Raw genomic sequence first — 1,097,806 nt, forward strand, 5'->3', positions numbered from 1 at the left:
GATTCAGATCCATCTGCTTCAAAGGATGAAACTGCAGCTAAAAGTCTTTCAAAAGTCCAAATCCTCAAAGATGAAACAGAAAGTTCCTAGAAAGTCAAATGAAAAACAATCAGATTGTCTCAGATAAACCCGTTTGGAAGTTAAAGCATAGAAACAAAGAAAGTTCCAGAAGCTAAAAGCCTGAAATCAAGAAAAGTCCAAAGAAAAACAGAAATCCACATTTGGATCAGTAAAGACATGAATTCTCCAGAAAGATCCAGAAACAGCTCTGAGCAGCAGCCATGAAGGGACTGAGAACAGACGGACATCAAAGCAGAATCCAAGCAGCACCTTCATCCTGATGAAGCTCCGCCCTCTGACCTTCAGCAGTCATCTCCAGGCTCCGCCCCCAGTCTGTGACGGCTGGATGATGCTGTCCTCCACCTGCAGCTGGACCTGGATGTTCTCTCAGACCATGTGGCCTCATGGATCAGAAGGTTGAGGGTTCAAGTCCCTTCATGGTTGAAGTCAGACAGAAAGTGAAGAAGAGGGAACATTCAGAGCAGTTTCTGTGCTGTTTGCTTCCTCATGAGTCCCGTCTAGATCAGGTCTGGATCCCAGTCAGAAAGGGATCAGGAAATCTGCAGATCAAACCTTCATTTACTGAAATGGAAAACATCAACTGACTTTCTACAGATTCTACTTCCATTCATCAAACTCCAACAGGAAGAAGATTTCCAATCAATCAAATCTGTTGATTTCCTGACAAACCTTGTTTTCTCTTCCTGTTTGAATGTTTGATTGTTTTCAAACATGAAGAGAGTTTTTTTTCCTGTTTTTAGCTTGAAATTTCTGTAGAAATGTAAAGGTTCATTCAGAATTCCCCAGTGGCCTCATGTTGGAGGAGGGGCTTCATGAGATGGGGGCGGAGCTTGAACACACACCGCTTCCTGGAAGCCAAACTCAGGCTAAGTGGAGGAAAAGTTGGGATTTGTGGTGTTTGTAAAGATCTGGAATGGTTTCCTCCCACAAAAAGGCCTTTTTCTAGTTTCCTGCAGATGAATTCTTTTCCTGCTGGGAGTTCTCATCTGGGTTTGCAGATTCTTAGTTGGAGGAAAACTTGGAGCAAATTCTTCCCAGAAAAAGGATTTTCTCTGGAGTGAATTGACATGAACAGAGTGAGTTTGGACTGAAAGCAGCAACAGGGAGGAGATGTTAGAGCTTCATCAGAAAACAGCTTTCTGGAGGAGTTGGAAGACGTCAACAGTCACAGTGATGGTGAGGAGGAGGAGCTAAGACTTCCAAAGTCACGTGACTGTGGGAGCTGCAGCAGCTGCAAACATCTGGACTTCCTGCTGCAGCTGCAGACCTTCATGTGACTGTGGGAGCTGCAGCAGCTGCAAACATCTGGACTTCCTGCTGCAGCTGCAGACCTTCATGTGACTGTGGGAGCTGCAGCAGCTGCAAACATCTGGACTTCCTGCTGCAGCTGCAGACCTTCATGTGACTGTGGGAGCTGCAGCAGCTGCAAACATCTGGACTTCCTGCTGCAGCTGCAGACCTTCATGTGACTGTGGGAGCTGCAGCAGCTGCAAACATCTGGACTTCCTGCTGCAGCTGCAGACCTTCATGTGACTGTGGGAGCTGCAGCAGCTGCAAACATCTGGACTTCCTGCTGCAGCTGCAGACCTTCATGTGACTGTGGGAGCTGCAGCAGCTGAGCAGCTCAGCATCTCTGCAGACTCAGACGGAGCTCAGAGCTTCAGAGTTGTGGGAGTTTAGTGGCTGAACTTCTTGTAGGTCCTGCTTGGTTCCGGTTGTTGCTGGTGGTGGAAAGAGCTCCTGCAGACCTCTTTGCTGTTGGAAGGATCTTCTGTCTGCAGACTCTCTGATGCTCCAGCAGGAGGCGCTGCAGTGTGGTCCTCCTCATGAGTCCTGAAGCTGCACCGTCAGCTGCAGAGCTTCAGAGCTGCTTCTTCTCAGACCACTTTTCTTTGGCTCTGATGTTTTATTATATTATAGTTATTATTATTTATTAATCCTAATTAGTTTTCCTCTTTCACATGTGATCATTTATGGTGTTTACATGTATAAAGGCTACAGCTAAAAAAATGTACTGATTTAAAAGAGGAAAAACATTGTGGCTTAAACAAACAAAATAATGCTTTTATTAATAATTCTTATTTATTTTAATTTGGTAGTAGGATCAAACAAAAGGAAAAAGAGAACAATGTTTGTCAGAAGGAAAGATCCACCTCTATTATTATGTTTTTAATTTTAAAATTGTTCAAAGTTTGATGACACTTAAAATAAACAAAGTCAATGCAGAAAGTAAATTAGATGGATGATCAGAATCAGAATTACTTTATTGATCCCATACGTGGAAAATTTGTTTGATATATTCATATATAATATAATATTTAAACTATTTTTTCCCAGAAAACCCTGAAAGGAGGTGATTTCATTTTTCCTACTAATAGTTTAGGTCATAATTTTCAGATTATTGCATATTTCCGTTCGTGAGGACCTGTGTTGTCCAGGAAATATATTACTCTTCTTTTTCCTTCGGTTAAATAAGTCCAAGAAGACCTGGCTGCAGACATTTCTGTTTTTGGTATTCTTCCAAAATTGCATTTACATGCAAAAAATGTTTTATTGGGTGTGGTATCGCATAATAAGCCAGAAAATACTGTTCTTAATATCCTGATATTGCAAGGAAAGTTTTATATACACAAAAATACATATTTGAAGACCAAACCACTTTTTATAACATTTCATAAAGAGCACTATTTTTACTTTCAATCACTGCATTACATGAAAAAGAAGAATGGCTTGAAATTGCTTAGTTTTGTTCAGAAATACAAACTTCACGAGTATCCCTAACCAGTATTAGACCATATAGATTGGTTCTGTTGGAGCCATTTGGCTGAATTTCGGATATCTATTAGATTTAATGCATGCATGTGCCTGTCATTCTTTGGCCATGCAGCTGTTCCGGCTTCCTATTGGTTAGGTGCATTTTGGGAGCCGCCGTGTCTTTTATGGGCATCAGCTTTTTGATTTGAACTTGGGAAGCACGGCAGCACATTAATCTTAGACCGTGCTTAAACTGTGTTTAGAACATGTTATTTTACACTAAGGAAGTATTCATGCTTTTGAGTATTTTTGTGGTTTGTATTTTATATTTTTATCGTTCAAGAAAATAAATGCCATAAAAAAGGAAGAACAACGACCCTTTTTTCTGAAGCACGCGTAAAGACGGTTCCTGCTCCCCAAGATATCCGAATGTAACTGCAACTGCAGTTACATAAAAAAAAGTCTAAGATTATCGCTGGACTGTTTTTCACCATAAGAAGAGGACCTTGGAAAGAGTTTCTTCACTCACCGCGTTGAAGCATCGCACAAGACTTACGTGAGTAATGAGCCAATGCAATAAGCCTGAAGCCGCACAGCATGATTTATAGTGACTGGAGGAGTGCTCTTGCTAAAACTCTCAAAGACGAAGTTTAAGCTGACATATGTGAGAAGAGTAACTGTTTCAAGAAAAGACGACAATTTGAGCCATAATTGCCGTTAATTGGAGTCACCGTAACAATGCATGATGCGCGTGATGGCCTCCGGAGGGCGCCAAAGCTCACCACAAAGGCAGCAGAAGAAAAATGTGAAAGGCTTAAAAGAGAAAGAAAGAGAAAGCTGGCTCAGCTCATTCGTAAGAAAAAAGAAATAGAAGAACTAAAGAAAGACAAAGTGCATGCTCAGCTTATACAGGAAGAAACATTATTTGTTTTCAAAACGTTTTTTGAAGAATTTGGAAAGCTCAATGCAGAAATATTGCCACTTCTTCATGAGGACGAGGCAGATGAAGATCAGAAAGACTGGTTTTTGCCAAATAATGAAGAGTTGAAAGATTTCATTTGTGAAACAGAAGATTGGCTTGGAGATAGCTTGATGAGTGGAAATAAGGAACGTGATGTTGAATGCGAAGATGATGTGCAACCCAGTGATAGCATTTCAGCAGTGCTTTCTTGCACTTCCGGAGCCAAAAAGACTAGCTCAGTTTACAGTGAATCTACACAAGTGTCTAGTACTACAAGCTCTGCTCGCTTAAAGCTGGAAGCCAAACGTGAAGAACTGCGAGCTCATGCTGTGTTTCTTAAGAAAAGACAAGAAATTGAAATGGAAGAAACCCGCCTGAAAGCACAAAAAGAGCAGTTAGAGTTGGATGCCAAAATAGCTGCATCAGAAGCTCAAATAAAGGTCTACGCAGATTATGAAGAGGCTCAAGATGTCACAAAGGAGCAACATGAGACACTGCACAGTGTCATAAATGACGTAGCAGATACTCAAAGAATCAGTTATCAAGAGAAGAGATATTCAGAGACCATCTCTCCTTCTATAAGCCAATATCGAATTCCACAGACTTTCTATAATGAGCATGGAAATTCCTTGCATAGAGCTGCCAGTTCAAGCCCTGTACCACCTGTAGCACCTGCTGTTGCATCTGATGACATTCGCAAAATAATGCAGCGACAAAATGACATAACTGAAATGCTTGCCAAACAGCAAATGATGTCACAGCTTCCTCAAAGGGATGTTCCAGTATTCTCAGGAGATCCGTTGAACTATCGTTCTCTCATCAGATCATTTGAACAAGTTATTGAAGGCAAGACTAACAGTCATCAAGACAGGTTGCATTATCTGCAGCAGTTCACTGTTGGGGAACCTCGAAACCTTGTACGCAGCTGTGAACACATGGAACCAGACAAAGGTTACAAAGAAGCTTGTAGGATGTCAAAACACCATGACTGATATTGAGTTTATGAATGAAATGGACAATCCAAGTAACATGAAGACTGTGCTCTCAAAACTTCCCTTCAAGTTAAAGGAAAAGTGGAGAAGTCAAGCATACGACATTCAAACAAGAAGAGGAAAGAGAGACAGATTTTCTGATCTAGTAGAGTTCATTACATGGCAGGCTAAGATCAGTAACGATCCATTGTTTGGAGACATTTTGGACAGTGGCTCAGAATCAAAAGGAAAACCAAAACCTTTTACGAAAAGCAATTCAAAAACCTGCACATTTGTGACAAGAACTTCTTTGACCAAAGAACACAGTGAAAGTCAACAACAAAGAGAAAAGAACTCTGACCCAGACATCTCTGATGCTTTTCACAGTCCATGCATGTATTGTAAAAATAATCATGCATTGGAGGTGTGTAGAGAAATCAAAGCTCAGAATCATAAAGACAGAATTCAATTCTTGATCACAAAAGGACTTTGTTTTGGTTGCCTCAGCACTGGACATTTGAGTAAAAACTGTCGCAAACGAGTGCAATGTAAGGAATGTTCATTCAAACACCCGAGCATCTTATATATGCAAAAGGAATCTCCAGCAATGACTGAAAATAAAGGATCAAGTCCAACAGTAGTGATCAATGAGGCTACAAATGCCTTTGTTGAGGCTGCAAATGAAAGCAGAGGAAACACTGGGGCAGGTGACGGAGAAACTATTCTTCCAATAGTGCCGGTTAAACTCAAGTCCAAAAAGAGTGACAAGATAATCCAAGTGTATGCATTTCTGGATCAAGGAAGTACAGCAACTTTCTGCACAGATGACGTGATGAGACACCTTAATGTTCGTGGGAAGAAAGCAGATCTCCTACTCACCACCATGGGGGCAGAGAAGAAGGTTACTACACACATCATCTCAGATCTTGAAGTTTCTGGCCTGGAAGAAGAAAAGTACATAGACCTGCCACGAGTCTTTACTCAACCAATCATGCCAGTGAAAAAGGGAAATATACCCTTGCAAAAGGATGTGAATCAATGGCCTCATTTGCATGAGGTTCATTTATCTCACATTGAAGCGGAAATCGGTTTGCTAATCGGAAATGATGTATTTAGAGCAATGGAGCCGCATCAGGTCATCAAAAGTCAAAATGATGGTCCATATGCAGTGAAAACGGCTTTAGGTTGGGTCATCAACGGACCACTCAGAAGCTTTCCAACCCATCAAGAGTCAATGAGACACTCTGTCAATCAAATCACAGTCTCAAAGGTGGAGGACTTACTTACCAAAATGTACAATGCTGACTTTCCGGAGAAAAGGTTTGATGATAAGCCTGAGATGTCACAAGAAGATCTTCAGTTCCTTGAATCAGTGAGCACTTCAACACAAAAGGTTAATGGGCATTATTGCATTGCACTCCCTTTAAAAGACAAAGATTTGAGAATGCCTGACAACAAATGTCTGGCAGAGCAGCGCCTTGTAAGTCTGAAAAGAAAGCTTCAAAGAAATCCTGAATTTCATGAGGACTACAAAATTTTTATGAACGATCTTCTAGACAAGGGATATGCCACCAAAGTACCTGAAAATCAACTCCGTCGTCATGATGAAAGAATATGGTTTATTCCTCACCATGGCGTACGACACCCAAAGAAAAGGAAGTTGAGAGTTGTGTTTGACTGCACTGCCTCATTTCAAGGAGTATCACTAAACAACCAGCTGCTCCAAGGTCCTGACCTTACAAACACTCTCATTGGAGTACTGACAAGATTCAGAAAAGAAAACATCGGCATGATGGCAGACATAGAAGCCATGTTTTATCAGGTTAACATACCTGAGGAGGATTCCGATCTGCTGAGGTTTCTATGGTGGCCAGGCGGTGATTTGAAGTTGGAACCAGCAGAATACAGAATGCGTGTTCACTTGTTTGGGGCAACTTCCTCCCCAAGCTGTGCATCATATGCACTGAGAAGAACAGCTGAAGATGCAAGAGAAAATGCTTCGCCTGAGGCAATTGAGACCATATTGAGCAACTTCTACGTAGATGACTGTTTAACATCTGTGTCTTCTGATGAAAATGCAATTGCTCTTGCAAGCAGTTTGACATCATTATGTCTCAGGGGAGGTTTTCGCCTTACAAAGTGGACAAGCAACTCAAGAGCATTGTTAATGTCAATCCCTGAAGAGGATAGAGCTTCAGAAGTAAAAGACCTGGACCTAAACAATGACCAGTTGCCTACTGAGAGAGCATTAGGCATAGAGTGGAACACAGAATTGGACACTTTCAAAGTTAAATTTGATGTTCAGGACAAACCGTGCACCAGAAGAGGAATCTTATCTGTTATAAGTTCGGCATACGACCCCCTTGGATTCCTAGCACACTTCATTCTGACTGCAAAACTTCTTCTCAGAGAGTTGTGTAAGGAGAAGAAGGCTTGGGATGAAAATATTTCAGACGATCAACAAAAGAGATGGTCAAAGTGGTTGTGTGATCTGAAAAAGTTGACATCTTTCAGCGTAAGAAGGTGCTTTAAGACAACAACGTTTGGAGCCATCAAGTCGGCACAACTACACCACTTTTCCGATGCAAGTAACAGTGGATATGGCACAGTGTCTTACATCCTGATGACCAATGAAAAGGGTGAAAAAGATCTTTCCTTCTTGATTGGAAAGGCGAGAGTGGCACCACTCAAAGAAGTCACAATACCTCGAATGGAACTGACGGCAGCTGTAATAGCCGTTAAAATGGACAAAATGCTTCAGCACGAGTTGCAGCTGCAACTAAGCAAATCTGTGTTCTGGACTGACAGCATCACAGTGCTTAAATACATTGAAAATGAAACCGCCCGCTACAAGACATTCGTAGCTAACAGGGTGTCGTTTATCAAAGAAGCAACAAACTTTTCTCAGTGGAACTATGTCAATACAGCAGATAACCCTGCGGACCAAGCTTCAAGAGGATCCAGCGCTGAAGGTTTGCTTCAAAGCAAAAACTGGATACAGGGACCAGAATTTCTGCTAAAACCAGAAGATGAATGGCCAAAGCGACCAGATCAACATGATAATCTAACAGAGCAAGATATTGAGATAAAGGCGTTGGCTAAAGTGGCTCTGATAGACACAGAACAAAGACTAGATGCGGTGAACCGGTTTGCAAGTCATTTCTCAAGCTGGTACAGACTAAAAAGGGCAACAGCTTGGCTTCTTCATCTCAAAGACATTCTGCTAAAACTGAGCAAGAAAAGAAAAGAACTACAAGGTTTGCACCCAGATGTCATCAAAGTTCAAAGGGAAATGTTGAAATACAAACAGGGTTTAAAAATCCCAAAACTATCAAAGGAGGACATTGCCAGAGCTGAATTATCCTTAATTCGCTTTTGTCAACAGCAGAAATATGCAGACGAAATCAAGGTTCTGCAAGAAAACAAAGGACATGTCAGAAAGTGCAGTCACATCTTTAAGTTGGACCCATATTGGGATGGTGACGTGCTAAGAGTTGGAGGACGATTACATCAATCAGCCATGCCAGTAGAGGCAAAGCATCCTGCAATTCTACACAAGGACAGCTGGATTGCCAACCTCATCCTCAGTCATATTCATGAAGAAACAGGACATTCAGGGAGGAACTATATTCTTTCAAAGTTAAGACAAAGGTATTGGATTCCAAGAGCATGTTCAGCAATTCACCAAGTGATATCCAAATGTATCACATGCAAGAAGCGGCATGCCAAGCCTGGTCAGCAAAAAATGGCAAACTTGCCAGAAGATCGATTATTGCCTGACAAACCACCTTTCACAAACACTGGAGTGGACTATTTTGGTCCATTTGAAGTAAACAGAGGGCGTAGCAGAGTGAAACGATATGGTGTACTTTTCACATGCATGACAAGCAGAGCAGTGCACTTGGAGGTTGCACATTCTCTTGACACCAGCTCATGTATTAATGCCATCAGGCGCTTTATCAGTAGAAGAGGTCAAGTCTCAGTTCTTCGTTCTGACAATGGGACACATTTCACTGGAGCAGAAAAGGAGTTGAAGAGGTCATTACAGGAACTGGACCATTCCAAAATCCACAGCACCATGATGAAAAAGGGAATTTCATGGATATTCAACACACCTGCAGCATCCCATCATGGAGGAGTTTGGGAACGTCAAATACGAACTGTCAGAAAAGTGATGAATGCGCTGTTAAGTCAGCAAACGTTGGATGATGAAGGATTGCAGACGCTTCTCTGTGAAGTGGAAAGTATAATCAACGACAGACCTTTAACATCACTCTCGGATGATCCTAAGGACTTGGAGGCTTTGACTCCTAATCACCTGCTACTAATGAAGACACAGCCAAATATGCCACCTGGTGTCTTTTCAAAAGATGACAACTATGCTCGTCGCCGTTGGAGGCAGATTCAATTTATGGCAGATCTCTTCTGGAGCAGATGGACACATGAATACTTACCCCTTTTGCAACAAAGACAAAAGTGGACTGTGACAAGAAGGAATTTCAAGACCGGTGACATCATTCTCATTGTGGACTCAACTGCCCCAAGAGGTTCATGGCCGCTTGGACGAATAACTAAAGTTATGCCAGATCCGAAAGGAGCAGTCAGAAGTGTTCGTGTAAAGACAAAAACAAATGAACTGGAGAGACCAATAAGCAAGATTTGTCTGCTGGAAGAGGCACTATAAGAAATATAAGAAGAAAGAAGAACATCAGTGACTGTTTTGAGTAATGAATGTTTATGGGGTAACTTGTACATGGTACTGAACACATTTGAGCTAAAGTTAAGTTTTAATGGAGTTTACGTTTAAGATTAAACTCATCATATTGTTTTATAGTTTTGTATCATGCTACTAACTGTTGTTTTAAATGGCTCCTCCTATGTTTAATTTGGTAATTGATAGCCAAAGTACTAGTCAATTAGGGGCAGGTATGTTGGAGCCATTTGGCTGAATTTCGGATATCTATTAGATTTAATGCATGCATGTGCCTGTCATTCTTTGGCCATGCAGCTGTTCCGGCTTCCTATTGGTTAGGTGCATTTTGGGAGCCGCCGTGTCTTTTATGGGCATCAGCTTTTTGATTTGAACTTGGGAAGCACGGCAGCACATTAATCTTAGACCGTGCTTAAGCTGTGTTTAGAACATGTTATTTTTACACTAAGGAAGTATTCATGCTTTTGAGTATTTTTGTGGTTTGTATTTTATATTTTTATCGTTCAAGAAAATAAATGCCATAAAAAAGGAAGAACAACGACCCTTTTTTCTGAAGCACGCGTAAAGACGGTTCCTGCTCCCCAAGATATCCGAATGTAACTGCAACTGCAGTTACAGGTTCTATGTTCTTTTATTTTTATTTTACTTATTTGCTTTTATTTATTTGTGTCCTATGTTCATTATCTTTTTGTTTTTATTTCCTTTATTCTTTATTTTCTATGTTAATATGTTTTATTTGGCAATGTTGATTACATGGTTATTGTTCGTATTTAATGTATGTTACCTCAATTGTTAATAAAGTTAAAAAAAAAACCTGGCTGCAGACGACAAAATGGCGACTAACGTCATTAGCCGGAACCGGAAGGCACGTCCCGTTCCCACGTCTCCATTTAGGTTGCTCTTTTTCTGGTCGATAAAGATTAGTGACAGAATAGTTTTGTTTAATGAAAACTGCCACTTTTTCTTTTATTTGCCAGTAAGGGTGAAAAAGAAGCGATTTCATGCCGCCATCGACATCATTATGTGAGCGACAGACAACACTCCAGACCAGCAGGTGGCGCTAAAGCACCATGACGCTGTTAGCCAAACAAAGAGGAAGAACAGCACGAGGCGCTAGCAGCGTTAGCTTGTTAGCAGGCTAGCAGCGTTAGCTTGTGTTCAGAGGTCGGTGGTGTTTTGTTGGGACGTTTGTGAGGTTTTTGGACAGAAAGGACGATACGTGGTTCGTGTGGGAACTCTCAGCATTTTCCAAAGTGTCGTAAATGAGTGAAGAAGTGTTGAACGGAAAGACAACGTGGATTGCTGTGATTGTGAGACTAGCAGATGATCGATCGGAGCTGCAGTGAAGAGGACGGCGGTGTTTGTGGGAGTTGGAGCTGAAGATGGGAGCAGGAACCATGTCTTCCCTTCAGTCTCTGAGAGAGTTGATCAGCGAGCGACTAGCTGCTGCTGCTGAAGAAATCTGCAGACTCTGTGAAGGAACCATCGTCCAGTACGAGGAGGAGCTCTGTCGTCAGCGCAGACTGCTGGATGTCATCTGGAAACCACAGCTGCAGCTCCACCACATAGGTATGTCACCTTCAGCAAACAGACAGAGAAGCTCTTAGTTCATCTCTCACTGATTTCTCCTTCAGATTTGGGTTTTATTGAGTCTTTATCAGCAGCTGATTCTCTCGGGTTTCTTTAGTGGATATCAGGGTTTTGACCTTTTCCTAACACAGTTGGACCACAAGACAAAAGATTTTAAGGCCCAGTCAGAAAAAATGTGACCACACATGATAGAACAATTCTGAACAAAATAACAAATAAAATTAGCTCAATAGACTTAAAATTAAACAAGTTATTAACATTTTAAGTCTTAATGATTTCTATTGTTTTGTGAATAGAAAACAATGGGAAAACTTGGTAATTACAGGAACAAAACATTAAAATGAGCAAAAATGTTTTTTCTTCTTCTAGATATCACATCTTCCCTATTTTTGCTCCAAACACTCCAATTTTCACAGGACATTCTTAGGGTGCTTCAGCAAGTTTTAACATTTTTTAACTGATTAATATAATTAGGGTAATTCATTTATTGGTACATTTATTCAACATTTAAGTCATTTTTTTCCTTCTCTAAGGCAATTTAAGAGAGTAAAACACACACATTTCAAGTGAATAAACCTTTTCTTTTTAGTTTCTTTAGCTATCATCCAAACATCCACAATACTCAATAACCCAGCAACAGTCAGGAGCTTTCAATGATGATCTCCAGACCTCCTTCCATCAGTTTGTAGCTCTACACAGCTTCATCTCCTTCATAAATTACATTAAACCAGGATGGAAGTCCAGGAACTTGGGAAATAACTTTTCCAATGTAGACTTCACCATCTGCAGATGAGTGGCGTACTCCTTTACCTGGTAAGGATGGGACGGTCCTCTTTTCTTGGGCACACTTGGAGACACTGAGAAGAACCTGCAGCCACAGCAGATTGAATGAGAAACATCAAGTTATCTTTAAGTTCAGTCCATGGCTTACTTCTAGCTTTCCCTGTACTGTCTATTCTGGAAACAATGAAAACATCCTTCCTTCCCCTGGGGTCCTGCTGCAGCACTTCCTGCTGGAAATGAAGCTGATTTGTTAGAGCTCTGAATCTCTCAGCATCACTGTCACACTTCTCCATGTTACTATCATCTTTCTCTGATTGCTAAAGACCTGCATCAGTGATTATTTCAGTCAAGTTGTTCTTCTTTTCAAATGTTTTCTCCTGCTTTCTGCCAAAGCCTCCACTGCTTTTAGTTGCTTCTCTTCATGGCTCTCTGTGATGCTGGCCTCCCTTACTTTGGATTTAGCCTCCAGCTCCTTTCTTCTTTTTCTTACATCACCTAGTAGTTGTTCCAGCTTTTCAGGAGATAACTGAGACATCCACTGATGTGTCCATCTCCTTCTGTTAGACCACAGTGGAGGGGTGACAAGTGGAGCCCTGCACGGGACTATTGTCTTCATCCCGCCTGCACCCGCAAAACTCTGAGGATTTATTCCTGCACAATAACAGAGATGCATTGATTTTGTATCGTCTCCCGTCCCACAGGAAAAACACGTCTTTGTATTGATATTATTACAGAGATTCATAAACAGATACAGATAGACAGATAGATAGTCTTTATTGTCATTGCAACATTGTACAACGAGATTAAAGTGCAAAAATAGTCAAATAGTAAAAATAAAATCACAATAAAATAGTATAAAAACAATATAAAATAAATAGTATAAAAACAATATAAAACACAGCAGACATAACCCACACACACGTGAACATTCTGTCATGTTTCATTTATGGCTTGTTCTTTACAGCGTTTAATGTAGTTATTGCTACGGGATAAAACCTTTCCTTGAATCTGTCAGTCCTGGTTTTGATTGACATGAACCTTCTCCCTAATGACAACAGTTCAAAGAGGGAGTGTCCAGGGTGTGAAGTGTCCTTAAGAATGTCCTGGGCTTTTTTGAGGCAGCGCGAGCTGTGGAGATCTTCCAGAGGGAGGAGAGGGCAGCCGGTGATCCTCTGTGCCGTGTTAATGACCCTCTGGAGAGCTTTCCTCTGAGCCACTGTGCATCTGCTGAACCACACACAGACACAGTACGTGAGGATGCTCTCAATGGAGCATCGATAGAAGGACACCAGCAGTCTCTGGGAGATGTTGTTTTTCCTAAGCACCCTTAGGAAGTGCAGTCTCTGCTGGGCCTTTTTCAGCAGCTCAGAGGTGTTTACTCCCCAGGTTAGATCCTCCTCTATGTGGACCCCCAGGAAGCGGAAGTCTGGCACTCTCTCCACACAGACCCCGCTGATGAACAGTGGAGAAACAGCGGTTTTCTTCCTCCTGAAGTCAATAATGACCTCCTTGGTCTTTGTGGTATTGAGGAGCAGATTGTTCTCCCTACTCCACATCGTCAGCTGATCCACCTCGTCTCTATAAGCAGACTCATCTCCCCCCGAAATGAGTCCCACCACTGTCGTATCATCTGCGAATTTGACAGTGGTGTTGCTGTGGTGAGCAGGAATGCAGTCATGGGTGTACAGGGTGTAGAGCAGGGGGCTTAGCACGCAGCCCTGTGGGGAGCCAGTGCTGAGTGTGAGGGCCTTGGATGTGTGTGGGCCCACTCTCACTCTCTGACTGCGACCAGAAAGAAAGCTTTTGATCCAAGAGCAGGTGGAGTGTGGAAGTCCTAGTTCCATCAGTTTATTTACCAGTTTGTGAGGGAGAATGGTGTTAAACGCTGAGCTGTAATCCACAAAGAGCATCCGCACATAGCTCCCCTGTTTCTCCAGGTGGGACAATGCAGTGTGGAGGGCTGTGACTATGGCGTCCTTCATGTCCCTCCAGCCTCATCTTTTCATGCATTCCTCTTTTGTGTTATGTGCAACTTAATTATTAAATCTATTTTCACTAATATGTTGTTCGCTGAAGGTCACACGTTCCCAGATGTTCTTAGGGAAAGTGGGTTCTCCTCGGCTCAGGGAGGTTCTGATAGAGTGATGTTTGGCATTTCAGGTTCTGATGGTTCTGGAGGAGGTTCTGCCTTCGGTTTGGATTTACGGAGAGTTTTACGGTCAGCCTGCAGCTTTGCTCTGAAACGGTGAAAGAGAAGAAAAGTCTTCTTCATGTTTGCTCTTTCCACCTTTTTTCATGTCTCTCCATTCAGCAGCAGCTCACTGACGCGTAGACTTGATGACTTTTGAGTGACGGCTCAGAGGGATGGGATTCTGCTTCTTGCTGTAAAATGTGACAGTCTTTAATGATCCTCCCGTGTGTGCGTGAGTCCGCACGCAGACACACAGCCTGAGGCGCTGAAACAGCTGGTAAAGACGCAGGTCAAAGTCATTTGAATTTATGGAGGAAAAAATAACATTATAATGGTTCAACAGAGCTGAAAATCTATGAATTCATTTTTTCCTGACGGAAAAATACTTTTTTTAGCTTCACCTCTAATGACCGTATTTTGTGCTCTCGTATTTTACGCGGGAAAATAAACTCTCAGCTGCAGAGGATGTGAACAGGTGAACAGGTAGAGAGGCGGGGGAGGGGCTTTGGCTTCAAACTCTGTCAGAGATGGAAACACGGCGTCAGATTCAGACGCAGCTTTCACTGCAGGAGTTAAAGCAGAGACTTTCTCTGGGATGATTTAATGAACTCAAACATGGAAACATGATTACAGAGTAGAACTCTTCAAAATAATAAACCTGATCTCTCCACATTCTCCGTGTTCACCATGCATTGATAAACACATCGCTCCATGTAGCGACCAGACCATAACTTTAGCTTGTAGCTCCGCCCACACGCGACCGTGGTATCAACCTATAAAGAACACAATTTCTAAGAGGCGGGGTGGGGCGTTGCACACCCCCAACAACAGGTTAGATGACAGTGGCCATTAGGCGTCTCTGCCTGGTGCGTTCACTGAGCTTCAGTACATTAGACTCCAACAGCATGAACCTCTCTCAGCTGTTTATTTTCCTCCAAAATACTTTTGAACTTGTCTGACAGTTCATGTCGTCCCTCACTTTGCTCCTTTTCTTCTGCTTCAAATTGGAAGCATGCTATCTTTGATTTTAATCTGCTAGACTCCAATGATAACCTTTTTACAGCATTTTTTCTTCTTCTAGCTTTTCTGTGAGGGACTCATTTTCAGTTTCAAGATGCTTTTTTTCTGAACGTAACTCCTTGATATTTTCACTGTGTCGTTCTGCCTGTTTGGTTTTGTTGGGGGATTGTCTCTCCTTTTTCAGCTGCTTATTGAATCGTCAAGGATCAAATATTCCCGGTTAGATACAGTATCTAGAATTATTCCTTTCTGTTGACCGCTGGCCAAGAACATTTGGACGGATGTATGGTCTCAAATTCCATTCATCAAGATTGCTGTTTTTCCCAAAATCTTCTTTTTCACAAAGGAGTCTGACATGGATAATGCACTGTAGGCAGGGGGGGAGCCTTCTGCCCTGCATTAAAGATAATGTTCTGTGGCTGACCATCCAAAAAAGGAATACTTATGTAAACTCTTATATACTCTTATATAAGGTTCTATGTTGCTAATAACCAAAAAAGGAGAATGTCTTGATATGTTTATGATGTTTCTATGACTGACCCCCAAAAGGAATGTTTAATATAAAGTTTTATCCTGTTAAGGGAGGACTCTGTAGAGCATATCCTGACAATGTTTAGAATTTTATCCTGTTACTGACCCGTAAAAGGAGTGCTCTGTAGAAGATATTCTGACATGTTTATGATGGTATAGGATGAGTCTACGTGCAGGGTGAGCCTGCGGGAAGGGACCGGCCCTCCTTTTCCTCACGCTCATCAAAGAATATAAAAGATAAGGAAGCCCAACTTTATTCAGAGTCTGCTGTGGGTTACGTACGAACGCCCAGCCGGAGTTTTGTTTCAAGCCACTCTATCGGGACTGTTGGCTCTCCAGTCCGTGTGTCACGGTAGGGGCAGATGAAATGTTTTCTGTTGAAACTGCATGGCTTAAACTCCTGTGTTATGTTGTGTGACTGTTTTGAAGCGGGGAATAAAAAGACATATTTTATTCTAGCTTGCAGTCTTTGAGTCATTTGTTTCTGCTCAGTGCCTACCTTCCTCGAACCTGCAAAAATTATTTCATAAAACAGAGTCTCTTCCACTTCCTGTCCAAGTTTTTCTCTGTAATATGTGGTGCATTTTCTGGGATTAAACATCTCATCCACCTGAGGGTATCTTTATTTAAAGATGTCAACCCTTTCTTTTTCAGTTGGCTTAGTAGAAAAATGTTCCTATTGAAGATCTGCCTTGGAGCTCTGACAGTTTGCTCTGACTTGAGTGCTGCTAAGATTCCCTTTGACAGATCTACATGCAGCCCTGATGAAGCCATCTGAAAAAAGACTAACATTCATTCAAAAATGGCTCAAATCAGGAAAAATAAACTTTCAACAGTTTTCTTATATTTGCTATTTCTTCTTTAAATATTACCTTAAAATCTTTGAGAAGATGAAGCCACTACCACACCTGGCAGGGAGAAGTTGAAAGAGTCTTGTTGATTCTTGAGTCCTGACAAAACATGCCACTCACAGAAAAGTGTCACTAAGATTAAAAGTAATCAGTTAGATCTGAAGTAACTGGGAATAATGGCATTGTGTTGTTGCATAAATAATTACTTTGTGGGTGTATTTTTGCTTTGATACATAACTTTTTAAAAACCATGGTGGAATCAGAACATGGGATTTTGTTACAAAATGTCATTACATTCTGCCTGTACTTTCACACGGTTAAATTAAATAGCACAAAATTGTAAATAGCAAACATTTTTATCTACATCAACAGGTAACCCTTAATAAAAAAATTGTTTTTCTAGGTATTTTCTTACAACTTTCTAAAATCAGTGATCAGTTTAACTTTGCTCTTGTAGTACAGTTTTACTGTACAAGTGAGAAAAATAATAATATGCCTCTTTTAGCAAGTGATCGCTCATTGTCGATTATTAACATAATTCTTCTAGATGTTTCTATAGAGAATTGAGTCTGTAAAATCGAATTCTGGGGGTTTTCTCAATGTTTAGGGTGGGCTTTGGGAGATTTTAATCACCTTGTAAGTTTCATGAAGCTGGGAGATCGACCCAAAATCAGAAAAAAAGCTGCGGTTGGATCACAAAAATGTCCAGTAAATACACTTTACTTTCCTGAATGAAAGTCGAAGTAGACGCTATTCCAAAATGCACCGCGATGCATATATTAACTACATAAACTTTTCAATGCGGAAACCAAGTTTTTCAATGGCAGACTGAACATGCGCGAACGGTATGCGCAGTGACACGCATTGCGGTCCCTACTGTTATTCTCTTTTATGGTAAAAACCACAAGAAACAATTTTGCACACAACCTATAGTTTGGCAGACATTGTGTGCCAAAATCTACGATTTAATAATTCACGGTTTTTAGGAAAATGAATTTTTTTAGAATGATTTCCATGAAATTTCACACACGTTCCAATAATTTCAGTCTTCAAACACCGCAGGAGTTTTGTTGAACTTTGACCTCGGGAAGAAGCCGCCATCTTTGATTTTTAAAAACAGCACCTTTAGTATCAGATACTTACAAAAACTTGTCGTTGGGATTTTTATTGATTGTCTCGTAACTTTTCAGGCATCAATGGCAAGCTACTGTTGTAAACTACTAAGTTGTAGATTTTGAACGTGTGGTGAGCTCGCTAAAGGGGCACACTCATATTACTCCTTTATTTTTCAAAGAGTTTTTCTGAGTCAGTTTATGATGCTGATAACTATGCTAGCACTTGTAGCCACATTAGCATAACTAGCATGGTCAGCATAGTTAGTATCTTAATCAATGAGTGCTTCTGAGTTAGTTGAGAAGGAGGGGTTAAATGTGCGTAGTGGCTGCTCAGGAAGTGGGGTTTGGTCAAAGGTGGGTGCTAAGAGTGGCGGTGGTGTCTAGACTCAGGCGGCAAGGACGACAATGGGGCCTAGATGCAGGTAGTGAGGGCTGGTGGACCATAGAGGTGGGCGGTGAGGGCAGGTAGAGCGGGCAATACAACGCCACTCAAGACTTTAATTTGCAATTTCATATTCTTAAAAGGATTAAGAAAATTAATTTATTTCCATTCAGCAGGTTGTGGACTGACAGCTCTTCTCGTGGGGGGGGGGGGGGGGGGTAGGGGGGGCCTTTTGTAAAGCTGGGATACAGAGAGAACTTTTTTTTTAAACCACTTCATGACACTCTTACAAGGACGTTTACGTTCCAAACAATGGTCCTTCAGGGGCTCCTCCTCCAAATATCCTGAAAGAGACTGTTACATTTGTATTGGCGTTTTTACAATACATTCCTCCAAACATAAAAAAGCCTTCTTCTTTTGTTTTTGCAGGCCTCCCCCAGCATTGGCTGACTGAAGAGGACAGTCTCTGCAACCCACAAAGGAACTTCAGAGTGGAACCGGAGGAACCAGTTTTGAGGGTTCAGTTGGAGCTGAAGATGGGAGCAGGAACCATGTCTTCCCTTCAGTCTCTGAGAGAGTTGATCAGCGAGCGACTAGCTGCTGCTGCTGAAGAAATCTGCAGACTCTGTGAAGGAACCATCGTCCAGTACGAGGAGGAGCTCTGTCGTCAGCGCAGACTGCTGGATGTCATCTGGAAACCACAGCTGCAGCTCCACCACATAGGTATGTCACCTTCATCACACAAACACAGAAGAAGACCTTTGAGCTCCATGCTCTTCTTTATAGGGACCCGTCTGTCACTCAGTGGTGGTTCTACACTAACTTACTTCCCGGGCGAGTAACCCCCTCTCTCCCCGCACACATAGAAATTTGATGACTTCCTTTTGTGTTCTCTATCCTTATTTTTCCATTTTACACACAAAAAATCATAATTTCATAAACTACATGGATGTCAAACTCCGTCACACAGGCGGCCTAAATCCAAAACACGCTTTGAGTTTTGGGCCAAACAAGAAACATTTACTGAAAACACTAAAGCTAGACTTTTAAACTGAACTGAACATTAATAAAAACAGAAAGGAATATCAATCCAGAAGAAATCAAGTTAAACCTTAAATAACATATAATATTTTTCTCTCCATAAAAATACATTGTCAAAATTATACAAATATGAACATGCTACAGAACACAGCCTGGAGATATGTCATCACTTTGAGCTCTTATAAAACATTAAAAACGTAACCATAGAACTCCTCACTGGGGTTACTTCAAAAATATTTGGCATTTTCCTAATTTTGTGCAACACCAACAGTAAAAACTCAGCTCTTAGAGCTAATGGAAGAATTTCAAAGATTTCAGGTTAAAAACGAGCGACGAGAAAACCGGGTCGGCATTCTGGAGAAAAGACTGGACGATGTGGAACAACAAGTAAGGATGAATAATGTCATTCTCACTGGAGTACCGATCAAACCTCGGGCAAAGCTAAATGCAGCTGGAGCTAGCATTGCTAATGCTGATCGCGCCAGCATAGCTAGCAGTCCAGAAACGGAGAGCGGTGGAGAGTCTCTGGATCACCAAGTGGAATCATTTCTCACGTCTAAAGGGATTTCCCTGGATCTCAACACCATGGAGACCTGCCACCTGCTCCCCAGGAGAAAGGAGACGGATAAACCAGCGATCCTCATCAGGTTTGTGAATCACAAACACAAGCTAGCTCTGATGAACCAACGTAAAAATCTGAAAGGATCTGCTGCTTATCTGAACGACCATCTGACCAGGAGGAATGCTGAAATCTCCAAACATGCACGGCTTCTCAGGAAGCAGAAGAAGATTGAGAACACTTGGGTTAAAGGCTGCAGGATTTACGTCAAACCACTCGGTCCACCGGACCGGTCCAAGGTTCTGGTTGTGAACACCATGAAGGACTTTGAGAAGTGTCTTATTTCGGTCGTCTGAAACAACATGGAGTAATAAACCAAAGAGCCAAATAATTTCAAGAAATATGACGCCTGGATTCATCACTTTCTCCATCTGTCTGACGTCACCTGAATCAACAGCGGAGAGTTCTGACCTGCAGACAACTTGACCTCAACTTTCACTGAGCTGATATCAGCTGAAGAAGGATATGGACCTGAATCTAATGTCTGCAGACATAACATGGAAGAGACTAGAAACTGTTTAAACCCAGAAGATCAGCTGTTTTTTCAGCAGAAGAAGAAATGCCAACCTTGGACAATTGACAGATTATGGACCCTTTTATTTTACTTCACAGCATTACTTTATCATAAAAATATGTAAAAAATAAATGAATAAATAAATAAATAAAAATACAAAAAATAATAAAACAAATGATTAATCAATTAATGACAATGGTTAAATTGATTGACTTGGTAACACTTTATATTAAGATTCCTTAACAAGCTTTGTTAACACATTAACAAGCATTATAAATTAATTTATAGGGTGTTAGTAAGACATTTATTAGAACAATAAGTCTAATAAGGTTTATTAAATTACTTAGTTAACACATTTACAAGCATTATTATTAGGATGTTTTCAAGATACTAATGATGCATTTACTGATATTATAGGTGCCTAACAAATGTGTCAGTGTTAATAAGCTTAATAAGATTTATTAACAACCTTTGTTAACAAATTAAGAAGTATTATTATTGTTTGGGGTTCTAGTAAGATATTTATTAGCATTATAGATGTCTCACACAAGCCTAAGTGTTCATAAGCTTAATAAGTTTTATTAACTAACTTAACAAATTAATAGACTTTATTAATGTGTCAGATGCTAGTAAGATATTTATTAGCATTATAGATGTCTTGCAAATACCTGAAAGTGTTAATAAGATTTATTAACATCTAAATTCAGACCATTGTCTTCTAAATCCATATTACTCAACTGCTTATAAGCTTTACATATGTATTAATTAACTTTGTTAATAGTTTATTAATTGTTTTGCAGCACCTCATCTAAAGTGTGGAAGTTTTTTAGCACAAACAACCACAAAGCATAAAGATTGTAAAAAGAACTTTATGACATTAAAACAGACTAAACATACACAAATTGTTCTATAAAAGATATATAATAATTTGATTCAGAAGAATAATTTAAACAAAAAAAACATAGATAGGTGTTGGATGACTCTAGCATCAAAGCTATAAGGCTTAAGGATAAAGTATTAGCATCTATCCTGAGTGAAACATTCATGGCAAATCGCATCACCAGGAGACAGTTCTCTGGATTCAAAGCCAACTGCATTCAACCACTGTTGCCTTGCTTCAAAGTACACAAGAAAGTTGCACAAGCCAGTAATTTTTGAAGAACGAAGACAATAAACCTACAGGAGCCATGCTAAAGCTAACACGCTAACCTGCCCATCGAATGGGCAGGTTAACTAATGTCACCATTGGCTAATGAATCTGTCAATCAAACTCATCAGCGAAACAGGAGTGCTCACTTTCAGCCAATTGAATGGCCTCTTAGACTTTGCTTTCACACAGGTGACGAAAAAAGCCCCGCCCATCTTTGATTCTATACCGGTCGGTCGTTAGCGTGTTATCTTTAGCATGGCTCCTGTAGGTTTATTGTCTTCGTTCTTCAAAAATTACTGGCTTGTGCAACTTTCTTGTGGACTTTGAAGCAAGGCAACAGTGGTTGAATGCAGTTGCAGTGAATGCTTAGAATTGTCTCCTGGTGATGGGATTTGCAATGAAGGTTTCACTCAGGATAGATGCTAATACTTTATCCTTATTAGCTATGATGCTAGTCATCCAACACCAGTATATATGTTTTTTTTTAAAAATTATTTGTCTGAATTAAATTATTATATATCTTTTACAGAACGATTTGTGTATGTTTAGTCTGTTTTAATGTCATAAAGTTGTTTTTACAATCTTTATGCTTTGTGGTTGTTTGTGCTAAAAAACGTCCACACTTTAGATGAGGTGCTGCAAAACAATTAATAAACTATTAACAAAGTTAATTAATACATTTGTAAAGCTTATAAGCAGTTTAGTAATATGGATTTAGAAGACAATGGTCTGACTTTAGATGTTAATAAATCTTATTAACACTTTCAGGTATTTGCAAGACATCTATAATGCTAATAAATATCTTACTAGCATCTGACACATTAATAAAACCTATTAATTTGTTAAGTTAGTTAATAAAACTTATTAAGCCTATGAACACTTAAGCTTGTGTGAGACATCTATAATGCTAATAAATATCTTAGTAGAACCCCAAACAATAATAATACTTCTTAATTTGTTAACAAAGGTTGTTAATAAATCTTATTAAGCTTATTAACACTGACACATTTGTTAGGCACCTATAATATCAGTAAATGCATCATTAGCATCTTGAAAACATCCTAATAATAATGCTTGTAAATGTGTTAACTAAGTAATTTAATAAACCTTATTAGACTTATTGTTCTAATAAATGTCTTACTAACACCCTATAAATTAATTTATAATGCTTGTTAATGTGTTAACAAAGCTTGTTAAGGAATCTTAATATAAAGTGTTACCATTGACTTTTATTGATATTACTTCATTTGATAATTTGATACGTTGATTCATGATTTTTCCTAATGTAACATAATTTTGCACATATTTTTAACTTTTGATACTTGATGAAATTTTGCTATGAAAATTCCTGAAACAGTGTTGTGTCTATTTTACTGATATAGTATTATTTTTTAATCATATTAATGACTTTTATAAGTAACATAATCTTCATATATTTGGATACTTCATGGCCATGTTGATTTCTAATACTTATTTTTTACAAAATAATTTAAGTAATTCAGTCGTATGTTTTATTGATATTTCAAGATTCTTAATTCTGTCTGATAAAAGCTATAGGAACTGGACTTCCGGAATGCCGGCATAGAGGAGACACGCTCAGTCTGGGGCTCCCGCACTCGGTTCACTAAAAACTCCACAAACTCGAAAACAAAACAACAGAAAAGAAGATATGAGTGAAGGAAACACGCTGCGGAAAAGCCAAAGAAAAAAAAAAGAAGTGAACGAGCTGACCGAACCAGAAAGTATCGAGCACGAGATGGAAGAAGCGGCCAGCGAAGCTAGCTCGGACAACGAGAACCAGCGAGGCCACAGCGACACAAAGCTAATGCTAGACGGGCTAGCAAAAATTAGCGCTCAGATCCATGACTTGGACACAGAGCTGCGAGGGGCAAAGAACGAACTGAAGCAAGAAATATCTTCCCTCAGGCAAGATATGGACCGACAGTTCAAGGAGCACCACAACACGCTGGAAAGCCAAAAAGCCGACCTAGCCGAAGCCCAGACTCGCATTGCAACTTTGGAGGAGAGCAACATGGAGGCGAACGGTGAGCTCAAAACAATGCAAAAACAGATGCAACTTCTGCGGGACAAGGTTACGGAATCTGAAGCCAGAGCCCGGAGAAATAACATCAGAATCTTCGGGCTACCAGAAGAAGTTGAAGGGGGCTCAGTTATAACTTATCTAAACGATATGTTTAAAAAAGAGCTTCTCATACCGGCGGACTTTGATCTCCAGATGCAGCGCGCACACAGAACCCCCCCGATGAAACCCAAAGCAGGCCAGCGCCCGAGGCATGTCGTGGTCAATTTCTTAAGTTTTGCAACGAAAGACATGATCCTGAAGAAAGCTTGGCAAAAGAAAATAAAAGTGAACGACCAGCTCATCCAGTTTGACCACGACTACCCAGCAGAAATTGTTCAAAAAAGGCGCTCATACTCGGACATTAAAAAAGTTCTGAAGGAGCGGGGAATCCGTTTTCAAACCCCATACACAAGGCTGAGGGTTCATTGGAAAGAAGGCGTACAAAGCTACAATAGCGCGATGGAAGCGGCGGAAGACATTAAGAAGAGAGGGATCCATATCAACACTCCAAGCAGCGAAAACAGCAAGGGACTGGACCGGACCCCAGCAGCAGAGGGATGGCAGCGCGTCGGAGGGACAGCGCGGCGTGCACAAGAGAGGCTCCAGGAATACCAGAGGAAATAACCACAGGGAATCCGTAAATGGAGCCAATTTAAACAAAAAAGGCCGAGACGGAGCTCACAGACTGAGGAGGAAGGAACGTTGGACAAAGCTAGACTTATGTCTAGAGGCAGGCTCCCATCTGGAATGAGGACATCCTGCCCACCCACCAACGGGGACGAGAGAGGAGAGATGGATCATCCTTTCTCCATGTGGAAGTCAGAACTTACGTTTGTGTTCAGGTTTTACATTTTTTTACAATTTTTGTTTTCAGGGTCACGTTCTAGGTGCATAAATAGGATTGTTATAAGACAAAATGTGTAGTTTGAGTGTCGCCTCGTTAAATGTGAATGGGTTAACCACACCCAAAAAGAGGGGGATAATTCTGCAAAAATTAAAAAAAGAAAATATACAATTAGCTCTATTGCAAGAAACCCATTTAAATGATCAAGAACACGAGAAACTTAAAAAACTAGGATTCAGAAATACATATTACAGTTCATACAAACAAAGCCGCAAACGAGGAGTCGCTATTCTGATATCAAACAAAACTCAATTTGAAACTGACAAAGTCATAAAGGGGAAGGACGGGCAGTACATCGTTGTTAAAGGACGAATGGGAGACGCAGTTTTGACAATAGTCAATGTATATGCCCCACCTGAAAGTGATAAACAGTTTTTTAAATCCCTGTTTAACGTTATTGCTGAAGAGGCCGAGGGTATATTAATCTGCGGAGGGGACTTCAATGTAGCCTTAAACTTTAAATTAGACACAACTAGTAAACATAAACATAAAAAGACTATTGCCAAATTTGTTAAATTATCCATGGAAGAACTGGGATTGCTGGATGTGTGGAGAAGCTTAAACCCCCGTAAGAAAGATTACACACATTACTCCGCAAGTCACAAAGTACATTCACGAATAGACTATTTCTTTGTTTTTAAATCAGATATTAATAGAGTGGAAGAATGTAAAATTGAGGGTGCAGACGTGTCTGACCATAATACCCAGCACATGAAAGTAAATATATCAAATAGGAAGAAACAAACAACATGGAGACTGAACGTTGGGATTTTGAATAATGAAACAATTATAAAGGACATAAAAACCGACATAAAACAATATATGGATGACAATGACAATGGTGCGGTAGACCCTACAGTGTTATGGGATGCTCTTAAAGCTGTAATTAGAGGAAAACTAATAGCGAAAACAGCATGGTTGCGGAAAAAGAGAATTCAAAAATATGAAGAATACTCTGTAAAATTAAAAGAACTCGAACAGCAGCTTATAAATAAAAATACAACAGAAATATACCAACAAATACAAAATATTAAAAAACAAATCAACCACATATTAGAGGACGAAATAGAAAAAAAGATGATTTATTTCAAACAAAGCTATCAGGAAGTAGGGCCTAAATCAACAAAATTACTAGCCAAAAGAATTAAAAAACAACAAACTCTGAATACAATCTATGAAATCCTTGATCCCGAAACCAATAAAGTAACAAATAATCCAGAGGAAATTGAGAGAATATTCACTAATTACTATAAAAAGCTATATTCACAACCTCCTTCAGCCTGTGAACAAGATAAAAGAAGCTTTCTGGAAAATATAGATCTGCCATTTATCGGATTAAATCAAAATAAACTACTTACAGCTGAAATTACTACAGAGGAAATATTAAAAACCATAAGCTCTTTGAAAAACAATAAATCACCAGGCAGCGACGGGTTTCCAGCTGAATGGTATAAAATATTTAAAGAGGAGCTGACTCCAATACTACACAAATCTTTGAATTGGACCCTACAAAATAATAAAATGCCCATTTCCTGGTCCGAAGCAATTATTTCAGTTCTGTTGAAACCAGGGAAAAACAAACAGTCGTGCGCTAATTATAGGCCTATTTCAGTACTAAATATAGATTACAAGATCTACACGTCTATAATCTGTAAAAGGATAAACACTTTTTTACCTGACATTATTGATGAGGACCAGACGGGATTCATAAAAAGTCGCCAGACACACGACAACATTAGAAGAACCTTACACTTAACTGAAAGAGCCCAAAGAGAACATATAAGTACAGTTCTCCTAAGTATTGACGCGGAAAAAGCTTTTGACCGCGTTAATTGGGAATTTTTATTCTTAGTCTTAGAAAAAATGGGATTTAATAACAAATCGGTTGAAATTATAAAAACAATATATTCACAACCAACGGCTAAAATTAAAATAAACGGGAATTTAACAGGAACATTTAAATTGGAAAGATCCACTAGGCAGGGTTGTGGACTCTCCCCGACTCTGTTTGCTCTTTTTATTGAGCCTCTGGCACAGGCAATTCGAGAAAAACCTGAAATTAAAGGAGTTTCAATGAATGGCGTTGAACATAAAATAGGATTGTTTGCTGATGACCTAATAGCGTACCTCGAACAACCAGAATCATCAATTCCACAGTTTATGAAACTGTTGGGAACATTTGAAAATTTATCGGGATATAAAATTAATATTTCAAAAACTCAGACTCTAACATTCAACTATGTTCCCTCTGAATACATTAGAAACAACTTTAAATTCAATTGGAATATGAAAAGTATTAAATACCTAGGAGTAGAAATAACACAAGACTTTCAACATGTAAACGTTAAAAATTATTCAGAAGTACAAGACAAGATAAAAAAAGACATAGAAAGATGGTCAACACTCCCACTAGATTTCAGCTCTAGAATCGAAATAGTGAAAATGAACATATTGCCGTGGTTTTTATTTCTATTTCAAGCTCTACCAGCACAGGTCTCCAACACTCAATTCGCAACGTGGGACAAAACAATATCCAGATTCATATGGGACAACAAAAGATCCAGAATAAAATATGGCACCCTCCAGCTTCCAAAGAACAAAGGAGGTATGGCTTTACCAAAGCTAAAAGAGTACTATATCGCCTCACAATTACGGTACTTATGCTGTTGGTGTAACCCCCATTATAATGGAAAATGGAAAAATATTGAATGTGAAACTTTACAAGAACCTATTCAAAACATTATTGGTGATAAAGAGTTATATGAAACAAAGAAAAGGCATTTAGATCCCATAACAAACCATACACTAACTATATGGTTCAAACTACTCCAAAAATACAAAATCTTAAATAGTGCAAAAAAATTAAAATGGGTAGCATATGACAGGCAATTTAAACCAGCAGAATATGATCAGACCTTAAATATTGGACTACAAAAGGAATAACAGCATGGTGCTTGCTAGAAAAGGACGGACAGCTGGAGAGTTTTGAGAACTTGACTAAACAATTTCACCTTGAAAAACAGGATTTTTTCAGATACTTACAAATGAGAAACTACCATAAGAAAGCAATACAGAGCGGCTCCTCTGGGGATGAAGGCGGGATAGTTCACACAATAACAAAGACATATAAAGATAACAATACTAAATTGATTAGTATGTTATATAAATCATTGATGGAATATGACGAAAACACAACTTTGAAAGCAAAAGATAACTGGGAAAGAGAATTAAACATAAAGATAACTGAACAGGACTGGTTAGATATGTGGAGACACCACCATACCACCACTGGATCTCGAACGTGGAGAGAGTTTGCCTGGAAGAACCTTATTAGATTTCTCATAACACCTAAACTGAAGAGCAAACATTTGAAAACAAATCAGAGCTGTTGGCGCGGATGTGGAGAAATAAATGTTGACCACTCTCATGTATTTTGGAAATGTCAGAATGTGACAGGTTTTTGGAAAATGGTGGGCGATCTCACATGCAAAGTGCTGGGATACAAAATTCCTTTGTTGCCAGAACTGTTTTATCTGTACATGTTTTCAGGAAACTTAATCCACCAAAGTGACAAATACTTATTTAAAGTCATGTCACTAGCCGCTAAAAAAACAATAACCAGAAACTGGGGCACTACGGAGATCCCTTCAAAGGAGCAATGGACTTCAACAATCAACAACATATATTCAATGGAATTAATAACATACAGGCTGAAGCTGCAAGAGGCACAACTACACCGAAAGTGGAAAAAATGGACACTGTATAACAGATAGACATGTGAAACACCTAGACTTGACCTTTTTCTTTTCTTTCTTGTTTTTTGTGATGTTGTCTGAGATGTATGTTCATGTAACAAAAACTAATAAAAATAAAGTTATAAAAAAAAAAAAAAAAGCTATAGGAACTGGATAATAATAAATCATGTAATAAAATGGTTATAGTATAACGGGGTGGGATTATATAAATTCGCTTCCTTCCACTCCCTTTCAAGCAATATTTATGAATGTCTAATTAGCCTAAGTTTGATTAGTTATTGTACGAATGTATAAGTTATGATTGTATTGTTTTTTGTGTATTATTTCTATTTGATTGCTTGAAATAAACCATTTCAAATTAAAAAAAATCTTCACAGATTTCAAAAAATGTCCCATAGCTGCTCACAACAGAGGACACACTCTGGACTTGGTCATTACCGACTCCATTTGCGAGTTGAGTTGATTGGAAGTTTAATTCCAAATGAAGACAGAAGAGTAGTTTGTGTAGTTGGTGGTTTACACATAAATCTATGTTTTTGTGGTGCCTGCGGAGATGCCCTACCATGTTAGAGTTGCCGCCTGTGAGAGAATATGGTACATGCACATACATAGTGCAGCTTGCAAACCGTTGTTTGTTTGTTTGTTTTTTTGTTGACAACGCGAACGTTGTCAACATAACTCAATGGAAATCCAATATACCTCCACACCAGCGACTTCCGTGAAAGAAGAGGGGATTCGAGTTCTGTTGATGGGTCTCCATGCTATCTTTTGAGTGGCTGTTAGAGGAGGTTGACTCGCAGCACTTCTTTTTTTAAAAACTATATCAACAATTAGACTCGCAGCCCTTCAACATGTTTTTTTCTGCTTTGCAAGTAACCAGACGCAGCATGGGGGCGTGGCAGCATCGACGATTCCATTTTTGAATTTGAAGTTCAAGACTGTGACTTAATTTCGATCGATTTCGATTTAAAGTCGAAAATCGTGACACCTCTTATAGAGAATAATAGCAGAACTTTAAATGTGACCTGTGTAAATCATTTAACATTCAATTTAAATTAAATATTGACATTTTTAATGATATATTTGCTTATTTATTTCAAATTTTAAAGAATGAATGTCACATTTATTTAATTATTTAATGGCGTCTATATGTATTATTTCAATGAGTCTCTTCTGGTCCTCCAGACTCCTCAGACATTTTCTCCAATGATCACAGAGTTTATTGATGTTTGACGAAACCCAAAAGTCCTGGAAACATATAAAAGGCTCCTTGTTGTGTTTGTGTTCCTGCAGTTCTCCCCCAGCATTGGAAGATTGAAGAGGAAGATCTCTGCAACCAGCAGAGGAACTTCAGAGTGGAACAGGAGGAGCCAGAACCTCCACAGATTAAAGAGGAACAGGAGGAGCCAGAACCTCCACAGATTAAAGAGGAACAGGAGGAACCAGAACCTCCACAGATTCAAGAGGAACAGGAGGAACCAGAACCTCCACAGATTAAAGAGGAACCAGAACCTCCACAGATTCAAGAGGAACAGGAGGAACCAGAACCTCCACAGATTAAAGAGGAACCAGAACCTCCACAGATTAAAGAGGAACAGGAGGAACCAGAACCTCCACAGGTTCAAGAGGAACAGGAGGAGCCAGAACCTCCACAGATTAAAGAGGAACAGGAGGAACCAGAACCTCCACAGATTAAAGAGGAACCAGAACCTCCACAGATTCAAGAGGAACAGGAGGAACCAGAACCTCCACAGATTAAAGAGGAACCAGAACCTCCACAGATTCAAGAGGAACAGGAGGAACCAGAACCTCCACAGATTAAAGAGGAACCAGAACCTCCACAGATTAAAGAGGAACAGGAGGAACCAGAACCTCCACAGATTAAAGAGGAACAGGAGGAACCAGAACCTCCACAGTTTAAAGAGGAACCAGAACCTCCACAGATTCAAGAGGAACAGGAGGAACCAGAACCTCCACAGATTAAAGAGGAACCAGAACCTCCACAGATTAAAGAGGAACCAGAGGAACTCTGCATCAGTCAGGATGAAGATCAGCTTGATCTGAAGCAGGAGACTGATACCTTGATGGAGATTCCTACTTATGAGGAAGATGAGAACAGTGAAGCAGATCTAAACAATCAGCATAGCTTTAATGTAACTGATAGTCAGGATGAAGAAGGAAACCAACATGAAGAACCAACATCAACTACAGATGAAGAGACAGACCCACAGAACAGAGATCAGAGGAAGAGGAGGGACAGAAGTCATGTCCAAAGTGTGGACAGCTCTCACATGTCAGCAGGTCAGTGTGACTCTGATCTTCATCTCCACACTATCGGTATGTTCACTTCAACAACGGTTCTATCTTGAGCTTCAAGCTCTCCAAACATGCAGTCCATCAACAGCGTGTCCTGGAAGAGTCTCTTCTGTCCCTTCCAGTTGAAAAGACAGAAGACATTGTTGGTCAGTGCAGCCCACAACATTCTTCAAATCAGATGATCTTAGTTAGTCCCTCCAGCTAACGACAAACAGGAAACCTTAACAGATCAAAGAGAAAATTGCTAGCAGATAAAAAAGTCCAATCTGTTTAGTCGTCTGTGGTTCTAAGTTTGTAGTTCAGTTCTTTTCAGCAGATTTCTCTGTCAAACCCAAAATCCCATCTAAACCTCTTTGATGTCTCCATGTCTGCAATTCCAGACATTCAGACGGATTCTATTTCCAAAACTACATTTCAAGGTAAAACCCAAAGACAGGGTCCTGCTCATGGATCTGCAGACAGAAAAGATTCAAATCCCTCCAAATCCCAAATGGTTGGTTTGTCAGCTACGCGCAAGACAAGGAAAACGTGTCATTCATAGAAACTGACGGGCTGCAGTAACATTAAACTTTCATTTTAAGGCGGGGGCCGCAAAATATCATCTTGGAGGCCGCAAATACCCAGCGGGCCGCGAGTTTGAGACCCCTGCTGTACACTCTGGCACTGGTACACTAGCCGCAGGTTGGAAGAACGAATCAATAGTTTGCTTGCTCATAGCTCAGACGCACATATCAGGTTATGATGATATTTGTCTCCGTTTCCTTCCCACAGATGTTTACGCATGGTCAATTATCTCAAGGCCCCTCCCCCTCCACGCATTTTAGCCACTTACAGTGGCTTTCCCTATTCTTCTGACTAGGGCTGGGCGATATGGCCTAAAAATAAAATCTCAGATTTTATTTTTTTTCATTCGATTTCCGATGTTTTTCCCAATCCCCCCCCCCACCCCCCCACCCCCCCAATCAAATGCGAGACAAATGTAACCCCCAGTTCTGGGATAAATAATAAATAAATAAACACACTCTTGGAATCAAAGTTAAGTATAAGATTTTTCTTCTTCTCACTCCCTTTTTGGACTTGTGTTTAAATAATTTTGTCTTGTTTTTGTCTAATTTTTTTAGTCTACACTTGTTTTCACTTGTCCACAATAAAAAGGTTACTTCCTTACTTGAGGTCCCAGCTGTGTTTTCAGTCCCACTTTGTAGTCTAGACTAAGAGGAGACAAACATTCACCTTGACAGTAGCACCATTTTAAGGATTAACAATACAGCTCATATCTGGGGTCTAAGGTTTTAAATAAATTAAGAAACCCCGTCTTCTGCACAGAGATGATCATGAAGCAGCAGGAGTCACAGTAAACATTAATTCATTTAATCAATTTATCGCCCAGGCCTACTTCTCACACGCATTGGTCGCCTCACAGACAATCACTCAATGAAACGCGAGTGTGTGCTCGCGTCTCATGAGTGAGTGTGTGTGTTAGCGTGTGCGCTCGCATCTCATTGATTATTTCATTGATTATTTCACTGATCATTGACATGCCCCTTCCACGTTTAATGTATAAAAATATACGGAGGGTGGGGGAGGCAAATTTACTGGTAGCACATGTGCGACTGAATGTAAAATTTAGTCGCACACTCTCAAATTTTGGTCGCAAATGCAACCATTTTGTCGCAGTCTGGAGCCCTGAAATACAAGAAGCAGACATCAAGTCTAGAGTCTCCTATTTAAAACATAAAATCAGTAGGAACACTCTTTCCACGGCTAATGTTTTTAGCACGTATTAGCCTAATGCTAACCCTTTTTTCAGGTCCTTGCAGCCAAGAAAAAAACACTGGCCACAAAGATTAAAAAAATCATGAGTGAGCAGGCCCTTAATAATAATCATAACAGTAATAAAAGCACATTTAGAAGATCGTCTCCTGCAGCTTCCCGTTGATTTTGCTGTTCCAGGACAGCTACAGCCCCATGAACAATGCTAACAGACATTAAGTGTTTTTTTTACTTTATTTGTGAGTCATATGATGCAGTTACATTTTTAAAATGAAAAAGTATTTCTGTTAATCCACTTTAATTGTCAAATTAGATAAATCTAACCGAAATTTGCTACACATTTACTAAACAATTTTTTGAAAATGAAATGTCAAATACTATTTTCTTTATCATTTTAATTAAGTGACAGAATACGCGGTGTTGAGGAAGAAAATGAAAAAGCGGTTTGGTGGATTGCTTTTTCTTTTTAATTTTGAGTAAACAAATACAGCTTCATTTGAAAATAATAATAATAATGATCCTGTGTTTTGAAACTGTTGCCGGTGAGATGACAGGCGCAGAGATGTGGGCTCATCTGTGGATGAAACGTGAGTGCATGAGTGGGAAAAGCACAAAGCAGATCTGCATGTTTATGACTGCACAGCTGTTTTTTTTGGTCATGTCAGTCATTTTACATCTAATTAATGAAATGATTAAGATTGGACTCCGGTGTTTTCGGTTCATTGACCTGTCTTGCAGTCAAGAAAATGGATTCAAGTATTTCCATTTCATTCCAGAACTAAGCAAACAAGCTATTTTCGTCCAGCCTTGGATCTCTTTTGCTGGTCATGAAGGCCAGTATGGGGTGTTGTTACTTTAGGGTCAAACAGGAATTATATTATTCAGGAAATGCTGAGGCTAAGTATCCCATCGTGCATCACACATTTCCCATAATGCATCTTGACCAATCATGTCCTGAATTTCGGGCCGGGTCGGGTTCTGACTCGGGCTTAAGATCTTACCTGTACTTTACGCTGATTTTGCTGTTCCAGGACAGCTACAGCCCCTTGAACAACGCTAACAGATTTCACTATGCTAAACTTTTGGCTTTTGCTGGTTGGATCAACAGGCACTGATGTCATTGCCCCGCCTCCCCGTGGAAATGCTAACTGGAATTGTGTTATGCAACACTATTCGCAGGGTGGATGTGAAAATGAAAAGACAATCCCCTCTTTGCACTTTTATTTTAATTATGACACAGAATAAGTGGTTTTTAAGTAGAAAAGGAAAAAGCATTTTGAATTTTATTTTTTAATATGAGTCATATGATGCAGTTACATTTTCAAAATAAAAAAGCATTTCTGTTAATCCATTTTAATTGTCAAATTAGATATATCTACTGTAACTGAATATTGCTACACATTTACCAGATAACTTTTTGAAAATGAAATGTCAAATACTATTTTCTTTATCATTTTAATTAAGTGACAGAATAAGCAGTGTTGAAGAAGAAAATTAAAAAGCGGTTTGGTGGATTGCTTTTTCTTTTTAGTTTCGAGTAAACAAATGCAGCTTCATTTTGAAAATGAAAAAGCATTTCTGGTTTTGTCTATTATTTTTAATTATGCTACACAAAAGCTACCATAGATAATATTGTCCGAAACAGAATTCATCGTACTGCTTTTGTCAGGAGTCACATCATCAATAAATGCAAGAGAACCAGGTCCAATAGCAGCCATACATGCCCACACCATGACATTACCACCACCATGCTTCACTGATGACATGGGATGTTTAGGATCATGAGCAGTTCCTTTCCTTCTTATACTCTTCTCTTTCCATGACTCTGGTATAGGGCTGTGACGATAACCGCATCACCGCACTTTTTTTTTTTTTTTTACATTTTCAATGTGGTGCTTGATTGGAACTATAATAAACACATTAAACACATTCATCTTTGCTGATAATTTACTTTTTCTGCTAGTCCTGTGTTCAGACTTTCCTTCTTTCTTCCAGACTGTCTTCTCCTCCTCTCCCACCGTGCCTGTCACTCTCTCTCGTCTGCGTGCGCTCTCTCACTGCCTCTGCTGCACGTGGCTCCCTTTACACACAGAGGCGCGCGCTTTCAGAAGCACACATCCTCATTCTAAAGGCCCGTACACACCAGGACGAATATTCGCCAGGCATTATTCGCCACGTCTTTTGTGTTCACACCCAGGCGATTTTCGCTGACGATGAGCCGAGCCAACATGCAATTTCATTCCCTGACATTAGATGGCGCTTAATGTAAAACAGAAATACTCCTGTACACAAGGTGGTTTTCACTCAGAAGAAGAGAGCCAGTATTTACGCGCTTGTCAGAATCATACAAAGAAAACATGAATATTTCAAGCACCAGTAGCTCCAGCTCCAGTTCCAATGATGAAGAAATTATTGTTCTGTTGAATGATGAAAGACGCCGGAAAAGACGCCGATTTTGGGTACATCCCATAGTTACGAGAAGAGAAGAACATGGTGAGTTTTATCGACTGGTACAAGAGCTGAAAATGTATCATGAGCGTTTTCGGGGATATTTTAGAATGTCCGTCATTATTTCTTTGCGTCAGTGTAGCCGCTACTTGGCGTCTCTCTTCTTTGCTGGTATGTGTGCTCAGAAAGGCAGTGTTGTGTTTGAGCGCCCCCAAGTTGTGTTTTACTGTAACTTCAGAAGCTCCAGACACGTGTGCAAAAGCGCCATTCTCATTGGTCGAATAGATTTTGACGCGGTGCGTCAAACCAAAAAAACGAACCCGAGGCGTTTTTAAAAAAAGGGACGCTTTGACGCGTGGCGTTTTTTCGCGTCGGTGTACACACTCACATTGGTGCCCTTTGTTTAGTCAGGAGGCGTTAAACGTCGGCAACTATTATGTGCAGCGCAAAGTTAACATGTCTGTATAAACAAAGGCGGAGCTTCCTGCCCCGTGTTATTCATGGGTGTCAGGCTTCGTGGCTACCGGTAAGGTGACAAAGTGTCTGCAGTCTGTTTATTACTGGGAAATATAAAATATTCGGAGAAGATGTCTTTACCAAAGAGTACAGGTGACACTCGCGTGCAGCTACAGAGCAGAAGAATCAACACGCACCAATAACACGTGTGCGCACCTTCCTACACAAGACGCTCTGTGCTCACACACAGTCAATCTACAACCCCTATAGTTAGTAGTTAGTTCACAAGCTAGATAGGTTGTTGTTAGTTGTTACTGTTATTTGTTAATAAAGAATAATGCATCGTAATTTTATTTATTTCCGATGCGGCCGCCGGGGGATTTGGTGTTTTTTTTAATTTATTTTTTATCTTGGTCTCATCTGTCCATAGGATGTTGTTTCAGAACTGTGAAGTTTGTTTTAGATGTTGTTTGGCAAACTCTGGTCTGGCCTTCCTGTTTTTGAGGCTCACTAAGGTTTTACATCTTGTGGTAAACCCTCCATTTAGGGAGTTTTCTTCAACAGGGACAGAATTATTCCTTCATCCACCTCAGTTTTTTTCTGTAATCTCCCGGGTCGTTTGCCGTTGCTGAGCTCCCGGTGCATTTCTTCTTCTTAAGAATGTTGTAATTGTTATAAGGAGGGAATAACACACACCTGGCCATGGAACAGTTGGGAATTACTTACATTACTTTTGGTTTCTTAACCCTTGTGCTATCCTAGGCACTTTAACATTGGGAGTTGGGTCATCTAGACCCACTAGACAGTGTGCTGAACCTTTTTTCTTCAATGATTTGTGATCTTCACTGGTGTCTGTGGATGACATGAAATCCTCTCCACCTTTATCCACCTTAGTCATGGTAGGGAGAACACGTCAATGGAAGGGGGGGTCATAAGATAGCACAAGGGCTAACAAGTGGGAGGCACATATGCAAACTCTTGTAATTCACACACCGCTCACCTGATCTGGAAGTAAATACCCTCAAATTAAAGCTGACGGTCTAATTCATTGTGGTGGTTTATAGAACCATAAATGTTGGAATTGCTACTGTCCCAATATTTACAGACCTGACTGTATATCAGATTATTATTTTGTTGGAATTAATTAATTATTTAGTGGAAACGAAAACCTTTTTTTTTTTTTTTTTTAACTTGTCCTGTCCAACAGCTGGGCAAACAGATGAGAGCTGAAGGCCTCTTGTGTTGGACAGATTTTACTTTAACAACAGGGGTTATGAATCTTCAGACAAACCAGAGGAATGTCTGAATAAACCCCTTTTGTAATTGAGGCCAAACTTTATTAGATTCCATCATGTTTGAAAATCTTTGGTGTTGGACCGGACGGAAAAGGAAAGGAGGGAAGAAGAGAGAGAGATGTTAGAGAGGAGGGGGGATAGGAGGGTGATAATAGGAGGGGGGGGGGGGGGGGGTAGAACCATGAAGCAGCCTAAAGCAACAACTTTACTGGATGTTTATCATTATGGTAAGGCTCAAGTGTAAAACAAATCTCAAAGGGCGGGGCCTGTCCACACACACATTCAAATGTTATAAACACACCTGTTAACTGCAAAGGTGTCCACATGTCAACATGTACACAAAACATGCACACAATACAGATATTATTCACACACGCATACTTATGCCTTTAAACCAACTAGTGTGAAATATTTCATTCAATCATGCAAACTATTAGTGCAAAGGTGAGCTAGCACCTGTGCTCAGGTGAGTGTTTATGTTCTTCTAAATGAATGGTGGAATGTGAAAAGAAGGAGGGAGAGTGTCCAGCCATCCCCACACCCAGACCCCCGCCACAGCAACAGCGGCAGCCAGAACCCCCTTTTTTTTAACCCATGGCAGATCACGGGCTCCGTAGTAATTCATTACGTTACTAAACTAAAGTATATTTTGCGAAAACGTGTAGATTTACCTCGTCTTCATAATTTACTTTTTCTGCTAGTCCTGTGTTCAGACTTCAAGGGTTTCTATGGGAAACTTTTTATCACTTCTCCTTCTCTCCCGCCTGCGCGCCCGGCTGTCACTGCCGAGCACCACGCGGCACGCGCTCACTCTACTTTTTTTTATTTTTTCAAACTTTATTGAATGTAACAATTCAATACAAAACAATGTTAAACAGCAACAACGAAGGAACAAGCCAGTGGGTTATTATTACATTTGATTATAAATCCGACACCGTCACTGAAGAGAGACTGAAGCATGTCAGAGACATGGCAGGAATAGATAGGAATATGTTAGATGGAGTAATGGGTGGAATTAGTAGTATGGACAGCAAGATATTTAATGAATGCGTTGAAGATGAAACTGTATGCACTAAGCTTTAAGCTGAATGTCAAAGAATCAAAGGCAACTCCAAATACCTGAATCTCAGACTCAAATGCAGTATAATGTCAGAGTACTTCATTTAGTTTTTCTTTACAACACTGTAAGCAGTAAGTATTTCTAGTTAGCTGAACGATCTCAGTTAGACCTGCATGATATGAGGAAAACTCGCGATATGCAATATCAGAGATTAAAATTGCGATAACGATATAATTTGCGGTATATAAACAAACAGCAAAATAACCAAATAACCATTCCCATTTTATTGCAACAGTTTAAAAATTATAATCCAAATCACCCTCGTTGACATAGGTGACAAACATCTAACATAATAGGGCTCATCTGATTGGTCAACAATGTGAAGGCGTCCATCCGATTGGTCAAATGCATTAAGGGATTTATTTGATTTGTTAAATGGTTCAAGCTGCCATTAGATTGTTTTAGCACATTTAAGGTTTATGATTTATTGCGATATTTGCCGTCTTTTGCGATATGCATATTGCAGAGCTGGATTTAGCGATAACGATAAATTTGCGGTATATTGTGCAGGCCTAATCTCAGTAATTTATTTTTATTTAATTTTTCAATTATTTAATTTAATTAAGTAACTAAAGTAACTAAAAAGTAAATCTAACTTTGCAACAGTAACAAAAAGCAGAACGTCAAGGCAGTCAGAGCAGAAAAGTAAATAAAACTTCTTAACTATTGATTAGGAACAAATGTGAAATAGCAGTGATTAGAAGCAGCATGAAAACTTCTGAACTAGTGTTACCTACTACACTGCAGTGCTCTCTTCAAAAAATCTGAAACAGACTAGAGCAGATTTAAGTTTGATATGCTCTATTTTCAGTAATTGAAAAGTATAAAGAAGTGCTAGATGTCACCAGAATGCACCAAATTGCACCATATTAAAATTTTCGGGAGGGGCATGCCCCCGGACCCCCTTAAAGTTGCAACCACCCGCGGAGCGGCGGGTCCCGCTGTGCACTGTGTTGGGCCAGTAACTTTCAGGCAGGGCCAGTAACTTTCGAAAACTACTGGCCCTGTGGGCCACTGCAAATTTCTGGGCTGTGTCAACCCCTGACATGTGAATGTAACTTTATTAGCAGCATATTCCTAACATAACACAGCTGGTGTTGGGCTGAAATAAGCCTCAGAGACTGTGTCAAACATTTACTATAGATGCCTGCATCTTTACTGTCAATAATGGCAAGAATCCAAAACATTCCAATTGTTTTCAGACTTTTTTCCTTTTTGTAATTTCATATAAAAATAATTGGAGACAGAATCAGGTTAAAAGTACATTTTCTGTCAGTCCCTCTGTCCCCTTTCTAATAAATCTATTTATTTCAGTATGATTTAATTTGAGTATACAGTTAAATGACACTAAAGACCTGTTTGTACCATTTATGAATTATTTATCTGCAAATTAATTTCCCTAAAAAAACAAATAAAATATTTTCTTTCTATAACTGGTTCAGACTACAAGTTATTGACTGAAAAAGCTCTCCTCATATGGGGGAGGTGTAGGGGGCCTTTTTCAGCACAGTTTGATACTGTTGTGCTAAAGAAAACAAAAAACTTTTTTTTAATTAAAAGTTTTTTAATGTGCATATACTGAATGATACTGCAATCATTTGTATTGATAATTAAGAATAAATAAAGTCACCGTAGTATTTAAAAGGACCTGTTCTTGTGTTTCTGCAGCTCTCCCCCAGTGTTGGATGACTGGAAGAGGAAGATCTCTGCATCCAGCAGAGGAACTTCAGAGTGGAACATGAAGAACCAGAACCTTCACAGATTAAGGAGGAACAGGAGGAACCAGAACCTCCACAGATTCAAGAGGAAAAGGAGGAACCAGAACCTCCACAGATTAAAGAGGAACCAGGGGAACTCTGCATCAGTCAGGATGAAGAGCATCTTCATCTGAAGCAGGAGACTGATACCTTGATGGAGATTCCTACTTATGAGGAAGATGAGAACAGTGAAGCAGATCTAAACAATCAGCAGAGCTTTAATGTAACTGATAGTCAGGATGAAGAAGGAAACCAACATGAAGAATCAACACCAACTACAGATGAAGAGACAGAATCATCATCAACTACAGATGAAGAGACAGACCCACAGAACAGAGATCAGAGGAATAGAAGACACAGAAGACATGTCCAAAGTGTGGACAGCTCTCACATGTCAGAAAGTCAGTGTGACACAGATGTTAGAAAAAATCTTAAAAAGACTAATCTTGGTAAGAAATACAAACAATCTCCAATCAGGTCTGGTAAAAACTCAAGAATAATTACTAACCCGTCTGACTACATGGAAACTGGGTCTGATGAAAGATGTTATATCTGTAAAGAATGTGGTAAAAGCTTTTGTAACATATCTCAGTTCAGAATTCACACCAGAATCCATGCAGAACATAAAAGATTTTCTTGTAAAGAATGTAATAAAAGCTTTAGTCGCAGATCTAAGCTCAAAACACACATGAGAACTCATACAGGAGAAAAGCCTTTTTCGTGTAAAGAATGTAAGAAAAATTTTAGTGATGAATCTAATCTCAAAACACACATGAGAACTCACACAGGAGAAAAGCCTTTTTCGTGTAAAGAATGTGGTAAAAGCTTTAGTTGCAGATCTAGTCTCAAAACACACATGAGAATTCATACAGGAGAAAAACCTTTTTCGTGTAAAGAATGTAAGAAAAGTTTTAGTCGTATATCTTTTCTCCAAACACACATGAGAACTCACACAGGAGAAAAACCTTTTTCTTGTAAAGAATGTAAAAAATGTTTTAGTCAAATATCTAATCTCAAAACACATATGAGAACTCACACAGGAGAAAAGCCTTTTTCTTGTAAAGAATGTGATAAAAGTTTTAGTTGTTCATCTGATCTAAAAAAACACATGAGAACTCACACAGGAGAAAAGCCTTTTTCTTGTAAAGAATGTGATAAAAGTTTTCGTGATGTATCTACTCTCAAACAACACATGAGAACTCACACAGGAGAAAAGCCTTTTTCTTGTAAAGAATGTGATAAAAGTTTTAGTTGTTCATCTGCTCTTAAAAAACACATGAGAACTCACACAGGAGAAAAGCCTTTTTCTTGTAAAGAATGTGATAAAAGTTTTAGTTGTTCATCTGCTCTTAAAAAACACATGAGAACTCACACAGGAGAAAAGCCTTTTTCTTGTAAAGAATGTAAAAAAAGTTTCAGTCAAATATCTCATCTCAACAAACACATGAGAACTTGTGAGACCTTTTCTTGACAATGTAAGGATTTAGTGTAAACTCTAAATTCTAAACTTTTTTGATAAGAGGTCGACCTCTCAACCTCTGTACCAGAATCAGAATCAGCAGAAGACTTTATTTTACGGGAGGGAAAAGTTCTGCATCTCAGAAAAATTAAATATTTTAAAACAAGTTTTTAATGCTTAAACTTCTGGGGTGAAACCTCAATGTTCTAATGAACTCCATAGCAACCAGAGCTTTCATTTCATGTACACAGAGCCACAGGCTGATGGCCTCCATACCCTATTCCATACCCTATTGATGCAGTAACTTCATTAGAGGGAGGCACAAGTGAGAATTGGATCTGTAGAAATGAAATTGTCTACATTTAAAAAAAAAACTTTGGTTGTTTTAATGTATGATTCGCTACAGGAGGTCCTTTGTCCCAACAGCAGTTAGACTATAGAATGACACAGTTTAGGACTGCTGAAACTGCTGCTGTATTTACATATTTAGTTATGACGTGTACTTTTACTTCCACTTTTTATTGCTGTTTTAACTCTTACTGACTATTTGGTTTTCTAACTGCTATATGTCTTGTTTGGCTGCTGTAACAACTGAACTTCCCTCCAGGGATCAATAAAGTTTTGTCTTGTCTTATCCTGACTTTCCTGAACAGCTTTTTTAGGTTTTCATCTTCTCTAAGCCACAATTATCAAAAGCAAAAAAGTAAAGGATCAATACAATTTAGTCTATGTGTAATGATACTAGGCAATGAGTTTCACAAAATGTGCAAAAATTGTTCACAACATGAATTATTTTAGATAATAGGAATGAGTTGTTTTGAATCATTAGAGCTAACATCTAGTAGAGTTAACATTTATTGGAGATGGGTATTGTTAAGATTTGATCTATTAACTCCTCTTAATCTGCAGCTCTTCACTCTGGTACCTTATTAGTATTCTTTTTTGTGGTGCAAGTTTACACTAAAATAAAATGATCAATAAATACTGTTAAGATTTTTCTATCCTGGCTTTTTGTCTTCTATTTTCTTTATTTTTGCTCCTGAACATTGATTTGGAGGATTGTTCCAGGTAGGATCAACTCCATAGCTGCAGGGGGCAGTATAAGGAAAATGTGAATCCTAATCTATCAGGTAGGTAAATGAGAAGAGGTATTTAACTAGGTGACGGTGTGCAGGTGGGGGTTTTGTCTGGCAGTCATGGTGAGCTGAACAACAAACATTTCAATGCTTGGATGACTTCAGCGACCCCATTGGTATGTTTATTTCAATTTCATTTATATTCTGATATTTGTGGGAACAATTTTCAATAGGGATGGGAATAGAAGCCTCATAGGGGTTCATGTAATTGTGCTGGAAAAATGAACCACCCATTCAGGGCTTTGAAACCACACAGAACAGCGGCATCTGGTGGTGGACTAGATGTATATCGACATGTTTCAACAAAGCTCCTTGGAACACTTCAATGTGGAAATGATGATGAAAAAACATAAAGCAGAAAAATTTTGTTAATGATGACTGAAGAAAAAGATGTATGCATTCTGTTTCTAATCTTTTACTACATTTAACAAATTAATGTTTAATTGTACATGCATTCTGTTAGAATAAATGTATCCATAAGTTATCCTATATTTACTCTGAACTTTTTTAACTGTAAAAAGTGTATACTTGTCTGCGAGAAACAGCCCTGAGAAAGCGGGAAGAATTTGTTTTCTCTGCATTGAACTGGGAATTCACCTTTGACCTTTTGATCCTTGCCCTGAAGCCACAGGAGCTGACTGATGACCCTTGATCTGCAAAAAAGACCCTAATCCCCTGGGGGGAGTAGCAATCTCCTGGGAACGGATGTCTCTCTGTTTTATGACCATTGGGGGCTGTGTGTGTGTGTGTGTGTATGTATGTGCATGTGTGTGTGTGTGTGTGTGTGTGTGTGTGTTTACAACCACCTCCTTGTATGCTGTATGTTAGGTAACGCCCTGATTTTAAATAAAGGCAGACTCTTGAAAACTCAGAGCACACGTGGAATGGCTTGAGTATGTTCCTGTCTGCTCTCCTCGAGAAAAGAGATAAGTGAGTATGTGTCCTTTCTTCAAGCTCAAAAATAGTTAAGAAGTGTTGGCTTAGTTGTAGACCTAACACATTCTCATATTGCTATCTGGACTTTTCACCCCGCTGCTACAGAAGTGTTAGAGCAGAAGGCATATGCAGGCTGTGCTGTGCAGAGAGACGGGAAGTCACAGCGCAGCATGTTCAGAACAGGAAGTAGGGCCCCTCGTCTGCAGACAGAACTCAGATGTACATCATGCAGGTGTGAGGACATTTCCAGAAGCAAAGCAGAAGCAAGCAAGAGGCCACGGTGAGGACGGAAAGGAATTGGACAGCCACCAGCAAAGGGGTTACGTCTGCCCACAGGAGGAGGAACTCAGAGCCGCTATAAAGACTTCTCCGTAGGAAGTCCCCGGTGCTTTTTCTCTTCTCTGCGGGGGCCCTGTTCCCAGCTGTACTTCTGTGTTTTTCTCTTGCTACTGTTTTAGAACTATTGTATCAGGGAATAAAGTTCTAATCTTTACTGGTTCGACTTATGGTCATTTTCTCCTCGACTACTTGAACACGCAAAGGAAAAAGCTGCAAAACGAAAAGATCTTTTTCCTTCATGATTTAAAAAAAAAGCAAAACAACACAACATGTGACGCTTTCTGTGAGAAGTGCTTGACACAGCAAAATACATATCACATGAAGAAAAAAATACACGCAGAAAGAACATGTATAGTGCCAGACTCCAACCTAGATCCTCTGGATGTATATGCCGTTGACTACTCCACTGAGCTGTCTCCATTCACATGAAAAGAGCTTGACATCAGAGATTCATTCCAGTGTTTTTTTTTCTTTTTGATACACAACGTTCATGATGTGTTTTATTAGGAAAAACTGAGTTGAAATGATCCTGAGCCACAGAAAGTTTTTAATAGGAAACATGTTAAAGTGCAATGAACTGACGCTGATTCTAATACAAGCGAAACAATAGAACTGGTCAGGAAACGTTCACGATTCATTTCGCATTTCTATTGAATAGCGCGCCCAACTGTTCAAACACAAGTGACATCTGAACCGTGGTTCGACCAAACGAAGCATTTGGCGCGTCATACATCATCAACCACGTGATCTGGGCTAGTTGACACACACCCTGAAACATTGTGCCGAAACACTCTGTTTCATGAAGGTGAAGCGCCGTGTCAAACGGGCCATCCCTAATTTTCAACAAGTGAAATAGTTAAACCACACAATATTTGCAAAAGTTTAAAATAACAGTACCGGGGATCACATCACATCTGAGCCAGGGGGTGTCGCGTGTCCCTGTGGTGTGGGTTCTGATCCTTGCCCCTGAGTGCCGGGCTTCGCCAAGTTTCCAACTGTGGGCGAGCCTGGTCGGACCATGTTTACAACACTTCTTGTGGACCCTCTCTTCTCCTGTGTGCCCTCCTCCTGGGTGGGGGCGGCTGGCCTCTGCCTCGCTCCTTCCTGGACCAACCGTGGGCCGGGTGGGTGGCTGCATGGAGCGCGGAGCGGGTCTCCCGTGGGGGGTTTTGGCTTATACCAGGGGTTGGGGCGGGGAAATGCCCAGAGCTCCTGGGTGGTGATGAGGTGCGCGTCTGGGGTTGTTGGCACTCTTCTGGGGCGGGGCCCTGCGTTGGGCCCTCCCGGAACGGCGGGGGGGCTGCTCTCTGTCCAGGGTGTCAGTGCAGCTGGATTAATAACGGAGTGACGTGTGAAAACTTAGATGATTTAGTTAAAAGTCTTGCAGCAGCGTTCTGGAAAACCTGGAGCCGTTCTAGTGATTTTTTTTTCTTAAACATGTGAAGACGGAGTTGCAATAGTCAAGACGAAATGTAATAAAAAGGTGGATGAGCATCTCCAACTCGGAACGCAACACAATTGACTCAGTTTTGTAATGTTTTTAAGATGAGAAGAAGAAGAATGTACAAGTGACCCGACAGGGGAGTCAAGGGATAAAACACACAAAAAAACCTCCTGCGGTTTAAAAGTCTGTCCAGGAGGACATAACAGTCAACAGTGTCAAAGGCTGTGGTCAAGTCCAGTAGCAGTAGCACAGAGCATTTTCCTGCATCTCTCTGCATCAGGATGTCATTAGTGACTCTGAGAAGGGCTGTTTCAGTGGAGAGAGCTCTAGAAACTGAAACTGCTCAAAAATGCCATGACTGTCCAGAGCAGTTGTCATTTGGTTAACAACAACCTTTTCTGAAATTTTGGACATGAATGGGAGATTAGAAATAGGTCAAGAGGGAGGAGTCAAGTCTGGGCTTTTTAAGGAGAGGAAGGACGACAGCATTCTTAAAGTGCTCAGGGACTTGACCAGACAGCAAGGACGAGTTAATTATTGACGGGACACAGGGACCGATGGACTGGAAGACATCTTTGAGTAGAGATGTTGACAGCACGTCGAGAGAGCAAGAGGATGACTTCATTGTATCAACTACTCTGACTAGCTCAGGGAGACAAACAGGTGAGAATGTGTCTAAAATGACAGGCCGAGGTGATCATCCTTGAAGAATTTCAAAATAAAAGAGTTACACCATAATCACTGCTGGATGAGAAATACATTTACTCTTTATTTTCTTTATAAATCATATTTATCAATAAATCCTTGATTGTAAATGATGGATCTAAAGTAGAAAAGAAGTCAAAGTGCTGACTCAGCACAGATCAAAGGAGACACAGATGATTTCCTGGAATGAAGAAAACATCAAACATCATGATGTGATCTGGAACTGAGCTGTTCTTCAGAAGATCCTCCCAAACATGGAAACTGTTGCTGCAACACGTGAAGCTTTGCTTCTGTTGCTAGGTAGATCTGATGGATCAGAAGCAGACTTCTGTCAGCTGGAACTGGGGCTTCTTCCAGACCATGACATGTTGTTCAATAAAGTTCATTCCAAAGCGTGACTGATTCATGAAGTGGTTCCTTGAGCCGTGAGTTTTGCCAGCAGCAGGAATCCCTGAGAGTTAGGAGACAGTTTGTGGAGAGAGTTTGGAGATTTAGGAGAAACCAACGTTTGAAATGAAACCAAAGTGTCCTAAAGCAAAATCACTGAGCACATCTCAATGTTCCACAAACAGTCATTTTCCACAGTGGACCGTCACCACACACTTTACAAGACAGTTTCTCACAACTTTATGACAACAAATCCTGAAATTGTTCCATTCAAGGAAACATTGACTAATATTTGGATTGATGCTGTTTTCCATCTGTGTTTTCAAACCTGCATCAAGAATTAGCTCATGTTTATCGAAGACGGTCAGGAGAACTTCTTTGAAGAGGAGGACTTCTCCAAACAACCACAACCTTAGAGGAAGTTTTCTGAGCATTCAGAGAATGCTTTTCCAATGACTCATCATTTTCCACCAGAAGCTAAGGAGTTTTTCCAAATGCATGCTGGGTATTCTTAGTTCTAGCTTGGAAAGCACTTTGTGGGATTTCCCTGGAAAACCTGCTTTATCAATCATTTTGGTCTCTTTTTCTTCTTCTAAGTTCCAGCTTGGTGAGTGTGCAGGTCGCTATGGCAACCAGTGTCCAGGTCAAAGGGAGGACCACGGCCATCCAGTCTCCAGGCTTTTGGATGGATTTGGATTTGAGAAACATTTGTTTCCCACATTTTAATAGTAGAATTCAACACGGGACATATAGTGGATTGTAAGAATAGGAACAAAAACAGCAACAACAAAATAATCCTCCTCCCCTTAAAACATGCATTTGACTCTGAACAAGTCTAAACCAAATCCAAGCAAAGACCAGCGCTGGGGCTCCTGCTAGTTTCTTTGAGAAGAGCCTGCCTCTTCCAAACATAGAATGTTAACAACTAGAGCTAAAAATGTCTGTTGGTAGATTTCTGGATGTTGGCCGTATCCCAGCGAGCAAGGCCAAGTCAGCCCCAGATGGTTTCAAAGTGGACAGAAAAGGTTTTTAGGAGTTTCTAGAATGTTCAACAACCAGAGCTAAATGAAACTAGTGCATGAAATGACAAAGAACTTCCTGTTTGAAAGGAATCTCATGATGGCTTCCACCTGTCTCTTTGCTTTTCCTTTCTTTCTTGTGTTTCTCCTCTTTGGGAGGTTACACTTTTTGAGCTTTTCCAGTCTGGTTCTACTGGTTCTATTGGAGTTTCTACTGTTTTTATTGTTACTCCTCGTGACCCATAGGTCTCTGCTCGTCCCTGCTGTGCAGCTCTGTTCTTCCCCTCTGTCATGTGTTCATCCGTCCACATGAGGGCGCCGTCTAGGTCAGTGGTCTCCAACCTTTTTGTCACCGCGGACCGGTACAACGCAAGGCACGTTTACCGCAGACCGGGGGTGGTATTTTCTCTTTAGTAATAACAATAATAATATATAATTCATTATAATAATAATGAATTGACAAAGCCTCTTGGATAAGAGGCGAAACGTCTTCTAACTTTAAAAACCAAGTCCAGATGACATCCCCTAAACCTACTACAATGGAACCAACCTGGATGAATGAGAGTCTTCATAGACAATAATAATGAACGTAAATCCACTGTGTAATCATGTGCAACTTTATTACTTTATCAGCGGTGTCCTCGTAACGTCACACCAACAACAGAACATCCCATGAGCAACATCGTTTCTACCATCACCGCATATTACGCACAGTGGGTTTGGTACGTGGGAATTGCCCGTGGCGATAAATCCATATTTTAAATAGGTTTCTTGATACTGCCTGTTAAAGGCAGATTTCCCTTTTTTAGCGGGTGCAGGTTCCTCTTCTGTCCTTTCATTGGACCTTTTCCTCTTGTCAAAGCAACTTTCTAAAGAAGTTTGTTTTTTGCTCATTTTGTTTGTTTGGGTTTAATTTTATCGAGGTGTATCATGTGATGTTTGGTGTAGCAACTTTGATGTGCGTTAAGTGTGACGGATACAACAGAGAGAATCCGGTCACTTTTCAAAATAAAACGTTTTTTTTCGAAAAAAAAACCCCCAATAAAATAGAAATTATTTTTTCTTTCTGTGCGTCCCGGTGCCAAAATTTCCCGCGGCCCAGTACCGGTCCACGGCCCGGTGGTTGGGGACCACTGGTCTAGGTCATGCCTGGTGAGCTGGAAGCCAAGAAAAGGAGTGAAAAATGGAGAAAATGAAAGACCTGAGGAAAGCTGCAGTTCAGCCTTCAGGAAGAAAAGTTTAGACCAATAATTACAGAAATAAAAGATAAAAAATGTTTTTATAAATCTGAAAGTCACCAAAGTGTTTAACAAACTTTTTACAAAGTGAAAAGGTCAAATGTTTGTGTTGGAAGTCCCAACCTGACAGATGAGCAGAATAATAAGGCAGGCAAAGCCGTAACACTGCCCCCTGGTGGACAGGAACTCAGCAGTGCAGCTTCAGGATGGAGTGGCTTCCAACAGATCAGATCAACGTTCTGCTCTCTGCTAAAGAGGCAGAACGTCTCCTTCTAAGAAGAATCCAGAGTTCCTGATCACAAACATCAACTGAAGCCCAAATCAGAGCTGATCAGACTGCATGGAGCCCAAGCTCCAGAAAAGAGGAGACAAGAAGAAGAAGAAGTCGTCCACATGAAGCTTCACCTTAGAGGAAAAGAGGAGCTGCTGAACTAAAGTACTCGAGTACTGAGGAAGACTTTCAAGCTCTGATGGATTCTGTAGAACATTTGGAACTAGAATGTAGAAAGTGCTTCAGTTCCATCAGCTGTCAGTCTGCAGCAGCTTCATCTGCTGCCTCCATCCTCTCTCTGTGAGTCTCTGCAGAGTTTCTCTGCAGCTGCTGGTTTTTCTTCAGCAGCAGCATCAGAGCCAGAGAGCCAAAGAAAGTGGAAAGTCTGAGAAGGAAGCAGCTCTGCAGCTCTGCAGCTGACGGTGCAGCTTCAGGACTCATGAGGAGGAGCACATGCACGGCTCTGATGCTGCTGAACGTCTGACTGAGATGATCCACATTCAGAAGAGAGTTTCAGAGTGAAAGACGTGTGGAAGAAGAGAATCCTGAAGGTTTCTGTGCAGACATGAACTCAGTCAGAGAGCGTCTGAATGTTGGAGGATCCAGAAGAAACCAGGAGCTCATGAAGGTGGTTCTGTTGGAGCAGAGAGCAGAACTCTGATCCCAGTTTCAGGAACAATGCAGGCTCATGTTCTGGACTGAAGAGTTCTCCTGAAATGTTCTGTTCAGACTTCTTCAGGATCACATCTGTGTGTGAATGTGGAGCTTTGTCTGAACCAAGCTGCAGCTAGTTCACTTTGAAGCTCCTTCAGGCTCACACAGCAACAATGACAAAGACTGAAGCTGCTGTGCTGCCCTCTAGTGGCAAACATGGGATCTGCAGCACACATTTCTGCATTTCTCAACATTTTTGAAGCTCATCCAGAGAATGCCAAAAGTCTGCAAAGCAGTAATCAAAGCTAAAGGTGGCTACTATGAAGAACCTACAATATGACATATTCTCAGTTGTTTCACACTTTTTTGTTATGGATAAAATTCCACATGTGTTCATTCATAGTTTTGATGCCTTCAGTGTCAATCTACAATTTTCATAGTCATGAAAATAAAGAAAACTCTTTGAATGAGAAGGTGTGTCCAAACTTTTAGTCTGTACTATAAATAAAAATGTTAAGTGTTTTTTGTCTTAACCTGAAAAAAATCTGTGAATTTATTTAAATCTTTCCCAGTTTTTATTGAAAAAATCTTTGAAGAAGACACAGAAACAAGAAACAGCATTAAAATCTTTGCAGATTGTCGGTTAAAAATGTTTGCATTCCAAAGATCTTTAATTTTTTAAACTTTTATTTTATTATGTTACATCTCAGTTATAAACTTCATAAATGTGTTAATCTAATTTTAATTAAATTAAGTTAATTTCTCTATTGTTTTTTCACTATTATAATAAATTCAAAACTATTGCTTGTTTTTGTTATTAAGTATACAGTTTAATGTTTATTTATAGTCGTAATTATTCTCTTTAGAAACAGATTTTTAGCATCTTTTTGCTTGAAATTTTCTTGTTTTAATTTTTTTTCTTTGTTTACTTAATAAATTTATTTATTCATGACTGTAGTTTAGAAATACAATAAAAGAATGTGATCAGGTTTAGTTAGTCTCTGATAGGTTTTGTAGTCAAATGAGTCAATGAGTTCTATCACTAGAGGAGACATCACATGGTTCCTCATGGGAGGAGAGCACCGCCATCTTGGTGAGGTCAAGTTACTGCTGCAGTGAATGCATGTGAACACATTTTTTGCGTAATACCAGTTCATTGTTTGGGTTTCAACTGCCAAAATCAGAAAAATGAGTCCATGATGGAGGAAGGTATATCATTTCACAGGTACGTATTTTATTTTATTTTTTCTTTTAAGGCTGCAGGGGCTTCATTAATAGAACATATGTTGACATGCATGATGCTGCAGGGCTGTTATCAACATGCTGCATGATGTACATTTATTTTGCTGTCAATATAAATGCACATTTTATTTTGCTAAACCTGTATACAGCATACTAGGCTATTTTTACAGATTTATACATTTCTGACTAAGTGACTGAGTCAGGTTTCCAATGGACTCAGACTTCAGGAAAAAGTGGATCTTAGCTATCAAAAGAGTTAACCCAGATGGATCACTGTGGAACCAACTAGAAATACAGTCTGGCTGTTCAAAACATTTGTGGAAACAGATTTTGATAAGAGGCCAGATTGTTTTTTTAGGGTAAATCTATTGTTCACTTTTGGACTTCTTTTGATTATTATTATTATTATTATTATTATTATTATTATTATTATTATTATTATTATTATTATTATTATTATTATTATTATTATTATTATTATTATTATTATTTATGTTATTATTATTGTTAATGATAATAATAATATAATTATTTTTATTATTTTATTATTTATTGACTTATTATTTATTTATTATTTATTGTTTGTATTGACTTACTATTGATTTATTAATATTATTATTATTGACTTATTGTTGGGTTTTTCTAAATAATTAAAATTGCATGTCAAAGAGGTCTAAAACTTCTAAATATTTAGAAATTAATTTTAAAAATTCTTTCTTATAATTTTTTTGTTTTCAAGAAGTCCTGCAACAATGCATTTTCATTCAGGTTTGAGCTTTTAAGGCTGACTGTTTCACTTCTTTAACAGCAACAAATGATGTATCTATATGTACATTATATACATAAAATATAATACATTTATATACATGTATAAATATATTTAAATCTAAAAATATATATACAGTTTATAAAAACTACTTAGACACCACTAAAATCAATAGAAATCATTGTCATGTGGGCGTCGTCGACCTCACCAAGATGGCGTCGCGCTCCGCCACCGTCGGCCAGGCTTCTAAAGCGGGCGTGACTCCTCTAGTGATATAACTCATTGATCTTAACATTGGAATGAGACACAGTGTGATGACGTCACAACAGCTCTCAAAAAGCTTCCTCGATAGATTTTTTTCTATTTTGATTTTCTTTTCTTTATTATCTCCTGAATTAAAACTGTTTACAAATATTGGAAGCCCTTTTTAAAACTATATTGAAGTTCAGTTAAGCAGTTTCTACGTTTATTTTTCAATAAAGTTTCTCCACGTGACCCGGAAGTAAACAGCACGAGGCGCTAGCAGCGTTAGCTTGTTAGCAGGCTAGCAGCGTTAGCTTGTGTTGAGAGGTCGGTGGTGTTTAGTTGGGACGTTTGTTAGGTTTTTGGACAGAAAGGACGATACGTGGTTCGTGTGGGAACTCTCAGCATTTTCCAAAGTGTCGTAAATGAGTGAAGAAGTGTTGAACGGAAAGACAACGTGGATTGCTGTGATTGTGAGACTAGCAGATGATCGATCGGAGCTGCAGTGAAGAGGACGGCGGTGTTTGTGGGAGTTGGAGCTGAAGATCGGAGCAGGAACCATGTCTTCAGAACCTCAGGAAGGTTCTGTCAGAGAACAACTTTCTGCTGCTGAAGGAACCATCGTCCAGAACGAGGAGGAGCTCTGTCGTCAGCGCAGACTGCTGGATTATAGCAGCTGGAACCCGCAGCTGCAGCTCAACATAGTCGGTACGTGACTAAACATTTTAAGTTTTTTGGTTGCCCTTAATGTCACTGGAATGGATTGTTTTCGTCTCGTCCGGCCTTCGCAGATTCAGATGGTTCAGGACGTCCAGAAATGAAATGTGCAGAAATGAAAAGACACACAAGAGTCTACATGAATGTTCAAACCTTTTCCAAAAGGGGAGAGGTGGAGAAACACGACCTGTTAGTCTCTGTGTCTGTCCTCTCTCTGTCCTCAAGGCTAAAAGGCTTCTTTATTATTCAGTAAGGGAAGATGTAAACATACTAGATACGTCATTAGAATGGAGTGTTTGTGTCTAGTCTGCATTGCAGGTGTCGTGTCTCCATAAACACTCCAGTACAGAAAGAAAACAGAGACCACAAGTTAGAAACCCGGGACAGAAAAATAAACTTCCTGGTTGAATGAACGCCAAAAAGAAAAGGAAAAAAAACAGCTGCTACCCTTTTTTTAAGAAGACACACATGTGTCTTCTGCACCCCCTGCCGGTTCATCACCGCGGTATTTAAAAATCGCACACTGTCACAGTTCCAGCCATAAAGTGAAAGAGCATCAAGACAACTAAGCTGGCGTATTCAGGACCTGAGTGAGGAACCTTACAACCGCCCGGACGCATTTCTAACCGAGCGACCGCATTTTACAACTACCTGCAATCCAAACTGAGCGGTGATCCCGCCTGGTTCCTCTTTGCTCGCTCACCTGGGTTTGCTCAGGGGTGTCTTTGTCACTCTTTACAAGACTCGTCAGCATATTCGTGTTATAATGAATATTCTGTAGGAAAGACCGTCTTTATTTTAATTTGTTGTTTCAAATTTTAATAGAAATATGAATCATGATTAAAGTGATCAATAGTCATGAAGATACTGAAGCTACTGTCACCAAACCTTCTATACAGACTAATCATTACCTTATTGTCTGACTAAAATAAAGAATATGTCAATATTTCACTTGTTTATTTTTAGGAATTTTTCATATTAAAAAATGGATCAGATTTGGTCAAAAATCCTCAATAGCTCTGAAGATGCTAGAATTTTTTTGACATAATCTTTATTGTATTGGGAAGATACGGTCATGATTAGTCAGTACAGGAAGTTCTGTGTCAGTAACTACAACATCTTTAGAGCTAATTACAATGTGCTGTTTCAAATTCAGAGTCACATTTTATTCTGCACTTTTGAAGATGCAACAACAAGGTAAACTGACAGAACCATCACTGTCATGACAGAACAAACAGTAAACAAAATACCATACATTCAGAATAAAAAAAAAGTTTTTAGTAACAAAGTGATTACCGTAGTAACCTTTCTGTCATTTCACAGTTTCAAACAATACTTAAATGTATGTAAACATTAGGGGATGGAAATTCATGTTGGCAACACCAAATAATAATTTGAGATCACCCAGGTAGACGCAACGCTGCACGGATCACCTGGTGTGAGACATATATTTTTGTTTTTGCTCTAACATCACCTGTCAATCATCAAAAAAATATCACGAGAAAGGGGTGAGAGCAAGACCCCAACCTGAGCGAACGCAGCTGGAAATTTAGTACTGAACTGACTGAAAGCTGCCCTACAGACTACAAAACAATGCATTATGGGACATGTGTCCTGATGGGTTTTTGTAGTTCAGTGATCCATTAAAATAATTTAAAATACCTATTGATTAAAAAAAGGCTACATACATTACAAACATTCAAATCAATATAAAATATATAATATCACAGATCATACTGAAGGGAAGAGGCATATTAAAACGAAATTGAATGTCAAGGACTACAACTTCCTGTTTCCTTCAGTCTCGCTTTAGCTTCGCCTTCATGCCCACCCCCCGGGCCTGGTCACCCCAACGATCCAGGCGCGGAGCTGGTTCACCTCAGACACGTCTATCGTTGCATTTTCCCCACGTGTTTTAAGTGTGTCTAAGACTGAATCATGTTGTTGCTCGCATATGTTTAAAGTTCAAGCCCCCGCATGTCAGTGTGGGACATTTATGCTCCTCAGCTGACCATCTCCCGCGGGAGCAGTGTGCTGCTGTAACAGCCGTGCATGAGAACCATGGTTTGCTTCGTGAGTTTGAGACCCCTGCTGTACACTCTGGCACTGGTACACTAGCCAAAGGTCTGAAGAACGAATCGATAGTTCACTTATTCATAGCTCAGACGCACATATCAGGTTGTGATGATATTTGTCTCCGTTTCCTTCCCACAGATGTTCACGCGCTCAATTATCTCTAGGCCCCTCCCCCTCCACGCATTTAGCCACTTACAGTGAATTTGCCTATTCTTCTCACACGCAGTGGCCGCCTCACAGACGGGCATCACTCAATGAAACGCGAGTGTGTGTTCGCGTCTCATGAGTATGTGTGCGAGTGTGTGTGTCTGTCTGCGTGCGTGTGCGCTGGCGTCTCATTGATTATTTCATTGCTCATTGACGTGCCCCTTCCACGTTTAATGTATAAAAAATATGGAGGGTGGGGGAGCACATGTGCGACTGGATGTAAAATTCAGTGGCACACTCTCAAATTTTGGTCGCAGTCTGGAGCCCTGGCCTTTATTTTGTTGGGACACGACTGGAAACAAATCCACGTGATTGTTTGAACAGTTTCTAAGGACTGAGCGACATTTCTGCTTTAAGCTCACACACCGCCCCAAACAAAGCTGCTTTGTGTCTGCTGACGATCCGAGCTCTGCCCGGATACACACTTTTAGACCCGGTTCTCCTGAGTTTGGTAGCTTGTTCACCTAGAGCTGTGAGACGGATCACAGTCCTAAGTCTCCAACACATAGCGCACACGTAACAAAGCTTCTTCCCTATCCCTCAAACACAAAGCTGTAAGTCCGTGCTCCACCGGTCCACTTGACTAGTTAAGTGCAGGAGCAGACTACTTCTTTTCTATTTTGCTTATTTGTTTTGTTAAAGTCACTTCCCTCAGTTTATACTGGATCCTCGCGGATGAGTCATTAGGTGGGTAATAAAATAAAGTAAAAAGGTAAAATAACAAATAATAATTGTATAACAATTATAATAACAAATAATTACCACACCCCCCAGACGATTTCATGGTCCATCCCGATGGTTTACTGCAAACATCGTCAACTGCCAATTTAAGGGACATTGCCCAACCCTATGGCTAATGCACTTAGGATTGGCTAAAATGCTATCGGTAAAGCGGACCAAAGTTCTGCAGAACCTCTAAGCAATAGATTCTAGTTGAGTGATCTGATGGATCAGAGGGATGTGTGCAACATTCTGAAATAAGGCCGACATCGTGGTGATCAGCGTTACCAGTTTACTTCTGCGTGTGAGAAAGCGTGGCAGCACAACGGTGCAGGGCAGACTGTGATGTCAAAAAAAGCATCTTTGTCACATTAAAGCAGCTTTCCCTCTCCAACGCAATGCTGCGTTTTTGTCCTTCACAGTAAAGAGGCAGCGTCCTCGCTCCTGTCCCTCAGGTTAATCTGCCGTCTCTGTTTGGTGCAGTGCGATTCATGTATTGTCCCTCTTTCCCTCTCCCCTCCTGGGGAGTGGGAGTGCTTCCAGACTCCAGTTAGCTCATCCGTGCTCCAGTTCCTGACCGAGTACCTCATCTCTGCTCCTGCTCCTTCACCTGGCTGTGGTTCCTGTCTCCGGCTCGACTCGCGCCTTTGACTGTCCCGATAACCACGGCTGGATGAAGCTCGTCTGCTGGACTTTTATATATGTAGTTGTAGATTTAGATAAGTTAATTCTTCTCTAAGAGTTCTGGTAAATCGCCTGTCCGTCCTGGGGGAGGATCCCTCCTTCATGTGGGCACCCCTGAGGTTTCTTCGTTTTTTCCGGAATCCGGTTTTTTTGGGAGTTTTTCCTTACCGCGAAGGGGGGTCTAAGGGCAGGGATGCCAGTATAGCTTAGTCAGTTTGTTAGTTCATTTTAGTATTTTTCTATTGAACTCTTTGTATTCATGATCCTTTTGAGTTCATGTTTTACTTCGAAGCCCATCGAGACGACTGTTGTTGTGATTTTGGGCTATACAAATAAAAATTGAATTGAATTGAATTTCCCTCATTTTGTCGTGCTGCCTCATTATCACACTTTACTGTTTCTGGATAGAATCATTGCTTTCAGGCTCCTGAACCGTTTCAAAGTACTGGAGAAGGCAGGAAGGCAGAAGCTCCATTGGCCAATGTTGTAATAAACAGCATTTTATTTCCCCAATAGAAACTAATTGGTTAAGGCAGTATTTTTCTTTTTCGAGCCAGGGCACACTTCATCCTAGACAAAAATCTCGCGGCACACCAGCATCCAAAAATGAAAAAAGGAGAAGCTCTGTAGTCTGTATTGATGGACAGTCCCTCTGCAGTCTCACATGCATTTTTGTGATAATTGTGGCAGAAAAAGGAGCTGGATGTTGCAGCTGTTTTTTTCTAAAAGATGTAATAAAAGTTAAGTTAGTTTTCTGTAATAATTTTTAACTAAATTATTTGAAATTTTACGTTGGTAGTTGTTTTTCCCTTAAGTTTATTAACATGCAGTTTTATGTAACCTCACAAAATATATATATATTCTTTCTAAATAATTATTCAATTTTTCAATGTTGCTGCAAAGCCAACTGTAATTTTTCAACAATTAAATGATCTCAATATCTTTGATAAATTTACACAAAAAACTAATATTTTTATGTTTTCTGTAGCTCCACAAAAAGTGAACATGTTGAAGTTTTATTAGTTTTCTCTTGTCTTAATCAAAGATGAAGTCTGTGAAAACTTTAACAAAAATGTTATATGTCTTTTGAAATGATTAAATTGTTTCAATTTAGTTCAATTGTTTCTGTTGGCCACTTCACCTTAATCCTGTTTCTCAAATGTTTTTATTATTTCTATTTAAGCTTATCTTTTCAAAAGTGACTGACGTCTGAAAGCAAATTCCTCCTTCAATCCACACGTTGTTAGAAAAGTATCTCAGTTAGAAAGATGACTTGGACCAAACTATGGGATGTTTGGCTGTTAAGAAACACAGACCTTAAAGGAGAACTAAACTGTTGACCTCTGATTTCTAGGGGTGTGACAAAGTATCGATATGGTGATATATCGCAGTATTTAGTCCTGTGATTGATTCTCGATACGTCTTCATCAAGTATCGACCTTTTATTTACGTGTAAAGACCCTCTAAAACGTCATATTAAGCATTATTTGGCAAGACAATTCTTCTGAGGGTAGATAGGGAGCACTCGAGAGATTGGGTGTTGTGGGCGGACGAAGAAGAATACACATTCAAACAAATATGGTGAAGGAGGAAAACAAGGAGAACAGCTAGAGCAGCAACTTAGAAGACGCGCCGCCAGCATTAAAGCTGCATCACCCGGAGTTGGGTGACAAAGACGTGGCTGTTGCTGCCTGAAGTCGACGCAGCCCGGCGCAGATTTTTCCAGGCGAAGCTACCATTGTCTTCTGTGAGAGCAGGGACACAAACGGAAAACGGGCTCCGCCCCCCTGCAGCGAGGTGGAGAACGAGGGATTTCGTTTTTTATTGAATGCATTAGAGCAACGCTTTAACATTTCCTTAAAAAAAGAAAAGTATTTAAAAAAAAAAAGTAAAAAAAAGTATTTTATGAGTTTTCTTATTCCTAACTAGTCAGTGTTTTATCAGGACCTGTTTGGATGAACACAGAACTGATATCCTGGAGATGGAAAATGTTTTCAGATTTGGGTCATTTCCCACGGCACACCTGACTATGTCCTGCAACACACCAGTTGAAAAACACTAGGTTACGGCACATTCATTCTTTGCTTTTTCTTATACTGAAATATATTTTGTTGTGCAAATCATACAGTTTTGACTGTTCCGTTTCTATATTTTTAGCTACCAAAATAAAAGCACTATTAATTTGTTTGGGTAAAAGCAGCTGATATAGGAGATACAGTTGCAGTGCTTAACATTAAGATCATTAAATAAACTGAATTTGACCATTTTATTACAATGAAAGACATGTTGAAATTCAAGGAGAGTTTTTTCAAAGTCATATTTAAAAGAAAAGAAAAAAGAAAGAAAATATGTTTAGGTAAAATATTAGGATATGTATTGCGTCACCAGACTCTTGCCAATACACCCCCCTACAAAATAATTAGATGCTTGCTGTCACATTTAAGGTTTATCAGAAGAGTTATTGAGGCCAGAAGTCAGAATCTGTGAAGATCTTTCAAACCTAACCAAACTGCAGCTGCTCTATTCCAGTGTTCCTCCACGTAGCTGATAGCTGCAGTTTAAACTCTGCTTCCTAATCGTGTCTCTATGCATTTCCAGGGTTTTCAAGACAGTTGTTCTGCATTATGCACATATCTACACCTTTTACTATGGTGGTGGGGGGGTTCTCCTTTCATGTTCTTACCTCTCTCCGTACCGTTCTCATGATGTTCTCTCCTAGGTCCTCTTTACTGAAGTCGCACCACAACACATTAGGGCTGCTCCGTACATTTAGGAGAATGTAAGACTTTTATGTTCACCTTATGGTTGTGATAGTACTCTACATAGAAAATATGATAAAAGACAAAGAGCCTCTTGTTAGCCCCCCCTCCTCTGAAAAATGAAAGCTCCGCCCCGCTGCCTCGGCGGATTTGACCAGCAAATATCGGCCAATAAGATCAACCAGAAAAATTAATGCCCCCAAGTGACAAACACACTCCTGAATTCTGCCCCCCCAAGGGACAGAAAACCCCCCATTAACACATAAACCCAAGCAGGCCCGCAAAGGGGAAGTGAGGCGCAGGATCACCGCTCAGTGAGGATTGCAGGCGTGCAGTAGTATAATGTGGGTCGCTCAGTTAGAATGGCTCCTGGGCGGTTGTAAGGTTCACTCACTCACTTCCTGAATACACCTGCTCAGTCGTCTTTGTGCTCATTCAATTAATGGCAGCGATGAAATGCCATATGATGTCATTTTACGTGATCACTAATTTTAATCTTGAATAAAAAGCAAAACAATACAATGTTTTTGACCCAAATTAAAGATGAGAGTTTTTAGTATCAGAACTTTCTCATTAATGTCCAATCCGAGAAAGGGACGCATCATAGCAGAGGTAGTCAAATGAACTACATAATTAAAGTCTAATAAAGAAAAGTTACACAGATGTTTTGAGGCAGAGTAAACACTGAAATCTTCAGCACGACATATAATGTTTATAGAATGATTAAGCTTAAAAAAACAGAAAAAACTGACAGCAGAGCAAATATCAAATACAAACATCCTGGTGGCAGACAGAATTTTCATTAATAAAAGCTGTAGCACATGATCAAGTCTGAAAAAATGAAAACAATGTCTAGAAATACCATCCAGTTTCAGGTCTGACTCCTCCCCATGAGGACATGTATACATCACTTTTACCAGCTAATTCAGAAACGACAAAGCCTCTTGGATAAGAGGTGAAACGTCTTCTAACTTTAAAAACTAAGTCCAGATGGCAGCCCCTAAACCTGCTACTATGATGGAATCAACCTGGATGAATGAGAGTTTTCATAGAAATGTTAAACTAAAGGGTAAAAATACAATGAAAGTCATGATTACATTTATTTAAAAGAAATGAAACAAATAATAAAGCAGTTATTTAAATAAAAATACCAAGGCAAGGCAAGTTTATTTGTATAGCACAATTCGTACACAAAGTAATTCAAGGTGCTTCACAAAACAGAAAAATGCATTAAAATCAAAATACATCATAGAAATAATCAACGTAAAATTTACTTTAAAAGAAAAGATAAAATTAGAAAATTGGTTTAAAAATAAAGGAAGGAAAGGAAAGAAAAGTGCAGATGGGACATTTCAGTCATATACACGGCTAAACAGAAATGTTTTAAGTCTAGATTTGAACATGAACACAGAAGAGGCCTGTCTTACGCCTTCAGGGAGGCTGTTCCAGATTTTAGCTGCAGAATATTGAAACGCTGATTCCCCTTGTTTAGTTCTGACTCTGGGAATCAACAGGAGGCCGGTCCCTGAGGTCCTCAGAGTACGGGATGGTTCATATGGCACTAACATGTCAGAGATGTACTTTGGTGCACGGCCATGGAGAGACTTGTACACAAGCAGAGCTGCTTTGAAGTCTATTCTTTGAGGTACAGGGAGCCAGTGCAAAGACGAGCACAGGACTAATGTGATCATACTTCCTGGTTTTGGTCAGGACTCGAGCAGCAGCATTCTGGATGTACTGAAGCTGTTTTACAGCTCGTTTGGAGAGGCCACATTCTAAAATTATTTCATCAAGCTACATCTGCTATTGTATGTTTGTGGGCATTGGCTGCAGCCAATCAGCTTACTTATTTAAAGGACGACAGTGGCTCAGGTGGTTGAGCGGGTCGTCCAATGATCAAAGGGTCGGTGGTTCGATCCCCGCTCCCACCAGCCAAATGTCATTGTGTCCTTGGGCAAGACACTTCACCCTCCTTGCCTCCAGTGTGGCCTCTATCTCTAGCTATCTGGGTGGTGGATGTGATTGTCCTCTATCTATACTATACTGTGTACGGCAGGGGTGGGCAAACTACGGCCCGTGGGCTGGATCCGGCCCACCTCAATCTTTGGTCCGTCCCGCTGAACAATATCAGAGAGTTTTTTACAGTTATACAGTTTTTTTTTTAAAATCTGGTCACATAATCAAGACGTGACATTTTATTCCACCTTCTGCAGTCTGTGTTTTACCTGGAAACCTCTAAGAAATCTCTGTCAAATAGACCAGAAGACGGTCTTCCCTTTCTACGTCGCATTTCATCTTTCCCGGTTTAGCTCATTATTTCTGAGCGATCATGCTGCCTTTTTTAAACAGCGCACCCTGTTCTGTGTCCTGATTGGCTGGAGACCTTGTCAATCAATCTCCCCAGTCCGTGCCGCGACTCCTGTAAAGAAACGCGCAGCTCTCAGATCTACAGAAATCGCGATCAGATCTTTGTTTTCATTCTAAGATCCTGGACCTAATTTCTTTGAAGGTTTAAGAATTTAAACAAGAGAAAAGGAGAAAATGTTCATGTCCGTCAGAGAAAAGTGTATTGATGCAGTGAGGAGTTTTACTGCCATAAATTTAAAACATCTGGAATCATTCTCTGTGGATTTCACCGATCACGGTTATTTTTAGAACGTAACTCCTGCAATAAACGAGGGAACTCTGTTCAGGTGAAAAGGTAACACAGATATATGTGTAGCTGCAGCAAGAGAGAGACATACATTTGCTTTTTCAGTATTAGTGGATGATAAACAGACGTGCAGCTGCGCAAACTGTGAGACGTATGATGAGCTCAAAGTCTCTGCAGAATTATGACGGGAGAGGATCCATTATTTATTATTTTTTTTAAAGGGATCAGTATATTTTCCTGAATTTTTGTCTTTGAAAATCATAGAGAGTGTTGTTTGGTCATTGTTTTATTTCATAAATAACGTTATTTATTTTCTTAAAAGGATCATGAATGAAACTTTATTCATACAACCTTTTACAAAAGGGCTTCACAATAAAAGAGATCTACAATGGGAACAAAAGTTTTAAACTAAAAACTCTAGAATATTCTGTTTTAGAATATAATTTTCAATCCAAATGTTTTCATCTACAGTCCATGTTCTATCATTTTCACTCCACACATCTTCTCCTGGTCCGGCCCTTCTATCCAATTTTAGAACCCAATGTGGCCCGCCAGTTAAAATAATTGCCCCCCCCTGGTGTAGGGGATCTACTACTGCTGCTTCGGTGGGGCTCTTGGTGTAGGAATGACCGGGCTCTCTCTCCTTTATTTTTTACACTCCATCATCAACAGAACAGAACAGAATAAGGCAGAAACAGAACAGAAACACCCACTGGAGCTCAGGTGTAAGATCACATTTGCACAAATAGTGTGCGTGACTGAAATGCTTTGTGTGTGTGTTTGTATGCATAAGTATGTTCTTATTAAAAATATAATCAATCTCACTAAAGTCTAGCCTAAATTAATAAAGTGCTTCATTCAAATATACTCCTTGTGTGTCAGAAGAGTCATAACCACATGTAACAGTAAAATATGTCCAACACAAGAGGTCTTCAGCTCTCATGTGTTTGGTCAGCTGCTGGACAGGAAGTTGGGGAAAAAATGGTTTCAAAATGAGAAAATCAAGTCGATATTGGAAAATACCATTTGGATTAGGGTTGGGCGATGTCCCTTAAATTGGCCGTTGACGATGTTTGCTGTCAACCATCGGGATGGACAATGATATTGTCAGGGGGGGGGGGGGGGGGTGTATTTTTTTTACATTTTTCGTTCTTATATAACTGCTATTCGTTATTTTGCTTTTTTCATTTTACTTCCCAACTAATGACTCATCCGCGATGATCCAGTATAAACTGAGGGAAGTGACTTCAACAAAAAAAGTAACAAACAAAATAGAAAAGAAGTAGTCCGCTCCCGCACTTAAGTAGTGAAGTGGACCGGCGGAGTGCAGACTTACAGCTTTGTGTTTGATGGGAAGGGGGGGGGGACATGAGCGGTATATGTGGGAGATTTAAGACTGCGATCCGTCCCACAGCTCTAGGGGTACAAGCAACCGAACTCAGAACCGGGTCTAAAAGTGTGTCTGAGCACAGCTCGGATCGTCAGCACACACACAGCGGTTTGAGCTTCAAAGCAGAAATGTGGCTCAGTCCTTAGAAAACATTCAAACAATCACGCGGATTTGTGTTTCCAGTCGTGTCCCGACTAAATAAAGGCTGATGTTATTCTTACATGTTTAACGTGCAGCGCCACCCAAAGCTAATGTTGTTAGCCCGTGTTAGCATACTGCTAATCCTGGCTTCTTTCAGAAAAAGCACTGACCACACGGATTAAAATTCAAATGATGAGCGAACAGGTGTTTCATAATAACCGTAACATTATTAAAAGTAGGGCTGAAACGATTCCTCGAATTACTCGAGTTACTCGATTACAAAAATTACTCGAGGCAAGATTCACTTAGATTCACCTCTTATGATTTCAGACCCGCGACAAACTATCAGCTGCTTCCCAATCCTTAATAATAATTAATGACTCATGATAGTTGTCCTCCGTAAAATTAATATAATTTATTGGGTTTACTGGATTTAAAGAAAAATAGATAAATAGAAAGGAGTCTGCATCAAAGTGAATTTGTTTCCATCATTTCACTTAACCTAACTTAACTCTGGTGTTTGACAGACAGAAAAGTCTATTGTGGAAAATGGACAAAAGATCAAAGGAAACATCACGCTCATAAAGAATACAAATCATTAGATTAAATAATTAAATAAACACCCTTTCTGGAACATTCTCATGTATACAAAGTAAAATGTTTTGTTAAAAAAAACTGTTGTTGCATAGTGAGGAAATAAAACACTTTATGTTCTTAATTTGTTAAACTTTTGGACTTGGAAATAAATACCTCTGTTGAGAAATAAAAGCCAAATGCTTGTTCATTTTACAACCACATCATTTTTGTTATGCATTATTTGTTTTGGTTGTTCAAAAACACACACAAATCGTTTTATCCGATTACTCGATTAATCGATCGATTAAGTGCTAGATTAATCGATTACAAAAAGAATCGATAGCTGCAGCCCTAATTAAAAGCACGTTTAGAAGATCATCTCGTATTTTACCGAGCTGACATGTCAATATATATAGCCGCTCGGCGCTGTTTAACATTGTTTTGTATTGAATTGTTACATTCAATAAAGTTTGAAAAAAAAAGCCACTCGGCGGAATTTATATCCTTCCGGTTTTCAAACCCTACCGCGCATGTGCGAATGATTTATTCCGACGGAAAGTGTGACCTTAGTGAACGTTTTTATATTCTGAAAACATTTTTCTGGGCCCATGTACACGGTTGGATTCTAATCCGACCATTGATTTGTACATGTAACCGCGGCTTATGGTGTTGACTCGCAACGTGGCGGGGGCGGGTGGCATCACGATGGTGGTCTCTCCATCGGGATGTCAGTCACCCATCACGATGGACGATGATATCGTCCATCGGCACAACCCTAATTTGGATTGAGACACGGTGAGTGAAAGAAGGCGTCTTTGTCAAGAAAGATAAACCTTCTCTTAATAAGAGGTGGTCTCAGGTTTAAATCAGTCCCAGATAAACAAACCGAACCAGTTTTACTTCCAGGTCTTTAGAAGTCCTTTGTTCTCAGCTAGAGTTGGAGAGACAGGGGCTACACTCCCCAACCTGGCCATCTCTTTCAGCTGTTAATGTCATTTAGTTTAGGTAAAAGGCTATCAAGTTTTTCCAGTTTCAAGTTTGACTCCACTCCCAAGAGCACTTATAAACCTGCTTTTTCACCAGCTAATCCACAATTGACAATTTGGATAAAAGGTGAAATGTTTTCAATTTTAAGAATGATAATGTCCAGATGGCATTTTTTAAACCTACTACTGTGATGGAAACAAACTGTATGAATGAGAGTCTTCACAGACAATTGGTGTTTTAAGATAAGCAGTTAAGTGTTTATTAACCACACACAAAGTCCTCAAAACATAAAAAGTGTATCTGTTTGTTTTTCTGCAGTCCTCCCCCAGGATTGGGTGACTGAAGATCTCTGCAACCGACAAAGGAACTTCAGAGTTGAACTGGAGAAACCGGACCCTCCGCATTATAAAGAGGAACCGGAGGATCCAGAACCATCACAGATTAAAGAGGAACCAGGGGAACTCTGCATCAATCAGGATGAAGATCACCTTGATCTGAAGCAGGAGACTGATACCTTGATGGAGATTCCTACCTATGAGGAAGATGAGAACAGTGAAGCAGATCTAAACAATCAGCAGAGCTTTAATGTAACTGATAGTCAGGATGAAGAAGGAAACCAACATGAAGAACCAACATCAACTACAGATGAAGAGACAGAATCAACATCAACTACAGATGGAGAGTCAGACCCACATAACAGAGATCAGATGAAGGGAAGAGACAGACATCATGTCCAAAGTGTGTACAGCTCTCACAGTGAGTGTGACTCTGATGGTAGTAGAAAGGATGATTTGGTTAAGAAACACAAAGAATCTTCAAAACAGAAAAAACTTTCCTCCTTCAAGTCTGGCGAAAACTCAAGAATCGCTAACAAACCATTTAATGTAGGAACTCGATCAGGTCAGGTCAAGATCAAGTCCCTTTCTTGTAAAGAATGTAATAAAGGTTTTAGTGATTCATCTCATCTCCGAAGACACATGAGAACTCATAGAGGAGAGAAGCGATTTTCATGTAAAGAATGTGACGTTAGTTTTAGTCAAAGATGTAATCTGAAAACACACATGAGAACTCACACAGGAGAGAAGCCTTTTTCTTGTAAAGAATGTAAAAAATGTTTTAGTCGTGTATCTCATCTCAAGAGCCACATGAGAACTCATACAGGAGAGAAGCCTTTTACTTGTAAAGAATGTCGAAAAGGTTTTAGTGAATCATCTAGTCTCAAAAATCACATGAGAATTCACACAGGAGAATGGCCTTTTTCTTGTAAAGAATGTGCTAAACCTTTTAGTCAATTATCTGAGCTCCAAAAACACATGAGAACTCATACAGGAGAAAAGCCTTATTCTTGTAAAGAATGTGACAAAAGTTTTAATCGTACATCTCATCTTAAGAGACACATGAGAACTCACACAGGAGAGAAGCCTTTTTCTTGCAAAGAATGTGATAAAAGTTTTAGTCAATTACCTCATCTCCAAAAACACATGAGAACTCACACAGGAGAGAAGCCTTATTCTTGTAAAGAATGTAAAAAAAGTTTTAGTAATGTATCTAATCTTAAAACACACACGAGAATTCATACAGGAGAAAAGCCTTTTTCTTGTATAGAATGCAAAAAATGTTTTAGTGATTCATCTAGTCTCAAAAAACACATGAGAACTCACATGAGAGTAAAACATTTTTTTCAATTTTAAAACATTTTAACATAGGATTTATTAAAAACTTTAAACTCAGAAAAACTTGACACTGGAACACAAGGTTTACATGAGAAGAGGGAAAGATTTGGAAAAAGTACACATTTTCTTCAGAAACTAGCATTTTATTAAAAATTATGATTTTTAGATTGAAATATTTTAAGCCTTGGTTTTATGTTGCCAAATACGTATGGGATATACCGCTTATGTACCTTCTTTAAAAGCCAAAAGTACTTAATATTCAGTCCCATTCACTCCCACACACCCATTCACACACTGATGGCAGCTGTGCTGTCTCACACTGGCACCAACCTATAACCACCAGGATCAATGTGGGGTTCAGTTTTGTTCAATGACACATGGACGGGCAAAATGGTAATTGTACCTGTGATATTCTGATCAGAGGTCGACCACTCTACCTCTGCAGCACAACCGATCACTTTGGTTTCTGTATTTCAGAAAATTTGAATATTTTCACTTATTTGTATATTTTTTTGGGGGGCTGCACGGTGGCGCAGTGGTTAGCGCTCTTGCCTCACAGCAAGAAGGCCTCCGGTTCAAGTCCCGGCTGGGGGGGACATGAAAAACTACATCAACGGGGGACCTTTCTGTGTGGAGTTTGCATGTTCTCCCCGTGCATGCGTGGGTTCTCTCCGGGGTCTCCGGCTTCCTCCCACCGTCCAAAAAACATGCTACATAGGTTAATTGGTAACTCTAAATTGTCCATAGCTGTGAGTGTGAGAGTGAATGGGTGTGTGTTTGTGGACATTCTACCCTGTGACAGACTGGCGACCTGTCCAGGTTGTCCCCTGCCTTCGCCCACAAGTGGCCGGGATAGCAGCCCCGTGACCCCGAAAGGGAAAAGCGGTTAAGAAAATGAATGAATGTATATTTTGGTTAATTTTTGTTTTTAATGTTTGAAACTCTTGGGATCAAACTCTAATCTGCTCATATACTCCAAAGCAGCCCGATTTTTCATTACATGAACACAGAACCACTGACTGTTGCCCCTTTAAGCAACAATTATCAAACCATTAAAAAAAAAAGAACCAATATGTTTAAATCTGTGTAAAGATACTAGACAATAAGAGCTTTGCTGCTTTCATTGACAAAAATAAAAAAAAAAATTCCACACTAGGAATTCTTTCAGATGTATCCACTAATAGAAATGTATTGTTTTGTATTATTAGAGTTAAATCTTGAAAGGATTCAATGTGATTGTAGTTTAAGCTGAGATGATAAGTATGTTGTTCATGTGTGTTACCATGACAACACTAGAAAGATTTTGTAGATGTCTTTAATTCTGACACTTTTTATGTAATCAGTGAACATTTGATTATTATTTTACTTAAAAAGTAGAACCCGCATTTTATATTTTGTTAAACCAAGTCAAGTGAGGAAAATATTTTCCTAAAAAATGTCAGAAGGAAGTTTTCAGGCAGATAAAGAACCAGACTGGTGCTTGTGTGTTTCATGTGATTCATGTTTTCTAGTAGACATTAGAACTGTTCCTCTGTTCTCTTTCGTTCTCAGTGTTCTGTTCCAGTCTTATCTCTTATCTGTGAGGAATAAAGTGGACGTGAACATCAGTCAGAAGTGTGGAGTCTTTCCCACAGTGTGGGTTTCTGCTGTTTGTTGCTTCTCTGCTGGTTCCTAACCTGGACTCTGTTCAAAAATAGCAGAGTATGTGACGTTACCCGGGTAAGTTCAAGGGTAAATTAAAGCTGCAAGCGGCGTTGTATGGCCTGCAGGCGCTACCCACCCCTTCCCTCGCTGCCCACCTCTACCCACCTTCCGCTCTCACCCCCCGCCTCTACGCCTCACCCACCCTCGCTTCCCGCCTCTACGCCCCACCCGCCCCTGCTGCCCTGGTGTAGGTACCACCGGTGCTCTCACCACCCACCATTAACCAGACCCCACTTGCTTAGGAGCCACTTCATACTCCTGACCCCCCTCCTCTTCGGGTAAGGCTGATCATAGATGCATGTGATGTGAGTGATGACCAGGATGTAGCCTCAGCCCAGTGCTTCTCAAATAGTGGATTTTTGAAGAAACACAGTAGAACAGTAGTGTTTGAAAAAGCAGAAAGTGGCTTTGAAGATGGTCAGGAGAACTTCTTTAAAGAGGAGGACTTCTCCAAACAACCACAACCTTAGAGGAAGTTTTCTGAGCATTCAGAGAATGCTTTTACAATGACTCATCATTTTCCACAAGAAGCTAAGGAGTTTTTCCAAATGCATGCTGGGTATTCTTAGTTCTAGCTTGGAAAGCACTTTGTGGGATTTCCCTGGAAAACCTGCTTTATCAATCATTTTGGTCTCTTTTTCTTCTTCTAACTTCCATCTTGGTGAGTGTGCAGGTCGCCATGGCAACCAGTGTCCAGGTCAAAGGGAGGACCACGGCCAGAATGTCCTGCAGTTTGTCTCTGAGCTCTGACAGCTGCTGTCACATCCTCAGAGTCTGTCAGAGGACGGACATGGATGATGGCTGAGGGGGGGGACTCACTGAGGGGGGGCAGGGAGGGGTAGTTGAGCAGAAAGTGGCTGTGATCCTCTGTGAGCCAGAGCTGCTTCATCTCAGCGTCCCTCCTCTTCATCTCAGCGTCCCTCCTCTTCATCACCGTCCCTCCTCTTCATCTCAGCGTCCCTACTCTTCATCACCGTCCCTCCTCTTCATCTCAGTGTCCCTCCTCTTCATCTCAGCGTCCCTCCTCTTCATCACCGTCCCTCCTCTTCATCTCAGCGTCCCTCCTCTTCATCACCGTCCCTCCTCTTCATCTCAGCGTCTCTCCTCTTCATCACCGTCCCTCCTCTTCATCTCAGCGTCCCTCTTCTTCATCTCACGTCCCTCCTCTTCATCAGCGTCCCTCCTCTTCATCAGCGTCCCTCCTCTTCATCTCAGTGTCCCTCCTCTTCATCTCACGTCCCTCCTCTTCATCAGCGTCCCTCCTCTTCATCAGCCTCCCTCCTCTTCATCTCAGCCATGTCCTGCTCCAGCTCGTCCTGATGACCTTTGACCCGCCTCTCTTCAGTTTCTGCTGGGATCTGATCTGCTGCTCCACATCACGGCTTCTTTTCTGGAGGAGACGGATCATCTGAGTGAAGATCTTCTCCCTGATGATCAGCAGAGTGATTGACGGCCTCCACCTCCTGTTGGAGCAGCTTCACCTCCTCCTCTCTGTCCTGGAGTCTCTGCTGGATTTGTTGCTGACTCTCCTCCAGCTCTCTCTGCTTCTCAGTCCTTTCTGCTGCAGCTGAGACTGTTGGATGTCCCTCACGTTCTTCCACAGAGCAGAGAGAACAGATGCTCTTCTGATCAGAACATCTTCATCACCTCATCATGACGGGAGCAGATGTTCTCCTGCAGGTTCTTGGAGGAGATTTTTGCTGAGCTGCAGAACAAACGTCTGACTGCTTTAACCGCCGTTGATGGTTTGTTGGGTTTCCCTCTATAGCTGCTATGGTCTTGGTATGGTTGCTAGGTAACGCTGTGTTTGATGATGATGACGTCAGAGAAGCCTCTAGAATGGACTTTTTTCTTGTGGAACCAGGAGCTGTAACCTTTAGGGCACTAGGACCCAGAAAGAGGTCCAGGCAGTGACGGTGTTCAGTGACGGACTGCGCAGCCGCACTTCCTCCAAACGCCACTATTCATCCAGGCGTGGAGCGCCAGAGTCCAAACGGGCTTAGGTAGATCAAACAAATGTGCTTCCATACTTTATCTGTGGATGACGGGTTGTTGAAATCCCACTACAATCATCCAAGTATAGATGTATAAATCCCTTGTGCTGTCTTGGATGACCCCACCCTTACTTTGACATGTTCTCCCTACCATGACAAAGGTGGATAAAGGTGGAAAAATTTAATGTAATCCATTGAACCAGTGAAGATCACAAAAAATTGAAAAAAAAAGGTTCAGAGCACTGTCTAGTAGTGGGTCTAGATGACCCAACTCCCAACGGTAAAGTGCCTAGGATAGCACAAGGGTTACAAATACACTTTCTAACTTAATTATTTGCTTCAGTTAAGATAAATCACTTTTAGTTAAGTCAGTTTAAAAATAAAACGTAGTTTTCAGACAGTTATTTTACTTTCATTCAAATTAATTCAATAAGTAGGTGTAACTTTGGTGCTGCTGTTAGATCGGCACCGCAAGGGATTGTGGGATACCATTCCCTTTGCCTGTCTGGACGGATTTGGGTTTAAGTGTGGGTTTTTGACCAAATGCGTTTAGTTATTTAGCTGTTTTACTGTGTTTTGCTGAGTTATTTTGTCCTACTATAATAAAGCATCTGCACCATGAGTGAGAGGATGAGTTTATATAGCACCCCTATATAAACTCAATGCATTTATGCACTCTGCATATTGTTTTGTTCTTTCTAAATCAGTATATCTGTCGGCTCAAACTTAAAGATTTGAGAGTTCAAGTATTATAACCAATTAAGATGGAAAAAATATGAATTGAATTGGAGTAATATGACATTTAGTTAGATAACTGGGCTTAGAGGCAGAAATGAAAAGATTTGATTAGAGACAGTAATCTGCAGGATTCTGTTCAAAACCGTTTTCAATCAAATGAGTTCCAGTGTCAACCTGGTTGCTTTAGCCCATAAAGTGACTTATTTTTCTTCATTTTCTTCTCAAAACCTTCTGGTTGTTCCACAAATATTTCAGTCTATTGGAGCATGTAAATAGACTGTCTGTACATCCATTTGGTGTAGGATTGAACCTTCCTGTGCTGCTTTTTGCATCACTCTTGTCATGTCTGCAGTGGGTGAAAAAGTCTCACTGAAATCTGTCCCTTCTTTCTGGTTATAGCCTTTAGCCACAAACCTTACTTTATATTTATCACCTCCATCAGCGTCAGTTTTAACAGCATAGACCCCCCCCCCCCAGGTAACTTAGTGAGGCTGAAAGTCTTGTTGTCTATCAGTGACTTCATTTCTTCCTCCATAGCAGCTCTGACTCAGCTGATGCTACTGGAACAGAAATCTACACACATTTGGAAATGTCATTACATTCAGTGTCATAGTCTGATTTTTATTGAACATTTGCAGAATACAATACAAAAATACAACATTTATAACAATACAAGTCTGAATACAAAATAAATTTGTTTTGACCTTCTGAAATTTTAACTATTAACAGAAATAGAAGTAAAAACCAAACTAAGCAAACACAGAAATAAAAAAATAAACAAAGAAATTAAAAAAATAGAAATTTGAGGGTTAACTTATGTCACTAAACCAAAAGATTTACAGATGTTTTTTTGTATGCTAAGAGTTTTCATCATGGTCCTGTGAGCGGAATCCTCTCTATATTTTGTTTTTCTTTTGACTTTAACATTCCTCATGACATGTTCAAGGCAAAAACATTTACTCCTAATAAATCAGCCGTGGCTTGAATTTCTACGTCTGTGGCCCAAACACTAACGAAACGCATTCTAGATTTGGTTATGTACTCAGCCACAGAGGAGAACTCACGCCCAATTACCCAGCTATACAGATCGGGGTTAGTTTCTAATTGTTTTACAACGGCTGACCAGATTTTTCTGTGGCTGTTTTGGGATCCGCTCACAGCCTGAGAGATGGCCCTAAAGTAACAATTTCCATCTCCAATGATTCTTTCGTTGGTGCAGGGGGGCCCTAACAAACCAATGGGAGGAGCAGGTGGGGCATTAAAATTTTGGAACTCAATATTTAACATTGAGCACAGAGCCTGGCAGACATCCAGATTTAAAGGGTTAAAATAGAAAATTTCCTGCTCAGGCTCACTAAAAATGACTTCCTGTTGCTCCCAAACAGCTCACTGCCCTGGTGGAACGATCCTCTGATGCTGGGGAACTTTAACGTACCAGCAGCAGGAACAGGACCAGGCTCCTGGACCTCAGAGGTTACCAGCTCATCATCCGAGGAGCCAGACGTCACACCAACCGGTAGCACCAGCTGGTTCTGATGGGACGTTCTGTTTCAGTTCTGCAGAAAAGGAACCGGGCTCCAACCTTTGAGCAGCAGCGGTGACCTCACACTAACATGGAAATAAAGATCAGATCACCCCCCCTCTGTCCCACATGTTCATAGTGATGGTCCTGGTAGGACAGTGAACATCTCATTTGTAGTTCCTCATTCACAACGTGAAGAAACTTGGCGTGCAAAGCATGTGTTACTTTTTTATCTATTTAACTTTTGAAAAATACCTTTTATAGGTCAAAGGTCTTAATAAACCTTTAATGTCCTCATTCTTGGTGTGACTTACATAACCTTATGGTCCTGCAGAAAGGGTCACTCAGACGGGAAAGAAGCTCACAATTTCCCTGGCAGACATTTCTATCACATGTCTGGGTGCTGACGTCCTGCAATAGAAAAACATACACATTCTTAGTGTGTATAGAAATGTCTGAGCTGCATTTGTTAAAGATGAGAATGACATGTCAATCATACACTGAGTCTACTAATCCATAATGATCAATGAGCCGTTCTTCTCTGTCATGTCAGCATCAGTATGTCAACCATTATTCTTCTGGTTTCATCTGTCAAAGACTTGCTTCCATTAGATTCAGGTTTTTGGCTGAGAATGGATTCCAGCAACTTAAAACCACAGATGGAACCCCCATCATCCCATGGACTAGATGATAACCTTTTGGTTTTAGGGATATACAAAAATCACTGCATTGATTAGAAAGAAAATACTAGAAACAGGTGATGTCTCCAGAATTTTCCTACTAAGAATCGTTGGAATTGAAACATTATTTGAATTTCTTTTGTCTTTTGTTTTTAATTAACCCCCACACATACAGTTAAAAGGGTTAAAGTGTTAACAGGCTAATCGATGCTCTGCTACGTCGTGTCCAAAAACTGAAGAGCTCCTTTCACTTTGAGCAAGCAGGAAATCAAACCTGCAGTCCTCACCTAGCTGATATTCAGGACAACTGTTGGAGAGAGAAAATGTTCTGCAGACAAACTCTGAGTGTACAGCAGAGGAAGAGGAGGAAGAGGAGGAAGAGGAGGAAGAGGAGGCGGGAATCTCTGAGGTGGGGGGGTTGGAATGGGCTCAGACAGCAGCTCGGTGTCGGTCGGTGTGCTCGGTCTACCACAGAGTCCAGAAAAGACTGATCTATGGTCCATTTAATGAAAGTCCCCTTTAGAACTTTGAACATTTGTTTAAGGTCGTTTTTAGCTACATAGAGACAGACTAACCCAACACGTTACACTACATGCTAAAGCTAGTAACAATTAGCATTTAGCTGCATATTGTAATAAAAACGATCAGTTTAGAAACATCTAGAAAAAACATTACTTACATGACATCAGTTTCCACAATTCTAAACAGAAAGTTGATGAAAACAATCGTAGCTCCAAGCTTTCAGCCTCAGCTCCGCTCCTCACCAACGTCTGACTCTCTCTGCCGTCACTGAAACGATGACTCCATCGTTCCTCTGAGGACACGCCCACTCATCTCTGATTGGATGGATCATTGTACAGACAGATAACACAGCAAATCAAAAAATACATACATGTTAGGTTGTGGGCAAAATAAAACTTTTACAACATAAAAGACCAAACAAACTTGATTCCCAATAAAACTTGTTTCTGTTTTTTATGTTTCTGTTATCAAAAGTTGCAGAAAGAAGAGACTCAGCGTTTTCCAGTAACTTCAACAGTTTGTCAGAGCTTCATCCTGCAGAAACATCAGAGAAAGAGAAGCAGCAGCCATGAAGGGACTGAGGACGGACGGACATCCAGCCAGAATCCAAGCAGCACCTTCATCCACTCCAGCTGGAGGATGGTGTCATCTAGCTGCAGCTGGACCTGGATGTCCTCACAGACCATGTGGCCTCATGGATCAGAAGGTTGAGGGTTCAAATCCCTTCATGGTTGGAGGCAGAACTTTGTTTCTTAATCTGCCGTTGGTGAAGCTTTGGAGACTGAGTGAGACACCTGCTGGCTGTTCATTGTAACTGCAGCTTCTAGAAACCTCTTTGTTTCTGTTTTCATCTTTTCCAACAGTTTGTTTTCTTCACATGAAGCCTAAAGAAATGTCCTCAGAATGATGGAAACAGTTTTTCTGCAGCTTGAAGCTGTTCTGGAAGATTTTCTTCTTTAGTGCAGAGAAATCTCTCATTTGATGAGACGGAGGAACTGCAGCAACGTTTCCTGGAAAACCTCCACATTTCACTGAAACCATGTTGGAACTTTGTCCATGAGGTCACATGGTCTGGAAGAAGCCCCAGTTCCAGCTGACAGAAGTCTGCTTCTGATCCATCAGATCTACCTAGCAACAGAAGCAAAGCTTCACGTGTTGCAGCAACAGTTTCCATGTTTGGGAGGATCTTCTGAAGAACAGCTCAGTTCCAGATCACATCATGATGTTTGATGTTTTCTTCATTCCAGGAAATCATCTGTGTCTCCTTTGATCTGTGCTGAGTCAGCACTTTGACTTCTTTTCAACTTTAGATCCATCATTTACAATCAAGGATTTATTGATAAATATGATTTATTGACAGAAAATAAAGAGTAAATGTATTGCTCATCCAGCAGTGATTGTAAGTCTTTTATTTTGAAATTCCTCAAGGATGATCATCATGGTGGGATTTCTAGATCTGCATGAATCATCCTGAATCCAAAAGACACTGGAGCATCAAAGAATCCAACCCATCTCTGCCAACATGAGGCTCTTACTTTGAAAAGTCTCAGACTTCCTGCAGGGAAACAGGCTTTCTGCTGCTGCACTGACAGATGTGCACGAGCTTGAAAGAGCTTCCTGACTGAGGAGCTGCAGACTTTCTCCTGCAGAGCAGCAGCTGACTTCAGCGTCGTCATGGGAACACAGTCTGCTGCTGCTTCTGGAAACGTCTTCAAGGCTGTGGTGGGACTTGTTGGTCTGGAGGACAGATTCTGGGAGCAAATGCTGCTTCAGCTTCAAGCTTCAGCTCTTTTCTTCTGGCAGAGCTTAGAAGAAATGGAAACCTCCGTTGTTCTGACTGTTTGCTCCAAATCCCAGATTCAGGAATTCCTCCAAGAAGTTCAGCTCAGAGATCATCAGCAGAGAAAAGCCTGAAGTTCTGATGACAACAGAACATGATCAATATTATTGATCCACATGGAATCCAGAAGAAACTCTGAGGTGAAGACATGAAGACACAAGCTTCAGAGACATGAGGAGAAGTCAGAGTGGATTCATTCTGGACTTTCTTCTCACATCTTCTCTTCACAACATCTTTGTCTTTGATCCTTCAAATCTTCTGAAATCTGATCATCCATGGATTGTTTTTGTGGGATCAGATCCAGAGTTGCTGAAAGTTCTGCTGCCCTCTGCTGGTCAAAGTGTCCAAACATTCTCTGGGATTCCTTGGAGTCCAGATTCTCCTGGATGTGAACAGTCTCTGCTTCTGGAACAGAAGAGTCCTTCTCAGAGCAGCATTGAGGATCTGTTCTGTCCGGCTGAGAGCGCTCCCTGCTGGTAGGAGACAGAAGCACATCAGCTGCTTTTCTTTGGCCGTTCAGAAACAGTCTGGAGACTCTAAAAAACCTCCACTTCCTGCAGAGCATCATGTTTGATCCTCTTCCTTCAGAAACGGCTCCATTGTTCCATGGCTCAGCAGTTTGACTAAAGCAGCTGAGAGTCTGGATGCAAACAGACCTCAGCAGCTCATCCAGAACGCCATGACAGAAGCACGTGCAGCAGCACGTGCACGCTCCCAGAGAACAGCAGCTGATCCAAGTCCTGAGACCTTTCTGTTCTGCTTGGAGCACACTTCAACATGAACTTCATTTCCCATCATTCCATCTGTCAGGAGAGAACAGCTGCAATCAGCTTCCTTCAGGAATGACTGCAGGTAGAAGGATCTTTCATTCTTCAGCACCACCAGGACCCACATCCAGCCCATCAACAGAAATAAATACAATTACAACGTACTATTCTATATTAACAAATAACAGTAACAACTAACTGCTACCTATCTAACTAATGAACTAACTATATAGGTGTTGTAGATTGACTGTGTGTGAGCGTGCTGCGTCGTGTGTAGAACTAGGAGGAGACGCGCACACACGTGTGTTGGGGATGCCTGTTGATCCTTCTGCAGCGGACAGCTGTCTAGCTGCATGCGAGGCAACATGTAGTGATTTTCATCGCACTTTAACAGCGCGCGTTCATGTTTGGTGTTACAGAGTGACTGAGAACAGTAATACCCCCCCCAACACAAAATCCTACGGCGGCCGGCCGTGTCGCGCACTTAAGAACGCACGCAGCTTGTAATGGAAATGAATGCAATGAAAAATAATAATTAGAATGCAGTTAAGTTGTCGTATTTCCTCACGAGACGGAAACCTCTGTTGTAGAATAAGGATGTGCTTCTGAAAGCGCCGCCTGTGTGTGAGAGTAAGAGGAGCCACGTGCAGCGCAGAGGCAGACAGTGAGAGCGCGCGGCGCCTATGAGAGACAATGACAGGCACGGTGGGAGAGAAGGAGAGAATATTCTGATAGAAAGAAGTTAAGTCTGAACACAGGACTAGCAGAAAAAGGAAATTATCAGCAAAGATGAATGCGTTTAATGTGTTTATTATAGTTCCAATCACGGACCATATGCTGAACTAAAAAAAGAAAGAAAAAAGTGCAGTGATGCGGTGATGACCTCATCACCGCGGTGATGAGGTTATCGTCACAGCCCTAGTCATGGCACTTTTGAGCAGTTTCAGACAGGTTTTCAGAGCTCTCTCCACTGAAACAGCCCTTCTCAGAGTCACTAATGACATCCTGATGCAGAGTGATGCAGGAAAATCCTCTGTGCTACTGCTACTGGACTTGACCACAGCCTTTGACACTGTTGACCGTTATGTCCTCCTGGACAGACTTTTAAACAGCGGGATGTTTTTAAAATACAGATTTTACGCTGGTGTCTGGATTCAGTCCAGAGTTGAATGAATAATACTTTTCTTCAACTCAATGAAGCCCAAAACTGAGGTCCTAGTCTGTGCTCCTGACAGTTCCCCCCAGATAGTCCAGTGGTTCGGTCCACTTGCTTCCTCTATCAAACCGTCTGTTAGGAACCTCAGGGTCATCCCAGACCCGGTTTTATACCTCGAATCCCATGTCGGGTCACTTGTACGTTCTAGTCTTTATCATCTTAAAAACATTGAAAAAATGAGTCCAATTGTGTTGCGTTCTGAGATGAAAATGCTCATCCACTCTTTTATTTCATCTCGACTTGATAACTGCAACTCCATCTTCACATGTTTGAGCAATAAATCTTGAGAACGGCTCCAGGTTTGCCAGAACGCTGCTGCAAGGCTTTTGACTAAATTATCTAAGTTTTCACACGTCAGCTGCACTGATTCCCTGGACGGAAAGCAGACGGGAAGCTCCCCCGTCCCCCAACATGCGAAGGGGGACGGGGGAGCTTCCAGTTCAGCAGGATCAGCCTGCGTGCTAATAAGGTAGTAAATGCAATGGCCCGCTTCAGCGCACTCGGCGTGTCTGAAGTTGGGGGAAGACCAAATATTGCCGACATGGGATTTGGGGTGACGGTATGTCTGTAGGCTCTCGACAATGCATCAAATACATCTGTCCAAAGTGCCGCGAGCACTGGGCATGACCAAAACACATGGGCATGATTGGCAGGAGAGAGATGGCATCTGCTGCAGGCATCACTGTTATGCACCCTAGGTCTAGGGGTGTGGGGGCATAACATAAAGATGAATCAAATAAGAAAAATGACCCAAAAATGCAAAAGGTAAGCCCTAAAACAAAACCCACCTAATTTAATAAAGCTGCCAAAACCAATTTCCGTACAAATAAGGGTTTATTGTCCTACATGTAAAGGTGACAAAAGGAAAGAAAAAGGAGCATCAAACTTCAGGGTGAACACAGGCCAAAATAATAAACAAAACAGAACTAACTCAAATGTCAAATGCTCTATCTGACCTTCCAGAAACCAAAGTAAAAATAAATGACAGAGTCTGACCTGTCTCCCTGAACCTCAACCAAAACAGGAGAAAAACAGTCAAACAAAATGGCAGTTCACCCCTACTGCTCTACAAATAACAACAAAAGAAAATCCTGATACAAATTACCAATAAGCTAAGCTCCACCAAAAGAGTCTACACAGCCAAAAGGCCTCACACAGATTTATCAATGGGGGAGGGGGGGGGGGGGGGGGAAGTACAGACAGACAAAACCTCCAGCTAAATATCCCCCCCCCCCCCCCCCAATTGGGGCAGTGGAGATGCCAGGGTTTTAAAGTCTCATCCTCCAATCATGTGCCGCCATCAATCATCCTCCCTCCAATCCTGAGCAGCAGCACCAGTCACTTGTCCTCCAATCATGGGCAGCTACAAGGCCTTAGTGCAGCCATCCAGGTCACCTGAAAAAAAAGAACAGAACCTACACACATACAAAAGTACTTTCACCCCCCTACACAAACTCTCCATATACAAAGCATTAAATACAAATAAAAAACATACACAAATATGACAAGGGTCGTAACAATCACTAATAGAAGGATGCATTTTGGCCAGTCTGGCGTTGGTATAATGGACCCTGTAAACAATCTTGCACTGAATCAATCTATGGCGAGCGCAAATAGAGGACAAATGGACAAGAGACAATGCTGACCTCCATTGTTGTTCTGTCATGTTAAGGTTAAGACTGTCTTCCCATGCAGCTTTGACAGTATTGGATGGCTTTAAAGATGCTGTCCAAATTGACTTGTAAAGACTTGAAATGCAGCCATTAACAAAAGGGTCTTTGGAGAGAAGAACATCTAGTAGAGTTTCTGGGGGGCGATTTGGAAAATGAGGAAACAGTTTTTTAACATAGTCCCTGATCTGGAAGAAACGGAAGAGATGCTGTTTTGGGAGGTCATATTTCTTTGACAATTGTTCAAATGAGGAGAAAACATTGTTTGCGTACAAGTCAGAAATTGACTTAATCCCATTCCTGTGCCATAGTTTGAATGACAGATCGGTTTTGGACGGTTCAAATCTACAGTTTTTGTAGACTGATGTGAGGACTGTAGGATTTATAAGGCCGAACTGTTTCCTGAATTGACTCCAGATTTTCAAAGAAGTGGACACCACTGGGCAGATATGGACACTGGGAAGGGGAAGCTGCGAACACAGTATTGATACTATTTCCCTTCCAGCTGAATCCAGCTTGAAGTGGTATCATTGTTGTCAGTCATCCAGAAAAGAAGTTTCTGGATATTTGCTGCCCAATAGTAAAATCTGAAGACTGGCAGGGCAAGCCCTCCCTCATCCTTCGGGCTTGTAAAATAGTCGAGTAGAACTTCGCAAATGCCTCGTTTACACTAACTGGGTCTGTTATCATCGCACCCGTTGGAGATAATACTGCTGGAATAAGCCTAGAAGATGCCTCAGCCCTTGCCTGGTATGAAAGAAGCTTCCCTGCCTTGTCACCTGATTCATAGAAACGTTGTCTGGATTTGAGTAGCAGCGTTCTGACCTCCGTGGTCGAGATAAGATCAAGCTCTGTCTGTAGTGCGAGTCGTTTCTTATACAGGTCTGGATCAAAACTAGCAGCTAATAAGTGGTCTGTGTTCTTGATGTCGTTCAAAAGTAGATTTATATGAGCAGACTCCATTTTCCTCTTATTAGAAATAAAAGAAATTAGTTGACATCTAATGTGTGCTTTAGAGGCCTCCCAGAGACTACTTCTATTTGTTTCTGGCAGGTCATTTAGTTCAAAAAATAGAGTTAGTTGTGCTTGTATAAACTCTTTATAGGCTTCTTCAGCTAGGAGGACAGCATTGAACCTCCACTGGTTCAACGGGCGAGGTTGGGAGAGTATGGCCAGATCAAGAGAAACCGGAGAATGGTCTGATATAGCTATACCGTGATAGTCGACAGAAACCAGATTAGACAAAAGTCGTACGTCTAAAAGAAAAAAGTCAATTCGAGAAAAGGTACGATGAACATGAGAGAAGAATGAAAAAGATTTTCCCCCTGGGAATTTATGCCTCCATGGGTCAGTAATACCAAACTGTCGAGAGAGAGTCGATAGCATTTTGGCTGCTCTAGTAGGGGGGGCAGAAGTGTTAGAAGATCGATCAAGCTGCGGATCCTGCACAAAATTAAAGTCACCACCCATAATTATATAGTGATTTTGGAGATCTGGAAAAGATGAAAAAAGCTCTGTGATAAAAGCACTGTCGTCCCACTTTTCTGCGATAAAAGGAAGATCCTTACGAAAAATCATAGCTGCACCACGGGCCCTGCAATTAAATGTGGAGTAAAAGACTTCCCCCACCCAATGCTTTTTAAGTCGCACAACTTCCTTATTAAGCATGTGAGTTTCCTGGAGAAAATAAATATCTCCCTTGAGACGATTTAAATGGGTCATTACGCGCCCCAGTTTTGTGGCATTCCCCAGCCCCTTCACATTCCAAGAAATAAGTCTGAATCTGTTATTTATGTTTACAGAAGACATACCTCAAACATGATCTGTAATTAAAGTGATGGGCGCAGACATGTTAGGTCGGAAGGGCAAGGCTGGTCTCTGTAAGGAAATCTGAGTAGAACGAGAGAGAGAGGAGAGAAAAAAAAAGAAAAATAACCCAATAATAATAAAATAACATAATAATCTTGGCCTGAACATCCCCATACATACATAAAAACAAGAAACAAGTGTCCATTGCACAAAGGTGTCAACACCTAACAACGGGACTTCCCCCTTTAGTCCAAAATCCCCAAATCCCCGAGTTTAAAGGCACATTATAATTGTCCCAATAACGGAAGTCAAAATTACCCTTAGAAAAGTGTAACTAGACTAATTGTAGCAACTTAAGAGAAGAATAAATAAACAGTTAAAATGAAAAAAAAATGTATAATAAAAAAATAAAATAAAAACCTAGCTTAGGAAAATATCGCAGTGTGAACAGTAATAGCAACCTTTGGTTATACCACCACTTGGTTGAGAAGGTAAAAAAAATATATATATATATAGGATCAAGTTTTCTCGGCAGAAATATTGCACAAACCATTTTCTTTAAAAGTGCAAATAAGCCGTTAAAAAGGTGTGTACATGGCAAAAAGGAACTAGTACCAGGTCACATATTGTTACTAGTTAGATTTAGGAAGGGACTGATCGGCATCATCTCGGCAGCGACGAGAGGCAAAATCGGCAGCATCTTTCACCGAGGGAAGATGTTTCCTGGAGCAGACCTCCATCACGACAAACAGCTTAGCTGGGTACCTCAGAGCAGGCTTGTGGCCCAGCTGGTAAAGCTTCCTCATGACATCTCGATACTGGGTGCGCTGCTCCAAAACCTCCGGACAGTAATCCTCCACGATATGGATAGGAGAGCCCTTGTAGGAGAGATTTCCCCGAAGTCTGCGAGCCGTCCGCACCACCAGCTCACGAGTCTGAAATCGGTGGAAGCATATCACGACGTGCCGTGGCTTACCGGCGGGCCCTGGCTTAGCAGCTAGTGAGCTGTGTGCACGGTCTAATTCCGGAGGAGATGCTAGAATGTCAGCGCCAAGCACTTCAAAAAGCAGCTGTGAAAAAAAAGCTGTTGGTGTAGACCCTTCAATATTTTCGGGAAGTCCAAAGATTCGGATGTTGTTGCAGTGGCTCCAGCCTTCGAGATCAATTAGCTTAGCCTTTAGCTTAGCGTTGTCTGCCGCAATGGCTGAGAGCGCGGTCTTCATTTCCGTCACCTCGACGCTGGTAGAGTCGGCATACTGTTCCAAGTGGGTAATGCGCTCTGTATGGTCATCAACTGTGGCTTGAACAGTGCTCAGTCTGGCCTCGTACCTTGCGTAGGTGTCAGCTCGGACTTCGTTTCCGCTAGCTTAGCAGTCAACACAGCAGTGAATGCGCTAACACCAGCCGCTTCTTCCCTCTCCTGCTCGTCTTTTCTGCTTTTTTTGGACATGGTTGCTTAGGTAAGCCGTTGAATTAGTCCTTGTAGGGCAAATTTTGATCTAGTTAATTAGGTGGCTTAGTAGAAGTTAATAAAAGCGGGGAGCTCGGACACACGCGTCTACTCCATTCGTCAACACCGGAAGTCCCCTAAAATAATTCATTTTGTGAAATGTTTTACAACATAGATTGAAATGTATTGATCCTTTACTTTTTTGATTTTGATAATTGTGGCTTAGAGAAGATGAAAACCTAAAAAAAAGCTGTCCAAGAAAATCAGGATAAGACGAGACAAGACTTTATTGATCCCTGGAGGGAAATTCAGTTGTTACAGCAGTCAAACAAGAAATATAGCAGTTTGAAAAAAAAAGAGTCAGTAAAAATTAAAATGGTAATAAAAGTGGAAATAAAAGTACACGTCATAACTCAATAGTAAATCCAGCAGCAGTTTCAACAGTTCTGAACTGTCTCATTCTATAGTCTAACTGCTGTTGGGACAAAGGACCTCCTGTAGCAAATCATATATCAAAACAACTAAAGTTTTTTTATTTTATATTTTAGAAAAATTCATTTCTAAGCATTTAATACTCACTTGTGCCTCCCTCTGATGAAGTTATTTCATCAATATGGTGTGGAGGCCATCAGCCTGTGGCTCTATGTACATGAAATGACAACTCAGGTTGCTATGGAGTTTATTGGAATATTGGGGTTTTCCCCCAGGAGTTTTAAGCATTAAAAGCTTTTTTTTTTAATATTTAATTTTTCTGAGATACAGAACCTTTCCCCCTATAAAATAAAGCCTTCTGCTGTGGTACAGAGGTTGAGAGGTCGACCTCTTATAAGAAAAGTTTCGAATTTAGAGTATACACTAAGTTTCTACATTATCAAGAAAAAGTCCTACAAGTTGTGTCTTTTGAGATTAGATACTAGACTAAAACTTTTTTTACATTCTTTACAAGAAAAAGGCTTTTCTCCTGTGTGAGTTCTCATGTGTCTTTTGAGATTACATACATGACTAAAACTTTTTTTACATTCTTTACAAGAAAAAGACTTTTCTCCTGTGTGAGTTCTCATGTGTGATTTGAGAGAAGATATTTGATTAAAACTTTTATTACATTCTTTACAAGAAAAAGGCTTTTCTCCTGTGTGAATTCTCATGTGTGTTTTGAGATTAGACACATCACTAAAACTTTTTTCACATTCTTTACATGAAAAAGGCTTTTCTCCTGTGTGAGTTCTCATGTGTGCTTTGAGATGATATATTTGAATAAAACTTTTTTTACATTCTTTACAAGAAAAAGGCTTTTCTCCTGTGTGAGTTCTCATGTGTTGTTTGAGATGAGATAATACATTAAAACTTTTTTTACATTCTTTACAAGAAAAAGGCTTTTCTCCTGTGTGAATTCTCATGTGTGTTTTGAGACTAGATCTGCGACTAAAACTTTTATCACATTCTTTACAAGAAAATCTCTTATCTTCTGCATGGATTCTTGCATGAATTCCGAACAGAGAAATGTTACAAAAGCTTTTACCACATTCTTTACAGATATAACATCTTTCATCAGACCCAGTTTCCATGTAGTCAGACAGGTTAGTAATTATTCTTGAGTTTTTACCAGACCTGATAGAGGAAAGTCTCTCTTCTTTTTGAGATTGTTTGTATTTCTTACCAAGATTTGTCTTCTTGTGATTTTTTCTAACATCAGAGTCACACTGACCTGCTGACATGTGAGAGCTGTCCACACTTTGGACATGACTTCTGTCTCTTCTCTTCCTCTGATCTCTGTTCTGTGGGTCTGTCTCTTCATCTGTAGTTGATGTTGATTCTGTCTCTTCATCTGTAGTTGATGTTGATTCTGTCTCTTCATCTGTAGTTGATGTTGATTCTGTCTCTTCATCTGTAGTTGATGTTGATTCTTCATGTTGGTTTCCTTCTTCACCCTGACTATCAGTTACATTAAAGCTCTGCTGATTGTTTAGATCTGCTTCACTGTTCTCATCTTCTTCATAAGTAGGAATCTCCATCAAGGTATCAGTCTCCTGCTTCAGATCAAGCTGATCTTCAACCTGACTGATGCAGAGTTCCTCTGGTTCCTCTTCAATCTGTGGAGGTTCTGGTTCCTCCTGTTCCTCTTTAATCTGTGGAGGTTCTGGTTCCTCCTGTTCCACTCTGAAGTTCCTCTGCTGGTTGCATTGATCTTCCTCTTCAGTCATCCAATGCTGAGGGAGGCCTGCAGGGACACAAACACAGCAAGGAGCCTTTTATACGTTTCCAGGACTTTTGGATAGAGCTGTCACGCGGTGATAGACCAGCAGTGTTGCGGTTAACCGCAGCCCCCTCTCCCCCATAAAAAAAACACAATATCCCCTGGTCCCAAATGAATACAATTACAACGCAGTATTCTTTATTAACAAATAACAGTAACTGCTATGTACCTAACTAATTAACTAACTATATAGGTCACATGTGTCAAACTCAAGGCCCGCGGGCGAAATGTGGCCTGCCATGTCATTTTATGTGGCCCGCTAGTAGGGCTGTGACGATGACCTCATCACCGCATCACCGCACTTTTTTTTCTTTTTTTAGTTCAGCATATGGTCCGTGATTGGAATTATAATAAACACATTAAACACATTCATCTTTGCTGATAATTTACTTTTTCTGCTAGTCCAGTGTTCAGACTTTCCTTCTTTCTTTCAGACTGTTCTATCCTTTTCTCCCACCACGCCTGTCTCTCTCTCTAGTCGCACGCCTTCTCACTGTCTGCCCCCTGCGCTGCACGTGGCACGTGGCTCCCTTGCACACACAGGAGCGCTATCAGAAGCACACAAATTCATTCTACAACAGAAGTTCCCGTCTCACGAGGAAATACAACAAATTTACTGCGTTCTAATTATTCATTTCCATTGTATTCATTTTCTTTACAAGCAGCGCGCCGTCTTAAGTGCGCTACACGGCTGCCAGCCAGAGGATTTTGTGTGGGTTTTCTTTGGGGGGGGGCTGCGCTTAACCGCGACACCGCTCCCCCTGGTGGTTCATCACCGCGGTGATCAAAAATCCGACACCGTCACGGCTCTACCCGAGAGAGAGAGCATAAAAGATTTTAATTTCTTAAAATAAAAAATTAAAAATAGGTGTGTATTTATTCATATCTAGGGAGAATTGGACTTGAAATATCGGATTGAGCAACTAAATATTAGGACTTAAACACTGTCCATATAACCTAACCTGACAGAATCAAATGTAAAAGGATTTATGCTAGAATAACAAGCAAACATGTTTCTATGCAACTGTAAGTGTCACTTCAAAAAGTTATAATAAATAAATAAATGAGTTATTTAACACTGCGGAGTAGTTACATTTATTTTTCATTACATTTAGTTACGTGTATATGTTATATCTGGCCCTTTGAGGACAGCCCCTATGCTGATGTGGCCCTCTGTGAAAATGAGTTTGACACCTCTGATATAGGTGTTGTAGAATGAGTATGTGTGTGTGTCAGCGGCTCGAGGAAGGAGCGCACACAAGTGTGTTGGGGGTGCGTGTGAATTCTTCTGCAGTGGACCTCTCTCTAGCTGCACTTCACCTGTGCTCTCTGGTAGGGCTGTGACCACCGCACTTTTTTTTAAAGTTTTTTTTTTTTTTAGAGTTTTGCATATGCTGCATGATTGGAGCTATAATAAACACATTAAACACATTCATCTTTGCTGATAATTTCCTTTCTCTGCTAGTCCAGTGTTCAGACTTCAAGGGTTTCTATAGGAAACCTTTTATCACTCTTCAACCTTCTCTCCTCGTCGCACCCGCCCGCGCGCTGCTGTCGCTGTCTCTTAGAGAAGAATGTGGGCACTCTACTTAAACACGCACACTTGCGCTGTTAAGAACCACACACACATCCTTCTACAAAAGAAGTTTCTGTCTTGCGGGGAAGTTGTCAGGTGGGGAAGGCTGGTGAGCAGGAAGGACCCAGAATGCAGAGGCTGGAGGTAGGGTTGGGCGATGTCCCTTAAATTGGCAGTTGACGATGTTTGCAGTCAACCATCGGGATGGACGATGATATCGTCGGGGGGGTATTTTAAATTTTTCGTTCCTATATAATTGCTATTCGTCATTTTACTTTATTACTTTATTTATTTTATTTCCCAAATAATGACACATCTGCGATGATCCAGTCTAAACTGAGGGAAGTGACTTAAAAAAAATAAAATTAACAAAATAGAAAAAGAAGTGATCCGGTCCTGCATTTGATTAGACCGGTGGAGTGAGCGAACGTGTCTCTAGCAGAGCAGACGGACTTAGAGTTTTGTGTTTTAGGGGAAGTAAGGATGCTTTGTAACGTGTGGGAGACTTAGGACTATGATCCGTCCCGCAGCTCTATGTGAACGAGCAACCGGAATTTAGGAGAAGCAGGTCTCCCGGTAAAAGTGTGTCGGGCAGAGCTCGGAGCGCTAGTTTAGCTAACGCAGTGTGTAAGCTTCGAAGCAGAAAGGCCGCTCAGTCCTTAGAAACTGTTCAAACATTCGTGTTTCCAGTCGTGTCCCGACAAAATAAAGGCTGATGTTATTCCCACATATTTACGTACAGCCAAGATGCAGATTGCAGGGTTTCACGCATGGATTTTATGTTCATGCTAATGTTGTTAGCCCGTGTTAGCATACTACTAATCCTGGCTTCCAGCTCCGTTTTTCAACAGACAAAGCTCTGATCACACGGATTAAAATTAAAATGATGCGCGAACAGGCGCTTCATAATAACCGTAACATTAATAAAAGCATGTTTAGGAGATCATCTCGTATATTACCGAGCTGACGTATCTATGTATGTAGCCGCTCGGCGGAAATAAGTTTCACTTCCGGTTTTTAAAAACACTACAGCGCATGTGCGAATGATTTATTCCGACCGAAACTGTGACCCATGTGAATGTTTTTAAAATCTGAAAAAGTTTTTCTGGGCTCATCTACACGGTTGGATTCTAATCCGACCATTGATCCCATCAAGATATTTTGCACATGTAACCGCGGCTTATGGGGTTGACTCGCAGCGTGACGGGGGCGTGGCATCACGATGGTGTCTCTCCATCACGATGGTATCGTCCATCGGCACAACCCTAGCGGGAGACAAACAGTTCCAGGGCAAGGGGTTTAATTAACATAAGGCTCTGCAGAGCAGGGTAAAACAAAACAAGACTCACTGTGGGCAAAACTTGAAGAAGTGGCAGGAGACAGACATGGACAGCAGGGACAAGACTTATATACAGACAGGGCAGACAAGACACAGGTGAACATGTTTAGGACAGATTGGGACAAATGAAGTAAAACTCAAAAACATGACAAAACAGGAAACCTTTCAAAGTAAAACAGGAAACAGAACTCAAACATGACAGAACAAGATATAAAGGAAAAACCAATACAAAAGAAACCAAACCATGACAGTACCCCCCCCCCCCCCCCCCCCCCCCTCAAGGAACCGCACTGAGGTTCCAAAAGTCAATCAAAGAGGAGGGGCAGGGCTCGACATAGCCATTTGTCCGCTGGCCCGGTCCTGTTTTTCGAGCAGTGCGGACCACAAGACTTTATTTTTCACTTGTCCGCTCGGGCCACTAAAATATCTAACGGTTAATATATTTTTCACCTTTTTCAATAAAGTATATTTTGCGAAAACGTGTAGATTTACCTCGTCTTCATAATTTACTTTCTCTGCTAGTCCTGTGTTCAGACTTCAAGGGTTTCTATGGGAAACCTTTTATCACTCTTCTCCTTGTCTCCCACCTGCGTGGGCGGCTGTCACTGCCGAGCACCACGCGGCACGCGCTCACTCTACTTTTTTTTCTTCAAACTTTATTGAATGTAACAATTCAATACAAAACAATGTTAAACAGCAACAACGAAGGAACAAGCCAGTGGGTTTACATTTTACGCAGATATATTGAAACTGACACAAAGATCAGCACGCCCCCTGGTGGGTTTTCACCGCGATGATCTAAAATCCGACACCGTCACTGGAGAGAGACTGAAGCATGTCAGAGATGTGGAAGACATGGCAGGAATAGATAGGAATATATTAGATGGAGTAATGGGTGGAATTAGTAGTATGGACAGCAAGATATTTAATGAATGCATTGAAGATGAAACTGTATGCACTAAGCTTTAAGCTGAATGTCAAAGAATCAAAGGCAACTCCAAATACCTGAATCTCAGACTCTAATGCAGTATAATGTCAAAGTACTTCATTTTGTTTTTCTTTACAACACTGTAAGCAGTAATTATTTCTAGTTAGCTGAATGATCTCAGTAATTTTATTTTATTTAATTTTTCAATTATTTAATTTAATTAAGTAACTAAAGTAACTAAAAAGTAAATCTAACTTTGCAACAGTAACAAAAAGCAGAACGTCAAGGCAGTCAGAGCAAAAAAGTAAATAAAACTTCTTAACTATTGATTAGGAACAAATGTGAAATAGCAGTGATTAGAAGCAGCATGAAAACTTCTTAACTAGTGTTAACTACTACACTGCAGTGCTCTCTTCAAAACATCTGAAACAGACTAGAGCCGATTTAAGTTTGATATGCTCTATTTTCAGTAATTGAAAAAGTGTATAAATAAGTGCTAGATGTCACCAGAATGCACCAAATTGCACCATGTTAAAATTTTTCGGGGGGTGGGGGGGGGGGGGGGTGGCATGCCCCCGGACCTCCCTAAAGTTACAAGCACCTGCAGAGCGGCGGGTCACGCTGTGTCAGGCCAGTAACTTTCAGGCAGGGCCAGTAACTTTCAAAAACTACTGGCCCTGTGGGCCAGTGCAAATTTCTGGGCTATGTCAACCCCTGAGGGGGCCCGTAGGACAAACTGTGACAGGCAACAGCAGAGTCCTATGAGGCCGTGCCTGGCACACCAGCGAGGCTGAGAAGATGAGTCCGGAGGATGACCAGGGCTCCAGACTAACTTTTTTCACTAGGAGCACAGTGGCCCCCAACTGAAAATTTTAGGGGCACAACCAGAAAATTTAGGGGCGCATACCGTAAATCAACATTCTAACCAAATCTACTAATTTCCACTGTATTACTAATAAATACTTTAATAATAGATGCAGAAATTACAATGTGCTGTTTCTAATTCAGTGTCACATTTTATTCTGCACTTTTGAAGATGAAACAAGAAGGTAAACTGACAGCACCATCACTGTCATGACAGTAAAAATAAGTAAAGAAAACGGATGGAAATGTATGTTGGTGACACAATAAGCGTGTTTGAAATCACCCAGGTGGACTCAACGCTGCACAGATCACCTGGTGTGAGAAATATATTTCTGGAAATTTATTACTGCACTGACTGAAAGCTGCCCTACTGACTACAAAACAATGCATTATGGGACATGTGTCCTGGTGGTTTTTGTAGTACAGTGATCCATCAAAATAATATAAAATACCAATTGATTAAAAAAAGGTTACATCCATTACAAAACATTCAAATAAGCATAAAATATATAATAACACAAATTATACTGAGGGGGAGAGGAATATTAAAACTAAATTGAATGTTAAGGACAACTCCAACTTCCTGTTGTCCTTCATTCGCCTTCACCTCACCCCTCCCCCTCCCCCCGCCTGGTCTCCCCAACGATCCAGGCCAGGTGCCGGTTCATCTCAAACACGTCTATCGTTGCATTTTCCCCAACGTGTTTTCAGTGTCTAAAACTAAATCTTGTCACTCGCACATATTTAAAGTTCAAGCCCCGTTAGCTGTCACGTATGTACGTGAGGGACATTTATTCTCCTCAGCTGACCCGACTCCCGCAGGAGCGGTGAGCTGCCCTAACAGCCGTGCATAAACCGTTTGTGGTCGGGGGTGACACGCCGCTGCGCGCTTAACCAAAACCCTAAACTTTCCTCCGGTTCTGTGCAACCTAATAATAATAGTAATAATCCATTTTATTTAAAGCGCCTTTCAAAAAACCCAAGGACACTTTACAAAACAAAGGTTAAAAATAGACATTAAAAGCACAATAAAAATAATAAATAAAATTAAAAGTGAATCAGGATAGGAAGGCAGAAATGAACAGATGGGTTTTGAGTTTAGATCTGAAAGTAGGCGGAGAGTTTATGTTACGGAGGTCAGGAGGGAGGGAATTCCAGAGTTTGGGAGCAGAGCAGCTGAAGGCTCTGCTTCCCATAGTGACGAGTCGGGCCGGAGGGACAGAGAGCTGAACAGAGGAGGAGGACCGAAGAGAACGAGAGGGGGTTTTGATATGAAGGAGGTCGGAGAGATAAGGAGGAGCCAGTTTATGGAGGGCCTTAAAGGTGAACAGGAGGAGTTTGAATTGGATCCTGGAGGTTATGGGGAGCCAGTGCAGCTGGTGGAGAACTGGAGTGGTGTGACTGAAGGAGGGGGTTCTGGAGATGATGCAGGCAGCTGAGTTCTGGACCAGTTGAAGCTTATTGAGGGTTTTTAGGGGGAGACCAAAGAGGAGAGAATTACAGTAGTCTAAACGGGAAGTGACCAGACTGTGGACCAGGATAGAAGCAGAGGGGACAGTGAGGGAGGGGCGTAGACCAGGGGTGGCGAACACGCGGCTCGCGAGCCGCATGCGGTTCTTGGCCGATGAGCGTGCGGCTCTTTGCGTCTCATCATATTTTCTATATATTTTGCCTCATTTCATATTTTTTTTCCCTCTTAAACCACACTCAAACCGCCAGAGGGTATTACAAATAAATAATAATTAATAATAAAAGTAATTTGGCAGTGTGTGTGTTTGATGCTGCTCCCGACACATACGTGACCGCCAATCATTTGCGCAGGTTACTCCCACTGCCGGAACACATAGATACAGATTTGATGTGCGTGCAGACCGTTACTCTCATGGTCAAAGTGGTGAAAGGGAAGATTCTTACTTTTTTACTGAACAGAATGGAGAGTCACGATGTTTATGATTATGAGCTTCTGGAAGCAGTAAAATAGTTCATGGCAGAAAAGAACAAAATGTATTCCGGAAAATATTAAAAACTCTTCCTGATCATCTGACACAAATTGTCTCCTTTATTAACAAGTTGAAGCTTTTCAAAGCGCACATTCAGAACGGCAATCATCCCACTTTCCTTCTTTGTGGAGCTCACAGCAGAAAGCTGCAATCCAAATGAATAAAGCGCAGAACGTGACGCTGCTTGCACAACTGGACAGAAGCGACCGCAGATCACTTTTCTCATGGATCCTTTAATGCAGAGACTGACTGATGAGATCCCCGCTCGTCTTTGATGAGGCAGCGAGAGAACCGGAGCTGACTGAGCTGAAATCTCTCTGAAAGAATATGGAGTGATATTTCTGCCACCACGTTGCACACAAAACTTTCTAAGTTGAACACAAAACTTTCTAAGTTTTTTGCTCAAAATTGTTGTTTTTTTTGCTTTCAAAAACTTTTTTTGCTTTCAAAATCGTTTTTTGCGTTTGCAAAACACATTTCTTTGCGTGCGTTGTGTCAAATCTCGCTTTTGTCTTCTCTTTGGTTTTGCTGACTACTTTGAGCGCGACTTAGCGTGATATGACTGCCACTGGCATCGCCAAAAGGAAATTCGCATGCGTTGTGTGTCATCTCACTTTTTTCCTGTCTTTGCTGAGTTAAGTTTCGGTTTGACGTGACCAAGATAAAAGAAGGCCCTGTTACGTTTTGGATAACGGAGAATTCCCCGTGTGTAAAAGAGCTGCTCTCAACTGCTGTCCACGTTCTCCTCAATATGTGTCCTCCAGTCCCTGTTTATTGAAACACGTGAAATCAAGGCATCGGTCCGTTCTGACTGACACTCACGTAAAGGAACTGATCAGAGAGGCTACCGGGAGTTAGCCCCGCCTTCAGCCCCTAAGACTCATGGGAAGGGGGAATCTCAATTGTAAAACCATAAGTCAGGGACCTGTTTGCAGAAGTGACTTGAAGGCTGTTTAGCTGTATATGTGTGCATTCAAGTTAATGGGCTCTTAATGTGTAGGGGGGGAGGGAATAACGCAGCCAGGTCAATGGTAATTCAGCTGATTACTAGTCTAAAGTATGAACTCAACTGTTGCAATGTAGTAACATTTAATATATTATTTGCTTTTGATGCAAAAAGTCAGTGATTCAATTTTATATAAAACATGTAAAGGCAAGAAATTCTAATGAAGTTAAAATTAATTTATGCTCCACACATCTGAAATGTAATGTATTTACTGTGTTTATTGTGAATATGAATCACTCAGACACCAGAAGGATGCTCTGTCCAGATGTTTGTGTATTTGTTGGTGTAAGGGTCATTAAAAGAGGAATGTTGAGTTACAAAGAATTACCAGTTAAATACTGATGTAAATCAGACTTCAGAGGAGTCAGTGCCTCTCCAGCATCAACCTCACCGCCTGTGTGTCAGAGAAAGGCAGAGAAAAGGTCAGGGTGTGGTGTGGCTCTTTGACTCTCACAATGAAAAAATTCGGCTCTTGGTGTCAAACTTGTTCGCCACCCCTGGCGTAGACGATTAATGTTACGTAGATGGAAATGGGCTGACCGCGTAATGTTATTGATGTGTGACTGAAAAGATAAGGAGCTATCTAGGATGACACCCAGACTCTTTACCTGAGGGGAGGGGGAGACAGAAGATGAATCAATGGAAAGAGTAAGACTTGTGGCTTTGGAGAGGGTGGATTTGAAACCTACTAGAAGTAGCTCAGTTTTAGCGCTATTGAGTTTGAGAAGGTTTAAGGTGAACCAGTTTTTGATTTCAGATAGACAGGAGTGGAGGGAGGAGGGTGGACCTAGAGAAAAGTTCAGCACGGACTGCATGTATTTAGAAAATTACAAGCGAAAAAATACGTTCTAAAGGAAAGTAAGGAACTCCTTAATGTGGTCCGGGGAGGGAGGGGGCTGTCAGGTGTCCTGCTTTCAAGCCCTGTCATTGTCCCGCCCCCAAGAGTAATTTAACCCACTGTGATTGGTTGGTCCGCTCCGCGCACGACAATGAAAAAGTGTCTTTCATACAAACTGGCGGGGCGAATTAAAATTGAACTTTCATATTAAGGCGGGGGCCGCAAAATATCATCTCGGGGGCCGCGAGTTTGAGACCCCTGCTGTACACTCTGGCACTGGTACACCAGCCGCAGGTCGGAAGAACGAATCAATAGTTTGCTTACCCATAGCTCAGACGCACATATCAGTTGTGATGATATTTGTCTCCGTTTCCTTCCCACAGATGTTTACGCGCGCGAATATCTCTAGGCCCCTCCCCCAAGGCATCACGAGAATGTGTGCTCGCGTTTCATGAGTATGTGCGCTAGTGTGTGTGTCTGCCTGTGTGTGTGTGCGCTCGCGTCTCATTGATTATTTCATTGATCATTGACGTGCCCCTTCCTCGTTTAATGTATTAAAAATACGATGGGTGGGGGAGGCAAATTTACCGGTAGCACATGTGCGACTGGATGTAAAATTCAGTCGCACACTCTCAAATTTTGGTCTCAAAATGCAACCAATTGGTCGCAGTCTGGAGCCCTGAGGTGGCCGAGCTGTCCGGCGAGGGAGGATTTTGTGTTGGGAGGGGGGGTATATATATCACTGTTCTCACTCTCTCTGTAACACCAAACATGAACGCGCTGTTAGATTTCCATGAATATCACTACATGTTTTGTTTGGGAACTTTTTTGTGCAGCGCAAAGTTAACATGTCTGTATAAACAATGGCGGAGCCTCCTGCCCCACGTTCTTCATGGCTGTCAGGCCTCATGGCTACCAGAAAGGTGACAAAGTGTCTGCAGCCTGTTTATTACAGGGCAATAAATAATATTCTGAGAAGATGTCTGTACCAGAGAGCACAGGTGAAGGCTCACGTGCAGCTAGAGAGCAGAAGAATCAACACGCACCCCCAACACACGTCATGTGTGCGCGCTTCTTCCTCCTAGTTCTACACAAGACGCACCGGGCTCACAAAGTCATAGTCAATCTAGGCCTGGGCGATAAATTGATTAAATGAATTAATTCGAATTTTTTGTTAAGGGCGATTTAAAAAAATAACTACATCGAGTTTTTATATGGCGCATTTTTGGCTCCCCAGAGCTTCCGTAGCATTAGTTTCACACGGCGGTATGGCATGCGACAATCGACACACGAAGTAGCAAGCGCCAGCATGGCTACCGGTGAGAGTGGGCAGTTTGTTCCCAAGAAAGGAATAAAATCATCTGTTGATGGAACTGGTCTGGGTTTACTGCTACAGACGTGGAGGAATAGACCCCCCCACACACACACACACACACACGCTGCCTATGCCCATCGGAGTCAAAGGCTCTCACGCGCGCTCGCGTGGCGCGCTCAGTCCTCTTAAACACGCACGCGCCCTGACAGAGAAACACATACTCATTCTACAACGCCTGTATAGTTAGTTCATTAGTTAGTTAGTTGTTACTTTTATTTGTTAATAAAGAATACTGCGTTGTAATTATTACTTGTATATTCATGTGCGACGCGGCCGCCGTAGGATTTTGTTTTCGGAGGAGGCGGTCGCGGGGGTGGGGGGCGTGACTCATGGGGTTTATTAATTTATTTTAAACCTTAGACCTCAGATATGAGCTGTATTGTTAATCCTTTAGAAAATGCTGCTACTCTCAGGTGAATGTTTGTCTCCTTTAGTCTAGACTACAAAGTGAGACTTAAAACACACATGGAACTTTAAGGAAGTAACCTTTTTTTATTTTGGAGAAGTGAAAACAAGTGTAGAATAACAAAATAAGACAATAGCAAGACAAAAATTATATAAAAGAAGACAAAATTATTTAAACAAGAGTCCAAAAAGGGAGTAAGAAGAAAAATCTTATACTTAACTTTGATTCCAAGAGCGTGTTCATTTATTTATTATTCATCCCAGAAATGGGGGTTACATTTGTCTTGGGTTTGATTAAATAAAAGCAACATTTCCTTTAAGTTGTCTGCCGTTTGTTAAAAAAAAAATGGGGGGAAAATCGGAAATCGAATTAAAAAAAATTAAATTGGAGATTTTATTTCTAGGCCATATCGCCCAGCCCTAAGTCAATCTACAACACAGTTCATTAGTTAGATAGGTAGTAGTCAGTTGTTACTGTTATTTGTTAATAAAGAATAGTACGTTGTAATTTGGGCCCGAGCACGGAGTGCAAGGACCCTATTGTATCTGTTAGAGTTATTATTATTATTATTAGGGCCCGAGCACGGAGTGCAAGGACCCTATTGTATCTGTTAGGTTTATTAGGGCCCGAGCACGGAGTGCAAGGACCCTATTGTAATTCGAATGTTTATTAGGGCCCGAGCACGTAGTGCAAGGACCCTATTGTATTTACTCGGATTATTAGGGCCCGAGCACGGAGTGCAAGGACCCTATTGTATCTGTTAGGTTTATTATTATTATTATTTTTCTTCTGCCGGAAGAATCGCATTTTTGAGGCCTTTAACATACCCCAAAACTCACCAAATTTGGCACACACATCAGGAGTCGTGAAAAATTTCGTATTTTATGGGAAATTGGCATGGGTGCGCAAAAATGGCTCGACAGCGCCACCTACAGTGACTTTTGTCCCGACGCCCCGCATACGCTTTAACGTACAAGCTTGATTTTTACAGGGCATGTTCTTCAGATGGAGACCTACAAAAAAGTCTGAAAGGACCCACCTGTCACTCGCACAGGAAGTCTGATATATTGAGGTCAATATGTCATTTTTGCTCTATTTTGGACATTTGCAGGCCTCCTTCTAGAACGAACTCCTCCTAGAGATTTGTGAATAATGACTCCAAACTTTGGTTTTGTAAACTATACACATGTCCGATGTTAAATTGCAAAGCTTTTAAGTTTTTACAGAAGTTTGTGGCCGTGGCGGCGCGTAGAAATTTGACGTTGTTTCGAAAACACGCCATGAAAAGAAAAATGGCCATAACTCAGCCATGCATATTCCAATCTGATCCAAAATTGATATGCATGATTGTAGTCTGACTCTGAACACATCTGCAGTGAAAGAATCCGGAAAAAGTGTAGCGCCACCTGCTGGCAAGATGAAATGACATGTTTTACTTGGAGCATCACTGCTCTGAGTAGGATGAGCCGACACACCTGAAAATGACATCCACCTGTTGAAAAGCCATTGAAGTTTACTCTGACAAAAAACCATAACTTTCAATGCGGGGGTGTGGTCGTGACAGAGCGGCAAAGTTGGGCATCTCGCCATGCACACAAAAGTTGCTCTCACGTGCACATTCCTTGTCCAATCTCACTGAAATTCAATGGATATGATGAAGCTTCTATTCTGAACCCATGGATATGACAATCTTGGACGAGCTCTATAGCGCCACCTAGTTATTGCATTGGGCACATTCTGCCCATTTTTATCTAATTGCTTTGTCCAATGTGCATGAAATTAAAACTGGAGATACTCAGAAGGGTCCTCTCTCATAATCTGAAGTTTCATGGGTGTACACCTGACGGTGCCTGCGTAACAGGAAGTGGTCGATTATGTGCACCCAAATAATAGAAATTTATTATAAATCAGCCGTTTGTCTCAGGAAGCTGAGATTTCAGAATTAGATGCCTTTAATAACCTCCAGCTTTGATATGTAACACAATAGGGTCTATGAGAAACTTCATACCTCTTTTTTTCCTATGCAATTTTGGACTGAACAAAGATTTTTAGCATAAATTCTGTTTAGGTTATCAGCACCAAAGACTAGACTTTAATAGGCATTTATGTGCTACTGCTTCCTAAAAAAATTCAGAATGATTGAAGTTACAGGTGACATCTTAGAGAGCATTACATCCAAAAAGGTCCGAAAACGTCTTTTTAGGCAAAACTACAAACACCTATTTTTTTTCATAACTTAATCATCATATATCAACACCATTTATTTTTTTAAATGTAGGGATCTGTGTTTGCTGCCTTCCATATTTTTTTCAGAAGTCCAGGTGAAACAGATGATTTTAAAAAAATCCTGATTCATCCCAAAACCTGTGCTTTTTCCGTCTGGACTCCAAACAAGTGTGTTTTAAAATTACTTATGCTTCAAATATCCACACCAAGTTTCACACGCATATAGCTGAACATGTCTAAATGCTTCTTGAATATTCTTTACAGATATAAAATGAACTGGTCAACTGTAGGATGTCATTTCCTCTTACATGCTTAAGTCTTTTCCTCATGCTGCAGCCTGCTCCTCAATCATCCCTGTTGCTGGAGTCAAATTTCACCCCCCCCCCCCCCCCCACACACACACACACACCAGCTGCCAGTTCATATGCTAACTAACCCAGAAGTGAGGTGACAAGAGTTTAGACACAAGAGGGAGGGCAGACTGCTTTTTCATTTGTTTTGTATGTCTTTCATAGATTTTTATGAATAATCATTGCTTTTCTAGTCATGTAAAATGCAATTAACCTAATATTTTATCTTTTTTTTTTTACAAACAAAACATATGAATGTGCTCCAAAACAAAACCCAACTCTCAGTACAGTTCTACAGATGTAACATAAGACTTAGACAGTAAATGTCTCTTTTATCCTTTTTTAATCAATGCTGCAACTTCTTTTCCTTAATATAAATCCAATGAAATTAAACTACAAAACCAAAAAACACAACGTATAGCAAATTTCTCTAAATAAATTATGTGTATATACAATATGTAGCACTTTTAAACAAAATAATAACAAATCCTTCCAATACAAGCACAGAAAAATGGAACACAAAATTTAAAACCCAAATTTGAAATGGCAATTTTAAAAAGATAATTTTTTCAGCCTGCTAAAAGTGCACATTTGTAAAAGCTCTTTTATATAGACAACTGTTTGGTTGCTTAGAGCTCTAAATATAAAAACAATGCCTTTATGGACGTGGCACGGATGGCACGGATGTTCAGCAGGGTAAACCCCAGGAAAGCGGCGGGACCTGATGGAGTTCCCGGAAAGGTTCTGCGGGCCTGCGCCGATCAACTCTCCCAGGTCTTCACAAAAATCTTCAACCTGTCGCTAGCTCAGGCTTTCATCCCTGCTTGCCTGAAGTCATCCACTGTCATCCCGATACCCAAAAAGTCCTCATCCACAGCCTTCCTCACGGACTTCCGCCCAGTTGCACTCACTGCTGTCATCACAAAGTGTCTGGAGCGGCTGCTCCTGGGACACATCAAAGACTCCCTCCCTCCAATCTTCGTCCCCCACCAGTTTGCTTACAAAGCAAACAGATCAACGGATGATGCCATTTCCATCACCCTCCACACTGCGCTGAGCCACCTGGAACACAGAGACACCTACGCCAGGATGCTCTTTGTGGACTATAGCTCAGCCTTTAACACAATCATTCCTGACATTCTGGTCAACAAACTGTCTGAACTAGGACTCCACCCACTCACCTGCTCGTGGATCAAGGACTTCCTGACAAACAGACCACAGACAGTCAAACTTGACCCCCACCTCTCCTCCACCCGGACGCTGAGCACAGGCTCCACACAGGGATGTGTGCTGAGTCCTCTGCTGTATACACTGTACACAGCAGACTGCAGACCAGCCCACACCAGCAACACCGTGGTGAAGTTTGCAGACGACACTACTGTGGTGGGGCTGATCTCTGGGGACGACGAGACGGCCTACAGAGACGAAGTCCTGAAACTCTCAAGGTGGTGTCAGGCTAATAACCTCATCCTGAACACCACCAAGACCAAGGAGATCATCCTGGACTTCAGAAAAAACAGAACAGATCCACCCCCACTCTACATCGATGGAAACTGTGTGGAGAGGGTCCACAGCTTCACCCTCCTGGGCACCACCATCTCTGCTGACCTCACATGGTCTAACAACACCATGACTGTCATCAGGAAGGCCCAGCAACGCCTGCACTTCCTGAGAAAACTTAGGAGGAACGACGTCAGCCAGGAGCTGCTGGTAACGTTCTACCGCTCAACCATTGAGAGCATTCTGTCCTATGGCATCACAGTGTGGTTTTCCCACTGCACTGAAGCAGAACGGCAGAGTCTCCAGAGAGTGGTAAAGACAGCGCAGAGGATCATCGGCTGCCCCCTCCCCTCACTGAAGGACATTTACCAGTCTCGCTGCCTCAGCAGAGTGACTAGCATCACCACTAACTCCACCCATTCTGCTTTCCCTCTGTTTGAACTGCTGCCCTCTGGAAGGAGGTACAGGTCCATCAGAACCAGGACAAACAGACTAAGAAACAGCTTTTTTCCACAGGCAATTATCATACGGAATGCACATACGTCCACCAACCACACCTCACTCTAATTTTACTACAATGCGTGCAATATCCTGACTGTCTAACCGGGTCACTGTGCAATAACTTGATATTTATTAAGCTGTGCTCACAGCAACTCATGTAATTCCATTCTATTTTATTCACAAATATTTAATATTTAACAGTTTCTGTCCATATTGTTCATTTTTTGTTAAGAGTTGTAAATACAGTATTTCTTTTTCTATTCTATTTTTATTTTTATTTTATGTAACTCCTTCACTCCAAGACTGCTGCAATTTCATTGTATCCCCATGTACAATGACAATAAACAATTCTGATTCTGATTATATCACTTAGACACAGATGGAGAACCATATCAACTGGATTGGTAACAGCAACAACCACCGACCAAGCCGGCAAGCCCTGGCAGAAAAGATCCCCACAAGAAACACTGCAGGCTGTTCCATAAAAAATATAGTTTTACCATTGCCTTGCAGATCACAGTTGAAGTGGTTTAGTTTTCCTAAAAAAATTCAGAATGATTGAAGTTACAGGTGAACTTTTAGACAACATTTGATCCAAAAAGGTCCGAAAACGTCTTTTTAGGCAAAACTGCAAACACCTATTTTTTTGCATAACTTATCTTTCAAATATCAGCACAAAAAAATTAAAAACGGTAGGGATCTGTGTTTGCTGCCTTCCATATTTTTTTCAGACTTAAAAGTGTAACAGATGATTTATAAAAAATCCTTTTTCATCCAAAAACCTGTGTTAAATCTGTCTAGACTTAGTATTAAAAACTCTCCAAGATGAATGTGCCTGACTCCACCTGCAGGTGGATCACAGACTTCCTGACGGACAGACAGCAGTATGTGAGGCTGGGGAAGCTCGTCTCAGATACTCGGACCACAAGCACCGGATCCCCCCAGGGCTGTGTCCTTTCACCCCTGTTACTCTCCCTGTACACAAACAGCTGCACAGCTGGTCACCTGTCTGTCAAACTCCTGAAGTTTGCTGACGACACCACACTCATCGGCCTCATCTCTGACGGAGATGAGTCGGCCTACAGGAGTGAAATAGCCAGGCTGGTGTCATAGTGCAGCGCTAACAACCTGGAGCTTAATGCTCTGAAGACAGTGGAGATGACAGTGGACTTCAGGAAGGCCCCAGCCCCCCTCCCCCCTGTCATCCTCTGTGACTCCCCGGTGACCTCTGTGGAGTCCTTCTGCTTCCTGGGAACCATCATCAGCCAGGACCTCAAGTGAGAGCAGAACATCAGCTCCATCACTAAGAAGGTCCAGCAGAGGATGTACTTCCTGAGGCAGCTGAAGAAGTTTCACCTCCCTGAAAAGATGCTGGTAGACTTTTACACCGCCATCATCGAATCCACCCTCACGTCCTCCATCACAGTCTGGTTCGCTGCGGCCACGGCCAGAGACAAGGCCAAGCTGCAACGCGTCATCCACTCAGCAGAGAAGGTGATCGGCTGCCACCTCCCGTCTCTCCAGGAGCTGCACATCTCCAGGACCTGGAGGCGGGCAGCCAGGATTGTAGCCAACCCCTCTCATCCAGGACATAATCTCTTTCGGCCCCTCCCTTCTGGCAAGAGGCTCCGGTCCATCAGGACCAGGACCTCGCGCCACAAGAACAGCTTCTTCCCCACTGCAGTCAGCCTGCTGAACAGTACCCCAACTCCCCCAGGTGACCCCCCCCCCCCCCCCCCCCCGCCCACCAAAGGACTGTCGGTGCCACTTACAGGCCCCACCATCCCAGCCCATCTGTGCTCCCACTTTAATTCACCTTACTCTACTGTATATAGTGTGTTGTTGTTGTTAACTTAATTTTTAACTTATTCTTAATTGCACTATACACCAAGTCAAATTCCTCGTTTTGTAAAGTGCGCTCTACTGAACCTGGCAATAAAACTTTTTCTGATTTCTGATTCTGATTCTGATTCTATTAATCATTGTTTTTTATTCATTCAAAATGCAATTAAATCAATATTTTATCTTTTTTCTTTTCCTTTTTCTTTTTTTTTTATCTCTTATATCCTTTTTTATAATCAATGTTTGAACTTCTTTTCCTTTCTATTGTCATGGTTTCAGTTTGTTGTCTTTTTTTTCGCTTTAGTTCTTGTTCTGTCTTGTTTGGTTCTGTTTCCTGTTTTATTTTGAAAGGTTTCCTGTCTTGTCATGTTTCTTGAGTTTTACTTCCTTTGGTCCCCATCTGCCCTAATCGTGTTCACCTGTGTCTTGTCTGCCCTGTCTGTATATAAGTCTTGTCTCTGCCTTCCTCCTGTGCTGGTCCATTAACTTCTGCTCATGTTGATCACGTCTTCTTGTCTGGCGTCCATGTCCCTTGCCATGCCACAGTAAGTTTTTGTTTTTAGTTTTGTCATCCTGCTCTGCAGCGCTTTTTGTTAGTTAAATAAACCCACTTGCCCTGAACCCGTTTGCCTCCCGTCTCTGCGCCTGGGTCCTACCTGCTCTCGAGCCTCCCCCCCACACGACATCTATACATCCAATGAAATTAAACTACAAATCAACAAACACAACTGATAACAAATGTCTCTAAAAAATGATGTGTATATTTGCAGAACCTTAAAAACACCAAACAAATAACAAATGCTTCCCAAATAAAGCACAAAAAATGGAAAACAAAATGTAAAACCCAAGTTAGAAATTGCAATTTGAAAAGATACTTTTTTCAGCAGCTTTTCAAAATCAATCACCAATTCTACTCTTCTGTGGATGAAACAAAGAACTCCAGAACAATGAAGCCATTTCTCTAAGTCTCTCTCACCTTCAGTTTTAAACAAGGTCTGTGAAAATCCACCATACATTGGTCACATGAACTCAGAGACCTGCTAAAAGTGCACAATTGTAAAAGCTCTTTTATATAGACAACTGTTTGTTTGCTTAGAGCTCTAAATATAAAAAAAAATGCTTTTCCATCACCTAGACACAGATGGAGAACCATATCAACTGGATTAATAACAGGGTGGCATGTTTAGACAACATGAAGCTGTCCATCACATTTTTGACCTAAACATGTAAACACATCCTTGGCTCTGCGGTTAGGAAATGGTATTTGGGAATCTCTTTATACCAGGAGCCAGCCTGGCCATTGGAACATCGCCACAGTGCCCATCCAGACTGGGACAGCAACGGGGTCCACTTCAGAGCCGTGAGCTGCTGTGTTTAACTCCAGCTGTCCCAGCAAGGGAGACAACTGCAGCAACATCCACTGACCAAGCTGACAAGCCCTGGCAGAAAAGATCCCCACAAGAAAAACACTGGCTCAGGCAGGCTGGTCAAAAAAAAATAGTTTTGCCATTGTCTTGCAGCTCGCAGATCAAGTGGTTTAGTTTTCCAGTAATGTCAGTCAAGAATGCAAGTTCAGATTCACAATGTTCATATTCACCATATTCAACAGACATCTCCTCCAATAGCACCTTAAAAATCCTGTGCTGTTTTGCTTTGCAGCTGAGGTTGTTTACGATTTTCAGAATAAGAGTCATTATATGTCCAGAGCCAATCACTTCTGCACATAAGGCCTGCTGGTGAATGACGCAGCAGTAATGCAGACATTTTGGAAAGTCTGGGTCAGCTTTACAGTGAGTGATGAAACCTGTTTGTCTATTGATCATAGCAGGAGTCCCATCTGCAGTCACTGCTACCAGCTTTTCTAATTGTACCTTTTTCTGCACAAAAACTCCTTCACCGTGTTATACATTTCAACTCCTCTTGTAGTTGTCTGTTAGGGCAGATGTGTCAGGAGTTCTTCTCTTGTGGAAACCAAAAGCTATGCTGTACTGTTGCCGTCCACAGACTCATTACACTGGACGTTAACCACCTGCACTTTGCAAGATCCCGGTCCAGCTAATTGGCCAAGTTATCAGACATAGCTGACACTCATCTAGACATTGTAGTGGAAATTGAATGAGTTCTATTGTTCTCATCCTTAGGGACAGTGATAGCAATTATCATCATTGCTTGAATTTTTTTCATGCTATATGCAAAAGTCTTTGTCCCTTAAGGCAACAGATTACAGCCCCCCCCCCCCCCCCCCCCCCCCCCCCCCAGGCTGCTGTCGTATTAACAATAGCTTGGAGCTCCAGAATGGACAAGAAAAAACGACGAGAATGGCTCGAGCAGGGCGTTGCTCACGGGGCGGTCGCTCGTGCCATGCGGTCGCACGTGCTCGGGCCCGCTAAATGCTACTTGTAGCTTTAATTATTATTATTATTTTTCTTCCGACGGAACAGTCGCCTTTTTGAGGCCTTTAACATACCCCAAAACTCACCAAATTTCGCACACACATCAGGAGTCGCGAAAAATTTTATATTTTATGGGAGACTGACATGGGTGCACAAAAATGGCTCGATAGCGCCACCTACAAAATTTGTTTTGGCGAGCCCCGCCACATGCTTTGACATAAAAGCTTGATTTTTTTCAAGGAATGTCCATCAGATGGAAACCTACAAAAAAATCTCTTGGGACCAAGCTGTCAGTTGCACAGGAAGTCTGCTATATTGATGTCAATATGTCATTTTTGCTGAATTTTGGTCATTTGCAGGCCTCGTTCTAGAACGTACTCCTCCTAGAGATTTTTGAACAATGACTCCAAACTTTGGTTTTGTAAACTACACCCATGTCCGATGTTAAATTGCAAAGCTTTTAAGTTTTTACGGATGTTTGTGACCGTGGCGGCGCGTCAAAATTCGAGGTCATTTTGAAAACACGCCATGAAAAGAAAAATGGCCATTATTCAGCCATGCATAATCCAATTTGATCCAAAATTTATGTGCATGATTGCAGTCTGACTCTGAACACATCTGCAGTGGAAGAATCCGGAACAGGTGTAGCGCCACCTGCTGGCAAGAGGAAATGACATGTTTGACTTGGAGCATCACTGCTCCAAGTAGGATGAGCCGACACACCTCAAAATGATATCCACCTGTTAAAAAGCCATTGAAGTTTACTCTGACAAAAAGCCATAACTTTCAATGCGGGGGTGTGGTCGTGACAGAGCGGCGAAGTTGGGCGTCTCGCCATGCACACAAAAGTTGCTATCACGTGCACATTCCTTGTCCGATCTCACTTAAATTCGATGGAGATGATGATGCTTCCATTCTGAAACCATGGATATGACAATCTTGGACGAGCTCCATAGCGCCACCTAGATATAAACAAATACATTTTTTGTCACATTTTGACCTATCTTTTCTCTGTGCTTTGTCAGACGTTCATAAAATTACAACAGGAGATACTCACAAGGGTCTTCTCTCATTGTTTAAAGTTTCATGGGCGTACACCTGACGGTGCTTGCGCAAGCCACCGCCAAACAGGAAGTGGTTGATTGCGTTGCAGTCAGATAATTAAAAATTCATAAAAAATCAACCGTTTGTATCACTAGGCTGAGATTTCAGAATGAGATGTCTCTTACATATCTCCACCTTAGATATACAGCTCTCGCATGGGTGCACAAAAATGACTCAATAGCGCCACCTACAATGTTTGTTTTCGCGAGCCCCGCCATGTTCTTTAACATACAAGCTTGATATTTACAGGACATGTTCATCAGATGGAAACCTACAAAAAAGTCTCTTGGGACCAAGCTGTCAGTTGCACAGGAAGTCTGCTATATTGATGTCAATATGTCATTTTTGCTGTGTTTTGGTCATTTGCAGGCCTCGTTCTAGAACGAACTCCTCCTAGAGATTTGTGAACAATGACTCCAAACTTTGGTTTTGTAAACTAGACACATGTCTGATGTTAAATTGCGAAGCTTTTAAGTTTTTATGGTTGTTTGTGACCGTGGCGGCACGTCAAAATTCGAAGGCGTTTCGAAATCACGCCATGAAAAGAAAAATGGCCATTACTCAGCCATGCATAATCCAATTTGATCCCAAATTGGTATGCATGATTGTAGTCTGACTCTGAACACATCTGGAGTGGAAGAATACGGAAAAGGTGTAGCGCCACCTGCTGACAACAGGAAATGACATGTTTTACTTGGAGCATCACTGCTCCAAGTAGGATGAGCCGACACACCTCAAAATGACGTCCACCTGTTGAAAAACCATTGAAGTTTACTCTGATAAAAAACATATCTTTCAACGCAGGGGTGTGGTCTTGACAGAGCGGCAAAGTTGGGCGTCTCGCCATGCACACAAATGTTGCTCTCATGTGCCCATTCCTTGTCCAATCTCACTGAATTTCAATGGATATGATGAAGCTTCCATTCTGAACCCATGGATATGACAACTTTGGACGAGCTCTATAGCGCCACCTAGTTATTGTATGGGGCACATTCTGCCCTGTATTTTCTCTTTGCTTTGTCCGATGTGCATGAAATTAAAACTGGAGATACTCAGAAGGGTCCTCTCTCATAATCTGAAGTTTCATGGGTGTACACCTGACGGTGCCTGCGTAACAGGAAGTGGTCGATTATGTGCACCCAAATAATAGAAATTTATTATAAATCAGCCGTTTGTCTCAGGAAGCTGAGATTTCAGAATTAGATGCCTTTAATAACCTCCAGCTTTGATATGTAACACAATAGGGTCTATGAGAAACTTCATACCTCTTTTTTTCCTATACAATTTTGGACTGAACAAAGATTTTTAGCATAAATTCTGTTTAGGTTATCAGCACCAAGAATTCAACTTTCATAGGCATTTATGTGCTACTGCTTCCTAAAAAAATTCAGAATGATTGAAGTTACAGGTGAACTTTTAGACAACATTTCATCCAAAAAGGTCCGAAAACGTCTTTTTAGGCAAAACTGCAAACACCTATTTTTTTGCATAACTTATCTTTCAAATATCAGCACAAAAAAATTAAAAACGGTAGGGATCTGTGTTTGCTGCCTTCCATATTTTTTTCAGACTTAAAAGTGTAACAGATGATTTATAAAAAATCCTTTTTCATCCAAAAACCTGTGTTAAATCTGTCTAGACTCCAAACAAACATTTTTTTATGGTAACTTATGTTTCAACAATCGACACCAATTTTCACAGACCTATAGCTGAACATGTCCCATAGCTTCCTGAATATTTTCATAGATATAAAATGAACTGGTCATTCTAACATCTGGCATTCTAACATCTAACATCTTACATGTCGAAAGCCTCTCTCAGCCTGGCTCTGCTGAAGGAGTCGTGTTACAACCCCGCCCCCTCCTGCTGGGACCCCTGCTATGTAAATTAGCAAGCAGTGAACAGAGAGATGAGGAGTAAGAATGGCCATTACTCAGGCATGCATAATCCAAAGACAGCCAGTTAAACACTGAAAGACATATTTTTTCGGTATGTCTTTCATACATCTTTAGTATTAAAAACTCTCCAAGATGAATGTGCCTGACTCCACCTGCAGGTGGATCACAGACTTCCTGACGGACAGACAGCAGTATGTGAGGCTGGGGAAGCTCGTCTCAGATACTCGGACCACAAGCACCGGATCCCCCCAGGGCTGTGTCCTTTCACCCCTGTTACTCTCCCTGTACACAAACAGCTGCACAGCTGGTCACCTGTCTGTCAAACTCCTGAAGTTTGCTGATGACACCACACTCATCGGCCTCATCTCTGACGGAGATGAGTCGGCCTACAGGAGTGAAATAGCCAGGCTGGTGTCATAGTGCAGCGCTAACAACCTGGAGCTTAATGCTCTGAAGACAGTGGAGATGACAGTGGGTACTCGGATTATTATTATTATTATTTTTCTTCCGACGGAACAGTCGCCTTTTTGAGGCCTTTAACATACCCCAAAACTCACCAAATTTCGCACACACATCAGGAGTCGCGAAAAATTTTATATTTTATGGGAGACTGACATGGGTGCACAAAAATGGCTCGATAGCGCCACCTACAAAATTTGTTTTGGCGAGCCCCGCCACATGCTTTGACATAAAAGCTTGATTTTTTTCAAGGAATGTCCATCAGATGGAAACCTACAAAAAAATCTCTTGGGACCAAGCTGTCAGTTGCACAGGAAGTCTGCTATATTGATGTCAATATGTCATTTTTGCTGAATTTTGGTCATTTGCAGGCCTCGTTCTAGAACGTACTCCTCCTAGAGATTTTTGAACAATGACTCCAAACTTTGGTTTTGTAAACTACACCCATGTCCGATGTTAAATTGCAAAGCTTTTAAGTTTTTACGGATGTTTGTGACCGTGGCGGCGCGTCAAAATTCGAGGTCATTTTGAAAACACGCCATGAAAAGAAAAATGGCCATTATTCAGCCATGCATAATCCAATTTGATCCAAAATTTATGTGCATGATTGCAGTCTGACTCTGAACACATCTGCAGTGGAAGAATCCGGAACAGGTGTAGCGCCACCTGCTGGCAAGAGGAAATGACATGTTTGACTTGGAGCATCACTGCTCCAAGTAGGATGAGCCGACACACCTCAAAATGATATCCACCTGTTAAAAAGCCATTGAAGTTTACTCTGACAAAAAGCCATAACTTTCAATGCGGGGGTGTGGTCGTGACAGAGCGGCGAAGTTGGGCGTCTCGCCATGCACACAAAAGTTGCTATCACGTGCACATTCCTTGTCCGATCTCACTTAAATTCGATGGAGATGATGATGCTTCCATTCTGAAACCATGGATATGACAATCTTGGACGAGCTCCATAGCGCCACCTAGATATAAACAAATACATTTTTTGTCACATTTTGACCTATCTTTTCTCTGTGCTTTGTCAGACGTTCATAAAATTACAACAGGAGATACTCACAAGGGTCTTCTCTCATTGTTTAAAGTTTCATGGGCGTACACCTGACGGTGCTTGCGCAAGCCACCGCCAAACAGGAAGTGGTTGATTGCGTTGCAGTCAGATAATTAAAAATTCATAAAAAATCAACCGTTTGTATCACTAGGCTGAGATTTCAGAATGAGATGTCTCTTACATATCTCCACCTTAGATATACAGCTCTCGCATGGGTGCACAAAAATGACTCAATAGCGCCACCTACAATGTTTGTTTTCGCGAGCCCCGCCATGTTCTTTAACATACAAGCTTGATATTTACAGGACATGTTCATCAGATGGAAACCTACAAAAAAGTCTCTTGGGACCAAGCTGTCAGTTGCACAGGAAGTCTGCTATATTGATGTCAATATGTCATTTTTGCTGTGTTTTGGTCATTTGCAGGCCTCGTTCTAGAACGAACTCCTCCTAGAGATTTGTGAACAATGACTCCAAACTTTGGTTTTGTAAACTAGACACATGTCTGATGTTAAATTGCGAAGCTTTTAAGTTTTTATGGTTGTTTGTGACCGTGGCGGCACGTCAAAATTCGAAGGCGTTTCGAAATCACGCCATGAAAAGAAAAATGGCCATTACTCAGCCATGCATAATCCAATTTGATCCCAAATTGGTATGCATGATTGTAGTCTGACTCTGAACACATCTGGAGTGGAAGAATACGGAAAAGGTGTAGCGCCACCTGCTGACAACAGGAAATGACATGTTTTACTTGGAGCATCACTGCTCCAAGTAGGATGAGCCGACACACCTCAAAATGACGTCCACCTGTTGAAAAACCATTGAAGTTTACTCTGATAAAAAACATATCTTTCAACGCAGGGGTGTGGTCTTGACAGAGCGGCAAAGTTGGGCGTCTCGCCATGCACACAAATGTTGCTCTCATGTGCCCATTCCTTGTCCAATCTCACTGAATTTCAATGGATATGATGAAGCTTCCATTCTGAACCCATGGATATGACAACTTTGGACGAGCTCTATAGCGCCACCTAGTTATTGTATGGGGCACATTCTGCCCTGTATTTTCTCTTTGCTTTGTCCGATGTGCATGAAATTAAAACTGGAGATACTCAGAAGGGTCCTCTCTCATAATCTGAAGTTTCATGGGTGTACACCTGACGGTGCCTGCGTAACAGGAAGTGGTCGATTATGTGCACCCAAATAATAGAAATTTATTATAAATCAGCCGTTTGTCTCAGGAAGCTGAGATTTCAGAATTAGATGCCTTTAATAACCTCCAGCTTTGATATGTAACACAATAGGGTCTATGAGAAACTTCATACCTCTTTTTTTCCTATACAATTTTGGACTGAACAAAGATTTTTAGCATAAATTCTGTTTAGGTTATCAGCACCAAGAATTCAACTTTCATAGGCATTTATGTGCTACTGCTTCCTAAAAAAATTCAGAATGATTGAAGTTACAGGTGAACTTTTAGACAACATTTCATCCAAAAAGGTCCGAAAACGTCTTTTTAGGCAAAACTGCAAACACCTATTTTTTTGCATAACTTATCTTTCAAATATCAGCACAAAAAAATTAAAAACGGTAGGGATCTGTGTTTGCTGCCTTCCATATTTTTTTCAGACTTAAAAGTGTAACAGATGATTTATAAAAAATCCTTTTTCATCCAAAAACCTGTGTTAAATCTGTCTAGACTCCAAACAAACATTTTTTTATGGTAACTTATGTTTCAACAATCGACACCAATTTTCACAGACCTATAGCTGAACATGTCCCATAGCTTCCTGAATATTTTCATAGATATAAAATGAACTGGTCATTCTAACATCTGGCATTCTAACATCTAACATCTTACATGTCGAAAGCCTCTCTCAGCCTGGCTCTGCTGAAGGAGTCGTGTTACAACCCCGCCCCCTCCTGCTGGGACCCCTGCTATGTAAATTAGCAAGCAGTGAACAGAGAGATGAGGAGTAAGAATGGCCATTACTCAGGCATGCATAATCCAAAGACAGCCAGTTAAACACTGAAAGACATATTTTTTCGGTATGTCTTTCATACATCTTTAGTATTAAAAACTCTCCAAGATGAATGTGCCTGACTCCACCTGCAGGTGGATCACAGACTTCCTGACGGACAGACAGCAGTATGTGAGGCTGGGGAAGCTCGTCTCAGATACTCGGACCACAAGCACCGGATCCCCCCAGGGCTGTGTCCTTTCACCCCTGTTACTCTCCCTGTACACAAACAGCTGCACAGCTGGTCACCTGTCTGTCAAACTCCTGAAGTTTGCTGATGACACCACACTCATCGGCCTCATCTCTGACGGAGATGAGTCGGCCTACAGGAGTGAAATAGCCAGGCTGGTGTCATAGTGCAGCGCTAACAACCTGGAGCTTAATGCTCTGAAGACAGTGGAGATGACAGTGGACTTCAGGAAGGCCCCAGCCCCCCTCCCCCCTGTCATCCTCTGTGACTCCCCGGTGACCTCTGTGGAGTCCTTCTGCTTCCTGGGAACCATCATCAGCCAGGACCTCAAGTGGGAGCAGAACATCAGCTCCATCACTAAGAAGGTCCAGCAGAGGATGTACTTCCTGAGGCAGCTGAAGAAGTTTCACCTCCCTGAAAAGATGCTGGTAGACTTTTACACCGCCATCATCGAATCCACCCTCACGTCCTCCATCACAGTCTGGTTCGCTGCGGCCACGGCCAGAGACAAGGCCAAGCTGCAACGCGTCATCCACTCAGCAGAGAAGGTGATCGGCTGCCACCTCCCGTCTCTTCAGGAGCTGCACATCTCCAGGACCTGGAGGCGGGCAGCCAGGATTGTAGCCAACCCCTCTCATCCAGGACATAATCTCTTTCGGCCCCTCCCTTCTGGCAAGAGGCTCCGGTCCATCAGGACCAGGACCTCGCGCCACAAGAACAGCTTCTTCCCCACTGCAGCCAGCCTGCTGAACAGAACCCCAACTCCCCCAGGTGACCCCCCCCCCCCCCCCCCCGCCCACCAAAGGACTGTCGGTGCCACTTACAGGCCCCACCATCCCAGCCCATCTGTGCTCCCACTTTAATTCACCTTACTCTACTGTATATAGTGTGTTGTTAACTTAATTTTTAACTTATTCTTAATTGCACTATACACCAAGTCAAATTCCTCGTTTTGTAAAGTGCGCTCTACTGAACCTGGCAATAAAACTTTTTCTGATTTCTGATTCTGATTCTGATTCTATTAATCATTGTTTTTTATTCATTCAAAATGCAATTACATCAATATTTTATCTTTTTTCTTTTCCTTTTTCTTTTTTTTTTATCTCTTATATCCTTTTTTATAATCAATGTTTGAACTTCTTTTCCTTTCTATTGTCATGGTTTCAGTTTGTTGTCTTTTTTTTCGCTTTAGTTCTTGTTCTGTCTTGTTTGGTTCTGTTTCCTGTTTTATTTTGAAAGGTTTCCTGTCTTGTCATGTTTCTTGAGTTTTACTTCCTTTGGTCCCCATCTGCCCTAATCGTGTTCACCTGTGTCTTGTCTGCCCTGTCTGTATATAAGTCTTGTCTCTGCCTTCCTCCTGTGCTGGTCCATTAACTTCTGCTCATGTTGATCACGTCTTCTTGTCTGGCGTCCATGTCCCTTGCCATGCCACAGTAAGTTTTTGTTTTTAGTTTTGTCATCCTGCTCTGCAGCGCTTTTTGTTAGTTAAATAAACCCACTTGCCCTGAACCCGTTTGCCTCCCGTCTCTGCGCCTGGGTCCTACCTGCTCTCGAGCCTCCCCCCCACACGACATCTATACATCCAATGAAATTAAACTACAAATCAACAAACACAACTGATAACAAATGTCTCTTAAAAATGATGTGTATATTTGCAGAACCTTAAAAACACCAAACAAATAACAAATGCTTCCCAATTAAAGCACAAAAAATGGAACACAAAATGTAAAACCCAAGTTAGAAATTGCAATTTGAAAAAGATACTTTTTTCAGCAGCTTTTCAAAATCAATCACCAATTCTACTCTTCTGTGGATGAAACAAAGAACTCCAGAACAATGAAGCCATTTCTCTAAGTCTCTCTCACCTTCAGTTTTAAACAAGGTCTGTGAAAATCCACCATACATTGGTCACATGAACTCAGAGACCTGCTAAAAGTGCACAATTGTAAAAGCTCTTTTATATAGACAACTGTTTGTTTGCTTAGAGCTCTAAATATAAAAAAAAAGATGGAGAACCATATCAACTGGATTAATAACAGGGTGGCATGTTTAGACAACATGAAGCTGTCCATCACATTTTTGACCTAAACATGTAAACACATCCTTGGCTCTGCGGTTAGGAGATGGTATTTGGGAATCTCTTTATACCAGGAGCCAGCCTGGCCATTGGAACATCGCCACAGTGCCCATCCAGACTGGGACAGCAACGGGGTCCACTTCACAGCCGTGAGGCTGCTGTGTTTAACTCCAGCTGTCCCAGCAAGGGAGACAACTGCAGCAACATCCACTGACCAAGCTGACAAGCCCTGGCAGAAAAGATCCCCACAAGAAAAACACTGGCTCAGGCAGGCTGGTCAAAAAAAAATAGTTTTGCCAATGTCTTGCAGCTCGCAGATCAAGTGGTTTAGTTTTCCAGTAATGTCAGTCAAGAATGCAAGTTCAGATTCACAATGTTCATATTCACCATATTCAACAGACATCTCCTCCAATAGCACCTTAAAAATCCTGTGCTGTTTTGCTTTGCAGCTGAGGTTGTTTACGATTTTCAGAATAAGAGTCATTATATGTCCAGAGCCAATCACTTCTGCACATAAGGCCTGCTGGTGAATGACGCAGCAGTAATGCAGACATTTTGGAAAGTCTGGGTCAGCTTTACAGTGAGTGATGAAACCTGTTTGTCTATTGATCATAGCAGGAGTCCCATCTGCAGTCACTGCTACCAGCTTTTCTAATTGTACCTTTTTCTGCACAAAAACTCCTTCACCGTGTTATACATTTCAACTCCTCTTGTAGTTGTCTGTAAGGGCAGATGTGTCAGGAGTTCTTCTCTTGTGGAAACCAAAATCTATGCTGTACTGTTGCCGTCCACAGACTCATCACACTGGACGTTAACCACCTTCACTTTGCAAGATCCCGGTCCAGCTAATTGGCCAAGTTATCAGACATAGCTGACACTCATCTAGACATTGTAGTGGAAATTGAATGAGTTCTATTGTTCTCATCCTTAGGGACAGTGATAGCAATTATCATCATTGCTTGAATTTTTTTCATGCTATATGCAAAAGTCTTTGTCCCTTAAGGCAACAGATTACAGCCCCCCCCCCCCCCAGGCTGCTGTCGTATTAACAATAGCTTGGAGCTCCAGAATGGACAAGAAAAAACGACGAGAATGGCTCGAGCAGGGCGTTGCTCACGGGGCGGTCGCTCGTGCCATGCGGTCGCACGTGCTCGGGCCCGCTAAATGCTACTTGTAGCTTTAATTATTATTATTATTATTATTATTATTATTATTATTATTCTACCGGAAGAGTCGCCTTTTTGAGGCCTTTAACATACCCCAAAACTCACCAAATTTGGCACACACATCAGGAGTCGCGAAAAATTTCGTATTTTATAGGAGATTGGCATGGGCGCAGAAAAACGGCTCGATAGCGCCACCTACAGTGACTTTTGTCCCGACGCCCCGCATACGCTTTAACGTACAAGCTTGATTTTTACAGGGCATGTTCTTCAGATGGAGACCTACAAAAAAGTCTGAAAGGACCCACCTGTCACTCGCACAGGAAGTCTGATATATTGAGGTCAATATGTCATTTTTGCTTCATTTTGGACATTTGCAGGCCTCACTCTAGAGCGAACTCCTCCTAGAGATTTGTGAATATTGACTCCAAACTTTGGTTTTGTAAACTAAACACATGTCCGATCTTAAATTGCGAAGCTTTTAAGTTTTTACGGATGTTTGTGACCGTGGCGGCGCGTCGAAAATGGAGGTCATTTTGAAAACACGCCATGAAAAGAAAAATGGCCATTACCCAGCCATGCAAAATCCAATATGATCCAAAGTTGATATGCATGATTGTAGTCTGACTTTGAACACATCTGCAGTGGAAGAATCTGGAATAGGTGTAGCGCCACCTGCTGGCAAAAGGAAATGACATGTTTTACTTGGAGCATCACTGCTCCAAGTAGGATGAGCCGACACACCTCAAAATGATGTCCACCTGTTGAAAAGCCATTGATGTTTACTCTGATAAAAAGCCATAACCTTCAATGCGGGGGTGTGGTTGTGACAGAGCGGCGAAGTTGGGCATCTCGCCATGCACACAAAAGTTGCTCTCACGTGCACATTCCTTGTCCAATCTCACTGAAATTCAATAGAGGTGATGAAGCTTCCATTCTGAACCAATGGATATGACAATCTTGGACGAGCTCCATAGCGCCACCTAGATATTGACAAATACATTTTATGTCACATTCTGACCTATCTTTTCTCTGTGCTTTGTCCGACATTCATAAAATTACAACAGGAGATACTCATAAGGGTCTTCTCTCATCGTCTAAAGTTTCATGGGTGTACACCTGACGGTGCCTGCGCAAGCCACCACCAAACAGGAAGTGGTTGATTGCGTTGCAGTCAGATAATTAAAAATTCATAAAAAATCAGCCGTTTGTATCACGAGGCTGAGATTTCAGAATGAGAGGCCTCTTACATATCTCCAACTTAGATACACAGCACTTGCATGGGTGAACAAAAAACGGCTCAATAGCGCCACCTACCATGTTTGTTTTTGAGAGCCCCGCCATGTTCTTTAACATACAAGCTTGATATTTACAGGACATGTTCATCAGATGGAAACCTACAAAAAAGTCTCGTGGGACCAAGCTGTCAGTCGCACAGGAAGTCTGCTATATTGATGTCAATATGTCAGTTTTGCTCTATTTTGGTCCTTTGCAGGCCTCGTTCTAGAACGAACTCCTCCTAGAGATTTTTGAACAATGACTCCAAACTTTGGTTTTGTAAACTAAACACATGTCCAATATTAAATTGCGAAGCTTTTAAGTTTTTACGGTTGTTTGTGACCGTGGCGGCTCGTCAAAATTTGAGGTCGTTTCGAAATCACGCCATGAAAAGAAAAATGGCCATTACTCAGCCATAAATAATCTAATCTGATCCAAATTTGTTGTGCATGATTTTAGTCTGACTTTGAACACATCTGCAGTGGAAAAATCCGAAACAGGTGTAGCGCCACCTGTTGGCAAGAGGAAATGACATGTTTTACTTGGAGCATCACTGCTCCAAGTAGGATGAGCAAACACACCTCAAAATGACCTCCACCTGTTGAAAAACCATTGAAGTTTACTCTGATGAAAAACAAATCTTTCAACGCGGGGGTGTGGTCGTGACAGAGCGGCGAAGTTGGGTATCTCGCCATGCACAAATGTTGCTCTCACGTTCACATTCCTTGTCTGATCTCACTGAAATTAAATAGATTTGATGAAACTTCCATTCTGAACCCATGGATATGACAATTTTGGACGAGCTATATATGTTCATAAATGATCATGAAGCATGATCATATAATCAAGCTTCATAGGAAATCAGCCGTTTGTCTCAGGAAGCTGAGATTTCAGAATTAGATGCGTCTTACAAAGCTCCACGTTTGAAAAGCAGCACTATACGTACGAGAAACATTTAACCACCTTAATCACCCTATTGTGCTGAAAGCAAATTTTAGGACATTTTGACTTAAGGAAATATTTTTATCATAACTTCTGTTTAGTTTATCAGCACCAAAATAAAAAATATTTACATTTATAAAATGAACTGGTCAACTCTAGGATTTTATTTTATTCAATCTTACATCCTCAAGCTTTTCATCAGTCTCCCCTGCTGCAGGAGTGGAGTTAGCCCCCCCCCCGGCTGTGTGCTCACATGTAAATTAGCCAGGAGTGGCAGACAGAAAGTAGAACAGTTAGAAAGCCTAGTTCAACACTAAAATACAGCAATTTCCTTTGTTTTGTTTGTCTTTTATACATCCTTAGCACTAATCATTGCTTTTTTATTCATCCAAAATACAATTAACTTTATATTTTATCTTTTTTTTTTTTACAAACAAAATATATGAATGTGCTCCAAAACAAAACCCAGTCTCAGTACACTCCTACAGATGTAACATCAGACAGTAAATGTCTCTTTTATGCTTTTTTAATCAATGCTGCAACTTCTTTTCATTTCCTTTCAATACATCCAAAGAAATTAAACTACAACGACAACAAACACAACATATAGCAAATGTCTCTAAGAAGATTGTGTATATACATTATGTACCACCTTTAAACACCAAATAAATAACAAATCTTTCTAATACAATCACAAAAAATGGAACACAAAATGTAAAACCCAAATTAGAAATTGCAATTTTAAAAAGATACATTTTTCAGCAGCTTTTCAAAATCAATCACATATTTTACTCTTCTGTGGATGAAACAAAGAAGTCCAGAGCAATGTAGCCACTTCTCCAAAGTCTCTGTCACCTTCAGTTTTACACAAAGTCTGTGAAAATCCACCATACATTGGTCACATGTATTCAGAGACCTGCTAAAAGTCCACAATTGTAAAAGCTCTTATATAGACAACTGTTTGTTTGCTTGGAGCTCTAAATATAAAAAAATGCTTTTCTATCACCTAGACACAGATGGAGAACCATATCAACTGGATTAATAACAGGGTGGATAGCTGTCCATCACATTTTTGACCTAAACATGTAAACACATCCTTGGCTCTGCAGTTAGGAAATGGTATTTGGGAATCTCTTTATACCAGGAGCCAGCCTGGCCATTGGAACATCGCCACAGTGCCCATCCAGACTGGGACAGCAACGGGGTCCACTTCAGAGCCGTGAGCTGCTGTGTTTAACTCCAGCTGTCCCAGCAAGGGAGACAACTGCAGCAACATCCACTGACCAAGCTGACAAGCCCTGGCAGAAAAGATCCCCACAAGAAAAACACTGGCTCAGGCAGGCTGGTCAAAAAAAAATAGTTTTGCCATTGTCTTGCAGCTCGCAGATCAAGTGGTTTAGTTTTCCAGTAATGTCAGTCAAGAATGCAAGTTCAGATTCACAATGTTCATATTCACCATATTCAACAGACATCTCCTCCAATAGCACCTTAAAAATCCTGTGCTGTTTTGCTTTGCAGCTGAGGTTGTTTACGATTTTCAGAATAAGAGTCATTATATGTCCAGAGCCAATCACTTCTGCACATAAGGCCTGCTGGTGAATGACGCAGCAGTAATGCAGACATTTTGGAAAGTCTGGGTCAGCTTTACAGTGAGTGATGAAACCTGTTTGTCTATTGATCATAGCAGGAGTCCCATCTGCAGTCACTGCTACCAGCTTTTCTAATTGTACCTTTTTCTGCACAAAAACTCCTTCACCGTGTTATACATTTCAACTCCTCTTGTAGTTGTCTGTTAGGGCAGATGTGTCAGGAGTTCTTTTCTTGTGGAAACCAAAAGCTATGCTGTACTGTTGCCGTCCACAGACTCATCACACTGGACGTTAACCACCTGCACTTTGCAAGATCCCGGTCCAGCTAATTGGCCAAGTTATCAGACATAGCTGACACTCATCTAGACATTGTAGTGGAAATTGAATGAGTTCTATTGTTCTCATCCTTAGGGACAGTGATAGCAATTATCATCATTGCTTGAATTTTTTTCATGCTATATGCAAAAGTCTTTGTCCCTTAAGGCAACAGATTACAGCCCCCCCCCCCCCCCCCCCCCCCCCCCCAGGCTGCTGTCGTATTAACAATAGCTTGGAGCTCCAGAATGGACAAGAAAAAACGACGAGAATGGCTCGATCAGGGCGTTGCTCACGGGGCGGTCGCTCGTGCCATGCGATCGCACGTGCTCGGGCCCGCTAAATGCTACTTGTAGCTTTAATTATTATTATTCTTTTTCTTCCGACGGAAGAGTCGCCTTTTTGAGGCCTTTAACATACCCCAAAACTCACCAAATTTGGCACACACATCAGGAGTCGCGAAAAATTTCGTATTTTACAGGAGATTGGCATGGGCGCACAAAAACGGCTCGACAGCGCCACCTACAGTGACATTTGTCCCGAGCCCCCGCATATGCTTTAACATACAAGCTTGATTTTTTCAGGACATGTTCATCAGATGGAAACCTACAAAAAAGTCTCTTGGTACCAAGCTGTCAGTCGCACAGGAAGTCTGCTATATTGGTGTCAATATGTCATTTTTGCTCTATTTTGGGCATTTGTAGGCCTCCTTCTAGAACGAACTCCTCCTAGAGATTTATGAATAATGACTCCAAACTTTGGTTTTGTAAACTAGACCCATGTCTGATGTTAAATTGCGAAGCTTTAAAAGTATTACGGATGTTTGTGACCGTGGCGGCGCGTCGAACTTGGAGGTCATTTCGAAAACACGCCATGAAACGGAAAATGGCCATTACTCAGCCATGTATAATCCAATCTGATCCAAAATTGATATGCATGATTTTAGTCTGACTCTGAACACATCTGCAGTGAAAGAATCTGGAAAAAGTGTAGCGCCACCTGCTGGCAAGAGGAAATGACATGTTTGACTTGGAGCATCACTGCTCCAAGTAGGATGAGCCGACAAACCTCAAAATGATGTCCACCTGTTGAAAAGCCATTGAAGTTTACTCTGATAAAAAGCCATAACTTTCAATGCGGGGGTGTGGTCGTGACAGAGCGGCGAAGTTGGGCGCCTCGCCGTGCACACAAAAGTTGCTCTCACGTGCACATTCCTTGTCCAATCTCACTGAAATTCGATGGAGGTGATGAGGCTTCCATTCTGAACCAATGGATATGACAATCTTGGACGAGCTCTATAGCGCCACCTAGATATTGACAAATACATTTTATGTCACATTCTGACCTGTCTTTTCTCTGTGCTTTGTCCGATGTTCATAAAATTACAACAGGAGATACTCACAAGGGTTTTCTCTCATTGTGTAAAGTTTCATGGGTGTACACCTGACGGTGCCTGCGCAAGCCACCGCCAAACAGGAAGTGGTTGATTGCGTTGCAGTCAGATAATTAAAAATTCATAAAAAAATCAGCCGTTTTTCTGACGAGGCTGAGATTTCAGAATGAAATTCCCCCATACATATCTCCAACTTAAATATACAGAACTCGCACGGGTGCACAAAAACGGCTCAATAGCGCCACCTACAATGTTTGTTTTCGCGAGCCTCGCCATGTTCTTTAACATACAAGCTTGATATTTACAGGACATGTTCATCAGATGAAAACCTACAAAAAAGTCTCTTGGTACCAAGCTGTCAGTTGCACAGGAAGTCTGCTATATTGGTGTCAATATGTCATTTTTGGTGTATTTTGGTCATTTGCAGGCCTCCTTCTAGAACGAACTCCTCCTAGAGATTTGTGAATAATGACTCCAAACTTTGGTTTTGTAAACTAAACACATGTCCGATGTTAAATTGCGAAGCTTTTAAGTTTTTACGGTTGTTTGTGACCGTGGCTGCGCGTCAAAATTGGAGGTCGTTTCGAAAACACGCCATGAAAAGAAGAATGGCCATAACTCAGCCATGCATAATCTAATCTGATCCAAAATTTATGTGCATGATTGTAGTCTGACTCTGAACAAATCTGCAGTGGAAAAATATGGAATAAGTGTAGCGCCACCTGTTGGCAACAGGAAATGACATGTCTTACTTGGAGCATCACTGCTCCAAGTAGGATGAGCAAACGCACCTCAAAATGACATCCACCTGTTAAAAATCCATTGAAGTTTACTCTGATAAAAAACCAAATCTTTCAAAGCGGGGGTGTGGTCGTGACAGAGCGGCGAAGTTGGGTGTCTCGCCATGCACACAAATGTTGCTCTCACGTGCACATTCCTTGTCCGATCTCACTGAAAATAAATGGATATGATGAAGCTTCAATTCTGAACCCATGGATATGATAAGTTTGGACGAGCTCTATAGCGCCACCTAGTTATTGCATGGGGCACATTCTGCCCTGTATTTTCTCAGTGCTTTGTCCGATGTTCATAAAATTACAACAGGAGATACTCACAAGGGTCTTCTCTCATCGTTTAAAGTTTCATGGGTGTACACCTGACAATGATTGCGCAAGCCACCACCAAACAGGAAGTGGTTGATTGCGTTGCAGTCAGATAATTAAAAATTCATAAAAAATCAGCCGTTTGTATCACAAGGCTGAGATTTCAGAATGAGATGCCTCCTATATATATCCAACTTAGTGTCCAGAGCCAATCACTTTTACACTTAAGGCCTACTGGTGAATGAAGCAGCAGTAATGCAGACATTTTGGAAAGTCTGGGTCAGCTTTACAGTGAGTGATGAAACCTGTTTGTCTATTGATCATAGCAGGAGCCCCGTCTGCAGTCACTGCTACCAGCTTTTCTAATGGTACCTTTTTCTGCACAAAAACTCCTTTACCGTGTTATACATTTCAACTCCTCCTATATTTGTTTGTAAGGGCAGTTCTGTCAAGAGTTCTTCTCTTGATGTAAAGAAAAACAAAAAAAACAAACAAACACACAGCTGCGCTGCACTGCTGCTGTCTAGAGAATCTTCAAACTGGATGCAAAACAACATGCGCTTTGCAAGATCCCATTCCACCTGATCAGCCAATTTATCAAACATAGCTGACACATGTCGAGACATTGTAGTGGAAATTAGATCACTTCTATTCTTCACATCTTTAGGTACAGTGTTAGTGATTATCATCATTGCTTGATTGACAACTTTTTAATCTGAAAAGGCCTTCTGGATGAGAAAATGAGCAGGACTAAAGAAAGCTTTGTTTGAATTTTTTTTCACAATATATGCAAAAATATCAGTCCTTCAAGGAAACAGATTACAGCCCCCCCCCCACCCCCACCTTCCGCCGAAAGGCTGCTGTCATGTTAAATGTAGCTTGCAGCGCCAGAATGCAGAAGGAAGAACGACACAAAACGGCTCGAGCAGGGCATTGTTCATTCACTCACTCGTTCATGCTATATGCAAAAGTCTTTGTCCCTTAAGGCAACAGATTACAGTCCCCCCCTCCCACACCCCCCACAGGCTGCTTTCATATTAACATTAGCTTGGAGCTCCAGAATGGACAAGAAAGAACGACGAGAATGGCTCGAGCAGGGCGTTGCTCACGGGGCGGTCGCTCACGGGGCGGTCGCACGTGCTCGGGCCCGCTAAATGCTACTTGTAGCTTTAATTATTATTATTCTTTTTCTTCCGACGGAAGAGTCGCCTTTTTGAGGCCTTTAACATACCCCAAAACTCACCAAATTTGGCACACACATCAGGAGTCGCGAAAAATTTTGTATTTTACAGGAGATTGGCATGGGCGCACAAAAACGGCTCGACAGCGCCACCTACAGTGACATTTGTCCCGAGCCCCCGCATATGCTTTAACATACAAGCTTGATTTTTTCAGGACATGTTCATCAGATGGAAACCTACAAAAAAGTCTCTTGGTACCAAGCTGTCAGTCGCACAGGAAGTCTGCTATATTGGTGTCAATATGTCATTTTTGCTCTATTTTGGACATTTGTAGGCCTCCTTCTAGAACGAACTCCTCCTAGAGATTTATGAATAATGACTCCAAACTTTGGTTTTGTAAACTAGACCCATGTCTGATGTTAAATTGCGAAGCTTTAAAAGTATTACGGATGTTTGTGACCGTGGCGGCGCGTCGAACTTGGAGGTCATTTCGAAAACACGCCATGAAAAGGAAATTTGGCCATTACTCAGCCATGTATAATCCAATCTGATCCAAAATTAATGTGCATGATTGTAGTCTGACTCTGAACACATTTGCAGTGAAAGAATCTGGAACAAGTGTAGCGCCACCTGCTGGCAAGAGGAAATGACATGTTTGACTTGGAGCATCACTGCTCCAAGTAGGATGAGCCGACAAACCTCAAAATGATGTCCACCTGTTGAAAAGCCATTGAAGTTTACTCTGATAAAAAGCCATAACTTTCAATGCGGGGGTGTGGTCGTGACAGAGCGGCGAAGTTGGGCGCCTCGCCGTGCACACAAAAGTTGCTCTCACGTGCACATTCCTTGTCCAATCTCACTGAAATTCGATGGAGGTGATGAGGCTTCCATTCTGAACCAATGGATATGACAATCTTGGACGAGCTCTATAGCGCCACCTAGATATTGACAAATACATTTTATGTCACATTCTGACCTGTCTTTTCTCTGTGCTTTGTCCGATGTTCATAAATTTACAACAGGAGATACTCAAAAGGGTTTTCTCTCATTGTGTAAAGTTTCATGGGTGTACACCTGACGGTGCCTGCGCAAGCCACCGCCAAACAGGAAGTGGTTGATTGCGTTGCAGTCAGATAATTAAAAATTCATAAAAAATCAGCCGTTTTTCTGACGAGGCTGAGATTTCAGAATGAAATTCCCCCATACATATCTCCAACTTAGATATACAGCACTTGCACGGGTTCACAAAAACGGCTCAATAGCGCCACCTACAATGTTTGTTTTCGCGAGCCTCGCCATGTTCTTTAACATACAAGCTTGATATTTACAGGACATGTTCATCAGATGAAAACCTACAAAAAAGTCTCTTGGTACCAAGCTGTCAGTTGCACAGGAAGTCTGCTATATTGGTGTCAATATGTCATTTTTGGTGTATTTTGGTCATTTGGAGGCCTTGTTCTAGAACGAACTCCTCCTAGAGATTTGTGAATAATGACTCCAAACTTTGGTTTCTGTAAACTAAACACATGTCCGATGTTAAATTGCGAAGCTTTTAAGTTTTTACGGTTGTTTGTGACCGTGGCTGCGCGTCAAAATTGGAGGTCGTTTCGAAAACACGCCATGAAAAGAAGAATGGCCATAACTCAGCCATGCATAATCTAATCTGATCCAAAATTTATGTGCATGATTGTAGTCTGACTCTGAACAAATCTGCAGTGGAAAAATATGGAATAAGTGTAGCGCCACCTGTTGGCAACAGGAAATGACATGTCTTACTTGGAGCATCACTGCTCCAACTAGGATGAGCAAACGCACCTCAAAATGACATCCACCTGTTGAAAATCCATTGAAGTTTACTCTGATAAAAAACCATAACTTTCAAAGCGGGGGTGTGGTCGTGACAGAGCGGCGAAGTTGGGCGTCTCGCCATGCACACAAAAGTTGCTCTCACGTGCACATTCCTTGTCCGATCTCACTGAAAATAAATGGACATGATGAAGCTTCAATTCTGAACCCATGGATATGACAAGTTTGGACGAGCTCTATAGCGCCACCTAGTTATTGCATGGGGCACATTCTGCCCTGTATTTTCTCAGTGCTTTGTCCGATGTTCATAAAATTACAACAGGAGATACTCACAAGGGTCTTCTATCATCGTTTAAAGTTTCATGGGTTTACACCTGACAATGATTGCGCAAGCCACCACCAAACAGGAAGTGGTTGATTGCGTTGCAGTCAGATAATTAAAAATTCATAAAAAATCAGCCGTTTGTATCACGACGCTGAGATTTCAGAATAAGATGCCTCTTACATATCTCCCTTTTAGATATACAGCACTCGCATGGGTGCATAAAAACGGCTCAATAGCGCCACCTACAATGTTTGTTTTCGCGAGCCCCGCCATGTTCTTTAACATACAAGCTTGATATTTACAGGACATGTTCATCAGATGTAAAACTACAAAAAAGTCTCTTGGTACCAAGCTGTCAGTTGCACAGGAAGTCTGCTATATTGGTGTCAATATGTCATTTTTTCTGTATTTTGGTCATTTGCAGGCCTCCTTTTAGAACGAACTCCTCCTAGAGATTTGTGAATAATGACTCCAAACTTTGGTTTTGTAAACTAAACACATGTCCGATGTTAAATTGCGACGCTTTTAAGTTTTTACGGTTGTTTGTGTCCGTGGCGGCACGTCAAAATTGGAGGTTGTTTCGAAAACACGCCATGAAAAGAAAAATAGCCATTACTCAACCATGCATAATCTAATCTGATCCAAAATTGATGTGTATGATTGTAGTCTGACTCTGAACACATTGGCCGTGTAAGAATCCGGAAAAAGTGTAGCCCCACCAGCTGGCAACAGGAAATGACATGTTTTACTTGGAGCATCACTGCTCCAACTAGGATGAGCAAACACACCTCAAAATGACATCCACCTGTTGAAAAGCCATTGAAGTTTACTCTGATAAAAAGCCATATCTTTCAAAGCGGGGCTGTGGTCGTGACAGAGCGGCAAAGTTGGGCGTCTCGCCATGCATAAATGTTGCTCTCACGTGCACATTCCTTGTCCAATCTCACTGAAATTAAATGGATATGATGAAGCTTCCATTTTGTACCCATGGATATGACAACTTTGGACGAGCTCTATAGCGCCACCTAGTTATTGCATAGGGCACATTCTGCCCTGTCTTTTCTCTGTGCTTTGTCAGATGTTCATAAAATTACAACAGGAGATACTCACAAGGGTCTTCTCTCATCGTTTAAAGTTTCATGGGTGTATATTTGACGGTGCCTGCGCAAGCCACCGCCAAACAGGAAGTGGTTGATTGCGTTACAGTCAGATAATTAAAAATTCATAAAAAATCAGCCGTTTGTATCACGAGGCTGAGATTTCAGAATGGGATGCCTCCTACATATCTCCAACTTAGTGTCCAGAGCCAATCACTTTTACACTTAAGGCCTACTGGTGAATGAAGCAGCAGTAATGCAGACATTTTGGAAAGTCTGGGTCAGCTTTACAGTGAGTGATGAAACCTGTTTGTCTATTGATCATAGCAGGAGCCCCGTCTGCAGTCACTGCTACCAGCTTTTCTAATGGTACCTTTTTCTGCACAAAAACTCCTTTACCGTGTTATACATTTCAACTCCTCCTATATTTGTTTGTAAGGGCAGTTCTGTCAAGAGTTCTTCTCTTGATGTAAAGAAAAACAAAAAAAACAAACAAACACACAGCTGCGCTGCACTGCTGCTGTCTAGAGAATCTTCAAACTGGATGCAAAACAACATGCGCTTTACAAGATCCCATTCCACCTGATCAGCCAATTTATCAAACATAGCTGACACATGTCGAGACATTGTAGTGGAAATTAGATCACTTCTATTTTTCACATCTTTAGGTACAGTGTTAATGATTATCATCATTGCTTGATTGACAACTTTTTAATCTGAAAAGGCCTTCTGGATGAGAAAATGAGCAGGACTAAAGAAAGCTTTGTTTGAATTTTTTTTCACAATATATGCAAAAATATCAGTCCTTCAAGGAAACAGATTACAGCCCCCCCCCCACCCCCACCTTCCGCCGAAAGGCTGCTGTCATGTTAAATGTAGCTTGCAGCGCCAGAGTGCAGAAGGAAGAACGACACAAAACGGCTCGAGCAGGGCATTGTTCATTCACTCACTCGTTCATGCTATATGCAAAAGTCTTTGTCCCTTAAGGCAACAGATTACAGTCCCCCACACCCCCCACAGGCTGCTTTCATATTAACATTAGCTTGGAGCTCCAGAATGGACAAGAAAGAACGACGAGAATGGCTCGAGCAGGGCGTTGCTCACGGGGCGGTCGCTCGTGCCAGGCGGTCGCACGTGCTCGGGCCCGCTAAATGCTACTTGTAGCTTTAATTGTATTTATTTCTGATGCAGCTGCCAGGGGATTTTTTTTTTGGGGGGGGGAGGGGGGGGGGGCTTTGAAAGAAGTGGTATATGGGATGGTTCACATGTTATTCTCTTTGTATGAGGAGCCTAAATTAGTTTGTAATGTCAATATTTTTACTTTTCTCCAGTCATTTTACTTTTAACTTGCTGTGAAGTTAGTGAACATCATCACCAACAATAATCCAGTGTAGTTTTTGCGTCACCTTAAATGAAGCAACTTTAGAAAGAGTTGACAGGACCAGATGTGATTTTACGTGGAGTTTCTTCACTTCTGTTTGATTCCATTTCATGTCATGCTCAACAACAAAACACTTTTTCAATGTTAAATCTCACTTGTAGAATCTGTCTGATAAATTATATTTCAGACAAAACATGTTATTTTGGAAGTTTACTATGGAATGAACAGACATGCAATCCAAATGAAAACATTTGTACAACAAATAACAATATAGGGCTTGAAATAACCCTCTTGATTTCAGAGCACAGTCCATGTTATTTGATGATGGGTAACTGTGACATGGATGATATTATTAGCGCTTTACCATCTTTCCAGCTCACTGAGTTCGTACCGTAAACTATGATGTAAACGCGCATGCTAAAAGTCAGTGACGGCTAGTGAGACCACACTTCCACGGATGTCGGCTCACTTGACCGCAGTAAAGAAAAGCATGAAGCTCAAAGGTCTTCTCTGTGTGATGAAGGTGACATACCTATGTGGTGGAGCTGCAGCTGTGGTTTCCAGATGACATCCAGCAGTCTGCGCTGACGACAGAGCTCCTGCTCGTACTGGACGATGGTTCCTTCACAGAGTCTGCAGATTTCTTCAGCAGCAGCAGCTAGTCGCTCGCTGATCAACTCTCTCAGAGACTGAAGGGAAGACATGGTTCCTGCTCCGATCTTCAGCTCCAACTCCCACAAACACCGCCGTCCTCTTCACTGCAGCTCCGATCGATCATCTGCTAGTCTCACAATCACAGCAATCCACGTTGTCTTTCCGTTCAACACTTCTTCACTCATTTACGACACTTTGGAAAATGCTGAGAGTTCCCACACGAACCACGTATCGTCCTTTCTGTCCAAAAACCTCACAAACGTCCCAACTAAACACCACCAACCTCTGAACACAAGCTAACGCTGCTAGCCTGCTAACAAGCTAACGCTGCTAGCGCCTCGTGCTGTTCTTCTTCTTTGTTTGGCTAACAGCGTCATGGTGCTTCAGCGCCACCAGCTGGTCTGGAGTGTCGTCTGTCGCTCATATGATGTCGATGGTTGCAAAAAAAAAAGCCATTTTAACTTGACTGGCAAATAAAGTTTAAAATAAACAGTTTATTTTTCATGAAATAAAAATAAAAAATAAAATAAAAATAGAAAACAAATAATCGAGGAAACATTTTGAGAGATTCAGATTTGACTACAAACCCCATCAGAGACTAACTAAACCTGATCACATTCGTTTATTGTATTTCTAAACTACAGTCATGAATAAAGAAATTTATTAAGCAAACAAGTAAACAAAAACAAAACAAAAGGATAAAAACTTTCAAGTAAAAAGATCCTAAAAATCTGTTTCTAAAGAGAATAATTACAACTACAAATAAACAATAAACTGTATAGTTAATAATAAAGACAAGCAATAGTTTGGAAATTCTTATTACAGTGAAAAAACAATAGAAAAATTTACTTAATTTAATTAAAATTAGATTAACACATTTATGAAGTATATAACTGAGATTTAACATAATAAAAGAAAAGTGAAAAAAAATTAATGATATTTGGAATGCAAACATTTTTCACAGACAATCTGCAAAGATTTTAATGCTGTTTCTAGTTTCTGTGTCGACACGGTTTTCTCGTTGCTCGTTCTGAGCCCGAAATCTTCGGAACTCTTCCCTCATTTCCCAAAGTGGCGTTAGCTTAGCCAACACCTGATCCATAAAAGAATTAAGCGTTTCTTGAATATCATCAAGAGTCTTTTTGAGGTCTTCATATTACTGGGTTTTCTTAGGGGCCATGGTCAGCTCTCTTTTTGGAGAAAATCAACTTATTACATCATTTGAAGATAGTTGTATCCGCAGAGAGCCGCGACCACGCGTCTTGCCGTGACCCGGAACCAAAGATTTTTTCAAAGATTTTTTCAATAAAAACTGGGAAAGATTTAAATAAATTCACAGATTTTTTCAGGTTAAGACAAAGAAAAAAACACATTTTTATTTAAAGTACAGACCAAAAGTTTGGACACACCTTCTCATTCAAAGAGTTTTCTTTATTTTCATGACTATGATAATTGTAGATTCAAACTGAAGGCATCAAAACTATGAATGAACACATGTGGAATTCTATCCATAACAAAAAAGTTTGAAACAACTGAGAATATGTCATATTGTAGGTTCTTCATAGTAGCCACCTTTAGCTTTGATTACTGCTTTGCACACTTGGCATTCTCTGGATGAGCTTCAAAAATGTTGAGAAATGCAAAAATGTGATCTGCAGATCCCATGTTTACCACTAGAGGGCAGCACAGCAGCTTCAGTCTTTGTCACTAGCCGCGTTTACATGGGCAAAATATCTTGATGGGATCAATGGTCGGGTTAAAATTCACCCGTGCACATGGGCCCAGAAAACCTTTTTCCGATTAAATGGTAAATGGCGTATACTTGTATAGCACCTTTCTTCCTACAAGGACAAAGTGCTTTTACAGTCACAGACCCATTCACTCAGTCACACACACATTCACTCACACATTCAGACACTGGTGGCGGCTCTGCTGCCAAACACAGGCGCCCGCCCACCACCAGAGGCAAGCTGGGGTTCAGTGTCTTGCCCAAGGACACTTAGACTCATGGGCGTGCAAGGCGGGAATCGAACCTGCAATTTTACGATCATGGGTCGACCGCCCTACCGCTGCACCACGGCCGCCCCAGTAAATTATTAGAACAAACGTTCCCATGGGTCACAGTTTCGGTCGGAATAAATCATTTGGGCATGCGCAGTACTGTTGAAAATCCCGGAAAGGAAGTGTCCCGTTGTAAACAACCCTTTGCTGTCACATACATTTATGCAGTAGCTCGGTTATATACGAGACGATCTTCCAAACTTGCTTTTATTAATGTTATGAATATTATGAAGCGTCTATTCGCTCATCGTTTTATATTTAATCCGTGTGGTCAGTGCTTTTTTGTGCAAAAACGGAGCTTGAAGCCAAGGTTAGGACAGGCTATAAACACGGGCTAACAACATTAGCTTGGCTGCACGTAAATGTTTTGAATAACATCAGCCTTTATTTTGTCGGGACACAACTGGAAACACAAATCCACGTGATCGTTTGGACAGTTTTTAAGGACTGAGCGGCATTTCTGCTTTGAAGCTCACACACCGACCCAAATGTGTGAGCTGACGGGACGAGCTCTGCTCGGTTCTCGTGAGTCCTGCAGCCGCTAACCCAGAGCGGCGGGTCGGCTCAAAGTCCGAATTCTCACACATAACAACACAACAAAACGCACATGTAACAAAGCACCCCCCCCAAACACATTAATAAATCCTGCTGCTCTGATCAGAGAGGTTCACTCGGTCTACTGGCACCAGAGCCCAAACACAGAGCTCGGGTGCCGGGTCCAGACCTCAGTGGGCACGCAGCGCTCCTCCCCGGCAGCCCCTTCGTAAGGGGTGTAAGAGAGGCAGAGAGCCAGCGGGGCGAGAGCGGAGCGGCGCTTTTCAGAACAGCTGATTGGTCCCGTATGCGCTCCAAAGCTTTCTCTCAGCGAAACACCGTCTATGAATGACGTAAACCAGAGCAGAAGTGACACACGATCGGAATGACCGTTTACATGAACCACAATTGGATAAACGATCGGTATAACCCACCTATCTCGATCGGAAAGAAAGTTTGATCCGAAAGAGTCTGACCGGGGCAGAGTATTCCGAACGGCGCGTTTACATGACGCATTTTCTTTCCGATCAGGCGTTCTTTCCGATTACTTTTGCCCATGTAAACGCGGCTACTGTTGCTGTGTGAGCCTGAAGGAGCTTCAAAGTGAACTAGCTGCAGCTTGGTTCAGACAAAGCTCCACATTCACACACAGATGTGATCCTGAAGAAGTCTGAACAGAACATTTCAGGAGAACTCTTCAGTCCAGAACATGAGCCTGCATTGTTCCTGAAACTGGGATCAGAGTTCTGCTCTCTGCTCCAACAGAACCACCTTCATGAGCTCCTGGTTTCTTCTGGATCCTCCAACATTCAGACGCTCTCTGACTGAGTTCATGTCTGCACAGAAACCTTCAGGATTCTCTTCTTCCACACGTCTTTCACTCTGAAACTCTCTTCTGAATGTGGATCATCTCAGTCAGACGTTCAGCAGCATCAGAGCCGTGCATGTGCTCCTCCTCATGAATCCTGAAGCTGCACCGTCAGCTGCAGAGCTTCAGAGCTGCTTCCTTCTCAGACTTTCCACTTTCTTTGGCTCTCTGGCTCTGATGCTGCTGCTGCAGAAAAACTCTGCAGAGACTCACAGAGAGAGGATGGAGGCAGCAGATGAAGCTGCTGCAGACTGACAGCTGATGGAACTGAAGCACTTTCTACATTCTAGTTCCAAATGTTCTACAGAATCCATCAGAGCTTGAAAGTCTTCCTCAGTACTCGAGTACTTTAGTTCAGCAGCTCCTCTTTTCCTCTAAGGTGAAGCTTCATGTGGACGACTTCTTCTTCTTCTTTTCTCCTCTTTTCTGGAGCTTGGGCTCCATGCAGTCTGATCAGCTCTGATTTGGGCTTCAGTTGATGTTTGTGATCAGGAACTCTGGATTCTTCTTAGAAGGAGACGTTCTGCCTCTTTAGCAGAGAGCAGAACGTTGATCTGATCTGTTGGAAGCCACTCCATCCTGAAGCTGCACTGCTGAGTTCCTGTCCACCAGGGGGCAGTGTTACGGCTTTGCCTGCCTTATTATTCTGCTCATCTGTCAGGTTGGGACTTCCAACACACAAACATTTGACCTTTTCACTTTAGAAAAAAGTTTGTTAAACACTTTGGTGACTTTCAGATTTATAAAAACATTTTTTATCTTTTATTTCTGTAATTATTGGTCTAAACTTTTCTTCCTGAAGGCTGAACTGCAGCTTTCCTCAGGTCTTTCATTTTCTCCATTTTTCCCTCCTTTTCTTGGCTTCCAGCTCACCAAGCATGACCTAGACGGCGCCCTCATGTGGACGGATGAACACATGACAGAGGGGAAGGACAGAGCTGCACAGCAGGGACGAGCAGAGACCTTTGGGTCACGTGGAGCAACAATAAAAACAGTAGAAACTCCAAGAAAACCAGTAGAACCAGACTGGAAAAGCTCCAAAAGTTCAGAAAACCTCTTGAAAAATGCAAAACTATATGAACTCTGAACACTAATGACAAATAAATGGTAATTAAAAACCTTTCTGGATCAGAACCAACAGAAATAACAGGTTGATGCTGGTCAGACGTGCCCACACAGGACCCTAGGGGGGTTTGAACACCTGCCCTTTCTGCCTCCTATTCAAAAGTGTCCTCTTTGTTTTGAATGAACATGAATACATTTCTGTTCAGCTGCGTCCACACTGACCGCCTCTCTTTCATAATTCTCTGCTCGCCGTCTGTCCACAAATGTGTTCCTGAGCTTGACGCCGCCTGTGGGCGGAGCTTCCAGCTAATGTTTTCAGCCTGATGGCGACATGGAGTGGTGTCTGTGTTTCTGTCATTTCCACTGCATGAAGACACGGATGATGCTGAGAGGTCAGGTTTCTGGATGATGAAGAGTTCTCCAGAATCATGGGGAATCACGTCTCCATGTCTGGATCCTTCAGATTCTCTCCGTTCAGTCATCTTCTCTCCTGATGAGTCTGAAAGACGGACGCTTCCGCCGTCTCTCCGTCTCTCTGACCGACTTTGAAGGCTTGCTGTCCCATGTTAACCCCAGAGGAAAACTACAAACCAGAATCAAATCAGGGACCTTTTTCTGATGGTCTCCATGGAAACCAGCAAGCTAAAGTTCAAGAGATGATCAGGCTGTCTTTCCATCAGCAGCAGCTCTCTGTCTGGCCGCCAGCTCTCCTCCTGGAGCCGCATAGCCAGATCAATGCTCCAGCTCCATGGGCCCTGCAGCAGACTGAAGGGTGAAGCCGCCTTTGGCCACCAGCAGGCAGGACGCTTCCTGAAACCCCGCTGCCCCCAAAGGGAACCAGCAGGTGAAGAGAATGAATGGAAGTTCAGGAGAACCATGGATCCATTCACTAGATTGATGTGTTTTCTACCCGCTGTCACTCAAACCGTCTGTTGAAGACAACAGACATGAAGAACGGACCTGCAGAATCCTCACAGCAACAGCAGGAGAACATTCATTCTTAGTCAAACTGTTGCATTCTGGGAATGAAAGCTGGAAGACTGGGCTGCTCAATCCTGGTCCTAGAGATCTACCAACCTGCCTGTTTTCCAGATCTCCAAGCCCTGCTAGCTGCTGATTGGCTCCATCAGATGTCTCCAGATTGTGACTGGATGACCACACCTGGTCCAGGTGATCAGCAGGAAGGAGTGCAGGGAGACCTGCATCTGTTCCACACTTGAATGTGCAGAAGATCAAAGCGCCGGACGCTCTGAGCTTCAGCGTTCCAGTCAGCAGCTGCTGAACCAAAGCCAGCAGCAGGTGAGGATCTGGGCCTCAAAGCAAACGGACAGAAAGATGAATGGAAGAAGGGATGGAGTCCCAGTGTTGAAGACATCAGCTGGAGAAGCTCTGAGGCTCTTTCAGCGCTGCTGCTTTCCAGCAAACCAAGCAAACTGCAGCATCTGTGATCTGAGAGGCTGTTGGTGAAGAAGAGCATCATCAGCATAGAACTGTGGGCCCTTTGGGTTCAGAAGAACAGCTTCATGATGTGGAAAGAATCTGTGTCCTTCAACAGGTCCAGAAGATCCCAAACATGGAAACTGGAAGCAGTTTGGATTCCGGTTTCTTCCTGAACTTTGAGGATCCAAATGCTGAAAATGGAAGCTGACAGATAATGCAGCAGACTTTACCAATGTGCTGAGAACACTAGAACATCCACAGAAGAAGAAAACACTGTTCTAGTGGAACATCTACAACTTCTGTCCATGATTCAGACGAACTGCAGAAAGAAGACTCCTCCCACTTTGGGTTTGGTCAAATGTAGAAAAGCAGTTGGCACAGCCCAGGGATCTGGAGCTCCATTCATGCTTGGAGTTGGGGAGAACTTCTCTTTGAGCAACAAGCTGCTCCAGTTTCACCAGGAATCCTCAATCAGAGAAAAGAAAATGATAAACTTTAAAAGCAAATCCCTTTTTCTTTCATTCTAGGATGGAAAGTCCAGGAAGAATAATTTGGACCTGAAGATGCTTTGATCTCGAAAAAGGATTGTTCCACTTGAGTGATGGTCGCCCATAAAATGCAGTTTTCAATCTGATCTCAGACTTACTTTAATTTCAGGTTACTTCCTGGTTTGATTGACAGCAAATGTTCCTAAAGATCTGACCCCCTAGAAGCTCCAATAGCAGCTCAGCAGAAACTCTGATCTTTCTTGATGTGGAGGGGCGGAGCCTGAAGAGGAAGCATCTTTCTGCAGGTGGTGCTGCAGCTTTGGGCATGTTTTCCAACTCTTTAGCTTCTGCTGTTCATGGAGTCGTGTCCCTCTGTTCTTGGAAAGGAGAAACCTGCAGAGAACTTTTCCCATTTCCACTCCCTCCTTTCAGCTGCTGCCCACTGTTCCCCTCTGAATCAGGAGGGAGGGGCTCTCATCTGTTCTGCCCACCCCCATCTAGAAAGACATCAGCACCACCTGAACATTCCAAAGCTCTTTTCCAACCCATTTCTACTGAGAAGGAACCAAACACATGAAGATTAGAACAGCTGGAACAGGATGAGGGGGAAGCTAAAGATTCAAGTCTGTTTGTGGGTCAAAGATAGAAATCAATAGAAAACACAGAGTGGATTCAAAAGAACATTTATTAGATCCAAACAGGCTGCAGGAATTTTACAGACAGCGTTCAGGTTGAAGATGCAGTTCTGCAAATAGCCAGCAGGTGTCTCCCTTCTCCCTCCTGCTTCAATGCAGTTGGTGTTGTTGCAGCAGCTGCATCAAAGTGATTCTCTGCATCCAGAGGCTGTCATTCCTCACTAAGATCCACTCTGTTCATTCATGTCCTCTGGAGAAAACAGGCTTTATGCTCAGAAAGTTTCTACTAGTTTAGACATTCTAGAAAATGAGGAGATTCTACTGGATTTAGATGAAACTTCTTTAAAACTGCAGCTAAAAATGCTGTCAGCATGAAAAAGAACAGAGTTTTACCCACAAAACACCAAAGAAAAAGGAAGTTCAGTCAGAAAACTGTAGAAAGTCTTTCAAACTGCATGAGTTAATATTTGATCATCAACAGAACAGAGATGATAGAAAAATGATTCAACTGATGATCTAGAAAAGAATCTGTTTGTCTGTAGGTCTGTTTTTCTCCAGATCCTGGAGCTGCTGAACATCTGAATCCAACCCATGTTTCAGATCAACACTCCAAGTTAGAATGAGAAGAGGAAGTGCAGTTCTCCATCAGTCCACCGGGGGAGCTGCAGCACAATAACTGTCCACTTGATGCTGAGAGAGACAGTGGAGCTGATCTCAGATCAGTTCCTGCTGCAGCTCTGACACTCATCTCCACTTCCTCTGATTCCTCCATCACTCTGCTCTCCACCTCCCAGGAACACCGTCCAGTCACAACATCTCTGCAGACCAGCTGCTGCTGCTGCTGCTCCTCTCTGCTCCTCCAGGAGGAACATCAGACTCACCAGCCCTTCCACCTGCAGAGAGAAAGTGTAGAGCCAGAGATGAAGGAGTGTCTCCTGATCCTGGTCTGTCAGTCAGTGATGCAGCACAGCAGCAGAAAGAGCAGCAGGAGCTTCAGTCCTGTTCAGAGCAGCAGCTTCCTGTCATCTTCACCTGTTGGAGCTTCTGCTGCTCTGATTGGCTGACTGTTGTCCTGAAGCCTGTCATCATTCTCCTCAGAGCTTCACTGAGAAGCTGCAGCTTCACAGGAAACTCTGCATCTTTGCTCTCAGACTAACTTTAGGACCAAACATCTGGAAGCAGCTGGACTGACTCCAACCCTCTACTGACCTCAGAGTCTGCAGTTTGGAGTTTGGACTCTCCACCAGATCCTGGAGCTGCTGAACATCTGAAGACTGAAGGTCGTTGAAGCTCAGGTCCAGTTTTGTCAGGTGGGACGGGTTGGACTTCAGAGCTGAGACCAGAGCAGCACAGCTGGTCTTTGACAAACTGCAGTTCACCAACCTGAATCCAGAACAAAGAGTTGAGTTTAAAGACAAAGTTCCTGTTTTTCATCCTTCACTTCTTCTAAAGAGTTCAGAGCTGAAGAAGATCAGAAAGTTTAGAAAAAGTCCAAAGATGTGAAGCAACAGCAGCAGATCAGAAGAGTCCAGCAGAAGCAGAGAAGAAGAACATTCAGGAAGATTCAGGACAACATGCAGCTGCTTCAGGAAAGAAGTCCAGATGTGTGAAAGTCAAACATCAGCCTGTGGCTGCATCCAAACCAACTGATGTTTCTGCAGCAACAGCAGAAAAAGTCCACTTCCTCTTTCTGCTCAGCTCTTCTCCAAGCAGCACTGAATCATGGGAGAATTTCAGCAGCAGGATGCTGGAAAGTCTTCCTCCCAGTTTTCAGGAGATGATCTTCCAGTCCTTCTCTGCTGCAGCCCTTCAAGCAGAGACTTTCAGCTCCAACAGATCAAAGCAGAGAGAAGAAGGAAGTGATGAGGAAGAGTCAGCAGCAAATGTTGGACATTGATCCCTGATCAAGCATGACTTCAGCTCTGAATGAAGAGTCAGAAGCTGCTGGGAGCTTTGATGGATGATGTGATGATGTTTGTGGATGAAAAGGTGAGGATGTTTGTGGAGGATGTGTCTGTCAGAGCAGCATCCAGCTGCAGGAAGAAAAGAAGAAGAAGTTCTGACAGATTAGAAATGAAGTTCAAACAGACGAGGAATTGAAATGTCATTGATCATCAGGAATTATTCAGGACTACATATTTACAATCCAATAGATTTAAACTTTAACATTAGGAACTACAGATCCCATGATGCAGTGCTTCAGCTGCCTTGCTGAACTGTTGAGTTGTGCAGCTTCCCTGGAACTCAGAGGAAAATGTGATGGAGGTGATGATCAAAAGGGAAAATGCCATTTCTATATGTTCTCAGCGTGATGACGTCATCTGCATCTCTGCTTTACGACTAGCGCCCCTTAGTGGTGGAAATATAAACCACATTTCTCTGTGACAGATCAAATGAACTGGAGAACATTTGACACAGTCATCCAACATGAACTCTTACCGCGTCAATCCAAACTAGCTGATGATGCTGCAAGTTACTGTGAAGCTAGCCCTCACCATGCTGAAGACAACAGTTTTTCATTTCTAGTGGTAAATGAATCTGCAGTCATTTCTGGTTTCAGTGACTGAATGATGCTCTGACCAAAGAACACTTTGTGTGTTTTTGTTGTTCTAGTGACATTCAAAGGAAGTGTCTGTTCTAGATTCAATATTTATAGATCTTTTCAAACTATTTTCTTCAACTAGATTTGATGTAGAATCCTTTGAATGGTTTTCTGAAAACTGGAAGCTGAAACTAATTTGGACGCCAACTTGAACTTTCTACAGGCCGATCTGTGAACATTTTTCTGACATGAAATGGATCCGTGTTCTAAAATAGGTTGGAGATCCTGATCTACAAGATCCTGATTGAAACAGATCAGTTTCTATCAATCATCAGAACAATCAATTCAATTGATGAAGAAAATCTGAACCAATCATCAGTTTGTTTCAAACACGGCTGCAGACAGAAAATCTTCCAGTGAAACATCAGAAAGTTCGTCACCTGATCCGTTCTTCTCATCCTTCAGGGAGTTCAGCTTCTTTACTGACCTCAGAGTCTGCAGTCTGCAGTCTGGACTCTCCAGAAAACCACACAGATGAAGAACTCCTGGATCCTGCAGGTTCTGGTTCCTGCTCAGGTCCATAAATATCAGATTAGACGGGTTTTTCTTCAGAGCTGATACCAGAACTTCACAGCTGATCTTTGACAAACTGCAGTTCTTCAACCTGCAATCAGACAGAAAAGTGTGTTCAGGAGCAGTGATGCAGCTGGAGGTCCAGGAACTTGGTCCATTCAGTCAGGTGGGACCCGCCCAGATGACAGACTGACAGATGACATTTTCACTGTTTGCTCATTTCTTTTGGATTTGGACCCAAAAACATGATCAGGAATGAAAATGTAATAGATTAGAAATGAAGTTCAAACAGACGAGGAATTGAAATGTCATTGATCATCAGGAATTATTCAGGACTACAGATTTACAATCCAATAGACTTAAAGCTTCCATTTCAAAAATGTCAGATTAAATTGTATTTCTTCATCTTGAATCCTAAAATGTGAAAATCATTTTTATCACCCAGAAATCCTTCAGGACATTTGGGTCAAGCTCAAGGCTGGGGGGGCACATCTGGCCTGTTGTGTGATTATATCTGAATATAGGGCCGGTCAACAGATCAATTTCTGTTTTATTGATTCAGTTCAATTTGTTGTTTAGAAGATCATTTTTGGGAAAATCTGGATTTTATTTCTCAGCTCTCAGCCTGCCTATCAGTGGCAGCTACTGGTCTGTCAGAGACGGGAAGCTCATTTTCATAAAATTGTCTATTTATTAAAAGTAAATTCTGCAGGACTATTTTGTGCTTATTGATCTGCGTAAATCCATCCATCGTCACTGTTGTCTAGTCCTCAGACACCAACAGGAACAGAAAGACAGGCGGCAACTCCAAACTGCATTGTAGTAGCGCCCCCTGGTGGCTTGTGCACACTACTCCGTATTTTATTTATTTATGTTTTTTTCTAGAACTTTACTGATCACAACGATCCAATACAAAAAAGTGAAATACAAATACAAAACAGGAATAAATAGGTAGTAGCTGCTGTCGTCTTCCGAATCGGTATCAGCCGGATCTGCTCTGTCTGAGTCGTGTTAAAGTTTGAAGAGCAGGAGCAGGAGGTGCAGTCTAATCGACACACAGACCCTCCAATCATCACGCAGAAGCTCGGAGTCCGGACCAGCTCACTCCCCATTCACCCCCAGAGACGCTGAGCCTCCGTGGGCGGGACATAATCACAGCGTTTATCCAATGACCGTCTAGTTTCAAAGCGCTGAAAAAAAACCCCGTTCCAAGCAGCCCCATTGAAGTCAATGGTCGTCTATAGGGAAATGCACTGTGACACTGCAGGAATATATGATCCAGTCAGCCGACCTGCTATATGTAACTGATTCTGAATGAACTCGTCTGTGAGATGGACGTTTTAACGCATTTTTAGACAATAAAATGTTAATACAATAGTACATACTTGACCATTCATTTTGTGACATTGCAGTCTAGAAATGGCCACTGCTATCCATCTATCTATAATTACCCCCTCCTTTTTTCCCTTAACATTACCCTTTGTAACAGATTCAGTTTGGTCGCCGATGCACAATAAGGAGGACGAGACTACTCTGGTCACTGCATCTTTAATGCCTTTAAAACAGCACAAAAGAACACGGCATTAGTGGACAGCACAAGTGCAGCTCCCTACGTGCAAAGGAAAAGAAAATGTGATCAAAAGTGGCTCCAAAATAACATAAAAAGATAGTTAAAAATAAATGTAAACGATTCTACAGCAGTTTCATGTCAGTTATTTAAACATATTTAAGAAGCTAATACCCGTTTTTCAACAGCTAACTTACAATATTGAGGAGTCTGCAGAAAACAGACTGTTCACTCCACCTGAACAGGGAGGGGCAGTTACCACGTGGTGAAGGCAGGTGTCGCACTAATTACCTTCCCTGCGCAACAGGTAACAGTGTGGAACTAAAGTTTCTAATAAAATAATTGGAAGATTAACAAAACATTTATTTATACAATGTGTTTACTAAAATAAAAGAATTTCAAAATTAAATCATCACTGTGAAGTTTTATGAATGTTCATTGAAAAAAATCAATTTGCTACAACTTAACCTAACCCCTTAATTTTACCCTTAACTTAACATTTACTTAATCTTCCGTAACTTTACCCTTAGCCTCAGCATATTTACTTATTTTTTTTAAACTTAGCATTACCCTTAACTTTACCCCTTACTTTTACCCTTAGCTATACATATTTAACTAAACCTTTTTTGTACATTGACATTACCCTTAAAATTAACCTTAACTCTACCCCTTAATTTTACCCTAAGCTTAACCTATTACCCTAAACTCTTATTTTTTCCCTAATTCTTCCCCCAACATTATTGTTAACTTTAACCGGTGGACCGAGTGGTATGACGTAGATCCTGCAGCCTTTAACCCAAGTGTTCTCAATCTGCTAACGCTTCCTGAGAAGCCTGGCGTGTTTGGAGATTTCAGCATTCCTTTTCCATTTGAATCTGATCTTTTACCGCTGCCGCCTGACTCCCGCGCAGACGGCGCTGCAGTTCTCAGCAGCTTTCTCAGCTTCTGAGGTTTCCTCCGTGGACGTCCAGTGTGGAAACGTCGATGAGGTCCTGCAGGATTTGAACCATGTTTGTGGGCATTTCAGACGTTACTGTTCCTTTAAGGTTAAACGCTGTAAACTCGGAGCCTTGGATCAACGAACACACTCGTGCGCTCAGACACTCCTGCCATCAATGGCCGGCCCTCCCTATACGCGAATTACGCAGCCGCGTAGGGCCCCCGTCACCACCAGGGCCCCGAAGTGGCGACAAAAATTAAATAAAAAAGACCCAAATCTGGCAACCCATTTCATAGAACTTCCGTACCACCGTGCGCTCTGAATGTTGTGCAAAAGAAAGTTGCCTGCACTTTAATGATCCCCCCGTCAGCACACCTGAACCAATCTGGCAACCCAAATAATGACGTTACACCATTTAGCAACGATTGGTCAACATATTTGCATCTGAGCCTGGCACAACAGTGTGCATTTACGAGAGGAGGAAAAACGAGCACATTTTGTCACGACAATCAAAGCGACAACAAGAGAACTTCATGCCACAGAAAAAGATGAAGAACTTCAACATCAATCAAAAGGTAAGTTTGGAAGATGTCGGGGCCGTATTTTTTACATTATCCAGTATTTCTGTGCACCTGCGCAATTTTTTCGTAAGATACTAATCGATCCGAGGTGAAGTTTGCACATAACGACCCCGTAATTTCCAATGGAAAACTCGAAAATAATTCTGATTCAGTTTCTTCTGCTCTCAAAAAGTATTAAAAAGTATTGTTGGTGGTGCAGCGTCCACATCCCAAGATGTTCCTGACATCACTGAAGATGTAATCTCAGGTAATTTTAAAAGCATGTAAAGTCATTTAAAAAACAGTGTCTGCATAACCCTTTTTTCATTAACAGCAGCTCAAAAGTATAGAGCCCCAAACTGTTAGTAATTAAATTAATAAATATGATCTCATGCAAATACACAACCAATAAATCTCTTATTAATATATAAAAAGATCAAAATTGTGAAAAACCTGCACACATATTTTAAATGAGCCACTAAACTATTAGTAGTATTCTGCTATAGATATTTTATTAGCTTTATCATTGCTTATTGTATAATAATAATTCTTGTTTTTTAGCTGCAGAAGAAACTCCTGTCACCCCTTCTACTGTTGAAAGGGAAAACATGACTGTTTTATTTTTCACTGTTTGCTTTTATTGAAGTTCTGTATCTCATGTTCCAGAGGCTCCAAGAGAGGCGTGTATGGAAGAGGAGCAGACTGGATCCAAAATTCCACCTTCCTCAAATCCAGTTGGTCCAGCTGAATGACCAACCACACTCTCTGATCCAGAAAGAATGGATTTGGTGCAGAGAGGTCCTTTTCAGACTGAGAAAGACTCTGACTTTCCAAAATCCCCCTCAGTGAGCTGTTCTTTTCTTTATGTTGGATTGTTTTATCGTTATTTGATTTTCTATTAAGTTGCTGTTTTTAATAAGTTGGAGTTTTGGGAATGTCATTTGTTGAGTGCCTAATGTTACATTAAAAAAATGTATATCTATATACATTTGTCATTCATATTTATTTCTTTGCATTTAAAATTTGTTTGGCACCACTAAATGTGCATCCAACATGCAGACAATATACTGTATTCAATTCTTCGGCAGCAAAAATAATTCACAAATGTATTAATAGACAGATCTCATTTATATTACAACAACAGTTGCGTTTTTTTTGGTGCTGCTGACCAGTTAGAGGGCCCACAAATTAAATTTCGCTTAGGGCCCCCAGAAGACCAGGGCCGGCCCTGGTGCCATCGCGTGGAGCATAAATGGGGAAAAAAAGACGGTCTTCACGTGTCATTTGAGATTTTGAAAAACTCCTTGACTGAGTATCAGGCTGCTGTGAAAAGTTCCACGTTTCTGTCAAATGTGTGTCTGAGAACATCAGCAAGCCTAAGATCCTTTTGAATCCTTTAGAGTCTGTGAACAGTTTTTAACAGTTTTTACTGACAAGGTCAGTGCTGTCAGGTTTTTACCCTCTCTCTCTACCCCTGACCCTCTGTTTAGGACTTTCAATGCAGTGTTAAAGCAAAGGATTGTGGGAAACCCTCAGATGATAGATGGTGACATCAGAACTGTGTCATGAGTGAAAATGACCATAAATGGTTCAATAATTATTCTAATTGTAATCTTGGCTGCTGGAGAAACTTGTCAAGTCTTTCATCTTCCATTGTTGTCCCTTTAGTAGCATTTAACCGGCTACTAACAGGTTATTGGTCGTTGGATGCATTTAACGTCTCACTTCTGTCTCCAGTCAGAGCCTCTGTGCTCACAGATGATCAGCTGATGTCCTCTGTGTTTCTATCTGTTATTGCAGGTCTGTTTCTGTGGGAAATAAATTGTTTTTTGAAGGCTGTCAGTTTTTTGTGTTAAAAACTCAAAAAACCTTTGAATCTGTTTCAATTTTTTTTGACGGAGTTAATCACGGATTTTGAGTTTTGACTTTTGGCACTCGCTGCTTTCCGTACAACCGTGTCATTCAGGAGTACGAGGCAGAAATGGAGGTCCAGAAAGGACTCCTGAATGACAAGTTTCTTCTTCAGACCTTGCTGGATGGCTCTCTGGACCAAACGCAAGGGATTTGTAGTCCTGCAGGTGTGAGATGACCTTGTGAGATGCAGGTGTGACGTCTGACCGCTTCAACAACCAGCTAGCTTTTGTAGCTAAATGGATAGAACAGCTAGCAGACCAATCAATCTGGTTGACCACGAGGGTCTGTGTGAAGTGATATGCATTGCAAGCAACGACCCAGCCTAGCAACTTCCCTCTGGAGCTACTACTGTGAAAAACATCAGCAACCTATAGGAAGATGACAAAGATAAAAAGACCCATGCAGCTCAATGGGGGTCACTGGACTTCTCTCTGTAATCACAATAACCAGGAGGTTACAGGACATTATTAGGATTCAGAGTGGAACTGAGGTCAAATGCTTTAACTATTGTGGAAACAGAAGAGCAGCATGTTGCTAATGCTGCACTGAACACTTTCTGTATGTGTCCAGACAGCGGGGTATTGAACATAAAGTCAGCAGACTGACTACAGCAGAGAGACAGCTCCTGTTTGAGCACAACGCCGTACATGGTTCATAGTATCTACCATGGCAGTTTGTCTGCAGAACATTTGTGTGAAGGGAAATTGTTTTATTATTATCATTGTTTAAATGTGTGTTTAAATGTTAACTCCGATTGACCTTTTTAGAAAACAGTTGTGTGTTTTTTTAATCTGTTTCTCATCCCAGCTAGGATGAGGGGGTTTTAGACACACTGTCCTGAGCTGATAATAATACTGTTTGAACTTAGAATAGACCCACATGGATCATTGTACGACACCCCCTAATGAACTTTTCTCTTTGTCTGGAAATTGTATCCTCCTACTTGAGTTCTTAATGAAAGGTGCATAGGTGAGAGAGGTGCATAGGTGAAAAAGGTGCATAGGTGAGAAAGGTGCACAGGTGAGAAAGGTGCATAGGTGAGAGAGGTGCATAGGTGAGAGAGGTGCATAGGTGAGAAAGGTGCACAGGTGAGAAAGGTGCATAGGTGAGAAAGGTGCATAGGTGAGAAAGGTGCACAGGTGAGAAAGGTGCACAGGTGAGAGAGGTGCATAGGTGAGAGAGGTGCATAGGTGAGAAAGGTGCATAGGTGAGAAAGGTGCAGAGGTGAGAAATAGAATAGAATAGAATAGAATAGAATAGCTTTATTGTCATACGTACAGCTTTTACACCGACATACGATATTCCAGTACAACCCAAACAAGATCAGACAGACAACAAATACACACACAGTTCGAGTTTACTGAGGGAGCAGCAGCAAGTGCGCACCAAATTTTCTTAGGATGGGTAAAGATGGTTACAATAGGTGGGTGGGGTGATTGGTGACAAAAAAAAGTCGTATCTCAACACTGTGATACAATGTGTAGATACAAGAAAAAAAAACACCGTCTGAAACACAGAAGCACATATTCTCACGGCCACGCAGTACACAAGGATCATTGGGAAGGTTGAATAGGGGGGGTGGGGCCCCCCCCTGTGTTACACTCCGGTCGCAGCTGCCCTTCATGGGCGCTCGCGTCTCCAGGAGTGCTCACTCGGGGGCGGGGGGTGAGTTCCGAGGAATGTCGAGGTCGAGGGGGGGGGGGGTGGGTGAGCAGCAGCATCGGCCTTCAGCACAGCGGCGGTTTTCACACTCTGAGAGCGAATGATGTTTTGGTTGGAGCCAAGGAGTCTCAGCTCAGGGGGGGGGGGAGTCCGATTAGATTAGATTTTCCGGCGCCAGCAGGTTTTTTTGCTCTGCTGGCTGTGTCCTTGACTGGTCTCGCACTGAGAGGCAGATTTTGATCCAAAATGTGGGCAATTTAGACCAGTCTAGCCTCGATTCGGGCAGAAACGCGCTCCAAGTTGGTATCCATCTTCTGCACAAGTTCAAAGATCGAGAGCATCCTGCTTAAGTGGGCAAGACAAGCACAGAGCTTTTGATCCACTTGTGAAAGTTTCTCGTACTGAGTCTCTCCTCCCCGAAGAATCCTTCCACAGAGCTCAGACGAATCGCCTCTCTCCGTCTTCTGCTCCCAGACTGCCTGATAGATCAGAAATCCTCCGATCCCAATGATGAGGAATCCGACTATCATAAATCCAAAGAGGTACACATCCTCAACGTCTTCCACAGACAGCTGGGCCAGGCACACCAGCCTCCACTTGCCCCATGGATCGTTGGTGTATCCAGCCGCGTGGGTGCCGTCTGGGCAGGAAGGGTCCGCTTTCCCGTTCCTTAGTGTGGAAAAAACTCTGTCGATCGAATTCAAAGACCAGCTGATCAGATCCATCTTTAGAGTGTAAAAAGAGCAGGAGTAGCAGCAGGCAGAAAGATGCAGCTCCAGGGAAGACAGACAAAAGCTGGGGGGGGCTGATACAGGAGGAGCGAGAGGAAAAGCGTCCGTCCTCGACAAGAGCAGGAAGAGAAGGGTGAAAGGTGCATAGATGAGAAAGGTGCATAGGTGAGAAAGGTGCATAGGTGAGAAAGGTGCATAGGTGAGAAAGGTGCATAGGTGAGAAAGGTGCAGAGGTGAGAAAGGTGCACAGGTGAGAAAGGTGCATAGGTGACAGAGGTGCACAGGTGAGAAAGGTGCACAGGTGAGAAAGGTGCACAGGTGAGAAAGGTGCATAGGTGAGAAAGGTGCATAGGTGAGTAAGGTGCATAGGTGAGAAAGGTGCTCAGGTGAGAAAGGTGCATAGGTGAGGAAGGTGCACAGGTGAGAAAGGTGCATAGGTGAGAAAGGTGCAGAGGTGAGTAAGGTGCATAGGTGAGAGAGGTGCATAGGTGAGAGAGGTGCACAGGTGAGAAAGGTGCACAGGTGAGAAAGGTGCACAGGTGAGAAAGGTGCATAGGTGAGAGAGGTGCAGAGGTGAGAAAAGTGCATAGGTGAGAAAGGTGCATAGGTGAGAAAGGTGCATAGGTGAGAAAGGTGCATAGGTGAGAAAGGTGCATAGGTGAGAAAGGTGCATAGGTGAGAAAGGTGCACAGTGAGAAAGGTGCATAGGTGAGAAAGGTGCATAGGTGAGAGAGGTGCAGAGGTGAGAAAGGTGCATAGGTGAGAAAGGTGCATAGGTGAGAAAGGTGCATAGGTGAGAAAGGTGCATAGGTGAGAAAGGTGCAGAGGCGAGTAAGGTGCATAGGTGAGAAAGGTGCACAGGTGAGAAAGGTGCACAGGTGAGAAAGGTGCACAGGTGAGAAAGGTGCATAGGTGAGAAAGGTGCAGAGGTGAGAAAGGTGCATAGGTGAGAGAGGTGCATAGGTGAGAGAGGTGCATAGGTGAGAGAGGTGCATAGGTGAGAAAGGTGCATAAGTGAGAAAGGTGCATAGGTGAGAAAGGTGCATAGGTGAGAAAGGTGCAGAGGTGAGAAAGGTGCATAGGTGAGAAAGGTGCAGAGGTGAGTAAGGTGCATAGGTGAGAAAGGTGCATAGGTGAGAAAGGTGCATAGGTGAGAAAGGTGCAGAGGTGAGTAAGGTGCATAGGTGAGAAAAGTGCATAGGTGAAGCAGTCCTTTGAGAAGAGAAGCATGGTGGACGTCTTCTGTCACACTTGCTTTTCTCCCTCGTGCATGAGCAACTTGATTTTTGTTGTGGTCTGTTGTTTCTAATTGTGCTTTTCTTTAATGTCTAGATGCATTTATCTGACAATCTGACAGCACAATTGCTAAATGCAGGAAGTTAGTGGTCCATGTTCAACATAGTCCTGCTAATGCAGCAGAGCTGGAACACAGGATCTGACTACCAAGTGGAACAGGAAATGATCAATACTGAGAAACACAGAACCACTGACAGATGGTCCTACATCCAACCAACGTCTCCATGGCAACCCTAGCCGAAGTGGATAAGCTGAAAAAGCTGGAGGAAGTGCTAGAGCATTGTAGCTAACTTAGTTATCTGTCTGTGTTTCCCTTTTTATTAAGTTGAAATTCATGATATATAGAACTGTGTGGAGCTACAAGGCTGAGCCCACCATCAGCTTGGAGGACTGCCCCCCCACAGACTAGAGGTAAGATGGGGGCTAAAAACCCCAGCCCGACCCGACCCAGGCCTGCAGGCATTAAATCTCAACTCAGCCCAAACCCGACCAATTAACTTGGTTTGCAGGCCTGAGCCCGAAGCAAACCCGAAATTTCAATTTATCCCATAGTATTTTTGGCAGAAAAAAACACCAGATTCCTTAAGGTTTTAATAATCTACATATTTTTATGATCATGATAAATGCTTTGGCACAACGAAATAATGCTGGAACACAGAATAAGAGGCCAGACAGAGAGAGTGAAAGAGAGATCTTGATGATAAGCACTCGCTTCATTACACAGAGAAATACTGCAGCTGTGGTGCATGTTTGCCTTTTCAGTTCCCCTGTCTGGAGTTTATCCTTGACTTCTAGCTGCTCCATATCAGGGATACCTGAACAAAATAGATGCAGACTTATGGAGGGATTACATTCACGACACGTGTGCAGAGCTGCGGGTGGCCGGCCCCCCCCTCTTTCTGCCAGTTGCTGGACCACAGTGTCTGTCAATCAACGGTGGGCTGGGAGGATAGAGGGGGCGGGGTCTACGTGTGTGTGTGTGTGTGTGTTCGGTGAAGGTTCTCCCTCTGAGTAAGCAGAAGCTGGCTGTGCCTTTGGGTTCATGCGGTAACCGTTCTGACATCCAGGATTAATAAAGAGCTGTTTGACAACCGCCCGCCTAAGGAGCTTCTTTGCAGACATTACAATATATTTATTAAAAAAGTCAGCGAAATTCGGGTCGGGTCGGGTTCTGACTCGGGCTTAAGATCTTCCCTCTACCACAGACAGACTGAGAAAGTCTAGAGTCCCTCCTGATTTCAGTCCAACAAAATATCATCTGCAGCTGCTGGTTCTGTTCAGTGCTTTGAAGACTGGCTGGATTGTGTTTCTGACATGTTTTCTAGGAATATTTGTTGGGATTTATTCTGGTCTGAACCCTTTTAACTGTTTTTTTCTTCATGACTAAAGCATTTTTGCTTAGCTGTAAATTAAACACATATAATTAATTGTTTTTGATAACTAAATGACAGTTTTTCATTTCTAGTGGTAAATGAATCTGCAGTCATTTCTGGTTTCAGTGACTGAATGATGCTCTGACCAAAGAACACTTTGTGTGTTTTTGTTGTTCTAGTGACATTCAAAGGAAGTGTCTGTTCTAGATTCAATATTTATAGATCTTTTCAAACTATTTTCTTCAAATAGATTTGATGTAGAATCCTTTGAATGGTTTTCTGAAAACTGGAAGCTGAAACTAATTTGGACGCCAACTTGAACTTTCTACAGGCCGATCTGTGAACATTTTTCTGACATGAAATGGATCCGTGTTCTAAAATAGGTTGGAGATCCTGATCTACAAGATCCTGATTGAAACAGATCAGTTTCTATCAATCATTAGAAAAATCAATTCAATTGATGAAGAAAATCTGAACCAATCATCAGTTTGTTTCAAACACGGCTGCAGACAGAAAATCTTCCAGTGAAACATCAGAAAGTTCTTCACCTGATCCGTTCTTCTCATCCTTCAGGGAGTTCAGCTTCTTTACTGACCTCAGAGTCTGCAGTCTGCAGTCTGGACTCTCCAGAAAACCACACAGATCAAGAACTCCTGAATCCTGCAGGTTCTGGTTCCAGCTCAGGTCCAGTTCTGTCAGATTAGATGGGTTTTTCTTCAGAGCTGAGACCAGAACTTCACAGCTGATCTCTGACAATCTGCAGTACTCCAACCTGCAATCAGACAGAAAAGTGTGTTCAGGAGCAGTGATGCAGCTGGAGGTCCAGGAACTTGGTCCATTCAGTCAGGTGGGACCTGCCCTGTCATTGATCATCATGAATCGTTCATGACTAAATAGTTACAATTCAATAGATTTAAAGCTTCCATTTGAAAAATGTCAGATTTAAAAAACTAAATGAAGACTCCCTACTCCCTAACTTCTTGTTAGGAGGACTGTGAGGATGAAGGACTGTGAGGATGGAGGACTGTGTCACTTATTCAGGGGAGGAGTTTAACAGGAAACAAGATGGGGGGGTCGGTCAGGACACAGGGAGGAGGAGACAGAGATGTGACTCCACTTGGCAGATGTTCCACATTTATTCTGTTGCTGATTCATATTCTAAGTCAGTCTGCAAACAACTAAAGATCCTCTCATCACTACACAAACAGCACAAACTGACCTGCTGTCAATCAAATAAGAACCATAAAACAAGAAAACTGAGTCTGTCATTATGAACATAAACTCCTATAATATAATAGAATTCAATCTGCTTTAGTGCAGGAATATCTAGTGTCCTGGATTTTAGAAGTAATTCTAACATCATATTTTTTAAAGTAGTGACCATTACAACAATTACAATAAACATTCACATGGGTCACTTTTTGGTCAGAATATATCATTCCCACATGCGCAGTAGTGTTGAAAATACTGGAAGAGGAAATGAGTTCCGCTGAGAGGCAACATACATAGATATCTGGCAGCTCGGTAATATACCAGATGATCTTCTAAACGGGCTTTTATTAATGTTACGGTTATTATGAAGCGCCTGTTCGCTCATCATTTTATTTTTAATCCGTGTGGTCAGAGCTTTGTCTGTTGAAGAACGGAGCTGGAAGAAGCCAGGACTAGGAGAGGCTAACCTGCGCTAACAACATTTAGCCTTTGATGAACATAACATCCACGCAGGTGTGGCCAGTAGGACACCCCCACTAATTATGAGGCGGCAGTCAACACCCTCGTGTTAATTTGGTGGCGGTGCTTTGAAAGCCCTCCTCCTCCCCGTTTGGACATGAACTCATGCTGTTGCCATACATCAAGGCACCAGGAAGTGGAACGGGGGGTGGCAGGCAGGTAAGCCAGGTTTGGAGTTCTCTGAACTGAACAGGGAGTGGGAGCTTACGAGCAGACTCGTTCACAGCTCCCTGTACACGAGCAATTGCCCAGGCTTTGGCGCACCTGCGGCGCTGCGGCAGTAGTCTGCAAGCGTGACGTGACTCTGTTCCCCTAGATCCGCCCTCCCCTCAGTGACCTGTATGTTAAGCTGGCCTTCCTCCTGCCCGTACAGTTAAGGCTCCTGCAAACTATTTCCTTTTTCTTCAGGAAGGTGTTTTGGCTGCACGCCCTTCTCATCTCCCCCAAATAGGAGATTAAAGCTGCTGCTTTGCCTTTATTGTTTTTAACCGTGATTTCTGTCCGGGTCCCACCCCCGCCACTACGGAACCGGCTGGAGCGATACGCTCAGCTCACGAAGACCCCTCGTTGCTGTTGTGTCTCACCGGACTGTGGACGGCTTCACCAGCTGATCTGCGGTGGTCGGGCGGCTTACCAGCGCCCCTGAACACTAATCACCTTTTTATCTTTATTTTTAATTGTGTGGCTTTATTGATGAATTTAATTCTTTTTTCAGGAGGGGGAGGCCGAGGTGGTGGACTGTTGTATGTGGTGGGGGGTCCCAGTGTGCTGTGTGGTTTCCATCACGTGTGCAGTGATTCAAAAAAGGGTGTTTGCTTTGTTTTTAATCTTTTCCTGGGGCTCAGTAGCCCCCAGGAGGCGTTGTTGACCCGTTTTCTGGTGCTGCCACATTCTGGCGTTGTCGGCAGGATCTTTTAAACATTATAGGCAGAGGCTGGTGTGTTTTTAAAGTGATTTTATGTGGAAACCTTAATGTTTTTAGCTATGTAGTCTTTACGGAATACTAAAGTCCCACAACCCCGTATCATCCGGTGGGGAATGCCCAGGTGGAACGCTTTAACGGGACTCTGCACAACTTGCTGCGTACTCTTCCTGTGTCTAGGAAGAGGGATTGGCATGTGTGTTTGCCTCAGGTATCTTCTTTCTCTTTCGGCTTTTCCCATCAGGGGTCGCCACAGCGAATCATCCTTTTCCACCTCACTCTATCATGAACATCTTCTACCCTAACGTTAGCCAACTTCATGTCCTCTGTTAAGACATCCATGTATCTCCTCTTTGGCCGTCCTCTTGCTCTCCTGCCAGGCAGCTCCATCTCCAACATCCTTCTACCAATATATCCACTATCCCTCCTCTGAACATGTCCAAACCATCTCAGTCTGGCTTCTCTGACTTTGTCGCTAACACAGGCAACATGAGCCGTCCCTCTGATGTACTCGTTCCTTATCCTGTCTAACCTGGTCACTCCTAAGGAGAACCTCAACATCTTCATCTCCGCTACCTCCATCTCAGCCTCTTGTCTCTGTCTCACTGCTACCGTCTCTAACCCATAGAGCAGAGCTGGTCTCACCACTGTCTTGTACACCTTTCCTTTGAGTCTTGCTGACACTCTTCTGTCACACAACACTCCTGACACTTTCCTCCAACCGCTCCAACCTGCCTGCACACGCCTCTTCACCTCTTTTCCACAATCCCCATCACACTGAACTGTTGACCCCAAGTACTTAAACTCCTGCACCTTTTTCACCTCAGTCCCCTGTAACCTAACGCTTCTACCTTGATCCCTCTCGTTCAGACACATGTATTCTGTCTTACTACGACTGACCTTCATGCCTCTTCTTTCCAGAGCAAACCTCCAGCTCTCTAGCTGTTCCTCCACCTGCTCTCTACTCTCACTGCAAATTACAATGTCATCCGCAAACATCATTGTCCAGGGAGATTCCTGTCTTACCTCGTCTGTCAGCCTGTCCATCAGCATAGCAAACAAAAAAGGACTCAAAGCTGATCCTTGGTGTAGTCCCACTTCCACCTTGAACTCCTCTGTCTGACCTACAGCACATCTCACCACCGTCATACTTCTCTCATACATGTCCTGAACTACTCTGACATACTTCTCTGCCACTCCAGACGACCTCATACAGTACCACAGCTCCTCCCTCGGCACCCTGTCATACGCCTTCTCTAAATCTACGAACACACAATGCAGCTCCTTCTGACCTTCTCTGTACTTTTCCATCAACATTCTCAAAGCAAAAATGGCATCAGTGGTGCTCTTACGGGGCATGAAACCATACTGCTGCTCACAGATCTCCACCTTCTTCCTAAGCCTGGCTTCCACTACTCTTTCCCACAGCTTCATTGTGTGGCTCATCAACTTGATTCCTCTATAGTTGCTGCAGTTCTGCGTGTCACCCTTGTTCTTAAAGATCGGGACCAGAACGCTTCTCCTCCATTCCTCAGGCATCTTCTCACTCTCTAAAATCCTATTGAACAACCTTGTTAGAAATTCCACTGCTGTCTCTCCTAGGCACTTCCATACCTCCACAGGTACGTCATCAGGACCAACGGCCTTTCCGCTCTTCATCCTTTTCAGAGCCTTCCTAACCTCATCCTTTCCAATCTCTGCTACTTCCTGCTCCACAACAACCACATCTTCCTCCCTTCTTTCCCTGTCATTTTCCTCATTCATCAACTCCTCAAAATACTCCTTCCATCTTTTTTGTACACTCTCTTGGGTTGTTAGCACCTTTCCATCTCTGTCCTTAATCACCCTTATCTGTTGCACGTCCTTCCCATCTCTGTCTCTCTGTCTGGCTAGCCTGTACAAGTCCTTCTCTCCTTCCTTTGTGTCTAACCTGTCATATAGCTCATCGTAAGCTTTCTGTTTGGCCTTTGCCACCTCTCTCTTCACTCTACGCTGCGCTTCCTTGTACTCCTGTCTACCTTCCTCAGTCCTTTCTACATCCCACTTCCTTTTAGCCAACCTCTTCCTCTGGACGCATTCCTGTACTTCCTCATTCCACCACCAAGTCTCTTTACCGTCTTTCCTCTTTCCAGATGACACACCTAGCACCTTCCTACCTGTTTCCCTGATAATCTCTGCTGTAGTTTCCCAGTCCTCTGGAAGCTCATCCTGACCACCCAGGACCTGCCTCAACTTCTGCCTAAATTCCTCACAAGTTTCTTCATTCTGTAGCTTCCACCACTTGGTCTTCTTTTCTGTTTTCCCTCTCTTCTTCTTCCTGACCTCCAGAGTCATCTTACACACCACCATGCGGTGCTGTCTGGCTACACTCTCTCCTACCACCACTTTGCAGTCATTAACCTCTCTCAAATGACCTCGTCTACATAGGATGTAGTCCACCTGAGTACTCCTACCTCCACTTCTGTATGTCACTCTATGTTCCTCTCTCTTCTGGAAGTAAGTGTTGACTACAGCCATTTCCATCCTCTTCGCAAAGTCCACCACCATCTGTCCCTCCAGATTCCTTTCCTTCACACCAAACCTGCCCATCACCTCCTCATCACCTCTGTTGCCCTCACCAACATGTCCATTAAAGTCTGCTCCAATAACAACTCTCTCTCCTCTGGGAAAACTCTCTATGACCTCATCCAACTCAATCCAGAATCTCTCCTTCACTTCTAACTCACAGCCAACCTGTGGCGCATACCCACTGACTACATTCACCATCACCCCTTCAATTTCTAACTTTAGGCTCATCATCCTGTCTGAGACTCTTTTCACCTCTAGAACACTGTTTACAAACTCCCCCTTCAGAATCACTCCTACCCCGTTTCTCTTCCTATCAACACCATGATAGAACAGTTTGTATCCTCCTCCAATACTACGTGCCTTGCTGCCCTTCCACCTTGTCTCCTGCACACACAGTACATCTACCTTCCTTCTCTCCATCATGTCTGCCAGCTCTCTGCCTTTCCCTGTCATTGTGCCAACGTTAAGAGTCCCTATTCTCAAACCTATGTTCCTGCCTTTTCCCTTCTCTCTCTGGCCACGGACCCTTCTGCCTCCCCTCTTTCTTCCACCAACAGTAGTCAAATTTCCACCGACACCCTGTAGGTTAACAGCATCGGTGGCGGTCGTTGTTAACCCGGGCCTCGACCGATCCGGTATGTCTAAAGTGTTGTGGATGATTCGCATGGTTATTTTGGCAATTTTTACGCCGGATGCCCTTCCTGACGCAACCCTCTCTATTTATCCGGGCTTGGGACCGGCACAGAAGTTACTGGCTTGCAACCCCTGTGGCTAGATTTGTGTTTGCCTCAGGTATGGTATTATTATAATGCAACCCTGCATCAGTCAACAGGGGAATCCCCCTTTTTCCTCATGTTTGGGCGGGAGCCAAGGCTTACTGTAGATTTTCTTTTAATCTTTCCTTATACTCGTGCTGCCACATTAAGTTTCTTGGTCAGCTGATCTATTCCTTTGGCAGGTAGCTCCGCCCCCAGCCTTGAACATAAACTACCAGCAGAGGCTCTTCACTCTAAAACAGCATAGATTTAGTGTCTGTTTAAGCACCAGGACTGAGAACCAGAAGCTAACCTAAAGGTTATATGAAATAAATGACCTGGTTCTGATCCAGGCTCGGTTCTAAATAATCACTAGAAGCAGGTCTGTGGGAAAGACCTGTCAGTCTGCTGCAGTTTGACCTCCTCTTATCTCTTCATAAGGAGCTGCTGCTCTGTGGGTCAGAAATCTGCTGCAACTGTTTGTCCATTGATATCTGCAGTTCTGGGATTGATTCATGTTTTTTTTCAAAGAACACAGAACATGAACTTCTCCCAGATATCAACACTTGGATGAACTTAGGTTCTCCTGTTAAGTCTGGTGCAAAAAAACATGACGACATCTGTAACCATTAGATAAGGAAAACCAGGACTTTTAACTCAAGCAGAATATTCTTTTTCTTTTTACTTCTATCCAACAGTCCTCTGCTGTTTCCTCAGCACTAACGTCTATCTGACAATTTCTCCTAAATCAGAGAAACAAAAGACAGAACTTCTTGTAGAGAACAAACATTTGACAACAAACAAATGAAACCTGACCTGAGAGTCTCCAGTTTACAGTCTGGACTCTCCAGTCCAGCAGACAGCAGCTTCACTCCTGAATCCTGTAGGATGTTGAAACTCAGGTCCAGAACTCTGAGTCTGGAGGACTGAGAGCTGAGAACTGAGGACAGAGCTGCACAGCTTCTCTCTGACAGATTACAGTCTGTCAGTCTGAAGAAAATAAAGACAGACAGCAGTTATTGAATCTTTCATGTTTCCACTCAGATTCATTTGTTAACTGAAGGTGATTTTCATGAGAGTTCTTACAGAGCTTTGTTGGAGGCTTTGATCACTGGCAGCAGCCTCAGAAGAGCCTCCTCTGAAGGAGAGTATTTCTGCAGGTCAAACTCTTCCAGATCTTCTTCTGATGACAGTAAGATGAAGACCAGAGCAGACCACTGAGCAGGAGACAGTTTATCTGTGGAGAGACATCCTGACCTCAGGAACTGTTGGATCTCCTCCAATAGAGATCCATCATTCAGTTCATTCAGACAGTGGAACAGGTTGATGCTTCTCTCTGCAGACAGATCCTCACTGATCTTCTCCTTGATGAACTGGACTGTTTTCTGATTGGTCTGTGAGCTACTTCCTGTCTGAGTCAGCAGACCTCGTAGGAGACTCTGATTGGTCTGCAGGGAAAGACCCAGGAGGAAGCGGAGGAACAAGTCCAGGTGTCCGTTTGGACTCTGTAAGGCCTTCTTCACAGCACTCTGGTAGAACTGGACTGGACTGATTTGAAGAAAAGAAAAAGAAAACCAAGATTTTTTCTGTTGTTCTTCCTCCATGAGATTTAGTCCAGAGGTGATGAAGGTCAGGTGGACATGAAGAGCAGCCAGAAACTCCTGAACACTCAGATGGATGAAGCAGAAGACCTTGTCCTGGTACAGGCCTCTCTCCTCTCTAAAGACCTGTGTGAACACTCCTGAGTACACTGAGGCTGCTCTGATATCGATGCCACACTCTGTCAGGTCGGATTCATAGAAGATCAGGTTTCCTTTCTGCAGCTGCTCAAAAGCCAGTTTTCCCAGAGACTCCATCATCTTCCTGCTCTCTGGACTCCAGTGAGGATCTGTCTCAGCTCCTCCATCATACTTGACCTTCTTGACTTTGGCCTGAACCACCAGGAAGTGGATGTACATCTCAGTCAGGCTCTTGGGCAGCTCTCCTCCCTCTCTGCTCTTCAGCAGATCCTCCAGAACTGTAGCAGTGATCCAGCAGAAGACTGGGATGTGGCACATGATGTGGAGACTTCTGGATCTCTGGATGTGGGAGATGATCCTGCTGGCCTGCTCTTCATCACTGAACCTCTTCCTGAAGTACTCCTCCTTCTGTGGATCATTGAACCCTCTGACCTCTGTCACCATGTCAACACACTCAGCAGGGATCTGATTGGCTGCTGCAGGTCGTGTGGTTATCCAGAGGAGAGCAGAGGGAAGCAGGTTCCCCCTGATGAGGTTTGTCAGCAGATCAGCCACTGAGGTGGACTTTCTAGGGTCCTTCAGGATCCGAGTCTTGTGGAAGTCCAGAGGAAGTCGACTCTCATCCAGACCATCAAAGATGAAGAGGACCTGGAAGTCTTCAAAGCTGCAGATTCCTGCTTGTTTGGTTTCAGGGAAGAAGTGATGAACAAGTTCCACCAAGCTGAACTTCTCCTCTTTCAGCACATTCAGCTCTCTGAAAGTGAATGGAAATGTGAAGTGGAGGTTCTGGTGGGCTTTGCCTTCAGCCCAGTCCAGAGTGAACTTCTGTGTTAAGACTGTTTTCCCGATGCCAGCCACTCCCTTAGTCATCACGGTTCTGATTGGTTCTGGTCTTCCAGCTGGGAGTTGGAAGAGCTCTTCTTGTCTGATGCTTGTTTCTGCTCTGTCTGCTTTCCTGGATGCTGCTTCAATCTGTCTGACCTCATGTTCTTCATTCAGCTCTCCTCTTCCTCCCTCTGTGATGAAGAGCTCTGTGTAGATCTCATTCAGAAGGGTTGGGCTTCCTGCTTTAGCCATCCCCTCAAACACACACTGGAACTTCTTCTTCAGACCAGATTGGACTTCATGTCGACAAACTGCAGCAGCAGATCCTGAATGAAGACAACAAACAGTAAATCAACTCTCTGCAGCCCTGAATGATGAGGGTTTGAATCCCTGTGGTTCCATGTGTTCAGACATCAGGAAATCTGAAACCTTCAGAGAAATCCTCTTACTGCTCTGCAGTCCATCAGCCAGCTCCTCCTGCTTCATTCTCCTCAGGAAGTTCACTGTGATCTTCATCAGTGACTCTCTGCTGCTCCTCTGCTCTTCATCTTCATCCTCCAGCTCCTCCTCTTCCTCCCTGCGACTCAGAAGCTTCTGGATCTTCTTCAGCTCCTTCTTGACAAAAGTGACAATGTTGTCCTCCAGCAGCTGCAACAGAATTCCAGATGAATGAGCCAATCAGAGTGAAGTCATGGAGCCAAACATCAGCTCCATGTTGGACACACTGACAGTCCACTGGTGTCCAAAGTGCAGCATGGAGACGACTGTGGACAGAATGATGGAAAGTAGTTGTTGTTCATGTACAGACCAGAAAGATGGAGTCCAGCTGTGTTTGATGCTGCTGGACAGACGGACCACTGGGAGTCTCTGAGCTCTGCTGGTCCAGTCTGTGGAGAATCAGCAACAATCAGATCCTACTGGACCCACTGGTGTCCTGCAGACACTCAGTAGAATCTACTAGATCTATTCTGTGTTTGTGGAGAAGCTCCAACACTCACTGCTGCACACATGAAGATAGAAATGTCTGTGAGAAAGAACATTTACATACAGCTCACCTCTCTGCACCAGAAGATGATTTAAAGTCAATAATTTGAGCCTTTGACCGGTCACTCCTGAAGGAAACACAGCTGGGTTCAGATCCAGATCCAGTTCTGAGTCTCTGATGGATCCTGATAGAAAAACATTTGTTTAGTTAGAAGTGAGTTTCTGTCATGATGGTGTTTGATGAGTTCTTTTGGATTTGGATCATCTCAGATCAGAAATGCATCATGAATGCTGTTGTTTTCAGAACAGCAATGATTCCAACATTCATTCTGACTCACAGATGAATCAGAGTCACAGAAAACTGGATCATTGATTCTCATTTAGACCAGAAGAAAATGAAGAACTTAATGTTTGAGATTGTGGATGAAAAAACAAAGAAAAACTTTCTATTTATACTTTGTGGTTAGCTATAAGAGTAACCATATGAAAGACTTTCATTAAAATATTTTACTACAATGTTTCTTTCCTTATCCAAACATTTGTTCAAATAAGAAAACATGAAAAGATTAATTTCTGTCTCTAAGACTCTCAGATCTTGTCTGATCTTCAGATTCAGATCAAAGCTCTGCTCTTTGTTTAGGATTCTGAACTCTCAGTCGTCGCTTTTCTTTACCAACTTTCTCTGAGGGTTACTGAGTTCCAGAGGACACTTGGACTTGGCTTATTTTTGTCTTTGAAACCATTTATAAGCAGAAGAACAGAAATGACAGAAAGTGGGAGGAGCCAACATGTTAGTCAAAAATGCTTCAAACTCTTTCAATTTCTCCAGTGCAGGGAAAACTCCTAATTGACCTTCAAACTTTGAGCTTTGGTTGATAAGTGAGCCTCAGATCAGGAATGATGTAGAAAAGAACCAGTTTAATTTGGAATGAATTCTGTTCACTTAGTGACCTGAAGGATTTCAAGCCATCAGAGGATGATGACATCATGCCTGACATTTGGGATTTGGAGCTAAAGTCAATAGATCTCCGTTCACTAGAAACTGCTTCTTACTGTGAGTCTGAAGGTCCTGGTTCAGTTCTGAAGAATAGAGGTTCATCTTTGGACCGGTCACTCTTCATGGAGCCACAGCTGGAGGCTGCAGACTGGACTCTCTGTGTGACCTGTTGACCTCTGCAAACACCAAAGCATCAGAGTGTTGGAGGATCTGCTTCTTCATGAACAGCTGATGGACTTTGACATGAACACAGACTGAGCTGTTTAGTCTGGAATAACATGACATGTTTGGATCAACAGTTTCCAGCTTTCAGCATTTTCTGTCAGTCAATCCAGACTTTTTTCTAGAAAAGCTGATTCCAATTCTCCATGTAGAAATGGAGAAATTCTGAGAGCAGAAAGTCCAACTAGAACAATGTGATGTTTGGAAAGCATGAAAATCTGAATCCTAGGAGTCTGCAGTGATTCTTCTCATTAGACTGGAGCTGCTGTCAGTCAGAGTCAGCAGTCAACATGTTTTCTTCTCCAACATCTCTGATGTCTCTCAGAGACTCTCAGAAGACTCAACTGAAAAGATCTCATCACACACATGATGCTCCAAGTGAGTCTGATCAGAGAGATCCAGAACTGAACCAGACCTCAAGTCCTTCATCTGAAAACTGTTGATCATCTGAACTAGAATCCAGCCTCCAAAAACTCTGACAAACACTCACTGGTCCACTGCTGGACGGATGACTTTAAAGTCAGGATTTTGACCCTTTGACTTGTGACTCCTGAAGGATCCACAGCTGGATCCAGGTCCAGGCCCAGGTCCAGGTCCAGGTTGGTTCCTGTGGAGAATGCAGGTTGCTGGTGTGAGTCCTGAGCTCTGACATGGAGAAGATCATGGACAGTTGGAGATGTTCATCTCACCTCTGAGCTTTGCTCTGGTTGTCATGGTTACCATCTCTGCTTCTAGAGGGAGGGAATCCCTCCTGTGGTTCCTCCCACTGATCCATGCTGCTGGATTCACTGGATCCACATCAGCTCACACACACCTTCCTCCTTCACCTGCAGAGGAAACCCTCCTCATCATCAGCTCTGATCCTCCTTCACCAACAGATCAGCTGCTCCTCCACTGATTGGCTCTTCTCTTGTGTTTCCTCTCAGGTTCAGGTGAATGCAGTCAGACAGCAGTGGGAGGCAGAGGAAGCTGCCATCAGCTGCTGCACTTCTGCTCTCCCTCCACCAGGTGGAGACATGGAGCTGCAGCAGCAACATTTCCATTCAGCCACTCTGACACAGAAACAACAAACTTCCTGTTTCTAAACTTCAGGAAACATGAAGCATCAAGAAAAACAGACAGAAATCAAAGAATGAGGAAAATACAGAAAGAGAGACATGAATTCTTCCTCTCAAAGCTCCAACAGAGACTTTCTCGTGACCTTTGACCTCCAGACAGGTTTGGATGGAGGAGAACAGGAAGGTTTGGAGTCAGAACTGAAACCTTTAACCTCCAGAGCTTCATGATGTTTGTGTTTCTGACAGAAACTCTTTCTTCTGTCTGATTCTGGAAAGTTCTGACAGGAAGCAGCAGTCAGCTGATCTGAACCTCTTTGATGAGTCAGCATTTTCACTTCTGTAAACATCAACAGTTTGTTCTGTGAAAATCTACAATAAAAAAATTTATTTGTTTCAATTTTCTTCATAAATCAGTGAAACAGAAACTGATCAATAAGTGAGAATTGATCCTCAGTTGTTGATCAGTAATGAGATCAAATCTTTAAACAGCAGAGACGAGAGTTTGTAGAGAAAGAAGAAGATCTTCTCTAATCATTCAGAGACAAACAGTCACATTAGAGAAGACAAAGTTCCAGAAACAAAGAAAGTAGATTTTCCATAAAGGTCTTTAGATTCGTCTTTTCTCACCGTGTGAAGCAGCTGCAGCTCAGATCAGAGATTCTGCTTCTTCCTCTTCTGCTTTGCTTTAAGAACTCATCACTTCCTCATGTTGTGTTGATTCTGCTGAGTCTTGTTTGTCGTCACTGTTTAGGTTTGTGTCTTCAGATCAGCTGTTCAGAGAAATGGAAAGAAAAACTTCTTCTGGTCTCTGCAGACTCTTTCCTTTCAGTCAGGTTTCTGCATTGGACCAATCAGCTTCAGCCTTTCTCCTGAAAGCTTCTGCAGGATTTGATCACATGACCTCTGACCCGGCGGCTCCTCTTCCTCACACTGAGCTGTTGTTTGTGAGGAAGATGCAGAGAAGATGAAGATTCATGTTGATCTTTCCTCTATTGTCTCCACATCTCAGCTCCTGGTGTCTGTTCTGGATCCAAACAAGTTTTTGATCAAACAGGTTCTGGATCCAAACAGATTCTGGATCCAAACAGATTCTGGATCCAAACAGATTCTGGATCCAAACAGATTCTGGATCCAAACAGGTTCTGGTTTCAAACTTTTCTCTCTTTTTTCTGAACTGAAACAAAGTGAATTCACAAAAAAGCTGTAGATGATTTCCCAGAATGCTCTGGGCTCTGAGGGTTTGATCAGGATTCATCTCTGATTCCTGAACCCAGCAGATGTGATGGAAGGGGGCGGGGCTTCAGAGTGATTGACATGTTGATGCAGACATCTTCTTGGAGGTGATCTGCATCTCAGATGCTGCAGGATGTTTGTGGATCATCCTCCAGACTCTGGATCCATGAGGACAGGATGAAGATGAGGGTGGATCCTGCTCTTCATCCTGATGCAGTGGGAGTGCCGCTCTGACAGGAAGTGAAGCAGAAACTGAAGGAAGCTGCAGAACCAGACGTTCTAGGAAGAAAGCAGAGCCTTCTGGGTCTGAAGGTTCTGTCCAATCAGAAAGAAGCAGATCAGAATCAGCAGAAAGTTGGAGAACAAACATGGACGTTTTGAGGCGGAGCTTCATCTGTGATGAAGAGGAGGGTCCTAACAGAGGAGAAGACAGAGCAACATGTCAGTGACAGAAAACTGTTTGCTTGCAGCTGCAGATGCTGTTTCTCACAGATTCCTGTTGAAACCTGCAGCTCCTCCTGCTGTGGAACAGGCTCCTCCTCCTCAGTGGGCGTGGCCTCACATCTTCCTGTCAACATGCATTCTGATGGCTGAAACATAGAGAGAACCACACAGAGAACAGCCCTGCTTCTCTTCTCTCTCCCCCTCAAAGCTCTCAGAGCGCCGTCAACCGTCACGCACACACTGGATTGAACGTGCACGTGTGTGAGCGTGTGCATGAAGGTCTGTGATTGCACCCAGAATCAAAGAGCTTCATCTGAGCAGAACATCCTTCACTTTCAAAGCTCCTTTCAGTTCTCTCTAAGGTCAAAGGTCGCTACACATCCCCCCTGCCTCAAAGACTCTTTGGTGTTTCTTTCAGCTCAGTGCGCCTCCTAGTGTTTGGTGGTGGAACAGTTCTGCTGTAGCTTTGTTTTTTCTTCATGGAGGATCCAGATGTGCAGAAGAAACAGGAGACACTGATCCAGATGTTTGTTTGTCTTCTGGTAGGAAAAGCGGGAATCTCCTTCATTCATTCATGAGAGTCAACAATTAGATGATAAAGCTTTTGGTTACCTGAAGAAAGTCGTAGATAAATATAAAATTTAGGATAGTCATGAATTTATTGGTAAATATAAATAAATCCACATACACATGTAAGTAATACAGTTTTAATTACTCTTCAAAATAAACAGACATATTAGCACTTTGGTTCTTATTCTCTCTTATTTATAGTTTACCATCACAAGTGAAGATCATTAAAAAATCCATAGGTATTAGTAAAATAGACTAACAAAGATTAAGTAAATATTAATTACATACGAAGGCATAACATTACAGATCAAGTATCAAAATTATTTGCATACTTTCCTTAAAAACGGATTATTTCGGAAATTATAATTAAAAATCAAAAGACAAATAATCATCAGTAACCCTTCATATCACTGACATTTAAATGAAATGGTCTGACTTAACGTCACAAAAAAGACACGTCAATGAATTCTTTTTTAAAAGCACAAAACAGTAAAGAGAGGCACAGTGTCCAGAAATCTGAACAGTTGTGGCACAGCGGCCTGGAAGTACAGAAACAGAAGTAAAATGGTAAATGTCTTTGGAAGATTCCAAGGACGAAATGCTCCACACAAATGAAATGTGGGCGTATCCATTAGAACAAATGTCTCATGTACCTTTTTGAAGATCAGGACATAAATCAATTCAAACAGGAAGGTTGTTTTTGGAGAGTTCTCTGTCTTCAAGGATTGAGGCTGAAGACATTTAGGGTCAAAGCTCCTAAGGTGCCTCCATCCTGCTGGTTTCCAGCTCTGCAGGATGAACAGCTCCACATGAGGCCTATGGGGGCAAAAACGGTCAGCTCCTGGCTTCAAACTTTGTGCTGCTTGATCAGGAGGAAGAGGAGGAGCTAAAGAGGAACAGGAATGATGGGAGTGGGACTTGTTTTTGAACGGTTTTTCCCAATAAAAGCACACATTTTAGGATTATCAGAGGTAAAAACTAACAACTTACTTTGAATTTGTTCTTTTCTTATTGAAATAAAGCAGAAATCTGTTCTCTCAAACTCCTTCAATGTCCTTTTTTGATCATTTCTAAACATTATTCTGAGTATTAGAACCATAGAAACACGTAGAATCATCATTTTGGTCATTTTTTGATTCATAAACTCATTTTTGTCCATAAAAAATAGAACATTTGAAAAGAATCAAATGATCAAATTCAAATAAAAATCAAACATCAAAGTCAGAGACATAAGAGCTCATACCTTCACCAATTCTTTCATAAGGTGTTTCATAAGGAATTCTCTCGCTAAGCTCTCGCCTTTTGCCCCGATCTGCACGGTAAATGTCAGAATTTGAAAACTGAGAGAGAACGGTTTGACTGGAGAGCAGTTGCGCGTTGACTTTATCTTCGTTTTGGGAAAGAAACATCTTGGTGAGTTCTCCTTTTTTCTGCTTAAATGGCGACGAAGAAAACAAGTCCGAAGCAAGCTCCAACTTTGCAGCCGTCGGCCATGATGAGCGAGCATGACTATTCCCAGATGGACGTCGCTTCTAGTGTGAAAAGGAAACCACCACCTACTCCCACAAAGTCCACGGGACCACCTTAGAAGGTGAAAGCGGGACAGGAGTCTACTTCCAGATCTGAAGATGCTATTTTGGCTGCAATTGAAAGGCTAACGTCCAAAATAGAAGATTTTGGAAGTCAGCTGCGTGAAAACACCGTAATGGTGGCAAACATCTCCCGGCTCGTTGAGATGAACGTGGCTGAAATAAAAGACTGCAAAACGAAGATCGCAACGTTGGAAAGAGAAATCCCAAGGATCGTGAAAGAGAACCTAGAACTGAAGGAAAAAGTTGCAGATCTGGAAAGATAGAAATGAAGATGGAACTTGAAAATTCATGGACTGAAAGAAAAAGATGAGGAGAACATCAGGGAACATGTGGTTGGAATCCTGTCCAAAATAGCACCACAGTGGACAGACGTGATGGACACGACGGTGGACACGGTTCATCGACTGGGGAGGAGGGAGGAAGGAAGACATCGCCAGGTGATCCTGCAGTTCGTCACGAGGCGCCATAGAGACGCTTTCTGGAAGATCACCAAGAACTGCCAGACCTGCAAAGACCTGGGGATCCGCTTCAAGGAGGACTTCAGCAAAGCAGACCGAGAAGCTCAAGCGGCCGTCTGGCCCAAGATGGAGCGGGCCGAGCAGAAGGGAAGAACGTCTATTACAGGGGCCATGTGGGATTCATCAACGGGACTAGAGTCACTGTGGAGTGAAATATTAACAAGGAGGTGACCTACCTATTTTGCATTAAAGAGTTCATATCGTTTTGTTTAAATTGTTTTTTATTCTAGTTATTCTAAGTTCTAACATTTGAGTCATTTTGTTTACATAACAGAGCAAATCTAAGTTAAGTATTTTATCCTTTATTTTTACATTTTACCTTTTTTTTAAAGTATTTTTTCTAAGATGCGAAAGGTTTTAATTAATATGGTTATATAATTTGTTATAACAATTTATACTGTTTTCCAGTGAAACATCTTCATGAAAATCATCATATAATGGTAAAATTCTCAGTTTCATATTTAGTAAATAGTTAGGGGCGCAGCTAACCCTTAATTTAAGACACCACAACATCTTAAATTTTCTCGTTTTTTTGTTGTTTACATCCTTCTGTGTTTTATTTTATGTCTTTAAGTTCTGTGTGGTTTTCATTTCGCTAAATACTAGGGGTATTAGGGATTCTGTTGAAAGAAAATCACTTTTTTTATTTTGCAAAAACCAAAAAGTTCAATGTTGTTGTTTACAAGAAACTCACTCCAACGAGACTGATGAGAAGTTTTGGGCCAATCAGTGGGGAGATCAAATCCTTTTCTCTCATGGCACCGATCGGTCAGCAGGGGGCGCTATATTACTGAATAGTTTTTCTGGCAAGCTTTTAGTTACAAAAAGAGATGGTTCTGGTCACTGGTTAATTTGTGTTTTTATGAAAGATGATAAATTTGTTATTCTGGGAAATGTATATGGATATAACTCTGCAGCGCAAAACAAAATCATGTTTTCAGATTTTACAAATTCTGTTAAAGAGCTTAACCAAAGATATCCTGGCAATAAACTCATCATTGGAGGTGATTTTAATATGGTGGAAGATGAATACCTTGACAGATTTCCCTCAGCGGCATCAGCAAATTTCGAAAAAAAATTCAAAATGAAACTTTGGATAGCAAGGTTCGTCGCTATATAGCTTTTCACAACTGTTTTTTACTAAAGTAGGTGCGGAAGGAAGCAAAAACAGACCGACTAGGCCGCCATCTTGGAACCCCCCTCAGGAAAGCTGGAAGATTCAAATGAAATGGTTCAGTCCAACATTTGAGATTGTTGCTGTCAGACCTGCAGACCATGAAAACGGTCAGAAACAGCAGGAATAGCGGTTGTTTTCATGTCTGATGAGGGTTTTTACATCAACTGAATGGGATTTTTGTCATCCAGAACATTTGACATCAGTGATCAAGAAGAACCAATCAGAGCTTTTCTGCGAATCCACGCTTGTAATGAGCTGTTTCCACCAGCAGGGGGCGACAATGTTCAGCTCCTGCTCCAACTTGAAGCAGTGGTAGGAAAAGTGACGTCACATCCTCCATGTTTATGAAAGAATTGGTGAAGATATGAGCCCTTCATGACTCTGACTTTGATGTTTGATTTTTATTTGAATTTGATCATTTGATTCTTTTCAAATGTTTTTATTTTTAATGGACAAAAATGAGTTTATGAATCAAAAATGACCAAAATGATGATTCTACGTGACCCTATGGTTCTAATACTCAGAATAATGTTTAGAAATGATCAAAAAAGGACATTGAAGGAGTTTGAGAGAACAGATTTCTGCTTTATTTCAATAAGAAAAGAACAAATTCAAGTTAGTTGTTAGTTTTTACCTCTGATAATCCTAAAATGTGTGCTTTTATTGTGAAAATCCGTTTTCAAAGTGGATCCAGGAGCTAAATGGAGCTGAGAGTCTGGATGGAGTAGAAACTGGTTTCTCTCTAAATGGGAACATTTCTTCTTCTCCTCATCCAAACCCCAGTTGTTGCCGGGTAGACTTTCAGGAATGTTCCCGTTTCTGAAACATGGATTTATTTCTGGAAGACGCCATTTTTGTCCCTAAATGTTGGATTCAGTGTGAATTCCAGTCCCACTCCCAGCATTCCTGCTCCTCTTTAGCTCCTCCTCTTCCTCCTGATCAAAGTTTGAAGCCCAGAGCCAAAAGTGCGTCTGCAGCTGCTTCTGCTCCAGCAGCCGCTCCCTCTGCTCCTCCTGCCTCTCCTCCTCTGGGAGCTCCTGCATCCTCCTGACTCCTCCCTGTCCTCCAGCATCATCAGGAGGCTTTCAAAAGGCTTTCTGGAAGGTTCCAAAGCAGAAAGCTTCATCCTTTGAAGATGGAGGAAGACTCCAACACTGACAGACAGACAGGAAGTCTCCTGGTTTTTCTGCTTCAGAAGGTTTCTGGGAAACTGCAGAGTTTTCTTTGTGGAGCTAAAGAGCTGCTGTCAGTCTGCTTTGGTCCATCAGGAATGAAGGTCAGGACTGAGAGGAACCTGAAGAAAGTGACTCTTCATCATCTGCTGCTGAAGAAGACAGAGGAAGATCCACTGTGAGAGCAGCTGCAGAAAGCTTTCTACGGTGGCCGACAGAGCTCACACTACATACAAAAAAGACAACGCAACGGCATTACCCGAAGCACAACGGCATTAACCACAGCGCGACAGCATTAGCCGCAGCATATCAATATTAACCTCCTCAGCACAACGGAAATGACGACTATTTTTCTTCCTACTGGCGGGAAAACATAAAGTCAGTTTCAACCTATTCGGCGCTCCTGAGAGAGGTACGTGATTTTTTCTACTACTATGAGGATCATAATGGTATTTTCGTTTTCTTACTAGATAACCTAATTTCTTACAAATATACGTTTGTTTGAAATATAAATTTACCCAGCTCTCCACATAGTGACCTCTGCATCTAACTTTTTGTCTAACACCGGGTTAGGTAAAGTTACGTTTGGTAGGTTAGATAGCTAGCTCATTAGCTGATTAGCTCGCCCCGCTCAGTCAGCTTGGTGAGGACACTTTAGCCTCTTCTAATCAAGAGTTGCAGTTGACAAGTGGTATGTCTTGCTTATCTTTAAGTAAGCAAAGAGAGGCGCTGTAGCTGTGTTATTCAGACTTTTTTTATTTAACAGTCTCGTTCCAAGTATTACAGTGTAATACTTGGAACGAGACTGTTAAATAAAAAAAGTCAAAGTCAGGGTGTAATTTACACCCTGACCGTGGCCGTGAATTGCAATCTCTTTTTTTTTTATAACTTTATTGAGCAAATGCAAGTATACAACATGAAGAACAATCAATGCAGTATACAACATACAATCAATATACAACACAAACAATGTTAAACAGGCAGGGGAGTCGATTCATTAAATATTTGCAGAGAGTTACAAATTTCAATAGTTCTGAGAGCTTTTTTGTTGGAGGAAAAGGATATTGATTTTATGTAAAAAGTTACATCTTTAATGAATTGTGGGAAGTATGGTGTTTTATTAGTAAATTTACACTTATGTATGTAGAATTTTGCCAGAAGAATTAATAAATTAATTATAAAAAATACCTTTTGTTTTTTGGGGGTCCTGAGAAAACAAAGTAATACATTTTCCCATTTCAGGGAGAAATCTTTGAAGACATGAATAATGATGAATCTACTGAACTCCTTCCAAAATCTCTGTGTGGACAAACAGTGCCAGAAAAGATGAGTTACTGTTTCTGGGTGATCTCCACAGAAACTACAATCAGTATTAATATCTTTTTTAAATTTTATCATGTAATGTTTTGCAGGGTAAATTTTATGGAGAATTTTAAAGGATACTTCTTTTACCTTATTTATTATTAAATACTTATGAGGGATCGTCCAGACTGCTTTCCAGTTGATATCTGGAACAAATTGATTCCAATAATTTAAAATATACGGGGGAGAGGTATAAATCTTGATGAATTGCAATCTCTCATCAGCTTCCTAGCTCTGCGCAGTGCACCAACACGTGACTACTCGCCTAGCATGCTGGGTACTCATGCATGCTGGGTAATGCAGTTCTATATAACTAACATCGATACGCTACAAGTGATATTCATGTACTGTGCCAGTCGTGTTCAGTGATTTTGTGTGTTTGCCAGTCTGATAATTTATTGTCTTATTATAGGTGACAATGTACTGCCCATTTTGCGCATCTGCAGTGGTGTCCCAAGGAAGGACATTCTGTAGTTCATGTGGGAAAAATATCAGCTTCCTATACAGTGTTGATACAACTCAACAAGCCACAACAACAAGTGAAGGTAATGCTCTAAACTTTGGTCCTCTTTTTTTTTAGCCTTAGGCTTTCCTTTCAAAGTTTTTTTAAATATTTATTTTTAGATGTGTGAGCATGTATTTATCTGAACTCTCCTTATAGCCGAAAGCAGTGGGACAGATGCTCTAGCTACGTTCCAGAATTTCCGATCCATCAAGGACATGGAAAGGCGATCTTGTTTCAAAAAGAAAAAAAACTTAAAACAAAAATATGTTAAGGTAATTTCTCTGTTCCAATGTAGGCTAGTTATTAATTATACATGTATTTGTGTCAATTTTAATTTTTATATACCTACTTTATGTTTTCCTGTAGATGTTAATTGGATTAATGACAAGGAAGGACAGCATTCTGAAACCAGTCCGAGGATCATGTCTACCCCTGGTAGTAGAGCCAGAATGCTACACAACTCCAGAAAGCGGCAGAACAAAAAATGAGAAACTTTAACCAAAATTTAAATTGTGGTCCTTACACTCTGCTGTACCCCGATGGTACAGAGGTAAAAAATATACCTGGGACCCAAACATCCTTCTCGCTACAACTGTATAAGGAGGCAATAGGGAAGGCTTATCAAAGGATTACACTTGAGTTACAGCACAGTCAAATGCAACGTACACATTACCAAGTGTAATGGATACCATTTCCTTCTTTCCTTTTTGTCTGTCTGTTTTATCATGTGCATATGAATGTATATGCATACAAGCTTCCACTCACAGTCCAGTTTTTTATATAGGTGGCTTTTGACACAGAAGTTCCAGGAACATCGAGAGATGCAATGACAGCCACATGCTACAGGTGCTTTGTTCATACAATTTCAGATTATTTCATTTTAATACTTCATTGTAAAGATATGGTAATTTATGTTCATTTTCAGCACATACACAGAACTCTATGCACCAGTTGTAATAGAGGATGAGGAGTCAGGCAGTGATGCAGAAAGCCTTAGCATTTCAAAAGATACAGAGTAAGAAAGCTATTCTGTTTTCTTTTCTTTTTTTTATAATTGGTTGAATGCTTGAACTTTTCATATTCCAGGATTTTTTCCTCCATTGAAAAACATGGGGAATCTTTGGTGCAGAAACTTGTTGGTTTGATACCCTGCGCTCGCATTCTTTAAAAAAAATCTTTTTATTGTGCTGTTTTCACTTCAATTATGGTCAACTTTCATATTTTCTTCATTTTATTATTTTTGGCTAATTATACTCTTTAAGTTTCTTTTTAATTCAGTAATGTGGCATTCAAACCTTAAGCTTCTTTTTATTTATTAATGTGTCTTATTGCTTGCCGCATTGCATAAATTGTCTGTGTCTTGTAGAATGGAACAACCATCAGCAGCCAACATAATTGCAAATCTGGCATCCCAGATTGATCACTGTGCCATCAGCAGATTCAACATCTGTCGTTCGGACATTTGGGATGGAGCTGTCAGAGGGTTTAAGCGTGGAACCTTTTCTGAAAAGAAGGATCTTTATGTAAAGTTCTCTGATGATGAAGGGAGGTTGGAAGAAGGTATCGATATGGGTGGCCCAAAAAGAGAATTTCTCTCCCTACTCATGAGAAGGCTAAACCAGAGACCCATTTTTGATGGACCTCCAGAAAGCAGATATCTTGTCTACAATTCAACAGGTACTGTTAAGATAATCCATATTTTAAAAAAAAATTAAAGATTTTTTTTAAGAACTTTGCCAAACAACACTGCAATGTGTATGTATTTATTGAAGATTAATGAACAATTCTGAATTTCTATGAGCAGCTTCAAGAGACAATGAGTACAGGTTGGCAGGGCAGATGATTGCTGTGTCTATCGTGCATGGTGGACCTGGACCAAATTTCCTCTCAAAGGATCTGGTCAGCTACATGTCAGGGCAGTCCAGCTTCAACTCATCTGTAGAAGACATCAAAGATGAAGTTATAGGGACAGTGCTGCAAGAGGTACAAGGGTCACTGATGTTGGTAAAGGCAGATCTGAGGAAGCCCTTAAAGGTCGATATGTAAGGGTTAATGGCAGACGAAGTGCGCATGATCAGAAATTAACGCACGACGAGGAAGCCTGACGTTCGTGTCAGATGGTTGCTTCCGCGAAGTGTGTTAATTTCTGATCATGCACACTTCGTCTGAAATTAACTTGCATAACATTTTAAACAGTTGAAATGAGAGTTGTCATTTTTCAGATACTGAATGCATCCTCGCTGGAAAGCCTGCAAGACCTAATGCTTAGGCACAGCACAATGCTGCAGACGGCAGGGTGCTTTAAAAGCGTAGCATCACTACAGGAAAAGCACTCAGTTGTGAGGGAGTACCTCAGGTGGTACATAATTGAACGGAACCACAGTGCAATTGAAAGGTAGCTTGGTTTTTTACTTTCCTATTTGTAAGGGAACATCTATCAAAAAGTGTTAGTTTCTATCCATATGTGAAGTCATTCTATTCAGTTTTATGTGTGTTTATAACTGGGAAAGGCAAATGACAATTATTATTTGTTACACATTAGACAGAAAAAATTTGAATGCTCACTCATTACCTTATCAGATAATCCTACATTTAACCTTTTCATGTGACCTGTTTTTGTATTCCAGATTCAAAGATGGTCTTAATTGCCTGGACTTTTTAACAGCACTGCAGCAGTACCCTGCGGTTATGGCCCCTCTTCTCTGCCATGTGGATAAACGGCTATCTGCTTTGGATATTGAAAACCTGTTCAAACCAGACCTCAGTGAAGCTGGAAGCAACAAGAGGAACCAGGAGGAAAGAACAATCAGCTTCTGGGCAGACTACCTTCTGGATTGTGAAGGTTAGTTTTCTCTCGAAATGTAAAAATCTTATTTGTACAAATTTGGAAGCAAAATTTGTCATGAATTCTTTTTACTTTTAGAAAGTGACAGTGTTATAACGCTGGAAGACATCTTCATGTTTGCTACAGGAGTGTCTGGCATCCCTCCTGCTGGCCTGGAACCTCTGCCAAAACTTCAATTCCTTGAAAGCTCAAAGTTTCCCATGGCAAACACATGTGCCAACATTTTAAAGCTCCCTCTCCTGGAAAACTACAACACGTTTAAAGAAAATATGACATTTGGGATCAGGAACTCTCCCGGATTTGGATGTATTTAATCATAAACCATCAACCATTTCGAAAGATTTAAAAATTCAAAATATTGTTTTATATATTGTTATACGTACCTTAGTTAGGCAATGTTACAAATTAGCCATGTTCTTAAGTCTTAAGTAGTTCTCAATGGCAGCTTCCCAGTTGAGAGGAGTCCACTTTGTCTCTGCAGCTGACATAGGCGAGCTTCCAGATCCTCATCAGCATCCAGACTAGTTACAGGTGGCATCTGGCTGCTGAACCGTCTCACAGCCTCTGCGGATGTTGGAAAGCCACAGTTCCTTCCGTTGAACCTTAGAGGAAAATTTCAAGTACAGACAACCTTTTGCTGTAATCACACCATATATTTTTTGTTCAAATAAATAATTACTTCAAATAAATCAGTTGACTTTGTCATAGTGATATTCAACACTTACCTGTGAGGCACATGGTACATTGCCTCTGGTTTGCCAGATGGGCACTGGGACTGACGAACAGGGCGAATGGTATGGGTGTTCCAGAACTGCTTATATTCGTCCAGTTCTTTCTGCAGGACATCCAGGAAGCAGAATCTGACTAAACAGGTGTGCAGATTGCTGCCATTGAAGAGATGTCGCTCCCTCAAGTCACCAAAGAGATCCATCCAGAACTGACTCCTAGTTAAGAGTACACATCTTTTTAACATCACAATAGCCTTTTAAAACGGTGTCCCATTTAAAGAGGTGCTGCAGAAAGTGTTTAAATCTTGTGCCCTACTTAAAAAAAATCTAATGGTTGTGTAATGGGACAATTGTGTTTACATCCAGTCTTCCACAGAGGCACAGTGTATTTAATTTAACATATCATTAAGCAAAAATGCATCATATTCAAAAAGAAATTTTTAAGAATCCTAAATTTCCTTGATTCAGGTCCAACTGTCTATAAAATTATGTTCCAACAATGAAGGAGAAGTGGCATTAAGAGAAAAAGATGGTCAATATGTTTTTAAACCTCAAAAAAGTTAAAAAAAGAAAATACAAGATGTCAGCTCAAGTAAAGACAACATAAGTAATTGAGGATAGGGAAGTAGAACCTTTGCTTTCGGAAATAGGACCACCAGCTTTCAATGCGTTGGTTGGATGTAGACGTTCCATACATGTGGCTTTTGGCTCCTGCAAATTCATCTCCATGCTCAGATCTCAGGCAACAGTGAAGGGCAGCCATCAGACCATTTTCCGTGCCACAGTCAGTGCGGAGGCGCTTAGGAATAACACCAAACTCAGCTGCACACTGTATGTACATTTGAACAATGACTGTGGGATCATTGTTGGACTTTCCACATTTGAGCCACATAATTTTTCTGGAGTAGCCATCAATACACCCAGTTATTGCTATTCCAAAAGGTTTAAGTTTATCGTAGCCATCAACGTGCCAGACTTCATTAGGTCCCATTGATCGATAAACTCTTCGAACAAATCTGCGCTTAGATCGGGTTTCCACTCTGATCGGATCAATTTCTGCCATTAGGCGCATGACATCATCTCTTCTGACTACAAAACCGTATTTCTGCTTAAGAGTCTGCCACATTGCTCTGTAGCCAAAAAGCTGGCCTGATCCCTTCAGTTCATCTGTAATTGCTGCCTGTACAATTGAAAGTGGAGTGTAGTTAATCTTCCTGGTCAGGCCAGCATCTTGTAATCTTCTCTTTAGGCTGCTAAGACTCAATGAAATGCTGTGCTTGGTGGCTAGAAAGTCCACTATTACTTCATAACTGTGGCCCTCAGTGAAATACTTGGCAATAAGTTCTTCCACCATTGTAGTGTCAGGGCCTGAGGAGAAGAATTGAGAACACTGAGAGAACAACATCTACTGGATTTATGTTAGTGTTTTTAAACTACCACCTAAGGTGAATAAAAAGTGTACAAAATAGTTTATAATCTATGTGGAAGTTCTTACTTGACCGTGTTATTAGACATAAACAAATAAAGTTAATAAGTTAACTCTAGCACCATTTGGTGATATAATAACTCAATTAAATTTCCATTCTACCTATGTAGTAAATACATATATGGTAAGCTTAGTAAGTAAATCTTTTTTAAAAAAGAGGACCAAAGTTTAGAGCATTACCTTCACTTGTTGTTGTGGCTTGTTGAGTTGTATCAACACTGTATAGGAAGCTGATATTTTTCCCACATGAACTACAGAATGTCCTTCCTTGGGACACCACTGCAGATGCGCAAAATGGGCAGTACATTGTCACCTATAATAAGACAATAAATTATCAGACTGGCAAACACACAAAATCACTGAACACGACTGGCACAGTACATGAATATCACTTATAGCGTATCGATGTTAGTTATATAGAACTGCATTACCCAGCATGCATGAGTACCCAGCATGCTAGGCGAGTAGTCACGGGTAAATTTATATTTTAAACAAACGTATATTTGTAAGAAATTAGGTTATCTAGTAAGAAAACGAAAACACCATTATGATCCTCATAGGTAGTAGTAGAAAAAATCACGTACCTCTCTCAGGAGCGCCGAATATGTTGAAACTGACTTTATGTCCAGTAGGAAGAAAAATAGTCGTCATTTCCGTTGTGCTGAGGAGGTTAATATTGATATGCTGCGGCTAATGCCGTTGTGCTTCGTGTAATGCCGTTGTGCTTCGGGTAATGTCGTTGCGTTGTCTTTTTTGTATGTAGTGTGAGCTCTGTCGGCCACCGTAGCTTTCTGCTGTTTTTCTCCTCTGAGAGAGTTTGGAGTTCCCAGCAGTTTGAGTGGAGCTGAAGCAGCAGAGCTGAAACAGACGTTCTTCTGCTCCCATTCAGCATGAACGGACAGATCCACTGAAGGCCTGAAGGCCTGAAGCTCTGGCTTCCAACACGTCTGCATGGATCCAAGCGTGTGCAGTGTGTGCTGACATGCTGTTCTCTGAGGAACATGTTGGTGTCTGACTGGATCTGAGGACACAAACAGCTGCTGACATCTGAGAGGGTCAAGCTGCAGAGTGGCTCCTCAAAGCTCACGTCTCTGCTGCTTCTGTCTGGATCCACCACTAAAAGGACTGTCCAGAGTCGCTCCTGATCCGGTTCCAGTCTTTCTGGCTCCAACTTCTCTTTGCTGTCAGGAAGCCTTCATGTTCTCTGCCTTCCTCACATTTCTGTCTTCTCTCTGGGCTTGAAGCCCAAAAGGAGCTGAAAGCTGCTGACTTCAGTCTGATCCCATGTTCTGGATCATCCGTGTTCCTGAAACACGCTGCTGGAGCCGTGATCAGAGGAACCGGAGAACTTCCCAGAACACACATGTGGAACTGTTCTGATCATCTGTGTGTGTTGACAGTGAAGGAGAGCTTTGTCTTTGAAAAACCTTTATTGACTCTGACAGAGTTTCAGCTTGAATCCATGTGGTTTTCATTCTTCCATTGAAGTCGTCTCCAGAAACTAAAGATCTGCTGAATCAATGCTCCTCTGAGAACTTTGGAGCTTTTCTCTGCATCTGTTCCACACTTGAATGTGCAGAAGATCAAAGCGCCGGACGCTCTGAGCTTCAGCGTTCCAGTCAGCAGCTGCTGAACCAAAGCCAGCAGCAGGTGAGGATCTGGGCCTCAAAGCAAACGGACAGAAAGATGAATGGAAGAAGGGATGGAGTCCCAGTGTTGAAGACATCAGCTGGAGAAGCTCTGAGGCTCTTTCAGCGCTGCTGCTTTCCAGCAAACCAAGCAAACTGCAGCATCTGTGATCTGAGAGGCTGTTGGTGAAGAAGAGCATCATCAGCATAGAACTGTGGGCCCTTTGGGTTCAGAAGAACAGCTTCATGATGTGGAAAGAATCTGTGTCCTTCAACAGGTCCAGAAGATCCCAAACATGGAAACTGGAAGCAGTTTGGATTCCGGTTTCTTCCTGAACTTTGAGGATCCAAATGCTGAAAATGGAAGCTGACAGATAATGCAGCAGACTTTACCAATGTGCTGAGAACACTAGAACATCCACAGAAGAAGAAAACACTGTTCTAGTGGAACATCTACAACTTCTGTCCTTGATTCAGAGGAACTGCAGAAAGATGACTCCTCCCACTTTGGGTTTGGTCAAATGTAGAAAAGTATTCAGGACAGCTCAGGGATCTGGAGCTCCATTCATGCATGGAGATGGGAAGAACTCCTCTTTGATCAACAAGCTGGTCTAGTTTCTCAAGCAATCCTCAGTCTCAGAAAAGACAATGAGCAGCTTTAGAAGGAAAGAAATTCAAGGAAGAAAATTCTGGACATGAAGATGCTTTGATCTAAATGCTTTAGACTAGAAATGTGAGTGATTGTCGCCCTCCAAAAGCTGTTTTCTAATCTGATCTCAGACCTGGAATCACATTTGATCCTGAGGATTACTTTCCTGGAGAAAAAAAAACACTTTACTTCCTGGTTTGATTGACAGCAAATGTTCCTAAAGATCTGACCCCCTAGAAGCTCCAATAGCAGCTCAGCAGAAACTCTGATCTTTCTTGATGTGGAGGGGCGGAGCCTGAAGAGGAAGCATCTTTCTGCAGGTGGTGCTGCAGCTTTGGGCATGTTTTAGAAAGTCCACTATTACTTCATAACTGTGGCCCTCAGTGAAATACTTGGCAATAAGTTCTTCCACCATTGTAGTGTCAGGGCCTGAGGAGAAGAATTGAGAACACTGAGAGAACAACATCTACTGGATTTATGTTAGTGTTTTTAAACTACCACCTAAGGTGAATAAAAAGTGTACAAAATAGTTTATAATCTATGTGGAAGTTCTTACTTGACCGTGTTATTAGACATAAACAAATAAAGTTAATAAGTTAACTCTAGCACCATTTGGTGATATAATAACTCAATTAAATTTCCATTCTACCTATGTAGTAAATACATATATGGTAAGCTTAGTAAGTAAATCTTTTTTAAAAAAGAGGACCAAAGTTTAGAGCATTACCTTCACTTGTTGTTGTGGCTTGTTGAGTTGTATCAACACTGTATAGGAAGCTGATATTTTTCCCACATGAACTACAGAATGTCCTTCCTTGGGACACCACTGCAGATGCGCAAAATGGGCAGTACATTGTCACCTATAATAAGACAATAAATTATCAGACTGGCAAACACACAAAATCACTGAACACGACTGGCACAGTACATGAATATCACTTATAGCGTATCGATGTTAGTTATATAGAACTGCATTACCCAGCATGCATGAGTACCCAGCATGCTAGGCGAGTAGTCACGGGTAAATTTATATTTTAAACAAACGTATATTTGTAAGAAATTAGGTTATCTAGTAAGAAAACGAAAACACCATTATGATCCTCATAGGTAGTAGTAGAAAAAATCACGTACCTCTCTCAGGAGCGCCGAATATGTTGAAACTGACTTTATGTCCAGTAGGAAGAAAAATAGTCGTCATTTCCGTTGTGCTGAGGAGGTTAATATTGATATGCTGCGGCTAATGCCGTTGTGCTTCGTGTAATGCCGTTGTGCTTCGGGTAATGTCGTTGCGTTGTCTTTTTTGTATGTAGTGTGAGCTCTGTCGGCCACCGTAGCTTTCTGCTGTTTTTCTCCTCTGAGAGAGTTTGGAGTTCCCAGCAGTTTGAGTGGAGCTGAAGCAGCAGAGCTGAAACAGACGTTCTTCTGTTTCCAACAAGCTGGTCTAGTTTCTCAAGCAATCCTCAGTCTCAGAAAAGACAATGAGCAGCTTTAGAAGGAAAGAAATTCAAGGAAGAAAATTCTGGACATGAAGATGCTTTGATCTAAATGCTTTAGACTAGAAATGTGAGTGATTGTCGCCCTCCAAAAGCTGTTTTCTAATCTGATCTCAGACCTGGAATCACATTTGATCCTGAGGATTACTTTCCTGGAGAAAAAAAAACACTTTACTTCCTGGTTTGATTGACAGCAAATGTTCCTAAAGATCTGACCCCCTAGAAGCTCCAATAGCAGCTCAGCAGAAACTCTGATCTTTCTTGATGTGGAGGGGCGGAGCCTGAAGAGGAAGCATCTTTCTGCAGGTGGTGCTGCAGCTTTGGGCATGTTTTCCAACTCTTTAGCTTCTGCTGTTCATGGAGTCGTGTCCCTCTGTTCTTGGAAAGGAGAAACCTGCAGAGAACTTTTCCCATTTCCACTCCCTCCTTTCAGCTGCTGCCCACTGTTCCCCTCTGAATCAGGAGGGAGGGGCTCTCATCTGTTCTGCCCACCCCCATCTAAAAAGACATCAGCACCACCTGAACATTCCAAAGCTCTTTTCCAACCCATTTCTACTGAGAAGGAACCAAACACATGAAGATTAGAACAGCTGGAACAGAATGAGGGGGAAGGCTAAAGATTCAAGTCTGTTTGTGAGTCAAAGATAGAATGAAGACAGAAATCAATAGAAAACACAGAGTTGATTCAAAAGAGCATTTATTAGATCCAAACAGGCTGCAGGAATTTTACAGACAGCTTTCAGTTTGAAGATGCAGTTCTGCAAACAGCCAGCAGGTGTCTCCCTTCTCCCTCCTGCTTCAATGCAGTTAGTTTTATGTTTGCCAAAGAAAACCATAAAATGCAGAAAACAAAACATTCTTATGGAAACAAATTATTGATAAAGAAAACAGGTTGATAATAATAGAATCTTAAAGTTGAGTTTGTAAAAACGTTTCCACAGTAGAGTAAGTCCTGGGATCCACATGAGGACGTCTCCGGAGTTTTCTCTGTTTTTACCCCTCTGTTCTCTACAGACAGTGTTGTCAGTGCAGCAGTAAAGTTCTTTAAACTGCTGACTCGGCATTAGATGTTTCAATCCTCATTTCAAGGTGTATCAAAGTGGAAATGATGAAATAACATTGAAAAATGTGAGCCTAGAGGCTGAATCCTGCATGAACTATTTCAGAGGAAAGAGGTTTCAAACTATAGAAAAAAGAACAATCAAACTATTACAACCATCAGGAGAAAATGTCACAATAATGCACACAAACAGCTTCATGAACAGAGAAACACAGACATCAGCTGACAGGAAGAATGACATCAGTTACTATGGCAACACAAGAGAGAAGAGAAGCGGAAGATTTCCCAACACTCCAAGTTAGAATGAGAAGAGGAAGTGCAGTTCTCCATCAGTCCACCGGGGGAGCTGCAGCACCATAACTGAGAGACAGTGGAGCTGATCTCAGATCAGTTCCTGCTGCAGCTCTGACACTCATCTCCACTTCCTCTGATTCCTCCATCACTCTGCTCTCCACCTCCCAGGAACACCGTCCAGTCACAACATCTCTGCAGACCAGCTGCTGCTGCTGCTCCTCTCTGCTCCTCCAGGAGGACCATCAGACTCACCACCTCCACCTGCAGAGAGAAAGTGTAGAGCCAGAGATGAAGGAGTGTCTCCTGATCCTGGTCTGTCAGTCAGTGATGCAGCACAGCAGCAGAAAGAGCAGCAGGAGCTTCAGTCCTGTTCAGAGCAGCAGCTTCCTGTCATCTTCACCTGTTGGAGCTTCTGCTGCTCTGATTGGCTGACTGTTGTCCTGAAGCCTGTCATCATTCTCCTCAGAGCTTCACTGAGAAGCTGCAGCTTCACAGGAAACTCTGCATCTTTGCTCTCAGACTAACTTTAGGACCAAACATCTGGAAGCAGCTGGACTGACTCCAACCCTCTACTGACCTCAGAGTCTGCAGTTTGGAGTTTGGACTCCGCACCAGATCCTGGAGCTGCTGAACATCTGAATCCTGAAGGTTGTTGATCCTCAGGTCCAGTTCTGTCAGGTGGGACGGGTTGGACTTCAGAGCTGAGACCAGAGCAGCACAGCTGGTCTTTGACAAACTGCAGCTCCTCAACCTGAATCCAGAAGAAAGAGTTGAGTTTAAAGACAAAGTTCCTGTTTTTCATCCTTCACTTCTTCTAAAGAGTTCAGAGCTGAAGAAGATCAGAAAGTTTAGAAAAAGTCCAAAGATGTGAAGCAACAGATCAGCAGATCAGAAGAGTCCAGCAGAAGTAGAGAAGAGCCTTAAAAGAGCATTAAAGCAGATATAGCTCTGCTGCAGGAGACCCATTTATCTTTATCAGCTGATCATCTCCTGTGCTGTTCCCAGTATCCAGTTATGTATTCTGCCAGTTTCAACTCCAAACAAAGAGGGGTTGCAGTTTTGATTAAGAAAAATGTTACATTTACTCATAAGGATACAGTTACTGACCCAGAAGGCAGATTTGTAATCATTAATATATCCATTCAGAATAAGGACTTTTGCATAGCCAGTATCTATGGCCCGAATGTTGACGACTCTTCCTTCTTTCACAGATTCTTCACCTCACTCTCAGTTCACTCTGACTCCACAATCATTATAGGAGGAGACGTCAACCTTGTTTTGGACCCTGAACTTGACAGACTCAGCACAGCAGCAAACCAGCGTACATGGCAATCTGCAAGTATTCTAAAGCAGTACATGAATGATCTGGGTCTCTGCGACGCTTGGCGCTCATGTCATCCAAACACTAAGGGGTTCACCTTTTTTTCTCCAGTTCACCATTCACAATCTCGTTTAGATTATTTATTAGTCAGTAACTCCCTTTTGAAAGAAATTAAAAGTTCCAACATTCATCCAATTATTATCAGTGACCATGCACCAGTTTCTGTTACTATTTCAAGGGAAGTACCCACACCCTCGGGTTCAACCTGGAGGTTTAATACGTCTCTGTTAAAAGACCAGGAATTTATTGAATTCTTTAAAAAAGAGTGGGAAACCTTCTTAGAATTCAACAATACTTCTGAAATATCACCAAGTATTCTTTGGGAAGCAGCAAAAGCAGTCATGAGAGGGAAAATCATCTCTTATTCAACGCATAAAAAACGCAAAGAGAAAGCAGATTTATTAGAATTAGAAAATAAAATCAAAACTCTGGAGACTGCTTATGCTGCTTCTGCCCAGGAACACATACTGGGCGACCTGAAAAATTTAAAGCTGCAGTTTAATGACATCATCAATAAACAAACACAATTCCAGATACAAAGGCTTCGACTGGAAAGATATGAAAACTCAAATAAATCTGGCAAATTTCTAGCTAATCAGCTTAAAATTAATAAAGAAAAATCAACAATCACTTCTATTATGGACCAAACAGGGAATGTCACCCATGACCCGGTAAAAATTAATAATGCGTTTAAAGACTTTTATCAAAACTTATACACTCCACAGATCAATCCATCAGAACAAAGCATCAACTCATTTCTTAACAATATAAACCTGCCCAAGTTAAACGTAGATCAAATCACAAATTTAGACTCTTCGCTCTCGTTGTCTGAGCTTCATGAAGCTCTGTTACTTATGCCTAACAGCAAAGCACCAGGACCCGACGGCTTTCCGGCAGAGTTTTATAAGGAATTCTGGGAACAATTGGCACCAACGTTTTATAAAACGGTAAAATTTATCAATGAAAGCCAATCTCTACCACCTAACATGAACTCTGCCAACATTATCCTTCTTCTAAAACCAGACAAAGACCCCACGAGTCCTTCAAGCTATCGCCCCATTTCTTTAATTAATGCAGATGTAAAAATTATCTGCAAAGCACTAGCACAGAGAATAGAAAAAGTCACTCCTCACATAATTGACTTTGATCAAACTGGATTCATCAAAGGCAGACACTCGGATGACAATGTCCGCAGACTCGTTAACATAATAGACTTTGCCACTATCAAAAACCAGGAAATGACTATACTATCACTGGATGCTGAAAAAGCCTTTGATAGAGTAAATTGGAAGTTCCTCATTGCTGCCCTCCATAAGTTTGGGTTTGGAAAATCATTCATCAATTGGATCAAAATATTATATCACAACCCCAATGCATCAGTTAGAACTAATAAACAGACTTCCAACAGGTTTTTTCTTGGAAGAGGAACTAGACAGGGTTGCCCACTCTCCCCCTCTCTTTTTGCAATATTTATTGAGCCTCTAGCTGCAGCAATAAGACAGAATGAGAGTATTAAAGGAATTAAAACCAAACACAGCCATCATAAAATTAGTCTCTATGCAGATGACATATTACTGTTTTTAAGTAATATACATTCTGTAAATGAAACGGCAACAATCATTAATGAATTCTCTTCTATATCAGACTATTCCATTAATTGGAATAAATCTGTTTTATTACCACTGAACAGTAATGCGGAGCAAGGACTCACAATACCAGTTAAATCAGGCAATATAAAATATCTAGGTATTTATTTTTCCCCCAAAATATCAGAACTGGTGCAGCTAAACTACACCCCATTACTGAAAAACATACAGGACGATCTAACACGCTGGACCAACCTGCCTCTGTCCCTTATGGGCAAGGTAGCCACGGTAAAAATGAAAATCTTACCCAAAGTTAATTATCTCTTCTCAATGATTCCCACACAAGCGCCATTAAAATGGTTCAAAACATTAGACTCCTCCATATCAAGCTTTCTATGGAACAATAAACCTGCAAGAATTAGTCTAAAAACTTTAAAATCTGCAAAAAGATGTGGAGGATTAGAATTACCTAACTTCCACAATTACTTTCTTGCAAATAGATTACAATACATCTTAAAATGGTTAAAAAATAATCCAGAAACCAACTCATGGTTAGACTTGGAACAGGCGTTATGTGGAAAGATCAACCTGTCAGATCTTCCATTTATTAGTCAAATAGTTAAAAGACAGGATTGTTTCAAAAGTTCTAATATAAATGCCACTTTAACAGCCTGGTGGGAATTTCTCAAAATATCAAAATCATCAATTCAACCGTGCAAAATGACACCCATCTGGAACAACCCAGACATCCTCATAAACAAAAAGATTATCCACTTCCCAGCTTGGCAAGCAGGGGGCATAAAACAACTAGAGCACATAATTATTGATAGAAGATTCATAAGTCCCCAGGAACTTCAAGACAAACATGGAATAAATAACTTCTTGGAATATCAGCAACTTAAATAAATTATTACTAAAAAGTTTAAATACAAAGACAACGATTTAAAGCTACCAGATGTAGTTACCACTCTGATCAATTTCACAATGAATAAAACTCTCTCCAAAATATACAAACTTTTATGTAATTTAGATAATAATATTTCACTTCCGACAACAAAATGGGATGCGGATTTGAGCATCAGCACAGATGAAAGCTTTTGGTCAGAACTTTGTCTAAAGACCTTTAAACTGACAAAAAGTCCAAATCTGCAGCTAATCCACTTCAAAACTCTTCACAGAATTTACTACACTGGACAGAGGATGTTCAAGATGGGTCTCAGTAACTCAGACATTTGTCAGCACTGTGACAGTAATCTACCCGACAATTACATGCATGCACTGTGGTTCTGCACGCCTGTCCAGGCTCTCTGGCAGCAGGTATGTGCCGATCCATCAGTCTGGCTTAAGGTTTCAATCACAGCCTCACCGTCACTTTGTGTGCTTGGTGACATCGATGTAGAAGGAGGATTAGGCTCTATCATTTTCATAACTCTTTGCATTGCTAAAAAAACTATTTTAATAAATTGGAAAAGCAAGAAAAATATAAATATAAGTCAACACAGAAATCTGCTGCTTGATCATATCAGCTTGGAAAAAAGGTCAGCCCAAGGTTCAAGTATCTTTGAAAGAACTCAGTCTCTCTGGTCTCCCATAGCTAACTCCATGACTTAGGGGGTGGGGGGGCCTGGTCGTCGCTGCTCCTTGCCCTTCTGCCGTGGGCTGGGGTGGGGGTCGGGGCCTCCGGTGCCTGCCGGGGGGTGGTGGGGGCTCCGTTGGTCGGGGGGTCGGGTCCGGCGCCTGGGTGGGGCGGGCTGGGGCGCTGCGTGGTCCTCTGGGCTTGGGTGTGGGGGTGCGTGGTGGGGGGGTGGGGTGGTGGTCTGGCTTGGCTTGGGGGGGGGGGTCCCTTTGCCTGTGCTGGGGGGGTTGGCGGGGGGCGCTGCTCCGGGGGGGGCCCAGCGGCGCTGGATGGGCTTCCCACCTACACCTGGGGCTGGGATCGGCCCTTCCCTGGCTCTGGGGCGGGACGGGACAACCCTCTTGGGGCCCCCGGTCGCTCTGGGTGTCATCCGCTTTGGCTGCGGGATCTGGGGGTGGGGGTGGGGTGGGGGGTCTTGTCGGCCCTGCCTTGTGGGGGGGCATTCTGGGGGAGGGGGGGGCCACTATTGGTACGGGGCAGGGGGGGTTGATGGGTCGGGGTCTCCGCTGAGGCCATCGGCGGTTTCCCCGGCCGGTCGGCTGCCTCGGTCCCGTCCAGGCCTGACCAGAGCTCTTCTAGGGCCGGCGTTTGGGGGTGGGGGCCTGGGCTTGCTCCGGGGGGGGGGCCAACGCTTTCTGGCTCCTCTCTCTCTGTGTGGGGGGGGGGTGGTGCTGGGCCTGGGGTGTCGGCGCCTCCGGGGGTGGGGCCCCTGGGCTGGGTGGGCCTGGCCCCCTTGCTGGGGGGGGGGGGGGGGGACAGCTGTTTGACCACCGGGGGACAGTCTACCAGCTGTCCCCAACTTACCCCCTTCCTCATATAACCTCATAATAGGGTGATGGGGTGGGGGGCTTAGCCTGCGATGAGCCTTGGGGGGGGGGTTTACTAGGCAGTGGCCCCCCTCCTATGGTTGCCGTATGGAGTGGGCCCCCCCTCTTTCGGTTTTATTTGCTCCTTAGACATGTAGGGCCCTTGGTATGGGGGGTGCTTGGACATCACTGCCAGCAAGCAGCGGATGTCCTCCTAGCACCCTACCCGCCAATTTTAACCACACCTTAGACATTTAGGGTCCCTTGGTGGGGAGGGTGAGGGGACGTCACTGTGAGTAATCAGGAGATGTCCCCTCAGTGCCCTACCCGCCAATTTTAACTGCACCCCCTTTAGCACACACACCCCTCCCCCCTCAATATATACATTCCAACATAAACACACACACATGCACACACACACCATCTCAAACACACATACACGCACACACATTTTGCAAGGAAGGTGGGACCTAGGACCATCTGTCCCCTGCCTCTTCCCTGGTGGGGGGTACGGGCCCCTTTGCAACGGCGGCCGTGTCCCCGGGGTGCCGGCTTCCTGGGCCCGGCGGTGCTCTCTCCGCGCGGCGGGGGGGTTCACATTACATCTGAGCCGGGAGTGTTCGTGTCCCTGGGGGGTGGGTTCTGGTCCTTGCTCCTGAGCGCTGGGCCCCGCCAAATTTCCAACTGTGGCCGAGCCTGGTCGGGCCATATTTACAACACCCCTTGTGGGCCCTCTTTTTTCCCCGGGGTTCCCCCCTCTTGGGCGGGGGCGGCGGGCCCCTGCCTCGCTCCTCCCTGGACCAACCGTGGGCCGGGCGGATGGCTGCCTGGAGTGCAGAGCGGGTCTCCCTTGGGGGGTCCTGGCTCGTACCTGGGGTTGGGGCGGGGGGATGCCCGGAACTCCTGGGTGGTGGTGGGGTGTTCGTCTGGGGCTGTGGGCGTCCTTCTCCGGTGGGGCCCTGCGTTGGGTTCTCCCGGCGCGGCGGGGGGGCTGCTCTCCTGGTTGGGCTGGGGCGGCGCTCTCTCTCCCTCCGTGCTTCCCTGCTCTCTGGCTCTGGGGGCCTTGCGGCGGTCCTGCTGGCCCTGGCCTGGGTGGCGGGCTTGGTCGCCCGGGCGGCTGTTGTTCCCTGCCGGTTCCCGTGTGGCGTTGGGGGGATTCCGGCTGCCGCTGCTGCTGCGGTGGGGGTCTTGGGGTGGGGATGGCTGGGCACTCTCCCTCCTTCTTTCCACGTTCCACCATCCATTTTAGAAGAACATAAACACTCACCTGAGCACTGGTGTTAGCTCACCTTTGCACTAACAGTTTGCATGACTGAATGACTGAAATATTTCACACTAGTTGGTTTTAAGGCATAAGTATGCGTGTGAACACTATCTGTTTTGTGTACATGTCGACAGGTGGACATTTTTTTGCAGCTAGCAGGTGTGTTTATAACATTTGAGTGTGTGTGTGGACAGGCTCCGCCCTTATTGTACTACATTTGAACCTTACCATAATGATTAACAACCAGTAAACTTGTTGCTTTATGCTGCTTCATGGTCTTATCCCCCTTCCCCTCCTATTATCACCCCCTACCCCCCCTCTCTCTATCGTCCCTCTCTCTTCTTCCCCTCTTTCCTTTTCCGTCCGGTCCAACACCAAAGATTTTCAGACATGATTGAAATTAATAAAGTTTGGCCTCAACTACAAAAGGGGTTTATTCAGACATACCTTTGGTTTGTCTGAAGATTAATAACCCCTCTTGTTAAAGTAAAATCTGTCCAACACAAGAGGCCCTCAGCTCTCATCTGTCTGCCCAGCTGTTGGACAGGACAAAAAAAAAAAAAAGTAGAGAAGAGCCGCCACCAGTGTCTGAATGTGTGTGTGAATGTGTGTGTGACTGGGTGAATGGGTCTGTGACTGTAAAGCGCTTTGTCCTTGTAGGAAGAAAGGCACTATATAAGTATACGCCATTTACCAAGAAGAACATTCAGGACAATTCAGGACAACATGCAGCTGCTTCAGGAAAGAAGTCCAGATGTGTGAAAGTCAAACATCAGCCTGTGGCTGCATCCAAACCAACTGATGTTTCTGCAGCAACAGCAGAAAAAGTCCACTTCCTCTTTCTGCTCAGCTCTTCTCCAAGCAGCACTGAATCATGGGAGAATTTCAGCAGCAGGATGCTGGAAAGTCTTCCTCCCAGTTTTCAGGAGATGATCTTCCAGTCCTTCTCTGCTGCAGCCCTTCAAGCAGAGACTTTCAGCTCCAACAGATCAAAGCAGAGAGAAGAAGGAAGTGATGAGGAAGAGTCAGCAGCAAATGTTGGACATTGATCCCTGATCCATGACTTCAGCTCTGAATGAAGAGTCAGAAGCTGCTGGGAGCTTTGATGGATGATGTGATGATGTTTGTGGATGAAAAGGTGAGGATGTTTGTGGAGGATGTGTCTGTCAGAGCAGCATCCAGCTGCAGCAGGACTCTGTCACTGTCTGCTCACAAACATCAGCCGCTGGACTCTCAGCTGCATCTGCTGAAACACAGCAGCAGGACTCAGAGTGCATGTGAGCGTGCACGACTGACTGGTGGCGCGTGCACACGTAGCGGCTCCTCTCTCCCCTACCTTCAGTGTTTTTGTTTGTTTGTTCTGTTTCTTGGCTTTATCTTTTTGGGTCTCAAGGATTTACTGTTTTTAAAAGAATGTACTCATACACCCGTGAGGTCCTGCTCGCCATCGGCGGAACCACTGTTGCGGACCATCTTCTAAGGAATTTACCGGTACTACGTGACTGCGGTCTGCTCCAGACAGAGAGGAGAAGCCACAGGCGCTGCATGAGGAAGCAAAAGAGAGGGAAGCGTGGAGGCATCCGTGCTAGGCTAGCGGCTAGTCCTCACCGGCCAGCTATCCCAACAATCACGCTGGCCAACGTACGATCTCTGGACAATAAACTGGACTATATCCGCCTGCTACGCACATTGTCCAAGACTGCGAGTGAGTGCTGCGTCTTTGTCTTTGTGGAAACGTGGCTAACGGACAACGTCCTGGACTGTGCCATCCAGCTAGCCGGGTTAGCATGCTTCCGGGCCGACAGGATGCTCGTCGAGGGGGGTAAGACCCGCGGTGGAGGACTCTGTGTTTACATCAGCGATGCTTGGTGCCGGAATGTCAGAGTGGTCTACCAACACTGCTCCCTCCTGGCTGAGTTTATGATCATTAAATGCCGGCCATTCTACCTGCCGAGAGAATTTAGCTCCATACTGCTGGTAGCAGCAGTATGAATTACACCAGCACATCAGTGAGCAGCAGACAGCACACCCTGATGCCTTCCTCATCCTGGCCGGGGACTTCAACCATGCAAACCCCAAGAGCGTGTTTCCACAACTCCATGGACATATCAACTTCCCCACAAGAGGTAAAAACATCTTGGACAATGTTTACACCACACACAATGGAGCCTACAAAGCCCCCCCACCTGGGCGCCTCAGACCACACCACTGTCATGCTAATGCCAGCATACAGGCCAAAGGTCAAAGCCATCAGACCAGATAAAAAAGTGGTTCGGGTGTGGCCTGAGGGATCTACTGAGGCTCTACAGGACTGCTTTGCCACCACTGACTGGAGTATATTCAAACAAGCAGGCATCTATAATGACATCACTGATCACCAAGAGTACACAGAGACTGTCACATCCTACATGAGGAGGTGCATGGACGATGTCACAGTCACCAAAACCATCACCCTTCGAGCCAACCAAAAGCCATGGCTGACAGGAGACGTCCACAGACTCTGGAGGGAACAGAACGCTGCCTTCAGAGCTGGGAATGAAGCTGGTCTGAGAACAGCCAGGGCCAACCTGACACGAGGCATCAGGCTGGCCAAGAGGGAGCACTCCAGGAGGATGGCTGCCCGCTTCAGTGACAGTGGTGACACCAGGAACCTGTGGCGGGGCATCCAGACCATCACGGATTACAAGCCCGCCCCACAGGCCTGCGACTACTCAACCCCCTCTGCTAGACCAGCTAAACACCTTCTTTGCCCGCTTCGAGGCAGACAACAGCATCCCGGCACAGAAGACTCCTCTTCCTCCCAGTGACCTGGTGCTGATGCTATTGTCACGCTGATCAGCGGAGGTGGTTGCCTCGCTGTGACCTGGAGTGCGCAGCGCCTCACACATGAGCATGCAGCAGCCTGCGTGCGCTCAGCACGGAGGACAACACATGCGCGCCGTTACCAGCTGAACTGAATGAACGCAATCAGCGCAGAAGCTGGGAACGCTTAAAACGGCGTTTCACCGCGCCGAGTGTAAGAACTGAGCTGGATGACGGCAGTTTCCACGAACTTGGATGCTAAACTCAAACCACTGCGTGAGTGGGACTTGGACTATAAAGGGCTACTGGTAAGCTCAATGCTGGACTTTAATATGCCACATTGTTGAAAGAAAAAATAATTAAATGTTGTAAAATGTCCTACAAATGTTTGTTTTGAAATTATACATATTTGTTAACCTGGAAAAAGATAATTAATCTTAATAATCTACTTAAGTTGAGATAAATTGTATTTAAGTTTCTACAATTTAAACTGAGATGTTGGTTTAATTTTCTTCGTTACAAATTGTTGGTTTAGATTTCATCCTAATTTATTTACCTGGTTTACCTTATGTTTGATTTAAATATACTTAACTGTTTATTTTTTCTGTTTTGATTGTTTAAAGGTTTTTCACCTGCTACTGCCAACTACTACTACTGTTGCTAATAAAAGACTTGGAAAGAGTGAAATCCTTGGTCCAGTCCTGTCCCTTTGCAAGTGTGGGAGCACGCAGTTTACAAATAAACTTGACAGCTATCACGTGACAGCGTGAGGCGCTCACTGGGAAGGATTAAGCCACAGAGAGCCCCAGGACCTGACAACATTCCTGGCTGTGTCCTGAGGAACTGTGCTGATGAGCTGACAGATGTCATCACCGACATCTTCAACCTCTCACTGAGCCAGGCTGTCGTCCCCTCATGCTTCAAAGCCACCACCATCATCCCGGTCCCAAAGAAGTCCTCTCCATCCTGCTACAATGACTACGGCCCGATCGCCCTCACCCCATCCTCATGAAGTGCTTTGAGCGGCTGGTCATGCAGCACATCAAGTCTACCCGACCCCCCCCCCCCCCCCCCCGACCCCTACCAATTTGCATATCGGTCAAACCGTTCGACCGATGATGCCATCTCAACAGCCCTCCACTCAGCCCTCACCCACCTGGAAACAAAAGACTCTCATGTCAGAATGCTGTTCATTGACTTCAGCTCCGCCTTCAATACAGTCATCCCCCAGCAGCTCATCCACAAGCTGGACCAGCTAGGACTCAACACCTCCCTGTGTAACTGGCTGCTGGACTTTCTGACAGGGAGACCACAGGCAGTCCGTGTCGACAACTACACCTCCAGCACCATCACAATGAACACAGGGGTCCCCCAAGGATGTGTGCTGAGCCCCCTTCTCTTCACTCTGCTGACTCACGACTGCACCCCAACATTAAGCTCCAACCTCTTCATCAAGTTTGCGGATGACACAACAGTGGTGGGTCTCAACAACAACAGCGATGAGACCCCCTACAGGAGTGAGGTGAACAGGCTGCTCTGTGGTGCAAAGACAATAATCTCCACCTGAATGTGGAGAAGACAAAGGAGATGGTTGTGGACTTCCGGAGAACTCACACCCAGCACGCCCCACTGATCGTCAATGGTGCTGCTGTGGAAAGGGTAAGCTGCACCAAGTTCCGGGGGGGCACATCTCCGACGACCTGTCTTGGAACCACAACACTGCATCACTGGCCAAGAAAGCCCAACAACGCCTGTACTTCCTCCGCAAACTGAAGAGGGCCAGAGCTCCTCCCCCCATCATGCAGACCTTCTACAGGGGGGCCATCGAGAGCATCCTGACCAGCTGCATCACCGTGTGGTACGGAGCCTGCAACGCGTCCTGCCGGAAGACTCTGCAGCACATTGTGAGAACAGCTGAGAAGATCGTTGGTGTCCCTCTTACTGGCCTCTCGGACATTTACCGCTCCCGCCTCACCCGCAAAGCCATCAGGATTGCAGGGGACCCCTCCCACCCATCCCAGAGACACTTCAACCTGCTGCCATCAGGGAGGAGACTGCAAAGTCTGCAGGCCAGAACCAGTAGACTAAAAGACAGTTTCCTCCACCAGGCAATGAGGACACTCAACTCTCTCCCTCCCCTCCCCCCTCTGGCCCCTCCACTCCATCCTACAAGCTCACATTGAAAACTTTCACAACAGTTTAGAACACCACCTTCACCAAAGACTGCCATCACTGATTCATCCACTACTGTTCTCAGCACTGTTGTCACTTTAAACTGACACTTTAATCACCTCATTGCTCTCTGCACTGTTTAGATTACTGTTATTCTGTCTTTTTATCTATTTTTTAAGTCGTTTATTTATTATTTTAGAAATAGAAATAAAAATATCTTTATTGTCATTGTACATGTACAACGAAATTACAGTGCAATTTTTCCGGTGGAATAAAAAGTCAGTAAGAATAAAAAGCTAAAAACTGCGAAATACGACAATATAAGAAAGATATGTTAAAAAATATACAACAAAATATAAAAAGGAGGTTACACCTTCTCCGGTTATTGCACACTTCCCTAATAAATAAACTTTATTTAGCAGCGTTTAAGGCCACGATGGCTCTCGGATAGAAGCTGTGTTTTAATCTGTTTGTTCTTGTTCTTATTCTCCTGGATCTTCTGCCTGAAGGCAGCAGTTCAAACTGGGAATGTCCGGGGTGTGATGGATCCAGCAGAATGTTCAGAGCCTTTTTTAGGCAGCGGGAACTGTACAGTTCTTCCAGGGATGGGAGAGGGCAGCCAATGATCTTCTGGGCTCTCGTGGTGACTCTCTGGAGAGCTGTCCTAGCCGCAGCTGTGCAACTGGCAAACCAGGCACAGACACAGTATGTTAAAATGCTCTCTATTGAAGGACACTAGCAGTTTCTCCCTCAGTTTGTTTTTCTTTAAAAGCCTGAGAAAATACAGTCTCTGCTGGGCCTTCTTCACCAGAGCAGTGGTGTTGGCGCTCCAGGTCAGGTCCTGCTCAATGGTGACGCCCAGGAGCTTGAAAGCAGCCACCCTCTCCACACAATCCCCACCAATAGACAGTGGCTGAATGTCAGTTTTGTTCCTCCTGTAGTCCACCACCATTTCCTTGGTCTTTGTTGTGTTGAGGATTAGATTGTTTTTTTCACACCAGACACAGAGCCGCTCCACCTCGTCCCGGTAAGCGGACTCATCATTCCCAGAGATGAGCCCCACTACTGTGATGTCGTCTGCAAACTTATATGCTGCTTGCACTGTGGGGTGAGAGGAAAGCAATTTCATCTGTGCTGTATGTCTTTATGGATGCAGCATATTTGACAATAAAGCTGACTTTGACTTTGACCTTTAAAGGAGACTGTTGGAGCAAAGACACAAAGAAGAGCTGATGGCCGCAAGCAGAACTTTGTGGAGCACAAATGTCAGCAGACAGCTTTGAAACAAGCAGCTGCAGGAAGAAAAGAAGAAGTTCTTCTGCAGATCTTTCAAGAGAACAAGCAGCTGCAGGAAGATGCTGCTGCAGAACAGAATCTGGAAATTTTCTGCTCACTGTGGGTCAACACAACTTTGTCATCATATTGATCTGAACACAACTGAAACATGGAGTCTGACCTCAGAGTCTGCAGTCTGCAGATTTGCGGTAATTTGTGGTGTATAAACAAACAGTAAAATAACCAAAAACACCATTCCCATTTCATTACAACAGTTTAAACATTTTACTCCAAATGACCCTCGTCGACATTGGTGACAAACATCCAACACAATAGGCCTCCATCTGATTGGTCAATTGCATAAAGGGATTTATTTGATTCGTTAAAAGCTTTAAGCTGCAGATTGTTTTAACACATTTAAGGTTTACGATTTATTGCGATTTTCGCCGTCTTTGCGCTCTGCGTATTGCAGAGCTGGATATTCAATAACGATACATTTGTGGTATATTGTGCAGGCCTAACACAAAGTGTTTATTTCCTCATTATGCAACAATGTTTTTTTTTTAAACATTTTACTTTATACATTTTTCCAACTAGAAAAGTAAAATACATGAAAAAAGAAGTTATTTAAAGAAAATAAACAGAACGGTGTGGACCGGCAGTGACGTCATTTCCGGGTGAGCTATTCCCAGTACTAGTTGTGTGACTGCTGTCCTCTTGTTTGGCATTAGCCTACTATTGCTTACTCTAAGGGTTATCTGGGTTAATATTCACATCTAGTACCTTTTATTAGCGAATTCACCACTGTTAAACCGCTTGCTGTTCAGTTTCTCATTTTGCTAAATAAACCACTTCTCTTTACCTAAACACCGCTAGCCTTAGCTTAGAACCTAGCATGGCCACCGCTCTTTCTGCCTCTCCTCCTTTCTCCTGCCCCATGTGCCATATGTTTAGTGATGATCCTGCCTCCTTTAGTGAAGATAGCGGTAGGTGTGTTAGGTGTAGTCTTGTGTTAGACTTGGAGGCCAGGCTGGAGCAGTTAGAAGCGTGGTTCCGCACAGTGGAAGCTAAACCGGCTAGCCAGGTCGTTACTCGTAGCGCGGGCCGCGCTACCAGGGCTAATTTAGTTAGCACCCCAGCGCCCTCCCAACAGCCGGGAGACAGTCAGGGGTTTGTACCGGTTGGGAGGAAACATAGTGCTAAACGCAAAAACTTAGAGCACCCGAGACTCCACGTTAGTAATAGGTTCTCCCCCCTCAGCGACACACCCGCTGAACCCTCAACTCTGGTTATAGGCTCTTCTGAAGTTAGAAACATGGAGCTCCCAGCGGCTACAGTCAGGTGTTATCCGGGGGCCAGAGTTGGTGACATCGAGGGGAACCTTAGGATGTTAGCTCAGAGTAAGTCCAGGTTCCGTCGAGTCGTGATTCACGCAGGCGGTAATGATGCCCGACGGAGACAGTCAGAGGTGGTTAAGTTAAACGTAACTTCGGTGTGTAAACTGGCTAAGACGATGTCCGACACTGTAATTTTCTCTGGTCCCCTGCCGAACTTAGTCAGTGATGAAATGTACAGCCGCTTTTCATCATTTAACCGCTGGCTTTCTAGATGGTGCCCAGAAAATGGCGTTGGTTTTGTGGATAACTAGAGCGCGTTTTGGGGGAAGCCCGGTCTCATGCGGAGAGACGGCGTCCATCCCACCCGGGACGGTGCCGCTCTTCTTTCTAGAAACATTTCTGCTAGCCTTAGTCTGTCAACCTGACAACCCAGAGACGAGACCCGGGCACAGAGCAGCAGTGTAAAACGCTCCTCTGAGCCTCCCTTAGGGTTAGTGCCGGTGCAAAACCCATGCAGGGAAAGTGAGGCAGGTTCAAGCTTTAGCTTATGTGCTGAAAGACAAATGAAAGGAACGCATCATAGAAACCTTAAAGTGACAGACGGCAGTTCTCATAAGCAGAATTATGATGTAATTAAATGCGGTTTATTAAACATTCGATCCATTTCCTCCAAGTCCCTCTTAGCCAATGAGTTACTTACTGATAACAACCTTAGTTTACTGGCCTTAACAGAAACTTGGTTCCAACAGGATGACTATGTTAGATTGAATGAAGCAACCCCTCCCACTTATGCTAACTATCAGAAATCCAGGATTTCAGGTAAAGGAGGTGGTTTGGCAGTAATATCACAGTCTAGCTTACTTCTCAGCCCTAAAGTTAAAAATGCTTATAATTCATTTGAAAGCATCATATTGTCTTTAAGTCACCCTAACAGGAAAACTGGAAATCCTGTTTTACTCATAATTATTTATCGCCCCCCCGGCCCATATTCAGAATTTTTAACTGAGTTTTCCGACTTCCTATCGACTATTGTCTTAGATTCTGATCAAATTATAATATTAGGGGATTTTAATATTCATGTTGATGACCCCAGTGACTGCCTAGGAAAGGCTTTTGCAGCTTTATTAGATGATGTTGGTTTCACCCAAAGTGTGAATGAACCCACTCACTGTCATAAGCACACCTGGACCTTGTTCTAACCCATGGGATAGAGATCAGCCAGCTGAGTGTCCTTCCTCTTAACCCCATCATTTCTGATCACTTTATGATTACCTTCCAGTTTACACTGGAACATCCTTCTGCACCAGTGAATAAGAAACAACTTAGAAGAACCTTAACTGGCCGTTCTGTGTCTGAGTTTAAACACACAGTTCAGCCAGTACTTAGTGATATTCTGAGAAAATACTCTGAGTCCAGCTCCCATAGTATCAGTCCTAGTATAAATGACCACTTTGTTAATGATGCCTTACAAGCCCTCAGGAGTACACTCCATGTTGTTGCCCCCTTGAAACCTAAGTTCGTCAGACAAAACCGAGTAGCACCGTGGTTTAACGCTGATACACGGTCTCTTAAACAAGAAACCCGTAAGTTGGAAAGAGAATGGCGCCGCTCCGGTTCAGAGCAGTCTCTGGATATCTGGAAACATAGCCTATTAAATTATAAAAAAGCTCTGCGTAGAGCTAGAAGCCAGTACTATTCAACCTTAATATCAGAGAATGGAAACAATCCAAGATTTCTTTTTAGCACTATTGCTAAATTAACTCGCAGTCAGAGCTCAGTAGAACCACATGTTCCTGTTTCTCTCAGCTCTGATGATTTTCTTACATTTTTCGATAGTAAAATCTCAAATATTAGACATAAGTTAAATCAAGTTATTCCTACTATCAGCCCAGAACAGGCTGAAGTGGTAGAAATGGAGGCATCCATAGAAACCTCTGTAACATTAGACTGCTTCACTGCTGTGGATCAAGCGGAAATAACATCAATTATTACGTCCTCCAAATCCTCAACGTGTCTGTTAGACCCAATTCCCACTAGACTTTTTAAAGAAACTTTTCCCCTAATTAATGATCCCATATTAACAATGATAAATGCCTCTCTGGAAACGGGTTACGTGCCACAGTCTTTTAAATATGCAGTTGTTAAAGCTCTTCTGAAAAAGTCCAGTTTGGATCCTAGCATCTTGGCCAACTATAGACCAATATCAAACCTGCCCTTTATTTCTAAAATCCTAGTAAGTTGTAGTTAAGCAGCTTTACTGCCACCTACAGGACAACAGCCACTTTGAAGACTTTCAGTCGGGGTTTAGACCCCACCACAGTATGGAAACTGCACTAGTTAGAGTCTCTAATGACTTGTTATTGGCCTCAGAAAAGGGACTACTTTCTATTCTTGTCCTGTTGGACCTCAGTGCAGCCTTTGACACTATCGACCACAGTATTTTACTCCATAGACTAGAGCAGGACATAGGGATCAGAGGATCTGCTCTCCAGTGGTTTAAATCCTATCTGTCCGATAGGTATCAGTTCGTTAATGTAAATGGCCATTCCTCTCAGTGCACTCGAGTCAACTACGGAGTCCCACAGGGCTCAGTCTTGGGACCGATCCTGTTTACGCTTTATATGCTACCCCTAGGAAACATAATCAGGAAACACAGCATTAATTTTCATTGTTATGCCGACGATACTCAGTTGTATTTATCCATGAAGCCTGACCAGAATGACCAGATAGAGAAACTGAACGCCTGCATCAGTGACATCAAGACCTGGATGACAATTAATGACCTCCTCTTGAACCCAGAAAAAACTGAGGTCATTATACTTGGACCTAAAAACCTCAGAGATGCTCTGTCTGCTCAGATAGTCTCCCTGGATGGCATAAGTATAGCCCCTAATCCCACAGTTAGAAACCTTGGGGTTTTATTTGACCAGGATTTATCATTTAAGGCTCACATATCTCAGGCGTGCAGAACTGCCTTTTTTCACCTGCGGAATATTGCTAAGATCAGAAATATACTTTCTAAGAGTGATGCTGAAAAACTCATCCATGCATTTGTTACGTCGAGGCTGGATTACTGTAACTCCTTGTTAGCAGCGTGTCCTAAGAGTTCCTTTAGAAGTCTCAAGCTTGTTCAGAACGCAGCAGCTAGATTGTTAGCTGGAACTAGCAGAAGAGATCACATCACTCCTGTGTTAGTTTCGCTCCATTGGCTCCCAGTTGATTCCAGAATCAAGTTCAAGATCCTCCTGTTAACCTATAAGGCCTTACATGGAATGGCCCCGTCCTATATTAAGGACCTCATAGTCCCTTACCATCCAAGAAGAACACTTAGCTCGCAAAATGCAGGACTGCTTGTGGTTCCTAGAATTAGTAAAAGTACGGTTGGAGGTAGAGCGTTTAGCCACCAAGCCCCTGTCTTATGGAATAAACTCCCAGCTCATGTAAGAGAGGCCGACTCAGTTTCTACATTCAAAGTTAGACTGAAAACATTCCTCTTTGGACAGGCTTATTGTCAGACTAGTTAGTATTCAGAGATTATTTAACTTAATGTTAGTTTGTTTAAATTAAACTTAATAATAACTATTTCTTTTAAAAGGCTGCTAGAAGTTGAAGCTGGGGTAACTATGGTGCACTGGGGCTCTGTCCTCTTTTCTTTTCTACTTCTACCCTTCCTCTCCTCTATTCTTGATCATTATTCATCATTTAGTTCTCCATGCCTCTGTTTGGTGCAGTGCGATTCATGTATTGTCCCTCTTTTCCTCTCCCCTCCTGGGGAGTGGGAGTGCTTCCAGACTCCACTTGGCTCATCCGTGCTCCAGTTCCTGACCGTTTACCTGGCCTTTGCTCCTGCTCCTACACCTGGCTGTGGATCCTGCCTCTGGCTCATCTCTGGCTCGTCTCTGCTCTGTACCTGACCGAGTACCTCGTCTCTGCTCCTGCTCCTACACCTGGCTGTGGATCCTGTCTCCAGCTCGACTCGCGCCTTTGACTGTCCCCACAACCACGGCTGGATGAAGCTCGTCTGCTGGACTTTATATATGTAGTTGTAGACTTAGATAAGTTAATTCTTCTCTAAGAGTTCTGGTACATCGCCTGTCCGTCCTGGGGGAGGATCCCTCCTTCATGTGGGCACCCCTGAGGTTTCTTCGTTTTTTCCAGAATCCGTTTTTTTGGGAGTTCTTCCTTACCACGAAGGGGGGTCTAAGGCCAGGGATGCCAGTATAGCTTAGTCAGTTTGTTAGTTCATTTTAGTATTTTCCTATTGAACTCTTTGTATTCATGATCCTTTTGAGTTCATGTTTTACTTTGAAGCCCATCGAGACGACTGTTGTTGTGATTTTGGGCTATACAAATAAAATGGAATTGAATTGAATAAACAGCAATGTTTTGACATATTGCTGTCATGATGTAAATATAAAACACATTAAAAAAAATGTTTGAGTTCATAAAATCCTCCCAGAGAAAGTCTCTGCTTCAACTCCTGCAGTGAAAGCTGCATCTGAACCTGATGCCCGTGTCTCCATCTCTCTGAAGCCAAAGCCCCTCCCCCGCCTCTCTATCTGCTTTTCCTCTCTACCTGTTCACCTGTTCACATCCTCTGCAGCTGAGTCGTTTTTTCCCGCTCTCCTCACAGAGAGCGCTAAATACGGTCATCATAGCAGCGGGTTTACACGACATGATAGTCAAGGACTAGGATGCCGCGTACTGTCTGAACAACTGCCCCACCCCCCTGTGCACACAAATAGCCAGACGGACCTCTCCTCTTCAGCAAGAATAGTGAAAATGATATCATCATTAATTAACGGGAAATTGACTGACTTGGTGAGTTAAATATGGCAGAAAACGTTTATAATTTGTGGGACAGAAAAAAATTCTCCAGAACCAATAGCAGAACCGCGGAGGTCAGACCTTAACAATACTGCGGCCTTGAAGAATGTGGTCCCGGGGCTCCTTCAATACCGGGGCTTGGTACCCATCCCTAAATACTGTAATTAATCTGTAATTATTAAAAGTATGTCTGTCTCCATTTTTAAAAAAAGGAATAACTTTAGCTATTTTCATCTGCTCAGGAAAAATTCCTAATTTAAGTGAAAGATTAAAGATATGATGTAGTGGTTTTACGACACAATCTATGGTCATTTTTATTAATTTCATGTCAATCCCGTCACTGTCCTTTGAGGTCTTGTTTTTTAGTTTGTATACTGTTGTCAAAATGTCATTTTCAGTCACATCAGATAAATACATAGATTGGGAAATCCAATTTTTATTTTTAATAATATCTTTTGATTGTAAATTGCATGTAATATTTTCTGCTAAATTGGGTCCTATATTTACAAAAAATGAATTGAATTCATTTGCCATGTCCTCCTGCTTTTTACTGACCACATTGTCTTTAAGGAAGAAGTGAGGTAGTTCTATTGATCCTGACTTATTTCCTATGACCGTATTCAGAATATTCCACGTAGCCTTTAAGTTATGTTTATTTTCATACAGAATCCTATGATAATATTTCTTTTCAGCTTGTCTCAATACATTTGTTAACTTGTTTTTGTAAACCTTATAACGTTTTTCAGCTGCTGCTGTTCTTAAGTTTAAAAAGTCCTTATAGAGTTTGTTTTTCTTTTTACAAGCATTCTGTAGGCCCTTTGTTATCCAGGGTTTTCTTTTATTTTTAGATTTAGGTCTACTTAGAACTTCTGGACAATGTCTATTGTAAAGATCTAAATAACATTTCAGAAAAGCCTCATATGCACCGTTTACATCATCTGTATAAATTTCATTCCAGTCTTGATTCATGAGATCATTTCTGAAAGCGTTCACAGTTTCATCATTCCTTATTCTTTTGTATATTTGGTGGAGTTCTGCTGAATTTTTTTGCAACCTGAAGTCAAATATAGCAAATACAGGCAGGTGATCGCTTATGTCATTAATTACTAACCCACAATTTCTTTGAGTTTCCAAAATATTGGTAAAAATGTTGTCTATTAAAGTTGCACTAGTTGTTGTTATTCTGCTAGGCTTTGTAATCAAAGGATACAGTCCTTTACTATATAATGAATCAAAAAAATCAGATGTTTGTAAATGTGAATCTAGCTTTATCAGATCTATATTGAAGTCTCCACAAATTATTAATTGTTTATGATGGTTTAGATTACTTAACATATCTTCTAAATTTTCCTTAAAAGTTTCAATTTTTGATCCTGGTTTCCTATATACACATCCAACAGTCATATTTTTGTTTTTTTGTAACTCTATTTCCACAGCAACACTTTCCATTAAATCATCAATAGTAGATGTCATGCATTTTACCGGTTTCCATTTTAAACCTTTATCAATATAAAGGGCAACTCCCCCTCCAATCCTATTTGTTCTGCTATTGAAATACAAATCATAACCTTCAACTTTCAAATTATTTTCTTTCCCTTTAATTATCCATGTCTCTGACAGAGCAATTACTTTAAATTTTCCTTTAAATGTGTCCAAAAAAGATTTAATTTTATCAAAATTTCTTGGTAGACTTCTACAATTGAAATGAATAACAGAAAATGTTCCCTCAGTTTTAACTTCACTGAGTTGTTCCTCGCAGTAATATCTGCAGGGATCCTTGAACTTATTAAACACATGAGTCTCTGGATCCACATCATTATCAAAATCATAAAGTCCATGCTCTGTATAATCAAACTTAGAAGTGTTTTCACTCACCACTGAGTCAGTCATTTGTGCTAAAAATGAAGTCCTGCTCTCTACAGAATAGTCCACAGTCTGATTCTGTCAGTAGAGTCTAAACAAAATAAAACTTTAGAGTTTTTCATTTGTACTGATCCAGGTCTTTCACTTGTCTCACTGCTACCACTTTAGCTTGCTCTGGTGATCCATTTAGTTTTATGAACACTTTTCCATTCCTGGTCCAGGTGGCTTGTATTTTATGTTGCTTTTTCAGGATACGACATGTCCAAGCAATTTCTGAGTTTTTCTTGGTCAAGTGCTCATTTAAATAAACTCCAGTGCCCTTCAGTTTCTTTGCCTCCTTTAGGATTTCCACTTTGTGCTTTCTGCTCACAAATCTTATAATGATCGTAGGCTTCTTTTTTTTATCCTTACTTGGCAGAGTGTGGCATGCTGAGATGTGTCGACTATCCAGATGAATGTCTTTACTTCTCATATAGTGGATCACTTGTTGCTCCAGGGTCTGCTGCTCCTCAGATGGTGCATCTTCACCTTCTTGATCACTTTTTGGGCCAGCAGCCCGAGCATAACTTTGATGTCTGGTCTGTAGCCCTGTGAGCAGAAGGTCATCTGCTCTGGAATTCTGCTCCAAGTCATCCACCTTTTGCTCCAGGATTTCAATCCTTAGATCCTTTTGTTTGATGATAGCCTATAGCTCCTGGATCTCTTTTTCCATGAGACCTGTCAGTGTTTTCTGATTTTTTACCACTTCACTGATGTCCCTTGACAAGAAGTTCAGAGATTCCTTCATTTCTGCAATTTCAGCAGCTAACTTAGTATTACTGGACATCTTGCTCCGAGTCCCATTAGTGGATGACATGCGCTGCACGGTAGTTCTCTTCTTTCTGGATACAATAACTACTAATTGTCAAAATTATCAAGTAGAATAAAGTGGATACATAAAGCAGAAATACCAATATCTTGACTTTTGATGGATGTCATCATATTTTAGCGATTTTTGATGGATTGAATCAGGCCTTTAGGCTGAGAAAAGCATTGGCAGCCATCTTGGCAGCCATCTTGACAGTATGTCCAACATGAAAGTCTTCTTTCACTTCCATTCTGGATGCTCTACACAGACAATTGTTCTTTATGTGGATTTGGACTTCATCTTTGGATAATCCTGAAAACACTTCTTTAGATCTCCTTGGATTTCCTCCACTGCTGGATTTAACACAGTTGTGTGTTTAGTTGAATGGAAACGTCTAACATTCAGTCAGTGAACTTTCAGTGACACTTCTTTTTGGTTCATGTCCATCAGTTGTTTGCAGCTTTTCATTGTGTTCATGAAGTGTTGAACTCTATTCTAAATGTCCTTTGGTTGTCTTTAGTTGAACTTTTTAGGTTTCAGCATTTTTTAGTCTGCAGAAAACTTTTTCTGAATCCAAAGTTCTAAAATCAAGGAGTCATTTTTTAGTGACAGTTTTTCATTTCTAGTGGTAAATGAATCTGCAGTCATTTCTGGTTTCAGTGACTGAATGATGCTCTGACCAAACAACACTTTGTGTGTTTTTGTTGTTCTAGTGACATTCAAAGGAAGTGTCTGTTCTAGATTCAATACTTAAAGATCTGTTCTAACTATTTTCTTCAACTAGATTTGATGTAGAATCCTTTGAATGGTTTTCTGAAAACTGGAAGCTGAAACTAATTTGGACGCCAACTTGAACTTTCTACAGGCCGATCTGTGAACATTTTTCTGACATGAAATGGATCCGTGTTCTAAAATAGGTTGGAGATCCTAATTTACAAGATCCTGATTGAAACAGATCAGTTTCTATCAATCATCAGAACAATCAATTCAATTGATGAAGAAAATCTGAACCAATCATCAGTTTGTTTCAAACACGGCTGTAGACAGAAAATCTTCCAGTGAAACATCAGAAAGTTCTTCACCTGATCCGTTCTTCTCATCCTTCAGGGAGCTCAGCTTCTTTACTGACCTCAAAGTCTGCAGTCTGCAGTCTGGACTCTCCAGAAAACAACAAAGATGAAGAACTCCTGAATCCTGCAGGTTCTGGTTCCAGCTCAGGTCCAGTTCTGTCAGATTAGATGGGTTTTTCTTCAGAGCTGAGACCAGAACTTCACAGCTGATCTCTGACAAACTGCATCTCCCCAACCTGCAATGAGACAGCAAAGTGTGTTCAGGAGCAGTGATGCAGTTGGAGATCCAGGAACTTGGTCCATTCAGTCAGGTGGGACCCGCCCTGATGACAGACTGACAGATGACATTTTCACTGCTCAGCATGATGACGTCATCTGCATCTCTGCTTTACAACTAGTGCCTCTTAGTGGTGAAAATCAAAACCACATTTCTCTCTGACAGATCAAATGAACTGGAGAACATTTGGCACAGTAATCCAACATGAACTCTTACTGCGTCAATCCAAACTAGCTGATGATGCTGCATTTGTCACACCAAGAGTTACCTCTGCCAGTGAAATCCCTTTTTTGCTAAATTCTTCGTATTTCAATGAGAATGATGAGAAAGATGAGGAAGACTATTGTGTCTGCATGGTGGTGCAGTGGTTAGCGCTCTTGCCTCACAGCAAGAAGGCCCCCCGTTCAAGTTCCGGCTGGGGGACATGAAAAACTACATCAACGGGGGACCTTTCTGTGTGGAGTTTGCATGTTCTCCCCATGCGTGGGTTCTCTCCAGGGTCTACGGCTTCTTCCCACCGTCCAAAAACATGCTCCATAGGTCAATTGGCAACTCTAAATTGTCCATAGGTGAGAGTGTGAATGGGTGTGTGATTGTGGCCCTGCGACAGACTGGCGAACAGTCCAGGGTGTACCCTGCCTTCGCCCACAAGTGGCCGGGACCCCGTCACCCTGAATGGGATAAAACGGTAGAAAATAAATGAATGAATGATGAAAGACTATTGTGTTGGTGAGAGAAATCCTGTAGCCATCGATCAGAGTGATGGTGATGATGAAGATGGATCTGCTGGGGTGGTGATGAAGATGTTGAACCTGAAGTGAATGAGTTGAATCCAAACACACAAAGGGATCCTAAAGATTTAGCTCATGATGTCGATACCTTGAAAGAACAACTCACTAAATGAGAAGTACACTTCAGAGAAACACTGAGCAGCTCCCTGAACAGAGAAACAGTTTCAGAGATGATGTCCATGCTTGTATAGAAAAACTAGAAAACATGTTAAATGCCATCATACAAAGACTAGAAAAGGAAGTGGTTAATGCTGGAGCTGCAGCAGGCTGACCAGAAAAAGATGATGCTTGTCAGTTGGAGTTGGACTGAAATCTGTGGAAACAGCTATGGTTCTCTGCACAATGGGAGTGGTGCTGGTTCTGAAAGTTTCAAGCTGTTTTTTCCATGTACACTGAAAAAACGGGAAAATTGGAGTTGTTCAATTTACATATACTAAGCATGTTTGTTTAATGTGAACAAATTGTGTTTATCTTCCAAACATGTTAGAATCTTGAAGGTCACACTGAATTTCTAACAGTGTTACATTTATATATAACTCATGTTGACAAAACATGAAATACTTATGTTTTGGCCTTTCCCCATTAATTTTGGATTGGTAAACCCCGTCAGTCAAGCAGCATTCCAGGAGGAGAAACTTTGCAGTCAGCCATTTTAGAGAAGCTGCAAGCACCTGCTGGCTGGAGTAACTTGTACAGGGTAAGTTGATTTACTCTAACAACTTTGTTTAGGAAAGTGCGAGACATCAACTTTATTATAAATGTTGATAGTTTTCTTCGGGAAGAGCTTTGTAATCCACTTTTATAATAGTTATCAAAGTTAAGGCTGTAAAATAAATAGAACCTATAAAGTAAAAATGTTTTTAAAAAAACATAATAAAGTTATGTTAAAAAAAATAAAGTTACATTTGGAAAAAAAACGTTATTACTCACAACCCATGTACATATTTTTTTTACGTAAATCCAACATACTTTTTTTTTAGTGTATTATCCTAAAGCGCCTGTCAGGATGAACTTTCCCACCTTTGGGACCTCTACAGATTTATCTGATGTTCTCAGCTTCATTGAACAATGTGAGAATGATCTAGATGTTCTACCTCTATCCACCATGAGTTGCTGTGAGTCCTGTCTGCAGTCCTAAAGGGACCAGCGCTCAGTTGGTGGAAAGCCACAAAAGCTCTGGAGCACGACTGGACGTCATTCAAACATCCAGTCATGTCGGCTTTTCTATCAGATTATTGAATGAGGTTGAAGAAAAAATGAAGAACAACAGTTCAAAAACTAGATCAGTGTCTCAGGGACTTTGCTTACGATTCTCGGGATTCATGTTTGAAGAAGAAGAGAGACATGTCAGAAGAAGAAATTGTGCGACGTATCCTCAATAACATCAACCCAAAAGTGTCTGATTGTCTCAGAGGAGCTGTCTCTACAGCAGCACAGCTTGTTACAATATGAGCCATGGTTGAGAAGGATTGCATGGGGGTCCAGAATACTGACAAAAAGTGCTTCCAATTCTGAAAAAAGCCATGAAGAAAACATCTGAGAGGAAACCTTTCCAAAAAGGTGCAGTAGGGGTCACTGTTGTGCAACAAAGACTTGTTAGAAATTGTGAAGGAAATTGTTTTATTATTATCATTGTATAAATGTGTTGGTTTAAATGTTTATGCTTAAATGTTAACTCAGATTGACCTTTTTTACCTTTTTAGAAAGCTTTGTGTGTTTGTTCATCTGCTTCTCATCCCAGCAAGACTGAGGGGGTTTTACGACACTGTCCTTAGCTTATAAGGACTGGTTGAAGTTAGAATGCACCAACTGGGTCATTATACGACACCCCCAATGAACTTCTTTCTGTGTCTTGAAATTGTTACCTCCTTCTTGTGTTCTTAATAAAAGCAGCATGAGGAGAGACAGAACCTTGGAGAGAGAAGAGCAGCGTGGTGGTTGACTTCTGTCACACTGGTTCTTCTGCTCCCTCATGCATGAGAAACTTGATTCTTGTTGTGGTTTATTGTTTCTAATTGTGTCTTTCTTAAATGTCTAGATGCATTTATCTGACAGAAATAAAGTCCCAACCTTTGAATTGTTCCTGTTTCCATCAGAGGCTGTGAAGGTGAAGCTGTAGTTGACACAGGAAGCACATTTACACGTATGCTAGAAACCCAGTGGAAAAAAGTTTCCAGGGAAGAACTTTTTCAACACACCTGGATGGACCTAGGTTCTGCTGTTTAGTCTGGTTTGGAAAAACCACAATAACATTTGTAACCATCAGATACGTAAAAAACAGGATTTTTAACTTAAGCTGAATGTTGTTTTCTCTTAACTTCTATGCAACAGTCCTCTGCTGTAGAGCCCCGCACGGGACTATTTTCTTCATCCCGCTCCCGCTCGTGCAAGCCGAATTTCTGACCATTCCTCCCCGCTCCTACAATGTCTGCGTTACACTCCCGCTCGTACCATCAAAACTCTGAGAATTTATTCCCGCACAGTAATAGAGATGCATTGATTTTGTATCGTCTCCCGTCCCGCAGGAAAAATCCACGTCTTTGCATTGATATTATTACAGAGATTCATGCCCCTCCTCCAGCCTCATCTTTTCATGCATTCCTCTTTTGTGTAATGTGCAACTTAATTATTATGGCCCCCAGCAGCAGTCACTGACTGCAAGGACCATATTGTTTTCGCAGTTGGAACGACGACTTCGCCGCCTTTCAGCGAGAATTTGACCCCCGCCGCATGCTCGAAAAGTCACCAAAACGTGCACACACCTGGGATAAATTGCAAATGAATTTTCCACAAAGTCAACGTCACCCCCCCGAAGACGATGACATCACGGCCAGCGATCCCGTCAAAAAAAATGAATGGGCCGAAAATCGCGTATGGAGCCGAACAAAATGTACTTCAAAATACAGCCCCGAAACCAAGACACACGTGTCGGGGATATCCCAAAGATGTTTTGAAATCATTATGGGACGGCCGCACGACCTACGGCTTGGCGGCCATTTTGTGGCGAACTCTGAGAATTGGCGATTTTCGTGTTTTCCCACAATATGGGGAAAAGACACTTTTGTTTGAACGATTTTCACGCAATTGCACACACTTGCTGCCAGCTCCAGTCTACAAACACCCCAGGAGTGTCGTTGACCTTTGACCTTGGGAAAAGGCCGCCATCTGGAATTTTCTCAAAAAAGCACCTTTAGCACCAGATACAAACGAAAACTCGTCGTTGGAATTTTCATCAATCGTCTCGTAACTTTTCGGGCACCAACGGCCAGCTACTCTGGACAAAATGTTGGAATTAGAAGTTGTAGATTTTGAACGGCGTGCGTGTGGCGAGCTAGCAACCGTTGCCATCTTGGCTAGCTCGCACATTTTTCATCGGAATGTCGTGAAGAGCAAATATGCGATTCCTTGGCCCGCGCTGAACAAAACGATGCTACGCACGACAAGATCGATAAAGGAATGTGGGCGTGGTAAGCAAAAAACCGTCGCAAAAAAATGTGCCGACTCTGCAAAAACGAAAAAATTCGGAACCTTTCTTTTGAGAATCGACTAACGAAACCAATATACTCTTGTCCGCGATATCCAAAGGACGTTTTGAAATCATTACGGGATGGTGACACGGCCTACGGTTTGGCGGCCATTTTGTGCCAAAATCTGCCATTTTGCGTTTTTCGCGTTTTTACACAATATGGAAAAATGAACTTTTTTTCGAGCGATTTTCACGAAATTTGACTCACATGTTGCTAGAGCCAGTCCACAACTACCTCTGGAGTTTCGTCTACCTTTGACCTCAGGAAAAGGCCGCCATCTTGAATTTTCTATAAAAAACGCCTTTACCCCTGGATTCAATCGTAAACTTGTCGTTGGAATTTTCCGCGATCGTCTCGAAACTTTTTGGGCATCAACGGCAAGCTACTGTGAAAAAAATGTTGCAATTAGAAGTTGTAGATTTTGAACGGCGTCCGCGTGGCGAGCTCGCAAAGTCGCGCACTGTTGTAACTCCCATGGTTTTCATTGGAATACAGTGAAAATTGAATGCATCCATAGCAGGAACTGAACACAATTAAAAACACTGGATATGGACATATAAGGAATGTGGGCGTGGTTAGCATGACACTACTGTTGCTAAGGACAACAAAAAGTTTACTTTTGCCGATTCGTCTGAAACTAACATCGATCTGTTCGTCATCAAAAGGCAATCAAAACACAAAATGGTTGCTATGGAGATAAAATCAACAGAAAAGCGGCCATTTTGAAAAAATGGGGATTTTTTATCAACTTATGACATGTAGCTCTCACCAATGGAGGAATGTGTTTTTCTGAGTCAGTTGATGATGCTGCTCGCTATGCTAGCAATTTTAGCCACATTAGCATAGCTAGCATAGTTAGCATAATTAGCATTTTAGATAATTTGTTTTTCTGAGTCAGTTGATGATGCTGATCGCAATGCTAGCACTTTTAGCCACATTAGCATAGCTAGCATAGTTAGCATAATTAGCATTTTAGATAATGTAATTTTCTTTGTCAGTTGATGATGCTGATCGCTATGCTAGCACTTTTAGCTACATTAGCATAGTTAGCATAGTTAGCATAATTAGAATTTTTAAAAATGTGTTTTTCTGAGTCAATTTATGATGCTGATCTCAATGCTAGCACTTTTAGCCACATTAGCATAGCTAGCATAGTTAGCATAATTAGTGAATGCAATTTTGACTAGCCTTTATTTTTAAAGGCGAGGAGGACGGTGGTGTGTAGAGTTGAGCGTGGAAGGCGGGTTGCGTCTGCGGGCCATACAACGCCGCTTGCGGCTTTAATTAAATCTATTTTCACTAATATGTTGTTCACTGAAGGTCACACGTTCCCAGATGTTCTTAGGGAAAGTGGGTTCTCCTCGGCCCCGGGATGGTTCTGATAGAGTGATGTTTAGCTTTTCTGGTTCTGATGGTTTTGGAGGAGGTTCTGCCTTCGGTTTAGATTTACGGAGAGTTTGAAGGTCAGCCTGCAGCTTTGCTCTGAAACGGTGAAAGAGAAGAAAACTCTTCTTCATGTTTGCTCTTTCCACCTTTTTTCATGTCTCTCCATTCAGCAGCAGCTCACTGACGCGTAGACTTGATGACTTTTGAGTGACAGCTCAGAGGGATGGGATTCTGCTTCTTGCTGTAAAATGTGACAGTCTTTAATGATCCTCCCGTGTGTGCGTGAGTCCGCACGCAGACACACAGCCTGAGGCGCTGAACCAGCTGGTAAAGATGCAGGTCAAAGTCATTTGAATTTATGGAGGAAAAAATAACATTATAATGGTTCAACAGAGCTGAAAATCTATGAATTCATTTTTTCCTGAAGGAAAAATACTTTTTCTTAGCTTCAGCCTTTTCCAGTTTTTGCTTTTTTGCGCCTCAGCGGGGCATCAGCACGCAGATCTGAACACCATGCGTGTCTCACGATTAACCTCGTTTGAGGTTCTTTTCTGCTTCATCCATTGACATCATGTCCCTGCCAGGCAACCTGCTCCTTCCTGATCCCGCACAGTGTTGCCAGATAGAGTCACAGCTCTTTCAACCTTCTGCTGCGCTAGAGCGCCCCGACTATCGTGTCAACCTATGATGACCGTATTTTGCGCTCTCTGTGTAGAACAGACTGAGGAGCGCGGGGAAAACAACTCTCAGCTGCAGAGGATGTGAACAGGTGAACAGGTAGAGAGGCGGGGGAGGGGCTTTGGCTTCAAACTCTGTCAGATGGAAACACGGTGTCAGATTCAGACACAGCTTTCACTGCAGGAGTTGAAGCAGAGACTCTCTGGGATGATTTTATGATCTCAAACATGATTACCAACTAGAACTCTTCAAAACAATAAACCTGATCTCTCCATATTCTCAGTGTCTACCATGCATTGATAAACACACCACTCCATGTGACGATTAGACCAGAACTTTACCTGGTAGCTCCTCCGACACACGACCGCGGTATCAAGCTATGTACCATGGTGCGGGTGAATACTCGATTCTGATTGGCTGCTGGGTGTGCATTGAAACCTGATAACCGCACCGTGAAAAAAGGAGTTCCGGTCACCTAGCTTAAATGTTTTGTATCACTGCACCAGCTTCTTTCTTGGACAAAAACACGCAGAAAGAAGTGAACTTTCTCTCTGAACTGATGCTTTATTCAACCCATCGAGACGATCAGCATAGATATATTGCCGAATCTTGACTGCAGCGGTGGTGTGGCGTGACGCGGACTAGTTGTTGCGCCGCATCACGTAACTAATAGTCAGCTTTTTGTGAGGAAAGCGATCCAAATCAGAAAAAAACAAGAATTGAGGACTAAAAACAGGTTAGTATTTATTGCTTTTGTAAGGGACCATGGTATAAACGGGTTAATGACCTTCGAAGTATGCGTTATTACTTTTTAACGCACTTTGCGGAAGCAACCGTCCTCCACTTCAGGCTTCCAAGGCGTGCGTTTAAAAGTAATAACGAACACTTCAAAGACCATTAACCCTTCCTTAAAGAACACAATTTCTAAGAGACGGGGCTGGGCGTTGCACACCCCCAACAACAGGTTGGAGGACAGAGGCCATTAAGCGTCTATGCCTGGTGCGTTCACATAGCTTCAGTACATAAAACTCAACAGCCGCACAGCCTAACGTAGTCCGCTATTATATAGTCATGAGAAAACCGCCCACTCTGGCAACACTGATCCCGCGGGGAGTTTCTTTGCCGCCCGCTCCCACGAGATTTGAGGGCAGAGTAGAGGGCTGCATTTGCATTGGGTCCGACGGGCCCTCTACTCTGCTGTTACCTGTGCACTGACGACTATCTGACACTTTCTCCTGAAACAGAGAAAAACCAGACAGAACTTGTTGCAGAGAATCAATATTTAAATGTAACCTGACCTGAGAGTCTCCAGTTTACAGTCTGGACTCTCCAGTCCAGCAGACAGCAGCTTCACTCCTGAATCCTGCAGGTTGTTGTAACTCAGGTCCAGAACTCTGAGTCTGGAGGACTGAGAGCTGAGAACTGAGGACAGAGCTGCACAGCTTCTCTCTAACAGATTACAGCTTCTCAGTCTGAAGAAAACAAAGACAGACAGCAGTTATTGAATCTTTCATGTTTCCATTCAGATTCATTTGTTGACTGAAGGTGATTTTCCAGAGAGTTCCTACAGAGCTTTGTTGGAGTCTTTGATCACTGGCAGCAGCCTCAGAAGAGCCTCCTCTGAAGCAGAGTATTTCTTCAGGTCAAACTCTTCCAGATCTTCTTCTGATGACAGTAAGATGAAGACCAGAGCAGACCACTGAGCAGGAGACAGTTCATCTGTGGAGAGCCATCCTGACCTCAGGAACTGTTGGATCTCCTCCACTAGAGAAGAATCATTCAGTTCATTCAGACAGTGGAACAGGTTGATGCTTTTCTCTGCAGACAGATCCTCACTGATCTTCTCCTTGATGAACTGGACTGTTTTCTGATTGGTCTGTGAGCTACTTCCTGTCTGAGTCAGCAGACCTCGTAGGAGACTCTGATTGGTCTGCAGGGAAAGACCCAGGAGGAAGCGGAGGAACAAGTCCAGGTGTCCGTTTGGACTCTGTAAGGCCTTCTTCACAGCACTCTGGTAGAACTGGACTGGACTGATTTGAAGAAAAGAAAAAGAAAACCAAGATTTTTTCTGTTGTTCTTCCTCCATGAGATTTAGTCCAGAGGTGATGAAGGTCAGGTGGACATGAAGAGCAGCCAGAAACTCCTGAACACTCAGATGGATGTAGCAGAAGACCTTGTCCCGGTACAGGCCTCTCTCCTCTCTAAAGACCTGTGTGAACACTCCTGAGTACACTGAGGCTGCTCTGATATCGATGCCACACTCTGTCAGGTCGGATTCATAGAAGATCAGGTTTCCTTTCTGCAGCTGCTCAAAAGCCAGTTTTCCCAGAGACTCCATCATCTTCCTGCTCTCTGGACTCCAGTGAGGATCTGTCTCAGCTCCTCCATCATACTTGACCTTCTTGACTTTGGCCTGAACCACCAGGAAGTGGATGTACATCTCAGTCAGGCTCTTGGGCAGCTCTCCTCTTCCTCTGCTCTTCAGCAGATCCTCCAGAACTGTAGCAGTGATCCAGCAGAAGACTGGGATGTGGCACATGATGTGGAGGCTTCTGGATCTCTGGATGTGGGAGATGATCCTGCTGGCCTGCTCTTCATCACTGAACCTCTTCCTGAAGTACTCCTCCTTCTGTGGATCATTGAACCCTCTGACCTCTGTCACCATGTCAACACACTCAGCAGGGATCTGATTGGCTGCTGCAGGTCGTGTGGTTATCCAGAGGAGAGCAGAGGGAAGCAGGTTCCCCCTGATGAGGTTTGTCAGCAGATCAGCCACTGAGGTGGACTTTCTAGGGTCCTTCAGGATCCGAGTCTTGTGGAAGTCCAGAGGAAGTCGACTCTCATCCAGACCATCAAAGATGAAGAGGACCTGGAAGTCTTCAAAGCTGCAGATTCCTGCTTGTTTGGTTTCAGGGAAGAAGTGATGAACAAGTTCCACCAAGCTGAACTTCTCCTCTTTCAGCACATTCAGCTCTCTGAAAGTGAATGGAAATGTGAAGTGGAGGTTCTGGTGGGCTTTGCCTTCAGCCCAGTCCAGAGTGAACTTCTGTGTTAAGACTGTTTTCCCGATGCCAGCCACTCCCTTAGTCATCAGGGTTCTGATTGGTTCTGGTCTTCCAGCTGGGAGTTGGAAGAGCTCTTCTTGTCTGATGCTTGTTTCTGCTCTGTCTGCTTTCCTGGATGCTGCTTCAATCTGTCTGACCTCATGTTCTTCATTCAGCTCTCCTCTTCCTCCCTCTGTGATGAAGAGCTCTGTGTAGATCTCATTCAGAAGGGTTGGGCTTCCTGCTTTAGCCATCCCCTCAAACAAACACTGGAACTTCTTCTTCAGACCAGATTGGACTTCATGTCGACAAACTGCAGCAGATCCTCAATGAAGACAACAAACAGTAAATCAACTCTCTGCAGCCCTGAATGATGAGGGTTTGAATCCCTGTGGTTCCATGTGTTCAGACATCAGGAAATCTGAAACCTTCAGAGAAATCCTCTTACTGCTCTGCAGTCCATCAGCCAGCTCCTCCTGCTTCATTCTCCTCAGGAAGTTCACTGTGATCTTCATCAGTGACTCTCTGCTGCTACTCTGCTCTTCATCTTCATCCTCCAGCTCCTCCTCATCCTCCCTGTGACTCAGAAGCTTCTGGATCTTCTTCAGCTCCTTCTTGACAAAAGTGACAATGTTGTCCTCCAGCAGCTGCAACAGAATTCCAGATGAATGAGCCAATCAGAGTGAAGTCATGGAGCCAAACATCAGCTCCATGTTGGACACACTGACAGTCCACTGGTGTCCAAAGTGCAGCATGGAGACGACTGTGGACAGAATGATGGAAAGTAGTTGTTGTTCATGTACAGACCAGAAAGATGGAGTCCAGCTGTGTTTGATGCTGCTGGACAGACGGACCACTGGGAGTCTCTGAGCTCTGCTGGTCCAGTCTGTGGACAATCAGCAACAATCAGATCCTACTGGACCCACTGGTGTCCTGCAGACACTCAGTAGAATCTACTAGATCTATTCTGTGTTTGAGGAGAAGCTCCAACACTCACTGCTGCACACATGAAGATAGAAATGTCTGTGAGAAAGAACATTTACATACAGCTCACCTCTCTGCACCAGAAGATGATTTAAAGTCAATAATTTGAGCCTTTGACCGGTCACTCCTGAAGGAAACACAGCTGGGTTCAGACCCAGGTCCAGTTCTGAGTCTCTGATGGATCCTGATAGAAAAACATTTGTTTAGTTAGAAGTGAGTTTCTGTCATGATGGTGTTTGATGAACATACACTGACCAAAAATAGAAAATATAAAATGAACAGATGTGGAGCAAGAGAGTTGGTGAAGAACCTCCTCCACGCTCTGGGGCATAGAGGCCAAGGCCCTGAAAAGGCAGTAAGGAAGGACCGAGCCAGTGTCCCAGGAACCACAGCACAACGGCAACAACAACTACCTCCACCACCACCGGTCAATGACTTGGATCCAGCAGCACCTGCACCACAACCACCTCCATCTAAGGACTCAGCTGCACCAGCATCACAACAACCACCGCCAGCTAAGGACCCAACCGCAGAACCACAACAACAGCCACCAGATTTGGCCCCAGAAATACCACCATCTGACCAGCTCTGGGCGCCCCCTGCTACATCTACTCCCAGTGAAGACTCACTTTCCTTTTCGTCCCCCCCACTTTCACCCATGGCCCTACCTAGCCATTTTGATAGCCTCATTAAGTCAGGAATTAAGATGGCTCCCCTAACACCTGTGAGCCTCACACCACACAGGAGCTCTCCTACCCCTCCAGCGCCCCCTCCTCATCCTTCACCCAAAGTCCCTCCAACACGTCCTTCATCCAAAGCCCCTCCAACACGCCCCCTCCGTCGTTCACCCAAATCCGGTCCAGCTCCCGCTCCTCCTGGTCCATCACCCAAACTACCCTCAACTCGACCTCCCCTGCGCGCCTCTAGACGTGCTATCCCCCAGAGCTAGGATGAAACGGGCCCCCAGTGTCCTAGGAAAGGTTATGTCAAACTGGGGCCCTGTGATGAACAGCATCCTTCTGGTGCTATACCTGTAGTTGCACCACGTAGAATGCAAAAAAGGGCAGTTAGACTGTCCAATCAAAGAAATCTAGTTGATATCCCTTGCAAGAAGGTTTTGACCAGTCCCAAGGAAACTAATCTCAAACTTGCTGCACTCAATGTCAGATCTTTATGCAACAAATCATTTTTAATCAATAATCTTATCTCTTCTTTTAATCTTGATTTTATGTTATTAACTGAAACATGGCTTGACAAAAACACAGGAAACATAGTTCTAGTCGAATCAACTCCCCCCAACTACAAACATGAATCGGAAATACGAGAAAATAAAAAGGGTGGAGGTGTTTCTGCACTGTTTAGAGGTAATATTGCAACCCGCAGACTATCATTTGGTGTGTTTTCATCATTTGAGTATGTGTCCTTTAAGATTGAGTTAAAACAAACTCCTCCCTTACTCTGCATAGTTATGTACAAACCTCCTCAGCACAGCCAAAGTTTTATTGATGATTTCACTGAAATGCTCTCAGTTGTGTGCACAGACTTTGATGCTCTAGTCATTACAGGTGATTTTAATGTTCATGTTGATAATGTCAATGACAGAAATGCAGAAGAGCTCAATGCTGTCCTTGAAACCTTTAGTCTAATTCAGCATGTGAGTTGCCCCACCCACAGCAGAGGGCACACTCTGGACCTGCTCATCACAAAGGGGGTTGATGTCGCCCTCTCTGATCATTTCTGTGTATTCTTTGACCTGTCTGTTGCTCCCAAACCACCGCCTGGCCCTGCAGTTGTCCAAAGGAGACAAATAAATGAGAGCACTAGGGCACAGTTTGTAGAAATGATAGACCCTGAAAACGCCTCTGGTGCCAATGTTGATGAAATGCTGAATTCTGTTACTTCTAGCATCTTGAATGTTCTGGATGCCATTGCCCCTATGAAGGTTAAATTGAGAAAACATAGACAGAAAGCTCCCTGGAGGAATGATGATCTAGTCAGGGCACAGAAACAACAGTGCGCAGAGCTGAGCGAAAGTGGCGCAAGTCAAAACTCCAGGTTCATTATGAAATGTATAAGGGGGAGTTGTACGCTTACAACCAGATCTTATGCAGAACAAGGGAAAGGTACTTCTCTGAAATCATTGGAAGTTGCAGCAGCAACTCTCGTGTCCTGTTCAAAACAGTAAACAGATTAACTAACCCTCCAACCCAGCTACCAATAGAACTGGTTTGCACACCTAAATGTAATGAGTTTGCTGTATTTTTCAATGACAAGGTTCAGGGCATTAAAAAAGCCATCAACTCCACAACACATATAACTATATAACGGCCACCTACTCACTCTAAGCTGACTCACTTTATACCTGTCACTGACCAAACTGTCCAAGAGACCATCACCCGTCTGAGCTCGTCTACTTGCTGCCTTGATGTGTTACCCACTAGATTTCTGAAGTCTGTCCTGAACAGTGTGTTGCCATCAATTACTCAAATAGTTAACATGTCTCTTCAATCTGGAATATTTCCAGAGGCCTTAAAAACTGCAGTCATTAAACCTCTCCTGAAGAAGAGCGGTCTTGATCCCACTGTACTGAATAATTACAGACCTATCTCTAATCTGCCATTTTTAGGAAAAGTCCTTGAAAAAGTTGTCTACCAACAGCTCACTGATTTTCTCTTATTAAACAATTTATTTGATGTTATCCAGTCAGATTTTAGACCCCATCATAGCACAGAAACTGCTCTTATCAAGGTAACCAACGACATCCGCCTGAACACTGATGATGGCAAAGTCTCTGTCTTAATCCTGCTAGACCTGAGTGCTGCCTTTGATACTGTTGATCATGGGATCCTTATGCACAGACTCCAAGACTGGGTTGGCATCTCTGGATCTGCCCTAAGTTGGCTCAAGTCTTATCTAGAAGACAGGAAATATTTTTTTGAAATTGGGAGTTGTGTCTCAGACTACATGGCCTTGACTTGTGGTGTGCCCCAGGGATCGATCCTGGGACCCCTTCTGTTCAACCTCTACATGCTGCCACTAGGGCAGTTAATACGCAGTAATAACATTTCTTATCACAACTATGCAGATGATACTCAGATCTATGTGTCACTGACAACAGGTGAATATGGGCCGGTGGATTCACTCAACCACTGCCTCCAACAGATCAGTGCGTGGATGCAGAACAACTTTCTCCAGCTAAACTCAGACAAGACCGAAGTTATTGTTTTTGGCCCACAGAAACAAAGAGAAGTGTCAGCAGCTACCTTCATTCTCTGTCTCTTAAACCCTCAAATCAAGTCAGAAATCTAGGGGTAATCATGGACTCTGACCTAAACTTTAACAGCCATATCAAGTCAGTAACATCAGCGGCATTTTACCATCTGAAAAACATTGCCAAAATCAAAAACATAGTGTCAAAACCAGACCTGGAGATACTTATTCATGCATTTGTCTCCAGTAGGTTAGACTACTGTAACGGCCTGCTCACCGGCCTCTCCAAACGAGCTGTAAAACAGCTTCAGTACATCCAGAATGCTGCTGCTGGAGTCCTGACCAGAACCAGGAAGTATGATCACATTAGTCCTGTGCTCAGGTCTCTGCACTGGCTCCCTGTACCTCAAAGAATAGACTTCAAAGTAGCTCTGCTTGTGTACAAGTCTCTCCATGGCCAAGCACCAAAGTACATCTCTGACATGTTAGGGCCATATGAACCATCTCGTACTCTGAGGACCTCAGGGGCCGGCCTCCTGTTGATTCCCAGAGTCAGAACTAAACAAGGGGAATCAGCGTTTCAATATTCTGCAGCTAAAATCTGGAACAGCCTCCCTGAAGGCGTAAAACAGGCCTCTTCTGTGTTCATGTTCAAATCTAGACTTAAAACATTTCTGTTTAGCCGTGTATATGACTGAAAGGTCCTATCTGCACTTTTCTTTCCTTCCTTTCCTTCTTTTATTTTTAAATCAATTTTCAAATTTTTTCTTTTCTTTTAAAGTAAATTTTATGTTGATTATTTCTATGATGTATTGTGATTTTAATGCATTTTTCTGTTTTGTGAAGCACCTTGAATTACTTTGTGTAGGAATTGTGCTATACAAATAAACTTGCCTTGCCTTGCCTTGGACCATCAACTACCTCACAGACAGGCCACAGTTTGTGAGGCTGCGTGACTGTGTGTCTGATGTGGTGGTCTGCAGCACGGGGGCACCTCAAGGGACTGTGCTCTCCCCATTCCTGTTTACCCTGTACACATCAGACTTCACCTACAACTCCCACCACTGTCATCTGCAGAAGTTCTCAGATGACAGTGCCATTGTGGGCTGTGTATCGGGGGGGACGAGCAGGAGTACGGGGGGGTCATCTCCGACTTTGTTGGCTGGTGTGAAATTAACCACCTGCTGCTTAACACCAGCAAGACAAAGGAGCTGGTCCTGGACTTCTGGAGGTCCTCACCACCACAGTCACCGGTGAACATCCAGGGTTCAGACATTGAGGTCGTGGACACATTTAAATATCTGGGTGTTCACCTGAACAACAGACTGGACTGGTCCAACAACACGGATGCTCTGTACAGGAGGGGTCAGAGTCGCCTTCACCTGCTGAGGAGACTGAGGTCGTTCGGCGTGTGCAGACAGCTGCTGAGGACCTTTTATGACACTTTGGTGGCCTCAGTGGTCCTTTATGGAGTTGTGTGCTGGGCGGGGGGCAGTACAGACAGAGACTTGAAGAGGCTTAACAAACTGGTTAGGAAGGCCGGCTCTGTCCTGGGCTGCACACTTGAGTCCATGGAGGAGGTGGAGGACAGGAGGATGTTAGCTAAGCTGACATCCATCATGGATAACCCCTCCCACCCCCTGCACCAAACTGTAGAGGCGCTGACCAGCTCCTTCAGCACAAGACTGTTGCACCCTCAGTGCAAGAAGGAGCGCTACCGCAGGTCAACCCCCCCCCCACAGCCATCAGACTCTACAACACTGTGTTACAGTGACACTCCACGGTCCCAGGGTGTTTTTTTCATTCACTCACTTATTTATTTTCTTTTTTGTAGTTGTTGTTTTTCAATTTTAAATTGTTTTTTATTCCTGAACAGTTGTTTGTTTTTGTTTTTTGGTGTGAACTTCATTAGTTGTTTCTGTATTTTGAAAAAAAAAAAAAATTGTAATGTTTTTTTACAGTTTACATGTTTTGCAGACCGCATGTTTTTTACACCTTTGCAGCTGTATTTATTTAATATTTAATATTTATTTCTTTATTTAATAAGAATCTCATTTTTGATACTAATTTTTCGTAATAATTTTAGTAATAATTTTAGTTATTTAATATAAATGTCATTTGTGATGTCCTTTATTGATGTTATATCATATAGATTATTTCTGAATGTCGTTTTTGCTGCCACAGATAAATGAAATTTCCACATTGTGGGATTAATAAAGTCATCTATCTATCTATCTATCTATCTATCTATCTATCTATCTATCTATCTATCTATCTATCTATCTATCTATCTATCTATCTATCTATCTATCTATCTATCTATCTATCTATCTAAACCTGCTCAGCCATTCTCCGGTCTCTGCTCACAGTTTGTGCTGCCATTCTGCTCCTGTTTTCCTGCCACACCATTTTGCCCCAAGCCTCCTAAATCCCTTCACTTTTTGCAATTTTTGGAACCGTTTCCCAGAAACTCTTCTAGAGAATATTATTTGGATCGCAAAATCAAAGGTGCTTGTGACAGTAGCCGTGGTTACATGGGCAAAATATCTTGATGGGATCAATGGTCGGGTTAAAATTCACCCGTGCACATGGGCCCAGAAAACCTTTTTCCGATTAGAACAAACGTTCCCATGGATCACACTTTCGGTCGGAATGAATCATTTGGGCATGAGCAGTAGTGTAATATCACCCGGATGCAGAAATAGGTCCCGTTGTAAACAAACAGCTGCCACAGACATTTATTTTAAGCATCAGCTCAGTAATATACGAGACGATCTTCCAAACGTGCTTTAATTAATGTTATGAATATTATGAAGGGCCTGTTTCCTTATCGTTTTATTTAATCCGTTTGATCAGTGCTGGAAGAAGGGTTAGGACAGGCTATAAACACAGACTAACAACATTAGCCTGATGGACACAAAATCCAGGACCATGAAATCCTGCAATCTGCATCTTGGGTGCACGTAAATGTCTGGGAATAACATCAGCCTTTATTTTGTCGGGACACAACTGGAAACACAAATCCATGTGATTGTTTGAACAGTTTCTAAGGACTGAGCGACATTTATTTCTGCTTCCCCAAACTCACTGCGTGAGCTGGCGGCTCTCCTAAGTCCTGCAGCTGCTAACCCAGTGCGGCAGGACGGCTTGCAGTCTGAATTCTCCCACACACACAAAACAACAAAACGCACACGTAAAAAAGCACCATCCCTCCTCTCAGACTCAAAGTTATAAATCCAGCTCCTCTGCTCACTTGGTCTTAATTAATTATATTTCTTGAACTCTCAAATGTCTAAGTTTGAGCCAGCAGATATGCTCATTTTAACAACAATAAAAAAGATGGGGGGGGAAATGCACGGAGTGCAAAAATACATTATAAAATTTTCTGTCATTGTCATTACGAGTTTTGCCATAAGGAGTGCTATATAAACTCATCATCCTCTCCTTCACTCTCACTCATGGTGCAAAGACTTAAGTAAAGTAGGACAAAATAACTCGGCAAAACACAGTAAAACAGCTAAACAACTAAACACATTTGGTCAAAAACCCACACTTAAACCCAAATCCGTCCAGACAGGCAAAGGGAATGATATCCCAGAATCCCTTGCGGTGCCGATCTAACAGCAGCATCAAAGTTACACCTACTGAATTAATTTGAATGAAAGGAAAATAATTGTCTGAAAACTACATGTTATTTTAAGGTGACTTAACAAAAAAATGATTTATCTTAACTGAAGCAAATAATTAAGTTAGATCAAAGTAAACAAGTTTAATTTTCCAACATCCATATGTGGTCTTATCACCCTCTCATGGTGGAAAAAGTATTATCTGAGCTTCTTCATCCACTAAATCATCTTCAAATGGACACGCCATGCTGCTTCACCTCTCTGAAAACAAACTAACCTTCAACTAAACCTGCTCCAGACCAGGTTATGTTCAGAGCATGAGTTGCCATGGCAACTTGACCTACCCTGAAACATACCTCCATTTCTGGAACCGAAAGCTGAGGTTATCAACTTCCTTAGCCTCAAACTTATCGTGGGAGCTAGCATAACCTGCTTTCTGGAATACCCCCCTGGGCTCCTTCAAGTTAAAGAATAAAATAAATTTGGTTTCTTGCACTCCTGAGTTTGTCCTAATTTGGGTCCTGGAAACAATTTGTGACAAACATCTTAATGGAGTCCAACAATTACATTTGATATATTCTGTTGTTAATTAAAAGATTATCTTCATGAAAGACTTTCATTAAAATATTTGACTAAACTGTTGCTTATCTGGTCCAAACATTTGTTGAAATCAGAAAACATGAAAAGATTCATTTTGTTTAAAGTTTGTTCAACACCTCTGCTCTCAGAGACTGTCAGATCCTCTCTGATCTTCAGATTCAGATCAAAGCTCTGCTCTTTGTTTAGGATTCTGAACTCTCAGTCGTCGCTTTTCTTTACCAACTTTCTCTGAGGGTTACTGAGTTCCAGAGGACACTTGGACTTGGCTTATTTTTGTCTTTGAAACCATTTATAAGCAGAAGAACAGAAATGACAGAAAGTGGGAGGAGCCAACATGTTAGTCAAAAATGCTTCAAACTCTTTCAATTTCTCCAGTGCAGGGAAAACTCCTCATTGACCTTCAAACTTTGAGCTTTGGTTGATAAGTGAGCCTCAGATCAGGAATGATGTAGAAAAGAACCAGTTTAATTTGGAATGAATTCTGTTCACTTAGTGACCTGAAGGATTTCAAGCCATCAGAGGATGATGACATCATGCCTGACATTTGGGATTTGGAGCTAAAGTCAATAGATCTCCGTTCACTAGAAACTGCTTCTTACTGTGAGTCTGAAGGTCCTGGTTCAGTTCTGAAGAATAGAGGTTCATCTTTGGACCGGTCACTCTTCATGGAGCCACAGCTGGAGGCTGCAGACTGGACTCTCTGTGTGACCTGTTGACCTCTGCAAACACCAAAGCATCAGAGTGTTGGAGGATCTGCTTCTTCATGAACAGCTGATGGACTTTGACATGAACACAGACTGAGCTGTTTAGTCTGGAATAACATGACATGTTTGGATCAACAGTTTCCAGCTTTCAGCATTTTCTGTCAGTCAATCCAGACTTTTTTCTAGAAAAGCTGATTCCAATTCTCCATGTAGAAATGGAGAAATTCTGAGAGCAGAAAGTCCAACTAGAACAATGTGATGTTTGGAAAGCATGAAAATCTGAATCCTAGGAGTCTGCAGTGATTCTTCTCATTAGACTGGAGCTGCTGTCAGTCAGAGTCAGCAGTCAACATGTTTTCTTCTCCAACATCTCTGATGTCTCTCAGAGACTCTCAGAAGACTCAACTGAAAAGATCTCATCACACACATGATGCTCCAAGTGAGTCTGATCAGAGAGATCCAGAACTGAACCAGACCTCAAGTCCTTCATCTGAAAACTGTTGATCATCTGAACTAGAATCCAGCCTCCAAAAACTCTGACAAACACTCACTGGTCCACTGCTGGACGGATGACTTTAAAGTCAGGATTTTGACCCTTTGACTTGTGACTCCTGAAGGATCCACAGCTGGATCCAGATCCAGGTCCAGGTTCTGGTCCAGGTTGGTTCCTGTGAAGAATGAAGGTTGCTGGTGTGAGTCCTGAGCTCTGACATGAAGAAGATCATGGACAGTTGGAGATGTTCATCTCACCTCTGAGCTTTGCTCTGGTTGTCATGGTTACCATCTCTGCTTCTAGGGGGAGGGGCTCCCTCCTGTGGCTCCTCCCACTGATCCATGCTGCTGGATTCACTGGATCCACATCAGCTCACACACACCTTCCTCCTTCACCTGCAGAGGAAACCCTCCTCATCATCAGCTCTGATCCTCCTTCACCAACAGATCAGCTGCTCCTCCACTGATTGGCTCTTCTCTTGTGTTTCCTCTCAGGTTCAGGTGAATGCAGTCAGACAGCAGTGGGAGGCAGAGGAAGCTGCCATCAGCTGCTGCACTTCTGCTCTCCCTCCACCAGGTGGAGACATGGAGCTGCAGCAGCAACATTTCCATTCAGTCACTTTGACACAGAAACAACAAACTTCCTGTTTCTACACTTCAGGAAACATGAAGCATCAAGAAAAACAGACAGAAATCAAAGAATGAGGAGAAAAGAAAGAAAGAAAGACAGGAATTCTTCCTCTCAAAGCTCCAACTGAGACTTTCTCATGAACTTTGACCTCCACACAGATGGGCAGCACAGGTGGGCGGGGCACGGGTGAAACAGCTGAAGTGGAATTTTAATGTCAGATTCAGACTGTGAGCCTTCCTGGAATCAAACCCTCAACCTCCCTGTTGTCTACATAGTGAACAGCCACTACTCCACAGTCAGAGGATCAGGATCTGATCAGGTTTTGTCCTGACATGAAAAAGGGGGCAGGGATTGTTGTTGGAGGTGGAATGACTGACAGGTGCTGCAGGATGTTTGTTTCCTGAACTAAAGACAGAGAACAGGGTGGTATTCCAGAAAGCAGGTTACGCTAGTTACCACAGTAAGTTTGAGGCTAATGAAGTTGATAACCTCAGCTTTCGGTTCCAGAAATGGAGGTATGTCTCAGGGTAGGTCAAGTTGCCATAGCAACTCATGCTCTGAACATAACCAGAGGCCTGTTGCACAAAAGTAGAATTAAGACATCCGGGATAAATGACTGAGCTGAGCTCAATGAATCCAAAACATGTGCTTCCAGGTTTAATTGGTTGCACAAAGACCAAGCCAGGATGAGCAGACACAGATTCATTAAGCCAGGTGTAACCAATCCTGGATAGGTGTGCGCTCACGGCTCACTCAACTAGACCCCGCCACAGATCACAGATAAACTGATTTACCATGGCAACTAGAGCCGCGTACTTTTCCCCGTCGGAAGCACAAATCCTCATGGAGGCATAAGAGGAGGTAAAAGATATAATTAAGAAGAAAGGCAACACCGCCACAGTGATAAAGCACACTCAAAAAAAGGAAATTACCGGCCAATTAAGTTTACGAAAATGTAACTTGTCATTTCAACCAGAAAATTTTATGTTTGTAAATCTTACGTGAATGAATCATGTCGATCGTACATAAAAATAATCAATTTAAAAGTTACTAATTTCAGTCATGTTGATCCAACATGATACCATTAAATTGGATACATTAGTAATCGCAAGGAATTGTGGGATACCATTTTCTTTGTCTATCTGGGCAGATTGGGGTCTAAGTGTGAGTTTTTGTCCATGGGTTTTATTGTCTAGCTGTTTTACTCTGTTTTAACTAGTGATTTAAACTGTTGTTTATTTTTTTTCTGCACTGCTAGAGTGTGGGAGAGGATGATGACCAACCCCCTTGTGCGACAAAATGTTGATGTTCAATTCAATTCAATTCAATTCAATTTTATTTGTATAGCCCAAAATCACAACAACAGTCGTCTCGATGGGCTTCGAAGTACAACATGAAATCAAAAGGATCATGAATGCAAAGAGTTCAATAGAAAAATACTAAAATGAACTAACAAACTGACTAAGCTATACTGGCATCCCTGCCCTTAGACCCCCCTTCGCGGTAAGGAAAACTCCCAAAAAAACCGGATTCCGGAAAAAACGAAGAAACCTCAGGGGTGCCCACATGAAGGAGGGATCCTCCCCCAGGACGGACAGGCGATGTACCAGAACTCTTAGAGAAGAATTAACTTATCTAAATCTATAACTACATATTTAAAGTCCAGCAGACGAGCTTCATCCAGTCGTGGTCGTGGGGACAGTCAAAGGCGCGAGTCGAGCTGGAGACAGGAACCACAGCCAGCAGCAGGAGCAGAGACGAGGCACTCGGTCAGGCACAGAGCAGAGACGAGCCAGAGATGAGCCAGAGGCAGGATCCACAGCCAGGTGTAGGAGTGGGAGCAAAGGCGAGGTAAACGGTCAGGAACTGGAGCACGGATGAGCCAAGTGGAGTCTGGAAGCACTCCCACTCCCCAGGAGGGGAGAGGAAAAGAGGGACAATACATGAATCGCACTGCACCAAACAGAGGCATGGAGAACTAAATGATAAATTATGATCAGGAATGGAGGAGAGGAAGGGTAGAAGTAAAAAAGAAAAGAGGACAGAACCCCAGTGCACCATAGTTACCCCAGCTTCAACTTCTAGCAGCCTTTTAAAAGAAATAGTTATTATTAAGTTTAATTTAAACAAACTAACATTAAGTTAAATAATCTCTGAATACTAGCTAGTCTGACAATAAGCCTGTCCAAAGAGGAATGTTTTCAGTCTAACTTTGAATGTAGAAACTGAGTCGGCCTCTCTTACATGAGCTGGGAGTTTATTCCATAAGACTGGGGCTTGGTGGCTAAACGCTCTACCTCCAACCGTACTTTTACTAATTCTAGGAACCACAAGCAGTCCTGCATTTAGTGAGTGAAGTGTTCTCATTGGATGGTAAGGGACTATGAGGTCCTTAATATAGGACGGGGCCATTCCATGTAAGGCCTTATAGGTTAACAGGAGGATCTTGAACTTGATTCTGGAATCAACTGGGAGCCAATGGAGCGAAACTAACACAGGAGTGATGTGATCTCTTCTGCTAGTTCCTGCTAACAATCTAGCTGCTGCGTTCTGAACAAGCTGGAGACTTCTTAAGGAACTCTTAGGACACGCTGCTAACAAGGAGTTACAGTAATCCAGCCTCGACGTAACAAATGCATGGATGAGTTTTTCAGCATGACTCTTAGAAAGTATATTTCTGATCTTAGCAATATTCCGCAGATGAAAAAAGGCAGTTCTACACGCCTGAGATATGTGAGCCTTAAATGATAAATCCTGGTCAAATAAAACCCCAAGGTTTCTAACTGTGGAATTGGGGGCTATACTTATGCCATCCAGGGAGACTATCTGAGCAGACAGAGCATCTCTCAGGTTTTTAGGTCCAAGTATAATGACCTCAGTTTTTTCTGGGTTCAAGAGGAGGTCATTAATTGTCATCCAGGTCTTGATGTCACTGATGCAGGCGTTCAGTTTCTCTATCTGGTCATTCTGGTCAGGCTTCATGGATAAATACAACTGCGTATCATCGGCATAACAATGAAAATTAATGCTGTGTTTCCTGATTATGTTTCCTAGGGGTAGCATATAAAGCGTAAACAGGATGGGTCCTAACACTGAGCCCTGTGGGACTCCATAGTTGACTCGAGTGCACTGAGAGGAATGGCCATTTACATTAACGAACTGATACCTATCGGACAGATAGGATTTAAACCCCTGGAGAGCAGATCCTCTGATCCCTATGTCCTGCTCTAGTCTATGGAGTAAAATACTGTGGTCGATAGTGTCAAAGGCTGCACTGAGGTCCAACAGGACCAGAATAGAAAGTAGTCCCTTTTCTGAGGCCAATAACAAGTCATTAGAGACTCTAACTAGTGCAGTTTCCGTACTGTGGTGAGGTCTAAACCCCGACTGAAAGTCTTCAAAGTGGCTGTTGTCCTGTAGGTGGCAGTAAAGCTGCTTAACTACAACTCTTTCTAGGATTTTAGAAATAAAGGGCAGGTTTGATATCGGTCTATAGTTGGCCAAGATGCTAGGATCCAAACTGGGCTTTTTCAGAAGAGGTTTAACAACTGCATATTTAAAAGACTGTGGCACGTAACCCGTTTCCAGAGAGGCATTTATAATTGTTGATATGGGATCATTAATTAGGGGAAAAGTTTCTTTAAAAAGTCTAGTGGGAATTGGGTCTAACAGACACGTTGAGGATTTGGAGGACGTAATAATTGACGTTATTTCCGCTTGATCCACAGCAGTAAAGCAGTCTAATGTTACAGAGGTTTCTATGGATGCCTCCATTTCTACCACTTCAGCCTGTTCTGGGCTGATTGTAGGAATAACTTGATTTAACTTGTGTCTAATATTTGAGATTTTACTATCGAAAAATGTAAGAAAATCATCAGAGCTGAGAGAAACAGGAACATGTGGTTCTACTGAGCTCTGACTGCGAGTTAATTTAGCAATAGTGCTAAAAAGAAATCTTGGATTGTTTCCATTCTCTGATATTAAGGTTGATTAGTACTGGCTTCTAGCTCTACGCAGAGCTTTTTTATAATTTAATAGGCTATGTTTCCAGATATCCAGAGACTGCTCTGAACCGGAGCGGCGCCATTCTCTTTCCAACTTACGGGTTTCTTGTTTAAGAGAACGAGTTTCAGCGTTAAACCACGGTGCTACTCGGTTTTGTCTGACGAACTTAGGTTTCAAGGGGGCAACAACATGGAGTGTACTCCTGAGGGCTTGTAAGGCATCATTAACAAAGTGGTCATTTATATTAGGACTGATAATATGGGAGCTGGTCTCAGAGTATTTGCTCAGAATATCACTAAGTACTGGCTGAACTGTGTGTTTAAACTCAGACACAGAACGGTCAGTTAAGGTTCTTCTAAGCTGTTTCTTATTCACTGGGGCAGAAGGATGTTCCAGTGTAAACTGGAAGGTAATCATAAAGTGATCAGAAATGATGGGGTTAAGAGGAAGGACACTCAGCTGGCTGATCTCTATCCCATGGGTTAGAACAAGGTCCAGGGTGTGCTTATGACAGTGCGTGGGTTCATTCACACTTTGGGTGAAACCAACATCATCTAATAAAGCTGCAAAAGCCTTTCCTAGGCAGTCACTGGGGTCATCAACATGAATATTAAAATCCCCTAATATTATAATTTGATCAGAATTTAAGACAATAGTCGATAGGAAGTCGGAAAACTCAGTTAAAAATTCTGAATATGGGCCGGGGGGGCGATAAATAATTATGAGTAAAACAGGTTTTCGAGTTTTCCTGTTTGGGTGACTTAAAGACAATATGATGCTTTCAAATTAAATATAAGCATTTTTAACTTTAGGGCTGAGAAGTAAGCTAGACTGTGATATTACTGCCAAACCCCCTCCTTTCCCTGAAATCCTGGATTTCTGATAGTTAGCATAAGTTGGGGGGGGGGGGGGGGGGTTGCTTCATTCAATCTAACATAGTCATCCTGTTGGAGCCAAGTTTCTGTTAAGGCTAGAAGACTAAGGTTGTTATCAGTGATTAACTCATTGACTAAGAGGGACTTGGAGGAAATGGATCGAATGTTTAATAAACCGCATTTAATGACATCATAATTCTGCTTGTGAGAACTGCTGTCTGTCACTTTAAGGTTTTTAAGACGCGCTCCTCTCATTTGTCTTTCAGCGCATAAGCTAACGCTTGAACCTGCCTCACTTTCCCTGCATGGGTTTTGCACCGGCACTAACCCTAAGGGAGGCTCAGAGGAGCGTTTTACACTGCTGCTCTGTGCCCGGGTCTCGTCTCTGGGTTGTCAGGTTGACAGACTAAGGCTAGCAGAAATGTTTCTAGAAAGAAGAGCGGCACCGTCCCGGGTGGGATGGACGCCGTCTCTCCGCATGAGACCGGGCTTCCCCCAAAACGCACTACAGTTATCCACAAAACCAACGCCGTTTTCTGGGCACCATCTAGAAAGCCAGCGGTTAAATGATGAAAAGCGGCTGTACATTTCATCACTGACTAAGTTCGGCAGGGGACCAGAGAAAATTACAGTGTCGGACATCGTCTTAGCCAGTTTACACACCGAAGTTACGTTTAACTTAACCACCTCTGACTGTCTCCGTCGGGCATCATTACCGCCTGCGTGAATCACGACTCGACGGAACCTGGACTTACTCTGAGCTAACATCCTAAGGTTCCCCTCGATGTCACCAACTCTGGCCCCCGGATAACACCTGACTGTAGCCGCTGGGAGCTCCACGTTTCTAACTTCAGAAGAGCCTATAACCAGAGTTGAGAGTTCAGCGGGTGTGTCGCTGAGGGGGGAGTACCTATTACTAACGTGGAGTCTCGGGTGCTCTAAGTCTTTGCGTTTAGCACTATGTTTCCTCCCAACCGGTACAAACCCCTGACTGTCTCCCGGCTGTTGGGAGGGCGCTGGGGTGCTAACTAAGGTAGCCCTGGCAGCGCGGCCCGCGCTACGAGTAACGACCTGGCTAGCCGGCTTAGCTTCCACTGTGCGGAACCACGCTTCTAACTGCTCCAGCCTGGCCTCCAAGTCTAACACAAGACTACACTTAACACACCTACCGCTATCTTCACTAAAGGAGGCAGGGTCATCACTAAACATATGGCACATGGGGCAGGAGAAAGGAGGAGAGGCAGAAAGAGCGGTGGCCATGCTAGGTTCTAAGCTAAGGCTAGCGGTGTTTAGGTAAAGAGAAGTGGTCTATTTAGCAATATGAGAAAGTGAACAGCAAGCGGTTTAACAGTGGTGAATTCGCTAATAAAAGGTACTAGATGTGAATATTAACCCAGATAACCCCTTAGAGTAAGCAATAGTAGTAAGGCTAATGCCAAACAAGAGGACAGCAGTCACACACGACTAGCACTAGCACTAGGAATAGCTCACCCGGAAATGACGTCACAGGAAAACCGGAGATGGACTCATTTACTGTGATGACCTGATGTTCTCTTATTATTGTCTTTTATATTGATTTTTTTTTAATTTTTTATTGTTCCAATACTTAAGACAGATTTTACGCTATTTGAGGTTCTGTCTTGTGATGTGGGACTTTGCTGCGAAATTCACATTTTTGATGTGAAAAATAAAAGACCCATTGGATGTAAATTTGGGAAACATTATCAATGTCAAATGTATAAATAAACTTAAAGCAAAAAATTAAAAAAATTAGATCAATATAAATTGTGTTAGGTAGTCATACAAATTTAAGTTGAATAAACTTAATTTAATGAGGTGTGACCAATTGAAGTGATTCAATTACGTTGGATCAACTTTTATCTTTTGAGAGTGAGCAACAATATTAATTTAAAGTTGGGTCCAACTGCAGTATTTAGATTGAATCAACTTAAATTCATTAGTTTGAACATAAGTACATTAAGTAGGACCAATATGATTCATTTTTGTTCAAGTAATGCTATCTAATCATGTGGAAATCATTTCCATAATTTTTTATGTTCATTCAAAGTGAACGTCTTTTGAGTGTAGTTTACCTGCTTTGTTTTGTCCTTATTCAATAAAGGAACATAATGTTACACATTGTGTTTTTATATTCATATGGAATGTGTATTATTTTATATGACAGGGCCCCACTGAGGAAAAAGGATAAAGTCATACATTTATGAGGCTGGTTCTTTCTGCAGAAAAGCAACATATTCTTTTTACAGTTTTGATAGTTATGACAATGTGATCCTTCATATTCTGGCACATCAGCATGTCTTCCTTTATGAAACCATACTGAGGTACAATTTCACCAAATGCCCCACATCTGTCATTTTAACAACTGTCCTCCTTTAAAACAACTGGTTACAATATTATGACTTGTTTTTTTTTTTTCCCTCCGTGGCCCTAATATTCTATCATTTTACATATAGCCTTATAGTCTATGGGAAACTGTAAATTATCTAATGATAGCAACATCATATAAAACTCATTATTCATCCAAAATAATTGACATTAATGATCACAAACGTTTAAATAATGACAGTGGGTCTAGTTATATGTGATAACAATGTATAGTGAGCAGTGAAATAACTATTGGTTTCCATTTGTGGCAACTGCTGACTGACATTAGGGATGAGATTATATATATATATATATATATATATGTATATATATATATATATATATATATATATATATATGTATGTATGTATGTATGTATGTATGTATGTATATATATATATATATATATATATATATATATATATATATATATATATATGTATATATATATATAAACAGCCGAGCAGACCCACCGAGGCTGGAAACTGAACAGTACTGGAAAAGTATATGGGAGAAACAGACAGCACATAACAGCAATGCCAAGTGGCTGGTCTCTCTGAGAGAAGAACATAGCAACCTCCCTGAACAGAATCCAGTAACCATCACAGTGGCAGACATCCGAGAAAGAGTCTCAGGTATGAAGAACTGGAAAGCACCGGGCCCTGACATGATACATGCCTACTGGCTAAAGAAGCTTACCGCACTCCACGAGCGCCTGGCAGCACAAATGAACCAGCTGCTAATAGATGGGACTCACCCCGAATGGCTAACAGAAGGGCGAACGATCCTGATCCAGAAGGATCCCTCAAAGGGTGCAGTTCCATCCAACTACCGACCAATAACCTGTCTCTCCACAACATGGAAGCTCGTGTCTGGCATCATTGCAACCAAGATAAATAGGCACATGGATCAATTCATGAGTAACACACAGAGGGGCATTGGTAGAGACTCCAGAGGAGCCAAACACCAACTCCTGGTCGACAGAACAGTTGCTCAAGACTGCAAGTCACGACATACCAACCTGTGCACAGCCTGGATTGATTACAAGAAGGCCTATGACTCAATGCCACACACATGGATCACTGAATGCTTGGAGCTGTACAACATCAACAGGACTCTAAGAGCCTTCATAGAAAACTCAATGAAGCTGTGGAAAACCACCCTTGAAGCCAATGGGAAGCCACTTGCACAAGTGTCCATCAAATGTGGGATATACCAGGGTGACGCTCTGTCCCCACAGCTGTTCTGCATAGGTCTGAACCCCCTCAGCCAAATAATCAACAAGACTGGCTATGGATACCGACTCAGAAATGGGGCCAACATTAGTCACCTCCTATACATGGATGACATCAAGCTATATGCTAAGACCGAGCATGACATTGACTCCCTGATCCACACCACCAGGATCTACAGTATTGACATTGAGATGTCATTCGGGCTCGAGAAATGCAGCTGGATGGTGACAAAGAGAGGCAAGGTAGTCCACACAGGAGGGGTCTCACTCCCAGAAGGAACAATTGCAGACATCGAGGACAGTTACAAGTACCTCGGAATTCCACAGGCAAATGGCAACCTCGAGCAGGCAACAAGGAAAGCTGCAACAGCTAAATACCTCCAACGGGTAAGGCAAGTCCTGAGAAGCCAGCTCAATGGCAAAAATAAGACCCGGGCAATAAACAGCTACGCACTGCCAGTTATCAGATACCCTGCAGGAATAATAAGATGGCCAAAGGAAGAGGTACAGACCACGGATGTTAAGACACGAAGGCTCCTCACCATGCATGGAGGGTTCCATCCCAAATCCAGCACCCTGAGACTGTATGCTAGCCGCAAGGAAGGAGGCCGAGGACTAGTGAGGGTAAAAGCCACTATCCAGGATGAAACATCCAAGATGCATGAATACATCAAGCTCAAGGCCCCAACTGACAGTGTGCTCAGTGAATGCCTCAGGCAATGGAGAGCAGAGGATACAGTGCTGGAGGACAGATCCTCATGGGAGGACAAGCCCCTGCATGGGATGTACCACCGGACCATAACGGAAGTGGCTGATATCAAGAAGTCCTACCAATGGCTAGAAAGGGCTGGCCTACAGGACAGCACTGAAGCACTCATCCTGGCAGCTCAGGAACAAGCCCTGAGCACCAGAGCGATAGAGGCTCAGATCTACCACACCAGACAAGACCCAAGGTGTAGATCTACCACACCAGACAAGATCCAAGGTGTAGATCTACCACACCAGACAAGACCCAAGATGTAGGCTGTGCAAAGAGGCGCCTGAAACAATCCAGCACATAACTGCAGGGTGTAAGATGCTGGCAGGTAAAGCATACACGGAGCGCCACAATCAAGTGGCTGGAATAATATACAGGAACATGTGTGCAGAATATGAACTGGAAACCCCAAGGTCAAAATGGGAAACACCCCCGAAGGTGGCAGAGAATGAGAGGGCAAAGATCCTGTGGGACTTCCAGATCCAGACTGATAGGATGGTAATGGCGAACCAACCAGACATTGTAGTGGTGGATAAAGAACAGAGGAAAGCCGTTGTGGTGGATGTGGCAGTGCCAAGCGATGGGAACATCAGGAAGAAGGAACATGAGAAACTGGAGAAATACCAGGGACTCAGAGAAGAACTGGAGAAAGCCTGGAAAGTGAAGGTGACAGTGGTGCCTGTGGTAATTGGAGCACTCGGGGCAGTAACCCCCAAGCTGGAGGAGTGGCTACAACAGATACCTGGAAAGACCTCAGACCTCTCAGTCCAGAAAAGCGCAGTGCTAGGAACAGCTAAGATACTGCGCAGGACCCTCAAGCTCCCAGGCCTCTGGTAGAGGACCCGAGCTCAGAGGATAAACCACCCACGGAAGGGTGAGAGGGGCATTTTTTATGCGTCACAATCAAAATAGAAATGTTATGGAAACTTATGCGTTTCTTTTTTTCCAAGCAGAAACTCTTTATTTTGCTGATGATGCAGCCGTGTTACTTTTTTGATGGACGTATAATCTTCATACGCCGTCATTTAAATCTCAGACTCTGTTTTACTAAAGTATAGCGCTCTCTTTTTTTCTCCACGCGTTTCCATGGTGACTCCGGAAATCAGCGATCCATTGAGAATGACCTTATGTACCTGCTGTGCACGTGCGTTAACCCAGGGTTACCAAGTGGAGCGTTATCACACCAACTCATATCCAGTCTTTAGGAACCGACATACCCAGAGTAAGCAAGTTCAGGCGGATTTTAGCCAGAGTTCAGGCTTAAAGTCAGGCTAGTTTAAACATGCTTCCTGGAACACCCCCCGGATTTAGGAAGAAACCTGACACCACCTGACAGCAGCTGAGAGGAGGGGCGGAGCTTCAAGCTGATTGACAGGTTGTTGATCTCAGTGACTGAGAAAGGTGAGGTCATGTGACCTTCTGCTTCCAGACGTGCATGACCCCCCCCCTCATCTGTCATCCACTGACACTGAAGCAGAAACTCCTGATGGAGCTGAAGGGAGGGGCCTGACTATTTCCTGGAAACAGCTCCTTCTGATCATCAGTCAGACTCAGAGGAACAGAGAGTTTGTTCACATGCAGCTCAGGAAAATGGCTGACAGTCAAGCTGAGAAGCTTTTCTTTCCATGTCTGTTAGAATCACAACCTTTCAAATCCACAAGATCCTGAAAGTGAAGCAGAAGCCGAGAAAGGAGCAGATTGAAGTCAGAGTGGGAACAAGTCAGAACAAGCAGAGATTTGATCCCAAAGCCAACGGTGAACCACATTCCTGAATGAGTCTGTGTTCCTCAGTAACAGGGCGTGTCTGATTCTGCAGAACATCAAGGTTTCCTGCAGCTGGATGGAAGGAGTGCTGCCCCCTGGTGGACAGGAACTCAGCAGTGCAGCTTCAGGATGGAGTGGCTTCCAACAGATCAGATCAACGTTCTGCTCTCTGCTAAAGAGGCAGAACGTCTCCTTCTAAGAAGAATCCAGAGTTCCTGATCACAAACATCAACTGAAGCCCAAATCAGAGCTGATCAGACTGCATGGAGCCCAAGCTCCAGAAAAGAGGAGAAAAGAAGAAGAAGAAGTCGTCCACATGAAGACAGACAGATAGATGGACTTTTAGTCCAATCAATAAAACATCTACTACATTAAAAAAGCACAGTGTCAAAAATACACAAGTTAAGAAGCAGTTTATAAAAATGACAATAGTTAATTAAAATAAATGAATAATTATGGATCAGAATAAAATAACAAGATAAACATATTCCTTAATCATACCACAGCAGAAACATTAGTTCCAAGAACAAATAGAAAGACAGTCCCTCCAGTGTTTCCATTAATCAGACTGGAAGCGTATGGCACTAAATCTAATGTTATTTCTATCCTAGATGAGAGTTTTCTCTCAGCAGATAAACTGAACATGATCACCTTCAAACCCAGAGAGTGTATGACAGACAAACAGCTCTCTAGCACTCGTCCTCCTCGGCTCATCTAAAGCTCTCTCAGAGCGTCAGTCAACGCCACCTGCAGCTTTCTCATTCTGGCACTTTGATCGTGTGAAGGAAATTGTTTTATTATTATCATTGTTTAAATGTTAACTCAGATTGACCTTTCTAGAAAACAGTTGTGAGTTCATCTGCTTCTCATCCCAGCTAGGATGAGGAGGTTTTAGACACACTGTCCTGAGCTGATAATAATACTGTCTGAACTTAGAATAGACCCACATGGATCATTATACGACACCCCATAATGAACTTTTCTCTTTGTCTGAAATTGTCTCCGCCTACTTGTGTTCTTAATGACAGCAGCACGAGGAGAGGCAGTTCTCTGAGAAGAGCAGCGTGGTGGACGTCTTCTGTCACACCGGCTGCTTCTTGATTCTTGTTGTGGTTTTCTTTAATGTCTAGATGCTTTTATCTGACAGATAGTTTGCCCAAAGTTGAGCTGAATACAGAGGAGGACAAATTGAGCCTTTGTCCTCAGCAAACATCCTGCAGCAAACCAGCATCCATAGATGGAAAACAGGAGACTCCATAGTCCTGATTGATGTAGAGTCTCTCCAAGATCTCACCTGCAGTTTTTGTTATAATTGAAGCAGAAAAAGCTGCAGCTGTTGTAATGAAAGTTGTGATAGTTTTCAATAATAATTTTAAACTAAATTAGATGAAAATTTGTCCAGGTAGTTTTTTTTCCTTCCAGTTTATCAACAAACAATTTTATGTAAAAAAAAACAAATGGGAACAATAATATGTTTTGTCTAAACAGTGATTTTTTTCATATCATTTATTATTTTTTATTTCTTTCAATGTAGTTTAAATTTGTCTGTTGGCCATTTAGCCTTAATCCTGTTTCTTTTATTGCTTTTATTTAAGCCTAACTCTTCAGATTTTTCAAAAGTGAAGCTGAGTTTCTCCTTGATTACAGAAATTAGTAGAAAACTGTTTCAGTTAGAAACATGAAGTGGATCAAACACCAGGATGTCTGGCTGTAAATGATAAACTCGCATCATGAGGGAGAACTGAACTGTTTACCTCTGATTTCATCAAGAAAACTGTTAAAACAGACTAATGTGTGCATTTGTTGTGCTTCATGACAGTTAAAAGAGTAGCGTCATTGCAGAGACGCTATCACCCAATGCATCATGGGGGATCTAGTGATGGCAGACAGACTCTCGTCTCTGAGCTTCATTGTTTTGTTCTCTTGTTCCACGGTCTGACACTGGATTCTGTGGAAAGCTACACCGCTAAAGACGAGCTTTAGCTAGTATTTCTGTTGGAACTGAGAGACTTTATGAGCAGAATCAGAACAAGGAAGTGAAGACTTTAAGCACTTCTGATTGGTCAGACTGTTGACGTGTGATTAAGCCCCCAAGAATGATTGGTGGAGACAGTTAAAGGGGCGGGACTTTTCCAAAAAAGCTGTTATAGCTGCAGCTAAATCACGGTACAGTCATTCTTATCAAAATGTCTTTAATAGAATCAAATAAACACAAAGAAAAAAGTATTTTCTGATCTTTCATATTCCTAACTCCTCAGTGTTTTATCAGGATGTTTGGATGAACACAGAGCTGAAATCCTGGAGATGGAAAATGTTTTTAGCTCAGTGAAAATTAATTTCCCACAGTGCACCTGACCATCTGTCATGGCACCAGTTGAAACACATTGCTTTAAATAACACCACCATGACTCCTACTGTACACATTCTAGCTTCTGAGAAAGAGTGTTGGCTTGGCCACATTCCACAAGACACTGTCTGTAGATGTCTGAGTCATCTGACACGTCTTCTGAAATGACACGCCCAACAAACTTGATCTGATTACACACCAGCACAGCATTGATAGGTGCAAATGACATTTTTGGTTTTTGTCTGAGAAATCCTAATCAGACCATAAGTTGAACAGATGTTAAGCAGCGGTTCTGGGACTCAACACAACTGTGTCGTCAAATAGTTGATGATGAGATCTCCAGCCACACAACCAGAGTGACAGGCTTTAAGTGTGAGAGACAATTCATGCAAATAGAAATCAAACAGAATATTGGTGGATTTAAAGGTTCTGACAGCTGGTTTCCCCATTTAACCTGCATTGTCTGTTGAGCATTCCACTATGCAGAATACACACAACACATTTAGGTACACCTCTCTTTAAAGTTTCATCAATCATTTGTTGATTTGCTCTGTTAGAAGCATCTAGAAAACACAGAAAAACAGAGGAATTAAAGCTCCTATGTTTGTAAATCATTCCTTTAGGAGCATCTATACACGTCAGGACCAAGATTTTCTTTAAACCCAGACTGAGTGTGAGTCATTCTGACAAACTCTGTAAACCTGTCCAGCAGGATTCTCCCAGTTTTGTCAGAATCCTGTCCAGATCTATCAGTCTGGAGTTTTCAGAGCAACAAACTTTTCCAGCTTTGTTTTTTATCACTGGTTCTAACATTACAGCTATCATAGAGTCTGGTAAAAAACCATGACGAAGAAAAGCTGTGAAACACATGGAGGAGTCACCATTGCACTGGCATCTGCACATGCTCAGAAGAGAGCATCAAGTCCAGCATATTATTGGAGAGGAAAAGAGGAGCTGCTGAACTAAAGTACTCGAGTACTGAGGAATACTTTCAACCTCTGATAGATATTTTAGATTGTTCTGATTGTTCTCCTGCTGCTGTCTCTGTAGGAGCTAAAGGCCTGGAAACTGTTTAGCTAAGTTCTAGCTCCTTTGATACTCTGACATGTGCGACGCCAGAGTTGACTGACGCGCCAAGATGGCTGTCGTTTCCCTATACGACGAAGAAAAATGAGTGTTTCACTCCGATGGACTCTGCATTACTTTTTTTCTTTTATTATTTACACTACTGAATGGATTGGACTACTCTTTTGCTTCATTTCCCGTCAAAACCATTTCTCCCTCTGGCTCATGCTCACCTGTCTGAAGTCAGGTCATCATCAATTTATAATGGACAGCTAAACATGAAAACAGCGACGCCCACAGGACGTGTTGCTCCATAGGGCTCCTACAGTCTGGTTGAGTTCTTCAGCATTGAAACCTTCCTCTTAGTTTCTAGGGCAGAAAAATGCTCCGTCTGACCTTTGACCTCCACAACATCAACTCAGAGAAAGAGGTGAAACTGCCTGAAAACGTCCCCAACTCTGACTTTGCTGCTGTTAAATGTTGAACACATAAACATATCATCAGAGCAGAGGATGCAGAAATGAACCAATCAGAGAGGAGCTCCCAGCTGTGTTCCATCAGAATCATGTCAGAAGTTCAGAAATGAAGGAGATGTCAGTACTGAGAGGATTGGAAACATGCAGTTGTTCAGCACTGAGGACCTGAGAGCCTCCCAACCTTCTTCAGCAGAGATCAGAGCACTGAGGAGCTTCCACAGCCTCTCTGGAATGTCATTAGAATGTGAGCTGAGAGGAAGGCTGGAGCAGAGTCACCAACTGTTTGGAAGAAGCAGCAGAACTCAGAGTTTGGCCTTCAGCTGCATTCTGCTCTGTTTCTGGCAGAAAGGTGACCTGCAGTGACCTTTAGCTGCTGCTTTCTGGAAGAAGTCTGAGCTCTTCCTCTGCTGCTCCTCTTCCTCACAGACACGTCACGGCCTTCATCATGAGTGGAGAAGACAACAGAAACACAAAGACTCACCGTCAAGAAGAAGAAGAAAGTCCTGCTCTGTCTGCTCTGACACGAGGAAAACTCTCTACTTCCTCATTTCCTGATTCAGGAACACCTGAGCAGAGCTCCGCCCCCTTATGTGTGTGTGTGTTAGGCTCCTCCCAGAAACCTGAGAGTCTCTGATTTACTGAACAGGAGATGAAAACTTTACAGACTGAAGTGAGGCCAAACATGAAGCAGAAACAGACTTTCTCTACAGATAATGTTTCCCAGGACAACATGGACTTCATCCTTTATTAAAATTTATCTCAACTTTCTGATATCACAGCAGGTCTGAAAAAAACTAAGATAAAAATGTTCATATACTGAAATGTTCTAGTTTACAGAGTGAAAGTGGACAGAAAAGTTCAGAATTACGAAAAGACTTAAGTTTTTAGATGTTAACTCTGTGAAAATTGAGTTAAAAAGGAGCCCATACCATGGTCCCCCCTCTCCCTTGTTCAACAGTTGGTATCAGTTCTTGTGTTGTTATGATGTTTGGTTTTTCTAAATATGGAGCTGATTCTGAAAGTTCTGCTTTTGCTTAGAAACCTGTTTGTCAGTTTTTATGCAAAAGTAACCTGAGCTGCTCATTTGTTTCTAGAACAGCAGCAGCCTCAGTGAACAATGAACCTCTATGGTTGGACTCTTTTTAGCACGGGAAGCTGAAATGAAGAAGAAAGAGCCGTCAAACAGTTCTGGACAGTCTGCATGTCAGCTGTGTTTCTGCATTTCCTCCAAGTGTTCATGACAACAGTGGCGGTTTTTGATATGGGCGATCGCCCAGGGCGGCACTTTATAGGGGGCGGCATTTGCCATGCCCGATGCGTAATGTGGTACATACTATATTTAAAGAGGTAACTTTAAGCTTTTGAGTTGAAATTGCTTCAGTAGCCGACACTTAATGCTTCTATTTTGACACATCAGACTCTTAATAATGTCTTCCTCCTATTTCCTCTTCACACTCATGGTGCAAAAAAAAAAAAAAAAAAAAAAGAATACCTCAGAGTGAAACAACGTAAAACAGGCACATGAAAAGGATTTAGGCAGAAAAAACATCCGTGCTCAACCCAATTTCGACAAAAGCAGGCAATGGGGATTATTTCCCACAATTCTTTGCTCCGACACAGCAGACCCGACGCGCACGTGACCACCGCCCTCTGCTGCAAGACGCTTGCGGCCACACCTCTTTGCGGTAGTCTTTGGAACATAAGTCAAAAAACTCGAGAGGGGAGCGCAACTCGCCGGTGGCTGGCTGAATCACACTAACAGGTGATTGGGAGTCTTTTTCTATCTGACAATCAACTCTGGGCCGCAGCTGCGCCTCCCGTCATAGAGACGGAGCCGCGTGTGAGAGGGAAGGGGAAGGGGGGGGGGGGGGGGGGGGGGTGAGCGCAGACCATTTTTTATGGGTTGAGTTTTTTTGCAGGATTTCTGCTGTTGGTGTTGCACAAATTTAGGGAAATGCCAAATATTTTTGGAGTAATCCCACTGACGAGTTCTATGATTTAATCTTTAATGTTTTATAAGACCTAAACATATTAATCACAATAAGTTTTATTTTTTAGATCTAAACCCTCTGATATGTTTCACAAAGACACACACAGGACGTCACACATTAAGAAATTATTGCTAAAAAAAAAAAATGCTCTAAAGAAAAATGAAAGAGCAAAAAAAATGGAATTATTTGATATGTAATTTCTTATTAATATTTCCAGGTTTTCTTTGTTTTGTTCTGCAGCATGTTCATATTTGTATAATTTTGACAGAATATATTTCTATGGAGAGCACAATATTACAAGTTATTTAAGGTTTAACTTGAGTTATTCTGGATTAATGTTCCTGTTTTTATTCATATTTATGTTGAAAAAGTTCAGTTTAAAAGGTTTAAAAGTTTAGCTTTAGTGTGTTTAGTAAATGTTCATCTTCTTCGGCCCAAAACCTTAAGCGTGTTTTTAACTTAGGCCCCTGTGTGACTGAGTTTGACCCCCCTGTAATACGAGTCTAAAAAATTCATGTATTTTTTGAGTAAAATGGCTAAATAGAAGATAGGGAACACAAATTTTGTATGTGTGCGGGGGGGGGGGGGGGGGGGCGCTGGTGGGGTTACTCGCGCAGGGAGTAAGTTAGTGTAGAACCGCCACTGCATGACAAGGTGATTGAACAAGAGTTTTAGAAAAATCCAGTTGTCCTATCATGCACACAGCGAGCTCACGTTCCATCCACAGACACTCATTTCACCCCACCAGTCATCAGCAAGACTTTCAAAACCAAAGATCATTTTTACAACATTTTTATAAATTTGATGTCAGATTCAGGCTGTGAGCCTTCCTGGAATCAAACCCTCAACCTGCCTGTTGTCTACATAGTGAACAGCCACTGCCCCACAGTCAGAGGATCAGGATTGGATCAGGTTTTGTCCTGACATGAAGAAGGGGGCGGGGCTTTTTTTAGATTACACAACTTATGGTGTGTGTGTGTAATTGTGGGGCGTGTGTGTGTGTATTTGCATAGGTGTGACTCTCCTCTCTGCAGTTACAGAAATCACGTGTCTGCAGCTGCAGCAGCCAATACGTTGCTGGGTCCTGAAGAGTATGAGATTCAGAAATATACGGAGCCCCCAGGTGCCAGTGGTTAAAATAATCTGATGAACGATGCACACTGACTGATCAATTGTGTTTGTACTGATACTCAATTGTGCACTAACCCCACTTGGACAGATCTGTGGAGATCTGCTGGGGCTCTATGTGTTTTCATTTCATGTTTCCTTTTGTAACATAAAGTTCTTTTCCTCATAAGTTCTGTCTGAAATTATTCTAATGTTTATAGAGAGATTTTACTACAACCTACTTTGTAAAAAGATCAGTGGCTGTTAGAATGAAGCTGAGAGACAGACAGAGAGAGAGAGAGACAGAGAGAGAGAGAGAGAGAGAGAGAGGGAAAGAACAGGAGACGAGCTAGCTGGAAGATTGAATGAGATGTGAGTCAATTAAAGCAAGACAAAACTTAACTAAAGGACTGTTTATCTATTTTTTATTTGAACAACACAAAAATTAAGATTTCTATCCGAAGCAATATTTGATTTTCATCAATAACTGTTGAAATATGAGGAGAAAATAAAAGGAAAGGAAACCCCCCCCCAAAGAAAAATTCTGATTCTTCTGAAACTGACGTCCATCTGTTCATTATCCCCAGGCGATAAAAAGATAAAATGGTTGCTATAGAGATAAAAATGAATAGAAAAACTGCCAATTTGAAAAAAAAAAAAGGATTTTCCATCAATGTATCTCTTGTAGTTCTTAACAATACGATCATCTGAATCAGTGTGTGTTTCTGAGTCAGCTGATGATGCTGATCGCTCACACAGAGCAGGACTGCGGTCCAAAGTCTCAGCTCAGAGACACAGTTCTCTCTGTGGAGCAGCAGCTGTTCCAAACATCAACACGGCTGCTGTTTCTCCTGACGCTCTGTGTGGAGTTGAACGACAAGCCATTAATATTCCTGGAAGTTCTTCTTTCCCTCACATTTGCCCTGAATGCTTTCTTTAGGTTCAGTGTATTGTGAAAGTATTCACCCCCCTTGAAGTTTTCAACATTTTGCCACATTTCAGGCTGCAAACAGAAAGATATAAATTCAAATGAATTTATTTCTAAAGGCCTTTTCATGTAAAGAAAACAGCTCAAGGTGCTGTACATAAAAACAAACAAGAATAGAATAACTGCAGCAACGTTTCCTGGAAAACCTCCACATTTCACTGAAACCATGTTGGAACTTTGTCCATGAGGTCACATGGTCTGGAAGAAGCCCCAGTTCCAGCTGACAGAAGTCTGGTTCTTGTAATGAGGGCATTTGTGTAGGAACTAATGTGATGGTGGTGGACATCCAGGGGGACGATATAGAAGGACGGACTGAGAGTGAGCTGCATGTAATAAGCTAAGAGAGTGTTAATAAAGCTTCAGTTGAACAGCTACGAAGGACTCCTGAATAATTGGTTATAAGGTGCATGCTCCGACATAATAGGACATGGTGTCAGAAGTCAAGAAACCCATCTCAGGCAGAGATCGGAAGACGACGCAGCAGAAATCCAGACGTTATTGTCGCTAGCTGAGAGAAGCTAACTATGAGGTAATAATAAATAAGCTATCGGCTCGCTACGTCAGTCAAGTGAAGTAAAATGATGGATTCCCTGTTCTCAATCAACCCACCGGAAAATTTTGACTTTGGTGACTACTCATCATGGCCCAATTGGATCCGCTGTTTCGAAAGGTTCTGTGTTGCGGCAGGACTGGATGCCAAAGAAGAAAGGTACCAAGTGAACTCCTTAGTGTACGCCATGGGCGATAAAGCAGATGATATTCTGAGCACGCTCGGGCTGAGTGAGGATGAACTCAAAACGTACAAGTGTGTGAAAGAAGCCTTTCATAAGCACTTTATAGGCAAACAAAATGTCATTTATGAGAGAGCACGTTTCAACAGAAGAAGCCAAGAACCAGCGGAGTCAGCTGAATCCTTCATAACTGCAGTCTACAAGTTAGCAGAAAACTGCCAGTATGGGCCACTGCAGGACGAAATGATAAGAGATAGGCTAGTGGTGGGAACACAGTACCAAGGCCTGTCAGAAAAACTGCAGATGGATAGTGGGTTAACACTGGAAAAGGCAGTGCAACAGATAAGACAGCATGAAGACATAAAGAAACAACAACCAGTAGTGAGAGAAACAAATCTTAAGGACACGACAGAAGCTAACGTGGACATATTGAAGTTTAAGAAAAAGACTTTCAAAGACTATAAGTCACGAAAAACTTTTGAGACAAAGAGTCAGAGTGAACATCAAAAAGACTACAAGCAATGTGGGCGCTGTGGCAGATCACCTGCATTTTCCAAAAACATTTGAGCAGCGCGTGACGCTACATGCAGGAAATGTCAGAAAAAGGGAGCAGGGAGCGCCACATACTGCCGGCTGTGGATGAAACGTTGGCAAAGTTTGCAGGTGCAACAGTCTTCACAAAACTGGATGCTACAGCTGGATTTTGGCAAGTACCTTTACACCCATATTCAGTTCCTTTAACTACATTCATCACCCCGTTTGGCCGGTACTGTTATAAAAGATTGCCGTTTGGAATCTCATCTGCACCAGAACACTTTCAAAAGAGACTGACCCAAATGCTGTCAGGCCTGGAAGGAACCGTGTGTCATGCAGATGACATATTAGTGTTCGGGTCCACTCGGGAGCAGCACGATAAAAGACTGCACAAAGTGTTAGAGCGTCTCCAGCAGGAAGGACTGACTCTTAACAATGACAAGTGCCACTTTGCTGTAGAAAAAGTCATGTTTCTGGGTCACATCGTCTCGGCACAGGGCATTGAAGCAGACCCGGGGAAAATCCGAGCGATCACGGAGATGCCGACACCCAAACATGCTGCTGATGTGAAAAGATTTGTGGGCATGGTGAACTATGTTGGAAAGTTCTCTCCACGGGTCACTGAACTCACACAGCCATTAAGAGAGCTCCTTAGAGCAGACTCCAGCTGGGAGTGGGGAACAGCACAACAGCGGGCTTTTGACGAGCTACGCCAGGAACTGAGTTCACCCACAGTTCTCGCCCAGTACTGTCTAAACAGAGAGACCAAAGTTGCAGCATGAGAAAGTGCATCGTCAGAGCACAACAGTCCATTTGGTGGCCCGGTTTGGCCAAACAAATCAAAAACAAAGTTGAAAACTGCACAGTGTGCGAGCAGGAGGTTCATGTTGCTCCAGAGCATCTCATGACAATGCAACACTTCCTAGTAGACCATGGCAGCGAGTTGCAGCCGATCTGTTCCAGTGGAATCGTGCCATATATCTGGTAGTAGTGGATAATTTTCCTGATACATTGAGGTGGCAAGCCTTACCACTACTACTGCAGTCCCAGTTATTAACAAACTGAAGGCAAGTTTTGCGCTGCATGGGGTTCCTGAAATCCTGATTACAGATAACGGCCCTCAGTTTTCAGCGGCTGAGTTTGCAGCATTTGCAACAGACTATGATTTCAGCCATGTGACCTCAAGCCCCCACTACCCTCAAGGCAACGGGGAGGCAGAACGGGCTGTGAGGACTATCAAAGCCCTACTGAAGAAGGGGGAGGATCCACACAAAGCTCTGATGGCATACAGAGCCACACCTTTGGCGCACGGCTCCTCACCCGCACAGCTGCTGATGGGTCGTAACATCAGGACGCCGTTGCCTGTCAGTAGAGAGAAACTTCAACCAAAGTGGCCAAACCTTCTACTTTTCCAGAGCAAAGACCAAGACCAGAAACAGAAACAAGCTTTCTGGTTCAACAAAAGACACAAAGTTCAAACAAAACAAGAGCTCAGACCAGGACAACAGGTCTGGGTGAAGAACGACAATTGTCGTTGACGGGGGGGGGAGACCCTTTCAACTGAACAGTTTGACGTCATTTCAGAGTTTTTTATTTCCAGAGTTAATTAAAAATGGTCTTTAAATTATTTCAGAATTATTTTATGGATTCAGCTCGAAGCCTCCAAAGTGCTGGGGGCCCCAAGTCCCCCCCCCCCCCCCCCTCAGCGGTGGACAATCATAACCAGCAGAGAGGAGAGGCGGAGCCTAAGTGCTGAAATTGCTGAAATCATTGAAATGATGTCATTCCTGTTTCAGCAAAGTCCTAAAGTCCATTTTTAGCAATTATTCATGACAGGAAATGAAACCACGTGGTAGAGCCTTTCCGCCCCGGGGAGTCTGATTCCTGGATGGCCCCGCCCTCTGACCCCAGGCCTGTCCTGCCCCCTCCTAGTCATCCTCCTCCTGGAACCAGAAGAGATGAAGCTGAAATCCATGAAACTCAAAAACTAAACAGATTTGAATCTGGTTTCAGATCTAGTTTTTATTCAATTATGATGGAAGAATCAGAGACAAATATGAAATGTTCAGTGGTCTTTTCTCTAGGATTCAAATGAAATGGTTCAGTCCAACATTTGAGATTGTTGCTGTCAGACCTGCAGACCATGAAAACGGTCAGAAACAGCAGGAATAGCGGTTGTTTTCATGTCTGATGAGGGTTTTTACATCAACTGAATGGGATTTTTGTCATCCAGAACATTTGACATCATTGATCAAGAAGAACCAATCGGAGCTTTTCTGAGTCTCCACGCTTGTAATGAGCTGTTTCCACCAGCAGGGGGCGACAATGTGCAGCTCCTGCTCCAACTTGAAGCAGTGGTAGGAAAAGTGACGTCACATCCTCCATGTTTCTGGAAGAATTGGTGAAGATATGAGCCCTTAATGTCTCTGACTTTGATGTTTGATTTTTCTTTAAATTTGATCATTAGATTCTTTTCAAATTTTCTATTTTTAATGGACAGAAATGAGTTTATGAATCAAAAATGACCAAAATGAGGATTCTAAGTGATTCTATGGTTCTAATACTCAGAATAATGTTTAGAAATGATCAAAAAAGGACATTGAAGGAGTTTGAGAGAACAGATTTCTGCTTTATTTCAATAAGAAAAGAACAAATTCAAGTTAGTTGTTAGTTTTTACCTCTGATAATCCTAAAATGTGTGCTTTTATTGTGAAAATCCGTTTTCAAAGTGGATCCAGGAGCTAAATGGAGCTGAGAGTCTGGATGGAGTAGAAACTGGTTTCTCTCTAAATGGGAACATTTCTTCTTCTCCTCATCCAAACCCCAGTTGTTGCCGGGTAGACTTTCAGGAATGTTCCCGTTTCTGAAACATGGATTTATTTCTGGAAGACGCCATTTTTGTCCCTAAATGTTGGATTCAGTGTGAATTCCAGTCCCACTCCCAGCATTCCTGCTCCTCTTTAGCTCCTCCTCTTCCTCCTGATCAAAGTTTGAAGCCCAGAGCCAAAAGTGCGTCTGCAGCTGCTTCTGCTCCAGCAGCCGCTCCCTCTGCTCCTCCTGCCTCTCCTCCTCTGGGAGCTCCTGCATCCTCCTGACTCCTCCCTGTCCTCCAGCATCATCAGGAGGCTTTCAAAAGGCTTTCTGGAAGGTTCCAAAGCAGAAAGCTTCATCCTTTGAAGATGGAGGAAGACTCCAACACTGACAGACAGACAGGAAGTCTCCTGGTTTTTCTGCTTCAGAAGGTTTCTGGGAAACTGCAGAGTTTTCTTTGTGGAGCTAAAGAGCTGCTGTCAGTCTGCTTTGGTCCATCAGGAATGAAGGTCAGGACTGAGAGGAACCTGAAGAAAGTGACTCTTCATCATCTGCTGCTGAAGAAGACAGAGGAAGATCCACTGTGAGAGCAGCTGCAGAAAGCTTTCTGCTGTTTTTCTCCTCTGAGAGAGTTTGGAGTTCCCAGCAGTTTGAGTGGAGCTGAAGCAGCAGAGCTGAAACAGACGTTCTTCTGCTCCCATTCAGCATGAACGGACAGATCCACTGAAGGCCTGAAGCTCTGGCTTCCAACACGTCTGCATGGATCCAAGCGTGTGCAGTGTGTGCTGACATGCTGTTCTCTGAGGAAGCACATGCTGCTGCAGACTGGGGGCGGAGCCTAGAGATGACTGATGGAGGTCAGGATGAATGTTTGGTTTGGATTCTGGCTTGATGATCCTAAAATCAAGAGACTAAAGCAGGAAGTTCCTGATGTTTACTTCTCTGCTGGATTTCCATTTTCCAGTGTTTCTACAACTGATGATGTCATCAATCTGATCTTTAAAACACTTGACTTCCTGGTTTGATTGACAGCAAATGTTCCTAAAGATCTGAGCCCCTAAAAGCTCCAACAGCAGCTCAGCAGAAACTCTGATCTGTCTTGATGTGGAGGGGCGGAGCCTGAAGAGGAAGCATCTTTCTGCAGGTGGTGCTGCAGCTTTGGGCATGTTTTCCAACTCTTTAGCTTCTGCTGTTCATGGAGTCGTGTCCCTCTGTTCTTGGAAAGGAGAAACCTGCAGAGAACTTTTCCCATTTCCACTCCCTCCTTTCAGCTGCTGCCCACTGTTCCCCTCTGAATCAGGAGGGAGGGGCTCTCATCTGTTCTGCCCACCCCCATCTAGAAAGACATCAGCACCACCTGAACATTCCAAAGCTCTTTTCCAACCCATTTCTACTGAGAAGGAACCAAACACATGAAGATTAGAACAGCTGGAACAGGATGAGGGGGAAGGCTAAAGATTCAAGTCTGTTTGTGAGTCAAAGACAGAAAACAGAAAACACAGAGTTGATTCAAAAGAGCACTTATTAGATCCAAACAGGCTGCAGGAATTTGACAGACAGCTTTCAGTTTGAAGCCTTTTGACACCAAGATGCAGTTCTGCAAACAGCCAGCAGGTGTCTCCCTTCTCCCTCCTGCTTCAATGCAGTTGGTGTTGTTGCAGCAGCTGCATCAAAGTGATTCTCTGCATCCAGAGGCTGTCATTCCTCACTAAGATCCACTCTGTTCATTCATGTCCTCTGGAGAAAACAGGCTTTATGCTCAGAAAGTTTCTACTAGTTTAGACATTCTAGAAAATGAGGAGATTCAACTGGATTTAGATGAAACTTCTTTAAAACTGCCGCTAAAAATGCTGTCAGCATGAAAAACAGAGTTTTACCCACAAAACACCAAAGAAACAGGAAGTTCAGTCAGAAAACATCAATCAAAGCAAAACTCTGAGTCTTTCAAACTGCATGAGTCAATATTTGATCATCAACAGAACAGAGATGATAGAAAAATGATTCAACTGAGAGACTTTTGTTCACTAACTGAGATCAGACGGGATTTCTGCTCCAAAAACTGACTTCAAAGGACTTGAATCCAGACCAGTGAGTCATGTGACCACAGCGTTTGTCCGTGTCTCCACTATGAACATTCTGGTCACATGACCATGTTGGAGGTTTCTGAATGAAACTCTGTGTTTGTTTGTCAATGAGAGTTTCTGGAGAACAGAAATCAAGTGTGAAACATCTGGAACCAGAATCTAGTGATCCAGAGTTCTGGTTCTGTCCCTGTTCCAGAGACAGAACCAGGATCCAACGGCTGACCCACACATAGATCTATGTCATCCAGAAATGTTCTGTCTGATCAATGATTCCCTCAATCCATGATTGGTCCATCCCAAACTCACATCTGTCCATCAAATGGAGATCAAAGAAGATTTTCATTTTGGGTCCTTTGATGCAGCTACATTTTGAAAATGAAAAAGCATTTCTGTTAATCCATTTTAATTGTCAAATTAGACATTTCTGAATGAATTTTGTTACAGTTAAAACAGTGTTAAGAAACCTTTTAATAAAACAAAAATCCTTAATAAAAGTCAGTTATAATATTCTGGAGGAGGAGCTTACCGAGGTGGTTAAAACAACGTACAACTAAAGCAAACACCCTTTTTGTGAATCACTGCACACGTGATGGAAACCACACAGCACACTGGGACCCCCCACCAGACACAGCAGTCCACCACCTCGGCCTCCCACCTCCTGAAACAAGAATAAAATTGACAATATCAATAAAAGACACACAATTAAAAATAAAGATAAAAAGATGATTAGTGTTCAGGGGGGATGGTAAACCGCCCGACCACCGCAGATCAGCTGGTGGGAGCCGCCCACAGTCCGGTGAGACGCCACAGCAAGGAGGGATCTCCGTGAGCTGAGAGTTTTGCTCTAGCCGGTTCCTTTGTGGCGGGGGTGACAACCCGGACAGAAATCACGGTTAAAAACAGTAAAAGCAAAGCAGCAGCTTTAATCCCCTATTTGTGGGGAGAGAAGGGCGTGCAGCCAAGACACGTTCCTGAAGAAAAAGGAAACAAATAGTTTGCAGGAGCCTTAACTGTACATGACGGAGGAAGGCAGCTCAACAATCCTGTCACTGAGAGGAGGCAGATCTAGGTGAAAAAAAGTCACATCACTCTTGCAGACTACTGCCGCCACGCCACAGATGTCCCAAAGCCTGGCCGATTGCTTGTTTACAGGGAACTTTGAACGAGTCTCCTCGTAAGTTCCCATTTCCTGTTTCAGATCGGAGAACTAAGTCTGGCTTACCTTACCTACCTGCTTCCACTTCCTGATGCCTTGATTTATGGCAACAACAAGAGTTCATGTCCGAACAGGGAGGAGGGCTTTTAAAGCACAGCCACCAAATTAACATGTGTGTTGCCTGTAGCCTCATGATTAGTAGGTGTGTCCTACTTGCCACACAAACATTTGGCTATTTTCCTAACCTTGAATGAAGAGAAGCTTCAAATCCTTAAAGGTACATTTGTTTTGTGCTAAAATAGTCCATTTCTGAAATCTGTAGCATTATTATTTGTGTCCTTAAAAGTCTACCTTTTAGTCTCTTCCTCAAGTTTTATTTAGGAACTACTTACGACTTCATTTCATCTTTAGTACCATTTATTGCCGTTTTAGCAGTTAGAATAGCAAAAGTCATTTTAGTTTAAGGAAGTTAGCTGAGTTTTAACAAATATTTCAACTTCTTGACATTTCTTCACTGTTAACATTCATCACCATCTTCGCAGCTTCAGCCGTCAACTCTCAAATATGCATTTAGCAGTAAATAGAACGTTTAAAACAGAATTTTGTATTTGTTTTTACAGAAAAATCTGCTTACAAAACATTTTTTTAAACAAAGAAAATAAATAAAAATTTGTGTTACCAGTCGGGTCCAGACAAAATAAAGGCTGATCGTTATTCCAGTTAAGTTGATCCCCAGCTATCTCTGTTATTAGCATGGCTAACGTTGTTTGCATGGATGTATTTTATTTTTCTAGCTTGTTCTGTCCAACAGCTGAGCAAACAGATCAGAGCTGAAGGCTTTTTGTGTTGGACAGGTTTTACTTTCACAAAAAGAGGTTATAGAACTCCAGAAAACCAGAGTGCAATTTTTTTATTATCTATTTCTTACATTTAGTCTGTGTGGGCAGGGAGAGGGGAAGAATATGAGAGGGGGGAGGAAGAGGATAAAAGGGAGAGAGGGGGATACAAGGTTATTATTTTAATCTGTAACAAAACAAGACTTCAACAGGATTATCGTCTGTGGGAATGGTTCACAAAATAGCACTCCGCTGTAGGTATTAAGTACCTGTCTGTTGCTTAGCACTTCAACTTGGACGACTTGTCGCTGTGGTTGATGGTTCTGGTTGTTTTGATGCAGACAGCTTTTCTCAGTACGATAAGTACAACCATATCTATATAAGCAAATCTTGGGGGGGGGGTCTCTCTCAAGTCCACCTGAGTGACGATGGAGGGATGGTCCTTCTGGCTTCCCTGCTGTGGAACTACTCTGCTCTGCAGCTGGTGGAGCCAGAGGTCCAGGCGCCTCCTCCTGCGTCGCCCCGGCCTGCCGTGCGGTGAGTCGCTCCTAAGGTGGTTGTGAGGGAGCACCCTGTGTCCCCTCCTCCAACCAACCCTTTTGAGTGGGCTTGCAAGGTAGGGAAGGCAAAGGTAAGTGTCAGCTCGTTGCATACAAATGAAATGATTTTCCTGTTTTAAACTTGTCCATGTGTTCAAGGTGAATCCAGCTTCCTGAAAGCCAGACCAGAAGTGGCGTGTGCAGAGGTCTGTGGTCCATGGAAGAGGCTAGTTCAAGTGTCTAAATCGTTTTCTCTTTCTTTCTCACTCTCTACAGAAAGCCAGTCCTTCGGGTGCAGACCGCTCTCCTCTGGCATCCTGGCACGGGCGGGGATTGGAGCAGGTGAGTTGCAGGAAAAATAAAACTGCAGTGTGTGTTTGTTGTGTCCACATGATAACATTTCTGTGTTTTCTATTCCACAGGCTGCTCCTCTCCCGGTGTCGCCCGTGCGCTTCAGCCCCGCTATTCTGGATCTGATGGACAAATTCTACCCGTCAGATCTGGACTGTGCTGGAGCTGCTGCGCCTGTTCCCGCTGGGAACAAGGTAACTGTTTTGTCTTGATGCTCAGAGTTCAGAATAGCTTTAAAACTGCTCCTAAATGCCCTTTTTTCTGGTGTTTGTCATTATTCCTCAGACGTCTCGTGCTAGACGTCGCCGGAGGGCTGTGGCTGCATCCCAGAGGGCTGCCCCCAGGCCCCAGGTAAGAAGAGGACACATTTCAGTGTTGTGTTGTAGAGGTCAAAATAGATTTTTAAAGTGAGATGTTCTTTGTTAAACACATATAATGGTGTGTATTTTGTGTTCTTTTGTTTTTCACTAAGGCGGAGGTCCCCGAGCACGTGGAGGTGAAACCCCGGCCTTCACCTGCCAGGCGTCCCAGGAAGAAGAGGGTGCTGTCCCAGGTATAATGACTTTGTATTTTTTTTCTGTCAAAATGCTGCAGCACCTAGTTTATGGTAAAAGTCTGACATTAAATACATTTCATGTTTGTATGCAGGACTGCGTGGGGGTGACACCTAGGTCTCCTACCAAGGACGTGATGGTGGAGCGGCCTGTGGACCAGGTGAGAGGAGAAAAGGGAAAAGCTCAATAGTCTTTAGGAGTGATTTTATTTATGGTCATTTTAAGTTTGACATGTTTGTTTGTGTTCCAACTTAAGCTTTTGTTGTGTGCTCCTTTATTAACAGACATGATTCTTGGGCAAATATGATCAAAAGGCTTCCTAAGCCTTAAATTAATAACCAGTGCATTTATGAATTTGATTTTAGGTGTTCAGGTTCAATTTATGATTTAATACAGAAAAAGAACATTTATGTTTTTTCCTTGAAAGTAATTTTTTTCTCCTCTTTTTCTAAAGGACCAGCCTGGACGGCCTGCTGCAGGAGGTAAGAAGAGCAGAAAAGCTAAGAGCTGTTCTCCTTCCTGTATCTGCTGTGTGGTTTACTCAGACCTACAGAGACAGAACAAAATCACTGACTCTGCAGGTTTTCTGAGAGTGACTGATCTTCCAGATCAAGTAGTGGTAGATGGGGTTGAACTGTCCTGTGTTTTTGGGGAAGTTGTTAGTGGGGATGCTAAAATCAATTCGGGTGAGTTTATTGATGTTGGTGTGTTGGTTCCCCTGAAGGAGGGGCTGGCTAGGATGTCATTGCAGAGAATGGACGCTGGGCTGTTGTAGACTCGCATTCTCGCAGTCCTGAAGGGATGAGGGTCCCTGATGGATCCAGCATAGTTCTTTTTTTTGACTCTGTGGGTGAAGTTCACGACTACCTGCAGAGGTCAGTCCAGGGCATTGTGTTGACTGAGTCTGAAATAGTTGGTGTAGTTCTCTTTTCTGCTTCAGAAACGTTTGACCCTTTCTTAGGAAGTCCTGCAGAAAATAACTCCCTGAACCTCTGCAAAGAGAGCCTCTTCCATGACACTTCATTAGATGTCAATGTACAACCCCAAAAGACAGCAACAAAACGTAAAACTGATTCTAAAATTGATATTGCACACCCTTCAGTCGAAAACCTGAAGAAAGTCAAATTAGATGATGTTGCTGTGGAGGAACAGGATGTCATTATTAGTGAGCCTGAGCAGGAAATTTTCTATTTTAACCCTTTAAATCGAGATGTGTGCCAGACTCTGTGCTCAATGTTGAATATTGAGTTCCAAAATTTTAATGCCCCACCTGCTCCTCCCATTGGTTTGTTAGGGCCCCCCTGCACCAACGAAAAAATTATAGGAGATGAAAATTGTTACTTTAGGGCCATCTCTCAGGCTGTGAGCGGATCCCAAAACAGCCACAGAAAAATTCGATTAGCTGAAGTGAAACAATTGGAAACAAACCCCGATCTGTACAGCTGGGTAATTGGGCGAGAGTTCTCCTCTGTGGCTGAGTACATAACCAAATCTAGAATGTGTTTTGTCAGTGTTTGGGCCACAGACGTGGAAATTCAAGCCACGGCTGATTTATTAGGGATAAATGTTTTTGTCTTGTTTGATGGCAGGTGGCTTCAGCACCAGAGCAGTGGTCGACAATTATGTGAACACTCAACTTACATAGAAAATTGTGGTGGTACACATTTTGAGACTGTTGTGTGTGTAAAAGATCCACAACAGGACCGCTGTGCTGGTTGTTGTCCCTCTGCCAACAAACAACCAAAACCATATCACACGCGTTCACATGAAAAAGATGACATTTGTTCTACAGGCATAAAGACAACTTCCATAATTGACAACCAGAGCAAATGCATAAAAGTTGCTTCTAAATACTTGGTATACCAAAAATGACAACAAACAGCAAAAAAGCTTTAAGGAAAAATCTACAAAGAAAATGAGAGGGAACGGTTAAAGCACGTAATTCGGAAAAAATACATGAAAGATGCAAGTTACAGATGGAAAGTCAAGTTAATAAAAAGGAGGCAACTAAAAGTATCATATTTAAAAAATGAGGATTACAAAGAAATGTTTAAGTCAAAAGAGAAAACAAAATATAGACGATTCGGCTCACAGGACCAAGGTGAAAGCTCAGAGCATTGGCATATATAAAAAAGATAAAACACAAAAACTTAAATTAAAGACTCCAAACAAAAAGCGACACAGGGAGAATCCTGCATTCAGAAAGAGTGTCATCAGTAATGTTCAACAGAAGAGGCAGTTGTTAAGAAAGAAGGCAGAGAGTTTTCAGGAAGTCATGCAGGACTTCCTAAAAAAGGTGGAAAAAGGTCCAGAGTTTGTTTGCTGTGTGTGCAACAGACTTCTGTTTCATCACCAGGTTTTGCTGTGTGTGCAACATACTTCTGTTTCATCACCAGGTTTTGCTGTGTGTCAGGGAGACGTACAGCAAAACTGCCAAGATGGCAGAGATTGCAGATGTGTGCATTAGTGAGGACTACCTGCACCGCTGCAACATGGACTGTGAGAGCCCGTGTTTGTTTTTAGGGACGGCGAGGAGCGCTCTGTGGATTTGCCACTGCTGCGACTCCAAGTTAAAAAGAGGTCAGACCCCGCCTGAGTGGGGTGGGTAACAACTTGGAGGTGTGTCCTGTCCCACCAGAGTTGGCCTGTTAAAATAGTTTAGAGCAGCATCTGATTGCACTGCATATACCTTTCATGAAGATGCTTGCTCTGCCTAAAGGTGGGCAGAATGGTGTTCACGGCCCAATCACGTGTGTTCCTGCCAACTTGGTGCAAACGACCAATGTGCTGCCTCGGTCTGACATGGAAGGGTCTCTGCTGCGCGTCAAATTAAAGCGTAAACTGACTTACAAAGGTCATTATGAGTATCAGTTTGTGGATACCATGCACATTAGGCGGGCCTTGCAATATTTGAAACGCAACAATAAGTATTACAAAGACATACTTTAATGAAGCTTGGCTCAATGACTTTTGTAAAGAAGAACTGGAAGAAGAAAATCGAAACGAACCAGAAAAGCAGACGGACAAAAAAGAGGATGAGGCCGATGATGGAGAAGATGAGCTTCTCCATGACAGACAGAATCACTGCATGTTCCAAGATTCTGCTCTGTTCCCAGTGGACATCGGCCAAGAAGTCCTGGATCAGTATTTTGAGGATATTTTGAATTTGGCCCCGGCGGAAGGAAATAATCCGGTCCGATTATTGACTAATCGCGAAAATGAAGCTAAATGTTTTCCTGTCATCTTTCCCAATGGTAAAAACGTTTACCACGAAAATAGAAAGTTCAAATTGACTCTCTCGCGTTACTTTAACAGGATCCTCCATGCTGACGGTAGGTTTGCACAGAACGTCGAGTACATCTTCTTTGCACAGTACATGTCAGAGGTGGAGAAGGTTGTTTCTAGTGTGTCTGTGGCTCTCAGAAAAGAAAAATCAGGAAGTGCATCTGAAGGTGTAAGTGCCGATGCACGTTCTGAGAAAACCCTGAAGAAGCTGCTGGAAGCAGATCAGGGCTTTTGTTTCCTCCGGCCTATTCGAGGCACTCCGGCATTCTGGCAGGCAACACAGAAGGACCTGTTGGCCTGTGTTCGTCAGCTGGGTATTCCAACGTGGTTCTGTTCGTTCACTGCAGCCGACATGCGTTGGAAAAATCTCCTCGACACTGTGTTAAGACAGGAGGGGAGAACCCAGACAGCTGACCAGTTGGATTGGGCTGAACTTTTGAAGGAAATTGTTCTGGCTGTCCAGCAGCACTCTAGGAACCACACAAAGTCATGTAAGAAGGGGGGGAACAAATGTCGCTTCAACTTTCTTAAAACAGCATCCGGACGAACATTTGTTATCAATGACAAAAAGATTCAGAAATGCCCCAAATGTACGGACCCCAAGGTCAAGGCTGGCCAAGAATCCAAATTACAATTCATCCGCGGCATAGTCACCCACATTGAATTCTGTAAAGAGGGGGGTTCAAATACATTTAAGTGAAATTTAATGATGAGGAAATTGGGAAAATAGCTCGGAGAACATGTGCCAAAGCCGACTTGCCTGGTTCCACTGCTATAGAGTCTGAGGAAGAGCGGGTGAGCCAAAAAAGGGGGGATGAGGAGACAGTTCCCACTCAAGCTGGCATGGGCTTGTACCGTCCACAAGGTACAAGGCCTGACCGTGGACAAAGCTGTGGTCTCCTTTAATAAGATCTTTGCTGCTGGACAGGTGTATGTTGCTGTGAGTCAGGTCAGGACCATCGAGGGGTTAATCATTCGAGATTTTAAGGAAAAGGCGATTTACTGCAATAAACATGCGAAGGCTGCTCTGGAGAAGATGCCCCCCCTCCTGAGTGATGAAAGAAGATGTGACCCGTCTTCTTTCAGAGTTTTCCTGCTGAATGTTCAGGGATTGTGCAGACATGTCTCCTTTCAGCTGCAGCCTAACTGCATTGCTGTGACAGAGACATGGCTGACCCCTAGCTCTGCCTTAGAAGCTGTCCAAATGGACGGCTTCAGCTTTCCTACAGTGGAACCAACCCAGCATTAGTTGGCCTGAAGAGCCAGCAACATGGGGGTGTTGGGATCTACTGTACGGACGGAGGAGACTACCAAATTCTGGACAAGCCAGACCTTAATTTGGAATGTGTTGTTTACAGGAGTCTGGCTCTAAATTTAGTGTTAGCTGTAGTGTATCGCCCCCCCCCTCCTATCCTGTAGTGCTGTTTAGGTCCCACCTACAGGATTTAGTACTTTGGTTAGAAACTCAAAGTGAATCAGTAGTAGTGATGGGAGATTTTAATGAAGACATCCTGAAGTCCTCTTCCATTTTTAATCTGATGACGGACAGAGGCTTCAGGCAGCATGTCACTTCTCCCACAACAGAGAGGGGGGGGGGGGAACTATCATAGATCATGTCTATGTTAAAACATCCAAATTTACTGTCAAGGCCGTGGTCAGTCAAATTTACTTCAGTGACCACGAGGGGATCCTCTGTTCATTTAGTGCATCCTAGAGGGGGAGGGGGGGGGGGGGTCTGCTGGAAACAGCCTGGTGTTTATTGTAAGGTTGAGCATTATAATGGGGGGGGTAAAAGTTTAAGAGTAACATCTGGGGAAATATGTGTTCTTTAAATAGCTTTCTTTCATATCATGAAGTAGTTTACATTTTATGAAATGTTGGGTTTCTTTTACTATTTTTCAACAAGCATGTGACACAAAAACATGTAATATGCAATAGTTTGTAGAGATAATAGATTAACAATTAGTTTGATCGGCTTGGAGAAGCTTACAGAGGAAGCTTTCTACTTTCGTTTAGCGGCGTCATCTTTCCATCCATGTTCAGCGGATTACAATGAAAAGCTGTTCATCTTCCGCTCATACAGCAGTAAAAAGATCGCAGACAAACACCTCCAGCCCAGCTGAATCACCAACATGGACAAAGTGCTGCTCACTTCTAACCTCCTGGTGAGTCTCAATGTGGAGAACGGGAGCAGCGCGGTAGGATACGTACAAAGGGCCAGGAAGAGTCTGATTGGTATTGTTGTGGAAGGCAGCGCAGGGCGAGTTACGCCACAGTTAGTGAGCAGCAGCAGCAACGACACAGACTGACTGATGAAAGGGAACCTGATGTGTTTGTTAGAAATGTAGTCCGGCTGTTCATTTCAGATACAGAAGATGAGGACTTTGAAGAATTTTTATGTTAGTTTTAAGTTTTATGACTATTTAAGTTTTATGACTTTTATGACTTATGAAGTAAAAAAAAAAAAAAAAAAAAAATCAAAACCAACTCAGATTTGCTTGCGCTGTTTTTTTTTTAAACACAGTGTTTGTTTGTTTGTGTGTGTGTGCTTAAGCCGGGGTTTCCACTAGTGCATATGTAGGAAAGTAGTGTGTTTGTTTGTGCTAAAGGCAGCGCTGTCTGTGCAAAAAGAAGGAAGGGAGACGCCACACTGGCTCATCTGACTGGTGGGGGCTGCCACCACCTTCCACCATTCCTCATGACAATGCACCCCCCATGATTCAAGTGACTTAGTGATGTTTAGGTTTACCACTGGATAATTGTAACTTTATACAAATGGGGCTAAAATAGCAAATCAGCATCATGCACCATCTCAGAACATATTGCCAAACATATCAACTATGGTAGTTATGCTAATCTGGCTAAAAGTGCTAGCATTGCAATCAGCATCAACAAGTGACTCAGAAAAACACAACTTAAGACGATCATAATGGTAAGAAAATGTGATAAGTTGATAGAAAATCCACTTTTTCTGTTGATTTTATCAAATTTTATCAAAGCAACGATTGAATCTTTTGGTCACCTATGGATAATAAATCGACGTCAGCTTCAGACAAATGGGAACAAGTAGACTTTTTGATCTTGGAGCAACGGAGGTTTTTCTGCTAACCACGCCCACATTCCCTACATGTTCGTATCCAATGTGAAGAGGATCCACTCAGATGGGACATGGAGTGAACCCACACACAAAGGAAAAGAAGATGGGACTTCCCTCAATGTGTCGTTCCGGATTAGTTCTGGACCGGACCGTTTTCTCCTCCTGTCAGCTACGGACGCATGCAGAAGGAGATCCTCCAATGTGGGCCTGGTCCCTAGGAAAGGAGCCAAACACTTTTCCATGAGGTCCTGTGTAGAAGAAAAGAAAAAGGATGAAGCTGACAGATGCAGGGGTCCATCCAGTCATCCAAGTGAAGAAGGTTTTCTTACCTCCAGAGAGCTCACAAAAACAAAAACAGCTCCAATAAAATGGGCTTGTTTGGAAAGGACCTTGGAGAAGTTCCGCTTGGCGTTGGGAGGCCAAACTCCCCAAACTGCACCAAAAGGAGAAGCTAAGCAAAGACACCGTCATACCGGACCTATACAGGCCATCGGCCGGTGCCCCCACAAAACCTCCCCACCAGGTATGAAGTCCACATACAGAAGATTTCTTATTTAGATCTTTTTTTCTATAAATATTTGAATTTTTTTCTTCATGGCTCCAGTTTTCAAGGATGGATGGTGTCATCCTTGCAGCCATGGATGGAGAAGAAGCTCCTCCACTGTGGCCCTGACATGCGGGTGCAAACTCAGCATTTTCCCAGGAATTCTTGGCAATCTGTGAAGAAGAGGAGAAAAAGGATGAAGCTGACAGATGCAGGGATCTATGCTCTCAGTTAAGTCGAGACGGTTTTCTTTTTTACCTCTAGAAAGGTCCTGGTTCATTTGCAATGTCCTCAAAAAAACCCATTAGTATGGAATGGATCGTGACGGAGGTCAAATGGTCACATATCATGGGACGCCATAAACGAGGGAACAACCCTAATGGGGGAAACTGGAGAAGTAAATAAGTAAAACCAGTTCAATAAGGCTGGTGTGTAAAAGAACGCTTCTGATCTTTTTCCATTTTCTTCTCTACTAGGCGTTATTTATGTATCAACACCAAAGAAAATCCCCAATTCTTTGAAACGGAGGTGAAAGTAAGCTGGTTATTCTGTCCTCCTTTGAATTTTAAAGACTTGCAGCATTTTTATAATAATGTAGGACATATAGAAAGAAAATTAAGCTTAAAAGGACATTTCTCACTATTTCTTTATTTTAATCGTTGTGAATCAGGAGCACACAAGAAAACAGTTTCACCAAGTCCTAGAAAGTGATTGTGTTTGATTTAGGCTCAAAATGGCACGATTCCAATTAAAAGACCACTTGGAATGCTCTTAAAATGGATCAGAAGATGATCTGATTGGGTCTTAAACTCTACTCATTTTTGGTGTCTACAGTGATCTTTTAAACCTAGTAAACTGTTCTGTGCTACAGTTTCATTTGATCCTAGTTTTTATTTTTCCCCGTAAGAGAGAACTGGCCTACCTTTTTTTTGATTTTCGTGATGGAGAAGGACGGACAGTAGAGCCCTGCGCACGACTTTTTTCTAAATCCCGCTCCCGCCCGCCGAATTTCTGACCAATCCCCCCCGCTCCCACAACGAATGCGTTACACTCCCGCCCGCACCTGCAATATGCATGTCCACTCCCACCCGCAAAACTCTGATAGGGATGCATTGATTTTGTATCGTCTTCAGTCCCGCAGGAAAAAAAACGCGAATTTGTGTTGATATTAAAGAGATTCATGTCCCTCCTCCAGCCTCATCTTTTCATGCATTCCTCTTTTGTGTAATGTGCAACCAAATTATTAAATCTATTTTCACTAATCCTGTTGTTCACTGAAGTTCACACGTTCCCAGATGTTTTTGCCATGGGGAAAGTGGGTGGTCCTCGGCTCAGGGAGGTTCTGATAGAGTGATGTTTAGCTTCTCTGGTTCTGAAGGTTTTGGAGGAGGTTTGAAGAGTCATTTGAATTTATGGAGGAAAAAAAACATTGTAATGGTTCAACAGAGCTGAAAATCTATGAATTCCTTTTTTCCTGACGGAAAAATACGTTTTTTTAGCTTCAGCCTTTTCCAGTTTTTCCACATTCTCCGTGTCTACCATGCATTGCTGCACACAGACACCGCTCAATGCAGCGATCAGACCAAAACTTTAGCTGGTAGCTCCTCCCACACGTGACCGCAGTATCAGGCTTTAAAGAACACAATTTCTAAGAGGCGGGGCATTGCACACCCCCAACAGGTTAGATGACAGTGGCCAGTGACAGTGGTGTTCACGGAGCTTCAGTACATAAGACTCCAACAGCCTTAAACAGCCTAACGTCGTCCGCTATTATATATTCATGAGATATTCATGGCAACACTGATCCCGCGGGGGGGGGGGGGGGTGTTTGCCGCCCACAGCACTATTCAAACCACCCAATCCCGCGAGATTTGCGTTCAATCCCAATGCAGGCCTCTAACGGACAGTGTTCTTGAGTAATGGACTACATGTCTACCTGGCACGCTAATGCAAGTCACAAACTTCTTTACCTCCATTTCATTAGGAAGAATATATTATTTGTCCCACTGTTTATATTTGATTCAGCAATTTGAACATTTTGTTTCAGATTTTCCTGTTCATATAATGACTCAGGAATCCACAGCCGCATCCTCCTCAGATAACTATAGACAGGTATTGGTTCAATTCTTCATTCTTCCTTTTTTTTAATACTCCTGCAGAACAGAGCTGCCTGGTCCTGGTTTGCTGCAGTTCTGGGCTGGATTGTACATCTATAGGACTAGGGCTGAGCACTTCTGCTGTAAAAGGGCTTTAAAGTCCCACTCTGATCAACTCTGTTGATCTATTTTAAAAGCCTTCTCTGTGGAGGAGCAGAAAAAACAAATGGGCGAACTTCAGACTGAGACGAACGAGTTGGTACCCAAGAATGGAATTCTGCAGTTTGCAAACGGACCTCTTGATGAAGTCCTTTGCACAAATTCTTAAGACAACGATGAATAAAAACTGCAATAAAAGTGGTCTATATTTCGGTTTAGATTATGTAAGGAAAACCAGGAGCTCAAGAAAAAAGTGGAAGAGCTTGAAGAAGAAAAGCAAACATTCAACTCTGGTAAAACTGCATCTCAAAATTTTAAAAGCATATCAAGCAATCTTTCATCTGAATCCTTTAGGAAACTTCTGGGTCCTCCTTTGATTCCCCGGCTACTCAGACCAGCACTGCCAGGGACTGTTCTCTAAGGTTCCGGTCACACACTGAGTTCTGCTGCTTTGAACCTCATGAATTAAGATGAAGCCGGTTTTAGCCAAAATTCAACGTTTTTTAATCAACGTTGCTCTGACATTTCTCTGTAATTTCATTCTGAGGACCTCTGATTTTCAATACCTAAAATCTAATTGGTTTCAACCCTTTGTTTTCCTATTTCCGCCATGTTTCGGCGCTTAACTCCCTCTACAATTTTTAACCTATTTTAACCATTTAACTACCGTATTTTCCGGACTATAAGTCGCCCTTTTTTTCATAGTTTGGCAAGGGGTGCGACTTATACTCCGCAGCGACTTATATTAGAAATAAATTAAAATAAATACATTGTTAACCCTCCTGTTATGTTCATTTGTGAGGAACAGAGATGATGTTCCTGGGACAATTTGATGTATGAGGTATGTTAAGTGTTAAGAGTATGTTAAGTGACTCAGAGAATCAGCAAACCTTTTTTTTACAGTAAGATCTTGAAGGCTAAAAACATAATATTCTATTTTCCAATGATTTCATAGATTCAGAAATGCAATAAAAATGACAACTGTTTCTACAAATACAGGATGAAAACAGAGTATTAGTTGGCCAATGATGCTTCATGAAAAGAATAAATAAATAAGTTTGAGAAAAAATTACTGTGAAATTATTAGATAAACAGTCTGCTATGATTGTGTCATATAAGGTTGTGAAAGTTAAAATGCGACTTATAGTCCAGTGCGATTTATCTGTGTTTTTTTCTACTTTATAATGCATTTTTGGGCAGGTGCGACTTATACTCCGGTGCGACTTATAGTCCGGAAAATACGGTAATAAAATGTTCAGCTCTTTCAGCTTATTCTAGCTATGACTTTTGGTCCTTGAACTTTTCAAGATATTTCTTTTCCTCTCTCTCTTTTTCAGAAGAGAATTTTTTTAATAATATGAAGCTTGACTCTTTTAGGGTAATGATATGACTAATGTCTTTTTTAAGCTAATATTATTAGATGTATTTTAATGTGTATGGATACTTATTAGTGGTAACAACTTATTTTAAATTATGTAGTAATAACTGAAGGACATTGCTGGGTAACATTTCATGTCTTTTTTTTCTCTCATCTCAGAATGGCACTGAGACAGGTGATTAACATCAGACAGAGGGGCCCATATGCAGCCCCCCCACCGCTGCACATCTGCATTTTAAGGGAGAAGGAAAAGTCCAGTAAAGTAATTACCTGGGACTTTTCCAGCAATACAACTGCCCCACAAACTACCATAAATAATAAAGTGGTAATCATTACAGACGGTCACTCTGTAGAAAAAGTGACCTTTACGAGGAACTGGCCTCCAAAGTGTTTGTGGGAAGATATTATATAATGGAAGAGTATAGGCTGCAGGGACATACCCCCCTATCACATTCTCCCCACAAAGCACACGGCCTTCTATTGGACACCTCCTGGAGTCACTGGAACAGGAGGCAGACAGACTCCTGGATCCTCCATCAGTGGTCACACCCCTGATAAGTGTGGACAGTGATGAAAGTCAGGCAAGGAAAAAATCCCTGAACTTTTCTTTGAGCGATATGGCGGGCACAGAGCGAAATTTTGGAAAAATACGTGGTCTTAGATGCATTCTGGTGCATTCTGGCAGCTAGTTATTCACTTCTTTATCAAGAAACTAAGACTAATTGGAGCATCATGATTTGTCATTCAAACCCCTAGTTTGACTCTCCATTAAGGACTTGCTGGTCCTAAAAAAGAATTTGGAAAATTGCTCAAAGTAACACAATCCTACAATCTACGCTTTTCCTTAAAGCTGCAAAACATACAATTGCTAAAATATAGTAACATCAAAGCCCCAAATGGCAAAAAGAACACCAGTAACTATGATATTCTATGAAAATACCTCAGTTATTTATACATTATTTCTGCTTTAGAAATGACTGATGTACAACATCCACTTGCACTGTTTTCTCAAACTATAATTACATCAAAATATGGGATCTGCTTTAAACTATAATTCTATAACATAATACATCAATTCTTTAACACCTATACTAAGTAATCTGGGAAATATCAAAACAAACATACAAACTAAACTAAACATTGTAAACATTATTTTTTAAGGGAGTGCGGGTCCAAACCATCAAATACTTATAATTAATGTCAACTATACTGAACTAAATCATGGTAATTAGGAAATACAAATAAATTAGATAGAGAAATGTATTCAAAATAAAAACTGAAACTCAAAACTAAAATTGAAATTATTTCAAAATGTGGTTTTGAGATTATTTCACACAAAAAAGTATTTGACCTACACTACCTTAAAAAATTTTTTTTTCCAGCCAAGACCACTTCAATTTGTTTTTTATCGTCTTCTCACAACTGAGGTCGTGACCACGCTCAATAATGACGATGCCTGCCATTATTTTAACCCAAATTTGATCGCAAACTCTTCAGATGTGTTTGTGAAAGTTTAGCGTGGGTCCGCCAGTTTTGGTCTCTAGGGAAGCGAGTCACCCTGACCACGTGGTGCAGACAGAGCCAATCAGAGATGTCCACGCATCCGAAAGCAACTAAAACGTCCCGTCATTGGTCAATTAGGCCGGGAAGACGAGAGATGGCCACGACCATAGAGGAAGCGATCTGCGGAGAAATATAGAAAATAAAGCTAAAGCTAGCTGATTTCAGACCATTTTCTAATCCGGAAAGCGATTTGTCCGTAGAGATCAGGTCTTTATTTCCCGGAAAGTACGTTCAGTTTGCTCAAAAACCCGGATTTCCGGGAATTCCCGGAAGACTTTCATCACTGTGTGGACCAGGTAGAAGGTAAACCCCTCCTCACCATTGAGGGAAAGGTTTTGGAGGTAAGGATTTACGAGTCATCTAAATGCTCACAATCTGTCTTAACAGAACATGTCATTTTTACACATTAATTGTCTTCATTAGGTGTTTGCAATCAGGAGGATGAAGAGTGGGAGGAACAATGTTCCAATGAGGCAGCTTTGATTACACCAAGTATGTACTTCTAAATGTTTTAACACTGTGTGTGTGCATAAAATAACTTCTCTCACTGTACAGGACGGGGCAGAGGTGAACATCTCTGTTTAAATTGGAAGTGGGTGGCCATGTGAGGCTCAGCCACATAAAGCGTGGATCTTTGGTGGGTGGGTTCCATCAGTCCACAAATTACACCACAATAGAGGTAGTATTGTCACACATCAAATCTAAGCTGCCCCCCACCCTGGACCCACACCAGTTTGCATATAGAGCAAAACGATCCACAGAAGATGCAGTCTGCTCTGCCCTCCACCCAGTTCTCACTCACTTGGACAAGAAAGACTCATATGTGAGAATGCTGTTCATAGACTTCAGTTCAGCATTTAATACCATAATACCACAACAACTCATCTGCAAACTGGACAGACTGGGCCTCAGCACCTCCCTCTGCAACTGGCTGTTGGATTTCCTCAGCCAGAGGCCTCAAGCAGTTCGTGTTGGCAACAACATCTCCAACAGCATCACCCTGAGCACAGGGGTCCCTCAAGGCTGTGTGCTCAGTCCCCTGCTGTTCACCCTGCTGACACACGACTGCACACCACCCTGCAGCTCCAACCACCTTGTGAAGTTTGCAGACGACACAACACTAGTGGGGCTCATCACCAAGAACCATGAGACCCACTACAGAAAAGAGGTGGAGCTCCTGACCATGTGGTGCAAAGACAACAACCTCTCGCTTAACGTCAGCAAGACCAAAGAGATTGTTGTCAACTTCCAGAGAGGCCACACCCAACACCCCCCACTCACCATGGAAGGTGCTGCAGTAGAGGGTGAGCAGCACCAAGTTCCTGGGGGTGCACATCAGCGAGGACCTCTCCTGGACAACCAACACTGCATCACTGGCCAAGAAAGCACAGCAGCGCCTCTACTTCCTGCGCAAACTCAAGTGGACCAGTGCTCCACCATCCTGACAACATTCTACAGGGGAACCATTGAGAGCATCCTTTCAAGCTGCATCACTGTGTGTGTGTGTGTGTGTGTGTGTGGGGGGGGGGGGGGGGGGGGGGGGGGCTGCACGGACAAAAACAGGAAAGCTCTACAACGCACAGTGAGAACAGCTGAGAAAATAATTGGTGTATCACTCCCCTCCCTGCAAGACATATACACCACCCGCCTCACCCGCAAAGGCATCACAATCGTAAATGAAGCAAGCCGCCCTGCACACAGTCTGTTCAGCCTCCTGCCCTCTGGAAAGACGTATAGGAGCCTCCGCTCCCGCACTACCAGACTCACCAACAGCTTTATCCATCAGGCTGGGAGACTGCTGAACTCACCCCCCCCTCCCCACTAACAGCGCCAGCCAGCAGGACCACCGGAATAGGACAAACACCCCTCCTCCACTAAGTGTTGAAGGACAAACACTTAACTGAACTGAGATTTCAAATAACTACCTCTGCATATGCAACTGCACATGTAAATAACAGGTATTCCTACCAACTACCTTACCTACAACTAGTGTACCTCCCAGTACACTACCTGTAAATGCACACTGTTGGCTCATGTTGCTTTAAACAACCTGCACCTTATTTTCACATATTTATTGTTTTCACATTTTATTATTTATCATTACTTAGAGATTAGGCCTGTTTCTTTGTAGTGGATCTGCACTTTACTGTTGTTTATGTCTACGCACGGGACTGTGAGAAACGTAATTTAGATTCCTTTGCATGTCAAGAACATGTGAAGAAATTGACAAATAAACCTGACTTTGACTTGTATGGACTAAAACCGTAAAACTGACAATGAAAGAAACACTGCAAAATGACATGTACTCAAAGAGTAAAGTTGGAAAATAATTACTAAAATTGTTTTTGTAGGTGGTCATCCAAGCCGTGGAGGAGGTGCAGCTAAAACTAATAGCCGTCAGGGAGGGGAGAGAGAGAAAGGGGGCCTGGAGCTGCTCCTAGAAGACCATGAGACCTTAGATGTAGGTGAAGAGCTCTGGAACTCTCTGGAGCACTCATTCAAAGATGGGCCTCTCACCATTTAGGCTGAGAAAACGGGGAAGAGGGTGTCAAAAATAACAGTCATTAACTAATCATCCATCTTCTTAACCGTTTATTCCCTTTCGGGGTCACGGGGTTGCCGGAGCCTATCCCGGTCACTTGGGCGTAGGCAAGGGATAGACAGGTCGCCAGTCTGTCGCAGGGTAGAATATCCTCAATCACAGATCCATTCACTCTCACACTCACACCTATAGACCTATATTAGAGTTGCCAATTGACCTATGAATGGGTGGTGGGAGGAAGCCGGAGACCCTGGAGAAAACCCACGCATGCACAGGGAGAACATGCAAACTCCACACAGAAAGGTCCCCCACTGATGTTGTGTTTTTCATGTCCCCCAGCCAGGACGTGAACCGGGGGCCTTCTTGCTGTGAGGCAAGAGCGCTAACCACTGCGCCACCGTCCAATAACTAATCATTTTTTTAAATTTATTTATTTAATGAAATGTAACAAAATAAAAGTGTATTTGTTACTATTATTAATTATAATTTATCATATTTAAAATAGAATTTATTATTATTATTTATTTATTTAAACTAGTATTTACTATTATTCTTTATTGATTTTATTTAAAATAGCATTTATTATTATTATTTATTGATTGATTGTATTTAAAATAGTATTTACTATTATTATTATTAAAGTTTAGCCAGTAGTTGTGGAAGTCATTGTTGAACATTTACTTTGAAAAAATGCAAGGCAGCCGTCTTAACATAAGACCAAATAAGAAGAACAGATGAAGAGACTCACACAGACTGTAGAAACAAAGACTGACAACAGTTTGATCAAAAATGCCATTTCTGTCTTCAGGTCCAACATTCAAGCCGGACCCTCTTGTGTTTGCACTGTGTGTCTTGTTTCCAAACCAGGTCCTAGTCTGCAGAAGGTCCAGTAATGTAACACACCCAGCAGTCATTGAACCGTGTCTGACAGGTAAATACGTCCACGTGTGTGAAGGTTCCTGCAGAGACCAACCATGTTTAGTTCCTAGTGAGGGACTTTGTGTGCTATGCTGAAGGTCCCCCAAAGAGGAGAGATAGGGCACACAACCTGAAGTTGAGACAGTAGAAAGACAATTCATGGATTCCATCCCATCTGGCTGTGTACCAGCAAAGGCCGACTGCATGAAATGTTTGGCAGCTGAACCACAAGCTTCAAGTACAAAAACGTGGCAACTTTTTAAATATTATGTCCAACATAGAATTTCTATTGAAAAGGGGAAGAAAAAAAGAAACCAAACCCAATGGTTAATAATTCTGTCCATGTGTTTGGTGTTTAAATGTTTTTCTAAATCCAGAAAAAGTCCCAAGTACTCGACCACATCCAGTCTGAGCACATTTAAGTCGTATATTTTTCCCATCTACATTACCATGATCTACTCATAAATGCCCAACAAGTGTATTTGAACTCAACTCAGTGACAAACAAACACCTCATCTCAAATAGACGTGTTCATGAGCTAATGAAGCAGCCCGGCCCCAGCTTCTGCAACACGGGGGCTCTCCTTCACTTCCCAACATCGTTGTTGTAGACAGTTGTCTGGATGAATGTGAACATGCTGCGTAGCATTGGGTTGTACTTTGTAGCAAAAACACAATTTGCCTTGAAAAGTTCATCAAAGACACCAAGTGAGGAAGCCGACCTGCAAGCGATGACATTTGTGTAAAGGGTGATAGAACTGGTGGATTTCTTTCCTACTTTGTCCTACAGCCAGGAGATCGGGTGGAGTGCTGGACGTGATGCAATCAAGATGTTCTTGAATGTTGGTTCCTGTCAAATAAGAAATGAAAAACACATTGAGGCTTCTACAATGACACTGCAGTAACATTTCATTCCAAAAATTACTTGTAGAGCTGGGAAATAATGTATTTGGGCACAAGAACATTTGTGGTGCTAATCAATCATGGTATCTGCACATGTATTCTCAACATGACAGCACCAGGCGCATTGCTGAAAATAAAAACACACCTTCTTGAAGACCACCAAATGCTTTTCTGCTTGGGAAGCAGACACTTCCTGGTCTTTTACAACCTTGGGCAGAAGGAGGAACAAGGTGCAACAGCAGCAGAATGGATGAGGTCACTGTCCCACCCTGTGAATACACAAACATTTATTTCAAGTGGAGCATCGGCAAAAGTCAGACAAGTAAAAGAAAGAAATGGGAACTATTGCAAAACGGTAGTTGAAACTGTCCTAATTTACAGAAAATGAATAGAGTTTCTACTGCCTGTAACTCTACCAATGCTGTCATCCACTTCAGCTCCACTGTCAGGGTTATCAGCTGCAGGAGGAGATCTTCAGACTCACTGCTGGTTTGCAGCTTTCTCCATTGTTGTCGTCCATTTTTTTTAAAGAACGTGTTACTTTTTTATCTATTTAATACTTATAAAGTACATTTCAAAACCATTTAGAGGTCAAACGTCTATTAACATTAATGTCATCATTTTTCATAACCGGTCCTGGAGAAAGGGTCACTAAGACGGTAAAGACGCTCACCATTCCCCCTGGCAGACATTTCTTTCACATGTCTTGGTGGTGACGTCCTGCAATACAAAGAAATAAATGAGTTGAATGCTTCATGCTTTGCTAAAGATGAGAATGACATGTTAATCATACACTGAGTCTACTAAGCCATGATGATGAATTAGCCATTCTTCTCTGTCATGTCAGCAGCAGTATGTCAACCATCTTTCTTCTGGTTTCATCTGTTAAATACAGAGTTTTAGGGCCAGTTTACAAGAATTTTTTTTAATTAAGACTTTTATTAAGTCGTTAATTTACGAGAAAGTTATAACTTTTAAATTATGAGATTTTAATCTCATAATTTTTATCTCATAAATTTACGACTTAAAATCTCGTAAATTTACAAGAAAAACTCATAGATTAACAAGGAAAAATCCCCAAAGGTTTCCGTTTATCGGAGCCTAGCTTGAAGATGAAATATGTAGAGCCTTTTGTGAAGCTTTATTTCCAGATAGGTTTAAAAAAAACAGATTCTGAACTCAGAGACACGTTTGGGTGTAGAGGATCACTGCAGCTTTTATTCTCCTTTTCATTCACATAACCTGAAGTTCATCCGTCACCTTACGTCATAAACCTGTCATCTGAACACCAATGCAGAAGTAAACAGTGTTCTATACGCCCCCTCCTCCAGATGAAATGTCCCGTTTCAGCATAAAACAATAAAGAGGAATGAAAATAGTCTGTTATTTTAGCATTAGAACGTTGAAAATGCCAAAAAGTGTTCCTCCTCAGACGGAAGCTTCACACAAACGTAGAGATCTGGTCTTTAATGGAGGAAGAAAGGATGAAGGTGGACATCTGCAGGGTTACGGGGAACTTCATCGACGGGCTGGAGAGATCCTGCAAACCAACCATCAATGAATAAAACCTTAATAATTGTAAATCAAACTAATGAGCTTCCAGACATTTGGAACGTTATCAAGAAACATTCAGCTCACCTGTTCAACAAGGTTCAGTCGGTCTGCTCTGCTGCGTTCACTTGCTGCTGCACTGTATGCTCACTTCCACTTTAACCTTGTAAATTTACAAGGTTTTTTAGTGTAAATTTAAGAGACTTTATCTTGTAAATTTACGACTTAAAGTCGCGTATTTTTTTATTTTATTTTTTGTGGCCCTAAAACGACGTCGTAGTGAAAGACTTACTTCCATTATATTCATTTATTATTTGTTCCCCACCAGGTTTTTGGGTAACATGGATTCCATCAACTAAACACACAGATGTAATACCCATCCCATGTCACTAGAGGACTATCCACACACACAGTTAAGAGTCGGGAAAAAAAAGTTCCTTACAGTGAAGAAAAGGGGTTAGTCTTTTTTTTTCCAGGCCTGATCGATGCTCGGCTGCGTTGTGGCAAAAAACCAAAGAGGGTCTTTTCAATTGCTAAGCAAGCAAGAAAGAAACCGTGCACGTCCTCACGTAGCTGATGGTTAGAAACTGTTGGCGGGAGAAAATCTCTGCAGGCGAACTCAGCGGTATCCGACTGCAGCGGGACAGAGGAGGCGGGAATCTCTGAGGCCTGGGGGTTGGAATCAGCTCAGCTCAGGTGTGCTCGGTCTCCCACAGGGTCCAGATAGACTCGTCTATGGTCAAATGCAGAAAAGTCCCCTTTAGAACTTTGGACATTTGCTTTGGGTCGTTTTTACCTAGCATAGACTAACCAACACGTTACAGCATGCTAAAGCTAGTCGCAATTAGCATTTTTAGCTGCATATTGTAATGAATAAAACGAGCGGTTAAACACATTTAAGAAAATTATTACTTACATAACAACAGTTTCCACATTTCTAAACAGAAAGTTGACTCTGAAAACCATCGTAGCTCCAAGAATTCAGCCTCAGCTCCGCTCCTCACCAACGTCTGACTCTCTCTGCCCGGCAGTGAAACGATTTTTGGGGATGTATATAATGAGTGACAGGGATACACAAGTCTTGAAAAACCTTCCGCTTTGGATAATAGAATGCGGCCAAATATTGATAGGCCACGTCCCAACCATTGATTTAAAGTTTTGTTGTTGTTGTCTAATTCTATTCTCTTTAAATTTATTTGGAAAAATAAGACTCACTATATACGAAAATCACAATTGGTCAGAGATTATAAAAATGGCGGCTTAAAAGCTTTAGATGTTGAATCACAGATTGTGGCTTTTAGAATGAAATGGTTAAAAGGCTGTATTTCCCAGCCTCATTCTATGTGGTATCATATCCCAAACAAACTCTTCGGTAAGATCGGGGGACTGGAGTTTTTGCTGAAGTGTGATTATAATATTTCAAAAGTACCAATAAAACTATCAAACTTTTACAAACAAGCCTTAGAATTTGGGAAGATGCTTTTCAACCATAACTTCTCCCCTCACAACACTGTTTTATGGAACAACAGATTTATAACTGTAAACAAGAAATCCTTGTTTATGTCTGAATGGTATGATAATGGTGTGTATTTTGTTCATGACTTGATGCGTACTGATGGAAGGCTGTTATCATACTATGAATTTGTAACCAAATACAAGATTAAGGATTCTAGTAACTGTTATAACAAAGTCTGTAAAGCAATTCCCATACCTCTACTTAATCTCATTCAAAACATACTACAATACAATGAAATCAAACCACAACTTTCGGAGCTGAAAATTAATAATATTCCCCTAAAAGATAAAAAATGCAACAATAAATTAATAACTCTAACCTTTAAACAATTAATTTTCTGCAACTTTAGTATAAACAATAGATGCGATTTAGAAACCACCCAAATGAACAAATCTTTTTCTTTATACACAAAGTACCCACTTCCACCTAAAATGAAAGAAACGCATTTTAAAATAATATCTAAAATTTACCCTGTTGGAGATTTTTTACATAAAAGATTCAAATTTGAATCGGAACCATGCATATTCTGTTCATCTGAAACTGAAACATTAGAACATCTGTTTTACAGTTGCAACCAGGTTAAAATATTTTGGTCTGATATACACAATTGGTTGTCACTCAAAATTTTAAATATTCCCTTTTTTTCCTTATATGATGTTCTTTTCTATATGGAAAATCTGGATCCGGGAATTTCTGATGTCATTAATGTTGTTATTATTTTATGCAAACATTTCATTCATTTGTGTAAATGGAAAAATACATGCCCTCTATTTAGTATTTTTTTGAATTATTTTTCTGATTATTATAAGTGTCTTAAATGCATTCCTAACAAAAACAAGAAAACTACAGTCATTTATCAGAATATATCAAAAGTATTATTATTTTGAATTGTTTTGGCCTTGCCTTTGCCTATTATTTCATTTTTGTTTCTTTTTCTTTCTATATGTGCATTTATAACGTTTGTTCACCCTAATTTGGTTTGTATATGAGCATCTATAAAAAAAAAAAAAAAAGGCACACACATTGTTAAAAATATTACTATTTTTCGTTTTTTTCAGTCTTATATGTGTGTTTGATATTAACAATTGTTTATTGAGCAAGTAAGTGACTGTGAATGTCTGTAAATTGAAAAATGCAATAAAGTTTGTTTAAAAAAAAAAAAAAAAAAAAAAGAAACGATTTTTCAGATCGTTCTTCTTAGGACACACCCACTTATCTCTGATTGGATGGATCATTATACAGACAGATTACACAGCAAATCACATCTCAGAATGACAAAAAAAATACATACAGGTTAGGTTGTGGGGCAAACTAAAACTTTTACAACATACTAGACCAACAAACTTGATTTCCAATGAAACTTTAAACAAAAAACAACTTGTTAACCAAACCAACAAGTGGCCATTGAACATTTTTAATAAATAATACATTTTTATCTTTTAATAGTAGCTTAGTCTGTTTTATTTTTTATTTTGACTGGGCTACACAGAGAAAAGAACTTAAGCAAATTAAAAAGGTCATCAACTAAACAAGGATTGGACAATAGACTAATTTCAGTAATTTAAGCAATATTTATTTTACAGGTTCATATCCTTAAAAATAGTTATTTGATTATAATAATTCTTACGTGCTTGGCCTCTGAGTCCAGCCTTAGCCGTTTACTGGATGGACTCTGAATAGACGACGATGTCTTGAGAATCAGATGAATCAAGGGATGATTGATGATTGCTCAGAAGATTGTAGCATAGGAACAGAATCTGAAAGAAGACATCAAACAAGTTCTTTTATCAAAAAAATTAAAAATGTAATTCTCACAAACCAGTGGCATATTTGGTGGTTAATATCCGACAGAAGGATCCTTAACTACATCCTGAAACACATGATCATCTAACTCAGACCCAAAGCTGTCAACAAACTTTCCACCTTTGGTCACAGCAAGGACAACACATTTTGCAAATGGTGCAAGGAAAAAAACAATATTGTGTAAACCAGATTCATGAAATAATATTCTTCAAACACCAACATATCTAAGAAGTCAAGGACAAAAAAACATCCATAAAGGAATGTGTGAATTAGAAATAAGGAAAAAAATACTATCAATTATAGTTAGGACTCAAAGCTTTCAATTAAAGGCTAATTTGTAATATCAATCTGTTTCCTGCAATCCTAAACTCTTTTAGATCAAGCTCCGTTGTTCTCACATCACCAGTCTGGTCTTCATCAACATGGTTCCTGCAGCTCATCAGTTCTCAAAATCTTAAAAAGGTTCAATGTTACGGCAATGACACAAAGAGCAAACATGTCCTTTACAATAGAGCATATCAGATGTTCATTATATATATATTTATTCATTTTCTTGACCGTTTTCCCTTTCGGGGTCACGGGGCTGCTGGAGCCTATCCCGGCCACTTATGGGCGAAGTCAGGGGACAACTATTATATATATATAATTGAAGACCAGTTTGAGGGAGTTGGTGGTATTTTAAGCTAGGTTTTCACTCGACCATGTTAGCCGTCTAGTGATTGAAATACTGAAGATAAAATACTGCAGGGAACAACCAACAACCCTGTTTATTTGATATAATATATTTTTGAAATACAAATATAAAAAAGTTATTACACAATAAATATTCCTCGCCGTAGTTTTGGGTGGTAAATGACATGTTGACCAAAATCTCCAGGAATGGTTTGATTCAAATGTGAAGAGGTGGGCGGAGCTTCGTCTCCCCAGCATGTCCTGGGTTTTCACCGGGGGCCTCCACCCTGAGGGGACATGCCAGAGCCCCTCCCAATGGATGTGTCCAGGAGAAATCTGAACCATTCATCTTTCTGTCCGTTTGCTTTGAGGCCCAGATCCTCACCTGCTGCTGGCTTTGGTTCAGCAGCTGCTGACTGGAACGCTGAAGCTCAGAGCGTCCGGCGCTTTGATCTTCTGCACATTCAAGTGTGGAACAGATGCAGAGAAAAGCTCCAAAGTTCTCAGAGGAGCATTGATTCAGCAGATCTTTAGTTTCTGGAGACGACTTCAATGGAAGAATGAAAACCACATGGATTCAAGCTGAAACTCTGTCAGAGTCAATAAAGGTTTTTCAAAGACAAAGCTCTCCTTCACTGTCAACACACACAGATGATCAGAACAGTTCCACATGTGTGTGCATGTTCTGGGAAGTTCTCCGGTTCCTCTGATCACGGCTCCAGCAGCGTGTTTCAGGAACACGGATGATCCAGAACATGGGATCAGACTGAAGTCAGCAGCTTTCAGCTCCTTTTGGGCTTCAAGCCCAGAAAGAAGACAGAAATGTGAGGAAGGCAGAGAACATGAAGGCTTCCTGACAGCAAAGAGAAGTTGGAGCCAGAAAGACTGGAACCGGATCAGGACCGACTCTGGACAGTCCTTTTAGTGGTGGATCCAGACAGAAGCAGCAGAGACGTGAGCTTTGAGGAGCCACTCTGCAGCTTGACCCTCTCAGATGTCAGCAGCTGTTTGTGTCCTCAGATCCAGTCAGACACCAACATGTTCCTCAGAGAACAGCATGTCAGCACACACTGCACACGCTTGGATCCATGCAGACGTGTTGGAAGCCAGAGCTTCAGGCCTTCAGGCCTTCAGTGGATCTGTCCGTTCATGCTGAATGGGAGCAGAAGAACGTCTGTTTCAGCTCTGCTGCTTCAGCTCCACTCAAACTGCTGGGAACTCCAAACTCTCTCAGAGGAGAAAAACAGCAGAAAGCTTTCTGCAGCTGCTCTCACAGTGGATCTTCCTCTGTCTTCTTCAGCAGCAGATGATGAAGAGTCACTTTCTTCAGGTTCCTCTCAGTCCTGACCTTCATTCCTGATGGACCAAAGCAGACTGACAGCAGCTCTTTAGCAAAAACAAAGAAAACTCTGCAGTTTCCCAGAAACCTTCTGAAGCAGAAAAACCAGGAGACTTCCTGTCTGTCTGTCTGTCAGTGTTGGAGTCTTCCTCCATCTTCAAAGGATGAAGCTTTCTGCTTTGGAACCTTCCAGAAAGCCTTTTGAAAGCCTCCTGATGATGCTGGAGGACAGGGAGGAGTCAGGAGGATGCAGGAGCTCCCAGAGGAGGAGAGGCAGGAGGAGCAGAGGGAGCGGCTGCTGGAGCAGAAGCAGCTGCAGACGCACTTTTGGCTCTGGGCTTCAAACTTTGATCAGGAGGAAGAGGAGGAGCTAAAGAGGAGCAGGAATGCTGGGAGTGGGACTGGAATTCACACTGAATCCAACATTTAGGGACAAAAATGGCGTCTTCCAGAAAGAAACAGCTGAAGGTCAAATCTGCTGTGAAGAAGTTTGGTTTAGTCCAGACGTGTTGGACTTCCAACTGTCATTTCCACCAACAACACCACCAAGAGCTTGTTCAGCTGGACCACAACAACACATGACAACAACACACATGTCTACATGGAAGTGACAGTGTGGCGGCGCTGCTCACATCACGTCTGACTTTTGACCTCACACTGAACGTGGCCTCTGCCGCCACGGCGACTGAGTGGAGCGGCTCCACGGCTGCTGGTGGTGTTCCAGGTGATGGAGGATGTTTTCCAGGTGTCTGCTCCTGCAGAGGTCTGGATGGATCTGAGCTGATCTGAATGTGCTGACAGGCCTCTGAGGAGAAGAGACTGACAGAGGAACCATGAGCTGAAGGAGGCTAAAGGCCCAGGATCCAGAAGCAGCTGCAGAGAGACCACCAGCATCAGCATCAGGATTCCAGAGGGGCGGGGCTCAAAGTGGGAAGAGACTTTTTGCTCCTTGAAAGCAGACGAGCAGAGATGAAGTCACCTGGAGACAACGACTCCTTTCTGATCCCTGGAGCTGAAAGTCATCCAATGGTCATTTGGATGTCAGCAAACTCTAGTCAACATGAGTTTGTTCACTTGATCCCAGACTTGGAAGAATCAAACACTGGAGGCTCTTGATGTGGATGTGCACAATGTGCTGCAGGCAGAATCAACAGGAATCCAGTTGAATCCAGATGTTGGAAACACAGACGTCCTACAGCAGGGCTGCTCCTTCCTGCTCCTGGACATCTACCACCTGCCTGTTCTCCAGCTGTCCCTGCACTCCTTCCTGCTGATCACCTGGACCAGGTGTGTTCATCCAGTCACAATCTGGAGACATCTGATGGAGCCAATCAGCAGCTAGCAGGGCTTGGAGATCTGGAAAACAGGCAGGTTGGTAGATCTCTAGGACCAGGATTGAGCAGCCCTGTCTTCCAGCTTTCCTTCCCAGAATGCAACAGTGTGACTGAGAATGAATGTTCTCCTGCTGTTGCTGTGAGGATTCTGCAGGTCTGTTCTTCAGTGGTTCTGGTGGTGTTCTGTCTGTCAGTCCCTCCAGGTTCCTGTCAATCATCCACATGTCTTCATGTCTGTTGTCTTCAGTCAGTAGAAGTCTCTGTTTTCAGCTCTACATTGTCAGATCATCAGTTTTTGGTTTCTCCATGGATTTTCTCCTGTTTCTGTTTCTGGATCAAATCTTGACGTTTCTGCCTCTGAGCCCAGTTTCTGCATTTTGGCTCCTCCCCTTCCTGACAGCTGGATCCAGTGTGACTCCGGTTCTATGTTGGATTCTCTTCTGCATCTGATCCTCTAAACACAGGAAGTTGTTGTGACTGGAAGGATTTGGATCCAGAAAGATGGAGAACCTGAAGGATCCAGAGTGGAAAGAAGGCTAAACCAATCAGAAAACATTCTGTTCAACAGAAACATTTTAAGGTCAGACCCGGAATGAGGAAGCTGTGACCTCACCACAAATACTCTTCCTTTATTTTGAAAATCCCCTGCTGTTTGATTTTGGACTTAGCAGCAGCTTCCTATGTTAAGTTCCAATGTTCCAATTTATTTATTTATTTATTTTTTCTTTTTTTTTTTCCGCTTCCGGGGTTAAGGCAAGACGCGTGGTCGCGGCTCTCTGCGGATACTATCTTCAAATTACTTAAGAAGTTGATTTTCTCCAAAAAGAGAGCTGACCATGCCCCCGAAGAAACCCCAGGAATATGAAGAGCTCAAAAAATCTCTTGACATTATTCAAGAAACGCTGAAAAGTTTTATGGATCAAGTGTCGGCTAAGCTAACGCCACTTTGGGAAATGATGGAAGAGTTCCGAAGATTTCGGGCTCAAAACGAGCAGGGAGAAAACCGGGTCGAGATTCTGGAGAAAAGACTGGACGATGTGGAACAGCAAGTAAGGATGAATAATGTCATTCTCACTGGAGTACCAATCAAGCCTCGAGCGAAGCTGAATGCAGCTGGAGCTAGCGCTGCTAATGCTAGCGCTAGCGTAGCTAGCAGTGCTAATACGGAGATCGATGCGTCGCTGGAGCAGCAAATACATTCATTTCTCACATCTAAAGGGATTTCCCTGGATCTCAATACCATCGAGACCTGCCACCTGCTCCCCAGGAGAAAGGAGACGGATAAACCAGCGATCCTCATCAGGTTTGTGAATCACAAACACAAGCTAGCTCTGATGACCCAAAGGAAACACCTGAAAAGTTCGGCTGCTTATCTGAACGACCATCTGACCAGAAGGAATGCTGAAATCTCAAAACATGCACGGCTTCTCAGGAAGCGTAAGCAGATTGAGAACACTTGGGTTAAAGGCTGCAGGATTTACGTCAAACCGCTCGGTCCAGAGGACCGCACCAAGGTTCTGGTCGTGCACACCATGAAGGACTTTGAGAAGTGTTTGATCACGGTCGTCTGAATCAACGTGGAGTAATAAATCAAAGAGCCAAATAATTTCAAGAAATATGACACCTAGAATCATCACTTTCTCTGTATGTCTGACATCACCTGAATAACAGCAGAGAGTTCTGACCTGCAGACAATTTGACCTCAACCTTTACCGCAGCTGATATCAGCTGAAGAAGGATATGGACCTGAATCTAATGTCTGCAGACATAACATCGAAGAGAACTATAAACTGTTTTAAACCAAGAAGAACGGCTGTTATCAGTAAAAGAAGAAATACCAACCTTGGACAATCTACAGATTGTGGACCCTTTTTATTTTTTTCCCCTTACAGCATTACCTTATTAGAAAAAAAAAAAATATTTAAAAAAGTAAAACAAATGATTAATCACTTATTGAAAATTGTTAAATTGATTGACTTTTGATGATATTACTTCACTAGCTCCTTGTAGGAGCTAAAGGCCTAGAAACTATTTAACTAAGTTCTAGCTCCTTTGATACACTTGTGATGTGCGACGCCAGAGTTGATTGACGCGCCAAGCGGGCTGTCGTTTCCTTATACGACGAAGAAAAATGAGTCTTTTACTCCGATCCACTTTGCATTACTTTGTTTCTTTTATTTATTTACACTACTGAACGGATTGGACTACTCTTTTGCTTCATTTCCCGCACAAGCGGTCAAAAACCATTTCTCCATCTGGCTCATGCACACCTGTCTGTGGTCAGATAATCAACAAATTTATAATTGACAGAAAAACATGAAAACAGCGACACCCACAGGACATTTTTCTCAATAGGGCTCCTACACACCGGCCCCTAAATTGTTATACAATTGAATAACAATTTACAAATACCTCTCAAAAAGGAGCCAAACATAGTTTACACTTCTTGTAACAAACAAAGTTTTGATATGGGCCTGTCGATTACATTAGATTTAGTTTGTAGTTTCACAGATCGTACAAGTCCCCTTTTGTCTGAATAAACTTCTAAGACTTTGCCAAGTAACCAGGAACCGCGGGGAGCTGATGAGTCCATGATTACAACTATATCCCCGACTAACAAATTCCTCTTCCTTTGATTCCATTTTTGTCTCTCTTGGAGTAAAGGCAAATATTCCCGTATCCACCTTTTCCAGAAAAGATCAGCAAGATATTGTACTTGCTTCCAGCGTTTTCTAACATACTGGTCTTGCGGATCAAATATTCCAGGGGGTAGAGCAGGTTTCCTCTTGAGAAGAAGAAGATGGTTTGGTGTAAGAGGTTCCAAGTCATTTGGATCATCAGACATCTTCGTGAGTGGACGATCATTTAGAATTGCTTCTATTTCACAGAGTACTGTGGACAGTCCATCATCATCCAGTTGCTGTTGCTGTAGAACTGAACAAAGAACCTTACGAATTAGGCGGATTAAACGCTGCATACGCCTCCAAAATGTGAAGCTCCTGGTGGGTTAAAACTCCACTGTATTCCGGCTTGTGTCATAACTTTTGCAATTTTGTCTTGGTTTATTGCAGACAACGCTCTTTTTAGTTCTTTATTGGCACCGATGAAATTTGTGCCATTATCAGATCTTAGTTGCTTCACTTGTCCTCTTCTGCTAATGAAGCGACGTAAAGCATTAATGCATGCATCTGTATCCAGAGACGTTGCAACCTCCAAATGAACAGCTCAGCTAGCCATGCAAGTGAAGATGACCCCATAGCGTTTACAGGTTCCTCTTCCTCTTTTCACTTCCACTGGACCAAAGTAATCAACACCTGTGTTGGTGAATGGAGGCAGATCCGGAAGGATTCGTTCTTTTGGAAGATCAGCCATTTTTTGTGTTACTGATCTCCCATGAAACCGTCGACAAAATAGACACTCTGAAATTACTCGCCTCACCGCAGAGTTGGCATTTGTTATCCAAAATCTTTGCCTTAATTTGGAGAGTGTATAAGCCCGACCGCCATGACCAAGACGTTGATGTATGTATTTCAGAATGAGCATAGAGATATGCTGGTCCATAGAAAGGATAAGAGGATGCTTGCTTTCTTCGGGCATTGCTCCTTTGCACAGTCTTCCACCTACTCTCAGAAGTCCATCATCCATGATGGGATCTAATTTGTAGATCGAACTTTGTTTACTCACACTTGAGTTTGACATCAATGCATGAATTTCTTTCATAAAACGCTGCTGCTGACAATAGCGTATGATGGCCAATTCAGCTTCCTTCACATCACTCAGTGTTAAGAAGTCAACCTTGCCAAATGTTGCGTCTGTTGCAGGTGTGACATTTTTCTGCTTTGTCCTTGTGGTTTCATCCTGTACAGTTTTCAACTGCTTTCTCTGTCGACCCTTTTCCAAGAGTATGGATTTAAGTCTAAGGATCCAGGCAACCGCAGTCGTTAACTTGCTCCAGCTTGAGAAATATGCATCACAGCCACTGATCGCATTTACAGTTTCTTCTTTTCTGACCTCTTTGTCATTAGGATCAACTGAAAACTCCGTGAATGATGTTGGCTCTTCACATTCATGTGTCCAAAGAAATTCAGGTCCTTTAAGCCATACGCTGTCCTTTAGGAAGCTTGAAGCCTTCATTCCTCTTGAGGCTTTGTCAGCTGGATTATCTTTGGAGCAAACGTGTCTCCATTGTGAGGGTTCAGATGCTTCTCTTATAGAAGAGATTCTGTTTGCTACGAACGTGTGAAAGCGCTTGTTTTCATTCCGAATGTACTTCAACACGGAAGTACTGTCAGTCCAAAATACAGAACTTTCCAGTGAGATCTCTAGTTCTGTTTTTAGCATTGCATCCAGTCTAACAGCAAGAACAGCTGCTGTTAGTTCTAATCTGGGAATTGTTATAGGTTTTGAAGGTGTTACTCTGGCTTTGCCAAGCAAAATGGCTACGTGAATGTGATCATTCTGGTTTACCAGTCTGATGTAGGTTACTGTCCCATATCCACATTCACTGGCATCTGCAAAATGGTGCAATTGTGCACATTTGATTTTTCCAAATCCCACTGGCTTGATGCACCTTCTCACTTCAAATGTGGACAGTAGAGCTAATTCTTCAAGCCATTTTTTCCACTGGGACCGAAGGTCTTGTGGTAAAGTGTCATCCCATCCACATTTTCTTCTGCATAACTCCTGTTGAATCATCTTGGCACACAATGTGACTGGTGCAAGAAAACCTAAAGGGTCGTAGATCGAGCAGGTGACTGACAAAACACCACGTCTGGTGAGGGGCTTTTCTTTTATCTCCATTTTAAACATGAACACATCAGTCTCTGCACACCATTGCAGTCCCAAAGCCCTTTCTACTGGAAGTTTATCACGATCTAAATCCAGCTTCTTCAGGTCCTTGGCTCTTTGACTAGAAGTGATAGCTTCCAAAACGGCTCGACTGTTACTGATCCACTTCTCCAAAATGAACCCTCCTTTGGCGCACATAAAAATGAGATCTTTCATCATTTTTACTGCTGTCTCCTCCGTGGGCGAGCTCTTCAAGCAGTCATCAACATAGAAGTTTTTCTTGACTGTTTGACAAACCTCTGATTTGAATTCAGATTTGTTGTCATCTGCTGTTTTCTGGAGAGCGAAGCTTGCACAGCTTGGTGATGAAACGGCACCAAACAGATGCACAGTCATCCTATACTCTTTAGCAAAATCTCCACCTGGCCACCATAAAAATCGCAGAAAGTCTCTATGTTCTTCCATTACCTTCACTTGGTGGAACATTGCCTGGATATCACCCATGAAAGCCACAGGTTCCTGTCTGAATCTTGTAAGAACTCCCAGCAATGAACTTGTTAGATTGGGGCCTTGCATGAGCTCTCCATTTAATGACACTCCTTTGAAGGTGGCTCCACAATCGAAAACAACTCGCAGGGATTTTTTCCTTGGATGTTGAACACCATGATGAGGGATGTACCAGACCTTTCCTTCCCTCCCCTTTATCTGCTGTTTAGGGACCCTTTCAGCATAAGATTTCTTGAAAAGTTCATTCATGTATCTTGAATACTCCTCTTGCCAAGCTTTATCATGAATAAATCTCTTCTTTAAACTTTGAAGTCTTTGCTTAGCCACACTGTAGTTGTTTGGAAAATGAACCTCAGGATTTCTAAAGGGTAAGTTCATGCAGTACTGTCCGCCAATCAACGTTACTGAATTTTCCAATGTATTTAGAAACTTTACATCTTCTCTTGACATCTCTTTGTCTTTTGAAACCTTTTCATTAAACTCATAGCTGTACTGACTGGACAGCAATTCCTCAAGTTTATTCACAGAGATCCTGTTCACTGTAGCAGAGTGGGGGCACTCCTCCAAAACACCACTGTTTCCATTCAGTGGACCATTGACGACCCATCCCAACACTGTCTTAACGGCATATGGTCCATTTCCATTGCTGTTAATAACTTCCCAAGGCTCCAGTAGCTGGGGGGCGTTGGTACCTATTAATAGGTCGACTTCTGCATTTATTTTTGGCATGTGAATTTTAGACAAGTGAGGATGTTTCTTCAGATGTTCAGATGTTGCCATGCTCTCAGTTGAAACTGGCATTTTCCTTTGTGTCAATACTTCTGGCAGAGGATAAAAATTATGGTCTTCTACACCAGACACTTCTAGACCAATCAAAGAGTAGGCTGGAACAACAGTCTCCTGTCCCATTGTACGCAAGAGAAATGAAGTTCTTCTACCAGTAACATTCAGCTTTTGCATAAGATGTTCTGAGCAAAAAGTTGCTGAACTCCCAGGGTCCAAAAATGCATGTGTTTTGATGACACAATTTCCCTTTTTTGCCTTGATCTTCACAGGAAGTATAGATAGGGCACAGTAATCCACTCCGGCCCCTGTATGTCCACATGTTGTCTGTAAGGTTGGTTTATTCTCTATGGACTCCTTTGACTGCTCTGCAGCTAGGGGCTGTCTTTTAATGTGGAGCACAGTAGGGTGCATTTGACTACAGGCCTCACATTTTAGCCGCTGCTCGCAGATGCGACTCACGTGACCAGTGCTTAAACATGCAAAACAGAATTGTCTTTCTTTAAGCCACTGAATCTTGTCTTTATGTTTCATTATTGTAAAGGCTTTGCAGTTTTCCAATAGATGGCCTTTTGCACAAAAAACACAGTTAGGAAACTCTTTGTTGTTGCTGGGTTTTTTAAATACACCTGATGTTACTGTAGTGGCCACAGTGTTTCCTTTGAATCCAAATTTAGGAAATGACTTGGGTCTTATAAAGGATTTTGCATGAGAATTGTTTGATAAAGGATCTTGTATGTTGCCAAATAGAGGATCTGAAAGAATTTTTACATGTCGTTCAATGAAAGCGACAAGATCAATGAAATGAGCTCTGTTGTTGGTTCTTTCCATAACTTCATGTGCTGTGACTCTCCAATGTTCTCTCATTTTGTATGGCAACTTTGAGATTATAGCTCTCATGTTTGCAGGCATGTCAAGTTCTTGCATGTGCTGAAGCTCCGTCATAACATTACAACAGGAACGAAGGAATAAAGAAAATGCTTTTAGAGCTTTAACATCCTCAGCTTTTATTGTTTGCCAAGCCAACGCCTTTTCATTGTAAGCTGTTGCTATTTTATAAGGATTTCCAAAGTGGTACTGAAGAAGATCCTTGGCCACTGCATAGCCATGTTCAGAATCAGAATCAGAATCAGAAATACTTTATTGATCCCACACGTGGGAAATTTGTTCGTTACCATAACAACTGACAGGAAAAAAAGAGTAAGAATAATATAAATAAAAATAAAAAAGAGAACAAGGAAAATGTGGTATAATTTAAAGAGCTATTTACATAACAGTGCAGGTAAAGAGATGTGCAAAAGAAATGTGCAAAATAAAGAAAAGAGAAAAAAAAAAAAAGGGGAAAAGGTTATCTTCTGCATTGTGAATTATTGAACAGGGTTATAGTATTTGGCAGGAAGGATTTCTGGTACCGGGCAGTTTTGGAGCGGAGCTGTCTGAGCCTTCTAGAGAAGGAGCTCCGCTGTTTGTCCAGAACAGGGTGGAGAGGATGCTCTGTGTTGTCCATGATGGATAAGAGCTTGTTCAGTGACCTCCTCTCCATCACTGCTTCAAAGGTTTCCTGTTTGCAGCCAATGACAGAACCCGCCTTCCTGATCAGCTTGTTCAGTCTGTTGGTGTCACTGACTGCAATGCTGCTTCCCCAGCAGACCACAGAGGAGAACAAGGTGCTGGCCACCACAGACTGGTAAAAGATCCCCAGCATCTTGCTGCACACATCAAATGACCTCAGCTTCCTCAGGAAGTATAGTCTGCTGCAGGCCTTTTTGTACACAGCAGTACTGTGGCTCCTCCAGCTCAGTCTGCTGTCGATAGTCACACCCAGATATTTGTACTCCTCCACCGCTTCCACATCCCTGCCCAGGATGCAGAGGGGTTGTAAGACAGTCCTTTTCCTCCGGAAGTCGATCACCATCTCCCTGGTCTTGTCCACATTGAGCAGCAGGTGATTCTCTCCAGCCCACTCCACAAATCCGTCCACCAGCCTCCTGTACTCTTCCTCCCATCCACCGCTTATACACCCCACAACCACAGAGTCATCAGAGAATTTCTGTAGGTGACATGACTCTGAGTTGTGCTGGAAATCTGAGGTGTATAAGGTGAACAGGAATGGAGAGAGCACAGTGCCCTGTGGGGCTCCCACACCACTCAGCACCACGTCAGACAGGACGCCGCCCAGTCGGACAAACTGTGGCCTGTCTGTCAGGTAGTCAGTGATCCAGGAGACGGTGGACGCACCAGCACCCATCAGCCGCAGCTTATCACCCAGTAAAGAAGGCCGGATGGTGTTAAAGGCACTGGAGAAATCAAAGAAGGTGATTCTCACCATGCCTCCGCCACCATCCAGGTGTGAGTGAGCTCGCTGCAGCAGATGGATGACAGCATCATCCACCCCCAGGCGCGGCCGGTAGGCAAACTGCAGGGGGTCCAGAGAAGAGCTCACCACCGGTCTCACTTGAGCCAACACCAGCCTCTCCAGCACCTTCATCACGTGAGAAGTGAGGGCAACTGGACGGAAATCCCCGGGGTGAGATGGAGACGTCTTCTTAGGAACGGGGACCAGGCAGGAGGTCTTCCAGAGGAGAGGCACCTCTCCAGTCTGAGGCTCAGGTTGAAGAGATGCTGGAGAACCGCAGACAGCTGGGGGGGCACAGGTCCTCAGGGTACGAGGGCTGACGCCATCCGGGCCGGCTGCTTTGTGCTGGTTAAGTTTCTCCAGCTGTTTCTTCACCTGGCAGGCTGTTACAGTCAGACAGGGAGGGAGGGGGGTGGTGGTTGGACTGGGGGGAGGGGTGATGGACTGTGGGCCCAGTAGGTGTGGTGTGTTAGAGGGGGAAGGAAGGTGAGGAGGTGTGGGGGGTTCATGAGGGGGGAGGTCAGTCAGCTGAGAGGCAGCAGGAGCGGGGGGGTGGTGTGGTGGAGTTGGGGGGGAGGAGGTTGAGGCATTCAGAGAGCTAAACCTGTTGAAAAAGGTGTTAAGCTCGTCAGCTCTCTCTTTGCTGCCTCTGATGGGTCTGCTTCTCCCCCCACATCCTGTCATCTTCTTCATTCCAGACCACACCGCTCTCATGTTGTCCTGCTGGAGTTTGGATTCCAGCTTCCTCCTGTAGGAATCTCTCCCGTTCCTCAGCTGATCCCTAAGTTGGTGCTGCACCCTCTTCAGCTCCTCACGGTCTCCAGACCTGAAGGCTCTCTTCTTCCTGTTCAGGAGGTTCTTCAGGTCACAGCTGATCCAGGGTTTGTTGTTGGGGAAGCATCGAACAGTTCGAGTAGGCATAACAGACTCCTCACAGAATTTAATATATTCTGTGATGCAGTCCGTCATGCCATCAATGTCCTCCCCATGAGGCGTGCAAAGAGCGTCCCAGTCCGTGGACCCAAGACAGTCCTGCAGGGCCTGCTCCGTTTCTGGGGTCCACCTCCTCACAGCCTTTTTGTGGACACGTTCCCGCATGGCAATAGGGACATAGTTTGGGATGAGGTGAACCAGGTTATGGTCAGACCTGCCGAGGGGGGGGAGGGCTGTGGCTCTGTATGCCTTCTTTGCATTTGCATACAGCAGATCCAGAGTTTTATTTTCCCGGGTGGGACAGTTCACATATTGAGTGAAGTCCCCAAACGTTCTGTCCATGGTGATGTGGTTGAAGTCCCCAGTGATGATGCAGAAAGAGTTAGGCTGCTGTGTCTGCAGGCGGGAAACGGTGGTAGTGATGACGTCAGCGGCGGCCTCAGCATCGGCGGATGGAGGAACATACACATTCACCACCACAACCGATGTGAATTCCCTCGGCAGATAATAGGGCCGGAGTCCCACCGCCAGCAGCTCCACATGCGGCGTGCAGAGTCGCTCCTTCACGCAGACGTGTCCGGGGTTACACCACCGCTCACTCACGTAAAGAGCAATCCCGCCTCCCCTCTTCTTACCGCAGCAGGCTGCATCTCTGTCCGCTCTCACAGTCGTAAAACCAGGAACCGCGACGCTGCTGTCCGGGATGTGGGAGTGCAGCCACGTCTCGGTGAAGCTCAGTAGGCTGCATTCCCGATACTCCGTCTGGGTGTTCATTAGCGTCGTTAGCTCCTCGGTCTTGTTGGCCAGTGAGCGCACATTCCCCATAATGACTGCAGGCACGACAGGCTTAAATCTCCTTCTGTTCATCTTAACGTGAGTCCCGGCTCTGCGACCCCGACGTCTCCTCCGTATCTCCTTCGGAATCTCATGCCGAGCTCCATGAAACAGGCTAGGCTCTCTCAGGGCCAGCAGCTGGTCGCGCGTGTAAACAATGGCCATGCTTTCCATTGTTATTCCCTCCGATGTGAGAATATCAACGAGAGAAAAAAGTAAATAAAAAGCACAAAAATGGAAAAAAAGACAGAAATAATAAAAGAACAACAACAACAAAAAAAATTTGAGAAAAAAAGGAAAGGAGACGATGATTACAGACTTGAGTAAAAGAGTGATTACAGGAGCTATGGCAACAGGCGTCCGTTCACGGCGCCATTTTACAGCAGTAAAAGGGGAGTCATATGTTGACAGCTACGCACCAGTTCTTGTGGTTGTCCCCTTGTAAACTGTTCCAAATAGTATAAGCAATCGGCTTTTCCTGTTTTTGCTTCCACTCCTTGCTCAAAAGCCTTGATAAAACGTCTATATTCCAGAGGATCCCCTTCGAATATGGGAATAGTTCGTGGTGGTAGAGATGTTGAAAGCTGCTGTTGCACAAGTGCTGATGTTATTTCATTTTGCTTCTCCATTATGTTAATTATGCGGTCATTTGGTGAGTTCCCAATCTGTTCTTGTTGGTTATTGCTGGAATAATGGTAGTTAGTTAATTGCCTTGTGTGATCACTTAAAACTAGAACTGATGAATGAGATTGAGTTTGTTGAACCGTTTTTTGCTTGTTGTGCTCTGGTTGTAGACTTATGCTGTGTTGATACTTGACAGCTGACTCCATTTGTTTGGTTTCCTTTGGTATTGCATCCATAGTCGGTTGTTGTCCCTTTGAAGCATTTTGATAGGCTAATTTCCATGTTTCTGGTTTGTATTCCTCCGCTGAGGGATTTAAAAGTGTTTTAGTCTCCATTTGATGCCTTTGCTTCTCAAAGTAAGAATTCATCCCATCGGCTTCATTTTCATACTCTTCATCTGCACCTTGCAGTACAGCAAGTTTAGCTGTGTAAGCTGCTAGTTCAGCCTCCAAGTCCAGTTCTTCCTTTTTCCTCTTGATTTGCAGTTCTTGTTCCTCCAGAGCATGTCTTTGTTTTAGTGCAGCCATACGAGCAATCAATGCAGCTTTGTCTGCTTGAGCTTTAATTCTTGAAGATGATGTTCTGCTTGATTTACTTCTCAGACTAGGCTTACTTTCAACATTAGAAATACTGTCATTTGGACCAATGTCATCTTCAGCATTCTCATTTTTAAACACATTTTCCTCATTCACAGAAATCCATGTTGTACCCTCAGAAATACATTCATTATTGAACAACATTTTAGCTTTAAACCACGTTTCATGTTTTTCACATTCATCGGATGGCAATAAACCCAACAAAGATTCATGCATACATGTGGCATCATTACAAACCTCAACAAGTTTATCAAGAGCTATTTGAACCTTTGTTTTATCACCTTTAACCATTAAACTTTGCAGTGATTTCCTAATGTTGCTTGCTTTATTTAATTTCAGTTTTCTGTTATTTTGTAGCCTGTCCAGTTTATCAGCGAGAGCTTTTGCAGTCAGTCTAACCACTCGCTTTTCAGCATGTATTTCACTGCCAGTCAAACTATTAGTTCTGTTCGCGGTGCACGCTGCAGTTCCCACTGTTACGTCTGACGTTGCGTCGCGCGTCTCCATGCCAACGCCCTCTTTTATTCAACAAGTTTTAAAGCGCTTATTGAGCAGTCTCGTCAATCAGTCAACCAATGCATTGGATTTTATGTCCAGTTATGTGTGCACACTTTTTAAATGGCCATTGAAGGTGTAGCGCTACTCATACCTCTGGGTTTTAGAAGTGTTGGGCGCCGAAGGCAGAGCTGAACTTCACGGACTGCTTCAGTTGTCGGCTCTCTTCCTTGTCCAAATCCACGAATTATTCCAAATGTCCACTCCAATATCCCGATCGGATTCCAACAGAATCGTAGGCTGCCCTGGGTCTTGCTGATCTTGTCGCTGTCAGCACTGGGTCCAGCTGATTCGATCACTCAAACAATCCAGCGATGCTCCGAACTGGCTTCCGAATCCCGAGATTTCCATCAATCCATCCAAAGAAAGGAGCGGTTTTTGACTAATAAGTGTAGGAGCTAAAGGCCTAGAAACTATTTAACTAAGTTCTAGCTCCTTTGATACACTGAGATGTGCGACGCCAGAGTTGATTGACGCGCCAAGCGGGCTGTCGTTTCCTTATACGACGAAGAACAATGAGTCCTTTACTCCGATCACTTTGCATTACTTTGTTTCTTTTATTAATTTACACTACTGAACGGATTGGACTACTCTTTTGCTTCATTTCCCGCACAAGCGGTCAAAAACCATTTCTCCATCTGGCTCATGCACACCTGTGTGTGGTCAGATAATCAACAAATTTATAATTGACAGAAAAACATGAAAACAGCGACACCCACAGGACATGTTTCTCAATAGGGCTCCTACACTATCTTTGATTTTGCTGAGTTAAGTTTCAGTGTAGTATTCAGTTTTCAGATTAGTTTGTAAACATTTTCAGGAACGAGGAGAGATCTTTAACGATGTCCCCACATTAGACAAAAACTCTCTCACTCTGGACAGAGGTTGCAGAAATGGAGAGATACCTCTTTGCCAATTTTGCAATGTGCTTATAGCTGGTCCCATTGGTTCTTCCCAATTCAAGAGGGATACATCCTGTTGCTCTGTATTTGGTAATCTTTACCTTTATCTCCTCCAAAATAGCAGACTCATTTTCCACCGGCAACTGAAAGACTTTGCCAAACAGTTCAGTCATTACTAATTACAGACAATCCGGTGATGCCATTTTAAATGGATTAGCAGATTAGATGTTTTACCGCGGCATACCCGATCTCCGTGAAACAATGTCGGCACACGGTGTTCGACTTATCCAACAGTATTTTCCCTTCATGGATGAATACAACAAATCAAAAGTGTTCCCACACAGGAGAGCGTAAGGAGATGGGTGGGTCCTCAAGTTCTGGTATTGCGTCTGCATTAGCCATAGTGCTATAGTTGACATGCTAACTACAAAGGTGAACCGAACCGAAAGTGCCATACCGAAACGTTCTGGTACAACTACGTGTACTGTTACACCCCTATTACTTGACCTAACAAAGTATATACTGCAGTCATTATTTTTGTTTAAATGTTTATTCAATGTTCACTGATCGCATTAAAAGTGTTCAAGTTTGCTGTATTTTTTAACGACAAGGTTCATGGCATTAAAAAGGCCATCAACTCCACAACACATATAACTATCCAACGGCCACCTACTCACTCTAAGCTGACTCACTTTGTACCTGTCACTGACCAAACTGTCCAAGAGACTAGGGCTGCACGATATGAGGAAAACTCGCGATATGCGATATTAGAGATTAATATTGCGATAACGGTATAATTTGCGGTATATAAACAAATGAAAAAATAAACCAAAACATCATTCCCATTTCATTGCAACAGTTCAAAAATTATACTCCAAATGACCCTCGTCGAGAAAGGTGACAAACATCTAACATAATGCGATTGGTCAAATGCATAAAGAGATCTATTTTATTCGTTAAATGCTTCAACCTGCCATAAGGTTGTATTAAGGTTGTATTTACGATTTATTGCGATTTTTGCTGTCTTTTGCGATATGCATATTGCAGAGCTGGATATTGCGATAACGATAAATTTGCGGTATATTGTGCAGGCCTACAAGAGACCATCACCCGTCTGAGCTTGTCTACATGCCTTGATGTGTTACCCACTAGATTTCTAAAGTCTCTCCTGAACAGTGTGTTGCCACCAATTACTCAAGTAGTTAACGTGTCTCTTCAATCTGGAATATTTCCAGAGGCCTTAAAAACTGCAGTCATTAAACCTCTCCTGAAGAAGGGCAGTCTTGATCCCACTGTACCGAATAATTACAGACCTATCTCTAATCTGCCATTTTTAGGAAAAGTCCTTGAAAAAGTTGTCTACCAACAGCTCACTGACTTTCTCTTATTAATAGGGATGGGTACCGTGCCCCGGTATTGAACCAGCCCCGGGGCCGCATTCTTCAAGACCGCAGTATTGTTAAGATCTGACCTGAACGGTTCTGCTATCAGTACTGGAGAAGTTACTTTTTCGTTTCTTTTTTTTGTGTCCCACAAAATATAAGCGTTATCTGCCATATTTAACTCACCAAGTCAGTCAATTTTCCGTTAATTAATGATGATATTAATTTTGGTATTCTCGTTGAAGCGGAGAGCTCTGTCTGTCTATTTGTGTGCACGGGGGGCGGGGCTGTTGTCTTGTGTGCGTGCGCGACGCACAAGACAAGGCAGCGCACACACAGTCAGTGGTGATCTTGTAGGGGACACGTGAGCGCCCTAGACTAAGAACTAACGTTTCTGCGTAAAAATTACCAAGTTTGCCTACCATGCTGTCACCTTGCTACTACGATGACCGTATGTTGCGCTGTTTGTGCAGAACAGGCTGGGGCAGCGGGAGGGGGGGTGGGGGTGGGGGGGCGTTGCACGCGGAGCATACAACAAACAGGTAGAGAGGCGGGGCTTAGACTCACCGCATATGATTCCAGACCCGCGACAAACTATCAGCTGCTTCCTAATACTTAATAATAATTAATAACTAATGATAGTTGTCATCCGTAAAATTAATATCATTTATTGGTTTTACTGGATTCAAAGAAAAATAAATGGAGTTGGCAAAATAGAAAGGAGTCTGCATCAAAGTGAATTTGTTTCCATCATTGAACTTAACTTAACTCTGGTGTTTGACAGACAGAAAAGTCTATTCAAGGTTGTGGAAAATGGACAAAAGATCAAATGAAACATCACACTCATAAATAATAAAAACAATTAGATTAAATAATTAAATAAATATCCTGTCTGGAACATTCTCATGTATAAAGTAAAATGTTTTGTTAAAAAGACAATGTTGTTGCATAGTGAGGAAATAAAACACTTTATGTTCTTAATTTGTTATTTATTTTATTTTTTTCGTCCTCAAAAGTATCGATAAGAGTACCGGATCGATAAGCAGTATCGATAAGAGTAGTAACGATACCCATCCCTACTTATTAAACAATTCATTTGATGTTTGCCAGTCAGGCTATAGACCCCATCATAGCACAGAAACTGCTCTTATCAAGGTAACCAACTACATCCGCCTGAACACTGATGATGGCAAAGTCTCTGTCTTAATCCTGCTAGACCTGAGCGCTGCCTTTGATACTGTTGATCATGGGATCCTTTTGCACAGACTCCAAGACTGGGTTGGCATCTCTGGATCTGCCCTAAATTGGCTCAAGTCTTATCTAGAAGACAGGAAATATTTTGTTGAAATTGGGAGTTGTGTCTCAGACTACATGGCCTTGACTAGTGGTGTGCCCCAGGGATCGATCCTGGGACCCCTTCTATTCAACCTCTACATGCTGCCACTAGGACAGTTAATGCGCAGTAATAACATTTCTTATCACAACTATGCAGATGATACTCAGATCTATGTGTCACTGACAACAGGTGAATATGGGCTGGTGGATTCACTCAGCCAAGCCTCCAACAGATCAGTGCGTGGATGCAGAACAACTCCAGCTAATCTCAGACAAGACCGAAATTATTGTTTTTGGCCCACTGAAACAAAGAGAAAGAGTCAGTAGCTACCTTCATTCTCTGTCTCTTAAACCCTCAAATCAAGTCAGAAATCTAGGGGTAATCATGGACTCCGACCTAAACTTTAACAGCCATATCAAGTCAGTAACATCAGCGGCATTTTACCATCTGAAAAACATTGCCAAAATCAAAAACATTATATCAAAGCCAGACTTGGAGATACTTATTCATGCATTTGTCTCCAGTAGATTAGACTACTGTAACGGTCTGCTCACCGGCCTCTCCAAACCAGCTGTAAAACAGCTTCAGTACATCCAGAACTCTGCTGCTCGAGTCGTGACCAGAACCAGGAAGTATGATCACATTAGTCCTGTGCTCAGGTCTCTGCTCTGGCTCCCTGTACCTCAAAGAATAGACTTCAAAGCAGCTCTGCTTGTGTACAAGTCTCTCCATGGCCGAGCACCAAAGTACATCTCTGACATGTTAGTGCCATATGAACCATCTCGTACTCTGAGGACCTCAGGGACCGGCCTCCTGTTGATACCCAGAGTCAGAACTAAACAAGGGGAATCAGCGTTTCAATATTCTGCAGCTAAAATCTGGAACAGCCTCCCTGAAGGCGTAAGACAGGCCTCTTCTGTGTTCATGTTCAAATCTAGACTTAAAACATTTCTGTTTAGCCGTGTATATGACTGAAAGGTCCTATCGGCACTTTTCTTTCCTTTCCTTCCTTTATTTTTAAATCAATTTTCTAATTTTATCTTTTCTTTTGAAGAAAATTTTACGTTGATTATTTCTATGATGTATTGTGATTTGAATGCATTTTTCTGTTTTGTGGAGCACCTTGAATTACTTTGTGTACGAATTGTGCTATACAAATAAACTTGCCTTGCCTAAAATTAAAGATGTATAAAAAACATTTCAACCATAATGAAGACATTCAAGAATTAGCTCTAATGACTCAAAACAAACAACTCATTTCTATTTGCAGGTACATCTAAAACAATTCATTTTATAAAAAGGTTGTACATATTTTGTCAGCAGTAAAACTCTTTGTCTGATATCATTACACAAATATTCAAATGTATTGATCCATTATTTTTTGCTTTTTATGAAGAGAAAATGAAAACCTAAAAAAAACTAATAAAAAGTAAGAGTATCATATTATTGCAATACATTTGTAGAAAACTTCATTTCTACACATTAAATACTCACTTGTGCCTCCCTCTAATGAAGTTACTTCATCAATATGGTATGGAGGCCATCAGATTTTTCCCTCCTGCAAAATAAAGTCTTTGACTGTGGTGCAGAGGTTGAGGTGTCGACTTCTTATCAGAAAAGTTTAGAATTTAGAGTTTACACTAATTCCTTTATTACATTGTTTGTAAAGAGAAAGTCTTGTGAGTTCTCATGTGTCTTTTGAGACTAGATCTGCGACTAATTCTTTTCTCACTTTCTTTACAAGTAAATCGCTTATCTTCTGCATGGATTCTTGTGTGAATTCTGAACTGAGATCTGTTACAAAAGCTTTTACTACATTCTTTACAGATATAACATCTTTCATCAGACCCAGTTTCCATGTAGTCAGACGGGTTACAATTTATTGTTGAGTTTTTACCAGACCTGATAGAGTAAAGTTTCTCTTCTTTTTGAGATCGTTTGTTTTTCTTACCAAGATTTGTCTTCTTGGGATTTTTTCTAACATCAGAGTCACACTGACCTGCTGACATGTGAGAGCCGTCCACACTTTGGACATGACTTCTATCTCTTCTATTCCTCTGATCTCTGTTCTGTGGGTCTGTCTCTTCATCTGTAATTGATGTTGGTTCTTCATGTTGGTTTCCTTCTTCATCCTGACTATCAGTTACATTAAAGCTCTGCTGATTGTTTAGATCTGCTTCACTGTTCTCATCTTCCTCATGAGTAGGAATCTCCATCAAGGTATCAGTCTCCTGCTTCAGATCAAGTTGGTCTTCATCCTGACAGATGCAGAGTTCCTCTGGTTCCTCTTTCATCTGTGGAGGTTCTGGTTCCTCCTGTTCCTCTTTAATCCGTGGAGGTTCTGGTTCCTCCTGTTCCTCTTTAATCCGTGGTGGTTCTGGTTCTTCCTGTTCCTCTTCAATGTGTGGAGCTTCCGGTTCCTCCTGTTCCGCTCTGAAGTTCCTCTGCTGGATGCAGAAATCTTCATCTTCATTCATCAAACACTGGGGGAGGCCTGCAGAAACACAAGTAGAGGTCCTTTTATATGTTATGGTGACTTTATGCATTGTTAAGTACCAATACAATTTTAAATACAATCATTCAGAATATGCACAATACATTTTTTAATGTTTTAAAATAAGTTTCTTGTTTTCTTTAGCACAACAGTATAAAACTGTCCTCTACACCTAACTCAGGGGTCGGCAACCCAAAATGTTGAAAGAGCCAAATTGGACGAAAAAAAACAGAAAACAAATGTGTCTGGAGCCGCAAAATATTAAAAGCCCTATTGAAGCCTTACAATGAAGGCAACACATGCAATATGTATGTATTAGCTATATTAGCCTACTATCAAAATGACTTAGTTGCTACAAATACATAATGAGCATTAACGATTAAATGTTTATTTGCCCTGCAGTGCATTCTGCGGAGAACGACGCGTCACATGACTGCTCTGTTGCGCAAGTTTAACTTCATTACAATATCAATGAATTATGTTTCATTGCTTTGATAAAATTAAAGAAATGTAAGAAAGAAACCTGATTTTTATTGCCATTTTTATTTTGAGGATTTGAACAAAAAACAATCAAATGGAATGTGCGCTCGAATGACAGAACAGCTTCAAGCATTTGCTGCGCCTGCAGACTTTGATTCAGCTCGTTTAGGTGGCTTGTCACAGTCATATCCACCAAAAAGTGCAGCTTTTCCAGCCACTCAGCATCTTCCAGTTGCGGGAAGTTCAACAAAGGTCTTTGCTTTTTAGGAATATTTTCACGTGTTCTAAACAGACGACAAAGTGACGCAAATCGTCCCCCCTGGACAGCCATCAGACTGTGTTGTAGCAGGAGATCAGAATATTTGCTTTCAACTTCATCAAGCTGTAATGGTTGCCACTACAGATCAGTTTCAGCGCATGACGTAAAGATTGAAAACTTGGTTATTTATTCAAAAGTTTTATTGTAATAAAACTTTGTCGTCATGTGTTGTATTTGTCGTCACCCCATTGGTTGAACGGTACCAGCTGACAGGTGACAGCCAGGTGACAGGGCAACACACCTTTTATTTGTAAGAAGACGCGGGAGCGCGGGGGGGGGGATGCACAGCTGACAGAGATGCAGAAGCGCGGAGGAGCAAGCGATCTCCCATACGGATTACCTTTCCCAACTCGGATTATTTGCCTACTGAATATATTTTCCCAAAGAGCTCGGATCGTCCGGTACGAGGATCTGTGCAGCTTCTTTGATGGGTGGAATGCGTTCCCGCGAGGGAGGCGGAGCGGCCTCCCATGAGACTGTCGAACACTCATTTATCCTCCAGAACATTTCTTTTTTTTTGCTAGCAAAACTGCGGGACTTGGGTTTGAACTGTGGTTTTTTGTATATATTGTGTATATGAGGAAATTGGGTTTTTGATGTTTGAGTGTTGGGTGAATGTTTAATGTACACAACACACGGCTGCACAAACAAACTTTTGAGATTTTTTCTTGGTCATATTAGAGAGCAGATTGTCTTGATATTTAATGCCCCAGCCGTAGAACGGCGTTGTGACGTTCCCCTCGCTGAGTGGAGGGTGAATTGTTACAAAGCAATGCACGGAACTGACGGTGGTTCGATTTCCATCAGCCACCTGCCTAGCGGTCCGCCGCCCTGCTGGTAGAGACGGGTGTCGCAGACTATGACGCAAATCTTCCATGACAGAAATGTTGAAATGTAATAATTATTCTAATCATTCTTACAGCGTTGGAAAACGTTACTAATGTTTGTGTCTTGTTTTTCCTCCTACATAAACCATATTAAAACAAAAAATATATTTCTCTCCCCCATCTTTTTACATTTTCAAACATTTTTGAAAATGCTCCAGGGAGCCACTAGGGCAGCGCTAAAGAGCCGCATGCGGCTCCTGAGCCGCGGGTTGCCGACCTCCGACCTAACTTGTAATCTGAACCAGTTAAAAATGGAAAATAATATTTTTAATTGATTGATTTTTTATTTTATTCAAGCATTCTAGTCAAAGCAATAAAGAATTTACACATTACAGAAATGTTGAAATGCATAGTTTAAAAAGACAGAAAATAAAACAAAAAAGTCACTTAAATCACATTTGTTTAATTAAATACAGTGATTTTCTTTATTTTTTAAAGAAATGAAATTGCAGATAAATCATTCATAAATGGTACAAACAGGTCTTTAATGTTATAAAACTGTATACTCAAATTAAATCATGCTGAGATAAAAAGGACAGATTTACTAGAAAGGGGGCAGTGGCATTGACAGAAAATGTATTTTTAACCTGATTCTGTCTCTAGGTAATTAGTTTTTATATGAAATTACAAATAGGAAAACAGTCTGAAAACAAATAGAATGTTTTAGATTCTTGCCAATATTGACAGTAAAGATGCAGGCATCTATAGTAAATGTTTGACACAGTCTCTGAGGCTTATTTTAGCCCAACAGCAGCTGTGTAATGTTAGGAATATGCTGCTAATAAAGTTACATTACATGTCTGTTATTGTATTTACTTTATTTAGAAATCACCTCCAGGACCGAGGTCTGGGACCATCAATGGGGGTCAGAAAGTTGCCTGTGGTGGTGTTGGTGGGTGTGTTTATGTGTGTGTTAGCCTGGAGGTGATGCTGGCAGCTCAGATGGTAAAAAATTGTCAAAATGGACGAGTTTAAAGATTTGATGTGAGAACTTTTAAAATAGAATGTGGCAAACCAAAAGTCTGCATCTGTGTGTGAAAATCTTCTGCTGTAAAGTTTGACAAATAAAATCACAACTGATTAATTACCATTTTCATGTGTTCATTAGAGTTACAACCTCAAATCAGTGATTTCAACTGCTTGAATCTGCTGCTGTCAATCACAGCACACTACAACTGAGGGAACTACAAATACATTTCAAAAGACTTTTAATGAAAAGTGATCTCTTGAGGTGTAAATGGAGACGGCTGCCAGGAGACCATGCAGTTCTACATGACCATCATAGAAGAGTCCATCCTCACATCCTCTATCACTGTGTGGTACGCTGGAACCACAAACAGGGACATTAACAGGCTGCAGCATATTGTGCGCTGAGCAGAGAAGGTGATCGGCTGCAGCCTTCCATCTGTCCAGGAACTATATGTCTCCAGAACCCGGGGACGTGCAGGCCGGATAGCTGCCGCCCCTTCTCACCCTGGACATGACCTACTGGAACTACTCCCTTCAGGCAGGAGGCTAAGGTCCATCAGGACCAGAACCTCAAGACACAAGAACAGTTTCTTTCCCTCTGCAGTCAGACTCTTGAACACCCTTTAACTTCTCCCCCCTTAAACTATACTTCAATGTCTAGTCAGTCACCAGCCCACTACCTGCACCTTCATCATCCTCAGTTTGCACTGTTTTTGGCATAATCCCCTTTCAAATAAAATTTTCAAAGTCTTGTATTGACTTATTTTATTTTATGTAATTTTTGTTTTGATTTGAAATAAACAATTGAATTGAATTGATTTGAAGATGAAGCTGCACTGGAGGAAAGATGGAGAACAATTCTGACACTAAGCAGTTTTTCACTGATGTGTTCAGGTTTGAATCTTTTCTGTCTGCAGATCCATGAGCAGGACCCTGTCTTTGGGTTTTAGCTTGAAATGTAGTTTTGGAAATAGAATCTGTCTGAATGTCTGGAATTGGAGACATGGAGACATCAAAGAGGTTTAGATGGATTTTGGGTTTGACAGAGAAATCTGCTGAAAAGAACTGAACTACAAACTTAGAACCACAGACGACAAAACAGATTGGACTTTTTTATCTGCTAACAATTTTCTCTTTGATCTGTTAAGGTTTCCTGTTTGTCGTTAGCTGGAGGGACTGACTAAGAACATCTGATTTGAAGAATGTTGTGGGCTGCACTGACCAACAATGTCTACTGTCTTTTCAACTGGAAGGGACAGAAGAGACTCTTCCAGGACACGCTGTTGATGGACTGCATGTTTGGAGAGCTTGAAGCTCAAGATAGAACCGTTGTTGAAGTGAACATACCGATAGTGTGGAGATGAAGATCAGAGTCACACTGACCTGCTGACATGTGAGAACTGTCCACACTTTGGACATGACTTCTGTCCCTCCTCTTCCTCTGATCTCTGTTCTGTGGGTCTGTCTCTTCATCTGTGGTTGGTGTTGATTCTTCATGTTGGTTTCCTTCTTCATCCTGACTATCAGTTACATTAAAGCTCTGCTGATTCTTTAGATCTGTTTCACTGTTCTCATCTTCCTCATAAGTAGGAATCTCCATCAAGGTATCAGTCTCCTGCTTCAGATGAAGATGATCTTCATCCTGACTGATGCAGAGTTCCCCTGGTTCCTCTTTAATCTGTGGAGGTTCTGGTTCCTCCTGTTCCTCTTTAATCTGTGGAGGTTCTGGTTCCTCCTGTTCCTCTTTAATCTGAGGAGGTTCTGGTTCCTCTTTAATCTGTGGAGGTTCTAGTTCCTCCTGTTCCACTCTGAAGTTCCTCTGCTGGTTCCATTGATCTTCCTCTTCAGTCATCCAATGCTGGGGGAGGACTGCAGGGAACACAAACACAACAAGGAGAATTTTATTCGTTTACAGGGCTTTTGGATAGAGCTGTGATGGTGTGGGATTTTTTATCACCACAGTGATGAACCAGCAGCGGGCGCGGTGTCACGGTTAACCGCAGGCCCCCCTCAAAAGAAAACAAAATCCCCTGGTGGTCGCTTTACACATGAATACAATTAAAACAAAGTATCTTTTATTAACAGATAACAGTAACTACTAACTATCTACATAATGAACTAACTATATAGGTGTTGTAGAATGACTATGCGTGTGTGTGTGTGTGTGTCCGTGCGCTGCGTGTGTAGGAGGAAGGAGCGCACACACGTGTGTTGGGGGGGGGGGTGTTGATTCCTCTGCAGTGGACCACTCTGTAGCTGCACGTGAGGCTTTTCAGAATATTCTATATTGTCCAGTAATAAACAGACTGCAGACACTTTGTCACCTTTCTGGTAGCCATGAGCCTGACACCCATGAAGAAAGTGGGCTGAAGGCTCCACCTTTGCCTGCCTGCCTGCCTATATGTACATATATATACCCAGGCTGTGTCCCACCAAAGTGCGGTAGCCTACACAGGGCACACATTCTTACCTCCCTCCTTCTCTTCCCCCAAACCTTCCTCCTTCAGTGTGTGTGTGTGTATGTGTGTCTGGTCTAAGGCCTGGTCTAAACCACACCACACTGCACCAGGGTCAGCTGCACAGCCCAGTGTGGGCACCTCCACAGCAGGGCCTCAGCCAAGGCTGTAAATGCATAAATTGAGAACCAAAAGCTATAATTTGCCACCAAAAGCTATAACCCAAAGCCAGTGGCGGTTCTACCCTGAATTACTCCCCGGGCGAGACCCCCCCCCCCCCCCCCCCCCAATAGAGTCACTTTGTCCATTTACTGTAACTGAAACTAAGAAATTGATATAAAAAAAGATGTTTATCAGAATTCTGCACTGCATTATAACAGTTATCGGAACATAAAAATTAAAAGACTATCACCATGGCAAAAATACAGTTAGGAAATATTTAATCAAACACAAATAAATAATCTAAAATAAATCTTATAAACTACAAATCACACTAATAACACACTAGAATAAATGTAACTGCAGCACTAAGAACAGAAAACACTAACTAAAACCTAACCTTTGTGGCCTTCCTTGATGCAAGCTTGCCAATAACGTCATCATATGAAATCTGCTCCCCCCTCTGAATGATTGATACTAACAACAGCAGGTTAGTGAGTTGCTCCTGAGACTTTGGTGATCTCAGGTATGACTTGATCAACTGGAGTTTTGAAAAGGTAACAGCAACAGCAGCAGCAGCAGCAGCAGCAGCAGTAAAACACAACAAAAACTTTGTGATACAGCAGAGAAGACACACACGAATCATAACTAATGTTACAAGTTAAGGCAGAGCAAACGTTTAAGAAGAAAATCTTAAAAATTACGTTATTTACAATATTTGGGCCTACTTCAGTTTTGGTCATGATAGACCAAACAAGAGATTTTTCCTCTGCAACGTTGTTGTTGTTGTAGGGCAGGTAGCATTCGAATTTAGAAAACATGCATCTAGCTATGCGATAATACATTTTTCTTTGTCTCTTTTCTCCTCTTCTTCTTTTCTTTTCTTTCTAAATTGGGCACCAGCTTTGACCTTTTTTCTCCATATTTCAGATGTTTTTGCATTTAGCATAAATGTCCTCACAAAGGCATCAAGTCTGTCGACTAAACCAACTGTCACCTTAGTGAAAACATTGTTTTGTTTTCCCATTTTTTATTTGGGCATTTCACACAAAAATAACCCAAAAAGCATGATTTTTTATACCTTTTTTATACCCGGAGCCCCCCCCCTCCGTCACACATTTCCAGCAGGAGCGCGTGCAGCTGCACCCAGGAGCGCCAATTCGCTACATGGCGGCGCAGTTTTTATTTTTTTCATCAAGCACTGAGCCCTGGCCTGTGACCGTCGCCCCCCTGGAAGAAGATCCAGCCAGGTTTTGCGTATGCGTTTTGCGCTCCGTGCTCACCTCTCAACCTGCACCCTTCACCCCGCGCCCCCTCCCTTCTCCTTCTTCACCCCGCGCCCCCTCCCTTCTCCTTCTCAAACACATTTGCGTCTACTTCTCAAAGACAGGAGGGAGCGCAGCTGCGGGGCGGGTGCGCCGCCAGGTTTCAGGCTGTTACAAACTCCGTGATATAAAAAAAAACCAATAGTGGTGCATAAAGTATTTTACAAGGGCTGAGCCGCTGGCGCCGCCCCTCCGTCATTTTTCCGCCCCGGGCGATCGCCCGTATGGCCCGTGCCTAAAACCGCTACTGCCCAAAGCACAATCATATTTATCAGTTGGCGATTTGTTTTCTGGCCATTCTGAAATCCTGTTTTTGAGTTGCAGTTTATTTTGAAATCGTCTTTTTGAGTTGCACCTTCATTTTTTGCTGTTTTGATTCTAAAACCTTTCTACATGAAAAAAACAGTGACATGTCAGTCAAGGGGAGGAGAGGCGGGACAGCCCCGACATCCAGAAGCTCATTGGCTACCGAATAACACAGAGTCTTATATCAACATACCACTTTCAAAGGGTGAGTCTCTCATGTATTTCAAATATTTTGCTACATTAAATGATCAAACGTGTACTTTATGTAGGACGCCAGCACAGTCAGATGAGGAGCTCCACCAGTAGCTGCTAGTGAAAAAAGATGTTAGAAATTAAGATGTTGCTTGACAAACTATCACCATTGTTCTCCTGTGTTAGCATGCTAGCTAGCTCAATGCGAGCAGGGTTTTCGGCTCTTTTCATGACTTTAATGCAGGGGTGTCCAAAATGCGGCCCGCGGCTCTGTTTTTATTGGCCAGCAGCAAATTTTGAAAAAATAATTGAATATGGCCCGCACATGCACTTCTCAGTTTCAACACTAGATGGAGTCGGTTACATAAAGGTGTTTGTCCACCAAACAAAATTAAGCAAAGAAGAATATTTACCACGAGTCACCAGAAATGGCAGCACCGAAGAAACGCAAGATAGCAAGTGAGTGTGGAAGTCATGTCACTGTTACCCATCATCAAATAACATGGACTATGCTCTGAAATAAATGAGTTATTGCAAGCCCTATATTGTTATTTGATGTACAAATGTATTCATTTAGATTAGGCGATGTCCCCTAAATTGGCCGTTGACGATGTTTGCCGTCAACCATCGGGATGGACGATGACATCGTCGTGGGGGGGGGGGGGGTGTTGGGGGGGCATATTTACATTTTTCGTTCTTATATAACTGCTATTCGTTATTTTGCTTTTTTCATTTTATTTCCCAACTAATGGTTAATTCGCGATGATCCAGTATAAACTGAGAGAAGTGACTTTAACAAAAAAAGTAACAAACAAAATAGAAAAGAAGTGGTCCGCTCCCGCACTTAACTAGCGAAGTGGACCGGCGGAGCGCGGACTTACAGCTTTGTGTTTGATGGGAGGGGGGGGGGGGTACATGAGCGGTATGTGTGGGAGATTTAAGACTGCGATCCGTCACGCATCTCTAGGGGTACAAGCAACCGAACTCAGAACCGGGTCTAAAAGTGTGTGTCTGAGCACAGCTCGGATCGTCAGCAGACACAACGGTTTGAGCTTCAAAGCAGAAATGTCGCTCAGTCCTTAGAAAACATTCAAACAATCACGTGGATTTGTGTTTCCAGTCGTGTCCCGACTAAATAAAGGCTGATGTTATTCACAGGATGCAGCGCCACCCAAAGCTAATGTTGTTAGCCCGTGTTAGCATACTGCTAATCCTTGCTTCGTTCAGAAAAAGCACTGACCACACGGATTAAAATTCAAATGATGAGCGAACATGTGTTTGATAATAACCGTAACATTATTAAAAGCACGTTTAGAAGATCGTCTCGTATTTTACCGAGCTGACATGTCAATATATATAGCCGCTCGGCGCTGTTTAACATAGTTTTGTATTGAATTGTTACATTCAATAAAGTTTGGAAAAAAAAGCCGCTCTGCGGAATTTATATCCTTCCGGTTTTCAAACCCTACTGCGCATGTGCGAATGATTTATTCCGACGGAAAGTGTGACCTTAGTGAACGTTTTTATATTCTGAAAACATTTTTCTGGGCCCATGTACACGCTTGGATTCTAATCCGACCATTGATCCCATCAAGATATTTTTTACATGTAACCGCGCCTTATGGGGTCGACGCGCAACGTGGCGGGGGCGTGGCATCACGATGGTGGTCTCTCCATCGGGATGTCAGTCACCCATAACGATGGACGATATCATCGTCCATCGGCACAACCCTAATTTAGATTGCATGTCTGTTCATTCCATAATAAACTACCAGAAATAACATGTTTTGTCTGAAATATAATCAATCAGACAGATTCTACAAGTGAGATTTAACATTGAAATATTGATGATCATGAACATCAATACCAACCATAATCCAGTGAAAGTTTAGCGTCACCTTTGAAAAAAGTAGCATTTTGTAAGGTTTACATAATACACTCTGTGAATGAGGAGGCCTGACTTGACCTCTGACAACATGCCTAAGATTCATCATGAGACCAAAGCGTTGATTATCAAGAGGCTGAAGACCAGATCCACTGCTGAGGTGGCTGACACCTTCAATGTGTCGTGTGTCAAGTACATATAAGAAAAAGATTTGAAGAGTCTGGAGATGTTTTTGACAAGCCCACAACTGCTGGGGAGGACCGTTTGTTGGTTGGAAAATCCAAGGCCAGCCCCTTTTCCACTGCAGCAGAGCTCCACCAGGCCTGGTCACCTCAAGTCCCTGTGTCAACCAGAACAGTTTCTAGAATTCTGTCTCAAAATGGCCTCCATGGTCCAATCAGTGCCCAGAAACCAGCAGTAAACAAAAGGCAATTGAACAAATGTGTGGCATTTGCCAAGGCCCACAGCCTGCTAAAAGGATGGACGCTGGAAAAGTGGCAGAAGGTGGATTTCTCAGATGAGTCTTCAGCTGAATTACATCACAGGAGACCAACTGGAGCCCGCATGGACCCAAGATTCACCCAGAAAACAGTTAAGTTTGGTGGTCTGGGGTTCCATCCAGTACGGGGGGGGTGCAAAACATTTGCAGGGTGGAAGGCAATATCAATAGCCTAAAATATCAAGAAGAATTAGCTACCTCTTCCATTCCCAACCATAAAAGGGGTCCAATTCTGCAGCAGGATGGGGCTCCATGGCATACTTCCATCTCTACATCAAAGTTCCTCAAGGTCAAGAAGATCAAGGTGCTCCAGGACTGGCCAGCCCAGTCAGCAGACATGAACATCATTGAGCATGTCTGGGGTAGAATGAAAGAGGAAGCATGGAAGACCAAACCAAAGAATCTGGATGAACTCTGGGAGGCATGGAAGACTGCTTTCTTTGCTATTCCTGATGACTTCATCCATAAATTGTAGGAATCATTGTCAAACCGCATGGATGCTGTCCTTCAAGCTCATGGAAGTCATACAAGATATTAAATATGGATCTCACAGTAGCACCACTTAATTCACTGATGTTATGCAACATATTTTTGTTTTTGGAGTAAATTATTTGTTAAATTTTCTCTATACTCTCTGTAGACAACAAAACTTTTGTCTTGCCAAAATGTGACCTTTCTGTGTTCATTAAATGATCAATCTATCTGCAGTGAAGCAATTTTATTTTAGTATATTGAACATAATTTGGGAGGGTTTTAGACATTTCTAAAACCAACGGATTCATTAAAAGTGAGGTTATATGCTTTTGTTTCTACAAAATGGATAAGCGACAAGACTTTTGTCAGGGACTGTAAAAGCTGTTTCAGTTTCAACAGAGAGTTCCTGATGAGGAGCCTTTTCTGCTCTCTCCCATAAATACTCCTGAGGGGGAAATATGTCTGTCCAGTTATCCCTGGAAAAACAATAAACCCACAAGGACATTCTTTCAAATGAACATTGTCTCGCTACCTCTGAGCAGGTCTTATAGACCTTTTTCACACTTCCGCATTTTTCGACCGGAAATACGTCAATGACGTGTAAAACAACTTCCTGTTAGCATAGCGGCACATATGAAGAATGGCAGAGTCGAAGAGTTGCGGTTTCTGTTGTGTTCTAGGCTGTTCGTCTTCCAACCAAAAACATTTCATTATTTTCCTATGGATCCAAACCTGAAACCCAAATGGATATAGGCGATCCGAAGAGAGGAAGGGCATAGTTTTAATGTAAACACAGGTAGCACCCTCTGCTGCCGGCACTACTTACTAAAACTTCACTCCGGATTGTGGTGCGGCTGCGTCGTTCGTCGCCTGAAGAGTGGTGTCGTCCCGAGTATTTTCCCTTGGAAAAACTTTACTGCTCCTTTTAGAAGGGAGTCAGTATATGACAGAACCTCAAACATCAGTCTATGCAGCTGTGCTGTGAAGATAGCGACATGGTGGCTAAGCTAAGGCAGTAAAGATGGATCACGACTACTTGACACACCCACGTGCAGGTAAGGTTGTTCATGTGTACTCATGTGTACCGTTATTGGATAAATGCATTTCTACCTGAACAAATTATTATTTACATATCGACATCGACATCTTTAGGTTTTCACAACATCTTTAGGATGACATTCACAATTTGATTCACAACTTCGTTTTGGCATAAGGCTCCGTTCAATTCCTTGAGACAATTATTTTTGCATACACTTTCGGGTAACAACCCCCGTAACGGAGCCCACAGGTGGAAGCCGGGGAGGAGGGAGGGGCAAAGAATGAGCGCTGAAGGTAAGAGAGAATGAACAATTGTACACCTGACTTAAATAGGACGCTAAGCAGGTGGGTTAATTAACAGACCCGCCCTAGGGGAGTAACCTGCAATTCTGCCGAGTATCTACCCGAAATGCGACGAGTCGCTATTTCAGTCAGACAACTCTTGCAGAAGAACATTTATTTCACGACATCTTTAGGTTTTCACAACATCTTTAGGATGACATTCACAATTTGATTCACAACTTCGTTTTGGCATAAGGCTCCGTTCAATTCCTTGAGACAATTATTTTTCCATACACTTTCGGGTAACAACCCCCAACACCAAGATCATCCAGAAGAAGAAGAAAATGTGAATGTATAATGTATAATCAGTGTGTAAATAAGATGAGGTGTGTTTTCGGCAGCATTCCATTTTCACTTCATTTCATTTCATTTCATTTCATTTCATTTTCCAGTATGACTGCTATGTGTTTACCCGGCACCATTGACCGTTTGGCCGCTCCCTTCGAGAACCACTCTACGAAGGGAACATGCTATCTAGTGTATCTGCTATGTGTTTACCCGGCACCATTAACCGTTTGGCCGCTCCCTTCGAGAACCACTCTACGAAGGGAACATACTATCTAGTGTATCTGCTATGTGTTTACCCGGCACCATTGACCGTTGGGCCGCTCCCTTCGAGAACCACTCTACGAAGGGAACATGCTATCTAGTGTATCTGCTATGTGTTTACCCGGCACCATTGACCGTTTGGCCGCTCCCTTCGAGAACCACTCTACGAAGGGAACATGCTATCTAGTGTATCTGCTATGTGTTTACCCGGCACCATTGACCGTTTGGCCGCTCCCTTCGAGAACCACTCTACGAAGGGAACATTCTATCTAGTGTATCTGCTATGTGTTTACCCGGCACCATTGACCGTTTGGCCGCTCCCTTCGAGAACCACTCTACGAAGGGAACATGCTATCTAGTGTATCTGCTATGTGTTTACCCGGCACCATTGACCGTTCCCTTCGAAAACCACTCTACGAAGGGAACATGCTATCTAGTGTATCTGCTATGTGTTTACCCGGCACCATTGACCGTTGGGCCGCTCCCGTTCACCAGGGGAGCATACTATCTGAAGAGAGAGAGAGAAAAAGAAGACTGGAGGGGAGCCAACAAGATTACACAACCTGATTCAATTTAAACACCATGCATTTTATACTCATCATTCGCGGCTTCTACTTGAGGAAGGACTTCTCTTAAGATAATTATTTTCCTTACGCTTTAGGGTAACAAAAACCCCCAACGCCAAGATCATCCAGAAGAAGAAAATGTGAATGTATAATCAGTGTGTAAATAAGATGAGGTGTGTTTTTTGGCTGCATTCCATTTTCACTTCATTTCATTTCATTTTCCAGTATGACTGCTATGTGTTTACCCGGTACCATTGACCGTTGGGCCGCTTCCTTCGAGAACCACTCTACGAAGGGAACATGCTATCTAGTGTATCTGCTATGTGTTTACCCGGCACCATTGACCGTTTGGCCGATCCCTTCGAGAACCACTCTACGAAGGGAACATGCTATCTAGTGTATCTGCTATGTGTTTACCCGGCACCATTGACCGTTTGGGTCGCTCCCTTCGAGAACCACTCTACGAAGGGAACATGCTATCTAGTGTATCTGCTATGTGTTTACCCGGCACCATTGACCGTTTGGCCGCTCCCGTTCGAGAACCACTCTACGAAGGGAACATGCTATCTAGTGTACCTGCTATGTGTTTACCCGGCACCATTGACCGTTCGGCCGCTCCCTTCGAGAACCACTCTACGAAGGGAACATGCTATCTAGTGTATCTGCTATGTGTTTACCCGGCACCATTGACCGTTGGGCCGCTCCCGTTCGAGAACCACTCTACGAAGGGAACATGCTATCTAGTGTATCTGCTATGTGTTTACCCCGGCACCATTGACCGTTGGGCCGCTCCCATTCACCAGGGGAGAATACTACCTCAAAGAGAGAGGGAAAGAAATGAAATGGGAGCCGACATAAGAAGTACTCCTACCTGATCTTAGAACGTAAAGCCCACGTCCGCAAAACGCTGTCTTCTTTCTCTTTCGGCTTTTCCCATCAGGGGTCGCCACAGCGAATCATCCTTTTCCACCTCACTCTATCATGGACATCTTCTACCCTAACATTAGCCAACTTCATGTCCTCTGTTAAGACATCCATGTATCTCCTCTTTGGCCGTCCTCTTGCCCTCCTGCCAGGCAGCTCCATCTCCAACATCCTTCTGCCAATATATCCACTATCCCTCCTCTGAACATGTCCAAACCATCTCAGTCTGGCTTCTCTGACTTTGTCGCTGACACAGGCAACATGAGCCGTCCCTCTGATGTACTCGTTCCTTATCCTGTCTAACCTGGTCACTCCTAAGGAGAACCTCAACATCTTCATCTCCGCTACCTCCATCTCAGCCTCTTGTCTCTGTCTCACTGCTACCGTCTCTAACCCATAGAGCAGAGCTGGTCTCACCACTGTCTTGTACACCTTTCCTTTGAGTCTTGCTGGCACTCTTCTGTCACACAACACTCCTGACACTTTCCTCCACCCGCTCCAACCTGCCTGCACTCGCCTCTTCACCTCTTTTCCACACTCCCCATCACACTGAACTGTTGACCCCAAGTACTTAAACTCCTGCACCTTCTTCACCTCAGCCCCCTGTAACCTAACGCTTCTACCTTGATCCCTCTCGTTCAGACACATGTATTCTGTCTTACTACGACTGACCTTCATGCCTCTTCTTTCCAGAGCAAACCTCCACCTCTCTAGCTGTTCCTCCACCTGCTCTCTACTCTCACTGCAAATTACAATGTCATCCGCAAACATCATTGTCCAGGGAGATTCCTGTCTTACCTCGTCTGTCAGCCTGTCCATCAGCATAGCAAACAAAAAAGGACTCAAAGCTGATCCTTGGTGTAGTCCCACCTCCACCTTGAACTCCTCTGTCTGACCTACAGCACATCTCACCACCGTCATACTTCTCTCATACATGTCCTGAACTACTCTGACATACTTCTCTGCCACTCCAGACGACCTCATACAGTACCACAGCTCCTCCCTCGGCACCCTGTCATACGCCTTCTCTAAATCTACGAACACACAATGCAGCTCCTTCTGACCTTCTCTGTACTTTTCCATCAACATTCTCAAAGCAAAAATGGCATCAGTGGTGCTCTTACGGGGCATGAAACCATACTGCTGCTCACAAATCTCCACCTTCTTCCTAAGCCTGGCTTCCACTACTCTTTCCCACAGCTTCATTGTGTGGCTCATCAACTTTATTCCTCTATAGTTGCTGCAGTTCTGCGTGTCACCCTTGTTCTTAAAGATCGGGACCAGAACGCTTCTCCTCCATTCCTCAGGCATCTTCTCACTCTCTAAAATCCTATTGAACAACCTTGTTAGAAATTCCACTGCTGTCTCTCCTAAGCACTTCCATACCTCCACAGGAACGTCATCAGGACCAACGGCCTTTCCGCTCTTCATCCTTTTCAGAGCCTTCCTAACCTCATCCTTTCCAATCTCTGCTACTTCCTGCTCCACAACAACCACATCTTCCTCCCTTCTTTCCCTGTCATTTTCCTCGTTCATCAGCTCCTCAAAATACTCCTTCCATCTTTTCTGTACACTCTCTTGGGTTGTTAGCACCTTTCCATCTCTGTCCTTAATCACCCTTATCTGTTGCACGTCCTTCCCATCTCTGTCTCTCTGTCTGGCTAGCCTGTACAAGTCCTTCTCTCCTTCCTTTGTGTCTAACCTGTCATATAGCTCATCGTAAGCTTTCTGTTTGGCCTTTGCCACCTCTCTCTTCACTTTACGCTGCGCTTCCTTGTACTCCTGTCTACCTTCCTCAGTCCTTTCTACATCCCACTTCCTTTTAGCCAACCTCTTCCTCTGGACGCATTCCTGTACTTCCTCATTCCACCACCAAGTCTCTTTACCGTCTTTCCTCTTTCCAGATGACACACCTAGCACCTTCCTACCTGTTTCCCTGATAATCTCTGCTGTAGTTTCCCAGTCCTCTGGAAGCTCATCCTGACCACCCAGGACCTGCCTCAACTTCTGCCTAAATTCCTCACAAGTTTCTTCATTCTGTAGCTTCCACCACTTGGTCTTCTTTTCTGTTTTCCCTCTCTTCTTATTCCTGACCTCCAGAGTCATCTTACACACCACCATGCGGTGCTGTCTGGCTACACTCTCTCCTACCACCACTTTGCAGTCATTAACCTCTCTCAAATGACCTCGTCTACATAGGATGTAGTCCACCTGAGTACTCCTACCTCCACTTCTGTATGTCACTCTATGTTCCTCTCTCTTCTGGAAGTAAGTGTTGACTACAGCCATTTCCATCCTCTTCGCAAAGTCCACCACCATCTGTCCCTCCAGATTCCTTTCCTTCACACCAAACCTGCCCATCACCTCCTCATCACCTCTGTTGCCCTCACCAACATGCCCATTAAAGTCTGCTCCAATAACAACTCTCTCTCCTCTGGGAAAACTCTCTATGACCTCATCCAACTCACTCCAGAATCTCTCCTTCACTTCTAACTCACAGCCAACCTGTGGCGCATACCCACTGACTACATTCACCATCACCCCTTCAATTTCTAACTTTAGGCTCATCATCCTGTCTGAGACTCTTTTCACCTCTAGAACACTGTTTACAAACTCCCCCTTCAGAATCACTCCTACCCCGTTTCTCTTCCTATCAACACCATGATAGAACAGTTTGTATCCTCCTCCAATACTACGTGCCTTGCTGCCCTTCCACCTTGTCTCCTGCACACACAGTACATCTACCTTCCTTCTCTCCATCATGTCTGCCAGCTCTCTGCCTTTCCCTGTCATTGTGCCAACGTTAAGAGTCCCTATTCTCAAACCTATGTTCCTGCCTTTTCCCTTCTCTCTCTGGCCACGGGCCCTTCTGCCTCCCCTCTTTCTTCCACCAACAGTAGTCAAATTTCCACCGACACCCTGTAGGATAACAGCATCGGTGGCGGTCGTTGTTAACCCGGGCCTCGACCGATCCGGTATGTCTAAAGTGTTGTGGATGATTCGCATGGTTATTTTGGCAATTTTTTACGCCGGATGCCCTTCCTGACGCAACCCTCTCTATTTATCCGGGCTTGGGACCGGCACAGAAGTTACTGGCTTGCAACCCCTGTGGCTAGATTCAGCAAAACGCTGTGCGGAACTATAATTCTAGCCGCCATGGACGACCCTAGGAAGACACAAACTTACATCCAATACAATGCTCCCGATGACATCCTATGCCATGAATGAAATAACCCCATATTTGAAGCTTCCATCACATACTATGACGGGGTTAACGGCCATAAACATTTCATTTGGCATAATATTCACACAAGCTTAGTAAAATCCATTATTCAAAGCTGCCATCACACTATGACGGGCTCGACGCCATTATATACACATTATGCATGCTACTCACGCAGGCTTAATAACTTCCATTATTACGAACTCCAACGACAATACCACAACGAGCTTAACGGCCACAAAGTTTTCTCCCATTTGGCATACCAATTAAACGCCCTCAAACTCCACGAAATCGAGTTCCATCTAAATATTAGGAACGAGCTCAACGGCTAGAATTACTATGCGTCATTGATACACTAACATATAAATGAACTTACGAACCACTTTTGTAGCTCCATCGCATACCAATACAAACCCAGAACATCCTTAATAATTTCTTTTTTTTTTTTTTTTTTTTTTTTTTTTAGGCTTCCACCTGACAAATAATTTTCTTTCAACATTTATAATCCAAGAATTTCACACTCATTCTGCAGCTGACATAGATTGATTCAAGCCAGAAGTGTCCTTGGAACGCAGAGGAGGTCCACCACCCCTTCACTTTCAGTGCAGCAATAGGTACGTTGAGCAGTCATCGTTGCAGCACCAGATCAGGGAATGCATGGGTGACATCATTTCCTGGAAACGGAGAAGCTGATCGGGGCGTAAGGGTTCGCAGGCTCAGGATGCGATGCATAGATAAAAAACAAAGCAGTATTAGTCTTGACAAGAATATATAAATAACCCAGAAACTGATCAGTTTCAAAATGATTGAGATAAATTAAATAACAGTGCTTTTAAAAACAAATCTGAGAAAGTGAAATTTAGTAGATAGTTAAGGTAAAGACCCATTGTGGATTTATCGCACCCTAGAAACCACCATAATTACAAATTCCAACAGTGAAATAATAGTGAAATATATGACCTGCACGAAATCTTAACACCAATTTTTTATATATTCCAATGATGACAAAAGTAACCTTTGACAGTTTCAGAGGGACGCACCTTCAGGAGGCCATCGAGGAGTAGGAGTAGTAGATGGGAAGAGTAGCCAAGGAGATTTGTAGATGAGGAAGGTCAACATCCCACGTAGCAGAGGAATACAGCTCGGCTGGATTTGATGCCTTGTATATGATATTAATGGTTCTCAAATTTTTTATTTAGCCAAGGGCGACTGGATACTGCAAAAGAGAACTTGAGAGCCATGAGGGATCATAGGTTTTGATATTATTCTTGCTAGACTGAACCTTAAGCATTCAGAGGCGGAGTATAACAAGCCTCCAAATGGGGATGCATCTAGCAGAGTGCCATCTGCTTAGAAAAGGCAGACCGAAGACTGACTTGTGGACACAAGATTTAACTCTTGAACTAAGCTTGAGAGCGCAAGTGATATATTTCCTATGGTCAGGGTAGAAGTTGCTCAAGGTGTTAATTAACCAAGTCAACCGATGACACAATACTATCATTCAATATTGAAACAGCCTTAATATAATCTCCAAGGATGAAATAACCGGACGACCCCTTAAGAACCATCAGAGCTGTAGATTCTGGCGGCCGGACAAACACAAACCACTATTCTTAAATCCTTTTCCCCCAAACCAGAAGGCGCAGACACAGGAGAACAAGTGGAGGGAGCCTGAAGACACAACAGTCATCACAAAACCACTCCAGGCATAGAGAGGGAAAGATCAAACGCAAAAAACGAAAATCCAGAACAGGAACACGCGGCCCAGGACCGAACTACCCCCAGCCGAGAAAACAAGGCCGCGACGAGACCGACACACTCACTAATGCGGCCGACGCAAGTCCCTGAGGACAGGGCAGGACCCACTGGGGTACACAGAGCAGGGAAAAAACAGGCGGAGCAGAACCAGATGCAGAATGTGCGGGGGCAATGAACGAGGATCGCTGAGTGAATAAAATGAGCCATAGACGCTGCATAAGAGAGACCAATCATAGGGAAAAATGTCCACAGAGCCGAGACGGGTCCAAGAGACACTGATTCACATTCTAACTAACCAGCAGCCACAACAACGAACAAAACAAACAGAAGAACCGCCATAATAATAAAGCCAGCATCAAATTAAAGATAAGATTTACACACAGCTCCCAAAGAACAAAACAGCAACAGAAAACAAACGCTAAAAGCCACAATAAATTCAGCCAGCATGAGGACCTGTCCAAACGAGGACTGCCAGCCTTCACAACCACAGAAAGGACCCCACAACCCCTGAAAAAAACAACAACCGGACGACGCAGAACTACGCAGCAGAAAAGGAATCAGAAGTGCATCAAGAAGGACCCGGAGCAAAACTACAATTCCCAGGGTCCTTAGGGCGTGACGTCACCGAAGTAAACAGGAAGAAAAACGCACCCTTAGAAAACTACACGGGAAAGGACTGATTGCCGCTCACCGCAGAAAGTCGGCCGACCACGGCAGACGAGAAGACCCGGACTGCTCCTGATCGGGGGCCACGGACATCCCGAACATCGCGGAAAGCACACCCCCCCTGCAGATGCACGCGACCGCGGCGAAACATACGCGCTGTGCGCCGACAGCCGCCCGCGGATCACTGCAAGCAGAGCAGACGCGGCGAAACGAAAACCCCACATCATAAAAACGGGGATCATCCAGCCGAAGAACGGTGGGAACACAGCAAGACGCCGAAAGAGACGGAGACCCGCGGGCATTGAGACCGGCAAAGAATGAGCGCTGAAGGTAAGAGAGAATGAACAATTGTACACCTGACTTAAATAGGACGCTAAGCAGGTGGGTTAATTAACAGACCCGCCCTAGGGGAGTAACCTGCAATTCTGCCGAGTATCTGCCCGAAATGCGACGAGTCGCTATTTAATTAATTTTGAGTATTTTTGTGTCATTAACAAAAATAAATGAAATGTATTTGTAATTAAATAATTAACATACTTTTCCAAACATGATTACTGTGTTGTGTTGAAAGGTAGCAAAAATATGTTAAGACTGATTTTTAATTTCTTTATCTTCACAGGTGCTCTGGATGAGGCTTTGATTACATCCATGACTTAGAAGCCAAGTTCCCTTGCTGGAGCCAGGAGACAATGTCTTTGCGGACAAAGAGTTCATCGTTCAAGACCTCCTTACTGACATTGGATCTAAGCTCATCATTCCACCTTTTAAGTGTTCAGCTCCATCAGCAAGGATGAAACGGAAAAAACCCGTCCATTGCCCGCCTCAGAATTATATATAGTGGAAAGAGTGATCAGTAGGATAAAGTCCTTTTCACACTGATGGGCAGTGTGAATCAGATCTGGCTAAACTGCCGTGTTTTGGCAAATGATCATGGACTTTTGTTTTGAAGAGTGAATTAATGTTTGGTATGTATATAATGTATAATGTGCAAATAGTATGGAAAAATTTAGTGTTCCCACATATTCTTAAAATCTAATTAAATAAAATTGTTGTATTCGTAATATTTTTCTGTTGAAATGTGACTTTGACTTCACAAAAAATTAGATGAACAAATAAAACAATTTTGGTCAAAATTGTGCCTCATTTAATTTTTTGGTATGCGTAACATCAACTGATTAATCACAACTCGAATAACATCAAAGATTTACAATAAAAAATAACATTACAGATCATCAACAGTAAGGCAGAAGGCTGAACTGTTTGTTAAAGACAAGATAAGTGTAATTTAAGGTAAGCATTCATGTATTTGCCATAATATATATCCAAGTTCTCTTTCATTCCATCTCAGAAACCCATCCAACACAGCCATGAGAGGTTGGGGCTGCACCTGGCATAATCTGCTTCCAGATGCCATCAGATATGGATCTGGCTGTGGTCCTACACAAAAGAAACAAAACACAAAAGTTAGACATAAGTGCATAACTAAATTTAAATTGAATTCATTATATCTGCTGTAACCATAATTTGGTTAGTCATAACATCAAGAAAAACAACTTAACTTGCTCACAAAGCAACAAAAAGTTAAATTAATCACCTGTATATGCCTTGTACAGTGTGGACCTCTGACCATCCCTGCCAACTGTTTTGGGCTTTTGCACCATCAGCTCACTAACCGGTTCAGGATGGATTCCCTTAGAAGTAAAAGGCAAAAAGCAATTACAGTCTGTAGTAACTACTTGGGGTGTTTTAATAATAAATTACAGTTGTTATGGATACACATCCGTTCTTAAATCATAATGATAATTTGATCACAAACCCACCTGGGCTCTTGGTCTGTGCCATCTTTGCAAGCCACTCGTGCAGGCCGGGGGGGTGGAGCAGCCTGCAGACCCAGCTGTGAATAATGTGCGGTCTGGAACAGGATGGCAACTATGTGATTGCAGAATCCTTTAGCAGCCACACAACTGCAGGAGAAAGCTTTCAGGTTGGCACTTTCTTGCATCCAGTGATATCTAGACACAATAAATTAAATAGGTTGAAATTAAGACATACTTATGTTGCTACATCAATATAACATGAAACTATAACTGTCAGTAGGGTGACCAGATTTGAGTTTGTAAAAAAGAGGAGTGAAGTGAGTTTGTGAGATATTTCATCGAGAGTAATTGGTGTTCAGAGCTGCGTACATAAAGCAAATATGATTACATTTCATCTATGTTCAATGTTATTTTATTATATAAGTATCAAAAAAGAGGACATGTCCAGGAAAAGAGGACGTCTGGTCACCTTAGTTTCAGAAAAATAATACTAATAGTAAGTGAAGAAAGTGCCGCAACCGCAGCAGCAAAAAGAATGAAGACGCATCCGGGCACCTTAACATTTCTTAGTTACAGCTTCACCAAATTTTTGGGTGTTATGTTAATCTCATGCCTTTTCACTTAAACATACACACAACATATTCACTGCGATGTGTTATGCCTTATATTACAAATTAATAACGCCAGGATTTACAGTTGACGTAAACAAAAAGCTACCGGTGATGCGGCTATGGCTAAGCTAGCTGAAGCTTACCTTGGTAATGGTGGATAAACTCTTCGTGGAGGAAATTATATCCCTTGTCCAATTTGTTTCTTTTAGTGGACGAATGCATCTTCACACTCTTCATCACATCTGCGCTGGTGAACTTCGGAACACAACTCAGGCTCCTCAAAAACACTGTAGGCTCTACCATTCCTCCCCAGCGAAGCACAAACCGGAACTAGGTTTACACGTTGATGACGTATTTCCGGTTTTTGCGAAAAAGGTCTATTGCAGTGCTTCTCAAATAGTGGGGCGTGCCCGATGCGATGCCAAGGGGGGGCGCGCAGTGTTGTAGTGGCTTTGGGCACAGCTGATACTGGCTATTTAACGGGGGGGGGGGGGGGGGGGGGGGGTGACAGAGGCTCAGTGCTTGGAAAAAAATCTGCACCTCTATTGGTTTACTATTATCCATTATGTCACAGAGTTTGTAACAGAATGAAATCTGTGATTTGCCGTCCCTGCAGCTGCTCCCGTCTCCTGTCCCACATGTGAGAATAAAAGGGGAGGGGTAGTGGGCTCAGGCTGCGAGGTGGAACGGGAAGCGTGGCTAGCTGCAAGCGCTGCCTGGATTGTGCAACACCAGGATCATCGTGTGCATTCAGATCCCTCAGTTCATGCTAATAATGTCATTCTTATTAATTAATGTAGACGTTTTGATGACGTGTCTTTATTTTCCATATTCTTTGTCTGTCTGTGGTTTTGTTGGTGTCAGTATTTGACATAAAGACAGCAGTAATGCAGGAAAACAGCTGCACTTTATGACATCATAGATAAACAATCCATCATGTAGAAAATAAATCAACCCAATGTTTTTTATCCGTTTCTTCAGACTAAAACATTAAATATATTGGTGCTGCTGTGTTAATTTTTCAGATCAATTTACATCAAATGGTTCAGTTGGTCAAAATGTTTCCAGTTTAAATAATGACAGATTATTTTATTTCAGGCACTTTCAGCTTCTTTTCTGTTTTAGACTAGAACAGGGTTTCTGTGGCTAAATAAAGTTAATATTTGTTGAAAGTGGATTTATATTGATTTTTTTATTTTTTATTGTTAAAGGTTTAAGTAAACTTACTTAACTTATTATAGATACTAACCTAATATACTGTCACCGCATGGCTATGTGTGGGGGCGGGGGGACATTTTCTTTTTTGTAGGGGGGGCCTGGCAAAAAATGATTGAGAAGGAGTGTCTTATTGGAACATGTTTGTTGAAGATATTGCATTGAAGGAGGTTTGGCTAATTCATAATCTGTAATAAATTCTTGATCATCAATAGAGTAAAAAGTTCATTTTAAGATTATCCACATAATGTACCAAGCTAAAACTTTTATTCAAATTAGATTTAGATTAAACATTGATACACTCTGTAGTAGTGATGCAACATTATGACTTTTTACAACCGATACGGATACCAATAGTCAACTGATATTTTTAAAATACTTCTCAAATGCCCAGAAACTTTCCTTTTTTTCTTTGCATGAGTGCTAACGCTTAAAATGGAGTTTTAGGGCAGTTGATAGACTTTTTTTTAATCACGACTTCTGAGTCAAATTTACAAGAACAAAGTCATAGATTAACGAGGAAAAAAACCCAAAGTTTTCCGTTTATTGGAGCCTAGCTTAAAGAGGAAATATGTGGATCCTTTGGTGAAGCTTTATTTCCAGATAGGTTTGAAAAACAAAGAAATTCAGAACCTTTTGGTGACTCAAAATCAAATTATTGTCAGTGTTGGTAAAGCAGAGTTTCATATGTAAAATAAGGAGCTCAAAGACACATTTGGGTGTAGAGGACCACAGCTTTATTTTTTTTCATTCACATACCCAGAAACCCCTTTGTCACCTGACGTCATCAGCTGCTCTGTATGCTCACCTTCACTTTAATTTCTTAAGTTTACGAGTTTTTTTTCTCGTAAATCTACAACTAGCTTGTGAGATTGTGGTGTTAAAGCTTGACCTTTGACCCTCTTTGTGACACTTCTGTCAAAGACGTTTTGCAAACAGCGAGTGAGTCGTTGGTCTCAGACACGGTAAAATAAGCCCACATGTTGCAGACGGAGGTCTTTAGGGCAGACGCTGAGAGATGTCAAATACCATTTTCTTTATCATTTTAGTTCAGTGACAGAATAATCGATGTTGAAGTAGAAAATGAAAAAGCATGTTGGTGGATTGTTCTTTCATTTTAATTTTGAGTCAAAAATGCAGCTTCATTTTGAAAATGAAAAAAAAATTATGATTTAGACTTTTATTTTAAATTATGCTACAGAATCGCTTCCATAGAAAGCAACAACAGGTTAAACTTTTAGTCATCTGTCAATTTAATCAGGGATTTCTTTTCTTATCGGAATCATGGTCAGGACGTTACTGTCCAACATCTGCCTACAATTATCTGTATCCGATGCTATCATGCTGTCAACTACTCTGTAGTTTTTGCTGCAAAATTCCACTGAAACAGTGATCCATCTATTCTGATATTGTCCTGAAGTTAAAGAAGATTTATGCTAAATGACTCTGATTTGCTGAAATTTCTTGCACATTTCGGCCACATTTCATACTGTCGCGTGCGTGTGTTGTTCAATTGTGTTCTTCTCTGTTTGCTGAAGGTGACATACCTATGTGGTGGAGCTGCAGCTGTGGTTTCCAGATGACATCCAGCAGTCTGCGCTGACGACAGAGCTCCTCCTCGTACTGGACGATGGTTCCTTCACAGAGTCTGCAGATTTCTTCAGCAGCAGCAGCTAGTCGCTGGCTGATCAACTCTCTCAGAGACTGAAGGGAAGACATGGTTCCTGCTCCCATCTTCAGCTCCAACTCCCACAAACACCTTCTTTACGCTGCTTTTTCACTCGAAGCTGACAGTTCGTATCCTCCTTTCGGAGGAAAACGTCACGAACGTCCGGACAAAACCGCCGCCGGTCTCTGAACACAAGCTAGCTACAAGCTGCTAGCGTCGCGCGCTGCTGTTTACTTCCGGGTCACGCTGATGACTTCATTCTGAAAAAAGCCTTTTACATTTCGATAATCCGACTATTTATTTTTAAAAAAATAATTTACAACATTTTAAGTCACGAAATATATTTTAATGAAAAAATCTAAAAAAAACAAAAATATTTTTTGTCAAAAATGCTTGGTAAGCGGATATGACGTCACCAGAATTTACGATGTACTTTTTTTTTAAACGATTTACAGGAATTAACCACAAAACCAAACTGTAATACAAAGATGTGAGCATAAAATGACTGTTTAGGAGATGAAGAAATGTTTAGAGTAGAGACTTAATAGAGACTGAAGCTTTTTTGTTTTTACTATTTAAGAGAATTTTTACATCCAACCTCAGTTTATCTGAAGTCTCACATTAGAACAACAATTATTTCTGGTTTTGTTTGACCCTTTGTTATTGTCTGCAGGTCTGCAAAGCAGAAATACCTGATGTTAAACTGAATAAATTCACTGTAAAAATGTTAGTGTTGCTTTCTTCTCGTGTAAAAAAGACAATAATGATGGAGCTGCGGCAGGATTACTTGGCTCAGTTTTGTTTTAATATTTTTTACTTAGATTTAAAAATAATTACAAAATCTATACACATAAAAATATTTTTAAAAAAAACTTCAGTATAAATTAAAATTTAAGGCAATCAACAATCTAGACCCTATATCAGTAACCATTTTGTAGCAGATTTACAAAAGTCATTAATGAAAGGATTTGGGTTCTGAATACGTTTCAGTGAGGATGAAAACAGTTTGACTTCATTCTTAAAACACATTAATTGGCTCAGGTACAGTGGGGGGGGGGGATAATTGTCATGTGCAGCATTTGGCTATTGGAACCGCCCACTTCCTGTTGGACACTTCTGGTTAGCCTTACAGGTACCTTTTTTTTCTGTTTTTTTTATTGAACATCAAAAGATGACATACACATTCACATAACTACAACAGAAAGGAATAAAAAAGAAATAGATACAACTAAAAAAATAAATCTAGAATTGTAGTTCACAATACTAGGGATTGTCATACAACGTGATCTTCAATGAAAATGGACAGTTTTATTGCTTTCTTTTTTTCATGTATTTTAGTGATTTAACATATAAACAATTCTTAAATGTAGTGAATAATGGTTTGGTTTTTAAAAATATCTACTCTTATGAATGAAGAATTTTCCAGAAATTAATACTGTATTAAATGCCAGATCAAATAAATTATCGCCAGAAACTACTAATAATATTATGTTTTTGTAACTGAATAGAAATGAGAAAAGGAAAATTTGAGGAGCATCAACAGAGAAATCCTCCCAAAAACTGTTAACATAAATACATTCAAAACACAGATGATCAAGTGATTCTATATTGCAGAAAAACAGTTATTTTCTTGAAAATCAAAACTTTAGGAGTCTCCACCTCCTATAGCTATTCAGGTCTTCAGCAAACTGAATCTCTGTTTCTGTTTTTGTTGTGTGCATTTATTTTAACTGGTCTATTTTTATTTGTTTTACATTGGTTCCTCCGTCTCCTGCCTTTGTGTGCATCCACCAAAATTTTCCTCTGGACCACCTTTAGATAAAGGCAGTAGGGCAGTGGTCCCCAACCTTTTTAGCGCCACAGCTAAAGTTTTCACAGATCAGCCTTTTTTTTTCTTCAATAAACTTTATTGCACGACTTTCTATTAAACAATCTGGTCTTTAAGATGTTGGCGGAGGATTACTGTAGCAACGCCATGCAGAAGGAGGAATAGATATGTGACAACACAAACCCAGAGCTTAAATTTTGACACGCATGGATACAACATCGCACAGGTGTCTTCATCCTCTCCCCAACCCACACTCAAGGTGCAAAAAAGAAGTACTGTCTATTAAATCTAGCTTTCTTTTTTTGGAAGTGGAAGGCCACTCTTCTGTGTCCTGGCTGGGCCTTTTCCCCTTGGCGAAGAAACTTTCCAAAGACGTTTGTTTTTTACTCATTTTAATAGCTCCTGGGTTTTATCTTACCAGTAACCTATCAAGTGACCGAGAAGAGCGCCTTGGCCGGGGTTAATGGTGACATAGACGGATGTGACAGAGAATCGGGCAATTTTTCAAAATAAAACATCTTTAGAATTCCGATATAAATAAACCAGAAGTAAAGTAAGTTATTTTTATTTCTGTGCGGCCAAATGACCCATGGACCAGTACCGGACGCAGCCCAGGGGTTGGGGTCCACTGCTGTGGGGGATTCAGGGATTGTGGAGCGGTTGTTGTTTCCTTCTGGGTTAAAGTGCAGTTTTGTGTAACCTCCCAAAGAGGAGAAACCCAAAAAAGAAAGGAAAAGCACAGAGACAGGTGGAAGCCATCATGAGATTCCTTTCAAACAGGAAGTTCTTTGTCATTTCATGCACTAGTTTCATTTAGCTCTAGTTGTTGAACATTCTAGAAACTCCTAAAAACCTTTTCTGTCCACTTTGAAACCATCTGGGGCTGACTTGGCCTTGCTCGCTGGGATACGGCCAACATCCAGAAATCTACCAACAGACATTTTTAGCTCTAGTTGTTGAACATTCTATGTTTGGAAGAGGCAGGCTCTTCTAAAAGAAACTAGCAGGAGCCCCAGCGCTGGTCTTTGCTTGGATTTGGTTTAGACTTGTTCAGAGTCAAATGCATGTTTTAAGGGGAGGAGGATTATTTGGTTGTTGCTGTTTTTGTTCCTATTCTTACAATCCACTATATGTCCCGTGTTGAATTCTACTATTAAAATGTGGGAAACAAATGTTTATCAAATCCAAATCAATCCAAAAGCCTGGAGACTGGATGGCCGTGGTCCTCCCTTTGACCTGGACACTGGTTGCCATGGCGACCTGCACACTCACCAAGCTGGAACTTAGAAGAAGAAAAAGAGACCAAAATGATTGATAAAGCAGGTTTTCCAGGGAAATCCCACAAAGTGCTTTCCAAGCTAGAACTAAGAATACCCAGCATGCATTTGGAAAAACTCCTTAGCTTCTTGTGGAAAATGATGAGTCATTAGAAAAGCATTCTCTGAATGCTCAGAAAACTTCCTCTAAGGTTGTGGTTGTTTGGAGAAGTCCTCCTCTTCAAAGAAGTTCTCCTGACCATCTTCAAAGCCACTTTCTGCTTTTTCAAACGCTACTGTTCAACAAAAACTTGGTTTCTGCCACAAACCAACCTTAGACACTGAAACAGAATGAATCCAATGCAGAAATGTGTTGACACCTTTAATTCAAAGCTTCAATCAGTTTGAATCTCATGAAGAACATTTCAAAAATCCACATTTGGATCAGGCGTCTTCATCAGAGCACAACTCATGTTTCCAGGACTGTGACTCACCAATAGATCCTCATTTCCTTCACACCAGTGGTTCCCAAACTGGGGGACGCGCCCCTTGCAGGGGGGGCGCGGTGGAGTTTTTTTATTTCATACTTAATTGACAACATAATACAATAACAATGTGAATGTCTCAGGGGGAATTGAAATGTTTACATATTGCAGAAAAACATAAGAAATAAAACAAAAAGTATATAAATATATACACATACATATACAACATAAGACAAAAAGAATTATTACTTAAAAAATCGTTGGGGTTTAATAAAATTTTAAATCTTTCAAAAATTAAATTAGTTGAATTGCTTTTTGGTTTTGCATATGTTTGATAATGGTACAATACTGATTGATTTCACTCAAAAACTGCTGGAATTTAGGTTTGGAGTTTGACCATTTAGCTTTATGGATATGGAATTTTGCCAATATTAAAAACAATTGTGTAATAAAGATACAATCTTTGTCTACTTTGACATTAAGGTAACCCAGAACAATGTCTTTATCTAAAAATGTAACAGTTTGTTTAGTTATATTTCCAATATAGTTTCCCACTTCAATCCAAAACATATTTGTATGTCTGCAGTCCACAAACAGATGATAAATATTTTCCCAACTGAGTTCCACAGAATGAACAAAACAGGTCCATGTCCACAACAAATCTACTCAAAGTTTTTTGGTAGGATATATAAAATGCAATATTTTGAAGGACACCTCTTATATTTTGTTATTTAGACAGTATTTATTGCTAATAGTCCAAGCATAAGTCCATTTTATCTCCACAAATTAGAAATCTCAATAAAACCTCCCAGCAGGTAAGGTTGTGGTCTGTAAAAGATTTCTTATTTGCTTATTGGAAACTGAATTAACACAAATATCCACATTGTCCAAAAAAATTGTCTGGGTTCTTAATTGACTTGTGTTATAAATCCCTTTAAACAGTTGAAGTAGACTGGTTGGGACGGCATCTAACACTATGGCATATTCTCTGGGTGGAACAGGAATAACGAATTTTAAAAGAAATTCTTCATACGTCAGAAGATGTCCATGAGAATTGAAAAGTTGTCTGATTAAAACAATATCATTATCATACCATCTAGGAAAAAAAAGTGATTTATTCTTGTATTGTACATTACTGTTATTCCAAATAAAACAAGTTGTTGGAGAAAAATTATGTTTATAAAGGAGTTTCCAGGCCAGCAGGGCTTCTTTGTAAAAGTTTGAAAGTTTTGTGGGTAATTTTTCTATTTTATAATTACATTTTAGCAAGAATTTAATGCCTCCTATTGTGTCAAATATATATTTAGGAAATGCATTCCAGATATTGTCTTCCCCTTTCAATAAATTACTTAACCACTTTATTTTAAAAGAGTTGTTTAAAGTTTCAAAGGTTAATACATCCATGGCCCCATGTTCTCTGGTGTTACACAAAACAAATTTTGCTTAAGTAATGAATTTTTTTCCCTCCTAAATCAAATAATGTTTTGTTTAATAGGTTACAGATGTGTTTTGGCATTTCTAAAGACAGAGACACACAGACAGATCTAGAGATTCTTTCAGCTTTAGATAACAGAATTCTACCGTTCAGAGAAAGATTTATCATTAACCACATGTTAAGGCCCGTACACACCGGGACGAATATTCGCCAGGCGTTATTCGCCAGCGTTTTTCGCCACGTTTTTTGTGTTCACACCCAGGCGATTTTCGCTGACGATGAGACGAGTGAACATGCAATTTCATTCCCTGACATTAGATGGCGCTTAATGTAAAACAGAAATACTCCTGTACACAAGGTGGCGCCCGGTGTGTACGGGCCTTTATAATGCGCGGTGGAGTTTAGAAACAAAGGATTTGTATGTTTGTGTCAGTGTGGGGGGGCTTGAAAATATTCAAATTTTCAGAAAGGGGGGCCCTGCAGAAAAAGTTTGGGAACCACTGCACTAAGCAGAGGTTCTGGCTGTGGTGCAGTGTTCTGTGAAACAAGCTTTTTCCCCTTCATGGGGGACCAGCCCTGGTGTGACGGTGTGGGACCGTCAGATGACGAGGGGGGCCACACTGTGTTTTATTTCATGTGTATTCATGTATTTTATGTTTAAACCTCCTTCCTGTGGTGCCACCTGCCAGGTAATGGAGAGCAACGCCCCAGGGGAGGGGCTTATCATTTAAAGGGGGTGTGTCACAGGAAGTGAGAGAGGAGGGTGACAGAGGTGTCCATGTGCTGTGTGGCCCCGTGTGGCCCCGTGTGGCCCTGTGTGGCCCTGTGTGGCCCCGTGTGGAGCAGTTGTAGTGCTCATCGGTTCCTGAATTAAAGAAAGAACTCCCTCACCTTGGCTCCTCTGCATCCTTTCTCGGCGGGACCCCGTCACACCTGGTTTCAACCCCCCCACCGGGTTTTACAGGCGTTCTAGATTCTGGATCAACCAGGAACTGCAGCAGAGAACCCCGTGTGCGGATCTGGACTGTAACGGACTCCCACCCCCCACGGAGAGGAGAACCTCAGCTTCAGACAGAGGTCACTGCAGTGCAGGAGGGGGGGGTCACAGGCTGTCCCTAGAAGGAGGCTGACACCCCCCCCCCCCCACCAGAGGAGGGGCAGAACAGCAGCTTGATGCTGTTGGTTCCACTAAAGGACTTTAAGAAGAAGTTCTTCTGGAAACAGGTCAACACTAAAGTCCAGTTTCTATTTTCTCACCAAAGCAAACAGAGTTCTACTGAATCAGTGTTTCCAGGCTGAACAGAACTCTGGAGGACAACCATGGAGCAGAACCACGGAGAAGACGGACAGAAACGGAACGAAAGACAGAAGACAACGATGGAACCAAGATGGAAGAAAGGTTAAAATAGAGGAATGAAGATGGACAGAATGCAGTGAGATGGAATGAAGAACAGAACAAATCCAATCCTCTTTATTCATGAAGCACCTTTCTCTAACAGGAAGATCCCAAAGTTCTGTTCAGAGACCACAAACCAGACAAAAGATGACCAGACAACATAACAACAAAGTCATGTGAATAAAAACCACAAACCTGCATGCTTTAGCCAGCTGTGTTCATAACACGACCTGCTGCTCTTCACGTGTTCTAAAGGGGTCACAGGGGGCCGTGTAGATGTCCTGATGACCCCCTGGTGACCCGCTCCCATCGGGTCCAGCTCGTTCAGCATCTTTCTGGTTTGGTTTTCTAACTACAGTCTGTGTTTCCTTCAGCCGGAGGTGGTTCTGGTTCTCCTGAGGGTCTCATCTGTATGTGTGAAACATCACACGCGTGTTTGTTGACTTCGTTTGTGTTCTTGGATTATTGGAGGTTTTTTTTTGGATGGATTGTCAGAGACTGTGTGGAAGACAGCTGTGCAAACACAACTGGATTTAGCAGAAGCTTTGATCCAAACAGACTCACAAATGAGCTGCAGAACAGTCAGAAAGTGGGTCAGAGCCGCACATGCTCAGTGCAGCGCTCCGGCAGAGAGCAGTGCAGCTCCAGGGAGGGGGTGGACGCCTGCATGAGGAAGTCCAGGTGAGACCACCTCACAGGAGGAGGAGCCATGACCCCCCCTATGCCTGGAACCTCTGGGTTCTGGGTCATTGTTCTGAAATGAGGACCCAGAACCCAGAGGTTCCAGGCCTGAGCCGCTCCTCGCTCTCCACTTTCTGCAGAACACACCAACTCTGTCCTCTGGTCTCCCCGGGGTTGCTGGGAGAGAGAGGGGGGGGCGGATTCAAAGTTAGACGGGAAGGGGGGCGTGCTTGTGGAGACACTCTGGTATACCTCCTCACATGATGATGGCTCCTCCAGACGCTCAGGGAGTGTGGGGAATCGAACCCTCACCGAGGAAATCAGAGGAGTGTCCGTGTGCCGGGAGCACATGCTCGTGCACGTGGATGTGCACGCCACCCCCTCTTATTTCAGGCTTTTCTTTTCCTCCTCATTCAGATGTGGTCTGCTGTCTGCAGTTATCAGGGAAATGTTGATGCTGTTTTCATGTCTGGTTACAGATCTGTAGAGAAGACACAGTTCAGGGAAAAGTTCAGGGAAAAGTTCAGGGAAATATTTGGAGAAAATTCAGGGAAGGTTTAGGGGAAAGTTTGGAGAGAAAAAATCCAGAAAATATTTAGAAAGATTCAGGAAAAATTCTGGGAAAAGTTGTGGGAGGTTCAATCAAACAATTTGACATGCTTGTCATCAGAAACACTTTCCCCTAACCTTTTCCCTAAAGGTTTCCCATCATTCCCCCATAACGTTCCCCTTAGGGTTGCTTATAATCCCACTCTAATTCCTGTAATTCCTCTGTGAGTGATTCCTCCTTAAGGTTTCCCATCATTCCCCCGTGACTTTCCATCTTTTCCCTTAAGGTTTTCCGTAACTTTAGACTTAACACTTCCCTGAGACTGTTGCTCTAGCATTTCCCTTAACTTTCCCCTTTAGCTCCCTCTTAACTTTTCCCATAAACTTCCTATAACATTCCCTTTAAGTGTCTCCATAATTCCCCCATAACGTTCCCATTTTTCCTTTAAGGTTTCCCATAACTTCCCCCTAACCTTTCCCTTTACCCTCCCCCTAATTTCCCCTTAACAATCTTCTTAACTGCCATCCCTGTTGATTCCAGTGGAGTGGTTCATAAAAAGCATCAGCTGTTCTCCGTCTTTCATTGTTGGAGGCGTCTCGTCCTCTGTGGGCCGGTCCTTTCAACTCTGAGTTCTGATGTCCCCCCAGGAGGTCTGGTCTGCTTTCCCAGGAGAACCTTTCATGGGGGGTCAGCAATGGGGTCTTGGTGCCCAGCGGCCTGGTCTTCTGGTTTGGAGATCACAGATCCGGACTCTGGTGCCGTGATGGTTTGATACCGGGTATTATCCCACCTGTCCTCACGGCTGCCTACGGGGGGTCTGCAGGGGTCAGGCGTTCCTTCCATTTTCATGATGTCCCTGGAGGGGGCCGTACGAGTCTCCCCTCCTGTGGTTACAGCTCGCCACAGTCCCTCTGCCCTGGGGGGTCCTGAAACCAACCCTTGTCCTCCATCCAGGGATCCACCATCAGGTCCTCCGGTGTGGGCCAGACGTTCTCACACTGGACCACAGGAAAACCTGCGGTCTTGCCCCCCCGCCCACAGCCGTCCAACACATTCAGACATTTGTCTGCCTCCGTCGTGGAATTGAACCCACAACCTCCCACTTTGATGTGTGTTTTTTTTTCAGTGGGGGGTTGAACCCTCGGTCACAGAGCTTCCTTCATGACGTTCCTTCCAAGGATGTTTTTTCTCCGTCTATTAACTTCAGATTCTCCCACCACAGCGGCGGGGGCAGCGGCGTCTCTTACAGAGAGCGGCCTTCACTGCTTTCTGTTGGTGGCCTGCCGGATGACGAGTCACCAGAGGCTCATGGCTGCTGGTGCAAAGACAGAGTTCTGACAGACGGTAGGCGGCTGAGCTTTTGTTCATCACACATTCATGTACTTTGACCTCATGACCTCTGCAGCATTGGAGGCCGTCTCTCTGCATCTGCAGGATGAAAGCAGCCAGGAGGCCTTCAGAGGAGAAATGGATGATGGATGGATGATGGATGGATGTTTGGATGATGGATGGATGTTTGGATGGATGGGTGAATGGATGCATCAGTGGATGGATGGACTCTTGATACGGCTGATATCAGCCGGGACAAGCGGTCGTCTGGGGACTCGATACCCATCAGCCCCTGGGAGTTAACCAGCTCATCACACCGATGTAAATAGCAGTGAGAGGCATTGATTGCCTCTGCTCCCCATCAGAGGAGTAACCGTTAGCAACCAGAGGACGGACTGGAGGAGAATTGTAAACGACCCCACCAGTGTCTGCCCCCCCCCCCCCCCCCCCCCCCCCCCACGGAGGATCCTCCTCACCTCCAAGTAGGAGGGTCAAAGACGAGCACGGGCCATAACCGCCCCGGTCTGCAGGGAGGAAGACGCTGCTCTCTGTCGGTCCGGTAGGCTCTGAGTTGAGGAGACGATGCAGGAGTTCCTCATCAGGAATCTCATCCAACAAATCCAGGTGTGACGGTTCCAGGGGGCCAAAGCCCCCGTCAGGTGGTCTTCATGGATCAGGATGATGGACGTCTAACTTCTGTAAACGGCCTACTTCCTTTTTTTTTTTTTTTTTTAACTTGTTCTGTCCAACAGCTGAGCAAACAGATTAGAGCTGAAGGCTTTTTGTGTAAACGGCCTACTTCCAGCTCCATCATGATAACATTCATTCAGCCGCCATTTTTTGAGACACGGACGCCGCCATCTTGGAGCCAGATGTCATCACTAAACCGTGAATATGTCTCAGAGTCATTGTTACTATGGCAACCACCCATACACTTTTCTATAGAAGTCTGCTGGATTTTAAGGGCACTTCCTGTTTGGGATGCCATGTGGGAGGGGCCACTACAGTAACCTGGTCAGAACAGGATAGACTTTGAGGAAGCAGGAAGTGGACGTCAGCTGCTTTCCTGTTTCCTGGTTCCGGTCTCACCTCCACCCTCAGTGATGCTCTTGTGGTCTTCCGGAGCGTTTCCTCGTTCCCGTGAAGGATTCCCTCTGAGAGCGAGCGGCGCCGCCAGGCCTTGACCCGGCTTTGGTCGGCGCTGAACGCCTCCTCAGTTTCATCATCATCACTAAAGAGGAAGCAAAGCGCCGTCTGCACCCCGCTCTCTTGTCTGCCACTTGTGACGCTCATCTGCAAGAATGTCTTCACCCGGTAACCATGGCAACCACACTTCCCTTCAGCATGGCTCCTGCCTTTCATGTGCAGCAGATTCTGTTATTAGCGGGTAATTGATGATCACTACAACTAATTCTGAATTATTGAGGGAATATTCCAGGAGTCTGCATCCACTACCAGATTAACATAGAGATAAACATAGTAGAGACACACAGTATAGAGACACACAGTGTAGAGACACACAGCATAGAGACACACAGCATAGAAACACACAGGGTAGAGACACACAGAGTAGAAGCACAAAGCATAGAGACACACAGAGTAGAAACACACAGCATAGAGACACACAGGGTAGAGACACACAGAGTAGAAACACACAGCATATAGACACACAGGGTAGAGACACACAGAGTAGAAACACACAGCATAGAGACACACAGGGTAGAGACACACAGAGTAGAAACACACAGCATATAGACACACAGGGTAGAGACACACAGAGTAGAAACACACAGCATATAGACACACAGGGTAGAGACACACAGAGTAGAAACACACAGCATATAGACACACAGGGTAGAGAAACACAGGGTAGAGACACACAGAGTAGAAACACACAGCATATAGACACACAGGGTAGAGACACACAGGGTAGAGACACACAGAGTAGAAGCACACAGCGTAGAGACACACAGGGTAGAGACACACAGGGTAGAGACACACAGAGTAGAAGCACACAGCGTAAAAACACACAGCATAGAAACACACAGAGGACAAACACACAGCATAGAGACACACAGAGTAGAAACACACAGCATAGAGACACACAGAGTAGAAACACACATGTTAGAAACACACAGCGTAGAAACACACAGAGTAGAAACACACAGCGTAGAAACACACAGCATAGAGACACACAGAGTAGAAACACACAGCGTAGAGACACACAGAGTAGAAACACACAGAGTAGAAACACACAGCGTAGAAACACACAGCATAGAGACACACAGAGTAGAAACACACAGCATAAAGACACACAGAGTAGAAACATACAGCATAGAGACACACAGAGTAGAAACACACAGAGTAGAAGCACACAGAGTAGAAACACAGAGTAGAAACACACAGCGTAGAAACACACAGCATAGAGACACACAGAGTAGAAACACACAGCATAAAGACACACAGAGTAGAAGCACACAGCATAGAGACACACAGGGTAGAAACACACAGGGTAGAGACACACAGGGTAGAGACACACAGCGTAGAGACACACAGAGTAGAAGCTCACAGCATAGAGACACACAGCATAGAGACACACAGAGTAGAAACACACAGCATAGAGACACACAGGGTAGAGACACACAGAGTAGAAACACACAGCATATAGACACACAGGGTAGAGACACACAGAGTAGAAGCACAAAGCATAGAGACACACAGGGTAGAGACACACAGGGTAGAGACACACAGAGTAGAAGCACACAGCGTAGAGACACACAGAGTAGAAGCACACAGCGTAGAGACACACAGCGTAGAGACACACAGGGTAGAGACACACAGCATAGAGACACACAGGGTAGAAACACACAGCATAGAGACACACAGCGTAGAGACACACAGGGTAGAGACACACAGAGTAGAAGCACACAGCGTAGAGACACACAGGGTAGAGACACACAGGGTAGAGACACACAGAGTAGAAACACACAGGGTAGAGACACACAGAGTAGAAGCACACAGCGTAGAGACACACAGCATAGAAACACACAGAGTACAAACACACAGCATAGAGACACACAGAGTAGAAACACACATGTTAGAAACACACAGCGTAGAAACACACAGAGTAGAAACACACAGCGTAGAAACACACAGCATAGAGACACACAGAGTAGAAACACACATGTTAGAAACACACAGCGTAGAAACACACAGAGTAGAAACACACAGCGTAGAAACACACAGCATAGAGACACACAGAGTAGAAACACACAGCATAGAGACACACAGAGTAGAAACACACAGCATAGAGACACACAGAGTAGAAACACACAGAGTAGAAACACACAGCGTAGAAACACACAGCATAGAGACACACAGAGTAGAAACACACAGCATAAAGACACACAGAGTAGAAACACACAGCATAGAGACACACAGAGTAGAAACACACAGAGTAGAAGCACACAGAGTAGAGACACACAGCATAGAAACACACAGCATAAAAACACACAGAGTAGAAACACACAGAGTAGAAGCACACAGAGTAGAAACACAGAGCATAAAAACACACAGAGTAGAAACACACAGCATAGAACAGCCAGCATGGAAACACAGCATAAAAACACAGAGTAGAAACACACAGCGTAGAAACACACAGAGTAGAGACACATAGCATAGAACAGCCAGCATGGAAACACACAGCATAGAAACACACAGCATAGAAACACACAGAATAGAAACACACAGCATAGAACAGCCAGCATGGAAACACACAGCATAGAGACACACAGTGTAGAGACACACAGCATAGAGACACACAGGGTAGAAACACACAGGGTAGAGACAAACAGAGTAGAAGCACACAGCATAGAGACACACAGAGTAGAAACACACAGCATAGAGACACACAGAGTAGAAGCACACAGCGTAGAGACACACAGAGTAGAACCACAGCGTAGAGACACACAGGGTAGAGACACACAGCATAGAGACACACAGGGTAGAAACACACAGCATAGAGACACACAGGGTAGAAACACACAGCCTAGAGACACACAGGGTAGAGACACACAGCATAGAGACACACAGAGTAGAAACACACAGCATAGAGACACAAAGAGTAGAAACACACATGTTAGAAACACACAACGTAGAAACACACAGAGTAGAAACACACAGCGTAGAAACACACAGCATAGAGACACACAGAGTAGAAACACACAGCATAGAGACACACAGAGTAGAAACACACAGCATAGAGACACACAGAGTAGAAACACACATGTTAGAAACACACAGCGTAGAAACACTCAGCATAGAGACACACAGAGTAGAAACACACAGCATAAAGACACACAGAGTAGAAACACACAGCATAGAGACACACAGAGTAGAAGCACACAGAGTAGAAGCACACAGAGTAGAGACACACAGCATAGAAACACACAGCATAAAAACACACAGAGTAGAAACACACAGAGTAGAAGCACACAGAGTAGAAACACAGAGCATAAAAACACACAGAGTAGAAACACACAGCATAGAACAGCCAGCATGGAAACACAGCATAAAAACACAGAGTAGAAACACACAGCGTAGAAACACACAGAGTAGAGACACATAGCATAGAACAGCCAGCATGGAAACACACAGCATAGAAACACACAGCATAGAAACACACAGAATAGAAACACACAGCATAGAACAGCCAGCATGGAAACACACAGCATAGAGACACACAGGGTAGAGACACACAGGGTAGAAACACACAGGGTAGAGACAAACAGAGTAGAAGCACACAGCATAGAGACACACAGAGTAGAAACACACAGCATAGAGACACACAGAGTAGAAGCACACAGCGTAGAGACACACAGAGTAGAACCACAGCGTAGAGACACACAGGGTAGAGACACACAGCATAGAGACACACAGGGTAGAGACACACAGGGTAGAGACACACAGAGTAGAAGCACACAGCGTAGAGACACACAGCATAGAAACACACAGAGTACAAACACACAGCATAGAGACACACAGAGTAGAAACACACAGCATAGAGACACAAAGAGTAGAAACACACATGTTAGAAACACACAGCGTAGAAACACACATGTTAGAAACACACAGCGTAGAAACACACAGCATAGAGACACACAGAGTAGAAACACACAGCATAAAGACACACAGAGTAGAAACACACAGAGTAGAGACACACAGAGTAGAGACACACAGCATAGAAACACACAGCATAAAAACACACAGAGTAGAAACACACAGAGTAGAAGCACACAGAGTAGAAACACAGAGCATAAAAACACACAGAGTAGAAACACACATCATAGAGACACACAGAGTAGAACCACAGCGTAGAGACACACAGGGTAGAGACACACAGCATAGAGACACACAGGGTAGAAACACACAGCATAGAGACACACAGGGTAGAAACACACAGCATAGAGACACACAGGGTAGAGACACACAGGGTAGAGACACACAGTGTAGAGACACACAGAGTACAAACACACAGCATAGAGAAACACAGAGTAGAAACACACAGCATAGAGACACACAGAGTAGAAACACACATGTTAGAAACACACAGCGTAGAAACACACAGAGTAGAAACACACAGCGTAGAAACACACAGCGTAGAGACACACAGAGTAGAAACACACAGCATAGAGACACACAGGGTAGAGACACACAGGGTAGAGACACACAGAGTAGAAGCACACAGCGTAGAGACACACAGGGTAGAGACACACAGGGTAGAGACACACAGGGTAAAGACACACAGAGTAGAAGCACACAGCGTAGAGACACACAGGGTAGAGACACACAGGGTAGAGACACACAGAGTAGAAGCACACAGCGTAGAGACACACAGAGTAGAACCACAGCGTAGAGACACACAGGGTAGAGACACACAGCATAGAGACACACAGGGTAGAAACACACAGGATAGAGACACACAGGGTAGAGACACACAGAGTAGAAGCACACAGAGTAGAAGCACACAGCGTAGAGACACACAGCATAGAAACACACAGAGTACAAACACACAGCATAGAGACACACAGCGTAGAAACACACAGCATAGAGACACACAGAGTAGAAACACACATGTTAGAAACACACAGCGTAGAAACACACAGAGTAGAAACACACAGCGTAGAAACACACAGCATAGAGACACACAGAGTAGAAACACACAGCATAGAGACACACAGAGTAGAAACACACAGCATAGAGACACACAGAGTAGAAACACACAGAGTAGAAACACACAGAGTAGAGACACACAGAGTAGAAGCACACAGCATAAAGACACACAGAGTAGAAACACACAGAGTAGAAGCACACAGAGTAGAAACACACAGCATAGAAACACACAGCATAAAAACACACAGAGTAGAAACACACAGCGTAGAAACACACAGAGTAGAGACACATAGCATAGAACAGCCAGCATGGAAACACACAGCATAGAAACACACAGCATAGAAACACACAGAGTAGAAACACACAGAGTAGAAGCACACAGAGTAGAAGCACACGGAGTAGAGTCACACAGCATAAAAACACACAGAGTAGAGACACACAGCATAGAAACACACAGCATAGAAACACAAAGACATATGTTTCATCTGTGGATTTTCCTGAGAACAAACTTTAGGCTTTTGTCATGAAAAAATGAAAGGACTCCAGAAATAACAGAACAGTTGATGGCTGACTACAAGTACCACAAACATTTGAGTTTAGAGATGATTCATGAACCTAAACTGGACCCCATCACCTGGACCAAATCGTCCCTTTTTGGGTCCCTCCATAGAAAATGACACGGACTGGTTAGGGAGGAGCTACTGCTGGAACCTGTTGATTGGCTAAAGGTCACTGCTACTGAATAAAGGCTCCAAGCTGCAGGTCTTTCTTCTTTGAAACGTTAAATGTTTTTATCTATGAGGAACCAAACACCATGTGGGAAAAAGGAGCTGCTGGATGACCTCCACTGATGCTGTAGCCCCCCCATAGAAACACTGAACCGGACTGTTATGGAGTTTTCATCTGCTCTGTGAAAAACCCTCACAATGTTCCACACGGATCGTTCCATACGCCTTAATGCCACACGCATGGTTCCGTATGCCTTCAATGAGACGATAAACAGTAACGTAAATGTTGTCTGTTGGAGTTCTGTCAGTAAATCAGACATAAACTGAAACCACAGAATCAGATCTTTTCTTGGTTTCTGGAGCAGTGGCTGCTGGGAGTCTCCTGAACCGCTGCAGCGTCACATGCAGACCATAATTTCAGCATCCACTATTTCTATCCGCAGACGCTCTGAGTCAGGCGGTAGCTCCAGGCCAGCTCCTCAGCCCTCTGATTGCTTCTTCCAGAATGTCATGGCTTTGATTTGTGGAACCGTCATCGGACTGATCCTGTTTTCACAGCATCCAGGAGGAAATGAGAGGCTGAGAGTCTCAGTCCTGCCACAGGGGGCAGCGTTCTGCTCACATCATGGGAGCCTTGGCTCCTCCGTGCTCAGGAAGCGTCTGAACAGAACCTCTGTCCAGTCCCATCAGCTGATGTTCCAGGTCAACATGAAGGGTCAAAGCCAGAGAGCTTTTCTGACAGCATAGACCAGAGGTGGCGAACACGCGGCTCGCGAGCCGCATGTGGTTCTTGGCCAATGAGCATGCGGCTCTTTGCGTCTCATCATATTTTCTATATACTTTGCCTCATTTCATATTTTTTTTCCCTCTTAAACCACACTCAAACCGCCAGAGGGTATTACAAATAAATAATAATTAATAATAAAAGTAATTTGGCAGTGTGTGTGTTTGATGCTGCTCCCGACACACACGTGACCGCCAATCATTTGCGCGGGTTACGCCCACTGTTGGAACACATAGATAAAGATTTGATGTGCGTGCAGATCGTTACCCTCATGGTCAAAATGGTGAAATTCAGAGTATAAAGATAAACACAGGATGTTTCTGGAAGAACGGGAAGATTCTTACTTTTTACTGAACAGAATGGAGAGTCATGATGTTTATTATTATGAGCTTCTGGAAGCAGTAACATTGGTCATGGCATAAAGAACTAAACGTATCCCGCAGAAAATTCAAAACTCTTCCTGATCATCTGACACAAATTGTCTCCTTTATTAACAAGTTGAAGCTTTTCAAAGCGCACATTCAGAACGGCAATCATCCCATGTTCCTTCTTTGTTGAGCTCACAGCAGAAAGCTGAAATCCAAATGAATAAAGCAAAACGTGACGCTGCTGCTGAACAAAAACAACCGCAGATCACTTTTCTCATGGATCCTTTAATGCAGAGACTGACTGATGAGATCCCCGCTGGTCACTGATGAGGCAGCGAGAGAACCAGAGATAAATGAGCAGAAATCTCTCTGAAAGACGGCCCTGTTATAATTTGGAGAACAGACATCGGTCCGTTCTGACCGACACTCACGGAAAGGAACTGATCAGAGAGGCTACAACTGGCCTGGGGGTTAGCCCCGCCTTCAGCCCCTAAGAGTCATGGGAAGTGGGGAATTTTCCGTGTAAAACCGTGAGCCAGGTACTTGTTAGCAGAATTAACGTGCATGCCGTTTGGCTGAATGCGTGTGAAATGAAGTTACCGGGTTCCAAAAATGAGCAGAAAGGAGAGGCGTGAATAACTCAGCCAGTTAAATTATAAGTCAGCACTTGGATGGAAGTATGAACTGACTCATTGCAATGTATTAATATTAAATATATTATTTGCCTTTGACTCAGATGTCGGTCATTCAATTTTAAATTTAAATAAACATATAAAAGCAAGATATTCTAATGAAGGTCAAAATTAATTTAAGTTGCACACAACTGAAATGTAATGTATTTAATGTGTTTATTGCGAATATGAATGACTCAGACACCAGAAGGATGCTCTGTCCAGATCTTTGTGTATTTGTTGGTGTAAGTGTCATTAAAAGAGGAATGTTGAGTTACAAAGAATTACCAGTTAAATACTGATGGATTAACGATGAAATATTCAGTTTTATCCTCATAAATCTGACTTCAGAGAAGTCAGTGCCTCTCCAGCATCAACCTCACCGCACATCACTGAGTAGTTGTGTGTGTCAGAGAAAAGAGTGAAATAGAGAGAGAGAGAGTGTGTGTGTGTGTGTGTGTGTGTGTGTGTGTGTGTGTGTGTGTGTGTGTACGGGATGAGAGAGAGAGTGTGTGTGTGCAGTGGCGGTTCTACCCTGAATTACTCCCCGGGCGAGACCCTCCTCTGGCGCCCCCCCCCCCCCCCCTCCCCCAATAGAGTCACTTTGTCCATTTATTGTAACTGAAAATACAGTTAAGAAATATTTAATCAAACACAAATAATCTGAAATAAATATTATAAACTACAAATCACACTAATAACACACTAGAATAAATGTAACTGCAGCACTAAGAACAGAAAACACTAACTAAAACCTAACCTTTGTGGCCTTCCTGATGCAAGCTTGTCAATAACGTCATCATATGAAATCTGCTCCCCCCCCTGAATGATTGATACTAACAACAGCAGGTTAGTGAGTTGCTCCTGAGACTTTGGTGATCTCAGGTATGACTTGATCAACTGGAGTTTTGAAAAGGTAACAGCAGCAGCAGCAGCAGCAGCAGCAGCAGCAGCAGCAGCAGCAGCAGCAGCAGCAGCAGCAGCAGTAACAGCAGCAGCAGCAGCAGCAGCAGCAGCAGCAGCAGCAGCAGCAACAGCAGCAGCAGCAGTAAAACACAACAAAAACTTTGTGATACAGCAGAGCAGACACACACGAATCATAACTAATGTTACAAGTTAAGGCAGAGCAAACGTTTAAGAAGAAAATCTTAAAAATTACGTTATTTACAATATTTGGGCCTACTTCAGTTTTGGTCATGATAGACCAAACAAGAGATTTTTCCTCTGCAACGTTGTTGTTGTTGTAGGGCAGGTAGCATTCGAATTTAGAAAACATGCATCTAGCTATGCGATAATACATTTTTCTTTGTCTCTTTTCTCCTCTTCTTCTTTTCTTTTCTTTCTAAATTGGGCACCAGCTTTGACCTTTTTTCTCCATATTTCAGATGTTTTTGCATTTAGCATAAATGTCCTGACATAGGTATCAAGTCTGTCGACTAAACCAACTGTCATCTAAGTGAAGAATTTTTTTTTGTTTTCCCATTTTTTATTTGAAATAACCAAAAAAGCATGATTTTTTTTATACTTTTTTTATACCCGCAGCCCCCCCCCCCTCCCGTTCGTCAAACATTTCCAGCAGGAGCGCATGCAGCTGCACCCAGGGGCGCCAATTCGCTACATGGCGGCGCAATTTTTATTTTTATTTTTTTCATCAAGCACTGAGCCGCGGCCCGCGACCGTTGCCCCCCTGGAAGAAGATCCAGCCAGGTTTTGCGCATGCGTTTTGCGCTCCGTGCTCACCTCTCAGCCTGCACCCTTCACCCCGCGCCCCCTCCCTTCTCCTTCTTCACCCCGCGCCCCCTCCCTTCTCCTTCTCACACACATTTGCGTCTACTTCTCAAAGACAGGAGGGAGCGCAGCTGCGGGGCGGGGGCGCCGCCAGGTTTCAGGCTGTTACAAACTCTGTGATATAAGTAAACCAATAGTGGTGCATAAAGTATTTTACAAGAGCTGAGCCGCTGGCGCCGCCCCTCCGTCATTTTTCCGCCCGGGCGATCGCCCGTATGGCCCGTGCCTAAAACCGCTACTGTGTGTGTGGAGGGGGTATCTGACCTCCAGGGTAGTCTCTGTGTTAACTCTGGCTGAGCTGCATTGATGTGTGTATTGTGGGTGGACTCTTTCCTTGAAATAAACACAAGTACAATACTGCTGTTTTGTTGTAGGGAGAGGGGTGTGTTATGGAAAATAATACGGCTTTAATTGTGTGTTTGTGTGTACGTCTCGGCAGGTCAGTGTGTGGTGTGAATCTTTGACTCTCACAGTGAAAAAATTCGGCTCTTGGTGTCAAACTTGTTCACCACCTCTGATCTATCAGATCTAAAACTAGTCGTAGATTGTTAGAAATGCATCTGTCTTTCATGAAACCTGACTGATTCTCATCTATTACTGTATCAAGAACACTTTTCATTCTCATGGCTAATATTGTGGCAAATATTTTATAATCATTATTAAGTAGACTAATTAATTAAACTAATGAGACTGTTTGGTCTTTGTTGTGTTGTTAAATGTTGTTAAAGTTTTATTTGCCCCACAATCTAACCTGTATGTATTTTTTGATTTGCTGTGCTATATGTCTGTACAATGATCCATCCAATCAGAGATGAGTGGGCGTGTCCTCAGAGACCATGGAATCATCGTTTCAGTGACGTCAGAGAGTCAGACGTTGGTGAGGAGCGGAGCTGACGCTGAATGCTTGGAGCTACGATGGTTTTCATCAACTTTCTGTTTAAAATTGTAGAAACTGATGTCATGTAAGTAATGTTTTTTCTAGATGTTTTTAAACTGATCGTTTTTATTACAATATGCAGCTAAATGCTAACTGTTACTAGCTTTAGCATGTAGTGTAATGTGTTGGTTAGTCTGTCTCTATGTAGCTAAAAACGACCTTAAACAAATGTTCAAAGTTCTAAAGGGGACTTTCATTAAATGGACCATAGATCAGTCTTTTCTGGACTCTGTGGTAGACCGAGCACACCGACCGACACCGAGCTGCTGTCTGAGCCCATTCCAACCCCCAGACCTCAGAGATTCCCGCCTCCTCTTCCTCCTCTTCCTCTGCTGTACAGTCAGAGTTTGTCTGCAGAACATTTTCTTTCTCCAACAGTTGTCCTGAATATTAGCTAGGTGAGGACTGCAGGTTGGATTTCCTGCTTGCTCAAAGTGAAAGGAGCTCTTCAGTTTTTGGACACGACGTACTAGCAGAGCATCGATTAGCCTGTTAACACTTTAACCCTTTTAACTGTATGTGTGGGGGTTAATTAAAAACAAAAGACAAAAGAAATTCAAATAATGTTTCAATTCCAACGATTCTTAGTAGGAAAATTGTAATGTTTTAAAACTCCTGTTAAGTAGAGACATCACCTATTTGTAGTATTTTCTTTCTAATCAATGCAGTGATTTTTGTATTTCCTGTTTATCCCTAAAAACAAAGGGTTATCATCTAGTCCAGGGGATGATGGGGGTTCCATCTGTGGTTTTAGTTGCTGGAATCCATTCTCAGCCAAAAACCTGAATCTAATGGAAGCAAGTCTTTGACAGATGAAACCAGGAGAAAAATGGTTGACAGACTGATGCTGACATGACAGAGAAGAACGGCTCATTGATCATTATGGATTAGTAGACTCAGTGTATGATTGACATGTCATTCTCATCTTTAACAAATGCAGCTCAGTTGAGATAAAGAAGTTGAGATAAATTATAATAAATGATGAAGTCCATGTTGTCCTGGGAGACATTAACTGTAGAGAAAGTCTCTCTTCCGTCTGTAAAGTTTTCATGAATGCTAACATGTTTAGAACATGTTCAGTGAAACTTTCCAGTCTGGTCCATAAATTCAGAGCAGCAGCTTCACCTCACTGTCTGCATTCATGGAGCTTCTTTAATGTTTGGACTTTGAGAAACTAATTTGACCTCCTGGCTTGATCTTCATCACTTGGATCCACATTGGTCTTTGTGAAGGACTTGTGGGCTTGAAATCAGTGTTCATGTTCTGTACAGTCCACTTAATAACAGTTGTTGACCTTTGTCCTGACCAGTGGAGGTTGTTGGACAATAATTGTCCAGATAGAAGTGTAGCTGCTGCTCCATCACAGTATTTCAGACAAATGGATCAGAGGAAAAGCTTTGATGTTGCAGCTTGGATCCAGAATCAGAGACACTGTGAGGATCATTTCTGCACCTTTAGAGTCACAAACAGATAAACGTCTTGACCAAGAGTTGATTGACACACACACACACACACACACACACACACACACACACACACACACACACACACACACACACCCACACACACACACACACACACACACTACACTTACACCCTTATGCACACACATATTCTGATTAAAGGGAGGAGCCTAACACAAACACACACATAAGGGGGCGGAGCTCTGCTCAGGTGTTCCTGAATCAGGAAATGAGGAAGTAGAGAGTTTTCCTCCGTGTCAGAGCAGACAGAGCAGGACTTTCTTCTTCTTCTTGACGGTGAGTCTTTGTGTTTCTGTTGTCTTCTCCACTCATGATGAAGGCCATCTGTGAGGAAGAGGAGCAGCAGAGGAAGAGCTCAGACTGAAGTTTGTCTTCTTCCAAAAAGGTCACTGCAGGTCACCTTTCTGACAGAAACAGAGCAGAATGCAGCTGAAGGCCAAACTCTGAGTTCTGCTGCTTCTTCCAAACAGTTGGTGACTCTGCTCCAGCCTTCCTCTCAGCTCACATTCTAATGACATTCCAGAGAGGCTGTGGAAGCTCCTCAGTGCTCTGATCTCTGCTGAAGAAGGTTGGGAGGCTCTCAGGTCCTCAGTGCTGAACAACTGCATGTTTCCAATCCTCTCAGTACTGACATCTCCTTCATTTCTGAACTTCTGACAGGATTCTGATGGAACACAGCTGGGAGCTCCTCTCTGATTGGTTCATTTCTTCATCATCTCTTCTGTAGTTTGAATCAAATCACCTTCAAAGGGTTTCCTTACAAAGCAGAAGGTCACATGACCTCACCTTTCTCAGTCACTGAGATCAACCATCTGTCAATCAGCTTGAAGCTCCGCCCCTCCTCTCAGCTGCTGTCAGGTGGTGTCAGGTTTCTTCTTGAACCTGTTCTCTGTCTTTAGTTCAGGAAATCTCAGATTTCTGATTCTTTCTGTCTGGAGGTTCTTCTCAGCTCTGCTCTCAGCATCTTCCTCAGTGATCCAGAGGTCTTCATCAAATCTCTGAATCCAGATCTGCTCAGCCTGAAGCTCTCTGCTCGTTTCTGCATCTCAGAGGAAGAATTCATGTCTTTCTTTCTTTTCTTCTCATTCTTTGATTTCTGTCTGTTTTTCTTGATGCTTCATGTTTCCTGAAGTGTAGAAACAGGAAGTTTGTTGTTTCTGTGTCAAAGTGACTGAATGGAAATGTTGCTGCTGCAGCTCCATGTCTCCACCTGGTGGAGGGAGAGCAGAAGTGCAGCAGCTGATGGCAGCTTCCTCTGATGATGAGGAGGGTTTCCTCTGCAGGTGAAGGAGGAAGGTGTGTGTGAGCTGATGTGGATCCAGTGAATCCAGCAGCATGGATCAGTGGGAGGAACCACAGGAGGGAGCCCCTCCCTCTACAAGCAAAGATGGTAACCATGACAACCAGAGCAAAGCTCAGAGGTGAGATGAACATCTCCAACTGTCCACACTGTAAGCCCGGATAAGTTGAATTTACTTAAAAAATTTGAGGAAACCGGTTGCCTTAAATTTTTTAAGTAATGGGTTATGAAAACTTGAGTGCATTTAACTTAAATGCATGAAAGGGTGGAATTATCATTTTAAGTTCAAAATACTAAATGCCAAGTTGATTTCACTTACAATCTCTTGTAATATCAATTACCTTGTCACATGAACTCCACTTAATATTTTAAGTTGAAGTAACTAAACCTTTGTATTCATCATTGCATTTGCTTAACTAGAACGTTTCAATTAAGAAAAATATGCAACACAAAAGTTTTTTTTACTGTTTTATTTAAAAACAGCATTACGTTACAGGGTCATTGTCCCTGCTTTAACAACTTTGAATCATAAGCCAGAAACAGTGGCAAAATGTGTGTCATTCATGCCCTGAACATTGCATAAAACAAAGCACCATCAAAAACACTTATAGTATTAATAATGTGTACATCCTTATTACAACAAATCACATTAAAACTGTATTGTAACTTACACTCCTATTAGGGAAATGTTTTAGCTTTTAGTTGGTATTGTAACTAAAATATTAAACTCTTTTGAAATGAAATTTTTTTAAAGCCTCTGTCATGGAAACCTGTGCAAAAATCAGTGCAAAAACCACAGAACACATGTATCCCAAACCTTACACAACAATAAACATGTTTTCATAAAAGTCCAACATTACAAACTGTGGCAAACAAATCTGGAACAGTAGAAGGGCCATTTTGAACACGATTTATGCTTCCAGCTGATTTTTCAATGTTTGAATTTTGGGTACCAGCTCACTTTTACCCAGTTTGAGCATTACTTGCTGAATAAAGTTGAAAGTGTTTTTCATGCACTTGGGGTAGTCCAGGTGTAGGGCATAGATCAGTCCAAAAAGGACACAGAAGGCCTGTGGTAGGTTCAACAGTTCATCCATTACCACAGACCCTTCCAAGATGATCCCTACTCTGGATGGGTTGAGCTGGGTATTTTCTTGACCAAGGCAGAGAATTCCCAGTGAAGTTTCACTGTACGAGTCCTTGTCAGTTACATCCTATCATTGAAAGAAACATTTTGACAAGGAGAGAACATAAACATGCCAGTTAGAAAATGGTTTTTGTGCAAAAAAATAACATGCGACTGTTCATAATGAACAGCATTGTACAACATAAACCACACAAAGTATTTTATATTAAAAGGACGATATCAAATTTTTATCAAATGCCATATTCAGATCTGTACAGGTTGCAACACTTTGCCCAAAATATGTATTTACTCACTCTGAGTCACAGCTGTGCTGATTTATTTATTTATTTATTTATTTTCCCCCCCCAATGGAGCAACCAGAACCTATCGATTGGAATCAGAACTCCCCATTTGAGTTTTAGACCCAAAAACATTTTCACAAGTTCCAACTGGTGCCAGTAAAGTTAAAAAACGTATTGGGAAATTGTAAAAGGATTCATACAACTTAAGTTATTGAGAGCATTTTTTTCAATAGGAGTGGGACTGAAAGTGGGTAAACTATCTTTGTTTGGCCATAAAATAGAGACTTAATGGAGACACTGATGCTGATCAAATAATTTTGAAAATTAATGGCAGTGTTCATTAACAGTTAAAAAGGAGCATGCACCAGCAACAATTACAAAAACAAATTAACTTACAGAGCATGTTCTGAAGAAGGCAGAAGAATCATCCGCCAAGATGACAGGGAGTCCCCGAAGACAAAGGCACCTGATGTCTGTTGGCTCAGTGGTCTGCAAAATAGTGGACACAACAGTTAAAACGTATCTTGCTAAGGATCCTCACATCAGGGTTTCCCATTCATTCATGCATTTGTGGTGGCCCATGTGTGTGAGCCTGTGTGTTTCTGAGTTTGTGTGTGTGTGAATGTGTGTGTGTGTGTGTGTGTGTGTGTGTGTGTGTTTGTGTGAGACTGTCAGTAAGTTTGTGTGTATGTGTGTGTGCGTGCTACTACCTTCAGGTTGTTGTCTTTTGCTGAGAGTGTCCACCTCCATGTTTGTGTGTGTCCACCTCCATGTCGGCGTGTGTGTGTGTGTGAAATTTGCAACAAGAAATATGTAGAGCAGTCATAGAAAGTGTAGCAATAGCAATGTCTTTAGGTTATTTGACACTAAGTGTTGGCAATGGAAATGTGTACTTTTCAATAAAAATACAGGATATATTTAACCCTTTTGTTGTGCCTTAATCCCCAAACCCCACCACTAATATAATCTAATTATGTGGGAAACACTGCACACGTATTTATCAAATAAATTCATCACGATGTTTATGCACAAGAAGACAACAGGAGAGGAAAATGGAGGACAAAAAAGAATATTAGGTAATGAAGAGAGAAAAGGAGACGATTAAGGAAGGGAAATGAGATGATAAGAATGAAAAAGACAGCAATAAAAAGATAAAGGGCAGAGAAGAAAGAAGAGAAAAATTGAGATGAACAAAGAAAGGAAAGATATAGTAGACTAATGTAGTCAAACCCACCTTTGTCTGACGTAAAAGCTCAGCCAAAAGCTGGCCGGTAAGGCTTTTTTCTTCCGAAAGAGGTCCACCAGCCTTGGAGAGAAATGGTCAAGTTCATCAAAAAAAATTGTCTTGCAGACTTTTCCCCACCACTCTGGAGAACTCGTAAAAAACCTGAAACGAAACATGTATTGCATATGAAGCTAAAAACAAGAATCTATGGACGAATTGTATTTAACATTACAGTGACACATACATCTTTTTTAAACACTCTGGAGTAATACATACCTGGCTTTCTGTGAAAAGAGCTGGCCATCTATGCAACATCTGGCTGATGGCAGGCTTGTTTTGGACAACTTCTTTTCTCCGAAGTGCAAATGTCAGGTCAATGTTTTTCTTAACAAGGGACCCATTTGGCTTCGTCTTCATCATTTCATTGACCAAAACCTGGCGAGCTTCTTCCAGGTTGTGGTCATCCCTCCCCTCTGGATATTCAGGTAGGAAATTTAATTCTCCTTTCCTTGGCTTTTTTATGCCTTTGTGAGAAGGGTCGGCATTTGCAGTGTACCTTCCACGTTTACCACCATTGACAGTGACATCAACTCGTCCAATCTGGCGCATTTTGGTTCTGTAGTTTCCCATCTTGAACTTGAGACTGTTCTTCCATCCATTCCAGCCGGAGGATGACCCTGATTCTTTGAGACACGGGTGGGTTTGTACTAAAGCTTTTGCAACTGCTTCAAAATCTTCCTTTTCTGGGTATGCTTTAAATGCATACATGGTCTCGGCCAATTTCTCCAGTATATCATGTTTCAACTCTTTTGTCACCTTAAGACATGTTCCATCTCTCAGATACAACAGGTTACCTTGACGAAGTCTGTACTCAACATCAACTGAAAATTTGGGAACGTCAAATACCTCTGGCCACTGAAAACTTCTATCCAGAGAGGAGTTAGACAGGATCTCTGTGTCTGCCTGGCTGCTTGTGTCACCATATGATTCAGTGTCTGCTGAGATTGGCACAAGCTCAATCATAGGGATGATTTTGATTGTTGGCTTCTCTGGGAGCTCAGAGAGATTGGTGAGGTTACACAGTTCATTGTTAAATTCAGGATCTTGGTACTGTAAGGTGAAACTATAGTTTGCTTTGAGATTGCCTTTGAGCCAGCCAATCAAATCCTCAAGCGTGTCAGGTCGTTTTGTCGTCATCTTTCTTATATCCCCCTCTGAGACAATAACCCTCATGGTTATATTCTCTTGCTCAGCCATCTGGGAAATCATGATGAAAGACAGGTATTTAGCAAATAACATATCGTCTCAGAGTTACCATAAATTCTCCTTGTACCCTATATCCTGATAATGGGAAGACATCATTCAAGTCTGACATCTGAACCACAACCAAAGAGGGGACGTCATTACAGACAAGTTGGTAAGATCTTAAATGCTCACAATACCATGCTGTCATTTTGTGGCAAACAAAAATAATTTCCGTGTTAACAGCCACAATTTTTTGAATCTGGGCAAATTCAGGGAGACCTGAGCATGAGCCAGTAGAGAGTATCATGCCGGGATGATATTTGATTCCATCTACACAAACAGATGATGCATTAAGAACAGACTCAGGCTTTGTAATGTTTTGCGCGAGTACTCTCTGAATGTTCAAAGGGAAAGAGGCAAGCAAAACTGGGGTAACCTTTGTCATCTCAACTGACGGTCTGAAAAAAGAGCTACAGTCAAGGTGATAACTGACTGCTCTCTGATGTTTGGTAGCAAGTGTCATGGCAACATTTTTGAAGTTTTGCACATTGCGAATTGCCTTTTTGAAGAACTTGTGCTTCCCCTCAAAGCGCATTGTCCAAACATCACACAGGGGACCAAATTTCCTTACAAGCTGAGGGTAATGTTCCAAAAAGTGATGTTTTGGCCTTAAACGAAAATCTGGAAATGTTGACAGCAGCAGCTGTCTGTGCTCTGCTATTTTACAGTCCAGGAAATGCAGTGTCTCCTCAGTGTGTCTTGGTGCAACAGCTAGCTCAACCACATCTTTGGGAAGCATGATAATTTCCCAAGTGTTGTCACCCTCAGGGACACAGTGACCAATAAGAAAAGGAAGAAGCCTTATGAGACACCAATTCTCATGGCCATTTCCACCAATGGTTCTTTTGGCGGAAAATCCCTTTCCAATAATCTGAGGTCGGTCTGTTTTGTCAGTAAATGTGTAGTTAAAGTGTCTGATGGCCTGATTTAACATTTCTAGTGTGAATTCAACCCTTGTCTATCATGTCTTTAAGACAAAGGGACAACTCAGTTGGAACAATGCCTTCCAATATATCATGCAAGATGTCAGGAGGGTAACCAGTGACTACATGAAAGTGCTCAAGATTCTCAGTTAAAGGACATGCTCTTTTCACACCATAAATCCGACTCAATGCTGGATCCTCTCTCACCTCCTGCACCTGCTTATCATGGGAGTCTTTGTCTCGAAGTTTAAAGTAACCAGAGCATACCTCTTGGTATTGTTTGTCAAAACTGCTTGCCGAACAGAATCTGCAGAACTTGTCAGTAGTGAAGCTCTCCAGGAATCCTGCCAGGGAGTGGGCACCAAGATTATCAGCAACAACATATAAGACTGTGCCTTTCACACTCTCACCTAGTTGTTCCAAGTAAACACCATTTTGCTCCAATAACTTTAGATCATAGATAAGAGGTTGCAGAACTTTAGCGTAACCACACTCTTTGACTATAGAGGTATTGCACAATAGTGCAAGTTGGATTGAGTTAAGGGTTGACCTGTATTTTGCAGGTATGTTGGCAATGACCCAGTATATGGCACACATTTTATGTTTCAGCTTTGATGTTCCTAGAGGATTGGCTACTTCGAAGTCATCAATGTAAAGTGTAAGAGCAATTGTGAACTCATCCCTTGCAAGAAGAGAGTTTTTATTAAAGCACTGCCCATCTACATATGAGCTATATTCCTGTGGGACATGGACTTTTTCTGACATGGCTTTATCCAATATGTCAGTTTTGTTCAGCAACTTCTGGAGCATGGGAACAATAGGGACATATGCAAGTGTTTTTTTGCCTTTTTCCACACAATATTCAATGGGGTTCACCAGTGGAAACTCTCTACGTACATAGGCCGCTCTCTTTTTAGCAGTTCCTAGGGATCCATCTTTGGCACAAAATGACATTATGTTACTTTCTGACACGACATTGGTAACCTCTCTCACAACGGTTTCATTAATGTCAGCATAATATTTCTTAAGTACAGCCCTTACTCTGTTATGCAGAAGTGGCTGTGACAGCTTATTGATTTGACAAAGCTGCTGTATTACTTCTTGCACAGAACTCTATGGTATGTGAAGGACAGTTTGCATCTTTAACAGAAGAGATGCCAAGTTGTGCTCAAGCTGTTTTTCTAAATCACAAAGATCATTCTCACTAGCTTCTACACTGACATCTTCTAAATCGTCCATATCATCAGCATGTGACATTTGGTCTTGTGCAGCATCATTGTCATCGCTTACATTATCCAAACCAATGATTTCTGACTTGAAACTTTTCCAGTTCTGGTCATGGTGTACTTTACTCTTGTGTGCTTTGAAAGTGGAGTATATACTTGTTTCAAAGTTACAGTCTTTATATGGGCACCTGACTTTATGGTTTACTTTTAAGTGTGCAGTATGCAGGTGAGTTAAGTAGTCAGTCTGAGAACAAGACTCGGCAAACCCACATGACAGACAGCAAAATTTAACTGGTGCATCTGGCTGCTGATCAACAGTTTTGGTGTGAAGGCGAGATAAATGTACTTTTAGTGCATTCAGTGATTTAAATGTACATGGGCATTCCTGGTACAAACAAGGAAAGGGCTCTGTTCTTGCATAACTTCCATGTTTTAGCCTATAGTGTTTAAATAGCTGTGCTCTCTTTTCACAGTTAAGAGGGCAATACTTACACTTCCAAAGCATATTTTTCAGAGGTTTGTATTCAGTTTGTTGCCAATATCAGGATACTGGTGGTTTTAAAGGAATATCTTCCTATGACCTGCAACACAATAAAACAAAGAAAATAAGAGACAAGGGAACTTATATAAGCTACAGTGGTCTACTGCAACAGTATACCTGTATTTTCAAAGTAGCTAACATTAAAGATATAATGTAATTGTTAGGGGTGTAACGTTATTGCTATACTCGGTTACTTATAATCCGGTTGCAATTCACTTGGAGGTAAAATAATCACTAATGCAAAACATCTCATGCATAAGACAATAATACAATTAATGGTGAAAGTCATTTACATTAAACGTTAATACTAGGAAAAAACAATGCAATGTGGTCGCTTAAGTTACACTCTTCTTCCCACTGAGTGCGTGTCCCTCGCTCAGCGTGGATCGGGCTGTGTCACCAAGACGCTAAAATTACAGGTGGAAAAATGCCTAGTTAAACTGGTTACAACCGCATTACACTGATCACAAAAGCCCCTCCAGTAAGAAAAAAAGAGTAAATAACGTTGCGCTCCCATCCCCGCCGCCATGATGTGCCTGGTTTTCGCCTGCGGCGCCTTATCTGCCGAGAGGCAGTTCAAAGCCAGGCGGCGCCCGCTAAAACGCTACAGAGATTGAAATTGTCCAGTTGAACTGATTAAAACGACAGTTTTCCAAGTTCACAAACAGCGCGTCAAGCAATAAAAAAGGCAATTTGGCTAGCTAACGTTAAGCCATCAAACAGGTGGTTACGGTCACGGTGATGTCCGTTGAACTTAATAAAAGTACGTCTTTCTCTCTAAAGTTACGCATAAAAAGCCCCTCCGGTGATAAATGTGACTTACTTGGCTAGCTAAGTACCTAACGGATGAAAATGTTGATGTCCATCGACGTCAAACTGCTTCACTTGGACTTCTCACAAACAGCCCACCAAGTGAAAAAAAAAAAAACTTGTAACGTTAGCTAGCAGGTGAAATGGCTGCCGACCTACTAGATAAGATAACCGATAACGTCCTCCCACTACTCACCAGCATCCCCTTATCAACACACAAACACAGAAACATTAAGTTGAATGATTCAGCAGCAACGTTAGCTAAATCAAAGTTACTTACCGTCTCTGGCGAGTTTTAGTAGACACTGGACCGTCCGGTGCGCGGCGAGAAAGTGACGTCTTCTCGGCAAAAAGCAGGGACACGGCGGCAAAGTGACGTCTTCTCGGCGGCAAAGTGAAGGCGATCACACTCCCATCATGCATTGCATCACTAAAACTTGGGAATTTTAAGCTATTTCACTTGAAATTATTCACTGGCTCAACTAGGTCTACAAATTAGTATAACATACTTACATCTGCTAGTAATGCAATCAAAACTTAATCGATTTGAGCCATGTAAGTAGATTATACTTAAAATGTTTGATTAGATATGAAATCCGGGTTTACAGTGCATGATCTTCTCCATGTCAGAGCTCAGGACTCACACCAGCAACCTTCATTCTAAACAGGAACCAACCTGGATCTGGATCTGGATCTGGATCTGGATCTGGATCTGGACCTGGACCTGGATCTGGATCCAGCTGTGGGTCCAATAGGAGTCACAAGTCAAAGGATTTAACAATTATCTTCAAGGACATCCGTCCAGCAGTGGAACAGTGAGTGTTTGTCAGAGTTTTTGGAGGCTGGATTCTAGTTCAGATGATCAACAGTTTTCAGATGAAGGACTTGAGGTCTGGTTCAGTTCTGGATCTCTCTGATCAGACTCACTTGGAGCATCATGTGTGTGATGAGATCTTTTCAGTTGAGTCTCTGAGAGACTCTAAAAAACTGTTTCTATCAGAAAAGAAACAGTTTAGTCAAATATTTTAATAAAATTCTTTGATAAAGATAATCCTATAATTAACCACAGATAATGTAAAATATATGTATGATAGTTGGTCTCCATTAAAAATGTAAACAGAACGTTTTTTCTCTGTATCTCATCCAAAAACTCAAACATTCAATCCTTCATTTTCTTCTGGTCTAAATGAGAATCAATAATCCAGTTTTCTGTGACTCTGATTCATCTGTGAGTCAGAATGAATGTTGGAATCATTGCTGTTCTGAAAACAACAGCATTCATGATGCATTTCTGATCTGAGATGATCCAAATCCAAAAGAACTCATCAAACACCATCATGACAGAAACTCACTTCTAACTAAACAAATGTTTTTCTGTCAGGATCCATCAGAGACGCAGAACTGGATCTGGATCTGAACCCAGCTGTGTTTCCTTCAGGAGTGACCGGTCAAAGGATGATTTCATCAACTTTAAATCATCTTCTGGTCCAGAGAGGTGAGCTGCATGTAAATGTTCTTTCTCACAGACATTTCTATCTCCATGTGTGCAGCAGTGAGTGTTGGAGCTTCTCCACAAACACAGAATAGATCTAGTAGATTCTACTGAGTGTCTGCAGGACACCAGTGGGTCCAGTAGGATCTGATTGTTGCTGATTGTCCACAGACTGGACCAGCAGAGCTCAGAGACTCCCAGTGGTCCGTCTGTCCAGCAGCATCAAACACAGCTGGACTCCATCTTTCTGGTCTGTACATGAACAACAACTACTTTCCCATCATTCTGTCCACAGTCGTCTCCATGCTGCACTTTGGACACCAGTGGACTGTCAGTGTGTCCAACATGGAGCTGATGTTTGGCTCCATGACTTCACTCTGATTGGCTCATTCATCTGGAATTCTGTTGCAGCTGCTGGAGGACAACATTGTCACTTTTGTCAAGAAGGAGCTGAAGAAGATCCAGAAGCTTCTGAGTCACAGGGAGGAAGAGGAGGAGCTGGAGGATGAAGATGAAGAGCAGAGGAGCAGCAGAGAGTCACTGATGAAGATCACAGTGAACTTCCTGAGGAGAATGAAGCAGGAGGAGCTGGCTGATGGACTGCAGAGCAGTAAGAGGATTTCTCTGAAGGTTTCAGATTTCCTGATGTCTGAACACATGGAACCACAGGGATTCAAACCCTCATCATTCAGGGCTGCAGAGAGTTGATTTACTGTTTGTTGTCTTCATTCAGGATCTGCTGCTGCAGTTTGTCGACATGAAGTCCAATCTGGTCTGAAGAAGAAGTTCCAGTGTTTGTTTGAGGGGATGGCTAAAGCAGGAAGCCCAACCCTTCTGAATGAGATCTACACAGAGCTCTTCGTCACAGAGGGAGGAAGAGGAGGGCTGAATGAAGAACATGAGGTCAGACAGATTGAAGCAGCATCCAGGAAAGCAGACAGAGCAGAAACAAGCATCAGACAAGAAGAGCTCTTCCAACTCCCAGCTGGAAGACCAGAACCAATCAGAACCGTGATGACTAAGGGAGTGGCTGGCATCGGGAAAACAGTCTTAACACAGAAGTTCACTCTGGACTGGGCTGAAGGCAAAGCCCACCAGAACCTCCACTTCACATTTCCATTCACTTTCAGAGAGCTGAATGTGCTGAAAGAGGAGAAGTTCAGCTTGGTGGAACTTGTTCATCACTTCTTCCCTGAAACCAAACAAGCAGGAATCTGCAGCTTTGAAGACTTCCAGGTCCTCTTCATCTTTGATGGTCTGGATGAGAGTCGACTTCCTCTGGACTTCCACAAGACTCGGATCCTGAAGGACCCTAGAAAGTCCACCTCAGTGGCTGATCTGCTGACAAACCTCATCAGGGGGAACCTGCTTCCCTCTGCTCTCCTCTGGATAACCACACGACCTGCAGCAGCCAATCAGATCCCTGCTGAGTGTGTTGACATGGTGACAGAGGTCAGAGGGTTCAATGATCCACAGAAGGAGGAGTACTTCAGGAAGAGGTTCAGAGATGAAGAGCAGGCCAGCAGGATCATCTCCCACATCCAGAGATCCAGAAGCCTCCACATCATGTGCCACATCCCAGTCTTCTGCTGGATCACTGCTACAGTCCTGGAGGATCTGCTGAAGAGCAGAGGAAGAGGAGAGCTGCCCAAGAGCCTGACTGAGATGTACATCCACTTCCTGGTGGTTCAGGCCAAAGTCAAGAAGGTCAAGTATGATGGAGGAGCTGAGACAGATCCTCACTGGAGTCCAGAGAGCAGGAAGATGATGGAGTCTCTGGGAAAACTGGCTTTTGGGCAGCTGCAGAAAGGAAACCTGATCTTCTATGAATCCGACCTGACAGAGTGTGGCATCGATATCAGAGCAGCCTCAGTGTACTCAGGAGTGTTCACACAGGTCTTTAGAGAGGAGAGAGGCCTGTACCTGGAAAAGGTCTTCTGCTTCATCCATCTGAGTGTTCAGGAGTTTCTGGCTGCTCTTCATGTCCACCTGACCTTCATCACCTCCAAACTCAACCTCATGAAAGAAAAACAGAAGAAAAAAACCCTAAAGATTCTCAAACTGAAACGGAGAAGTCCAGTCCAGTTGTACCGGAGTGCTGTGAAGAAGGCCTTACAGAGTCCAAACGGACACCTGGACTTGTTCCTCCGCTTCCTCCTGGGTCTTTCACTGCAGACCAATCAGAGTCTCCTACGAGGTCTGCTGACTCAGACAGGAAGTAGCTCACAGACCAATCAGAAAACAGTCCAGTTCATCAAGGAGAACATCAGTAAGAATCTGTCTGCAGAGAAAAGCATCAACCTGTTCCACTGTCTGAATGAACTGAATGATGGTTCTCTATTGGAGGAGATCCAACAGTTCCTGAGGTCAGGACATCTCTCCACAGATAAACTGTCTCCTGCTCAGTGGTCTGCTCTGGTCTTCATCTTACTGTCATCAGAAGAAGATCTGGAAGTGTTTGACCTAAAGAAATACTCTCCTTCAGAGGAGGCTCTTCTGAGGCTGCTGCCAGTGGTCAAAGCCTCCAACAAAGCTCTGTAAGAACTCTCAGGAAAATCACCTTCAGTCAACAAATGAATCTGAGTGGAAACATGAAAGATTCAATAACTGCTGTCTGTCTTTGTTTTCTTCAGACTGAGAGACTGTAATCTGTCAGAGAGAAGCTGTGCAGCTCTGTCCTCAGTTCTCAGCTCTCAGTCCTCCAGACTCAGAGTTCTGGACCTGAGTAACAACAAGCTGCAGGATTCAGGATTGAAGCTGCTGTCTGCTGGACTGGAGAGTCCAGACTGTAAACTGGAGACTCTCAGGTCAGGTTTCATTCAAAAATTGATTTTCTACAACAAGTTCTGTCTTTTGTTTCTCTGATTCAGTAGAAAGTGTCAGATAGACGTCAGTGCAGAGGAAACAGCAGAGGACTGTTGTATAGAACTAAAATAAAAACAATATTCTGCTTGAGTTAAAAGTCCTGGTTTTTACTTATCTAATGGTTACAGATGTCATCATGTTTTTTTGCACCAGACTAAACAGGAGAACCTAAGTCCATCCAGGCGTTGATATTTGGGAGAAGTTCATGTTCTGTGTTCTTTGAAAGAAAACATAAATCAATCCCAGAACTGCAGATTAAAATTAACAGTTGCAGCAGATTTCTGACCCACAGAGCAGCAGCTCCTTATGAAGAGATATAAGGAGGTCAAACTGCAGCAGACTGACAGGTCTTTCCCACGGACCTGGTTCTGGTGATTATTCAGAACCGAGCTTGGATCAGAACCAGGTCTTTCATTTCACATTGTCTTTAAGTCAGCTTCTGGTTCTCAGTCCTGGTGCTTAAACAGACACTAAATCTATGCTGTTTTAGAGTGAAGAGCCTCTGCTGGTAGTTTATGTTCAAGGCTGGAGGCGGAGCTACCTGCCAAAGGAATAGATCAGCTGACCAAGAAACTTAATGTGGCAGCACGAGTATAAGGAAAGATTAAAAGAAAATCTACAGTAAGCCTTGGCTCCCGCCCAAACATGAGGAAAAAGGGGGATTCCCCTGTTGACTGATGCAGGGTTGTATTATAATAATACCATACCTGAGGCAAACACACATGCCAATCCCTTTTCCTAGACACAGGCAGAGTACGCAGCAAATTGTGCAGAGTCTCGTTAAAACGTTCTACCAGGCCATTCCCCACCGGATGATACGGGGTTGTGGGACTTTAGTATTCTGTAAAGACTACAGAGCTAAAAACATTAAGGTTTCCACATAAAATCACTTTAAAAACACACCAGCCTCTGCCTATAATGTTTAAAAGATCCTGCCGACAACGCCAGAATGTGGCAGCACCAGAAAACGGGTCAACAACGCCTCCTGGGGGCTGCTGAGCCCCAGGAAAAGATTAAAAACAAAGCAAACACCCTTTTGTGAATCACTGCACATGTGATGGAAACCACACAGCACACTGGGACCCCCCACCACACACAGCAGTCCACCACCTCAGCCTCCCCCCTCCTGAAAAAAGAATTAAATTGATCAATAAAAGCCACATAATTAAAAATAAAGATAAAAAGGTGATTAATGTTCCAACCACCGCCTATCAGCTGGTGGGAGCCGTCCACAGTCCGGTGAGACGTCACAGCAAGGAGGGGTCCCGGTGAGCTGAGCGTATCGCTCCAGCCGGTTCCGTCGTGGCGGGGGTGGGACCCAGACAGAAATCATGGTTAAAAACAATAAAGGCAAAGCAGCAGCTTTAATCCCTTATTTGGGGGAGATGAGAAGGGCGTGCAGCCAAAACACGTTCCTGAAGAAAAAGGAAATAGTTTGCAGGAGCCTTAACTGTACGTCCAGGAGGAAGGCCAGCTAAACATACCAGTCACTGAGAGGAGGGCAGATCTAGCTGAACAAAGTCACGTCACGCTTGCAGACTACTGCCGCCACGCCGCAGATGCGGCAAAGCCTGGCCGATTGCTCGTGTACAGGGAGCTGTGAACGAGTCTGCTCGTAAGTTCCAAATCCCTGGTCAGTTCAGAGAACTCCAAACCTGTCTTACCTGCCTGCCAAGCCCCGTTCCACTTCCTGGTGCCTTGATGTACGGCACAGCACAAGTTCATGTCCAAACGTGGTGGAGGAGGGCTTTAAAAGCACCGCCACCAAATGAACACGAGAGTGTTGACTGCCGCCTCATAATTAGTGGGCGTGTCCTACTGGCCACACCCCCGTGGATTTTATGTGCATCAAAGGCTAAATGTTGTTAGCGCAGGTTAGCCTCTCCTAGTCCTGGTTTCTTCCAGCTCCGTTCTTCAACAGAAAGAGCTCTGACCACACGGATTAAAACTAAAATGATGAGCGAACAGGCGCTTCATAATGTTACCTTCAGCGTGAAGCTTCGGACCGTGCCCAGCTGCTGTTGTTGTTTTATTGCCGACCCGGGCGTTGTCAAGATTTCATGCTGTACGACATTAGTCCGGCCGAGGTCAGAGGGGCCGGCAGAGAAAACGACACTGTAAGAGTGTAACAGCCCTGCTAGTCTGTAGCGACTTCCCTCTGGCAGATTAGCACAACTTTCTTCATACAGGTCTGTGAGATGTTGAGGCACGGAGCAAGAGAACGAGTTACCGGGGTCATGGGAAGGTTGATCTTTAGGTTGTGAGAGCTCCACCTTCCCCACCACTTGGGCTGGCTGAAGAACACCAGCCTTGAAGAGAGGAGCCGACTCCTCTCTTCAAGGTGACGGGAGATGTGCTCGGGTATAAGACTCTAATGGGGACGCACAAAGACTGCGAGGGCTGAACAACTGAGCGTGCCACCATCACAGGATGTTTTGAGACAAACGCTTTTGCAGGACTCAGCATCAAGTCTCCAGAAGTAGCAGAGCCGACCTGGGAGGTACCGGGCACTATGTATTCACGCCCTGCCTCCAATACAGTGGTGCGTGCCACTCTCACTAGATAAGTCGCAGGTTGTGGGTCTGGCTTAAATGGGGGCACCTTTTCACCATACAGAGTGATCTCTTTACGGCCATAGTCCAAGCATGCTTGTGTCTGTAGTAAAAAAGGGTGCCCCAAAATAACTTCAGTACTCTCAGTTGTGTCAACGATGATAAAGTTAACTGAACATGACTCTGCAGCCGACATTGACAGGAAGGTCAACCTCACCCAGAACCGCTAGGCCCTCTGGTCTGATGCCTTGGAGAGTGTGCACCGCAGATGATGAGGTTGAGGCTGGATTCCGTCAGGAATTAAATGAAAGAAATGAAGGGGTAACACATTTCTTCTGGCACCAGAGTCCAGCAGAGCACAAATCCGTACGCCATGTATCATTATCTGAACACACATTTCCTCCTCAGGGCTTTAGGCGCAGAAAACCACAGTGTTGTTGTCATTGGTCGAGGGAAGCAGATTAGCTTTGCGGGGGCCTGGCGTGGGCCGGCGAGGGGAGGGGCAGTGTTTCTGGAAATGCCCTACCCCCGAGCAGTTGTGACAGATCAGTTTGTCCTCCCTGGGTTTCTTGCGTCTACTTTTGGCTGGCTGCCTTCTCGCAAACCGCCCTGCTTGCCCCGAAGGAGTGGAAACAACCTTTTGTGCCTGTCCGTCTTCCTGGTTGCTGGCATATTCACGCAGTGGGGCAGCTCTGGCCCCATGAATGACTGCACCCCTTGCGCCCGCGCCTGATCTCATCAGTTGGGTGACAGCTCGAGCCGCACTTCTTGTGGTTTCAAAACGGTGAGCCTTCTGATATATCTCAGCCAGCGTTTTGGGTTGATCTTCTAGCAACTTTTGAATAATGTCTGTATCTGTTAAGGCGTTAGTGAATATCTCGACGTTTATGCACTCCTGTTCACTCTCGGTGCAGTCATCATAGACTACTGCAACCTTCTCATAAATGTCATCCCTGAGAGTGTGCAAAGCTTCACCTGGTCTTCTGACTCGCTGTCGTAGCTCAATGCCGATGGTTGCAGCATGTTCAGAACTTGGACCATAGGCAGCCTCAATTTCCTCCACAATTCGTTGGAAGCTCCACGAAGGTGACCTTGGGTTCTTGTGAATAATAGCTCCAGCAGCACAGACCAGGCAGAATCTAAGCTGAAAAACTTTGTTTTTCTCAGTCCAATGGTTCACTTCTGCACAACTTTGATGTAGAATGCACAAAAAATGATACAGAAAATCTCTCCACGATCGTGATCCATCAAAGCGATCTGGCTGCAGTATTGGAATTCTCTCGTTCTGCAGAAACTGCTCCACCCCCTCGCCTTGCAGAGCAGCATCATGTCCAAAAGCAGGTGAATAAAAGCTTTGGGGGGGTGACTGGAATTTCACATGGGCGTTCTGATGCAGTTCTGTCCCATCATCTGATGGCCCAGTTAGATATTTGGGTGACAGTCATTAGGTGGAGAGATGTGGAGATTTGCAAGGCAACGGGTGGCGGTGGGGGTGGATGGATCAGCAAATGGTGGAGACACAGAACAGGGGTTTACAGGGATGGACATCCTGGGCTCGTAGTTGCACTTTTGAAGACGAAAACCCGCCATACACTCACCAGCCGCGTGATGTTGTTCATTGGTGGGTGTTATAAAGGGGTTGGTGGACATTGGGGGCGTCGGGTAAAGCTCCTCCGCCACCACGTGTTGTTTAATCGGGGCTGAGCAGGCCCGCTCACCCTCGGCTAACGTCAGATCCGTACACGTGACACAACGATTAGTCTCTCCCTCGTTCACGTCTTTTAAATCATTTACATTCCTCTGAGGGCGGTACTCTTCCGCTATCTCCGATAGAAAAGGGTTCGTGCTCACGTTTGTGGCTGCATTTCTAGTGCGTGGCCTAGCTCCGACCGCAGCAGCATTTGCTCCGCGCGCCGTCATTTTGAGCTCTCAGGCGCCTTGCACGTTACGCCGTCAAATCTTTCTTTGGGTCAGCCCTGGTCAACAACGGTGTATCCCGGAACAAGCCCCCAGTGTTACCTTCAGTGTGAAGCTTCGGACCGTAGTCGGAAGCCGCTGTTTTGATCTCCAGTCCGGTCGGGACTTAAATGGTAACAGATTCAGCGGGACACCGTTGCTTTAGAACAGGCCTTTTAGCCGTTTATTTCTTTGGTCAGATCCACTCTTACAGCAGAACGTCTCCAAACACCTTCTCATTCAAACTGAAAAACATGCAGCCAAACAGCCCCTCCCCTTTTCTCTCTCCCGCGCGTTTTCCCCTCTCATGCGCCTGCGCCCCAAGGCGACGCCCCCTTCCGTCGCTACGTCATCTCCCTGCCAACCGCAGTCACACCAAAGAAACATAGCAACGGGGGGGACAAGCTAAGCTGCTAACAATAATAACTGTAACATTAATAAAAGCCCGTTTAGAAGATCATCTGGTATATTACCGAGCTGCCAGATATCTATGTATGTCGCCTCTCAGTGGAACTCATTTCCTCTTCCAGTATTTTCAACACTACTGCGCATGTGGGAATGATTTATTCTGACCGAAAATGTGACCCATGTGAATGTTTATTGTAATCGGAAGACGTTTTTCTGGGCTCATGTACACGGTTGGATTCTAATCCGACCATTGATGCGATAAAAATATTTTTCACAGGTAACCGCGGCAGTCAGTCAGCGGGACAACCCTGCTACATGGTAATCCTGATTCCATGTTTGATTGCATGAGTTTATCCAAGAGATTCTCCCAGAGAGAGTCTCAGCTTCAGCTACGTTGATGACGGCCGCTTCAGCGGTTTTTCTTCCTCTTTCTCTGACTGAGTTTGAAAGTGTAGAAAATGTATGTTTTAATATCTTATTCTTTATTATGTTACAGCTTTATCTTTAGTGTGAAGTGAACTTATTTTGAACTATCCAGATTTATGGTCGTGTGACATTCCTTTTTGCTTTATGGTTGCAGCATCCTGTGAAGACATAGGGTGTTCTTTGTGCAAAGTTAGGTGTCAATTAATATGCCATGGACTATATCCGTACCATCTGGGTTGAAGATTCTTCCCCTGGGAAAGTGTGAAGATTCGTGTTCTCATGTGGAGGTTGGAGCTGACCTTTGCTCTGGATACCGGTAAAGGAACCTTGAGTTGTCCAGGAATGATTTACTCTGACCAGATGGGGACTCTTTTGATCATCGGACCGTGTGCGCCAGTAAAACGGGCCCCCGAGAGGCGGAGCGCATCTGAAGTTGGCAGCCGTCAGCTATTGGCCAGAGGAAGCAGGCGGGCTATCAGCTGACGAATCAGAGCGACCAAGGGCGAAGATCCAGCGACCATGCTCTTTCCGGAAGGCGGAGATTCAAACACATCTTAAAAAGACTGGTTTTAAAGTTTTCCATTGTTCTTAGGAAAATCTACGAGTAATTCGCATGTAACTTGTGCGTCAGTAGATCTTTACTTGAGAATCCAGATATATCTGCATTAATGTTTTAATCTGTGCTTTAGAACTATTGTCAGGGAAATAAACTCCGTGTATTTTTAAACCGGTTGAATCCTTGTTTGTTTTACCACTCTCGACTACCGAACACGCATGGATGGAAAGAACTGAAAAGTGGACGATTTCTTTCCTTCAAAAGCTTGCTGTCTCGCGTTGACACAAGAGGTAAAAAAAAAAAAACGAGAACCTGATGTATAAATATTGTCTCCATGGAAATAAAAAAAAATTCAGGTTCAGGAGGCCCGAGCAGGCTGGTTCTGCTTTCCACAGCGGGTCTCTGTCTGGCCGTAAGCTCGCCTCCCTGGAGTCGCCATAGTAATGGCGTGTAAAGGAGACCTTGATGTGATGACAGTCTGAATCTGTGAGCACAGACAGCTGAGCTGTGTTAGCTAACCCCCCCATGGTCCGCGGTCATAGAAGGGTCGTGGTTTTTTTGTTGGGTCTGATGGTTTTCAGGTGACTTTTGGGCTGGAAAACTGGGACACTATCTAGGAATCCTGCCCATAGAACGAGAATTGGGTGTATTTCAACGGGAACTTCAAGACGTGGACGACCGGTGTGGGTACCGGATGTTCTCGGGTTGCCGGATGTTCTCGGGGTCCTTCGACCAATGATGACGTCACACTATTTGATTGGCTGTAAGTTGCCACGACCAATGAGTTAACGTCGCTAAGTTTTTTAAAAAACTTTATTGACAATTGCGGTATCATACATTAACAATGACATTAACGTTAACAACGAACAATAACAATATCTTGTTATTATCTTGTTAAAATAAAATATGTCCAACACAAGAGGCCCTCAGCTCTCATCTGTTTGCCTAGCTGTTGGACAGGACAAGTTAGAGAAAAAAAAAAAAAAAACGAACAATAACGATGTAATCAATATTGCCTCGAAGATCAGTCACCATTGCAAAATATAACATATTGACATAGAAAATAAAGAATAGAGGGGAAAAAAAGAAACAATGAACATAACACACAAATAAATAAAAACATAAGTAAAATAAAATAAAGGAACATAGAAAAAATCTAAATAGTCTAATACTAGTTAAGTTAGGGGTACTCGTGAAGTTTGTATTTCTGAACAAAACTAAGCAATTTCAAGCCATTCTTCTTTTTCATATAATGAAGTGACTGAAAGCAAAAACAGAGCTCTTTATTAAATGTTATAAAAAGTGGTTTGGTCTTCAAAACTTGACCTCACTAAGATGGCGGTGCTCTCCTCCCATGAAGAACCATGTGATGTCTCCTCTAGTGATATAACTCATTTGAAGGACCCTGAAGGACCCCGAGAACATCCGGCAACCCGAGAACATCCGGTACCCACACCGGCGCTTAAAGAAAGCTCCTCTGTGGTTCACAAGAACCCTCAAACTAGAAAAACAGAGTCGTAGATGTTTGAATCTTCTGCAGCAGATAGATTGTTTGTCTCTATTTGATCCTCTAATGTCAGCAGAAATATGTCATCTCTCTGACTGGAACACCACAGAGCAGGTATCTAGGAATATGAGTCAATTTCCAGGAATCAGCCAATGAGCGTTTAAAATCTGTGTGCAGGTTTTTCACAATTTCATGATCTTTTTATATATTTATCAGAGATTTATTGGTTCATTGTGTATTTTCACAAGGTCATACTTATTTATTTAATTATGAACAGTACAGGCCTCCAAAGAAAGGTCTTTTTTTTTACTTTTTACCTTTATTAATTTAGTTTTATTTTCCCATGTTCTCATATGTGAATCAGGTAAAGTCAACGCAACCACGGTGAGTATTTATTTATGCACGCATCTTATGCGCGCATACTAGCGCGCATAAGAGCATGCACACGCGATCCCGCACACACACGTTGATAAACTGCAAAAACCTCACTTAGGCTCACACAGGACGCACGTAACATGCAGCTCATAGCCAAGACACGTTCACCCACAACGCACAGCGCTTGTCAGTGTAGCAGGTACGCACAGCGGGCACGCGCACACGGACGGGCACACGCACGGGCACACGCACTATTTAGCCTTGCACTCTCCCGGTTAGAACAGCTATGAACAGTCTTAACATCGTTAGCTGGAATGTGCGTGGACTTGGTTCTGGGCCAAAGAGATTGAAAGTGTTAAATCACCTGAATGATCTTAAAGCAGATATAGCTCTACTGCAGGAGACCCATTTATCATTATCAGCTGGTCAACTCCTGTGCTGTTCCCAGTATCCAGTTATGTATTCTGCCAGTTTCAACTCCAAACAAAGAGGGGTTGCAGTTTTGATTAATAAAAATGTTACATTTACTCATAAGGATACAGTTACTGACCCAGAAGGCAGATTTGTAATTATTAATATATCCATTCAGAATAAGGACTTTTGCATAGCCAGCATCTATGGTCCTAATGCTGACGACTCTTCCTTCTTTCACAGATTCTTCACCTCACTCTCAGTTCACTCTGACTCCACAATCATTATAGGAGGAGACGTCAACCTGGTTTTGGACCCTGAACTTGACAGACTCAGCACAGCAGCAAACCAGCGTACATGGAGGTCTGCAAGTATTCTAAAGCAGTACATGAATGATCTGGGTCTCTGCGACGCTTGGCGCTCATGTCATCCAAGCACTAAGGGGTTCACCTTTTTCTCTCCAGTTCACCATTCACACTCTCGTTTAGATTATTTATTAGTCAGTAACTCCCTTTTGAAAGAAATTAAAAGTTCCAACATTCATTCAATTATTATCAGTGACCATGCACCAGTTTCTGTTACTATTTCAAGGGAAGTACCCAGACCCTCGGGTTCAACCTGGAGGTTTAATACGTCTCTGTTAAAAGACCAGGAATTTATTGAATTCTTTAAAAAAGAGTGGGCAACCTTCTTAGAATTCAACAATACTTCTGAAATATCACCAAGTATTCTTTGGGAAGCAGAAAAAGCAGTCATGAGAGGGAAAATCATCTCTTATATAACGCATAAAAAACGCAAGGAGAAAGCAGATTTATTAGAATTAGAAAATAAAATCAAAACTCTGGAGACTGCTTATGCTGCTTCTGCACAGGAACACATACTGGGGGACCTGAAAAATTTAAAGCTGCAGTTAAATGACATCATCAATAAACAAACACAATTCCAGATACAAAGGCTTTGACTGGAAAGATATGAAAACTCAAATAAATCTGGCAAATTTCTAGCTAATCAGCTTAAAATTAATAAAGAAAAATCAACAATCACTTCGATTATGGACCAAACAGGGAATGTCACCCATGACCCGGTAAAAATTAATAATGCGTTTAAAGACTTTTATCAAAACTTATACACTCCACAGATCAATCCATCAGAACAAAGCATCAACTCATTTCTCAACAATGTAAACCTGCCCAAGTTAAACGAAGAGCAAATCACAAATTTAGACTCTCCGCTCTCGTTGTCTGAGCTTCATGAAGCTCTGTTACTTACGCCTAACAGCAAAGCACCAGGACCCGACGGCTTTCCTGCAGAGTTTTATAAGGAATTCTGGGAACAACTGGCACCAACGTTTTATAAAACGGTAAAATTTATCAATGAAAGCCAATCTCTACCACCTAACATGAACTCCGCCAACATTATCCTTCTTCTAAAACCAGACAAAGACCCCACGAGTCCTTCAAGCTATCGCCCCATTTCTTTGAATTTTAAATTTCAGTTCTGCTCAGCCTGCAGACCAAACAGAAAAGACTCTGGAAGCTTCCACATGTGAAACTTCAAGACAAAGAATCCAAACAACAACATCTGATTGGTTGACTTTTGGAGGGAAAGCTGCAACAGTCTTCTGTGATTGGTTCAGCCGTCCCTGCCCCCACTAGTCCACTGCACAGGGGGCAACATTCCAGGGGGGGGGTTGGTAATCTCCTCCTTCTGTTGTTTCTGCCCCACTGGCTCTTTCAAAATAAAGGCTTGTTGTAGCAGAAACCTGAATGGAACATCAGAATGGACTCAAACTGCTGCTGGTTTCAAAGCCTCGTTCTCAACTTCCAGCTGAACTGTCCAATTATGTTTAATTCTTTCTGCTTTTTTGATTCTTTCTGCACCATGAGGGAGAGGATGATGAGTTTATTTAGCAGATCTACTGCCAGAAAGTGATTTGTCAACTATAGAGAAATGGTAAATGATTCCGTGATGCAAATCTAAGTTAATGATTTCATTTTATTGTTATAAAAATATCTGCAGGCTCAAACTTAGACATATGAGAGTTCAAGAAGTACAATGAATCAAGATTGAAAAACATTGAATTGAATTGGAGTAATATGACATTTAGTTAGATAAATGTGTAAATTTGAGTTGTAAAAAAATATTGAGTTGGATAAATTTAAGACATTAGGTTGAATACATTTATCTACATTACTTATTACCACTTGAAGTAATTCATTTAAATTGGATTATTTATATATATATATATATGCAACCGGCTGGGTAGCTCGGTTGGTAAGGTGCAGGACTGTCATGCAGGAAACCCGGGTTCGATTCCCAGGGCGGAACGAACAATTAATGGTAATGGTAATGGAAATGGGGCAATTACCATAACAAAGACGGGCAATTACATCACCCAGTGAGGGTCCTTGGGCAAGACCCTTAACGTTAATGCCTACCTCACAACATGAGAGACAATGAACCACATGTCCTGCCGGCTCAGACGTCGCCGGGCCAAACAAGGTCTGCGTCAGGTGCTGAGGAACCAGAGCACCCTGATCGAAAGTGGGCTACTGGAACAAGACGGAAATGGACTAGATGTGAGAACAAGGTTCTGTTAGAATGCTACTACTCAAGTAATCCCACCCAGAGGGGTTACATGCAGAGAATGTGGAATGAATGAATGGATGCTTCGAAACCCACAATCAAGGCTAACTGCCAAACAACTGGTAGCTCAGTGCTCTAACATCCACAAACGGCAACTCCTATCACAACTTGAAATTGAAGCGATACAATACAATGCCACGGGAGAGCCAGAACAACAGGTCAGAGAGGAGATTATGCCACACTCCCACCCTGAGATTGGGTACACAGCCCCAACAATCACAATTACGCTGAGCGAGGCAGCAACTGACCTGAAAGACAAGATCATGTCTACAATGAACACTAGGCAACCCCGACACCAACTACAACGGTTAAGTGACGTACCTGAAAGTCTACTGGAAACTGTGAATGAAGCATTGAGGGCAATTCCTACCACAACCATCTCAGAAACCAATGAACTGGTTTACACTTCAGCAGCAGTGATCCTTGAGATACTTGGCTATAAGAGCAACCATGGAAGAAAACAGTACCCACCATGGAAGCAACGGTTAGAGGCCAAAATCAAGGCAACTCGGAAGGATGTGAGTAAGCTGACAGAGGCTCAAAGAGGTACAATGAGAAAGCAAGTACCTAAGAGATACAGCCAGATGCCCATACCTGAAGCACTGGAAACCGCCTAAAGAGGTACACAAGAGACAATGAAGCTAGACGAATAAACAGGCTCTTCGCAACTTAACCTGCAAAAGTGTACGCTCAGTGGCAGGGTCAAAACAGCCGAGCAGACCCACCAAGGCTAGAAACTGAACAGTACTGGAAAAGTATATGGGAGAAACAGACAGCACATAACAGCAATGCTGGTCTCTCTAAGAAAAGAACATAGCAACCTCCCTGAACAGAATCCAGTAACCATCACAGTGGCAGACATCCAAGAAAGAGTCTCAGGTATGAAGAACTGGACAGGCCTTGACATGATACATGCCTACTGGCTAAAGAAGTACTCCACAAGCGCCTGGCAGCACAAATGAACCAGCTGCTAAGAGATGGGACTCACCCCGAATGGCTAACGGAAGGGCGAACGATCCTGATCCAGAAGGATCCCTCAAAGGGTGCAGGCCCATCCAACTACCGGCCAATAACCTGTCTGTCCACAACATGGAAGCTCATGTCAGGCATCATTGCAACAAAGATAAATAGGCACATGGATCAATTCATGAGTAACATACAGAAGGGCATTGGTAGAGACTCCAGAGGAGCCAAACACCAACTCCTGGTCGACAGAACAGTCGCTCAAGACTGCAAGTCACGACACACCAACCTGTGCACAGCCTGGATTGATAACAAGAAGGCCTATGACTCGATGCCACCCACATGGATCACTGAATGCTTGGAGCTGTACAACATCAACAGGACTCTAAGAGCCTTCATAGGAAACTCAATGAAGCTGTGGAAAACCACCCTTGAAGCCAATGGGAAGCCACTTGCACAAGTGTCCATCAAATGTGGGATATACCAAGGTGATGCTCTGTCCCCACTGCTGTTCTGCATAGGTCTCAACCCCCTCAGTCAAATAATCAACAAGACTGGCTATGGATACTGACTCAGAAATGGGGCCAACATCAGTCACCTCCTCTACATGGATGACATCAAGCTATATGCTAAGAGCGAGCGTGACATTGACTCCCTGATCCACACCACCAGGATCTACAGTACTGACATTGGGATGTCATTCGGGCTCGAGAAATGCAGCCGGATGGTGACAAAGAGAGGCAAGGTAGTCCAGACAGGAGGGTTTTCACTCCCAGAAGGAACAATAGCAGACATCGAGGACAGTTACAAGTACCTTGGAATTCCACAGGCAAATGGCAACCTGGAGCAGGCAACAAGGAAAGCTGCAACAGCTAAATACCTCCAACGAGTAAGGCAAGTCCTGAGAAGCCAGCTCAATGGCAAAAATAAGACCCGGGCAATTAACAGCTACGCACTGCCAGTTATCAGATACCCTGCAGGAATAATAAGATGGCCAAAGGAAGAGATACAGACCACGGATGTTAAAACACGAAAGCTCCTCACCATGCATGGAGGGTTCCACCCCAAATCAAGCACCCTGAGACTGTATGCTAGCTGCAAGGAAGGAGGCCGAGGACTAGTGAGCGTAGAAGCCACTATCCAGGATGAAACATCCAAGATCCATGAATACATCAAGGTCAAGGCCCCAACTGACAGTGTGCTCAGTGAATGTCTCAGGCAATGGAGAGCAGAGGATACAGTGCTGGAGGACAGATCCTCATGGGAGGACAAACCCCTGCATGGGATGTACCACCGGACCATAACTGAAGTGGCTGATATCAAGAAGTCCTACCAATGGCTAGAGAGGGCTGGCCTACAGGACAGCACTGAAGCACTCATCTTGGCAGCTCAGGAACAAGCCCTGAGCACCAGAGCAATAGAGGCTCAGATCTACCACACCAGACAAGACCCAAGGTGTAGGCTGTGCAAAGAGGCCCCTGAAACAATCCAGCACATAACTGCAGGGTGTAAGATGCTGGCAGGTAAAGCATACATGGAGCGCCACAATCAAGTGGCTGGAATAATATACAGGAACATGTGTGCAGAATATGAACTGGAAACCCCAAGGTCAAAATGGGAAACACCTCCGAAGGTGGTAGAGAATGAGAGGGCAAAGATCCTGTGGGACTTCCAGATCCAGACTGATAGGATGGTAATGGCGAACCAACCAGACATTGTAGTGGTGGATAAAGAACAGAGGAAAGCCGTTGTGGTGGATGTGGCAGTGCAAAGCGATGGGAACATCAGGAAGAAGGAACATGAGAAACTGGAGAAATACCAGGGACTCAGAGAAGAACTGGAGAAAGCATGGAAAGTGAAGGTGACAGTGGTGCCTGTGGTAATTGGAGCACTCGGGGCAGTAACCCGCAAGCTGGAGGAGTGGCTACAACAGATACCTGGAAAGACCTCAGACCTCTCAGTCCAGAAAAGCGCAGTGCTAGGAACAGCTAAGATACTGCGCAGGACCCTCAAGCTCCCAGGCCTCTGGTAGAGGACCCGAGCTTAGAGGAGAAACCACCCGCGGAGGGTGAGAGGGGCGTTTTTTTTTTTTTTTTATGCGTCACAATAAAAATAAAAATGAGATAGAAATTCATGTGTTTACTTTGTTCTTTTTCTCCAAGCAGAGTTTAAAAGTCTCAGCAGGAAAATGACAGCAGAGGATCCACTATTTATTATTTTTCATATTAATGTATCAGTATATTTTTTTCTGACATTTAGTCTTTAAAAATCACAGTTATTTGGTCATTTTTTTATTTTTTTATAAATAGTGTTATTTATTTTATTTTATACCATGGTCCGGTTGAATACTCGATTCTGATTGGCTGCTGGGTATGCGTTAAAACCTGATAACCGCACGGTGAAAAAAGATGTTCCGGTCACATATCACTGCGCTAGAATAAACTTAAAACATACGTTAAAAGACGTTATTTCAAAGTTTACAACAACACAGCAAAAGTCATGAGTGATTTCATTGTTTCTTTTAACTTGTTCGGTCAATTTGATAATTTTGATGACTGGGATGCAGCCACAGAGAAAGAGAGACAAGAACATCAAAAGAGGGAGAGGAGACACAAGGAAGTGTCACCGGAAGAATTGAACTTTTTGGAAGATGACAAGGATGAGGTAAACACAAAGAAAATCACGAAATGGGCAGTTAATATATTTCGAGAATTCCTAGCTCAAAAAAAACATGGATATTAACTTTGAAAACTACACTGTCACCACTCTCAATGAGAGTCTGCGGCTTTTTTATGCGTCTGTTCAGTCCACTAAGGAAGGAGGAGAGTACAGTGTTGCCAGTCTGAGGAGCTTGAGAGCCGGCATCAATCGCCACCTAAGAGACGTCAACATCATCAGCGACACCGTGTTCAAGAGCAGCAATGCGGTTTTTAAGGCAATAATGAAGCGCTACAGAAAGAGTGGGAAAGACACCAGCTCCCACCATCCTCGTATTTCTGAGTCGGACCTGGAGAAAATCAGATGCTCATCTGCGCTGTCTCCCGACACGCCCCTCGGCCTCGTCAGAAAGGTGTGGTTTGACATCCAGCTGTGTTTGGCTCGACGTGGGAGGGAGGGGTGCCGTGAGCTGACCATGGCATCTTTCAGCATCCACAGAGACGAGGCAGGCGCGGAATACCTCAGCCTATCACATAATCCGGACACTAAAAACCACAAAACGACCCACACAAGCAAAACCTAAGAGGTTTTATGTTTGCAAGACCCGGGGATCCTCTGTGCCCAATACAAAGTTTCAAGAAATACATCTCTAAATGTCCCCCAGATGCAAAATCTTTTTATCTGCATCCGAAGCGCTCCGTCACTGCAGCAGCTGAGGTTTGGTACTCCAGGGAACCGATGGGTTTCAACTACCTGGGAGCAATGCTAAAAACAATTAGTGAAGAGGTCTGTGCATCTACATAGCCCTGTTTTGTCAAACCTCTCTTCCTCTTTTGTAAATTGCCTGCATGTTTATGATTGTTTTTTTTTTTAAGGTGGGTCTGTCTTAGATTTACACAAACCACAGCCTGCGGAGCACGGCTGTGGGTCGACTCTCAGACGCCGGTCTGGAATCACGCCAGATCATGTCTGTGACGGGGCACCGCTGTGAAAGCAGCCTGCAGGCTCCGTCACTCCAGGAGAGGAGAGAATGGAGCAACATTTTGTCGTCCCGCAACGTCGCCACAAGCAGTGGTCAGGGTCCACATAAACTAAATATCGGTCCTTCGAACAGCAATATGATGGACATGCCAGTATCTCTGTCAAATTTTACGATTAATGGCAATGTTGAATTTAATTTTAAATAAATAATTCTGTCTTCCTAAAGCCGACTTTTTTGTTCGGTTCAAAGTTAACAGGCTCGATGTAAAATAACTTATTAATTAATAAAACCGTTTTTGTTGTTGTTGTTGACAGCTAATGTTCAGCTTTATTCTTAGAGATTTCTTATGATAAAATCTTGGAAGCTACTTGTGTATTTGTTTCTTTAACACGCTTTGCTTCATCATCTGGACAATAACTAGCGGTAAGGTGCACAATGACGCTTTGATTATTTTATCATGACGATCACCATATGATCCTACATTTTTCCGCTACAGTGCAGGCTCCGCACCTGAACTTGTAGTCATGACAACGCGCAGCAACACATAAAAAATAGTCCGCTTTTTGTGAAAAAGTGATCTAAACTGAACAAAAAACAACAATAAAGTACTAAAACTGAATGAAAAATATTTTTTTTTGTAAATGACCATGGTATAAGCGGGTTAATGGCCTTCGAAGTGTGCGGTTACTACTTTTTAACGCTTCGCGTCGGACGGTTCAGGCTTCCACGGCGTGCGTTAAAAAGTAGTAACCGCACACTTCGTCGGCCATTAACCCTTACATAATGATCATGAATTAATACAACTTTATTATAGGGCTTTACAATCAAAGAAAGATAAAAGCAGTTTAAAGTTTTAAAGTAAAAGACTTAATGTGGCCTCACAAAAAAAAGTTTGGTGACTCCATCCCAGCATCCATGGCTACGTTCACACTGCAGGGCTTAGTGCTCAATTCTGAATTGTTGAAAACATTCAATTTTTTTGCAAGGCCATTCATATTTCCAATAAAATGTGAACATCTGTGATCTCCTGTGTGACGGTGAAATGATCCAGAAGTGACCCGCAGTAGTCAACTCAACGGTGAACGACGTCACTCTTGTTTGTGGAAGTCGCTAACGTTAATGTGGTCCAGAGGGAATTCATTTTTCTTTGGCGGATGCACACAAAGGCAGGAGACGGAGGTACCAAGGTTATAATAATTTTATTAATAAATGTTAAAAAACAAATAAAAATAGACCAGTTAAAATAAATGCACACAAAAAAACAGAAACAGAGATTCAGTTTGCTGAAGACCTGAATAGCTAAAGGAGGTGGAGACTCCTAAAGTTGTTTTTTTTTTCAAGAAAATAACTGTTTTTCTGCAATATAGAATCACTTGATCATCTGTGTTTTGAATGTATATATGTTAACAGTTTTTGGGAGGATTTCTTTGTTGGTGCTCCTCAAATTTTCCTTTTCCTATTTCTATTCAGTTACAAAAACATCATATTATTAGTAGTTTCTGCTGATAATTTATTTGATTTGGCATTTAATACTGTATTAATTTCTGGAAAATTCTTCATTCATAAGAGTAGATTTTTTTAAAACCAAACCATTATTCACTACATTTAAGAACTGTTTATATTTTAAATCACTAAAATACATGAAAAAAAGAAAGCAATAAAACTGTCCATTTTCATTGAAGATCACATGTTGTATGACAATCCCTAGTATTGTGAACTACAATTCTAAATGTATTTTTTTAGTTGTATCTATTTCTTTTTTATTTCTTTCTGTTGTAGTTATGTGAACGGAAGTGGGCGGTTCCAATAGCCAAATGCTGCCCATGACAATTATTCCCCCCCCCCCCCCCCCACTGTACCTGAGCTAATTAATGTGTTTTAAGAATGAAGTTAAACTGTTTTCATCCTCATTGAAACGTATTCAGAACCCAAGTCCTTTCATTAATGACTTTTGTAAATCTGCTACAAAATGGTTACTGATATAGGGTCTAGATTGTTGATTGCCTTAAATTTTAATTTATACTGAAAGTTTTTTTTATATTTTTATGTGTATAGATTTTTTTTGTTTTGTTTTTTGTTAAAAGATGTGCTTTAATTCATTGGGTGGTTGTGTCTGCGAGAGTTTTGGAATTATTTTTAAATATAAGTTAAAAAAAAACTGAGCCAAGTAATCCTGCTGCAGCTCCATCATTATTGTCTTTTTTACACGAGAAGAAAACAATACAAACATTTTTACAGTGAATTTATTCAGTTTAACATCAGGTATTTCTGCTTTGCAGACCTGCAGACAATAACAAAGGGTCAAACAAAACCAGAAATAATTGTTGTTCTAATGTGAGACTTCAGATAAACTGAGGTTGGATGTAAAAATTCTCTTAAATAGTAAAAACAAAAAAGCTTCAGTCTCTATTAAGTCTCTACTCTAAACAGTTCTTCATCTCCTAAACAGTCATTTTATGCTCACATATTTGATTACAGTTTGGTTTTGGGATTAATTCCAGTACAGTAAACCCTTGTTTTTCGCGGGGGTTACGTTCCAAAAAGAACCCGTGATAGGCAAAATCCGTGAAGTAGAAACCTTTTTTTTTTTTTTTAACAATTATTATACAATTAAATTCTCTATTATACATTGAAAAGAAAGAACAAACCGTTTTACAGGCTCAAGCATTTGTTTCACAAGTAAAAGTACTTTAGAAAAGGTTTTTCAACAAATAACTTCTGTTCTGTACTGTCAAATAATAATTTTAATCATCAATGTGAACAGAAGGCTTCAAATCGCGGAGATTAGCCCCGCTCACCGCGACCCGAGAGTAATTGGATTAAACGGGAGAAAATTTAAAATGATTTAAAAAAAAAAAAAAGTACGGTCGGACAAATAGTGACTCAGGTGTGTGATAGGCAGTGATAGTGATAGTGATAGGCAGTTGTTGTTGGTGTCACTCTTTTTTCCATGGGTTATAGAGAAACTCGAAATTGCAAAATGATTTGCACGTATCTGTTGTAAATTTGGCTAGCTGTTTTACCTACGTGTACATATTAAACTGCAACGTTATTGACGCACAGGTAGAGAAGAAGTGGAGTGACTTTTTAGCCAATCAGAATGCAGAACACGATGCACAATGCAAATCCGTGAAGTAGCGAAACCGTGAAAAGTAAACCGTGTTATAGCAAGGGATAACTGTACATCGTTTAAAAAAAAAAAGTACATCGTAAATTCTGGTGACGTCATATCCGCTTACCAAGCGGTTTTGACAAAATGATTTTTGTTTTTTTAGATTTTTTTATTAAAATATATTTCGTGACTTAAAATGTTGCAAATTATTTTCTTAAAAAAATAAATATTCGGATTATCGAAATGTAAAAGGCTTTTTTCAGAATTAAATCATCAGCGTGACCCGGAAGTAAACAGCAGCGCGCGGCGCTAGCAGCTTGTAGCTAGCTTGTGTTCAGAGACCAGCGGCGGTTTTGTCCGGACGTTCGTGACGTTTTTGGACCGAAAGGAGGATAGGAACTGTCAGCATCGAGCGAAAAAGCAGCGTAAAGAAGGTGTTTGTGGGAGTTGGAGCTGAAGATCGGAGCAGGAACCATGTCTTCCCTTCAGTCTCTGAGAGAGTTGATCAGCGAGCGACTAGCTGCTGCTGCTGAAGAAATCTGCAGACTCTGTGAAGGAACCATCGTCCAGTACGAGGAGGAGCTCTGTCGTCAGCGCAGACTGCTGGATGTCATCTGGAAACCACAGCTGCAGCTCCACCACATAGGTATGTCACCTTCATCACACAGAGAAGAACACAATTGAACAACACACGCACGCGACAATATGAAATGTGGCCAAAATGTGCAAGAAATTTGAAAACTGAGCTACACAAACTGAACGCGCGCTCACACACAGTCTTACTGCACGCGACACGCTCCCCCCCCCCCCCCCCCCCCCCTCCTACAGGCAAGCGATTGCAGAAACCAGTGAGAATACCACGAGTAGCATTAATTCCACCTCAACGCAAAGTTGATACACTTGCGGGGAAAAAATAAACAAACCGAAAAACCAAAACGGTTCGAACGTGAACCGAACCGAAAGTGCCGTACCGAAACGGTTCGGTCCAACTACGTGTACCGTTACACCCCTAGCATACAGTCACTATAATATATAAAATGGCCTCTACTTGTGTTTCTGCAGAACTCCCCCAGTGTTTGATGACTGAAGAGGAAGATCTCTGCATCCAGCAGAGGAACTTCAGAGTGGAACAGGAAGAACCGGAACGTCCACAGACCAAAGAGGAGCAGGAGGAACCAGAACCTCCACAGACCAAAGAGGAGCAGGAGGAACCAGAACCTCCACAGACCAAAGAGGACCAGGAGGAACCAGAACCTCCACAGATGAAAGAGGAACCAGGGGAACTCTGCATCAGTCAGGATGAAGATCAGCTTGATCTGAAGCTGGAGACTGATACCTTGATGGAGATTCCTACCTATGAGGAAGATGAGAACAGTGAAGCAGATCTAAACAATCAGCAGAGGTTTAATATAACTGATAGTCAGGATGAAGAAGGAAACCAACATGAAGAATCAACATCAACTACAGATGAAGAGACAGACCCACAGAACAGAGATCAGAGGAAGAGAAGAGACAGAAGACATGTCCAAAGTGTGGACAGCTCTCACATGTCAGCAGGTCAGTGTGACTCTGATGTTAGAGAAAATCCCAAGAAGACAAATGTTGGTAAGAAACACAAACAATCTCAAAAAGAAGAGAAACTTTCCTCTATCAGGTCTGGTAAAAACTCAACAATAATTACTAACCCGTCTGACTACATGGAAACTGGGTCTGATGAAAGATGTTATATCTGTAAAGAATGTGGTAAAAGCTTTTGTAACATATCTCTGTTCAGAATTCACACAAGAATCCATGCAGAAGATAAGCGATTTTCTTGTAAAGACTGTGAGAAAAGATTTAGTCGCAGATGTCATCTCAAAATACACATGAGAATTCACACAGGAGAAAAGCCTTTTTCTTGTAAAGAATGTAAAAAAAGTTTTAATCAAATATCTACTTTCAAACAACACATGAGAACTCACACAGGAGAAAAGCCTTTTTCTTGTAAAGAATGTAAAAAAAGTTTTAGTCGAATACATAGTCTCAAAACACACATGAGAACTCACACAGGAGAAAAGCCTTTTTCTTGTGAAGAATGTAAAAAAAGTTTTAATCAAATATCTCATCTCAAAAGACACATGAGAACTCACTCAGGAGAAAAGCCTTTTTATTGTAAAGAATGTAAAAATAGTTTTAATCAAATAGCTAATCTCAAAACACACATGAGAACTCACACAGGAGAAAAGCCTTTTTCTTGTGAAGAATGTAAAAAAAGTTTTAATTCCACATCTAATCTCAAAAGACACATGAGAACTCACACAGGAGAAAAGCCTTTTTCTTGTAAAGAATGTGATTCAAGTTTTAGTTGCAGATCTAGTCTTCAGACACACATGAGAACTCACAAGACTTTCTCTATACAAACAATGTAACAAAGGAATTAGTGTAAACTCTAAATTCTAAACTTTTCTGATAAGAAGTCGACACCTCAACCTCTGCACCACAGTCAAAGACTTTATTTTGCAGGAGGGAAAAATCTGATGGCCTCCATACCATATTGATAAAGTAACTTCATTAGAGGGAGGCACAAGTGAGTATTTAATGTGTCGAAATGAAGTTTTCTACAAATGTATTGCAATAATATGATACTCTTACTTTCTATTAGTTTTTTTAGGTTTTCATTTTCTCTTCATAAAAAGCAAAAAAGTAATGGATCAATACATTTGAATATTTGTGTAATGATATCAGACAAAGAGTTTTACTGCTGACAAAATATGTACAACCTTTTTATAAAATAAATTGTTTTAGATGTACCTACAAATAGAAATGAGTTGTTCGTTTTGAGTCATTAGAGCTAATTCTTGAATGTCTTCATTATGGTTGAAATGTTTTTTATACATCTTTAATTTTAGGCAAGGCAAGGCAAGTTTATTTGTATAGCACAATTCGTACACAAAGTAATTCAAGGAGCTCCACAAAACAGAAAAATGCATTCAAATCACAATACATCATAGAAATAATCAACATAAAATTTTCTTCAAAAGAAAAGATAAAATTAGAAAATTGATTTAAAAATAAAGGAAGGAAAGGAAAGAAAAGTGCAGATGGGACCTTTCAGTCATATACACGGCTAAAAAGAAATGTTTTAAGTCTAGATTTGAACATGAACACAGAGGAGGCCTGTCTTACGACTTCAGGGAGGCTGTTCCAGATTTTTGCTGCAGAATACTGAAATGCTGATTCCCCTTGTTTAGTTCTGACTCTGGGAATCAACAGGAGGCCGGCCCCTGAGGTCCTCAGAGTACGAGATGGTTCATATGGCACTAACATGTCAGAGATGTACTTTGGTGAGCGGCTATGGAGAGACTTGTACACAAGCAGAGCTGCTTTGAAGTCTATTCTTTGAGGTACAGGGAGCCAGAGCAGAGACCTGAGCACAGGACTAATGTGATCATACTTCCTGGTTCTGGTCACGACTCGAGCAGCAGCATTCTGGATGCACTGAAGCTGTTTTACAGCTGGTTTGGAGAGGCCGGTGAGCAGGCAGTTACAGTAGTCTAACCTACTGGAGACAAATGCATGAATAAGTATCTCCAGGTCTGGCTTTGACACTATGTTTTTGATTTTGGCAATGTTTTTCAGATGGTAAAATGCCGCTGAAGTTACTGACTTGATATGGCTGTTAAAGTTCAGGTCAGAGTCCATGATTACCCCTAGATTTCTGACTTGATTTGAGGGTTTAAGAGACAGAGAATGAAGGTAGCTACTGACTCTTTCTCTTTGTTTCTGTGGGCCAAAAACAATAACTTCGGTCTTGTTTGAGTTTAGCTGGAGAAAGTTGTTCTGCATCCACGCACTGATCTGTTTGAGGCAGTGGTTGAGTGAATCCACTGGCCCATATTCACCTGTTGTCAGTGACACATAGATCTGAGTATCATCTGCATAGTTGTGATAAGAAATGTTATTACTGCGCATTAACTATCCTAGTGGCAGCATGTAGAGGTTGAACAGAAGGGGTCCCAGGATCGATCCCTGGGGCACACCACAAGTCAAGGCCATGTAGTCTGAGACACAACTCCCAATTTCAACAAAGTATTTCCTGTCTTCTAGATAAGACTTGAGCCAATTTAGGGCAGATCCAGAGATGCCAACCCAGTCTTGGAGTCTGTGCAAAAGGATCCCATGATCAACAGTATCAAAGGCAGCGCTCAGGTCTAGCAGGATTAAGACAGAGACTTTGCCATCATCAGTGTTCAGGCGGATGTAGTTGGTTACCTTGATAAGAGCAGTTTCTGTGCTATGATGGGGTCTATAGCCTGACTGGCAAACATCAAATGAATTGTTTAATAAGTAGGGATGGGTATCGTTACTACTCTTATCGATACTGCTTATCGATCCGGTACTCTTATCGATACTTTTGAGGACGAAAAAAATAAAATAAATAACAAATTAAGAACATAAAGTGTTTTATTTCCTCACTATGCAACAACATTGTCTTTTTAACAAAACATTTTACTTTATACATGAGAATGTTCCAGACAGGATATTTATTTAATTATTTAATCTAATTGTTTTTATTATTTATGAGTGTGATGTTTCATTTGATCTTTTGTCCATTTTCCACAACCTTGAATAGACTTTTCTGTCTGTCAAACACCAGAGTTAAGTTAAGTTCAATGATGGAAACAAATTCACTTTGATGCAGACTCCTTTCTATTTTGCCAACTCCATTTATTTTTCTTTGAATCCAGTAAAACCAATAAATGATATTAATTTTACGGATGACAACTATCATTAGTTATTAATTATTATTAAGTATTAGGAAGCAGCTGATAGTTTGTCGCGGGTCTGGAATCATATGCGGTGAGTCTAAGCCCCGCCTCTCTACCTGTTTGTTGTATGCTCCGCGTGCAACGCCCCCCCACCCCCACCCCCCCTCCCGCTGCCCCAGCCTGTTCTGCACAAACAGCGCAACATACGGTCATCGTAGTAGCAAGGTGACAGCATGGTAGGCAAACTTGGTAATTTTTACGCAGAAACGTTAGTTCTTAGTCTAGGGCGCTCACGTGTCCCCTACAAGATCACCACTGACTGTGTGTGCGCTGCCTTGTCTTGTGCGTCGCGCACGCACACAAGACAACAGCCCCGCCCCCCGTGCACACAAATAGACAGACAGAGCTCTCCGCTTCAACGAGAATACCAAAATTAATATCATCATTAATTAACGGAAAATTGACTGACTTGGTGAGTTAAATATGGCAGATAACGCTTATATTTTGTGGGACACAAAAAAAAGAAACGAAAAAGTAACTTCTCCAGTACTGATAGCAGAACCGTTCAGGTCAGATCTTAACAATACTGCGGTCTTGAAGAATGCGGCCCCGGGGCTGGTTCAATACCGGGGCACGGTACCCATCCCTATTAATAAGAGAAAGTCAGTGAGCTGTTGGTAGACAACTTTTTCAAGGACTTTTCCTAAAAATGGCAGATTAGAGATAGGTCTGTAATTATTCGGTACAGTGGGATCAAGACTGCCCTTCTTCAGGAGAGGTTTAATGACTGCAGTTTTTAAGGCCTCTGGAAATATTCCAGATTGAAGAGACACGTTAACTACTTGAGTAATTGGTGGCAACACACTGTTCAGGAGAGACTTTAGAAATCTAGTGGGTAACACATCAAGGCATGTAGACAAGCTCAGACGGGTGATGGTCTCTTGTAGGCCTGCACAATATACCGCAAATTTATCGTTATCGCAATATCCAGCTCTGCAATATGCATATCGCAAAAGACAGCAAAAATCGCAATAAATCGTAAATACAACCTTAATACAACCTTATGGCAGGTTGAAGCATTTAACGAATAAAATAGATCTCTTTATGCATTTGACCAATCGCATTATGTTAGATGTTTGTCACCTTTCTCGACGAGGGTCATTTGGAGTATAATTTTTGAACTGTTGCAATGAAATGGGAATGATGTTTTGGTTTATTTTTTCATTTGTTTATATACCGCAAATTATACCGTTATCGCAATATTAATCTCTAATATCGCATATCGCGAGTTTTCCTCATATCGTGCAGCCCTAGTCTCTTGGACAGTTTGGTCAGTGACAGGTACAAAGTGAGTCAGCTTAGAGTGAGTAGGTGGCCGTTGGATAGTTATATGTGTTGTGGAGTTGATGGCCTTTTTAATGCCATGAACCTTGTCGTTAAAAAATACAGCAAACTTGAACACTTTTAATGCGATCAGTGAACATTGAATAAACATTTAAACAAAAATAATGACTGCAGTATATACTTTGTTAGGTCAAGTAATAGGGGTGTAACAGTACACGTAGTTGTACCAGAACGTTTCGGTATGGCACTTTCGGTTCGGTTCACCTTTGTAGTTAGCATGTCAACTATAGCACTATGGCTAATGCAGACGCAATACCAGAACTTGAGGACCCACCCATCTCCTTACGCTCTCCTGTGTGGGAACACTTTTGATTTGTTGTATTCATCCATGAAGGGAAAATACTGTTGGATAAGTCGAACACCGTGTGCCGACATTGTTTCACGGAGATCGGGTATGCCGCGGTAAAACATCTAATCTGCTAATCCATTTAAAATGGCATCACCGGATTGTCTGTAATTAGTAATGACTGAACTGTTTGGCAAAGTCTTTCAGTTGCCGGTGGAAAATGAGTCTGCTATTTTGGAGGAGATAAAGGTAAAGATTACCAAATACAGAGCAACAGGATGTATCCCTCTTGAATTGGGAAGAACCAATGGGACCAGCTATAAGCACATTGCAAAATTGGCAAAGAGGTATCTCTCCATTTCTGCAACCTCTGTCCAGAGTGAGAGAGTTTTTGTCTAATGTGGGGACATCGTTACCGCTAAAAGATCTCTCCTCGTTCCTGAAAATGTTTACAAACTAATCTGAAAACTGAATACTACACTGAAACTTAACTCAGCAAAATCAAAGATAGAAAAAAGTGAGATGACACACAACGCAAGCGAAAACTTTTTCGGCGCTGGCAGTGGCTGTCATATCACGCTAAGTTGCGCTCAAAGTAGTCAGCACAATCAAAGATAGGACAAAAGCAAGATTTGACACAATGCATGCAAAAAAAAAGGATTTTGCAAACGCAAAAAAAAAGCTTTTGAAAGCAAAGAAATGTAAAGCAGAATAAAAAAATATTAAAAAGCAAATATTTATTATTTTCTCTTGCAACTTAGAAAGTTTTGTGTGCAACGTGGTGGCAGAAATATCACTCCATATTTCTCAAGGTTTTTTCCATCTGTGACGACACGGTGAGATGAGAGGACATCAGTGTGCTTCTGGAAAACATACAGAAATAGGAACTTTGCATGAATGGACACTGAAGAAGTATTCTAAAGATCTTCAAACAGAGTTGTGTTTAAAAGAGAGATCCTGGTGAGTTGAAGATTGTTCTTCAGTTTTTTTAATAAGCTAACCACAAGTTGGACGAGTTAGCAAGCTAACGAGCTAGCATGCTAGTCCATGATGAAGCCAAGAGGAGAAAGGTTGCTTATATGTTTCTGTAATTACTTTAACTTGTTTCTGTATTTAATTTAAGGAAAATTTCAATTTGAAATGTATGATTTCCTTGTTAATATTGAGAATGTGCTAGATATTATTTTTTTTAAGTTGAAGCAAGTATAGAAGCTGGAGTTGGCTAACTGCCTGACACGTGTGTGTAGCTGTTTTTTCTTCCCCGACCTCTTCATGGAGTGGACTGATACATGTAGTGTTATTTGAAACACTGAAATGAAATGTTAAAAAAATGCTAGTATGTCTTTGTAATAATTTACTCACTTCAATGTAATAACTTAGATAAACAGTGCAGTAAAGAACCAAATATATCAAATGGCCTTCTCACTGCAAATAACAAGAACAGTGGAAATAAAAATGCACAATGTTGTATTTTAATGAATTTTACACTTTATCATTATTTTATTATTGAGGCGAAATATGATCTTTCAGTCTATTGAGTGCTGGTAGTCCTGTTCATTTTCTATCCTTTTTTATTTGCAACGTCTAAGATGGCTGACTCACAATCTTTATAAACACAGCAGAGTGTAGTAAAAATGCACTTGGGAGCAATGTTGTGTTGCTCTGAAATGCAGAATAATGTTGGATTTATGTTTTTCTAACCAAACCAAACCATCTAAAGCTTACTGACATAAGTTCTGAAAAAAACCACATGTGCTTTGACACAGGGGCTTTATCTCCAGTGTTTACATTCTTTTTATTCCAGTAACTATTCAAGAGTTGACACAATCCCAGTGGATTCTTATGTGGAGAAAGCAGCCTCACACTGAGATGCAGCGCTGCACAGTAGGGACGTGATTACGTAATCCCCTTGAATCAGCTGATTCTGCAGCGCAGAAAAGAGGCTTTGTTACGGTATATCAGGATGACCCAAATGCAGGACCAGACTCCAACGCTGAGGGAAGATCCAAGACATTCTCAATGGATCGCCGATTTCCTGAGTCACCATGGAAACGAGAAAAAAAGAGAGAAGGCGCTACACTTCAGTGAGACGGAGTCTGAGATTTTAATGATGGCGTATGAAGATTATAAGACCATAAAAAATTCTGATGAATTCTGATTCTGATGGACCTCATAAAAATGACTCCTCCCACTTTGGTTTCTGTCAAATGTGTAGACATATTCTCATTTACGTGTGACACCCAGTAGATGCGTTACACGCGTTTTCAACAGGGGTTCGTACTCTGGATGTACGAATTTTCAATCAGGTATTAAAGGAGATGCTTCTGACTGTCCCCTGCCAGCCAACGTCACTCTCATCCAGTATGTGGATTCAATTCTGATCACAGCTCAAACAGTGAATGCATGTTTAGACGCCACAGGAGTAATTCTTAGACTTATAGCTTTGCAAGAATTGTAGGCGAGTCGCCGACAAGTAGATTTATTAGATCATTATTTCCCTGTCCCACAGATCAGCTGTGCGTCTCATTCTAAGCACATGAAAGTCAAAGATGTTGTCATTTTTAGGTCTGATTGGCTGCAGCAGACATTACGTTCCCAACTAAACAGGATTGACCCATCCACTCCATGACATGGTCAGACAGCAAAATAGGAGGAACCTTAAAACAGACCTGCACTGGGTTGCAGAGGCTGAAACTACTTTAATTAAAATAAAATAGGCCCTGGCTGCGACCTCTGAGCTGACCACACCAGATTATCATAGACCATTTTTCCTTGATGTTTCTGGAACAGAAGATCTTGCAAACAGTTTTCTGTTCCAGAGAAAAGGGGGAGGAAGAGTAATACTTATGTACCCAAGTGTTATGTTAGAAAACATGGATAAGAGACATCACAACTGCATCAAACATACATTTGGAATAACCATACCACGCTAGCACATAGTCACGGGACACCCATTACAAATACTGACCACACATGGAGGAGTGGCTTACGTAAACTTTCAGGAATTCACTCTCTCTCTGAACAACATTTTAGAAGCACCCAATATCACATTCACACACAAAGGATCACAGACCACATGACCACAGGAACACCACATGTGTGCTGAACAGGTGGGGAAAAAAAACAGGAGAAGATCAGGTCAGATGTGCAGTCCACAGGGAGCAAAGAGTTTCACACAGATGGTTGTTGTTTCAGGCATGACAAGGATGCATTGAGATCAGAATGTGCAGCAGTGGAAGATCAGAATGGTCAGCATGTGGTCAGAAAGGCAGAAAGACTAACAGATCCACAATCAGCTCAAAGAGCAGGAGTTGTTGAGCAGGATTAGCTGAAGCAGAAGGAGCAGAGCTGTTCAGGAAACAGAGTGGGAGCCAGAGCCATGCTTCTATGAGGGGGTAAGATTACAAAAGGGGGGTGTGACCAGGAAAACCAGGGAGGGTTCCAGTAGAACAAGCAACAGGGCGAGAAATCATAATTAATATTACAGACATGGTGACCTCCATCAGAGGTTACAGGTCTGTGTTGGTGTGCTTTGATGCATTTACTGGGTGTCCAGGGGCGTGGCCCACCAAGAAGGAAAATAGCAAATCAGGAATAAAATGTCTATTAACCATTACATTCAATGCCATGATTTTCCCATAAAAGACAGGTCAGACAATGGAGCAAACTTCAGAAACCAGGACCTTTAGAAGGGTGGAGCCCTGTTAGGCCTGAAACATTCACTTGAAACGGTAAAACACCCACAGTCACAAGGAAAGGTGGAGAGAATAAATCAAACATTCAAATTAAATTGGACAAGATCTGTGCACAGACCAAATGAAATGGGGTTGGCCCTCTAACATATACTCTGATGTCAATCAGATGCTCAGTAAATCATAGAGTGAGTCTGAGCCACATGATTAGCAGATAGAACATTTTACAGGGCCACAGTAACGGTTTCCATGCTCAGGGAACCTCAAATAAAACAATGTCTCACCCTGTTAATTAAATTGCTCTCCATAGTTTTGTATCAGTTTTCTCCAAACAGGCGGTGAAGAGACCAGAAGGTGTAACCACTGAGACTGACGACTGGGTGCTGATGAGGGTCATCAAACTGAGACGGTCGGGAGCACATTGGACAGGGCCGTTCCATGTTGCGGAGAGAACGTCGCATGCGGTGAGGGTCCAAGGAAAGGTGACACCTGGTTTCATTGGAGCCAGTGCACGGCAGCAGAGGAACCACAGCACCCTTTGACAGGGGTCCAGCAGGACCTCCAGACAGCACCTGATCCGGTGGTTTCCCAAGAAGGTTCAACTCACACAGGGGCAGAAAATCCCCGGGTCGCTAGCCACAGGAGTCATTTTCTCCTAAAGTCCCCCACCTCAAGAATAGGGATGGAGCGCCCCTAGTGGTGGGAATCAAGAGAGAGGAGCAGCTCAGGTGGTGGAGTTTCTCTCCCACCTTTTGCCGAGTTCAGAATAGCGAAGGATCCAGGTGGTGGAGTTTCGCTCCCACCTGACAGTGGTCGAGTTTCCCTCCCACTCAACTGAACCTTGCATTCGTAACCATCAATTCAAAACTGATCGACATTCATTTTTGCATCCATAACCATCGATTGGAACTGGCTGGTCCTCTGCTCTTAACAGGAACTGTTTGGAGTGTTTTGATTGTATGTAACTGTACATGAGTGTTGTTTATCTTGTTATCTGTGTATGTTTGGATTTTCTTTTTGAGAACCTGGGGTAACGTTGACTTTGTGCTTGTGGTCTATGAGGGTCGTGTAGACAGGCACAGCAAAGGGTGACACATCTTCATGATGTGACATCAGCAGCGTTTCAGCTTCCTGTACCCCCAGGTTGTCCTGATATGAATCATCTTTCTTGTCCTCTTGATCCACAGCATCTCCATCCTCTCTAGGTGGCTTCTCCAACTCCTCGACACTTCCTGTCTGTTCTGGTTTCTCTTCCACAGGTCCTTTTTTTTGTTGCAGATTCTGGGGCACCAGTTTCCTGGAAGGATCTTCTTTCCCCTTCTTTGTTTTCTTTTCCTTATTCATCTCTGATGGAACCAGCTGACCCAAGCAGCTGCATCCTCAGTTCTCTGTCTTCTTCATCATGATCTATCTTTTTTCAGGAATTTATGAGATAATTGAGTTGTGCCCCTCAGGTGCAATGACTCTCTTCTTGGACCCCCACAGGTGGTACTTTTCTTTGTTTGGGTGATTTCAGCATTTGTGTGGTCATACATTTTGTGGTGTTTTGTGAAATGCCTTTTCAGGTCTGTGTTGAGTTGGGCCAGGTGTGATTATGTCTGTTGGGATTTCATGATTGTTTTGGATCTCTTAGGAGATGCAGACTAGACAGAAACACACCATTCTAATGACGTATTTTGCATGCTTTCGTCTTCGCTGACTGAATAATTAAAAAAAGCCTTCAAGCCTTGAGGCCAGAGAGAGCGTACAGCCACAGAGCCTAACAGGTCGTGTTTTTCCACCTCTCCCCTTTTGCAAAAGGTTTGAAAATTCATGCAGACTCTTGTGTGTCTTTTCATTTCCCAACTGCACATTTCATTTTTGGACGTCCTGAACCACCCGAATCTGCGAAGGCCGGATGGGAGGCCAACAGTTCCCAAACCCAAAACCATCAAAACGTAAGAAGTTACAAATCCGAATCACATGAGGCCGTCTGGGAACAAAGAAAGTTCCTTGAGTGCAGACTTTTAAACTTGTGGTCAGAGTCTCCTCCTCTGTAAGCAAGATGGCTGCTGTATCTCCGCCTCTTGCCGCTCGGATTGGCCGGCAAGGAGCCTGCCTACTTCCTTAGTCCATACTTGGAGTCAGCATCTGTTTCCCCCTCTGCTGTCTAGGGGGTCTCCTCACAGACTGACATGGTCCCGCAATCAAATGGCTCCCCAGGTGGCCCCCCACATGTGGCCAGATCTTCCTAGCATCCAGTAGACAATACACCTTTGTTCCCCACACGTGAGCAGATGCCTGTGGCGGTTCCCAGGGATTGAATCAGTCTCAGAGATGATTGATTTATGATCCAAGTCAGACCTACAACCAAATGGCCTCAGAAGATCAAAGACCATTTTCTCCTGAAGGGGGTTGGAGGTTGAAGCTGCATTCCTGAAACCTCTTTACATATGCAATTTTCAGGAAGTCCCTTTGAAATTCAAAGGAACCACACACAGTAAACCTGAAGGAAAACCTTCAATGAAATAAAGATAAGATAAAAACCTAGGAGAAATGAGGACCAAAGAAATATAAATTCCTTCAACACCCAAGTGTCTTTGAGCTCCTTATTTTACATATGAAACTCTGCTTTACCAACACTGACAATAATTTGATTTTGAGTCGCCAAAAGGTTCTGAATTTCTTTGTTTTTCAAACCTATCTGGAAATAAAGCTTCACAAAAGAATCCACATATTTCATCTTTAAGCTAGGCTCGGAAAACTTTGTTTTTTCCTCGTTAATCTATGGTTTGTTCTCGTAAATTTGACTCAGAAGTCATGATTAAAAAAAAAAAGTCTATCAACTCCCCTAAAACTCCATTTTAAGCGTTAGCACTCATTCAAAGAAAAAAAAAAGGAAAGTTTCTGGGCATTTGAAAAGTATTTTAAAAATATCAGTTGACTATTGGTATCCGTATCGGTTGTAGAAAGTCATAATGTTGCATCACTACTACAGAGTGTATCAATGTTTAATCTAAATCTAATTTCAATAAAAGTTTTAGCTTGGTACATTATGTGGATAATCTTGTAATGATATTTTTACTCTATGGATGATGGGGTTGGGCGATGTCCCCTTAATTGGGCATTAACGATGTTTGCTGTCAACCATCGGGATGGACGATGATATCGTTGCGGGGGGGCTATTTTTAATTTTTCTGTCTTATAAAATTGCTATTCGTTATTTTACTTTATTACTTTATTTACTTTATTTCCCAAATAATGACTAATCCGCGATGATCCAGTATAAACTGAGGGAAGTGAGTTTAACAAAAAAGGAACAAACAACATAGAAAAGAAGTGGTCCGCTCCCGCACTTAACTAGTCAAGTGGACCGGCGGAGCGCGGACTTCCAGCTTTATGTTTACGTGCAGCCAGGATGCAGATAGCAGCGCCACCCAAAGCTAATGTTGTTAGCCAGTGTTAGCATACTGCTATTTGTGGCTTCTTTCCGGCTCCGCTCTTCAACACAAAAAGCGCTGACCACACAGATTAAAATTAAAACAGGCGAACAGGCGCTTCATAATAATCATAACATTATTAAAAATTTTCTTTGGTGTGCTGCAGTTTGGTCAGCTTGATTTGTTCCTCTGCCAGGAGTATCTGTGCTTCTGCTCTGTCAGTCTCTCGTTTTAGAAGTCATTCATAAGCATCGTCATTAATTTTCGGCAAAGGATGCTTCAACCATCTTTTCTGAGCTCCTGTGACTGCTGGCTCTACCAGTGAGGGTCCAGGTTGAATTTCAATACTAGGGCTGAGATCCAGAATGAACGTTTCCTCTGCATTAGGAGGAACAGGCTCATTTTTCTCTACAATCGTAGGCTCACCATCCCCTTGAATCCCGTGCAGAGCTTTAGTGTTCTCACCTCCAATAATGTCCAGAACCACATCTGTGTATGCACCTTTCTTAAATGGTTTGTTGCCTGTTTGGGGGTTTTGGCTTCAGCAAGGTCCTTTATTGTTCTGGCCCTCAGATTCTTCCATCTAAATTTCACTTGTTCCAAGGTCCTCTTCTGGCCAGACCCCATTGCATTCACATTCTGAATGATTTCAACCCAAATGTCTTTCTTCCTTTTGTTATTCAACATTCCGCATTCCGCAACAGAGCTTCCTACTATTGAGGCATAATGGCACTTAACACCCTCCAGCAGTGCATGGGTTTCTGCAACAGTGAAATTAGGTCCTTTTGAGTTCATGGTTCCACCTCATCTGTTGCAATGAACATAGTATTTATAGGCCTGGGGCATGATTGATTTAATTGAACACATGCCACAGCAGCCAATTGGTGTGTGGGAAATTGACAGCCATCTTGTATTAAGCCTTTCTCAGAGGACTTACAGAGAGGCACTGACATGGCAGGTATTGTCCATCGCTACCACCGTTTTGGTGGAAGAGGATACCGTCAAAGGGTGTATGGTGAGTGTGCACAACCACTGGAGCAGTACACCACTGAAGAACTGTATGCTCGCTTTCGCTTTGGGAATGCTGATACTCAGTACATTGCAGACCTTGTCAGGCCAAAACTTCAACGGAGAACCTGCAGGAGTCACAGTCTGTCTGTGTAACAACAGGTTCTCATTGGTCTGCGCTTTTATGCATCTGGGACTTTCTACCAAGTAGTTGGTGACAATATAGGAGTGGAAAAATCAACTGTGAGTGATGTAGTGAAAGCTGCGTCAATTGCTTTGGCCAGCCTGGTGAATCAGTTTGTATCATTTCCAAATGATGTCCAGATTGCCCAGACCAAGCACAAGTTTTTTACTCTGGGGAACATGCCCAATACTATTGGGGTTATTGACTGCACTCATGTGCATATCCAAGCACCTCATGAGAGGGATTGGGAGTACATCAACCGAAAGGGCAGGTGCAGCATCAACATCCAACTTGTGGGCGATGCTGACCTCATCATCACAAACTGTGTCGTGAAGTGGCCTGGGTCTGTTCATGATGCACGTATCCTGAGAGAGAGTGCTTTATACAGAGAGCTCCAAACCAACCGACCGGATGGCATAATATTAAGAGACAGTGCCTACCCACTCCTACCATGGCTGATAACTCCTTTTCTTGCAGCATCCACACCAGCGCAGGCACGCTTCAAAACTGCTCACTGCAAAAAAAGATGTGCAATTGAGCGTTTAAATGGAGTTCTAAAGAAACGCTTTGCATGCCTGTCGTGGGTCCCGTCCGGGAATGATTGGGCAGAGGCGCCAAGGTGAAAGTATTCTTGCTTTTAATCAAGAACAGAGCACACCACTGCTCCACAAAGGCTGATCATCAGTTTCTTCCCTCCAACACTCCAAATTCTCCTCTTAGACTCCCACCCTGCCAGCTGTATCTGGTTCTCTTTTAAGTGGTAAGCCCCTCCTCCTGGGCGTTGCTCTCCATCAGTCCAAAGAGAAAACAGGGAGAAGTGTTTACATTTTTCAAGAACTTAAATAAACATACAGAAATAAACAGTTTCATTCAAAGAAACATTCTGTGTCGTGTACAGAAAAGTAACAATAATCATCAATAAAAATAAATACAAACAGTGACCGATGCGTCACATGACCCAGTGTGTCCATGACCACTTCCGGGTTACCGGGTTACTTCCGGGTAAACAAACAAACAGACAGACGCTAATGTTAGCGTCGTGTGTGCTTCGTGTGAATGTATGCGCGAGGATTATAAATCGGCAACCCAGCGTGCACTCAGGGCTACCTGCAGGGGGATAGGGACAGAATGAAAAGGGTAAGTTGATGTAAATGACATGTTACCGGGTCCGTGCATGCGCGTCAATGCGCACGTGTGTGTGTGCATGCGTGTGCGCCTGCCGCGGCAGCTGACGGTTCTACACCGTCACAATGCCTTAACTACTTGCGAGTGGAACCACAGGGAGCATGCAACATAATAGTAGCATGTATCGTCCTGCACAACATCGCTACCAGGCGCAATGTCCCTCTCTGTAATGATGTTTATGATGCACCTGAGCTATTTGAAGAACCACACCAACCTCTGGCATTCCGTCAGAATGAGGGACTGAGTGGACGTATAGTAAGGATTGCAATAGTTAGACATTATTTTTGACAGGCTCATCTTTGATGATTGTTTCTTTGAAATTAATATACGGGGATGAATTGAATATATTATTTTTGTTTGTTATTGAAATAAGCAACCTGTCGCATTTCAGGCAGGCACTCGGCAGTGTTTTACAGGTAACTACCCTAGGGCGGTTCAGTCAATTAACTCACCTGCTCAGCGTCCTATTTAAGCCCAGGTGCGCAGTTGCTCACTCTTTCTTACCATCAGCGCTCATTCTTTGCCGGCTCTCCGTGCTTGCTTTTCTCTTTCTGCGTCATGATACTCTACCCCTGTTCTTTTCGTATTGTGGGATCTCCGCTTTATTGGATCTTAAGGGGGGTCCGTTTCCCCCCTCCATTAAGCGTCCATTCCCTCTCTTTTTCGGCTCCCGGCCCCCTGCCGGCACGTCTTTGGAGCCGCGGTTTTCGCGTCTTCTGGCGCGTGTCTGCGGAGAAGCGTCCTGCAGCATTTTGGGTTGTCAGTGGCGATCGTTCGGGTAATGTACCAGCCTTATTGAGTGCCGTGATCGCGAAAATGTTTGGTGTGTGGCGAGTTGTCGTCTTTCGTGCTTCTGTGATGTGTTTTCTTCTGGGTTCCGTTTTCTGCTTGGCGCGATCATCGGTGAGGTCACGCCCCTAAGGACCCTGGGACTTGCAGTTCTTTATCAAGTCATGATGCGTTCCAGCCGAGCTGCAGTCCATTGCTACGTGGGATGTTGACCTTTCTCATCTACAAATCTTCTTGGACGTTGGTTACCCTTCCCATCGCCTGCTCTTCAATGACCTTCTGAACATGCGTCCCTCTGGAACCGTCAAAGGTTACTCTCTTACCATTGGTGTATATAAAATTGGTGTATGTAAAATTGGTGTTAAGATTTCGTGCAGGTCTATAATTCACTATCAATTCACTGTTGGAATTTGTGATTCTGGTGGTTTCTATAGTGTGATGAATCAACAATGGACTTCTCCTTAACTATCTACTAAATTTCACTTTCTCAGATTTGTTCTTTAAAAGCACTGTTATTCCATTTATCTCAAGCATTGTGTAACTGATCATTTTCTGGATCATTTATATATTCTTTGCCGAAACTAATACTGCTTTTTCTTTATCTATGTATTGCATCCTGAGCCCGCGAACCCCTACTCCCCAGTCTGCTTCTCCGTTTCCAGCGAATGATGGCACCCCTGCATTCCTTGATCTGGTGCTGCAACGATGACTGCTGGACGTATCTATTGGCGGCCCAACGGTCAATGGTACCGGGTCACACATAGCAGATCCATTACATAGTGTGTCCCCTTTGTGGAGCTGTACTTGAAAGGGAGTGGCCCAACGGTCAAAGGTGCTGGGTCACACATAGCAGTCATACTGGAAAATGGAATGAAATTAAAACGGAATGCTGCCGAAAACACACCTCATCTTATTACACACTGATTAGACATTCACATTTTCTTCTTCTGGATGATCTTGGTGTTGGGGGTTTTGTTACCCCAAAGTTTTATGGAAATTATCTCATGGAATTGAACGGAGCCTTATGCCAAACGAAAAAAGATGTGAATGGCAACTAACGAATGTGAAAATTAAGTATGTGAAATAAATATTTCTTACTGCAGAGATGTCTGACTGAAATCTGTTTCGGAGATTATTTCATATTTCATTGTTTTTACTTTACTGAATAGCTTAATTGGTAGCCTATGTCTACTATATCTACTTTATCACTGTTACAACGGTTACACAAGTCAAGTGCAAAATATGAATCAAAGTATAAACACTAAATGAAACAAATGTATTATTTGACCAATTTTAAAGTTTTTCTACATTTCCCTTCTGGAATCCACCTTTAAATCCTACACCCTGTTGGGATCAGGATAATCCAGTTTTTCTGGATCAAAGTTATCCAAATCCTACTGAAAAGTTTTGAACAACACAAACTGAAGGTTTGATCCAGATTAGAACTAGGATTGGATTCTGTGATCTAATCTGATTTCAGATTCCTTCTTTCCCTTTTGAACAATCCATTTTCAAGATTTGATCCAATCCTATCACAAAAAGCCAATCAGCTTTCCTTTGAACAACTGGCCCCTGAATCCAAACCATGTTTCAGATCAATACTCCAAGTTAGAATGAGAAGAGGAAGTGCAGTTCTCCATCAGTCCACCGGGGGAGCTGCAGCACAATAACTGTCCACTTGATGCTGAGAGAGACAGTGGAGCTGATCTCAGATCAGTTCCTGCTGCAGCTCTGACACTCATCTCCACTTCCTCTGATTCCTCCATCACTCTGCTCTCCACCTCCCAGGAACACCGTCCAGTCACAACATCTCTGCAGACCAGCTGCTGCTGCTGCTCCTCTATGCTCCTCCAGGAGGAACATCAGACCAACACCTGCAGAGAGAAAGTGTAGAGCCAGAGATGAAGGAGTGTCTCCTGATCCTGGTCTGTCAGTCAGTGATGCAGCACAGCAGCAGAAAGAGCAGCAGGAGCTTCAGTCCTGTTCAGAGCAGCAGCTTCCTGTCATCTTCACCTGTTGGAGCTTCTGCTGCTCTGATTGGCTGACTGTTGTCCTGAAGCCTGTCATCATTCTCCTCAGAGCTTCACTGAGAAGCTGCAGCTTCACAGGAAACTCTGCATCTTTGCTCTCAGACTAACTTTAGGACCAAACATCTGGAAGCAGCTGGACTGACTCCAACCCTCTGCTGACCTCAGAGTCTGCAGTTTGGAGTTTGGACTCTCCACCAGATCCTGGAGCTGCTGAACATCTGAAGACTGAAGGTCGTTGTATCTGAGGTCCAGTTCTGTCAGGTGGGACGGGTTGGACTTCAGAGCTGAGACCAGAGCAGCACAGCTGGTCTTTGACAACCTGCAGCCATACAACCTGAATCCAGAACAAAGAGTTGAGTTTAAAGACAAAGTTCCTGTTTTTCATCCTTCACTTCTTCTAAAGAGTTCAGAGCTGAAGAAGATCAGAAAGTTTAGAAAAAGTCCAAAGATGTGAAGCAACAGCAGCAGATCAGAAGAGTCCAGCAGAAGCAGAGAAGAAGAACATTCAGGAACATTCAGGACAACATGCAGCTGCTTCAGGAAAGAAGTCCAGATGTGTGAAAGTCAAACATCAGCCTGTGGCTGCATCCAAACCAACTGATGTTTCTGCAGCAACAGCAGAAAAAGTCCACTTCCTCTTTCTGCTCAGCTCTTCTCCAAACAGCACTGAATCATGGGAGAATTTCAGCAGCAGGATGCTGGAAAGTCTTCCTCCCAGTTTTCAGGAGATGATCTTCCAGTCCTTCTCTGCTGCAGCCCTTCAAGCAGAGACTTTCAGCTCCAACAGATCAAAGCAGAGAGAAGAAGGAAGTGATGAGGAAGAGTCAGCAGCAAATGTTGGACATTGATCCCTGATCAAGCATGACTTCAGCTCTGAATGAAGAGTCAGAAGCTGCTGGGAGCTTTGATGGATGATGTGATGATGTTTGTGGATGAAAAGGTGAGGATGTTTGTGGAGGATGTGTCTGTCAGAGCAGCATCCAGCTGCAGCAGGACTCTGTCACTGTCTGCTCACAAACATCAGCCGCTGGACTCTCAGCTGCATCTGCTGAAACACAGCAGCAGGACTCAGAGTGCATGTGAGCGTGCACGGCTGCTTCTTCTGCACGAGCTTTAAAGGAGTCTGTTGGAGCAAAGACACAAAGAAGAGCTGATGGCTGCAAGCAGAACTTTGTGGAGAACAAATGTCAGCAGACAGCTTTGAAGAGATCAAGCAGCGGCAGGAAGAAAAGAAGAAGTTCTTCTGCATATCTTTCAAGAGAAAAAGCAACTGCAGGAAGATGCTGCTGCAGATCAGAATCTGGCCATTTCTGCTCAGTGTGGTTCAACACAACTTTGTCTTCATATTGATCTGAACACATCTGAAACATGGATTCTGACCTCAGAGTCTGCAGTCTGCAGTCTGGACTCTCCAGAAAACCACACAGATGAAGAACTCCTGAATCCTTTAGGTTCTGGTTCTGGCTCAGGTCCAGTTCTGTCAGATTAGACGGGTTTTTCTTCAGAGCTGAGACCAGAGCTTCACTGCTGATTTCTGACAAACTGCAGTTCACCAACCTGCAATGAAACAGAAAAGTGTGTTCAGGAGCAGTGATGCAGCTGGAGGTCCAGGAACTTGGTCCATTCAGTCAGGTGGGACCCGCCCTGATGACAGACTGACAGATGACATATTCTTTTTTCTTTTTTTTCTTTTTTAACTTGTCCTGTCCAACAGCTGGGCAGACAGATGAGAGCTGATGGCCTCTTGTGTTGGACATATTTTACTTTAATCTTCAGACAAACCAAAGGTATGTCTGAATAAACCCCTTTTGTAATTGAGGCCAAACTTTATTAAGTTCAATCATGTTTGAAAATCTTTGGTGTTGGACCGGACGGAAAAGGAAAGAAGGGACGAATATAGAGGGATGTTAGAGAGAGGGGGGGGTGGTAAGAGGGTGATAATAGGAGGGGGGGATAAGACCATGAAGCAGCATAAAGCAACACGTTTACTGGTTGTTTATCATTACGGTAAGGTTCAAATGTAGTACAAAAAGGGCGGGGCCTGTCCACACACACACACTCAAATGTTATCAACACACCTGCTGGCTGTAAAAATGTCCACATGTCAACATGTACACAAAACAGTGTTCACACGCATACTTATGCCTTAAAACCAACTAGTGTGAAATATTTCAGTCATTCAGTCATGCAAACTATTAGTGCAGAGGTGAGCTAACACCTGTGCTCAGGTGACTGTTTATGTTTTTCTAAAATGGACGGTGGAATGTGAAAAGAAGGAAGGAGAGTGCCCAGCCATCCCCACACCAAGACCCCCGCCGCAGCAGCAGCGGCAGCCGGAACCCCCAACGCTACACGGCAGCAGGCAGGGAACAACCGCCCCCCGGCGACCCAGCCCGTCCCACAGGCCAGGGCCAGCAGGCCCCCAGAGCCAGAGAGCAGGGAGGCACGGAGGGAAAGGGAGTGTCGCCCCAGCCCAACCAGGAGGGCAGCCCCCCGCCGCGCCGGGAGAGCCCAACGCAGGGCCCCATCCGAGAAGGGCGCCCACAGCCCCAATTCAATTCAGTTCAATTCAATTTTATTTGTATAGCCCAAAATCACAACAACAGTCGTCTCGATGGGCTTCGAAGTAAAACATGAACTCAAAAGGATCATGAATACAAAGAGTTCAATAGGAAAATACTAAAATGAACTAACAAACTGACTAAGCTATACTGGCATCCCTGCCCTTAGACCCCCCTTCGCGGTAAGGAAAAACTCCCAAAAAAAACGGATTCCGGAAAAAACGAAGAAACCTCAGGGGTGTCCACATGAAGGAGGGATCCTCCCCCAGGACGGACAGGCAATGTACCAGATTAACTTATCTAAATCTACAACTACATATATAAAGTCCAGCAGACGAGCTTCATCCAGCCGTGGTAGTGGGGACAGTCAAAGGCGCGAGTCGAGCCGGAGACAGGAACCACAGCCAGGAGCAGGAGCAGAGACGAGGTACTCGGTCAGGTACAGAGCAGAGACGAGCCAGAGATGAGCCAGAGACAGGAACCACAGCCAGGTGTCGGAGTGGAGCAAAGGCGAGGTAGACGGTCAGGAACTGGAGCACGGATGAAACAACTGGAGTCTGGAAGCACTCCCACTCCCCAGGAGGGGAGAGGAAAAGAGGGACAATACATGAATCGCACTGCACCAAACAAGGGCATGGAGAACTAAATGATAAATTATGATCAGGAATGGAGGAGAGGAAGGGTAGAAGTAGAAAAGAAAAGAAGACAGAACCCCAGAGCACCATAGTTACCCCAGCTTCAACTTCTAGCAGCCTTTTAAAAGAAATAGTTATTAAGTTTAATTTAAACAAATTAACATTAAGTTAAATAATCTCTGAATACTAACTAGTCTGACAATAAGCCTGTCCAAAGAGGAATGTTTTCAGTCGAACTTTAAATGTAGAAACTGAATCGGCCTCTCTTACATAAGCTGGGAGTTTATTCCATAAAACAGGGGCTTGGTGGCTTAACGCTCTACCTCCAACCGTACTTTTACTAATTCTAGGAACCACAAGCAGTCCTGCATTTTGCGAGCGAAGTGTTCTCATTGGATGGTAAGGGACTATGAGGTCCTTAATATAGGACGGGGCCATTCCATGTAAGGCCTTATAGGTTAACAGGAGGATCTTGAACTTGATTCCAGAATCAACTGGGATCCAGTGAAGTGAAACTAACACAGGAGTGATGTGATCTCTTCTGCTAGTTCCAGCTAACAATCTAGCTGCTGCGTTCTGAACAAGCTGGAGACTTCTTAAGGAACTCTTAGGACACGCTGCTAACAAGGAGTTACAGTAATCCAGCCTCGACGTAACAAATGCATGGATGAGTTTTTCAGCATCACTCTTAGAAAGTATATTTCTGATCTTAGCAATATTCCGCAGATGAAAAAAGGCAATTCTACACGCCTGAGATATGTGAGCCTTAAATGATAAATCCTGGTCAAAAAAACCCCCAAGGTTTCTAACTGTGGAATTAGGGGCTATACTTACACCATCCAGGGAGAATATCTGAGCAGACAGAGTATCTCTGAGGTTTTTAGGACCAAGTATAATGACCTCAGTTTTTTCTGGGTTCAAGAGGAGATAATTAATTGTCATCCAGGTCTTGATGTCACTGATGCAGGCGTTCAGTTTCTCTATCTGGTCATTCTGGTCAGGCTTCATGGATAAATACAACTGCGTATCGTCGGCATAACAATGAAAATTAAAGCCGCAAGCGGCGTTGTATGGCCCGCAGACGCAACCCGCCTTCCACGCCCAACTCTACTCACCACCGTCTACCTCACCACCCTCACTGCCCACTTTTGATAAAGGCTAGACAAAACGGCATTTGCTAATTATGCTAACTATGCTAGTTATGCTAACATAGCTAAAAGTGCTAGCATAGCGATCAGCATCATCAACTGACTCAGAAAAACACATTCCTCCATTGGTGAGAGCTATATGTCATAGGTTGATAAAAAACCCACTTTTTCCAAAATGGCGGCTTTTCTGTTGATTTTATCTCCATAGCAACCATTTTATTTTTGGTCCCCTCAGGAGGACGAACAGATTGACGTCAGTTTCAGAAAAATCGGTAAAAGTAAACATTTTGTTGTCCTTAGCAACAGGGGTTTTATGCCAACCACGCCCACATTCCTTATATGTCCATATCCAGTGTTTTTCAATGTATTCAGTTTCAGGCATTAATGCATGCATTCAATTTTCATTGTATTGTATTGAAATGCATGGGAGTTATAACACTGCGCCACTTTGCTAGCTTGCCACGCGCACGCCATTCAAAATCTACAACTTCTAATTGCAACATTTTTTCCACAGTAGCTTGCCATTGATGCCCAAAAAGTTTCGAGACGATCGATGAAAATTCCAACGAAAAGTTTACGTTTGAATCTGGTGGTAAAGGTGTTTTTTTTAGAAAATTCAAGATGGCCGCCTTTTCCCGAGGTCAAAGGTCAACGAAACTCCAGAGGTGATTGTAGACTTACGCTAGGGACATGCGAGTCAAATTTCGTGAAAATCGCTCGAGAAAAAGTTCATTTTTCCATATTGTGTAAAAACGCGAAAAACGCAAAATGGCAGATTTTGGCACAAAATGGCCGCCAAACCGTAGGTCGTGTCACCATCAGGTAATGATTTCAAATCTTTCTTTGGATATACCCGACAAAGTTATCTGGGTTTCGTTAGCCGATTCTTAAAAATAAAATCCGAAAAAAAATTTTTTTGCCGAGTCAGCACTTTTTTTTGCGATCGTTTTTTGTTTACCACGGCCACATTCCTTTATCGATTTTGTCGTATGTGACATCATTTTGTTCAGTGTGGGCCAGGGTATCCCATGTTTCAGTTTCAGGCTATTCCGATAAAATATGTGCGAGCTAGCTAAAATGGCGACGGTTGCGAATTCGCCACGCGCACGCGTTTCAAATTCTACAACCTCTAATTCCAACATTTTGTCCACAATAGCTTGCCATTGATGCCCGAGAAGTTTCAAAAAGATCGATAAAAATCCCTAGGACGAGTTTTCGTTTGTATCCGTTACTAAAGGTGTTTTTTTTTGAAAATTCAAGATGGCCGCCCCTTCCCAAGGTCAAAGGTCAACAAAACTTCTTTGGTAGTTGTAGAATCGTGTTTGTGGCATGTGTATGCAATTACGTGAAAATCGCTTAAACAAAAGTGTTGTTTTCCCATATTGTGAAAAAACACGAAAATCGCCATTTCTCTGAGTTCGCCACAAAATGGCCGCCAAGCCGTAGGTCGTGTGGCCATCCCATAATAATTTCATAACTTCTTTGGGATATCTCCAACACGCGTGTTTTGGTTTCGTTGCTCTAATTTGAAATATTTTTTTTTGGCCCCATAAGCAATTTTCGGCCCTTTCATTTTTTTGACGGGAACGCTCGCTGTGATGTCATCGACTTCGGGGGGGGTGGCGTTCTCTTTGCCGAAAATTCATTTTCAATTTATCCTAGGTGTGTGCCAATTTTGGTGAGTTTTCGGGTATGTGGCGGGGGTCAAATTTGCGATCAACGGATCCGTTAGAAACGGGAATAATAAGAAACGAAGCAGAAACAATATAGAAGTTTTTGCAGTCAGGTGGCCTATGTATTTCAATGCGGCCTGTCTTTTACTATAGGCTGGGCATGTCTTTTTGGCTTTAAACCCGTCTTTTGAGGGCTTTTTTGGGCTTTTTTGGGTTTTTGTCGTCATTTTTGCGACTACAATTTTTACGTTTTTGCGTTGGTGTTGTGCGTGTGTGTGTGTATTTTTGTTGCGTTACACAATTGTCGTGTCGTTTTGTGCTTTGGGCGACTTTTGACCCCATTTTTTGGCGTTTTGACGCGTTTCTTTGACGTTTTGGACCTTTTTGAGTGTTCGACCCTCGTAGCAGTTACAATATGGTCCTTGCACTCTGTGAGTGCTGCGGGCCATAATTAATGCTGTTTTTCCTGATTATGTTTCCTAGGGGTAGCATATAAAGCATAAACAGGATGGGTCCTAAAACTGAGCCCTGTGGGACTCCATAGTTGACTCGAGTGCACTGAGAGGAATGGCCATTTACATTAACGAACTGATACCTATCGGACAGATGGGATTTAAACCACTGGAGAGCAGATCCTCTGATCCCTATGTCCTGCTCTAGTCTATGGAGTAAAATACTGTGGTCGATAGTGTCAAAGGCTGCACTGAGGTCCAACAGGACAAGAATAGAAAGTAGACCCTTTTCTGAGGCCAATAACAAGTCATTAGAGACTCTAACTAGTGCAGTTTCCGTACTGTGGTGGGGTCTAAACCCCGACTGAAAGTCTTCAAAGTGGCTGTTGTCCTGTAGGAGGCAGTAAAGCTGCTTAACTACAACTCTTTCTAGGATTTTAGAAATAAAGGGCAGGTTTGATATTGGTCTATAGTTGGCCAAGATGCTAGGATCCAAACTGGGCTTTTTTAGAAGAGGTTTAACAACTGCATATTTAAAAGACTGTGGCACGTAACCCGTTTCCAGAGAGGTTTTTATCATTGTTAATATGGAATCATTAATTAGGGGAAAAGTTTCTTTAAAAAGTCTAGTGGGAATTGGGTCTAACAGACACGTTGAGGATTTGGAGGACGTAATAATTGACGTTATTTCCGCTTGATCCACAGCAGTGAAGCAGTCCAATGTTACAGAAGTTTGTATGGATGCCTCCAGTTCTACGGCTTCAGCCTGTTCTGGGCTGATAGTAGGAATAACTTGATTTAACTTATGTCTAATATTTGAGATTTTACTGTCGAAAAATGTAAGAAAATCATCAGAGCTGAGAGAAACAGGAACATGTGGTTCTACTGAGCTCTGACTGCGAGTTAATTTAGCAATAGTGCTAAAAAGAAATCTTGTATTATTTCCGTTCTCTGATATTAAGGTTGAATAGTACTGGCTTCTAGCTCTACGCAGAGCTTTTTTATAATTTAATAGGCTATGTTTCCAGTTATCCAGAGACTGCTCTGAACCGGAGCGGCGCCATTCTCTTTCCAACTTACGGGTTTCTTGTTTAAGAGAACGAGTTTCAGCGTTAAACCACGGTGCTACTCGGTTTTGTCTGACGAACTTAGGTTTCAAGGGGGCAACAACATGGAGTGTACTCCTGAGGGCTGTAAGGCATCATTAACAAAGTGGTCATTTATACTAGGACTGATACTATGGGAGCTGGACTCAGAGTATTTTCTCAGAATATTACTAAGTACTGGCTGAACTGTGTGTTTAAACTCAGACACAGAACGGTCAGTTAAGGTTCTTCTAAGCTGTTTCTTATTCACTGGGGCAGAAGGATGTTCCAGTGTAAACTGGAAGGTAATCATAAAGTGATCAGAAATGATGGGGTTAAGAGGAAGGACACTCAGCTGGCTGATCTCTATCCCATGGGTTAGAACAAGGTCCAGGGTGTGCTTATGACAGTGAGTGGGTTCATTCACACTTTGGGTGAAACCAACATCATCTAATAAAGCTGCAAAAGCCTTTCCTAGGCAGTCACTGGGGTCATCAACATGAATATTAAAATCCCCTAATATTATAATTTGATCAGAATCTAAGACAATAGTCGATAGGAAGTCGGAAAACTCAGTTAAAAATTCTGAAGATGGACCGGGGGGGCGATAAATAATTATGAGTAAAACAGGTTTTCGAGTTTAATAAACCGCATTTAATTACATCATAATTCTGCTTGTGAGAACACATACTGCTGTCTGTCTGTGTCTGTTTCTAAGACGCGCTCCTTTCATTTGTCTTTCAGCACATAAACTAAAGCTCGGACCTGCTTGACTTGACTTGACCCCAGACGAGCAGGGAGGAGCAAGGCAGGGGCCAGCCGCCCCCACCCAGGAGGGGAGCACCCCGGGGAGAAAAGGGGCCCACCAGGGGTGTTGTTAACTTGGCCCGACCAGGCTCGGCCACAGTTGGAGATTTGGCGGGGCCCGGCACAGCAAGGACCAGGACCCACCCCCCCCAGGGACACGGACACCCCTGGCTCAGGTGTAATGTGACCCCCCCCCCCCCCCCCCCCCCCGCGCAGAGAGCACCGCCGGGCCCAGGAAACCGGCACCCAGGGGGCACGGCCGCCGTTGCCAAGGACCCTGTACCCCCCACCAGGGAAGGGGTAGGGGACAGATGGTCCTAAGTCCCACCTTCCTTGCAAATGTGTGTGTTTGAGGGGGTCTATGTGTGCATGTGTGTGTGTGTATTTTGGAATGTATATTTTGAGGGAGGAGGGGTGTGTGTACTAAGGGGGGTGCAGTTAAAATTGGCGGGTAGGGCACTGAGGGGACATTTCCTGATTACTCACAGTGATGTCCCCTCACCCTCCCCACCAAGGGGCCCTAAATGTCTAAGGTGCGGTTAAAATTGGCGGGTAGGGTGCTGGGAGGACATCTGTTGCTTGCTGGCAGTGATGTCCAAGCACCCCCCCCCCCCCCCCCCACCAAGGGCCCTACATGTATAAGGTGAAAATAAAACTGAAAGAGGGGGGGCCCACTCCATACAGCAACCATGGGAGGGGGGGACAACTACCAAGTAGCCCCCCCCAAGGCGCATCGCAGGCTAAGCCCCCCACCCCCTCACCCTAATATGAGGTTATATGAGGAAGGGGGTAAGTTGTGGACAGCTGGTAGACTGTCCCCCGGTGGTCAAACAGCCGTCCCGCAGCCCCCCCCCCCACCAGCACAGGGGCCTGGCCCCCCCAGACCAGGGGCCCCATCCCCGGAGGCGCCGACACCCCCGGCCCAGCACTACCCACCCCACACAGAGAGAGAGGAGCCAGAAAGTGCCGGCCCCCCGGAGCAAGCCCAGGCCCCCACCCCCAAGCGCCGGCCCTAGAAGAGCTCTGGTCTGGCCTCGACGGGACAGAGGCAGCCAACCGGCCGGGGCAACCGCCGATTGCCTAACAGACAGATGACATTTTCACTGTTTGCTCATTTCTTTTGGATTTGGACCCAAAAACATGATCAGGAATGAAAATGCAATAGATTAGAAATGACTTGAAATTAAGTTAAAACAGACGAGGAATTGAAATGTCATTGATCATCATGAATTATGCAGGACTAATTAAATTTTAAAAATGCAAATTGAACTGACAGTTTAAAGCAGAATATTCTTTTCAATTATGGAACAAAAAAAACAAGCTAATTTAAAGTCCAATTAATTTCGCTTTGATGTAAAGGTTTGAGTTCATAAATGTTAGATTAAATAGTAATTCTTCATCTTGAATCCTAAATTTTAAAAGACATTTTTAAATTACATGAAAATTCAAGAAAACAAACTTACTGAGTTATGAAAACTAGGAAAATAGACATTGAAGAATATTTCAACAGCAAAGCTAAATAACAGAAAATCCTCCTCTGTATTACTGGCCCCAGAGATCATCAGACCAAACTTGTTTATTATTTTAATTATTCATTACTGGTTTTTAGAAAATATAAAGCTTAAACATTCAAGTGCTTGATAAAAAAAATGTGTTGGTTTTTTCTTTGGCCAGGTAGCTCCACCCCCAGCCTTGAGCATAAACTACCAGCAGGGGTTCTTCACTCTAACCCAACTAAGGTTTTATCTCTGTTTAAGTGTCTGGACTGAGAACCAAAAGATAACCTAAAGACTAAAGACTGGTTCTATTCCAAATTCAGTTCTGAATAATCATCAGAACCAGGGGGGTATTCCAGAAAGCAGGTTATGCTAGCTCCCACGGTAAGTTTGAGGCTAAGGAAGTGGATAACCTCCGTTTTCGGTTCCAGAAATGGAGGTATGTTTCAGGGTATGTCAAGTTGCCATGGCAACTCATGCTCTGAACATAACATGGTCTGGAGCAGGTTAAGTTGAAGCTTAGTTTGTTTACAGAGAGGTGAAGCAGCATGGCGTGTCCATTTCAGTCAGACAACTCTTGCAGTAAGAAATATTTATTTGACATACTTAATTTTCCACATTCTTTAAGTTGGCATTCACATCTTTTCGTTTGGCATAAGGCTCCGTTCAATTCCATGAGATATTTCCATAAAACTTTCGAGTAACAAAACCCCCAACACCAAAATCATCCAGAAAAAGAAAAATGTGAATGTATAATCAGTGTGTAATAAAATGGGGTGTGTTTTCGGCGGCATTCCATTTTCATTTCATTTCCCAGTATGACTGCTATGTGTGACCCGGCACCATTGACCGTTGGCCCGCCCCCGCTCAAGTACAGCGCCACGAAGGGAACATGCTATCTGTTGGATCTGCTATCTGTGACCCGGCACCATTGACCGTTGGGCCGCCCCCGCTCGAGTACAGCGCCACGAAGGGAACATGCTATCTGTTGGATCTGCTATGTGTGACCCGGCACCATTGACCGTTGGGCCGCCCCCACTCGAGTACAGCACCACGAAGGGAACATGCTATCTGTTGGATCTGCTATGTGTAACCCGGCACCATTGACCGTTGGCCCGCCCCCGTTCGAGTACAGCGTCACGAAGGGACGCTGGTCACAAGTGACGTCATTTCCGGGTGAGCTATTCCCAGTGCTAGTTGTGTGACTGCTGTCCTCTTGTTTGGCATTAGCCTTACTACTATTGCTTACTCTAAGGGTTATCTGGGTTAATATTCACATCTAGTACCTTTTATTAGCGAATTCACCACTGTTAAACTGCTTGCTGTTCACTTTTCTCATTTTGCTAAATAAACCACTTCTCTTTACTTAAACACCGCTAGCCTTAGTTTAGAACCTAGTATGGCCACCACCACTCCTTCCGCCTCTCCTCCTCTCTCCTGCCCCATGTGCCATATGTTTAGTGATGATCCTGCCTCCTTTAGTGAAGATAGGGGTAGGTGTGTTAAGTGTAGTCTTGTGTTAGACTTGGAGGCCAGGCTGGAGCAGTTAGAAGCGCGGCTCCGCACAGTGGAAGCTAAGCCGGCTAGCCAGGTCGTTACTCGTAGCGCGGGCCGCGCTACCAGGGCTAACTTAGCTAGCACCCCAGCGCCCTCCCAACAGCCGGGAGACAGTCAGGGGTTTGTACCGGTTGGGAGGAAACATAGTGCTAAACGCAAAAACTTAGAGCACCCGAGACTCCACGTTAGTAATAGGTTCTCCCCCCTCAGCGACACACCCGCTGAACACTCAACTCTGGTTATAGGCTCTTCTGAAGTTAGAAACGTGGAGCTCCCAGCGGCTAAAGTCAGGTGTTATCCGGGGGCCAGAGTTGGTGACATCGAGGGGAACCTTAGGATGTTAGCTCAGAGTAAGTCCAGGTTCCGTCGAGTCGTGATTCACGCAGGCGGTAATGATGCCCGACGGAGTGGAAGCTAAGCCGGCTAGCCAGGTCGTTACTCGTAGCGCGGGCCGCGCTACCAGGGCTAACTTAGCTAGCACCCCAGCGCCCTCCCAACAGCCGGGAGACAGTCAGGGGTTTGTACCGGTTGGGAGGAAACATAGTGCTAAACGCAAAAACTTAGAGCACCCGAGACTCCACGTTAGTAATAGGTTCTCCCCCCTCAGCGACACACCCGCTGAACACTCAACTCTGGTTATAGGCTCTTCTGAAGTTAGAAACGTGGAGCTCCCAGCGGCTAAAGTCAGGTGTTATCCGGGGGCCAGAGTTGGTGACATCGAGGGGAACCTTAGGATGTTAGCTCAGAGTAAGTCCAGGTTCCGTCGAGTCGTGATTCACGCAGGCGGTAATGATGCCCGACGGAGACAGTCAGAGGTGGTTAAGTTAAATGTAACTTCGGTGTGTAAACTGGCTAAGACGATGTCCGACACTGTAATTTTCTCTGGTCCCCTGCCGAACTTAGTCAATGATGAAATGTACAGCCGCTTTTCATCATTTAACCGCTGGCTTTCTAGATGGTGCCCAGAAAACGGCGTTGGTTTTGTGGATAACTGGAGCGCGTTTTGGGGGAAGCCCGGTCTCATGCGGAGAGACGGCGTCCATCCCACCCGGGACGGTGCCGCTCTTCTTTCTAGAAACATTTCTGCTAGCCTTAGTCTGTTAACCTGACAATCCAGAGACGAGACCCGGGCGCAGAGCAGCAGTGTAAAACGCTCCTCTGAGCCTCCCTTAGGGTTAGTGCCGGTGCAAAACCCATGCAGGGAAAGTCAAGCAGGTCCTAGCTTTAGCTTATGTGCTGAAAGACAAATGAAAGGAGCGCGTCATAGAAACCTTAAAGTGACAGACAGCAGTTCTCACAAGCAGAATTATGATGTCATTAAATGCGGTTTATTAAACATTCAATCCATTTCCTCCAAGTCCCTCTTAGTCAACGAGTTAATTACTGATAACAATCTTAGTCTTTTAGCCTTAACAGAAACTTGGCTCCATCAGGATGACTATGTTAGATTGAATGAAGCAACCCCCCCCACTTATGCTAACTATCAGAAATCCAGGATTTCAGGGAAAGGAGGTGGTTTGGCAGTAATATCACAGTCTAGCTTACTTCTCAGCCCTAAAGTTAAAAATGCTTATAATTCATTTGAAAGCATCATATTGTCTTTAAGTCACCCAAACAGGAAAACTCGAAAACCTGTTTTACTCATAATTATTTATCGCCCCCCCGGCCCATATTCAGAATTTTTAACTGAGTTTTCCGACTTCCTATCGACTATTGTCTTAGATTCTGATCAAATTATAATATTAGGGGATTTTAATATTCATGTTGATGACCCCAGTGACTGCCTAGGAACGGCTTTTGCAGCTTTATTAGATGATGTTGGTTTCACCCAAAGTGTGAATGAACCCACTCACTGTCATAAGCACACCCTGGATCTTGTTCTAACCCATGGGATAGAGATCAGCCAGCTGAGTGTCCTTCCTCTTAACCCCATCATTTCTGATCACTTTATGATTACCTTCCAGCTTACACTGGAACATCCTTCTGCCCCAGTGAATAAGAAACAACTTAGAAGAACCTTAACTGACCGTTCTGTGTCTGAGTTTAAACACACAGTTCAGCCAGTACTTAGTGATATTCTGAGAAAATACTCTGAGACCAGCTCCCATATTATCAGTCCTAATATAAATGACCACTTTGTTAATGATGCCTTACAAGCCCTCAGGAGTACACTCGATGTTGTTGCCCCCTTGAAACCTAAGTTCGTCAGACAAAACCGAGTAGCACCGTGGTTTAACGCTGAAACTCGTTCTCTTAAACAAGAAACCCGTAAGTTGGAAAGAGAATGGCGCCGCTCCGGTTCAAAGCAGTCTCTGGATATCTGGAAACATAGCCTATTAAATTATAAAAAAGCTCTGCGTAGAGCTAGAAGCCAGTACTATTCAACCTTAATATCAGAGAATGGAAACAATCCAAGATTTCTTTTTAGCACTATAGCTAAATTAACTCGCAGTCAGAGCTCAGTAGAACCACAATAGTAAAATCTCAAATATTAGACATAAGTTAAATCAAGTTATTCCTACTATCAGCCCAGAACAGGCTGAAGCGGTAGAAATGGAGGCATCCATAGAAACCTCTGTAACATTAGACTGCTTCACTGCTGTGGATCAAGCGGAAATAACATCAATTATTACGTCCTCCAAATCCTCAACGTGTCTGTTAGACCCAATTCCCACTAGACTTTTTAAAGAAACTTTTCCCCTAATTAATGATCCCATATTAACAATGATAAATGCCTCTCTGGAAACGGGTTACGTGCCACAGTCTTTTAAATATGCAGTTGTTAAACCTCTTCTGAAAAAGCCCAGTTTGGATCCTAGTATCTTGGCCAACTATAGACCGATATCAAACCTGCCCTTTATTTCTAAAATCCTAGAAAGAGTTGTAGTTAAGCAGCTTTACTGCCACCTACAGGACAACAGCCACTTTGAAGACTTTCAGTCGGGGTTTAGACCTCACCACAGTACGGAAACTGCACTAGTTAGAGTCTCTAATGACTTGTTATTGGCCTCAGAAAAGGGACTACTTTCTATTCTGGTCCTGTTGGACCTCAGTGCTGCCTTTGACACTATCGACCACGGTATTTTACTCCATAGATTAGAGCAGGACATAGGGATCAGAGGATCTGCTCTCCAGTGGTTTAAATCCTATCTGTCTGATAGGTATCAGTTCGTTAATGTAAATGGCCATTCCTCTCAGTGCACTCGAGTCAACTATGGAGTCCCACAGGGCTCAGTCTTGGGACCGATCCTGTTTACGCTTTATATGTTACCCCTAGGAAACATAATCAGGAAACACAGCATTAATTTTCATTGTTATGCCGACGATACGCAGTTGTATTTATCCATGAAGCCTGACCAGAATGACCAGATAGAGAAACTGAACGCCTGCATCAGTGACATCAAGACCTGGATGACAATTAATTACCTCCTCTTGAACCCAGAAAAAACTGAGGTCATTATACTTGGTCCTAAAAACCTCAGAGATGCTCTGTCTGCTCAGATAGTCTCCCTGGATGGTATAAGTATAGCCCCCAATTCCACAGTTAGAAACCTTGGGGTTTTACTTGACCAGGATTTATCATTTAAGGCTCACATATCTCAGGCATGTAGAACTGCCTTTTTTCACCTGCGGAATATTGCTAAGATCAGAAATATACTTTCTAAGAGTGATGCTGAAAAACTCATCCATGCATTTGTTACGTCGAGGCTGGATTACTGTAACTCCTTGTTAGCAGCGTGTCCTAAGAGTTCCTTAAGAAGTCTCCAGCTTGTTCAGAACGCAGCAGCTAGATTGTTAGCTGGAACCAGCAGAAGAGATCACATCACTCCTGTGTTAGTTTCGCTCCATTGGCTCCCAGTTGATTCTAGAATTAAGTTCAAGATCCTCCTGTTAACCTATAAGGCCTTACATGGAATGGCCCCGTCCTATATTAAGGACCTCATAGTCCCTTACCAACCAATCAGAACACTTCGCTCGCAAAATGCAGGACTGCTTGTGGTTCCTAGAATTAGTAAAAGTACGGTTGGAGGTAGAGCGTTTAGCCACCAAGCCCCTGTCTTATGGAATAAACTCCCAGCTCATGTAAGAGAGGCCGACTCAGTTTCTACATTCAAAGCTAGACTGAAAACATTCCTCTTTGGACAGGCTTATTGTCAGACTAGTTAGTATTAAGAGATTATTTTACTTAATGTTAGTTTGTTTAAATTAAACTTAATAATAACTATTTCTTTTAAAAGGCTGCTAGAAGTTGAAGCTGGGGTAACTATGGTGCACTGGGGTTCTGTCCTCTTTCCTTTTTTACTTCTACCCTTCCTCTCCTCTATTCTTGATCATAATTTATCATTTAGTTCTCCATGCCTCTGTTTGGTGCAGTGCGATTCATGTATTGTCCCTCTTTTCCTCTCCCCTCCTGGGGAGTGGGAGTGCTTCCAGACCCCACTTGGCTCATCCGTGCTCCAGTTCCTGACCGTTTACCTTGCCTTTGCTCCCGCTCCTACACCTGGCTGTGGATCCTGCCTCTGGCTCATCTCTGGTTCGTCTCTGCTCTGTGCCTGACCGAGTACCTCGTCTCTGCTCCCGCTCCTACACCTGGCTGTGGTTCCTGTCTCCGGCTCATCTCTGGTTCGTCTCTGCTCTGTGCCTGACCGAGTACCTCGTCTCTGCTCCTGCTCCTACACCTGGCTGTGGTTCCTGTCTCCGGCTCGACTCGCGCTTTTGACTGTCCCCACAACCACGGCTGGATGAAGCTCGTCTGCTGGACTTTTATATTTGTAGTTGTAGATTTAGATAAGTTAATTCTTCTCTAAGAGTTCTGGTAAATCGCCTGTCCGTCCTGGGGGAGGATCCCTCCTTCATGTGGGCACCCCTGAGGTTTCTTCGTTTTTTCCGGAATCCGGTTTTTTTGGGAGTTTTTCCTTACCGCGAAGGGGGGTCTAAGGGCAGGGATGCCAGTATAGCTTAGTCAGTTTGTTAGTTCATTTTAGTATTTTTCTATTGAACTCTTTGTATTCGTGATCCTTTTGATTTCATGTTTTACTTCGAAGCCCATCGAGACAACTGTTGTTGTGATTTTGGGCTATACAAATAAAATTGAATTGAATTGAATTGAATTGAATCTGTTGGATCTGCTATGTGTGACCTGGCATCATTGACCGTTGGGCCGCCCCCGTTCGAGTACAGCGCCACGAAGGGAACATGCTATCTGTTGGATCTGCTATCTGTGACCCGGCACCATTGACCGTTGGGCCGCCCCCACTCGAGTACAGCGCCACGAAGGGAACATGCTATCTGTTGGATCTGCTATGTGTAACCCGGCACCATTGACCGTTGGGCCGCCCCCGTTCGAGTACAGCGCCACGAAGGGAACATGCTATTTGTTGGATCTGCTATGTGTGACCCGGCACCATTGACCGTTGGGCCGCCCCCGCTCGAGTACAGCGCCACGAAGGGAACATGCTATCTGTTGGATCTGCTATGTGTGACCCGGCACCATTGACCGTTGGGCCGCCCCCGTTCGAGTACAGCGCCACGAAGGGAACATGCTATCTGTTGGATCTGCTATGTGTGACCCGGCAAACAACCCGTATGAGACACTAACTTAACATCCAATCCAAAGCTTCCAATGACGTATTATAACATGCTTAAGTAACAGCCATTATTCAAACTTCCATTAAACTAAGAACAAGCTTGAAGGCCATAAACTTATTCCATTTTAGCAACTATATATACACAAGCTTAAATAACATCCATTATTTTTGAAACTCCCAACGACAGAACAACGAACGGGCTTAATAGCCATAATTTTCTCCATTTGGCATACCAATTATAAGCGCTCAAGGAACATCCATTTAATTGAGGTTCCATCCAAATATTAAGAACGAGTTCAATGCCCATAATTACTATGCTTCATTGGCATACTACAAGCAAATGAGATTAAGAACCAAATTCGAGCTCCTCGCATACTATGATACAACTTAGAACATCCTAAATTTTTAGGCTTCCACCTGGCAATAATTTTTCTCTTAAAATTTATAATTGAAGAATTTACATTCATTCTGCAGTTTACATTGATTGATTAATTCAGTCAGAAGTGTCATTGGAATGCAGAGGAGGTCCACCGCCCCGTCACTTTCAGTGCAGCAATAGGTACGTCGAGCAGTCATCGTTGCAGCACCACATCAAGGAATGCAGGGGTGACATCATTTTCTGGAAACGGAGAAGCTGATCGGCGCGTAGGGGTTCACAGGCTCAGGATGCGATGCATAGATAAAATAAAGCAGTATTAGTCTTGACAAGAATTTATAAATAACCCAGACACTGATCAGTTTCAAAATGCTTGAGATAAATAAAATAACAGTGCTTTTAAAGAACAAATCTGAGAAAGTGAAATTTAGTAGAGGTAGTTAAGGTAAAGACCCATTGTGGATTTATCGCACCATAGAAACCACCATAATTACAAATTCCAACAGTGATATGAAAGTAAAATATATAACCTGCATGAAATCTTAACACCAATATTTATATTCCAATGATAAGAAAAGTAACCTTTGACAGTTTCAGAGGGACGCACCTTCAGGAGGCCATCGAGGAGTAGGTGATGGGAAGAGTAGGAGATTTGTAGATGAGGAAGGTCAACATCCCACGCAGCAAAGGATTACAGCTCGGCTGGATTTGATATTAGTGGTTCTCAAATTGGTGGACAACAAAGTACAGACTACTGAAATTTTAATTAGCCAAGGGAGTCTGGATACTGCAAAAGAGAACTTGAGAGCCATGAGGGATCATAGGTTTTGATAGTATTTTTGCTAGACTGACCTTAAGCATTTAGAGGCGGAGTATAATAAGCCTCTAAATGGCGATGCATCTAGCAGAGTGTCATCTGCTTAAGCAAGGCAGATGGAAGACTGACTTGTGGACACAAGATTTAACTCTTGAACTAAGCTTGAGAGCGCAAGTGATACATTTCCTATGGTCAGGGTAGAAATTGCTCAAGGTGTTATTTAAACATTAACCAAGTCAACCGATGACACAATACTATCATTCACTATTGAAACAGCCTTAATATAATCTCCAAGGATGAAATAACCGGACGACCCCTTAAAAACCATCAGAGCTGTGGATTCTGGCGGCCGGACAAACACAAACCACTTTTCTTAAATCTTTGTCCCCCAAACCAGAAGGCGCAGACTCAGAAGAATAAGTGGAGGGTGCCTGAAGACACAACAGTCATCATAACAAAACCACTCAAAGCATAGAGAGGGAAAGATCAAACGCAAAACACGAAAATCCAGAACAGGAACACGGGGCCCAGGATCGAACTACCCAGAACAAGAACACAAGATGAACGGACGACCACAGGACCAAATCCACAGCAGATATAAGGTGGCCCAATCATTGACAAATCATATTCAACCAAAAATTGAATAAACGACATGCTGCACAAAAGCTAGAGATGACATAATGGGGAGAGAAAAGCATCAATGAACCACCCAGATCTATAGAAGAAAAATAAATCCGGACGGGTGGAGGACCATACAGTATAGACAACGTGGAAACCCAGATTTGAAAATAAAGTTTTTTCCAAAGAGATTGAAAAGACCAGGGATACAGAGGAAATTTGGCCACCGAGAAATCATCAATAACTCGCAAAATAAATGAGGTCCAGATCAAGTCACGTCAACCACAGTACAGGGCGTCTGATAAAGTCGATATTATGAGGACTGCCACGACAGCTGAAAGGTAAACCGACAAACACTTCGAGTGCCAACTGAATGCCACTGAGAGGCATAGAGGCAGAACAGTGAGACCATCAGTGATAACAGTCATCCTCAGCCTTATATCGTGTTCGGAGGAAAATCGTGGAGACAGCATGGGCAGCTGAAAAAAATATATACTAATCCTGAAGGCGCATGGGGGACTAGGCCACTGTTGCCCAGAAGATGAACTGCGAGGCGCTAACAGGTCCAGATCAAGTCACGTCAACCTGAACACTTCCTAGGGGCCACCCTCAGTGGCGGCCTTGAAAACGATGCCCCGGAAGAATCCATCACATAGCCACCACAAACCTCCAAACCAAACCAGACAGAGAATAACAAATTAACTGTCCAGCCGAGAAAACAAGGCCGCGACGAGACTGACACACTCACTAATGCGGCCGACGCAAGTCCTGCTGGCTGAATTTGTTGTGGCTTTTAGCATTTTTTCTGTTGCTGTTTTGTTCTTTGGGAGCTGAGTGTGAATCTTGACTATCTTTAATTCGATGCTGGCTTTATTATTATGGCGGTTCTTCTGTTTGTTTTCTTCGTTGTTGTGGCTGCTGGTTAGTCAGAATGTGAATCAGTGTCTCTTGGACCCGTCTCTGCTCCGTGGACATTTTCCCTATAATTTGTCTCTCTTATGCAGCGTCTATGGCTCATTTAATTCACTCAGCGATCCTCGTTCGTTGCCCCCACACATTCTGCATCTGGTTCTGCTCCGCCTGTTTTTCCCCGCTCTGTGTACCCCAGTGGGTCCTGCCCTGGCTTCAGTGTTTAAACGAGACCGCTAGCCTTCACAACCACAGAAAGACCCCACAACCCCTGAAACAATAACCGGACGACGCAGAACTACACAGCAGAAAAATGAATCAGAAGTGCATCATGAAGTGGACCATGAAGTCTAAAAACTACAATTCCCAGGGTCCATAGGGGCGTGACGTCACCGAAGTAAACAGGAAGCAAGAGCGCAGCCTTAGAAAAACAACACGAGAAAAGAACCGCATGCCGCTCACCGTAGAAATTCGGCTGACCACGGCAGATGAGAAGACCCGGACTGCTCCTGATCGGGGGCCACGGCAACCCGAACACCGCAGAAAGCACACCCCCTGCAGATGCACGCGACCGCGGCGAAACGAACGCGCTGGGCGCCTCCAACCGCCCGCTGATCGCCGCAAAAGGAGAGCAGACGCGGCGAAACGAAAACTCCACATCAGAAAAATGGGGATCCTCCATCCGAAGGACGGGGGTAACACAGCAAGACGCCGAAAGAGAAGGAGACCCGCGGGCTTGGAGACCGGCAAAGAATGAGTGCTGAAGGTAAGAAAGAGAATGAACAGCTGCGCACCTGGCTTAAAAAGGACGCTGCGCACCTGGCTTAAAAAGGACGCTGAGCAGGTGAGTTAATTGACTGAACCGCCCTAGGGTGTTACCTGTAAAACACTGCTGCGAGTATCTGACCGAAATACGACAAGTCGTCATTTAAAGATGATTTAGTGGATGAAGAAGCTCAGATAATACTTTTTCCACCATGAGAGTGTGATAAGACCACATATGGATGTTGGAAAAAAAACTTTTTTTACTTTGGTCAAACATAGTTATTTGCTTCAGTTAAGATAAATCATTTGTTTAAGTCAGTTTAAAAATAACACGTAGTTTTCAGAAACTTATTTTAATTTCATTCAAATTAATTCAATTAAGTAGGTGTAACTTTGGTGCTGATGTTAGATCGGCAGCGCAAAGGATTGTGGGATACCATTTGCTTTGCCTGTCTGGACGGATTTTGGTTTAAGTGTGGCTTTTTGACCAAATGTGTTTAGTTGTTTAGCTGTTTTACTGTGTTTTACCGTGTTTTGCTGAGTTATTTTGTCCTACTATGCTTATGTCTCTGCACCATGAGTGAGAGTGAATGAGAGGATGATGAGTTTATATAACACGCCTACTGTGCTAAGATGTAATGACATTGACAGGAAATTCTTTATTGACGTTGCATTTTTTTCCCGTTCTTTTTATTGTTATAAAAATGAGCATATCTGCCGGCTCAAACTTAGACATATGAGAGATCAAGAAATTAAATTAATTAAGATGGAAAAAATATTAATTGAATTGGAGTAATATGACATTTAGTTAGATAAATACATAATTTTGAGTTGTATAAACAATTATTGAGTTTTATAGACGCAAGAAATTATGTTGATTAAATTTAACTCAATTATTTGTTACCAATAGAAGTAATTCATTTAAGGTGGCAAAATTAGATAAGTTATATATATATACATGCGTCACAGGGAAAATGGAAATAAGATCAGAAACTCATGTGTTTACTTTGTCTGTTCTTACTACAAGCAGAAACTCTTTCTTTTGATGATGCAGCCGTATTACTTTTTTGATGGACGTATAATCTTCATACGCCATCATTAAAACCTCAGACTCCGTCTCACTGAAGTACAGCGCTTTCTTTTTTTCCACGCTGTGACAATTTGTTGGTGACTTTTCTCTGAGGTGCCAGTCAGGTCTCTCTCCTGACATATAAGATTCACGTTTTCTCCCAGATATCAACACCTTGATGGACTTAGGTTCTCCTATTTAGTCCGGTGTGGAAAAACATGAAAACATTTGAAACCATTAGATGAGGAAACACAAGGATATTTAACTTTTCTTGTTACTTCTATGCAACAGTCCTCTGCTGTTTCCTCTGCACTGTCGTCTATCTGACACTTTCCCCTGAAACAGAGAAAAAAAAACAGAACTTCCTGTAGAGAATCAACATTTGAACGAAACCTGACCTGAGAGTCTCCAGTTTACAGTCTGGACTCTCCAGTCCAGCAGACAGCAGCTTCACTCCTGAATCCTGCAGCTTGTTGGAACTCAGGTCGAGACCTCTGAGTCTGGAGGAATGAGAGCTGAGAACTGAGGAAAGAGCTGCACAGCTTCTCTCTGACAGATTACACCATCTCAGTCTGAAGAAAATAAAAACAGACGGCAGTTATTGAATCTTTCATGTTTCCATCAGATACATTTGTTCACTGAAGGTGATTTTCCTGAGAGTTCTTACAGAGCTTTGTTGGAGGCTTTGATCACTGGCAGCAGCCTCAGAAGAGCCTCCTCTGAACCAGAGTATTTCTGCAGGTCAAACTCTTCCAGATCTTCTTCTGATGACAGTAAGATGAAGACCAGAGCAGACCACTGAGCAGGAGAAAGTTGATCTGTGGAGAGACGTCCTGACCGCAGGAACTGTTGGATCTCCTCCAATAGAGAACCATCATTCAGTTCATTCAGACAGTGGAACAGGTTGATGCTTTTCTCTGCAGACAGATCCTCACTGATCTTCTCCTTGATGAACTGGACTGTTTCCTGATTGGTCTGTGAGCTACTTCCTGTCTGAGTCAGCAGACCTCGTAGGAGACTCTGATTGGTCTGCAGTGAAAGACCCAGGAGGAAGCGGAGGAACAAGTCCAGGTGTCCGTTTGGACTCTGTAAGGCCTTCTTCACAGCACTCTGGTACAACTGGACTGGACTGCTCTGTTCAGGCTGAGAGATCTGTGATTGTTCTTCCTCCATGATGTTGAGTCCAGAAGTGATGAAGGTCAGGTGGACATGAAGAGCAGCCAGAAACTCCTGAACACTCAGATGGATGAAGCAGAAGACCTTGTCCTGGTACAGGCCTCTCTCCTCTCTAAAGACCTGTGTGAACACTCCTGAGTACACTGAGGCTGCTCTGAGATCGATGCCACACTCTGTCAGGTCGGATTCATAGAAGATCAGGTTTCCTTTCTGCAGCTGCTCAAAAGCCAGTTTTCCCAGAGACTCCATCATCTTCCTGCTCTCTGGACTCCAGTGAGGATCTGTCTCAGCTCCTCCATCATACTTGACCTTCTTGACTTTTGCCTGAACCACCAGGAAGTGGATGTACATGTCAGTCAGGCTCTTGGGCAGCTCTCCTCTTCCTCTGCTCTTCAGCAGATCCTCCAGAACTGTAGCAGTGATCCAGCAGAAGACTGGGATGTGGCACATGATGTGGAGGCTTCTGGATCTCTGGATGTGGGAGATGATCCTGCTGGCCTGCTCTTCATCTCTGAACCTCTTCCTGAAGTACTCCTCCTTCTGTGGATCATTGAACCCTCTGACCTCTGTCACCATGTCAACACACTCAGCAGGGATCTGATTGGCTGCTGCAGGTCGTGTGGTTATCCAGAGGAGAGCAGAGGGAAGCAGGTTCCCCCTGATGAGGTTTGTCAGCAGATCAGCCACTGAGGTGGACTTTCTAGGGTCCTTCAGGATCCGAGTCTTGAGGAAGTCCAGAGGAAGTCGACACTCATCCAGACCATCAAAGATGAAGAGGACCTGGAAGTCTTCAAAGCTGCAGATTCCTGCTTGTTTGGTTTCTGGGAAGAAGTGATGAACAAGTTCCACCAAGCTGAACTTCTCCTCTTTCAGCACATTCAGCTCTCTGAAAGTGAATGGAAATGTGAAGTGGAGGTTCTGGTGGGCTTTGCCTTCAGCCCAGTCCAGAGTGAACTTCTGGGTTAAGACTGTTTTCCCGATGCCAGCCACTCCCTTAGTCATCACGGTTCTGATTGGTTCTGGTCTTCCAGCTGGGAGTTGGAAGAGCTCTTCTTGTCTGATGCTTGTTTCTGCTCTGTCTGCTTTCCTGGATGCTGCTTCAATCTGTCTGACCTCATGTTCTTCATTCAGCTCTCCTCTTCCTCCCTCTGTGATGAAGAGCTCTGTGTAGATCTCACTCAGAAGGGTTGGGCTTCCTGCTTTAGCCATCCCCTCAAACACACACTGGAACTTCTTCTTCGGACCAGATTGGACTTCATGTCGACAAACTGCAGCAGTCAAACCTGAATGAAGACAACAAACAGTGAATCAACTCTCTGCAGCCCTGAATGATGAGGGTTTGAATCCCTGTAGTTCCATGCGTTCAGACATCAGGAAATCTGAAACCTTCAGAGAAATCCTCTTACTGCTCTGCAGTCCATCAGCCAGCTCCTCCTGCTTCATTCTCCTCAGGAAGTTCACTGTGATCTTCATCACTGACTCTCTGCTGCTCCTCTGCTCTTCATCTTCATCCTCCAGCTCCTCCTCTTCCTCCCTGTGACTCAGAAGCTTCTGGATCTTCTTCAGCTCCTTCTTGACAAAAGTGACAATGTTGTCCTCCAGCAGCTGCAACAGAATTCCAGATGAATGAGCCAATCAGAGTGAAGTCATGGAGCCAAACATCAGCTCCATGTTGGACACACTGACAGTCCACTGGTGTCCAAAGTGCAGCATGGAGACGACTGTGGACAGAATGATGGAAAGTAGTTGTTGTTCATGTACAGACCAGAAAGATGGAGTCCAGCTGTGTTTGATGCTGCTGGACAGACGGACCACTGGGAGTCTCTGAGCTCTGCTGGTCCATTCTGTGAAGAAACAGCAACAATCAACTCCATTCTGTCTGTGCACACAGAGACTAACACACTGAAGATAGAAGTGTCTGTAAAAATGATCTGGGCTCACATCAAATACATTTGACTCTGTTTCAACATTTACATACAGCTCACCTCTCTGGACTAGAAGATGATGATTTAAATTCCATAGGAGGATCCATTGACCAGTCACTCCTGAAGGAAAAACAGCTGTGTTTAGATCCAGATCCAGTTCTGAGTCTCTGATGGATCCTGATAGAAAACACTTGTTTTATTAGAATTGAGTTTCTTTCATGATGGTATTTGATGAGTTCTTTTGGATTTGGATCATCTCAGATCATAAATTCATCATTAATGCTGTTGTTACAGAATAGTAATGGGTCAAAATTAATAATGCCTTTAAAAAAATGTTTTTAAAAACTTATACACATCACAGATCCATCAGATCGAACTATCAACATTTTATAAAATGGTCACATTTATCAAGGAAAGCCAATAACTACCACCTATCATTAACTCAGCCAACATAATTGTTCTTCTAAAACCAAACAGATATTCGATAAGTCCTTCAAGCAATCGACCCATTTCTTTAATCAATACAGACATTAAAATTATTTGCAAAGCACTAGCATAGAGAATAGAAAAAAAATCACCCCTGTTACGCCCCCTTTGTGTCTAGGGGCACCGAGGCGGCATAACATAAAAAGTAAAGTTTTGGCTACCAAAGTTGACTGTAACAAAAAAAAAAAAAACACCAAACGAATGTCTCCATAAAATATAACCAGATTTATTTACAAATAAATAAACAACCAGCAATAACTAAAAGTGAAGCAAAAAGGTTCAGGGTGAACCCAGGCCAAAATAACAAACAAAAACCCACCTAACTGAGTCTTACCTGCAAATGAAAGAAAAGGGAAATCAAAGACAAAACACTAACCTCCCTAAACTAACAAAAACAGGAGAAAACATGTACTAAACAAAATGGCGGTTCACCCCTACAGCTTCACTAAACATAACTATAAACCAAAAGACCAATCAAAGTGGGCACAAAACTACAAAGAACTAATACAAAATACTAAAACACAAGACTAAAGTGCAACACACAACTAAACAAGAGGTGAAATCAAAAACAAAATGGAGAAGAGGGTTAAGCTGCAACAGCGACTGGTTGCAGCCAAACTCCCTTCTCACCGGCTGGAGGTCCAAGTGGTGACTTTAAAGGCTGCCTCCACCAGCTTGTCCAATAGGAGGCCACACCTTTCCACCACACCTGTAAATAGGGATGGGTACCGAGCCCCAGTATTGAACGCGCCCCGGGGCCACATTCTTCAAGACCGCAGTATCGTTAAGATCTGACCTAAACGGTTCTGCTATCGGTACTGGAGAAGTCACTTTATTTTTTGTGTCCCACAAATTATAAACGTTATCTAGCATATGTAACTCATCAAGTCAGTCAATTTTCCTTTAATTATGATAATGTTAATATCGCTGTTTTCGCTGAACAGGAGACGTCTGTGCACACGGGGGGCGGGGCTGTTCAGACAGTACGCAGTACGCGCCGCGCGCACACACACAAGGCAAGGCAGCGCACACACAGTCAGTGGTGATCTCGTAGGGGACACGTGAGTGCCCCCCAAAAAAAATCATTTTATCCCCCTATACTCTAAGAACACCCATTCCGTGTAAAATTAATAAAGTTTGTGTCAAGGAGTCCCTACCATCTTGTCACCTTGCACGCGGAGCAAACAAGAACAGGTAGAAAGGCGGGGCTCAGACCCACCGCTTATCTTCCAGACCCGCAACAAACTAACAGCTGCTTCCTAAAACTAAATGATAATTAATAGCTAATGATATTCCTCATATGAAAAGTTAATACAATTTATTGGGTTTACTGGATTTAAAGAAAAATAAATAAATAGAAACTAATCTGCATCAAAGTGAATTTGTTTCCATCATTTAACTTAACTTAACTTAACTTATCTTAACCCTAGGTGTTTGACAGACAGAACAGTCTATTCAAGGTTGTGGAAAATGGTCAAAAGATCAAAGGAAATATCACGGTTATAAAGAATAAAAATAATGAAATTAAATAATTAAATAAATATCCCATCTGGAACATTCTCATGTACAAAGTAAAATGTTTTGTTAAAAAAAACACTGTTGTTGCATAGTGAGGAAATAAAACACTATATGTTCTCAATTTGTTATTTATTTATTTTTCGTCCCAAAAAAGTATCGATAAGAGTACTGTTAAAATACCGGATCGATAAGCAGTATCGATAAGAGTAGTAGTATCGTTAAAACCTTAACGATACCCATCCCTACCTGTAAATAATCACAAACAAACAAAGATACACAAGAACACAGAGGTCCCACTCTGGTACAAAAATACACAAAACAGAACAAACAAAACCAAATACGGCCACAGCCGTAACAACCCCTCACATAATTAATCATGATCAAACTGGTTTCATCAAAGGCAGACAGGTCTTTTTCTTGGAAGAGGAACCAGACAGGGTTTCCCACACTTCTCCTTCTCTTTTTGCTATATTTATGGAGCCTCTAGCGAAAACATAAAAGGAATGAAAACCAATCCCAGCCATCATAAAATGAGTCTCTATGCAGATGACGTATTACTTTAAAAAAAAAAAATCATGTTCTATAAATGAAACTGCAGCAATTTTTAATGAATTCTCTTATATCTCAGAATACTCGATTAATTTGAATAGATCTGTTTAATTATCACTGAACTGTAATGCAGATCAAAGACTCACGATACCAGTCAAATCAGGCAAAATCAAATATCTAGGTATTTATTTCTTTACCAAATTATCAGAACTGGTGCAGCCAAATTACACCTCATAACTGAAAAGCATACAGGACGATCTAACCCACTGGGTCAACCTTACTCTCTCCCTCATGGGCAAGGTACCCATAGTGAAAATGAAAGTTTTTATCAAATGTTAATTATCTTTTCTTGATGATACCCACACAGCCGCCACTAAAATGGCGACCCACCACCTCGCCCATATCAAAAACTGCCACTACCCAAACTCCAACTGTGGGGGAGCCTGGTTGGGCCATGTTTATAACACTCCTTGAGGACCCCCACCTTTCTTGGGCGTCTTCCTCCTGGGCAGGGGAGGCCGGCCCCTGTCTCGGTACGTCTTGGAACAACCCTTGGCTGGGTGGGTGGCTGTCTGGAACGTGGTGTGGGTTTCCCATGGCAGGGCCTGGCCTGTGCCTGGTGGGGGGAAGCTCAGAACTCCTGGGTGGTGGTGGGACCTGGTTCGTCTGGAGTTGTGGGCTCTCTTCTGGGGCCCCGCATTGTGCCCTCCGGTCGCATTGGGGGGGCTGCTCTCCTGGTTGCACTTTTGGCTTTGGGGGCCCTGTGGCGGTCCCGCTGGCCCTGGCCTGGGTGGCGGTTGTTCTATATTAGCTACCGTGTAGGTGTTACGGGGTCTGATTGCGCCTGCGGGTGGGGGTCTTGGTTTAGGGATGACCAGACACTCTCCCTCCTTCCTTTTACATTCCATCACCCATTTTAAAAGAACACAAAGACCCACTCGAGCACAGGTGCTATCTCCCCTTTGCACAAATAGTTTGTGTGACTGAGTGAAGTGTTTTAAACTAGTTGGTCTGAATGCATACAGTGGTATGGGAAAGTTTGGGCACCCCTGATAATTTTCAAGATTTTCCTTCATAAATCATTGGTTGTTCGGATCATCAATTTCAGTTAAATATATCATATAGCAAATGAACTAAGCTTTTTTTTTTATCCTTCATCTAAACTATGATGTTGAACAATCTTTGTTTTTAGGTAATCTGACAGCTATTTTGAGGTTCCCATGTTAACATTCTTCAGAGAAGATGCAAAGAGGAGAAAAACTTAAACTCTTAAATACCACTTCTCATGATTGGCTTCACATGTGTATGTAGGTCAAGAGTCAATAAGCTTGTAAAACAAATTTTGTATTCCAATAATTATTGCTAAAGGTAGTCAAATCAATAAAACAACAATTATAGCACAGTTTCTTTAAATCCAATAAACTTCATTTCACTTCTCAAATATCACTGTGTTCTTCTGCTATATGATATATGTAACTGAAATTGATGATTCAAACAACCAATGATTTATGAAGGACAATCTGGAAAATTATCATGGGTGCCCAAACTTTCTCATACCACTGTAAATATTCGGGCGTGAACAGTAGGTGATGTGTACATGTTGACATGTTTGTATGTGAGCATTTTTTGATTCAACGGGTATGTTTATAACATTTGAGTGTGTGCGTAGACAGGCCCCGCCCCTTATAACCATTATGATTGTAAACATCCAACAACTTGTTGCTTTATGTTGCTTCATGGTTTAACCCCCCCCTTCTCTAACATCACCACTTTGATATTCCCTATTAAGATGAATAAAGTTTAGCCTAAAATAAAAAAGGGGTTTATTCAAATATACACCTGGTGTGTCAAAAGATTCATAACCCCTGTTGTTAAAGTAAAATATGTCCAACATAAGAGGCTTTCAGCACTTATCTTTTTGCTCAGCTGTTGGACAGGACAAGTTAGAAAAAGAAGAAGAAAAGAAACAGGAGGCCCTGAGGAACAAATGAACTTAACCTTCCAGTCTTCTCAGGAGCTTCATGCTTTAAACAAATGGACACTTCCGATCTGAATCCTAGGAGTCTGCAGTGATTCTTCTCATTAGACTGGAGCTGCTGTCAGTCAGAGTCAGCAGTCAACATGTTTTCTTCTCCAACATCTCTGATGTCTCTCAGAGACTCTCAGAAGACTCAACTGAAAAGATCTCATCACACACATGATGCTCCAAGTGAGTCTGATCAGAGAGATCCAGAACTGAACCAGACCTCAAGTCCTTCATCTGAAAACTGTTGATCATCTGGACTAGAATCCAGCCTCCAAAAACTCTGACAAACACTCACTGTTCCAGTCCTAGATAGATGTCTTCGAAGACAGGAGGTAAACCCTTTGACATGTCACTCCTGAAGGACCCCCAGCTGGATCCAGATCCAGATCCAGATCCAAGTCCAGGTTGGTTCCTGTGAAGAATGAAGGTTGCTGGTGTGAGTCCTGAGCTCTGACATGGAGAAGATCATGGACAGTTGGAGATGTTCATCTCACCTCTGCGCTTTGCTCTGGTTGTCATGGTTACCATCTCTGCTTCTAGAGGGAGGGGCTCCCTCCTGTGGCTCTTCCCACTGATCCATGCTGCTGGATGCTCTGAATCCACATCAGCTCACACACACCTTCCTCCTTCACCTGCAGAGGAAACCCTCCTCCTCATCATCATCATCATCACAACAGGATCAAGTTTCTGCTTTGGAGCTTCATTTTCAATCTTCAACATCTTCATCAAACCTTTATTTGCCATTCTGATGATAATTCAAATGTTCTGATCAGTTCTGTCTGCAGCAGCATCAGGACTCTGATTCCTGCAGGACTTTGTGGATCTGAACCAACTTCTCTTTTCAGCTGTTTTCTGGACTAAAACTAAACATCTGGATGAGCTCAGAGTTTCCTCACTGACATTTGACCTTTGACCTGTTTTCCTTCATTTCCAGAATCCAGTCGAACCGCTCTGAAGAAAATCCATGAAGTGAGTTGAAATCCAAACGTATTAAAGCAGAATTGAAGCAACATCAGAGCAAAAGCAGCAGAAAAGATCAAAGCTGTTCAGATGTTCTTCCTCACATGAGAGCCTCTCATTTCATCTGATGAAGATCAAACATTTCCTCCATTCAGACATCAAGCTGCACTTCCTATTCCGCCCTGCAGAGGTCAGTGTTTGAAGATCCCAAAAGCCTCCGTCTGTTTGCAGATGATCTCATGATCTTCCCCTTTCAGAGGTGAAGATCTTCACTTTGTTTCTTTGTTTAGTTGAAAGATGAAGAAAGAACCAAAGACAGAAAAATCACAACCAGGTCAAATGGGACTGATAAAGCTGAAGCTCAGATGATTGATCCTCCTTTTCAAATCCTCCAAATCATTTCATCACTTCATGATCCAGAACTCTAAACTAATGTTGGATCAATCTGATCTGATCTCAGCCAGGATCCTTTAGATTCCAACAAAGAGGCTCCCAGCTGAGTCCTAACATTCAAGAACTTCTTCTGAAAGTCTTTGAAATGCAAACATCCACATTCTTTCCATCCCAGCTGTTCCATCAACTCACCCCTCTGACACAAATGCAGCTGTTCTTTCTTTGACTTCTTCCTCTGGATCTTTGGAACCGCTTTCTGTCCCTGAAGTCCAACCAGCTCCAGTTTCAAACCAGTTCTGAATGCATCAGGAAGCAGATTCCTGTGGACTTTGGACCTGAAGGACACGGTCTGATCCTGAAGGAGATCATAAAGTGGATTATTCTGTTCTGCAGTCAACTGATGATTGGTTGATGTTTAATCATTGACTGGATTTATGATTTGATTGTTTTCTTCTGGAAAACATCAACAGATTTGGAGTTTTTTCTCTTCCTGTTTCTCCAAACATCACATGATGATGGAAGTCTGAGGGAACTGGATCAGAAAAAAAAACCCCTTTTAAACCTGTTTCCATTTCCCATCATTTCTATTTTCTTCTCATTTTCTCTTCTTTGTCCCAAAACTCCTCCAACAGGATTCCTGAAGCGTCTCTGAAAGTCAGATGTTTGAGATTCTCTATCAGGGTTTGTGTTTGTGAAAAAGACCTTCAGGATTTAGAATCTGGTTCTGGACTCTTCTGCCTGATGAAGGTCTGACAGACAAACCCTGCAGGAAGAAACCAGATTTATTTGCAGCTTCTTTGTTCCAAAGTCTGTTTCCATGGCAACAGCAGGTCATCAGCCGGTCCCACCCACAGCAGACTGAGGAACAGTTTTGTCTCCTTTGCACATGTATGTAATAGATTACACTGTAAATGCACTCACCCCTAAATGCAAATATATAGTATTCCTGTACATTTCTAATCAAACAACCTGGAAATCTGGACAGAACTGCTTATAGTAGAACTACCTTGTATATTGTTTTCATATCTAACTCATATTTATTTGCATCTTGAACTTCTATTTATCACATGTTTCTATCCTTCACTTTACTGCTTGTTGTACTTTGGTTAAACACAAACTGCATTTAGTTTCCTTGTATCTGTTTATGTGTAACGACAATAAAGCTGAATCTAATCTAATCTCTGTTAGAGCAGATCAGAGCCGCTCAGAGGTCAAAGGTCAGCTGCTGCACCTTTCTGTGACTGCAGTCCTTCACCTGCCGACACGCCCACAGGACACCTGAGCATTAGCTCCGCCCCCAGCAGAGTCTGTGTGGGAGCTTCACTCTGCACAGGAGCAGAACCCTCAGCTGCTCCTCTTCCTCTCTGCTGCTCCTTCAGGGGCAGGAGGAGGCGTCACCTCCAGACAGCTGGGATCCTCTGAGGATTGGTCTCTGTTAGCAGGTTAGTAACTGCACTGCGGTGTTGTGTGGGACCAGGGGCCTGTTTCAGAAAGGAGGTTAAGTGTAAACTCTGAGTGCGTTAACCCTGAAATCAGGGAAACCCTGGGTTTTCTGTTTCAGAATGGGAGGTTTGTTAAACCAGAGAAAGCAGAGTAAGTCAAACCCGTTTCTGAAAGAGAGGTAACTTATACTCAGAGTCAGTGTCCATGGTTACTTATGCTGTGAACCTAACCTGGTCGGGAGCAGGTTTTATTCTCTAAACTCAAAGTTTCTGCCGGTCCCCTCCCCTTTTTAAAGACGAAGCAGTATGTTTCGCTTTAACCTTCTTTGCCCACATTTCCGTCACACAGAGACGGTCTAAGTGACAAGAATGGCTTGTCCTTTTTTGGAGGACCCAATAGACGAGGAGGCTGCATTAATTCGTAGAGAATTACATTTACGTCGTACGAGGATTTTGAGACCTAGACTCGATTTTTGTCATTTCCCCATACGTTTTTGTTTGAGCGTTACCGTTTTTCGTTGCAGTCAATTACATATATACAATGAAAACAACATTAGATATTGCTATGTAGATGTTTCATATGTCAAATATTGTCAACAAAGCCTACATCCATGACATGCTCACATTTGACCTGATTGAATTATGTTCTTATACTTCATTTTTAGCTGCTGCCATGTTCTTTTAATTCCTGCAGGATTGCATTTACATGAAAATGAAATCAGGGACATTGAACTAGATTAATGTAACAATTACTTTTTGGAAACACAATTTTCTAGCACTGCTTACTTTCTTAATCCCATATAAACCTATACCACTTGATCAATACAAGGGTAGACAAAAGTTCATTTTTAAAAACACAATTGCATGTATTAATATTAAACTGACCAACGTTTGCAAGAGGGGAATGTTAACAAAAAAGTCCTCTAAACATTACCGACGTTAAATGCATTTTTCCCCAGATTGGTTCTGTACTCTATGCAGCATTTCATGCATTTACACCAGGAATAACACTTCAAAAGTACACCTAAATATCCCCATTTTGTATTTCACTCCTTACGCTATTTAAAAAGTTATTACAGTCAATATTTTATAACAATGATTTAAATGCAAACTTACGCATTAACTTGAGCAGCTATGTTTTCCACGCTAACTGTCTCTGTTTTGCAGATGCAGCGGTGTTGCTTTTCTTCTGGAATATGTGCTCATATTCACTGTAACTCTGCAGCAGCACGTCAAGTTCAGCTGGCGAAAAATACGCAGACCTCTTTTTTTCACGGTTGCCATGGTGACTCGTGATATCTGCGCTCCATTGATAATGGCTTCTTATAGTCGCGGTGCGCACGCTCACCTCCGAATCAGTCCACTCAGAGTTGATTGACCTAACTCCGATCAGCTTCTCTGAAACAGAAAACTCAGAGTTGTTAATCTCTCAATTGACCAACTCAGAGTTCAAGTTTAACCTCAGAGTTGGTTGAACCTCCTTTCTGAAACAGGCCCCAGGATTATCCCAGTTTTGTTAGAATACGGAGACGGATAAACTAGCGATCCTCATCAGGTTTGTTAATCAAAAACACAAGCTAGCTCTGATGAATCAACGTAAAAATCTGAAAGGATCTGCTGCTTATCTGAACAACCATCCGACCAGAAGGAATGCTGAAATCGCAAAACATGCCAGGCTTCTCAGGAAGCGTAAGCAGATTGAGAACACTTGGGTTAAAGGCTGCAGGATTTACGTCAAACCACTCAGTCCACCGGACCGGTCCAAGGTTCTGGTTGTGAACACCATGAAGGATTTTGAGAAGTGCTTGGTTACGGACGTCTGAAACAACATGCAGTAATAAATCAAAGAGCCAAATAATTTCAAGAAATATGACGCCTGGATTCAACACTTTCTCCAAAAGTCTAATGGACCTTGACTCTCAGCAGAGTTCTGACCTGCAGACAACTTGACCTCGTCGCTGATATCAGCTGAAGAAGGATATGGACATTAATCTAATGTCTGCAGACATAACATCGAAGAGAACTATAAACTCTGTTTAAAACCAGAAGAACGGCTGTTATCAGCAGAAGAAGAAATACCAACCTTGGCCATTCGACAGAATATGGACCCTTTTTATTTTCCCTTACAGTACTTCATTATAAAAAATAAATTAAAAAAAAAATCCAAAAACAATAATAAAATAAATGATTAATCAATTATTGAAAATGGTTAAAATGATTGACTTTTAATGATACTACTTCACTTGCTCCAAAAAAATTGATAAATTGATTCATAATATTTTCCTAATGTAGCATAATTTTGCACATATTTTTAACTTTTGATACTTGATCAAATTTTGCTATGAAAATTCCTGAAACAGTGTTGTGTCTATTTTACTGATATAGTATTATTTTTGAATCATATCAATGACTTTTATAAGTAACATAATCTGCATATATTTTGGATACTGAATTGCCATGTTGATTTGTAAAAGTTATTTTTTACAAAACAATTTAAGTAATTCATTTTTGTCATGTGCTTTTTTGATATTTCAAGATTCTTAATTCTGTCTGATAAAATAACTGGATAATGATAAATTATGTAATAAAATGGTAATAGTATAACGGGGTGGGATTACATATGTTCCCTTACTTCCACTCCCTTTCAAGCAATATTTATTAATATGTCCAATTATCCCAAGTTTGATTAGTTATTGTATGAATGTATGATGATTGTACTGTCATTGGCATCGGGAAGTTGAGCGGGCAGTAGCGGTTTTAGGCACGGGCCATACGGGCGATCGCCCGGGGCGGAAAAATGACGGAGGGGCGGCGCCAGCGGCTCAGCTCTTGTAAAATACTTTATGCACCACTATTGGTTCACTTATATCACAGAGTTTGTAACAGCCTGAAACCTAGCGGCGCCCCCGCCCCGCAGCTGCGCTCCCTCCTGTCTTTGAGAAGTAGACGCAAATGTGTGTGAGAAGGAGAAGGGAGGGGGCGCGGGGTGAAGAAGGAGAAGGGAGGGGGCGCGGGGTGAAGAAGGAGAAGGGAGGGGGCGCGGGGTGAAGGGTGCAGGCTGAGCGGCAAAACGCATGCGCAAACCTGGCTGGATCTTCTTCCAGGGGGGCAACGATCGTGGGCCGCGGCTCAGTGCTTGATGAAAAAATAAAAATAAAAATTGCGCCGCCATGTAACGAATTGGCGCCCCTGGGTGCAGCTGCACGCGCTCCTGCTGGAAATGTTTGACGAACGGGGGGGGGCTGCAGGTAAAAAAAAAGGTATAAAAAAAATCATGCTTTTTTGGTTATTTTTGTGTGAAATGCCCAAATAAAAAATGGGAAAACAAAAAAAAAATCTTCACTTAGATGACAGTTGGTTTAGTCGACAGACTTGATACCTATGTCAGGACATTTATGCTAAATGCAAAAACATCTGAAATATGGAGAAAAAAGGTCAAAGCTGGTGCCCAATTAGGAAAGAAAAGAGAAGAAGAGGAGAAAAGAGACAAAGAAAAGGGTAATATCGCATAGCTAGATGCATGTTTTCTAAATTCGAATGCTACCTGCCCTACAACAACAACAACGTTGCAGAGGAAAAATCTCTTGTTTGGTCTATCATGACCAAAACTGAAGTAGGCCCAAATATTGCAAATACCCAGCCAGCAATGTCACGTGGGCCCCAACTGGGAAAGAGGTGGGCTATGTGGGTACTGACTGGGCATGGGTTTATTTTGGGTAAACTTTGAAGGCCCCATTAGGTTTTGCCTACATTGGCCCCACATTGGCCCCCCACATGGGTTACCTGTTAGGGCCCTACAAAGGAACCATGTGGGCTAGAACCCATGTAGGTCAGCCAAGTAAGGCCCATATGGGTTGCATCTGGGCCATAAAGACTTGGGCTGTAACTGGGACACTGTATGTGGGACCCATATGGTTTGGCCTACATGAGTCCAACGTGTGGAGCCCTCATGGGCTAACCATATAGGCCCGCTAAAGGATCTAGGTGGGCAAAGAAAACCTGGTCTGTAACTGGGCCACTGCATGTAAGACCCATGTGGAATAACTTACATGGGTCCCACATGAGGAGCCCTCATGGGCTAACCATATATGCCTGATAAAGAGCCCGGGTGGGCAAAGAAGACCTGGTCTGTAACTGGGACACTGTATGTGGGACCCATATGGTTTGGCTCACATGAGTCCCAGGTGTGGAGCCCTCATGGGCTAACCATATAGGCCCGCTAAATGATCTAGGTGGTAAAGAAGACCTGGTCTGTAACTGGGCCACTGTATGTAGGACCCATGTGGTATAACTTACATGGGTCCCACATGAGGAGCCCTCATGGGCTAACCAAATAGGCCCAATAAAGGGTCTATGTGGGCGAAAAAGACCTACTCTGTAACTGGGCCACTGTATGTAGGGCCCATGTGGTATAAGTTACATGGGTCCTACATGAGGAGCCCTCATGTGCTAACCATATAGGCCTGATAAAGAGCCCGGGTGGGCAAAGAAGACCTGGTCTGTAACTGGGCCACTGTATGTAGGGCCCATGTGGTATAACTTACATGGGTCCCACATGAGGAGCCCTCATGGGCTAACCATATAGGCCTGCTAAAGGATCTAGGTGGGGGAAGAAGACCTGGTCTGTAACTGGGCCACTGTATGTAGGACCCATGTGGAATAAGTTACATTGGTCCCACATGAGGAGCCCTCATGGGCTAACCATATAGGCCTGATAAAGAGCCCGGGTGGGCAAAGAAGACCTGCTCTGTAACTGGGACACTGTATGTGGGACCCATATGGTTTGGCCCACATGAGTCCCAGGTGTGGAGCCGTCATGGGCTAACCAAATAGCCCCAATAAAGGGTCTATGTGGGCGAAGAAGACCTGGTCTGTAACTGGGCCACTGTATGTAGGGCCCATGTGGTATAACTTACATGGGTCCTACATGAGGAGCCCTCATGGGCTAACCATATAGGCCTGATAAAGAGCCCGGGTGGGCAAAGAAGACCTGGTCTGTAACTGGGCCACTGTATGTAGGGTCCATGTGGTATAACTTACATGGGTCCCACATGAGGAGCCCTCATGGGCTAACCATATAGGCTGAATAAAGGATCTAGGTGGGCGAAGAAGACCTGGTCTGTAAGTGGGCCACTGTATGTAGGACCCACATGGTTTGCTACAAATGAGTACCACATTAAGAGTGCTAATGGGTTAACCATATAGGCAGGTATTTTAAAAGGTTGTTTTGTATTCTGTTACTAGACATATGCTTAAAATCCAAGAAGATGAGTAAAATGACAGAACCCCTGAAGACTCTTTCCAAATTGAATATGAATCACAGCTTTTCTAATTCTCATCAGTCCAGCTGTTAACACCGGCTAAATTGATGAACCACAAATAGACATACATTTTAATATTTTACCATGTTTTACCCAGACCAACCTGCATTTGCAATATTGGACAATTATGACATTTATTTTTTCCTGTCCAGAGTTTTGGTAGTTTGTAGAGGAAGTGCTGAGATTTTGAGGATGTAGCAGTAAGCAATTAGATACAAGTAGGGTGACCACTTGTCCCAATTTTGGCACCATACAACCATCTAGTCTTCTGTCTGGCTTTCCTATTTATTAAAAATATTTACTTTTTTCATTGGTGCTCAGTGGATCCAACACAGATTCAAGTTTTTAACGACACAGTTTAAGATGAAGTGGTAACTTTGTTTGAACATAACACATTTGTTGTGTTGCTGTCCTATTCAGAACAAGCCTGGCTTCAAGGTTCAAGGTTTTTTTATTGGCCATGTATGCATATGCAGTCAATGCTTAGGGGTGCAAAGGTCTCAAGGTAACGTTTTGAAAAAGAGGAATCATTGTGCTCCGCTCATGTGTCGAAATGTCCTTGGGCAAGACACTGAACCCCACCTTAACTCTGTTTTTTAAGGTTGACGCAAGTGTTCGGCAGCGGAGCCACCACCAGTCTGTGAATGTGTGTGTGAAAGGGTGAATGGAATTATGACTGTAAAGCACTTTGGGCCTTCAAGGAAGGTAGAAAAGCTCTGTATCCGTGTACGACATTTACCATTTACCAGTATTGTAATTTGTCCTATCACAATCTGACACGTCACCGGACCAACGGACAGCCATTAAAAAAAATGTGACGTCAGCATTAGTCCCAGGACCCTGAAGGACCTCCAACGGTAATTGCAGGCTGAATAGTTTTGGTACCTACACCTACTATACCCTAACTTAAATTCTAAAACACAGAAAACTAATGCTATATACAGTATGTTTTGTGAAACACAGCAGTTTTTAACCTTTTTCAATCCACCCAGTTTTAGTGCATACAAAATGAACCAAGACTTTTATTCCCTGTAACTTGCAATCAACAAACAACACAGATTTAATCTCAGGGCCCTGCAGAAGGGCACTTGCAACCCATCAGTGGGCTCAGGCCAGCTGAATAAGAATTGCAGGCAATTAGATTGCAGATTACAAGTTATTAGACATTTATTTGGATGGTGGTCTTTGGTTGCATTTCAGTTATTAATTTTTGACATTATTTTAACTGTGGCAGTCTAGCTGTGGGAAAGGTGAATGTGTCATGATGCTGTCCTCTGCGCTGTGTCTCACGCTTTGCAGTGTTTCTGTTTTAACAGAGTGAGCTGGGTGAGGTGAATATCTAATAATTCCCTTAGTTCATCTAATTTAGTGCATGCAATTTTAATTAATTTTTTTTGGAATTATGTTGGAAGTATTTAAATGTGAAATTGGTTGGAACACAGCAGAATATTCCCCTTCGTAGTAACACCTTTGCACTAATATGGGGCGGCGGTGGTGCAGCGGTAGGGCAGTCGACCCATGATCGTAAGATTGCAGGTATGATTCCCGCCTTGCATGCCCATGTGTCGCAGTGTCCTTGGGCAAGACCCTGAACCCCACCTTGCCTCTGGTGGGAGGTTGGCGCCAGTGTTCGGCAGCGGAGCCGCCACGTGTGTGTGAATGGGTGAATGGACCTGTGACTGTAAAGCGCTTTGGGCCTTCGAAAGAAGGTAAAAAGTGCTATATAAGTATACGCCATTTACCATTTAATCACAATGAGCATAAAGAGCAATTTGCTATTTTTTCTTTTACTTGTGTTAGCTTACAAAAATAGTTTAACATCTGTCATGCAAACTTACCTGACACTACTACTGAAATAAAATGTGTTCATATGCTGGATTGGTTTAGTCTAGTTTTTATAGAAAATTTTAATATGTAAATAAAATGACTTTTTTATTGGAGTAGAAACCTGCCTTATTACAAAAACCCATTTTGACTGTTGAAAAGTGAAAAAAAAAAATAGAATTAAAGTTTTAATTTTTCTCAAAGGGCAAGCAGGGTGGTTTAAGGAGTTCAAAGTGGTAAGCAGGCGTTGCTGATTGGACGGTTGCTGCGTTTTGAATCTCCCGCTCATTTCCTGATACGGATTCAGTCAGTCGTCCTGGTCCGTCAACGCAAGGAGATTCTGCACTTCTGTCGCACCGTTCATCCAGGCCATTTATTGATATCAAGGTAAGATACCTTTTTGGTTTTGTGTTTTGTTTACAGCTCTAACTGGCGATGATAAATGTGGTTCATAAAAGCATGCGCAGCTCGAGAGTGTTGTTCTGTCCTGCAGTTGAATCCATCCACGTTACAGCGGCTTTTGCATTTGAAAGAAGCCGGTGTCACAAACGGGCAGACGACTAGTTTCCACGTGCAGCAGGTTTATTTGCAGACATGATGACAAGTACTGGTGGGTCGCGTCACCGATCATCCAGCCAGTGTGTGTCGGCGTTTCACCGAGGCGTCAAACAAGGAAGCGCATCCTAGTAACAGAGTTGCCAGATTCGGCGGGTTTCCGTCCAATTTAGTGGTTTCTATTTGGATCTTGCGGGGATAACTTGTTTTGGCCATATATAATTTGGCCAGGTTTTGTGTGAAATGTTTTTTTAGTTCGTTTTATTATGAGTCTGAATGATCTTATTTTGAAAAATGACCGGAATTTCTCGGTAAAAATGAATGAATACTAATCAGTCCAGCGGCGAGTTTAGATCCATAAAATGCTAAATCTTTTTTGTTTTAGCTTTTTAGTGTATTATAATGTTGATTCCTCACAAAATGACACCTAAGCGGTATTTCGACCCATTCGCGAGTATTCCTCTAAAATCGAGCGGGTTCTTCTCATGAGCTGACGTGAAGAACACATTATTGAGAACGGTCCCGTTCATGAGAGTCTGCGCTGCCGGCACCGCCCACAGACACACACCCACTTTCTCCGCAGAGCAAAAATGTTTGTCAAAAGCGCTTTATTTTTATATGCACAATATGCACATCCATCTTTGCAGAAGTTTGAATGTTTTTTTGTTTTCCTGGGAGAAACGCAGACACGCTGCCGAGGCCGACTCCATCTGCCGAGATTGACGTCACACACACAGAGCGAAAGCCGGTGACTCAGAGGATGAGTCCTGTTATTTCCAGTTTGGAAAAAAACGCAGGATAATAACCAATATTTAATCAAAAAAATCCTTTTGTGTGTGTGCCAAAGGTAATATTATCATATATATGGATGTTGCTTACTATTAAGGGCTTAGAAATAACAGGGTATAGGCCCCTGTATTGAGTTTCTGGAAGTATTTAATAGTTTTAATTATGCTTAATATATATATATATATATATATATATATATATATATATATATATATATATATATATATATATATATATATATATATATATATATATATTTAGAGTAAACGTAATTTTATTTATCATCCTAGAGTTACTTGAACACTTGCTTCAGGGAATGGTTATTTCAGAGTTTAGTTGTTTTGTCCCTTGTGTTGGTCAGGTCACCTGCAGCTTCACTCAAGTTGTCGTGACAGACTCGCCGATATAGATTTCATGTCAGCAGTTGTAAGTTTATACTTAAAGTTTTATTTTATTATTTATATATGTAATTAAGCTGTTAACGTTTAACTGCATCTTTCTATCTTGTGATATTTTCTCTATTTAAAAAGGTTGCTGTGGTTGGAGTAATTGGGGACTCTTGGACGATGCAACCAGAAGAATGATGGGCTTCCTCATGTCCAATGAGTTGGCTCTGCAATATAACCTGTTTGGACGTCATGGAGAGAATAAATTCTGCTAACTGCGTCTTTTTGATGTCTTCTATGGTAATTAGAGTTGAATTTATTAATTTATATTCATCACTGACAAATGATTTAGTAAGTTTAATCCCAGGCTAAAATGAATACTTTGTTTTTTGTGATTTCTTTTTAGGGGCAGTGAAGAAAAAATGACATCACCCAACCAGTCCCACTAAAGGAAGTGGAGAAGGGCCTCTCCAAATGGTTTGTTGGAGCTCGTGACAGGGGAGGAAACCGAGCTATAAGGACTCAAAGAGAGCTTGAATATCAAGCCGATGGAGCTTGTTCTCAGGAACCGTCAAGGATGCTATGAGTATTTTGTTTTACTGGATTTATTTATTTTTTCGTCACATAATTGGCACACATTAAGGTTGTTCATATTGTACTGTACCAAGTGAAGTAGTTCTTTATTTTATTAAGTAACTGTTGTATGTTAGATCCTGTGTGTTATCTGTTAAACCTTTGGGTGACCTTGCCATGGTCTTGTATCTCGTTTTCACAATGCAGGATCAGGATAATTTATTTTCTTTTATTAAATTGAAACATTTTAAAAGCATTTTGTTGACGTCATTTGGAAAATTATGTTGTGAAACAGTGGGATTTTACAGAATCTTCTCATTTGGGTTTTAGGAAAGCTAGATGGAAAAGAAGACCCTATAATGGTTCACTGGTATATAGCACTGTAGGAAAACACAGGTGGGACCTCAATGGCAACACTGCACAAACCCACTCATGGCCCACATGGTGGCTTATTTAGGTCCCACATTAACCCAATATGCAATTCTAATTGATGCTTAAGTGGGGCCCTGTTTCAGTCATACTTCCAGCCCACAGGGGCCTACAGGAAACCCACTGACCACCCACTTCAAGCCCATGTGGGCACACACAGTTGGGGCCACCATGGAAACTGCGGACAAACCCACTCATAGCCCACATTATAGCCCATTTAGGTCCCACATAAAACCCATATGCAATACTGATAGACATATTAGTGGGGCCAACGTGGGTCTTGTGTACTTTTCCCAGTTGGGACCCATATGGGTCCTGTTTTAATCCCACTTCTAACCCACAGGGGTGAAAATATGGGCCCAATGTCAGTTCTAATGCTACTTACCCACTTGTGACCTACAGGAAATACACTCAGCACCCACTTCAAGCCTATGCGGGCATACACAGTTGGGGCCACCACGGAAACTGCGGACAAACCCACTTATAGCCCACATTAAAGCCCATTTAGGTCCCACATACAACCCATATGTGATACTGATAGACACATTAGTGGGGCCAAAGTGGGTCTTGGGTAGTTTACCCAGTTGGGACCCACATGGGCCCTGTTTTTATCCCACTTCCAGCCCACATGGGCAAATATATGGGCCCTACATGGGTTCTAATATTATTTACCCACTTGGGGCCTAACTGACACCCACTCAGCACCCACTTCAAGCCTATGCGGGCATACACAGTTGGGGCCACCACGGAAACTGCGGACAAACCCACTTATAGCCCACATTAAAGCCCATTTAGGTCCCACATACAACCCATATAGGATACTGATAGACACATTAGTGGGGCCAAAGTGGGTCTTGGGTAGTTTACCCAGTTGGGACCCACATGGGCCCTGTTTTTATCCCACTTCCAGCCCACATGGGCAAATATATGGGCCCTACATGGGTTCTAATATTATTTACCCACTTGGGGCCTAACTGACACCCACTCAGCACCCACTTCAAGCCTATGCGGGCAGACACAGTTGGGGCCACCATGGAAACTGCGGACAAAACCATTTGGGGCCCACATTTTCTGCCCATCTTTAAACCATATGGGGCCCACTTGGCTTTGCTGGCTGGGTGTCATTAAAAAATGTGCTCCAAATTAGTGTATATCTCCCTCTATTCTTTTGTTCTTGCACTCTCTAGCTCTCTTGTATGCTTATGTACATTTACCAGATTGTACATTTCTTTGATCTTATTGTTTAAACTTTACAATGATTCTTCTTTTTCAAAATGTTACCTTGAGACCTTTGCACCCCTAAGTATTGACTGCACATGCATACATGGCCAATAAAAAAACCTTGAACCTTGAAGCCAGGCTTGTTCTGAATAGGACAGCAACACAACAAATGTGTTATGTTCAAACAAAGTTACCACTTCATTTTAAACTGTGTCGTTAAAAACTTGAATCTCTGTTGGATCCACTGAGCACCAATGAAAAAAGTGAATATTTTTAATAAATAGGAAAGCCAGACAGAAGACTAGATGGCTGTATGGTGCCAAAAGTGGGACAAGTGGTCACCCTACTTGTATCTAATTGGTTACTGCTACATCCTTAAAATCTCAGCACTTCCTCTACAAACTACCAAAACTCTGGACAGGAAAAAATAAATGTCATAATTGTCCAATATTGCAAATGCAGGTTGCTCTGGGTAAAACATGGTAAAATATTAAAATGTACGTCTATTTGTGGTTCATCAATTTAGCCAGTGTTAACAGATGGACTGATCAGAACTAAAAAGGCTGTGATTCATATTCAATTTGGAAAGAGTCTTCAGGGGGGGGTTCTGTCATTTTACTCATCTTCTTGGATTTTAAGCATATGTCTAGTGGACAAAAATAACCTTTTAAAATACCTGCCTATATGGTTAACCCATTAGCACTATTAATGTGGTACTCATTTGTAGCAAACCATGTGGGTCCTACATACAGTGGCCCAGTTACAGACCAGGTCTTCTTTGCCCACCTAGACCCTTTATTGGGCCTATATGGTTAGCCCATGAGGGCTCTTCATGTGGAACCCATGTAAGTTATACTACATGGGTCCCACATACAGTGGCCGAGTTACAGACCAGGTCTACTTCGCCCACCTATTCTCTTTATTGGGCCTATATGGTTAGCCCATGAGGGCTCCTCATGTGGGACCAATGTAAGACATACCACATGGGTCCTACATACAGTGGCCCAGTTACAGACCAGGTCTTCTTCACCCACCTAGATCCTTTGGCGGGCCTATATGGTTAGCCCATGAGGGCTCTTCATGTGGAACCCATGTAAGTTATACTACATGGGTCCCACATACAGTGGCCGAGTTACAGACCAGGTCTTCTTCGCCCACCTATACTCTTTATTGGGCCTATATGGTTAGCCCATGAGGGCTCTTCATGTGGAACCCATGTAAGTTATACCACATGGGCCCTACATACAGTGTCCCAGTTACAGACCAGGTCTTCTTCGCCCACCTAGATCCTTTATTGAGCCTATTTGGTTAGCCCATGAGGGCTCCTCATTTGGGACCCATGTAAGTTATTCCACATGGGTCCTACATACAGTGGCCCAGTTACAGACCAGGTCTTCTTCACCCACCTAGATCCTTCGGCGGGCCTATATGGTTAGCCCATGAGGGCTCTTCATGTGGAACCCATGTAAGTTATACTACATGGGTCCCACATACAGTGGCCGAGTCACAGACCAGGGGCCTCATTTATAAACGTTGCATACGCACAAAAGAAGGCGTACGCCACTCTCTACGCAATAGTTGAGATTTATAAAAAGCAAACTTGACGGGAAAATGTGCGGTCCTCCACGCAAGCTCTGACCCAGGCGTACGCACAAAAACGGGTGAAATGAGAAATGGCGACACCGTCGGCAGATGGAAGAAACACGTGAAAGTGACAGTGTGTGCCAAATCGTGTTGGCATGTGCTGTGCTACACAATGTGGCACAGCTTAAAAACGTGCCTCTACCCCCTGGCACTGATTGCTGTGTTGGCCCCGACCCTGAACCCCATCCCCACGCATTTGAGCCATTTGCTGCTGCTGTGCGCCAGCGTTTGGAAGTGATGCGTCGCTTATAAAGAAAAAGAGGTGTGGAAAATATTATTTATTTAAGAATTCCCTCATCGTGCAGTTTATTTCAGTCAGGGCGATCTTGATTTCGCCCAACTCCTTGGCCACCTCTCTGATTGAACTACTGACTTCCCTCTGCATTTCTAGGACTGCATCGGTGAGGACGCGTCCACTGCTGGAGGGTTGAGAGCCGCGTGCCGTGGAGACGCTGGGTCCAGACGGCTGCTCAGCTGCAGCATCGTAACCACTGGCCCCGCTGGAACACCCAGCAACTAAAATAAAATTGTTCTATATTAATAATCTGTAATTGTGTAGCCTGCATACATGTGACTTGACTGCATTCATTTTAATTATTTCTCTTACCTGTGTCACCCTGACCCTGGCGCGTCAGCGTCCCCTCCGTCTCAGTTAGGTGACTGAGGCGGAGGAGGACGCCGATAAGGGGGACTTAATAGGGATTCCCCAATAATAGCGGCCAGTTTCTCATCAAGAGGGGTCAGCTCCGGTCCCCCCCCCCCACCCCCCCACGTGGCGCCATGATTTAGCAAGCCATGAATATTAATTTGTGGGCGTTTCACGGACTATTTATGGGCAACTATGGGCGTGTCATGTAGCCGCAAAAGCTGCGCTGCATTTAGAATCGGTTGTGATTTATAAAGGGAAAGATGCGTAGGATGTGCGTGCGCACGGTTTAATAAATCCGAATATTTCTGTGCGTACGCACGTCCTATGTTTCATCCGTACGCCACTTCTGACGCAAATCCTACGTTTAGTTTTATAAATGAGGCCCCAGGTCTTCTTCGCCCACCTATACTCTTTATTGGGCCTATATGGTTAGCCCATGAGGGCTCCTCATGTGGGACCCATGTAAGTTATACCACATGGGTCCCACATACAGTCTCCCAGTTACAGACCAGGTCTTCTTCGCCCACCTAAATCCTTTATTGAGCCTATTTGGTTAACCCATGAGGGCTCCTCATTTGGGACCCATGTAAGTTATACCACATGGGTCCTACATACAGTGGCCCAGTTACAGACCAGGTCTTCTTCGCCCACCTAGATCCTTTATCAGGCCTATATGGTTAGCCCATGAGGGCTCCTCATGTGGGACCCATGTAAGTTATACCACATGGGCCCTACATACAGTGTCCCAGTTACAGACCAGGTCTTCTTTGCCCACCTAGATCCTTTAGCGGGCCTATATGGTTAGCCCATGAGGGCTCCACACGTGGGACTCATGTGGGCCAAACCATATGGGTCCTACATACAGTGTCCCAGTTACAGCCCAAGTCTTTATGGCCCAGATGCAACCCATATGGGCCTTACTTGGCTGACCTACATGGGTTCTAGCCCACATGGATCCTTTGTAGGGCCCTAACAGGTAACCCATGTTTGGGGCCAATGTGGGGCCAATGTAGGCAAAACCTAATGGGGCCTTCAAAGTTTACCCAAAATAAACCCATGCCCAGTCAGTACCCACATAGCCCACCTCTTTCCCAGTTGGGGCCCACGTGACATTGCTGGCTGGGTACTCAAAAATATTTTATTACAAAATAAATAAATAGGTCAAAAACCACAGACAAACATGTATCCTTTTTTTCTCTTCTGCCAGATAGCAGCTCTTGACTGGCGGTGGGTTTCTTTCAGTAAATCTAGCTGAGTGTCTAATGCGGAATTTTGGCTCAATTCCACTCCTCCAGTTTTCATCCCAGGCTTTATGGCATTTCAGCATCACCGTGGTTAGCCTAGTGGAGCGCCACTTTGGCGAGGCTTGATAATAAGATGGTTTGTCCTCGTCACTTTCCTCGTCGCTGACATAGTTTGCGTTGAGTCCATTTATATATGACAGATCCTCTAGATTGAGAATCTTCTCAGCAATTTTGACCCTCTTTTTGAAGAGCTGTGGACCAACAGGAAAGGAAAATATTATTTTAATTAGAGGAAACAACATACACACACACACATCACAGTTCAACTGGACCATGCATGACCTGAGTAAATGAAACAAGGTCACAAATAGGACAACTCACCTGATCATGCTGACTGGTCCTCCTTTTGACTCCCTTCTTGCTTCCATCTCCATTCTCTCTCTTTGCACTTGAGACTGTCAATAGCTCGATAACCAGCTCCTAGTCGATGGAAATATGAAATGTACAGAAGATGAGGTCAACATATTGCAAACATGTTTCCAAAGTGGAATATTCAAAATGTGCCATGCAGACTGTCACAGTGGCTTATCTTAATTATCCATTGTCAATGCTATATCGTTATTGTAACTTAGTGTTTGGGTCTTAAGACATGGAAACACTAAATGAGCTGTCTATCACACTAATACAATTGCAATCCTATTCAAAAATCTCTGAAAAGAAAGTAACACTGATTATTGACATTGAGTTTCTCACATCATCTGTAACTTATGGTGAGTTGTGTAAATCTAACTTCATGTGCTTACTTCTAACTTGGTGGAAACTCCAATTTGGTTCCACATCTTTCACTACTGCCGTCATCTCCTCATTGTGGTGTTCTGAAGCTAAAAAAAAAGGGGCAATATTTTATAACTGACTGGAGTTCTTGTCAAGTTTCCTAAAACAGTAGTGAGAAAGAAATATACTTGTCATCTGCCCGGACCTTCCACTGGAGCTGCTCTCTGAGGTTCTTGTGTATGTGACGGACAAGAATCTGAAAGAAAGAAGAAGTCTGTTAGGTTACAGTAACATTGCTGTTCTGGCCAATGTTCTAGAATACAGGCACCTGCCCAACACAAAACCCCCCAGCGGCCGAGTGGCAAACTCAAGAACGCATGTAGCTTATAACCCCAAAGGAAGATCTTCCAACGTTTTCCGACCACGGTCAGAGAGAGAAAAGTTCTGTGCTGAAAAAAAGTGAACACGTGTTTGTCTGTTTGGCTGCTTTAGTGAATCGTGCTGCTAATTTTATTTGTCCGTCTTCGTGTTGCGTGACCGGAACACCAACATGTTAACTGTCTCAGCTATCAGTGAGGATCTTAACGGGGTGACGATGTTTCCTGCCGCGCTGAATTCACGCTCCCATGAGGAGCTCGTAGCGCATATAGACGTATATTTTCCTGCCACTTTTGACAGAAGTGCAGAGACATCGGGGCGCCTGCGCTCCACCCTCACCCCGCGGGCTCCTCGCCTCTCCTTTCCCTCCTCCGGCGCCCCCAGCGAGAGGGGAGCCGATGTTCGGACCCCGTGCGCAGCTGCCGGTGGACCCCCGTGTCTCCGTGCTGACCGCGCTGAACGGGCCCCACGGCGGTGGGGGGCGACGTCTGCCGCTCCAGCGGGGTAATCGGGAGGGAGTGACGCCGCGGCCGCCCAACACGTAGAACCTAAAAGAAACCTAATTGACAGAGTGGCCAGGGTGTCCAACATTTGTCCATAACCGCACGAGAATACACAATAATTAGCAAAGATGAATATGTTATAGTTCAAATCACACATCATATGCAGTCCTGTAACTTCAAATAAATAAATAAAGTGTGGGTCCTCGGTGATGACGTCTCGCGGGTGATGCGGTTTTACGGTCTGACACCGAATCCCAGGAGAAGCTACTAGGCTGCGCGGATGATCCATGATCCATACGGATCACAGGCCCCGGTTCTGCACAGACGTGTGCCGCGGATTCCCCTTCCCCCCATCCCCTCCACGCACTTCATTTAATCTGTACGGTCACGTCCTGCTGTTTACCGCGTTAATGTCGCTGCTCGACGTTTGTCCGTTAGGTGATGACATGTTTCTGGGTTACTTGAAGTTTTATACAAAAGCGAAGTTTTTCAGCACAAAATATTTTTACACACTGTAGATACATACGGAACTTCGAGGGGGGGGGGGGTCGTATCCTGTGTCCTTGTAGCTTCTTGGTTTTTTCCACGTCGTCCAGCCTCTGTGATTATTATGTTTCAATCGCTTCAGATGAAGACTCTTTTCCTGAAAAAAGGGAAGGAAGGATGTGGTTTATTTTTGCTATTTAAAATACCTCCGGAATTGGTTAAATATAACCCCGTAGCCTCCAAGCCCCGAATAAACATGCCCTTTAATTTAGATCAAAAGTTTTACCTTAACTTATATGCTCGGCCGGGTCACTCCCGCCAACTCCCGGATCCTCTGAGGTCTGGTCGCTGTGAGGACGCGGTCGGCCCCCGCTTACTAGAGGGTGTGCGCGCAACACCGTTGTCCATGTTTCCTACGGTCAACTTTTATTCTTTTTTTCCGTCTTCATCTTCGGGGGCCTGTTTCAGAAAGGAGGTTAAGTGTAAACTCTGAGTGCATTAACCCTGAAATCAGGGAAACCCTGGGTTTTCCGTTTCAGAATGGGAGGTTTGTTAAACCAGAGAAAGCAGAGTAAGTCAAACCCGTTTCTGAAAGAGAGGTAACTTATACTCGGAGTCAGTGTCCATGGTTACTTATGCTGTGAACCTAACCTGGTCGGGAGCAGGTTTTATTCTCCAAACTCAAAGTTTCTGCCGGTCCCCTCCCCTTTTTAAAGACGAAGCGGTATTTTTCGCTTTAACCTTCATTGCCCACATTTCCGTCACACAGAGACGGTCTAAGTGACAAGAATGGCTTGTCCTTTTTTGGAGGACCCAATAGACGAGGAGGCTGCATTCATTCATAGAGAATTACATTTACGAGGATTTTGAGAAGACTCAATTTTTTTTTCACTTTTAGCTGCTGCCATGTTCTTTTAATTCCTGCAGGATTGCATTTACATGAAAATGAAATCAGGGACATTGAACTAGATTAATGTAACAATTACTTTTTGGAAACACAATTTTCTAGCACTGCTTACTTTCTTAATCCCATATAAACCTATACCACTTGATCAATACAAGGGTAGTGTTGCAGCGTGTGTGTGCTGAGCGGGGTGCGATCCACGAGAGAGAAGGGGAGGGGCGATTGCAGGTGCAGATGGGGGGGGGGGGGGGTGAGCAAGGAGGGGAGGTGTGTGCGTGGATAATTGTGTGTTCGGAGGACGGAGCACTTAGTTAAATAAAGAGGTGTCATTCCCAGAATAACTGTTTTGGAGTCATTCTTATTCCGCTCTGGAGGTTGAGGGTTTCCAACGGGAAGTGAACCCCGAAGGAGAATTCCCTTCGGCCCTGAAGGAAATCTCCCCTGCGCTTCTGACCACGGTCGGTCGGAAAGACGAGAGAAAAGAAAGGAGAAGTCTTCGCGCAGCGAAAGGTTCAACAGTAGACAAAAGTTCACTTTTAAAAACACAATTGCATGTATTAATATTAAACTGACCAACGTTTGCAAGAGGGGAAGGTTAACAAAAAAGTCCTCTGCAGACGCCGCCCCCATGGGGACGGGCGACTCGTGGATGACCATCCAGCAGCTGCTGTGGCCCTACACCGGACTGCGGCACAACGCCCAGCCCCCCGTCTAACCCGAATGCTGGGAAAGCCGACATTTCCCCAAAAAAAGACTTCAGAAAGCCGGAACGAAGAAACTTCCACCGAGGATTTTACGTACGGGACTGAGGACGAACGCCGTGTGTCTGACGATGGCGCTTTTATTTAACCGTTTCCTCTTTGAACACGGAGGATTTTTTTATAAGTCTGGTAGAAACACTGAGGACAGATTTATGAAAGTGTCCGAATATTTAAGAGTTTGTTTGTTTCTGAAGGAAACTTGATCTACTTTTTCCCTTAAACTGTGCAGCTTCAGGGATCTGAACCTTTTCTGCAGATTCTACTCATAAGAATTTCAGCATCAAAGTTTGTTTTTACTGTTTTCTGTAACTTCTACACTTGTACGGTCCAAAGATGGCACGGGTCTTTGCACAAATAAAGTAGCCTGTTCCACCTGAAAAAAAAAAAAAAAAAAAAAAAAAAAAAAAAAACTGGCTCCTCTCTCTCTGTCTGGCTCCTCTCTCTCTGTGTGGGGTGGGTGGTGCCGGGCCTGGGGTGTCGGCGCCTCCGGGGGTGGGCCCCTGGGCTGGGTGGCCCTGGCCCCTTTGCTGGGGGTGGGCTGGGGGACGGCTGTTTGACCACCGGGGGACAGTCTACCAGCTGTCCCCAACTTACCCCCTTCCTTATATAACCTCATATTAGGGTGAGGGGGTGGGGGGTTTAGCCTGCGATGCGCCTTGGGGGGGGGCTACTTGGGAGTGGCCCCCCTCCTATGGTTGCCGTATGGAGTGGGCCCCCCCTCTTTCGGTTTTATTTGCACCTTAGACACGTAGGGTCCTTGGTAGGGGGGGTGCTTGGACATCACTGCCAGCAAGCAGCAGATGTCCTCCTGGCACCCTACCCGCCAATTTTAACCGCACCTTAGACATTTAGGGCCCCTTGGTGTGGAGGGTGAGGGGACATCACTGTGAGTAATCAGGAGATGTCCCCTTAGTGCCCTACTCGCCAATTTTAACTGCACCCCCCTTAGTACACACACCCCTCCCCCTTCAATATATACATTCAAACATAAACACACACACATGCACACAAACACCCTCTCAAACACCCATACACGCACACACATTTTACAAGGAAGGTGGGACCTGGGTCCATCTGTCCCCTACCCCGTCCCTGGTGGGGGGTGCGGGCCCCTTGGCGATGGCGGCCGTGTCCCTTGGGTGCCGGCTCCCTGGGCCCGGCGGTGCTCTCTCCGCACGGTGGGGGGGTTCATATTACACCTGAGCCGGGGGTGTTCGTGTCCCTGGGGGGTGGGTCCTGGTCCTTGCCCCTGGGCGCTGGGCCCCGCCAAACTTCCAACATGGCCGAGCCTGGTCGGGCCATATTTATAACATCCCTTATGGGCCGCCCTTTTTTCCCCGGGGTTCCCCCCTCCTGGGCGGGGGCGGCGGGCCCCTGCCTTGCTCCTACCTGGACCAACCGTGGGCCGGGTGGGTGGCTGCCTGGAGTGCGGAGCGGGTCTCCCTTGGGGGGTCCTGGCTCGTACCTGGGGTCGGGGCGGGGGGATGCCCGGAACTCCTGGGTGGTGGTGGGGTGCTCGTCTGGGGCTGTGGGCGTCCCTCTCCGGTGGGGCCCTGCGTTGGGCTCTTCCGGCGCGGCGGGGGGCTGCTTTCCTGGCTGGGCTGGGGCGGCGCTCTCTTTCCCTCTGCGCCTCCCTGCTCTCTGGCTCTGGGGGCCTCGCGGCGGTCCTGCTGGCCCTGGCCTGGGTGGCGGTCTTGGTCGCCCGGGGGGCGGTTGTTCCCTGCCTGTTCCCGTGTGGCGCTGGGGGAATTCCGGCTGCCGCTGCTGCTGCGGCGGGGGTATGGGTGTGGGGGTGGCTGGGCGCTCCTCCTCCTTCTTTTCACATTCCACCATCCATTTTAGAAGAACATAAACACTCACCTGAGCACAGGTGTTAGCTCACCTTTACACTAATAGTTTGCATGATTGAATGAATGAAAGATTTCACACTAGTTGGTTTAAAGGCATAAGTATGCGTTCGTGAACACTATCTGTTTTGTGTGCATGTTGACATGTGGACATTTCTGCGGCTAGCAGGTGTGTTGATAATATTTGAGTGTGTGTGAACAGGCCCCGCCCTTTTTGTACTACATTTGAACCGTACCGTAACGATAAACAACCAGTAAACCTGTCTGCTCTATGCTGCTTCATGGTCTTACCCCCCTTCCCCTCCTATTATCACCCTCCTACCCCCCCCTCTCTCTAACGTCCCTCTCTCTTGTTCCCCTCTTTCCTTTTCCGTCCGGTCCAACACCAAAGATTTTCAAACATGATTGAAATTAATAAAGTTTGGCCTCAATTACAAAAGGGGTTTATTCAGACATACCTTTGGTTTGTCTGAAGATGAATAACCCCTCTTGTTAGAATAAAATATGTCCAACACAAGAGGCCCTCAGCTCTCATCTGTTTGCCTAGCTGTTGGACAGGACAAGTTAAAAAAAAAAAAAAATAAAAAAAAATAAAAAAAAGTCCTCTAAACATTACCGACGTTAAATGCATTTTTCCCCAGATTGGTTCTGTACACTATGCAGCATTTCATGCATTTACACCAGGAATAACACTTCAAAAGTACACCTAAATATCCCCATTTTTTATTTTACACCTTACGCTATTTAAAAAGTTATTACAGTCAATATTTTATAACAATGATTTAAATGCAAACTTAGGCATTAACTTGAGCAGCTGTTTTCCACGCTAACTGTCTCTGTTTTGCAGATGCAGCGGTGTTGCTTTTATTCTGGAATATGTGCTCATATTCACTGCAACTCTGCAGCAGCACGTCAAGTTCAGCTGGAGAAAAATACGCAGACCTCTTTTTTTCACGGTTGCCATGGTGACTCGTAATATCTGCGCTCCATTGATAATGGCTTCTTATAGTCGCGGTGCTCACGCTCACCTCCGAATCAGTCCACTCAGTGTTGATTGATCTAACTCCGATCAGCTTCTCTGAAACAGAAAACTCAGAGTTGTTAATCTCCCGATTGACCAACTCAGAGTTCAAGTTCAACCTCAGAGTTGGTTGAACCTCCTTTGTGAAACAGGCCCCGGCCCTATGCTCCGTGCCGCCATTGTTTTCAAACAGATTGCGTCATGGCGGCACGGAGCTCTGTAACTCGACAGCTGATTGGTTGCGCTGCAGAGAGTGACCAATCAAATTTCACTTTACTGGAGCTCGGGTAACACGTCACGATTGTTTGTTCTCCTCGTGTTATTTGCGGCTTCGAAACCACTGAGGACGTTTTGTTCCCGGCAGTATTTGGAGAAAAGGCTGGAGTGTGACCCAAAAATCTATGATAAATAAAATAAATGAAAGAAGTTTCTTTTAAAATCATTTACAAAATTTACCCCACTAATCAATTCATGCTAAGATACATTAAAAAATTGATCCTAACTGTCCCTTTTGCAAAGAACATCCAAAAGTAATTAACCATCTTTTTTGGAATTGTACTGAAATTAGAATTTTTTGGAAGAAGTGTTTACAATTTATCAGAAATCATATTCACCCCAACTTCACTCTGAAATTTGAATATATAATTTTTGGCTTTCATAATAAAAACTTTGACTCAAATAAAAACAAAAAATTAATCTTATTATTATATTTGGCAAATTGTATATTAATAAATGCTAATTTTATTTATCTCACCCCCCCTGTGTTAATCAAACAAATTGAAATGTATCTCAGTAAAATCTCTAAAAGCCTTAAGAAAGCTGTATGTTTGTATGAAAGTTGTGGAAACCTGAATGTTTTTGTGTAAAATGCATGTAAGATGTTTGCTCTCCTTGCTGTACTTACATTTTGTACAATGAAGTTAAAAAAAAATAAACTGTCTTCACCCACTCCCTGAAAACATTTAAGCATAAACAGAGCAGTAGTTATCATTGATTTCTTAACAAAAACAAACCTAAAGTTTTTTAAAAAGTTTCTTATGTTTTTTTATTGGTATAATATGAGATACTGTTTTACAAAGCATCACAAAAGACTTTCCCGCCACTTGATACATGCTCAGGAAGAAATTGGCTGTTGAAAATGCCAAAAAGTTGGTGTATGCCCAAAGTGCCATTGTATTAATCAAACTTGGGTTGACTTGTCAATACTTTTCACACCTGTTTTTAAACATTTGTGGGAAAATATAAGTGCAGAGCAATCTCAGCTTAACAGATCAGATGTGTAATTCAAATTTGTCATAAACAATATATGTCTGGAAAAAATATATGTGCTTTTGAAGTATCTTGTGCACATAAATTGCTAGGCAAGGCACTTATCAAACAAGTGATACATTTAATATCTAGAGACAATACATGTCCTAATGCAGTATCGCCTTTGCACAAATCATAAAATACGGTGTAGGTACCATAACCGTTCGGCCTGGAACTTCCGTTCGGGGTCCTTTCGACTGAGTATAACGTCACACTACAGTAACCCCACTTGGACAAACTACGTAGCGTCGACATCTGCTTTGGCTCTACGTATTTTCATTTCACGTTCCCTTTTGAAACCTAAAGGAGTTTTCCCTCATAAATTGTGTCTGACAATATTCTTTGTCATTTTTATAAAGACATGTTGTCACAATCCGCTCATTACTCCAGTTTAAGTTTAGCCGTGGCTGAAATTTTTGTCAGCATGGCTAAATGTTGACCTTCCGGGTCCGTTCTGTCAATAATAAAGCAATGGGTGCAAGGATTAAAAAATCTATAAGAGAACATGAATTCAATAATAATCCTAAGAATAATAAAGGCACGTTTCGAATGCAATCTCGCTCTATCTTGCAGCTCTGTTCGTTTACAACAGACGTCATAATATTTTCTTCTATGGTAGTATCCTAAATTGTCCAGACCAATCACTGTCTGACACGTCATCAGACCAACATACAGCCAATCACATAATGTGACGTCAGCACTAATTGAAGGACCCCGAACGGAAGTTCCAAGACGAAAGGTTATGGTACCTACAGCGGCAATGGTAACTACGGAGGATATGCACCAGAAATGCTTCAACACCTAGATAAGTATACACTACAGATACTACAGGATATTTACCTTCTTCAGTATCTTTACTCCAGATATTTCCAGATTTGACTTCAAGTCATGTTCGGAACTTGGATATGACCAAAATAAGACACAACCAGTATCTTCTGCCCGGATATCTTCAAATATGCTGCATGTCTGGATATGCACCAGAAATGCCTCAACACCTAGACAAGTATACACTACAGATACTACAGGATATTTACCTTCTTCAGTATCTTTACTCCAGATATTTTCAGATTTGACTTCAGGTCATATTCGGAACTTGGATATGACCAAAATAAGACACAACCAGTATATTTTGCCCGGATATCTTCAGATATGCTGCATGTCTGGATATGCATCAGAAATGGTCCAGATTCTTTAGATATTTAAGAAAGTATCCCCAACAGATATTTAGGATTCTGACTCTTTTCGCGCAGTGGTGGTGCTGCAGCTTTGGGCATGTTTTCCAACTCTTTAGCTTCTGCTGTTCATGGAGTCGTGTCCCTCTGTTCTTGGAAAGGAGAAACCTGCAGAGAACTTTTCCCATTTCCACTCCCTCCTTTCAGCTGCTGCCCACTGTTCCCCTCTGAATCAGGAGGGAGGGGCTCTCATCTGTTCTGCCCACCCCCATCTAGAAAGACATCAGCACCACCTGAACATTCCAAAGCTCTTTTCCAACCCATTTCTACTGAGAAGGAACCAAACACATGAAGATTAGAACAGCTGGAACAGGATGAGGGGGAAGGCTAAAGATTCAAGTCTGTTTGTGAGTCAAAGACAGAAATCAATAGAAAACACAGAGTTGATTCAAAAGAGAATTTATTAGATCCAAACAGGCTGCAGGAATTTGACAGACAGCTTTCAGTTTGAAGATGCAGTTCTGCAAACAGCCAGCAGGTGTCTCCCTTCTCCCTCCTGCTTCAATGCAGTTGGTGTTGTTGCAGCAGCTGCATCAAAGTAATTCTCTGCATCCAGAGGCTGTCATTCCTCACTAAGATCCACTCTGTTCATTCATGTCCTCTGGAGAAAACAGGCTTTATGCTCAGAAAGTTTCTACTAGTTTAGACATTCTAGAAAATGAGGAGATTCAACTGGATTTAGATGAAACTTCTTTAAAACTGCAGCTAAAAATGCTGTCAGCATGAAAAAGAACAGAGTTTTACCCACAAAACACCAAAGAAAAAGGAAGTTCAGTCAGAAAACTGTGGAAAACATCAATCAAAGCAAAACTCTGAGTCTTTCAAACTGCATGAGTCCATATCTGATCATCAACAGAACAGAGATGATAGAAAAATGATTCAACTGAGACTTTTGTTCACTAACTGAGATCAGACGGGATTTCTGCTCCAAAAACTGACTTCAAAGGACTTGAATCCAGACCAGTGAGTCATGTGACCACAGTGTTTGTCCGTGTCTCCACTATGAACATTCTGGTCACATGACCATGTTGGAAGTTTCTGAATGAAACTCTGTGTTTGTTTGTCAATGAGAGTTTCTGGAGAACAGAAATCAAGTGTGAAACATCTGGAACCAGACTCTAGTGATCCAGAGTTCTGGTTCTGTCTCTGGAACAGGGACAGAACCAGGGTCCAACGCCTGACCCACACATAGATCTATGTCATCCAGAAATGTTCTGTCTGATCAATGATTCCCTCAATCCTTGATTGGTCCATCCCAAACTCACATCTGTCCATCAAATGTAGATCAAAGAAGAAAGTGATGATCTAGAAAATAATCTGTTTGTCTGCAGGTCTGTTTTTCTCCAGATCCTGGAGCTGCTGAACATCTGAATCCAACCCATGTTTCAGATCAACACTCCAAGTTAGAATGAGAAGAGGATTCTGAAGAGGTTCTTCACGCCTGTCCAGGCTCTCTGGCAGCAGGTATGTGCCGATCTATCAGCCTGGCTTAACCCTTGTGCTATCTTAGATGACCCCACCCTTACATTGACATGTTCTCCCTATCATGACAAAGGTGGATAAAGGTGGAAAGATTTCATGTCATCCATGGACACCAGTGAAGATCACAAATCATTGAAGAAAAAATGTTCAGAGCACTGTCTAGTGGGTCTAGATGACCCAACTCCCAATGTTAAAGTGCCTAGGATAGCACAAGTGTTAAGGTTTCAATCACGGCTTCACCGTCTCTTTGTGTGCTTGGTGACATGAGTGCCATCGAGGTAGAAGAAGGATTAGTATCTATTATTTTCATAACTCTTTGTATTGCTAAAAAAAAACATTTTAATAAATTGGAAAAACAAGAAAAATATAAATATAAGTCAATACAGAAATCTGCTTTTTGATCATATCAGCTTGGAAAAAATGTCAGCCCGAAGTTCAAGTAACTTTGAAAGAATTCAGTCTCTCTGGTCTCCCATGGCTAACTCCATGACTTATGGGGTGGTGGGCCTGGTCGTCGCTGCTCCCTGCCTTTCTGCCGTGGTGCTGGGTGGGGGTCGGGGCCTCCGCTGCCCGGTGGGGGCTGGTGAGGTCCCGTTTGTCGGGGGGTCAGGTCCGGTGCCTGGGCGGGGTGGGCTGAGGTGCTGCGTCGTCTTCTGGGCTCGGCTGTGGGGGGGGGGGGGGGGGGGGGTGTTGAGTGGTGGTCCGTTTTGGCTTGGGGGGGGTGGTCTCTTTGCCCGTGCTGGGGGGGTTGGCGGGGGGTCCTGCTCGGGGTGGGGTAGGTCCAGCGGCGCTGGATGGGCTGCCCATCTACACCTGGGGCTGGGATCAACCCTTCCCTGGCTCTGGGATGGGGCGGGGCAACCCTCTTGGGGCCCCCGGTCCTTCTGGGTGTCATCCGCTGCGGCTGCGGGGGGGGGGGGCTTGTTGGTGGGGGGGGCACTATGGGTAGGGGACCCAAGGTACCCCGTACCATCCCTGGTGGGGGGTACTGGGCCCTTGGCAGCGGCAGCCGTGTTCCCTGGGTGCCGGTTTCCTGGGCCCGGCAGCCTTCTCTCCATGCAGGGACAGGGATCCCTGAGGTTTCTGGCAAGACCAAGAGCCGGGGATCACATCATATCACATCTAAGTCAGGGGGTTGTCCGTGACCCTGTGGTGTGGGTTCTGGTCCTTGCCCCTGAGCGCTGGGCCCCGCCAAATTTCCAACTGTGGCCCAGCCTGGTCGTGCCCCCCATTTTCCCTGGAGTGCCTCCCTCCTGGGTGGGGTCGGCTGTCCCCTGCCTTGCTCCTTCCTGGACCAACCGTGGGCCGGGTGGGTGGCTGCCTGGAGTGCAGAGCGGATCTCCCTTGGGGTTCCTGGCTCGTACCTGGGGTTGGGGCGGGGGGATGCCCAGAACTCCTGAGTGGTGATGAGGTGCTCGTCTATGGCTGTGGGCGCCCTTCTCGGGTGGGGGCCCGCGTTAAGCCCTCTCGGCGCGGCGGGGGGGCTGCTCTCCTGGTTGGGCTGGGGCGACATTCTCTTTCCCCCCATGTCTCCCTGCTCTCTGGCTCTGGGGGCCTCGTGGTGGTCCTGCTGGCCCTGGCCTGGTGGTGGATGTGATCGCCCGGGGGGGCGTGAACAATATCTGTTTTGTGTACATGTTGACATGTGGACATTTCTGCAGCTAATAGGTGTGTTTATAACATCTGAGTGTTAGTGTGGACAGGCCCCGCCCTTTGAGATTTGTATTACACTTGAACCTTACCGTAATGATAAACATCCAGTAAACTTGTTACTTTATGCTGCTTCATGGTTCTACCCCCCCTCCTATTATCACCCTCCTACCCCCTCTCTCTAACATCCCTCTCTCTTCTTCCCTCCTTTCCTTTTCCGTCCGGTCCAACACCAAAGATTTTCAAATATGATTGAAATTAATAAAGTCTGGCCTCAATTACAAAAGGGGTTTATTCAGACATACCACTGGTTTGTCAGAAGATTCATAACCCCTGTTGTTAAAGTAAAATATGTCCAACACAAGAGGCCCTCAGCTCTCATCTGTTTGCCCAGCTGTTGGACAGGACAAGTGAAAAAAAAAAAGTAGACTGAAAAGAGGAAGTGCAGTTCTCCATCAGTCCACCGGGGGAGCTGCAGCACCATATCTGAGAGACAGTGGAGCTGATCTCAGATCAGTTCCTGCTGCAGCTCTGACACTCATCTCCACTTCCTCTGATTCCTCCATCAATCTGCTCTCCACATCCCAGGAACACGGTCCAGTCACAACATCTCTGCAGACCAGCTGCTCCTCTCTGCTCCTCCAGGAGGAACATCAGATTGACCAGTCCTCCCACCTGCAGAGAGAAAGTGTAGAGACAGAGATGAAGAAGTGTCTCCTGATCCTGGTCTGTCAGTCAGTGATGCAGCACAGCAGCAGAAAGAGCAGCAGGAGCTTCAGTCCTGTTCAGAGCAGCAGCTTCCTGTCATCTTCACCTGTTGGAGCTTCTGCTGCTCTGATTGGCTGACTGTTGTCCTGAAGCCTGTCATCATTCTCCTCAGAGCTTCACTGAGAAACTGCAGCTTCACAGAAAACTCTGCATCTTTGCTCTCAGACTAACTTTAGGACCAAACATCTGGAAGCAGCTGGACTGACTCCAACCCTCTACTGACCTCAGAGTCTGCAGTTTGGAGTTTGGACTCTTCATCAGATCCTGGAGCTTCTGGACATCTGAAAACTGAAGTCTGTTCCCTCTCAGGTCCAGTTCTGTCAGGTGGGACGGGTTTGACTTCAGAGCTGAGACCAGAGCAGCACAGCTGGTCTTTGACAAACTACATTTCTGTAACCTGAATCCAGAAGAAAGAGTTGAGTTTAAAGACAAAGTTCCTGTTTTTCATCCTTCACTTCTTCTAAAGAGTTCAGAGTTGAAGAAGATCAGAAAGTTCAGAAAAAGTCCAAAGATGTGAAGCAACAGCAGCAGATCAGAAGAGTCCAGCAGAAGCAGAGAAGAAGAACATTCAGGAACATTCAGGACAACATGCAGCTGCTTCAGGAAAGAAGTCCAGATGTGTGAAAGTCAAACATCAGCCTGTGGCTGCATCCAAACCAACTGATGTTTCTGCAGCGACAGCAGAAAAAGTCCACTTCCTCTTTCTGCTCAGCTCTTCTCCAAACAGAACTGAATCATGGGAGAATTTCAGCAGCAGGATGCTGGAAAGTCTTCCTCCCAGTTTTCAGGAGATGATCTTCCAGTCCTTCTCTGCTGCAGCCCTTCAAGCAGAGACTTTCAGCTCCAACAGATCAAAGCAGAGAGAAGAAGGAAGTGATGAGGAAGAGTCAGCAGCAAATGTTGGACATTGATCCCTGATCAAGCATGACTTCAGCTCTGAATGAAGAGTCAGAAGCTGCTGGGAGCTTTGATGTGAGCAGAAAACAAGCAGCTGCAGGAAGAAAAGAAGAAGTTCTTCTGCAGATCTTTGAAAAGAACAAGCAGCTGCAGGAAGATGCTGCTGCAGATCAGAATCTGGACATTTCTGCTCACTGTGGGTCAACACAACTTTGTCATCATATTGATCTGAACACAACTGAAACATGGAGTCTGACCCCAGAGTCTGCAGTCTGCAGTCTGGACTCTCTAGAAAACCACACAGATGAAGAACTCCTGAATCCTGCAGGTTCTGGTTCCAGCTAAGTTCCAGTTCTGTCAGATTAGACGGGTTTTTCTTCAGAGCTGAGACCAGAACTTCACAGCTGATCTCTGACAAACTGCATTTCTTCAGCCTGCAATCAGACAGAAAAGTGTGTTTAGGAGCAGTGATGCAGCTGGAGGTCCAGGAACTTGGTCCATTCAGTCAGGTGGGACCCGCCCTGATGACAGATGACATTTTGACTGTTTGCTCATTTCTTTTGGATTTGGACCCAAAAACATGATCAGTATTGAAAATGCAATAGATTAGAAATGACTTGAAATGAAGTTAAAACAGACAAGGAATTGAAATATCGTTGATCATCATGAATTATTCATGATTACATATTTACAATCCAATTGATTTTCTTTTTTTACTTGATTTTTTTTAAATATTTTTCTTAACACAGAATGCAGCTGTTTCTGTAAGAAAAAAAGTAAACATGAGTAGCGGGGTACAACAAATAAAATTGTTTCAAGCAGAATATTGTAACCATTTCTTCCATCGATCTTCAAGTTTTTGTGCATCTAGCCTTAAGTAATGTGTTATCTTCTCCATGGAGAAAATTTCCTCCATAATGCCTCTCCATTGCTGCAGTATCGGCATTTCCCTGGTATAATCACCTTGAACAGGTACTTGTCTTCTGGTCGAATGATGTCCGTTGTTAGGCCAACGTACAGTCTCTGGGAATCCATGACTATCTCATCTCCTAGGATATCCCGACCATATTTTCCCAGAAAGGAGAAATATTTCAACATGACCAGAAAATGTGTGAATGGTTAGTCCCCACACAGCCTCCAGCATTGTTGTGGGGTTCCCAGCTGTTTACTCTTTATGTTAGGACTAATAAAAATTACTTGTCTTGTGTTTCCATCCAAATTCTCTCCATTTTCTAGAACATGTGGAGCTATGCTGTAGACCACAGATTGAATGCCATTCATCTTCTGACAGTGAAATTTGTAATTCTGATTCCCACTTTTGTTTTATATACAGAGAGTTATATCCATTACAGTTTAACAAGCATTTATACAGTTTGGAAACAACCTTTGAGTGTAAGACCCCCGTCAGCATTTCTATTAACTTGCTTCCATCTTGACAAAGATATTTTTTAATTTCCGTATTGTAAAAGTGCCTTAATTGAAATACCTGAATAGGTCAGCCGTATCAAGCTGAAACTCCTCTTTGAGCCTTCCAAAGGACTTGAACAATTTTCTATCTGTTAACATGCACACTGCCATCATTCCTCTGTCACTCCATTTGTTAAAAGTACTCTCCATCTGTCCCATTCTGAATTTTTGAGATTGTGAGGGCCAGATAAGTAGTTTGTAATCACCACCTATTATCATGGTGCCTCTGTTAGACTCCCCCTCCCCTCTCTGCTTGGCCCCTGATTCATCCCAGCTGCGTCCACTCAACTCATCTACCTGCCAGACCTACATAAGAAGCTTCAAGACCAGGATTCATCTCCAGTTTGTTGCCTCTAATAGTGCTTAGTCTGGCCTCTCATTGTCTCAGGTCATGTACCTCTCCCCTTCGTCTCACTAACCCTTTGTCCTGTTCCAGGAACCTCATTCCCACGAGTGGACGTCCAAGCTGGTAAAACCAAGTTCTGCACTCTGTCGTCCCACCGCCCCTACGACTGTGAAATTAAATTACAACCTGGTTCCACCCTCCCCAAGGGAAGACTGTTCAACCTCTCTGGACCTGAAAGACTCACGATGGAGAGCTACATCCAGGAAGCGCTATCCCTGAGTCAAATACGACATTCGTCATCCCCTGTTGGAGCTGGGCTCTTCTTCGTGGAGAAAAAGGATAAGATCTTACACCCCTGCATCAATTATAAGGAAATAAACCAGGTCACCTTTAAAAATAAGTACGCTCTACCCCTCATTTCTACTGTCTTTGACTCTGAGCAGGAGGCCAGAGTTTTCACTAAGCTGGATCTACACAACGCTTATCATCTGGTCCGGGTCAAGGAGGGGGACAAGTGGAAGACGGCATTTAACACACCACTTGGACATTATGAACATCTGGTCATGCCCTCTGGGCTGACTAATGCCCCTGCCGTCTTCCAGAGACTCGTTAACAACGTCCTCCGTGACTTTCTTAATCGTTTCGTCTTCGTGTATCTGGATGATATACTCATTTACTCCAATGACCAGACCCAACACGAACAGCACGTACGCCAAGCACTCACCCGTCTTCTCGAGAACCAACTATATGTCAAATCAGAGAAATGTGAATTTCATGTTGACCATGTTCAGCTTCTGGGATACATCATTGAGCCAGGCCACATTCGACCCAACCCTGCTAAAATTGAAGCCATTTCCAATTGGGAACTCCCCAACAGCCGCAAAAGACTTTAGCAATTTCTCGGCTTTGCTAATTTTTATAGGCGGTTCATTGGGAACTATAGTAGCATTGCTGCACCCCTTACTAGTCTCACACCCACCACCCAGAACTTCCAGTGGACCCAGGAAGCACAACAGGCTTTCGATCAACTCAAACAACTCTTCATCACCGCGCCTCTTCTGGTAGAGGCGGATGCCTCGGATTCAGGGGTCGGAGCGGTCCTGTGACAAAAAGAACCTCAATCCGGTAAGCTCAAACCCTGCACTTTTTCTCAAAAAAACTATCTCCTGCAGAGCAAAATTATGATGTGGCGAACAGAGAACTGCTAGCCATCAAGTTGGCACTAGAGGAATGGCTACACTGGCTGGAGGGGGCTGAACATCCTTTTGTGGTATGGACGGACCACTAGAACCTGGCGTACTTCAGGATGTCTAAAAGGTTAAACTCCAGACAGGCAAGGTGATGCTTTTTTTTTGTCCGTTTCCGCTTCACAACAACCTATAGACCCGGTAGCCAGGACGTCAAGCCTGATGCCCTTTCCCACAAGTACAGCTCCTCGGAACAATCCACAGCCATCATCATCCCTTCCACCTGAATCGTGGGTGCCCTTACCTGGGATATTGAAAACCGTGTCATCCAGGCTCAAGGTGAGGAAACCGGTCACGCCCCTTGTCCTAACGGAACATTATTCGTCCCCACTTCCCTCAGGTCTGAAGTCCTGTCCTGGGGACATACCTCCAAAGTGTCCTGCCATGGCGGCGTCCAACGAACTCTTAATCTTCTCAGGCGTAGATTCTTTTGGCCCTCTATGGAGAAGGACGTCCGGGAATTTTAAGCAGCCTGTTCCACCTGCACCGGTTCCATGTTGGCTAATACTGCCCCGACTGGACTACTTCACCCACTACCTACCCCCAGCCATCCTTGGTCACACATTGCCTTGGACTTCATCCCCGGACCACCCTCATCCCAGGGTAACTCTGTCATACTCACTGTCATAGACTGTTTGTTTTACCAAGATGGTTCATTTCTCACCTCCGGTTATCACCCTTAGTCCAATGGTCAAGCAGAGAGGGGCAAGCAGGAACTGGAGGCAGCGCTACGTTGCCTGGCAGCACAGAACGACAAGGACTGGTCCCAGTATCTAGTCTGGATAGAGTATGCCCACAATACTCACTCATCCTCCGCCACTGGGTTGTCACCTTTAGAAGCCGCCCTCGTGTACTCACCACCTCTGTTTCCGTTCCAAGATTTTGATTTTGCGGTGCCTTCAGTCCAAGAACATCTCCAGCATTGCCAAACCAAAGAATCTCTCCTCCGCACCAAGGAGAGCAACTGTCGCATCTCCAATCGAAACAGGGTGGTGGGACCCACGTTTCAGCCTGGTCAGAGGGTTTGGCTCTCCGCTCGCAACATTCCCATCCAAGCTCACTCCCGCATGTTGGTTCATCGGTTCATTGGACCCTACTCCATTGAAAAAATCATCAATTCCACCTGTGTCCATCTACGCCTCCCTCGAGCTCTCAAGGTACACCCCTCTTTTCACATCTCACAAATCAAGCCCGTTAAGGAAAGTCCATTATGCCCGCCGTCCGCTTCCCTGCTGCCCGCCTATATCATCGACGGTGCTCCTGCCTTCACGGTCAGCCGTGTCCTGGACATTCGTTGTCGGGGTCGTGGGCACCAGTTCCTGGTTAATTGGAAGGGCTACGGTCCTGAGGAGCGATCATGGATCTCCCGTTCCACATCGAAGATTTCTTCCAGGCCCATCCTGATCGCTGCCCTGGACCACATGGAGGCGGTCGTTGAGGGGGGGGGGGGTACTGTCATGGTGCCTCTGTCAGACCCCCCCCCCCCTCCCCTCTCTGCTTGGCCCCTGATTCATCCCAGCTGGGTCCACTCAACTCATCTGCTTGCCAGACCTACATAAGGAACTTCAAGACCAGGATTCATCACCAGTTCATTGCCTCTAATGGTGCTTAGTCTGGGCTCTCATAGTCTCAGGTTATGTACCTCTCGCCTTCGCCTCACGAACTCTTTGTCCTGTTCCAGGAACCTCATTCCTACGAGTGGACGTCCAAGCTGGACACGCTGAGCAGGAACTCATCTGGACTCACTTACCTCACTGTGGAACTTCGCCGAACGCCACGCCACGTCACGAGCCATAGCCGGACCTCCAAGCCACGTCTCGAGTCATCGCCGATCCTCAAGTCTCGCGGCGGACCTACGGACCCTCTCCAGCCACGCCGCCTACTACTACTACATACTACTACTACTACTGGGCTTCTAAATAGTATTCTCGAAAGCTTGAGAGAGCTAATCATCCTCTTTCTTTTTCTAGTTGGAGTGTTTTCAATTTCACTCTTGGTTTTTTTCCCTTCCCAAATAAATCTACTCTCTTGTTTGTCCCATTTTACAAATTGATCCTCTGCGATCTGCACTGGCAATGATAAGAAAAGATATAGCAATATAGGTAGCACATTCATTTTTATAACCTCTATTTTGGAGCTAAGGTCCATGAACAGACTATTCAATTTTTTTAAATCTTTTTGTATTGAACTATTCATCCTACTATCATTAATCTAAAAGTTTACCAAGTTTTACCATCAGAAAAACTAAAATAATTTATATTTACTGCATCACATTTCAATTTATATCTTTGTCTAATTGAATCTGCTGGTTTGTAATTTATCCAAAGTAATTGAGTTTTAGAAATATTTAATTTGTATCCGGATTTACTATCAAAGTCCTTCAGAATCGTCAGGTATTTTGGGAATGCTAGTTCTGGGTTCTGCAGATAAATAATATCATCTGCAAAGAGCCCAATTATTTGTTCTTCCTTTCCTATCATCACCCCTTTTAAATTGTCACACTGTCTGATTTACTGGGCTAGGGGCTCAATGAAAAGAGCAAAGAGAATTGTAAAATATATTTTGATATGATCACATTGCAGAAAAACAGCTGAAAAAATCTTTAGTTCTCCACTGAAAGCATTTTCTGACATCTCTAAACTGTAGAGGGGCTTTGAAAAACATGAGAATCCACGGGGCCCAAAATGTCTGAATGTGGCCCTGAAAAGGAGCTGCTGATGGTTCTGCTGGTAGTCTAAGGGTTTCAGCTGTTCTGCTGCTCCCAAAGTTGGTTCCATATGGAGGCCCGTATGGGGATCTGATTTCTATAAATATACAACTATTTACATGAAAAATGTCAACTTATAAACATCAGGATCTCAATGAACTGATGACCCCTGTTGCTGTACTAAACACCAGCCATGAATTTGATTACCCAGAATTCACTGCAGGGGCATTTGTCACACCAAGAGTTTATCTCTGTCAGTAAAATTACTTCTTTGCTAAATTATTTGTATTTCAATGAGAATGATGATAAAGATGAGGAAGACTATTGTGTTGGTGAAAGAAATCCTGTAGCCATTGATCAGAATGATGGTGATGATGAAGATGGATCTGCTGGGGTGGTGATGAAGATGTTGAACCTGAAGTGAATGAGTTGGATCCAAACACACAAAGGGATCCTAAAGATTTAGCTTGTGATGTCGACACCTTGAAAGAACAACTTGCTAAATGAGAATATCACTTCAAAGATCCACTGACCAGCTCCCTGAACAGAGAAACAGTTTCAGAGATGATATCCATGCTAGTCTAGAAAAACTAGAAAACATTTTTACTGCAAAGAATAGAAAAGGATGTGGTTAACTGTATACTGCACAGAGATGAAACATGGAAAAAACAGCTTGAAACATTCAGAACCACCAGCACTCCCATTGTGCAGAGAACCATAGCTGCTTCCACAGATGTCAGTCCCACAACTCCAACTGACATGCTTCACTCTTCTTTTTCTAGTCAGCCTGCTGCAGCGCCATACGATCCTAAAGCGCCTGTCAGGATGGAATTTCTCACCTTTGGGACCTCTGGAGATTCATCTGATGTTCTCAGCTTCATTGAACAATGTGAACATGATCTAGATGTTCCACCTCTATCAACCATGAGTTGCTGGGAGTCCTGTCTGCAGTCCTAAAGGGACCAGTTCTCAGTTGGTGGAAAGCCACAAAAGCTCTGGAGCACGACTGGACGTCATTCTAACATGCATTCATGTCAGCTTTCCTTTCCTCGGATTATTGGAATGAGGTTGAAGAAAAATGAAGAATAACAGTTCAAAACCAGATCAGTGTCTCCGGGACTTTGTTTACGATTATGATGCTTCATGTTTGAAGTGGAAGACAGACATGTCAGAGGAAGAAATTGTGCAACATATCCTCAATAACATCAACCAAAAGTGTCTGGTTGTCTCAGAGGAACTGTCTCTACAGCAGCACAGCTTGTCACAATAGGAGCCGTGGTTGAGAAGGATTGCATGGGGCCCCAGAATAATGGAAAAAAGTGCATTCAACTCTGAAAAAGCCATGTAGAAAACATCTGAGAGGAAACCTTTCCAAAAAGGTGCAGTAGGGGTCACTGTTGTGCAACAAAGACTTGTTAGAAATAAAGATTCCAACCTTTGAATTGTTCCTGTTTCCATCAGAGGGTGTGAGGGTGAAGCTGTAGTTGACACAGGAAGCACATTTACACGTATGCTAGAAACCCTGTGGAAACAAGTTTCCAGAGAAGAACATTTTCAACCACCAGAAAGCAATGTTTTGGAATGGCTGATGGAACGCCTCACCAGGCTCTGGACAAGAAGACCGTGTGTTGCTAATGGCACGAAGAACAGTGGCCTGTGTAAATTGGTGCATGTTATGAAAAACAGCTATCTTACCATGTAAACTGAAGTCTTTCATAAAGAATCACTGAAAGTGAAGACTGAATCTTTGCTTACTCAGCAGGAAGAAGCAAAGGTCCAAAGTCTCAGCATCAGTTCAAGTCAGCAACTGTAGCTACAAGAAGATTTGAATGTTTTCCTGGAGGATCTGCAGGAATGGAGGAATGTTTAATGCTGCTAAAGACTCATTCAAAGAGATTGGATTCAGACTTCTGAAGGATGAAGAACATTTTTGTCAGGATTTCATTTCTCTGGTGTTGTTGCTCTGCCTGAAGGAAAGTCTATGTTTGAGAGGCCTTCATGACCAGGGGGGTATTTCAGGAAGCATGTTTAAACTAGCCTGACTTTGAGCCTGAACTCTGGCTGAAATCAGCCTGAACTTGCTTACTCTGGGTATGTCGGTTCCAAAAGACCAGATATGAGTTGGCGTAATTACGCTCGACTTGGTAACCCTGGGTTAACGCACGGTACATAAAGACATTCTCAATAGATTGCCGATTTCTGGAGTCACCATGGAAACGCGTGGAGAGAAAAAAAAGAAAGCGCGACACTTGAGACGGAAGTGAGACGGAGTCTGAGATTTTAATGATAAATTATAAGATTATAAGTCCATCAAAAAAGTAACACGGCTGAAAAATAATTTAAATAATTTAGTTAAATTTATTTAAACTCAATAATTGTTTATACAACTCAAATTTACGTATTTATCTAACTAAATGTCACATTACTCCATTAATCTTTTTTCCATCTTAATTACTTATGATCCCAGAAATCTTTTAGGATGTTTTTTTTGTTTCTTGGTTTGCTGATCTAACCATATTCTTTAGGCCAGGTAGCTCCAGCCTTGAACATAAACAACCAGCAGAAGTTCTTCACTCTAACCCAGCATAGATTTAGTGTCTGTTTAAGCAACAGGACTGAGAACCTGGGGCCTGTTGCACAAAAGTAGGATAAGGCATTAAGCCAGGATATCTTGGTGATCCTGGCTCAATTGATCCCCAATCCGGTTGCACTAAAGCTGGATAGGGGGCAGGAGGATATGTTATGGTATAAGTTACCATGGAGATTTATTCTGTGGAGCTAGCCTGCTCCAGGCCAGGCTAAATTCCAGGATCTATTTCATCTCATTCCTAATGTCAGTCAGCAGTCGCCACAAATGGAAACCAATAGTTATTTCACTGCTCACTATACATTGTTATCACATATAACTAGACCCACTGTCATTATTTAAACATTTGTGATCATTAATGTCAATCATTTTGGATAAATAATGAGTTTTAGATGATGTTGCTATCATTAGATAATTTACAGTTTCCCATAGACTATAAGGCTATATATAAAATGATAGAATATTAGGGCCACAGAGGGAAAAAAGACAAGTCATAATATTGTAACCAGTTGTTTTAAAGGAGGACAGTTGTTAAAATGACAGATGTGGGGCATTTGGTGAAATTGTACTTCAGTATGGTTTCATAAACGAAGACATGGTGATGTGCCAGAATATGAAGTATCACATTGTCATAACTATCAAAGCTGTAAAAAGAATATGTTGCTTTTCTGCAGAAAGAACCAGTCTCATAAATTTATGACTTTATCCTTTTTCCTCAGTGGGGCCCTAGCACTCTGTCATATAAACAAATACACATTCAATATGAATATGAAAACACAATGTGTAACATTATGTTCCTTTTTTAAATAAGGACAAAACAAAGCAGGTAAACTACACTCAAAAAACGTTCACTTTGAATGAACATAAAAAAATTATGGAAATGATTTCCACATGATTAGATAGCGTTACTTGAACAAAAATGAATCATATTGGTCCTACTTAATGTACTTAGGTTCAAACTAATAAATTTAAGTTGAATAAATCTAAATACTGCAGTTGGACCCAACTTTAAATTAATATTGTTGCTCACTCTCAAAAGATAAAAGTTGATCCAACTTAATTGAATCACTTCAATTGGTCACACCTCATTAATTTAAGTTTATACAACTTAAATTTGTATGACTACCCAACACAATTTATGTTGATATAACTTAAATTTTTATTTTTTGCTTTAATTTTATTTTTACATCTGAGATTGAAAATGTTTTCCAAAGTTACAGCCAATGGGTCTTTTAATTTTCACAGCTAAGACATGAATTACACAGCAAAGTCCTACCATCATGTTGATCCAACATGATACCATTAAATTAGATACATTAGTAATCGCAAGGAATTGTGGGATACCATTTTCTTTGTCTATCTGGGAAGATTGGGGTCTAAGTGTGAGTTTTTGTCCATGGGTTTTATTGTCTAGCTCAGGGGTCGGCAACCCATGGCTCCAGAGCCACATGTGGCTCTTTCATCCTTCTGTTGTGGCTCCCTGTGACTTTGGAAAATAATGAGTATTTTATAAAAATTCAAATTTATTTTAGTTTGTTCATTTTTCATGGCATTTCAAAGGCGCTGCTGGCTCCGTGCGAGGCACGTGCCACATAAAAAACAGCTTCCTTGGTGGGCTCGTGTTTGTCGGGCGAGGGCTGAGGAGCTGATAGCAGGAGGAGACACGCGGGGCAGCTTCAATAAACACTCCGGGTCTGGAGTGATTTTCTGCCGGGGGCTTGGCGTGGCGCCGAGCGGGGTGACGGAGAGTTTGCGCCGGTGTTTTGGACTCCCGTGTGCGGTGATGTGTGTTTCAGAGCAGGGGAGCTCATTGCGTCGGTCGCGATCGACCGGTCATCTTCGGGGACGTGGGGGAGATTGAAGGGGAAGAGAGTGCTTCTTGAAAATCCACCAGCCAATCAAAATCCTCACCGAAAAGTACGGGACTTGATTGACAGGCAGAATGGCCAATCGGACATCCTCTGACACATACGTCACTGCAGACGCGAGTTTAAATGCACTCAGCGCAAACTCTGCCTTCAGAACGGCTTTTTCTCCCCGCGGAACATCATGTCCCCGGTAGAAGTCCAGCAACCGGAGTTTATTAAAGCCGCCCCGCGTTTCTCCTCCTGCTATCAGCTCTGCAGTTCTCGCCCGATAAATACGAGCTCATCAAGGAAGCTGCGAGGCACGCGCTTTATACTGTTGCTGAGTGTGTGTTTGTGCTGAGCGGCGCGCGTGCCACGAGGGAGGGGCACATGCAGGTGGAGATGGGGGTGTGAGCACGGAGCGGAGGTGTGTGCGTGAAATATATTGTGTGTTCGGAGGACGGAGCACTAAATTAGTAGTCGTCGTTCCCCATCAATACTGATCAATACGGAGCCAGCAGCGCCAAATGCCTCACAATATGCCACGCTCCCCGCATTGCACCGTTTACAGCAGAGCATGAATACGATGGTCGCTGCTTTCTGTCTTTGTAATAAAACGCCTCATCTGTTAATACAAAAGTATCTTTATGTAAACTCACTGTGTAGTTTTTAATCATCAGTACATAAACAATAATGTTGAAATAAACATCTAACAAATAAACATGAAGATGAAAAGAAAGAAGTACTTTTTTTTAATCTTTTCTGGCCCGCAATCTACACTTATGTCCTTGAAAATCGATCGCGATCGACGTAATGAGCACCCTTGATATAATATATACATGCATAATATATATAATGATGTCAAAACGGGTTGTGGCTCCGGGTGCTTTTTTTTCATTAGGGGCGGTCCCAAATGGCTCTTTGAGTAAAAAAAGTTGCCGACCCCTGGTCTAGCTGTTTTACTCTTTTTTAACTAGTCATTTAAACTGTTATCTTTATTTTTTTCTGCACCATGAGTTAGAGTGTGGGAGAGGATGATGACCAACCACCTTGTGCGGCAAAATGTTAATGTTCCAATACTAAAGGCTTCTGCATAACAGCACAACCCCTCTACCCATTGCTTCCAGACGAGGAAATGTGAACATGGTCCGACTAAATGACTAAGCTCAGCTTAGTCATTTATCCCGGATGTCTTAATTCTACTTTTGTGCAACAGGCCTCTGAAGCTAACCTATAGACTACGGTATATAAAATGAAAGACCTGGTTCTGATCCAAGGTCGCTTCTGAATAATCTCCAGAACCAGGTCTGTGGAAAAGACCTGTCAGTCTGCTACAGTTTGACCTCCTCATATCTCTTCATAAGGAGCTGCTGCTCTGTTGGTCAGAAATCTGCTGCAACTGTTTGTGCATTGAAATCTGCAGTTCTGGAAATGATTCATGTTTTCTTTCAAAGAACACAGAACAGGGGCCTGTTGCACAAAAGTAGAATTAAGACATCCGGGATAAATGACTAAGCTGAGCTCAATGAAGCCAAAACATGTGCGTCCAGGCTTAATCGGTTGCACAAAGACCAAGCCAGGATGAGCAGACACGGATTCATTAAGCCAGGTGTAACCAATCCTAGATAGGTGCACGCTCACGGCTCACTGAAATAGACCCCGCCGAAGATCACAGATTTACTGATTTACCATGGCAACTAGAGCCGCGTACCTTTCCCCGTCAGAAGCAAAAATCCTCATGGAGGCATACATTCATTCATTCATTCATCTTCTTGACCGTTTATTCCCTTTCGGGGTCACGGGGTTGCCGGAGCCTATCCTGGCCACTTGGGCGTAGGCAAGGGATACCCTGGACTGGTCGCCAGTCTGTCGCAGGGTAGAATGTCTTCAATCACACATCCATTCACTCTCACACTCACACCTATGGACATTTTAGAGTTGCCAATTAACCTATGTAGCATGTTTTTGGACAGTGGGAGGATGCCGGAGATCCCGGAGAAAACCCACGCATGCACGGGGAGAACATGCAAACTCCACACAGAAAGGTCCCCCGTTGATGTAGTTTATCATGTCCCCCAGCTGGGACTTGAACCGGGGCCTTCTTGCTGTGAGGCAAGAGCGCTAACCACTGCGCCACCGTGCAGCCAGGAGGCATACGAGGAGGTAAAATATATAATTAAAGCCGCAAGCGGCGTTGTATGGCCCGCAGGCGCTACCCGCCTTCCACGCCTTCCACGCCCAACTCTACGCACCACCGCCCTCACCGCCCTCACCGCCCTCACCGCCCTCACTGCCCACTTTTGATGAAGGCTAGTCAAAACTGCATATGCTAATTATGCTAACTATGCTAGCTATGCTAATGTGGCTAAAAGTGCTAGCATAGCGATCAGCATCATCAACTGACTCAGAAAAACACATTACCTAAAATGCTAATTATGCTAACTACGCTAGTTATGCTATTGTGGCTAAAAGTGCTAGCATAGCGATCAGCATCATCAACTGACTAGAAAAAAACACATTCCTCCATTGGTGAGAGCTATATGTCATAAGTTGATTAAAAAACCCACTTTTTCCAAAATGGCAGCTTTTCTGTTGATTTTATCACCATAGCAACCATTTTATGTTTTGGTCCCCTTGGGAGGACGAACAGGTTGACGTCAGTTTCGGACAAATCGGTAAAAGTAAACTTTTTGTTGTCCTTAGCAACAGTGGTTTTATGCTAACCACGCCCACATTCCTTATATGTCCATATCCAGTGTTTTTCAATGTATTCTGTTTCAGGCATTAATGCATGCATTCAAATTTCACAGTAGTCCTTTGAAAAACATAGGAGTTATAACAGTGCGCCACTTTGCTAGTTCGCCACGCGCACGCCGTTCAAAATCTACAACTTCTAATTCCAACGTTTTTTCCACAGTAGCTTGCCATTGATGCCCAACGTTGGTTATTGGTTTCGTTAGTCAATTTTTTCCAGAGTAGCTGGCCGTTGGTGCCCGAAAAGTTACGAGACGATTGATGAAAATTCCAACGACGAGTTTTCGTTTGTATCTGGTGCTAAAGGTGCTTTTTTGAGAAAATTCCAGATGGCGGCCTTTTCCCAAGGTCAAAGGTCAACGACACTTCTAGGGTGTTTGTAGACTGGAGCTGGCAGCAAGTGTGTGCAATTGCGTGAAAATCGTTCAAACAAAAGTGTCTTTTCCCCATATTGTGGGAAAACACGAAAATCGCCAATTCTCAGAGTTCGCCACAAAATGGCCGCCAAGCCGTAGGTCGTGTGGCCGTCCCATAATGATTTCAAAACATCTTTGGGATATCCCCGACACGTGTGTATTGGTTTGGCGACTGTATTTTGAAGTACATTTTGTTCGGCCCCATACGCGATTTTCGGCCCATTCATTTTTTTGACGGGATCGCTGGCCGTGATGTCATCGTCTTCGGGGGGATGACGTTGACTTTGTGGAAAATTCATTTGCAATTTATCCCAGGTGTGTGCACATTTTGGTGACTTTTCGAGCATGCGGCGGGGGTCAAATTCTCGCTGAAAGGCGGCGAAGTCGTCGTTCCAACTGCGAAAACAATATGGTCCTTGCAGTCAGTGACTGCTGCTGCGGGCCATAATAAGGTATGAGGAATAGCAGTGCGCGACTTTGCGAGCTCGCCACGCGGACGCCGTTCAAAATCTACAACTTCTAATTGCAACATTTTTTTCACAGTAGCTTGACGTTGATGCCCAAAAAGTTTCGAGACGATCGCGGAAAATTCCAACGACAAGTTTACGATTGAATCCAGGGGTAAAGGCGTTTTTTATAGAAAATTCAAGATGGCGGCCTTTTCCCGAGGTCAAAGGTGGACGAAACTCCAGAGGTAGTTGTGGACTTGCTCTAGCAACATGTGAGTCAAATTTCGTGAAAATCGCTCGAAAAAATGTTTATTTTTCCATATTGTGTAAAAACGCGAAAAACGCAAAACGACAGATTTTGGCACAAAATGGCCGCCAAACCGTAGGTCGTGTCACCATCCCGTAATGATTTCAAAATGTCCTTTGGATATCGCGGACAAGGGTATATTGGTTTCGTTAGTCGATTCTCAAAAAAAAAGTTCCGAATGTTTTCGTTTTTGCCGAGTCGGCACATTTTTTTGCGACGGTTTTTTGCTTACCCCGCCCACATTCCTTTATCGATCTTGTCGTGCGTAGCATCGTTTTGTTCAGCGCGGGCCAAGGAATCGCATATTTCCTCTTCACGACGTTCCAATGAAAAATGTGCGAGCTAGCCAAGATGGCAACGGTTGCTAGCTCGCCACGCGCACGTCATTCAAAATCTACAACTTCTAATTCCAACATTTTTTCCAGAGTAGCTGGCCGTTGGTGCCCGAAAAGTTACGAGACGATTGATGAAAATTCCAACGACGAGTTTTCGTTTGTATCTGGTGCTAAAGGTGCTTTTTTGAGAAAATTCCAGATGGCGGCCTTTTCCCAAGGTCAAAGGTCAACGACACTTCTAGGGTGTTTGTAGACTGGAGCTGGCAGCAAGTGTGTGCAATTGCGTGAAAATCGTTCAAACAAAAGTGTCTTTTCCCCATATTGTGGGAAAACACGAAAATCGCCAATTCTCAGAGTTCGCCACAAAATGGCCGCCAAGCCGTAGGTCGTGTGGCCGTCCCATAATGATTTCAAAACATCTTTGGGATATCCCCGACACGTGTGTATTGGTTTGGCGACTGTATTTTGAAGTACATTTTGTTCGGCCCCATACGCGATTTTCGGCCCATTCATTTTTTTGACGGGATCGCTGGCCGTGATGTCATCGTCTTCGGGGGGGTGACGTTGACTTTGTGGAAAATTCATTTGCAATTTATCCCAGGTGTGTGCACATTTTGGTGACTTTTCGAGCATGCGGCGGGGGTCAAATTCTCGCTGAAAGGCGGCGAAGTCGTCGTTCCAACTGCGAAAACAATATGGTCCTTGCAGTCAGTGACTGCTGCTGCGGGCCATAATTAAGAAGAAAGGCAACACCGCCACAGTGATAAAGCACACTCAAAAAAAGGAAATTACCAGCCAATTAATTTTATGAAAATGTAACTTGTCATTTCAAAAAGAAAATTTTTGTTTGTAAATCTTACGTGAATTAATCATGTCGATCATACATAAAAATAATCCATTTAAAAGTTACTAATTTCAATCATGTTGATCCAACATGATACCCTTAATATTTCATACATTAGTAATTGCAAGGAATTGTGGGATAGCATTTTCTTTGTCTATCTGGGCAGATTGGGGTCTAAGTGTGAGTTTTTGTCCATGGGTTTTATTGTCTAGCTGTTTTACTCTGTTTTAACTAGTGATTTAAACTGATATGGTTCTTTTTTTTCTGCACCATGAGTTAGAGTGTGGGAGAGGATGATGACCAACCCCCTCGTGTGACAAAATGTCAATGTTCCGGTACCTAAGACAGGATTTGTGGTATTTGAGCTCCTGTCTTGTGATGTGGGACTTTACTGCTTAATTCATGTCTTTGATACAAAAATTAAAAGTCCCATTGGATGTAATTATGGAAAACATTATCAATGTCAGATGTATAAATAAAATTAAAGCAAAAATTTAAGTTATATCAACATAAATTGTGTTAGGTAATCATACAAATTTAAGTTGAATAAACTTAATTTAATGAGGTGTGACCAATTGAAGTGATTCAATTAAGTTGGATCAACTTTTATCTTTTGAGAGTGAACAACAATATTAATTTAAAGTTGGGTCCAACTGCAGTATTTAGATTTATTCAACTTAAATTTATTAGTTTGAACCTAAGTACATTAAGTAGGACCAATATGATTCATTTTTGTTCAAGTAACGCTATCTAATCATGTGGAAATCATTTCCATAATTTTTTTATGTTCATTCAAAGTGAACGTTTTTTGAGTGTAGTTTACCTGCTTTGTTTTGTCCTTATTCAATAAAGGAACATAATGTTACATATTGTGTTTTTATATTGATATGGAATGTGTATTATTTTATATGACAGAATACTAGGGCCCCACTGAGGAAAAAGGATTAAGTCATAAATTTATGAGACTGGTTCTTTCTGCAGAAAAGCAACATATTCTTTTGACAGTTTTGATAGTTATGACAATGTGATACTTCATATTCTGGCACATCAGCATGTCTTCGTTTATGAAACCATACTGAAGGACAATTTCACCAAAGGCCCCACATCTGTCATTTTAACAACTGTCCTCCTTTAAAACAACTGGTTACAATATTATGACTTGTCTTTTTTTTCCCTCTGTGGCCCTAATATTCTATAATTTTACATATAGCCTTATAGTCTATGGGAAACTGTAAATTATCTAATGATAGCAACATCATCTGAAACTCATTATTTATCCAAAATGATTGACATTAATGATCACAAACGTTTAAATAATGACAGTGGGTCTAGTTATATGTGATAACAATGTATAGTGAGCAATGAAATAACTATTGGTTTCCATTTGTGGCGACTGCTGACTGACATTAGGGATGAGATTAAATAGATCCTGGAATTTAGCCTGGTCTGGAGCAGGCTAGCTCCACAGAATAAATCTCCATGGTAACTTATACCATAACATATCCTCCTGCCCCCTATCCAGCTTTAGTGCAACCGGATTGGGGATCAATTGAGCCAGGATCACCAAGATATCCTGGCTTAATCCCTTATCCTACTTTTGTGCAACAGGCCCCAGGAACTTGTTACAGATATCAACACCTGGATGGACATAGGTTCTTCCGTTTAGTCTGGTGCAAAAGAAACAATATTTGTAACCATCAGATACATAAAAAACAGGATTTTTAACTCAAGCAGAATGTTGTTTTCTTTTTACTTCTATACAACAGTCCTCTGCTGTTTCCTCTGCACTGACGTCTCTATCTGACACTTTCTCCTGAAACAGAGAAAAACAGACAGAACTTCTTGTAGAGAATCGACATTTAAATGAAACCTGACCTGAGAGTCTCCAGTTTACAGTCTGGACTCTCCAGTCCAGCAGACAGCAGCTTCACTCCTGAATCCTGAAGTTTGTTGTAACTCAGGTCCAGAATTCGGAGTCTGGAGGACTGAGAGCTAAGAACTGAGGACAGAGCTGAACAGCTTCTCTGTGACAGATTACAGTCTCTCAGTCTGAAGAAAACAAAGACAGACAGCAGTTATTGAATCTTTCATGTTTCCACTGAGATTCATTTGTTGACTGAAGGTGATTTTCCTGAGAGTTCTTACAGAGCTTTGTTGGAGGCTTTGATCACTGGCAGCAGCCTCAGAAGAGCCTCCTCTGAAGCAGAGTATTTCTGCAGGTCAAACTCTTCCAGATCTTCTTCTGATGACAGTAAGAAGAAGACCAGAGCAGACCACTGAGCAGGAGACAGTCTAAGTCTGAAGCGAAATCCTAACCACGGAACAAGAGATGGTTTATGTGTGGAGACACCTCCTGACCTCAGGAGCTGTTGGATCTCCTCCACTAGAGAACGGTCATTCAGTTCATTCAGACAGTGGAACAGGTTGATGCTTTTCTCTGCAGACAGATCCTCACTGATCTTCTTCTTGATGAACTGGACTGTTTCCTGATTGGTCTGTGAGCTACTTCCTGTCTGAGTCAGCAGACCTCGTAGGAGACTCTGATTGGTCTGCAGTGAAAGACCCAGGAGGAAGCGGAGGAACAAGTCCAGGTGTCCGTTTGGACTCTGTAAGGCCTTCTCCACAGCACTCTGGTAGAACTGGAATGCACCTCTCTGTTCAGGCTGAGACATCTGTGATTGTTCTTCCTCCATTAGGTTGAGTCCAGTGGTGATGAAGGTCAGGTGGACATGAAGAGCAGCCAGAAACTCCTGAACACTCAGATGGATGAAGCAGAAGACCTTGTCCTGGTACAGGCCTCTCTCCTCTCTAAAGACCTGTGTGAACACTCCTGAGTACACTGAGGCTGCTCTGATATGGATGCCACACTCTGTCAGGTCGGATTCATAGAAGATCAGGTTTCCTTTCTGCAGCTGCTCAAAAGCCAGTTTTCCCAGAGACTCCATCATCTTCCAGCTCTTTGGACTCCAGTGAGGATCTGTCTCAGCTCCTCCATCATACTTGACCTTCTTGACTTTGGCCTGAACCACCAGGAAGTGGATGTACATATCAGTCAGGCTCTTGGGCAGTTCTCCTCTTCCTCTGCTCTTCAGCAGATCCTCCAGAACTGTAGCAGTGATCCAGCAGAAGACTGGGATGTGGCACATGATGTGGAGGCTTCGGGATCTCTGGATGTGGGAGATGATCCTGCTGGCCTGCTCTTCATCTCTGAACCTCTTCCTGAAGTACTCCTCCTTCTGTGGATCATTGAACCCTCTGACCTCTGTCACCATGTCAACACACTCAGCAGGGATCTGATTGGCTGCTGCAGGTCGTGTGGTTATCCAGAGGCGAGCAGAGGGAAGCAGGTTCCCCCTGATGAGGTTTGTCAGCAGATCAGCCACTGAGGTGGACTTTCTAGGGTCCTTCAGGATCCGAGTCTTGTGGAAGTCCAGAGGAAGTCGACTCTCATCCAGACCATCAAAGGCTACGTTCACACTGCAGGGCTTAATGCTCAATTCGGATTTTTTGAAAAAATCCGAATTGTTTGCTAGACCGTTCACATTTCCAAGTAAATCCGAACTTTTGTGATCTCCAGTGTGACCGTGACACGACCCAAACGAGACCCGCATGCGCAGAAGCCAGAAGAATACTCAACGGTGAACGACGTCACTCGTTTGCGGAGCCAACGTTAACAATGGATGTCAACAACAGTGTTGTCAAAAGCGGAGCTCTTTTTGTAATATTAAATTTATTTTCACAAAGGAGCAGCAAAATTACAATCTTCTCATTTTAAGAAGGCATTGGAGTCGGGATCGTCTGTACCCACTGTAGTGGAAGAGGAATGTGTATGTGCTGGGGCCGCGCGCCCGCGTGTGTGCAAGCGCGTGCCGCGATAGAGAATAGGGGGGGGCAGTGTGGGCGCGCATTCATGTTGTGTGTTACGGAGGACGGTAATAAAAGAAGGTTTCCCCCAAAATAAATGCTATGGACTCTTTATCAACCCGTTCTGGAGAATCTAAGGATCAGAACAGGGAGGAGGAGGAGGGGGATTGCCTGGGTCCCCCGCGCTTCTGAGCACGGTCAAAGGGGAGAAAGAAAAAAAAGTTATCGCGGTAAAGGTTCAACACCACGCTCTGCCATTTATCTGGAATTTTTTTCAAAAACCGCCCAGTTGCGATCAGAGCCCTGGAGTTTGGCCTGAAAAGAGCGATCAGCCCAAATATTAATCCAATCAGTGACCTCCCTTCCCTTCTACTGACTGATCTCAGCAGCATCGTCCACCATGGTTGATGTTTACGTTCTCGTTCCCGCCTACTTCAACGCAAAATGATGACGTTTGTTGCGTGTCGATGACGTACAGTTCGGAATCAAGTCGCCTGGCCGGTCAGACGGCGGTCGCAATTGAAAAGATCGGCTACAATTCGGAATCAGGCCGGCAAACCCACGGGGCCTGGGTCGCATTTGAAAAGATCGGATCTGTGTCATTCAGACTGTCATGAAAAGATCGGAATTGGGCCGCTTAGGGGCAAAAAATTCGGAATTGGGTCGTTTCAGCCTGCAGTGTGAACGTAGCCAAAGATGAAGAGGACCTGGAAGTCTTCAAAGCTGCAGATTCCTGCTTGTTTGGTTTCAGGGAAGAAGTGATGAACAAGTTCCACCAAGCTGAACTTCTCCTCTTTCAGCACATTCAGCTCTCTGAAAGTGAATGGAAATGTGAAGTGGAGGTTCTGGTGGGCTTTGCCTTCAGCCCAGTCCAGAGTGAACTTCTGTGTTAAGACTGTTTTCCCGATGCCAGCCACTCCCTTAGTCATCACGGTTCTGATTGGTTCTGGTCTTCCAGCTGGGAGTTGGAAGAGCTCTTCTTGTCTGATGCTTGTTTCTGCTCTGTCTGCTTTCCTGGATGCTGCTTCAATCTGTCTGACCTCATGTTCTTCATTCAGCTCTCCTCTTCCTCCCTCTGTGATGAAGAGCTCTGTGTAGATCTCATTCAGAAGGGTTGGGCTTCCTGCTTTAGCCATCCCCTCAAACAAACACTGGAACTTCTTCTTCAGACCAGATTGGACTTCATGTCGACAAACTGCAGCAGCAGATCCTGAATGAAGACAACAAACAGTAAATCAACTCTCTGCAGCCCTGAATGATGAGGGTTTGAATCCCTGTTGAGACATCAGTAAATCTTCATTTCTCAGCAGCTGAAACCTTCAGAGAAATCCTCTTACTGCTCTTCAGTCCATCAGCCAGCTCCTCCTGCTTCATTCTCCTCAGGAAGTTCACTGTGATCTTCATCAGTGACGCTCTGATGCTCCGCTGTTCTTCATCTTCAGCCTCCAGCTCCTCCTCATCCTCCCTGTGACTCAGAAGCTTCTGGATCTTCTTCAGCTCCTTCTTGACAAAAGTGACAATGTTGTCCTCCAGCAGCTGCAACAGAATTCCAAATGAATGAGCCAATCAGAGTGAAGTCATGGAGCCAAACATCAGCTCCATGTTGGACACACTGACAGTCCACTGGTGTCCAAAGTGCAGCATGGAGACGACTGTGGACAGAATGATGGGAAAGTAGTTGTTGTTCATGTACAGACCAGAAAGATGGAGTCCAGCTGTGTTTGATGCTGCTGGACAGACGGACCACTGGGAGTCTCTCTGCTCTGCTGGTCCAGTCTGTGGACAATCAGCAACAATCAGATCCTACTGGACCCACTGGTGTCCTGCAAACACTCTGTCATGGTGCCTCTGTCAACCCCACCCCTCTCTGCTCTGCTCTGGAGGATTCCCAGCTGTTGCCACTCACCTAATTAGCCCTGCTGCCTTCTTTTTTTTTTTTTTTTTTTTTTTTTTTTTTTTTTAAACTTGTCCTGTCCAACAGCTAGGCAAACAGATGAGAGCTGAGGGCCTCTTGTGTTGGACATATTTTATTCTAACAAGAGGGGTTATTCATCTTCAGACAAACCAAAGGTATGTCTGAATAAACCCCTTTTGGAATTGAGGCCAAACTTTATTAATTTCAATCATGTTTGAAAATCTTTGGTGTTGGACCGGACGGAAAAGGAAAGAGGGGAACAAGAGAGAGGGACGTTAGAGAGAGGGGGGGGTAGGAGGGTGATAATAGGAGGGGAAGGGGGGTAAGACCATGAAGCAGCATAGAGCAGACAGGTTTACTGGTTGTTTATCGTTACGGTACGGTTCAAATGTAGTACAAAAAGGGCGGGGCCTGTTCACACACACTCAAATATTATCAACACACCTGCTAGCCGCAGAAATGTCCACATGTCAACATGCACACAAAACAGATAGTGTTTGCATACCTATGCCTTTAAACCAACTAGTGTGAAATCTTTCATTCATTCAATCATGCAAACTATTAGTGCAAAGGTGAACTAACACCTGTGCTCAGGTGAGTGTTTATGTTCTTCTAAAATGGATGGTGGAATGTGAAAAGAAGGAGGAGGAGCGCCCAGCCACCCCCACACCCATACCCCCGCCGCAGCAGCAGCGGCAGCCGGAATTCCCCCAGCGCCACACGGGAACAGGCAGGGAACAACCGCCCCCCGGGCGACCAAGACCGCCACCCAGGCCAGGGCCAGCAGGACCGCCGCGAGGCCCCCAGAGCCAGAGAGCAGGGAGGCGCAGAGGGAAAGAGAGCGCCGCCCCAGCCCAGCCAGGAAAGCAGCCCCCCGCCGCGCCGGAAGAGCCCAACGCAGGGCCCCACCGGAGAGGGACGCCCACAGCCCCAGACGAGCACCCCACCACCACCCAGGAGTTCCGGGCATCCCCCCGCCCCCACCCCAGGTACGAGCCAGGACCCCCCAAGGGAGACCCGCTCCGCACTCCAGGCAGCCACCCACCCGGCCCACGGTTGGTCCAGGTAGGAGCAAGGCAGGGGCCCGCCGCCCCCGCCCAGGAGGGGGGAACCCCGGGGAAAAAAGGGCGGCCCATAAGGGATGTTATAAATATGGCCCGACCAGGCTCGGCCATGTTGGAAGTTTGGCGGGGCCCAGCGCCCACGGGCAAGGACCAGGACCCACCCCCCAGGGACACGAACACCCCCGGCTCAGGTGTAATATGAACCCCCCCACCGCGCGGAGAGAGCACCGCCGGGCCCAGGGAGCCGGCACCCAAGGGACACGGCCGCCATCGCCAAGAGGCCCGCACCCCCCACCAGGGACGGGGTAGGGGACAGATGGACCCAGGTCCCACCTTCCTTGTAAAATGTGTGTGCGTGTATGGGTGTTTGAGAGGGTGTGTGTGTGCATGTGTGTGTGTTTATGTTTGAATGTATATATTGAAGGGGGAGGGGTGTGTGTACTAAGGGGGGTGCAGTTAAAATTGGCGAGTAGGGCACTAAGGGGACATCTCCTGATTACTCACAGTGATGTCCCCTCACCCTCCACACCAAGGGGCCCTAAATGTCTAAGGTGCGGTTAAAATTGGCGGGTAGGGTGCCAGGAGGACATCTGCTGCTTGCTTGCAGTGATGTCCAAGCACCCCCCCTACCAAGGACCCTACGTGTCTAGGGTGCAAATAAAACCGAAAGAGGGGGGGCCCACTCCATACGGCAACCATAGGAGGGGGGCCACTCCCAAGTAGCCCCCCCCCAAGGCGCATCGCAGGCTAAACCCCCCACCCCCTCACCCTAATATGAGGTCATATAAGGAAGGGGGTAAGTTGGGGACAGCTGGTAGACTGTCCCCCGGTGGTCAAACAGCCGTCCCCCAGCCCACCCCCAGCAAAGGGGCCAGGGCCACCCAGCCCAGGGGCCCACCCCCGGAGGCGCCGACACCCCAGGCCCGGCACCACCCACCCCACACAGAGAGAGAGGAGCCAGAAAGCGTCGCCCCCCCCCCGGAGCAAGCCCAGGCCCCCACCCCCAGACGCCGGCCCTAGAAGAGCTCTGGTCAGGCCTCGACGGGACCGAGGAGGCCAACCGGCCGAGGCAACCACTGATTGCCTCAGCGGAGACCCCGACCCGCTAGCCCCCCCGACCCGTACTAATAATGGGCCCCCCCTCCCCCCCAGAACGCCCCCCCACAGGACAGGGCCGACAAGCCCCCCACCCCACCCCACCCCAGACCCCGCAGCCGAAGCGGGTGACACCCAGAGCGACCGGGGGCCCCGAGAGGGTTGTCCCGTCCCGTCCCAGAGCCAGGGAAGGGCCGATCCCAGCCCCAGGTGCAGATGGGCAGCCCATCCGGCGCCGCTGGGCCCCCCCCACCCGAGCAGGGCCCCCCGCCAACCCCCCCCAGCACAGGCAAAGGGACCACCCTCCCAAGCCAAGCCAGACCACCACCCCACCCCCCCACCACGCACCCCCACACCCAAGCCCAGAGGACCACGCAGCGCCCCAGCCCGCCCCACCCAGGCACCGGACCCGACCCCCCGACCAACGGAGCCCCCCACCGCCCCCGCCAGGCACCGGAAGCCCCGACCCCCACCCCAAACCACGGCAGAAGGGCAAGGAGCAGCGACGACCAAGCCCTCCACCCCCTAAGTCATGGAGTCAACCACAGGAGACCAGAGAGACTGAATTCTTTCAAAGTTACTTGAGCTTTGGGCTGACATTTTTTCCAAGCTGATATGATCAAACAGCAGATTTCTGTGTTGACTTATGTTTATATTTTTCTTGTTTTTCCAATTTACTAAAATAGTTTTTTTGGCAATACAAAGAGTTATGAAAATGATAGATGCTAATCCTTCTTCTATATCGATGGCACTCATGTCACCAAGCACACAAAGTGACGGTGAGGCAGTGATTGAAACCTTAAGCCAGACTGATAAATCGGCACATACCTGCTGCCAGAGAGCCCTGACAGGAGTGCAGAACCACAGTGCGTGCATGTAGCTGTCGGGTAGATTATTATCACAGTGCTCGCAAATGTCTGAGTTACTGAGACCCATCTTGAACATCCTCTGTCCAGTGTAGTAAGTGTAGTAGCCCTGCTGCCTTCTTAAGGAGATCCACAGCCAGTATTCGTTGCCAGTTCGTTGCTCCTCCATGGTGCTTGTCTGGTCTATCATGTTTATGCCAAGAAAGTTAATCCTGATTAGTAATTTGTCTACGCCTCGCTTCCAGGACTCAGTCATCACGAGTGCTACCTGGGATTTCCTCCGGAACCACCTGTTCTATCCACGTTCTCCTCACCAGCCGTTCATGCTCTCTCAGCCTCCGCAGAAGCCCTCCAGCCACGCCTCGCCTTCCTGCCACCTACCTGCAGTCTCGAGCCGAAGACATCACCTCTGGCAGATCACCTACATGAACAAAATAAATCAAATTACTTACCTTATAACTCTCCTGTGTTCCTTCAGGGTTCCAGTATCTGGGTCTGTCTCAAAGCCTCGAATACCATGACAGAACGAACTGGCAAAACTCCTGATCCTGCTGACCCGGAAGAGCTCAGTCACTCCATCTCACAGCAAGGAATTCAACTCGACCTGCAAGCGGATTCCATAACTAAGATGTCTTCAGCGCAATATGACCTTTACCGTCGTATGGAATGTATTTCACAAACTCTAAATATTTTATCTGGTCATTTTTCCAAATCCACAGCTGCTACGGCTCATCCTCCTCCCGGAAATGCCTCGGAGACCCACCTTTTACCCGGAAATGCTTCAGCGCCTCTCACATCAGAAAACTTCCATCTACAGCTGGAACCATTCTACGGTGATGTCGAAGCCTGTGGTGGTTTCCTGCTGCAGTGCTAACTCATATTTCAGCAAGCACCCGGGTATTATCAAACGGATCACAGCAAAATAACGCTCATAATTTACGCCCTGCGGAACAAAGCCTTACAATGGGCACAAGCATTCCTAGCTGCTCACCCCATTTCACATTTACCATTTGACGCTTCATAGAAGAATTCCGTTTAGTATTTGATAAACCACATAAGCAGGAAGATGCAGTACAGCGATTGCTGAGCCTCAAGCAACGCAATCGACTTGTTTCAGATCACGTCATTGATTTCGTATTTTGGCAGTTGAAGCGGGTTGGCCCGAACCCGCTCTCAAGGCCATCTTCTACCAATCTCTCAACGACCGCATTAAAGATCACCTTTGTACACAGCCTGAAGCTAATTATTTTGAAGAACTTGTCCCTGCAGCCCATCGATCAGATCTTCGACTTTGTGAACGCCAAGCTGAATAGGACCACCTAAACCGACAAGTCACCCAGTACACCCCGGAGGAACCTATGCAAGTGGGACATTCCAAACTCTCCGCTGAGGAAAGGAGAAAACGAAGAGATGAAGGTCTGTGTTTTTGCTGCGGAAATCCTGGTCACAAGATATATCTATGCAACCGTCATTTAAAACGAAGGATTCTACTAGACCTGATGGTGATAACTTCTTTTTCGCCCCTGTCAAGATCTGTCACCAAGCTAAGATTCATGAATTCAAGGCTCTCATAGACTCTGGTGCTGAACAATGCCTAATCGATCAGCGATTAGTTAATCAGTTTTCTCTTCCCACTGAACTCCTTGTTTCGCCCATCAAAGCTGCTGGTCTGGGAGGTCAACAGCCTTGCCACCTCACAGACCCTACGATTGTGCCATAAATCTCATAAATGACATCACGCTACCCAAGGGAAAATTGTACAATCTCTCCGGTCCCGAAAAGAAGGCCATGGAAGATTACATTGACGAAGCACTGGCTTTTGGCCACATCCGTCCCTCCTCATCTCGTGTCGGTGCTGGTTTCTTGGTAAACGGCCATTTGGGCTCACTAATTCCCCAGCTGTATTTCAAAGGGTGGTTAACGAAGCCTTACGAGATTTCCTTAACCGTTTCGTTTTTGTCTATCTAGACAATATTCTTATTTAGTCCTGTGATCTCGCCCAACATAAACATCATGTCCGCCTCGTTCTTGAAAGACTCCTCGAAAATCTGCTATTCTTGAAAAAAATGCGAATTCCATGTATCCTCGATTCCCGTTTTGGGATACATCATCAAAGCTGGGAGTATTCAACCCGATCCGGCCAAATTAGCAGCAGTCACTAACTGGGAGGTGCCGGATTCACGAAAGAAAGTACAACAATTTCTTCGTTTTGCAAGCTTCTATAGGCGCTTCATCCGCAATTACAGTTATATTGCCGCCCCTCTCACCCAATTCACTACTGTTCTCAAGCCTTATACTTGGAACCCTAACTCCGACACTGCTTTCAAAAAGCTTTAAGAACTCTTTGTTTCCGCTCCCATACTCATTCAACCTGATGTCCATAGACAATTTATTGTGGAGGTGGATGCATCTTATTCAGGAGTGGGGGCTGTCCTGTCTCAAAGAGAAGCCTCATCAGGGAAACTCAAACCCTGCGCATACTTCTCCCTAAAACTCAATCCCGCTGAACAAAATTACGATGTGGGCAATCGTGAATTACTGGCAATAAAACTGGCTTTGGAAGAGTGGCGACACTGGCTAGAGGGGACTGAACATCCGTTTATTAAATGGACAGACCACAAAAACTTGGCATACCTACGATCTGCCAAACGTCTCAATGCTGGCCAAGCCCGCTGGTGTCTGTTTTTCGACCGGTTTGACTTCATAATCACTTACCGTCCTGGCAGCCGTAATGTAAAACCGGATGCTCTCTCCAGAAAGTACAATCACACTGATTCTGACTCTCAATCCACCATTGTTCTCCCCCACTTGTATTGTATGGAACCTCACCTGGGACATCAAATCTAAGGTCCTGCAGGCCCAAGGTGAGGAACCTGATGACCCTCCATGTCCACCTGGAACTCTCTACGTGCCTACATCACTCAGGTCAGACATCATAACTTGGGGTCACTCCTCACGAATTGCCTGTCACGGGGGCATTCGTAGGACACTCTCTTTAATTAAGAGACATTTTTTTGGCCATCCATGAAAGGGGACGTTCGTGAGTACGTGGCTGCTTGTACTACCTGCGCCCGTTCCAAGACCTCTAATTCACCTCCTGCTGGTCATCTGAACCCCCTATCTACTCCTAGCCGACCATAGTCCCATATAGTGGTCGACTTCGTCACTGGATTACCTCTGTCTCAGGATCACACGGTCATCTTCACCATTATTGACCGTTTTTCCAAAGCCGCCTGTTTCATTCCCCTCGGACAACTACCCACTGCCACAGACTGCTGAAATACTAGTAGACCAAGTTTTTCGTCACCATGGAATACCCTGAGACATAGTTTCCGATCGGGGCCCGCAATTCACTTCCCAGGGGTTACACGTTACACATTACCTCATCTCGGAATTCTATCGTGCCCACCAGGACCGGCGTCCTGGACCGCCCAGTCACGGTCGTTGAGGAGGCGGTGGGTGGGTGGGAATATTGTCATGGTGCCTCTGTCAGCCCCGCCCCTCTCTGCTCTGCTCTGGAGGATTCCCAGCTGTTGCCACTCACCCCGTCAGCCACTCTGCTCTGCTCAGGAGGATTCCCAGCTGTTGCCACTCACCTAATTAGCCCTGCTGTCTTCTTAAGGAGATCCACAGCCAGTTTTCGTCGCCAGTTCGTTGCTCCTCCATGGTGCTTGTCTGGTCTCTCATGTTTATGCCAAGAAGGTTAATACTGATTAGTAATTTGTCTACGCCTCGCTTCCAGGACTCAATCATCACGAGTGCTACCTGGGATTCCCTCCGGAACAGCCTGTTCTATCCACCCTCTCCTCACCAGCCGTTCATGCTCTCTCAGCCTCCGCAGAAGCCCTCCAGCCACACCTCGCCTTCCTGCCACCTACCTGCAGTCTCGAGCCAAAGACATCACCTCTGGGAGATCACCTACAAGAACAAAATAAATCAAATTACTTACCTTATAACTCTCCTGTGTTCCTTCAGGGTTCCAGCATCTGAGTCTGTCTCAAAGCCTCAAATACCATGACACACTCAATAGAATCTACAAGATCTGTTCTGTGTTTGTGGAAAAGTTCCAACACTCAATGCTGCACACATGAAGACAGAAATGTCTGTGAGAAAGAACATTTACATACAGCTCACCTCTCTGCACCAGAAGATGATTTAAAGTTGATAGGAAGACCCATTGAATGGTCACTCCTGAAGGAAACACAGCTGGGTCCAGATCCAGATCCAGTTCTGAGTCTCTGATGGATCCTGATAGAAAAGCACTTGTTTAGTTAGAAGTCAGTTTCTTTCATGATGGTGTTTGAGTTCTTTTGGATTTGAATCATCTCAGATCATAAATGCATCATGAATGCTGTTGTTTTCAGAACAGTAATGATTCCTCCTTCTTTTCACATTCCATCATCCATTTAGAAGAACATAAAGACTCACCTGAGCACAGGTGTTAGCTCACCTTTACACTAATAGTTTGTGTGATTGAATGAAATATTTCACAACAGTTAGTTTGAAGGCATGAGTATGCGTGTGTGAACAATATCTGTATTGTGTTCATGTTGACATGTGGACATTTTTGCGGCTAGCAGGTGTGTTTGTAACATTTGTGTGTATGTACACAGGCTCCGCCCTTTGAGATTTGTATTGCACGTGAACCTCACCGTAATGATAAATATCCAGTAAAGTTGTTGCTATAGGCTTCATCATGGTTTTACCCCACCCCTCTCCTTTTATCACCCTCCTATCCCCCCTCTCTCTCTAACATCCCTCTCTCTTCTTCCCTCCTTTCCTTTTCCGTCCGGTCCAACACCAAAGATTTTCAAATATGATGGAATTTAATAAAGTTTGGCCTCAATTACAAAAGGGGTTTATTCAGACATACCTTTGGTTTGTCTGAAGATTAATAACCCCTCTTGTTAAAGTAAAATATGTCCAACACAAGAGGCCCTCAGTTCTCATCTGTTTGCCCAGCTGTTGGACAGGACAAGTTAAAAAACAAAAACAAAACAAAAACAGTAATGATTCCAACATTTATTCTGACTCACAGATGAATCTGAGTTACAGTCAACTGGATTATTTATTCTCATTTAGACCAGAAGAAAATGAAGAATTTAATGATTCAGTTTGTGATACAAAGAAAAAGTTATAATTTTAATGGAGACCAACCATTAACATCATTATATTTTAGATTTTCTGTGGTCAATTATAACATTAACTTCATGATAATAAATATTAGACTAAATTGTTTCTTTTTCAAATCAAACATTTGTTCAAATCAGAAAATATGATGGCTGTTTGGGATTTGGAGCTCTCCAACAACCAAATCCCACCTTCTCACCCTGGACATGGATTACTTGAACCACTCCCTTCAGGCAAAAGGCTAAAGTCCATCCGGACCAGAACCTCACAACATAAAAAGTGTTTCTTTCCCTCTGCAGCCAGACTCATGAACACTTTTTAACCCCCCCCCCCCCCCCCCCCCCCCCCTTAAAATTTTCACTTATATGTCCTGGTACCAGTCCACTATCTGTACCTTCTTCATCCACAGTTTGCACTGTTTACACTATTGTACTTTTATTCATTGTTTTGACCATTGTGTTTGTTATATGGCACATTGGCACTGCAGAAAATTCCTATTCTGTGAAATTGTTTTGTTCACGGACAATGGCAATAAAAACTCATTGAATCCTTAAATCTAAACACTGTCTTTGAAAAAAGATTCATCATCAGATCTCTGTTCACTAGAAACTGCTTCTTACTGTGAGTCTGAAGGTCCTGGTTCAGTTCTGAAGTCTGGGACATTCCCTTTGGACCGGTCACTCTTCATGGAGCCACAGCTGGAGGCTGCAGACTGGACTCTCTGTGTGACCTGTTGACCTCTGCAAACACCAAAGCATCAGAGTGTTGGAGGATCTGCTTCTTCATGAACAGCTGATGGACTTTGACATGAACACAGACTGAGCTGTTTAGTCTGGAATAACATGACATGTTTGGATCAACAGTTTCCAGCTTTCAGCATTTTCTGTCAGTCAATCCAGACTTTTTTCTAGAAAAGCTGATTCCAATTCTCCATGTAGAAATGGAGAAATTCAAACTAGAACAATGTGATGTTTGGAAAGCATGAAAATCTGAATCCTAGGAGTCTGCAGTGATTCTTCTCATTAGACTGGAGCTGCTGTCAGTCAGAGTCAGCAGTCAACATGTTTTCTTCTCCAACATCTCTGATGTCTCTCAGAGACTCTCAGAAGACTCAACTGAAAAGATCTCATCACACACATGATGCTCCAAGTGAGTCTGATCAGAGAGATCCAGAACTGAACCAGACCTCAAGTCCTTCATCTGAAAACTGTTGATCATCTGAACTAGAATCCAGCCTCCAAAAACTCTGACAAACACTCACTGGTCCACTGCTGGATGGATGTCCTTGAAGTCTGGAGGTAAACCCTTTGACCAGTCACTCCTGAAGGATCCACAGCTGGATCCAGGTCCAGATCCAGGTCCAGGTTGGTTCCTGTGAAGAATGAAGGTTGCTGGTGTGAGTCCTGAGCTCTGACATGGAGAAGATCATGGACAGTTGGAGATGTTCATCTCACCTCTGAGCTTTGCTCTGGTTGTCATGGTTACCATCTCTGCTTTTAGAGGGAGGGGCTCCCTCCTGTAGCTCCTCCCACTGATCCATGCTGCTGGATTCACTGGATCCACATCAGCTCACACACACCTTCCACCTTCACCTGCAGAAGAAACATGTCTTCTAAAACTCTGACAGAAATCCTGGTTGTTACCAGATGAGGTTCTGAGTTCTGTACTCTGGTACCAAAACATTTGTTTTTTTTTTTCAGCAAAGCTGATTTTCCGACTGATCAGGCTGTGTGGTATGGAGTGCTATACTGCTCATAATTAATAAATAAATATGACCTAATGCAAATATACAATCAACCAATAAAACTCTCATAAATATATAAAAAAATATAAAAAAAAACTGCACACAGGTTTTAAATTATCCATTTTATTATTAAATATATTTCCTTGTGCTTCAAAACCTGTTCACTATTTTAAAACAGAATTTTAAATTATTTGTTTTAATCGTGGTGAATATTATTATAATTCTGTCATTTTTTTAAGCTCATTTCCAAAATCAATATTTTTTAAATTATCTTTGTTTTTATTTCACATTGCTGTTTTTCAGAATGATTTATTTATTTCATAAAGAGCTTCAAATAAAAACCTCAGAGATGCTCTGTCTGCTCAGATAGTCTCCCTGGATGGCATAAGTATAGCCCCCAATTCCACAGTTAGAAACCTTGGGGTTTTACTTGACCAGGATTTATCATTTAAGGCTCACATATCTCAGGCGTGTAGAACTGCCTTTTTTCACCTGCGGAATATTGCTAAGATCAGAAATATACTTTCTAAGAGTGATGCTGAAAAACTCATCCATGCATTTGTTACGTCGAGGCTGGATTACTGTAACTCCTTGTTAGCAGCGTGTCCTAAGAGTTCCTTAAGAAGTCTCCAGCTTGTTCAGAACGCAGCAGCTAGATTGTTAGCAGGAACTAGCAGAAGAGATCACATCACTCCTGTGTTAGTTTCACTTCACTGGATCAGTCCTGCATTATTTCCTATTTCCTATAGGGCTGACTTTCTTTTACAGTACAGTTTCATTGTACTTAAGGGGTAAGTACCAAGTAATATTCAAGTGAACATACCCAGTATTTAGTAATGAAAGTACCATGTAGTTGAGTGGAAATAGGGCTGACTTTCTTTTACAGTACAGTTTCAGTGTACTTAAGGGGTAGTTTCTGTGGTAAATTCATGGTAAATACCATGAAACATGCAGCGAATGCATACCTGAAGGTCAAGGTACTTTATTTGTACTTACCTTGTTCTTACATGTGGTAAGTACCATAAAAAGACACCTTTGCACAACATATAAATACCCAGTAAGAATATTATAAATACCCAGTATGTACCACATAGGTATGAACCAAATAGTACCATATAAATACACGGTAAGTACCATGTAAGTACAGAGTAGACACAAAAAGTACCATGTAAGTACCCAGTAAATTCCATAAAAAGTACCATGTAAGTACCCTAAAAGTACCCAGTAGTTACACAATAAGTACCATGTACATACCACTTAGGTACACTGCAAGTACTGTACTGTGAAAGAAAGCGTTACCATTAATTCTTCTCTAAGAGTTCTGGTAAATCGCCTGTCCGTCCTGGGGGAGGATCCCTCCTTCATGTGGGCACCCCTGAGGTTTCTTCATTTTTTCCAGAATCTGTTTTTTTTAGGAGTTTTTCCTTACCGCGAAGGGGGGGTCTATGGGCAGGGATGCCAGTATAGCTTAGTCTGTTTAGTTAAATTTTAGTATTTTTCTATTGAATTCTATGTATTCATGATCCTTTTGAGTTCATGTTTTACTTCGAAGGCCTTCAAGACGATTGTTGTTGTGATTTTGGGCTGTACAAATAAAATTGAATTGAATTGAATTGAATTGACAGACAGACTCATTCTGCTGAAAAAGCTCTTCATGAAATAAATAAGTCATTCTGAAAGATAACTTAAGTTTTCTTAAGTTTTCTTAAGTTCTCTTAAGTTAAGTTTCAGTTTTACGTGACAAAGCTGCTATCAAACAGCTGCTGATTGGTCCAGATTCTAACCAATCAAATCACTGTATTTATTTAACATGGAGTCAGCTACCGAGTGAGCATTTCTTTTATAAATAAATTGACACTTGTTGTGTTACAGGGTGAAACAGGCATAACGGGGTTGAACATGGTGACGGGGTTGAGATTTCAATGCTGGGAGTTTCTAGGAGCGTTTTCATTTCATAACCATAGCAACATTTGATGGAAATTGTAGTTTAATGAAGATTATAATATTAATAATGGAGAACTACAACAGCATATGAACATAGAACAGGGGTCACCAACCTTTTCGCGACTAAAAACTTCCGAAATAACAAAACTGCATGGATAACTAATGTTATACTAACAACTGCTTCTTTAATTTCACTTATAACACTATGTAAAGTGATTCAATAATATCTAAAATCAAATCAATAATACATACATTGTTATGTACTATGTAACAAATAATTACTATATAAATAATTATTTTACACAATTATCAGTGATTTACATGTCAATAAAAATCACAAAAAGATGTTTAGACATCAAAAATGTATTTATGTTTATTTGCTCAAACATTTGAAAGTCAGTATAAACACCTACTGGATGCACTGTAATTGATCATAAAGGAACATTTTTAGGCCAAGGAAACAAACTGACAACAAACTGAACACGTTCTTTCTGAACATTTAACATTTTGTGAAATATTTTTTGATAAATGTTGCTGATGTAAATAACAGAAAAATGGTATCTGGGATTCGTAAGCTCGTTTAGTGAGAGGTCTGGCACTGCATGCTGCTCACCAGTGCATTATAATCTGGTGAATAATTTGATACTGCAATTCTCAGTGAGTCTTGCAACTGTGCATCAGTCAGGCATGTTCTGTGTTTGTTCTTGATAGAGTTCATGTTGGAAAAGGCTGATTCACAGAGATAGGTTGAACCAAAAGAGCAGGCTATTTTCATAGCTGCTGTGCACACACCACTATACTTCTCCTTGTCCACAAGGCACCAAAAGTTTGCTGCAGACTGATGAGCTTTGAGGAGGAGGTCATTCTGTGATGTTAGGATTTCCATCTCTACCTCACCAGCGTTCAAAGTGAACAAAGCACTGAGCTGCTCAGCAGTGGATGTCACGTCTACTTGCATGAAAGGATTTGTAACAAATGACACGCATGGTTCAAGCTGCTCAAAGTCATGAAACCTGTCTTCAAACTCCTGTCCTAGCCTGTTATGACTTGGGAGTACTTTTTTACAGCTTCATTTAACGCTGCGGATGCAGAAACATTGTCATTTAATGCTGCCTGCACAGAGGGAAAATGCAGCATTTTTTTCTTCTGTAGCTGCGAGGAGAAAATGCTCAGCTTGGCTCTAAATGCGTTTACCGCACTGATCATGTGAGCCACAGTCTTATCTTTACCTTGCAGTTCCCGGTTCAGATGGTTCAGATTCCCAGTCAAATCCGTTAAAAGGGCAAGGTCAAGTATCCACTCTGGGTCCTCCAGCAGAGATGTGTCTTCCCCCTTGGATTTCATGAACTCCTTGATTTCAGCCAGAAGTGACAAAAAACGCTGAAGAATCCGTCTCCTGATGAACCATCTAATTTCAGTGTGTAAAAGTAAGTCACCATATTCTGCAGACAGCTCATCCATTAGCATCTTGAACATTCTTTGTTGTTTAGCTTTGGAGCGGATGCTGTTTATCATCTTTACAACAGGAGTCATCACGTGATCAGAGCCGGTCACCCAGTTGGCCTGTTAGGAAAACCTTGAATGACCACAAAAAAATGGTCGAATGACATTTGACTTAGAAAAAGGAGAGTTCAATATCAAATATTTCCATTAAATTTTTTCAATTGTATATAACATATTTTAAAAATCTATATAATACAGAGCCTGAGATATGATATTTACTTTATGAGTAAAATAAATAAATAAAGGGAACCTAAAAAATAATATTTCGGTCCCACGCGATAATTAATGTGTTCCATACCATAGGTACCATAACCGTTCGGCCTGGAACTACCGTTCGGGGACCTATTGACTGAAGGAAACGTCACACTACGGTAGCCCCACTTGGACAAGCAACATAGAGTGGAGATCTGCTCGGGCTCTACATATTTTAATTTCACATTCCGTTTTGTAACCTAAAGTTATTTTCCCTCATAAATTGTGTCTGACAATATTCTGTGTAATTTTTATAAAAAGATGTTGCCACAATCCGCTTGTTATTCCAGTTTAAATTCAGCCATTATGGCTGAAAATATTGTTAGCACGGCTAAATGTTGTGTTTCCGGGTCCGTTCTGCCAATAATAAAGCACTGGGCGCAGGGATTATAAAAACTATAAGCAAACATGCATTCAATAATAATCATAACAATAATAAAAGCACATTTAGTAGACAATGTCGCTCTATAACGGAGCTCTGTTTGTTTACAACAGACTTCATAATATTTTCTTCTATGGTAGTATCATACTTTGTCCAGACCAATAAAACCAGATTCATAATTATTGTATCGATTAAAATAAAAAAACACAAGATTCAGGGGAAGGGTTTAGGATCTGGCTAACAATCCGTGTCAACATCAACATTAAGCTTCTGATGCATTTAAACTCCACACTGCAGTCATAATGCCACAATGTGCATCTTGGCTGTAAGTATGTGGGAAAAACCTCAGCCTTTATTTTGTCTGGACACGTTTGGAAACACAAATTCAGATTATTGCACGGTTTCTCAGGACTGTCCGAAGCGGCACTTCCACCTTCAAAAGCTGCTCCTCTGCTCAGAGACTTGGTTCTCCAGGGAGACACAGACGGACTGAGGTCTGAAGCGTCCTCCGGGCATTGAATGTTACAAAGCACCCTTCACTTCACTTTACACAAACACGAAGACTCCGGCTGCACTGATCAGACATGTTTGGCTCGCGCATAGCATGTAGTCACACCGAGTGAGCACTGACGTCATCGCCCCGCCTCCCCCCCGCAAATGCTGACTGGGATGGGATATTGCTACAAATTTTGCGGGGTGGATGTGAAAACACAAATGCAATCCCCTCTTTGCATTTTCACTTTAATTATGAGACAGAATAAGCGGTTTGAAGTATAAAATGAAAAAGCATTTTGAAATATTGCTTTTTCATTTTAATTTTGAGTCATTTGAAGCAGTTACATTTAGAAAATGAAAAAGCATTTTCTGTTAATCCATTTTAATTGTCAAATTAAACATTTCTAGATAAATTTTGCTACACATTTACCAGAGAACTTTTTGAAAATGAAATGTCAAATCCCATTTTCATTATCATTTTAATTAAGTGACAGAATAAGCAGTGTTAAAGAAGAAAAAGAAAAAGCGTTTTGGTGGATTCTTTTTTTGTTTTAATTTTGAGTCAAAAAATGCAGCTTCATTTTGAAAATGAAAACCATTTCTTGTTTTGACTTTTATTTTGAATTATGCAACAGAAATGCTTCCATAGTAAATCTCAGTATCTCGCACACACACGTATATATTGATTTGCAATAAGAGCAGTGCTATTTCTGAAGGGGCGCCCAAGGGCACAGGGTTGGTGACCCCCTGGTTTAGTATTATCCCAATGCATTCGATGTTTTCATTATCCCTTTTTGATTGTATGTTTACTTTACAATTACCGGTACAAAGCCCATTGAGACAACTGTAGTTTGAATTTGCGCTATATAAAAAAAATATTGAATTGAATTAGGGAATTTATACCGTGATTGCTGTCTTCTTAAGCCTTTTACAAGTTTCCATGTGCATGTAGTAGGGAGTTAATACATTTTTTCTGGCCTCACGGACTCAGAGAAAGTATGTGCGGCCGACTTTTATTCCTGGATGCACTTATACGTGTGGGCAATGGAGCAATGGGGATCCTTTCTGGATGCATTATAAGCGGCTAATGTGAATTTCCACTGGTTTGTGTGTTTGAACCTACGTAAATAAATGCAATTAATCTCCTTTAGGATATGTCCAATCATGTTTTAAGAATTTTCTTTAGGAAAATGCTCCCTTTTATATTTGGCTACAGGAGAAAAGGGCAGACTGAGCAAAGCTGCTGACTGTAACATGAGTTTTATTCTACAGTCTCTTGGAAATAAAGTTTAACTCTACCTGTCATTTATTAATCAAAGGTTTATTGTTATTTGTAAAATCATATCACAATATAAAATGTATAATTTATCACACCTAGGTTCCACAAATATTGTGTAATAACTGTTGTGTATTTATGCTCAGTCTCACACCTCAAGGAGTGTGTAGTCTCAGGTGGGTTAAACATGGAAAGTAAAACTCCTGACCTCATGCTAGACATGCATGTGTGGGTTTTCCCAGGCCTTCCTCCCACCATCCAAAAACACTCTTAATAGGTAAACTGCTCACTCTAAAGCACAGGTGTCAAACTCCAGGCCTCAAGGGCCAGTGTCCTGCATGTTTTCTAACCAACCTGCCATTGAAGCTCCTTATTGGCCAAACACACCTGATCCAGGTAATCAGCAGCAAATGAGACAGAATTTCTGAAAAACCAGCAGGAGGTCGGCCCTCGAGGATGGAGTTTGACACCCCTGCTCTAAAGTGTCCATTGGTGATTGTGGTCCTGCGACAGGCTGGCGAGCTGTCCAGGATGTCCCCTGCCTTCACCAGCAAGTGGCAGGGATAGGCTCCAGCAGCCTGTGACCCCAAAAGGAATGAAACGGAATGGAGGAGGAATGAATGTAATGCTACAGTCATGTAGCATTATACATTTACAAATATAGACAAAAAACTATTTAAAAAAAACAGACACTGATTTACTGTTTCTCAAAACACACATACACCTTTAATTTTTGATTGTCCATAATTTCTGAACAAAACTCCTCAAAGTCACTGAAAAACTGAAAAGAAAAAACGAACTTGGGGCTCTGGGGCCTGGGGTCGTCTGCCCATGGCCGGTGTTTCGCCCGTGGCTGGTAGTTGGCGCGTGGCCTGGCCCCCCGGGGGTCGACGCCGCACTCACAGCAGGGGGTTAAGGGCTTCACTTGGGTGGGTTTATTTCATTATTATTTACTATTATTATTATTACTATTACTATTATTATTATAATTATTATTATTATCATTACTATTATTATTATTATCATTACTATTATTATTATTACTATTATTTATTTATTTTATTATTATTATTTTATTTATTTATTTATTTGGGAGGGGGGGCCTGGGGGGGTAGCGTGCTAGTCCTTAGGGAGGTCAGGGTATGAATGGTGGGGCTGGACCCCCTGCCCCTCCGTTCTGGCGCCGGGACCCTTCCTTGCTGGCTGTCTCTCGGCGCTGCGAGGCTCTGGTCTCCAACTGCGGCTGGCTTGTCGTTTCTGGCTGCCTGGCCGCTCTAGGAGGGGGGGCGCCTACCGCGGCCGGCTGGGGGGCCGGTCGCGGTAGGACGGACCTGGGGGCTGGCTCGCTGGGACCCTCTGGGGCTTTCCCTCCCCATCACAGAGAGGGGAGGGCACTGAGAGGGTTGGGGAGGGGGGCTCAGATATTATGGCGGGGGGGGGGGGGGGGGTTGTAGTGCGTAGGGTTTTAGGGGGGTGGCTGTGGCTGTGGGTCCGTGGCGATCCCTGGGTTGCTAAGGTCGCGGGCCTGGGCTGGCTTGCGGAGACAGGGCGCCGGTCGGGTGGTGGCCGGCTCATGGGTTCCGGGGGCCCTGGCTTCGTCCCTGGCCTTTGTCTCGGTGTCCGGCGCCCGGTGGCCCCCATGGCTGCCGCCTGGTACGGCTAAGCGCTCCTGTCTTGTGGCCTGGGGGCCGGACACTGGGTTCGCTTGTGCCTCTGGGCACTGGGGGGGGCCCCTGTAGGGGGGCCCTCTCTGTGCCTGGCCGGTGGGGTGGGTGGTCCCCTCCTCCTCTCCTCCCGGGCTGCCTGGGTACGGATGCTCGGGGGGCTCCTGGCCTGGGGGGCTCTCCTCCCCTCTCCCGGTCTGGCTGGTCTGGCTGGGTAGGATCTGGTTCCCCTTATGAACACACGGTTCACGTCGGCAGCATGCATGTATCTCCACCCCCACGTGCACGTGCACACTCCACACTGCTCCCTGTCTGCTTCATCCCTCCTCCTTACCCACAGTGTATTGATGGACAGATTTTTTCTTTTTTTTTCACTCATCTTAGTGTCAGATTTTCAACTTTGATGTAACAATTTACTTTCTGGCAGATCTGGTATAATTGTTACAGCTTAAAATAATAACTTATTCAAATCAGTGCTTGTATCCCCCACCTTTTCACCTTTCTTCCTTTTACTCTCTTCCACCCTCCCCTCACATTCTTCCCCTCTCCCTCCCCACACACACTAAATGTAACAAATAAATAAAAAATAATACGACAAAAAGGGGTTTATACAAATCTACACTCTAGTTTCTCAAAGCTATATAACCTCTTTTTGTGATAGTAAAACCTGTCCAACACAAAAAGCCTTCAGCTCTAATCTGTTTGTTAAGCTGTTGGACAGAACAAGTTAGAAAAAAAAAAAGTTAGTGTGGAACCACCACTGCTGGCAGCTTTAGCCTGAATGTTTCCACCTCTGTTTCTATCACTGCTAGAACATCCTGCTGTCTCTCAGCCATTACAGGAACTTTTCTTCATTCCTTCTACATCTCTGGCATTTTCTGTTTGAGCCATTGTTTTTCTTTGGCCTTTCTGTCTTTAGCGCGCTCTCATCAGATGACGACACGATTCAACTGACAATAATCAACAGCGCGTGAGACGCGCGTGCGTCTCCGCGAGAGACGTGCTGGAATGTCTTCTCTGTACAAGACCTGAGTGAGGGAGGGAGGAGCGGCTGCGGTGCTCAATCGGTTACAATGTGCTTCTGTTACCGATCATTTCATGCAAATCTATGTTAACAAACAGCTTTGAAAATAAAAAAAATACGAACTCTTAATAACTTTCCCAGCTTCGGTCTGGCCAACGCCCCATGCGACGCATTTGCTGCATTCTCACTTTTTGCGCCCCTGCAGCCTCATGTGTTGGATTTAAAAAACACATGAAGAACCTGATTCAACAGCCACAGATCAAAGTGGATCAGAGTTTCTGGAAGAAGGATCAGAGTTTCTCTGAACAATCTCAGCACGAATACATGGAAACTTTCAGAGTTCATGTTTTCAAGAATCCCTGAGGTGTCTGTCTGCTGCTCTTTTCCTCACAGATCAACACAACAGCTTCATGATAAGAACAGAAAACAACTTTAACACAAAGACTCACCAAAGAAGAAAATGGAGAAACTCCAACATCTGTGTCTGCTGGACAAACTGCTGACTGACCGAGAGCAGAACTCCTCCCTCTGTGTGTGTGTGTGTGTGTGTGTGTGTGTGTGTGTGGGTGTGTGTGTGTGGATGTGACCAATGAGTGACCCTGACGGACATCTACTCCGCCCGCTGCATCACTAGGGCTCATAACATCATCAGGACAGTTCACACCCCGGCTCAGACCTGTTCCACCTGATGCCCTCTGGGAGGCGCTACAGAGGCATCAGAAGCAAAACCAACAGACTCTTAGGCCGCCTTTACACTGCAGGTCTTGATGCTCATATCCGATTTTCTGACTATGTGCGATTTTTTTGAGGACCCGCTTACATCATCTTTTAAAAGTGACCCGTATCTGATTTTTTCATTTACACTATACAATGCTGAAACTATCAAACGTAGACGTTCTGAGGACTACGTAGCAGTATTTCCGCCTTCTGCGGACCTCCTCCGGACTTGTGTGACTACGGTTGTCATGGAGGCAATGCAGCGACGGAAGGAGGCGTTGCCTTGGGCGCTCCTGGATGAAGCAGGCGAACGAGAGGGGATGCGTGGGAGAGGAAAAAGGACGGCCGGCTTATGTGCTCTTTCTGAGTTTTGAATGAGGAAGTGTTTGCAGACGTGCTGTACTAACAGTTTGATCCAAGTGTTGAACCTTTCCTGCGCGATGACTTCTCTTTTTCTCTAAGTCATTCTCTAAGTCTTTCTCTAAGAAAGACTCCAAAACTTTTGGGGGAGACACCTTATTTTTAATTTACAGTTCTCCTTCACTCTCCTGCTCTGCACTCACACCCCCCCCCCCCTCTCCTTTCCTTACACACACACACACACACACACGCACACACACACGGTTCCAGAGCAACGGTGTCCCGCTTCATTAGTTACCGTTTGCGTCCGGACCGGACATAACAGCGGTTTCCAACTACGGTCTGAAGCCTGAGGCTGAAAGGTAACACGCTGACAGCAATATCAGTGCACAAAAGCACCTTAATAAGTCATGTGATCTCAGTTGGTGGTGTCCTGAGTTGCCGTCACTGACGTACGACTCGCATTTACTGGGGAATATCCGATTTGTCTGCTTACATGGCACACGCTAATGCACGGATCCGATTCGTTTCCGATTTATTTCCACACATAAGAGAGGCCTGTATCCAATCTGAGAAAAACGGAATCCACGCGCTTTTGTCCTGCTGACACGTTCACCGATCATATCCGATCTGTGCCACGTGAGAGGAAAAATGGGAATTGGGTCACTTGAACAATGCAGTGTAAAGGCGGCCTAAAACAGCTTTTTTCCAAAGGCAATAACCAACCTCAATTCCCAAATGTACAGATAAAATCCATACTAGCTTTTGCACGTCTGACATGTTTACACACAGTTCTTGTACCCAATTTTGCTCTCTTCATTACAGTTTATATTTGCACACTTATAATAATAAATTTTATTTATAATGCACTTTTCATTAAATGAAACCTCAAAGTGCTACAAGATATGAATAAAACTCGATTAAAAAGAAAGAAAGTGCAAATTTTAACTTGTACATACTGTTTGGTTGTTTGTTTGACTTTATTGTATTACGATGTTCCTTCCTTGCACTGATGGCGATGCTTCAATCTCATTGTACAATCCACAATGACAATAAAGCAAATCAAATCTAATCTAATCTAATATCGCTAGAGGAGGGAGGCCAAGATGGCGACGGCGACCACATGTAAGAAACTTCTGTGAGTTCTCAAGACTTGGAATTTGCTGCACAAACTGTTTTTTGCCGACCCTTTCTTCTTCAAATTAATATTTCCAAACCTAAACCAACAATGATGAAGAAATAAAAGAAAACCGCTGCTCACTCAACCACAGCAGCTCTTTGGAAAATATGGAAGTGGATGCTTCTAAAAAGAAACCCATTCCTATGCCTGTCAAATGAAGGATGATGAAGAATGCTCTTCAATGCCAAATGCATCTATGAAACATCCACAAGAAGGTGAGAGAAGAAAAGCTAAACAATCCTGATAACAGCTCTGCAGCTGAGCCGACTTTGTCTGAGCTTCAGTCCACCATCATCACAGCAGTTACTGACAAATGAATGAACCAGCAGACAAAACTGATGAAGCTGGGATTACAATACTGTCCAAATGAACAATCTGAAGAAGTTGCTTGAGTTTTGCATTCAGGAGGTCATGGACTTGAAAAAACTAACTGAGAGCCTGAAAAAGCAACGTAAAGAGTTGGAGAAGAAAGTTGGAAACCAAAATAAATGATGCAGAAGAAGTATCTACGTCTGTCTGCTGTCCCTGAAGGAAATCCAGAGGACGTCAAATCAAGAGTTCAAGACATTTTGTCGGCGCTCTGTGTGTTTCCAACAGACTTCATAGTATTTTATTCTATGGTAGTATCATAATTTGTCCAGACCAATGACTATCTGACACGTCATCAGACCAACATACAACCAATCACATGACTTGATGTCAGCATTAGTCCCAGAACCCCGAACAGAAGTTCCAGGCCGAACGGTTATGGTCCATCCATCCATCATCCATCCATTCATCTTCCTCTGCTTATCTGGGACCGGGTCCCGGGGGCAGCAGTCTAAGCAGAGATGCCCAGACTTCCCTCGCCCCAGCGACTTCCTTCAGCTCCTCTGTGGGGACCCCGAGACGTTCCCTGGCTAGCCAAGAGACGTAGTCTCTCCAGCGTGTCCTGGGTCTTCAGAGAGGCGTCCAGGAGGCATCCGGACTAGATGCCCGAGCCACCTCAACTGGCTCCTTTCGATGTGGAGGAGAAGCGGTTCTACTCCGAGTTCTCCGCGGGTGACCAAGCTTCTCGCCCTATCTCTAAGGGAGCGCCCAGCCACCCTACGGAGGAAGCTCATTTCAGCCACTTTTATTTGGGACCTCGTTCTTTCGGTCATGACCCGGTTATGGTCCCTACAGGCATATTGAATATGTGCAGTGGTTCCTGACAAAAACAGGAAGTTCCTAGGTTACTTTTTTCTGTTTCTTTATAGTTCATGTCATTATCTGTTCTAACTGTGAATGCCAGAGGTATCAGAGACCAACTGAAAAGGAAATGTGTATTTTTATATTGCCAAAATAAAAATGCAGACTTTTATTTCATTCAAGAGACACACTGAACTAGATAGGGAGTTTTGGAGAAAGAAGTCAGTGGAGTAAAAATGTCTGGTTTTCTTTTGGTAGCAGAAGTAAGGAAGAAATGGCCCAGCATCTCCTCTGTTCCTTTCTGTTCTTCTCCCTATTCTATCATCTCTATTCTCTCTATCATCATCATCATCATCATCTGAACCTCTCTCCTCGTTCTTCTCTGTTGGGACTGACTTGTCATGTATGTCTGCTCTTGTTTTCCTAAAATAAGTGAACAGATGTTCAGCAGAAGTTTAAACCAGAATGAACATCTAGGTTTCTGTGACTTTAATAGTTGAATGATTCCTCCCTGAAGTCATCTCTGCTCTCTTTGATATCAGATGATCACCAACCTCATGTCTGTCTGCTTCACCTCTAGTCTGAGTTCTTCTCCACTAAAACATATGGTGAAGTAACAATTGTTTCATGTTTTAAATTAATTAAACATCTAAACATTTTCTAAAATAAAGAATACCAAGAATGACTGTCTTGGTCTGAACTGTCTTTGTCCTGAACGTCACCATCAGACCAACCTGTTTCTGTCCTCCATCTGTCCTGATTCTTTCTCTCTTTCTCTCCATCCTCACAGCTGTTTGATAGAAACTTTGTGTTGGGAAGACTTTCAAAGAAAACAGAGACTAAACATGTAAAAACTAAAACATTTTTTATTTTAAATTACATTTCTGTTGGATATCAGTTAGTGGTGTAATAGAGTAGAACAGATTTCTTTATTGTTGTTAAACGTCTCCAAATGTTCAACTAAAATCTAAACTGATGCTAACCCTTGTGCTATCTTGGATGACCCCCCCTTCCATTGACGTGTTCTCCCCACCATGACAAAGGTGGATAAAGGTGGAAAGATTTCATGTAATCCATGGACACCAGTGAAGATCACAAATCATTGAAGAAAAAAGGTTCAGAGCACTGTCTAGTGGGTCTAGATGACCCAACTACCAATGTTAAAGTGCCTAGGATAGCACAAGGGTTACAAGCAAAAGGCTGTAAACTAAACAGTCCCTCAAAAAACAACAATAATCCAAACTTTTAACATAAAAAGAAACAAAATCACCATCTAACCACCATCACACACACTTCTACCTTCTAGCAGCTTTTATCATAATTTAGTGCTGTTTCAGTCAAAGGATAAAAACTTTTTCAGTGTTTGGGTACATCTAGTTCAAGAAATTATTTTTAAAAAAATCAGGAATTTTCTGATCTTTTCAAAACCAACTTTATCCCATTACTGGATCAAATTAATTGTGACTTACAGCGCTGGTCTATGCTGCCATTATCCCTTGCAGGTAGAATAAGCTGCATTAAAATGAATGTGCTGCCTAAATTTCTTTATTTTTTTCAATGCCTACCAGTATTTATTCCAAATCAATTCTTCAGGTCCCTTGACAACTCTATTGCCCAATTTCTATGGGGAAAAAAGCCTCCAAGGATGAGAAAAACCATATTACAGAAAAGCAAAGATAATGGTGGCCTCTCCCTACCAAACTTTTTATTTTATTATTGGGCTGCAAATATCCGAACAATATTATGTTGGTGTCATAGTCACATTGTTAAGCCAGTCTGGTCACTAATAGAGGAATCATCTTGTACTTTTGCCTCTGCTACTTTATTCTCTCTTCTGTGTCTGCCTGTTAAATTTTCGCTCACATCTTATACCGATAACATCATAGTTAAGCATTGTTTAAAGATATGGACTCAACTTAAACAGCACCTTGGAATTCAAATAATCTCTCTTATGTCCCCACTCCATCTTAACCCTTTGTTTCCTCCATCATCTACAGATAAGACTTTTGCCCTGTGGAGAAGTCGTGGCTTAGTTTCAGTAAACGACTTTTACATAGATGGAACTTTAGCTCCGTTTGAGTTATTAGCTAAAAACTTTAATCTGCCCAACACTCATTTCTTTAGGTATCTGCAGGCTCGTCATTTTATCTGTCGTCATTTCCCTGACCCTTCCAGTGCCCCAACAGCCACTATGATTGACACTCTCATGGGGATCAACCCCTCTCTGAAGGGTACAATATCAAAAATTTATAACCTTTTACTATCCACCCTTGCTTCGTCATCTGACCATCTACGTGCGACTTGGTCAGAAGAGCTTCATCTAGACATAAATGATGATCAGAGGAGATCTGTGCTTGGGCGAATTCACTCCTCATCAATATGCGACCGGCACTGTATCCTTCAATGTAAGGTGGTTCATAGAGCTCATTGGTCTAGAAGCAGACTTGCCAGAGTTTTTCCAGGCACTGATCCTAACTGTGTAAAATGTAATCTAGGCCCTGCAAATCTTACTCATATGTTTTTGACATGCCTGTCGCTTTCTTACTTCTGGGACTCTGTATTTGACTCTTTATCCTCTGTCTGTAACGTCAAAGTACACCGATCCCCAATGACAGCCCTTTTTGGTATACTTCCGGACAATCACTCTCTCCCTCCTTGGTTAGAGGACCTTATGGCCTTTCTGACATTACTTGCCCGTCGGACTATCTTGATGCACTGGAAAGACCTTCGCCCACCCACTCACTCAAAGTGGATAAAAGACTCTCTTTCTTTTATTAAGCTGGAAAAAATCAGACATTGTTCAAATGGTACTACATGTAGATTCTCTGAAATTTGGTCACCTTTCTTGGAGCATGTGATGTCCTTGACCTTGGAAACGACCCAGTGAACTTTCGGGTACATTAATAGTTTTGAGTTGTGCAGTGTCTCTGCTGTTTCCAGATTGGTAGCACAGTATATTGTTTTATTGTTTGTAAGATTTTGTTTATTCATTTGTGTACTTTTTTTTTTATTTTTTTTTATTTTTTTATTTTGTTTTATTTTATTTTATTTTATTTGTAATTGTGGTTTTGAATTGTTTGTTTGTTTGTGTTTTCTTATTTTGAAAAATTTATAAATAAATCATACTTAAAAAAAAAAAAAATCAGTACAGACAAGCTCCTTTATTTTCTCTCCATGAATTAGTGATTCTGTAAATTCTGCTCAGTACAGCTGGAAGACACATTTGTGATTATTTTACTGGCAGCTTTAGCCTGAATGTTTCCACCTCTGGTTCTGTCACTGCTAGAACCTTCCTGCTGTCTCTCAGCCATTACAGGAACTTTTCTTCATTCCTTCTACATCTCTGGTATTTCTGTTTTCAGCCCTCATTGTTTTTCTTTGGCCTTCCCGTCTTTAGCGCGCTCTCATCAGATGACGACAATGGAACATATTCAACAGCGCGTTCCCGCGCGCGCGTCTCCTCAAGAGACACGCTGGAATGTCCTCTCTGCAAAGACCCGAGGGAGGGAGGGAGGAGCGGTGGAGGGAGGAGCGGCATATATATATCAATTGTTCCATTTTTGTGGAATTGACTCATATGCTGCTGCTCTGCGGGGAAACACGTCTTCACGCCGCCATCATGGTGTCTAACAGCCCCCCCCCTTATTTTAAAAACACATCTGGAGCCTGAAAGAACATGGAATCAGCAGATTCTGGAAGAAGTCGCCATGTTTTTAGGAAGCCCTGAGGTGTTTGTCTGCTACTCTTTTCCTCACAGATCAACACAACAGCTTCATGATGAGAACAGAGAACAACTTTTACACAAAGACTCACCAAAGAAGAAAATGGAGAAACTCCAACGTCTGTGTCTGCTGGACAAACTGCTGACTCACTTGAGAGCAGAACTCCTCCCTCTGTGTGTGTGTGTGTGTGTGTGTCTCCTCTCTGCACTTACAAGAAATCATGTGACTGCAGCTGCTGCCGTCAACCACCAGCTGAAGAGCCCCTCAGGGCTGAAATGATCACGTCCTACCAGCTCCACTCTGGATTTGGGACCAGAAACCTTTGAAGATGTTGGAGCATTGTTGGAGAATAGACTGACAACATTGACCTTTGACCCCTCCCTGATGTGTTCCACATCCAGCTGCAGACACACCACTACAGCTCCCATTCCACTTCTGATCCAGCAGTTAGAACCAGAGCCTGCATTTGCAGCAGGTTCCACTGATCCACACAGGGGGACGTCCTAAGGGGCGGAGTCAGCCACTGGAGAAATGGGGTCACTCTGGGGGTACATCCTCCTCTCAGTGTGTCCCAAACCATCTCAATCTGCTTCCCTGCATTGATCTCCAACACTTTCAACTTGTGATGACATCAAATCACACAATGATGACACACAACGCCGACACACAGCACGTGAATATTTTGAGGACAATCTTGCATCTGACAGGAAGCCAGTGGAGCTGAAGGGTGGTGGAATATGGGGAGGGGTATCTGAGCAGGTGAGAAAGCAGTGTTCAATCGTCAATGCTGCTGGTGAGCAAGATCAAGATGGAAAGGGAGGGTAATTGATGGAGATGGGGTGGGGGGAACGTGTTCCAGGAAGCATGTTTAAACTAGCCTGACTTTGAGCCTGAACTCTGGCTGAAATCCACCTGAACTAAAGCGCTACACTTTAGTGAGACGGAGTCAGAAGTAGTTTGGTAAAAATAAAAAGATCTTCACAGATTCATGTTTTATTTTGAAACTTGAAAGTTTTGCTTTAATTTTCAGTTTAGTTTGTAATATAAACACCTTTTCTTAATTATCAGAAAAACTGTTGCATTATGGTCCTTTAGCGCATCTGTTATATTAAATGCATGATGGGAAATAAACATTTAAATCTAAACAACCTGCTGATGATAAAACATTTCTCTTAGGAGACACAGAGCGTTCAGATTTTACAAATACAGATATTTGGTTTATATGGTGATTCATATCATTATGGTCTGATATGAAATCTCTATATAAAATAGTTCTATATCGCCCTAGATCAGTCAGTTATTTCTCAATAGAAGTCTATGGGATTCTGGCTTATGGAGCAAGAAGGTACTTCCTGTTTGGAACGCCAGGGGGCGGGGCCAAACTGTCCAGGTGTCTCTAGAGTCAAAGGTCAGATTAGGAGTCTGCAACCTTCAACACTAAAGGAGCCGTTCTGGTTTGTTTGTCTCTGACCAGAAAAACAGCAGACTGCTTTTTATTTATGTTGATGTTACGATGAGGATTTGGATCAATTCTGGTATTTAATAATAAAACATTGAAATGTAAAGAGAAAACAGCATTTTTTCTGACTATAAAACTGAATTTTACATTTAACAAAGGATGATATGAGTTCCTTTCAAAATAAAACATTCTTCAACATAGAGTCATCCTGATGCAGCAAATGTTCTCTGAGGAAAAATGTCAACAAGTCAAAAATGACATTTTCTATCAGTACAGCTTTAAGTCTACTGTGGTGAACCGTCATCCTTTTTCCTACTTCCTGCTGCTGTTGAGCTGAATAGAAACAGGACTTTATTGTTTCAGGATCCAATCAAAATTCTATAAAGTTTCAGTACAAATCAAGATTTTTCTGTCTTTCTTTCTCATTGTAGTGGCAGAAATATCTCTTCATAGTTCCAGAGTCTATCTTAAATTAAAGAACGTCTGACTGTTTCTGCTAAAACACAACATTTGTTGATAACATGAAGAACTTTGGACTTTGTCTCTTTCATGATCTTTGACTGACAGCTAAACCAATAAATGTTTCTGAGTTGCAGTAAAGTCTTCAGTGACATCCCAGACTGTCCTGGACTCTGATCCTGAAATCCTCCTGATGACAAAACCTTTGAAAGTTCAGAGTCTGGAAGGGAAACAAGCTGCAGAAAGAACTGCAGCTTCTTCAACTGGAACTCTGCAGCCAAAGGATCTGGATGAATGTAGCTTCTGCTGTTCCATCTGTCTGGATCGGCTGAAGGATCCGCTGGCTATTTCCTGTGGACACAGCTACTGCATGAAGTGTCTTCAAGGATTGTGGGATGCAGAGGAGAACGTCCACAGCTGTCCTCAGTGCAGGAAGACCTTCACACCGAGGCCTGTTCTGGGGAAAAATGTCATGTCAGCAGCTTTAGTGGAGCAGCTGAAGAAGAGCGGACTCCAAGCTGCTCCTGCTGGTCTCTGCTCTGCTGGACCTGAAGATGTGGTCTGTGACGTCTGCACTGGAAGAAAACTGAAAGCCATCAAGTCCTGCTTGAGCTGTCCGGCCTCTTCCTGTGAGGAACACCTTCAGCCTCATCTGAAAGCAGCTGCAGGACATTCTGAGAGAGGAATGGACAAACGTCTCACTGACAGTCTCTCATGCGGACGTTTTACTGTCAGAACCAGAACCAGAACCAAAGAGCAGAGCTGACTTCCTCAGATATTCACGTCAAAAGGAGGATTATTTTGTTGTTGCTGTTTTTGTTCCTATTCTTACAATCCACTATATGTCCCGTGTTGAATTCTACTATTAAAATGTGGGAAACAAATGTTTCTCAAATCCAAATCAATCCAAAAGCCTGGAGACTGGATGGCCGTGGTCCTCCCTTTGACCTGGACACTGGTTGCCATGGCGACCTGCACACTCACCAAGCTGGAACTTAGAAGAAGAAAAAGAGACCAAAATGATTGATAAAGCAGGTTTTCCAGGGAAATCCCACAAAGTGCTTTCCAAGCTAGAACTAAGAATACCCAGCATGCATTTGGAAAAACTCCTTAGCTTCTTGTGGAAAATGATGAGTCATTGTAAAAGCATTCTCTGAATGCTCAGAAAACTTCCTCTAAGGTTGTGGTTGTTTGGAGAAGTCCTCCTCTTCAAAGAAGTTCTCCTGACCGTCTTCAAAGCCACTTTCTGCTTTTTCAAACGCTATTGTTCAACAAAAACTTGGTTTCTGCCACCAAACCAACCTTAGACACTGAAACAGAATGAATCCAATGCAGAAATGTGTTGACACCTTTAATTCAAAGCTTCAATCAGTTTGAATCTCATGAAGAACATTTCAAAACTCCACATTTGGATCAGGCGTCTTCATCAGAGCACAACTCATGTTTCCAGGACTGGGACTCACCAATAGATCCTCATTTCCTTTACACAATCTGTTTCCATCATTTGGATTTTCATAAAAACTTGAGTTAGAAAAGAATTGTTGCCCCAAAATGTCCAGTTTGAATAGTCTCCAGTTTGTTGTGTTTGGTTGCTAGGTAACAGGGTCTTTAATGTCTCTGATGTCATGGTGGCTTTCAGAGTTGAACTCCTGAATATGACGGTAAACATTTGGATTGAACCAAAATGGGATTGAAGCTCATGCTAAATCCTGATCTCAATGCTGAAAAAACCTCCTCCTAGATTCTGGTTGTTTGGAGAAGTCCTCCTCTTCCCAGAATTCCTGAAAAAAGCCCTCATTTCTCCTGACCGTCTTCAAAGCCACTTTCTGCTTTAGTTTAGTCCAAACTTGCTTTATGCTGACAACATTTCCAGCTTGAATCCATCTGAAGAATCCAAGGAAACAAACCAATCTAAGTCTGCATTCATGCCACTTCAGAACCAACAAAGCATGTTTCCAGGACGCTGACTTACCAATAGAACTTGGGATTTCCTTTGCAGAATCCTTCTCCGTGTGTTTTCCTTTGTTTTTCTCCCCAAAACCTAAAGCAGAGATTTTTGCTGAGCTGCAGAACAAACGTCTGACTGCTTTAACCGCCGTTGATGGTTTGTTGTGTTTCCCTCTATAGCTGCTATGGTCTTGGTATGGTTGCTAGGTAACGCTGTCTTTGATGATGATGACGTCAGAGTGGCCTCTAGAATGGACTTTTTTCTTGTGGAACCAGGAGCTGTAACCTTTAGGGCACTAGGACCCAGAAAGAGGTCCAGGCAGTGACGGTGATGCGATGCTATTTTCATTAAACAAATAACAGAAACGTTCAAAAAGTAAAACCTCAAAATATTTCTGTGGTCGGTAAAAAAAATATGTTGTCCAAACTTAAATGTTGTCTCCTGTGTGGAGGTATTTCAGTTCATTATAAACTGACATAAATGAGTAACGTTCACTGCAAACTGTGCAGAAGGCATGTTCTTTCTAAAACTGGAAATAGCACCAACCTTTTTTATCACCTGAAGCTGAGTCTCCATTTGATAATTCAATAAAAATAACATTTATTTCCTCATTATAAAGCAACTTTATTGGAGTTTCATTTGTCATTGGTCTTTTTGAGCCAAAATTCTGAAGAAATCAAAACAAAAGGCTTTTCCAACAGAATCAGAACGTTAGCACGTGACCTAAGTTTGTTCACTTTGTGCTAAATGTTGATTTCTTTGACTGTTGTGTTCTCAATCATGACATCCTACTTGACAAACTGGAAGTGTATGGCATAAGAGGACTAGCGCTAACTTGGGTCAAAAGCTATTTAACGGGAAGAAAACAATATGTCAAGATTGATGAATATACATCAGAAACCAAAGAGATAAGTTGTGGTGTCCCACAAGGATCAATTCTGGGCCCGCTGCTATTCAATATTTACATAAATGATCTATTCAATGTTTCAAAGCTTATGAAACTCATATTATTTGCTGATGACACAAACATATTCTATTCTACAGACAATCAAAGGGAACTTATAAAGGTGGTGAACACAGAGTTAAATAATATAAAACTATGGATGGATTACAACAAATTGTCTTTGAACCTAAATAAAACCAAAGTGATGTTTTTTGGAAGCTACAACACAAATAAAGAGCCCTCAATTGTAATAAATAATGTCTTAATTGAAAGTGTTACAGAAATCAAATTCTTAGGGGTTTTTATCGATGACAAACTAAGTTGGAAACCACACATCAGACACATACAAACTAAAGTCTCAAAAAGTATTTCAATCGTAAATAAATCTAAACATATATTAGGATACAACAGTAGATATTTATTGTACTGTTCTTTAATATTACCATATTTCACCTACTGTATAGAAATTTGGGGGAATAATTACTAGAGCTCACTACATCCTCTCTTTCTACTTCAAAAACGAGCCGTCAGAATTGTACATAAAGCCGGATATCTTGATCATACGAACAATCTATTTTATCAATCAAGACTTTTAAAACTGTATGACCTTGTTGATTTTTACACTGCGCAACTTTTATACAGAGCCAGCTGGAAATTGTTACCATCCAACATCCAAAAACAGTTCTTAGAAAATGAAGGAGGCTACAGACTGAGGGGATGTAGGAACTTCAAGATCAAACTGATAAGAACCACAAAGAAAAGTTTCTGTGTGTCGGTGTGTGGCACTAAACTTTGGAACAGTTTAAGTAATGAGCTCAAACAATGTTCAAATATTCAAATATTCAAGAAAATGTATAAAGAAACTCTTATTTCAGGATATGAAGATAAGAAGATTTAAGGATCAACAGGTGCTTGAATAATTCCAAATACATGTGTGAACTTGATTGTGGTGAAATAATCAAAGCTCTTTTAATCACAACCAATGAGTGTTACATTGTAATGTGCAATAATGATTACTGAAATGTTTAAATTACAATCAATAAGCCATTGATTTTATTTACTTGATCTGCAATGTGTAGCAATAATTTCTGGTTTAATCTTATGTGTTCTAATGATCATCAATTATTATTACATATCGATATCGTTACTGTTTACTGAAATCATGAATGAATGTTTTCTGATGATCATCAATCATTTCTAGGCACTGGATTTTGTTTCTTGAAGAGAATCTATCTGATCAGAACCGGATTTAAAACACTGTTAAACTATCAAATGAATGAACTCAGTAGGGGTGGGATTATATAAGCTTGCTTCTTCCCACTCCTTTTCAAGCAATATATCAAACTCTACTTATACTTCAGTTAATGATCACTGTATTTAATTAAGCAAATGTGATTTAATTGACATTTTTGTTTTGTTTTCTGTCTTTTTAATCTATGCATTTCATCATTTCTGTAATGAGTTTGATAAATGTGTAAAAAAATTTTTTATTTCTTTGACTACAATGCTTGAAATAAATCAATAAATCAAATCAAATCAATCAATCAAATAATCTCAACAGTTCTCTGTCGCCCTCTGGTGGTTCATCAGAGAAGCCAAACTTCCACAGAAAGTGAATCAATAAACATGAGCTAATTCTTGATGCAGGTATGAAAACACAGATGGAAAACAGCATCAATCCAAATATTAGTCTCCAACAGTCTAGAATAGGAAGTTCCTGATGTTTACTTCTCTGCTGGATTTCCATTTTCCAGTGTTTCCACAACTGATGATGTCATCAATCTGATCTTTAAAACACTTTACTTCCTGGTTTGATTGACAGCAAATGTTTCTAAAGATCTGACCCCCTAAAAGCTCCAATAGCAGCTCAGTAGAAACTCTGATCTTTCTTGATGTGGAGGGGCGGAGCCTGAAGAGGAAGCATCTTTCTGCAGGTGGTGCTGCAGCTTTGGGCATGTTTTCCAACTCTTTAGCTTCTGCTGTTCATGGAGTCGTGTCCCTCTGTTCTTGGAAAGGAGAAACCTGCAGAGAACCTTTCCCATTTCCACTCCCTCCTTTCAGCTGCTGCCCACTGTTCCCCTCTGAATCAGGAGGGAGGGGCTCTCATCTGTTCTGCCCACCCCCATCTAGAAAGACATCAGCACCACCTGAACATTCCAAAGCTCTTTTCCAACCCATTTCTACTGAGAAGGAACCAAACACATGAAGATTAGAACAGCTGGAACAGGATGAGGGGGAAGCCTAAAGATTCAAGTCTGTTTGTGAGTCAAACTCTTCCTGCTCTCGTTGAGGACGGACGCTTTTCCTCTCGCTCCTCCTGTATCAGCCCCCCCCCAGCTTTTGTCTGTCTGGAGCTGCATCTTTCTGCCTGCTGCTACTTGAGGATGTGTACTTATATGGATTTATGATAATTGAATTCCTCCTCATTGGGATCGGAGGATTTCTGATCTATCAGGCAGTCTGGGAGCGGAAGACGGAGAGAGGAGATTCGTCTGAACTCTGGAATAGGATCCTTCGGGGAGGAGAGACTCAGTACAAGAAACTTTCACAAGTAGATCAAAAGCTCTGTGCTTGTCTGGCCCACTTAGGCAGGATGCTCACGATCTTTGAACTTGTGCAGAAGATGGATACCAAGTTGGAGCGCGTTTCTGCCTGAATTGAGGCTAGACTGGCTTAAATTGCCCACTTTTGAGATCAGATCTGCTTCTCGGTGTAAGACCAGTCAAGGACACAGAGCAAACAATCTGCTGGCGCTGGAAATCTAATCTAATTGGACCCCCCCCCCCCCGAGCTGAGACTCCTTGGCTCCAACAAAACAACAGAGTGTGGAAAAACCCCTTTGTGCTGAAGGCCGATGCTGCTGCCCCCCCCCCCCCCCCCGACCTCCCTAATATTTGCTTCTGTGTTCAGACGGTGTAGTTTTTTTCTTGTATCTACACATTGTATCACAGTGTTGGGATACGACTTTTTTTGTCACCAATCCCCCCACCCCACCTATTGTAACCATCTTTACCCATCCTAAGAAAAAAGGTGCGCACTTGCTGCTGCTGCCTCAGTCAACTTGAACTGTATGTGTGTATTTGTTGTATGTCTGATCTTGTTCGGGTTGCACTGGAACAATATAGTATTTCAATTTTTCTATATAAATGTCATTGTTGTTATTTTTACCAAACTATCAGGAAAATAAAGTAAGGTAAAACCTTTGAACTCATTTATGTTGGTTGTTATGCAAGCGTCACAGAAGAAAAGATAACTAAAAATAAAAGAATGTTACCTGTTGAAACAGGTTTTTATTATTATAATTATTATTGAATTCAATAAAACACTTCTCTTTAAAGCAGGTTTGTACTTTTCTGACAGAACCTGTTTGGAGTTTATTTTAGAAAAGCATAAATGAAATTACAACCACTCAACAGTTTTAGAGGAGCTTGAGGAAATGTATAACAATAAAGAAGAAATGAAAACTTAAAAAAAACTCAGCAGCAGGAAAAAATCTGATAATTACGGAACAAGTTTGTTTACAAATGTTCATTTCTCCAGACTTTGATTCTCTGTTGATTTAACCAGATGTGGAGAGTGGATTGTTCATTTGTTGTTGTGGTTTTTTTCCATTTGTTGTTTTCTGCAGATGATATTCCTAAAGCAGGTTATGCTAGTTACCACGGTAAGTTTAAGGCTAAGGAAGCAGTGTGTTGTTCTGAGTCAGTTGATGATGCTGATCACAGTGCTAGCACTTTTAGCCACATGCAGCACTGTTAGCCTTAAGGCCCGTACACACCGGGACGAATTTTATGAGGTGCCGTGTAGGACATAATTCAGAATTAGCATTCACAAACACATATGAAATCTCTCACACACACTAGTGAAATGCTTGTATACATACAACTGAAAATGTATTCATTCACATACACATGTGAAATCTCTCACATACACATGTGAAATCTCTCACATACACATGTGAAATCTCTCACATACACATGTGAAATCTCTCACATACACATGTGAAAAAACTCTCACATACACATGTGAAAATGCTCTCACATACACATGTGAAAATGCTCTCACATACACATGTGAAAATCCTCTCACATACACATGTGAAAATGCTCTCACACACACTACTGAAAATGCTCTCACATACACATGTGAAAATCCTCTCACATACACATGTGAAAATCCTCTCACATACACATGTGAAAATGCTCTCACATACACTATCGAAAATGCTCTCACACACACATGTGAAAATCCTCTCACATACACTATCGAAAATCCTCTCACATACACATGTGAAAATCCTCTCACACACACTATCCAAAATGCTCTCACACACACTACTGAAATCCTCTCACACACACTACTGAAATCCTCTCACACACACTACTGAAATTTTCGACAGAAACGGAAGGCATTTCAGTAGAAACGGAAGTTGGCTGATTATCGTGAGATAATCATTCGTCTGAATCATTCGAAAATGGCAGCCGGTTGTGCAAGGAAAACCACCGAAACGTGTAAGTATATTAAAAAATATCCAGTATCTGTTGTAAAATATATTTGTAAATACTTAAGATGATGTGTTTAATATGTTATATTCCTCAATCAACAACCTAGATTGTTTTGAAGCTCATCAATTTCAGTAATGCTAAAGCTAACGCTAACGCGAATTAGCGCCGAAGGCTAAAAACAAACGCTAGATATTACATATAAAAGCAGTGACTTCTAACCGTAGTCACAAGTTATTAACACATGTTTTAAATGTCTTCATATATGTAGGGACAGACGAGGATGAGGAAAATCCGATCCATTTGCGGATGGAGAAAGATAGCCTGTTTGTTTTCAAGCTAGCTCGTGCCAGATGGGTAGAGACATATATGATCAGATTTGACTTCATTTTAATAAACGGTTAATCGTTGTCGTACTGGGTTAAAGGTTTATGTTAAAGACCCAGAAGAGAGAGGAGGAAAGGGCTAGAAGGGAGGAACAGCGACAGGAGAGTCTGTTAAGTTTACTTGAGTTGAAATTATTGTTCTAAATGTAATGCAGCCATTGTTTTTCCAATTTGTTTAATAAATGTATGAACAAAAATGAATAATTTACATGTATTATTTAAATTTGAGCTATTTTTAACAATCTTAAAAGGATTTTCATATAAATATCAGATGTACATATTTAGAATTTCGTTTTATATGTTAATATTTATTTTTATACATGTTAACAATAATCCTGGTCTTCTAGAGTCATGTGTGTCACAGTTGGAGCTGAAAGGAAAGCAAAGATTTGTCCTTGCAGACAGACGTGACTCTGCTCGTCCTGCATGTTCCTGGTGTTGTCCTGCTGTGGCTCAACATCTGTGGCTAAGCAGTCGCCTTTGCTGATGCACAGAATGTGCAGAATTGAACTGCAGGCAATGATTTTCATTGCAAAGGTTGGTTTTACTTCCAGTGCCCCCAGAAATATTGCTCTCCTCCTCATCTTTATCATGCCAAATGCTCTCTTCACAACAGAGCGTGTTCTGGAGTGGTTCTGGTTGTAACTGCCTCAATGGCATTCCTCATGGGTTCCCTGTAGGGTGTCAGCAGCATGATGGGATGTGCAATGCAGGGATACCCACCATCACCCAAAAGGATCCTTCAGGTGGGTTTGTTTGATTTACATAAATTGGGCTTTTACGTAGAACCCGTGAATCATGGATTGATCCTGGATTCCCAACAAAAATATCTATAAATTTGGCATTAGAGTCACATACAGCATGCATTTTAATGGAATAAAAAAGCTTCCTGTTAAAATAACAAGCTGCATTTTCTTTTAGGGCCTTTATTCTTATGTGGCAGCCATCAATGCTCCTTGTGACCCTTTGGAAGGAGAAAGACCAAGCGAGCTGCTAAAATCCAGAGGCGACTTATGGTAGTTCATTCCCACTGGGAAGCTGGGTGACCCTGCTCATCAGCTGGAGGATGCGGTCTGCCGTCCTGTGGACAACATGGCTCACGGTGGACCGTGTCATGTCAAAGACTCTGGCTACCACACTGTAAGATGTGCCACACGCCAGCCAGAAAAGAAACACCAGGACGTCAGTCTCCTGTGACCCCCCAGAGTGTGAGGAACCCGAAGCTGATGCTTCAGGACCATCGACCCAGATGCTCGATGGTCCTGCGGGTCAACCGAAAATCCAGTCTTGTGTCGGACTGACCGTCAGCGTAAAGGGCCAGGACAGACACCTTTGTGTTGGTAAAGCAGTAGAGACGTGGAAGACCCTGGAAAATGCAACATTATTTATTTTATTGAGGAAATTAAATCACATTTTTTTAATGTTTCTATTTATTTTGATGTCTTACATTTTAGATTATGAAGTATTTATTAATTCTGGAAAATCTCGTGGTTTTTATTTGGCTGGGTTTTTGGATTTTCATTTAAACTTTTAAAAATGAAAGTTTTTGTTTTGTTTTTGTTTAAAACAAGTGATATGGTTTGACTCTGAATAAAAAATTCTAAACTTTGAACTCACAAGTGTTTCATGTAATTGGACTACACAACTCACTTGAAAAAGAATGTTAAACTCTTACCCAGCAGACTGTGTAACCTTGAGCATGATTAGTAACAAAGTTTAAGTTAAAGTTTAGGTTTAACTAAAAAAAAAGCTTTAAGTTTAACTCACAAGTTATTCTGTCTGGTCAGGGCATCCAGAGGAAATCTTCTGAGATGTCTGCTTGTCCTTGCCGTCCTGTGATGCTGCATATCTGCTCGTTTTCAGTTTGATCTCACGAAAAACGGTTGAATTATTGCCAGGAACACGGACAGATTCATTTTCAAAGCCATTTTCAGTAAGGTGTAAGAAAACTACAGAAAAAAATGCCTCCTTGCAAGAGCCCGTTAATCGTTCAGCGGCACAAAAACAAAATAAATATTGGCATGAAAAAATAACTTGGGGGTTTATTTATGAACAAATACATTAAATCAACACCAAAGTGTTTGTAATTTAATTATTTATAAATCAGTCACGTTTTCCATGATCAGAACACAGCAGATTCATAAATAGTCTTTGTAAAATGTTCATATTTATTATGTTTTTACTCTGACAAATAAGTGTCATTCTCCGCGTTAAATAGTAGTTCGCCTCCAGACCAGGTGGTGGCGGTAATGCGCTACTTTGTTTCCGTGTCAAGCGCGTTATGAACAACACCCAAAAGAAAAAAGTACTGAGCACGGGTGTCTGAATTGCTTTTAAATTCAGAGAACTATATATAGTTCTGCACTATATAGAGGGTCTTTTTCTTCTTTTCTCTCCTGCAGACATCAGTGAACAAACTAAACATCTTCATCACAGAGCTGGAGATGACGTCCTTGTAGACCTACATCCTCCTCTTCCTCGTGCTCTGATGTTACATGGCTGAACCAGAAAGATCCAGATGAAGCACTGAGACCAGAAGTCCACAATGGAAGTGTTGTCCAGAGTTCAGCTAGAGCTTCCAGGCTGAATGTGAGCACTGACTGCTCTCTGCTCATCACAAACATCTCTGATGAAGATGCTGCTCCATGTCTCTGTGGGCTCAGGAACAAGAACACGTTTGAGGAGTATCTGAATACTTTGAGCAGTGAGTATTCTGACATGAATAATTCTGTGACTTCATGGTTGTCAACATTCTGATCTTTTTCAGAAACAGCTCAAACCCTGAAGAGACTCTGACGTTTGGAGTTTTTTAATCTAAACCTTCAGATTCTACAATAGATTCAATATTATTCCTTTATTTACGTTCAGAGTCAGAACTAATCAGTTTTCATCTCAGATGAGGGGGGGATTTATCTCACAAATCCAGAGCTTCTGGGCTTTTCTAATTCTAAGAATGATAGGAGTTAGACCAGACAGACCCGGAGAATCAGGACTAGAAAGACAAAGAAAGAGCTGACAACAAAGTTTCAGCTTCATGCAGAAAACATTTCTGTGGTTCATTTGATATAGTTTAATATAATTTCTATAATAATGTTTGTTGAAAGTTGTCAGAAAATGATGAGACTCCATCATCCTCTGTAATAGTTTACTCTGAAACTCCAAAATCCAGACTATTTCTGTTTGTTGAACCAAATGAAAACATTTCTCTGAATAGTTTCTAAAATGGTCAAATCAGCTCTTTCTTTGGAAAACGGTCAGCAGGTACATGTGGTCGCTGTCAGGACCAAAGGTTTTCATGGAAAAACCTCTTTTCTGTTTGTGTTTGCCTTCAGTTTGTAAAGATCCAGCAGACGTTCCTCCCAGAGGAAGTGGAAGTGTCCCATTCCAGTGTTCACTGAGTAGATTTGATCCAACTATTCCCTGTAGACACAACAGCTTCATCTGGATGAATGAGACGGGATCTCAGCTGTCTGGTGACGGAGTTGGCTTGGAGTTTAGAGGACAACCAGACTGTGTTTCTGTTCTGACTGGGAAACAACCAAACGTTCATCTGTCAGTTTGTGGAGGATGAGGAGGTGAAGACAGATGCTGTCTATGTTCTGGACTCTTCAGATAAAACTGTTTTATATTATTTTGAACAACAAAGACAAATTGTGAAAGTCAAAGCCATTTACAAATATTTGAGTTGATGCTGGTAAATCTGTTGTCTGCAGATCTTTCTGGTCACAACTTCATCATCATGGTTGGAGCCGTGATGAAGGTGGTGTTGATGTTTCTGGGTGTGGTTGCTGCTCTGGTCTACATGTCCAGGAGGAGAACCAAAGGGAACGAGGACCAGAGAACTAGAACAAGTACTGTCACTCTTTCACTCTTCATCATCTTCTCATGTGGATGATGTCATTTCCTGTTTCTTTCAGCATGAAGTTGGTGACCTTAAACATTATTTGCACTTTTAGAAATAAAAAAGCTGCTTGATCTTCTAAATTCTGCTTCTACAGGGAGAAAAACTGTTGCTGGTGATGAAGATGCCCTGTGAGGAAGAGATGCAGAAAACTCTGTTTATATTTGTTGTTGTTTATGTTTAGATTTAGAAAAAAGTCTGTTTTTTCCTGCATTTTAATGAGAAATAATCTCTTTGTGCTTTAAATGCAGACATATGGCCGGGGCTATTGAGCACCTTTATTATAAATCATGTGTATTAACAATTAAAAAATAGAATGGGTTATATCAAACATATTAGATTAGATCAACAACGCGTCCCCCGCCGTCTCTGTTTACATTCCTCCCGTTCTCGGTTGCTAAGCTGGAGGCTGAGCAGCTTCCTGACCCCCGCTGACCCCCGCTGACATGGGCGAGCAGCCCGGAGTGACACAGCCACCTCAGAGGACCGCGGGGGACGCGTTGTTGATCTAAGTCAATGGTACAGACGCCATCAGAGGTCCTGCAGCGCCATTTGAGCGGTGGGCGTGGCCACTTTCAATGTTAAGTCAATGGTACAGACGCCATCTGAGGTCCTGTGGCGCCATTTGAGCGGTGGGCGTGGCCACTTTCAATGTTAAGTCAATGGTACAGACGCCATCTGAGGTCCTGCAGCGCCATTTGAGCGGTGGGCGTGGCCACTTTCAATGTTAAGTCAATGGTACAGACGCCATCTGAGGTCCTGTGGCGCCATTTGAGCGGTGGGCGTGGCCACTTTCAATGTTAAGTCAATGGTACAGACGCCATCTGAGGTCCTGCAGCGCCATTTGAGCGGTGGGCGTGGCCACTTTCAATGTTAAGTCAATGGTACAGACGCCATCTGAGGTCCTGCAGCGCCATTTGAGCGGTGGGCGTGGCCACTTTCAATGTTAAGTCAATGGTACAGACGCCATCTGAGGTCCTGTGGCGCCATTTGAGCGGTGGGCGTGGCCACTTTCAATGTTAAGTCAATGGTACAGACGCCATCTGAGGTCCTGCAGCGCCATTTGAGCGGTGGGCGTGGCCACTTTCAATGTTAAGTCAATGGTACAGACGCCATCTGAGGCCCTGTGGCGCCATTTGAGTGGTGGGCGTGGCCACTTTCAATGTGAAGTCAATGGTACAGACGCCATCTGAGGTCCTGCGGCGCCATTTGAGTGGTGGGCGGCGCTAAAATCAGAGCTGATCAGACTGCATGGAGCCCAAGCTCCAGAAAAGAGGAGAAAAGAAGAAGAAGAAGGCGTCCACATGAAGCTTCACCTTAGAGGAAAAGAGGAGCTGCTGAACTAAAGTAAAGTCAGACCCTGCTGACCTGGGACTGACCGTGGAAAATCCACAGAAAAGGATCCTTAGTGGCAGTGGGGGGGGGGGGGGGGGTGTCACGACTCCCCGTGGAAAACAAGGGAGCAGATAAGAGAAAACATCCTCCAGAAAGCAGCTCCACACTCAGACTGAAGTACTGCCACAACAGTTGATAAAGGGGGATATCCCATGATGCACTGGGATCCTTTTCAGTCTTTGTGTAGATTTATTATTCTCTTATTTCGCGTTTGTGTTTTTTTTCTCTTCATTAATCTGTAATTTGAAAATCTGGAGTTCAAAATGTTTTTTTCTCCGCTTCAGGAAGCGACACAGAAATCTGACACGTTTTTCTGCAGCTGGAGATCCTAAATGTGTCAGGATGGAGGTCAGACATCTCTGATGTTAAATCAGGGATTATTTTGAATGTTTTAGATGAATTTCTTTGTGGGTGTTCTGTACTCCAGCATTTCTCTTTGTCCTTCTTGTTTCACCTCAGAACTGCTGCTCCATATCCTCAGACAATGAAGAAAACTGAATTTTATATTAATTAAGTCAAACCATTATGATCTAAACCAATCAAAGCTGCTGCTGTTAAGATGCTGACAGAAATGTTCTCCATCCTGCAGGTTTACCTCAGGATCCTCTCCTCTCTTTCCAATGTTTGCTGAATTTTCTGTGTAATTTGTTTTATTCTAATCAAGAAGTCTGAATCAAATTATTTTCCTAATGTTCTTCTGTCTCTACATTAAAAAGGAACTGAGTGTAGAAAGAAGTCACTCTGGATTCAGGTCAGAATGTGGGGATTTCATGATTTCATTGGGACTTTGTGGAAAGTGTTGAGTCACTTTTCAAAAACTTTCATCATGTATGTATATTTGTGAAGCCTTCATCACATCACCATAGCTGGATTCCAGACCGCTTTATCAAAGCGCCTTCAGCCCGTTTGGACTCTGGCGCTCCACGCGCTGATGAATAGTGGAGGATTGAGGATTGAGCTTCAATCCCATTGAACTCCTGAATATGACGGTAAACATTTGGATTGAACCAAAATGGGATTGAAGCTCATGCTAAATCCTGATCTGAATGCTGAAAAAACCTCCTCCTAGATTCTGGTTGTTTGGAGAAGTCCTCCTCTTCCCAGAATTCCTGAAAAAAGCCCTCATTTCTCCTGACCATCTTCAAAGCCACTTTCTGCTTTAGTTTAGTCCAAACTTGCTTTATGCTGACAACATTTCCAGCTTGAATCCATCTGAAGAATCCAAGGAAACAAACCAATCTAAGTCTGCATTCATGCCACTTCAGAACCAACAAAGCATGTTTCCAGGACGCTGACTTACCAATAGAACTTGGGATTTCCTTTGCAGAATCCTTCTCCGTGTGTTTTCCTTTGTTTTTCTCCCCAAAACCTAAAGCAGAGATTTTTGCTGAGCTGCAGAACAAACGTCTGACTGCTTTAACCGCCGTTGATGGTTTGTTGTGTTTCCCTCTATAGCTGCTATGGTCTTGGTATGGTTGCTAGGTAACGCTGTCTTTGATGATGATGACGTCAGAGTGGCCTCTAGAATGGACTTTTTTCTTGTGTGACCAGGAGCTGTAACGTTTAGGGCACTAGGACCCAGAAAGAGGTCCAGGCAGTGACGGTGTTCAGTGACGGACTGCGCAGCCGCACTTCCTCCAAACGCCACTATTCATCAGCGCGTGGAGCGCCAGAGTCCAAACGGGCTGAAGGCGCTTTGATAAAGCGCTCTGGAATCCAGCTATGGTGTGCTAAACGTCAGGTCCAGAACGGAAGATGCCATCAATGAAGTCTGTCTGTCTGCAGCAATCCAACGCTGATGGGGTTTAGCTTGTGGAGGATTTGAATGTTCATTTGCTCTCAGGTTGGTTCTGTGCTGGAAGCCCCAACCCTCAGTTCAGTCAAGTTAGAAAGATGCTAACCAGCTGTTCCCTCTGTCACCATGGAAACACTTTAAAGTGGGACAGGATTTTCACGGAGCGGACTTCTAGACGTGGAGGATAAATCCTCCAAGATGAATTCATCAGACATGAATCAAACAGTCTTTTCTCCATAGAACAGAATGAAATCCACTGTGTTTTAGCAGCGTCTGCAGCATCACAGAGACGGTGTTCCACCAAAAACTGGGACCTGTCACATGTTGTTTCCTGGTGACAGAGCTGCAGCTTTAATGTCAATGAGATAGAAGAAGAAGAATCCAAAACATTGGACTGTTTTCATGTGATCACATGGAAGCAGAATTAGGAAATCTCTAGGAAATCTGTCCTTGTTTAGTCAGCATGTTTGAATTGGAGTTTACAGTTAGACGACAATAAAGACGAGTTCACACCAAGAAATTACTTTGATTATATTTTCTTAAAGCAAATCAGAAAGAGTTAAAAAGTAAAAGACCGAAGGTATTTCTGTGTAAAATTGTGTTATCATTTCACCCGATAGAAAATATGTTGTCAATAATTAAATGTTGTCTCCTGTGTGGAGGTATTTCAGTTCATTACAAACTGACATAAATGAGTAACGTTCACTGCAAACTGTGCAGAAGGCATGTTCTTTCTAAAACTGGAAATAGCACCAACCTTTTTTATCACCTGAAGCTGAGTCTCCATTTGATAATTCAATAAAAATAACATTTAATTTCCTCATTATAAAGCAACTTTATTGGAGTTTCATTTGTCATTGGTCTTTTTGAGCCAAAATCCTGAAGAAATCAAAACAAAAGGCTTTTCCAACAGAATCAGAACGTTAGCACGTGACCTAAGTTTGTTCACTTTGTGCTAAATGTTGATTTCTTTGACTGTTGTGTTCATAATCTCAACAGTTCTCTGTCGCCCTCTGGTGGTTCATCAGAGAAGCCAAACTTCCACAGAAAGTGAATCAATAAACATGAGCTAATTCTTGATGCAGGTTTGAAAACACAGATGGAAAACAACATCAATCCAAATATTAGTCAATGTTTCCTTGAATGGAACAATTTCAGGATTTGTTGTCATAAAGTTGTGAAAAACTGTCTTGTAAAGTGTGTGGTGACGGTCCACTGTGGAAAATGACTGTTTGTGGACCATTGAGATGTGCTCAGTGATTTGGCTTTAGGACACTTTGGTTTCATTTCAACTCCCAGACCAAAGCTGTTCCTGTCTCCAACAGTCTAGAACAGTTTGTCCTGCAGGAAGTTCCTGATGTTTACTTCTCTGCTGGATTTCCATTTCCAGTGTTTCCACAACTGATGTCATCAATCTGATCTTTCAAAACACTTTACTTCCTGGTTTGATTGACAGCAAATGTTCTTAAAGATCTGACCCCCTAAAAGCTCCAATAGCAGCTCAGCAGAAACTCTGATCTTTCTTGATGTGGAGGGGCGGAGCCTGAAGAGGAAGCATCTTTCTGCAGGTGGTGCTGCAGCTTTGGGCATGTTTTCCAACTCTTTAGCTTCTGCTGTTCATGGAGTCGTGTCCCTCTGTTCTTGGAAAGGAGAAACCTGCAGAGAACCTTTCCCATTTCCACTCCCTCCTTTCAGCTGCTGCCCACTGTTCCCCTCTGAATCAGGAGGGAGGGGCTCTCATCTGTTCTGCCCACCCCCATCTAGAAAGACATCAGCACCACCTGAACATTCCAAAGCTCTTTTCCAACCCATTTCTACTGAGAAGGAACCAAACACATGAAGATTAGAACAGCTGGAACAGGATGAGGGGGAAGGCTAAAGATTCAAGTCTGTTTGTGAGTCAAAGACAGAAATCAATAGAAAACACAGAGTTGATTCAAAAGAGCATTTATTAGATCCAAACAGGCTGCAGGAATTTGACAGACAGCTTTCAGTTTGAAGATGCAGTTCTGCAAACAGCCAGCAGGTGTCTCCCTTCTCCCTCCTGCTTCAATGCAGTTGGTGTTGTTGCAGCAGCTGCATCAAAGTGATTCTCTGCATCCAGAGGCTGTCATTCCTCACTAAGATCCACTCTGTTCATTCATGTCCTCTGGAGAAAACAGGCTTTATGCTCAGAAAGTTTCTACTAGTTTAGACATTCTAGAAAATGAGGAGATTCTACTGGATTTAGATGAAACTTCTTTAAAACTGCAGCTAAAAATGCTGTCAGCATGAAAAAGAACAGAGTTTTACCCACAAAACACCAAAGAAAAAGGAAGTTCAGTCAGAAAACTGTGGAAAACATCAATCAAAGCAAAACTCTGAGTCTTTCAAACTGCATGAGTCAATATTTGATCATCAACAGAACAGAGATGATAGAAAAATGATTCAACTGAGAGACTTTTGTTCACTAACTGAGATCAGACGGGATTTCTGCTCCAAAAACTGACTTCAAAGGACTTGAATCCAGACCAGTGAGTCATGTGACCACAGCATTAGTCCGTGTCTCCACTATGAACATTCTGGTCACATGACCATGTTGGAGGTTTCTGAATGAAACTCTGTTTTTGTTTGTCAATGAGAGTTTCTGGAGAACAGAAATCAAGTGTGAAACATCTGGAACCAGAATCTAGTGATCCAGAGTTCTGGTTCTGTCCCTGTTCCAGAGACAGAACCAGGATCCAACGCCTGACCCACACATAGATCTATGTCATCCAGAAATGTTCTGTCTGATCAATGATTCCCTCAATCCTTGATTGGTCCATCCCAAACTCACATCTGTCCATCAAATGAAGATCAGAGAAGAAAGTGATGATCTAGAAAAGAATCTGTTTGTCTGCAGGTCTGTTTTTCTCCAGATCCTGGAGCTGCTGAACATCTGAATCCAACCCATGTTTCAGATCAACACTCCAAGTTAGAATGAGAAGAGGAGGTGCAGTTCTCCATCAGTCCACCGGGGGAGCTGCAGCACCATAACTGAGAGACAGTGGAGCTGATCTCAGATCAGTTCCTGCTGCAGCTCTGACACTCATCTCCACTTCCTCTGATTCCTCCATCACTCTGATCTCCACCTCCCAGGAACACCGTCCAGTCACAACATCTCTGCAGACCAGCTGCTGCTGCTGCTCCTCTCTGCTCCTCCAGGAGGAACATCAGTCTGAATAGACTTCTTCCTCCGAACAGTCTTCATCCTCTGAAGAGTCTTCTCCCTCCCACCTGCATAGAGAAAGTGTAGAGACAGAGATGAAGGAGTGTCTCCTGATCCTGGTCTGTCAGTCAGTGATGCAGCACAGCAGCAGAAAGAGCAGCAGGAGCTTCAGTCCTGTTCAGAGCAGCAGCTTCCTGTCATCTTCACCTGTTGGAGCTTCTGCTGCTCTGATTGGCTGACTGTTGTCCTGAAGCCTGTCATCATTCTCCTCAGAGCTTCACTGAGAAGCTGCAGCTTCACAGGAAACTCTGCATCTTTGCTCTCAGACTAACTTTAGGACCAAACATCTGGAAGCAGCTGGACTGACTCCAACCCTCTACTGACCTCAGAGTCTGCAGTTTGGAGTTTGGACTCTCCACCCGATCCTGGAGCTGCTGAACATCTGAAGACTGAAGGTCGTTGTATCTCAGGTCCAGTTCTGTCAGGTGGGACGGGTTTGACTTCAGAGCTGAGACCAGAGCAGCACAGCTGGTCTTTGACAAACTACATTTCTGTAACCTGAATCCAGAAGAAAGAGTTGAGTTTAAAGACAAAGTTCCTGTTTTTCATCCTTCACTTCTTCTAAAGAGTTCAGAGCTGAAGAAGATCAGAAAGTTTAGAAAAAGTCCAAAGATGTGAAGCAATAGCAGCAGATCAGAAGAGTCCAGCAGAAGCAGAGAAGAAGAACATTCAGGAACATTCAGGACAACATGCAGCTGCTTCAGGAAAGAAGTCCAGATGTGTGAAAGTCAAACATCAGCCTGTGGCTGCATCCAAACCAACTGATGTTTCTGCAGCAACAGCAGAAAAAGTCCACTTCCTCTTTCTGCTCAGCTCTTCTCCAAACAGCACTGAATCGTGGGAGAATTTCAGCAGCAGGATGCTGGAAAGTCTTCCTCCCAGTTTTCAGGAGATGATCTTCCAGTCCTTCTCTGCTGCAGCCCTTCAAGCAGAGACTTTCAGCTCCAACAGATCAAAGCAGAGAGAAGAAGGAAGTGATGAGGAAGAGTCAGCACCAAATGTTGGACATTGATCCCTGATCAAGCATGACTTCAGCTCTGAATGAAGAGTCAGAAGCTGCTGGGAGCTTTGATGGATGATGTGATGATGTTTGTGGATGAAAAGGTGAGGATGTTTGTGGAGGATGTGTCTGTCAGAGCAGCATCCAGCTGCAGCAGGACTCTGTCACTGTCTGCTCACAAACATCAGCTGCTGGACTATCAGCTGCATCTGCTGAAACACAGCATGATTCAGAGTGCATGTGAGCGTGCACGGCTGCTACTTCTGCACGCGCTTTAAAGGAGTCTGTTGGAGCAAAGACACAAAGAAGAGCTGATGGCTGCAAACAGAACTTTGCGGAGCACAAATGTCAGCAGACAGCTTTGAAACAAGCAGCTGCAGGGAGAAAGAAGAAGTTCTTCTGCAGATCTTTGAAGAGAACAAGCAGCTGCAGGAAGAAAAGAAGACGTTCTTCTGCAGATCTTTGAGGAGAACAAGCAGCTGCAGGAAGAAAAGAAGAAGTTCTTCTGCAAATCTTTGAAGAGAACAAGCAGCTGCAGGAAGAAAAGAAGAAGTTCTTCTCCAGATCTTTGAACAGAACAAACAGCTGCAAGAAGAAAACTAGAAGTTCTTCTGCAGATCTTTGAAGAGAACGAGCAGCTGTAGGAAGACAAGAAGACGTTCTTCTGCAGATCTTTGAGGAGAACAAGCAGCTGCAGGAAGAAAAGAAGAAGTTCTTCTGCAAATCTTTGAAGAGAACAAGCAGCTACAGGAAGAAAAGAAGAAGTTCTTCTGCAGATCTTTGAGGAGAAGAAGCAGCTGCAGGAAGAAAAGAAAAAGTTCTTCTGCAGAACAAGCAGCTGCAAGAAGAAAAGAAGAAGTTCTTCTGCAGATCTTGGAAGAGAATAAGCAGCTGCAAGAAGAAAAGAAAGAGTTCTTCTGCAGATCTTTGAAGAGAACGAGCAGCTGTAGGAAGAAAAGAAGACGTTCTTCTGCAGATCTTTGAGGAGAACAAGCAGCTGCAGGAAGAAAAGAAGAAGTTCTTCTGCAGATCTTTGAAGAGAACAAGCAGCTACAGGAAGAAAAGAAGAAGTTCTTCTGCAGATCTTTGAGGAGAACAAGCAGCTGCAGGAAGAAAAGAAGAAGTTCTTCTGCAGATATTTGAGGAGAAGAAGCAGCTGCAGGAAGAAAGAAGAAGTTCCTCTGCAGAACAAGCAGCTGCAAGAAGAAAAGAAGAAGTTCTTCTGCAGATCTTGGAAGAGAATAAGCAGCTGCAAGAAGAAAAGAAAGAGTTCTTCTGCAGATCTTGGAAGAGAACAAGCAGCTGCAGGAAGAAAAGAAGAAGTTCTTCTGCAGATCTTTGAAGAGAACAAGCAGCTGCAGGAAGAAAAGAAGAAGTTATTCTGCAGATCTTGGAAGAGAATAAGCAGCTGCAAGAAGAAAAGAAAGAGTTCTTCTGCAGATCTTGGAAGAGAACAAGCAGCTGCAGGAAGAAAAGAAGAAGTTCTTCTGCAGATCTTTGAAGAGAACAAGCAGCTGCAGGAAGAAAAGAAGAAGTTCTTCTGCAGATCTTTGAAGAGAACAAGCAGCTGCAGGAAGAAAAGAAGAAGTTCTTCCTCAGATCTCGGAAGAGAACAAGCAGCTGCAGGAAGAATAGAAAAAGTTCTACAGATCTTTGAAGAGAACAAGCAGCTGCAGGAAGAAAAGAAGTTCTTCTGCAGATCTTTTAAGAGTACAAGCTGCTGCAGGAAGAAAAGAAGAAGTTCTTTTGTATGTCTTTGAATAGAACAAGCAGCTGCAGGTAGAAAAAAAGTTCTTCTGCAGATCTTTGAAGAGAACAAGCAGCTGCAGGAAGAAAAGAAAAAGTTCTTGTGCAGATCTTTGAAGAGAACAAGAAGCTGCAAGAAGATGCTGCTGCAGATCAGATTCTGGACATTTCTGCTCACTGTGGGTCAACCCAACTATGTCATCATATTGATCTGAACACAACTGAAACATGGAGTCTGACCTCAGAGTCTGCAGTCTGCAGTCTGGACTCTCTAGAAAACCACACAGATGAAGAACTCCTGAATCCTGCAGGTTCTGGTTCCTGCTCAGGTCCAGTTCTGTCAGATTAGACGGGTTTTTCTTCAGAGCTGAGACCAGAACTTCACAGCTGATCTCTGACAAACTGCATTTCCACAACCTGCAATCAGACAGAAAAGTGTGTTAAGAAGCAGTAATGCAGCTGGAAGTCCTGGAACTTGGTCCATTTAGTCAGCTGGGACCCGCCTTGATGACAGACTGACAGATTACATTTTCACTGTTTGCTCATTTCTTTTGGATTTGGACCCAGAAACATGATCACGAATGAAAATGCAATAGATTAGAAATGACTTGAAACGAAGTTAAAACAGACGAGGAATTGAAATGTCATTGATAATCAGGAATTATTAATGACTAAATAATTAGAATCCAATAGATTTTGCTTTGATTTATAGCTTTGATTTCAAAAGTTTCAGATTAAATTGTATATGTTCATCTTGAATCCTAAATTGTAAAATGCATTTTCATATTGCAGAAAAACGGCTGAAAAAGTCTTTAGTTCTACTTTGAAAGTATTTTCTGACATCTTTAAACTGTAGAAGGTCCATGAAAAGCATGAGGATCCACAGGGCCCAAAATATCTGAATGTGACCCTGCAGAGAATCTGCTGATGGTTCTGCTGGTAGTCTAAACCAGGTCTCCCCAAGGTGTCATGATTTCAAAACGGAGACAGACCCAGACTCTGGAACTCAGAAGGAGTTCGCCGCTCAGCAACAGTATAAAGCGCGTGCCTCACAGCTTCCTTGATGAGCTCGTATTTATCGGGCGAGAACTGCAGAGCTTATAGCAGGAGGAGACACGCGGGGCGGCTTTAATAAACCCCGGTTGCTGGACTTCTACCGGGGACATGATGTGCAGCGGGGAGAAAAAGCCGCTCTGATGACAGAGCCTGCGCTCAGTAAATTTAAACTCGCGTCTGCAGTGACGTATGTGTCAGAGGATGTCCGATTGGCCATTCTTCATGTCAATCAAGTCCCGTACTTTTCGGTGAGGATTTTGATTGGCTGGTGGATTTTCAAGAAGCACTCTCTTCCCCTTCAATCTCCCCCACGTCCCCGAAGATGACCGGTCGATTGCGACCGACGCAACGAGCTCCCCTGCTCTGAAACACACATCACCGCACACGCGAGTCCAAAACACTGGCGCAAACTCTCCGTCACCAGAAAGCCGCTCCCTGCTCCGCGCCACGCCAAGCCCCCGGCAGAAAATCACTCCAGACCCGGAGTGTTTATTGAAGCCGCCCCGCGTGTCTCCTCCTGCTATCAGCTCTGCAGCCCTCACCCGACAAACAGAGCCCACCAAGGAAGCTGTTTTTTACGTGGCACGTGCCTCGCACGGAGCCACCAGCGCCTTTGAAATGCCATGAAAAATGAACAAACTAAAATAAATTTGAATTTTTATAAAATACCCATTATTTTCCAAAGTCACAGGGAGCCACAACAGAAGGATGAAAGAGCCACATGTGGCTCCGAAACCATGGGTTGCCGACCCCTGGTCTAGATGTACTCCCAGGAACTTGTAGGACAAGACAACTTCCAGATCCGTCCCACCGATACAGACTGGGGAGGGCGGAGGCTTTCTGCTGCTAAAGTCAATCGCCATCTCTTTTGTCTTGGCCACGTTTAGCTGCAGGTAATTTTCCCCAGACCACTGGACGAAACGCTCCACAAGGCTCCTGTACTCCTCTTCCCATCCATCTTTCACACACCCAAATACAGCTGTGTCATCAGAGTACTTCTGGAGGTGGCAGAGCTCAGAGTGGTACTGGAAGTCAGCTGTGTATGTGGTGAATAGGAAGGGGGGCAGCACGGTTCCCTAAGGGGCTCCAGTGTTACTTATCAGGGTGTCAGACACACAGCTCTGCAGTCTCACAAACTGAGGTCGACCTGTCAGGTAGTCCTCAATCCATGAGACCATGGGGGCATCTACCTGCATCTTCTCTAACTTCTCCCTCATCAGTCTCGGCTGGATGGTGTTGAAGGCTGAAGAGAAGTCAAAGAACATGATCCTAACTGTGGTGTTTGGCTTTTCCAGGGAGTACCCCCTCTGCAGTAGGTATATCTGTGCATCCTCCACTCCAACCTTGGGTTGGTATGCAAACTGCAAAGGGTCTTGGAAAGGGCTCATTAGGGGTCTAAGATGTGACAGAACCAGCCGCTCCATGACCTTCATAACATGGGAGGTCAGCGCTATAGGCCTGTAGTGACTAGGGGCCTCAGGATGGTTTTTCTTTGGCACCAGCATGAGGCAGGAAGTCTTCCACAGCACTGGGATCCTCTGAAGGTTAAGGCTCAGGTTGTACAGGTGCTGGAGGACACCACATAGCTGGCTGGAACAGTTTTTGAGTACCCGGGGACTGATGCCATCAGGTCCAGCAGCCTTCCGCTGGTAGAGCCTCTCCAGCTCTCTCCTCACCTGAATGTGTGTGATGAACAGTCCTGTTATAACAACCAGCGTTGTTCTGAAGTTCGCCACTAGAGGGAGCGGCCGTTTGAGTTAATAAAATCATAGTTTAAGCAGAGGTAAAGAGCAAATGGCGATGTTTCCTGAGCAGTTCAGTTTAATTAGCTCGTGTGTTCGTCCATGAGAGCGGTGAGCCCATTTTCTGTGTTTATATTAGGGTAAAATATGTTTATTGGTGTGGACATTTTCTGCTAACTTAACAAGTTAGCTAGTTTTGGTTGGAAGTTTATTGGATTTATTTAGCTCCTACTGTTAATATCATACGTTTTCTTGGTATAATATTTTGAGTATTGATGCTATTGATGTCATGATCTGAACAAGGCGGACCCAGATGCTGCAACCCAGAAGGAAGAGGCAGTTAGGTGAATGGTAAGGAATTGGTTTTATTTTGAAAGAGCCAGCGGATCCAGGAACAGGACGGGGCGTGGAGCTTGACGAGGAATCCTCGACTAACGGTGAGTGCGGGAACTTTACTGTGGCGTGACTGGAGCTCTTGACTGCGGCGTGAATGGAGTGCCTTAGACCGCGACGTGGCTGAAGTAAAAGGCTGAGGCGTGGCAGGAGTTCTTGGCGGTGGCGTGGCTGGAGTTCTTGAGGAGCGTGGAGGGTTTCAGCTTTGGCTCGAGGTGGAATGCGGACTCTGGTTTCTCTCGTGGAAAAAGGCAGACCTGAAGCACAGCAAAAAACAAGGTAAGCGTGGCAAAAACTTGGCATAGAGGGCCAGACGTGGCATGAGGTGAGGTAAGCACCATCAGGTTTAACGAACTGGCAAAGACTGCTTGTGGAGGTCCTCCTTAAATGGCAGGTGAGATGATGAGATGAGAAGAAACAGCTGTGAGTCAGGAGCAGAGCTGGGAGGGGGAGGAGTCTGACAGGCCACCATGACAATTGAGGTTTGTGGAATGTTTGTGATATGCAGATTTGATTTGATTTGATTTGAAATGGTTTATTTCAAGCAATCAAGTAGAAACAATACACAAAAGCAATATAATCATCAGTTATACATTCATACAATAACTAATCAAACTTAGGATAATTAGACATATAAATAAATATTGCTTGAAAGGGAGTGGAAGGAAGAAATGGAGGAGCCAGAAAGCCCCCCCCCCCCCCCCCCCCCCCCCCCAGAGCAAGCCCAGACCCCCACCCCCAAGCGCCGGCCCTGGGAGAGCTCTGGTCAGGCCTCGATGGGACAGAGGCCGCCAACCGGCCGGGGCAACCGCCAATTGTCTCAGCCGGGCCCCCGACCCGCCAAAACCCTAAGGTCCCGTACCGATAGTGGGACCCCCCCCCAGAAAGCCCCCCCCCACAGGACGGAGCCGACAAGCCCCCCCAGACCCCGCAGCCCCAGCGGATGACACCCAGAGCGACCGGGGGCCCCAAAAGGGTTGCCCCGCCCCATCCCAGAGCCAGTGAAGGGCTGATCCCAGCCCCAGGTGTAGACGGGCAGCCCGCCCAGTGCCGCTGGACCTCCCCTTCCAAGCAGGACCCCATGCCAACCCCCCCCCAGCACAGGCAAAGAGACCCCCCCCCCCAAGCCGAGCCGAGCCACCACTCAGCCCCCCCCACCACACACAACCCACACCCATGCCCAGAAGACCGCGCAGCACCCCAGCCCGCCCCACCCAGGCACCGGAGGCCCCGACCCCCACACGACCCACGGCAGAAAGGCAAGGAGCAGCGAGGACCAGGCCCCCCACCCCCTAAGTCTTGGAGTTAGCTATGGGAGACCAGAGAGACTGAATTCTTTCAAAGTCGCTTGAACTTTGGGCTGACATTTTTCCAAGCTGATATGATCAAACAGCAGATTTCTGTATTGACTTATATTTATATTTTTCTTGTTTTTCCAATAATTAAAATAGTTTTTTTAGCAATACAAAGAGTTATGAAAATGATAGAGCCTAATCCTCTTTCTATATCGATAGCACTCATGTCACTAAGCACACAAAGTGACGGTGAAGCTGTGATTGAAACCTTAAGCCAGACTGATAGATCGGCACATACCTGCTGCCAGAGAGCCTGGACAGGCGTGCAGAACCACAGTGTATGCTTGTAATTGTCGGGTAGATTACTGTCACAGTGCTGACAAATGTCTGAGTTACTGAGACCCATCTTGAACATCCTCTGTCCAGTGTAGTAAATCCTGTGAAGAGTTTTGAAATGGATTAGCTGCAAATTTGGACTTTTAGTCAGTTTAAAGGTGTTTAGACAAAGTTCTGGCCAAAAGCTTTCATCTGTGCTGATGCTCAAATCCGCATCCCATTTTGTTGTCGGAAGTGAAATATTATTATCTAAATTGCATAAGAGTTTGTATATTTTAGAGAGAGTTTTATTCATTGAGAAATTGATCAGAGTGGTAACTACATCTGTTAGCTTTAAATTGTTGTCTTTATATTTAAACTTTTTAGTAATAATTGATTTAAATTGCTGATATTCCAAGAAGTTATTTATTCCATGTTTGTCTTGAAGTTCCTGGGGAGTTATGAATCTTCTGTCAATAATTAAGTGCTCTAGTAACGTCACGCCCCCTGCTTGCCAAGATGGAAAGTGTATCATTTTTTGTTTATGAGGATGTCTGGGTTGTTCCAGATGGGTGTCATTTTGCATGGTTGAATTGGCGAGTTAGATATTTTTAGAAGTTCCCACCAGGCTGTTAAAGTAGCGTTTATATTGAATACTTTGGAAACAGGCCTGTTTTTTAACTGTTTGGCTAATAAATGGAAGATCTGACAGGTTGATTTTTCCAAATAACGCCTGTTCCAAGTCTAACGATGAGTTGGTTTCTGGATTATTTTTTAACCATTTTAAGATGTATTGTAATCTATTTGCCTGAAAATACTTGTGGAAGTTAGGTAATTCTAAGCCTCCACAGCTTTTTTGCAGATTTTAAAGTTTTTAGACTAATTCTTGCAGGTTTATTGTTCCATAAAAAGCTTGATATGGATGAGTCTAATGTTTTGAACCATTTTAGTGGCGGTTGTGTGGGAATCATTGAGAAGAGATAATTAACTTTGGGTAAGATTTTCATTTTAACTGTGGCTACTTTCCCCATAAGGGACAGAGGCAGGTTGGTCCAGCGTGTTAGATCGTCCTGTATGTTTTTCAGTCATGGGGTGTGGTTTAGGCAAGGCATGACAAGGCAAGTTTATTTGTATAGCACAATTCGTACACAAAGTAATTCAAGGTGCTTCACAAAACAGAAAAATGCATTAAAATCACAATACATCATAGAAATAATCAACATAAAATTTACTTTAAAAGAAAAGAAAAAAAAAAGATTTAAAAAGAAAGGAAGGAAAGAAAAGTGCAGATAGGACCTTTCAGTCATATACACGGCTAAACAGAAATGTTTTAAGTCTAGATTTGAACATGAACACAGAAGAGGCCTGTCTTACACCTTCAGGGAGGCTGTTCCAGATTTTAGCTGCAGAATATTGAAACGCTGATTCCCCTTGTTTAGTTCTGACTCTGGGAATCAACAGGAGGCCGGACCCTGAGGTCCTCAGAGTACGAAATGGTTCATATGGCACTAACATGTCAGAGATGTACTTTGGTGCGTGGCGATGGAGAGACTTGTAGACAAGCAGAGCTGCTTTGAAGTCTATTCTTTGAGGTACAGGGAGCCAGTGCAGAGACCTGAGCACAGGACTAATGTGATCATACTTCCTGGTTCTGGTCAGGACTCCAGCAGCAGCATTCTGGATGTACTGAAGCTGTTTTACAGCTCGTTTGGAGAGGCCGGTGAGCAGGCTGTTACAGTAGTCTAACCTGCTGGAGACAAATGCATGAATAAGTATCTCCAGGTCTGGTTTTGACACTATGTTTTTGATTTTGGCAATGTTTTTCAGGTGGTAAAATGCCGCTGATGTTACTGACTTGATATGGCTGTTAAAGTTCAAGTCAGAGTCCATGATTACCCCTAGATTTCTGACTTGATTTGAGGGTTTAAGAGACAGAGAATGAAGGTAGCTGCTGACACTTTCTCTTTGTTTCTGTGGGCCAAAAACAATAACTTCGGTCTTGTCTGAGTTTAGCTGGAGAAAGTTGTTCTGCATCCACGCGCTGATCTGTTGGAGGCAGTGGTTGAGTGAATCCACTGGCCCATATTCACCTGTTGTCAGTGACACATAGATCTGAGTATCATCTGCATAGTTGTGATAAGGAATGTTATTACTGCGTATTAACTGCCCTAGTGGCAGCATGTAGAGGTTGAACAGAAGGGGTCCCAGGATCGATCCCTGGGGCACACCACAATTCAAGCCCATGTAGTCTGAGACACAACTCCCAGTTTCAACAAAATATTTCCTGTCTTCCAGATAAGACTTGAGCCAACTTAGGGCAGATCCAGAGATGCCAACCCAGTCTTGGAGTCTGTGCAAAAGGATCCCATGATCAACAGTATCAAAGGCAGCACTCAGGTCTAGCAGGATTAAGACAGAGACTTTTCCATCATCAGTGTTCAGGCGGATGTCATTGGTTACCTTGATAAGAGCAGTTTCTGTGCTATGATGGGGTCTAAAACCTGACTGGAAAACATCAAATGAATTGTTTAATAAGAGAAAGTCAGTGAGCTGTTGGTAGACAACTTTTTCAAGGACTTTTCCTAAAAATGGCAGATTAGAGATAGGTCTGTAATTATTCAGTACAGTGGGATCAAGACCGCTCTTTTTCAGGAGGGGTTTAATGACTGCAGTTTTTAAGGCCTCTGGAAATATTCCAGATTGAAGAGACATGTTAACTATTTGAGTAATTGATGGCAACACACTGTTCAAGACAGACTTTAGAAATCTAGTGGGTAACACATCAAGGCAGCATGTAGACGAGCTCAGACGGGTGATGGTCTCTTGGACAATTTGGTCAGTGACAGGTACAAAGTGAGTCAGCTTAGAGTGAGTAGGTGGCCGTTGGATAGTTATATGTGTTGTGGAGTTGATGGCTTTTTTAATGCCCTGAACCTTGTCATTGAAAAATACAGCAAACTCATTACATTTAGGTGTGCAAACCAGTTCTATTGGTAGCTGGGTTGGAGACGAGCAGCATGTAGACGAGCTCAGACGGGTGATGGTCTCTTGGACAATTTGGTCAGTGACAGGTACAAAGTGAGTCAGCTTAGAGTGAGTAGGTGGCCGTTGGATAGTTATATGTGTTGTGGAGTTGATGGCTTTTTTAATGCCCTGAACCTTGTCATTGAAAAATACAGCAAACTCATTACATTTAGGTGTGCAAACCAGTTCTATTGGTAGCTGGGTTGGAGGGTTAGTTAATCTGTTTACTGTTGTGAACAGGATACGAGAGTTGCTGCTGCAACTTCCAATTATTTCAGAGAAGTACCTTTCCCTTGTTCTGCATAAGATCTGGTTGTAAGCGTACAACTCCGCCTTATATATTTCATAATGAACCTGGAGTTTTGACTTGCGCCACTTTTGCTCTGCTCTGCGGCACTGTTGTTTCTGTGCCCTGACTAGATCATCATTCCTCCAGGGAGCTATCTGTCTATGTTTTCTTAATTTAACTTTCATAGGGGCAATGGCATCCAGAACATTCAAGATTCTAGAAGTAACAGAATTCAGCATTTCATCAACATTGGCACCAGAGGCGTTTTCAGGGTTTATCATTTCTACAAACTGTGCCCTAGTGCTCTCATTTATTTGTCTCCTTTGGACAACTGCAGGGCCAGGCGGTGGTTTGGGAGCAACAGACAGGTCAAAGAATACACAGAAATGATCAGAGAGGGCGACATCAACCACACTGACATTGTAAATATTAACCCCCTTTGTGATGAGCAGGTCCAGAGGGTGCCCTCTGCTGTGGGTGGGGCAACTCACATGCTGAATTAGACCAAAGGTTTCAAGGACAGCATTGAGCTCTTTTGCATTTCTGTCATTGACATTATCAACATGAACATTAAAATCACCTGTAATGACTAGACCATCAAAGTCTGTGCACACAACTGAGAGCATTTCAGTGAAATCATCAATAAAACTTTGGCTGTGCTGAGGAGGTTTGTACATGACTATGCAGAGTAAGGGAGGAGTTTGTTTTAACTCAATCTTAAAGGACACATGAGTGCCATCGATATAGAAGAAGGATTAGCATCTATCATTTTCATAACTCTTTGTATTGCCAAAAAAACTATTTTAATAAATTGGAAAAACAAGAAAAATATAAACATAAGTCAACACAGAAATCTGCTGTTTGATCATATCAGCTTGGAAAAAATGTCAGCCCAAAGCTCAAGTAACTTTGAAAGAATTCAGTCTCTCTGGTCTCCTGTGGTTGACTCCATGACTTAGGGGGTGGAGGGCTTGGTCGTCGCTGCTCCTTGCCCTTCTGCCGTGGTTTGGGGTGGGGGTCGGGGCTTCCGGTGCCTGGCGGGGGCGGTGGGGGGCTCCGTTGGTCGGGGGGTCGGGTCCGGTGCCTGGGTGGGGCGGGCTGGGGCGCTGCGTGGTCCTCTGGGCTTGGGTGTGGGGGTGCGTGGTGGGGGGGTGGGGTGGTGGTCTGGCTTGGCTTGGGGGGGTGGTCCCTTTGCCTGTGCTGGGGGGGGTTGGCGGGGGGCCCTGCTCAGGTGGGGGGGGCCCAGCGGCGCCGGATGGGCTGCCCATCTGCACCTGGGGCTGGGATCGGCCCTTCCCTGGCTCTGGGACGGGACGGGACAACCCTCTCGGGGCCCCCGGTCGCTCTGGGTGTCACCCGCTTCGGCTGCGGGGTCTGGGGTGGGGTGGGGTGGGGGGCTTGTCGGCCCTGTCCTGTGGGGGGCGTTCTGGGGGGGAGGGGGGGCCCATTATTAGTACGGGTCGGGGGGGCTAGCGGGTCGGGGTCTCCGCTGAGGCAATCAGTGGTTGCCTCGGCCGGTTGGCCTCCTCGGTCCCGTCGAGGCCTGACCAGAGCTCTTCTAGGGCCGGCGTCTGGGGGTGGGGGCCTGGGCTTGCTCCGGGGGGGGGCGACGCTTTCTGGCTCCTCTCTCTCTGTGTGGGGTGGGTGGTGCCGGGCCTGGGGTGTCGGCGCCTCCGGGGGTGGGCCCCTGGGCTGGGTGGCCCTGGCCCCTTTGCTGGGGGTGGGCTGGGGGACGGCTGTTTGACCACCGGGGGACAGTCTACCAGCTGTCCCCAACTTACCCCCTTCCTTATATAACCTCATATTAGGGTGAGGGGGTGGGGGGTTTAGCCTGCGATGCGCCTTGGGGGGGAGCTACTTGGGAGTGGCCCCCCTCCTATGGTTGCCGTATGGAGTGGGCCCCCCCTCTTTCGGTTTTATTTGCACCTTAGACACGTAGGGTCCTTGGTAGGGGGGGTGCTTGGACATCACTGCCAGCAAGCAGCAGATGTCCTCCTGGCACCCTACCCGCCAATTTTAACCGCACCTTAGACATTTAGGGCCCCTTGGTGTGGAGGGTGAGGGGACATCACTGTGAGTAATCAGGAGATGTCCCCTTAGTGCCCTACTCGCCAATTTTAACTGCACCCCCCTTAGTACACACACCCCTCCCCCTTCAATATATACATTCAAACATAAACACACACACATGCACACAAACACCCTCTCAAACACCCATACACGCACACACATTTTACAAGGAAGGTGGGACCTGGGTCCATCTGTCCCCTACCCCGTCCCTGGTGGGGGGTGTGGGCCCCTTGGCGATGGCGGCCGTGTCCCTTGGGTGCCGGCTCCCTGGGCCCGGCGGTGCTCTCTCCGCACGGTGGGGGGGGTCATATTACACCTGAGCCGGGGGTGTTCGTGTCCCTGGGGGGTGGGTCCTGGTCCTTGCCCCTGGGCGCTGGGCCCCGCCAAACTTCCAACATGGCCGAGCCTGGTCGGGCCATATTTATAACATCCCTTATGGGCCGCCCTTTTTTCCCCGGGGTTCCCCCCTCCTGGGCGGGGGCGGCGGGCACCTGCCTTGCTCCTACCTGGACCAACCGTGGGCCGGGTGGGTGGTTGCCTGGAGTGCGGAGCGGGTCTCCCTTGGGGGGTCCTGGCCCGTACCTGGGGTCGGGGCGGGGGGATGCCCGGAACTCCTGGGTGGTGGTGGGGTGCTCGTCTGGGGCTGTGGGCGTCCCTCTCCGGTGGGGCCCTGCGTTGGGCTCTTCCGGCGCGGCGGGGGGCTGCTTTCCTGGCTGGGCTGGGGCGGCGCTCTCTTTCCCTCTGCGCCTCCCTGCTCTCTGGCTCTGGGGGCCTCGCGGCGGTCCTGCTGGCCCTGGCCTGGGTGGCGGTCTTGGTCGCCCGGGGGGCGGTTGTTCCCTGCCTGTTCCCGTGTGGCGCTGGGGGAATTCCGGCTGCCGCTGCTGCTGCGGCGGGGGTATGGGTGTGGGGGTGGCTGGGCGCTCCTCCTCCTTCTTTTCACATTCCACCATCCATTTTAGAAGAACATAAACACTCACCTGAGCACAGGTGTTAGCTCACCTTTGCACTAATAGTTTGCATGATTGAATGAATGAAAGATTTCACACTAGTTGGTTTAAAGGCATAAGTATGCGTTCGTGAACACTATCTGTTTTGTGTGCATGTTGACATGTGGACATTTCTGCGGCTAGCAGGTGTGTTGATAATATTTGAGTGTGTGTGAACAGGCCCCGCCCTTTTTGTACTACATTTGAACCGTACCGTAACGATAAACAACCAGTAAACCTGCCTGCTCTATGCTGCTTCATGGTCTTACCCCCCTTCCCCTCCTATTATCACCCTCCTACCCCCCCCCTCTCTCTAACGTCCCTCTCTCTTGTTCCCCTCTTTCCTTTTCCGTCCGGTCCAACACCAAAGATTTTCAAACATGATTGAAATTAATAAAGTTTGGCCTCAATTACAAAAGGGGTTTATTCAGACATACCTTTGGTTTGTCTGAAGATGAATAACCCCTCTTGTTAGAATAAAATATGTCCAACACAAGAGGCCCTCAGCTCTCATCTGTTTGCCTAGCTGTTGGACAGGACAAGTTAAAAAAAAAAAAAAAAAAAAAAAAAAAAAAAAAAAAAATCTTAAAGGACACATACTCAAATGATGAAAACACACCAAATGATAGTCTGCGGGTTGCAATATTATCTCTAAACAGTGCAGAAACGCCTCCACCCTTTTTATTTTCTCGTATTTACGATTCATGTTTGTAGTTGGGGGGAGTTGATTCGACTAGAACTATGTTTCCTGTGTTTTTGTCAAGCCATGTTTCAGTTAAAAACATAAAATCATGATTAAAAGAAGAGATAAGATTATTGATTAAAAATGATTTGTTGCATAAAGATCTGACATTGAGTGCAGCAAGTTTGAGCTTAGTTTCCTTGGGACGAGTCAAAACCTTCTTGCAAGGGATGTGAACTAGATTTCTTTGATTGGACAGTCTAACTGCCCTTTTTTGCATTCTACGTGGTGCAACTACAGGTATAGCACCAGAAGGAAGCTGTTCATCACAGGGCCCCAGTTTGACATAACCTTTCCTAGGACACTGGGGGCCCGTTTCATCCTAGCTCCGGGGAATAGCACCTCTAGAGGCGCACAGGAGAGGTTGAGTTGAGGGTAGTTTGGGTGATGGACCGGGAGGAGCGGGAGCTGGACGGGATTTGGGTGAACGACAGAGGGGGCGTGTTGGAGGGGGTTTGGATGAAGGACGTGTTGGAGGGACTTTGGGTGAAGGATAAGGAGGGGGCGCTGGAGGGGTAGGAGAGTTCCTGTGCGGTGTGAGGCTCACAGGTGTTAGGGGAGCCATCTTAATTCCTGACTTAATGAGGTTATCAAAATGGCTAGGTAGGGCCATGGGTGAAAGTGGGGGGGACGAAAAGGAAAGTGATTCTTCACTGGGAGTAGATGTAGCAGGGGGCGCCCACAGCTGGTCAGATGGAATTTCTGGGGCCAAATCTGGTGGTTGTTGTTGTGGTTCTGCAGCTGGGTCCTTAGCTGGCGGTAGTTGTTGTGGTGCTGGTGCAGGTGAGTCCTTAGCTTGTGGTGGTTGTTGTGATGCTGGTGCTGCTGAGTCCTTAGCTGGCGGTGGTTGTGGTGCTGGTGCTGGTGCTGCTGAGTCCTTAGATGGAGGTGGTTGTGGTGCTGGTTCTGGTGCTGCTGAGTCCTTAGATGGAGGTGGTTGTGGTGCTGGTGCTGCCGGATCCAAGTCTTTGACCGGTGGTGGTGGTGGTGGAGGTAGTTGTTGTTGCCGTTGTGCTGTGGTTCCTGGGACACTGGCTCGGTCCTTCCTTACTGCCTTTTCAGGGCCTTGGCCTCTATGCCCCAGAGCGTGGAGGAGGTTCTTCACTAACTCTCTTGCTCCACCTCTGTTCAGGTGTGGGCCTCTTCCCATGAATAGGTCCTTTCGCTTCCAGAATGTATTGAAGTTCTCAATGTAATGCAATCCTCTGGAAGCACACTCTCTGGAGAGCCAATTGTTCAGCTGAAACAGACGGCTGAACTTGAGTGACACCCCATCGATGTTAGGAAGAGGTCCACTGATGAATGCTTCAACCTCTACTTTGTCAATCTCTTCAAATAACTTCATGAAGTCCTTTTTCAAACGTTCGGACTGTTCTTTTCTGATATCGACAGCACCTACATGGATGATTATTTGTTTAACTCCTTGGTACAAGACTTTAGATAAGAGTCCTGTAATCACTGGAACAGTAGAACTTGGGCAACATAAAGTTTGCATTCTTCTGTGGCTGACTCCACTGATAGCGCCATCTCCAAGCAGCAGCGTATCTCTGACCTTGACGTTTGGCACAGATTTTCTTTCTGCAACATTATGACTCCTATTCTGTGGTCCAATTTCACTTTGTTCTTTAACTTCACATTGTGTTAGGGGTAAAAATCTGTTTGTGAGCTTTATTTCGGATGTTTTGTCATCTTTTCGCTTTGGCTTAACACAGAGTTCCTCCGCACAAAGTTTTGGAAAGGACACAACATCACTCAGGTCTATGTCACTGTTATTCTTCTTGTTTGTGGTAAGAGCAGGCTTCTTACCACCCGATGTTACTGGAAGGGTCTTGTGAAGTCCATTTTCAGTTTCCAAGGTAAATATCCGTGTTTGTAGCTCTTTTATTTCTTGTTGGTAGATCCGACAGCGTTCACAGTGGGAGTTTGTTTTTCTTCCTCTTCCGGACATGTCGCTGGCTTGTCAGACGTAAAAATATTGATTTGTATAGGTGGTTGTCACAAAAAAGGATGACCAGTCTGATATTCCAGGATGTGTGGAAGAAGTAAAATGATTAAAAATGATTAATTAAATGATTAAAAAGCAAATAAAGCAGGAAGCAGCAGGAGCAGGGAAAAAAGCGTCTGCACTCTTTTTCTGCACCAGTTCTGATAATTTGGGGGGAAAATAAATACCTAGATATTTAATATTGCCTGATTTGACTGGTATTGTGAGTCTTTGCTCCGCATTACTGTTCAGTGATAATGAAACAGATTTGTTCCAATTAATTGAGTAGTCTGATAGGCAGGAGAATTCATTAATAATTGTTACTGTTTCATTTACACAACGTAAGTTATTTGAAAACAGTAATATGTCATCCGCATAGAGACTAATTTTATGATGGCTGTGTTTAGTTTTAATTCCTTTAATGCTCTCATGCTGTCTTATTGCTGCAGCTAGAGGCTCAATAAATATAGCAAAGAGAGAGGGGGAGAGTGGGCAACCCTGTCTAGTTCCTCTTCTGAGAAAAAATCTGTTGGAAGTCTGTTTATTAGTTCTGACAGATGCATTGGGGTTGTGATATAATATTTTGATCCCATTGATGAATGATTCTCCAAACCCAAACCTATGGAGGGCAGCAATAAGGAACTTCCAGTTTACTCTATCAAAGGCTTTTTCAGCATCCAGCGATAGTATGGTCATTTCCTGGTTTTTAATGGTGGCAAAGTCAATTATATTAACGAGTCTGCGGACATTGTCATCAGAATGTCTGCCTTTGATGAATCCCGTTTGATCAAGGTGAATTATGTTCGGGGTGATTTTTTTCTATTCTCTGTCCTAGTGCTTTGCAGATACATTTACATCTGCATTGATTAAAGAAATGGGGCGATAGCTTGAACGACTCGTGGGATCTTTGTCTGGTTTATGGAGGAGAATTATGTTGGCGGAGTTCATGTTAGGTGGCATTGATTGGTTTTCCTTGATAAATTTTACCATTGCAAAAATCGTTGGTGCCAGTTGTTCCCAGAATTCTTTATAAAACTCAGCAGGAAAGCCGTCAGGCCCTGGTGCTTTGCTGTTAGGCATAAGTAACAGAGCTTCATGAAGCTCAGACAACGAGAGCGGAGAATCTAAGTTTGTGATTTGATCCTCATTTAGCCTGGGTAGGTTTACATTACTAAGAAATGAGTCAATACTTTGCTCTGACGGATTGATCTGTGATGTGTACAAGTTTTTATAAAAGTTTTCAAATGCGTTGTTAATTTTGACCGGGTCGTGAGTGACATCTCCTTTTTCGTCAATGATGGAAGTGATTGTTGATTTTTCTCTATTAATTTTAAGCTGGTTAGCTAGAAATTTGCCAGATTTATTTGAGTTTTCAAATCTTTCAAGTTGTAGCCTTTGTACTTGAAATTGTGTTCGTTTATTGATGATGTCATTTAACTGCAGCTTTAAAATATTCAGGTCGCTCAGAATGTGTTCCTGTGCAGAAGCAGCATAAGCAGTCTCCAGAGTTTTGATTTTATTTTCTAGTTCTAATAAATCTGCTTTCTCTTTGCGTTTTTTTATGCATTGAATAAGAAATGATTTTCCCTCTCATGACTGCTTTTGCTGTTTCCCAAAGATATGGTGAGATGTCTGGCATATAGTTGAATTCTAAGAAGGTTTCCCACTCTTATTTAAAGAATTAAATAAATTTTTGGTCCTTTAACAGAGACGTATTAAACCTCCAGGTTGTACCAGAGGGTGTGGATATTTCCCTTGAAATATTTACAGAAACTGGTGCATGATCACTGATAACTATTGGGTGAATGTTGGAACTTTGAATATCTTTTAAGAGGGAGTTACTAATTAATAAATAGTCTAAACGGGAGTGTGAATGGTGAACTGGAGAGAAAAAGGTGAACCCCTTAGTGTTTGGATGACATGAGCACCAAGTGTCGCAGAGACCCAAATTTTCAATGTACTGCTTTAGAATACTTGCAGACCGCCATGTACGCTGGTTTGCTGCTGTGCTGAGTCTGTCAAGTTCAGGGTCCAGAACCAGGTTGACGTCTCCTCCTATAATGATTGTGGAGTCAGAGTGAGCTGAGAGTGAGGTGAAGAATCTGTGAAAGAAGGAAGAGTCCTCAACATTTGGGCCATAGATACTGGCGATGCAATAGTCCTTATTCTGAATGGATATATTAATGATTACAAATCTGCCTTCTGGGTCAGTAACTGTATCCTTATGAGTAAAATTAAGGTTTTTATTAATCAAAACAGCAACTCCTCTTTGTTTGGAGTTGTAACTAGCAGAATACATAACTGTAAATTGTAAACCGCACAGGAGATGCCTCAATGAATTAGATAAATGGGTTTCCTGCAGTAGAGCTATATCTGCTTTAAGATCATTCAGGTGATTTAACACTTTCAATCTCTTTGGCCCAGAGCCAAGTCCACGCACATTCCAGCTAACGATGTTAAGACTGTTCATAACTGCTCTGACTAAAAAGGTGTAAAGCTAAGTAATGCGTGTGTGCCCGTCCGTGTGCGCGTGCCCGCATTGCAAACCCGCTGCACAGAGAAGCGCTGTGCATGTGTGCGCGTGAATGTTTTCTGGCTATGGTAGCTGTGTGTTGCGTGCGTCCTATGAGAGCCTGTGTGAGGTGTTTGCAGCTTGTTGGCGTGTGTGTGCGGGATCTCATGTGCACGTCCGTGTGTGCGCTTGTGTGCGCTCGCGCCCGTTCAGTGCGTAAATAAATACTTACCGAGGATGAGTTGCTTTTCGGTGATTTACATATGAGGAGAGGGGAGAGGGGGGGACCAAGGAAAAGATAGAAAACAAGAGAAGAAAGAGAAATGTCATGATCAGATCCAGATGCTGCAACCCGGAAGGAAGAGGCAGGTAGGTGGAAAGGTAAGTAACTGGTTTTATGTTGAAGGAGCCAGCGGATCCAGGAGGAGAGAGCGGCGTGGAGCTTGACAGCGGCTCGTAGACCAAGGTGAGCATGGAGATCTGTGCAGCGGCGTGACCAGAGCTCACGGCAGTGGCATGAATGGAGTTCTTGACGGTGGTGTGGCTGGAGTTTTTGAGGAGCGTGAGGGATTCAGCTTCTGCTCGCGGCAGATGAGGACTCGGGTGACTCTCATGGAAAAGGCAGACCATCAGGTTTAACGGACTGTCGAAGAATGCTTGAGGTGAGTCTCCTTAAGTAGCAGGTGCGTGGATGAGGTGATGAGTCACAGCTGAGAGTCTGGAGCAAAGCTGGGAGGGGGAGGAGTCTGACAGGCCACCATGACAAGTAAACAAAAACATCAAAACAATAACAGAGACATGAGTGGGAGGTGGAGAAAAATGACTGTTTTCCTGAGATCGAGGTGTGGATTATTGATGATCCGGTTTTCCATTCATTGAAGTTAGTTTGACGGGTTTTTTCTGGGCAGCGTAGATGTTCTCAGCGCGGATCTGAAAGCCTTCAGCACAGCCAGGGGGTGATCTCCGGGTCCTGGAACAGCCGCCCATCAACATATAATTTGTCAACAGCCATAATCGCTCTAGAACCAGCAGTAAGATGCTTCTTTCTCAGCTGGAACAGGATCTTCCTTCTACGGAGGATTTCTGCCAGGAACTATTTGTTTACGCTGAAGTGCGTTCCTTTCAGCTCCCGTCAGTGGCCCTTCACCAGCTCCTTCTGTTTAAATTGTTCGAATTTAGCCACAATAGGACGCGGGCTCAGATTGTCGGACCTTCTTCCTCCGAGGCGGTGAACCCTGTGGAATGAGATCTTCTGCACCTCCTCCTTGGGGAGCTTCAGGTGGACCTCCATGAAGGACTTCACAGTGGCCTCTGGGTCTTCCCCTGCTTCTTCTGGAATCCCCGAGATCACTAGGTAGTCCCTTATGCTCCTGGACTGAAGATCCAGGAGGGTTTCCTTGATGGATCTGTTCTCCTCGCTGCCCAGGATCTTCACAGTCTCTCTGAGGGCCTGGTTCTCCGCTGCTAGCTCCCGCACCTGTTGTTGGCTGAACTCCAGAGAGTCTCGCAGGCCTTGACATTCTTTGTGGAGGATCTCCAGCAGATTAAGGCGGCAATCAAGGCTGGAGAGCTTTTTATCAATTGAATCAAGGATGTCGCTCACGCTGCTGCCTGGAGAGGAGGCAGCCCCCGGGGAGTCTTCAGGGCGTCCACTCTTGGAGGAGGGGGTGGTGGTGTTGGGTTTCACCATGACGCAGGTATAACACTCGTCAATGAATATCTCCAGGTCCTCCAGGCTGACAAATGCATAATAATCTTATCAAGTTATGTTAGTTGCTAGGATTATTTTAATATGGCGGAATATTGAAACAAGATCGAAAATGTTTGTACAACTGCTTACGTGCCGCCAAGTTGACTCACCACGCTCGTCTCGTTGGGTCTCGCGATACTACAGCATCACCTGACTCCTTCTGCACGTCTGTGCTGCTGTCCCTTCACTCCCCATGCCCATGGTTGTGAACTTCTGACGAGTTTATACAGCTTCTCAGGACTACATAGCAACATGTCCGCCTTCTGCGGTCTTACTCCTGACGCACCGCGGACAAACTTTTTTTCTTCGGACCACCAGCTGCCTTTGCATACACCTTCAATTCAGATGAAATGATTAGATCAGAATTTTTGTGAATTTACTTTGTTTCAGTTCAGAGAAACGTTTAGATCCAGAACTTGTTTGGATCCAGAACAGAGACCAGGAGCTGAGATGTGGAGACTAAAGTGGAAAGATCAACATGAAGCGTCATCTTCTCTGAATCTTCCTCACAAACAGCAGCTCAGTGTGAGGAAGAGAAGCCGCCAGGTCAGAGGTCATGTGATCACTTTGTGTTATATTTTTATATGAAAAGCGCTTTATAAATAAAGTTTGATTTGATTTGATCAAATCCTGTAGAAGTATTCAGGAGAAAGGCTGAAGCTGATTGGTCCAATGCAGAAATCTCAGCAGAAGCAACACAACATGAGGAAGTGATGAGTTCTTAAAGCAAAGCAGAAGAGGAAGAAGCAGAATCTCTGATCTGAGCTGCAGCTGCTTCACACGGTGAGAAAAGACGAATCTAAAGACCTTTCAGGAAAATCGACTTTCTTTGTTTCTGGAACTTTGTCTTCACTAACTTGACTGTTTGTCTCTGAATGTTTAGAGAAGATCTTCTTCTCTCTCTTCAAACTTTCACCTCTCTGCTGTTTATAGATTTGATGTAATTACTGAGGATAAATTCTTACTATTGATCAGTTTCTGTTTCACTGATTTATGAAGAAAATGGAAACTAATTATGTTTTAATTGTAGATTTTCACAGAATAAACTGTTGATGTTTACAGAAGTGAAAATGCTGACTCATCAAAGTGGTTCAGATCAGCTGACTGCTGCTTCCTGTCAGAACTTTCCAGAACCAGACAGAAGAAAGAGTTTCTGTCAGAAACACAAACCATAATAAAGTTCTGGAGGTCAAAGGTTTCAGTTCTGACTCCAAACCTTCCTGTTCTATATGGTGTCAATATAGTGCCTAAAGAATTGTGCATCAAAACCTCAAATTTGAGAATCAAAATGCATAAATTGAGAATCAAAACCTATAATTTGCAACCAAAATCTATAACCCAAAGCACAATCATATTTCTGTTTCTGATTTGTTTTTTCACCATTCTGAAATCCTGTTTTTGAGTTGCGCTTTTATTTTTTGCAGTTTTGATTCTAAAATCTGTCGACACGCAAAAACAGTGACATGTCAGTCAAGGGGAGGGGAGGCGGTACATCCCCACATCCAGAAGCTCATTGGCTGCCGAATAACACCGAGTCTTACGTCAACAGACCAGTTTAGAATGTGCCGGCAAGTGTTTCATGTTTTTCAAATCTTTTACTATATTAAACTATCAAACGTGTACTTTATGTAACCAGAGGATGCCAGCACAGACAGATGAGGAGCTCTATCAGTAGCTGCTCAGGGCTCCAGACTAACTTTTTTCACTAGGAGCACTGTGGCCCCCAACTGAAAATTTTAGGGGCACAACCAGAAAATTTAGGGGCGCATAACGTAAATCAACATGCTAACCAGATCTACTAATTTCCACTGTATTACTTATAAATACTTTAATAATAGATGCAGAAATTACAATGTGCTGTTTCTAATTTAGTGTCACATTTTATTCTGCACTTTTGTTGATGCAACAAGGTAAACTGACAGCACCATCACTGTCATGACAGTACAAATAGTAAACAAAACACCATACATTTAGAATGAAAAAAAGGGCTTAGTAACAAAGTGATTACCGTAGTAACCTTTTGTTCATTTCACAGATACAAACAATACTTAAATGTACGTAAACATAAGGGGATGGAAATTCATGTTGGCGACACCAAATAGGTGCACCCAAGATGCACAATAAGCGTGTTTGAGATCAGGGGTCGGCAACCTTTTTTACTCAAAGAGCCATTTGGGACCGCCCCTAATGAAAAAAAAGCACCCGGAGCCACAACCCGTTTTGACATCATTATATATATTATGCATATATATTATATCAAGGGTGCTCATTACGTCGATCGCGATTGATTTTCAAGGACATGAGTGTAGATCACGGTCCAGAAAAGATAAAAAAATAAAAGTACTTCTTTATTTTCATCGTCATGTTTATTAGTTACATGTTTATTAGTAACATTATTGTTTATGTACTGATGATTAAAAACTACACAGTGATTTTACATAAAGATACTTTTGTATTAACAGATGAGGCGTTTTATTACAAAGACAGAAAGCAGCAACCATCGTATTCATGCTCTGCTGTAAACAGTCCAATGCGGGGAGCATCATGGCATATTATTAGGCATTTGGCGCTGCTGGCTCCGTATTTTTGAACCTTTCGCTGAGCGATGACTTCTCTTTTTCTCTCTTCTTTCCGACCGTGGTCAGAAGCGCAGGGGAGATTTCCTCCAGGGCCAAAGGCAATTCTACTTCGGGGTTCACTTCCCTGTTCGAACGCTCAACCTTCAGAGCGGATTAAAAATGACTCCAGAACAGTTATTCTGGGAATGACGACTACTCTTAATTTAGTGCTCCGTCCTCCGAACACACAATATATTTCACGCACACACCTCTGCTCCGTGCTCACACCCCCATCTCCACCTGCACGCCCCCCCATTCTCTCTCGTGGCACGCGCGCCGCTCAGCACACACACACAACAGTATAAAGGCCTTGCAGCTTCCTTGACGAGCTCGTATTTATCGGGCGAGAACTGCAGAGCTTATAGCAGGAGGAGACACGCGGGGCGGCTTTAATAAACTCCGGTTGCTGGACTTCTACCGGGGACATGATGTGCAGCGGGGAGAAAAAGCTGATGACAGAGCCTGCGCTCAGTGAATTTAAACTCGCGTCTGCAGTGACGTATGTGTCAGAGGATGTCCGATTGGCCATTCTGCATGTCAATCAAGTCCTGTACTTTTCGGTGAAGATTTTGATTGGCTGGTGGATTTTCAAGAAGCACTCTCTTCCCCTTCAACCTCCCCCACGTCCCCGAAGATGACCGGTCGATTGCGACCGACGCAACGAGCTCCCCTGCTCTGAAACACACATCACCGCACACGGGAGTCCAAAACACCGGCGCAAACTCTCCGTCACCAGAAAGCCGCTCCCCGCTCCGCGCCACGCCAAGCCCCCGGCAGAAAATCACTCCAGACCCGGAGTGTTTATTGAAGCCGCCCCGCGTGTCTCCTCCTGCTATCAGCTCTGCAGCCCTCACCCGACAAACACGAGCCCACCAAGGAAGCTGTTTTTTACGTGGCACGTGCCTCGCACGGAGCCACCAGCGCCTTTGAAATGCCATGAAAAATGAACAAACTAAAATAAATTTGAATTTTTATAAAATACTCATTATTTTCCAAAGTCACAGGGAGCCACAACAGAAGGATGAAAGAGCCACATGTGGCTCCGAAACCATGGGTTGCCGACCCCTGACCCAGATGGACAAAACGTTGCACAGATCACCTGGTGTGAGACATATATTTTTGTTTGTGCTCCAACATCACCTGTCAATCATCACAGAAATATCACGAGAAAGGTGTGGGAGCAAGGCGCCAACCTACGCCAACGCAGCTGGAAATGTAGAGCTACACTGACTGAAAGCTTCCCTGATGACTTCAAAACAATGCATTATGGGAAATGTGTCCTGATGGTTTTTGTACTTGAGTGATCAATTAAAATAATTTAAAATACCAATTGATTAAAAAAAAAGGCTACATACATTACAAAACATTGAAATAATTATAAAAGATATAATATCATAGATCACTGATCATGCTAAGGAGGAGAGGCATGCTAAAACTAGATTGAATGTTAAGGACAACTCCAACTTCCTGTTCTCCTTCAGTCTCGCTGCAGATTCGCCTTCACCTCCCCGCCTGGTCTCCCCAACGATCCAGGCGAGGCGCTGGTTCATTAAACACGTCTATCGCTGCATTTTCCCCACGTGTTTTAAGTGCGTCTAAAACTAAATCTTGTTGTTGCCCGCACGTGTTTAATGTTAAAGCCCTGCTAGCTGTCACGCACACACGTAACCATAACCTTGACCCTCCTCCGGGTCTGTGCAGCCCAGAGAAAAGTTCAGCACTGACTGCATGTATTTAGAAAATTACGAGCGAATAAATACATTATAAAAAGGAAAGTAAGGAACTCCTTAATGTGGTCCGGGGAGGGAGGGGGCTGTCAGATTTCCTGCCTTAAATGTTCTCCTGCTTTCAGGCCCGGTCATTGTCACGCCCCCAAGAGTCATATACCCCACTCTGATTGGTTGGTTCGTCAGCTCTCCTCACGACAATAAAAAAGTGTCATTCATACAAACTGGCCGCATTAACATTAAACTTTCATATTAAGGCGGGGGCCGCAAAATATTATCTTGGGGGCCGCAAATAGCCCACGGGTCGCGAGTTTGAGACCCCTGCTGTAGACTCTGGCACTGGTACACGCATTGGCCGCCTCACAGACAGGCATCACTCAATGAGACACGAGTGTGTCAGAATGAAAAAATACGGAGGGAGGGGGGGGCAAATTTACTGGTCGCACATGAGCGACTGGATGTAAAATTCAGTCGCACACTCTCAAATTTTGGTCGCAAAATGCGACCATTTGGTCGCAGTCTGGGAGCCCTGCCTGCTAGTGAAAAAAGATGTTAGAAAGTAAGACGTTGCATGAAAAATTACCACCAATGTTCTCCTGTGTTAGCATGCTAGCTAGCTCAATGCTAGCGGGGTTTCCAGCTCTCTTCATGACTTTCATGGATTGAACAAAGTCGATTTTTTACCACAGTGTCAGGATCGGTCATGTCAAACCTGGGAATAATTGCCCGTGAATTGTCACTAGGATTAATCAAATATTTTTTTCAAGAAGTACAATCATGCATAACTTAAAAAGGTTTCTGAATATTTCCTTAGGGATTACAGATAGATTGAACAACAAAGCAACATATTGCTGTAAGAAAGTGACACCTTTCCTAGTTTGGGATCAAGTTCATCCCTATTTAAAAAAATAAGTAAAAGTAAAATTATGATTCAGAAACACATTTTTATTTGAGGTATGTGAAAAAAAATCTGTCGCTTTGCAGTTTTTCCACACGTGCTCAAAAAAGTCGGGAGATGAAGACCAGAAAATTTGAACGGATAAAATTACATATTTTCCCTAACAGAAAGTTCTAAAACAAAGTAAAACAGATCATCTGGGTTCCCAAATCCAAAGCCTGCAAAACTCGAGTGCACTGAGAGGAATGTCCATTTACATTAACGAACTGATACCTATCGGACAGATAGGATTTAAACCACTGGAGAGCAGATCCTCTGATCCCTATGTCCTGCTCTAGTCTATGGAGTAAAATACTGTGGTCGATAGTGTCAAAGGCTGCACTGAGGTCCAACAGGACCAGAATAGAAAGTAGTCCCTTTTCTGAGGCCAATAACAAGTCATTAGAGACTCTAACTAGTGCAGTTTCCGTACTGTGGTGAGGTCTAAACCTCACCACAGTACGGACTGAAAGTCTTCAAAGTGGCTGTTGTCCTGTAGGTGGCAGTAAAGCTGCTTAACTACAACTCTTTCTAGGATTTTAGAAATAAAGGGCAGGTTTGATATCGGTCTATAGTTGGCCAAGATGCTAGGATCCAAACTGGGCTTTTTCAGAAGAGGTTTAACAACTGCATATTTAAAAGACTGTGGCACGTAACCCGTTACCAGAGAGGCATTTATCATTGTTAATATGGGATCATTAATTAGGGGAAAAGTTTCTTTAAAAAGTCTAGTGGGAATTGGGTCTAACAGACACGTTGAGGATTTGGAGGACGCAATAATTGATGCTATTTCCACTTGATCCACAGCAGTGAAGCAGTCTAATGTTACAGAGGTTTCTATGGCTGCCTCCATTTCTACCGCTTCAGCCTGTTCTGGGCTGATAGTAGGAATAACTTGATTTAACTTATGTCTAATATTTGAGATTTTACTATCAAAAAATGTAAGAAAATCATCAGAGCTGAGAGAAACAGGAACATGTGATTCTACTGAGCTCTGACTGCGAGTTAATTTAGCAATAGTGCTAAAAAGAAATCTTGGATTGTTTCCATTCTCTGATATTAAGGTTGAATAGTACTGGCTTCTAGCTCTACGCAGAGCTTTTTTATAATTTAATAGGCTATGTTTCCAGATATCCAGAGACTGCTCTGAACCGGAGCGGCGCCATTCTCTTTCCAACTTACGGGTTTCTTGTTTAAGAGAACGAGTTTCAGCGTTAAACCACGGTGCTACTCGGTTTTGTCTGACGAACTTAGGTTTCAGGGGGGCAACAACATGGAGTGTACTGCTGAGGGCTTGTAAGGCATCATTAACAAAGTGGTCATTTATACTAGGACTGATACTATAGGAGCTGGTCTCAGAGTATTTTCTCAGAAAAAAAGGAAACACCAAATATTAATTCCTTCAGGTATACAAAGTACAAATTTCCCACTTGTGGGATCAATAAAGTTTTTCTGATTCTGAACTGTATTCCAAAACCATTTTTCCAAACCCTTGCAAGAATCTTGTGTCAAAACTGATCTAACCGAAAATGGAACTAGAGGGGGAGGGAGAGTTAAAGGACGTCAACCAATCAGAGTGCAGCACAGAGAATTTGGTAAAGTTAGAAAGGTCTTCACAGATTCAGACTTCCTGCTTCAATAACTCTTCTGATAAACGTTCAAATGTGACAGAGTATCTCAATCATTTTAAATTAACACAGACAGTGAACTACAAATGCATTTCTAAAGAAAAAAGTCAGTTTTTCCTGCATTTTAATGAGAAATTATATCTTCGTGCTTTAAATGCAGTCATGCAGCGAAACGGCTGCCATCAGACTGTCAGCAGGAAGATCCTCTTTGTTGTAGCAGGACAACAGCGACTGGCCTATTGAGCACCTTTTTTATAAATCAAATGTAGTAACATTTGAAAAAATGTATTAGATTAAATCAATGTGTTCCTCTGAGTCTGACTGATGATCAGAAGGAGCTGTTTCCAGGAAATAGTCAGGCCCCTCCCTTCAGCTCCATCAGGAGATTCTGCTTCAGTGTCAGTAGATGACAGATGAGGGGGGGTCATGCACATCTGGAAGCAGAAGGTCACATGACCTCACCTTTCTCAGTCACTGAGATCAACAACCTGTCAATCAGCTTGAAGCTCCACCCCTCCTCTCAGCTGCTGTCAGGTGGTGTCAGGTTTCTTCCTGAACCTGTTCTGTCTTTAGTTCAGGAAACAAACATCCTGCAGCTCCTGACAGTCATTTCACCTCCAACTAGAAGCCCCGCCCCCTTTTACATTTCAGGACAAAACCTGATCAGATCCTGATCCTCTGTGGCTATTCACTACGTAGTCAACATGGAAGGTTGAGGGTTTGATTCTAGGAAGGCTCACTGCCTGAATCTGACCTCAAATTAATGAAAATGTAAAAATTAAACCTGTGATTTTGAAAGTGTTGCTGATGACTGGTGGGGTGAAAGGACAATCGTGCAAAGACTTCATGAGCTGCAGGACATGTTCATGCCTGCACAGCAGCGGCTGACATTTACGAAGTTAGAAGTTCAGTTTGTTGAATAAAAGACAATCAAGGTCAGATTAAACCCAGACTTTTTGTCTGTTCTGACAAATGTCAAAATGAAATGTGAACAAGTTTTAAAATGAATATCATCTCTTCATTTACTCAGGTGAAAACCAAAAATGATGCTGTCCAATTGAATCAGTTAGTTTAAAAGTTGCCAAGTCCACAAGTTTCAAAATAGAGATATTATATGTTCTATGGTCTTCAAGGGAAAAGCATCTGATTATCTGCAAAAAAAAGTCCCAAGTCCGTTGTAATGTATTGACTATGCTTGACATTTAAAATGCATTAAGCGCAGAATTCCTGGACTTGGGGCTCTCTTGCATGGGGTTAGCTTTATCCAATAGATGGCAGCACTACTCATCCAATATGGCAGTGCCCCTGTTTAATGCAAGAAGGGCCCAAGTCAAAAGACTTTAGTTTGCTAGTCCTCTGAAATGATAAAAGTGAGGTGCTTCATATTATAGCATTTGTAAGCTATGAACTGGTGCTAAATCTGGGTAAAGTATTAATCATTTGCTGTAGCCTCCCTTTAAGCTATGCAATTAAAATCATTTCCTGGAAAAACAAACCTCTTGTACTTGGGCCTCTTTTGAACTAACCAATTAAAATGAAGAAAGTTATTTTACTATAAGTAAGAAAACTAAGGAAAAAGTTTAAACATTTAATTTAACATCCAATAAAAGCACCATGACCATGACAGAATAAACTTCCATTAAGTTACTCAGACTCTGTCTCATAATAGAACAAAAGATAAATAAACCAAAATAACTTTTTTTCATGTTAATGGTTGTTAAGTTCTTAGATTTTGATGGTATTTTGTTCTGATATATCCAATCCTATTGCTGTAGGTCTGATAAACCCCAAATGCAGAACTTTTGTGCTTTAAACAAATATAGTTACAACACAAACGTACGTAAATTGGTGCATTTTGGTGCAAATGTAAATAAAAACTCTAAATAAAGCCTTGTTTTCACTCAGCGGTACTGTACTGTCTGGTCCGGTATTCGACTTATAAAATGGACCCATTTAACTGTATTGAGCTGCAACAAATAAGGTTTCTTTACTTTAGTAAAGTTAAGCATCTGGATTATATAGTGTGTTGTCAAAAGAACAGACATTTGGTCCACCATGAAATCAACTTGGAAAACTCTGAGTTTTTTTTCTAAAATGGAAGGTTTACAACTCAATGTGGAAAGAGCACTTGTTTGTAAAGTACAAAGTAAACTAAATTCAATGCTACAAGTAAGTTTATGATCCTTCAGGAACTCCTCAAAAGTTTTGGAAGTTGTGCAGTTTATAGCAGTCACAGGAAAACTGGTTGGGAAAATCATAGTTGTCAATAGTGATGGAGTAGAAGTTGAAATAATGTCCTACATGCCTGGAAAATGCCTATACAGAGGTCAGAGGTCAGAACTCTCCCTCCCCCTCAATAAAAAAGCAATAGCAAAGAGAAACTGGTGTCTTGATTGACAAATTATCTTACTTTGTCCTGCAATATTCATTCTTTGGATGGGGTCAGATTAAACCAATGTAGATCTAGTTTGATTGAATGTTCTGTTGATCACACAAGATGATGCACACATAAAAAGACAGGGAGACAGTCAGCATACTTTTTAATCTTTGTGTTTTGGGGAATGTCCTTTTTCAGTCTGAAGGTTCAATCAACAAGTTACTACCAGTGAAGTCCAAGTCGAGTCACAAGTCTTTTGATATTTTGTCAAGTCTAAAGTCATCCAAATCAGGACTCAAGTCTGACTCGAGTCCAAGTCATGTGACTTGAGTCCACACCTCTGCTTCATGTTGTATGGGGTCCTGTAGTTCTGAAGGACTGCCTACTCTGTGAGTTTTATGGCAACTTTCTGTTGTTTCCAGTTAGCATGTAGGCTTTTTGTTTTTGTTTCCTGGAATTTCTGTAAAAAACTGTTTAATTTGGGCATAAATTGAAGATATCCTTTGTGTAGCACTCTGGACAACTGTACAGCAGGAATGAAACTGTGAGTGGTGTACAACAGTTTTTTTATTTGTCTGCTATCCAGCCGTACAGTTTAGATCCAGATTCCAGCTCAGACATAGTCGTTCCTTCATGGATCTATTTGTAAGTGGATGATCAGAATGGAGCGCAGACTGTTGTTCACCCATTTCTTTTGTTGTGTCACAAATCAGAGCTTTTTCAAACTGCACATCCTGAAGCGATATTTAAAGATCCAAAGTTTATTTATCAGCTCTGATATTAGTCAGCATTTTTAATGTTCGGTTGGGATTGGGAAGGGCTGTAAGCTAGCAGAGAGTGTAAACAAACATGTCATGAGATCCTAGCAGAGGGTTACTCCTGTAGAAACAGTCTCGCCCACAACCAAGGAGTAAAGAACTGCTGCTCTGTAGAAACTATGTCCTAGAAAATGAAGTTTTTCATTTTGGCTAAAAACTGCATGATTGTAATTAAAAGACCACGATTTAAAAAACGGATAGAAATATTGTTGGAGGGTGATTTTAAAGGGCTTCACTGAGATTAAATGTAAGTTAAAAAACGTTTAAGGGTTTTGTGATGAGTACAGAGCAGCTCCTGAATCTCTGCATTGGTATTTAGTTTAATTAAGATATTCTTTGACACCAGCAGCCGCATCTTTACCTTCTGCAGCTTCTGACAGCAGAAACAGTTGTTTCAGTCACACAACAATGTTCTAGTCTCACTCCATGTTGACATGGAAACCAGCTGACTCCAGCAGCTGCAGAAGCTCCTATTTGACAGAAGTGGGATGAAGCAGGTGGGATGTTTCTAGAAAAAGCATTTTATTCTTCATCCCTGGATCCCGAAGAAGACGAGGAGTTCTGAGCGTCTTTTCTGAGTCTTTCATGAGAATCTGTCAGCTCACTGACTTTACTGACTGAAACAGTCGGTTCAGTTTGGATTGAAACAGTAAATCTTCCTCCTGAATCTCCTGCTGATCTGGAGGTTAATTTCAGATGAATGACTCTCATGGTTCAGTAGAAACACGTTGGTTTGAACTCAAAACCTTCAGAGGAAACATTTGATCCAGTCAAAGCAGAAACCAGCATGTGGCAGAAATCTCTGTTATGATATTATGTTGATGAAAAGGATGATGGAAACCAGAGGATTCCTGCTGCAGAAACCCATGGAAAGCTGTTCTTCAGAACAGGACGTACTCTAGAGGAAGGTCTAGAGTGGGAACCTGACGTTCCATGTAGAACCTTTGATGTCAAAGTGAATCCTCCAGTTGGAGCCTGGAGAACATCCAGGAATGCAGAGGATTGGTGATTTGGATCTGAAATTCTAGCTTTTATTCAGTAAAGTCTTTTGTCAGACTACAAACCTGCCTTATTGGTGATTTTTTTGTGAGTGGGAGGAGCTTGATCCAAGGCTGCGTCTGACCTTCTGCTTTTGCCTTTATGTATTCAACATTTAACAGCAACAAAGTCAGAGTTGGTGATGTTTTTCGGGCAGTTTCACCTCTTTCTCCGAGTTGAGGTTTGTGGAGGTCAAAGGTCAGACCGAGCCATATTTTGCTCCAGAAACTAAGAAGAGGAATGTTTCAATGCTGAAGAAGTCAAGAAAACAGCAGCAGGAACTGGATTTTTATTAAACTCTTTTTCCATCACCTCTTCATGAATGTATGGAGGAAATGCAGAAACACAGCTGAGATGTAGACTATCCAGAACTGTTTGGCGGCTCTTTCTTCTTCATTTCAGCTTCCTCATGGTATAAAGAGTCCAACCATAAAGGCTCGTTGTTCCCCCTTATGAGGCTGCTGCTGTTCTGAAAACAAATGAGCAGTTTGGTTGCATTTACATAAAAACTGACAAACAAGTTTCAAGGAAAAAGCAGAACTTTCAGGGTCATCATCATATTTAGAAAAACTAAACAACATATAAAAACACAAGAACTGATACCAACTGTTAAACACGGGAGAGGAGGGAACATGAGTTCACAGAGTTAACAACAAAAACTCGAGTCTTTTTGTGATTCTGAACTTTTTTTGTCCACTTTCACTCAGGGAACTAGAACATTTCAGTACATGAACATTTTTTTCTTGTTCTTTTCTTAGACCTGCTCAGGTGAACCCACAATGTCTTTCAGAATGATCCAAATTCAGAAAGTTTACTTAAATTTGGCTTCTAATAAAGGATGAAGTCCATGTTTTCCTGGGAGACATTAGGCGTAGAGAAAGTCTCATTCTGCTTCATGTTTGGCCTCACTTTAGTCTGTTCAGTAAATCAGAGACTCTCTCAGGTTTCTGGGAGGAGCCTAACACAAACACACATGAGGGGGCGGAGCTCTGCTCAGGTGTTCCTGAATCAGGAAATGAGGAAGTAGAGAGTTTTCCTCGTGTCAGAGCAGACAGAGCAGGACTTTCTTCTTCTTGACGGTGAGTCTTTGTGTTTCTGTTGTCTTCTCCACTCATGATGAAGGCCGTGACGTGTCTGTGAGGAAGAGGAGCAGCAGAGGAAAAGCTCAGACTGAAGTTTGTCTTCTTCCAGAAAGCAGCAGCTAAAGGTCACTGCAGGTCACCTTTCTGACAGAAACAGAGCAGAATGCAGCTGAAGGCCAAACTCTGAGTTCTGCTGCTTCTTCCAAACAGTTGGTGACTCTGCTCCACCTTCTTCTCAGCTCACATTCTAATGACATTCCAGAGAGGCTGTGGAAGCTCCTCAGTGCTCTGATCTCTGCTGAAGAAGGTTGTGAGGCTCTCAGGTCCTCAGTGCTGAACAACTGCATGTTTCCAATCCTCTCAGTACTGAGATCTCCTTCATTTCTGAACTTCTGACATGATTCTGATGGAACACAGCTGGGAGCTCCTCTCTGATTGGTTCTTCCACAAACAGCATTTCTTCAGCGTCTGTTATGTAATTTGAATCAAATCACCTTCAAAGGGTCTCCTTACAAAGCAGAAGGTCACATGACCTCACCTTTCTCAGTCACTGAGATCAACTACCTGTCAATCAGCTTGAAGCTCCGCCCCTCCTCTCAGCTGCTGTCAGGTGGTGTCAGGTTTTTTCTTGATCCTGTTCTCTGTCTTTAGTTCAGCAAATCTCAGATTTCTGATTCTTTCTGTCTGGAGGTTCCTCTCAGCTCTGCTCTCAGCATCTTCCTCAGTGATCCAGAGGTCTTCATCAAATCACTGAATCCAGAGCTGCTCAGTCTGCAGCTCTCTGCTCGTTTCTGCATCTCAGAGGAAGAATTCATGTCTGTCTTTCTTTTCTCCTCTTTCTTTGATTTCTGTCTGTTTTTCTTGATGCTTCATGTTTCCTGAAGTGTAGAAACAGGAAGTTTGTTGTTTCTGTTTCAAAGTGACTGAATGGAAATGTTGCTGCTGCAGCTCCATGTCTCCACCTGCTGGAGGGAGAGCAGAAGTGCAGCAGCTGATGGCAGCTTCCTCTGATGATGAGGAGGGTTTCCTCTGCAGGTGAAGGTGTGTGTGAGCTGATGTGGATCCAGAGAATCCAGCAGCATGGATCAGTGGGAGGAACCACAGGAGGAAGCCCCTCCCCCTAAAAAAAGCAGAGATGGTAACCATGACAACCAGAGCAAAGGTCAGAGGTGAGATGAACATCTCCAACTGTCCATGATCTTCTCCATGTCAGAGCTCAGGACTCACACCAGCAACCTTCATTCTCCACAGGAACCAACCTGGACCTGGATCTGGATCTGGACCTGGATCCAGCTGGGGGTCTAGAAGGAGTGACATATCAAAGGGTAATAACCCAGACTTCAAGGACATCCATCCAGCAGTGGAACAGTGAGTGTTTGTCAGAGTTTTTGGAGGCTGGATTCTAGTTCAGATGATCAACAGTTTTCAGATGAAGGACTTGAGGTCTATGGAAGCATTTCTGTAACATAACTAAAAAATAAAAGTCAATACCAGAAATGCTTTCTCATTTTCAAAATAAATCAGCCAAACCACTTTTTTTTCTTGTTCTTCTTCAACACTACTTATTCTGTCATGGTATTTGACATTTCATTTTCAAAAAGTTCTCTGGTAAATGTGTAGCAAGATTCATTTAGAAATGTCTAATTTGACAATTAAAATGGATGAACAGAAATGCTTTTCAATTTACACAATGTAACTGCATCAAATTATGTCCTGTGTCCTGACATGGAAAAAAATATATATATTTTGTTCCCACAAATTAATATTCCATTCCCATGAAATAATATTTCGTTCCCTCGAAATAATGAATTCGGGCAAACAAAATAATTATTCACTTCATAAGTCATTCATAAACACGGATGTGAGTAATATTTGGATTTACAGCAGATACTTTCACATTTTTGTCTATGTGTGTCTCATTACATTACATTCAAGACACGGAGGATGTTTAAAGATCAAGTGAACGACCCTGGGAGTATTTCAGGCAAGCAACTCGAGCGGTTTTTGATATGAGCAAGGTGGGTGGTCGACCAGGGCGGCACATAATAAGGGCAGCATTTTCTGCGCCCATAGTGTTACACTTAAGGAAATAGCTAAGTTGAGGAAGAGACTTTCAGCTTTTATTTTGACATACCTGTTACAGCTGGCATTTTGCGCTTTTAATTCTTGGCACATCAGACACTGAACATCGCACCAATCTCTTCATCCTCTCCCCTCTCCATGCTTATGGTGCAAAAAAAAGATGAAATTACTCAGAGTGAAACAACAAAAAGCAGCCACATGAAAAGGAGTTAGGCAGCAGAAAAACCCGTGCTCAACCCAATTTTGGCCAGAGCAGGCAGTGGGGATTATTTCCCAAAATTCCCTGCTCTGATCCAGCAGACCCAACGTGCACGTGACCACCGCCCTCTGCTGCAAGACACTTGCGCCCACACCTCTTTAAGGTAGTCTTTGGAACATAACAAGTCAAAGGATTTGAGAGGGGGGGGCACAACTCACTGGTGGCTGAATCACACTAACAGGTGATTGGGAATTTTTTCAGTCTAACAATCATCTCTAGGCCGCAGCTGCGCGCCCCCATCACAGAGACGGAGCCGCGTATGTCAGAAGGAAGGAAGGGGAGGGGTGGTGGGCGCCGGCAGTGAAAAGCGCAGCCTTCATTACGCAACACCTGGATCATCACTGCTGTTGGATCACTCAGCAGCTCATGTTAATAATGTCATTATTTACCAACTATTGTAGACATTTTTATTATTTAGTTGGTGTCAGTATTTGACATACAGACAGCAGGTAATGCAGGAAACCAGCTGCACTTTATGACATCATAAATAAACAATTAATCATTTTTTATGAATGGATGTTTTTTGGAGGATTTTTATTGTTGGTGTTGCACAAAATTAGGGAAATGCCAAATATTTTTTGGAGTATTCCCACTGATGAGTTCTAAGATTTAGTTTTTAATGCTTTATAAAACATAAAAATAATAATCAGAATAAGTTGTTTGTTTTTTCAGATACAATCCCTCTGATATGTTTCCCAAAGACACTCACAGGACGTCACACACCAAGAAATTATTGCTAAAAATGATGCAGGGGTCCAGCTCTAACAAAATGATAAAAGAGCAAAGAAAACGGAAAGACATGATTTGTTAATTCTTATTATTAATATCTCCAGGCTTTGTTTGTTTTGTTCTGCAGCGTGTTCATATTTGTATAATTTTGACAGAATTAATTTTATGGAGAGCAAAATACTACACGTTATTTAAGGTTTAACTCGAGTCTGTCGGCGCCACAGCACCCAAGTCTTAGGCATGCTTCTGCAGGGTCAGTGTCCTGCAGTGTTCGGGTGGGCAGTAGTGCTGGATCAGGAGATGACTGGGCCTTCCTGAAAGCTGTGATCCCTCTTCCTCTGGGTTTTTACGTGTTGAGGCTTTTCCCAGATTGCAGCTCTTCCTGGTTCTCTGTTCGACCCGGTGATGTCACGCCCCTAAGGACCCTGGGATTTGCAGTTCCTTTCTTAAGAGCAGTAATGTGCACCTGGTTTGGTTTCTGCTTTGTGGCTCTGCGTCGTCCAGTTATCGTTTTGAGGATTGTGGGTCTATTTCCGTGGTTATGAGGGATGTCGGTCCTTGCCTGGTCAGGTTTCTCATGCTGGCTGAATTTGCTGTGGCTTTTGGGATATTTATCTGTTGTATTGTTATTTAGGAGCCGGATATGAATCTTGGCCACCATTTGGTGCTGGCTCTGTTGTGGTGGCTCTCTGTTTTTTCTTTTCTGTTAAAGCTGTGTACATTTGATAGTTTAACCAGCGTTTGGATTGGTCCGTCTTTGGACCTGTCTCTCATCTGTGGACATTTTACTTGTCATTGGTATATTTTATGCAGCGTCTGTGGCTCCTTTTCTCATTTTAATTCGCTTGGTCCAGAAGCAGCGATCCTTGTGTCGTCACGACCGCATGCTCAGATGTCTGGTTCTGCTCCACCCTTCTTTTCTTGGGGCAACTGGTGTGTGGACAGCCACCCTGCTCTGTGTTCCCCAGAGAGTCCAGCCCTAGCCTTCGGGGAACTAACATCACCCCATTGTGAATGTGTCAGCTTTGTACGCGGCCCAGTCTTCTCAACCTAACAGATATTTTGTTATTCTCACTCTCTGGTTGGTTCAGGGGTTTCTGGCTGGTTTGTGGGGGCTATATGATGGGCTCTTTCCAGGGCCCCATTTTTTCCATTTTTGAGTCAGCCCCTAAGGGTGGCTAATCGGAAGTATTCAGGTTTGAAGCGACTTATATCAGACCAGTCTGCACCTTGCAGTTTATCCATTCTGGGCATCAGCAGCCTAATTCCTTGTGATCCTTTCTGGACTTCGGCTGACCATGCCATCTCCATGATTAATTCCACCCGACACAATTCATGGCTGGGGAAGGCGGATATCGCAGATTTTCCCACTGTTATGCCTCTCCATCCCTCCCAGTAGCATCTTCTTCAGGTTAGGTGGGGCTCAAAGTATATTTTGTCTGTTTACCTTTCGGCTGTCATAACAGTCCTCATGTTTTCGACTGCATTTGTCAGAAGCCCTGTGCTGGACTTAAAGTAGTCCAATGGGCCCCCCTTCGTTTTGCATCTTCTTGATGTTTTTACGGTGGTCAATTTTCCTACTTTATCCCCGGATAAAGTAGCCTCTCTATGGTTGTGACACGTTTTCGAACCTGGGTTCCACTTTATCTAAGTAAGACGTGCGGTCCTCCACCCGTCTGCATTTGTTTTCTGCCAAAAATCTGGATGGTTCATTGATGCAAGCCTCTCTGCCCACTTTAAATTCCTCACATTGTTTTTTCAGTCTTTGGATCTTATGTAAAAGGGGTTTTCTCGCTGTTGGGCCACTTGAATTTTGTTATGTGCATTATTCCCCATGGTCATTCGTTCATCTTGTTTTCTAGTTCTTGGTAGTTCAGTCCTGGACCTCTGTGTTCCTGTTGTTCTGGATATTTCTGTCTTGCGTTTCTAGTCTCTCCTTCTCGATGCTTGGAGTGTTGTGTCATTGTGGTGATGACTGTTTCTGGTCTTTGGTCTCCCTCCACTTGTTTTCTGAGGCTGCGTGCATCATTGGTTTTGGGGGGAATTTCATGAAGACTGGTTCATGAATGTCCAGCCACCAGAAATTTAGGATGTTGAACCCAAATCCACAGCTCTAATAGTCCATTAATGGATCATGGTGTTCTGAGAGAATACAGCCGTAGAGATTATTACAAAGGTTGTTTTAAGAAGTGTGATGATAAATAGTTTCATGCGACCGACATGGTTTAGTGTTTAAATAACTTTACACTACGAGCACATTTATCCCTGGCCTTAGAAACAATATACTGTGACTGACGCTCTCTAGCTTCAGTTCCAAGAATTAAATTTTGTGTCCGCAAGCCAATCCTCAGTCTGCTCTGTTTTCAAGCAGATGACACTCGAATAAGAGCATCTCCATTTAGAGATTTGTTGTACTCCGCCTCTATCGATCCATCATGGATCTCAAATTGTTCTTCCTTTGCAGTATCTAGACACCCCTTTGCCAATTGATATTTCAGTTCTCTGTGCTTTTGTTGTTTGAGAACCGCTGATTTCAAGTTCAAAGCATCAAATCTAGCCGAGCTGCCGTCCATTGCTACGTGAGATGTCGGCCTTCCTCATCTATGAATCTCCTTGGTCCTTGGAGACGGTGATGAACCAGCAGGGGGCCGGTATCACGGCCACACACACACACACACACAAACAAAATCCCCCAGTGGCCGCGTCACAAATGAATACAATTACAGCGCATTATTCTTTATTAACAAATAACAGTAACAACTAACTTGTCAAATGTTACTACCTATCTAACTAATGAACTAACTATATAGGTGTTGTAGATTGACTGTGTGTGTGTCCGTGCGCTGCGTGTGTAGGAGGCAGGAGCTCACACAAGTGTGTTGGGGGTGCGTGTTGATTCCTCTGCAGTGGACCGCTCTCTAGGTGCACGCGATTTTCACCTGTGCTCTCTGGTACAGACATCTTCTCAGAATATTAAATATTGCCCAGTAATAAACAGACTGCAGACACTTTGTCACCTTTCTGGTAGCTGTGAGCCTGACACCCACGTAATGTTGCGCTGCACAAAATAGTTCCCAAACAAAACATGTAGTGATATTCATTAAAATCTAACAGTGCGCGTTCAGTGTTATGGAGTGAAAGAACAGTGATACCCCCCCCCACAAGTACACACACACACAAAATCCTTCAGCTGGCGGCCGTGTCTCGCACTCAAGAACGCATGCAGCTTAATGGAAATGAATACAATGCACAACGAGTCTCTCCTCTTAACGTCTTGAAACAACAGCGAACACAAATCAAAAAGTTTTTAAATTTTCTAACTTAACTTTTATTACATCTATTAGAAAAAAGCTGCAACTTCCAGCTTTTTCTGCCACAATTATCACAAAAATGCATGTGAGATCATGGAGGGACTGTAGATCAATACAGACTGCTTTTATCCTTTTTTTTAATTTTTTTTTGAATGCTGGTGTGCCGCGGGATTTTTGTCAAGGTTAAAGTGTGCCGTGGCTCTAAAAAGGTTGAAAAACACTGGTTTAGAACAGGGGTGTCAAACTCATTTTCACTGAGGGCCACATCAGCATAGTGTTTGTCCTCAAAGGGCCAGATATAACGTATACATGTAACTAAATGTAATGAAAAATAAATGTACTATTCTTTAATGTTAAAAAACTCATTACTTATCTATTATAACTTTTTAAAGTGATAATTAAAGTTGCATAGAAAACATGTTTTCTTGTTACTCTAGCATAAATCCTTTTAAATTGTCTCTGCTTATTAAAACCCACATAACTCCATTAATGAAGGATCATACTTGATAAAGAAAAATAACATAGAACTGCACTAGAAAGAACATGTATTATATGTGGAACATTTAGCAAAAAAAGGCTGCACACAGCCTTGCATCTAACTGATGGTTTGATGACAACAATTTGTCTGCATACACACATAAGACCTGCAAACATTGAATAATTACAACAGGAGCTACACATAAATAATATGTAATCAATTAAAGAAACATTTTTAGAAATTAAAAACTTTTATGCTTTCGCAGGCCACATGAAATGACACGGCGGGCCGCATTTGGTCCCCGGGCCTTGAGTTTGACACGTGTGCTTTAGAAAATGGTGCTACTGTCAAGGTGAATGTTTGTCTCCTTTTAGTTTACACTACAAAGTGTGACTTAAAACAAAGCTGGGATTTTAAGTAAATAAGTAACCTTTTTATTTTGGAAGAGTGAAAATAAGTCTAGAATAACAAAATAGGACAAAAACAAGACAAAATTATCTAAACAACACAAGTCCAAAAGGGAGTGACAAGAAGAAAAATCTTATACTTAACTTTGATTCCAAGAGTGTGTTCATTTATTTATTATTCATCCCAGAAATGGGGGATACATTTGTGTTGCGTTTGATTAAATAAATCAGAAAGTCAGAAATCGAATAAAAAAAAAAAAAATCGGAGATTTTATTGTTAGGCCATATCGCCCAGCCCTATGTTCTATATAGATAGTGTGTCCCCTTCGTGGCACTGTACTTTAACGGCAGTGGCCCTATGTTCATACATAGCAGTCATACTTGTAAGTTGAATATGGACTGCCTCTGAAACACACTTCATCTTAATCTTCTTACTTAAACACACATAATACTGATCTTAACATTCACTTTCTCTTCAAACTCTTGCTAATCTCCTTTTAGTTTTGGGGGGTAGTTTAATATCCAAGGTTTTATGTGGAGTTCTTTGTTTTATGTATCTGAACGGAGCCTTATGCCAAACTAAAAGAAATATGGAAAAAATCTTCTTTACTGCATGAGTTGTCCAAATGAAGTGAACGACCCTGGGAGTATTTCAGTTAGGCAGCTCAAGCAGTGCGTTTACCTGGTTATTCCGCCCTGCAGCAGTTCAGTCTAATCAACTCACCTGTTCAGCGTCCTACTTAAGCTCCAAGTGTGCGATCCAATCCCTCTTCTTCCATTTCCGCGAGCTCTGCGTTCATCAACCCACCCTCCTCCCCAGCTTCCACCTGTCAGCTCCATTCCGCACATGACTGCGCAACAGTACAAGCACAATTGATTAATCCGTGCACATGGATTAATCAATTGTGCAAACAGTTTACTCATCTGTGCGCAGTTTATCCAATTTTTCTTTTCTTTTTCTTTTCAACCACTGGCCCCCGGGGGTCTATAAAAAGGCTTTCATAGAGGTCTGGTTCAGTTCTGGATCTCTCTGATCAGACTCACTTGGAGCATCATGTGTGTGATGAGATCTTTTCAGTTGAGTCTTCTGAGAGTCTCTGAGAGACATCAGAGATGTTGGAGAAGAAAACATGTTGACTGCTGACTCTGACTGACAGCAGCTCCAGTCTAATGAGAAGAATCACTGCAGACTCCTAGGATTCAGATTTTCATGCTTTCCAAACATCACATTGTTCTAGTTGGACTTTCTCCATTTCTACATGGAGAATTGGAATCAGCTTTTCTAGAAAAAAGTCTGGATTGACTGACAGAAAATGCTGAAAGCTGGAAACTGTTGATCCAAACATGTCATGTTATTCCAGACTAAACAGCTCAGTCTGTGTTCATGTCAAAGTCCATCAGCTGTTCATGAAGAAGCAGATCCTCCAACACTCTGATGCTTTGGTGTTTGCAGAGGTCAACAGGTCACACAGAGAGTCCAGTCTGCAGCCTCCAGCTGTGGCTCCATGAAGAGTGACCGGTCCAAATGGAATCCTCCACACTTCAGAACTGAACCAGGACCTTCAGACTCACAGTAAGAAGCAGTTTCTAGTGAACAAAGCAGAGTTCAGCTCTCAGCAGGAACAACAATGTTCTCATCAAGAACATCAGCTGATCCATCCAGGAAGGTCAACCATCTGCTGTGAGCGCTTTAGGTCTGAGAGGAAAGAAAAGAGTTGGACAACTCTGGAGGACACAAAGCTCAGTCTGTGAGGATGAAGCAAACAGCTGAACTTTTCTCTGAGCTCAGTCCAGACATGAGCTCCAAACACAGCTAAGGCATCATTTAGACCTTCAGATGGACTAGATCTGCTCTGGTTTCACCTGGAAACACATTTGCTCACATTCAGCACAGTCTGGATCCCAATATCTGAGTCTGAAGATCAGAGAGGATCTGCTCCATGATCAGAGTCAGTCTGGAACTTCCCACTGACTGCTTTGATTGTTGTTCACTAACGTTTCTCCTTAGTGTCCACAGAGAGAAGAAGAGGAGCGGACCCCAGTCTGCAGAAAGAGCCAGAGCTGGTGAGTCAGAGCCTGATCATCTGCTGATGGATTCTTCTGGAAACATGTGGAACACTCATGAAGGAGCTTTCTTCTCTGCTCTGTCAGCAGATGTTGGTCTGCAGGAGATGTTTGGAGGACATCAGATCAGTCTGAGGAGCAGAAGTCAACATGTGGCTGAAGGAACTGAAGAAGCAGGAAGAGAAACGCTCCTCAACAGGGTCTACACTGAGCTCTACATCACAGAGGGACTGAGACCAGAGGCTCACACCCAACATGAGGTGATGCAGCTGGAGACCACCACCAAGACCAACCAGCTCCATGACACTGCAATCAAGAACGCAGACATCTTCAAAGTCCTCCCTGACCAACACAGATCCATCAGAGTGGTTCTGACCAGCGGAGTTGCTGGAGCTGGAAAAAGCTTCTCAGTGCAGAAGTTCACTCTGGACTGGGCCGAGGGCTTGGAGAACCAAGACATCAGTGCTGTGGTTCCTCTGTCATTCAGGGAGATGAACTTGATCAGAGATGAGCAGCACAGTCTTCTCACTCTGATCCAGCTGTTCCATCCAACACTCCAGAAGATCCCAGCAGAACAGCTGTCTGTCTGCAAACTTCTGTTCATCTTTGATGGTCTGGATGAAAGCAGACTTTCTCTGGACTTCAACAACAGTCCGCTGGTGTCTGATGTCACACACAAGTCCTCAGTCAACGTGCTGCTCACTAACCTCATCCAGGGACGTCTGCTGCCCTCAGCTCTGGTCTGGATCACTTCCAGACCTGCAGCAGCCAATCAGATCCCTCCTTCATGTGTGGACAGACTGACAGAAGTCCGAGGCTTCAATGATGCTCAGAAGGAGGAGTACTTCAGGAGGAGGTTCCCAGATGGAGAGCTGTCCAGCAGAATCATCTCCCACATCAAGGGCTCCATGTCCCTCTACATCATGTGTGAAGTTCCAGTCTTCTGCTGGATCACTGCTGTGGTTCTGGAGAACCTGCTGACCACAGAGCAGAGAAGAGAGCTGCCCACCACCCTGACTGACATGTACTCCCACTTCCTGATGGTCCAGACAAAGAGGAAGAAGAACAAGTACCAGCAGGAACATCAGACAAGTCCACAAGAGCTGACAGAGACTGACAGGGAAGTTCTTCTGAAACTGGGGAGGCTGGCATTTGAACATCTGGAGAAAGGAAACATCATGTTCTACCAAGAAGACCTGCAGCAGTGTGGTCTGGATGTCACAGAGGCCTCAGTGTACTCTGGACTTTGTACTGAGATCTTCAGAAGAGAGTGTGAGATCTTCCAGAAAGCGGTCTACAGCTTTGTTCATCTGAGCGTTCAGGAGTTTCTGGCTGCAGTCTACATGTTCCACTGTTACTCCAACAGGAAGGTAGAGGTCATTGAGGACTTCCTGAAGTACATGAATATGAAGAACCCATCCCTGGATGAGTTTCTGAGTAGAGTCATGGAGAAATCCCTGCAGAGTCAAACTGGACACCTGGATCTGCTGGTTCGATTCCTTCATGGTCTCTTTGTGGAGTCCAACCAGAGACTCTTAGGAGGCCTGCTGGGTCAGACAGAGAAGAATCCAGAAACCATCCAGAGAGCCATCAACAACCTGAAGAAGATCAACAGTGAAGGAGTCTCTCCTGACAGAATCATCAACATCTATCACTGTCTGATGGAGATGAAGGACCTCTCAGTTCATCAGGAGATCCAAGAGTTCCTGAAGTCAAAGAACAAATCAGAGAAGAAACTCTCAGAAATCCACTGCTCAGCTCTGGCCTACACTCTGCTGATGTCAGAGGAGGTTCTGGATGAGCTGGATCTGAACCAGTACAACACATCAAATGAGGGTAGACGGAGACTGATGCCAGCTGTGAGGAACTGCAGAAAGTTCAGGTGAGTCCAGAAGTGATTGTGATGATAAATCAGATCAGTTTCAGATTGATTTACAAAGAAAGAAAGGTTTGAAAATGATTAGAAATAAAATCATGAAAGAAGAAAATCACTTTGGTGTTAACATTCATATGATTTTTAAGCTTAAGATCAAAGAAGGATCATATTTGTCCAAATTAAATCCAATCCAGAACCTTCTGAAAGGTTTGAACCCAAAGCAGACGGTCCAGTATGAAATGATCTCTTCATTTCCACAATGTCAGTCATTCAAGAAGCACATTTCTAAAATGCTCCATCTTCTATTCATCATCCTCTTTCTAGATACATCATTGATCTGTGAATGAAACAGTTTGATGATTAAAAGAAGAAACTGAAGCAGAGATGGATTCTTTCTTTTTATCCTTTTGGTTTCTTTAGTTCAGTCAACCATCATCTGCATACATACAGTCTCTGTTGTAGATCTGAGTCCAACACACAGCAATGCAGACAGAAAATCAGGGAAATCTGTCTGTAGGAAATAAATATACTACATTAACTTGGTTGTTGAGTGGTTTATCTCCCTTGGTGTAGCACACATACAATTGAACGGTCAAACTGTAAAAAGAGAATGATTGGGGGGAAAAAGGGAAAGAAAAAAAATAACATGCTGGAAAAATATATATTTATATTAAACTACTGAATTGTTGTCCAAAATATTCCAATGTTAAATTCCACGTACACATTTTCAGTCATATATACTATTGACAAAATATGCACAATGACAAACTGAATCCTCAACTCAATCCACTCATCGTTCAAAAAACAGCAGTTTTAACTCTTACAAAGCTGGGGAGAGGATCAAACATCCTGAGAGGTGTTGCTGTTTCTTTAAATTTTACTTTCTTTCTACACCACTTCAAAAGAAAGGCAAAAACTTCTAGGCAGATTTTAAAACCAGCAATTCAAATCTGTGGTGCCCTGTAAACATGACTACGTGGCCCTTAAGTACCAAAATAGGCGGGCGCCCAGTAAACATTAACTATAGTGGCCTCAAGCAGCCATAATATTGCAGCTCCCACAGAAGCACAAAATTGCGGCGTTCCATAAACTCCAACTACTGTGGCCCTTAATCCATAATAGGTGGGCGCCTAGTAAACATGGTGACTTCTAGTGGCCATAACATCCCGCCCCCGATATGCGATTGCAAAAGTAAATTGGTCATCCCTAGCTTTAACAATGACCAAAATGTGTAATAGAACCAAACCAATAGTAGTAAACAGGTTATTTACATGTGTGACGGAATCAAACTTTAACAAAGACTCTTATGCATCATTGGTAGGACCCAAAGTCACAGATGGCAGTGTGGAACCAGTCCTTGGGTGGTTGTGTCTGTAAGTTATTTAGGTTTGCCTGCCAGGTTTGCCTCCAGCAGACTAATTTTGGCAGTAGGACGATCAAGTTAACCCAAAGCTGTTTTCACTTGAACACTTCGCACTAGTCAATCTTCGCATGGGTGAGTAGCAACTACGAGCGCTAGGGGCCAGCTGTTGCGTGGTGTGTTCTCATTGAGAATGAGAACCAGATCGCCCACTTGCAGGTTGAGTCTAGGATGAAGCCATTTCTGACGCTTCTGGAGGGTGGATAATTATTCCTTCAGCCATCTCATCCAGAAGACGTCCACGAGGAACTGAACCTGACGCCAGTGATGTCGGCAGAAGTCCTGCTCACATTCCTGCTGTCGCTGAGGACAGATGCTTTTCCTCTCGCTCCTCCTGTATCAGCCCATCCCAAGGCTTTTTTGTCCTGTCTGCCCCCGGAGCTGCATTTTTTAGCCTTTGGCAACTTCTGTTCTTTTTACTCTCTGAATATGGATATGATCAGCTGGTCTTTGAATTTGATCAACAAAGTTTTTTTCACACTAAAGAATGGGAAAGCGGACCCTTCCTGCCCAGACGGCACCCATGTGGCTGGATACACAAACGATCCGTCGGGCAAGTGGAAGCTGGTGTGCCTGGCCCAGCTGTCTGTGGAAGACGTAGAGGATGTGTACCTATTCGGTGTATACCTATTTCTATGATAATTGAATTCCTCCTCATTGGGAATCGGAGGATTTCTGATTTATCATGCAGTTGGAAGTCTGAGATAGGCGAATTGTCCTAACTTGTCCTAACCCTAATTCTTCGGGGAGGAGAGACTCGGTACGAGAAACTTTCACAAGTGGATCAAAAGCTGTGCCTGTCTTGCCCACTTAATCAGGATGCTCACAATCGTTGGCGGCTGGGTAGCTCGGTTGGTAGGGTGGGACGCTACCATGCAGGAAACCAGGGTTCGATTCCCGGAGGGGAATGAGCAATGGTACTGGGGGCAATTACCATATCAATGGCGAGCAATTAACATCACCCAGTGCCCTTAGGCAAGGCCCTTAACGCTACTGCCTCTCGAGCGCGGTTTCGGCTGCAGCTCACCTCTCCCCAAGGGGATGGGTCAAATGCGGAGACAGAATTTCCCTTCGTGGGATAAAATACAGTGTATTTCTTTCTTCTTCTTCTTTCTTGAAATTGTGCAGAAGATGGATACCAAATTGGAGCGTGTTTCTTCCCGAATTGAGGCTAGACTGGTCTAAATTGCCCACTTTTTCTGATCAAATCTGCATCGAATTGGAATACCAGTCTAGCTAGCAAAGCAAATAATCTGCTGGTGCCAGGAAATCTAATCTAATCAGAATTAATCAGAGCCCCCCTCTATGCTGAGGACTTCTTGGCTCCAACAAAAAGATAGTCCCTTCCAGAGTGTGAAAACCGCTATTCTGTTGAGCCCCCCCCCCCCCCCCCCCCACTCTCTTGACCTCAGCAAGAGCGGGGGTTGAGCACTGCCTGGAGACGGGCTCTTCTGCAGCTGAGCTTGAAATGTCTGAACCTCTGTATCTGTCTGTACCGTGTTGTTAGAATCCAGAAACGCTTGCGAATGTCTGAGTCAACCCATTCCATGTCTGAATGCGCCCAGCCGAAGGTGGTAGTGTTTGATGAGTAACTTAGTGATATAGTGGTCTTTAGGTAGTATCACTGGATGCTTCTATTCATAAGGGACTGGTGCATTCGCAAGATGCCCTCCCACATGTAAATTTGTCCTGTAATCCTTAATTGGCTTAAGACTGGCTATGCAGCTAGATGGGATTTTACCAGAACCGAAGCACGAGCCCTGTACATTCTGGAGTATGGCTACTTCTGGAGCTTGTATCTCCTCGGCGGTGATTTATTGCATAGCAGGCTTTTCAGCTGTAGCTGCAGCTGTCGTTAATACCATCAGTGGTTTTGCAACAGGCCATATACACTGATTTGATTTGTTTGATCTCGGCCGTCTCAGGTAGGCTGCCCAGCTCAGGCTGGGTGGGCCAGCCTTTCTCTGAGCCTTGAAGAATCGATGGTCCTGGGACCCATCGTTCACTTGATGGGATTTCACTGGCAGACATCCCTCTCGAGACATCTGCAGGATTGGATGCTGTGTCAACATACTTCCATTGACAACTGTGCTTTCCTTAATCTTTGCTATGCGGTTGGCGACAAAGGTAGAAAAACTTTGTTCTCGGTTGTTGATGTAGTAAGGCACAATAGTGCTGTCTGTACAGACGAAGGTTTGATCCACAGGAATTTCCAGATGGAGTTTAAAATGCTGGTCAAGATCAGTTGCAGTGACAGCAGTGAGCAATTTAAGGCTTGATAAGGTAGTTCGCTGAGTTCTGTTTACTGAAAAGGTATCAAGGACCCCAGAGACTGGACCATTTAGAGTCCATCTGAGACCGGTCAAGGTTGCATAGGGCTCACCCGCCTCACCACATCGGACTTCAGTATGTCAGATTGGTCAAGCCCAATTAGCAGGAGAACTTCATCGGCTAAATCAATGTCCCCTGGACATATGTTTTCAGCGATGTCCTGTAGATGGGGCAGGTGAGATACTTCCTCCACCGTGACCAGGTTGTTGAGGTTGACATTCAGATGGTCATGACTGAGAACTCCCTTCAGCAGGTAAGATTCTATGTGTTGACGGTCCTTCACCCTTGAATCCACGGACAAGGTATCCACATGGACATTCTTTGATTCCATTGTACTCAGCTTAATGATCATCCTATGTGTCTAAACCTTGAAGAGATTGACAAAGTAGAGGTTGAAGCATTCATCAGTGGACCTCTTCCTAACATCGATGGGGTGTCACTCAAGTTCAGCCGTCTGTTTCAGCTGAACAATTGGCTCTCCAGAGAGTGTGCTTCCAGAGGATTGCATTACATTGAGAACTTCAATACATTCTGGAAGCGAAAGGACCTATTCATGGGAAGAGGCCCACACCTGAACAGAGGTGGAGCAAGAGAGTTAGTGAAGAACCTCCTCCACGCTCTGGGGCATAGAGGCCAAGGCCCTGAAAAGGCAGTAAGGAAGGACCGAGCCAGTGTCCCAGGAACCACAGCACAACGGCAACAACAACTACCTCCACCACCACCGGTCAAAGACTCACCTGCACCAGCACCACAACAACTACCGCCAGCTAAGGACCCAGCTGCAGAACCACAACAACAACCACCAGATTTGGCCCCAGAAATTCCACCATCTGACCAGCTGTGGGCGCCCCCTGCTACATCTACTCCCAGTGAAGAATCACTTTCCTTTTCGTCCCCCCCACTTTCACCCATGGCCCTACCTAGCCATTTTGATAGCCTCATTAAGTCAGGAATTAAGATGGCTCCCCTAACACCTGTGAGCCTCACACCGCACAGGAACTCTCCTACCCCTCCAGCGCCCCCTCCTTATCCTTCACCCAAAGTCCCTCCAACACGGCCTTCATCCAAACCCCCTCCAACACGCCCCCTCCGTCGTTCACCCAAATCCCGTCCAGCTCCCAATCCTCCCGGTCCATCACCCAAACTACCCTCAACTCGACCTCTCCTGCGCGCCTCTAGAGGTGCTATTCCCCGGAGCTAGGATGAAACGGGCCCCCAGTGTCCTAGGAAAGGTTATGTCAAACTGGGGCCCTGTGATGAACAGCTTCCTTCTGGTGCTATACCTGTAGTTGCACCACGTAGAATGCTAAAAAGGGCAGTTAGATTGTCCAATCAAAGAAATCTAGTTCACATCCCTTGCAAGAAGGTTTTGACCAGTCCCAAGGAAACTAAGCTCAAACTTGCTGCACTCAATGTCAGATCTTTATGCAACAAATCATTTTTAATCAATGATCTTATCTCTTCTTTTAATCTTGATTTTATGTTATTAACTGAAACATGGCTTGACAAAAACACAGGAAACATAGTTCTAGTTGAATCAACTCCCCCCAACTACAAACATGAATCAGAAATACGAGAAAATAAAAAGGGTGGAGGCGTTTCTGCACTGTTTAGAGATAATATTGCAACCCGCAGACTATCATTTGGTGTGTTTTCATCATTTGAGTATGTGTCCTTTAAGATTGAGCTAAAACAAACTCCTCCCTTACTCTGCATAGTTATGTACAAACCTCCTCAGCACAGCCAAAGTTTTATTGATGATTTCACTGAAATGCTCTCAGTTGTGTGCACAGACTTTGATGGTCTAGTCATTACAGGTGATTTTAATGTTCATGTTGATAATGTCAATGACAGAAATGCAAAAGAGCTCAATGCTGTCCTTGAAACCTTTGGTCTAATTCAGCATGTGAGTTGCCCCACCCACAGCAGAGGGCACACTCTGGACCTGCTCATCACAAGGGGGGTTATTATTTACAATGTCAGTGTGGTTGATGTCGCCCGCTCTGATCATTTCTGTGTATTCTTTGACCTGTCTGTTGCTCCCAAACCACCGCCTGGCCCTGCAGTTGTCCAGGGGAGACAAATAAATGAGAGCACTATGGCACAGTTTGTAGAAATGATAAACCCTGAAAACGTCTCTGGTGCCAATGTTGATGAAATGCTGAATTCTGTTACTTCTAGCATCTTGAATGTTCTGGATGCCATTGCCCCTATGAAAGTTAAATTGAGAAAACATAGACAGAAAGCTCCCTGGAGGAATGATGATCTAGTCAGGGCACAGAAACAACAGTGCCGCAGAGCCGAGCGAAAGTGGCGCAAGTCAAAACTCCAGGTTCATTATGAAATGTATAAGGGGGAGTTGTACGCTTACAACCAGATCTTATGCAGAACAAGGGAAAGGTACTTCTCTGAAATAATTGGAAGTTGCAGCAGCAACTCTCGTATCCTGTTCACAACAGTTAACAGATTAACTAACCCTCCAACCCAGCTACCAATAGAACTGGTTTGTACACCCAAATGTAATGAGTTTGCTGTATTTTTCAATGACAAGGTTCAGGGCATTAAAAAAGCCATCAACTCAATAATTCACTTCGACCAGACTGGATTCATCAAAGGCAGACACTCGGATGATAATGTCCGTAGACTAGTTAATATAATAGACTTTGCCACCATTAAAAACCAGGAAATGACGGTACTATCGCTGGATGCTGAAAAAGCCTTTGACAGAGTTAATTGGAAGTTCCTTATTGCTGCCCTCCAGAAGTTTGGTTTTGGAGAAGCATTCATCAATTGGATCAAAATATTATATCACAACCCCAATGCATCAGTTAGAACTAATAAACAGACCTCAAACAGGTTTTTTCTTGGAAGAGGAACCAGACAGGGCTGCCCACTCTCTCCTTCTCTTTTTGCTATATTCATTGAGCCTTTAGCTGCAGCAACAAGACAGAATGAGAGCATTATAGGAATAAAAACCAAACACAGCCATCATAAAATTAGTCTTTATGCGGATGACATATTACTGTTTTTAAGGAATTTACATTCTGTAAATGAAACAGCAATGATCATAAATGAATTCTCCTCCATATCAGACTATTCCATTAATTGGAATAAGTCTGTTTTATTACCACTCAACAGGAATATGGAACAAAGACTCACAATTCCAGTTAAAACAGGAAATATCAAATATCTGGGTATCTACTTTTCCCCCAAACTATCAGAACTGGTGCAGCTAAACCACACCCCATTACTGAAAAGCATACAGGACGATCTAACACGCTGGACCAACCTGCCTTTGTCCCTTATGGGCAAGGTAGCCACGGTTAAAATGAAAATCTTACCCAAGGTTAATTATCTCTTCTCAATGATTCCCACACAACCGCCATTAAAATGGTTCAAAACATTAGACTCATCCATATCAAGCTTTCTATGGAACAACAAACCTGCAAGAATTAGTCTAAAAACTTTAAAATCTGCAAAAAACTGTGGAGGATTACAATTACCTAACTTCCACAAATACTTTCTTGCAAATAGATTACAATACATCTTAAAATGGTTAAAAAATAATCCAGAAACCAACTCATGGTTAGACTTGGAACAGGCGTTATGTGGAAAGATCAACCTGTCACAGCTACCATTTATTAGCCAAACAGTTAAAAAACAGGATTGTTTCAAAAGCATTAATATAAATGCCACCTTAACAGCCTGGTGGGAATTTCTCAAAATATCAAAATCATCAATTCAACCGTGCAAAATGACACCCATCTGGAACAACCCGGACATCCTTATTAACAAAAAAATGATTCACTTCCCAGCTTGGCAAGCAGGGGGCATAAAACAACTAGAGCACGTAATTATTGATAGAAGATTCATAACCCCCCAGGAACTTCAAGACAAACATGGAATAAATAACTTCTTGGAATATCAGCAACTTAAATCAAGTATTACTAAAAAGTATAAAATTAAAGACGACGATTTAAAGCTACCAGATGTAGTTACCACTCTGATTAATTTTTCAATGAATAGAACTCTCTCCAAAATATACAAACTTTTATGTAATTTAGATAAACTCTTCACAGAATTTACTACACTGGACAGAGGATGTTCAAGATGGGTCTCAGTAACTCAGACATTTGCGAGCACTGTGATAATAATCTACCCGACAGCTACATGCACGCACTGTGGTTCTGCACTCCTGTCCAGGCTCTCTGGCAGCAGGTATGTGCCGATTTATCAGTCTGGCTTAAGGTTTCAATCACTGCCTCACCGTCACTTTGTGTGCTTGGTGACATGAGTGCCATCGATATAGAAGAAGGATTAGCATCTATCATTTTCATAACTCTTTGTATTGCCAAAAAAACTATTTTAATAAATTGGAAAAACAAGAAAAATATAAACATAAGTCAACACAGAAATCTGCTGTTTGATCATATCAGCTTGGAAAAAATGTCAGCCCAAAGCTCAAGTAACTTTGAAAGAATTCAGTCTCTCTGGTCTCCTGTGGTTGACTCCATGACTTAGGGGGTGGGGGGCTTGGTCGTCGCTGCTCCTTGCCCTTCTGCCGTGGTTTGGGGTGGGGGTCGGGGCTTCCGGTGCCTGGCGGGGGCGGTGGGGGGCTCCGTTGGTCGGGGGGTCGGGTCCGGTGCCTGGGTGGGGCGGGCTGGGGCGCTGCGTGGTCCTCTGGGCTTGGGTGTGGGGGTGCGTTCGTGAACACTATCTGTTTTGTGTGCATGTTGACATGTGGACATTTTTGCGGCTAGCAGGTGTGTTGATAATATTTGAGTGTGTGTGAACAGGCCCCGCCCTTTTTGTACTACATTTGAACCGTACCGTAACGATAAACAACCAGTAAACCTGTCTGCTCTATGCTGCTTCATGGTCTTACCCCCCTTCCCCTCCTATTATCACCCTCCTACCCCCCCCTCTCTCTAACGTCCCTCTCTCTTCTTCCCCTCTTTCCTTTTCCGTCCGGTCCAACACCAAAGATTTTCAAACATGATTGAAATTAATAAATTTTGGCCTCAATTACAAAAGGGGTTTATTCAGACATACCTTTGGTTTGTCTGAAGATGAATAACCCCTCTTGTTAAAATAAAATATGTCCAACACAAGAGGCCCTCAGCTCTCATCTGTTTGCCTAGCTGTTGGACAGGACAAGTTAAAAAAAAAAAAAAAAAAAAAAGCCATCAACTCCACAACACATATAACTATCCAACGGCCACCTACTCACTCTAAGCTGACTCACTTTGTACCTGTCACTGACCAAATTGTCCAAGAGACCATCACCCGTCTGAGCTCGTCTACATGCTGCCTTGATGTGTTACCCACTAGATTTCTAAAGTCTGTCTTGAACATTGTGTTGCCATCAATTACTCAAATAGTTAACATGTCTCTTCAATCTGGAATATTTCCAGAGGCCTTAAAAACTGCAGTCATTAAACCCCTCCTGAAAAAGAGCGGTCTTGATCCCAATGTACTGAATAATTACAGACCTATCTCTAATCTGCCATTTTTAGGAAAAGTCCTTGAAAAAGTTGTCTACTGTTGGGATAATGTATATAGGTTATCTCATATTTGCTTATTTTATGCATCACCTTGCTATATATGTATAGGTGATTTAATCATGTTTGCAGAAGTGTCTGTGTGTGTCCAAATCTGTTTCACAGGAAGGTGGAGGTGACACCCTTGGGAGAAAATGTTTATCTTTGCGTCTTTTCAGCATTCTCCTGAGAACCTGTGTTAGCTATGTCTAAAATGAATCGAAGGACGCTCTGTGTTAGTTTATCTGTGAGAAACGGCTTTGCAGGTCCAGAGATGATTTGAGAAGACTGTGGAAGGATAGACATGTTGTAATAAATGCTCTCTGATAGCGCTGCAGCTGTGTTTTTATCTGTTTCCCCTCCTTAGAGCTCAGCGCATGTGTAACTTAGGGACAACCCAAATCAACTTATTAAAAGAGGAGGCAGCAGAATTTGCGCCAGAGTGGAGAGAGATTGTTTACTGGGTAGATCTCTGTCTGCTCTCCTCGTAAAGGTACCTTTGTCCGTTGGTCTTTCTTTCCTTTTTGAATTGTTATGATGTTGCAGGTTGTTTGAACCCAACATCTACCAACAGCTCACTGACTTTCTCTTATTAAACAATTCGTTTGATGTTTTCCAGTCAGGTTTTAGACCCCATCATAGCACAGAAACTGCTCTTATCAAGGTAACCAATGACATCCGCCTGAACACTGATGATGGAAAAGTCTCTGTCTTGATCCTACTAGACCTGAGCGCTGCCTTTGATACTGTTGATCATGGGATCCTTTTGCACAGACTCCAAGACTGGGTTGGCATCTCTGGATCTGCCCTAAGTTGGCTCAAGTCTTATCTGGAAGACAGGAAATATTTTGTTGAAATTGGGAGTTGTGTCTCAGACTACATGGGCTTGAATTGTGGTGTGCCCCAGGGATCGATCCTGGGACCCCTTCTGTTCAACCTCTACATGCTGCCACTAGGGCAGTTAATACGCAGTAATAACATTTCTTATCACAACTATGCAGATGATACTCAGATCTATGTGTCACTGACAACAGGTGAATATGGGCCAGTGGATTCACTCAGCCACTGCCTCCAACAGATCAGTGCGTGGATGCAGAACAACTTTCTCCAGCTAAACTCAGACAAGACCGAAGTTATTGTTTTTGGCCCACAGAAACAAAGAGAAAGTGTCAGCAGCTACCTTCATTCTCTGTCTCTTAAACCCTCAAATCAAGTCAGAAATCTAGGGGTAATCATGGACTCTGACCTGAACTTTAACAGCCATATCAAGTCAGTAACATCAGCGGCATTTTACCACCTGAAAAACATTGCCAAAATCAAAAACATAATCTCAAAGCGAGACCTGGAGATACTTATCCATGCATTTGTCTCCAGTAGGTTAGACTACTGTAACGGCCTGCTCACCGGCCTGTCCAAACGAGCTGTAAAACAGCTTCAGTACATCCAGAATGCTGCTGCTCGAGTCCTGACCAAAACCAGGAAGTATGATCACATTAGTCCTGTGCTCAGGTCTTTGCACTGGCTCCCTGTACCTCAAAGAATAGACTTCAAAGCAGCTCTGCTTGTGTACAAGTCTCTCCATGGCCACGCACCAAAGTACATCTCTGACATGTTAGTGCCATATGAACCATCTCGTACTCTGAGGACCTCAGGGGCCGGCCTCCTGTTGATACCCAGAGTCAGAACTAAACAAGGGGAATCAGCGTTTCAATATTCTGCAGCTAAAATCTGGAACAGCCTCCCTGAAGGCGTAAGACAGGCCTCTTCTGTGTTCGTGTTCAAATCTAGACTTAAAACATTTCTGTTTAGCCGTGTATATGACTGAAAGGTCCTATCTGCACTTTTCTTTCCCTTCCTTTCTTTTTAAATCTTTTTTTTTCTTCTTTTCTTTTAAAGTAAATTTTATGTTGATTATTTCTATGATGTATTGTGATTTTAATGCATTTTTCTGTTTTGTGAAGCACCTTGAATTACTTTGTGTACGAATTGTGCTATACAAATAAACTTGCCTTGCCTTGCCTTGCCTAGTGCACAAATCAGCTGCTTGGAGCAGGAGCAGGTACCATTTGCACCAATATCTAGTAGAGCGAAGGCGTTTATCAAGAAGCGGTTGTTTGGATCTGTGACCATGACTAGTAGAATGGGTAGAGCAACTTACTGCCCACTACGCTGGTTATGCTACCTGGTGGCAGTGGCCTGGATCTCTGGTGGTTGATTTACAGTTTGTTCTTCCACAGTAGCTGTGACAGGTGGGTTGTTGTTGGTTATTGTTGTGGTAAATTGGTTGTTGTTGGTTGTTGTAACTACTATTGCAGAATTATACCAATTGTTATGCCTTTGTCCACACTCAGGCACCTTGCAAACCCATTAGTGGGTGCAGGCCTCTCTAGTATGCCCCGCCATAAAGCATTTTTGGCAAAGTTTTTTCTGCCGCACCAGTGCCAGCCTGTCTTGTACTGACACGCCTCTGAAAGAGGAGCACTAGTTAAAGATGTGTTCTCCGCTGCACTTGGGAAATGTGAGGGTACCCCCTTTGGCCTTGGAGCTGGTTGCCTCTGACTCTGTAGCAAAAGACTGTTGCTTTCATTGACTTGGATGATGACTTGGAGGATGTTCTGGTTGACATGCTGTGGGTAAAGAGAGATCTGAAGATGGGATCTCATCTCTTCTCAGCTTCCTCTTCTACAAGTTTGACAACATTATCCAGCCGTGGTAGGCAGCCTGATCTAGTGATCTCTTGATTAACTTTTAGCCACTTCTTCTTGAGCTATTTGTAGCAGCGCACGTCCTCCATTTAGTTCCTCCTCAGATTTTGCTCTAACAATATTTTATTCTCTTTGATATTATTGTAGCCATTTATGTTAACCAGGATGAATTTCAAATGATCAATATCCACTATGATGATCAGCCAGTGACCGTGTTTGTCTGCTATGGGACACAATTTTGCCTTTGAGGCTTTTAAGAAGGTTTTAAGAAGTATGTGTTATGATCACTGTGAGCAGGGGGCGTGGCTGACCTTCTCCCTGGTGCCTCTCTACTCTGTACACCTGTTTCTCATCTCATTACCAGGTCTTTAAAAACCTGCACCTTCCTCTTTCTCCCTGCCAGATGATTACAATTCAGTAGCTCTTAGCACCTGTCCTGAATATCTGTCTAGCTCCGTTAATTCAGCATCCTGTCTGATTCAGTTTTTGTTCCTGAGGAATAAATTTTAAACCTGCCCTCGGCTTCAGCCTCTGCTTTGGGATCCTTACACTCAACCCTAACAGTATGCTGATCTGGGATGGCCATTAAAGCACACGTTCTGGAAAAAGTGCTATATAAATAAAAATATTCTATTCTATTCTATTCTATTCTATTCTATTCTATTCTATTCTACGACTAAAAAACATCTTGTCCCCCCATTGCTGAGACCAAATTGATTTATCTTCCTTTGTAGAGGGTCTTTCTTGGAGAAAACAAAATCAACATTTTTCCCTTTACAAAATAAGAAAATAAAAATGTGTTCTCTTTGTTAGATCTCTTAGACCCCTTGCATTTAAAGAAAGTAAGGAAATATCTGTTTTAAGATGCAACATGTAACAAAAAAGTAATCTTAACAGATCCAAATGAGGCTTAAAATATTATTAAACAAGAACTGTAAAGCAAAAAAAAAAAGAATTTATGGTGATTTATGGTGTAAAGTTATGGTGTGACTCTCTGACAGTCAAACATGGTTAAATCCATTCTAAATGTTCACAGCCATGCTTTAACTGATTCTGAAGAAGATGTTGTCATGGAAACAGGTTTCTCATGGCTGCAAGCGGCTCATCTTCAGGATCAGACAAGAGAAGATGCAGATGTTGTTCTTTAAAATGGGTCTGCTGTCTGCAGAGTTTGATTGTAAGGGACTCCTGGTTCCTGTGACGTCATTTCCGGGTGAGCGTTACCCAGCACTAGTCGTGCTTGACTACTGCTCTCTTGTTTGGCATTAGCCTTACTACTATTGCTTACTCTAAGGGTTATCTGGGTTAATATTCACATCTAGCACTTTTTAGTAGCGATACTTTACTGTTAAACCGCTTGCTGTTCACTTTCTCATTTTGCTAAATAAACCACTTCTCTTTACCTAAACACCGCTAGCCGTAGCTTAGAACCTAGCATGACCACCACTCCTTCCACCTTTCCCTCTCTCTCCTGCCCCATGTGCCATATCTTTAGTGAGGATCCTGCCTCCTTTAGTGAAGATAGCGATAGGTGTGTTAGGTGTAGTCTTGTGTTAGACTTGGAGGCCAGGCTGGAGCAGTTAGAAGCGCGGCTCCGCACAGTGGAAGCTAAGCCGGCTAGCCAGGTCGTTACTCGTAGCGCGGGCCGCGCTACCAGGGCTAACCCAGTTAGAACCCCAGCGTTCTCCCAGCAGCCGGGAGACAGTCAGGGGTTTGTACCGGTTGGGAGGAAACATAGTGCTAAGCGCAAAGACTTAGAGCACCCGAGACTCCTTGTTAGTAATAGGTTCTCCCCCTTCAGCGACACACCCGCTGAACCCTCAACTCTGGTTATAGGCTCTTCTGAAGTTAGAAACGTGGAGCTCCCTGCGGCTACAGTCAGGTGTTATCCGGGGGCCAGAGTTGGTGACATCGAGGGGAACCTTAGGATGTTGGCTCAGAGTAAGTCCAGGTTCCGTCGAGTCGTGATTCACGCAGGCGGTAATGATGTCCGACGGAGACAATCAGAGGTGGCTAAGTTAAACGTAGCTTCGGTGTGTAAACTGGCTAAGACGATGTCCGACACTGTAATTTTCTCTGGTCCCCTGCCGAACTTAGTCAGTGATGAAATGTACAGCCGCTTTTCATCATTCAACCGCTGGCTTTCTAGATGGTGCCCAGAAAACTGCGTTGGTTTTGTGGATAATTGGAGCGCGTTTTGGGGGAAGCCCGGTCTCATGCGGAGAGATGGCGTCCATCCCACTCGGGACGGTGCCGCTCTCCTTTCTAGAAACATTTTTGCTAGCCTTAGTCTGTCAACCTGACAATCCAGAGACGAGACCCGGGCGCAGAGCAGCAGTGTAAAACGCTCCTCTGAGCCTCCCTTAGGGTTAGTGCCGGTGCAAAACCCATGCAGGGAAAGTCAAGCAGGTCCTAGCTTTAGCTTATGTGATGAAAGACAAATGAAAGGAGCGCGTCACAGAAACCTTAAAGTGACAGACAGCAGTTCTCACAAGCAGAATTATGATGTCATTAAATGCGGTTTATTAAACATTCGATCCATTTCCTCCAAGTCCCTCTTAGTCAATGAGTTAATCATTGATAACAACCTTAGTTTACTAGCCTTAATAGAAACTTGGCTCCAACAGGATGACTATGTTAGATTGAATGAAGCAACCCCCCCCTCCCTCCCACTTATGCTAACTATCAGAAATCCAGGATTTCAAGGAAAGGAGGTGGTTTGGTGGTAATATCACAGTCTAGCTTACTTCTCAGCCCTAAAGTTAAAAATGCTTATAATTCATTTGAAAACATCATATTGTCTTTAAATCACCCAAACAGGAAAACTCGAAAACCTGTTTTACTCATAATTATTTATCGCCCCCCTGGCCCATATTCAGAATTTTTAACTGAGTTTTTACAACTTCCTATCTACTATTGTCTTAGATTCTGATCAAACTATAATAGTAGGGGATTTTAATATTCATGTTGATGACCCCAGTGACTGCCTAGGAAAGGCTTTTGCAGCTTTATTAGATGATGTTGGTTTCACCCAAAATGTAAATGAACCCACTCACTGTCATAAGCACACCCTGGACCTTGTTCTAACCCATGGGATAGAGATCAGCCAGCTGAGTGTCCTTCCTCTTAACCCCATCATTTCTGATCACTTTATGATTACCTTCCAGTTTACACTGGAACATCCTTCTGCCCCAGTGAATAAGAAACAACTTAGAAGAACCTTAACTGGCCGTTCTGTGTCTGAGTTTAAACTCACAGTTCAGCCAGTACTTAGTGATATTCTGAGCAAATACTCTGAGACCAGCTCCCATAGCATCAGTCCTAGTATAAATGACCACTTTGCTAATGATGCCTTACAGCCCTCAGGAGTACACTTGATGTTGTTGCCCCCCTGAAACCTAAGTTCGTTAGACAAAACCGAGTAGCACCGTGGTTTAACGCTGAAACACGTTCTCTTAAACAAGAAACTCATAAGTTGAAAAGACAATGGCGCCGCTCCGGTTCAGAGCAGTCTCTGAATATCTGGAAACTTAGCCTATTAAATTATAAAAAAGCTCTGGGTAGAGCTAGAAGCCAGTACTATTCAACCTTAATATCAGAGAATGGAAACAATCCCAGATTTCTTTTTAGCACTATAGCTAAATTAACTCGCAGTCAGAGCTCAGTAGAACCACATGTTCCTGTTTCTCTCAGCTCTGATGATTTTCTTACATTTTTCGATAGTAAGATCTCAAATATTAGACATAAGTTAAATCAAGTTATTCCTACTATCAGCCCAGAGCAGGCTGAAGCGGTAGAAGTGGAGGCATCCTTAGAAACCTCTGTAACATTAGACTGGTTCACTATTGTGGATCAAGTAGAAATAACATCAATAATTACTTCCTCCAAATCCTCAACGTGTCTGTTAGACCCAATTCCCACTAGACTTTTTAAAGAAACTTTTTCCCTTATTAATGATTCCATATTAACAATGATAAATACCTCTCTAGAAATGGGTTATGTGCCACAGTCTTTAAAATATGCAGTTGATAAACCTCTTCTGAAAAAGCCCAGTTTGGATCCTAACATCTTGGCAAACTATAGACCGATATCAAACCTGCCCTTTATTTCTAAAATCCTAGAAAGAGTTGTAGTTAAGCAGCTTTACTGCCACCTACAGGACAACTGCCTCTTTGAAGACTTTCAGTCGGGGTTTAGACCTCACCACAGTACGGAAACTGCACTAGTTAGAGTCTCTAATGACTTGTTATTGGCCTCAGAAAAGGGACTACTTTCTATTCTTGTCCTGTTGGACCTCAGCGCAGCTTTTGAAACTATCGACCACAGTATTTTACTCCATAGATTAGAGCATGACATAGGGATCAGAGGATCTGCTCTCCAGTGGTTTAAATCTTATCTGTCAGATAGGTATCAGTTTGTTAATGTAAATGGACATTCCTCTCAGTGCACTCGAGTTAACTACGGAGTCCCACAGGGCTCAGTTTTAGGACCGATCCTGTTTACGCTTTATATGCTACCCCTAGGAAACATAATCAGGAAACACAGCATTAATTTTCATTGTTATGCTGACGATACTCAGTTGTATTTATCCATGAAACCTGACCAGAATGACAATATAGAGAAACTGAACGCCTGCATCAGTGACATCAAGACCTGGATGACAATTAATTACATCCTCTTGAACCCAGAAAAAACTGAGGTCATCATACTAGGTCCTAAAAACCTCAAAGATACTCTGTCTGCTCAGATAGTCTCCCTGGATGGCATAAGTATAGGCCCCAATTCCACAGTTAGAAACCTTGGGGTCTTATTTGACCAGGATTTATCATTTAAGGCTCACATATCTCAGGTGTGTAGAACTGCCTTTTTTCACCTGCGGAACATTGCTAAGATCAGAAATCTACTTTCTAAGAGTGATGCTGAAAAACTCATCCATGCATTCGTTACGTCGAGGCTGGATTACTGTAACTCCTTGTTAGCAGCGTGTCCTAAGAGTTCCTTAAGAAGTCTCCAGCTTGTTCAGAACGCAGCAGCTAGATTGTTAGCAGGAACTAACAGAAGAGATCACATCACTCCTGTGTTAGTTTCACTCCATTGGCTCCCAGTTGATTCTAGAATTAAGTTCAAGAACCGCCTGTTAACCTATAAGGCCTTACATGGAATGGCCCCGTCCTATATTAATGACCTCATAGTCCCTTACCATTCAATCAGAACACTTCGCTCGCAAAATGCAGGACTGCTTGTGATTCCTAGAATTAATAAAAGTACAGTTGGAGGTAGAGCGTTTAGCCACCAAGCCCCTGTCTTATGCAATAAACTCCCAGCTCATGTAAGAGAGGCAGATTCGGTTTCTACATTCAAAGTTAGACTGAAAACATTCCTCTTTGGACAGGCTTATTGTCAGACTAGTTAGTATTCAGAGATTATTTAACTTAATGTTAATTGTTTAAATTAAACTTAATAACAATAACTATTTGTTTTAAAAGGCTGCTAGAAGTTGAAGCTGGGGTAACTATGATGCACTGGGGCTCTGTCCTCTTTTCTGTCCTTTTCCAATACTTTTCTTTTCTCATCTACCTCTACACCTCCTCTCTTCTCTATCTTTGATGATCATTTATCATTTAGTTCTCCATGCCTCTGTTTGGTGCAGTACGATTCATGTATTGTCCCTCTTTCCCTCTCCCCTCCTGGGGAGTGGGAGTGCTTCCAGACTCCAGTTGGCCCATCCGCGCTCCTGTACCTGACCGTGTACCTCGTCTCTGCTCTGTACCTGACTGTGTACCTCGTCTCTGCTCCTGCTCCTACACCTGGCTGTGGTTCCTGTCTCCGGCTCGACTCGCGCCCCTGACTGTCCTCCCAACCGCGGCTGGATGAAGCTCGTCTGCTGGACTTTAAATATGTAGTTGTAGGGTTAGATAAGTTAATTCTTCTCTATGAGTTCTGGTAAATCACCTGTCCGTCCTGGGGTAGGATCCCTCCTTCATGTGGGCACCCCTGAGGTTTCTTCGTTTTTTCTGGAATCTGTTTTTTTAGTTTTTCCTTACCACAAAGGGGGGTCAAAGGGCAGGGATGCCAGTATAGCTTAGTCAGTTTGTTAGTTTATTTTAGTATTTTCCTATTGAACTCTTTGTATTCGTGATCCTTTTGAGTTCATGTTTAACTTTAAAGCCCATCGAGACGACTGCTGTTGTGATTTTGGGCTATACAAATAAAATTGAATTGAATTAAATTAAGTGTTGTTGTTGGCGCATGTTAGCCTTTGTCTCCCTTCTTCCGGCTTCGTTCTGCCACTAAAAAATGATGAGCGAACAGGGGCTTCATAATAACCATAACAATAATAAAAGCATGTTTAGAAGATCATCTCGTATTTTACGGAGCTGCCACATATATGCATGTGGAGGCTCGGCTTGTTTACAGTGGGACTCGTTGCCTCTTCCAGTATTTTAAACTGCGCATGCCCAAATGATTTATTCAGACCGCAGGTGCTGACCATGTGAACATTTGTTCTAATCGGAAAAAGATTTTCTGGGCCCATGTACACGGTTGAATTCTAATCCGACCATTGATCTGGTCAAGATATCTTGCACATGTAACCGAGGCTACTGAGGAATATGTGTATTGTCTTGGACTATGGGATGATCATTACCAAATTTGTTGGTTTGTTTTGTTCTTGTTTCATTTTTCAGCTAAGGCATCTTGTTTACAGCTGGGTAGCTCGGTTGGTAAGGTGAGAGGCTACAATGCAGGAATCCAGGGTTCGAATCCCGGAGGGTAATAAGCAATGATACTGGGTCAATTACCATATCAATGGTGATCAATTAACACCACCCAGTGAGAGGCCTTAGGCAAGGCCCCTAACGCTACTAGGGATGGGTATCGTTAAGGTTTTAACAGTACTACTACTCTTATCGATCCGGTACTCTTATCGGTACTCTTATCAATACTTTTTGAGGACGAAAAATAAATAAATAACAAATTAAGAACATAAAGTGTTTTATTTCCTCATTATGCAACAACACTGTTTTTTTAACAAAACATTTTACTTTATACATGAGAATGTTCCAGACAGGATATTTATTTAATTATTGAATCTAATTATTTTCATTCTTTATAAGCGTGATGTTTCCTTTGATCTTTTGTCCATTTTCCACAACCTTCAATAGACTTTTCTGTCTGTCAAACACCAGAGTTAGGATTGAGTGAGATGATGGAAACAAATTCCCTTTGATGCAGACTCCTTTCTATTCATTTATTTTTCTTTAAATCCAGTAAACCCAATAAATTATATTAATGTTACGGATAACAACTATCATTAGTTATTAATTATTATTAAATATTAGTAAGCAGCTGATAGTTTGTCGCGGGTCTGGAATCATAAGCGGTGAATCTAAGCCCCGCCCCTCTACCTGTTTGCTTTGTGTGAAACACGCTGCCCCAGCGTGTTCTACACAAACAGCGCAACATACGGTCATCGTAGCAGCAAGGTGACAGCATGGTAGGGGCTCCTTGACGCAAACTTCATTAATTTTACGCAGAAACGGGTGTTCTAGGTCTTAGTCTAGGGCGCTCACGTGTCACCTACGAGATCACCACTGACTGCGTGTTTGCTGCCTTGTCTTGTGTGTGTGTGTGCGAGCGGCGAGTGCTGTCTGAACAACAGCCCCGCCCCCCGTGCACACAAATAGACAGACAGAGCTCTCCTCTTCAACAAGAATACCGAAATTATTATCATCATTAATTAACGGAAAATTGACTGACTTGGTGAGTTAAATATGGCAGATAACGTTTACATCTTGTGAGACACACAAAGAAAAGAAAAAGTAACTTCTCCAGTACCGATAGCAGAACCGTTCAGGTCAGATCTTAACGATACTGCGGTCTTGAAGAATGTGGCCCCGGGGCTGGTTCAATACCGAGGCACGGTACCCATCCCTAAACGCTACTGCCTCCTGAGCGCGGTTAGGCTGCAGCTCACCGCTCCCCCAGGGGATGGGTCAAAATGCGGAGAAGAATTTCCCCATTGTGGGATCAATTCATTAAATTTTTTTTTTGTTTTTTTTTGCTTGTTTCTTCCTTTTTTATAGAGGCTTTGGAGTTTGGTCAGAGTTTTTAGGCCTGTCTGTCTGTTTTCATCAGGTGTTTCTCATATGTTAGTGTTATTATGTGAAATTGTTTCATTTTGTTGTTACGAGTGTTGTTGAGTGGGGGTTTGGATATTTATAAGCCTAATCTTCTTTCATTCCCCTTTCAAATCCTATTTTCAAAGTCTTGTGTAGATTTTTTTTTCATGTAAAGGTTGATTTGAAATAAACAAGGTACTACTAAGCTCTGATAGAGAGAAATGTCCAACTGGACCTTCATCACAGCCTGAATTCATCATAGATCACCTGTTTCTGTCTTTCTTTCTCTTCCCAGACTTTCAACACATCATGAACTCTCAGAGACTCACTGTGAAATTGTGGCCTCAGCTCTGAAGTCCAACCCGTCCTTCCTGACAAAACTGGACCTGAGCTACAACATCCTGGAGGATTCATCCATGAAGGTTCTGTGTTCTGGACTGGAGAGTCCAAACTGCAGACTGCAGACTCTGAGGTCAGAACATTGAAGCTGCTGGTTGGTTCATTTCTTGTAGCCCTAATTTGTGATTCTTCAATGAAGTTGAAAGCTTTGGATTCCAAGAAAAAAAAATTCAATTTATGGTAAATAAATTGAATTTTTTTTTTTAACTTGTCCTGTCCAACAGCTGGGCAAACAGATGATGGATGGATCATGATGATCCTGAACCTGGTCAGACTGACAAGGGCAACAACATAATAAAAACATGACAAAAACCCAAGATGACTTGTTTCTGTTTCTCTTTAGCACAGAAAAAAAACATGCACCGCCTGCGAGGAGAGGGCTGTCAGTCATCTGTAGTCTGAACCAGCTGAAGATCAGGAGAATTCTTATCTCAACATTTTAAAATAGAAAATGAATTGCATTAAAATCATTCAAAAGTGCTATGAAGGTGTCTTTAATGTAATTTAACGTTAAACTCAAATTCAAACATTCTGAGAAAAAAGGATAGAGCTTCAAGAGGGGGGCAGATTGAGAGAAAATGCCCTTTTTTCTTAATTCTTTTTTTTTGGTAGCCATTTTCTAATCATATTGCGAACGCTTTGTGTACCTTGCAGGCTGACTTTACTCCAAACAAGGAAAGCCCAAGAAAGCAAAGAACTGTGAATATTTAATCCAGATTTGCCCAAAAAATTATCTTCTAAAACAGGGGTCTCCAAACCCTCCAATATTGTGGTATGGTGTCCAAGCTGGTGGAAGAAGTTTTAAACAGATTCTGTGACTTTAAGAAACTGGAGCTCTATGTGACATTTATTGTGAACCCTTTTCTAGATTTGACTTGTCAGGACAGATGGCTGACCAGTTCTCTGTTCATCCTGTGGAGATGGAAGTCCTAAATATCCAGAATGATGTTCAGCTAAAATCTATTCTGGAGTTAAGTGCAGGCAGTTTTTATGAATCAACAACTTTGTTTTCTTGAATCTTCATGAGATATTCGTAAAATATCTGCGGGGATTTAACCTTTCTTTGTTCTCTTAATTTTATGTTGACTCCATTAAAAAAAGGGTCAAGATTTTCAAATCGAACATTTTTTTTAACCTATAATTCAAAGTGGAAAATGGAAAATTCTCTTTCCATTGTGATGATGTAATTTGAAATTGCATGTAGCTCGGTTGGTCAGGTACAGGGCTACAACGCAGGAATCCAGGGTTCTATTCCCGGAGGGGAATAAACAATGGTGGGTGGCAATGGGGGAGAGTGAGAGAGAGAGTTGTTATTGGAGCAGACTTTAATGGACATGTTGGTGAGGGCAATAGAGGTGATGAGGAGGTGATGGGCAGGTTTGGTGTGAAGGAAAGGAATCTGGAGGGACAGATGGTGGTGGACTTTGCAAAGAGGATAGAAATGGCTGTAGTCAACACTTACTTCCAGAAGAGAGAGGAACATAGAGTGACATACAGAAGTGGAGGTAGGAGTACTCAGGTGGACTACATCCTATGTAGACGAGGTCATTTGAGAGAGGTTAATGACTGCAAAGTGGTGGTAGGAGAGAGTGTAGCCAGACAGCACCGCATGGTGGTGTGTAAGATGACTCTGGAGGTCAGGAGGAAGAAGAGAGGGAAAACAGAAAAGAAGACCAAGTGGTGGAAGCTACAGAATGAAGAAACTTGTGAGAAATTTAGGCAGAAGTTGAGGCAGGTCCTGGGTGGTCAGGATGAGCTTCCAGATGACTGGGAAACTACAGCAGAAACTATCAGGGAAACAGGTAGGAAGGTGCTAGGTGTGTCATCTGGAAAGAGGAAAGACGGTAAAGAGACTTGGTGGTGGAATGAGGAAGTACAGGAATGCGTCCAGAGGAAGAGGTTGGCTAAAAGGAAGTGGGATGTAGAAAGGACTGAGGAAGGTAGACAGGAGTACAAGGAAGCGCAGCGTAGAGTGAAGAGAGAGGTGGCAAAGGCCAAACAGAAGGCTTACGATGAGCTATATGACAGGTTAGACACAAAGGAAGGAGAGAAGGACTTGTACAGGCTAGCCAGACAGAGAGACAGAGATGGGAAGGACGTGCAACAGATAAGGGTGATTAAGGACAGAGATGGAAAGGTGCTAACAACCCAGGAGAGTGTACAGAAAAGATGGAAGGAGTATTTTGAGGAGCTGATGAACGTGGAAAATGACAGGGAAAGAAGGGAGGAAGATGTGGTTGTTGTGGAGCAGGAAGTAGCAGAGATTGGAAAGGATGAGGTTAGGAAGGCTCTGAAAAGGATGAAGAGCGGAAAGGCCGTTGGTCCTGATGACCTACCTGTGGAGGTATGGAAGTGCTTAGGAGAGACAGCAGTGGAATTTCTAACGAGGTTGTTCAATAGGATTTTAGAGAGTGAGAAGATGCCTGAGGAATGGAGGAGAAGCGTTCTGGTTCCGATCTTTAAGAACAAGGGTGACACGCAGAACTGCAGCAACTATAGAGGAATAAAGTTGATGAGCCACACAATGAAGCTGTGGGAAAGAGTAATGGAAGCCAGGCTTAGGAAGAAGGTGGAGATTTGTGAGCAGCAGTATGGTTTCATGCCCCGTAAGAGCACCACTGATGCCATTTTTGCTTTGAGAATGTTGATGGAAAAGTACAGAGAAGGTCAGAAGGAGCTGCATTGTGTGTTCGTAGATTTAGAGAAGGCGTATGACAGGGTGCCGAGGGAGGAGCTGTGGTACTGTATGAGGTCGTCTGGAGTGGCAGAGAAGTATGTCAGAGTAGTTCAGGACATGTATGAGAGAAGTATGACGGTGGTGAGATGTGCTGTAGGTCAGACAGAGGAGTTCAAGGTGGAGGTGGGACTACACCAAGGATCAGCTTTGAGTCCTTTTTTGTTTGCTATGCTGATGGACAGGCTGACAGACGAGGTAAGACAGGAATCTCCCTGGACAATGATGTTTGCGGATGACATTGTAATTTGCAGTGAGAGTAGAGAGCAGGTGGAGGAACAGCTAGAGAGGTGGAGGTTTGCTCTGGAAAGAAGAGGCATGAAGGTCAGTCGTAGTAAGACAGAATACATGTGTCTGAACGAGAGGGATCAAGGTGGAAGCATTAGGTTACAGGGGGCTGATGTGAAGAAGGTGCAGGAGTTTAAGTACTTGGGGTCAACAGTTCAGTGTGATGGGGAGTGTGGAAAAGAGGTGAAGAGGCGAGTGCAGGCAGGTTGGAGCGGGTGGAGGAAAGTGTCAGGAGTGTTGTGTGACAGAAGAGTGCCAGCAAGACTCAAAGGAAAGGTGTACAAGACAGTGGTGAGACCAGCTCTGCTCTATGGGTTAGAGACGGTAGCAGTGAGACAGAGACAAGAGGCTGAGATGGAGGTAGCAGAGATGAAGATGTTGAGGTTCTCCTTAGGAGTGACCAGGTTAGACAGGATAAGGAACGAGTACATCAGAGGGACGGCTCATGTTGCCTGTGTTAGCGACAAAGTCAGAGAAGCCAGACTGAGATGGTTTGGACATGTTCAGAGGAGAAATAGTGGATATATTGGTAGAAGGATGTTGGAGATGGAGCTGCCTGGCAGGAGGGCAAGAGGACGGCCAAAGAGGAGATACATGGATGTCTTAACAGAGGACATGAAGTTGGCTAATGTTAGGGTAGAAGATGTCCATGATAGAGTGAGGTGGAAAAGGATGATTCGCTGTGGCGACCCCTGATGGGAAAAGCCGAAAGAGAAAGAAGAGGGTGGCAATGGGGGCAATTACCATATCAATGGTGAGCAATTCACATCACCCAGTGGGGGTTCCTGGGCAAGACCCTTAATGCTACTGCCTCCCAGGCGCGGCTCGTCTGCAGCTCACCGCTCAAATGGGGTGTCAAATGCGGAGAACAAATTTCGCACAACTAGGTGTGTGACAGAAAGTAGCACTTTCTTTTCTTTCTTACAATTTAGGATTCAATAATGCGAAATACAATTTAATCTGACATTTTTTAATCAAAGCTTGAAATTAAAACAAAATCAATTGGATTTAAACATAATTGAACAGAAAATGTATTTTTAATCTGTCTGTTTAATCTACATTTCTGCCATGCATTTTGAAAATGTGTTTTTTAATAATTCATGATGATAAATGACATTTCAATTCCTCATCTGTTTCATCTTCATTTGAAAGACATTATTGCAATTCAATTTACTCCCCCCCAAGTCGTATTGTATTTTCATTTACATGTCGTCACAAGTTTTCAGTCCATAATTTCAAAATGTCATCTGTCAGTCTGTCATCAGGGCGGGTCCCACCTGACTGAATGGACCAAGTTCCTGGACCTCCAGCTGCATCACTGCTCCTGAACACACTTTTCTGTCTGATTGCAGGTTGGAGAGCTGCAGTTTGTCAGAGATCAGCTGTAAAGATCTGGTCTCAGCTCTGAAGAAAAACCCGTCTAATCTGACAGAACTGGACCTGAAGTTAAACGACCTGCAGGATTCAGGAGTTCTTCATCTGTGTGGTTTTCTGGAGAGTCCAGACTGCAGACTGCAGACTCTGAGGTCAGACTCCATGTTTCAGTTGTGTTCAGATCAATATGACTACAGATGACTGACTGATGACATGACTACAGAACGACAATGTTACATCAATATGATTTGTTTGTTCTTGTTTTTGTTTTGAATTGACTTTGTTAAAAATTGTTTTAATCTTGCTAAAATGCCATAGTACTTTTGTTATTATACTGGTGATAAAGAGGGCGGACTATATTCTTGTTTTTCTTAAATTGATTGGATGATGCAAAAGGAAGAGTGATCAAGAGGAAAAATTACGACGTCATGAAGAGAAGACGGTACACTCGTGACAGTCCAGCAGAGGTGAAACGTTAAGAAAATACATTGAGAAGTCCAAGGAAATCTTCAGTGTGTTAAGAACGAATGGAAAGTGAGTTCAGGATACCATGTTCATGGTTTTGAAAGTTGTTAAGGACTACTAAGGACTGGGGACATGAGCAAGCTAGTCAGCTGGATTTAGCTAGCATAGAACTGTGGAACTGTGCATGAAACTGTGGAGTTTGAGTCACTAAAGCAGTGACTGAAAACCCAGTGACAGCACAAAGCAGAAGGGAGTCTAGTGAGTGGAACATACGCATGTTCAAAGCTTTTAGTTTGACACTGACAGGACCGCCAGAGGTTATTGTCAGGCTGCAACCAGTTTGCATCTGGACCTCATGACAAGCTCTAGGAGTTACCTTAGGAAAAGACTTAAAATAAACATCCAAACTCCAGACAACAGGCCTGCAATGTACGTAACTTTGAGGTTTTGATTATTCAATCCATTTCAATTTTAATTTATTTATGTAGCCCCATATTTATTACAATTGTGTAATAAACATGAATCATAATAAAGTTATAAAGCCATAGAATTTAACAGCTGTTTACTAAGCTAAACTAAACAGACTAAACTTAACAGGGCTTTCCTGTCTTTAGACCAGGTGTGTCAAACTCATTTTGGTTCGGGGGCCACATTTAACCTGTCTGATCTCAAGTGGGCCGGACCAGTAACATAAAAGCAAAATAACAGCTTTGTTTTAGTTTTTTACTCAGTTGGAAAAAATGCCTCATTCAACATAGTAGCCTAATCACTTAGTGACAATGGATCTCAAATAAAAGTAATTTCAATTAAAGAAAAGTTGGTCTATTCAAATTAATACAGACTGAATTTTTTACATCTGACACTGAAGCAATCCAGAAACTTTTCTTTATGGTAATTCTCTTAGTGGTGATGAATGTTATATTCTTTGAGCACTGCGATATTGAAGACATACAAAGTATTTGGGTTTTTCATTCAGTTTTGTGAAAGAAAGAAAAAACTGTCAATTTTTCCTGAAAATCTCTTCACTCTACTTCACATTTAACAACATTTTGGTCATTAGGGTATCGCTAATGCTCATCCTTATAGCAAGATAACAGCGGTAAGGCTCATAGGGAACAAGGTCTATCTTACCTAGACACAGAGCTGTTAGGTTTCACTTTTAGCATGTGCAGAGATATGCTGTTTCAACTGTTTTTCCTTCCTTTTGCTCCCCTCAGTGGCGGAATTGCACATTTCGGTTATTTCTTTAAAAAATCATAACTCGCCACAAGAATGAGGAATGGACTAGAAACTTACTTTTACTTTCTTTTTTAATCATCCTTATGATTTTTACTCTTCATGAGTGGGCCGGAGTAAACCACCTGGTGGGCCGGATAAGGCCCGCGGGCCGTATGTTTGACACCACTGTTTAGACCCTCCTTCGTGGTAAGGAAAAACTCCTAAACAAAAACAGATACTGGAAAAAATAAGAAACCTCAGGGGTGTCCACATCAAGGAAGGATCCTACCTATCAGATCATGCTTTCAAGTGTGTATGTGGTGCAAGAGTCAGGTCGGGTCAAATCGGGATGGAGATGGAGGCAGGATCTGGATCAGCCTACAAGCAACTAATTGTTGGTGTTGAGTTTAATTCAAACATGTAAATAGTAAGTTAAATATTCTCTGATTACTAGCTAGTCTGGCAATAAACTTGTCCAAAGAGGAATGTTTTAAATTTTAGGTCCTAAGACTGAGCCCTGTGGGACTCCGTAGCTAAGTGCAGTGAGTGCAGTGAGAGCGCTGTCCATTTACATTAACGAACTGGTACCTTTTGGATAAATAGGATTCAAACCACTGGAGGGCAGCTCCTCTGTTCTCTATATCATGCTCTAATCTATGAAGTAAAATACCGTGGTCGATAGTGTCAAAGGCTGCACTGAGGTCTTACATGACCAGGATAGAAAGTTGTCCCTTTTCTGAGGCCAGTAACAAGTCATTAGAGCAGGGTGTCAAACTCACTTTGGTTCGGGGGCCACATTTATCCTGTCTGATCTCAAGTGGGCCGGACCGGTAACGTAAAAGCAAGCGAAAAGAGAGCTGACTATGTCATCAGCTGTTGTTGTGTCCATCAACTCAAGAAACTCAGCTGTGACTGTCTCTTTGACATATCTAATAAATTTGCACAGCTGTATATATCTGTGATGTTAGTGTTTTCAGAAATAACAACCGAAAATGCAATAAATGACTGGATTCCTTCATTTGGTGTCTAAGACTCCTCAGAGATGTAGGATCTGGAATCATAATCCTTGACACTCATGTTGGCTTTTTGGGGCACAAGTTCACCTCTGAAAGGGGTTTGGATGTTTGCACCAACGTGTTTACAGTAAGGTAGCTGTCACTGCTCCATCACTGACGTCAATACTGCAGTGAATGCAGACGGTTGTTTTTTCAGTCCAGCTAATAGTTGGTAATTCTTCTCTTTTCTTAACTGCAAATGGTGAAACTTTTCTATACGGTGAGTCTCATGGTGCTAAAAGCTGTAGTCTTTGAACACTGCAACCTGATGACATACCAAGCATGTAGGTTTTGCATTCAGCTTTGTGGAAAGAAAAAACTTTCCTGGAAAGCTCTCCACTCCACTTTTTGACAACATTTTGGTCATTGGGGTGTCGCTAATGATCATCCTTATAGCAAGATAACAGTAAGGCTCATAGGGAACCAAAGTGCATCTTACCCAAATGCAGAGCTGTTAGGTTTTGCTTTTGGCACGTTCAGAGATGTGCTTTTTTTTACCTGTTTTGCTTTTCTTTTGCTCCCCCTGGTGGCGGAACTGCGCATTTCGGTTATTTCTTTAAAAAATCATAACTTGCCACAGGAATGGACTAGAAACTTGCTTTCTTTTTTAAACATCTTTATGATTTTTACTCTTCATGTGTGGGCCGGACTAAAGCAGATGGCGGGCCAGATACGGCCCGCGGGCCGTATGTTTGACACCCCTGCATTAGAGACTCTAACTAGTGCAATCTCCGTACTGTGGTGAGGTCTAAACCCCGACTGAACACTTCAAAGTGGCTGTTGTCCTGTAGGTGGCAGTGAAGCTGCTTAACTACAACTCTTTCTAGGATTTTAGAAATAAAGGGCAGGTTTGATATTGGTCTATAGTTGGCCAAGATGCTAGGATCCAAACTGGGCTTTTTCAGAAGAGGTTTAACAACTGCATATTTAAAAGACTGTGGCACGTAACCCGTTTCCAGAGAGATATTTATCATCGTTAATATGGGATCATTAATTAGAGGAAAAGTTTCTTTAAAAGTCTAGTGGGAATTGGGTCTGACAGACATGTTGAGGATTTGGAGGACGTAATAATTGATGTTATTTCCGCTTGATCCACAATAGTAAAGCAGTCTAATGTTACAGAGGTTTCTATGGATGCCTCCATTTCTACCGCTTCAGCCTGCTCTGGGCTGATAGTAGGAATAACTTGATTTAACTTATGTCTAATATTTGAGATTTTACTATCGAAAAATGTAAGAAAATCATCAGAGCTGAGAGAAACAGGAACATGTGGTTCTACTGAGCTCTGACTGCGAGTTAATTTAGCAATAGTGCTAAAAAGAAATCTTGGATTGTTTCCATTCTCTGATATTAAGGTTGAATAGTACTGGCTTCTAGCTCTACGCAGAGCTTTTTTATAATTTTTTATAATTTAATAGGCTATGTTTCCAGATATCCAGAGACTGCTCTGAACCGGAGCGGCGCCATTCTCTTTCCAACTTACGGGTTTCTTGTTTAAGAAAACGAGTTTCACCGTTAAACCACGGTGCTACTCGGTTCTGTCTAACGAACTTAGGTTTCAGGGGGGCAACAACATGGAGTGTACTCCTGAGGGCTTGTAAGGCATCATTAACAAAGTGGTCATTTATACTAGGACTGATGCCATGGGAGCTGGTCTCAGAGTATTTTCTCAAAATATCACTAAGTACTGACTGAACTGTGTGTTTAAACTCAGACACAGAACGGTCAGATAAGGTTTTTCTAAGTTCTTTCTTATTCACTGGGGCAGAAGGATGTTCCAGTGTAAACTGGAAGGTAATCATAAAGTGATCAGAAATGATGGGGTTAAGAGGAAGGACACTCAGCTGGCTGATCTCTATCCCATGGGTTAGAACAAGGTCCAGGGTGTGCTTATGACAGTGAGTGGGTTCATTTACATTTTGGGTGAAACCAACATCATCTAATAAAGCTGCAAAAGCCTTTCCTAGGCAGTCACTGGGGTCATCAACATGAATATTAAAATCCCCTATTATTATAGTTTGATCAGAATCTAAGACAATAGTCGATAGGAAGTCGGAAAACTCAGTTAAAAATTCTGAATACAGAGGGGGGGGGGGGATAAATAATTATAAATAAAACAGGTTTTCGAGTCTTCCTGTTTGGGTGATTTAAAGACAATATGATGTTTTCAAATGAATTATAAACATTTTTAACTTTAGGGGTGAGAAGTAAGCTAGACTGTGATATTACCGCCAAACCACCTCCTTTCCTTGAAATCCTGGATTTCTGATCGTTAGCATAAATGGGGGGGGGGGTTGCTTCATTCAGTGTAACATAGTCATCCTGTTGGAGCCAAGTTTCTGTTAAGGCCAGAAGACTAAGGTTGTTATCAATGATTAACTCATTGACTAAGAAGGACTTAGAGGAAATTGATCGAATGTTTAATAAACTGCATTTAATTACATCATAATTCTGCTTGTGAGAACTGCTGTCTGTCACTTTAAGGTTTCTGTGGTTCACTCCTTTCTCTTGTCTTTCAGCACATAAGCTAAAGCTAGGACCTGCTTGACTTTCCCTGCAGACACAATCAGATATTGCATTGCCCTGTTATTTCTCTCTCATCAAATGTGCCGTTAACTATCTGAACTAGTTCAGCAGCAGTCCTGATCATAGAATATAGAATAGAATAGAATAGAATAGAATAGGTCTTTAATAATCCCTAAGGAAATTTAAAAATGGCCATCTGCTCACACTCATAAAACACATACACATATTAATAACAGTAAAAATAGCAATAAACTAAAAAAATAAATAAGTAAAAGAGTAATAATTTAAAAACAGTGGGTAAGAAAAATAAATAAAAATTAAAGCCGCAAGCAGCATTGCATGGCCCGCAGACGCAACACACCTTCCACGCCCAACTCTATGCACCACCACCGCCCTCACCGCCCACAATTGATGAGGGATAGTCAAAACTGCATAAGCTAATAATGCTAACTATGCTAATCATGCTAAGTATGCTATTTTGGCTAAAAGTGCTAGCATAGCGATCAGCATCATTAACTTACTCAGAAAAACACATTGCTCCATTGGTGAAAGCTATATGTCATGAGTTGACAAAAAAACCACTTTTTTTCAAAATGGCGGCTTTTCTGTTGATTTTATCTCCATAGCAACCATTTTATGTTTTGTTTGCCTTGGGAGAACGAACGGATTGACGTCAGTTTTGGACAAATCGTGAAAAGTAAACTTTTTGTTGTCCTTAGCAACAGTGCTTTTATGCTAACCACGCCCACATTCCTTATATGTCCTTGTCCAGTCTTTTTCAATGTGTTCAGATCCAGGCATAAATGCATGCATTCAATTTTCACTGTATTGTATTGAAAGGCATGGGAGTTATAACAGTGCGCCACTTTGCGAGCTCGCCACGCGGACGCCGTTCAAAATATACAACTTGTGATTGCAACATTTCTTCCAGAGTAGCTTGCCGTTGATGCCGGAAAATGTTTCGAGACGATCGCTGAAAATTCCTACGACAAGTTTATGTTTGAATCCAGCGGTAAAGGTGTTTTTTATAGAAAATTCAAGATGGCGTCCTTTTCCCGAGGTCAAAGGTCGAGGAAACTCCAGAGGTAGTTGTGGACTTGCTATAGCAACATGTGAGTGAAATTTCGTGAAAATCCCTGGAAAAAAAGTTCATTTTTTTATATTGTGTAAAAATGCGAAAATGGCGAAATTGCAGATTTTGGCACAAAATGGCCACCAAATCTAGCCACAGGGGTTGCAAGCCAGTAACTTCTGTGCCGGTCCCAAGCCCGGATAAATAGAGAGGGTTGCGTCAGGAAGGGCATCCGGCGTAAAAATTGCCAAAATAACCATGCGAATCATCCACAACACTTTAGACATACCGGATCGGTCGAGGCCCGGGTTAACAACGACCGCCACCGATGCTGTTAACCTACAGGGTGTCGGTGGAAATTTGACTACTGTTGGTGGAAGAAAGAGGGGAGGCAGAAGGGTCCGTGGCCAGAGAGAGAAGGGAAAAGGCAGGAACATAGGTTTGAGAATAGGGACTCTTAACGTTGGCACAATGACAGGGAAAGGCAGAGAGCTGGCAGACATGATGGAGAGAAGGAAGGTAGATGTACTGTGTGTGCAGGAGACAAGGTGGAAGGGCAGCAAGGCACGTAGTATTGGAGGAGGATACAAACTGTTCTATCATGGTGTTGATAGGAAGAGAAACGGGGTAGGAGTGATTCTGAAGGGGGAGTTTGTAAACAGTGTTCTAGAGGTGAAAAGAGTCTCAGACAGGATGATGAGCCTAAAGTTAGAAATTGAAGGGGTGATGGTGAATGTAGTCAGTGGGTATGCGCCACAGGTTGGCTGTGAGTTAGAAGTGAAGGAGAGATTCTGGAGTGAGTTGGATGAGGTCATAGAGAGTTTTCCCAGAGGAGAGAGAGTTGTTATTGGAGCAGACTTTAATGGGCATGTTGGTGAGGGCAACAGAGGTGATGAGGAGGTGATGGGCAGGTTTGGTGTGAAGGAAAGGAATCTGGAGGGACAGATGGTGGTGGACTTTGCGAAGAGGATGGAAATGGCTGTAGTCAACACTTACTTCCAGAAGAGAGAGGAACATAGAGTGACATACAGAAGTGGAGGTAGGAGTACTCAGGTGGACTACATCCTATGTAGACGAGGTCATTTGAGAGAGGTTAATGACTGCAAAGTGGTGGTAGGAGAGAGTGTAGCCAGACAGCACCGCATGGTGGTGTGTAAAATGACTCTGGAGGTCAGGAAGAAGAAGAGAGGGAAAACAGAAAAGAAGACCAAGTGGTGGAAGCTACAGAATGAAGAAACTTGTGAGGAATTTAGGCAGAAGTTGAGGCAGGTCCTGGGTGGTCAGGATGAGCTTCCAGAGGACTGGGAAACTACAGCAGAGATTATCAGGGAAACAGGTAGGAAGGTGCTAGGTGTGTCATCTGGAAAGAGGAAAGACGGTAAAGAGACTTGGTGGTGGAATGAGGAAGTACAGGAATGCGTCCAGAGGAAGAGGTTGGCTAAAAGGAAGTGGGATGTAGAAAGGACTGAGGAAGGTAGACAGGAGTACAAGGAAGCGCAGCGTAGAGTGAAAAGAGAGGTGGCAAAGGCCAAACAGAAAGCTTACGATGAGCTATATGACAGGTTAGACACAAAGGAAGGAGAAAAGGACTTGTACAGGCTAGCCAGACAGAGAGACAGAGATGGGAAGGACGTGCAACAGATAAGGGTGATTAAGGACAGAGATGGAAAGGTGCTAACAACCCAGGAGAGTGTACAGAAAAGATGGAAGGAGTATTTTGAGGAGCTGATGAACGTGGAAAATGACAGGGAAAGAAGGGAGGAAGATGTGGTTGTTGTGGAGCAGGAAGTAGCAGAGATTGGAAAGGATGAGGTTAGGAAGGCTCTGAAAAGGATGAAGAGCGGAAAGGCCGTTGGTCCTGATGACGTACCTGTGGAGGTATGGAAATGCTTAGGAGAGACAGCAGTGGAATTTCTAACGAGTTTGTTCAATAGGATTCTAGAGAGTGAGAAGATGCCTGAGGAATGGAGGAGAAGCGTTCTGGTTCCGATTTTTAAGAACAAGGGTGACATGCAGAACTGCAGCAACTATAGAGGAATAAAGTTGATGAGCCACACAATGAAGCTGTGGGAAAGAGTAGTGGAAGCCAGGCTTAGGAAGAAGGTGGAGATCTGTGAGCAGCAGTATGGTTTCATGCCCCGTAAGAGCACCACTGATGCCATTTTTGCTTTGAGAATGTTGATGGAAAAGTACAGAGAAGGTCAGAAGGAGCTGCATTGTGTGTTCGTAGATTTAGAGAAGGCGTATGACAGGGTGCCGAGGGAGGAGCTGTGGTACTGTATGAGGTCGTCTGGAGTGGCAGAGAAGTATGTCAGAGTAGTTCAGGACATGTATGAGAGAAGTATGACGGTGGTGAGATGTGCTGTAGGTCAGACAGAGGAGTTCAAGGTGGAGGTGGGACTACACCAAGGATCAGCTTTGAGTCCTTTTTTGTTTGCTATGCTGATGGACAGGCTGACAGACGAGGTAAGACAGGAATCTCCCTGGACAATGATGTTTGCGGATGACATTGTAATTTGCAGTGAGAGTAGAGAGCAGGTGGAGGAACAGCTAGAGAGGTGGAGGTTTGCTCTGGAAAGAAGAGGTATGAAGGTCAGCCGTAGTAAGACAGAATACATGTGTCTGAACGAGAGGGATCAAGGTAGAAGCGTTAGGTTACAGGGGACTGAGGTGAAGAAGGTGCAGGAGTTTAAGTACTTGGGGTCAACAGTTCAGTGTGATGGGGATTGTGGAAAAGAGGTGAAGAGGCGAGTGCAGGCAGGTTGGAGCGGGTGGAGGAAAGTGTCAGGAGTGTTGTGTGACAGAAAAGTGCCAGCAAGACTCAAAGGAAAGGTGTACAAGACAGTGGTGAGACCAGCTCTGCTCTATGGGTTAGAGACGGTAGCAGTGAGACAGAGACAAGAGGCTGAGATGGAGGTAGCAGAGATGAAGATGTTGAGGTTCTCCTTAGGAGTGACCAGGTTAGACAGGATAAGGAACGAGTACATCAGAGGGACGGCTCATGTTGCCTGTGTTAGCGACAAAGTCAGAGAAGCCAGACTGAGATGGTTTGGACATGTTCAGAGGAGGGATAGTGGATATATTGGTAGAAGGATGTTGGAGATGGAGCTGCCTGGCCGGAGGGCAAGAGGACGGCCAAAGAGGAGATATATGGATGTCTTAACAGAGGACATGAAGTTGGCTAACGTTAGGGTAGAAGATGTTCATGATAGAGTGAGGTGGAAAAGGATGATTCGCTGTGGCGACCCCTGATGGGAAAAGCCGAAAGAGAAAGAAGAAGGCACAAAATGGCCACCAAACCGTAGGTCGTGTCACCATCCCGTAATGATTTCAAAACTTCCTTTGGATATCATCTCCACACCTTCTTCCTCTATGTGCACGGGCTGAGGTGTTCGGGCTTTCCTTCTGAAATCCAGAACCATCTCCTTGGTCTTTTGGATGTTCAGCTGCAGCTTATTCTCCCTGCACCAGGCCACAAAGTCCTCCACCAGCCGCCTGTACTCCCTCTCCTCTTCTCCTTTGATGTAAGCCACAATAGCTGTATCGTCTGTATCGAACTTCTGCATGTGGCTGGTCGAGGTATTATTGCGGAAGTCGGATGTATACAGTGTGAAAAGAAGAGGAGATAGCACAGTCCCCTGTGGTGCCCCTACACTGCAGCTAAAGGTACTGGAGACAGATCCCCCCATAAGGACATATTGCTGCCTGTTGGTCAAATAGTCCATGATCCAGGACACCAAGAATGGTTGAACAGTCTTCCTGGTAGGCTTCTCCTGCAGCAGGTGAGGATGGATGGTGTTAAGGGCACAGGAGAAATCAAAGAAAAGCATTCTCACACCGCCGCCTCCTTCATCCAGGTGAGAATAGGTGCGGCGTAGTAAGTAGAGGATTGCGTCCTCCACCCCCACTCTCTCCCTGTATGCAAACTGCAGTGGATCTTGGACATGCTGCACCTGTGGCTTCAGCTGCTGAAGCACTAACCTCTCAAAGGTCTTCATCACATGTGAGGTCAGTGCTACAGGCTGATAGTCCTTGTGTTCTTCAGAATGCTTGACTTTGGGGAGAGGAACAATTCACGAGGTCTTCCAGAGGGATGGAACATGTCCTACATTTAGGCTTAGGTTGAAAAGGTGCTGAAGAGGAGACCCAAGCTCATTTGGACATGTTTTCAACAGCCTGGGACACACTCTGTCTGGACCTGCTGCTTTCCTGGTGTTCAGTCTCTGCAGTTCCCTCCTCACCTGATGCTCTGTGATGTGGTGGGGCAGCACATCCTGCAGGTGGAAGGTGTGGATCACATGTAGAGAACATGGGAAGAGAGAGATCATGGCTGATTAATGATGAAGCAGCAGCCTGTGCACCTGGGCCCTCCTCTGGCTGAGGGATGAGGACATGCAGTGGGAAGGGCACTGTGATGGGTGTAGTATGGACCGGGCTGCTATTGGAAGTGGGGGGAGTGAGGGGTGAAATGTCGAACCTATTAAAAAAGGTATTCAGCTCATTGGCTTTTTCTGCACTTTCCCCCACTACTTTTGTTGCCTTCTTGCTCCATGTGATGGTTTTCATGCCTTCCCATACTTCCCTGATGTTGTTTTTCTCCAGTTTCCTCTCCACCCTGTCCTTGTAGGTATTTTTTGCCTCCTTCAAGCAGCTCCTCAGTTCTGTCTGCACCTTTTTCATTTCCTCTAGATCCTTTTTGTTGAAAGCTCTCTTCTTTTTATTTAGAATCACTTTCACTTTCTTTGTTATCCAGGGTTTGTTATTTGCAAAGCAATTAACTGTTTTTGTGGGCATTCTCCATACAGAAGTTCATGTAGTCTGTTATGCATTGAGATGCTCCCTCGATGTCCTCTCCATAGTGATTCAGCAGGACGCTCCAGTCAGTGCTATCAAAACAGTCTCTGAGCTCCTCCTACGCATTAGGTGTCCACCTCCTCACGCTCCATTTTATTGCAGGCTGTCTCCTCACCAAAGGTGTGTATGTAGGCTGTAAGGAGATCAAAACCTGATCTGATTTGCTGAGAGCGGGGAGGGGTGTGGCCTGATAGGCATCTTTGATGTTGCAATAAAACAAATCAATCGTCCTGTCATTGCGGGTTGGGCAGTTCACGTACTGCTGCATAGATGACAGCGGGGAATCCAGGGAGACGTGATTAAAGTCCCTTGAGATGACCACAAGTGCCTGTGGGTGCCGTGTTTGTAGTTCCATGACCGTATTAACAACCACCTCTATCGCTGTTTCTGCGTGCGCTCTGGAGGAATGTAAACACAGACAGCCAGGACATGCGTAAACTCCTGTGGTAGGTAATACAGCCGAATGCTAACGGCTAAAAGTTCACAGTCTCTGCAGCAGATGATCTCTTTAACAGTGAAGTGTCCAGGGTTACATCACTTGTTGTGGATGTACATTATGAGGCCGCCTCCTTTACTTTTGCCGCACGCCGTGGTGTCTCAGTCAGCGTGCCAGAGAGAAGCCGGGTAGCTCCATGTTGTTGTCGGGTGTGTTGGCTGTTAGCCAAGTCTCTGTTAGCATGAACAGACAGCACTCTCGATAGATCCTTTGACTACCGACCAACCCAAGGAGTTCATCTGCCTTATTTGCCAGGGCATTTACATTTCCCATAATCACTGACGGGACTGGTGGTTTATATCTCCGGCTGTGTTCTTTCTTGGCGATGGCCCTTTTTCTCTTCTGCGCCCCAGCACGGGTCCCTCTGTATCTTCTTCTCAGCTCTTCTGGAATGTTATGCCGTATTCCAGCCTTGCTTTTCATCAGACTCAAGAGTTCAGTTCTCATGTAGACAAGCTTGTGGGTTAAGTCTTTCCTTTCACACTCACATTCAAACAGAGCAGTAGACCGGCAGCACACCTGACCAAGCGGCGCCATCTTGGACATGCTGGGTCAGGTGTTCTTCAGGTCAAACTGGTAATCCCAGTAATTTTTTTCAAATCTGGACTCATTGTCTATTTCTGTTTGACTGAGAAAAGGATTTTCTGTGTTAAAATTTCTTAACAGGGTTCTGTCTTGTTTAGTTTTGCAGTGGGAAAATTATTCAATGTCTCTTTTCCAAGTTTCCGTGAATCAACTTTGTTTTTTTTAATCTTCATCCTTTGTAAAATATCTGCAGGGGGGTTAAACTTTCTATTTTCACTTGATTTTGTGGCAGATTCATTAAAATATGATCAAGATTTTCCTATAGATTTTTTAACCCATAATTTAAAGTGATCTTTAATGTTCAATGAACAATTCACTTTGCAACTGGCAAATATGGACCACAATGCATTGCGTTTTAACAATTTCTGCAAAGAAAATGTTTTTAAATGTATTTTTATTAACCATAAACTTTTTTAACTTCAGAACTTAGTGGATTCATTAATGATTGTCACAAAACGCTCACATCAATGAGATTTTTACTTTGTGAAATCGATGACGTCATATTCGCCTTTAAAAAAAAAGTAGTGAGCATGGTCTCCGAAATGCTTTTAAAATCTAGGTCAATACATAGTCCCACACCATATAGTTTTTTAGTAGTTAAGGTTAGGGTGGGAATTCAGACAAGGACGATATGTTTTTACACTCAGCTACACTGCATTTTGGTCCATGCAACAACACCTGACTGACGCATCGCTTTGCAATGTCATGATGTCATTTGAAAATGTAATTTACAATATTGGATTTATGATTGAAGAAATACAATTTAATCTGCCATTCTCAAAATCAAAGCTCGAAATTAAAGCGAAATCTATTAAATTTTAAATTGTTGTATTTTTTGGTTTGATAATTAAAATGAACATTTATTTTCCAACTATCAGTTCTATGTGCATTTCTGCCATGCATTTTGAAAATGTATTAAGTCAGTAATAATTCGTAATGATAAATTACATTTCAATTCTTGTTTTTACTACATTTTAAGGTCATTTCTAATCTATGTCATTTTCATTCATGATCAGGTTTTTGGGTCCAAATCCAAAAAAAAATGAGCAAACAGTGAAAATGTCATCTATCAGTCTGTCATCAGGGCGGGTCCCACCTGACTGAATGGACCAAGTTCCTGGACCTCCGGCTGCATCACTGCTCCTGAACACACATTTCTGTCTGGTTGCAGGTTGAGGAAATGCAGTTTGTCAGAGATCAGCTGTGAAGTTCTGGTCTCATCTGTGAAGAAAAACCCGTCTAATCTGACAGAACTGGACCTAAGCAAGAACAATCTGCAGGATTCAGGAGTTGTTCACCTGTGTGGTTTTCTGGAGAGTCCAGACTGCAGACTGCAGACTTTGAGGTCAGACTCCATGTTTCTGTTGTGTTCAGATCAATATGATGACAAAGTTGTGTTGACCCACAGTGAGCAGAAATGTCCAGATTCTGATCTGCAGCAGCATCTTCCTGCAGCTGCTTGTTCTCTTCAAAGATCTGCAGAAGAACTTCTTTTCTTCCTGCAGCTGCTTGTTCTCTTCAAAGATCTGCAGAAGAATTTCTTCTTTTCTTCCTGCAGCTGCTTGTTCTCTTCAAAGATCTGCAGAAGAACTTCTTTTCTTCCTGCAGCTGCTTGTTTCAAAGCTGTCTGCTGACATTTGTGCTCCACAAAGTTCTGCTTGCAGCCATCAGCTCTTCATTGCGTCTTTGCTCCAACAGACTCCTTTAAAGCGCGTGCAGAAGAAGCAGCCGTGCACGCTCACGTGCACTCTTAGTCCTGCTGCTGTGTTTCAGCAGATGCAGCTGAGAGTCCAGCTGCTGATGTTTGTGAGCAGACAGTGACAGAGTCCTGCTGCAGCTGGATGCTGCTCTGACAGACACATCCTACACAAACATCCTCACCCTTTCATCCACAAACATCATCACGTCATCCATCAAAGCTCCCACTCTCATGCTCAAACTTTCTGATCTTCTTCAGCTCTGAACTCTTTAGAAGAAGTGAAGGATGAAAAACATGAACTTTGTCTTTAAACTCAACTCTTTGTTCTGGATTCAGGTTGGAGGACTGCAGTTTGTCAGGGACCAGCTGTGATGTTCTGGTCTCAGCTCTGAAGTCAAACCCGTCCCACCTGACAGAACTGGACCTATGCAGAAACAGCCTTCAGTCTTCAGATGTTGAGCAGCTCCAGGATCTGGTGGAGAGTCCAAACTCCAAACTGCAGACTCTGAGGTCAGTAGAGGGTTGGAGTCAGTCCAGCTGCTTCCAGATGTTTGGTCCTAATGTTAGTCTGAGAGCAAAGATGCAGAGTTTCCTGTGAAGCTGCAGCTTCTCCAGACCAGGGTCAGGAGACACTCTTTCATCTCTGGCTCTATACTTTCTCTCTGCAGGTGGAGGTACTGATGTTCCTCCTGGAGGAGCAGAGAGGAGCAGCAGCAGCAGCTGGTCTGCAGAGATGTTGTGACTGGACGGTGTTCCTGGGAGGTGGAGAGCAGAGTGATGGAGGAATCAGAGGAAGTGGAGATGAGTGTCAGAGCTGCAGCAGGAACTGATCTGAGATCAGCTCCACTGTCTCTCTCAGCATCAAGTGGATAGTTATTGTGCTGCAGCTCCCCCGGTGGAATGATGGAGAACTGCACTTCCTCTTCTCATTCTAATTTAGGCTACATTAAGCCCTGCAGTGTGAATGTAGCATTGAATGTAGAATGAACAAAAGTTCGCATTTAATGGGAAATTAAACGGCCTTGCAAAAAAATCGAATTTTTTCAAAAAATCTGAATTAATTCGATTTTTTTGCAAGGCCGTTTAATTTCCCATTAAATGCGAACTTTTGTGATCTACTGTGTGAACGTGGAATGACCCAGAAGTGACCCGCATGCGTAGAAGAGTACTCAACGTTGAACGACGTCACTCGTTTGTGGAAGTAGCCAACGTTAAGAATGGATGTCAACAACAGTGTTGTCAACAGCGGAGCTCTTTTTGGATTACTAAATTTATTTCCATTAAGGAGCCAACTCAATTACAATCTTCTTATTTTAAGAAGTCATTGGAGCCGGGATCGTCTGTACCCACTGTTGTGGAATGGGGATGTGTGTGTGTTGGGGCCCTGCGCTTGTGTGTAAGAGAGAGGAGAGAGTGCGTGCAGCGCAGGAGGGAGTGAAAGGGGTAGTGGAAGTGCTGTCACCCCAAATATGACCTGGACCCCCTTCCACTGACTGGTCTCAGCAGCATCGTCTGCCATGGTTGATGTTTATGTTCTCGTTCCCACCTACTTCAATGCAGAAGTATGACATTTGTAGCATATCAGTGACGTACGGGTCGGATACATGCGACCTGGCCATTCAGACTGAGGTGGCATTTTAAAAGATCGGATACGTATCGGATTCAGGACCACATACCCAAGTGGCCTGGGTTGCATTTGAGAAGATCAGATCAATGTCATTCAGACTGTCATGAAAAGATCAGATACAGCTCACATAAGGGCAAAAAAATCAGAATTGGGTCGTTTCAGCCTGCAGTGTGAACGTAGTCTCAGTCTCTCCTTCGTTGTCGCTGTCAGTACTGTCACGATCACCCTGAGGCAAATGCACTCCTGAGCCTGCGCAGTCCTCTCCATCACGCAGCAGACCGGCTTTTTGAAACTCATTGGTGGATTTTTTCATATTGCTTTTAACTTAAAAGCTGCATCATATGCATTTCTTTATGCATTTTCCATGATGAAGGTCTGTTCGAACTATTCATTCACAAAGCGGGCATTTACAGTAGGGATGGCCCGTTTGACACGGACGCTCTGGCGCTTATGTCACCTTCATGAAACAGTGTGTTTCGGCACAATGTTTCAGGGCGTATGTCAACTAGCGCAGATCACGTGGTTGATGACGTATGACGCGCCAAATGCATCGTTTGGTCGAACCACGGTTCAGATGTCACTTGTGTTTGAACAGATGGGCGCGCTATTCTCTAGAAATAGGGAATGAATCACAAACGTTTCCCAACCACTTATATTGTTTCCCCTGATTTTGAATCAGCGTCAGTTCATCGCACTTTACCATGGTTACTGGTTAAAAAAAAATAGTACTGTGGCTTAGGTAAGTTTCAACTTGGTTTCTCCTAATAAGACAATTCATTATGAATGTTATTTATAAAGAAAATACTTCTATGAATATATGATGGCAAAGATTTACTTTATTAGAAGAGATAGCTCAGTGGAAAATTAATGTCACCTGCATCTAGAAACCCAGGGTTCAAGACTAGTGTTTTACTTTCTTTTTTTTTTTTTTTGCTTTGCGTTTATTTTCTTCATGTATTTGTGTTTTGCTGTGTCAAGCACTTCTCACAGAAAACGTAACTCATGTTGTTTTACATCATTAACAACATTGTTTTGTTTTACGTTTTTAAAATGATTTCCCTCAATGAAGTGTTACAAGGAGCTTAGTTGAAGCAGATGATATACGTCCAGTCTGCCACCAGATGACGCTGTTCTGTGCGGTTTCAGAGCCCAGAGAACCTGATTTATAATTATTGTCTCCATGAAGATAAAAAATATCATAAGAATATCAGGAAAATATCAGGAGTCCCAAGCAGACTGGTTCCACTTTCGGGTGTCTGTCTGGCCGCCAGCTTGCCATCCGGGAGCCACCACAGTGATGGCGTGTGAGGCAAACAGATGTGATGACAGACTGGATCTGTGAGCAAAGACAGCGGAGCTGTGTTAGCTACAGAGCAGAGAAGAGCTCTGAGTGAATAGTGTGAGAATTTTAGGATAAAACCTGTGCATTTACCAGAACACACTTCTGGACACCGTGCCTCTCTTTACTCTTTTGTGCTTTTTAAAAATTTTCATTGACGTGTCTTTTTTGCGACATTAAGTCAGACCCTTTCATTTAAATGTTAGTGAGATGAAGGGTTACTGATGATTATTTGTCATTTGATTTGTAATTGTAATTTCCCAAATAATCATTTTTAAATAAAAATATGCAAATAATTTTGATACTTAATCTGTAATGTTAGGCCTTCTTTATGGAAGCATTTCTGTTGCATAATTCAAAATAAAAGTCAAAAGCAGAAATGCTTTTTCATTTTCAAAATGTAACTGCATCAAATGACTCAAAATTAAAATAAAAAAGCAAAACTTCAAAATGCTTTTTCATTTTATACTTAAAACTGGTCATTCTGTGTCATAATTAAAGCGAAAATACAAATAGGGGATTGCATTTGCGTTTTCACATCCACCCTGCAAAATCTGTAGCAATATTCAATCCCAGTCAGCATTTCCAGGGGGAGGCGAGCGAATACAGCTGAATCCATAAAATAATTCTGAAATAATTTAATGACCATTTTTATTTAACTCTGGAAATAAAAATAAAAAACACTGAAATGACATCAAACTGTCCAGTTAAAAGGGTTTTACCCCCCCCCCCCCCCGTCCTCCTGTAGTAATGGACTATTCTGTCAACAGCAAGTTCAAAGCATCATTTTAAGGTCTTTTCATTGACATTTGTGAAAACTGTGGTGCAATAAAAGATCCAAGTCCAACTACAAATGGATTTCTTCCCATAATCCATCAGTATCTCTATTTCTATAGAAGTATATAGGTGTCTATAGGGAGACAGCCTCCTCTCTTCAGAGGCCTGCCTCAAAAGTTGAAGTCAAGTCAACAAACTGGATTAGTTGTGTTAACGTGACCTTTAGTTGGATGAAATGAAAAGATCTTGTTGAACCAAAGTTCTGATGTTTGATTCTGACAGAGATTTGAAAGTCACAGAAACTTTTTTTTGTTTTGTTCAAACTTAATCATTTTTCTCAACTCATTGAAAAACTTCAATTGTGTTCAGCAGGGGCTGTCAATCAAATGAAGCAGCAAATATGATGAAAAGAACTCCCATATTTCTCTGACTAGACCTAAAGAAGACTATTTCAGAAGGAAAAAGTCAAACAGTCAAAGGGGCCTCACTCTGGACAGGTGACAACACACACACACACACACACACCTAGGGGCATTCAGAGGAACCATCAACGTATGAAGCATGATTTTGGCATGTGGGAGGAAACACGGGTGGAATGAACAGACAAACTCCACACAGAAAGGTCACAGCTGGGATTTGAACCTTCTCCCTGAGAGCGCTAACCACTGCTCCACCGTGCACGGAGTCTGACCTTCATGAAGGCTTGGTGAGGCTTCTTCTTCTGGGCAAAGAGTGAAGCTTTTCCCGCTTAGCGCCCTCTACTGGTTGCAGACTGGAAGCAGATTGAAGTTGTAATGTGAAACAGCTGAAGGTCAAATCTGCTGTGAAGAAGTTTGGTTTAGTCCAGACGTGTTGGACTTCAAACTGTCATTTCCACCAACAACACCACCAAGAGCTTGTTCAGCTGGACCACAACAACACACATGTCTACATGGAAGTGACAGTGTGGCGGCGCTGCTCACATCACGTCTGACCTTTGACCTCCCACTGAAAGTGGCCTCTGCCGCCACGGTGACTGAGTGGAGCGGCTCCACGGCTGCTGGTGGTGTTCCAGGTGATGGAGGATGTTTTCCAGGTGTCTGCTCCTGCAGAGGTCTGGATGGATCTGAGCTGATCTGAATGTGCTGACAGGCCTCTGAGGAGAAGAGACCGACAGAGGAACCATGAGCTGTGTGTGTGAGCGCAAGTTAAGGGTCTGTTATTCAGAAGAGTAAAATAAAAAAGTATATCCAAAGTATAGAGACTGAATCTTTTAATAACCCGCTCTGGAAGCATCTGAACGGGGAAGTGAACCCCAAATCAAACCCCGGATCTTCGCTGCGTTTTACAACCAGAAAGAGAAACTTTCGTAAGAAAGGTTCAACATTTTCCCCGAGAGGGGAAAAAAAACAGAGGACCTGATTTATAATCACTGTCTCAATGAAAATACAAAAAATATCATAAGGTTCAGGAGGCCCGAGCAGGCTTGTTCTGCTATCTGCTGCTGCCTGGTCTCACTCACTGTTGGTCCGCCAGCTCGCCTCCTGCGAGCCGACATAAGGCACGATGACGTCAGACTGGATCTGTGAGCTCAGACAGCAGAGCTGGTATGGCATGGCTTGCCATAGAGCGGTTAGCTGCAGAGCAAAGGAGAGCTGAGTGAATGACGTGACAGTCAGGAGTGTTTTAAAGGGGGACTTCAAGTTGTGGACAACCGCTTCTCCTTTGGTCCACACAAACCCTCAAACTACAAAAACAGAGTGGTCCATGTTTGCATCTTCTGCAGCAGACAGATTGTTTGTCTATATTTGATCTCTAATGTCAGCAAAGCCGCACGGATATCGCTGAAATATGTCATCTCTCTGACTGGAACACCGCTGAGCGGGTATCGAGGAATAAGAGTCGATTTCCATGGATGAGCGTTTAGATCCCGCCCACATTCACTGATTGACAGTTAGACCAATTGTCCTGAAAAAGCTCTTCATGAAATAAATACGCCATTGTGAAAAACAGCAACATGAAATAAAAAAAAGCTACTTCGGAAAATATTGATTTTGAAATCCGAGGTTCTGAAAAAAGACGTAGAATTATAATAATATTCCACATGAATAAAATGAATATTTTGAAATGCTGTTTTAAAATAATGAACAGGTTTTTAAAGCAAAATGAAATATATTGAATAATATAATGGCTAATTTAAAATCAGTGTGCAGGTTTTTCTCCATTTCATGATCTTTTTATATATTTATGAGAGATTTATTGGTTGATTGTGTATTTGCATGAGGTCATATTTATTTATTTAATTAAATATTTATTTATTATGAACAGTATAGGACTCCATATGTCCTTCCCCTCTGTCATGTGTTCATCCGTCCACATGAGGGCGCCGTCTAGGTCATGCCTGGTGAGCTGGAAGCCAAGAAAAGGAGGGAAAAATGGAGAAAATGAAAGACCTGAGGAAAGCTGCAGTTCAGCCTTCAGGAAGAAAAGTTTAGACCAATAATTACAGAAATAAAATAAAAAATGTTTTTATAAATCTGAAAGTCACCAAAGTGTTTAACAAACTTTTTTCTAAAGTGAAAAGGTCAAATGTTTGTGTGTTGGAAGTCCCAACCTGACAGATGAGCAGAATAATAAGGCAGGCAAAGCCGTAACACTGCCCCCTGGTGGACAGGAACTCAGCAGTGCAGCTTCAGGATGGAGTGGCTTCCAACAGATCAGATCAACGTTCTGCTCTCTGCTAAAGAGGCAGAACGTCTCCTTCTAAGAAGAATCCAGAGTTCCTGATCACAAACATCAACTGAAGCCCAAATCAGAGCTGATCAGACTGCATGGAGCCCAAGCTCCAGAAAAGAGGAGAGAAGAAGAAGAAGAAGTCGTCCACATGAAGCTTCACCTTAGAGGAAAAGAGGAGCTGCTGAACTAAAGTACTCGAGTACTGAGGAAGACTTTCAAGCTCTGATGGATTCTGTAGAACATTTGGAACTAGAATGTAGAAAGTGCTTCAGTTCCATCAGCTGTCAGTCTGCAGCAGCTTCATCTGCTGCCTCCATCCTCTCTCTGTGAGTCTCTGCAGAGTTTTTCTGCAGCTGCTGGTTTTTCTGCAGCAGCAGCAGCAGCATCAGAGCCAGAGAGCCAAAGAAAGTGGAAAGTCTGAGAAGGAAGCAGCTCTGAAGCTCTGCAGCTGACGGTGCAGCTTCAGGACTCATGAGGAGGAGCACATGCACGGCTCTGATGCTGCTGAGCGTCTGACTGAGATGATCCACATTCAGAAGAGAGTTTCAGAGTGAAAGACGTGTGGAAGAAGAGAATCCTGAAGGTTTCTGTGCAGACATGAACTCAGTCAGAGAGCGTCTGAATGTTGGAGGATCCAGAAGAAACCAGGAGCTCATGAAGGTGGTTCTGTTGGAGCAGAGAGCAGAACTCTGATCCCAGTTTCAGGAACAATGCAGGCTCATGTTCTGGACTGAAGAGTTCTCCTGAAATGTTCTGTTCAGACTTCTTCAGGATCACATCTGTGTGTGAATGTGGAGCTTTGTCTGAACCAAGCTGCAGCTAGTTCACTTTGAAGCTCCTTCAGGCTCACACAGCAACAATGACAAAGACTGAAGCTGCTGTGCTGCCCTCTAGTGGCAAACATACGGTGGCCCAGAAGGGTCACAACACAACACATTAACTCACAACACAATTCACTCCCTCCACAGCTCAGTGTGACGTTAATTTCTGTTAGGTAGTTAGCCGCTCAAATTTCAGGATAAAAGCACTTCCATTGCTGCTTTACTTCCGTTGTGAGTTATTGTGTTGTGAGTTATTGTGTTGTGTTGTGAGTTATTGTGTTGTGTTATGAGTTATTGTGTTGTGAGTTAATGTGTTGTGTTGCGAGTTATTGTGCTGTGTTGTGAGTTATTGTGTTGTGAGTTAATGTGTTGTGAGTTAATGTGTTGTGTTATTAGTTAATGTGTTGTGTTGTGAGTTATTGTGTTGTGAGTTATTGTGTTGTGTTAAGTTATTGTGTTGTGAGTTAATGTGTTGTGAGTTAATGTGTTGTGAGTTAATGTGTTGTGTTGTGAGTTATTGTGTTGTGAGTTATTGTGTTGTGAGTTATTGTGTTGTGAGTTATTGTGTTGTGTTGTGAGTTAATGTGTTGTGAGTTAATGTGTTGTGAGTTAATGTGTTGTGTTGTGAGTTATTGTGTTGTGAGTTATTGTGTTGTGAGTTAATGTGTTGTGTTGCGAGTTAATGTGTTGTGAGTTATTGTATTGTGAGTTAATGTGTTGTGTTGTGAGTTATTGTGCTGTGTTGTGAGTTATTGTGTTGTGCTGTGAGTTATTGTATTGTGAGTTAATGTGTTGTGTTACGAGTTAATGTGTTGTGTTGTGAGTTATTGTGTTGTGAGTTAATGTGTTGTGTTGTGAGTTATTGTGCTGTGAGTTATTGTGTTGTGAGTTATTGTGTTGTGAGTTATTGTGTTGTGTTGTGAGTTATTGTGTTGTGAGTTATTGTGTTGTGAGTTAATGTGTTGTGTTGTGAGTTATTGTGTTGTGTTGTGAGTTATTGTGTTGTGTTGTGAGTTACTGTGTTGTGAGTTAATGTGTTGTGTTGTGAGTTAATGTGTTGTGTTGAGTTATTGTGTTGTGAGTTATTGTGTTGTGTTGTGAGTTATTTTTTTGTGAGTTAATGTGTTGTGAGTTAATGTGTTGTGAGTTATTTTGTTGTGTTGTGAGTTATTGTGTTGTGAGTTAATGTGTTGTGAGTTAATGTGTTTTGTTGTGAGTTATTGTGTTGTGTTGTGAGTTAATGTGTTGTGTTGTGAGTTATTATGTTGTTAGTTAATGTGTTGTGAGTTTGTGAGTTAATGTGTTTTGAGTTATTGTGTTGTGAGTTAATGTGTTGTGTTGTGAGTTATTGTGTTGTGAGTTAATGTGTTGTGTTGTGAGTTATTGTATTGTGTGTTGAGGTTATGTGTTGTGTGTTGAGTTAATGTGTTGTGTGTTAAGTTAATGTGTTGTGTTGTGAGTTATTGTGTTGTGTTGTGAGTTATTGTGTTGTGAGTTAATGTGTTGTGTTGTGAGTTATTGTGTTGTAAGTTAATGTGTTGTGAGTTATTGTGCTGTGAGTTATTGTGTTGTGTTGTGAGTTATTGTGTTGTGTTGTGAGTTATTGTGTTGTGAGTTAATGTGTTCTGTTGTGAGTTATTGTGTTGTGAGTTATTGTGTTGTGAGTTATTTTTTTGTGAGTTAATGTGTTGTGAGTTAATGTGTTGTGAGTTATTTTGTTGTGTTGTGAGTTATTGTGTTGTGAGTTAATGTGTTGTGAGTTAATGTGTTTTGTTGTGAGTTATTGTGTTGTGTTGTGAGTTAATGTGTTGTGTTGTGAGTTATTATGTTGTGAGTTAATGTGTTGTGAGTTTGTGAGTTAATGTGTTTTGAGTTATTGTGTTGTGAGTTAATGTGTTGTGTTGTGAGTTATTGTGTTGTGAGTTAATGTGTTGTGTTGTGAGTTATTGTATTGTGTGTTGAGGTTATGTGTTGTGTGTTGAGTTAATGTGTTGTGTGTTAAGTTAATGTGTTGTGAGTTATTGTGTTGTGAGTTAATGTGTTGTGTTGTGAGTTATTGTGTTGTAAGTTAATGTGTTGTGAGTTATTGTGCTGTGAGTTATTGTGTTGTGTTGTGAGTTATTGTGTTGTGTTGTGAGTTATTGTGTTGTGAGTTAATGTGTTCTGTTGTGAGTTATTGTGTTGTGAGTTATTGTGTTGTGAGTTAATGTGTTGTGTTATTAGTTAATGTGTTGTGAGTTATTGTGTTGTGAGTTATTGTGTTGTGTTGTGAGTTATTGTGTTGTGAGTTAATGTGTTGTGTTATTAGTTAATGTGTTGTGTTGTGAGTTATTGTGTTTGGTTGTGAGTTATTGTGTTGTGAGTTATTTTGTTGTGAGTTATTGTGTTGTGTTGTGAGTTAATGTGTTGTGAGTTAATGTGTTGTGTTGTGAGTTATTGTGTTGTGAGTTATTGTGTTGTGAGTTAATGTGTTGTGTTGCGAGTTAATGTGTTGTGAGTTATTGTGTTGTGAGTTAATGTGTTGTGTTGTGAGTTATTGTGCTGTGTTGTGAGTTATTGTGTTGTGCTGTGAGTTATTGTGTTGTGAGTTAATGTGTTGTGTTACGAGTTAATGTGTTGTGTTGTGAGTTATTGTGTTGTGAGTTAATGTGTTGTGTTGTGAGTTATTGTGCTGTGAGTTATTGTGTTGTGAGTTATTGTGTTGTGAGTTATTGTGTTGTGAGTTATTGTGTTGTGAGTTAATGTGTTGTGTTGTGAGTTATTGTGTTGTGAGTTATTGTGTTGTGAGTTAATGTGTTGTGAGTTAATGTGTTGTGTTGTGAGTTAATGTGTTGTGTTGAGTTATTGTGTTGTGAGTTATTGTGTTGTGTTGTGAGTTATTTTTTTGTGAGTTAATGTGTTGTGAGTTAATGTGTTGTGAGTTATTGTGTTGTGAGTTATTGTGTTGTGAGTTAATGTGTTGTGAGTTAATGTGTTTTGTTATGAGTTATTGTGTTGTGTTGTGAGTTAATGTGTTGTGAGTTTGTGAGTTAATGTGTTTTGAGTTATTGTGTTGTGAGTTAATGTGTTGTGAGTTATTGTGTTGTGTTGTGAGTTATTGTGTTGTGAGTTAATGTGTTGTGAGTTAATGTGTTTTGTTATGAGTTATTGTGTTGTGTTGTGAGTTAATGTGTTGTGAGTTTGTGAGTTAATGTGTTTTGAGTTATTGTGTTGTGAGTTAATGTGTTGTGAGTTATTGTGTTGTGAGTTAATGTGTTGTGTTGTGAGTTATTGTATTGTGTGTTGAGGTTATGTGTTGTGTGTTGAGTTAATGTGTTGTGTGTTGAGTTAATGTGTTGTGTTGTGAGTTATTGTGTTGTGAGTTATTGTGTTGTGAGTTAATGTGTTGTGTTGTGAGTTATTGTGTTGTGAGTTATTGTGTTGTGAGTTATTGTGTTGTGTTGTGAGTTATTGTGTTGTGAGTTAATGTGTTGTGAGTTAATGTGTTGTGTTGTGAGTTAATGTGTTGTGAGTTAATGTGTTGTGAGTTAATGTGTTGTGAGTTATTGTGTTGTGAGTTATTGTGTTGTGAGTTAATGTGTTGTGAGTTAATGTGTTTTGTTGTGAGTCATTGTGTTGTGTGTTAATGTGTTGTGAGTTATTATGTTGTGAGTTAATGTGTTGTGAGTTTGTGAGTTAATGTGTTTTGAGTTATTGTGTTGTGAGTTAATGTGTTGTGTTGTGAGTTATTGTGTTGTGAGTTAATGTGTTGTGAGTTATTGTATTGTGTGTTGAGGTTATGTGTTTTGTGTTGAGTTAATGTGTTGTGACCCTTCTGGGCCACCATAGCTAGACGGCTGTGAACGGACAGTGTCAACAGGGAGATCATCTTTGTTGTAGCAGGACAACAGGGCCAGGGCTGTTGAGAACCTTTTTTATAAATCATATGTAGAATCATTTGAAAAAATGTATTCGATTAACTCAACGCGTTCCCCACAGCTTTTGCAGACCCATAGACTCCACCATCGCCGTCCCAGCCGCCGAGCTCCGCAGAGGAAGAAGATTTGAGGAGCCCACTGACCGACGGCGGAGCATGGCTTTCACGCAGACCCAGCCATCATCCGGTGCCTCGGTCTGTGACAGCCACGGGGAACTCGCGATCTGAAGCTGCACTGCTGAGTTCCTGTCCACCAGGGGGCAGCACTCCTTCCATCCAGCTGCAGGAAACCTTGATGTTCTGCAGAATCTGCAGCCGTTCAGACACGCCCTGTTACTGAGGAACACAGACTCATTCAGGAATGTGGTTCTGCTGCAGAACATTCTTCCAGACTGAAGCAGAGATCATCTGGAAGATCCACATTCTTTCAGTCAGAGCTGCTCTCAGGCTCAGCTTTGGTTCAGAATCTGTTAAAGGGGATGGAAGCCTGTGAGGCCCAAATGCTGCAGGTGGAGGGCTCTGGTCTGTGGGGGATGGGACCATGGCGTTGATCCAAGTGTCAGACTGCAGTGTTTCTCTGCTCCTCACATCTTTCTCTCTGTTGTCAGAGTTTTTCCTGGAAGCTCTGACAGATCTGGAAGATCCACATTCTTTCAGTTTCCCATCAGCTTTGGGATCAAATCTTTCTCCAACTGCTGTTCTGACTTGTTCCCACTCTGACTTAAATCTGCTCCTCTCTCAGCTTCTGCTTCACTTTCAGGATCTTGTGGATTTGAAAGGTTGTGATTCTAACAGACATGGTGTGACGGTGTAGAACCGTCAGCTGCCGCTGCAGGCGCACGCACACCCACACACGTGCGCATTGACGCGCACGCACGGACCCGGTAACACGTCATCTACATCAACGTACCCTTTTCGTTCCGTCCCTATCCCCCTGCAGGTAGCCCTGAGTGCACACTAGGTTGCCGACTCATCATCCCCATGCATACATTAACACGAAGCACACACGACGCCAACATTAGCGTTTGTTTGTTTACCTGGAAGTAACCCGGAAGTGGTCATGGACACCCCGGGTCATGTGACGCATCGGTCACTGTTTGTATTTATTTTTATTGATGATTATTGTTATTTTTCTGTACACGACACAGAATGTTTCTTTGAATGAAACTGTTTATTTCTGTATGTTTATTTCTGTTTTTGAACAATGTAAACACTTCTCCCTATTTTTCCTTTGGACTGATGGAGAGCAACGCCCAGGAGGAGGGGCTTACCATTTAAAAGAGAACCAGCTACAGCTGTCAGCGTGGGAGTCTGAGAGGAGAATTCGGAGTGGAGAAGTCTTTGTTGGTTAACCTTTGTGGAGCAATTGGTGTGCTCTGTTCTTGAATAAAACCAAGAATACTTTCACCTTGGCGCCTCTGCCCAATTATTCCCTGACGGGACCCACGACACATGGAAAGAAAAGCTTCTCATCTTGACTGTCAGCCATTTTCCTGAGCTGCATGTGAACAAACTCTCTGTTCCTCTGAGTCTGACTGATGACCAGAAGGAGCTGTTTCCAGGAAATAGTCAGGCCCCTCCCTTCAGCTCCATCAGAGTTTCTGCTTCAGTGTCAGTAGATGACAGATGAGGGGGGGGTCATGCACGTCTAGAAGCAGAAGGTCACATGACCTCACCTTTCTCAGTCACTGAGATCAACAACCTGTCAATCAGCTTGAAGCTCCGCCCCTCCTCTCAGCTGCTGTCAGGTGGTGTCAGGTTTCTTCTTGAACCTGTTCTCTGTCTTTAGTTCAGGAAACAAACATCCTGCAGCTGCTGACAGTCATTTCACCTCCAACAAGAAGCCCCGCCCCCTTTTTCATGTCAGAACAAAACCTGATCAGATCCTGATCCTCTGACTGTGGAGCAGTGGCTGTTCACTATGTAGACAACAGGCAGGTTGAGGGTTTGATTCCAGGAGGGCTGCTCCACCTGCTGCCCCGCCCACCTGTGCTGCCCCGCCCACCTGTGCTGCCCCGCCTCCATCCAGGTGGACTCTTCCTGGTTGTGAGTCAGTGATCAGGGGGGTATTCCAGGAGTCATGTTTAAACTAGCCTGACTTTAAGCCTGAACTCTGGCTGAAATCCGTCTGAACTTGCTTACTCTGGGTATGTCGGTTCCAGAAGACCGGGTACGAGTTGGCGTAGTTGCGCTCGACTTGGTAACCCTGGCTTAATGCTCGTGCACGGAAGGTGCATAAAGACATTCTCAATAGATCGCCGATTTCCGGAGTCACCATGGAAACGCGTGGAGAACCAAAGAGAGCGCAATACTTTAGTGAGACGGAGTCTGAGATTTTAATGACGGCGTATGAAGATTATACATCCATCAAAAAAGTAACACGGCTGCATCATCAAAAGAAAGAGTTTCTGCTTGTAGTAGAAGAACAGACAAAGTAAACGCACAAGTTTCTGATCTTATTTCCATTTTCCTTGTGATGCATATATATAAAACTTATCCAATTTTGCCACCTTAAATAAAATACTTCTATTGGTAACAAATAATTGAGTTAAATTTAATCAACCTAATTTCTTATGTCTATAAAACTCAATAATTGTTTATACAACTTATACAATTATATGTATTTATCCAACTAAATGTCATATTACTCCAATTCAATTAATATTTTTCCATCTTAATTAATTATAATTCTTGATCTCTCATATGTCTAAGTATGAGCCGGCAGATATGCTCATTTTTATAACAATAAAAAGGACGTGGGAAAAAATGCAAGTCGCGTTCAAATTCATTAAAGACGTGCCTGTCTTTATCAATACTCTAATATAAACTCATCATCCTCTCCTTTACTCTCACTCATGGTGCAGAGACATCAGCACAGTAGGACAAGATAACTCAGCAAAACATGGCAAAACACAGTAAAACAGCTAAACAAGTAAACACATTTGGTCAAAAAGCCACACTTGAACCAAAATCCGTCCAGACAGGCAAAGGAAATGGTATCCCACAATCCCTTGCGGTTTCGATCTAACAGCAGCACCAAAGTTACACCTACTTAATTGAATTAATTTGAATGAAAGGTAAATAACTGATAACTACGTGTTATTTTTAAACTGACTTAACAAACAAATAATTTATCTTAACTGAAGCAAATAACTAAGTTCGATCAAAGTAAACAAGTTGAATTTTCCAACATCCATATGTGGTCTTATCACCCTCTCATGGTGGAAAAAGTATTATCTGAGCTTCTTCATCCACTAAATCATCTTCAAATGGACACGCCATGCTGCTTCACCTCTCTGTAAACAAACTAACCTTCAACTAAACCTGCTCCAGACCAGGTTATGTTCAGAGCATGAGTTGCTTTGGCAACTTGACATACCCTGAAACATAGAATCTTCCTCTTCATCTCTTTGCAGAAACTGAAGTGAGTTTGTTTCTGGAACTTTGTCTTCACTAACTTGACTGTTTATTTCTGAATGTTTGGAGAAGATCTTCTTCTTTCTCTGCAAACTCTCCTCCCTCTGCTGTTTCCAAAGCTTCATCATTGTTGGATCAACAACATGGAGGACTCTTCTTCATCACCTCAACAACAATCAGCTGATGCTTGTTGGCTTTTTTCATTTCTGACTCCAAAACTTCTTGTTCTCTTCCATCCAAGTCTGTGTGTGAACTCATTACTAAAGTAATAGATTACAGTTCCAGGTAACTGTGTGATGGAACAGAGTCATATTTCCTCATTCCATGTTCAGGAACTCTCAGATTCCATCAGACAAACATCCTAGAATAGAAATGTTTGTAGCAGAGAGACCATGAGGCCTCAGTGCAGTGCCTCTCATTACGGGCATTACGGGGGGCGCACCCCCCGTAATGCCAGGGGGGGGGGGGGGGATGGCGGTTTTAGGCACAGGTAATACGGGCAATTGTCTGGTGCGCAAATGTAACGTGGGGGCGGCGGTGACAGCGGCTCAGTGCTTGGAAAATAACTGGTCCACTATTCGGTTCCTATTGTCTGTTCTGTCTGTCCGCGGCTACGCGAGTGAGAACGAAAGGGGAGGGGTGGTGTGGGCTCTGTCTGCCAGGGGAATGGGGGCACGTGGACCACTGCTACCGCTGCCTGTAGCCCAACACCAGGATCACCACTGTCTTTAGATCCATCATTGCATTGGGGTTGTGATATAATATTTTGATCCATTTGATGAATGCTTCTCCAAAACCAAACTTATGGAGGGCAGCAATCAGGAACTTCCAGTTTACTCTGTCAAAAGCTTTTTCAGCATCCAGTGATAGTATAGTCATTTCCTGGTTATTAATGGTGGCAAAGTCTATTATGTTAACAAGTCTTCGGAGATTGTCATCCGAGTGTCTGCCTTTGATGAATCCAGTCTGGTCGAAGTAAATTATGTGAGGAGTGATTTTTTCTATTCTCTGTGCTAGTGCTTTGTAGATCATTTTTACATCTGCATTGATTAGAGAGATACCGGGAGCCGGTTTAGCTCGTGCTGGTTTGCGGCGCCTTCCGTCCGTGAAACCTGGGTTCGACTCCGGGCTGCTCCCTGTTCCCTTCTCTACCTCTGTGCCGGTTCCAAGCCCGGTTTGGGAAGGTTGCATCAGGAAGGGCATCCGGCATAAAACATTGTCAAGTTTACCATGCGACTTGTTCGCTGTGGCGACCCCTGTTGGGAGAAGCCGAAAGAGAAAGAAGATTGATTAGAGAGATAGGGCGATAGCTTGAAGGACTCGTGGGATCTTTGTCTGGTTTTAGAAGAAGAATTATGTTGGCTGAGTTCATGTTAGGTGGCATTGATTGTCTTTCATTAATAGATGTGACAGTTTTATAAAATGTTGGTGCCAGTTGTTCCCAGAATTCTTTATAAAACTCAGCAGGAAAGCCGTCAGGCCCTGGTGCTTTACCATTAGGCATAAGTAACAGAGCTTCTTGAAGTTCAGACAGCGAGAGCGGAGAGTCTAAATTTGTGATTTGATCCTCATTTAACCTGGGTAGGTCTACATTATTAAGAAATGAGTCAATATGTATTTGAAATTGTGTTTGTTTATTAATGATGTCATTTAACTGCAGCTTTAAATTTTTCAGATCTCCCAGAATGTGTTCCTGTGCAGAAGCAGCATAAGCAGTCTCCAAGGTTTTGATTTTATTTTATAGTTCTAATAAATCTGCTTTCTCTTTGCGTTTTTTATGTGTTGAATAAGAAATGATTTTCCCTCTCATGACTGCCTTTGCTGTTTCCCAAAGAATGCACGGTGAGATGTCTGGAGTATTGTTGAAGTCTAAGAAGGTTGCCCACTCTTTTTCAAGAAATTCCTGGTCCTTTAACAGAGACGTATTAAACCTCCAGGTTGTACCTGAGGGTGTGGATTTTTCCCTAGAAATGTTTACAGAGACTGGTGCATGATCACTGATAATAATCGGATGAATGTTGGAACTTTTAATTTCTTTTAAAAGAGAGTTACTGACTAATAAATAGTCTAAACGGGAGTGTTAGTGGTGAACTGGAGAAAAAAAGGTGAACCCCTTAGTGCTTGGATGACATGAGCGCCAAGCGTCGCAGAGACCCAGATCATTCATGTACTGCTTTAGAATACTTGCAGACTGCCATGTACGCTGGTTTGCTGCTGTGCTGAGTCTGTCAAGTTCAGGGTCCAAAACAAGGTTGACGTCTCCTCCTATAATGATTGTGGAGTCAGAGTGAGCTGAGAGTGAGGTGAAGAATCTGTGAAAGAAGGAAGAGTCGTCAGCATTAGGACCATAGATGCTGGCTATGCAATAGTCCTTATTCTGAATGGATATATTAATAATTACAAATCTACCTTCTGGGTCAGTAACTGTATCCTTATGAGTAAATGTAACATTTTTATTAATCAAAACAGCAACTCCTCTTTGCTTGGAGTTATAACTAGAAGAATATATGACTGGAAATTTTGAGCTGCACAGGAGGTCCTGAGATTGTGTACATAAATGGGTCTCCTGCAGTAGAGCTATATCTGCTTTAAGATCAATCAGGTGAGATAACACTTTCAATCTCTTTGGCCCAGAGCCAAGTCCACGCACATTCCAGCTAACGATGTTAAGACTGTTCATAACTGCTCTGACCAAGAGAATGTAAGGCTAAATAGAGCGTGTGCCGGTCCATGTGCGCGCGCCCGCTGATCGATGAAGAAACACTGTGCGTTTGTGTGCGTGCGCGTTTCCTGACTGTGTGAGCTGCATGTTGCATGTGTCCTATGTGGGCTTATGTGAGGTGTTTGCGGGATGTCCGCGAGTGTGTGCTGGTTCGCGTGTGCTTGCCCGTGTGCGCGCTTGTCTGCGCGCGCGTGCCCGTTCCGTGCATAAATAAAAACCAACTTACCGGGGGACGTGTTGCCTCTGGATAATTTACATATGAGGAGGGGGGGAGAGAGGGGAAACTAAAAAGAAGAAAGAGGTAAAGAAAAACAGAAAGAAACAAACATAACAAGGAAAACAACAGAAACATGAGAGGGGAGAGAAATTAAACTGCTTCAGCGAGATGGAGGTGTGGATGATTGATGAGCCGGTTTCATTCATTCAACACGTTTAGCCGCTGTTTTTTCGGATGTCAGATCTTCAGCAAAGCCAGGGGGTGATCTCCGGGTCTCGGAAGAGCCTTCCATCTACAAAGAGTTTATCCACAGAAACCACGGCTCTGGACCCGTTGGCAAGGTGTTTTTTCCTCAGAGGAAAAAGGATCTTTCGGCGCCGCAGGATCTCAACAGGAAACTGGTCATTGACACTAAAATGTGTCCCCCTCAGTTCCCGGCCGCGACCCTTCACCATCTCCTTTTGCTTGTAGTTGTCAAACTTGGCTACAATCGGTCGCGGACGCTGGTTGTCGGACCTTCTTCCTCCGAGCCGGTGCACCCTCTGGAACGCGATCTTCTGCACCTCCTCCTTTGGGAGCTTCAGGTGGGCTTCCATGAAGCGTTTCACCGTCGCCTCCGGGTCTTCTCCTGCCTCCTCTGGAATCCCCGCAATCACCAGATCACCAGATTGTCCCTCATGCTCCTCGACTGAAGGTCCAGGAGGGATTCTTTGATCGAGCGGTTCTCCTCAGAAAGGCGAGCGGTGTCACTGCTCAAGGTCTTGACACTTTCTCTAAGGGCCTGATTCTCCGCTGCGAGCTCCCGCACCTGCTGCTGGCTGAACTCCAGAGACTCTCGCAGGCCTTGGAACTCTCTGTGGAGGATCTCTAGCAGATTCAAGCGGCCGTCAAGGCTGGAGAGCTTTTTATCAATGGAATCTAAAGCGTCGCTGATTCCACTGCCTGGAGAGGAGGCAGCTCCGGGAGAACTTCCTGGTCGCACGCGTTAGGAGGAAGGAGTGGTGGTGTTGGTCTTCCCCATAACGACGGTATTGTAGCAGCCGTCTATATAATTCTTCAGGTCCTCCAGGCTGTCAAAAGGCTTATTCAACTTTTACAGATGTTAGTTTAACAGCTAATTGATATGGCGGTAAAATGATATAATAATGAAATGTTTGTTCTGCTACTTACGCACCGCCAAGCTGAGTTGCCACACCGGTCTCGTTGACTCTCGCGATACTACAGCATCTCTCGCCCAAAATCTCCAGGTCATGCACGTTTGGAAGCAGAAGGTCCCATGACCTCACCTTTCTCAGTCACTGAGATCAACAAACTGTCAATCAGCTTGAAGCTCCGCCCCTCCTCTCAGCTGCTGTCAGGTGGTGTCAGGTTTCTTCTTGAACCAGGGGGGTATTCCAGGAAGCATTTTTAAACTAGCCTGACTTTAAGCCTGAACTCTGGCTGAAATCCGCCTGAACTTGCTTACTCTGGGTATGTCGGTTCCAGAAGACCGGATATGAGTTAGCGTAATTACGCTCCACTTGGTAACCCTGGGTTAACGCACGGTACATAAAGACATTCTCAATGGATCGCCGATTTCTGGAGTCACCATGGAAACGCGTGGAGAAAAAAATAGAAAGCGACACTTGAGACGGAAGTGAGACGGAGTCTGAGATTTTAATGACGGCGTATGAAGATTATACGTCTAACAAAAAAGTAACACGGCTGCATCGTCAAAAAAAAATATTTCTGCTTGGAGAAAATCAACAAAGTAAACCCACAAGTTTCTGATCTTGTTTCCATTTTCCTTGTGACGCATTAAATATATATATATATTGAACTCTCATATGTCTAAGTTTGAGCCGGTGAATATGCTATTTTTTATAGCAATAAAAAGGACGGTAAAAAATGCACGGAGTGCAAAAAGTAATTAAAGAATTTCCCATCATCGTACATACAGAATGAGAGTGTAGGGGTGCTATAAAAACTCATCATCCTCTCCTTCGCTCTGACTCATGGTGCTGAGACGTAAGCATAGTAGGACAAAATAACTCGGCAAAACACAGTAAAACAGCTAAACAACTAAACATATTCAGTCAAAAAGCCACACTTAAACCCAAATCCGTCCAGACAGGCAAAGGGAATGGTATCCCACAATCCCTTGCGGTGCCGATCTAACAGCAGCACCAAAGTTACACCTACTTAATTGAATTAATTTGAATGAAAGGAAAATAATTGTCTGAAAACTACGTGTTATTTTTAAGGTGACCTAAAAAATTGATTTATCTTAACTGAAGCAAATAACTAAGTTAGATCAAAGTAAACAAGTTTAATTTTCCAACATCCATATGTGGTCTTATCACCCTCTCATGGTGGAAAAAGTATTATCTGAGCTTCTTCATCCACTAAATCATCTTCAAATGGACACGCCATGCTGCTGCACCTCTCTGAAACAAACTAAGCTTCAACATAACCTGCTCCAGACCAGGTTATGTTCAGAGCATGAGTTTGCCATGGCAACTTGACCTACCCTGAAACATACCTCCATTTCTGGAGCCGAAAGCTGAGGTTATCAACTTCCTTAGCCTCAAACTTACCATGGGAGCTAGCATAACCTGCTTTCTGGAAAAACCCCCTGTTCTCTGTCTTTAGTTCAGGAAACAAACATCCTGCAGCTCCTGTCAGTCATTTCACCTCCAACAAGAAGCCCCGCCCCTTTTTCATGTCAGGACTAAACCTGATCAGATCCTGATCCTCTGGCTGTGGAGCAGTGGATGTTCACTACGTACACAACAGGCAGGTTGAGGGTTTGATTCCAGGAAGGCACACAGTCTGAATCTGACATTAAAATTCCACTTCAGCTGCTCCACCTGATGCCCCGCCCACCTCTGCTGCCCCGCCTCCATCCAGGTGGACTCTTCCTGGTTGTGAGTCAGTGATCAGTGCTGCAGCTGCGTTGACACGGTGAGGGAGACTCTTCTTCCTCTTCATCTCTTTGCAGAAACTGAAGTGAGTTTGTTTCTGGAACTTTGTCTTCACTAACTTGACTGTTTGTTTCTGAATTTTTGGAGAAGATCTTCTTCTTTCTCTGCAAACTCTCCTCCCTCTGCTGTTTCCAAAGCTTCATCATTGTTGGATCAACAACATGGAGGACTCTTCTTCATCACCTCAACAACAATCAGCTGATGCTTGTTGGCTTTTTTCAGTTCTGACTCCAAACCTTCCTGTTCTCCTCCATACAAGTCTTTTTGTGAACTCGGTACTAAAGTAATAGATTACAGTTCCAGGTAACTGTGTGATGGAACAGAGTCATATTTCCTCATTCCATGTTCAGGAACTCTCAGATTCCATCAGACAAACATCCTAGAATAGAAATGTTTGTATCAGAGAGACCATGAGGCCTCAGTGCAGTGCCTCTCAAATAGTGGGGCGCACCCCCCGTAATGCCAGGGGGGGGGGCCGTGGTGGTGGCGGTTTTAGGCACAGGTAATAAAGGCAATTGTCCGGTGCGCAAATGTAACGTGGGGGCGGCGGTGACAGCGGCTCAGTGCTTGGAAAATAACTGGTCCACTATTCGGTTCCTATTGTCTGTTCTGTCTGTCCGCGGCTGCGCGAGTGAGAACGAAAGGGGAGGGGTGGTGTGGGCTCTGTCTGCCAGGGGAATGGGGGCACGCGGACCACTGCTACCGCTGCCTGTAGCCCAACACCAGGATCATCACTGTCTTTAGATCCATCAGCTCATGCTAATAATGTCATTCTTTATGAACTGTTGTAGACATTTTGATGACATTTTGACCTTCATTGCAAATCTGTTTACATCATGTGACCAAAGGACGGATTGAATTCAGACTAAGGAATCTGAGAGCGAACCGGACCTCAGTCCCATTGGAAATGAACTGAAACCACCTCCAAAGACGGTCAGAGAGGTTCCTGGTCCCAGACCTGGGTCCACTTGGGTTCATTCAGACTGAAAATGTGTTCAGGATTATCAGGGAAACGAACTCTGGTTCACTTTAAACCAAATGAGTCCAGTCTGAACACACCCTAGTTATCTTTTTACGGACTAAACTCACTGAAGCTGAATTTTGATCCTCCGATTGTGTTTTCATTGTTTTCACTTTACCAGAAATACATTTTATCATTAGAAATCTTCCATAGAAATGAGAACAACTTTTATGGTAAATTTGTCTCTTCAGAAGTTTTTCTTCTGCAGCTCTTCTAAAGAAACAAACTAGAAAGGAACTCAGGACTCATGTTACAGTTTTCAGAGATTAGTGTTGTAAGGTAATGGATTACTTTTGAGCAAGTAACCTGTAATGCTTTCCAGTTTGGAGGTTCAACAGTGGAAATAAAATTCTCTGTTGGGGCTTTGTGGGGAAGAATTCCTGTTTCCTGAAGTGTAGAAACAGGAAGTTTGTTGTTTCTGTGTCAAAGTGACTGAATGGAAATGTTGCTGCTGCAGCTCCATGTCTCCACCTGGTGGAGGGAGAGCAGAAGTGCAGCAGCTGATGGCAGCTTCCTCTGCCTCCCACTGCTGTCTGACTGCATTCACCTGAACCTGAGAGGAAACACAAGAGAAGAGCCAATCAGTGGAGGAGCAGCTGATCTGTTGGTGAAGGAGGATCAGAGCTGATGATGAGGAGGGTTTCCTCTGCAGGTGAAGGAGGAAGGTGTGTGTGAGCTGATGTGGATCCAGTGAATCCAGCAGCATGGATCAGTGGGAGGAGCCACAGGAGGGAGCCCCTCCCTCTAGAAGCAGAGATGGTAACCATGACAACCAGAGCAAAGCTCAGAGGTGAGATGAACATCTCCAACTGTCCATGATCTTCTCCATGTCAGAGCTCAGGACTCACACCAGCAACCTGCATTCTTCACAGGAACCAACCTGGACCTGGACCAAGACCTAGACGTAGACCCATACCCAAACGTAGACCTGAAACTGAATCCAGCAGCATGGATCAGTGGGAGGACTTACAGGAGGGAGCCCCTCCCTCTAGAAGCAGAGATGGTAACCATGACAACCAGAGCAAAGCTCAGAGGTGAGATGAACATCTCCAACTGTCCATCATCTTCTCCATGTCAGAGCTCAGGACTCACACCAGCAACCTTCATTCTTCACAGGAACCAACCTGGATCTGGATGTGGATCTGGACCTGGATCTGGACCTGGATCTGGACCTGGATCCAGCTGGGGGTCCAACCGGAGTGACAGATCAGATGATTATTTAAATGCATATAAAAACATTCGTTCAAGAGTGAGACAGTAAGTGTTTGTCAGATGCATGTTATGAATTCAAATGAGAAACCTGCTTGCAGTGTCACACAGAAGGGGGCGTTTTACCAGACTGTCTCACTGCAGATCAGTCTGTTTGTACTGTCCTCACAACATGTGACTTGCTGCTGCTGGACAACCATTAACAAACAAAAGTATTTCCAATTTGGTTCGAGTTGCTTCTTTTATTTCTCTTCTTCTTCTTGAACAATACTCAAATTTTTTGTAACTGAAATAAAACAGAAAAAATGTGTTCACATACATTAGCTTTAGCTTTAAACACAGTTTAAATAGTAGAAACAGGGCTCCAGACTAACTTTTTTCACTAGGAGCACTGTGGCCCCTAACTGAAAATTTTAGGGGCAACACCAGAAAATTTAGGGGCGCATACCGTAAATCAACATGCTAACCAAATCTACTAATTTCCACTGTATTACAAATAAATACTTTGATAATAGATGCAGAAATTACAATGTGCTGTTTCTAATTCAGTGTCACATTTTATTCTTCACTTTTGAAAATGCAACAACAGGTAAACTGACAGCACAATCGCTGTCATGACAGTACAAATAGTAAAGAAAACGGATGGAAATTCATCACCAAATATGTGCAGCCAAGATGCACAATAAGCGTGTTTGAGATCACCCAGGTGAACTCAACGCTGCGCAGATCACCTGGGGCCTGTTTCAGAAAGGAGGTTAAGCGTAAACTCTGAGTGCCTTAACCCTGAAATCAGGGAAACCCTGGGTTTTCCGTTTCAGAATGGGAGGTTTGTTAAACCAGAGAAAGCAGAGTAAGTCAAACCCGTTTCTGAAAGAGAGGTAACTTCTACTCGGAGTCAGTGTCCATGGTTACTTATGCTGTGAACCTAACCTGGTCGGGAGCAGGTTTTATTCTCTAAACTCAAGGTTTCTGCCGGTCCCCTCCCCTTTTTAAAGACGAAGCGGTATTTTTCGCTTTAACCTTCATTGCCCACATTTCCATCACACAGAGACGGTCTAAGTGACAAGAATGGCTTGTCCTTTTTTGGAGGACCCAATAGACGAGGAGGCTGCATTAATTCATAGAGAATTATATTTACCTCGTGCCTTTCGTTTACCTCATTCTTAATCCGCTCTGGAGGTTGAGGGTTTCCAACGGGAATGTTGAGCGCAGCTCCGATCTTTCATCCGCGTAGTGGATAGACGAAGAAGACTCGGGGACAGGATCAACTTTAGCCTCCTCTAGGCATATTTATTAACCATTGAGCACGGAACAAATTCGTCTCTCTCGTACATCAGAGCTCATTCATTTAGCGAGTGATGTCATCAACCCTCGACACAGAGATACCACAACAATGACTCATGGGAACAGAAGTGACTCATGGGAAATGGAGTAGAAAGAGTGAGAGTGAAATAGTTTACATTCAATACTTAACACCCCCACTCGCTCTTAACTCTTCATATTAACCACAAACATAAAACAGTTTCCTCTTTTCTTGGAAAACATCTTAAAGAACTTTTGCACATCTAGGTGCCAAACATGTCTTGCGCAAATCTCCTCAGTTTTGATTTGGTGGTTGGTTTTGTCATTACATCAGCTACCATTTGCTCTGTAGGGCAATATTGTAAAGTTATCTTGCCACTCTTTACAGTTTCCCTTATGAAATGATACTTTATGTCGATATGTTTACACCTCTGTCTGTTTACTGGGTTTTTTGCTAGGGCAATAGTACCAGTGTTGTCCTCAAACACTTTTGTCTGATTGTACTGATATTTATCTAGCCACAGGGGTTGCAAGCCAGTTGCCTCTGTGCCGGTCCCAAGCCCGGATAAATAGAGAGGGTTGCGTCAGGAAGGGCATCCGGCGTAAAAATTGCCAAAATAACCATGCGAATCATCCACAACACTTTAGACATACCGGATCGGTCGAGGCCCGGGTTAACAACGACCGCCACCGATGCTGTTAACCTACAGGGTGTCGGTGGAAATTTGACTACTGTTGGTCGAAGAAAGAGGGGAGGCAGAAGGGCCCGTGGCCAGAGAGAGAAGGGAAAAGGCAGGAACATAGGTTTGAGAATAGGGACTCTTAACGTTGGCACAATGACAGGGAAAGGCAGAGAGCTGGCAGACATGATGGAGAGAAGGAAGGTAGATGTACTGTGTGTGCAGGAGACAAGGTGGAAGGGCAGCAAGGCACGTAGTATTGGAGGAGGATACAAACTGTTCTATCATGGTGTTGATAGGAAGAGAAACGGGGTAGGAGTGATTCTGAAGGGGGAGTTTGTAAACAGTGTTCTAGAGGTGAAAAGAGTCTCAGACAGGATGATGAGCTTAAAGTTAGAAATCGAAGGGGTGATGGTGAATGTAGTCAGTGGGTATGCGCCACAGGTTGGCTGTGAGCTAGAAGTGAAGGAGAGATTCTGGAGTGAGTTGGATGAGGTCATACAGAGTTTCCCCAGAGGAGAGAGAGTTGTTATTGGAGCAGACTTTAATGGGCATGTTGGTGAGGGCAACAGAGGTGATGAGGAGGTGATGGGCAGGTTTGGTGTGAAGGAAAGGAATCTGGAGGGACAGATGGTGGTGGACTTTGCGAAGAGGATGGAAATGGCTGTAGTCAACACTTACTTCCAGAAGAGAGAGGAACATAGAGTGACATACAGAAGTGGAGGTAGGAGTACCCAGGTGGACTACATCCTATGTAGACGAGGTCATTTGAGAGAGGTTATTGACTGCAAAGTGGTGGTAGGAGAGAGTGTAGCCAGACAGCACCGCATGGTGGTGTGTAAGATGACTCTGGAGGTCAGGAAGAAGAAGAGAGGGAAAACAGAAAAGAAGACCAAGTGGTGGAAGCTACAGAATGAAGAAACTTGTGAGGAATTTAGGCAGAAGTTGAGACAGGTCCTGGGTGGTCAGGATGAGCTTCCAGATGACTGGGAAACTACAGCAGAAACTATCAGGGAAACAGGTAGGAAGGTGCTAGGTGTGTCATCTGGAAAGAGGAAAGACGGTAAAGAGACTTGGTGGTGGAATGAGGAAGTACAGGAATGCGTCCAGAGGAAGAGGTTGGCTAAAAGGAAGTGGGATGTAGAAAGGACTGAGGAAGGTAGACATGAGTACAAGGAAGCGCAGCGTAGAGTGAAGAGAGAGGTGGCAAAGGCCAAACAGAAGGCTTACGATGAGCTATATGACAGGTTAGACACAAAGGAAGGAGAGAAGGACTTGTACAGGCTAGCCAGACAGAGAGACAGAGATGGGAAGGACGTGCAACAGATAAGGGTGATTAAGGACAGAGATGGAAAGGTGCTAACAACCCAAGAGAGTGTACAGAAAAGATGGAAGGAGTATTTTGAGGAGCTGATGAACGTGGAAAATGACAGGGAAAGAAGGGAGGAAGATGTGGTTGTTGTGGAGCAGGAAGTAGCAGAGATTGGAAAGGATGAGGTTAGGAAGGCTCTGAAAAGGATGAAGAGCGGAAAGGCCGTTGGTCCTGATGACGTACCTGTGGAGGTATGGAAGTGCTTAAGAGAGACAGCAGTGGAATTTCTAACAAGGTTGTTCAATAGGATTTTAGAGAGTGAGAAGATGCCTGAGGAATGGAGGAGAAGCGTTCTGGTTCCGATCTTTAAGAACAAGGGTGACACGCAGAACTGCAGCAACTATAGAGGAATAAAGTTGATGAGCCACACAATGAAGCTGTGGGAAAGAGTAGTGGAAGCCAGGCTTAGGAAGAAGGTGGAGATTTGTGAGCAGCAGTATGGTTTCATGCCCCGTAAGAGCACCACTGATGCCATTTTTGCTTTGAGAATGTTGATGGAAAAGTACAGAGAAGGTCAGAAGGAGCTGCATTGTGTGTTCGTAGATTTAGAGAAGGCGTATGACAGGGTGCCGAGGGAGGAGCTGTGGTACTGTATGAGGTCGTCTGGAGTGGCAGAGAAGTATGTCAGAGTAGTTCAGGACATGTATGAGAGAAGTATGACGGTGGTGAGATGTGCTGTAGGTCAGACAGAGGAGTTCAAGGTGGAGGTGGGACTACACCAAGGATCAGCTTTGAGTCCTTTTTTGTTTGCTATGCTGATGGACAGGCTGACAGATGAGGTAAGACAGGAATCTCCCTGGACAATGATGTTTGCGGATGACATTGTAATTTGCAGTGAGAGTAGAGAGCAGGTGGAGGAACAGCTAGAGAGGTGGAGGTTTGCTCTGGAAAGAAGAGGCATGAAGGTCAGTCGTAGTAAGACAGAATACATGTGTCTGAACGAGAGGGATCAAGGTAGAAGCGTTAGGTTACAGGGGGCTGAGGTGAAGAAGGTGCAGGAGTTTAAGTACTTGGGGTCAACAGTTCAGTGTGATGGGGAGTGTGGAAAAGAGGTGAAGAGGCGAGTGCAGGCAGGTTGGAGCGGTTGGAGGAAAGTGTCAGGAGTGTTGTGTGACAGAAGAGTGCCAGCAAGACTCAAAGGAAAGGTGTACAAGACAGTGGTGAGACCAGCTCTGCTCTATGGGTTAGAGACGGTAGCAGTGAGACAGAGACAAGAGGCTGAGATGGAGGTAGCGGAGATGAAGATGTTGAGGTTCTCCTTAGGAGTGACCAGGTTAGACAGGATAAGGAACGAGTACATCAGAGGGACGGCTCATGTTGCCTGTGTTAGCGACAAAGTCAGAGAAGCCAGACTGAGATGGTTTGGACATGTTCAGAGGAGGGATAGTGGATATATTGGTAGAAGGATGTTGGAGATGGAGCTGCCTGGCAGGAGGGCAAGAGGACGGCCAAAGAGGAGATACATGGATGTCTTAACAGAGGACATGAAGTTGGCTAATGTTAGGGCAGAAGATGTCCATGATAGAGTGAGGTGGAAAAGGATGATTCGCTGTGGCGACCCCTGATGGGAAAAGCCGAAAGAGAAAGAAGTACTGATATTTATCTATACCATTTAGCAAATGCTCCAAGTAAATGCATTCCTGTATGGCTGATGCTAAAGCCATATATTCAGCTTCACAGGTGGATAATGCCACTGTAGGTTGTTTTCTGGTCTTCCATGAGATGAAAGAGCTTCCATGACCAAGGCTGATGCAGTAACCAGATGTGCTGCGTCTGTCTGCGGTATCTGACGCCCAATCTGCATCACTGTATGCCTTCAATCCTAAAATTTCTGCATATTGTTTGAAACACAATCCATGTTTTGCTGTATCTTTAAGGTATCTGAACACGTGTTTCACTGTGTTCCAGTGTTGTTCTGTTGGCTCAGAAAAATGCTGGTATAGCTTACTGACCACAAAACTAAGATCAGGTCTAGTACAAGTGGATAAGTATATTAAGCTTCCCACTGCTTCTCTGTATTTTCTTGCATCCTTCATTTTTTCAGCATTTTCTGAAAATACAAGTTTTGACTCACATGGGGTTTCTCTTGGTTTACAGTCTTTCATTTCAAACCTTTCCAGTAGTTTATTGACATACATTTCCTGTGACATTTTGACTTCACTGTCTGTCTGCTCAAAATCTATTCCTAGGAAATGTTTCAGCCTTCCCATGTCCTTCATCTTAAACCTCTCAGTTAGCATCTTTTTCACACTTTCCAGAACACTCTCTTCGTTTGCTGCCAAAATTAGATCATCAACCCATATTAGAAGAATTACCTTTTCATCCTTTTTCTGTTTTGAATACACACAGTTATCGGCTGAATTTTGTTCAAATCCATTCTCGGTTAAACATGCATGTAACATTGCATTCCAGTTTCTCCCTGATTGTTTGAAACCATAAAGAGATTTTTGCAACATACACACAAGTTTTTCACCAGTCTCCGACTTATTCTCATAACCGTCTGGCTGTTCCATATATATTTCACAGTCTATGGGTGCGTGTAAATAGGCTGTTTTGACGTCCATCTGATGAAGAATGAGTTTTTCCTGTGCCGCTTTCTGCATAAGTACTCTAACACTCGTCATGTCTGCTGTTGGAGAGAATGTCTCTTCATAATCAATTTCTGGTCTCTGGCTGTAACCTTTTGCAACAAATCTTGCTTTGTATTTTTCTGATCCATCAATGTTTCTTTTACGCGCATATACCCATCTACCCCCCACTGTCTGTTTGCCTGTTGGTAAGTGAGTGAGTTTAAAAGTGTCGTTCTCAGTGAGTGATCGCATCTCTTCATCCATTGCGTTTTTCCACTGTTTTGAGTTTTTGGATGTCACTGCCTCTCTGAAGTTTTGGGGAATGTCACAAACTGCTCTACACCAGGAGTCTATGCATACCTGCATTTTGTCCACTGTCTTATCAGTCTCAAAAACCTGTAGATGAACCGGTTTCTTTCTGATTCTGGGTGGGTTCCTTCTGCCTACAGTCTCACTGATTTCACCTGGTTGTGCACGTTGACTCTGTTGAGGTAAAGCTTCAGAAACATCATCCCGACTTGGTTTGTTTTCTGTATCTCCATCGTTATCATTTTCAGGAACCTGAGGATGTATGTATCCAACATCATGTTCTGTGTACTTCTCTGGTGCCTGAGTTTCTTTTTCTCTGGTAGTTTTTGTAGTGAATTTCACTAACCTGTGTTTCTGAATCTTTTCTGTTTCCGGATAATACACAAGAAGAGCTGGACTGTTTTTGTCATATCCGACGAAAATGCCTGGTTCACATTTTGAATCGAGTTTTCTCTTTTCTTGTTTGTAAGCTAAACATTCAGATCCAAATTTTTGTAGTTTGGATACGTTTGGTTCCTTGCCTGTAAACAGTTCATATGCTGTTTTCTTTGTGCGTCTGTTGTAGCACCTGTTTTTTACATAAGTTGATGTCTGTATCGCATAGTTCCACAACTTATCCGGTAGTTTGTTCTCTATCAGTAAACATCTACTCATGTCAAATAGTGTTCTCCAACCTCTTTCTGCTGTTCCATTCTGGTGAGGTGAGTAGGGTGCAGATGTTTCATGTCTGATTCTGTTCTTGGTTAACAGAGTTTGGAAATCTCTGCTGGTAAACTCGGTGCCGTTATCTGAACGACTGCACTTAACTTCTCCGTAAGGTGCAACATCGGCTAAAAATCTTTCAGTAGCTGTCACTGTGTCGCTCTTCGACTTGAGAAAATATACAAATATGGTGCCTGAATAGTCGTCAGTAAAAGATTGCGTATATTTGTGTCCTTCCATGCTTGGTGTGTGCATTGGACCAGTTAAATCAGTATGGACTAATTCTAAAGGTTGCTTGGCCTTTGCATCTGGCTCTCTGTTCCTGGTTTCTGTACATTTCCCTTGTGTACACACTTCACACAGCTGATCTGGTTTTCCTAAACTCCCTTTGATTTCCATACCTTTTACAACACCTTGTAACTTCCGTACATCATCATAGTTACAATGACCCAAGATCTCATGCCAGGTTTGAATGTCATGACACACTTTAAACTGATCATCAGGACTTACTTCAACAGTCGGTAAGTAGTGCAAGTTTCCATTTTCATGGATATCAAACCTGCTACCATCTTTTTTTTTTTCTTTTTTTTTTTTTTTTCTTTTTAACTTGTCCTGTCCAACAGCTAGGCAAACAGATGAGAGCTGAGGGCCTCTTGTGTTGGACATATTTTATTTTAACAAGAGGGGTTATTCATCTTCAGACAAACCAAAGGTATGTCTGAATAAACCCCTTTTGTAATTGAGGCCAAACTTTATTAATTTCAATCATGTTTGAAAATCTTTGGTGTTGGACCGGACGGAAAAGGAAAGAGGGGAAGAAGAGAGAGGGACGTTAGAGAGAGGGGGGGGTAGGAGGGTGATAATAGGAGGGGAAGAAGGGTAAGACCATGAAGCAGCATAGAGCAGACAGGTTTACTGGTTGTTTATCGTTACGGTACGGTTCAAATGTAGTACAAAAAGGGCGGGGCCTGTTCACACACACTCAAATATTATCAACACACCTAGCCGCAAAAATGTCCACATGTCAACATGCACACAAAACAGATAGTGTTCACGAACGCATACCTATGCCTTTAAACCAACTAGTGTGAAATCTTTCATTCATTCAATCATGCAAACTATTAGTGCAAAGGTGAGCTAACACCTGTGCTCAGGTGAGTGTATATGTTCTTCTAAAATGGATGGTGGAATGTGAAAAGAAGGAGGAGGAGCGCCCAGCCACCCCCACACCCATACCCCCGCCGCAGCAGCAGCGGCAGCCGGAATTCCCCCAACGCCACACGGGAACAGGCAGGGAACAACCGCCCCCCGGGCGACCAAGACCGCCACCCAGGCCAGGGCCAGCAGGACCGCCGCGAGGCCCCCAGAGCCAGAGAGCAGGGAGGCGCAGAGGGAAAGAGAGCGCCGCCCCAGCCCAGCCAGGAAAGCAGCCCCCCGCCGCGCCGGAAGAGCCCAACGCAGGGCCCCACCGGAGAGGGACGCCCACAGCCCCAGACGAGCACCCCACCACCACCCAGGAGTTCCGGGCATCCCCCCGCCCCGACCCCAGGTACGAGCCAGGACCCCCCAAGGGAGACCCGCTCCGCACTCCAGGCAGCCACCCAACCGGCCCACGGTTGGTCCAGGTAGGAGAAAGGCAGGGGCCCACCGCCCCCGCCCAGGAGGGGGGAACCCCGGGGAAAAAAGGGCGGCCCACAAGGGATGTTATAAATATGGCCCGACCAGGCTCGGCCATGTTGGAAGTTTGGCGGGGCCCAGCGCCCAGGGGCAAGGACCAGGACCCACCCCCCAGGGACACGAACACCCCCGGCTCAGGTGTAATATGAACCCCCCCACCGTGCGGAGAGAGCACCGCCGGGCCCAGGGAGCCGGCACCCAAGGGACACGGCCGCCATCGCCAAGGGGCCCGCACCCCCCACCAGGGAAGGGGTAGGGGACAGATGGACCCAGGTCCCACCTTCCTTGTAAAATGTGTGTGCGTGTATTGGTGTTTGAGAGGGTGTTTGTGTGCATGTGTGTGTGTTTATGTTTGAATGTATATATTGAAGGGGGAAGGGGGGGTGTACTAAGGGGGGTGCAGTTAAAATTGGCGAGTAGGGCACTAAGGGGACATCTCCTGATTACTCACAGTGATGTCCCCTCACCCTCCACACCAAGGGGCCCTAAATGTCTAAGGTGCGGTTAAAATTGGCGGGTAGGGTGCCAGGAGGACATCTGCTGCTTGCTTGCAGTGATGTCCAAGCACCCCCCCTACCAAGGACCCTACATGTCTAAGGTGCAAATAAAACCGAAAGAGGGGGGGCCCACTCCATACGGCAACCATAGGAGGGGGGCCACTCCCAAGTAGCCCCCCCCCCAAGGCGCATCGCAGGCTAGACCCCCCACCCCCTCACCCTAATATGAGGTTATATAAGGAAGGGGGTAAGTTGGGGACAGCTGGTAGACTGTCCCCCGGTGGTCAAACAGCCGTCCCCCAGCCCACCCCCAGCAAAGGGACCAGGGCCACCCAGCCCAGGGGCCCACCCCCGGAGGCGCCGACACCCCAGGCCCGGCACCACCCACCCCACACAGAGAGAGAGGAGCCAGAAAGCGTCGCCCCCCCCCGGAGCAAGCCCAGGCCCCCACCCCCAGACGCCGGCCCTAGAAGAGCTCTGGTCAGGCCTCGACGGGACCGAGGAGGCCAACCGGCCGAGGCAACCACTGATTGCCTCAGCGGAAACCCCGACCCGCTAGGCCCCCCGACCCGTACTAATAATGGGCCCCCCCTCCCCCCCCAGAACGCCCCCCCACAGGACAGGGCCGACAAGCCCCCCACCCCACCCCACCCCAGACCCCGCAGCCGAAGCGGGTGACACCTGCTACCATCTTTGGTGACCATGGTGCTCTCCCCTCTTTTGAAGGTGATTGTTGCTCCTCCATTGGCTGCCCTTGCCACCGAAAAGATGTCATGTGGATATGATGGCATAAAGAGTGCATTTCGTAGTTGGGCTCTGTGTTGATTTCCAGCGTTGTCTAGTATGTAGATCATTGCTGTCCCTCTTCCTTCCGCCATTCCACTGCACTTGGTTCCATCTGCTTACTCCACTGAATGAGTCTCAGCCTGAAACGAGTCGTCGAAGCTTTCAGATTTCTTGAAGTCGTTTACAATGTGGGATGTGGCTCCTGCTTCCACCATGATGCCTTTCATCTTCACGTTGTTCGGGATGCTTTCTTGCATGTTGTACTTTGCTTTGAAGAAGTGATCTTGATTGCTTTCTTGTTCAACAGCAACTTTTCTGGCTTCATCTCGTCTCCCCTTTTTCTTGCACATGGACTCTTGGTGTGTATTGCTTTTGCAAAAATTACACCAGACTTTTCTAAAGCAGTCTCTTGCCTTGTGCCCTTTAATTCCACACTTGTAGCATATCACAGTGGTACTTTCATCTTTCTTGTACGTGGCTTGAGTTTTGTGAGTGCTTTGTCTCTGTTTCACATGCATTTTCATCACGTTGTCAGCTTCTGTTCTGCTCATTTTCTCTGACTCCTCATAGACTCTCAGTCTTCTTTTAAAGTCTGTAAATGTGATTGAATCTTCATTTTGTGTCACATGAATGGCTAGGGGCTTGAATGAATCTGGCAGTCCTGCTAGTATCATGGCTATGATTAGTCCGTCGCTCATCGTTTCACCTGCATCTCTTAATGCTGCAATGATGTTCTCTGCTCTCATTATATAGTCTGTTACACTATCTTTTTCCGTCATGCGTAGCTTGGTTAAAGATGTGTACATATTTATTATTCGTGGCTTGCTTTTTCCAGAATAATGTTCTTTTAAAATCCCAAGGGCTTTTCTGCCATCATCCGCTGCTTCATGTCGTATCAAAGACAGCCTTTTGTCATCTACCAGCCTTATAAGTTCAGCGTAGCATTCAGCGTTCTTTCTGCCATCTGCCGCAAGTTGTTCCGCGTTGGCGCCAACAGGTGCTCGTAAAATAGTCTCTTTAAGCTTTAGGCTGTGTAGGTGACCCAGAAATCTTATTTCCCACAGATCATACTTATCTTCGGATCCGTCGAAGAAAAGCTGCGGTGCCGCCATGATTCCCGTCATTGATCTGCCCGCCATAGTTCACGTCGCTCTTTCAATTGTTCTTTTTCTTTCCTTCAACTGTCAGCAACTTTATTCCGTGATGCGTAATACGTCACATGTAGACTGTCCCGACAACAACTTCGTTTCGTCTACGAGCTGGTTCACAAGTAGCAGAAGCTTCGCGTTATTCTTTGCGCCTTTTTCTTCTGTTCAAACTCACTTGCGTCCGTTGCTCTCTGGGCCCATAACCTGTTGAGCGCAGCTCCGATCTTTCATCCGCGTAGTGGATAGACGAAGAAGACTCCGGGACAGGATCAACTTTAGCCTCCTCTAGGCATATTTATTAACCATTGAGCACGGAACTAATTCGTCTCTCTCGTACATCAGAGCTCATTCATTTAGCGAGTGATGTCATCAACCCTCGACACAGAGATACCACAACAATGACTCATGGGAACAGAAGTGACTCATGGGAAATGGAGTAGAAAGAGTGAGAGTGAAATAGTTTACATTCAATACTTAACAGGGAAGTGAACCCCGAAGGAGAATTCCCTTCGGCCCTGGAGGAAATCTCCCCTGCGCTTCTGACCACGGTCGGAAAGACGAGAGAAAAGAAAGGAGAAGTCTTCGCGCAGCGAAAGGTTCAACAGTAGACAAAAGTTCACTTTTAAAAACACAATTGCATGTATTAATATTAAACTGACCAACGTTTGCTAGAGGGGAAGGTTAACAAAAAAGTCCTCTAAATATTACCAACGTTAAATGCATTTTTCCCCCAGATTGGTTCTGTACACTATGCAGCATTTCATGCAATTACACCAGGAATAACACTTCAAAAGTACACCTAAATATCGCCATTTTTTATTTCACACCTTACGCTATTTAAAAAGTTATTACAGCCAATATTTTATAACAATGACTTAAATGCAAACTTACGCATTAAATTGAGCAGCTATGTTTTCCACGCTAACTGTCTCTGTTTTGCAGATGCAGCGGTGTTGCTTTTCTTCTGGAATATGTGCTCATATTCACTGTAACTCTGCAGCAGCACGTCAAGTTCAGCTGGAGAAAAATATGCAGACCTCTTTTTTTCACGGTTGCCATGGTGACTCGTGATATCTGCGCTCCATTGATAATGGCTTCTTATAGTCGCGGTGCGCACGCTCACCTCCGAATCAGTCCACTCAGAGTTGATTGACCTAACTCCGATCAGCTTCTCTGAAACAGAAAACTCAGAGTTGTTAATCTCTCGATTGACCAACTCAGAGTTCAAGTTCAACCTCAGAGTTGGTTGAACCTCCTTTCTGAAACAGGCCCCTGGTGTGTGACATATATTTTTGTTTTTGCTCCAACATCAACTGTCAATCATCACAAAAATATCGCGAGAAAGGGGTGGGAGCAAGGGGCAAACCTACCCGGACACAGCTGGAAACTGAACTGACTGAAAGCCGCCCTACAGACAAACAATGCATTATGGGACATGTGTCCTGATGGTTTTTGTAGTTGAGTGATTAATTAAAATAATTTAAAATACCAATTCATTAAAAAAGGCTACATGCATTACAAAACATTATAATAATCATAAAATAAATATATAATAACAAAGATCACACTAAGGGGGAGAAGAATATTAAAACTAAATTGAATGTTAAGGACAACTCCAACTTCCTGTTGTCCTTCAGTCTTGCTGCAGATTCGTATTCATCTCACAGGGGGAGAGGTGAGATGGCCGGTTCATCTTAAACACGTCTATCTTTGCATTTTCCCCACGTATTTTCAGTGTGTCTAAAACTAATGTTGTTTTTGCTCGAGCGTGTTTAATGTTCAAGCCCCGTTAGCTGTCACGCATGTAGGTGAGGGACATTTATTCTCCTCAGCTGACCCGACTCCCGCGGGAGCGGTGAGCTGCCGTAACAGCCGTGCATAAACCGTTTGATGCGCCGCCGTAACCAAACCCTAAACCTTCCTCCGGTTCTGTGAGACCCAGAGAAAAGTTTAGCATGGACTGCATGTATTTAGAAAATTATGAGCGAATAGATACGTTCTAAAGGAAAGTAAGGAACTCCTTCATGTGGTCCGGGGAGGGGGCTGTCAGGTTTCCTGCTTTCAAGCCCCGTCATTGTCCCGCCCCCAACAGTCATTTACCCCACTGTGATTGGTTGGTCAGCTCCGTGCACGACAATGAAAAACTGTCATTCATACAAACTGGCGGGCTGCAGTAACATTAAATTTTCATATTAAGGTGGGGGCCGCAAAATATCATCTTGGGGGCCTTGGGGTCACTTGCTCATAGCTCAGACTCACATATCAGGTTGTGATAATATTTGTCTCCGTTTCCTTCCCACAAATGTTTACGCGTGCGCGAATATCTCTTGGCCCCGCCCCCTCCACATATTTTAGCCACTTACAGAGACTTATTCTTCTCACACGCACTCACAGACGGGCATCACGCGAGAGTGTGCTCGCGTTTCATCAGTATGTGCGCGAGTGTGTGTGTCTGCCTGTGTGTGTGTGTGTGTGTGCGCTCGCGTCTCATTGATTATTTCATTGATCATTGACGTGCCACTTCCTCGTTTAATGTATAAAAAATACGGAGGGTGGGGGAGGCAAATCTACTGGTCGCACATGTGCGACTGGATGTATAATTCAGTCGCACACTCTCAAATTTTGGTTGCAAAATGCGACCAATTAGTCACAGTCTGGAGCCCTGAGGAATGCTTCTTTTGACAACGTAACTAAAGGTATTACACTGTTCATGATGTAAGTTCAATAGTTCAACATGGAAGACAATCTGATGAACCTCCAGAACAGAAGACATTAGTTTGGAATAAAACAAATGTTTTTTTTCTCCATCAGGATTCAACAGAGACTTGGATCTGGATCCAGCTGGGGGTCCAACAGGAGTGACTGGTCAAAGGATTTTAATCCAGACTTCAAGGACATCCATCCAGCAGTGGACCAGTGAGTGTTTGTCAGAGTTTTTGGAGGCTGGATTCTAGTTCAGATGATCAACAGTTTTCAGATGAAGGACTTGAGGTCTGGTTCAGTTCTGGATCTCTCTGATCAGACTCACTTGGAGCATCATGTGTGTGATGAGATCTTTTCAGTTGAGTCTTCTGAGAGTCTCTGAGAGACATCAGAGATGTTGGAGAAGAAAACATGTTGACTGCTGACTCTGACTGACAGCAGCTCCAGTCTAATGAGAAGAATCACTGCAGACTCCTAGGATTCCGATTTTCATGCTTTCCAAACATCACATTGTTCTAGTTGGACTTTCTGCTCTCAGAATTTCTCCATTTCTACATGGAGAATTGGAATCAGCTTTTCTAGAAAAAAGTCTGGATTGACTGACAGAAAATGCTGAAAGCTGGAAACTGTTGATCCAAACATGTCATGTTATTCCAGACTAAACAACTCAGTCTGTGTTCATGTCAAAGTCCATCAGCTGTTCATGAAGAAGCAGATCCTCCAACACTCTGATGCTTTGGTGTTTGCAGAGGTCAACAGGTCACACAGAGAGTCCAGTCTGCAGCCTCCAGCTGTGGCTCCATGAAGAGTGACCGGTCCAAAGGTGATCCTCCAGACTTCAGAACTGAACCAGGACCTTCAGACTCACAGTAAGAAGCAGTTTCTAGTGAACAAAGCAGAGTTCAGCTCTCAGCAGGAACAACAATGTTCTCATCAAGAACATCAGCTGATCCATCCAGGAAGGTCAACCATCTGCTGTGAGCGCTTTAGGTCTGAGAGGAAAGAAAAGAGTTGGACAACTCTGGAGGACACAAAGCTCAGTCTGTGAGGATGAAGCAAACAGCTGAACTTTTCTCTGAGCTCAGTCCAGACATGAGCTCCAAACACAGCTAAGGCATCATTTAGACCTTCAGATGGACTAGATCTGCTCTGGTTTCACCTGGAAACACATTTGCTCACATTCAGCACAGTCTGGATCCCAATATCTGAGTCTGAAGATCAGAGAGGATCTGCTCCATGATCAGAGTCAGTCTGGAACTTCCCACTGACTGCTTTGATTGTTGTTCACTAACGTTTCTCCTTAGTGTCCACAGAGAGAAGAAGAGGAGCGGACCCCAGTCTGCAGAAAGAGCCAGAGCTGGTGAGTCAGAGCCTGATCATCTGCTGATGGATTCTTCTGGAAACATGTGGAACACTCATGAAGGAGCTTTCTGCTCTGCTCTGTCAGCAGATGTTGGTCTGCAGGAGATGTTTGGAGAACATCAGATCAGTCTGAGGAGCAGAAGTCAACATGTGGCTGAAGGAACTGAAGAAGCAGGAAGAGAAACGCTCCTCAACAGGGTCTACACTGAGCTCTACATCACAGAGGGACTGAGACCAGAGGCTCACACCCAACATGAGGTGATGCAGCTGGAGACCACCACCAAGACCAACCAGCTCCATGACACTGCAATCAAGAACCCAGACATCTTCAAAGTCCTCCCTGACCAACACAGATCCATCAGAGTGGTTCTGACCAGCGGAGTTGCTGGAGCTGGAAAAAGCTTCTCAGTCCAGAAGTTCACTCTGGACTGGGCCGAGGGCTTGGAGAACCAAGACATCAGTGCTGTGGTTCCTCTGTCCTTCAGGGAGATGAACTTGATCAGAGATGAGCAGCACAGTCTTCTCACTCTGATCCAGCTGTTCCATCCAACACTCCAGAAGATCCCAGCAGAACAGCTGTCTGTCTGCAAACTTCTCTTCATCTTTGATGGTCTGGATGAAAGCAGACTTTCTCTGGACTTCAACAACAGTCCGCTGGTGTCTGATGTCACACACAAGTCCTCAGTCAACGTGCTGCTCACTAACCTCATCCAGGGACGTCTGCTGCCCTCAGCTCTGGTCTGGATCACTTCCAGACCTGCAGCAGCCAATCAGATCCCTCCTTCATGTGTGGACAGACTGACAGAAGTCCGAGGCTTCAATGATGCTCAGAAGGAGGAGTACTTCAGGAGGAGGTTCCCAGATGGAGAGCTGTCCAGCAGAATCATCTCCCACATCAAGGGCTCCATGTCCCTCTACATCATGTGTGAAGTTCCAGTCTTCTGCTGGATCACTGCTGTGGTTCTGGAGAACCTGCTGACCACAGAGCAGAGAGGAGAGCTGCCCACCACCCTGACTGACATGTACTCCCACTTCCTGATGGTCCAGACAAAGAGGAAGAAGAACAAGTACCAGCAGGAACATCAGACTAGTCCAGACAGGGAAGTTCTTCTGAAGCTGGGGAGGCTGGCATTTGAACATCTGGAGAAAGGAAACATCATGTTCTACCAAGAAGACCTGCAGCAGTGTGGTCTGGATGTCACAGAGGCCTCAGTGTACTCTGGAGTTTGTACTGAGATCTTCAGAAGAGAGTGTGAGATCTTCCAGAAACCGGTCTACAGCTTTTTTCATCTGAGTGTTCAGGAGTTTCTGGCTGCAGTCTACATGTTCCACTGTTACTCCAACAGGAAGGGAAAGGTCATTAGGGACTTCCTGAAGAACAACATGGAGAACCCATCCCTGGATGAGTTTCTGAGTAGAGTCATGGAGAAATCCCTGCAGAGTCAAACTGGACACCTGGACCTGCTGGTTCGCTTCCTTCATGGTCTCTCTGTGGAGTCCAACCAGAGACTCTTAGGAGGCCTGCTGGGCCAGACAGAGAAGAATCCAGAAACCATCCAGAGAGCCATCAACAACCTGAAGAAGATCAACAATGAAGGAGTTTCTCCTGACAGAAGCATCAACATCTATCACTGTCTGATGGAGATGAAGGACCTCTCAGTTCATCAGGAGATCCAAGAGTTCCTGAAGTCAGAGAACAAATCAAAGAAGGAACTCTCAGAGATCCACTGCTCAGCTCTGGCCTACACTCTGCAGATGTCAGAGGAGGTTCTGGATGAGCTGAACCTGTACCAGTACAACACATCATCTGAGGGTAAACGGAGAATGATCCCAGCTGTGAGGAACTGCAGAAAGTTCAGGTGAGTCCAGAAGTGATTGTGATGATAAATCAGATCAGTGTTCAGATTGATTTACAAAGAATGAAAGGTTTGAAAATGATTAGAATCAGAAAATCCGTTTGGTTTTAACACTCAAATGATCTTTTAGCTAAAGAACAAAGAAGGATCATATTTGTCCAAATGAAATCCAATCCATAAACTTTTGAAATGTTTGAACACAAAGCAAACGGTCCAGAATAAAAGGATGTCTTCATTTCCACAATGTCAGTCATTCTAGAAGCACATTTCTACAATGTCAGTCATTCTAGAAGCACATTTCTACAATGTCAGTCATTCTAGAAGCACATTTCTACAATGTCAGTCATTCTAGAAGCACATTTCTACAATGTCAGTCATTCTAGAAGCACATTTCCACAATGTCAGTCATTCTAGAAGCACATTTCTACTATGTCAGTCATTCTAGAAGCACATTTCTACAATGTCAGTCATTCTAGAAGCACATTTCTACAATGTCAGTTATTCTAGAAGCACATTTCTACAATGTCAGTTATTCTAGAAGCACATTTCTACAATGTCAGTCATTCTAGAAGCACATTTCTACAATGTCAGTCATTCTAGAAGCACATTTCTACAATGCTCTTTCTTCTGTTCATCTTCTTCTTTCTAGACAAATCATTGATCTGTGAATGAAACAGTTTGACTAAAAGAAGAAACTGAAGCAGAAACTTGATTTCTTAGGTTCTTCTATTTCAGACACGGTTGTGTTTTTTCACTTTCCTGTATCTGACATTCAGTTTCGACAGACGTCTTCCATCTTCAAGGAGGACTCTGACTCTGACTCTGCATAATAAAGCTTAACATCACAGCTAACTTGTAAACTTACACAGGTTCTGGTTCCTGCATAGAAACAGTCACTTTAGCCTCTTTCTACCAAGAAGAGCTTCTGGAAAGTTCTGCCTGAAAGTTGGTGCTGCTGTGGTTCTGTTCATGATGGGAGACGTGGACCTGAGGAGGAAACTGGATCAAAGTTCTGCAACAGAACAGGAAGATGAACTGTTGTTGTTTCCAGCTTCAGAGCTGAAACATGAAGATATCATTTTGGAAATGGAAACAGAAAACTCTCAGAAAACTGAATCATAACCCACATTTAAAAACTGTCAACATTTAATCATCATCATCATGGTCAGAGTGACAGCTGTCAGTCTCTGTGATCCAGATGTTCTACTGGTAACTTTGGGGTTCAGACCTCAGATCACTGACAGACTGAGGGCAGCATGAAGCTCCATGGAGCTCCACCTTCTCTCCTCCAGCTGCAGATGAAAGAAAGATCTGAGAGAGACTGATGAGGAAGACTGGTTCATGATGAAGATGAAGCTCTGATGAAGAGAGAAATGTCCAACTGGAACTTCATCACAGCCTGAATTCATCATAGATCACCTGTTTCTGTCTTTCTTTCTCTTCACAGACTTTCAGGATGTGAACTCTCAGAGACTCACTGTGAAATTGTGGCCTCAGCTCTAAAGTCCAACCCGTCCCACCTGACAGAACTGGACCTGTACTACAACAGCCTGAAGGGTTCATTCATGGAGGTTCTGTGTTCTGGACTGGAGAGTCCAAACTGCAGACTGCAGACTCTGAGGTCAGAACATTGAAGCTGCTGGTTGGTTCATTTCTACATTTGTAGTTCTTCACTGAAGCTGAAAGGTTTGGATTCAAAGATTTTCTGGATTTTCCACAAATTGAAGATCTTTGATTCTTTGAAGAGTCTGCAGGGGAAGAAAACAGTTACTAAGATTTTCTGTAGAACAAAGATGTTTCCATGGCAACAAAAGGTTCAGCTGTTGAAACATTTGAAAGATTTCTGAGTTTAAAGAGTCAGAAAACAAACAAGAACTCAAACTAATGACAGACTAGTCACCCTGATCTAACCTACCTGAAAGCTGACCGAGGTCAAAGTTCAAATCAGACACAGCAGAGCATGTGAACGATCGCTGGCAGGCAGGCAGGCGCGCGCACACACACACACACACACACAAACACACACACACACACACATAAAAAAAAAATTTAAAAAAATTAAAAAAACACACACACACACACACACACAAAAGAGAGGAAAATCGGAGAAAGGAGAGTTTTGGTGCAGAAATGAAAGAATTGAGTAAACCTGCAGAGGCAGATCTGTAGCTGCATATCAGCTTAATGTCAGACAATATTTTCAAGGACCAGAGTCTACCAGGTTCAGGTTGAAGTTATAAGATTAACAATATTTGATAAATAAAGTAGTTTAGCGTCAGCACGCTGACCCACAGCAGCACTTCTGTCAGAGATCATCTCTCAGTCTTCTGTTCTCTCCAATGTTTAACTAGACTCCTTCTGAGGGTGTTCCTCTGTCTGGGAGTCAGAAACTGGACTTTAATGTTTGAATTAAACATTTATCGTTCACATTTATATTTAACATTTACATTTAGATCAATAGATGATATTCATTTGTCATTGTCACTGATACAGAACATTGTAAAAACTGATCTTTGGTCAGAACTTCATTTACTGGGAACATCTGAATATTTATTAATTTTATTTATATTTCAGTCAGACAACTCTTGCAGTAAGAAATATTTATTTGACATACTTAATTTTCCACATTCTTTAAGTTGGCATTCACATCTTTTCGTTTGGCATAAAGCTCCGTTCAATTCCATGAGAAATTTCCATAAAACTTTCGGATAACAAAACCCCCAACACTAAAATCATCCAAAAGAAGAAAAATGTGAATGTATACTCGGTGTGTAATAAAATGGGGTGTGTTTTCGGCAGCATTCCATTTTCATTTCATTTACCAGTATGACTATGTGTGACCCGGCACCATTGACCGTTGGGCCGCCCCCGTTTGAGTACAGCGCCACGAAGGGAACATGCTATCTGTTGGATCTGCTATGTGTGACCCGGCACCATTGACCGTTTGGGCCGCCTCCGTTCGAGTACAGCGTCACGAAGGGAACATGCTAACTAGTGGATCTGCTATGTGTGACCCGGCACCATTGACCGTTGGACCGCCCCCGTTCGAGTACAGCGCCACGAAGGGAACATGCTATCTAGTGGATTTGCTATGTGTGACCCGGCACCATTGACCGTTGGGCCCCCACGTTCGAGTACAGCGCCACGAAGGGAACATGCTAACTAGTGGATCTGCTATGTGTGACCCGGCCCCATTGACCGTTGGGTCGCTCCCGTTTGTGGAAACCACTAGAGGAACATACTATCTGAAAGAGAGAGGGAAATAAATAAAAGGGGAGCCAACATAAAATTACTCATACCTGATCTTAGAACGCAAGCTCACTTCCGCAAAACGCTGTGCAGAACTATAATTTAAACTGCCAAACAACCCGTATGATACACTAACTTAACATCCAATCCAAAGCTTCCGATGGCGTATTATGACATGCTTAACAGCCATTATTCAAACTTCTATAAAACTAAGAACAAGCTTGATGGCCATTAACTTCTTCCGTTTTGGCAACTATATATACACGCGCTTAAGTAACATCCATTATTTCGAAGCTTCCAACGACAGTACAACGAACGAGCTTAATAGCCATAATTTTCTCCATTTGGCATACCAATTATAAGCGCTCAAGGAACATCATTTAATTGAAGTTCCATCCGAATATTAAGAACGAGTTCAACGCCCATAATTACTATGCTTCATTGGCATACTAAAAACAAATGAGCTTAAGAAACCAAATTCGAGCTCCGTGCATACTATGATACAACTTAGTACAACCTAAATTTTGAGGCTTCCACCTGGCTATAATTTTCTTTTAACATCTATAATCGAAGAATTTACATTAATTCTGCTGTTGACATTGATTAATTCAGTCAGAAGTGTCATTGGAATGCAGAGGAGGTCCACCGCCCCGTCACTTTCAGTGCAGCAATAGGTACGTTTAGCAATCATCGTTGCAGCACCAGATCAAGGAATGCATGGGTGACATCATTTCCTGGAAACGGAGAAGCTGATCGGGGTGTAGGGGTTTGCAGGCTCAGGATGCGATGCATAGATAAAAACAAAGCAGTATTAGTCTTGACAGGAATATACAAATAACCCAGAAACTGATCAGTTTCAAAATGATTGACATAAATGAAATAACAGTGCTTTTAAAGAACAAATCTGAGAAAGTGAAATTTAGTAGATAGTTAAGGTAAAGACCCATTATGGATTTATCGCATAATTACAAATTCCAACAGTGAAATGATGGTGAAATATATAACCTGCACGAAATCTTAACACCAAATTTTTTATACTCCAATGATAAGAAAAGTAACCTTTGACAGTTTCAGAGGGACGGACCTTCAGGAGGCCATCGAGGAGCAGGTGATGGGAAGAGTAGCCAAGGAGATTGGTAGATGAGGAAGGTCAACATCCCACGTAGCAAAGGATTACAGCTCGGCTGGATTTGATATTAGTGGTTCTCAAATTGGTGGACAACAAAGTACAGACTACTGAAATTTTAATTAGCCAGGGGCGTCTGGATACTGCAAAAGAGAACTTGAGATCCATGAAGGATCATAGGTTTTGATAGTATTTTTGCTAGACTGAACCTTAAGCATTTAGAGGCGGAGTATAACAAGCCTCTAAATGGGGATGCATCTAGCAGAGTGTCATCTGCTTAAGCAAGGCAGATAGAAGACTGACTTGTGGACACAAGATTTAACTCTTGAACTAAGCTTGAGAGCGCAAGTGATATATTTCCTATGGTCAGGGTAGAAATTGCTCAAGGTGTTATTTAAAAATTAACCAAGTCAACCGATGACAATACTATCATTCACTATTGAAACAGCTTTAATATAATCTCCAAGGATGAAATAACCGGAAGACCCCTTAAAAACCATCAGAGCTGTGGATTCTGGCGGCCGGACAACACAAACCACTCTTCTTAAATCTTTTTCCCCCAAACCAGAAGGAGCAGCCACATAAGAACAAGGTGGGGAAGCCTGAAGACACGACAGTCATCACAAAACCACTCCAAGCATAGAGAGGGAAAGATCAAACACAAAACACGAAAATCCAGAACAGGAACACGGGGCCCAGGATCGAATTACCCAGAACACAAGATGAACGGATGACCAAATCCCCAGCAAATGTCAGGTGGCCCAATCATTGACAAATCATATTCAACCAAAAATTGAATAAACCACATAAACGACAAAAGCTAGAGATGAAATAATGGGGAAAGACAAGCATCAATGAACCACCCAAATCCATAGAAGAAAAATAAATCCGGACGGGTGGAGGACCATCCAGTATAGACAACGTGGAAACCCAGATTTGAAAATAAAGTTTTTTCCACAGAGATTCAAAAGACCAGGGATACAGAGGAAAGTTGGCCACCAAGAAATCATCAATAACTCGCAAAATGAAGGGCACCCATCGCCTACAAATATCCAGTACCGGGCTTCTGATAATAAAGTCGATATTATGAGGACTGCCACGACAGCTGAAAGGTAAACCGACAAACATGTCGAGCGCCAACTGAAGGCCAAGAGACGCCACTGAGAGGCATAGAGGCAGAACAGTGAGAACATCAGCGATAACAGTCATCCTCAGCCTTATATCGCATTCGGAGGAAAATCGTGGAGACAGCAGGGGCAGCTGAAGAAAATATATACCAATCCTGAAGGCGCATGGGGAACCAGGCCACTGATGCCCAGAAGATGAACTGCGAGGCGCTAACAGGTCCAGATCAAGTCACGTCAACCTGAACACTTCCTAGGGGCCACCCTCAGTGGCGGCTTTGAAAACGATGCCCCGGAAGAATCCATCACATAGCCCCCACAAACTTCCAACCAAACTAGAGAGAGAATTACAAATTAACTGTCCAGCCGAGAAAACAAGGCCGGGACGAGACCGACACACTCACTAATGCGGCCAACGCAAGTCCCTGAAGCCAGGGCAGGACCCACTGGGGTACACAGAGCGGGGAAAAAACAGGCGGAGCAGAACCAGATGCAGAAGGTGCGGGGGCAATGAACAACGCTCACTGAGTGAATAAAATGAGCCATAGATGCTGCATAAGAGAGACCAATCATAGGGAAAATGTCCACAGAGCAGAGACGAGTCCAAGAGAGACTGATTCACATTCTGACTAATCAGCAGCTACAACAACGAAGAAAATAAAAAGAAGAACCGCCATAATAATAAAGCCAACATCGAATAAAAGATAGTCAAGATTCACACTCAGCTCCCAAAGAACAAAACAGCAACAGAAAAAATGCTAAAATCCACAAAGAATTCAGCCAGCATGAGAAACCTGTCCAAACGAGGACCACCAGCCTTCACAACCACAATAACCGGACGACGCAGAACCACGCAGCAAAAAAGGAATCAGAAGTGCACCAGAAGGACCAGGATACAAAACTAGAATTCCCAGGGTCCTTAGGGGCGTGACGTCACCGAAGTAAACAGGAAGCAAGAACGCAGCCTTAGAAAACTACACGGGAAAAGAACCGCATGCCGCTCACCGTAGAAATTCGGCGACCACGGCAGACGAGAAGACCCGAACTGCTCCTGATCGGGGGCCACGGACATCCTGAACATCGCGGAAGGCACACCCCCTGCAGATGCACGCGACCGCGGCGAAACGAACGCGCTGTGCGCCGTCAGCCGCCCGCTTATCGCCGCAAAAGGAGAGCAGACGCGGCGAAACGAAAACCCAACATCAGAAAAATGGGGATCATCCATCTGAAGGACGGGGGAACACAGCAAGACGCCGAAAGAGACGGAGACCCGCGGGCTCGGAGACCGGCGAAGAATGCGCGCTGAAGGTAAGAAAGAGAATGAACAACTGCGCACCTGGGCTTAAATAGGACGCTGAGCAGGTGAGTTAATTGACTGAACCGCCCTAGGGTATTTACCTGTAAAACACTGCGGCAAGTATCTGCCCGAAATACGATAAATCGTCATTTAAATATTTATATATTTAATATTTTTTCCTCTGAATATTTACGGGTCTAATATCACGGATATTGTTAATGATACTTTTTTCTTGAAATGTTTGATTATAGAATAATCTTGAAAATACAAATATATTTGTTAAGTGTATTAACCACAGCCTGATCATTGACCTGCTGCATCTGTGAACGCGCTGAGGAAGAGGAGGGTGGTGTGTTTGTCCACTGAGCAGAAGCAGGAAATGCAGAAGAGAAAAAAAAAGCAAATTGCATTTTGCAAAATCTGAGATATATTATTATATGAGATAAGAGCTGTTTTGTGCATGACCAACGCATAACAAACGTAACCTTTCCTTCTCCTGTAGCTAAAGATAAAAGGGCTGTTTTAAACTTTTAGAGCAGAAGTGTACATATCCTAAATTAATATATCTAATCTTTTCCCCCTTTTATCATCTAAGGATACACTGGTATGTGGCAGTGTTGCACATGGAAACTTATAAGGATAGGTTTGGTTCCTGCCCCAAAAGTATTTAATCACCAAGAAAATTAAAGACATTTCTCTCAGAAGTCTTCATACATTTTACCCAGAAAAACACTTTTTTACCAAATTGAAAAAGATCTGGACATAAACTGTTCATTTTGTCCTTCCTCACCAGAAACTGTGCCTCTTTGCTCTTTCACTCCAACATTTTGGAAAGATTTGACTCATTTTATGACAACCATCCATGTGACTAGAAATTATTCTATGAACATATTATTTATGGATATTTTACACAAGGTAGATTTAATGCAGAGAATATTTATGTAGTCAAATCAATAATAATTATGGCTAAATATTTCATTCATAAATGTAAAAATGCTATCAAAAAATTGTTTTTCATGTTTTTCAGAAAGAAATGATTCTGTATGTAAATAGTATTAAATACTGCACTAACAAAAAAGCTGTTAGAACAGTGGAAAATATTGATTTAGAAATCTGAGTTTATGAAAAAAGCCATAGTTATAACAATATTCAACAAGATAAAAATTGAATATTTTAAAATGCTGTTTTAAAATAATGAACAGGTTTTTAAAGCAAAATGAAATATATTTAATATTACAATATAATTTAAAAAATCTTTTAAATTTTTAAAATCTGTGTGCAGGTTTTTCAATATTTCATGATCCTTTTATATATTTATGAGAGATTTATTGGTTGATTGCAAAAGGTCATATTTATTTATTTAATTATGAACAGTTTAGGACTCCATAGAAAACTCTCTTACTTCTTTTGGTCTCTTTTGTCTTTATTCTTTTAGTTTTATTTTTTAAACTGTTCTATATTGTTATTATTATAGCTTTTTGACATGTTTGTTCATTTCCCTGGCAAATGTGAAGATGTTGTCTTTTGCACTTAGTGTGGAGTGTTGTTTGGTATTTTCAATATTTGTTAATAAAGTCTATTTAAAGACAGGAAGTTGGAGACAGAGAACATGGTGACTTTTCCCTCCAGAGAGACAGCTTCCAGTGTGTTTGTAGAGACATTTGGATCAGAACATGAGCTGGGATTGGTGAGTGGAGGAACTGTGGGTGAATAGCAGTTTTCTGGATGGGAGTCGGAGTGGAGGCTGTGGTGTAACGTGCATCACGCTGGTCACATGGAAGCGGAGTCGTGGTCTTTCTGTTCTCTCTGGATCTGACTGGATTATTGCAAAAAACTCCATGTTTTCCAAGAGCAACAACAGGCCTGCAAGGCTTTTTCTTGGCTTTAAGGTGCCGGTACCGGGACTAAACTGGACTGTGTGTGAGAAAAGCTCTGAAACGGTTTGAATGTTCTACGGTTTGGACTTCTGTGCTTTACTTTGTTTTAAACTAAAGGTGGTGATATGTGGGAAACTTTGATGGAGACATTTCTTTGTCATTTGGATGGAAACCAGAGTTTATTTAGTTTAGATGGAGACTAAAAGGAGACATTTATGTTTTAGGATCCCTGATGTCATTTATTTCATACATTTCACTAAATTGGAGGGTTTTATAGTTTAGGTTGGGGAATTATTCACATTTTTGTTAAAAAAAAAGTATTTAAATGTTTTTTTTTTCATAATAATAATAATTCACTTTATGTCAGACTCATGCGGTCCATAAAAGAAGACAAACCATCAGGTTTTTATCTTCTGAACTCAGTGAATTCATAAATGTTCATCACTAAACACTCATATCTGTTAGATTTTCACTTTGTGAAAACAATGACGTCATATTCACGTTTAAATAAAAAGTAATGATCATGATGTTAGAGTTACTTCTAAAATCCAGGACACTAGATATTCCTGCACTAAAGCAGATTGAATTCTATTTATCATATTATAGGAGTTTATGTTCATAATGACAGACTCCGTTTTATTATTTTATGGACTTTATTTGAGTCCATAAATTCATTTTGTGCTGTTTGTGTAGTGATGAGAGGATCTTTAGTTGTTTGCAGACTGACTTGGAATATGAATCATCAACAGAATAAATGTGGAACATCTGCCAAGTGGAGTCACATCTCTGTCTCCTCCTCCCTGTGTCCTGACCCCCCCCCATCTTGTTTGATGTTAAACTCCTCCCCCGAATCAGAGACACAGCATCCGTCCTCACAGTCCTCCGTCCTCACAGTCCTCCCTAACAAGGAGTTAGGCAGTAGGGCTGGAATTTGGACACAGCCTGTGTCTCTTTATTTAGTTTTTGAAATCTGACCTTTTTGAAATGGAAGCTTTAAATCAGGGGTGTCAAACTTATTTTCATCGAGGGCCACATCAGGATAGTGGTTGTCCTCAAAGGGCCAGATGTCACTAATACATGTAACTAAATGTAATGAAAAATATATGTAACTACTCCTTAATGTTAAATAACTCATTATTTATGATACATTTTAAAAGTGACCATTATGGAGTCCTATGTTGTTCATAATTAAATAAATAAATTGCAGTTGCATAGAAAACATATGTTTGCTTGTTACTCAATCATTTTAGATTTGATTCTGTCAGGTTAGGTTACATGGATAGTGTTTATGTCCTAATTTATAGTTGGCAATTCCAATATTTCAAGTCCGATTCCCCCTAGATATGAATAAATACACACCAATTTTTCTTATTTTAAGAAATTAAAAACTTTTATGGTCTTGAGGGAGAAAGGTAGTTGGCCATCTCTCGGTGGGTGGAGTTTCCCTGCCCCAGGTGGAGGAGTTTAAATATCTGGGGGTCTTGTTCACGAATGAGGGAAGACCGGAGCGTGAGATTGACAGGGGGATCGGAGCGGCGTCCGTAGTTAAAGTTCCGGTCCGTTGTGGTGAAGAGAGAGCTGAGCCAAAAAGCAAAGCTCTCAATTTACCGGTCGATCTTCGTTCCAATACTCACCTATGGTCATGAGCTATGGGTCATGACCGACCGAACGAGGTCCAGAATACAAGCGGCTGAAATGAGCTTCCTCCGTAGGGTGGCGGGGTGCTCCCTTAGAGATAGGGTAAGAAGCTCGGTCACCCGCGGGGAGCTCGGAGTAGAACTGCTTTTCCTCCACATCGAAAGGAGCCAGTTGAGGTGGCTCGGGCATCTAGTCCGGATGCCTCCTGGACGCCTCCCTGGGAATGCCTCGGGGTCCCCCCAGAGGAGCTGGAGGAAGTGGCTGGGGCGAGGGAAGTCTGGGCATCTCTGCTTAGACTGTTGCCCCCGCGACCCGGTCCCGGATAAGCGGAGGAAGATGGATGGATGGATGGATGGTCTTGAGGGCCACATAAAATGACATGGAGGGCCACATTTGGCCCCCGGGCCTTGAGTTTGACAGATGTGCTTTAAATCTATTGGATTGTAAATATGTAGTCATGAATTATTCCTGATGATCAATGGCATTTCTATTCCTCGTCTGTTTGAACTTCATTTCAAGTCATTTCTAATCTATGTCATTTTCATTCCTGATCATGTTTTTGGGTCCAAATCCAAAAGAAATGAGCAAACAGTGAAAATGTCATCTGTCAGTCTGTCATCAGGGTGGGTCCCACCTGACTGAATGGACCAAGTTCCTGGACCTCCAGCTGCATCACTGCTCCTGAACACACTTTTCTGTCTGGTTGCAGATTGAGGTACTGCAGTTTGTCAGAGATCAGCTGTGAAGTTCTGGTCTCAGCTCTGAAGAAAAACCCGTCTAATCTGACAGAACTGGACCTGAGCTACAACAGGAACCTGCTGGATTCAGGAGTTGTTCATCTGTGTGGTTTTCTGGAGAGTCCAGACTGCAGACTGCAGACTCTGAGGTCAGTAAAGAAGCTGAACTCCCTGAAGGATGAGAAGAACGGATCAGGTGAAGAACTTTCTGATGTTTCACTGGAAGATTTTCTGTCTACAGCCGTGTTTGAAACAAACTGATGATTGGTTCAGATTTTCTTCATCAATTGAATTGACTGTTCTGACGATTGATAGAAACTGATCTGTTTCAATCAGGATCTTGTAGATCTTGTAGAGTTTATGTTGGATTACTGAGTCAAATTTTCTCCAGTTCATTTGATCTGTCAGAGAGAAATGTGGTTTTGATTTTCACCACTAAGGGGCACTAGTCGTACAGCAGAGATGCAGATTATGTCATCATGCTGAGCACGTCCAGAAATAGGATTTTCCCTTTTTCCATCCAGTTTGGTGGTCTGAGTGGTTCTGTGGACTGCTGCATGGACTGTTCAGTGAAATAAATGTTCTAGAGTGGCTAAAGATGATCATCACCTCCGTCACATTTTCCTCTGAGTTCCAGGGAAGCTGCACAGCTCAACAGTTCAGCAAGGCAGCTGAAGCATTGCATCATGGGATCTGTAGTTCCTAGTGTTACCAGCCCTCATTTAGCCACTCCATTAATAACAAAAATATAAAACAATCTGACAGACCAGATCAGGCTGGACGATACGACCAAAACACAAACCAGAATGAACAAAAACAGCCTAAAAACATGATGATGGATTGGATTCTATTCATGATGTCAGTAGCCGCGGTTGCAAAATATCTTGATGGGATCAATGGATGAAGCTTGTCTGCTGGACTTTATATATGTAGTTGTAGATTTAGATAAGTTAATTCTTCTCTTAGAGTTCTGGTCCATCACCTGTCCGTCCTGGGGGAGGATCCCTCCTTCATGTGGGCACCCCTGAGGTTTCTTCGTTTTTTCCGGAATCCGTTTTTTTTGGGAGTTTTTCCTTACCGCGAAGGGGGGTCTAAGGGCAGGGATGCCAGTATGGCTTAGTCAGTTTGTTAGTTCATTTTAGTATTTTCCTATTGAACTCTTTGTATTCGTGATCCTTTTGATTTCATGTTTTACTTCAAAGCCCATCGAGACGACTGTTGTTGTGATTTTGGGCTATACAAATAAAATTGAATTGAATTGAATGGTCGGGTTTAAATTCAGCCGTTTACATCGTCCCAGAAAACCTTTTTCTGATTAGAACAAACGTTCACATGGTCACACTTTTGGTCAGAATAAATCATTTGGGCATGCGCAGTAGTCTTGAAAATACCGGAAAAGAAAACTTAGTTGTCATATACATTTATGCAGCAGCTCGGTAATCTACGAGACGATCTTCTAAACTTGCTTTTATTAATGTTAAGAATATTATAAAGCACCTGTTCACTCATCATTTTATCTTTAATCTGTGTGCTTTTTTTGTGGAAGAAGGAGAGGCTAACACGCTAACAACATTAGCCTTGTTTAAAAAACATAAATCCATGCGGGAAACGCTGCAATCTGCATCTTGGCTGCACGTAAATGTGTGGTAATAATCAGCCTTTATTTTGTCGGGACACGACTGGAAACACAAATCCATGTGATTGATTGATTGAACAGTTTCTAAGGACTGAGCGACATTTCTACTTTGAAAAGCTCACACTGCCCCAAAGCCGCTGTGTGAGCTGGATGTCTGAGCTCGGAGACACGGTTCTCCTGAGTCCTGCAGCCGCCAACCCAAAGCGGCGGGACGGATCGCAGTCTGAATTCTTCCACGCATTAACAACAAAACGCACACGTAACAAAGCATCCTCCCTCCCCTCAAACACACTTTAATTATCCGGCTGCTCTGCTCAGAGACACAGTTCGCTCCGTCCACCAGCACCAGGATCACGCAGGGTCCAGACGTCACGAAGCGCTCCTTCCTCGTGATGGGTGTAAGACAGGGAAGAGGTGAAGAGCCAGCGGGGCGAGAGTGGAGCAGCTCTTCGCACCGGGTGGGCCTCCGCAGAGCAGCCAGTCGGTCCTGTTTGAGCTCCAAAGCTTCTCTGGAGCAAAACGCCGTCTATCCATGACGTTAAACCAGAGCAGCAGTGACACACGATCGGAATGAACAACGATCGGATCAACAATTGGCATAACCACCTATCTCCATCGGAAAGAAATTTAGATCCAAACAAGTCTGATCAGGGCAGAATATTCTGAACGGCGTGTTTACAGGACGCATTTTCTTCAGATCAGGCGTTCTTTCAGATTACTGTTGTCCATGTAAACGCAGCTACTGACAGTAAAGATGCAGTGATCTCATGGGGGGGTGGGGGTTCTGGGAGGAGAAAAAGGAACTTTGGGAGCAGCAGAACCAGCTGTAACTAGGGATGGGTACCGATCCCCGGTATTGAACGAGCCCCGGGTCCACATTCTTCAAGACTGCAGTATCGTTAAGATCTGACCTCAATGGTTCTGCTATCGGTTCTGGAGAATTTTTTTTCATCATGACAGCAATATGTCAAAACATTGCTGTTTATTTTTCTTTAAATAACTTCTTTCTTCATGTATTTTACTTTTCAAGTTGGAAAAATGTATAAAGTCAAATGTTTTGTTAAAAAAACATTGTTGCATAATGAGGATATAAAACTCTTTATGTTAGGCCTGCACAATATACCACAAATGTATCGTTATCGCAAAATCCAGCTCTGCAATACGCAGATCACAAAAGACGGCGAAAATCGCAATAAATCATAAACCTTAAATGTGTTAAAACAACCTGCTTGTTCTCTTCAAAGATCTGCAGAAGAACTTCTTCTTTTCTTCCTGCAGCTGCTTGTTTCAAATCTTTCTGCTGACATCTGTGCTCCACAAAGTTCTGCTTGCAGCCACCAGCTCTTCTTTGTGTCTTTGCTCCAACAGACTCCTTTAAAGCGCATGCAGAAGAAGCAGCCGTGCACGCTCACATGCACTCTGAGTCCTGTTGCTGTGTTTCAGCTGAGAGTCCAGCGGCTGATGTTTGTGAGCAGACAGTGACAGAGTCCTGCTGCAGCTGGATGCTGCTCTGACAGACACATCCTCCACAAACATCCTCACCTTTTCATCCACAAACATCATCACATCATCCATCAAAGCTCCCAGCAGCTTCTGACTCTTCATTCAGAGCTGAAGTCATGCTTGATCAGGGATCAATGTCCAACATTTGCTGCTGACTCTTCCTCATCACTTCCTTCTTCTCTCTGCTTTGATCTGTTGGAGCTAAAAGTCTCTGCTTGAAGGGCTGCAGCAGAGAAGGACTGGAAGATCATCTCCTGAAAACTGGGAGGAAGACTTTCCAGCATCCTGCTGCTGAAATTCTCCCATGATTCAGTGCTGTTTGGAGAAGAGCTGAGCAGAAAGAGGAAGTGGACTTTTTCTGCTGTTGCTGCAGAAACATCAGTTGGTTTGGATGCAGCCACAGGCTGATGTTTGACTTTCACACATCTGGACTTCTTTCCTGAAGCAGCTGCATGTTGTCCTGAATGTTCCTGAATGTTCTTCTTCTCTGCTTCTGCTGGACTCTTCTGATCTGCTGCTGTTGCTTCACATCTTTGGACTTTTTCTAAACTTTCTGATCTTCTTCAGCTCTGAACTCTTTAGAAGAAGTGAAGGATGAAAAACAGGAACTTTGTCTTTAAACTCAACTCTTTCTTCTGGATTCAGGTTGAGGACCTGCAGTTTGTCAAAGACCAGCTGTGCTGCTCTGGTCTCAGCTCTGAAGTCCAACCCGTCCCACCTGACAGAACTGGACCTGAGAAACAACAACCTTCAGTCTTCAGATGTTGAGCAGCTCCAGGATCTGGTGGAGAGTCCAAACTCCAAACTGCAGACTCTGAGGTCAGTAGAGGGTTGGAGTCAGTCCAGCTGCTTCCAGATGTTTGGTCCTAAAGTTAGTCTGAGAGCAAAGATGCAGAGTTTCCTGTGAAGCTGCAGCTTCTCAGTGAAGCTCTGAGGAGAATGATGACAGGCTTCAGGACAACAGTCAGCCAATCAGAGCAGCAGAAGCTCCAACAGGTGAAGATGACAGGAAGCTGCTGCTCTGAACAGGACTGAAGCTCCTGCTGCTCTTTCTGCTGCTGTGCTGCATCACTGACTGACAGACCAGGATCAGGAGACACTCCTTCATCTCTGGCTTTACACTTTCTCTCTGCAGGTTATGAGTCTGATGTTCCTCCTGGAGGAGCAGAGAGGAGCAGCAGCAGCAGCTGGTCTGCAGAGATGTTGTGACTGGACGGTGTTCCTGGGAGGTGGAGAGCAGAGTGATGGAGGAATCAGAGGAAGTGGAGATGAGTGTCAGAGCTGCAGCAGGAACTGATCTGAGATCAGCTCCACTGTCTCTCTCAGCATCGAGTGGACAGTTATTTTGCTGCAGCTCCCCCGGTGGACTGATGGAGAACTGCACTTCCTCTTCTCATCCTAACTTGGAGTGTTGATCTGAAACATGGGTTGGATTCAGATGTTCAGCAGCTCCAGGATCTGGAGAAAAACGGACCTGCAGACAAACAGGTTCTTTTCTAGATCATCACTTTCTTCTTTGACCTACATTTGATGGACAGATGTGAGTTTGGGATGGATCAATCAAGGATTGAGGGAATCATTGATCAGACAGAACATTTCTGGATGACATAGATCTATGTGTGGGTCAGGCGTTGGATCCTGGTTCTGTCTCTGGAACAGGGACAGAACCAGAACTCTGGATCACTAGATTCTGGTTCCAGATGTTTCACACTTGATTTTTTGTTCTCCAGAAACTCTCATTGACAAACAAACACAGCCTGTTTGGATCTAATAAATGCTCTTTTGAATCAACTCTGTGTTTTCTATTGATTTCTATCTTTGACTCACAAACAGACTTGAATCTTTAGCCTTCCCCCTCATCCTGTTCCAGCTGTTCTAATCTTCATGTGTTTGGTTCCTTCTCAGTAGAAATGGGTTGGAAAAGAGCTTTGGAATGTTCAGGTGGTGCTGATGTCTTTCTAGATGGGGGTGGGCAGAACAGATGAGAGCCCCTCCCTCCTGATTCAGAGGGGAACAGTGGGCAGCAGCTGAAAGGAGGGAGTGGAAATGGGAAAAGTTCTCTGCAGGTTTCTCCTTTCCAAGAACAGAGGGACACGACTCCATGAACAGCAGAAGCTAAAGAGTTGGAAAACATGCCCAAAGCTGCAGCACCACCTGCAGAAAGATGCTTCCTCTTCAGGCTCCGCCCCTCCACATCAAGAAAGATCAGAGTTTCTGCTGAGCTGCTATTGGAGCTTTTAGGGGGTCAGATCTTTAGGAACATTTGCTGTCAATCAAACCAGGAAGTAAAGTGTTTTGAAAGATCAGATTGATGACATCATCAGTTGTGGAAACACTGGAAAATGGAAATCCAGCAGAGAAGTAAACATCAGGAACTTCCTATTCTAGACTGTTGGAGACTAATATTTGGATTGATGCTGTTTTCCATCTGTGTTTTCATACCTGCATCAAGAATTAGCTCATGTTTATTGATTCACTTTCTGTGGAAGTTTGGCTTCTCTGATGAACCACCAAAGGGCGACAGAGAACTGTTGAGATTATTAACACAACAGTCAAAGAAATCAACATTTAGCACAAAGTGAACAAACTTAGGTCACGTGCTAACGTTCTGATTCTGTTGGAAAATCCTTTTGTTTTGATTTCTTCAGAATTTTGGCTCAAAAAGACCAATGACAAATGAAACTCCAATAAAGTTGCTTTATAATGAGGAAATGAAATGTTATTTTTATTGAATTATCAAATGGAGACTCAGCTTCAGGTGATAAAAAAGGTTGGTGCTATTTCCAGTTTTAGAAAGAACATGCCTTCTGCACAGTTTGCAGTGAACGTTACTCATTTATGTCAGTTTGTAATGAACTGAAATACCTCCACACAGGAGACAACAATTAATTTATGACAACATAGTTTTTTACCGACCACAGAAATATTTTGAGGTTTTACTTTTTGAACGTTTCTGTTATTTGTTTAATGAAAATAGCATCGCATCACCGTCACTGCCTGGATCTCTTTCTGGGTCCTAGTGCCCTAAAGGTTACAGCTCCTGGTTACACAAGAAAAAAGTCCATTCTAGAGGCCACTCTGACGTCATCATCATCAATGACAACGTTACCTAGCAACCATAGCAAGACCATAGCAGCTATAGAGGGAAACACAACAAACCATCAACGGCGGTTAAAGCAGTCAGACGTTTGTTCTGCAGCTCAGCAAAAATCTCTGCTTTAGGTTTTGGGGAGAAAAACAAAGGAAAAGACACGGAGAAGGATTCTGCAAAGGAAATCCCAAGTTCTATTGGTAAGTCAGCGTCCTGGAAACATGCTTTGTTGGTTCTGAAGTGGCATGAATGCAGACTTAGATTGGTTTGTTTCCTTGGATTCTTCAGATGGATTCAAGCTGGAAATGTTGTCAGCATAAAGCAAGTTTGGACTAAACTAAAGCAGAAAGTGGCTTTGAAGATGGTCAGGAGAAATGAGGGCTTTTTTCAGGAATTCTGGGAAGAGGAGGACTTCTCCAAACAACCAGAATCTAGGAGGAGGTTTTCTGAGCATTCATAGAATGCTTTTCCAATGACTCATCATTTTCCACAAGAAGCTAAGGAGTTTTTCCAAATGCATGCTGGGTATTCTTAGTTCTAGCTTGGAAAGCACTTTGTGGGATTTCCCTGGAAAACCTGCTTTATCAATCATTTTGGTCTCTTTTTCTTCTTCTAAGTTCCAGCTTGGTGAGTGTGCAGGTCGCCATGGCAACCAGTGTCCAGGTCAAAGGGAGGACCACGGCCATCCAGTCTCCAGGCTTTTGGATTGATTTGGATTTGAGAAACATTTGTTTCCCAAATTTTAATAGTAGAATTCAACACGGGACATATAGTGGATTGTAAGAATAGGAACAAAAACAGCAACAACAAAATAATCCTCCTCCCCTTAAAACATGCATTTGACTCTGAACAAGTCTAAACCAAATCCAAGCAAAGACCAGCGCTGGGGCTCCTCTGAAGGTCCAGACACAGAGAGGCCCAGAGTGACCCCCATTTCTCCAGTGGCTGACTCCGCCCCTTAGGACGTCCCCCTGTGTGGATCAGTGGAACCTGCTGCAAATGCAGGCTCTGGTTCTAACTGCTGGATCAGAAGTGGAATGGGAGCTGTAGTGGTGTGTCTGCAGCTGGATGTGGAACACATGAGGGAGGGGTCAAAGGTCAATGTTGTCAGTCTATTCTCCAACAATGCTCCAACATCTTCAAAGGTTTCTGGTCCCAAATCCAGAGTGGAGCTGGTAGGACGTGATCATTTCAGCCTCAGATTTGGGATCTGTCATCTCTCTGCCACCGTGACACCGAGTGATGAGTTCAGGCTCCAAAGCGGCCCCATCGCTGGCTTTAGGGACTATTCCAAAAGCTTTCAATGATGGCGGGGAATGAACATTAGGAACAGATGACGGCTTGAAATGTCTGCTGTTGGTTTCTGATCCAGACAGAAATTCAATCAAATGTCTGTGAATCCAGGATTTCCTTAGAATCTTTGACTCTAGATTCAGATCCATCTGCTTCAAAGGATGAAACTGCAGCTAAAAGTCTTTCAAAAGTCCAAATCCTCAAAGATGAAACAGAAAGTTCCTAGAAAGTCAAATGAAAAACAATCAGATTGTCTCAGATAAACCCGTTTGGAAGTTAAAGCATAGAAACAAAGAAAGTTCCAGAAGCTAAAAGCCTGAAATCAAGAAAAGTCCAAAGAAAAACAGAAATCCCACATTTGGATCAGTAAAGACATGAATTCTCCAGAAAGATCCAGAAACAGCTCTGAGCAGCAGCCATGAAGGGACTGAGAACAGACGGACATCAAAGCAGAATCCAAGCAGCACCTTCATCCTGATGAAGCTCCGCCCTCTGACCTTCAGCAGTCATCTCCAGGCTCCGCCCCCAGTCTGTGACGGCTGGATGATGCTGTCCTCCACCTGCAGCTGGACCTGGATGTTCTCTCAGACCATGTGGCCTCATGGATCAGAAGGTTGAGGGTTCAAGTCCCTTCATGGTTGAAGTCAGACAGAAAGTGAAGAAGAGGGAACATTCAGAGCAGTTTCTGTGCTGTTTGCTTCCTCATGAGTCCCGTCTAGATCAGGTCTGGATCCCAGTCAGAAAGGGATCAGGAAATCTGCAGATCAAACCTTCATTTACTGAAATGGAAAACATCAACTGACTTTCTACACATTCTACTTCCATTCATCAAACTCCAACAGGAAGAAGATTTACAATCAATCAAATCGGTTGATTTCCTGACAAACCTTGTTTTCTCTTCCTGTTTGAATGTTTGATTGTTTTCAAACATGAAGAGAGTTTTTTTTTCCTGTTTTTAGCTTGAAATTTCTGTTGAAATGTAAAGGTTCATTCAGAATTCCCCAGTGGCCTCATGTTGGAGGAGGGGCTTCATGAGATGGGGGCGGAGCTTGAACACACACCGCTTCCTGGAAGCCAAACTCAGGCTAAGTGGAGGAAAAGTTGGGATTTGTGGTGTTTGTAAAGATCTGGAATGGTTTCCTCCCACAAAAAGGCCTTTTTCTAGTTTCCTGCAGATGAATTCTTTTCCTGCTGGGAGTTCTCATCTGGGTTTGCAGATTCTTAGTTGGAGGAAAACTTGGAGCAAATTCTTCCCAGAAAAAGGATTTTCTCTGGAGTGAATTGACATGAACAGAGTGAGTTTGGACTGAAAGCAGCAACAGGGAGGAGATGTTCATCAGAAAACAGCTTTCTGGAGGAGTTGGAAGACGTCAACAGTCACAGTGATGGTGAGGAGGAGGAGCTAAGACTTCCAAAGTCAGAGCTGAAGATGGAGGAGCAGCAGGAGGAGGTTCTTTTTTTATAGAACTTTAAAGGATTACACATTTATATACACATTGCTTTAACATAAATACACAACAAAATAAAAAAATAAGATACAAAGAAGAAAGAAAATAAATAAATAAACAATGAAAATAGAAAAATAAAAAACAACATTAACATTGTAGGTCACAATATTAGGGATTGTTGTATAACGTGATCTCAAAGGGAAATTGACATTTTTATTGCAGTTTTGTTTTTCATGAGTTTCTGCAGCAGAAGGAGGTTCTTCGCGGAAGGAGAGCAGAAGTCCAGTTTGTCAGTGGTTCAGGTGATTGGGTTTATTCATCTTAAATGACTTTATCTTAACAAAGAGGCAAAATTTGAATTTGAATAAAAAAAATTTGAACAAAGAGGCAAACATAGTAAGTAATGAATCTTGTGAAACATTTGATTATATTTACCAGAAAAAAAAGTGGGAACATTATGACTGACGTGTGTAGATTTACTCCACACCAGCTGGTGGCGCTAAAGCACCATGACGCTGTTAGCCAAACAAAGAAGAAGAACAGCACGAGGCGCTAGCAGCGTTAGCTTGTTAGCAGGCTAGCGGCGTTAGCTTGTTAGCAGGCTAGCAGCGTTAGCTTGTTAGCAGGCTAGCAGCGTTAGCTTGTGTTGAGAGGTCGGTGGTGTCTTTTTGGGACGTTTGTGAGGTTTTTGGACAGAAAGGACGATACGTGGTTCGTGTGGGAACTCTCAGCATTTTCCAAAGTGTCGTAAATGAGTGAAGAAGTGTTGAACGGAAAGACAACGTGGATTGCTGTGATTGTGAGACTAGCAGATGATCGATCGGAGCTGCAGTGAAGAGGACGGCGGTGTTTGTGGGAGTTGGAGCTGAAGATCGGAGCAGGAACCATGTCTTCAGAACCTCAGGAAGGTTCTGTCAGAGAACATCGTTCTGCTGCTGAAGGAACCATCGTCCAGAACCAGGAGGAGCTCTGTCGTCAGCGCAGACTGCTGGATTATAGCAGCTGGAACCCGCAGCTGCAGCTCCACGTAGTTGGTATGTGACTAAACATTTTAATGTAACGACGCTGAATTTGGATTCCGATTCGCGAGCGCACTAAAGGAACATTCCTCTGCATTTGTCCACCTTGGACCAGGTCCTGTTCAAAAACCGCTGAACCTGGACCGATTGCTGGATTAAATTCTGATTTGAGCAGCTGGGAAACGAAAAGACACACAAGAGTCTGCATGAAACCTTTTCCAAAAGGGGAGAGGTGGAGAATCACGACCTGTTAGGCTCTGTGGCTGTCCTCTCTCTGTCCTCAAGGCTAAAAGGCTTTTTTATTATTCAGTAAGGGAAGATGTAAACATACTAGATACGTCATTAGAATGGTGTGTTTCTGTCTAGTCTGCATTGCAGGTGTTGTGGCTCCATAAACACTCCAGCACAGAAAGAAAACAGAGACCAAAAGTTAGAAACGCCTGACAGAAAAATAAACTTCCTGGTTGAATGAACGTCAAAATGAAAAGGAAACAAAAAACAGCTGCTACCCTTTTCTTTAGAAGACTCAAATGTGTCTTCCGCACCCCCCTGCCGGTTCATCACCGCGGTATTTAAAAATCCCACACTGTCACAGTTCCAGCCATAAAGTGAAAGAGCGTAAAGACAACTAAGCTGGCGTATTCAGGACCTGAGTGAGGAACCTTACAACCGCCCGGACGCATTTCTAACCGAGCGACCGCATTTTACAACTACCTGCAACCCAAACTGAGCGGTGATCCCGCCTGGTTCCTCTTTGCTCACTCACCTGGGTTTGTTCAGGGGTGTCTTTGTCACTCTTTACAAGACTCGTCAGCATATTCGTGTTATAATGAACATTTTGTAGGAAAGACCGTCTTTATTTTAATTTGTTGTTTCAAATTTTAATAGAAATATGAATCATGATTAAAATGGTCAATAGTCATGAAGATACTGAAGCTACTGTCACCTAACCTTCTATACAGACTAATCATTACCTTATTGTCTGACTAAAATAAGGAATATGTCAATATTTCACTTGTTTATTTTTAGGAATTTTTCATATTAACAATTGGATCAGATTTGGTCATAAATCCTCAATAGCTCTGAAGATGCTAAAAATTTTTTGACATAATCTTTATTGTATTGGGAAGATACGGTCATGATTAGTCAGTACAGGAAGTTCTGTGTCAGTAACTACAACATCTTCAGAGCTATTGAGGATTTTTGACCAAATCTGATCCAATTGTTAATATGAAAAATTCCTAAAGATAAACATAGTGAATTTATGATATAATCTTGATTGTAGGACAATAAGGTCATGATTAGTCAGTACAAAATGTTTGGGGACTTTAGTATCTTAGAGCTATTGTTCACACATGTTATGATTCATATCTCTATTAAATTTTTAAAACTATATGCAATTAAATAGAGATTGACCTTCTCACTAAATATGTAATCTAGCATGAATATTCTGACAAGTCTTTATTACCCGTTCATATAGATATAGACATGTATTACCCTTTTAAAGGTTTATTTACTATTACAGAATGGTGTTTCACAGATGATGCACTTTGTTGACGGTCCCTTGGCAGCCAGCGCTGCATGTCTACATTCACAGCTTGAAGAGGAAAATTCTGATTAAAAGCCAAAAAAACAATCTTTTTTTCTTTTGAAATGCATTTGTAGTTCACTCTGTGTGTTAATACGAAATAATAGGTGTGTAAGAAAAAATCAGTTCTACAAAATATCGCGATATTTCATTTGGTGATACTAATGTCAATCAAAATGCTGTCAGGACGATATTAACTTAATTATTTCTGAGCGTTCTTTTGTGTCTGACTATTGTTTTCCACTTCACCCTCCGACCTCTAGTTGGCAGCAGAGAACACAGAGCCTCTTTAAGCTGCAACACACTACACAAGACAACAGGAAGACTGCAGCCAGAGGCAGCTTGTTCTGTTGTTAAGAGACATGAACTACTTTGTTTTTACTTGGGATGGATACCAAACAGAAACTCTGTTTCATTTTGCTGCCAGTAACATGTAAAAACGTGGATTGCTGTGCTTTTTAGCTGCTCAGATAAATGGCGTATACTTATAAAGCGCTTTCTACCTTCTTTTGAAGGCCCTAAGCACTTTACAGTCACAGTCCCATTCACACATGCACACACACATTCACACACACATTCACACACTGATGGCGCCTCCGCTGCCGAATATGGCGCCAACCTCCCACCAGAGGCAAGGTGGGGTTCAGTGTCTTGCCCAAGGACACTTCGACACATGGGTGTGCAAGGCGGGAATCGAACCTGCAGTCTTGCGATCATGGGTCGACCGCCCAAACGCTGCACCATGGCCACCCAAAATGAATGAAGCAGCGCAGCGGCTAATTAGGGTTGTGCTGATGGACGATGGGTGACTGACCTCACAATGGAGAGACACCATTGTGATCCCCGCCACGCTGCGAGTCGACACCATAAGCTGCAGTTACATGTACAAAATATCTGAATCGGATCAATGGTCGGATTAGAATTCAACAGTGTTCATGGGTGCAGAAAAATGTTTTCAGATTATAACAAACGTTCACTAAGGTCACACTTTCGGTCGGAATAAATCGTTCATTCATGCGCAGTGGTGTTTGTAATACAGGAAGAGGAAATGAGTTCCGCCGAGCGGCTGCATACATAGATATGTCAGCTCTGTATTATATGAGATGATCTTCTAAACGTGCTTTTATTAATGTTCGCTCGTCATTTTGATTTTAATCCGTGTGGCCAATGCTTTGTCTGTTGAAGAAGGGAGCTGGAAAGAAGCCAGAGCTAGCAGTATGCTAACACGGGCTAACAACAGTAGCTTTAATCCATGCGGGACATACTGCAATCTGCATCCTGGCTGTGGGATGTGGGAATGACATCAGCCTTCAGGGCTCCAGACTAACCTTTTTCACCAGGAGCACTGTGGCCCCCAACTGAAAATTTTAGGGCCACAACCAGAAAATTTAGGGGCGCATACCGTTAATCAACATGCTAACCAAATCTACTAATTTCCACTGTATTACTAATAAATACTTTAATAATAGATGCAGAAATTACAATGTGCTGTTTCAAATTCAGTGTCACATTTTATTTTGCACTTTTGAAGATGCAACAAGAATGTAAACTGACAGCAGCATCGCTGTCATGACAGTACAAATAGTAAAGAAAATACCATAATTTTAGAATAAAAAAAGTAATTACTGTAGTAACCTTTCGGTCATTTCACAGTTTCAAACAAAACTTAAATGTATGTAAACGTTAGAGGATGGAAATTCATGTTGGCGACACTAAATATGTGCAGCCTAGATGCACAATAATTTTAGATTAACCCCAGATGGACGCAACGCTGTTCAGATCACCTGGTGTGAGACGTATATTTTTGTTTTTGCTCCAACATCACCTGTCAATCAACACAAAAATATCACGAGAAAGGGGTGGGAGCAAGACCCCAACCTGAGTGAACGCAGCTGGAAATTTAGTACTGCACTGACTGAAAGCTGCCCTACAGACTACAAAACAATGCATTATGGGACATGTGTCCTGATGGTTTTTGTAGTTCAGTGATGATCAAAATAATTTAAAATACCAAATGATTAAAAAAGGCTACATACATTACAAAACATTAATATAATTATAAAAGATATAATAGCACAGATCACACTGAAGGGGAGGGGCATATTAAAACGAAATTGAATGTTAAGGACTTCCTGTTCTCCTTCAGTCTCGCTTTAGTTTCGCCTTCATACCCCCCCCCGGCCTGGTCCCCCCAACGATCCAGGCGCGGCGCTGGTTCACCTCAGACACGTCTATCGTTGCATTTTCCCCACGTGTTTTAAGTGTGTCTAAGACTGAATCATGTTGTTGCTCGCATATGTTTAAAGTTCAAGCCCCCGCATGGAGGTGTGGGACATTTATGCTCCTCAGCTGACCATCTCCCGCGGGAGCAGTGTGCTGCTGTAACAGCCGTGCATGAGAACCGTGGTTTGCTCCGCGAGTTTGAGACCCCTGCTGTACACTCTGGCACTGGTACACTAGCCGCAGGTCGGAAGAACGAATCAATAGTTCGCTTGCTCATAGCTCAGATGCACGCACAGGTTGTGATGATATTTGTCTCCGTTTCATTCCCACAGATGTTTACGCGAGCTCGATTATCTCTAGGCCCCGCCCCCTCCACGCATTTAGCCACTTAAAGAGGCTTTCCCTATTCTCCTCACACGCATTGGCCGCCTCACAGAGAGGCGTGACTTAATGAAACTTGAGAGTGTGTTTGCGTCTCATGAGTATGTGTGCGAGTGTGTGTGTCTGCGTGCGTGTGCGCTCCTGTCTCATTGATTATTTCATTGATCATTGACGAGCCCCTTCCACGTTTAATGTATAAAAAATACAGAGGGTGGGGGAGGCTTCTATATTTTTAGCTACCAAAATTAAAGCACTATTAATTTGTTTGGGTAAAAGCAGCTGATAAAGGAGATACAGTTGCAGTGCTTAGCATTAAGATCATTAAATAAACTGAATTTGACCATTTTATTACAATGGAAGACATGTTGAAATTCAAGTAGAGTTTTTTCAAAGTCCTATTTAAAAGAAAAGAAAAAAGAAAGAAAATATGTTTAGGTAAAATATTGGGATACGTATTGTGTCGCCAGACTCTTGCCAATACACCCCCCTACAAAATAATTAGATACTTGCTGTCACATTTGAAGGTTTATCAGAAGAGTTATTGAGGCCAGAAGTCAGAATCTGTGAAGATCTTTCAAACCTAACCAAACTGCAGCTGCTCTATTCCCGTGTTCCTCCACGTAGCTGATAGCTGCAGTTTAAACTCTGCTTCATAATCGTGTCTCTATGCATTTCCAGGGTTTTCAAGACAGTTGTTCTGCATTATGCGCATATCTACACCTTTTACTATGGTGGGGGGGTCTCCTTTCATGTTCTTACCTCTCTCAGTACCGTTCTCATGATGTTCTCTCCTAGGTCCTCTTTACTGAAGTCGCACAACAACACATTAGGGCCGCTCCGTACATTTAGGAGAATGTAAGACTTTCATGTTCACCTCATGGTTGTGATAGTACTCTACATAGAAAATATGATAAAAGGCAAAGAGCCGCATGCAGCTCAAGAGCCTCCTGTTAGCCTGAAAGCTCTGCCTGCCTCGCCGGATTTGACCAGCAAATATCGGCCGATAAGATCAATCAGAAAAAGCAATGCTCCCAAGTGACAAACACACTCCTGAATTCTGCCCCCCCAAGGGACAGAAAACGCCCCATTATCACATAAACCCAAGCAAGCCCGCAAAGGGGAAGTGAGGCGCAGGATCACCGCTCAGTTAGGATTGCAGGCGTGCAGTAGTATAATGTGGGGTCACTCAGTGAGGATTGCAGGCGTGCAGTAGTATAATGTGGGGTCACTCAGTTAGGATTGCAGGCGTGCAGTAGTATAATGTGGGGTCGCTCAGTTAGGATTGCAGGCGTGCAGTAGCATAATGTGGGGTCACTCAGTGAGGATTGCAGGCGTGCAGTAGTATAATGTGGGGTCACTCAGTTAGGATTGCAGGCGTGCAGTAGTATAATGTGGGGTCGCTCAGTTAGAATTGCAGGCGTGCAGTAGTATAATGTGGGGTCACTCAGTTAGGATTGCAGGCGTGCAGTAGTATAATGTGGGGTCGCTCAGTTAGAATTGCTCCTGGGTGGTTGTAAGGTTCACTCACTCAGTTCCTGAATACACCTGCTCAGTCGTCTTTGTGCTCATTCAATTAATGGCAGCGATGAAATGCCATATGATGTCATTTTACATGATCACTAATTTTAATCTTGAATAAAAAGCAAAACAATACAATGTTTTTGACCCAAATTAAAGATGAGAGTTTTTAGTATCAGAACTTTCTCATTACTGTCCAATCCGAGAAAGGGACGCATCATAGCAGAGGTAGTCAAATCGCGATCACGATGGTGTCTCTCCATCGGGATGTCAGTCACCCATCACGATGGACGATGGTATCGTCCATCGGCACAACCCTACAAGACACTTCACCCTCCTTGCTTCCAGTGTGGCCTCTATCTCTAGCTATCTGGGTGGTGGACGTGATTGTCCTCTATCTGTACTATACTGTGTAGGGCAGGGGTGGGCAAACTACGGCCCGTGGGCTGGATCCAGCCCACCTCCATCTTTGGTCCGGCACGCTGAACAATATCAGAGACCCATGTGTTTTTTTTTTTTTATCTGGTCACACGATCAAGACGTGACATTTTATTCCACCTTCTGCAGTCTGTGTTCTACCTGGAAACCTCTAAAAAATCTCTGTCAAATAGACCAGAAGACGGTCTTCCCTTTCTACGTCGCATTTAATCTTTCCCGGTTTAGCTCATTATTTCTGAGCGATCATGCTGCCTTTTTTAAACAGCGCACCCTGTTCTGTGTCCTGATTGGCTGGAGACCTTGTCAATCAATTTCCCCAGTCCGTGCCGCGACTCCTGTACAGAAACGCACAGCTCTTCAGATCTACAGAAATCTTTGATCGATCAGATCTTTGTTTTCAATCTAAGATCCTGGACCTCATTTCTATGAAGGTTTAAGAATTTAAACAAGAGAAAAGGTGAAAATGTTCATGTCTGTCTGAGAAAAGTGTATTGATGCAGTGAGGAATTTTAGTGCCATAAATTTAAAACATCTGGAATCATTCTCTGTGGATTTCACCGATCACGGTTATTTTTAGAACGTAACTCCTGCAATAAACGAGGAACTCTGTTCAGGTGAAAAGGTAACGCAGATATATATGTAGCTGCAGCAAGAGAGAGACATACATTTGCTTTTTCAGTATTACTGGATGAGAAACAGACGTGCAGCTGCGCAAACTGTGAGACGTATGATGAGCTCAAAGTCTCTGTGGAATTATGACGGGAGAGGATCCATTATTTATTATTTTTTTTAAAGGGATCAGTATATTTTTCCTGAATTTTTGTCATTGAAAATCATAGAGAATGATGTTTGGTCATTGTTTTATTTCATAAATAACGTTATTTATTTTCTTAAAAGGATCATAAATGAAACTTTATTCATACAACCTTTTACAAAAGGGCTTCACAATAAAAGAGATCTAAAATGGGAACAAAAGTTTTAAACTAAAAACTCGAATATTCTGTTTTAGAATATCATTTTCAATCCAAATGTTTTCATCTACAGTCCATGTTCTATCATTTTCACTCCACGCATCTGCTCCTGGTCCAGCCCTTCTATCCAATTTTAGAACCCAATGTGGCCCGCCAGTTAAAATAATTGCCCGCCCCTGGTGTAGGGGATCTACCACTGCTGCTTCGGTGGGGCTCTTGGTGTAGGAATGACCGGGCTCTCTCTCCTTTATTTTTTACACCCCATCATCAACAGAACAGAACAGAATAAGGCAGAAAAAGAACAAACACCCACTGGAGCTCAGGTGTAAGATCACATTTGCACAAATAGTGTGCGTGACTGAAATGCTTTGTGTGTATTTGTATGCATAAGTATGTGCTTATTAAAAATATAATCAATCTAACTAAAGTCTAGCCTAAATTAATAAAGTGGTTCATTCAAATATACTCCTTGTGTGTCAGAAGATTCATAACCACATGTTGTAACAGAAAAATATGTCCAACACAAGAGGTCTTCAGCTCTCATCTGTTTGGTCAGCTGCTAGACAGGAAGTTGGGGGGGAAAATCGTTTTAAAATGAGAAAATCGTGTCGATGTTGGAAAATACCATTTGGATTGAGACACGGTGAGTGAAAGAAGGCGTCTTTGTCAAGAAAGATAAACCTTCTCTTAATAAGAGGTGGTCTCAGGTTTAAATCAGTCCCAGACAAACAAACCGAACCAGTTTCACTTCCAGGTCTTTAGAAGTCCTTTGTTCCCAGCTAGAGTTGGAGAGACAGGGGCTACACTCCCCAACCTGGCCATCTCTTTCAGCTGTTAATGTCATTTAGTTTAGGTAAAAGGCTATCAAGTTTTTCCAGTTTCAAGTTTGACTCCTCCCCCAAGAGCACTTATAAACCTGCTTTTTCACCAGCTAATCCACTATTGACAATTTGGATCAAAGGTGAAATGTATTCAATTTTAAAAATGATAATGTCCAGATGGCATTTTTTAAACCTACTACTGTGATGGAAACAAACTGTATGAATCTTCACAGACAATTGGTGTTTTTAGATAAGCAGTTAATAGTGTTTATTAACAACACACAAAGTCCTCAAAACATAAAAAGTGTCTCTGTTTGTTTTTCTGCAGTCCTCCCCCAGGATTGGGTGACTGAAGATCTCTGCAACCGACAAAGGAACTTCAGAGTTGAACTGGAGAAACCGGACCCTCCCCATTATAAAGAGGAACCGGAGGTACCAGAACCATCACAGATTAAAGATGAACCAGGGGAACTCTGCATCAATCAGGATGAAGATCACCTTGATCTGAAGCAGGAGACTGATACCTTGATGGAGATTCCTACGTATGAGGAAGATGAGAACAGTGAAGCAGATCTAAACAATCAGCAGAGCTTTAATGTAACTGATAGTTACATAGCACAACCGATCGCTTTGGTTTCACTTATTTTTATATTTTGGTTAATTTTTGGTTTGTAATATTTAAAACTCTTGGGATCAAACCCTAATGTGCTCATATACTCCAAAACAGCCCGAGCTTTCATTACATGAACACAGAACCACAGACTGTTGGCCTCCATAACACATTGATGCAGTCATTCAATAAGGAGACACAAGTTAGTGTTGAACATAACAATGAACCGTTTTCTAAAGACTGTGTGCTGTTTCATGCATGTCCAATGCAGGAGCTTTTGAACACTCATATCATATCACGACTCTGGAGACCGTTGAACGTTGTCATCAGGTTTAATGATACTTAAAAGGGTAAAACAGAAAGCAAATGATCAGTACAATGAACGTGTATATATATATGCATAGCACTGCATCACAACTTCACAAACTCCAAAAATAATAGACTGATAAACATGTTTCTTATATCAAAATTCAAAAGTCTCAAGATTAAATTTTCTCCACATACCGGCAATGCAACCTCTTAATTGAGACGTATGCAACAAATTCTTTCCACTGACAAACCAAGTGTGTGCATGCTAGCGAATCCTTTCTGTTTCTACATGTGCACTTTTCAATAAAGATTATTCAAATAAATGTGTTGAACAACAGTACCTGGCGCGACCGCTAGAGGTCTCCAAAAACACGTTCAAAATAATCAGCCCATAGGCTCCATGCACATAACTAGTTCTACTTCCGCCGCCTTGAGTGTGAGGCCGACCATTTCCTGGTTGCGACTTCTATAGCAGCGACACGGCAGATTTTGATTGCGAAAGATGGTATATTTCACCCGTTTTCTACAAGGTCTCCCGAAAATCGACGTGAACAGCATCTACAGGATTATCGACCAGTGCGTGGTTACATGGGCAAAATATTGTGTCGAAAATACCAAAAGGTAAATGTGTCCCGTTGTAAACAAACCTTTGCTGTCACATTTATGCAGCAGCTCGGTAATATACGAGGCGATCTTCCAAACGAACTTTTATTAATGTTATGAATGTTATGAAGTGCCTGTTTGCTCATCATTTTATATTTAATCCGTGTGGACAGGGCTTTTTTGTGGAAGAAGAACAGAACTGAAGAAGAACCCAGTGTTAGGATAGGCTAGCAACATTAGCCTTTTGATGGACACAAAATCCAGGACAAACCATGTGGGAAACGCTGCAATCTGCATCCTGGTTGCACGTAAATGTCTGGGAATAACAGCAGTCTTTATTTTGTCGGGGCACAACTAGAAACACAATTCGATGTGATTTTTTGAACAGTTTCTAAGGACTGAGCGGCATTTCTGCTCTGAAAAGCTAACACACACTGTGTGCTCTGCTCTGTCCTCGCGAGTCCGGCAGCCGCTAACCCAGAGCGGCGGTTCGGCTCGCAGTCTGAATTCTCGCACATAACAAAACAACAAAACACACACGTCACAAAGCACCCTCCCCTCAAACACATTAATAAATGCGGCTGCTCTGCTCAGAGAAGTTCACTCGGTCCACTGGCTCCGGAGCCCGAACGCAGAGCTCGGATGCCGGGTCCAGACCTCAGTGGACACGCATCTCCCCCGTGAGGGGTCTAAGAGAGCCAGCGGGGCGAGAGCGGAGCGGCGCTTTACGCGGGGCGTCCGCAGAGCAGCTGGTCAGTCCCATATGCGCTCCAAAGCTTTCTCTCAGCCAAACACCGTCTATGCGTGACGTAACCCAGATCAGTAGTGACACACGATTAGAATGACCGTTTACATGAACAACGATCGGTATAACCCAGCTATGTGGATCGGAAAGAAATTTTGATCCGAACGAGTCTGAGCGGGGCAGAGTATTCCGAACGGCGTGTTTACATGACGCATTTTCATTCCGATTGCTGCAAATACGAAACACGACTCGTCTTGCTTGGGGTGAAGTCCTCCCGCCGTGTTCACCATCCATTCGGCTCTCACTGACACATCTACTAGAAAGCTATGAAAGCTTACATTAGTTCTGTTGTACTTTGACAAATTCGCACACGGGTACACAACAATGTTGTGATGTCTTTGTCACGCGTTGAAACACCAAACGCCTTTCATTTACCCGAAATTCGCTCCTATTTGATCAAAACTAGCAACTCAACAAAACTCCCCACAACAATAACACGACCAACAGGAAGTTGTCGGCCTCACACTCAACACACGGAAGGTAACCTGAAGTTCTATCGTGCACGTACGCTATTAACAGAAAAACACATTCATATAACACTATAACTCACTCAGAACAGAACAGACTGACATGAGCTGAAAACATCCTTTTTTCATGAGATTGATATGATACTCTAAATTTTTTACAACAGTCTTTGTATTTTATATTCTTTAAGCAACAATTATCAAACCAATAAAATAAAAGAACCAATATGTTTAAATCTGTGTAAAGATATTTGACAATAAGAGCTTTGCTGCTTTCATTGACAAAAATGGTAAAAAAAATTCCACACAAGGAATTCTTTCAGATGTATCCACTAATAGAAATGTGTTGTTTTGTATTATTAGAGTTAAATCTTGAAAGGATTCAATGTGGTTGTAGTTTAAGCTGAGATGATGAGTATGTTGTTCATGTGTGTTACCATGACAACACTAGAAAGATTTTGTAGATGTCTTTAATTCTGACACTTTTTATGTGATCAGTGAAAACCGCATTTAGAAAAAGATTTTCCTAAAAAATGTCAGAAGTTTTCAGGCAGATAAAGAACCAGACTGGTGTTGTGTGTTTCATGTGATTCGTGTTTTCTAGTAGATTAGAACTGTTCCTCTGTTCTTTTTGGTTCTCAGTGTTCTGTTCCAATCTTATCTGTGAATAATAAAGTGGACATGAACATCAGTCAGAAGTGTGGAGTCTTTCCCACAGTGTGGGTTTGTGCTGTTTGTTGGTTCTCTGCTGGTTCCAAAGCTGGACTCTGTTCCAAAGAACAGGGCATGTGATGTTACCCGGGTAAGTTCAAGGGTAAGTTAATTGATGTTCTTCATTTTTAGTGCCACACATGCATGACACTTTAAATACAATGAATTGCATTCGCTATAAACACATTATTTCAATACTCCATCCATCCGTCCATCTTCCTCCTTTTATCCAGAACCGGGTTGCGAGGTCAGCAGAGATGCCCAGACTTCCCTTGCACTTCCTCCAGTTCCTCTGGGGGGAACCCTAGGCGTTCCCAGGCCAGCAGAGAGTCATAGTCTCGTAGTATCTTGCGTGTCCTGGGCCTGCCCCGGGGCCTCCGCTCAGTTGGACATGCCTTAGGTGAGTATTGGAACGAAGATGGACTGGTAAATGGAGAGCTTTGCTTTTTGGCTCAGCTCTTAACGGGCCGTTAAAGCGACTGCACAACTTCGAATGTTCCACAAACTCCGCTCTGGCCTTTCCTCACTCCTGAACAAGACCCCAAGATATTTAAACTCCTCCACCCAGGGCAGGAACCCTCCACCCACCGAGAAATGGCAAACTACCTTTCTCCGGTCAAGAACACTGGCCTCAGATTAAGCTGTACTGACCCTCATCCTAGCCGCTTTACACTCTGTAGCAAACCAACCCAATGCACTCTGGAGGTCCAGCCTTGATGAAGCCAACAGGACAACATCATCTGCAAAGAGCAGAAAGGAAACCCTATGGTCCCCAAACCAACCCCCTCCTGCCGCTGGTGAGCATAAAATGACTTGAATCTTGCTTATATTTTGGCATTAGATGGAGACTGAAGCATTACCAGGTTCAATGGTATGAATAGAAAAACTAAAATATGACCATTGTGTTTGTGACTGAAAGATAGAATGAAGTAGACATAAATCTGATGGAGAAATCAATAGAATCTTCAGTTTGGATCAGTTTCTATTGAAAAAGGCTGCATAAATATGACAGACAGCTTTCAGGTTCAGATTCTGAAAAACAGCAGAAACATGATCTGATGGAGGCTCTCATTTCTCCTCATTATTCTTCCAAACAGCCCAATCAAGTTGGCCCAAAGGCACATTGGCAGAGCAACATGTTGTCTATGAAGAGCCTACTCAGCTGTGCTACAAATAACAACAAACATCCAAACCACAACGCTAAACAATCAAGACCAACACAACTGTCTACATCCAGAATCCAGCAAATATCCCAAACACAACATTATTACCCACAATGCACCTGCACAGGTCTTTCCAAGAACTTTATTAGTCTCATCTTTTTAAAACTGGAAAGATTTTTCTTCAACGTTTAAAACATAAAACAGGAAATGAAAATATTTGACAATCCAGTTGATGAGAAGCTGCAGAAAGACTGAAATCCATCAGATTGTAAAAAGGTAGAGGTGATGATGATGATGATGTGATGAAGATCAGACGCTGATGTCACTGATGTTCTGGCTGTTGATGGGCTGGATGTGGGTCCTGGTGGTGCTGAAGAATGAAAGATCCTTCTACCTGCAGTCATTCCTGAAGGAAGCTGATTGCAGCTGTTCTCTCCTGACAGATGGAATGATGGGAAATGAAGTTCATGTTGAAGTGTGCTCCAAGCAGAACAGAAAGGTGGATTCCTGAATATCTGAAGGATCAAAGACAAAGATGTTGTGAAGAGAAGATGTGAGAAGAAAGTCCAGAATGAATCCACTCTGACTTCTCCAAATGTCTCTGAAGCTTGTGTCTTCATGTCTTCACCTCAGAGTTTCTTCTGGATTCCATGTGGATCAATAATATTGATCATGTTCTGTTGTCATCAGAACTTCAGGCTTTTCTCTGCTGATGATCTCTGAGCTGAACTTCTTGGAGGAATTCCTGAATCTGGGATTTGGAGCAAACAGTCAGAACAAAGGAGGTTTCCATTTCTTCTAAGCTCTGCCAGAAGAAAAGAGCTGAAGCTTGAAGCTGAAGCAGCATTTGCTCCCAGAATCTGTCCTCCAGACCAACAAGTCCCACCACAGCCTTGAAGACGTTTCCAGAAGCAGCAGCAGACTGTGTTCCCATGACGACGCTGAAGTCAGCTGCTGCTCTGCAGGAGAAAGTCTGCAGCTCCTCAGTCAGGAAGCTCTTTCAAGCTCGTGCACATCTGTCAGTGCAGCAGCAGAAAGCCTGTTTCCCTGCAGGAAGTCTGAGACTTTTCAAAGTAAGAGCCTCATGTTGGCAGAGATGGGTTGGATTCTTTGATGCTCCAGTGTCTTTTGGATTCAGGATGAGTTCATGCAGATCTAGAAATCCCACCATGATGATCGGAATTTCAAAATAAAAGACTTACAATCACTGCTGGATGAGAAATACATTTACTCTTTATTTTCTGTCAATAAATCCTATTTATCAATAAATCCTTGATTGTAAATGATGGATCTAAAGTTGAAAAGAAGTCAAAGTGCTGACTCAGCACAGATCAAAGGAGACACAGATGATTTCCTGGAATGAAGAAAACATCAAACATCATGATGTGATCTGGAACTGAGCTGTTCTTCAGAAGATCCTCCCAAACATGGAAACTGTTGCTGCAACACGTGAAGCTTTGCTTCTGTTGCTAGGTAGATCTGATGGATCAGAAGCAGACTTCTGTCAGCTGGAACTGGGGCTTCTTCCAGACCATGACATGTTGTTCAATAAAGTTCATTCCAAAGCGTGACTGATTCATGAAGTGGTTCCTTGAGCCGTGAGTTTTGCCAGCAGCAGGAATCCCTGAGAGTTAGGAGACAGTTTGTGGAGAGAGTTTGTAGATTTAGGAGAAACCAACGTTTGAAATGAAACCAAAGTGTCCTAAAGCAAAATCACTGAGCACATCTCAATGTTCCACAAACAGTCATTTTCCACAGTGGACCGTCACCACACACTTTACAAGACAGTTTCTCACAACTTTATGACAACAAATCCTGAAATTGTTCCATTCAAGGAAACATTGACTAATATTTGGATTGATGCTGTTTTCCATCTGTGTTTTCAAACCTGCATCAAGAATTAGCTCATGTTTATTGATTCACTTTCTGTGGAAGTTTGGCTTCTCTGATGAACCACCAGAGGGCGACAGAGAACTGTTGAGATTATGAACACAACAGTCAAATATTTCTATTTTATCTATTTTACACATAAATACCTTTGGTGTTTTACTTTTTGAACTGTTTTCTGATTTATTTTAAAGAACATATCATCAAAGTAATTTCTTGGTCTGAACTCGTCTTTATTGTCGTCTAACTGTAAACTCCAATTCAAACATGCTGACTAAACAAGGACAGATTTCCTAGAGATTTCCTAATTCTGCTTCCATGTGATCACATGAAAACAGTCCAATGTTTTGGATTCTTCTTCTTCTATCTCATTGACATTAAAGCTGCAGCTCTGTCACCAGGAAACAACATGTGACAGGTCCCAGTTTTTGGTGGAACACCGTCTCTGTGATGCTACAGACGATGCTAAAACACAGTGGATTTCATTCTGTTCTATGGAGAAAAGACTGTTTGATTCATGTCTGATGAATTCATCTTGGAGGATTTATCGACTGGCAGCTAACCCAACTCGTCCAGCCATACCATCTATAATTCTGGCTAACGTGAGGTCCCTGGACAGCAAGATGGATGATGTTCGCCTACTCCGATCAGCGAACCGGACAACGAGCAACTGCTGTGTGTTCATCTTCACGGAAACATGGCTAAACAACAACATTCCCGACTCTGCCATACAACTGGAACAACTAACGTGCTATCGGGCGGACAGAGACATCGTAGACGGAGGAAAAACACGCGGCGGCGGGGTCTGTGTTTACATTCGTGACGCGTGGTGCCGGGACGCTCAGCTGGTGAGCAAACACTGTTCCCCGCGGGCGGAGTTCATGATCCTGAAGTGCCGTCCTTTCTACCTGCCGAGGGAGTTTACTGCGATTTTATTAGTGGCAGTATACATCCCCCCGACAACCAACAACAGTGACAGGAATGCAGCGCTATATGAACTATTCCAGGCCATTGGTGAACAACAAACAGCACATCCAAATGGCTTCATCATTCTTGCCGGAGACTTCAACCACGCTGATCTCAAAACAGTCCTTCCAAAATTTCATCAGCATGTGCACTTTCCAACAAGAGGAAACAACATACTGGACCTTGTTTACACTCCTCACAAAAAAGCTTACAGAGCAACCCCCCCTCCCCCACATCGGAACATCAGACCACCTCAGTGTTATGCTAACGCCTGCATACAGACAAAGGGTGAAACTTGCCAAACCAGTCTTGAAGAAAATAAGAGTGTGGCCAGAGGGAGCATCCTCTGCCCTTCAGGACTGCTTTGCAACAACAGACTGGGACATGTTTAAACAAACTGCCACCTACAACAACCTGACAGACATCGAGGAGTACACAGACACAGTAACCTCCTACATCACAAAGTGCATCGATGATGTGACACACACAAAAAGCATCATCATTCGAGCCAACCAGAAGCCCTGGCTGACAGGAGAAGTCAAAGGGCTACTGAGAGCCAGAGACAATGCCTTCAGAGCAGGGGATGAAGCTGGCCTAAGAACAGCAAGAGCCAACCTGTCCCGGGGCATCAGGAAAGCAAAAAAGGACTATATGCAAAAAGTCTCTTCCAACTTCAACGACAGCAGAGATGCACGGAGCCTGTGGCAGGGCATCCAGGCCATCACAGACTACAAGCCTGCACCGCAGAGCTGTGAGAACAATACCCCCCTTCTCAACAACCTGAACAGCTTCTTTTCACGCTTTGAAGGACTAAACAGCACACACCCACAGAAAACGCCCCCCTCCCCCCAGGATCAAACTCTGCACCTGACAACTACCAGCGTGAAGAGGACACTCTCCACCATCAACCCACGGAAAGCAGCGGGTCCAGACAATATCCCAGGCCGTGTGCTGAAGGAATGCGCAGAAGAGCTTAAGGATGTCTTCACAGACATCTTTAACATCTCCTTGGAGCAAGCCATCGTCCCATCATGCTTCAAGGCTACAACCATCATCCCTGTGCCAAAGAAACCATCACCATCCTGCTTCAATGACTACCGCCCCATAGCACTAACGCCCATCATCATGAAGTGCTTTGAACGGCTAGTCATGTCACACATCAAGTCCACTCTTCCCCCCACCCTGGACCCCTTTCAGTTTGCTTACCGACCCAAACGATCGACAGAGGACGCCATTTGTTCTGCTCTTCATCCAGCTCTCACCCACTTAGACAAAAAGGACGCATATGTGAGAATGCTGTTCATAGACTTCAGCTCCGCATTTAACACAATAAAACCACAGCAACTCATTTGCAAACTGGACAAGCTGGGTGTTAACACCCCCATCTGCAACTGGCTACTGGACTTCCTCAGCCAAAGACCACAAACAGTACGAGCCGGCAACAACACCTCAAACACAATCATTCTCAACACCGGGGCACCCCAAGGCTGTGTGCTTAGTCCGCTGCTCTTCACCCTGCTGACACATGACTGCACAACAACCCACAGCACAAACCACTTTGTGAAATTTGCAGACGACACAACCCTGGTGGGTCTCATCACCAAGGGCGATGAGACCAACTACAGGGAAGAGGTGGATCTGCTGACAAAATGGTGCAGAGACAATAACCTCCTGCTAAATGTCGGCAAGACAAAGGAGATTGTTGTCAACTTTCAGAGGGGCCACACTCCACACCTGCCACTGATCATTGATGGTACTGCTGTGGAGAGAGTGAGCAGCACAAAATTCCTGGGGGTTCACATCAGTGAGGACCTCTCCTGGACCGCCCACACCACATCATTGGCAAAGAAAGGACAACAACGTCTCTACTTCCTGCGGAAACTAAAAAGATCAGGTGCTTCACCAGCCATCATGACCACATTCTACAGAGGAACCATCGAGAGCATCCTCTCCAGCTGCATCACTGTGTGGGGGGGCAGCTGTACACACAGCAACAGGAAAGCCCTGCAGCGCATAGTCAACACAGCCAGGAGAATCATTGGAACACCACTCCTCTCCCTGCAGGACTTATACATCACCCGCCTCACCCGCAAAACACTAACAATAATCAAGGATGCACACCACCCTGCACACAACCTGTTCAGCCTTCTGCCCTCAGGGAGGAGGTACAGGAGCCTCTGCTCCCGGACCACTAGACTCAGAAACAGTTTCACACACCAGGCCATCAGGATGCTAAACACCCTCTCCCCTCTCCACCTACCCACCACCCATATCCCCCCATGAACAGTGCTCAAACGAACCCCCCCCCCGCTGCCTTGAGACACTGCCTTAAGTGCACTCGCACTTTTATGGCAAATTGCCTATGTTGTATATTGTAAATTGTATCTTTTTCTTTCTTTTTACTTATTTATTTTATTCTAAACGTATACTTTGTTTTTATTTTTCTTCTACTGAACAGACACGAGAGAGTAAGAAATGGATTTTCGATTCATTGTATGTGATGCACATGTGAAGAATTGACAATAAAGTTGACTTTGACTTTGACTATCCTCCACGTCTAGAAGTCCGCTCCGTGAAAATCCTGTCCCACTTTAAAGCGGTCCGTGTTTCCATGGTGACAGAGGGAACAGCTGGTTAGCATCTTTCTACCTTGACTGAACTGAGGGTTGGGGCTTCCAGCACAGAACCAACCTGAGAGCAAATGAACATTCAAATCCTCCACAAGCTCAGTCTTCAGATGGATTCAAGCTGTAAGTGTTGTCAGCATAAAGCAAGTTTGGACTAAACTAAAGCAGAAAGTGGCTTTGAAGATGGTCAGGAGAAATGAGGGCTTTTTTCAGGAATTCTGGGAAGAGGAGGACTTCTCCAAACAACCAGAATCTAGGAGGAGGTTTTTTCAGCATTAAAGGAAATGAGGATCTATTGGTGAGTCACAGTCCTGGAAACATGAGTTGTGCTCTGATGAAGACGCCTGATCCAAATGTGGATTTTTGAAATGTTCTTCATGAGATTCAAACTGATTGAAGCTTTGAATTAAAGGTGTCAACACATTTCTGCATTGGATTCATTCTGTTTCAGTGTCTAAGGTTGGTTTGGTGGCAGAAACCAAGTTTTTGTTGAACAGTAGCGTTTGAAAAAGCAGAAAGTGGCTTTGAAGACGGTCAGGAGAACTTCTTTGAAGAGGAGGACTTCTCCAAACAACCACAACCTTAGAGGAAGTTTTCTGAGCATTCAGAGAATGCTTTTCCAATGACTCATCATTTTCCACCAGAAGCTAAGGAGTTTTTCCAAATGCATGCTGGGTATTCTTAGTTCTAGCTTGGAAAGCACTTTGTGGGATTTCCCTGGAAAACCTGCTTTATCAATCATTTTGGTCTCTTTTTCTTCTTCTAAGTTCCAGCTTGATGAGTGTGCAGGTCGCCATGGCAACCAGTGTCCAGGTCAAAGGGAGGACCACGGCCATCCAGTCTCCAGGCTTTTGGATTGATTTGGATTTGAGAAACATTTGTTTCCCACATTTTAATAGTAGAATTCAACACGGGACATATAGTGGATTGGAAGAATAGGAACAAAAACAGCAACAACCAAATAATCCTCCTCCCCTTAAAACATGCATTTGACTCTGAACAAGTCTAAACCAAATCCAAGCAAAGACCAGCGCTGGGGCTCCTGCTAGTTTCTTTTAGAAGAGCCTGCCTCTTCCAAACATAGAATGTTCACAACTAGAGCTAAAAATGTCTGTTGGTAGATTTCTGAATGTTGGCCGTATCCCAGCGAGCAAGGCCAAGTCAGCCCCAGATGGTTTCAAAGTGGACAGAAAAGGTTTTTAGGAGTTTCTAGAATGTTCAACAACCAGAGCTAAATGAAACTAGTGCATGAAATGACAAAGAACTTCCTGTTTAAAGGAATCTCATGATGGCTTCCAGCTGTCTCTTTGCTTTTCCTTTCTTTTTTGGGTTTCTCCTCTTTGGGAGGTTACACAAAACTGCACTTTAACCCAGAAGGAAACAACAACCGCTCCACAATCCCTGAATCCCCTACAGCCTTTATCGAAACATTTACATTGACCATTATCACACATTTGATTGACTTTTCTCAGAGAAACAAGCACAACTTCCCGTTTGTTTGTGTGTGAAATGATTCCAAAAAGCCATGTGTCATCCTGGAGGGACTGGTTTCTCATCAATGCAGACCACCAAGTTTCTCTGCTTTCTGACTATTTGGTGGCTGGTCGGCCTTTTGGGGTTTTTGTCAGGGAAAGAAGTGAAGCTGGGCTCCAAATATTGGAAGACACTGATCTAAAAGTACTAGGACATCTGGAGAAAGCTCTAGTTCTGCTCCAACTCAGTCCAAAGCACTGAAGATAGATGGAGTTGGATTTGGGAGAGGACTGAGCTCATTCAGATGAAGAAAGAACAAGTCAACAGATGAAGAAGATTTCAGGAAGTTTCCCATTCAACAAGTTCAAGTTTCCACAGAGCTAGTTTAGCATCCGTGTTCTGGACCAAACCACTGTCCCTCTGAAGGTCCAGACACAGAGAGGCCCAGAGTGACCCCCATTTCTCCAGTGGCTGACTCCGCCCCTTAGGACGTCCCCCTGTGTGGATCAGTGGTCAGTGGGTTGGAACCTGCTGCAAATGCAGGCTCTGGTTCTAACTGCTGGATCAGAAGTGGAATGGGAGCTGTAGTGGTGTGTCTGCAGCTGGATGTGGAACACATGAGGGAGGGGTCAAAGGTCAATGTTGTCAGTCTATTCTCCAACAATGCTCCAACATCTTCAAAGGTTTCTGGTCCCAAATCCAGAGTGGAGCTGGTAGGACGTGATCATTTCAGCCTCAGATTTGGGATCTGTCATCTCTCTGCCACCGTGACACCGAGTGATGAGTTCAGGCTCCAAAGCGGCCCCATCGCTGGCTTTAGGGACTATTCCAAAAGCTTTCAATGATGGCGGGGAATGAACATTAGGAACAGATGACGGCTTGAAATGTCTGCTGTTGGTTTCTGATCCAGACAGAAATTCAATCAAATGTCTGTGAATCCAGGATTTCCTTAGAATCTTTGACTCTAGATTCAGATCCATCTGCTTCAAAGGATGAAACTGCAGCTAAAAGTCTTTCAAAAGTCCAAATCCTCAAAGATGAAACAGAAAGTTCCTAGAAAGTCAAATGAAAAACAATCAGATTGTCTTAGATAAACCCGTTTGGAAGTTAAAGCACAGAAACAAAGAAAGTTCCAAAAGCTAAAAGCCTGAAATCAAGAAAAGTCCAAAGAAAAACAGAAATCCACATTTGGATCAGTAAAGACATGAATTCTCCAGAAAGATCCAGAAACAGCTCTGAGCAGCAGCCATGAAGGGACTGAGAACAGACGGACATCAAAGCAGAATCCAAGCAGCACCTTCATCCTGATGAAGCTCCGCCCTCTGACCTTCAGCAGTCATCTCCAGGCTCCGCCCCCAGTCTGTGACGGCTGGATGATGCTGTCCTCCACCTGCAGCTGGACCTGGATGCTCTCTCAGACCATGTGGCCTCATGGATCAGAAGGTTGAGGGTTCAAGTCCCTTCATGGTTGAAGTCAGACAGAAAGTGAAGAAGAGGGAACATTCAGAGCAGTTTCTGTGCTGTTTGCTTCCTCATGAGTCCCGTCTAGATCAGGTCTGGATCCCAGTCAGAAAGGGATCAGGAAATCTGCAGATCAAACCTTCATTTACTGAAATGGAAAACATCAACTGACTTTCTACACATTCTACTTCCATTCATCAAACTCCAACAGGAAGAAGATTTACAATCAATCAAATCTGTTGATTTCCTGACAAACCTTGTTTTCTCTTCCTGTTTGAATCTTTGATTGTTTTCAAACATGAAGAGAGTTTTTTTCCTGTTTTTAGCTTGAAATTTCTGTTGAAATGTAAAGGTTCATTCAGAATTCCCCAGTGGCCTCATGTTGGAGGAGGGGCTTCATGAGATGGGGGCGGAGCTTGAACACACACCGCTTCCTGGAAGCCAAACTCAGGCTAAGTGGAGGAAAAGTTGGGATTTCTGGTGTTTGTAAAGATCTGGAATGGTTTCCTCCCACAAAAAGGCCTTTTTCTAGTTTCCTGCAGATGAATTCTTTTCCTGCTGGGAGTTCTCATCTGGGTTTGCAGATTCTTAGTTGGAGGAAAACTTGGAGCAAATTCTTCCCAGAAAAAGGATTTTCTCTGGAGTGAATTGACATGAACAGAGTGAGTTTGGACTGAAAGCAGCAACAGGGAGGAGATGTTAGAGCTTCATCAGAAAACAGCTTTCTGGAGGAGTTGGAAGACGTCAACAGTCACAGTGATGGTGAGGAGGAGGAGCTAAGACTTCCAAAGTCACGTGATTGTGGGAGCTGCAGCAGCTGCAAACATCTGGACTTCCTGCTGCAGCTGCAGACCTTCATGTGACTGTGGGAGCTGCAGCAGCTGCAAACATCTGGACTTCCTGCTGCAGCTGCAGACCTTCATGTGACTGTGGGAGCTGCAGCAGCTGAGCAGCTCAGCATCTCTGCAGACTCAGACGGAGCTCAGAGCTTCTGAGTTGTGGGAGTTTAGTGGCTGAACTTCTTGTAGGTCCTGCTTGGTTCAGGTTGTTGCTGGTGGTGGAAAGAGCTCCTGCAGACCTCTTTGCTGTTGGAAGGATCTTCTGTCTGCAGACTCTCTGATGCTCCAGCAGGAGGCGCTGCAGTGTGGTCCTCCTCATGAGTCCTGAAGCTGCACCGTCAGCTGCAGAGCATCAGAGCTGCTTCTTCTCAGACCACTTTCTTTGGCTCTGATGTTTTATTATATTATAGTTATTATTATTTATTAATCCTAATGAGTTTTCCTCTTTCACATGTGATCATTTATGGTGTTTACATGTATAAAGGGTACAGCTAAAAAATAAATGTACTGATTTAAAAGAGGAAAAACATTGTGGCTTAAACAAACAAAATAATGCTTTTATTAATAATTATTATTTATTTTAATTTGGTAGTAGGATCAAACAAAAGGAAAAAGAGAACAATGTTTGTCAGAAGTAAAGATCCACCTCTATTATTATGTTTTTAATTTTAAAATTGTTCAAAATTTGATGACACTTAAAATAAACAAAGTCAATGCAGAAAGTAAATCAGATGGATGATCAGAATCAGAATTACTTTATTGATCCCATACGTGGAAAATTTGTTTGATATATTCATATATAATATAATATTTAAACTATTTTTTTCCAAAAACCCTGAAAGGAGGTGATTTCACTTTTCCTACTAATAGTTTAGGTCATAATTTTCAGATTATTGCATATTTCCGTTCGTGAGGACCTGTGTTGTCCAGGAAATATATTACTCTTCTTTTTCTTTCGGTTAAATAAGCCCAAGAAGACCTGGCTGCATACATTTCTGTTTTTGGTATTCTTCCAAAATTGCATTTTCATGCAAAAAATGTTTTATTCGGTGTGGTATCGCATAATAGACCAGAAAATACTGTTCTTATATCCTTATATTGCAAGGAAAGTTTTATATACACAAAAATACATATTTGAAGACCAAACCACTTTTTATAACATTTCATAAAGAGCACTATTTTTACTTTCAATCACTTCATTACATGAAAAAGAAGAATGGCTTGAAATTGCTTAGTTTTGTTCAGAAATAAAAACTTCACGAGTACCCCTAACCAGTATTAGACCATATAGATTGGTTCTATGTTCTTTTATTTTTATTTTACTTATTTGCTTTTATTTATTTGTGTCCTATGTTCATTATCTTTTTGTTTTTATTTCCTTTATTGTTTATTTTCTATGTTAATATGTTTTATTTGGCAATGTTGATTACATGGTTATTGTCCGTATTTAATGTATGTTACCTCAATTGTTAATAAAGTTAAAAAAAAAACCTGGCTGCAGACGACAAAATGGCGACTAACGTCATTAGCCGGAACCGGAAGGCACGTCCCTTTCCCACGTCTCCATTTAGGTTGCTCTTTTTCTGGTCGAAAAAGATTAGTGACAGAATAGTTTTGTTTAATGAAAACTGCCACTTTTTCTTTTATTTGCCAGTAAGGGTGAAAAAGAAGCGATTTTATGCCGCCATCGACATCATTATGTGAGCGACAGACAACACTCCACACCAGCTGGTGGCGCTAAAGCACCATGACGCTGTTAGCCAAACAAAGAAGAAGAACAGCACGAGGCCCTAGCAGCGTTAGCTTGGTAGCAGGCTAGCAGCGTTAGCTTGTGTTCAGAGGTCGGTGGTGTTTTGTTGGGACGTTTGTGAGGTTTTTGGACAGAAAGGACGATACGTGGTTCGTGTGGGAACTCTCAGCATTTTCCAAAGTGTCGTAAATGAGTGAAGAAGTGTTGAACGGAAAGACAACGTGGATTGCTGTGATTGTGAGACTAGCAGATGATCGATCGGAGCTGCAGTGAAGAGGACGGCGGTGTTTGTGGGAGTTGGAGCTGAAGATCGGAGCAGGAACCATGTCTTCCCTTCAGTCTCTGAGAGAGTTGATCAGCGAGCGACTAGCTGCTGCTGCTGAAGAAATCTGCAGACTCTGTGAAGAAGGAACCATCGTCCAGTACGAGGAGGAGCTCTGTCGTCAGCGCAGACTGCTGGATGTCATCTGGAAACCACAGCTGCAGCTCCACCACATAGGTATGTCACCTTCATCACACAGACAGAGAAGCTCTTAGTTCATCTCTCACTGATTTCTCCTTCAGATTTGGGTTTTATTGAGTCTTTTTCAGCAGCTGATTCTCTCAGGTTTCTTTAGTGGATATCAGGGTTTTGACCTTTTCCTAACACAGTTGGTACAACAAGACAAAAGATTTTAAGGCCCAGTCAGAAAAAATGTGACCACACATGATAGAACAATTCTGAACAAAATAACAAATAAAATTAGCTCAATAGACTTAAAATTAAACAAGTTATTAACATTTTAAGTCTTAATGATTTCTATTGTTTTGTGAATAGAAAACAATGGGAAAACTTGGTAATTACAGGAAAAAAAAACATTAAAATGAGCAAAAATGTTTTCTTCTTCTTCTAGATATCACATCTTCCCTATTTTTGTTCCAAACACTCCAATTTTCACAGGACATTATTAGGGTGCTTCAGCAAGTTTTAACATTTTTTAACTGATTAATATAATTAGGGTAATTCATTTATTGGTACATTTGATTCAACATTTTAGTCATTTTTTTTCCTTCTCTAAGGCAATTTAAGAGAGTAAAACACACACATTTCAAGTGAATAAACCTTTTCTTTTTAGTTTCATTAGCCTTCATCCAAACATCCACAATACTCAATAACGCAGCAACAGTCAGGAGCTTTCAATGATGATCTCCAGACCTCCTTCCATCAGTTTGTAGCTCTACACAGCTTCATCTCCATCATAAATTACATTAAACCAGGATGGAAATCCAGGGACTTGGGAAATAACTTCTCCAATGTAGACTTGACCATCTGCAGATGAGTGGCGTACTCTTTTACCTGGTAAGGATGGGACGGTCCTCTTTTCTTGGGCACACTTGGAGACACTGAGAAGAACCTGCAGCCACAGCAGATTGGATGAGAAACATTAAGTTATCTTTAAGTTCAGTCCATGGCTTATTTCTAGCTCTCCCTGTTCTGGAAACAATGAAAACATCCTTCCTTCCCCTGGGGTCCTGCTGCAGCACTTCCTGCTGGAAATGAAGCTGATTTGTTAGAGCTCTGAATCTCTCAGCATCACCGTCACACTTCTCCATGTTACTATCATCTTTCTCTGATTGCTAAAGACCTGCATCAGTGATTATTTCAGTCAAGTTGTTCTTCTTTTCAAATGTTTTCTCCTGCTTTCTGCCAAAGCCTCCACTGCTTTTAGTTGCTTCTCTTCATGGCTCTTTGTGATGCTGGCCTCCCTTACTTTGGATTTAGCCTCCAGCTCCTTTCTTCTTTTTCTTACATCACCTAGTAGTTGTTCCAGCTTTTCTGGACATAACTGAGACATCCACTCTGATGTCTTACTGTAGGAGGACATCAGATATGCTTCATTTGTAACAGCAGATGCATTAGGCCTATGGTGAACAAGATAGTCTAACACACTGAATATCCTTTCTGGATCCTTGTTGTGTTTTGGAGCTGCTTTAGTTCATCTTCTCACATGCTCTCCTGCATCCCAAATTCCCCCCAGGAAGATGTTCCTTGACAGACTTTTCCAAATAAGTTTTGAGGGCCAGCAGTACTGGTTGGAGCAACTGACCACAAAGTTCCTCATAATCACTTTTCTTGGTGAGAGATTGAAAAACTTCCTCCTTTTCAATGAGGTAGTCTGGAAACAGACGTTCCCCCTGCATGAAGATGAAGAGAGAGTCTTCATTCTCAGAGTACTCTCCAAGGAAATCCACCAAACTTTTGTAGTAGGTGTTTAGGTCAAGGATGTGTCCATCTCCTTCTGTTAGACGCCACAGTGGAGGGGTGACAAGTGGAGCCCTGCACAGGACTATTGTCTTCATCCCGCCCGCACCCGCAAAACTCTGAGGATTTATTCCCGCACAGTAACAGAGATGCATTGATTTTGTGTCGTCTCCCGTCCCACAGGAAAAATCCACGTATTTGTATTGATATTATTACAGAGATTCATGTCCCTCCAGCCTCATCTTTTCATGCATTCCTCTTTTGTGTAATGTGTAATTATTAAATCTATTTTCACTAATATGTTGTTCACTGAAGGTCACACGTTCCCAGATGTTCTTAGGGAAAGTGGGTTCTCCTCGGCTCAGGGAGGTTCTGATAGAGTGATGTTTGGCATTTCTGGTTCTGATGGTTTTGGAGGAGGTTCTGCCTTCACTTTGGATTTACGGAGAGTTTGAAGGTCAGCCTGCAGCTTTGCTCTAAAACGGTGAAAGAGAAGAAAACTCTTCTTTTTTCATGTCTCTCCATTCAGCAGCAGCTCACTGACGCGTAGACTTGATGACTTTTGAGTGACGGCTCAGAGGGATGGGATTCCGCTTCTTGCTGTAAAATGTGACAGTCTTTAATGATCCTCCCGTGTGTGCGTGAGTCCGCACGCAGACACACAGCCTGAAGCGCTGAACCAGCTGGTAAAGATGCAGGTCAAAGTCATTTGAATTTATGGAGGAAAAAATAACATTGTAATGGTTCAACAGAGCTGAAAATCTATGAATCCATTTTTTCCTGACGGAAAAATACTTTTTTTAGCTTCTCCTCTAATGACCGTTTTTTGTGCTCTCATATTTCACGCGGGGGAAAAACTCTCAGCTGCAGAGGATGTGAACAGGTGAACAGGTAGAGGTGGGGGAGGGGCTTTGGCTTCAAACTCTGTCAGAGAGATGGAAACACGGCGTCAGATTCAGACACAGCTTTCACTGCAGGAGTTAAAGCAGAGACTTTCTCTGGGATGATTTAATGAACTCAAACATGGAAACATGATTACAGAGTAGAACTCTCCAAAATAATAAACCTGATCTCTCCACATTCTCCGTGTTCACCATGCATTGATGCACACATGGCTCCATGCAGCGATCAGACCATAACTTTAGCTGGTAGCTCCGCCCACACGCGACCGTGGTATCAGGCTTTAAAGAACACACTTTCTAAGAGGCGGGGCGGGGCGTAGCACACCCCCAACAACAGGTTTGATGACAGAGGCCATTAGGCGTCTCTGCCTGGTGCGTTCACTGAGCTTCAGTACATAAGACTCCAACAGCATGAACCTCTCTCAGCTGTTTATTTTCCTCCAAAATGCTTTTTAACTTGTCTGACAGTTCATGTCGTCCCTCACTTTGCTCCTTTTCTTCTGCTTCAAATTGGAAGCGTGCTATCTTTGATTTTAATCTGCTAGACTCCAGTGATAACCTTTTTACAGCATTTTTTCTTCTTCTAGCTTTTCTGTGAGAGACTCATTTTCAGTTTCAAGATGCTTTTTTTCTGAACGTAACTCCTTGATATTTTCACTGTGTCGGTCTGCGTGTTTGGTTTTGTTGGGGGATTGTCTCTCCTTTTTCAGCTGCTTATTGAATCATCAAGGATCAAATATTCCCGGTTAGGTACAGTATGTAAAGAAATATTCCTTTCTGTTGACCGCTGGCCAAGAACATTTGGACGAATGTATGGTCTCAAATTCCATTCATCAAGATTGCTGTTTTTCCCAAAATCTTCTTTTTCACAAAGGAGTCTCTTCCACTTCCTGTCCAAGTTTTTCTCTGTAATATCTGGTGCGTTTTCTGGGATTAAACATCTCAACACCTGAGGGCATCTTTGTTTGAAGATGTCAACCCTTTCTTTTTCAGTTGGCTTAGTTGACATATGTGCTTATTGAAGATCTGCCTTGGAGCTCTGACAGTTTGCTCTGACTTGAGTGCTGCTAAGATTCCCTCTAATAGATCTACATGCAGCCCTGATGAAGCCATCTGAAAAAAGACTAACATTCATTCAAAAATGGCTCAAATCAAGAAAAAAAACTTTCAACAGTTTTCTTATATTTGCGATTTCTTCTTTAAATATTACCTTAAAATCTTTGAGAAGATGAAGCCACTACCACACCTGGCAGGGAGAAGTTGAAAGAGTCTTGTTGATTCTTGAGTCCTGACAAAACATGCCACTCACAGAAAAGTGTCAATAAGATTAAAAGTAATCAGTTAGATCTGAAGTAACTGGGAATAATGGCATTGTGTTGTTGCATAAATAATTACTTTGTGGGTGTATTTTTGCTTTGATACATAACTTTTTAAAAACCATGGTGGAATCAGAACATGGGATTTTATTAAAAAATGTCATCACATTCTGCCTGTACTTTCACACGGTTAAATTAAATAGCACAAAAATTGTAAATAGCAAACATTTTTACCTACATTAACAGGTAACCCTTAATAAAAAAAAAGTGTTTTTCTAGATATTTTCTGACAACTCTCTTAAATCAGTGATCAGTTTAACTTTGCTCTTGTAGTACAGTTTTACTGTACAAGTGAGAAAAATAACAATGTGCCTCTTTTAGCAAATGATTGCTCATTGTCGATTATTAACATAATTCTTTTAGATGTTTCTATAGAGAATTGAGTCTGTAAAATCGAATTCTGGGGGTTTTCTCAATGTTTAGGGTGGGCTTTGGGAGATTTTAATCACCTTGTAAGTTTCATGACGCTGGGAGATCGACCCAAAATCAGAAAAAAAGCTGCGGTTGGATCACAAAAATGTCCAGTAAATACACTTTACTTTTCTGAATGAAAGCTTAAGTAGACGCTATTCCAAAATGCACCGCGATGCATATATTAACTACATAAACTTTTCAATGCGGAAACCAAGTTTTTCAATGGCAGACTGAACATGCGCGAACGGTATGCACAGTGACACGCTTTGCGGTCCCTACTGTTATTCTCTTTTATGGTAAAAACCACAAGAAACAATTTTGCACACAACCTATAGTTTGGCAGACATTGTGTGCCAAAATCTACGATTTAATAATTCACGGTTTTTAGGAAAATTAATTTTTCTAGACTGATTTCCATTAAATTTCACACACATTCCGCTAATTTCAGTCTTCAAACACCTCAGGAGTTTTGTCGAACTTTGACCTCAGGAAGAAGCCGCCATCTTTGATTTTTAAAAACAGCACCTTTAGTATCAGATACTTACAAGAACTTGTCGTTGGGATTTTTATTGATTGTCTCGTAACTTTTTTGGGCATCAATGGCAAGCTACTGTTGTAAACTACTAAGTTGTAGATTTTGAACGTGTAGTGAGCTCGCTAAAGGGGCACACTCATATTACTCCTTTATTTTTCAAAGAGTTTTTCTGAGTCAGTTTATGATGCTGATAGCTATGCTAGCACTTGTAGCCATGTTAGCATAACTAGCATAGTCAGCATAGTTAGTATCTTAATCAATGAGGGCTTCTGAGTTAGTTGAGAAGGAGGAGTTAAATGTGCGTAGTGGCTGCTCAGGAAGCGGGGTTTGGTCAAAGGTGGGTGCTAAGAGTGGCGGTGGTGCCTAGACTCAGGCGGCGAGGACGACAATTGGGCATAGATGCAGGTAGTGAGGGCTGGTGGAGCATAGAGGTGGGCGGTGAGGGCAGGTAGCGCGGGCAATACAACGCCACTCACAACTTTAATTTGCAATTTCATATTCTTAAAAGGATTAAGAAAATTGATTTATTTCCATTCAGCAGGTTATGGACTGACAGCTCTTCTCGTAGGGGGGAGGTAGTTGGGGCCTTTTGTAAAGCTGGGATACAGAAAGAACTTTTTATTTAAACCACTTCATGACACCCTTACAAGGAAGTTTACGTTACAAACAATGGTCCTTCAGGGGCTCCTCCTCCAAATATCCTGAAAGAGACTATTACATTTGTATTGGCGTTTTTACAATACATTCCTCAAAACATAAAAAAGGCGTCTTCTTTTGTTTTTGCAGGCCTCCCCCAGCATTGGCTGACTGAAGAGGTCAGTCTCTGCAACCCACAAAGGAACTTCAGATTGGAACCGGCGGAACCAGTTTTGAGGGTTCAGTTGGAGCTAAAGATGGGAGCAGGAACCGTGTCTTCCCTTCAGTCTCTGAGAGAGTTGATCAGCGAGCGACTAGCTGCTGCTGCTGAAGAAATCTGCAGACTCTGTGAAGGAACCATCGTCCAGTACGAGGAGGAGCTCTGTCGTCAGCGCAGACTGCTGGATGTCATCTGGAAACCACAGCTGCAGCTCCACCACATAGGTATGTCACCTTCATCACAGAAACAGAGAAGACCTTTGAGCTTCATGCTTTTCTTTTTGGGGACCCGTCTGTCACTCAGTGGTGGTTCTACATTAACTTACTACCCGGGCGAGGAACCCCCTCTCTTCCCGCACATATAGAAATTTGATGACTTCCTTTTGTGTTTTTTTTATCTTTATTTTTCCATTTTACACAAAAAAAATCATAATTTTATAAACTACATGGGTGTCAAACTCCGTCACACAGGCGGCCTAAATCCAAAACACGCTTTGGGTTTTGGGCCGAACAAGAAACATTTACTGAAAACACTAAAACTAAACTTTTAAACTGAACTGAAAATGAATAAAAACAGAAAGGAATATCAATCCAGAAGAAATCAAGTTAAACCTTAAATAACATATAATATTTTGCTCTCCATAAAAATACATTGTCATAATTATACAAATATGAACATGCCGCATAACAAAGCCTGGAGATACAGGGGTTGACATAGCCCAGAAATTTGCACTGGCCCACAGGGCCAGTAGTTTTTGAAAAATAAAATCTTGAGGTCCGTACTGCTCGAAAAACAGGACCGGGCCAGCGGACAAACGGCTATGTCGAGCCCTGAGGTATGATCACTTTTAGCTCTTATAAAACATTAAAAACGTAACCATAGAACTCATCTCTGGGATTACTTCAAAAATATTTGGCATTTTCCTAATTTTGTGCAACACCAACAGTAAAAACTCAGCTCTTAGAGCTAATGGAAGAATTTCAAAGATTTCAGGTTAAAAACAAGCAAAGAGAAAACCGGGTCGACATTCTGGAGAAAAGACTGGATGATGTGGAACAACAAGTAAGGATGAATAATGTCATTCTCACTGGAGTACCCATCAAACCTGGAGCGAAGCTAAATGCAGCTGGAGCTAGCACTGCTAATGCTAATAGCGCTGACAGTCCCTCTTAAACTTAGAGCGGTGGAGAGACTCTGGAGCAGCAAATACATTCATTTCTCACATCTAAAGGGATTTCCCTGGATCTCAATACCATGGAGACCTGCCACCTGCTCCCCAGGAGAAAGGAGACGGATAAACCAGCGATCCTCATCAGGTTTGTGAATCAAAAACACAAGCTAGCTCTGATGAATCAACGTAAAAATCGGAAAGGATCAGCTGTTTATCTGAACGACCATCTGACCAGAAGGAATGCTGAAATCTCAAAACATGCACGGCTTCTCAGGAAGCAGAAGCAGATTGAGAACACTTGGGTTAAAGGCTGCAGGATTTACGTCAAACCACTCGGCCCACCTGACCGGTCCAAGGTTCTGGTTGTGAACACCATGAAGGACTTTGAGAAGTGTCTTATTTCGGTCGTCTGAAACAAAATGGAGTAATAAACCAAAGAGCCAAATAATTTCAAGAAATATGACGCCTGGATTCCTCATTTTCTCCAAAAATCTGAAGTGACCTGATTACTCAGCGGAGACTTCTGAACTGCAGACAAGTTGACCACAACTCGGCGCCGCTGATATCAGCTGAAGAAGGATATGGACCTGAATCTAATGTCTGCAGACATAACATGGAAGAGAACTAGAAACTCTGTTTAAACCCAGAAGAACAGCTGTTATTCAGCAGAAGAAGAAATGCCAACCTTGGACAATCGACAGATTATGGACCCTTTTATTTTACTTCACAGCATTACTTTATCATTAAAATATGTAAAAAAATAAATGAATAAATAAATAAATAAAAATACAAAAAATAATAAAAAAAATAATTAATCAATTAATGAAAATGGTTAAATTGATTGACTTTTATTGATATTACTTCATTTGATAATTTGATAAGTTGATTCATGATTTTTCCTAATGTAACATAATTTTGCACATATTTTTAACTTTTGATACTTGATGAAATTTTGCTATGAAAATTCCTGAAACAGTGTTATGTCTATTTTACTGATATAGTATTATTTTTTAATCAACGTCAACATAACTCAATGGAAATCCAAAATACTTCCACAACAGCGACTTCCGTGAAAGACGAGGGGATTCGAGTTCTGTCGATGGGTCTCCATGCTATCTTTTGAGTGGCTGTTAAAGAAGGTTGACTTGCAGCACTTCTTTTTTTAAAAACTTTATTAACAATTAGACTCACAGCACTTCAACACATGTTTTTTTCCGCTTGGCAAGTAACCAGATGCAGCATGGGGGCGTGGCAGCATCGACAATTCCATTTTTTTATTCGAAGTTCGAGACTGTGACTTAATTTCGATCGATTTCGATTTAAAGTCGAAATCGTGACACCCCTAATACAGAATAATAGAAGAACTTTAAATGTGACCTGTGTAAATCATTTAACATTTAATTTAAATTAAATATTGACACTTTTAATGATATATTTGCTATTTATTTCAAATTTTAAAGAATTAATGTCACATTTATTTAATTATTTAATGGCGTCTATATGTATTATTTCAATGAGTCTCTTGTGGTCCTCCAGACTCCTTAGACATTTTCTCCAATGATCACAGAGTTTATTGATGTTTGATGAAACCCATAACTCTTGGAAACGTATAAAAGGCTCCTTGTTGTGTTTGTGTTCCTGCAGGCCTCCCCCAGCATTGGATGACTGAAGAGGAAGATCTCTGCAACCAGCAGAGGAACTTCAGGGTGGAACAGGAGGAACCAGAACCTCCACAGATTAAAGAGGAACTGGAGGAACCAGAGCCTCCACAGATTAAAGAGGAACCAGGGGAACTCTGCATCAATCAGGATGAAGATCAGCTTGATCTGAAGCAGGAGACTGATACCTTGATGGAGATTCCTACTTATGAGGAAGATGAGAAGAGTGAAGCAGATCTAAACAATCAGCAGAGCTTTAATGTAACTGATAGTCAGGATGAAGAAGGAAACCAACATGAAGAATCAACATCAACTACAGATGAAGAGACAGAATCAACATCAACTACAGATGAAGAGACAGACCCACAGAACAGAGATCAGAGGAAGAGGAGGGACAGAAGTCATGTCCAAAGTGTGGCCAGCTCTCACATGTCAGCAGGTCAGTGTGACTCTGATCTTCATCTCCACACTATCGGTATGTTCACTTCAACAACGGTTCTATCTTGAGCTTCAAGCTCTCCAAACATGCAGTTCATCAACAGCGTGTCCTGGAAGAGTCTCTTCTGTCCCTTCCAGTTGAAAAGACAGAAGACATTGTTGGTCAGTGCAGCCCACAACATTCTTCAAATCAGATGATCTTAGTTAGTCCCTCCAGCTAACGACAAACAGGAAACCTTAACAGATCAAAGAGAAAATTGTTAGCAGATAAAAAAGTCCAATCTGTTTTGTCGTCTGTGGTTCTAAGTTTGTAGTTCAGTTCTTTTCAGCAGATTTCTCTGTCAAACCCAAAATCCATCTAAACCTCTTTGATGTCTCCATGTCTCCAATTCCAGACATTCAGACAGATTCTATTTCCAAAACGACATTTCAAGCTAAAACCCAAAGACAGGGTCCTGCTCATTGATCTGCAGACAGAAAAGATTCAAATCCCTCCAAATCCCAAATGGTTGGTTTGTCAGCTACGCGCAAAACAAGGAAAACGTGTCATTCATACTAACTGGCAGAATGCAGTAACATTAAACTTTCATATTAAGGCGGGGGCCGCAAAATATCATCTTGGAGGTCGCAAATAGCCTGCGGGCCGCGAGTTTGAGACCCCTGCTGTACACTCTGGCCCTGGTACACCAGCCGCAGGTCGGAAGAACGAATCAATAGTTTGCTTGCTCAAAGCTCAGACGCACATATCAGGTTATGATGATATTTGTCTCCGTTTCCTTCCCACAGATGTTTACGCACGCTCGATTATCTCAAGGCCCCTTCATGCATTTTAGCCACCTACAGTGGCTTTCCCTATTCTTCTCACAAGGGCTGGGCGATATGGCCTAAAAATAAAATCTCAGATTTTATTTATTTTTTATTCGATTTCCGATGTCCCCCCCCCCCCCCCCTAATCAAATGCAAGACAAATGTAACCCCCATTTCTGGGATAAATAATAAATAAATAAACACACTCTTGGAATCAAAGTTAAGCATAAGATTTTTCTTCTTCTCACTCCCTTTTTGGACTTGTTTAAATAATTTTGTCTTGTTTTTGTCTAATTTTTTATTCTACACTTGTTTTCACTTGTCCACAATAAAAAGGTTACTTCCTTACTTGAGGTCCCAGCTGTGTTTTCAGTCCCACTTTGTAGTCTAGACTAAGAGGAGACAAACATTCACCTTGACAGTAGCACCATTTTAAGGATTAACAATACAGCTCATATCTGGGGTCTAAGGTTTTAAATAAATTAAGAAACCCCGTCTTCTGCACAGAGATGATCATGAAGCAGCAGGAGTCACAGTAAACATTAATTCATTTAATCGATTTATCGCCCAGGCCTACTTCTCACACGCATTGGTCGCCTCACAGACAGGCATCACTCAATGAAACGCCAGTGTGTGCTCGCGTCTCATGAGTGTGTGTTAGCGTGTGCGCTCGCATCTCATTGATTATTTCACTGATCATTGACCTGCCCCTTCCACGTTTAATGTTTGAAATATACGGAGGGTGGGGGAGGCAAATTTACTGGTAGCACACTGAATGTAAAATTTAGTCGCACACTCTCAAATTTTGGTTGCAAATGCAACCATTTTGTCGCAGTCTGGAGCCCTGAAAGACAAGAAGCAGACATCAAGTCTAGAGTCTCCTATTTAAAACATAAAATCAATAGGAACACTCTTTCCACGGCTAATGTTTTTAACACGTATTAGCCTAATGCTAACCCTTTTTTCAGGTCCTTGCAGCCAAGAAAAAAGCACTGGCCATACAGATTAAAAAAATCATGAGTGAGCAGGCCCTTAATAATAATCATAACAGTAATAAAAGCACATTTAGAAGATTGTCTCCTGCAGCTTCCCGTTGATTTTGCTGTTACAGGACAGCTACAGCCCCATGAACAATACTAACAGACATTAAGTGTTTTTTTTACTTTATTTGTGAGTCATATGATGCAGTTACATTTTTAAAATGAAAAAAACATTTATGTTAATCCACTTTAATTGTCAAATTAGATAAATCTAACCGAAATTCGCTACACATTTACTAAACAATTTTTTGAAAATGAAATGTTGAATACTATTTTCTTTATCATTTTAATTAAGTGACAGAATAAGCAGTGTTGAAGAAGAAAATTAAAAAGCGGTTTGGTGGATTGCTTTTTCTTTTTAGTTTCGAGTAAACAAATGCAGCTTCATTTTGAAAATGAAAAAGCATTTCTGGTTTTGTCTTTTATTTTTAATTATGCTACACAAAAGCTACCATAGATAATATTGTCCGAAACAGAATTCATCGTACTGCTTTTGTCAGGAGTCACATCATCAATAAATACAAGAGAACCAGGTCCAATAGCAGCCATACATGCCCACACCATGACATTACCACCACCATGCTTCACTGATGACATGGGATCATGAGCAGTTCCTTTACTTCTTATACTCTTCTCTTTCCATGACTCTGGTATAGGGCTGTGACGATAACCGCATCACCGCACTTTTTTTTTTTACATTTTCAGTATAGTGTGTGATTGGAACTATAATAAACACATTAAACACATTCATCTTTGCTGATAATTTACTTTTTCTGCTAGTCCTGTGTTCAGACTTTCCTTCTTTCTTCCAGACTGTCTTCTCCTCCTCTCCCACCGTGCCTGTCACTCTCTCTCGTCTGCGCGCGCTCTCACTGCCTCTGCTGCACGTGGCTCCCTTTACACACAGAGGCGCGCGCTTTCAGAAGCACACATCCTCATTCTAAAGGCCCATACACACCGGGACGGATATTCGCCAGCGTTTTTCGCCACGTCTTTTGTGTTCACACCCAGACGATTTTCGCTGACGAGCCGAGCCAACATGCCATTTCATTCCCTGACATTAGATGGCGCTTAATGTAAAACAGAAATACTCCTGTACACAAGGTGGTCGCCTTTCACTCAGGAGAAGAGAGCCAGTATTTACGCGCTTGTCAGAATCATCCAAAGAAAACATGAATATTTCTAGCACCAGTAGCTCCAGCTCCGGTTCCAATGATGAAGAAATTATTGTTCTGTTGAATGATGAAAGACGCCAGAAAAGATGCATATTTTGGGTACATCCCATAGTTACGAGAAGAGAAGAACATGGTGAGTTTTATCGACTGGTACAAGAGCTGAAAATGCATCATGAGCGTTTTCGAGGATGTTTTAGAATGTCCGTCATTATTTCTTTGCGGCAGTGTAGCCGCTACTTGGCGTCTATCTTCTTTGCTGGTATGTGTTCTCAGAAAGGCAGTGTTGTGTTTGAGCGCCCCCAAGTTGTGTTTTACTGTAACTTCAGAAGCTCCAGACACGTGTGCAAAAGCGCCATTCTCATTGGTTGTATAGTTTTTGACGCAGCGCGTCAAACCAAAAAAACGAACCCGAGGCGTTTTTTTAAAAGTGACGCTTTGACGTGTGCCGTTTTTTCGCGTCGGTGTGCACACTCACATTGGTGCCCTTTGTTTAGTCAGGAGGCGTTAAACGTCTGCAACTATTATGTGCAGCGCAAAGTTAACATGTCTGTATAAACAAAGGCGGAGCCTCCTGCCCCGTGTTATTCATGGGTGTCAGGCTTCATGGCTACCGGAAAGGTGACAGTGTCTGCAGTCTGTTTATTACTGGGAAATATATAATATTCTGAGAAGATGTCTGTACCAAAGAGTACAGGTGACACTCGCGTGCAGCTACAGAGCAGAAGAATCAACACGCACCAATAACACACGTGTGCGCACCTTCCTACACAAGACGCTCTGTGCTCACACACAGTCAATCTACAACACCTATAGTTAGTAGTTAGTTCACAAGCTAGATGGGTTGTTGTTAGTTGTTACTGTTATTTGTTAATAAAGAATAATGCATTATAATTTTATTTATTTCCGATGCGGCCGCCGGGGGATTTGGTGTTTTTTTTATTTTATTTTTTATCTTGGTCTCATCTGTCCATAGGATGTTGTTTCAGAACTGTGAAGACTGTTTTAGATGTTGTTTGGCAAACTCTGGTCTGGCCTTCCTGTTTTTGAGGCTCACTAAGGTTTTACATCTTGTGGTAAACCCTCCATTTAGGGAGTTTTCTTCAACAGGGACAGAATTATTCCTTCATCCACCTCAGTTTTTTTCTGTAATCTCCCAGGTCGTTTGCCGTTGCTGAGCTCCCGGTGCATTTCTTCTTCTTAAGAATGTTGTAATTGTTATAAGGAGGGAATAACACACACCTGGCCATGGAACAGTTGAGACTTACTTACATTACTTTTGGTTTCTTAACTAGTGGGAGGCACATATGCAAACTGTTGTAATTCACACACCGCTCACCTGATCTGGAAGTAAATACCCTCAAATTAAAGCGGTCTAATTCATTGTGGTGGTTTATAGAACCATAAATGTTGGAATTGCTACTGTCCCAATATTTACAGACCTGACTGTATATCAGATTATTATTTTTGTTGGAATTAATTAATTATTTAGTGGAAACGAAAACCTTTTTTTTACTTGTCCTGTCCAACAGCTGGGCAAACAGATGAGAGCTGAAGGCCTCTTGTGTTGGACATATTTTGCTTTAACAACAGGGGTTATTAATCTTCAGACAAACCAAAGGTATGTCTGAATAAACCCCTTTTGGAATTGAGGCCAAACTTTATTAATTTCAATCATGTTTGAAAATCTTTGGTGTTGAACCGGACGGAAAAGAAAAGAAGGGAAGAAAAAGGGAGGGATGTTAGAGAGGAGGGGGGATAGGAGGGTGATAATAGGAAGGGGGGGGTAGAACCATGAAGCAGCCTAAAGCAACAACTTTACTGGATGTTTATCATTACGGTAAGGCTCAAGTGTAAAACAAATCTCAAAGGGCGGGGCCTGTCCACACACACATTCAGATGTTATAAACACACCTGTTAACTGCAAAGATGTCCACATGTCAACATGTACACAAAACATGCACACAATACAGATATTATTCACACACGCATACTCATGCCTTTAAACCAACTAGTGTGAAATATTTCATTCATTCAATCATGCAAACTATTAGTGCAAAGGTGAGCTAACACCTGTGCTCAGGTGAGTCTTTATGTTCTTCTAAATGGATGATGGAATGTGAAAAGGAGGGAGAGTGCCCAGCCATCCCCACCCCAAGACCCCCACCGCAGCAGCAGCGGCAGCCGGAACCCCCTTTTTTTTAACCCATGGCAGATCACGGGCTCCGTAGTAATTCATTACGTTACTCCATTACTGACAAAAGTAACTAAATTAAAGTAACTTGTTACTATGTAATTCATTACCCCCAACACTGTTTATTGTTAGTAGTCAAACTACGAGGAGCTGTCCAAAAGTCTATGCTAAAAAGCATAGACTATATCATCACTGGACATTAGAGTCGCCCCCCCCCCCCCCCCCCCCCCCACTTCCTAATAGGAAGTAGCTGCTGTCGCCAAACTCCAATAGACCTCTATAGATAAATAGGCAGCTGTTACTCAGTCATTCTAAATGGACAGAATTACCATTCTTGCTGTGAAATTCTTTTCTTAATATCTTGTGGGTAATCTTAGTTTTTTTCATAACATTTTTTCTTTAGTGCCAGTTATTCAAGCTATAAACTGACCAATCAGGTGCCTCAGTAAAAGGTGTGGTGCCCGCTGGCCCCACCTCGAACGTTTGATTGACAGCTTCTTCCGAGCAGCTTTCAGTGATGGTGCGTGGACTTTGATCTAGCTTATCATGATTGGCTACTGGTTGTTCTAAAAACGTGACTCAGACCACCTGACTAATCACTGTTGTCTGGCTCAAAATGGTGATTAGATTTGTTGTTGTTATTGACAAAAAAGATTATATCAGAACATTACATTGTTGGCTTCAGTATCTTTTAGAGCTATTAAGCATTTTGGAACAATCATGAACCATATTTACAAAAAGTAATTAATTGACATACAGTTATCTTTGTTGTAGTAGGACTACAGGGTCATGATTAGTCAGTACAGAAAGTTTGGTGACAATAGCTTCAGTATCTTCAGAGCTATTGAGCATCTTTATTATGAGTCTTTTCTCTATTAAAATGTGATAAAATATAATAAATATTGACTTTTTTCACAAAGTATTGATTGTATCATGAATATGCTGACGATTCTTCATTACCATATAACTGTAGAAGTTCATTTGTTTTAGAGAGATGATTGATTTTTACTGAATGGTCTTTCCTCGGATATTGCACTTTGTTGACAACAGTCTCTTGGCAGCCGTCTCCCTGCCATGTCTCCGTTTACACCTCAAAGAGATCACTTCTCATTAAAAGTCAGGAAAAAAATATATTTTTTTCTTTTGAAATGTATTTGTAGTTCACTCAGTTGTAGTGTGCTGTGATTCACAGCAGCAGATTCAAGCCGTTGAAATCACTGATTTGAGGTTGGAACTATAATGAACACAAAATGGTAATTTGTCAGTTGTGACTTTTATTTGCCAAACTTTACAGCAGAAGATTTTCACACACAGATGCAGACCTTTGGTTTGCCACATTCTATTTTACAAGTTCTCACATTAAATCTTTAAACTCGTCCATTTTGACACATTTTTACTGTCTGCGCTGCCAGCAGCACCTCCAGGCTAACACGCACACATAAACACACCCACCAACACCACCACAGACAAGTTTCTGACCCCGATTGATGGGGCCCCAGACATCGGTCCTGGAGATGATTTCTAAATAAAATAAATACAATCACAGACATGTGAATGTAACTTTATTAGCAGCATATTCCTAACATAACACAGCTGGTGTTGGGCTGAAATAAGCCTCAGAGACTGTGTCAAACATTTACTATAGATGCCTGCATCTTTACTGTCAATAATGGCAATAATCTAAAACATTCCAATTGTTTTCAGACTTTTTTCCTTTTTGTAATTTCATATAAAAATAATTGGAGACAGAATCAGGTTAAAAGTACAATTTCTGTCAATCCCTCTGTCCCCTTTCTAATAAATCTATTTATTTCAGCATGATTTAATTTGAGTATACAGTTAAATGACATTAAAGACCTGTTTGTACCATTTATGAATTATTTATCTGCAAATTAATTTCCCTAAAAAACAAATAAAATATTATTTTCTTTCTATAACTGGTTCAGACTACAAGTTATTGACTGTAAAAGCTCTCCTCATATGGGGGAGGTGTAGGGGGCCTTTTTCAGCACAGTTTGATACTGTTGTGCTAAAGAAAACAAAAAACTTTTTTTTGATCAAAAGTTTTTTAATGTGCATATACTGAATGATTCTGCAATCATTTGTATTGATAATTAAGAATAAATAAAGTCATCATAGTATTTAAAAGGACCTGTTCTTGTGTTTCTGCAGCTCTCCCCCAGTGTTGGATGACTGAAGAGGAAAATCTCTGCATCCAGCAGAGGAACTTCAGAGTGGAACAGGAAGAACCAGAACCTCCACAGATTAAAGAGGAACAGGAGGAACCAGAACCTCCACAGATTCAAGAGGAACAGGAGGAACCAGAACCTCCACAGATTAAAGAGGAACAGGAGGAACCAGAACCTCCACAGATTAAAGAGGAACAGGAGGAACCAGAACCTCCACAGATTAAAGAGGAACCAGAACCTCCACAGATTAAAGAGGAACCAGAACCTCCACAGATTAAAGAGGAACAGGAGGAACCAGAACCTCCACAGATTAAAGAGGAACCAGGGGAACTCTGCATCAGTCAGGAGGAAGATCATCTCGATCTGAAGCAGGAGACTGATACCTTGATGGAGATTCCTACTTATGAGGAAGATGAGAACAGTGAAGCAGATCTAAACAATCAGCAGAGCTTTAATGTAACTGATAGTCAGGATGAAGAAGGAAACCAACATGAAGAATCAACATCAACTACAGATGAAGAGACAGAATCATCATCAACTACAGATGGAGAGACAGAATCAACATCAACTACAGATGAAGAGACAGACCAGAACAGAGATCAGAGGAAGAGGAGGGACAGAAGTCATGTCCAAAGTGTGGACAGCTCTCACATGTCAGCAGGTCAGTGTGACTCTGATGTTAGAAAAAATCCCAAGAAGACAAATCTGGGTAAGAAATACAAACAATCTCCAATCAGGTCTGGTAAAAACTCAAGAATAATTACTAACCCGTCTGACTACATGGAAACTGGGTCTGATGAAAGATGTTATATCTGTAAAGAATGTGGTAAAAGCTTTTGTAACATATCTCTGTTCAGAATTCACACAAGAATCCATGCAGAAGATAAGAGATTTTCTTGTAAGGAATGTGACAATAGTTTTAATTACATATCTCATCTCAAAGCACACATGAGAACTCACACAGGAGAAATGCCTTTTTCTTGTAAAGAATGTAAGAAAAGTTTTAGTCGTATATCTTTTCTCCAAACACACATGAGAACTCACACAGGAGAAAAACCTTTTTCTTGTAAAGAATGTAAGAAAAGTTTTAGTGATGTATGTAATCTCAAATCACACATGAGAACTCACACAGGAGAAAGGCCTTTTTCTTGTAAAGAATGTAAAAAAAGTTTCAGTCAAATATCTCATCTCCAAACACACATGAGTACTCACACAGGAGAAAAGCCTTTTTCGTGTAAAGAATGTAATAAAAGCTTTAGTCGCAGATCTAGTCTCAAAACACACATTAGAATTCATACAGGAGAAAAACCTTTTTCGTGTAAAGAATGTAAGAAAAGTTTTAGTCGTATATCTTTTCTCCAAACACACATGAGAACTCACACAGGAGAAAAACCTTTTTCTTGTAAAGAATGTAAAAAATGTTTTAGTCAAATATCTAATCTCAAAACACATATGAGAACTCACACAGGAGAAAAGCCTTTTTCTTGTAAAGAATGTAAAAAAAGTTTTAGTTGTTCATCTGCTCTAAAAAAACACATGAGAACATGTAAGACTTTTTCTTGACAATGTAAGGATTTAGTGTAAACTCTAAATTCTAAACTTTTCTGATAAGAGGTCGATCTCTCAACCTCTGTACCATAATCGGAATCAGCAGAATACTTTATTTTACAGGGGGAAAGTTCTGCATCTCAGAAAAATTAAATATTTAAAAATAAGTTTTTAATGCTTAAAACTTCTGGGGAGAAACCCCAATGTTCTAATGAACTCCATAGCAACCTGAGCTTTCATTTCATGTACACAGAGCCACAGGCTGATGGCCTCCATATCATATTGATGCAGTAACTTCATTAGAGGGAGGCACAAGTGAGAATTGATCTGTAGAAATGAAATTGTCTACATTTAAAAAAAAAAAACTTTGGTTGTTTTGATGTATGATTTGCTACAGGAGGTCCTTTGTCCCAAAAGCAGTTAGACTATAGAATGACACAGTTTAGGACTGCTGAAACTGCTGTTGTATTTACTTATTTAGTTATGACGTGTACTTTTACTTCCACTTTTTATTGCTGTTTTAATTTTTACTGACTATTTTTACTGACTATTTGGTTTTCTAACTGCTATATTTCTTGTCTTGTCTTATCCTGACTTTCTTGGACAGCTTTTTTAGGTTTTCATCTTCTCTAAGCCACAAATATCTACAGCAAAGAAATAAATGATCAATACATTTTAATCTATGTGCAATGATACGAGACAATGAGTTTCACTGCTGACAAAATGTGCAAAAATTGTTCACAAAATGAATTATTTTAGATAATAGGAATGAGTTGTTTTGAATCATTAGAGCTAACATCTAGTAGAGTTAACATTTATTGAAGATGGGTATTGTTAATATTTGATCTATTAACTCCTCTTAATCTGCTGCTTTTCACTCTGGTACCTTATTAGTATTCTTTTTTCTGGTGCAAGTTTACACTAAAATAAAATGATCAATAAATACTGTTAAGATTTTTCTATCCTGGCTTTTTGTCTTCTATTTTCTTTATTTTTGCCTCTGAACATTGATTTGGAGGATTGTTCCAGGTAGGATCAACTCCACAGCTGCAGGGGGCAGTATAAGGAAAATGTGAATCCTAATCTATCAGGTAGATAGATGGGAAGAGGTATTTAACTAGGTGACGGTGTGCAGGTGGGGGTTTTGTCTGGCAGTCATGGTGAGCTGAACAACAAACATTTCAATGCTTGGATGACTTCAGCGACCCCATTGGTATGTTTATTTCAATTTCATTTATATTCTGATATTTGTGGGAACAATTTTCAATAGGGATGGGAATAGAAGCCTCATAGGGGTTCATGTAATTTTGCCAGAAAAATGAACTACCCATTCAGGGCTTCGAAACCACACAGAACAGCGGCATCTGGTGGTGGACTAGATGTATATCGACATGCTTCAACAAAGCTCCTTGGAACACTTCAATGTGGAAATGATGATGAAAAAACGTAAAACAGAAAAATTTTGTTAATGATGACTGAAGAAAGAGATGTATGCATTCTGTTTCTAATCTTTTACTACATTTAACAAATTAATGTTTAATTATACATTCTGTTAGAATAAATGTATACATAAGTTATCCTATATTTACTCTGAACTTTTTTAACTGTAAAAAGTGTATACTTGTCTGCGAGAAACAGCCCTGAGAAAGCGGGAAGAATTTTTTCTCTGCATTGAACTAGGAATTCACCTTTGACCTTTTGATCCTTGCCCTGAAGCCACAGGAGCTGACTGATGACCCTTGATCTGCAAAAAAGACCCTAATCCCCTGGGGGGAGTAGCAATCTCCTGGGAACGGATGTCTCTCTGTTTTATGACCATTGGGGGTTGTGTGTGTGTGTATGTGTATGTGTGTATGTTTACAACCACCTCCTTGTATGCTGTATGTTAGGTAACGCCCTGATTTTAAATAAAAGTGAGGAGGCAGACTCTTGAAAACTCAGAGCACACGTGGAATGGCTTGAGTATGTTCCTGTCTGCTCTCCTCGAGAAAAGAGATAAGTGAGTATGTGTCCTTTCTTCAAGCTCAAAAATAGTTAAGAAGTGTTGGCTTAGTTGTATACCTAACACATTCTCATATTGCTATCTGGACTTTTCACCCCGCTGCTACAGAAGTGTTAGAGCAGAAGGCATATATATGCAGGCTGTGCTGTGCAGAGAGACGGGAAGCCACAGCGCAGCATGTTCAGAACAGGAAGTAGGGCCCCTCGTCTGCAGACAGAACTCAGATGTACATCATGCAGGTGTGAGGACATTTCCAGAAGCAAAGCAGAAGCAAGCAAGAGGCCACGGTGTCTGACACCCACACACTCAACAAGTGTGAAATGCTACAGACTCGAACTGGTTGGAACCAGCCGGACGGAGTCACAAAAAGGTCACTGGGTCTTCTCTAAAAACAGGAAGCCCACTGTTGGAGGCATATGCGGGCGACGCAACAGTTTACCCTATAAGGAATTGGACAGCCACCAGCAAAGGGGTTACGTCTGCCCACAGGAGGAGGAACTCAGAGCCGCTATAAAGACTTCTCCGTAGGAAGTCCCCGGCGCTTTTTCTCTTCTCTGCGGGGGCCCTGTTCTCAGCTGTACTTCTGTGTTTTTCTCTTGCTACTGTCTTAGAACTATTGTATCAGGGAATAAACTTCTAATCTTTACCGGTTCGACTTATGGTCATTTTCTCCTCGACTACTTGAACACGCAAAGGAAAAAGCTGCAAAACGGAAAGATATTTTTCCATCATTATTTAAAAAAAAAATCAAAACAACACAACATGTGACGCTTTCTGTGAGAAGTGCTTGACACAGCAAAATACATATCACATGAAGAAAAAAATACACGCAAAAAGAACATGTATAGTGCCAGACTCCAACCTAGAACCTCTGGATGTATATGCCACTGACTATTCCACTGAGCTGTCTCCATTCACATAAAAACAGCTTGACATCAGAGATTCATTCCAGTGTTTTTTTTCTTTTTGATACACAACGTTCATGATGTGTTTTATTAGGAAAAACCGAGTTGAAATGATCCTGAGCCACAGAAAGTTTTTAATAGGAAACATGTTAAAGTGCAATGAACTGACGCTGATTCTAATACAAGCGAAACAGTAGAACTGGTCAGGAAACGCTCAGGATTCATTTCGCATTTCTATTGAATAGCACGCCCAACTGTTCAAACACAAGTGACATCTGAACCGTGGTTCGACCAAACGAAGCATTTGGCGCGTCATACATCATCAACCACGTGATCTGTGCTAGTTGACACACACCCCGAAACATTGTGCCGAAACACTCTGTTTCATGAAGGTGAAGCGCCGTGTCAAACGGGCCATCCCTAATTTTCAACAAGTGAAATAGTTAAACCACACAATATTTGCAAAAGTTTAAAGTAACAGTACCGGGGATCACATCACATCTGAGCCAGGGGGTGTCCGTGTCCCTGTGGTGTGGGTTCTGATCCTTGCCCCTGAGTGCCGGCCCTCGCCAAGTTTCCAACTGTGGGCGAGCCTGGTCGGACCATGTTTACAACACTTCCTGTGGACCCTCTCTTCTCCTGTGTGCCCTCCTCCTGGGTGGGGGCGGCTGGCCTCTGCCTCGCTCCTTCCTGGACCAACCGTGGGCCGGGTGGGTGGCTGCATGGAGCGCGGAGCGGGTCTCCCGTGGGGGGTTTTGGCTTATACCAGGGGTTGGGGCGGGGAAATGCCCAGAGCTCCTGGGTGGTGATGAGGTGCGCGTCTGGGGTTGTTGGCACTCTTCTGGGGCGGGGCCCTGCATTGGGCCCTCCCGGAACGGCGGGGGGCTGCTCTCTGTCCAGGGAGTCAGTGCAGCTGGATTAATAACGGAGTGACGTGTGAAAACTTAGATGATTTAGTTAAAAGCCTTGCAGCAGCGTTCTGGAAAACCTGGAGCCGTTCTAGTGATTTTTTTTCTTAAACATGTGAAGACGGAGTTGCAATAGTCAAGACGAAATGTAATAAAAAGGTGGATGAGCATCTCCAACTCGGAACGCAACACAATTAGACTCAGTTTTGCAATGTTTTTAAGATGAGAAAAAGAAGAACGTACAAGTGACCCGACAGGGGAGTCAAGGGATAAAACACACAAAAAACCACCTGTGGTTTAAAAGTCTGTCCAGGAGGACATAACGGTCAACAGTGTCAAAGGCTGTGGTCAAGTCCAGTAGCAGTAGCACAGAGCATTTTCCTGCATCACTCTGCATCAGGATGTCATTAGAGACTCTGAGAAGGGCTGTTTCAGTGGAGAGAGCTCTAGAAACTGAAACTGCTCAAAAATGCCATGACTGTCCAGAGCAGTTGTCAGTTGGTAAACAACAATCTTTTCTGAAATTTTGGACATGAATGGGAGATTAGAAATAGGTCTGTAACTGCTCAAGAGGGAGGAGTCAAGTCTGGGCTTTTTAAGGAGAGAAAGGACGACAGCATTCTTAAAGTGCTCAGGGACTTGAACAGACAGCAAGGACGAGTTAATTATTGACGGGACACAGGGACCGATGGACTGGAAGACATCTTTGAGTAGAGATGTTGACAGCACATCGAGAGAGCAAGAGGATGACTTCATTGTACCAACTAATCTGACTAGCTCAGGGAGAGAAACAGTTGAGAATGTGTCTAAAATGACAGCCTGAGGTGGCCATCCTTGAAGAATTTCAAAATAAAAGACTTACAAACACCACAATCACTGCTGGATGAGAAATACATTTACTCTTTATTTTGAAGTGGTTCCTTGAGCCGTGAGTTTTGCCAGCAGCAGGAATCCCTGAGAGTTAGGAGACAGTTTGTGGAGAGAGTTTGTAGATTTAGGAGAAACCAACGTTTGAAATGAAACCAAAGTGTCCTAAAGCCAAATCACTGAGCACATCTCAATGTTCCACAAACAGTCATTTTCCACAGTGGACCGTCACCACACACTTTACAAGACAGTTTCTCACAACTTTATGACAACAAATCCTGAAATTGTTCCATTCAAGGAAACATTGACTAATATTTGGATTGATGCTGTTTTCCATCTGTGTTTTCAAACCTGCATCAAGAATTAGCTCATGTTTATTGAAGATGGTCAGGAGAACTTCTTTGAAGAGGAGGACTTCTCCAAACAACCACAACCTTAGAGGAAGTTTTCTGAGCATTCAGAGAATGCTTTTCCAATGACTCATCATTTTCCACCAGAAGCTAAGGAGTTTTTCCAAATGCATGCTGGGTATTCTTAGTTCTAGCTTGGAAAGCACTTTGTGGGATTTCCCTGGAAAACCTGCTTTATCAATCATTTTGGTCTCTTTTTCTTCTTCTAACTTCCAGCTTGGTGAGTGTGCAGGTCGCCATGGCAACCAGTGTCCAGGTCAAAGGGAGGACCACGGCCATCCAGTCTCCAGGCTTTTGGATTGATTTGGATTTGAGAAACATTTGTTTCCCACATTTTAATAGTAGAATTCAACACGGGACATATAGTGGATTGTAAGAATAGGAACAAAAACAGCAACAACCAAATAATCCTCCTCCCCTTAAAACATGCATTTGACTCTGAACAAGTCTAAACCAAATCCAAGCAAAGACCAGCGCTGGGGCTCCTGCTAGTTTCTTTTAGAAGAGCCTGCCTCTTCCAAACATAGAATGTTCAACAACTAGAGCTAAAAATGTCTGTTGGTAGATTTCTGGATGTTGGCCGTATCCCAGCGAGCAAGGCCAAGTCAGCCCCAGATGGTTTCAAAGTGGACAGAAAAGGTTTTTAGGAGTTTCTAGAATGTTCAACAACTAGAGCTAAATGAAACTAGTGCATGAAATGACAAAGAACTTCCTGTTTAAAGGAATCTCATGATGGCTTCCACCTGTCTCTTTGCTTTTCCTTTCTTTTTTGGGTTTCTCCTCTTTGGGAGGTTACACTTTTTGAGCTTTTCCAGTCTGGTTCTACTGGTTTTCTTGGAGTTTCTACTGTTTTTATTGTTACTCCACGTGACCCAAAGGTCTCTGCTCGTCCCTGCTGTGCAGCTCTGTTCTTCCCCTCTGTCATGTGTTCATCCGTCCACATGAGGGCGCCGTCTAGGTCAGTGGTCTCCAACCTTTTTGTCACCGCGGACCGGTACAACGCAAGGCACGTTTACCGCAGACGGGGGGTGGTATTTTCTCTTTAGTAATAACAATAATAATATATAATTCATTATAATAATAATGAATTGACAAAGCCTCTTGGATAAGAGGCGAAACGTCTTCTAACTTTAAAAACCAAGTCCAGATGACATCCCCTAAACCTACTACAATGGAACCAACCTGGATGAATGAGAGTCTTCATAGACAATAATAATGAATGTAAATCCACTGTGTAATCATGTGCAACTTTATTACTTTATCAGCGGTGTCCTCGTAACGTCACACCAACAACAGAACATCCCATGAGCAACATCGTTTCTACCATCACCGCATATTACGCACAGTGGGTTTGGTTCGTGGGAATTGCCCGTGGCGGTAAATCCATATTTTAAATAGGTTTCTTGATACTGCCTGTTAAAGGCAGATTTCCCTTTTTTAGCGGGTGCAGGTTCCTCTTCTGTCCTTTCATTGGACCTTTTCCTCTTGTCAAAGCAACTTTCTAAAGAAGTTTGTTTTTTGCTCATTTTGTTTGTTTGGGTTTAATTTTATCGAGGTGTATCATGTGATGTTTGGTGTAGCAACTTTGATGTGCGTTAAGTGTGACGGATACAACAGAGAGAATCCGGTCACTTTTCAAAATAAAACGTTTTTTTTCGAAAAAAAAACAATAAAATAGAAATTATTTTTTCTTTCTGTGCGTCCCGGTGCCAAAATTTCCCGCGGCCCAGTACCGGTCCACGGCCCGGTGGTTGGGGACCACTGGTCTAGGTCATGCCTGGTGAGCTGGAAGCCAAGAAAAGGAGGGAAAAATGGAGAAAATGAAAGACCTGAGGAAAGCTGCAGTTCAGCCTTCAGGAAGAAAAGTTTAGACCAATAATTACAGAAATAAAAGATAAAAAATGTTTTTATAAATCTGAAAGTCACCAAAGTGTTTAACAAACTTTTTCATAAAGTGAAAAGGTCAAATGTTTGTGTGTTGGAAGTCCCAACCTGACAGATGAGCAGAATAATAAGGCAGGCAAAGCCGTAACACTGCCCCCTGGTGGACAGGAACTCAGCAGTGCAGCTTCAGGATGGAGTGGCTTCCAACAGATCAGATCAACGTTCTGCTCTCTGCTAAAGAGGCAGAACGTCTCCTTCTAAGAAGAATCCAGAGTTCCTGATCACAAACATCAACTGAAGCCCAAATCAGAGCTGATCAGACTGCATGGAGCCCAAGCTCCAGAAAAGAGGAGAAAAGAAGAAGAAGAAGTCGTCCACATGAAGCTTCACCTTAGAGGAAAAGAGGAGCTGCTGAACTAAAGTACTCGAGTACTGAGGACTTTCAAGCTCTGATGGATTCTGTAGAACATCTGGAACTAGAATGTAGAAAGTGCTTCAGTTCCATCAGCTGTCAGTCTGCAGCAGCTTCATCTGCTGCCTCCATCCTCTCTCTGTGAGTCTCTGCAGAGTTTTTCTGCAGCTGCTGGTTTTTCTGCAGCTGCAGCAGCAGCATCAGAGCCAGAGAGCCAAAGAAAGTGGAAAGTCTGAGAAGGAAGCAGCTCTGAAGCTCTGCAGCTGACGGTGCAGCTTCAGGACTCATGAGGAGGAGCACATGCACGGCTCTGATGCTGCTGAACGTCTGACTGAGATGATCCACATTCAGAAGAGAGTTTCAGAGTGAAAGACGTGTGGAAGAAGAGAATCCTGAAGGTTTCTGTGCAGACATGAACTCAGTCAGAGAGCGTCTGAATGTTGGAGGATCCAGAAGAAACCAGGAGCTCATGAAGGTGGTTCTGTTGGAGCAGAGAGCAGAACTCTGATCCCAGTTTCAGGAACAATGCAGGCTCATGTTCTGGACTGAAGAGTTCTCCTGAAATGTTCTGTTCAGACTTCTTCAGGATCACATCTGTGTGTGAATGTGGAGCTTTGTCTGAACCAAGCTGCAGCTAGTTCACTTTGAAGCTCCTTCAGGCTCACACAGCAACAATGACAAAGACTGAAGCTGCTGTGCTGCCCTCTAGTGGCAAACATGGCATCTGCAGCACACATTTCTGCATTTCTCAACATTTTTGAAGCTCATCCAGAGAATGCCAAAAGTCTGCAAAGCAGTAATCAAAGCTAAAGGTGGCTACTATGAAGAACCTACAATATGACATATTCTCAGTTGTTTCACACTTTTTTGTTATGGATAGAATTCCACATGTGTTCATTCATAGTTTTGATGCCTTCAGTGTGAATCTACAATTATCATAGTCATGAAAATAAAGAAAACTCTTTGAATGAGAAGGTGTGTCCAAACTTTTGGTCTGTACTGTAAATTAAAATTTTAATTTTTTTTTTCTCTTAACCTGTAAAAATCTGTGAATTTATTTAAATATTTCCCAGTTTTTTATTGTAAAAATCTTTGAAGAAGACACAGAAACAAGAAACAGCATTAAAATCTTTGCAGATTGTTGGTGAAAAATGTTTGGATTCCAAAGATCTTTAATTTTTTAAACTTTTATTTTATTATGTTACATCTCAGTTATACTTCATAAATTTGTTAATCTAATTTTAATTAAATTAAGTAAATTTCTCTATTGTTTTTTCACTCTTATAATAAATTCAAAACTATTGCTTGTTTTTGTTATTAAGTATACAGTTTAATGTTTATTAACAGTCATAATTATTCTCTTTAGAAACAGATTTTTAGGATCTTTTTGCTTGAAATTTTCTTGTTTTAATTTTTTTTCTTTGTTTACTTAATAAATTTATTTATTCATGACTGTAGTTTAGAAATACAATAAACGAATGTGATCAGGTTTAGTTAGTCTCTGATGGGTTTTGTAGTCAAATGAGTCAATGAGTTCTATCACTAGAGGAGACATCACGTGATTCCTCATGGGAGGAGAGCACCGCCATCTTGGTGAGGTCAAGTTACTGCTGCAGTGAATGCATGTGAAAACATTTTTTGCGTAATACCAGTTCATTGTGTGGGTTTCAACTGCCAAAATCAGAAAAATGAGTCCATGATGGAGGAAGGTATATCATTTCACAGGTACGTATTTTATTTTATTTTTTCTTTTAAGGCTGCAGGGGCTTCATTAATAGAACACATGTTGACATGCATGATGCTGCAGGGCTGTTATCAACATGCTGCATGATGTACAGATAATTTGCTGTCAATATAAATGCACATTTTATTTTGCTAAACCTGTATACAGCATACTAGGCTATTTATACAGATTTATACATTTCTGACTCAGTGACTGAACTTTTCTTGCAGGTTTTCAATGGACTCAGACTTCAGGAAAAAGTGGATCTTGGCTATCAAAAGAGTTAACCCAGATGGATCACTGTGGAACCAACTAGCAATACAGTCTGGCTGTTCAAAACATTTGTGGAAACAGATTTTGATAAGAGGCCAGATTGTTTTTTTTAGAGTAAATTTATTGTTCACTTTTGGACTTCTTTTTATTATTATTATTATTATTATTATTATTATTATTATTATTATTATTATTATTATTATTATTATTATTGATAATGATGATAATAATATAATTATTTTTATTATTTTATTATTTATTGACTTATTATTTATTTATTATTTATTGTTTGTATTGACTTACTATTGATTTATTAATATTATTATTATTATTATTATTGACTTATTGTTGGGTTTTTCTAAATAATTAAAATTGCATGTCAAAAAGGTCTAAAACTTCTAAATATTTAGAATTTAATTTTAAAAATTCTTTCTTATAATTTTTTTGTTTTTAAGAAGTCCTGCAACAATGCATTTTCATTCAGGTTTGAGCTTTTAAGGCTGACTGTTTCACTTCTTTAACAGCAACAAATGATGTATCTATATGTACATTATATACATAAAATATAATATATTTATATATATGTATAAATATATTTAAATCTAAAAATATATATACAGTTTATAAAAGCTACTTAGACACCACTAAAATCAATGGAAATCAATGTCGTCGACCTCACCAAGATGGCGTCGCGCTCCGCCACCGTCGGCCAGGCTTCTAAAGCGGGCGTGTCTCCTCTAGTGATATAACTCATTGATCTTAACATTGGCATGAGACACAGTGTGATGACGTCACAACAGCTCTCAAAAAGCTTCCTCGATAGATTTTTTTTTTCTATTTTGATTTTCTTTTCTTTATTATCTCCTGAATTAAAACTGTTTACAAATATTGGAAGCCCTTTTTAAAACTATATTGAAGTTTAGTTAAGCAGTTTCTACGTTTATTTTTCAATAAAGTTTCTCCACGTGACCCGGAAGTAAACAGCACGAGGCGCTAGCAGCGTTAGCTTGTTAGCAGGCTAGCAGCGTTAGCTTGTGTTGAGAGGTCGGTGGTTTTTAGTTGGGACTTTTGTGAGGTTTTTGGACAGAAAGGACGATTCGTGGTTCGTGTGGGAACTCTCAGCATTTTCCAAAGTGTCGTAAATGAGTGAAGAAGTGTTGAACGGAAAGACAACGTGGATTGCTGTGATTGTGAGACTAGCAGATGATCGATCGGAGCTGCAGTGAAGAGGACGGCGGTGTTTGTGGGAGTTGGAGCTGAAGATCGGAGCAGGAACCATGTCTTCAGAACCTCAGGAAGGTTCTGTCAGAGAACAACGTTCTGCTGCTGAAGGAACCATCGTCCAGAACGAGGAGGAGCTCTGTCGTCAGCGCAGACTGCTGGATAGCAGCTGGAACCCGCAGCTTCAACTCAACATAGTTGGTATGTGACTAAACATTAAATGTAACGAATTTGGATTCCGATTCGCGAGCGCACTAAAGGAACATTCCACTGCATTTGTCCACCTTGGACCAGGTCCTGTTCAAAAACCGCTGAACCTGGACCGATTGCTGGATTAAATTCTGATTTGAGCAGCTGGGAAACGAAAAGACACACAAGAGTCTGCATGAAACCTTTTCCAAAGGGGAGAGGTGGAGAATCACGACCTGTTAGGCTCTGTGGCTGTCCTCTCTCTGTCCTCAAGGCTAAAAGGCTTTTTTATTATCCATTAAGGGAAGATGTAAACATACTAGATACATCATTAGAATGGTGTGTTTCTGTCTAGTCTGCATTGCAGGTGGTTATTCCAGAAAGCAGGTTATGCTAGCTCCCACGGTAAGTTTGAGGCTAAGGAAGTTGATAACCTCAGCTTTCGGTTCCAGAAATGGAGGTATGTTTCAGGTTAGGTCAAGTTGCTATGGCAACTCATGCTCTGAACATAACCTGGTCTGGAACAGGTTTAGTTGAAGGTTAGTTTGTTTACAGAGAGGTGAAGCAGCATGGCGTGTCCATTTGAAGATGATTTAGTGGATGAAGAAGCTCAGATAAAACTTTTTCCACCATGAGAGGGTGATAAGACCACATATGGATGTTGGAAAGATAAACTTTATACTTTGATCTAACTTCATTATTTGCTTCAGTTAAGATAAATCATTTTTTTGTTAGGTCACCTTAAAAATTACACATAGTTTTCAGACAATTATTTTACTTTCATTCAAATTAATTCAATTAAGTAGGTGTAACTTTTGATGCTGCTGTTTTAGTTAGTTTGATTAAATTTATCTCAATTACTTGTTACCAATAGAAGTAATTCATTTAAGTTGGCAAAATTGGATAAGTCATATATATATATATATATGCGTCACAAGAAAAATAGAAATAAGATCAAAAACTTGTGCGTTTACTTTGTCTGTTCTTACTACAAGCAGAAACTCTTTCTTTTGATGATGCAGCCATATTACTTTTTTGATTGACGTATAATCTTCATACGCCGTCATTAAAAGCTCAGACTCCGCCTTACTGAAGTGTCGCGCTTTCTTTTTTCCCACGCGTTTCCATGGTGACTCCAGAAATCGGCGATCCATTGAGAATGTCTTTATGTACTTGACGTGCACGTGCATTAATCCAGGGTTACCAAGTCGAGGGCAATTACGCCAACTCATATCCGGTCTTCTGGAACCGACATACCCAGAGTAAACAAGTTCAGGTGGATTTCAGCCAGAGTTCAGGCTTAAAGTCAGGCTAGTTTAAACATGCTTCCTGGAATACCCCCCAGGTGTTGTGGCTCCATAAACACTCCAGTACAGACCACAAGTTAGAAACACGTGACAGAAAAATAAACTTCCTGGTTGAATGAATGTCAAAATGAAAATGAAAAAAAAACAGCTGCTACCCTTTTTTAAGAAGACACAAATATCTATTTTTTATATCTAAATATAAAAAATACGGAGGGTGGGGAGGCAAATTTACTGGTAGCACATGTGCACCTGGATGTAAAATTCAGTCGCACACTCTCAAATTTTGGTCGCAGTCTGGAGCCCTGGCCTTTATTTTGTTGGGACACGACTGGAAACACAAATCCACGTGATTGTTTGAACAGTTTCTAAGGACTGAGCGACATTTCTGCTTTAAGCTCACACACTGCCCCAAACAAAGCTGCTTTGTGTGCTGAGGGTCTGAGCTCTGCCCGGATACACACTTTTAGACCCGGTTCTCCTGAGTTCGGTAGCTCGTTCACCTAGAGCTGGGAGACGGATCGCAGTCCTAAGTCTCCCACACATAGCGCACCAGTAACAAAGCGTCTTCCCTATCCCTCAAACACAAAGCTGTAAGTCCGTGCTCCACCGGTCCACTTGACTAGTTAAGTGCAGGAGCAGACTACTTCTTTTCTATTTTGCTTATTTGTTTTGTTAAAGTCACTTCCCTCAGTTTATACTGGATCCTTGCGGATGAGTCATTAGATGGGTAATAAAATGAAGTAAAAAGGTAAAATAACAAATAATAACTATATAACAATTATAATAACAAAAATTACCCCCCACCCCAACCCCGGACGATTTCATCGTCTATCCGGATGGTTTACTGCAAACATTGTCAACTGCCAACTTAAGGGACATCGCCCAACCCTATGGCTAATGCACTTAGCATTTGCTGAAATGCTATCGGTAAAGCGGGCCAAAGTTCTGCTGAACCTCTAAGCAATAGATTCTAGTTGAGTGATCTGATGGATCAGTGGGATGTGTGCAACATTCTGAAAAAAGGACAGCATCGTGGTGATCAGCGTTACCAGTTTACTTCCACGTGTGAGAAAGCGTGGCAGCACCACGGTGCAGGGCAGACTGTGATGTCAAAAAAAAGCATCTTTGTCACATTAAAGCAGCTTTCCTTCATTTTGTCGTGCTGCCTCATTATCACACTTTACTGTTTCTGGAAAGAATCACTGCCCCCCCCCCCCCCCCTTTATTTTTGAAGCACCATTCAGGCTCCTGAACCGTTTCAAAGTACTGGAGAAGGCAGGAAGGCAGAAGCTACATTGGGCAATGTTGTAATAAACAGCATTTTATTTCCCCAATAGAAACTAATTGGTTAAGGCAGTGTTTTTCAACCTTTTTTGAGCCAGGCCACACTTTATCCTAGACAAAAATCTCGCGGCACACCAGCATCCAAAAATGAAAAAAGGAGAAACTCTGTAGTCTGTATTGATGTGCAGTAGAGGGCTGCATTGGGATTGGGTCCCGCCGGGTCCCGCGGGACCCAACGCAAATCTCGCGGGATTGGGCGGTTTGAATTGTACTGCGGGCGGGAGCGGGCGGCAAAAAAAAACTCTGCGGTATCAGTTTTGCCATGAATATCTCATGAATATATAATAGTGGACTACGTTAGGCTGTGCGGCTGTTGGAGTCTTATGTACTGAAGCTCCGTGAAGGCACCAGGTAGAGACGCCCAATGGCCACTGTCATCTAACCTGTTGTTGGGGGTGTGCAGCGCCCCGCCTCTTAGAAATTGTGTTCTTTAAAGCCTGATACCGCGGTCGTGTATGGGCGGAGCTATCAGCTAAAGTTCTGGTCTGATCGCTGCATGGAGCGATGTGTGCATCAATGCATGGTGAACACGAAGAATGTGGAGAGATCAGGTTTATTATTTTAAAGAGTTCTGCTTGATAATCATGTTTCCATGTTTGAGTTCATAGAATCATCCCAGAGAAAGTCTCTGCTTCAACTCCCGCAGTGAAAGCTGCGTCTCAATCTGACGCCGTGTTTCCATCTCTCTGACAGAGTTTGAAGCCAAAGCCCCTCCCCCGCCTCTTTACCTGCTTTTCCTCTCTACCTGTTCACCTGTTCACATCCTCTGCAGCTTAGAGTTATTTTCCCCGCGCTCCCAGTGTGTTCTACACAGAGAGCGCAAAATACGGTCATAGCAGGTTAACACGTTAGTCGGAACGCTCTAGCGCAACAGAAGGATGAAAGAGCTGTCAATCTATCTGGCAACACTGCGCGGGATAAGGAAGAAGCAGAGGTTTCCTGACAGGGACATGATGTCAGTTGATGAAGCAGAAAAGAACCTCAAACGAGGTTCATCGTGTTCAGATCTGCGTGCCAATGCCCCACTGAGGCGCAAAACAGCAAAAACGGGAAAAGGCTGAAGCTAAAAAAAAAAAAAAAAGTATTTTTCCGTCAGGAAAAAATTAATTCATAGATTTTCAGCTCTGTTGAACCATTACAATGTTTTTCTTCCTGCAAATGACTTTGACCTGCATCTATCCCAGCTGGTTCATCGCGCTTCAGGCCGTCTGTCGTGGACAAACAATGTCGCGGACACACGCACACTTTTTTTACCGAACAGGATTTGTGAAAATATATTTAATGATTATGTTGCACATTACACAAAAGAGGAAAGCATGAAAAGATGAGACTGGAGGAGGGACATGAATCTCTTTAATAATATCAATAAAAATACGTGTTTTTTTCTGCGGGACGGGAGACGATACAAAATCAATGCATCTCTATTACTGTGCAGGACAAAATTCTATGAGTTTTGCGGGTGCGGGCGGGAGTGGACATACATATTGCGGGTGCATATATATATATGCATATATATATATGCATATATATATATATATATATATATATATATATATATATATATATATATATATATATATATATATATATATATATATATATATATATATATATATATATATATATATATATATTCAGGGCTCCAGACTACGACCAATTGGTCGCATTTTACGACCAAAATTTGAGAGTGTGCGACTGAATTTTACATCCAGTCACACATGTGCAACCAGTAAATTTGCCTCCCCCAGCCTCCGTATTTTTTATACATTAAACGTGGAAGGGGCACGTCAATGATCAATGAAATAATCAATGAGACGCTATCGCACACGCACGCAAACACACACACAAACTCGCACACATACTCATGAGACGAGAGCACACACTCGCGTAAGTGGCTAAAATGCGTGTAGGGGGAGGGGCCTAGAGATAATCGAGCGCGCGTAAACATCTGTGGGAAGGAAACGGAGACAAATATCATCACAACCTGTGCGTGCATCTGAGCTATGAGCAAGCGAACCATTGATTCATTCTTCCGACCTGCGGCTGGTGTACCAGAGTCTACAGCAGGGGTCTCAAACTCACGGCCCGCGGGCTATTTGTGGCCCCCACCTTGAAATGAAAGTTTAATTTTAATGCGTCCTGCAAGTTTGTATGAATGACACCTTTACATTGTCGTGTGCGGAGCTGACAAACCAACCAATCCCAGTGGAGTAAATGACTATTGGGGGCGTGACAATGACCGGGCTTGAAAGCAGGAGACCTGACAGCCCCCTCCCTCCCCGGACCACATGAAGGAGTTCCTTACTTTCCTTTAGAAAGTATCTATTCGCTCGTAATTTTGTAAATGCATGCAGGCAGTGCTGAACTTTTCTCTGGGTCACACAGACCCGGAGGTTACGGGGGTTACGGTTAAGCGCGTGGCGTCGCTTCCCCCCAACCAAACGGTTTGTGCACGGCTGTTACGGCAGCACACCGCCCCCGCGGGAGTCGGGTCAGCTGAGGAGAATAACTGTCCCACACCTACATGCGTGACAGCTAACGGGGCTTGAACTTTAAACACGTGCGAGCAACAACACGGTTTAGTCCGAGACGCACTTAAAACACTTGGTGAGAATGCAAGGATAGACGTGTTTGAGATGAACCAGCATCTATTATTAAAGTATTTATTAGTAATACAGTGGAAATTAGTAGATTTGGTTAGAATGTTGATTAACGGTATGCGCCCCTAAAGTTTCTGGTTGTGCCCCTAAAATTTTCAGTTAGGGGCCACAGTGCTCCTAGTGAAAAAAGTTACTCTGGAGCCCTGATATATATATATATATATATATATTCTTTCTAAATAATTATTCAATTTTTCAATGTTGGTGCAAAGGCAACTGTAATTTTTCAACAATTATATGATCTCAATATCTTTGATAAATTTACACAAAAAACTAATATTTTTATGTTTTCTGTAGCTACACAAAAAGTGAACATGTTGAAGTTTTATTAGTTTTCTCTTGTCTTAATCAAAGATGAAGTATGTGAAAATTTTAACAAAAATGTTATATGTCTTTTTAAATGATGAAATTGTTTTAATTTAGTTCAATTGTTTCTGTTGGCCACTTCACCTTAATTCTGTTTCTCAAATGTTTTTATTACTTCTATTTAAGCTTATCTTTTCAAAAGTGACTGACGTCTGAAAGCAAATTCATCCTTTAATCCAGACGTTGTTAGAAAAGTATTTCAGTTAGAAAGATGACTTGGACCAAACTATGGGATGTTTGGCTGTTAATAAACACAGACCTTAAAGGAGAACTAAACTCATTTCTAGGGGTGTGCCAAAATATCAATATGGTGATATATTGCAGTATTTAGTCCTGTGATTGATTCTCGATACGTCTTCATCAAGTATCGACCTTTTATTTACGTTTAAAGACCCCCTAAAACATCATATCAAGCATTATTTGGCAAGACAATTCTTCTGAGGGTAGATAGGGAGCACTCGAGAGATTGGGTGTTGTGGGCGGACGAAGAAGAATACACATTCAAACAAAGATGGTCAAGGGGGAAAACAAGGAGAATAGCTAGAGCAGCAACTTAGAAGACGCGCCGCCAGCATTAAAGCTGCATCACCCGGAGTTGGGTGACAAAGACGTGGCTGTTGCTGGCCTGAAGTCGACGCAGCCCGGCGCAGATTTTTCCAAACGGAGCTACCATTGTCTTCTGCGAGAGCAGGGACACAAACGGAAAACGGGCTCCGCCCCCCTGCAGCGAGGTGGAGAACGAGGGATTTCGGTTTTTATTGAATGCATTAGAGCCACAAAAAAAAAAAGTATTAAAAAAAAAAAGTAAAAAAGTATTTTATGAGTTTTCTTATTCCTAACTACCGTAAATTCCGGGTTATAAAGCGCACCCGATTATAGGCTGCACCCACCTATTTTCATGTGCTTAATTATTTTTGTACATACACAAGCCGCATCAGAATACAAGTCGCTGCACGTCCTGACTCCCAGAGAGAGCGTGGCTCATTACCACACTGAGGGCGGGTACAGCCTTGACTCAAGCTCATGTATCCAAGTACACCCACATCTGAAACAGCATGGACCTCTATTTTGTTCACAAGTTCCTCAGTTATGTTTTTTTTATTTTATTTTATTTATTTATTTTTTTTTTTTACTTATTGACAATCTAGGTATCATACATAAAATTACAAACAGTAACCATATAATCAACATTACATCCCTCAGTTATGATGAGGAAATTTACATCCGCGATTCCCCATTTCCTGTCAAGTAACGAAGGCGTGGACACAAGATGCAGGACGACAGAAGTTGAGAACACAAGGATTTTAATCCTAAGGAAGGCACTGAGACTCGAAAACTAGTGATAATCATAAGAGAACGATCCAGTGATAAGTGAGGAGGAACACAAGGTATATATACACACAACAGTGATTGACAACAGGTGAGTAAACAGGTGCTGGCGATGAAGACGTCAAGTCCACAGAAACACAACAGAACACCGAACCGGAACCTAACAAATAAAAGCCTCAACCCGGAAGTGAAGGTGAACCTAACCGCCCTGGCCCCCGGTACCCGACAGTACCCCTCCCTCAAGGGGCGCCTCTGGGCGCACCCCCGGGTTTGTCAGGATGGCGACGGTGGAACTCCCGGAGCATGTCCTTGTCCAGCATCCTTGAAGTCGGCTCCCAGGACCTCTCCTCGGGACCGTACCCCTTCCAGTCCACCAGGTACTGCAGACCCCGACCCCGCCGTCTGACGTCCATGATGCGTCTGATGGTCCATGCAGGCTGACCGTCGATGAGACGAGGCGGTGGCGGCTGGGAGGGAGAAGGCTGGAGAGGACTCGTAACGTGTGGTTTGAGCTGAGAGACGTGAAAGACTGGATGAACACGCATAGTACGAGGAAGGCGCAGTCGGACCGCCACAGGGTTGATGACCCTCTCCACCTTGAAAGGCCCGATGTACTTGGGAGACAGCTTCCTCGACTCCGTCCGCAGCTTGATGTTAGCTGTAGATAGGAGAACCAACTGACCTGGCGTGTAGGTAGGTGCAGGTAACCTATGCCGGTCGGCCAGTCTCTTGTTAGCTGCGGATGAGCGAAGGAGAGCAGCGCGTGCCTCCCTCCAGATGCGCCTGCAGCGGCGGTAGAGGTGTTGAACCGACGGAACCGTCGCCTCCTTCTCCTGCTCCGGAAACAATGGAGGTTGGTAGCCCAGGGAACTCTCAAAGGGGGACATACCTGAAGCAGATGATGTCATAGAGTTGTGGGCGTACTCAACCCACGGCAGCAGGGTGCTCCAAGAGGTCTGGTTACGGGAACAGACGCATCGGAGAGCCACCTCAAGGTCCTGATTGGTCCTCTCGGCCTGCCCGTTGGACTGTGGATGGAACCCCGAAGAGAGACTGACCGTGGGACCAAAGGCTGCACAGAAAGTCTTCCATAATTGTGAAATGAACTGAGGACCCCGGTCAGAGACGATATCCACCGGAATGCCGTGCAGCCGGAACACATGTTCAATGACGAGTCTGGCGGTCTCAACGGCCGAAGGCAACTTCCTCAGGGGCACGAAGTGGGCTGCCTTGGAAAACCGGTCCACGATCGTCATGATTGCAGTCTTCCCCGAGGAGGATGGCAGACCGGTCACAAAGTCCAGGGCGATGTGGGACCACGGACGGCTCGGGACAGGTAAGGGGTGTAACAGACCTGCTGGTGGTCGATTGCTGACCTTGTTCTGGGCGCAGATCGTGCAGGCCAACACAAACTCCCTGGCGTCCTTTGCCAAGCTGGACCACCAGAAACAGCGACGCAGGAAGGAGACAGTTCTGTGTATACCGGGGTGACAAGTGAGGCGAGTAGCGTGAGCCCATTGAAGGGCCTGACTCCTTACGGCCCTGGGTACATAGAGTCTGTTAGGTGGCCCACTACCAGGGTCAGGTTCCCGGGTCTGGGCAGCTTTGATATCCCTCTCCAGCTGCCAGGAGAGGGCACCCAGAACACAGGAGGCAGGTATCACAGTCTTAGGTTGCTGACTCTCCACCACCGGTTCCTGTTGCCGAGAAAGAGCGTCCGGCTTGACGTTCTTGGAGCCAGGGCGGTAAGACACCACAAAATCAAAACGAGCAAAAAACAGTGACCACCGTGCCTGTCTAGAGTTAAGCCGTTTTGCGGTCCGGATATAGGACAAGTTCTTATGATCAGTCCAGACCACAAAAGGCTGACCCGCCCCCTCCAACCAGTGCCTCCACTCCTCCAACGCCAACTTGATGGCCAGAAGCTCCTTGTCACCCACATCATAGTTAGTCTCCGCCGGATTAAGCCGGCGGGAGAAGAACGCGCAAGGATGAAGCTTGCTGTCCGCACCCTTACGCTGGGACAACACAGCTCCAACCCCAGTGTCTGAAGCATCAACCTCCACAACGAACTGAGCGGAGGGATCGGGTTGGACAAGGACCGGCGCCGTGGTGAAAAGGCGTTTGAGGTTCCGAAAAGCGCCCTCAGCGGCCTCCGTCCAAATAAAAGGCGAGGAGGTGGAGGTCAGACCCGTAAGGGGGGCTGCGACTGAGCTGTAATTTCGGATGAAACGGCGTAGATAGTTGGCAAACCCCAAAAACCGTTGGAGCTGTTTGCGAGTGGCCGGGGTGGGCCAATCCACCACCGCACTGACCTTAGCCGGATCCGGTCGCACCTCCCCTCCAGTGACCACAAAACCCAAAAACGATACACTAGAGGAGTGGAAATCACATTTCTCGGCCTTCACAAACAGTTTATTCTCCAGGAGCCGTTGGAGAACCAGACGAACATGCCGCCTATGTTCGCTGGGGGTCCTGGAGAAGATGAGAATATCATCCAGGTACACAAACACGAAATGATGGATGTAATCTCGTAGCACATCATTAATCATGCCCTGAAAAACAGCTGGAGCGTTGGACAAACCAAAAGGCATCACCAAATACTCATAGTGTCCAAGATGTGTGTTGAAGGCGGTCTTCCACTCGTCACCCTCCCTCATACGCACCAAGTGGTACGCATTCCTTAAGTCCAATTTAGTGAAGATCCGGGCCTCCTGTAAAGACTCAAATGCAGTGTTCATGAGTGGAAGAGGATAACGGTTCTTAATAGTGATGGCGTTTAACCCACGAAAATCAATGCATGGCCGTAAAGAACCGTCCTTCTTCCCTACAAAGAAAAACCCAGCTCCCACAGGGGACGAAGAGGGTCTGATAAGGCCCGCCTGAAGAGAGTCAGTCACATACTGCTCCATGGCCTCCCTCTCAGGCTTAGACAGACTGTAAAGATGAGTCCTGGGGAGAGTAGCACCGGGCTGCAGCTCTATTGAGCAGTCATAAGGCCTGTGAGGAGGTAATGAGAGAGCCCGGGATTTCGAAAACACTTCCCCCAGATCGTGGTATTCAGAGGGCACCTTGGAGAGGTCGGGTGAGGACGGCTGTCCTACTGGGTCAGCGGAATCAGCCCCTGGATGCCGAGCTGAGCGTAAACAGACCTCGTGACAGTGATTACTCCAACTGTTTATACGGTTGTTAGGCCAGTCAATGACTGGATTATGGGCCAGGAGCCAAGGAAACCCCAGAACCACCGGATTAAGTGGTGAGTTAAACAGAAAAAAACGAGTATGTTCGTGATGGTTCCCAGACAGTATGAGGTGGACTGGCTCAGTAATCTGGTCAATAGTGGCGACAGCCTTTCCATTAAGGGATATAACCTGCCAAGAACGGGGAAGTAACTCGGTCCTTAGTCCGACCCGTTTGGCTAGCTCGGCATCCATGAGGTTCTGTTCAGCCCCTGAGTCCAATAAGGCCTGAACAGGAAACCCCCCACCCCTAGACATGACATGACCCTCCAGAAAACAGGAGGTGGATTTTGAACAGGTGGGCGCATGCCCTCCGTTCGTCAGTGTGCCCACTCTTAATGACGAACGGAGACATTTGGGCAGTGCTTACAGAAATGTCCCCGCTGACCACAGTAAAGACACTCACCCGCCGCTATCCGTCGTCTGCGCTCAGAGGGGGATAAACGGCCACGACCCAGCTGCATGGGTTCCTCCAACGGAGCTACAGGAGAGTCTGTGGAAGCAACCGAAGAAGGATGAGAGGAGGGCGGGTCGTAGTCGTCAGTGCGTCCCCGGGAAAAGGAAGCGTTCGACTGGCGCCCCCGTCGGCGATCCTGCAGTCGATTGTCGATCCTGATGACTAGCGCGATGAGAGACTCCAGAGACGACGGCAACTCCAATGGAGCTAGGTTGTCTTTCAGCACCTCGGACAGTCCCTCCAGGAAAGCGTCTACGAGCGCGGCGGGATTCCATCCGCTCTCAGCAGCGAGAGTCCGGAACTCAATAGCGTAGTCCGTCACCCGACGATTTCCCTGCGTCAACCGCATCAGCGCCCGGGCTGCCTCTCGACCGGGTTTCGTGTGCTGAAAAACTTGGGTGAAGGCATCGAGAAAAAAAGAAAGAGAAGCGCAGGTTGCTCCCCCACGTTGCCACTCCGCGGTGGCCCACGCTCCGGCTCTGCCGGTGAGGTGAGAAATAATAAACGCCACCTTGGCACGATCCGTGGGAAAACTGGCAGCATGCAGCTCGAAATGGAGTTCACACTGTGTGACAAACGCCCGGCAGTCCCCAGAGTCACCAGAAAACCTCTCCGGTCGGGCCAGCTGAACCGCTGGGGCGGAAGGCGTCTGGACCGGAACCATCGGTGTGGATGCGGCAGAGGAGGGATGGAGCGGCTGAGGTGTCAGCGGCTGCTGAACCTGTCTTGCCAGGGTGTCGATGCGATCGCAGATCGCAGTCAGCTGTTTCTCCTGCCGATCGGCCATCTCCAGCATACCTCGGCGGAGGCAGTTCAGCTGTTCCTCCTGGTGGCGAATGACCCACTCCTGGCTGCTGGCGTTTGCTCGAGAAGCTTCTGCGTCTGCTGCGTCCATGTTGACTGGATCGTAATGTCAAGTAACGAAGGCGTGGACACAAGATGCAGGACGACAGAAGTTGAGAACACAAGGATTTTAATCCTAAGGAAGGCACTGAGACTCGAAAACTAGTGATAATCATAAGAGAACGATCCAGTGATAAGTGAGGAGGAACACAAGGTATATATACACACAACAGTGATTGACAACAGGTGAGTAAACAGGTGCTGGCGATGAAGACGTCAAGTCCACAGAAACACAACAGAACACCGAACCGGAACCTAACAAATAAAAGCCTCAACCCGGAAGTGAAGGTGAACCTAACCGCCCTGGCCCCCGGTACCCGACATTTCCCATGAGTCTTAGGGGCTAAAAGCGGGGCCAACGCCCGGCTCGCCACACTGTTGTACGTGTTTAAGAATGAGCAAGTAGCAGCAGTGCATGGAGGGGTGAAAAGGAACAGGTCTCCTTCCACTTGTGTCGCGGCAGCATTATGGAACTAACAGGGCTGGTTAAAGAAACACAGCAGTAAAATAAAGCAGCGGCGACTGAAAAGCCCGCGCCTCGGCGCGATATGCGCGCCTCAGCGCGGCGCGTTCGTCAGAAGTTTTCTTTCACAACAAACACTTGTTGCTCCGCGGACGCCTCTGCGCTCCGCGCTCGTCTAGCGGGCTCCTTGTCTCCCCTTCCTATCCGAAAAGCTCACACGGCGGCTGTGAGCTATTCAATGCAAAATTCTGCTCAGCCCTTAGAAAAAGGGCTGAGGGAAAAGCGCAGGAAAAAAGTAGCGGCTTATAGTCCGGAAATTACGGTACTCAGTGTTTTATCAGGACCCGTTTGGATGAACACAGAACTGATATCTTGGAGATGGAAAATGTTTTCAGATTTGGGTAATTTCCCACGGCACACCTGACTATGTACTGCGACACACCAGTTGAAAAAAACTAGGTTAAAGGCCTGTTCACACCGGGACGAATTTCGCACGCGATTTTCGCCGACGTTTAACGGCTCGTGACTAAACAAAGGGCACCAATGTGAGTGTGCACACGGACGCGAAAAAACGCCACGCGTCAAAGCGTCACTTTTTAAAAAACGCCTCGGGTTCGTTTTTTTGGTTTGACGCATCGCATCGAAAACTATACGACCAATGAGAATGGCGTTTTTGCACACGTGTCTGGAGCTTCTGAAGTTACAGTTAAACACAATTTGGGGGCGCTCAAACACAAAACTGCCTTTCTGAGCACACATACCAGCGAAGAAGATAGACGCCAAGTAGCGTTTACACTGCTGCAAAGAAATAATGACGGACATTCTAAAATATCCTCGAACCAAGCACCAGTTGGAGCTTCGGTGGGGCTCTCTCTCCTTTATTTTTTACACTCCATCATCAACAGAACAGAATTAGGCAGAAAAAGAACAGAAACACCCACTCGAGCTCAGGTGTAAGATCACATTTGCAGAAATAGTGTGCATGACTGAAATGCTTTGTGTGTGTATTTGTATGCATAAGTATGTGGTTATTAAAAATATAATCAATCTAACTAAAGTCTAGCCTAAATTAATAAAGTGGTTCATTCAAATATACTCCTTGTTTGTCAGAAGATTCATAACCACATGTTGTAACAGAAAAATATGTCCAACACAAGAGGTCTTCAGCTCTCATCTGTTTGGTCAGCTGCTGGACAGGAAGTTGGGGGGGGGGTAATAGTTTTAAAATGAGAAAATCTAGTCTATATTGGAAAATACCATTTGGATTGAGACACGGTGAGTGAAAGAAGACGTCTTTGTCAAGAAAGATAAACCTTCTCTTAATAAGAGGTGGTCTCAGGTTTAAATCAGTCCCAGACAAACAAACCGAACCAGTTTCTTTTCCAGGTCTTTAGAAGTCCTTTGTTCTCAGCTAGAGTTGGAGAGACAGGGGCTACACTCCCCAACCTGGCCATCTCTTTCAGCTGTTAATGTCATTTAGTTTAGGTCAAGTTTTTCCAGTTTCAAGTTTGACTCCTCCCCCAAGAGCACTTATAAACCTGCTTTTTCACCAGCTTATCCACAATTGACAATTTGGATCAAAGGTGAAATGTATTCAATTTTAAAAATGAAAATGTCCAGATGGCATTTTTTAAACCTACTACTGTGATGGAAACAAACTGTATGAATGAGAGTCTTCACAGACAATTGGTGTAATTGATAAGCAGTTAATAGTGTTTATTAACAACACACAACATCCTCAAAACATAAAAAGTGTCTCTGTTTGTTTTTCTGCAGTCCTCCCCCAGGATTGGGGGACTGAAGATCTCTGCAACCGACAAAGGAACTTCAGAGTTGAACCGGAGAAACCGGACCCTCCGCATTATAAAGAGGAACCGGAGGTACCAGAACCATCACAGATTAAAGAGGAACCAGGGGAACTCTGCATCAATCAGGATGAAGATCACCTTGATCTGAAGCAGGAGACTGATACCTTGATGGAGATTCCTACTTATGAGGAAGATGAGAACAGTGAAGCAGATCTAAACAATCAGCAGAGCTTTAATGTAACTGATAGTCAGGATAAGGAAGGAAACCAACATGAAGAATCAACATCAACTACAGATGAAGAGACAGACTCACAGAACAGAGATCAGATAAAGGGAAGAGACAGAAGTCATGTCCAAAGTGTGGACAGCTCTCACAGTGAGTGTGACTCTGATGGTAGTAGAAAGGATGATTTGGTTAAGAAACACAAAGAATCTTCAAAACAGAAAAGACTTTTCTCCTTCAAGTCTGGCGAAAACTCAAGAATCGCTAACAAACCATTTAAAGTAGGAACTCGATCAGGAGAAAAGCCTTTTTCTTGTAAAGAATGTAATAAAGGTTTTAGTGATTCATCTCATCTCCGAAGACACATGAGAACTCATAGAGGAGAGAAGCGATTTTCATGTAAAGAATGTGACGTTAGTTTTAGTCAAAGATGTAATCTGAAAACACACATGAGAACTCACACAGGAGAGAAGCCTTTTTCTTGTAACGAATGTAAAAAAAGTTTTAGTCGTGTATCTCATCTCAAGAGCCACATGAGAACTCATACAGGAGAGAAGCCTTTTACTTGTAAAGAATGTCGAAAAGGTTTTAGTGAATCATCTAGTCTCAAAAATCACATGAGAACTCACACAGGAGAATGGCCTTTTTCTTGTCAAGAATGTGCTAAACCTTTTAGTCAATTTTCTGAGCTCCAAAAACACATGAGAACTCATACAGGAGAAAAGCCCTTTTCTTGTAAAGAATGTGACAAAAGTTTTAATCGTACATCTCATCTTAAGAGACACATGAGAACTCACACAGGAGAGAAGCCTTTTTCTTGCAAAGAATGTGATAAAAGTTTTAGTCAATTACCTCATCTCCAAAAACACATGAGAACTCACACAGGAGAAAAGCCTTATTCTTGTAAAGAATGTAAAAAAAGTTTTAGTAATGTATCTAATCTTAAAACACACATGAGAATTCATACAGGAGAAAAGCCTTTTTCTTGTATAAAATGCCATAAATGTTTTAGTGATTCATCAAGTCTCAAAAAACACATGAGAACTCACGTAAGAGAAAAACATTTAAAAACTTTTTAACAAAGGATTTATTAATAAACTTTAAACTCAGGAAAACTTAGAGCAGAGAACTTGTGCAGTAAAAAACACAAGGTTTACATGAGAAGAGGGAAAGATTTGAAAAAAGTACACATTTTCTTCAATAAAGAAAGAAACTAGCATTTTATTAAAAATGATGATTTTTAGATTGAAATATTTTAAGCCTTGGTTTTATGTTGCCATATACGTATGGGATATACCGCTTATGTACCTTCTTTAAAAGCCAAAAGTACTTAATATTCAGTCCCATTCACTCCCTCACACCCATTTACACACTGATGGCAGCTGTACTGTCTCACACTGGCACCAACCTATAACCACCAGGATCAATGTGGGGTTCAGTTTTGTTCAATGACACATGGACGGGCAAAATGGTAATTGTACCTGTGATAGTCTGATCAGAGATGGACCCCTTTACCTCTGCAGCACAACCGATCACTTTGGTTTCTGTATTTCAGAAAATTTGAAGATTTTCACTTATTTTTATATTTTAGTTAATTTTTTGTTTTTAATATTTAAAACTCTTGGGATCAAACCCTTATGTGCTCATATACTCCAAAGCAGCCCGAGCTTTCATTACATGAACACAGAACCACAGACTGTTGGCCTACATAACACATTGATGCAGTCATTCAATAAGAAGGAGACACAAGTTAGTGTTGAACACATAACAATGAACCGTTTTCTAAAGACTGTGTGCTGCTTCATGCATGTCCCATGCAGGAGCTTTTGAACACTCGTATCATACCACGACTCTGGAGACCGTTGAACGTTGTCATCAGGTTTAATGATACTTAAAGGGTAAAACAGAAAGCAAATGATCAGTACAATTAACATGTATATATGCATAGCATTGCATCACAACTTTACAAACTCCAAAAATAATAGACTGATAAACATGTTTCTTATATCGAAATTCAAAAGTCTCAATATTAAATTTTCTCCACATACCGGCAATGCAACCTCTTAATTGAGACGTATGCAACAAATTCTTTCCACTGACAAACAGTGCGTGCATGCTAGCGAATCCTTTCTGTTTCTACATGTGCACTTTTCAATAAAGATTATTCAAATAAATGTGTTGAACAACAGTACCGGGCGCGACCGCTAGAGGTCTCCAAAAACACGTTCAAAATAATCAGCCCATTAACAGAAGATTTAAAACACATTCATAAAACACTATAACTGTCACTCAGAACAGAACAGACTGACATGAGCTGAAAACATCATTTTTTCATGAGATTAATCTGATACTCTAAATTTTTTACAACAGTTTTTGTATTTTATATTCTTTAAGCAACAATTATCAAACCAATAAAATAAAAGAACCAGTATGTTTAAATCTGTGTAAAGATACTTGACAATAAGAGCTTTGCTGCTTTCATTGACAAAAAAGGTAAAAAAAAAATCTACACAAGGAATTCTTTCAGATGTATCCGTTAATAGAAATGTGTTGTTTTGTATTATTAGAGTTAAATCTTGAAAGGATTCAATGTGGTTGTAGTTTAAGCTGAGATGATGAGTATGTTGTTCATGTGTTACCATGACAACACTAGAAAGATTTTGTAGATGTCTTTAATTCTGACACTTTTTATGTGATCAGTGAACATTTAATTATTATTTTACTTAAAAAGTAGTAACCGCATTTTATATTTTGTTAAACCAAGTTAAGTGAGGAAAAGATTTTCCTAAAAAATGTCAGAAGGAAGTTTTCAGGCAGATAAAGAACCAGACTGGTGTTTGTGTGTTTCATGTGATTCGTGTTTTCTAGTAGACATTAGAACTGTTCCTCTGTTCTTTTTGGTTCTCAGTGTTCTGTTCCAATCTTATCTGTGAAGAATAAAGTGGACATGAACATCAGTCAGAAGTGTGGAGTCTTTCCCACAGTGTGGGTTTCTGCTGTTTGTTGTTTCTCTGCTGGTTCCAAAGCCGGACTCTGTTCCAAAGAGCAGAGCATGTGATGTTACCAGAACCGGGTTGCGAGATCAGCAGAGATGCCCAGACTTCCCTTGCACTTCCTCCAGATTCGTAGTCTCGTAGTATCTTGCGTGTCCTGGGCCTGTCCCAGGGCCTCCGTTCAGTTGGACATGCCTGGAACACCTCCCCAAGGAGGTGTCCAGGAGGCATTCAGACTAGATGCCTGAGCCACGTGATGTGGAGGAGAAGCGATTCCACTCCAAGCCTTCCGCGGGTGACAGAGCTTCTCACCCTTTCTCTAAGGGAGCGTCTATCCACCCTGTGGAGGAAGTTCATTTCAGCCACTTGTATTTCGGACCTTGTTTTTTCAGTCATGACCCATAGCTCATGACCATAGGTGAGTGTTGGAACAAAGACCGACAGGTAAATGGAGAGCTTTGCTTTTTGGCTCAGCTCTCAACGGGCCGTTAAAGCGACTGCAAAACTTCGGACGCTGCTCTGATCCGCCTGTCAATCTCATGCTCCGGCCTTTCCTCACTCCTGAACAAGACCCCAAGATATTTAAACTCCACCCACAGAGAAATGGCAAACTACCTTTCTCCGGTCAAGAACACTGGCCTCAGATTAAGCGGTGCTGACCCTCATCCTAGCTGCTTCACACTCTGTAGCAAACCAACCCAATGCACGCTGGAGGTCCAGGCTCGATGACGCCAACAGGACAACATCATCTGCAAAGAGCAGAAAGGAAACCCTATGGTCCCCAAACCAACCCCCCCCCTGCCCCTGGTGAGCATAAAATGACTTGAATCTTGCTTATATTTTGGCATTAGATGGAGACTGAAGCATTACCAGGTTCAATGGTATGAATAGAAAAACTAAAATATGACCAGTGTGTTTGTGACTGAAAGATAGAATGAAGTAGACATAAATCTGATGGAGAAATCAATAGAATCTGCAGTTTTGATCAGTTTCTATTGAAAAAGGCTGCATAAATATGACAGACAGCTTTCAGGTTCAGATTCTGAAAAAACGCAGAAACATGATCTGATGGAGGCTCTCATTTCTCCTCATTATTCTTCCAAACAGCCCAATCAAGTTGGCCCAAAGGCACATTGGCAGAGCAACATGTCTATGAAGAACCTACTCAGCTGTGCTACAAATAACAACAAACATCCAAACCACAACGCTAAACAATCAAGAACAACACAACTGTCAACATCCACAATCCAGCAAATATCCCAAACAGAACATTATTACCCACAATGCACCTGCACAGTTCCTGCAGCAGACAGGGTCTTTCCAAGAACTTTATTAGTCTCATCTTTTTAAAACTGGAAAGATTTTTCTTCAACATTTGAAACAGAAAACAGGAACTTAAAATATTTGACAATCCACTGAAGTCCATCAGATTGTAAAAACGTAGAGGTGGTCATTTGATGATGATGATGATGATGTGATGAAGATGAGACGCTGATGTCACTGATGTTCTGGCTGTTGATGGGCTGGATGTGGGTCCTGGTGGTGCTGAAGAATGAAAGATCCTTCTACAAAAATTGCCCACTTGCAAAAAAATGCAGACGCTTTTTCCCCTGCTCCTGCCGCTTCCTGCTTTATTTGCTTTTTAATCAATTAATTAATCATTTTTAATTATTTTACCACATCCACAAATCCTGGAATATCAGACTGGTCATCCTTTTTTGTGACTTCCACCTATACAAATCAATATTTTTACGTCTGACAAGCCAGCGACATGTCCGGAGGAGGAAGGAAAACAAACTCCCACTGTGAACGCTGTCGGATCTACCAACAAGAAATAAAAGAGCTACAAACACGGATATTTACCTTGGAAACTGAAAATGGACTTCACAAGACCCTTCCAGTAACATCGGGTGGTAAGAAGCCTGCTCTTACTACAAATGAGAAGAATAACAGTGACATAGACCTGAGTGATGTTGTGTCTTTTCCGAAACTTCGTGCGGAGGAACTCTGTGTTGAGCCAAAGCGTAAAGATGACAGAACATCCGAAATAAAGCTCACAAACAGATTTTTACCCCTAACACAATGTGATGTTAAAGAACAAAGTGAAATTGGACCACAGAATAGGAGTCATAATGTTGGCAACAAAGCACAGGCAGAAAGAAAATCTGTGCCAAACGTCAAGGTCAGAGATACGCTGCTGCTTGGAGATGGCGCTATCAGTGGAGTCAGCCACAGAAGAATGCAAACTTTATGTTGCCCAAGTTCTACTGTTCCAGTGATTACAGGACTCTTATCTAAAGTCTTGTACCAAGGAGTTAAACGAATAATCATCCATGTAGGTGCTGTCGATATCAAAAAGAACAATCTGAACGTCTGAAAAAAGACTTCAATACATTCTGGAAACGAAAGGACCTATTCATGGGAAGAGGCCCACACCTGAACAGAGGTGGAGCAAGAGAGTTAGTGAAGAACCTCCTCCACGCTCTGGGGCAAAGAGGCCAAGGCCCTGAAAAGGCAGTAAGGAAGGACCGAGCCAGTGTCCCAGGAACCACAGCACAACGGCAACAACAACTACCTCCACCACCCCCGGTCAATGACTTGGATCCAACAGCATCAGCACCACAACCACCTCCATCTAAGGACTCAGCAGCACCAGCACCACAACAACCACCGCCAGCTAAGGACCCAACCGCAGAACCACAACAACAACCACCAGATTTGGCCCCAGAAATACCACCGTCTGACCAGCTGTGGGCGCCCCCTGCTACATCTACTCCCAGTGAAGACTCACTTTCCTTTTCGCCCCCCCCCCCCCCCCCCCCCCACTTTCACCCATGGCCCTACCTGGCCATTTTGATAGCCTGATTAAGTCAGGAATTAAGATGGCTCCCCTAACACCTGTGAGCCTCACACCACACAGGAGCTCTCCTACCCCTCCAGCGCCCCCTCCTCATCCTTCACCCAAAGTCCCTCCAACACGTCCTTCATCCAAACCCCCTCCAACACGCCCCCTCCGTCGTTCACCCAAATCCCGTCCAGCTCCCGCTCCTCCTGGTCCATCACCCAAACTACCCTCAACTCGACCTCCCCTGCGCGCCTCTAGACGTGCTATCCCCCAGAGCTAGGATGAAACGGGCCCCCAGTGTCCTAGGAAAGGTTATGTCAAACTGGGGCCCTGTGATGAACAGCTTCCTTCTGGTGCTACACCTGTAGTTGCACCAGGTAGAATGCAAAAAAGGGCAGTTAGACTGTCCAATCAAAGAAATCTAGTTGATATCCCCTGCAAGAAGGTTTTGAACAGTCCCAAGGAGATAAGTTTAGTCCCTGCTGCTCAGCTGTACTCCCTCTGGAGGTCGCCCTTCCTTCTCTGTCCGCTCCCCCCCCCCCCCCACAGCTGTTTCTAATGATGCTTTGATTTGGATCCTTTTTAAGGTTTCTGTTCCTGTCTGTGTTTGTCGCAGCGTTCATTTTGGATGTTCTCTATTTGGCTTCGCACTTGGCATGAAATAGCCTTCCTATATTCTTCTGCCTCCTTGTCTTTCCTGCATCTGGGTTAACCCCCTTGGTTTCTCGTAACACAAGGAAACTAAGCTCAAACTTGTTGCACTCAATGTCAGATCCCCCCCAACCACAAACATGAATCGGAAATACGAGAAAATAAAAAGGGTGGAGGCGTTTCTGCACTGTTAAGAGACAATATTGCAACCCGCAGACTATCATTTGGTGTGTTTTCATCATTTGAGTATGTGTCCTTCAAGATTGAGTTAAAACAAACTCCTCCCTTACTCTGCATAGTCATGTACAAACCTCCTGAAGGAATTTATTTTTTGTGGTCCTTATTTCTCCTAGGCTTTATCTTATCTTTATTTCATTGAAGGTTTTCTTACAGGTTTACTGTGTGAGGTTCCCACACTTTGAATTTCAAAGGGGCTTCCTGAACATTGCATATGTAAAGAGGTTGTGATGCTGGAGTTTCGAACTCATCCCCTCCAGGAGAAAACAGTCTTTGATCTTCTAAGACCATCTGGAAGCCTTAACTGTAGATCTGACATGGACCAGAATTAAATTATCTCCAGGATTCAATTCTAATCATGGGAAACCCTGAAGGTGCCAACTCTCATGAGAGGGACAAACAGTTGGGACTGACTGCCTGTGGAGAAGGATCCGGGCAACTGTGCTGGACCCCCATGGGGACACAGTTGGTGGTCGGACAGTGGTCCGTCTGTGAAATAACCCCCCTGGACGTTTGAAGCAGGAAGCCAGGACCAAATGCTGACTCCTAATATGGACTGACAGAAGTAGGCAGGCTCCCTGCCAGCCAATCCGAGCGTCCAGAGGAGGAGTCTGGACGCCATGCTGTGTTACGAAGGAGGAGGCTGAAACCGACATGATAAAACAGCTGGACGGAGGAACTTTCGCTGTTCCCAACAGGCTGACACGTTAAGACGTTTGTAATTTGGCGCTGTGCAAGCTCTGAAACTTTGGGAAACCGGATATCTGTTATATTTTGTTTTACTCTGTTTTTAGAAATATTGTTAGGGAAATAAATGTGTTAATCTTTAATCCGGCCGAGTCCCGTGGTTTCTCCTTCTCGACTTTATTGAACATGCAACAAGGAAATTAATCTCAAAGCGACAGATTATATTTTCCTACACTCCTCAGCACAGCCAAAGTTTCATTGATGATTAGAGATGGGTACTGTGCCCCGGTATTGAACCAGCCCCGGGGCCGCATTCTTCAAGACCGCAGTATCGTTAAGATCTGACCTGAACGGTTCTGCTATCAGTACTGGAGAAGTTACTTTCTTTTTTTTTTTTTTGTGTCCCACAAGCGCTATCTGCCATATTTAACTCACCAAGTCAGTCAATTTCCGTTAATTAATGATGACATTAATTTCGGTATTCTCGTTGAAGATGAGAGCTCTGTCTGTCTATTTGTGTGCACGGGGGGCGGGGCTGTTTTTCAGACAGCACGCGCCGCGCGCGCACACACACAAGACAACGCAGCGCACACACAGTCAGTGGCGATCTTGTAGGGGACACGTGAGCGCCCTAGACTAAGATCACCCGTTTCTGTGTAAAATTAATGAAGTTTGCATCAAGGAGCCCCTACCATGCTGTCACCTTGCTGCTACGATGACCTTATGTTGCGCTGTTTTTGTAGAACACGCTGGAGCGGTGTGTTCTACACAAAACAAACAGGTAGAGAGGCGGAGCTTAGATTCACCGCTTATGATTCCAGACCCGCGACAAACTATCAGCTGCTTCCTAATATTTAATAATTATTAATGACTAATGATAGTTGTTATCAGTAAAATTAATATAATTTATTGGGTTTACTGGATTTAAAGAAAAATAGATAAATAGAAAGGAGTCTGCATCAAAGTGAATTTGTTTCCATCATCTCACTCAATCCAAACTCTGGTGTTTGACAGATGGAAAAAGTCTATTCAAGGTTGTGAAAAATTGACAAAAGATCAAAGGAAACATCACACTTATGAAGAATGAAAATAATTAGATTATATAATTAAATAAATATCCTGTCTGGAACATTCTCATGTATAAAGTAAAATGTTTTGTTAAAAAAAACAGTGTTGTTGCACAATGAGGAAATAAAACACTTTATGTTCTTAATTTGTTATTTATTTATTTATTTTTCGTCCTCAAAAAGTATCGATAAGAGTACCGATAAGAGTACCGGATCGATAAGCAGTATCGATAAGAGTAGTAGTACCGTTAAAACCTTAACGATACCCATCCCTATTGATGATTTCACTGAAATGCTCTCAGTTGTGTGCACAGACTTTGATGGTCTAGTCATTACAGGTGATTTTAATGTTCATGTTGATAATGTCAATGACAGAAATGCAAAAGAGCTCAATGCTGTCCTTGAAACCTTTGATCTAATTCAGCATGTGAGTTGCCCCACCCACAGCAGAGGGCACACTCTGTACCTGCTCATCACAAAGGGGGTTAATATTCACAATGTCAGTGTGGTTGATGTCGCCCTCTCTGATCATTTCTGTGTATTCTTTGACCTGTCTGTTGCTCCCAAACCACCGCCTGGCCCTGCAGTTGTCCAAAGGAGACAAATAAATGAGAGCACTAGGGCACAGTTTGTAGAAATGATAGACCCTGAAAACGCCTCTGGTGCCAATGTTGATGAAATGCTGAAGTCTGTTACTTCTAGCATCTTGAATGTTCTGGATGCCATTGCCCCTATGAAGGTTAAATTGAGAAAACATAGACAGAAAGCTCCCTGGAGGAACGATGATCTAGTCAGGGCACAGAAAACAACAGTGCCGCAGAGCTGAGCGAAAGTGGCGCAAGTCAAAACTCCAGGTTCATTATGGAATGTATAAAGGGGAGTTGTACGCTTACAACCAGATCTTATACAGAACAAGAGAAAGGTACTTCTCTGAAATAATTGGAAGTTGCAGCAGCAACTCTCGTGTCCTGTTCACAACAGTAAACAGATTAACTAACCCTCCAACCCAGCTACCAATAGAACTGGTTTGCACACCTAAATGTAATGAGTTTGCTGTATTTTTTAATGACAAGGTTCAGGGCATTAAAAAAGCCATCAACTCCACAACACATATAACTATCGAACGGCCACCTACTCACTCTAAGCTGACTCACTATGTACCTGTCACTGACCAAACTGTCCAAGAGACCATCACCCGTCTGAGCTCGTCTACATGCTGCCTTGATGTGTTACCCACTAGATTTCTAAAGTCTGTCCTGAACAGTGTGTTGCCATCAATTACTCAAATAGTTAACATGTCTCTTCAATCTGGAATATTTCCAGAGGCCTTAAAAACTGCAGTCATTAAACTTTTCCTGAAGAAAAGCGGTCTTGATCCCACTGTACTGAATAATTACAGACCCATCTCTAATCTGTCATTTTTAGGAAACGTCCTTGAAAAACTTGTGTACCATCAGCTCACTGACTTTCTCTTATTAAACAATTCATTTGATGTTTTCCAGTCAGGTTTTAGACCCCATTATAGCACAGAAACTGCTCTTATCAAGGTAACCAACGACATCCGCCTGAACACTGATGATGGCAAAGTCTCTGTCTTAATCCTGCTAGACCTGAGCGCTGCCTTTGATACTGTTGATCATGGGATCCTTTTGCACAGACTCCAAGACTGGGTTGGCATCTCTGGATCTGCCCTAAGTTGGCTCAAGTCTTATCTAGAAGACAGGAAATATTTTGTTGAAATTGGGAGTTGTGTCTCAGACTACATGGGCTTGAATTGTGGTGTGCCCCAGGGATCGATCCTGGGACCCCTTCTGTTCAACCTCTACATGCTGCCACTAGGGCAGTTAATACGCAGTAATAACATATCTTATCACAACTATGCAGATGATACTCAGATCTATGTGTCACTGACAACAGGTGAATATGGGCCGGTGGATTCTCTCAACCACTGCCTCCAACAGATCAGCGCGTGGATGCAGAACAACTTTCTCCAGCTAAACTCAGACAAGACCGAAGTTATTGTTTTTGGCCCACAGAAACAAAGAGAAATTGTCAGCAGCTACCTTCATTCTCTGTCTCTTAAACCCTCAAATCAAGTCAGAAATCTAGGGGTAATCATGGACTCTGACCTGAACTTTAACAGCCATATCAAGTCAGTAACATCAGCGGCATTTTACCACCTGAAAAACATTGCCAAAATCAAAAACATAGTGTCAAAGCCAGACCTGGAGATACTTATTCATGCATTTGTCTCCAGCAGGTTAGACTACTGTAACGGCCTGCTCACCGGCCTCTCCAAACGAGCTGTAAAACAGCTTCAGTACATCCAGAATGCTGCTGCTCGAGTCCTGACCAGAACCAGGAAGTATGATCACATTAGTCCTGTGCTCAGGTCTTTGCACTGGCTCCCTGTACCTCAAAGAATAGACTTCAAAGCAGCTCTGCTTGTGTACAAGTCTCTCCATGGCCGAGCACCAAAGTACATCTCTGACATGTTAGTGCCATATGAACCATCTCGTACTCTGAGGACCTGAAGTCGTAAGACAGGCCTCTTCTGTGATCATGTTCAAATCTAGACTTAAAACATTTCTGTTTAGCCGTGTATATGACTGAAAGGTCCTATCTGCACTTTACTTTCCTTTCCTTCCTTTATTTTTAAATCAATTTTCAATTTTTTTATTTTCTTTTAAAGTAAAGTTTATGTTGATTATTTCTATGATGTATTGTGATTTTAATGCATTTTTCTGTTTTGTGAACCACCTTGAATTACTTTGTGTACGAATTGTGCTATACAAATAAACTTGCCTTGCCTTGCCTCTGTTGTGACCTGATGGACTTCGGTGCACATTTTGACAATTCCCATACTTGTACAGGCTTGAAATCCTAACAGCTGCTGCACGTCCTTGTCTATTACGAAAAAGGACAGGAGGTGTTGCTGTCCTCTGAATATGCAGGAGAGCCTGATCTTCCCAACTGTTTCAATTTTTGTCCCTCCATATGCGATGAGATTGACAGCACTGCTTTGTTTGAATACGTGTTCCTCGTCTCTGATGGCTTCAAATATTTTTAGAGGTAGTACATTGCACTTGGCACCTGTGTCAACTTTCATGTCAATCGCTATGCCTTTCACAAGTAAGGTGATGGATCCTTCATTCTTGTTATCTTATTTAGAAGTTACACAGTCAATCTCGACACCATTTACATAAAACGTGTCATCAAAATCCTCTTCAGGCTGCTCTGTTCCGACATCATGCACATATTGCTTTGGAATTCTCCTGAATGAGCTCTTTGGAGTTTTGCTCTTGCACTTACTTTTGTAATGATTGAGCATTTTGCACTTGTGACACTGCTGTCCGAAAGCTGGACACAATTCTCTCTTTGCAGCATGAGAACCACCGCAGTTATTGCAGTTCAGGATCATGCATGCAGATGGCTTTGCTTTAGGCTTTTGTTGTTTATCAGGCATCGAGTTTAAAGCGTCAATATTTGTGACTTGGCTTGCCAGCGTCCTGCTGTTTTCCTCTGTCATTTCATGAATACGACACACTGAAATGGCTTTTGTTAATGTTAGCTCACTGTCTCTTAACAGGGATTTTCTTAGCGTGTCGCTGCTGATGCCACATACAATCCGATCGCAGATCAGCTCCTCAGTTAGGTCGCCAAAGTTGAAGCTTTTAGCTTTAATTCTTTAATTCTAATTCTAAATCACTTATGAAAGACTCAATGCTCTCACCTTGTTTCTGATTTCTGGAATGAAATCTGAGTCTCTCCATTGTCCTGTTATTTTGAGGGTTGCATATTTCCCGGAATTTCCTCTTCAAACATTCAGGGTCCTCCCTGGACTCTGCCTGCATGACGACATCACCTGCCTCATCGCGCAGCTCTGCAGCGTACATGAAGGAGCGTTCGCGCTCTATGGCGTCCGGCCCAGCAATATTGAGCAGGATGTAGGCTTTGGTCTTTTCTGGTTTGTCAGCATGTGCGGCGGCAATAAAAATATCAAACTCCCGTTCAAACACACGCCAGTTTTCCGCAACATTTTCGTCAAAAATCAAGGGATCGGGTCTTCGGAATCCATCCGCCATGTTGAGTGAGCAGACGAGCGGGTAACACGACTCACCGCGTGATAAAAAAAAACTTCTCTGCCTCCAAAAAAGGGTCCGAGGCGATTAGTCCGTGACTTCTTCTGACACCATGTAGATTTCTCCCAAATCTCTGTATGTTTGTGTGAGTCAAGAGTCACACTAGATGGAGCTAGAACACTGCTTTAATGTCGAGCATGCAGCCATCATACATCCAGCAACAGAGCTAAACTTTCTACGGTGTCCTGTAAGGGTTTAAAATACAGACATTCTACTGAATGATCTACAATACTGTATTTATTTCTGGAAAATTCTTCATTCAAAAGAGTAGATTTTTTTTAAAACCAAACCATTATTCACTACATTTAAGAACTGTTTATATTTTAAATCACTAAAATACATGAAAAAAAGAAATAAATAAAACTGTCCATTTTCATTGAAGATCACATGTTGTATGACAATCCCTAGTATTGTGAACTACAATTCTAAATTTATTTTTTTAGTTGTATATATTTCTTTTTTTATTTCTTTCTGTTGTAGTTATGTGAATGTGTATGTCATCTTTTGATGTTCAATAAAAAATAGAAAAAAAAACAGTACCTGTAAGGCTAACCAGAAGTGTCCAACAGGAAGTGGGCGGTTCCAATAGCCAAATGCTGCACATGACAATTCCCCCCCCCCCACTGTACCTGAGCCAATTAATGTGTTTTAAGAGTGAAGTCAAATGAAATGTATTCAGAACCCAAGTCCTTTCATTAATGACATTTGTAAATCTGCTACAAAATGGTTACTGATATAGGGTCTAGATTCTTGATTGCCTTGAATTTTAATTTACACTGAAAGTTTTTTTTATATTTTTATGTGTATAGATTTTTTTGTTTTGTTCTTTGTTTTTTGTGAAGAGATGTGGTTTTAGTCATTGGGTGGTTGTGTCTGCGAGAGTTTTGTAATTATTTTTAAATATAAGTTAAAAACAAAAATTAAAAAACCTGAGCCAAGTAATCCTGCCGCAGCTCAATCATTGTTGTCTTTTTTACACGAGAAGAAAACAACACAAACATTTCTACAGTGAATTTATTCAGTTTAACATCAGGTATTTCTGCTTTGCAGACCTGCAGACAATGACAAAGGGTCAAACTAAACCAGAAATAATTGTTGTTCTAATGTGAGACTTCAGATAAACTGAGGTTGGATGGAAAAATTATGTTATATATTAAAAAAGGAGGGGGCGCTAGTGCGCAGCTGTAAGATGTAAACGCGTTTTCCACGGCTCTCCACCGAAACTCGAACTTTTTCATTATACACCACCTTAAACTTTTTCTACTTTTCGATATTTTTGTAAGTAGACGCGCCGCTTCCCATTGCGGTATTTTTTTTTTTCTTGCAATGCCGCCGAAAGTGAAACCTTTGAACAAGACGGGAACCCTCGAGGGATATGTTAGCAACGCGGCTAGCGGTGCTAATGCTAACACTAGCATTACAAGCGAGTCCTCTCCCAAGACTGCGGCCGACCCCCGTGAAGACAAAAGCTATGCTTTGTGCAAAGAGATGTGTCGGGAGATGGCCACCACCATACTCGGGAAAATTGATGAGCGGTTTGATGCTCTGGAGTCCAGGTTTCAGTCCATTCACTTGGAACAATCGGACATAAAAGCTCGCCTGGAAAACCAGGAACATGCGACGAGCGCGCTGGATGAGAGGCTGGAAGCATTGGAAGCCAAGTGTACGGGTCTAACGGAGTACACACATCAGCTTCAAACCAAACTGCATGACCTGGAAGCACGTTCTCGCAGGAACAACATTAAAATTGTCGGCATACCGGAAGGTGCGGAAGAAGGCAAGATTACGGAGTTTGTTTCCAGACTTATCCCAGAACTACTGGGAAAAGATAATTTCCCACATCCAGTGAAGATGGACCGTGCACATCGCTCTTTGCAACCAAAACCTGCTGCGGGAGCTAAGCCACGCACCATCCTGGCCCGAGTTCATCACTTTCAGGAGAAGGAGCTGATCCTGCGTTGCTGCAGGATTCAAAGAGGCTGTGAGTACAAAGGGAGCAAGATTCACATCTATCCTGATTACACCAGCGAAGTTATGGATCAGCGCCGTGCTTTTGGAGATGTGATGCGAGCCCTGCGCAGTGATGGGATTAAACACGTGTTGCGGTATCCTGCAAAGCTCCATGTGTACTGGAATGATGGACAGGCGCCCTCTATCTTCAACAACGCAGAGGAGGCAGCGCGCTGCGCAAAGAAACGCAAGTCACCTGTGAGACAGTAAGGTCTCTGCTTTGCTCCACAGTTTGACTGAACAAGTTTGAGGAGTTACTTTAAATGCGCTATGCGCACTGATATGTCAGTCTGGCAGGTGTAAAAACTGATCGACAATTAATGCGGATATTTATTCTATGTTGGTGGTGTGTAAATACTTTTATTTTAATATGATACCATGGTGGTGGGTGTTTACCGCTCTTACTATTTGTCCGGCAGCTCCTGGTTTAGTGAAAGGGGAATGTTATGCGTCAAGTTCAGGACGCATTCATTGGGGAGGGGGGAGGGTTTGTTTTGTTTTTTTCTTGTTCTATGGTTCAGATGCAAAAATTGCATTATTTTTTCTTTATGTCTCATTACTGCCAGTTTTGACTAGACTGTTAAGCATATTAAACCTCATGTCAGTCATTCTTTTCTCATTGTCCTCATCAGAATGCATAGATCACAAAGTAACGTGCATGTAGGAAACAGAGAATTACAGATGGTGTCCTGGAATGTTAGAGGGCTTGGTTCAATAGTAAAAAGGGGGAAAGTATTCAAACATTTGAAATCTCTTCATGCGGATATAATTTTTCTCCAGGAAACCCATATTAAAGGTACAATGCAGCATATTTTGAAGTGTAACTGGGTGTCTCAGGTATACCAGTCATCTTTTACATCACATGCCCGAGGAGTAGCCATATTATTTAGGAAAAACGTTCCTTTTCAATTATCATCTGTGAAAACTGATCCACAGGGCAGATTTGTGATGGTCTCAGGCCTGATAGATTCCTTTCCATTAACCTTCTTAAATGTGTACGGCCCGAACACGGATGATCCAACATTTTTCAGGAAAGTTTTTGACTTCTTGCCAGATGAAAGTGACTCAAACATAATAATATCAGGAGATTGGAACTGCTACTTAGATCCTTTCCTTGACCGTCTATCCTCGCGCCCTCCTCCAGAAAGTGTATCACTGCGGGTTTTACACAATCTCATGAAAAATAGAAATTTAGTAGATATTTGGAGAATTCAACATCCCACAGATAAAGATTATTCTTTCTTTTCCAGTGTGCACAAATCTTATAGTCGGATAGATTATTTTTTAACCAGCTCTAACCTTATTTCACAAATCACAAATTCTAAATACCATAACATTTTGATATCAGACCACAGCCCTGTGTCTATATCACTGTCCCTAAATCTACCTAAACAAAAATATTCCTGGCGCTTCAACCCCACCCTTCTTAGCGATGAACATTTTAGTAAACATATTGCTTTTAAACTTAAAGAATTTATTGAAATTAATGATAATGGGGAGGTGTCTGACTCAACGCTGTGGGAAACACTGAAAGTTGTTATACGTGGTGACATTATTTCTTATACCTCAGCTCTCAAAAAGGAAAAAAATAAAAGGCTTTCTGAAATTAAAATTGCCCTTTCTATTCTAGAAAGGACATATCAAACTTCTAAATCCCCCTCCGACTACAGGTACATGCTGAAACTTAAATATGAATACAATGTAATCATGAGTGGTCAAATCAATAATACATTATTGAGACTGAGGCAAAAACATTTTGAGATAGGAGATAAGCCCAATAAGCTCCTAGCACAACAACTTAAAGGAATGCAGGCATCGAGAGCTATTCATAAAATAAAAAATAAAAATGGCACTCTTCTAACAAACCCGCTAGAAATTAATAATCGTTTCAAAGAGTTTTATCACGAACTTTACTCTTCTAATCAGAACTTATCACAGCGTGACATAGATGATTTCTTTGGCTCTCTTCATTTGCCCAGGTTAACTGATGCTGCAAGGCGTCATCTTGACTCCGACTTCACACTGCATGAAGTGATTGCAGCCATCAAGTCATTTCCATCAGGCAAGGCTTCAGGCCCTGACGGCTTTGGCTCAGAGTTTTACAAAAAATTCTGTGATGATCTTGCTCCTCTCATGCTTAGGATGATATGCGATTCCAAACGCAGAGGTAAATTACCCACAACTCTGTATGAAGCCAACATCTCCTTAATCTTGAAGAAGGGCAGAGACGAGGCCGATCCAGCTAATTACAGACCCATTGCTCTCCAAATCGTTGATCGGAAGGTAATTACCAAAATTTTAGCAACCAGATTAAACACGTATTTGACTTCTATTATCCACCCTGACCAGACAGGATTCATCCCTGGCAGACTTTCCTTTTCCAATGTTAGGCGTCTTCTGAACACCATCTATGCCGACCACAATGGCTCTGATGAAGCTGCGGTTTTGAGTCTTGATGCGCATAAAGCCTTCGACCAGGTTGAATGGCTTTACCTGTTTGAATCACTGCGAAGGTTTGGGTTTGGTGAAACGTTTATATCTTGGGTGGAACTAATATATGCAGGTCCGTTGTGCTCAATCCTGACTAATGGGGAGAGATCATCACCATTTCCGTTACAGCGTTCTGTCCAGCAGGGCTGCCCTCTTTCTCCTGCCCTGTTCGCCTTAGCTTTGGAACCTCTTGCTGTTAAAATAAGAGCACATCCACATATCCATGGCCTTGTGGTTGGAGGAGCAGAAACTGTTATTAGCTTGTATGCAGACGATGTATTGTTATACTTGCGCAATGCTGAGGAGTCTGTGCCCCTTCTTATTGATTTGATAACAACCTTCGGAAAAATTTCAGGGTACACAATAAATTGGAATAAAAGTGAATTAATGCCTTTATCTAAAACGTATCCGCCAAATTCTATTCAAAACGCTACTTTTAAAATAACCTATGACCATTTCACTTACCTGGGCCTGACTATTCCTAAAGACCCAAAATTAATCTTTACCTTGAATTTCACAAAATTTTTATCAAAATTAAAGCAGAATATTGACTCTTGGAAGACCCTTCCCTTATCCATGATCGGCCGAATAAACTCCATAAAAATGGTTTCTCTGCCTAGATTCTTGTATTTGTGTCAGAATCTTCCTATTTACCTCACAGCCTCCTTCTTTAAAGAGTTGGACTCAATAATCACTTCTTATATCTGGAATAATAAAAATGCTCGAATCTCAAAGTCGCATTTGCAAAAATCCAAGTTGGAAGGAGGTCTTGGCCTACCGGAATTCAAACACTATTACTGGGCTGCTAATATCAGAGCATTGATGTTCTGGCAGCAGGGATCGCCGGACACCATTGGTCCCACCACTCCGCTGTGGGTTAAGATGGAGGCCGGGGGAGTGAGAGATTTCTCATGTTTACAGGCTCTGCTCTTCTCCAAACTGGAGAGGGCGGAGTCTCTCCGGAAACTGGGTTTTGTCCTAAAGCAATCAGTGCGCATTTTAAATCAAATTAGAAGCTTTCTTTCTTTGCCAGACATTTCTGTTCAGTCACCAATATGCCATAATCACTCTTTCTTGCCTCCTTGGGATGACAAATTGTATCAGGAATGGAATGAGAGGGGTTTGTCCAAACTTGAAGATTTATACATAGATAAAAAATTTGCATCATTTAATCAACTTAAACAAAACTTTAACATTACCAATTCACACTTCTATAGGTACTTACAAATTAGACATTACTTGCAGTCCAAAATTAAATTATTCCAAGATCTTCCAGCTGAACATGATCTTTATGACATTTTCAAAAGTCCCCCTGGCTCCAGACATTTGGTTTCTAGAATAGTGCATTTATTTGATGACAGCACCAGGGTGACATCAACAAAAATAAAAGATGCTTGGAGTGAGGAGTTGGGCATAGAAATATCAGAATCTATGTGGGAAAAGTGTTTGTCCAAGATTCACTCGTGCTCAGTTAACAGCAGACACCAACTCATACAATTTAAAATCATCCATCGGCTCCACTACTCCAAAGTACGGTTGCACAAAATATATCCTTCAATTACTCCCATTTGTGATAAATGTAAAATATCTGAAGGCACATTGGCTCATGCTTTTTGGTCTTGTCCCTCATTGGCTGGCTTCTGGAACAGAATATTTGACTGGTATGCCAAAGCCTATGGTTGCTTTATAACACCCGATGCAGAGCTCGCCATTTTTGGCTGCGTACGTACTAGAGCTATCCCAACTGTAATGCAACAACCACTAGAACTTGGGTTAATGACTGCAAAAAGACAAATTTTGCGAGAGTGGAAATCTATGGCTTCTCCATACTTTAAAGTGTGGCTCACTGACATGCTATCTCTCATCCACATGGAAAAAATTCGCCATGTCAGGACTGCCTCAATTAATGTTCACAATAAACTCTGGACACCATTTCTAAATCACTTACAGAAAGTTAAAGTTATTTAGCTCTGTGTTGAGACTGCATTTTTCTTTCTTCTATTTATGTCCTGTTTGGACGGCCTGTGAATAAATGTTGAATAGAATGTAACTGGCAATTGTTTATTTACTTGTATTTTTACATTGTGTTTTGTAATGGTCTAAAGAGCACCTGAACTGTTTGCTTTGCCTGTTTGATTTTGTACACTTGAAAATGAAAATAAAATATTGCAAAAAAATATTAAAAAAGGAGAAAAAGCTTCAGTCTCTATTAAGTCTCAAACTCTAAACAGTTGTTCATCTCCTAAACAGTCCTTTTATGCTCACATCTTTGATTACAGTTTGGTTTTGGGATTAATTCCAGTACATCAGTTAAAAAAAGTACATCGTAAATTCTAGTGACGTCATATCCGCTTACCAAGCATTTTTGACAAATATATTTTTGTTTTTTAGACTTTTTATTAAAATATATTTCCTGTCTTAAAAATTTGTAAATTCTTTTCATAAAAAAAATGTTTGGATTATCGAAATGTAAAAGGCTTTTTCAGAATGAAGCGTGACCCGGAAGTAAACAGCAGCGCGCGGCGCTAGCAGCTTGTAGCTAGCTTGTGTTCAGAGACCAGCGGCGGTTTTGTCCGGACGTTCGTGACGTTTTTGGACCGAAAGGAGGATACGAACTGTCAGCTTCGAGTGAAAAAGCAGCGTAAAGAAGGTGTTTGTGGGAGTTGGAGCTGAAGATCGGAGCAGGAACCATGTCTTCCCTTCAGTCTCTGAGAGAGTTGATCAGCGAGCGACTAGCTGCTGCTGCTGAAGAAATCTGCAGACTCTGTGAAGGAACCATCGTCCAGTACGAGGAGGAGCTCTGTCGTCAGCGCAGACTGCTGGATGTCATCTGGAAACCACAGCTGCAGCTCCACCACATAGGTATGTCACCTTCATCACAGAAACAGAGAAGACCTTTGAGCTTCATGCTTTTCTTTTTGGGGACCCGTCTGTCACAAACTCATTTTCACTGAGGGCCACATCAGCATAGTGTCTGTCCTCAAAGGGCCAGATATAACTTATACATGTAACTAAATGTAATGAATAAATAAAAGTAACTACTCACTTAATTTTAAATAACTCATTATTTATTAATTATAACTTTTAAAGTAACAATTACATTCTTTGTCATGCTGTCATGCTTGTTACTTTAGCACTAATCCTTTACATTTTTTTCCTCTTGTTAAAACCCAGATAACTCCAACAATGAAGGATCAGACTGTCCAAGTGAATAAAGAAAAATGACATAAAACTGAGCCAGAAAGAACATGTATTATAGTGTAACATTTTACAAAGAAAGAATGCAAACAGGGGGTCTAAATCCAAAACACGCTTTAGGTTTTGGGCCGAACAAGAAACGTTTACTGAAAACACTAAAACTAAACTTTCACAACATTTAAAACTGAACTGAAAATGAATAAAAACAGACAGGAATATTAATCCAGAATAAATCAAGCTAAACCTTAAATAACATAATATTTTAAATTGTCAAAATCGTACAAATATGAACATGCTCCAAAACAAAGCCTGGAGATATGATCACTTTTATGTTTTATAAAACATTAAAAACTTAACCATAGAACTCATCACTGGGATTACTCCAAAAATATTTGACATTTTTCTAATTTTGTGCAACCCCAACAGTAAAAGTCCTCCAGAAACTTCAATCCATTCAATCACTTCACATCAGGGATGATAAGATTTCAATCCTTGGTGATTTTGATTGACATGTGGACAACATTGATGATGTCATGATTTGAGTTTTTCACAGATTTCAAAAATGTCCCACAGCTGCTCACAACAGAGGACACACTATGGACTTGGTCATTACCTACAGCCTGTCTGCTGGAGGGTCCACTGTGTCCAGTTGTGTATATTTGTGTACATCTGTCCACATCTGTCCATATGCCACTTGTGTACACATTCCAATGTACACATCTGGAGCAGCTGCTTGTGCTGGTGGAACCACACCCCGGTGTGTTCAAGTCCCGACTGTGCGCCATAAGTGCAGATGCCAGTAACATGTGTCACACATGATCCATGAGTGATCATTGACGTGTCTGTATCAGACACTACTGTGTGTTTGTTTCTGTCACCAGTGGAATCAGCACTTTCCTTCTCTAGAACCAGAAGAACAAACTGGAAGAACAAAGTTTCAAGTTCTCTTCTCATCTCATTGCACAAGGCAGAAAAAAAGGCTGGACTTCAACCATCAGACTGAAACAAAGTTCACCTTTAAACTGTGTCAATGTCAGATGGAGAAATAGAATAGAATACAGAAAATTTGAAAAACTTAGAAATGTGACCAGTGTAAATCACTTAACATTGAATTAAGATTAAATTTTGAAACTTTTAATGACACTTTTGATTATTTATTTCCAATTGTAAGAAATTAATGACACATTTATTAAATGGGCGGCCGTGGTGCAGCGGTAGGGCGGTCGACCCATGATCGTAATATTACAGGTTCGATTCCCGCCTTGCACGCCCATGAGTCGAAGTGTCCTTGGGCAAGACACTGAACCCCACCTTGCCTCTGGTGGGAGGTTGGCGCCAGTGTTTGGCAGCGGAGCCGCCATCAGTGTGTGAATGTGTGTGTGCATGGGTGGATGGGACTGTGACTGTAAAGCGCTTTGGGCCTTCGTAAGAAGGTAGAAAGCGCTATATAAGTATATGCCATTTAAGTATAAGTATACAGTGATCCCTTGCTATAACGCGGTTTACTTTTCACGGTTTCGCTACTTCACGGATTTGCGTCGTGCATTGTGTTCTGCATTCTGATTGGCTAAAAAAGTCACTCCGCTTCTTTTCTACCTGTGCGTCAATAATGTTGCAGTTTAATATGTACACGTACGTAAATCAGCTTTCCAAATTACGTACATGCAAATCATCTTGCAATTTCAAGTTTCTCTAAAACCCATAGAAAAAGAGCGACAACAACTGTCAATCACTATGTTCTTCTCCCGAACAAACACAGCTGCACCGCGGGCTTGAGAAGGAGAAAACACTGCAGCTTCTCAGACTGAAGAGCATTGAAATACACCTGAGCCACTATTTGTCCGTTTGTACTTTGTACTTTTTTCATGATCATTTTAAATTTTCTCCCGTTTAATCCAATTCTTCGGGTCGCGGTGGGCGGGGCTAATCTCCGCGATTTGAAGCCTTCTGTTTACATTGATGATTAAAATTATTATTTGACAGTACAGTACAGAAGTTATTTGTTGGAAAAAAAAACGTTTTTAAAGTACTTTGATTTGTGAAACAAATGTTTGAGCCTGTAAAATGGTTTGTTCTTTCTTTTCAATGTATAACAGAGTATTTAATTGTATAATAATTGTTAAAAAATAGAGGTTTCTACTTCACAGATTTTGCCTATCACGGGTTCTTTTTGGAACGTAACCCCCGCGATAAACAAGGGTTTACTGTACGCCATTTAAATAAATTAATGGCATCTATATTTATTGTTTCCATTAGTCTCTTCTGGTCATCCAGACTCCTCAGACATTTTCTCCAATGATCACAGAGTTTATTGATGCTTGAAAAAAACCAAAAGTCTTGGAAACGTACAAAAGGCTCCTTGTTGTGTTTGTGTCCCTGCAGTCCTCCCCCAACATTGGATGACTGAAGAGGAAGATCTCTGCAACCAGCAGAGGAACTTCAGAGTGGAACAGGAGGAACCAGAACCTCCAGAGATTAAAGAGGAACAGGAGGAACCAGAACCTCCACAGATTCAAGAGGAACAGCAGAGCTTTAATGTAACTGATAGTCAGGATGAAGGAAACCAACATGAAGAATCAACATCAACTGAAGAGACAGACCCACAGAACAGAGATCAGAGGAAGAGGAGGGACAGAAGTCATGTCCAAAGTGTGGACAGCTCTCACATGTCAGCAGGTCAGTGTGACTCTGATCTTCATCTCCACACTATCGGTATGTTCACTTCAACAACGGTTCTATCTTGAGCTTCAAGCTCTCCAAACATGCAGTCCATCAACAGCGTGTCCTGGAAGAGTCTCTTCTGTCCCTTCCAGTTGAAAAGACAGTAGACATTGTTGGTCAGTGCAGCCCACAACATTCTTCAAATCAGATGATCTTAGTTAGTCCCTCCAGCTAACGACAAACAGGAAACCTTAACAGATCAAAGAGAAAATTGTTAGCAGATAAAAAAGTCCAATCTGTTTTGTCGTCTGTGGTTCTAAGTTTGTAGTTCAGTTCTTTTCAGCAGATTTCTCTGTCAAACCCAAAATCCATCTAAACCTCTTTGATGTCTCCATGTCTCCAATTCCAGACATTCAGACAGATTCTATTTCCAAAACTACATTTCAAGCTAAAACCCAAAGACAGGGTCCTGCTCATGGATCTGCAGACAGAAAAGATTCAAACCTGAACACATCAGTGAAAAACTGCTTAGTGTCAGAATTGTTCTCCATCTTTTCTGGACTGATTCTTCCTCCAGTGCAGCTTCATCTTCATCAAACTGCTCCTCATTGGTGGGTGGAAACACAACAGGGAGGTTTTTCTGTGTCCAGTTCAGCTCCATGAATGTTCAGGCTGTTTAATGTCAGTGATTTCAGTTCTGCTGAGATTTGCTTCACTTCCAGAAGAACCTCAGCAGCATCAGGATCATTTTGTTGATGGTTTGTCTGTGGAATGACATTTCAGACTCATAGCTTCAGTGGAGATCAAGAGTCTGGAACCTTTAACACTAAAAGAACCATTTGATCCAGTTTCTTCCAGACCAAAACCCAACAAGAGCCACAAAGTTCCACTTCACTGTTTAACAAAATACTTTTTATTTCTGTTTTTCTGGCTGTTAAGATGATCATTTATTAAATTTAGCTTTTAATTTTTTTTAAATTATAAAATAAATACAATTACAACGTACTATTCTTTATTAACAAATAACAGTAACAACTAACTACAACCTATCTAACTAATGAACTAACTATGTAGGTCAGGGGTGTCCAAAGTTTTTTTGGTGAGGGCCAAATACAGAAAAATGAGCAAAGGTCCGGGCCGCACACAAGAGGTGACATATTGACACATGATTACTAGTCATTACTAGTCATAATTACTAACAAGCACACAACAAAATGAAACAGTCACTCAGACAATGAAACCTCATTCCAACCAGGCAGTTCAGAACGGGTTTAATGAATAATAATAATGGATTAGATTTTTCTGCGCTTTTCCAGACGCTCAAAGTGCTTCCATTGTGTCCATTATTCATTCACACTTGGTGATGGTAAGTTACGGTTGTAGCCACAGACAGGCGTGGCTGCAATTTCGCGCCTACGGCCCCTCGGACCATCACCGGGATCATTCACACACATGTACACGCAGACATTCTACTGAATGATCTACAATACTGTATTTATTTCTGGAAAATTCTTCATTCATAAGAGTAGATTTTTTTTAAAACCAAACCATTATTCACTACATTTAAGAACTGTTTATATTTTAAATCACTAAAATACATGAAAAAAAGAAATAAATAAAACTGTCCATTTTCATTGAAGATCACATGTTGTATGACAATCCCTAGTATTGTGAACTACAATTCTAAATTTATTTTTTTAGTTGTATCTATTTCTTTTTTATTTCTTTCTGTTGTAGTTATGTGAATGTGTATGTCATCTTTTGATGTTCAATAAAAAATAGAAAAAAAACAGTACCTGTAAGGCTAACCAGAAGTGTCCAACAGGAAGTGGGCGGTTCCAATAGCCAAATGCTGCACATGACAATTCCCCCCCCCCACTGTACCTGAGCCAATTAATGTGTTTTAAGAGTGAAGTCAAATGAAATGTATTCAGAACCCAAGTCCTTTCATTAATGACATTTGTAAATCTGCTACAAAATGGTTACTGATATAGGGTCTAGATTCTTGATTGCCTTGAATTTTAATTTACACTGAAAGTTTTTTTTATATTTTTATGTGTATAGATTTTTTTTGTTTTGTTCTTTGTTTTTTGTGAAGAGATGTGGTTTTAGTCATTGGGTGGTTGCCACACTGGAGGCAAGGAGGGTGAAGTGTCTTGTCCAAGGACACAACGACATTTGGCTGGTGGAAGCGGGGAATCGAACCGCCAACCCTTCGATCATTGGACGACCCGCTCATCCACCTGACCCAATGTCGCCCCTAGCTTGAGCAGCTGAAGCCAGCAGATCTTTACATACGTAGTCGTTAGTGTGGTTGACTGGCAGAGTGCACGATTTTGTAGTTTATAAAGAGTCGACTGGTTTCTCAGAAAAGTAGACCAAAAAAAGGGCTTATGGGTGACCAATGAGGACAATTTTAACATTAAACGCACACAATTTTTAAAAAGCTTAATTTTACAATTACACTCTGTGACAAAATATGCAGCTATTAACAAAAAAAATTCCAAAAACAAAACAAGTTCTTTTTTACATAAAGGAAATACTTTTTCACAGTTCAGAATGCTATTTATTAAAATGCTCCGTCCTCCGAACACACAATATATCGAACCCCCACACCTCCGCTCCGTGCTCACACATCCATCTCCAACTGCACTCGCTCCTCCCCCCCTCTCTCGTGGCACGCGGGGCGCTCAGCACACACCCACTCCGTAACACACCTTTCTGTGACCGACTCCATCTAGTGTTGAAACTGAGAAGTGCAACAGAGTTGATCTCAAGCGCCATGTGCGGGCCATATTCAATTACATTTTCAAAATTTGCTGCGGGCCAATAAAAACAGACCCGCGGGCTGCAGTTTGCCCGCGGGCCATAGTTTGGACACCCCTGATGTAGGTGTTGTTGATTGACCGTGACTGTGTCCGCGCGGTGCTTCTTGTGTAGGACTAGGAGGAAGAAGCGCGCACACGTGTGTTGGGGGTGCGTGTTGATTCTTCTGCTCTCTAGCTGCATGTGAGCCTTCACCTGTGCTCTCTGGTACAGACATCTTCTGAGAATATTATTTATTGCCCAGTAATAACCAGACTGCAGACACTTTGTCACCTTTCTGGTAGCTATGAACCCTGACACCCATGAAGAACGTGGAGCAGGAGGCTCCACCTTGATTTATAGAGACACGTAACTTTGCGCTGCACAAAATAGTTCCCAAACAAAAAAATATAGTGATATTCATGGAATCTAACAGCGTTCATGTTTGGTGTTAGAGTGACTGAGAACAGTAATACCCCCCCCCCCCCCCCCCCCAACATAAAATCCTCCAGCGGGCGGCCGTGTCACGCACTCAAGAACGCATGCAGCTTGTAATGGAAATGAATAATTAGAACGCAGTAAATTTGTCATATTTCCTCGCAAGACAGAAACTTATTTTGTAGAATGAGGATGTGTGTGTGTTTCTGAAACAGAACATGTGTAACGGGTTCACAAAAATATAGTATAATTACACAAAATTGAATTTTTTTTATTATTTTATTTATTTTACATCTGGCAATTGAGTAGCAGGTCATTAGGGTCCTGCAGACCTGGGTATAAATTCAAGCGCCCCCCCCCCCCCCCATCTTCCCTTTTTGCTGTTTCTAAAATGGAAGAGGTGAGCATGATGGAGATCTAGTTCTTTGTATGCAATGTTGGTGCTCATTTGAAATTGATATTTTTAGTTTTGGGGCATTATCGGAGTGCAGCACATGTTGATGCCATATTTTGTCACAACCAGAAAATAAAGAAAACTGCTCCAAGAAAGTTCCTCCGGTGTCTCGTGGCTTCCTGAGGTGCACAAAATCACAAAATGCAGAGCAAAGACCAGAAACGGTTAAATTGGTGCCGTGACCCGTTCTTCGGATTCGTCAGGGGGGCGCGAAGGTTTATCCTCGCCCCACACACCTGATCTGGGGGATCGCTGCGCAGCACACTGCGGAGGAATCAAAGCGGAGTTAGTCATCGGACCTGGGCTGCGTGCAACTGGCGCCAAGCACGCGCATCGCTGCAGCGGAGGGCTTCAGCAGTGATTGACAAGAGTCCCCGGTGGACCTGATTTCCACCTGCATGGACAGTTGACGTCAGTAAACCGGGTGTGTGAGAAAGGTTTCATGCAACATGCGATGTGACATTTTGGGTTTCAATTCCTTGATGAGTACTTTTGTTCTTGTTTTAGAAGAAAAAAAAGCAGATTAATAAAAATAAAAAGGGATTTAGAGAGTGTTAGACGACAATCTTATTTTAGTTTTGATTTGCCACAAGTTGCGTTGTATTTTTTTCTTTTTTTCTTCAAACTATGGATAAGGACAGATCTATTGGATCTTTTGCTCTCTCTCCTGCACATGGTAGAGGCAGAGGTGCAGCCATGTTTCCTCCAAATGCATCGACACCTAAACCACAGTTTGAAAAAACGTCCCGAGTCGCTGATGCTGATGTTTCTTCACAATGTGATGTGACTGCAAACTCGAAGGATGGTGTTACTGATGAACTATTAGCCGAGGTAGCTTCTCAGGTGGGCGTTTCTATTGGCGAGAGCATTGCATCATGCTTTGAGTGACGATTTGGTGGTGCTGTCACAAGTGTGTCTGGGTCAGCCATCAATGACTCCTCTATGTTAAATGTTATTTTACTACAGGATGTGTGTTTTAGAGGAGATGGTACCGACACATGTTCTGTTACCGAGTGGGAAGTTTTGATGCTGTCCTATGTGGAAAAAAAGGGGCATCCCTGTGCCTGAACAAGCTGAAGAAGTTTTATCAAAATTAGCTGGAAAGGGCGTGTGAGGTCGTTAAAGTGGGCATACGTAGCAAGCCAGTGTTAACGTTGACTGAAGGCCCAGAGCCGATTTTTGAGTTATTGTAACAGCATTTCAGTGACACAGGGAACTCTAATCTGCCCTTAGCTGATTTTTATGCGACAAGACCCCACTCTGGTGAACACCCGTTTGACTATTGGCTGAGACTAAACAGGGCTTTGGAGTTGACTAAAGACACCTTAAAAAGACAGAATGTGACTTTTTACTGTTTGTCACGTGACTTGGTCACAATCTTTATTCAGAACTGTCCAAACCCTGAACTGTCATTGATATTGAGGTGTAAGCCCATGACTCATTGGACCGTGGCAGACCATAATGAAAGGCTGGTTGAACATTGTAAAGTCCACAAACGCAAGTCCATGCAACATGGTGACAGTGTTTGGTTGTTGCGACAGCAGGGTGTATCCCCTATGCAGCAAAGTGTGCCCCCTGTCTTCGCGGGAGCTGCAGCTGCGGCGCCTCCTGTCGAACAGCCAATAGCCAAGAGAGTAAAATGGGATGGATACCGGTGATTCAGAATGTTCGAAAACTCAAAAGGAATGATGACTTATTCTATGAAAAGGTGATGCTGGGTGGTAAAGTGACTGTTTCAGCATTACTGGACAGTGGTTCGATGGCGTGTACACTAAGCTCTAGAGTAATTCCTCAGCTGTTACAGCATGCTGTGTTGAAGGACCCCAACCTCCAACCTACGGACGCTGTGCTAGTTGGGTGTGGATTCTCGAAGACATTACCCGCGGGCATGTGTGACATTGCGATGGAACTTTACAGATGCAGTGTATTAGTCCCTACTTTGGTGGTGGATGACCAGAGCGAGGACTTGATTGTTGGCAGTAACCTGTTAAGGTACGTAATTAGTGGCCTGGAGAAAGAACGTCTTGACAGTGACACTACAGCGCGTGATTGCGGTAGTGATTCAGGACAGCAACTGCTGAGTTTAATAGCTGGAGTGGAGACAAAGGTCCCAGAAGCAGTGGGAACTGTCAAATTCAGGAAAGCTGTCACGCTGGAGCCTGTGACCGAACATCTGGTGTGGACCAAACTGCAATTGGTGGACAGACAGGTTGGAGGCAGTGTAGTGGTAGTTTAGCCTACACGTGCTAAGACCAGACCAAGATCAGTTATAGTCGGAAGATCAGTTGCTATTCTGAGGGAGGATGGTTGGCTGCCTCTCAAAGTGATCAATCCGTCTCACAAACCTGGAACCATTAAACGAAACGCTAAGTTGGCTGATGTGTGTCTCTCTGTGAGACGGTTGAGGAGTTTGATGCTGATCAGTCTGCAGTTAGTCAGCAAGTGCAGTTCCATGGCGACGGTGTGACCATGTCCAGCTTTGTGTCCGACACGTCCACCTTGCCAGACCGTCCTCAAGTCGGACCGCTCACTGTAGCCAGTTCATCTCAGTCAAAGTTGGGTGAACTGGGTTTATCAGTGATTGATGTTGAGTCGTGTGAAGTTTCTCCGGCGTACAAAGCTAAATTGGCAGATCTCATTGTAAAATACCTGTCTATCTTTTCTAGGGAAAAGTTAGATTGTGCTAAGGCCACTGGTTGCCTACACCGTATCAGAGTAACAGATGACAAAGCTTTCAGATTTCCATGCAGGCACATACCACCGACGCAGTATGAGAAACTCAGAGAAGCTCTGAATGAAATGGAAGAGCGTGACATTATAAGGAAGTCCAGCAGCGAGAATGCGTCACCCCTTGTGGTGGTCTTAAAGAAAAATGGGGATTTAAGAATTTGCAATGACTTCCGCTGGCTTAATGCTTGCACAGTCAAGGATGCATATCCGCGTCCCCATCCGGCGGATGCATTGTCTGCTTTAGGTGGTAATGCCTTCTTCTCAACAATGGATTTGACCTCTGGCTAGTACAATGTAGAAGTTCATGAGGATGACAAGAAATGTACAGCCTTTCCTTCGCCATTTGGTTTGTATGAGGACAAAAGGATGCCCCAGAGCCTTTGTAACAGTCCGGCGACGTTCATGAGGATGATGTTAGGCATTTTTGGTGATCAGAATTTTCTCAGTCTGTTGTGTTATTTGGATGACGTTTTGGTGTTTGCTCCCACTGAGAGTCTGGCCCTTGAACGTTTGGAAATGGTCTTTCAGAAACTCCAGTCACACAACGTCAAGCTCGCGCCAAAGAACTGTAATTTCTTGAAACGTTCAGTTAAGTTCCTGGGACATTTCATCAGTGCAGTGCAATCAAACTCAAACAGGCATTGTTGGAGCAGGTCATGCTTGCTCACCCTAACTTTGATGAACCATTTTGGCACTCTGTTGTTGCCTCTGCTGACTGTTTAGGCGCTGTGTTGTTACAAGTTCCTGTTGGTGGTACAATAGCCAGACCTATACCATTTGCAAGCAAGTCCCTCAGTTTTGCTCAGTCAAAATATCCTGCGCACAGATTAGAGTTTTTCGCACTCAAATGGGTAGTGTGTGATAAATTTCACTATTGGTTGAAGGGTCATCCGTTCACCGTGTGGACGGATAATAACCCGTAACTTATATTTTGTCCAAAGCTCGTCGCGTGTGAGCAGAGGTGGATAGCTAAACTTGCTGCGTTTCAGTTTGACATCAAGTACAATCCAGGACCTCGCAATGTCGTTGCTGATGCTCTGAGCAGGTTGCCATTTGTGCAGTCCTGCGCATCTCATCTCTTAACCAGAATGCCATATTCTGAGTTGCTTGCTGGGGCTGCTGCAGTGGGAGCCACTGGCATCCAGGATGCATTTCGATGGTCTGCTAACCCACGTGATGTGACTTCAGTGTGTGGTCAACCTGTCGTTATGCAGTGCGCAACAGTTGTTCAGTCTGGTTCTGTTTCGTCCGATGAAGTTGCTGCTGTGTTCGACCGCGTCGGAAATTTTAAATCAGAGTTGGTCCAACATGCTATGCTTTTGCCTCAGTTTCCCCAGACAGTCCTGATGCCCCCACATGTTGGCTCAGCGGTTCTCTCTCTCGATGAGTTGGCAGAAAAATAAAGGACAGATCTGGAGTTGAGCAGAGTGATTTTCTTTTTAGAAAGAGGAAGAAGACCATCAAGGAGGGAGCGAGCCATGGAATCTGCTGGGGTCGTAAACCTTTTGAGGAGCTGGGGGAAACTCACTATGAGAGATGGGGTTCTGTATCGTGTGGCTGTGCATCCTGTGACTAAAAAGAAATCCTACCAGTTTGTTGTTCCTGTTTCCTTGCGCCGCAAAGTTGTGTGGTGTTCACGATGAAGCGGGTCATCAGGGACAGTAGAGGACTCTTTACTTGGCGAGACAGAGGTTTGATTGGCTTGGGCTCTCTAGCGATGTGGCGGAGTATGTTAAGGACTGTAGACAGTGTGTGGTTTCTAAAGCTCCTGAGCCTGAAGCTAGGGCATCTCTGGAGAGCATTCATACCTCTGAACCTCTTGAACTGGTTTGTGTTGACTTTTGGTCGGCTGAAGACTCCAGCAACAGGTCCTTGGATGTGCTCGTCGTCACTGACCATTTCACCAAAATGGCGCATGCGTTATTGTGTCCTAATCAGTCGGCCAAAGCAGTTGCTCACCAACTTTGGCACAACTACTTTTGTGTCTATGGATTTCCTAGACGGTTACATTCTGACCAGGGTGCCACTTTTGAGAGTGCGCTCATCGCGGAGTTGTTGAGTGTTGCCGGGGTACAATAATCGCATACTACCCCCTACCATCCAATGGGTAACGGTTCGTGCGAAAGAATGAACCGTACTCTAGGCAAAATGATTCGAGCACTGCCCAATGGAGCGAAAAATCGTTGGCCTAATGCCTTGAAATCCTTAAAATTTGCTTATAACTGCACTGTGCACGAAACAACAGACTACGCCCCGTTTCTGCTCATGTTTGGGCGAGTGCCACGTCTGCCGATGGATGTTATGTTTGGCTCTGTTCTTCATGATCAGGAGGTTGTGGGCTATGACCGTTACGTTGAATCCCTGCACAAGAACATGAAAGAGGCTATGGCCGTGGCGCAGTCAATGGCAGTGAAGCAACTTCAGCGCCATTCACAACTGTACGACAGGAAAGTGCGTGGTGCATCAGTAGATGTGGGTGATCATGTGTTGTTAGCCAACAACGGTGAACGTGGGAAGAGAAAACTCGCTGATCGGTGGGAAAACACAGTCTATGTCGTGCTTGAGAAAAATGATCAGAGCCACACTTTCAAGATTCAGAACCCCATTAGTGGGCGTTCGAAAGTTGTTCATCGTAATCTGCTCATGCCTGTCAATTTTCTGCCTCAGCAAAAACAGTAGCTTAAAGCACACATACAAACACTCGATGTGTGTTTAAAAAAAACAGCTGGAGCAAATCTGAGTTAGCTTTGATTTTTTTTTTTCTCTGCGTTGCTGCAGTTCAAACAGGGCTTCAGCCATCTTGTTAACAAGTGTTGGGAGAGAAGTGACTCTCGTGTTGTTACACTAATTTTGTTAATTCATGGTAAATGGGCAGTTATGCCACGAATGTCAATGAGCAACCTGCTGCTCTGTTTACCCCTGCCCTTACTGAAATGGTTGAGGGTCATGAGACAGAAAAAGTATAGACAGTTTTAAATTGCATATATTTACACTGCATTTAGGTTCCACTTGGACTTTACATATCTGTTCCTTCCTCACTCCATCTTCTTCTACGACTCACAACTTCACATTAGGGGCACTGGCTCATAGGGTGCCCCCTGCTGGCTGAAGAAAATACATGACTTCTAACTGCGCCATATAGTCGTGAAAATATGGTATATGGTTCCTGACTGAGCAGATTTCGTTTTTTTTTTTTTGGTGTTTGACAAAACACAAACTCATTTAAAAGTATAAAAGGGTTTTTTCTTGTGTTTGTGTACCTGCAGTTTTCCCTCAGCATTGGGTGACTGAAGAAGATCTCTACAACCAGCAAATAAACTTTAGAGTGGAACAGGAGGAACCAGAACTTGCTCAAAGTGAAGACCAACAGAAGGAACCAGATCGTCCACAGATAAAAGAGATGAAAGAAGAACTCATCAGTCAAGATGGAGAGTTGCCTGATCTGAAGAATGAGGCTGATGCCTTAATGGAGATTCCTACTTTTGAGGAAGATGAGAACAGTGAAGCAGATCTAAACAATCAGCAGAGCTTTAATGTAACTGATAGTCAGGATGAAGAAGGAAACCAACATGAGGAATCAACATCAACTACAGATGAAGAGACAGACCTACAGAACAGAGATCAGAGGAAGAGGAGGGACAGAAGTCATGTCCAAAATGGGTCTGATGAAAGATATTGTGCATGTAAAAAATGTGGTCAAACTTTTAGTGGGCGGTCTCGGTTGAAATTTCACATGAAAACTCATACAGGAAAGAAGACATTTTCTGGTAAAAACTGTGAAAAAAGTTTTAGTTATAAATTTAATCTCAAAAAACAAAGGACAACTCATACAGGCGAGAAGCCCTTTACGTGTAAAGAATGTGATTCAAGTTTTGGTCAAATGTCTAGTCTGAAAACACACATGAGAACTCACACAGGAGAAAAGCCCTTTTGTTGTAAAGAATGTAATAAGAGTTTTAATCAAATATCAAATCTCAACAAACACATGAGAACTCACACAGGAGAAAAGCCTTTTTCTTGTAAAGAATGTGATACAAATTTTAGTGATTCATATAATCTCAAAATACACATGAGAACTCACACAGGAGAAAAGCCTTTTTCTTGTAAAGAATGTGATAAAAGTTTTAGTCAAAAATCAAATCTAAAAATACACATGAGAACTCACACAGGAGAGAAGCCTTTTTCTTGCAAAGAATGTGCCAAAAGTTTTAGTCATCTATCTGATCTCAAAACACACATGAGAATTCACACAGGAGAAAAGCCTTTCCCATGCAATAAATGTGATGCCAGTTTTAGTCGAATACCTATTCTAAAAACACACATGAAAACTCATACAGGTGAGAGATAGTTTTTATGGCTGATAAATGGCTCAGCCACAGATGTAATTTAGTAAAATACATTAGTATTTTCACAACTCACACAAGTGAGAAGCTTTTCTTTCTTAACAAACATTTTTTTTATAAAGGATTTAGATAAAATTCTCAACTTCGAAAGCAGAAAAACTTAGAGCAGAATACTTGTACAGTACATGTGAAAATGTCATTTAATCTAATCTAATTATCCGTACATAAACAATGTAATGTATTAATAGTTCATAATACTATGTTAATTAAACAGTATTTTAAATACATTTATACACGCACAGCTGTTTATGTTACTGCAAGATGTTGATGGTAACTTGTTTAAAGTAACAAACCACATTTCTTTCTTTCTATATAAATCTTTGTCTTTTTATCACTTTTGTTGATTTTGATCTCCGGTTCTAAATGATGCTGATTTAATACATATAATTTAAAATTTCATACATCCAGTAAAAAGACATACCTACAATAACTTAACAAACATATTAAAAAGCAATAATTGTGGTTTGATCTGTGAGCCATTGAGCTTGATTCAAGAATTGAATTGGATCGCCACCTAAGGAACGATCCACAGTCTTAGTAGAACCGCATCCCTACCATTTAGTGAAGAAAAGGTTTTCCTAAAAATGTATTCAGGAAGATGCAGATAAAGAACCAGACTGGTGTTTCTGTCTGGTGTTCTTGTGATTCATGTTTTCTTGTAGGCGTTAAAACTGTTCCTCTGTTCTTTTTGGTTCTCATTGTTCTGTTCCAATCTTATCTGTGAAAAATAAACTGGGTATGAACATCAGTCAGAAGTGTGGAGTCTTTCCCACAGTGTGGGTTTCTGCTCTTTGTTGCTTCTCTGCAGGTTCCAAAGCTGGACTCTGTTCTAACAAGTAGTATATGTGACGTACCCGGGTAAGTTCAATAGTAAATTAGTTGATGTTCTTTAGAACAACTGTTTTCCCTGTTTTTATTGGACTGAGCAGAAATATCTAATGTTGAACTGAACTGTTTACTTTTCTCACTTGTGTGTTCATAAAACACAATTTGTGTGCAGTTTAATCAAAACGTTGTCAAATTCTGGTTGTGTTGGCAGTTGTTGAAACTGAGTTATAGATTGTTTAACAAAGTGTCTGATTTGCAAATACAGTGATCCCTCTCTATAACGCGGTTTACTTTTCACGGTTTCGCTACTTCACGGATTTGCATCGTGCATTGTGTTCTGCATTCTGATTGGCTAAAAAGTCACTCCGCTTCTTCTCTACCTGTGCGTCAATAACGTTGCAGTTTAATATGAACACGTACGTAAAACAGCTTGCCAAATTTACAACACATACGTGCAAATTCTCTTGATGGTGGCATGTCGGTGTATAAGGATCTTTTTGCAAACCAGAAAAAAGAGCGACAACAACTGCCTATCACTGTGTTCTTCTCCCGATCAAACACACCTGCAGCTGCACCGCGGGCTTCAGAAGAAGAAAACACTGCAGAGTGGAGTCAGGATAGAGTGGCTCAGTCTGTAGAGCAGTGAAATACACTTGAGTCACTATTTGTCAGACTGTACTTTGTATTTTATTCATAATCCTTTTAAATTTTCTCCCGTTTAATCCAATACTCGGGTCGCGGTGAGCGGGGCTAATCTCCGCGATTTGAAGCTTTCTGTTCACATTGATGATTAAAATTATTAATTGACAGTACAGTACAGTAGTTATTTGTTGAAAAAACTTTTCTAAAGTACTTTTATTTGTGAAACAAATGCTTGAGCCTGTCTGTTCTTTCTTTTCAACCTATAATAGAGTATTTAATTGTATAATAATTGCATAAAAAATAGAGGTTTCTACTTCACGGATTTTGTCTATCACGGGGTCTTTTTGGAACGTAACCCCCGCAAAAAACAAGGGTTTACTGTACCTGAAAAAATGACCCGGTGGGAGAGAAAACTTTTTTTGCAATTGGGTAAAAGATGCAAAATGATTGTTGATGTAGAGATCCTTAATGGATGAGAGGCCCTTTTTATCCCAGAGTGTAAACGCATGGTCTGACAGACCTGGTTGAAAAGCTGGATTCAAGCAGATGGGAGCGTGGATAGATAAGACCGACTGAGTACCGGTACTTTCCTGATTTGCTTTATAATTCTATAAGAATTTTACAAAACAAAATCTTTCTTTTAATTGGAATATCCACTTTGCTGAACAGCAAAGCAGATACAGAGCCCCCGGTCAGAGATTTAACTCTGTGCTTTTCCATCACAGGCTAGCATGGTGATTGATTGAATTTATCTCTACCTTCCTTCCAAAAAACCCAAGCTTTAGCATTACAAGCCAAGTAATAATGTCTCAGTACAGGCAGGCCAAAGCCACCTTCAGAAGCTGGTTTTTGTAAATGAGCTTTAGAAATTCCGGGAGTCTTGTATGCCCAAATAAAGGAAGTAAGAATAGAATCAATTAATTTAAAAAATGAATTATTGAGAAAAATAGGCAGACACTGAAACAAATATAGGAATTTAGGAAGTAGAACCATCTTGACAATGTTCACTCGGCCAAGTATTGAAATGGGAAGCAACTTCCACTTATCAATCTTTTAATTTTATCAATTGGACATGGAAAATTCAAATTACCGTAATTTCCGGGTTATAAAGCGCACCTGATTACAAGCCGCATCTACTCAATTTAAGCAGATTAAGTCATAATTTACATACACAAGCCGCATCAGTATACAAGCCGCATGTTGTTACCAACGCTATCGGCTCGTCTGCCTTCATTCCCACTGAGGTCGCCAAAACCGCATATGCATGTGACGTGTAAGAAGGAGGGGAGAGCGGGCGTGCAGGGAGTGAGAGCAAGAGCAGCGAAAGAGTGTGGGGTGTGTGTGTTTATGCTTGTGATACAGAGTGAAAGAGAACTGTAATAAAATAAGGTTTCCCCTAGAAGAAGATGATTGATTCTTTATTAACCTACGATGGAGGCTCTGAGAGTCCAAACGAACAACCGAAGGAAGATCCGCCTTCAGCCGAGAGGAAAAAAGAGAAAAAGTAATGCAGGAAAGGTTCATCATATGATATATTTACAAAGAAAGACTGTTGTGACTTTATATGATGTTGCTCCGAGTTACCTTAGCGTGGGTGTTATCAGCGGGTCTCTTAATTAGGACAGACGACAGGGACACAGCTTTTGGTGCAAGAGCATTTACGTGTACTTTCCTCTGAAACTCCTCATGGCATATACAGGCCGACAGCACCATCTATTGGTGGCGGTGGTTATTACTGCTGTCTATCACAATATACCACAAAGACCTTACACAGAAAGACTTTTCAAAGTTTTAATTGTGTGCCTGTGGCGCGGTAGTAACACGACAGCAATACGGTAGTGACAGCATAACAGGGCTTGTTAAAAAAACGTAACAGCAAAAGTCATTGAGAACAGCAGTAACTCATAGGCGCATGCGCAGGGCCCGCTTCCATGCGGCACGCTCCTTTATGAAGGGGCGTGCGCCGCGTGGAGGCGGGTGCTGCGCATGCACCTATAAGTGTCAACAGTGACACCTTAACACAGCACGAACAGGGGCCTGTTTCAGAAAGGAGGTTAAGTGTAAACTCTGAGTGCGTTAACCCTGAAATCAGGGAAACCCTGGATTTTCCGTTTCAGAATGGGAGGTTTGTTAAACCAGAGAAAGCAGAGTAAGTCAAACCCGTTTCTGAAAGAGAGGTAACTTCTACTCGGAGTCAGTGTCCATGGTTACTTACGCTGTGAACCTAACCTGGTCGGGAGCAGGTTTTATTCTCCAAACTCAAAGTTTCTGCCGGTCCCCTCCCCTTTTTAAAGACGAAGCGGTATATTTCGCTTCAACCTTCATTGCCCACATTTCCGTCACACAGAGACGGTCTAAGTGACAAGAATGGCTTGTCCTTTTTTGGAGGACCCAATAGACGAGGAGGCTGCAATAATTCCTAGAGAATTATATTTACCTCGTACGAGGATTTTGAGAAGACTCAATATTTTGTCATTTCCCCATATGTTTTTGTTTGAGCGTTACCGTTTTTCGTTGCAGTCAATTACATATACACAATGAAAACAACATTAGGTCTTGCTATGTAGATGTTTCATATGTCAAATATTGTCAACAAAGCCTACATCCATGACATGCTCATATTTGACCTAATTGAATTATGTTTTTATACTTAATTTTTAGCTGCTGCCATGTTGTTTTAATTCCTGCAGGATTGCATCTACATCAAAATGAAATCAGGGACATTGAATTAGATTAATGTAACAATTACTTTTTGGAAACACAATTTTCTAGCACTGCTTACTTTCTTAATCCCACATACACCTATACCACTTGATCAATACAAGGGTAGTGTTGCAGTGTGTGTGTGCTGAGCGGGGTGCGATCAACGAGAGACAAGGGGAGGGGCGAGTGCAGGTGCAGATGGGGGGGTGGGGGGGGAGCGTGGTATATATTGTGTGTTCGGAGGACGGAGCACTTAGTTAAATAAAGAGAAGGTGTCATTCCCAGAATAACTGTTTTGGAGTCATTCTTAATCCGCTCTGGAGGTTGAGGGTTTCCAACGGGAAGTGAACCCCGAAGGAGAATTCCCTTCGGCCCTGAAGGAAATCTCCCCTGCGCTTCTGACCACGGTCGGAAAGACGAGAGAAAAGAAAGGAGAAGTCTTCGCGCAGCGAAAGGTTCAACAGTAGACAAAAGTTCACTTTTAAAAACACAATTGCATGTATTAATATTAAACTGACCAACGTTTGCCAGAGGGGAAGGTTAACAAAAAAGTCCTCTAAACATTACCGACGTTAAAGGCATTTTCCCTCAGATTGGTTCTGTACACTATGCAGCATTTCATGCATTTACACCAGGAATGACACTTCAAAAGTACACCTAAATATCGCCATTTTTTATTTCATTCCTTACGCTATTTAAAAAGTTTTTACAGCCAATATTTTATAACAATGATTTAAATGCAAACTTAGGCATTAACTTGAGCAGCTATGTTTTCCACACTAACTGTCTCTGTTTTGCAGATGCAGCGGTGTTGCTTTTCTTCTGGAATATGTGCTCATATTCACTGTAACTCTGCAGCAGCACGTCAAGTTCAGCTGGAGAAAAATACGCAGACCTCTTTTTTTCACGGTTGCCATGGTGACTCGTGATATCTGCGCTCCATTGATAATGGCTTCTTATAGTCGCGGTGCGCACGCTTACCTCCGAATCAGTCCACTCAGAGTTGATTGATCTAACTCGGATCAGCTTCTCTGAAACAGAAAACTCAGAGTTGTTAATCTCTCGATTGACCAACTCAGAGTTCAAGTTTAACCTCAGAGTTGGTTGAACCTCCTTTCTGAAACAGGCCCCAGGTTAGGTTCACAGCATAAGTAACCATGGATACTGACTCCGAGTATAAGTTACCTCTCTTTCAGAAATGGGTTTGACTTACTCTGCTTTCTCTGGTTTAACAAACCTCCCATTCTGAAACGGAAAACCCAGGGTTTCCCTGATTTCAGGGTTAAGGCACTCAGAGTTTACACTTAACCTCCTTTCTGAAACAGGCCCCTGATCATGTTTCTGCTGTTTTTCAGAACTGCATCTGAACCTGAAAGCTGTCTGTCATATTTAGGCAGCCTTTTTCAATAGAAACTGATCAAAACTGCAGATTCTATTGATTTCTCCATCAGATTTATGTCTTGGGGTGTAACGATTTGCTAAATTCTCAATTCGGTTCCATTCAGAGTTCCATATGTTTCGGTTCAGTATGGCTGTTTAACAAATCTACCTGATGTGAACTTCTATTTTATGAATTATTATTTTATTGTTATTTATGGTGTGTGTTTGTGTGACTTTTTATCTTCCACTATGAAGCAGCATGGCGTGTCCATTTGAATAGGATCAAGTGGCACCTAACCTAAGGTGTAACTTTGGTGCTGCTGTTAGATCAGCACCGCAAGGGATTGTGGGATACCATTCCCTTTGCCTGTCTAGACGGATTGTTCCTGCTCTGTTCTGTTACCATCTTCCTTCATCTCAAGGTCGTCTCCTCCAAAACTAAAACCATGTCTAGAGGAAGAGCTGGACAGATACATAAAGAGACTTCAAAATAAAAGTCCTTCCTTTTTACTGTATTTGCATCAATGACCAATTGAAAATAGAAATGCTTAAAATAAGTAACAATAGATTTAACTTAAAAATGGTTAATCTACAACACTAAACACATTTTATTTAGGAAAACAATATTTGATTAACTTTATCAATCTCTTTAGTATCCCAACATTCTGGAAACATTTTTGCAAGTTTACTGTGAAAAGACTAACCTGTTCAAAAGATAAAACAGATCAAAGTAAAAATTATTTTTTTTTTTTTATATACTGCTCCCTTACTTGTACTGCTGCTGCAACAAGGAAATTTCCCCTTTGTGGGACTAATAAAGGAATATCTTATCTTATCTTAAAAACACATCATCAAAGCTGCAAATGCTGAATTCATCTTCCAAGACCAAATCTGGATTTCAAAGAGACTCAAAGTCAGACTGAAGTTTACAGATGTCTGTGGAGCAGAACCTCGCTGCTGCACTCAGACTGATGATAAAACTACAGAGAAGCCGTTTGTTTGCTTCAGTCTTCTTCACAGCTTCTGATGGAGCTCTGTGATCTCACCTCAGTCCTGAGTTCAGCAGTCAGAACTGGACCTGTAGAGTCCAGCTTTGGAACCAGCAGAGAAGCAGCAAACAGCAGAAACCCACACTGTGGGAAAGACTCCACACTTCTGACTGATGTTCACGTTCACTTTATTCTTCACAGTAAAGACTGGAACAGAACACTGAGAACCAAAAAGAACAGAGGAACAGTTCTAATGTCTACTAGAAAACAGGAACCACAAGAACACCAGCCTCTTCCTTCATTCATTTAGGAGAAAATCCTTTCCTAAAGAAATTCTTTGCTCATATGGCCCAAAAAAACTGTAGTCACTACTTTTTAAAACTATCACCGATCACATAAAAAGTGTTTGAATTGAACTAAATATTTCCAGTGTTGTCATGGTAACACAGGCAAAGACAACATACACATTGTATCAGCATAAACTACAACCACAATTAAGCTGTTCAAGAGATGAAGATTAAACCAGGATCATCAAAAACAACACAGTTGTATTTACAGGTCCATCTATTAAAAAAAGCAAATTGAAGTTTAGCAGATTTAGTTGGATTCTGATGGTTGTAGCTTATAGATGACAACCCCAAAAAGGTGTATGAGAAAGATGTTCTCAGGACACATCAGATGTTAGAAAACTCTTCATTTATTTCCATTCAATGTTCACTTCTGCCTCCTTTTACGTAAATGACTGCATCAATGTGGTTATGTGTGCATGTTTTATTGATCGTATGGCAGGGAAATGGTTGTTACCAAAGCGCTATAAAAAAAAACCCCAGCAATCTCTGACCACATGTGTGTTGCCAGGGGACAACAGCTGATTGTGTAGACAATACATTAGCGGATTGTTTCGGGCCCAGAAGTTTTGGGAAGCAGTCCACAAAAATAGTATCAGGCATGCCTCTCACTGGGTGCAAGTCCATGTTTGTCAAAAAAAGAGATTATGATAAGAGAATGATAAAAACAAACTGACAAAAACAAGTGAGCTAATTAAGAGCCAAAGTAGGCTAACTGGCATCTGACTGTTAAAATTGAAAAAAAGTCATAAGGTCATTAGGATCAGAAAACCCAACTTGGTTTTTCTGAAATTTTCTGCAGGAGCTGCTCTGTTACAGCTTTATCTACACACCCCAATAATTGATTTTTTCTATTGCATTGTTGTTCATAAACCACACTGCCTCTTGTTAAGGACATCACTGCTGTGACATTAAGGATGGTAGTGATTATATCTAAACATTTGATCAATGTTCTATATTTACATTACATGAATAAATTAATGCCACAAAAAATTAAAAGCACGTAAACTTCATCAGTGTTTGATTGCTTCCATTGTGCAGGCATCTTCTTTTCCTGACATTCTATCTCTAGTTGTAGAAACTATGCATACACATTTTTGTTTTCAATCGAGGGACTCGATATCAATGCCCTGAAACTGCAACGTATTTTGAAGTGATCCAACAAGACAAATTTCTTGTTCAAAATCATAGTAAAAAGAAAGAAAAGTAATATTCAAAATAGTAATTTTATACTAAAAACTAAATGTTCTGTTTTATTATTTCTTTTTAAAGCATTTAAAATGTACTTTATCAGCATACATTTTATTCAGGCAGTTATCTAACCCTGTAGCACGATTTAAACTGCAAGCTATCATCTACAAGGTGGAACATGGGAGCAGCTGCAGAAAATACAAGATGAATTAATCCATGATTCACAAGTGGAGGAAGCTAGAAAACGAACTCCAAAAGTCAAGATGACGCAGCTAAATTTCTGTGAAGAAAAAGGCGACTCGATTGATTAACAATCAGCGAACTGTTTGGAGACGCTTCTCTGCAGTCACCATTCGACTGAGGGCAGTAACATATGGAGTTAATTCAGTCTCAATAATCAGAAATGCACACAACCGGTTTTACAAATACACACCCTCCGATTCACAAATGTCATTTTATGCAAACGTGAAAAATAAATTCGGAAATACACACCCTGTGTTTCACAAACACACACATTGTGTTTCACAAATGCACACTAAATGTTTTACAAATGCACAATAAGTGTTTCTCACAAATGTGCACACTGTTTTTCACAAAAACATTTTAGAAATTCACAATAAATGTATCAGAAATGCACAATAAGTGCTTCACAAACGTGATTTTTAGTTACACATGTGATGTGAACTCACAGATCATTCGAATTGCAGAATGTGCATTCAAAATCCCGTTCTCGTTTGTGAATCTCCCCGTGTGTGTGAGAGATTTTTCTACGGTGAATATTGAGACTCATCTGACAGAGCGGGTCGACTAATCTCACCATTGGCTAGTGAATCTGTCAATCAAACTCATCGGCAAAGCAGGCGGGTTCGCTTTTAGCCAATCGAATGGCCCCTTACACTCTTCACTCTCAACTGACGAGGGAGGGAGCTGTTCAGCACAGCAGTTGAGAGGACGCGGGCGGCAAACATGGCGGAGAGGTCTTCTGAACGGGATCAGTCTCAGCCCGTAAGTAATGCATTTATTTGATCATTCCCTCGTTGTACGTCCTGTAATGTTATTGAATACTAAGTTGAAGCGGTCTCCTTAGCCAAGTGATATGTGTGAATGCTTTATGAACACTTCAGCCGAGTCGTTTGCAGAGTACCCCCACCACAAATTAGCTTAGCTTAGCCTGTGCGGTCATATTTTTAATGAAAGCGGGGGAGGACTTATGATGGTTTTGTCAAGTTTTATACTTGGCATACCAGCTCTTCACACAACACGAGTAACTACAACCAACCAGGGGCCTCGAAACTAGCCGGCTTTCGACGCAAATTGTGTCTGTCTGCCCTGTGAGTGTGAGGGAAGTTTAAGCTAGCGCGTCGGTTCAAGCTATACAGCCAATCTGTAGGTTCTTAACATGATTCATAAGGAACTAAGGGGGAAAACATGCCGGATTTACAGCAGCACAGAAAGTTTGATAAAAAGTATTGATTTGGAGACGGGGATTTGTTTAAACACTGATGCTATGCTAACTAGCTAGCTAGGTAGCTGTTCCGTGTGCTGCCTTTATGTAAACGCGATCCGGGTTAAAGTTAGACACAGTCTTTTCACAACCCAGACTTTAAGACGGTGGATATGTGCAACAAAGTTAATTCATATGACATTCATGAAAACGGCATTTTTTAAATATAACATACATGAATCCACTGTTGAATGAAAGAAGCCTCATTAAGTTTCTAACGTTAGAACCCGTATTGTGCTGAAAAGCCCTGTGAGATTGAGTCAGAGTGACAGCCACTAAATTCCCTGTATCTTTAATTCCAATGAAGTAATGACAAGAATCCCAATCATTATGTTTTTAGGCTGTTTTGTAGTCGATAAGTAGTCACAGAAAGGGCGGATGGGAGAAATATGCTGTCAACAGTGATTTGAGTAGAAGTTACTGTAAGTATTACACACAGGCTTCCTGTGATCAGTGTCTTGTCTCTGATTTTTTAAAGCTGTTCTTTACTACAAGCTCAAGTTATCATAGCAAGAGTGTTTTAAAATATTCCCCTTTCTAATATTTGAAAATTATGTAATTTAATCTCAGACAGCTAAATGATCTAATCCATGTTTGTCGTGTTTTTATTTATTCTCTAGGAATTGCTGAAGCGTGACATCCTAAATACCTTTCTATTCTATTCTATTTCATATTTTATCATCCTATTGTATTACTGTTTTACCTGTCAATTGGGAATTTAGCATTTTTGCCCCTGTAAATATCTGTCAGTTGAAAGTATTTGTACTTGTATTCCATAGATCTTGCACCTGAAGATGGCAGACAACAACTGTTCAGACTTGGCCTTCTTCAGTGACGCTGTGTACGTGTATGGATTACCTCTGAGGTATTCATGTTATTCATAAAGAAATCTTTTATTCACATATCAGGCAGTATAAGTACTTGGTTATTTGTACAAAAATAAAATAACTTTTTTTAGACTCCTCTGAAAACAAAGGCAACTCTAAAACTCTTTCCCCTCATGAATAACATTTACCCCCCCCCCTTAACAGTCTCTCTCACCTCAATTTTTTCCCCAGTGATACATGTAACCCACTCCTGCAATTAATCTAACCTAGAAATTCTACTTATTGGCAACGTACATAAGAACATTACATTTTAAACTGATGTGTACCGTATTGGCGATGCATTTGTAATTATGTGTTTGAGACATGATTTTCATGTTATTGTCAGGGTGAGAGGAGATCACGGAGGAGAAAATGTGGGCATAGCCGAGTAAATGCTCACAGTATGTAGAACTGACACAAACAGCTTCATTGCAGCAAAAGTGTATACACAATCAACGGTGAGTTGAACTTAGTTTTAAACGCTTTAATATATACATAAAAGTGAATGATGTATTAAAAATAAATCTGACAATATAATATTTCTTTTTGCTTTTTTCCAAATACAGGATTGAGCCCCTCTGGTGTGATGTCTTAGTGAGTGTTACTGGTTAATATTAAAACATCCTGCACTCTCCTGAGGACCAAGACTTGCTCAATATCAGTAACATCACGTATTCTGCTGCCATTACAATCTTCCTACCACACATTCAGGCCAGTTTGGATGTCTTTAGTGACGCGTGGGACACCCATCCAATCAGGACGGAGCAAAGCATGACACCAAATCAGCTGTCGCGCGTTACCGTCAACCTTATCAAAATGTATTTTATAGAATGAAATAAACACAAAGAAAAAGTCATTTTAAGTTCTTTCATATTCCTAACTACTCAGTGTTTTATCAGTGCCTGTTTGGATGAACAAAGAGCTGATTTCCTGGAGATGGGAAATGTTTTTAGATCAGTGAAGTAGGGCAATTCCCCACGGCACACTTGACCATCTCCCACGGCACACTAGTGTGCCGTGGCACACTGGCTGAAAAACACTGCTTTATTTAATCTCACTGTACTGGACAACTGATTTGTGTGCAGTTCGACTAAAGTGGAAAGTATCAAGAACAGTATGATGAAATCACAATGACTACAAGGAATTTTCATCAAAAATGAATGAAAAGTATTATTGTTGTGTGGTGCAAACTATTTCCCTAAATTGTTTGGTTTTTAAATCAAGTAGGAAGAATAGCACATCTGCAAGTTCAAAATGCATCACAATGCATGGCATTATGAGCCATCAGCTGTACTAATCTCACTACTTTGTTAAGAGTCACTTATTTGCAAATGAAAAACAGTTATGGAGATATGAGGTCTGCCTGCTAGAAACAATATAAGTCATTATTAGTGGGTCTCTGTTCCTACATAATCTAAAACATAAAAAAAAGCAGCGCTGTTCATAAACAGTATCTTTTTTTTGTCAGGGTATGCTGGTTCCAGAGATTGAATGGGAGGAGAGTGGATCCATGGCTGAACCTCATCTTGGGATCAATGTCCCGGTATGGGACAGTCCTCTTTTGGGTCCACAAATGTTGGAACTGCAAGACGACATCAATCCATTGTTTAATTCAGACCGTTTGGGAGTGGACCTACATCTTTACTGTCCCGTTTGTTTAGAACTTAATTTAGGCGACATAATTACATACAGAAGAAGAGAGACTGAGGGGAGGAAGACAGAGTTCAAATCAATACTGCTGTATTGTTCAAGGGACTTCATTGTATGTAAGGAAGTTATGAAAATTAGTTCCAGTTTAAATAAAATTCAAATCAGTAGAGATCCCACATTTGCTTAAATTTTGATGTTTTAATCTGTCCATGTTTTCATTGAATTTTACTCTGCAATAAAGGGTGAATGTTTGCACTTTGTTGTTCTATGACCATCTTTTGTTGTGTAGTATTTAACCAGCTATAAAACCCAGAGAGATGAGGATCTTTTTTGCAAGGGTGACCTGGCCAAGAGGTGTATATGTATATGGTTACAATATAAAATCAATGACATTTGAGTTATTAAAAAAATTTAAGGTCTGGCAAAGTGACTTTGGGCTGAGCAGGGGAGGTGTATTGGGTATCTGTGATTGACAGTGAGATGAACTTGAGGTAATGTAGTCCCACTGCGTGGTACGGATGCCAGTTTCTCCACAAAACCTGTGGAAGTTGAAGATTTTTCTCCTCCACCTTCAGATGATCAAGACCGAAGGGAACCGTGTCTGAGTGTTGAAATGACGCTAGCATGAAAGCTAAGAGAATAACGTACAAACAATCTCGAGTGAAACGTTCATTGTAAATCTCATGACCAGTACAGAGTTCGATGGATTCTATGTCAACTGCATTCAACCACTGTTGCCTTGCTCCCAGGTCCACTGAAAAGTTGCGCAAGCCGGTAAATTTTGACAACCGAAGGCAAATAAACCAACAAGCCATGCTAAAGCTAACACGCTAACGACCGACTGGTCCAGAATCAAACATGGGCGGGGCTTTTGCCACCTGCAGAAAGCGTAGAGAAAGTGTAAGGGGCCATTCGATTGGTTAAAAGCGAAGCCGCCTGCTTTGCCGATGAGTTTGATTGACAGATTCACTAGCCAATGGTGAGATTAGTCGACCCGCTCCGTCAGATGAGTCTCAATATTCACCGTAGAAAAATCTCTCACACACACGGGGAGATTCACAAACGAGAACGGGATTTTGAATGCACAGTCTGCAATTCGAATGATCTGTGAGTTCACATCACATGTGTAACTAAAAATCACGTTTGTGAAGCACTTACTGTGCATTTCTGATACATTTATTGTGAATTTCTAAAATGTTTTGGTGAAACACAGTGTGCACATTTGTGAGAAACACTTATTGTGCATTTGTAAAACATTTAGTGTGCATTTGTGAAACACAATGTGTGTGTTTGTGAAACACAGGGTGTGTATTTCCAAATTTATTTTTCACGTTTGCATAAAATGACATTTGTGAATCGGAGCGTGTGTATTTGTAAAACCGGTTGTGTGCATTTCTGATTATTGAGACTGAAATAACTCCATAGTAACGCTATTAACAGAGACAATATTCACCTTCACCTTATGAAACGCCATCATCTTTCCATCCAGGCTAGGATTGCAATGCCCCAGCGACTTCCAGCAGACTACAATGAAAAGCTGTTCATCTTCCACTCCTAGTGCAGTAGAAAGATCGTTGACAAACACCTCCAGCCCAGCCACATCACCAACATGGACGAAGCGCCGCTGACTTTTAACATCCTGGTGAGTCATAATGTCCAGAAGAACGGGAGCAGGGCGGTAGGATATGTCAGCTTTTGTTGTTTTGGGAGGCAGCGCCGGGCGAGTTATGCCACACTTTGTGAACGGATTGTAAAAGCTTGGGCTTGAGGAGCCAGACGGCCACCAGAAAGACTCTGACAATGACGAAAGGGAACCTGGCGTGTTTGATAGAAATTTAGCCCAGCTGTTCATATCAGATAAAGTGGATTAGGACTTTGATGGAGGTTTGGATCCTCTTTTATGACTGAAAAAATGAAAAATAAATCATAACCAACTCCTGCTGCCTTTTTAAACACACACTGAGTGTGTGTGTGCTGTGTGTTGGTGCCCACGCGTGTGCAGGAAGCAGGGGGGGAGCCCTCAGTGCAAGCGAGTGCGTGAGCGTGCATTCTGTTTGTGTTACTCGGTTACAGAGAACAGAAATAATTAACATTTCCTCTAAAAGAACGGAGACTGGTTCTTTTATTAACCCGCTCTGGAGGCTCTGAGAGTCCAAACAGGGAAGTGAACCCTGAAGGAAGATCCCCCATCGTCCCTGGAGAGGATCTCCCTTGGGTCTTTCGACCGCAGTCAGAAACAACGCAGTAACGGTTCAACACTGGCAGGCGTGTTTTACTGGTATGTGTTAACTTACCCGTGCCTTAAAACCTGGTGCACCTTTTGTATGTATTAAATACAGAAAAAACTAACCATAACTGAGACTCTGTCCTATAACCCAGTGCGCCTTATGGTCATGAAAATACAGTATCATATTTTCACGACCATAGGGCGCACCGGATGGTAGGGCGCGGTCTCAGTCATGGGGGATTTTCCCGTCTTTAACACATACAAGAGGTGCACTGGGTGTTAAGGCGCGGGCACGTTAATGCCCTGTTCGGGCCCTCAGAGTTTCTAGAGTGGGTTAATAAAAAAATCCTGACTCTGATTTTTTTAGAGGACACTTTTTGTTACTGTTCTCCCTCCCTAACTGAACACAAACTGAATGGTCGCTCACTTGCGCGCTCTTGTCCCCCTTCCTCCTTATCCTACACAAGAACTAAACACACAGCACACACAGACGCCGCCGTGCCCACTTCTCCTTTCTTACTTTCTATATGTGCTAGAAAACGCTACTCCTTTCAGCACATACACACACAGAGACACACAGACTTGCGCTGTACGTCTCCTTTCTTCATGTGTGCTAGCCAAAACCTGCACCTTTCAGCACACACAGAGACTTGCCCCAGTCTGTCTCTGCATTTCTCCTTTGCGCCACCGAAAGCAGCAGCTTAAAGCAGTGGGCAAGCTGCTTTTCTGCTTACTCCTTCTGCACTGAAATGGTTGAGGGTTATGAGGTAGAAGGAGCATTGAAGGCTTTAAAATGTAGATAGTTGCAATGCAGGTAGGTTCCACTTGGCCTTTACGTCTCTCTCCCTTCCTCACTCCATCTTCTTCTACGACCCACAACTACACAATAGGCGCACCGGCTCATGGGTTTCCCCCTGATGGGGAAAAAAATGTATAACTTTTAAGTGCGCCTTATAGTCGTGAAAAACTGAAGTTTTTAAATCCAAGTTTCAAATGTACAGTTAATATTTTAAATTAATGCTTCAAATTTACAATATGTACTCTCGACTTTGGAACTAGTTTAATTTATATTTCAGTTATGATACGCATTTCTCAAATTAAAAATCTGTTCTTTTATTTTTTTTTAAAGCTGATTCATATTTGACCCAATAATTTTACATTTTTTCTTATGTTGAGAATTTTCATTAGATGCATTTTTTATTAGAAAAAGGTTTCACTTATTTATGAGATTTCATGTGTCTTTTGAAATTAGATAAAAAACTAAAACTTTTATCACATTCTTTACAAGAAAAAGGCTTTTCTCCTGTATGAATTATCATGTGTGATTTGAGATTAGAACCATCATGAAAACTTTTTTTACATTTTTTACAAGAAAAAGGCTTTTCTCCTGTGTGAGTTCTCATGTGTGTTTTGAGATGAGATACATGACTATAACATTTATCACAATATTTACAAGTAAAAGGCTTTTCTCCTGTGTGAGTTCTCATGTGTATTTTGAGATGACATAAAAAACTAAAATATTTTTTACATTCTTTACAAGAAAAAGGCTTTTCTTCTGTATGAATTCTCATGTGTGTGTTGAGATGAAGTACATCTCTAAAACATATATCACAATATTTACAAGAAAAAGGCCCTTCTCCTGTGTGAGTTCTCATGTGTATTTTGAGATCATATTCATCTCTAATACATTTGCCACAATATTTACAACTAAAATGCCTTTCTCCTGTGTGAGTTCTCATGTGTCTGTTGAGATGAGATATTTGATTAAAACTTTTCTCACATTCTTTACAAGAAAAAGGCTTTTCTCCTGTGTGAGCTCTCATGTGTCTTTTGAGATTAGATATTCGACTAAAACCTTTATCACATTCTTTACAAGAATAAGGTTTGTTTTCTGTGTGAGTTCTCATGAGAATTTTAACTTGAGACAATTGATGAAAGTTTATACCATATTTTTTACAGACTCTTTCAGAATCCGTTTTCTGTTGGTCTGTATCTCCATCTGTAGTTGATGTTGATTCTTCATGTTGGTTTCCTTCTTCATCCTGACTATCAGTTACATTAAAGCTCTGCTGATTGTTTAGATCTGCTTCTCTGTTCTCATCTTCCTCATAAGTAGGAATCTCCATCAAGGTATCAGTCTCCTGCTTCAGATCAAGCTGATCTTCATCCTGACTGATGCAGAGTTCCCCTGGTTCCTCTTTAATCTGTGGAAGAACTAGTTCATCCTGTTCTTCTTTAAAGTGTGGAGATTCTTGTTCCTCGTGCTCCTCTTTAATCCGTGGAGGTTCTCGTTCGTCTTGCTCTTCTTTATAATGTGAAGGCTCTTGTTCCTCCTGCTCCTCTTTAATCTGTGCAGGTTCTTGATCCTCCAGCTCTTTTTTATAATGTGGAGGTTCTTGTTTCTCATGTTCCACTCTGAAGTTCTTCTGTTGGTTGCAGAGATCCTCTTCAGTCATCCAATGCTGGGGGAGAACTGCAGCAACACAAGAAGGAATCCTTTTATACTTAAATTTTTTTTAGCATTGTTATGCACCAAGAAAAATCTAAACCACCTCAAAAGTATTTCAGTTTAATTGTTTTAATTCAACCCCCCCCCCCCCCCCCTCGATTCTCTGAACTCACTGAATCCTTTTCAGGGTCATGGGGATCCTCAATGATTTACAAGCTACTGTTGGGCAAAAGCAGGGCACGGCCTGGACAGGTTGCCAGTCTACCGGAGGACAGTGAGGACAAGATTATATCATGTTGTGCAGAGCTTCCAAATTCTTGTGATCCTTTTGATTGTAACTGTGTAAAAACATTGAAAAATTAAAGTGCTGCTCTTTTCTAAATTCCTTTTTTCTTCTTTAACTATGCGATGAAATTTGAAGCAGTGATGAAGACTCTAATGAGACACCTCATAAATGTCCATGGATCAGAGCTGCAGCTTTGAAACCAGCAATTCCTCCTATCTGTTGAACAGCAGTTTAAAAGGAAGAAACGCTGAAGTCTAGCCAAATCATTCCTGCTCATGAAGTCCACACAGATGCTGAGGGACACTGACCAGTGGTGGTAAATGAGCATCAACGCTGGAAATGTTCACAATCGGTGGGCATACTTAAATGTGGAGAATACATTCATCTGCCCACACAAAATCATCCACTGCTTCACCGCATTTCACTATTAGACTGAACCAATGCAAACTTTCGGCATTGAAAGGACAAATACACTGAGTTGTGTGTTTATAGCAGGGGTGTCCAAACTACAGCCTGCGGATCTGTTTTTATTGGCCTACAGCAAATTTTGAAAATATAATGAATATGGCCTGCATATGGCGCATGAGCTCAACTCTGTTGCACTTCTCAGTTTCAACACTAAATGGAGTCGGTCACAGAAAGGTGTTTCTCTTCCAAACAAAATTAAGCAAAGAAGAATATTTACCACGAGTCACCTGAGGCCTGTTGCACAAAAGTAGAATTAAGACATCCGGGATAAATGACTAAGCTGAGCTCAATGAATCCATAACATGTGCGTCCAGGCTTAATTGGTTGCACAAAGACCAAGCCAGGATGAGCAGACACGGATTCATCAAGCCAGGTGAAACCAATCCTGGATAGGTGCGCGCTCACGGCTCACTGAAATAGACCCCGCCACAGATCACAGATTAACTGATTTACCATGGCAACTAGAGCCGCGTACTTTTCCCCGTCTGAAGCACAAATCCTCATGGAGGCATACGAGGAGGTAAAAGATATAATTAAGAAGAAAGGCAACACCGCCACAGTGATAAAGTTTACCTGCTTTGTTTTGTCCTTATTCAATAAAGGAACATAATGTTACACATTGTGTTTTTATATTCATATGGAATGTGTATTTGTTTATATGACAGAGTACTAGGGCCCCACTAAGGAAAAAGGATAAAGTCATAAATTTATGAGGCTGGTTCTTTCTGCAGAAAACAACATATTCTTTTGACAGTTTTGATAGTTATGACAATGTGATACTTCATATTCTGACACATCAGCATGTCTTCGTTTATGAAACCATACTGAAGGACAATTTCACGAAATGCCCCACATCTGTCATTTTAACAACTGTCCTCCTTTAAAACAACTGGTTACAATATTATGACTTGTCTTTTTTTCCCTCTGTGGCCCTAATATTCTATCATTTTATATATAGCCTTATAGTCTATGGGAAACTGTAAATTATCTAATGATAGCAACATCATCTAAAACTCATTATTTATCCAAAATGATTGACATTAATGATCACAAACATTTAAATAATGACAGTGGGTCTAGTTATATGTGATAACAATGTACAGTGAGCAGTGAAATAACTATTGGTTTCCATTTGTGGCGACTGCTGACTGACATTAGGGATGAGATGAAATAGATCCTGGAATCTAGCCTGGTCTGGAGCAGGCTAGCTCCACAGAATAAATCTCCATGGTAACTTATACCATAACATATCCTCCTGCCCCCTATCCAGCTTTAGTGCAACCGGATTGGGGATCAATTGAGCCAGGATCACCAAGATATCCTGGCTTAATGCCTTATCCTACTTTTGTGCAACAGGCCCCTGAAATGGCAGCACTGAAGAAACGCAAGATAGCAAGTGAGAAGATTTCAAACACGGTGGGAAAATGAATATTTCTTTAAGGAAATCAACGGAAAGTGTGTCTGCTTGATTTGCACTGACGATGTTGCCGTAATGAAAGAGTATAAGCTCGTCGGCACTATGAGACCAAGCATCAGAGCAGCTACGCTTCGTACACAGGTGCTGTGTACAAAGAGTAATTGGCTAATATTGCTTGTTGGTCTGCCCAAAAAAATAACAAAGCATTAAAATATAATACTTTAATGAACATGACACTTATAGTATTTTGGTATAGTTCTACGGTACAGTATTGAACAAATAAAGACCCATCGCAAATTTGCCATTTTAGGAAGTCCTTGAAAAAGTTTATGCACACTAAACACACTAATGTTTTACAGTAATAAGCTGGTGGTCATTGATCTTCTGTTTCCTAGCCTATCTCTTTAAGGGGAGTCAGAGTCAGTGGTGCTGGTCCCTCAGGCCAGGAAACTAGACTGAGTCTTTGACCCGGTGCACCTAACTTTAATTCTTAGGTGCACCGTGTTACCCCATGCAATCAGACTAAGTGTCAACACCTGGCCCCGCCCATATAGTGAAATGTGCATGTAAGTTCCGGGTCAATGGGTGCACTTCCTGCCTGCCGCTTCCTGCTTTTGACAAAACCCTATTAGGAAACCTCAACGCTCCTGTGACTTAAAGGCCTTTTGGGACTTGTGAACGTCTACCCTTTCCTAGATACCTGCAACAGTGTCTGACTGGTACTCAAGTGGAGGTTAACTTGTGTTTAAAAAAAAAAAAATTTTGCTTTTGTTGTCACCGTGTGTATATGCATGTGATTGGGGTGTTTTTGTTATGTTTTTGTTTTATTAATTAACCAGCTCTGTCCGCAGATGGGCTTGAGGCCCTTTGTGGTTTTATCCTGTGTTTTATTTGTTCCTTCTTTTAAATTTGGAACCACGTCTCCATTTGGTTAAGTCCCTATTTTTGTTAGTGTGTGCCTGGACCGCTCGTGTTGCCACATTCGCAAACTCGTGTTGCCACATTCGCAAACACAAAGCCATAAGTCTGCCCAGAGACATGGTTAAGTCGCATGGAGAAGCCGGTCGGTCCTGTTTGCGGTCTGAAGCCTTCTCTGGAACAAAACACCATAATAAACTTTAATAAATTTTCTTTGTATAACACATTTCAAGATAAAAATCAGAAAGTGCTTTACGCTAATACAAGGTAATACACAGGAAAACATAGAATATAAAAGGATAAAGAAAAAGCGATTAAAAAAAATAGGTTTTTAGCTGCTTTTTAAAAAAACGGAGACAAAGAAAATAACAAACAAAATAGAAAAGAAGTAGTCTGCTCTCGCACTTAAATAGTCAAGTGGACCGGTGGAGCGCGTTCTTACAGCTTTGTGTTTGAGGGGAAGGGGGGATGCTTTGTTACGTGTGTGATATGTGTGGGAGACTTAGGACTGCGATCCGTCTCACACCTCTAGGGGAACGAGCTACAGAACTCAGGAGAACCGGGTCTAAAACTATGTGTCCGGGCAGAGCTCGGACTGCCAGCACACACACAGCGGCTTTGTTTGGGGCGGTGTGAGCTCATTCTTAAGAAACCATTCAAACAATCACGTGGATTTGTGTTTCCAGTCGTGTCTCGACAAAATAAAGGCTGATGTTATTCCCACATATTTAACGTGCAGGCAGGATGCAGATTGCAGAATTTCCCGCATGGATTCTATGTCCATCCAAACCTAATGTTGTTAGCGTGTTAGCATACTGCTAATCATGGCTTCTTTCCGGCTCCGTTTTTCAACAGACGAAGCACTGACCACACGGATTACAATTAAAATGATAAGCGAACAGATGCTTCATAATAACCGTAACATTAATAAAAGTACGTTTAGAAGATCGTCTCGTATATTACAGAGCTGACATATCTATGTATGTAGCCGCTCAGCAGAACACATATCCTCTTCCGGTTTTTCAAACCCTACTGCGCATGTGCAAATGATTTATTCCAACTGGAAGTGTGACCCATGTGAACATTTGTTATATCTGAAAACATTTTTCTGGGCTCATGTACACGGTTGAATTCTAATTCGACCATTGATCCGATCAAGATATTTTGTTCATGTAACTGCGGCTTATGGTGTTTACTCGCAGTGTGGCGGGGGCGTGGCATCACAATGGTGTCTTTCCATCGTGATGTCAGTCAACCATCACGATGAACGATGGTTTCGTCCATCGGCACAACCCTAGAGTGTACGGCAGCAAAAGGTCTTTTATGTTGTTATGTTCTTATCTCGTTTTATCGCTTACGGGGTCAAGGGGCTGTTGGGCCCTACCCCAGGCAGCGGGGCTTCCAAAGGAGGCTGTGGACCAAAACTCTAGACCGCATAAGGCGGAAATACTGCTACGTAGTCCTGAGAAGCTGTGTAAAATCATCAGGGGAGCACAAACGTCACAAAACTCTCTCCCCTGCAGCCAACACAAAGCTGCTACTGGTGTGTCTGTGTCTGTTAGCAGCCGGACACACCCTTCCACACATGGAAGGTTTTTTTGTGCTGTAAGTTTTTCTCATGTGAAATTCACTGCATTTGTTACCGTTTTAATGCTTTTAATCCACGTTACAGCCGCCGTTCCTTTTCTATTAAAGCCCCAAAATGAAAGTCCCACCCCACTGCTTGACATGCAAACTATAGCCAATCAGATCAACCAGAAAGGTTCCCGCCCCCAAGTGACAGAAATGCCCCCTTAACACTGAGCGTAAATCCAGGTGAGGGCACAAAAGAGAAATGACCGAGCAAGATCCCTGCTCAGTTAGGATTGTAGCCGTTCAGTTGTAAAATACGGGGTCGCTTGGTTAGAATTGGTTCACTCACACAGTTCCTAAATATGCTCGCTTAGTTGACTTTATGCTCTTTTACTTTATGGCAGAGATGTAATCCCATAGGCAACCAAAAGAATTTAAATGTTTAGTCACATACCAACTATGTGGAGCTGAAGCTGCGGGTTCCAGCTGCTATCAAGCAGTCTGCGCTGACGACAGAGCTCCTCCTCCTCGTTCTGGACGATGGTTCCTTCAGCAGCAGAAAGTTGTTCTCTGACAGAACCTTCCTGAGGTTCTGAAGACATGGTTCCTGCTCCGATCTTCAGCTCCAACTCCCACAAACACTTTTCTCCTGGTTGGAGATTTTCCTGAAAGTTCCTGTGATCCTGCAGGAGTCAGTTCTGCTCAGCCTGCAGACCAAACAGAAAAGACTCTGGAAGCTTCCACATGTGAAACTTCCAGACAAAGAATCCAAACAACAACATCTGATTGGTTGACTTTTGGAGGGAAAGCTGCAACAGTCTTCTGTGATTGGTTCAGCCGTCCCTGCCCCCACTAGTCCACTGCACAGGGGGCAACATTCCAGGGGGGGTTGGTAATCTCCTCCTTCTATTGTTTCTGCCCCACTGGCTCTTTCAAAATAAAGGCTTGTAGTAGCAGAAACCTGAATGGAACATCAGAATGGACTCAAACTGCTGCTGGTTTCAAAGCCTCCTTCTCAACTTCCAGCTGAACTGTCCCGTTATGTTTCATTCTTTCTGCTTTTTTGATTCTTTCTGCACCATGAGGGAGAGGAGGATGAGTTTATTTAGCAGATTTACTGCCAGAATATGTCAACTATGGAGAAATGGTAAATGATTCCATGATGCAAATCTAAATTGATGCTTTCATTTTATTTTTATAAAAATATCTGCAGGCTCAAACTTAGACATATGAGAGTTCAAGAAATACAATTAATTAAGATGGAAAAACATTGAATTGAATTGGAGTAATATGACATTTAGTTAGATAAATGTGTAAATTTGAGTTGTAAAAACAATATTGAGTTGGATAGATTTAAGACATTAGGTTGAATACATTTATCTACATTACTTATTACCAATTGAAGTAATTCATTTAAGTTGGATTATTTATATATATATATGTTTCACAATAAAAATAAAAATGAGATAGAAACTCATATGTTTACTTTGTTCTTTTTCTCCAAGCAGAGTCTAAAAGTCTCAGCAGGAAAATGACAGCAGAGGATCCACTATTTATTATTTTTCATATTAATGTATCAGTATATTTTTTTCTGACATTTAGTCTTTAAAAATCACAGTTATTTGGTCATTTTTTTTTTTTTTTTTATAAATAGTGTTATTTATTTTATTATAATGATCATGAATTAATACAACTTTATTATAGGGCTTTACAATCAAAGAAAGATAAAAGCAGTTTAAAGTTTAAAAGTAAAAGACTTAATGTGGCCTCACAAAAAAAAGTTTGGTGACTCCATCCTAGCATCCATGGCTACGTTCACACTGCAGGGCTTAGTGCTCAATTCTGAATTTTTGAAAAAATTCCATTTTTTTGCAAGGCCATTCATATTTCCAATAAAATGTGAACATCTGTGATCTCCTGTGTGACGGTGAAATGATCCAGAAGTGACCCGCAGTAGTCAACTCAACGGTGAACGACGTCACTCTTGTTTGTGGAAGTCGCTAACGTTAATGTGGTCCAGAGGGAATTCATTTTTCTTTGGCGGATGCACACAAAGGCAGGAGACGGAGGTACCAAGGTTATAATAATTTTATGAAAAAATGTTAAAAAACAAATAAAAATAGACCAGTTAAAATAAATGCACACAAAAAAACAGAAACGGAGATTCAGTTTGCTGAAGAGCTGAATAGCTAAAGGAGGTGGAGACTCCTAAAGTTGTTTTTGTTTCAAGAAAATAACTGTTTTTCTGCAATATAGAATATATAATCACTTGATCATCTGTGTTTTGAATGTATTTATGTTAACAGTTTTTGGGAGGATTTTTTTGTTGGTGCTCCTCAAATTTTCCTTTTCCTATTTCTATTCAGTTACAAAAACATCGTATTATTAGTAGTTTCTGGCGATAATTTATTTGATTTGGCATTTAATACTGTATTAATTTCTGGAAAATTCTTCATTCATAAGAGTAGATTTTTTTAAAACCAAACCATTATTCACTACATTTAAGAACTGTTTATATTTTAAATCACTAAAATACATGAAAAAAAGAAAGCAATAAAACTGTCCATTTTCATTGAAGATCACATGTTGTATGACAATCCCTAGTATTGTGAACTACAATTCTAAATTTATTTTTTTAGTTGTATCTATTTCTTTTTTATTTCTTTCTGTTGTAGTTATGTGAATGGAAGTGGGCGGTTCCAATAGCCAAATACTGCCCATGACAATTATCCCCCCCACCCCCCACTGTACCTGAGCTAATTAATGTGTTTTAAGAATGAAGTCAAACTGTTTTCATCCTCAGTGAAACGTATTCAGAACCTAAGTCCTTTCATTAATGACATTTGTAAATCTGCTACAAAATTGTTACTGATATAGGGTCTAGATTGTTGATTGCCTTAAATTTTAATTTATACTGAAAGTTTTATTTTTATTTTTATGTGTATAGTTTTTTTTTTGTTTTGTTTTTTGTTAAAAGATGTGCTTTAATTCATTGGGTGGTTGTGTCTGCGAGAGTTTTGTAATTATTTTTAAATATAAGTTAAGAAAAAAACCCGAGCCAAGTAATCCTGCTGCTGCTCCATCATTATTGTCTTTTTTACACAAGAAGAAAACAATACAAACATTTTTACAGTGAATTTATTCAGTTTAACATCAGGTATTTCTGCTTTGCAGACCTGCAGACAATGACAAAGGGTCAAACAAAACCAGAAATAATTGTTGTTCTAATGTGAGACAACAGATAAACTGAGGTTGGATGTAAAAATTCTCTTAAATAGTAAAAACAAAAAAGCTTCAGTCTCTATTAAGTCTCTACTCTAAACATTTCTTCATCTCATAAACAGTAATTTTATGCTCACATCTTTGATTACAGTTTGGTTTTGTGGTTAATTCCAGTACATCGTTTAAAAAATAAAAGTACATCGTAAATTCTGGTGACGTCATATCCGCTTACCAAGCGGTTTTGACAAAAATATTTTTGTTTTTTTAGATTTTTTTATTAAAAAATATTTTGTGACTTAAAATGTTGTAAATTATTTTCGTAAAAAAATTAATATTCGGATTATCGAAATGTAAAAGGCTTTTTCAGAATGAAGTAATCAGCGTGACCCGGAAGTAAACAGCAGCGCGCGGCGCTAGCAGCTTGTAGCTAGCTTGTGTTCAGAGACCGGCGGCGGTTTTGTCCGGACGTTCGTGAAGTTTTTGGACCGAAAGGAGGATAGGAACTGTCAGCATCGAGTGAAAAAGCAGCGTAAAGAAGGTGTTTGTGGGAGTTGGAGCTGAAGATCGGAGCAGGAACCATGTCTTCCCTTCAGTCTCTGAGACAGTTGATCAGCGAGCGACTAGGTGCTGCTGCTGAAGAAATCTGCAGACTCTGTGAAGGAACCATCGTCCAGTACGAGGAGGAGCTCTGTCGTCAGCGCAGACTGCTGGATGTCATCTGGAAACCACAGCTGCAGCTCCACCACATAGGTATGTCACCTTCATCACACAGAGAAGAACACAATTGAACAACACACGCACGCGACAGTATGAAATGTGGCCAAAATGTGCAAGAAATTTCAGCAAATCAGAGTCATTTAGCATAAATCTTCTTTAACTTCAGGACAATATCAGAATAGATGGATCACTGTTTCAGTGGAATTTTGCAGCAAAAACTACAGAGTAGTTGACAGCATGATAGCATCAGATACAGATAATTGTAGGCAGATGTTGGACAGTACAACGTAATGCTGATGATTCAGATAAGAAAAGAATTCCCTGATTAAATTGAGAGATGACTAAAAGCTTAAACTGATTCTGTAGCATAATTTAAAATAAAAGTCAAAACCAGAAATGCTTTTTCGTTTTCAAAATGAAGCTGCATTTTTTGACTCAAATTATAATGAGAAAACAATCCACCAAAATGCTTTTTCATTTTCTACTCCAACATTGATTATTCTGTCACTGAACTAAAATGATAAAGAAAATGGTATTTGACATCTCTCAGCGTCTGCCCTAAAGACCTCCGTCTGCAACATGTGGGCTTATTTTACCGTGTCTGAGACCAACGACTCACTCGCTGTTTGAAAAATGTCTTCGACAGAAGTGTCACAAAGAGGGTCAAAGGTCAAGCTTTAACACCACAATCTCACAAGCTATTTGAAAATTCACCACCACCATGTGTGGAAAGAATATGAAGCTGCTGTCATTGCTGGTGCTTACCACAGTTTAAGGGGCCACCAAAAAAAATTACAAGATTTAAAGTTGTAGATTTATGAGAAAAAAAACTGGTAAACTTAAGAGATTAAAGTGGAGGTGAGCATACAGAGCAGCTATTGACGTCAGGTGACTATGGGATTTCTGGGTATGTGAATGAAAAAAAAATAAAGCTCTGGTCCTCTACACCCAAATGTGTCTTTGAGCTCCTTATTTTATGAAACTCTGCTTTACCAACACTGACAATAATTTGATTTTGAGTCGCCAAAAGGTTCTGAATTTCTTTGTTTTTCAAACCTATCTGGAAATAAAGCTTCACAAAAGGATCCACATATTTCCTCTTTAAGCTAGGCTCCAATAAACGGAAAACTTTGGTGTTTTTTCCTCGTTAATCTATGACTTTGTTCTTGTAAATTTGACTCAGAAGTCGTGATTAAAAAACAAAGTTTATAAACTGCCCTAAAACTCCATTTTAAGCGTTAGCACTTATTCAAAGAAAAAAAAAGGAAAGTTTCTGGGCATTTGAGAAGTATTTTAAAAATATCAGTTGACTATTGGTATCCGGATTGGTTGTAAAAAGTCATAATGTTGCATCACTACTACAGAGTGTATCAATGTTTAATCTAAATCTAATTTGAATAAAAGTTTTAGCTTGGTACATTATGTGGATAATCTTAAAATGAACTTTTTACTCTATTGATGATCAAGAATTTATTACAGATTATGAATTAGCCAAACCTCCTTCCATGCAATATCTTCAACAAACATGTTCCAATAAGACACTCCTTCTCAATCATTTTTTGCCAGGCCCCCCCACAAAAAAGAAAATGTTTCGCGCCCCATACACACACACATACACACAGCCACATGGTGACAGTATATTAGGTTAGTATCTATAATAAATGAAGTAAGTATACCTAAACATTTAACAATAAAAAAGAAAAAAATCAATATAAATCCACTTTCAACAAATATTAACTGTATTTAGCCACAGAAACCATTTTCTAGTCTAAAACAGAAAAGAAGCTTAAAGTGCCTGAAATAAAATAATCTGTCATTATTTAAACTAGAAACATTTTGACCAACTGAACCATTTGATGTGAATTGATCTGAAAAATGAACACAGCAGCACCAATATATTTAATGTTTTAGTCTGAAGAAACAGATAAAAACATTGTGCTGATTTTTTTTCTAAATTATGTATTGTTTATTTATGATCTTAAAGAGTGCAGCTGTTTTCCTGCATTACTGCTGTCTTTATGTCAAATACTGACACAACTAAATTACAGGCAGACAACATTGATAGAAAATAAAGACACGTCATCAAAATGTCTACATTAATTAATAAGAATTACATTATTAGCATGAGCTGGGGAATCTGAATGCACACGATGATCCTGGTGTTGCACAATCCAGGCAGCGCTTGCAGCTAGCCACGCCCCCCGTTCCACCTCGCAGCCTGAGCCCACTACCCCTCCCCTTTTATTCTCACATGTGGGACAGGAGACGGGAGCAGCTGCAGGGACGGCAAATCACAGATTTCAGAAAACTATTTAAAAATAACTATTTAAAAAAACTATTTTAATAAATTGGAAACACAAGAAAAATATAAATATAAGTCAATTCAGAAATCTGCTGTTTGATCATATCAGCTTGGAAAAAAAGTCAGCCCAAAGTTCAAGTAACTTTGAAAGAATTCAGTCTCTCTGGTCTCCCGTGGCTGACTCCATGACTTAGGCTACGTTCACACTGCAGGGCTTAATGCTCAATTCGGATTTTTTCAAAAAATCCGAATTGAGCATTAAGCCCTTTTGCTAGACCGTTTACATTTCCAAGTAAATCCGAACTTTTGTGATCTCCAGTGTGACCGTGACACGACCCAAACGAGACCCGCATGCGCAGAAGCCAGAAGAATACTCAACGGTGAACGACGTCACTTGTTTGCGGAGCCAACGTTAACAATGGATGTCAACAACAGTGTTGTCAAAAGCGGAGCTCTTTTTGTAATATTAAATTTATTTTCACAAAGGAGCAGCACAATTACAATCTTCTCATTTTAAGAAGGCATTGGAGTCGGGATCGTCTGTACCCACTGTAGTGGAAGAGGAATGTGTATGTGCTGGGGCCGCGCGCCCGCGTGTGTGCAAGCGCGTGCCGCGATAGAGAATAGGGGGGGGGGGGGGGGCAGTGTGGGCGCGCATTCATGTTGTGTGTTACGGAGGACGGTAATAAAAGAAGGTTTCCCCCAAAATAAATGCTATGGACTCTTTATTAACCCGTTCTGGAGAATCTAAGGTTTAGAACAGGGAGGAGGAGGAGGATCGCCTCGGGTCCCCCGCGCTTCTGAGCACGGTGGAAAGGGGAGAAAGAAAAAAAAGTTATCGCGGTAAAGGTTCAACACCACGCTCTGCCATTTAGCTGGAATTTTTTTCAAAAACCGCCCAGTTGCGGTAAGAACCCTGGAGTTTGGCTTGAATAGAGCGATCACCCCAAATATTAATCCAATCAGTGACCTCCCTTCCCTTCCACTGACTGGTCTCAGTAGCATCGTCCACCATGGTTGATGTTTACGTTCTCGTTCCCGCCTACTTCAACGCAAAATGATGACGTTTGTTGCGTGTCGATGACGTACAGTTCGGAATCAAGTCGCCTGGCCGGTCACACGGCGGTCGCAATTGAAAAGATCGGCTACAATTCGGAATCAGGACGGCAAACCCACGGGGCCTGGGTCGCATTTGAAAAGATCGGATCTGTGTCATTCAGACTGTCATGAAAAGATCGGAATTGGGCCACTTAGGGGCAAAAAATTCGGAATTGGGTCGTTTCAGCCTGCAGTGTGAACGTAGCCTTAGAGGGTGGGGGGCCTGGTAGTCGCTGCTCCTTGCCCTTCTGCCGTGGTTCGGGGTGGGGGTCGGGGCTGGCTCTTCTCTCTCTGTGTGAGGTGGGCCTCAATAACGGGCCTCAATAAAAGCCCTGTGTGTGACTGACTGATCAGGATATGGAGGAGTTTTACTGTCAGTTTTCACCATTAATAACCCAACTACTAACATCACAGCATGAGAAGAAACTGGTTCAGTAGAATTCAGTGTCATCCTCCTGGAGATACACTGGATGTTCTTTTGAATTAAAATTATTAATATGAACACAGCTTTATTTAAAATTGAAATGCTTCTGGACAGTTTAGTTTGCTGATATCTAACATGTGCTTTCCAGTTTAGTTTTTCATCAATAATTAACCCAATGAAATGTATTTTCACGAACCTTTTTTCACCCTGTTTATTTTAACATTTCTATTTTTTCATAATGGTTACCAAACTGCATCAAATAACACAATGAAGCATTCAGTGTCTATGAGGCGTTAATAGCTGATAGCAGAAAGATCTGTGAATGCTCTTTCTGACTGAAGGAGATCCTCAGTGCTTCCATGGTCTCACACAGAGGATGAAGAGGATTGTCCATGATGGATTCCAGTTTTCCTAACATCTTACTCTCACCCATCACAGTCACAGACTCTAGGGAACATCCCAGTACAGAGCTGGATCTCTGCAGCAGTTTGTCGATCTTCCTCCTGTTCCTGTCCATGCATCCACTCCCCACCAACACACGCCGTAGAAGAGGACAGATGCAATAACGCCATCATAAATAGTCCGTAAGAGTCCTGCAAACTCTGAAGACCTTTGTCTCCTCAGCAAGTGGAGTCAACTGGCCCTTCTTGTTCAAGATGTCTGCGTTAGTCATCCAGTTCAGTCTGTCATTGAGGTGAACACCGAGGTATTTCTGAGAGTCCAACGTCTCAATGTCTTTTCCTGGATGTTCATGGATGAAACAGGAAGTGACTTCCTTCTGAAATTGATGATCATCCACAGCATGTCCATATTTGTGGTGGGGTGTATCCTCTTCACCAAGGGGTTAAATGGGGGCTTAAGAATGTCCAGGTTGTGTTAGAGTTGCCCAGGGGGGGTAAAGATGATTAGCTGTAGGTGTCATGGTATGGGTTTATTTTGTCTTGGTTTTTGCTTCATTTCTTGTTCTGTCATCGTTTGTTCTGTTTCCTGTTTTATTTTTAAAGGTGTTCTGTTTGGTCATGTTCCTGAGTTTTACTTCCTTGTCCCAATCTGTCCTGATCATGTTCACCTGTGTCTTGTGTGCCCTGTCTGTTTTTAAGTCTTGCTTCTCCCTTTCTCTTGTTCTGGTCCATTAACGTCACTAACGTCTTCATGTCATAGCATCATTTATTTCTTGGATGTTTCCATGTTTCTTGCCACGCCACAGTAAGTCTAGTTGTTGTGCCGGACGCACCCCGACTCACCCCTTTTTCCAACGGGGTGCCGGACCCACTCTGGCCCCAGCTTGACCCGCCGACCGACTGCTGGCCCGACCCACCGGCCGACTGCTGGCCCGACCCGCCGGCCGACTGCTGGCCCAACCCGCCGGCCGACTGCTGGCCCGACCCGCCGGCCGACTCCACGCCTGACACGCCGGCCGACTCCGTGCCTTACACGCCGGCCGACTCCGTGCCTTACACGCCGGCTGACTCCACGCCTGACACGCCGGCTGACTCCACGCCTGACCCTCCAGTCGACTCCACGCCTGACCGGCCAGCTGTCTGCACGCCTGACCGGCCAGCTGACTCCACGCCTGACACGCCGGCTGACTCCACGCCTGACCCTCCAGTCGACTCCACGCCTGACCGGCCAGCTGACTCCACGCCTGACCGGCCAGCTGACTCCACGCCTGACCGGCCAGCTGACTCCACGCCTGACCGGCCAGCTGACTCCACGCCTGACCGGCCAGCTGACTCTTCGCCTGACCTGCCAGCTGATTCCATGCCTGACCGGCCAGCTGACTCCACGCCTGACAGGCCAGCTGACTCCACGCCTGACAGGCCAGCTGACTCCACACCTGACCGGCCAGCTGACTCCACGCCTGTCTCCATGCCTGACTCCACGCCTGTCTCCATGCCTGACTCCACGCCTGTCTCCCTGCCTGACTTCACGCCTGCATCCACGCCTGCATCCACGCCTGCCTCCATGCCTGCCTCCATGCCTGCCTCCAAGCCTGCCTCCAAGCCTGCCTCCAAGCCTGCCTCCATGCCTGCCTCCACGCCTGCCTCCATGCCTGCCTCCATGCCTGCCTCCATGCCTGCCTCCATGCCTCACTCCATGCCTTACGCCTCGGAGGACTCCATGCCTGACGCCTCGGAGGACTCCATGCCTGATGCCTCGGAGGACTCCATGCCTGACGCCTCGGAGGACTCCATGCCTGACGCCTCGGAGGACTCCATGCCTGACGCCACGGAGGACTCCATGCCTGACGCCTCGGAGGACTCCATGCCTGACGCCACGGAGGACTCTATACCGGACCTGCCTCGCCGGACCGCTCGGCCTCCCGGACGTCCTCCGGACCTGCCTCGCCGGACCGCTCGGCCTCCCGGCCGTCCTCCGGACCTGCCTCGCCGGACCGCTCGGCCTCCCAGCCCGGCCTCCCAGCCGTCCTCCGGACCTGCCTCGCCGGACCGCTCGGACACCCGGCCGTCCTCCGGACTCTTCTCGGCCTTGCTGGCGTGCCAAGCCCGGCCTCCCTGTACTGAGTTGCCTGTCACAGTTAGTCTCACGGGCCCCCTCCTCCTTGGTGGACTGTTGGAACCTCGGAGCGGTTCCTGGAGAGGGGGGTACTGTCATGGTATGGGTTTATTTTGTCTTGGTTTTTGCTTCATTTCTTGTTCTGTTTCCTGTTTTATTTTGAAAGGTGTTCTGTTTGGTCATGTTCCTGAGTTTTACTTCCTTGTCTCTATCTGTCCTGATCTTGTTCACCTGTGTCTTGTTTGCCCTGTCTGTATTTAAGTCTCGTCTCTCCCTTCCTCTTGTGCTGGTCCATTAACATTACTAACGTCTTCATGTCATAGCGTAATTTATTTCTTGGATGTTTCCATGTTTCTTGCCACGTCACACACTGCAAAAAAAGAAAATTTGGCAGAACTTAAAATTGTAAGGCAACAAACTTCGGTAAAATTTTGAGTTAAGGACCTAAACTCAATATTTTAAGTTTTGTGTTGGAGTTTTCAAACTCATTTATCTAAGTTCTTCTAACTCAGTTGTAAGTTGTATGAACTTAAAAGTTCAAGTTGGATTAATTTTGAATTGTAATTTTGACCAACTCAGATGTAAGTTATAGTGACCTAAAATGTCGAGTAATCCTAACACTGAATCTTGATTTTTCACAACTCAGGCTTAGATGTACAGACTTAATTTTTTAGGCTGGAACAACCGTAAATTCCAATTATTGCTGACTTGACCAGAGGTTGAAATAATTTAAATTTGAGTATTAAGAGCACCTCTACTTTTAACTTTTAGTACAGTTCAGTAATCATACATACTTTATACCATTCTGCTTTTAATTTTTTATTTCCACATGCAGCCCAGATCTTCTCAAGATCATTGAGGCACAGGTTAGCAGTCACAGCTTACCTGCATGTGTGCAGAAGGACAAATACATATGCTTAACCATACTTTATAACAGCAACAACATGAGGGTCATTTCTCTTCACAGCTCCCTAACTCAAGGTTTGGGAATCAACACTTCCCATGAGTGTTAGTTGCCTTGGGCGGGGCTAAGGCCCAGTTCCACAAAACGTTGTTTACAAAATGGCTGAAGCCCTGGGGGGTATTCCAGAAAGGAGGTTATGCTAGCTCCCACGATAAGTTTGAGGCTAAGGAAGTTGATTAATTCAATTAAGTAGGTGTAACTTTGATGCTGCTGTTAGATCGACACCGCAAGGAATTGTGGGATACAACGTACTTTATGTACTTGCTGTGCACGTGCATTAACCCAGGGTTACCAAGTCAAGCGTGATTACTCTAACTCATATCAGATCTTTAGGAACCAACATAGGATTTCAGCCAGAGTTCAGAGTTAAAGTCAGGGTAGTTTAAACATTCTTCCTGAAATACCCCCTGGTTCGTGTCTGTAACACACACACAAACACACATATGTATAACTGATTCTAATACTTGTGTCATTAAATAAGAGTTAAAACTTCTCCACTTGACACTTCTTGACAAACCACTCAATCAGTGGACATTGCCAACTCCAAAAGTTGGCATTCCCGCATTTCACAATTAAAAAAGATAAGTTCACAGAACTTTATCACACTGTAATGAGCTGCAACTCAGATATATAAGTACAGACAACTCAACAAATAATGTTGAACTGTACGACTACCTTAACTTGCTGAACTGACTTAAATTGTTGGATTTATTAGTAGAACTTAGATTATAGAGTTATTACAACATAAAAGATTTTGTTAAGTCAAAAAATTTAAGTTGGATTTATTACAGTGCAGTAAGTCTAGTTTTGTTTTTGTTATCCTGCTCGGCAGCGCCTTTTGTTTGCACTGAAACCGTTTGCCTCCTGCCTCTGCGTCTGGGTCCTACCTGCTCTCCTGTCCCCCATACCCTGACAGTAGGCCTTTTTTGCGTTGGCAAACAGCAAGTTCAGTGTTTATTGCCCCTGCTCTGGCAGTCAACATACTGGGTGAAGTTGGGGTAGAAAGAGGGATGGAGTTAAAGTCTCCATAAATTATGAGAAAGGACTGTGGATGTGCTGTTGGGAGCTAAGAGACAGAGGTGGATATGTCTTCACAGGCTGCTTTAGCCTCTGCAGATGGTGGAATGTTAACACAATAACAAGAATACTCCCCTCCCCCCCCAGATTGTACGGCTGAACGCTGTCTGCTAACTGTTCAATGTCTTTGATGCAGTTTTGTCTTGTGGGTTACACCATCCCCCATTAACGTACACCACAAGCCCCCTCCCTACCACCTACCAGTCCGCTCTCACTAGTTGGAAATGCTCCAGAGTTCCATCAGAGTTTGGTGTGAGGTCCATGAGCCAGGTCTCCATGAACGGCAGGAGACTGCTCTGCTGGTACTCCTATTGCAGTCTGGTTAGCGCTGGGATGTCCTTCATTATTTTGGGAAAATGTCTTTCATTCTGCATGAGGATGGATGGACGCTTTACTTGTAGCGTTCCTTCCTCTCCTGGTGCTTAACTCAAATTCTACAGCCTCTCCTGTGACGGCGTAACTCTTTGAGAATCTCCAGTCGCTTCTCTGCTAGCATGTTGATGCCTGGTGACAACAGCTGATTGCACGTGTAAATAATGCACCCACTGATCATTTCAGACCCTGACGTGGTGGAAAATAATTCAGAAATGAGTAGCAGGTGTGCCACTACTCTGATCAAATGTCAAAAGTCCATGTCTGTACTACTCAGGCAAGCTGAGGTAACTGACAGCCTATTGTGGCGCCCATCGCAATACTGATGAGAATCATTAAGTGTTCTCTAATTTAGACTAGTTACAAACATGTCTTAATAGTGTTTCACTGCAACTTCATTACAAATATTTACAGCATCTAACAAAAGATCAAAAGGTTATGGCCTTGCCATATGAAAGTTATTGAACCTTTGCTGAACTTTTGTCATGTTACTCAGCTGTTTTTACAGAAAACTTTCAATTCCTTAAATAAGGATAAAATAATAATAACACAATTTTGTAAGTGCCTGAAGACAAAAATGTGTTGTGCAGGTTTTTCAATGAATATGAATGTTTTTCCTCCCTTGTTTGCTCAGTTGAATCCTTCACTAAGGTTCAGCCATCTTGAATTTTCTTAATACTTGTCCTAATTCATTGAATATAGTGAGGTCAGATGTCACGTTAAGTCCCTTTGTGAAGGCCTGTTAACATAAATGTTTTAAGTTAAGGGTCATTGTTCCCTTGGATGTATGAAGCCTTGTAAAATGAAAACCAGACTTTTTGTAAAGAATATCTGCTGTTTCAGTGTGTGTTGAACAAATTAGTCCACTTAGATTTAGTCCACTTAGATTTAGTTACCTGCAATAGTCATACGTTTGTAGTTCCTTTTTTGGTTCACAGAGTGTAGTTAATCTTTTAACCCTGAAGAATAATCTGAGCCCGAATTGAGTGGTTTCAGTGCTAAAAAGTCTTGTGTAACGTGTGTGTTCATAGTGTGTTGGTGTAGGGAGTGTGTGAATTAAGAGCTGTAGTTGGTATTAAAATTGGTGGGTAATATTTCAGAAATCCTTAAAATTTCTTGATGTGAGGTGTTTGCCCCGAACTCTCACCTCACAGAGAGAAGGCTCTAGTTTAAATCTCAGCTGGGTCCTTGCTGTATGGAGTTTGCGTGTTCTCCTTGTGCCCCCGCCATAGCACCCATAGGTGTGCATATGAGTGTGTGTGCTCTGTGGTCAGGTGATGGACTTGCAACCTGTCCGTGGTGGACCCTGGCTTCCTGGTATAAACCCCAGGATTCCCATGACCTCAAAAGGGATTCAGGGGGTTCAGAAAATGGATGAATGGGTGGATTATTTTTTTAATTAAAAATTTAAAGCAATTATCTTCCGAATGAAGTGATTACAATTTTTATTGGTACTTAACAAAGAACAATTTTTTTAAAAAGTGTAAACAAGCTTCTTGTTGGGTTTGTGTCTCTGCAGTGCTCCCCCAGCATTGGATGACTGAAGAGGAAGATCTTCGCAACCAGCAGAGGAACTTTAGAATGGAACTGAAGGAACCAGAACATCCACGGATTAAGGAGGAACTGCAGGAACCAGAACCTTCAGAAATTAAAGAGGAACTGAAGGAACAAGAACCTCCACAGATTCAAGAGGAACAGGAGGAACCAGAACCTTCAGAAACTAAAGAGGAACTGCAGGAACCAGAACCTCCACAGATTCAAGAGGAACAGGAGGAACCAGAACCTTCAGAAACTAAAGAGGAACTGCAGGAACCAGAACCTCCACATATGAAAGAGGAGCAAGAAGAGCTCTACATACGTCAAGGTGAAGAGCAGCTTGATCTGAAGCAGGAGACTGATACCTTGATGGAGATTCCTACTTATGAGGAAGAGGAGAACAGTGAAGCAGATCTAAACAATCAGCAGAGCTTAAATGTAACTGATAGTCAGGATGAAGAAGGAAACCAACATGAAGAATCAACATCAACTACAGATGGAGAGACAGATCCACAGAAGAAAGATCAGAGGAAGCGAAGAGACAGACGTCATGCCCAAAGTGGGTACCGCTCTCACATGTCACAAAGTCAGAGTGACATCAACTTGGAGGAAATAACAGAAAAACGTGTTCGTGACAAAACTTTAAGGAAAATTGCTTCAAAGAAGAAATGTAAAAAAAAAGAGAAACCAAAGAAAAACTCTTGTAAAGAGTGTGGAAGATGTTATACTACTGCTCAAAGTTTGAAGTATCACATGTCTACCCATACAGGAGAAAGGCCTTATTCCTGTAAAAAATGCAGCAAAAGGTTTGTTCAGAAGTCTCATGTCACGTGTCACATGTTAACTCACACAGGAGAGAAGCCTTTTTGCTGCAAAGAATGCAACAAATGTTTCCGGTATAGTTCTGTGCTCACTCATCACATGTATACTCACACAGGAGAGAAGCCTTATTCCTGTAAGGAATGCAAGATGAATTTCAGAAAACAATCTCATCTCTCATCTCACATGCTAACTCACACTGGAGAGAAGCCTTATTCCTGTAAGGAATGCAGAAAAAGTTTCACTCAGAGGTCTCATTTAACACGTCACATGTTAACCCACACTGGAGAGAAGCCATATTCCTGTAAAGAATGCAACATGCGTTTCCGGTATAGATCTGTGCTCACTCATCACATGTTAACTCACACAGGAGAGAAGCCTTATTCCTGTAAGGAATGCAACAAGGACTTCAGGAAAAAATCCAATCTCTCATCTCACATGTTTACTCACGCAGCAGAGAAGCCTTATTCCTGTAAAAAATGCAGCAAACGTTTCACCCAAAGGTCTCTTGTCACACGTCACATGTTAACCCACACACGGTAGAAACAGCTTCCAGTTCAACAATCATTCCTCCTTTTCAGGAGAAATAATTGCAGGTATCACTGTAAGTTTCCTGTTCTGCGATAAATGATTCTTGTTTACAAAGGTTCAATTTTTTTTAAAGTATAGTTTTTTTTTTAATCAGAGAAAATGTTTTCAAATGCTTATAAATAAATGATATATCAGCCGTTTCTGAAGCACTCGGTGTGTGTTAATTCGGAACAGAAAATTTTGTGTGTTTTTTATTTGTCAGTTCCATTTTGTATCTTGTTAAAAAGTGTCAAATAAAAGACAATATTTGTTAGTTTGTATTGGAGTTAATATGAAATAATATTGTTTATGAATTCATTTTGAAATGATAACTAAGTCATAGATCCATCAACCGATACCTGTTAACTAGTTTACCTTAGTCTAGACCTGTGTTTCCAAGTGAAGCAGGTTAGTTCATCAGAGAAAATGTTTATTAAATGTTCCTAAATAAATGATTTTCAGCTCCTTCTGAAGCACTCTGTGTGTGTCTGTCATTTCTAACAAAAACATTGTTTCTTTGTTAGTTGCAGTTGCACTTGTATCAAGTTGAAACGCTGAAATAAATAAAAAAATATTTGGCAATTTATATTTTAGCTTATCTGAAATTATATGGTTTATAATTTATTTCTTAAATTATAATTAATAGATCTCTCAACCTATACCTGCTAGCTAATTATAGTCTAAACCTGTGTTGATCGGCATGTTTTGACCTAAGCCACATTTTTTTCATGAAGCAAAGTCAGAGGGTGCACATCATTCTGTTGGCTCTAACACTTGGCTGGGGATCCTGCCTCAGGCTTGTCTTCCGCCCTCAGTCGTCCCCTAACTCCATCTGGATGAAGCTAATCTGATGGATTATTAACATGTAGTTGTAGGGTTAAACAAGTTAATTGTTCACTTAGGACAGGGGTCTCGAACTTGCGGCCCGCAGGCTATTTGCGGCCCCCAAGATGATATTTGGCCCCCCCTTCCCCCCAATATGAAAGTTTAATGGTAGAGTGTCCCCCCAGTTTATATGAATAACACTTTTTCAGTACTGTGCACAGAGCTGACTAACCAACCAATCACAGTGGGGTATGTGACTCTTGGGGGCATGACATTGACTGGGCTTGAAAGCAGGGAATCATTTAAGCATTTAAGGCATGAAACCTGACAGCCCCCTCCCCGGACCACATTGAGGAGTTCCTTACTTTCCTTTTTAGAACGTTGCATGTTATTTTCAAAATACATGTATTTAGTGCTTAACTTATTTCTGTGCTGCACAGACCCAGAGGAGGGTTAAGGTTATGGTTACACCCGGCGGCATATTAACCCCATATCAACCCCAACCAAACGGTTCTCGTGCGTGGCTGTTACTTCAGCACGCCATTTGCGCAGGAGATGATGGGTCAGCTGAGGAGAATAAATGTCCCACACCTACATGCATGACAGCTAACGGGACTTTAACATTGAACACGTGTGAGCAACAAGATTTAGTCTTAGACACATTAAAATACGAGGGGAAAATGCAACGATAGTTGTGTTTGAGATGATTATGTCGCCAACAAAAATTTCCATTGATTTTTTATTCTTTCTTTTATCTCAGGTATCTGTATCAATTGTTCTGATCTCCAGTGAACAGTGCCCGTTCTTTTACGAACCACAGTGTCATGATACGACGAGAGTTCAGAATGACGCAGTAATCAAAGCCAAAGGTGGCTACTATGAAGAACCTACAACATGACATATTCTCAGTTGTTTCACACTTTTTGTTATCTATAGAATTCCACATCTGTTCATTCATAGTTTTGATGCCTTCAGTGTGAATCTACAATGTTCATAGTCGTAAAATAAAGAAAACTCTTTGAATGAGAAGGTGTGTCCAAACCTTTGGTCTGTACTGTGTGTGATTACATGTGTGGCAAAGCTACACCGTGGTTCATGAGCTGTTTTCTGTGGAAAGAAGCTCTGTTCATTATGAATACAGACTCCTTGTGTTTTCCAAAGGGGGGAAAAAGCATGGATGAAGGGGAGGGTGGGTCATTTTAAGAACAGAACCCCCCCCCCCCTTCCCCTCTGGGCTGGCCTAAGGCATCATTTTCCTCAAATTTTTTTTTTGCACGTTGCAGGCCCCCTCTATCACCCCCAGCCACCAGGGGTCATCAAAACCCTGTTTCTCTTTTCTGTCCGCGTCCACCAGGGGTCACCATTTCTCCACTTTACACCTCCTGGGTCCAGGTGACCCCACTTCTCTTTTTTTTTTTGTCTTAGTCCACCAGAAGGCGCCATGCCTGCTCTCTGCCACCAGATGGTGCCAACTTCACAGTTTGTGTTTCCACCATCATCCACCAGAAAAGGTTGTTTATAGTTTAAGGTGGGGTCATATGGACCCACTAGACAGTGCAGGTAACTATTGATTAAGTCTGTATTCTCCCAGAGTCTGAGTCTTTTTAGTGACAGATGAGGGTCAGACTCTGTCTCTGATGGTCAGACTCTGAGCCTCTGAATCAGCATACGCTGAATCTACAGTTCTGTTTTTATCCATTTTCTATCCGTCTTGTTCCTCTCAGGGTCTCTAAAGCCACAGACTCTGGCTGACTGTTCCAACACAGTCCTTTCTGTGAGGAGGGCAGCTGTTAAGATTTGTTTATTCTGCCTTATTGTCTATTTTCTTTATTTTGCTCCTGAACATTGAGTTGTTCCAGGTAGGACCAACTCCACAGCTGCAGGGGGCAGTATAAGGAAAATGTGAATCCTAATCTACCAGGTAGGTAGATGGAAGAAGTATTTAACCAGGTGACACTGTGCAGGTGGGGGTTTTTGTCTGGCAGTGTTGGTGAGCTGAACAACAAACATTTCAATGCTTGGATTGTAGTTTCAGGTGACACAAAGGGGTAGGAACCTTTGTATGTGTTTATTTGTGCCTGGAGGGAAGTTGAATAAAAGCGGAACCTGTGTGAAGCTACAAGCGTGTCTCGTGTGTTGGTGATATAAAAATATATAAAAATCAGCCACTTGAACATGGTGTCAGAAGTACACCTAGGAGGGGTTTGAACTGGAGAAAAAAAAGTGGATTTTGCCGTTCGTAGTCGTCATCGAAGTCCAGGACGGCCGCCATGAGTCGATTTCAGGTACCCCCACCTCAGCAGTTTTCCTTCAAGGCAGATGACTAGCCTAAGTGGATAAAGCGTTTTGAAAGGTTCCGGATTGCGTCTGGTTTGGAGACTCAAGCCGAGGAGAACCAAGGGAATTCGCTGATTTATTCCATGGGGGAGGAAGCCGAGGATATTCTGGTCTCGTTGCACCTGAGTCCGGAGGAGGCAGTCGACTTCAACACAGTCAAGACAAGGCTGGACGCTCATTTTGTGGCTCGCAGTAATGTAATTTTTGAAAGAGCAAAGTTCAACCAACGACAGCAGGAGATGGAAGAGACGGTCGACAGCTTCCACACTGCGCTGCAATGCCTGGCAGAGCACTGCGGCTACGGCGCTCTTCACAGCAAGATGGTGAAAGACAGATTTGTTGTGGGTGTGAAAGACAAACGGTTATCGGAACAACTACAGATGGACCCAGAGCTGACTTTAGAAAAAGCAGTTAATAGAGCGCGACAGAGGGAGCAGGTTAAAAGGCAGCAAGAGATGCTTCACAGTAACTTCAGAGCGGATGTGCAGGGGGATGGCGTGCATGCGCGTCAACACGACGGCACACGTGTGAAGACAAGAGCACCGCCACACCGCCAAAAAGTAAAGACACACACACAGGACACAGTAATTCAGTGCACGAGATGTGGAGTTTCAAGAGGACGTAGCATGCAGCAATGCCCAGCACGTGAAGCAGTGTGCAATCAGTGCAGGAAAAAGGGACATTATGCAAGAGTCTGCAGAACCAAACAGAGGAAAGACATGAAAATTGCTATGGTAACAGAGGACTCAATTGATGGATTTGCTTTCTTAGGTTCAATGTCTGATAAAGACACAATAAGTCCATGGATAACAGAAGTAGATGTGAGCAGCCATAGCACAGTGTTTAAAATTGACACTGGAGCTGATGTGACTGCAGTTTCAGAGACGCTGTACAAAGAAGGACAGTTTGGCAAGCTGGAGAAGCCAACAAAATTCTTACGAGGACCAGGAGGTTCACGTTTACAAATCCAAGGTATGTTCACAGCTAACCTTCACAAAATAACGAAAACACAAAGGAGGACATCTATGCTGTTAAAGGTTTGAGTATGCCGCTCCTGAGTGGAGCAGCAGCTACTGCTCTACAGCTGGTTGCCAGAGTAGAGAACATCATGCTGGACTCCACAGCGACTGGTAAAAGGGAGTTCCCTAGGCTTTTCAGTGGACTTGGAAAAATGGAGGGAGAGTACAACATTGTGCTGAAGCCGAACGCTCAGCCTTCCTCTTTGTTCACACCAAGACGCATATCTCTTCCCCTCATGCCAAAGGTTAAGGAGGAGCTGACCCGAATGGAGCAGCAGGGGGTCATCTCAAAAGTGGACCAGCCAACTGAGTGGTGAGCACCCATGGTGGTGGTGCCAAAACGCACAGGCAGGGTGAGGATCTGCACTGACCTAACCGAACTGAATCAATCTGTGTTAAGAGAAAAACATCCTCTTCCGTCTGTTGAAAACACATTAGGGCAGCTGGCTGGAGCCAAAGTCTTTTCAAAGTTGGATGCTAATGCTGGATTCTGGCAGATTCCACTATCTAAAGACTCTTCTCTGTTGACCACCTTTATAACTCCTTTTGGACGATACTGCTACAATTGTCTGTGTTTTGGGATCTTGTCTGCGCCCGAGCACTTCCAGAAACGAATGTCACGTATCCTGGAAGGTCTCAAAGGAGTTTTGTGTCAGATGGATGACGTTCTCATCTGGGGAACCACACAAGAAGAACATGATGAGAGACTGAGAAGAGCATTATCTCGTCTCCAAGAGGCAGGTGTCACATTAAATGACAAATGTGAGTTTTCAAAAAGCAGGATTAAATTCTTGGGTCAGATTATTGAAGGATCAGGAGTCAGCCCAGACCCTGAAAAGGTTAAAGCCATCACAGGCATGCAGGAGCCTACCAATGTGAGCGAGGTGAGACGTTTTCTTGGAATGGCAAATCACCTTGGAAAGTTTTTGCCTCACCTGGCAGAAAAGACACGCCCTCTGAGAGACCTGCTGAGGAAGTCTAACATGTGGAACTGGGGTTCACAGCAGCAGAAAGCCTTTGAGAGTATCAGAGCTGATCTGACGACACCCCCGGGACTCGCTCTGTATAACCCAAATGTTGAAACGCTGGTGTCTGCAGATTCTTCTTCCTATGGGATGGGCGCGGTTCTCCTCCAAAAACAAGAAAATGGAGGATGGAAACCGGTCGCGTATGCGTCCAGAGCTTTGAGCGAAACAGAGCAGCGCTACGCCCAAATTGAGAAGGAGGCGTTGGCCTTGACGTGGGCATGTGAGAGGTTTCAAGAGTTTCTCATCGGGAAATGTTTTCACATCGAAACGGATCACAAACCGTTAGTCCCACTGCTGGGTTCAAAGAGATTGGATGAGCTGCCACCCCGCATACAACGCTTACGTATGAGACTGATGAGGTTTTCTTTTACCATCTCTCATGTCGCAGGCAAAAACATCGCAACGGCAGACGTTCTGTCAAGAGCTCCTGTTGGAGGGAATGATTCTGACTTATCGGAGGAAGATATCAACCTGTATGTGGACGCAGTCATAAGCAGCCTACCAGCTACTGAGAGCAGGCTTCAGCAAATTAAGACTCATCAGGAGAATGACGTCATAGTTCAGCAACTCAAAAAGTGCTGCGTGGAAGGATGGCCAGATAAATTCTCAGCTGACAGATCCCTGCAGCCTTACTTGCAGTACTCAGGAGATCTCTCAGTTCACAGCGGTTTGCTACTTTACGGTAGCAGAATAGTGATTCCTGCATCACTGAAGAAGGACATTCTTTCAAAGCTGCATGAAGGACATCTGGGGATAACCAAATGCAGAGCAAGAGCCAAGCAGTCAGTTTGGTGGCCAGGTCTCAGTAAAGAGTTGACAGAAATGATAGAAAAATGTGACGTCTGTGCTCGTGAGAGAACAAACCTGAGGGAAACTTTAATTCCTACTGAGTTTCCTACAAGACCATGGTCCACAGTGGGAGCAGATCTGTTTCAGTTTGGTTCACAGCATTACTTGATTGTGGTGGACTATCATTCCAGGTATTTTGAGGTGGCCAAGCTGACATCTACAACATCTGAAGGTGTTATTGAACACTTTAAATCTGTGTTTGCACGACACGGCATTCCGGATGAGGTGCGCACGGATAATGGACCACAATTTAGTTCTGAGCACTTCCGTAATTTTGTGCGCTGCTGGAACTTCAAACACGTGACTTCAAGCCCGCATTTCCCACAGAGCAACGGTGAGGCGGAACGAGCTGTGAGGACGGTAAAGAATCTTCTCAAGAAGTCTGGGGATCCATATCTTGCTCTCATGGCTTATCGTTCTGCGCCTCTAGCAAATGGATACAGCCCTGCAGAACTTCTGATGGGTAGAAGGATAAGGACGACTGTTCCTATGATTTCTTCTCAGCTTAATCCAGAAGGTGCGGATATGAAGAGGCTGAGAGAGATTGAGCAGAAGTACAGACAAAAGCTTCAGCAAGATTATAACAGCAGACACAGAGCACATGATTTGTCTCAGTTACAGCCTGGAGATCATGTGTGGGTTAAAGGTCTGCAGGAGAGGGGCACGGTTGTTTCGGCTGCAAATACTCCAAGGTCGTACGTCATAGATACACCAAAGGGGGTCCTGCGGAGGAACAGATACCACTTTTCACCAACCCCTGTGGCACCAGAACCACCTGCTCTTTCTCCCCCGGAAGATACGAGAGGAAGTGTGGCCCCTGAAGAAAACGAGTTGGAAGAGGAGACTTCAGTGTCTGAGAGACGGTTTCCAGTAAGAGCCAGGGCGCCGCCAGCGTACCTAAAGGACTATGTTTGTTCAAACAATAGGAACTGAGTGAGTTCTGGGGCAGAATAATCCCCACACTCAGACTGAGGATCTGAGTAGTCTATCTCATTCCTCATAGATAGAAGTTTGTGGTTTTATGTTGAAATGCATGGAGTTGTTAATGGTTTCACTAGGATGTGCACTTCATGTTGGTTATGTGTTTGAACACTTTACAGAGGAGCAGTGCAGTGTTACTGATGAGAAATCTTTTTGTTATGTTACCCTGACGTTCTTCATCTAAGAAAGGGGGATCTAGTATCAGGTGACACAAAGGGGTAGGAACCTTTGTGTGTGTTGATTTGTGCCTGGAGGGAAGTTGCATAAAAGCAGAACCTGTGTGAAGCTACAAGCGTGTCTCGTGTGTTGGTGATCTAAAAATATATAAAACTCAACAGGATGAGTTCGGTGACGCCATTGGTATGTTTATTTCAATTTCAATTATAGTCTGATATTATTATTCAACAAGTGAAATAGTTAAACCACACAATATCTGCAAAAGTTTAAAAGTACATTTCTGACAAAGATTTCTGACATCTGTTTAATTGTGTTCTGTTTTATTTCAAGGTTATCAACCTCTCATCCATTCCTTGTTGAGTTGTCCAGCGTCCTCCGTTGTCTCCTGAGCCATTCGAGTTGGGCAGCATTGAGCATGAAGAGAAATAACTCGACAGCAGCAGTACGGTTCTTTGGACCCTTTGGTGACCCGGTCCTCCTGCTGGTGACCGGGTCATCAAGGTAACCTTGCAGCGAGACACTCTGGCGGCGCGGGGCAGAAATGGTCGTCCCTGGAAGAATCTCTTCATCATCTTGCAGGTCAGGTGTAGAACTGCAGGAACGAGGAGCGATCATTTGTCATGGAGGTCAGCTATCAGGGAGACCCTCTGACAGAGAGTCAGGACTTCATCCACACTACAGAACCAAAGGACCAACGGTCACACTTTGCCCCTGACTGGATCTCTATCCGGATTGATCAGAACTGCATCCCAATCAGGTCCATCAAAGCTGTCGGTTTGATCCAGAAAGAGAACATTGGTCCACAGTATTTAATCCCATTTAAGCTCCGCCTCCAGCTCACACATGTAGGCGGTTCTCTCAGAGGTGCTGATGTTGGAAGGAAGAACACGTCTCTCAGGTGATGGAAGCAGCAGATATTGGAGGAGAAGATTTCATCTGAGAATACGGACAACTCCCAGACCAAAGCTGTTCCTGTATCCAACAGTCTAGAACAGTTTGTCCTGCAGGAAGTTCCTGATGTGTACTTCTCTGCTGGATTTCCATTTTCCTTTTTCCACAACTGATGTCATCAATCTGATCTTTCAAAACACTTTACTTCCTGGTTTGATTGACAGCAAATGTTCCTAAAGATCTGACCCCCTAAAAGCTCCAATAGCAGCTCAGCAGAAACTCTGATCTTTCTTGATGTGGAGGGGCGGAGCCTGAAGAGGAAGCATCTTTCTGCAGGTGGTGCTGCAGCTTTGGGCATGTTTTCCAACTCTTTAGCTTCTGCTGTTCATGGAGTCGTGTCCCTCTGTTCTTGGAAAGGAGAAACCTGCAGAGAACTTTTCCCATTTCCACTCCCTCCTTTCAGCTGCTGCCCTTTGTTCCCCTCTGAATGAGGAGGGAGGGGCTCTCATCTGTTCTGCCCACCCCCATCTAGAAAGACATCAGCACCACCTGAACATTCCAAAGCTCTTTTCCAACCCATTTCTACTGAGAAGGAACCAAACACATGAAGATTAGAACAGCTGGAACAGGATGAGGGGGAAGCTAAAGATTCAAGTCTGTTTGTGAGTCAAAGATAGAATGAAGACAGAAATCAATAGAAAACACAGAGTTGATTCAAAAGAGCATTTATTAGATCCAAACAGGCTGCAGGAATTTGACAGACAGCTTTCAGTTTGAAGCCTTTTGACACTAAGATGCAGTTCTGCAAACAGCCAGCAGGTGTCTCCCTTCTCCCTCCTGCTTCAATGCAGTTGGTGTTGTTGCAGCAGCTGCATCAAAGTGATTCTCTGCATCCAGAGGCTGTCATTCCTCACTAAGATCCACTCTGTTCATTCATGTCCTCTGGAGAAAACAGGCTTTATGCTCTGAAAGTTTCTACTAGTTTAGACATTCTAGAAAATGAAGAGATTCTACTGGATTTAGATGAAACTTCTTTAAAACTGCAGCTAAAAATGCTGTCAGCATGAAAAAGAACAGAGTTTTACCCACAAAACACCAAAGAAAAAGGAAGTTGAGTCAGAAAACTGTGGAAAACATCAATCAAAGCAAAACCCTGAGTCTTTCAAACTGCATGAGTCAATATTTGATCATCAACAGAACAGAGATGATAGAAAAATGATTCAACTGAGAGACTTTTGTTCACTAACTGAGATCAGACAGGTTTTCTGCTCCAAAAACTGACTTCAAAGGACTTGAATCCAGACCAGTGAGTCATGTGACCACAGCGTTTGTCCGTGTCTCCACTATGAACATTCTGGTCACATGACCATGTTGGAGGTTTCTGAATGAAACTCTATTTTTGTTTGTCAATGAGAGTTTCTGGAGAACAGAAATCAAGTGTGAAACATCTGGAACCAGAATCTAGTGATCCAGAGTTCTGGTTCTGTCCCTGTTCCAGAGACAGAACCAGGATCCAACGCCTGACCCACACATAGATCTATGTCATCCAGAAATGTTCTGTCTGATCAATGATTCCCTCAATCCTCGATTGGTCCATCCCAAACTCACATCTGTCCATCAAATGTAGATCAAAGAAGAAAGTGATGATCTAGAAAAGAATCTGTTTGTCTGCAGGTCTGTTTTTCTCCAGATCCTGGAGCTGCTGAACATCTGAATCCAACCCATGTTTCAGATCAACACTCCAAGTTAGAATGAGAAGAGGAAGTGCAGTTCTCCATCAGTCCACCGGGGGAGCTGCAGCACAATAACTGTCCACTTGATGCTGAGAGAGACAGTGGAGCTGATCTCAGATCAGTTCCTGCTGCAGCTCTGACACTCATCTCCACTTCCTCTGATTCCTCCATCACTCTGCTCTCCACCTCCCAGGAACACCGTCCAGTCACAACATCTCTGCAGACCAGCTGCTGCTGCTGCTCCTCTCTGCTCCTCCAGGAGGCAACAGTCCGACTAAGTCTTCTTCCTCCGAACAGTCTTCCTCCGAACAGTCTTCCTCCGAACAGTCTTCTATCTCTGAATAGTCTACATCATCCCACCTGCAGAGAGAAAGTGTAGAGCCAGAGATGAAGGAGTGTCTCCTGATCCTGGTCTGTCAGTCAGTGATGCAGCACAGCAGCAGAAAGAGCAGCAAGAGCTTCAGTCCTGTTCAGAGCAGCAGCTTCCTGTCATCTTCACCTGTTGGAGCTTCTGCTGCTCTGATTGGCTGACTGTTGTCCTGAAGCCTGTCATCATTCTCCTCAGAGCTTCACTGAGAAGCTGCAGCTTCACAGGAAACTCTGCATCTTTGCTCTCAGACTAACTTATCTAACTTAACTAACTTAACTAACCAACATCTGGAAGCAGCTGGACTGACTCCAACCCTCTACTGACCTCAGAGTCTGCAGTTTGGAGTTTGGACTCTCCACCAGATCCTGGAGCTGCTGAACATCTGAAGACTGAAGGAAGTTTAACCTCAGGTCCAGTTCTGTCAGGTGGGACGGGTAGGACTTCAGAGCTGAGACCAGAGCATCACAGCTGGTCTTTGACAATCTGCAGTAGATCAACCTGAATCCAGAACAAAGAGTTGAGTTTAAAGACCAAGTTCATGTTTTTCATCCTTCACTTCTTCTAAAGAGTTCAGAGCTGAAGAAGATCAGAAAGTTTAGAAAAAGTCCAAAGATGTGAAGCAACAGCAGCAGATCAGAAGAGTCCAGCAGAAGCAGAGAAGAAGAACATTCAGGAACATTCAGGACAACATGCAGCTGCTTCAGGAAAGAAGTCCAGATGTGTGAAAGTCAAACATCAGCCTGTGGCTGCATCCAAACCAACTGATGTTTCTGCAGCAACAGCAGAAAAAGTCCACTTCCTCTTTCTGCTCAGCTCTTCTCCAAACAGCACTGAATCATGGGAGAATTTCAGCAGCAGGATGCTGGAAAGTCTTCCTCCCAGTTTTCAGGAGAGGATCTTCCAGTCCTTCTCTGCTGCAGCCCTTCAAGCAGAGACTTTCAGCTCCAACAGATCAAAGCAGAGAGAAGAAGGAAGTGATGAGGAAGAGTCAGCAGCAAATGTTGGACATTGATCCCTGATCAAGCATGACTTCAGCTCTGAATGAAGAGTCAGAAGCTGCTGGGAGCTTTGATGGATGATGTGATGATGTTTGTGGATGAAAAGGTGAGGATGTTTGTGGAGGATGTCTGTCAGAGCAGCATCCAGCTGCAGCAGGACTCTGTCACTGTCTGCTCACAAACATCAGCCGCTGGACTCTCAGCTGCATCTGCTGAAACGCAGCAGCAGGACTCAGAGTGCATGTGAGCGTGCACGGCTGCTTCTGCTGCACGTGCTTTAAAGGAGTCTGTTGGAGCAAAGACACAAAGAAGGGCTGATGGCTGCAAGCAGAACTTTGTGGAGAACAAATGTCAGCAGACAGCTTTGAAACAAGCAGCTGCAGGAAGAAAAGAAGAAGTTCTTCTGCAGATCTTTGAAGAGAACAAGCAGCTGCAGGAAGATGCTGCTGCAGACCAGAATCTGGACATTTCTGCTCACTGTGGGTCAACACAACTTTGTCATCATATTGATCTGAACACAACTGAAACATGGAGTCTGACCTCAAGGTCTGCAGTCTGCAGTCTGGACTCTCCAGAAAACCACACAGATGAACAACTCCTGAATCCTGCAGGTTCTGGTTCCAGCTCAGGTCCAGTTCTGTCAGATTAGACGGGTTTTTCTTCAGAGCTGAGACCAGAACTTCACAGCTGATCTCTGACAAACTGCAGTCCTCCAACCTGAAATCAGACAGAAAAGTGTGTTCAGGAGCAGTGATGCAGCTGGAGGTCCAGGAACTTGGTCCATTCAGTCAGGTGGGACCCGCCCTGATGACAGACTGACAGATGACATTTTCACTGTTTGCTCATTTCTGTTGGATTTGGACCCAAAAACATGATCAGGAATGAAAATGACATAGACTAGAAATGACTCGAAATGAAGTTAAACCAGACGAGGAATTGAAATGTCATTGATCGTCAGGAATTATTCATGACAAAATATTTACAACTCAAAAGATTTAAAGATTCCATTTCAAAATCGTCAGATTTAAAATAAATAAATAAATAAATAAATAGACACAAATTCCCAGGACGTGAGGATGGAGGACTGTGAGGACGGAGGACTGTGTCTCTGATTCGGGGGAGGAGTTTAACTGGAAACAGGATGGGGGGGGGGGGGGGGTCAGTCAGGACACAGGGAGGAGGAGACAGAGATGTGACTCCACTTGGCAGATGTTCCACATTTATTCTGTTGCTGATTCATATTCCAAGTCAGTCTGTAAACAACTAAAGATCCTCTCATCACTACACAAACAGCACAAACTGACCTGCTGTCAATCAAATAAAGTCCATAAAACAATTAAACTGAGTCTGTCATTATGAACATAAACTCTTTATAATATGCTAAATAGAATTCAATCTGCTTTAGTGCAGGAATATCTAGTGTCCTGGATTTTAGAAGCAATTCAAAAACCTTCCTACAGTTTATTAACATGTAATTTTATGTAACCTCACAAAAAAACAAAACAAATATATTCTTTTCTAAATAATAATTTATTTATGTTTAAGATATTTTTACAGATTTCAGATCAATCCAACTTTTCACCAACAGCCTCAGCTTTGATGTAGACTTTGGAGGCTGACCTGGAGGCCGTCTATCAGCGTTTAGTCCAGTGATGATTTCCCTTCTCCTGGCACCAGCATAGTAGACCACTTTTCCTGCAGCTCCAGCTATCTGAATCTCCTTCATGTAAGGAGAATCCTTCTCCCCCTTCCAGACTGCATCCCTGCCCAGCCAAGAGATGAACTGTGGAATAATAGCTCTGGTCCATGTACAGCGTCTAGAACATCCACCAACTTTTCCTTCATGGAAGGGAGGACCATCTGACAGATCTTTACCAGCACAAGGCGGGGGTTTTCATTCTGTCTCAGGAACCCCCACAAGCTTCAGATTCCATCTTCTTGTGTCAGATTCAAACTCATCCACTCTTCTTTGTAGAAGTTTAACAGGCATCTCCAAGGAGTCTACTTGATGTTCCAGAACAGCCATCTTGGTGCTAAAAGCTTGTGAAGGAATTTGTTTTATTATTATCATTGCCTAAATGTATTTGGTTAAATGTATGTTTAAACATTAACTCAGATTGACCTTTTTACCTCTTCTGAAAACAGTTCTGTGTGTTTGTTCATCTGCTTCTCATCCCAGCAAGGAAGAGAGGGGGTTTTACGAGCTGATAAGGGATACTGTTTGAAGTTAGAATCTACCAAATGGGTCATTTGATGACACCCCTAATGAAATTTTTCTCTTTGTCTTGAATTGTTACCTCCTTCTTGTGTTCTGTGAAGAATAGTTAGAAACTGCCTGTAACTTTTATTACACTAATGGTTTAAACTTAATTCACTGAGCATGTATTGTCATCTCAAAATTGTATTACATTTGAAGAAAGCACAGCCAAGCTATTGTTTTCACAGTTTATTCTCATCCTCCCTTTTTCTGTGCATGTGTGATCTGCTGAGCAGGCCTCAGACTTATCTTCACTTTAGCCTTGGAGTTTCTCTCCAGAAGTAACCTGTGGGCGTGATTTTCACACGAGGTCCATCGGACGATCTTCTGAATATGCAAATGCAGGGTTTTTATACCAAAGCCCATCCCTGAGCTCTTTGGTTCGGACTTTGAATGTACCATGTTCATGTCTGTCCCCTTCGTGTTTGTGCGAAGTAAAACCTCCACAAAAGATAAGTAACTGTCTCTGAGTCATTATTCATTATTTCTGTGTGTAAAGGCCCGTACACAACGGGACGAATATTCGCCAGGCGTTATTCGCCAGCGTTTTTCGCCGCGTCTTTTGTGTTCACACCCAGGCGATTTTCGCTGACGATGAGCCGACCGAACATGCAATTTCCTTCCCTGACATTAGATGGCGCTTAATGTAAACAGAAATACTCCTGTACACAAGGTGGCGCTGCGCAACTTTACGATTCTTAAAGTCGCTTTTCACTCAGAAGAAGAGAGCAAGTATTTACGCGCTTGTCAGAATAATACAAAGAAAACATGAATATTTCAAGCATCAGTAGCTCCAACTGGTACTTGGTAAGGGGATATTTTAGAATGTCCGTCATTATTTCTTCGCGGCAGTGTAGACGCTACTTGGCGTCTATCTTCTTCGCTGGTATGTGTGCTCAGCAAGGCAGTTTTGTGTTTGAGCGCCCCCAAGTTGTGTTTTACTGTAACTTCAGAAGCTCCAGACACGTGTGCAAAAGCGCCATTCTCATTGGTCGAATAGATTTCGACGCGACGCGTCGAAAAAAAAAAACGAACCCGAGGTGTTTTTTTTTTTGACGCTTTGGCGCTTGGCGTTTTTTCGCCTCGGTGTGCACACTCACATTGGTGCCCTTTGTTTAGTCACGAGGCGTTAAACGTCGGCGAAAATCGCCGGCGAAATTCGTCCCGGTGTGAACAGGCCTTAAGAAACTGACGGGGTTACGAACTAAAATTTAATACAGTCCTTTCTAGAAAATCCAGTTTCAGGCATGAGAGTAGAAAAAATCTGGAAAAATAAATAAATAAATAAATAAATAAAATAAAAAATGAAAATTGTGAAAAAAACACATTGAAAGTGAAACAGACAAGAACTGCGTCTCATTTCAACAGCACCATGAGCAGGCTGACTAATGGGAAAGCTTGGACGGAAGGGAGTGGAGCATACTGTATGTGATTCTGGAGAACTCGCACAAGAGAATCACAGGTGACATTGTTTCCACTATCAGCCCCGCAAGCAGCTGCAGCTTACAGCAAGTGAGTGAGGGTGGGGGGCTGATCAGATAAGGTGGTGAGGTCTGGGGAGAGAAGTAATTTTACTAGAAACAGAAACTAAATTTCCCAAAAAATTTAACCTGAGTTTGGGCCAGTTGGAGTTTAGTCTTACTGCACTTATTGCCCTGAGAGTTGAAACTTCGATTATTATAATTAGTACTGGAGCCGTCACCACTTCAAATGGTACTCTTGTAAGACCGAGTTGCAAGAGTTTGTATCAGTTTAATAAATACAGTCCTTCACAAAAAAAAAAGAAAAAAATGATGTTAAGAGGAAAAGGGAAAAAACTTGAATGGAGTAATACTTTGGGGGTTGGTTTGGAAGAAACTGGAGAGTCATCTAAAGTTGCAGAGACATTTCCAATCATTGACGTGTCCAATCCCAGAGCTGGAGAAGATGGACAGAGACCTACACTTCTTGTGTTTAGGACCTGGACATTAGAGGATGTTAGGAAGGCAGTGAGGGGAGTTATCTCTCACGGGCAAATGATGGAAGTTCAGAGAGCTTACCATCTGAATGGCATTAAATGTCAGCAGGCATGTATGACTGCTATGAAAGCAGACTGGGCAAAAGTAAAGGGAAAAAGGAATCCTATGAATGATGACGATCCACCCAGACATCTTCCGCATAACAGTCTAAGAGTTGATTCAAAGTCTTACACTTTTAAGACAAAGAATTAGAGAAGCCTTTCCAATGAGACCTGATTATGGAAAGATTGGTTAAACTAAAAAAAAAGATGGAGAGTTAGTGTCTGATTTTATAGTCAGATTTGAAGAAGTTTTTAAAGCTAACAGTGAACTCAGAGATAATGATAATGATGAAGGTGCCTATAGACAGCAGCTGAAACAAGCTTTACTGCAAGCTATGAGGACTTGAGGAGGTGATGTGCTAGTAACCTCTCCCTCCCGAAGATAGGTACATATCCATCATGGCGTGTCCAACTGGGCTAAGAGACAGTTTATTTTGTTTACTGTTCCTGCTATTCCTGACTGGAGCAACCACATGGATTTGGTTCTTTTGGAATCATTATCCACCTCCAAGAAGAACCACCAATGAGGACAGACTAAACATTTCTCGACGATGGCTGAGTATTGATGAACATGATGTTTTGAATAGTCCAAAAATGAACATAACTCACCTGTATATGACAAATTCTTGGTATAGGTATGTTATGTTACTGGCTAAAGAAATGCATAGATCTGATTGCTATGTTGTTCTGTAATTTCAACTTCATCCCTACATCCTAATTTACAGGCAAAGCAATTTTCTGAGTGGAAAAGCGACTGTGTTATTGAATATAGTACCAGAGGGTATATTAGTACTGGAGCCGTCACCACTTCAAATGGTACTCTTGTAAGACCAAGTTGTAAGAGTTAGTATCAGTTTAAAAAACTGAAATTGAAAAAATCATTAGCTCCATATGCTAGTGTGGAACCAGGAACTGTGTTTCCACATTGCGTAACTAACAATGGCACAGAGTTTTTAAGAACTTTGCCGACAAAGATGTGTCATGAACTTCTTGTTCCCTTCACAGTCCAGATAATCAATGACAGAGTTTCCCATGGTTATGCAGTTCTCTGCCCCAGAGGACGTTGTGTTGAATCTAATCCAGATTTAATGCCAGGTAACAATGGTACTTATGTGGTTGATCAAATGTTTTGGTTATGTGGGCAGGCCCTCTACCTCAGTCTGCCTAGAGACTGGAGTGGGATTTGTGTTTCTGTAAAGGTCACAGGTCACACTTTCATAGTTTCTGCAGTCCATGAGCCTCACCTGCACCACAGACGTAACCTTATTGATGTCAAGCCACATGATTCCATGTGGGGATCAGATGTTCCTGAAGACCATAGACACTGGAATACGGGGCAAAAGGTAACTATGGCATTGTTTCCCTTGGTGGGAAATGCTAAAAACGCTCTCAGAATTGAGACCATTGATTATAGATTAGGTTTATTTTTGAACGCTACAATTAAAGCATTTAAAGGCTATAATGAAGAAATGTCAAGCATGAAACTTATGGTTCTACAGAACAGATTGGTTTTGGACTTATTGGTTGCTCGGGAAGGAGGTGTTTGTAAAATATTAAATGATACCTGTTGTACATTTATTCCTGACAACACTGATGAAGGTCACAGCATCACTGAAGCATTACATCAACTTGAAAAGGTTCAGCAGGCAATGCAGGATGACAGGAAACCCCAATCTTGGGATTTCTTCTCCTGGTTTGCTTTTAGTTCCTGGTGGCAACTTTTGTTAAAAATAGTGACACCTATTCTTATGGTACTGATCATATGTTGTGTGTTCACTACGTGCATTTTTCCTTGTATCCAATCTATGATTTCCAGAGCAGTGAATGGTGGAGTACAAAGTGTTCTTATGAGTCAAGAATACAACTTGTAAAATAAACAAGATGACTGTAATGATTTTGAAATTGAAATGACTTGAAAAAAAAAAAGAACTTCTCATCTGAGTGTAAATTGAAAGTGTTATGAAAATAAATGTGTCACAGAAAACTGAAAAGAGATGTGATATTGGATGTGAGATGTTGACATTTATCAATGATAAAAAGGAGGGACTATGTGAGGGAAATTGTTTTATTATTATCATTGCCTAAATGTATTTGGTTAAATGTATGTTAACTCAGATTGACCTTTTTACCTTTTCTGAAAACAGTTGTGTGTTTGTTCATCTGCTTCTCATCCCAGCAAGGACGAGAGGGGGTTTTACGAGCTGATAAGGGATACTGTTTGAAGTTAGAATCCAACCAAAAGGGTCATTACATGACACCCCCTAATGAACTTTTCTCTTTGTCTTGAAATTGTGACCTCCTTCTTGAGTTCTTAATAAAAACAGCACGAGGAGAGGCAGACCTTTGAGAAGACAAGCGTGGCAGACGTTTTCTGTCACTCTTGCTCCTCTCCCTCGTGCATGAGAAACTTGATTCTTGTTGTGGTTTGTTGTTTCTAATTGTGTTTTTCTTTAATGTCTAGATGCATTTATCTGACAACATGTAAAAGAATATTGAATAATACAAATTGCTGAGTAAATTTAGAGAAGTCTTCAGTCCGTTCCTAATGTCAACATTCTTCCGGTTTGTTTTAAATGTCCTTCAAAGTCACAACGACACAGCATGAAACCTATACACGGGTCCGTTGAAATGTAAATAAAAATAATTAACAAATAGCAACATACCTTTTTACGAGATCTTCTATATGAAAAAAGAGAAACTCACGTCACTTCACGTGACCCACGTCAGCCCGCATATATTTATGGAAAAGATCAAACGCGTTCAGATCCTTTGAGGAAAAGTTGAACGTAACAAACAAACTACAAACTGCATGTCTGCAATAAATGGATATTATGAAAATAAAGGGGATATATACTGCTAGAAATGTTTTCAAAAATAAATTAGTCCACAATCACTCCTATTTTATGGTATTTTCTGCGGAAAAAAGTCACATGACCCACGCGCACGTCTGCAGATATGAATGAAAGTTAACGTGTTTCTCCAATGTAACAGAGCCTTTGGGAGAAAAATTTGAACGAAACAAGCAAACTACAAACTGTATGTCCAAAATGAAAGCATATTTTAAAAGAAAATTGTATTTTTCTCACTAGAAATGTTGTCAAAATAAAAATTCTCAAAATATCTTGTTTTATGGGATATTCCACCGAAAAATGAACGAGCATCCGCCATGTTTTTTGTTCACGGCAGGCAAAACCTCCAAAGTCACGTGATCCTGAGAAGGCTCGTAGAAAATGAATAGGAAAATGAAACGTATCCGCCTCACAGTTTAGGGGGCGTTTTTGTAAAACTCTCACGCATTTCCATGTGGACAAATGTAGCTACTACACATTTTAGGATGAGACCGGGTTGTCAATAATCATGGAGAAAATAAAGGAGCTTGTTTGTTATGATTTTGTTTTAAATTAGTTCTTGAACTAGATGTACCAAAACACTGAAAATGTTTTTATCCTTTGACTGAAAAAGCACTCAATGATGATCAAAGCTGCTTCTAGAAGAGAGAAAAATGTGTGATGGTGGTTAGATGGTGATTTCGTTTCTTTCTATGTTAAACGTTTGGATAATTATTATTTTTGTGAGTGATTATTTAGTTTACAGCCTTTTGCTTTTAATATCACTTTGGCTGAACGACATTTTGGGTCTTAGTTGAACATTTGGAGACGTTTGACAACAATAAATAAAAATATGCTTAAAATAAAAAATGTCTCTATTTTTACATAGAGTTTAGTCTGTATTCTTTTGAAAATCTTCCCAACACAAAGTTTCTATCAAACAGCTGTGAGGATGGAGAGAAAGAGAGAAAGAATCAGGACAGATGGAGGACAGAAACAGGTTGGTCTTATTGTGGACATTCAGGACAAAGACAGTTAAGACCAAGGCAGTCATTTTAAATATTATTCTTAATTTAAAAAAAAAACACGCATTAGAAAGATGTTTAATTATTTAAAACAGTTAATAATCCTTGCTTGGCCGTAGGATTTAATATTATATCTTATTTAATATTTATCATATTTGCCATAGGATTTAGTGGAGAAAAAAACAGACAAGAGGTGAAGCAGACAGACATGAGTTTGGTGATCATCTGATATTAAAGAGAGCAGAGATGACTTCAGGGAGGAATCATTCAACTATTAAAGTCACAGAAACCTAGATGCTCATTCTGGTTTAAACTTCTGCTGAACACCTGTTCACTTCTTTTAGGAAAACAAGAGCAGACATACATGACAAGTCAGTCCCAACAGAGAAGAACGAGGAGAGATGATCAGATGATGATGATGATGATAGAGAGAAAGAGAGACGATCAGCTGATGATGAAGAGGGAGAAGAACAGAGAGGAACACAGGAGATGCTGAGGCATTTGATGTGGTCAAACGCAGCGACTCAACATTATAACTTGCTAAAATGTTTTTTTGTTATTTAAATAATCAATATAATTCTGAACTTCATGGATGTTATGTTCCATCTTCTTGGCATTTAGCACATGAAACAGCAGCCATTTTGATCCAAATTTTCGGTCCCGTCTCATCCAACCCCGTAACATGTTTTAATGTTATGAGATTGTAATTTTTGTGTTGTTAGAAATATACAATTATTTCAATAATAACCATATAATTCAATCAAAAATATCATATTGCATGCTGAATAGATTTCAGTTCCATGTAAAAGTTTGGAATAAGATGGCACCAGCAGCAGAAAGGCAAAGGAGATTCAGGGAAGGCAGGAATGAATCTGATCCATCAAGAAGGAGAAATACCTTCTTAGAGCAGGAAAGATGGAAGAAGAATGTAGAAGAAGAGAGGAAAGAAATGCTCAAAGAATTGATGACTTCTTAGAGTCTAGATCAGGTAGACCTGGGTGGTATTCCAGGAAGCACGTTTAAACTAGTTAAAGAATTTCCGGTCATTGACATAAAAGATTAATACAGTAGGGGTGCTATATAAAATAATCATCCTCTCTTTCACTCTCACTCATGGTGCTGACTTACAAAAAAAATAGATTTATCTTAACTGAAGCAAATTATTAAGTTAGATCAAAGTAAAAGTTTAATTTTCCAACATCCATATGTGGTCTTATCAGCCTCTCACGGTGGAAAAAGTATTATCTGAGCTTCTTCATCCACTAAATCATCTTCAAATGGACACGCCATGCTGCTTCACCTCTCTGTAAACAAACTAACCTTCAACTAAACCTGCTCCAGACCAGGTTATGTTCAGAGCATGAGTTGCTATGGCAACTTGACATACCCTGAAACATACCTCCATTTCTGGAACCAAAAGCTGAGGTTACCTACTTCCTAAGCCTCAAACTTACCGTGAGAGCTAGCATAACCTGCTTTCTGGAATACCCCCCAGCTGCTCTGTTCAGAGACACGTTCACTTGTGTGGAGCAGCAGTTTCATTCTAAACATGAAATGAAAATATGTGGCGCTGGGCGGATCTCCACAGATCTGTCCAAGTGGGGTTAGTGCACGATTGAGCATCAGTACGAGCACAATTGATTAATCCACGGGCACAGATCTGTCCGTGCGCGTGGTTTATCAGATTTTTTTAACCACTGTCACCTGGGGGGCTCTGTATTTTTCAGCATCTTAGGGCTGAATGTCTTACTCTTTAGGACCCAGCAGCGTATTGACTGCTGCAGCTGCAGTCACGTGATTTGTTGTAACTGCAGTGGAGAGTCACAGCCATGCATGTGCACACACACGCGCACACACACAGAGGGAGGAGTTCTGTTCTCAAAGTGAGTCAGCAGTTTGTCCAGCAGACACAGACGTTGGAGTTCCTCCATTTTCTTCTTCTTTGGTGAGTCTTTGTGTTAAAGTTGTTTTCTGTTCTCATCATGAAGCTGTTGTGTTGATCTGTGAGGAAAAGAGCAGCAGACAAACACAACAGGGCTTCCTAAAAACATGGCGACTTCTTCCAGAAACTGTTGATTCAGTTTGATCCGTGGATGTTCTTTCAGGCTCCAGATGTGTTTTTAGAATGAGGGGGGGGGGGGGGGGGGGCTGTTAGACACCATGATGGCGGCGTGAAGACGTGTTTCCCCACAGAGCAGCAGCATATGAGGCAATTCCACAAAAATGGCACTAATTATTGAACATAATTGCTCAGAAAGCTATATATTCCAACAGCTTATTATATACAAGGAAATACGAATTTTCAAACCTTAATAATAATGAAATTATGTGTTTTACTTCGAAATAATATCTGTTTTGTTCATTTCACACCGACCAGGGGCGCTAAAAGTGGGTTTGCAGTAGGGTTGGGCGATGTCCCCTAATTTGGCCGTTGACGATGTTTGCTGTCAACCATCGGGATGGACGATGACATCGTCGGGGGGGGGGGGGTATTTTTAAATTTCTCGTTCTTATATAACTGCTATTCGTTATTTTGCTTTTTTCATTTTATTTCCCAACTAATGGTTAATCCGCGATGATCCAGTATAAACTGAGGGAAGTGACTTTAACAGAAAAAGTAACAAGCAAAATAGAAAAGAAGTGGTCCGCTCCCGCACTTAACTAGCGAAGTGGACCGGCGGAGGGCGGATTTACAGCTTTATGTTTGATGGGAAGGGGGGGGGGGGGGTACATGAGCGGTATGTGTGGGAGATTTAAGACTGCGATCCGTCCCGCAGCTCTAGGGGTACAACAAGCAACCGAACTCAGAACCGGGTCTAAACGTGTGTCTGAGCACAGCTCGGATCGTCAGCACACACACACAGCGGTTTGAGTTTCAAAGCAGAAATGTCGCTCAGTCCTTAGAAAACATTCAATCAATCACGTGGATTTGTGTTTCCAGTCGTGTCCCGACTAAATAAAGGCTGATGCTATTCACAGGATGCAGCGCCACCCAAAGCTAATGTTGTTAGCCCGTGTTAGCATACTGCTAATCCTGGCTACGTTCAGAAAAAGCACTGACCACACGGATTAAAATTCAAATGATGAGCGAACAGGTGTTTCATAATAACCGTAACATTATTAAAAGCACGTTTAGAAGATCGTCTCGTATTTTGCCGAGCTGACATGTCAATGTATATAGCTGCTCGCCGCTGTTATCGTTTTGTATTGAATTGTTACCTTCAATAAAGTTTGGAAAAAAAGCCGCTCGGCGGAAGTTGTATCCTCTTCCGGTTTTCAAACTGCGCATGTGCGAATACTGCGCGTGTGCGAATGATTTATTCCGACCGAAATTGTGACCTTAGTGAACGTTTTTATATTCTGAAAACATTTTTCTGGGCCCATGTACACGGTTGGATTCTAATCCGACCATTGATCCCATCAAGATATTTTGTACACGTAACCGCGGCTTATGATGTCGACGCGCAACGTGGCGGGGGCGTGGCATCACGATGGTGGTCTCTCCATCGGGATGTCAGTCACCCATCACGATGGACGATGATATCGTCCATCGGCACAACCCTAGTTTGCAGTAATTGCGTCGTAGGGGCGCCGGGCTACAAACTGAAGATGGAATAGTTATTTACAGTTCCTATTTTTTTTATTTCACAGCTCTTTGTGCACACACACACACACACACACACACACTTACACACACACACACACACTTACACACACACCAGTGACGTGCGGTGAGGTCAATGGCTGGTGTGGCACTGACTCAGATTTACAATGAAAGAAGTGAATATTATTGATTTTTTTTGATTATTTAAAATTCATTTAAAATATATAACATCTTCTATTACGAAACAAAGAAATGTGTCTGATGTTGGGATGTAAGAACAACAATTAGGCATAGGTTTCATCTCTTTGGGCCGTATGGTTTGGGAGTTATTGAAAAAGATACAGACAGACAGACAGACGGACGGACAGAGAGACAGACAGAGAGACAGACAGAGAGACAGACAGACAGAGAGACAGACAGAGAGACAGAGAGACAGACAGACAGACAGACAGCTTTATTCATCCATTTGGGAGGTTCCCGCATGGAAATTGACATCTCCATCGCATACAGCACTGGTTGGCATACATATAGGAAAAAGGGAAAAGCAGCACAGTGACTAGAAAAAAATAGGAAGATTAGAACAGTAAGAAACAATTTAAATATCTTCAGACAGTATATACAAAAAAAAAGGGTCATTCAGGCCCTTTCCCTTTCCTTTTCCGTCTTCCTCCCCCCTCCTAAGTGGAGGTTGAAGAGTTTGATGGCACGGGGGACAAAGGAGTTCCTCAGTCTATTAGTGCTGCACCTTGGGAGGAGCAGCCTCTTGCTGAAGGTGCTTCTCTGGCTACTGATAATCGTGTGCAGAGGGTGGGTGGTATTGTCCAGGATACACGTTAGTTTTTTTAGTGTCCTTCTCTCTGCCACAGTAGCCAGAGGGTCCAGCCTTGTGCCGACCACAGAACCAGCCCGCCTGATCAGCTTCTCCAGCCTGGAGAAGTCTGTCTTTGAGGTGCTCCCCCCCCAGCACACCACAGCGTAGGTTATTACACTGGCGACCACAGACTGATAGAAGATCCCCAGGAGCTTCTTGCAGATGTTGAAGGATCTTAACCTCCTCAAGAAGTACATCCTGCTCTGGGCCTTCTTGTACAGCTGCCCCGTGTTGCTCGTCCAGTCCAGCTTGTTGTCCAGCCACAGCCCAAGATATTTATAGGTCTGCACGACCTCCACCTCCTCCACTCCTATCAGAACTGGTCTGGGGTTGGGTCTGTCCCTCCCAAAGTCGACGACCAGTTCCTTAGTCTTGGAGGTGTTGAGCTGTAAGTTGTTTTTGTGGCTCCAGACAACAAAATCATCCACCAGGCTCCTGTACTCCTCCTCCTCGTCGCCACTGATACACCCCACGATGGCTGTGTCATCTGCGAACTTCTGGATGTGACACGTGTCCGAGTTGTAGCAGAAGTCCGCGGTGTACAGGGTGAAGAGGAAAGGGGAAAGTACAGTCCCCTGTGGAGCTCCCACGTTGCTGACCACAGTGTCAGATGTGATGTCCTTCAGCCTGACGTACTGTGGTCTGTCGGTGAGGTAGCTGGAAATCCAAGCAACCAGGCACGGGTCCACTCGCATACTGGAGAGTTTTTCCTGGAGTACAAGGGGCTGGATGGTGTTGAAGGCACTGGAAATGTCCAGGAAAGTAATCCTCACAGTGCCTTTTCCCTTGTCCAGATGCGAGTGTGCTCTGTGTAGGAGGAAGAGGATGGCATCCTCTACTCCAACCTCTGCCCGGTAGGCGAACTGTAGGGGGTCCTCAACGTGCAGCACCTGGGGTCTGAGGAGCTTGAGGAAGAGCCGCTCCAACGTCTTCATCAGATTTGATGTGAGTGCCACCGGTCGGAAGTCATTCAGCTCGCTGGGCCGGTTCTTCTTGGGGACCGGAACGATGCATGAAGTCTTCCAGAGGGTGGGCACTCTCCCAAGTTGCAGGCTCAGGTTGAAGATGCGTTGTAGCGGCTCCCCGAGTTCAGCAGCGCAGGTCTTCAGAAGCCGTGGACACACCATATCGGGTCCTGCTGCCTTCCTGGGCCGGAGCTTCCTCAGCTCCCCCCTCACTTGGTCAGCCGTGAAACAGGGGAAGGGCTGTGAGGAGGGTAGATGGGTTGGGGGGCTGTTCAGCTCCCGTGGAGGAGGAGAAGGTGCCGGTTGGGGGGTGTAGTGCAGGAGAGGTGAGAGTGGGAGGGTGTGAAGAAGTGGTGGCTGCGGCAGCTGGTGGGGGGGAGAGGAGGGTGGGCTGCTGGTGACTGTGGATGAAGATATGTCGGGGGGAGGGCAGGCTACAGTGACGGTGGGGAGTGGAGTGTTCTCACTGAACCTATTGAAAAACATGTTCAGGTCGTTGGCTCTCTCTACACTCCCCCCCCTCTGTGCTGGTCCTGGCTTTGTGTCCAGTGATGGTTCTGACACCTTCCCAGACGTCCCTCATGTTGTTCTCCCTCAGCTTCTGCTCCACTTTCTTCCTGTAGCAGTCCTTTGCTTCCCTCAGGCAGCGTTTCACCTCCCTCTGTACTGCTTTCATCTCCTCCTTGTCCTTAGTCCTGAAGGCCTTCTTCTTCCGGTTGAGGACAGCCTTGACTTCCTGTGTTACCCATGGTTTGTTATTTGGGTAACACCGAACAGTCTTGGTGGGGGCGACCACATCTGCACAGAAGTTGAGATAGTCTGTGATGCAGTGCGTCATCCCCTCGATGTCCTCGTCATGTTAATGACGAGATGACCAACTTTCATATACAAACCTCCAGAATATTGATATAATAATTCATATAAAAGTTTTCACACCCTTGATTACAAAAGAAAGAGGTGTGTCTGATGTTGGGATGTCAGTACAACAATTTGGCTTAGGTTTCATCTCTTTGGATTGTACGGTTTGGGAGCTGTTGAAGAAAATGACCAACTTTTATACGCAAACCTCTGGAATTTTGATATAAAAATTCATATAAAATATATAACATATTTGATTACAAAACAAAGAGGTGTGTCTGATGTTGGGGTGTCAGTACCACAATTCGGCATAAGTTTTATATCTTTGGGTCAGGTGGTTCTGGAGCTATAGAAGAAACGATTAGATTATAAAATATAAAATATTGAGCATCTATGATTGAAAAACTTTTCCCATTAAAACGTTGCAAAAGAAATAGATTATTTAGACATAAACATGAGAAAATGTTTTATAGTAATTAATTTATCTTTGCAAAGCATTTAGTCTTGGGTTTGATCTAAAATCTTATCCATCTCATGCGCTTGTTAATTTGTTGACAGTCCCTAAGAGACCCTACTGGAGATCCGCGCTGAATGTCTGTCGAATATCTAACCTAAAACTAACTTCAGCTGCAGTGAAGAGGACGGCGGTGTTTGTGGGAGTTGGAGCTGAAGATCGGAGCAGGAACCATGTCTTCCCTTCAGTCTCTGAGAGAGTTGATCAGCGAGCGACTAGCTGCTGCTGCTGAAGAAATCTGCAGACTCTGTGAAGGAACCATCGTCCAGTACGAGGAGGAGCTCTGTCGTCAGCGCAGACTGCTGGATGTCATCTGGAAACCACAGCTGCAGCTCCACCACATAGGTATGTCACCTTCATCACACAGACAGAGAAGCTCTTAGAGCTTCATGCTCTTCTTTTTGGGTACCCGTCTGTCACTCAGTGGCGGTTCTACACTAACTTACTGTCCGTGCGGGGGTGTGTACTAAGTGGGTGCTGAAACCGGTGCTAGCCTAGACCAGGGTTGCCAATCAGCGTGAGGCGCATGCGGCTCTCTCACCCTTGTGCCGCGGTTGTCTGTGTTTTTTTATAAAAAACTATTATATTTTGTAAGATTTCCACGTCAAACTGATGAAATCTGCGGTGGGGCGCTCCGACTATGGCGTCAACCTGCTGCTATGATGACCGTGTTTTGCGCTCTCTGTGTAGAATACACTGAAGGGGAACGGGGGAAAACAACTCTCTGCTGCAGGATCTGAACAGGTAAAGAGGTGGGGGAGAGGCTTTAACTCACCCCTACCCCTTATAATTGCAGAGGGTGATGCGGCTCCCTGTGTTTTCTTTTCTGAACATGATTACCATACAGAACTCTTCAAAATAATAATCCTGATCTCACAACATTCTTCGTGTATTCCATGCTCTGTATGTGAGATATACACTGACACCGCTCCATGTAGCGATCAAACAATGACTTTAGCTGGTAGCCCCCACCCCCCACACACACACACGGCAGCAGTGTCGAGCTTTACAGAACACAATTTCCAAGAGGTGGGGCGGCGCGCCTCCAACTACAGGGCTCCAGACTGACTTTTTTCACTAGGAGCACTGTGGCCCCCAACTGAAAATTTTAGGGGCACAACCAGAAAATTTAGGGGCGCATACCGTTAATCAACATGCTAACCAGATCTACTAATTTCCACTGTATTACTAATAAATACTATAATAATAGATGCAGAAATTACAATGTGCTGTTTCTAATTCAGTGTCACATTTTATTCTGCACTTTTGAAGATGCAACAACAGGTAAACTGACAGCACCATCACTGTCATGACAGTACAAATAGTAAAGAAAACGGATGGAAATTTATCACCAAATATGTGCAGCCAAGATGGACCATAAGCGTGTTTGAGATCACCCAGGTGGACGAAACGCTGCGCAGATCACCTGTCGAGTGACGTATGGTTTTGCTCCAACATCACCTGTCAATCATCACAAAAATATCACGAGAAAGGGGCGGAGCAAAGCCCCAACCTGAGCGAACGCAGCTGAAAATTTAGTACTGAACTGACAGAAAGCTGCCCTACAGACTACAAAACAATGCATTATGGGACATGTGTCCTGATGGGTTTTTGTAGTTGAGTGATTAATTAAAATCATTTAAAATACCAAATGATTAAAAAAAGGCTACATACATTACAAAACATTCAAATAAATATAAAATATATAATAACAGAGATTACACAAAGGGGGAGAGGCACATTAAAACTAAATTGAATGGTAAGGACATCTCCAACTTCCTGTTTTCCTTCAGTCCCCCCCCCCCGCCTGGTCTCCCCAACGATCCTGGCGAAGTGCTGGTTCATCTTAAACACGTCTGTCGTCTAACGTTGCATTTTCCCCACGTGTTTTAAGTGTTTCTAAGACTAAATCTTGTCGTTTCTCGCACGTGTTTAAAGTTAAAACCCCGTTAGATTCATTCTCCTCAGCGGACCATCTCCTGCGGGAGCGGTGTGAGGCACTGACAGCCGCAGACGAGAACCGTTTGGTCGGGGTTGATACGCCGACGCGTGCCTCACCGTAACCCTCCTCCAGGTTTGTGTGACCCAGAGAAAAGTTCAGCACTGACTGCCTGTATTTAGAAAATTACGAGCGAATAAACACGTTCTAAAAAGGAAAGTAAGGAACTCCTTAATGTGGTCCGGGGAGGGGGCTGTCAGGTGTCCTGCCTTAAATGTTCCCCTGCTTCAAGCCTGGTCAATGTCCCGCCCCCAAGACTCATTTACCCCACTGTGATTGGTTGGTTTGTCAGCTCCGCACACAACACTAAAAAAAACGTCATTCATACATACCGCGGGCCGCGAGTTTGAGACCCCTGCTGTACACTCTGGCACTGGTACACTAGCCGCAGGTCGGAAGAACGAATCAATAGTTTGCTTACTCATAGCTCATACGCACATATCAGGTTGTGATGATATTTGTCTCTGTTTCCTTCCCACAGATGTTTACGCGCAGTTTATGTTCATGTTTATGCGCACTCTAGGCCCCTCTGGGCCCCTCCACGCATTTAGCCACTTACAGTGGCTTTCCCTATTCTTCTCACATGCAGTGGCTGCCTCACAGACAGGCATCACTGTGAAACGCGTGTGCGATCGCGTCTCATTGATTATTTCATTGATCATTGACGTGCCCCTTCCACGTTTAATGTATAGAAAATACGGAGGGTGGGGGAGGCAAATTTACTGGTCGCACATGTGGACTGGATGTAAGATTCAGTCGCACACTCTCAAATTTTGGTGGCAAAATGCGACCAAATGGTCGCAGTCTGGAGCCCTGTCAGTGGCTGAAATGTGTGGAGGGGGAGGGGCCTAGAGATAATCGAGTGCACGCAAACATCTGTGGGAAGGAAACGGAGACAAATATCATCACAACCTGATATGTGCGTCTGAGCTATGAGCAAGTGAACTATTGATTCATTCTTCCGACCTGCAGCTAGTGTACCAGTGCCAGAGTCTGCAGCAGGGGTCTCAAACTCTCGGCCCGCAGGCTATTTGCGGCCCCCAAGATAATATTTTGCGGCCCCTGCCTTAATATGAAAGTTTAATGTTTATGCGGCCCGCCAGTCTGTATGAATGACATTTTTTTTAGTGTTGTGCGTGGAGCTGACAATCGCATCAGCCGTGCTTCCCTCATATTATCTGAGCCGCTAAAAAGCATAGCAATCCACGTTTTCATATCTTACTGGCAGCAACATGGCTCAGAGTTTCTGTTTGGTATCCATTCCAAGTAAAAACTAAGTATTTCATGTCTCATAACAACAGAACAAGCTGCCTCTGGCTGCAGGCTTCCTGTTGTCTTGTGCAGAGTAGAGCTGCTCAAAGAGGCTCCGTGTTCTCTGATGCCAACTAGCGGTTGGAGGGTGAAGTGGACAAGAAGAGTCAGGCGCTGAAGGACGCTCACAAATAATTAAATAAATATCGATCTGGCAGCATTTTTAATCGATACAAGTATTGCCAAATGAACTATCGCGATATTTTTCAGAATCCATTTTTTCTTACACCCCTACTGCCTACATACACTTTTCTCAGACAGACATGAACATTTTCATCCTTTTCTCTTGTTTGAAGTCTCAAACTTTCATGGAAATTAAGTCCAGGATCTTAGATTGAAAACAAAGATCTGATGGATCAAAGATTTCTGTAGATATGAAGAGCTCCGCGTACAGGAGACACGGCACGGACTGAGGAGATTGATTGACAGGGTCTCCTGCCAATCAGGACACGTAACAGGGTGCTGTTTAAAAAACGCAGCATAAACACTCTAAAAGAATGAGACAAACCGGTAAAGATGAACTGCGACGCAAAAGGGAAGACTGTCTTCTGTTCTGTTTGACAGGAATTTTAGAGGAATTCAGGTTGGAGCACAGACTGCAGAAGGGGGGAAGAACATGTCACTTCTTGATCATGTGGGCAGATTAAAAAAAAAAAAAAACACAGGTCTCTGATATTGTTCAGCGGGCCTGACCAAACATGGGGGCGAGCCGGATCAAGCCCGCGGGCCGTAGTTTGCCCACCCCTGAACTAGTGTGAAATATTTCATTAAACCATGCAAAATATTAGTTCACTAACTAACAGCTGTGATCAAGTGAGTGTTTATGTTCCTCTAAAAAATGCATGATGGAAGGTGAAAAGTAGGAGGGGGAACGCCCAGCTATCCCTACACCAAGACCCCTGCCTTAGCAGCTGCGGCAGCCAGAGCCCCCAAGAGCCTGCACGGCAGCAGCCGCCCCCCAGGCGATGCATCCGCCACCCAGGCCAGAGCCAGCAGGACCGCCCACGGGGCCCCGAAAGAGCAAAGGTCCATGAAAGAGCAAGGCAAGGGGCCAGCCGCTCCTGCCCAGGAGGAAGACATCCAGGAGAAGAGGGGGTCCACACAAGGGGTGTTGTAAACATGGCCCCGAGCAGGGTCGTCCACATTTGGAAATTTGGCGAGGCCCAATGCTCGGGGGCAAGACCAGAACCCACAACACAGGGACTCGGACACCCCCCGGCTCAACTGTGATGTGATCCCCGGGTCTTGACCTTGCCAGAAAGCTCAGGGATCCCTCTCCCTGCGTGGAGAGAGGACCGCCGGGCCCAGGAAACCAGCATCCAGGGAACACGGACACCGTCGCCAAGGGCCCAGTACCCCCTACCAGGGATGGGGTAGGGGACAGATGGTCCAAGGTCTCGCCTTCCTTGTGAAACCATTTCAAACCAAATCAAACCAAACCAAATGCGTGCGTGTGTGTTTGTGAGAGTGTGTGCATGTGTGTGTGTCTATGTTGGAATGTATATTTGAGGGTGCAGTTAAAATTGGCGGATAGGGAACTGAGGGGACATCTCCTGATTACTCAGTCATGTCCCATCACCCTCCCCACCAAGGGGCCCTAAATGTCTACAGTGCAGGTAAAATTGGCAGGTAGGGCGCTAAAGGACATCTGCTGTGATGTCCAAGCACCCCCCTTACCAAGGGCCCTACATGTCTACGGTGTAAATAAAACCGAGAGGGGGTGGACTATTACATACGGCAACCACTGAAGGGGGACCACTGCCAAGTAGCTCCTCCCCCCAAGGTGCAACGCAGGCTGACCCCCCCCCCCCCTTCACCCTAATTACCCCCCCCCCCCCCCCCCCCCCCCCAGCATAGGGCCCAGGTCCCTATGCTGGTTGTGCCCCTAAAATTTTCAGTTGGGGGCCACAGTGCTCCTAGTGAAAAAAGTCAGTCAGGAGCCCTGTAGTTGGAGGTGTGCCGCCCCACCTCTTGGAAATTGTGTTCTGTAAATGGGGCCCATCCCATGAGGCGCCGCCACCACCCACCCCACACAGAGAGAGAGAGAAGCCAGAAAGCGCCGCCCCCCGGAGCAAGTCCAGGTCCGCGCCCCTGGGAGAACTCTGGTCAGGCTTCGACGGGAGTGAGGCAGCCAGCCGGGGCGACAGCCGATTGCGTCAGTGGAGACCCCGACCCGTCAAACTTTCAAGGTCCCGCACCGATAGTGGGCCCTCCCGCTCCTCCAGACAGCCCCCCCCCCCACAGGACAGGGCCAACAAAGCACCCCCCCCCCCAGACCCCGCAGACCTGGTGGATGTCACCCAGAGTGACCGTGGGCCCCAAGAGGGTTGCCCCGCCCTGTCCCAGAGCCAGGGAAGGAGTGATCCCAGCCCCATGTGCGGATGGGCATTCCATCAAGTGCCGCTGGAATGAACAGTTTTTCATATTTTACATTTAAAAATTTCAACTATAAGGTTCCTGACTGAGCAGATTTTGACTTTTATTGGTGTTTGTCAATACACAAACTCATTTTAAAGTATAAAAGGGCTTTTTCTTGTGTTTGTATTCCTGCAGTTCTCCCCCAGGATTGGATGACTGAAGAGGAAGATCTCTGCAACCAGCAGAGGAACTTAAGAGTGCAACAGAAGGAACCAGATCCTTCACTGATTAAAGAGGCACAGGAGGAACCAGAACCTCCACAGATTAAAGAGGAACCAGGGGAAATCTTCATCAGTCAGGATGAAGATCAGCTTGATCTGAAGCAGGAGACTGATACCTTGATGGAGATTCCTACCTATGAGGAAGATGAGAACAGTGAAGCAGATCTAAACAATCAGCAGAGCTTTAATGTAACTGATAGTCAGGATGAAGAAGGAAACCAACATGAAGAATCAACATCAACTACAGATGAAGAGACAGAATCAACATCAACTACAGATGAAGAGACAGAATCAACATCAACTACAGATGAAGAGACAGAATCAACATCAACTACAGATAAAGAGACAGACCCACAGAACAGAGATCAGAGGAAGACGAGGGACAGAAGTTATGTCCAAAATGGGTCTGATGAAAGATATTGTGCATCTAAAAAATGTGGTAATAAGTTCAGTGGGCGGCCTCAGTTGAAATTTCTCATGAAAACTCATACAGGAGAAAAGCCTTTAACTTGTAAAGAATGTGATAAAAGTTTTAGTTTTAAATCAAATCTCAAAACACACATGAGAACTCACACAGGAGAAAAGCCTTTTACTTGTAAAGAATGTGATAAAAGTTTTAGTTTTAAATCAAATCTCAAAACACACATGAGAACTCACACAGGAGAAAAGCCTTATTCTTGTAAAGAATGTAAAAAAAGTTTTAATCAAATATCTATTCTCAACAAACATATGAGAACTCACACAGGAGAAAAGCCTTTTATTTGTAAAGAATGTGATAAAAGTTTTAGTGAATTATATAATCTCAAAATACACATGAGAACTCACACAGGAGAAAAGCCTTTTTCTTGTAAAGAATGTGATCAAAGTTTTAGTCACATATCTACTCTCAAAACACACATGAAAACTCACACAGGAGAAAAGCCTTTTTCTTGCAAAGAATGTGAAAAAAGTTTTAGTGAAAAATCAAAACTCAAAACACACATGAGAATTCACACAGGAGAGAAGCCTTTTTCTTGTAAAGAATGTGATAAAAGTTTTCGTCATAAATCAAATCTCGAAACACACATGAGAATTCACACAGGAGAGAAGCCTTTCCCTTGCAATAAATGTGATGCCAGTTTTAGTCGAATATATATTCTAAAAATACACATGAAGACTCATACAGGTGAGAGATAGTTTTTATGGCTGATAAATGGCTCAGTGATAAATAATTTAGTGAAATACATTAGAACAATATTTCAAGCCTTACTTTAATTTAGTGAATTTATTGTATAGGTTTAAATAAAACGACGTTCTTTGTCCAGGAAAAAAAGAAAATTCTAACAAATGTTTATGTCAAAAACATTTAGTGATCATGTTTAACCCTTGTGTTATTTTAGGCACGTTACTGTTGGGAGTTGGGTCATCTAGACCCACTAGACAGTGCTCTGAACCTTTTCTTTCCAATGATTTGTGATCTTCACAATGTTGACCGTTCCCTTTCTGTATTTTAACTTACCAAAATAAAATCACTATGAATTTGCTTTGGTAAACGCAACTTATATATGAGATACAATTGCAGTGCTTAACATTGTGATCATTAAACCGAATTTGACCATTTTATTACAGTGGAAGACATTAAAATTTAGGTTGAGTTTTTTCAAAGTCATATTTAAAAAAACAGAAAGAAAACTTGTTTCGGTAAAATATCGGGATACGTATCGTATCGCCAGACTCTTGCCAATACACACCCCTATTACAAAGTGCGTTGTGTCCTTCCTGCCAGCGACCACTTTGGTATTGGAGGGGTAAATTATCTCAGTCAGACTGGTTGACTGATTTTATTTTGCACCATTCCACATTGCTAAAATTGCCTAAATCGTTTTCAATGACTATGTTGTAGTTTCTGCTAAGACAATGTTTATGTTGTCAAAGTGTGTACATTATTATGAGAAACGTTTTATAAACACCTTTGATTTTTTTTTGTCATAATTTCATTATTGTTTTAGATCAGGGTTTTTCAACCTTTTCTGAGCCACGGCACACTTTAACCTTAAAAAAAATCCCGCGGCACACCAGCATCCAAAAATGAAAAAAAAAGGAGAAACTCATAGTCTGTATTGATCTACAGCCCCTCCACAATCTCACATGCATTTCAAAGAGATAATTGTTGCAGAAAAAGCTGGAAACTGCAGCTGTTTTTCTAAAAGATGCAATAAAAGTTAAGTTAGAAGATTTAAAAACAGTTTGAAGTGTGTTCGTTGGTTTCAAGACGTTTAACAACAGATCTCCTTGTGCGTTGTCACTCTCACAACCCAATGCATCATGGGAGAAGTAGTGCATTAAACGGCCGGCGGAGATCGCGTCTCTGAACTTCATGGTTTTGTTCTCTTGTTCCACGGTCTGACACCGGATTCTGTGGAAAGCTACACCGCTAAAGAAGAGCTTTAGCTGGTATTTTTGTTAGAACTGAGCGACTTTGAGCAGAATCAGAACAAGGAAGTGAATACTTTAACCACTTCTGATTGGTCAGACTGATGACATGTGATTAAGCCTCCAAGAATGATTGGTGGAGACGGGACTTTTCCAAAATACAGCCGGAGCTGCAGCTGAATTGCGGTGCCGTCATTCTTATCAAAATGTCTTTAATAGAATTAAATAAACACAAAGAAAAAGTATTTTACGATCTTTTATATTCCTAACTCCTCAGTGTTTTATCAGGGCCTGTTTGGATGAACAGAGAGCTGAAATCCTGGAGATGGGAAATGTTGATGGGAAAAGCCGAAAGAGAAACAATGAGGGTAATTTCCCACGGCACACTTGACAATCTCCCACGGCACACTAGTGTGCCGCGGCACACTGGTGGAAAAACGCTGTTTTAGATTAAAGGAGGGACTTCAGTTTTTAAGTTGTCAAGGCATGTGAGCCAGTAACCATTGAGTGAAAAAATTTTTTCTCACATTCTTTTAAATCCACTCACTGATGGAATCACCATGAATCAGCAGATTCTGCAGCGCAGAAAAGCAGCTTCAATATGCAATGATTTAATACAAAGTGTTGCAGAATTTTCAGGATGGAAAAGCTGTGGAGAACATTTTCATGTGAATCCTCTTCTAAGCTGTTTGTTCCCTTTTGGGGTCATGAAGGCAGGGGGCATCCTGTACCCAGTCTGTCACAGGGCCCATGCACTCTCACATTCACATCTAGGGACAATTAGACCGACCAATCGATCTATGAAGCATGTTTTGGATGGAATCTGGAGTCCCCAGAGGAAACCCACACATGCACAGGGACAACATGCAAACTCTACTGTTTTCAGATCCTCCAACCAGGACTTGAACTGAGAGGCTTCTTGCTTTGAGGCAAGAGCGCTAACCACTGCACCACCGTGCAACCCAAAAACAATTATGTTTTTGTTGTCATGTCACTGCTGAACGTAACCAGAATGTTGATGGAAACTTGTTTAAAGTAACAAACCCCATTTCTTTCTTTCTATATAAATCTTTGTGTTTGTATCACTTTTGTTGATTTTGATCTTCGGTTCTAAATGATGCTGATTTAATTCATATAATTTAAACTTTTTTATACATCAGTAAAAATACATACCTATAGTAACTGTACAAACATTCTGTTAAAAAGCAAGAATGGTGGTTTGATCTGTGAGCCATTGAGCTTGATTCATGAATTGAATTGGATCGCCACCTAAGGAACGATCCATAGTCTTAGTAGAACCGCATTCCTACCATTTAGTGAGGAAAAGATTTCCCAAAAAATGTATTCAGGAAGAGGCGGATAAAGAACCAGACTGGTGTTTGTGTCTGGTGTTCTTGTGATTCATGTTTTCTAGTAGACATTAGAACTGTTCCTCTGTTCTTTTCGGTTCTCAGTGTTCTGTTCCAATCTTATCTGTGAAAAATAAAGTGGATGTGAACATCAGTCAGAAGTGTGGAGTCTTTCCCACAGTCTGGGTTTCTGCTGTTTGTTGCTTCTCTGCAGGTTCCAAAGCTGGACTCTGTCCCAAAAAAGCAGAGCATGTGACCTACTCGGGTAGTGTAGATTAATTAATGTTCTATACTTTTGGTTCCAAATCTGCATGGAACTTTAAATACAAAGGACTGCATTCACTGTGAAACACGTATTTATTCAGAGACGTGAGCATAAAATGAGTTATAAGGAGAATAAATGTTTAAACTTTTAGACTAGATGGAGACTGAAGCATTTTTCTTTTTTAATATCTGTGAAAAATATCACATTTATCTAAAAATCAGAATCAGACTCCAGAACAACTGTTTTTCCTGTTTTTATTGGACTAATGTTCATCTGCTGAGCAGAAATATCTGATGTTGAGCTGAACTGTTTACTTTTTTTCACTTGTGTTCATAAAACACAATTTGTGTGCAGTAAAGACAGCCGTTATAAAGCCTTATATATCGTATAACAGGTTTAATAGTATAAAATATAACCAGTGTGTTTGTGACTGAAAGATAGAATGAGAGAAACACCTCTGCTGTTTGGACACTTTGACCAGCAGAGGGCAGCAGAACTTTCAGCAACTCTGGATCTGATCCCACAAAAACAATCCATGGATGATCAGATTTCAGAAGATTTGAAGGATCAAAGACAAAGATGTTGTGAAGAGAAGATGTGAGAAGAAAGTCCAGAATGAATCCACTCTGACTTCTCATGTCTCTGAAGCTTGTGTCTTCATGTCTTCACCTCAGAGTTTCTTCTGGATTCCATGTGGATCAATAATATTGATCATGTTCTGTTGTCATCAGAACTTCAGGCTTTTCTCTGCTGATGATCTCTGAGCTGAACTTCTTGGAGGAATTCCTGAATCTGGGATTTGGAGCAAACAGTCAGAACAAAGGAGGTTTCCATTTCTTCTAAGCTCTGCCAGAAGAAAAGAGCTGAAGCTTGAAGCTGAAGCAGCATTTGCTCCCAGAATCTGTCCTCCAGACCAACAAGTCCCACCACAGCCTTGAAGACGTTTCCAGAAGCAGCAGCAGACTGTGTTCCCATGACGACGCTGAAGTCAGCTGCTGCTCTGCAGGAGAAAGTCTGCAGCTCCTCAGTCAGGAAGCTCTTTCAAGCTCGTGCACATCTGTCAGTGCAGCAGCAGAAAGCCTGTTTCCCTGCAGGAAGTCTGAGACTTTTCAAAGTAAGAGCCTCATGTTGGCAGAGATGGGTTGGATTCTTTGATGCTCCAGTGTCTTTTGGATTCAGGATGAGTTCATGCAGATCTAGAAATCCCACCATGATGATCATCCTTGAGGAATTTCAAAATAAAAGACTTACAATCACTGCTGGATGAGAAATACATTCACTCTTTATTTTCTGTCAATAAATCATATTTATCAATAAATCCTTGATTGTAAATGATGGATCTAAAGTTGAAAAGAAGTCAAAGTGCTGACTCAGCACAGATCAAAGGAGACACAGATGATTTCCTGGAATGAAGAAAACATCAAACATCATGATGTGATCTGGAACTGAGCTGTTCTTCAGAAGATCCTCCCAAACATGGAAACTGTTGCTGCAACACGTGAAGCTTTGCTTCTGTTGCTAGGTAGATCTGATGGATCAGAAGCAGACTTCTGTCAGCTGGAACTGGGGCTTCTTCCAGACCATGACATGTTGTTCAATAAAGTTCATTCCAAAGCGTGACTGATTCATGAAGTGGTTCCTTGAGCCGTGAGTTTTGCCAGCAGCAGGAATCCCTGAGAGTTAGGAGACAGTTTGTGGAGAGAGTTTGTAGATTTAGGAGAAACCAACGTTTGAAATGAAACCAAAGTGTCCTAAAGCAAAATCCCTGAGCACATCTCAATGTTCCACAAACAGTCATTTTCCACAGTGGACCGTCACCACACACTTTACAAGACAGTTTCTCACAACTTTATGACAACAAATCCTGAAATTGTTGTGTAAAGGAAATGAGGATCTATTGGTGAGTCCCAGTCCTGGAAACATGAGTTGTGCTCTGATGAAGACGCCTGATCCAAATGTGGAGTTTTGAAATGTTCTTCATGAGATTCAAACTGATTGAAGCTTTGAATTAAAGGTGTCAACACATTTCTGCATTGGATTCATTCTGTTTCAGCGTCTAAGGTTGGTTTGTGGCAGAAACCAAGTTTTTGTTGAACAGTAGCGTTTGAAAGAGCAGAAAGTGGCTTTGAAGATGGTCAGGAGAACTTCTTTGAAGAGGAGGACTTCTCCAAACAACCACAACCTTAGAGGAAGTTTTCTGAGCATTCAGAGAATGCTTTTACAATGACTCATCATTTTCCACAAGAAGCTAAGGAGTTTTTCCAAATGCATGCTGGGTATTCTTAGTTCTAGCTTGGAAAGCACTTTGTGGGATTTCCCTGGAAAACCTGCTTTATCAATCATTTTGGTCTCTTTTTCTTCTTCTAAGTTCCAGCTTGGTGAGTGTGCAGGTCGCCATGGCAACCAGTGTCCAGGTCAAAGGGAGGACCACGGCCATCCAGTCTCCAGGCTTTTGGATTGATTTGGATTTGAGAAACATTTGTTTCCCACATTTTAATAGTAGAATTCAACACGGGACATATAGTGGATTGGAAGAATAGGAACAAAAACAGCAACAACAAAATAATCCTCCTCCCCTTAAAACATGCATTTGACTCTGAACAAGTCTAAACCAAATCCAAGCAAAGACCAGCGCTGGGGCTCCTCTGAAGGTCCAGACACAGAGAGGCCCAGAGTGACTGACACATGGAGACTGAAACTACCGGAGCATCACTAGAAGGACAGTTGGACTCCCCTCTGGAGAAAGAAGGCTTGAGCATGTTGACGTGACAAACTCCACATTTCTTCTCTTTGTCAGGAGTTGGGATCCTAAAATTGGTGTCATTCATTTTCTTTTCCAGCTCATATGGAGCAGAAAACTGTGCCTGTAGGCTGGAAGCAGGCAAAGGCAACAACAGCAACACTTCCTCACCAGGGGCCTGTTTCAGAAAGGAGGTTAAGTGTAAACTCTGAGTGCGTTAACCCTGAAATCAGGGAAACCCTGGGTTTTCCGTTTCAGAATGGGAGGTTTGTTAAACCAGAGAAAGCAGAGTAAGTCAAACCCGTTTCTGAAAGAGAGGTAACTTTTACTCGGAGTCAGTGTCCATGGTTACTTATGCTGTGAACCTAACCTGGTGGGGAGCAGGTTTTATTCCCTAAACTCAAAGTTTCTGCCGGTCCCCTCCCCTTTTTAAAGACGAAGCGGTATTTTTTGCTTTAACCTTCATTGCCCACATTTCCGTCACACAGAGACGGTCTAAGTGACAAGAATGGCTTGTCCTTTTTTGGAGGACCCAATAGACGAGGAGGCTGCATTAATTCCTAGAGAATTATATTTACCTCGTACGAGGATTTTGAGAAGACTCGATTTTTTTTTTCATTTTTAGCTGCTGCCATGTTCTTTTAATTCCTGCAGGATTTCATCTACGTGAAAATGAAATCAGGGACATTGAATTAGATTAATGTAACAATTATTTTATGGAAACACAATTTGCTAGCACTGCTTACTTTCTTAATCCCGTATAAACCTATACCACTTGATCAATACAAGGGTAGTGTTGCAGCGTGTGTGTGCTGAGCGGGGTGCGATCCACGAGAGACAAGGGGAGGGGCGAGTGCAGGTGCAGATGGGGGGGTGGGGGGGGAGCGTGGTATATATTGTGTGTTCGGAGGACGGAGCACTTAGTTAAATAAAGAGAAGGTGTCATTCCCAGAATAACTGTTTTGGAGTCATTCTTAATCCGCTCTGGAGGTTGAGGGTTTCCAACGGGAAGTGAACCCCGAAGGAGAATTCCCTTCGGCCCTGAAGGAAATCTCCCCTGCGCTTCTGACCACGGTCGGAAAGACGAGAGAAAAGAAAGGAGAAGTCTTCGCGCAGCGAAAGGTTTAACAGTAGACAAAAATTCACTTTTAAAAACACAATTGCATGTATTAATATTAAACTGAACAACGTTTGCAAGAGGGGGAGGTTAACAAAAACGTCCTCTAAACATTACCGACGTTAAATGCATTTTTCCCCAGATTGGTTCTGTACACTATGCAGCATTTCATGCATTTACACCAGGAATAACACTTCAAAAGTACACCTAAATATCACCATTTTTTATTTCACACCGTACGCTCTTTAAAAAGTTATTACAGCCAATATTTTATGACAATGATTTAAATGCAAACTTAGGCATTAACTTGAGCAGCTATGTTTTCCACGCTAACTGTCTCTGTTTTGCAGATGCAGTGGTGTTGCTTTTCTTCTGGAATATGTGCTCATATTCACTGTAACTCTGCAGCAGCACGTCAAGTTCAGCTGGAGAAAAATACGCAGACCTCTTTTTTTTCTACTGTTGCCATGGTGACTCGTGATATCTGCGCTCCATTGATAATGGCTTCTTATAGACGCGGTGCTCACGCTCACCTCCGAATCAGTCCACTCAGAGTTGATTGATCTAACTCGGATCAGCTTCTCTGAAACAGAAAACTCAGAGTTGGTTGAACCTCCTTTCTGAAACAGGCCCCTGCAGCTGTTGTTGTTTGTGTGTTGATCCACAAACACATGCTGTGAAGAGGAAGCTGCAGTGAAGGCAGCCATGTTGGAGCCTCACACATGTTCTCATTAGGATCAAATGAACCAGTGTGTTTGAGACTGAAAGAAAGACTGAAGGACAAAGAAATATGAAGATTCATTCAGGATCAAATCCAGACTTTATTCATGTCTGCAGACAAAAAAGCTGCAGACATTTTACAGACACAATTGAGGTTTTTCAACACTTTTCTGAGCAGCAGATGCAGTTCTGGATACAGCCAGAGGGTGTCGCCCTTCTCATTTCTAATCCAAATTCGAACTACAGATCACCTGGGGCCTGTTTCAGAAAGGAGGTTCAACCAACTCTGAGGTTGAACTTGAACTCTGAGTTGGTCAATCGGGAGATTAACAACTTTGAGTTTTCTGTTTCAGAGAAGCTGATGAGTTAGATCAATCAACTCTGAGTGGACTGATTCGGAGGTAAGCGTGCGCACCGCGTCTATAAGAAGCCATTATCAATGGAGCGCAGATATCACGAGTCACCATGGCAACCGTGAAAAAAAGAGGTCTGCGTATTTTTCTCCAGCTGAACTTGACGTGCTGCTGCAGAGTTACAGTGAATATGAGCACATATTCCAGAAGAAAAGCAACACCGCTGCATCTGCAAAACAGAGACAGTTAGCGTGGGAAACATAGCTGCTCAAGTTAATGCGCAAGTTAATTGTTATAAAATATTGGCTGTAATAACTTTTTAAATAGCGTAAGGTGTGAAATAAAAAATGGCGATATTTAGGTGTACTTTTGAAGTGTTATTCCTGGTGTAAATGCATGAAATGCTGCATAGTGTACAGAACCAATCTGGGGGAAAATGCATTTAACGTCGGTAATGTTTAGAGGACTTTATTGTTAACCTCCCCCTCTAGCAAACGTTGGTCAGTTTAATATTAATACATGCAATTGTGTTTTTAAAAGTGAACTTTTGTCTACTGTTGAACCTTTCGCTGCGCGAAGACTTCTCCTTTCTTTTCTCTCGTCTTTCCGACCGTGGTCAGAAGCGCAGGGGAGATTTCCTTCAGGGCCGAAGGGAATTCTCCTTCGGGGTTCACTTCCCGTTGGAAACCCTCAACCTCCAGAGCGGATTAAGAATGACTCCAAAACAGTTATTCTGGGAATGACACCTTCTCTTTATTTAACTAAGTGCTCTGTCCTCCGAACACACAATATATTCCACGCACACACCTCTGCTCCGTGCTCACACCCCCCCCCCATCTGCACCTGCACTCGCCCCTCAACATAATTCAATCAGGTCAAATGTGAGCATGTCATGGATGTAGGCTTTGTTGACAATATTTGACATATGAAACATCTACATAGCAATACATATCTAATGTTGTTTTCATTGTATATATGTAATTGACTGCAACGAAAAACGGTAACGCTCAAACAAAAACGTATGGGGAAATGACAAAAAATCCAGTCTAGGTCTCAAAATCCTCGTACTACGTAAATATAATTCTCTATGAATTAATGCAGCCTCCTCGTCTATTGGGTCCTCCAAAAAAGAACAAGCCATTCTTGTCACTTAGACCGTCTCTGTGTGACGGAAATGTGGGCAATGAAGGTTAAAGCGAAAAATACGTCGTTCGTCTTTAAAAAGGGGAGGGGACCGGCAGAAACCTTGAGTTTAGAGAATAAAACCTGCTCCCGACCAGGTTAGGTTCACAGCATAAGTAACCATGGACACTGACTCCGAGTATAAGTTAGCTCTCTTTCAGAAACGGGTTTGACTTACTCTGCTTTCTCTGGTTTAACAAACCTCCCATTCTGAAACGGAGAACCCAGGGTTTCCCTGATTTCAGGGTTAACGCACTCAGAGTTTACACTTAACCTCCTTTCTGAAACAGGCCCCTGGGGTGTATTCCAGAAAGCAGGTTATGCGGGGATTCCGGAAGATGGCGGAGTGAGTGGCGGTGTTTGAGGCAGGGTCTGAAAGAGAAACCAATTTTTGTTTCCAATTAGGAATTGTGGTGAGACCAACCATCCCCAGAAGTGTCAGAAAACCAATATTAGGAAGAAAAAAAATATGCATATCTTCTGGATATATTTTTCACGTTTTTTCTCTACTGCATGAAGAATGGCTAACCCAAAGCAAGCTAACGTTAGCGACCATGATTATGACCTCCGGAGTCATGAAAACAGTTGTGAGGAAGAAGAAACAGTGCAAATGGAGTTGATCTGCTTAGACAGCCCAAACCCAAAAAGAATGAAGAAACGAGGAGCCACGAAAAAACAAGATGGCGCTAGTAATGCAACCTCACTCACGCCATACAGGCCATTCTAACCAGATTTGACGGCCTTGATTCACGTATGGATGAAATCCAAACAGCTCTGAAAAGATTTGACGACTTGGAAAAGAAATTGAAAGGCATAGAGAATCGGATGGATGGGATTGGAAAATCTACAAAAGAGAACAAAGAAAATATTGTGAAGCTGCAAGAACGTGTGGAGCATCTCACATTAGAAAACAAAGAGTTGAGAGAGAAATGTCTGGAGAGCGAAAGATACAAGAGGAGATGGGAGCTGGAGCTGATGGGGGTGCCAGAGAAAGACAAGGAAAACACCAGAGAGGTCGTCCTCGGTATCCTCACCCGTGTGGTTCCGATGTCTGTGGAGAAGCTCCGGGACACCGTCGACACCGTTCATCGGCTGGGAAAAAGAGCCGCAGTGAATAACAACATGCCAAGAGCCATAATCATCCAGTTTGCAATGCACACGGTGAGAGACGAAGTGTGGAGGAAGTCCAAGGAAGCCAGAGTCTGCAAAGAGATGAAGATCTACTTCAGGGAGGACTTTTCCAAAGAAGATCGGGAAGCAAGAGCCAAACTCTGGCCGATGGTGGAACAAGCCAGACGGAGCGGGAAGAGAGCCTTTCTGAAGGAGGGATACGCGCTGATTGACGGGAGGAAAGTGATGCCATGACGACCAGAGACCATAGCTTCAAGGTCTGTTTTTGTTGAGCATTAAAATGTTGTAAATTGAAGGTTGATAACAAAAAAAAAAAAAAAAAAAAAGCAAAAAAAAAAAAGAACTTTTACTATTATCGGGGAAATTGGTCCATTTATGTTGCTTTATGGTTTTGGACAGACATTCTGCTCATTCCTGCGTCTTCAGGAAATCTCAACGTTTATTTAGACACCAAGGATTCTGCTCAGTGTTCATGTCTATTTTATTTGTTTCTTTAAATACCAGAGGTTTGAAAATGATTACAAAACGCAAGGCACTCTTTTTATTTTGTAAAGAACTTAAGGCAAATCTGATTTTACTGCAGAAACCCACTCAGGTCCAGCAGATGAAGTCTTTTGGAAACAACAATGGGGAGATCCGGTCCTTTCCTCACACGGCACGAGCCGCTCAGCAGGAGTCAGGATTCTGTTGAACAGGTTTTCAGGGAAGTTAATGAGGCATCTTGGAGATAGAGAAGGCCTCTGGTTGTTAGCAGCTATTGAAATAAATGAGCAAGTCATCATTGTGCTGACTTTATATTGGGACAATAACAAAGTACAAAATAAGAATATGTTGGAAAAACTTGCTAATGTTTTGGTGGAATGGAAAATTTCTCATGCAACAGATAAAATAATTATTGGAGGAGACTTTAACATTGCTTCAAACTTGATAGATTACCCGTTAAAGGACAACAACCAGAATACAATGATATAATTAGAAACTTCTGTTTGTCAACAAACACATTTGATTTCTGGAGATTAAAAATCCCCACATCTAAAAACTATACATGGATTAGTGCATCAAACATTAACCAGCGATCAAGAATAGATTATTGGCTTATTTCTCAACCTTTATCTGCTCATGTAGGAAACTGTCAAATAGAACCGTCTCCACTTACTGACCATTGTTTCATCAGCCTTTCCCTAAAACTGTGCAAAAATACACACCCATCTCACAACACGTGGAAATTCAACAATAAACTTTTACTAAATGATATATTTATTAAGAAGATCAAATCTCTATGTTTGAAAGTCAAGGGAATGGAAATAACTAACAAAGGGAAGTGGGAGTGGTTTAAATTTGAAAGCAAACGTATAGCAGGTGAAATTGGCAAACATGTTGTAAAAATAGGAAAATGAAGCAAAAGGAAATTGTCAGAAAGATGAATATTTTATGCAACAAGACTGATCCTTCAGAGGAAGATCTGGCCGAGTTAAACCTGCTCCAGAAACAACTTGATGAGATTTATTCAGAAAAAGCAAACGGTGCGTTTATACGATCCAGAGCTAAGTGGATTGAAGAGGGAGAAAAAAACACAACATACTTCTATGGATTAGAAAAATGGAGACAAACAAAAAAACAGTTAGGTAAAATAAACAAAAATGGAAGATTAATTGAAGACCCAGAGCAAATTAAATCTGAAATATTTTCATTTTACTCAACTTTATATAACTCAAATTTTTGCCAAGAAAATTGTGACATATTCTTTACCCAAATTAAAGAACACATCCAAAAGATAGAAGACGTCGATAGAATTAGTTTAGACGAAGATGTAACTATATCAGAAATTGAAATTGCATTGAAAAATATGAGCAATGGCAAATCACCAGGAATAGATGGACTGACGACAGAATTTTTAAAGTTTTTCTGGCCGGACATTAAAGATTTAATGATTAATGCTTTCAAAGACTGCATCCATGAAGGTTGTCTAACTCCATCTATGAAAACTGGACTGATAATCTTACTCCCTAAACCAAATAAGGACAAAGTTAGATAATTGGAGGCCCATCACCCTGCTGTGTAATGATTACAAACTATTGGCTCTGGTTTATGCAAACAGGATTAAACTGGTTCTAGACAAAGTAGTGGATAGTTTTCAATCTACCTTTATAAAAGGAAGAAACATACATAATAATGTTAGATTAATTCTGGATATGATGGATTATCATTCTATGCTAGAAACAAAGTCTCATTTTATTTACTGACTATTTCAAAGCCTTTGATTCTGTAGAACATAACTTTTTATTTCAAACGCTGGAACGTTTTGGATTTGGAAAAAAATTTTGCTCAATTATAAGAATGTTCTATACTGAAATCTACAGTTACATCACTGTTAACTCAGAACTAACACCCAGAATAAATGTCACATAGCATACTTAATTCTAAACAACCCTAATTTTCAAGGCATTAAGGTTTTTGATTTTGAATTCCGCCTTAGCCAGTTTGCAGATGACACAGTATTTTTTAAAAGACAAAAACATGGTAATGAAAGCCCTGCAAATTATATCCATTATCTCAAAAGCTTCTGGTCTTCAATTAAACTTACAAAAATGTGAATTACTACCCCTGTACTCTTGTCTGGAAAAATAAATGTTTTCAATCCCAACAAAACACGAAGTAAAATATTTAGGAATTAAATTAAATAAAGATGAAAAAGAAAGAGAAGAAATAAACATAATGGAAAAAATTAACCAAATGCAGAAATCATTCAATCACTGGTTAATCAGAGATCTAACCATTTTTGGAAGAAATTTGTTGTCCAAATCTGAGGGAATTTCAAAATTAATATATCCGTGCCAATCTCTCTACATTAACCCAAAGAATGTTTAAAAAGATTAACTCAGTTATTTATAAATTTATTTGGAGAAATAAGACCCATTACATCAGAAAATCTCAACTAATTAGGGAATATAATTTAGGAGGTATAAGGACGACGGATTTTGAATCAATGATTGGAACCTTTAGAATAAAATGGTTAAAATACTTTATGGCTAATCCTGATTCAATATGGTTTCATATTCCCAAAAACATCTTCAATAAAGTCGGTGGATTCGATCTTTTGCTGAGATGTGCCTTTGAAATTTCCAAACTTCCTATAAAGATTTCAGAATTTCACAAACAAGTACTTTTCCACTGGAAAAAGATATTTAACCAAAATTTCACCCCTCACTGCGCCCCCCTGTGGAACAACAGAGTAATTACCACAAACAGGAAGACCATTTTTCATCAAAATTGGTTTGACCACAAGATTCTTTTTGTAAGTGACATTCTTGATTCAAATGGAGAAATTCTTCAGTTAAAAGACTTCAAAAGTAAATATGATATTGAATGCACAACCAAAGAATTCCAGAAAACCTGCAGAGAAATTCCAATTGCTTTAATACATTTAATAAAAAATACAATACTGTCTTCCTATGTTCAAATTAAACTACCAAATTTAGTAATAGGAGAAATAAAACTTAATGAAAAAAATGTGATAATAAATACCTAAACAAATCCTTTAAAGGTATATTATATCATGACTTCAATAGAAAAGTGAAATATAAAATAACTGAGACACCTGTCAGTCACATCAGGGGCTCAACTTTGGAAATTCCTAAAATGGGCAGTGGTCCCCAAAATTAAAGAAATGCAGTTCAAAATGATAAACAATTATTACCCTTCGGCAGAGACATTGAGAAGCAGATTTGGCTTTGAGGTTGATCCGTGTGATTTCTGTCATGTAACCCCAGAAACAACCAGACACCTGTTTGTTTCATGTCCAGTGATCCAAAGATTCTGGCAAGATTTTCAGAACTGGCTTAGTCAAAACATTAACAACATACAATTAACAGAAAAATATATTTTGTCTTATATCAGTAAGTTGCCAAAACAAACTTAGTGAACATCTTCCTGCTTTTGGGAAAATATCATATTCATAAGAAAAAGTGGAAAAAAGATCGGCCGAACCTCCTGTGTTTTCAAAATGAAGTCAAATTGTATTTATCCTCATTGAAATGTATTCACAACTCAAATCCTTTCATTGATGACATTTGTAACTCTGCTACAGAATGGTTACAAATCTAGGGTCCAGATTGTTGATTGCCTTGTATTTGAATTTATGCTGATTTTTTTAAATATCTTTTATACATGATACTTTGTGTTTTTTTGTTTTTTTATCTTTGTTTTTGAAAAGAGCTGTGCCTTGCATCTTTGTGTGTTGTGTCTGCGAGAGTTTTGTAATGATTATATTTCAATAAAAATAAAAAAAGTATGTCTTGGTGTGTTTGATGGATCAACATTGGTGTGTCTAAATAAATGCAGCGATCTCTCCCAGCTGTGTGTTTGATGAGATTGAAGTCAGAAAAACAGGAATTGTTTGGTTGACTTCTTTAATTCTGGAGGAGTTTATCCAGGTGAAGTTGACGCGGTAGTCCAGGTTCCACACATCACTGCAGTGCAGTTACTAACCTGCTAACAGAACCCAATCCTCAGAGGATCCCAGCTGTCTGGAGGTGACGCCTCCTCCTGCCCCCTGAAGGAGCAGCAGAGATGAAGAGGAGCAGCAGAGAGGAAGAGGAGCAGCAGAGAGGAAGAGGAGCAGCAGAGAGGAAGAGGAGCAGCTGAGGGTTCTGCTCCTGTGCAGAGTGAAGCTCCCACACAGACTCTGCTGGGGGCGGAGCTAATGCTCAGGTGTCCTGTGGGCGTGTCAGCGGGTGAAGGACTGCAGTCACAGAAAGGTGCAGCAGCTGACCTTTGACCTCTGAGCAGCTCTGTTCTGCTCCAACAGAGATTAGATTTGATTCAGTTTTATTGTCGTTACACATAAACAGGTACAAGAAACTAAATGGTTAGTTTGTGTTTAACCAAAGTACAACAAGCAGTAAAGTGCAGGATAGAAACATGTCATGAATAGAAGTTCAAGATACAAATAAATATGAGTTAGATATGAAAACAATGTACAGTGATCCCTTGCTATAACGCGGTTTACTTTTCACGGTTTCGCTACTTCACGGATTTGCATCGTGCATTGTGTTCTGCATTCTGATTGGCTAAAAAGTCACTCTGCTTCTTCTCTACCTGTGCGTCAATAACGTTGCAGTTTAATATGTACACGTACGTAAAAGACAGCTCGCCAAATTTACATTACGTACGTGCAAATTCTCTTGCAATTTCGAGTTTCTCTAAAACCCATAGAAAAAAGAGCGACAACAACTGCCAATCACTGTGTTCTTCTCCTGAACACAGCTGCACCGCGGGCTTCAAATGAAGAAAACACTGCAGAGCGGAGTCAGGATGCAGCGGCTCAGTCTGAAGAGCAGTGAAATACACCTGAGTCACTATTTGTCCCACTGTACTTTGTATCTTTTTCATAATCATTTTACATTTTCTCCAGTTTAATCCAATTCCTTCGGTCGCGGTGGGCGGGGCTAATCTCCGCGATTTGAAGCCTTCTGTTCACATTGATGATTAAACTTATTATTTGACAGTAGAGTACAGAAGTTATTTGTTGAAAAAAAACATTTCTAAAGTACTTTTATTGGTGCTTGAGCCTGTAAAATGCTTTGTTCTTTCTTTTCAATGTATAATAGAGTATTTAATTGTATAATAATTGTTAAAAATATAAAGGTTTCTACTTCACGGATTTTGCCTATCACGGGTTCCTTTTGGAACGTAACCCCCGCGAAAATCAAGGGTTTACTGTACAAGGTAGTTCTACTATAAACAGTTCTGTCCAGATTTCCAGGTTGTTTGATTAGAAATGTACAGGAATACTATATATTTACATTTAGGGCTGAGTGTATTTACAGTGTAATCTATTACATACATGTGCAAAGGAGACAAAACTGTTGCTCAGTCTGCTGTAGGCGGGACCAGCTAACAACCTGCTGTTGCCATGGAAACAGACTTTGGAGCAAAGAAGCAGCAAATGCACCGTGTCCTTCAGGTCCAAAGTCCACAGGAATCTGCTTCCTGGCTGCATTCAGAACTGGTTTGAAACTGGAGCCGGTTGGACTTCAGGGACACAAAGCGGTTCCAAAGATCCAGAGGAAGAAGTCAAAGAAAGAACAGCTGCATTTGTTTCAGAGGGGTGAGTTGATGGAACAGCTGGGATGGAAAGAATGTGGATGTTTGCATTTCAAAGACTTTCAGAAGAAGTTCTTGAATGTTAGGACTCAGCTGGGAGCCTCTTTGTTGGAATCTAAAGGATCCTGGCTGAGATCAGATCAGATTGATCCATTAGTTTGGAGTTCTGGATCATGAAGTGATGAAATGATTTGGAGGAGTTGAAAGGAGGATCAATCATCTGAGCTTCAGCTTTTTTAATCCTATTTGATCTGGTTGTGATTTTTCTTTCTTTACTTCTTTCTTCATCCTTCAACCAAACAAAGAAACAAAGTAAAGATCATGAGATCATCTGCAAACAGACGGAGGCTTTTGGGATCTGCAATCACTGACCTCTGCAGGGCGGAATAGGAAGTGCAGCTTGATGTCTGAATGGAGAAAATGTTTGATCTTCATCAGATGAAATGAGAGGCTCTCATGTGAGGAAGAGCATCTGAACAGCTTTGATCCTTTTCTGCTGCTTTTGCTCTGATGTTGATTCAATTCTGCTTTAATACGTTTGGATTTCAACTCACTTCATGGATTTTCTTCAGAGCGGCTCGACTGGATTCTGGACATGAAGGAAAACAGGTCAAAGGTCAAATGTCAGTGAGGAAACTCTGAGTTCATCCAGATGTTTAGTTTTAGTCCAGAAAACCATCAGAAATAGAAGTTGGTTCAGATCCACAGAGTCCTGCAGGAATCAGAGTCCTGATGCTGCTGCAGACAGAACTGATCAGAACATTTGAATCATCGTCTGAATGAAAGAAGAAAGACTTTTCTGCTGCAGCAAATAAAGATTTGATGAAACTGTTGAGGATTGAAAATGAAGCAACTTGATCCTGATGTACAGATGATGATGATGATGATGAGGAGGGTTTCCTCTGCAGGTGAAGGAGGAAGGTGTGTGTGAGCTGATGTGGATCCAGTCAATCCAGCAGCATGGATCAGTGGGAGGAGCCACAGGAGGGAGCCCCTCCCTCTAGAAGCAGAGATGGTAACCATGACAACCAGAGCAAAGCTCAGAGGTGAGATGAACATCTCCAACTGTCCATGATCTTCTCCATGTCAGAGCTCAGGACTCACACCAGCAACCTTCATTCTACACAGGAACCAACCTGGACCTGGATATGGATCTGGATCCAGCTGGGGGTCCATGAGTGACAGATCAAGGGATGTTAATCCTAACTTCAAGAACATCCATCCAGCAGTGGACCAGTGAGTGTTTGTCAGAGTTTTTGGAGGCTGGATTCTAGTTCAGATGATCAACAGTTTTCAGATGAAGGACTTGAGGTCTGGTTCAGTTCTGGATCTCTCTGATCAGACTCACTTGGAGCATCATGTGTGTGATGAGATCTTTTCAGTTGAGTCTTCTGAGAGTCTCTGAGAGACATCAGAGATGTTGGAGAAGAAAACATGTTGACTGCTGACTCTGACTGACAGCAGCTCCAGTCTAATGAGAAGAATCACTGCAGACTCCTAGGATTCCGATTTTCATGCTTTCCAAACATCACATTGTTCTAGTTGGACTTTCTGCTCTCAGAATTTCTCCATTTCTACATGGAGAATTGGAATCAGCTTTTCTAGAAAAAAGGTCTGGATTGACTGACAGAAAATGCTGAAAGCTGGAAACTGTTGATCCAAACATGTCATGTTATTCCAGACTAAACAACTCAGTCTGTGTTCATGTCAAAGTCCATCAGCTGTTCATGAAGAAGCAGATCCTCCAACACTCTGATGCTTTGGTGTTTGCAGAGGTCAACAGGTCACACAGAGAGTCCAGTCTGCAGCCTCCAGCTGTGGCTCCATGAAGAGTGACTGGTCCAAAGATGAACCTCCAGACTTCAGAACTGAACCAGGACCTTCAGACTCACAGTAAGAAGCAGTTTCTAGTGAACAAAGCAGAGTTCAGCTCTCAGCAGGAACAACAATGTTCTCATCAAGAACATCAGCTGATCCATCCAGGAAGGTCAACCATCTGCTGTGAGCGCTTTAGGTCTGAGAGGAAAGAAAAGAGTTGGACAACTCTGGAGGACACAAAGCTCAGTCTGTGAGGATAAAGCAAACAGCTGAACTTTTCTCTGAGCTCAGTCCAGACATGAGCTCCAAACACAGCTAAGGCATCATTTAGACCTTCAGATGGACTAGATCTGCTCTGGTTTCACCTGGAAACACATTTGCTCACATTCAGCACAGTCTGGATCCCAATATCTGAGTCTGAAGATCAGAGAGGATCTGCTCCATGATCAGAGTCAGTCTGGAACTTCCCACTGACTGCTTTGATTGTTGTTCACTAACGTTTCTCCTTAGTGTCCACAGAGAGAAGAAGAGGAGCGGACCCCAGTCTGCAGAAAGAGCCAGAGCTGGTGAGTCAGACCCTGATCATCTGCTGATGGATTCTTCTGGAAACATGTGGAACACTCATGAAGGAGCTTTCTTCTCTGCTCTGTCAGCAGATGTTGGTCTGCAGGAGATGTTTGGAGAACATCAGATCAGTCTGAGGAGCAGAAGTCAACATGTGGCTGAAGGAACTGAAGAAGCAGGAAGAGAAACGCTCCTCAACAGGGTCTACACTGAGCTCTACATCACAGAGGGACTGAGACCAGAGGCTCACACCCAACATGAGGTGATGCAGCTGGAGACCACCACCAAGACCAACCAGCTCCATGACACTGCAATCAAGAACCCAGACATCTTCAAAGTCCTCCCTGACCAACACAGATCCATCAGAGTGGTTCTGACCAGCGGAGTTGCTGGAGCTGGAAAAAGCTTCTCAGTGCAGAAGTTCACTCTGGACTGGGCCGAGGGCTTGGAGAACCAAGACATCAGTGCTGTGGTTCCTCTGTCCTTCAGGGAGATGAACTTGATCAGAGATGAGCAGCACAGTCTTCTCTCTCTGATCCAGCTGTTCCATCCAACACTCCAGAAGATCCCAGCAGAACAGCTGTCTGTCTGCAAACTTCTCTTCATCTTTGATGGTCTGGATGAAAGCAGACTTTCTCTGGACTTCAGCAACAGTCCGCTGGTGTCTGATGTCACACACAAGTCCTCAGTCAACGTGCTGCTCACTAACCTCATCCAGGGACGTCTGCTGCCCTCAGCTCTGGTCTGGATCACTTCCAGACCTGCAGCAGCCAATCAGATCCCTCCTTCATGTGTGGACAGACTGACAGAAGTCCGAGGCTTCAATGATGCTCAGAAGGAGGAGTACTTCAGGAGGAGGTTCCCAGATGGAGAGCTGTCCAGCAGAATCATCTCCCACATCAAGGGCTCCATGTCCCTCTACATCATGTGTGAAGTTCCAGTCTTCTGCTGGATCACTGCTGTGGTTCTGGAGAACCTGCTGACCACAGAGCAGAGAGGAGAGCTGCCCACCACCCTGACTGACATGTACTCCCACTTCCTGATGGTCCTGACAAAGAGGAAGAAGAACAAGTACCAGCAGGAACATCAGACAAGTCCACAAGAGCTGACAGAGACTGACAGGGAAGTTCTTCTGAAGCTGGGGAGGCTGGCATTTGAACATCTGGAGAAAGGAAACATCATGTTCTACCAAGAAGACCTGCAGCAGTGTGGTCTGGATGTCACAGAGGCCTCAGTGTACTCTGGAGTTTGTACTGAGATCTTCAGAAGAGAGTGTGAGATCTTCCAGAAACCGGTCTACAGCTTTGTTCATCTGAGCGTTCAGGAGTTTCTGGCTGCAGTCTACATGTTCCACTGTTACTCCAACAGGAAGGTAGAGGTCATTAAGGACTTCCTGAAGAACAACATGGAGAACCCATCCCTGGATGAGTTTCTAAAAAGAGTCATGGAGAAATCCCTGAAGAGTCAAACTGGACACCTGGACCTGCTGGTTCGCTTCCTTCATGGTCTCTCTGTGGAGTCCAACCAGAGACTCCTAGGAGGCCTGCTGGGTCAGACAGAGAAAAATCCAGAAACCATCCAGAGACTCTTAAGAGGCCTGCTGGGTCAGACAGAGAAGAATCCAGAAACCATCCAGAGAGCCATCAACAACCTGAAGGAGATCAACAGTTATGGAGTTTCTCCTGACAGAAGCATCAACATCTATCACTGTCTGATGGAGATGAAGGACCTCTCAGTTCATCAGGAGATCCAAGAGTTCCTGAAGTCAGAGAAAAAATCAAAGAGGGAACTCTCAGAGATCCACTGCTCAGCTCTGGCCTACACTCTGCAGATGTCAGAGGAGGTTCTGGATGAGCTGGACCTGAACCAATACTACACATCAGATGAGGGTAAACGGAGACTGATCCCAGCTGTGAGGAACTGCAGAAAGTTCAGGTGAGTCCAGAAGTGATTATGATGATAAATCAGATCAGTGTTCCGATTGATTTACAAAGAATGAAAGGTTTGAAAATGATTAGAAATAAAAACATGAAAGAAGAAAATCAGTTTGTTTTTAACACTCATATGATCTTTTAGCTAAAGATCAAAGAAGGATTGTATTTGTTCAAATAAAATCCAATCCAGAACCTTCTGAAAGGTTTGAAGCTAAAGTAGACGGTCAAGAATGCAAGGATGTCTTCATTTCCACAATGTCAGTCATTCTAGAAGCACATTTCCACAATGTCAGTCATTCTAGAAGCACATTTCTACAATGTCATTCTAGAAGCACATTTCTATAATGTCAGTAATTCTAGAAGCACATTTCTACAATGTCAGTCATTCGAGAAGCACATTTAGGCGCAGCACCTCATAGGGCGCCCCCTACAGTTTGGAGAAAACGTCAGACTTTTAGTCAAGAAAATACAGTACCTGATATGTTAGGGACATCTTTGTCATGGTCGAGGATGACTCTGACTCTGACTCTGCACAAGGAAGCTTAGCATCACAGCTAACTTGTAAACCTACAAAGGTTCTGGTTCCTCCATAGAAACTGTCACTTTAGCCTCTTTGTACCAAGAAGATCTTCTGGAAAGTTCTGCCTGAAGGTTGGTGCTGCTGTGGTTCTGTTCATGACGGGAGACGTGGACCTGAGGAGGAAACTGGATCAAAGTTCTGCAACAGAACAGGAAGATGAACTGTTGTTGTTTACAGCTTCAGAGCTGAAAACATGAAGATATCATTTTGGAAATGGAAACAGAAAACTCTCAGAAAACTGGATCATAACCAACAATGAAAAACTGTCAACATTCATCATCATCCTCATCATCATGGTCATGGTCAGAGTGACAGCTGTCAGTCTCTGGGATCCAGATGTTAGCTACTGGTAACTTTGGGGTTCAGACCTCAGATCACTGACAGACTGAGGGCAGCATGAAGCTCCATGGAGCTCCACCTTCTCTCCTCCAGCTGCAGATGAAAGAAAGATCTGAGAGAGACTGATGAGGAGGACTGTTTCATGATGAAGATGAAGCTCTGATGAAGAGACAAATGTCAAACTGGAACTTCATCACAGCCTGAATTCATCATAGATCACCTGTTTCTGTCTTTCTTTCTCTTCACAGACTTCCAGCAGGATGTGAACTCTCAGAGACTCACTGTGAAATTGTGGCCTCAGCTCTAAAGTCCAACCCGTCCCACCTGACAGAACTGGACTTGTACAACAACAGCCTAGAGGATTCATCCATTGTGGTTCTGTGTTCTGGACTGGAGAGTCCAAACTGCAGACTGCAGACTCTGAGGTCAGAACATTGAAGCTGCTGGTTGGTTCATTTCTACATTTGTAGTTCTTCACTGAAGCTGAAAGGTTTGAATTCAAAGATTTTCTGGATTTTCCACAAATTGAACATCTTTGATTTTTTGAAGAGTCTGCAGTGGAAGAAAACAGCTGCTTAGATTTTCTTTAGAACAAAGATGTTTCCATGGCAACAGAAGATTCAGCTGTTGAAATATTTGACAGATTTCTGAGTTTAAAGAGAAAACAAACCAGAACTGAAACAGAAATAAAACCTGCCTGAAAGCTGACCGAGGTCAAAGTTCAGATCAGACACAGCAGAGCACGTGAGTGTGCACGTGCACACACACAGACACAAGTGTGAGTCAGACTAGAGAGGAAAATCAGAGAAAGGAGAGTTTGGGTGCAGAAAAGAAAGAATTGAGTAAACCTGCAGAGGCAGATCTGGAGCTGCATATCAGTTTAATGTCAGACGATATTTACAAGGACCAGAGTCTACCAGGTTGAAGTTGAAGTTATAAGATTAACAATATTTGATAAAGGATTAAATAGTTTAGTGTCAGCACGCTGCACCACAGCAACCCTTCTGTCAGAGATCAGTGGTCCAGAGTGTCAGAATCTCTCAGTCTTCTGTGCTCTCCAATGGTTAACTAGACTCCTTCTGAGGGGGTTCCTCTGTGTGGATCAGTTTCCATGGGAACCAGAGTCTGGGAGTCAGAAACTGGACTTTAATGTTGAAATGAAACATTTATGGTTCACATTTAGATTTGACATTTACATTTAGATAAACAGATGATATTCATTTGTCATTGTCACTGGTACAGAACATTATAAAAACTGATCTTTGTTTAGAACTTCATTTACTGGGAACATCTGAATATTTATTTATTTATTAATTTTATTTATAATATTTATATTTATATATTTAATATTTTTTCCTCTAAATATTTACGGGTCTAATATCACAGATATTTTTACTGATTTTCTTGAAATGTTTGATTATTGAATAATCTTGAAAACACATATAATTGTTAATTAAGTGTTTTAACCACAGCCTGATCATTGACTTGCTGCATCTGTGAACGCGCTGAGGAAGAGGAGGGTGGTGTGTTCGTCCATTGAGCAGAAGCAGGAAATACAGAGGAAAAAAAAGCAAATTGCATTTTGCAAAATGTGAAATATAATTATATGAGATAAGAGCTGTTTTGTTCATGACCAACGCATAACGAACGTAACCTTTCCTTCTCCTGTAGCTAAAGATAAAAGGGCTATTTTTAACTTTTACAGCAGAAGTGTACATATCCTAAATTAATATATATCTAATCTTTTCCTAAATGAAAACATGTGTATGGCAAGCATTCATTATATCATCTCAGGATACACTGGTATGTGGCAGTGTTGCACATGGAAACCTATAAGGATGGGTATGGTTCCTGCCCCAAAAATATTTAATCACCAAGAAAATTCAAGATATTTCTCCCAGAATTCTTCATACATTTTACCCAGAAAAACACTTTTTTACCAAATTGAAAAAGATCTGGACATAAACTGTTCATTTTGTCCTTCCTCACCAGAAACTGTGCCTCTTTGCTCTTTCACTCCAACATTTTGGAAAGATTTGACTCATTTTATGACAACCATCCATGTGACTAGAAATTATTCTACGAACATATTATTTATGGATATTTTACACAAGGTAGATTTAATGCAGAGCAAATTTATGTAGTTAAATCAATAATAATTATGGCTAGATATTTCATTTATAAGTGTATAAATGCTATCAAAAAATTGTTTTTCATGCTTTTCAGAAAAGAAATGATCCTGTATGTAAATAGTATTAAATACTGCACTAACCAAAAAGCTGTTAGAACAGTGGAAAATATTGATTTAGAAATCTGAGGTTATGAAAAAAGCCATAGAGTTATAATAATATTCAACATGATAAAAAATGAATATTTTAAAATGCTGTTTTAAAATAATGAACAGGTTTTTAAAGCAAAATGAAATATATTTAATATTACAATATAATTTAAAAAATCTTTTGAATTTTTAAAATCTGTGTGCAGGTTTTTAAATATTTCATGATCCTTTTATATATTTATGAGAGATTTATTGGTTGATAGCAAAAGGTCATATTTATTTATTTAATTATGAACAGTTTACGACTCCATAGAAAACTCTCTTACTTCTTTTGGTCTCTTTTGTCTTTATTGTTTTAGTTTTATTTTTTAAACTGTTCTATATTGTTATTATTATGGCTTTTTGACATGTTTGTTCATTTCTCTGGCAAATGTGAACATGTTGTCTTTTGCACATAGTGTGGAGTGTTGTTTGGTATTTTGTATTTTCAATATTTGTTAATAAAGTTTATTTAAAGACAGGAAGTTGGAGACAGAGCACATGGAGACTTTTCCCTCCAGTGAGTTTGTAGAGACATTTGGACACATTTGGATCGGTACATGAGCTGGGATTGGTGAGTGGAGGAACTGCGGGTGAATAGCTGTTTTCTGGATGGGAGTGGGAGTGGGAGTGGAGGCTGTGGTGTAACGTGCATCACGCTGGTCACATGGAAGCAGAGTCGTGGTCTTTCTGTTCTCTCTGGATCTGACTGGATTATTGCAACAAACTCCATGTTTTCCAAGAGCAACAACAGGCCTGCAAGGCTTTTTCTTGGCTTGAAGGTGCCGGTACCGGGACTAAACTGGACTGTGTGTGTGAGAAAACCTCTGAAACGGTTTAATGTTCTACGGTTTGGACTTCTGTGCTTTACTTTGTTAGAAACTAAAGGTGGTGATATGTGGGAAACTTTGATGGAGACATTTCTTTGTCATTTGGATGGAAACCAGAGTTTTCTTTAGTTTAGATAGAGACTAAAAGGAGACATTTATGTTTTAGGAGAACTGCTGTCATTTATTTGATACATTTTTACTAAATTGAAGGGTTTTATAGTTTAGGTTGGGGAATTATTCACATTTAAAAAAAAAAAGTATTTCAATGTATATTTTTTTCATAATAATAATAATTCACTTTATGTCAGACTAATGCGGTCCATAAAAGAAGACAAACCATCAGGTTTTTTATCTTCTGAACTCGGTGGATTCATAAATGATCATCACTAAACGCTTATATCAATTAGATTTTCACTTTGTGAAATCAATGACGTCATATTCACGTTTAAATTAAAAGTGATCATGATCTTAGAATTGCTTCTAGAATCCAGGACACTAGATGTTCCTGCACTAAAGCAGATTGAATTCTATTTAGCATATTATAGGAGTTTATGTTCATAATGACAGACTCAGTTTTATTATTTTATGGACTTTATTTGATTGACAGCAGGTCAGTTTGTGCTATTTGTGTAGTGATGAGAGGATCTTTAGTTGTTTACAGACTGCCTTGGAATATGAATCATCAACAGAATAAATGTGGAACATCCAAGTGGAGTCACATCTCTGTCTCCTCCTCCCTGTATCCTGACCAACCCCCCCGCCCCCCCGCCCCCATCTTGTTTGATGTTAAACTCCTCCCCCGAATCAGAGACACAGCATCCGTCCTCACAGTCCTCCCTAACAAGGAGTTAGGGCTGGAATTTGGACACAGCCTGTGTCTCTTTATTTAGTTTTTGAAATCTGACATTTTTGAAATGGAAGCTTTAAATCAGGGGTGTCAAACTTATTTTCATCGAGGGCCACATCAGGATAGTGGTTGTCCTCAAAGGGCCAGATGTCACTAATACATGTAACTAAATGTAATGAAAAATATATGTAACTACTCCTTAATGTTAAATAACTCATTATTTATGATACATTTTCAAAGTGACCATTATGGAGTCCTATGTTGTTCATAATTAAATAAATAAATTGCAGTTGCATAGAAAACATATGTTTGCTTGTTACTCAATCATTTTAGATTTGATTCTGTCAGGTTAGGTTACATGGATAGTGTTTATGTCCTAATTTATAGTTGGCAATTCCAATATTTCAAGTCCGATTCCCCCTAGATATGAATAAATACACACCAATCTTTCTTATTATTTTAAGAAATTAAAAACTTTTATGGTCTTGAGGGAGAAAGGTAGTTTGCCATCTCTCGGTGGGTGGAGTATCCCTGCCCCAGGTGGAGGAGTTTAAATATCTGGGGGTCTTGTTCACAAGTGAGGGAAGACCAGAGAGATTGACAGGGAGATCGGAGCGGCGTCCATAGTTATGCGGTCGCTGTTCCGGTCCGTTGTGGTGAAGAGAGAGCTGAGCGAAAAAGGAAAGCTCTCAATTTACAGGTCGATCTACGTTCCAGTACTCACCTATGGCCATGAGCTATGGGTCATGACCGAAAGAACGAGGTCCCGAATACAAGCGGCTGAAATGAGCTTCCTCTGTAGGGTGGCGGGGCGCTCCCTTAGAGGTAGGGTGAGAAGCTTGGTCACCCGCGGGGAGCTCGGAGTAGAACTGCTTCTCCTCCACATTCAAAGGAGCCAGTTGAAGTGGCTCGGGCATCTAGTCCGGATGCCTTCTGGACGCCTCCCTGGGAACGCCTCAGGGTCCCCCCAGAGGAGCTGGAGGAAGTGGCTGGGATGAGGGAAGTCTGGGCATCTCTGCTTAGACTGTTGCCCCCGCGACCCGGTCCCGGATAAGCGGAGAAAGATGGATGGATGGATGGATGGTCTTGAGGGCCACATTTGGGCCCCGGGCCTTGAGTTTGACAGATGTGCTTTAAATCTATAGGATTGTAAATATGTAGTCATGAATTATTCATGATGATCAATGACATTTCAATTCCTCGTCTGTTTTAACTTCATTTCAAGTCATTTCTAATCTATGTCATTTTCATTCCTGATCATGTTTTTGGGTCCAAATCCAAAAGAAATGAGCAAACAGTGAAAATGTCATTGGTCAGTCTGTCTTCAGGGCGGGTCCCACCTGACTGAATGGACCAAGTTCCTGGACCTCCAGCTGCATCACTGCTCCTGAACACACTTTTCTGTCTGATTGCAGGTTGAGGTACTGCAGTTTGTCAATGATCAGCTATGAAGTTCTGGTCTCAGCTCTGAAGAAAAACCCGTCTAATCTGACAGAACTGGACCTGAGCTACAACAGGAACCTGCAGGATTCAGGAGTTCTTCATCTGTGTGGTTTTCTGGAGAGTCCAGACTGCAGACTGCAGACTCTGAGGTCAGTAAAGAAGCTGAACTCCCTGAAGGATGAGAAGAACGGATCAGGTGAAGAACTTTCTGATGTTTCACTGGAAGATTTTCTGTCTACAGCCGTGTTTGAAACAAACTGATGATTGGTTCAGATTTTCTTCAATTGAATTGATTGTTCTGATGATTGATAGAAACTGATCTGTTTCAATCAGGATCTTGTAAATCTTGTAGATCTTGTAGAGTTTATGTTGGATTACTGTGTCAAATGTTCTCCAGTTCATTTGATCTGTCAGAGAGAAATGTGGTTTTGATTTTCACCACTAAGGGGCGCTAGTTGTATAGCAGAGATGCAGATGATGTCATCACGCTGAGCACATCCGGAAATAGGGTTTTCACTTTTTCCATCCAGTTTGGTGGTCTGAGTGGTTCTGTGGACTGCTGCATGGACTGTTCAGTGAAATAAATGTTATAGAGCAGCTAAAGATGATCATCACCTCCGTCACATTTTTCTCTGAGTTCCAGGGAAGCTGCACAACTCAACAGTTCAGCAAGGCAGCTGAAGCATTGCATCATGGGATCTGTAGTTCCTATTGTTGCCAGCCCTCATTTAGCCACTCCATTAATAACAAAAATATAAAACAATCTGACAGACCAGGGGCCTGTTTCAGAAAGGAGGTTCAACCAACTCTGAGGTTGAACTTGAACTCTGAGTTGGTCAATCGGGAGATTAACAACTCTGAGTTTTCTGTTTCAGAGAAGCTGATCCGAGTTAGATCAATCAACTCTGAGTGGACTGATTCGGAGGTGAGCGTCCGCACCGCGACTATAAGAAGCCATTATCAATGGAGCGCAGATATCACGAGTCACCATGGCAACCGTGAAAAAAAGAGGTCTGCGTATTTTTCGCCAGCTGAACTTGACGTGCTGCTGCAGAGTTACAGTGAATATGAGAACATATTCCAGAAGAAAAGCAACACCGCTGCATCTGCAAAACAGAGACAGTTAGTGTGGAAAACATAGCTGCTCAAGTTAATGCCTAAGTTTGCATTTAAATCATTGTTATAAAATATTGACTGTAATAACTTTTTAAATAGCGTAAGGAGTGAAATAAAAAAATGGCGATATTTAGGTGTACTTTTGAAGTGTTATTCCTGGTGTAAATGCATGAAATGCTGCATAGTGTACAGAACCAATCTGGGGGAATAATGCATTTAACGTCGGTAATGTTTAGAGGACTTTTTTTGTTAACCTTCCCCTCTTGCAAACGTTGGTCAGTTTAATATTAATACATGCAATTGTGTTTTTAAAAGTGAACTTTTGTCTACTGTTGAACCTTTCGCTGCGCGAAGACTTCTCCTTTCTTTTCTCTCTTCTTTCCGACCGTGGTCAGAAGCGCAGGGGAGATTTCCTTCAGGGCCGAAGGGAATTCTCCTTCGGGGTTCACTTCCCGTTGGAAACCCTCAACCTCCAGAGCGGATTAAGAATGACTCCAAAACAGTTATTCTGGGAATGACACCTTCTCTTTATTAAACTAAGTGCTCCGTCCTCCGAACACACAATATATTCCACGCACACACCTCTGCTCCGTGCTCACCCCCCCCCCCCTTCTGCACCTGCAATCGCCCCTCCCCTTGTCTCTCGTGGATCGCACCCCGCTCAGCACACACACGCTGCAACACTACCCTTGTATTGATCAAGTGGTATAGGTTTATATGGGATTAAGAAAGTAAGCAGTGCTAGCAAATTGTGTTTCCAAAAAGTAATTGTTACATTAATCTAATTCAATGTCCCTGATTTCATTTTCATGTAGATGCAATCCTGCAGGAATTAAAAGAACATGGCAGCAGCTAAAAATGAAGTATAAAAACATAATTCAATCAGGTCAAATGTGAGCATGTCATGGATGTAAGCTTTGTTGACAATATTTGACATATGAAACATCTACATAGCAATACATATCTAATGTTGTTTTCATTGTATATGTAATTGACTGCAACGAAAAACGGTAACGCTCAAACAAAAACGTATAGGGAAATGACAAAAAATTGAGTCTTCTCAAAATCCTCGTACGACGTAAATGTAATTCTTTACGAATTAATGCAGCCTCCTCGTCTATTGGGTCCTCCAAAAAAGGACAAGCCATTCTTGTCACTTAGACCGTCTCTGTGTGACGGAAATATGGGCAATGAAGGTTAAAGCGAAAAATACCGCTTCGTCTTTAAAAAGGGGAGGGGACCGGCAGAAACTTTGAGTTTGGAGAATAAAACCTGCTCCCGACCAGGTTAGGTTCACAGCATAAGTAACCATGGATACTGACTCCGAGTATAAGTTACCTCTCTTTCAGAAACGGGTTTGACTTACTCTGTTTACTCTGGTTTAACAAACCTCCCATTCTGAAACAGAAAACCCAGGGTTTCCCTGATTTCAGGGTTAACGCACTCAGAGTTTACACTTAACCTCCTTTCTGAAACAGGCCCCAGATCAGGCTGGACGATACGACCAAAACACAAAGCAGAATGAACAAAAACAGCCTAAAAACATGATCATGGATTGGAGTCTATTCATGATGTCAGTAGCTGCGGTTGCAAAATATCTTGATGGGATCAATGGTCGGGTTTAAATTCAGCCGTTTACATCGTCCCAGAAAACCTTTTTCTGATTAGAACAAACGTTCACATGGTCACACTTTTGGTCAGAATAAATCATTTGGGCATGCGCAGTAGTGTTAAAAATGCCGGAAAAGGAAACTTAGTTGTCACATACGTTTATGCAGCAGCTCGGTAATCTACGAGACGATCTTCTAAACTTGCTTTTATTAATGTTGAGAATATTATGAAGCACCTGTTCACTCATCATTTTATCTTTAATCTGTGTGGTCAGTGCTTTTTTTGTGGAAGAAGGTTAGGCTAACACGCTAACAACATTAGCCTTGTTTAAAAAACATAAATCCATGCGGGAAATGCTGCAATCTGCATCTTGGCTGCACGTAAATGTGTGGTAATAATCAGCCTTTATTTTGTCGGGACACAACTGGAAACACAAATCCATGTGATTGATTGAACAGTTTCTAAGGACTGGGACATTTCTACTTTGAAAAGCTCACACTGCCCCAAAGCCGCTGTGTGAGCTGGAAGTCTGAGATCTGAGAAACGGTTCTCCTGAGTCCGGCAGCCGCCAACCCAGAGCGGCGGGACGGATCGCAGTCTGAATTCTCCCACGCATTAACAACAAAACGCACACGTAACAAAGCATCCTCCCTCCCCTCAAACACACTTTAATTATCCGGCTGCTCTGCTCAGAGACACAGTTCGCTCCGTCCACCAGCACCCGGACCAGGACCACCCAGGGTCCAGACGTCACGAAGCGCTCCTCCCTCGTGAGGGGTGTAAGACAGGGAAGAGGTGAAGAGCCAGCGGGGCGAGAGAGGAGCAGCTCTTTGCATCGGGTGGGCCTCTGCAGAGCAGCCGGTCGGTCCTGTTTGAGCTCCAAAGCTTTCTCTGGAGCAAAACACCGTCTATCCATGACGTTAAACCAGAGCAGCAGTGACACACGATCGGAATGAACAACGATCGGATCAACAATCGGCATAACCCACCTATCTCCATCGGAAAGAAATTTAGATCCAAACGAGTCTGATCAGGGCAGAGTATTCTGAACGGCGTGTTTACAGGACGCATTTTCTTCAGATCAGGCGTTCTTTCAGATGGAGGCCTATTGTGTTGGATGTTTGTCACCTATGTCGACAAGGTCATTTGGAGTAAAATGTTTAAACTGTTGCAATGAAATGGAAATGATGTTTTTGGTTATATTACTGTTCGTTTATATACCACAAATTACCGCAAATCTGCAGACTGCAGACTCTGAGGTCAGACTCCATGTTTCAGTTGTGTTCAGATCAATATAATGACAAAGTTGTGTTGACCCACAGTGAGCAGAAATGTCCAGATTCTGATCTGCAGCAGCATCTTCCTGCAGCTGCTTGTTCTCTTCAAAGATCTGCAGAAGAACTTCTTCTTTTCTTCCTGCAGCTGCTTGTTTCAAAGCTGTCTGCTGACATTTGTGCTCCACAAAGTTCTGCTTGCAGCCCTCAGCTCTTCTTTGTGTCTTTGCTCCAACAGACTCCTTTAAAGCGCGTGCAGAAGAAGCAGCCGTGCACGCTCACATGCACTCTGAGTCCTGTTGCTGTGTTTCAGCAGATGCAGCTGAGAGTCCAGCGGCTGATGTTTGTGAGCAGACAGTGACAGAGTCCTGCTGCAGCTGGATGCTGCTCTGACAGACACATCCTCCACAAACATCCTCACCTTTTCATCCACAAACATCATCACATCATCCATCAAAGCTCCCAGCAGCTTCTGACTCTTCATTCAGAGCTGAAGTCATGCTTGATCAGGGATCAATGTCCAACATTTGCTGCTGACTCTTCCTCATCACTTCCTTCTTCTCTCTGCTTTGATCTGTTGGAGCTGAAAGTCTCTGCTTGAAGGGCTGCAGCAGAGAAGGACTGGAAGATCATCTCCTGAAAACTGGGAGGAAGACTTTCCAGCATCCTGCTGCTGAAATTCTCCCATGATTCAGTGCTGTTTGGAGAAGAGCTGAGCAGAAAGAGGAAGTGGACTTTTTCTGCTGTTGCTGCAGAAACATCAGTTGGTTTGGATGCAGCCACAGGCTGATGTTTGACTTTCACACATCTGGACTTCTTTCCTGAAGCAGCTGCATGTTGTCCTGAATGTTCCTGAATGTTCTTCTTCTCTGCTTCTGCTGGACTCTTCTGATCTGCTGCTGTTGCTTCACATCTTTGGACTTTTTCTAAACTTTCTGATCTTCTTCAGCTCTGAACTCTTTAGAAGAAGTGAAGGATGAAAAACAGGAACGTTGTCTTTAAACTCAACTCTTTGTTCTGGATTCAGGTTGGAGTCCTGCAGTTTGTCAAAGACCAGCTGTGCTGCTCTGGTCTCAGCTCTGAAGTCCAACCCGTCCCACCTGACAGAACTGGACCTGAGAGACAACGACCTTCAGTCTTCAGTTGTTCAGCAGCTCCAGGATCTGGTGGAGAGTCCAAACTCCAAACTGCAGACTCTGAGGTCAGTAGAGGGTTGGAGTCAGTCCAGCTGCTTCCAGATGTTTGGTCCTAAAGTTAGTCTGAGAGCAAAGATGCAGAGTTTCCTGTGAAGCTGCAGCTTCTCAGTGAAGCTCTGAGGAGAATGATGACAGGCTTCAGGACAACAGTCAGCCAATCAGAGCAGCAGAAGCTCCAACAGGTGAAGATGACAGGAAGCTGCTGCTCTGAACAGGACTGAAGCTCCTGCTGCTCTTTCTGCTGCTGTGCTGCATCACTGACTGACAGACCAGGATCAGGAGACACTCCTTCATCTCTGTCTCTCTGCTTTCTCTCTGCAGGTTATGAGTCTGATGTTCCTCCTGGAGGAGCAGAGAGGAGCAGCAGCTGCAGCTGGTCTGCAGAGATGTTGTGACTGGACGGTGTTCCTGGGAGGTGGAGAGCAGAGTGATGGAGGAATCAGAGGAAGTGGAGATGAGTGTCAGAGCTGCAGCAGGAACTGATCTGAGATCAGCTCCACTGTCTCTCTCAGCATCAAGTGGACAGTTATTGTGCTGCAGCTCCCCCGGTGGACTGATGGAGAACTGCACTTCCTCTTCTCATTCTAACTTGGAGTGTTGATCTGAAACATGGGTTGGATTCAGATGTTCAGCAGCTCCAGGATCTGGAGAAAAACAGACCTGCAGACAAACAGATTCTTTTCTAGATCATCACTTTATTCTTTGATCTACATTTGATGGACAGATGTGAGTTTGGGATGGACCAATCAAGGATTGAGGGAATCATTGATCAGACAGAACATTTCTGGATGACATAGATCTATGTGTGGGTCAGGCGTTGGATCCTGGTTCTGTCTCTGGAACAGGGACAGAACCAGAACTCTGGATCACTAGATTCTGGTTCCAGATGTTTCACACTTGATTTCTGTTCTCCAGAAACTCTCATTGACAAACAAAAACAGAGTTTCATTCAGAAACCTCCAACATGGTCATGTGACCAGAATGTTCATAGTGGAGACACGGACAAACACTGTTGTCACATGACTCACTGGTTTGGATTCAAGTCCTTTGAAGTCAGTTTTTGGAGCAGAAATCCTGTCTGTTCTCAGTTAGTGAACAAAAGTCTCTCAGTTGAATCATTTTTCTATCATCTCTGTTCTGTTGATGATCAAATATTGACTCATGCAGTTTGAAAGACTCAGAGTTTTGCTTTGATTAATGTTTTCCACAGTTTTCTGACTGAACTTCCTTTTTCTTTGGTGTTTTGTGGGTAAAACTCTGTTCTTTTTCATGCTGACAGCATTTTTAGCTGCAGTTTGAAAGAAGTTTCATCTAAATCCAGTTGAATCTCCTCATTTTCTAGAATGTCTAAACTAGTAGAAACTTTCTGAGCATAAAGCCTGTTTTCTCCAGAGGACATGAATGAACAGAGTGGATCTTAGTGAGGAATGACAGCCTCTGGATGCAGAGAATCACTTTGATGCAGCTGCTGCAACAACACCAACTGCATTGAAGCAGGAGGGAGAAGGGAGACACCTGCTGGCTGTTTGCAGAACTGCATCTTAGTGTCAAAAGGCTTCAAACTGAAAGCTGTCTAAAATTCCTGCAGCCTGTTTGGATCTAATAAATGCTCTTTTGAATCAACTCTGTGTTTTCTATTGATTTCTGTCTTTGACTCCCAAACAGACTTGAATCTTTAGCCTTCCCCCTCATCCTGTTCCAGCTTTTCTAATCTTCATGTGTTTGGTTCCTTCTCAGTAGAAATGGGTTGGAAAATAGCTTTGGAATGTTCAGGTGGTGCTGATGTCTTTCTAGATGGGGGTGGGCAGAACAGATGAGAGCCCCTCCCTCCTGATTCAGAGGGGAACAGTGGGCAGCAGCTGAAAGGAGGGAGTGGAAATGGGAAAAGTTCTCTGCAGGTTTCTCCTTTCCAAGAACAGAGGGACACGACTCCATGAACAGCAGAAGCTAAAGAGTTGGAAAACATGCCCAAAGCTGCAGCACCACCTGCAGAAAGATGCTTCCTCTTCAGGCTCCGCCCCTCCATCAAGAAAGATCAGAGTTTCTGCTGAGCTGCTATTGGAGCTTTTAGGGGGTCAGATCTTTAGGAACATATGCTGTCAATGAAACCAGGAAGTAAAGTGTTTTGAAAGATCAGATTGATGACATCAGTTGTGGAAAAAGGAAAATGGAAATCCAGCAGAGAAGTACACATCAGGAACTTCCTGCAGGACAAACTGTTCTAGACTGTTGGAGACAAGAACAGCTTTGGTCTGGGAGTTGTCCGTATTCTCAGATGATATCTTCTCCTCCAATATCTGCTGCTTCCATCACCTGAGAGACTTGTTCTTCCTTCCAACATCAGCACCTCTGAGAGAACCGCCTACATGTGTGAGCTGGAGGCGGAGCTTAAATGGGATTAAATACTGTGGACCAATGTTCTCTTTCTGGATCAAACCGACAGCTTTGATGGACCTGATTGGGATGCAGTTCTGATCAACCGGATAGAGATCCAGTCAGGGGCAAAGTGTGACCGTTGGTCCTTTGGTTCTGTAGTGTGGATGAAGTCCTGACTCTCTGTCAGAGGGTCTCCCTGATAGCTGACCTCCATGACAAATGATCGCTCCTCGTTCCTGCAGTTCTACACCTGACCTGCAAGATGATGAAGAGATTCTTCCAGGGACGACCATTTCTGCCCCGCGCCGCCAGAGTGTCTCGCTGCAACCCGGTGCTGTCACCAGCAGGAGGACCGGGTCACCAAAGGGTCCAAAGAACCGTACTGCTGCTGTCGAGTTATTTCTCTTCATGCTCAATGCTGCCCAACTCGAATGGCTCAGGAGACAACGGAGGACGCTGGACAACTCAACAAGGAATGGATGAGAGGTTGATAACCTTGAAATAAAACAGAACATAATTAAACAGATGTCAGAAATCTTTGTCAGAAATGTACTTTTAAACTTTTGCAGATATTGTGTGGTTTAACTATTTCACTTGTTGAATAATAATATCAGACTATAATTGAAATTGAAATAAACATACCAATGGCGTCACCGAAGTCATCCTGTTCAAGTGGCTGAGTTTTATATATTTTTAGATCACCAACACACGAGACACGCTTGTAGCTTCACACAGGTTCCGCTTTTATTCAACTTCCCTCCAGGCACAAATCAACACACACAAAGGTTCCTACCCCTTTGTGTCACCTGATACTAGATCCCCCTTTCTTAAATGAAGAACGTCAGGGTAACATAACAAAAAGATTTCTCATCAGTAACACTGCACTGCTCCTCTGTAAAGTGTTCAAACACATAACCAACATAAAGTGCACATCCTAGTGAAACCATTAACAACTTCATGCATTTCAACATAAAACCACAAACTTCTATCTATGAGGAATGAGATAGACTACTCAGATCCTCAATCTGAGTGTGGGGATTATTCTGCCCCAGAACTCACTCAGTTCCTATTGTTTGAACAAACATAGTCCTTTGGGTACGCTGGCGGCGCCCTGGCTCTTACTGGAAACCGTCTCTCAGACGCTGAAGTCTCCTCTTCCAACTCGTGTTCTTCTTGGGCCACGCTTCCTCTTGTATCCTCCGGGAGAGAGAGAGCAGGTGGTTCTGGTGCCACAGGGGTTGGTGAAAGGTGGTATCTGTTCCTCCACAGGACCCCCTTTGGTGTATCTATGACGTACGACCTTGGAGTATTTGCAGCCGAAACAACCGTGCCCCTCTCCTGCAGACCTTTAACCCACACATAATCTCCAGGCTGTAACTGAGACAAATCATGTGCTCTGTGTCTGCTGTTATAATCTTGCTGAAGCTTTTGTCTGTACTTCTGCTCAATCTCTCTCAGCCTCTTCATATCCGCACCTTCTGGATTAAGCTGAGAAGAAATCATAGGAACAGTCGTTCTTATCCTTCTACCCATCAGAAGTTCTGCAGGGCTGTATCCATTCGCCAGAGGTGCACAACGATAAGCCATGAGAGCAAGATATGGATCCCCAGACTTCTTGAGAAGATTCTTTACCGTTCTCACAGCTCGTTCCGCCTCACCATTGCTCTGTGGGAAATGTGGGCTGGAAGTCACGTGTTTGAAGTTCCAGCAGCGCACGAATTTACGGAAGTGCTCAGAACTAAATTGTGGTCCATTATCCGTGTGCACCTCATCCGGAATGCCGTGTCGTGCAAACACAGATTTAAAGTGTTCAATAACACCTTCAGATGTTGTAGATGTCAGCTTGGCCACCTCAAAATACCTGGAATGATAGTCCACCACAATCAAGTAATGCTGTGAACCAAACTGAAACAGGTCTGCTCCTACTGTGGACCATGGTCTTGTAGGAAACTCAGTAGGAATCAAAGTTTCCCTCAGGTTTGTTCTCTCACGAGCACAGACGTCACATTTTTCTATCATTTCTGTCAACTCTTTACTGAGACCTGGCCACCAAACTGACTGCTTGGCTCTTGCTCTGCATTTGGTTATCCCCAGATGTCCTTCATGCAGCTTTGAAAGAATGTCCTTCTTCAGTGATGCAGGAATCACTATTCTGCTACCGTAAAGTAGCAAACCGCTGTGAACTGAGAGATCTCCTGAGTACTGCAAGTAAGGCTGCAGGGATCTGTCAGCTGAGAATTTATCTGGCCATCCTTCCACGCAGCACTTTTTGAGTTGCTGAACTATGACGTCATTCTCCTGATGAGTCTTAATTTGCTGAAGCCTGCTCTCAGTAGCTGGTAGGCTGCTTATGACTGCGTCCACATAGAGGTTGATATCTTCCTCCGATGAGTCAGAATCATTCCCTCCAACAGGAGCTCTTGACAGAACGTCTGCCGTTGCTATGTTTTTGCCTGCGACATGAGAGATGGTAAAAGAAAACCTCATCAGTCTCATACGTAAGCGTTGTATGCGGGGTGGCAGCTCATCCAATCTCTTTGAACCCAGCAGTGGGACTAACGGTTTGTGATCCGTTTCGATGTGAAAACATTTCCCGATGAGAAACTCTTGAAACCTCTCACATGCCCACGTCAAGGCCAACGCCTCCTTCTCAATTTGGGCGTAGCGCTGCTCTGTTTCGCTCAAAGCTCTGGACGCATACGCGACCGGTTTCCATCCTCCATTTTCTTGTTTTTGGAGGAGAACCGCGCCCATCCCATAGGAAGAAGAATCTGCAGACACCAGCGTTTCAACATTTGGGTTATACAGAGCGAGTCCCGGGGGTGTTGTCAGATCAGCTCTGATACTCTCAACGGCTTTCTGCTGCTGTGAACCCCAGGTCCACATGTTAGACTTCCTCAGCAGGTCTCTCAGAGGGCGTGTCTTTTCTGCCAGGTGAGGCAAAAACTTTCCAAGGTGATTTGCCATTCCAAGAAAACGTCTCACCTCGCTCACATTGTTAGGCTACTGCATGCCTGTGATGGCTTTAACCTTTTCAGGGTCTGGGCTGACTCCTGATCCTTCAATAATCTGACCCAAGAATTTTATCTTGCTTTTTGAAAACTCACATTTGTCATTTAATGTGACACCTGCCTCTTGGAGACGAGATAATGCTCTTCTCAGTCTCTCATCATGTTCTTCTTGTGTGGTTCCCCAGATGAGAACGTCATCCATCTGACACAAAACTCCTTTGAGACCCTCCAGGATACGTGACATTCGTTTCTGGAAGTGCTCGGGTGCAGACGAGATCCCAAAACACAGACGATTGTAGCAGTATCGTCCAAAAGGAGTTATAAAGGTGGTCAACGGAGAAGAGTCTTTAGATAGTGGAATCTGCCAGAATCCAGCATTAGCATCCAACTTTGAAAAGACTTTGGCTCCAGCCAGCTGCCCTAATGTGTTTTCAACAGACGGAAGAGGATGTTTTTCTCTTAACACAGATTGATTCAGTTCGGTTAGGTCAGTGCAGATCCTCACCCTGCCTGTGCGTTTTGGCACCACCACCATGGGTGCACACCACTCAGTTGGCTGGTCCACTTTTGAGATGACCCCCTGCTGCTCCATTCGGGTCAGCTCCTCCTTAACCTTTGGCATAAGGGGAAGAGATATGCGTCTTGGTGTGGACAGAGAGAAAGGCTGAGCGTTCGGTTTCAGCACAATGTTGTACTCTCCCTCCATTTTTCCGAGTCCACTGCAAAAGCTTAGGGAACTCCCTTTTACCAGTCGCTGTGGAGTCCAGCATGATGTTCTCTACTCTGGCAACCAGCTGTAGAGCAGTAGCTGCTGCTCCACTCAGGAGCGGCATACTCAAACCTTTAACAGCATAGATGTCCTCCTTTGTGTTTTCGTTATTTTGTGAAGGTTAGCTGTGAACATACCTTGGATTTGTAAACGTGAACCTCCTGGTCCTCGTAAGACTTTTGTTGGCTTCTCCAGCTTGCCAAACTGTCCTTCTTTGTACAGCGTCTCTGAAACTGCAGTCACATCAGCTCCAGTGTCAATTTTAAACACTGTGCTATGGCTGTTCACCTCTACTTCTGTTATCCATGGACTTATTGTGTCTTTATCAGACATTGAACCTAAGAAAGCAAATCCATCAATTGAGTCCTCTGTTACCATAGCAATTTTCATGTCTTTCCTCTGTTTGGTTCTGCAGACTCTTGCATAATGTCCCTTTTTCCTGCACTGATTGCACACTGCTTCACGTGCTGGGCATTGCTGCATGCTACGTCCTCTTGAAACTCCACATCTCGTGCACTGAATTACTGTGTCCTGTGTGTGTGTCTTTACTTTTTGGCGGTGTGGCGGTGCTCTTGTCTTCACACGTGTGCCGTCGTGTTGACGCGCATGCACGCCATCCCCCTGCACATCCGCTCTGAAGTTACTGTGAAGCATCTCTTGCTGCCTTTTAACCTGCTCCCTCTGTCGCGCTCTATTAACTGCTTTTTCTAAAGTCAGCTCTGGGTCCATCTGTAGTTGTTCCGATAACCGTTTGTCTTTCACACCCACAACAAATCTGTCTTTCACCATCTTGCTGTGAAGAGCGCCGTAGCCGCAGTGCTCTGCCAGGCATTGCAGCGCAGTGTGGAAGCTGTCGACCGTCTCTTCCATCTCCTGCTGTCGTTGGTTGAACTTTGCTCTTTCAAAAATTACATTACTGCGAGCCACAAAATGAGCGTCCAGCCTTGTCTTGACTGTGTTGAAGTCGACTGCCTCCTCCGGACTCAGGTGCAACGAGACCAGAATATCCTCGGCTTCCTCCCCCATGGAATAAATCAGCGAATTCCCTTGGTTCTCCTCGGCTTGAGTCTCCAAACCAGACGCAATCCGGAACCTTTCAAAACGCTTTATCCACTTAGGCTAGTCATCTGCCTTGAAGGAAAACTGCTGAGGTGGGGGTACCTGAAATCGACTCATGGCGGCCGTCCTGGACTTCGATGACGACTACGAGCGGCAAAATCCACTTTTTTTTCTCCAGTTCAAACCCCTCCTAGGTGTACTTCTGACACCATGTTCAAGTGGCTGATTTTTATATATTTTTATATCACCAACACACGAGACACGCTTGTAGCTTCACACAGGTTCCGCTTTTATTCAACTTCCCTCCAGGCACAAATAAACACATACAAAGGTTCCTACCCCTTTGTGTCACCTGAAACTACAATCCAAGCATTGAAATGTTTGTTGTTCAGCTCACCAACACTGCCAGACAAAAACCCCCACCTGCACAGTGTCACCTGGTTAAATACTTCTTCCATCTACCTACCTGGTAGATTAGGATTCACATTTTCCTTATACTGCCTCCTGCAGCTGTGGAGTTGGTCCTACCTGGAACAACTCAATGTTCAGGAGCAAAATAAAGAAAATAGACAATAAGGCAGAATAAACAAATCTTAACAGCTGCCCTCCTCACAGAAAGGACTGTGTTGGAACAGTCAGCCAGAGTCTGTGGCTTTAGAGACCCTGAGAGGAACAAGACGGATAGAAAATGGATAAAAACAGAACTGTAGATTCAGCGTATGCTGATTCAGAGGCTCAGAGTCTGACCATCAGAGACAGAGTCTGACCCTCATCTGTCACTAAAAAGACTCAGACTCTGGGAGAATACAGACTTAATCAATAGTTACCTGCACTGTCTAGTGGGTCCATATGACCCCACCTTAAACTATAAACAACCTTTTCTGGTGGATGATGGTGGAAACACAAACTGTGAAGTTGGCACCATCTGGTGGCAGAGAGCAGGCATGGCGCCTTCTGGTGGACTAAGACAAAAAAAAAAGAGAAGTGGGGTCACCTGGACCCAGGAGGTGTAAAGTGGAGAAATGGTGACCCCTGGTGGACGCGGACAGAAAAGAGAAACAGGGTTTTGATGACCCCTGGTGGCTGGGGGTGATAGAGGGGGCCTGCAACGTGCAAAAAAAAATTTGAGGAAAATGATGCCTTAGGCCAGCCCAGAGGGGAGGGGGGGGGGGTTCTGTTCTTAAAATGACCCACCCTCCCCTTCATCCATGCTTTTTCCCCCCTTTGGAAAACACAAGGAGTCTGTATTCATAATGAACAGAGCTTCTTTCCACAGAAAACAGCTCATGAACCACGGTGTAGCTTTGCCACACATGTAATCACACACAGTACAGACCAAAGGTTTGGACACACCTTCTCATTCAAAGAGTTTTCTTTATTTTACGACTATGAACATTGTAGATTCACACTGAAGGCATCAAAACTATGAATGAACAGATGTGGAATTCTATAGATAACAAAAAGTGTGAAACAACTGAGAATATGTCATGTTGTAGGTTCTTCATAGTAGCCACCTTTGGCTTTGATTACTGCGTCATTCTGAACTCTCGTCGTATCATGACACTGTGGTTCGTAAAAGAACGGGCACTGTTCACTGGAGATCAGAACAATTGATACAGATACCTGAGATAAAAGAAAGAATAAAAAATCAATGGAAATTTTTGTTGGCGACATAATCATCTCAAACACAACTATCGTTGCATTTTCCCCTCGTATTTTAATGTGTCTAAGACTAAATCTTGTTGCTCACACGTGTTCAATGTTAAAGTCCCGTTAGCTGTCATGCATGTAGGTGTGGGACATTTATTCTCCTCAGCTGACCCATCATCTCCTGCGCAAATGGCGTGCTGAAGTAACAGCCACGCACGAGAACCGTTTGGTTGGGGTTGATATGGGGTTAATATGCCGCCGGGTGTAACCATAACCTTAACCCTCCTCTGGGTCTGTGCAGCACAGAAATAAGTTAAGCACTAAATACATGTATTTTGAAAATAACATGCAACGTTCTAAAAAGGAAAGTAAGGAACTCCTCAATGTGGTCCGGGGAGGGGGCTGTCAGGTTTCATGCCTTAAATGCTTAAATGATTCCCTGCTTTCAAGCCCAGTCAATGTCATGCCCCCAAGAGTCACATACCCCACTGTGATTGGTTGGTTAGTCAGCTCTGTGCACAGTACTGAAAAAGTGTTATTCATATAAACTGGGGGGACACTCTACCATTAAACTTTCATATTGGGGGGAAGGGGGGGCCAAATATCATCTTGGGGGCCGCAAATAGCCTGCGGGCCGCAAGTTCGAGACCCCTGTCCTAAGTGAACAATTAACTTGTTTAACCCTACAACTACATGTTAATAATCCATCAGATTAGCTTCATCCAGATGGAGTTAGGGGACGACTGAGGGCGGAAGACAAGCCTGAGGCAGGATCCCCAGCCAAGTGTTAGAGTCAACAGAATGATGTGCACCCTCTGACTTTGCTTCATGAAAAAAATGTGGCTTAGGTCAAAACATGCCGATCAACACAGGTTTAGACTATAATTAGCTAGCAGGTATAGGTTGAGAGATCTATTAATTATAATTTAAGAAATAAATTATAAACCATATAATTTCAGATAAGCTAAAATATAAATTGCCAAATATTTTTTTATTTATTTCAGCGTTTCAACTTGATACAAGTGCAACTGCAACTAACAAAGAAACAATGTTTTTGTTAGAAATGACAGACACACACAGAGGGCTTCAGAAACAACTGAAAATCATTTATTTAGGAACATTTAATAAACATTTTCTCTGATGAACTAACCTGCTTCACTTGGAAACACAGGTCTAGACTAAGGTAAACTAGTTAACAGGTATCGGTTGATGGATCTATGACTTGGTTATCATTTCAAAATGAATTCATAAACAATATTATTTCATATTAACTCCAATACAAACTAACAAATATTGTCTTTTATTTGACACTTTTTAACAAGATACAAAATGGAACTGACAAATAAAAAACACACAAAATTTTCTGTTCCGAATTGACACACACCGAGTGCTTCAGAAACGGCTGATATATCATTTATTTATAAGCATTTGAAAACATTTTCTCTGATTAAAAAAAAAACTACTTTAAAAAAAATTGAACCTTTGTAAACAAGAATCATTTATCGCAGAACAGGAAACTTACAGTGATACCTGCAATTATTTCTCCTGAAAAGGAGGAATGATTGTTGAACTGGAACTACGAAGCTGTTTCTACCGTGTGTGGGTTAACATGTGACGTGTAACAAGAGACCTTTGGGTGAAACGTTTGCTGCATTTTTTACAGGAATAAGGCTTCTCTGCTGCGTGAGTAAACATGTGAGATGAGAGATTGGATTTTTTCCTGAAGTCCTTGTTGCATTCCTTACAGGAATAAGGCTTCTCTCCTGTGTGAGTTAACATGTGATGAGTGAGCACAGATCTATACCGGAAACGCATGTTGCATTCTTTACAGGAATATGGCTTCTCTCCAGTGTGGGTTAACATGTGACGTGTTAAATGAGACCTCTGAGTGAAACTTTTTCTGCATTCCTTACAGGAATAAGGCTTCTCTCCAGTGTGAGTTAGCATGTGAGATGAGAGATGAGATTTTTTTCTGAAATTCATGTTGCATTCCTTACAGGAATAAGGCTTCTCTCCTGTATGAGTATACATGTGATGAGTGAGCACAGAACTATACCGGAAACATTTGTTGCATTCTTTGCAGCAAAAAGGCTTCTCTCCTGTGTGAGTTAACATGTGACACGTGACATGAGACTTCTGAACAAACCTTTTGCTGCATTTTTTACAGGAATAAGGCCTTTCTCCTGTATGGGTAGACATGTGATACTTCAAACTTTGAGCAGTAGTATAACATCTTCCACACTCTTTACAAGAGTTTTTCTTTGGTTTCTCTTTTTTTTTACATTTCTTCTTTGAAGCAATTTTCCTTAAAGTTTTGTCACGAACACGTTTTTCTGTTATTTCCTCCAAGTTGATGTCACTCTGACTTTGTGACATGTGAGAGCGGTACCCACTTTGGGCATGACGTCTGTCTCTTCGCTTCCTCTGATCTTTCTTCTGTGGATCTGTCTCTCCATCTGTAGTTAATATTGGTTCTTTGTGTTGGTTTCCTTCTTCCTCCTGACAATTAGTTACAATAAGGCTCTGCTGATTGTTTAGATCTGCTTCACTGTTCTCATCTTCCTCATAAGTAGGAATCTCCATCAAGGTATCAGTCTCCTGCTTCAGATCAAGCTGCTCTTCACCTTGACGTATGTAGAGCTCTTCTTGCTCCTCTTTCATATGTGGAGGTTCTGGTTCCTGCAGTTCCTCTTTAGTTTCTGAAGGTTCTGGTTCCTCCTGTTCCTCTTGAATCTGTGGAGGTTCTGGTTCCTGCAGTTCCTCTTTAGTTTCTGAAGGTTCTGGTTCCTCCTGTTCCTCTTGAATCTGTGGAGGTTCTTGTTCCTTCAGTTCCTCTTTAATTTCTGAAGGTTCTGGTTCCTGCAGTTCCTCCTTAATCCGTGGATGTTCTGGTTCCTTCAGTTCCATTCTAAAGTTCCTCTGCTGGTTGCGAAGATCTTCCTCTTCAGTCATCCAATGCTGGGGGAGCACTGCAGAGACACAAACCCAACAAGAAGCTTGTTTACACTTTTTAAAAAAATTGTTCTTTGTTAAGTACCAATAAAAATTGTAATCACTTCATTCAGAAGATAATTGCTTTAAATTTTTAATTAAAAAAATAATCCACCCATTCATCCATTTTCTGAACCCCCTGAATCCCTTTTGAGGTCATGGGAATCCTGGGGTTTATACCAGGAAGCCAGGGTCCACCACGGACAGGTTGCAAGTCCATCACCTGACCACAGAACACACACACTCATATGCACACCTATGGGTGCTATGGCGGGGGCACAAGGAAAACACGCAAACTCCATACAGCAAGGACCCAGCTGAGATTTAAACTAGAGCCTTCTCTCTGTGAGGTGAGAGTTCGGGGCAAACACCTCACATCAAGAAATTTTAAGGATTTCTGAAATATTACCCACCAATTTTAATACCAACTACAGCTCTTAATTCACACACTCCCTACACCAACACACTATGAACACACACGTTACACAAGACTTTTTAGCACTGAAACCACTCAATTCGGGCTCAGATTATTCTTCAGGGTTAAAAGATTAACTACACTCTGTGAACCAAAAAAGGAACTACAAACGTATGACTATTGCAGGTAACTAAATCTAAGTGGACTAAATCTAAGTGGACTAATTTGTTCAACACACACTGAAACAGCAGATATTCTTTACAAAAAGTCTGGTTTTCATTTTACAAGGCTTCATACATCCAAGGGAACAATGACCCTTAACTTAAAACATTTATGTTAACAGGCCTTCACAAAGGGACTTAACGTGACATCTGACCTCACTATATTCAATGAATTAGGACAAGTATTAAGAAAATTCAAGATGGCTGAACCTTAGTGAAGGATTCAACTGAGCAAACAAGGGAGGAAAAACATTCATATTCATTGAAAAACCTGCACAACACATTTTTGTCTTCAGGCACTTACAAAATTGTGTTATTATTATTTTATCCTTATTTAAGGAATTGAAAGTTTTCTGTAAAAACAGCTGAGTAACATGACAAAAGTTCAGCAAAGGTTCAATAACTTTCATATGGCAAGGCCATAACCTTTTGATCTTTTGTTAGATGCTGTAAATATTTGTAATGAAGTTGCAGTGAAACACTATTAAGACATGTTTGTAACTAGTCTAAATTAGAGAACACTTAATGATTCTCATTAGTATTGCGATGGGCGCCACAATAGGCTGTCAGTTACCTCAGCTTGCCTGAGTAGTACAGACATGGACTTTTGACATTTGATCAGAGTAGTGGCACACCTGCTACTCATTTCTGAATTATTTTCCACCACGTCAGGGTCTGAAATGATCAGTGGGCGCATTATTTACACGTGCAATCAGCTGTTGTCACCAGGCATCAACATGCTAGCAGAGAAGCGACTGGAGATTCTCAAAGAGTTACGCCATCACAGGAGAGGCTGTAGAATTTGAGTTAAGCACCAGGAGAGGAAGGAACGCTACAAGTAAAGCGTCCATCCATCCTCATGCAGAATGAAAGACATTTTCCCAAAATAATGAAGGACATCCCAGCGCTAACCAGACTGCAATAGGAGTACCAGAAGAGCAGTCTCCTGCCGTTCATGGAGACCTGGCTCATGGACCTCACACCAAACTCTGATGGAACTCTGGAGCATTTCCAACTAGTGAGAGCGGACTGGTAGGTGGTAGGGAGGGGGCTTGTGGTGTACGTTAATGGGGGATGGTGTAACCCACAAGACAAAACTGCATCAAAGACATTGAACAGTTAGCAGACAGCGTTCAGCCGTACAATCTGGGGGGGAGGGGAGTATTCTTGTTATTGTGTTAACATTCCACCATCTGCAGAGGCTAAAGCAGCCTGTGAAGACATATCCACCTCTGTCTCTTAGCTCCCAACAGCACATCCACAGTCCTTTCTCATAATTTATGGAGACTTTAACTCCATCCCTCTTTCTACCCCAACTTCACCCAGTATGTTGACTGCCAGAGCAGGGGCAATAAACACTGAACTTGCTGTTTGCCAACGCAAAAAAGGCCTACTGTCAGGGTATGGGGGACAGGAGAGCAGGTAGGACCCAGACGCAGAGGCAGGAGGCAAACGGTTTCAGTGCAAACAAAAGGCGCTGCCGAGCAGGATAACAAAAAACAAAACTAGACTTACTGCACTGTAATAAATCCAACTTAAATTTTTTGACTTAACAAAATCTTTTATGTTGTAATAACTCTATAATCTAAGTTCTACTAATAAATCCAACAATTTAAGTCAGTTCAGCAAGTTAAGGTAGTCGTACAGTTCAACATTATTTGTTGAGTTGTCTGTACTTATATATCTGAGTTGCAGCTCATTACAGTGTGATAAAGTTCTGTGAACTTATCTTTTTTAATTGTGAAATGCGGGAATGCCAACTTTTGGAGTTGGCAATGTCCACTGATTGAGTGGTTTGTCAAGAAGTGTCAAGTGGAGAAGTTTTAACTCTTATTTAATGACACAAGTATTAGAATCAGTTATACATATGTGTGTTTGTGTGTGTGTTACAGACACGAACCAGGGGGTATTTCAGGAAGAATGTTTAAACTACCCTGACTTTAACTCTGAACTCTGGCTGAAATCCTATGTTGGTTCCTAAAGATCTGATATGAGTTAGAGTAATCACGCTTGACTTGGTAACCCTGGGTTAATGCACGTGCACAGCAAGTACATAAAGTACGTTGTATCCCACAATTCCTTGCGGTGTCGATCTAACAGCAGCATCAAAGTTACACCTACTTAATTGAATTAATCAACTTCCTTAGCCTCAAACTTATCGTGGGAGCTAGCATAACCTCCTTTCTGGAATACCCCCCAGGGCTTCAGCCATTTTGTAAACAACGTTTTGTGGAACTGGGCCTTAGCCCCGCCCAAGGCAACTAAGACTCATGGGAAGTGTTGATTCCCAAACCTTGAGTTAGGGAGCTGTGAAGAGAAATGACCCTCATGTTGTTGCTGTTATAAAGTATGGTTAAGCATATGTATTTGTCCTTCTGCACACATGTAGGTAAGCTGTGACTGCTAACCTGTGCCTCAATGATCTTGAGAAGATCTGGGCTGCATGTGGAAATAAAAAATTAAAAGCAGAATGGTATAAAGTATGTATGATTACTGAACTGTACTAAAAGTTAAAAGTAGAGGTGCTCTTAATACTCAAATTTAAATTATTTCAACCTCTGGTCAAGTCAGCAATAATTGGAATTTACGGTTGTTCCAGCCTAAAAAATTAAGTCTGTACATCTAAGCCTGAGTTGTGAAAAATCAAGATTCAGAGTTAGGATTACTCGACATTTTAGGTCACTATAACTTACATCTGAGTTGGTCAAAATTACAATTCAAAATTAATCCAACTTGAACTTTTAAGTTCATACAACTTACAACTGAGTTAGAAGAACTTAGATAAATGAGTTTGAAAACTCCAACACAAAACTTAAAATATTGAGTTTAGGTCCTTAACTCAAAATTTTACCGAAGTTTGTTGCCTTACAATTTTAAGTTCTGCCAAATTTTCTTTTTTTGCAGTGTGTGACGTGGCAAGAAACATGGAAACATCCAAGAAATAAATTACGCTATGACATGAAGACGTTAGTAATGTTAATGGACCAGCACAAGAGGAAGGGAGAGACGAGACTTAAATACAGACAGGGCAAACAAGACACAGATGAACAAGATCAGGACAGATAGAGACAAGGAAGTAAAACTCAGGAACATGACCAAACAGAACACCTTTCAAAATAAAACAGGAAACAGAACAAGAAATGAAGCAAAAACCAAGACAAAATAAACCCATACCATGACAGTACCCCCCTCTCCAGGAACCGCTCCGAGGTTCCAACAGTCCACCAAGGAGGAGGGGGCCCGTGAGACTAACTGTGACAGGCAACTCAGTACAGGGAGGCCGGGCTTGGCACGCCAGCAAGGCCGAGAAGAGTCCGGAGGACGGCCGGGTGTCCGAGCGGTCCGGCGAGGCAGGTCCGGAGGACGGCTGGGAGGCCGGGCTGGGAGGCCGAGCGGTCCGGCGAGGCAGGTCCGGAGGACGGCCGGGAGGCCGAGCGGTCCGGCGAGGCAGGTCCGGAGGACGTCCGGGAGGCCGAGCGGTCCGGCGAGGCAGGTCCGGTATAGAGTCCTCCGTGGCGTCAGGCATGGAGTCCTCCGTGGCGTCAGGCATGGAGTCCTCCGTGGCGTCAGGCATGGAGTCCTCCGAGGCGTCAGGCATGGAGTCCTCCGTGGCGTCAGGCATGGAGTCCTCCGAGGCGTCAGGCATGGAGTCCTCCGAGGCGTCAGGCATGGAGTCCTCCGAGGCGTCAGGCATGGAGTCCTCCGAGGCGTAAGGCATGGAGTGAGGCATGGAGGCAGGCATGGAGGCAGGCATGGAGGAAGGCATGGAGGCAGGCATGGAGGCAGGCATGGAGGCAGGCGTGGAGGCAGGCATGGAGGCAGGCTTGGAGGCAGGCTTGGAGGCAGGCATGGAGGCAGGCATGGAGGCAGGCGTGGATGCAGGCGTGGATGCAGGCGTGAAGTCAGGCAGGGAGACAGGCGTGGAGTCAGGCATGGAGACAGGCGTGGAGTCAGCTGGCCGGTCAGGCGTGGAGTCAGCTGGCCGGTCAGGTGTGGAGTCAGCTGGCCTGTCAGGCGTGGAGTCAGCTGGCCTGTCAGGCGTGGAGTCAGCTGGCCGGTCAGGCATGGAATCAGCTGGCAGGTCAGGCGAAGAGTCAGCTGGCCGGTCAGGCGTGGAGTCAGCTGGCCGGTCAGGCGTGGAGTCAGCTGGCCGGTCAGGCGTGGAGTCAGCTGGCCGGTCAGGCGTGGAGTCAGCTGGCCGGTCAGGCGTGGAGTCGACTGGAGGGTCAGGCGTGGAGTCAGCCGGCGTGTCAGGCGTGGAGTCAGCTGGCCGGTCAGGCGTGCAGTCAGCTGGCCGGTCAGGCGTGGAGTCGACTGGAGGGTCAGGCGTGGAGTCAGCCGGCGTGTCAGGCGTGGAGTCAGCCGGCGTGTAAGGCACGGAGTCGGCCGGCGTGTAAGGCACGGAGTCGGCCGGCGTGTCAGGCGTGGAGTCGGCCGGCGGGTCGGGCCAGCAGTCGGCCGGCGGGTTGGGCCAGCAGTCGGCCGGCGGGTCGGGCCAGCAGTCGGCCGGTGGGTCGGGCCAGCAGTCGGCCGGCGGGTCAAGCTGGGGCCAGAGTGGGTCCGGCACCCCGTTGGAAAAAGGGGTGAGTCGGGGTGCGTCCGGCACAACAACTAGACTTACTGTGGCGTGGCAAGAAACATGGAAACATCCAAGAAATAAATGATGCTATGACATGAAGACGTTAGTGACGTTAATGGACCAGCACAAGAGAAAGGGAGAAGCAAGACTTAAATACAGACAGGGCACACAAGACACAGGTGAACATGATCAGGACAGATTGGGACAAGGAAGTAAAACTCAGGAACATGACCAAACAGAACACCTTTAAAAATAAAACAGGAAACAGAACAAACGATGACAGAACAAGAAATGAAGCAAAAACCAAGACAAAATAAACCCATACCATGACACCTACAGCTAATCATCTTTACCCACACTGGGCAACTCTAACACAACCTGGACATTCTTAAGCCCCCATTTAACCCCTTGGTGAAGAGGATACACCCCACCACAAATATGGACATGCTGTGGATGATCATCAATTTCAGAAGGAAGTCACTTCCTGTTTCATCCATGAACATCCAGGAAAAGACATTGAGACGTTGGACTCTCAGAAATACCTGGGTGTTCACCTCAATGACAGACTGAACTGGATGACTAACGCAGACATCTTGAACAAGAAGGGCCAGTTGACTCCACTTGCTGAGGAGACAAAGGTCTTCAGAGTTTGCAGGACTCTTACGGACTATTTATGATGGCGTTATTGCATCTGTCCTCTTCTACGGCGTGTGTTGGTGGGGAGTGGATGCATGGACAGGAACAGGAGGAAGATCGACAAACTGCTGCAGAGATCCAGCTCTGTACTGGGATGTTCCCTAGAGTCTGTGACTGTGATGGGTGAGAGGTAGATGTAAGGAAAACTGGAATCCATCATGGACAATCCTCTTCATCCTCTGTGTGAGACCATGGAAGCACTGAGGATCTCCTTCAGTCAGAAAGAGCATTCACAGATCTTTCTGCTATCAGCTATTAACGCCTCATAGACACTGAATGCTTCATTGTGTTATTTGATGCAGTTTGGTAACCATTATGAAAAAATAGAAATGTTAAAATAAACAGGGTGAAAAAAGGTTCGTGAAAATACATTTCATTGGGTTAATTATTGATGAAAAACTAAACTGGAAAGCACATGTTAGATATCAGCAAACTAAACTGTCCAGAAGCATTTCAATTTTAAATAAAGCTGTGTTCATATTAATAATTTTAATTCAAAAGAACATCCAGTGTATCTCCAGGAGGATGACACTGAATTCTACTGAACCAGTTTCTTCTCATGCTGTGATGTTAGTAGTTGGGTTATTAATGGTGAAAACTGACAGTAAAACTCCTCCATATCCTGATCAGTCAGTCACACACAGGGCTTTTATTGAGGCCCGTTATTGAGGCCCACCTCACACAGAGAGAGAAGAGCCAGCCCCGACCCCCACCCCGAACCACGGCAGAAGGGCAAGGAGCAGCGACTACCAGGCCCCCCACCCTCTAAGGCTACGTTCACACTGCAGGCTGAAACGACCCAATTCCGAATTTTTTGCCCCTAAGTGGCCCAATTCCGATCTTTTCATGACAGTCTGAATGACACAGATCCGATCTTTTCAAATGCGACCCAGGCCCCGTGGGTTTGCCGTCCTGATTCCGAATTGTAGCCGATCTTTTCAATTGCGACCGCCGTGTGACCGGCCAGGCGACTTGATTCCGAACTGTACGTCATCGACACGCAACAAACGTCATCATTTTGCGTTGAAGTAGGCGGGAACGAGAACGTAAACATCAACCATGGTGGACGATGCTACTGAGACCAGTCAGTGGAAGGGAAGCAGGTCACTGATTGGATTTATATTTGGGGTGATCGCTCTTTTCAAGCCAAACTCCAGGGTTCTTACCGCAACTGGGCGGTTTTTGAAAAAAATTCCAGCTAAATGGCAGAGCGTGGTGTTGAACCTTTACCGCGATAACTTTTTTTTCTTTCTCCCCTTTCCACCGTGCTCAGAAGCGCGGGGGACCCAGGCGATCCTCCTCCTCCTCCCTGTTCTAAACCTTAGATTCTCCAGAACGGGTTAATAAAGAGTCCATAGCATTTATTTTGGGGGAAACCTTCTTTTATTACCGTCCTCCTTCCTCCGTAACACACAACATGAATGCGCGCCCACACTGCCCCCCCCCTATTCTCTATCGCGGCACGCGCTTGCACACACGCGGGCGCGCGGCCCCAGCACATACACATTCCTCTTCCACTACAGTGGGTACAGACGATCCCGACTCCAATGCCTTCTTAAAATGAGAAGATTGTAATTGTGCTGCTCCTTTGTGAAAATAAATTTAATATTACAAAAAGAGCTCCGCTTTTGACAACACTGTTGTTGACATCCATTGTTAACGTTGGCTCCGCAAACAAGTGACGTCGTTCACCGTTGAGTATTCTTCTGGCTTCTGCGCATGCGGGTCTCGTTTGGGTCGTGTCACGGTCACACTGGAGATCACAAAAGTTCGGATTTACTTGGAAATGTGAACGGTCTAGCAAACAATTCGGATTTTTTCAAAAAATCCGAATTGAGCATTAAGCCCTGCAGTGTGAACGTAGCCTAAGTCATGGAGTCAGCCACGGGAGACCAGAGAGACTGAATTCTTTCAAAGTTACTTGAACTTTGGGCTGACTTTTTTTCCAAGCTGATATGATCAAACAGCAGATTTCTGAATTGACTTATATTTATATTTTTCTTGTGTTTCCAATTTATTAAAATAGTTTTTTTAAATAGTTATTTTTAAATAGTTTTCTGAAATCTGTGATTTGCCGTCCCTGCAGCTGCTCCCGTCTCCTGTCCCACATGTGAGAATAAAAGGGGAGGGGTAGTGGGCTCAGGCTGCGAGGTGGAACGGGGGGCGTGGCTAGCTGCAAGCGCTGCCTGGATTGTGCAACACCAGGATCATCGTGTGCATTCAGATTCCCCAGCTCATGCTAATAATGTAATTCTTATTAATTAATGTAGACATTTTGATGACGTGTCTTTATTTTCTATCAATGTTGTCTGCCTGTAATTTAGTTGTGTCAGTATTTGACATAAAGACAGCAGTAATGCAGGAAAACAGCTGCACTCTTTAAGATCATAAATAAACAATACATAATTTAGAAAAAAAATCAGCACAATGTTTTTATCTGTTTCTTCAGACTAAAACATTAAATATATTGGTGCTGCTGTGTTCATTTTTCAGATCAATTCACATCAAATGGTTCAGTTGGTCAAAATGTTTCCAGTTTAAATAATGACAGATTATTTTATTTCAGGCACTTTAAGCTTCTTTTCTGTTTTAGACTAGAAAATGGTTTCTGTGGCTAAATACAGTTAATATTTGTTGAAAGTGGATTTATATTGATTTTTTTCTTTTTTATTGTTAAATGTTTAGGTATACTTACTTCATTTATTATAGATACTAACCTAATATATTGTCACCATGTGGCTGTGTGTATGTGTGTGTGTATGGGGCGCGAAACATTTTCTTTTTTGTGGGGGGGCCTGGCAAAAAATGATTGAGAAGGAGTGTCTTATTGGAACATGTTTGTTGAAGATATTGCATGGAAGGAGGTTTGGCTAATTCATAATCTGTAATAAATTCTTGATCATCAATAGAGTAAAAAGTTCATTTTAAGATTATCCACATAATGTACCAAGCTAAAACTTTTATTCAAATTAGATTTAGATTAAACATTGATACACTCTGTAGTAGTGATGCAACATTATGACTTTCTACAACCAATCCGGATACCAATAGTCAACTGATATTTTTAAAATACTTCTCAAATGCCCAGAAACTTTCCTTTTTTTTTCTTTGAATAAGTGCTAACGCTTAAAATGGAGTTTTAGGGCAGTTTATAAACTTTGTTTTTTAATCACGACTTCTGAGTCAAATTTACAAGAACAAAGTCATAGATTAACGAGGAAAAAACACCAAAGTTTTCCGTTTATTGGAGCCTAGCTTAAAGAGGAAATATGTGGATCATTTGGTGAAGCTTTATTTCCAGATAGGTTTGAAAAACAAAGAAATTCAGAACCTTTTGGCGACTCAAAATCAAATTATTGTCAGTGTTGGTAAAGCAGAGTTTCATAAAATAAGGAGCTCAAAGACACATTTGGGTGTAGAGGACCGCAGCTTTATTTTTTTTTCATTCACATACCCAGAAATCCCATAGTCACCTGACGTCAATAGCTGCTCTGTATGCTCACCTCCACTTTAATCTCTTAAGTTTACCAGTTTTTTTTCTCATAAATCTACAACTTTAAATCTTATAATTTTTTTTTGGTGGCCCCTAAGACTGTGGTAAGCACCAGCAATGACAGCAGCTTCATATTCTTTCCACACATGGTGGTGGTGAATTTTCAAATAGCTTGTGAAATTGTGGTGTTAAAGCTTGACCTTTGACCCTCTTTGTGACACTTCTGTCGAAGACATTTTTCAAACAGCGAGTGAGTGGTTGGTCTCAGACACGGTAAAATAAGCCCACATGTTGCAGACGGAGGTCTTTAGGGCAGACGCTGAGAGATGTCAAATACCATTCTCTTTATCATTTTCATTCAGTGACAGAATAATCAATGTTGAAGTAGAAAATGAAAAAGCATTTTGGTGGATTGTTTTCTCATTATAATTTGAGTCAAAAAATGCAGCTTCATTTTGAAAACGAAAAAGCATTTCTGGTTTTGACTTTTATTTTAAATTATGCTACAGAATCAGTTTAAGCTTTTAGTCATCTCTCAATTTAATCAGGGATTTCTTTTCTTATCAGAATCATCAGCATTACGTTGTTCTGTCCAACATCTGCCTACAATTATCTTATCCGATGCTATCATGCTGTCAACTACTCTGTAGTTTTTGCTGCAAAATTCCACTGAAACAGTGATCCATCTATTCTGATATTGTCCTGAAGTTAAAGAAGATTTATGCTAAATTACTCTGATTTGCTGAAATTTCTTGCACATTTTGGCCACATTTCATACTGTCGCGTGCGTGTGTTGTTCAATTGTGTTCTTCTGTGTTTGTGTGATGAAGGTGACATACCTATGTGGTGGAGCTGCAGCTGTGGTTTCCAGATGACATCCAGCAGTCTGCGCTGACGACAGAGCTCCTCCTCGTACTGGACGATGGTTCCTTCACAGAGTCTGCAGATTTCTTCAGCAGCAGCAGCTAGTCGCTCGCTGATCAACTCTCTCAGAGACTGAAGGGAAGACATGGTTCCTGCTCCGATCTTCAGCTCCAACTCCCACAAACACCTTCTTTACGCTGCTTTTTCACTCGATGCTGACAGTTCGTATCCTCCTTTCGGTCCAAAAACTTCACGAACGTCCGGACAAAACCGCCGCCGGTCTCTGAACACAAGCTAGCTACAAGCTGCTAGCGCCGCGCGCTGCTGTTTACTTCCGGGTCACGCTGATTACTTCATTCTGAAAAAGCCTTTTACATTTCGATAATCCGAATATTAATTTTTTTACGAAAATAATTTACAACATTTTAAGTCACAAAATATTTTTTAATAAAAAAATCTAAAAAAAACAAAAATATTTTTGTCAAAACCGCTTGGTAAGCGGATATGACGTCACCAGAATTTACGATGTACTTTTATTTTTTAAACGATGTACTGGAATTAACCACAAAACCAAACTGTAATCAAAGATGTGAGCATAAAAGGACTGTTTAGGAGATGAAGAACTGTTTAGAGTAGAGACTTAATAGAGACTGAAGCTTTTTTGTTTTTACTATTTAAGATAATTTTTACATCCAACCTCAGTTTATCTGAAGTCTCAGATTAGAACAACAATTAGTTCTGGTTTTGTTTGACCCTTTGTCATTGTCTGCAGGTCTGCAAAGCAGAAATACCTGATGTTAAACTGAATAAATTCACTGTAAAAATGTTTGTATTGTTTTCTTCTTGTGTAAAAAAGACAATAATGATGGAGCTGCAGCAGGATTACTTGGCTCAGGTTTTTTTCTTAACTTATATTTAAAAATAATTACAAAACTCTCGCAGACACAACCACCCAATGAATTAAAGCACATCTTTTAACAAAAAACAAAACAAAAAAAAAACTATACACATAAAAATAAAAATAAAACTTTCAGTATAAATTAAAATTTAAGGCAATCAACAATCTAGACCCTATATCAGTAACAATTTTGTAGCAGATTTACAAATGTCATTAATGAAAGGACTTAGGTTCTGAATACGTTTCAATGAGGATGAAAACAGTTTGACTTCATTCTTAAAACACATTAATTAGCTCAGGTGCAGTGGGGGGGGGGGGGGTAATTGTCATGGGCAGCATTTGGCCATTGGAACCGCCCACTTCCATTCACATAACTACAACAGAAAGAAATAAAAAAGAAATAGATACAACTAAAAAAATAAATTTAGAATTGTAGTTCACAATACTAGGGATTGTCATACAACATGTGATCTTCAATGAAAATGGACAGTTTTATTGCTTTCTTTTTTTCATGTATTTTAGTGATTTAAAATATTAACAGTTCTTAAATGTAGTAAATAATGGTTTGGTTTGAAAAAAATCTACTCTTATGAATGAAGAATTTTCCAGAAATTAATACAGTATTAAATGCCAAATCAAATAAATTATCAGCAGAAACTACTAATAATACGATGTTTTTGTAACTGAATAGAAATAGGAAAAGGAAAATTTGAGGAGCACCAACAGAAAAATCCTCCCAAAAACTGTAAACATAAATACATTCAAAACACAGATGATCAAGTGATTCTATATTGCAGAAAAACAGTTATTTTCTTGAAAAATAAAAACTTTAGGAGTCTCCACCTCCTTTAGCTATTCAGGTCTTCAGCAAACTGAATCTCTGTTTCTGTTTTTTTTTGTGTGCATTTATTTTAACTGGTCTATTTTTATTTGTTTTTTAACATTTTTTTAATAAAATTATTATAACCTTGGTACCTCCGTCTCCTGCCTTTGTGTGCATCCGCCAAAGAAAAATGAATTCCCTCTGGACCACATTAACGTTAGCTACTTCCACAAACAAGAGTGACGTCGTTCACCGTTGAGTTGACTACTGCGGGTCACTTCTGGATCATTTCACCGTCACACAGGAGATCACAGATGTTCACATTTTATTGGAAATATGAATGGCCTTGCAAAAAAATTGAATTTTTTCAAAAATTCAGAATTGAGCACTAAGCCCTGCAGTGTGAACGTAGCCATGGATGCTAGGATGGAGTCACCAAACTTTTTTCTTGTGACGCCACATTAAGTCTTTTACTTTAAAACTTTAAACTGCTTTTATCTTTCTTTGATTGTAAAGCCCTATAATAAAGTTTTATTAATTCATGATCATTATAATAAAATAAATAACACTATTTATAAAAAAAAATGACCAAATAACTGTGATTTTTAAAGACTAAATGTCAGAAAAAAATATACTGATACATTAATATGAAAAATAATAAATAGTGGATCCTCTGCTGTCATTTTCCTGCTGAGACTTTTAGACTCTGCTTGGAGAAAAAGAACAAAGTAAACATATGAGTTTCTATCTCATTTTTATTTTTATTGTGACGCATATATATATAAATAATCCAACTTAAATGAATTACTTCAATTGGTAATAAGTAATGTAGATAAATGTATTCAACCTAATGTCTTAAATCTATCCAACTCAATATTTTATTACAACTCAAATTTACACATTTATCTAACTAAATGTCATATTACTCCAATTCAATTCAATGTTTTTCAATCTTGATTCATTGTACTTCTTGAACTCTCATGTCTAAGTTTGAGCCTGCAGATATTTTTATAACAATAAAATGAAAGCATCAATTTAGATTTGCATCATGGAATCATTTACCATTTCTCCATAGTTGACATATCACTTTCTGGCAGTAAATCTGCTAAATAAACTCATCATCCTCTCCCTCATGGTGCAGAAAGAATCAAACAAGCAGAAAGAATGAAACATAACGGGACAGTTCAGCTGGAAGTTGAGAAGGAGGCTTTGAAACCAGCAGCAGTTTGAGTCCATTCTGATGTTCCATTCAGGTTTCTGCTACAACAAGCCTTTATTTTGAAAGAGCCAGTGGGGCAGAAACAATAGAAGGAGGAGATTACCAACCCCCCCTGGAATGTTGCCCCCTGTGCAGTGGACTAGTGGGGGCAGGGACGGCTGAACCAATCACAGAAGACTGTTGCAGCTTTCCCTCCAAAAGTCAACCAATCAGATGTTGTTGTTTGGATTCTTTGTCTGGAAGTTTCCCATGTGGAAGCTTCCAGAGTCTTTTCTGTTTGGTCTGCAGGCTGAGCAGAACGGACTCCTGCAGGATCACAGGAACTTTCAGGAAAATCTCCAACCAGGAGAAAAGTTTCTGTGATTGTGAGACTAGCGGATGATCGATCGGAGCTGCAGTGAAGAGGACGGCGGTGTTTGTGGGAGTTGGAGCTGAAGATCGGAGCAGGAACCATGTCTTCAGAACCTCAGGAAGGTTCTGTCAGAGAACAACTTTCTGCTGCTGAAGGAACCATCGTCCAGAACGAGGAGGAGCTCTGTCGTCAGCGCAGACTGCTGGATAGCAGCTGGAACCCGCAGCTGCAGCTCCACATAGTTGGTACGTGACTAAACATTTAAATTATTTTGGTTGCCTATGGGATTACATCTCTGCCATAAAGTAAAAGAGCTTAAAGTCAACTAAGCGAGCATATTTAGGAACTGAGTGAGGAACCTTACGACGTGCAGGCACAATTCTAACTAAGCGACCCCGTATTTTACAACTGAACGGCTACAATCCTAACTGAGCAGTGATCTTCCTCGGTCATTTCTCTTTTGTGCCCTCACCTGGATTTACGCTCAGTGTTAAGGGGGCATTTCTGTCACTTGGGGGCGGGAACCTTTCTGGTTGATCTGATTGGCTAAAGTTTGCATGTCAAGCAGTGGGGCGGGACTTTCATTTTGGGGCTTTAATAGAAAAGAAACGGCGGCTGTAACGTGGATTAAAAGCATCAAATCGGTAACAAATGCAGTGAATTTCACATGAGAAAAACTTACAGCACAAAAAAACCTTCCATGTGTGGAAGGGTGTGTCCGGCTGCTAACAGACACACCAGTAGCAGCTTTGTGTTGGCTGCAGGGGAGAGAGTTTTGTGACTTTTGTGCTCCCCTGATGATTACACAGCTTCTCAGGACTACGTAGCACGCCTTGTGCGGTCTGGAGTTTTGGTCCACAGCCTCCTTTGGAAGCCCCACTGGCTGGGGTAGGGCCCAACAGCCCCATGACCCCATAAGCGATAAAACGGGATAAGAACATAACAACATAAAAGACCTTTTGCTGCCGTACACTCTAGGGTTGTGCCGATGGACGAAACCATCGTCCATCGTGATGGTTGACTGACATCACGATGGAAAGACACCATTGTGATGCCACGCCCCCGCCACACTGCGAGTAGACACCATAAGCCGCGGTTACATGAACAAAAAATCTTGATCGGATCAATGGTCGAATTAGAATGCAACCGTGTACATGAGCCCAGAAAAATGTTTTCAGAATATAACAAATGTTCACATGGGTCACACTTTCAGTTGGAATAAATCATTTGCACATGCGCAGTAGGGTTTGAAAAACCGGAAGAGGATATGTGTTCTGCTGAGCGGCTACATACATAGATATGTCAGCTCTGTAATATACAAGACGATCTTCTAAACGTGCTTTTATTAATTAATTTTATTTAATTAATGTTCGCTTATTATTTTAATTGTAATCCGTGTGGTCAGTGCTTCTCCTGTTGAAAAACGGAGCCGGAAAGAAGCCATGATTAGCAGTATGCTAACACGCTAACAACATTAGGTTTGGATGGACATAGAATCCATGCGGGAAATTCTGCAATCTGCATCCTGGCTGCACATTAAATATGTGGGAATAACATCAGCCTTTATTTTGTCGAGACACGACTGGAAACACAAATCCACGTGATTGTTTGAACGGTTTCTTAAGAATGAGTGACATTTCTGCTTGAAAAGCTCACACCGCCCCAAACAAAGCCGCTGTGTGTGTGCTGGCAGTCCGAGCTCTGCCCGGACACATACTTTTAGACCCGGTTCTCCTTAGTTCTGTAGCTCGTTCCCCTAGAGGTGTGAGACGGATCGCAGTCCTAAGTCTCCCACACATATCACACACGTAACAAAGCATCCCCCCTTCCCCTCAAACACAAAGCTGTAAGAACGCGCTCCACCGGTCCACTTGACTATTTAAGTCCCGGAACTTACATGCACATTTCACTATATGGGCGGGGCCAGGTGTTCACACTTAGTCTGATTGCATGGGGTAACATGGTGCACCTAAGAATAAAAGTTAGGTGCACCGGATCAAAGACTCAAGGCCCGTACACACCGGGACGAATATTCGCCAGGCGTTATTCGCCAGCGTTTTTCGCCACGTTTTTTATGTTCACACCCAGGCGATTTTCGCTGACGATGAGCCGAGCGAACATGCAATTTCATTCTCTGACATTAAATGGCGCTTAATGTAAAACAGAAATACTCCTGTACACAAGGTGGCGCTGGGCCACTTTATGCTTCTTAAAGTCGCTTTTCAATCAGAAGAAGAGAGCAAGTATTTACGCGATTGTCAGAATCAAACAAAGAAAACGTGAATATTTCAAGCACCAGTAGCTCCAACTGGTGCTTGGTTCGGGGATATTTTATAATGTCCATCATTATTTCTTCGTGGCAGTGTAGACGCTACTTGGCGTCTATCTTCTTCGCTGGTATGTGTGCTCAGAAAGGCAGTTTTGTGTTTGAGCGCCCCCAAGTTGTGTTTTACTATGACTTCAGAAGCTCCAGACACGTGTGCAAAAGCGCCGTTCTCATTGGTCGAGTAGATTTCGACGCGACGCGTCGAAAAAAAAAAACGAACCCGAGGCGTTTTTTTTTTTGACGCTTTAACGCGTTGCGTTTTTTCGCGTCGGTGTGCACACTCTCATTGGTGCCCTTTGTTTAGTCACGAGGCGTTAAACGTCGGCGAAAATCGCCGGCGAAATTCGTCCCGGTGTGTACGGGCCTTTAGTCTAGTTTCCTGGCCTGAGGGACCAGCACCACTGACTCTGACTCCCCTTAAAGAGATAGGCTAGGAAACAGAAGATCAATGACCACCAGCTTATTACTGTAAAACATTAGTGTGTTTAGTGTGCATAAACTTTTTCAAGGACTTCCTAAAATGGCAAATTTGCGATGGGTCTTTAATTGTTCAATACTGTACCGTAGAACTATACCAAAATACTATAAGTGTCATGTTCATTAAAGTATTATATTTTAATGCTTTGTTATTTTTTTGGGCAGACCAACAAGCAATATTAGCCAACATCTGAGCTACTCTTTGTACACAGCACCTGTGTACGAAGCGTAGCTGCTCTGATGCTTGGTCTCATAGTGCCGACGAGCTTATATTCTTTCATTACGGCAACATCGTCAGTGCAAATCAAGCAGACACACTTTCCGTTAATTTCCTTAAAGAAATATTCATTTTCCCACCGTGTTTGAAATCTTCTCACTTGCTATCTTGCGTTTCTTCAGTGCTGCCATTTCAGGGGCCTGTTGCACAAAAGTGGGATAAGGCATTAAGCCAGGATATCTTGGTGATCCTGGCTCAATTGATCCCCAATCCGGTTGCACTAAAGCTGGATAGGGGGCAGGAGGATATGTTATGGTATAAGTTACCATGGAGATTTATTCTGTGGAGCTAGCCTGCTCCAGACCAGGCTAAATTCCAGGATCTATTTAATCTCATCCCTAATGTCAGTCAGCAGTCGCCACAAATGGAAACCAATAGTTATTTCACTGCTCACTATACAATGTTATTACATATAACTAGACCCACTGTCATTATTTAAACATTTGTGATCATTAATGTCAATCATTTTGGATAAATAATGAGTTTTAGATGATGTTGCTATCATTAGATAATTTACAGTTTCCCATAGAATATAAGGCTATATATAAAATGATAGAATATTAGTGTCACAGAGGGAAAAAAAGACAAGTCATAATATTGTAACCAGTTGTTTTACAGGAGGACAGTTGTTAAAATGACAGATGTGGGGCATTTGGTGAAATTGTACTTCAGTATGGTTTCATAAACGAAGACATGCTGATGTGCCGGAATATGAAGTATCACGTTGTCATAACTATCAAAACTGTAAAAAGAATATGTTGCTTTTCTGCAGAAAGAACCAGCCTCATAAATTTATGACTTTATCCTTTGTCCTTAGTGGGGCCCTAGTACTCTGTCATATAAAATAATACACATTCCATATGAATATAAAAACACAATATGTAACATTATGTTCCTTTATTGAATAAGGACAAAACAAAGCAGGTAAACTTTATCACTGTGGCGGTGTTGCCTTTCTTCTTAATTATATCTTTTACCTCCTCGTATGCCTCCATGAGGATTTGTGCTTCAGACGGGGAAAAGTATGTGGCTCTAGTTGCCATGGTGAATCAGTAAATCTGTGATCTGTGGCGGGGTCTATTTGAGTGAGCCGTGAGCGCGCACCTATCCAGGATTGGTTTCACCTGGCTTAATGAATCCGTGTCTGCTCATCCTGGCTTGGTCTTTGTGCAACCAATTAAGCCTGGACGCACATGTTTTGGCTTCATTGAGCTCAGCTCAGTCATTTATCCCGGATGTCTTAATTCTACTTTTGTGCAACAGGCCTCAGGTGACTCGTGGTAAATATTCTTCTTTGCTTAATTTTGTTTAGAAGAGAAACACCTTTCTGTGACCGACTCCATTTAGTGTTGAAACTGAGAAGTGCAACAGAGTTGAGCTCATGCGCCATATGCGGGCCATATTCATTATATTTTCAAAATTTGCTGTAGGCCAATAAAAACAGATCCGCAGGCTGTAGTTTGGACACCCCTGCTATAAACACACAACTCAGTGTATTTGTCCTTTCAATGCAGAAAGTTTGCATTGGTTCAGTCTAATAGTGAAATGCAGTAAAGCAGTGGATGATTTTGTGTGGGCAGATGAATGTATTCTCCAGATTTAAGTATGCCCACCAATTGTGAACATTTCCAGCGTTGATGCTCATTTACCACCACTGGTCAGTGTCCCTCAGCATCTGTGTGGACTTCATGAGCAGGAATGATTTGGCTAGACTTCAGCGTTTCTTTCTTTTAAACTGCTGTTCAACAGAGGACGAATTGCTGGTTTCAAAGCTGCAGCTCTGATCCATGGACATTTATGAGGTGTCTCATTAGAGTCTTCATCACTGCTTCAAATTTCATCGCATAGTTAAAGAAGAAAAAAGGAATTTAGAAAAGAGCAGCACTTTAATTTTTCAATGTTTTTACACAGTTACAATCAAAAGGATCACAAGAATTCTGAAGCTCTACACAACATGATATAATTTTGTCCTCACTGTCCTCCGGTAGACTGGCAACCTGTCCAGGCCGTGCCCTGCTTTTGCCCAACAGTAGCTTGTAAATCATTGAGGATCCCCATGACCCTGAAAAGGATTCAGTGAGTTCGGAGAATGGAGGGGGGGGGGGGGGTGTTGAATTAAAACAATTAAACTGAAATACTTTTGAGGTGGTTTAGATTTTTCTTGGTGCATAACAATGCTAAAAAAAATTTTAAGTATAAAAGGATTCCTTCTTGTGTTGCTGCAGACCTCCCCCAGCATTGGATGACTGAAGAGGATCTCTGCAACCAACAGAAGAACTTCAGAGTGGAACATGAGAAACAAGAACCTCCACATTATAAAAAAGAGCAGGAGGATCAAGAACCTGCACAGATTAAAGAGGAGCAGGAGGAACAAGAGCCTTCACAATGTAAAGAAGAGCAGGAGGATCAAGAACCTGCACAGATTAAAGAGGAGCAAGAGGAAAAAGAACTTGCACATATCAAAGAAGAGCATGAGGAACAAGAATCTCCACGGATTAAAGAGGAGCATGAGGAACAAGAATCTCCACACTTTAAAGAAGAACAGGATGAACTAGTTCTTCCACAGATTAAAGAGGAACCAGGGGAACTCTGCATCAGTCAGGATGAAGAGCAGCTTGATCTGAAGCAGGAGACTGATACCTTGATGGAGATTCCTACTTATGAGGAAGATGAGACCAGTGAAGCAGATCTAAAGAATCAGCAGAGCTTTAATGTAACTGATAGTCAGGATGAAGAAGGAAACCAACATGAAGAATCAACATCAACTACAGATGAAGAGACAGACCAACAGAAAACGGATTCTGAAAGAGTCTGTAAAAAATATGGTATAAGCTTTCATCAATTGTCTCAAGTTAAAATTCTCATGAGAACTCACACAGAAAACAAGCCTTATTCTTGTAAAGAATGTGATAAAAGTTTTAATCAAATATCTCATCTCAACAGACACATGAGAACTCACACAGGAGAAAGGCATTTTAGTTGTAAATATTGTGGCAAATGTATTAGAGATGAATATGATCTCAAAATACACATGAGAACTCACACAGGAGAAGGGCCTTTTTCTTGTAAATATTGTGATATATGTTTTAGAGATGTACTTCATCTCAACACACACATGAGAATTCATACAGAAGAAAAGCCTTTTTCTTGTAAAGAATGTAAAAAATATTTTAGTTTTTTATGTCATCTCAAAATACACATGAGAACTCACACAGGAGAAAAGCCTTTTACTTGTAAATATTGTGATAAATGTTATAGTCATGTATCTCATCTCAAAACACACATGAGAACTCACACAGGAGAAAAGCCTTTTTCTTGTAAAAAATGTAAAAAAAGTTTTCATGATGGTTCTAATCTCAAATCACACATGATAATTCATACAGGAAGGAGAAAAGCCTTTTTCTTGTAAAGAATGTGATAAAAGTTTTAGTTATTTATCTATTTTCAAAAGACACATGAAATCTCATATATAAGTGAAACCTTTTTCTAATAAAAAATGTATCTAATGAAAATTCTCAACATAAGAAAAAATGTAAAATTATTGGGTCAAATATGAATCAGCTTCAAAAAAAAATAAAAGAACAGATTTTTAATTTGAGAAATGCGTATCATAACTGAAAGATAAATTAAACTAGTTCCAAAGTCGAGAGTACATATTGTAAATTTGAAGCATTAATTTAAAATATTAACTGTACATTTGAAACTTGGATTTAAAAACTACAGTTTTTCACGACTATAAGGCGCACTTAAAAGTTATACATTTTTTTCCGCCATCAGGGGGAAACCCATGAGCCGGTGCGCCTATTGTGTAGTTGTGGGTCGTAGAAGAAGATGGAGTGAGGAAGGGAGAGAGACGTAAAGGCCAAGTGGAACCTACCTGCATTGCAACTATCTACATTTTAAAGCCTTCTATGCTCCTTCTACTCATAACCCTCAACATTTTCAGTACAGAAGGAGTAAGCAGAAAAGCAGCTTGCCCACTGCTTTAAGCTGCTGCTTTCGTTGGCGCAAAGGAGAAATGCAGAGACAGACTGGGGCAAGTCTCTGTGTGTGCTGAAAGGTGCAGGTTTTGGCTAGCACACATGAAGAAAGGAGACGTGCAGCGCAAGTCTGTGTGTCTCTGTGTGTGTATGCATTAACGTGCCCGCGCCTTAACACCCAGTGCACCTCTTGTATGTGTTAAAGACGGGAAAATCCCCCATGACTGAGACCGCGCCCTACCATCCGGTGCCCCCTATGTTCGTGAAAATACGATACTGTATTTTAATGACCATAAGGCGCACTGGGTTATAGGACACAGTCTCAGTTATGGTTAGTTTTTTCTGTATTTAATACATACAAAAGGTGCTCCAGGTTTTAAGGCACGGGTAAGTTGACACATACCAGTAAAACACGCCTGCCAGTGTTGAACCGTTACTGCGTTGTTTCTGACTGCGGTCGAAAGACCCAAGGGAGATCCTCTCCAGGGACGATGGGGGATCTTCCTTCAGGGTTCACTTCCCTGTTTGGACTCTCAGAGCCTCCAGAGCGGGTTAATAGAAGAACCAGTCTCCGTTCTTTTAGAGGAAATGAACCAGTCTCCGTTCTTTTAGAGGAAATGTTAATTATTTCTGTTCTCTGTAACCGAGTAACACAAACGGAATGCACGCTCACGCACTCGCTTGCACTGAGGGCTCCCCCCCTGCTTCCTGCACACGCGTGGGCGCCAACACAGCGGCTTCAGCACACACACACTCAGTGTGTGTTTAAAAAGGCAGCGGGAGTTGGTTATGATTTACTTTTCATTTTTTCAGTCATAAAAGAGGATCCAAACCTCCATCAAATTCCTAATCCTCTTTATCTGACATGAACAGCTGGGCTAAAGTTCTATCAAACACGCCAGGTTCCCTTTCGTCATTGTCAGAGTCTTTCTGGTGGCCGTCTGGCTCCTCAAGCCCAAGCTTTTACAATACGTTCACAAAGTGTGGCATGACTCGCCCGGCGCTGCCTCCCAAAACAACAAAAGTTGACGTTTCCTGCCCTGTTGGACATATCCTACCTCCCTGCTCCCGTTCTTCTGGACATTATGACTCACCAGGATGTTAAAAGTCAGCGGCGCTTCGTCCATGTTGGTGATGTGGCTGGGCTGGAGGTGTTTGTCAACGATCTTTCTACTGCACTAGGAGTGGAAGATGAACAGCTTTTCATTGTAGTCCGCTGGAAGTCGCTGCAGCATTGCAATCCTAGCCTGGATGGAAAGATGATGGCGTTTCATAAGGTGAAGGTGAATATTGTCTCTGTTAATAGCGTTACTGCCTCAGAGAAGCATCTCCAAACAGTTCGCTGATCGTTAATCCATCGAGTCGCCTTTTTTTTCACAGAAATTTAGCTGCATCATCTTGACTTTTGGAGTTCGTTTTCTAGCTTCCTCCACTTGTGAATCATGGATTAATTCATCTTGAATTTTCTGCAGCTGCTCCCATGTTCCACCTTGTAGATGATAGCTTGCAGTTTAAATCGTGCTACAGGGTTAGATAACTGCCTGAATAAAATGTATGCTGATAAAGTACATTTTAAATGCTTTAAAAAGAAATAATAAAACAGAACATTTAGTTTTTAGTATAAAATTACTATTTTGAATATTACTTTTCTTTCTTTTTACTATGATTTTGAACAAGAAATTTGTCTTGTTGGATTACTTCAAAATACGTTGCAGTTTCAGGGCATTGATATCGAGTCCCTCGATTGAAAACAAAAATGTGTATGCATAGTTTCTACAACTAGAGATAGAATGTCAGGAAAAGAAGATGCCTGCACAATGGAAGCAATCAAACACTGATGAAGTTTACATGCTTTTAATTTTTTGTGGCATTAATTTATTCATGTAATGTAAATATAGAACATTGATCAAATGTTTAGATATAATCACTACCATCCTTAATGTCACAGCAGTGATGTCCTTAACAAGAGGCAGTGTGGTTTATGAACAACAATGCAATAGAAAAAATCCATTCCACCACATTTTGGGGTGTGTAGATAAAGCTGTAACAGAGCAGCTCCTGCAGAAAATTTCAGAAAAACCAAGTTGGGTTTTCTGATCCTAATGACCTTATGACCTTATTCTAATTTTAACAGTCAAATGCCAGTTAGCCTACTTTGGCTCTTAATTAGCTCACTTGTTTTTGTCAGTTTGTTTTATCATTCTCTTATTATAATCTCTTTTTTTGACAAACATGGACTTGCACCCAGTGAGAGGCATGCCTGATACTATTTTTGGGGACTACTTCCCAAAACTTCTGGGCCCGAAACAATCCGCTAATGTATTGTCTACACAATCAGCTGTTGTCCCCTGGCAACACAAATGTGGTCAGAGATTGCTGGGTTTTTTTTTTATAGCGCTTTGGTAACAACAATTTCCCTGCCATACGATCAATAAAACATACACACATAACCACATTGATGCAGTCATTTACGTAAAAGGAGGCAGAAGTGAACATTGAATGGAAATAAATGAAGAGTTTTCTAACATCTGATGTGTCCTGAGAACATCTTTCTCATACACCTTTTTGGGGTTGTCATCTATAAGCTACAACCATCAGAATCCAACTAAATCTGCTAAACTTCAATTTCTTTTTTTAATAGATGGACCTGTAAATACAAATGTGTTGTTTTTGATGATCCTGGTTTAATCTTCATCTCTTGAACAGCTTAATTGTGGTTGTAGTTTATGCTGATACAATGTGTATGTTGTCTTTGCCTGTGTTACCATGACAACACTGGGTATATTTGGTTCAATTCAAACACTTTTTATGTGATCGGTGATAGTTTTAAAAAGTAGTGACTACAGTTTATATTTTTTGGGGTCATATGAGCAAAGAATTTCTTTAGGAAAGGGTTTTCTCCTAAATGTATGAAGGAAGAGGCTGGTGTTCTTGTGATTCCTGTTTTCTAGTAGACATTAGAACTGTTCCTCTGTTCTTTTTGGTTCTCAGTGTTCTGTTCCAGTCTTTACTGTGAAGAATAAAATGGACATGAACATCAGTCAGAAGTGTGGAGTCTTTCTCACAGTGTGGGTTTCTGCTGTTTGCTGCTTCTCTGCTGGTTCCAAAGCTGGACTCTACAGGTCCAGTTCTGACTGCTGAACTCAGGACTGAGGTCAGATCACAGAGCTCCATCAGAAGCTGTGAAGAAGACTGAAGCAAACAAACGGCTTCTCTGTAGTTTTATCATCAGTCTGAGTGCAGCAGTGAGGTTCTGCTCCACAGACATCTGTCAACTTCAGTCTGACTTAGAGTCTCTTTGAAATCCAGATTTGGTCTTGGAAGATGAATTCAGCATTTTCAGCTTTGATGATGTGTTTTTAAGATAAAATATTCCTTTATTAGTCCCACAAAGGGGAAATTTCCTTGTTGCAGCAGCAGTACAGGTAAGAGAGCAGTATATAAAAAAAAAAAATTTTTTTTTATTTTGATCTGTTTTATCTTTTGAACAGGTTAGTCTTTTCACAGTAAACTTGCAAAAATGTTTCCAGAGTGTTGGGATACTAAAGAGATTGATAAAGTTAATCAAATGTTTTTTTCCTAAATAAAATGTGTTTAGTGTTGTAGATTAACCATTTTAAAGTTAAATCTATTGTTACTCATTTGATGCATTTATATTTTCAATTGGTCATTGATGCAAATACAGTAAAAAGGAAGGACTTTTATTTTGAAGTCTCTTTATGTATCTTTTCAGCTCTTCCTCTAGACATGGTTTTAGTTTTGGAGGAGACGACCTTGAGATGAAGGAAGATGGTAAGAACAGAGCAGGAACAATCCGTCTAGACAGGCAAAGGGAATGGTATCCCACAATCCCTTGCAGTGCTGATCTAACAGCAGCACCAAAGTTACACCTTAGGTTAGATGCCACTAAATCCTATTCAAATGGACACGCCATGCTGCTTCATAGTGGAAGATAAAAAGTCACACAAACACACACCATACATAAATAACAATAAAATAACAATTCATAAAATAGAAGTTCACATCAGGTAGATTTGTTAAACAGCCGTACTGAACCGAGCCCTATGAAACTCTGAATGGAACCGAATAGAGATTTTAGCGTATCGTTACACCCCTAGACATAAATCTGATGGAGAAATCAATAGAATCTGCAGTTTGGATCAGTTTCTATTGAAAAAGGCTGCATAAATATGACAGACAGCTTTCAGGTTCAGATTCTGAAAAACAGCAGAAACATGATCTGATGGAGGCTCTCATTTCTCCTCATTATTCTTCCAAACAGCCCAATCAAGTTGGCCCAAAGGCACATTGGCAGAGCAACATGTTGTCTATGAAGAACCTACTCAGCTGTGCTACAAATAACAACAAACATCCAAACCACAACGCTAAACAATCAAGACCAACACAACTGTCTACATCCAGAATCCAGCAAATATCCCAAACAGAACATTATTACCCACAATGCACCTGCACAGTTCCTGCAGCAGACAGGGTCTTTCCAAGAACTTTATTAGTCTCATCTTTTTAAAACTGGAAAGATTTTTCTTCAACGTTTAAAACATAAAACAGGAAATGGAAATGTTTGACAATCCAGTTGATGAGAAGCTGCAGAAAGACTGAAATCCATCAGATTGTAAAAACGTAGAGGTGATGATGATGATGATGTGATGAAGATCAGACGCTGATGTCACTGATGTTCTGGCTGTTGATGGGCTGGATGTGGGTCCTGGTGGTGCTGAAGAATGAAAGATCCTTCTAGCTGCAGTCATTCCTGAAGGAAGCTGATTGCAGCTGTTCTCTCCTGACAGATGGAATGATGGGAAATGAAGTTCATGTTGAAGTGTGCTCCAAGCAGAACAGAAAGGTCTCAGGACTTGGATCAGCTGCTGCTCTCTGGGAGCGTGCACGTGCTGCTGCATGTGCTTCTGTCATGGCGTTCTGGATGAGCTGCTGAGGTCTGTTTGCATCCAGACTCTCAGCTGCTTTAGTCAAACTGCTGAGCCATGGAACAATGGAGCCGTTTCTGAAGGAAGAGGATCAAACATGATGCTCTGCAGGAAGTGGAGGTTTTTTAGAGTCTCCAGACTGTTTCTGAACGGCCAAAGAAAAGCAGCTGATGTGCTTCTGTCTCCTACCAGCAGGGAGCGCTCTCAGCCGGACAGAACAGATCCTCAATGCTGCTCTGAGAAGGACTCTTCTGTTCCAGAAGCAGAGACTGTTCACATCCAGGAGAATCTGGACTCCAAGGAATCCCAGAGAATGTTTGGACACTTTGACCAGCAGAAGGCAGCAGAACTTTCAGCAACTCTGGATCTGATCCCACAAAAACAATCCATGGAGGATCAGATTTCAGAAGATTTGAAGGATCAAAGACAAAGATGTGAGAAGAAAGTCCAGAATGAATCCACTCTGACTTGTCCTCATGTCTCTGAAGCTTGTGTCTTCATGTCTTCACCTCAGAGTTTCTTCTGGATTCCATGTGGATCAATAATATTGATCATGTTCTGTTGTCATCAGAACTTCAGGCTTTTCTCTGCTGATGATCTCTGAGCTGAACTTCTTGGAGGAATTCCTGAATCTGGGATTTGGAGCAAACAGTCAGAACAAAGGAGGTTTCCATTTCTTCTAAGCTCTGCCAGAAGAAAAGAGCTGAAGCTTGAAGCTGAAGCAGCATTTGCTCCCAGAATCTGTCCTCCAGACCAACAAGTCCCACCACAGCCTTGAAGACGTTTCCAGAAGCAGCAGCAGACTGTGTTCCCATGACGACGCTGAAGTCAGCTGCTGCTCTGCAGGAGAAAGTCTGCAGCTCCTCAGTCAGGAAGCTCTTTCAAGCTCGTGCACATCTGTCAGTGCAGCAGCAGAAAGCCTGTTTCCCTGCAGGAAGTCTGAGGCTTTTCAAAGTAAGAGCCTCATGTTGGCAGAGATGGGTTGGATTCTTTGATGCTCCAGTGTCTTTTGGATTCAGGAGGAGTTCATGCAGATCTAGAAATCCCACCATGATGGTCATCCTTGAGGAATTTCAAAATAAAAGACTTACAATCACTGCTGGATGAGAAATACATTTACTCTTTATTTTCTGTCAATAAATCCTATTTATCAATAAATCCTTGATTGTAAATGATGGATCTAAAGTTGAAAAGAAGTCAAAGTGCTGACTCAGCACAGATCAAAGGAGACACAGATGATTTCCTGGAATGAAGAAAACATCAAACATCATGATGTGATCTGGAACTGAGCTGTTCTTCAGAAGATCCTCCCAAACATGGAAACTGTTGCTGCAACACGTGAAGCTTTGCTTCTGTTGCTAGGTAGATCTGATGGATCAGAAGCAGACTTCTGTCAGCTGGAACTGGGGCTTCTTCCAGACCATGTGACCTCATGGACAAAGTTCCAACATGGTTTCAGTGAAATGTGGAGGTTTTCCAGGAAACGTTGCTGCAGTTCCTCCGTCTCATCAAATGAGAGATTTCTCTGCACTAAAGAAGAAAATCTTCCAGAACAGCTTCTAGCTGCAGAAAAACTGTTTCCATCAATCTGAGGACTTTAGGCTTCATTTGAAGAAACAAACTGTTGGAAAAGATGAAAACAGAAACAAAGAGGTTTCTAGAAGCTGTATATTGTATTGTGAACTACAACTCTACTGTTGTAGTTATGTTAATGTGTATGTCATCTTTTGATGTTCAATAAAAAAATAGAAAAAAACGGTACCTGTAGGGCTAACCAGAAGTGTCCAACAGGAAGTGGGCGGATCCAACAGCCAAATGCTGCCCATGACAATTATCCCCCCCCCCCCACTGTACCTGAGCCAATTAATGTGTTTTAAGAATGAAGTCAAACTGTATTATTTATTATTATTTATACTGAAGTTTTTTTTATATTTTTATGTGTATAGATTTTTTTGTTTGTTTTTTTGTTAAGAGATGTGCTTTGAATCATTGGGTGGTTGTGTCTGCGAGAGTTTTGTATCATTTTTAAATATAAGTTAAAAAAAAACCCGAGCCAAGTAATCCTGCCGCAGCTCCATCATCATTGTCATTTTTACACGAGAAGAAAACAATACAAACATTTTTACAGTGAATTTATTCAGTTTAACATCAGGTATTTCTGCTTTGCAGACCTGCAGACAATGACAAAGGGTCAAACTAAACCAGAAATAATTGTTGTTCTAATGTGAGACTTCAGATAAACTGAGGTTGGATGTAAACATTCTCTTAAATATTAAAAAAAGCTTCAGTCTCTATTAAGTCTCAACTCTAAACAGTTCTTCACCTCCTAAACAGTCATTTTATGCTCAAATCTTTGATTACAGTTTGGTTTTGGGATTAATTCCAGTACATCGTTTTAAAAAAAAGTACATCGTAAATTCTATTGACGTCATATCCGCTTACCAAGCATTTTTGACAAAACGGTTTTTGTTTTTTAGACTTTTTATTATAATATATTTCGTGACTTTAAAGAGTTTTAAATTCTTTTCATAAAAAAAATAAATATTCGGATTATTGAAATGTAAAAGGCTTTTTCAGAATGAAGTCATCAGCGTGACCCGGAAGTAAACAGCAGCGCGTGGAGCTAGCAGCTTGTAGCTAGTTTGTGTTCAGAGACCGGCGGCGATTTCGTCCGGACGTTCGTGAAGTTTTTGGACCGAAAGGAGGATACGAACTGTCAGCATCGAGTGAAAAAGCAGCGTAAAGAAGGAGTTTGTGGGAGTTGGAGCTGAAGATGGGAGCAGGAACCATGTCTTCCCTTCAGTCTCTGAGAGAGTTGATCAGCGAGCGACTAGCTGCTGCTGCTGAAGAAATCTGCAGACTCTGTGAAGGAACCATCGTCCAGTACGAGGAGGAGCTCTGTCGTCAGCGCAGACTGCTGGATGTCATCTGGAAACCACAGCTGCAGCTCCACCACATAGGTATGTCACCTTCATTACACAAACCGAGAAGAACACAATGAACAACACACGCACGCGACAATATGACAGATTTGGCCAAAATGTGCAAGAAATTTCAGCAAGTCAGAGTCATTTAGCATAAATCTTCTTTAACTTCAGGACAATATCAGAATAGATGGATCACTGTTTCAGTGGAATTTTGCAGCAAAAACTACAGAGTAGTTGACAGCATGATAGCATCAGATACAGATAATTGTAGGCAGATGTTGGACAGAACAACGTAATGCTGATGATTCTGATAAGAAAAGAAATCCCTGATTAAATTGAGAGATGACTTAAAGCTTAAACTGTTGTCACTTTCTATGGAAGCGATTCTGTAGGATAATTAAAAATAAAAGTCAAAATCATAAATGCTTTTTCATTTTCAAAATGAAGCTGCATTTTTTGACACAAAATTAAAATGAGAAAACAATCCACCAAAATGCTTTTTCATTTTTTACTTCAACATTGATTATTCTGTAACTGAACTAAAATGATAAAGAAAATGGTATTTGACATCTCTCAGCGTCTGCCCTAAAGACCTCCGTCTGCAACATGTGGGCTTATTTTACCGTGTCTGAGACCAACGACTCACTCGCTCTTTGCAAAATGTGTTCAACGGAAGTGTCACAAAGAGGGTCAAAGGTCAAGCTTTAACACCACAATCTCACAAGCTATTTGAAAATTCACCACCAGGATGTGTGGAAAGAATATGAAGCTGCTGTCATTGCTGGTGCTTACCACAGTTTTAGGGGCCACCAGAAAAAATTACAAGATTTAAAGTTGTTGATTTACAAAAAAAAGTCGTAAACTTAAGAAATTAAAGTGGAGGTGAGCATACAGAGCAGCAAGTGAACGCCACGCAGCAGCAGAGCAGACGGACTAAACTTAAAGGTGAGTTGAATGTTTATTGATAACGTTTCAAATGCTTGGAAGCTCCTTTGTTTAGGATTTCTTAATGTTTTATTTATTGATGGATGGTTTGCAGGATCTCTTCAGCCGTTGATGAAGCCGTTGGTGTCCCTGCAGATGTCCACTTCAATCCTTTCTTCCTCCACCAAAGACCTGGGGCCTCATTTATAAATGTTGCGTACGCACCAGGGCTCCAGACTGCGACCATTTGGTCGCAAAATGCAAACTAAATTTGCGACCGAAATTTTTGAGTGTGCGACTGAATTTTACATCCAGTCGCACATGTGCTACCAGTAAATTTGCCTCCCCCACCCTCCGTATTTTTTATACATTAAACGTGGAAGGGACACGTCAATGATCAATGAAGTAATCAATAAGATGCGAGCGCACACACACGCAGACACACACTCGCGCACATACTCATGAAACGCGAGCACACACTCGCGTGATGCCCGTCTGTGAGGCGGCCACTGCGTGTGAGAAGAATAGGGAAAGCCACTGTGAGTGGCTAAAATATGTGGAGGGGGAGGGGCCTAGAGATAATCGAGTGCGCGTAAACATCTGTGGGAAGGAAACGGAGACAAATATCATCACAACCTGATATGTGCGTCTGAGCTATGAGTAAAAGAACTATTGATTCGTTCTTCCGACCTGCGGCTAGTGACAGTGTACCAGTGCCAGAGTGTACAGCAGGGGTCTCAAACTCGCGGCCCGTGGGCTATTTGCGGTCTCCAAGATGATATTTTGCGGCCCCCGCCTTAATATTCATTTGTGGGCGTTTCCCGGACTATTTATGGGCAACTATGGGCGTGTCATGAAGCCACAAAAGCTGCGCTGTATTTAGAATCGGTTGTGATTTATTAAGGGAAAGATGCGTAGGATGTGCGTGCGCACGGTTTTATAAATCTGAATACTTCTGTGCGTACGCACGTCCTATGTTTCATCCGTACGCCACTTCTGACGCAAATCCTACGCAAAGTTTTATAAATGAGGCCCCAGGCCACCAAACAGATGAGTTAGCTCTCTCTCTGCATTTTGTGAGCCCTTGGTGTCCTGCATGAATTTTCTTCAGGATCTCTCCCCTTTCAGACTTAGGAATGACAATTCTACAGCCACGGATGAGAAGGCCGTTGGTCTCTGCCAGCTCGTTTTTAACTTTCATGTAAGCTCGGACGTGTGTTGGAACCTTTTCTTTGTATTCTGGCCAGCCTTTTCTTACCAGCTCGATGACGGTTTGAAGTTCACTGTCTTTGGCTGTGGCTGCTCTGATGCCATCTATACGACTCTGAGAGGCAGGAATGCTTTGAACTACCGTGGCTACATAACATTCAACCTCGCTGTGCATATCTGTGGGCTCTCTGGTACAAGCCTGAGGACAACGTGACAGGGTGTCTGCAACGACGAGGGTCTTGCCTGGTACATAGACAGCCTCTGGGTTGTACCTCATGAGCCGCATGAGAAGGTGTTGACATCTCAGAGGAACGTCATCTAAGCTACGGCTGTTCACCAGGGGCACTAAGGGTCTGTGATCGTCTCCAGCCTGAATCGATCCAAACCGCGCAAATACTTATCAAACTTCTCACAGGCCCACACGCTGGCTAGACATTCCTTCTCGATTTGAGCATATCTAGTCTTAGCCTCTGATAGGTGACGGGAGCAGTAGGCAACTGGCCTCCACTCCTCTCCATGAAGCTGGAGTAGTACAGCGCCTAGCCCATAGCTGCTGGCGTCTGCGGAAACCGCCGTCTGCTTTGTTACATCATAGAAGGTGAGAACCGGGGCTGTTGTTAACATGACCTTGATGTTTTTGAATGCTGTCTGTTGTGAAGGACCCCAGGTCCATGCATTCTTTGTTCTAAGGAGATCGAAAAGGGGTTGTCCGACCGTTGCTAGTGAAGGGATGTACTTGCCCAAGTAATTAACCATGCCTAACACCCGTTTCAGTTCCTGAACGTTTTGAGGTGGGGTTAGCTGGTTAATTGCCTCCACTTTCTCAGGGTCTGGCCTTACTCCTGACTTATCGATCAGGTAACCCAGAAACTTTAACTGGCTCTGCCTCAAGGAGCATTTCTCTTTGTTGAGTTTAAGGCCTGCTGAATCGATTTGACGTAGGACCTTTTCCAAACGTGCGTCATGTTCTTCCATGGTGGCTCCATGCACCAAGATGTCATCCATAAAGACTTCGATACCCTCCAAACCTCCCAGAGTTTCCAGCATTTTACGTTGGAAAATTTCTGGCGCACTGGTGATGCCAAATGGCAGCCTTTTAAAGCAGTACCTGCCAAATGGTGTTATAAAGGTTGTCAACTCGCAGCTATCTGGGTGCAGGGGAATCTGCCAGAACCCGCTTGCAGCATCTAGAGATGAAAACACCGTGGCACCACTCAACTTAGAGGTTATTTCATCTGATGTTGGAAGAATGTACCGCTCTCTTTTCACCGACCTGTTGAGTTTAGTTAGGTCAACACAGATCCTGGCTTTGCCTGTATGTTTCTTTAAGACTGGCACCATTGGAGCGCACCATTCTGTCGGTTTTATTACGCGTTTAATAATGTCATTCTGCTCCATCCTTAACAGCTCCTCTTTCACTTTCTGTAGCATGGGGAACGGTACACGCCTTGCTGTGTGAACTGCGTGTGGCACAGCACCTTCTTTTAATTCAATTTTAACTGGAGCCGTTTTTAAAATACCGTTCTCCCCAAAGGGCTGACTGCCAGCAGTTTGTTCATTTGTATAGTTTGCGATCTCATCTACTCTTTTCACGAGGTTCATCAATGCAACCAAGGCAGGACAGTTCTCCTCCGGGACTGTCTAGTGGGAGGTCAGGTGGATGTAACACCTTTCCTGTGTCGAGGGCTTGAAATGTGTCCTCGTTTATAATATTGACATCAGCCCCTGTGTCAATCTTAAATTGGACAGGAACAGATTTAACTTGGAGCAACACCGTCCATGCTTCAGACTTTTTTCCTTTTGCATCGCATATGGAGCCGAGAAAGTAGGAGGTCTGCTCCCCTTCCTCTGCTTGTGACCTCGTTCACTGACCTGCTGCTGCGACATGCTCTGGCCCAATGCCCCTCTTGTGGCAGTTATGGCACTTGGCTTTTGAAGCTGGACATTTCTCCTCCCCTCTGTGTGGCAACCTTCCACATCTTCCGCATTTCTTCACAGGTTCCCCCCATTCACTGTGTGCGTTTGACTTGCCTGGTTTATGCTGTTGTCCCCAGTTTGTGTTTTTATTTCTGTGCCGTACCTCTTGAACCGCCGCCGCGTCCCCTTGCAGACTCACTTGTGCTGCGACCTCTTCTGCTTGCCGTACAGTCTGAACTGTGAGCGCCAAAGTTAAATCCGACATCACCTGTAGCCTGCGTGAGAGCTCTTTATCCTGGATCCCCACCACGTGGTCACGGATGTGCTCCTCTCTGGCCGCTCCGAAGTCACAGTGGTCTGACAGTTCATAGAGTGCTCGGATAAAACTCTCTGCTTTCTCCCCTGTCCGCTGCACGCGCTGGTGAAAACACGCTCTTTCGTGGATCACATTCCTCCGCGGGAAAAAAAAGTCGTCGAACTTTGCTAGGACAACCTCGATTTTGTCTCTGTCGCTCTCCTCGTTAAATGTAAAAGACTTAAAAATATTCTCCGCTTCAGCGCCCATTGCGTAGATGAGGCAGCTCACCTGCACCGTCCCCTCATCCTTGTTGAGTTTTGTGGCGATTCTGTATCGCTCGAAGCGCTGTCTCCAGTTCGGCCATTCAGTCGGCTTATCAAAGGGAAAGTTGGCGGGCGGATTAAACTTAGCCATTTCGCTCAGTTCTTTGTCTTCTTACTCCGTATTCGACGTTGGTTCTGTCCAGGTCACTTCTGACACCATGTGGAATGACAAGTGGCAATAGTTCGGTGGTTAACAGCAGACACTTTATTAACACTCTCCAGACACGCATGTCAAACTCGACTGCCGTAGATCACACTGTCGTAAATCACACTGTCGCACAGTGTCGTGCACAAACAATTCTGAGCTGCATCATTATTACATGACAAAATGTGCAGAAATGAAAAGACACACAAGAGTCTGCATGAATTTTCAAACCTTTTCCAAAAGGGGAGAGGTGGAGAAACACGACCTGTTAGGCTCTGTGGCTGTCCTCTCTCTGTCCTCAAGGCTAAAGGGCTTTTTTATTATCCAGTAAGGGAAGATGTAAACATACTAGATACGTCATTAGAATGGTGTGTTTTTGTCTAGTCTGCATTGCAGGTGTTGTGGCTCCATAAACACTCCAGTACAGAAAGAAAACAGAGACTAAAGTCCAAAACAGGCCTACTGGTGACCTTGGTACCTATTATCTGTTACTGAAGGCAAGAATCAAGCAGATTTCTGCAATACAATATACATGAATATATAGAATCCATTAAATGCAGAATAACAAGAACATAGAAAATATAATAGAACCCCTGTCATGCATAATGAAAAGATAATGGAAAATATTATGGAACCCCTGTTCACCTCAACACCACCTCTGCATTTATATTTATTTCCATTAATCTCTTCTGGTCCTCCAGACTCCTTAGACATTTTCTCCAATGATCACAGAGTTTATTGATGCTTGAAAAAAACCCAAAGTCCTGTAAACGTATAAAATTCTCTTTGTTATGTTTGTGTCTCTGCAGTTCTCCCCCAGCATTGGATGACTGAAGAGGAAGATCTCTGCAACCAGCAGAGGAACTTCAGAGTGGAACAGGAGGAACCAGAACCTCCACAGATTCAAGAGGAACAGGAGGAACCAGAACCTCCACAGATTAAAGAGGAACAGGAGGAACCAGAACCTCCACAGGTTCAAGAGGAACAGGAGGAACCAGAACCTCCACAGATTAAAGAGGAACCAGAGGAACTCTGCATCAGTCAGGATGAAGATCATCTTCATCTGAAGCAGGAGACTGATACCTTGATGGAGATTCCTACTTATGAGGAAGATGAGAACAGTGAAGCAGATCTAAACAATCAGCAGAGCTTTAATGTAACTGATAGTCAGGATGAAGAAGGAAACCAACATGAAGAATCAACATCAACTACAGATGAAGAGACAGAATCAACATCAACTACAGATGAAGAGACAGACCCACAGAACAGAGATCAGAGGAAGAGGAGGGACAGAAGTCATGTCCAAAGTGTGGACAGCTCTCACATGTCAGCAGGTCAGTGTGACTCTGATCTTCATCTCCACACTATCGGTATGTTCACTTCAACAACGGTTCTATCTTGAGCTTCAAGCTCTCCAAACATGCAGTCCATCAACAGCGTGTCCTGGAAGAGTCTCTTCTGTCCCTTCCAGTTGAAAAGACAGAAGACATTGTTGGTCAGTGCAGCCCACAACATTCTTCAAATCATATGATCTTAGTTAGTCCCTCCAGCTAACGACAAACAGGAAACCTTAACAGATCAAAGAGAAAATTGTTAGCAGATAAAAAAGTCCAATCTGTTTTGTCGTCTGTGGTTCTAAGTTTGTAGTTCAGTTCTTTTCAGCAGATTTCTCTGTCAAACCCAAAATCCATCTAAACCTCTTTGATGTCTCCATGTCTCCAATTCCAGACATTCAGACAGATTCTATTTCCAAAACTACATTTCAAGCTAAAACCCAAAGACAGGGTCCTGCTCATGGATCTGCAGACAGAAAAGATTCAAACCTGAACACATCAGTGAAAAACTGCTTAGTGTCAGAATTGTTCTCCATCTTTTCTGGACTGATTCTTCCTCCAGTGCAGCTTCATCTTCATCAAACTGCTCCTCATTGGTGGGTGGAAACACAACAGGGAGGTTTTTCTGTGTCCAGTTCAGCTCCAGGAATGTTCAGGCTGTTTAATCTCAGTGATTTCAGTTCTGCGGAGATTTGCTTCACTTCCATAAGAACCTCAGCAGCATCAGGATCATTTTGTTGATGGTTTGTCTGTGGAATGACATTTCATACTCATATCTTCAGTGGAGATCAAGAGTCTGGAACCTTTAACACTAAAAGAACCATTTGATCCAGTTTCTTCTAGACCAAAACCCAACAAGAACCACAAAGTTCCACTTCACTGTTTAACAAATTCTTTTTATTTCTGTTTTTCTGACTGTTAAGACCATCATTTATCAAATGTAGCTTTCAAAAATGTAAAAATAAGGAATTATGACAGTTTTATTAGAACTGTCATGAGATGAAATCTTTGTGTGATTAATCAATCATCACCTGTTATTAAGTAATTTAATGAATCTATTTTAATATAACCCTAATAATTGCTGAAAAAAGCCTGATTTTGAGGTATATTTATTGAAATCTGTGACATTTTGGTGAAGGAAAATATCAAGTTACAACTAAAGCAGCTTTTTAAAATTGTTCTTATCATATTAGACTTCCAACCTCTATGTTTACACCAACAATGAGTATTTTCTTAACCTCCATAAACTGTTGCCGGTGAGATGACAGGCGCAGAGATGAGGGCCCATCTGTGGATGAAACGTGAGCGAGTGCACACGAGTGTTGCACATGTTTATGACTGCACAGCTGTTTCTTTGGTCATGTCAGTCATTTTGCATCTAATGAATGAAATGATTGAGATTTCACTCCGGTGTTTTCGGTTCATTGACGTGTCTTGCAGTTGAGAAAATGGATTCAGGTCTTTCTATTTCATTCCAGAAACCAAGCAAATGAGCTATTTATCTGAGGGCTACATGCTATGTATCCCATCATGCATCACACTTGTCCCATAATGCAAGTCAGGTCCATAAATATTGGGACAGAGACTTCACAGCGCAAAAGCCCCCAGAACCAGGAGATATATTTGTCTGGATATCCTCAGAATTACCCCATACCTTGTGATATCTACGGTGGATACTCTCCGGACATGACTGTTTCTAAGTTCATGTCTATGTTCATATGCTCCATATCAACTCCGAGTATGGGACACTTTTCTTCTGATAGAATCTGGAGATGAGATTCTAGATATGAGATGCGTCACTAGTGATATGCAAGGTCAGGATATTTCCAGATTCTATCCATGTCAAATCTGTTGATATCTGATGTTTGTATATCAGTCATATCTGATGTTAGGATTTGGAACATATGGCCAGCAGACATATCTGAAGAACAAACACCAGTGATATCCGAGGTCAGGATATTTCAAGATACCAGTCATCTCAAAAATATATATAAAAATTAAAGGTGACAGAAAACCGGTATTACTCAAAAATATTTTATTACAAAATAAATAAATAAGTCAAAAACCACAGACAAACATGTATCCTTTTTTTTTCTTCTGCCAGATAGCAGCTCTTGACTGGTGGTAGGTTTCTTTCAGTAAAGCCAGCTGAGTGTCTAATGCGTAATTTTGGCTCAATTCCACTCTTCCGGTTTTCATCCCAGGCTTTTTGGCATTTCAGCATCACCCTGGTTAGCCTAGTGAAGCGCCACTTTGGCGAGGCTTGATAATAAGATGGTTTGTCCTCGTCACTTTCCTCGTCGCTGACATAGTTTGCATTGGCTCCTTTTATATATGACAGATCCTCTAGATTGAGAATCTTCTCATAAATTTTGAGCCTCTTTTTGAAGAGCTGTGGACCAACAGGAAAGGAAAATATTATTTTAATTAGAGGAATATTCAAAATGTGCCATGCAGTGTCACAGTGGCTTATCTTAATTATCCATTGTCAATGCTACATCGTTATTGTAACTTAGTGTTTGATCTTAAGACATGGAAACACTAAATGAGCTGTCCATCACACTAATACAATTGCCATCCTATCCCAAAAATCCCTGAAAAGAAAGTAACACTGAATACTTGACATTGAGTCTCTCGCATTATCTCTAACTTATGGCGAGTTTTGTAAATCCAACTTCATGTTGGTGCTTACTTCTAACTTGGTGGAAACTCCAATTTGGTTCCACATCTTTCACTGCTGCCGTCATCTCCTCATTGTGCGGTGTTCTGAAGCTAAAAAAAAAAAAGACAATATTTTATAACTGACTGGAGTTCTTGTCAAGTTTCCTAAAACAACAGTGAGAAACAAACATACTTGTCATCTGCCCGGACCTTCCACTGGAGCTGCTCTCTGAGGTTCTTGTGTATGTGATGGACAAGAATCTGAAAGAAAGAAGAAGTCTGTTACGTTACAGTAACATTGCTGTTCTGGCCAATGTTCTAGAATACAGGCACCGGCCCAACACAAAACCCCCCAGCAGCCGAGTGGCAAACTCAAGAACGCACGTAGCTTATAATGGAAATGAATAAAATGGAAATTAATAATCAGCACACAGTATTTTTTATTAAACACATAAACAAAGAACAACTAACTAACTAAATAGTTGTTGTAGAGTGAATATGTGTATGTGCTGAAACCCTGGTGTGTCAGCAGGGGGGTGTATAAGAAGGAGGGAGCGCGTGCAGCGAAAGAGTGTTGGGGGTGCGGTTCATGTTATGGATGGAGTGAAGGAGAACAGTAATAATAGAACGTTTACCCCAGAAGAAGGCTGATTGGTTCTTTATTAACCCACGCTGAGGGTCAGAACGGGGAGGTGAACCCCAAAGGAAGATCCGCCAACGTTTTCCGACGACTGTCAGAAAGAGAAAAGTCATCGCAGGAAAGGTTCAACATAGGCTAAACATGAACAACCTTTTTTAAAGTGCAAAAAAAGTGAACACGTGTTTGTCTGTTTGGCTGCTTTAGTGGCTCGTGCTGCTGCTTTTATTTGTCCGTCTTCGTGTTGCGTGACCGGAACACCACACGTTTACCTTGTCAGCTTTCAGTGAGGATCTTAACGGGGGACGATGTTTCCTGCCGCACTGAATTCCTGCTCCCATGGAGATACACAGGCCCACGGCGGTCGCTGCAGCGGGGGAATCGGGAGGGAGTGACGCCACGGCCGCCCCCAACACCTAAAAGAAACCTAATTGACATGGTGCACAGGGTGTCCAACATTAGTCCATAACCGCACGAGAATACGCAATAATTAGCAAAGAGGAATATGTTTATAGTTCAAATCACCATATGCAGTCCTGTAACTTCAAATAAATAAATCAAAGTGTGGGTCAGCGGTGATGACGTCCCGTGGGTGATGATGCGGTTTTACGGTCTGACACCGAATCCCAGGAGAAGCTACTAGGCTGCGCGGATGATCCATGATCCATACGGATCACAGGCCCCAGTTCTACGTGTGCAGCGGACCCCCCCCCCCCCCCCCCCCTCCACACACTTCATTGAATCTGTACGGTCACGTCCTCTGCTGTTTACCCCGTTAAAGTCGCTGCTCGACGTGATGACGTTTCTGGGTTACTTGAAGTTTTATACAAAAGCGAAGTTTTTCAGCACAAAATAGTTATACACACTGAAGATACGTACAGAAACTTCGAGGGGGGGGGGGGTCGTATCCGGTTTCCTTGTAGCTTCTTCTTGGTTTTTCCCACGTCGTCCAGCCTCTGTGATTCTGTTTATATTGCTTCAGATGAATGCTCCTTTCCTGAAAAAAGGGAAGGATGTGGGTTATTTTTGCTATTTAAAATGGCCCCCGGAATTGCTTAAATATAACCCCGTAGCATCCAAGCCCCGAATATAAACATGCCCATTAGATCAAAAGTTTTACCTGGGGCCTGTTGCACAAAAGTAGGATAAGGGATTAAGCCAGGATATCTTGGTGATCCTGGCTCAATTGATCCCCAATCCGGTTGCACTAAAGCTGGATAGGGGGCAGGAGGATATGTTATGGTATAAGTTACCATGGAGATTTATTCTGTGGAGCTAGCCTGCTCCAGACCAGGCTAAATTCCAGGATCTATTTAATCTCATCCCTAATGTCAGTCAGCAGTTGCCACAAATGGAAACCAATAGATATTTCACTGCTCACTGTACATTGTTATCACATATAACTAGACCCACTGTCATTATTTAAACGTTTGTGATCATTAATTTCAATCATTTTGGATAAATAATGAGTTTTAGATGATGTTGCTATCATTAGATAATTTACAGTTTCCCATAGACTATAAGGCTATATGTAAAATGATAGAACATTAGGGTCACAGAGGGAAAAAAAGACAAGTCATAATATTGTAACCAGTTGTTTTAAAGGAGGACAGTTGTTAAAATGACAGATGTGGGGCATTTCCTGAAATTGTCCTTCAGTATGGTTTCATAAACGAAGACATGCTGATGTGCCAGAATATGAAGTATCACATTGTCATAACTATCAAAACTGTAAAAAGAATATGTTGCTTTTCTGCAGAAAGAACCAGCCTCTTAAATTTATGACTTTATCCTTTTTCCTCAGTGGGGCCCTAGTACTCTGTCATATAAAATAATACACATTCAATATGAATATAGAAACACAATGTGTAACATTATGTTCCTTTATTAAATAAGGACAAAACAAAGCAGGTAAACTACACTCAAGAAACGTTCACTTTGAATAAACATAAAAAAAAATATGGAAATGATTTCCACATGATTAGATAGCGTTACTTGAACAAAAATGAATCATATTGATCCAACTTAATGTACTTAGGTTCAAACTAATAAATTTAAGTTGATTCAATCTAAATACTACAGTTGGACCCAACTTTAAATTAATATTGTTGCTCACTCTCAAAAGAAAGAAGTTGATCTAACTTAATTGAATCCCTTCAATTGGTCACACCTCATTAAATTAAGTTTATTCAACTTAAATTTGTATGACTACCCAACACAGTTTATGTTGATATAACTACATATACATCTGACATTGATAATGTTTTCCAAAGTTACAACCAATGGGTCTTTTAATTTTCACAGCTAAGACATGAATTATGCAGCAAAGTCCCACATCACAAGACAGGAGCTCAAATAATGTGAATTCTGTCTTAAGTTTTGTAACATTAACACTTTGCCGCACAAAGGGGTTGGTCATCATCCTCTCCCCCACTCTTAACTCGTGGTGCAGAAAAATAAATAAACATAACAGCTTAAATCACTAGTTAAAACATAATAAAACAGCTAGACAATAAAACCCATGGACAAAAACTCACACTTAGACCCTAATCTGCCCAGATAGACAAAGAAAATGGTATCCCACAATTCCTTGCGATTACTAATGTATCTAATTAAATGGTATCATGTTGGATCAACATGATTGAAATTAGTAACTTTTAAATGGATTATTTTGATGTACGATCGACATGATTATTCACGTATGATTTACAAACATAACATTTTCTGGTTGAAATGACAAGTTACATTTTCTTAAAATTAATTGGCTGGTAATTATGGCCCGCAGCAGCAGTCACTGACTACAAGGACCATATTGTTTTCGCAGTTGGAACGACTTTGCCGCCTTTCAGCGAGAATGTCACCCCCGCCGCATGCTCGAAAAGTCACCAAAACGTGCACACACCTGGGATAAATTGTAAATGAATTTTCCACAAAGTCAACGTCACCCCCCCGAAGACGATGACATCACGGCCAGCGATCCCGTCAAAAAAATGAATGGGCCGAAAATCGCGTATGGGGCCGAACAAAATGTACTTCAAAATACAGTCACGAAACCAAAACACACTTGTCGGGGATATCCCAAAGATGTTTTGAAATCATTATGGGACGGCCACACGATCTACGGCTTGGCGGCCGTTCTGTGGCGAACTCAGATAAATGGCAATTTTCGTGTTTTTTGACAATATGGGAAAACGACACGTTCGAGTGATTTTCATGAAATCGCACACACATGCCTAGACCATGATTCTACAATAACCAAAGAAGTTTCGTTGACCTTTGACCTTGGCAAGGAGCGCCCATCTTGAATTTTACAAAAAAAGCACCTTTAGTAACGGATACAACTGAAAACTCGTCCTAGGGATTTTTATCGATCTTCTTGAAACTCGGGCATCAATGGCAAGCTACTGTGGACAAAATGTTGGAATTAGAAATTGTAGAATTTGAACGGCGTGCGCATGGCGAATTCGCAACTGTGATCTGTGGCGGGGTCTATTTGAGTGAACCGTGAGCGCGCACCTATCAAGGATTGGTTTCACCTGGCTTAATGAATCCGTGTCTGCTCATCCTGGCTTGGTCTTTGTGCAACCAATTAAGCCTGGGCGCACATGTTTTGGCTTCATTGAGCTCAGTTTAGTCATTTATCCAGGATGTCTTAATTCTACTTTTGTGCAACAGGCCCCTGAACTTATCGGCTCGGCCGGGTCACTGCCGCAGAATCCCGGATCCTCTGAGGTCTCGTTGCTGTGAGGACGCGGTCGGCCTCGCTTACTAGAAGGTGTGCGCGCAACACAGTCCTCCATGGTCCTACGGTCAACTTTTATTCTTTTTTTCCGTCTTCATCTTCGGACCTACCACTGCCATTGTTTTCAAACAGATTACGTCATGGCGGTGTGGAGTGCTGTAACTCAACAGCTGATTGGTCGCGTTGCAGAATGTGACCAATCAAATTTCACTTTACTGGAGTCTGGGTAACACGTCACGGTTGTTCGTTCTCCTCGTGGTATATTGCTGCTTCGAGCATTTTTTTGTTTTGTATGTTGCATTTGTTCAATAAAATATATATATATATATATATATATATATATATATATATATATATATATATATATATATATATATATATATATATATATATATATATATATATATATATATATATATATATATATATATATTGCGGCTTCGAAACTACTGAAGACGTTTTGATCCCGGCAGTATTTTGGGAAGAGGCTGGAGTGTGACCCAACAATCTATGATAAATAAAAAAATGAAAGAAGTTTCTTTTAAAATCATTCACAAAATTTTCCCCCACTAACCAATTCATGCTAAGATACATAAAAAAATTGATCCTAACTGTCCTTTTTGCAAAGAGCATCCAAAAGCAATTAACCATCTTTTTTGGAATTGTACTGAAATTAGAATTTTTTCTGTTTACAATTTATCAGAAATTATATTCACCCCTACTTCACTCTGAAATTTGAATATATAATTGTTGGCTTGTATAATAAAAACTTTGACTCAAATAAAAACTAATAATTAATCTTATTATTATATTTGGCAAATAGTATATTCATAAATGCTAATTTTATTCATCTTCTACCCCCCCCCCCCCCCTTGTTAATCAAACAAATAGAAATGTATCTCCGCAACATCTCTAAAAGCCTTAAGAAAGCTGTTTGTATGAAAGTTGTGGAAACCTGAATGTTTTTGTGTAAAATGCATGTAAGATGTATGCTCTCCTGGCTGTACTTACATTTTGTACAATAAAGTAAAAAAACTGTCTTCACCCACTCCCTGAAAACATTTAAGCCACTAAACAGAGCAGCAGTTATCATTGATTTCTTACTAAAAATGATCCTAAAGTTTTTTAAAAGGTTTCTTATGTCTTTTAATATGTGATACTGTTTTACAAAACATCACAAAAGACTTTTCTGCCACTTGATACATGCTCAGGGAGAAATTGGCTGTTGAAAATGTCAAAAGTTGTTGTATGCCCGAAGTGCCACTGTATTAATCAAACTTGGGTTGCCTTGTCGATACTTTTCACACCTGTTTTTAAACAATTGTGGGAAAATATAAGTGCAGAGCAAACTCAGCATTACAGATCAGTAATTCATGTGTGTCACAATGTGTAATTCAAATTTGTCACAAACAATATATGTCTGGAAAATATATGTGCTTTTGAAGTATCTTGTGCACATAAATTGCTAGGCATGGCACTTATCAAACAAGTGATACATTTAATATCCAGAGACAATACATGTCCTAATGCAGTATCGCCTTTGCACACATCACAAAATACGGTGTAGGTACCAAAACCGTTCGGCCTGGAACTTCCATTCGGGGTCCTTTCGATTGAGTATGACGTCACACTACGACATCTGCCTGGGCTCTACGTATTTTCATTTCACGTTCCCTATTGTAACCTAAAGGAGTTTTCCCTCATAAATTGTGTCTGACAATGTTCTTTGTCATTTTTATAAAGACATGTTGTCACAATCCGCTCATTATTCCAGTTTAAGTTCAGCTGTGGCTGACAATTTTGTCTGCACGGCTAAATGTTGCACTTCCGGGTCCGTTCTGTCAATAATAAAGCAATGGGTTCACAGATTAAAAAAACTATAAGAGAACATGAATTCAATAATAATCATAACAATAATAAAGGCACGTTTCGAATACAATCTCGCTCTATCTCGCAGCTCTGTTCGTTTACAACAGACGTCATAATATTTTCTTCTATGGTAGTATAAAATTGTCCAGACCAATCACTGTTTGACACGTCATCAGACCAACATACAGCCAATCACATAATGTGACGTCAGCACTAGTCAAAGGACCCCGAACGGAAGTTCCAGGCCGAACGGTTATGGTACCTACAGCGGCAATGGTAATTACGGAGGATATGCACCAGAAATGCTTCAACACTTAGATAAGTACAGATACTACAGGATATTTACCTTCTTCAGTATCTTTACTCCAGATATTTCCAGATTTGACTTCAGGTCATATTCGGAACTTGGATATGACCAAAATAAGACACAACCAGTATCTTCTGCCCGGATATCTTCAGATATGCTGCATGTCTGGATATGCACCAGAAATGCTTCAACACTAAGATAAGAATACACTACAGATACTACAGGATATTTACCTTTTTCAGTATCTTTACTCCAGATATTTCCAGATTTGACTTCAGGTCATATTCGGAACTTGGACATGACCAAAATAAGACACAACCAGTATCTTCTGCCCGGATATCTTCAGATATGCTGCATGTTTGGATATGCACCAGAGATGCTTCAACACTTAGATAAGTATACACTACAGATACTACATGATATTTATCTTCTTCAGTATCTTAACTCCAGATATTTCCAGATTTGACTTCAGGTCATATTCGGAACTTGGATATGAGCAAAATAAGATACAACCAGTATCTTCTGCCCGGATATCTTCAGATATGCTTCATGTCTGGATATGCATCAGAGATGCTTCAACACTTAGATAAGTATACACTACAGATACTACATGATATTTATCTTCTTCAGTATCTTAACTCCAGATATTTCCAGATTTGACTTCAGGTCATATTCGGAACTTGGATATGAGCAAAATAAGATACAACCAGTATCTTCTGCCCGGATATCTTCAGATATGCTTCATGTCTGGATATGCATCAGAAATGCTCCAGATTCTTTATATATTTAAGAAAGTATCGCCAACAGATATTTACCGATTCTGTCTCTTTTCGCGCAGTGCTCATTGTCAGCATTTGTGGATTTGAATCGAAGATGTGTTCCGCCACGGCTAATGTTTTTAGCACATATTGGCCTAATGCTAACCCTTCTTGCAGCCAAGAAAGAAGCACTGGCCGCACGGATTTAAAAATCACGAGCGAGCAGGCCCTTAATTAGAGCTGTGACGGTGCCGGATTTTTGATCACTGCTGTGATGCACCACCAGGGGGCGCTGTGTCGCGGTTAACCACAGCCGCCAACTCCCCCCCCCCCCCCCCCCCCAAAAAAAAAAAAAAAAAAAACACAAAATCCCCCAGCGGCTGCATCAGAAATACATACAATTACAACGAAGTATTCTTTATTGGGAGCCGGTTTAGCTCATGCTGGATTGCGGCGCCTTCCGTCCGTGAAACCAGGGTTCGACTCCGGGCTGCTCCCTGTTCCCTTCTCTACTTCTTTGGCGGTCCCAAGCCCGGTTGCTTTGAGAGGGTTGCGTCACGAAGGGCATCCGGCGTAAAACGTTGCCAAGTTTACCATGCGACTCGTTCGCTGTGGCGACCCCTGATGGAAAAAGCCAAAAGAGAAACAACAACAACAACAACGAAGTATTCTTTATTAACAAATAACAGTAACAACTAACTACTACCTATTGAACTAATGAACCAACTATGTTGTAGATTGACTGTGTAGGACTAGAAGGAAGAAGCGCGCACACTCGACGTGTGTTAGGGGTGCGTGTTGATTCTTCACCACATGTGAGGCTTCACCTGTGCTCTCTGGTACAGACATCTTCTCAGAATATTATCTATTGCCCAGTAATAAACAGACTGCAGACACTTTGTCACCTTCCTGGCAGCCATGATGCCTGACACCCATGAAGAACGCGGGGCAGGAGGCTCCGCGTTAACAAAACATGTAGTGATATTCATGGAAATCTAACAGCCCGCGTTCATGTTCGAGAGACTGATATAAAACCCCCCCCAACACAAATCCTCCCGGGCGGCCGTGTCGCGCACTTAAGAACGCACGCAGCTTAATGGAAATAAACAATTAGAACGCAGTAAATTTGTCGTACTTCCTCGCAAGACAGAAACTTCTTTTGTAGAATCAGGATGTGTGTGTGCTTCTACGACAGCCCCGCGCGCGCAGGCGGTGGGACGAGGAGAGAAGGAGAAGACTGATAAAAGGTTTCCCATAGAAACCCTTGAAGTCTGAACACAGGACTAGCAGAGAAAGTAAATTATCAGCAAAGATGAATGTGTTTAATGTGTTTATTATAGTTCCAATTAGGGCTGCGCGATATGAGCTAAACTTGCGATATGCGATATGAGTGATCAATGTTGCGATAACGATATTATTTGCGGTATATAAACAAATAGCAAAACAACCAAAAACATCATTACCATTTCATTGCAACCGTTTAAAAATTATACTCCAAATGACCCTCGTTGACGTAGGAGGCAAATCTCTAACATAAAAAGGCTCATTTGATTGGTCAACAACGTGAAAGGGTCCATCCAATTGGTCAAATTCCTAAATGAATTTATTTGATTCGTTAAATGCTTCAAGCTGCCATAAGATTGTTGTAGCAGATTTAAGGTAACCATTTATTGCGATTTTTTGCTGACTTTTGCGATACGGAAATTGCACTGCTTGATATTGCAATAACGATAAATTTGCGGAATATTGTGCAGGCCTAGTTCCAATCATGCACCATATGCAAAACGTAAAAAAAATAAAATAAACTTTCAAAATAAAAGTGCGGTGATGCAGTGATGACCTCATCTCCGCGGTGGTGATGCGGTGATGCAGTTATCGTCACAGCTCTACCCTTAATAATAATAATCATAACAGTAATAAAAGCACATTTAGAAGATCGTCTCCTGCAGGTTCCTGCTGATTTTGCTGTTCCAGGACAGCTACAGCCCCATGAACAGCACTAACAGATTTCACCATGCTAAACTTTTGGCGTTTGCTGGTTGGACTAACACACACTGACATCATCCCCCCTCATCCCCTCTTGAAATGCTAACTGGAATTGAGTTTTGCAACACTATTCGCAGGGTGGATGTGACAACATAAATCCCCTCTTTGCCTTTTGGTTTTATTTATGACACAGAATAAGCGGTTTTTAAGTAGAAAATGAAAAAGTATTTTGAAGGATTGTTTTTTTTAATTTAATTTTGAGTCATTTGATGCAGTTACATTGTGAAAATGAAAAAGCATTTCTGTTAATCCATTATAATTTTCAAATTAGACATTTCTAACTGAATTTTGCTACACATTAACTAAAGAACTTTTTGAAAATGAAATTTCAAATATACGGAGCCCATGTCCTGACATAAAAAAACTAAAATACATCTCGTTCCCACAGATTATCTTTTTCCCACAAGATAATATTCTGTTCCCACGAGATAATATTCTGTTCCCTCGAAATGATTCATTTGTACGAACGAAATATTTAAGTCGTGTGAACGGAATATTTATTCACGTCATAAGTCATTCATAAACATAAATATGCTCTCCGTCCGACCGCAAAAGACGCTTTCAGCGGTAACTTCCATGTCTCTGTGACCCACATTCATTCAAGAAAGGAAAAAGAAAAACAAGAATGATCAATTTATTATTGAATATAAGATTTCTGATACCTCGGCTTGCTGCTTTGCCATATGACTCACCAGACATAGCTCCACCGCAGAGCTCTTTTGCTTGTCATGCCGGCATTCGGGCTGCTGGCTGGCCAGTAGACAGACAGCCAGCTGATATTGTAGTTTAGGGTCGAATACGAATAATAATACTCAGGACTTGTCTTTTATTAACATACTCTTTAGCAGTCGCTTTACATTCGAAGGCTATTGGGCTACATGCTAACTCCTAGCGGATCATTTTTCCTGTTATTCATAGACACGGATGTGAGTAATAGTTGGATTTACAGCAGATATCTTCACATTCACATCCTGGTAGGCTCTCCGACCATCTTGCTGCAAAAGCTGCTTTCTGCCGCTACTTCCGTGTCTCTGTGAGCATTTAATAGGGGTAAAAATAAAAGCAAGAATGATCAATCTATTATTGTCTCGATGAAAATCAGAAAAAATATCATAAGATTAGGCTGGCTGCTTCACCTACCGGACTGGCTGTGAACAATATCCCGTCATGCATCACGCATACCCAAGATGCATCTCGACCAGTCACGGTGTCCCTGTAACTGAAGTGTAACAACAAGACCAATGATTGCAAATTGCAAATTAAAAAAACATAGTGGTCCATGTTTGCATCTTCTGCAGCAGACAGATTTTTTGTCTCTATGTGATCCTGTAATGTCAGCAAAGCTGTGCAGACATCGCTGAAATATGTCATCTCTCTGACTGGAACACCACAGAGCGGGTATCTAGGAACACGAGTCGATTACCAGGGATCAGCCAATGTTTAGATCCCACCCACTTTCACTGATTGACAGACACTCATTCTGCTGGAAAAACTCTTCATGACATAAATAAGTCATTGTGAAAAACAGCAAAGTGAAATAAAAACAAAGCTACTTTGGAAAATATTGATTTAAAAATCAGAGTTTCTGAAAAAAAGACATACAATTATAATAACATTCAACATGATTAAAATGAATATTTTAAAATTCTGTTTTAAAATAATTAACTGATTCTTGAAGCAAAAGGAAATATGTTATAAAATGGCTAATTTAAATTTAGCCATTTTTTTTTTGTCCATGTTGACACATTTTTACCATATCAAATCAAATCAAATCAAACTTTATTTATAAAATAGCGCTTCTCATGCACTTTGTGCAGCTCGAAGCGCTTTAACACTAAAAACAGTAAACACACAACATTACAATAAAAACCCCAACCCACCCTTCACCCTTCCCACTCCCCTCCATTAAACCACATGACCCATGGCTCCCACGTACAATGAAATATGACTATGTAACTGTAAAAGAATGAATGAATAAATAAATAAATAAATAAATAAATAAATAAATAAATAAATAAATAAACAAGTATGGCTTAGCTCTGCTGTGAGGAAACAGTATCTGGGAATCCTTTCATACCAGGAGCCAGCCCGGCCACCGGAACATCGCCACAGTGCCCACCCAGACCGGGACAACACCAGGGTCCCCTTCACAGCCAAAAGCTGTAAAATTAGACCCCTGCCGCCCCAGCAAGGGCAACAACTGCAGCAACAACCGCTGACCAAGCCGGCAATCCCTGGAGGAAAAGATCCCCTCAAGAAACACTGGGGCTAAAATCATAAGATGCTAAAAATTAAAAACATAAAAAAGAAAAAACAAAAAAAAAACAAAAAAAAAACATAAAATTGAAAATAAGATCCATAAAATTAAAATAAATACATAAAATAGCCTATACTAAAACTAATAGAATAAATTAGCAGTTAAAATCAACTAAAAGCTAAATTAAAAAGGTGGGTCTTGAGCCTCTTCTTAAAAACCTCTACAGTCTCTGCAGCCCTGAGGCTCTCTGGCAGGCCGTTCCACAGGCGAGGACCGTGATGGCAGAACGAAGCCTCACCATAAGTTTTGGTCCTCACCTTGGGAACAACTAAGAGGCCAGTACCGGAAGACCTCAAGGTCCGCGAGGGCTCATATTTTAAAAGAATATCATTTAAATAAGAAGGCCCAAGACCATAAAAACATTTATAAACCATTAAAAGAATTTTAAAATCATTTTAAAATCAATCCTGAAACGCACAGGGAGCCAATGCAGCGATTTTAAAACCGGTGTAATGTGTTCCCGCCCTCTGGTCCTCGTCAGAACTCGTGCCGCTGAGTTCTGTAGAAGTTGTAAGTTTGAAAGAGACTTTTTGGGTAAACCAGAGAGCAGGGCATTACAATAATCTAAACGACTGAAAATAAAAGCATGCATTAGTACCTCTGTGCTAGCAAGAGAGAGGAATGGGCGGACTCTGGCAATGTTTTTAAGATGATAAAATCCTGTCTTAACGACATTTTTAATGTGTGGGATAAAATTTAGCTCAGAGTCAAAAAGTACGCCCAGGTTTCTCACACATTGAGAAGGTTTAAAATTATGAAGATGTGGTAAAATCATCTCTCTCTTGTCTTCAGGACCGATGATTAATACTTCAGTTTTGTCCTGGTTGAGCTGTAAGAAATTTTCTGCCATCCACAACTTTATATCTAAAATGCAGTTTAAAAGAGTGTTAACCGGTTCAAGGTCATCAGGAGACACGGCGATGTAAAGCTGTGTATCATCAGCATAGCTGTGAAAGTCAACGCCATGTCTCCTGATGACCTCCCCAAGAGGCAACATATACAAATTAAAAAGTATTGGCCCTAAAATCGACCCCTGGGGAACCCCACAACTTATTTCGTGGATTCTTGAAGAGCACGTATCCATACTTACATAAAAGTGTCGATCTGTCAGGTAAGAGTAAAACCACTTAAGAACATTTCCAGAAAGGCCCACTAGACTACTAAGTCTGTCTAATAAAATCTGGTGATCTACTGTATCAAAAGCGGCACTAAGATCCAGCAGCACCAGAACAGAAAGTTTCTGTGAGTCGTAGTTTAATCTAAGATCATTAACGATCTTTAAAAGAGCCGTCTCTGTACTATGGCTTTTCCTAAAACCAGACTGATATTTTTCTAAAATTTTTTGGGCATTTAAAAACTCATGCAGTTGAGTAGCGACACTTTTTTCTATTATTTTACTTAAAAATGGTAAGTTGGATACGGGTCTATAGTTATCCAGATTTTTTGGATCTAATTGACTCTTCTTCAGAAGGGGCCTCACCACCGCCGTCTTACAGGCAGAGGGGAAGACCCCCGTCTGAAGAGAGCAATTTACTATATTTAAAAGCTCTGACTCAAAGAATCCATAAAATGTTTTAAAAAGTGAAGTGGGAATGGGATCTAAAAGGCAGGTTGTAGTGTTTACCTGGGATACAACTCGACCAATCATCTCTGCATCAACCAGGACAAAACTCCCCAGTGTTTCTTCTGGTAAAAACAATGCTGGTGGTCTGTTAAGATCAGTGTACTGCATGGATGAAATGTTTGATCTTATGGCATTGATTTTACCCATGAAGTGGTCTGCAAAGTCCTCACATGCAGCATTAGATGATGGCATGGAGGACTTGTTGAAGTCTTTGTTTATTAAAATATCAATTGTTTTAAAAAGAAATTTGGGGTTGTTTTTATTTTCTGAAATGATTTTTGAAAAATAAGAGGTTCTGGCCCGTTTAACTGAGTTATTGTAGATTTTGAGTTGTTCTTTAAAAATGTCTTTGTGAATTATTAATTTCGTCTTCCGGTATTTCCTCTCTGCTCTCCTGAAGTTCTGCTTCAGACCCTTAATGTCGTCAGTCTTCCATGGCATTTTAGGAGTGGCTCTTATTGTTTTCGCTTTGAATGGAGCCACTGCATCTATGGAAGACTGAAGTCTGTTATTAAAATGATCAACAATAAAATCACAGGGTGCAGGTAAAATCTGAGCAGGAGTTTGCTTAAAAACATCAATAAAACTTGCAGCCACTTCAGGAGTTAAATACCGCTTCCTCACAGTTCTCACGGAGGCTTCCTGCTGGATTTCACTGGTGAAAGTAAAAAACACACAGTAATGGTCTGAGGTGGCTATGTCAACAACAGAGGACACCCCAGTGGACAGACCATAGGTAATGACCAGGTCCAGGGTGTGTCCTCTGTTGTGAGTTGGCTGTGTGACATGCTGCTGAAAATCCATGCTGTTTAGAAGATTTAAAAACTCGCAGGCATAAATATCATTACAATTGTCAACATGCAAATTAAAATCACCAGTAATTAAAATCCTATTGTACCTAATATGAAGAGATGATAAAAGTTCTGAAAATTCTTCGATAAAACAGGAAGGAGGGGTTGGTGGTCTGTATACTGTGACAGTTAAAACAGGAGGGTCTCCAAAGACAAAAGCATGATGCTCGAATGAACAATATTTACCAAGTAAAATATTTTCAGATAAAATTCTTTTGTGAGCAATCGATGCTGTACCTCCACCTTTCTTTCCTCCCCTGATTGAAAATAAAAAGTTAAAATTAGGTGGAGAAGCCTCAGTGAGAATAGCTGGTGCATCAGAGCCAAGCCAGGTTTCAGTTAAAAACAAACAGGTTAAATCATGGTCTAAAATCAGATCATTAATGATAAAAGACTTATTTAAAAGGGATCTGACATTTAAAAGAGTCATCTTCATGGTTGTGGGTACAATCTTATGTGTGCATGTCATGGGTTTTGTGACTGATGTGTGAATTGGCCGGAGACATGTAACATGCGAGGCACGTGGATATGAATACAAATGATTTGAATGTCTATTGGTGATGCGGACTGGTATGTGATGCTGTATGGCAGAGAATGATGAGTCAGGGGTGTGGGTGTCCTGGTTCAACCGTCAACTGGATATGGTTTTGAAAGAACGGAGGGTGAGATATGAGCTGCCAGCATCACCTCCAGGCTAACACGCACACATAAACACACCCACCAACACCACCACAGGCAAGTTTTTGACCCTGATTGATGGGGCCCCAGACCTCGGTCCTGGAGATGATTCTAAATAAAATAAATACAATAACAGACATGTGAATGTTTTGATTTTTGATTTGATTTGAAATGGTTTATTTCAAGCAATTAAGTAGAAATAATACACAACAGCAATATAAGCATCAGTTATACATTCATACAGTAACTAATCAAACTTAGGATAATTAGACATTAATAAATATTGCTTGAAAGGGAGTGGGAGGAAGCGAACTTATATAATCCCACCCCGATTATACTGTAACCATTTTATTACATGATTTATCAATATCCGGTTCCCAGTTTTTAATCAGACAGAATTAAAAATCATAAGATATCGATAAAGCACATGACAAAGATGAATTACTTAAGTATTACGTCAAAAATAACTATTTTAGAAATCAACATGGCAAATGCAGATCAATCATCTGAAATATATGCAGATTATGTTACTTATAGCTACGCTAGCAAAGCCATTCATATGAATAAAACATAATACTATATCAGTAAAGCAGACAACACTGTTTCAGGAATTTTCATAGCAAAAATTTCATCAAGTATCAAAAGTTAAAAACATGTGCAAAATTATGCTACATTAGGAAAGATTTTTGAATCAATTTATCAAGTTTTGGAGAAAGTGAAGTAATATTAAAATTCAATCGATTTAACAATTTTCAATAAGTTTTTTAATTTTTTTTTTTTTTTTTTTTTTTTTTTTTATAATAAAGAAATGCTCTAGGGGGAAGAGTAAAAAGGGTCCATAACTGTCGATTGTCCAAGGTTGGTATTTCTTCTTTTACTGATAACAGCTGATCTCCTGGGTTCAAAACAGTTTATAGTTCTCTTCGATGTTATGTCTGCAGACATTAGATTCAGGTCCATATCCTTCTTCAGCTGATATCAGCTGCGGTGAAAGTTGAGGTCAAGTTGTCTGCAGGTCAGAACTCTGCTGTTATTCAGGTTACGTCAGACATACAGAGAAAGTGAGGAATCCACGTGTCATATTTCTTGAAATTATTTGGCTCATTGGTTTATTACTCCATGTTGTTTCAGACGACCGTGATCAAACACTTCTCAAAGTCCTTCATGGTGTTGACCACCAGAACCTTGGTCCGGTCCTCTGGACCGAGCGGTTTGACATAAATCCTGCAGCCTTTAACCCAAGTGTTCTCAATCTGCTTACGCTTCCTGAGAAGCCGTGCATGTTTTGAGATTTCAGCATTCCTCCTGGTCAGATGGTCGTTCAGATAAACAGCAGAACCTCTGAGATTTTTGCGTAGATTCATCAGAGCTAGCTTGTGTTTGTGATTCACAAACCTGATGAGGATCGCTGGTTTATCCGTCTCCTTTCTCCTGGGGAGCAGGTGGCAGGTCTCGATGGTATTGAGATCCAGGGAAATCCCTTTAGATGTGAGAAATGAATGTATTTGCTGCTCCAAAGACACAGCACCGATCTCCGTATTGGCACTGCTAGCTACGCTAGCGCTAGCATTAGCAGTGCTAGCTCGAGGCTTGATTGGTACTCCAGTGAGAATGACATTATTCATCCTTACTTGCTGTTCCACATCGTCCAGTCTTTTCTCCAGAATCTCGACCTGGTTTTCTCGCTGCTCGTTTTGAGCCCGAAATCTTAGGAACTCTTCCATCATTTCCCAAAGTGGCGTTAGTTTAGCCGACACTTGTTCCATAAAACTTTTCAGCGTTTCTTGAATAATGTCAAGAGTTTTTTTGAGGTCTTCATATTCCTGGGGTTTCTTCGGGGGCATGGTCAGCTCTCTTTTTTGGAGAAAAATCAACCTTTTAAGTAATTTGAAGATAGTTGTATTCGCAGAGAGGCACGCCACGCGTCCTGCCGTGTAACCCGGAACCGTAACTTTATTAGCAGCATATCACAGCTGGTGTTGTGCTGAAATAAGCCTCAGAGACTGTGTCAAACATTTACTATAGATGCCTGCATCTTTACTGTCAATAATGGCAAGAATCCAAAACATTTTATTTGTTTTCAGACTTTTTTCCTTTTTATAATTTCATATGAAAATAATTAGAGACAGAATCAGGTTAAAAGAACATTTTGTGTCAGTCCCTCTTTCCCCTTTCTAGTACATCTGTCCTATTTATTTCAGCATGATTTAATTTGAGTATTCAGTTATATAACATTAAAGACCTGTTCGTACCATTTGTGAATTACTTATCTGCATTTTCATTTCCTTAAAAAAACAAAGAAAATATTATTTTCTATCTTTAACTGGTTCAGACTATTTATTGACTGAAACAGCTGTCCTCATGGGGGGGCTTTTTCAGTGCAGTTTTATACTGTTTTGCTAAAGAAAACAAAAAAAATTATTTAAAAAAATTAATCGTTTTTTATTGTGCATATTCTGAATGATACTACAATATTTCTTATTAGTGCTTAACAATAAACAAAGTCACCACAACATATAAAAGGGCCTCTACTTGTGTTTCTGCAGCTCTCCCCCAGTGTTGGATGACTAAAGAGGAAGATCTCTGCATCCAGCAGAGGAACTTCAGAGTGGAACAGGAGGAACCAGAACGTCTACAGACCAAAGAGGAGCAGGAGGAACCAGAACCTTCACAGATTAAGGAGGAACCAGGGGAACTCTGCATCAGTCAGGATGAAGATCAGCTTGATCTGAAGCAGGAGACTGATACCTTGATGGAGATTCCTACTTATGAGGAAGATGAGAACAGTGAAGCAGATCTAAACAATCAGCAGAGCTTTAATGTAACTGATAGTCAGGATGAAGAAGGAAACCAACATGAAGAATCAACATCAACTACAGATGAAGAGACAGAATCAACATCAACTACAGATGAAGAGACAGAATCAACATCAACTACAGATGAAGAGACAGAATCAACATCAACTACATATGAAGAGACAGAATCAACATCAACTACAGATGAAGAGAAAGACCCACAGAACAGAGATAAGAGGAAGAGGAGGGACAGAAGACATGTCCAAAGTGTGGACAGCTCTCACATGTCAGCAGGTCAGTGTGACTTTGATGTTGGAAAAAATCCCAAGAAAACAAACCTTGGTAAGAAATACAAACAATCTCAAAAAGAAGAGAGATTTTCCTCTATCAATTCTGGTAAAAACTCAAGAATAATCACTAACCCGTCTGACTACATGGAAACTGGGTCTGATGAAAGATGTTATATCTGTAAAAAATGTGGTAAAAGCTTTTGCAACACATCTCTGTTCAGAATTCACACAAGAATCCATGCAGAAGATAAGAGATTTTCTTGTAAAGAATGTGAGAAAAGATTTTTTCACAGATCTCATCTCAATAGACACATGAGAACTCACACAGGAGAAAAGCCTTTTTCTTGTAAAGAATGTAAAAAAAGTTTTAATCAAATATCTGCTCTCCAAACACACATGAGAACTCACACAGGAGAAAAGCCTTTTTCTTGTAAAGAATGTAAAAAAAGTTTTAATCAAATATCTGCTCTCCAAACACACATGAGAACTCACACAGGAGAAAAGCCTTTTTCTTGTAAAGAATGTAAGAAAAGTTTTAGTGATTTATCTAATCTCAAAACACACATGAGAACTCATACAGGAGAAAAGCCTTTTTCTTGTAAAGAATGTAAAAAAAGTTTTAATCAACTATCTCATCTCAAAACACACATGAGAACTCACTCAGGAGAAAAGCCTTTTTCTTGTAAAGAATGTAAAAAAAGTTTTAATCAAATATCTATTCTCAAAAGACACATGAGAACTCACTCAGGAGAAAAGCCTTTTTCTTGTAAAGAATGTAAAAAAAGTTTTAATCAAATATCTCATCTCAAAACACACATGAGAACTCACACAGGAGAAAAGCCTTTTTCTTGTAAAGAATGTAAAAAAAGTTTTAATCAACTATCTCATCTCAAAACACACATGAGAACTTGTAAGACTTTTTCTTGACAATGTAAGGATTTAGTGTAAACTCTAAATTCAAAACTTTTCTAATAAGAGGTCGACCTCTCAACCTCTGTACCAGAATCAGAATCAGCAGAAGACTTTATTTTACAGGGGGAAAGTTCTATATCTCAGAAAAATTAAATATTTTAAAATAAGTTTTTAGTGCTTAAAACTTCTGGGGTGAAACCTCAATGTTCTAATGAACTCCATAGCCACAGGCTACAGAGCCTCAGGCTGATGGCCTCCATACCATATTGATGGAGTAACTTCATTAGAGGGAGGCACAAGTGAATATTGAATATGTAGAATTTACATTTTCTACATACTTTCATTGTTTTGATGTGATATTCTAACTGCCTAGGACAGTTTTTTTGTTCTTATCTTCTCTAAAACACAATTATTATTAAAAGTAAAAAGTAAAGAATCAATCCATTTCAATCTTTGTATACTGATACTAGACAATGAGTTTTACTGCTGACAAAATATGTACAGCCTTTTCACAAAATGAATTATTTTAGATGTACCTGTAAATAAAAAAATTTTCAATAATGAGAGATAAAACTTGAATGTCTTCATTGTTTTGTAGTTTATGCTAATATGATGTACACATTGTGTGTGTTTCCACGACATTTGAAATATTTTGTTTGCATCTTTAATTCTAACACTTTTACGTGATCAGTGAACATTTCACTATTCATTATTTTAGCAAAAAGTAGCAACTGCAGTGTATGCTTTGTTAGGTCAAGTAACCATTTAGTAGAGATGGGTATTGTTAAGATTTTATCCATACTACTGTTCTTATCGATCTGCTGCTTTTCAATCTGGTATTCTTATCTGTGTTCTTATTGATACTTTTCTCTGTAAAAACAAGGATGTAGAAGACAAAAAGCATACTTTTTGCATGAAAACCTTCTATTTTAGAACCATTTAAAACATAATGTATTAATGTAGCGTCATTTACAACACTAAAATAAAATTATCATTAATTCCCAATGTGTCTTTGTAATATTTTTACACACTTTCAGGGAGTGGTTCACAAATTCTTGGAGAAGGTAAAATGTTTACCCCCCGACACACAAACACACACTGCGAAAAACTGTGACAAAATAAGCCAAAGTGATTCAACTTTAATACCATATCAAAATCTTCAACATTCCTGCTGCTGGAGACTGGAAAACATCAAATAAATGATCGTTAACTTTGTAAGAACGACAACATTGAACCTGTGTCCAAAACAAACAAAAAGTTGTGTTCATGGCTGCAATGTGCTGCACATCTGTTCAAAACCAGGTTGCAGGTTTGTTACTCTCAAGTCCTGCTCCGTACTGAGCCTGGCTCTGTTTCTTTGTTTTCAAAGTGGCAACAGCAGAAAATCTGACAAAGATGGGATGTAGATTGGAAGCAGAATGCCCCCAGCCTTCTGCCCCATGAGTGGATGGCCCCTCTCCACACCCAGCAGAATTCAGGGAGTGTGTGCGCTGTAAACCTCATCCTCAAGGTGGAGTCTGACGTGATTTCAATAAACTGATCCTCCTCAGCAGATCTCAAACCAGCAGCTGCTGCTGCATTAGATGGATCTGTCGGTCAGTCGTATTGAGCTCTGTTGTCTGGGAAATATTTGAGAAAGAATCCTGGAAGGGAAGAAATGTACAAAGTGAGTAATCCTTTATAAAATGTAAACAAATTAAAAACCACCAGTCTCAGATCTTTAAGATTAACTTTTAATTTCTGTATTAATTTTTTCCTCACAAGTTTTTTACTCTTAAAACGGTGACTGACTCCACGTGTAAGCGCCTTACATCACACGCCGCTCCCCCCTTCCTGCAGCATGTGAGGTCTGTTTTTAGCGCGCTTGCGCACGCACACACTCACATCTCACAACACACAGAAAGGTGTAGGTATTCTCTAGAGTGATATTTCTGCCACCACGTTGCACACAAAACTTTTTAAGTTGCAAGTGAAAATATGAAATATTTGCTGCTTTTCAATAATTTTCTTTTGCTTTCAAAACCTTTTCTTGGGTTTGCAAAATGCATGTTTTTGCATGCGTTGTGTCAAATCTCGCTTTTTTCCTATCTTTGATTTTACTGAGTTAACTTTCAGCTTGACGTGACAAAGCTGCCATCAAACAGCTGCTGATTGGTCCAGAATCGAACCAATCAAATTGCCGTATTTATCTAACATGGGGTCTGCTACAGAGGCTCAAAAACTGAACCAGTTCTTCTTACCCTCAATTTTGTCTTTTTGGTTGAAGACGTTTAAATTTTTTAATAATATTGTTTAATATTATTTAATATTTAATAATATTATCATACTTTTTCTTTTTTTAGCATTGGTTAATTTTTAAGTAAGATTTGTGAATTTATTGCTGAGGATCTCCTGAAACTGTAAAGTTTATCTGCTGACATTAAATCAACATGTTGGTCAGACGTGCACACACAGGACCCTAGGGGGGTTTGAACACCTGCCCTTTCTGCCTCCTATTCAAAAGTGTCCTCTTTGTTTTGAATGAACATGAATACATTTCTGTTCATCTGCGTCCACACTGACCGCCTCTCTTTCACCGCGCGGAGAATTCTCTGCTCGCCGTCTGTCCACAAATGTGTTCCTGAGCTGGACGCCGCCTGTGGGCGGAGCTTCCAGCTAATGTTTTCAGCCTGATGGCGACATGGAGCGGTGTCTGTGTTTCTGTCATTTCCACTGCATGAAGACACGGATGATGCTGAGAGGTCAGGTTTCTGGATGATGAAGAGTTCTCCAGAATCATGGGGAATCACGTCTCCATGTCTGGATCCTTCAGATTCTCTCCGTTCAGTCATCTTCTCGCCTTCACGCCGCCCACCGCTTAAATGGCGCCGCAGGACCTCAGATGGCGTTTGTACCAATTACTTAACTTTGAAAGTGGCTACGCCCACCGCTCAAATGGTACCAGAACCACTGAAGAACAGACCTGCAGAATCCTCACAGCAACAGCAGGAGAACATTCATTCTCAGTCACACTGTTGCATTCTGGGAAGGAAAGCTGGAAGACAGGGCTGCTCAATCCTGGTCCTAGAGATCTACCAACCTGCCTGTTTTCCAGATCTCCAAGCCCTGCTAGCTGCTGATTGGCTCCATCAGATGTCTCCAGATTGTGACTGGATGAACACACCTGGTCCAGGTGATCAGCAGGAAGGAGTGCAGGGAGAGCTGGAGAACAGGCAGGTGGTAGATGTCCAGGAGCAGGAAGGAGCAGCCCTGCTGTAGGACGTCTGTGTTTCCAACATCTGGATTCAACTGGATTCCTGTTGATTCTGCCTGCAGCACATTGTGCACATCGACATCAAGAGCCTCCAGTGTTTGATTCTTCCAAGTCTGGGATCAAGTGAACAAACTCATGTTGACTAGAGTTTGCTGACATCCAAATGACAATTGGATGACTTTCAGCTCCAGGGATCAGAAAGGAGTCGTTGTCTCCAGGTGACTTCATCTCTGCTCGTCTGCTTTCAAGGAGCAAAAAGTCTGTTCCCACTTTGAGCCCCGCCCCTCTGGAATCCTGATCCTGATGCTGGTGGTCTCTCTGCAGCTGCTTCTGGATCATGGGCCTCCTTCAGCTCATGGTTCCTCTGTCAGTCTCTTCTCCTCAGAGGCCTGTCAGCACATTCAGATCAGCTCAGATCCATCCAGACCTCTGCAGGAGCAGACACCTGGAAAACATCCTCCATCACCTGGAACGCCACCAGCAGCCGTGGAGCCGCTCCACTCAGTCGCCGTGGCGGCAGAGGCCACTTTCAGGGTGAGGTCAAAGGTCAGACGTGATGTGAGCAGCGCCGCCACACTGTCACTTCCATGTAGACATGTGTGTTGTTGTGGTCCAGCTGAACAAGCTCTTGGTGGTGTTGTTGGTGGAAATGACAGTTTGAAGTCCAACACGTCTGGACTAAACCAAACTTCTTCACAGCAGATTTGACCTTCAGCTGTTTCACATTACAACTTCAATCTGCTTCCAGTCTGCAACCAGTAGAGGGCGCTAAGCAGGAAAAGCTTCACTGTTTGCCCAGAAGAAGAAGCCTCACCAAGCCTTCATGAAGGTCAGACTCCGTGCACGGTGGAGCAGTGGTTAGCGCTCTCAGTGAGAATGTTCAAATCCCAGCTGTGACCTTTCTGTGTGGAGTTTGTCTGTTCATTCCACCCGTGTTTCCTACCACACGCCAAAAACATGCTTCATACGTTGATGGTTCCTCTGAATGCCCCTAGGTGTGTGTGTGTGTGATTGTGTGTGTTTGTGTGTGTTGTCACCTGTCCAGAGTGAAGCGCCTTCATCCATTTATTTTTATTTCCAGCGTTAAAAAAAATGGTCATTAAATTATTTCAGGGCCCCCCCCCCCCCCCCCCCCCCCTCAGTGGTGGACGATCATAAACAGCAGAGAGGAGAGGCGGAGCCTAAGTGCTGAATTTGCTGAAATCATTGAATTGATGTCATTCCTGTTTCAGCAAAGTCCTAAAGTCCATTTTTAGCAATTATTCATGACAGGAAATGAAACCACGTGGTAGAGCCTTTCCCCGGGAGTCTGATTCCTGGATGGGCCCGCCCTCTGACCCCAGGCCTGTCCTGCCCCCTCCTAGTCATCCACCTCCTGTTGGAACAGTAACATCTGTCCACCACTAGAGGGCCTCAGCTCTGATCGGTTCCCTCAGCTGATGATAAAAAAGTCAGAATTCTGGAACCAGAACAGTTGAAGCTGAAATCCATGAAACTCAAAGACTAAATAGATTTGAATCTGGTTTCAGATCTAGTTTTTATTCAATTATGATGGAAGAATCACAGACAAATATGAAATGTTCAGTGGTCTTTTCTCTAGGATTCAAATGAAATGGTTCAGTCCAACATTTGAGATTGTTGCTGTCAGACCTGCAGACCATGAAAACGGTCAGAAACAGCAGGAATAGCGGTTGTTTTCATGTCTGATGAGGGTTTTTACATCAACTGAATGGGATTTTTGTCATCCAGAACATTTGACATCATTGATCAAGAAGAACCAATCGGAGTTTTTCTGCGTCTCCACGCTTGTAATGAGCTGTTTCCACCAGCAGGGGGCGACAATGTTCAGCTCCTGCTCCAACTTCAAGCAGTGGTAGGAAAAGTGACGTCACATCCTCCATGTTTCTGGAAGGATTGGTGAAGATTTCAGCCCTTTATGTCTCTGACTTTGATGTTTGATTTTTATTTAAATTTGATCATTTGATTCTTTTCAAATGTTTTTATTTTTAATGGACAAAAATTAGTTTAACATTTCTTCTTCTCCTCATCCAAACCCCAGTTGTTGCCGGGTAGACTTTCAAGAATGTTCCCGTTTCTGAAACATGGATTTCTTTCTGGAAGACGCCATTTTTGTCCCTAAATGTTGGATTCAGTGTGAATTCCAGTCCCACTCCCAGCATTCCTGCTCCTCTTTAGCTCCTCCTCTTCCTCCTGATCAAAGTTTGAAGCCCAGAGCCAAAAGTGCGTCTGCAGCCGCTTCTGCTCCAGCAGCCGCTCCCTCTGCTCCTCCTGCCTCTCCTCCTCTGGGAGCTCCTGCATCCTCCTGACTCCTCCCTGTCCTCCAGCATCATCAGGAGGCTTTCAAAAGGCTTTCTGGAAGGTTCCAAAGCAGAAAGCTTCATCCTTTGAAGATGGAGGAAGACTCCAACACTGACAGACAGACAGGAAGTCTCCTGGTTTTTCTGCTTCAGAAGGTTTCTGGGAAACTGCAGAGTTTTCTTTGTGGAGCTAAAGAGCTGCTGTCAGTCTGCTTTGGTCCATCAGGAATGAAGGTCAGGACTGAGAGGAACCTGAAGAAAGTGACTCTTCATCATCTGCTGCTGAAGAAGACAGAGGAAGATCCACTGTGAGAGCAGCTGCAGAAAGCTTTCTGCTGTTTTTCTCCTCTGAGAGAGTTTGGAGTTCCCAGCAGTTTGAGTGGAGCTGAAGCAGCAGAGCTGAAACAGACGTTCTTCTGCTCCCATTCAGCATGAACGGACAGATCCACTGAAGGCCTGAAGGCCTGAAGCTCTGGCTTCCAACACGTCTGCATGGATCCAAGCGTGTGCAGTGTGTGCTGACATGCTGTTCTCTGAGGAACATGTTGGTGTCTGACTGGATCTGAGGACACAAACAGCTGCTGACATCTGAGAGGGTCAAGCTGCAGAGTGGCTCCTCAAAGCTCACGTCTCTGCTGCTTCTGTCTGGATCCACCACTAAAAGGACTGTCCAGAGTCGCTCCTGATCCGGTTCCAGTCTTTCTGGCTCCAACTTCTCTTTGCTGTCAGGAAGCCTTCATGTTCTCTGCCTTCCTCACATTTCTGTCTTCTCTCTGGGCTTGAAGCCCAAAAGGAGCTGAAAGCTGCTGACTTCAGTCTGATCCCATGTTCTGGATCATCCGTGTTCCTGAAACACGCTGCTGGAGCCGTGATCAGAGGAACCGGAGAACTTCCCAGAACATGCACACACATGTGGAACTGTTCTGATCATCTGTGTGTGTTGACAGTGAAGGAGAGCTTTGTCTTTGAAAAAGCTTTATTGACTCTGACAGAGTTTCAGCTTGAATCCATGTGGTTTTCATTCTTCCATTGAAGTGGTCTCCAGAAACTAAAGATCTGCTGAATCAATGCTCCTCTGAGAACTTTGGAGCTTTTCTCTGCATCTGTTCCACACTTGAATGTGCAGAAGATCAAAGCGCCGGACGCTCTGAGCTTCAGCGTTCCAGTCAGCAGCTGCTGAACCAAAGCCAGCAGCAGGTGAGGATCTGGGCCTCAAAGCAAACGGACAGAAAGATGAATGGAAGAAGGGATGGAGTCCCAGTGTTGAAGACATCAGCTGGAGAAGCTCTGAGGCTCTTTCAGCGCTGCTGCTTTCCAGCAAACCAAGCAAACTGCAGCATCTGTGATCTGAGAGGCTGTTGGTGAAGAAGAGCATCATCAGCATAGAACTGTGGGCCCTTTGGGTTCAGAAGAACAGCTTCATGATGTGGAAAGAATCTGTGTCCTTCAACAGCTCCAGAAGATCTCAAACATGGAAACTGGAAGCAGTTTGGATACCGGTTTCTTCCTGAACTTTGAGGATCCAAATGCTGAAAATGGAAGCTGACAGAGAATGCAGCAGACTTTACCAATGTGCTGAGAACACTAGAACATCCACAGAAGAAGAAAACACTGTTCTAGTGGAACATCTACAACTTCTGTCCATGATTCAGAGGAACTGCAGAAAGATGACTCCTCCCACTTTGGGTTTGGACAAATGTAGAAAAGACAAAACAAACAAATCAGAACAATTTGGATCAATTCTGGCAGAGCTTGGATTCTGGCTGGATGATCCTATAATCAAGAGACTCAAACAGGAAGTTCCTGATGTTTACTTCTCTGCTGGAATTCCATTTTCCAGTGTTTCCACAACTGATGATGTCATCAATCTGATCTTTCAAAACACTTTACTTCCTGGTTTGATTGACAGCAAATGTTCCTAAAGATCTGACCCCCTAAAAGCTCCAATAGCAGCTCAGCAGAAACTCTGATCTTTCTTGATGTGGAGGGGCGGAGCCTGAAGAGGAAGCATCTTTCTGCAGGTGGTGCTGCAGCTTTGGGCATGTTTTCCAACTATTTAGCTTCTGCTGTTCATGGAGTCGTGTCCCTCTGTTCTTGGAAAGGGGAAACCTGCAGAGAACTTTTCCCATTTCCACTCCCTCCTTTCAGTTGCTGCCCACTGTTCCCCTCTGAATCAGGAGGGAGGGGCTCTCATCTGTTCTGCCCACCCCCATCTAGAAAGACATCAGCACCACCTGAACATTCCAAAGCTCTTTTCCAATCCATTTCTACTGAGAAGGAACCAAACACATGAAGATTAGAACAGCTGGAACAGGATGAGGGGGAAGGCTAAAGATTCAAGTCTGTTTGTGAGTCAAAGATAGAAATCAATAGAAAACACAGAGTTGATTCAAAAGAGCATTTATTAGATCCAAACAGGCTGCAGGAATTTGACAGACAGCTTTCAGTTTGAAGCCTTTTGACACTAAGATGCAGTTCTGCAAACAGCCAGCAGGTGTCTCTCTCCTGCTTCAATGCAGTTGGTGTTATGTTTGCCAAGAAAACCATAAAATGCAGAAAACAAAACATTCTTATGGAAACAAATTATTGATAAAGAAAACAGGTTGATAAAACTGAATCTTAAAGTTGAGTTTGTAAAAACGTTTCCACAGTAGAGTAAGTCCTGGGATCCACATGTGGACGTCTCCGGAGTTTTCTTTGTTTTCACCCCTCTGTTCTCTACAGACAGTGTTGTCTAGTGCAGCAGTAAAGTTCTTTAAACTGCTGACTGCATTAGATGTTTCAATCCTCATTTCAAGGTGTATCAAAGTGGAAATGATGAAATAACATTGAAAAATGTGAGCATAGAGGCTGAATCCTGCATGAACTATTTCAGAGGAAAGAGGTTTCAAACTAAAGAAAAAAGAACAATCAAACTATTACAACCATCAGGAGAAAATGTCACAATAATCTACACAAACAGCTTCATGAACAGAGAAACAGACATCGGCTGACAGGAAGAATGACATCAGTTACTATGGCAACACAAGAGAGAAGAGAAGCGGAAGATTTCCCAACACTCCAAGTTAGAATGAGAAGAGGAAGTGCAGTTCTCCATCAGTCCACCGGGGGAGCTGCAGCACAATAACTGTCCACTTGATGCTGAGAGAGACAGTGGAGCTGATCTCAGATCAGTTCCTGCTGCAGCTCTGACACTCATCTCCACTTCCTCTGATTCCTCCATCACTCTGCTCTCCACCTCCCAGGAACACCGTCCAGTCACAACATCTCTGCAGACCAGCTGCTGCTGCTGCTCCTCTCTGCTCCTCCAGGAGGACCATCAGACTCACCACCTCCACCTGCAGAGAGAAAGTGTAGAGCCAGAGATGAAGGAGTGTCTCCTGATCCTGGTCTGTCAGTCAGTGATGCAGCACAGCAGCAGAAAGAGCAGCAGGAGCTTCAGTCCTGTTCAGAGCAGCAGCTTCCTGTCATCTTGACCTGTTGGAGCTTCTGCTGCTCTGATTGGCTGACTGTTGTCCTGAAGCTTGTCATCATTCTCCTCAGAGCTTCACTGAGAAGCTGCAGCTTCACAGGAAACTCTGCATCTTTGCTCTCAGACTAACTTTAGGACCAAACATCTGGAAGCAGCTGGACTGACTCCAACCCTCTACTGACCTCAGAGTCTGCAGTTTGGAGTTTGGACTCCGCACCAGATCCTGGAGCTGCTGAACATCTGAATCCTGAAGGTTGTTGATCCTCAGGTCCAGTTCTATCAGGTGGGACGGGTTGGACTTCAGAGCTGAGACCAGAGCAGCACAGCTGGTCTTTGACAAACTGCAGCTCCTCAACCTGAATCCAGAAGAAAGAGTTGAGTTTAAAGACAAAGTTCCTGTTTTTCATCCTTCACTTCTTCTAAAGAGTTCAGAGCTGAAGAAAATCTGAAAGTTTAGAAAAAGTCCAAAGATGTGAAGCAACAGCAGCAGATCAGAAGAGTCTCAGATCAGAGAGCTCTGTTACTTATGCCTAACAGCAAAGCACCAGGACCCGACGGCTTTCCGGCAGAGTTTTATAAGGAATTCTGGGAACAATTGGCACCAACGTTTTATAAAACGGTAAAATTTATCAATGAAAGCCAATCTCTACCACCTAACATGAACTCTGCCAACATTATCCTTCTTCTAAAACCAGACAAAGACCCCACGAGTCCTTCAAGCTATCGCCCCATTTCTTTAATTAATGCAGATGTAAAAGTTATCTGCAAAGCACTAGCACAGAGAATAGAAAAAGTCACTCCTCACATAATTCACTTTGATCAAACTGGATTCATCAAAGGCAGACACTCGGATGACAATGTCCGCAGACTCGTTAACATAATAGACTTTGCAACCATCAAAAACCAGGAAATGACTATACTATCACTGGATGCTGAAAAAGCCTTTGATAGAGTAAATTGGAAGTTCCTCATTGCTGCCCTCCATAAGTTTGGGTTTGGAGAATCATTCATCAATTGGATCAAAATATTATATCACAACCCCAATGCATCAGTTAGAACTAATAAACAGACTTCCAACAGGTTTTTTCTTGGAAGAGGAACTAGACAGGGTTGCCCACTCTCCCCCTCTCTTTTTGCAATATTTATTGAGCCTCTAGCTGCAGCAATAAGACAGAATGAGAGTATTAAAGGAATTAAAACCAAACACAGCCATCATAAAATTAGTCTCTATGCAGATGACATATTACTGTTTTTAAGTAATATACATTCTGTAAATGAAACGGCAACAATCATTAATGAATTCTCTTCTATATCAGACTATTCCATTAATTGGAATAAATCTGTTTTATTACCACTGAACAGTAATGCGGAGCAAGGACTCACAATACCAGTTAAATCAGGCAATATAAAATATCTAGGTATTTATTTTTCCCCCAAAATATCAGAACTGGTGCAGCTAAACCACACCCCATTACTGAAAAACATACAGGACGATCTAACACGCTGGACCAACCTGCCTCTGTCCCTTATGGGCAAGGTAGCCACGGTAAAAATGAAAATCTTACCCAAAGTTAATTATCTCTTCTCAATGATTCCCACACAACCGCCATTAAAATGGTTCAAAACATTAGACTCCTCCATATCAAGCTTTCTATGTAACAATAAACCTGCAAGAATTAGTATAAAAACTTTAAAATCTGCAAAAAGCTGTGGAGGATTAGAATTACCTAATTTCCACAATTACTTTCTTGCAAATAGATTACAATACACCTAAAATGGTTAAAAAATAATCCAGAAACCAACTCATGGTTAGACTTGGAACAGGCGTTATGTGGAAAGATCAACCTGTCAGATCTTCCATTTATTAGCCAAATAGTTAAAAAACAGGATTGTTTCAAAAGTATTAATATAAACGCCACTTTAACAGCCTGGTGGGAATTTCTCAAAATATCAAAGTCATCAATTCAACCGTGCAAAATGACACCCATCTGGAACAACCCAGACATCCTCATAAACAAAAAGATTATCCACTTCCCAGCTTGGCAAGCAGGGGGCATAAAACAACTAGAGCACATAATTATTGATAGAAGATTCATAACTCCCCAGGAACTTCAAGACAAACATGGAATAAATAACTTCTTGGAATATCAGCAACTTAAATCAATTATTACTAAAAAGTTTAAATACAGAGACAACGATTTAAAGCTACCAGATGTAGTTACCACTTCACAATGAATAAAACTCTCTCCAAAATATACAAACTTTTATGTAATTTAGATAATAATATTTCACTTCCGACAACAAAATGGGATGCGGATTTGAGCATCAGCACAGATGAAAGCTTTTGGTCAGAACTTTGTCTAAACACCTTTAAACTGACAAAAAGTCCAAATCTGCAGCTAATCCACTTCAAAACTCTTCACAGAATTTACTACACTGGACAGAGGATGTTCAAGATGGGTCTCAGTAACTCAGACATTTGCGAGCACTGTGATAATAATCTACCCGACAGCTACATGCATGCACTGTGGTTCTGCACGCCTGTCCAGGCTCTCTGGCAACAGGTATGTGCCGATCTATCAGTCTGGCTTAAGGTTTCAATCACAGCCTCACCGTCACTTTGTGTGCTTGGTGACATGAGTGCCATCGATGTAGAAGGAGGATTAGGCTCTATCATTTTCATAACTCTTTGCATTGCTAAAAAAACTATTTTAATAAATTGGAAAAGCAAGAAAAATAAAAATATAAGTCAACACAGAAATCTGCTGCTTGATCATATCAGCTTGGAAAAAAGGTCAGCCCAAGGTTCAAGTATCTTTGAAAGAACTCAGTCTCTCTGGTCTCCCATAGCTAACTCCATGACTTAGGGGGTGGGGGGGCCTGGTCGTCGCTGCTCCTTGCCCTTCTGCCGTGGGCTGGGGTGGGGGTCGGGGCCTCCGGGTCCTGGCGGGGGGTGGTGGGGGCTCCGTTGGTCGGGGGGTCGGGTCCGGCGCCTGGGTGGGGCGGGCTGGGGCGCTGCGTGGTCCTCTGGGCTTGGGTGAGGGGGTGCATGGTGGGGTGGTGGGGTGGTGGTCTGGCTTGGCTTGGGGGGGTGGTCCCTTTGCCTGTGCTGGGGGGGATGGCGGGGGGCGCTGCTCGGGGGGGGGGCCCAGCAGCGCTGGATGGGCTTCCCACCTACACCTGGGGCTGGGATCGGCCCTTCCCTGGCTCTGGGGCGGGACGGGACAACTCTCTTGGGGCCCCGGTCGCTCTGGGTGTCATCCGCTTTGGCTGCGGGGTCTGGGGGTGGGGTGGGGTGGGGGGTCTTGTCGGCCCTGCCTTGTGGGGGGGCATTCTGGGGGAGGGGGGGGCACTATTGGTACGGGGCAGGGGGGGTTGATGGGTCGGGGGCTCCGCTGAGGCCATCGGCGGTTTCCCCGGCCGGTCGGCTGCCTCGGTCCCGTCCAGGCCTGACCAGAGCTCTTCTAGGGCCGGCGTTTGGGGGTGGGGGCCTGGGCTTGCTCCGGGGGGGGGGGGGGGGGGGGGGGCAACGCTTTCTGGCTCCTCTCTCTCTGTGTGGGGGGGGTGGTGCTGGGCCTGGGGTGTCGGCGCCTCCGGGGGTGGGGCCCCTGGGCTGGGTGGGCCTGGCCCCCTTGCTGGGGGGGGGGGGGGGGGACAGCTGTTTGACCACCGGGGGACAGTCTACCAGCTGTCCCCAACTTACCCCCTTCCTCATATAACCTCATAATAGGGTGAGGGGGTGGGGGGCTTAGCCTGCGATGAGCCTTGGGGGGGGGGGTTTACTAGGCAGTGGCCCCCCTCCTATGGTTGCCGTATGGAGTGGGCCCCCCCTCTTTCGGTTTTATTTGCACATTAGACATGTAGGGCCCTTGGTAGGGGGGGTGCTTGGACATCACTGCCAGCAAGCATGTCCTCCTAGCACCCTACCCGCCAATTTTAACCACACCTTAGACATTTAGGGTCCCTTGGTGGGGAGGGCGAGGGGACGTCACTGTGAGTAATCAGGAGATGTCCCCTCAGTGCCCTACCCGCCAATTTTAACTGCACCCCCCTTAGCACACACACCCCTCCCCCCTCAATATATACATTCCAACATAAACACACACACATGCACACACACACCCTCTCAAACACATACACGCACACACATTTTGCAAGGAAGGTGGGACCTAGGACCATCTGTCCCCTGCCTCTTCCCTGGTGGGGGGTACGGGCCCCTTTGCAACGGCGGCCGTGTCCCCGGGGTGCCGGCTTCCTGGGCCCGGCGGTGCTCTCTCCGCGCGGCGGGGGGGTTCACATTACATCTGAGCCGGGAGTGTTCGTGTCCCTGGGGGGTGGGTTCTGGTCCTTGCTCCTGAGCGCTGGGCCCCGCCAAATTTCCAACTGTGGCCGAGCCTGGTCTGGCCATATTTACAACACCCCTTGTGGGCCCTCTTTTTTCCCCGGGGTTCCCCCCTCTTGGGCGGGGGCGGCGGGCCCCTGCCTCGCTCCTCCCTGGACCAACCGTGGGCCGGGCGGATGGCTGCCTGGAGTGCAGAGCGGGTCTCCCTTGGGGGGTCCTGGCTCGTACCTGGGGTTGGGGCGGGGGGATGCCCGGAACTCCTGGTTGGTGGTGGGGTGTTCGTCTGGGGCTGTGGGCGTCTTTCTCCGGTGGGGCCCTGCGTTGGGTTCTCCCCGCGCGGCGGGGGGGCTGCTCTCCTGGTTGGGCTGGGGCGGCGCTCTCTCTCCCTCCGTGCTTCCCTGCTCTCTGGCTCTGGGGGCCTTGCGGCAGTCCTGCTGGCCCTGGCCTGGGTGGCGGGCTTGGTTGCCCGGGCAGCGGTTGTTCCCTGCCGGTTCCCGTGTGGCGTTGGGGGGATTCCGGCTGCCGCTGCTGCTGCGGTGGGGGTCTTGGGGTGGGGATGGCTGGGCACTCTCCCTCCTTCTTTCCACGTTCCACCATCCATTTTAGAAGAACATAACAATCACCTGAGCACAGGTGTTAGCTCACCTTTGCACTAACAGTTTGCATGACTGAATGACTGAAATATTTCACACTAGTTGGTTTTAAGGCATAAGTATGCGTGTGAACACTATCTGTTTTGTGTACATGTCGACAGGTGGACATTTTTTTGCAGCTACCAGGTGTGTTTATAACATTTGAGTGTGTGTGTGAACAGGCTCCGCCCTTATTGTACTACATTTGAACCTTACCATAATGATTAACAACCAGTAAACTTGTTGCTTTATGCTGCTTCATGGTCTTATCCCCCTTCCCCTCCTATTATCACCCCCTACCCCCCCTCTCTCTATCGTCCCTCTCTCTTCTTCCCCTCTTTCCTTTTCCGTCCGGTCCAACACCAAAGATTTTCAGACATGATTGAAATTAATAAAGTTTGGCCTCAATTACAAAAGGGGTTTATTCAGACATACCTTTGGTTTGTCTGAAGATTAATAACCCCTCTTGTTAAAGTAAAATCTGTCCAACACAAGAGGCCCTCAGCTCTCAACTGTCTGCCCAGCTGTTGGACAGGACAAAAAAAAAAAAAAGAAAAAAAAAGTAGAGAAGAGCCGCCACCAGTGTCTGAATGTGTGTGTGACTGGGTGAATGGGTCTGTGACTGTAAAGCGCTTTGTTCTTGTAGGAAGAAAGGCACTATATAAGTATACGCCATTTACCAAGAAGAACATTCAGGAACATTCAGGACAACATGCAGTGCTTCAGGAAAGAAGTCCAGATGTGTGAAAGTCAAACATCAGCCTGTGGCTGCATCCAAACCAACTGATGTTTCTGCAGCAACAGCAGAAAAAGTCCACTTCCTCTTTCTGCTCAGCTCTTCTCCAAACAGCACTGAATCATGGGAGAATTTCAGCAGCAGGATGCTGGAAAGTCCTCCTCCCAGTTTTCAGGAGATGATCTTCCAGTCCTTCTCTGCTGCAGCCCTTCAAGCAGAGACTTTCAGCTCCAACAGATCAAAGCAGAGAGAAGAAGGAAGTGATGAGGAAGAGTCAGCAGCAAATGTTGGACATTGATCCCTCATCAAGCATGACTTCAGCTCTGAATGAAGAGTCAGAAGCTGCTGGGAGCTTTGATGGATGATGTGATGATGTTTGTGGATGAAAAGGTGAGGATGTTTGTGGAGGATGTGTCTGTCAGAGCAGCATCCAGCTGCAGCAGGACTCTGTCACTGTCTGCTCACAAACATCAGCCGCTGGACTCTCAGCTGCATCTGCTGAAACACAGCAGCAGGACTCAGAGTGCATGTGAGCGTGCACGACTGACTGGTGGCGCGTGCACACGTAGCGGCTCCTCTCTGCCCTACCTTCAGTGTTTTTGTTTGTTTGTTCTGTTTCTTGGCTTTATCTTTTTGGGTCTCAAGGATTTACTGTTTTTAAAAGAATGGACTCATACACCCGTGAGGTCCTGCTCGCCATCGGCGGAACCACTGTTGCGGACCATCTTCTAAGGAATTTACCGGTACTACGTGACTGCGGTCTGCTCCAGACAGAGAGGAGAAGCCACAGGCGCTGCATGAGGAAGCAAAAGAGAGGGAAGCGTGGAGGCATCCGTGCTAGGCTAGCGGCTAGTCCTCACCGGCCAGCTATCCCAACAATCACGCTGGCCAATGTACGATCTCTGGACAATAAACTGGACTATATCCGCCTGCTACGCACATCGTCCAAGACTGCGAGTGAGTGCTGCGTCTTTGTCTTTGTGGAAACGTGGCTAACGGACAACGTCCCGGACTGTGCCATCCAGCTAGCCGGGTTAGCATGCTTCCGGGCCGACAGGATGCTCGTCGAGGGGGGTAAGACCCGCGGTGGAGGACTCTGTGTTTACATCAGCGATGCTTGGTGCCGGAATGTCAGAGTGGTCTACCAACACTGCTCCCCCCTGGCTGAGTTTATGATCATTAAATGCCGGCCATTCTACCTGCCGAGAGAATTTAGCTCCATACTGCTGGTAGCAGCATACATCCCTCCCAGCTCCTCCACCAACAGGAGTGAGGCTCTGTATGAACTACACCAGCACATCAGTGAGCAGCAGACAGCACACCCTGATGCCTTCCTCATCCTGGCCGGGGACTTCAACCATGCAAACCCCAAGAGCGTGTTTCCACAACTCCATGGACATATCAACTTCCCCACAAGAGGTAAAAACATCTTGGACAATGTTTACACTCCACACAAAGGAGCCTACAAAGCCCCCCCACCTGGGCGCCTCAGACCACACCACTGTCATGCTAATGCCAGCATACAGGCCAAAGGTCAAAGCCATCAGACCAGATAAAAAGGTGGTTCGGGTGTGGCCTGAGGGATCTACTGAGGCTCTACAGGACTGCTTTGCCACCACTGACTGGAGTATATTCAAACAAGCAGCCACCTATAATGACATCACTGATCTCCAGGAGTACACAGAGACTGTCACATCCTACATGAGGAGGTGCATGGACGATGTCACAGTCACCAAAACCATCACCCTTCGAGCCAACCAAAAGCCATGGCTGACAGGAGACGTCCACAGACTCTGGAGGGAACAGAACGCTGCCTTCAGAGCTGGGAATGAAGCTGGTCTGAGAACAGCCAGGGCCAACCTGTCACGAGGCATCAGGCTGGCCAAGAGGGAGCACTCCAGGAGGATGGCTGAACGCTTCAGTGACAGTGGTGACACCAGGAACCTGTGGCGGGGCATCCAGACCATCACGGATTACAAGCCCGCCCCACAGGCCTGCGACTACTCAACCCCTCTGCTAGACCAGCTAAACACCTTCTTTGCCCGCTTCGAGGCAGACAACAGCATCCCGGCACAGAAGACTCCTCTTCCTCCCAGTGACCTGGTGCTGATGCTATTGTCACGATGATCAGCGGAGGTGGTTGCCTCGCTGTGACCTGGAGTGCGCAGCGCCTCACATGAGCGCGCAGCAGCCTGCGTGCGCTCAGCACGGAGGACAACACATGCGCGCCGTTACCAGCTGAACTGAATGAACGCAATCAGCGCAGAAGCTGGGAACCCTTAAAACGGCGTTTCACTGCGCCGAGTGTAAGAACTGAGCTGGATGACGGCAGTTTCCACGAACTTGGATGCTAAACTCAAACCACTGCGTGAGTGGGACTTGGACTATAAAGGGCTACTGGTAAGCTCAATGCTGGACTTTAATATGCCACATTGTTGAAAGAAAAAATAATTAAATGTTGTAAAATGTCCTACAAATGTTTGTTTTGAAATTATACATATTTGTTAACCTGGAAAAAGATAATTAATCTTAATAATCTACTTAAGTTGAGATAAATTGTATTTAAGTTTCTACAATTTAAACTGAGATGTTGGTTTAATTTTCTTGGTTACAAATTGTTGGTTTAGATTTCATCCTAATTTATTAACCTGGTTTACCTTATGTTTGATTTAAATATACTTAACTGTTTATTTTTTCTGTTTTGATTGTTTAATGGTTTTTCACCTGCTACTACTACTACTACTGTTGCTAATAAAAGACTTGGAAAGAGTGAAATCCTTGGTCCAGTCCTGTCCCTTTGCAAGTGTGGGAGCACGCAGTTTACAAATAAACTTGACAGCTATCACGTGACAGCGTGAGGCGCTCACTGAGAAGGATTAAGCCACAGAGAGCCCCAGGACCTGACAACATTCCTGGCTGTGTCCTGAGGAACTGTGCTGATGAGCTCACAGATGTCATCACCGACATCTTTAACCTCTCACTGAGCCAGGCTGTTGTCCCCTCATGCTTCAAAGCCACCACCATCATCCCGGTCCCAAAGAAGTCCTCTCCCTCCTGCTACAATGACTACGGCCCGATCGCCCTCACCCCATCCTCATGAAGTGCTTTGAGCGGCTGGTCATGCAGCACATCAAGTCTACCCTCCCCCCCACTCTGGACCCCTACCAGTTTGCATACCGGTCAAACCGTTCGACCGATGATGCCATCTCAACAGCCGTCCACTCAGCCCTCACTCACCTGGAAACAAAAGACTCTCATGTCAGAATGCTATTCATTGACTTCAGCTCCGCCTTCAATACAGTCATCCCCCAGCAGCTCATCCACAAGCTGGACCAGCTAGGACTCAACACCTCCCTGTGTAATTGGCTGCTGGACTTTCTGACAGGGAGACCACAGCAGTCTGTGTCGGCAACAACACCTCCAGCACCATCACAAGGAACACAGGGGTCCCCCAAGGATGTGTGCTGAGCCCCCTCCTCTTCACTCTGCTGACTCACGACTGCACCCCAACATCAAGCTCCAACCTCTTCATCAAGTTTGCAGATGACACAACAGTGGTGGGTCTCATCAACAACAACGACGACGAGACCCCCTACAGGAGGGAGGTGAACAGGCTGGCTCTGTGGTGCAAAGACAATAATCTCCACCTGAATGTGGAGAAGACAAAGGAGATGGTTGTGGACTTCCGGAGAACTCCCACCCAGCACGCTCCACTGATCGTCAATGGTGCTGCTGTGGAAAGGGTGAGCTGCACCAAGTTCCTGGGGGTGCACATCTCCAACGACCTGTCTTGGAACCACAACACTGCATCACTGGCCAAGAAAGCCCAACAACGCCTGTACTTCCTCTGCAAACTGAAGAGGGCCAGAGCTCCTCCCCCCATCAGGCAGACCTTTTACAGGGGGGCCATCGAGAGCATCCTGACCAGCTGCATCACCGTGTGGTACGGAGCCTGCAACGCGTCCTGCCGGAAGACTCTGCAGCACATTGTGAGAACAGCTGAGAAGATCGTTGGTGTCCCTCTTACTGGCCTCTCGGACATTTACCGCTCCCGCCTCACCCGCAAAGCCATAAGGATTGCAGGGGACTCCTCCCACCCATCCCAGAGACACTTCAACTTGCTGCCATCAGGGAGGAGGCTGCAAAGTCTCCAGGCCAGAACCAGCAGACTCAAGGACAGTTTCCTCCATCAGGCAATAAGGACACTCAACTCCCTCCCTGCCCTCCCCCCTCTGGCCCCTCCACTCCGTCCTACAAGCCCACACTGAAAACTTTCACAACAGTTTAGAACACCACCTTCACCAAAGACTGCCATCACTAACACATCCACTACTACTCAGCACTGTTGTCACTTTAAACTGACACTTTAATCACCTCATTGCTCTCTGCACTGTTTAGATTACTGTTATTCTTCTCATTATTTCTGTCTTTTTATCTATTTTTTAAGTCGTTTATTTATTATTTTAGAAATAGAAATAGAAATATCTTTATTGTCATTGTACATGTACAACGAAATTACAGTGCAATTTTTCCGGTGGAATAAAAAGTCAGTAAGAATAAAAAGCTAAAAACTGCGAAATACGACAATATAAGAAAGATATGTTAAAAAATATACAACAAAATATAAAAAGGAGGTTACACCTTCTCCGGTTATTGCACACTTCCCTAATAAATAAACTTTATTTAGCAGCGTTTAAAGCCACGATGGCTCTCGGATAGAAGCTGTTTTTTAATCTGTTGGTCCTCGTTTTAATTGTTCTGTATCTTCTGCCTCAAGGCAGCAGTTCAAACTGGGAATGTCCGGGGTGTGATGGATCCAGCAGAATGTTTTGAGCCTTTTTTAGGCAGCGGGAACTGTACAGTTCCTCCAGGGATGGGAGAGGGCAGCCAATGATCCTCTGGGCTCTCGTGGCGACTCTCTGGAGAGCTGTCTTAGCCGCAGCTGTGCAACTGGCAAACCAGGCACAGACACAGTATGTTAAAATGCTCTCTATTGAAGGACACTAGCAGTTTCTCCCTCAGTTTGTTTTTCTTTAAAAGCCTGAGAAAATACAGTCTCTGCTGGGCCTTCTTCACCAGAGCAGTGGTGTTGGCGCTCCAGGTCAGGTCCTGCTCAATGGTGACGCCCAGGAGCTTGAAAGCAGCCACCCTCTCCACACAATCCCCACCAATAGACAGTGGCTGAATGTCTGTTTTGTTCCTCCTGTAGTCCACCACCAGTTCCTTGGTCTTTGTTGTGTTGAGGATTAGATTGTTTTTTTCACACCAGACACAGAGCCGCTCCACCTCGTCCCGGTAAGCAGACTCATCATTCCCAGAGATGAGCCCCACTACTGTGGTGTCGTCTGCAAACTTATATGCTGCTTGCACTGTGGGGTGAGAGGAAAGCAATTTCATCTGTGCTGTATGTCTTTATGGATGCAGCATATTTGACAATAAAGCTGACTTTGACTTTGACTTTGACCTTGAAAGGAGTCTGTTGGAGCAAAGACACAAAGAAGAGCTGATGGCCGCAAGCAGAACTTTGAGGAGCACAAATGTCAGCAGACAGCTTTGAAACAAGCAGCTGCAGGAAGAAAAGAAGAAGTTCTTCCGCAGATCTTTGAAGAGAACAAGCAGCTGCAGGAAGAAAAGAAGAAGTTCTTCCGCAGATCTTTGAAGAGAACAAGCAGCTGCAGGAAGAAAAGAAGAAGTTCTTCCGCAGATCTTTGAAGAGAACAAGCAGCTGCAGGAAGAAAAGAAGAAGTTCTTCTGCAGATCTTTGAAGAGTACAAGCAGCTGCAGGAAGATGCTGCTGCAGATCAGAATCTGGAAATTTTCTGCTCACTGTGGGTCAACACAACTTTGTCATCATATTGATCTGAACACAACTGAAACATGGAGTCTGACCTCAGAGTCTGCAGTCTGCAGATTTGCGGTAATTTGTGGTGTATAAACAAACAGTAAAATAACCAAAAACACCATTCCCATTTCATTACAACAGTTTAAACATTTTACTCCAAATGACCCTCGTCGACATTGGTGACAAACATCCAACACAATAGGCCTCCATCTGATTGGTCAATTGCATAAAGGGATTTATTTGATTCGTTAAAAGCTTTAAGCTGCAGATTGTTTTAACACATTTAAGGTTTACGATTTATTGCGATTTTCGCCGTCTTTGCGCTCTGCGTATTGCAGAGCTGGATATTCAATAACGATACATTTGTGGTATATTGTGCAGGCCTAACACAAAGTGTTTATTTCCTCATTATGCAACAATGTTTTTTTTTAAACATTTTACTTTATACATTTTTCCAACTAGAAAAGTAAAATACATGAAAAAAGAAGTTATTTAAAGAAAATAAACAGAACGGTGTGGACCGGCAGTGACGTCATTTCCGGGTGAGCTATTCCCAGTACTAGTCGTGTGACTGCTGTCCTCTTGTTTGGCATTAGCCTACTATTGCTTACTCTAAGGGTTATCTGGGTTAATATTCACATCTAGTACCTTTTATTAGCGAGTTCACCACTGTTAAACCACTTGCTGTTCAGTTTCTCATTTTGCTAAATAAACCACTTCTCTTTACCTAAACACCGCTAGCCTTAGCTTAGAACCTAGCATGGCCACCACTCCTTCCGCCTCTCCTCCTCTCTCCTGCCCCATGTGCCATATGTTTAGTGATGACCCTGCCTCCTTTAGTGGAGATAGCGATAGGTGTGTTAAGTGTAGTCTTGTGTTAGACTTGGAGGCCAGGCTGGAGCAGTTAGAAGCGCGGCTCCGCACAGTGGAAGCTAAACCGGCTAGCCAGGTCGTTACTCGTAGCGCGGGCCGCGCTGCCAGGGCTAACTTAGTTAGCACCCCAGCGTCCTCCCCACAGCCGGGAGACAGTCAGGGGTTTGTACCGGTTGGGAGGAAACATAGTGCTAAACGCAAAGACTTAGAGCACCCGAGACTCCACGTTAGTAATAGGTTCTTCCCCCTCAGCGACACACCCGCTGAACACTCAACTCTGGTTATAGGCTCTTCTGAAGTTAGAAACGTGTAGCTCCCAGCAGCTACAGTCAGGTGTTATCTGGGGGCCAGAGTTGGTGACATCGAGGGGAACCTTAGGATGTTAGCTCAGAGTAAGTCCACGTTCCGTCGAGTCGTGATTCACGCAGGCGGTAATGATGCCCGACGGAGACAGTCAGAGGTGGTTAAGTTAAACGTAACTTCGGTGTGTAAACTGGCTAAGACGATGTCCGACACTGTAATTTTCTCTGGTCCCCTGCCGAACTTAGTCAGTGATGAAATGTACAGCCGCTTTTCATCATTTAACCGCTGGCTTTCTAGATGGTGCCCAGAAAACGGCGTTGGTTTTGTGGATAACTGGAGCGCGTTTTGGGGGAAGCCCGGTCTCATGCGGAGAGACGGCGTCCATCCTACTCGGGACGGTGCCGCTCTTCTTTCTAGAAACATTTCTGCTAGCCTTAGTCTGTTAACCTGACAATCCAGAGACGAGACCCGGGCGCAGAGCAGCAGTGGAAAACGCTCCTCTGAGCCTCCCTTAGGGTTAGTGCCGGTGCAAAACCCATGCAGGGAAAGTCAAGCAGGTTCAAGCGTTAGCTTATGTGCTGAAAGACAAATGAAAGGAGCGCGTCTTAGAAACCTTAAAGTGACAGACAGCAGTTCTCACAAGCAGAATTATGATGTAATTAAATGCGGTTTATTAAACATTCCATCCATTTCCTCCAAGTCCCTCTTAGTCAATGAGTTAATCATTGATAACAACCTTAGTCTTTTAGCCTTAACAGAAACCTGGCTCCATCAGGATGACTATGTTAGATTGAATGAAGCAACCCCCCCCACTTATGCTAACTATCAGAAATCCAGGATTTCAGGGAAAGGAGGTGGTTTGGCAGTAATATCACAGTCTAGCTTACTTCTCAGCCCTAAAATTAAAAATGCTTATAATTCATTTGAAAACATCATATTGTCTTTAAGTCACCCTAACAGGAAAACTTACTCATAATTATTTATCGCCCCCCCCCCCCCGGCCCATATTCAGAATTTTTAACTGAGTTTTCCGACTTCCTATCGACTATTGTCTTAGATTCTGATCAAATTATAATATTAGGGGATTTTAATATTCATGTTGATGACCCCAGTGACTGTCTAGGAAAGGCTTTTGCAGCTTTATTAGATGATGTTGGTTTCACCCAAAGTGTGAATGAACCCACTCACTGTCATAAGCACACCCTGGACCTTGTTCTAACCCATGGTATAGAGATCAGCCAGCTGAGTGTCCTTCCTCTTAACCCCATCATTTCTGATCACTTTATGATTACCTTCCAGTTTACACTGGAACATCCTTCTGCCCCAGTGAGTAAGAAACAGCTTAGAAGAACCTTAACTGACTGTTCTGTGTCTAAGTTTAAACACACAGTTCAGCAAATACTTAGTGATATTCTGAGAAAATACTCTGAGTCCAGCTCCCATAGCATCAGTCCAAGTATAAATGACCACTTTGTTAATGATGCCTTACAAGCCCTCAGGAGTACACTTGATGTTGTTGCCCCCTTGAAACCTAAGTTCGTCAGACAAAACCGAGTAGCACCGTGGTTTAACGCTGAAACTCGTTCTCTTAAACAAGAAACCCGTAAGTTGGAAAGAGAATGGCGCCGCTCCGGTTCAGAGCAGTCTCTGGATATCTGGAAACATAGCCTATTAAATTATAAAAAAGCTCTGCGTAGAGCTAGAAGCCAGTACTATTCAACCTTAATATCAGAGAATGGAAACAATCCAAGATTTCTTTTTAGCACTATTGCTAAATTAACTCGCAGTCAGAGCTCAGTAGAACCACATGTTCCTGTTTCTCTCAGCTCTGGTGATTTTCTTACATTTTTCGATAGTAAAATCTCAAATATTAGACATAAGTTAAATCAAGTTATTCCTACTATCAGCCCAGAACAGGCTGAAGCGGTAGAAATGGAGGCATCCATAGAAACCTCTGTAACATTAGACTGCTTCACTGCTGTGGATCAAGCGGAAATAACATCAATTATTACGTCCTCCAAATCCTCAACGTGTCTGTTAGACCCAATTCCCACTAGACTTTTTAAAGAAACTTTTCCCCTAATCAATGATCCCATATTAACAATGATAAATGGCTCTCTGGAAACGGGTTACGTGCCACAATCTTTTAAATATGCAGTTGTTAAACCTCTTCTGAAAAAGCCCAGTTTGGATCCTAGCATCTTGGCCAACTATAGACCGATATGAAACCTGCCCTTTATTTCTAAAATCCTAGTAAGTTGTAGTTAAGCAGCTTTACTGCCACCTACAGGACAACAGCCACTTTGAAGACTTTCAGTCGGGGTTTAGACCTCACCACAGTACGGAAACTGCTCTAGTTAGAGTCTCTAATGACTTGTTATTGGCCTCAGAAAAGGGACTACTTTCTATTCTTGTCCTGTTGGACCTCAGTGCAGCCTTTGACACTATCGACCACAGTATTTTACTCCATAGACTAGAGCAGGACATAGGGATCAGAGGATCTGCTCTCCAGTGGTTTAAATCCTATCTGTCCGATAGGTATCAGTTCGTTAATGTAAATGGCCATTCCTCTCAGTGCACTCGAGTTAACTACGGAGTCCCACAGGGCTCAGTCTTGGGACCGATCCTGTTTACGCTTTATATGTTACCCCTAGGAAACATAATCAGGAAACACAGCATTAATTTTCATTGTTATGCCGACGATACGCAGTTGTATTTATCCATGAAACCTGACCAGAATGACCAGATAGAGAAACTGAACGCCTGCATCAGTGACATCAAGACCTGGATGACAATTAATTACCTCCTCTTGAACCCAGAAAAAACTGAGGTCATTATACTTGGTCCTAAAAACCTCAGAGATGCTCTGTCTGCTCAGATAGTCTCCCTGGATGGTGTAAGTATAGCCCCCAATTCCACAGTTAGAAACCTTGGGGTTTTACTTGACCAGGATTTATCATTTAAGGCTCACATATCTCAGGCGTGTAGAACTGCATTTTTTCACCTGCGGAACATTGCTAAGATCAGAAATCTACTTTCTAAGAGTGATGCTGAAAAACTCATCCATGTATTTGTTACGTCGAGGCTGGATTACTCTAACTCCTTGTTAGCAGCGTGTCCTAAGAGTTCCTTAAGAAGTCTCCAGCTTGTTCAGAACGCAGCAGCTAGATTATTAGCTGGAACCAGCAGAAGAGATCACATCACTCCTGTGTTAGTTTCGCTCCATTGGCTCCCAGTTGATTCCAGAATCAAGTTCAAGATCCTCCTGTTAACCTATAAGGCCTTACATGGACTGGCCCCGTCCTATATTAAGGACCTCATTGTCCCTTACCATCCAAGAAGAACACTTAGCTCGCAAAATGCAGGACTGCTTGTGGTTCTTAGAATTAGTAAAAGTACAGTTGGAGGTAGAGCGTTTAGCCACCAAGCCCCTGTTTTATGGAATAAACTCCCAGCTCATGTAAGAGAGGCCGACTCAGTTTCTACATTTAAAGTTAGACTGAAAACATTCCTCTTTGGACAGGCTTATTGTCAGACTAGTTAGTATTCAGAGATTATTTAACTTAATGTTAATTTGTTTAAATTAAACTTAATAACTATTTCTTTTAAAAAGGCTGCTAGAAGTTGAAGCTGGGGTAACTATGGTGCACTGGGGCTCTGTCCTCTTTTCTTTTCTACTTCTACCCTTCCTCTCCTCTATTCTTGATCATTATTCATCATTTAGTTCTCCATGCCTCTGTTTGGTACAGTGCGATTCATGTATTGTCCCTCTTTTCCTCTCCCCTCCTGGGGAGTGGGAGTGCTTCCAGACTCCAGTTGGCTCATCCGTGCTCCAGTTCCTGACCTTCTACCTCACTTTTGCTCCCGCTCCTTCACCTAGCTGTGGTTCCTGTCTCTGGCTCGACTCGCGCCTTTGACTGTCCCCCCAACCACGGCTGGATGAAGCTCGTCTGCTGGACTTTATATATGTAGTTGTAGATTTAGATAAGTTAATTCTTCTCTAAGATTTCTGGTAAATCGCCTGTCCGTCCTGGGGGAGGATCCCTCCTTCATGTGGGCACCCCTGAGGTTTCTTCGTTTTTTCGGAATCCGTTTTTTTGGGGAGTTTTTCCTTACCGCGAAGGGGGGTCTAAGGGCAGGGATGCCAGTATAACTTAGTCAGTTTGTTAGTCCATTTTTGTATTTTCCTATTGAACTCTTTGTATTCATGATCCTTTTGAGTTCATGTTTTACTTCGAAGCCCATCGAGACGACTGTTGTTGTGATTTTGGGCTATACAAATAAAATGGAATTGAATTGAATAAACAGCAATGTTTTGACATATTGCTGTCATGATGTAAATATAAAACACATTAAAAAAAATGTTTGAGTTCATAAAATCATCCCAGAGAAAGTCTCTGCTTCAACTCCTGCAGTGAAAGCTGCATCTGAACCTGATGCCCGTGTCTCCATCTCTCTGAAGCCAAAGCCCCTCCCCCGCCTCTCCACCTGCTTTTCCTCTCTACCTGTTCACCTGTTCACATCCTCTGCAGCTGAGTCGTTTTTTCCCGCTCTCCTCACAGAGAGCGCTAAATACGGTCATCATAGCAGCGGGTTTACACGACATGATAGTCAAGGACTAGGATGCCGCGTACTGTCTGAACAACAGCCCCACCCCCCTGTGCACACAAATAGCCAGACGGACCTCTCCTCTTCAGCAAGAATAGTGAAAATGATATCATCATTAATTAACGGGAAATTGACTGACTTGGTGAGTTAAATATGGCAGATAACGTTTATAATTTGTGGGACAGAAAAAAATTCTCCAGAACCAATAGCAGAACCGCGGAGGTCAGATCTTAACAATACTGCGGCCTTGAAGAATGTGGTCCCGGGGCTCCTTCAATACCGGGGCTTGGTACCCATCCCTAAATACTGTAATTAATCTGTAATTATTAAAAGTATGTCTGTCTCCATTTTTAAAAAAAGGAATAACTTTAGCTATTTTCATCTGCTCAGGAAAAATTCCTAATTTAAGTGAAAGATTAAAGATATGATGTAGTGGTTTTACGACACAATCTATGGTCATTTTTATTAATTTCATGTCAATCCCGTCACTGTCCTTTGAGGTCTTGTTTTTTAGTTTGTATACTGTTGTCAAAATGTCATTTTCAGTCACATCAGATAAATACATAGATTGGGAAATCCAATTTTTATTTTTAATAATATCTTTTGATTGTAAATTGCATGTAATATTTTCTGCTAAATTGGGTCCTATATTTACAAAAAATGAATTGAATTCATTTGCCATGTCCTCTTGCTTTTTAATGACCACATTGTCTTTAAGGAAGAAGTGAGGTAGTTCTATTGATCCTGACTTATTTCCTATGACCGTATTCAGAATATTCCACGTAGCCTTTAAGTTATGTTTATTTTCATACAGAATCCTATGATAATATTTCTTTTCAGCTTGTCTCAATACATTTGTTAACTTGTTTTTGTAAACCTTATAACGTTTTTCAGCTGCTGCTGTTCTTAAGTTTAAAAAGTCCTTATAGAGTTTGTTTTTCTTTTTACAAGCATTCTGTAGGCCCTTTGTTATCCAAGGTTTTCTTTTATTTTTAGATTTAGGTCTACTTAGAACTTCTGGACAATGTCTATTGTAAAGATCTAAATAACATTTCAGAAAAGCCTCATATGCACCGTTTACATCATCTGTATAAATTTCATTCCAGTCTTGATTCATGAGATCATTTCTGAAAGCGTTCACAGTTTCATCATTCCTTATTCTTTTGTATATTTGGTGGATTTCTGCTGACTTTTTTTGCAACCTGAAGTCAAATATAGCAAATACAGGCAAGTGATCGCTTATGTCATTAATTACTAACCCACAATTTCTTTGAGTTTCCAAAATATTGGTAAAAATGTTGTCTATTAAAGTTGCACTAGTTGTTGTTATTATGCTAGGCTTTGTAATCAAAGGATACAGTCCTTTACTTTATAATGAATCAAAAAAATCAGATGTTTGTAAATGTGAATCTAGCTTTATCAGATCTATATTGAAGTCTCCACAAATTATTAATTGTTTATGATGGTTTAGATTACTTAACATATCTTCTAAATTTTCCTTAAAAGTTTCAATTTTTGATCCTGGTTTCCTATATACACATCCCACAGTCATATTTTTGTTTTTTTGTAACTCTATTTCCACAGCAACACTTTCCATTAAATCATCAATAGTAGATGTCATGCATTTTACCGGTTTCCATTTTAAACCGTTGTCAATATAAAGGGCAACTCCCCCTCCAATCCTATTTGTTCTGCTATTGAAATACAAATCATAACCTTCAACTTTCAAATTATTTTCTTTCCCTTTAATTATCCATGTCTCTGACAGAGCAATTACTTTAAATTTTCCTTTAAATGTGTCCAAAAAAGATTTAATTTTATCAAAATTTCTTGGTAGACTTCTACAATTGAAATGAATAACAGAAAATGTTCCCTCAGTTTTAACTTCACTGAGTTGTTCCTCACAGTAATATCTGCAGGTATCCTGGAACTTATTAAACACATGAGTCTCTGGATCCACATCATTATCAAAATCATAAAGTCCATGCTCTGTATAATCAAACTTAGAAGTGTTTTCACTCACCACTGAGTCAGTCATTTGTGCTAAAAATGAAGTCCTGCTCTCTACAGAATCGTCCACAGTCTGATTCTGTCAGTAGTAGTAGTCTAAACAAAATAGAACTTTAGAGTTTTTCATTTGTACTGATCCAGGTCTTTCACTTGTCTCACTGCTACCACTTTAGCTTGCTCTGGTGATCCATTCAGTTTTATGAACACGTTTCCATTCCTGGTCCAGGTGGCTTGTATTTTATGTTGCTTTTTCAGGATACAACATGTCCAAGCAATTTCTGAGTTTTTCTTGGTCAAGTGCTCATTTAAATAAACTCCAGTGCCCTTCAGTTTCTTTGCCTCCTTTAGGATTTCCACTTTGTGCTTTCTGCTCACAAATCTTATAATGATCGTCGGCTTCTTTTTTTTCATCCTTACTTGGCAGAGTGTGGCATGCTGAGATGTGTCGACTATCCAGATGAATGTCTTTACTTCTAATATAGTGGATCACTTGTTGCTCCAGGGTCTGCTGCTCCTCAGATGGTGCATCTTCACCTTCTTGATCACTTTTTGGGCCAGCAGCCCGGCCATAACTTTGATGTCTGGTCTCTAGCCCTGTGAGCAGAAGGTCATCTGCTCTGGAATTCTGCTCCAAGTCATCCACCTTTTGCTCCAGGATTTCAATCCTTAGATCCTTTTGTTTGATGATAGCCTTTAGCTCCTGGATCTCTTTTTCCATGAGACCTGTCAGTGTTTTCTGATTTTTTACCACTTCACTGATGTCCCTTGACAAGAAGTTCAGAGATTCCTTCATTTCTGCAATTTCAGCAGCTAACTTAGTATTACTGGACATCTTGCTCCGAGTCCCATTAGTGGATGACATGCGCTGCACGGTAGTTCTCTTCTTTCTGGATACAATAACTACTAATTGTCAAAATTATCAAGTAGAATAAAGTGGATACATAAAGCAGAAATACCAATATCTTGACTTTTGATGGATGTCATCATATTTTAGCGATTTTTGATGGATTGAATCAGGCCTTTAGGCTGAGAAAAGCATTGGCAGCCATCTTGGCAGCCATCTTGACAGTATGTCCAACATGAAAGTCTTCTTTCACTTCCATTCTGGATGCTCTACACAGACAATTGTTCTTTATGTGGATTTGGACTTCATCTTTGGATAATCCTGAAAACACTTCTTTAGATCTCCTTGGATTTCCTCCACTGCTGGATTCAACACAGTTGTGTGTTTAGTTGAATGGAAACGTCTAACATTCAGTCAGTGAACTTTCAGTGACACTTCTTTTTGGTTCATGTCCATCAGTTGTTTGCAGCTTTTCATTGTGTTCATGAAGTGTTGAACTCTATTCTAAATGTCCTTTGGTTGTCTTTGAGTTGAACTTTTTAGGTTTCAGCATTTTTTAGTCTGCAGAAAACTTTTTCTGAATCCAAAGTTCTAAAATCAAGGAGTCATTTTTTAGTGACAGTTTTTCATTTCTAGTGGTAAATGAATCTGCATTTGTCATTTCTGGTTTCAGTGACTGAATGATGCTCTGACCAAACAACACTTTGTGTGTTTTTGTTGTTCTAGTGACATTCAAAGGAAGTGTCTGTTCTAGATTCAATAGTTAAAGATCTGTTCTAACTATTTTCTTCAACTAGATTTGATGTAGAATCCTTTGAATGGTTTTCTGAAAACTGGAAGCTGAAACTAATTTGGACGCCAACTTGAACTTTCTACAGGCCGATCTGTGAACATTTTTCTGACATGAAATGGATCCGTGTTCTAAAATAGGTTGGAGATCCTGATTTACAAGATCCTGATTGAAACAGATCAGTTTCTATCAATCATCAGAACAATCAATTCAATTGATGAAGAACATCTTCAGTTTGTTTCAAACACGGCTGTAGACAGAAAATCTTCCAGTGAAACATCAGAAAGTTCTTCACCTGATCTGTTCTTCTCATCCTTCAGGGAGTTCAGCTTCTTTACTGACCTCAGAGTCTGCAGTCTGCAGTCTGGACTCTCCAGAAAACCACACAGATGAAGAACTCCTGAATCCTGCAGGTTCTGGTTCCAGCTCAGGTCCAGTTCTGTCAGATTAGACGGGTTTTTCTTCAGAGCTGAGACCAGAACTTCACAGCTGATCTCTGACAAACTGCATCTCCCCAACCTGCAATGAGACAGCAAAGTGTGTTCAGGAGCAGTGATGCAGCTGGAGGTCCAGGAACTTGGTCCATTCAGTCAGGTGGGACCCGCCCTGATGACAGACTGACAGATGACATTTTCACTGCTCAGCATGATGACGTCATCTGCATCTCTGCTTTACAACTAGTGCCTCTTAGTGGTGAAAATCAAAACCACATTTCTCTCTGACAGATCAAATGAACTGGAGAACATTTGGCACAGTAATCCAACATGAACTCTTACTGCGTCAATCCAAACTAGCTGATGATGCTGCATTTGTCACACCAAGAGTTACCTCTGCCAGTGAAATCCCTTTTTTGCTAAATTCTTCGTATTTCAATGAGAATGATGAGAAAGATGAGGAAGACTATTGTGTCTGCATGGTGGTGCAGTGGTTAGCGCTCTTGCCTCACAGCAAGAAGGCCCCCCGTTCAAGTTTGGCTGGGGGACATGAAAAACTACATCAACGGGGGACCTTTCTGTGTGGAGTTTGCATGTTCTCCCCATGCGTGGGTTCTCTCCAGGGTCTACGGCTTCTTCCCACCGTCCAAAAACATGCTCCATAGGTCAATTGGCAACTCTAAATTGTCCATAGGTGAGAGTGTGAATGGGTGTGTGATTGTGGCCCTGCGACAGACTGGCGAACAGTCCAGGGTGTACCCTGCCTTCGCCCACAAGTGGCCGGGACCCCGTCACCCTGAATGGGATAAAACGGTAGAAAATGAATGAATGAATGATGAAAGACTATTGTGTTGGTGAGAGAAATCCTGTAGCCATCGATCAGAGTGATGGTGATGATGAAGATGGATCTGCTGGGGTGGTGATGAAGATGTTGAACCTGAAGTGAATGAGTTGAATCCAAACACACAAAGGGATCCTAAAGATTTAGCTCATGATGTCGATACCTTGAAAGAACAACTCACTAAATGAGAAGTACACTTCAGAGAAACACTGAGCAGCTCCCTGAACAGAGAAACAGTTTCAGAGATGATGTCCATGCTTGTATAGAAAAACTAGAAAACATGTTAAATGCCATCATACAAAGACTAGAAAAGGAAGTGGTTAATGCTGGAGCTGCAGCAGGCTGACCAGAAAAAGATGATGCTTGTCAGTTGGAGTTGGACTGACATCTGTGGAAACAGCTATGGTTCTCTGCACAATGGGAGTGGTGCTGGTTCTGAAAGTTTCAAGCTGTTTTTTCCATGTACACTGAAAAAACGGGAAAAGTGGAGTTGTTCAATTTACATATACAAAGCATGTTTGTTTAATGTGAACAAATTGTGTTTATCTTCCAAACATGTTAGAATCTTGAAGGTCACACTGAATTTCTAACAGTGTTACATTTATATATAACTCATGTTGACAAAACATGAAATACTTATGTTTTGGCCTTTCCCCATTAATTTTGGATTGGTAAACCCCGTCAGTCAAGCAGCATTCCAGGAGGAGAAACTTTGCAGTCGGCCATTTTAGAGAAGCTGCAAGCACCTGCTGGCCGGAGTAACTTGTACAGGGTAAGTTGATTTACTCTAACAACTTTGTTTAGGAAAGTGCGAGACATCAAATTTATTATAAATGTTGATAGTTTTCTTCGGGAAGAGCTTTGTAATCCACTTTTATAATAGTTATCAAAGTTAAGGCTGTAAAATAAATAGAACCTATAAAGTAAAAATGTTTTTAAAAAAACATAATAAAGTTATGTTAAAAAAAAAGTTACATTTGAAAAAAAAAACGTTATTACTCACAACCCATGTACATATTTTTTTTACGTAAATCCAACATACTTTTTTTTTAGTGTATTATCCTAAAGCGCCTGTCAGGATGAACTTTCCCACCTTTGGGACCTCTACAGATTTATCTGATGTTCTCAGCTTCATTGAACAATGTGAGAATGATCTAGATGTTCTACCTCTATCCACCATGAGTTGCTGTGAGTCCTGTCTGCAGTCCTAAAGGGACCAGCGCTCAGTTGGTGGAAAGCCACAAAAGCTCTGGAGCACGACTGGACGTCATTCAAACATCCAGTCATGTCGGCTTTTCTATCAGATTATTGAATGAGGTTGAAGAAAAAATGAAGAACAACAGTTCAAAAACTAGATCAGTGTCTAAGGGACTTTGCTTACGATTCTCGGGATTCATGTTTGAAGAAGAAGAGAGACATGTCAGAAGAAGAAATTGTGCGACGTATCCTCAATAACATCAACCCAAAAGTGTCTGGTTGTCTCAGAGGAACTGTCTCTACAGCAGCACAGCTTGTTACAATATGAGCCATGGTTGAGAAGGATTGCATGGGGGCCTCAGAATACTGACAAAAAGTGTTTCCAATTCTGAAAAAAGCCATGAAGAAAACATCTGAGAGGAAACCTTTCCAAAAAGGTGCAGTAGGGGTCACTGTTGTGCAACAAAGACTTGTTAGAAATTGTGAAGGAAATTGTTTTATTATTATCATTGTATAAATGTGTTGGTTTAAATGTTTATGCTTAAATGTTAACTCAGATTGACCTTTTTTACCTTTTTAGAAAGCTTTGTGTGTTTGTTCATCTGCTTCTCATCCCAGCAAGACTGAGGGGGTTTTACGACACTGTCCTTAGCTGAGAAGGACTGTTTGAAGTTAGAATGCACCAACTGGGTCATTATACGACACCCCCAATGAACTTCTTTCTGTGTCTTGAAATTGTTACCTCCTTCTTGTGTTCTTAATAAAAGCAGCATGAGGAGAGACAGAACCTTGGAGAGAGAAGAGCAGCGTGGTGGTTGACTTCTGTCACACTGGTTCTTCTGCTCCCTCATGCATGAGAAACTTGATTCTTGTTGTGGTTTATTGTTTCTAATTGTGTCTTTCTTAAATGTCTAGATGCATTTATCTGACAGAAATAAAGTCCCAACCTTTGAATTGTTCCTGTTTCCATCAGAGGCTGTGAAGGTGAAGCTGTAGTTGACACAGGAAGCACATTTACACGTATGCTAGAAACCCAGTGGAAAAAAGTTTCCAGGGAAGAACTTTTTCAACACACCTGGATGGACCTAGGTTCTGCTGTTTAGTCTGGTTTGGAAAAACCACAATAACATTTGTAACCATCAGATACGTAAAAAACAGGATTTTTAACTTAAGCTGAATGTTGTTTTCTCTTAACTTCTATGCAACAGTCCTCTGCTGTAGAGCCCCGCACGGGACTATTTTCTTCATCCCGCTCCCGCTCGTGCAAGCCGAATTTCTGACCATTCCTCCCCGCTCCTACAATGTCTGCGTTACACTCCCGCTCGTACCATCAAAACTCTGAGAATTTATTCCCGCACAGTAATAGAGATGCATTGATTTTGTGTCGTCTCCCGTCCCGCAGGAAAAATCCACGTCTTTGCATTGATATTATTACAGAGATTCATGCCCCTCCTCCAGCCTCATCTTTTCATGCATTCCTCTTTTGTGTAATGTGCAACTTAATTATTATGGCCCGCAGCAGCAGTCACTGACTGCAAGGACCATATTGTTTTCGCAGTTGGAACGACGACTTCGCCGCCTTTCAGCGAGAATTTGACCCCCGCCGCATGCTCGAAAAGTCACCAAAACGTGCACACACCTGGGATAAATTGCAAATGAATTTTCCACAGAGTCAACGTCACCCCCCCGAAGACGATGACATCACGGCCAGCGATCCCGTCAAAAAAATGAATGGGCCGAAAATCGCGTATGGGGCCGAACAAAATGTACTTCAAAATACAGCCCCGAAACCAAGACACACGTGTCGGGGATATCCCAAAGATGTTTTGAAATCATTATGGGACGGCCGCACGACCTACGGCTTGGCGGCCATTTTGTGGCGAACTCTGAGAATTGGCGATTTTCGTGTTTTCCCACAATATGGGGAAAAGACACTTTTGTTTGAACGATTTTCACGCAATTGCACACACTTGCTGCCAGCTCCAGTCTACAAACACCCCAGAAGTGTCGTTGACCTTTGACCTTGGGAAAAGGCCGCCATCTGGAATTTTCTCAAAAAAGCACCTTTAGCACCAGATACAAACGAAAACTCGTCGTTGGAATTTTCATCAATCGTCTCGTAACTTTTCGGGCACCAACGGCCAGCTACTGTGGACAAAATGTTGGAATTAGAAGTTGTAGATTTTGAACGGCGTGCGTGTGGCGAGCTAGCAACCGTTGCCATCTTGGCTAGCTCGCACATTTTTCATTGGAATGTCGTGAAGAGCAAATATGCGATTCCTTGGCCCGCGCTGAAAAAAACGATGCTATGCACGACAAGATCGATAAAGGAATGTGGGCGTGGTAAGCAAAAAACCGTCGCAAAAAAATGTGCCGACTCTACAAAAACAAAAAAATTCGGAACCTTTCTTTTGAGAATCGACTAACGAAACCAATATACCGTATTTTCCGGACTATAAGTCGCACCGGAGTATAAGTCGCACCTGCCCAAAAATGCATTATAAAGTAGAAAAAAACACAGATAAGTCGCACTGGACTATAAGTCGCATTTTAACTTTCACAACCTTATATGACACAATCATAGCAGACTGTTTATCTAATAATTTCACAGTAATTTTTTCTCAAACTTATTTATTTATTCTTTTCATGAAGCATCATTGGCCAACTAATACTCTGTTTTCATCCTGTATTTGTAGGAACAGTTGTCACTTTTATTGCATTTCTGAATCTATGAAATCATTGGAAAATAGAATATTATGTTGTTAGCCTTCAAGATCTTACTGTAAAAAAGGTTTGCTGATTCTCTGAGTCACTTAACATCCTCTTAACACTTAACATACCTCATACATCAAATTGTCCCAGGAACATCATCTCTGTTCCTCGCAAATGAACATAACAGGAGGGTTAACAATGTATTTATTTTAATTTATTTCTAATATAAGTCGCTGCGGAGTATAAGTCGCACCCCTTGCCAAACTATGAAAAAAAGGGCGACTTATAGTCCGGAAAATACGGTACTCTTGTCCGCGATATCCAAAGGACGTTTTGAAATCATTACGGGATGGTGACACGACCTACGGTTTGGCGGCCATTTTGTGCCAAAATCTGCCATTTTGCGTTTTTCGCGTTTTTACACAATATGGAAAATGAACTTTTTTTCGAGCGATTTTCACGAAATTTGACTCACATGTTGCTAGAGCAAGTCCACAACTACCTCTGGAGTTTCGTCCACCTTTGACCTCGGGAAAAGGCTGCCATCTTGAATTTTTTATAAAAAACGCCTTTACCCCTGGATTCAATCGTAAGCGTGTCGTTGGAATTTTCCGCGATCGTCTCGAAACTTTTTGGGCATCAACGGCAAGCTACTGTAAAAAAAATGTTGCAATTAGAAGTTGTAGATTTTGAACGGCGTCCGCGTGGCGAGCTCGCAAAGTCGCGCACTGTTGTAACTCCCATGGTTTTCATTGGAATATAGTGAAAATTGAATGCATGCATAGCAGGAACTGAACACAACAAAAACTATGGATATGGACATATAAGGAATGTGGGCGTGGTTAGCATGACACTACTGTTGCTAAGGACAACAAAAAGTTTACTTTTGCCGATTCGTCTGAAACTAACATCGATCTGTTCGTCATCAAAAGGCAATCAAAACACAATATGGTTGCTATGGAGATAAAATCAACAGAAAAGCGGCCATTTTGAAAAAATGGGGATTTTTTTATCAACTTATGACATGTAGCTCTCACCAATGGATGAATGTGTTTTTCTAAGTCAGTTGATGATGCTGATCGCAATGCTAGCACTTTTAGCCACATTAGCATAGGTAGCATAGTTAGCATAATTAGCATTTTAGATAATGTAATTTTCTTTGTCAGTTGATGATGCTGATCGCTATGCTAGCACTTTTAGCTACATTAGCATAGTTAGCATAGTTAGCATATTTAGAATTTTTAAAAATGTGTTTTTCTGAGTCAATTTATGATGCTGATCTCAATGCTAGCACTTTTAGCCACATTAGCATAGCTAGCATAGTTAGCAGAATTAGTGAATGCAATTTTGACTAGCCTTTATTTTTAAAGGCGAGGAGGACGGTGGTGCGTAGAGTTGAGCGTGGAAGGCGGGTTGCGTCTGTGGGCCATACAACGCCGCTTGCGGCTTTAATTAAATCTATTTTCACTAATATGTTGTTCACTGAAGGTCACACGTTCCCAGATGTTCTTAGGGAAAGTGGGTTCTCCTCGGCCCCGGGATGGTTCTGATAGAGTGATGTTTAGCTTTTCTGGTTCTGATGGTTTTGGAGGAGGTTCTGCCTTCGGTTTAGATTTACGGAGAGTTTGAAGGTCAGCCTGCAGCTTTGCTCTGAAACGGTGAAAGAGAAGAAAACTCTTCTTCATGTTTGCTCTTTCCACCTTTTTTCATGTCTCTCCATTCAGCAGCAGCTCACTGACGCGTAGACTTGATGACTTTTGAGTGACAGCTCAGAGGGATGGGATTCTGCTTCTTGCTGTAAAATGTGACAGTCTTTAATGATCCTCCCGTGTGTGCGTGAGTCCGCACGCAGACAGACGGCCTGAAGCGCTGAACCAGCTGGTAAAGATGCAGGTCAAAGTCATTTGAATTTATGGAGGAAAAAAAAACATTGTAATGATTCAACAGAGCTGAAAATCTATGAATAAATTTTTTCCTGAAGGAAAAATACTTTTTCTTAGCTTCAGCCTTTTCCAGTCTTTGCTTTTTTGCGCCTCAGCGGGGCATCAGCACGCAGATCTGAACACCATGCGTGTCTCACGATTAACCTCGTTTGAGGTTCTTTTCTGCTTCATCCATTGACATCATGTCATGCCAGGCAACCTGCTCCTTCCTTATCCCGCGCAGTGTTGCCAGATAGAGTCACAGCTCTTTCAACCTTCTGCTGCGCTAGAGCGCCCCGACTATCGTGTCAACCTATGATGACCGTATTTTGCGCTCTTTGTGTAGAACAGACTGAGGAGCGCGGGGAAAACAACTCTCAGCTGCAGAGGATGTGAACAGGTGAACAGGTAGAGAGGCGGGGGAGGGGCTTTGGCTTCAAACTCTGTCAGATGGAAACACGGTGTCAGATTCAGACACAGCTTTCACTGCAGGAGTTGAAGCAGAGACTCTCTGGGATGATTTTATGATCTCAAACATGATTACCAAGTATAACTCTTCAAAACAATAAACCTGATCTCTCCATATTCTCAGTGTCTACCATGCATTGATAAACACACCACTCCATGTGACGATTAGACCAGAACTTTACCTGGTAGCTCCTCCGACACACGACCGCGGTATCAAGCTTTGTACCATGGTCCGGGTAAATACTCGATTCTGATTGGCTGCTGGGTGTGCATTGAAACCTGATAACCGCACCGTGAAAAAAGGAGTTCCGGTCACCTAGCTTAAATGTTTTGTATCACTGCACCAGCTTCTTTCTTGGACAAAAACACGCAGAAAGAAGTGAACTTTCTCTCTGAACTGATGCTTTATTCAACCCATCGGGACGATCAGCATAAATATATTGCCGAATCTTGACTGCAGCGGTGGTGTGGCGTGACGCGGACTAGTTGTTGCGCCGCATCACGTAACTAATAGTCAGCTTTTTGTGAGGAAAGCGATCCAAATCAGAAAAAAACAAGAATTGAGGACTAAAAACAGGTTAGTATTTATTGCTTTTGTAAGGGACCATGGTATAAACGGGTTAATGACCTTCGAAGTATGCGTTATTACTTTTTAACGCACTTTGCGGAAGCAACCGTCCTCCACTTCAGGCTTCCAAGGCGTGCGTTTAAAAGTAATAACGCACACTTCAAAGACCATTAACCCTTCCTTAAAGAACACAATTTCTAAGAGACGGGGCTGGGCGTTGCACACCCCCAACAACAGGTTGGAGGACAGAGGCCATTAAGCGTCTATGCCTGGTGCGTTCACAAAGCTTCAGTACATAAAACTCCAACAGCCGCACAGCCTAACGTAGTCCGCTATTATATAGTCATGAGAAAACCGCCCACTCTGGCAACACTGATCCCGCGGGGAGTTTCTTTGCCGCCCGCTCCCACGAGATTTGAGGGCAGAGTAGAGGGCTGCATTTGCATTGGGTCCGACGGGCCCTCTACTCTGCTGTTACCTGTGCACTGACGACTATCTGACACTTTCTCCTGAAACAGAGAAAAACCAGACAGAACTTGTTGCAGAGAATCAATATTTAAATGTAACCTGACCTGAGAGTCTCCAGTTTACAGTCTGGACTCTCCAGTCCAGCAGACAGCAGCTTCACTCCTGAATCCTGCAGGTTGTTGTAACTCAGGTCCAGAACTCTGAGTCTGGAGGACTGAGAGCTGAGAACTGAGGACAGAGCTGCACAGCTTCTCTCTGACAGATTACAGTCTCTCAGTCTGAAGAAACAAAGACAGACAGCAGTTATTGAATCTTTCATGTTTCCATTCAGATTCATTTGTTGACTGAAGGTGATTTTCATGAGAGTTCTTACAGAGCTTTGTTGGAGGCTTTGATCACTGGCAGCAGCCTCAGAAGAGCCTCCTCTGAAGCAGAGTATTTCTTCAGGTCAAACTCTTCCAGATCTTCTTCTGATGACAGTAAGATGAAGACCAGAGCAGACCACTGAGCAGGAGACAGTTTATACGTGGAGAGACGTCCTGACCTCAGGAACTGTTGGATCTCCTCCACTAGAGAAGAATCATTCAGTTCATTCAGACAGTGGAACAGGTTGATGCTTCTCTCTGCAGACAGATCCTCACTGATCTTCTTCTTGATGAACTGGACTGTTTTCTGATTGGTCTGTGAGCTACTTCCTGTCTGAGTCAGCAGACCTCGTAGGAGACTCTGATTGGTCTGCAGTGAAAGACCCAGGAGGAAGCGGAGGAACAAGTCTAGGTGTCCGTTTGGACTCTGTAAGGCCTTCTCCACAGCACTCTGGTACAACTGGACTGGACTGATTTGAAGAAAAGAAAAAGAAAACCAAGATTTTTTCTGTTGTTCTTCCTCCATGAGATTTAGTCCAGAGGTGATGAAGGTCAGGTGGACATGAAGAGCAGCCAGAAACTCCTGAACACTCAGATGGATGAAGCAGAAGACCTTGTCCCGGTACAGGCCTCTCTCCTCTCTAAAGACCTGTGTGAACACTCCTGAGTACACTGAGGCTGCTCTGATATCGATGCCACACTCTGTCAGGTCGGATTCATAGAAGATCAGGTTTCCTTTCTGCAGCTGCTCAAAAGCCAGTTTTCCCAGAGACTCCATCATCCTCCTGCTCTCTGGACTCCAGTGAGGATCTGTCTCAGCTCCTCCATCATACTTGACCTTCTGGACTTTGGCCTGAACCACCAGGAAGTGGATGTACATGTCAGTCAGGCTCTTGGGCAGCTCTCCTCTTCCTCTGCTCTTCAGCAGATCCTCCAGAACTGTAGCAGTGATCCAGCAGAAGACTGGGATGTGGCACATGATGTGGAGGCTTCTGGATCTCTGGATGTGGGAGATGATCCTGCTGGCCTGCTCTTCATCTCTGAACCTCTTCCTGAAGTACTCCTCCTTCTGTGGATCATTGAACCCTCTGACCTCTGTCACCATGTCAACACACTCAGCAGGGATCTGATTGGCTGCTGCAGGTCGTGTGGTTATCCAGAGGAGAGCAGAGGGAAGCAGATTCCCCCTGATGAGGTTTGTCAGCAGATCTGCCACTGAGGTGGACTTCCTAGGGTCATTTAGGATCCGAGTCTTGTGGAAGTCCAGAGGAAATCGACTCTCATCCAGACCATCAAAGATGAAGAGGACCTGGAAGTCTTCAAAGCTGCAGATTCCTGCTTGTTTGGTTTCAGGGAAGAAGTGATGAACAAGTTCCACCAAGCTGAACTTCTCCTCTTTCAGCACATTCAGCTCTCTGAAAGTGAATGGAAATGTGAAGTGGAGGTTCTGGTGGGCTTTGCCTTCAGCCCAGTCCAGAGTGAACTTCTGTGTTAAGACTGTTTTCCCGATGCCAGCCACTCCCTTAGTCATCACGGTTCTGATTGGTTCTGGTCTTCCAGCTGGGAGTTGGAAGAGCTCTTCTTGCCTGATGCTTGTTTCTGCTCTGTCTGCTTTCCTGGATGCTGCTTCAATCTGTCTGACCTCATGTTCTTCATTCAGCTCTCCTCTTCCTCCCTCTGTGATGAAGAGCTCTGTGTAGATCTCATTCAGAAGGGTTGGGCTTCCTGCTTTAGCCATCCCCTCAAACACACACTGGAACTTCTTCTTCAGACCAGATTGGACTTCATGTCGACAAACTGCAGCAGCAGATCCTGAATGAAGACAACAAACAGTAAATCAACTCTCTGCAGCCCTGAATGATGAGGGTTTGAATCCCTGTGGTTCCATGTGTTCAGACATCAGGAAATCTGAAACCTTCAGAGAAATCCTCTTACTGCTCTGCAGTCCATCAGCCAGCTCCTCCTGCTTCATTCTCCTCAGGAAGTTCACTGTGATCTTCATCAGTGACTCTCTGCTGCTACTCTGCTCTTCATCTTCATCCTCCAGCTCCTCCTCATCCTCCCTGTGACTCAGAAGCTTCTGGATCTTCTTCAGCTCCTTCTTGACAAAAGTGACAATGTTGTCCTCCAGCAGCTGCAACAGAATTCCAGATGAATGAGCCAATCAGAGTGAAGTCATGGAGCCAAACATCAGCTCCATGTTGGACACACTGACAGTCCACTGGTGTCCAAAGTGCAGCATGGAGACGACTGTGGACAGAATGATGGGAAAGTAGTTGTTGTTCATGTACAGACCAGAAAGATGGAGTCCAGCTGTGTTGGATGCTGCTGGACAGATGGACCACTGGGAGTCTCTGAGCTCTGCTGGTCCAGTCTGTGGACAATCAGCAACAATCAGATCCTACTGGACCCACTGGTGTCCTGCAGACACTCAGTAGAATCTACTAGATCTATTCTGTGTTTGAGGAGAAGCTCCAACAGTCACTGCTGCACACATGGAGATAGAAATGTCTGTGAGAAAGAACATTTACATACAGCTCACCTCTCTTCACCAGAAGATGATTTAAAGTCAATAATTTGAGCCTTTGACCGGTCACTCCTGAAGGAAACACAGCTGGGTTCAGACCCAGGTCCAGTTCTGAGTCTCTGATGGATCCTGATAGAAAAACATTTGTTTAGTTAGAAGTGAGTTTCTGTCATGATGGTGTTTGATGAACATACACTGACCAAAAATAGAAAATATAAAATGAACAGAGGTGGAGCAAGAGAGTTGGTGAAGAACCTCCTCCACGCTCTGGGGCATAGAGGCCAAGGCCCTGAAAAGGCAGTAAGGAAGGACCGAGCCAGTGTCCCAGGAACCACAGCACAACGGCAACAACAACTACCTCCACCATCCCCGGTCAATGACTTGGATCCAGCAGCACCAGCACCACAACCACCTCCATCTAAGGACTCAGCTGCACCAGCATCACAACAACCACCGCCAGCTAAGGACCCAACCGCAGAACCACAACAACAACCACCAGATTTGGCCCCAGAAATACCACCATCTGACCAGCTCTGGGCGCCCCCTGCTACATCTACTCCCAGTGAAGACTCACTTTCCTTTTCGTCCCCCCCCACTTTCACCCATGGCCCTACCTAGCCATTTTGATAGCCTCATTAAGTCAGGAATTAAGATGGCTCCCCTAACACCTGTGAGCCTCACACCACACAGGAACTCTCCTACCCCTCCAGCACTCCCTCCTCATCCTTCACCCAAAGTCCCTCCAACACGTCCTTCATCCAAAGCCCCTCCAACACGCCCCCTCCGTCGTTCACCCAAATCCGGTCCAGCTCCCGCTCCTCCTGGTCCATCACCCAAACTACCCTCAACTCAACCTCTCCTGCGCGCCTCTAGACGTGCTATCCCCCGGAGCTAGGATGAAACGGGCCCCCAGTGTCCTAGGAAAGGTTATGTCAAACTGGGGCCCTGTGATGAACAGCTTCCTTCTGGTGCTATACCTGTAGTTGCACCACGTAGAATGCAAAAAAGGGCAGTTAGACTGTCCAATCACAGAAATCTAATTGATATCCCTTGCAAGAAGGTTTTGACCAGTCCCAAGGAAACTAATCTCAAACTTGCTGCACTCAATGTCAGATCTTTATGCAACAAATCATTTTTAATCAATAATCTTATCTCTTCTTTTTTTTTTTTTATTCTCTTTTTATTCAGATTTTCATACAAAAATAACATAAGTGGAAAACACTTTCTTGAACTTTTTAAAGTGTAATACAACAATCCAATAACAACAACAAAACAAAAAAAAAAAAAAAAAAAAAAAAAAAAAAAAAAAAACAACAACAAAAAATAAATAAATAAATATAAAATAAAAAATATAATAAACATTAAGTGGAAGACATCACATTTAACAATCGGTATGAAGCTCAGTTATTATTCTTTCATATTCTCAAAAATTTCTATGAATGGTTGCCAGGTTTTGTAAAATTCTTCTTGCTTTCCTTTAAGTGTGAATCTGATATTTTCTAGTCGCAAATGTTTCATAATGTCTCGCATTAGTACTATAAGGGTAGGGGGCCTTTTTTGTTTCCAATTTAACAAAATTAAACGTCTTGCCAAAAGTGTTACAAATCTTATAACTGTTTTTTGGGAGTTTGCTAGGTCTCTGTCGTTTGGTACTACTCCAAACAAAGCTGTGAGTGGATCTGGTTTAAGTGTTGTTTTAAAAGTACTTGACAAAATTTGAAACAGATCTTTCCAGTACTTCCCAATACAAGGGCAACTCCAAAACGTATGTGCTAATGAGGCAGATTGTTGTTTGCATCGATCACAGGAAGAACACACTGATGGGAACATTCGTGACAGTTTCAACTTAGATAGATGTAGTCTGTGTAGAACCTTAAACTGTAAGAGACCATGGCGGATACACACAGATGAGGAGTGAACATTTTCTTGTGCTTTTGTCCATTGACTATCTGTGATTATCACTCCCAAGTCTTTCTGCCAGGCATCCCTAAAATGTTCCAATGTGGTGTTACAGTTCAGTTGTGACAGCATATTGTGTATTTTTGTTATCAGGCCTTTTTTAAATGGGTCGAACAGAAACAATTTATCCAGGGGAGACTCCGGGGGTCGACCGGGAAAGGACGGGAATATACTTTTTATAAAACTTCTGATCTGCAAATACTTGAAGAAGTCATTACTATTCAAATTGAATTTTTGTTGTAATTGTTGGAATGTGGGAAAGATATTATCAATAAATAAATCCTTTATTAATTGTAGGCCTTTGTGGTTCCATTGGAGAAAAGATATTTTGGAAATTGAAAGTGTGAATGCCTGGTTATTAGTTAATGGAGCTTGTATGGAAGTATCATTCCAGCCGTAATATTTTCTAATTTGGGTCCATATTTTAATTGAGTGAGAGACAACAGGGTTCTTAAAATTACATTTAGGAATAGGTAGAGCAGAGTAAATCAGGGCCCTTAGTGAGATAGGTTTGCAAGTTTCTTTTTCCATCCCTTTCCAGTCGGTCCCCCGGGTGTCCAACCAAAATGACAGAGAGCGGATGTTACAAGACCAGTAGTAAAGACGAAAACATGGTAATCCCATACCTCCTTGACTCGGTGGTCTTTGTAAGAAAGTTTTCTTGATTTTTGGAGTTTTTTTGTTCCATATGAAATAGGATATTAAAGAATCTAATTTATTAAAAAATGATTTAGTGATTAAAATGGGAATGTTTTGAAAAAGAAATAGGAATTTGGGTAAAATGTTCATTCTAACAATATTTATTCGTCCTGCTAATGAAATCGGTAGGCTAATCCACCTGTCTATATTCTTTTTCGTTTCCTCATACAGTTTAGAATAGTTGTGTTTAAATAGACCACTATATTCCTGGGTAATATTTATTCCAAGGTATTTAAATTGGGTTGTGACTGCAAATGGGAAGTTGTTAAGACTGCTAAGATCTTCTTTAGCTTTGGAGTTAATTGGAAATAAAATGCTTTTAGATAGGTTTAATTTATAACCTGATATTCGTCCAAAGTCTTCCAAAATAGTCATAATAATGGGGATTGATTTTATAGGGTCAGAAACGTACAATAGAAGATCATCTGCATAAAGGGATACTTTGTGTTCTGTGTTTCCTCTAGTAATCCCAGCGTATTCTTTTGATGAGCGTAGTAGAATGGCTAAAGGTTCGATGGCTAGCGCAAATAGCAGAGGTGAGAGAGGGCACCCTTGCCTTGTCGAACGGTTCAAAGCAAAGTATTCAGAATGAGTATTGTTTGTTTGTACTGAGGCTGTAGGTTGAGCATATAGAAGTTTAATCAAGGAAGTAAATTTAGAGCCAAATCCAAACATTGAAAGGGTCAAAAAAAGGTAATCCCACTCAACCCTGTCAAATGCTTTTTCTGCATCTAAAGAGAGTAGGATTTCTGAATTTAAATTGTTTTTATCTTGTGTATGGATGATATTTAAGAGTCTTCTTGTGTTAAAAAATAGTTGTCTATCTTTGATGAACCCTGTTTGGTCTTGGGATATTATTGTTGGTAGAACTTTTTCTAACCGTGTGGCTAGAATTTTTGCCAATATCTTGTTATCTACGTTGATTAAACTAATCGGCCTATATGATGCTGGATTCAATGGGTCTTTTTCAGTTTTATGGATTACAGAGATGTTTGCTTGATAAAAAGTTGGGGGTAATATTTCTTTCTCTATTGCCTCGTTATACACTTCTAGAAGTATTGGTGAGATCTGATCTTTAAAGGCTTTGTAGAATTCTGATGTGTAGCCATCTGGGCCGGGAGCTTTAGAGTTTTGCATATTATTTATTGCTTGTTCTATTTCTTGTTTAGTTATAGGTTGTTCAAGTTGTTCTATATATTCTCGTTTTATTGTGGGTGTCATAATTTTCTTAAAAAATGCTTCAATGATGGTAGGGTCCTTTTGAGATTCTGAGGTATATAAGTCTATATAAAACTTTTTGAACGTACTGTTGATTTCTTTTAAATCTTTTGTAATTAGACCCGTCTCAGAACGTATCTCTGTGATTATTCTTGATGCGGCTTGTTTCTTTATTTGCTGTGCTAAAACTCTACTTATTTTTTCTCCCTGTTCATAATATTTATGTCTTGTTTTAGTTAGGAGTTTAACTGTTTCCATAGTGTAAGTCAGTTCTAGCTCTGTTTGTACAGAAAGTTTCTTCCTATGTAAGGCTGCAGACGGCATGGCTGAGTGTTGTCTATCTATTTCTTGTAGTTTCAGTTTTAAATTATTTTCTTTTTCTTTATGCTGTTTACTTATAAGACTTTTCCATGAAATCACTTGTCCCCTAATATATGCTTTTAATGTTTCCCATAAAGTAGATCTTTTTGTGTCTAGAGTATCATTAAAGGACAAATAAAATATAATTTGGTTTCTAATTTCTTCTAATCCTTGCTCATTTGATAATAAGCTGTTGTCAAATCTCCATGTTTTTGTTGTGTATTTGTATCCAAGTTTTAATTGTAACTGTACAGGGCTATGATCCGAAAGCATTATAGTTTCGTAATCACAATTTTTTATTAATGGTAGCAAATTGTAGTCTATTAGAAAAAAGTCTATTCTGGTATACGTTTGATGAACCGGGGAGTAAAAAGAGTATTGCCGCCTGTTAGGATTCTGCGTTCTCCATGGGTCTATTATTTTATATTTTTCCATAAATTTCTGGATAGTCTTTGCTGATTTTGATAAATTTGTTGGATTACGTGATGATCTGTCTAGGTCTGTGTTTAAAACAAAGTTAAAATCTCCCCCAATAATCAACTGGTGCGTGTCCATATCTGGTAATTTTGTAATTAAAGATGTTATAAATTGTTCGTCATCCATATTGGGGGCGTATATGTTTACTAATGTCATTAAGTGATTGTAAAGCTTGCCTGTTATAATGATGTATCTACCTTGTGGATCTGGTATTATTTTGGTTGTTATAAATGGTACATTTTTCTTAATTAATATTGCTGTGCCTCTGCTCTTAGCATTAAAGCTCGAGTGGAATACTTGATCTATCCATCTACATTTCAATCTATTGTGGTCTTGTATTTTTAAGTGGGTTTCCTGTAAGAATATTATGTCCGCGTTTACTTTTTTTAAATATGATAAAATATTATTTCGTTTTACCGGCCCGTTAAGTCCCTTACAGTTCCATGTTATAAATTTTACCAGACTTGACTCCATTTAAACCTGTTGAGGTATTGAGATTTATTTGGGTGTTTGTAAGGTCCTTTAATGAGCTTTTCATTTGTGGTCTTCTTATCTACATCTATCTCTAGAACAAAAACTAAGAACATTGCTTTAGAACACCAAAGTAACATTATTCTCACATGCAGAAAACCAAAACAGCATGTGAGAAACGAGAATACAAACAAGATAAAAAGAAAAACCTTGTCCAACCTTGCGTGGTCTCTGGACATCTGACTTTCTGCTAAACTCCTTAAAGTATCTTTTTTTTTTTTTTTCTCCCTGGGTCTTATTACTTATGAAAAAGCTTCTCTCCTCATACATACCTGCATGTATAAAATCTGAAGTAAGAGTGCAAAATAATAATACAATTTAACAAAAAGAAAAATATGGGGAGGCAGCTTCTTTAGGAGGGGTAATAAAATAACAATTGTTTGGACTTAAAAGTCTTTCCTCATAATGGTTTCGGTATGGAGGCTGACCCCCACCCAATCAAAAGTATCTTCAACCTCATTAAGTTCGAGGAGGAAAAATGTGTATCTTTAAATTATCCTTCTCTGTCAGTAGCAGGATTTGGACTTTGGGTTTGGGTCTTGATGAATTTCTCAGCTTCCTGTGGATCCGTGAATGAGTATTTGGTGTTGTTTACCGTTATCAGCAGCTTCGCGGGGTAGAAAAGGCTGTATGGGATTCCTGCGTTCCGCAGCTTCACTTTTACCGGGTTGAAGGATGCTCGCAGCTTGCTGACCTCGGGGCTCATGTCCGGGAAGATGTGTACGGGCGAACCTTTGTAAGAGAGGCGGCCTTTATTCCTGGAGAGTTGAAGAATCTTTTCTCTGTCGGTGAAGTAGTGCAGGCGGACGATCATCGTTCTGGGGCGTTCCCCAGCTCGTGGCTTCGGGGCGAGGGTCCGGTGGGCTCGATCTATTACGACGGGGGACTCGAAGTTCTCCTCGCCGAGCACGTCGGAGAAAAATTCCGCTATGAAGCGACTGGGGTTTCCCGCCTCGGTCTCCTCTTTAATTCCAACCACTCTTAAGTTTTGTCGGCGGTTTCTGTTTTCCAGATCCAAATATTTTTCATGCAGTCTATGATAGTCTTTCTGCAGTGTTTGGTGAGCTTTTTCCACAGCTATTATTTTGTCTGAAGCGTCACTAAGGGCTCGCTCCATTTCCTTCTGCGTCGCTGCGGTTGCGGCGCAGGTATCGTGCAAGATGGTCATTTTCTGCGAGAGTTCGTTACGAAGAGTGTTGTTGTCTGCTTTAGCTTCCTCCCGCAGTGAAGAGATGTCTCTGCGTATGTTCTCGTGCATATTTTCTATTTGTGTTTTTATGTCGTTTGTAATACTTTCCCGGTATGATTGTAGTTCGCTCCGGAGCGTCCGCACAGAGAGCGGCGAGTCCTCTCCCGACATGCTGCTTTGTCTTTCTTCGGCACTCGGCGAGACTGATGTAGTCGGCAAAGTTTTCTGGGTGTATTTTCGACTGTTCTTCATACCCACTTATATTCTTAGGGAAGTTTGTATAGTAATTCAAGCCTCAATATTGATGTAGATTAGACCCAGGAGTTTTTTATCTTGAATTATTTTGCGGAGCTGGCTTTTGTCGCTGTTCACTCCATTCGGCCGGAAGCGGAAGTCCCCTTATCTCTTCTTTTAATCTTGATTTTATGTTTTTAACTGAAACATGGCTTGACAAAAACACAGGAAACATAGTTCTAGTTGAATCAACTCCCCCAAACTACAAACATGAATCAGAAATACGAGAAAATAAAAAGGGTGGAGGCGTTTCTGCACTGTTTAGAGATAATATCGCAACCCGCAGACTATCATTTGGTGTGTTTTCATCATTTGAGTATGTGTCCTTTAAGATTGAGTTAAAACAAACTCCTCCCTTACTCTGCATAGTTATGTACAAACCTCCTCAGCACAGCCAAAGTTTCATTGATGATTTCACTGAAATGCTCTCAGTTGTGTGCACAGACTTTGATGGTCTAGTCATTACAGGTGATTTTAATGTTCATGTTGACAATGTCAATGACAAAAATGCAAAAGAGCTCAATGGTGTCCTTGAAACCTTTGATCTAATTCAGCATGTGAGTTGCCCCACCCACAACAGAGGGCACACTCTGGACCTGCTCATCACAAAGGGGGTTAATATTCACAATGTCAGTGTGGTTGATGTCGCCCTCTCTGATCATTTCTGTGTATTCTTTGACCTGTCTGTTGCTCCCAAACCACCGCCTGGCCCTGCAGTTGTCCAAAGGAGACAAATAAATGAGAGCACTAGGGCACAGTTTGTAGAAATGATAGACCTTGAAAACGCCTCTGGTGCCGATGTTGATGAAATGCTGAATTCTGTTACTTCTAGCATCTTGAATGTTCTGGATGCCATTGCCCCTATGAAGGTTAAATTGAGAAAACATAGACAGAAAGCTCCCTGGAGGAATGATGATCTAGTCAGGGCACAGAAACAACAGTGCCGCAGAGCTGAGCGAAAGTGGCGCAAGTCAAAACTCCAGGTTCATTATGAAATGTATAAGGGGGAGTTGTACGCTTACAACCAGATCTTATGCAGAACAAGGGAAAGGTACTTCTCTGAAATCATTGGAAGTAGCAGTAGCAACTCTCGTGTCCTGTTCACAACAGTAAACAGATTAACTAACCCTCCAACCCAGCTACCAATAGAACTGGTTTGCACACCTAAATGTAATGAGTTTGCTGTATTTTTCAATGACAAGGTTCAGGGCATTAAAAAAGCCATCAACTCCACAACACACATAACTATCCAACGGCCACCTACTCACTCTAAGCTGACTCACTTTGTACCTGTCACTGACCAAACTGTCCAAGAGACCATCAACCGTCTGAGCTCGTCTACATGCTGCCTTAATGTGTTACCCACTAGATTTATAAAGTCTGTCCTGAACAGTGTGTTGCCATCAATTACTCAAATAGTTAACATGTCTCTTCAATCTGGAATATTTCCAGAGGCCTTAAAAACTGCAGTCATTAAACCTCTCCTGAAGAAGAGCGATCTGAAAAACATTGCCAAAATCAAAAACATAGTGTCAAAACCAGACCTGGAGATACTTATTCATGCATTTGTCTCCAGTAGGTTAGACTACTGTAACGGCCTGCTCACCGGCCTCTCCAAACGAGCTGTAAAACAGCTTCAGTACATCCAGAATGCTGCTGCTGGAGTCCTGACCAGAACCAGGAAGTATGATCACATTAGTCCTGTGCTCAGGTCTCTGCACTGGCTCCCTGTACCTCAAAGAATAGACTTCAAAGCAGCTCTGCTTGTGTACAAGTCTCTCCATGGCCACGCACCAAAGTACATCTCTGACATGTTAGTGCCATATGAACCATCTCGTACTCTGAGGACCTCAGGGGGGCCGGCCTCCTGTTGATTCCCAGAGTCAAAACTAAACAAGGGGAATCAGCGTTTCAATATTCTGCAGCTAAAATCTGGAACAGCCTCCCTGAAGTCGTAAGACAGGCCTCTTCTGTGTTCATGTTCAAATCTAGACTTAAAACATTTCTGTTTAGCCGTGTATATGACTGAAAGGTCCTATCTGCACTTTTCTTTCCTTTTCTTCCTTTATTTTTAAATCAATTTTCAATTTTTTTCTTTTCTTTTAAAGTAAATTATTTGATTATTTCTATGATGTATTGTGATTTTAATGCATTTTTCTGTTTTGACAAGCATCCTGAATTACTTTGTGTATGAATTGTGCTATACAAATAAACTTGCCTTGCCTTGCCTTGGACCATCAACTACCTCACAGACAGGCCACAGTTTGTGAGGCTGCGTGACTGTGTGTCTGATGTGGTGGTCTGCAGCACGGGGGCACCTCAAGGGACTGTGCTCTCCCCATTCCTGTTTACCCTGTACACATCAGACTTCACCTACGACTCCCACCACTGTCATCTGCAGAAGTTCTCAGATGACAGTGCCATTGTGGGCTGTGTATCAGGGGGGGATGAGCAGGAGTACAGGGGGGTCATCTCCGACTTTGTTGGCTGGTGTGAAATTAACCACCTGCTGCTTAACACCAGCAAGACAAAGGAGCTGGTCCTGGACTTCAGGAGGTCCTCACCACCACAGTCACCGGTGAACATCCAGGGTTCAGACATTGAGGTCGTGGACACATTTAAATATCTGGGTGTTCACCTGAACAACAGACTGGACTGGTCCAACAACACGGATGCTCTGTACAGGAGGGGCCAGAGTCGCCTTCACCTGCTGAGGAGACTGAGGTCCTTTGGCGTGTGCAGACAGCTGCTGAGGACCTTTTACGACACTGTGGGGGCCTCAGTGGTCCTTTATGGAGTTGTGTGCTGGGCGGGGGGCAGTACAGGCAGAGACTTGAAGAGGCTTAACAAACTGGTTAGGAAGGCCGGCTCTGTCCTGGGCTGCACACTGGAGTCCATGGAGGAGGTGGAGGACAGGAGGATGTTGGCTAAGATAACATCCATCATGGATAACCCCTCCCACCCCCTGCACCAAAATGTAGAGGCGCTGACCAGCTCCTTCAGCACCAGACTGTTGCCCCCACAGTGCAAGAAGGAGCGCTACCGCAGGTCAACCCCTCCCCACAGCCATCAGACTGTACAACACTGTGTTACAGTGACACTCCACGGTCCCAGGGTGTTTTTTTCATTCACTCACTTATTTATTTTCTTTTTTTGTAGTTGTTGTTTTTCAATTTTAAATTGTTTTTTATTCCTGAACAGTTGTTTTTGTTTTTTGGTGTGAAATTCATTAGTTATTTCTGTATTTTGAAAAAAAAAAAATTGTAATGTTTTTTTACAGTTTACATGTTTTGCAGACCGCATGTTTTTTACACCTTTGCAGCTGTATTTATTTAATATTTAATATTTATTTATTTATTTAATAAGAATCTCATTTTTGATACTAATTTTTTGTAATAATTTTAGTAATAATTTTAGTAATAATTTTAGTTATTTAATATAAATGTCATTTGTGATGTCCTTTATTGATGTTATATCATATAGATTATTTCTGAATGTCGTTTTTGCTGCCACAGATAAATGAAATTTCCACATTGTGGGATTAATAAAGTCATCTATCTATCTATCTATCTATCTAAACCTGCTCAGCCATTCTCCGGTCTCTGCTCACAGTTTGTGCTGCCATTCTGCTCCTGTTTTCCTGCCACACCATTTTGCCCCAAGCCTCCTAAATCCCTTCACTTTTTGCAATTTTTGGAACCGTTTCCCAGAAACTCTTCTAGAGAATATTATTTGGATCGCAAAATCAAAGGTGCTTGTGACAGTAGCCGTGGTTACATGGGCAGAATATCTTGATGGGATCAATGGTCGGGTTAAAATTCACCCGTGCACATGGGCCCAGAAAACCCTTTTCCGATTAGAACAAACGTTCCCATGGATCACACTTTTGGTCGGAAAAAATCATTTGGGCATGAGCAGTAGTGTAATATCACCCGGATGCAGAAATAGGTCCCGTTGTAAACAAACAGCTGCCACAGACATTTATTTTAAGCAGCAGCTCAGTAATATACGAGACGATCTTCCAAACGTGCTTTAATTAATGTTATGAATATTATGAAGGGCCTGTTTCCTTATCGTTTTATTTAATCCGTTTGATCAGTGCTGGAAGAAGGGTTAGGACAGGCTATAAACACAGACTAACAACATTAGCCTGATGGACACAAAATCCAGGACCATGAAATCCTGCAATCTGCATCTTGGGTGCACGTAAATGTCTGGGAATAACATCAGCCTTTATTTTGTCGGGACACAACTGGAAACACAAATCCATGTGATTGTTTGAACAGTTTCTAAGGACTGAGCGACATTTATTTCTGCTTCCCCAAACTCACTGCGTGAGCTGGCGGCTCTCCTAAGTCCTGCAGCTGCTAACCCAGAGCGGCAGGACGGCTTGCAGTCTGAATTCTCCCACACACACAAAACAACAAAACGCACACGTAAAAAAGCACCATCCCTCCTCTCAGACTCAAAGTTATAAATCCAGCTCCTCTGCTCACTTGGTCTTAATTAATTATATTTCTTGAACTCTCAAATGTCTAAGTTTGAGCCAGCAGATGTGCTCATTTTAACAACAATAAAAAAGATGGGGGGGGGAATGCACGGAGTGCAAAAATACATTATAAAATTTTCCGTCATTGTCTTTACAAGTTTTGCCATAAGGAGTGCTATATAAACTCATCATCCTCTCCTTCACTCTCACTCATGGTGCAAAGACTTAAGTAAAGTAGGACAAAATAACTCGGCAAAACACAGTAAAACAGCTAAACAACTAAACACATTTGGTCAAAAAGCCACACTTAAACCCAAATCCATCCAGACAGGCAAAGGGAATGATATCCCAGAATCCCTTGCGGTGCCGATCTAACAGCAGCACCAAAGTTACACCTACTTAATTGAATTAATTTGAGTGAAAGGAAAATAATTGTCTGAAAACTACATGTTATTTTAAGGTGACTTAACAAAAAAATGATTTATCTTAACTGAAGCAAATAATTAAGTTAGATCAAAGTAAAAAAGTTTATCTTTCCAACATCCATATGTGGTCTTATCACCCTCTCATTGTGGAAAAAGTATTATCTGAGCTTCTTCATCCACTAAATCATCTTCAAATGGACACACCATGCTGCTTCACATCTCTGAAAACAAAGTAACCTTCAACTAAACCTGCTCCAGACCAGGTTATGTTCAGAGCATGAGTTGCTATGGCAACTTGACCTACCCTGAAACATACCTCCATTTCTGGAACCGAAAACTGAGGTTATCAACTTCCTTAGCCTCAAACTTATTGTGGGAGCTAGCATAACCTGCTTTCTGGAATACCCCCCTGGGCTCCTTCATGTTAAAGAATAAAATAAATTTGGTTTCTTGCACTCCTGAGTTTGTCCTAATTTGGGTCCTGGAAACAATTTGTGACAAACATCTTAATGGAGTCCAACAATTACATTTGATATATTCTGTTGTTAATTAAAAGATTATCTTCATGAAAGACTTTCATTAAAATATTTGACTAAACTGTTGCTTATCTGGTCCAAACATTTGTTGAAATCAGAAAACATGAAAAGATTCATTTTGTTTAAAGTTTGTTCAACATCTCTGCTCTCAGAGACTGTCAGATCCTCTCTGATCTTCAGATTCAGATCAAAGCTCTGCTCTTTGTTTAGGATTCTGAACTCTCAGTCGTCGCTTTTCTTTACCAACTTTCTCTGAGGGTTACTGAGTTCCAGAGGACACTTGGACTTGGCTTATTTTTGTCTTTGAAACCATTTATAAGCAGAAGAACAGAAATGACAGAAAGTGGGAGGAGCCAACATGTTAGTCAAAAATGCTTCAAACTCTTTCAATTTCTCCAGTGCAGGGAAAACTCCTCATTGACCTTCAAACTTTGAGCTTTGGTTGATAAGTGAGCCTCAGATCAGGAATGATGTAGAAAAGAACCAGTTTAATTTGGAATGAATTCTGTTCACTTAGTGACCTGAAGGATTTCAAGCCATCAGAGGATGATGACATCATGCCTGACATTTGGGATTTGGAGCTAAAGTCAATAGATCTCCGTTCACTAGAAACTGCTTCTTACTGTGAGTCTGAAGGTCCTGGTTCAGTTCTGAAGGCTGGAGGTTCATCTTTGGACCGGTCACTCTTCATGGAGCCACAGCTGGAGGCTGCAGACTGGACTCTCTGTGTGACCTGTTGACCTCTGCAAACACCAAAGCATCAGAGTGTTGGAGGATCTGCTTCTTCATGAACAGCTGATGGACTTTGACATGAACACAGACTGAGCTGTTTAGTCTGGAATAACATGACATGTTTGGATCAACAGTTTCCAGCTTTCAGCATTTTCTGTCAGTCAATCCAGACTTTTTTCTAGAAAAGCTGATTCCAATTCTCCATGTAGAAATGGAGAAATTCTGAGAGCAGAAAGTCCAACTAGAACAATGTGATGTTTGGAAAGCATGAAAATCTGAATCCTAGGAGTCTGCAGTGATTCTTCTCATTAGACTGGAGCTGCTGTCAGTCAGAGTCAGCAGTCAACATGTTTTCTTCTCCAACATCTCTGATGTCTCTCAGAGACTCTCAGAAGACTCAACTGAAAAGATCTCATCACACACATGATGCTCCAAGTGAGTCTGATCAGAGAGATCCAGAACTGAACCAGACCTCAAGTCCTTCATCTGAAAACTGTTGATCATCTGAACTAGAATCCAGCCTCCAAAAACTCTGACAAACACTCACTGGTCCACTGCTGGATGGATGGCTCTGAAGTTAGGAGGTAAACCCTTTGACGCATCACTCCTGAAGGATCCACAGCTGGAGCCAGATCCAGATCCAGATCCAGGTCCAGATCCAGGTCCAGGTTGGTTCCTGTGAAGAATGAAGGTTGCTGGTGTGAGTCCTGATCTCTGACATGGAGAAGATCATGGACAGTTGGAGATGTTCATCTCACCTCTGAGCTTTGCTCTGGTTGTCATGGTTACCATCTCTGCTTCTAGAGGGAGGGGCTCCCTCCTGTGGCTCCTCCCACTGATTCATGCTGCTGGATTCACTGGATCCACATCAGCTCACACACACCTTCCTCCTTCACCTGCAGAGGAAACCCTCCTCATCATCAACTCTGATCCTCCTTCACCAACAGATCAGCTGCTCCTCCACTGATTGGCTCTTCTCTTGTGTTTCCTCTCAGGTTCAGGTGAATGCAGTCAGACAGCAGTGGGAGGCAGAGGAAGCTGCCATCAGCTGCTGCACTTCTGCTCTCCCTCCACCAGGTGGAGACATGGAGCTGCAGCAGCAACATTTCCAGCCAGTCACTTTGACACAGAAACAAAAAACTTCCTGTTTCTACACTTCAGGAAACATGAAGAAAAACAGACAGAAATCAAAGACTGAGGAGAAAAGAAAGAAAGACATGAATTCTTCCTCTCAAAGCTCCAACAGAGACTTTCTCATGACCTTTGACCTCCACACAGGAGAACAGGAAGGTTTGGAGTCAGAACTGAAAAAAGCCAACAAGCATCATCTGATTGTTGTTGAGGTGATGAAGAAGAGTCCTCCATGTTGTTGATCCAACAATGATGAAGCTTTGGAAACAGCAGAGGGAGGAGAGTTTGCAGAGAAAGAAGAAGATCTTCTCCAAACATTCAGAAACAAACAGTCAAGTAAGTGAAGACAAAGTTCCAGAAACAAACTCACTTCAGTTTCTGCAAAGAGATGAAGAGGAAGAAGAGTCTCCCTCACCGTGTCAACACAGCTGCAGCACTGATCACTGACTCACAACCAGGAAGAGTCCACCTGGATGGAGGCGGGACAGCACAGGTGGGCGGGGCAGTACAGGTGGGCGGGGCAGCAGGTGGAGCAGCTGAAGTGAAATTTTAATGTCAGATTCAGACTGAGCCTTCCTGGAATCAAACCCTCAACCTGCCTGTTAAACAGCCACTGCTCCACAGTCAGAGGAACAGGATCTGATCAGGTTTTTGTCTTGACAGGATAAAGGGGGCGGGGCTTCTTGTTGGAGGTGGAATGACTGTCAGCAGCTGCAGGATGTTTGTTTCCTTAACTAAAGACAGAGAACAGGGGGGTATTCCAGAAAGCAGGTTATGCTAGCTCCCCCGATAAGTTTGAGGCTAAGGAAGTTGATAACCTCAGCTTTCGGTTCCAAAAATGGAGGTATGTTTCAGGGTAGGTCAAGTTACCATGGCAACTCATGCTCTGAACATAACCTGGTCTGGAGCAGGTTTAGTTGAAGGTTAGTTTGTTTACAGAGAGGTGAAGCAGCATGGTGTGTCCATTTGAAGATGATTTAGGGGATGAAGAAGCTCAGATAATACTTTTTCCACCATGAGAGGGTGATAAGACCACATATGGATGCTGGAAAAATAAACTTTATACTTTGATCTAACTTAATTATTTGCTTCAGTTAAGATAAATCATTTTTTTGTTAAGTCACCTTAAAAATAAAACGTAGTTTTCAGTCAATTATTTTCCTTTCGTTCAAATTAATTTAATTAAGTAGGTGTAACTTTAATGCTGCTGTTAGATCGGCACCGCAAGGGATTCTGGGATATCATTCCCTTTGCCTGTCTGGACGGATTTGGGTTTAAGTGTGGGTTTTTTACAAAATGTGTTTAGTTGTTTAGCTGTTTTACTGTGTTTCACCGTGTTTTGCCGAGCTATTTTGTCCTACTATGCTTACGTCTCTGCACCATGAGTGAGAGTGAAGGAGAGGATGATGAGTTTATATAGCACCCCTACCACTTAGGCTGCTATGGCAGAGACAGTTAATTCTTTAATAAATTTTTGCACTCTGTGCATTTTTTCCACCGTTCTTTTTATTGTTATAAAAATGAGCATATCTGCCGGCTCAAACTTAGACATATGAAAGTTCAAGAAATATAAGTAATTAAGATGGAAAAAAGATTACTGGAGTAATGTGACATTTAGTTAGATAAATACGTAAATTTGAGTCGTATAAACAATTATTGAGTTTTAATTAATTTAACTAAATTATTTAAATTATTTTTCAGCCGTGTTACTTTTTTGGTGGACTTATAATCTTTATCCGCCGTCATTAAAATCTCAGACTCCGTCTCAATTCCGTCTCAAGTGTCGCGCTTTCTTTTTTTTTTCTCCACGCGTTTCCATGGTGACTCCAGAAATCGGCGATCTATTGAGAATGTCTTTATGTACCGTGCGTTAATCCAGGGTTACCAAGTCGAGCGTAATTACGCCAACTCTTATCCGGTCTTTTGGAACCGACATACCCAGAGTAAGCAAGTTCAGGCGGATTTCAGCCAGAGTTCAGGCTTAAAGTCAGGCTAGTTTAAACATGCTTCCTGGAATACCCCCCAGGTTCAAGAAGAAACCTGACACCACCTGACAGCAGCTGAGAGGAGGGGCGGAGCTTCAAGCTGATTGACAGGTTGTTGATCTCAGTGACTGAGAAAGGTGAGGTCATGTGACCTTCTGCTTCCAGACGTGCATGACCCCCCCTCATCTTTCATCTACTGACACTGAAGCAGAAACTCTGATGGAGCTGAAGGGAGGGGCCTGACTATTTCCTGGAAAAAGCTCCTTCTGATCATCAGTCAGACTCAGAGGAACAGAGAGTTTGTTCACATGCAGCTCAGGAAAATGGCTGACAGTCAAGCTGAGAAGCTTTTCTTTCCATGTCTGTTAGAATCACAACGTTTTAAATCCACAAGGTCCTGAAAGTGAAGCAGAAGCTGAGAAAGGAGCAGATTGAAGTCAGAGTGGGAACAAGTCAGAACAAGCAGAGATTTGATCCCAAAGCCAACGGTGAACCACATTCCTGAATGAGTCTGTGTTCCTCAGTAACAGGGCGTGTCTGATTCTGCAGAACATCAAGGTTTCCTGCAGCTGGATGGAAGGAGTGCTGCCCCCTGGTGGACAGGAACTCAGCAGTGCAGCTTCAGGATGGAGTGGCTTCCAACAGATCAGATCAACGTTCTGCTCTCTGCTAAAGAGGCAGAACGTCTCCTTCTAAGAAGAATCCAGAGTTCCTCGTCTAACATGAAGGCAGCCAGACAGACTGAGAATATTCTCTGAAGCATTTAGTCTGCAGATAAACCTGAACATGAGCACCTTCAAGCCCAGAGAGTGTTCATTCTCAGAGACAAACAGCTCTCTAGAACTCGTCCTTCTTGCCTTATCTACAGGCTTCTTCGGCTGCCTTTACACTGCAAGGTTCAAATGACCCAATTCCCATTTTTCCTCTCACGTGGCACAGATCGGATATGATCGGTGAATGTGTAAGCAGGACAAAAGTGCATGGATTCCGTTTTTCTCAGATCAGATATAGGCCTCACTCATATGTGGAAATAAATCGGAAACAAATCGGATACGTGCATTTGCGTGTGCCATGTAAGCAGACAAATCGGATATTCCCCAGTAAATGCGAGTCGTACGTCAGTGACGTCAACTCAAGACACCACCAACTGAGATCACATGACTTATTAAGGTGCTTTTGTGTGCTGATTTTGCTGTCAGCGTGTTACCTTTCAGCCTCAGGCTTCAAACCGTAGTTGGAAACCGCTGTTATGTCCGGTCTGGACGCAAACGGTAACTAATGAAGCGGGACACTGTTGCTATGGACCAGCAGGCTAGAAGCCGTTTATTTCTTTGGGGGGCGTGTATGATGGGGACCATGTGTGTGTGTGAGCGCGCGCACGCGTGCTTGCGTGTGTGTGTGTAAGGAGAGAGCCCCCCCTCTCTCCTGTGAGCGCGGGGGTGTGAGCGCGGAGCGGGGGGAGTGTCAGAGAACCGTAAATTAAAAATAAGGTGTCTCCCCCAAAAGTTTTGGAGTCTTTCTTAGCCCACTCTGGAGGCTGAGGGTTCAGAACGGAAAAGAGAACCCCGAGGAAATCTCCCGTGTGTTTCTGACTACGGTCAGAAAAGAGAAGTCATTGCGCAGGAAAAGTTCAACACTTGGATCAAACTGTTCGGACAGCACAACGTCTGCAAACACTTCCTCACTCAAAACTCAGAGAGAGCACATAAGACGGCCGACCAGGCCAGCCCTCATTATTACTCCCCCGTGTATCCCCTCAGGAGCGCCCAAGGCAACGCCTCCTTCCGTCGCCGCCTTGCCTCCATGACAACCGCAACCACAAAAGTCTGAAAGAGGTCCGTGGAATGCGGAAATACTGCTACGTAGTCCTCAGAATGTCTACGTTTGATAGTTTCAGCATTGTATAGTGGAAATGCAAAAATCAGATACGGGTCACTTTTAAAAGATGATGTAAGCGGGTCGTCAAAAAATTCGGATATGGGCATCAAGACCTGCAGTGTAAAGCCGGCCTTAGAGCGTCGTTGTACGCCACCTCCAGCTTTCTCATACTGGGTCTTTTATATTTTTCCCAAAGATGAGCTATACAGTATAGCATTGAGTGGAGGACAAAATGCTTTAAAACAGTGTTTTTAACCTTTTTTGGGGCCAAGGTACACTTTGTCCTCAACAGAAATCCTGCAATACACCAACATCCAAACATGGAAAACAGGAGACTCCATAGACTGGATTGATGTAGAGTCTCTCCAAGATCTCACCTGCATTTTTTCTAACAATTGAGGCAGAAAAAGCTGCAAATAGCAACTGTTGTAACAAAAGTTGTGAGAGTTTTCAATAATAATTTTAAACTACAGTTGAATATTTGTCCAGGTATGTTTTTCATTCCAGTTTATTAACAAACAATTTTATGTAACCTCACAAAAAACCAAATCAGAACTAGAATATGTTCTTTCTAAACAGTGTTTTTCTATAAATATTATATTGTATTATATTGTTTATTATGTTTTATTTGTTACAATTTAGTTTAAAAATGCCTGTTGGCCACTTAGCCTTAATCCTGTTTCTTTTATTGCTTTTATTTAAGCCTAGCTCTTCAGATTTTTCAAAAGTGAAGCTGAGTTTCTCCTTGATTACAGATATTAGTAGAAAACTGTTTCAGTTAGAAACATGAAGTGGATCAAACACCAGGATGTCTGGCTGCAAATGATAAACTCACATCATGAAGGAGAACTGAACTGTTTACCTCTGATTTCATCAAGATAACTGTTAAAAGGAGTAGCGTCATAACAGAGACGCTGTCACCCAATGCATCATGGGAGATGTAGTGATGCAGAAAGACTCTCTTCTCTGAGCTTCATTGTTTTGTTCTCTTGTTCCACGGTCTGACACCGGATTCTGTGGAAAGCTCCACCGCTAAAGACGAGCTTTAGCTGGTATTTCTGCTGGAACTGAGAGACTTTATGAGCAGAATCAGAACAAGGAAGTGAAGACTTTAACCACTTCTGATTGGTCAGACTGATGACATGTGATTAAGCCTCCAAGAATGATTGGTGGAGACAGTGGCCGTATTTGGTTTTGTTTTGTCTGAGTTTTATGTATTATTTCTGTATCAGAGTGGGATTTGTGTTTTTTGTGGATCTTTGTTTGTATGTCTGTGATTATTTTCAGGTGTGCTGAAAAGGGTGTGGCCTCCCATTGGACCAGAGCTGGAGGAGGCAGCCTTAAAAGCCACCACATGGACCTCCATACCATGAGAAGGGAGCCTTGCTGCAACAGCCTCCACTGCAGCTTAGCCCTCTTCTCCATTTTGTTTTGTATTTCACCACCTGTTTAGTTTGTGTTGCACTTTGTTTCGTAGTTTGTAGTTTTGTGCCCACTCTGTTTAGTCCTTCGGTTTATAATTGTGTTTAAGTAAAGCTGTAGGTAGGGATGGGAATCGAAGCCCCATGAAGCTCTCATGGGGCTTCGTGTAAATGTGCCAGAAAAATGAATGAAGCATTTGGGGCTTCGAAACCACACAGAACAGCGGCATCTGGTGGCAGACAGGACATATATCATCTACTCCACTAAGTTCCTTGCCCTTGTAACACTTCAGTGTGGAAATAAAACAAAGACAATGTTTGAAGATTTGTGAGGAAGTGCTTGTGTTACATTGTGAATGCCATGTATAAAGTGAGAATGAGTGATTGTGAACCAGGGTCTAACATGACTGGGTGGGATACATGTTATAGATTTTTATTTAAAAACAGAATTTTCTCCACTGTGCTGGGCTTCAGCCTGTTTCGTCTTTGGCTGACGATTTCACCAGCCTTGGAGAAGATCCTCTCACAAGGCACAGATGAAGCTGGTGTGCATAAAAACTTCATTGCCAGCTTGTAGAGATGTGGGTATAAAACCTTGTGGGTAACCCAGTATCTCAGTGGGTCCTGAGTCCTTGGGATGTGAGGTTCCTTTAAGTACCTAGAAGGACATTAATAGCCTATTGTCATGCACCAGTCTAAAATGAGCAGAAGTTATGATGAGGATTCTAATCTTTACTGTACCTCTGAACCTCCACTGTTGCACTGGCAGTTGTGCTGGTCACCTGCTGTTGAACCCCCACATGCCTGTCCAGCAGGGCCCAGAGACCACCATCTTCCTGCTGACTTGAAGGACCTTCTCTAGGTGGCGACTGTGGCTGTGCCTCTGGAAGTAGCGCCTGCATTGTTGCAGCACACTCTTTAGTGAGTCGCTCTATGGCCGTGTGGGCAGAGCCTTGGCTGCAGAACCCCAGCTCTTTAAACCTTGGGTCCAACAAGGTTGCCATTGACAGAGCAGTGACCTTCTCCAGAGCTGAAAACCTCTCATGGAGATTGTTCTTCAAGTTAGTGGCCAGTTTTTCACCAAGTGGGTGTGTGATCTGACCACACCTGCTTGAGATGTAATGTTTCAGCATTTTGACCATGGGAATGACTTTGGATGCTGACACTCGTTTTTCTGTCGAAAGCTCAACTGTGGCCTCTTGAAACGGTGAAAGAATGCTCAAGCAGTGGTGTATGGCCTGGTAGTCCTCTGAGGTGAATGGAGGAAGGTCTGTATGGAGGGTGGCCAGAGCTGCCCCCAGTAGCTCTCTCTCCTTAACCCTTGTGCTATCCTATGACCCCACCCCTCCATTGACGTGTTCTCTCTACCATGACAAAGGTGGATAAAGGTGGAAAGATTTCATGTAATCCATGGACACCAGTGAAGATCACAAATCATTGAAGAAAAAAGGTTCAGAGCTCTGTCTAGTGGGTCTAGATGACCCAACTCCCAATGTTAAAGTGCCTAGGATAGAACAAGGGTTAAACAGCCTTTCCAACATATTAAATGTGCTGTTCCATCTTGTTTCCACCTAAGATAAGACAGCAAGCACGTTTTAAAGGAGAGAGGTAAGTAACACAATAAACAACTGCAAAAACATGTGAAATCTTAGATTAAAAAAAAGAAAATGTTTCACCTCTTGTATTAATTTGTGCTCTGGCCTGGCCAGCTGTCGCTGCATCTCTGACAGCTTCTCCTTCGCTGTGGTGCTGGATTTAAAAAGACCGACAATCCTACGCCCCTTACTTCGGATATCCTCTAGTTCAGGGGTTTGGGCAAGGGACTTTTTCACCACCAAATTAAGCATATGTGCAAAACACATTATGTGCCGAAGCAGTAATATATTAGCACATGCAACCATGTTGGGAGCACAGTCTGTAACCAGGCCTGTCACCTGGAAGAAAGATTACAACATGTTCACAAATCATGTATATTAGGTAGTGGGAGGCCATATTGATGAATGATCTTGTACTTTATTGATCTGGCTCGCACCTTCCCTTTAATTCCCCATTCTTCCATGAGAAGATTTTTGGCCTCAGCCAAGTGAGCTGCAGTGTGGGTTTGGGGAAACTTCAGAACCCCCAAGACCACAGAGGCCAGCTCCACCTAGAATGAACAAAATCAAACTGAGATACATAAACCAAAGCATTGCACAAAGCAGGGGATACCTACCTCCTCGGTGATAAAATGGCTTGTTACAGCCAAGTAAGCGTCCATGTTAATGGATGTCCACATGTCTGCTGTAAGGCTGACAGCAGAGGCCCTGCTAACCACATCTAAAGCCTTCTCCTTTTTGGCTTTGTACTTCTCCTCCACCATTGTCCTCAAGGCCTTCCTATTAGGAATTATGTAGGATGGGTCCAAAAGGTTGACAAAAGCCTAATAGTGACAAATAAAATACAGCTTATTATGTACACAAAAACATAAATAATGTAAATGCTATATAATATTAGCCACCTTACCTTGAAGCCTTTGTCTTCAACAATTGAAAATGGTTGTGCATCCATTACAATCATATCCACCAATGCAGAATCAAGTTCTTGCTTTCTTGACACTGCAAATATATATATGAAGATAGAAAAACTATTTTAATTGTAGAAGCTGAGCCTCGAACCCACAACCTCGGCATTCTCATGTCACTGATCTTTCCACTGAGCTATCTGTTTAAGTTCTTACTTTGTGTGCCATTAGTTGGATATATTCTCATTACAAATATGAGGTGGATTGAAGGCTTGATTTGCCGACTGCGGAGTTTCAACATGATGAACGGAGCGGAGATGTCGCATCATGGAGGATGTACTATCATTTCAGTCAGACAACTCATGCAGTAGTAATAATATTTATTTTTCACATCTTTTAGTTTGCTTTCACATACTTTGTTGCTTTCACATTTACTTTCCTTTAAGTTGGCATTCAGTTTCCTCCGAGTAAGCATTTTGCTTTCCTTTAACTTTGCATTTCACTTTCCTTTAGTTTGGCATAAAACTCCGTGCAATTCCAAGAGACAAATTTCCATAAACTTTTGGGTAATAACTACCCCCAACACCAATTTAATCAAGGTTGGAAATAAATTAAATGTATATCAGTATGTAATCAGATGAAGTGTGTTTCAGAGGCATTCTATATTCAGACTTACAAGTATGACTGCTATGTGTGGCACCTTTGACCGTTGGGCCGCTCCCATTCGAGTACAGCACCAAGAAAGGAACAGGCTATCTAGTGGATCTGCTATGTGTGACCCGGCACCATTGACCGTTTGGCCGCTCCCGTTTGAGTACAGCGCCACGAAGGGAACATACTATTTATTGAGTCTGCTATGTGTGACCCGGCACCTTTGACCGTTGGGCCGCTCCCGTTCTAGTACGGCGCCAAGAAAGGAACAGGCTATCTAGTGGATCTGCTATGTGTGACCCGGCACCATTGACCGTTTGGCCGCTCCCGTTTGAGTACAGCGCCACGAAGGGAACATACTATTTATTGAGTCTGCTATGTGTGACCCGGTACCATTGACCATTGGGCCGCTCCCGTTCGAGTAGAATGCCAAGAAGGGAACATACTATTTATTGAGTCTGCTATGTGTGACCCGGCACCAAAGACCGTTGGGCCACTCCATTTCGAGTGTAGCGGCAAGTTCACGGCACAACTTAACATACAAGTCTGAAGCTTCCACTGGAATAATATAATAAAGCTTAAGTGATATCCATAATTTAAAAGCTTACATCTGAGAACTATGAACGAGCTTAACGCTATATTTTTGTATGCTTCCATCCGGCTCATAAGATACGAGCCCAAGTAACCTTGAATTTCGGGCTGCAAGCATATCGTAACACAGCTTAGAACGTCCTAATTTTGAGGCTTCCACCCAGCAAATAGTTTTCAATAAAAATCTTATCTGAGATTTTGTATGCCATTCTGATACTAACATATCAGTTGATTCAAGTAAGATAACTCATTGAAACTCTGAAGAGGTTTACCATCCCATCACTTCAGTGCAGGGTAGGTGCGTGGAATGCAGTCGTCGTTGCATATGATCAAGGTGAAAGGGGCAACAATCTGCAGGGGGGCTGCAGGACGAGCAGAGACTTTGGAACTAGAAAACCATCCGACTTCGTCGAGGGCTTGACGTCCTCCTCCAGAAACTGAATTGCTGACCGGGGAGTATGGGTCACAGGCTCAGGAAGCGATGCATAGATAGACAAAGCAGTATTAGTCTTGGCAATGAATACATAAATAATATAGACCTGATTAGTTTAGAAAGCCTAAGATGAAAGGGAATTAAGTCCTTTTAAGAACAACTCTGAGAAAGAGATATCAAGTAGTGAGTTTAAAGAGAAGGTTCTGTGTATTCATAGTACCATAGAAAGCCATTAGCACAGACAGTCTATATGGAACCTGCACGTAATATATCAGCAAAATATATATTTTTATATATGCACCAATAGTAAGAGAGAAGTAACCTTTATTCATTTCCGGAGGGACGCACCTTAGGAAGGCCACAGAGGAGCAGGCGAATAGAAGGATAACCAAGGTCCAATGAGATTACGTAGAAGAGGAATGTCGCCATCCCATGTAGCATGGACAGCGGCTCGGCTAGATTTGAGGTTACATACTTGACATCATTGGTTCATAAAAGGTAGACAACAAAAGCACATATAACATAAAGTTAATGGCAAAGGGGTGCCTGGAAACCATAATGAAGAAATTTTGAGATTGAAGAGAGATCATAGAGTCTGATAGTATTTAAAATGGCTGAACCTCATGCATTTAGAGGCGGATGACAATAAGTCTCAAAAGGAGATACTCTTAGTTGAGTGTCATATGCTTAAAAGCAGGGCGGACTGAGGATTGGTTTGCAACAAAAAGTTTTTACTCTTGAAACTGAAGCTAGAGAGCATCAGTGAAAAAGTCCACAGCCAGGAATTTAGCTTGTAATATAAGTTATTTAAACACTAAACTATGTTCAATGATGGCACATTACTATTTATTATCGCACGCTTGAAATAAGCTTTGTAATAATCTCCACGGCTGAATTCTCTCAGGACCACATGAGCCGTTGATGGACCATTAGAGCTGAACGTTTGGATTAGCAACCAAACATTTTCAGGCGGTCGGACATTCATAAAACAAGTCTTCATACATTTCTTCTCTCCCTCAAAAGAGGGTGGAGCCACAAACAAACAAAACAAAACAACACACAACAAAGGGGGCCCAATAGAATTACACTAAGTCCAGCACAGGGTTTCTGAGAACTGAAGTTAAAAACATGACATACACAACAGCTGAAGGAAACTGACACATAACCCATCTAAGCCAGAAGACGCCACCGGGAGGAACAGAGAGGCAGAACAAAGGGAGCATCAGCAAAATCAGCCTTCCCCAGCCATGCACTGCGTCCGGTGGAATAAATCATAGAGATGGCAAGGTCAGCCAAAGAGCAAAACAAATTTGGACGGATCACGAGGAAGAAGATGCTGATGACCCCCCCCACAAATGGAGGAACCGAGGTGCTGGCAGTTCTCACTCAATCGCGTCAAACCTAAAAACATGTGAGAGGCCACCTTAGGGCTGACTCACCTATTTTATTTACTTATTATTTATGTTTTAATCATACTGTGAAGGAAGAGCAGAAGCGGCCGAGCTACAGCGACCAGTCTGGGTCTTGGTTGTTTGGAGCAAACAGTTTTGTTTAATTTATTTATATATCTACTTGTGTATTTTCACAGTCCAATGCGTTCTCAATAACAACTCCCCCTACTGAGCAAACACCCCTGCTTATATAGCCTTGTCCCAATTGGATCAAACCATTACCGAAGGGATGCGGGGTTAACAGCTGAACACCCCTTTCAAAATGGTTTCAGCTGAACATTCAAAATGGCTGCCAAGCATCTCAACAAACATTTGTCCAAACATGCCCTGGTGAGGAAGCAGGGGAGCAGAAAAACAGGAAAATTGAGTGGACACAAGTTGACACACACCAGTAACAAATGCCACTTTGTAACGCTCACAGAAGAGACAAGCCCATAACTGAACAATCCAAATGCAGGTTAAACTAGTAAATGTGCAAAGCTTCAACAGAAAAGAAACCAAACAAAGAGCCACCACACCAAAGCCAGCACCGAATGAAAGCCCACACAGCGGAAACCAGACCAGGTGTTGAAGAAAACGCAGTGCTGCAGTAAAGAAGGATGAACAACTTACACACCTGGACTTAAATAGGATGCTGCACAGGTGAGTTGATTAACTGACCCACCCTAGGGGAGTGGCCTAAGGAAAAGCCTGCCTGAGTTGCCTGCCCGAAATGCTCCCAAGGTTGCTCACTAAATGCAAATTCATGTTTGCAAATCAAACATTGCACCTAAAAAAGAAATGGAAAGAATAAAAATGAGTCCTTTCAACTGACAGACATACCTATAAAACTGACATAATCAGCAATCGCTACTAATAAAATAACGTTAATAGTGTATTACCTTATTTGGAGAAATCCAGTTGAAATGATCCCAAGCCACAGAACGTTTTTTACCGGGTGCCATGACGTTGATTCTTACGATACACGGGAAACAACAGAACTGGTTGGGAAACGTTGTTTGGGATTCATCTGTATTTATAGACAACAGCGCGCCCTTCTGATCAAACACACCTGAGATCTGAAACCTGGTTCAGGTGAGCGATGCATTTGGCGCGTCATACGTCATCAATCACGTGATCTGCGCTGGTTGACACACGCTTCGAAATATTGTGCCGAAACCCTCTGTTTCATGAAGGTGAACCGCGCGCCGAAGCCCCGTGTCATACGGGCCATCCCTAGCTGGGACTTTTAATCAAATTTTTATGGCTTATTTTTTTTACCTGTTGCAACTGTTTTTAGATTACCATTTATTGAATCCCTTTTTACATTTTTAATTGTTTTTAGTCATGTTTGCACAGTATTTTATTGAGCTGATCCAATCACCAGTGTGACACATGCAGTATGACATTTTTATTGAATTATATGGTTATTTAAATAATTGTATATTTCTTAAAATACAAATATTAAAGTCTTGTAACATTAAAACATGGATATTAAATATTAAATAGATTGTTTAAATAACAGAAAACTGTTTCAGCAAGTTATGTTGAGTATTGGTGACTATGTTGAGTCCACACAAAAAGTCAAGGTGCTCTCATTCTTGTCTTCAAGTGAAATGTGTGGAAAAATACACCCATTGAAAATGCTTTGGCAGTGAAAGAGCCTACAGTGCAGCAACATAGAAGCCAGAAAACATAAAAGGGCCCTCCGTCTTGAAAAGAGGTGGTCTTTTATAGGTGGTTGGCTCCACCCCTTACCCAACAAACACATTTAACATTTAAAATTTAACATTTCCTGAGAAACAAAGGAAACAATTACATGCATTTTCCTGATAACAAATGCAACATAAATAAATGTTCTTAATTTAACAACAAACTTTAAACAAAAATGCAAAAAAAATTATTTTGAATTTAAAACAGGCCTCTCAAAGGACAATTATTCTTTTGTTAACCCTTGTGCTATCTTAGATGACCCCCCCCCCCCCTTCCATTGACATGTTCTCCCCACCATGACAAAGGTGGATAAAGGTGGAAAGATTTCATGTAATCCATGGACACCAGTGAAGATCACAAATCATTGAAGAAAAAAGGTTCAGAGCACTGTCTAGTGGGTCTAGATGACCCCACTCCCAATGTTAAAGTGCCTAGGATAGCACAAGGGTTTAACAATAGGCAGGTCCACTGGACCTCCTGGATACAGGAAGTGCCCTTAAAAAAATCAGGATGTAAACATTTTTTTAATACAAACTTTATTAAATGTAACAATTCAACACAAAACAATGCAAAACAGCAACAAGAAAGGAACAACCTGGGGGTTATCACATTTTACACAAAGACATTGAAACTGACGCACTGATCGAATGTTTTAAATGCTGTCTTATTGTGAGAGTTTCTTATTGTTTTTGTTCTTATTGTTGTTATAATTGCTTGAATTAATTGATAAAGACAGAAAAATGAGGGGTAAGATTTGTAACTTTGGTAAATGGCGTATACTTATAGAGCGCTTTCTACCCTCTGTCGAAGGCCCAAAGCGCTTTACAGTCACAGTTCCATTCACCCATGCACACACACACACATTCACACACTGATGGCGGGTCAGCGGCAGAACACTGGCACCAACCTCCCACCAGAGGAAAGGTGGGGTTCAGTGTTTTGCCCAAGGACATTTCGACACATGGGCGTGCAAGGTGGGAATCAAACCTGCAACCTTATGATCATGGGTCGACTGCCCTATCACTGCACCACGGCCGCCCACCTTGGATTTGTGAATGTTCCATTTGCATAAAAACAAAAGGTTAATGATGTACAATTGTTCTTTTGTATGAGATGGAGAGTGGGTGATGCCAAACATTACGTGTTCTAAGTACAGGTGAAAGTCAGAGTCAATGTGGGCGGAAATGAAATGACAAACTTTAGACCAGAGAGTGGTGGAAAAGGTACATGACCAAAATAAATGTACAGCATCTTCAGGGTGTTCTTGACAAAAAGAGCAGCTAACATCAATATCTTCTTTGAACCTTTGCAGACATAGTTTGGATGGATAGAATTTATGGATTAGTTTGAATGAGATTTTATTCATTAATTGGTTAAAAAGTATTTTGCTGGTAAATTCCAGATCTTTTTCCATTCTAATTGTAAACTAAATTATTCCAATAAGAAACTACATAAGGAATGGAGACAACATCCTTCTGAAAGAGTGAGCGTATACTGCGATTTGTATCACGTGAAGAAGAAAAACAAATTCGGTCTATTTCTATTTTAGTTGGATCAATTGGTAATAAAGTTGCACTATGCAATGATGAACTTTTGAATAACGTAGTATAACACACTTAGGAATTGCTTTTAAAACAATGTTATACTCCGTTTTAGGTATGGAAGTAAACAAATAAAATGTTGAAAACAACCAAAAACAGAAACTAAACAAAGTGAATTGCAATAACTGTTGGAACTTTACAGCTAAAATATGGAATTACATAAATGCCAATAACTGAAAGGGCGTAAAGACAACTAAGCGGGCGTATTTAGGAACTGAGTGAACCTTCAAACCGCGCAGGCGCAATCCTAACTGAGCAGTGATCTTGCGCGGTCAATTCCTTTTTGCGCGCTCATGTGGATTTACGCTCAGTGTTAAGGGGGCGTTTTTGTCACTTTTGATGCAGGAACCTTTCTGGTTGACCTGATTGGCCGAAATTTGCATCTGTTATCGGCGAGGCAGAGGGGCGGGACTTTCATTTTTTAGTGTGGGGGGGGCGGGGGGGGGTAACAGGCGGCCCTAGAGCTGCATGTGGCTCTCTGCCTTTTATGATATTTTCTATTCACAACCATAAGGTGAAAGTCTTACATTTTCTCCAGAATGTACAGAGCGGCCCTAATGTGTTATTGTGTGACTTCGGTAAAGAGGATCTAGGAGAGAACAGCATGATGACGGTACGGAGAGAGGAGAGGACGTGAAAGAAGATACCCCCCCCCTCATAGTACAATGGTGCAGTTATGAGCATAATGCAGAACAACTTTGTTTGGAAACCCTGGAAATGCAAAGAGACATGATTATGAGGCACAGTTTAAACTGAAAACTATCAGCTACGCGGAGGAACACGGGAATCAAGCAGCTGCAGTTCGGTTAATTAGATCTTCATAGATTCGGACTTTCTGCTTCAATAACTCCTCTGATCAACGTTCAAATGTGTCAGCAAGTATCTCACTCATTTTGTATTAACACAGAGAGTGAACTTGTAAAGGAGGATATGGGTTCAAAAACTGTTCGTAAGTGACACCACTCTCGAACCAGGAGTGTCGGCCAGAACACTACTTCAAGGCCTGGATGAGGCTGTTTCTGTTAGTTGGTGCGTGGAATAAATGACAGCAGGCAGGAGGTTGACTTCAATAATTGTAATCCACGCTTCAGGCTTTACATCCTTTGGTTTGACATACAGAGGCAGGTAAATTTCCATAGGTGGATGAACACAGGTAGGTGTGTGGTCTCTAATAAATACAAACACAAATATAAACTTAAGATGCAACTTAAATCACATAAAAAGAACAAAGAAGTCAGGAGCGCCCACGTGCGCTTTATGCTCATTATTGACTAATTAACGCTTATTTAGCTGTGCACTACGTAAACATGCTGAATATTTGAACCAAGTTACTCCAAGTAACATATATTAACATGAACTTACTTTGTCATCAACGCACACTAAACTTCCAAGAAAAACTTCTTCATTTCAACCTGCCACGCAGCGGCACTCTCACACGCACGGAGGAAAGCAGACAGGCAGGTGCCGTGCAGCAACACGATGACGTCATCACTCTTGTAATGAGCATGCGTCTAACTCTAAACAGAACTTAAAGGGACAGGAACGTATTTTAACCATAATTATCTGAGTCTTTTGTACAGCCGCACCCAAAGGTGCGCAGTACGTTTGCTCCAACAAAAGACAACAAAGGAGCAAAGTAAAAATCTTACAAAGTCCCATTAGAGTCTTTCACAGGGAGCTCAGGTAAGGCGATTAGGCGGGCAACAGGTCGAGTGTAGGTCCTGTCCTTCACTTTCACGTCAGCTGACCTGACACACCCATCTGGGCTATGGTGCACCTTGATGACATGTCCAATAGGCCACAGTGCCCTTGGGAGCTGGGGATCCACGATCATGGTGACTGAGCCTTCCGTTATTGGGTCTGTTGAGGACTGCCACTTCTGACGTATTTGAAGTCCGGGAAGGTACAACTTGATGAAGCGGGTCCAGAAGTGGTCTGCAAGCACCTGCGTATGCTTCCACCGTCTTCGGCTCAGGAGCTCATTCTTTTCGTATACCACTTGTGGCAGTGCTCCGCCGGGCCGCCCCATCAGAAGACAATTAGGGGTCACGGGATCGGGGTCACTAACATCAGCAGACACATAGCCCAGAGGTTTTGAGTTCAGAATATTCTACACTTCGATCAACACTGTTCGGAGCACTTCTTCTTGAACGGGCTGTACTCCAACTGTGATGTACAGCGCTGTCTTAACAGATCTGATCTCCCTTTCCCAAACTCCTCCAAAGTGAGGAGAAGCAGGAGGGTTGAAATGGAACTGAATCTTGCTTGGGGCTAAGAGTCGCTGGAGGTCTGGAGACATAGCAGCAAATGCCTCATTCAACTCTCTTTCTCCACCTTTGAAATTAGTTCCCTGATCCGAGTACAGCTCTGCCGGGGTTCCTCTTCGTGCAGCAAACCTTCGGAAAGCCATTAAAAATGAGTCTGTGTCCAGGGAACTCAGAACATCCAGGTGCACAGCTCTTACGGTGAGGCATTTAAATATGATCCCCCATCTTTTCTCAGATCGACGTCCTATCTTGATGTTGAATGGTCCAAAGCAGTCAACTCCTGTAGAGTAGAAAGCAGGCTTGAAGAGACGGAGACGAGCTAGTGGCAAGTCAGCCATTTTCGGAACCGATGGCTTTGCTCTCCATCTTTGACACTCTGTGCAGGTTCTCTGGAGTTTCCGAATTACTTCCCTGCCTCGTAGAATCCAGTATTTGCGTCGAATTTCAGCAAATACACGCTCTGGACCTGGGTGCCTAAGCTCATTGTCATAGTTTCTGATGATCAGATGAGTGAATGGATGTGAAGGGTCTAGCACCACTGGATGGAGAGTATCATAAGCCAGGGTTTCTGAGAGACGAAGACGGCCACCAACTATGATTAGCTGTCCAGTCTCATCTAACTCAGGGGCCAGAGTTAGCAAGCGACTGCTGCGTGGGATATCCTTGCCTGCCTTTAGAAGCTTTAGCTCACTGGGGAAGCTATCCTCTTGAATGCGCTTGAGTAAAAACAACTCGGCTTGACGATAATCCTCAGCATTTAAAGAAGTGTCCTCTTTGGTCGCCCCATGCAGCTTCTCTGCTGTAGTACGGAGCAACTCCTGCCAGGAGTTACTTTGACTGAGCTCACTCATCCTAGGACTTGCAGGTGTAGCTGACATCCCACAGAAAGTAGTCTTCCTGAGCTCATCAGTGGTTGGAGCATTTTTCTCATTAGCTGCTGGAATTGTTGGCCATGTGTCTGGATGCATGTGGAGGAAGGGGGGTCCCAAACTCCATCTGTTGGCTTTGCTGAGATCTTGCAGGGTCTTGCCTCTGGTAATATCATCTGCAGGGTTTTGAGCAGAGTCTACATAACGCCACTGATGATGTTGGGTTAGCTCTTGGATTTCCGCTACACGTGTGCCAACAAAGATCTTAAAGCGACAAGACTCTGACTGCAACCAGGTCAGCACAGTTGTTGAATCTGTCCACAAGAAAATGGCTGTGATTGGCAACGTGAGCTCATCCTCGAGCAGTTTGGCAAGCTGTGCTCCTGTTTGGGCAGCGCAGAGCTCCAACCTGGGAACTGAATGAAGCCGTTTTGGGGCTACTCTGGAGCGGGCCATCACAAAGGCGAGGTGAGTGTGATTGTCTTCACAGACCATCCTGAGGTATGCCACTGCTCCATAAGCCAACTCGGAGGCATCACAGAACACATGCAACTCTCGTCTTGCTACTGACGCAGCTTCACTTGCAGGTAGGTATGGACGGCTGAAGACAATCTGAGGGAGGAATTGTAACTCAGCCTCCCATGTCTTCCACTGCTGCAGGAGGTCAGGTGGTAGCTGGGGGTCATCCCAGCCTCTTTGTTTATCCCACAAATACCTGACTAGGATTTTGGCCCTGGTGGTGTAAGGCAAAATGAACCCCAATGGATCGTACTGACTAGCAAGTACTCTGTAAATGTTGCGGAGTGTGGGAGCACCATACTGGACTGGGCGATGTTTGTAGCCAAGCATATCAGTGGCAAAGTGCCAACTCAGACCCAGGGTTGATTCAGGACTGTCCGTCCTGTCTTGCGTTAACCAAAGTTCTGCACTACTGGAACGGTCTTCTTCTGGAAGGTGGCTAATGACCTCCGGAACGTTGCTAGCCCATTGTCTGAGGACAAAGCCAGCCGAGGACAAAAGAGCTCGGAGCTCGTTGACAAGATCTCTGGCTTCTGTTTTTGTTGGTAGGCTTTGAAGACAGTTATCAACGTAGAAACTTTTTTCAATGGAGGTTCTCACCTTGTCTTCTGGCATGCAGTGATCCTTTACATGACGCTGCAGTGCATATGTAGCACAACACGGACTGCATGTGGTGCCGAAGGGCAGTACTTGCCATTCATAAACTGCTGGTGGTTCATCAAGGTCCAGGTTGCGCCACAGAAAACGGAGTAAAGGGCGGTCTTCAGGAAGAAGGCGGACTTGGTGGAACATGCCCTTTATGTCACCACTAATGGCTACTGCATACTCACGGAACCTAAGAAGAACTCCAAGAAGAGAGGCGCCCAAAGTGGGGCCAGGCAGTAGATACTCATTCAAAGTCTGGCCTTGGTAACTGAAAGAGCAGTTAAACACGAGACGGTCCATACCGTTGTGACTGACGAGGTGATGTGGTATGTACCAAGCCTCCTTTACGTCACTCAACTCTGACTCTTCAACTTTGGCAACATATGAATGAGTTTCTCCATCTCTGCTGAGTAGATTTCAGCCTTTTCCGAGTCCTTCAGGAGTCTTCGCTCAATAGCTCTCAGGCTTGGCTTCACAGCATCAGGGGTTATTTGCAGGCATGGCATATCTTTCTTTCTGAGCAGAGGAGTAGCATAACGAGATACACCACTGACCTCCACCCTTGTTGTTCTGGCCTCAAGCATCTCAACAGCGAAATGGTCTTGCTTGGAGCGAGTCACTATTTTGTCTATCCTGAGGGGGATGGTGTCAGTTTGCCACAATTTCTCCACATGCTTCATCAGCTCACTCATTTGGGGTGGAATGGAGGTCAAGAAGCACTGCTGAGATCTGTTGAACTGACAAACCACATTGGAGGGGCCTTGCAGTGTCCAGCCTAACCTGGTGTGGATTGCAGCTGGTCCACCAGGAGGTCCCAACCTAACAGCCTCAATAGGAGTGAGAAGGTGTGGATGGTCGCTACCTATTAACAGCAACGGTTGGATCTTCTTGAAGGGCTGGATAGTTAGTCCTCTCAGGTGTTTGTACTTCTTCTGTAGTGACTCGATCGGGTATGTATGATCAGCGAGATCAATGTGGGAGGCCGTGAAGGCATTCCTGATCTGGTACTTAGTCTTGGAATTAGCCTTTGGTGAAATGGTAAAGGATATACAGGAGCCTCTCATATTCTGTATATCTTGCCTGATTGTGCGTAGAGGAAGGGTCTCTGGGTCACCTTCAAGCCGCAATTGCTGGGCGGCACTGGGTAGAAGCATAGTCCTTTCAGACCCATCATCTAGGATAGCATATGTATCCAGAATCTGACCCTTGTTGCGGATGAGAACTGGAACAACTTTGAGAAGAACACGGCTGTTTGCTGTTGGCCTGTCGAGATATAAAACCCCAGTGCATTTCTCACCTCCATCTTGTGGTTGGCGTGCTGTGGTCTCTAAAGACCTCTTAGATGGACTTGTGTTGACATCATGGAGAACCTTTAAGTGACGACCTTGGCATAAGCTGCAAAGCTTCTTCCGGGTGCATTCTGCAGCACGATGAGAGCGGGCACAGCGCCAGCACCTTTGGTTGATTTTGATCCATTCAGTTAGCTGCTCCTTTGACAGTCCACTGATTGCTGTACACTGACTTAAGTGATGATCTCTGTTGTCACAGTAAGCACAATATGGTGGGGGGTTCTTTTGTAGGACGCTGCTTGGTGATTTAAGTGATTGAGTTTTGGTTTCTGCTCCATGAAACACTGCAGTGGAACGTCTACCGGATGGCCCCTCAGGGTTCCGATCCTGTGGTTTATCTCTTACTCCTCTTGATGGTAGTTGGCCGTCAAAGTCTTGACACCAAGACTCGTACTTCAACCAGCTGGCTAAGTCTGCAAGTGTATATCTTTGGTCAGGGCGGTTGAACATGCACCTGCGGAACTCTGCTCGATGTTCAGGGGGTAGCTTACTAAGTAGCTGTGCTACATGAGAGCCACACCGCAGCTCCACATCCCCATCAGGGCCAAGTGTCTTTAACATTCCCACCAGCGATTGAACCTGGAGGGAAAACCTCTCAAAGGCAACAGCGTCACCTCGCCTGACGTCAGGGGAATTAATCACTTCAGCTATTCTCTTTAATGCAAGCTTATGAGGTTGACCGAACTTCTCATTTAAAGTTCTCATGGTGTCTGTGAATGGCGTTGGTGAATAGATGTAAGCCTCAGCCACCAGCTTAGCATCTTCCAACTTCAAGTGATTAATCAGCACCTGGTACTTGAACAGCTCCGTACTGTCAGGAGGGAGTAAATTCTCCAACGCCATCTTCAGGTGGGCGAACTTTCCAGGGTCTCGGTTGACGAGGTTTGGGATTGATGGACGAGGTCCATGGTAAGTTGCATCCAAGCTTGAACTCCGACCATACAACTGACTGGGTGCAGGGGGACGGTTAGAACCAGAACTAGCCTGAAAGATGACATTTGGTGAATTCACATGCTTGTGATAAGGTGTTGATGCTAACCTGATGGGCGATGGGGATGCTGGGAAGTGATCTTCACCATAGTTATGTTGTGTTGGCACAGCATAACGGTTGTGCCAATTACTCTCTGGAGGTCTTAAATCTGTGGCATTTGGGGGTTGCCTAGTCAACAATGGCTGACTTTGCGGAGTTGAGAGCGCTTGGCTGCGCAAAATCTGAAGCTCTCTCATCATTTTATCAAGTCGCTCCAGCATAGGTGAGTGAGTTTCTACCTGCTCCTTTTCCTCACAAACTGGAGGTGGGGGTGCTGGCCAATCTTCTTCTTTAACATTTTTCCACCTTTCCTAGTGGGTCGGCATATGTTCTTTGGGTTGATTGGCAGGGTGGAGCAGTATTAGCAGAGTCCATCATCCTTAAAATGTCCCGTTGCATTGCACACATGTCTTCAAAATCCGCACCCATCCGAATGTGTGATTGCTGAAGGAGGAGCCTTTCCTGACGGATCTCCTCAAGCTCAGGGTTTGTGGAAATAGACTGCCATGGCTTCGGTGACAGATCATATTGAAGAAGGGTTTGGTCTCTCAGCCGGTCATGCATAGGACTAAGGGGTGGCTTCTGGACCACTAGGTTTTCTCGCTCATGCCACAGTCTCTGAATCTCATATCTGGGGTCTATTTCTGATGCAACTGAATGTCCGTCTGAGGTCTCACTGGCTGCTTCAGGTGAATGGGTCAAATGTTCTCCTGTCTCATGTCCATGGAAGGTTGGATCTGTGAAATCCACCACATAATCTTCAAATCGAAGAGGGGGACGTGGTGCGCGTCGGGGACGTGCACCACTTGCTTCATAGTTCAGAGCTTCATCCATCTCAACTGGTTAAGGGCAGTGTCATCCGGCTCGAAGGACCAAAATGTAAAGGAGGATATGGGATCGAAAACTGTTCGTGGGTGACACCACTCTCGAACCAGGAGTGTCGGCCAGAACACTACTTCAAGGAATAAATGACAGCAGGCAGGAGGTTGGCTTCAATAATTGTAATCCACGCTTCAGGCTTTACATCCTTTGGTTTGACATACAGAGGCAGGTAAATTTCCATAGGTGGATGAACACAGGTAGGTGTGTGTGTGGTCTCTCGCTTTATGCTCATTATTGACTAATTAACGCTTATTTAGCTGTGCACTACGTAAACATGCTGAATATTTGAACCAAATTACTCCAAGTAACATATATTAACATGAACTTACTTTGTCATCAACGCACACTAAACTTCCAGGAAAAACTTCTTCATTTCAACCTGCCACGCAGCGGCACTCAAAGTGCGTACCCTGTGAAACACAGTCTGTAAAAATGAGTGAACTTTTATAAAGTGAATACATGTTTATGCTTATATGAACTGGAGATGAAGACTCGTCAGCGTAGTCATGCTACATTATTATTATTATTATTATACTAAATTTTTCTTTAGAAAGTCAACCTCTATTTTATTGCTTATAGTTTTAAAATTTAATAGAGATATGAATCATAACATAAATGCTCAGTAGCTTTGAAGATGCTGTAGTTATTGACACCAAACCTCCTGTACTGACTAATCATGACCTTATTTTCCTACTTCAATAAAGATTATGCAAAACAAATTCTAGCATCTTCAGAGCTATTTTTGACCAAATCTGATCCATTTGTAAATATGAAAAATTCCTAAAAATAAACAAAGTGAACAATTGACATATTCTTATATATCACAATAAGTTCATTATTAGTCCGTACAGAAAGTTTGGTGACAGTAGCTTCAGTATCTTCATAATTACTGATAACTTTAGTCATGATTCATATCTATTAAAATCTGAAAAAGTAAATACAACGAGATAAAATAAAGATGAACTTTCCTACAAAATATTTATTGTAGCAAGAATATGCTTTATAATAATTTTATGATTTTTTTGCTGAGATTATTGATTTTTACACAGTGGTGTTTCACAGTTCACAGAGGTTGCACTTTGTTGACGGTCCCTTAGCAGCCAGCTGCTGCATGTCTGCATTCACAGCTTATAGCGAAAAATTCTGATTAAAAGGCAAAAAAACGATCTTTTTTCTTCAGAAACGCATTTGTGGTTCACTCTCTGTGCTAATACAAAAGGATTGAGATACTTGCTGACACATTTGAACGTTGATCAGAAGAGTTATTGAAGCAGGAAGTCTGAATCTGTGAAGATCTTTCTAACTTATAGAACCTCAGCTGCCAGAGAATTTAAGATAATGAATATATGGTTCGCAAGGAAAAGGAAAGGCCTGTTGGAAGATCAACTCAAGGCTCAGCGCTGCTACTTCCAGCAGGTGACCGTGAAAAGCTGTCCATCCTCCCCCCTTACTGTGACGCAGCGCCGGCGAGTTACGCCACACTTTGGGACTGCAGGACTTAAACTTGGCCTGACGCGTCTGCTTTCACTGTTCTTTGGAGCTGCATAGCAAAGAGACGGACGCTGATGATGAGGAAAGGGAAGCCAGCGTGTCTGATAGAGATGTAGTCCAGCTGTTTCAGATGAGGACTTTGATGGATTAGAAATGCTGATTGATGACTGAAAAAATAAATCACAACCAACTCAGTTTTGCGCTCGCTGCCTTTTTTAAACACACACCAGCGTGTATGTTTCACCGGTGTGTGTGTTAACGTTAAATACAGAAAAAACACTAAACTGAAACGGCCCCGTTTAATCCAGTGCTGTTGTAAGGAGAGGAGAGGAGGGGGTTATGAGAAATAACATGGCTTTAATTGTGTGTCTGTCTGGCAGGTCAGTGTGTGGTGTGGCTCTTTGACTATCACAGTTAGAAACTTCGGCTCTTTGTGTCAAACTTGTTCGAAAGTGCAGCGGGTTTTTTTGTGCTGTAAGTTTTTCTCATGTGAAATTCACTGCATTTGTTACCATTTTAATGCTTTTAATCCACGTCACAGCCGCCGTTCCTTTTCTATTAAAGCCCCAAAATTAAAGTCCCGCCCCGCTGCTTGACATGCAAATATCAGCCAATCAGATCAACCAGAAAGGTTCCTGCCCCTAAGTGACAAACACACCCCTGAATACCGCCCCCAAGTGACAAAAACGCCCCCTTGACACTGAGCGTAAATCCAGGTGAGGGCGCAAAAGAGAAATGACCGAGCAAGATCACTGCTCAGTTAGGATTTCAGCCGTTCAGTTGTAAAATACGGGGTCGCTTGGTTAGAATTGCGCCATCACAGTTTTAAGGTTCACTCACTCAGTTTCTAAATACGCCCGCTTAGTTGTCTTTACGCCCTTTCAATTATTTGCAGATATGTAATTCCATACTAATAATAATACATTTTATTTTCTGGACACTCATGGCCGCCTCACAGTTCAAAAATGTGTAAAAGCATACAAATACAACGATAAAACTCCACAAAACACAAAAAAGTTAACAGTTAAAAGAGTAGTTTAAATATTATGTGCTGAATGCATGACGATAAAGTTGAGTTTTGATATGTTTGGAAAACTGAGAGAGCTAGTCCATATTTTGCAGATCAGAGGGGAGGTAGTTCCAGAGCTGCAGGGCAGAGCTGCCGAAAGCTCTGAGAAAAATCTCAGATAGGCAGAGGTGAAGGACGGTGAAAACAATCAAACTCAACCCACAGACCAGCTCCAAAGACCTACAACGTGATCCGGCTGCAGATGGTGTCACTGTGCATCGTTCAACCATTCAGCACACTTTGCACAAGGAGATGCTATATGGAAGAGTAATGCAGAAAGCCTTTTCTGTGCACATGCCACAAACAGAGTGGCTTGAGGTTTGCTAAAGCACATTTGGATAAGCCAGCTTCATTTAGGAATAAGGTGGTGTGGACTGATGAAACTAAAATGGAGTTATTTGGACATAACAAGGGGCGGTATGCTTGGCAAACAAAGAACACAGCATTCCAAGACAAACACTTACTACCCACAGTAAACTTTGGTGGCGGTTCCATCATGCTTTGGGGCTGTGTGGCCACTGCAGGTACTGGAAATCTGTTCAGAGTTGAAGGTGACCTGCATTCCAGTCAGTATCAGCAGATTCTTACAAACAATGTTCTAGGATCAGTGACAAAGCTGAAAATGGGCCAGGGCTGGATACTTCAACAATACAATGACCCTAAACACTGCTCTAATTCTACAAAGGCCTTCATGCAGAGGAACAAGTACAATGTTCTGGAACGACAGTCTCAGTCTCCAGACCTGAATATTATTGAAAATCTGTGGTGTGATTTAAAGCGGGCTGTCTATGCTCGTCCATGCTTCTGACGGAACTGGAAATGTTTTGCAAAAAGGAATGGTCCAAAATACCTTCAACCAGAATCCAGGCCCTTATTGGAAGCTATAGGAAGCGATGAGAGGCTGTCATTTCTACAGAAGGAGGATCTACTAAATATTGATGGCATGTTTCTGTTGGGGTGCCCACATTTACGCACCTGCCTATTTTTGTTTAAGTAATTATTGCAGTTTCTTTAAATCCAATAAACTTCATTTCACTCATCAAATATATCTGTGTTCATCTGCTACATTATATATTTAACTGAAATTGATGATCCAAACAACCAATGATTTATGAAGAAAAATCTCCAAATTATCAAAATAATATTTTGGGGTATAACATGTTGCTGTTCTAAAATTTACTGATTAAAAAAATTCATATAGAAAATTCAAAGGTTTAAAAAATGTAGAATGTGATGGAACAGAAGAACTTGTGTATGCTTCCCTCTGGGACTCCAGGGTCCAAAAGCCTCCACTGCTGTCACTGCCTGGTTTATACACTTTCACGGATCATACAAGTAATGGGTGGAATTGTTGCGTGTTACGGGTTGAGGCTTTACTCAGGGACAAATGCAAATTTATTTTAATTAATAACTTTTATCAAAATTGAAACCAAAAAAATCATTACTATCAAAAGAGCATAAAAAGAACTTTAGATTAATGTAAATATCATTGACTTTTTATAATCAAATTGATTGCTAGTGAACTTTCAGTTAGATTGTGAGGCACATGACAAATTTGGTGGTGTAAAAAAAAGTAAAACATAATTTCATTATTTTTATTAAATGGTATTCAATTTTGCATTTACTTGTATATATTAAGCTGTGTGAATAAATAGCATGATGAGCAATTATGTTAAATACAGCTTGAGGTAAGACAGGGACACAAATTGTGCTTTTTTTGTGGAATTGCTGCAGAGCCTCTGGAAACACGTCTTCACGCCATCATCATGGTGTCTAACAGCCCCCCCTCATGTGTTGGATTTTTAAAAACACATTTAGAGCCTGAAAGAACATCCACAGACCAAACTGAATCATAGTTTCTGGAAGAAGGCCCAGAGTTTCTCAGAACGTCTCAACACGCCTACATGAAAACCTTCAGTGTCGCCATGTTGTCAGTGACCTCTGATGTGTTTGTCTGCTGCTCGTTTCCTCACAGATGAGAAACAACAGCTTCACCATGAAAGCAGAGAGCAACTTTTTCACGAAGACTCACCGAAGAAGAAAACGGAGGAAACTCCAACGTCTGTGTCTGCTGAACAAACTCTGCTGACTGACTTTGAGAACAGAACTCCTCCCTCTGCGTGTGTGTGTGTGTCCTCTCTGCAGTTACAAGAAATCATGTGACTGCAGCTGCTGCAGTCAACAAGCAGCTGAAGAGAACCTGATCATATTTCAGCTCTGAGGGGCTGAAATGATCACGTCCTACCAGCTCCACTCTGGATTTGGGACCAGAAACCTTTGAAGATGTTGGAGCATTGTTGGAGAATAGACTGACAACATTGACCTTTGACCCCTCCCTCATGTGTTCCACATCCAGCTGCAGACACACCACTACAGCTCCCATTCCACTTCTGATCAAGCAGTTAGAACCAGAGCCTGCATTTGCAGCAGGTTCCAACCCACTGACCACTGATCCACACAGGGGGACGTCCTAAGGGGCGGAGTCAGCCACTGGAGAAATGGGGGTCACTCTGGGCCTCTCTGTGTCTGGACCTTCAGAGGAGCCCCAGCGCTGGTCTTTGCTTGGATTTGGTTTAGACTTGTTCAGAGTCAAATGCATGTTTTAAGGGGAGGAGGATTATTTGGTTGTTGCTGTTTTTGTTCCTATTCTTCCAATCCACTATATGTCCCGTGTTGAATTCTACTATTAAAATGTGGGAAACAAATGTTTCTCAAATCCAAATCAATCCAAAAGCCTGGAGACTGGATGGCCGTGGTCCTCCCTTTGACCTGGACACTGGTTGCCATGGCGACCTGGACACTGGTTGCCATGGCGACCTGCACACTCACCAAGCTGGAACTTAGAAGAAGTAAAAGAGACCAAAATGATTGATAAAGCAGGTTTTCCAGGGAAATCCCACAAAGTGCTTTCCAAGCTAGAACTAAGAATACCCAGCATGCATTTGGAAAAACTCCTTAGCTTCTTGTGGAAAATGATGAGTCATTGGAAAAGCATTCTCTGAATGCTCAGAAAACTTCCTCTAAGGTTGTGGTTGTTTGGAGAAGTCCTCCTCTTCCCAGAATTCCTGAAAAAAGCCCTCATTTCTCCTGACCATCTTCAAAGCCACTTTCTGCTTTAGTTTAGTCCAAACTTGCTTTATGCTGACAACATTTCCAGCTTGAATCCATCTGAAGAATCCAAGGAAACAAACCAATCTAAGTCTGCATTCATGCCACTTCAGAACCAACAAAGCATGTTTCCAGGACGCTGACTTACCAATAGAACTTGGGATTTCCTTTGCAGAATCCTTCTCCGTGTCTTTTCCTTTGTTTTTCTCCCCAAAACCTAAAGCAGAGATTTTTGCTGAGCTGCAGAACAAACGTCTGACTGCTTTAACCGCCGTTGATGGTTTGTTGGGTTTCCCTCTATAGCTGCTATGGTCTTGCTATGGTTGCTAGGTAACGCTGTCTTTGATGATGATGACGTCAGAGTGGCCTCTAGAATGGACTTTTTTCTTGTGGAACCAGGAGCTGTAACCTTTAGGGCACTAGGACCCAGAAAGAGGTCCAGGCAGTGACGGTGTTCAGTGACGGACTGCGCAGCCGCACTTCCTCCAAACGCCACTATTCATCAGCGCGTGGAGCGCCAGAGTCCAAACGGGCTGAAGGCGCTTTGATAAAGCGCTCTGGAATCCAGCTATGGTGTGCTAAACGTCAGGTCCAGAACGGAAGATGCCATCAATGAAGTCTGTCTGTCAGCAGCAATCCAACGCTGATGGGGTTTAGCTTGTGGAGGATTTGAATGTTCATTTGCTCTCAGGTTGGTTCTGGGCTGGAAGCCCCAACCCTCAGTTCAGTCAAGGTAGAAAGATGCTAACCAGCTGTTCCCTCTGTCACCATGGAAACACTTTAAAGTGGGACAGGATTTTCACGGAGCGGACTTCTAGACGTGGAGGATAAATCCTCCAAGATGAATTCATCAGACATGAATCAAACAGTCTTTTCTCCATAGAACAGAATGAAATCCACTGTGTTTTAGCAGCGTCTGCAGCATCACAGAGACGGTGTTCCACCAAAAACTGGGACCTGTCACATGTTGTTTCCTGGTGACAGAGCTGCAGCTTTAATGTCAATGATATAGAAGAAGAAGAATCCAAAACATTGGACTGTTTTCATGTGATCACATGGAGGCAGAATTAGGAAATCTCTAGGAAATCTGTCCTTGTTTAGTCAGCATGTTTGAATTGGAGTTTACAGTTAGATGACAATAAAGACGTGTTCAGTTAAAGCAAATCAGAAAGAGTTAAAAAGTAAAAGACCGAAGGTATTTCTGTGTAAAATTGTGTTATCATTTCACCCGATAGAAAATATGTTATCAAAAATTAAATGTCTTCTTCTCCTGTTTGGAGGTATTTCAGTTCATTAAAACTGACATAAATGAGTCACGTTCACTGCAAACTGTGCAGAAGGCATGTTCTTTCTAAAACTGGAAATAGCACCAACCTTTTTTATCACCTGAAGCTGATTCTCCATTTGATAATTCAATAAAAATAACATTTCATTTCCTCATTATAAAGCAACTTTATTGGAGTTTCATTTGTCATTGGTCTTTTTGAGCCAAAATCCTGAAGAAATCAAAACAAAAGGCTTTTCCAACAGAATCAGAACGTTAGCACGTGACCTAAGTTTGTTCACTTTGTGCTAAATGTTGATTTCTTTGACTGTTGTGTTAATAATCTCAACAGTTCTCTGTCGCCCTCTGGTGGTTCATCAGAGAAGCCAAACTTCCACAGAAAGTGAATCAATAAACATGAGCTAATTCTTGATGCAGGTTTGAAAACACAGATGGAAAACAGCATCAATCCAAATATTAGTCAATGTTTCCTTGAATGGAACAATTTCAGGATTTGTTGTCATAAAGTTGTGAGAAACTGTCTTGTAAAGTGTGTGGTGACGGTCCACTGTGGAAAATGACTGTTTGTGGAACATTGAGATGTGCTCAGTGATTTGGCTTTAGGACACTTTGGTTTCATTTCAAACGTTGGTTTCTCCTAAATCTACAAACTCTCTCCACAAACTGTCTCCTAACTCTCAGGGATTCCTGCTGCTGGCAAAACTCACGGCTCAAGGAACCACTTCATGAATCAGTCACGCTTTGGAATGAACTTTATTGAACAACATGTCATGGTCTGGAAGAAGCCCCAGTTCCAGCTGACAGAAGTCTGCTTCTGATCCATCAGATCTACCTAGCAACAGAAGCAAAGCTTCACGTGTTGCAGCAACAGTTTCCATGTTTGGGAGGATCTTCTGAAGAACAGCTCAGTTCCAGATCACATCATGATGTTTGATGTTTTCTTCATTCCAGGAAATCATCTGTGTCTCCTTTGATCTGTGCTGAGTCAGCACTTTGACTTCTTTTCAACTTTAGATCCATCATTTACAATCAAGGATTTATTGATAAATATGATTTATTGACAGAAAATAAAGAGTAAATGTATTTCTCATCCAGCAGTGATTGTGGTGTTTGTAAGTCTTTTATTTTGAAATTCTTCAAGGATGATCACCTCGGCCTGTGATTTTAGACACATTCTCAACTACAATTCAATTCAATTCAATTTTATTTGTATAGCCCAAAATCACAACAACAGTCGTCTCGATGGGCTTCGAAGTAAAACATGAACTCAAAAGGATCATGAATACAAAGAGTTCAATAGGAAAATACAAAAATGAACTAACAAACTGACTAAGCTATACTGGCATCCCTGCCCTTAGACCCCCCTTCGCGGTAAGGAAAAACTCCCAAAAAACCGGATTCCGGAAAAAACGAAGAAACCTCAGGGGTGCCCACATGAAGGAGGGATCCTCCCCCAGGACGGACAGGCGATGTACCAGAACTCTTAGAGAAGAATTAACTTATCTAAATCTATAACTACATATTTAAAGTCCAACAGACGAGCTTCATCCAGTCGTGGTTGTGGGGACAGTCAAAGGCGCGAGTCAAGCTGGAGACAGGAACCACAGGAGCAGACAGGAGCAGAGACGAGGTACTCGGTCAGGTACAGAGCAGAGACGAGCCAGAGATGAGCCAGAGACAGGAACCACAGCCAGGTGTAGGAGTGGAGCAAAGGCGAGGTAGACGGTCAGGAACTGGAGCACGGATGAGCCAACTGGAGTCTGGAAGCACTCCCACTCCCCAGGAGGGGAGAGGAAAAGAGGGACAATACATGAATCGCACTGCACCAAACAGAGGCATGGAGAACTAAATGATAAATTATGATCAAGAATAGAGGAGAGGAAGGGTAGAAGTAGAAAAGAAAAGAAGACAGAACCCCAGTGCACCATAGTTACCCCAGCTTCAACTTCTAGCAGCCTTTTAAAATAAATAGTTAAGTTTAATTTAAACAACTTAACATTAAGTTAAATAATCTCTGAATACTAACTAGTCTGACAATAAGCCTGTCCAAAGAGGAATGTTTTCAGTCTAACTTTAAATGTAGAAACTGAGTCGGCCTCTCTTACATGAGCTGGGAGTTTATTCCATAAGACAGGGGCTTGGTGGCTAAACGCTCTACCTCCAACCGTACTTTGACTAATTCTAGGAACCACAAGCAGTCCTGCATTTTGCGAGCGAAGTGTTCTCATTGGATGGTAAGGGACTATGAGGTCCTTAATATAGGACGGGGCCATTCCATGTAAGGCCTTATAGGTTAACAGGAGGATCTTGAACTTGATTCTGGAATCAACTGGGAGCCAATGGAGCGAAACTAACACAGGAGTGATGTGATCTCTTCTGCTAGTTCCAGCTAACAATCTAGCTGCTGCGTTCTGAACAAGCTGGAGACTTCTTAAGGAACTCTTAGGACACGCTGCTAACAAGGAGTTACAGTAATCCAGCCTCGACGTAACAAATGCATGAATGAGTTTTTCAGCATCACTCTTAGAAAGTATATTTCTGATCTTAGCAATATTCCGCAGATGGAAAAAGGCAGTTCTACACGCCTGAGATATGTGAGCCTTAAATGATAAATCCTGGTCAAATAAAACCCCAAGGTTTCTAACTGTGGAATTGGGGGCTATACTTATGCCATCCAGGGAGACTATCTGAGCAGACAGAGCATCTCTGAGGTTTTTAGGTCCAAGTATAATGACCTCAGTTTTTTCTGGGTTCAAGAGGAGGTAAGTAATTGTCATCCAGGTCTTGATGTCACTGATGCAAGCGTTCAGTTTCTCTATCTGGTCATTCTGGTCAGGTTTCATGGATAAATACAACTGCGTATCGTCGGCATAACAATGAAAATTAATGCTGTGTTTCCTGATTATGTTTCCTAGGGGTAGCATATAAAGCGTAAACAGGATCGGTCCCAAGACTGAGCCCTGTGGGACTCTATAGTTGACTCGAGTGCACTGAGAGGAATGGCCATTTACATTAACGAACTGATACCTATCGGACAGATAGGATTTAAACCACTGGAGAGCAGATCCTCTGATCCCTATGTCCTGCTCTAGTCTATGGAGTAAAATACCGTGGTCGATAGTGTCAAAGGCTGCACTGAGGTCCAACAGGACAAGAATAGAAAGTAGTCCCTTTTCTGAGGCCAATAACAAGTCATTAGAGACTCTAACTAGTGCAGTTTCCGTACTGTGGTGGGGTCTAAACCCCGACTGAAAGTCTTCAAAGAGGCAGTTGTCCTGTAGGTGGCAGTAAAGCTGCTTAACTACAACTCTTTCTAGGATTTTAGAAATAAAGGGCAGGTTTGATATCGGTCTATAGTTGGCCAACACGCTAGGATCCAAACTGGGCTTTTTCAGAAGAGGTTTAACAACTGCATATTTAAAAGACTGTGGCACGTAACCCGTTTCCAGAGAGGCATTTATCATTGTTAATATGGGATCATTGATTAGGGGAAAAGTTTCTTTAAAAAGTCTAGTGGGAATTGGGTCTAACAGACACGTGGAGGATTTGGAGGACGTAATAATTATGGCCCGCAGCAGTCATAGACTGCAAGGACCATATTGTAACTGCTACGAGGGTCGAACACTCAAAAAGGTCCAAAACGTCAAAAAAACGCGTCAAAACGCCAAAAAATGGGGTCAAAAGTCGCCCAAAGCACACAACGACACGACAATTGTGTAACGCAACAAAAATACACACACACACGTACAACACCAACGCACAAACGTCAAAATTGTTGTCGCAAAAATGACGACAAAAACCCCAAAAAGCCCCAAAAAGCCCTCAAAAGACGGGTTTAAAGCCAAAAAGACGTGCCCAGCCTATAGTAAAAGACAGGCCGCATTGAAATACATAGGCCACCTGACTGCAAAAACTTCTATATTGTTTTTCGAATGTTTTTTTATTATGGCCCGCAGCACTCACAGAGTGCAAGGACCATATTGTAACTGGTACGAGGGTCGAACACTCAAAAAGTCCAAAACGTCAAAAAAACGCGTCAAAACGCCAAAAAACGGGGTCAAAGTCGCCCAAAGCACAAAACGACACGACAATTGTGTAACGCAACAAAAATATACACACACACGCACAACACCACCGCACAAACGACAAAATTGTAGTCGCAAAAATGACGACAAAGACACGAAAACGCCTCAAAAAGCCCTCAAAGAACGGGTTTAAAGCCAAAAAGACATGCCCAGCCTATAGTAAAAGACAGGCCGCATTGAAATACATAGGCCACCTGACTGCAAAAACTTCTATATTGTTTCTGCTTTGTTTCATTATTATGGCCCGCAGCAGTCATAGACTGCAAGGACCATATTGTAACTGGTACGAGGGTCGAACACTCAAAAAGTCCAAAACGTCGAAAAAACGCGTCAAAACGCCAAAAAATGGAGTCAAAAGTCGCCCAAAGCACACAACGACACGACAATTGTGTAACGGAACAAAAATAAACACACACACGCACAACACCCCCGCACAAACGACAAAATTGTAGTCGCAAAAATGACGACAAAAACACAAAAAAGCCCCAAAAAGCCCTCAAAAGACGGGTTTAAAGCCAAAAAGACATGCCCAGCCTATAGTAAAAGACAGGCCGCATTGAAATACATAGGCCACCTGACTGCAAAAACTTCTATATTGTTTCTGCTTCGTTTCATTATTATGGCCCGCAGCAGTCATAGACTGCAAGGACCATATTGTAACTGGTACGAGGGTCGAACACTCAAAAAATCCAAAACGTCAAAAAAACGCGTCAAAACGCCAAAAAATGGGGTCAAAAGTCGCCCAAAGCACACAACGACACGACAATTGTGTAACGCAACAAAAATACACACACACACGCACAACACCAACGCACAAACGTCAAAATTGTAGTCGCAAAAATGACGACAAAAACCCAAAAAAGCCCCAAAAAGCCCTCAAAAGACGGGTTTAAAGCCAAAAAGACATGCCCAGCCTATAGTAAAAGACAGGCCGCATTGAAATACATTGGCCACCTGACTGCAAAAACTTCTATATTGTTTCTGCTTCGTTTCATTATTATGGCCCGCAGCACTCACAGAGTGCAAGGACCATATTGTAACTGGTACGAGGGTCGAACACTCAAAAAGGTCCAAAACGTCAAAAAAACGCGTCAAAACGCCAAAAAATGGGGTCAAAAGTCGCCCAAAGCACACAACGACACGACAATTGTGTAACGCAACAAAAATACACACACACACGCACAACACCAACGCAAAAACATAAAAATTGTAGTCGCAAAAATGACGACAAAAGCACAAAAAAGCCCCAAAAAGCCCTCAAAAGACAGGTATAAAGCCCAAAAGACATGCCCAGCCTATAGTAAAAGACAGGCCGCATTGAAATACATAGGCCACCTGACTGCAAAAACTTCTATATTGTTTCTGCTTCGTTTCATTATTATGGCCCGCAGCAGTCATAGACTGCAAGGACCATATTGTAACTGGTACGAGGGTCGAACACTCAAAAAGTCCAAAACGTCAAAGAAACGCGTCAAAACGCCAAAAAATGGGGTCAAAAGTCGCCCAAAGCACACAACGAGACGACAATTGTGTAACGCAACAAAAATAAACACACACACGCACAACACCACCGCACAAACGTCAAAATTGTAGTCGCAAAAATGACGACAAAAACCCCAAAAAGCCCCAAAAAGCCCTTAAAAGACGGGTTTAAAGCCAAAAAGACATGCCCAGCCTATAGTAAAAGACAGGCCGCATTGAAATACATAGGCCACCTGACTGCAAAAACTTCTATATTGTTTTTCGAATGTTTTTTTATTATTATTATTATGGCCCGCAGCACTCACAGAGTGCAAGGACCATATTGTAACTGCTACGAGGGTCGAACACTCAAAAAGGTCCAAAACGTCAAAAAAACGCGTCGAAACGCCAAAAAATGGGGTCAAAAGTCGCCCAAAGCACACAACGACACGACAATTGTGTAACGCAACAAAAATACACACACACACGCACAACACCAACGCAAAAACGTCAAAATTGTAATCGCAAGAATGACGACAAAAACACGAAAAAGACCAAAAAAAGCCCCAAAAAGCCCTCAAAAGAAGGGTTTAAAGCCAAAAAGACATGCCCAGCCTATAGTAAAAGACAGGCCGCATTGAAATACATTGGCCACCTGACTGCAAAAACTTCTATATTGTTTCTGCTTCGTTTCATTATTATTATTATGGCCCGCAGCACTCACAGAGTGCAAGGACCATATTGTAACTGCTACGAGGGTCGAACACTCAAAAAGGTCCAAAACGTCAAAAAAACGCGTCAAAACGCCAAAAAATGGGGTCAAAAGTCGCCCAAAGCACAAAACAACACGACAATTGTGTAACGCAACAAAAATACACACACGCACACACAACACCAACGCAAAAATGTAAAAATTGTAGTCGCAAAAATGACGACAAAAACCCAAAAAAGCCCCAAAAAGCCCTCAAAAGATGGGTTTAAAGCCAAAAAGACATGCCCAGCCTATAGTAAAAGACAGGCCGCATTGAAATACATAGGCCACCTGACTGCAAAAACTTCTATATTGTTTCTGCTTTGTTTCATTATTATTATGGCCCGCAGCAGTCATAGACTGCAAGGACCATATTGTAACTGGTACGAGGGTCGAACACTCAAAAAGTCCAAAACGTCAAAAAAACGCGTCAAAACGCCAAAAAATGGGGTCAAAAGTCGCCCAAAGCACACAACGAGACGACAATTGTGTAACGCAACAAAAATAGACACACACACGCACAACACCCCCGCACAAACGACAAATTTGTAGTCGCAAAAATGACGACAAAAACACGAAAAAGCCCCAAAAAGCCCTCAAAAGACGGGTTTAAAGCCAAAAAGACATGCCCAGCCTATAGTAAAAGACAGGCCGCATTGAAATACATAGGAAATCCTAACCGCAAAAACTTCTATATTGTTTCTGCTTTGTTTCATTATTATTATTATTATTATTCCGCTTTCTTATCGCGCCTTTGAGCTCAAATTTGACCCCCGCCACATACCCGAAAACTCACCAAAATTGGAACACACCTGGGATAAATTGAAAATGAATTTTCGGCAAAGAGAACGTCACCCCCCCCACGACGATGACATCACGGCGAGCGTTCCCGTAAAAAAAATGAATGGGCCGAAAATTGCTTATGGGGCCAAAAAAAAATATTTTGAAATACAGTTACAAAACCAAAACACTTGTGTTGGAGATATCCCAAAGAAGTTATAAAATCATTATGGGATGGCCACACGGCCTACGGCTTGGCGGCCATTTTGTGGCGAACTCAGAGAAATGGCGATTTTCGTGTTTTTTCACAACATTGGAAAACGACACTTTTGTTCAAGCGATTTTCACGAAATCGGACACACATGCCACGACCTTGATTCTACAATAACCAAAGAAGTTTCGTTGACCTTTGACCTTGGGAAGGGGCGGCCATCTTGAATTTTCATAAAAAAGCACATTTAGTAACGGATACAAACGAAAACTCGTCCTAGGGATTTTTATCGATCTTTTTGAAACTTCTCGGGCATCAATGGCAAGCTACTGTGGACAAAATGTTGGAATTAGAAGTTGTAGAATTTGAAACGCGTGCGCGTGGCTAATTCGCAACCGTCGCCATTTTAGCTAGCTCGCACATATTTTATCGGAATAGCCTGAAACTGAAATATGCGATACCCTGGCCCACACTGAACAAAACGATGTCACATACGACAAAATCGATAAAGGAATGTGGCCGTGGTAAACAAAAAACGATCGCAAAAAAAAGTGCTGACTCGGCAAAAAAAAAAAATTCGGATTTTATTTTTAAGAATCGGCTAACGAAACCCAGATAACTTTGTCGGGTATATCCAAAGAAAGTTTTGAAATAATTACGTGATGGCGACACGATCTACAGTTTGGCGGCCATTTTGTGCCAAAATCTGCCATTTTGCGTTTTTTGCGATTTTACACAATATAGAAAAATGAACTTTTTTTCGAGCGATTTTCACGAAATTTGACGTGCATGTCCCTAGCGTAAGTCTACAATCACCTTTGGAGTTTCGTCGACCTTTGACCTCGCGAAAAGGCGGCCATCTTGAATTTTCTATAAAAAACACCTTTACCACCAGATTCAAACGTAAACTTGTCGTTGGAATTTTCATCGATTGTCTCGAAACTTTTTGGGCATCAATGGCAAGCTACTGTGGAAAAAATGTTGGAATTAGAAGTTGTAGATTTTGAATGGCGTGCGCGTGGCGAGCTAGCAAAGTGGCGCAATGTTATAACTCCCATGCATTTCAATACAATACAGTGAAAATTGAATGCATGCATTAATGCCTGAAACAGAATACATTGAAAAACACTGGATATGGACATATAAGGAATGTGGGCGTGGTTAGCATAAAACCACTGTTGCTAAGGACAACAAAAAGTTTACTTTTACCGATTTGTCCGAAACTGACGTCAATCTGTTCGTCCTCCAGAGGGGACCAAAACATAAAATGGTTGCTTTGGAGATAAAATCAACAGAAAAGCCGCCATTTTGGAAAAAGTGGGTTTTTTATCAACTTATGACATGTAGCTCTCGCCAATGGAGGAATGTGTTTTTCTGAGTCAGTTGATGATGCTAATCGCTATGCTAGCACTTTAAGCTATGTTAGCATAACTAGCATAGTTAGCATAATTAGCATTTAAGGTATTGTGTTTTTCTGAGTCAGTTGATGATGCTGATCGCTATGCTAGCAATTTTAGCGACGTTAGCATAGCTAGCATAGTTAGCATAATTAGCATTTTAGGTAATGGGTTTTTCTGAGTCAGTTGATGATGCTGATCGCTATGCTAGCACTTTTAGCCACATTAGCATAGCTAGCATAGTTAGCATAATTAGCATTTTAGGTAATGTGTTTTTCTGAGTTAGTTGATGATGCTGATTGCAATGCTAGCACTTTTAGCCACATTAGCATAGTTAGCATTGTTAGTATAATTAGCAAATCCAGCCTTGACTAGCTTTTAATTTGCAGGCTGTGAGGGCGGTGAGGTCAGCGGTGGTGCGTAGAATTGGGCGTGGAAGGCGGGTTGCGTCTGCGGGCCATACAACGCCGCTTGCGGCTTTAATTATTATTCCCGTTTCTAACGGATCCGTTGAGCTCAAATTTGACCCCCGCCACATACCCGAAAACTCACCAAAATTGGCACACACCTGGGATAAATTGAAAATGAATTTTCGGCAAAGAGAACGTCACCCCCCCGAAATCGATGACATCACAGCGAGCGTTCCCGTAAAAAAAATGAATGGGCCGAAATCTCTTTATGGGGCCAAAAAAAAATATTTCGAAATAGAGCTATGAAACCAAAACACGCGTGTTGGAGATATCCCAAAGAAGTTTTGAAATCATTATGGGATGGCCACACGACCTACGGCTTGGCGGCCATTTTGTGGCGAACTCAGAGAAATGGCGATTTTCGTGTTTTTTGACAATATGGGAAAACGACACTTTTGTTTAAGCGATTATCACGAAATTGCACACATATGCCAAGACCCTGATTCTACAATAACCAAAGAAGTTTCGTTGACCTTTGACCTTGGGAAGGGGCGGCCATCTTGAATTTTCTTAAAAAAGCACCTTGAGTAACGTATACAAACGAAAACTCGTCCTAGGGATTTTTATCGATCTTTTTGAAACTTCTCGGGCATCAATGGCAAGCTACTGTGGACAAAATGTTGGAATTAGAAGTTGTAGAATTTGAAATGCGTGCGCGTGGCGAATTCGCAACCGTCGCCATTTTAGCTAGCTCGCACATATTTTATCGGAATAGCTTGAAACTGAAATATGCGATACCCTGGCCCACACTGAACAAAACTATGTCACATACGACAAAATCGAGAAAGGAATGTGGCCGTGGTAAACAAAAAAACGTCGCAAAAAAAAGTGCTGACTCGGCAAAAAAAAAAAAAATTCGGATTTTATTTTTAAGAATCGGCTAACGAAACCCAGATAACTTTGTAGGGTATATCCAAAGAAAGTTTTGAAATCATTACGTGATGGCGACACGACCTACGGTTTGGCGGCCATTTTGTGCCAAAATCAGCCATTTTGAGTTTTTCGCGTTTTTACACAATATGGAAAAATAAACTTTTTTTCAAGCGATTTTCACGAAATTTGACGCGCATGTCCATAGCATAAGTCTACAATCACCTCTGGAGTTTCGTCGACCTTTGACCTCGGGAAAAGGCGGCCATCTTGAATTTTCTATAAAAAACACCTTTACCACCAGATTCAAACGTAAACTTGTCGTTGGAATTTTCATCGATCGTCTCGAAACCTTTTGGGCATCAATGGCAAGCTACTGTGGAAAAAATGTTGGAATTAGAAGTTGTAGATTTTGAATGGCGTGCACGTGGCAAGCTAGCAAAGTGGCACAGTGTTATAACTCCCATGCATTTCAATACAATACAATGAAAATTTAATGCATGCATTAATGCCTGAGACTGAATACATTGAAAAACACTGGATATGGTCATATAAGGAATATGGGCGTGGTTAGCATAAAACCACTGTTGCTAAGGACGACAAAAAGTTTACTTTTACCGATTTGTCCGAAACTGACGTCAATCTGTTCGTCCTCCCGAGGGGACCAAAACATAAGATGGTTGCTATAGAGATAAAATCAACAGAAAAGCCGCCATTTTGAAAAAAGTGTTTTTTTTTTACAAACTTATGACGTATTGCTCTCACCAATGGAGGAATGTGTTTTTCTAAGTCAGTTGATGATGCTGATCGCTATGCTAGCAATATTAGCCACATTAGCATAGCTAGCATGGTTAGCATAATTAGCATTTTAGGTAATATGCTTTTCCGAGTCAGTTGATGATGCTGATCGCTATGCTAGCACTTTTAGCCACATTAGCATAGCTAGCATAGTTAGCATAATTAGCATTTTAGGTAATGTGTTTTTCTGAGTCAGTTGATGATGCTGATCGCTATGCTAGCACTTTTAGCCACATTAGCAAAGCTAGCATAGTTAGCATAATTAGCATTTTAGGTAATGTGTTTTTCTGAGTCAGTTGATGATGCTGATCGCAATGCTAGCACTTTTAGCCACATTAGCATAGCTAGCATAGTTAGCATAATTAGCATATGCAGTTTTGACTAGCCATTATCAAAAGTGGGCGGTGAGGGCGGTGAGGGCGGTGGTGCGTAGAGTTGGGCGTGGAAGGCGGGTTGCGTCTGCGGGCCATACAACGCCGCTTGCGGCTTTAATTATGGCCCGCAGCAGTCGTAGACTGCAAGGACCATATTGTAACTGGTACGAGGGTCGAACACTCAAAAAGTCCAAAACGTCAAAAAAACGCGTCAAAACGCCAAAAAATGGGGTCAAAAGTCGCCCAAAGCACAAAACGACACGACAATTGTGTAACGCAACAAAAATACACACACACACGCACAACACCCCCACACAAACGACAAAATTGTAGTCGCAAAAATGACGACAAAATCCCCAAAAAGCCCCAAAAAGCCCTCAAAAGATGGGTTTAAAGCCAAAAAGACATGCCCAGCCTATAGTAAAAGACAGGCCGCATTGAAATACATAGGCCACCTGACTGCAAAAACTTCTATATTGTTTCTGCTTTGTTTCATTATTATTATGGCCCGCAGCAGCAGTCACTGACTGCAAGGACCATATTGTTTTCGCAGTTGGAACGACGACCTCGCCGCCTTTCAGCGAGAATTTGACCCCCGCCGCATGCTCGAAAAGTCACCAAAATGTGCACACACCTGGGATAAATTGCAAATGAATTTTCCACAAAGTCAACGTCACCCCCCCGAAGACGATGACATCACGGCCAGCGATCCCGTCAAAAAAATGAATGGGCCGAAAATCGCGTATGGGGCCGAACAAAATGTACTTCAAAATACAGTCGCGAAACCAAGACACACGTGTCGGGGATATCCCAAAGATGTTTTGAAATCATTACGGGGCGGCCGCACGACCTACGGCTTGGCGGCCATTTTGTGGCGAACTCTGAGAATTGGCGATTTTCGTGTTTTCCCACAATATGGGGAAAAGACGCTTTTGTTTGAGCCATTTTCACGCAATTGCACACACTTGCTGCCAGCTCCAGTCTACAAACACCCCAGGAGTGTCGTTGACCTTTGACCTTGGGAAAAGGCCGCCATCTGGAATTTTCTCAAAAAAGCACCTTTAGCACCAGATACAAACGAAAACTCGTCGTTGGAATTTTCATCAATCGTCTCGTAACTTTTCGGGCACCAACGGCCAGCTACTCTGGACAAAATGTTGGAATTAGAAGTTGTAGATTTTGAACGGCGTGCGCGTGGCGAGCTAGCAACCGTTGCCATCTTGGCTAGCTCGCACATTTTTCATCGGAACGTCGTGAAGAGGAAATATGCGATTCCTTGGCCCGCGCTGAACAAAACGATGCTACGCACGACAAGATCGATAAAGGAATGTGGGCGTGGTAAGCAAAAAACCGTCGCAAAAAAATGTGCCGACTCGGCGAAAACGAAAAAATTCGGAACTTTTTTTTTGAGAATCGACTAACGAAACCAATATACCCTTGTCCGCGATATCCAAAGGACATTTTGAAATCATTATGGGATGGTGACACGACCTACGGTTTGGCGGCCATTTTGTGCCAAAATCTGCCATTTTGCGTTTTTCGCGTTTTTACACAATATGGAAAAATGAACTTTTTTTCGAGCGATTTTCACGAAATTCGACTCACATGTTGCTAGAGCAAGTCCACAACTACCTCTGGAGTTTCGTCCACCTTTGACCTCGGGAAAAGGCCGCCATCTTGAATTTTCTATAAAAAACGCCTTTACCCCTGGATTCAATCGTAAACTTGTCGTTGGAATTTTCCGCGATCGTATCGAAAATTTTTGGGCATCAACGGCAAGCTACTGTGAAAAAAATGTTGCAATTAGAAGTTGTAGATTTTGAACGGCGTCCGCGTGGCGAGCTCGCAAAGTCGCGCACTGCTATTCCTCATACCTTATTATGGCCCGCAGCAGCAGTCACTGACTGCAAGGACCATATTGTTTTCGCAGTTGGAACGACGACTTCGCCGCCTTTCAGCGAGAATTTGACCCCCGCCGCATGCTCGAAAAGTCACCAAAATGTGCACACACCTGGGATAAATTGCAAATGAATTTTCCACAAAGTCAACGTCACCCCCCCGAAGACGATGACATCACGGCCAGCGATCCCGTCAAAAAAATGAATGGGCCGAAAATCGCGTATGGGGCCGAACAAAATGTACTTCAAAATACAGTCGCGAAACCAAGACACACGTGTCGGGGATATCCCAAAGATGTTTTGAAATCATTACGGGGCGGCCGCACGACCTACGGCTTGGCGGCCATTTTGTGGCGAACTCTGAGAATTGGCGATTTTCGTGTTTTCCCACAATATGGGGAAAAGACGCTTTTGTTTGAGCCATTTTCACGCAATTGCACACACTTGCTGCCAGCTCCAGTCTACAAACACCCCAGGAGTGTCGTTGACCTTTGACCTTGGGAAAAGGCCGCCATCTGGAATTTTCTCAAAAAAGCACCTTTAGCACCAGATACAAACGAAAACTCGTCGTTGGAATTTTCATCAATCGTCTCGTAACTTTTCGGGCACCAACGGCCAGCTACTCTGGACAAAATGTTGGAATTAGAAGTTGTAGATTTTGAACGGCGTGCGCGTGGCGAGCTAGCAACCGTTGCCATCTTGGCTAGCTCGCACATTTTTCATCGGAACGTCGTGAAGAGGAAATATGCGATTCCTTGGCCCGCGCTGAACAAAACGATGCTACGCACGACAAGATCGATAAAGGAATGTGGGCGTGGTAAGCAAAAAACCGTCGCAAAAAAATGTGCCGACTCGGCGAAAACGAAAAAATTCGGAACTTTTTTTTTGAGAATCGACTAACGAAACCAATATACCCTTGTCCGCGATATCCAAAGGACATTTTGAAATCATTATGGGATGGTGACACGACCTACGGTTTGGCGGCCATTTTGTGCCAAAATCTGCCATTTTGCGTTTTTCGCGTTTTTACACAATATGGAAAAATGAACTTTTTTTCGAGCGATTTTCACGAAATTCGACTCACATGTTGCTAGAGCAAGTCCACAACTACCTCTGGAGTTTCGTCCACCTTTGACCTCGGGAAAAGGCCGCCATCTTGAATTTTCTATAAAAAACGCCTTTACCCCTGGATTCAATCGTAAACTTGTCGTTGGAATTTTCCGCGATCGTATCGAAAATTTTTGGGCATCAACGGCAAGCTACTGTGAAAAAAATGTTGCAATTAGAAGTTGTAGATTTTGAACGGCGTCCGCGTGGCGAGCTCGCAAAGTCGCGCACTGCTATTCCTCATACCTTATTATGGCCCGCAGCAGCAGTCACTGACTGCAAGGACCATATTGTTTTCGCAGTTGGAACGACGACTTCGCCGCCTTTCAGCGAGAATTTGACCCCCGCCGCATGCTCGAAAAGTCACCAAAATGTGCACACACCTGGGATAAATTGCAAATGAATTTTCCACAAAGTCAACGTCACCCCCCCGAAGACGATGACATCACGGCCAGCGATCCCGTCAAAAAAATGAATGGGCCGAAAATCGCGTATGGGGCCGAACAAAATGTACTTCAAAATACAGTCGCGAAACCAAGACACACGTGTCGGGGATATCCCAAAGATGTTTTGAAATCATTACGGGGCGGCCGCACGACCTACGGCTTGGCGGCCATTTTGTGGCGAACTCTGAGAATTGGCGATTTTCGTGTTTTCCCACAATATGGGGAAAAGACGCTTTTGTTTGAGCCATTTTCACGCAATTGCACACACTTGCTGCCAGCTCCAGTCTACAAACACCCCAGGAGTGTCGTTGACCTTTGACCTTGGGAAAAGGCCGCCATCTGGAATTTTCTCAAAAAAGCACCTTTAGCACCAGATACAAACGAAAACTCGTCGTTGGAATTTTCATCAATCGTCTCGTAACTTTTCGGGCACCAACGGCCAGCTACTCTGGACAAAATGTTGGAATTAGAAGTTGTAGATTTTGAACGGCGTGCGCGTGGCGAGCTAGCAACCGTTGCCATCTTGGCTAGCTCGCACATTTTTCATCGGAACGTCGTGAAGAGGAAATATGCGATTCCTTGGCCCGCGCTGAACAAAACGATGCTACGCACGACAAGATCGATAAAGGAATGTGGGCGTGGTAAGCAAAAAACCGTCGCAAAAAAATGTGCCGACTCGGCGAAAACGAAAAAATTCGGAACTTTTTTTTTGAGAATCGACTAACGAAACCAATATACCCTTGTCCGCGATATCCAAAGGACATTTTGAAATCATTATGGGATGGTGACACGACCTACGGTTTGGCGGCCATTTTGTGCCAAAATCTGCCATTTTGCGTTTTTCGCGTTTTTACACAATATGGAAAAATGAACTTTTTTTCGAGCGATTTTCACGAAATTCGACTCACATGTTGCTAGAGCAAGTCCACAACTACCTCTGGAGTTTCGTCCACCTTTGACCTCGGGAAAAGGCCGCCATCTTGAATTTTCTATAAAAAACGCCTTTACCCCTGGATTCAATCGTAAACTTGTCGTTGGAATTTTCCGCGATCGTATCGAAAATTTTTGGGCATCAACGGCAAGCTACTGTGAAAAAAATGTTGCAATTAGAAGTTGTAGATTTTGAACGGCGTCCGCGTGGCGAGCTCGCAAAGTCGCGCACTGCTATTCCTCATACCTTATTATGGCCCGCAGCAGCAGTCACTGACTGCAAGGACCATATTGTTTTCGCAGTTGGAACGACGACTTCGCCGCCTTTCAGCGAGAATTTGACCCCCGCCGCATGCTCGAAAAGTCACCAAAATGTGCACACACCTGGGATAAATTGCAAATGAATTTTCCACAAAGTCAACGTCACCCCCCCGAAGACGATGACATCACGGCCAGCGATCCCGTCAAAAAAATGAATGGGCCGAAAATCGCGTATGGGGCCGAACAAAATGTACTTCAAAATACAGTCGCGAAACCAAGACACACGTGTCGGGGATATCCCAAAGATGTTTTGAAATCATTACGGGGCGGCCGCACGACCTACGGCTTGGCGGCCATTTTGTGGCGAACTCTGAGAATTGGCGATTTTCGTGTTTTCCCACAATATGGGGAAAAGACGCTTTTGTTTGAGCCATTTTCACGCAATTGCACACACTTGCTGCCAGCTCCAGTCTACAAACACCCCAGGAGTGTCGTTGACCTTTGACCTTGGGAAAAGGCCGCCATCTGGAATTTTCTCAAAAAAGCACCTTTAGCACCAGATACAAACGAAAACTCGTCGTTGGAATTTTCATCAATCGTCTCGTAACTTTTCGGGCACCAACGGCCAGCTACTCTGGACAAAATGTTGGAATTAGAAGTTGTAGATTTTGAACGGCGTGCGCGTGGCGAGCTAGCAACCGTTGCCATCTTGGCTAGCTCGCACATTTTTCATCGGAACGTCGTGAAGAGGAAATATGCGATTCCTTGGCCCGCGCTGAACAAAACGATGCTACGCACGACAAGATCGATAAAGGAATGTGGGCGTGGTAAGCAAAAAACCGTCGCAAAAAAATGTGCCGACTCGGCGAAAACGAAAAAATTCGGAACTTTTTTTTTGAGAATCGACTAACGAAACCAATATACCCTTGTCCGCGATATCCAAAGGACATTTTGAAATCATTATGGGATGGTGACACGACCTACGGTTTGGCGGCCATTTTGTGCCAAAATCTGCCATTTTGCGTTTTTCGCGTTTTTACACAATATGGAAAAATGAACTTTTTTTCGAGCGATTTTCACGAAATTCGACTCACATGTTGCTAGAGCAAGTCCACAACTACCTCTGGAGTTTCGTCCACCTTTGACCTCGGGAAAAGGCCGCCATCTTGAATTTTCTATAAAAAACGCCTTTACCCCTGGATTCAATCGTAAACTTGTCGTTGGAATTTTCCGCGATCGTATCGAAAATTTTTGGGCATCAACGGCAAGCTACTGTGAAAAAAATGTTGCAATTAGAAGTTGTAGATTTTGAACGGCGTCCGCGTGGCGAGCTCGCAAAGTCGCGCACTGCTATTCCTCATACCTTATTATGGCCCGCAGCAGCAGTCACTGACTGCAAGGACCATATTGTTTTCGCAGTTGGAACGACGACTTCGCCGCCTTTCAGCGAGAATTTGACCCCCGCCGCATGCTCGAAAAGTCACCAAAATGTGCACACACCTGGGATAAATTGCAAATGAATTTTCCACAAAGTCAACGTCACCCCCCCGAAGACGATGACATCACGGCCAGCGATCCCGTCAAAAAAATGAATGGGCCGAAAATCGCGTATGGGGCCGAACAAAATGTACTTCAAAATACAGTCGCGAAACCAAGACACACGTGTCGGGGATATCCCAAAGATGTTTTGAAATCATTACGGGGCGGCCGCACGACCTACGGCTTGGCGGCCATTTTGTGGCGAACTCTGAGAATTGGCGATTTTCGTGTTTTCCCACAATATGGGGAAAAGACGCTTTTGTTTGAGCCATTTTCACGCAATTGCACACACTTGCTGCCAGCTCCAGTCTACAAACACCCCAGGAGTGTCGTTGACCTTTGACCTTGGGAAAAGGCCGCCATCTGGAATTTTCTCAAAAAAGCACCTTTAGCACCAGATACAAACGAAAACTCGTCGTTGGAATTTTCATCAATCGTCTCGTAACTTTTCGGGCACCAACGGCCAGCTACTCTGGACAAAATGTTGGAATTAGAAGTTGTAGATTTTGAACGGCGTGCGCGTGGCGAGCTAGCAACCGTTGCCATCTTGGCTAGCTCGCACATTTTTCATCGGAACGTCGTGAAGAGGAAATATGCGATTCCTTGGCCCGCGCTGAACAAAACGATGCTACGCACGACAAGATCGATAAAGGAATGTGGGCGTGGTAAGCAAAAAACCGTCGCAAAAAAATGTGCCGACTCGGCGAAAACGAAAAAATTCGGAACTTTTTTTTTGAGAATCGACTAACGAAACCAATATACCCTTGTCCGCGATATCCAAAGGACATTTTGAAATCATTATGGGATGGTGACACGACCTACGGTTTGGCGGCCATTTTGTGCCAAAATCTGCCATTTTGCGTTTTTCGCGTTTTTACACAATATGGAAAAATGAACTTTTTTTCGAGCGATTTTCACGAAATTCGACTCACATGTTGCTAGAGCAAGTCCACAACTACCTCTGGAGTTTCGTCCACCTTTGACCTCGGGAAAAGGCCGCCATCTTGAATTTTCTATAAAAAACGCCTTTACCCCTGGATTCAATCGTAAACTTGTCGTTGGAATTTTCCGCGATCGTATCGAAAATTTTTGGGCATCAACGGCAAGCTACTGTGAAAAAAATGTTGCAATTAGAAGTTGTAGATTTTGAACGGCGTCCGCGTGGCGAGCTCGCAAAGTCGCGCACTGCTATTCCTCATACCTTATTATGGCCCGCAGCAGCAGTCACTGACTGCAAGGACCATATTGTTTTCGCAGTTGGAACGACGACTTCGCCGCCTTTCAGCGAGAATTTGACCCCCGCCGCATGCTCGAAAAGTCACCAAAATGTGCACACACCTGGGATAAATTGCAAATGAATTTTCCACAAAGTCAACGTCACCCCCCCGAAGACGATGACATCACGGCCAGCGATCCCGTCAAAAAAATGAATGGGCCGAAAATCGCGTATGGGGCCGAACAAAATGTACTTCAAAATACAGTCGCGAAACCAAGACACACGTGTCGGGGATATCCCAAAGATGTTTTGAAATCATTACGGGGCGGCCGCACGACCTACGGCTTGGCGGCCATTTTGTGGCGAACTCTGAGAATTGGCGATTTTCGTGTTTTCCCACAATATGGGGAAAAGACGCTTTTGTTTGAGCCATTTTCACGCAATTGCACACACTTGCTGCCAGCTCCAGTCTACAAACACCCCAGGAGTGTCGTTGACCTTTGACCTTGGGAAAAGGCCGCCATCTGGAATTTTCTCAAAAAAGCACCTTTAGCACCAGATACAAACGAAAACTCGTCGTTGGAATTTTCATCAATCGTCTCGTAACTTTTCGGGCACCAACGGCCAGCTACTCTGGACAAAATGTTGGAATTAGAAGTTGTAGATTTTGAACGGCGTGCGCGTGGCGAGCTAGCAACCGTTGCCATCTTGGCTAGCTCGCACATTTTTCATCGGAACGTCGTGAAGAGGAAATATGCGATTCCTTGGCCCGCGCTGAACAAAACGATGCTACGCACGACAAGATCGATAAAGGAATGTGGGCGTGGTAAGCAAAAAACCGTCGCAAAAAAATGTGCCGACTCGGCGAAAACGAAAAAATTCGGAACTTTTTTTTTGAGAATCGACTAACGAAACCAATATACCCTTGTCCGCGATATCCAAAGGACATTTTGAAATCATTATGGGATGGTGACACGACCTACGGTTTGGCGGCCATTTTGTGCCAAAATCTGCCATTTTGCGTTTTTCGCGTTTTTACACAATATGGAAAAATGAACTTTTTTTCGAGCGATTTTCACGAAATTCGACTCACATGTTGCTAGAGCAAGTCCACAACTACCTCTGGAGTTTCGTCCACCTTTGACCTCGGGAAAAGGCCGCCATCTTGAATTTTCTATAAAAAACGCCTTTACCCCTGGATTCAATCGTAAACTTGTCGTTGGAATTTTCCGCGATCGTATCGAAAATTTTTGGGCATCAACGGCAAGCTACTGTGAAAAAAATGTTGCAATTAGAAGTTGTAGATTTTGAACGGCGTCCGCGTGGCGAGCTCGCAAAGTCGCGCACTGCTATTCCTCATACCTTATTATGGCCCGCAGCAGCAGTCACTGACTGCAAGGACCATATTGTTTTCGCAGTTGGAACGACGACTTCGCCGCCTTTCAGCGAGAATTTGACCCCCGCCGCATGCTCGAAAAGTCACCAAAATGTGCACACACCTGGGATAAATTGCAAATGAATTTTCCACAAAGTCAACGTCACCCCCCCGAAGACGATGACATCACGGCCAGCGATCCCGTCAAAAAAATGAATGGGCCGAAAATCGCGTATGGGGCCGAACAAAATGTACTTCAAAATACAGTCGCGAAACCAAGACACACGTGTCGGGGATATCCCAAAGATGTTTTGAAATCATTACGGGGCGGCCGCACGACCTACGGCTTGGCGGCCATTTTGTGGCGAACTCTGAGAATTGGCGATTTTCGTGTTTTCCCACAATATGGGGAAAAGACGCTTTTGTTTGAGCCATTTTCACGCAATTGCACACACTTGCTGCCAGCTCCAGTCTACAAACACCCCAGGAGTGTCGTTGACCTTTGACCTTGGGAAAAGGCCGCCATCTGGAATTTTCTCAAAAAAGCACCTTTAGCACCAGATACAAACGAAAACTCGTCGTTGGAATTTTCATCAATCGTCTCGTAACTTTTCGGGCACCAACGGCCAGCTACTCTGGACAAAATGTTGGAATTAGAAGTTGTAGATTTTGAACGGCGTGCGCGTGGCGAGCTAGCAACCGTTGCCATCTTGGCTAGCTCGCACATTTTTCATCGGAACGTCGTGAAGAGGAAATATGCGATTCCTTGGCCCGCGCTGAACAAAACGATGCTACGCACGACAAGATCGATAAAGGAATGTGGGCGTGGTAAGCAAAAAACCGTCGCAAAAAAATGTGCCGACTCGGCGAAAACGAAAAAATTCGGAACTTTTTTTTTGAGAATCGACTAACGAAACCAATATACCCTTGTCCGCGATATCCAAAGGACATTTTGAAATCATTATGGGATGGTGACACGACCTACGGTTTGGCGGCCATTTTGTGCCAAAATCTGCCATTTTGCGTTTTTCGCGTTTTTACACAATATGGAAAAATGAACTTTTTTTCGAGCGATTTTCACGAAATTCGACTCACATGTTGCTAGAGCAAGTCCACAACTACCTCTGGAGTTTCGTCCACCTTTGACCTCGGGAAAAGGCCGCCATCTTGAATTTTCTATAAAAAACGCCTTTACCCCTGGATTCAATCGTAAACTTGTCGTTGGAATTTTCCGCGATCGTATCGAAAATTTTTGGGCATCAACGGCAAGCTACTGTGAAAAAAATGTTGCAATTAGAAGTTGTAGATTTTGAACGGCGTCCGCGTGGCGAGCTCGCAAAGTCGCGCACTGCTATTCCTCATACCTTATTATGGCCCGCAGCAGCAGTCACTGACTGCAAGGACCATATTGTTTTCGCAGTTGGAACGACGACTTCGCCGCCTTTCAGCGAGAATTTGACCCCCGCCGCATGCTCGAAAAGTCACCAAAATGTGCACACACCTGGGATAAATTGCAAATGAATTTTCCACAAAGTCAACGTCACCCCCCCGAAGACGATGACATCACGGCCAGCGATCCCGTCAAAAAAATGAATGGGCCGAAAATCGCGTATGGGGCCGAACAAAATGTACTTCAAAATACAGTCGCGAAACCAAGACACACGTGTCGGGGATATCCCAAAGATGTTTTGAAATCATTACGGGGCGGCCGCACGACCTACGGCTTGGCGGCCATTTTGTGGCGAACTCTGAGAATTGGCGATTTTCGTGTTTTCCCACAATATGGGGAAAAGACGCTTTTGTTTGAGCCATTTTCACGCAATTGCACACACTTGCTGCCAGCTCCAGTCTACAAACACCCCAGGAGTGTCGTTGACCTTTGACCTTGGGAAAAGGCCGCCATCTGGAATTTTCTCAAAAAAGCACCTTTAGCACCAGATACAAACGAAAACTCGTCGTTGGAATTTTCATCAATCGTCTCGTAACTTTTCGGGCACCAACGGCCAGCTACTCTGGACAAAATGTTGGAATTAGAAGTTGTAGATTTTGAACGGCGTGCGCGTGGCGAGCTAGCAACCGTTGCCATCTTGGCTAGCTCGCACATTTTTCATCGGAACGTCGTGAAGAGGAAATATGCGATTCCTTGGCCCGCGCTGAACAAAACGATGCTACGCACGACAAGATCGATAAAGGAATGTGGGCGTGGTAAGCAAAAAACCGTCGCAAAAAAATGTGCCGACTCGGCGAAAACGAAAAAATTCGGAACTTTTTTTTTGAGAATCGACTAACGAAACCAATATACCCTTGTCCGCGATATCCAAAGGACATTTTGAAATCATTATGGGATGGTGACACGACCTACGGTTTGGCGGCCATTTTGTGCCAAAATCTGCCATTTTGCGTTTTTCGCGTTTTTACACAATATGGAAAAATGAACTTTTTTTCGAGCGATTTTCACGAAATTCGACTCACATGTTGCTAGAGCAAGTCTACAACTACCTCTGGAGTTTCGTCCACCTTTGACCTCGGGAAAAGGCCGCCATCTTGAATTTTCTATAAAAAACGCCTTTACCCCTGGATTCAATCGTAAACTTGTCGTTGGAATTTTCCGCGATCGTATCGAAAATTTTTGGGCATCAACGGCAAGCTACTGTGAAAAAAATGTTGCAATTAGAAGTTGTAGATTTTGAACGGCGTCCGCGTGGCGAGCTCGCAAAGTCGCGCACTGCTATTCCTCATACCTTATTATGGCCCGCAGCAGCAGTCACTGACTGCAAGGACCATATTGTTTTCGCAGTTGGAACGACGACTTCGCCGCCTTTCAGCGAGAATTTGACCCCCGCCGCATGCTCGAAAAGTCACCAAAATGTGCACACACCTGGGATAAATTGCAAATGAATTTTCCACAAAGTCAACGTCACCCCCCCGAAGACGATGACATCACGGCCAGCGATCCCGTCAAAAAAATGAATGGGCCGAAAATCGCGTATGGGGCCGAACAAAATGTACTTCAAAATACAGTCGCGAAACCAAGACACACGTGTCGGGGATATCCCAAAGATGTTTTGAAATCATTACGGGGCGGCCGCACGACCTACGGCTTGGCGGCCATTTTGTGGCGAACTCTGAGAATTGGCGATTTTCGTGTTTTCCCACAATATGGGGAAAAGACGCTTTTGTTTGAGCCATTTTCACGCAATTGCACACACTTGCTGCCAGCTCCAGTCTACAAACACCCCAGGAGTGTCGTTGACCTTTGACCTTGGGAAAAGGCCGCCATCTGGAATTTTCTCAAAAAAGCACCTTTAGCACCAGATACAAACGAAAACTCGTCGTTGGAATTTTCATCAATCGTCTCGTAACTTTTCGGGCACCAACGGCCAGCTACTCTGGACAAAATGTTGGAATTAGAAGTTGTAGATTTTGAACGGCGTGCGCGTGGCGAGCTAGCAACCGTTGCCATCTTGGCTAGCTCGCACATTTTTCATCGGAACGTCGTGAAGAGGAAATATGCGATTCCTTGGCCCGCGCTGAACAAAACGATGCTACGCACGACAAGATCGATAAAGGAATGTGGGCGTGGTAAGCAAAAAACCGTCGCAAAAAAATGTGCCGACTCGGCGAAAACGAAAAAATTCGGAACTTTTTTTTTGAGAATCGACTAACGAAACCAATATACCCTTGTCCGCGATATCCAAAGGACATTTTGAAATCATTATGGGATGGTGACACGACCTACGGTTTGGCGGCCATTTTGTGCCAAAATCTGCCATTTTGCGTTTTTCGCGTTTTTACACAATATGGAAAAATGAACTTTTTTTCGAGCGATTTTCACGAAATTCGACTCACATGTTGCTAGAGCAAGTCCACAACTACCTCTGGAGTTTCGTCCACCTTTGACCTCGGGAAAAGGCCGCCATCTTGAATTTTCTATAAAAAACGCCTTTACCCCTGGATTCAATCGTAAACTTGTCGTTGGAATTTTCCGCGATCGTATCGAAAATTTTTGGGCATCAACGGCAAGCTACTGTGAAAAAAATGTTGCAATTAGAAGTTGTAGATTTTGAACGGCGTCCGCGTGGCGAGCTCGCAAAGTCGCGCACTGCTATTCCTCATACCTTATTATGGCCCGCAGCAGCAGTCACTGACTGCAAGGACCATATTGTTTTCGCAGTTGGAACGACGACTTCGCCGCCTTTCAGCGAGAATTTGACCCCCGCCGCATGCTCGAAAAGTCACCAAAATGTGCACACACCTGGGATAAATTGCAAATGAATTTTCCACAAAGTCAACGTCACCCCCCCGAAGACGATGACATCACGGCCAGCGATCCCGTCAAAAAAATGAATGGGCCGAAAATCGCGTATGGGGCCGAACAAAATGTACTTCAAAATACAGTCGCGAAACCAAGACACACGTGTCGGGGATATCCCAAAGATGTTTTGAAATCATTACGGGGCGGCCGCACGACCTACGGCTTGGCGGCCATTTTGTGGCGAACTCTGAGAATTGGCGATTTTCGTGTTTTCCCACAATATGGGGAAAAGACGCTTTTGTTTGAGCCATTTTCACGCAATTGCACACACTTGCTGCCAGCTCCAGTCTACAAACACCCCAGGAGTGTCGTTGACCTTTGACCTTGGGAAAAGGCCGCCATCTGGAATTTTCTCAAAAAAGCACCTTTAGCACCAGATACAAACGAAAACTCGTCGTTGGAATTTTCATCAATCGTCTCGTAACTTTTCGGGCACCAACGGCCAGCTACTCTGGACAAAATGTTGGAATTAGAAGTTGTAGATTTTGAACGGCGTGCGCGTGGCGAGCTAGCAACCGTTGCCATCTTGGCTAGCTCGCACATTTTTCATCGGAACGTCGTGAAGAGGAAATATGCGATTCCTTGGCCCGCGCTGAACAAAACGATGCTACGCACGACAAGATCGATAAAGGAATGTGGGCGTGGTAAGCAAAAAACCGTCGCAAAAAAATGTGCCGACTCGGCGAAAACGAAAAAATTCGGAACTTTTTTTTTGAGAATCGACTAACGAAACCAATATACCCTTGTCCGCGATATCCAAAGGACATTTTGAAATCATTATGGGATGGTGACACGACCTACGGTTTGGCGGCCATTTTGTGCCAAAATCTGCCATTTTGCGTTTTTCGCGTTTTTACACAATATGGAAAAATGAACTTTTTTTCGAGCGATTTTCACGAAATTCGACTCACATGTTGCTAGAGCAAGTCCACAACTACCTCTGGAGTTTCGTCCACCTTTGACCTCGGGAAAAGGCCGCCATCTTGAATTTTCTATAAAAAACGCCTTTACCCCTGGATTCAATCGTAAACTTGTCGTTGGAATTTTCCGCGATCGTATCGAAAATTTTTGGGCATCAACGGCAAGCTACTGTGAAAAAAATGTTGCAATTAGAAGTTGTAGATTTTGAACGGCGTCCGCGTGGCGAGCTCGCAAAGTCGCGCACTGCTATTCCTCATACCTTATTATGGCCCGCAGCAGCAGTCACTGACTGCAAGGACCATATTGTTTTCGCAGTTGGAACGACGACTTCGCCGCCTTTCAGCGAGAATTTGACCCCCGCCGCATGCTCGAAAAGTCACCAAAATGTGCACACACCTGGGATAAATTGCAAATGAATTTTCCACAAAGTCAACGTCACCCCCCCGAAGACGATGACATCACGGCCAGCGATCCCGTCAAAAAAATGAATGGGCCGAAAATCGCGTATGGGGCCGAACAAAATGTACTTCAAAATACAGTCGCGAAACCAAGACACACGTGTCGGGGATATCCCAAAGATGTTTTGAAATCATTACGGGGCGGCCGCACGACCTACGGCTTGGCGGCCATTTTGTGGCGAACTCTGAGAATTGGCGATTTTCGTGTTTTCCCACAATATGGGGAAAAGACGCTTTTGTTTGAGCCATTTTCACGCAATTGCACACACTTGCTGCCAGCTCCAGTCTACAAACACCCCAGGAGTGTCGTTGACCTTTGACCTTGGGAAAAGGCCGCCATCTGGAATTTTCTCAAAAAAGCACCTTTAGCACCAGATACAAACGAAAACTCGTCGTTGGAATTTTCATCAATCGTCTCGTAACTTTTCGGGCACCAACGGCCAGCTACTCTGGAAAAGATTGACTAACGAAACCAATAAACAACGTTGGGCATCAATGGCAAGCTACTGTGGAAAAAACGTTGGAATTAGAAGTTGTAGATTTTGAACGGCGTACGCGTGGCGAACTAGCAAAGTGGCGCACTGTTATAACTCCTGTTTTTCAAAGGACTACTGTGAAATTTGAATGCATGCATTAATGCCTGAAACAGAATACATTGAAAAACACTGGATATGGACATATAAGGAATGTGGGCGTGGTTAGCATAAAACCGCTGTTGCTAAGGACAACAAAAAGTTTACTTTTACCGATATGTCCGAAACTGACGTCAACCTGTTCGTCCTCCCAAGGGGACCAAAACATAAAATGGTTGCTATGGAGATAAAATCAACAGAAAAGCTGCCATTTTGGAAAAAGTGGGTTTTTTAATCAACTTATGACATATAGCTCTCACCAATGGAGGAATGTGTTTTTTCTGGTCAGTTGATGATGCTGATCGCTATGCTAGCACTTTTAGCCACAATAGCATAGCTAGCGTAGTTAGCATAATTAGCATTTTAGGTAATGTGTTTTTCTGAGTCAGTTGATGATGCTGATCGCTATGCTAGCACTTTTAGCTGTGTTAGCATAACTAGCATAGTAAGCATAATTAGCATTTTTAAAAATGTGTTTTCCTGAGTCAGTTGATGATGCTGATCGCTATGCTTGCACTTTTAGCCACATTAGGATAGTTAGCATAGTTAGCATAATTAGCAAATGCCGTTTTGATTAGCCTTTATCAAAAGTGGGCGGTGAGGGAGGCGGTGGTGCGTAAATTTGGGCATGGAGGCGGTGGTGCGTAGAGTTGGGCGTGGAGGCGGGTTGCGTCTGCGGGCCATACAACGCCGCTTGCGGCTTTAATTATTATTACGTGTCTTCTTTCTTACGGATCCGTTGAGCTCAAATTTGACCCCCGCCACATACCCGAAAACTCACCAAAATTGGCACACACCTAGGATAAATTGAAAATGAATTTTCGGCAAAGAGAACGTCACGCCCACCACGACGATGACATCACGGCGTGCGTTCCCGTCAAAAAAATGAATGGGCCGAAAATCGCTTATGGGGCCAAAAAAAAATATTTTGAAATACAGGTACGAAACCAAAACACGCGTGTTGGAAATATCCCAAAGAAGTTATGAAATCATTATGGGATGGCCACACGACCAACGGCTTGGCGGCCATTTTGTGGCGAACTTTGAGATATGGCGAATTTCGTGTTTTTTGACAATATGGGAAAACGACACTTTTGTTCAAGCGATTTTCACGAAATTTCATACACATGCCAAAAACACGATTCTACAACTACCAAAGAAGTTTCGTTGACCTTTGACCTTGGCAAGGGGCGGCCATCTTGGATTTTCAAAAAAAAGCACCTTTAGTAACAGATACAAACGAAAACTCGTCCTAGGGATTTTTATCGATCTTTTTGAAACTTCTCGGGCATCAATGGCAAGCTACTGTGGACAAAATGTTGGAATTAGAAGTTGTAGAATTTGAAACGCGTGCGCGTGGCGAATTCGCAACCGTCGCCATTTTAGCTAGCTTGCACATATTTTATCGGAATAGCCTGAAACTGAAATATGCGATACCCTAGCCCACACTGAACAAAACGATGTCACATACGACAAAATCGATAAAGGAATGTGGCCGTGGTAAACAAAAAACGATCGCAAAAAAAAGTGCTGACTCGGCAAAAAAAAAAAATTTCGGATATTTTTTTTAAGAATCGGCTAGCCAAACCCAGATAACTTTGTCGGGTATATCCAAACAAAGTTTTGAAATCGTTACGTGATGGCGACATGACCTACGGTTTGGCTGCCATTTTGTGCCAAAATATGCCATTTCGCGTTTTTCGCGATTTTACACAAAATGGAAAAAGGAACTTTTTTTCGAGCGATTTTGACGAAATTTGACTCGCATGTCCCTAGCATAAGTCTACAATTACCTCTGGAGTTTTGTCGACTTTTGACCTCGGGAAAAGGCGGCCATCTTGAATTTTCTATAAAACACACATTTGCCACCAGATTCAAACGTAAACTTGTCGTTGGAATTTTCAACGATCGTCTCGAAACTTTTTGGCCATAAATGGCAAGCTACTATGGAAAAAATGTTGGAATTAGAAGTTGTAGATTTTGAACGGCGTGCGCGTGGCAAGTTAGCAAAGTGGCGCACTGTTATAACTCCCATGCATTTCAATACTAAACAGTGAAAATTGAATGCATGCATTAATGCCTGAAACAGAATACATTGAAAAACACTGGATATGGACATATAAGGAATGTGGGCGTGGTTAGCATAAAACCACTGTTGCTAAGGACAACAAAAAGTTTACTTTTACCGATTTGTCCGAAACTAACGTCAATCTGTTCGTCCTCCCGAGGGGACCAAAACATAAAATGGTTGCTATGGAGATAAAATTAACAATAAAGCCGCCATTTTGGAAAAAGTGGGTTTTTTACTAACTTATATGACATATAGCTCTCACCAATGGAGGAATGTGTTTTTCTGAGTCAGTTGATGATGCTGATCGCTATGCTAGCACTTTTAGCTATGTTAGCATAACTAGCATAATAACCCTAATTAGCATTTTAGGTATTGTGTTTTTCTGAGTCAGTTAATGATGCTGATCGCAATGCTAGCACTTTTAGCCACATTAGCATAGCTAGCATAGTAAGCATAATTAGCATTTTAGGTAATGTGTTTTTCTGAGTCAGTTGATGATGCTGATCGCTATGCTAGCACTTTTAGCCTCATTAGCATACCTAGCATAGTTAGCATAATTAGCATTTTAGATAATGTGTTTTTCTGAGTCAGTTGATGATGCTGATCGCAATGCTAGCACTTTTAGCCACATTAGCATAGCTAGCATAGTTAGCATAATTAGCATTTTAGGTAATGTGTTTTTCTGAGTCAGTTGATGATGCTGATCGCTATGCTAGCACTTTTAGCCACATTAGCATAGCTAGCATAGTTAGCATAATTAGCATATGCAGTTTTGACTAGCCTTTATCAAAAGTGGGCGGTGAGGGCGGTGGTGCTTAGAGTTGGGCGTGGAAGGCGTGTTGCGTCTGCGGGCCATACAACGCCGGTTGCGGCTTTAATTATTCTTCTCGTTTCTAACGGCGTCTTTGAGCTCAAATTTGACCCCCGCCACATACCCGAAAACTCACCAAAATTGGCACACATCTGGGATAAATTGAAAATGAATTTTCGGCAAAGAAAACGTCAACCCCCCAACGACGATGACATCACGGCGAGCGTTCTCGTAAAAAAAATGAATGGGCCGAAAATCGCTTATGGGGCCAAAAAAAAATATTTCGAAATACAGTTACGAACCCAAAACACGCGTGTTGGAGATATCCCAAAGAAGATTTGAAATCATTATGGGATGGCCACACGACCTACAGCTTGGCGGCCATTATGTGGCGAACTCAGAGAAATGGCGATTTTCGTGTTTTTTGACAATATGGGAAAACGACACTTTTGTTTATGCGATTGTCACGAAATTGCACACACATGCCAAGACCCTGATTCTACAATAACCAAAGAAGTTTCGTTGACCTTTGACCTTGGGAAGGGGCGGCCATCTTGAATTTTCATAAAAAAGCACCTTTAGTAACGTATACAAACGAAAACTCGTCCTAGGGATTTTTATCGATCTTTTTGAAACTTCTCCGGCATCAATGGCAAGCTACTGTGGACAAAATGTTGGAATTAGAAGTTGTAGAATTTGAAAAGCGTGCGCGTGGCGAATTCGCAACCGTCGCCATTTTAGCTAGCTCGCACATATTTTATCGGAATAGCCTGAAACTGAAATATGCGATACCCTGGCCCACACTGAACAAAACGATGTCACATACGACAAAATCGATAAAGGAATGTGGCCGTGGTAAACAAAAAACCGTCGCAAAAAAAAGTGCTGACTCGGCAAAAAAAAATTTTTTCGGATTTTATTTTTAAGAATCGGCTAACGAAACCCAGATAACTTTGTCGGGTATATCCAAACAAAGTTTTGAAATCATTACGTGATGGCCACACGACCTACGGTTTGGCGGCCATTTTGTGCCAAAATCTGCCATTTTGAGTTTTTCGCGTTTTTACACGATATGGAAAAATGAACTTTTTTTCGAGCGATTTTCACGAAATTTGACTCGCATGTCCCTAGCGTAAGTCTACAATCACCTTTGGAGTTTCGTCGACCTTTGACCTCGGGAAAAGGCGGCCATCTTGAATTTTCTATAAAAACACCTTAACCACCAGATTCAAACGTAAACTTGTCGTTGGAATTTTCTTCGATCGTCTCAAAACTTTTTGGGCATCAATGGCAAGCTACTGTGTAAAAAATGTTGGAATTAGAAGTTGTAGATTTTGAACGGCGTGCGCGTGGCAAGCTAGCAAAGTGGCGCACTGTTATAACTCCCATGCATTTCAATACAATACAGTGAAAATTGAATGCATGCATTAATGCCTGAAACTGAATACATTGAAAAACACTGGATATGGACATATAAGGAATGTGGGCGTGGTTAGCATCGAACCACTGTTGCTAAGGACGACAAAAAGTTTACTTTTACCGATTTGTCCGAAACTGACATCAATCTGTTCGTCCTCCCGAGGGGACCAAAACATAAAATGGTTGCCATGGAGATAAAATCAACAGAAATGCTGCCATTTTGGAAAAAGTGGGGTTTTTATCAACTTATGACATATAACTCTCACCAATGGAGGAATGTGTTTTTCTGAGTCAGTTGATGATGCTGATCGCTATGCTAGCAATTTTAGCCACATTAGCATAGCTAGCATAGTTAGCATAATTAGCATTTTAGGAAATGTGTTTTTTTGAGTCAGTTGATGATGCTGATCGCTATGCTAGCACTTTTAGCTATGTTAGCATAGCTAGCATAGTTAGCATAATTAGCATTTTAGGTAATGTGTTTTTCTGAGTCAGTTGAAGATGCTGATTGCTATGCTAACACTTTTAGCCACATTAGCATAGTTAGCATAGTTAGCATAATTAGCATTTTAGGTAATGTGTTTTTCTGAGTCAGTTGAAGATGCTGATCACTATGCTAGCACTTTTAGCCACATTAGCATAGCTAGCATAGTTAGCATTGTTAGCATTATTAGCAAATCCAGCCTTGACTAGCTTTTAATTTGCGGGCTGTGAGGGCGGTGAGGTCAGCGGTGGTGCGTAGAGTTGGGCGTGGAGGCGGGTTGCGTCTGCGGGCCATACAACGCCGCTTGCGGCTTTAATTATTATTACGTTTCTTCTTTCTTACTGCGTCTTTGAGCTCAAATTTGACCCCCGCCACATACTCGAAAACTCACCAAAATTGGCACACACCTAGGATAAATTCAAAATGAATTTTCGGCGAAGTGAACGCCCCCCCCCCAAACCCGATGACCTCACAGTCGGCAAAACCGTAAAAAAAATGAATGGGGCCGAAATCTCAAATGGAGCCGATTTTTTTTTTTTCAAGATACAGTTACGAAACCAAAACACGGGTGTTGGAGATATCCTAAAGAAGTTTTGAAATCATTATGGGATGGCCACACGACCTACGGCTTGGCGGCCATTTTGTGGCGAACTCAGAGAAATGGCGATTTTCATGTTTTTTGACAATATGGGAAAACGACACTTTTGTTCAAGCGATTTTCACGAAATTGCATACACGTGCCACTAACACGATTCTACAGCTGCCAAAGAAGTTTCGTTGACCTTTGACCTTGGGAAGGGGCGGCCATCTTGAATTTTCATAAAAAAGCACCTTTAGTAACGTATACAAACGAAAACTCGTCCTAGGGATTTTTATCGATCTTTTTGAAACTTCTCAGGCATCAATGGCAAGCTACTGTGGACAAAATGTTGGAATTAGAAGTTGTAGAATTTGAAACGCGTGCGCGTGGCGAATTCGCAACCGTCGCCATTTTAGCTAGCTCGCACATATTTTATCGGAATAGCCTGAAACTGAAATATGCGATACCCTGGCCCACACTGAACAAAACGATGTCACATACAACAAAATCGATAAAGGAATGTGTCCGTGGTAAACAAAAAACCGTCGCAAAAAAAAGTGCTGACTCGGCAAAAAAAATTTTTTCGGATTTTATTTTTAAGAATCGGCTAACGAAACCCAGATAACTTTGTCGGGTATATCCAAAGAAAGTTTTGAAATCATTACGTGATGGCCACACGACCTACGGTTTGGCGGCCATTTTGTGCCAAAATCTGCCATTTTGAGTTTTTCGCGTTTTTACACGATATGGAAAAATGAACTTTTTTTCGAGCGATTTTCACGAAATTTGACTTGCATGTCCCTAGCTTAAGTCTACAATCACCTTTGGAGTTTCGTCGACCTTTGACCTCGGGAAAAGGCGGCCATCTTGAATTTTCTATAAAAAACACCTTAACCACCAGATTAAAACGTAAACTTGTCGTTGGAATTTTCTTCGATCGTCTCAAAACTTTTTGGGCATCAATGGCAAGCTACTGTGGAAAAAATGTTGGAATTAGAAGTTGTAGATTTTGAACGGCGTGCGCGTGGCAAGCTAGCAAAGTGGCGCACTGTTATAACTCCCATGCATTTCAATACAATACAGTGAAAATTGAATGCATGCATTAATGCCTGAAACTGAATACATTGAAAAACACTGGATATGGACATATAAGGAATGTGGGCGTGGTAAGCATAAAACCACTGTTGCTAAGGACGACAAAAAGTTTACTTTTACCGATTTGTCCGAAACTGACGTCAATCTGTTCGTCCTCCCGAGGGGACCAAAACATAAAATGGTTGCTATGGAGATAAAATCAACAGAAAAGCCGCCATTTTGGAAAAAGTGGGGTTTTTATCAACTTATGACATATAACTCTCACCAATGGAGGAATGTGTTTTTCTGAGTCAGTTGATGATGCTGATCGCTATGCTAGCAATTTTAGCCACATTAGCATAGCTAGCATAGTTAGCATAATTAGCATTTTAGGAAATGTGTTTTTTTGAGTCAGTTGATGATGCTGATCGCTATGCTAGCACTTTTAGCTATGTTAGCATAGCTAGCATAGTTAGCATAATTAGCATTTTAGGTAATGTGTTTTTCTGAGTCAGTTGAAGATGCTGATTGCTATGCTAGCACTTTTAGCCACATTAGCATAGTTAGCATAGTTAGCATAATTAGCATTTTAGGTAATGTGTTTTTCTGAGTCAGTTGATGATGCTGATCGCTATGCTAGCACTTTTAGCCACATTAGCATAGCTAGCATAGTTAGCATAATTAGCATTTTAGGAAATGTGTTTTTTTGAGTCAGTTGATGATGCTAATCGCAATGCTAGCTCATTTAGGCACATTAGCATAGCTAGCATAGTTAGCATAATTAGCATTTTAGGAAATGTGTTTTTCTGAGAGAGTTGATTATGCTGATCGCTATGCTAGGACTTTTAGTCAAATTAGCATAGTTAGCATAGTTAGCATTATGAGCAAATCCAGCCTTGATTAGCTTTTAATTTGTGGGCGGTGAGGGCGGAGAGGCCGCGGTAGTGCGTAGAGTTGGGCGTGGAAGGCGGGTTGCGTCTGCGGGCCATACAACGCCGCTTGCGGCTTTAATTATTATTATTCCCGTTTCTAACGGATCCGTTGAGCTCAAATTTGACCCCCGCCACATACCCGAAAACTCACCAAAATTGGCACACACCTGGGATAAATTGAAAATGAATTTTCGGCAAAGAGAACGTCACCCCCCCCGAAGTCGATGACATCACAGCGAGCGTTCCCGTAAAAAAAATGAATGGGCCGAAATCTCTTTATGGGGCCAAAAAAAAATATTTCGAAATAGAGCTATGAAACCAAAACACGCGTGTTGGAAATATCTCAAAGAAGTTTTTAAATCATTATGGGATGGCCACACGACCTACGGCTTGGCGGCCATTTTGTGGCGAACTCAGAGAAATGGCGATTTTCGTGTTTTTTGACAATATGGGAAAACGCCACTTTTATTTAAGCGATTTTCACGAAATTGCACACATATGCCAAGACCCTGATTCTAAAAGAACCAAAGAAGTTTCGTTGACCTTTGACCTTGGGAAGGGGCGGCCATCTTGAATTTTCTTAAAAAAGCACCTTTAGTAACGTATATAAACGAAAACTCGTCCTAGGGATTTTTATCGATCTTTTTGAAACTTCTCGGGCATCAATGGCAAGCTACTGTGGACAAAATGTTGGAATTAGAAGTTGTAGAATTTGAAAGGCGTGCGCGTGACGAATTCGCAACCGTCGCCATTTTAGCTAGCTCGCACATATTTTATCGGAATAGCCTGAAACTGAAATATGCGATACCCTGGCCCACACTGAACAAAACGATGTCACATACGACAAAATCGAGAAAGGAATGTGGCCGTGGTAAACAAAAAACTATCGCAAAAAAAAGTGCTGACTCGGCAAAAAAAATTTTTTTTCGATTTTATTTTTAAGAATTGGCTAACGAAACCCAGATAACTTTGTAGAGTATATCCAAACAAAGTTTTGAAATTATTACGTGATGGCGACACGACCTATGGTTTGGCGGCCATTTTGTGCCCAAATCTGCCATTTTGAGTTTTTCGCGTTTTTACACAATATAGAAAAAGGAACTTTTTTTCGAGCGATTTTGACGAAATTTGAGTCGCATGTCCCTAGCGTAAGTCTACAATCACCTCTGGAGTTTCGTCGACCTTTGACTTCGGGAAAAGGCGGCCATCTTGAATTTTTTATAAAAAACACATTTACCAGCAGATTCAAACGTAAACTTGTCGTTGGAATTTTCATGGATTGTCTCGAAACTTTTTGGGCATCAATGGCAAGCTACTGTGGAAAAAATGTTGGAATTAGAAGTTGTAGATTTTGAACGGCGTGCGCGTGGCAAGCTAGCAAAGTGGCGCACTGTTATAACTCCCATGCCTTTCAATACAATACAGTGAAAATTGAATGCATGCATTCATGCCTGAAACTGAATACATTGAAAAACACTGGTTCTGGACATATAAGGAATGTGGGCGTGGTTAGCATAAAACCACTGTTGCTAAGGACGACAAAAAGTTTACTTTTACCGATTTGTCCGAAACTGACGTCAATCTGTTCGACTTCTCAAGGGGAACGAAACATAAAATGGTTGCTATGGAGATAAAATCAACAGAAAAGCCGCCATTTTGGAAAAAGTGGTTTTTTTTTATCAACTTATGACATATAGCTCTCACCAATGGAGGAATGTGTTTTTCTGAGTCAGTTGATGATGCTGATCGCTATGCTAGCACTTTTAGCTATGTTAGCATAACTAGCATAGTTAGCATAATTAGCATTTTAGGTAATTTGTTTTTCTGAGTCAGTTGATGATGCTGATCGCTATGCTAGCACTTTTAGCCACATTAGCATAGCTAGCATAGTTAGCATAATTAGCATTTTAGGTAATGTATTTTTCTGAGTCAGTTGATGATGCTGATCGCTATGCTAGCAATTTTAGCTATGTTAGCATAGTTAGCATAGTTAGCATAATTAGCATTTTAGGTAATGTGTTTTTCTGAGTCAGTTAATGATGCTGATCGCTATGCTAGCACTTTTAGCTATGTTAGCATTACTAGCATAGTTAGCATAATTAGCATTTTAGGTAATGTTTTTTTCTGAGTAAGTTGAAGATGCTGATCGCAATGCTAGCACTTTTAGCCACATTAGCATAGCTAGCATAGTTAGCATAATTAGCATTTTAGGTAATGTTTTTTTCTGAGAGAGTTGATTATGCTAATCGCTATGCTAGGTCTTTTAGTCACATAAGCATAGTTAGCATAGTTAGCATTATTAGCAAATCCAGCCTTGACTAGCTTTTAATTTTTGGGCGGTAAGGGCGGAGAGGGCCGCGGTGTTGCGTAGAATTGGGCGTGGAAGGCGGGTTGCGTCTGCGGGCCATACAACGCCGCTTGCGGCTTTAATTATGGCCCGCAGCAGCAGTCACTGACTGCAAGGACCATATTGTTTTCGCAGTTGGAACGACGACTTCGCCGCCTTTTAGCGAGAATTTGACCCCCGCCGCATGCACGAAAAGTCACCAAAACGTGCACACACCTGGGATAAATTGCAAATGAATTTTCCACAAAGTCAACGTCACCCCCCCGAAGACGATGACATCACGGCCAGCGATCCCGTCAAAAAAATGAATGGGCCGAAAATCGCGTATGGGGCCCAACAGAATGTACTTCAAAATACAGCCGCGAAACCAAGACACACGTGTCGGGGATATCCCAAAGATGTTTTGAAATCATTATGGGACGGCCACACGACCTACGGCATGGCGGCCATTTTGTGGCGAACTCTGAGAATTGGCGAATTTCGTGTTTTCCCACAATATGGGGAAAAGACACTTTTGTTTGAACGATTTTCACGCAATTGCACACACTTGCTGCCAGCTCCAGTCTACAAACACCCCAGAAGTGTCGTTGACCTTTGACCTTGGGAAAAGGCCGCCATCTGGAATTTTCTCAAAAAAGCACCTTTAGCACCAGATACAAACGAAAACTCGTCGTTGGAATTTTCATCAATCGTCTCGTAACTTTTCCGGCACCAACGGCCAGCTACTCTGGACAAAATGTTGGAATTAGAAGTTGTAGATTTTGAACGGCGTGCGCGTGGCGAGCTAGCAACCGTTGCCATCTTGGCTAGCTCGCACATTTTTCATCGGAATGTCGTGAAGAGGAAATATGCGATTCCTTTGCCCGCGCTGAACAAAACGATGCTACGCACGACAAGATCGATGAAGGAATGTGGGCGTGGTAAGCAAAAAACCGTCGCAAAAAAATGTGCCGACTCGGCAAAAACGAAAAAATTCGGAACTTTCTTTTTGAGAATCGACTAACGAAACCAATATACCCTTGTCCGCGATATCCGAAGGACGTTTTGAAATCATTACGGGATGGTGACACGACCTACGGTTTGGCGGCCATTTTGTGCCAAAATCTGCTATTTTGCGTTTTTCGCGTTTTTACACAATATGGAAAAATGAACTTTTTTTCGAGCGATTTTCACGAAATTTGACTCACATGTTGCTAGAGCCAGTCCACAACTACCTCTGGAGTTTCGTCCACCTTTGACCTCGGGAAAAGGCCGCCATCTTGAATTTTCTAGAAAAAACGCCTTTACCCCTGGATTCAATCGTAAACTTGTCGTTGGAATTTTCCGCGATCGTCTCGAAACTTTTTGGGCATCAACGGCAAGCTACTGTGAAAAAAACGTTGCAATTAGAAGTTGTAGATTTTGAACGGCGTCCGCGTGGCGAGCTCGCAAAGTCGCGCACTGCTATTCCTCATCCCTTATTATGGCCCGCAGCAGCAGTCACTGACTGCAAGGACCATATTTATGGCCCGCAGCAGTCATAGACTGCAAGGACCATATTGTAACTGGTACGAGGGTCGAACACTCAAAAAGGTCCAAAACGTCAAAATAACGCGTCAAAACGCCAAAAAATGGGGTCAAAAGTCGCCCAAAGCACAAAACGACACGACAATTGTGTAACGCAACAAAAATACACACACACACGCACAACACCAACGCACAAACGTCAAAATTGTAGTCGCAAAAATGACGACAAAAAACCAAAAAAGCCCCAAAAAGCCCTCAAAAGACGGGTTTAAAGCCAAAAAGACATGCCCAGCCTATAGTAAAAGACAGGCCGCATTGAAATACATGGGCCACCTGACTGCAAAAACTTCTATATTGTTTTTCGAATGTTTTTTTATTATGGCCCGCAGCAGTCATAGACTGCAAGGACCATATTGTAACTGGTACGAGGGTCGAACACTCAAAAAGTCCAAAACGTCAAAAAAACGCGTCAAAACGCCAAAAACTGGGGTCAAAAGTCCCCCAAAGCACACAACGAGACGACAATTGTGTAACGCAACAAAAATACACACACACACGCACAACACCCCCACACAAACGACAAATTTGTAGTCGCAAAAATGAGGACAAAAACACAAAAAAGCCCCAAAAAGCCCTCAAAGAACGGGTTTAAAGCCAAAAAGACATGCCCAGCCTATAGTAAAAGATAGGCCTCATTGAAATACATAGGCCACCTGACTGCAAAAACTTCTATATTGTTTTTCGAATGTTTATTATGGCCCGCAGCACTCACAGAGTGCAAGGACCATATTGTAACTGGTACGAGGGTCGAACACTCAAAAAGTCCAAAACGTCAAAAAAACGCGTCAAAACGCCAAAAAATGGGGTCAAAAGTCGCCCAAAGCACAAAACGACACGACAATTGTGTAACGCAACAAAAATACACACACACACGCACAACACCATCGCACAAACGACAGAATTGTAGTCGCAAAAATGACGACAAAATCACGAAAACGCCTCATAAAGCCCTCAAACGACGGGTTTAAAGCCAAAAAGACATGCCCAGCCTATAGTAAAAGACAAGCCGCATTGAAATACATAGGCCACCTGACTGCAAAAACTTCTATATTGTTTCTGCTTCGTTTCATTATTATGGCCCGCAGCACTCACAGAGTGCAAGGACCATATTGTAACTGGTACGAGGGTCGAACACTCAAAAAGTCCAAAACGTCAAAAAAACGCGTCAAAACGCCAAAAAATGGGGTCAAAAGTCGCCCAAAGCACAAAACGACACGACAATTGTGTAACGCAACAAAAATACACACACACACGCACAACACCATCGCACAAACGACAGAATTGTAGTCGCAAAAATGACGACAAAATCACGAAAACGCCTCATAAAGCCCTCAAACGACGGGTTTAAAGCCAAAAAGACATGCCCAGCCTATAGTAAAAGACAAGCCGCATTGAAATACATAGGCCACCTGACTGCAAAAACTTCTATATTGTTTCTGCTTCGTTTCATTATTATTATTATTATGGCCCGCAGCACTCACAGAGTGCAAGGACCATATTGTAACTGGTACAAGGGTCGAACACTCAAAAAGTCCAAAACGTCAAAAAAACGCGTCAAAACGCCAAAAAATGGGGTCAAAAGTCGCCCAAAGCACAAAACAACACGACAATTGTGTAACGCAACAAAAATACACACACACACGCACAACACCAACGCAAAAACGTAAAAATTGTAGTCGCAAAAATGACGACAAAAACACAAAAAAGCCCAAAAAAGCCCTCAAAAGACGGGTTTAAAGCCAAAAAGACATGCCCAACCTATAGTAAAAGACAGGCCGCATTGAAATACATAGGCCACCTGACTGCAAAAACTTCTATATTGTTTTTCGAATGTTTTTTATGGCCCGCAGCACTCACAGAGTGCAAGGACCATATTGTAACTGGTACGAGGGTCGAACACTCAAAAAGGTCCAAAACGTCAAAGAAACGCGTCAAAACGCCAAAAAATGGGGTCAAAAGTCGCCCAAAGCACACAACGAGACGACAATTGTGTAACGCAACAAAAATAGACACACACACGCACAACACCCCCGCACAAACGACAAATTTGTAGTCGCAAAAATGACGACAAAAACACGAAAAAGCCCCAAAAAGCCCTCAAAAGACGGGTTTAAAGCCAAAAAGACATGCCCAGCCTATAGTAAAAGACAGGCCGCATTGAAATACATAGGAAATCCTAACCGCAAAAACTTCTATATTGTTTCTGCTTTGTTTCATTATTATGGCCCGCAGCAGCAGTCACTGACTGCAAGGACCATATTGTTTTCGCAGTTGGAACGACGACTTCGCCGCCTTTCAGCGAGAATTTGACCCCCGCCGCATGCTCGAAAAGTCACCAAAATGTGCACACACCTGGGATAAATTGCAAATGAATTTTCCACAAAGTCAACGTCACCCCCCCGAAGACGATGACATCACGGCCAGCGATCCCGTCAAAAAAATGAATGGGCCGAAAATCGCGTATGGGGCCGAACAAAATGTACTTCAAAATACGGCCGCGAAACCAAGACACACGTGTCGGGGATATCCCAAAGATGTTTTGAAAGCATTATGGGACGGCCACACGACCTACGGCTTGGCGGCCATTTTGTGGCGAACTCTGAGAATTGGCGATTTTCGTGTTTTCCCACAATATGGGGAAAAGACACTTTTGTTTGAAGGATTTTCACGCAATTGCACACACTTGCTGCCAGCTCCAGTCTACAAACACCCCAGAAGTGTCGTTGACCTTTGACCTTGGGAAAAGGCCGCCATCTGGAATTTTCTCAAAAAAGCACCTTTAGCACCAGATACAAACGAAAACTCGTCGCTGGAATTTTCATCAATCGTCTCGTAACTTTTCGGGCACCAACGGCCAGCTACTCTGGACAAAATGTTGGAATTAGAAGTTGTAGATTTTGAACGGCGTGCGCGTGGCGAGCTAGCAACCGTTGCCATCTTGGCTAGCTCGCACATTTTTCATCGGAATGTCGTGAAGAGGAAATATGCGATTCCTTGGCCCGCGCTGAACAAAACGATGCTACGCACGACAAGATCGATAAAGGAATGTGGGCGTGGTAAGCAAAAAACCGTCGCAAAAAAATGTGCTGACTCGGCAAAAACGAAAAAATTCGGAACTTTTTTTTTGAGAATCGACTAACGAAACCAATATACCCTTGTCCGCGATATCCAAAGGACGTTTTGAAATCATTACGGGATGGTGACACGACCTACGGTTTGGCGGCCATTTTGTGCCAAAATCTGCCATTTTGCGTTTTTCGCGTTTTTACACAATATGGAAAAATGAACTTTTTTTCGAGCGATTTTCACGAAATTTGACTCACATGTTGCTAGAGCCAGTCCACAACTACCTCTGGAGTTTCGTCCACCTTTGACCTCGGGAAAAGGCCGCCATCTTGAATCTTCTATAAAAAACGGCTTTACCCCTGGATTCAATCGTAAACTTGTCGTTGGAAATTTCCGCGATCGTCTCGAAACTTTTTGGGCATCAACGGCAAGCTACTGTGAAAAAAATGTTGCAATTAGAAGTTGTAGATTTTGAACGGCGTGCGCGTGGCGAACTAGCAAAGTGGTGCACTGTTATAACTCCTATGTTTTTCAAAGGACTACTGTGAAATTTGAATGCATGCATTAATGCCTGAAACAGAATACATTGAAAAACACTGGATATGGACATATAAGGAATGTGGGCGTGGTTAGCATAAAACCACTGTTGCTAAGGACAACAAAAAGTTTACTTTTACCGATTTGTCCGAAACTGACGTCAACCTGTTCGTCCTCCCAAGGGGACCAAAACATAAAATGGTTGCTATGGAGATAAAATCAACAGAAATGCTGCCATTTTGGAAAAAGTGGGTTTTTTAATCAACTTATGACATATAGCTCTCACCAATGGAGGAATGTGTTTTTTCTAGTCAGTTGATGATGCTGATCGCTATGCTAGCACTTTTAGCTGTGTTAGCATAACTAGCATAGTAAGCATAATTAGCATTTTAGCTAATGTGTTTTTCTGAGTCAGTTGATGATGCTGATCGCTATGCTTGCACTTTTAGCCACATTAGGATAGTTAGCATAGTTAGCATAATTAGCAAATGCCGTTTTGATTAGCCTTTATCAAAAGTGGGCGGTGAGAGAGGCGGTGGTGCGTAAATTTGGGCATGGAGGCGGTGGTGCGTAGAGTTGGGCGTGGAAGGCGGGTTGCGTCTGCGGGCCATACAACGCCGCTTGCGGCTTTAATTATTATTATTATGGCCCGCAGCAGTCATAGACTGCAAGGACCATATTGTAACTGGTACGAGGGTCGAACACTCAAAAAGGTCCAAAACGTCAAAAAAACGCGTCAAAACGCCAAAAAATGGGGTCAAAAGTCGCCCAAAGCACACAACGACACGACAATTGTGTAACGCAACAAAAACACACACACACACGCAGAACACCAACGCACAAACGTCAAAATTGTAGTCGCAAAAATGACGACAAAAACCCAAAAAAGCCCCAAAAAGCCCTCAAAAGACGAGTTTAAAGCCAAACAGACATGCCCAGCCTATAGTAAAAGACAGGCCGCATTGAAATACATAGGCCACCTGACTGCAAAAACTTCTATATTGTTTCTGCTTCGTTTCATTATTATTATTATTATTATTCTTGTCCTCTAACGGCGTCTTTGAGCTTAATTTTGACCCCCGCCACATACCCGAAAACTCACCAAAATTGGCACACATCTGGGATAAATTGAAAATGAATTTTCGGCAAAGAGAACGTCACCCCCCCCACGATGATGACATCACGGCGAGCGTTCCCGTAAAAAAAATGAATGGGCCGAAAATCGCTTATGGGGCCAAAAAAAAATATTTTGAAATACAGTTACGAAACCAAAACACGCGTGTTGGAGATATCCCAAAGAAGTTATGAAATCATTATGGGATGGCCACACGACCTACGGCTTGGCGGCCATTTTGTGGCGAACTCAGAGAAATGGCGATTTTCGTGTTTTTTCACAATATGGGAAAACGACACTTTTGTTCAAGCGATTTTCACGAAATTGCATACACATGCCAAAAACACGATTCTACAACTGCCAAACAAGTTTCGTTGACCTTTGACCTTGGCAAGGGGCGGCCATCTTGGATTTTCATAAAAAAGCACCTTTAGTAACGTATACAAACGAAAACTCGTCCTAGGGATTTTTATCGATCTTTTTGAAACTTCTCAGGCATCAATGGCAAGCTACTGTGGACAAAATGTTGGAATTAGAAGTTGTAGAATTTGAAACGCGTGCGCGTGGCGAATTCGCAACCGTCGCCATTTTAGCTAGCTCGCACATATTTTATCGGAATAGCCTGAAACTGAAATATGCGATTCCCTGGCCCACACTGAACAAAACGATGTCACTTACGACAAAATTGATAAAGGAATGTGGCCGTGGTAAACAAAAAAACGTCGCAAAAAAAAGTGCTGACTCGGCAAAAAAATTTTTTTTCGGATTTTATTTTTAAGAATCGGCTAACGAAACCCAGATAACTTTGTCGGGTATATCCAAAGAAAGTTTTGAAATCATTACGTGATGGCCACACGACCTACGGTTTGGCGGCCATTTTGTGCCAAAATCGGCCATTTTGAGTTTTTCGCGTTTTTACACGATATGGAAAAATTAACTTTTTTTCGAGCGATTTTCACGAAATTTGACTCGCATGTCCCTAGCGTAAGTCTACAATCACCTTTGGAGTTTCGTCGACCTTTGACCTCGGGAAAAGGCGGCCATCTTGAATTTTCTATAAAAAACACCTTAACCACCAGATTCAAACGTAAACTTGTCATTGGAATTTTCTTCGATCGTCTCAAAACTTTTTGGGCATCAATGGCAAGCTACTGTGTAAAAAATGTTGGAATTAGAAGTTGTAGATTTTGAACGGCGTGCGCGTGGCAAGCTAGCAAAGTGGCGCACTGTTATAACTCCCATGCATTTCAATACAATACAGTGAAAATTGAATGCATGCATTAATGCCTGAAACTGAATACATTGAAAAACACTGGATATGGACATATAAGGAATGTGGGCGTGGTTAGCATAAAACCACTGTTGCTAAGGACAACAAAAAGTTTACTTTTACCGATTTGTCCGAAACTGACGTCAATCTGTTCGTCCTCCCGAGGGGACCAAAACATAAAATGGTTGCTATGGAGATAAAATCAACAGAAAAGCCGCCATTTTGGAAAAAGTGGGCTTTTTAGCAACTTATGACATATAACTCTCACCAATGGAGGAATGTGTTTTTCTGAGTCAGTTGATGATGCTGATCGCTATGCTAGCAATTTTAGCCACATTAGCATAGCTAGCATAGTTAGCATAATTAGCATTTTAGGAAATGTGTTTTTTTGAGTCAGTTGATGATGCTGATCGCTATGCTAGCACTTTTAGCCACATTAGCATAGCTAGCATAGTTAGCATAAATAGCATTTTAGGTAATGTGTTTTTCTGAGTCAGTTGAAGATGCTGATTGCTATGCTAGCACTTTTAGCCACATTAGCATAGTTAGCATAGTTAGCATAATTAGCATTTTAGGTAATGTGTTTTTCTAAGTCAGTTGATGATGCTGATCGCTATGCTAGCACTTTTAGCCACATTAGCATAGCTAGCATAGTTAGCATAATTAGCATTTTAGGTAATCTGTTTTTCTGAGTCAGTTGATGATGCTGATCGCTATGCTAGCACTATTAGCCACATTAGCATAGCTAGCATAGTTAGCATAAGTAGCATTTTAGGTAATGTGTTTTTCTGAGTCAGTTGATGATGCTGATCGCTATGCTAGCACTTTTAGCCACATTAGCATAGCTAGCATAGTTAGCATAATTAGCATATGCAGTTTTGACTAGCCTTCATCAAAAGTGGGCAGTGAGGGCGGTGAGGGCGGTGGTGCGTAGAGTTGGGCGTGGAAGGCGTGGAAGGCGGGTAGCGCCTGCGGGCCATACAACGCCGCTTGCGGCTTTAATTATTATTCCGCTTTCTTATCGCGCCTTTGAGCTCAAATTTGACCCCCGCCACATACCCGAAAACTCACCAAAATTGGAACACACCTGGGATAAATTGAAAATGAATTTTCGGCAAAGAGAACGTCACCCCCCCCACGACGATGACATCACGGCGAGCGTTCCCGTAAAAAAAATGAATGGGCCGAAAATCGCTTATGGGGCCAAAAAAATATATTTTGAAATACAGTTACAAAACCAAAACACGCGTGTTGGAGATATCCCAAAGAAGTTATGAAATCATTATGGGATGGCCACACGACCTACGGCTTGGCGGCCATTTTGTGGCGAACTCAGAGAAATGGCGATTTTCGTGTTTTTTCACAACATGGGAAAACGATACTTTTGTTCAAGCGATTTTCACGAAATCGGACACACATGCCACGACCTTGATTCTACAATAACCAAAGAAGTTTCGTTGACCTTTGACCTTGGGAAGGGGCGGCCATCTTGAATTTTCATAAAAAAGCACATTTAGTAACGGATACAAACGAAAACTCGTCCTAGGGATTTTTATCGATCTTTTTGAAACTTCTCGGGCATCAATGGCAAGCTACTGTGGACAAAATGTTGGAATTAGAAGTTGTAGAATTTGAAACGCGTGCGCGTGGCTAATTCGCAACCGTCGCCATTTTAGCTAGCTCGCACATATTTTATCGGAATAGCCTGAAACTGAAATATGCGATACCCTGGCCCACACTGAACAAAACGATGTCACATACGACAAAATCGATAAAGGAATGTGGCCGTGGTAAACAAAAAACGATCGCAAAAAAAAGTGCTGACTCGGCAAAAAAAAAAAAATTCGGATTTTATTTTTAAGAATCGGCTAACGAAACCCAGATAACTTTGTCGGGTATATCCAAAGAAAGTTTTGAAATCATTACGTGATGGCGACACTACCTACGGTTTGGCTGCCATTTTGTGCCAAAATCTGCCATTTTGCGTTTTTCTCGTTTTTACACGATATGGAAAAATGAACTTTTTTTCGAGCGATTTTCACGAAATTTGACGCGCATGTCCCTAGTGTAAGTCTACAATCACCTCTGAAGTTTCGTCGACCTTTGACCTCGGGAAAAGGCGGCCATCTTGAATTTTCTATAAAAAACACCTTAACCACCAGATTCAAACGTAAACTTGTCGTTGGAATTTTCTTCGATCGTCTCAAAACTTTTTGGGCATCAATGGCAAGCTACTGTGTAAAAAATGTTGGAATTAGAAGTTGTAGATTGTGAACGGCGTGCTCGTGGCAAGCTAGCAAAGTGGCGCACTGTTATAACTCCCATGCATTTCAATACAATACAGTGAAAATTGAATGCATGCATTAATGCCTGAAACTGAATACATTGAAAAACACTGGATATGGACATATAAGGAATGTGGGCGTGGTTACCATGAAACCACTGTTGCTAAAGACAACAAAAATTTTACTTTTACCGATTTGTCCGAAACTGACGTCAATCTGTTCGTCCTCTCGAGGGTACCAAAACACAAAATGGTTGCTATGGAAATAAAATCAACAGAAAAGCCGCCATTTTGGAAAAAGTGTTTTTTTTATCAAATTATGACATAGCTCTCACCAATGGAGGAATGTGTTTTTCTGAGTCAGTTGATAATGCTGATCGCTATGCTAGCACTTTTAGCCACATTAGCATAGCTAGCATAGTTAGCATAATTAGCATTTTAGGTAATGTGTTTTTCTGAGTCAGTTGATGATGCTGATCGCTATGCTAGCACTATTAGCCACATTAGCATAGTTAGCATAATTAGCATTTTAGGTAATGTGTTTTTCTGAGTCAGTTGATGATGCTGATCGCTATGCTAGCACTTTTAGCCACATTAGCATAGCTAGCATAGTTAGCATAATTAGCATATGCAGTTTTGACTAGCCTTCATCAAAAGTGGGCGGTGAGGGTGGTGAGGGCGGTGGTGCGTAGAATTGGGCGTGGAAGGCGGGTTGCGTCTGCGGGCCATACAACGCCGCTTGCGGCTTTAATTATTATTATTCTTCTTGTCTACTAACGGATCCGTTGAGCTCAAATTTGACCCCCGCCACATACCCGAAAACTCACCAAAATTGGCACACACCTAGGATAAATTGAAAATGAATTTTCGGCAAACAGAACGTCACCCCCCCGAAATCGATGACATCACAGCAAGCGTTCCCGTAAAAAAAATGAATGGGCCGAAATCTGTTTATGGGACCAAAAAAAAATATTTCGAAATAGAGCTATGAAACCAAAACACGCGTGTTGGAGATATCCCAAAGAAGTTTTGAAATCATTATGGAATGGCCTCACGACCTACGGCTTGGCGGCCATTTTGTGGCGAACTCAGAGAAATGGCGATTTTCGTGTTTTTTCACAATATAGGAAAACGACACTTTTGTTCAAGCGATTTTCACGAAATTGCAGACACATGCCACAAACACGATTCTACAATAACCAAAGAAGTTTTGTTGACCTTTGACCTTGGGAAGGGGCGGCCATCTTGAATTTTCATAAAAAAGCACCTTTAGTAAGGTATTCAAACGAAAACTCGTCCTAGGAATTTTCATCGATCTTTTTGAAACTTCTCGGCCATCAATAGCAAGCTAATGTGGACAAAATGTTGGAATTAGAAGTTGTAGAATTTGAAACGCGTGCGCGTGGCGAATTCGCAACCGTCGCCATTTTAGCTAGCTTGCACATATTTTATCGGAATGTCGTGAAAATGAAATATACGATTCCCTGGCCCACACTGAACAAAACGATGTCACATACGACAAAATCGATAAAGGAATGTGGCCGTGGTAAACAAAAAACGATCGCAAAAAAAAGTGCTGACTCGGCTAAAAAAAAAAAATTCGGATTTTTTTTTTATGAATCGGCTAGCGAAACCCAGATAACTTTGTCGGGTATATCCAAACAAAGTTTTGAAATCATTACGTGATGGCGACACGACCTACGGTTTGGCGGCCATTTTGTGCCAAAATCGGCCATTTTGAGTTTTTCGCGTTTTTACACAATATGGAAAAAGGAACTTTTTTTTGAGCGATTTTCACGAAATTTGACTCGCATGTCCGTAGCATAAGTCTACAATTACCTCTGGAGTTTCGTCGTCCTTTGACCTCGGGAAAAGGCGGCCATCTTGAATTTTCTATAAAAAACACCTTTGCCACTGGATTCAAACGTAAACTTGTCGTTGGAATTTTTATCGATCGTCTCAACACTTTTTGGGCATCAATGGCAAGCTACTGTGGAAAAAATGTTGGAATTAGAAGTTGTAGATTTTGAATGGCGTGCGCGTGGCGAGCTAGCAAAGTGGCGCACTGTTATAACTCCCATGCATTTCAATACAATACAGTGAAAATTGAATGCATGCATAAATGCCTGAAACTGAATACATTGAAAAACACTGGATATGGACATATAAGGAATGTGGGCGTGGTTAGCATAAAACCCCTGTTGCTAAGGACAACAAAAAGTTTACTTTTACCGATTTGTCCGAAACTGACGTCAATCTGTTCGTCTTCTCAAGGGGAACAAAACATAAAATGGTTGCTATGGAGATAAAATCAACAAAAAAGCCGCCATTTTGGAAAAAGTGGGTTTTTTATCAACTTATGGCATATAGCTCTCACCAATGGAGGAATGTGTTTTTCTGAGTCAGTTGATGATGCCGATCGCTATGCTAGCACTTTTAGCCACTTTAGCATAGCTAGCATAGTTAGCATAATTAGCATTTTAGGCAATGTGTTTTTCTGAGTCAGTTGATGATGCTGATCGCAATGCTAGCACTTTTAGCCACATTAGCATAGCTAGCATAGTTAGCATAATTAGCATTTTTAGTAATGTGTTTTTCTGAGTAAGTTGATGATGCTGATCGCTATGCTAGCACTTTTAGCCACATTAGCATAGCTAGCATAGTTAGCATAATTAGCATTTTAGGTAATGTGTTTTTCTGAGTCAGTTGATGATGCTGATCGCTATGCTAGCACTTTTAGCCACATTAGCATAGCTAGCATAGTTTCATAATTAGCATTTTAGGTAATGTGTTTTTCTGAGTCAATTGATGATGCTGATCGCTATGCTAACACTTTTAGCCACATTAGCATAGTTAGCATAGTTAGCATAATTAGCATTTTAGGTAATGTGTTTTTCTGAGTCAGTTGATGATTCTGATCGCTATGCTAGCACTTTTAGCCACATTACCATAGCTAGCATAGTTAGCATAATTAGCATTTTAGGTAATGTGTTTTTCTGAGTCAGTTGATGATGCTGATCGCTATGCTAGCACTTTTAGCCACATTAGCATAGCTAGCATAGTTAGCATAGTTAGCATTTTAGGTAATGTGTTTTTCTGAGTCAGTTGATGATGCTGATCGCTATGCTAGCACTTTTAGCCACATTAGCATAGTTAGCATAATTAGCATAATTAGCATTTTAGGTAATGTGTTTTTCTGAGTCAGTTGATGATGCTGATCGCTATGCTAGCACTATTAGCCACATTAGCATAGCTAGCATAGTTAGCATAAGTAGCATTTTAGGTAATGTGTTTTTCTGAGTCAGTTGATGATGCTGATCGCTATGCTAGCACTTTTAGCCACATTAGCATAGCTAGCATAGTTAGCATAATTAGCATATGCAGTTTTGACTAGCCTTCATCAAAAGTGGGCGGTGAGGGCGGTGAGGGCGGTGAGGGCGGTGAGGGCGGTGGTGCGTAGAATTGGGCGTGGAAGGCGGGTTCGACTGCGGGCCATACAACGCCGCTTGCGGCTTTATTTATTATTATTATTATTCTTCTGGTTTCTAACGGACAGTTTGAGCTCAAATTTGACCCCCGCCACATACCCGAAAACTCACCAAAATTGGCACACACCTAGGATAAATGTGAAATGAATTTTCGGCAAAGAGAACATCACCCCCCCCACGATGATGACATCACGGCGAGCGTTCCCGTAAAAAAAATGAATGGGCCGAAAATTGCTTATGGGGCCAAAAAAAAATATTTTTAAATACAGTTACGAAACCAAAACACGCGTGTTGGAGATATCCCAAAGAAGTTATGAAATCATTATGGGATGGCCACACGACCTACGGCTTGGCGGCCATTTTGTGGCGAACTCAGAGAAATGGCGATTTTCGTGTTTTTTCACAATATGGGAGAACGACACTTTTGTTCAAGCGATTTTCACAAAATTGTATACACATGCCAAAAACACGATTCTACAACTGCCAAAGAAGTTTCGTTGACCTTTGACCTTGGCAAGGGGCGGCCATCTTGGATTTTCAAAAAAAAGCACCTTTAGTAACAGATACAAACGAAAACTCGTCCTAGGGATTTTTATCGATCTTTTTGAAACTTCTTGGGCATCAATGGCAAGCTACTGTGGACAAAATGTTGGAATTAGAAGTTGTAGAATTTGAAACGCGTGCGCGTGGCGAATTCGCAACCGTCGCCGTTTTAGCTAGCTCGCACATATTTTATCGGAATAGCCTGAAACTGAAATATGCGATTCCCTAACCCACTGTGAACAAAACGATGTCACATACGACAAAATCGATAAAGGAATGTGGCCGTGGTAATCAAAAAACGATCGCAAAAAAAAGTGCTGACTCGGCTAAAAAAAAAAATTTCGGATTGTTTTTTTAAGAATTGGCTAACGAAACCCAGATAACTTTTTCGGGTATATCCAAACAAAGTTTTGAAATCATTACGTGATGGCGACTCGACCTACGGTTTGGCGGCCATTTTGTGCCAAAATCGGCCATTTTGAGTTTTTCGCGTTTTTACACAATATGGAAAAAGGAACTTTTTTTTGAGCGATTTTCACGAAATTTGACTCGAATGTCCGTAGCATAAGTCTACAATCACCTCTGGAGTTTCGTCGTCCTTTGACCTCGGGAAAAGGCGGCCATCTTGAATTTTCTATAAAAAACACCTTTGCCATTGGATTCAAACGTAAACTTGTCGTTGGAATTTTTATCGATCGTCTCGAAACTTTTTGGGCATCAATGGCAAGCTACTGTGGAAAAAATGTTGGAATTAGAAGTTGTAGATTTTAAACGGCATGCGTGTGGCAAGCTAGCAAAGTGGCGCACTGTTATAACTCCCATGCCTTTCAATACAATACAGTGAAAATTGAATGCATGCATTCATGCCTGAAACTGAATACATTGAAAAACACTGGATATGGACATATAAGGAAAGTGGGCGTGGTTAGCATAAAACCACTGTTGCTAAGGACGACAAAAACTTTACTTTTACCGATTTGTCCGAAACGGACGTCAATCTGTTCGTCTTCTCAAGGGGACCAAAACATAAAATGGTTGCTATGGAGATAAAATAAACAAAAAAGCCGCCATTTTGGAAAAAGTGTTTTTTTTTAATCAACTTATGGCATATAGCTCTCACCAATGGAGGAATGTGTTTTTCTGAGTCAGTTGATGATGCTGATCGCTATGCTAGCACTTTTAGCTACATTAGCATAGCTAGCATAGTTAGCATAATTAGCATTTTAGGTAATGTGTTTTTCTGAGTCAGTTGATGATGCTGATCGCTATGCTAGCACTTTTAGCCACATTAGCATATCTAGCATAGTTAGCATAATTAGCATTTTAGGTAATGTGTTTTTCTGAGTCAGTTGATGATGCTGATCACTATGCTAGCACTTTTAGCCACATTAGCATAGCTAGCATAGTTAGCATAATTAGCATGTTAGGTAATGTGTTTTTCTGAGTCAGTTGATGATGCTGATCGCTATGCTAGCACTTTTAGCCACATTAGCATAGCTAGCATAGTTAGCATAATTAGCATTTTAGGTAATGTGTTTTTCTGAGTCAGTTGATGATGCTGATCGCTATGCTAGCACTTTTAGCCACATTAGCATAGCTAGCATAGTGAGCATAATTAGCATATGCAGTTTTGACTAACCTTCATCAAAAGTGGGCGGCGAGGGCGGTGAGGGCGGTGGTGCGTAGAGTTGGGCGTGGAAGGCGGGTTGCGTCTGCGGGCCATACAACGCCGCTTGCGGCTTTAATTATTCTTCTTCTTTCTAACGGATACTTTGAGCTCAAATTTGACCCCCGCCACATACCCGAAAACTCACCAAAATTGGCACACATCTGGGATAAATTGAAAATGAATTTTCGGCAAAGAGAACGTCACCCCCCCCACGATGATGACATCACGGCGAGCGTTCCCGTAAAAAAAATGAATGGGCCGAAAATCGCTTATGGGGCCAAAAAAAAATATTTTGAAATACAGTAACGAAACCAAAACACGCGTGTTGGAAATATCCCAAAGAAGTTATAAAATTATTATGGGATGGCCACACGACCTACGGCTTGGCGGCCATTTTGTGGCGAACTCAGAGAAATGGCGATATTCGTGTTTTTTCACAATATGGGAAAATGACACTTTTGTTCAAGCGATTTTTACGAAATTGAATACACATGCCACAAACACGATTCTACAACTACCAGAGAAGTTTTGTTGACCTTTGACCTTGGGAAGGGGCGGCCATCTTGAATTTTCAAAAAAAAGCACCTTTAGTAAGGTATTCAAACGAAAACTGGTCCTAGGAATTTTCATCGATCTTTTTGAAACTTCTTGTGCATCAATGGCAATCAATTGTGGACAAAATGTTGGAATTAGAAGTTGTAGATTTTGAAACGCGTGCGCGTGGCAAATTCGCAACCGTCGCCATTTTAGCTAGCTTGCACATATTTTATCGGAATGTCGTGAAAATGAAATATACGATTCCCTGGCCCACACTGAACAAAACGATGTCAGATACGACAAAATCGATAAACGAATGTGGCCGTGGTAAACAAAAAACGATCGCAAAAAAAAGTGCTGACTCGGCTAAAAAAAAAAATTTTCAGATTTTTTTTTTAAGAATCGGCTAGCGAAACCCAGATAACTTTGTCGGGTATATCCAAAAAAAGTTTTGAAATCATTACGTGATGGCGACACGACCTACGGTTTGGCGGCCATTTTGTGCCAAAATCTGCCATTTTGCGTTTTTTGCGTTTTTATACAATATGGAAAAAGGAACTTTTTTTCGAGCAATTTTCACGAAATTTGACTCGCATGTCCCTAGCGTAAGTCTACAATCACCTCTGGAGTTTCGTCGACCTTTGACCTCGGGAAAAGGCGGCCATCTTGAATTTTCTATAAAAAACACCTTAACCACCAGATTCAAACGTAAACTTGTCGTTGGAATTTTTATCGATCGTCTCGAAACTTTTTGGGCATCAATGGCAAGCTACTGTGGAAAAAATGTTGGAATTAGAAGTTGTAGATTTTGAACGGCGTGCGCGTGGCAAGCTAGCAAAGTGGCGCACTGTTATAACTCCCATGCATTTCAATACAATACAGTGAAAATTGAATGCATGCATTCATGCCTGAAACTGAATACATTGAAAAACACTGGTTCTGGACATATAAGGAATGTGGGCGTGGTTAGCATAAAACCACTGTTGCTAAGGACGACAAAAAGTTTACTTTTACCGATTTGTCCGAAACTGACGTCAATCTGTTCGTCTTCTCAAGGGGAACAAAACATAAAATGGTTGCTATGGAGATAAAATAAACAAAAAAGCCGCCATTTTGGAAAAAGTGGTTTTTTTATCAACTTATGGCATATAGCTCTCACCAATGGAGGAATGTGTTTTTCTGAATCAGTTGATGATGCTGATCGCTATGCTAGCACTTTTAGCCACATTAGCATAGCTAGCATTGTTAGCATAATTAGCATTTTGGATAATGTGTTTTTCCGAGTCAGTTGATGATGCTGATCGCAATGCTAGCACTTTTAGCCACATTAGCATAGCTAGCATAGTTAGCATAATTAACATTTTTAGTAATGTGTTTTTCTGAGTCAGTTGATGATGCTGATCGCTATGCTAGCACTTTTAGCCACATTAGCATAGCTAGCATAGTTAGCATAATTAGCATTTTAGGTAATGTGTTTTTCTGAGTCAGTTGATGCTGATCGCTATGCTAGCACTTTTAGCCACATTAGCATAGTTAGCATAGTTAGCATAATTAGCATTTTAGGTAATGTGTTTTTCTGAGTCAGTTGATGATGCTGATCGCAATGCTAGCACTTTTAGCCACCTTAGCATAGCTGGCATAGTTTGCATAATTAGCATTTTGAGCAATGTGTTTTTCTGATAGAGTTAATGATGCTGATCGCTATGCTAGCAATTTTAGCTATATTACCATAGCTAGTATAGTTAGCATAATCAGCATCTTCAGCAATGTGTTTTTTGTTTGTTTTTGTGATGGAGTTGGTGACAATGATCGATTTGCTAACACTTTTCGCTCTTTAGGGATAGTTAGCTTAGCTAGGAATCAGTGGAAATGATTGAATAATTGAAATGATTGGCAACAGTTTCCATAGCAGTCTATTAGGATGAGCCTCAGCCTTTTTTCTTTTAGCTACTGACAGGCACAACATAAAAATAACTGTAAATCCCATTATGACTCCAGTGATTACCTGATTCCACTGTTACCTCTTTGTCAAATTGTTTTATGTTTCATCTTGACCTGACTCATTATTTCAGGTTCCAGAAGGTTTTCATCTCAATTACACCAACTAGAACACAATATATTTTTAAGTCAATTCATTACATGCACAATTGATGACAGGAAATAAAGTCACGCTTGATTATCTAGAGAATAAAATAGCAACTAAATAGACATTTAAAATGCCCTTATTGCCTTTTCATTATTACAGAATTAAAATGTGAATGATTGTTAGGAACTCATGCATTTAGTGTGCAAGTCTTTTTACCAAGCTGACCCTCTTTCCCTTAGTGATGCAGCAGTAGTGTTTTTGCGTTTTTGCTTTTAACCCTTGTGCTATCCTAGGCACTGTAACGTTGGGAGTTTGGTCATCTAGACCCACTAGACAGTGCTCTGAACAATTTTTCTTCAATGATTTGTGAACCTTACTGGTGTCCATGGATGACAAGAAATATTTCCACCTTTATCCACCTTTGTCATGGTAGGGAGAACATGTCAAAGTAAGGGTGGGGTAATCTAAGATTGAACAGGCTGAAATTTTAAATATGCATATATTAAGACAGCCAACTTTGCCTCCGTAAAATATGAAGCACTTTTCCCCTTCTCTTCACTCTTCTTGGTGGGTCACGAATTTGGGGTTCAATTGAAAGGACCTTTATGCACGATGCACATGCATCATCACTGGAGCTCAGGGATTAGCAGATAACATGTTAAAACTTTCCTGGAATAAACAAGGTTTAAGCATTTTCAACTGGAGAATAATCTTTGGTTTCACATGAATAGACAATGCCAGGAACAGTAGCAGCAGCCGACTCCTCATAACTGAAACGTAAGGGGCAAAAAAGGGTCAGGGTGGTACCAATATAATACAAATCAATTCTACCAATTGAATAAAAATTGACACATTTATATGACATACATTTAACTTTGCTATATTGATCAATTCTTAAACAATTCCTTATCAACATATAACAAACTTTATAACTTTAGTATAATCTTCTTTAAGATAATCTTTTTTGGAAGACTGTACTTTCATGTTTCATGTCAAAGAATTTTCAAGGACAATGCAGGGAGTTGAACCCCATCTAGCTGAAGCTAGAGTACCATCTACCACTGCCTTTTGCTTTTTTGACTGAACATGGAAGCAAAATCTGTATTCCAATCATTATGTGACTTCAAGTGATCAAATACACTTAAAGTACATATTAATCTAATTACTTTAAAATCCATAAAAAATTAAGTGTTTTTGTGTCACATGCTTGTTGAAATACAGTAAAGGAAACCAAACATTTAATTACAAATGAACATTTACAAGGAAAGATGAACTTTTCAAATGAATACATTAAAAAGTAAAAACTCAACCAACCAATCAAAATTAAAACAGTTAATGATATGCTATATTATGAAAGGAAGCTAAGGTTACTTCTACACTTTCAGACTCCCCCTTTACATTTACTAACTCCAATGCTTGCAATAAACACCAGTCTCTCCAGCAGAAAACCTCTAGGATACCTTAATTGAACAGAGACTCCCTCTTTTAAGCAAGGACAGATTTGAATTATTTATAAGCATCCATTAAAACCGCCAGAGTTGCCTCTGAAAATTAAGCCACATATTTCCTCTACTTTCCATGGTGGATCATGAATTTGGTGATCAATTGAAAGGATTCAGTTTGCATGTACATCACTTCTGGGTCTCTGGGATTATCATATGGTGAGTTAAACCTGTCTGGAACACGGCACAGGTCTTAGGAGTAGGGCTGTAACAATAACCGCATCACTGCACTTTTTTTACGCACTTTTTTTTTTACGTTTTGCATATGATGCATGATTGGAGCTATAATAAACACATTAAACGCATTCATCTTTGCTGATAATTTCCTTTTTCTGCTAGTCCTGTGTTCAGACTTTCCTTCTTTCTTTCAGACTGTTGTCTCCTTTTCTCCCACCGCACCTGTCACTCTCTCTTGTCTCTTGCTCCCACTGTCTGCCTCTGCGCTGCACGTGACACGCGGCTCCCTTTACAGTTACACAAACAGGCGTTCACGGCAACCGGAAAGGTGACAAAGTGTCTGCAGTCTGTTTATTACTGCGCAATACATAATATTCTGAGAAGATGTCTGTACCAGAGAACACAGGTGAAACTTGCGTGCAGCTCCAGAGCGGTCCGCTGCAGAAGAATCAACACACACCCCCAACACAGGTGTGCGCACCTTCCTACTATTCCTACACAAGACGCTCCGCACTCACACACACAGTCAATCTACAACACCTATAGTTAGTTCACAAGTTAGATATATAGTTGTTAGTTGTTACTGTTAAGAATAGTACGTTGCCCTCAGCTCTCATCTGCCTGCCTAGCTGTTGGACAGGACAAGTTAAAAAAAAAAAAAAAAAAAAAAAAAAAAGAATAGTACATTGTAATTGTATCTATTTCCGATGTGGCCGCCAGGGGATTTTTTTTCTTTTTTTTTGGGGGGGGGGCTGCGGTTAACCGCGCCACTGCGCCCCCTGGTGGTTCATCACCGCGGTGATCAAAATTCGACACCGTCAAAGCTCTACTTAAGGGGTTAAAGCATACTTTTGAACAGGAAAATAATCTCTGGTTTCATATTAAAAGACAATTCCAGGAACAGCAGCTGCAGCAAACTCTTCATATCTGAAACTTAAAGGGAGACAAAGTGTCAGGCTGGTACCACCATAATTAAAATTAAAAAAAAAAAAAAAAAAAAAAAAAATCAATGCAACCTATTGTATAAAAACACAGACAAAAACACATTTATATCATAAATGTATTACTGGTATATTCATCATTTCATAAACAACTCTTCATCAACATGTAATCTTAATACATTTTTGGGAAGACTACTTACTCTGATGTTTCATGTCAAAGTCAAAGAATTTTCAAGGACACTGCAGGGAGTTGAACCCCGTCTGGCTGAAGCCAGAGTACCAACTACCAGTGCCTTTTGCTTTTTTGACTGAACATGGAAGCAAAACCTGTATTGCAACCAGCATGTGACTTCAAATGATCAAATACATTTGAACTAAATGTTAATCGAATTGATCACATATTACCCGTTTTTGTGTCACATGCTTATTGAAATACAGTAAAAGAAACCGAACATTTTAGAATAAATGAACATGAACACTTGCATTAAAAATACAAAAACATCTTACCTTTGGCCCTTAGAATACTCATCTGTTATGAAGGTAACCCGAAGTCACTCAAACACTCAGACCCCCCTCCCCACCAATTCCTAATTGTCACTAAAAAAAAAAATCCAACGACAATTCCCCACCTTACAATAACCACCAGGCTGTCTCCAGCAGAAAACTCCCCCCCTCTAGGATGCACTAAATAAACAGAGGATCCCCTCGTGGTCACTGAAGTAAATTTGACTGACCACGGCCTTGACAGTGAATTTGGAAGTTTTGACATAGACATGATCTATGATAGTTTCCCCCCTCTCTGTTGTGGGAGAAGTGACATGCTGCCTGAAGCCTCTGTCCGCCATCAGATTAAAAATGGAAGAGGACTTCAGGATGTCTTCATTAAAATCTCCCATCACTACTACTGATTCACTTTGAGTTTCTAACCAAATGACCAAATCCTGTAGGTGGGACCTAAACAGCACTACAGGATAGGAGGGGGGCCGATACACTACAGCTAACACTAAATTTAGAGCCAGACTCCTGTAAACAACACACTCCAAATTAAGGTCTGGCTTCTCCAGAATTTGGTAGTCTCCTCCGTCCTTACAGTAGATCCCAACCCCCCCATGTTGCTGGCTCTTCAGGCCAACTAATGCTGGGTTGGTTCCACTGTAGGAAAACTGAAGCCGTCCATTTGGACAGCTTCTAAGGCAGAGCTAGGGGTCAGCCATGTCTCTGTCACAGCAATGCAGTTAGGCTGCAGCTGCTGTGTACAGTAGGCCAGATAGGAGACATGTCTGCATAATCCCTGAACATTCAGCAGAAAAACACTGAAAGAAGACGGGTCACGTCCTCTTTCATCACTCAGGAGGGGGGGGCATCTTCTCCAGAGCAGCCTTCGCGTGTTTATTGCAGTAAATCGCCTTTTCCTTAAAATCCCGAATGATTAACCCCTCGATGGTCCTGACCCGACTCACAGCAACATACACCTGTCCAGCAGCAAAGATCTTATTAAAGGAGACCACAGCTTTGTCCACGGTCAGGCCTTGTACCTTGTGGACGGTACAAGCCCATGCCAGCTTGAGTGGGAACTGTCTCCTCATCCCCCCCTTTTGGCTCACCCGCTCTTCCTCGGGCTCTATAGCAGTGGAACCAGGCAAGTCGGCTTTGGCACACCTTCTCCGAGCTATTTTCCCAATTTCCTCGTCGTCAAATTTCACATAAACATATTTTGGAAACCCCCCCTCTGTGTAGGATTCAATGTGGGTGACTATGCCGCATGCCCCATTTACCAAACCATCTGTGATGTCTAAATTTTTGCATAGCATCACTCGAGCGTTGACTCCCAATAACAGCCTCTCTTCCAAACAGCTGTTCTTCACTTTTTTGTGATGCCCACTCATCAGTTGCAGTTTACCCGTCTCTTTACTCGGGATAAAGTCTTCTGCAACAATTTCACAGAAATCTTCACAAGTAATTTTGAGCTGCTCCAAGTTGTGTTGAAACACTTGGGCATTGGTGGGGAAAATGTGCAAAGCCGTGCTGTCCTCGCCCGTTTCACACTGCTTCAGCATTTGCACATCACTGGGCAACAATTTGGTGTCTTTTGTACGCGTCCTAAGCCTGTTTAACATCTGTGCAAATGCTTGGTCTTTCTGTCGGACAATCTCTGTCAGTTCAACCACTTTGAAGCACATGGACCACAAATTTAGCTCAGATTTTTCTGCATAAAGTGGTTTCCCTTTAACGGGAGGCAACTGATAGAAATCTCCAACAGCGATAATTGACACTTTTCCAAATGGGGAAAAGTCACCTGTTTGTTTAATTTGTCGCAGTCTGCCGTGGATGTAGATCAATAGTCTGTGGTCCACCATGGAAATCTCGTCAATGATCAAAATCTGCAAATCGTGGTACTTAACGCGCATAGAATTAAGTTTCTCCTCGCCCAAAGGAGAGTACGGCAGACGGAATTCTGTACCGATTCCAAATGTAGTGTGAATGGTTGCTGCCTTCAGACTGTAGGCAGCAATCCCTGTGGGGGCGGTCAGCAGAACCGACACGGCGTCCGGCTGGAGACACAGAGGTGACAGCAACCTCGTAGCCTCGTACTGGATCGCTCTGATCAGGTGGCTCTTTCCAGTCCCTGCACCGCCTGTAACAAACATGTGCAGAGGATCTGGATTCTGACCTGAGACCTTCTGTAAACACCACTCTCTGACATGTAGGAAGGTGGAGAGCTGCAGCTCATTCAGAGAGCTGATGAGCAACAGCCCCTCCTCCCTACTGAGACCGGGACTCTTCTCCAGTCGAGCAGCTTCTCCACGGAGAACATCCAGATCTGGAATGTCCTCCTGATGTTCCCCCTCTGTCCCTCTCTCTACCAGCTGCTCTCGCTGCTCCATCTCACTCTCCCGCTGCTCCAACTGGGCCCCGGGGACCAAAATGTCCCATGTAGCCTCCAAAAACCCTGCATCCGTCAGCTCAGCCTGGGCCAGCTCTAACGCATCAGCCTCAAGCTCGAACTTCTCCCGGTTACGATCGACAACACTTTCAACAGTGTGTTCACCGCTTCGAAGACGCACTGTACCGTTCTTATAATAATCCTGATAGAATTTGAAATCCTGCGGTTTCAGGTCGTCGTCCGTGCGATACGGGAGGAATAATTGGAGAATACTCAAATGAAACCGCTCCGGATTTTTGTGCTCGGAGAAGCGCGCATAACGGACGACTGCAGGTTTGGTGCGTGTGCGTTTTACGACCAGACCACAATTATTTTGGAGCTCTATCGCATTTTTGGAACTTTCGTTTTTTGACAATAGCCGATATTCGGACGCGAAAGTAGCAATGCACAGGTCGTCAAATTCCTGATCGTGTGGCCTATTTTTGTACCGGTCCACGATGTTTAGCATCCACTGGGACCCGGACTCATCTTGCTGCTGCAGAACAGCAAGCGGTTTGCTCATCCTAATGATGTTGTCCCCGGTTGGAATGAACACAACTTTTCTGGAGCATTCTTTTAGGTGCATATTGGCCAATCTATACACTGCTTCTTGAGCCGACACGTGCCGATTGTGTAAATATACGGTGCCTAATTTCTTCAGTGTCTCTTTTGCACTGGTGTTTCCCTTTTCCGCTTCTTTTTGGGTGTTTCGCAACAACAGGCCAATTTCGCGCTCTTCTTTTGAAATGTACGAGATGATGTACACGACGCAAGCGAACGCATCAACGATGTACTGAATGTCCATGTTTGCATTCCAACATTTTAACAGGGACTTGTTGTAGGGGTTGATCCAGATTTCATTTTTGTTTCTTTTTAGGACGACCTGGCTTCTCCGATGGCAGGCCCTGAACAGTTTCTCGTATATTTCCTGGTCAATTTGGAAATACTCAAAGATCTGCTCCAGGGTTTCGAATTCTGATTTGTCGTCATTAACAACGCGGTTAATTTCGGTCAAAAAGTCAAATGCCTCCGCAGCAATCTGCTTCTTCATGTCAATCTTCCAGCAGATGCATTCTAATTTGGATACTTCGCCGGCTTTGACGTTCGGGTCAGTACATTTGGGGCATTTCACAATCTTTTCGTCTTCAATTACAAATGTGCGGCCGGATGCTGTTTTTGGAAAGTTGAAGCGACATTTGGTCCCCCCCTTCTTACATGACTTGGTGTGGGTCCTAGAGTGCTGCTGGACAGCCAGAACAATTTCCCTCAACACTTCATCATCATCAGGAATCTCGCAGGTGACGTATTTATCAATGAACGCTGCGACCTCCTCTTCCGACTCTTTCCCTATCCGTGGAGCCCCCTCAATCCAAAACAAAACGTGCACGTGAGGGGACCCACGCTGCTGGAACTCAATCCTATAAAAGAAATCCACAATTTTCCCTATAGGATTAGCCGGAGACATCAGGACCACCCTCAGGAAACAGTGCCAGCGGAAGTCAAACATGCGTGCCGCTGTGACGCTGTTCCTGCGCAACAATTCACATCTTTCAGCCCAATCCAACTGGTCAGCTGTCTGGGTTCTCCCCTCCTGTCTTAACACAGTGTCGAGGAGATTTTTCCAACGCATGTCGGCAGCAGAGAACGAACAGAACCACGTTGGAATACCCAGCTGACGAACACAGGCCAACAGGTCCTTCTGTGTTGCCTGCCAGAATGCCGGAGTGCCTCGAATAGGCCGGAGGAAACAAAAGCCCTGATCTGCTTCCAGCAGCTTCTTCAGGGTTTTCTCAGTAGGTGCATCGGCACTTACACCTTCAGATGCACTTCCTGATTTTTCTTTTCTGAGAGCCACAGACACACTAGAAACAACCTTTTCCACCTCCGACATGTACTGTGCAAAGAAGATGTACTCGACGTTCTGTGCAAACCTACCGTCAGCATGGAGGATCCTGTTGTTAAAGTAACGCGAGAGAGTTAATTTGAACCTTCTGTTTTCGTGGTAAACGTTTTTACCATCGGGAAAGATGACAGGAAAACATTTAGCTTCATTTTCTCGATTTGTCAATAATCGGACCGGATTGTTTCCTTCCGCCGGGGCCAAATTCAAAATATCCTCAAAATACTGGTCCAGGACTTCTTGGCCGATGTCCACTGGGAACAGAGCAGAATCTTGGAACATGCAGTGATTCTGTCTGTCATGGAGAAGCTCATCTTCTCCATCATCGGCCTCATCCTCTTTTTTGTCCGTCTGCTTTTCTGGTTCGTTTCGATTTTCTTCTTCCAATTCTTCTTTACAAAAGTCATTGAGCCAAGCTTCATTAAAGTCTATGTCTTTGTAATACTTATTGTTGCGTTTCAAATACTGCAAGGCCCGCCTAATGTGCATGGTATCCACAAACTGATACTCATAATGACCTTTGTAAGTCAGTTTACGCTTTAATTTGACGCGCAGCAGAGACCCTTCCATGTCAGACCGAGGCAGCACATTGGTCGTTTGCACCAAGTTGGCAGGAACACACGTGATTGGGCCGTGAACACCATTCTGCCCACCTTTAGGCAGAGCAAGCATCTTCATGAAAGGTATATGCAGTGCAATCGGATGCTGCTCTAAACTATTTAAACAGGCCAACTCAGGTGGGACAGGACACACCTCCAAGTTGTTACCGACCCACTCAGGCGGGGTCAGACCTCTCTTTAACTTGGAGTCACAGCAGTGGCAAACCCACAGAGCGCTCCTCGCCGTCCCTAAAAACAAACATGGGCTCTCACAGTCCATGTTGCAGCGGTGCAGATAGTCCTCACTAATGCACACATCTGCAATCTCTGCCATCTTCACAGATTTGCTGTACGTCTCCCTGACACACAGCAAAACCTGGTGATGAAACAGAAGTCTGTTGCACACACAGCAAACAAACTCTGGACCTTTTTCCACCTTTTTTAGGAAGTCCTGCATGACTTCCTGAAAACTCTCTGCCTTCTTTTTATTCAACTGCCTCTTCAGTTTAGCATTACTTATGACAGTCTTTCTGAATGCAGGATTTTCTCGATATTTCTTTTTTATTCCAACATTAACCTTAATTTTGTGTGTGGCGTCTCTTTTATTCTTCTCTATGCTCTGTGCTTTCACCATGGTCCTATGTGCAGCATCTCTTCTATATTTTTGTATGCTAAGACTTTTCTTCATGGTCCTGTGAGCGGAATCTTCTCTGTATTTTGTTTTCCTTTGGTTTTTAACTTTCTCCATTACGTCACAATATTTTGTTTTCTCTTTCGACTTTAACATTTCTCTATAATCCTCATTTTCCGTGTATGTTCTTTTTTGACGTCTCCTATTTATCAACTTCACTTTCTGTCTGTAACTTGCATCTTTAACGTATTTTTTTTGGATGACATGTTTTAACCGTTCCCTCTCGCTGTCTTTGTAGATTTTTCCTTTCAACTTTTTTGGCGTCTGTCCTCTTTTTAGGTATAAAAAGTATTTTGAAGTCAATTTTCCACATTTGCTCCGGTTGTCAATTATTAAATTTGTCTTTATGCCGGTAGAACAAATGTCATCTTTTTCATGCGAACGCATGTAATATGTTTTTGGTTGTTTGTTGGCAGAGGGACAACAACCAGCACAGCGGTCCTGTTGTGGATCTTTAACGCAGACAACAGTCTCAAAATGTGTTCCACCACAGTTTTCTATATAAATGGCGTTTTCAGATAATTGTTGACCGCTGCTCTGGTGCCGAAGCCACCTGCCATCAAACAATACAAAAACATTTACTCCTAATAAATCAGCCGTGGCTTGAATTTCTATGTCTGTGGCCCAAACACTAACAAAACGCATTCTAGATTTGGTTATGTACTCAGCCACAGAGGAGAACTCACGCCCAATTACCCAGCTATACAGATCGGGGTTCGTTTCCAATTGTTTAACCACAGCTAAGCGAATTTTTCTGTGGCTGTTTTGGGATCCGCTCACAGACTGAGAGATGGCCCTAAAGTAACAATTTCCATCTCCAATGATTCTTTCGTTGGTGCAGGGGGGCCCTAACAAACCAATGGGAGGAGCAGGTGGGGCATTAAAATTTTGGAACTCAATATTTAACATTGAGCACAGAGCCTGGCAGACATCCCGATTTAAAGGGTTAAAATAGAAAATTTCCTGCTCAGGCTCGCTAAAAATTACATCCTGATCCTCCACAGCAACATCATCTAATTTCGCTTTCTTTAGGTTTTCACTTGAAGGGTCTGCAAAATCAATTTTTGAATCCATTTTTCGTTTTGTTGCTGTCTTTTGGGGTTGTACATTGACATCTAATGAAGTGTCATGGAAGAGGCTCTCTTTGCAGAGGTTCAGGGAGTTACTTTCTACAGGACTTCCTAAGAAAGGGCCAAATGTATTGGAAGCAGAAAAACCAACACCAACTATTTCAAACTCTGTGAGGACAATGCCCTCGACTGACCTCTGCAGGTAGTCGTGAACTTCACCCACAGAGTCAAAAAACAGAACTACACTGGATCCATCAGGGACCCTCATCCCTTCAGGACTGCGAGAATGGGAGTCTACAATAGCCCAGCATCCATTCTCAGCAATGACGGCACACGTGTTCTCACACAGTGTCAGCAGACATGTGTTGTACTTTGCCGTCATCCTAGCCAGCCCCTCCCTCAGGGGGACCAACGCACCCACATCAACAAACTCACCCGAATTGATTTTAGCATCCCCACTAACAACTTCCCCAAAAACACAGGACAGTTCAACCCCATCTACCACTACTTGACAGGGGTTGACATAGCCCAGAAATTTGCACTGGCCCACAGGGCCAGTAGTTTTTGAAACTTACTGGCCCTGCCTGAAAGTTACTGGCCCGACACCGCGCATAGCGGGACCCGCCGCTTCGCAGGTGCTTGCAACTTTAGGGGGATCCGGGGGCATGCCCCCCCGGAAACTTTTAATATGGTGCAATTTGGTGCATTCTGGTGACATCACTTATTTCTACACTTTTCAATGACTGAAAATAGACCATATCAAACTTAAATCTGCTCTAGTCTGTTTCAGATGTTTTGAAGAGAGCACTGCAGTGTAGTAGGTAACACTAGTTCAGAAGTTTTCATGGTGCTTTTAAACGGCAAATATCGCAATAAATCATAAACCTTAAATGTGTTAAAACAATCTAATGGCAGCTTGAACCATTTAACAAATCAAATAAATCCCTTAATGCATTTGACCAATCGGATGGACGCCTTCACATTGTTGGCCAATCAGATGGAGCCCTGTTATGTTAGATGTTTGTAACCTATGTCGACGTGGGTCATTTGGAGTATAATTTTTAAACTGGGAATGGTTATTTGGTTATTTTGCTGTTTGTTTATATACCGCAAATTATATCGTTATCGCAATTTTAATCTCTGATATCGCATATCGCGAGTTTTCCTCATATTGTGCAGGTCTAACTGAGATCATTCAGCTAACTAGAAATACTTACTGCTTACAGTGTTGTAAAGAAAAACTAAATTAAGTAGTTTAACATTCTACTGCATTTGAGTGTGAGATTCCGGTATTTGGAGTTGCCTTTGATTCTTTGACATTCAGCTTAAAGCTTAGTGGATACAGTTTCATCTTCAATGCATTCATTAAATATCTTGCTGTCCATACTACTAATTAATAACTACTAACATATTCCTATCTATTCCTGCCATGTCTTCCACATCTCTGACATGCTTCAGTCTCTCTTCAGTGACGGTGTCGGATTTATAATCAAATGTAATAATAACCCACTGGCTTGTGCCTTCGTTGTTGCTGTTTAACATTGTTTTGTATTGAATTGTTACATTCAATAAAGTTTGAAAAAAAAAAGTAGTGAGCGCGTGCTGCGTGGTGCTCGGCAGTGAAAGCCGCGCGCGCGCAGGCGGGAGAGAAGGAGAAGTGATCAAAGGTTTCCCATAGAAACCCTTGAAGTCTGAACACAGGACTAGCAGAAAAACTAAATTATGAAGACGAGGTAAATCTACACGTTTTCGCAAAATTTACTTTATTGAAAAAGGTGAAGAATATATAAACCGTTAGATATTTTAGTGGCCCGAGCGGACAAGTGAAAAGTAAAGTCTTGTGGTCCGCACTGCTCGAAAAACCGGACCGGGCCAGCGGACAAATGGCTATGTCGAGCCCTGTTTGACTTGGAAGATCAGTCACTCTCAGAAAACCTGCAGAGTCAGTGATTTTGTTCTGTCTCTGCAGGTCCGAGTAAACCTGATCTCCAGCAAGCAGCACAGAATCCAACTCACAAGTGTCCCACTGAAAAACACCTTTAACAGTGTGCTTGGCAGCAGCCACCAAAGAGATGGCCATGCACTGCCGCCCACTGTTGCTCCCAAACAGCTCACTGCCCTGGTGGAACGATCCTCTGATGCTGGGGAACTTTAAGGTACCAGCAGCAGGAACAGGACCAGGCTCCTGGACCTCAGAGGTTACCAGCTCATCATCCGAGGAGCCAAACGTTACACCAACCTCCATGTCAACTGAACTAGAGTCTGACACAGCCTCAACACTACAACTGGCAGGAGCAGGAACCACTTCACTTAAGTTTTCAGAGGAACCAAACAAGATTACAGGGTCTGAACTTGGCTGAACCGCACAGCAGATGCAGGAAGGAGAACAGCTCTTACCTTTGCTGCTCTTCTTACCTCCTGCAGCAGGCCGTCCACACTGCTGCTGGTCCTTTAGGAAAAGAGGAGAAAAAGACATTACTGTCAAGGGAAAAAAAACAAGCATGTTCTTTTACCCTTATCTAAAATTAATGCAATTAAAGCAACCCTAAACACCTCAAATCAAATAAAAGAATGCACTGATGAAGAACTTAAGGCTTAGGAAGCATTTTGATCATACTTGCCCAAGAATCATGTCTGCTACTAAAGGAGCACACAACAAAAGCTTAAGTAGGAACACAAACATGTCAAACTTAAAATGAGTAAATAAATAAAAACCGTCATCAATATTGAGCCTTTTTCTTTTAGTCTCTCACCTGGTCCACAGGCCGTTCCACCGTCACGTCCTTGGTAGGAGACCTAGGTGTCACCCCCACACGGTCCTGCATACAAACATGTAATGTATTTAATGTCACATTTTTACCATGAACTAGGTGCTGCAGCATTCTGACTGAATGAAACTCCAAATTCATTATACCTGGGCCGGAACCCTCTCCTTCCTGACACGCCTGGCAGGTGAAGGCCGGGGTGTCACCTCCACGTGCTCGGGGACATCCGCCTTAGTGAAAAATAAAAGTACACAAAAATACACACCATTAAATATCACACCTTAAAAATCTGTTTTGACCTCTATAACACAACACTGAAATGTGTCCTCTTCTTACCTGGGGCCTGGGGGCAGCCCTCTGAGATGCAGCCACAGCCCTCCGGCGACGTCTAGCACGAGACGTCTGAGGAATAATGACAAACACCAGAAGAAAAGTATTTAGGAGCAGTTATAAAGCTATTCTGAACTCTGAGCATCAAGACAAAACACCTACCTTGTTCCCAGCGGGAACAGGCGCAGCAGCTCCAGCACAGTCCAGATCTGACGGGTAAAATTTGTCCATCAGATCCAGAATAGCAGGGCTGAAGCGCACGGGCGACACCGGGAGAGGAGCAGCCTGTGGAATAGAAAACACAGAAATGTTATCATGTGGACACGACAAACACACTGCAGTTTTATTTTTCCTAAAACTGACCTGCTCCAATCCCCGCCCGTGCCAGGATGCCAGAGAAGAGCGGTCTGCACCCGAAGGACTGGCTTTCTGTAGAGAGTGAGAAAGAAAGAGCAAAACTATTTAGACACTTGAACTAGCCTCTTCCATGGACCACAGACCTGCTCTGCACACGCCACTTCTGGTCTGGCTTTCAGGAAGCTGGATTCACCTTGAACCCAAGAACAAGTTCAAAACAGGAAAAATCATTTCATTTGTATGAAATGAGCTGACGCTTACCTTTGCCTTCCCTACCTTGCAAGCCCACTCAAAAGGGTTGGTTGGAGGAGGGGACACAGGGTGCTCCCTCACAACCACCTTAGGAGTGACTCGCCGCACGGCAGGCCGGGGCGACGCAGGAGGAGGCGCCTGGACCTCTGGCTCCACCAGCTGCAGAGCAGAGTAGTTCCACAGCAGGGAAGCCAGAAGGACCATCCCTCCATCGTCACTCAGGTGGACCTGAAAGACAAAAAAACAAAAAACCCCACGAGATTTGATTTGAGGCTTATTGTACTGAGAAAAGCTGTCTGCATCAAAAACTACCAGAACCATCAACCTACCCCATCGCGGGCCCACAGCGCCAAGCGGTCCAAGCTGAAGTGCTCAGCAACAGACAGGTACTTAATGCCTGCACAGGAATGAAAGTTAGTGAACTGTTCCCCCAGACAGTCATCTACATGACAACCAACAAGGACATGATGTTATACCCATCTGCGCCGCCACTCGGTTGAAGTCCTGGCGGAGGAACGTCTGCAGGTCCGGGGCCACAGTCAGGCGAGGCGGGAAGTCCAGGACGAAGAGCTGGTAAAACAATCCCACAAACACACAAATCAGCTTCAGTAATTACACTTTCTGCTGCTGCATCCCCCTCTGCTTCTCTTCAACGTGCAACGATTAAAACACACTTACCTTGGACCACTTGGACTGGAGCAGAGTCAGGAGCCGCCTGAAGTCCACAGCTGCCTCGGGGAGCGTCCGGCTGGCCGTCAGGTTGTTGCTGGGGGCGAGAAGACACACAAGATCGGGGGTACGTGGAATGTTTGCGTGCCTTACCTCTTTGTACAGCTCGGCTGCACTGGCGCCAGGGGTGGACATGAACCCGAAGGTCATGCCCCCACCCCCAGGCATCCGGACGATCCCGTCCACCAGGGCGCGAAGGTGGGAGTCTCCTACCACCAGGACGAACTGGAACACATGCAGTTGTTGTCATAGCCATAACTTACACTGGGTAACAGTCAGTCACAGGTACGTTACCTTCTCCCCGGGAGACTCTGGCGGCACAAGGCACTTGTGGCTCTTCCCGGTGGCAGAAGACACTGGCCATCTTCGCACGGGGTGCCTAAACCCAGTGCCGGAGCCTGGGAAATACAACACGTTAGGGTGTGTTCTCTTTTTAGCCAACAGCACATGCACATGCATCAATTCATAAAAGATTAGGGAGCAGAATAAAACTGATGCAATAATGGAGAGAGAAAAAAAATCTCAGTTACTTACGTGAACTCGGAGCACTCGGGCTTGGATGGCCAGTCGGTCCCAGGTCCATGGGCGCGAAGTTCCTGGCACGGGCTCTGCGGTGGTCCTTGCCCCGTGGCATCTACACAAAGATCATAAACACACAAAAACACACAAACAACACTTTTAGCACAACCAGTACTTTTATAATATAAGATCATTTTGTCCAATATACATTAAAACTAATTTTCCTTGACAATATAAATAATAGCAGTACATTTAAAAAGCATTGTATGTTTCTTTCAGAATAAACTTTAGAAAAAGATTTACAGCAAGCAAAAATAGTTGCCACTGTTTGTGAGCAGTAAATCTTTTATTCAGTATTTCTATTAATCTATTCCAAAACACAGAATGAAATAGTGTGCTATATATCCTTTTTGTTTTAAAAAACAGATCTTAAAGAAAATATAACTTTTTGCTGACCACTGCAGCAGCAGAAGCAGGACATGCTAAAATTCACATGGACAGTCAGCCCAGAAATAAGATAAATCTGGCCAAGCAGCAGGAAATTACCAAAACGACAAAAAATAAAAACAAAAATCAGCCAGGTGCATTAACAGGCCTCTTTCATGTCAGGAAAACTGATTTAGTGCAGCAACCAGCATGTTCAAAATGTTTGCAGCAGAAAAACCCGTCTGACTTCTGACTGTGCAGCTGCAAGTTACATTTATTACAATTAAGATTTTTATCTGAACTATCATTTCATTTAAAAAAAAAAAAAGTTGAAATACTAGAAAGCATTTTTTTTCCAGAGGTTTTTTTTCCCTTTGGAGAAAAGCACACCTGTTTTTAATAAGATACCCTTTGAAAAGTAACATTACTAGTTCAAAATGGCTTCTTCTGCTACATATATGAAGTCTATTTTGGTGAGCCATCAGTTCTTTATTCATTACTTCTATTAATCTTTTCCAAAACACTTCTACAGAATGAAATAAGTGTGCTTTAAATCTTTTTTGTTTTAACAAACAGATCTTAAAGAAAATCTAACTTTTTACCAATATTTTCCTCCAGAGGATACACAGATCACAAACAGGCCTTTAATTTCGCATCAAGTCAGCAGATAAACTTTACAGTTTCAGGAGATCCTCAGTCATAAATCCACAGATCTGACTAAATTCAACTTCATCATTTGGCTGAGGTTACACAATCTCACAAACTTGCATCAAAACAACATGCAGCTCCATGAGTGATCAGTACTTTCATTTAGAAGAAACCAGCTGCACCAGCAGGCCCAAACCATCCATAGGTAAATTCACACTAAAAATCACAGAATTCAAATTAAATCTACCAAATAGAATCAATCACAACATCCAGGAGTCAACAGTAACAGTCACTGCGAAGACAGTAACTAATACATAATAGCATCTACCTACATGCAAATGTAACCCAATGTGTGTCACATTTCAGGTAAAATGAAAAAAAAAAAAAAAAAAAAAAGAATCCTAGCAAGTTCTATTTGTGATATTACAATTCCATGTGAACTTGGAACATTTTAAACACAAAATAAATACCCCAATTTAAAAATGTCATACCTTTTAATAAACTCTTAATGACTTAACAAAAGAAAATTTATTTAATAAATGCTTTACCTCTTTGACAAAAGATTTAGAACATAGCTGAATTTTTTCATGTGCAGTTAAGAGATTTTTTTTTAAATGCAACTTTTAATGCAATTTAAGACATTTTTAGTTCTAAACTGAATGAAAGCAATACAATCAGCACTGAATTGAATAACAGTAAAATATATATAAAATCACCAAGCAATAACACAATAAAATTAGACAATGCCACAGCAATAAAGCAACAAACCGCATGAACAGATGAGTGAACACCGACCGACACCCCCCCCCCACACACACACCATTCCGACAACATCAAACACACCGACTGTCCTCTGAAGTTAAAGCTAAAGCCAAGTCGAAGCGAAGCCACTAATAAATTACACAAATGCAAAACTCACAACAGCAAAAATATGAACCACGAGCATTTTGCTCTCAATACTTTAGCTTTGGGTAATTCCATACTGACAAAGCTAACACAAACTAGCTTGCTTCAGAAAAAACGTCCACTTGATGTTAAGATAACTTCAACACGAGGCAAGGTCACTGATAAAAATCACACAAATGCAACACTCATGTTCACAACAGCAGAAAAATAAATCAAGCATTTTACTCTCAAATACTTTCAAGTTTGGGTCTGGACTAGCTAGCTAACGCGCTAGCTAGCTAGCTTCAACACGAGGCAAAGTCACCGATAAAATTACAAATAATGCAACACTCATCTTCACAACAGCAGCAAAATAATCCAAGCATTTTACTCAAATACTTTTAAATTTGCGTCTTTCAATGTTCTGGCTTGCTAACGCTAGTTAGCTAGCTTAAAACGACAATGCTTTGAAGTTCGGCTAAACTTCGACACACAGCAAACAAAGTGACTACTAAAATGCAACACTCTTTTTTACAACAGCAGAACTATAAAGCACAAGCATTTTACTCTCAAATACGTCTGAGATATTTATAAAACGCTTACCTTCTCGACCTAAAAAGTGGGCCGGGGCAACAAAATGGAGTCCTACAGAGACAGAGGAGAAGAAAAAAAGGGGGATGGGTGGAGAATTAAAAACTCTGGGGGGGGAAAGATGGAGTTAAATCCTCTTTTGGTCGAAGTAACAGGCAGTAGAGATGCTTCTCTGGCGAAAATCAGCCGATCCTCTGGATACAGAAACCAAGGAAAACCTTTTCTCACAGAGCTCTGACAGACACGTCCGATCACTCAGAAGTCCCGTGGGAAAAGGGACGAATTCTCCACCTTTCCAGAAGCTTCTACCAGCTTGGACCAATCACAGACAGCCACACCCCAATTTTTTTACGTGATTGGATAGAAAACGGGCAAAACCATTTGTAGGACTTTTGCAACTACACAATCATAATACTTTATTATTCACAACGTTTTAAGAACCGACTCAGCATTACTTACTGTTTGCAGAAAAAAAGAGTGAATCTGTGAATTACAACAATGACAATGCTTTTATATAAAATAGTATCAGCATTTATTTAATTCCTTTCAAAATTTGTCTACAGCAGCTTCACAAAATGGCGGCTCCCTGGTGGAATAAAAACGTTTAATATATAATGTATTTTTTATAAATGACTCTTTTGTGACATTTCTAAGCAATACAAACTAATTTGACATAAAATACACCTTTGTGAATGGACAAGATTTTTTTTTATCATACTTTGTTAGCAGAGAGCAGTTTTTTTATTGACTTATGAGTATGTAGCACTCACAGTTAAAATGTATTTACATTTTAACTGTCTGTATCAATGCCCCCCCCCCCCCCCTAAAACCTGATTACTATTTTCAATTTAAATTAAAAAAAACACCTTTGTATTTAAAAATGATTATAGATTTTTTTTTGGTTACATTTGTTCCCCTGAAATTTGGGAGCCTATTTTTAAGTAAAAAGCATCTTTATCTCATCAGAAAAATGAAATACCCACCTGTCCACATTCAATGAGGTTTGAACTGCTCCATTTCTCCTTTAAAGACTGACTGACTTTCTTTAATTCTGGCCTAACATGATTTTTTTAACATGTTCACACACAGAAAGTTGTTTGATTTCTTACAAAAAGTGAAAATTGTCACCACATCAGTATGTAAGCTAGATGAGCTTTTGTGAGTGTTACATGTCAATCATTGTAGGTTATGGGAAGCATTCAAGCATCTTCACTCAGTGAGAAAATGACAAAATACCACGTTGACTTGATTTATTCACATCACAAAGAACACAGGTTTCAGTGACAGATAACTGCTTTGCCATCCCGTCTCTGCTGACGCTCACAGCATCTCCTCATCAGCTCAGTCATCTCCTGCTCCAGCTCCTTCTGAAGACCTTTGACCCGCCTCACTTCAGTTAGCTGTTGGAATCTGATCCTGTTCTTCACTTCACCTCTTCTCTTCTGGATGAGACGGATCATCTCAGTGAAGACCTCTTCACTCTCCTCCACCTGCTGTTGAAGCAGCTGTGAGATGAGACAGTGTTATGTTCTTCCACAGAGCAGAGAGAACAGATTGTGATCAGTGTGACAGAACATCCTCATCACCTCATCATGACTGGAGCAGAAGTTCTCCTGCAGGTTCTTGGAGGGTCCCACCAGCTTGTCTTTCTTCAATGCAGCTGCTTTCAAATGAGGCTGAAGGTGTTCCTCCCAGGAAGGAGCAAGGCAGGTCAGACAGGACTTCAGGGCGTGTCGTTTGTTCCAGTGCAGACGTCACAGACCACATCTGCTCCGCATCTCTAAGCAGCTTGAAGTTCCTGTGAGCACAGTGGTACATATTATTCAGAAGTTCAAGACCCACGGGACAGTAGCCAACCTCACTGGACGTGGCCGGAAGAGGAAAATTGATGACAAATGGAGGAGACGGATAGTTGGAACTGTATCCAAAGAACCTAGAACAACCTCCAAAGACATTAAAGGTGAACTCCTAGATCAAAGTACATCAGTGTCAGATCGCACCATTCATGGTTCTTTCAGCCAGAGTGGACTTCATAGGAGACGACCAAGGAGGACACCACTGTTGAAAGGAAATCATTCAAAAGCCAGACTGGAATTAGCAAAAATGCATGTTAACAAGGCAGAAAGCTTCTGGGAAAATGTCCTTTGGACAGATGAGACAAAACTGGAGCTTTTTGGTGAGGCACATCAGCTCTATGTTGGTAGACTCAAAAATGAAGCATCCAACCAAAAGAACACTTTCCCTACTGTGAAACATGGAGGAGGCTCAGTTCTGCTTTGGGGCTGCTTTGCTGCATCTGGCACTGGGTGTCTTGAAGTTGTGCAAGGAAATGAATTCTCCAGATTATCAAAGCATTCTGGGTAGAAATGTGCTGCCTATTGTCAGAAAGCTTGGTCTTTTGGCCCTATTTCATTAGTTTTTTTTTAATAATTCTGTTAATCAACAACTCAAAAGTAATGGCTGATTGTGATTATTTAACTTTCAAAAATGTTTTATTTATTGTTACTTTTGAACGTTTCAAGTCATTTCAGTGAACATTGAGACTTTCTTTAACTGAGGAGTACCAACTATTTTGTCCACCACTCTTGGCATCATCTAGTGGACAAAAAAATTGTACTACACTCAGAGTGAACATAGCGAATTATAATTGTGGCTCAAAATAAATTATTTCTATTTTATTCATGAGCGAATAAATATGTAAATCTTTAAATATATCTGTTAATATAAATGTATTTGTAAATACTTGTAAATAAAATTATTAAAATTATTTCTGGAAGATCCTGCTCCTTTGTTCTGCTCAGAACAAGGACAGAACTTTAGAAAAGAAAACATCCACAGAGACCTTCATGCAGCAATAAACCAGATCAGGTTTCTCACTCCAGGCCACTGAAGAGCAGGAAACCCACAGGATCAGAATTTATCTGCCCCCAGCTGCTCAGGAACTTTGCAGAGCATCTCTGTGATGTACTCACATGTACACTATAGTACCAAAAGTATACGCTCACCTGCCTTGACTCACATGAACTGAAGTGTCGTCCATCCAGTTCAGACTCTGTGCAGGTCAGTCCAGGTCATCCCACAGACTCTGTCCTCCATGTCTTCATGGACCGTGTTGGAAGAGGAAGGGATGCAGTCCAAAGTGCAGCACCTGGCAGATGGAGCCCCCCCTTGAAGATTCTTAGAGACAGAAACACACATCATGAAAAACAGAAATCTCCTCCAAATATCATTTCCTATCAATGAACAGAGAACAGCAGAGTGTACCTGTCCTCTGGAGCTGGAACAATGTTTGCTGAGGATGGTGCTGACTGTGGGTCCTGGATGGAGCTGAACGTCTGTGTGTAGCGTCTAGACCAATTGTTCAAATCCCGCATCCTCACTCTGGAAAAGTCAACTCTGAGAATCCAGCAGCTGCAGGTTCATGATGACTGGAAAAGACAAACACATTTATCAAATACACACATTTCAGGTGTGTCTAAACATTTTTCTGTCACTGAGTCCGGCTTAAAAAAAGGACAAGAATGTTAGAATTACATTAGGTATTAAAAAGAAGCCCCAAAATGTACTTTGAACCTGAAGTTGGATTTTTTTAATCAGGAAAAATCTTATTTTTTTATATCCTGTGTTCAAGCAGTCTCTTCTGATCAGTCAGCTCTGACTCAGCCGTGTGTTTGATGAGGAGCCCAGCAGACACATCCAGAGATTTCAGGTCAGTGAAATATGATGGAATGTTCAGATAAAGTCTGAACATCTGAGCAGGATCCAGCTTCATGTCCTGAACCACTGACACATGCTTCTGTAAAACAATTTGCTATAAAAATGACTTCCATTGTCTTTGGAGGACTTAATAGCTGTCATTTAAAGGTGAATGTTGCTCAGCACCCAGAACCATTGAAGTTACTAGACACAGACACAGTCCACCTGCACTTCCCTGAAGAAAGAGCAGAAAGCCCCACATCTATACATCACTACACTCATTTTAAGTCATGTCTAGACAATGTTTGTTCAATTGGAAATTGTGTTAACTGAAGGTGAATCCAGTTAGTTTCTGGTAGCTGGTAATCAACACATAGAAACAAAAATCTGATTCAATTCAGGAACCAAGATCAACGATTCACAGATCAAACCACATTTCTTAGCAGTTAAATGTGTTATGCTGGTGTTTGTCTTTGAACCAGATGTATGGAAATTAAAACAATGCATCTAAAATAATCAATTATCATTTTTTTAAACAAGAAATACAAACCAACAAATAATAAGTATATGAATAAAAACCATAACATTGAAAGAAAGAAATAATATTGAATAATCATGAATGTTGAGCTCTAAAGGTTTTCTGCCAACTTTCTGGTTAATTGAGCAGTAAACTAACATCACTGTTTCTGTTGGAATTGGATCATTTTACAACTAATCTTGGAAGCAAAAATGAGAGAAGTCATTTTAAAAAAACGGGACTTATTTCACCACTATATTTTAAATTATTTATAATTTAAAAAGCTCCCAACGTCACAAATGTTCTTATTTATTTACCAAAAACAGCCAGCGTTGCAGTTAGTAGAAAAAAACCACAAAAATACAAGAAAAGCGAATGCATTTTAACTAGAATGTGTGTGTGTGTGTAAAATCTTTGCTCGGGTGAACATGCTAATGCTAACACGGCATGCTAATAGCAGTTCAATATAAATAGTGATTATAAACCGCTGACCTCTGCCTCTCTGGTGACTCACGGTTTGGTATAGCTTTAAAGTACCTCTACAGCTTACAGTGACCAACTGTTAAAGGTTAAAAATGCAGAAAATTAGTTTGCAAACTCACACTGTCTGCCGTCACCGACACAGCCAGGCGTGCGCTGGCGAACTAACTCCTGAAATCCACTTCCTGTTTTTTGTCTGTATTTCTTCCGGGTCCAGTGGATGTTTTAAAATTCGTCTTCAAGCCAAATTGATATAAAACATGCATCAAACCACGTTAGCTCCACATTTATTTACCCAAACTTGTGTCTGAATTTTTTTAATATTCTAATAGGAACCTCTGTTAGTCTCTCGTAGGAAATGTTTATGTGTAACACACAACATCCTGTGACGTCACACACGGTTGATTAGGTCAATATTCTTGGAAAGAAATGTCCAATCCAAGGTAAGTTTTATGAAGAATAAAATATGTGCATGAATATTCTATATTTTCAACACTAGTATGACGATCTACAGTCCTAACAAAGACAATGAACAATTATTAAAATGTCTGAGCTTTGTGTGCTCATTGGCACCATCTAGTGGACAATAAAATGTACTACACTCAGAGAGAAAAGATTTCTATTTAACTAATGAACGAATAAATATGTAAATCTTTGTGATATCAACATAAATGTTAACTTTATTAACATAGAGTCTGTAAACAAATATCTAATGTTGCAGAATGTTAAAAGCAGAAACCGATTTCATGCTGAAACTGCTGTTTTTTGTCATTTAGTACAGATTTCAGAACAGTTTAGATTCATTGTTCCCAAATATTACTAACATTTTATTCACTCCCAATACACAATTCTCAAGTCAAACAATATCTCCTTCACTAGTGTAATGGTTCAACACTTGTGTATTTTCTTTAGGAATTGCCATTGTTATCACAGAAATATTGTGGTGGGACGTGAATGTCATTTCTATCCATTCTTTTTTTCTTCAGATCTGTCCATCTAACAATGAACATGGATCCCTCCTATACCCAGCAGCACACGGACCTCAGCCCAGGCCTTCACCTGTGGACAGTCATGTGTCAGTGACACGGGGACAGCAGTGAGGTGTGCACTACTGACCCAGGTCACTCCAAAGTCATGCAGTGCAGTCTTTCAGCATGGTTGTGTTATGTGTGAATGTAAGTGTGTAACAGGGTTCCTGTGGGCTCCTTAAACGTCTCAAAAACATTACATTTAGGAATGTGGACATTATACCTGAAAAAGCCTTCAAAAGTCTGAAAATGTGATGGCTGAGCCTGGAAGTTCTGTGTATTACAGCTCTTGCCAGGAAAAGGGAAAAAGTCATTTAAAAAATAAATCTCAAGAATGTCTCAAACCCACCTGACATGAAGAAATGACGACGGTGATATGAGCTGGTCGTGATGACATCATAACACATGGAGGTGGTACCCAGGTTAGACCCCTGGCTGGACTACAAACATGCTGTTGACCACCCAAGTGGATTTTGTTCCTCTTTCACAAGTGCTGTGGTTTTGTTTGTTGAAGAATTTTCTGATGGGACATTGCAGGATTTCCTTTTCTTTGTCAGAGGTCCTGGGAAACAGGCTGAGACATTGGTCTGAATTTTCTAAAAAGGTCTCAAAAAGTCTTCAATTGAACTAGAAGAAACTTCCAGGAACCCTGATGTGAACTCACTGAACAGATAAAATTCCTGCTCTGTTCTAAAGGGAGTTCTCTTTTCTACATCAGGTGATGGAAAGCAGAAGCTGCAGTGATGAAGACGCTGATGGACTCTTCATGCTCCTCCAAGGACCAGCAAGACAGAAGTCTGCACATCCTCACAATCACACACACACATACATTTACACTGACGTTTGTGTTTACAAGGCTTTTTTGTTCATAGTGGTTTCAGATTGTGTCAGTCATGAAAGTAAAAATCTTGTAAATAACTGTGTTGCAGAAATAAAAGTCTCTTCACACTGGAGAAATGAACAGGTGTTTTTCATGTCTGTTTTCACATATTAGCATAAGACCTAAAATAACATTGATTCTATGAGCCATAGTCAAATGAACTGTTATCTGAATGGAAGATTCATGCATTCATCTCTTCACTCAAGTTCTGGTCCTTCATTTTAAAAGCTATGACTCAAAGACACATTCTTGTCAAATATGTGAAAACTTTCACTGTTGGACAGTAACACATAATGAAAAATGGGTTCAATGGTTCATAAATTCAAACAAACACTTCATACTTTAATACTAAGGAGTTACCACGTTTACAGTCAAAAGAGGCAACAACACAAGAAAAATGTGACCTGCTGAGGATGTTTAACCTAGAAAGTCAAGTTTCTATCCAGCCATCCATTTTCTTCACCAGTTTGATCCTATGTGGGGACACAGAGCTGCAACAGTCTGGCTACTGTTGGACTAAGGCAACACCCTGGACATCACTTATATCACATGCACATGCAATTAGACTTACAGGAAGAGAAGGGGGGGTCAGGGGTATGAAGTGGCTGCTTAGCAAGTGGGGTCTGGTTAATTGAGGGTGGTGAGAGCACTGGTGGTGCCTACACCAGGGCAGCAGAGGCGGGTGGGGTGTAGAGGTGGGGAAAGAGGGGGGGGTGCGTAGACATGGGAAGCGAGGGCGGGTGGGACGTAGAAGCGGGGGCCGGGAGCGAATGGTGTGTAGAGGTGGGCAGCGAGGGAAGGGGCGGGTAGCGCCTGCGGGCCATACAACGCCGCTTGCGGCTTTAATTGATGTTATTTCCGCTTGATCCACAGCAGTAAAGCAGTCTAATGTTACAGAGGTTTCTATGGATGCCTCCATTTCTACCGCTTCAGCCTGTTCTGGGCTGATAGTAGGAATAACTTGATTTAACTTATGTCTAATATTTGAGATTTTACTATCGAAAAATGTAAGAAAATCATCAGAGCTGAGAGAAACAGGAACATGTGGTTCTACTGAGCTCTGACTGCGAGTTAATTTAGCAATAGTGCTAAAAAGAAATCTTGGATTGTTTCCATTCTCTAATATTAAGGTTGAATAGTACTGGCTTCTAGCTCTACGCAGAGCTTTTTTATAATTTAATAGGCTATGTTTCCAGATATCCAGAGACTGCTCTGAACCGGAGCGGCGCCATTCTCTTTCCAACTTACGGGTTTCTTGTTTAAGAGAACGAGTTTCAGCGTTAAACCACGGTGCTACTCGGTTTTGTCTGACGAACTTAGGTTTCAAGGGGGCAACAACATCGAGTGTACTCCTGAGGGCTTGTAAGGCATCATTAGCAAAGTGGTCATTTATACTAGGACTGATGCTATGGGAGCTGGACTCAGAGTATTTTCTCAGAATATCACTAAGTACTGGCTGAACTGTGTGTTTAAACTCAGACACAGAACGGTCAGTTAAGGTTCTTCTAAGCTGTTTCTTATTCACTGGGGCAGAAGGATGTTCCAGTGTAAGCTGGAAGGTAATCAGAAAGTGATCAGAAATGATGGGGTTAAGAGGAAGGACACTCAGCTGGCTGATCTCTATACCATGGGTTAGAACAAGGTCCAGGGTGTGCTTATGACAGTGAGTGGGTTCATTCACACTTTGGGTGAAACCAACATCATCTAATAAAGCTGCAAAAGCCTTTCCTAGGCAGTCACTGGGGTCATCAACATGAATATTAAAATCCCCTAATATTATAGTTTGATCAGAATCTAAGACAATAGTCGATAGGAAGTCGGAAAACTCAGTTAAAAATTCTGAATATGGGCCGGGGGGGCGATAAATAATTATGAATAAAACAGGTTTTCCAGTTTTCCTGTTTGGGTGACTTAAAGACAATATGATGCTTTCAAAGGAGTTATAAGCATTTTTAACTTTAGGGCTGAGAAGTAAGCTAGACTGTGATATTACTGCCAAACCACCTCCTTTCCCTGAAATCCTGGATTTCTGATAGTTAGCATAAGTGGGGGGGGTTGCTTCATTCAATCTAACATAGTCATCCTGATGGAGCCAGGTTTCTGTTAAGGCTAAAAGACTAAGGTTGTTATCAGTAATTAACTCATTGACTAAGAGGGACTTGGAGGAAATGGATCTAATGTTTAATAAACCGCATTTAATGACATCATAATTCTGCTTGTGAGAACTGCTGTCTGTCACTTTAAGGTTTCTATGACGCGCTCCTTTCATTTGTCTTTCAGCACATAAGCTAAAGCTAGGACCTGCTTGACTTTCCCTGCATGGGTTTTGCACCGGCACTAACCCTAAGGGAGGCTCAGAGGAGCGTTTTCCACTGCTGCTCTGCGCCCGGGTCTCGTCTCTGGATTGTCAGGTTAACAGACTAAGGCTAGCAGAAATGTTTCTAGAAAGAAGAGCGGCACCGTCCCGGGTGGGATGGACGCCGTCTCTCCGCATGAGACACGGCTTCCCCCAAAACGCGCTCCAGTTATCCACAAAACCAACGCCGTTTTCTGGGCACCATCTAGAAAGCCAGCGGTTAAATGATGAAAAGCGGCTGTACATTTCATCACTGACTAAGTTCGGCAGGGGACCAGAGAAAATTACAGTGTCGGACATCGTCTTAGCCAGTTTACACACCGAAGCTACGTTTAACTTAACCACCTCTGATTGTCTCCGTCGGGCATCATTACCGCCTGCGTGAATCACGACTCGACGGAACCTGGACTTACTCTGAGCTAACATCCTAAGGTTCCCCTCGATGTCACCAACTCTGGCCCCCGGATAACACCTGACTGTAGCCGCTGGGAGCTCCACGTTTCTAACTTCAGAAGAGCCTATAACCAGAGTTGAGTGTTCAGCGGGTGTGTCGCTGAGGGGGGAGAACCTATTACTAACGTGGAGTCTCGGGTGCTCTAAGTCTTTGCGTTTAGCACTATGTTTCCTCCCAACCGGTACAAACCCCTGACTGTCTCCCGGCTGTTGGGAGGGCGCTGGGGTGCTAACTGGGTTAGCCCTGGTAGCGCAGCCCGCGCTACGAGTAACGACCTGGCTAGCTTCCACTGTGCGGAGCCGCGCTTCTAGCTGCTCTAGCCTGGCCTCCAAGTCTAACACAAGACTACACTTAACACAACTACCGCTATCTTCACTAAAGGAGGCAGGGTCATCACTAAACATATGGCACATGGGGCAGGAGAAAGGAGGAGAGGAAGAAAGAGTGGTGGCCATGCTAGGTACTAAGCTAAGGCTAGCGGTGTTTAGGTAAAGAGAAGTGGTCTATTTAGCAAAATGAGAAAGTGAACAGCAAGGGGTTTAACAGTGGTGAACTCGCTAATAAAAGGTACTAGATGTGAATATTAACCCAGATAACCCTTAGAGTAAGCAATAGCACTAGCACTGGGAATAGCTCACCCGGAAATGACGTCACAGGAAAAACAGCAATGAAGTCATCCTCTTGCTCTCTCGACGTGCTGTCTACATCTCTACTCAAAGATGTCTTCCAGTCCATCGGTCCCTGTGTCCCGTCAATAATTAACTCGTCCTTGCTGTCAGGTCAAGTCCATGAGCACTTTAAGAATGCTGTCGTCCTTTCTCTCCTTAAAAAGCCCAGAGTTGACTCCTCCCTCTTGAGCAGTTACAGACCTATTTCTAATCTCCCATTTATGTCCAAAATTTCAGAAAAGGTTGTTGTTAACCAACTGACAACTGCTCTGGACAGTCATGGCATTTTTGAGCAGTTTCAGTTTCTAGAGCTCTCTCCACTGAAACAGCCCTTCTCAGAGTCACTAATGACATCCTGATGCAGAGAGATGCAGGAAAATGCTCTGTGCTACTGCTACTGGACTTGACCACAGCCTTTGACACTGTTGACTGTTATGTCCTCCTGGACAGACTTTTAAACCGCAGGAGGTTGTTTGTGTGTTTTATCCCTTGACTCCCCTGTCGGGTCACTTGTACGTTCTTCTTTTTCTCATCTTAAAAACATTGCAATACTGAGTCCAATTGTGTTGCGTTCCGAGTTGGAGATGCTCATCCACCTTTTTATTACATTTTGTCTTGACTATTGCAACTCCGTCTTCACGTGTTTAAGAAAAAAAATCACTAGAATGGCTCCAGGTTTTCCAGAACGCTGCTGCAAGGCTTTTAACTAAATCATCTAAGTTTTCACACGTCACCCCGTTGTTAATCCAGCTGCACTGACTCCCTGGACAGAGAGCAGCCCCCCCGCCGTTCCGGGAGGGCCTAATGCAGGGCCCCGCCCCAGAAAAGTGCCAACAACCCCAGACGCGCACCTCATCACCACCCAGGAGTTCTGGGCATTTCCCCGCCCCAACCCCTGGTATAAGCCAAAACCCCCCACGGGAGACCCGCTCCGCGCTCCATGCAGCCACCCACCCGGCCCACGGTTGGTCCAGGAAGGAGCGAGGCAGAGGCCAGCCGCCCCCACCCAGGAGGAGGGCACACAGGAGAAGAGAGGGTCCACAGGAAGTGTTGTAAACATGGTCCGACCAGGCTCGCCCACAGTTGGAAACTTGGCGAGGGCCGGCACTCAGGGGCAAGGATCAGAACCCACACCACAGGGACACGGACACCCCCTGGCTCAGATGTGATGTGATCCCCGGTACTGTTACTTTAAACTTTTGCAAATATTGTGTGGTTTAACTATTTCACTTGTTGAAAATTAGGGATGGCCCGTTTGACACGGCGCTTCACCTTCATGAAACAGAGTGTTTCGGCACAATGTTTCAGGGTGTGTGTCAACTAGCACAGATCACGTGGTTGATGATGTATGACGCGCCAAATGCTTCGTTTGGTCGAACCACGGTTCAGATGTCACTTGTGTTTGAACAGTTGGGCGCGCTATTCAATAGAAATGCGAAATGAATCCTGAACGTTTCCTGACCAGTTCTATTGTTTCGCTTGTATTAGAATCAGCGTCAGTTCATTGCACTTTAACATGTTTCCTATTAAAAACTTTCTGTGGCTCAGGATCATTTCAACTCAGTTTTTCCTAATAAAACACATCATGAACGTTGTGTATCAAAAAGAAAAAAAAACACTGGAATGAATCTCTGATGTCAAGCTCTTTTCATGTGAATGGAGACAGCTCAGTGGAATAGTCAGTGGCATATACATCCAGAGGTTCTAGGTTGGAGTCTGGCACTATACATGTTCTTTTTGCGTGTATTTTTTTCTTCATGTGATATGTATTTTGC

At 42.8% G+C, this 1,097,806-nt stretch overlaps 24 protein-coding genes and 21 long non-coding RNA genes across 89 annotated transcripts; 21 read left to right on the plus strand and 24 right to left on the minus strand.

Annotated features, from left to right (window-relative positions):
* The first annotated feature begins 18,189 nt into the window (after positions 1 to 18,189).
* Positions 18,190 to 41,637, plus strand: LOC144989233 (uncharacterized). The gene is made up of 3 exons (XM_078941410.1): positions 18,190 to 18,664; positions 29,301 to 30,308; positions 39,084 to 41,637. The coding sequence occupies exons 1-3, from the start codon at positions 18,478 to 18,480 to the stop codon at positions 39,155 to 39,157; spliced, it is 1,269 nt and encodes a 422-aa protein (XP_078797536.1). The 5' UTR covers positions 18,190 to 18,477; the 3' UTR covers positions 39,158 to 41,637.
* A 9,474-nt stretch (positions 41,638 to 51,111) lies between these two features.
* Positions 51,112 to 67,201, plus strand: LOC144989151 (uncharacterized). Of its 3 annotated transcripts, none has more exons than XM_078941299.1 (3): positions 51,204 to 51,719; positions 64,240 to 64,677; positions 67,146 to 67,201. In XM_078941299.1, exons 1-3 carry the CDS (start codon positions 51,572 to 51,574, stop codon positions 67,175 to 67,177), a joined length of 618 nt encoding a protein of 205 aa, XP_078797425.1. In that variant the 5' UTR covers positions 51,204 to 51,571; the 3' UTR covers positions 67,178 to 67,201. The 3 variants fall into 3 exon arrangements, with proteins under 3 accessions (XP_078797422.1, XP_078797425.1, XP_078797428.1); XM_078941302.1 differs by having other exon boundaries at positions 64,240 to 64,659; XM_078941296.1 differs by having other exon boundaries at positions 51,112 to 51,719; positions 64,240 to 67,201.
* Positions 67,202 to 67,949: 748 nt separating this feature from the next.
* On the minus strand, positions 67,950 to 75,275 carry LOC144989481 (uncharacterized). Its single transcript, XR_013653715.1, has 2 exons — positions 72,912 to 75,275; positions 67,950 to 71,963 (listed from the first exon to the last, which is right to left on the minus strand). It is a non-coding gene; the product is annotated as an uncharacterized LOC144989481 (long non-coding RNA).
* A 2,523-nt stretch (positions 75,276 to 77,798) lies between these two features.
* On the minus strand, positions 77,799 to 126,581 carry LOC144989362 (uncharacterized). Of its 5 annotated transcripts, none has more exons than XM_078941680.1 (4): positions 125,815 to 126,565; positions 83,212 to 83,724; positions 80,059 to 80,137; positions 77,799 to 77,992 (listed from the first exon to the last, which is right to left on the minus strand). In XM_078941680.1, the coding sequence occupies exons 1-3, from the start codon at positions 125,984 to 125,986 to the stop codon at positions 80,100 to 80,102; spliced, it is 723 nt and encodes a 240-aa protein (XP_078797806.1). In that variant the 5' UTR covers positions 125,987 to 126,565; the 3' UTR covers positions 77,799 to 77,992; positions 80,059 to 80,099. The 5 variants fall into 5 exon arrangements, 3 of the variants coding, with proteins under 3 accessions (XP_078797806.1, XP_078797802.1, XP_078797793.1); XM_078941676.1 differs by having other exon boundaries at positions 77,799 to 77,972; positions 125,815 to 126,564; XR_013653515.1 differs by having other exon boundaries at positions 77,799 to 80,137; positions 80,822 to 83,724; positions 125,815 to 126,581.
* A 6,530-nt stretch (positions 126,582 to 133,111) lies between these two features.
* LOC144988979 (NACHT, LRR and PYD domains-containing protein 12-like) lies at positions 133,112 to 158,954 on the minus strand. 3 transcript variants are annotated; one of them, XM_078940491.1, is made up of 13 exons: positions 158,614 to 158,954; positions 157,618 to 157,755; positions 157,419 to 157,535; positions 156,763 to 156,882; positions 155,781 to 155,894; positions 155,534 to 155,612; positions 155,175 to 155,373; positions 153,248 to 155,051; positions 152,978 to 153,151; positions 146,781 to 146,957; positions 136,057 to 136,233; positions 134,237 to 134,410; positions 133,112 to 133,920 (listed from the first exon to the last, which is right to left on the minus strand). In XM_078940491.1, exons 2-13 carry the CDS (start codon positions 157,701 to 157,703, stop codon positions 133,905 to 133,907), a joined length of 3,237 nt encoding a protein of 1,078 aa, XP_078796617.1. In that variant the 5' UTR covers positions 157,704 to 157,755; positions 158,614 to 158,954; the 3' UTR covers positions 133,112 to 133,904. The 3 variants fall into 3 exon arrangements, with proteins under 3 accessions (XP_078796617.1, XP_078796629.1, XP_078796640.1); XM_078940503.1 differs by lacking the exon at positions 158,614 to 158,954 and having other exon boundaries at positions 157,618 to 158,287; XM_078940514.1 differs by lacking the exons at positions 155,781 to 155,894; positions 156,763 to 156,882 and having other exon boundaries at positions 158,614 to 158,953.
* Positions 158,955 to 167,209: 8,255 nt separating this feature from the next.
* On the plus strand, positions 167,210 to 170,093 carry LOC144981364 (G2/M phase-specific E3 ubiquitin-protein ligase-like). The gene is made up of 8 exons (XM_078941450.1): positions 167,210 to 167,237; positions 167,344 to 167,405; positions 167,485 to 167,574; positions 167,926 to 168,236; positions 168,364 to 168,542; positions 168,782 to 168,954; positions 169,187 to 169,401; positions 169,483 to 170,093. Exons 2-8 carry the CDS (start codon positions 167,386 to 167,388, stop codon positions 169,716 to 169,718), a joined length of 1,224 nt encoding a protein of 407 aa, XP_078797576.1. The 5' UTR covers positions 167,210 to 167,237; positions 167,344 to 167,385; the 3' UTR covers positions 169,719 to 170,093.
* Positions 168,311 to 172,337, minus strand: LOC144989245 (uncharacterized). 2 transcript variants are annotated; one of them, XM_078941411.1, is made up of 6 exons: positions 172,203 to 172,337; positions 171,799 to 171,931; positions 170,765 to 171,500; positions 170,130 to 170,348; positions 169,788 to 170,006; positions 168,311 to 168,495 (listed from the first exon to the last, which is right to left on the minus strand). In XM_078941411.1, exons 2-5 carry the CDS (start codon positions 171,923 to 171,925, stop codon positions 169,829 to 169,831), a joined length of 1,260 nt encoding a protein of 419 aa, XP_078797537.1. In that variant the 5' UTR covers positions 171,926 to 171,931; positions 172,203 to 172,337; the 3' UTR covers positions 168,311 to 168,495; positions 169,788 to 169,828. The 2 variants fall into 2 exon arrangements, with proteins under 2 accessions (XP_078797537.1, XP_078797538.1); XM_078941412.1 differs by lacking the exon at positions 172,203 to 172,337 and having other exon boundaries at positions 171,799 to 172,005.
* Positions 172,338 to 172,986: 649 nt separating this feature from the next.
* Positions 172,987 to 175,246, minus strand: LOC144989557 (uncharacterized). The gene is made up of 3 exons (XR_013653810.1): positions 175,027 to 175,246; positions 174,623 to 174,755; positions 172,987 to 174,324 (listed from the first exon to the last, which is right to left on the minus strand). It is a non-coding gene; the product is annotated as an uncharacterized LOC144989557 (long non-coding RNA).
* An 822-nt stretch (positions 175,247 to 176,068) lies between these two features.
* LOC144989034 (NLR family CARD domain-containing protein 3-like) lies at positions 176,069 to 418,508 on the minus strand. Of its 4 annotated transcripts, XM_078940747.1 has the most exons (13): positions 418,351 to 418,505; positions 417,870 to 418,045; positions 219,186 to 219,323; positions 218,987 to 219,103; positions 218,331 to 218,450; positions 210,366 to 210,479; positions 210,119 to 210,197; positions 209,760 to 209,958; positions 207,836 to 209,636; positions 207,566 to 207,739; positions 199,668 to 199,844; positions 177,320 to 177,493; positions 176,069 to 177,003 (listed from the first exon to the last, which is right to left on the minus strand). In XM_078940747.1, the coding sequence occupies exons 3-13, from the start codon at positions 219,269 to 219,271 to the stop codon at positions 176,991 to 176,993; spliced, it is 3,054 nt and encodes a 1,017-aa protein (XP_078796873.1). In that variant the 5' UTR covers positions 219,272 to 219,323; positions 417,870 to 418,045; positions 418,351 to 418,505; the 3' UTR covers positions 176,069 to 176,990. The 4 variants fall into 4 exon arrangements, with proteins under 4 accessions (XP_078796873.1, XP_078796872.1, XP_078796877.1 ...); XM_078940746.1 differs by lacking the exons at positions 417,870 to 418,045; positions 418,351 to 418,505 and adding an exon at positions 234,948 to 236,824; XM_078940751.1 differs by lacking the exons at positions 176,069 to 177,003; positions 177,320 to 177,493; positions 199,668 to 199,844; ... (7 more) ...; positions 219,186 to 219,323; positions 417,870 to 418,045 and adding exons at positions 384,186 to 387,413; positions 387,730 to 387,903; positions 388,950 to 389,126; ... (5 more) ...; positions 417,101 to 417,217; positions 417,300 to 417,437 and having other exon boundaries at positions 418,351 to 418,507.
* LOC144989576 (uncharacterized) lies at positions 234,183 to 235,588 on the plus strand. The gene is made up of 2 exons (XR_013653836.1): positions 234,183 to 234,815; positions 234,893 to 235,588. It is a non-coding gene; the product is annotated as an uncharacterized LOC144989576 (long non-coding RNA).
* LOC144989528 (uncharacterized) lies at positions 247,100 to 248,125 on the plus strand. The gene is made up of 4 exons (XR_013653774.1): positions 247,100 to 247,585; positions 247,666 to 247,788; positions 247,880 to 247,945; positions 248,067 to 248,125. It is a non-coding gene; the product is annotated as an uncharacterized LOC144989528 (long non-coding RNA).
* Positions 266,476 to 269,320, minus strand: LOC144989471 (uncharacterized). Its single transcript, XR_013653689.1, has 2 exons — positions 267,100 to 269,320; positions 266,476 to 266,916 (listed from the first exon to the last, which is right to left on the minus strand). It is a non-coding gene; the product is annotated as an uncharacterized LOC144989471 (long non-coding RNA).
* Positions 273,190 to 315,489, minus strand: LOC144989048 (uncharacterized). The gene is made up of 3 exons (XM_078940824.1): positions 315,145 to 315,489; positions 294,976 to 295,461; positions 273,190 to 290,937 (listed from the first exon to the last, which is right to left on the minus strand). Exon 3 carries the CDS (start codon positions 283,220 to 283,222, stop codon positions 280,274 to 280,276), a length of 2,949 nt encoding a protein of 982 aa, XP_078796950.1. The 5' UTR covers positions 283,223 to 290,937; positions 294,976 to 295,461; positions 315,145 to 315,489; the 3' UTR covers positions 273,190 to 280,273.
* LOC144989491 (uncharacterized) lies at positions 337,114 to 338,132 on the minus strand. The gene is made up of 2 exons (XR_013653727.1): positions 337,558 to 338,132; positions 337,114 to 337,481 (listed from the first exon to the last, which is right to left on the minus strand). It is a non-coding gene; the product is annotated as an uncharacterized LOC144989491 (long non-coding RNA).
* Positions 337,293 to 610,772, plus strand: LOC144988997 (NLR family CARD domain-containing protein 3-like). Of its 6 annotated transcripts, XM_078940569.1 has the most exons (13): positions 521,044 to 521,170; positions 536,249 to 536,404; positions 536,495 to 536,641; positions 549,119 to 549,252; positions 549,335 to 549,451; positions 556,803 to 556,922; positions 557,358 to 557,413; positions 557,501 to 559,295; positions 579,701 to 579,877; positions 584,179 to 584,352; positions 597,643 to 597,816; positions 598,507 to 598,680; positions 598,839 to 610,772. In XM_078940569.1, the coding sequence occupies exons 4-13, from the start codon at positions 549,164 to 549,166 to the stop codon at positions 598,849 to 598,851; spliced, it is 2,889 nt and encodes a 962-aa protein (XP_078796695.1). In that variant the 5' UTR covers positions 521,044 to 521,170; positions 536,249 to 536,404; positions 536,495 to 536,641; positions 549,119 to 549,163; the 3' UTR covers positions 598,852 to 610,772. The 6 variants fall into 6 exon arrangements, with proteins under 6 accessions (XP_078796680.1, XP_078796690.1, XP_078796696.1 ...); XM_078940554.1 differs by lacking the exons at positions 521,044 to 521,170; positions 536,249 to 536,404; positions 536,495 to 536,641; ... (4 more) ...; positions 557,501 to 559,295; positions 579,701 to 579,877 and adding exons at positions 337,293 to 337,433; positions 338,441 to 338,578; positions 346,584 to 346,730; ... (3 more) ...; positions 348,141 to 349,944; positions 350,041 to 350,214; XM_078940564.1 differs by lacking the exons at positions 521,044 to 521,170; positions 536,249 to 536,404; positions 536,495 to 536,641; ... (4 more) ...; positions 557,501 to 559,295; positions 579,701 to 579,877 and adding exons at positions 337,293 to 337,433; positions 338,441 to 338,578; positions 346,584 to 346,730; ... (2 more) ...; positions 348,141 to 349,944; positions 350,041 to 350,214.
* LOC144990541 (uncharacterized) lies at positions 341,339 to 346,711 on the minus strand. The gene is made up of 5 exons (XM_078944062.1): positions 346,196 to 346,711; positions 345,450 to 345,512; positions 345,057 to 345,145; positions 343,606 to 343,682; positions 341,339 to 342,367 (listed from the first exon to the last, which is right to left on the minus strand). Exon 5 carries the CDS (start codon positions 342,365 to 342,367, stop codon positions 341,339 to 341,341), a length of 1,029 nt encoding a protein of 342 aa, XP_078800188.1. The 5' UTR covers positions 343,606 to 343,682; positions 345,057 to 345,145; positions 345,450 to 345,512; positions 346,196 to 346,711.
* LOC144989178 (uncharacterized) lies at positions 360,690 to 366,367 on the plus strand. Its single transcript, XM_078941356.1, has 2 exons — positions 360,690 to 364,736; positions 364,879 to 366,367. Exon 1 carries the CDS (start codon positions 362,680 to 362,682, stop codon positions 364,102 to 364,104), a length of 1,425 nt encoding a protein of 474 aa, XP_078797482.1. The 5' UTR covers positions 360,690 to 362,679; the 3' UTR covers positions 364,105 to 364,736; positions 364,879 to 366,367.
* Positions 366,476 to 371,879, plus strand: LOC144989544 (uncharacterized). The gene is made up of 2 exons (XR_013653795.1): positions 366,476 to 369,470; positions 369,887 to 371,879. It is a non-coding gene; the product is annotated as an uncharacterized LOC144989544 (long non-coding RNA).
* LOC144981300 (uncharacterized) lies at positions 426,927 to 429,304 on the plus strand. Of its 3 annotated transcripts, none has more exons than XR_013653630.1 (4): positions 426,927 to 427,132; positions 428,451 to 428,515; positions 428,620 to 428,775; positions 428,882 to 429,304. It is a non-coding gene; the product is annotated as an uncharacterized LOC144981300 (long non-coding RNA). The 3 variants fall into 3 exon arrangements; XR_002874993.2 differs by lacking the exon at positions 426,927 to 427,132 and adding an exon at positions 427,252 to 428,147; XR_013653629.1 differs by lacking the exon at positions 426,927 to 427,132 and having other exon boundaries at positions 428,353 to 428,515.
* On the minus strand, positions 446,157 to 467,163 carry LOC144989089 (NLR family CARD domain-containing protein 3-like). 7 transcript variants are annotated; one of them, XM_078941040.1, is made up of 6 exons: positions 465,698 to 467,163; positions 465,428 to 465,601; positions 455,449 to 455,535; positions 448,504 to 448,680; positions 447,573 to 447,746; positions 446,157 to 447,256 (listed from the first exon to the last, which is right to left on the minus strand). In XM_078941040.1, the coding sequence occupies exons 1-6, from the start codon at positions 467,161 to 467,163 to the stop codon at positions 447,235 to 447,237; spliced, it is 2,100 nt and encodes a 699-aa protein (XP_078797166.1). In that variant the 3' UTR covers positions 446,157 to 447,234. The 7 variants fall into 7 exon arrangements, with proteins under 7 accessions (XP_078797166.1, XP_078797168.1, XP_078797158.1 ...); XM_078941042.1 differs by lacking the exon at positions 455,449 to 455,535; XM_078941032.1 differs by lacking the exon at positions 446,157 to 447,256 and having other exon boundaries at positions 447,608 to 448,680.
* Positions 468,085 to 495,134, minus strand: LOC144989270 (uncharacterized). Of its 5 annotated transcripts, XM_078941414.1 has the most exons (10): positions 488,220 to 488,346; positions 482,611 to 482,750; positions 482,404 to 482,524; positions 478,941 to 479,078; positions 478,748 to 478,858; positions 478,107 to 478,226; positions 476,491 to 476,604; positions 469,114 to 469,192; positions 468,754 to 468,952; positions 468,085 to 468,626 (listed from the first exon to the last, which is right to left on the minus strand). In XM_078941414.1, the coding sequence occupies exons 4-10, from the start codon at positions 479,024 to 479,026 to the stop codon at positions 468,085 to 468,087; spliced, it is 1,251 nt and encodes a 416-aa protein (XP_078797540.1). In that variant the 5' UTR covers positions 479,027 to 479,078; positions 482,404 to 482,524; positions 482,611 to 482,750; positions 488,220 to 488,346. The 5 variants fall into 5 exon arrangements, with proteins under 5 accessions (XP_078797540.1, XP_078797543.1, XP_078797539.1 ...); XM_078941417.1 differs by lacking the exons at positions 482,404 to 482,524; positions 482,611 to 482,750; positions 488,220 to 488,346 and adding an exon at positions 495,011 to 495,134; XM_078941413.1 differs by lacking the exons at positions 482,404 to 482,524; positions 482,611 to 482,750 and having other exon boundaries at positions 488,220 to 488,370.
* LOC144989414 (uncharacterized) lies at positions 504,176 to 506,228 on the plus strand. The gene is made up of 4 exons (XR_013653565.1): positions 504,176 to 504,239; positions 504,964 to 505,153; positions 505,233 to 505,362; positions 505,538 to 506,228. It is a non-coding gene; the product is annotated as an uncharacterized LOC144989414 (long non-coding RNA).
* Positions 506,683 to 511,672, minus strand: LOC144989605 (uncharacterized). Its single transcript, XR_013653868.1, has 2 exons — positions 511,213 to 511,672; positions 506,683 to 511,124 (listed from the first exon to the last, which is right to left on the minus strand). It is a non-coding gene; the product is annotated as an uncharacterized LOC144989605 (long non-coding RNA).
* Positions 513,639 to 516,444, minus strand: LOC144989547 (uncharacterized). The gene is made up of 2 exons (XR_013653796.1): positions 515,279 to 516,444; positions 513,639 to 514,962 (listed from the first exon to the last, which is right to left on the minus strand). It is a non-coding gene; the product is annotated as an uncharacterized LOC144989547 (long non-coding RNA).
* Positions 520,844 to 521,373, minus strand: LOC144989590 (uncharacterized). The gene is made up of 2 exons (XR_013653850.1): positions 521,230 to 521,373; positions 520,844 to 521,148 (listed from the first exon to the last, which is right to left on the minus strand). It is a non-coding gene; the product is annotated as an uncharacterized LOC144989590 (long non-coding RNA).
* LOC144989511 (uncharacterized) lies at positions 547,275 to 548,366 on the minus strand. Its single transcript, XR_013653751.1, has 2 exons — positions 548,224 to 548,366; positions 547,275 to 548,135 (listed from the first exon to the last, which is right to left on the minus strand). It is a non-coding gene; the product is annotated as an uncharacterized LOC144989511 (long non-coding RNA).
* Positions 547,319 to 654,483, plus strand: LOC144989042 (NLR family CARD domain-containing protein 3-like). 5 transcript variants are annotated; one of them, XM_078940798.1, is made up of 12 exons: positions 547,319 to 548,080; positions 620,163 to 620,495; positions 620,578 to 620,739; positions 620,822 to 620,962; positions 634,769 to 634,873; positions 635,410 to 635,529; positions 635,965 to 636,020; positions 636,108 to 637,881; positions 639,326 to 639,499; positions 648,899 to 649,075; positions 652,711 to 652,884; positions 653,201 to 654,483. In XM_078940798.1, the coding sequence occupies exons 2-12, from the start codon at positions 620,410 to 620,412 to the stop codon at positions 653,205 to 653,207; spliced, it is 2,976 nt and encodes a 991-aa protein (XP_078796924.1). In that variant the 5' UTR covers positions 547,319 to 548,080; positions 620,163 to 620,409; the 3' UTR covers positions 653,208 to 654,483. The 5 variants fall into 5 exon arrangements, with proteins under 5 accessions (XP_078796924.1, XP_078796931.1, XP_078796928.1 ...); XM_078940805.1 differs by lacking the exon at positions 547,319 to 548,080 and adding an exon at positions 613,248 to 618,709 and having other exon boundaries at positions 618,822 to 620,495; XM_078940802.1 differs by lacking the exon at positions 547,319 to 548,080 and adding an exon at positions 613,248 to 618,709 and having other exon boundaries at positions 620,358 to 620,495.
* A 4,315-nt stretch (positions 654,484 to 658,798) lies between these two features.
* On the plus strand, positions 658,799 to 671,605 carry LOC144989482 (uncharacterized). 2 transcript variants are annotated; one of them, XR_013653717.1, is made up of 3 exons: positions 658,799 to 658,931; positions 667,185 to 670,461; positions 670,592 to 671,605. It is a non-coding gene; the product is annotated as an uncharacterized LOC144989482 (long non-coding RNA). The 2 variants fall into 2 exon arrangements; XR_013653716.1 differs by having other exon boundaries at positions 667,185 to 670,449.
* A 10,698-nt stretch (positions 671,606 to 682,303) lies between these two features.
* Positions 682,304 to 760,518, plus strand: LOC144989113 (uncharacterized). Of its 5 annotated transcripts, XM_078941139.1 has the most exons (4): positions 682,304 to 683,023; positions 688,780 to 689,073; positions 691,665 to 692,117; positions 758,634 to 760,518. In XM_078941139.1, exons 1-4 carry the CDS (start codon positions 682,849 to 682,851, stop codon positions 759,713 to 759,715), a joined length of 2,004 nt encoding a protein of 667 aa, XP_078797265.1. In that variant the 5' UTR covers positions 682,304 to 682,848; the 3' UTR covers positions 759,716 to 760,518. The 5 variants fall into 5 exon arrangements, 1 of the variants encoding a protein (XP_078797265.1); XR_013653263.1 differs by lacking the exons at positions 682,304 to 683,023; positions 688,780 to 689,073; positions 758,634 to 760,518 and adding exons at positions 699,502 to 703,069; positions 703,177 to 703,714 and having other exon boundaries at positions 691,981 to 692,117; XR_013653264.1 differs by lacking the exons at positions 682,304 to 683,023; positions 688,780 to 689,073; positions 758,634 to 760,518 and adding exons at positions 699,502 to 703,065; positions 703,177 to 703,714 and having other exon boundaries at positions 691,981 to 692,117.
* On the plus strand, positions 710,987 to 728,916 carry LOC144989156 (uncharacterized). The gene is made up of 2 exons (XM_078941309.1): positions 710,987 to 711,872; positions 725,705 to 728,916. The coding sequence occupies exons 1-2, from the start codon at positions 711,728 to 711,730 to the stop codon at positions 727,036 to 727,038; spliced, it is 1,479 nt and encodes a 492-aa protein (XP_078797435.1). The 5' UTR covers positions 710,987 to 711,727; the 3' UTR covers positions 727,039 to 728,916.
* On the minus strand, positions 748,504 to 748,906 carry LOC144989577 (uncharacterized). Its single transcript, XR_013653839.1, has 2 exons — positions 748,782 to 748,906; positions 748,504 to 748,745 (listed from the first exon to the last, which is right to left on the minus strand). It is a non-coding gene; the product is annotated as an uncharacterized LOC144989577 (long non-coding RNA).
* Positions 760,519 to 760,850: 332 nt separating the features above from the next.
* Positions 760,851 to 782,301, minus strand: LOC144989549 (uncharacterized). Its single transcript, XR_013653798.1, has 2 exons — positions 781,662 to 782,301; positions 760,851 to 776,570 (listed from the first exon to the last, which is right to left on the minus strand). It is a non-coding gene; the product is annotated as an uncharacterized LOC144989549 (long non-coding RNA).
* Positions 782,302 to 784,817: 2,516 nt separating this feature from the next.
* On the plus strand, positions 784,818 to 797,298 carry LOC144989142 (uncharacterized). Its single transcript, XM_078941244.1, has 2 exons — positions 784,818 to 785,179; positions 795,420 to 797,298. The coding sequence occupies exons 1-2, from the start codon at positions 785,008 to 785,010 to the stop codon at positions 796,796 to 796,798; spliced, it is 1,551 nt and encodes a 516-aa protein (XP_078797370.1). The 5' UTR covers positions 784,818 to 785,007; the 3' UTR covers positions 796,799 to 797,298.
* A 10,884-nt stretch (positions 797,299 to 808,182) lies between these two features.
* LOC144988961 (NLR family CARD domain-containing protein 3-like) lies at positions 808,183 to 1,012,244 on the minus strand. 5 transcript variants are annotated; one of them, XM_078940417.1, is made up of 13 exons: positions 1,012,114 to 1,012,224; positions 986,128 to 986,293; positions 985,385 to 985,522; positions 985,174 to 985,302; positions 984,518 to 984,637; positions 971,733 to 971,846; positions 971,486 to 971,564; positions 971,126 to 971,324; positions 969,199 to 971,002; positions 968,930 to 969,103; positions 960,558 to 960,734; positions 939,418 to 939,591; positions 938,148 to 939,101 (listed from the first exon to the last, which is right to left on the minus strand). In XM_078940417.1, exons 3-13 carry the CDS (start codon positions 985,468 to 985,470, stop codon positions 939,089 to 939,091), a joined length of 3,069 nt encoding a protein of 1,022 aa, XP_078796543.1. In that variant the 5' UTR covers positions 985,471 to 985,522; positions 986,128 to 986,293; positions 1,012,114 to 1,012,224; the 3' UTR covers positions 938,148 to 939,088. The 5 variants fall into 5 exon arrangements, with proteins under 5 accessions (XP_078796526.1, XP_078796521.1, XP_078796522.1 ...); XM_078940400.1 differs by lacking the exons at positions 938,148 to 939,101; positions 939,418 to 939,591 and adding an exon at positions 808,183 to 808,750 and having other exon boundaries at positions 986,173 to 986,293; positions 1,012,114 to 1,012,226; XM_078940395.1 differs by lacking the exons at positions 938,148 to 939,101; positions 939,418 to 939,591 and adding an exon at positions 808,183 to 808,750 and having other exon boundaries at positions 1,012,114 to 1,012,226.
* LOC144989066 (NLR family CARD domain-containing protein 3-like) lies at positions 818,011 to 863,829 on the plus strand. Of its 3 annotated transcripts, none has more exons than XM_078940940.1 (10): positions 818,011 to 818,147; positions 847,246 to 847,383; positions 847,466 to 847,573; positions 848,111 to 848,230; positions 848,666 to 848,721; positions 848,809 to 850,654; positions 851,821 to 851,997; positions 856,982 to 857,158; positions 862,038 to 862,211; positions 862,528 to 863,829. In XM_078940940.1, the coding sequence occupies exons 2-10, from the start codon at positions 847,298 to 847,300 to the stop codon at positions 862,532 to 862,534; spliced, it is 2,751 nt and encodes a 916-aa protein (XP_078797066.1). In that variant the 5' UTR covers positions 818,011 to 818,147; positions 847,246 to 847,297; the 3' UTR covers positions 862,535 to 863,829. The 3 variants fall into 3 exon arrangements, with proteins under 3 accessions (XP_078797066.1, XP_078797065.1, XP_078797070.1); XM_078940939.1 differs by lacking the exon at positions 818,011 to 818,147 and adding an exon at positions 846,176 to 846,341; XM_078940944.1 differs by lacking the exon at positions 818,011 to 818,147 and adding an exon at positions 846,176 to 846,341 and having other exon boundaries at positions 848,812 to 850,654.
* On the plus strand, positions 823,188 to 833,352 carry LOC144989173 (uncharacterized). Its single transcript, XM_078941334.1, has 2 exons — positions 823,188 to 823,359; positions 828,878 to 833,352. Exons 1-2 carry the CDS (start codon positions 823,188 to 823,190, stop codon positions 830,137 to 830,139), a joined length of 1,434 nt encoding a protein of 477 aa, XP_078797460.1. The 3' UTR covers positions 830,140 to 833,352.
* LOC144989499 (uncharacterized) lies at positions 873,154 to 884,668 on the minus strand. The gene is made up of 2 exons (XR_013653734.1): positions 884,306 to 884,668; positions 873,154 to 874,040 (listed from the first exon to the last, which is right to left on the minus strand). It is a non-coding gene; the product is annotated as an uncharacterized LOC144989499 (long non-coding RNA).
* LOC144989543 (uncharacterized) lies at positions 886,500 to 897,720 on the plus strand. The gene is made up of 2 exons (XR_013653786.1): positions 886,500 to 887,867; positions 892,928 to 897,720. It is a non-coding gene; the product is annotated as an uncharacterized LOC144989543 (long non-coding RNA).
* Positions 902,145 to 932,093, plus strand: LOC144989228 (uncharacterized). The gene is made up of 4 exons (XM_078941409.1): positions 902,145 to 902,588; positions 908,181 to 908,705; positions 928,742 to 929,284; positions 931,562 to 932,093. Exons 1-4 carry the CDS (start codon positions 902,402 to 902,404, stop codon positions 931,633 to 931,635), a joined length of 1,329 nt encoding a protein of 442 aa, XP_078797535.1. The 5' UTR covers positions 902,145 to 902,401; the 3' UTR covers positions 931,636 to 932,093.
* On the minus strand, positions 911,219 to 923,640 carry LOC144989501 (uncharacterized). Its single transcript, XR_013653737.1, has 4 exons — positions 919,079 to 923,640; positions 912,883 to 913,000; positions 911,560 to 911,627; positions 911,219 to 911,477 (listed from the first exon to the last, which is right to left on the minus strand). It is a non-coding gene; the product is annotated as an uncharacterized LOC144989501 (long non-coding RNA).
* Positions 990,313 to 998,626, minus strand: LOC144989351 (E3 SUMO-protein ligase ZBED1-like). The gene is made up of 7 exons (XM_078941630.1): positions 995,056 to 998,626; positions 993,544 to 993,635; positions 993,254 to 993,460; positions 993,074 to 993,187; positions 992,718 to 992,975; positions 991,783 to 992,612; positions 990,313 to 991,699 (listed from the first exon to the last, which is right to left on the minus strand). Exons 2-6 carry the CDS (start codon positions 993,595 to 993,597, stop codon positions 992,469 to 992,471), a joined length of 777 nt encoding a protein of 258 aa, XP_078797756.1. The 5' UTR covers positions 993,598 to 993,635; positions 995,056 to 998,626; the 3' UTR covers positions 990,313 to 991,699; positions 991,783 to 992,468.
* Positions 1,000,804 to 1,012,097, minus strand: LOC144989073 (uncharacterized). The gene is made up of 2 exons (XM_078940987.1): positions 1,001,323 to 1,012,097; positions 1,000,804 to 1,001,128 (listed from the first exon to the last, which is right to left on the minus strand). The coding sequence occupies exon 1, from the start codon at positions 1,004,558 to 1,004,560 to the stop codon at positions 1,002,071 to 1,002,073; it is 2,490 nt and encodes an 829-aa protein (XP_078797113.1). The 5' UTR covers positions 1,004,561 to 1,012,097; the 3' UTR covers positions 1,000,804 to 1,001,128; positions 1,001,323 to 1,002,070.
* Positions 1,012,245 to 1,012,701: 457 nt separating the features above from the next.
* Positions 1,012,702 to 1,015,568, plus strand: LOC144989679 (uncharacterized). Its single transcript, XR_013653909.1, has 2 exons — positions 1,012,702 to 1,013,880; positions 1,015,156 to 1,015,568. It is a non-coding gene; the product is annotated as an uncharacterized LOC144989679 (long non-coding RNA).
* A 59,319-nt stretch (positions 1,015,569 to 1,074,887) lies between these two features.
* On the minus strand, positions 1,074,888 to 1,086,299 carry LOC144989126 (uncharacterized). The gene is made up of 12 exons (XM_078941178.1): positions 1,085,965 to 1,086,299; positions 1,083,418 to 1,083,517; positions 1,083,178 to 1,083,281; positions 1,082,833 to 1,083,108; positions 1,082,631 to 1,082,724; positions 1,082,484 to 1,082,551; positions 1,082,164 to 1,082,382; positions 1,081,708 to 1,081,830; positions 1,081,552 to 1,081,617; positions 1,081,365 to 1,081,445; positions 1,081,204 to 1,081,269; positions 1,074,888 to 1,080,899 (listed from the first exon to the last, which is right to left on the minus strand). The coding sequence occupies exons 2-12, from the start codon at positions 1,083,515 to 1,083,517 to the stop codon at positions 1,080,171 to 1,080,173; spliced, it is 1,926 nt and encodes a 641-aa protein (XP_078797304.1). The 5' UTR covers positions 1,085,965 to 1,086,299; the 3' UTR covers positions 1,074,888 to 1,080,170.
* Positions 1,086,300 to 1,091,019: 4,720 nt separating this feature from the next.
* LOC144989560 (uncharacterized) lies at positions 1,091,020 to 1,092,630 on the plus strand. Its single transcript, XR_013653817.1, has 3 exons — positions 1,091,020 to 1,091,088; positions 1,091,632 to 1,091,765; positions 1,092,392 to 1,092,630. It is a non-coding gene; the product is annotated as an uncharacterized LOC144989560 (long non-coding RNA).
* The last annotated feature ends 5,176 nt before the right edge of the window (positions 1,092,631 to 1,097,806 follow it).

The sequence above is a fragment of the Oryzias latipes genome, chromosome 2 (genome assembly GCF_053564925.1).
Source record: "Oryzias latipes strain Hd-rR chromosome 2, Olatipes_Hd-rR_3.1".
In the NCBI taxonomy this organism is placed as follows: domain Eukaryota; kingdom Metazoa; phylum Chordata; class Actinopteri; order Beloniformes; family Adrianichthyidae; genus Oryzias; species Oryzias latipes.

Excerpts from the sequence above, each read along its gene's own strand:
- LOC144989233 (XM_078941410.1), top strand. The coding sequence starts at position 18,478 with ATGGGAGCAGGAACCATGTCTTCCCTTCAGTCTCTGAGAGAGTTGATC. Across the intron at positions 18,665-29,300 it reads GCTGCAGCTCCACCACATAG|TTCTCCCCCAGCATTGGAAG; the intron begins GTATGTCACCTT and ends GTGTTCCTGCAG. Across the intron at positions 30,309-39,083 it reads CAGCTCTCACATGTCAGCAG|CTCTCCCCCAGTGTTGGATG; the intron begins GTCAGTGTGACT and ends GTGTTTCTGCAG.
- LOC144989151 (XM_078941296.1), top strand. The coding sequence starts at position 51,572 with ATGTCTTCAGAACCTCAGGAAGGTTCTGTCAGAGAACAACTTTCTGCT. Across the intron at positions 51,720-64,239 it reads GCTGCAGCTCAACATAGTCG|TCCTCCCCCAGGATTGGGTG; the intron begins GTACGTGACTAA and ends GTTTTTCTGCAG.
- LOC144989362 (XM_078941680.1), bottom strand. The coding sequence starts at position 125,986 with ATGTCTTCCCTTCAGTCTCTGAGAGAGTTGATCAGCGAGCGACTAGCT. Across the intron at positions 83,725-125,814 it reads GCTGCAGCTCCACCACATAG|GCCTCCCTCAGCATTGGATG; the intron begins GTATGTCACCTT and ends GTGTCCCTGCAG. Across the intron at positions 80,138-83,211 it reads CAGCTCTCACATGTCAGCAG|ATTTCCTTACAGAGACCAGC; the intron begins GTCAGTGTGACT and ends CGTTCTACTCAG.
- LOC144988979 (XM_078940491.1), bottom strand. The coding sequence starts at position 157,703 with ATGGATCAGTGGGAGGAACCACAGGAGGGATTCCCTCCCTCTAGAAGC. Across the intron at positions 155,895-156,762 it reads CCAGGACCTTCAGACTCACA|GATCCATCAGAGACTCAGAA; the intron begins GTAAGAAGCAGT and ends TTTTTCTATCAG. Across the intron at positions 136,234-146,780 it reads TGCAGACTGCAGACTCTGAG|GTTGAAGAACTGCAGTTTGT; the intron begins GTCAGTAAAGAA and ends GTCTGATTGCAG.
- LOC144981364 (XM_078941450.1), top strand. The coding sequence starts at position 167,386 with ATGACAGCCACATGCTACAG. Across the intron at positions 167,406-167,484 it reads ATGACAGCCACATGCTACAG|CACATACACAGAACTCTATG; the intron begins GTGCTTTGTTCA and ends GTTCATTTTCAG. Across the intron at positions 168,237-168,363 it reads TCTTGTCTACAATTCAACAG|CTTCAAGAGACAATGAGTAC; the intron begins GTACTGTTAAGA and ends TTCTATGAGCAG.
- LOC144989245 (XM_078941411.1), bottom strand. The coding sequence starts at position 171,925 with ATGTACTGCCCATTTTGCGCATCTGCAGTGGTGTCCCAAGGAAGGACA. Across the intron at positions 171,501-171,798 it reads AGCCACAACAACAAGTGAAG|GCCCTGACACTACAATGGTG; the intron begins GTAATGCTCTAA and ends TCTTCTCCTCAG. Across the intron at positions 170,349-170,764 it reads TCCTATTTCCGAAAGCAAAG|GAGTCAGTTCTGGATGGATC; the intron begins GTTCTACTTCCC and ends ACTCTTAACTAG.
- LOC144989034 (XM_078940747.1), bottom strand. The coding sequence starts at position 219,271 with ATGGATCAGTGGGAGGAGCCACAGGAGGGAGCCCCTCCCCCTAGAAGC. Across the intron at positions 210,198-210,365 it reads TCATCTTCTGGTGCAGAGAG|ACTGGACCAGCAGAGCTCAG; the intron begins GTGAGCTGTATG and ends GATTGTCCACAG. Across the intron at positions 207,740-207,835 it reads AAAGACTCCAACAAAGCTCT|ACTGAGAAGCTGTAATCTGT; the intron begins GTAGGAACTCTC and ends TGTTTTCTTCAG.
- LOC144989048 (XM_078940824.1), bottom strand. The coding sequence starts at position 283,222 with ATGGAAAGCATGGCCATTGTTTACACGCGCGACCAGCTGCTGGCCCTG.
- LOC144988997 (XM_078940554.1), top strand. The coding sequence starts at position 338,493 with ATGGATCAGTGGGAGGAACCACAGGAGGGAGCCCCTCCCTCTACAAGC. Across the intron at positions 346,731-347,296 it reads ATCCGTCCAGCAGTGGAACA|GATCCATCAGAGACGCAGAA; the intron begins GTGAGTGTTTGT and ends TTTTTCTGTCAG. Across the intron at positions 349,945-350,040 it reads AAAGCCTCCAACAAAGCTCT|ACTGAGAGACTGTAATCTGT; the intron begins GTAAGAACTCTC and ends TGTTTTCTTCAG.
- LOC144990541 (XM_078944062.1), bottom strand. The coding sequence starts at position 342,367 with ATGGCTGAGCAAGAGAATATAACCATGAGGGTTATTGTCTCAGAGGGG.
- LOC144989178 (XM_078941356.1), top strand. The coding sequence starts at position 362,680 with ATGGATGACATCAAGCTATATGCTAAGAGCGAGCGTGACATTGACTCC.
- LOC144989089 (XM_078941032.1), bottom strand. The coding sequence starts at position 467,163 with ATGCGGGTCTCGTTTGGGTCGTGTCACGGTCACACTGGAGATCACAAA. Across the intron at positions 465,602-465,697 it reads AAAGCCTCCAACAAAGCTCT|ACTGAGAGACTGTAATCTGT; the intron begins GTAAGAACTCTC and ends TGTTTTCTTCAG. Across the intron at positions 448,681-455,448 it reads GAAACAGGAACAATTCAAAG|GCTGAAGAAATGCAGTTTGT; the intron begins GTTGGAATCTTT and ends GTCTGATTGCAG.
- LOC144989270 (XM_078941417.1), bottom strand. The coding sequence starts at position 479,026 with ATGGATCAGTGGGAGGAGCTACAGGAGGGAGCCCCTCCCTCTAAAAGC. Across the intron at positions 478,859-478,940 it reads AACCAGAGCAAAGCTCAGAG|GAACCAACCTGGACCTGGAT; the intron begins GTGAGATGAACA and ends CATTCTTCACAG. Across the intron at positions 468,627-468,753 it reads GGCTGATGGACTGAAGAGCA|GATCTGCTGCTGCAGTTTGT; the intron begins GTAAGAGGATTT and ends GTCTTCATTCAG.
- LOC144989042 (XM_078940798.1), top strand. The coding sequence starts at position 620,410 with ATGGATCAGTGGGAGGAGCCACAGGAGGGAGCCCCTCCCTCTAGAAGC. Across the intron at positions 620,496-620,577 it reads AACCAGAGCAAAGCTCAGAG|GAACCAACCTGGACCTGGAC; the intron begins GTGAGATGAACA and ends CATTCTTCACAG. Across the intron at positions 620,740-620,821 it reads AACCAGAGCAAAGCTCAGAG|GAACCAACCTGGATCTGGAT; the intron begins GTGAGATGAACA and ends CATTCTTCACAG.
- LOC144989113 (XM_078941139.1), top strand. The coding sequence starts at position 682,849 with ATGTCTTCCCTTCAGTCTCTGAGAGAGTTGATCAGCGAGCGACTAGCT. Across the intron at positions 689,074-691,664 it reads GCTGCAGCTCCACCACATAG|GCCTCCCCCAGCATTGGATG; the intron begins GTATGTCACCTT and ends GTGTTCCTGCAG. Across the intron at positions 692,118-758,633 it reads CAGCTCTCACATGTCAGCAG|TTTTCCCTCAGCATTGGGTG; the intron begins GTCAGTGTGACT and ends GTGTACCTGCAG.
- LOC144989156 (XM_078941309.1), top strand. The coding sequence starts at position 711,728 with ATGTCTTCAGAACCTCAGGAAGGTTCTGTCAGAGAACAACGTTCTGCT. Across the intron at positions 711,873-725,704 it reads GCTTCAACTCAACATAGTTG|TCCTCCCCCAGGATTGGGGG; the intron begins GTATGTGACTAA and ends GTTTTTCTGCAG.
- LOC144989142 (XM_078941244.1), top strand. The coding sequence starts at position 785,008 with ATGTCTTCCCTTCAGTCTCTGAGACAGTTGATCAGCGAGCGACTAGGT. Across the intron at positions 785,180-795,419 it reads GCTGCAGCTCCACCACATAG|TGCTCCCCCAGCATTGGATG; the intron begins GTATGTCACCTT and ends GTGTCTCTGCAG.
- LOC144989173 (XM_078941334.1), top strand. The coding sequence starts at position 823,188 with ATGTCTTCCCTTCAGTCTCTGAGAGAGTTGATCAGCGAGCGACTAGCT. Across the intron at positions 823,360-828,877 it reads GCTGCAGCTCCACCACATAG|TTCTCCCCCAGGATTGGATG; the intron begins GTATGTCACCTT and ends GTATTCCTGCAG.
- LOC144989066 (XM_078940940.1), top strand. The coding sequence starts at position 847,298 with ATGGATCAGTGGGAGGAGCCACAGGAGGGAGCCCCTCCCTCTAGAAGC. Across the intron at positions 847,574-848,110 it reads ATCCATCCAGCAGTGGACCA|AGGTCAACAGGTCACACAGA; the intron begins GTGAGTGTTTGT and ends TGGTGTTTGCAG. Across the intron at positions 851,998-856,981 it reads TGCAGACTGCAGACTCTGAG|GTTGAGGTACTGCAGTTTGT; the intron begins GTCAGAACATTG and ends GTCTGATTGCAG.
- LOC144989228 (XM_078941409.1), top strand. The coding sequence starts at position 902,402 with ATGGGAGCAGGAACCATGTCTTCCCTTCAGTCTCTGAGAGAGTTGATC. Across the intron at positions 902,589-908,180 it reads GCTGCAGCTCCACCACATAG|TTCTCCCCCAGCATTGGATG; the intron begins GTATGTCACCTT and ends GTGTCTCTGCAG. Across the intron at positions 908,706-928,741 it reads CAGCTCTCACATGTCAGCAG|CTCTCCCCCAGTGTTGGATG; the intron begins GTCAGTGTGACT and ends GTGTTTCTGCAG.
- LOC144988961 (XM_078940396.1), bottom strand. The coding sequence starts at position 985,470 with ATGAATCAGTGGGAGGAGCCACAGGAGGGAGCCCCTCCCTCTAGAAGC. Across the intron at positions 971,003-971,125 it reads GGCTGATGGACTGCAGAGCA|GATCTGCTGCTGCAGTTTGT; the intron begins GTAAGAGGATTT and ends GTCTTCATTCAG. Across the intron at positions 960,735-968,929 it reads TGTAAACTGGAGACTCTCAG|GTTGGGGAGATGCAGTTTGT; the intron begins GTCAGGTTACAT and ends GTCTCATTGCAG.
- LOC144989351 (XM_078941630.1), bottom strand. The coding sequence starts at position 993,597 with ATGATTGTAATGGATGCACAACCATTTTCAATTGTTGAAGACAAAGGC. Across the intron at positions 993,461-993,543 it reads TTGAAGACAAAGGCTTCAAG|GCTTTTGTCAACCTTTTGGA; the intron begins GTAAGGTGGCTA and ends TGTCACTATTAG. Across the intron at positions 993,188-993,253 it reads GCCATTTTATCACCGAGGAG|GTGGAGCTGGCCTCTGTGGT; the intron begins GTAGGTATCCCC and ends TGTTCATTCTAG.
- LOC144989073 (XM_078940987.1), bottom strand. The coding sequence starts at position 1,004,560 with ATGGACCGTCTCGTGTTTAACTGCTCTTTCAGTTACCAAGGCCAGACT.
- LOC144989126 (XM_078941178.1), bottom strand. The coding sequence starts at position 1,083,517 with ATGCCACGGGGCAAGGACCACCGCAGAGCCCGTGCCAGGAACTTCGCG. Across the intron at positions 1,081,831-1,082,163 it reads GCAAGGTAGGGAAGGCAAAG|GCTGCTCCTCTCCCGGTGTC; the intron begins GTAAGCGTCAGC and ends TCTATTCCACAG. Across the intron at positions 1,081,270-1,081,364 it reads AGGAGAGGGTTCCGGCCCAG|GACCGTGTGGGGGTGACACC; the intron begins GTATAATGAATT and ends GTTTGTATGCAG.